The sequence below is a fragment of the Opisthocomus hoazin genome, chromosome 14, assembly GCF_030867145.1.
Source record: "Opisthocomus hoazin isolate bOpiHoa1 chromosome 14, bOpiHoa1.hap1, whole genome shotgun sequence".
In the NCBI taxonomy this organism is placed as follows: Eukaryota; Metazoa; Chordata; class Aves; order Opisthocomiformes; family Opisthocomidae; genus Opisthocomus; species Opisthocomus hoazin.
This window is the reverse complement of record NC_134427.1, coordinates 15,603,611-16,716,964: the sequence shown is the minus strand read 5'-3', so window position 1 is coordinate 16,716,964 and position 1,113,354 is coordinate 15,603,611. Positions and strand designations below refer to the sequence as shown.

General features: G+C 44.3%; 11 protein-coding genes and 3 long non-coding RNA genes across 28 annotated transcripts; 8 read left to right on the top strand and 6 right to left on the bottom strand.

The window, feature by feature from the left end:
* Positions 1–8,017: 8,017 nt before the first annotated feature.
* Positions 8,018–27,727, bottom strand: LONRF3 (LON peptidase N-terminal domain and ring finger 3). Its single transcript, XM_075435914.1, has 12 exons — positions 27,085–27,727; positions 26,339–26,457; positions 25,613–25,735; positions 23,261–23,416; positions 21,619–21,862; positions 20,842–20,932; positions 17,489–17,603; positions 16,937–17,058; positions 16,125–16,283; positions 14,921–15,083; positions 13,921–14,070; positions 8,018–13,324 (listed from the first exon to the last, which is right to left on the bottom strand). The coding sequence occupies exons 1-12, from the start codon at positions 27,725–27,727 to the stop codon at positions 13,166–13,168; spliced, it is 2,244 nt and encodes a 747-aa protein (XP_075292029.1). The 3' UTR covers positions 8,018–13,165.
* Positions 27,728–34,406: 6,679 nt separating this feature from the next.
* Positions 34,407–53,241, bottom strand: COMMD5 (COMM domain containing 5). Its single transcript, XM_075435181.1, has 7 exons — positions 53,064–53,241; positions 50,103–50,263; positions 48,938–48,966; positions 44,940–44,990; positions 40,863–40,958; positions 38,963–39,038; positions 34,407–34,918 (listed from the first exon to the last, which is right to left on the bottom strand). The coding sequence occupies exons 1-7, from the start codon at positions 53,206–53,208 to the stop codon at positions 34,817–34,819; spliced, it is 660 nt and encodes a 219-aa protein (XP_075291296.1). The 5' UTR covers positions 53,209–53,241; the 3' UTR covers positions 34,407–34,816.
* Positions 53,242–53,310: 69 nt separating this feature from the next.
* FAM199X (family with sequence similarity 199, X-linked) lies at positions 53,311–66,051 on the top strand. Its single transcript, XM_075435182.1, has 6 exons — positions 53,311–53,581; positions 56,334–56,553; positions 58,270–58,419; positions 58,758–58,919; positions 60,029–60,289; positions 61,173–66,051. Exons 1-6 carry the CDS (start codon positions 53,394–53,396, stop codon positions 61,341–61,343), a joined length of 1,152 nt encoding a protein of 383 aa, XP_075291297.1. The 5' UTR covers positions 53,311–53,393; the 3' UTR covers positions 61,344–66,051.
* Positions 66,052–87,495: 21,444 nt separating this feature from the next.
* Positions 87,496–97,933, bottom strand: ESX1 (ESX homeobox 1). Its single transcript, XM_075435271.1, has 6 exons — positions 97,920–97,933; positions 97,174–97,367; positions 96,254–96,467; positions 96,138–96,183; positions 90,187–90,473; positions 87,496–88,871 (listed from the first exon to the last, which is right to left on the bottom strand). Exons 1-6 carry the CDS (start codon positions 97,931–97,933, stop codon positions 88,646–88,648), a joined length of 981 nt encoding a protein of 326 aa, XP_075291386.1. The 3' UTR covers positions 87,496–88,645.
* Positions 97,934–104,922: 6,989 nt separating this feature from the next.
* On the top strand, positions 104,923–108,513 carry LOC142363151 (uncharacterized). Its single transcript, XR_012765536.1, has 3 exons — positions 104,923–105,050; positions 105,429–105,538; positions 108,302–108,513. It is a non-coding gene; the product is annotated as an uncharacterized LOC142363151 (long non-coding RNA).
* A 3,421-nt stretch (positions 108,514–111,934) lies between these two features.
* LOC142363150 (uncharacterized) lies at positions 111,935–150,612 on the top strand. The gene is made up of 4 exons (XR_012765535.1): positions 111,935–111,997; positions 119,984–120,072; positions 120,953–121,164; positions 150,411–150,612. It is a non-coding gene; the product is annotated as an uncharacterized LOC142363150 (long non-coding RNA).
* A 25,382-nt stretch (positions 150,613–175,994) lies between these two features.
* Positions 175,995–591,895, top strand: IL1RAPL2 (interleukin 1 receptor accessory protein like 2). 7 transcript variants are annotated; one of them, XM_075435782.1, is made up of 12 exons: positions 175,995–176,067; positions 176,161–176,292; positions 194,644–194,744; positions 393,096–393,369; positions 408,097–408,283; positions 414,525–414,678; positions 479,305–479,379; positions 563,411–563,540; positions 569,808–569,953; positions 574,973–575,116; positions 579,040–579,210; positions 588,266–591,895. In XM_075435782.1, the coding sequence occupies exons 3-12, from the start codon at positions 194,663–194,665 to the stop codon at positions 588,961–588,963; spliced, it is 2,061 nt and encodes a 686-aa protein (XP_075291897.1). In that variant the 5' UTR covers positions 175,995–176,067; positions 176,161–176,292; positions 194,644–194,662; the 3' UTR covers positions 588,964–591,895. The 7 variants fall into 7 exon arrangements, with proteins under 7 accessions (XP_075291897.1, XP_075291895.1, XP_075291901.1 ...); XM_075435781.1 differs by lacking the exons at positions 175,995–176,067; positions 176,161–176,292 and adding exons at positions 185,362–185,430; positions 186,448–186,557; XM_075435780.1 differs by lacking the exons at positions 175,995–176,067; positions 176,161–176,292 and adding an exon at positions 182,599–182,694.
* A 19,615-nt stretch (positions 591,896–611,510) lies between these two features.
* On the top strand, positions 611,511–720,883 carry NRK (Nik related kinase). 4 transcript variants are annotated; one of them, XM_075435251.1, is made up of 31 exons: positions 611,511–611,594; positions 616,086–616,151; positions 647,849–647,905; positions 655,367–655,492; positions 656,257–656,367; positions 658,208–658,298; positions 660,386–660,516; positions 663,407–663,461; positions 665,654–665,732; positions 666,434–666,609; positions 668,421–668,493; positions 668,907–669,102; positions 670,088–670,252; positions 671,025–671,183; positions 674,956–675,108; positions 683,908–684,039; positions 684,875–684,942; positions 686,567–686,679; positions 690,645–690,742; positions 691,813–691,931; positions 695,637–695,730; positions 698,234–698,407; positions 699,233–699,362; positions 699,747–699,905; positions 701,560–701,703; positions 702,957–703,091; positions 705,122–705,222; positions 705,765–705,914; positions 709,161–709,320; positions 717,872–718,011; positions 718,821–720,883. In XM_075435251.1, exons 1-31 carry the CDS (start codon positions 611,538–611,540, stop codon positions 718,902–718,904), a joined length of 3,696 nt encoding a protein of 1,231 aa, XP_075291366.1. In that variant the 5' UTR covers positions 611,511–611,537; the 3' UTR covers positions 718,905–720,883. The 4 variants fall into 4 exon arrangements, with proteins under 4 accessions (XP_075291366.1, XP_075291364.1, XP_075291368.1 ...); XM_075435249.1 differs by having other exon boundaries at positions 671,022–671,183; XM_075435253.1 differs by lacking the exon at positions 674,956–675,108 and having other exon boundaries at positions 671,022–671,183.
* On the bottom strand, positions 709,985–728,194 carry LOC142363088 (uncharacterized). Of its 2 annotated transcripts, XR_012765480.1 has the most exons (7): positions 728,106–728,194; positions 724,371–724,422; positions 720,877–721,003; positions 717,877–717,928; positions 717,474–717,636; positions 716,399–716,534; positions 709,985–715,745 (listed from the first exon to the last, which is right to left on the bottom strand). It is a non-coding gene; the product is annotated as an uncharacterized LOC142363088 (long non-coding RNA). The 2 variants fall into 2 exon arrangements; XR_012765481.1 differs by lacking the exon at positions 717,474–717,636.
* On the top strand, positions 727,985–758,038 carry RADX (RPA1 related single stranded DNA binding protein, X-linked). 2 transcript variants are annotated; one of them, XM_075435255.1, is made up of 15 exons: positions 727,985–728,641; positions 730,599–730,741; positions 733,206–733,398; positions 736,639–736,747; positions 736,901–736,992; positions 737,087–737,209; positions 738,379–738,486; positions 740,104–740,271; positions 740,838–740,998; positions 741,499–741,710; positions 742,879–742,947; positions 748,212–748,291; positions 752,241–752,534; positions 753,843–754,025; positions 754,930–758,038. In XM_075435255.1, exons 1-15 carry the CDS (start codon positions 728,092–728,094, stop codon positions 755,073–755,075), a joined length of 2,631 nt encoding a protein of 876 aa, XP_075291370.1. In that variant the 5' UTR covers positions 727,985–728,091; the 3' UTR covers positions 755,076–758,038. The 2 variants fall into 2 exon arrangements, with proteins under 2 accessions (XP_075291370.1, XP_075291369.1); XM_075435254.1 differs by having other exon boundaries at positions 752,238–752,534.
* Positions 758,039–772,242: 14,204 nt separating this feature from the next.
* RNF128 (ring finger protein 128) lies at positions 772,243–800,712 on the top strand. The gene is made up of 7 exons (XM_075435533.1): positions 772,243–772,678; positions 786,805–787,052; positions 793,559–793,630; positions 794,214–794,296; positions 796,868–796,964; positions 797,813–797,978; positions 799,289–800,712. The coding sequence occupies exons 1-7, from the start codon at positions 772,243–772,245 to the stop codon at positions 799,384–799,386; spliced, it is 1,200 nt and encodes a 399-aa protein (XP_075291648.1). The 3' UTR covers positions 799,387–800,712.
* Positions 800,713–806,552: 5,840 nt separating this feature from the next.
* Positions 806,553–847,893, top strand: TBC1D8B (TBC1 domain family member 8B). 3 transcript variants are annotated; one of them, XM_075435337.1, is made up of 21 exons: positions 806,553–806,720; positions 816,790–816,900; positions 822,077–822,195; positions 822,812–823,037; positions 823,969–824,209; positions 825,650–825,857; positions 827,482–827,649; positions 828,956–829,105; positions 832,037–832,187; positions 833,594–833,808; positions 834,260–834,377; positions 835,075–835,360; positions 837,042–837,171; positions 840,952–841,050; positions 842,247–842,315; positions 842,530–842,770; positions 843,643–843,708; positions 844,026–844,109; positions 844,991–845,047; positions 845,360–845,457; positions 845,801–847,893. In XM_075435337.1, the coding sequence occupies exons 1-21, from the start codon at positions 806,591–806,593 to the stop codon at positions 846,209–846,211; spliced, it is 3,378 nt and encodes a 1,125-aa protein (XP_075291452.1). In that variant the 5' UTR covers positions 806,553–806,590; the 3' UTR covers positions 846,212–847,893. The 3 variants fall into 3 exon arrangements, with proteins under 3 accessions (XP_075291452.1, XP_075291454.1, XP_075291453.1); XM_075435338.1 differs by lacking the exon at positions 806,553–806,720 and adding an exon at positions 815,315–815,460; XM_075435339.1 differs by lacking the exons at positions 842,247–842,315; positions 842,530–842,770; positions 843,643–843,708; ... (2 more) ...; positions 845,360–845,457; positions 845,801–847,893 and having other exon boundaries at positions 837,042–837,187; positions 840,952–841,044.
* A 4,671-nt stretch (positions 847,894–852,564) lies between these two features.
* Positions 852,565–909,913, bottom strand: PASD1 (PAS domain containing repressor 1). Of its 2 annotated transcripts, XM_075435507.1 has the most exons (22): positions 909,777–909,913; positions 886,557–886,648; positions 885,020–885,076; positions 883,450–883,604; positions 882,595–882,686; positions 880,634–880,723; positions 879,404–879,524; positions 878,124–878,237; positions 877,335–877,453; positions 876,432–876,514; positions 872,684–872,790; positions 869,818–869,965; positions 867,668–867,749; positions 864,116–864,239; positions 863,284–863,384; positions 862,723–862,809; positions 861,626–861,784; positions 860,884–861,087; positions 859,857–860,056; positions 858,296–858,388; positions 857,635–857,842; positions 852,565–855,638 (listed from the first exon to the last, which is right to left on the bottom strand). In XM_075435507.1, exons 3-22 carry the CDS (start codon positions 885,049–885,051, stop codon positions 855,468–855,470), a joined length of 2,490 nt encoding a protein of 829 aa, XP_075291622.1. In that variant the 5' UTR covers positions 885,052–885,076; positions 886,557–886,648; positions 909,777–909,913; the 3' UTR covers positions 852,565–855,467. The 2 variants fall into 2 exon arrangements, with proteins under 2 accessions (XP_075291622.1, XP_075291623.1); XM_075435508.1 differs by lacking the exons at positions 882,595–882,686; positions 883,450–883,604; positions 885,020–885,076; positions 886,557–886,648; positions 909,777–909,913 and having other exon boundaries at positions 879,404–879,520; positions 880,634–880,709.
* Positions 909,914–977,864: 67,951 nt separating this feature from the next.
* On the bottom strand, positions 977,865–984,552 carry VMA21 (vacuolar ATPase assembly factor VMA21). The gene is made up of 3 exons (XM_075435630.1): positions 984,422–984,552; positions 982,513–982,622; positions 977,865–981,003 (listed from the first exon to the last, which is right to left on the bottom strand). The coding sequence occupies exons 1-3, from the start codon at positions 984,550–984,552 to the stop codon at positions 980,861–980,863; spliced, it is 384 nt and encodes a 127-aa protein (XP_075291745.1). The 3' UTR covers positions 977,865–980,860.
* Positions 984,553–1,113,354: the final 128,802 nt, after the last annotated feature.

Here is a 1,113,354-nt window from a genome sequence, read left to right as displayed (position 1 = left end):
TGCTTTGTGCTGTGGAGAGGAACTGGCCTGCCAGATTCAGACTGGCTATTATAGGGGGTTTAAAACAACCATCTCTCTGTCTCTCCCTTTCCGAGTTACCAGTAAAACTCTATTCTTGACTCGTGTGACCCGACTCATGCAGCTTGGCTGAACCTGACAAACCCAACCGACTTGTGTCAGATTCTTAGAAGAGATTAATGAAGTTTTTCTTCAGGGGTTGGGAACAGCTGATTCTGCCTTTGCAAGGCTGCAGGGACCCAGAATGAACAGACACACACATTACATTTTTATACCAGCAGCTGTAATTAAAGTTTATTAAGTGTCTTGTTTGTGTAGTTTTCCAGTTCCTCAGACATTGCAAAAGGGTCAAGAGCTCTTCTAGATGTTAATGTGAATTTTGTTCTAAGAAATCTTAGGCTGTTAGCTCTTCGTATCTGCATTCTCCAGTGTGCAACTCTGCTTCTAAAATGGCTGCAAAATGGTATTGTGAGGCTCTCTGTTGTGTCTGAATTAAACTTCTTTAGCTTAAAAATAAAAGCGTAGCAGTTCTACGTATTCACACTGTGATATAAAATACAAATTGAGATATTTACATGGCCTCATTCATCACCAAAAATTACTTGTTTTGGGAGTGACTGCCTTTATTGACTCTGGGCAAACCTGTCATCTTCCTATTCTGCTTTTGGCTGTTATTTTTTTTATTATTAAGATAGTGCTTTGTGGCCTTAGTTTTAAAAAAATTGCTAAATACCTAACAAGCCTTTCAGTTTGTATTTCTCATTCTGTGAACTGTGCTCATACTGCCAAAGTATTCAGGTGTCTCCTGATATCCGAGAAGTTCATTTCGTGAATGCTGAAACTGAAGAAGTTTGCTCTCATACAGTTGTGTACCTTCTCTTCTGTATTTCCCACTGCATCTGTGCCCTGTCCCTTGTGCCGTCCACTCCACATTGCAGCTAGTCCAGTTTCAAATTTGAAAGGAGGTAGTCGAAAGCTCACAAAAATTGGTTAAAAATCAGCCACCTGGTTCAAAACTTATCAGAGATGGTGGACAGGCAGTAGCATACTGTAAGTGAAGCTTCCACAGAAAACCAGGCTAAAAGTATTAATAGTTCTAAGAAGAACATTCTCTCGTTTTTGCATGCTGTCTCCATTTACAGTCAGCAAACAGAACAACTTGTTTGGTTTGTTGCTTTATTTTTGTGTGAGAGAATTAATATGTATGATTTACTAGAGGGAAGCTAAGTTGAAGAAAAGGATTTTTGTGTAAGTACAGAAAGTACTTAGTCCCCTGATCATTTTTATCTGCTAAGGGATTAAATTCCATAGTCTAGATTTAGCTGCTATAAAAATTTTGTCTCTCGCATGTATGACTGTGCTGTATTAGGTGAGAGTTTCCCTGCTGCAGGGTGTCATGGAGCCAGTCCCAGAGAGGACTTTGAGTCTCAGGGTAGACACTTTAAATGAGATCAGTAGGTAAGGTAAATAACATTTATATATAGTGACCTTATTTTAAAATAGTCTTGCCTTTACCAGATCTGCGACGAAATTAAGGCTGATATATTCTCAAAGTTATTTAGGTGTCTTATTAATGCAATGGAGAACTGGATGTTTGAGTATTTGGGGGTCTGAATTTAAGTTAGAAAACAATGAACGTCTTGAGGAAAATATTATCAATTATTAAAATAGATGAGAAACATCTTTCTTTACGTATCAGCATTTTAAGGACCCTTATAGGTTCATTTGTGTTTAGATTAAGGGTAAATAAGAGCATAAAATTAAATGTCCATTTTAATATGTGAGAAGCAACTGGTTGCATAACTGTCAAGTTATGAAACCTATATTTTTGTCCTCTGCATCCTGAACAGCTGTGACCTATATTTAATTGCAGTTTTCATCTTCAATTTGAAGAAACAATGTTTAGCCTGAAGACAAAAGTGATCTGTGTAGTGAAATCAGCTAAACAGTGTGGTCGAGTCTCACTTGCTAACAGACAAGGCATTTTTATAGATGTTCTAATTTAGAAATTGTATTCATTTGATAGTTTAAATACAGTTAAGAATACTCTAGTGTTCTGAGCAACATGAAGCATGGAAGTATTAAGACCTAGAGGGACTGTAACTAAAGAGGAACAGGTGCATAAGGATAGAAATGTAGGGCCATATTGCGGTATCAATTTTTAAGCAGAAATCCATACTGATTCCAGTAGGGAGTCATTCTGATGAAATATTGATGAAATGATGTGATATGGCCCATGGGCAGGAAATAACGAAATGTGGAAAGTAAAGCAAGCCAGTACAAGTAGGGAAAAGAATATGAAATGCAGAACCAAAGGGAATGAGCAACCGCAGAAGTAATATTCCTGAAAAATCTGGAGAATGATGAAGAAAGTTCTATGCCACACATTGAGTGGCAGTGTGCTGTATCTCATCACCTTTCACGTAGCTGTGCCATGCTGCCAGAGAGCTTCAGCCCAGATTTGCAGCTGCAATCTGTATTTTGCTGTTGGTCCATATAATGGACGTGATGAGATTTCTGTTTCAGTCAACCTCCATTTTTTGACTTGTAATTCAAATCCAAATGCTAATCTGCATTTGTGACTCAGAAATCTCTAAGCAGCATCCTTATCATAGAGGAAAAAAGATGGAGCCTTCATGTAGAAATAGAAAGGTGAGGTTTGAAGGATATTCATTAGTCTTTCAAAATGCCAGTAGTCAAAAACTTCTGAAATGTTTGCATTCAGTTTGCTTCCACTTCATTGTAGCTGTTAAATTCCAGGTCTCATTAGGCTTCTTATCCCACATCTGGGTTAGAAATCAAGATGTCTGCAAGGGTACACTGATGAAAACAAGACAAGTCATGCAGCTTTAGTTTTAAAACGAATTCTGTTGTTTGAAGTAAATCTTAGATGGGGTTCACAGGTACAATCCTGATGCAATATTTTGTGTTAAAACTACAGTTTGCTCCAAATATGGTATGATTTATTTCCACAGAGGTAAGGAATTCTAAACCTCCAGTTTCTGCCTGCACATCTCGTAAAATAGATCAGTGGTCTGTCTGTCTTTGGACAGGCTGTTCAGTAATGAAGGCTTGTTTGTAGCCATGGCATTGAAGAGCCTCATCAGCTAGGTATCCCAGTTAAGTGAATTGAAGGTGGAAATATTTCCATCTATTATTAAAACATAGCTGTTACTAGTTTTCTGCCAGAGACATATTACGTATTTTATTTTGAGAGTTTTCTAACAGACGGCCATTCATTTTCCCACGTTGGATGTGTGGATTAAAAAGAACACAAAAAAGAAACCCTCAAAACATACGTCAATGATACATACACGTTTATGCAGCCAGCAGTTCCCTTATTTAAAAAGAATGCTCTAAGAATTAAATTTCATAGTTTTCTGAAATAGCGAGGACATTTAAAGAGCATCTGTGGCTTAGTCTGAGTAAGTTTGTTCTGTAAATTGCTTGAAAAGAAAACAGGCTCTTCGTAGGTATTGCAACAAATTGTTCCCAGCACTTCAGCTTAATACACTAAATGAAAATGCAGAGGAAGCAACACAATATTGGATGAACCTGTTTCAGAACATTGGCTCAGGCCACAAAGCAAGTAATTAACAAGCTGAATGAAGCATTTAAGCCCACGCCTTATCATTTATGTAACTAACCTTTGAGTTTTGGACGCACTGGTATGCTGCAGTGAAGCCTACACAGTGTTTCTTTTATGTGTGTGTATTGAGCAAATGGGAAATGCATACCCTGCCATTTGTTTTTCACATTTTCAGCACTTATCAGAGTTCTCTGGCTGAGTGATCTTATATTGCAAAAATGTACGCCTCTTGGTCCTTTTTTCTGTAGTGCAGTATAAATCTAGATAAGTCTCAGCCTTGTTATGTGTGTGAGGGGGACATATTCTACTTTTAAGGGTGCTTTTGGGCTTGTTTAAAGCATCATTAGTAGCACTAGAAAAGAATTAATTGAATGCCACTTTTCACCAAAGAAGTAAGCAACAAAAAGAATGGCAGGAGATGCTGCAAACACCTTGTTTATGGAGGCAGCCTTCACAAACAGCTCTGAAAAATGAAACAAGAATGCTGTGAACCGAGGAGGTCTGAAAAGATGTAGTTTCCATCCTTGTAACACATCTGTTTTTCCCATCCTGAGAAATGTTGGGCGTGTTAGGAATAGTGAGACTGCTGGTGACAACATTAGCTTCCTATAGAGGAACTGAGATTTCAGTGGAGTGTAACATCACCTCTGCACTTGGGGAATGAGTCATTTGCCTATTAATGCTCTCACTTTCGTCTCTCCCTCCTGTTCTTTTCCCCATCACTTTATAACCAGACTTATTTGGAACTCTTGTAAGACAAACACCATTTCTCCTTGGCGGGAGGGAAATAAAATAGCATACTTAACATGCTTACATAACAGACTGCTACGCATGCCTAAAATGAGGTCATTTTGACTAATATATTTATCTGGTGTGCACCTGTAACAGGAGATGTAATTGTGATTGAAAGAGCACCATTTTATTTAGTCTCTTTGCAATAGTGTTTAGTTTTTGTAAGTAGTATCTCCAGAATTTAGGGGGGGCTATTTGTTAGTTAATGTGATAATTTGTGCCCTTGGGCTATGGTCCCAGCCCTCCAAACCTTGGAAAATCTCTAAAGTGTGGAAACACAACTTCCTTTCTCTCTTCTTTCCTCTGCTGGAAGTTAGGTAAGAATTCTGCAATAAAGATATTTATTAGATGTAATCCCATAACATATACATAGAAGCAGGAAAGAAAACAGAGGCAAACTGTGGAACTCCTGAAAGTTGAAGATGTTGCTGGATGATGGAGAAAGTAGAAAGACAAGAGATGAGTGATAAAGCCAGTTACAGTGGGCTGGGAGAAAAAGCTGAGCAGCATGCTGCAAATGGCTCTGGTATCATCTATTGGAATGAGAGAACCGGTCGGAGCTGCTTTTGGAATACAAGCAGATGTATTTTTCTTTTGGGATGTTGAATTGCCATTCTTCAAAGTTCTGACGCATCCGGTTCTATTTCGGTTTGATGACTCCTAACTAGACATGTTAGGCGGCTGCTGCTCAGAAGCCAGCATTTAAAAACACTGTGTTTTTCTGTTCTACTCTTTCTGGCAAAAAGCTCGTTATCCAAGTGCTTGCTCTAACCTTTAGTTACCCTGGTTGCATAAGTGGAAAGCAGCATCCCACCATGCACTTCTGTGACCCAGTTGTGCCTTTCCACTAGTGACTTTATGAGTTATGAAAGGTGTGTCTGACAAACTGCTGCAGAAACATTTACTCTACTGACCCCGATTTCCTAAATATTATATAGTCATCATTCACTAAGGACAGAAAAACAATGTAAAAGCTTGTGAAAATACCCTAATTCAGCTATGTTGAAAATTGTGTATGCTCTTTCGCCTTATTAGAGCTTGGGCTTCTCATTGATAGAACATACTTGCAGAAACCACTTTTCAATCATAAATGCTTCGGTAATCTTGCCAAACAAATTTTAGATGGTACACTCAGTACTAATAGTCACAGTACAAATCATTGACTCATCCAAGGAAGAGCCGGAATAAGAATTGCTTTGTTGAACTACCTTACAGTCTAAATTGTGATGTTCAGCATTCACATATTCTAGACTGTCTGCAGACTTGCTAAAATCCTTCCACATTATTGTGTCATCTATTACCGTGTATGCTACTCGTGATAAAACCTCCATGTGGATGAGACTGAATTTCTAATATGTCACGCAGAGAAAACTATGTATTACTAGCATGCATTACTTTCACAAAATCTTTCTGTAGCTCATAGAAAACACAAAAAAAAGGCATGTGCTTGGTTTTCTTTTCCATCACATAACATACCATAAGTCAGTTATGTAAATAAAGTCACTTACATAAATAGCTTAATTCTCCTTTCATTTATGGCATTATAAATCAATAGCAGAGCTACTGAAACAGAAGATGTTACACTGGCATAAAACCAGTATTGACAGCATACTCAGGCTTTCATTATATAGATTCTATCAGCCAGCAATTTTTCTGCTTTAACACTGTGAAAGCCATCCTATGATAACATGTGAACTGTTCAGTACGTGGCAGCTGAAGGCTAGTCTTCATAGCAAATCTTGCTCTGTATGGCAGTGCTCTGCTTTTCAGGTAGCCTCTGCATATTGATTTTTGGTATCGATATATAATTTATCTGGTTAGTTAAAAACATAACATTTGTGCTAGAGAAGGCCTGATGACATTACTGTTTATTAGTGAGCGTGACTTAATCTGTGCTTCTGTTGTGTAGCTTTTGGAGAACTTGGGATTAGTGACTGCTTATAAAAATCTGTTTGAAAATTCAAAATACATTGAAAAAACCCCAAGCTCGGCCCAGCAATAGCTTAGTAATGCAGTTTCTATTATTCCTTCATCTGTACATGTGGCCAAGAGGATGACAGATAGCATACTTTACATTATTATTGATTGCAAGTAATATAAAGACCAGTCAATCCAGGACTGCTATAGCAGAGGCTCCATAACTGTTAGACTAAGCTACATGTTTTGAACATAAAAATGTTGCTGTACCTTTCACTCAGTCAAACAGAGAACCACAGCGCATTAAGAGATGGTCCAGGATTTTGTAGCATCTCATTCACAGAATAAAAAGCGTATTACAGCTGAATGCCAAAATTTTCAAGGCTGTGGCAGGTAACAGCCAGGAGCTGTCGAGTGGCATGCCCTTCCCCTCGCTCAGCACAGCCCACAGTCCTGATCCAAGCCCCAGTGAAGTCAGCGCAGGGAACTGTGTTGGGCAGCAAAGGCTGACTGGAACAAGTAGTTTCCCTTGAATTGCATTATGTGATAGAGATCATGAGCAGTTTTGGATGATTATTTTAATATGAAGCATTATGTAAGTGTAGATGACTTTAGAATATCTCAAATATCATTTGAATAAATCTGTGTAGGTACACTGTTATAAAATGAGAACACAGTGAGCAAGCAGTTGGGAAATAATTTGCTATCCTATATTTGGTTTAAATTTCCTCTGCTTTATATTGCATCTAAACCCCACTTTTTTTATAACCATTCTTAAAGCTTCCAAAACTAAAGTCATTACTTTAAAGGAATAGTTTAAATCAACATATTCCCAAGCAAAGCTTCAGTTTTGAGTATCTACTGCTTCCTGATGGAAAAGCACTTCAGCCAAAACACTTCCTCTACTCGGACACAAGCGCATTGTGTTATAGAAAACAGCAGTCTTGACATAATTAGTTGTTGGCTTACCATATACAGTCTTAGCCTGTGCCCTGGATTCTAAAATAAATACAGGGCCTGAACAAGCTTACATAAGAGACCAGCAAGCCAACCTCCGCTACCAGAGGTGGCTGGGACTTGGGCAGCAGATCACATGCATGCCCCATCTTCCTTAAACAGGGCAAAAGGAGCAGTCCATACATCTGTAATTTCTAAAAATTTTGGCAACTCTTAGACATAAGATATGGGGTCACTCTCAACATTAGGCTTATGAATAAAACTATTCTCTAGCTTTTCCTATGAAATTAAGGAATTTGAAAATCTTATGGAACTTCTTGTAAAGGAGTCTTCACTGAAAATAGTCCTTTGATTGCCTCACAGATGCAGGTCCATCCTCACCTGAGACTAAGCGGAGAGGTGGCCTGGTTATAGTTTTAAATCACAGAAACCTGTAAAGGAAACAGTAATGCACGAGAGGTACTGAAATCCAGAGAAGTGCCTGGTAGTGCTGTAAGCCAGGCCCTCTTCAGCTCCCATTATTCTTACTTTACTACAGCAAAGAAGAAAAAAAGCACTTGCTATCCTTCACAAATGAGGAGGTTTGGACAACTTCATTTCTATGGTTTGGTTCCTTCATATCAAGCGTTGTTGTGTGACTGCAGGATCTAGGATTCGTTCTTCCTTTATCTAAAGCACCTAAAAAAGCAGATCCTGTGTAATGTTTGTTCAGCTCTGTAGTTCTTTGTTATGCAAGCCAAAGAGTAAAGAACACAAAAATTTTAATTAGCAAACAACTCTCCACATAGACTTTGTTGGTACAACATAGTTATAAGTACATCTACAAACACATACAGGTTCTTTGGACTATGATTTTTTAAAATATGACAATGTGAACAAATCTGAAAAAAACAAATTACTTCAACCTTATGTAGAGGTAGCTGAACAGCACTCTGTTCAGTGATATGAGAATATAACTTAAGTTGCATTTCAAGTTCATTACAGTGCACAAAAGGATGTTTTACAAACAAATGGAATATACAAGTCCACAAAACTTTTTTATTTAAAATGGCTTGATAGATTTATTTCTGGCACTCTTGTAACCACATAGCTTGATGGTATTAAATTGGACAAGTATATGGTGCCAAATTAAGACATCTCACACAGTCTTTTGCTCCTCAATTTTTTACTTCTCCTGTTCCTCACCAGGGAATTATAGAAGCTATTACATTGTTTTTTGCTACACTTCTGCTCTGTAAACCTTTGTCCTGGCAAATTCAATGTAAAGATTTAAAGGTGCTTATGTTTATATTTATAAAATATATGGCTATGACTATTAAAAGCTCAAGAATGGCAATAACAGAATACAGGCACTTCTATGTGAGGGTAACTTTAGACCTTATGAAACTCCAACATTAGTAAGCACTTCACAGGATACCTGGGTGAGTAAGTCAACATAATAGTTCAGTTTTTATTATCCACCATTTTAATCCTGTCTAATCAGATTAGTTTCTTGTACCCAGACAATATTTATTTAGCAAAGTGCTTCACAATAGTGACTTTGCTGAAACTACCATTTTTCTGTAGCTGTAAGACTTTCAGTGATTTACTGGGCTTTGGAGGAAAACCCAGATCCTAAACTATGTGCTGCACCAGTTACAAGTTAGGTTGTGAAGCTGATAAATTAAATGAGAAGAAGCAGGGGTTGAGTTTGTTTGATGTAGGACTAGGGGAAATGGGGAGCACTACCCTAAGCGCATATAGTTCTGTTGGGTTTTATACACAAAAAGCCTAGTTAACCTACACTTTTTAAAAATAAGAGTTTGTGAACATGTTCTCCATTCCTAAACACTGTATTTAAATATAACTCCTGGCTATCGCTAATTTAAACACCAGTAAAACTTCAGCACCAAGTAGAAATCATTAAAAGACCATCTAAAACAAAACTTAATTTTATAAAGCTCTTTCACTACAGCATAGATTAAGCCAGACCTGCTACATCCAAATCCACATGATTTTTTTAAGATTAAAATAATCTTTGGATTGAGAAATCCATTGTTCAGGTGTTCTGTTAGGAAGTAGTCACACGGGACAGAAGGACAGGTCAAGCAATAGGTCAGCCGTTCAGTATGACAGCTGGTATCTCTTACTGCTACAAGGTAATGGAAGCTAAGATAGCAGCACTTAAAATAACGCAAGAACTTTTACAGCTAACACTAGAATGTCGCCTAAGACTTAGCACGATAATAGCCTATCACACCATTTTATCATTTCATTATTAAACCTACTGAACTACTTTCCACAACTGTGTCCAAGCTGACTGTCAGGGTTCATGACTTTTCCCCTGATTAATCCAGTCCTGTCTCAGGTTTATTTTCAACCAAGTCATGCTAGCCAAGGTAACAGCTATTTTCATGGAAATATATCCCCTTAAGTTACTGCTACACAAAGGAGCATGTAAGACAAAGAAAAGTTATTATGAGTGTCACAAGTCTGTCTACATATGGGAATAAAAAATTAGTATTACTTCCTGCAGAAAACTTCTGTCTTTAATTAGAAGACATATAATGTAGATGCACAGAGTTTTTGAAAGGTGATACAGCCAAGTTTTTGTTATTTATTTGAATGCATTTTGTTAAATACTTCATTTACAGAAAAGTGAAGAAATATGTCCTGGTTTTGGTTAAAACAGAATCTGTTCTCTTTCTCTCAAAATGAACAAAACCGTACCTTACAAACACCAAGTCTAAAACTTTCACAAAGCCTCTGGGAGACGGCTAGGCGATACTGTCCAGGAGACTGGCACTTGCTCAGTTACGGTTTGATCTATTCTTGGTTCCCTCTCCAGCCCCATTACAGATGACTTGCTTTTTGTATTTTCCCCCCTTTTATTTTTTCAAAGGGGGACTGATCACATTTCCTTGGAAATAAAAGAAATTGCTGTGGATTTTAGTAATCCTAACTCAGTGATCTAGGATCCATGGAAACTGACTGCTCTGAAGGGCGAGCAAGAAGCCTGTGCATTACTTGTGCCCTCACAAAGATTAATCCATACTTCAGGCCACACAGAGAATGCAAGTTTGAGTCATGATTTTTATAAAACAATCTGAGCAAGACTTGTTATGGGACTGGATTTGGTGTCTAGAAAAATGTGAAAAGCTTAAATAAAACACTCCCCCAATTAGTATTTTATCTGATCAATACTGTTTCTATAATTAAAGTGAATGAATTTTAAAATCTGTTGAGCTGTTTATTCATGACTGTAATAAATGTTGCATTTACATCCTTGTACTGATTAATGCAACTAAAAAAATCAGGAATACTGTGGCATAACTGGAAGATCTTTTGGTTTTTAAACCTCATTACTGAAACTTCACCTTCTCAACTCACTGAAGGCTAAGGCTACTCCTTGTCCAGCTTTTCCTGGACACATTTGTGTTCTCTAGCAAAGTTCTTTCTCAATATTTATTTTTTTTTCTTCTGGTGGAAATTTGCAGACTTTAGCCATTAATCTAAGCTGTGTGGCCATACAGCAGTCCCAGACAGAATGCTACTGTACATGTACAGATCAACTTTTTTCCTGATGTGTTCAACTGTTGTGCATATGCAGATCAGCTGTATCCATTGACACACCGTAGGTCCAGTGTTTCCCAGTTGCAACAAACACACTGGCTGTTCATGATACAGGGCATGTACATGGGTTTCTGCTTAGGAAATTCTGGCAGCTTTACTCAAGGCTAATAGAAAAGGCAATATTCACTTTTAAAATCAAGGATTCTTTCCATGCCAATTTCTAAATCAACAAAATAGGCAGAATATGAGTATGTAGAAGACACAGCATGCAGGAAAAAAGAACAATGAGGTCAGTGAGAAAACAGTTGAAAATAGATATTTAAGGTCCTTTTCTCACAGATAAGGGTAAAACAAACTTACAGCTTTGTTTTCTATAGGAGCTTTTGGTATGCAATAATACATAATGGTTTAAGGAAGAATTGCATTTAATGCAGCTTCGCTTCCGAACAAGTAGAAATCACTTGGTATTGACTGATGAAGACAAATGCCAGAGCAGGTATCAGTCACCATACACTTGTTATTGTTCAGAACACGTATGTATTTCCATACATTGTTTACAGAGAAGCATGTCAAGTACCACCTATGGAAGAAGTGCAGTGACCTAGCAATATGGAAATAAGCTGTAGCATTTCTAGAGTAGCTCAGTGCAAACACAGGATACGTATTCCATTTGCATCACAAGATTGAAACATGTTTGTCTTCCATTTGTTTCTTTAGTACCCTTATGGAAAATTTCTATAGAATTTAACAAGGGAAACAAAGGTAGTTTTATGGAAACTTAAAAGTATGGAAATTTCTTTCAACTAATAAATACTTCTGATGAGATGATGATGGAAAAAACACATGGAAAACTGACATTAAATTCTACTGCATTTTTCCATAAGGGCATGGAATGCCAAAGAGTGCTAACAAAGAAATTTGTAACATTCCACAACATTCTCAATTTGTTTTTGGTTGTTTTTTTTTTTGCCATTGAAAAGGACAACAGCAGCTTAGAATAAAAGGCCCAGTTCTGCTTACACTGAAATCAGTGAAAGTCAAAGTCAGATGGAGGCCAGATCAGTCCCAGAAAGTGGTACGCTGAAAGCAAAAAAAAGCAGCAAAACAAGAATATGAACTGGTTTTGATTTTTTTTAAATCAACAAGATACTTTCTATTCTCATTTCTGCCCTATTTTTACCTGCTTTATAAGCTAGAAGTAATCATGCTAAGAGTTGATGTAAAAAACCACAACAAAATCCCAAAAAACTATGGAGAAACCTACAAAGAAATGACACCAGTACTTCCAGTTTTCTTTAGGAGAAGCAACTTTTCATATATTGTGGCTCTTTCTTTGCATTAGCCATTATCCATTCTTGCAAGAAAGAGTTCAGATATAAATTCAACTCCAAGTTATTCTTCGTTCTGTGAAAAAATAGGGGATTGATCCTTCCATCACCACTATGGCCAATTCCCACTGACATCAGCTGATCAAGACTTGAATTTACCCAAGCACTTCAACACTCGTGCATAAGGCTAAGCATGTGCTTGACTGCTTTGTGATATCAGGAACCTAGCTGCAAGCAGAGGATCAAGCTCCAACAACCATGCTTGAATTATCTCAGACATAATCTGTGTATTTGAAGACTTCATGGCAGGCTGTTTCGGGGGGGGGAAAAAAACACCTTCTTAGGCTACAGTAGAACAGGGGATAAGTAGAAAAACATTCAAAGTATTTGAACACAAATGTCTGAAAAATTATCAAAGCAGTTGCTTATGCACTGCCAGAATCATCATTTTGCCCCAGTCATAAATATAGGGTAAAAACACTATAAATAAATAGAACAGCTCACTTTCCTTTAAAGAATGAACACATAAATAATATACATTTTAAAACAAAAAATCATAGTGCAAAAATAAATTAAATGGAAGTTGTGAACATTATTTTACACAATGCTATATAAAACCTGAACCATTTGCAATAAAAGACTTTGCAGTTCACTGAAATAATGCATTAACATTATTATTTCTGCTTCACATTAAACTGCACAGTTTATCCTTTATCCACTAAAAAATAAAAATAAATAAAAAAACCTCTTAAGTTTTTTAAAAGGTTTATGGCAAACAAGATCACTTTTTGTTCTATCACATTTGTTATTAATTTAGCAGTGCAGTGATTAAATAATCATCTCAGAGTTCCAAATGGAAACTACTGAAGTATCCATAAACATCCCTTGCTCTTTATAACTCATTTTCTTTGAAATTCAGGCTTGAAACAAATCTGTAAGACATTATTGCAGTTAGATGAAGCTACAGGAGACAGTCAAGTAACTGTGGGAGACTTCACAGCTCTCCTCACCATCACCGTGATCTTGTACGAGACATGAATGTAAGGACACGTCTGATGCCATTCAAGCGGTCTTTGAGGGATTTCATGGCAAGGAAAGGGAGCTGAGCTCTGTTCTCAAGTGGAAGGACAGCTAAGACCCACCAGCACCATGCTGGCCCATTAGGGCTAGCCTGCAGTAAGGAGAAAAAAACCCAGAAGGTAGGATAAATATAGATGGTATGATCTTGGTATTGAAGATTTAACTTTGAAAACATAGTATTTTGATAGCAGTCTAGCAAGGAGGTCAGTTCATTGCCAACTTGTAATTACAGGCTGGCTTGAAACAAGTTACAACCAGTTGCACCTTTCCTAAAAATAAGATGTTGAAGCCAGAAGCAAGATGCATTTCTACTTCTAGTAACAGTTTGTAGGCTGGGCCTCCTAGATTTTTTTAAATGTATTTTGTTCCCATGTTGTTATTGACTCAATTCTATTTTCTCTCAGTCATTTAATTGGGGAAGTAGAGTAGGCAAAAAGGCATTTAAGTCTCCTGGGATTAATACAATCGGTCAAGTAGTCTCAGGAAGTTACCAACATTAAATACGAGCTTTTTGTTTGCACCTGTGCTACCAGTGGTGTATGCAACATAACTTGGATACTTAGCTTATTCAGGATAAATAAACAATATTCATATTTTCATCTTAAAACACAAACACCTCTCCCAGCTTATCGGATATCCCGGCTATTTCAGTCGCTAGAAGTTACATAAGCCACTGATTCTGGATACCTGCGGGTCAGGATCCTTAGCTGGCATCGGACCAAAATGACTGAGAATTCGACTTTTGAGTGCTTGCTTGAGGGAGTTAAACCACATATATGCCTGATCATAGACTGAATCATGGAGAACGAGTAATGCAGCATACTCTTGTCCTTGCACCTGAAATGAGGAAAGAGGGGGGGAAGGTTAATGTTAGTCCAGCCTGCACACTGGGGAAGGCACACTAATTTTTAGGATTTTCTGGGGTAGGGGAAATGAAAAGAAAGAAAAGCACGCCAAGAGAGTTCTGGGATAAATCCTGAAAGCCAGGCTGGTGTCCCCACTCCTGGCCATCCCCACCCCCCATCCATCAATTTCTTCACTTTCTTACCCTATATTCTAAACCAAACGTACCTGTTTTCAGAAGCAGCACTTTCTGGATTGCTGTAAGAAAAAAACCTTTACACAAACATCATAGAACATAGAAGAGATTATGCAAAGCTTTTTTAAAAAAAAAAAATTTAGCAGCTCTTCAGCATAGACATTTTATCTTCCCATTGTATACCAAAAGCTCATACATCACCCAGAATATTTTGACTATCTACCTATATATATTTTAATAAGAATTCATGTAAATAATTTTGAAGGTGTAGTGGACCCAGTCCTGCTCCTTCTTACCAGAATGGAAGTTTTCTAATTGGCTTCCATGCAAATGGAAGCAGATTCCCCCCCAAGTTTATAAGATTCCCTTATAAACTGCAGTTATTCTGTCTAGAAGAGTGGTCAGATCTCATCTTGGATTCACTTAATTTTGTCTTCTGCTGAAAACCTCTAGGAAAAACACTCTTCAGTATATGGACGGTGTGTGTGCATTGGTAACTTATGTTTCCCATCTTTAACCATGAGCAGTTAGTACATAGCACAAATTTGTTTTACCAGAAACTGTTCTACAAAAAAAGAAGTCAGCGAAAACACAGGTGCTTAGAATTTCACATGTAATACGGTTTAAACGAAACATTTCTAAGTTTACCTTTTGATCCTCAATGTATTCGATATCCGCTGTGTTATAGCCATCGCGCTGGCTGTGCTGTATCACCTTAAACCTCCTCTTGCCGATACTGTCTACAACAGAACGACCATCAGCAAAGAATTCAACATTTCTTATCTCCAGAATGCAACCATAATCTGCAAACCTATTGAAATCAGAACAAAAGCAAATAAACAAGTCTTATTCTCCCCACCCTTAGTTCCACAGAACTGCCATGCAGCCAGTCCCTACCACAAAGGTATTTACCAGTGTCAGCTCATTTCTATTGTTCATAGTACTGACCTGCTGTCCTTCAAATTATTCCACAGTTGTTTTCAAAACTATCAGGAAGATTCAGGCTGTCTAATCTGATTAACCCTAACGGCATGTTTTAGAATACAGAGAGCATCTTGCGAAACTGAAAGTTATACAGCTCAGAAGCACACTTTCTCCATAATTCTAATACGTTCAGTCAATTTGTACACAAGAACAAGTGCAATTCAGATTATTAGAATTATGGAAAGACTATGAGATCCATAAAGAATAAATTTTTCCCACAATTTCAGCAGATTTTACTTTGTAGGTGTGTATTTTGTGTACATCATACTTTTTATGGTGTATACCTACAAGGTAAAAAAAGAAGGGAGGAAAGCTAAATACAGAGACAGACATTAAGGTCAGATTACCTAAGACTGACTGCAAGTGGCTCAACATAAATACTCAGCCAGTCCTCATGAAGGTCCTGTTGTATTTCTGTGGCCTCCACTGTATTCTGAACAGTGAGGATACAGACGTATCCCAATAGCTTAGCTATTCTTTTCATGATTTTAAAAAAAACTAAACCCGCCAACACTCCTTGCTGCCATTTCAACTTGATTTCTTATGCCAAAGCATTTAACAGCAAAACAACAGAAAATACACTTCCTTTTCATATATTACAAGAGGTCTGCAGCTGAACTTCATATAATACATAATAGCTATGTGTGTTTCAAGAAAAATGGGCAGTCATATTAGTGCAGAATCTAAGAGCTCAAGAGAGAAACTTCAGTCTTTTCAGCATCTTTAACCAGCATGATTAGGAAGAAACTTTCTCTGCGGGGAAACTACCACAGATATTACAGCCATGGACCTTTCTGCACCTCTCCAAAGAGATTTGCTCCAGACTGAGTGGGGTGCAGCACATGGTCCGAGCACGCTGCTCACTCACCCCTTCACAGGGTCACTGATGCACATCCCAAACTGTTTGGTGCCAGTCTCCATGCACCTTCGAATCATCAGGCGGTAACATGGCTCAAAGATGTGCAAAGGGCATGGGACCGTAGGATAAGCCATTGTGCAGACAAATATAGGAACATTCTTATTTAGGCTGTAAGAAAGAAAGGACAAATCAGATATGACATTTTACCACACTATTGACACGGTATAAAATATATACCTAAAAAATATATCTAATTTTTTAATTAGAAATTATAACATCTTTAGAACAAAATTCTTAATGGAGTCAGTGAAAACTAAAATTATTTTTCCCCTTATTTGACTAGATATTATGGAAAGTGATATACCACTTACTAGCAGAAGAATTTTTAGTTATGTTTTCTGGTTTTGCTAGTGAGAGCATCAATGCATCTCTATTACTGCTTGCATTTACCTTATTTTCCCTAATCCCATTTCTTCCCTACCCAGTACATTCCAACCCCCAGACTGTGGGACTGCTTCCACCTATTGTCTCACTCTGTGGCTTTCACTGAAGGCTGCGGAAAGCAGCCACATTGCTTTACGACTTGTTTATAAAGCAGCCTTCTGTATTTCTTCTACTTCTGTTTACCGTTTAGCACAGTGTCCAGTTTTTATGCTAACTCAAAGCACAATTCCACCTGGGCCCTGTTGTCTTTGAAATCACATGATACCAAGAAAGAAGCTCTGTCAGCATCTTAGCTTGTGTTCCGCAGCAGCAGGAGCCATTCAGCAGCTAACAGCAGTAGTATTAAAGACTGGGTTTTACATAAATGGATTACATACTTGGAAAGCTCTGCTATTTCCTCTTCATAAATCTTCCTTCTCTCAGTGAGCTCCTCCGGAAGATACTTAGCTATTAACTCCTCCATTAGTACTGTTTTACAGTATTTCCTCACAGCCAAGCACTGCGGTAGAAAAACACACACAAGCAGTTATAGATAACGTCTAGCATTTCACAGTGTACGGTGCCTATGCACAAGGCAGTTATCCGTTAACTCCATTTTCTTATGTCTATAGCAAAAAATGATCTTTTAACCTTGTATGGCCCACTGAAGAGTTGTTTACTGAACTATTCCCTATGTTATGGGCATTATTTTTGACAATCTGTAGGTGACTTCCCAGATTTTCCAAGTAAAGGTCTGGCCCTAAGGTTTGAACAGAGGAGACTATGCTTTCTAAGTCATAAGGGCATTGAAAAAAACCAGATAAAATCACATTTTTCTTAAGTTCTGCAATACTTCTTTTGAGTTGGGAAACCTCAAAGGTTTCTGAAGATGCTGCTTGATCCTGTCCTGTGCCCTTAAATTTATGCTGTGAAAATCCAAGCATCATTACCTCTGATAGCCCTTCCTTGCACAGGGGACATTTTGGGTTGTGATCCAGGCATCTCTCAAGACATTTGAGACAGAAGGTGTGTCCGCAAGGTGTGGTAACAGGTTCATAGAAGAGCCTGGATTGGAGAATCCAAAAACAAAAAGACAACAATATCGTGTACCAAAGTAAAAGAAAAAGCTGTTTCCAAAAAAGCTGTATTCATTCACTAATTTAACTATTGACATCTCCAGAGATAAAGTTGTGCCTCATTTTTCATTTCTTCAACCAACTTTTGTATTTATTCAGCTTACAGACTTTCTTATTGCCACATAACGTGAAAGGCAGCCCATGAACTCCAATTTCAGGGAATGCGAGAGGGAATACTGTCATTACCTTCCAACATGCCAGGTTTTAATTTTCCTCTATGTGAGCAATAAATAGAAGCAGAAGTTGGACCATCTGAGTTTTTCTAATTAAATTGAGCAATACTTGCACAACTGTTACTGTGGAAATCATGTGATTACTTGTATGTGTAGAGCTAAGCACAAAATAGGTATTTACAGTAACAGCCCACATAAGTGATTGCAATAAACTATTATTGCCAACTGTAACGTGGACTTGGAAAGCGGTTTTGTTGAAATAGACAGTTTTTAACCTTAAAATGACTGCTTTTCTGGAAAACGAGTGATACTAGGTTCATGTTTCATCTGGAAAATTATTTAAATGTATAAGACCAGGTCTTTAAAGTATCACGATATCTAATCTTTACCCATTCCAAGTACTTCTGTGACACCTATTTTCATGTAAAGATTTTTTATTTATTATGGTTATATGATATTTCAAAGTGATGCTTCCTTGCCAATAAGTACCTTAAGGAGATGTAAATAATATGGAAGTATTTTTTTTTAAATAGAAAACATTGAAAACTAGAAGTTGTTTGGTCTATACTATATTTTACAACATACTGCTTATGCATTTTAGGGTCTCAAATATTAGTCTAATTATAATTTAAGTTAATTAATAAGTTTACTTTAAAATTTTACAGTCTACCAAAGCAGTACACTAAGTTCTATTATACATGTGGAAATTATAAATATGTAAACCCACATCTATTAGCATCTTTAACAAGATGCGTGTATTTAAGAACATAATTGGCTCTTAACAAGATTGCCGTAGCCAGTTTAATAAATGTCATTAGTTACTGTAAATATTGACATTTAAGCAAGGGAATATATGAAGAAGTATCTAAAATACCACACCTATCTTCTTGCAACTTGACTGTATAATTGAAAACCCTTGTTAATTGTTTCTTGAACAGAAACCTCATTGCACCAAGACTACCTTACTGCTTTGAACTATGTAAAATAGTGAGTTCTACAATATGTTTCAGTAAGCACTGGTTTGCATATGTAATTATTTACTAGTGACTTACTTGATCTAAAATGTTAGCATAAAGACAAGAAATTCCTGTTAAAACGCATGATTTTGCTCTAGCTCTGATGAAAGCCAGCAGCAGCTTTTTCCTATCCACTCTAAGACGAACTGGACCAAGCCTCATGACTTGCAGAAAAATCACTATACACCAAAATTTCTCATGACATCATTTTAAGCTATTGTGACAGGAGAAACTAAATATTCACTCCTGCTGAGTAATGCTCCTTCATTTCTCACCAGTATGCTGCTTTGACTATTGCTTTTTATTTTCTGCTTGCTGCTGGAGCAAATGTAGATCAGTAACATTTTGGCTACTCCGTCAGACAAACAGGTTAATAACAGCTCCCGCAGTTAATTGTGAACAGGTCAGTAGGTTAGTAGGTAATTAGTCCAAAGTACGCCAGGATCCAAATCCCTAATATACTTCTGAACATGGCAAGAAATAATTACGATCAATCTGCATTAATAGCAAGAAAAAGATCTTGTGACAGCTTCCCTTAGCGCAAGCCTTCATTGTTGCAGTGATGTTGCAAAGCGAACATCCTTCTAGATGCCAAGCCTGTATTTGTGATTGCAGTTCCAAGATCAGCATCACATCCCCTATACTGTAAGGGAACCAGCAATCTTTGAGCTAATTCCTTTGTAAATGTATTGCAGTCTGGCTGTTTCTGATTTAACATAGAGGATGAGCAAACAGGGCTAATTAATTTTATTAAAAACATCTGAAAAAATGCTTTGTGGACATAATGATCATAAACATGCAGACTCATTAAAACCAGCTAAGACTAATTGTGTGGCTTGCTGTTAGAGGAAAGTTTTGCTCTTAGCAGTATCAAGTGTTTTGACAGCTGTAGAAACTTTAGGAGCACTTTTCAGCTGTAGGCAGCCAGATGGAGAGGGGGAAAATCTGATTTATTCCAAGCAGAAGTAAATCAAACAACACAGCAGTTATTCCCCCAAAGGTTTCAGATTGTTTGAAATAAACTGAAGCCCCCCCCTCCCTGGCACAGAAACAACAAAACAAAGCAAATCCATATTTCTCAAGGCACAGGCCTTCAGAAATAAATCCATGAAGAAGCTATCTGCTATTTAAGTATTTGAAATATAGTACAAAACTAAGCCCAACATGCATTATTGATAAATCTGTGTAATTAAGAAGACAAACCTAAGCAACACTCACTGCAGAGGTCAAGACCCCTGCGAAACACCTTCCCGATTATTTCCTTCTAAGCCAGTAACAAAACCCCACATGAATATTTGGCGAAGTTAAAATGTTTTTTACAAAACAAGTAGTAAAATAGATATAGTTGACAACTCCTACTGGTTTTATCAAATCATTGCTGTCCCCAAGAATAACTGTTGTTTAACTGGAAGACGACATCATCAAGCAATGGGAGTGATGGCCTTAGTAAACTAAGGAACACACCTCTTCAGCAGTACAGGAAACACATGCTCATGTTTACTTGCAAGATCCTCCTATTGCAATAGCGGCAACACACTATTTTACATACAGGCTTGGAATATTCATAGGATGCGGTCTCCTCAGCTATTTTGTGGATGATACAACATCATACACGGCTCTACAAATTCCAAAGGACAAACTGTGGTTTTGTTCACTATGTGTGTCAGTGGGTGGGCACGTCTAAGTGGTGAGAGGAAATCTTTCTGACACCTTCACTAACACGTTTAACCCTCACGCGACCTTATGAGTCCTTTCCCAAACAATCACTAGCCAAGAGCAGGTCAGAAAGTTCCTGTTCATCAACGGTGTTCAGAACCAAAGGTCTAGAAATGCATCACTGGAGTAACAGTTACAATAAAAGCCAATTTCAAGTCAGAGGGGAAAAATAAGTACCAAGCAAGCTAGAAATATCTCTAGGTCATACAAGGGAAAGATGTGTCTTAAAAGGTAGAGACGTCCACAAGAAAACAATGGATACCTCATACACAGAGAGCAGTCCAAATCTGATGGATCCACAAATTCAAATGGAATATGTTGTCCGGTACTATTTCCCTTAGTATCAACTGTCTCTATCAATAAAAGAAAAAATTATTATGTGATTGAACAGAACCATGTAAACACAACAGTATTCTATGTATCTACAAGGAGCATCCAATATTGAAATGTGTCTTGGATTTACGTGCAAGTTACTGAACCATTAACCATCATTACAATCATTTCCACGCAAAGCATCAAATTCAGCTTTGGCACAAATCAGCAGACCTCCCCTTAATTTCGGTGACACTGTACCCACTTACAGAGGGTTGAATTTAGCCTTACATTAACAATTAATGTCAAAACATTTTTTATTAGTGTTGGAAGTCTGAAGTGGGACAAATTCTTCCGTCATACCATTGTAAATACATCCCACAGCAGGCAAATAAGGCCAGATATCACGAACAAACAGAATTTGTGTTTCTAAAAAAAACTTTTTTTGTAATTGATTGAGAAAGTGCTGAAAGCATGCACGACATTGATGTTCCTTAAAAGATAAACAAGCTGATAAACAAGTACTTGACTTATCCTTCTTAGTCCTCTTTTTAGACTTTTTTTTTTTTTAACATACCAGAAAGATTCCACATCATGCCCTGATTAGGCTAAAGAGAAAATATAAAACCCAAAGTGTAATTTGGACCCTCTTCCTTTAAGTTTTACAAAAGCAAAACTGCCACTGATTGCATGCCATGGAACTTACCCCGTGTGTAATTAAACGTACCTTTCTTCACCAGTTTACAAGGTACGTCAGCATTTCGCAGCTCCTCTGAGCAGCCCTTCCTTTTCAGGAGGCTGCACTTCTCCGAAATGAGAAATGCAGACTCTGGCATGGAGGTGAGTTTGTTCTCCTCCTCCAAGCAGTCCTTTTTGCTCTCTATAATTTGTATCGATTTCCTCAAACTACCAGAAGTAGTTACATTTGGTTCCTCTTGAAGGGGAAAACCCTTTTTCTGTTCCACATTCATCTGTGTGAAGAGAGGACTGACATTAGATCAATCTTCCAACAACTTGGTACAGAAAAAAACCCCACGTTTGTCATAAGTCTTTAAGATAATGGATCATCAGGAAGGACTTTGTAGGTCAAGAAGCAACTGTTTGAGAATTACTGTGTCACGGCCTGATTTAATGAAAAAAAAAAAAAAATGTATGTGAACTATTCCCCACCCTGCCATGGCACTGAGTATTTTCAGCCCTTATGCGTGGCTTTACAGCTTGGTCATGAAACTCGATTCAGGCAGAAATGTGGCTAGATGTCAGATTAAATATATTGTTATCACTTAACCTATGGAAAAAGGCATATTGTTTATATCATAATGATGGTATTAACCATCAAAACAACCAAAACAATGCGAGTTTATTTTAAGGAAGCAGTATAAACACACAAATTTTGTAACAGAAAATACACAAAGCTTCCTTCAGCAAGACAGGTTTCTTTCACAAAGGATAAAACGATCAGTCTTTATCCCGCTATGGCTACAGGACAACCTGTGAGCAGCCCTGACCCAGAACATCACCTATCAGCTTGTCACGTCAACTCCCCAGGTGAGCCTCGAAGCAGATACTGCGGACTGTGATCAGGAACTGCGGTGATGTGTAACAGGCAGAAAGATGAGCGAACCATCCCTTAAATGATTTCATGAAAAGGTCATACTAAAGGATTTCTTTTCAGAATATCCCAACAGCCTTTCCAGAAGGCAGTGGCACTCATGGTTCTTAGCAGTCTCAACAAGGCTGCTCAAAACCTACCCTTTTTGTTCATAAGCACTAGTGATGTTTTCTCCTACATAAACAGTATATGCAAAACCTAGCCTGAAAGTTCACGTTTCAGTGAAGCCAAAGCAGTCCTTGCAAACCCATGAACGTAAACCTCTACAGCCGTTTACAAAACTACGGCTGTGAAACCAAACTTACAGAGTAGCTAATGTGTCTTATGTGGCTCTACAATCACCTCTAAGCAGCATACAGTATCTGAACGCAGGATGATTGTCACTGATATAATCAATTACAGTTCAGGCTAGAACCCTAGATTTCAGAATTTCACAGCTTTTGAGGGTATCACAATCCAGTTTTCAGAGGCCCTTTCCAACTACTTGGAAGAGCTAAAGACAGTTACAGGAATAACACACACTCAATTCTGGCATAAAATTTACCAGAACAACAACAGAGGACTTCTATTAAAGCAAAAGAAGTCAGATAAAGAGACTTCAGTAAGTCAACATTGTTTTGTATTCTTCTGAAACTCAGTAAAAATCTGAGAAAATCTAGCCTCCTGTCTCCCAGAGGTGAAAAGGAGATAAGGCTTCCCAATGTGAACATAAAAACATACAACAAATTAAGAACCACACATCAGACTTGATCTTTACCTTGAGCAACCTCTGTAGGTTATGGCTGGTGCCTCCAGATCCCACTGAATTTAGGAGATTCCCCTTTAATCTAGAGTGATGTGACAACAGCTGCAGGATATCGGGTAAGTGTTCCTGAGCATTTCCCGGGATGAGTGAAAACAAACTAAGTAGAAGCTGTGATATAAAACAGAATACTTCACTGCTTAGTTCCTTCCTCGCAACCTCTAAATGAAAAAGCAAGTAAGGGAATAACTAAAAGAAGCATCCTTCATTTTGTTAAAACCATTTAAAAAGCCCTTTAGACTAGGTAAGAACAAAAAGAAGTGTGAGAGCTAATGCGATACAGGCCAAACAGAGAGCAAGAGTCATTTTCAGAGTTAAGTAAGCCCATAAAATTATTAACCATTCTCTGTGACGTGACACACACATGCCTTTGTCCTCTTTGTCCTGCAGTTCAGAGCTCACCAGAAATTACTAACATTTTAAATATGTTTTTTGCTGCACATCAGATGCTTTCGCTGGAGTTTACTGGTACAGAAAACACTCATCTCACAGGCTTAATCCAAGTTCAGTGAAGTAAATGTCCCTGATACTGTAAACTGTAGCTATTTTTAATTCACTTATGTGAGAATACAAAAAAACATGCAGTAGAAAAATGCTATTTCTTCATTTGCTATTAGAAAATAAGTGAATCTGTTTCAAGTAGCAGCTTGTAGTCAACTTGTACAGCATAGCTGATCAGATGATTATTTAAGGAAAGAAACAGAGCTGAATGGAAGATTCACACTTCAACAACTAATTTCAGCATACTACTGAGGTGATCCTGCTGGCGCCTGGGGAAGCCACATGACACAGCGAAGATTTCTTTTTAAAGCCAGAAAGGATTCCACAGGATCACACCATGTTAAAACTAACATGGACAGACAGTTAATACAAGCAGAACATCACAGCTGCACCTGAAGAATTTGGTAAAATGTAGTATGTCATCGTTATGCAAACAGGTTTGGAAGTCACCCAGTAGAAATATTGCATCATGGATGAACTCTGTGTCTGATGAGTGCACGAATAATTCTTTCAGTCATAAGAAGCCTAGTTTTTCTTGGAACCCCACTGCTCAGAAATTAGGTGTCTTGGATAAGGCTATTTGGAGTCTGAATTTAGAAACATATCCGTTTGTTCCTGCTCTTCTTGCTCTAGTGCACAGGAAGTCTCCCAGCATGACTACGAGAATAAATCATGACACAATGACAGTGAAAGACTGCATGGAACCCACTGGGGAAAAAAAAACAATCAACCAAAACTCCAAAATACTCGTGACAAAAACCTCACAGGAGATGGAAATCTCAACTGTATACAAAATGAGATAAAAACTTGATTGCACTACAGCCATCCAGGTTATACGTTCATGAAGAGTGCTTTACTGTAAGCATTCTACTGTGTTTTTTGACAGCCTTGCGTATTCCAGCACGCAGAAACCCCAAAGTTCCCACCCCACCAGAGATGGAAAAAAGCATGAATGCACTGCCATAAAAGAAAACTGACTACAAGGAAAATGGAACTATTGCATTTTTATTGCCATAAGCTATCACTGCGACACCGAGCCTTTTAGCTACGACAACAAAGAAATGGTCGAATGCCAAAACACTGATTCACAGGAAATCAGAGATTTGAGGGGTGTGCAAAACAGAGCAGCCGTCACAAAAGCCATTTAAGAATCCCCACACCACATCTTAGGCTGCTACTGAAAAACGCCTCACTGCAGATCCATTTTGCCTCTTACTTAGCATTAATTATTAGCAACCTTTAAAAGCTATTTTAAAAACAGCTCTTGTTTTGTTGACTGCTTCCCTTCACGCCTCCATCGCGCACCGATACTCGGCACGGCACGACTGGCAGTAGGAAGAGAGCTGCTGCTCCCAAGCGGAGTCTGACGGGTGCTGCGCGTTGCGTTCCGCCACTCAATGCCCTGATACAGCAGCATTCAACAGCAGCTCCCCCTCTTCTGCGCTCCGTCACTGGTTATCACTCTGCCAGGCTAGGAAACAGGTTAGACATTCGACTATAGGGAATCACAATAGCCTGTGGGTGGCAATTATTAACGGTTCAGTTTTACTTTCAAATTTGCTGATGCTAACACCATGAGTAACTGTTTCCACATAGTGCCTGCTGAGTAGGTTTTCTTGCTACCTCCCTATCCTCAAGTAAGCAATACACGTAACTCAAGTTTGAGCAGCACTGGATATAGCTCTCTGTCCAGTTCTTTGCAGTAATGAGAGAGAAAGAGGGGAAGAGAGAAGAAAAATTCTTATCCTCCTTTATGAAGGGCCACTGAAAACAACCATGCAGTTCCAGATGATTTAGGGAACTCACCTTTTGTGCCTCAGACTTGGCCATCTTGTTCCCTGTATCTAGAGCAAGGCAGAATAGAAACTCTCTTAAAGCCTCTTCTGTTTTCCCCAGATTAGCTAACGCTTGTCCTTTCCTTAGGTGACCCTGCAATTAAACACATCCACAGTTGCAGCTTTTGTTCTTTTGTCCTGAGAATATGCAAGAAAGCCAAGCTGAAATACAAAAGATGTTCCTGGAGAAGAAAGTTAGGCAGGGAGAATCACTGTTAACTGCCTCTTAAACCTAAACACCACCAGTGTCTGGGTTTTTAACCACAGTGGTCCTGAAAACTCTTGTAGGCAGAACTGGGATATTCTCTGGCTCAAGCGAGTGTGATTCGCACAGCACCTGAGCCCAACTGATCTTGGAAAAATCTACTTCCCCTACGTTAATCTCCTGCAATAGTCATTACATCCTTACAGAATGATGTAAGCACAGCACTCAATTTTTTTAAAGAAAGTTCAGGAGCTTGATATTCATCCAGGTCAAAGACAATAGCCTTAGCTCATCCTCCAGGATTATCAGTCTCCTCCATCACCCCAGGAAGCTCAAGAATATCACAGTTAAATGTCTGCAAGTCACAGGAGTCCAAGAAGCTGAAGGACTTCAAGCCTCCCCCAGATTCAGCTCTCGGACCAGTCTAATGGTTTTTCTATCCAGGGCAGTACCATGGTTTTAAAACAAAGTGCAGCTGGAGTCAGAACTTACTTTCAACCAGTATGGCTGGAGTCTGCACGCTGCTTCTGCATCATGCAACGCATCTTCACAAGCTTTCAAAGTAGAGTTAATCTGGGACCGGTTGCTGTATAGTAAGTGGTCATTTGGAGCTGCAAGAAATAGAAGAATTCGTTGAGCAAGTTAAAAGTTGGTTACATAAGCTTTGTGCCTTAATTTAAAAAAAAACAAAAAACCACACATGTTTGCGCTTCCAAGTTGTACAAACCCACAAAATACCCAGTCTTTAAATCACTGTGTACCGACTGAAACCTGGAAACCTCTTTGGGCAACTCCAGACAGAACGCCAGCTACGTATTGCATTACGGCAGGGACCATCGCGTAAATCCACGCCGAGACGCTCACACCATAAATTCCCAGCCCTGACTGGGAACCGGGCGGTTGATGGGACCCGACGGGAGACGCGCGAGGCGGTGGGACGCAACCTGTCATCCCGCGGGGAGGAGTTTCACAACCCTCAGTGCCGAAGTTTCTAAATGGCACAGAAAGACCTTTCCGTGCCACCAACAAGGGACAACTGCGCGGCGGGCCCGCCGGTTACACAACGGCGGGGGGGGGGACGGGCGGCCGGACCGCCGGGCCCGGCTTACACAACCGCTGCTCTCCTGACCCAGTTCGACCGCCGGCCGAGCAGCCCCAGCCCGGGACCCGCCGGCGAGCCCCGGCCGCTGGAGACTTCTCGGTGCCCGGGGAGGATGGGGTGGGGGAGGAGCCCTTACCTAGGCTGACCGCTTCGTTGTACTTCTGCAGGGCGGCGTGGAGCTTCTTCTCCTTGTAGAGCAGGTTCCCTTCGTGGCGGAGCTGCGAAGCCTTCACCTGGCCAGGGAACCACTTGGCCAGCAGGTTGCTGAGGATGACATTGACCCGCAAGGGCTGCCCGCCCGCCGCGCCGCCCTCCTCCTCCTCCTCCTCCTCCCCGGCGCACAGCACGCAGCGGGACCCGGCCGCCCGGTCCCGCTCCAGGCACTTTTTGCAGAAGGTGTGTCCGCAAGGCAAGGAGACGGGCTCGAAGAGGAAGCCCTGGCACCTGCGGCACCTGAAGACGTCCCACTCGCGGGGCTGCGGCGGGCCGCTCCCGCCGGCGGGCAGCCCCTCCTTGATCCGGACACTCTGTGCCAGGCACTCCACCAGCTTCTCCAGCTGCTCCGCCCGCAGCTGCTGCCGGCGGGACGCCAGCCGGTAGAGCGGCAGCGCTTCGTGCAGCCGCCCGCCGCGGGCCAGCGCGTCGGCCCGCCGCAGCAGCACCTGCCCCTCGGGCCCCGGGCTGCCGCCCGACGGCTCCGAGTTCCGCGCCTGCAGAGCCCCGGCCGCCAGCCGCGGCACCCGCGGGGGCTCCGTGCGCGGCGGCGGGGGCGAGCCCATGGTGGCGGGTGGTCAGCGGGGCGGGCGGCGCGGGGCGCCGGGGCGCGGAGGCACACGGGGCGCGGCGCGGCCCCGCCGGCCCATGCCTGCTGCCGCCCCGCCCCGGGAGCGCCCCGGCGCCGCCGCCGCTTATATAAAGGCGGGCACGTGACGCCGGGCGGCGGCGCTCATTGGGCAGCGCCCGCAGGTTGTTACAAAACCAGGCGGTTTTGTAACGCGCCGGCAGCGGCCCCCGGCCCGCTGAGGGGGCCCGCGCGCCGCCTCAGCCCGGACCCGCAGCCCAGTGCCTGCTGAGGGCGGGGGGAAGCCGGCCCTGCCCCCGCCCCGCCGAGGGGCTGCCTGGTCAGCGGCGGGGCGGGCCGGTGCTAGAGCCCCGTCGGGCGCGGGAGCGGCACCGCCCGCCGCCGCCGTCCGCCCCGAGGGGGGGGGTGGGCGGTGCTCGCCCTCCGTCCCGGCCGCCCGCGCCTGGCCGCTGGCTTGGGCAGAGCCGTGCCGCGGCTGGAGGCCGCCGGCCGGGCCCGCTGCCCACCGGGCACCGCGCTGAGGGTTGCGTCGAGCCGCCGGTCTGCGGGCACGGGCTGCGCTGGCCCCGGGCTCGGAGCACGGCGGGAACAGCAGCTCAGGGCGGTTTTGAAGCAGGGGAGTGCCGTTCCCCGCTAGAACCGGAGCCTGACAGGCTGTAGCTACGCGGTTAATCGCTCGCCAGACGAGTCTACGCAGCAGCCATTCTAGTGGCAGGTAACCACGCTTATGGGCGAGTGAGCGGAGCGTGAGGAGGACGACGCCGTGTTTCTCTGGTCAGGCATATTGCATTGCTAGGCCTGTCCGTACCAGGTTCTGAATAAAACAGCACACGCCGTGCGATGTGCGTTTGGGTCATTTAAGGCCGGCTGTGTTGACCGCTTCAGTCCGCGCGTTCCCACCAATTTTCATTAGATGGAAGGATCGCACTAGTTGCGTAACTGTTTGTGCCAAACGTAACCTCGGGAGAAAATGACCTGTGCTACCACAGAATTGAATCGGTCGTTTTAAAAGAAGTTGTCTGATTTATTGTTTGCGGTTTTATGCAGATCTACCGTTACAGTTTCTAAAAATGTCCATCATGTATATAAACAAATATTTTCAAACGCTCCAAAAATGTAAAGCATTTTTCACACTCTTAAAATCTGCCACAGAATTGGAAATTTCTGAGGATAACCTATTCCTGATACTATTGGCCTCCTCACAAAGCTCAAGAGAGGGGATGAAGGAATTAGCTTCTCGTTTCTTACTTACAGAAGTGTCTGGACTCCCCAGCTTAGGCTGTGTGAGCTAAGCAGGTTTTAAGGGACAAGCCCTGCCTATGGGCTTTGAATGGACAGGACAAAGGATGGAAGAAAGGAGAGGCAACAGCTTTTGTATAAATCTTCTTTAGAGAGGATGCTTGAGAAAGTTCAGATGAACTGAGACTCAAAGTGAAAAACTAGCTTAAAGCCACTTAAATTCTGGACCTTAACTCTTAATAACATACACTTCAAATTAATGAGGGCTAATTCACAATGCTTATGTGCCCATGTGTAGGCAATCCTTAAGCTTACACAGAAAGTCAGATACATACCTGGAAAGAGAAGCCAGCCATCAGACCCTTCAACTGTCTTTGATTCCTATGATGCGAAGACATTTTGCTCCTGCCAAAAATTTGGCCCCTGTCTCTAGGGTTCTTGAATCTTTAAAAAATAAAAAAATAACAAGTTTGATGTGTAATCGTTGTTTCCAGGCAAGTCCTTTAATTAGAAAAAGAAAAAGGTTAATTGAATAACTGCTGGCTTCAGTAATTCTTTCTGCCATCGCTGAAGTCAGACAATAATCCAAAGTATAGCACACCCTGCCATCAAATAATTCAAAGAAAGGTAGGATGACTGAAACACTCAGAATTTCAGCTGAGCAATGCTTCAGAACAGTTACAGAAAGAATTAACATTTGTGCCCACAAGTGTGGGATTTTCCCACCAGCCTCAAGCTTGCTAGCATAGATGACTTGTTTTCCAAACTTCCATGCAAGAAAAACTCATAGTATAAAAGAACAAAACTCTTAACAAAAAAAGAAAAAAGCTTTCTTGTAGCCTTGAGGTCGACAGTTGTCTCTATAGCAAAACTATAGTCTCGGCAGCCCCTCAGTGTGTTATTTTATAACCATTGTCCTGAAAACCACTATGAGTCAAAGCCTATTCAAGCGAGGGAAAGTGACATAACCACTGGTTACCAGTAGCAATGCAATGACAATTGCTCTATCAGGGCTACGCCACCAGTATTTACATAGTTACATAGCAGACACTTAAAGAGCTAAGTCGTCGTGTACAGGGAGGGCTTTTAGCAGCACATGAATTCAAGATAAGGAGTGAAATGGATTATCATAGAAAACGTAATCAGCATTTGTGCTCTAAAGGAACTTCCAGGGTTTCTATTTACAATGTATGAAAGCAGCTGCAGGGTTAGCTGACAGTCTGGTCACGGGGGACTGAAAGGGGTCTCAAAAAAGCACTGTGAAGTGTACTTCTGGGAATTCTCTGACACCGACAGGGACGTGGCTGAAACATTTCAAGAGAAAAGGGCAGCTGTGCTTAGGAACCACTCCTGTGGTGGAAGCTGTATGCTGACGAGGGTTCAGAACGCAGACCTTCATCCAAAGCCAGCAAACAGTTAAGAACTTATCATGGGTGGCTTGTGGACAACAACTCCGTGACTTCTTAGGGGAGAAACCAGCTGGCTCTGCCTCTGCTAGTTCCTGGTACGTGCGGTGTTTGCTAAATGTTAGTACTTTGTGGGGTGTGACAGGTACGGAGCGAACCGTACAGTCGCTAACGGCAAAACATTTAAAGGCAATATACTAATTTACTGTTCACTAGAAGTCAAACAACTACAAAATATTTGATTCTGACATCAAGCCCAGCTCTGCGATGACTGTTTTAGCAAAAACAGCTGTGTAAATAGAATGTACATGCTCAGTCTAGATATGCTGGGGTGTTTTTATATAACACATCCTGAAAGCATGGAGTTTTCATACAGTCATACATATATTCATGGATTTGGAGCAACAGTGGGTCACGAGGTGTACTCAATTAGAAAGCAAAAAAAGAAAAAGAAAAAAAACAAAAAAAAAAAAAAAAAAAGAGAAAAGCACCCCCCTACCTACCTGCATTGTTCATGAGATCAAGCACGGATTTATCCTTCACTTGAACAGAAGAAATTAAAGCTCGGAGGTGACTCACTCTGCAAAAGCACATCTCCCTTGTATGATTTTTCTACAAAGGGAGGTTTAATTTCTTCCTTTTAATGACACTGAGCACAATACCGATCTTCCAGTAGTTAATGGCTGGCACATCAGGCAGTACGAGAGCGTGACTACATTTTTCAGCCTTCTTCTGGAGCTATAATCTGCATCACAGTTTGAAATCACAAAAACAACCAAAAACTTCTTTCTTTCCCCTCTCAAACACAAGTAACCCATGTGTGAAGTTCCAACCTACTAGTCCTCCTGACAAAGCTCCTGCTCTACTGGAAGTCAGGATGTGAAAAGTCACATCACAAATGCAGCCACAGATGGCTTTTTATTTTCAAGTCCTCTGCACGTGCTGTCGTAGTCCATAGGCAGGAACAGATTTGGACTGATGGCCCATGGAGCTGAGCCAATTAAAACAAAACCAAGAGGAAGGTCTGGCTGTTACATCAGGAAGCCGCACAAACTTATGGTTAGAGAACAGGCAGGAAAGACACGAAAGTTCTTCTGCGTGGTTTTGCCACCGAATCCCTGAATGACTTCTGGCAACTGTCTGTAACTTGCCTTTTGCATTCTGCCTGCTGTGACTACTGCATGCATTGGGCATCTCTGCTATTATACAAACATGATTTACATTGGAGAACAATCAAGTTCTCTTTTAAATATGTTTTGACACATTACTCTTGAAAGAAAAGGCATAATGTTCCTTACACTATGAAGGAAATGAAAGAAAAGTTGTAATGGAGAAAGTTATGTCCATATGCCATGGTTAGAAAGCCACTAGAATTAAGACATTCACAAATACATTAGTCAGTTTACATAAATGCATGGCACCATCAAACAGAGAAAGCGACTGCATCACTGGGGTTTGTTTTTTGGGGAAAACTACCAACAGAACCTGTGAAAGGTCCTTGTTACCTGTTGGTCTGTGAACAGTGGGTAGTAAGGAGAAAACCAGTACCCTTCCCACACAAAACCTCCTACCTTCCTAACTGACAATGGACTAGTGATCAGCTTGACAAGACCTCGGGACCGACAAAGTGAGCACCCCAGTGAAGTTGTATCTTTCACTGTGTGGTACAGCAAGGGGGATTCACAGTGGGTCCCCGAAACATAACCTAACCTGGAGTGAGCTGGGTAAAATAGTTTCTGTTCAGACATACAGAGATTCTTAGAAGGTTACTTTTGTTCTGTATTGGAATGAAAGGGCTACAGTCAGAAACCCAGTGGAATTCAGAGTATTTTGATTGTGAAGTAAGAATATATTTCAGTGTTGAACAAACATTTAATACATAATTCGCTATGAAGTTCTGAGAAACCTAACAATAATTTGAAGGCTTGTATCAAAACTGAGGAACTATCCACTAGCCACTCCCACTATCCATTTTGGTGATAACTGCTGTTTTACTGGAAAGCTAATCTGTAGGAAGGAAAGGCCAAATTAACTCTTTTAAACACAGAGGAATGTAAATCCTGTGTTTAAGTACCCCTCAGTGTGTATGGTAAACCTCCAATTATAGTAAACTCCTGATTAACATGTGGCAAGATAAACTTCAGACTAAGAGGTCCATCACCCCTTGCGGAGAGCATTTAGAAAACAGTCAGGAAGCCCTTCCATTTCTGGAGAACACGGGCAATTGCTGTTACAGAACAACGGAATGGATATATTCTGCCTAGAAGGTAAAGGTGTTTATGGATTCTTCTGCTCTGAACAGTACAAAATTACTTCGCGGATGTGTTGAGCAATAGGTCATTTCACTCCCAGGCAGTGTTCTGTTTGTCTGAAAATACTTCACTTATGGTCTCGGTTGAGATACCTTTCCCATTCGAAACCACGTAAACCTAAACGTTCAGAAGGGAAAAGTTATAACAAGGAACGTAAGAATGTATGTTTTGTTTCACAGCTTGTAATAATGTAGTTCCGGAAAGAAGATGAACAAGCTTCACAAAGTGAAACAAAAAAGAAAACATCACATTAATGCAATCCACAGTTGAAGTTATAAGAGCTAATTCCTTTTTCTATGCTTCAGTGTGACCCGAACACAGTCATTAACATGCAGTATGGATCAAACCTGGAAGTTATTGACAAGTAGCCTACAAAGACAGCAAACGGAACGTGCAGCTTTGGAGCAGGTTGAAATCATGGCTGACAGGTTTATTTGAAACTACAGGACACATTCTTGCACAGGTTTTAAAAGCTTTCTGGACCACAGCTGTTTAGCTGTCTTTAGATTGGTATGGACTGCTATCAAAGAGGTCTCCTCTTAGAATGTGTGACAACCAAGTCTTTTTATGCCTGTTGTGATTCTTAAAATCCAGCAGCCAAGTCATCCTTTCCTACACAAACATCCGCGGGAGTGTAAAAGACCTCCTGAATCCATGATTTTAATTTCAGTAGTTTTCTGCCAGGAGTGAGGGAGATAAAGCTGAGTTCTACAACCACAGAACATGAAAGAGAAGTACAGGTGGTACTACTGAGGTGGAAACCCCAAAAGCAGCTAGAATAAGCAATTTTTAACAAAGGTAGTGGCATGTGTTTTCTAAGCTACCTTTGGTAGCCAGATAAATCCTATAGTTTTAGGGTCCATGGCCTGTACTGTCTCTGGACTGTTGCTCACAGCTTCCGTATCTTTGCTGCTGGGGCAAAACTCATTCAGGCAGTGACTGAGGAATGCATCCCTCCCTGGAAAAATTCTTAGGGACATACTTGTGGTCCCACGGCATTTAAATGAGACTTAAAACATATGCTTCAACTAAAGGGAGTTCTTCCAAAGTTTACTCATGGGGCAAAGAAGTAACTTAGAATATTTCAGTTGGAAGGGACCTACAATGATCCAAGTCCCACTGCCTGACCAGTTCAGGGGCTGCCTGACCACTTCAGCGAACTTCAGCCTATGCTTAACTCTTTTTTTCTTTACCTGGGGGCTTGGATATCCTCATCCCTGTGACCTTCATCCCAGAGGCTGTATGCAGCCTCCTCAACCTGGGGTCTGACTTACACCATTAATGAGTTTATAGCAGTCGTGGTCTACAAGATTACTGCCCCTTGCTGTTCGCTGTCATCACAGTGCCAGAGGTTTCTGTCCAGTAATAAGTCAGATGATTCCATTTACATCGAACACCTAGGAAATACATGAAAAAAGAGGCAGGCATTTCCAGTTAGAAATCTACGAGATTCCTGCTATTTAGTCCATCCTGATCAAACAGATAAAGATTCAGATTGCACCTTTCCACTTCTGCAAGTCCATGGAATTAGTTCTGGAAGCTCAGTCGATACTTCTTTCTTGATCCACAGACTTCCAATTTTCTTCAAAATTAGCCTGTAAGTATCTGTAGCTACACCTCAGTCACTTGGTGAGAAGCCAGACAGCAATGTTACTTATGCAAAACTCACATTCACATTTGTCATACTAGAGCGCAGGAATGGTTTTGTTAATTTTATTTATTTGAAATATTACAGAGCTTTCTTATGATACACATTGATGGGGCTTCCGGTAGCACGCTTTCAAAAATTATTAGAGTGATGAATCATAATCAGAAATAAATGACTCTTACATCTATTAAGACAGTTATTTAAAAAATGTTTTGATGAATCATACAGAAATGCTCACAAACACCATTATGCTTTTTCATAGCTATATTTTTTGTTTTTCACAAGTCTTATGAAAAGAGCTTGTGCTTTTAACACTTGAATCAAAAAAGTATTTACAGCAGACGTCATAAATGCTGCACTGCAGTTCAGACAGGCAAAGTGGTGACGGTCCCCTGCTCTGCCATTTGTCAAACACGCTGAGGGTTTCAGATCTGTTTTATAAACTCCCAGTTTAGAAGGGTTCAGTCCTGGATCTTCAGTATGCTCCTTTTCTCCAAATCATTCATTTCCTTCAGTATAAGGGCAACATTGTATCTCAGCTCTTGAAACTTAGCAACTGGTACCTGAAACAGAATATTCAGGTTAGAAAATGTGAAACATGTTAGGAACTTTGACTAGGGCATGCCTGTGGATAGGGAACATTCCACAGTGTCAGCCCAATCTCTCTTAAAATACAGGTTTTTTTAGATTTAGGACAAAGGATTTGAGGTTAATAACATTCAGTTAATTCAGCTAAATCACCTGGATGAAAAAGAAGATGACAGTGGGGAAAAAAACGAAGTAACAGCTACGTAGTACATTTTCTGTACTGCTGGATGCGAGAAAGGAAGTACTCCAGGAGGTGAACTGATGGCTGCTCTGGTGATGGAAGAGTCATGGATAGGCAGGAAAGATAAAGACACCTGGAAGGTCATGGAGCCTACAGAATTCTCAAGCAACAAAGTTCACATATGCTGATTGTCCAAACCTGCAGAAGAAAGGAATTGAGCCTCAAAGCAAGAGACTTGGCAGCAACCTCAAGAGCAAAGAGGACTGGGCACTGTCTACACATGGGAGGCAGAAGACTTTGATTACATATACAAAATATTTTCAACTGTGCAGGAGACTAATGGGCTTTCCTTTACCATTTCAAGCCTGAGAAGCCAAAAGGATGGAAGTCTATTATTTGTAAAGACAGAGGGCCACATCTGAGCGCAGGCACAGACTGGGTGACACAGATTAAGATCAGCGCAGTGCACAAACGCATGTGCTGGCGTCAGTACCAACAGCCTGGTGAGTCCCAGGCTGCTCGGCAGAGCACTGCCGAATTTACTCTCCTGCTTTCACTACACTGACAACACACAGTTCTTTTGACAGAGTCCCTTGTCATCCTTCTGCCTACTGTAGCACAGATATCAATTATGTGAGAGGAATCCAACATCTGATTTGCATTTTCCATATGCATCCAAAATGCATAAAAAGGCATCATGTCCTTTTCACTTTTGACATATACACAAGACTCAAAATGCTGCAATTCCCATTGCTTTTTCAAAAATCTTCATTGTCAGAAATCACACCATGATTAAAAATACCCAAGAGGGTGTAACTTCTCCCTGTGGCACACACATTTAAAAACTGTTCATAACAGAATTATCTTCTGGACTTACCATCTTATGTAAGCCCTGTTAGTTAGCAGGACACTCTGAACATGTCCAAATGAAACGAAACTGAAGAGGTGAGGACTGTATTTGCTTGCATATGGTACCTTGAGCCAAAACACAGGTTTATCCCAAAGAGCTACTAACGGTGGGAAGACCACTCATCAGATACAGAAATTGTGTTTACGGCCAGATCTTCGGCATTCAGATCTAAGCAGCAGCAAAGAGCTGACTCTAAGAGCAGCCCATTGTTTGCCATCAGATAGCTGCACGTCCGCACGTACTGCGCAGGCACGCCAACACATCTCCACTGCAGCACAGCAAAGGGTCTTCCACACACTTACAACAAAAAACATTAAAACCAAACCAAACCAAACCAACCAGGCGCAATGCCACCAAGGCTTGACATTGCATACCAGGAAATAAAGCCCCAAATCTAAACAGTAAAGAGTATATACTAGTTCTTACTCTCACAAGTGAAATTTACCCTGTTGAAAAGGGTTAACCTGAATTCCATGGCATCATTTAAGTTCCATGGAAGACCTCAAACAGTGCACAGGGGATTCTCTGAGCTGGACGAGTGCTGAGGGAGCTGGCGGATGTCATTGCTGAGCCACTCTCCATCATCTTTGAGAGGTCCTGGAGGACAGGAGAGGTGCCCGAGGACTGGAGAAAGGCCAATGTCACTCCAATCTTCAAAAAGGGCAAGAAGGAGGACCCAGGGAACTACAGGCCGGTCAGCCTCACCTCCATCCCGGGAAAGGTGATGGAGCAGCTTATCCTGGAGGCCATCATGAAGCAAGTGGAAGACAAGAAGGTTATCAGGAGTAGTCAGCATGGATTCACCAAGGGGAAATCATGCCTGACCAATCTGATAGCTTTCTACGATGACATGACTGGCTGGGTAGACGAAGGGAGAGCCGTGGATGTTATCTACCTTGACTTCAGCAAGGCATTCGACACAGTCTCCCATGATATTCTCCTAGGGAAGCTGAGGAAGTGTGGGCTGGATGAGTGGTCGGTGAAGTGGATAGAGAACTGGCTGAATGGCAGAACTCAGAGGGTTGTCATCAGCGGCGCTGAGTCTAGTTGGAGGCTGGTGACAAGTGGTGTCCCCCAGGGGTCAGTACTGGGCCCAGTCTTGTTTAACTTCTTCATCAACGACCTGGATGAAGAGTTAGAATGTACCCTCAGCAAGTTTGCTGACGACACCAAACTGGGAGGTGTGGTAGATACACCAGAAGGCTGTGCTGCCATTCAGCGTGACCTGGATAGGCTGGAAAGCTGGGCAGAGAGGAACCTGATGAGGTTCAACAAGGGCAAGTGCAGGGTCCTGCACCTGGGGAGGAACAACCCCATGCACCAGTACAGGCTTGGGGTGGACCTGCTGGAGAGCAGCTCTGCGGAGAGGGACCTGGGTGTCCTGGTGGACAACAGGTTAACCATGAGCCAGCAGTGTGCCCTGGCTGCCAAGAAAGCCAATGGGATCCTGGGGTGCATCAAGAAGAGTGTGGCCAGCAGGACGAGGGAGGTTCTCCTTCCCCTCTACACTGCCCTGGTGAGGCCTCATCTGGAGTACTGTGTCCAGTTCTGGGCTCCCCAGTTCAAGAAAGATGAAGAGCTACTGGAGAGAGTCCAGCGGAGGGCTACAAGGATGGTGAGGGGACTGGAGCATCTCCCCTACGAGGAGAGGTTGAGGGAACTGGGCTTGTTCAGCCTGAAGAAGAGAAGGCTGCGAGGGGACCTTATAAATGCCTACAAATATCTGAAGGGTGGGTGTCAGGAGGATGGGGCCAAGCTCTTTTCAGTGGTGCCCAGTGACAGGACAAGGGGCAATGGGCACAAACTGAGGCACAGGAAGTTCCGTTTGAACATGAGGAAGAACTTCTTCCCTCTGAGGGTGACGGAGCCCTGGAACAGGCTGCCCAGGGAGGTTGTGGAGTCTCCTTCTCTGGAGATATTCAAGACCCGCCTGGACAAGGTCTTGTGCAGCCTGCTGTAGGTGACCCTGCTTGGGCAGGGGGGTTGGACTAGATGACCCACAGAGGTCCCTTCCAACCCCTACAATTCTGTGATTCTGTGATTCTGTGACTGTCCACAGAGGGATGAATTTGATCTTCTGTGAAGCGACACCCTCAAGGCTTTGCAATGTGGCACAGAATTTGTGCATTTCTAAAAAGCTGCCTTCTTGGGAAGCATTGTAACAGTAAAATCAGCCCATCTCTTTCAAGCCACCATGCTTAGGTCCTTGCTCTAGACTACTACTAACACACAAACTGAAGCCAAAACCTTTACAGAGTTCAAATGTAACAATGCCTGCTGTGCACTGCATTCCTTTATGTAACACCATGTTATTTATAGAACAAATAGCATTCCTTCTCAAAGGTTAAAAATATGGAAGTTTATGACATCTTCTGGCTAGCCTTTACGTACAGTGTCATAAATACTGCACCTGACTAATTCTGAGGTTAAAGGCAAAGGTTTTTTAACTTTCTTTCCAGCAGCAAGAACTGTCCAGAAGAAAAAGAGAACAAAACTGCCTCTGCCACAGTAGAGACTGTTACTATTCTCTAACAAATGTAGGAGGTTTAGAAGCGTATCATACAATATATAAACTACCCCACTAATTTTCCTGCCCTCAAGAGCCACCATCAGGTCTGAAAGTTACAGCTGATAAAATCATAATTTTCAATCAAACCAGATATTATGCAACAGTTAAGAAGAAGAATTAATATTCTTCTAACACATCAGGTTTCAGCAAAATGCGTGTAGGAACAAAGTATGAAATTATTTTGGTTGGCGTTTCATTATATATTGTATGCGGCTACACTGAACATGAAGGACTCCAAAGCAAACCAACCAACGATAATGCACTGTTTACAAAAGCTTTACTATTTTAAATAGCAATTCAACTTTCTAAAAAGAACTTCAAGTGGTTTCTTTTTTATTTATTACAGCAATCAGACTTACTTCAAAGCGATGAGCTGTCCCATCTGAAAGCTTCATCAGCATTAGAATGGATGGTTGAAGTGCACGGGCCAGTGAACTGAAATTATTTACATTATTAGTATTACAACAATAGACATCAGCAGTGTGATGAGTACAGCATCGTACATTAATAATTTAAGATGTTCACGCAGGCTTTCCATAGAACATGAGTAATTTCAATCATGGAGTCCTGTACCTGGCTGGCTGGAAACTCATGAACATAGGAGTCCTGTCCAATTTACTTCAGTATTGAGACTAAACATTTTTTTAATAATATAGTAACTGCAAGTTTAGGAGCATTTTCATTTTACATAATGATCAGTTTAGTGGAACTATGATAGGGATAAGAGTTGACCTCAATTACTGCTACTAATAAGGCACAGTTTTCTTATGCAATTTACCACATTGCATTAATCCCTTCCATTCCTTCATAGTTTCAACTGCCATCTCATTTGGGGAATCAAGCTCTTTCAGTCTTCATCCTAAATTCGTAGGTTGTTATTTTATGACCCAAAGAGGGGAAATGAGTCATTCTTGCGCAGCTTCCACCAACTGATGTTGCCAAAGACTGCTCAGGTACTGACAGACGTTACAGCCAGAAGCCATACCTCTTCGTAGAGGCTCTTGCTGGACGATAAACAAGGATTCCCAGGGGGAAGGTTGACAGGAAAGGAAAGGAAAATAGGAAAGGATAATGTATTGCTCCTGTGTTGTTTGGAAGACAAATCACAGGATTTGCCTGCAGCTTGCAAGCATTGTACCTGAAGGTGTTTGTGTGTATGTTTTGCTCTCTTAAAGGTACAGAATTTTTCTGCATAGTGATACCTGTGTGGTGTTTATAGCACTGCTCATCTGAGAGTCACCTGAGCTAGTAGCTTGTGGTCATTACAGTTTTTACTTAGAAGCCTTTTTTCTTGATTTCAGGAAGACTGTCCCTGATTACCCATGGGCCTCTCAGCTATGGCAGCAATGAGACTGCACTCTCCCTCAGATGCATGTATTCATAAAAGCAATATGAAGTCACTCATGCTAACAATTTATGCTACGGACAAATACTGCATCTTCCAACTTCTTTCACCTTGGTCTGTCTTGGTTAGAACTAGACAAAGACAAGAACAGCACAGACCACAAGTTTCTGTTTCCTTCTGGCTCTAGCCAAAGATCCATCCCCCAGCTGCCTCTGCTGCGGCAGACAGCAAGAAGCTGTTCACTGCAGGCACAGACAGGATGATCACAAAGGCCTTTACTCCTGTTCTGTGAAAGAAACTAGGAGGTAGATCAACGACCAACTGCATAACTACGGCAGTGTAAAGGTGCTGTTCTGAGCCTCTCTGTGTAGAATCTAGAGCAGACCGTACAGGTGATGGAAAGTCATCTTATTTAACATGTGCAACATACAAATTGTAGTCTACTTCAGACATTGAACAGATGATTTCCCTCCCTTGCTCCAGTGAAACTGAGAGCTTGGCTGGCTGTGTTAGGCTCCATCCATCTAATTCATTCCATCGTCTCTGAGGACCTGTGGAGTTGTATCAGCTCCATTTAGTTTTAAAATATTGGAAGAGAGACTCAAACTTTGAGTGAAATGTTTCCAATACAGAGGTTTTAGAGATTAAAACAAATAAGAAGCCTAAAAAGTATCATTAGTAGAAGATGAAGGCAGCAGCCTTTCGGTAAGTCTATGTTAACAGCAGTAACCTGTCTATAAGCTGACTTCTACATTATTCAGAAAATCCCCTCCGTATTTTACCGTTTAATGCTACATGCCAATCCCTAACAGCAAGATACATTTTAACACTGTTAACATTTTTAAGCAGCACAAGAAGTCGGTTCAACCTTGGGCAAATTAATTTCTAAGGTCATGTAGGATTCTCTCTTATACCTTGTGGATATAGCTACGTCCACTCTCCACTTGAAGTCCTGGACGCTTGGCAGCCTACTTCCTCCTATCAGAGCTGTGGCTTCGGAAGCAGGACGCCTACAGAGTAAATCAGAAATGGGAGACTGAAATGCAAATTCATAAAAGAAACAACAGCCTAAAGAGAAAATAAGATTCCTCAGAATAAACCTGTCTGGAATTTGTTTCTCTTCTACATCTACCCTCGTTTAGAGAGGTCTGAATGAGTGGAGGTTTTGTGTATTTAAGACAGCTGTGCTCAGATTACCCACTTTTCCTGTGCTTAACTATGGTCTGTATTAAAAAAAAGAGACCAAGTGACTCTGTGTCATTCCAGTAAACTGATGTCACTATAAAGTTTAGTAAGAGTCATTGTGGTGGCTGGCATATCTATTATTTCAATTATATGTAACTGTGAGGCACAGAAAGGCATCTGCAAATACATCTTTACCTTCATGCAGATCCAACAGGAACGAGACAGATGACTTGAGCAAGAAAGTTTGAATAAAGTCACTGTGTTCCTTCAGCAGAAAGCATCTAGTATTAGCGAGCAGCGATGTTTTAAAATATAATAATATTAGCGTGTACTTTGAAGCACATTTAAAAAAAAAATAATCACACAGTGGTTCTTGCTAATCCAACATAATTTACAAACTCTAAATTCCTTACATAATATTCACTGCCAACCCCAGCACAGCCTTCAAGATTTTTGTCTAGTCTAATGTGTAAGTCAAGGACTTCATTTATTACTCATATTGCAGGAAGAAGCAGGCTGATCAAGCCTCAGTTTATTTCTGCGAGGAAATACAGTTGACAGTGATTAAACTTCAGATGGTTGACAGTCTTCAAAATTTTAACAGCATCTTAACCTCTGGGTAAGTAAACAAGCCAAATCTGTTACAAAGACCTAACAACCACCCATTTTTAGATATATATGCGGAAATATCTTCAGAATGAGGTCACTGAGCTGGTCCATTCAGGAGCTAGTCTGGACTTTGTGTTATTTACCATATCTTTTTTTTCTTTGTTTTTCTAAGCATCCCATGTCTCGGGAAGTTATTTATGGTACATTTCAAAGCTACTCCAGTACTCCCGCTAAGGGCAGGATAAGAAACGTTATATCCTTTATCCATGGTGCTAGACATAACCTAATTACAGACGTTATGTCAGAAAGGAATCCTCTCTGAACAAATCCAGGACTGTAAGAATGATAGTCTAACATCCCTACTCAGATTCTTGTGTGCAAGTTAGCTGGTGCCTTTAGAAACTGTCCAGAAAGATTAATGATTTGATAAGGTACACAGGACTGACAGCCTGAGATCCTCCAATACTCCTGCATTTAGCAAAGGCAATATAAGAATGAATTTATCCTTTTTGGGTTTTTTTGGGGGGTGGGGGGAGGGTGGGTGGTGTCACAAGTGACACACATTCCTAATAGTATGTAAAGGAATGAGCAGAAAAAATAATCAGCTGGTTCTTACTCACTGTCAGCTACTGGATAGGAAGTAGGTCACCACAGCTGGGTGCAATCATGAGGAGCTGGAGTCTAGAACGGTCATTAGCAGGATTAAACAATAAGAACAGGCCTTTCCCTCTGTGGCGAGCTGCTGCCAGAGTATTGCTTAATTTGGGGAGTGCCTAAAAATAGCCACACTGCTACTGCTTCCTTAAGACACCCTAACTCCCATCAATAGAAGATAGTCCATTCAGCGCAGCACCAGCACTTTGAGGGAAGAAAGAGTAGAGAAAACAGGAAGACATTCTAGTTAGCAGTGGTCAGAAAGGTCAGCAACACCCAAACATTGAAGCTTCTGAATATTGTTAAGCTATGGCATTTCTGTGGTCAAACTACAAAGCTTTAGTTCTGGTCAAGGACTGCACTTCAGTGCCACTCCCTCGGAAAGAGTCATGGCTTTTATAGCTTAGCTTAAGCTTCTGTCACCACCTTTCCAGCTTGGACAAGATTGCAACTGGAACTGCAAGAATCCTGTAAGGATGACAGAATGTGCATAGTGGCCAACACGCAGAGAGAGATCATACAGGCCATTCATCAAGCCATTGATTTCTAAGAGGAATAGCAAAGTGGAGCAGAAAAGACTCAATGGATCTTATATCCAAAACCTACAGACTATAATTACATTTTGTAAACACTCTGTGCCAACAGCTGCAAGACACTGTCAGCACATAGTGCACAAGGCAGAAGTTAGAACAAGTAAAGCACCATGGATCAGTGAGAGACCATCCAAATTATACGTTGAAAGGACAACACACCTCGTGACAAGAACATCATCTGTCAAAGGATGCAAAAGAAGAGCACTAGAAAGTGAAAGATTAGATAATCTGGTGCAGCAGCTGACCTAACAATATCAAAACTAACGACAAATTCTGGATGGTTCCCTATGTACAGAACAACACATGCCTAGCAGGCCACTGAACAGAGAGAATGAGTAAATTGCGATGTGTGAAATGCTGACAAATGGCACACAGAACGCACCCTCCTGGTAGAAACTAAAACTACACTATTTAAAAAAAAGGCAGTACATTTATTAGAAACATTCGGAGAGGGGGAAATTAGGGTTATCCCTTCCCTTAAAAAGTTTTCATTTCATGCAGTTATCTGATGGTGTCAATGTGGCAAGTTTTTCTTTCAGTCTGCATAGCTTGATGGAACTGCGGGGACACACAAATACAAAAGTCAAATTTCCAGTACTTCAGAGCTGTTGTTTAGAGAACAAAACTGCAAAAATAGGGTAAGATGCCAGGAAAAGTATTTTTTTTGGGGGGGGGTTATCTAGCTCATACCGAATTTTTGATCAGATGCTAATACTTCTCTTACCATCACAATCATATATATTTACAACTCAATAAGCATATGTATGATTCAGTGTTACATTTAAGATTATAAAAGCAGATCTGTCTAGAAATCAAATCCGAGGTGCTCTTCTCCGGTCTCAAAACACAGAGCAAGATTACACTGGATAATCACAGCTTTCGAAATGAGAAAAAGCTAAATTTTCCAGCATCGTGATTTCACAGTAGAAAACAGACAATCATGCATGCTTCAAATGACATCTAAATTTATCTTCTTTCTCCACTGCAAACAATATTTCCACTTTGCAACCATGCATTTTGCATTCTTAACACCTATAATTCAAACAGAAGAGCAAAGAAAAGATGAGAAGGCTGAACTTATTTTTATTCCAAGAACCTTTAGCTTTAAGCCAAGATCTTAACCAAGGAAATGAAAAATATTTTTAACTTTGGTAGCAGCATTCAGTGAGGGTAACTGAAATACCACAACTATGATTATCAGGATTCCACGCAGAATATCTGGAGCAGCGTTGGGTTAGTGATGCCACGTGCTGAGTGACCTCAAGTTTCAAGAAGGAAAGTTTTGCATATGCAAAAAGTTCAAGCAATTTGTAGACATAGAATAAGGCAAACATGGTTGAGCACACAGAAAAAACGAATCCCTAGAACAGACAAAAGATAGACTGTTCAAAACTTTCCTGGTTTAGTACTTCTTCTGCAGCTACTGAGGTATACTGCTTAGAAAATGAAGTACAGCTAGCAGAGCACTTGGTATCCCATACGTGTCATCAAGTCACCCAGTGTGAATTCCCAATTCAACTGTACATTATGACTTGATTAAATGCTGTCTGAGAAAGCTTCCACGAACGACAGCACGTAGAAGGCATATGTAGCTTGCCTCTCAACAAAGCAAGTCTCTCACTTTTGCTCTAACTTGCAATGATAATGATGATAAAAATGCTTAATTCTGCAATGTATTTTTCATCTGTAGGTACTGACGCACCTAACAGTTTACAGAATGTTATAAAAACTGATGGGTGATGATCACAGCAAAACAGAAAATCGTCATGAAAGCTACTTACTCCATATATAGCCATGCATGATGGACATCACGTTATGTTGAATCAAAATCATGGGACAAATCTTGTTCTCATTAATTTAGAGAATTTTGCTGTTCCTTCAATAGGCCCGGGATTTTTGTCAGCAGAGCTCTGTGCAGCCCTGCACCTTCATGTGCATGAAGACACTAACCTGTTACCAAAGACTATGCTGGAAAAGTCCACGATGAAATCTTCTGGTATCCTTAAAGAGAAGAGCAATACAAAACAGTTAAGTGTTTTGTAACCACAAATATATGGCCTTAGCTACAACAACAAAAAAAATCTGTTACAGAACACAAGAAATGTGTCAACATTTTCCATCTTCCGTTGCTTAAAATTGCCACCAGCTCTTACGTAAGCACTTCAGTACTGATTCAGTCTTCTGAGAGCCCAAAAGGACAGCCTATGGTTTCTATATCAAGAACCCTGAAAATGGCATTAAATCTTCCTGTCCTACCTAGTATGGCAACAGTGAGTTTCAAAACAACCCAATATTTGCTTAACTTCTCTCAGTGAAGTCAGGAAAAGTTCTACTGATGGCTCTGACAAGTGCAGAAGGCAGGCCAGCAATGCACGCTTTCAAAAATCCCAAACCTACACATTTCATTCTGGTTTCACCTGAACTGTAATGAAAAGAAGACAGAATGAACTGTGCCCTCAAAAGTAAAAACAGAGGCCCTTGTAGCTAAGATTACTTACAAGAGGAGCATATCTCTAACATGAGGAGGTCAAGCATAAATTTGGTGGGGACCATGAGAACTGGTCGAATATATTAACTCATGTTCCACCCACCCTATGCCTTTCCACTACTTTACCATTTCTCTGACACTGTTGTCGCCTTGTAAACAAGCTGCTGTTGATTTTCAGTTCAATATATCAGGCTGTGAATTGCAAAGACTGTCAAGCAAACAATATCCATTCAGCTGCCTTTGCCACAGGGACACTAACCTCCCACAGAGAGACACGTTGGACAAGTGGGAGAAGTAACTACTGCTGATGCCACAGTTAAACCCAGCACTCGACATGAATCAGTGCCCACAGACATTACTCACCAGTGGCTTGAGATACACAGCGGTGTATCAAAGGAAAATCGAAGCAAACAAGGAAGTTACCTGTCCTAAAGGGTTTACAGTGTCTAATGATGGGAGAAAAAACAACTCATCAACTCACACAGTGGGAAGATGAAACAGCAGTTATTAGAGCTTGAATTCTCACTGGAAGAAGTGAGGTTAAAACACATTTTTAAATGGTGCTTGAACAAAACTGAATTCATATTAGCAAGGTAGTTATCTGAGACAAACTGGGAAGTGAGGAGGAGAGACTAGACAGTGCTTTTTTGGCTGCTCATGTCTGTCTTTCAGAAGAGACAAGACACTATTTCTGCAAACATTACTTCTACTTTCCGTGCAAGTGTATCACTTAACCCATCCTGATGATGACCAAATATCCTCTGTATGTAGCGGAAGAGCTGGAGACAGGGGGTTGTAATACGATTATTATGATACCTATCACAATACTTGCTCGACCTTAAGAGCATGTTACTAGAACAGGCGCATTAATGCTACCTTTGAGCTTCTGTTATTTTTGCTGTGCAGTTAATGGTTTTGCTGAAAATTCTGTTCCTGGCTCAAACAGCTTACATGAGGCCAGTCACACACTGAGCAGATCAGACACAGAACATGGCACAGCTCAGGCCTGAGCTACAGGTGGCAATCGGTTTTCGAAGGAACATTCTGAGGAAGGGACTCAAAGGGCAAGGAAGAAGGTGTGAGGATGTCTCAATCCCATGTTACTGGCCTGAGACATGAAGTTATCAAACAGCCTAAGAGGGGAGGGAAAAAATAGTACCCACAGTTTAGAGTGAATTCATTCTCACTGGCTCAGCCAGCCAGGCCAAGAAATAGAGGATATATAGAATGGCATCCCTGTGAAACCAGTAGTATTGATCTAATTAATCAGCCTCTCTCTCCATCAAAACTAGAAGCCAAGACAAGCCACATCACCAGGAAATCGAGAATTACAAGGCTTTATATAGGTGGAATTAGTCCAATCTTCAGCTTCACTGAAGAAAACAAAATAGAATGCAGAAGAGGTAAAAAAAAGGTGACCTGTCTCAGAGCTCAAACCTTTTAAAAGGAGACACAATGTAAAAGGGAAATAAGCCATTTTTTCTGCCTTAAAATGCAAAATACCTGCTCAAACACTGGGTGCCAATAATGCCAGGACACTGCTGTTCAACCAGTTACATGTATTCTTCATGCACATGACCACAGGATGACCCACTGCAGGAGGATAAGTGTCTGAATGTAATTAGTAGGTGCCTTAAAAATGAGCAGGTACTTCACCTCCAAACCCAAGTGCACTGGGAAACGTAGGAAATGACATCTCCCACAGGGATCGATGGCGCTAAAGGTGCTACCAAATTTACTAAGTATCATAGCTTGGTAAAATAAGCTATTTAATCTTCTAAGTTTAGTCACAAGGTGAAGAGAGCTACTCACAGGAAATAAGACTGTCAGAGATGGAAGTTAGGAAGAGTCCCAATAATGTGAGAATCATGGGAGCATAGCAACTAGAACAGGCGCATTAATGCTACCTTTGAGCTTCTGTTATTTTTGCTTCTGTTATTTTGCGGCACATAAAACATACAAGTCTGCAAGCAACACAAATGCAGTTACCTGAACTATTGCTGCTATACCAGTCATGTTAGCCAGAACAAGACAAAAAAAGATTTTTCAATATTTCAAAGATATAAAAAAGATCATCCAGACTGAAAAGTGCCTTCATAGTTCCATGAATAATCCATAAAGTATGAAAAATCCCACAACTACAAAAGTGTGAGGCATTAAAGTGTTGTCAGATGGCAAGGACAGTGGCCTGGGAGTCTGTATTTCTAGATACAACCAGTGTACGCAGCCAGCCCAGCCAGTGACTTCTGGCACTCCTGTGTACCCACTCTCTCCGCAGCTCCGCAGAGGAATATTCACCCACCCCAGAGAACCTGGCATGGAGCTTTTACTGTTCTTCATTATTCCTTAATCACCCTGAACACATTCTGCATGCACCTCAAAAAACACCAACTCCCACTGGGTCAGAAACAATCCATCGGTTTCTTACTGACCTACTTTAACCTGGGTGTGAACTCCATGACGTGGCAGAGGAAGCAGCTTGCATTTTAGCTCACACGACAAAAGGCAGGCCAAACTCCAGCACTGAACTGCAGACAAAATTGTATCAACTAGCAAGGCACCTTTCATCACGGCCCCAGCTACACCTCTTACCGAATAATCTGCAGCTTTCATTTCCCTGAAGCTGCTCATAAAGTAAGTTATGCTTATGACTCTGCAGAACACAGTCTGAGGAGAAAGCCAATTTGCAGGTTAACGGACAAATCAGGATGAAAAAAGGCAGAATTAGAAACATATCTATCTATTTCTCCTAGGTAGCAAACAGAACACTAAGAATTATGAGAAACTAGCATTTTTTAAATAATTGGGCCTTGGTGCAAAGGTTTCTCTATAGATGAAAACACCAACTGCTGTTATTCTCTCATTGCTACTGAATATGGACATAAGGGAAAACCTATAAAGACTATTAGCATACGATGTCTAGCTCTTAGGAGATGAAGTTCTACTCAGAGATACTCTGAACAGACTGATGCAGGTTTGGACTAAGCCTGTAACAAATGTTATGCTTTCTTGGGTAACGGGCAGGTGAGATTGGAGCTGAACAATGTGGTAGGATTTCACGAGCGTTATATCATTGGCCTTTCAAAGACAAAAAAAAGTAGGGCAGTGTCTTAGCTCCTGAAACGTTACCACTGTCTTACCAAACATGGTAAAAAATATTGCAGGGCAAGGTGGAGATGGCAGAGACAAGGTCACTCACATTTGCATAACCTACATTACGAACTAAATTAGACCAGTCTCCCCAGCGTGTGAAATTTACTGCTCATGCTCAGCACTAGATCAAGTCTTACACAACACCTGGCTTTTTCCTCTGGCTTACGCATGACATTTGGCAACAGATGTATTATGTATTATTTACAGGTAATTTGTATACTGACTTTTTTGTGTAAAAAAAATTGATTTTGGGAAGCAGTTTCATAAAAGTTACGGAAAAACAAATAGATTAAAAAATGAGGCATACCTGAGCTCCTTTAGGTCTTCCTTAAAAACCTAGAAAGACAAAGAGGGTGACATTTTACAGGACGTAGTCTTGAAAGATCATTTCTTACCTAGTGAATTAATAGTGGTTACTTGCTTGGTATCTCTTCCCCACAAGTTTCAGTCTTGAGTGCCAGTAGTTTTGAAATGACAGGTTATATATTGAGAAGAATTTCTGGAAGTGTTCAATCGAGTTGCGAGAAACGAATTTTAAAGGCCTAGATCTCTTGGAAGCCTTTATTTTTGAAAATAACATTCCTGCCATTTCTTTTATGTAGGTATCCATAACATATTCTTTTTTTAGAGTAATTATGTGCCCTCATTCTCAAATATGTTTTGCAGTAACTTGTTTAAACTGTAACAACAGAAAGGAAATGGCAAAAGATAAGCTCTGAATGCTAAAAGCATACTTTTGCTATGTTTCCTGCAATACATCCGCTTTCCCAGTATGCCTGGGTAAATATGAAAGAAGTATCTTAAACAACAGAGGCCGGAAGCCCAGAAGTGGTTCATTCACGTAAGAAAAAAAAAAGAAAAGATAAAAGAAAAAATGTAACATGAAAAAGGAAAGAAAATAGCCACTGAGAAGGAACAGGCGTTGGGAATGTGGCAGATGTACACATATTCACGCAGAACATCCACAGTATAAACAGAAGTAGCACTTTCACCCAATTTCCACTATATTGTTCTAGCCATAAGACTTTCCTTCCTCTGTGGCAGAAGTATGAAAAAAGGCAGACAAACAAATATGAGAAATTGCAAGCATGGACAAAATGAGCTGTATGTGTGAACACACAATTAGGGTAAGAGAGAGAGTTGTTGCCAATGAAATAACTCTTTGCAAAGGTTTATTCTTGGGTTTTAATTTAAGAGAAAAAACAAATACGCACAGTAAACAGGATGCTAAAGCAGAAAAAAGATACAGGAATCTCTTTCCCAAAGCTTAAATTATCTTCCAAAAAGCTCACCGTAAATCTACCCAACAAGTGCAATAATAAGCTCTTAGAATTTTAAGTTTCTTCCAACCACTTAAACTTGGAGCACATTTTTATGTGCAGCTCCCCACCCTGGCAAATAGGGTTTAGATGGTAACTCGCGTCTGATGCGGCTTTTAACTTATCAGGACTCCGAGTGCTCCCAGAACTTACTTCTTGTTTGAAAGTCGATACGGGGAGTCTCAGTGCTTCTCGGAGAAGGGTATACATGCCAGAAATGAGGAAAGCAAGTTGCTCTTCTGAGAGATTAGTGCTTTCTGCAATCAGTTTGACAGAGTCCTTGCAGTCTTTTCCTTCCAATGCATTAACAGTGACTGTAAATAAGAAAGCAAAGCAAGATCCCTTTAAAAAGAGGAAGACCTGGAGACTGTGAACATTAACATAATCATGTGTATGATTTTATTTGACTTCATGTACTGACATTTTTCCTGATGTGAAACTGTCACTTCAAGTCTCTGTAAACACATCTGATCATCCACCACCACAGGTCGGTCTCCCAACACTTTACCAAGAGAACTTCAATGGATTAAGCTTTTGCATTGTAAAATTGGAGATGTTTTCACTGCTGAATTCTGTTCCAGTGGGATAATGCAAAAAAGATAAAAAAATTCACCGCTCATGAGTACAAATCCAACTTGGGCTTCTATCGACAAACTTGTTCACATCAGAAGTCTGCTTACAGCTTAATTACGCTTCTGATATGCAGGATAACAGAAGACTGAGAGTAAACAATTCAACACTGTTCTCCAACGTTTCACATAAGTAATTTATCTTGCAGTGTCAGCAGAGACTAAGGATTAAATAAGCAAGGAGACAAAACTAAACCTTGAAGTCTTGTAGTTTGCACAACTGCTCATAATACAAACTTTAAAGCAAATCTCTGTTAACCCATGTGGCAATATTATACACTAATAACTGGTGTGGGTTTATTTGAATCTTCATCATTCAGTTATTCTTCCTTTTTCCATATATGCACTGACTTACATAAATTTCTGTTGTCATGTCAGCCTCTCTGCTGCACTCTGATCAGTCTGGACAGAGCCACAGGAAGTCCCACCGTGGATAAAAAAAAGATTACTGACACAATCCCATTGCAGGATCGGGGCATTAGATTAGTCAGTTATAATGAGCCATATTTAGTGCTGTAAATAGTGCATGAAAAGTTTAAAATGTCCACCAAATGTTACTGAAAGCCAACACTAAGAACACTAGGAGATTAGCTTAATAGTAAGGTTGAAAAAAAAGAGTTTTACAGTTTTAATCAAACCGCCAGCATTCCTTTTGATATTAGGAGGGTTCCACTCGCTACTATTCTTCTAATTCTGGATAAATTCTCTTTGCTTTTCACATTTTTATACACACATCAAATTCAGGGGTGAGTCTTGGATCATTCACGTGCCTGACTGATTTTCTCTGGCACTTCGCAGAGAGCAGCTAGGATGTGCAAGGTGCTAGTACCAAGCTTTCCACGTTGTCTGAAAAAGGCTCTGCTCTACGACAACCAAACTGACTTTGAGAAGATTCTGTTTACTGGGAAGGCCAAACACAGCTCAGCACTGAGGCCTGTCTACCAGGTAACGCACAGAGCAGGAAACAGGCTGTGGTCTAATCGCCTACGTAAATACAACTTTGATCTGTTTCTTCAAAGGACAACATGTTGCTTGTAGTTTTTAACTAGATAGCTTTAATGACAATATCAGTCTTCTTTCTCTTAACCAATTCTAATAACTGGTTAAAAAGCCATGTCTTCTTTTATAACCTACTTGCATTCCCCTAGAATACAAGATTTTTTACTCAGTATAGCTCAGAGAAGTTGGAAATATCAGCTGTACCAACGCTTCCAACAATCAATCTGAAGGAGAAAAAAAAAGAATAACCCAAAACCATCCAAAGAAAACTCACTGCTGGGTCATTTGCTCCTAGTAGAAGATGCCTGCAGCCTCGAACTTTCACTGGCAGTTTAGCAGAGCCTGGATAACCCTGAGATAACGGTATATGCAGTTTTGACATCGTGAACTGAGCAGGCATATGAAGCAGCATCTCCTGTTTTATATTAGTTATTATTTAGCAATAAAGTAACAGCAACAGCCTCAAAAAACTAACTTGGTGCAAGTGCCAGAGCAATTTAGATATACTGTGTCGGAATCCATCATGCCTTCAAAGCCTCGAAGAAAAAAAAACCTCTGCCCTGCCCGCTGTTAATCACAGAGCAGCGAGAGCAGAAGACGCCTGGAGATTTCTGCGTAATCTGGAGGCTGCCGCCACCCGCTCCGGGCACCCCGTGCGGCAGCGTTACCTGCTCTGGCTCCGGACGGCTTTGAAGGACTGTTTGTTCCCCCTACAGTAGGAAGCATTTATTGCACACCTAAATGCAGGCGATAGTTTACACCGAAATTAAACCCAGACGGGGCTTAGGAGACGGTCAGGCTTCCTGGCACTGAAACAGGTTTTTGGTCTCCGCTGCCCCTGCGCTTGACAGCAAATACAGTTCAACCTCTGTATCTACTGCCCCAAACACCTCTGCCCATACATCGCTTTATGGCTTCCAGTCCCTGCAAGCAAACCCTGGATACATCGCTCCATTTCTGACGCTGTGCAGCAACGCTCATGAAGACAAACCAGCCACCAGATGCTCCGAGTCCGTCTCGACTCAAATCAGGACGAAAAGGCCCCAGAGGCAGTGCGCTGAGAGCATGTGCCGGCGAGGCTCGCAGCACTACGCCGCGCTGTCCTCGCGCGCCGCTAACCAGCTCTTCGGTTACTCTGTGATTATTTCGCATACGATAATTTACTCCAGTGCGTAACCCTGATTTTGGTGGTCCCTGGCAAAGCTCACCCGCGTCTCGCCTCACCGCGGGGAGCAGCCCCGCAGCCCCGCGGGCAGAGCGTGCTCAGCCTCGCAGCCCCAGCCAGGCACCCGCGCTCTGAGGTTCTGCGCCTTCTCCCGCGCGTTGTCACAACGCCCACGGGGTCTCGGGCCTCACCCGGCAGCGACTCAGTCCCCGGCCCCGGCGTCAGGGAGCAGCCACGTCCACGGCGCCGCGGCCCAGCACAGCCGCGGCCGTCCGCGCCTCCCTCAGCGGCCCCACCGGGCCGGGTCCGCCCGGACCCTACCTCTGAGGAGCCGCCGGAAGGTCTCCTTGCCCACGTCCTGCACGACGCGGGCCATGGCCTCCACCTCGGCCGGCACCCGTGGCCCCAGGAAGCCGCCGCGGCCACCGCCGCTCTCGCCGTGCCCATAGGCCGCCCCCGCCGCCATGGCAGCGCGGCCCCGCCTGGCGATGCCGCCTGGGCCGCCCTCCGCCGCGACAGGGGGCGCTGTGCCGCCCCAGCGCTGGGGGCCGGCGCCGGAAGGAGCGCGCCGCGAGGCTGAGGCGCACCCCGGGACCGGCGGGTGATGGCGGCTCGGCCGCTGGGTGCGTGAGGGAGGCGCTCGCCGCCGCCATGACCGAGGAGCCGTACGAGAAGTTCCTGGCCCCCGAGGAGCCGTGCCCGCTGCTCTCGCACCAGCACCCGCCGCGGGGCGGCAGCTTGAGCCTGAGCGAGGAGGGCTGCCTGGACGTCAGCGACTTCGGCTGCCAGCTCTCGTCCTGCCACCGCACCGACCCGCTGCACCGCTTCCACTCCAACAGGTCCGCCCGCGGCTGCGCGGGGACCCCCGGCCGCTGCCCCTCGCCGCGGGGGACCGGTCCTGGCTGAGGGGACAGCGGCGGGGTGGGGGCCGGCCGGGCCGCCTTCCCCCGCCCGGTCCGAGCCCCGGGGCGGCCGTGCCGACGCTTCCCCTGGGCCAGGCCGCGTGTGCGCTCGGCCGGGCTTTGGCTCCTGCCGCCGCGGTGGCCGATCGGTTTGTGAGGGGTGCTTGCTGCTCTCCGAATTTCTCCAGCCGCCGCTCTGGGCGCTGCAGGAGGCTCACGCTCACACGTGGTGTGTTTGTGTTCATTAAAAGCAGGCCTGGCGTGGACGCCGAGCAAACCTGCGGAGGTTCGGGATGAGTCAGGCGGCTGGTGACTGCACCGATTCCTGCAGAAACATTTCCATCGCATGCTACTAACTAAGCGCGAATTATTCTGTCTGTAATTCGTGGAAAATGCCTGGTCTAAAATTGCAAATGCAGCTCTACAAAGAAATTCCAGTTGTGCTTAGAAAGTCAAACCCCAGCAGTCCTGCTTACTTAAGAACCTAATTCTGCTGCTGTTTATGTATAGTATTAAGCTTGAATATAGCTATAGCTTTTTTTTGAGAACAATTTGTGAGATTTCGGTCTTGAACATAAGTGTGAGATAGTTGTAGTTACTGTTCCAGAGTTGCGAGATGCTTTTACTGTTTTTTTGTGTTTCTGCTACACCATGAAGAGTGAATGAGAAGGTAATCTTTCAATGGAATTTGTATGAAATAATGGAAATTGCACTTTAAAAGTGAAATTCACAAGGGCAAGCTCTTAATTATAGATTCTTAAATGATACAGTGTGAAGAGCCGTGATCAAATATGATACGCTTCCATGATCTAGTTCTTACATCGTAAGACCCAGTTGTGACCTGAGCAGTAAGGTGTATTCATAGCATGTCTGTGAGATAAGTATGTGATATTCACCAAATTTGCATTTAATTAATTTTTTATGTTTGTCTTTGTGTTGCCGTTCACTTCCTGCATGTGTTCCTCAGGCTTGCTCGCTTTACAAACCCAGGTTTGTAACCGAGGCATCCTGAGTGGGTATTTCACTGCTTTGGGGAAGGACGTGCCATGTCTTGCACTGATTAGGCCGTTGCAGATGCACGGCTCAATCTGTGGTGTTCGCGTAAGGCTTTCTATTTTTTAAAGTTGCGAGTAATTGTGATGTAGTTCCCACTTCTTGTTAATCCAGTTCACCCCAGCAAGTACAGCAGCCTCCCTGGGTATGGGAAGGTGAGGGCTGCCTGCCTGTACCTGCAGTGATGCTTTGTACCTGGAGGATCTGTGCATAGCGGTTGGTGGTAAAGCCCTGTACCCCATCCTGTGCTTTGATGGGTCTGGAAACTTTGTCCACTCTGTCTTTCCTTTCATCGATGTTTCATGGACACTGAAACTGTAGTAATGTTCAAAGCATGCTGTGTCACCACACTCATATTCTATTGGCTACCAGTTAATTGCCCTGACAGCAAAAGTCTGTACCAGTAAAACATTGTCCATGTATAAGGGAGGGAAGGCAAGATCTCCAGAGTCTGTTGAAAGAAAAGTTTTTAAAATGTCTTTAACATTGGATAAATTTACTGCTGGCCAAATTGTGATGGACTTACTCCCACATCTAACACATTTAGCCAACCTGGTATGCAGCTTAAATAACGACAGCGAGGACCACCAGCCTTGCTGGGAGATGGCGTTGCTCAGCTTTTGCAGCTGGGTAGAGGAGTGTTTTTCCAGTTAGCCAGGCTGAGGTGGATAGGCTGATGGAACAGGAATTGATTGCGTGAGTTTGTGTGGTGAATTTTAGAAGTTCTTTTCAAATTGTTTTGGCCACATTGCAGTGCTGTGCTGACTCATAGTTGTCTCGACCTACTTTTCACCAATATGTAAAATAAATCCAGATACGGAGACTGATTTCATGAGCTTGTTAAATTCTGCCTTACTCTCATTAGAGTAAAAAACCTGTTCTGTGAAGTCTGAGTCCTCAATTACTTTCTCAATTGCAACAGCATTAACTAGCTTTTTAAATGAAATTATGAAGGGAAAATAACGTGTAGTTTTGGTGTGGTAGCATTTTCACACAGGTTGTTTTCCCACCTTGCACTGTCTCATTCCAACAGCATTTCTGATATTTTTGGCATTCAGAGTTGAAAGTAATGAATAGTGAAGGCTTACGTATATCCATAATGTGTTTCCTTATTAAGTCTTATTTTTGTGTGGGATTATCAACGTAGAATTTCTTTTTGACTCCTATTTGTCCTGAAGCCCAATTGATTTACTTCTTAGTTTTGTTTATTTCAGTTTACATGGAAGTTTAAATATCCCAGCATATGGGAAATAGTATTATTAGTTCCGTGTATTTTAAAAAACAACCAACCGACAACAACAAAAAAAGACAATTTATGCACTACAAGAATCATGGCTCTGGGGTGGAAACTGTTAATATATTAAAATAAAGGTGTAATTATACTAACTGTATATGGATTTTTGCCTTGCCATGTTTAATGTTGAATTCCTTCTGGTGTGTTTATGGACCTTTAAAAATACTTCAAAATAGAATACTTCAGTTTACATAATTATAACATTTCAATAAAATCAATGTATCGTGTTCCTGACAAGCAATGTGGAGATAGTTTTACGAGGCTTAAAAGAAATAAGCATTTTTCAGGATACATGATGCCAATATCTTTGCAGCTTTCTGTTTGTTTTGTCCCGGTTTGCAGGTGGAACTTGACGTCTTGTGGAACCAGCGTAGCCAGCTCAGAGTGCAGTGAGGAGCTGTTCTCATCGGTGTCAGTTGGTGATCAGGATGACTGTTACTCTCTGTTGGATGACCAGGAGTTCACCTCTTTCGATTTGTTCCCCGAGGGCAGTGTCTGCAGTGATGTCTCTTCTTCTATCAGCACGTACTGGGATTGGTCAGACAGTGAGTTTGAATGGCAGGTAAACTAGTTCCACTGTAAATGTATAATTGTGTATAGACTGTTAACTCCTGGGTTTAGCTTTAATTGAAAAATCCTCAGCGTTTGTGTCTTGTAACTGTTGAACGTAAGAGCAGATATCTGAATCTTCAGCGATAAAGGGAATGCTTTGTTCCATTTTATTTCAGAGTTCTTAATCTGTAGGAGAGACTGAAGGTCAGCTCTTCAAAGAGGGATGTTTACATATTATGGTAGTTTGGTTTCAGTGACCAACATGTGTCTTGTAGCCATGAGCTTAGATCCCTTGTACCGAGGATCTGCCCTGCTAATGAAATCTGGTTACAGATGTCTGCTTCCAGTAATTTGGCCATGTTAAATCTTCCTTTGGAGTGGAGCTGGCACCTAGGTGAAGTGTGGAAGCTCTTGCCATAGCCTATTTCTGTCTTTTTTTCTGTGCCAGTAAGAGTACAGAGCTCACTTTGTCTCACCAGGATGGGAGAAGTGTGAAGGTGAATCATGTCCTCCTTTTCCCAGTCTGTACTGGATGCAGTCCTGGTCAGGTATCTCTAGTTCATGGTAGTTGTCGGTCTTCAGCAATTTTTCAATAGTGATATGCAAATCTTTTTATATATTTTAGACTTAAATCAACTGCAAACACATACATAATTTTGAAATAGGATACATGGTGCTTCAGAATATACTGAGGAATACTTCTAAATTTTGTCATAAAGCTTAGTCAAAGCTTATACAGAGTCTCCTAAGTGCAGTGTAAGGACTGAAACCACCGATTTGAAGAAAGCACAAATCCTGTTCCAGAAGATGCAAATGAACTTAAGATACCGTGAACTGAGTAGTCTAACTACTAGTTTCTATGTATATTGTATCAGAGAAGTTGCAAGTGCGTGTGTATAATGCAACCTGTAGAACAACTCAGATTGGATCCCAAAGATTCGGAGCTTCACTGAGCTGTGAAGTGTTCAGTGCCTGATAAACTCAGTGATTTGTTTTGAAAAGAAGCAATTTCCCATGTCTCAGTTAGCTGATAGCATGTTTGATTAGTAACTAGCTTTTTAAAATTTTTTGTTTTTTAAAAAAACATTTCTTAAGAGACATACTTGATTGGACTTGCAGAATTTTGGAAAGACTTTTTTGTAGCTCTTAGTGGTGCTATCTGGCAGAATCTGGGCATGAGTAATCCAGCTGTCACACTGACTGGAAGTGCATTCAGAAATTACACGTCAGTTGTATAAATGAAGCCAGCTAAAGTTCTGAAGTTGCTTCCAGGAAAGTGACAGTGATTTTAATTGAATTGTCTTGTGTAATTATGGGGTATGGTATAAATTACAAACCTACTTTGAAATGATCCTCCTTAAACTAGACTTGGCTTTAAAATGGGAGGTTTAGATTTGGGTTTGGGTTGTAATGGACCATTTACACTGATGGAGAGGGGAAATGGTTGAAATGCCACATCGTTCTGCTGTTTTCTGAACTGCAATTTTTTAAAAAGAGGATTGATAAGTAGAGAAGAGTGAATTGAGTCTGCTGCACTTGCTGTTTGTTGGAAGATTCAAAGGAGTACTGCAGGGTTGTGAGTAATTACTAAGAAGTCATTATAGTACATAGATAAGTGATGCTTTGCTAATTTGACGGTTTGTTTTGAATTGTTAATAGTGTTAGAATGACTTTAAATCTGCCTGCTGTATTCTAAGGCTTTGTTCTTTCTCTTGTATATTACAAGTTGCCTGGCAGCGACATTACAAGTGGGAGTGATGTGCTTTCTGATGTTATACCTAGTATTCCAAGCTCTCCTTGTCTGCTTCCGAAAAAGAAAAACAAGCATAGGAATCTCGATGAACTTCCATGGAGTGCAATGACAAATGATGAACAGGTGAAGTTGACTTTTTTTCCTATGTAAGAACTATAATATGCAGAAGATCTTTTAATTAGTGCCACATCTTAGGAGACATACTGATTGCTGTACATGTAAATGTAGACCTATGCAGTACTGCTTGATTCTTGAAACTAAATCTTGTCCTGTGGATCTGCACTAGGCAGTCTAACGTGCACTCATGTTTTTACCCTGAGTTTCTGAGGATACTGAATGAGGCTAGAATTGTAGGAAATGTGATATTTGAGCACATTTTATTCCACTGGTCTTTCTTTTTTTCCGTCACTCATTTAGAATCAATAGTACTTTAAAATGACCTGCCTCTCTTTGGGTCCTAGGTTGAATATATTGAGTATTTGAGTCGCAAAGTCAGTACAGAGATGGGCCTTCGAGAGCAACTTGATATTATTAAAATTATTGATCCTACTGCTCAGATCTCACCTACCGATAGTGAATTCATTATTGAATTGAACTGTCTCACAGATGAAAAACTGAAACAGGTGAGTTAAGGTCTGTGTGTATGACTTTGGGGTTTCGGCATCTGATATGTCTTGCAAAATCGCTTTTGGAGTTGTGACCAATTTTTTATACGTAGTCATTAGATACAGGGAGATGCACTAGAGCACAATATTGTCAATGAGGGAAAATACAGTTTAAAAACATATTGGATGTATTAAAACTTTATATGAAAGACTGTGGTTATATATTCTCAGTATGTGTTAGGCCTAAGCTGACATGTGTGTAACGAGTTACGCTGTGGGCCCAGTACTGGTTATGACAAAAGCTTATTCCACTACATGACCATCAGCTCGTTGAGGATCTTCATTTGCTTGCTGAATATAAACTAGCTTTCGAAACTCCAAGGGAGTGGAATTTGTTGGGGAAGACCATAAATTTCATGTAAAAAGGAATACAGAACAATGCATTATAGAGATGTTACAAAATACAGTTTATAACAAAGGTACCTGGTTGGTCTGGTAGATTCATGCTACTGTTGTTTTAGTCTTTGTTCTGTTGTGGTGTGTTGTTGGGAAAAGATGTAGTATCCAAACAATCTGAACTCCTCAGTGTTACTCTGTATTTGTGATTAAGATGAAGGTAAAGATTGAAAATGGAAAACATGCTTTTACGGGCTTGGCCTATTTCATATTTCAAACATTTTATAGGTATCATCTGAAAGTAGAAAAGTACTGCTTTCCTTACAGCCACTTCTGTTTGAGTATATCTAGCAAAATGAAGAATTTTGATACATTAAGTAAACAACTTAGTTCAGTTGAACTTGACCGCTATCCCTGTTTGGTTTTATAATAATGACTTGTTGTTATGCAGTAGAAAACTTCGAGGGTAGGAGAGGGGAAAAAATCCAAACCTTGTAACTTAGTTCTCTTCCTTCCATAATGAAGTTAATATTAACTTAGTTAAGTTCGCTTGATGACTTCTAGATGGCTTGGGATTTAAGCAGACACAGCAAAATGGTTTAAAAGGCTAACTGAACTGATACAATAACTTGATCACTGTTAATAGGCAAATTGTGTTTTTTTCCATGAAAAGGAGTATCTCAGTATGGTATTTATCAGGCTTTAGTAATTCTGCTGCCTCTGTTCTAAAGGTGAGAAACTATATCAAGGAACACGGACCTCGTCAACGCTCTGCAAGGGAAAGCTGGAAGAGGAGTAGCTACAGCTGTGCGAGTACCAGTGGTGTGAGTGGTGCCAGTGCCAGCAGCAGCAGCGCCAGCATGGTCAGCTCAGCCAGCAGCAGTGGCTCTAGTGTTGCTAACTCCGCTTCAAACTCGAGTGCCAACATGAGTCGAGCGCACAGTGACAGTAATTTGTCCACAAGTGCTGCAGAAAGAATCCGGGATTCAAAGGTAAAGTTTGTAATTATGTACACGTGCATTAAGCTGTCTAACTTGTTAAGGTTGATTATGTGATCTTCACTGGGCTATTGGTAGTGAAGGAGCATGGTTAGTAACTGGGCATCTGCTGAAGTTCTCTAGCTAAACCAATGCTGACTGTTTCCTCTGACATGACCAGAAGGAATTTAAGCTTGTGCTCTTCACATCACTTCGGTTCTAAGTGAAAGCCTGATGTTTGTATGTAGTAGACCTTCTCATTACTTTTCTTTAGAATAAGGTGAGTGGCAGTTGAATAAGGGCTTATGCAGCTAACTTAATTCTTTGAAAGAACACACAGTTTTACAAAAAAAATCTACTGAAGATTGATCAACCTAATCTATGCATAATTTCTGGGTAGTAAGGACTGTCTTGGTTGTGTGGTTGCTCCCGACCAGAAGTTTCGTTAGGCTTTTTGAGTAGTCTTCAGTTTATTCCTCCAACATGTGGTGAGGAATGACCTACTGAAGCATGTTTCAGTTAAAGTAGTACTGTGGCACTTGTCCTGTCTCCGTAATTTCAAGTGTGGAGGAGAGGAGTAGTTCCTGCTCTTCGACATCTCAGGTTCTTATTGTAAGACTAACATTTCCCCTGCAATAAAGATTCTTCCAATCAAAGACACAGCTATGCAACGTCACAGGGTGATGTTATGCTTCATAACTCAGACGTGGTAAATGGTTTTCATATTTTAATAGTAGGTACAATTTTGGATGAATCTTTGCACCATCTCTGAGAATTCATGTAGTTATTTTTCAGAACAGACATTATTTTAGAGGTTAACTTATATTTGCCAGCTTTAAAGGTGGTTTCCAATCTACAGAACAAAATCTTATCTTTTGTTTCTTCTGTATTTTGGCAGAAACGTTCCAAGCAACGGAAACTACAGCAAAAGGCCTTACGCAAGAGACAGCTGAAAGAACAAAGACAAGCTCGTAAGGAAAGACTGAGTGGATTATTTCTTAATGAAGAAGTGCTCTCTTTAAAAGTGACTGAGGAGGACCATGAAGGAGATGTGGATGTTTTAATGTGACAGGGGTGAATTTATCAGTGTTCTTTCTAAGCCTTAAATGTATTATCCTTATTGTTTACATATATTTCTTGACCAAATTTTGATTAGTGTTAACAATATAAATCAGATTTTTTCTCAAGTGTAATTTTGGTAAGAAGGCCCAAGTATTGAGTAACTTCAGCTTTTTGAGAGTAATTTTGCAACAAAGACTTCAGAAACTTAACTGACTTCTGAAAAGCTGCAGAATAGGTACAATTTTAAGGAAATTGGAACTTGGCTAACATGCTAGCTTACTTGCAAGACGTTAAGTCTAGGGGTGCTCTTGGATGACACTAAGCATACATTACTATGCTTCAGCTTTTTTGTTTTTTCCAACTTAGAGTTAATATTACACTTGGCTTGTTTGTCTTCCTTTCCTATTATTAGGAGGATTGTTTAGCATAAGGAAAAAATCTTTAGTTCTGTAGGGCTTTCTTCAGCCTTTCTCTTGGATCATACAAAATCAAAGTACTGTGATAAATCCTTTTCTAGAAGTTGTGATTTAACTCACACTGTACAGAAGACAAGAAGCAGGACTTCTAGTGCAGGGAATCTGTAATGCAAATAATGCCTGATAATGTAGTTCTTTAGGAAGCAATGAGAATTCAAAAAAAAAAACTTCCAAGCTTAGTCCTCAGAAGGTTATTTTGCTGCTCAGTATCTTATAGTATGATTGTTACTAACGGTTGACCAGTACATCCCTAGTATTGCTATGAAAAGATTCAAATAAAAACATCTTTATGCATTGAAAGTACACTAATCTGCAGTTAAGCTGCCTAGGACACTACTTACAGTAGTTAAAAATGCTGCTGTAAACAGAAGTGCAAACAAGTGGCACACAGCTTTGGTGACTTTTTTCCCCGGAAGCATATCTAAATAGATTCATGTTGTTGGCAAGAGAACTTAATTAATGCAGCTGTGCTTTTTAATTGTGTGTTTAGCTGAGGATGTGTCTTCTGTGTGGGTTGTTACACCATTACATGTTTCAGAATTCTCCTTTTGTTTTCTATCTGCTTTTGAAATTTTTCTTGCTAAGAAAATGAACAAAAATAGTGGCTTTCTGGTAGGGAGGTAAAAGTAGTTTTAACCTGTTTTCTAATTCTGACAATCTGTAAGGTAGCTTTTGTCTTGATCTTGGAACTACTTGTTACGGAACTCCTTTACCCCACAGCTGAGATAAAAACGATACTTCTAAATTTTTTTTTTTGTTTTTTTTTCCCATGTGAAATTTAAAAGAAATTTAGAAATATTTTCTAGTTCTGAGTGTAGGAAGTAAGTCTGCATTATGTTGATGCTTCATTACCTTCATTTTGCTCGTTTTGCTCTTGCAGGTGCCTGCAATTGCCCAGTCCTGCAGAGTTGCATGATCAAGTTCATATAGCACTACTTACATTCGTTTTGCATGTCCTGCACAGACTTACTAGCCTGAACAGCTGAATTATTTTTCTTTCAGAAGTGGCATTCCTTGTAGAATAAACTGACCAGTAAAATAACTGAACAGTGGCCTCTGAAAGGGCTTCAGTGATAAATAAATGAGGTCCATAATCAATCTAGTATGTATGAACTTATTCACTCTTACTGCTGCTAGACAACAGGTACCCAGACTTGGTCACTGGCTGATTAAAAGCTATGTAATGTCATTGTAAACTCACGTGTTAGCTATCCTGTATGGCCAGTTATTTGGCTACTAACCAGAAGTTACTGTTACGTGTCAGTATTTGCTTGTGCTGCGCTATAGCTGGTTGGTGCCTCCTTTCCTCCTGTAGAAACAATACCAAAAACCTCTTAACTGTATAGAAGTTACTGAGAATTTAGATTGATTTAAATCTGGAGTTTCTTTTAAATATCTTGGATGGAAGAAAAAAATGGAATTGCTGTCAATTCAGCTAATTTCAGGGTGCAGTTGTTGAACCCTTGCAACTTACCATGGCTGTAATGGATGAATTCATCATGAAACATTCACTGTGTACTGTCACAGTTCAGTACAACCTTTATTTTCTGCAGTGACTTTGAAATGTGATACTTTTTCTGAAAAAAAAATGCACGCTTAGTACTGTAGAGAATTGAGACTCTGAAATGAGTTGTGAGAAAGGTGCAATATCTCAGTGTGGTGGAGCATGAAAGTGTGTCACTTTATTCTGTTTCAGCAGCTCTTCAGAGTTTAAAAATCCCTCTGGCTTTGTTGAGAGAAGACCCCCTCATTTTGATGACGCACAGTGCTTTTTGGTCACCTGTCTGCTAGCTTCCAGAGATGATGAAATAAGGGAGGATAGTATTTCCATCTTGATCTTAGTGTGAGCATGTAAGTATAAGTTAATTCAAGTGATTAGATGGGTCCACTTGCTCATCTGTTACACTGGGTGAAAAGGTCCTGGGTGCCACAGTAGCTGATTGTGGTGTGTCGTCTCCAGCTGGGTGCTTCAGTCACTTGTGTGACAATTAAAACGATAGAAGAGAGTGGATTTCCTGGGGTTCCATGGTAATAATTGATAGCTCTGTAATCTCATAGTACCAGGGTGCTTATAACCTAAGAATACTAAATTCTCAATGTTCTGATAAGAATGCAGAGTAACGTCTTACCTGAATGTGTCCCTTCCGGGTACTTGGCATCTCAGAGAATCAGGGCCGAAGCAGCTGTGGGATTCAAGAGATCTAACTTACTGCTACATGTTTGGGATTTTTTTTTTCTTTTTGCTTTCACATCCTGCTTAGTTCCAATGACACACTCGTTTCATGGAGGGGGGAGTTTTTTTTGTCAGATTCTTGTCTTTCCTTGCAATATGCTGTATGCTTACCCAGGGAAGTGGTTGAGTCTCCATTCCTGGAGGTAGATGTGGTGCTTGGGGACATGGTTTAGTGATGGACTTGGCAGTGTTAGGTTTACGGTTGGACTCAATGATCTTAAAGGTCTTTTCCAACCTAAATGATTCTATGAATTTATATTGGATACCCGCGACAATAGTCAGTTGGAATTTTAGTTAAACCTGGTCTTGCTGGTTTGAGTGTTGGCCATTGTGGCTACCACTTTGTTTTACAGGAAGTTATCTGCAGATTATTGGGTTCGGATAGATAAAGAAGAGTAATAGACTGCTAAAGTCATGCATTTTTATTAGCACTTTTTAAAAAAAGAAATGAATCTCTGCTTTTTATTCACAGATAAAAAATGTCAAGCTTAAAAGCAAAATAGAGACAAACAGGAAAAAGCTCGTAGTTGTATGGCTCCATGGTACTGAAGCTGTATATCTAGGTGCTTTGTGACCACTGTAATATGAATGTAATCAATTTATGCTCTGTAATGTTAATGGTTTGCTTCCGTGGTAACTTTTTCCCTAAAAAGGCTTAGAAGGAGCACTGAAAGTCTGATTGCAATAGGACTGTAAACAATATAGAACATTCTTTTCTAATACGATTTTAAATATGAGGAAGAGAGCTAGCTGCCTGACAAACCTGTCTAATTTTTGTGTATGTATCTCATGTCATCTTTTGTCTCTGTTGAGATATTATCTATTTTTCTTTATTTGGGAAACTGATTAAAAGACGGTTATATGTATATATACATATACAGCTCAGTATGGGGTGCTTACTGAGAAGAGCAGGAAAAGTTGAGTTTTCTAGGTTTAACTTCTAGTTCTCATATTGTGCTTTGAAACTTGTGAAGATCATTCTCTGGGGAAAAAACAGACCAGCCAACCTGCTTGAACTTACTCACATGCATTTACATCACAGTGCATATAAAATATAGAAACATACAAAAATGGCAATATATACTGTTCATCTATGCTGAATGGCCTGAAGCAGTTTCTTTTCTCCTAACACTCTTTCAGCTTTGAAATCATTTGATGCAATGGTCTATAAATATTAATAAATCTGACTGTTTTGGGGGGCTCTTGAAGTTTATTCTTATAAGCCAGATTTTTGTGGCAAATGTTGTTAGATTTATTGGTTTAATGTTCCTTAGCTTACTGATCTTGCGGTTCTTGGGCATAGAGAAGACAAGTCAATATGCAATTTTCTATTGAAGGATTGCATGCAAAGATAGTTTATTAATCTACCCAGGGCAAATCCTAATAATGTTCAAAGCTTATCTATTTTGACTATTAACTCTGATTAATCATACTTGCATTCTCTCTCATATGGCTAACTTTAAAACATTTCCAAATTACAAATAAATTCTTCAGTTTTAAAAAAAATATAATTGTAATGTTGAAGCCTTGATAGTTCATAACCAAAGCAAGGGGAAAGTGGGGTTTTGTGATTTTGCTTTTTTTTTTTCCATTTTTCGGGGAGAGATGGGGGTGTAGATTAGAGTATATGGTACTGCTTAAATTGAGGTTTTTTTTTCCCAGGTTCTCTGCTAATTGTATTACTAAAATGCACTTTTGTATAGAAAACTGTCCTCTGTACATTCTGTATCTACTTTCCACAATGTTTATAGAGATTTTCTGAAGTTGTGAAGGATTTACTGAAAGCTGCAATGCTGTTGACTTCAAGTTTTCATTGTATTTGAAAATAGTTATGTGCACATTGAAGTACAGGTTGGAATTAAAATTGATGACATAACAAAGATATTCTGATGAAACTATGTGGTATCTTCTTCAGAGTAAGGGGATTCCTGTATAGGACTTGCATACTCACTGTTCAGGCAGAAAGTACAAATAAAGTGGCACATGTTAATTGTCCTTTGTGGCAGAAAGCAAACCAGTCCCTCCTTAACTGGTGTGGTTTGTTATCCATCAGATCTGATCAGAATTGTTTCACAGGAAAACTGTTATAAATGATGTAACCGAAGATCTTGTGCTGAAAGCTGTCTGTCCTTAGTTTGGATTTCTGTGCCAGAGGATTTTTTTATATATATGCTATATATTATGTAGCTGTCGGCGTAGGAAGTCTGATCGCTTTTGTTGCCAGCAATAACTCTGAATCTTCTCCTGCTGTCACCCTGAGTACCCATAGCCATCAAACCACCACCTATCCTGTGATGTTTAAAATCCTTAATAGGACTTACAAGCTGACAGCCTACCACGCTCTTACAGTTCATCCTGCAGGCGCCTGTGTCACTGTTGTAAATCCACATCTCGCTTGCTACAGCAGAAGTGGGTGCGGTTGGGGATTCCAGAAGTTGCAGTGATGCACGCCAAGACATGCAGCACCAGCAAGGACACGGCAGTGGCGATGGCTTTGCACTCACCAGTGTTTGCGTAGGCTACAGTGGGGACACTTGCCAGCCTGTGTGTTCTGTGCTGTCCTTGAACTGAATTTGCCTTCTGCAATACTGAAGTTTCTAGTGTAATATTATGAAAGTTCCTTTTTCCCCTTGGAATGCAGCAGAAAAATCCTGAAAACCTGAGAAGAGAATAGCTGGCATAAGGATGTGTTCCTCTGTGTTGAGAAAGTCTCCTGCAGCATCTCGGGAACCTAAACTGCCTTGTTCATCCCAGCTAAGGCTCATCAAATGCTTATGGAAGTTGATTCTCATCAAGCACTTACAGAAGTTAAAACTGACCAAATGTTACCATCCCAGCCTGTTTCTGTAGATACTGAGGGATGGAGAGGGACAGATGAGAGCAGAAACACTGAGGGCCACAGCAAGTCTTGTCAAACTGTCAGAGAGCTTTAATTGTTGTGGAGTCTGTGACTGGGAGGCTGCAGAAGTGCAGAAGCTATTGCTCATGTGGTGCTTTGCCTTCACTTCAGCAACCTGCTTGTGTTTTTTGTCTGTTTTCAACCCAAAGGTGAGTGACAGCGCAGAGTGTTTTGCAGCAAAACAGACTGAAGTGTTGCCCAAATCCTTGACCTGAAGGGGTGGTCGCTTGTAGTGAGGACGTACTGCTCCCTGGGTAGCACCCAGAAGCTGCAGGGAAGTTGATGCTTATGCTTTGTGAATCGTGGGGTCTCAGTGAGCTGGTCTGCTGTGCTTTGGCCTGCTGAACTTTCCCAGTAAGTCCTGTTGCCACAGTTCATGACCGAGGTAAGAGCAGCATGGATGAGGAGTTGTACCTCCTGGCAAACAGCTGCCTGTCTGGTCAAGTGAGGTCATGTGGTCACAACTAAACACTGTGTGTTACGGATCTCTTACTATCTAGTCTTAAACATTTCTTCATTCTCTCTCAAGTGTGTCAAGTTTCACTGCAATAAGAAAGTCTCATTTGATGGCCAAACACTATTTGGGCACAAGCTGAACCAAAATTTCCACACTGGCAAAACAAATTGATAAACTTCCTTTACTAAATTAATAGGGAAGTATGACTTTGGTTATGATCTGGCTGTCCTCAGCCCTCTCTTACTACTGGCCTGAACTGTATGCTTGATGCAAACATTTCCCAGTACAGAAATAGTTACAATTTGGTTTCCTCAGATCCTCTGTATGTGTTCCTAACTACCCTGTGTCCTGTGGGATAGAAAACATTTTTTTCACCTCCTTCCAGAGCATGCGTCTCTTGTAAATGGCTTCTCTGCTGCTGAGATCGAATTTAAATTCAAATCCCCATTTCTGATCAGAGACCTCATTTCATGCTCTTTTTCCACGTGCTGCTGTGGCTTGCAGTTGGCAGCATCACTTGTGTGAAAACTTCTTTCTCAGAATGTTGACCACATTCCTGAGGCTTAAGTGTCATAATTCATCTTGGCTGGAGAGTTTTTCTAGCGCTACTTCAGTTGAAGTACCTGCTGTATCACTACAAAGTTTCTCAGAGAAAGAAGATTTATTGCTGTAGCTGAAATTCAGAGTTTGATCTCCAATTTGCGGTGATTTGAAGGGAAGGTGACCAACTCTCCCGTGTCTGTTGCCACTGGAGGGAGCGCTGCAGCCATCGGACTTGCCATGGAGACCGCAGCTGCCAACGCTGTTTGCTACAAACACTTTATTCTGTTATGTCCTATTAAAAAGTATTAGGGGGGTTTGCTTCTCCTCTTCCACTGGTTTTGAGGGAGGAATTGTCTGTCGAGAGTTAGTTTTACAATAATATCATTTCCAGTGACTAGGGAAAAAATTAGCTGTTTCTGTTTGTGGTGATTGCTAATTCCTGCCTGGTAGTGCTTATTGCAGTTGAAAGATGGAAGTATATTCCTGTTTAGTGTTGAATTTTGTACGCATACTGTATTGCTGCTTTAAATTTCCTGGTCGCTGTTTCAAATTCAGCCTGCCTTGATGTGGGCTGAGCAGTTTGCAGTTGAAAATCTTAGGTGATGACAGAAAACAAGCAGTCAACTTTTAATGCGCTAAGTCTCGTAGTGTAGATACCTGCCTGTCTCTGGGAGGCAGGGGAGAGAAGGTGTAGCTTGACTACCTTTTATTTTTTTGAATAATAACTTCTGAATAGGGTTTTGGGGCTTCCTTTGGAGCAAAGGAAAATACTGCTTCAACGGGAGGTGTTCTGTAGTTAAGTCTTTTTTTCCCCTCTCTACTTGTCTGACAATTATTGCTAGCTTTAAAAAAAGCTTACTGATGCGTATTATAACCACAGAGCACACGTGAGGAATTCTCCCTGGAATCTCAGATTCATTCTGGGAAGTCAAGCTTTTATTGGTCCTGTGCAGAATTAGGCTTTGAGCACTCATCTGTGATTGTGCGGATATGCTTGTGCCTGTCATCCTTGGCTGTCTCTGTGTCAGTAGCTGCCATAAAAACAAAATGCAGAAGGAAATACAGGTTCTAGTCATTAAGTGGAATGCTTCTTTAGATAAATCTTTGCTCAGTGTATGGCTTATAAGGTCTTTGGTTTAAAATTGTCACCTTGCTATAGTAGAGAGATACTTTCTCATGCTCAGCTGGGAAACTGCCTTCGGCAGGCCTGCAGCTTGCTGGCTGGCTGCAGGGTGATACGAGGCAGCTCGCTGGAAGCGCTGTGTCTGGTCCTTGCCTTAGCCATGCTCCCTTCAGACAAAGCAGCATCTTGTCTCAGTTCTGAGTTCTTTTCACAGAAGCATCATCGTGCAAATCCTATGGCCCAGCGACGTTCACCTTCACAGCCTACTTGGCTGCTGTTTCCTCAGCGCTGGGAGAACTGATGTCAGTGGCCCAGTGCTTGTGAAACCCTGGAATTCCTAAGCACATGTGCTGTATTTCTCCTGATTGCTACTGCATGGCCTGCCAAGAAGATGGGATGCTTCTAATCAGTTGGTTAAATATTGCCGTCTGAGCTTAACAAGCTGCATTATACCAGTATATCATCAAAATGTAAGTTGCCTTATGTTTAACAGCAGTGCGCTGCTTCTGCTGTGGAAGAGCTGAGGTGGCTTGGTGCTCCTTTGAAAAGGGGGAACTGATCCGAAGGGTTGTTAGTTCCACTGTGAGCACAGTGTAAAGTTTCTTGTGAATGCTTTGCTTATCCCTCCTTATTGTTGGCTTGTAAATGGGGAAAAATACAGAGCAAACGGTCTGAAAGCTGCAGTGCCAAGTTCAAAATAGCGCTTGAACATCTGTATAGATGCCTAACATGGCTCCTGTGAAGGTACGCTTCCTACTCAGGCGCTCAGTAGCAGATTCTTAAGTGATTAATTCTAAGGTATCTCCCCTAGGGAAAATGTGTGCCCAAATAATCTTGAAAGGAGGGAGTAAAGTTTTAAATTATGATTGCAGGGTAAAGAGCTTTAAAATGTGACATGTAGCTGTTGATGTCTACATAGCTCTCTTAGCTTGTTTTTCGTGTCGCCTGGTTCCTGTCTATACTTCCTGAAAACAGTGAATTAGCAAGTACAACATGGCAGTTCATCATAGGAGTTGCTGAAAAGAGATTTTTAATTCATTATAGACCCTGCTAGTTATTTAGGTAATTCTAATTTCTTCATATTTGCGTCCATTCTTAGTTAGTTCAAAGGCAGTTAATTTAGTCCTCGCTTTCTTCTGTTCCGTGTAGTAATAAATAGATTAGTCACAGGGTTTTGTTTCACCTGCCATTGGGCGTGGTAGGAGCAAAGGAAGAGCTGAGACAAGTTCATCTTAACAGCTGGTCGATTTTCACATACGGACAGTTTCTTTCAGACATAATTTAGGTCGTTTGTAGGTTTGATGTCTCCTGCATTCAAGAGATATCTAAAGGTGTAATGCATCAATTACTATCTTGAAGAGCACTGGAAGTCAGCAAGAGCTGTGAATGACAGGTGTATTCTTGGAGCAATAGGTGCTCCACATGCAGGACAGTTTTGTGCATGTTCAAAGATCTTGTGCTTGACCTTCTTCCTAAGCCAGAGCACAGTGGTGTGTTCACTACCTGGCTGGTGCTTGCTGGCCAGAGCAGTCTGAGCTGCTTAGCAGTTACTGTAGGTTATTTTGGCTTAGGACCTCACAACTCTTGGGTGGTTCTGCTTGGCAACTCCTCTCTGCTCTACTAGAACACAGAGCAGCTTGGGGACCTCGCCACCCCCCATCCCTTCATTAACGCCGCTGCAGTGTGGAGAATCTAACTGCAGTCTCAGTGTAAAGCTTGTGTTTTCCAGATGGTGATGTGACTCCTAGCATTACAAATACTGCTGAGCAGAGCAAAACGTTGTGTGTGTTAGGAGCATCTAAAAACTTGTGAGTTATGGTGCTGACTATATGACTTTCACCATACAGTCGTGAGTGTATTTATTATATTCAGCTAATGGCTCCCTTATGAAAGCATAATTGAACACTGAAGTTGATCAAATTGTCATGTATTTATTTAATGTTATTTAAATCCTGTTTGATATTCAGCCAGCTCTGCTTTGAAATAGTCCCTGCCTGGTAGTACAGGGATCCAGGGCCTATCACATCTAGAATTGGTACAATCTTTTGCCCTGGAAAATTACCCTTTGTAGGCTGGAAATGGTCACTCAGAAAAAATTCACACTGAGAGATTAGGTAGGCAGATAAAGATACGTGCATGAGTATGCGATTATTTAATTTCATTAAATTCAAGGTGAGACAAAAAGCATTACGCTGCTGGCAAGCCTTTATTAAGTTTGAAAGAACAGTGTTTTTCTGCCTAATATTTAAACAAGGTGAATTTATTTACCAAATAGAAAGTCTTCATAGTGTGTGGATGACTTATAAACATGTCGCTCAACAAATCCATGCACTTCCTGCTGAAACAATTTAGGTCATAAAACTGTTTGTAGAAGTTACAAATGTTAGTCAACCGAAAATGAAGCAGTCTAAAATCTTAGTACAAACCCATTTGTGGACTGATAAACCCATTTGTAGACTGATAAAATGGGTGTAATTTATGGTCTAGATACCTTATTGGCATATGTATTAAAATTCTGGTATATGTCTATTTTTCTTAGTATTGCATTACCTGTAATTTCAATGTAATGCTTCAATTCATTTATATATTTGCACAACACACTATCAGATAAAAAAGTGCCAAAATGTGTATAAGGAGGTCATCACTTTAGCTTAATTGCGCACAAATTTCCTGCAGACTCTGATGCTTAAGACCAATAACGAGACTGCTACAGCTAGAATAAACGCATTAGCCTATAAATTTAGAGCTTCTACCTGCTTTGCAAAGGGAGAATCATCTCTAAATGAGCCTAGTAACATTGATTTGTGATTAATCATTTTACTTAGTGACTCATCTATGATCACAGTACAACAAAAATGTCATGTTTGCTTAGTGGCATTAAGTCCATTTATCTTCTCTGCATTCGGAGAATTGCCTTGTTGTCAATGTGGGACTGGGAACACAGCTGAGCAGTACTGTTGTTAAAGGACTTATGATTTCAGTTTAACTAAAGCAGAGGATAGGCAAAAAAGAAAAAAGATTTTCCTTGAAACTTAATTATTCTACTTGCTCAAGCCAAACCATTTGCAGTAATGATCTTGCATCTGCAAAACAAAACTAATTTAACCTTGAAAATCAGTATTATCCGAGTTGCTTCTGAATTTTTCTTTTTTAAGGCCATCTCTTGGAAGTTAAAAAGTACTCTTAACTCTACTTCTGAGACAATTTTGATTTACATTTTGCAGAGTAAACCCAGCCCTTGCTCATTACTAGAATGCTTGGCTTTGCCATGTTAGCACTACATTTCTAGTTGGATGCCATTAGAACGGTTTTCTAAAAATGCAACGCTAAAGACTGTTTATGGAAAGTGATAGTCATTGTCTCGAAGAAAACTTTTCTTAATTGCTTTATGCTATGAAACAGTAAACCCTTGCAATACCCCCTCCCCCAAGAGTAAAAAAGAGTCTGAAAGGAGCTATACTGTTCTTTGCTAAGGCCTGCATTGCTCAAGAACAGGAATCACCATGTAAGGATGATTTTTTTTTTTTTTAATAGCGTACCTTATTCAGCAGTGTCATAATGGCAAGGATCTGTCTCCCTGGTCCAGCAAATAGAGCACTATGTCTGGAAAGGAGCTGCCTAACGTCCCATGGCTCATGTCATGTTCTTTTGCTCTATCTCTTGGCAGTGTGCTTTGTTGCTATTCTGCTTTACTATTCAGCTGTTGTGTTGAAAGTGAAGCTTCTTCTCTCTACTGCACTCAGCATTGCAGCATCACAGTCTTAACGAGGGCCTCTACTCATTACCAGAAGTAAAGACTGAAGGTGAAGGTGAGTCAGACTTGTATCATGGTTCAGAATAATGGAAATGCCTGCTATGAACACACCTGGAGAAGGGTGAGGGTGTTAAGAATACAAAACATTGTAAAGGTTTCCTAGTGAAACAAAACTTAGAGTTGGATCATTGCTGCTGTAATAACTGGATATTGAGTTTCATGACAGAAGTCCAAAAAGACTTGGTTGGGGTAAATATGCCCTGATTAGGTATTACTGATGATTATTCTAGTATTGGGGAAATACCTATGTAGGCTGTAATTAAGTTATTTTTACACCATGTAGTAGAGCAGGCAGAAGGCACAGTGTAATTCATGCTTTCTGACATGTAGAAAATACCAAAATGAAATAACAGACTGCATAATGTAGGGTGCTACTGAAAAGAAAAAAAAATGTAATTACTTGCTAGACAAAGATTGTGGATTTTGTTTGGGACTCTCGAGAGACGTTCTCAGCAAAATGAAACCTGACATGTGCAGAGCAAGCCACCTCTGTAACTGAAGGTTGAAAAAGGTGAAGTTACAAACACTGATACGGCTAGATGCTATCTCATCCAAAATGATATTTTTGCTGATCTTTGTATATTGCTAAGGTGACAAAAGGATTCATGTTGAGTATCGGATCTGAGAAAGAAAACAAACCAGCCCTCAGAGGAAACTTTGGTTTAAAGAGCAATGTGTACAACCAGAAGGTTTAGCGAGGATGAAGAATTCACACCTGCCCTGTGTTGCCTACTCAGTGTCTCAAACGTCTGAGTTACATCTCTGCACCAGGAAATAACTTTAAAATGTAAATGTGTGTGTTTAAAATGTAAGATGAGTGTGACTGTTCCATTAATATTTGCATGCGGGCATAAATATTGCTGGCCTCCGGTTATGGATTTCGAGGGTGTGCATTCAGGGTTTCTTGTGAGTATGGAAGCTGAAAGCTGTCTTTAAGGGAAGAGGCACAGTCCTGCAATTTCATAATAGCATCGGTGAAGCTTTAATAAAAACCTGGCCTGCAGTGAATGCCTGCAGCCTTGGATACCACATCTGGAGAAGGGCATATCAGTGTGATGAAACTAATTTAAAAAAGAACCAAGGACTTGTTGCTGCTTCTGTGGTAGCGTTGTTTTTTTTTTTCCTTTAACTTTACAACACAGGCTGCCTGCCTCAGTGCAGTTTAATGATGATCAATGTGAACATGCTGGAACTGTTTACGTGAAGTAAGCTGAATCATTCAACCTAATATTCATTTGTTTGACTAAAGCCTCTCTAGAGCTACTTGTGATCTGATGACTAACGTGGCACAAAGATGCTAATGCTCAGTGTATACATAAATCATTAACTATTTAATTTGGATTTGGAAACCTGAGGCAACAGAATGATCCATGGAGAAGCAGCTATATTTATCTCTCTCCATCCTGAACCACTTGTCTCCAGAGACCTGGAATGCATTAGAAAAATGAACATAATGACTGAACTAAATCTAGGTCCTCTGTTCCAGAAGAAAACAACAGCATGGAAGTCTAGGATCTCTTCTGCTGAGACAAGAAAAATTAACTTAAGCAGTAAGATCTAGGAATCTCAACAGTTTTTTTTTTCACTACTTCCAGAAAAATAAGTAAAAGCTAAGAAGAATCTGAGGCCAGCTATAATTTTTAAATTAAAAAAAAATTTTTTTTGGAGGTGGTCTAGGTAAGAGTGCTTGTGGAAGAGAAAAAGGAGTTTTGGTCCCTGTTTCCCTACTTCATATAGTAGGATTTGATGCTTTAAAGTCAGACCTGAAAGCCCCACTTCACCAATATTTCAGCCCATTCCCGAAGACATATTGAACTAGATTTCCTTAATGAAGTGTATTGGCACTGATGAGGGAAGTGCATCTTCCAAACTGGTAAGCTCATCTAGCTAGATGCACATGGTGTGAACAACTTCTTGCCATTCAGAGACAACTTTTCCTCTTCTTGTCACTGTGATCTTGTTCCTTACCTGTGTTATGTATGAAAGAGCTGTGTCCCACTGACTGAAATACCGTAAAGAATATTATTATTGATACTGGAGCCTAATGGAACACGTGCAAGGGATTCTGTCTTTGTTGCCCTGCACCAGCACAAACTTCAAAATTGATAAAGGGAAGTTTTGAGATGAGTTAAATTTTTAGATATAAATTAGCAATGAGAGAGAGAAGCCTTTCTTCATGAGGTCAGTGAAAGAACTCCATCCTCTGAATATTTTGGTTGTGTTACTTAAATAGGGTTAGGTGGCTGTATTTAAGTATGTTGCATACACAGAGCACCAGAGCTGCTTCTGTACCAAAGCTGGCTGATTCTGTGTTTGTTCCTCCAAGTTCAAGGGGTGTTGTTGCCCCAGTTCATAGAGGGGAGAACTGGAGATGCTGTGAGCTAACCAGGATCCTGCCACATGTTGAGCAGAATGGGAAGCAGGACACTCTAACCATCTTCCTGATTTACTTATGTAGTGCTTCTTTGACTACGGTAACTACCAGATTGGAGTTTTTCTTCTTCATTTGAGTTGTTAATTTGTTCCTCTTGTGTAAAGAGTACGATAAATGAGAAGCTACGGGCTTGTTGGTAGTCTTTTTTATTTGATCCCTGTTGTCACTCTGTGTTGTTAGTGATGAGTGTGACTGTTTCAGGAACAAGTATCTTGTTTGGAATTCAGTAGTATGTTGTTTGACTGAATGGAAAGCTCTGTCCACAAATCTGAACGTTAAGACAGGTTTTCTGTTTAGTAAAGCAGACGTTTTAAAAATGATTTTGTTTTAAGCATCAGGTGGACTCACTCATTCTTAGAGAAGCATTACTTAAATATGTAATGACAGTTTAAGTGTGTGATCTGTGCTAGATAAAATGTTTGCTTCATCTTCAAACATCTAAACCTTACTCTTCTACATCTTTATGGTAATATGAATTTGGAAAAGTGATATGCAAAAAAAAATACACTGTTGGAGAGCAGACAGGAATTATCACATGCTTCAGAGAAATCAAAATAATTTCAATATAAGGATTTTAGCAATGTGGTCTTAGCTTAAAAGCTGAAAAGTGAATTTTAAGGGGCAAGTCAGTATTCTCACAACAACTTGTTTTACTTCATGATATAAAAGTTGGAGATTACTTGTCAGCTACATTAAAGTCTGTTTTTACAGGGAATGATATATATATACTTTTGAAGAAATAGGGTGTTTTCTAGGGATAGCATTTTAATTTTATTTCAAATATTGAGTGAAGAAAGCTCCAAAGAATTTAGTACAATAAACCATTGCGATGTTCAAGACAGTAATATAGGGGTTTTTTTTGTGTTTTATGGTTGCTAATAGCAACTTATGTGGCGAACATAAGTACAGCAATTTAAAAGGACACTGTGGTAATGTGAATTTCTTCAAGTAGTTAAATACTAATGTCTTTCACAACGCCACCAATGTCAGCTCTGCTCCCAGTCAGAAAGCAAAGGACAAATGAACATACCACTTTTATTTGCTTTTTTTGAATGGAAGGGTTTTCAGAAAACTGACAGTAGTGAGTCTAGTCTGTAATTTTAACATGATTGATTTGAATTAGTGAAATCTTCAGTGAATACATCTCAGTACACTTCTTAAATATTTCCCTAGAGAGATTAAACATCCATTTACTGTAACTCCACCAGTGCTCACAGACTTTAATTGCAGTGCCTGCCAAACTTCTCAAGAAAGGAAAAGTGAAGAAAAAGGAAGAGAAGGTCGCTCCTGTAGAGAGCGGTTGCACTGAGCGGGAGTGCTGGCTAGCACACTTCAGCTGCTCATCTGAATGCCAGGCAAGCGTGTGCGTACGGCAAGAAGCCTAGCTGAATCATTTACACTACAGATTTCTTTTGTGTGTGTGTTGATCGGGAGGAGTATTTGTCTGCTGCTAAAGAACTTGCCTTTCTGTGTGGGGTTCCCAGCTACTTGCCGTGCCTGTGTGCGTGTAAGGGTGGCTGCCTTCGTGTCATTCACCTTAATCTACATTTGGGGTTACCAATTAATAGGAAGAATGTTTCAAGCAAAACACGAGATCGGATTCCCGTGCCTAGTGTCAATGGACCACAGACCTGCCAGAAGAGCCTGGCAATAAAATTGAGTAATTGTCAATGTACATCCTTGAGGTGGAGTTCTACCCATGTTAAAATTGATGCCAACAGCCTAGTTGATTTTAGCCTTGGGTTTATTTGCAGTTTGCTGCTGGTAACCATGGTATGGCATGTATGCTTTTAAAGAAGAGTACGTGCTGTTGTCTTAGCTTGAGGCTTTATTGCAAAGGCTATGGAAGTTGTCAACAGGACTTTTCCTACCCACAGCCAGGTCTGGACTTGGCAATGTCAAAATAGATCTAAAAGGCCTGTGCTCTGTCCTCCTCCTTCATCTCTGCTGAATCCCCCATTAGCTCTCTTTAAGCCATCCGGGTTGAAAAGGCAGAGACAAGTGCTAGTAACCTCACCCACCCCTGGCATCGCTGCCCTCACAGAGACAGTCCCACTGGGCAAATGTCTTCGACTGACCCAGAAGTATTTGCCAGAGTTCATCTTTAATTCTTTGTTTCCTGCCATCACTGCTTCTGTTGTCTCAAGATTTCATCCTTTAAAGAAGTAGTATCCTTGCTTCCTGGGACTTGCCTGGTCCCTGGTAAACTGCGCAACACAAGTAAAGACACACTAAAGATCCCTTTTGAAACAGAAACGAGTTGCTTAAGAAACAACACTTCGAGGCTGGAGACTTCTCGGTCGGCATCACATGCTGCAGTGCCCTCTGACTTGCTTTTGAGGGGTGTGTTTACTGACTGCCTTCTTCAAGGAGTGAGGAGCTGGCCTTGCCGATTCAGTGTGCTAACAGAATTGTCCTTGAGACGTTGCTTGGCTGCGATGTGCTCAGAAGTGTCTTCTCATGCCCTCCTAGTGTTTCTAAACAAATTCAGGCTTAACTGAACATCATTCTCTACCCTGGTAAAGTTTCTGGAAACTTTACAAAGGGAAAGGTATGGTCAGTATTTTGAAAGATATATGTATTTTCTGCTATAATTAGGTAGAATATGGATGTAGCATTATAGGTTCAATTAAAAGCATGTCAATAAAAGGCAGTTGTATGCTACATAAAAGATTCTTTTGTTGAAAACTGGCCTGAGTTACGACTGTTTTGTACACATTAATTTGCTTTGTACGTACAGAATGGAGCTGATTGAACAGCATGATTGTCTGACGAGAGCTGAAAAGCAGCACTTGCTGTAGGTAATTTAAATTGAGCCCTATTATCATTTACGGATTTATTCTGCTTAGAATCAATAAGATGAAAAAGGGTCTGAAAGCTTTACGCTAATGCTAATCACTGCTGGGTCAGTAACTCCTTGTGTTTAAGTTATGTATTTTTTTTTCCCTGTATTCACAGAGCTACTTGGAAAGTGAAATATTTAAAATGTCTTCTACTGAAGAGAATCTTCCCACCTCTTCTATTTCACAGAGAATTCAGCCTTGATAAATCTTTTGTCGTACTGAAAAGGTTCCCTGAGAGGGAAGTGACACCAACCAAGAGGACAAAAGAGATGCTCTGGAAAGAAGCTCAGCGTGGAGTGCCCTGAAAATTTTGTTATAAAGCAGCATTCTTGGTGGCTGGAGATTCAACTTGACCCTAGGATGCAGAGCAAAGCTGGGTTTAGGTAGCTGCAGTCTTTTTACTTCCTACTATAGCAACAATTTTTTTCATGGATTATTTATCTTTTCAGGTTAGAGAGGTGTCGCTGGGCCCAGGACAGAAGAGAGAAGACAAAAGGGAGGCCAGAACGAAGATGATTTTGCGGTCGTGATGCAATGGAGAGGGAATACAGTGAAAGGTATTTATATGTATCAATCAGGAAAAAAGGTAAATTCACCCCCCAAAAACAGGCTCAACAAATTTAATTGTCCACTAAGACCCTGGTCATTGTCTTTGGGGCTGCAGGCAAGGGGCAGATGTGTGCTGTGCTGAAGAGTTGTGTCTGGCAAACTGGAGGAGAGCTGACAAGTCCTTGTGAGGAAGAGACCTAAACACAACACCACTCTGCACAAGAAGCCATGGTGGAGTTCCCAGCCCTCCAGACTTTTTTGTTCCTTTTGAAGTTGAGGAACTGTTGCTGAAAGTATGGCTTAAAGAGATGGTGAGGGGTAAAGAAGAAAAAAAAAAAAAGACCGCTGTTACAGTAAGAATATCTACTGCATTAATGCCTAATTGTGTAATTTATTGGCTATGCAGTAGCAGATGGACTGCACTGCTTGCAAAGAAGCCAGGAAGAGTAGTAAAAGAAGTGAGCTGAACTGGATCTCTTTCGGAACTGGATTTGCAATGCCATGACAGAGCTTACCGCTATCTGAAATCTGTGACTTTTCACACAGCAGCAGAGATGATACAGAAGCAGTGCTGCTGTGAGATGGGCTCCTTGAGTCTTGGTTCTACTGTTTCTGCTGACTCGGCCCCTCCCAGCTTTGCCAGGAAAGATGAGCTCTGCAAGTTGAGAGGGGGTCCAGGCGATCCCTTCTGAAATGACTTAGGCTGGGGACTGTGCTACGGCAGTGCTGAGGGTCGGGGTCCTGGTGGCTCTGTGAAATGGCAGGGTGAGTGATGCTCTGCTCCCTAAGGAGACTGCACATTGCAGACAGGGCCAACTGTGCCAGAAGGATGAAATGGTTTGCCTAAGGTGTGTGGAGCTGCAGGGGCAGAGTCAGAAGTAGAATTAGTCTTTCAAGTCCCAGGTGAGTGTCCTGGCCTCTGCACCCTGCTGCATCTCCGTTCAGATATGGGAAGGTTAGTTCTGGATGATTAAACCATTAGTGCTATTACAACTGTAGTCCATCACGTACACCACTGTTGAGCTGATTGCCAGATCTTTGTTATTTCATCAACAGAGTGGCCATCCCTCCTCATACTCAGTTTCCCCAGATACCTAGGAGTACTACTTCAGAGGTTTAACTTTTTTTTTTTTTTTAAGTGATTTAAAAAAACATGTTAAACTTTTCTTGTATTAAAATGGGCTGGAGTAGCTAATATAATCTCTTGCAGTAAATAGCTATAAAAACATCAAAGGTTTTGATAACTGTTAGCTGTATATTTTGTAATGCCTATTGTATTTCCATTTTGTTAGGTCTATTTAAAGAGCAGTATTATCATGCCCCATTTCCTGTTAGATAGTTCTATTTGTCTGCTCTACAGGAGGCAGGAGATTTTAGGTCCAAAAGAAATTATCTTTCAGTAAATTACTCCTAACTCCATTATGGAATACTAAGCACTCTTCCCTTACTGTGTGAGCAGCTTGAAGAGATAACGTTGCAATTTATTTATTTGTTTTGTCCCATGTATACAGGTGACACACGAACTCATCTGAGCAGAGATGGTGATAACTGACAGGTACGTTAGATCAGTCACATATAGCAAAGTTTACTTTGATTATGTAGTCAGTGTCAAGATGTACAGTAGCTGATGTCAGTTTGATCTCTTATGGTATATAATGGCTTGTCTTTTTCATGGTTGAATGGACACTAATTTTTGTCTAATAAGTAAGCTATCAGTTGAGCGTTTTAGAGAGTAGCCAGAGTTTTTTATCCTTCTGAAAGGGAAACCATTCGTGAAATTATTTTAAAATTTGTTTGGATTGCTTGTTGCATTCATTTTTCTCCTTCTAAAGTCCCCTGTTTACTCAGAGGTACTAAAGGTACAATATTTTCTAAGGACCTGCTGTGAATCTATTGCATTGTGTATGAGACCTTTCCATATTGAAATAGTAGCAGAGAACAGAATGTTTTCCGTCTGTTTTGATGTATAGCTGCCAAACTGCCAAGTCTGTATGCAACACCTTTTAAACTTTAAAGGAAGAGAAGAAACAATGTTCCGTTATTACGGACCTCCCCTGTAGGTCATGTAGGAATTATCTAAGACTGTAACTTTGTAGGTTTATTATTATTATGCAGCCATGATTTCAGTTGAGTTGTGTTTATGAAAATGGCTTGTAAAAGTACATTTTCCAAGGCATAATTTAACTGATTAATAATTGACTTAAAAAACCCCAAAGAACCAGAACCCCGAAATAACGCTGGCAAGCTCTGGAAGTGAAGGGTAACGTTCGGGTTGCCTAGCATGGTTTAGCTTCCTGGCACAGGGGCAGTTCCAGGGGAAACAGGGATCTACAGTGAATAATAAGTTCAATATTTTGAGGAATATGTAAATTAGAAATCCCCAACTTTCTGGCTACTGCAAGTATAGCAGGGAGTATTAACATCTCTGAACCCTGTACCATTAACAATTTACATCAGTGGGACCAGAAAGGCTCAATTCAGTATGGTTAGATCTTCCCTTGTGCTTCTCACTGACAGATTGAGCTGGTTTAGCTCTAATTAAAGTGATCCATGGCTCTTATTCAGCAGGGTGCTGAGGCCTGTGATGCCTGGTATGCATGGAGCTAGGTGTTTTCTTGTTGTTCTTTTGTTTATTTTTTTGCCAGTGTAGAAATATGTCTTCCTTTTAGATCAGTACTAGTGTATAGGAGCTTCCCGTAAACAGCACTGTTTTGTTGGGGATGCCAGGAAGATTTCACAGTGAATGGAGACCACCTGGTCAAATGCAGGGTGCAAATAACTAGTGTTTAAGTAGTGACAGTGAGGATTTTGAGGGTGCTTGTAGATTTGCTACAATAATCAAAGCTTCCTTTCGTTGTCAGGTATGTTATGCTTAGATACACGTCTAAGTCTCACAGGACTGGGATTTGTACAGACATCTGAATGGCCTGCACTATATTTTATTTCTCCGATCCAAGTGTTCTTCCACAAGCAAAACTACTGAACACTTCAGTGTTGAGGCTTTGAGTAATTTCATATATTTGACCAGTGTAGACATGTGTTTGTCTTAAATGTTTTCAAGGATAACTGTTCTTGAAAAGGCACCTTCATAAAGTAAAATTCTGTAAGTCATTACTAATGGCCATGTCTGTGCTGGAAACAATAAATGCAGTTCTTTCCTGCCTTTTCTTGGACTTGGGATGAGAAATTGAGATGCAGACTGAGATCTTTTTAAAACTGAGAATTCTGTGTGTGCTCTGGTAATGCCTGGAGCTGCTCTTTTATTGTCTTCAAGGCTATGGCTTGGCGGTCCTTAGCACTTGCCATCCACCCTGCTTGGGGAGGGTTGTTTGGTTTACATCCGGGGCTGGGCTCAGAGCAGTGCGCCCATCCCAGTCCCAAAGCAGAAACCCTGCTGTGGAGCTATGAATGTCTTCTGTCTGTTCCTCCTTTCTCCGCATGTCGCCTTCTCACTCCCTCGCTCTCTTTTGCTTAGCTATGTGCAGAGAAGGTGAACGCTTACAGCACCACTGCTAAAACATCAGCTGAAAAGTTTGTTGCTGCAGTCAGCAACTTCTCAACTAGTTCAGTTTGAGAGAGCACCAACAGAGGTGAGACTTAGATGTTCTGATAACTTGCTGATGAGAGTGTCTCCAGGCTCTTCTCATACATTAACATTGCAGCCTGCTTCACTTCTCTTCCTATATTCACTTTGGGATATATAGAAAATAAGGCTATAATAATGCTGTCCTTTCTTGTCTTCTTTCACAAACATTAATCCCGTGATTTTTTATCGGTACAAAATAACCCTGGAGATAGGGCAGTCTGTGGATCAGCTTCTATGAAACTAGAAAACTGAAATTATTTTGTTTAATTGCGTGTGAAAGTCAACTTTTGTCAAAATCTCTAGCTGTGACTGGGTACTTACAAAATGCAATGTATTCTTTTCTTTAGCGGATCACCTAAATACATTTTACTAGCAACCCTTTTGAACCAGATGAAACTGTAATTCAAGCTGTCTTGTCTGCTTCTGCTTTAGTTCACAATAATGTCACTATGCTGCTCACACCAAAGACTAAAGTTTTTATCTCTAACAGCTCCATTGGGTATTTTGTCCTAGTTTTTCTGCAGATCATACTGACAAGGTAGGTTTTCTCAAGTAAAAAAACCAAAACACAACAGACAACAATCCCCTATTCATTATATATTTTAATGTAAAAGTTTTGTTACTCCATCAGGGTGACTTCGCAAGCTCATCCCAATCTTCCAGTGACTTCCCGCCAGCCGTTGCAGAGCAATTCTTCTCCAGTTGGAATACAGGAGATGCTGCTGCAGCCAACAAATGAAGTTAATTGAGAAGATGAGGTTCCTTCCAGGAACTGTGCCTTGGCATACTGCTTGACTGAACATCTTCAGTGCTTGAAGGTTAACCTCACTTTTTTTAGTAAACTGAACGTGTTTGGGGGTGGGGGACAGCAAGGACGAGGGCTGAGGAGAGGATGAGCAGCTGGGAGAGCTGGCTTCTGGTGGGTGCTGTGCTGGGCCCAAGTGGAGACTGCCCGGTGGCCGTGAGGGGTCTGGGGGAGCTGGTGTTCCTGACGGGACCGGCAGCTGTGGAGGGCCCGGCTGGGGCAGGGGAGTGGTTCGTGTAGATCAGGGCGGACTGTAACACAACCCACTAGCTGGATTTCTTTGTAATCTGTATGTGGAGCTGCCTGAATATGAGGTCTATAGAAATGCCCTGTTCTTACCTGCGTTTTAGGCAATTTGGGTGGCTGTATAGCTGAAGTAGGTGAAGTGCGGGTGACATGCCTGTCATCGCATGCTTCTTCCTCTGTGCATTTTGTTCGCAGAGCTTCTTGGGAAGCTGCAACTCGGACATTTGCAGTAAGTATAATTACACTGCCAAGGATACACTATGAGTAAACGCTCTCCCTTTGTTCTTTTTCTTTTCTCTCGGCAGTCTAGGCTTTATCTGTTTGTGATCCGTCGCATTTAATGACGGGGTTGAAAATGAACCAGTTGTTAAAAATCTCAGGAATAGCAAAAAGGAAAAAAAAAGTTCTGCCTTGAAGAAAAATATCTGAAGTTTGGGGATGTTTCTCCCTTATCTTCCTTTTCCTTTGATTTTGGGCACCTTTTTGCAGGATGAACAAGAGGAGCAAAATTATTACCTGGCTGGAGGGAAGAAGAATTTTTACAGAGAAATTCTTCTTTACCTGGTTTAGATTAAAGTCAGCAGAGCTCTGTTTCTATGTGGCTGTGCATTCAAATTTATTGTTCAGCATAAGGAAAAAAAGTAACATCCCACCCTATGGTTGCCAAATTTGCTGTGAGGACCCCATTGCAAGCTGGTGGTTTACATCTCATGTAACTCGAAATAAAGGAGTCACTCACACATTCATAATCAATACAATTACTTCTACTTTACATGAATTAAGTAATTTGTATGGCATTACTGTTTGGGGCGTTTGTATTCCTATTCAGAGCACTTCTTCAGTATTTCAACCCCACTGATGGTAAAGGCAGGTGCATGCCAGTTACCCACAAAACCAAGGCAAAGCTCTATGGGGAAACTCTTTTATGTCCATCTAGATTTGAATTTGTAGTCCCTTTCCAATTACTGTGCTAATTGTTTAAGAGATTGCTAGACTAAAAAAGTTTTTAATCACTAATCTGTTTTTGAAAGGAACTTATGGGCTCAAAACCTGAACTACATACTTCTTAAATTAATTTTCTTCATGAATACTTCTTTCTCAATACAGATTTGTGAGTCAGAACACCCTACTGTGCTTGTTTCTTTGTCTTTTCTTCAAACACCTGGCCTATTATTCTGCTCCTCCTCGCCCCCCCCCAAATTGCTCTTTCTTTGTAGGCAAGGTTCTGATGATATTATGTCACTGGAAATACAGAAATTTACTCAACATCCTGTGTTATCAGAACTGAATTTGGGGCAGAGAACAAACTGAACAAACCTGACAATTTAGCCAAATGTGAGCACTCCAATAGAAATATTTGTGAACATTGCTTGAAGAGATACCAATATGCTGCAGAATCTTCCAGTAAAACACCTCAGAAAACTGTGACATGGAGGGTAATGTCAAGAGGTTTACTTTGGAGATGGATTTTTTTTTTTTTGCAGTGGGCTAGTGGCTGTAGAATGTGAATGGGGGTGGTGGTATATTCAGATCGTCTGTGCTGCTTTGAAAATCCTCCCCTACGCTTTTGCTTTCAGGAAAACCAGACAAACTCAATAAAACAACCCGGGCTCCAGGCCTTCTTCAGTTGAAACCTGTGCCAGGAAACCATCTTGATGTCACCCAGAGAAGAATTAGGCTGCAACGCTTTTATATTCAGAAGAGAGGCATAGGGTCAAATCCTGCAGTCTTAATCCAGATCAGCGCAGGCTTTGCTTAAATTAGGACTAAAGAATTTAGTGCATAAGGCAAGATAAAGTGTTGGGAAATAATTGCAATGTTCAGTGTGAGAAACTTTCTGTAAAATGGCTGGCCTGTTCAGAATGTGGGATGCTGCTCTCCTCGTTGCCCTGAGAAAAGCTAGGAAAGCAAATGTCCCTGCTCGGTTCGTGTTAAGAGTGTTGACCCATGTGTAGTTATGAAACTAGGCTGAAGGTTTTCCAGTTAAATGCTCCCCAACTTTTTTAAAAATGTAATTTTTAATACGATGTCTGTAATAGTTGTAATTAAGCCTCCTTATTTGAATTTAAAAGAGACTGAATAAGTAAACCTTCTTCCCTTGGTGTGATATTTCATTGTAAGATAGTAATAATTAACAGAAAAACTTGTTGAGTTTTGTTACAGATGCATTCTGATTCCTAAGCTGATTTGAAGTGTTGTCCAGCATATTTATTTTCATAATATCATTAGCTCTCACAGCTGGCTTTTCAATTCACATGAAAGAATGGAAATTTCTTGGAAGGACTCGTTAAAGCAGAAAAAATGAAATCAGCTTAAAGAAAATCTCCCTGTCTTTCAAATGAAAACCTGATGAAACATCACTAAGCTGTATTCTCTACCTGTACCCATTGGGAAACGCTAATGATTGCAGACGCCATCTTCCACGCAAATGGCACAGGAATGGCGGCTCCTATTTAATCAGTGATGTAACAAAATAGGCAATGTACTTACCTTTGCAATTCCGTCATGTGTCAGATAGGGTACGGTAGCTTGAAGCCACAGAGCTATGCATAAATACACACCCAAGTGGAGACTGTCCCTGGCTCAGTGTGACAACGTCAGGCGGAACGGAGACCACAGCTTGCGGTGGCAGGGGAGTGGTGCCAAGCCGGTGCTTGGCTCTGGTTTCAGTAGGAGAGGAAGGATGCCCTCTCGTAAGGGGAATTAGGAAAGAGCAACAACAAATCAGTCTGGTGAGGGCTTAGGAGCCAGCCCTGCCGCCCAACCCTACAGTTCCCAGAGTGTGGCGTTTCAGTGGCTGTGCGTGCTGGGTAGAGGTAGCAGCTCCTACTTCTGGCACGAGCTGTAGTGCAAATGAGTGAAGTTACTTGCATCTATGTGTTAATTGCTGGCCCTGAAATTATTTCTGTCCATAGCTATTGGAAAAACTTTATTGATAAATGAAAGTTATCTAGTTATCTCTGATGTAACTGCTGAAATCAAGGGAATTTTAGCTTGTGAATTTGACACCCCCCCCACCGCCACCTGAGAGATCTCTGTGGCCCTGTAGTCAATGATGAAGATTTTGGTGATTACATAGGGCCTACTATTTCGTGCAATGTATTAAAACAGCCTTCAGCAGTTATTTTTCACATGCTGCTTCTGGTGAATTTGTCTAGGAATATAAGTTGGCAAGAATACCTAGGTTTTATTTTTATTGCAGAGTTCTTTACTGAATGGCTCATGGTAAATGCAGGATGGTTTCTGCTACTTCAGATGAAACAGTGACAGTCTCCTTTCCTGCAGAACCTCCTTGCATTGCAAGAGAGAGGCACTGACGGCAAGGAAAGATGCTACAGAAGCTTGTACAGAATAGAACATGAGTTGTGTAATGAGTTCTCAAGCCATTAACCTACTTAAAAAGTTAATTTGGAACAAACTCAGAGCTTGAGTGGATACTGTGTTGTGCTGCCAGTTGGCAGCCTGGGCCATGAGAGTGGATTGGTGGAAGCAAATAGCTGTTGTGGAAGAAACACACTCAACTTTGTGTGAGAGGTCCTGGTTATGTCACTTCCAAAGTCTCCTGCTGCTTGACCCACAGTGCAGGCCTAGTGTAACTTGGGTAGAAAGCTTGCTTTTCCTCACAGAAAAATACCACCAACTTCTACCTCTGCTAACAATGAGGTCTGTGAACTCAGAAATACTTCCAGTCTTGTGGTAGGTTATGACTCAAGAGCTGTCAAAGCTATGAGTATGTCAGAGGAAATGGAAAACTGATCTGTTTGATCCAGCAAACTGCCTTCTCTGCCATTCACCCAGGTGCAAGCTCAGAGTCGTCTACAGAAGCAGCAGTTAGGTGTCTGGAGCACTGCACTCAAATCTCTAGCCTTGAAAACATCTGTGTAGTCTTAAGAGTAATCCTACAGTTGCCTTGAGAAAGAAGTTCTAAAATAGTCAAAATCTTTTCAGTGTGAATGGAAGCGCTCGAGCAGAGTCTTGAGGAACCAGGCAGCACCAGTGGAAGAGTTCCATGTTGTCCTGTCAACCCACAGAAGCAGAGCCTGCTTGGATCATTGCTACAGGTGTGGCAAAGGTAATCTTCATATGTAGTCAGCTGTTGGCCTTTCTTTTGTAATTGCTAAGCAACAATTAGCACTTGTATAAATCTACCATTTGCACAGTGTCATGTTTGTTTAATCAGTCCTCACAACAGCCCTGTGAGGTAGGCCAGTAAGCTGCAAATGGAGGATAACTACTTACCCTCACTTTACACGAAAGCATCAGACCTATAGATGAGAGAGCTGCTCTCAGTCCCATTTCCTGGGTGGGGAGGTTCAGCAAAAACTTTAAAATCACCTGTCTGAGGGCAGAAAGGGAGTCCGGGATTTTGATGGGACTGTAGGCTCCTGCTCGGCAAGGCCTCTGTTGTCATCGATTCCAACATTTAACGCTTCACATTTAGTTTTCCCCTAAACTCTGAATCTACTCAAGGCATGAAATGTCTGGAAATGTAGAAGTAATCTGTTAACCTACTGGTCTGGTCAAATGTGCCAGTAATCATGCTAAAAGTATTCATCAACCTTGTATTTACAGCTACGGGCTACTTACTGATAGGTATACACATACATAGAGAACTACACACAAGTTACTGCACAGTGCTAACCTGCTTTCACAGGATACAGTTTTCATACACAAAGGTTAAACTTTTTTCATTATTAAAACATTGCCACCCTGAACATAAAGCAAACATTTATTTTTTTAGTTTGAAACAGAGTACTCTTTATACAAACCTAGTTCTGAATCAAGTCTATACTGAAAATAGTCCCCATCTCATTCCTGCTAAATTTGTCTAAAACGCATGATTTCACTGGCATCTACACTTCAACATGAAGCATTGTCTCAAAGTTCTTACGTCTCAAGTGCTGCATGTAAGAGTTCCTCCTGAGAAGTGAGTTCAGAATTGCTTAGAAAACTGAAGTTATTCCTACAAAGAATTGTGAACCTTTGGACTAGCATCTGGTGGTTTTGGGGATTTCAAAGCTTCAGGCTCATGTCAGCCTGAATTACAAACATGAGAGAGTTCCTGCTTCTGTTTCCGTAGTGTCAGAAATGATACAAGCCAATTACTACCTGATTTCATGTTGTAATGAAGGAAACCAATTCTTAGCGGAGTTGCTTCCTTTCAGTCCATTACTGAAGATGGAGGAACTACAGCTCTGTGTGTGTGTTATTTCTTTTTTAAAATGTGTCTCTCTAACGGGAGCTACTTATTGGAGAAGGCATTCGCTCTCCCCTTCGTGGCTGTAGTCTGTGGGAGAGCTCCTAATAAAGTTCTTTGTTAGTGTTTGTAAGACTGGAGATGAGGTTTAATTGAGGGATTTGTGCTGAATGTTCTTTCGCTTTGAGCCTTAGTGCTGCAATGCTTGACGTTTTCCTTTCAACTGCTGCTGGATCAGTGAAGGCAGTAAGAGCAGGGTCTGACGGGGGTCCAGGAGCTTTCATTAGCACTGAAGCTGTGGTCATGAGAGGATTTAAAGCATTGAGAAACCTGTATTTGAAAGAAGTCAATATTATCCAAATTAAGAAATGTTTTGGAGAACAAGTACTTACTGAGTTGCAGCTTTCCCCACCCAAAGTATTAGAATAAAATGTGCCAAAATTTCCAATTTCTTTCAACTGTACATTTTGTTTTCCAGAAGGTATTTTAGCTTTATCTTGCAGTATAGTGTCTTGCCCTTAAAAAGACAACAAAAAACCCCACTCCAGACAAAAAACCAAACACTTTTAACTAAAATAAATGAGAGATGATCAGACATGGCATGCAGATACCTAGAACAGCAACCATTTGCTTAACTCCTACTGCTAAATCCTTTCTAAACAAACCTTGGACGCTGCAGATCAGCCTGTTCTGTGAAAGCAATAAACCACCTCATAAAAGATCAATTTGTGTGGCTGTTTATGAAGCCAATTTGTTCAGACAAGTTATTCCATGTAAAAAGCAGCATTTGTCTGTCTGTTAATGTGGAACTACAATACAGGCTGTAATTTCAGCAAGAGGACAACATTGTCGTCTTTTTTTAATACATATATGTGTATCTCTCTACACACCTATTAAATGTATACACACACACTACACACATGCTTTTTTCCTGTCTTATGGGGTGCACTGGAGTAGCAGCAGCATGTTGCTGATAAATTTCAGGTTGCTGGGCAAGAAAGCCCAGACAGGAGGTTCAGCCGAAATGAACTGCTGGAGTTCACGGTGTCTGACTGCAGAGAAAGAAAAGGAGGCTAGCTGTGGGCTTGCTCTGTGTGTTGAGAGCTCATCGCCTGCCAAGGGAAAAGGACTGGCTTTCAGTAGGACATGGAAGAGTCAGGAAGATGTCTCTCTGTCTCTCAGTCCCTCTCTCTAGAGCTGTGTCACTGTTGCATATGTAGCCAGGCTCCTGGTCTCCTGAGAAGAAATGTCTAACGCCTTTATTCTGTCAAATCACCTACAAGCCATGTCTGTCTGCAGTCACATCTCTATGGCGTATAATCTGCGTCGGTCTGTGAGATAAGGATGGAGCTGGAGCCACCCAGATTACAGCAGTCTATGAATACGAGAGTTCAATGAGACCAAAATTTCAGTAAGCATGCACAGTGTTCTGCAGACAGCAATTACATGTTAAGTTTTTACTAGCATGACTTATCCTTTGATTAGGAATAGCAAGATTTAGTTTTCTTACACAGGAACTAACCTCATTTTAGTAAGTTCATTTATCTATGGAGGCATGATTATTGAGAACATGTGAGCATCAAACTAATAAAAACATAGCATTTTTTAACAGTTTTGAGATTTAGAAAAAAAATGAATTCTATACCTTCCAAAATGTGAATTCAAAATCGTATTTCTGAAGAGAGAAGTCCAGGTGAGGCTGTTGAGGCCAAATGGCACTAAGGTTGAAGGACTAAAGGCTGGAGATACGGATGGCACAGCCAATGTTGAAAGAGGCATTGACCTCCACGTGTGATCTAGGAGGGGAGAATGACTCAGTGGAACGTCCAAAAACAGACCAAGTGGGTGCGTTAAGGAGATTCCTGGAACAGTCCCCAGAATTTCATTTTTTTCACGTTTCCTCCATTTTGCCCTTCTGTTTTGGAACCAGACCTTCAATAAGAAATTATACAGGCATTAGCTGAACTTACTCTGCAATGATGCAGGTGGCAAAATTATTTACTGTTAAACCAAAACCCACTTCTTTAATATTAAAGATCCATTCACAAATGCCTTAGTGGGTTTATTAAGAAATAAATCCATTATAAATACTGTAAATTTGACTACTCTTTAGCTCTGATTGAATAGTCCCATATGTTTTAAAGCCATTGCAATATATAAACCCACCACCTGAGAACTCATGATCAGTTGTTAAAAACAATTGTTCTTCCTTTCATAAGCTATTTATTGAAACTTAAATTTCAACAAGGCCACTCAAGAGGTGGCAATTTCTGTACAGACAACTCAGGAAGCAACTTAATCATGACCGTAGGAGTAACTAGGCCAAGTATACAGTGTGTGCTGTTTATCTTGATAGCTGGACCATACGTTTTTATACAGAGGATTCAAAAGTAAAATGAGAAGCTTTTGTTATGTACCATGAATGCAAACAGCATATAGTTACACAAAAGCGATTAACTGAATTGCAGTGAAAGCCAATACTGAACTAGCAAATCTAGTAAGTGGTATCAGAACCAGGGTATCAAGCTGTTCCAAAAGGAACTTTAGCAAGTATTTGTTTTGTGTAGTAAGTTGTTGAGTACATTGCCTCTTCAAGCCTGATTAGTCATTATTTTAGCCCATCAAACATCTTTTAAAGACCTTAGTCAATTGAATCTACAGATCAGAAAACCGACTCTTCAAAATATTATTATTTAGCATTCACTGAGCAGAACCTTTCAGACCCAGGATGGTAGCAGAGAGTAGAGTGAAGAGCTCTAAAACAAGGGAGAGAGCACCTAAACCAAGGATATTTAGAAGCGGATGCTGCTGAGGCTGAAGACTCAACGCCCGAATGTACGCAGCTGCTCAGGTCTTCTACCCGCCTCTGCGGTGGAGGCCATTGAAGGTGGATTCTGAACTGGATCTGGATTTGGAAGTAAGGCATTAGCCACAGTCTGGTAAATAACTACTGCTGAAATTCAGTGACTTGCTTGAAAATACATTACATGTATAATATTTGAATGCATTAGTCAGGATTCAATATTTAGTAGAGAGTGGTAACACAAGGAACAAGAGTCATGGGAAAGACCAACTTCTGTCCTGTACAGAATTATGGCTTTCTGAAATTTACTTCTGATTTAGGACAAAAACTTCAATTATGAAGGTCTTTTACCATACAATGTACATAACTTTTCAGTAAGACTCTAGCAAAATCGGTAAACCAAACTAAAACAGTAAAATCAAACTGCAAAAATTCAAGTTTCAAAAAAATTAAACAGATGCTAAAAATAGTTATTCCTTTGGTAGTAGTATTTCTGGAATAATAAAATTCTATAGAAATTATGACAAAATCTTTGCATGCAGAAGTTTTACAGATGCATGATTTTTTTTAACAGTTGTTTTCATATCTGCAATTATATTTCAGTTGAAAGATTTTTTTTCAGAGAGTTTTAAATTTCTACTGCGTAACATCTAAAAATCAGTTTTGGGGGTTCCCAGCTTCACCGCTTGCTTTAATCTCAGACATGCCATATAACCATTTCCAGTGATGTGGCTTGTCTTCAGGAGCTGAAATATTCGGTGTGTTTGGAGGGAAAGCCCTCCACACACCAGGGTGCCGACAGCCAAACCAGGAGGCTGCAGCATGCCACAGCCTTGCTGCCCCGAGTTTGATGTTGTTCCTCTCTATGTCAGTAACAATTTACTCTTTCAAAGCACTCGCTATGGGGTTCTCAGGAGCCAGATGAAGAATTACTACTCTAGTCCTTTCATTGCATGTATTATCTTTACATTGGGAAGTTGCTGTCCTCCTGGAGGAGAGATTCATACCCCTCTGGTTACAAACATAACACAGAGTTGTCTCGCTGTACAGGCAGTTGATAGAGGGAGGTGCCCTTAGAAGAAAAGTGAGAACATCAGCATTTTGAAGTTGGTACTTCAAATTCTTGAGTGCTCTGACTCATTCTTTGGCCACTTCTCCAGCAACCACAGGCTCTAAAAGACCAAGTGTCTTACAAAGGAGTATCTGAACCAGATGGCTATGCCTGCGTGACAGCAAGGACTAGATACTTGGTCTGTACTCGTCCAAGACAGAGGTCTGGTAAGAAGAATGAGCTCAATTACTAGCATCAGATGACTTTAAATCGCTGTTAACCAGTAATCTCAAATATTTGTAAGCAGAGCTTAGCTGAGATCTTGCAGGAGAAGACCACCAACTCAAAGGTGTTAGTGTTTTCTACAACAATAAAATCTAATTAAAAAGGCAGTGAACTGTCTTACGCTGCAGATATGCAGATAAAACCTTTCCCAGAAAGGATAAAACAGATGCTGCAAAAGCATTAATTTCCTTACTAAACCTTAGCATTGCTCTCCAATCTGTTCTTCATAAAGGAGCCTAACACAAAATGTGATGTCTGCTTTTCTGCTTTCTCTGTCCTAAAGCGAATCCATCTGATTGCTCAGACATGCGCTTTGACTGCAGAATAACTTTTTAAATGTCACAGGTGATTTTGGGTTTACAACCAAACTTATTTAGTCATCTCTCAGATTTTGTATTTATCAAACTGGAAGGGAATACCAGCATAGATAGCTAATAATTATCTTCAGAAAAAAGCTAGCTTTCAGTTCCTTACTGCTACAAACTCATCAATGCAAGCGATAAAAGGGGCAAAGGCATGCCTCATGCCTTACACTGACGTGACAGCTTTCAAAATTTAGTGAGTACGTTATAGTCATTAACATGCACATTAGTCATCTTGAACCTTTTATTAAGCAGTTTTCCTTTGCTTCCAGTAAAAGGCTTAACTTGCCTTTCCCCTGTCTGCAGACACATTTGAAGTGCCACACTAACCATAAGAGAAACTGCTATATCAGTTCTAAGATTTTTATGGTATGACTGTAGAATCAGTGGTAAAATAGTTTGGAAAAAATGCATTACTTGATACTCAAAGATGAGTTTAAACTATCAGGTTTGAACTTTATGCTAAATATTACCTAGATTATTTTTGTAGTTACTAGCACTGCACATACCTTACAAAAGATTTAGGTGTTTTAAAAAGAAAAAGGTGAGCGTGTAAAATTTGATAGCTTTCTTGCTGTAATTGTCTTTAAAAATTTATCCTATTTAATTGATGTAATACCTAACAGGGATAAAAAGATACATAGATGTGGGTAACCTATGTTTCTGCTGTAGCTGATAGATCATAATCAGAAAATATGACAAGGATGCTTAGATCAATTCTATTTACAAATTCATGTTTTAACACTGATGCAATTTATAGTACTGAAATACCCAAGTGATGTTTCACTCCTTGCATTAAGAAAATAAAATATTCCTCTAACTTTCTCTTATTTTCCTCTCATCTTAACAGCATGAAGTATGAGAAGTGGAATGGCAACAACAGATGTCAATGCTATTGAAGAGCATCCCAGCATGGCTTCAGATTACGAAAAGGTTTTACAGACTCTTAGACTACCCCTTTTCCCAAGGTAAGGAAGAACACAAAGATTCTTGCTGCTATCTCCCCTCCTCTGTAGAAGCAAATAATAGGGGTTGGGTGAAGGGTCTTTGAAATGAGAATGTGTTCATGGGCAATTTTTTTTCTTACTTGTTCATTTTAATGTAAGACTCAAAATGCAAGAGTGAGGGACAGCGTCGTGGCTGGTACCTACCCATTTCAGCTGGTTGCCGGAGGGTTCTCCCCAGAGAAGCAGACCTCAGTTTGAAAACACAGTGAGGTAACGAAGTGGTCTGATTGCTTTTGGTAAGATTAATTAGTTTCCTGGGTTTACACTTGAGCAAATAAAAAGATAGCACTTTTCATGCCAGCTGATTTATCCAGATGCCATGGGAGAGGTACAGAAGTCTTGAATTCACATAGGGCACCAACTATGAGCGTGGCATGTGAAGCACATATTTGGGATTTAAGATAGCTTGTTAAGTACAGTACATCATCATCTATATAGTAGCTCTTCCCATGCATCCTCTTACCTCCAGGTTAAGTTGTCTCCCACCTACCACTGGACAAGAACACAGGCAGAGGCACTGTGCACAGGAAGCTCACCCTAAGCAAACTGTGCTGAGTGTGTGCTCGTGCCCAGGAGGCTTGTGCTAAGATCTGATGAGGAGTAAGGAGGTGCAAGGAACAACTCTCTGCTGTTCCTTCCATCCACTGGGGATACATCAGCTCTGCTATTTTGCTTGTTAATTCCCTTTTGACTCCATCAAACAAACATTTCCATTTCTTTTAGATGAGTCATTAGGAGAAGAGTACCTCCTTGCTGCCTGCCATTGCGCCATTCCTTCCTAGGTCAAATGGACTACCGAGCAAGCACCCCACAAAGCGAACGTGACAGTAACAGGCAAGTTAACAGCTTTTCACTCGTGTCCCTTCCACTGGTTGACGCCATTGGGGTATTTCACTGACTAGAAGTTCTAGTGATTTTTGGTGGCAGGGAGACAGAAGGGCACATAATTTCCTCCAAGTCCACAAAAGAGAGATGAGCAGTACATCCAGCTGTTCTCGGATGAGTCAATTACAAAGTACTGTTCATACTTTTCTGAAGATGGTGCATGTTAAAATAAAAAGCTAAAAAACTTACAGCTTTACGGATGTTAGCTAGTGCGAACCATCGCAGATCCAGTGACTGAAGTAGTGACAACGTATACAAACAAGGATCTGGCATCAACAGTGACAAAGCTTTGCAGGAGTAAGTAGGGCTGCGGCGCTGAGCCGCTGCGCCAGTCTTTCACGAGCGTCCACACCCCCAGAGCGGTGCTGGAATGGTAGCTCAGTCAGTACCTGATACACAGTGCAAGCCAGAGCTGGTACAATTGTCATTTTGAGCTTAAAAGTACTTTGAAAGCCTTTCACACCTTTTGAAACAACTTTTTTTAAAAAAGCTAATGTTTCTGTATAAAAAAGGATTTCTAGTTTAGACAAGAGATGAGTTTAAAGAAGCTGCTTCTGCGGAGGCATCATTAAGTGCGAGTGCTCAGAGTCAGGAAAAGCTGCCGGGGCCATTCGCGGGTTAAGCAAAGTGCAGGCTGCAGGTGGTCCGTGCCCGTTTGCGTATGCGGCAGTTCTGCGGGCGGTGCTGTTATTACAGCCCAGCTAGGCCATCAGATGCTCCTGGACAGTGCCTGGCTCTCACAGGAATGTCAAATCAATCTTTTATTTGTTCTAACCAGTTATTTAGAAGTGTGACTGTTTCACTGAGCTAAGTTAGGGCAGGCGAAGGGCGTAAGCCTCACTGAAGACTGGGTAAACGGCGCAGGATGCCCCGGAGAACCCCTCATTTGCTCTAAACCAACTGATTTTTTTTTTTTTTTAAATATATAATCTCAAACCTCAGGAGACGGTACCTGCCGTGAGAGCCGTGCAGACGCGAGTGTGAGGTGGGAACGGTCCTAGGACGCGGTCCGCTGTCCCGTCGCTGCGGTAACTTGCCCGCTTCCCCGTCCCTTAAGAACGAACCGAACGGAGCGCACCCGGCCTCCCCCGGCCCCCCCCCCTCTGCTCGCCCGGCTCAGGCGGGGGGGATCGAACCCTCGGCCCTCCCGGGGTGGTTCCGGAGCCGGCCCCGGGGCGGGGAGGGGGCTCTCCCGGCACTCACCTGCACTCGGGCCTCCGTCAGCTCCAGGCGCCCAGCCAGCTCCTCTCTGCGGGGGCAGCACACCGTTAGCCGCGGCCCGGCCCCCCGCCCGCCCCTCCCGCCGGCGGGGCCGCTACCTGGTGAACACGTCGGGGTAGTGGGACTTGCGGAAGGCGCGCTCCAGCTCCTCCAGCTGGAAGGCGCTGAAGGTGGTGCGGTACCGCCGCTGCTTCCTCTTCAGCGGGACCGCCGCCTCGCCGCCGCCCCCCGCCGCCGCCGCCGCCGCACCGGGCGGACTCCCCTCCCCCGCCCGCCCCGCCGCCGGCTCCGCCGCCTCCGCGCGCTCCTGGCCTGAGGGGAAGCGGGGAGGCAGCGCCCGGTCGCGCCGCCGCCCCTCACCGCGCCGCCCGCCGGCGGGGCCCCGGCCCAGGACGCCGTCGATGAAGTAGGAGGTGAGGAGGTGCAGCGGCGGCGGGGCGGCGGCGGGGGCCGCGCTCTGCATGGCGGCGGGCGGGCAGGGCCCCCCGCTCCGCGCCGCGCCGGGTTTTATTGGCGCGGGCAGGGCCCCCCGCTCCGCGCCGCGCCGGGTTTTATTGGCGCGGGCAGCGCCCGGCTCCGCGCCCCGGCATTAGCATTTCATTAGCGCGCTGGCGTCAAGGCCGGGGGTGGGACGCGACGGGCCCCGCTCCCCGCGCAGCGGCCGGGCCCGCGGCGGCCTCCCCCCGGGCGGGGTTGCCCCGGGAGCGGCGAGAACTTTTTCCAGCCGCCGCGGAGGGCGCGGGTGCGGAGCGGCCGTGGCGGTGCCCGCCCGGCGGGTCGGGTCGGGGCTGGCCGGCAGCCCCCGCGCTGCCGCCGGGGAGCGGGGCCGGGCGTGGCAGCACCCGCCGGGGGTCGGCGGCAACCCGCCCGCTGGCGCAGGGGAGCGAAGGGGCGCCGGGCTTCGGCTCTCCGTCCCTGCTGCAGAACTCGCACTTGGTGAGTTCGGTGTTCAAAGACCTGGTGAAGTGTCGTGAGCCGGCGGGCGCGGGGAGGACGCACGGAGCCGTGCGGGGCTGACCCTTTGTCCCGGAGACCCGTGACTCCGCTCCCGCTAGAGTTCTGCTCTCGGTGCCGTGACAGCAGTGATTCCTCGACGGGAGGTCTGGAAGCTGTTTCCTGCGCAGAGAGACTGCCAGCAGCTCTGCGATCTTGCCGTGGTGTGTTGCTGGAGACTGGCATGAATTAGATGGCAAAGTGACTTGATCCTGAGGTCTGGATTTTTGGGGGTGAGAATAAAATACCAGTTTCTAGAGAGTCTTACAGAGAGTGTGGCAGAAAAGCGCTTAAAAAAACCCCAAAACCCAAACCCCAGTAGCTGAATGCTGAACCCAGGCGAATTTAGGTAAGAAGTGAGGCATAGATGTAAAAAGTCTGGGTGTTTAAACTTTGAAACAACGTAGCTGGTGAAGTTCTGGGCTGTCTCTCTTTGCATCAAGGCTGGCAGGTTTACATTTTAGCTGGGGACATAAAGGCTGTCCGCGCAGAGATGCTTCCTGAATCTGTGACCCGTCTTACACCAGATGTCTGGCTGAATAATCTTTTAGTTCCATCTGGCATTGCAGTCCACAAATAAATGATTTTATTGTTTTCTCCTTCTCTGCTCTTATCTCACTGGGGCTGTGCGAGTGTTTCAGTGCTTCTGTCTTTGGTTACTGACAGACCTCCTGCTTGCTGTCTCACTACTCTGCCGCAAGGCTCTCCATTGAGTCCGCCCTCAACTTTATTCCTTTCGCTACAAAAATTGTGTTTGACCTGAAGCAATACCTTTGTGAACCCATTCCTGCAGCACCTTCCATGAGAAGCTTTGGGAAAGCACTTACCGATGCTAAAGCTTGAAAAAGTAGGCTGCCTTTATGAGAGATGGCTATATTTAAAAGTCACATTTACAGAAAGTGTTATTTTACGTAGAGTTTTCTTGACCTTTACCAGATTCTTGTCCTGTTCAGATCCTGACCCTCGGCTTCAAACCTCAGGCTGCTTTGGCTCTGTAAGTAAGACTCTCTGGCTTTGTAAGGTCCTGCTTACGTTTGCAGAAGCATGAGAGCAGGGAAGAACTAAGGTCACAGAGCTACGTAAAAGTGGTAACTGCTGAGGGGGGGGCACAGGAAGGGAGAGAGAGGTCTTGGAACTGAACTCCTGCACCCCCACAGATGGCTGTAGTTTTCAGCTGGGGCCATTTTAGAGAACTGGGGTTTGGAACTCATCTTTCCTTTTCAGGATATGTATGGAGAACACAAGGTCCATCTGTAGCCTTTAGTAGGGACTGGGTGCTGTTTGTGTGCACCCCTTAAACTCAGAATGGACAGGGAGAACTTTGACCTGGCATATTGAAGGAAAACAGCATGCGCTGTGTGATGGACAGAGGCTTCCTGCTGCGTGGATTCCCTGGGTGCTGTGGACTGAGGGAACCCAACACTGTTTGACACAGAAGAGCTTCTGTTAAATATATGGGTTTTTTCATACAGATCAAGCAAAATGAAATAATTTCTTCATGTTCGCTATAGTCAGGTGTGTGTTTCTTATGGTTTTAAGTGACTGTACCATTAATTTGCTTTTACTAACAGGTAGCCAGGATGTGTGCGCTGTAAGTCATGGGAGAATTGTACCTGTTTTGCCTTTGCCTTTTGGGAGTGGCCATAAGGTGCTCTGGTCCACAGAGTGGCTGAAAAATCTGAATCACATCCCTGGTGCTTTTGCTGGGTGCAAAACTCTTTGAATTTGCATCCCAGGATATTTCCTCAGTTGCTGCATTTGCTTCTTAGCTGCTTGCTGCTAAACCATTCTTCTGAGTCATTGGTAAAGGTGGGTGTGTTTTGTGCTTCGGAATTGTTAGCTTTTAGAGCGAGAAATGAACATTTGGGAATTATAAAAATTTAAATAGATAAACTTAGCATTCTTAAATTATATATTTCTCAGTGTGTGCACAATCACCTGCAATAATGGAGGGATGCAATTCAGTTATAGTGAATACTGGAAAAAGTTTGCTAGTATATCATGAGAATACTGAGATGTGGTCTGGGAGTAGTACAGTGCAGAGGTCATACATAGGTTAGTCCTGTGCAAGTCCAGGTTAAATCACTAAAATTTACCAGCTGTGCTCAGTGCTCTCTTTTAAAGAATGACATGGGGGTGCTGTGCATGTGTGTCGTTGTCTATGCTATGCTCCTTGCCAAATGGGCCTCTTTTCTCTCCCCTGCCTGCTCTTGCTTATGTGCCTTCAAGAATTCTCTGGACACTTTTTTTCCTAACAAACTCCCTGATAGTTCAACATCTTAGGGCACTGACATTGTTTTCTTGGCTTGCAATTGTATTTTTAGCAGCTGTTGGCTTCACATAGCAAAGACTTTACCTGCATTCAAAGGCTTAAGGACTCATTTGTGGTGGAAAGAGTGGTGGTTCTATGCATACTGTGGACCAAATGTCTATAATACCATTTCTTTCAATTCTAGCAAACAGGATTTGAGCAATCTAATTTCCTTTGGCCGCAAGAAGCTTTGTCAGAACCTCATCGAGGAACCTGTTGGTTGTGGAATACCCTGTGATGGTTTCCTTCCCAGGTTAAGTTGCACACATGTCTTTGCCCAAATAGGAGCCTCTGAATCTTGGAGAGCAGTCCCAGGAACTCCAATGAGACCTCTCAGAGCCAAAAGTGAGTAAGTTTTGTTGTGTTCCAAACAAACCAAATGCAAGAACAACCGGAACAGCAGATAAAGCATCGTTATCTCCTTGTTAGTTGTTCAGCAACAGCCATCTGACACAGGCTGAGTTTTGCAAAAAGTATTTTCCTGCATTCACCTCAGCAGAGTTGACTATTGGGAAGCTGTTTTTCTTTCTACAGTTGTGTTTTACTGGTGTTGCCTCTTTTGAAACTGAGATAAAAATAGGTGTTTTTAAATAAAAAAATGGCTGGATGAGAAGGTCAGTCCTGTTTTATGTTTTTGCGCATCACTCCAAGATGCATCTTTCTATTAGTTGGCAGTTTTCTAGCACGCTACCTATTTTATGATTAAGTGAATAATGTTACACCTGGAAATTCTCAAGGATGAATATATTATAGCCATTATTTCTGGGATACAGTATAGTCTTCCTTTCGTCTTATATTGGGTTTGCATGGCAAGGGTTTGCAAGTGGAGGGGCTACAAGGGTGGATTCTGTGAGAAGCTGCTAAAAGCTTCGCCCATGTCGATGGAGCCAATGCCAGCCAGCTGCAAGACAGACCCGCCGCTGGCCAAGGTCAAGCCCATCAGCGATCATGGTAGTGCCTTTGGGCTAGCAGGTTTAAGAAGGGGGAAGAAAAACTGTGGTGGAACAGCAGTGGAGAGAGGAGTGAGACTACATGAGAGAAACAACTCTGCAGACACCCCGGTCAGTGCAGAAGGAGGGGAGGAGGTGCTCCAGGCACTGGAGCAGAGGTTCCCTGCAGCCCATGAAGCAGACCATGGTGAGGCAGGCTGTCCCTGCAGCCATGGAGGCCCACGGGGGAGCAGATCCCCACCTGCAGCCCGGGGAGGACCCCAAGCCGGATCAGGGGGTGCCTGAAGGAGGCTGTGACCCTGTGGGGAGCCCCACGCTGGAGCAGGCTCCTGGCAAGACTTGTGACCCCGTGGGGGACCCATGGTGGAGCAGCCTGTTCCTGAAGGATGGCACCCCATGGAAGGGACCCACGCTGGGGCAGTTTGTGCAGAACTGCAGCCCATGGGAAGGACCCACGTTGAAGAAGTCGGTGGAGGATGGTCTCCCGTGGGAGGGACCCCACACTGGACCAGGGGAAGAGTGTGAAGAGGAAGGAGCGGCAGAGACGTGTGATGAACTGACCACAACCCCCATTCCCCGTCCCCCTGTGCCTCTCAGGGGTAAGATGTAGAGAAGACCGTGAGTGAAGTTGAGCCTGTGAAAAAGGGAGGGGTTAGGGGGAAGGTGTTTTTAGGATTGGGTTTTATTTCTCATTAGCCTCCTCTGATTTGATCAGTAATAAATTAAACTAATTTCCTCAAGTTGAGTGTGTTTTGCCTGTGACAGTAATTGGCGAGTGCTCTCTCCCTGTCCCTATCTCGACCCACGAGCCTGTGGTTGTATTTGATCTCCCCTGTCCAGCTGAGAAGGGCAGTGATAGAGCGGCTTGGTGGGCACCTGGCATCCAGCCGGGGTCAACCCACTACAGTTTTTTTTGGCGCCCAGACAATGGGCCTCATTTCCAAAATAACCTCATAAACCCCTGGGCAAAAATTCATAAACTCCTGGGCAAAGAAGCACGGCACTGAGTGGGTGCGTCACATCCTCTGTCACCCACAAGGTTCTGCAAAGTCTGAGAGATCCAACGGACTGTTAAAGACTTCTGTTGAGAGCATTGGGCAATGGGGCATGGAAGCGCTGGGATGTAAATTTAGCAGAAGCCACTTGGCCGGTTAACACCAGAGGGTCTGCTAACCATCCTGGTCCTGCCCAGACAAATCCCCTGCCTACTGTGGGAGGAGACAAGGCCCCCGTAGTGCACACAGGGAAGTGGTTGGGGAAGGTGGTGTGGATTGCTCCTCCTGTGGGGAAAGGCAAACCCATTTGTGGGGTTTTCTTCGCTCAAGGACCTGGATGTACTTGGTAGGCAATGCAGAAGGATGTGGAGCGCTGGTGTACCTGCCTCAGGGAGTTTTAACCTTGGAGGAAAAATAATCAGTGATGCGAGTTGCGTGTTGCAGGAAGCAATGTGGCAGGAATGACCTGAACTGACAAAGAGTGAGTTTTGCATGGAGCTGGAGAAGTGCAGCAATGACCCAAACCACACCAGTGTTGCTGCCCAGCAATCAAACATGCTGCTTCTCCTGTCCTGAGCACCCGTCTTGGCAGATGGGGCCCAAGTTGTGGCCTGTTCTTGTGAACATTTGGAGGAGTGGAGGAAGCCCGTGGAATGGGAGAATAACATCTGTCTGTTAAAGGACAGGTGACAGTAGTTAATGAGAGTGGATAAATCTGTATCATGGGTATTAAGTATGTAGTGTAAGTTGTAGGTGTTGGTAAGAAGTGGTTATAGTAGTGAGAATTAAACACAGTGGGGTTTTTAGAAGATACATGTATGTATTATGTGGGACCTGAGCATGATGCAAGTGGTATGGGATAAACAGTGGAGACTGCATTGAGTGTGGCTGCGGTGGAGTTGATTTTCCCCATAGCAGCCCTCATAGTGCTGTGCTTTGTATTGGTAGCTAGAAGGGTGTTCTGGCTGCTGCTGAGCAGTGCTCGCACAGCATCAAGGCGCTCTCTCCAACATTCCCTCCCCTCACCCAGCAGGCTGGGGCTGGGCAAGATCTCGGGGGTGGATCTCTGGGACAGCTGCTCCAAACTGACCAAAGGGCCGTTCCATACCATATGATGTCTACTCAGCAATAAAAGCTAAGAGAAAGGAGGAGGAGGGAGCAGGGGCATTCATTATCACGACGTTTGTCTTCCGGAGTAACTGCTACGTGTACTGAAGCCCTGCTTCCCGGGAACTGGCCAGACATCACCTGCTGATGCAAGGTAGAGAATAAATCTTTAGTTTTCCCTTGCTTCCGCATGCAGTCTTTGCTTTTGCTTTATTAAACTGTCTTTATCTTGACCCATGAGTTTTTCCCATCTTATTTTCTGCCCCCATGGTCCTGCTGAAGAGGGGAGTGATAGAACAGCTTGGTGGGCACCTGGTGTCAGCCAGGGTCAACCCACCACACATTGTATTTTTTGGATGTCCTCAGGCAAGTCACACTTACACTGCTGACTGGACTTTTGGCTTGGTATTTTGGGGTTGTATTGTGTCTTGTCACAAGCTGGACAACCTGTGTTGTAGTCGCTGCCTAATGCTGTTGAAAAATGCCCTAAAAGAGTGTGGTCTAAATGATATTTTTATCATTTCATGTTTAACCAACCTTGTTGCTGCTGCTTTCTTGGTTTTCCTTGGCTCCCATACAAAGTAAAATGTGACAGATGAATCATAAAGCTCACCTTGTCCACAGAGTGTTTGAAAGATGAAAGGAAGCATATGAGTATGTTTGTGGATGACAGCAGAGTTGCAACTGCATGAGGAGTACTTGCTGTGCTTGAAATGTTTCTTGGTTTGTTTTAAGGGTACGTTGGTTATGTGCATCAGCATTCTTTCTAGTGCTTTAAATACATAAATATAGTTTTATGAAGTTTCATATTTAGGCTTAGAAAACAAAACCTGTCTGTATTTATACTGAAAGAAAGTTCTGAGATAAAATAGGTGACAAGGTTAAAAGGAAAAATTTCTCAAAGAAAGTCCAAGGAGTTAGTTTGACAGCTCGACATGGATCTTTATTGGCTTGAAGAAGGAAGATGAGTGCTTACTAGAGACTTAAGTGCAGAACTTGGATAAAGCGGAAGTGATTCTATGAGAGCTCCGAGTCAACTTTGGTTGATGTTCTAGGAACCAGATCCTGAAGGGTGCTGAACATCTTTAATGCCGATATACCTCCCCAGATTTTTTCATATTCTTATTAAGACAACTAGTATCTCATGGTATTTCTGTTTTACACAGCTGCCTGAAGATCTGGGTGAACTTGAAGATCAGCACCTCTCTTTTTATGGGTTTAGATCTAGGTTATGTGTGGCAAGCCTGTAAATACTGGGGAACTGCAAGACAGAGTGTTGTGGGACTGAGCCTTAGTTGGCCCAGCTAGGTTCTCTCCAGCCAATTGATACTTACACCAGCCTGCACTTGAGTGCAGTAACTCTTTTGTAATGGAATCACAGTATGCTGGTTTCCCATTTCAGTTAATAACTTCTGAAAATAATGTAAGTGGTTTTTGCTGATTAGGCGTACCTGACTGCTTTGAAAAAAATGTGTGCGCAATACATGGCAAATCAGCTTCCCTTTCTGTGCTGCATATTCAAGAGCACAATAAAATATTAGTTGGAAAACAAATGAGTTATGAACTGGGTAGTTGCTGGCTAACACTGGAGAAGCCATCATGTTGAGATGGCAGACACTGCTGTCATTGTGCTCATTCTGACCAACCAGCCTGGAGCAGATGCCCTTCTGCCCTCTGTTGTGTCCCCATCCAAATCCATTTGCAGTCTTAATTTTGGATCTGTTCTTTTCTCCCTCTGCAGGCCTTTTATTTTATGCAGGCAAAATAAAGTGAGAGCCTCAGTCTTCCCTTTGTGCATTTGTTCCTTGAAGGAGATTGTTCATGAAGGGCAGGCGTGTAAGAGGTTGTAAGAGGTTTGTGTTGAATTTATGTGGTAAAGTATTGTGAGAGAGACCTTGAACAGCCTAAATATACTGCATGAAGTGTTCTTTCAGCAGCTGCTGTAGTGCACTCTTCTCAAACTCTCTAGGTGAAAAGTGAAGAGCTCTTTGCTGCATGGGCATCTCTGGCAGTGCTGTTATGGTATTGTTATATTTACTGGGTCTGCTAGAGCCACCCCTTTTGAGGTCACAATTATATGAGGCTCTCATCGCTTCTGGAAGGTAAAGAATGTATGTTTTAACTTCTGAAAGTTTCTAGACTTTGCATTTGTGGAGAAAAACTTAAAAACTTGTCAGACCCTAGGGGCCTGCAAGTCCAAGGATAAATAAAAACAACTCAATATTAATTTATTTTTTCTTGGCATTCATAAGACAAAGTGCCATATAATAGATTAACAAGCCAGTTCGTATCTCTGCTTAAGGGTTCCTTTTTGACTCTTGCTGAGGGGTGTTAGTCCTCTATCATGGTTGCACATTCCTGGAGTGATAATTACTCTCTTTTTTCCAAATTACTTTGTATAGAGGGTAACTGGACAGAATGTTGGACTAGACGTGAAAGACCACATTCCTGGTTCCTCTGCTGGCCCACCAGGACAAATCACCATATCTTTGTGCCTCATTTACTCATACATAAAATTGGAATAATCACAGTGTCTGTGGTAAGTATTGGATTTTGCTAATAAATTATCTCTGGGAAAGCTGAGTGTGGTTAATATACTTCATGGTTTGTGTTTACCCATTTATGATTGTACAATGGGTTGTACCCATGAAATATACACTTAGCATTTTACCTTTTTAACCCCCAAGTATAAACTTGGGTTTGCTTCAAAATGAGCAGTGAGAAAAATGTGTTTCTGATTTATTTTTTTTTCTGTATGTGAGTTAATTACCATGACTACTTTAGAAATGAGTCTTTACCAAGTGTGTTCTTCAGCCTGAGGTCCTCCAGGGTTCCTTGCTGCAGATAGAGAGGTACCCAGTTCTTCCCGAACACTGCGGGTACTATGACTAATTCCAACTCTCTTCTGTGTTTACAGACAGGGACCAAAGTCATTGAACTTCGTAGAATGTGAACTGTCTAGTAATGTGCAAGGGAGGCTCTGCTAGAATCTCTGTGTTATCTCTGTCATGCTCTTCCACAACTGGAGTAAGTGATTGCTGCTTCGTTCTATTTCTTTATAACACATTTCGCTGCTGCCATCATTTTACACGGGGAGCTGAGGCATGGAGAGATGGAATGATGTAGGAAAAGTGATGGGCTGTTTTATGTATATGAAATGATTCCCCATGTTCAGCATTAGTGATAGAACTATCAGACTGTCCCCTTAATGCACCCAGTTTAATACACTAGAAATTTTATAGTGGCATAACTGTAGAAGTGCATAGTGTCTGCATCTGTTCTGACAGAATTGTAAGCGAAGCAACCTATCAATAAGTAAAAGTCTATAGTAGAACATTGTTTTTTTTTTAGTGTGCCTGTTTGCTCACGGCCATTCCTTAATAGCCAAGAAGTTTACTACACAACAGATGTAGCTGTAGTGAGGTTCCTGCACTGTTTTGTGGGTTGCTTCTCTGACTTGTTCTTGACTTTTTAAGGATTGGAGAGCCCCGCGTTTGGTAACAGGGTGATTTAGGAACTCCTTCTGCTGGTTTTATTGAGGTATGGAGTCTGACTGGGCATGCGGGGTTGATGCAAACCTTTCTGACCACAGCAGTTCTGCTTCTGATTCATAACAGCGCAAGTGCGAGGGGACCCAGGCGTGGTCTGCCTTTGACTGAAGATGTGTCATTGAGAACTGTAGCACACCTGGTAACAGCAAACACCTGGACTCTGTCGCTGATGGTGTTGGTGACAGCTGCTGTCAGTATCAAAGGGAAGTGAGCAGGGACTCTACAGGGATGTTAGAAACAAAAGGGCAGTTGTTTGTTGTTTTAAATTCTGAAGAGTCTGTGACTTGGTTCCACAGATTGAAAGCATGGAAGAGATACAGGTATTCATTAGTCACTTGGCTTCTTTATTTTATGAAGCAGTTCTGAACAGTAAAGGCTGTATGAAATTACTCTGCGATTAGCTTTGTGGAGTTGGAATGGAGTGAATTATCAGAGGAAACAACTAAGTGGCTAAGACCTGAGCTGAGCAAACCCCTCGTCCACCTGTTGGGAACTAATTGTGAATGATGGCACAAATGCAGCCTGGATCTGAGTGAAGAGTTGGGTAACTTCAGCCAAGTGACCTTATCCAAGAGGAAGTGTGAGGCAGAGGACTCGCTTCTCTTTTCCTCTCCTCCTCCTCCTAGACAATCTGCATCTGGATTTAGTCCATCTTTATCCAGCAATGCGTAAGGATATTTAACTTGCTGTGTTTCATGCCAGTGGTAACAATGGTGTAGTTAGAACTTGTATAGATGGGAAGTCAGTGGGTTTAGGCACCTGTTTGGTTGCTCTGCTGGAATGGGATTTTAGCTGTTGCTTTTAACAGTGGTGTCATCATATTTCAGCAACAACCTGTAACTGCCTGGATTTAAGATTCATTTCTAATCATTATAACTGTTCAGTTTCATAACAGTAGAACCTAAAAAGGGTTTTGATGACTAGGGGGGAGGCTGGTAGGGGTGGGAGGAGAGAGAGAGAAGGAAGGAATGACCAGGGAGACCCTCCTATACATAGAGCTTGTTCCCTTTTCGTGGTCGTGTATGCTGCAGAAGAGGTTGAGGAATATTTTTTGGGGGGGAGCTATTTTCTGATAGTGTTTTAATGAGGAATCACAGTACACTGCAGTTAAAAGCAGTAGTGCAGTTAGAAGGGTATAGTTTTCCTCATCTGTCCCCTGCCCATCCCCCCTGTCTGATATGGCTGGAAATGCTTATCAGTTTCTTGCAAACATCCTATCCACACTGCTGTGATGAAGCTGCAGATTTCTTCCCATCAGGATTTTCTTGATTGTAGCAGCTTGTGGCGTCACTCTATGTGTGTCTGTTCCACAATATGGATGTGACGCAAGACCTTTCTCAAAGCAAAAAACCGTCCCTTTTAATTTTCTAAGGACCTGTGTGCTGTATAAAAGCATTGCAAACTCCTAGCCTGAACCTGGTGATAGGTAATGACAACACTGAGCTGCCGTCTCCGTCTCCTCTTCGGAATGGAGAATTTAAGGAAGGTGAACTCTTTGCTCCCTCTTGTGGCAGACGGGGGAATGTGAAAAAAGTTCGGAGGAAAACTGGCGGTAGCACTGAGGGAAGCTGAGTGTCTATGTTTTCCTTAGGATCGTGTGACAGAATTAAGTAAGAGTTTTGACATTACGTCAAATGGCACGAAAGTAAAAGGTTTTCTGCGAGCAGAACACAGCCCTGAAGCAAATCGCTTTTTAAAGCAAGGCTAAATGCTATACTGTGTTGTAGCTTTCAAACAGCCAGGGAACACAGAATGGTGAAATACAGTGACATATATGCTCTGCTGATTGATTTTTACATATGCATGTGAAAGAACAGCTTAGGGCTATTTACCTAATACTGGTTAAAGTTTGTGTGCCACCTCCTGCAGATCTTCATGCCACTTCGTGTATTTTTTCCTTTGTAGGTTCTTGAGTCTTCTGCAGGTTTGCAATCCAATAGTAGAAAATGCATTCATTTTGTGACCCGTTAGCTTTCTTGACCTTAGAGTGTACAAAACATTTAGATAGAAGTTCGAAGATCCTTATCCCATAGGTGGAAATTATGTGCATTGTTACGCTTGAAATGAGAAAGCAAATAGCAATAGAGAATGAGACCCGAGATTACTGCAGGTTACTATACTCTGTGTAAACATGCTGTGTTTTCTTCGACTTCATAATACCAATTTTAATTTTTTTTTTTTCTGGAAATGTTTATGCATTTACAGAAGAATTGACTTTTTTTTTTTTTTGTCTTTATAGTGGAGCAGTACGCACTGTTATCTGTGGGGCCAGGAGCCTGGTTTGAAGGGGACGTCACTGGCAGTGCATAGCAAGCTTCATGTCTTTACAGTGGGCTGCAGCATTATTGCATGCATACATATATACATACGTGTGGGAGTGTCCAGAGCCTTCAGGATCCCCAGATGCTCTGCAGTAATGGACTGGTACAAAGCTTAATCATGAAGATACTGAGAGGCAAGTGAGGAACGTCAGACAGGTGAGCAGTTGTGTAGTGGTTACAGCTGATGTCGTGTGTTACCCAGTTATAACAAAAAAGAGACATGTCTAGCTCATTTATACACAACCTAACACAATAGAATTACTGCCTTTTTGGCCCAATACTAGTTTAAGTGTTAAGCAATGATGGCATCACTGCCTAGTTTTTTCACATAATTAAAAAAAAATCTGGAGCCGTGTTTGGTAGGGGAAGATCCTCTTTGAGTTGGCTCCTTTGCAGTGTTCAAATGTGTGGTCCAGGGTGTGAAAACGTGTTTTGAGCAGGACAGCTGCCCGTTGGGGAAGTGTCTTGGCCAGATGGACCTGCTTGGCAGCAGTGGACTGTTTTCCCTGAGCCTTCTGAGTTCCAGCCTTCCTATGTAGTGTTGAGGGAGGCATCTTGTTTTGCCTGATGTTAGAACAGGGAAGCCACTTTTTATCACTGCCTAAACAAGGCTAAAAACATTCTGCAGGTTATATCATGACTTGCCCACTCTGTTGGCTGTAATTATATCTATGTACTCTCTGCAGCCTCCAGTATCACCAATAGTCTTGTGGACAATATGAAGCATTGGTGCTGGCTAGAGGTATCATGATTTTGAGAAGGCTATGGGAGATTTTAACATTAATGGAACACTCTGATTTTGATGTGGTTCTTTTGGCAGTTCAAATCAAAACTGCTTTGCATTTCCATTTGCTGTGATTTAAAGAATTTGAGTTTGCTGCAGGAGTGTGTAGATATCTGTAGCGTTACTGTTGGCATAGAGAAAAAAAAATCAAAGAAAATCAATAGTTGCTTTATCTGGATTAAAAACTGGGCTTTAGGCTTAAAGTGCTCTAAGCAGTGCAAGCATTGAGTGAGCCACGAGGACTTTGATTTTCAGGGAGTACAAGCAGTTGTAAATGTGCAACATCCTGAACTGAAATATCTTCATGTTGTGCATCAGTCAAACATGTTCTCCAGAGTGCACTCAAGTGGGTAGGTGTCTCCTCTCATATTTTTCTGAAGTGTTGCTGTCATGTTTCTGGCGATCTTCAGAGACACAGAGATAAATATTTCAATGGTGTAAAGTTTTGCTTAGTGATGAGACATGTCTCAAAACATACATAAGATTTACTGGAGTATTGATTACTCAGGTAGCCCCCTTAAGCCCTTTCACTGCATGTGCAACAGAGGATGGATTCTTACGCTGGCAAGTGGACTACGTGCAGAAGTGGTGGATGACAGATCTTGCAGGGAATTGGAGCAACAAAGCACAATGAAAAATATTCTACTAATTAAAAAAAAAAAAGCCAATGAACCAGATTAAAGTTAAGTAGATATCTGTGAAAAATCTGTCTCATGGGTGCTGGAGGTGTGAGCTGCTGTTTGCCATTGTGGTGCAGTTATTCCAGTGGTGGTCGGTGTTGGAATGAACTAACTGGAAGTTGAAGCTTATGGGACAAATCTGTTTCTTTCTCTTCATCCTTAAATGGCCTCAGTGCTGCTAGCTCCAAGCACTTGTACCTCAAGAGAAAGGTGCCAAAAGGTTACAAGAGTGGCTGGGAAAACCCTGAGATTACAGTGAGTAACTGATAGCGTGAGTTCCTTTTTGTGTGCTTTTTGGCTTGGAGCTCTTCAGGTTACACATATGTGCACTGCTGTCAGTAACTGCAAGGGTTATGCCTCTTTCCTCTTTAAAATGAAAACCTGAGACTGTGATGGGAGCACGTGAGTCTAGTAACTGGGTCTTTAAAACAGACCCATGAAGTAGTGCAGCACTTGTGGTGAGTTATGGGAGGGCTGACAATGCTTTAAAAAACAGCTTTGTCTTGACTCTTGCTGCCCATTTCCTCGTGAACCTGTGTGTGTACTATTCTTCTTCCTAACAACATGATTTTTTGTGCCCAAAGTAGTACCCCCCCTGTAAAGGGGGAGAGTGTTGTAATTATAGAGAAATCAAGCAGAGATTTATTTTTAGATTAACCTGCAACATAAATATCTTTTATCCTGGTAGGCTGTTTTACAGTCCTCATTAATGGACTAAACTTGCTAGTTTGTCTCTTTATCATGCTGATAGACCTGTTAAATGAAAGCCTGAGAGATCAGACAATTTAGTCCTACGGCCAGTGGCAGCTTTTCACAGCAGTGATTTCTAGCTAGGTTGTACGTGCCAAATGTCCAGGCAGCTTGTGCTTATCAGCATCCATTATACTTTTTGTTGACTCAAACCATTAATAACCTGTCAGATTAGGTAATTAGGCTGCCTCTAGTAGCCAGGGGAAATTGTTTTTCCCTAACTGATGGTATGGGTTGTGCAGTTGGGTAGATAAGCACTTGGTTCAGGAGATTTTTAAGTGGCCTTGCTGATGAATGCAGAAGTAGTGCTGAGACACGAGGGGCAGATAACAGCAGAGACAGGCACTAAGAAAAATAACCTCCCCCTTTCAGAACTCTCTTCAAATAAGGCGTTGATTGTGATTCTGATTCTGCAAATCTGCTTCATGTAGGAGCAACCCTGTTAATTTCAATGCTGTGATGGTTTTGTGAACATTGCTCCGTTCTTCTGAATTGAAACTCATCCCAGACCGGGGGGAATTAAAGGGATTCTCTCTATGAGGTGTCGTTTTACCTCTGCGAGCAAAGCTGGCTACTGCTAGTACCCACTGCTGCTCTGAGATTCTCTTTGTGCAGTGACCTTCTGTCTTTGGCGCTCATGGAGTCTGTTGTACCCAGGAAATGCTTCAGTGGTTAGTAGATGCAGGAAAGGTCTGTTTATTCCATTGAAGCTGGGATCCCAGTTCTTAGGTAAATGACATTTACCTGTTTCTAGGAGCCATCAATCCTCAGTGTGAAAAGGCTGAGTGTTGTGGCAGCATCCATCAAACAGATGTGTCACTTCAGTTATGTGAAGAGTTTCTGCTGAAATAGACAAGAAAATGAATTTTCCTGAAAAGCCATTTGGGTTCCACATGATTAAGGGCTTAAGTTCTCAAAGCTTACTTTCTTTATTTGAGCCAACTGATAAGATGGGTGCAAGAGTTGCGGAGACTACTTTATTCTGCAAGACTGGTAAGGTGAATGAATTCCTGCACAGAAAGGCATTTTAAGCGAGACTCCAGCTATATCCCCCCATCAAAAATGTAGCCACTCCTCTGAACTGGGATGATGTTTGGGAGGGAGGCAATCCAGCACACAAAGTGATTTCCCAAACCTGGTCGTACTGATGCTGACAGGTTCCCACAAAGGGCTGTGAGATGGTAGCAGCGACGTGTGCTCAGCTGCCCAGTCCTATCGACTCACAGTGATGCTGAGCAGATTGCTTGTGCTTGGCTGCAGGGGAGGTCGAGGAGGTGGAGGGACAGAATGGCAGAGGGCTGAAACAACCTCGGCACACGTAAATGTTACAGTGAATGTCGTGAGAGAGATGACTTGCTTCTGCCTGAAACCCGCCTGCGCGTGCCCATCTTGCACCCCAGGTGAGTGGAGTGGGGTCGGTCTGCTAGCCAGCCTGCCCCTGTTGAACACTGTGTCTGGAGTCCAGATGCTTCGTAGAGATTTGTAGCCAGGGGTCTGCCATCCCGTGCCAGCTGAGCGACCACAGAGATCTGTGTGGCATAAACCTAACCACCCCAATGTCAGAATGCTTCCTGACAGGCCAGCCCTGCCCAGGATATATAGTACAGGAGGAGGAGAGCTCCCTCCTCCAGTAAGAAGTCCCTGACAATGGGATGTGTCTCACCAGTGGGTTTTCCTAATTCCCTGATGCCTCCGTGGGAGATGTACACAGGGCATCAGCCAGGCCGAGGGTGGGGCTGGTCCTTGCCTTGCAGATGTAGTGTACAGACCCTAAGGGGAGCCAGGCGTTTGCTGCTCAGGTGGTGGCACGCGTCTCTGTGCCCAGGGAATTGCCTGCTTTTGCACTGTTGTGCAGCGGCTGATGGGATGACAAAGACCTCACTTTTAAATGTCACTGAAGAAATTTTACTGAACCTGTGGTTGATAAAAATAGGAGATGTCTTTAAACTTTATCCTTTTGATTTACTGTCTGAATGTCTTTGGTTGTGGGCTCCAGTGTAGCATTAAGCATTTACTGTGGGTTCAAGGACTGGAGGCAGTTGATCTCTGGAAAACGGTCCATTAGAAGCCAGCTTTATCCATCACTCTGAGATGGGTTAAGCCTCTGCTTGGTTTATGGAGGTGGCTGGATTGAGCCTATTGAACTTTCCACTTAAAACAAGATGGAAATCCCCTTGCTTTGAAGTTCAGCAATTGGAGTTAGACTCCAGCAGTTCTTATCTTTTGTTTTAGGTATGCAGCTGAATTTTCAGTGTGGCTTTTCCTTAACGCAGTTACAGGCTTTGAGCTAGCCCCATTCAAACGCAGTCTGTGTTCCAGCTTCTTTTGCCTTCCCTCCTGCCCCCTGGTCATGTTCAGGCATGTGTGTTGTGGTAGTTCCAGCGCGCCTCTATCTTTAGCTGAACAAGCACAACCACGCTGTTGTAAAGCTCCTTTATGCCCTCGGTCTGACAATGCATGAACACAGTTCCGTGGAGTGAACTGGACATCTTTCACCTTCAGATGAGAGCTCCATGTGCAGTTAAGCAGAGTTTCTCCCTTCCCCTGGCTCCACAGCCGTTCTCCCTCTCACTTGGGCAGCTGCCCACAATTGTCTGCAGCCCTTCATTCCTCTCAGCCCTTGTCCTGCTCTGCCCAGTCTTGTTACACTGTGATTCTCCTGGGCTTGCTAGTAGTTGTCCTGGTCTAGGGACCTTGATCAGGTTTGTCTGGGGAAGGATCCCTGTTTGAGGGAAGCACTAAGAAGTTTACTAGAGACACAACAGATCACTTATTTAATATCACAGGGCAATTGAAGTTCTTAATTGTTTTAACTTCCAGGCAGGGCAACTTTTCTTTCCATAGCAGGAGTAGTGGTCAGAGATACTGTGAGAGGGAGGGAGATAAGGAGGCGCTGTGAAGTGAGAGGGCAAGAGTCACGCTGGCTGGAGGGTGGGAGTGGAGGGATGGAACGGGATGTTCTTTAAAACTTGCTCGGTGCTCTCAAGTGATTACTTTCTGTAGCTCACTAATGCCATGCCAGTATTAGTGAGCTCTCAGATCTTAAGTTAGTACCAGGGCTTTGATGGATAATGAAAGCTTACTGTGGATTTCCCCGTGAATTAACGGGCAGCGCTGCTCTCAGCCTCCTGGTGACAGCAGACAGGCAATGGACATCTCAGACAGCCCAAGCTCCCACCATTCCTTTTGAAGAGACATGTTGCTGGCTGTGGGAAGTACAGCCAGTGTGGAACCAGGCTCTGTTCTCCTGACCTGCGGCCACCGGCGCAGCCCGTGGGCAGCCCCACATTGTGCCAGCTCCCTGTCTGAGCCACAGGGTTTCACTGGCTGCACCACCGCTGCTGCATGCGACGAACGGGACCTTTGTGTGCCAGCCCCCTTTTAATTATAGAGCCCATGTGTCTGAAGAGCTTGTGGTGCTCCTCGTGTAGGTTTGTATTTTGGCAGCATTAAAATAATTATTGCTGCTGCTGCCCACCTGCTTTTTGCGACTGGAGGAGCTTTAGTCGTCTCCAGAAACTTTGTTACTGTTTTCTGCAGCATCCCAGGAAAGCATATGAAAGTAACTTGTTTCAGACTTCAAATATTGGTAGTATCTAAGAAGAAACAAGAGTAAATGGACAGAGGGCAAGAAGGGAACTTCTGTTTCCTTCCCTATCTAAACAACTTGTTACTCAGTCTGTATGAATGTTTCTACAGAAAGTCCAAGGAAGAAAAAGGCAAAAATAACTGGTCTAGTAGTACCCGGGTGTGAATCTTACATAAAATTTAACAGGACCGTATGAATAGCTCTTATAGAGGTGACACCTCAGACTGAGTGTGAGTGACACTTCAGACTGCTGGGCATCCAGCCAAACAGACACAAAGGGTAGGAAATAACTTCTGAATCCCAGCAGCATCTGGCTGTAGATAGCACAAGAGGCTTTGCACGTGTATCAAAAATCTCTGTGCATTCCAGGACACTACTTACTTTCAAAGGTGACTGAGCCGTCAAGGTCTCGGCATCCTTTTGACTTGCTGCAGGAATCCAGGATGCTGAGGGCGCATGACCCCAGCTGACTGGCGTGAGGCAGTACTTCCAGCCAGCCCTTGCTCCTCTGCAGAGATTGCATCACTGGTACCAGAGCAGGCTCCCAAGCCCTCACAGTTCACAGCTTTGTTTTGTAACTTAAACCACCGCTGATTCCAGCCTGTGAACATGCTACACTGTGAGCTTTCAGTGGCCAAAGCCTCCAATTCGCAGTCTGTGTGAAACTGGCTGCAACAGCTGAAGAGATAACCTTTCTTGCTGGTTTATACCTGACCTCTTCAGCTGCTGCAACTCAGCCTGAAAGTGCTTGTGAACAAGAGCCCTAAATTCGTATCAGAAAGAAACATGAGATTTTAACTCGGTGACTCCTTGTTGATGGTTAGAACAAAACAGGATTCTGTTTTGTTCCTTGTTTGCTCCACTGAGCAACTGCTCCTGTCCCATGGAGAGCAGCTTCTCGGAAAGACTTCTGGACCTGAACTTGCCAATAGCAGGTATTTCTCTCTTCCTGTAGGCAAACCAGCAGGGTAACCCTGGAGAACAAGATGGCAGAAGAGTTACTGTCCCCTGGCAGTGTTAAATTAACACAAACTCGTGAACGGTTTCCTTTGTTTTGAACACTTAGGGTGGATTTGGGGAGCCCAGCAAAAGTTGGTTGCCCTCAGTTCTAGCTAGCAGGCTTGTTTTCCTTCTGTGGTCTTGAGTCCTTGGCTATGACCAAAGTACAGTAGGATGCAATCCAATGCTCCATTGCAGTTCTCTTAACTTGCACTTTGCCCCTGTTGGCACTGAGTTGGCTGTCTGCAAGGTAGCTGCCAAAGGTAATGTGATGACACGAGCACCACATGCTTTTGAAACAGCACTTTGTTCTGGGGACAGCCTTTCATCTTACAGAATCACAGAATGGTAGGGGTTGGAAGGGACCTCTGTGGGTCATCTAGTCCAACCCTCCTGCCGAAGCAGGGTCACCTACAGTAGGCTGTAGAGGACCTTGTCCAGGCGGGTCTTGAATATCTCCAGAGAAGGAGACTCCACAACCTCCCTGGGCAGCCTGTTCCAGGGCTCCGTCACCCTCAGAGGGAAGAAGTTCTTCCTCCTGTTCAGCTGGAACTTCCTCTGCCTCAGTTTGTGCCCATTGCCCCTTGTCCTGTCACTGGGCACCACTGAAAAGAGCTTGGCCTCCTGACACCCACCCTTCAGAAATTTGTAAGTATGTATTAGGTCTGCTCACAGCCTTCTCCAGGCTGAACAAGCCCAGAATTGTCAGACATCAAATCTCGCAGTCTCCCTCAGGTGTGTGGCAGGTGCGTTCTCTTCCCTTTCAGGTGGGGATTCTAGGCAGAGAGCTGGACTGATGTAGAGCCCATAATTAGGAACTATACCTTCCTTCCTGCCAGGGTTCAGGCCCTTTGCCATTGCAGGCCCTGGGTTATCTTCACCTACAAGACTTTAAGTAGTGTCATGGTGTGCAAACACTTCTGTTTAGTGAAAATGAAGGAGATTTGACAAGCAAGGAGGAGTGGAAAGGACAGGAATAATGAAGTTGGAGGAGTCTGGCACTCCACAGTTGTGTATCGGCACACAGCTCAGGGGAACTGACCTTGTACTAAGCAGGAAGTGGCTCTGTGGGACAGGATGCTGAACAAAGGGGTTTTTCTTTGTGCAAGGCCTCACTTTGCCTATTTCATTGCCCTCCATAGTTTGACAGCGCTTTACAAATGAGTGCTTGTGTTCTGGTTCCCTTGATGGACCCTCTAGGCCCCTGGCTAACTGTCCATCATTTTGCTCTCCTAACAATGTGACTGGGAGCTGCCGCTTCAAGTGGATATTATGGATAACGAAATTGCTAATAAGCTGTGGGATAATAATGGAAGATTGGCGAGGAAGATGATAAACACTTTCCATCAGTGCCAATGCCATAAGTGAATGAAGGAAATGTCCTCCAAATGCAACAATGACCAGAGAAGTGACTACGAGAAAACGGCTGTGCCCTACCTGCAGGAAACTGGCACCAGTTTATGGAGGAGTGCACCCCGTATGTTTCTCTGGCTTGCTGAAAAGAGCCCACACTGCATAGCTAACCAGCTGTGGAAGAGACAGCTGGTTTGCGTGCTGTCCCCTGCCCCATAAGCCACTGGTCCAGTTCTCCTCATGTATGTGTTATCTTCATGATCTGTGGATGTGAGACTGAATGAAAGTCAGGCAAAACAGAGTTAGATTGTCTAATCCAGTAGCAATCCTGCAGCACTGGTTTCAGATCAGAACCAGACACTTTACTAGAGGGGCACAGAGAAGTGTTTAACACATGGCCCAAGGTGTTTCTGTGAGGGGAAATCCCAGAGAGAGGGTCAAGATACCAGAGAATTATCACTACATCATCTCGTCTGGGAACTGGGGTTCCCTCTGCTCTTGGGTGAAGTAAGATTATCCTGGGATGGTCATAGTCCCAGACTTGTACGTAAACCCCACTAAAGCTACTTGGGCTGTTTTTTCCTGTGCCCGTTGCCAGTGTGCGTTGTCAGAAACTCCCCTCAGCCTGCTGCTCAGCCAGGTCTCTTGGAGAACTTTGGAGGAAAAGCTAGAAAAATTTTAGGGGACCTGAGATTAAGACTGAACCTAGAGCCTAATTCCTGTGTGTTTAAGGCAAAGAAGATACAAAAGTTGGTCACTTTTTATTGCCTCAGTTTACTTTTCCTCTAGCTTGTGTCTTGATCCCATCGGAAGCAAGACAACAGGATAAGTCATGGCATTTCCGTGCCATGAGGTTCAACAGGTCCAAGTGCAAGGTCCTGCGCCTGGGTCAGGACAACCTCTGGTATCAATACAGGCTTGGGGGTAAAGGGATTGAGAGCAGCGCTAATGAGAAGGACTTGGGGGTACTGATGGGTTAAAAGCTGGACAGGAGCCGACAATGTGTGCTCGCAGCCCAGCAGGCCAACTGTACCCTGGGCTGCATCCCCAGCAATGTGGCCAGCAGATCGAGGGAGGGGATTCTGTCCCTCTGCTCCTCTCTGGCAAGACCTCCCCGGGAGTCCTGCATCCAGCTCTGGAGCCCTCGGCACAGGAGAGACATGGACTTGTTGGAGTGGCTTGTTCAGCCCGGAAAAGAGAAGGCTGTGGGGACACCTTATTGCAGCCTTCCAGTACTTAAAGGGGGCTTATAATAAAGATTGGGGCAAGCTTTTTAGCAGGGCCTGTTGTGATAGGACAAGGGGTAATGCCTTTAAACTAAAAGAGGGGAGATTTAGACTAGATATAAGGAAGAATTTCTGTACTATAAGTTTGGTGGGGCACTGGCACAGGTTGCCCAGAGAGGTGGTCGATGCCCCATCCCTGGAAACATCCAGGCCAGGTTGGACGGGGCTCTGAGCAACCTGATGCGGTTGAAGATGTCCCTGCTCACTGCAGAGGTGTTGGACTAGATGACCTCTAGAGGTCCCTTCCAAGCCAAGTCATTCTGTGTTTCCTTCCGTTGCCTTATCCACGAGACGGAGCTGGAGGGGATGACTAGGACCAGAATTTGTCACTGTGTGTTTTTTGGGAGTTGGTTTGCCAACAGCAACAGGGCTCAGGGAACATGCCAGATACAAGAAGTGTTGACAGATGAGTAGGTTAACCATGGGCCCTGTTTCTTCTGGGCTTTTTGCTGAGAGTTCTGTGTTGTGGCAAAAAGCACCACACTCTAATACGTGCAACTAGGAACATCCTGCAGCATCTGATATTGAGTGCCAGAGTATAATGAAGCATTGATTAACTCTTCTTTCCAGCACAACATGCCCTTACATACTGCCATCCTGAAATTATTGATTAGCTCGGGGTCCGGCTGATCTTGTATTGAGAGCTATTTTTGTGTGCAAACATCAATTCACAGTCGTCTTGCTCTTTGGGAACAAGAGCCACCTCACTTCCCTGGACACCGAATTTTTTGTGCCATCGGCAGCAGCCAGGAGCGTGCAGAGCTTTGCTGATCTTGTAGGGTATCTGGGTGTGTTGGACCCCAGGATGGCCCAGTATTTCTTTGGAGTAGAATTTTAATTTCTTATTTCAGAAAACCTTCTAAACCGACAATAACTTCAATGTTCCTGTGTTATGCCGCAGCTGTCTCTTGTACTTTCTTCATCCCTGAGTGATCCTTTTGTATTGGAATAATTTACATTGTACATAGTGCAACATATGCAAACATAGTCGAAGTGTGGCTTCTTTGCTTGCTTAGCCTGCCCTAGAGTAATCTCTTTTTAGAGATACTACACCTTCCTCTACCTGTGAACCTCTGATACTTATTGGAGTGAGTTTCACTTGCCTCTGATGTAAGCACAGATCTGAAATATCATATGTATATAAAACATTTTTTGTTACTTATAACTTTGGGAATTTGGAACCTGTGGCTACTGAAGATACACTTGGTTTCCTTTTTCCTATCTGCTAAGCAATAGGTGCAGATTTTTCTTGTTTGCTCTAAAATGGTTTCCCATTTGTTCATTCCTGACCAGAACTTCAGCATAATTAATAGAGACCATGCCCAGGAAACATTACTTGAGTTTGATATGTTGGGACAGGAACTTAGAAATTGTGTTGATACTCACAAAACGTGTAGGATTCAACAAGAGTCCTCCAGTGGAGACAACAGGCTTTGGACTAAGCCAGAGTATGTAACTATTGACATGCTGACATGAGTGCTTTGATCTAGGTTGTTTCCAGTCACTTGGAATTGCAACAATGTCCTCATCTCTTACCAGTTTGCTACAGATGCCCCAAAATGCATTGTTCTAAGGTATCACCGATTCAGGTGTGTCGGTTGCTGTGGAGCTTGTAGTGCAGTTCAGTTACTTGCAAAGCTAGAAGAACATCTATGAAATGTCAAGAGGAAAAATTTATCCTTGTCTTGCATGACCTCTTGCTTAGTTATAGCATTCCACATACAATTCTATGCATACCTCTGTGGCTTAGTTTTGCACTTTTCATATCTCATCAGAGACTCATACACATGCTGTTTTAGGAGCACAGAATGAAACATAATGGGAAAAGACTTATCTCATAGATTAGAGAGAGATTTATTATCCTACTCTATTTATATTAAATTAAATTGCGTTATTACTCTCTCTTCTCTATTGATTACCTTCTCGAGTGTGTCTGAAGTGAGCAATTGCCATGATCTTCCAACTCACTGACAACTGAAAAGAGGGAATGCAAACTGCATCATTTCAGGCTCTTTTACTTAAATATATTTGCAGAATTTTGTAGCTTATCCATTATTCCACCTGCCCTTAAGTTCATCTGTCTATATGCAACTCTACCTGCTTGCATTGTGTGTGATGATAATACTATGCAATGTTGTTTTCTTCACTGTCGGCAGCAGATGTGCAGCGGACAGATAAATTGGTCAGACTTGTGCAAGAAGAGCAGACAATTTCTGGATTATTATAGCTTCCAAGATCTTAACTGCAAGTATGTTTTCACTTCTTCAATATTCCTCTACCTATGTGGTTAAACAGATCTTGATAAGGTTTGTCTGTAATTCTGCTTCTTAATGACTCTAAATAACATTGCACCTTGCAATCTCATGATCTATGTACCATGGTATCCGAAGGTCTTTCTATGCTTATGGAAAGTAAAACAACAGTAATGCCAACTGTATATGCAGGTCTCATTTTACTGCTTTTTACTTCAAGCTTTGAACATGAATGTAGTTCTGAAAATCTGGAAAAGCATGAAAAAGAATTTTACGTTCTGCTTTTTGGTTAGTTGTTGTGTCCCTGTTTATTAATCAAAATGAGTTTGTTTACCCTAGTTTTAGCTCTGGTAAGTTGGTTATATTTAAATAAATCCTCTAACATCATGTCCTTGCAGGTGTGGTTTCCTGCAGCGGGAGTATTGCTGTTGATTCGGTTGGGGGATGGAGTGAGGCCCCTGGAGACAGTCGCTGGTCTCTGGGCATTCGTGTAACAGAGAGTGGTTATAACGTGCTGCACAGGCTGCATGCACGGGTACCCTCAGTCACTAAGGGGAGCTATTTTGTAATGAAAGTGAGTTATGAAAAGGAAAAAGTGGAGCTAACATTGATGCTGAGAGAAAAACTGACTATGATCTAAATTTTATTTTTTCTGGAAATCTATATTACATTGAGGTCCCTTCAGTATCAGGAAGGCAGCAACCCCTTCAACCTGCAGCAAGGCAATAAGAGCTCACAGGGGCTGCACCTAGCTTGATGAAGGTCAGGTCTCCCCACTGTTAATTTTGCATGACTTTGGAAAAGGCTTCTGACCTGTTTCCCTTGTGAATAGCGACATAAGTTCATGCGTGAATTTTTTCTTTGCACCTTGTCTAGACATTTATACCTGTGAACACGGAGTGTTGAGCTGCCACCAAGAAAAAAAGGAGAATTCTTATTTGAAAGAATTTCATAGTCACTTTGTGCTGGCAGAAATGAAGGCATGAAGGCTGTGGCAAAGGAGAATCAGACCTAGAGACTGTCTTGAGCTTCATGGAAATGACCAGACAGAACCTTCCCCATCGCAGAGCACTGCTGGCATGTCACTGGTATGTTGTCTGTATTCACCAACTAAAGGATTTACCCTGGGCAGCCAAGTAGCACAGGAGGGATATATAGGCCTCAACCCTTGCATCTCTGCTAGTTCGCCTCCTTGTCACCCAGAGAGTTATATGACATGTCATTTTCTGTCAGCTTCTTTTCTCCTTCAGGAGCACTGAGGCAAATAATTAATTTAGCTTGTTTTAGAAGATGTCATCTTGCTATCTCGATAAATTAGCCTGGCTGCTGTATCCCTGTGAGCCATTCAGGCTGCTTCACTCCTAGCACCCTATGTGCCTTCTGGACTGTAACTTTTTTATTATTATTTGTCTGGATGTCTTGCATTCTCTTATATTTATTTTACCCCTTTGCTTTTCTTCTCATTTGTTCACAGCTGATAACTTCAGTCTTGCCAGTCAGATCAGTGCCTGATGTTTTAGTGTCCAGATGTCTTTAGAGCTCTTTATAGCTTCCTGTCGGTCTGTATTGCCCTTCTTTTGTGCCCAAGGAGAGCCCACTTAGTGAAGCATGTCCTTACCATTGAGCCCAAAACAGTCCTTGTACGTAGATGCACACAGAAACTGCAAGCCTCTTGTCTGTGTCTGCCCTGAGTCTTGTGCAGTTCTTGTTTCCATCTGATTTGATTAGTTCTCAGTGGCTTGGGAAACTGTTTTTAGCTTAGCGCTATGAAGAACTTTCATCTCATGAGGTCATGATCTCAGGCTCAGAATGGCCCACCGACCCCTTAACATTGCAAAAATACAATGTCCAAGTCTTGACATTACTCAAAAGAAAAAAGAGCTATGCTTCTGCATGAAGTTCTATGAAAACTTTGTACATTTGCTGCTCTGCTACAGCTTTGCTCAATGATTTGGAAAGCAGTTTAGCAGGCGCTGCCACTAAAACAGTAGCCTCCACTGATAGGAGATGACACACAGGGGGTAAGGAAGAGGAGAGAAAGGAGTAGACTCAGGAAGAGGTAGGTACCAGATGTGGAAGCCAGAGGAGAGTTTATAGTCAGCTTTTAATATCAGCACTGGTTTTGGTAACTTGATTGAAAGGGTGGGAAGATGGATGGAATTAGGAGCTAGTCTCAGGGTGAGAGAGTCACTGGGTGAAACAGAAGGCTTAGGTCCTGTGAATTTGAAACATGAGGACTTTGGTAAATGCATGACTGTTATTTGCACTGGATCTGTTCCCTGTGCCTATGGAATCAGACCCAATGGCTTTAGTGATGCACTCAATTTGGACTGGATTTTAGCCTTGCTAGTCCTAGGGACAAGGGTAGAGAACAGTGGTACTTTTCCTGCAGGGAGCTGTTCAAAATGTACGCTTCATCCTGCAGAACCTTTTGAGGAAGGCAGGATAGCAGCTGCACTCTTGAGCTGGCAGAAACATTGCCGAGTTTGGTTCTCTTCCCCTGACTGCCTTTATGAACTGAACACATCTGATCTGGAGTCACTCAGAGACAATAAGCATGGAATCTTATGGAAAATTTCAGGAGCCACATTTCCAAGTAGATCTGCATCTTACTCAGCCTGTAAAAGACCAAAGTGTGAGTAAAGGATGGAGAAGACAGAGTGAAGGTAACTATATTCAGGGAGGTGATGGCAGGTGAGGGTTATGTGGGAGGAGGAGAATGAATTCGTATTTAAGGCACTCTCTGACACTTCATGGCCTGATCTGTGGTGGGTCTAAGTTTAGAGAATAAAGTTAAGATCTGAGGAGAGGGGAAGCAGATAGAGGAAGTGTAGCGTATAGAGAATGTGCTACCCTGGAGGATTTATCTCGGTAGTAGGGAGTTATGGTGCAGTCAGCAGCCAATAGCTTGAAGCAAGCCAGCCAGAGGGATCGGGGTGAACTATCCCCAGAGCAGTTACTCATTAGTGTCACCAGGAAGACAGAACTATGTAAGTCTGTCTGTCAGGTGAAAGAGATGTTCTCTTCCAACAATGAAGGATTGGCTAACGAAGAATTTCTTTTATAAAAGCTCTGCTACTGACTAAAATTAGTTGCTCTCCAGACTCAGCAATAATGGGCATCTTCTGAGGGCTTGACTGTTTATACATGGAAGGCAGCCTGTGAGAGTAGGGCCAGCATCATTCTGATTCTCCTGTTAGCCCGCAGTAAACACGCGAGCTCTCCCTTGTCCCATTTATGCACAGAGAATTGCAGGCTCTGTTCTCTGGGGGGAGCAAGGACTGTTCTGTCCCTAGGCAGTGGAGATGCAGAAAGGTGTAAAGAGCGCAGGGGGCTGGATCTGTGGCCAACCAGCCTGGCATAACAATAAGATGCTTGCCTGGGAGGTACACACAGAAGAAGGTAGGATCACTCCCCTCTAGTATTGCTTCCCCAGCCATGGCTGCAGTAGTTTTAATTCCATGTCTTAAAGGACCAGCTGTTTGCTAGTTCTCCCTTTCTAAGCATTTCTTTCCCTGACGAATCACTGCGAACAGCTTAGATGAGAGTACCTTTCCTCACAGCCTTACTTTGTTGAGGAAAATTGGTGAGTTTTATACTGTTATCCCAAGGTAAAATTCTAGCAAGAATCAAGGTGTTGCATTTTTAATGTGAACTAGTGGTCTGGATAGATCCTTACCTCTGCCCAGTCTTTAACCTGACTGCCCTAGCCCATGGATTACAGACTGCGTTAGCAGTCCCAAACAAAGAATTTGTCTGTGGTGCTATCAACACAGTAGTGAAAGATTTTGGTACGACTTATGAAGAAGGCAGCCACCCGTCAGAGCTCTCTTTTGCATTCCTCTGTTTTCCTCCTGAGGCCCTCCAGCTGCTGTGCTGGCAGCAGTTACAGCGCTTGCACACTCAAGGGCAAGGCAAGATTCCATCTGTCTGCTGCATAAAGACGTGCTCTGACACAACACAATTCTGAGCTTCTCTCAGCAGTGAGCATGTAACATTTTCCAACTATTTTCTGACACTATGTTTGGGTATGTTTTGGGTGGGATAAAGAATGGGCTGAAAATTAGACACAAAATTTAGTGGAAACTTCCTTTCTCATGTTGTATCTTTCATTAAAACTTGCAATTTTGAAGGGAAAAATAGTGAGAACAGTGAAAATTCTGTGTAGTCCACGTCACAAATCAAGTACAGACTAGTAAGAAAGAGCCAATACAGAAGACTCCTACTCATCTGAAATCTGTGAATCCACTTTAGTCAAATAGACTGAAATATCCAGCATAGTAAACTTTCCGTTCAAGTTTCTGGGTGAACAAATAAGGACTTGTTTGTGCAGAGTGGAATATAGTGCCTGACTAAGACTGTGACCAGGCAAAAGACCTAAAGTCATGAGCTTATTCCTGAGCTGTTCCCTGCTAGCTAAATCCAGTGTCGTATGCTCAGAATGTACGTAAGTATCTCGGCTTTCAGCATGCCAGGAGATTGGCCAATATCTGCTTGTTCTTCTGTGTATAAGCAGTTGGCACTGAATATGTTGTAGTGCTCCGAGCTATTCAATGTGATGGGATTTCCATAAATTTTTTTAATGTAGACTTCAGCAGTACAATGTTTAGCTAGTACGTCAACTGGATCTGACTGTTTCCCAAAGTTAAGGGCCCGAGGCTGAAAAAATGGATCGTTTTTAGATGCTGTAGCACCACACAGGGACAATGTAGCTCCAAGAACAGTAATAGGAGTACACAGGGAGTACTGAAATGAGGTGTGAAGGAACTGGAAAATAATGTGAAAACCCAATGTGCAAATTCAGAACATTTGTCTCTGATCCTGTGTGAGAACTGTTTATACTAGGACTGTGTTTGATGCTTAGTGACGATGAGGCACAGTATGACAGGAGAATTAGGAGCCAGGAGAAGACTGGATGCACAGGCACCTATGCCTTTGTCATGCCGGCCCCTCTGAGTTACTGCTAGTGCTGTAGGTATTCTCTCCAGCTTGCTTCGTTCCATGTCTGCGTGGAGATGGGAGCGTTTTGCCCAGTGCAGATTGGTAGCATGCACAGGCACAGTTTGTCAGTAGGGGGAAAGTGATACATTTGCTAATCAAACAAAACTGATTAAAATGCTTGAAGAGCTACCCAAACTTTCTGAATAGGTTCAGCCATTTGTTGTCATGGCAGCTTTTACTGACTGGCCTTACTGCAACGTCTTCCCTAACTGGACAGCTTGAAAAATATTCCGCTGCGGTGGTGAGTTATGACTCTTTTTGGGTGAGCTGAGGTTTCAAGGATGATTTTTGTTCGATTTGCAAACATTCTAGTGCAGGAACACACACACAGAAATTTCTCTTCTGATTGCTCATTTTGGAATTACATGGCTTGCTTCGCATTAATGAGGGCTTTCTAATCTCATATAAGCATTCTTATTTATGGTCAAGCTGTGCTCCATGGATCTTCATCTTTCCTCAATGAATATAAGCAATGAGTGGAATTGGACTAAATGACTTGCTACAGCATCTTTTTCTGCTTGCTAGTAATGGTCTATCAATCATTGCTAAACAAAAGCTTACAAGATAGCTGGCTACCTTAATGAGAATGTGAAGTTTGCCAGCTCGTTATTACCTGTGTTATGTACATCACAGCAATTTGTTGAGTTATTCAACTGGAGAGAAGAACTTCATGGTAAGCATCAGGATAGAAATATTAGAGCCAGTGTGTGTAGAAGCAGGATACAGTGAAGTGTTATGCTGGTAGACAAGTAATTAATTTGAGGTTACTTAACACAAAAACACTGAAAATTAACTTTATTTTTATGAGAGGTGGGTTTTTTTGTAGGAGAAGGGTGTTTTATTGAAAAGTCAGGATTTGTAAACAAACATTCAAGGTGCCTTTGGGGAGGTGAATAAAATCTGTTCTCTGATTAAGCTATAAGGTGAGAGACCTTTTTGAATATAGAATTTTAATCATAAAGAACTGCTAAGTATGACATGAATAATGTCTGCTGTGACTTTTCCTGGATCTCTCCACTTGGCTATCATAGAAATCCAAGCAATTGTAGTCAAAACATAGTAAATGAGAAAACCAAAGGTTGGAGATGTCTGTTTTTTGTACTGGAATATGACCGATGTTGTCTCAAGTTGGAGTGAGCTAAAGCCCATAGCAGAAGCAGAGGGACTAGATGGGAAGTTGACTCATTTCTACTTTATTGAAATAACAATGTAGTTACAGGAAATATGGATTATTCTCCAAGAAGGGCCAAAGGAGGAGACAGGAAGCTATTAGGATATTATCACTGGAGATGGAAGTCTGAGGGATGAGCTGAGAGTAGGATTAGGAATAGCCTTTCTGGAGGTAACCACTGAGGTAACATGTATTTGGATTCCTTTTTTATTGACTGGTCATCCTTCCCATGGAAAAGTCTCTAGGAGATGTGAGATGATGCTGAACGTAGCGTCCCTAAAGAAGGTAACAAAGAGGAAGATGAGCAGGGAGTGGGTCCACCCGATTCACTGTCACTGCCATCCTCTGTGGTTTTAGGCCATGTTATGGTAGGGCTCAGGACTGGAGGGATGCCTGACACCTGCAGTGCTTTGCTTCTGCTTGGGTGGGTCAGAATATCACGAATAGTCAGAAGTCTTTGTGTCTCACTTCCCACTGTGTTGATTAAATAGTCCTCCTTGAATGGAGACCTGAACTACCAAGGACCTGAAGACAAAGCCCATAGCTCTAGGTCTCACTTGGATTTACTGGCAGTTCTTGATGCTCAGCATTTACCTGAGGATGGAACAAGAAGATCTATAGTTGAAATCAAAGAGTGATGCAAGCCCTGTCCCAGTGACGGAGTGTCTCCTTTCTTGTCCGTGCCTGTCCTTGCTTAGCTGAGGGCAGACTAACCCTTACATTACACTACCGTGTCCATCTTGACTATGGTCTTAATAATCTGAATGTTAGTCCAAACTGAATAGTGGAGGATGTCTGAGGAAGCTTTTATTTGACTGAGACTTTCGACCTCTTTTTTGATTTATCTCTTGACTTTTCTGATTTTCCTCCTAGGGGATCACTTCCAAGAATATTTAGAGTTTCTTCATCCTGGAAGTTTAAGAAATTCACACAAATATGGCTAGTCTTAATATAAAGAGGGAAGAAGTGGAAGCCATAATCTAGTTTCCCATGAACTGGAGACAATTCTTCAAATTACAGAACCTCTGTATTTTGGGAGTATTTTTTCCCTAAGTCCCAAATTTTTGACCACCTTTGCTAGGCTGTGTGTCTCTTGAAGATGAAACCAAATCTAAAGTAATTATTTATGTTTGATTGTTATTTATTTTTGATGCTCAAACAGCTAAAATTGTGATCTAAACATTAAATTAAAACTTCGGCATCAATTGGATCGTGCATGTCTCTGCATGATTGATTTTATATTAAATGGTTTACATGAATGCTGTTATTTATCTTGAAAGCAGGTTTTCATGCATATTAATGAGACCAGGTGTTAAGTTCATACTGTTTCTTTCCAACTAAGAGAATCTTTATGTTAGTGTTTTTTACAAGTATTTCTCTTAATAATTATATGATGACACTTTGTGCATCGTTATTTTCCAGCATCACAACTCTCTCATTCTTTCCCTTCTGAGTCTCTTGCTCAGTTGTAGATGAATCAAACAGCGAGCGATAGCAGATAGAGTTCAACATAAGAAGAATACAATGATATAGAGGAACCTACCAAAATATCAGTAAAACCAAATAAAGCACTGAGAGCTGAATCCCAGTGGAGCCAGTGCTCTCTAGCCAATATACAGTCCTGGTGTATTCGTGGCTCTCCTTCACCCAGCTTCATAGCTGCTCAGTCACTAACATGACTTTCCATATTTTCCCTCTTGCCAGAATATAGTACTGGCTCACGTGGAGTGGAAAAATGTTGTGTTCAGGGTTGAGAGCTTGCAGCATGTGTAGCTTTTATTTGTGACCTTGTATTTTAAAGACAGATAACAGTGTCAGTGCTTTAGGTATGTTCTTGGACTTGCTGGAGCAGGCTAGGTAGGGCATACAGCTAATTCCAGGAATGCAAAGACACTATCAAGTTGCAGAACTGCAATTCAGCTGTAACTCTTGCCATGCTCACTTCATCCTTTGCTTGCACATGAGGTCTTTGGAGGCTTCTAAAGCTTCATTTGCCTCAGCTGGAAAGCAGAATTCATGTGTGTAAATGAATTCTACAGAATTATGCTCTGTACAGCTCTGGCTTGGCATGGTGAGCTTTTAATTAGCAAAGGGAACAAGGAGTGAGTGTGTCTCACATCAGTTCTCTCTTGCCTGAGAAGAGTGACTTGGAGGCGGAGGGACAGAAACGGGAGGAATTCTTCAAAATCTGAGCCACGCAGAGCAAAGCTAACTTCTGAGGAGCTTAGGAAGAAGGCCTGTATTTCATAAACAGACCTAGCCCCTGTAAGAGTTCAATCTCAATTGCTTAGGATTTTGGGTTCTAGTAGAAGTGTGTGGTTTTACTCTGCCTGTGATAACTGGTTATTCATGCATATCACAGTACTTGCCACAAGAACATAGTTTATCTGTGAGAGTTTGATCCTTCAAGGTGCTGGATTTCATGCCCCTTAATCTGGTCAACAACTTTGATTCTAGTTCTGCAGAGGACTTGGGAATATGCTGAACATGAGTATATTAAGTTCAAGTTGAATATGAGCAAGATGCTTCCCATCTTGCAGGTTTGTTCCCAGGCCAGCTAATGGTTCATAATGGGCATATAAATTCCTGCTCATGTAAAGTATTTGGATTGCCCCTCTAGAATAAATAGCTTGGAACATTTATGTTCAACAGAGGCTTAATTATAGGTTTTAAAGGTTCAGTATAAGAAGTGAGGAAATAAATGTATCTTTGAAAAGAAAAATAAATTTTAATGACATTACACTTATTAAGTTCAATTTATTGCATATTGCCAAAGGACGCTGTATATATAGCAAGTGTATGTAGTCAGGTTACAGAAATAAATTGATTTATTAGTGTTGCTAAACTGAAATGGATGTAAAACATGAAAGTATTTTAACAGCAAGCCAAGATACAAGCAATGAGTTATGAATTATCTTTTTAGAAACATATTTGTTTTTCCTTTTAATTTGAAACTGTGAGCTCAGTGAGCCCTGGACTTTATTTCCAATGTTAGTTACAGGTACTAATGGCTTCATTTACATTGTGTTAAATGATTACATGAAACTCTCACTCAAGCAAATCTTTTCATGGGGAGTCACTAGGAGTTCTTCTTGTGTAAGGGCACAGGACCAGAATTTACAGCGTATGGGAGTTGCTATTAAAATGTTAGCATCTCTTAATGGGTTGGGATGTCAGCTGCTCCCTTTAAGACCTTTTTTTTTACTATGGAATGAGGTGAGTCTACGTCAATGTTTTGATAGAGAAGAGGTGGCTGTGAAGGTGGTCAGAGAAAGGGTGGAGAGCAGAAGGGCTTTGTGGAAATAGTTGATGAGTTTTTTCAATGGCAGGGGGGAAGTGCTTGTCTATTTTTGTCAATGTTTTGAAAAATGTCATCAGCTCTCAAGGACTGTCAGCAGGTTTGTGAAGCTGTCACATTGGAGGGTGATAGAAAGAGAGCATTTGGCCTGTTCTTCTCACCTAGAAACCCTGCTCCTCTCGCCAACACCCCGACAGCTGAGATTTCGCTTCTTCACAAGTCTGTGAGAAGGGAGGAACAGAACCAGACCTGGAAGGGGCCTGCGAAGGTCTGGCCACAGGCACGGCACAACGTGCTGTTGCCCGGAGCAGGAAGCAAGTGGGGCAGAAGGTGACTGTTCTTCCTGCCCTGTTGCACAGAGCTTCTGGTGGAGCACTGGCCCTTTCAGCCCCACAGTAGCAAGGGGACCCTGTCTCTTCAGAGCCTGTGGTTTGCATTAGAGCACGTGTGGCATTTCCGTGTAGCGACAGGACACAGGCATTTCTCTTGAACAGAGATCCTCTGCAGGCACAGCAAGCAAAATCTGAGGCCTGACAGACTTGCTGACGTGCAAGAGCAGAGTCATTGGGCAACTCATGTACCGCAGGCCTAGGGATGTTTGAGATGTGCATGTTCAGACAGGTGCTCACCCTGGAGCGCAAGGTGAGCCTTCCCAAAAGACTGGGCTTCGTGCATTCTGCAGAGCTTAGCTCAGTGGCTCTGGTAGGAAAGTGTGGACGTGTCGCAGCTGAGCTGGAGATCTTTCTGTGGTTGAAAGCCAGGCGTGAACTACAGCTACTCCTGCTGGAAAGCTGGAATGTGTGATGCCCTGGACAGAAGTATGTTTAGTATGGAAAGAACATGCTACTAGTTCAGCTGGCTGTTCTCCTTGATATAAGCTGAAGCTCTGTCATGACTGGGATTTCCTCTGTGAGTCCTGGTTTTCAGGGAGGTCTGTTTGTAACCAGGGAGACTCCAGCAAATCCTGCAAGAACAGAACCCTTTTGCTCTAAAATTATTCAGCTAATGAGACTCTGTAGGATGGCTCAAGGACCCAAGGGAAGGAGCAGGAAGGAAGCAAGAAAGCTGATGTAAGCTGTGGCCAAGGCAAAAGGAGTGTGATAAATTAGGTGAAAGTATAGTTGTGTTGCCTTGGCTGCTGCAAGCCTGAAAGATTAGCAGATCATTGTATCCCAGCTGGGGAAGATGAGGAATAAATAGACTCGTGAGTGGACTTGTGAGGTTTGGAAGCCAACTGTATTAGGTATAAAAGCAAAAGTTTGTCTCTTGGATTTGTAAAGCTCTTAAAGCTCTACCTGAAGACTAGACGAGAATTTTGAACTTTTAGAAAGACTGGGGGGGGGAGAAGAAAAAGTGTTCTGTGAATGCAGTACTGATACTAGGAGACAGATTTTTCACTGCTGGGGCAGGGAGTTCTCAAGGTTGCGGCCACAGAGCTGGTTGGTTCCATTGCCCATGAAATGCTTTTCCCCAGCCCGGCTCTGGCAGAGGCTGGGGTGTTGATGGGCACTTTGTAGGCAATCAAACAGGATCCTAAGCTCTGTCAGGCAGGGTATGTTCTCAGGCTCCATGGAGGTGACCTCTCACTGTCCTGGGCTTGTAACATCTGAGAGAATAAAACCTTCACTACAGACATCAGTTATCATTTTTCTGGGGAAATTCTTTGATGGGATTACTCATCAGTTGAGTACAGAAAGACCCTGCCACCAACTTCCAGAGCGAAAGCAGTTTTCACCAGTATTTTTTTAGAGAGGTGTCCCAAATTTATGCCTGACTCCTGATAAAGTGAGTGAAGGGCTCCTCATACCAATAGTAACCCAGGCAGCTGGCCTCAGATTCGTGCTGAGGCTGCTGTGAGTTGTCTATGGTTCTCAAAAAAATCTGTTGAACTAAAGCATGGCATCTCTGCCTTGTTCCTTAGAAGCCTGTTTTGTTCTTTGTGAGGTGTTTCTTTGCCATGAATCCTAGCCTTTGACATGTCTGTAGCTGACACTGCGTTTTGAAAGACAGCAGAGACTGATTAGGCCTTTCTCTGGAAATTATTCGTGGTTGAGGATGCAGAGAAGAAACAAATAGTACATGCTGAATGTAAGCGAAACAGTACGCAGACCAAGGGATTCACCAACTGGTGCAAGAACACACACCCAACCTAAAATGCTTTTAGATCTACTGGCAAGTTAGTGTTATCGCTGATTTTTACTGTTGCTCAACTTTTCTCACTGTGTGACTCTGCTTCCAATTGTCGGTAACTTTTCCCTTCTTTCAAGATTTGGTTAAAATTCCTTCACCTTCATTCCACCTTGTCAGTGCTTGATTCTTCTGGGGTGTTATGGCTGTGTGTGTAGTTCTCTGGGTATTGAGTTAATCACGTACTCACTGTCACTCCACAGAAGTCATCAGAAAGGAAGTTACCCTTTAATTACGGAGAGAGGTGTGCCTTTTCAATCCATCAATGGCCCTTGCATTGCTGACATTGAACCTTAAGGCTGTTGGGAATGTCTTGTTCAGAATGCCGTGGGGAAGGATTCCGGTTAGTTTTATAAACACCCTTCATTTCTGCTCCTTTTGAAAGACTTCCTTTTACAAAATATCCCTTCTCTGTAAAAATCCACTAAGTGGCCAGCCAACACAATTCGCTGCCAGCTGCCTTTTTTCAGAAGTGACTGCAAGCGTGGTTAGTGCGTGAGCTCGCAGGGGAGAGCGTCACAGGCATGAGGCTGCTGTGGTAATTGCTGACCATGGGTGAGACTAAGACTGGTTGCTTGGAGGAGTATTAACAAGAGATTGCTGCTTCCAGCCATCCAAATTTGCTCTCCTTTGCATCTCGGTAATGAGCAATTAGGACTTGCAGAGCAGCTTTATTTGTTTGCCCTGGTTCGCGCAATGTAGCGGGGTTAGCCTTATCTCCTGCCTTGTTATGGGATCTTGAAGTTTTCAGGTAGCTGCTGCTAGATTTTTGCTGCCTTGGAGGGTTTGGAGGAGCCAGTTAAATCACAGTATGACTGCAGAAGAGCTGGAAGCAGCATAGTGAGGCAGTCATGAGATCTAGGACAAGGAGAGAGACTTTATGGTATTAGCCCTTACTGGAGGGTATAGCTAAACTTCTAGCTGTGGCTGAGGTTGCTTTTGGGATGGTCAGGCCCTGCCGAACAGGCTTGTGGTCCTGATTCCGGATCAAGATGGAGATTCCTCTGTTTGTCCTGCAGCAGCTCCATGTACAGTGACAGCAGTGGAGCCATTTCAAAAGGTTGGGATTTATACATAGACATTTTGCTTTGAATCAAATTAAATTTAACTAGGGAGAATTGTCAAGCTGGAAAGTTCTGGTCAGAATTAGGCCCAGTTTTTCAAGCCTGGTGTTTACTGTAGCTATGGTAAAATACTTTGGATGGTTCTTGTATGCCATGTGAATGCTTGAACCTCCGAGCTGTAAAGTCACCACGCCCCCTACTTCTAAAAGGTGTATAAATATTTCATAAACAGAAGAACAACTGCAATAGGAGATTATGTATAATCAGGCATATAATGCCTGATTTTTGTTTAAAAACAATGTTGCAGACTCAAGGAATAATTTCCAGTGTTGATTATAAAGTAGACCAATTTCAACAGAACTGAGTTGGTCCAGAGAGGTCTGGGTGCTTAATAAACTATCCTGATAAACAGACTTGAAATCGTATTCTGAGCTGGGTAGAAAAAGGATATGTCTCCAGATCTTTCTTTTCTCTCTAGATTTTTCTTTCCCTAGCTGAATTAGCAGATATGATGTCTTGCTGGTTTTGTGATAGTGTGCAGCTGGCAACTTCTACGCTTTGCTGTTATTTGAAATACTGCAAAGTGAAACAAAATCATTTGGGGTTGAAATGAGTAGTTCAAGCCAAAACAAATTGTCACCATTTATTAAATATATATACATATAAACATTTATATATATGTAAAAATCTTTTTAAAATATATATTGTAAAATAAATTGCTTCAGGTCTACCTAAAGTATTTTTTCTCTCCCCAGCTGAGCCACTGATCTAAACAGATCAGTTATTCACACTTCTCTATTGGTGAGGGATGTTTGCCTTTGTCAGATCGTCAGGTTTGTAATGACATTGTAGTATACTGTCATAGCTTCTCTTTGACAATTCCCCTTTAGGGCTCTTCTTTACCAGGTCTCTTAGAAACCTGACTTTTTAAATTTAAGGATCCTGCGTTATCAACGTCAGCCCGGACTATGACTTCACCAAATAGTTTTACAGCAAAAACTTGAATTTCAGAAAGTATCTTAAGGCAGCTGCCTGCCTTCCCCTTTAGGCATGTTTGGTTTCTCCTCTGACTCAAGTCAGAAAGAGTGGGGGGAAATGTAATTTCTTCTTCTCTTCTTTTTTTAGTAACCTTTTCATCAAACATGAGGAGCTGCATGCCTTTGTGCTTCAAACAGTGTTATCCTTAGGCAATGGTTAAGTAGAAAAATGTGTTTCTGCCTTGAAAATCTTATCACCTTACTTTCATATTCTTCACTTTTCTTATATCTGTCTGTCTGTGTATCCTTTGTGACTGAGCATGTACTGTAACAACATTATTTATGTAAAGTACAGGAAAGAGCTGTACATTAAGAGTTCAAAGGCAGATTGTAATTCAATAGAGATCAGGCATTTCTTTGATTGCAGCTGGTTTGAAAAATGAAAATGAAGTGCAAATAACCATCATTTCCTCATCTCAATTAGTTTGAAAAATAGAATAACCTTTATGTTTGAGAGACTGAATTTTTTGTTTTTAAATCTTAAAAATGTACTTAGACATGGCTATTAGGAATCTTTTTTCAAATGTGTGGCTTCCAGTTAATTTGATATAAAGAGGACACAGTCCTGGGTGTATTGCTTCCTCTGCAGGGGAAAACAGGTTAAGAGCTCTTGGGATGCCAGAGGCCTCCCTGGGCCCTAAGTAATGGAGCAGTCTTTACTCAGATGCGGCTGGATGGAGGGCCAGTCAGACTTAAATGACCTGAGTGGAAAAGCTTTTTATTTTGCTTCTCCAGTCTTCCCTCTGAGGAGAAGGAGATTTTCTTACACTGCTTGGGTCTGAGTAAGGGTTCTGTAGGTTCAGACATCTCAGAATCACAGAATCACAGAATGGTCGGGGTTGGAAGGGACCTCCGTGGGTCATCTAGTCCAACCCCCCTGCCGAAGCAGGGTCACCTACAGCAGGCTGCACAGGACCTTGTCCAGGTGGGTCTTGAATATCTCCAGAGAAGGAGACTCCACAACCTCCCTGGGCAGCCTGTTCCAGGGCTCGGTCACCCTCAGAGGGAGGAAGTTCTTCCTCCTGTTCAGCTGGAACTTCCTCTGCTTCAGTTTGTGCCCGTTGCGCCTTGTCCTGTCTCTGGGCACCACTGAAAAGAGCTTGGCCCCATCCTCCTGACACCCACCCTTCAGATATTTATCGGCATTTCTAAGGTCCCCTCTCAGCCTTCTCTTCTTCAGGCTGAACAAGCCCAGCTCCCTCAGCCTCTCCTCGTAGAAGAGATGCTCCAGTCCCCTCACCATCCTTGTAGCCCTCTGCTGGACTCTCTCCAGTAGCTCCTCATCTTTCTTGAACTGGGGAGCCCAGAACTGGACAGTGTACTCCAGATGGGGCTCACTAGGGCAGTGTAGAGGGGGAGGAGAACCTCAGTGTAGAGGGGAAGGAGAATATCAGGGCACCCAGGGGTGGTGGGGCTGTGAGGATGAGGGATGCTGTGGTGAGAACAAAGAGGATGGAGTAAGAGGGCTGTTGGGCAGTGAGCTGGGCTGCCGGAGGAGAGCAGGACCATGCATCAGCAGTGCTGAGCAGGGTAGAAGAGGGGAGGAGATGTAGGTGTCATAGCCATTGTTTTTTGATCCAAGCCAATGGGACATCCATGGGACTGATTTAGCGAGGGCCATTTAGGGTGATGTGGGATGTTTTACATTCTACTTGATGTTAATGGAGCCTGTGTACCTGACTGAGAGATGATGGGACACCCCAGCTTCTTTAGGTTTACCTACCTCCACTAGCGAATCATGCCCAAGCAGGGCAAGCCCTGAGAAGAAAGCAGGCATTTCTTCCCTGGGGCAGAGCTGGTCACCAGGAGATTTCCCTGGCTGTTGCCAGCATAGTGGTAGATCCATCAAGTTTCCTGCAGAATCTCTGTGCGCGGTGGGAAGCCTCGACTGAGGGTGGTCAGAGGTTGCACATCTCTTACCATGTTCCTCTGAGTTTTGCTCCATGGCTGATGTTGACGGGCAGTTTATTCCTCCAAAACAAGAGGTAAGACTTCTGCTTGGTAAGCAGGCACTGGGCAGGAATCCAAAGTAGCTGGCAATGCCTCAGTACCGTGTTCCTTAGAGTTTCAGAATCTTCTGATATAGCTTTAACACAATAGGGGGGAGGGTGACAACTGGGTACATTCTGCACCTGGATTGTCAACATTCCTTGCCCCAAAACTAAGGACTTTTGCCTATGAATATCAGAGCAGTACTGAAATAAGGAATCATTTAACATTGAGAACCTCCTGCTGCCTCTGTTTCTCCATTCCTGTACCAAATGAAGATTTGTCTAACTGCTGTATGACGGTACCGCAAAATATTGAATCAGGGAGGCAATCTTAATGCTCCACCAGGTACTGTAGGCAGCACAGCAAAATGATTAATGAGACCTGGCCCTAACTCTGTTAAAGCCAGATCTGTTGGGCTGCACAGTTTCTTGTTTTTTGGAATATTCTGCTCAGCAGCATGTTGCCATACAGACTTATCAGCAAATGAGTAGCAGATGGAGCAGTGACACATTTTATCTTGCAGCAGCAGGGACATTGTATGTGCTAGGAGAATTCAGAGAAGTTAGTTTCATGTGAAGTATGTGATGAAAGAAAAGCTGCTGATCGTTTTTCTTTCTCTGGAAAATTGCAGATGGACAAACAGAGAGGAAAGTGGTTGTCTCAAGCAAGGTAATAACAACGGATGAAATGTTCAGGAAGTTAAAACCCCTGCTATGGCGAAGACATACATCTCTGCTTCCTGTGCCCAACTGCTACACCATGGCTTAATTTTTGTTTCAGACAGTATCCTTCCCTCAGGGCTTTATGGACTGATAGGTAGTGCTACTGTTCTTTAAATGTCAGATGCTGCCTGTCATCAGAGAGCATTTAATCCGTATCTTGGACCTTGTGTAAACTGATTCCTCCACCCCTCATAACAGATAGCAGATGAGACATCATGAAGGCAAATCTGAAAATGAATCTGAGCTGAAACTGAGTTTCAGGACTATTTGGTTCCTGGGCTCTGCCCACGTATGCTTTTTGCTCTTCTAAGCTCCATGCACCATAGTGCTCACGAGGATACTTAGATTGGAAATTGCTGATTGTGAAGCTCAAGCCTGAGGCTGGATCCTGAAGCTAACTAGACTGTGAGAAAAACTAAAGCAGACATTACAAAGCAAGGTCTGTGTTTGTCCAGACAACATTTAGCTCTTGACGATGCAGTCATTTTCCTAGGTGCATGTAGAGTTTAGCCTGCCATAGTTCTTGCAGTGAGATTTTTTTTTTCTCTGCTAACAGACTTGTAGGGGGATGCTTTCTGCTTGCTTTATGTGGGTAGTACTTCCCTCTCATTTTCACCCTGATATTCATGCTGCACCCAGAGATTTGGCAAGTAGTTTTTTCCCAATGACTATATTGATCTCTATGGAGAGAGCATATGCAGTTGGCAGCATGCTGCGTGCCTTGCTGTTTACCAGGTACAAGGCACATCCATAGATGTCAATTTGCCATGGCAGTGCTATGCAGTATTGGTGGATTTGGGCCAATGCACCCAAAAAATGTCTCAGCCCTCCCAGAGCATGATTACTCTTGATATCGAGCTTGTTCAGATGAAGAAAGAGAAGAGACAAGGTACTGGTAGCAGCAGGGAATGGGTCACAACAACCACACTGTCCCTTTCAGTCCTTACGTCCATGCTGTGTCTTCTACACTAATTAATATCCTGTTCCAGCTGGCGACCGGTCACGAGTGGTGTTCCTCAGGGCTGTTTTGGGTCCAGTCTTGTTTAACATCTTTATCAACGATCTGGATGAGGGGATCAAATGCTCCCTCAGTAAGTTTGCAGATGACACCAAGTTGGGTGGGAGTGTCGATCTGCTGGAGGGTAGGAAGGCTCTGCAGAGGGATCTGGACAGACTGGATCGATGGGCTGAGGCCAACTGTATGAGGTTCAACAAGGCCAAATGCCAGGTCCTGCACTTGGGTCACAACAAACCCATGCAACGCTACAGGCTTGGGGAGGAGTGGCTGGAGAGCTGCCTGGTGGAAAAGGACCTTGGGGTGCTGGTCGACAGCCGGCTGAACATGAGCCAGCAGTGTGCCCAGGTGGCCAAGAAGGCCAATGGCATCCTGGCTTGGATCAGGAATGGTGTGGCCAGCAGGAGTAGGGAGGTGATTGTGCCCCTGTGCCGGGCACTGGTGAGGCCGCACCTGGAGTACTGTGTTCAGTTTTGGGCCCCTCACTACAAGAAAGAAACTGAGGTGCTGGGGCACGTCCAGAGAAGGGCAACGAGGCTGGTGAGGGGTCTGGAGAACAAGTCTTGTGAGGAGTGACTGAGGGAGCTGGGGCTGTTTAGTGTGGAGAAGAGGAGGCTGAGGGGGGACCTTATTGCTCATTACAGCTACCTGAAGGGAGGTTGTAGCGAGGCGGGTATTGGTCTCTTCTCCCAGGTAACTAGTGATAGGACGAGAGGCAATGGCCTCAGGTTGTGTCAGGGGAGGTTTAGATTAGATATTAGGAACAATTTCTTTCCTGAAAGAGTGGTCAGGCACTGGAACAGGCTGCCCAGGGAAGTGGTGGAGTCCCCATCCCTGGAGGTGTTTAAAATACGTGTAGATATGGCACTTCGGGATATGGTTTAGTAGGCATGGTGTTGTTGGGCAGATGGTTGGACTTGATGATCTTAGAGGTCTTTTCCAACCTATGATTCTAGGATTCTATGACATAAGACATAATGCAATAGTCTGTTCTCCTCACTTGCCCTATCCTGTGACATCCTTGATGCACAAAGGCTGTGACTTATAACAGTAGACATATTGGGAACCATGTGTTGGTCTGCGAGGTACGTCATGCTGTGCAGACATCTAGGCACAGTTTAAATACATGTTTTGCAGAGAACCTCAGACCAGCTCTTAGCAGCAAGTAACAAAACTTTCCTGAAGAGGGTCTGATCTGTGTGCTAGTCATGGAGGTTTTAGTGCTTTTGGAATCAGGTTGGTTGTCTTATAAAAAGTTGGTGAGGAGAAAGAGACAGCCCTTATCCATGTGAACAAAGTTTAGATGCACTCCGAGATGCACTTGATGCTCCCAAACCCAGCTCCTCTGCTAACTTGTGTTCTGGGTGGAGCTGCGGAGATTTCACAGTTGTACCGGTGCAGCAGTTCACCCGGTTACTGCTTCCTTCTTCCAACTCTGCCGCTGCCAGTGGCCCCTCCACAGTGACTCTATCTGTATTGGTAAATTTAACCCTGCAAGGGAATGCTCATGGGACAGGGTTGTCTGCACTGGTATGAGGCATCACTCAGGCATCTTCTTCCCAACACTGATGCAAATGCAGAATACGTGAGGGTGTGCATGTTATAAAGATTTCCTGAGAATCCACTCAGGTCCGGTGCCTGTAAATAAAGTGACTCATCGGAGCGCGTACCAATGAAATCTTTGTGCTGCCTCATCATGTGTGCTTTCTTCTCCCTTCTTTTTGGAGGTATGTGTAGATATGGATACAGATCGGCACTTGTATACCAGCAAGTGATAAATATGATGTTCAGACACGGGAAAATTGGAAGTGATCACCTGTCAGGGTCATTACCTTGAGGTGTATGAAGGATACATTTGAGAGATCTAGGTTAAGAGCATGTGGTTTTGTGTATGTGTTCAGTCCCTTGAAGAACAAAAGAAGGAACATTTATTCACACTTAGTGTGGGTTTTGTTTTCTGAATTAACCAAAGAGAATAATAGAGCCAATCTGACCTCTTTTTTGGTAACATGCAACGATGATGCTCTAATGACAAGCACGTAAGTCCAGATATTTTCTGCTCTCCTCTCTCTTTGCTGAAGATCAAAGACTGTCTAATGACAGCCAGAATGAGTCTCCCGTAGAGACTGAGCTGCAGGTTTTAGTATTTTGGCAATTGAAAACAATCATACTTTTTACTGCAGGAGAGAAAGGGAGGCAGAGTGGAGAAAAAGGCATTCTGACAACAGTCAGCTATTCTGCAATGCTCAGATGATCTGCTGAAATACCAGCCTTGTCACACCTGGCTGGATTGGGCAGAGTGGTAACAAGAGGGCTTGCCTTCCCTTTGAAATCTTCAGGGTTTTTTTCTTTGCAAAGAGAGAATAATGAGGCAGTTGGTAGCACATAGAGCTTTTAGACCAGTGTGAGGAAGATGTGGGGGCAAAAGCTTCAAATTGCCTGTCAATTACCTGGTACATTCTGAGAAGTCATTTCTGAAGCTTCATTCTGAGACATGCATTCAGTGTGGTCAGGGAGGGTCTCACTGTGCTCTTCAGTCACCAGCTGGTCTTTTCCAGGACATTGACTTTCTGGTTGGATGATAGATGCAGACAACTTCACAGAGCATGAGAGTGGGAGGCAGAGAGGGTGCTACTGGCACATGTTATAGAATCATAGAATGGTTTGGGTTGGAAGGGACCTTAAAGATCATCTGGTTCCAGCCCCCCTGCCATGAGCAGGGACGTCTTCCACCAGACCAGGTTGCTCAGAGCTCCATCCAACCTGGCCTTGAACACTACCAGGGAGGGGGCAGCCACAGCTTCTCTGGGCAGCCTGTTCCAGTGTTTCACCACCCTCATGGGGAAGAATTCCTTCCTAATATCTATTCTAAATCTGCCCTTTTTTAGTTTACAGCCGTTCCCCCTTGTCCTATCACTACACACAATGTTGTTGCTCTTATTTATTTGACACCTAGTGACTGGAGACCTGACTGATATGAAGAGCTCCATCATGCCTTGTTGCTCACAACGTGGTACCCATGCACCCGGCCCCCAGGCTCTTCCTCACCGAATGATGTTTGAGACTTCAGAGTTGGGGGACCCAATCTGAGCAGTGGCAGGTCAGCACCCTAAGAGACAGGGCAGGATGAGGGATTTGTATGCAGAGTGGGGTCTCAAAGAGGAGAGAGCAAGTGCCCTGCTCTTCAGGGAGAGTGGCGGTTTCTGGGTGGCAGCAACAGAGATGTGTGTGCCTTCTGGGGAGGATGGGGAGGTTGAGGCTGGTATCTGTCACAAATGGCCAGTGGAATGGGAGTGGGTGGTGTTGGTAAAAGATAAGGATAATTGGACTTCACGCAGTGATGCCCCGAAATGCACACTTTACTAGAAAAGCAGTGGATCTAAAGCAGCATGTGTGATGACCAGGGTGTGGGAGAGAGGACCACGGGCTGCATGAGGCTGAGGCAGCCTGAAATCAGTCTGTGAGCTGTCAGCGTGGCACTTAACTGCAACTGCGGACTCCAGGGTGGTGCCTAGTGTTTTCATCGGTGCTGTACAATGGACTTCGTGCCTATTTTACAGGTAGAGAATTAAAATAGCAAACAGCAAGGTGCTTTGCCCAGTCACCAGCGTAGCCCAGATTACAGCCTCGACCTCCACAGTCCCAGCCCTATGCACTTCTCTGTTGGCAACACTGGTAGGGGGCCAGTTCAGCTTTAAGTGCGTGGGATCCTCTTGTGTTATCCAGCGTGCGGAATGTGAGGCTGCAGGCTGCAGGTCGCAGTGTCTGAGCAGATGGAGGGGCAGTCTCCTTGCTGCCACCAGGAAGTCTCCAGAGTCAACGCAGACAGAGGAGTTGCGCTCTCTCATTTCTTGTGCATTACAGCGTGGAAAGCAAACCACTAGAAACCCTCCTCTGATCATTATATTGTGTCTGCAACTCCTTAATTAGGCAAAACTCTCACCAAAAGACCTTCCTTCCCTTTCTTAGTGTAGCTTGTCCCACTGTCTGCTGGGGAAAGACGATTCGGTGAGTGATTTACAAAAATATGAAGAGGTCCCTTTCTGCTGTTGCGGAGTAACTCTCCTCCAGTGCTGTGGTGTCTGAAATCCTCTGCGAAGCCGACTCCTAACGTTGCCATTAATGTCTCTGACATGGTTGGGAGGAATGAAGGATGAGCTTTAGCTGAACATTAATCTCAGATTAGTCTGGTTTAGTAAAAAGAAAAAAAGGCAATTGCATAATATTTGAAAACCAAAGGGAGACAGAAACCTATTCATTTAGATGTAAATCACTTTAAAGTGCTGTTCTGGGCTGGAATTTAGTTGATGTTAAATTTGTCAGCTTAAAAATGGCAGGGGGGGGAGGGTGGAAGGAGAGAGCGATTGCAGGACTGCTTTCAGAACTCTTTTATAATCCCATACATTTAGAACGAGTTGAAATCCCACCTTGTGGTAGTACTACAGATTTGTCTGAAGGAAGAGGAGGGAATATTTGCCTTCCAGTGCTTGCTTTGAACTCCTGAGTTATTAGAGCCCTGAATCAATATTCAGTGCAATTTCATTGCCAGTTGAGTGAATTCAGATTTTTCATTCAAAGTGATTATTTCCCTCCCTCTAGCAGTCAGAGAGATTCTTAAATACCCTTTTGCTCCAGACTGATCAAAACATTAGTGGAGCTTCGTGAAGCGTGGCCCTGCTACCCAGCACCAGATTCATTAATCTTTTGGGTTTCTGACAGATGCTAACTAACAGCAGCTGTATGTGAAAACTTTCCTTTAGTGATCAACCCATAAAAGTATTAGGAATTGGGAGGAATAACATAGACTATATTATGTGCAGTGAGTGTATAACTGAAACAGATAAAATAGCTAGAAAGCAAAATATAAAACTGCAGCTTGACATGATTCATTATAATGTTTGAGGAGTATTTAACAGTTTAATTTTCTTAATGGTTATAAGTGTTTGTTCTGAATATTTCTAATAAATATTAACAGAGAATATGGAATTTAGAATTTTATATCCAAGGCTGGAATTAATTTGTACAAAATTCCTCCAGTAAAAAATAGATTTCTTTAATACTCCAGGCACAGATGCTGCCAATTCTTTAGAAATTTCCACAGTTGCCAAGAAAAATTGTATGTATTATGAGACAAGTCTAATAGATCATGGAGTTAGTCACTTAAACCTGCAGGAAACACATTTATTAGAACTTAATCTGTATTATTAAGCTCTCATGGGGAATTTGCTATTAAAGCATAAATCATTGTCACTTTAGATGATCTCTAAAAAGCAACGCATGCTGACTGTGATATCTCAATCTTCACTGCACAGGCAACAGGCAAAACATAATTTCTAGATCTTCGTGGGTTCAAAGTGAAGTCTCTTGGGAGTAGTCTGCATGGTCAGTCCTTGCCCCAGGCATCAGAAGTGCTCACTTCTAGGTGAGTTTCTCAGTTTGCAGGAAGGCTTGGCTGTCAGGCAGCGTGTGGGGCCGGGCTCACAGCCTGTCCAGTGAAAACTTTTTCCAGTGGGGAAAAAGTGGGGAAACTTTTTCCCCACTTTTTCCAGTGGGGAAAAAGTGCTGTGGAGCCTGTCTGGCGGCTGCAGTTAATCACATAGTGGGGTACTCTTACATGGCAGCCAGCGTATCTCCTCCTGAACACTAACATCCTCTGCCCTGTGCTGCACGTGTGGTGTGATGCCTAGCCACGGAGGGGATGGGCGCACCATCACCCAGCTAGAGTGTGCCTCCACCAGCAACCAAGTGCTGTTGCTCGTTATCACTTCATCAATGTGACAGGGGGCACTGGCAGTTGGACGTGGGAAAGGCAGGCTTTTGGTCAGACATTCTGGGTTGGGGGAGAATGTGCAGCTGTGAACTGTACTAAGTACCAAAACACCACCCCCCCCCCCCCCCCCCCGGAGCCAGGGACTTGCGGCTGGCCTCACAACACGTGCAACGTGTTGGATCTGTTCATCAGCCCCACAGCTAGAGCAAGGCAGAGCCTCTTGCTCGTTCTGCATTATAAAGTCGTCATTTCAGTCGTTGGAAGGCAGCATTCCTGGAAGGCTGGGGCCCTGTTGCCGTGAGATTTTTGGCTACAGATAACCAGTAATTTTTAGCCTAGGTGTTAATGAAGTAATGTGTATGACTTAATAAATGTATTTGTTTGGAAGCATCCTCAGCTCTGGTCCCCCTGGACTTCTGTGTGTTAAGGAAGAAGTGATTTCACTTCAGAGTATGAAGAGGGGTTTACAGGAGCAAGTAACTGGACAGCACTGGGCAGTGAGTGGCAGTGTGAGCTAAGGACAACATGCTTTGACCAGGGTGTCCTTTTGGACAGCCTTATGTCAGGACGTGGCTCCTATCTGACAGCTGTCAAGGACAGCATAACAGGGAAAAACCTTAAAATTCTGCTTGGCAACAAGCAGAAATCTTCAAGAGGGGCAACATGGTAAATATTTTGCTGCTGGTCCGTCCTGAAGGATGGAGATTGGCATGTTTGTCATGGCATTCAAACAGCACCTTTAGTAACGTTTGAGTTCTTTCTGTTAGGCGTTTTATGTAAGTCGTTCTTCTGATGGTGGTTTGATTTCATTCTTGTTTGTTTTAATACACTGTGAATTCAATTCTCAGTTGCACTAAAGTATTTTCCCCTCCTTTGACAGCATGTCAGAGGCTACAAAGTGTGTTCATATTAAGTGCTTTTAGTATTGTCAGAATGACATGAAGTGTCTTAGTTGGAGTGAGGAGAAGATCTTTATTTGGTGCAGCTTGGTGCTCAGAAGTCTACAGAAGTGAAGTCTGCTGAAGGAAACATTTCTTTCCAACAGTGTCTGGAAAATAAATATCTAGTGTGATCACCAGACTGTGGCTGTAATTCACTTTTGATTCTCCCACAAGATCCGGGGAATTGGAGACAGAGACTAAAAAGACTATTAGGTTATCTGCAGTCTTTCCTCTAGAATCTTTTCATTGACTAATAGTAGGATTAAAATCAGGCTGTTATTCCTCCTCTATATGCATTTCCTACGTTTTACTAAACCTTCTTTTAGATGTCTTTGGACAGAAAGGATAGAAATTACTATTAAAAAAAAAAAGGTTGATTTGGAGTTAGGAAGTATAAAGCTAGGTAATGTTAAAAATAGATGCAGACCCCTGTGTCAGTGTACTTTCAGATCTAAAGCTGTACTTCTACTCTTGCATCTTTCAGAAGAAACACTTGGTTTAGCCTGGTAGGGATGTAATATATTGATATCAGTGGCATGAGTATAACTGAGATGAATTTGATTCCGCTCCTCACGCCACTTCTTTCTTCAATCTATATTTCACTTGAGAGACTTGATTTGGTGTCAGACAGAGTTGCATGTGGGAAAGGGTCCTGGCGTTTTATTGCTCCTGCCTAGGTGATATTACTAATGTTTCAAGGAGTGCTGTAAAGCATGAAGGCAAGACATAAATCTCTAAAGGTAGCCTGGCTGCTGTAAAGCTATAAAATAAATGCGAACCTTTTGTATTTTCTGCAATGATGTTAGAAAAGAACTTGACTGACGGACTGCTAATTCTGCTGATTGAAAATAAGGGACAGATTCGTATTAGCCAGGTGAAATCTAACAGGCACGCTACCCCCTTGTTCTTACAGTTGTGCACTGTAATAAGGGAAAAATAGAAGGAAGTAACACATGCCTAGTTTTTTTGAGCTGACACTGGACTATCAGTTAGAGCTGGCCAAAAGGCAGATTTTCCATGTTGTAAAACAACTTTTTTTTTTTAATTATATTTTGTGTCAGTTTGAATCAGACTGCTACCAAATATTTTGACACTTCCTGTGAACTGGATATCCCGGCAAAATATAATTTTGGAAATGCTGAAACATGTCATTGTAGATTTACTCCCCTTGGCCCACACTGCTTTTGGGCAAAATGCATTTCTCTTTTCCAGTACCACCACTGCTGATGGAAGCATGAAACAGGCAAGAGTAACTGGGGGTCTGGTGATGTGGGGCTTGTTCTGTGCAATGTGCTCTGAGCCTTGGGCCTGGCAGGCTCCTGGTGTTTGCCAGGCATGTGTCAAGCTGTGCTCCCCCCCTGCTACCCGTCTTCCCCTTGGTTCACTCAGGTTGCTACTCTTGCTGGCTCTGGTCTTGTCTCTTTGTCGTTCAGGACCCTTTTTTTGTGGCGAGGAGTCCTGGTTTCCTTAATGCAGGCCCATCCTCTGTGTACACACTCAGTGTCACCTTGTCTTGCCATTGTCCTTGGTTTCTGCAGCCCTGATTCATTCAAGGACACTGAGCAAGTTCCTCATACCTCTGTGCTTAATTGCAGCCTAGCTTTAGCCACTGGATCTGCTCTTTGGGTTGTCCAAACTCAGTCAATCCTGTTTTGAAAAATATGTTATGACTTCATTGATAGTGTTTTGAATGAAATTGGTTTCTATGGGAGGTTTCTGTCTGCCTCATTGTGTGCCATTTCTAGAATTGGTGTTTGTATTGCTCTGCTTCTGGGAAACTTTCTTTCCTGTGGACCTTGTTCCTTGAAATCCTTTCTCGTCTCAGCCTCAGGTTCATCTTCTGTGCTTTGTATTATTCGCTTGGATGTTTCCACAGACATTTTAGACTCCTTTAAGAATTAAGGGCAGTGGTACACACAGTTCTGCCTTTATTAATGTAGATGTTTCCCTGACCTTGCTAGGTGACCTGCAAAGTCTGATTTCCATGACATTATCATCTCCACTTGTGCCCATCTGCAGCGTGCAATCTGGCACATACTGCAGCTGGAGCTGAAGGGAAGGTGAGGAGCTGCAGCCCTGCAGTGGAGACTGAAATGTCTGAACAGACAGGCGCCGTGCTTCACCTCACTGGTTCCAGGCAGAAATATTAAAGCCTCACTTTCCTGGACATGCTTGCACAGCTTATTTAAAAACAAAAAAACCCCGCAAAAACAAAAACAAAACCCCAAACCACAGAAAAACCCTGAAAACATCCTAACTGATGCTTGATTACTTTTGGCTCATGCAATGTTAGTTACATTGTCTGGGTGGTTTGGAATCTAAAAATTATGAACTTCAGTTTTTAATGAGAGACATCCCTGCCAATGACAAAAAGCAGGGAAACTATTCACAGGTTAGCAGATAATGGCAGGTTGACTTAAATTCTCATAAGTTACTGAGGAATTCCAGTGCCAACCTCAAGTCACGCTCCTTGTCCCCAACTGCCACCACGCACCATCAACTGCCTGGCCTGCAATGCATGGCCTCATCACTGAAAAAAAAAATAATTGTAATTGAAATGGAATTATAAACTATTATTCTGCATGTTATTCTGTTTTCCTTTTTTGTTTTGTTATTTGTTGGATGGTGTTGCCTGACACATTAGTAACAGCCACTGTTAGTGCTTCACTAATTACATCAGTCTCCTTCCAAGAGGAGACGCTGTCATCTTGGTAAGGTGTTTCAGAATTGCTGATGATGATTTAAGGCACAAAATCAAAATATTTCATTTACTATAATATGACACCTCATATTCTGGAAGTGATGACTTTGTAAGTAGTGTAAATATGAAATGGGGAATTAATTTTTCAAAACAAAAGGGGGGATTTGTCAATTTTTTTCCAATTTGCTAAAGTTGGTAGTTATGCCACAATTGAAATTCCATAAACGATCTTGATCAAAGTAGTGTTTTTCAACAAAACAATCCTTTCCAATAGTTCCAGCACAGAGTATTTCTAGGAAGTTTCATAGCTGCACAGAACAGCTCTGAGTCACTGGAAGACTGATTACTTCACCTCTGCTTCCTCTTTGTTTGAACCAATGCCAGAGATTGGCAGCGTGCAAGGTGTCAGAGCTGGCTGGCTGGAGCTTCCTGTAGATAATCCTGCAGTGTAGTTGGGAGGCTGGGGAAAAGAGTAGAAATGGCAAGATTTCGCTCTGCCCTGCCATGAAAGATGGACACTTGCCACAGGACATGACGATTTGCTGTGTGGAGTTGTTGTAGCTCTTGTGAAGCAGGTGTTGCTCGATCTGTGCAGGAGTTTGCAGCCATGTCCTTGGATGTGCTCCCTGCTGTCATTTGTATTTTCATTCATTGGAGATGCTGCTGCTGCACTCACTTTTTGGTCTGCGGCCTGAGTTAGTCCAGAAACTGAAGCCAAAAACGGTGTGGCACTGCGTTAGTAAGCTCCCTGTCATTCTAAACATTATAGCAGGAATACTTCTGCTGCAGTCAGCCTTAAAATCCAACCCCTAAAACAACCAAGAAAACCAACACAAACGACCCCCTGATCTTGTTTTCATTTGAAGATGTATGCGCTTTGTTTCTGTTGTGAAGGGGGGCTCTTGTGACACTCTGTGTCTTTGGGCTGGCACTAGGCAGAGCACTGCCACTTTGCATCCAGGTCCTGAGCCAACACAGGCATCTAACCTGGGTTAGTACCTGCGTAGGTACCAGTGCTGCTGGTTTGGTGCAACACTGATGGCCCGTGAGCTCTCCTACTTGTCCAGAGTTCTCTGGGTGGGATTTAAGGCATTGGCCTTGTTCTTCTGGCTCATCCATCTGAGAAGTTGCTCCTCTCCCTGTGCTATGCTGTTTTAAAAGAGGATGGCCTACTAGGAAGGAGTTTTTGATGAACGTCACAATTCTTTGCTCTTTAAAGTAAGTTTCAAAGCACATGTTTTCCATCAGGTCTTGCAGTTGCTTTCTTTAGCTACAGTGGGAATGTTCTGAAGAAGAGTTCTTCCCTGACGTCTGCCTACCTTCTGGAAGAATCTCCTTGGCTCTTTCCATCAGCTTCCCAGGCCTGGGCCCCAGTCCCAACGGGAGCGCTGTGTAGGGGGGACGCTTTGCATTCTGCACAGTTAGATCTACCTGCCATTTCCTCAGCTTTACCAATACAAACACATACGGTCCAGACAGGAGTATTTAAGAGGGAGCCTAGTAGCCAAGTTTAGCAACAAATATAATCACAGATGAAATTGTTAGAACTTCCATTATTTTATACACCTGCCTGCGGGTATCACGTGATTTGTGATAAGCTTTGGATTGTAAGCACTAGTCTGTGATTAATAAACCACAAAGAGAGCGCATACATGTTTTTTTGTTGTTGTTGACATTAAGGCATGAAATATGCAACTTTTAAAGCAGACGCTTGTGTGTGAAATAAAACTACAGAATCAGAGGGACTCAGATTATAGCTATGTTTTTTCTAAGGAGTGAGCAGCTGCTATGGAACAGTGTGTAGAGGATATTGTAATGAAGAAGGTATCCAAAATGGTAAAGAAAATGAACGTAAAAGAAAATTATAGCAGTGTGAAGTGACATGAAATAGAACAAGAGTATTAGGGTATAAAACTCAATGGAGGTTAACGTTTGGGCAAAGAAGAAATATTGTTCCTGAAATGAGGTTGTCTTTCTCTCTCCTTTTTGGCTGAGCTTATCAACCCTGTTGGCTAACACTGACGAAAGTGTATTCAATGTGTCTGTGGTCTCTTTTGTCTGCAGAGTTTGATGTTTGGTAAATTCCTGTAATCCATTAAAACTGGGACTTTGGTGTTCTGTAAGCCCAGAGCCCTGGATCTGCCCTGCTCTGTGAGCTCTTCCATTCCCTTCCCCCTGCATTGTGCCTAGCTATGAAGGAAGCTGAACTACGTCAAGGTTTAATCATGTTGCTCACAGATTATAGCAAGTGGTTAATCAACACAGGGTCTGTCTGATTTACATCAAAACTTGTGAGATGTTTTCCACCTCTCAGTTTTTGGGATGACAGTTGCCAGTTAGCACGTCTGCTGGTTGGGGTGGCAGTTCACAGTGACTTGTCCCCATTTGGTTTCCTTTCCTTGGGACTGCTGTTTGCTTTGCAGACCTGGCTCACGCTGGTGAAGGAGTAGTCTGCTACCCCAGCAAGCGGCATGGCCTGCTGTTCTGCTGGCTGTTGTGGCTCGCCTTGGGAAGCGGAGGGGAGGCGGTGCAGGGTACTTGCCTTGTTGTGCCTGACACAGGCACTCTGCTCAATGGGAGCTTTTGTTTCCTGGAGTTGTCAATCTGGGATATTTTGTGAGCACAAAATCCTCTTTAAAAATCCCCCGCAAACAAAAAAATACCCTTAGGACTCAGGCAGAGCCAAATTGCAGAAATAAACTACCCAGAGTTAGACAAGCATAAATATTTTTTAAAATGACACAAATGTTAGAGGAGGGAAAAAAGTGCCTAGTTTTGAGGGAATGAGAACTTGCCTTAAGGGTCTCTGATAATAGACTTAGGCTTAGCCAGGCGCGGTCCTAGACGCCTTCACAGATACCATCTTCTCTCCCTGCCTCCAGGCTGCCTCTTGTGCTGTTCTGCATGTGCTTGGGGACTTCTCCTCTCTTCTTCCTCCCCTACAATATTCAGTTTCTTGCTTTGTTTGGTAACTAGGGTAGGGCTTCTTTTATATCTCACCAAACTTGCTGCAAGCAGTCATTTGTTGAAGGCTAGCTACAAACACCCTTCCTCACCTGTGGGTCTGCTGAACCCTAACCGGCTCGGAGTAGTCCCTTCATGGAGAAGGTCATCCCAGGTTGGAGCAGGCTGGCGATCACTGGCTTGAATCTGCTCTGTTCTGCTGACCTGCCCATCAGTCAGATGGTGTCCTTTGTGGAACACGTTGTGCCTTGTGCAGTGAAGGGGTCATATAATGCAAATGGTATAGACAACATGTGTTGGACATGCAAGGAGGATGTAAGCTCTGCTTTTTCATGCCACTGCATTCCCAAAGGGCTCCACTATGATTTTTAACTTTTCATCAGAAGTTCCTTTTTTGTTTAGCTTACCCCACCTGCTGCTGATTTCTGTAGTTCTGTCTTTAACCATGTGCTCTCTGACTTTGCCCTGCAGGTTAATTTGCCCGGCTGAAGATATTAAAAAGTAGTGCAAATTGGTATCGTCACAGTCTGCTGGGACATATCTGAACCTTGGCTCAGGTCTGACCTGAAGGTAGCAGAGCTAAGGATGCTTAGGAGCAGACGGGTGTAACTTCAGAGTGACGTTTCCAACCAAGATAAGTACGATTGCTAAGAAAGGACAACCCTTAAGACTGCTGGACAAGGCTGCCATTAGGTGATCAGATGCAAAGGCCAGCAACAGCTATTGTGCTTGTGCTATCTAATGATCTGTACACAAAATGGCACAGAGGAAAGGGGGAGCTGAATTTATTCACCCAGGATAAGACAATCCAGCTGACTGACAATGGCCACCACCCTGACCGCTGCGCCTTGGATGTGGCAGAAGGTGAGATAGGCGGAAGAACTTTGATTACTGTACAGTGGGAAGGTATGGGTGGAAACAAGAAAGGGGACAAGACCTGAAGACAAGGCGTGTCTTTCCAGCTAGAACAGTCAAGAGAGGAAAACAGGTGATTCCCAAGTGGGAGAGGTATGGATCAATGACACATGTGGCATTTTATATTTGGAGGTGCAATTTCACACCATTCTATGCTAGATTTGACCTAAACTTTTTTTCTTTAGTCTTAATACAATATTGGTAATTGGCCTGCTTGGCTTTAATTAAACTATAGCACTTCTGTGGTCATGTATAGAGCACTAATGTGGACAGAAATGTTCCACTGAAAACCATACCTGTGCATGAGGTGTTTTGCTGTGTGTAGGGCTGGCCATGCCCTCAGGGCATGCTTGGAATCCAGATCATATAGAGTCAAATATGGGCAGGTGTTGAAAAGTGGGAGAAGCAGAGCAGTGATTTGGCCTGGCAGGTGGTGCACTGGCCTGGGAGCAAGGAAATTCCACTCTGCCTTTCAGCAGTGCTGTGCTGGGACTTATGAATTCATTACCCTTTTTATCCTTTTCCCTTTCTCTGTTGGTTTTGTCTGTTCACATAGCAAGTGAGTGTCTGTCCACTGGTGCACAGAAGAGCCTTGACCTTCACTCCTATCACTGTATGATTCCATTGGTATAAATAATGCATACAGTTTTTAACATCCCTACCTACAGCAGTCAGCAGACAGGCACATTTTTAAAGCCTGAAGCATGCTAAGATACCTTCCCTTAGATGAGAAGCTTTCCAGAGCAAGAAGCTGATGTGCTACTGGAGTGTGTTGCCCTGAGGTAATAACAGTGGATCCATCTGAATAATTTCAGAACCATAATAGGACAGTATAGTTCTGGATCCAAACCCAAGATGTGCAGCTCAGCGTCAATTTCTATTTAGTGCTGCTTTGAACTGACCCCCAAGGTCATCACATGTGGTTCTGCCGTCAAATCACCATAAAAATGCCGTGTATAGTATTAATTTTAGTAGCAAGCCTTTATCATCATTGTTTAACCTCAGTGACTTTCCACAGAGAACTGTTGAAAGTGGGCTGCCAATCTGCTTCGTGATTAAAATCATGGCTAGTAAGAGTGTGAGTCTGTATACGCATAGACACACATATGTATATACACATTTGTTTATTAAACTGAGGCAGAAATCTCACGGGTCAAGAAATTCAGTGAATAAAACCCATTGCACGTGTGCATCTCAACTGGCACAGTAGTCAGTCTGGGAGACCAGCCCCTCTTGCCTAATACTTTCCAGGGGCATCTTTTGTTATTTTTGCTGTAATCACAGAGAAGGGAAAGGAAAGCAATGGCAGTTCCATTTTACCCTTTAGTTTTAACAAAGGATCGAGGGCCATTTTCAGGTTGCCTGCAGCTTCAGTGGCTTCAGGAGTTTGCGCACAAACGCTAGGCCTGTTCTTTAGCAGCTGGAAATGTAAACGTACAGCAATCGAGCATTTAATTTAACTTTGTGGGGCTGCATAACTTTCAGATTCTGAGACAAATTGGCTGCTATTAAAGGAAAACACTGATGTTTAAATATACATTCATTCCAGTGAAAGGCTGGAGGAACTTTTTAATATTTATGGTGCAATAATTGATCTTTTACCACTGTCAAAAGCTGTTAAAGGCTTATCAGCTTGCTATTTCAGCACCATATGCTCTGTACAAGTTCCTCACCATGTGTCTTTCCTGCACTTCAGGGGAAGAACATTTGTTAGAATATCAAAACAGAATCACTTCTTCAAATGATGGTGCTTGTGTAAATGTGTGGGACTTTACCATAAGCCCTCATTTGTATCCAGACCTTTTGACTATGGAGAGATCTAGAGGACCTACAGTTGGGCCTTTGTGTAATGAAGTATGGTAATAGTATTGTGTCAGAAAAAATTGTATTTGAATTCGCTTTAATATTAGCCACAATAACTTAATGCAGTGCTGTCGTGAAGGTACTGAACTGCAGCCTTGGAGTAAAGCAAATGTTCTTTGCACTGGCACATTCACCTCCCTGAGCTTGTATTGTCACTGCTTAAGTCCTGATCTTGCATCTTGTTCCCACCCTTTCTGGAGTCTTATGTCCCTCTTGCCCATGTACGAAGTGTAGTGTGATGGTGGGAGGTCCCTGGGGGCCCACGAGGCAGTAAGAAACAAGGCCTTCAGGGACTATGGAGTACAGATGAAATAAACCCTTTACTTCTTGCCTGAGCTGCTGCCTGCAGATTGACACCCGGGAGTGAGGGAAAAATTAATGTCATGAAATATTATGTGCCAGGTTAAGCCTTCAGCTGTTTGCTCTTCTGTAGGGCTCAGGTGTTAGGGCTTGGCTTGGCCAGTTAGAGGTCTCCTCTGGTTAGGAGAATTCAAGAGGGGCAAAGTCAGTGTAAGCAGTCCCTGTGGCATCTCGCCTCCACAGGGCCAGCGGGGAGGGAGTTTCTACTCCACAAGTCTCAGCCTGGGAATATGTGGCGCCTGTAGGTGTCTGCATTGCATGTTTGCCTTCTAGTGGAGTGCAGAAGAGTCTCAGAGAGCTTGCCTGTCACCTGAGCACATTTCCGTCACAATCCCTCTCGGCCTTTCTGCATCAGAAATGCTTAGTTAAAATAAAAAGGACTGAGAAACGAGTCAGAAAGAAGCAATAGTAGGGTTGGAAAAAGAGTTAATTGAATTGCATTTCTACTTGTTTTATTGTATAGTGAATTTCTAGAGGAAGAGGGATGGAATGAGTTTCTGTAGTTCATTAAGATCCTGCTTAAAGGGTCAGCCATACAGTAGCCAGTGAAGAGAGAAAGAAGCTGAGCCTTTGGTGAGTCTTGTGTCAGGTCATAAGATAATCAATGGTCTTTCTAGAGACCCTAAAGTATTGAAGAATTACAGGCCTCCTTCAGTGGTGGCCCTGTGCCATACCCCCACTTGAGATTTTTGGCTGTGTCCATTTTTTGAAGGTCTATAATTTTGCAGTCCATGCTTGTAAAGTCTGGAGCAGAAGAAAAAAGCATGCAGATTTCAGACGACCCTCAGCTGCTGCCTCCACTGGGAGAGTCCTTGCAGGATTCAGGCCAAGACATAGCTGGCTGGGGCTCTTCATAGACTAAGGCCAGGTGGACCTATTATGGATGGCTAGTTGGATTCCTCCCTCAAGGAGAGCTGGGAGGTGTGAGGCACTCGGTCACTGTTGCTTTTTATCTGTGTGATTTGGGCCCCTTCCTCTTTCAAGCTCCTGTGAAAAATCCCTACCGTAACATCTCAGGAGGAGGTTACTGTGGCAACCTCAACTCTTGCTTTCTTGGCTGTGCAGCAGATATTGTTGTGCCTTATTGTGAGACAGTTTTTGAAGACTGTGGAGATTTTACAAATCTGCTCATTCTCCACAGGGAAGAAGAAATGTTCTGATGGCTGGTAGTGTCTGTCTGGGCAGCTCCATCAAAGTCAGAGCTCCTTTCTTCCATGAAATTCCAGCCCCCTTTCATTTTGCTGATCTTTCATCAGGTTTTCTTCCTCTCCCTAACCTCCCAGTGACCTATTCTCTCAGAAAGCATCTAAGAGCATTTATAGATCTCCTCAGCAGTGCCTTTGAAGACTAGGATGTTAAACTGTGATCTTTTTCTCCTGCTGTTTTTCCTCTTAACCTCCCTCTCTGATTTCAGCCGTGTTCTCTGTATGCTGGTTTCCTCTTATGCGCAGCTGGCTGTCAGAGTCGAGAGAGACTTTTGGAAGCAGCCTGGAAGTAGAAGTTACTTAGGGTAAACTTCCTGACAACAGTGTGCTGACTGGTTGTCCTAAGCCATACTTTGCTGTGAGGCCTGTTTTGAACCAAATTAAATTATCTGAGTGTGAAACAGTCTAGTGTGATCCTTGATGGATAGCCCAAGGCTGAGAGTGGTGGGGGAGGTGTAACACCCTCCAAAACTGCTATGTGTGTGTGGTTTTATGTTCACCTGTAATTGGATGAGGTTTGTTTATATACAGTAAAACAAGAGGAGGCAAAAGCTCTGAGAGAAGGAGCAAACAGAAAGGTCCCAATGCACCAGTGTTTGTGGACTGGTTTCTAACAAGACTGGCAAAGCCAAAAAAAGTAGAGAAATCTGGGAGAAGTTACCGTGACAGCTTTACTTCACAGTAGTTGAGGTAACACCTGACATGAAGACTGATAGGCTTAAAACTGCAGCATTTGTGTGCCTGGCATAGTGATGTGGTGCTGTAAGCACAGGGCTGGCAGCCAGGACACCTGGGTTCTGTATCCAGCTTCGCTATTGCAACCCTAAGGATGTTACTCACCCTTACGCTGTGATTTCTCCTCGTGGCTCTTGTCTGCTTCATCTGCTGAGATTGTTGACTTTCCTCTGCAGATGCTGTCCCCTGTGTTTGAACAGCACCTGACACAATGGGGCTTTGCTTCTTACTGGAAGTTTTCTTAGGTTCAGTAATGATATCTGATGCTGAAGAAATGCCACCCTGGAGTCATTATGATTTGGGGATGAGTCAAGCTCTGTTATATTCTGAGGGGTCACAGCAAAGCAGTCAGTCCCATCCCTGCTTCCAGTGGAAGGAGTTTGGGAATGCAGGATGTAGTCAGACACCACATTCTGGATCTGGTCATCTGCTTTGGATGAATGTGTAGGTCTTACGATCTCTTAAGGCACTTGGTAGGGAAGATTATTCAGGACCACAGCATGATTCTGGAAGAGAGCTAAGTCCATCTCTAGGCAGGCAGTGAACCTGTGGCGCTTGACCAGGAGGTGGCAGGTTCAGGTCTGAGTCCCTGCCATGAGGGACTTCAGGTTGGGCGTCCAACGCTTCAAACAAGCATCTTGGATGCGGATCTGTTTTCTGTTTTTCTTAGCAAAAGGCAGAAACATGGAACAACTGCTGCATGGGTACATGGTGTGCACAGTGGAAATGTTTCTCACTTGTGGTTCACAGCTGTGATTCTTTCCCACCAGTCTTTAGAGGCATGTTTCTCTTCTCTCTCAGATAACAGAGATTGAAGACAAAAGGGACTTGGTAAAATAGATAAGTGATCAGCACAAACAGTCCAGTGATGCTTTTATCACATTACGGTAAGTCTAAGCCCATGGCATGGACTCAGTCTCAGACTTGGTTGTGTATAATGTGACTTGAGATCCTGAAGACAAATCCAGTGCTCCCTTGCATTCCTTATGCAGCTCCAATACCTTTTAATGTCACAGGGAGATCTGGAAATCTGTCAAAAATGCAGCCTTATGTCACCGCAAGTCCTTTCTGCTAATAATTTAAAATGTCAGGCAGCTGCATGTGTAATGCATCAATGTGTGTTTCAAGAACATAGTAAAATATTTCTCAGCAGTGTGTAGAGAGGGAGGACCTTAGCTCTTTGTGCCCTTTAAGTAGCCTTGTTTCCTCATGAAGCTACAATTTTTTTTACTTTATTTGAGGATTTTTTTTCCCCAGAAATGGAGAAACTGTTGACAAATCTGTGAAAATGCACTGAAATTAAGAGGTGCTACACAACAGTCAGAGATCACAAACTTAATTCATTACTATTAGGCTGCATTTCAGCACAACTTCATTGATGCAATACCTCATTCGTTAGGCAGAGCAGGAACAGTTTTCTCCACTGAAGGCCCCGCTGCAGGTGCTACAGACGAGCCCCTGGGAGGCACTAGGTAAACTCAGCTCCTATGGAAATCACCAAGATGCTTCTTTACATCCTGCATGGTGATTGATAGTTGGATTTGCTGACTGAAAGCAGTGATTCAAGAACACAACACCACAAAGCAAGGCAGAAGCCATGTGCATTCGGGCCATGCATTACTAGGGAAAGAAAAAGGTTCATGACACTGTCTTAAGTAAATCATTGTCCTAGATTATAAGCTTGAGACCATGAACCATCTTTAACCTGTGTTTTCTGTATTCTTTACTGGGTGCCAAGACTGATATAGCAAACAAATTTTTGTGTAGGGTTGACTGACTTCTCATCTGAATTACATTAGGCAATAGAGATCTGCGGGGGACAGGAATAGGAACAGGAAGATTTTTGCCCCCCAACTATATTATCTTCTCTTATGAAATAAAACTTGTGGTGCTTTCCCTTTGTGCACCTTAGTATAACTCTATCTCCTATATATGTTTGCTCTTGCCAGACTTGTAGGAACTTAATATCTTTTTGAATGTCTCGCTTTTTGCTGAATTTAAATTGAGCTGGTCAACAAGTTCAGTAATTCCTGGACGTGGGTGGACAAAGGGCACAAACAGTGCCTGGGTCTTCTTAGGAGATGAGACTAATAAAAAAAATCATATTTTGTTTCCTGCTCTCAATTAATCATGTTGCTCGTAAAAGAATATCTCCTTTCTTAGAATTATTGTTGTAGAATTTAGAGCACAGTAGCAAGTGTGACTCCCCAAGGCAATTGTTTCCTTCTTACAATTTCTTAAATATATATTCCTAGGATGGTACTAAAATGAAGTAGAGAATTCACTTTAGACAAGGTATTAGATGATGCGCATAACATAATTACTATGGAAATTGCTGTAACCAGTACAGCTAAGTATAAAGTTTGTTTCTTGCCTTTGGTAGTTTAGGATTCTTTTTTTTCACTAGATTTAATGATCCTAAATTAGAAGAATTAGATTCAGTTGGAAGAAAAATCAAGAAAGAAAATAACTGTGGGCAGGTTCTTTTTAAAAAAGGCAGTAGAAAAATGATCCCACAGTGTTCCACCTTTTTTTTTCTTCCATGAGCTCTGTTACATTTGCTCAGTCTTGTCATATTTTTCAAAACTGCTGGTCCTGCAAACTCACCCTGAGGTTTTAAAAAATGAAGGTTCTGTGCTCCTGCGCCCAGAGCATCATACATAATCAGGAAAAACTAGTGGAAGTGGAAAGAAGTGGAACTTTGGCTCTATCTCATGCTTCTAGCACTGAAAGCATGCCTTTTGTTTTACGTTTTTCCTCAGAGCCACACTTTTTCTTCTGGACCAAATTCTAGCAATTTGTTTATCTGGAAAATATAACCAAGGTTTGGTACTAGAAACACATGGAGCCTGGCAACAGTTGTGGGATGAATCGCAAGGCGGACAGGAAGCAAGGTTTTTCCTCACTTTCCTCACAGGAGTACTATAGTACACCTGGTTTCATCCAAAGTCTCTGAAGCCCATGGGAATGTCACCGATGTGGTGGGATGTGAACCCGGCACGTGCCTTGTATCAGTAACTCTGTACAATGAACAGGTTTGGGCTTTACATCTAGTATTAAATTTCTACCAATTGACAAATCCAATGTATTAATTTTCATCCGTTCGATACATAGCCAAAGGCTTTCTTGGAACTGATGGTGAGTTTATTAAGACTGGTAGTTGGCCTTTGTTTTTGCATCTGTGTTCTCATTCCTAGAAATATTGGCTTTGTGTGTCAATTTGTGGGAGGGGTGGATTTTGAGGTTTGGGATCTGATAAAATCTGTTGTACAGGAGAAAACAATATTCCTATCACTGCCTTCAGGGATAGTTGGAGCTAAAAGCTGTCTTTTTTCTTTTAGAGGGCAGCAATCAGATCCATGGTGTTTATTTTTGCTCACTGCATCTTTCAGATATCCTAGTAAAAACCTTCTCTGTTTAGACATCTGGCTTTGTCTCATTAACTTGATGAGTTTCGATGCTCCATTCATCCATTTCTCCCGTAAACAGCTCCGTGTCTCATTTTCTCCTTTTCATAGGATGCACGCTTATCTACAAATTTCTGCTCCTTCCTATATAGTCTCACCTGAAAATTCATTTAAGACTGCCCACAATAAACGAGGTAATAACAATCTTTGTGTTAGCTCCTGAGCTGACAGATTTAATAATGGGCTTAAATGTTTTGGAGCCTGGAGTCAGGTTTGACTCTGGAAAGGTAAAACTGCTGTGCTGAGATGCTCTCTTTTGCAGGTAGGCAACATCAAGGGCTGGCATAAGAGAGCTGTTTATTTCCTAGGGATTTTAAACCACTTGTTTCTTTGGTCTGGTGGATTTGAAAGCTATGGCAATTAGAATAAATTCCTTCATCTCCTAAAATCAAAGCTGAATTTTCCCATCTACCATTTCACAAGGTCAAGATTTTATTGTGAAGATTGCAGGAATATCTCTCTCACACACATATTGAGGCAGGTCTCTTGCTCTTGTAAAACTTGATACAAAGGACCATTAATGTCCTTGCAGTCTTCAGTGCATTCTGCACCTTCTTAGTTGGCTCAACTTCCACTTCTCTAATCCTTTAAAATTCTTCAAGGACAGACTGGGGAAGAATGAATAAGCATCTTTTATCATTGAGGTACTTTATTGTTCTGCATGAAATGAAGCCTTGCTACCTGCAAAGACCTATTCCCTTTTCTTTCCAGGACAGGGGCTCAAAACACTTGAAGAGGGACATTCCTCTGTTTACCTGTATCTGTGCTATGCTGGTAGCATGCAGTGCAGCGAGATCCCTCTTAAAGGCTTGTTGCATACCACATTTGGGACATGTCAGCTCTACACCGGTCCTCAGTAGCATCTGTAGATATGCGTGACACTAAAGTGACACTAAAGGATGACAGGACAGAGCTGGGAGGTAGCAGCAGGGGCTCAGTGGTCTTCTCTGCCTTCAGTTTCCTTCTTTTTTTTGTTTTGGGCTAGATCTTGAACAGATGAGGTCCAAACAGGATGGAAATGTTGCTGTGTGGGAGAGTTGGGAATGGGAGAGAGAGAGTGGGGGAGACATTAAAAGACACTGTGGGGGTGCACACACCTGGGCTGCCCCAAGCTGAGAAGCTGCAGGTGATGGTGGCTGAGTTAAGGCTACAAAGGTGGAGTATCATGACGGGCAGAGCCACACTGTCTGCCCATCCTCCTGTGGCTTGTCACAGCTCTCAGGCTTCAGTGGCTTTTGCCCCCAGTGACAGTGAGCGGGGTGCTCTGTTCTGGAGAGTTTGGTGAGCTCCTGGCTGTCTTTTGGGCTGGGCCTGAGAAACCTGTTCAGCACCCAACTCAAGCAAGTGCTGTCTGCTAGTCCCTCCCCTCCCTCAGGGCCAGCATTAGGCTTCTCAGCACCAGCTCTGCAGTGCTCCTGCTAACACCCTGAGCATGGGGCATGGGATTCTGGAGCACTAGCGGGTCTTGCTCCCTGACTAGGGCTGATGGTCCACGAAGGCTCAAGAGCTGAGCTAGCAGCTCTGCCCAAGGACCTGAAATCTCAGTCTATACAAGTCCTTGGGAAGTGTTGATCCAAGACCAGCTCTACCATTATGAATGGACTGGTAGTTGAGAAATGTAGGACCAAGTCACTCATCGTGTCCTGGGCTCCCATTGCCCACTGCTTTCACCCTTTTATACTGTCACATCTTCGGAGAAGTTACTTGGAGAATGAAGTCCTGTAACTTTGCATAGGGATATCTGTGACTCTAGAGATGAGTATTTGTTTGTTTATTCACCTCAGGATAGATGCTACACATAAAGGCTGATACTCCAAGATCTATCTGTGGTCTCCACAAGACATGCTGTTTTAATGGAGCCCTTTGTGCCAAGTCAAACCTGGAAGTCTCCTCCTTTCCGATTTGTACCGATGTTAAGTAATGCCCAAGGGGGATTCAAATTGCATCAAGCAAAACTCTGGGCTGAATTCTTCCGATGGTCAATCACTGCTAACTGATAAATCTATTACATAAGCAGGAAAGCCGTGTGGGACAGAGGATGTTCAACACGAGTTGTATAGATAATCCATAAACACTGTCCTGCTGGGAAACAGAACAGAAAACACTGCTGCTTTGGCAATGAAAGATCTGAGGAGAACACACCAAATCCTGTAATTAAATGACTTTTAGTGTTCCTAAATGTTATGTTTCATCTAGACTTCCTAAATAGAATTAATTAGAAGCTAATTAAAAGAGCCTCCTGCTTTCTTTCAAAGTATCTTTCTGGTATTGACTGTGGTGAGTTTATCTATTCAAAGAACATCATGAATCACTCCCCTGTTTAAGAAAAAATTGATTGCTGTTCTAATACTTATTGAACACCTATAACAGATGTTTAAATCTCTACAAGCTTGAGATAATTAAAATAATAAATCTACACTCATTTGACAAGACTGTTAGCAGGAATCAAAGATATAAATAATCGAGTGGAGCCGTGAGACATTATTCTGCCAAGTGTTATGATCGTGTTCTTATGGAAATTTTGAGCCCAGTTCTACAGTCCTTATTTAGGTGATACTCCCATCAGGTGGTGTTGTCTTGGGTAAGGCAGTGCTCAGTAAAGATGCCAGGATGGGGGCTCAGGACTGCGTAACAGCAAGGACATCAGGAGCCTGACCTTCCACCACAGACAAGGCTAGTGCCTCAGCACTTAGCTGTCCTTGCCTGTGTCTTCGAGGAGAACTGGACAAATCTCTTTTGTCCTTTTCTTAGCCTATGTTTTGCTTCAGTGAATTAATTATTTGCATTAGTATGTGGGCACCTGCGTTTGCACTTTGTAGTGCCTGGCTGCCACAGTGTGCCTCACAGGCTGGGAAATGTCACCTTCTACCTAGCCTAGGGGCAGAGATGAGATGAGAAGAAACTCAGCTTCCATCTCCCTTCCTTCCTTTGCAGCAACAAACCTACATCTCCTACTTCATCAGAAGGAGGCCCCGTGGCCTCCAGGCATCCAGGAAGGAGCTGGCACAGCCCCAAGCTGGAGTGCTGTGCAGAAGAATTCTGGAGTCACTTGACCCAGGAAAACGAGGTGGCACACCTAAAGCCTGGTAATCAGAGCACTCATAGGACAGGGTTGTGGTATGTCGCTGACCCAAGGCTTTTGTGTTATTGGCTATTTTGTGTCCAATATCTGACTGGTTCTTCAAACGTAAACTGAAAATCATCTCTTGCCTGTTCCAGCTGCGAACTTGAAGGAGAACCTAAACCAAGGGACACTACCAAGATGTTGAAACTTGACCTCGGTGAGGATCTACCTGTGTCTCCATGATATCCAGCACTCTGCGAATCTCTTTCTTTCAGCTTCTGAAAGGAGCTGGGTGCCAAGATCAGCACAGAAGTACCTGTAGATTTGCTGTGGCCTTGGATAAATCATGAGCTGTAACCCTGACGTGGGCTTGCTTGCTTGGCTGGTTACTGGGGCGGTAGCCCTGGAGTTGCACATGTCATGCTTTGCTCCCCAGTCCCAAAACCAGAGGGATAGTGATCACTTTCATCACACCAACACAGTTAGTGAATAATCTCTCTGGGCGCTGAGAATGAAAGCACAGACAAGGCAGAACTTTGCACAGGCAGGAATACAATGTCTGTCAACTCTGCGTACATGGAGAGAAGTTACCGTGGTGGCTTCTCTACTAGGTGGCTTGAAAGTAGTTGGTTTTAATAATTTTGTGTGAAGCCCATGAAGACACCAGAATGATGTAAATTATTCTTCCACCCACCCAGCCCCAGACCAATGAGCAGATCTGACAGAGCTGACAAAGGCCAGGAGAAACAGACATCCATGGGGAAGCTGAACAAATGAAGAGTGATGTTCATCCAAGAGGAACCTTCAACAGTGGAACACTGTCTTTTTATAAAAGAGCTATGGGATTAGAGGTCTTGATTCACATGGTGAGACTTGTATGACAGTAACTAGACAACGAAACAGAAAAAAAAAAATTTTAAGAAAAAAACAGTGTTTGCTTTCATCTCGCCACAGTGGCAGCCTTGCGATTAGTTGTGACGTTCTCCTGTTTTCAGACTAATGAGTATGTTAAACTGTGTTTCATATATAATTTCTGGCACCATGTCAGCTGCTTAAGATCACTTGAAAGGGAGATCAGTGGGAAGAATGCCACAGTAGAGCTTGGAAAAGAACTTTGCAATTCTCTCTCTTGTTTTTCCTCTCCTCCAGCCTTCGCGCACTCCTCCAAGAATCCTGACTGGCGAAGGAGACACAGCGCTGTCAGACTCGAGGCAATGCAGCCACATGCATTAGGAGTGGGTCGCACTTTGTGGTGTGAGGGGTTCACCTCGGTGCTGCAGTTGCACACATCCTTGTTTGGGACTGCTGAGTCCCTGGCAGCGTCTCTGTTGTCCTACGGCTGCTTGCTTTGCTGTGAGATTTGTGCTTTTAGGTGCTCTATTTGCCCTGTGACTTGGGGTTTGTTTTTTTTTTCCTTCCCCTGTAGCTCTGTTAGCAAAAGGAACCTGCCAGTGTGCTTCGTTCATCATGTTTTTTTTCTCCCACAGCAAATACATATAAATAAATAAATCTTAGTCCAGGGAACTCTAATGGTATGCTGCTATGTGGATAATTATTACTTCCCTGTCAGCAAAAGGTTATAAAAATTTTTCTTTGGGGAAAATGCAGTAGAGACTTTTTTCCTGCCAGGCAAATATTGTACAGATGTTCTTCTCTGGATAATAGAGCTGAAATGCTCCTTGTAGAATAACCTGACATAAAAGCTTCTGTTCGGCTGATTTCTGTGTCACTGAAAGACCGTGGACTGTTTTCCTAGGAGAATAAAAGCCTTCTACGTTTCCTTCTACTGGGAAAACATTATTCAGGCACCTGGTTCTGTCAGGAAAATACAAATAAAAAAATGCTGTTTTTTCCCTTTAAATGCATTAGAGTCTTGGTTCAGAAATGCTGTTAAACACGTACTTAAATCTGTCTGTATTTACAGGGACAGATTCTTACCTGCTCAGCTGCTGACTAGCTGCACAGCAGGGATTGCTCAGCTAACCGGCTTCTTTAGTGCTGGGAGTACAAGTTCACAAGTGAAGTGGAAGATTTCCTCGCCCGGTGGAACGGTTTGCTGCTAGAGCCGCGGTTTAGCTGATGCTGGCAGCACTTTCAGCTGGCTTGGCTGGCTGGCTGGACTTTTTCCTGGAAACAGCTGTCTTGCATGGAATCATCCCAGGCAAATTATCTGAGGGAAACATCACCTTCTGGAGTGTCTGTGGTGGGGGAAGACAGAAAGGCAAACCTTGTCATGTTGAAAACCTTCCAATTTTCTGTCCCCCGCTGCAGCTGGGCGGTGCGGCAATGCCCGGCCCGAGGCCCCCATGCTCAGGGGTGTCTGGAGGAGATGGCGGGTGGCACAGTGTCCGTTTGTTCTCTGGTGCCCTGATGTAAACACTGTGGGTTTGGGTGGGGAGCATTACCTGGCTCGCTCTAGAAACATGAACTGCCTTGTGTCAGGCATCACGGGAGCCAGGACGAGCGTGTTGGTCGGGGGCAGCGTGCCTGCGTGTGGTGGCTGCCATCTCTGACGCTTGTTTCTGGGGCTGGTTTTCTATAAACTTGTGGAAATATATTTCAGAAGGTGTTGGTATTTTTTTTTTTTATTCTTCTCTTCCAACCCTGTTTTGCCACTGGAGGTGGGGAATGGCCAGACTGCTTTGGGCATTTCAGGTACTTTTGACTATCAGCTATGTAAGGAGTACTTAATTGTTGATATGAATCAATGTGCTGTGCATGATGTGTGTACAGGAGAAAGAGAGAACTACTCAAGAAAACTATTGCTTTTCACCCTCTTAATTACTGCTGCTCTGAGGTCTAGGCTGAGGTCTAAGTGCTATTTCTTAGCTGCTTTTTGTCCAAGATGGAGTAAAATGATTCTGAGAATTAAGAGGAAATGGAAAATGATTTGTACTTCAGACGGGTCTAATATGGTCTCATTCCTTTCTATCTGTCTGTCCCCTCCTTTTGAACTACCAGTGGAGTCACACATGCTGATGGGTGGTGGCATCTCTGCTCTCACAACGGACCATAACAGCAGCAGCTGCTCCGAGGAGGATTGCTGCAGAGCTGGGGTGAGCAAATTTGACATTGTTGGGTTTTTTTTTCTGCAGGACAAAGATTTGGGTGTGACTTTGTGAAAACCGCTGTCAAAGGTGCTCTGCCTTGGCCATGTGTCCTGGTGCTCAGCGAAGGTTGTGGTTGCCCCAGAGGGAAATTGAAACATGCTGCTTGCTTTCTTCACCATGGAGAAAGAACAGTGTGAGGAAAGTGGGCAAATGTTAAAGCCAGTGGAGCTCATGTAAGGCAAGAGTAACAGACCCGCTGGATGAGTGATTTCCCAGAAAAGCAAGCAAAACAATGACCTGTTTAAAGGAACTGGACCCACTGCATGGATCTCATCTTGTAACAGAGGTATTTCTCTGTCCTCTCATATGATTTTTTGTTAGTTGGTTCAGAGAGGGGGAGGAGGTGTTGCGATGGTGATCTTTGAGCAAGAACAGAAGCGGGGTGAAGCCCGCAGAATCAGGCAGAGGATGTTTGACTGAGCAGAGCAGGCAGATTCCTGAGGCTGCTGGGCACATGCAGTGACGACAATAATATGCTTGAAAATGAAGTGGAAAAATTAGCCTTTAAAGCAGCAGCATGCTAGGGAGAGTGAGGGAGGTGGATGGAGTCATATGGCTCCCATATGAGTACAAGGAAATAAAATCCCCAGAGGCACTGGTGCTGTAGGGACTAAGCGGCTGTTGAAGCAAATGCTTCAGAGAGAAAATACGCTGTTGGTGCAAAACATCAGCATGGGTTTGAGAGTGACCGTGGCTAAGACGAAGCACAAGGACACCTGATGGGCACAGGGAATAGGAACAGGACATGGGAATTCCAGTTTGCAGACTCTTGCTTCATCCCCAAAGCTCTGAATGAATACAAAATTATTGCAGACTCTTGTGTCCTTCCCTTGTAAGATCTGTCTTCTCTCTCTGCCTTTCTCACAAGGAGTACCTGCCTGCAAACCAGCGTAGAGTTTGTGTGAATCCCTGACAAGGCAGCATCTTTACTGGAGTAACCCCCCTCCAAAGCAGCAGTGACATATGGGAGACTGCCTTGTCCCCTGCAACTCATTGGAGTTGCTGTAAATAAGTAAAGCTGAACTTGGAGGGGAGAGAAAAATACCTCATAAAATTTAAGCAAACATGGAATCCAAAGTAAAAGATTTCCCCAGGGTTTAAGCCATTATTCCTTTGATGGGAAGTCACAACTAGGAGTTGTTCGGGCACCAGGGGATGTATTTAAATTGCAGCTCTGCACAGGGCAGTGTGAAAGAGGCCTGCTAGCCTTCCTATTTCTCTGTCTCTCTTAATGAGAAATGTTTGCTTACAGAGCAAGAGGAGCATGCTGACTGTCTGCCCAGCCTGATACCCTGCTCACCAAACTGCAGAGTCACATCCCTCTTGCTTGTGTGTGACCATCCCCCTTTTCAGAGCTATGTTTGCCCTTGAAATAAACTTCCTCCAGGTAATTGTAGCTCATAACTTGTTTTTGGAAGAGGCTTTCAGTATTCACATATTTCTTTCCAGCAGTAGATGGCAGCAATTTTCTTAGTCCTAATCTAATAAGATCTGTATGTTAATCACTGTAAATTAATGTATTTTAAAAGGTAAACGCTTCAGTTGCCCTCTTCAGCAGTCATTATTAACTAAGATTTCATCCCTGCTGTCCTCCAGTCAGTCCAGTGCTGGGCAACAGCAGAGACCAGTGCCTGAGCCTGCCTGTCCTGTGCTTGTCTCCTGAGAAGCCCAGGCAGCACCAGGGATGCTCGCTGCCTCAACCTCTGTGCTGGCGAGCCGGCGTGGGACCAGCAGCCAGGCGAGCCGGCCCCCTGGGCCACCAGGCACCAGCAAGAGGTAGACCAGCCTCCAGCTCCTTTGGGGGTAACACAGATGTGGGAAAACATGTGGGCCCACATCTTCGCCTTCAGCTAGGAGGGAAGTAAATATCTTGGCAAATAATGAAGTACAAAAAAACTATAATGAATGACTAGTTAGACAAAGTCTGAAGAAAAAGAGAAGAGCAGAAATGATCCAGCTCAGAAATAATCAAACTGTGTGCATTACTCTAAGCTGGCTTTTCCCCATCGCATATGCTGTACGTGTATTTCCAGAAGATGGTCATTAAGAGGCTCATTTTTAAATGGAGTGTTCGTGATTGGTGTAAAGGTTTGCAACAGGAGATAGAAAGTGTGAGAAATAAATTGAGCAACATTACTATATGAATCCAAAATATAATGGCTCCTATCATGTGCGCATAGAAATAATGATGTTGAAATTAGGGAAGCTTCATCAACTTTAAATGAATAACTGATCTCCAGTGGACAGAGAGAAAACGGATTTTAATGGTTGTTTTAAACTAACATTTGGTGTAATAAATGTTTAATGCATTTGTTCTAAAACAGAATTAACTACAGTGCTATGTCTTATTCATGGCACAAGCATTGCTTCTATTCAGCAGTTTCTCTATCCTTTCTCTCTCCCAAAGTCTACACTAAGTTAGGATTTTTAAAGTTGATGATCCATTTCAGAATATCTGATAAATATACCTCCCTGCTACTGCTTGGATGATGTGGCTGGTTGATTTGGCTGTGTCATGTGAAATGCAAGTGCAAGGCCAAAAATCAGCCAAAATTAAAATTGATTAATTGTATTACAATCATCTTAAGCTCTGTTCACCCTGAAACATTGCAGGAATTATGGCCTGCAGCTTTGCGGTCACCTGTGTTCCGTTTCTGGTTGTGTATTAGGAACCCACATGCTATTTCACATTTAAAAATATGCCCGTGGTGTAATACAGGCAGGTGGAGGAGACTGACCTGCCCAAAATCAAAAAGCGAATTAGAAAGGGATGGGCAAGGGACAAGAAAGTTTCTTGAATAACCTGGGCATTGTCGCTGCCATTGCAGTCATTGTGGACAGCTGACCTATCTGGCAAGGGAGAGGAAACCTTTTCCTTAATCATTAAAGGAACTCAGGTGTAAGATCTGAGCTTGTGGGAACTGGTAAAAATGCTCTTGCCTGCATCTTGGATAAGTGACTCATTCTAATATTATGCCCTTAATCCAAGAAAAACAATCAAGGGTTGGCCACTGTCCTCTAATGCCTCAAGGAGCTCCTCCATCACTGTTTTTGCTCTTTTACTCTGGCTGCTTTGATGTTCTCCCAAGTGAACTCAAAGGGCAAGAGCACTTGTGGGCACTGGACATTCACTGGTGAAGCTGTTTGTCTACTTCCAAGTGCTCCTTTTTTACCTTGCCCCGTTTCCCCTGCTAAAAAGGTCACGTACACAGCGAGCAGAGCTGTTGTAGAGCCAACTTTATGCCTACATAGCAAACATCCTGCCTTTTGCTGTGGTAACGGGGCCACTTCACAGCAAACTGTTCCCAGCAGAGAAATGCAGGTGAACAAGTTTGCCTGTCTGCTTCCAGGGGCTCTTGCAGACGCTCCAGCTTAGAGCAGGGCGGTGAGCAGGAGGCATTCCCCGTGGTGCAGGGCGAAGGGGCTGCTTTAGCAGGAGGTGGCTGGGAGGATGCCGAGCGGGAACTGCCTGCCAGGTGGGAGGAGAGGGGTGAGCTGGGCACTGAAATGGCTTGTCCTGGCTCTCATGCACGGCTGGTGTGAGCAGAAAGCAGCAGGTGTTGTGAGGACCAGGTGGTTGTGTCCAAGTCTTTTAGGTGCTTTGACTTTCACCTTGTAAGTGAGATTTAGAGTTTTTATTGATCTGCTTGGTGCTTCTGAAATGGTCTCTCCCTGACGACATTACCAGTATGGACGCTTGCATTTTCTGGAAACAGGCCGTTTAACAGCTGATACATTCTCCCCAGGGCCTGGATTGGAGTGATTTTGGTCACTGAAATGCTTCGTGCTTTGGAGTGACTGTTACATGTGAGCATGGGATCTGTGCTTGTCTTCTCCGCAACCACTCGGCAGGCGGGTTCCTCCCTGGAGTCCTGAGCTTTTCCGCCCCTCGCTGCTGCCAGGACTACAGTTCTTTGGTATGTGACGGCCTAGGACTGCTTTTTGACCATGTGCAGATGTAGATGCTGTGGAGGGTTTGTTTGTAGCTTCGTGGTGAAGGTTGCATGGGGCTCTGTGACAGCAGGGACCAGCTCCCTGTGTGGGGGATGAAATATAAGTGCTCTCATTATCAAACATGCACCACGCTCTCACTGAGCACAGGCTGCATCTGCTGGGAAGTTGAAAGGCAATGAGTTTGCATTAGGTAAGTAAACTTGCAATATGAATTCTCCCTCGCCGAGATTCCTGTATCCCTCATGAAGCAGTCCTTTAAGCAAGGACAGTGGTGTACTACATGGCAGTGCAGCTTATCACAATAGGACTCTGCCTTGGCTGATGCCTCTAGATACCAGCGTGAAATAAATATTAATAACACTGGAGCTTCCCTGCTTACTGTATTCCTGATTCAGGCCTTCTTATTACTGCTCCTTTGCAGCTGGAGAAATGGATGCAAACCCATGCTCTCCTTTCAAATAAGGCTAGAGCTGAAAGTGAATGGGGACCAAAAAGGGCACCTGAAATAATTACAGGCATAAGGGGACTTTCATTTGAGACAGTATTAGGCAAGATAAAACCCACTTAATTCTAAGAGCAAACTAATAAACACGAGTGTGACAGAAGGATATGTAATAACGAATGACACAGAGAGGGTCAGCAGGGTTATTTCTCACAGTGTGTTTGCAGCGTACAAAAGGGAAGCTCAGGGAAACTCAGAGGTGACAAGCTTGAAATGGATTAATGAATCATTTTTATACTCTGCGAAACTTAACCTGTAGATCTCAGTTCTGTAAGATCCTATGTTGTTATGGGATATACTTAGATACAAAACTGGTGAGGATTTTACATGCCACACTTATTAGATCTATTCATTTTAAAACCATTTAACTTCAGGTTTTAGCTAGAAATCAGAGGGGGCTGTGTTTCAGAGACAGAAGCAGGCAACTTCCTTCAAAAATCTTATAAAACACAAAGTGAAACACTATACCAAGAACAACATTTAGCTTTCAAAACTATCCTTTATGCCTGCTAAGAGGTGCTAAGCAGGGTAAAGGTTGATGCGGCTTGTTAAACCACGTGCTTCGAAATGACTGTGCAGGCTCAGAAATACTGAATTCACAGTTGTTTTTTATACTTTCCTTGGAATCAGCTAGCTTGAGAAAGCAAGCTCCCTGTTTTGTCCTGATTTAGCAATTTTTATCTGAGGAGATTGTGCCTATCTAATGGAGAGCGTATTTGACTTTGTATTTGGGATACAGATGATGAAATTCTGATTCCCGAGGCAAAAAAGAACCTGCCTTCCCTCTAGCTCTGCTCACTTGATGGAGTTGTCAAAACTCACCCTTTCCCCTGTTGGAAAGGGAGCTGACTGGAAAATCTGTGCTGAATGCAAACATACTGTACTAGGTGGGGTTTTCTTTTCGCTTTGATGATTGTTGTTGGCCTTGATGTTTATTTTTGCTCTCTAGTACTTGCTAGAAGACTCTCACCACTGGAACAAAAGTGATGGAAATATTTAATGCATGACATTATTTATCTTTAGATATGAGTGGAAGTAGGATAAATGACTGCAGATTTTACTTTGTTCTAAAATTGATTATATCTCTTTTGCATGCTTCGTATTATCTGGGGTATTTCGGTCATGCATATGATTTAGTTATCTTATGGCATCGAGTCGTACCTGCGACTCTGGAGACTGAGAGAATGGGATAGGTTTAGTGCTAACTTGGAAGAGTAAGGATGAATTCCATATAGATGGAGAAAAGTAGGTCGAGCTACTTGACTCTTACAAACCCGGGGCTAGATTCTGATCTGAGTTACCTTGGCAGACAAAACCTGTTGTTTCCTTTTGGCCTGTTGATTTGGATGAGGATTATCCCATGTTCAGCAACATGGACTACCAGACATGAGACAACCTGGACAGATGGCCACTGTGCATTTTAATTAGCAACTCAGATAACTGTGCTGCATGCATTCACTGTGTCCCATGCGGGGTATTGTGAACGTACCGCTTTGGATTGCCACTGTTGGCAGATCTGGACTACAGTCTGATTCAAAGCCCTCCTGTAGAACTCCAGCAATGCAACGGAGCTCTGAATCTGGCCATTTCTAAGGGTACCTTCGATGTTTGAAAATGTTGATAGACAATTCCTCATTGCATTGAAAAGCAGAATTGATGGTTGTCATCTTATACATGGAGGGTCTGATTTGCCAGGATCATTGCCAGTGGTTCGAGGGAAGGGATTATCCTTTTCTGCTCAGCACTTGTTGGATGACATTTTGAATACTGTGCCCAGTTTTGGGCCCTCCAATTCAAGAAAGACCTCAATAAACTGTAGTGAGTTTAGCAGAGGGCCCTCAAGATGACTGGGAGCTGGAGCACTTGCCCTGTAGTGAAAGGCTGAGGGAGCCAGGCTTGTTCAACCTGCAAAGAGACGGCTTTGGGGAGACCGAACAGCAACCTCTCAGTACCCAAGGGAAGCACCAAGGAGACAGAGCCAGGTTCTTCACAGTGGTGCATGGTGGAAGGATGAGAGACAGGGGCCATAACTTCAAATAAGAATGGATACAAGGGAAGCTTTTTTCCCCATGAAGACAGCGAAGCTGTGAAACAGGCCCAGGGAGGTTGTGCACTCTCCATCCTTGGAGCTTTTCAAGACCCAATGGGATCTTTAAATGGAAAAGTCCCAAGTAAACTGGTCTGACCTCATGTCTGACCATGCTTTGAGGAGGGGCTTGGACTACAGACCTCCTGAAGTCACTTCTAGCCTGAATTATCCTCTAGTCCTAAGCAATTTACATTCCTGTAGGGTCTGCAGCCCCTGGGGAGTCTGTGCCACAGTGGGCCAGGCTGTGCTCTGTGGAGGGCAGGAATCTGGTCCTGTCTGGAGGATCTTTGGCATTTGTAGCTTGATGTGAGCTGCTTACGTCTCAGAAGTCTCTGGTCTCGTATCTGTGGTGTCACTAAAACAGCAACTAGCGTGGAAGAAGAAAGGGTGTACATCCTGACCATGTGTTGCATAAATCTTATTCATAAATCTTCTTTCTGGGGTGCATCTTACGCTCGGGGTCAGAACCATTAACACATCTGGTGAATTTTTCCCTGGAGTGTTTCGTACTAATTTATTTCCAGTCACGTAACACCTTTGTGGCTGGAAGATGCAAATAATGACTCAGAGGTACTCACTGTAAGCTAGCAGTTTATTTAGCTTCATCCCATTAAAACAATTAAATCTGAGATGATGATCACTGATCACTGCACAGCTTCACAGGAATGCCTGGGTGCTTGATACGGTAAAAAGTTTATTTTCTCAGACAGTAAAACTGAATCCTGTCTGTCTCTGGAGGTTTCCGATGTAATCACTGAAACCTGTGTGTAAACCAGTAAAGAACCTGGTCCTCCAGTTTGTTTGAAGTGAGGAACTCTAGCTGCAATACTAGTGGAGTGCTTACTTCTAAAGCAATCGTAGAGCTAAATTTTGGTCAATGAGACTCCTTCAGTTCCATAGGGACCTTTGAAAAGAAAGGTATTGTATTTTTGTAGCTTTTTTTTTTCTTTTGTCAAGGGGAAATATTCCCACAGGTGCTTCAGAAAATAAAACAAGAACCAGGTGAAAATGAGGAAGGTGAAATGCCAAATGTCTCAACCAATCCTGCTTAGTACTGAACACGGGCATCTACTGAATACAGAAGGCAACAGAAATAACTCTGGTGTTTGTTTTACAGTCAGCTAGTTTGCACAGAGGACCAGCAGTGGAATTCAGTGTGCTGGCAGTGTTGGTCATTTTCATTTTCAAATGCAGATGAACACTGGATTTTGATCATCAGTCTCACTAACATTCTTACTAAATGCAAATCAAGTCATTCAAAGGATTTGGGTTTGTATTTAATTATTAAAATCACTGAATTGGAAACCACTTTTCACTTCCAATTTTGAACCTTTTGCTACACGTGAGTCCTGTCACCCAAAATAGCCATCCCACAGAGTATTTACCTAATCCATCTGGTAGTGCGAGTAGTTGAGGGACTCAAAATAACAAGAAAATTGTTTACCTTTCTAAATAGGATATGGAATTACTTTCTTCCCTCTTTACAGCAGCTCAAACATTTACACAAACTTGTTAAGCTGCTTAGAGAGAGGCTTGTTTGTCCAGGTAATGCTTCTTTCAGTAAGTTAAGCTGCAAGGAAAGCAGATGCTTGACTTCATGGAATTCAGGGGATTCTGGAGAAATTACCTCTGGGAGAAATTGAAATAAATTAATGGAGACCTTCTGATTTCTTTCCTTCTCTGTCTTTATTTTGAGCATGTTATTCCCTCTCTACGCAGATGAGTCTGTGCAACACTCATAACGAAGTAATTTAATTATGTAAAGATGCTCCAGGTAAATATTATTTACAGATGGCTGAAAAATTTTGGATTATATTCATTTGCCAAGAAAAACCTCCTTCTTTTCACTCTTGGTGGAGAGGTGTTTTTAGTCATCATCAAGGTAAGCTGCATCTGGCATACTCCTGTCTGCCTCTTTTTACCCATTTTGACTGTTTTCTTTGTGATTTTTAAATTGTAACTCCGCAGGCGCTGTGCACATAATTGAAGTAAGCAATCTGCTTGTTTATCCCTGTTTTCCATTAATTAAATACGTGCAATCTAAATTTCCTACTGAAAAACATGTGATGATGACATGCTAAGGGGCCAAGTCTGCTTTCCCTCTCAAGGCTGAACTGCCAGCGTTGGAGGGGACGTCTCTCGAGCAGAGGCACAGTGGCCTTTGCAGCCGTCTCAGCCTGGACTGGACAGTGAGTGGAGGGTGAACTGGTTGCATTGGAAGAGACTGAGCCAGGCTCACAGCTGCGTTGATGTGGCTCCCGGATGCTTTTCTGTAGCCAGATTCCTTTATTTTTTTCCTACTTTGTTCGCTGCTGACCTCGTGGCTCAAATCTTCACTTTTATAAATAACCAAGGTGCAACCCCTAACCTGAACAGTTACTTCTGACCTACGGCAGTACCGATAAGCTACTGCTGTTTGCTAAGGGGTCTCTGTGGTCCCCAGAGGCAATTTTATTCAGAAATGGCACAGTTCGGCAGTGGCCACATATTCAAAACAGGCTAGCAGTCAGCTGTCAGGTTCAGGCAAGAACTGAAGAATCTGCTGAGAGTGAACTTCCGGAGAAGAAAACAAAGAGATCTTCATGTAACAGGCAAAAGCAAACTGTTTTCAGCCTGCCCGCAAACGAGAAGATGGGAGAGGGAACAGCCTCAGCTCCGGGTGTGCAGAATGGCAGGTAAGTGGAGAATTTCATAAAGGAATGCGTCAGTGAAAATTGAGCTCTGACGCAAGTCCTGAGGCAATCATAAGGAAAGTGTTTAGAACTAGAAGAAACTAGTGTTGGTTTTTGAGCTTCTTCTGTTGCAGCAAGGACCCTAAGCTGGCCAAATAACCCCAAGGTAGTGACGGGAGATACTCAGTGTCACCTTCCCAGTTTGTGAAGGATCAAGTGCTGGTTTAAGCATCCTGGCTGTTGTGACTGGGTAGCCTGCTCGAGCCTGCAGGGAGGGGTCTCACCGTGGAGGAGACCTTGCTGCCTCCTGGCAGAGCTGGTGGGCTCGGACACTTTGGTCTGGATCCACGGAGACAGAGCTGAGCATGTGCCTATGCACTTTGTGAGCTCAGGGCCCGCTGCTTTTTACTGAAAGGGATAAGTAAGTGGTTCCTTGAAGCTAATGGCCTCTTTTGTCTGTATATATATGGCATAATCCCATTACAATCCTGTAACAACCTCCCTGATGTCAGACTGGCCTTGTACACGCTCACATTAATGAGCTGTCGCATACTAACTCCCTACCCAGCCCACACCCTCTTCCCACTCCGCTTCCCTCTGTTGCTCTGAATCATTTTTCTTTCGCTGGCTTGTTGCTTGCCTGCAGTGATGGGTGTGTGCCCTTTTGCTCACTGGGAGTCTGGCAGTAAATCGTACGTTTGTGGGTTTTTTTTCTTTTTACATTCTGGAGCAGCTGCTCTGATTAGTTTGAAGCAGAATAAAAGACCTATAAATGGGGAGAATTTTGAAGGTAAGTACTTTACTGTGGACTTAATGTCAAGGTAGAGTACACATAGTAGCTTTCACAGGGACCGTTTAAAAACTATTATCGACTGTATATTTTAAAGGCAAGACATAATTCAGACATCTGATTGACTGCTCTTGAACATTGATTCTTGCTCTACAATTTTTATTTTTAAGATACCTTGATCTGAGAACTTTTCAGAACATCATATATTGCGTTCATCACCCTGAGTGGATTACTTCTGCTGTCTGAGTTGAGCCAGATTTGTGGTGACAATAAGACAGAGGGAGGAATGGCAAGCTCTATCAGAGGAGCAGTGGAAAAGTCACTCCTGTAAATTTGAGAACTGCTGAAGAATTGTCTTCCCTTTTCGCTGTAGAAAGTGTTATTTCTGGTATTTCTCCTGGTTCTGATTACTCCAGGGAGGACATGATTCAGTGATCTCAGATGCCTGCAGAGACCATGACACCGTGTTGGTCCCTCTCTCAGGAATGGGGAAATGACAGCAACCTCCAGGGTGCCCTCAATGGGCAGAGCATTGCCGTTCTGAAGCACCGAGTCCAGGGATTAACACCAGGATTTAGGAAGGGAACTGGACTTGCAATGTGCTTCAGAAAGCTGTCAATCAATTGTAGCTTTCAAGTCAAACTGTTGTTCTTCAGTGTATCGTTGCATTAGTCTTTAAACCGAGTCTTCCTCCCAGCATCTCTGCAAGAGGTGCCGCTGGCCCTGAGCGGTTCGACGGCAGCGGCACGCTGGAGGCGGCGGCTGGAGAGCACAGGCAGTGTGTGCCTGCATGGAGCAGACGTACCCATGCACTTGTCTGCTGCCTGTGTTCTGCCAGGGAGTATTAATACTCAAAATAGAAATTAAGCAAGTAGTTTCAGCATGCATGTTCTGTTTCCCTTAAGACAGGATATAACTCTGATGTGCTTGATATTTCCAAGTACTGGCATTTTTACATAGGTAAGAAACCTTCGAGTCTGAAATACACTAAACAGCTCCTTATAGAAATTCAAGCCAATTTTAGTGTACTACTGTGTTATCACAAGCCAAAAGCATTGGCAATCAAAGGTGTTTTTGAAGCTGTTAGCTCCAGTTCCACTGACTTGTTTTGGTTTTTTGTCTTTGATAACACTCATTGCTGTTGAGGGAATGAACTCACTGACAGCTTGGAGGGCAGAACTGGCTTAGGCATAGTGAAAAAAACCCAAAATGCTGTATCTAAAGCCACTGTTTAGTCTTTGAATCTGAGATTAAATCATGTCCCTTTATTTCCATAAATGTTTCTCTTCACAGATGTACTGGGAGAGGGCAATTCAGTGCCTTAGAATGCATGGACAACAGAGGATGACAAAGCCTGAAAACAAATGTCCTGAAAAGTGTTTACTACCAGGCATAAACGCAGGTAAAGCTGGAAAAAGAATTATAGCGTATCTTTGCTTTGTTGACTGCTGCTAATACATTTGACTACTTTTTTTTCCCCTCATCTCATTCACAGGATATAGTCACTGATGCTTAAAGAAACCTTGAAATATTGACATCAGAAATGAATTACTGACATGATAAATTAGAGGACTGCTCGAATGGGTCACACTGGAGCAGCCTGCCAGGTGAACGGGTGGATGTGCAGGTGTGTAATCAGGGAGTACCTTTTTCTTGCCAAAAGTATTCCATGTACGTACACCTCTTTCTATGCTCTCTGGCATGTGAGCATGCAAAGCCAGGGAGGACCCTCGTGCAGACATAAGTGGGAACAGCGAAATTCTCCTTTTCTACATGTCAAGCTAGCCCGGTGCTTCTGCTTGACTTGAAGCCCACTTATCTCTATGGGAAGCAAAAGAATCGGACTCTAGAATTTAATCTTGAACATCACATTTTAGTAATGGTGCTGGTCAACTTGAAAAAGAAACTTGTTCACAATATGATCCAGGTATATAGGTTTAATATGTGATTTATCTATCTGTGAACAAGGATGTGAAACAACACTTAAGGTTGATTGTTACTATTTTTACCACATTTCTCCCCTGCCCTGAAACTCCATTTCATTTGCATCTGAAACAACATTTTTATTTCTCTTTTGCCAGCTGACATGGAAAATCCATTATTCAACTAAATATAAGCTACCATAAATATGTGTAGCTTCTGTCTAAAAAAGTAATTTGCGTTTTTTTGCCATCAGTCCAGAGTTTCAGACCTTTTGCTGTAGCCTTCCCTTCATTGTTACGATTTGCTCTGTTCTATGGCCTGAAATATGATAATTTGAGCAGAACAGAAATGCAAAATAAGACAATTTCTACAACCAGTTTTAAAACTTCTATTGTTTGCTACAAACACAAAGAAATAAAGAAAGTGCTGTATTAATTTCTTCATTTGTAGAAGCACCAGCAAAAATGGAAAGGGGAAAAGAAACCTGTAACAGAAAAACATAGGAGACCAACATGAGTATTTGTTGATTTCTATGTTTTATTTTCTTTTACTTTTTGAACTAGGTTTTTCAAACCATCCACTTTCAGAAATTTGCATTTTATGAGGACAAAGCTACAAAATATGATGAGACCATTTTAGGTAACAACATTTTTCCCTCAGCTTGTGGCATCTAAAACTAATCGTGCTTGTCATCTTCTCAGTAATTTCTTATTATTGAAGTTAAAATATAATCTAAGTTTACACCAAATGAGCTGTTCCAAAAAGAGTTTGCCAAACTCTGTATTGCAGTGGGATTTCTGCGATTATGATTAGCTACTGCCAAACAAAAATGATTTGTGGAATACAAAAGAATCCAACTTTGATTAGCTTCTGTAAATCCCACGGGAGGTTAAAAGAAGCACCACTTGCATTTAATCTTTTGTGTCTCTGTCTCTGCCAGCCATAGTTTTGCTGGTAGGTGCAGCACAACTGAAAGGGGATGAAGGGAGGAGAAAGAAGTGGCTGATGGAGGAGTTTCCCATTCTGAGAGGCTGATCTGCTTTAGGGTGTTGTTAGTGCTCAGAACTGCTGATCAATAGTTTGCATAGCTATGTCCCATCCAGAGGACAGAAAGCACCAGTGCAAGAGTTGGTGTGTTTGTGTGTGCTAATTATTTTTACTCCTTCCCCCCACCCCTCGTCCCTTGCCCTGTCGCCTTTTTCCAGCTGATATTTGGTTCTCCCACCAAAAAGTGAAATAAACAGCCAAAGGCAGCATTTGTCTTAGTCTTGTCTGAGAAATTCTCAATGGGAAATGGAAGCATATTTCCACTATCTGTTAGCGGATTTTACATTCCTGCTCTACAAACTATTCTGCACATGAAAAAAAGCTCTCCATTTGAGCAGTTTCCCTAACAAGCCTCATAGCTGTTTGCAGGATTAAGGCAAAGTTACGATTTGTGTCTGATTTTAATTAATCCCAAACAGTGCTTCCATTTCTGCTGTTGATCAGTCAAGAGAGACAGGTAAATAGTCAATATGCTGTATCTTTTTACTCTGTTACAAAAATGTAATGCCTACTGCATGAAGATGTTACCTCTGCTGTAAGCCTGTTGTGTTATTCTTTGGGGAAGGGAATTCTTATTTTCCAATCCATATACTTATGCAGAGCAGTCACTCCTCTTACACTCTGTACATGCAAAATACTTAATAATTTTATCTTCAGCTTTCAAGCATAAAAGCGAGAAAACTACCCTATTCCAAACTTAACTACATGTGTATGTTGTTGGTATCAAATAAGATTACTGCTTGGAAGATAGTGCATCTATCTTTCACTTGAAATAACCCAGAAGAATGTCAGATGCAAAATGATTTTTGAAATCTTGGCATTTATTGCTGCTTTATACTGTGTGCAACTTCACTCAACAGCAGTGACAGTATTGTGCAAGTCCCTCCAACTGAAGGGAATTGGCACCCTATTAAACCTCCCTCTTTGAAGAGCTGAACTGGAAATACATTACTATGCAATTCTGTGTTTATCTCCTGACAAGCGGTGATCAGAATCATGGCTGCTACCAGCCAGGCAGGATTCTCTCCTTGTCAGTTTATTCCTTCCTGTAGCTAATCCTTCATCCAGTCTTATCCGGCTGCTGAAGTCCTCCTCATCCCTTTTGCAACAGGCTCTCTTTGCTTTGGCTTTTGTCCCGTGTAAACGCAGCCCTGCCAAGTCTCTCTGTGATGAGCTCCCTTCCGTGCTCTGCTGTTGCAGCATCAGCATCTCACACCCATGTGGATCAGGGCTTCCGCCTCTCTCTGCTCCAGCAGTGTGGGTGCTGCTGGCAGAGCAGCCCACGGAGAGCGCGGGGTCCTGTGCAGCAGGACGTGGTGGGGCTGGAGATGGTGGACGCAGCATGAGTGTGGGTGATGCTCTGCAGCATCTGCAGGTTTGCAGCCCCACACGTCTGTTGGTGTCACCTGGTCTTGGGGAGGCTGGATGCGTGCACCTGGCTGCAATGGGGTTATCTACCAGCTTTCCATCGCATTCAGCTGAAATTAATTGCTGGGAAGGGCTGGTGATGTTTTTGGAGAGATGGACTTAGCTTTCAGCCTTCTTTCCTTTTGCTTATGGTGGTCATCACAGGGTTTCTTCTGAGCAGGAGCATACACACACACAGTTTCCACATGTGGCCATATTTCCCAAAGATCAGACCTGAATGTGCTGCTATATACAAAAGACTAGACATAAAGTCAATAAATGGGACTTTACACAGCTGTAAATTCTCTCATCCTGTCATCTTCCCATTCAGGTAAGAAAGATGTGAGAATCGTGTGGGTTCAGAAGCAGAGGTTCATGGCAAGACTGGGGGTCTCCTGATCACAGCCACGGACAATGGCCTCTTCTGGAACTAGCTGTTAGTGCTAAGGTTTGTTAGGGCAATTTACGCCCCCCCAGATTACCCTATTCCTGCTGGAAGCTGCTCACTGTGTACCCCAGCTCTGCCAAGCAAGCTGCACAGGTGGGAGCTCTTTAATTGCTGCTATTTAAAGTCAAAACAAACCTCTCTTATTTGACTGAAGCAGAACAGAGTGCAAGGCACTCAACCGGCAGATCCATCGATTCTTGGCAGGAGAGAAAAGAGCAGCTGGGAGGACAACCTCTGCTGGTGGCAGTCAGAAGAGGTTGTTTGGCCACAATCTAATTGTAAGGGATCTGGGTGAGTCCACGCATAGATTGATTAAAATTGATCAAGAAAGTGTATCTGGGGACTCTTCCAAAGCTAACTGAAGTCAGTGGAAATGAGTCTTTTTCACTGAGTTATCTGGCATTGGATTAAAACCCTAGAATACCCCATCATGGAATAGTTTGGTTACCAGAAGGAATGGAGAGGTTTAACAACTCAAGGACTGGAGAACTAAATGGGATTCGAGGTGATGCATTCAGTTCCTGGCTCTCCACAGACTTACTGCTTGACATTGCCAAAATTCATCAGTCTCTGGACAACCCTTCCTCATGGGGACTGGTACAACAGAATGGATAGTTCCTCGCCCATTTTTTTCGGTGTCAGTTGCATTATTCTGTGTTCTTTCTGTGAGCATCTACAGCACGCAGCGCACCTGGGGTGCCTTAGCTGGGGCCCCTAGCCTACTTTATCACACATACGTTAAAAAAAGAAAGTCAGAAAAAAAGGCAAAACCAGGTCTCGTGACTTCTTTAGTGGTACAGCAGAAATTGGTGTAAGGCTTGGTGTGTGGCAGGCTGTTCCTACAGTTCCTCTGAAGGCAGAGCTCTGTATTCAACTCCAGTAATGCCACGTTCCTCTCTTCATTCCTGCTGAGCCTGACTAAAGACTGACAGCTGTATATCATATTACTCTTGTCTGTGAAATGGATTATTTTCCACAATGGGCTGAGATGAGATCAGAATAAGGGAAATTAGTTTGAAAAAAAATCAGACAGTGGTATATTCCCCTCTTTTTTTATGAATAATGTATACATTCCTAGACTGTAGCATAATAATTAAGTTTTTTTGACTTATTATAGAATGCTGAAGAATGTCTCATGATACTGCTTTATCTATTCATTTAAAATTCAAATATAAAGCCAAGGTATTACTACATACAGCTTCACCTAACAGTATATTTCAAAGTCCATAGGATGTTTTATTTCTAGGCTTTTAATCTTTTAATTCAGCTAAAAAGTGACTTTAGGCGACTTGATAAATAATTTAAAAAATAGCACTTTTACACTGTAATCATGCCAGGAGAAATGAAGGAGTAGCTGAAGTGTCAGAGGCTGTAAATTGCAGCAGAGGTATTAGCATCTTGGTGAAGAAGTCTATGTCACACAGCGAAGCGAGGTCTCCTGGCGACATATTGACTCTTTCTAATTAGTTAAAAGATTTACACAGACAGTAACAATGGGCTAGTTTATTGATTTTTGTCACATTCCTGCACTCTGATAATTTTGCTCATTTACTGTACGTGAGAACGCCTTGTGAGTGCCTAAGCCCCCCCCATGGCTGGGACTGCGCAAAGTCGTCGTGCGGAGCCGTTCTTGGCCTCCCCTCGCAGAACAGAGCGGCCCGATGCTGCTCATCCCCAGCACCTCCTCAAGTCAAAAGAGGGTTGAAAGGATGGTTATACCCAGAGAAACGACTAAAAATGCTGCTGCTTTTGTTGCCGCTCTGTGCCATTGAGTTCGGATTTGCTTTGTTTATAGGTAGCAAGACAATGTTTCTGAGTGTCAGTCCCGCATACGCGATAAAGACCTGAAAGCAGAGCCGAGTGTTTTCTTGGCTTTGACATCAATAATTGCAAAGATGCTGGCGCGTAGCGGAGGTGGGCCACGTGTGACTGAACAGGACCCAGCTCCTCTCAGCCACCCTGGCTCGGGGGGAGGATGCTGAGGGGACGTGAACTTCTGTGGCAAGGGTCTCCCGAGGGGGCCGTTCGCCTGTCGCTGGCTGGACGCTGCTTGCGTGTTTCGGTTGTGAGCTTCTTGCTGCCGCGTCGCTCGGTGTGTGCAGCCTCACAGGGGTCATGTGCGAGTGACGACCGCACGCCCTGTGACACTGCACAGGTCAGTCCAAGCAAGGGCACTGTAAAGTCACGTTGCTTACGCTCGCAGAAGTTGGGCTCATGATTTCTCTGCCTGTATCGCAGTCGCCTGACAAGACGGGGTCCTCCTGTGAATCCGAGCAAAACGCAGGAACAGATTATATTCTGCATGGAGCTATTCTAAGACATTTAAAAGCGACTAAAAAGCAGCACAGGGAAACTAAAAATAACCCTGCTGAGCCGTAGAAAGCATGGACGTGCCATGTCAGAAGCAGAAACGCAGCCAGAGAGGGCACGAGGCGAGTTACGGAGTTAGGGAAGAGAAACTTCACCCGGTCCAGTTCAAAGCGGTCTGGTTAAACTGGTGCTTACGATGGCACGAAACTATGCGGTGGGTTTGAAAGTGGCTTTCTGTAACCCCCGGGACGAGCCGTACCTCCCTCCGCTGAAATGAAACCGGTGCCAAGGCCGAGGCCAGCGCAGTGCCCAGGAGCGGGCGCGGGAGAAGGGGCACCGGGCTGGGTTCTCCCGCCGAGAGCCGGCCGCCGTGCGCGGCCCGCGGGCCCCTCGCCCTGCCGACAGCCCCTTCCCCCGTCTGGGCTTCACGGGGCCGTTTTGCTCCCCCGGGGCCCGGTGCAGAGCGGGGGTGCGGGGCGGGCCCGGGGCCCGCGGCGGTGCCGGTCTGGGGGCAGTGGGGGGGCAGCCGGGCCGGAGCGGTGGGAGGGCAGAGGCGCGGCGCGGCCGCCAGGGGGCGCTGCGGCGTCTCGCTGCGCGGGGCGGGCGGGCGCACCTGCCGCGTGCGGGGCCGTCGGCGGCGGAGGGGGGGGCAGCGCCGTCCCGCTCCGCTCCGCTCCCCTCGCAGCGGGCCCCCGCCCGGCCGCAGCTCGACGGGCGGCAGCGCCCGCTCCTCCTCCGCGGCGGCGGGAGGCCGCGCTCCGCGCAGAAGGGGCGGCCCGCGCCGCCCCCGCACAGCGGTACCGCCGGCCGCGGCTCCCACTGCCTCCGCGGCGGGGGCACGGCCGCAGCCTGCCCGCCGCGCCGGTATGGAGACCTGAGGGGAGCCGCCAGGAGGTAAGCCCTGCTGCGCGGCGCTTCTCGCGGCAGTTCTTTTTTTGTTTTTTTTTTAAAATTCCCTCAGAAAAAGAAAAGTTCGGGTGTCGCGAGTGTCCCCTCGGAGCCGCCCCCGCCGTGCGCGGGACGGGGCCGAGGGGTGGCTGCTGCCGTCCCCGTCCCTCAGCCCGGGAGCTGGGGGAGCCCGGGGGCCGCGCTGCTGCCGCGGGGCTCCCCCCTCCTGCGGGGCTGCAGGCAGGGACCCCCGCGGCTCCGGCTCCCGTCCGGGCGGGCGCTGCCGCCGCTCCTCCCGCCGCGCCCGGCGGTCCCGCAGAGAGCGGCTGCTCGGGGCCGGGGCCGCCCGCCTCGGCTCCGCGGCTCCCCGCATCGGGCCCTGCGGCTGTGGAGCCGCCGAAAGTGTTTTCTCCCCACAGTTGATATCGAGGGGCTCTCGTTCAGCGCCGCGAACGCGCCTGGGGCTTTTCCCGGGAAAAGCGTTACGGTCGGGGACCGCGGAGAAGAAACAGGCGAGGATGGGGGCTTTGGGATGTTCCAGCTCGGTGGAGACTGTTGAAAAGGTGCTGGCTCTTTGGAGTGTTGGCTGCTCTGAGGTACCGCGGGAGTGCCCTGAACGTTGAGCGACTCGGAAATCGTGAGCTGCCTCCCAGAGTTTTGTGGAAATAAGGCTTCTCTGGGTTCGTTTGGGGTCTGGTGGAAACCCGATGGAAACCTCTCTCAAGAGCTTGACTGAACGGCTGTTTTTAAAGAGCTTGTCCCTGGACTGCTGTCTCCGCAAAGATTCAAAGAATTTACAGTTTCTGGAGGAAAATGCTGTAAGCTGCAGTTTCTCAAAGTTACGGTAAGGTCTGTGTGATTTGAGCAACCTCTGCTCCTGTACCTGGAGGAAAGGCTTGTACCTTGAGGAGAAACCCGTCCTGGCAGGAAGGAACTGGTACTTTCTTGTCCCCCTCTGGAGTATTTGTATGCTCTTGTTTTTATCCTGATTATTTAAAAACCTCATATTTTTAGAGCGTGTGTGGGGTTTGTGACTGTTAGGATACTACTGTCAGCGTGCGCATAGTTTGGAGGTTTTTCAGAGAACTGTTAGAGGTGGATGCAAGGCAAGGTGAGCTGCTGCCTGCGCAGGAGTGGGGAAGGAAGGGCGGTTTCAGGGTGCCCAGGTGTTGTGCGAGTGTGGTTGCCTTCACGCCCGAGAGAGGCACTCACCCCAAACGCTTGCTGTTGGTGCTTAAAAGGGGACGTTATTTCTCAGCAGGGATAAAACCGTGCAGCTGCCTGTCGGTCTGTGATACCTGTCAGATACCTCTGCTGTACAAGCAGCTTGGTGCCTGCCCTCCCCCGTGTGGTGCATGGAAAGGGGCTTCCCTCCAGAGGTAGGAGCAGGGCAGCTTTGAGGAGGGCACGGTGGCTGAAAAGCTTCGCTCTTGCTAGAGCCGAGGTAGGAGGTAAGTCTGGGGAGGAAGCTGTTCTGACAGTGAGTCAAGTTCTTGCTTTGCAATAGACAAGTGGCTGAGGAGGAGACAGAGGGGCAGGCTGGGATGTGGGGTTTTGGGCTCCGTAAGTCAGTGAGGTGTAGCGCATGCACAGCAAATGTGAGAAGCGAAGACTTCTGGCAGTTCACCAAGGCACAGGCAGTGCTCTTCAGGGTTTGGTGAGTGTGGTTAAGCAGGGGTTGTAATTGGTGATGTGCAGGATGGCTTTCCAAGAAATGCTTAAGAATCGCATCCTTCTGGTGGTGTTTCTCTGTGCATAGGAGACCTCTTGCAGTGGTAGGGTGGGGGGCATGCTCCGACCTCCCTGCAGAGCACTTGTGTTGCTAGGCAGCAGCTTGCACCTCCAGCATGCTCCAGATCTGAGTTTGTGAGGGAAGACCTTCCTCTACTGAACTGAAGCTTGCTAGCTGGCGACCAAGGATGTCGGAAAGCATGTATCCTGTGTGCCTGGGTGTGCGTGCGCTTCTGGCCTGCCCCTGGGCAGCGGTGGGCAGTTGGGAATGTGCAGGGATGTTAGCTGATAGCAAGACTCCCTTATATTTGCGCCCCTGCTTGGGCTGCAAGTGGGCACAGGAGAGAGAGAGAGATGAAGCTTTGGTTGTTCCGTTTGTGAGGCTCAAGAGTTCTCTGCAGACCACCCTTTTACTTTCACAGTACCTGGAAGCTCGTAGGAGGTGTGTCTTCAGATTGTTTGGTGATTGATGTTTTAGCAGTGAAATGGAGGGGAGAGAGAACAGGGAGGAAGATTTGCTTGAACAAGAGGTAAGAAAAAAGACCAGGTGTGCTACATTAATGCACTTAGCCAACTTTAGTCAGTTTTAATGGATGCCACACAATTGGTGGAGCCCCTGTGCATATGTGGCATCAGCCAGCTTTGTCTGAACTGCTTCGTATCTCACAGAGCAGAGCAATGGAAAGCCTTTTAATCTCCAGGGCTGCCAGTCTAGTGGCTTCACTTTGAAGCAGCGCAGTAGCTGAAGCTGTTGGAAACCAGTGTGGGAGGGACTGGCCACTCTCCAAACAGAAGTCAGATCAAAAAAGAGCCTGAGAGGGTCAGGAGGGATTCATAGGCTGACGGGGAGCAGGTGAGCTCAGCAGAAGGGCTGTTCATGTGGTACAGATCACTTCTGATCAGGCAGGGGCCAGTGTGTGGAAGAGGGAGGAGGAGGTTTTGCTGGAGGCCTCAGAAGAAGCTGGACTTCGCAGCCTTAAGCCCAGAGGAGGCTGCAGAGGAGTGAGGCAGGTAGGAATGAGCTTGCTGGAGTCAGGATCTCATGGGTGTTGTACCTTACCACCATATGATAAGCTCAAACCATGGAGGGTTTAAGACTGTGTGTCTGGAGGTGTAGGGCATCTATGGGCTTTGGTTCCCTGTGGAAGTGACGGGCAGCTTGTGTATGGAGGCAGTGTGTGTGGGGAGCCCAGCAGAGGTGTGGGTAGGCTGCTGGAGAGCAAGGGGGAGGAAATGGGGACAACATGTGAGGCCTCTACCCTTTGGGATGCGCTGCTTGACAGCAGCATCCAGGTGAGGCTCTCTGGCTGGGGTCTGTCTGGAAGGGGATTTGGTTGGTTTGCATAGGCAGAGCAATTTGTTCCCTGACGGTCCGCAGCTGTTTCCTGGGGAGAGGAGGGTATGTGCTAAAATCATCCAGTTAAAGCTACAGAGAACAGTGTCTTCTATGTGGCATTTGGAAGAGAGAGGCTGTTTGGTCCACATTTTATGTGTTCTGGGTTGAGGTGCCCTTGCGGGACCAGAAGTAGAGGAGGAGTTCCAAGGAATGTGTCTGTGCCCTGTGCAGCCAGTCGCCCCTGCTGCCTGGGGGCTGGCTGAGGTGGGAAGCTGCCGGGGGGGCTGGGGCTGGTGGCGTGGACCTGTGCGTCTGAGGGAGAGGGCTGAGAATTTGTATTCGCAATAAGAAGTACAAATAAAGCTTTTATAATGTATGGATTTTTCCTGCTCTCCAAAACATGTGGGCTCGGAGTAATCTCCCACTTCACGCTGAGGCTTAAGCTGAAAGTATCAAGGGATGCTAAATCGTGAACAACTATTAAGCAGCCTTAAAGGGCTGTATGGGAAACCGTGTCTGCTGTCCGTTTCTAAGCCTTCCTCAAACAATGTGAGTCTGAGCTATCAATCAGGAGGTCCTCAGTGCTGGAAAGGGAAGTGGACATTTAAACTGTATCACAAAATAAAGAGGCACTTTAAGAAGCCACTTGCTTTTCAGAGTGTCCAGCTAAAAATAAATCCTCTTTTGAACAGCCTTGAAAAGAAGACAAAGGGAAGAGCTCTTGCCCTTGCTGAAAATAATGAGAATCTTTTTGCTAGCTTTGATGGTCAGGGTTTCCTCCGGCTTCTGCTACTTGAACTAGGTAAGTCCCCTTTGGAATGGGTGGAGGATCAAGGGCTGTGTTATGTTCAGTGACAAAGGTGGTGGGAGGGAGACTGTGTGTTAGAAACTTCTGCAGGGGTTGTTTGGCTAATCTTTTCCTTTCCAGCCCCTTTCCACCCCAAAAGCACTACAGGAAAAGAATTTCTTCCACCCCTCTTTGCACAGCTTTAACAGTTAAATTCACAAGGATGTTTATTTTGCAGAGCAATTCCAGGGCACATAAAATATGTACTTTAATTTGATTTGGGTTTGCATCAGAACCAAACCTCATTGTTTACAAGGTTGTCACGCAGTACCTGGAAGTAATGTTCTATAAGCATTTTCTCATGATTCCCAAATTCTGGGGGGTTTGTTTCTTTGCTTGCTTGCTTAAATTCTTATTTTCACCCAAACAAATCTGGCAAAATACATACAGGTAGAGGCTAGCCTCTGATTATGTGAGGGAAAAAAATTCCTCATCAAGAATGTGTTTATCAGTTTAAGGTACTGTGAGATGGTGCCGAGTACAGTGAAAGCAACTTGCCTTTGCTGACAGCAAAGTGCTCCGTTTCACTTCTGTGGAACTGTGTTTTCTAAGTGGAAAACTGTGGAAGAGTATTTTATAAGACACGTAACAGCTGGTATGTCATCTTTTTCTGTTAATTCTTTCTTCTTTGAACATCATATATTAGTTGGGGAGGCATGTGGCCATGAACGAGATCAAGGAATGAAATTCTAAGCACACTGCGTGCAGAGTAGTGTTCTCTCGGCACTGGTTTCATTAATGTGCAGGGGTGAATGTGGACCAGGTTTGCCATGAATAGTGCAAATATTGTTATTGTGTAAATATTGCAGAGGTATGAATGTGTGTAGGAGCAGATGTGAAGTCAATACAGCTGACACTTGTAACAACTGCAGTCCATCTTGTATGTGGTCCCAGAAAGAGGACTGTTTTAAGACGCTGTAAAAGCAGTTTCTCTATAAAAGCAGGGAACGTTTCAGCATGCAGATGGCAGCCCAGTCTAAAATCTAGTTCTTTTCTCTGCTGAGCACCTCTGTAATGAGCCTTGAGGAGCAGAAGTGGAACAAGAGAAGCAGTGTGAGGGGAAGAGGAGGGAAATGCTATCTTTCAGGATTGAGACCCCTCTTTGAACTGTCTCTCTCTCCATTTTTAATAGCTTTCCTACAAAAGCTGCTTGGGGAGCAAGGTTGGTATGAGTATGAAAGAAATAAAACGTCTAATCTTTTGGCTTAATAATGTTTTGGCGTAGGCTGCTGTGAATTGGACAGACTTCCTTATTGACGTAAGAGCGGTGAGTGAGTTTTGAAATTGGTGTGAGTGTGAGAATGGACTTATCTCTCTAAATCTGAAATGTCATCTGCTTTAGTGGTAGAGGCTCTGTAGAGGAGACCTGTGATCACTGGCAAGAGGAAAAGGCCATGACCTGAGCAGTGGTGTTTGCTCTGAGTGTCAGTGGAGAGCTGGAGTCAGGTGAAGCCGTGGGTTTTCCAGAATTTACAGGGTTTATCAGTGACTCTGAGGCCAAAGAGTTCTCATCAACAACTTGCTTTTCTCCCCCTGGAGAGCTGAAAAGCAGGGTTCAGAGTCGTTTTTTCCTGAGTGGAGCTGCTCTGCAGCCCAAGGCAGGCTGGCTGGGCTGGGTCTGAGAGAGCAGCCTCTGAGTTCATCTCGGCCCAGAAGAGTTCTGCCCTCCTGGGACAGCACCCGGCAGCCGCCTTGGCATTGGGAGGCGTACGTGGTGATCCGTGGCTGGGGGTCCTCTTTCCCCTTGGGTGGCTGTGATTACTGCTGCGGCTTGCTCTGCTTCGGGACCTGTCTTGCTGTAACTGCGTCAGCTCTAGGACTTAGGCTGATTGAAGCCAATTCTTAAAATCACTCCCCTTTCCCCAGTACTAGTGTACATGTTTAGCTTTCCAAGTGCAGACCATCTTCACGTTTTCTTCTCTCCCCAGCTGGCTTTTCTGTAATCTTTTAAGTACTTCTGCAAAGTGGTAAGAGGCGAAGCCCCACTCTATAAACCTAAACTCCCTGGGTCTGACAGTCTCTACATTGCCTACGGTACTTCATGTTGCCTGAAGTACTGTATTGATTAAACCACAATCTGCAGAAGTAAATATATGTAGAATATTAATAGCTCCTACTCCAGGGGAAAAAAAGGCTGTAAATTAATAGATCCATTATGTTGACCTCATAAACCATGAGGGCTTGAAGTACAGCTGTAATCCTCCTCCCACAACACATATTTCACTTTGAATGTCTATAAAAGGCCTGGACTACTCAAATTTAGAAGCTGTGATACTGGACAAAGCATATCCATATATCCTGGTATGCGTAGTTAGAATATTGCAAAGTTAAGGCTGGAACAGCCGTTCTCTATAGAATCCAAGGTAGTGCTGAATCAGTGTATAATTGATGGTGCAGCTGGGCAGGAGGCTTAAAAAATAATAGCTAACTTTCCTGTTCCTTTGTTGTTCTCGTTCCTCCTTACAGTTGCTTTCTGTGTTTGCAAGTGCAGGACTGCTGCAATAAGGGAGGAGTATGAACTGGGGATTTAAAATCCAATTTGAAGATATAATGAAGTCAAATTCTGAGTGAGTTGCTTAGGGAATCGAGGTCAGCGTGTGGTGTGGGCTGATAGTACTTGGTCTGCTAATCAGTGCTGAGTTGTTCTAGTTCTTTTGGTTCATGAATCTGTTAAGATGGGCTGCTCGGGATTTAGATGGGTGCCTGTAATGCATGCTCATCACTAACCTCTCTGGTTAGCATTTTGATTCTATAGATATGGGAATATCTCTCTGTATTTGGAATATTTGAGTTTTTTTCCATTTCTCACTCTTCATTTTTTTGCCATAAGTGGGCACTATTTTAGGGAGCTGTTGGATCAGAAAGTTCTTGCAGGAAAAGGTTCTCGTCATAATGCTCACAGGGTTTTCTCTCAACTGCGGTTTGCTCGCAGTGTTGAGTCTGATTGCCACTTTAACTTGACTAAAATCACCTCTACTCTTTGCAGCCAGAAATGTTAATGGGAGAAGTTATTGTGTGGAAACCATCCATGGTGTTTTTCTTTTGTGACTGCCACTGAAGCCTGTTTTTTGTGATGATGTTATACTGTAAGGTGTCTTTTGAAGCTTTAAGATGCTGCTCTTGGTATCTACTCTGGTTGCCATTTGGAAGATATTTAACTTTTTCATGGAAGCATTACGATCTTTCAAGCAAAACCTCAGTGTTAACACCTAAGGGGTGTTGCTGTTTGTTTCTTCTGAAATAATTGGTAAGATTCTGAGTTTACCCCCATCACATCACAAAAGATCTTCGAGTTTTACAGTTTGTTCCTTTTCTTTTGCATCCATACACGCAGCCCTTGGAGGAATCATTATAGATTGGTGTTGTGACCTTGTTAGGTGCTCTGTGTATTTAGTCGTAGTACCCTTTGCTTCCTTAGGACAACACTTTCCTTGTTGTATTCGTGTCATGCTGCTGGTACGCTGTTGAACCAGAAATAATCCCAGACATTATAGATGTGGTCTCATCATTGCTGGTTGCTTTCAGTTCGCACAACACAAGCACTGCCAGGTTCCCTCTGTGCTTACCTCAGTTTTAAATTTCGCATAGAATTTCATCTGAACAAGGAGAATTAGCCAGATGTGAATTTAGTTAAGGACCTGAGCCCAATGGAGGCTCAAATCCAGCAAGACAAATGCTGAATGCACACTGCTTTGTAGAATTAATATTCATTGTGTCTTTAGACAACTTAAGTCGCTGGTTATGATAGCGAAGATGCACAGTGAATTAGGCGAAATGTTCTTTGATGCTCATTGAGCTGAAGATACGTTATTTGGACTAGCATGTGTCTGTGATCTTAAATATTTTTTGTGTGTGTTTGAGGTATCAACAAAAAGGGACTTGTGGATTGCCTCCATCCAGCATCCTATATAGACTGAAAATCTTTCAGTAATAAACAGCTTAAAGTGTGGCGCATTAGCAAAAGAAGAGAAGACCTGGGAGAGAGTTCATGTTAAAATTCAAAGCCTTAAAAAGTGGAGTGCGGAAATGGTCTGAAAAGAAATGAACAGAAGTCACCATCTAGTGTACTGTAAAGACAACAAAAGAATTACTGTTGCCACTTCATCCTTTGTGTGTGGGGTGAAAACCATAATTTATTTCTGTTAGATTTCTGAGCAACAAAACCTGACAACTGGAAACCACTAAAGAGGAGGGCTGCTGTTTTTAATGAGCACCTTCTGCATCACAGCTTCTGTGGAGAAACCAGAACCTACAGAGCCTCATGGTGTGTCAGCAAATTCAGTCTGTGCGCAGACGTGTGCCTGAGTGCATGCATGCACCACATTTCTTTTCTTGCTTTCCCTTGAAAAGGAGCACTGTATAAACAAAGCTCATGGTAGAAATTAGAGAAAAACTAAATTATATTTAAAGCAGAACCTTGGGAATCTCAGTGCTGGATTTTGTGCAGAATATTGATGCTCCAGTTTCCTTCTTGTTTCTAAGTGTGTTCTTCTAACCTTGTCGCTTGAAATTCTTTTAAGTCTGGGAAGCTATGCGAGCTGAAGCAGGTGCTGGAAGGACAGCAAGCAATACATGAAGAAAATGGGACACAATTTGCCAAGCTCTGTTTTCTGAGGACGCAGAAGAAAGAACTAAGTTTGTCAACACAGGTGAAGGGCATGACGCAGCATGTGGGAGTCAGGGTTTCTGTTAGAAGAACAGAATCTGTGCTGCATCGCAGACTGGTCCGCTTGTAGTTGCTGGGTGCTTACAGGAGACTGGGAAAGCTGTCTGAAGTCTGTGGTCTGTACCATCAAACATTGGGAGGAGAGAAGGGGTGGCCTCGTTAGCACTGGAAGGATTGAGAATCAAGTTGTTGCACCTTGCTTCTCCAACATTTCTCCCTCTGATGGTAGCAACCTCCCTTTACTTACCTCGATACAAATGCAACCTGGCAGGTCACAACAGGGGCTGGATTAACTTGTTTAGCGATTCTTTCAGCCTTCTCAACAAGCATTTTATTCTGTGTCTCTTCTCTCCTCTCAGTGATCTTGGGCAAATTAACTATAATTGGTATTTCTATATCCTTACGAACTAAGATGTCTTTTTAACTCTTCTGGGAATGGTCCTAAACTTGGTTCCCCTCTTGTGTGGTGTATCCAGTAGAGTACTGTGTGCTTGTTACAGCTGTGAGCCTCTACTTTCAGCTGCTTGGAGCTGGCAGCATCAGAGTAAGCAGCTCCTTAGGGAAATGGTGCTCAGCGCCTGTGAGGGGAGAGTTTGTCAAATAACAAAATCAACGCTGCTAGGAGGAAAATGCTTCCATTATAGAAAAATGGTATTGAATGTTGACTGGTCTATCCCATCTCATATCTCTGCAAGCTAGCATAGTTTGTGTTCTTCATCAGATCATAGACCCTCTCCCACTCATTTATTTCCAGAAGTGCTATCAGGTCTAGCACAGGATTTCTTGAGTCTCTAGTCCATCCATCCTGCTGCCTGACAGGTGAGCGGATGGCCTAGATAAGGGAGTTGTGAGACTGGTCCCATTGGGAGACACGATGGAGATCTTAGCAGGCTCAGCCCCAGAAATCTTGTCCTGAGCAGATTTAGCGACTTTGTCCTAGACGCATACAACCTTCTCTCTTTTGGCTGCTTGACATTCTTCTGGGAGAAGTATATCTTCTGCTGTACCTTGCGTTCTTTGTCAAATTGTATGTTTAAAAAAAATCATCTATGATATAGCAGTTTGAACAGCCTTGTCTATACCTGTCTGCTGTCTCAGGACAGTAACCAGCTGACCCACTGGTCACACTGGTGTGACCGATGCTACCCTCCTCAGGTTGGATGTCTAGGACGGTGAAGATAGCACCTCAAACTCTGACGTGTGTTTTCATGCCAGCTTCAGTGAGGTTGTGTCAGATGTGACAAGCTGAGGCTCTGGGCTAGGCTGGGAATGACTGAGTGGTGGAGTAGTTTCTTGCCCTTTTTCTGCTGTATTTTCCTGATTTTTGTAGGTACAGAGGCTGACTGCATTGGTGAGGCCAGGGCTTCAAAAAGCAAAACTCCTATCAACACTGACAGAACCAAGAATTTTTCCCTATCTCTAGCATGAATGTCGGCTGGCAGAACTTGCTTTGAATTTTTCAATGTATTTAATGCAGCATAGCTTGTTTGGGGTGGGGATGGAGGGACCCACATTAAAAAAGACCTAGGAGTTGCATACTTCAGCTGTAATAGCTGAAGGGAGCAAAGTGGAGAAAGTAATTTGCAAAGCTACACTTCAAAATCATTCTAGCATAACATCATCATTGCAATTATCTGTCAAAAGATTTAGTTCAATTACTTTTTTTTAAGCTCTTTTGTCAAGATGGCCTTGCTTGTTTTAGGATTTTGGTACTCCAAGGAGAGGTTAAAGAAGAATGAATACTAGTTCTGCCATTAACCACTGCCAGACAGCCTTTAGCGCACGTTACTTGTTGAAAACTCCTTTAGCATTGTTACTATGGGGAATCAGTAGGCATAAATTGCCCACGGGAACATAGAATTGGGTGGGGGAAAAAATCCGCTGCCTATTTATAGCTTGCAGTATGGTAAGGTGAGAGGGGGGGAAATCTTCAGTTGTAAGGGGTAATTTTGGAATAATTGAATAGCAGCATAATTGCCATCGTGTAAAAGATTATACATGGTTCCTTACATTTTCTTCACACAACAATAGGCTGGTAGTGAAATTACAAGGGAAGAATATTTGATGTAATAAACTCAAATTAAACTGAATAATTTTCAGCAAACTGCAGGACAATGTACCCTCTTGCTGGTTGTTGTGTTGAGCAGATGTTCAGAGCTGCAGGGGCTGGTCCCGAAGTTGAGGGTGCCTCTGAGCAGGGCAGGCAGGTGTGGTACAGCGTTTAAGGAATGATTCTGTTCTGTTGGCCTTCGTTTTGACTACTAATGCAGGTAGTTTTGTTGGTTTCTGTTTAAAAGAACTGCTATAAAATATTTGCTGGATTTTTTATAATAATTATAATAATTTAATACTGATTTAGATGACTGCCCTCTATATCTGAGAATAAGGGTCCTGATCTAAAGTCTGTATCTGATAAGGAGATGAATTCCTGGAGCCTAAATATATCAAGCCACTTAAAGGGCTGTGACTTCAAGCTAAGCATATATTTGAGGACTCTAGCTTATAGTTAAGCATCCCTCCCTCTTTAATTTAGAGAAAGAGAGATAGAGGGAGATGGGCTTTGCTGAGCTCTGATTTGTTCTACCTGTTTTTGAGTACGGATAAGAGGCCTCAGTTTGCTCTTGCTGTGTTTTCTTGAATGACCTTGTACTGGTAATTTGAGACAGAATTAGTTCCGGTAATTATATAAAATTAAAAATACAAGTTTAAACTAGGTTTTTTTTTTTCTTTTGTTTTAACGTATGTAGTATAAAGTAGGTAGTAAAGTTCACAGGAGAGACAAATTTTATCTTTTTAATAAGAATCCTGAGACCTGCATTCATTGATTTCTGAATTTTGTTCACCTGTCTTTACCTCATTTTGTAGGAGAAATCTCTGGAATAGAGTGTAGAAGCTTTTACAAGGTCACCAGTGGGAAAATAAGGTTGCTAAGAGAAATTGCATGAATAACCTACTCTATCTTTTCGTGAATGATGCAAAGTTTTTTTTTTTTTAAGCATGGGGCCTGTTTGTATGAGACAAAAGTAATCATGACCATCAGAGTCGCCCCTTTAAATAACATACAAAAATTGGCCAGATTAGACCCATATTATTTCAAATAAACGGTTAAGTCTTATGGTGTTTTTAAGCAAAATAATATTTTCAAAGTGTCATTTAAAAAAACCCAAACCCTTTTGTGTGATAGTTGGAGATAAATTATTCATAGACAGTTACTTTGAACCATTATGTTTTCCTACCTCTGCATAAAAATAAACCCAGAAGTCACTAGATTAAGCCATTGCCCTGTAATGGTTCTTTGAGAAATGTTAACTGTAGCTGCTGCTTTGTTGTAGTGAAGAGCTGTGATTCAGACTTCATACTATGTTTGCATTTCAGCTGTCACAGAAACTGAAAGATGAAGCCTCTTGTTCTCTTGGTTCTTGTGATCTGTACTGTAGTCAGCATGAATTTGAAGCTGGTGTCAAAGAGAAATTCTGGTAAGTCACAGAAAAATATTTTTACTTTTGAATCTGGACATAGTGCTCTTGCAATCAAGCATTTCAGATGCCTACTTTTTGTTTTGCATATATACTTCTTGTTCTCTTCTGGAAAAAAAACCCTCATAACCAATATGGTTTGCTTGCCAGATGTTACAGGATGAATTTTCTCACTATAATGTTCTGTTGATGTGACTTTAAGCTATTTAAAAGTGTTCCTATGTTTTCTTTTATATAAAAAAAAGAAAAAAAGAAAAGGTTGATCTGATTGAAAATCCACAAAGGTAGTAATGGCTTTGACATTGTTTTAACATCCAATTTTTTACTCATGCTAAGGGATTTGCTTAACTGTGGATGTGGTTTGTAGTGATTTAAGCCTGGATGATCTTTTGTGCATTGGGAGGGCATCTTCCAAAAAGTCATGCCAGCCATATGTGTGATCATATATAGGGTTAACTGGGAAGAGCTTTCCTGGGTAGATAATCTCTGATTGTTCTGGCAGTGGGAGGGAGTGGGAGTTGCTTATGTTTACATTTGCTTTTGAAACCCACTAGTAGTAACAGTACATTTCAAAGAAACATTAGAGTATCTCCTTCCAGGATAGACCGTTGATCTGGATAATGTTTCATGTACATTAGAGCCTAAAGTGACTTCTACTCCATGCAGTTCTTCCCCCTCAAAGGCAATGACTTCATGAGACTGTTTGCCATTTGCAAGTAAGCTGTGAGTTTGGAAGGACTTTGGGCAGACAAGTAGTTTAGCTGCAGTGTTGCATGGTCTTGTTAGTCTGCTAGAGCCATGTGTGTGTGGGCAGGTAACTGGTGCAGGATAAATGTTGCACTTTTAAACTTGCATGTTAACTTACTCATTTTTTCCAATGAGTTGTGTGCTAGACATAGAAGTGTGAGGGCTTCCATTGATCTTACTGTCCTCAGTGTCTTCAGTCAACACTTTTAGCAACACAGGTATAAACAGAAATTACTAACTTTAGTTGGTGTGGCCAGTTTTAATTTCTGTGTTTCTTGAGAACGGAGGAGAAAAGTTATTGGTCCATCTATTATAAAGAATTAAATGTCACATCCTAGACTAGGAAGTGCTACTCTGGGAACCACCAGATGCTAGGCTGAATTCTTTCTGCTGGGCTGGAAAATGTAAATATGTGTTGCTAAAATCAAAATAATCTACAGCCTTTTGTTGTTGTGCCCTGAGCCCTGTTTGCCCTGTGAGAGCAGTCATGGATATCAGGATGTGGCTACAGTGGAGCTTGAAGTAAACTCTGCTAAGGGTGATGGTGTTCCTGGTTTTCGAAACTGCTATTACTGGCCTTGATGGGAACCCCTGTGAGATCCATAATCTGTATAATTGAGCAGCCTTGATCCACTGGTGCCGGGCAACACCACCTGGCTGCAAGGAAGGGCCTTTGCTTTTCCTTTATAAGTACACATCAGTAGAAGTAACATGCCTGTGATTATAGCATCATTTAGTTGGTAGTTTACCTCTAATTATATTTTAGTGTTTTTTTTTTTTTTTAATTTGCTTTCTTTGACTCTTCAGAATGTCTTGTTTTATTGACAGCTGTTGACAGTATCAATTCAGGTTGAGCACTGGTGGGAAAAATGCTTTACCATGTTAGACTGCCTATTTCTAAATGTAACCCACTAGTGAATAGCTGGTTCTCTTTTTTTTTCGTTTGATTGAGGCGGTATATGTTGAGTATAAGATGAAGGGGAAAAATGCATGTGAGGTAAAATTATAGTTTCTTTGGAAGCACATGATCATGTAGTTGGTTTGCACCTTCAGTATTCATTCTGTCATACATGCTGATTTTTAGGTTGCTATGTGGAGCAAACTATAGATTTCTTTTTCCACTGCATTGTGTGTGAAATACACTTTCTGGTTTTGTGATTTCAGCACTTGGAGCAAAATTGATAATCTAACTCCCTTTCTGAAAGGGGTCTTTAGATCTGAAGGACTGTTGGGGCTCCACTAAAGGTTATATGTTGTCCTTGTCCCCAAGGACTGCTTGGGGCTCCACTAGAGGTTATATGTTGTGAAGGGAAGGATGCTCCAGAGGCTTCTGAACTTTAACTATTTGTATTGTTGTTTAAGTTGAAGATGAGAGATGGATGGATGCAGCTAGGCAAATGCATGGAGAAATAATGAGAACGTGTTGCTCGATGGCGTGACAGTAGCTGTAGCATGCTGGTGCTGTAGTTCAGGGTCTTTTTTTTTTTTTCACTGTGTCTTGATAAAGGAGAGTGGGAAGGGGAAGGTAATTTAATGGTTGTGGGCAGCTGCAGTGCAAACAGCAGGATGTCTGAAAGCAGGAAGACTGTTATAGCTGCAGATGAGAGCTGGAGGTGAGTGGGGGGGGTGGGGAGTGGATGGGGTGCCCAAATGACACCCTGTGGGCAGGATCTCTGCAGCAGTGTCCTGGATAGTCTTGGGTCTTGCTGGCTGTTGGTATGGGAATGTCTAAGCTGGTGAGCATCCTTAAAAGGGGAAGGGAAATTGTGCGGACAGTTATGTAGAGCTGTGTGAAGCAGTGCACGAAAAGTGCTGACACTGATGATAAAGACAGATTTGGGCTACTAGGGCAATAAACCAGCAAAATCAGAGCATCGGTCGCTTGCTGACTTATGTAGACTAGCATTTTCCCAAGCAATACATAGAATTATTGCATGAATGGCCAGAATTGTGATTAGTGTTAAGTGCAAGTGCAATTATGAAATTGACTAGCATGTGTGTAATATCACGTAATAGAATATATCTTGTTCATGGAGGAGGATCTAGAGAGAGCTGAGCTGAAGAGGACTGGAGGTGGAGCAACAAGAAGGTGCGGTGTTGTCTTCAGGTAATGCAAAGGCATCACTAAAACCAAGGCAGTCAAAAGGGGGGCAGAATGTCCAGAAGGGCGTTATTAGTGAAACTGAAGTTGCCTTAAAAAGAACAGGAGTTTAACTGGGAAGGCATCTTCAGAGGCTGGTGGGAAAATACTGTGTAGAAGCCACGGAATGGAAACCCAAGGGGACAAGGTTGAGGATGAGAACTCCAGACAGCACATGCAGACAGTACACAGGGGCTGGACAACAGGTGAGTGTCACTGAAGAGAGGTCAGGAGTGGAAGATCTAAGATATCAAACAGAAGGTGATGAAGTGGTGCTCTAGTTGCTAGCATAGAATTAGAGTGGTGAAGAAAGAGCCCTCATGGAAGGAGAAAGGAAAAATGGAACTGAAAGATTTGTCTCATGTCCTTTACTTGCCCTTTGTTATAGACTCAGGTGTCCTTATTTCCATTTGGAGAAGACAAGCGAGAGTTCATGTGAGGGCTGCAGATAGGTTTTAGAGTACCTTGCAATGCTGCAAAAATGGCACAGAAACTTGTAGCAAGACAAATTTGTTTGGCTGTGTCTCACTTAAGGTGTGGTGCCAAAATAATTAAAATGGGTGAGCTAATTTAATTATGCTAGTCAGATTCTTCGTTACAGGCAGCAGCTTCCAGATGCTCCAGAAGAAATCTGTCATGTCTACAGAGTAATGATTGCTGTTTGTGGTGGGAACAGAACAGTTTGCCTCAAGCATCTGTGTGAATGTAATGTTGACTGAAGTTTCACAAGCATTTCTTAAGAAGCTTTTTTGAAAGCTGCAGGTCATCCTTTTTGCCTGCCTTAAGAGGTAAAACTGTGCAAACAGCTAGTGCTGGGACTGCAGCCTTAGCAATACCCTAGAAAGGGTATTTTACAGGTGGAGGTTATACAAATAAATTGAGTATGTGGGAGCTGCTAGGTTCCCAGCTGGTAGGTGATTTCCTTTTAAGCTGATTAAGTGACTTCTTTTCCCAAGTCCTTCGTATATAGTGCTTTGAATAATCATAGTAGGGAATATGAAACCAATTAAAAAATCATTGCATTTTTTAAGCAAAAGATTTTTCAGATTATAGATTCTGTTTGACTTTCTAGACATAATTCCATTAGTGAATAATTGATGCCATTTGTTGTTGCTGTATTTATTTGCTTAGCTGAAATACCCTGTCTCAGCATGCTAGAGCTCCAGAGGGCATGCCAACCTTGTGTGGAGGAGCATGGGCCGACATTCCCAAGGCTGCTGGCTGCAGAGCTGGTAGTAGTCTTTCTGCAGATTAACGGGACTTAATTGGCTCAGGTCTGGCACCGCTGTGTCCTCCAAGCTACAGAGCCAGAGTTTTGTGTCTTCTCCTCTGTGGTGTGTCAGATGGTTGTGTTCTGGGATTGTGGCCTTCCTTATCCTCCTCTTTGGCATGGGACCACCCAAAAGGCAGTCATATGCCAGAGGAGCAAGTGTGTCTCTGATCCCCCACCCACCCCGTCACCCTCCACCTGCATCCAACTTTGTCACCAGTGGCCCGGGAGAGAGGGGGCTTCACTTAGCCTCGTGCCTTGCTGTGTATGGGCGTAGCTAAATTGTCTTCCATTTTCTCACTGATGTTGCAGCGGTTGAGATGTAGTGCTTTAGCACGTTAGTTTAAAACCTATTGGCTTGGTATGTCATGCCTTTTAAATATCATGCAACAACTTACTGTGGCCTGCTATAGATGTTTCAGGAGACCTTCAGTTTCCTACTAGCTGTCACTACTCTAGCCTAGGATTTCCCTCTGCTCCCTTCTGTGAAGCTCAATCTTCCTGTACTGTTGCCGGATCACTTTGACTATGAAAACCGTGACATACATGGAAGTGGAGGTGTTTGTACGTCAGAGGTGCCTCATGGATTTGTGCCTGTAGTGGAATATCCTAGAGGAGCTTAACTCTTAAATGTCTGTTGCTCCTGCTGGAGTGAGCCCCTAGGGGAGCTGCAGGATGAGCACTCACAGTTGCCATTTGCTTTATGTTTGCAATTGCATTTGCCTGAAGATCAGACTTCTGGCCATGATGTAGAATGAATGGATACGAGCCCTCGCAGTTTCTGAGATATGAATGATGCAAAAGAGGCTTTCAGCTTTTACTTCTTGCAAATGATGTGCAGGCATAGAGGAAATGGGAGCTTGGCAACACTAATCAGCGTGCACTGATCTCTTGCTTTCCCCAGAAGATGGTGAGTTATTCACAGCTCCAACAAACAAAAAAAGTTGGAATCACCATTGTTCCAAGCTGTCATCAGTGAAGGAATGTACAGTCTCTTTTGCATATGGTTGTGTCTGCTCATGGGTTCACGGCTGCTCTCCATCTGTTTGGTTTGGATCAGCGGGAAGTGAGGAGTTGGGCTCCTGCACTCAGTCAGGTCTCGGGAGGCTACCAGCAAGTAAGCTGTGAAGCACGGGTAGTCCATGCACCTTGTTACGGGAGTCTCAGCCTTGGTTTACTCTCCTCTAGACAGAAGGCGGCACTGCAGCTAGACAGGCCTATCTGGGAGACAGCTGGCAGCATTTAGACATTCTGTTTGCTGTGGGGAGGAAGCGAGATGCATAGAAAAGAACAAGAAAGGAAATAATCTGCTGGAGGTTTGGGGTTTTTTTAGTGACCTCACCTGACAGGGTTTAAATATTGAACTTTCTTAAATACTCAAATTTTTAGCTATTATACTCGTTTAAAATGAGCTCATGTATAATTAAAAAAAATAAAATATTGAGCTGATACTTAAATATTTAAGCTAGACTCCTTTACCAAAAGGGAAGCCACAGCTGTATCTGAATAAAATAAATGAACACAATTAAATTGTTCCAAACTGCAGTAAATCACAAAGGTAGGATCTTTAGGGATAGAGGAAAATAAGAAAAGCATGAAAGAAATGTCATTTTCTTAGTTAAAAATCTATAATCTTCCACTTTTGCAATGGGCATCATCAGCTGTTTGGATATCTGTTCTACATACAGCTACAGCAAGTAAGAGTTTATTACTAATATCTGAATCTCTAGTAGACAGACTGTCGTGACTGAGAAATCTTACAGCTCTGTGCCTTTAACTGGATAATACTTTGTTTTCCCCTTCCCAAAATGGGGCCTTTTAAAATGAAAAAACAAATATATCAAGGTGTCTTTGCTTTGTTTTCTTTAAGATCCTAACTAGAAATGTTAAGAGAGGTGCCTGAGAACTGGAGAAAAGCCAGTGTCACTCCAGTCTTCAAAAGGGGCAAGAAGGAGGACCCAGGGAACTACAGGCCGGTCAGCCTTACCTCCATCCCTGGAAAGATGATGGACAGCTCATTCTGGAGGTCATCATTAAGCAAGTGGAGGAAAAGAAGGTTATCAGGAGTAGTCAACATGGATTCACCAAGGAGAAATCATGATTGACCAATCTGATAGCTTTCTACAATGGCACGACCGGAGCAGTGGGTGTTGTCTCCTCAACTTCAGCAAGGCTTTCGACACTGTCTCCCATAACATCCTCCTAGGGAAGCTCAGGAAGTGTGGGCTGGATGAGTGGTCAGTGAGGTGGATTGAGAACTGGCTGAATGGCAGAACTCAGAGGGTTATCATCAGCGGTGCAGAGTCTAGTTGGAGACAGGTAACTAGTGGTGTCCCTCAGGGGTCAGTACTGGGCCCAGTCTTGTTCAGCTTCTTCATCAATGACCTGGATGAAGAGTTAGAGTGTACCCTCAGCAAGTTTGCTGACGACACCAAAATGGGAGGAGTGGTGGATACACCAGAAGGCTGTGCTGTCATCCAGTGAGGCCTGGACAGGCTAGAGAGTTGGGCAGAGAGGAACCTGATGAGGTTCAACAAGGGCAAGTGCAGGGTCCTGCACCTGGGGAGGAACAACCCCATGCACCAGTACAGGCTTGGGGCAGACCTGCTGGAGAGCAGCTCTGTGGAGAGGGATCCAGGGAGTGCTGGTGGACGACAGGTTGACCATGAGCCAGAAGTGTGCCCTGGTTGCCAAGCAGGCCGATGGTCTCTGGGGTGCATGAAGAAGAGTGTGACCAGCAGGTCGAGGGAGGTTCTCCTTCCCCTCTACACTGCCCTGGTGAGGCCCCATCTGGAGTACTCTGTCCAGTTCTGGGCTCCCCACTTCAAGAAAGATGAGGAGCTACTGGAGAGAGTCCAGCGGAGGGCTACGAGGATGGTGAGGGGACTGGAGCATCTCTTCTATGAGGAAAGGCTAAGGGAGCTGGGCTTGTTCAGCCTGTAGAAGAGAAGGCTGAGAGGAGACCTTAGAAATGCCTATAAATATCTTAACAGTGGATGTCAAGAGGATGGGGCCAGACTCTTTCCAGTGGTGCCCAGTGACAGGACAAGGGGCACAAACTGAAGCAGAGGAAGTTCCAGCTGAACATGAGGAAGAACTTCTTCACCCTGAGGGTGACGGAGCCCTGGCCCAGGCTGCCCAGGGAGGCTGTGGAGTCTCCTTCTCTGGAGATATTCAAGACCCACCTGGACAAGGTCCTGTGCAGCCTGCTGTAGGTGACCCTGCTTTGGCAGGGGTCTTGGACTACATGACCCACAGATGTCCCTTCCAACCCCAACCGTTCTGGGATTCGTTTCAGTATTTCTGGGATGCTCGTGTAGATGGTGTGTGTCCTAGGTTCGTGTCCTTGCTCTGAAACTGACTGTTCTGAGGGACCGGCAAAGCTGTTCTACATGTTCTGGTTTTCATCTTGTTTATGAAAATATTTTTGGAAGGTCCGTCTTACCTGATGTTCAAATAGATGTAATTAATACAGCTATAAACTTACCCAGAACACAGCCTCCAAGCTCGGCATGTTCACTAGTCCTAGAGATGAATGGCTGCTCAGTTTGGGACATCTGTTGGTGACACAGAGGCTCAGAGGTAACTTAGGGGGGTATGAACCTATAGGAGCTATGGGGAATCTGTGATGTAATGGCTTAGCTTTTGGTCAGCTCCTGGCCAAGGGTTTTTGTAACCTGAATACATGTTCAAGGCATGTTTTGCAGACTGTTGTAAATAGTTGAAGGGACATAAATCAGGCTCCTTAGATTGAACTATCTATGAATATTAATACACATTCCAATATCTCTGTCCACTGAATTTAAAGAACTTTTTCTACTTTACTTTCAGAACCCTGCTTGTTGTTTGAAGTGCATTTCAGTTTTTAGTTGCTAGTCCTTGTGATACATTGTATCAGAAACTTCTTTTTTTACTGATTTACTTGTTTTTGCCAGGAATGTTACTGAAAGTGGCAAGCAGTAAAATTGTGAGGTAGGAGATGTTGGGATCACTGTGGGAAATAGGGACAGAAAGGAGAATGAACATGCATTTTTAGTTTTTTTTGTGGCATTTAAGTTGGGTGAAGTTGTTTTTACAAATAATAAAGGAAACATCAGAGGCTGCCCTTTTCAGGAGGTGCAGAGTTAAGTATTTCCAGTTGTTGACCTGTGAAGAAGGAAGGAATTCTTTTTAGTGCACTGCACGTATGTGCAAACATCAGTACATAGACCTGCATGAGATTGTTGTGGCAGTGTTGCAACTTGCTAGAGCAGGAATGATTGCCTATCTATGTGCTGAAAGCAAAATTGATCTGAGCTGCAGTGGCCCCTCTAGAGTGTACGTTTTATCACTTTATTAATCTCTAATCCTTTCAAATCCAATTGATTCTTTGCTACAAGAAGAATGATTAGTGCCTATAATACATACTGATATGAAAACATACAGTGCTCCGCCACTGAAGACAGAGGCTTAGATAAAAGTTAAGCTTCCAACCTGACCACTTTGCTTTTCCGAGACATGGTGACCAGGCTGCCTGTGCCCACCAGCCTCTGCCATCAGTTCCTCCTCCCTTGCCCTCCCCGAGTGATTCCTTGTTGGAGTAAGGAAGGGAGGCAGTGTGAGGGTATTTCTGTTAGCTTGACTTGTTTTAAATCTCCTCCATCTGTGAGATTCACAAAACTAACTCTGTTGTTCTGCGTATGACCTATGGAAGCTTGCTCCCAGTTGCCTTTTTTTTTTTTTTGACGAAGGTGTTTTGACACTTCAGTTTAAGACAGGTGCAGTTGGTTTGCATCTTGGAAGGATCAGTAGTCTGTTAAAAAGGTATTGACTGAGATTTGTGCATCCGTCATTCCAGATGGGAAATCAAATAGTAATTGAATAAGTAGGACACCGTTTGATCCAGGCAGCTGTAAGCATTGTTCACTGTTTTTTTGATAAAGAAACTGGAGGCAATAGCAGTACCTGGCATGAGCCTTTAGTACCTATCTTATTCCTGTTGCTGTAATGAGGTGGGAGGAATGGGAACCTGTATGAGACCCTGACTGCTAACCTGACCTACCAGCCCCTCTGGGGCAGGAGCATCAGGGAAAAGGGTATGTGTCAGGGCAAGCCCTGGAGGGATACAGCCCCCCTTTCAGTGAACAGGCCTGAAACAGGACAAAAAGGAGAGCCCAAAGATCCCAAATTCCTTTCTTGTGTTTAAAGTACAGTATTTTGTATGTCGCTCTTTCGGCATCCAGTAACCGTGTGTGCAGTTTAAATGCTTGTTAGGGCTGCGTCATAGATGCCTTGAAACATGATGGTAGTATTATTTTTTTGACTTTCTGTATTCTAGTTGTGCTTTGCTACTTTGGCAGGGTTTTTTTTAAGGTCTCATGGGACTATTGGGTGTTTTTAGTAAACATCTACTACTATGATTATTTGATACAAGTGCTTTTTCTCTCTGTTTGCATCATAGTTATTCCCATTTTACAGATGGTAGAAAAACATCCAGAGATGAAGCAGTGTTCAAGTTGCCCAGCATACTGAAGCTGGTGTGGAGGAGTAACATGTATAAAATGTTTCCTTCTGTTCTGTTGCTAATGCCTTAGGCAAAAATGAGGAAACCAGTACTGTCTGCTAGAGAAGTTTTGAGGCTAAATAAGCAGTGTGTAGAATGTGCTTTTATGCCCTTGGATATATGTGCTAGGAAAAAGTGATTTCTGCTATTTTTTGGTAGAAGGTAGCAAGATGTATCTGCTAGAAATGGAGGAGGAAGAGGAGAGAGATTTTGCTATACCAGGTTTTGTGCATTAGTTTTAGGCTAAGAGCTTTTGCCTCTGAAAGTTACCAGTCTGTTGCATGTATTGGCTGTAAGCTGTCCTCCCAGTGTATAGTGAGGGTCACAGGAGGGAAAAACACTTAAGACTGTAAAATGACATATGGAGTACCCGAGGGACCATTAGCCTTGGAGAGGCCAGTCAAGTCTCTTGGGTAACCAAGTTTATAGAAGCCTATACTTACTCCTCTGACCTAGAGAACATTTGTTGATCGTAAACTGCAGCGGCTCTGCAGGCGGTCGGCTGCGTCTGAGCCACTCTGGGCTCCATCTGTGCTTACCTAGTAGCTGCCTTTAGATTTTTAGCAATACTGGGAAGTGGAGTTCTGTTGTCAGATGTGTGAAGAGCTTAAAACAGCTTTATCCAAGGACACCTCAGTATATAGTATAACCAGAAGTTCGTGTTTGTTTAAAGAAATACTGGTCCTTTCATCCTACTGTAGAAATACATATGAAAATTTGAATGCAGAGGTATTTCACAGCATTTTTTAAAATTTATTTTTTATTTTTTGAGAGTTAATGGATATTGTCTGGTATGTTGAAGATAGAAGTAACTTAATATTTGTGAAGACTGTTCATATAGCAGATCAGATTTTTCACAAGACAACAGGAATTGTTTGTTCTTGGTTTTGAGCATTATGTTTTTGTTTTGCTGATGCACTCTGTGATCCTAAGGTTATTTGGATCAATGTGCAGAGCCACTTCATGCAGGCTTTTGCTGTCTTATACGTTCAGTAAAACATACATATGGGTGGGCCTGGAAGGGGAAATGTAATGTGAGATATAATCATTCTAGTGTCTTTGGGCTAATGCCAAAATGCAGAAATATAATCACATTCTGCAGAATAGGGCTCATCAGAATTTCTTTTTCAGTGACACAATTTCATTTTGAACAGTAAATTCCTTGAGATGGATACATTTAATAAGCAATGGAAAACTGCTGGAACATGAATCAAAGGCAGGGTTATTCCCAGGCTCTGTATCTCTGGGGCGTTCAATAGCTGCAGCGGAACGCTAGGACTTCTGAGGTCCTTGATACGGATGTTGGATGAAGAAGCTGGAAGGCTTGAACACATAGTGGTCAGGACCCTACTGTTTCTGAGATTCCCTGCTGGGAAGCAGTTGGCCATGTCAAATCTCTCAGGTTGCCAGCAGAGGAGATCTGAAAATGGAGAAAGTGAGAGTGGTTTAGTGGAGCCGGGTCACCTCGCAGGCTTCCTCAGCTCCCAGGTTGGAGGTGGATCTGCGGCCATCAGCACTGCTGTCTGGCAGACCTCTCTGGTGAAGGAGGACCACCTTCTGGACCTGCTTCTTCCTCTCTTGTGGCAGGCTCCTCATTGCAGAGTATGTTTTGTTGAGAAAATAAACCAATTTTTAAGTCTTTCTAAAACCTGTGTGGTTTAGAAAAGCAAATTTTAAACTCAAGCCAAGAAAAAAATTGTTGTAGATTTGAGCCCTTGAATCTATTACTTGTTTTTGATGTGACCTTGAAAATCTTGTCCCATTATATAAAGCCAGAGAGGTGTGAATAGTAATGTGGTTTTAGACAATCAAAAATAAGGAAGGAAATTAGGATGTGTATCACTAATGACATTTTGAATGTAATATTTCCATTCAAAATGACATCTGTAATTTTAGGCAAGTTGGGAGACTACAATGGAGACTGCACTTTGGAGTGGAGTGTCTCAGCTTTATTGGAGCAGATTGAAAGCTGAAGCTTTTTGACTAAGTTCTGATGTAGGTCATCATAATTCTTACTGTGACTTTACATCGTATTATTTACAGCATTATTTTTTCATCTGGATAGGATGATTAAATTTGCTCTATACCATTCAGTGTTTTTTGGAAATGGTTTTGTTCCAGCTGCAGAACATGCCCCTGACTTAGTGCATGAGGGTTGAAACCTAAATCCAGCCATGGGATACCTGGCTGCAACTGTTGTGGACCTTACACAGGGAAAATGTAAAGCTCAACCGATGACGAAAGGATCTTTATTAAATTCTGTTTCAGAAATGTCTAAAAATGAACTGTTCCATTAACCATCCTTCATAAAGAGCTGTAATTGACGGCTTTCTCTGAAGGACACAAATCCCGTGTGAACAGTTGGTTGTCCACCACGCCCTTGTGTGAAGTCTTTTGCAGAATGTGTCACCAACTTGCTTCATCTTGTAGTGAGGAAGACCCTCTGTGCTAGTTGTAGTCTCTTGAAACGATTTCCTCCCCCACCCTTCCCCCAAAGTGACATGCTGGGTACCATGGTCATGAGAACCTAAAAAATACAAATTCCACAATATAGTTGTAGAACGGCTTGGTAATGCCAAACCAAGTTGAAATGTGACATTCAGTCTCTTATTGGTGTGTAAATGTGAGCATCCTCGAGGAAGGCAAGTGCTTTGCTTGCTGGGGGCTGCTGGGTAAAAGCTCTCCTCTGTGGTGTTTTCATGGCTGTGATTGGAAGTGGCATGTTTTTCAACTTTGTGCAAGACAAGCGCATCCTTTCCTGCACATAGGGTTGCCCTTTCAGAATCATGATGAGTAATATACTTGTAAAAATCAGATCTCCTTTAATGGTTTTATTGTGCACATGAAAGTTGTGCATTATCAATGTAATTACTGAGATAATTTAATACTCATTCTATGCTTTACTACAGCACTTCACAGCAGGGAGCTGTAAAAGGTAATTTTGATCTCCTTAAACTTTGTTTAGGTTATTAAGAAATATTTTTTAGTGGCAGAAGAGGGAATTCTGGTTTTGCATAATCTAATAGCCCCTTAAGGCTCACCTTTTAAAATCACATCAGTCAGACAGGGGACGAGATGGGAGCAGTCAGTCATCTTGCTAAGTGTTCAGTGATTCTAGAGCACGCAGCATCCACGGCCGGTGATCCCCAGGTGCGGAGCTGTGCAGGGTTTGGTGGTAGTCAGTATCAGATTTTTCCAAACAACTAGGAGGTAAGAGAGAATAAACCCATCAAAGGTCTTGTCTAAGTGTGGTACGGACTCTTCCAGTCCGTCCTTTGAGGTGTTTTTAAAGGTATCTTAGTGCCCCAAACAGTCTAGAGCGAGGGAGCGGGCTGGGCTACCCCCTTGGCAGGATGCTGTTCCCGCCTCGGCTGCCTTGGGAAGCAGCGGTGCAGCCCCTGCTCAGGGTGGGTCCAGCAGGGACTCCTCAAGCTTGTCCCCCACACATGGGGTCTGGGCTCTGCTCTAAGGAATTGGACTGGGCTGTGTCGTGTTCCTCTTTTTTATTTTCTTTGAGAAACTTTCTTTAGAATAGGATATGCTGTAATATGCCAAGAGAATTAACCAGAGGAAGCTTCTGTGTAGAGTGAGAGAGGAGCTCATTAATTGCTTAAAAATTAGGCAGTCTCCATCTGAGTAATTGGTGTTGGCTGACTGGCCTTCCTCAGTCTAAGAAGTAGCTCATTAGTAGAATACACACAGATGGTACTGTGCTCTAAGGTATTTAAAATACACAGGCAGAGAACTGTATTAATAAGGCAAACCTGTTCTTAGTCTCCATGACTGAGTTTGCGACAAGCAGCAGAGGGAACAGTGTCATTTGGTAAATATTGTTAGGTAAATGCATTTCCATAAATTTATTTAGTTTCCATTTTTCTGCAGATAACAGATGATGATAAATACTCAAAGTAATTTACTGTTTCTGGAAAAATTGCATTGCAAGAACTGGCTTACAATAACTATTTCATTTGTTCAGTACCTAATTTACCCATACAATTGCCTAGAGGGAGAGATGTATTCAGAGACTAATTTTTATTTGGGATATATATAGTTTTTTGCTTTTTGTTCGTGCTTATGATGCTTTTCTGTATGCAGTTTGTTAATAGCTTATTCAAAATAAGACTTTTCCTGAATGGGTTAGGTTCCTTCTGCAAATGGTGGTGGATGGCAAAATCAGAAATTACCCCAGGGAAGAGGAAAAGCGGCAAGCCTGGACCCCCCAGCAGTGGTGGGGGGAAGGAGCCAGCCTGCAGCAGGTGAGCAGGGGCTGAGCGGGGTCACCTCCGGCTTCCTTCCTGACAAACCTGCCAGCGCAGCTGTGGAGGGGTGCTGCCCGGCATCTCCCAACTTCAAAGCTGCAGGGTAGGTTCAGAGGGGATGATAAGCATGGCTTCGTTTTCAAATGGCAGACTCGCCCTCTGCCCCTCATCCCATGTGTCTCATTGAACAGAGACCTGCTCCATCACTCCTTTGGGCAGTCTCTTTTTTGTCCGAGCTCGTCTTATAGTTACTGTTGTCCATTAGTGCACTTTACTGTGAGCAGTGAGACTGCTTCCACACCCCATCTGTGAATTCATAAGCATATTTGCTTTCCTGTTGAAGAGACTTTTACCATTAAGACTGGGCTGGGGAAGCAGTTGGGCTCCTGCAGATAATCATTCTTCCCCAAACAGAGTTTTGTCTCCTATGTAGTTACGCCTTGTTTAGAGCTACTTTTCCCATCAGTGCTTGCATGTCTTTGTCATGAACTGTGATTAATTCTTTCTGAGAAAGAATGGAATATTTCCCGTGTTGATTCTCTGCAGACTCAGTGCATTTCACGACTTCCTTGAGGGGGGGGCTTAAACAGAGCTGCTCATTACACCCTTCTGGCACGTGTTTTTTCACCAAGCCCTCACCAGAGCTGTTTGTAGTATTTTCAGTGGACATAATTTACATTGTTGCTTCACTCTGTTTTTCATTTCTGATAGACTGGATGTGTGTTACTTGGGCGCATGCTGTTGTTGAAGAGAATGGTTCTACTTCAGCTTGATTAGTCTTTGCGTTGTTGTGTGTGTGCAAGTTATAGTGCCATTTTGGTTGATCTTTTTGAGTTGATGTCAGTTTTTGTGGAGGGTATTTTAAAAATACTAGCCTGGACTAGGTAACTTTGGAACAAATGTAGTCTGTGGAGAATATTTTAATAGCTACCATGTTGCTTTAGTGATATGCAAGTGTTGTAAATGATGCTGATCCTCTCTGAGGTGGAGTGCTACTCAGTTTAAGTCCTGCTTTGGGCTTAGGTTCCATCCTTGTTAGTGTGCGTGGTTTCCACAGCCCGCGCTGGAGGGAGCAGAACTATCATGAAACAAGGTTTGTTTTGTAGAACTCAAATATTTGAACCTGAAAAATTTGAAGAAACAGTGGAATGTACTTACTGCTCTGGGGTAATGGGATTCAATGTTTCCAAGGTCATTTAAGGATGGCTGCAAGTAGAAATGCAATTTAGTGGTGTATCGGGAGATGGGAGGATGGGATAGATGTTGTGCGTAGGGAACTGGGAAGGCTTTTTGCAAGGGTGTGTGTAGAAGACAAAGACTTTAGAAGAAAACTCTTTACAGTTTTCACTTGATTATAGATTTGGCTTGATGGAGAAGTGGGGAGGGTCTGGGATTTACAAGGACAGAACATCACCAAGTTACATGATTGTCAAGGAAATTTCAGGAATTTGGTGGCAGTGGGATTCCATAAACTGTTCAAAGGTGGCGGTGTATGCAGTCCTAGAGGCGAGGAGGGCTTTTGAGTGAAGGTGTTGAAGAAGGAAGAGCTGTACGTCATTTTAGCTTTCAAATTGCAGGGTAATTTGATAGGGTTTACTAGTAACCCTGGGCTGTGGGGTGTGTTGGTTTTTTTTCTGCTTCTTCAAAGCCATTGAAGTTGGTGGAATTAAACTAGGAATTAGCAAACATGACTGTGTAGCACTGGGACTGTTTCTCCCTTCTGTGTGCCAAGCTTCTGCTTATTAGGTGTGGTTCTGCAAAAACATCCATTGATTTTAGTTGTTCAGAAACTAATTACTTCGTAACCCACAGGATCAAGCAGGAGAGCTGCTTATTTAGCCTATAACAACACAGATCTTATTGTGGTGCCCAGTTGTGGTGGCACTTGCTGCAGGGAACCTCCCATTGACCCTGCTTGTGAGATGGCTGCAGAGCACGGCCCCACGCATGTATCCTGCCTCTAGACTTCGACTGTTGTGCATGCAAATGGACAGCAATTATCATTGAAGTAATGAGTACTTAATGGATGTTTATACTCTGCAAATTTGAAGCATTTTGAAGCTGAAATGTCCCTGCTGGTGTAGGTTGATGTGTGCCACAGATTGCTCAGGTGAGAACATAAGTGGGAGGAGAGCAAGTTATCAGGGAAAGTAGACTCTGACAGCTCCCTCTCCTGCTGCTACCTCAGGTGTTGCAGTGGGTAAGTGGAGAGAGAAGTATAAATGCATTGCAGTAAATCCCCAGGAAGAATATTTGCCTTTTCTAGGCAGTATCATGATGAAAATTCCACTGTGGCGGATTTTGTTGGGACCTGGCTATTCATTAAAATGAAAGCCAAGCCTGTCAATATGGTAGATGTAGCAGCAGAAATTCCCTGAAAATGACACCTTGGCTGTAGTTTGACTAAATAATCAGCAAATAGTTTAGTGCAGGCTGAATTCAGGCATGCTACGCAGATTCTTTCAGTGCATCGACTTGAAAAGGCCCTTTAATGCCAATCCATTTGGATACCGCGGTATTGTTTCCAAGTACAAAATCTGATTTTTAATTGAAGTTTTGTAACCCACAAGAGAAAAGTAATAAATCACTACTATTATTTCAAAGACAAATCCTTTGGGGGCAACTCCCAATTGCAATTCCTCAAGCATCTTTAAGATTCTCAGAAGAAATCAATACATTTCTCAATGACGATTATCCTTGGAAACCTTCTCAATTAGATATGATACAAAGAAACAAAGCTGTGGTGGTCCCCAGCTGCGCTTTGCCCATGAAAGTGCCTTTGCAACTGGAAAAGCTAAATGAAATTGTAAAGCAGAACTTGTCTATATCAGTAAGCAGCTATCTTTTGTCAAGTACATGTGGTGATAAAATTACCTCCGAGGTTGGAATTGTTGACTCATTTAAACTGTAAGTTCTCATGGACTGGCATGGTCTGTCTTCTCTATTTGGCTGGAGCTCTTGAGTGCTTCTGTTCTACAGAGGACCAGGAATACTTTAGTAGTGCTAATTAGAGGGCCAGAGCCTGTCCTAAAGTGCTCGTTTGAACTTACAGTGTTAATGATAAAATAAGAATCAGAATGTTAATTAAGATTATTTGTAGACATTGGGATCACTGTGTACAGCAGAACAGAAATGCTGCAATTCCTGGAAGGGCTATTTTTTTTTTTTTAAATTCAGAAACAACTGTTTTACTGATATTGTTAGTGAATAATTTTTTAATGGACTTACGGTGATTTGGGTGGCTGCGAACTACACCGTGGATCAAGATTGCTTGGTAACTCTTCCACTGTGAGTTGGGTACCATTCTGTGGCATTTGTCTGACTGAACGCACAAATTAACTTCTTTCTGCAAGAAAAGACATGGGATTGCCTGACCACCTGTTTAGTGGCCATCTCAGTCCTGTCCGGTTCGCAGCAGCATATAGATAAAGTTTATTGGGATGGAAGGACCCAGTGCTGTGTAATGAGTGTTTCTGCGTTAGTTCTTGGAGCATTATGGTTGGATGCTGCTGTAATGGTAGCGGCGTCTCCGTCTTCCTGTATATGGCAAGAGCAGGAATACTCTCAAGCAGCTAGAACAAATTGGTTTTGTCTTGAACAAATTTGTTGTGCTCAAACATGGGTGTGTGAACGATGCCTCTGCCAAAAAAGCTGTTAGTCGGAGTTGTTGGGGAATAACAGGCTGAAGATCTCCACCGCCTCGATCATCATTCTGGCCAGTGAAGGCCACCAACAGCTCTTTGCCAGGTGTCTTCCGTGGAGCACACACGGAGACTGAGGCTGCCTGACAGTCTTTGTGAATCCAAGTTTTCTCCATCCCAGGTTCATTACCTTGTTCAAGCTGTTTTGTTTGACCTGAATGGAATAGCCATGGGAACAGAGGGTTTTTAATAGGATGTGGGAAATTCAGGTTCTTGCTTTCTGGCATTACAGAAGCATAATTTATAACAGAAAAGAACAGAAAAATTATCTTCCTGCATTTAGTCATCTAGTGTGCATTTGGTTACAACTTTCACAGTTTGACTCCAAGTCCACGTAGTTTGTGTTGCTAGCTGGCAAAATAGAATATGACAGCCTCCTACAGACAGTAAAGGACCCCAAAATCGGGAAGGATTAATGAAGTCCTTGGGTGAGTCTGTAAATTATGGCTGCTTTCTGCCATAGTCTTTGATGGCACAGTCACAGATTACTACTCTCAAGTGCTATTCCAGAAGCACCACTAACGTGGTCCTTTGGTCTGTTAACTTTTATGTCTCTCCATACTCACAACAGTCCATCAAGCCACATTTCTAACCAGAAAAAAAGGGTCAAAAAAAGTGCATATGTTTAATGCAGCCGATTAAAAACTGTCAAAGTGAATTCTCTTGCTGCTGTACTGTATTGGAAAGCTGCATAAGAAAATCTCTTGTGCAGGGGATCGCAGAATAATCATAAAGTGCTTGAGGTCTCCTTGGACTGAGGGGTCTCTGACTGGTTAGAGCTCAGCAAGCATCTACTCTGCTGTGTTTGCTCAGAAAGGGTTGAAGACTTTCTGGCAGCTTCTGAATACTAGAGCAGTTATTTTTCCTGTGCAACAGTGGAAGGATGACTATGCATAATGTAATTTTAACTTAATTTAGTGTACCTTGTAGATTTTTACATACAGAATAATGCCAGAAGAATTTGGAAAAGGTTTTATCTTAGTGAAGCCTGTGTTATAACTCTGACATCAGCAGAGAAAATACGTTGATTCAAAGAACTTTTAAAAAGCTCCTCTTGACTTCTGCATTTGACGATTTAAAAACACATTATCATGATTAATTTGTTGTTCTTAGTAAAATCTTCAGCTCTCCTTTTAATGAGATTGTGCTGATAGCAGAGCTTCATATGCTGGTGTGATTTCCCTATATGTTAGTTAATAGCTAACTAATTAGAAATGTAAAAGTAATTCTTGTTGTGTAAACAAATAGACTCCAAAACCTCCTAATGGATAATGCAGTTTTAGTATTTAATTTCTGCAGTACTGACAAAGAGAGGACTTTATTGTGAGGCCTCTTGTGCAAAAAAAAAGAGGTCTGCTTTCAACTAAACTGATTCTCGAGAGAGGGGATAAATAGTGGTTTCGAAATGGCAATGTGAGTTCCCCTCTCCTGTGGGAAATGGAAGCAAATCAATGGACGTTCCAGAGTGATTGTGAGTTTTTCCTGTGTTTTGTAAATTTTCTGGAGGCTTCCTGCACTGTTTGTGTTCCTCTCCAAGGACATATTTTGTTATGTCTTTTTTTTTTAATTTCTGTAATGAAATGGGAGTCTCCAGTGTTCCTGTCATCTTTTCTGAACCAGGAAGTAAAACATTAGGGAGAAAAGGTGAAAAAATTCAGAATGTGACTTCTGAGAAGTGCTGAAGGCCTTCGCACCTTTCAAAGAACTGTAGTTCCTCAATTCTTGTTGACTGCAATACATTTTAAAATACCTACCTTTTAAAAAAAATTTGGCCTTGAGTACCTAAACTTTGCACTGCAATTGATGAGAGCTGCAGAACCTAAGCACCACTGAAAATCAAACTATCGGTCACGCTCACTGGCTTCCTTTGATGGGAGCAACAGTATGCCTTGGGGAGTTTTGGGAGCTTTGCTTAAAATTTCAGCACCTAAATGAAGAGAACTTTCTGTTCATCTCTTTGCTTCTGGTGGTGTCACCTCCTGAGAGCAGAGCTGGGGCTCTCCTACGAGAGAGGTACTGCAGGGTCACCAGGAAGCCCATTTACTGTCCCTGAACCCACATGTGCCTCCTCTCCCCCATCCTACGATGGGACAGGCAGCCTGGAAAGTGAGCACTGTTCGTAACGCACTGATAGCTGCTGCTGGCGGCCAGTTCCATTTTGTTTGCTGATTGCTGTAGCTTATTGTTAACAAGAGAAATTATTTTTTTTTTTTCTTGGGAAGCAAATGTGCTGGTTTTTGGGGCAAGAAGAATTGCCCAGGATGGAAGGTTTTGTCCTCATTAAATTAGCAGATTGTACCTCCTCATTTGTGTTCATAAGCCTTCAAATAATAAAAATGCACCATAATGTATAGGGCTTTATTAAACCACGGTACTTTCCATGCTGGAGGATTCTAATACTTGAAGTGTTGCATACTGGAGTAAGTAAGTAAAAAAAGATCAGTAGGATGACTTCTGTAAAAGAGACAGTGGCATGTGTGTGTTCGGAGTTAGAGGTTTAAACTTTTGATAAGATGGGTTTCATCTTTAATTGCAGTACTAACTCAAAAAAAAAGACTATGCAGTGTTACGTCCTGGTACATGTGGCATACGCTGAAAGGCTGACCCCATTTACAAGTGGTATGTAAGAGCTTTGCAGGACCTGTGGGCATGCTTAGAGCTGCACCAGGCTCATTCACAGCCTGCCTCTCTCGCTGCTGTAAGCTGTTGCTCGGGAAATTGGGTCTCCCGGGCTTCTGCACACACTTGCTGAGTTTGGGAGTGTAGTTTAACTTCACTGCAACTGTTGAAAAGAATAACCAATGCACAGCAAAAAAAGTCACGTTATAAGCTATATAAAAGAGTGCAGCTGAGGCTCTTTGCAAGAGTTTGTTTGCGTGATGGATGAGGGAAGGAAGGAAGAGGAGGGGAAAGTGAAAAGTTTTGCAAAGCCACTACCTTTGCCAGGACTCGGAAGCTGGATTGAAGAGTGCTGCTGCATTTGTGGAGAGTGGGTTGCTTGTTCAGTGCGCTGTTCCTCACAGCCTGGGTTTGAATCTTGGGCTGTGTCCTCATGATGCCTTGTGAGAGGAGAGGAGCTTGCCTCTGGGAATGCTTTGGGAGCTTTGGTTGAGCAGAGTGTTAATCAAGGTAAACAAACAGATCCCAGCTAGCCTGGAGCCTGGCCTGAGTACTTTTTTTTTTTTTTTTTTTTTAACTTTATGGAGAACTGCTGAACAAGGAAAAGAAGTTGAAGTTGGAAGAAAAATGTATATGGCAAAATAGTCGAGCAATGACAGAATTCCTTCGAAACTTCTGGAGGCCTCCATGGCTTGCAGAGCCAGCCTCTCTTCATCCAGGTGCAGCAAACTGGGGCTGCGAGTTATCCTCCCACTGTGTATGGGGCCCTGGTTTTTACTGGGGGACTCTGGCAGCTTCTGGAGTTTACAACAGCCCACATAACACCTGGGAACTCCTGTGAATTGGACCCCAATGGGACTTGTAAACTTTTGTCCTTCCAAACTCTGCACTGATGAGAGGTGGAGGGAAAAGCTGGGCTTGGTGAACCAAGGGAGGGAACTTGTGCCAGCGAAATGGGCTTACTCAGTCAAGAGCAAAGAGATAGTGAGGAGATTAGAAGTGAAAATGTCACAGAATCACAGAATGGTAGGGGTTGGAAGGGACCTGTATGGGCCAACTAGTCCAACCCTCCTGCTGAAGCAAGGTCACCTACAGCAGGCTGCAGAGGACCTTGTCCAGGAGGGTCTTGAATATCTCCAGAGAAGGAGACTCCACAACCTCCCTGGGCAGCCTGTTCCAGTGCTCCGTCACCCTCAGAGGGAAGAATTTCTTCCTCCTGTTCAGCTGGAACTTCCTCTGCTTCAGTTTGTGCCTGTTGCCCCTTGTCCTGTCGCTGGGCACCACTGGAAAGAGTCTGGCCCCGTCCTCCTGACACCCACCCTTCAGATATTTGTAAGCATATATTAGGTCCCCTCTCAGCCTTCTCTTCTTCAGGCTAAACAAGCCCAGCACCCTCAGCCTCTCCTCATAGGAGAGATGCTCCAGTCCCCTCACCATCCTCGTAGCCCTCTGCTGGACTCTCTCCAGTAGCTCCTCATCTTTCTTGAAGTGGGGAGCCCAGAACTGGACACAGTACTCCAGATGGGGCCTTACTAGGGCAGTGTAGAGGGGAAGGAGAACCTCCCTCGTCCTGCTGGCCACACTCCTCCTAATGCACCCCAGGATCCCATTGGCTTTCTTGGCAGCCAGGGCACACTGCTGGCTCATGGTTAACCTGTCATCCACCAGGACACCCAGGTCCCTCTCCGCAGAGCTGCTCTGCAGCAGGTCCACCCCAAGCCTGTACTGATGTCAAGCAGTTGGGCAGAGAAGGCTCTTTTCTAAGTACAAAAAGGGGCTGGGAATGCATTTTTTTTAATTTTTTTTTTACCCGAATCTGCAGAAGCAGGGACTTGGCTCAGCGTGCTCAAGGGGAAACCTCAGGTTGCGGGCTTTGCAGTGTGCATGTAGGCTGCAGGGCACATCGGGGCAGAACTTCTCCTCCAATTGAAAGACACTGTAGTGCCCGCAGAGATTAAGATGCTCCAGAATCCCCACCTGCCTTCCTGAGCAATGTCGTATGCCTCCCTCGAGCTGTCAGCAAACACAAATAAGGGCCAGATTACAATTAAAAATGCACAGGGTCCTTGTAATATAGCTAAAGAGGCTCTCTGGGTCATACTCCTGTCAGCCTAGTGCCAGTTTCTTCTCAGTGAAATGTACTGAATACGGAAAGCAAAGCCATTCCTGGTGTGCAGCTTTGCTGGGCTTTGCTCTCTGTCGTCTCTGACTTCCTTCAAAGTAGGGCTGAACTCCCGAAGTTTGAGTTGGCAGCTCTGGCCTCAAGTCTTCACCGCCTGCCCTTGAGAGGGGTCATTTTGCTGCTAGGCAGAGATGGGTTGTAATGTGCTGCCAGGGGTGTCTGATCATCATCCTGGGATGGGTGCCAGGCAGAGCCGGTGGCGGAGGTGGCTTGGCAGCACCTGAGAGCAAAGGTCTTGCTGCATCGCTCCCATGGGCATCACCGCCAAAGCCGAGTGACTGCTGTCAAGGTAAAGAGGATTTGCATCAGCAAAGCAAGGATGAATGCTGGTTCTTTGCCTTGAGCAAGCTTCCCTCGTGTTTGAAGACTTTGAGCCTGATGCTGGGAGGTCATTTGACTGACTTGCACATTTCTGCAATACCTGAGATGAGTGCTTGCTGAATTTCATTATATAGCTGCTATTCAAGGCAGAAACTAAATCCAGAGTATAATTAATGTATAAAAGCCTCTTTTCTTTGCCTTAGGCTTGTTTCTAGTTTGTTTGTTTCAGTACATCTCAATGTGTATTTCTCTTGGTTCACTGACTCCAAGCCAATGGTTGGCATCAATACAGAAAGCCTTACAATCACTTTTGCCTCTTTCATGTGTGACTGCCTCAGAAATGGTGGCTCGAAGCACTAGAAATGTCAGCTATGAGTAGTTCTGGGGCCTACAGATCTCGTTTTTGGGGTAGAGCTGTAAAAAAGCTTTGGCAGTAGCATGAGTTTGTTCTCCCCAGTGGAGGAGACTGTAGTAGTGGCTGCAACTATTTTGAAATAAGGTTATCTCCTAGCCTTGATGCTTTTGCTGTCTGTCGGTCTGCTTTCTGAAAAAGGGGTGATTTATTACTTGGATTTTTTGGGTATTTGTGTAGAATAAATAGAGGGTTATTCACACAAGTTTGATTAAATACAAAGATGAGGTTGGCATTGCTATGAGAACTACTGAGCAACAGGCTTAACTAAAACTGCTTAAACTGAGGGAGGTCTCAAAATGTTGAGGAGTGAGGGGGGCTGCTGATGAACGGAGAGTCTCTGGGGTTATCTCCCTCCCCCCAAATAATCCCATTGATAATCTTCTTGAATCATGTGGAGTATTCAGGAATGGCAGCTACATAATGCATTTTGGACCATGATTTGCTTTATATGTCAGTGCCTTTAAATTAGTGCTTGGTCAGAACTCTTCTGTTCCAGAATTCTGTAGCTGTCATGATATAAATGTATTTTTTCTTCCTGTTTCTGAAGACCTTATATCTAGGGTGCTGAGGGTTACCTGTAAGGTTAGCAGCCTTTCCCCACCTGGTATCATCGTGGTTGAGACCATATGTTTTCAGAGGTTTTCAAACCCCTGTTGTCTCTTGCCTGAGATAATGCTTTTGCCTAGTGGTTATTTATTTATGATTTGTCAAAAGCATAAAATTACCTTCCATTTCCTTCCGCTTTCTTGTGCTTTATGTGAATCCTTTTACCAGGTCAGACAAGTAACCTGTCCTACACCTCCATAAAGTCCTGAAATTTTGAGTTTTACAGATACTGGTAAATGCATGTTGTGATGTATTAAGTGGACAATGGCACAACTGCAGTTCCCACATTTTTCCTTTAAAAGTGCTTCTTTGTCGTGGAACACTCGTCTAAATGTGGAGTAATGTCTTGAGAGCTTGTGGTTTTATTTTGAGATATTTCATGAGTTCAAACTTGATTGACTTAAATATGTCTGCCCAGTGCTCTGAGATATAAAAGGTCAGTGAAGTTCACTGTGATTTTCTTCTTGACTTGGTTAAATACATAACTGTAGCTTAAGGCCATCAATCCTAAATAGAAACTCAGTGAAATGAGATGGCCACAAGAGTGGGTGGGGATAGTGGTGGTTCTGCTTTATGGGAGCTCATAGGATCCCAGCAGGGCCAGTCCAAACTCAGGATTTCTTTTCAACAGGAAACTTTGCATGCTTTAAATTTAGTTTCCGTTCCAGTTCAAAACAAAACCTCAAGTTTCCTCTACTTAGAACAAAAAAATCTTTCAAAGCTTTTACATGTGAGAAGTAAGAATTTACTTTAAAGTCTGATGTGTTCCTGAAGGATTTCCAAATCGGGGATTTCCAAGTGTAGAATTTTCTTTCATGGCTTTTCTTTCGTGTGTGTTGTTCTTATGTTATATTGAAAGAGGCCCAACATGCCACAAAATAATCTTTTAAACAAGGAGGAAGACCATAAAACAAAATTCTAAATTTAATGTGGAAATGAATAATTCTTTTTATGACCCAAAGATTTCCATAAATGAGAGTCACTTGCAAGTATTTTTCTCAGTAGAATTAAGAAAACCGTGATGGGTTGACTCCATTAGCAACTTCAACGAAAATCCATGTAAAAAAGCCGTCTGCCTAGCCCTTGAATCGCAGTCTGTGTGATGCCGCTGTGTTTCAGCGGGTATCAGTGTCGACGTGAGGAAGGGCTCCCGAGTGAAAGAGGAATGTGATATTAAGCATGTCAATATTTCACTTTCTAAATTGAAATTCATGGTAGTGTTGAGATAATCCATATGTCTTAATCAGCTCCTGGTGTTTGAGTGGGAGGAAGCTAACACAGTAACTAGTTGAGGAGGAGGAGCAGTTAGTCAAAATAACTGCTTTTCTCCCTGAGGACTTTTGGATTCTGGAAATATTTAACAGATGAAATAGCAAGAGCAGCTGTCCTAAGGGAACTATCAGAGAGGCGTTTGACATTGCGAATCATATAGGTTGCTAAATAAATGTTTTGTCTGCAGAAGGCCTGAGGTGTGATAGCGCAGGAGCGGAGCTGGGGGATTTGTCTGGCTGCTGCGATCACAAACAGCAGCATAGCAATGGCAGCTCCGATGGTGCGGGCTGGTCCTGCCTGCCCTGCGCCCTGGAGAGGGCTTTTGGGGACAGGTATCTGATGGGGTCCCCGCTGCTTGCCCTGCCTTTTGAAATTACCCTGAGGTGGAAGTCTCCAGAGCCAGGGGTGAGGGATGCTGTCTGCAGTCCAAGGCGGTTGTGCCCCTGGGGGTGTTTGCTGCCCATTGCTGGGGTAGCAGGAGGGGTGGCCGAGGCCCCCCATGCCTGTCTGCTGCCTGGCCTCTGCCATCCCGTAAGGGCCACATCTGGGTGGAAAGTCAAATGGCTCCCAAACAGATGGGGGGGGAAGGAGGTGCCCCTCACTGCAGCCCATTGTCTTCTCCTAGGGAGAGAGCACCCATGTGTCCCCAGCTGCTTGTGGCACAGGGTCGCTGGCTGCTGCTCTTCTGGGGCAGCTCCCCTGCCGGAGTGCTTCCCTGCCTGCCTGGGGATGGCCTGCTGCCTCAGAATTAATAATTTAACTGATTATGAAGGCACGTTGGCAGATACTGTAGTACCTGTCAAATCTAACTGCCTGTAAATTTAATTAGTGTGCAAAAACTGGCTTTGGAGTATACCAAAACTTAATTAGTCAGCAACTTAGGGTTGTTAGTGTACTCTCCAGGGTAATAATATCCAAAAATGGGTACGTGAAGGCTGTGTTAAAATAATTAAAAGTATAAGATCCTCACGGCATGTTTTCTTTAGTACTCATCTCTGTTATCTGTAAATCAGGATGGTGGAATAAGAAAGCAACATCTTGAAGCTGGGCTCTGATAGTGGGTTTCTTCCATCAGTAGTTGGGGAACAATTAATTAGCAAGTGCGGTGCCTCAGGTCTGCTCAGTCCTATGCAGAGGACTGAGCCTGTCTTTGGGAGCACCCTGTGTGCTTTGCCATGATGCATGTACCTGCTGGTCGGGAAAATCACAATCTTTACAAAAGTATGGACTAGTAATTAAGAAATTGAGATAGAATGGAGTAGACTATTTCAATTGGAAGGGACCTGCAACAATCATCTAGTCCAACTGCTTGACCACTTCAGGACTGAGCAGGTTAAAGTGTGTTACTAAGGAGGGCATTGTCCAAAGGCCTCTTAAACGCTGACAGACTTGGGGCATCGACCACCTCTCGGTGTTTGACCACCCTCTCGGTAAAGAAAGGCTTCCTAATGTCCAGTCTAAACTTCCCCTCGCGCAGCTTCGAACCATTCCCACGTGTCCTGTCACTGGATGCCAGGGAGAAGATTTGGGGACCGCAGAGTGACTGGGGCATTTGTGACTGGGCTGATGGAGAAGTCTGTGGTTAATGTATTAAGTCTTTCAAGTGAGGTCATTTGGGAGAGAAATTAGAAATTCTTCAGGATTATTATGAGCAGACTGAGCCGTGGTGACTTGCCTTAGGCTTGTCCCCATCAGAAAGAAGTGCTTCAGGTGTCGGAGTTGCTTCTGGGTTACCTCAGGGACTTTCGAGCAAAGGACGATGGTCTCCTCCCCAGAAAGGAAAGGTTTAATGTTTGTCTGCATACTCTGGCCATGCAGTGCTTACATGGAGAGAAGGATGCGTGACTCATAGCCAGTGTTACTACAGAGAGGTTTTTTACACTGGCTTATAGTGTAGCAGTGACTCACTGCAGGTTGTCTGAAAGGAAGGGAATGGGATTTAGCAACACTGAGTGTGCCCTATCTGTCGCGCCCCAGAGATGTACACGCTTTTCTTCCTAATGTTCTGCTTCAGCCCGAAGCTGCTGCAAAATGTTTATCCCAGTGACCTGTATTTTTGTGGGAATAACCCTATGAATGGACTATGGACTACAATGAGAACAACAAAAATTTCTCAGAGCAGCCCTGCGCCTGACTGCCGTTTGTTGCTGGATGCTTGCCCTCTGAGTGCTCCTTGTCTCTGATTATCCCCATGCATCGCGGGCAAAGAAGGAAACAATGAACCTTCTGATCCCTGAAAGAATATGTAAAAGTCAACAGTGACTATGAAATGTCTGGAGACTGAAATCACTTATCCACTTGCATTCATAAATGAAGGAATCAATAAAACATACTTTGACTTTTTGCTGTCTTCCCCAGAGAATAGTTTATAATCCTATTCCCCCTCCCACCTACAGCAAGACAGCGGGTTCAGTTCCTGCGCCCTGCAAACCTGACAGAGGAGGTATTTTGGAGGCACCCGAAACTCTAGCCACCAGAGCCAAAGGGGGGTGTCGCAGCCCCCCTGATACTTGTGCCATGGGTCTCACCTGCCCAGCCAGGTGGTCCCACCGCCCTCCCAGGCGGTGCAGAACAGGGGCAGCCAATGGGCGATCTGCTCTAGTGCTCAGCCCGGGAGAGGGAAAACACCATTGCCTGTCAGTGCCGGACTGCCTGCCTGCGCTGGTGTCTCCAGCATTGCCTGGAGACCCTGTTTCCCAGCGTGGGACTAGTGGAATTATTGCCTTGGGAAGGGGCCTGGCTCCATGGCAAAGACCCTCTCCAGGGCTGGTGCCTCATGGAGTGGGCGGGACTGTGTTTCACAGTATAACGAACAGCCCAGTGGAACCTTGTAGAGTTTTCCTCTAATTCATGCATTGTCACTGGGCAGTGTGCCCATGTGAGCTGGGATTTGGCGTTTGGGGAGCTGGTGCAGGGACAAAATGAGGGAGGGAAGGAAGGCCAAGTGCTGCTTGTGTGCATGCATGCAAACATCTTTTCCCCTGGATTTAATACGCATCTCTTGAGTTTCGCTTTGGTTTCTAGTGAACCTGAAAGATCAAAGCAGAATTTATCTGCAAAGGCTCCATATCACATGCACAAGGTTTACTCACAACTCACACTGGACCTGCTGAAAAGATACAAAGATTTGTTGACAATTCTCTGCAGAATTGGGAGCTTGTAATGGTAGTGGACCAGAATTGTGCTTAGCTCTGCCTTTTTGCCTGACTATCTCATGTAACATCCAGCAGAAGTCCTGCTACCTGAAAGTCTAGTGAAATTTGAGATTGACTTTGGTAAAACCAGAATTTTCTGTGGTTTTTCATCACAGGCCTGTGACAAAGTAAAGAATGACTGACACGATTCAGTAAACTACCAGATTTCTGAGACAGCCTGCATACCACTGAGTGGGCTTAATTTAATGAATTGAGGGATGCCATGTAATCTGACTGTTTATTACGTTAAAAGGCAGCAGATAATCTAATGATCCACAGGTGACTATTTTGATTTTGCTGTGTGAAGTTAAATATGTACTTTACTAAACAAAGCAGTGTTTCTTTTAGTGCTAGAAGTGTTTCAGAGCAGTAATGTCACCTCACTGGTCAGAGGCTTTTGGTCTTTTGGCCTGACCACACCTGATGTAGGGTGACTTGTCTTGAGCCATCACGTTAGCTGTGAGGGAGCAGGACATGGGGTTACCCACATGCAGAAGTGGGGGTGGCAGTGCTGAGGGGCTGGCAGGAGCCCTCCCAGCTCTTGGCTGGCTGGTGGGGTGCTGCAGGTGCCTGTCAGGACGGGGTGGCCTCAGGCTTCCAGGGATCTTCATTTTTGTGACCAAGAGCTCCCTGCTTTAGTAAAAGTGATGGTGAGGAGGTGCCCAGGTTTCTTACTGAAAAGCAAAAAATATGATTTTTAATTTTTATTAGGAATACTTGGTAATTTCCTGCCTTCATTTGCATGTATAGGTACTCTGATCAACTGGAGAAGTGCACATGTCATTTGTTATTTACTCTTGTGGAATGCGTATGTATATAAAAAAGTACCTATTCGCAGCCTGTAATCAGGCTGTAATCATGGCCTGTAATCACAATCAATAAATTAATATATTAATTTATTAACGTCAATGAAATATGATTTTTCTGTTGATTGTATGTCTGTTTATTGATTTTGGTGCCTGGAAATGCCAGCCTCATCTTTTGGTGCAACTTCAAGGAGCAAGCTGAATTTTAATGGGATTTGTGTCTAGCATTTGAGCACTACTCTTCTGGTGTGTGCCTCGCTCCCCTTTCTGGCAGCATTCACGTTATTGATATAAACAGTTTCCAACCTTTATCGTAAAGCTCAGCTTTACTTTTAATTGGTTTTGGTTCTATTCAATCTAACTGTAATAATTTATTTTTTTTGTTTAAAATTTCAATCATGCTTACCATATGGTGAGTATCATTTATACATAAAAGCTACTTGCTGTTTTACCTTTAGAAATCGTTAGGGCCTTCACAGTAAGAGCTTCCTAACCATCTGCGACCCTCTCAGACCTCATGTTAATGTAGACATCTGCAGTTGTGACTCCGGGGTTATTAAACAGCGATGTCCAGTTGAATGCCCTTGTGCCTGGCTTTCCAAAAATCAGCACTACAGAAAGCGATCGCTTTAGCCGCAACAGAAGCCGTTCGATTTGCAGGCGCGTGCCCCTCTGTGCACCCTCCTGCAGGTCCTGTGGCACAGGCAGAACAAGTGGATTTGGCTGAGGGGCCGCAGCCATTCCAATTAGCTGTGAGTTCAGACCGATGTCCTGTAATCCTTTAATGCTAGAGAGGCTCCAGCATTAGACCCCATGCTAATCCATTTTTAGAACGTGCATCGTGCACAAAGAAGATTATGCCATTTTACAATGAGCTAATTGTTTGTAGTTAATCAGAGTATCCCTCAAATTACAGAAGAAGATGCTGTAGGTTGAAATCCTGGCTTAGATCAAATCAGCAGCCAAACTCCCCGGCTTCGGTAGTGCAGGGTTGGAGTGCTGGAGCACACTTAGCCCCGTCGCTTTGCCGGCTCTGGCTGCCGCACACCATACTTTGTATTCTGGGATCTGGGGTGTTTGCGTTTCATTTTGCCTCTTTTCCTGTCAGATTTTTGTATGAGGAGGAAGAGGTGGCTCCTAGTAACCTCCGATCTTGCAGCAGCTGGAAACAATGAAGCTAATTACAAAATTTAAATGTCTAATGTTTCCAGTGTTTAGCAACTTGACACTTCATCTGGGTGCTGTGTAAATTGCAGGTGAAGACAAACTGATAATTTTAAAGCCACACCCTTATCAAAAAAAGGAAAGGAAAAGCTAATATCATTGTGTGGTTAAGAAATGTCCTTTTAATGATTTTTTTTTTTAAATAAATATTTCTTACTAGAGCTGTTAAAGTTGTTTATATACATTTTTGGCATTGTATTCAACCACAATAATAAAAATTAGACTTAATGCATTTGTTTTAATACTGGTCTGTTTTCCCTAAAGCAGAATGCTTTTAAACGTGCAATAATTTTGCTGTTGAATAGCAGTGTGATGATCAGTAAAAATGTTTTATCTTGGTAAATGATTCAGGTAATATGTCGGTCTCAAACCGATTCTTATCCACTTTAGTGCTTTTAAATAACATAGCAAGAAAACTGTTCTAAAATGTATTAGAGATGGGTGGATTAAGTATAGACTGTTATCAGAAATCTCACCATTTATCTGTTATCAGAAATCTCACCATTTATCTGTTTTTAATGGCCCAGCAGCATGTAAAATAAATCTTGATGAGGTGGTTAAGAGTTTGGGGGAAGAAACTGTATCCTGGGGTGGCTGGTACAGCTGCTGCAGCATTGCGTATCCTCAGCCTGTCCATGGCCCAGGGCAGGGTGTGGCATCTGACCCACTGAAAACACATAATATTTCATAAAAAGTTCATAATATTTCGTGGTGGTGCTGTAGAGGTTCTTTTTTCTTTTCTTTCTTTTTTTTTTTTTTTTTAAATTAACTATCCAGTCACATAGATTTGATTTCTGAAATAGGTTATTTTCTGTGGTGAAAGTGAAAAAAGTTGTCCACTCTGGTGGGTAGATAAGACAGTCGCTGTGGGCAGAGGGACAAATCACAGAATCACAGAATCACAGAATAGTAGGGGTTGGAAGGGACCTCTGTGGGTCATCTAGTCCAACCCTCCTGCCGAAGCAGGGTCACCTACAGCAGGCTGCAGAGGACCTTGTCCAGGCGGGTCTTGAATATCTCCAGAGAAGGAGACTCCACAACCTCCCTGGGCAGCCTGTTCCAGGGCTCCGTCACCCTCAGAGGGAAGAAGTTCTTCCTCCTGTTCAGCTGGAACTTCCTCTGCTTCAGTTTGTGCCCATTGCCCCTTGTCCTGTCGCTGGGCACCACTGAAAAGAGCTTGGCGCCATCCTCCTGACACCCACCCTTCAGATATTTGTAGGCATTTATGAGGTCCCCTCGCAGCCTTCTCTTCTTCAGGCTGAACAAGCCCAGTTCCCTCAACCTCTCCTCGTAGGGAAGATGCTCCAGTCCCCTCACCATCCTCGTAGCCCTCCGCTGGACTCTCTCCAGTAGCTCTTCATCTTTCTTGAACTGGGGAGCCCAGAACTGGACACAGTACTCCAGATGAGGCCTCACCAGGGCAGTGTAGAGGGGAAGGAGAACCTCCCTCGTCCTGCTGGTCACACTCTTCTTCATGCACCCCAGGATCCCGTTGGCCTTCTTGGCAGCCAGGTCACACTGCTGGCTCATGGTTAACCTGTCGTCCACCAGGACACCCAGGTCCCTCTCCACAGAGCTGCTTTCCAGCAGGTCCACCCCAAGCCTGTACTGGTGCATGAGGTTGTTCCTCCCCAGGTGCAGGACCCTGCACTTGCCCTTGTTGAACCTCATCAGGTTCCTCTCTGCCCAGCTTTCCAGCCTATCCAGGTCACGCTGAATGGCAGCACAGCCTTCTGGTGTATCTACCACACCTCCCAGTTTGGTGTCGTCAGCAAACTTGCTGAGGGTACATTCTAACTCTTCATCCAGGTCGTTGATGAAGAAGTTAAACAAGACTGGGCCCAGTACTGACCCCTGGGGGACACCACTTGTCACCAGCCTCCAACTAGACTCAGCGCCGCTGATGACAACCCTCTGAGTTCTGCCATTCAGCCAGTTCTCTATCCACTTCACCGACCACTCATCCAGCCCACACTTCCTCAGCTTCCCTAGGAGGATATCATGGGAGACTGTGTCGGACGCCTTGCTGAAGTCAAGGTAGACAACATCCACAGCTCTCCCTTCGTCTACCCAGCCAGTCATGTCATCGTAGAAAGCTATCAGATTGGTCAGGCATGATTTCCCCTTGGTGAATCCATGCTGACTACTCCTGATAACCTTCTTTTCTTCCACTTGCTTCATGATGGCCTCCAGGATAAGCTGCTCCATCACCTTTCCCGGGATGGAGGTGAGGCTGACCGGCCTGTAGTTCCCTGGGTCCTCCTTCTTGCCCTTTTTGAAGATTGGAGTGACATTGGCCTTTCTCCAGTCCTCGGGCACCTCTCCTGTCCTCCAGGACCTCTCAAAGATGATGGAGAGTGGCTCAGCAATGACATCCGCCAGCTCCCTCAGCACTCGTGGGTGCATTCCATCGGGGCCCATGGATTTGTGGACATCCAGATCGCTTAAGCGATCCCTCACACAGTCCTCCTCGACCAAGGGAAAGTCGTCCTCTCTGTAGGCTTCTCTTTACCTCCGGGGCCTGGGATTCCTGAGGGCCTGCCTTGGCACTGAAGACTGAAGCAAAGAAGGCATTCAGTAGCTCTGCCTTCTCCGCATCCTCCGTCACCAGGACACCTGCCTCATTCAGCAGCGGCCCCACGTTGTCCCTAGCCTTCCTTTTGCTGCTGATGTAGTTGAAGAAGCCTTTCTTGTTGTTTTTGACATCCCTTGCCAGCTCCAATTCCAGGTGGGCCTTGGCCTTCCTCGTCGCATCCCTGCATGCTCTCACTACGTTTCTGTACTCTTCCCAAGTGGCCTGTCCCTCTTTCCACATTCCGTGCACCTTTCTCTTCTGCCTGATCTCCGCTAGAAGCTTCTTGTTCAACCATGCAGGTCTCCTGCCTGCTTTGCTAAATTTCTTTCTCAGGGGGATGCATTGCTCCTGTGCATGGAAGAAGTGTTGTTTAAAGAGCGACCAGCACTCATGGACCCCCCTGCCTTTGAGAACCCTGGCCCACGGGATTCCTCCCAGTAGCTCCTTGAAGAGGGCAAAGTCAGCCCTCCTGAGGTCCAGGGTTTTGATCCTGCTTATCGCCCTGCTTCCTCCACGCAGGATCCTGAACTCAACCGATTTACGTTCCCAATGTCTCTATTCAAGTCTACAGAGCATAAAAATTAGGCTGTATAAATGTCTGTATTCTCTGAAAAGAGATCAGTGGAGGGAAGTATCTAAAATGCTTTTTCATTTTTTATTTTTGACCAAATTTCATAAATATTTTAATACAAAGTATTTGGTTTTCGGTTACCTCAATGTGTGGATTTTTTAGGAAAGTTGGTGGTGATGTGTTTCTCTGAAGGATGTGGGGGGTGGCAGATGGGAATGTCAGGAGAGGGTTATGATATGCTTTTTAAAGGAAATGCAAATAGAAACATAATTAAAAAATAAAAAGGAAGGGAAAAAAGTGTTTCTGGAAGGATCCATTGGGTGAAGCAGGATGGCTATGCTGTTGTGACAAGGGTTGCGGTGCAGAGTTTCAGCTTCCGTTGTAGGTTGAGAGCCTTGCTTGCTGGAGAGGAATGAGTTTTGATTTCAGGCTGGTAGAAGCTCGGCTGTGAGCTATTTGTGCTTTTCTTCAGCCTGGTGTAACTCCTGCAGCCTGGCTGTGGCTAAGCGGTTCGTTAGGGAGTGTAATTGACCTTGAAATGTGCTGTGAGTGCGGAGGACAAACTCTCTCCCACTTTGGGGAACTTGTTCATTGCCAGTTGCTGCTTGTTCCTAAGCCTTTATTTAATTCCTTTCAAATTCCTCTTTTCAAAAGCCCTTAAACTCATGTGGAACAAGGAGAAATGGCAATTAAGGAGTTACCTGTGGAGGGGGGTACAGGGGAGGAGGGAGCCCTGTGGGCAGGGATGTCTGCAGGGCTGTGCTCCTGTAGGAAGCCCTATGGAAACCGTGCTGCTGGAGACTGGGTCTGCAGGGACCCTCCCTTTCCCTGAGATACCAGTAGCAGAGCTGAATGGAAAGTGTAGCTGTGTGTTAATTTTGCTGTAGTTATTTTAATTAAGCATCTCTCTTGCTGATTTGAACTTGAAATAGGGTGCAGCCACTCTGCCTCACTGCTTGTGCTGCATAATAGGAAATGAGCAGAGCGTGCTTCTGAGATAGCAGCATGCTCATAAAATTGTTGTGAGTTTGAAGATGAGATTGGTGCACAATGTTCTCTGACGTGATGAGGCAGATGTTAAAATAATCTGCATGTGATATGGTATCTATATTCGTTCAAGCCTTTGTTGCTGTGCTGCAGCTGTTCAGGTGACTACCTTTACTCCAGTCCCATGGTAATTTACACAGGTTTTGCAGATCCCAATACCCATGTTCCTTTAGCTGCTGGGATGAGGGAAGACTGGCTTGCCTAACGCTGTGGGTTGGCTGGGTATGGCATGGTAACTGGGGGTGGGATGGGCGAGTAGAGTGCCTTGTCCCCTCCAGGGACTCCTCACATGCTCTGTATCCATCTACTTCCTCAGCCACTGGCCTTTGCTGGGTGGAGGGGTGTACTCTGGAGGTGATCAAGCTTGCTCTTCAAGTTGAGGTCTGAAATCACTTTGCACAGATTTTAAACTGCTTGTCTCCACTGTCACTTTTTCACTGTTGTCCATGGTGCCTTTTGAAGTGGGGCTGTACCCATCAGCTGCTCTGAAGTCTGTGCTGGCTGAAGGGTGAGGGCATGGACAGGAGCACACATGAGGGAGTAGATGGATTATAAGTCATCTGGACACTGTTGCCTACTTCAGGATGACATTTTCCAGTGGCTGTGTCTGTTACATTTTGCTTTAAAAAACCCCTTGGTCTTCACCAGCAGACTTGTTTCTGGACTAGATCCTGCCCATTGTACTAAGAAGTCATGCCAATTTGTGCATATTTATTTAATTGCAATTTCATTTAAAATGGTTTAGTACAGTTTCAGCAGTGGAAGGTGTGTGCTTTGTCTTGTTACTTCCAGAATAAACTGCTTAATATTACCTACCACTGTGTAATGTGACTGCTGGCAGTTTAATTGAATGAACTGTTTCTCTGCCTGAGGTTCAGCTCCTCTTGTTGTAGCTACTTACCTTAGAAGAAAAGATGTGCTCATTGCACAGCCAGAAAAGTAAGGTATAGGGAAGCAAAGAGACTTTGTCCATTTTGATATTGGAGGAGTGATTTCAATCATAGTCTACCAAGTCTCGATTGACTATGCTAAGGTTTAGGTGAGGAGTTCTGTAGAAGCCTCTTCTGGGTCAATCCTGTGGTGGAAACCTTGATCTAGTCTTTCTGCAGAAGGTAACACTGGCATTTTGGATGTGGCTGATCCTGATCAGGCTTTGACCATGAGGCGGAAGGACCCGCACCTGGTGGCTCTACTGAGTGGTGAATGTTCCCATTCCCAGGGATCCCTGGAGTCTGCCCGAGTGCACCTTTGTGCCCAGTTGCTCATTTTTCATTAGACAGTGATTTGATTAGATAAAAATAAAAGTTGCTGGAGCATTCACTTTTGCAGTGATGCATAACAAATTTATGCAGATTCGAATAGGAGTAATCTGCATGCAAAATATAAAAATGTGATTACTAACCCGTATGCACCTGTACTGAAGTTTAATCGGGTACAAATATGAACAGGAAGAAAGAAGCTTAACAAAATGCACAGCCTTGAATTTGAGTATAAATTAATGCAAAGAGATCCTTATAGTGTTAATGATGATTCAGGTGTTTCCGGAGTAAATTAAATCTTTCAGTAATTTAAGAACACTGTTATTCTTTAATTAACTTTGTCTTTATTAAAAGAAATAATCCTACTTTCTGCAAGCTTTTCACTGTTGACTTCCTTTAGCTATCCTGTTCTAATGGCATTCAGTTCGTGTCCAGGATCACCCTGAAAACACAGATGATTGATTCTGATCATGCGTGAATCAATTTACAATGAATGTCATTTCCTTGACATAAAGGAAACTTTATCAACACTAACAGTGCACTGGGAGGTCAGGACTTAGTCAGGAGAGCTTGAAAGAACATGTTATTACTCATTTTCATAATGATTTTGGTGGTGTTCAGTGATTCTTTCATCTAGCCCTGCAGCTTGTGTTTGAGTTCAGTACTAGAGCCTATCACTTGGCTGTGAAGGTTTTCATGGTCCATGAAAGTTGGATGTCAGTGGGAGTGCATTTTACCCGATGTTTCTTCCTTCCAGGATGCTCTGAGAAGGCTGTTAATGTTCCGTGGTTGAGCAGAGGAGAGTGAATTCAGGTTGTAGAAGTGAATGAGTAATGAGAAGAAAAGCTGAAAGTCAATTATTATGACTTGCTTCTCATTCTTAGGGCATGCACCTGAGGGGAGACTTCAGCCCTTCTAGTACCCATCTTACAAAAACCCCATGTCATTTTTATAATGGAGCAAGTGTATGGAAAGTATTGCTGCCTGGTGCCATTATTGTACTGAAAAGCTGACAACGATTGAGCGAGGTTTTGGCACACACTGATGTGTTTCCTTTGCAAAGGGTACAGGGCTGCGAAAGTAAACCCTCCGCCTGTCTGAGGAGGCCTGGGAAGCCAGCAACATGGCCACTGTGCCTGCCTGATGAACAGTACGGGCAGCCCTGGTCATTGGAAACGCGTCCGTGTTAAAGCTACCCAGAATGGGTTTCTTGAGGACCAGACTCACTCCAGGGGGAATGATGCTGTGATGAGGACAGCCGTTCTTGGAGAACCTACCAAGTAAACATTGCATGTTGTGATCACCAGCAGTTGCAGCTGGGTCCTGCTAATCCCTTTGGGTTAAGAATGACTCTTACTAAGAGAGTTCTGACACATTTTGATGGAAAGCAAATGCAAGTAGTGGGAATGCTTTAAGGAAACCAAGCTGACATCAAATAATCAAAACCACTTAACACTGTGACACAAAGTGACAGCATCACAGAATTTCAAAATTGAAGTTGACACACTGTCCTGTGCATTAGTAGATACAAGAACGACCAGCACCGTGGCGTGGGTTAATCATGGAGTGTCAGGATTTCCTTTGAGTGGCTGCGGCACTGTGAGGCTGGCCCATAACCCCGGGGTTGTTTTAAACAGAGGGGTGGTTTTGTATACAAATGAACAAGCCCTTGAAAAAGTAAACTGCTAAAAAAATGTCATGTACAGAAGGCTCTAAGTGGAGAATTGTATGGGAGGAGCAGCTAGGGTTATTTGCCAGAATGACCACTGTGCTTGTTGAAAGCTGTGTGCGCTGAGAAAGGGTTTGTGATTGGAGCCTTGCTAGGCAGAGCCTACCCTGGTTTAATGAGAGTGTACGCAAAAGGCTGTGAGGGGAGCTTTCGATTCAGATTCCTGTTGAAGTTACACATCTGAGATGTCTCCATTTATACCTGTTTTCCAGAGGAAACAGTCCATATTATTTCCTTAAGGCAGTTATGCAGGATACATGCTACTCACAACAGCTGCTGCTTGCAAAAACCTTTGTTTTGTTAACTTACCCGTGCCAGAAAATATCCAAAATTGAAAATAAAGTATCTGTAGTGGTATGCTCAACTCAGCAGGAAGCTGCATTGGTGCCAGGATGGAAGGAGATGGAGTAACAGAGTTATGTAGCAAATAAGTTATTAATCTTCAATGTGCAAAAAGTGGGGCCGCCATAGGAAGGAAATGATGGCCTGATTTGGCAGTGCTCACAAGCACCTGTGAAGGCTTTGTGAGTTTCTAAGAAACATCTTCATGTTCTAGGCTCTTAAGAAAATACTAGACAGTGAGGGAACCACCTAACCTGCTTACACAGGGTTTACCAATGTCATGGTAAATCTTGGTTATCAACTGTTTGATCAGGCAGATAGCAAAGGGTTTTATGCTGCATGACCATTCGCAAGGTCTCAGAGCTAATGATGAGCGGAAGACAAGGATAAGTTGTTCCACTGGCCCTGGAAAATCTGATAATTGCTTATCAGCAAATGACTTGAAAGCAGACAAATGAGGATGTGCAAGTGTGGTAGGTGAATAGGCTTCTGAGAGGTCAGTGTTCTGGAGATGTTCGTGGGGTCTCGGGTTGTTCTGACAGCCCTGGCCCTTTCAGAAGGCATTTGCTAGCATTGGAATGATATTTTAGAGAGGCTAATGAGCCCTTGAGGAGGATGGAGGGGTTTCTTAATAGAAAAGGGGGAGAAAGTATACTGAGAAAAAAAAAGGAGGGGTAAGGCAGTGAGGAAGACTTGTATCTCTTGTAGTTATTCCAGATTTAGGTGGACTCTGTGCTCTGGTATCTGTGAACAGCCTGTGAGTATAAATGCTCCAGGAGAAGGTGGTATTTCAAGACAAAATACTCTGATATTCCAGGCTCAAATGAACTAATGATGTATATATATAGCAAAAGATAGCTTTGACTGTGTCACTGCCACTGGCTGGGAGACGTGGCATCATCCGGCATTGCCCTAGAATATGTTCAGGCCATGGAGGTGTGATGCGTGGGTATACAGCAAATGCGTATTTAGAGCTTGACTTTACATCTGAGTATAGAAAACCTGAGTTTTCCATTTTGGTTTACCTAGGGTTTGGGATTGCAGACTGGTGTGGGAGTACCCTGAGTGTTTAGGAAAGGAAATCCAATGAAGTGCTAGAAAGTAACCATAAAAACATTCATGTGTTGAGAGTATGACAGAATTGTTTCTGTGGATACTTCCTGAGGCTTTAAAGGCTGATACTTTTCAGAAATAGTGGAGTGCAAGTAATTAATTGATATGGGGAGATTCAGAGTATTAGACACTTGGATGCCAGGGTGTGTGGAGGGATGGGGATGCTTTTGGATCAAGTCCTCTGCTGTCGTGGGCAAACATGTCACATACCCCCCTTAATTTTATCAAGATGTATGTGAAAGCTGTTGGATCCAGGCTCCCAGTACTGCTGCTCCCTCCGAACCACTGGGCTCTGATGGCTAGAGACCACATCATTCCCACCTCAAAGGAACCCATGGTTACTTGGGGCTGCATAAATAGCTTTTCTGCCTCCCTGGTGCTTTCCTCCAGTGTACTTAGGAGTCAGTTATTTTGCTACCTTCATCTTGTGAAATTGCGTCTCAGTTTGCCTGGTCTCCTAGATTATCCTTCTCGGCACTCCTTTCAATGCGGATTTCTCAGTCTTGAGTGACTGGAACTGTGCAGTTCTGTGGAGCCTTCCTGTCATCAGCTTTTCATGTCCCACAGATGTGTGAAGTCTTGCAGTGGACATGTCCAGGGGCCAAGGATACATTTTCCTTTAGCAAAAGCTTCAAGATGGTGTGTATTTGAGTTTCTTGTTAAATTATTGTGGTGTTGGACACTGAATTGTCCTCTACAAAAGGTCAGAATTGTTATTAGTTCACATCTCCAATGCTGCAAGGGAATATTAAGCATTAATTAACCATTGCATCTGTTTCAAATTCACATGCCAGTTCTTGCTTGCACAACAAATAACCTCTTGCTCACTGGCAGTTTCTCTAGTTAAATGATATTTGACTAGACTGAAGGTTCATGGTATTTAGTTTATGGGCACGTCTGCTAAGATGTTTCCCAGCTCACAGAGCTTTACAGAAAAATTAAGGAAGAATAAGAGCTGATGGGAGAAAGGGCACATTATTTTCTTAACTCCTGCAATGAGTAGAAGAGTGACCAAACAGAAATGGTGGCCAGTGTCAAATTAGGAAACTGAATCAATTTGTCATGAATTTCCATCCACATCCTGTAGAGAACGATCTTGATGGTGCTGTGACTCAGAACTAGTCCTCAGCAGGGCACCTGGTTGAGGAAACTGGAAACATCTGACTGGACAGTTTGTGAGAACTCGGCTAGAGTGAAACCAGTCGGGATTTTGTTCTCTGGCTTTGGAGGCATTGGGATTTCATCCCTTTCTTTTTTTTTCTTTCAACCTGGTCAGAGTAGGATTCTGCAGGGCCTTTCATTTAGGTGTGTTAATTGCTGATCTCGGTGGCCCCATCTTTGACAGAGCTGGTCATCTTCCAGGAATTTGTTTTATTATTTCACAATAAAATATTTAAGACACCGTTTTCATAAAACCTTTCTCCAATAGCCTGCTTCTTGTCGTGGACAATCACTCTTAATTATCCACCAGGCTTCCAGTTCTTTTCAGAATTAATGACTTGACCCAGTTACACAATTCATTCCTCGTTCATTTTTCTCAGCATCTTGGATAGTCATTTATTTCCCATCTCATTGTATATCGAAATGACCTGTCCTATATTTTTCTAGTTATTTAGCTCGTGTTGGGTAATGGGAGTTTGTAGAGGTTTGACTTTCCGTACCAAACAGGCACGTTCTAGTTTGGTAATGGCTTTTGTGTTGTGCAGAGACTGGCGCTGCATGATGCTGCACAGTTAGAAATGTGAAGCCAGTTAGAAATGTGAAGCAATCTTGATCAAACACCTTGGTTTTGAGCAATCTCTGAACAACATTCTGAAATTTGCATACACTCTTTTTTTTTTTCCCTTTCCCCTTCCCCATCCCCGAGTATTGCTAAATTAATGAGGTTAACAACTAAATCCTTTTTTTTTGTCTTAAAAACTGACACATTAAGAATCTGCAGCTGTAATGTTGTGTTCTCTTATTGCTAATACTCACTGTAGATTGTGTTTTTCCTCACCAATGCTTTTCCACACTGGAAGTAGGTGAGTTTCTTTGTGCGCTGTTTAATTGAATCAATTGAAGTGAGTGGCAGTGGGCTCCCACTCTGCGTGCCATCCTTGTTGTGAATTTTGAAACAGCACACATGGTTATAATACAAATTTTGTCTATGCTGTTATTTTAGTACTGTTTTTTAATATAACATTTACAAAAACATTGGCAATCAAAGAACTTGTTACCATTTGTGCTAATTTCAGGAGATGATCACAGGACTATGTAGTTAGCATTGATTAAACAAGGAGCTGAATGGAGAGAGGCTACTTACGAGATGGGAGAGCAGGACATTTTCACTGCTAGACAAGGAACACTTAATGGTATGTTAATGAATCAAGACAGCTGGAGAATTCATAAAGGGCAAATCAGATAGGATTCCTTCTGTTACAAGGCAATAGGTAGGTCAGTGGGCATTATAAGATACTTAGGATGGTATCCTGTTGTATTATGGGGAAAGAAAGAGATTTATGTAATGGAAATCCTGTTTCACAGCTCTAATAAGCTTGTTAATAACAATTCAGTGTGCCATGGCATTTAGTAAGGATTTCAGATATTGTCATGTAGAATGAGGAGAAAGATTTAAGTGGAAAAGGAAGATAGACTTTGCAATGAACATTATTTTTTTTTTGTACAGCAGTGTAGGCTAGCATCACCCTTGGAGAGGCTTGCAGTGGTCATAGTCTACGGTCAAGTTGTGCCATGTGAAGAAAGGGTGGTTCCAGTTGTCGCCTGCCTGTCTGCCTGCCTTTAAAATGGGGCTATGTTAGCTGAAACTTTGGTGGAGGGAATTAGGCCGGGCTGCATGAAATGGCGTGTGCTGAAGGCTTTCTGAGCTTTCATGTGAAACTCCTCGTGCAAACAACTCACAAAAGCTTGTATTCTGCCTTCCCCATTTTGCAAACAGGGTGCTGTGGGTGAGGATTGATAGGTGCAGGCTGTTTTTCTCACCTTGGCATTCACCCACCTGCATGAGCTAAGCAGATTGATGCTACCACCTGGAAAAGGAGCAGAAATTTGGGGTAGTGAAATCTAGGAGTGAATTGAGTAAGTTCTATATCCCCTTGCAGTGGAGTTTGTGCTACACAGTGGTGCACCTAACTCATTCATGCAGTAGATTTGGATGCCTGGGTGTGTTACCCTTTGGGTGAATCTACCCTGCATGTAGTGGTCTGGAACCCTTTGAAGAGCTCCAGTTTATCATCCAAATGAGCAGACTACTTAGATCAGGCCATTCCCATCTAATCCTTTTCAGGCTTGACTGCCCCTGTAGTTCCTTTGAAGGGCCATTCAACTTCCCTACTCTAGCTGTCTTCTCAGACCCAAAATCCCAATGTCAAGGCAGTCCCAAAAGTCTGTTTTCTCTTCTGTAATTGCCATCAGAAGAATTTGTCCATGAGGTTTGGTCTTTCGAACGGATGTTGCTTCTGGAGCTGACCATCTGTATATTCTACACCAGTTTGAAAGTCTTATGTCACTACTGTCTGGTGTCGTCACAAGACACAACAGCATCTGTATGAATTTGCACTAAACCTGACTGCAGAAGTTGCTTTTATATTGCCTCTTCACTCAAAAAAGCCCATTTTGATTCATGTGCATAACCACAATTCTGTCTATTTAACTGCTGGTTCAACAGTTTGGTGGGGGTTACAGTTTTTCACTTGTTGGTCAGTCTGGGATATGATGTGACATCTGTGAAAGCTGCATCCTCTAATAACTGGAGAGCGGCCTGAAGCAAAACCTTCCACGTCTGAGCAGCTCCACAGCTTGAGAAGAAGCGAGGGGAATGCAAGTGTTTTGATCTAGACTTTCTGTAACTGATTCTTTTCTCATGATTAACCCAGCTCTTTGAATCTCAGCACTAATTTTGTGCGTCTGAAACCCCTTTCTAGAGCTGCCTACAGAGGGCAAAGGCTGCATTTTTTTGTTGGAACCTGTCTTCAGTCATATAATACAGAATATCTTTGCTCTTGCTGCCAGATTATCTGCTCATTTGTAGACTGTACCATGTATTGATATGGGTGAGCATGTATAAGATTATTCCAAATTGCTTGTGCATAGTTGTGCTGTTTTCTGCCCTGGGTTCAGTTAAAGGAGGAAGTCTCAGATCTATGGAGGTAGTGCAGTTTTGGTCCAGTGCCAAGTAAGGTGTTTTCACTAGGAAAAGTCATGCTAGTAATAGATATTGACTGCCAGCTTCACTTTTTTCCTTTCTTTATTTGTTTTTATTTTTTATTGTCTCCTTCTTGAAGGAGGATGGTCAGACTAAAATGGGCTGTTCCCTAATTTTAGTGGAAGCTTGGGTGGAGATATACATTAAAGCACGAACAAACAGGAATCTGCTAGATAAACATTTAATTTCTGCCTGCCTACTTCAATTTTAAGTCCCAGAGGACCAACTTCCTATTATCACTGAACCTCATTATAGTTTTATCTCTGTTCTTATAATAAAATCAAAAGCATTAAGTAACTAGAGCTGTCCTTGGCTATTTATGATCAATTCAGGTAACCACTAATTGCAGTTTGCCTCCCAAATGCTGTGGAAGTTGAAGGTCTTTTGCTATATGTGGTGTTCAAATATCTTCTGAGATACTGGATGAAGAAAAGCTAATAGCAGCCAGAGTTATTTAATATCCTAAATAAGGATACAGAGGAGGAAGTGGAAAGCAATCTGGCGATGTCTGCTGTAGCTGCTGGCATGGTTTTGTTACAAATAAACTATATCAGAGTGAATTAGGAAGGGAAAAAAAGTTGCAAATGTTCTTAGGATTTGGAAAGTGAATTTAGATTTGCTTGTATATATGACTATTTTCATATTTTCTGTGGAAGTAGTTCATGTGGTTCCAATTATTCACTTAAGTCCCATATTATTATTTTCAGTTTCCTGAGTGCATGATTTATGTAACTAAGAATATTAAAGCCAAATGTGCAAATTGAAATTTACTGCACATTGATTAAATTGGCTGTATGCATTACTTAAGTTAAATAAATTACATATGTTAAAAAATAAATGGCAAACTATGACTATAATGGTTACAATTTGCAATTCGAATGATCTATAAACCAAGAATTATTTGCTGACAAAATGTTTGAATAATATTGAATAATGAATACATTAGAGAATTTCATGATGTGTTCACCATTAGTAAGGAAAAAATACTCATCAAGTATTATGTAAGTATTTGTTCAGTGGAAAATCAAATTCACAACAGGTTATTTGGAAAGTCCAGCTGAATGTAAAGGTTGTAGGAATGGGTAAGGTGGGATGAAACTGGTAAGGGGCAGTTTCAGAAGCAGGCTCATTGTCCCACATACCTTAATGGCTGTTGGATAATCTTGAGAAAGGCACATGTGAGGAACTCATGGTTGTCTTTGTAGCAGTCCACCAGTGTGCATAATACCATTTTAAGAAGGTTGGCTTTCTGCATGTATGCATCTTCTTTCTGTGAACAAAGAGAAAGATGCAAGATTGTGGTGGTGCTACAACTGTGGAAGGTCAGAATGGTATGGTTCAAGTGCTCGCTTCTCTTCTGCTCCTGAATTTGAACACAATCCAGACTGAATCTGCCTTGATAGTGCTCCCATCTTCTCTATAAACATGTTTGTGTTCTTCCTATGTTTGTCTGTCCAGGTGCTGGTGGGACCTGGGACTGCTGCTCTCACCAGTGGGAATGCAGCATTTCCAGGAGGGAGAAACTTATAGGTTGAAGCTTTTTGAAAGTAGCTGGTAGCTAAGGGACTTGGGCTCATTTTTCTGAAAGTCAGTCTCTGTTGAGATGTTTCAAGTTCAGGATCTGCAGTCAAAGTGAAGTTTTGGAATGCCTGAGCAAAGGGATAGGTCAAGCTTCATAAAGGTCTTCCTTCATTGTTTGCTCTAGTCCTGTTGAAAACAAGATAGTACCCTAAAACCTGTGGGCTGTTGAGCTTTCTGATGGAAAAATTATACAACAGACAAAACCAACCAACCAAGCACAGACCACCCCCTCCCAGTCCAACCCGAGCTATTTTTTTTCCATATAACAGCTTCCAAATGCCAGCAATCCATCAATTTACAAACCCCTTTCTCGCCTTCTCGCTGAGGAACCCATTGTGTTTTATAAACCTTGCTAGCAGTTCAGGTATATAGTAATAATGCTAATGCAAAGTGTAGGGTTTTATTTTAATCTATAGACAAAGCAGCTATATAGCAAGAGATTTAACTGTAGCACATTTAAAAACAGATACATTAAGAGACGAAGTGCTCGGAAGAATTAACAACAGACTGTATGGGGAACTGGAAAGGTCACACCAGTAATGACTGTATTAAGGGCAAAAGGGCATGGTAGTGAGGAATGGGCAAGTACGGATGTTAAATCTTGGGTGGTAAATTATTTCATCTTAGCCTGGTGGAGAAATTTCTGGGCATTATGGAAGATATGGTGTCCCTCATCACCTTCCATCAGTCCTCATTAATTTCTGGGAAACTGCAAAAGACAAGGTTCGTTCCAGTTGGTTGAGGGGTGGTGGCATCAACGTTTCTTTCCTTCTTAAGGCACATTCATTTTGAGATTTATTCATTCACAGTGGGGAGACAGACAAGTATGTCAGTATGTTAGCTGGGTTGTGGTTGTTTTTGTTACTTCTTGCTTTCTAATAACGCACAGACTTCTTTCTTAACATTTAAAAAAACCTTCCCTCTGTGTGTTTTATCTTCTCCCGCCTGGGGGCAAAAGAAAAGATTCTGAGTTGCTGCAGTCCTGGATTTCAGTAGTGCTGCAGGATCGCCTACAGCAACGGGGGCTTGCGCAGCTGTCCAGGAGCAAAAGATAACACAGCTGCGTTTCCCCCCACTCTTTTTTGCACTCCTAGTGTCCTGTATTCCACCTCTGCCACAGCCTCTACAAAAAGCATTGTGGCAGGTCTAAAACCCAAATGGTTGCTGGAACAGTGCTTGGAAGTATTACTGAGTTGTGAGCTTAAAAAAGAGTAGAAATGTGCATATGGAGAGCACTAACTGAAATATGTAGTGCAGTACATTATGGGTAGCTTTTTTATTTTCCATTCATTTCCATTATTTCCCTCAAGTAACACTCTTGTGGGGGGAGTGGGTTAAGTGCTCGTTTTTAAAGTTTTCTTTAGAACTACAGTTTTGCTGACTCTGCAAATTGGGCATTTTTAAATGCTATTGCAGCCCTCTTATAGTGAGGTGAATTGTATTTCTAGCCTGTGAAGTACCAGATGCCTGGCTCTATTTGTTATCTTTCACCTTCATGAAAGTGCATTTGAATAACAGAATCTGCAAATACAGCTGAGGAAGAAGAGAACAATATATGAATACAAACAATTCTGAAAAAGCCCTTGTAAAATAAATAGGCAATACTGTTCTTACCATAAAGAAACCAGGGGCCTGATATTATCTGATGTTAAGCACCCTGTACATCGGTGGCAGTCAGCTCCTCTGAATTTCAAGTCATAAAGCAACTTGCCAGTCAGCAGCTGATCTGTGATGGGGCTGCCAAAGGACCTCATTCCCCCTACTATATTCAAACTGTGCTACTCCAACAGTAATGGCATGTTGTGAAGATTAAGCAGGCTCAACATTTGAATTTGAAATTAATTTTATTCGTTACATTTAATTAACTATTATAATCTATAAAATGTACTGTGTGAAACACACAAAATGAAAACAAATGACCATCTGTTGCAATTTAGCATCTCTTCTGTGATCAAAGAAATGGAAGAGGCAGCTTTATCTTGAAAAATTACCCTTGAGGTAAAAGGTAATCCTCTAAATCTGGCTGCCTGGTAGGAAAGTGTAAACCTTCACGTTTGTGTCCTACCCAGGGCTCTTTCTCTAATGTGGAATTGCTTTTACTGTTCTTAAGAGAAACCTATTCATTTTGATGAAACTTCTTGTGTTATGATGTAAAGAAAGATGCTTGTGCTGAGAAGTACTACCTGGTTGCAAAGGTGGTCTTTGTCAGAGCCTGTTGGACTCAATGGAGGAGCCTTTCTGGTGTTTGTTTGGTGGTTTTTTTTTTTTGGCTTAGACCATATCATGGTAAGTGTTCAAAATGTGGATGTGGCTGAGTTAACAGAGGGCAGCAGATGCATGCTGAGGGTGCTTCTCGTTCCAGGTAGTTGTAGCACTGATAGGAGTCCAGAAGGCGCTCGTGAGAGAAAAAGCTATCGCTGTCTTATTTCTGGTCGTAAAACAGGTGATGGGATCCATCCTGGCAGAAAAAGATCTAACTTATGCTTGTTGTGCTAATTTTAGCAAATGTTTTGCTGTATGTAACAGAGCTTCAGGTACTGCAGGTTTTAAAATTATCTCCAGCCAGATACTGAATTGCTCACCTCCAGGAAAGTGAGAGAGAGAAGTCTGGACTCTACAAAAGCTGGGTGACTTAAGGGGAAAATATCAAGGCCAGATCTCACTGCTGGCAAGGGTGCAGGGAACTGTGCTGAGGGTGAGCCAGTAAGTCCTGCCTCAGGCCTTAAGCAGCTATCTGATATGAAACCCATTGAAATGAGCCTTTTCACTGTAGGCAGTGGGCTGCCTCTCATGTTTTTCTATGTTTTGGAGATGATATAATCTTTTAAGCCCTGTATCAGATTTAAGGGTAAGGATAAAGGATGTTTGGGTTTGTTGGTTCCTATAAAATACAGTTTTATTTCAACCAGTCAGCTAATCTAAGTTGCTTGAGACTGCCAAGTCCTCATGTCATTGGAAAGAGCAGGTAGGTTAAATCTCTGAAAGAACAAAACTCAGCTTGACATGGAAGTTACAGAATTCATTGCACTGTCCAGAAGTGGCACAGTAGTAGTGAAAAATTGCTTTGCGTGCTGATGTTTTCTAAGCATATCTGCTCTGCAAGTGTCCCTCTGTGATGACAGATTTGAGGAAAAAAAAAAAGTTTGCCTTTGGAGGGTTTTGTAAGCAGGTGGAATATGTTGAGATCTGCCCTGCTGTGAACAAAGAGTAGTGGTGCTGGCACCTTGACGGGGTTGTCGCATCCATTAGGTAGTGTGTAAGCAGAGCAGTACGGGAGTCTCTGGAAACTTTAGCTTGAGAAAAACATTAACATTAACAGTAATATCAGCAGGACCAAATCTGCCCACCTATTAACTTGTCTGAACTCAGAGACACTGGCGCTGCAGCTGAATTTCACTTCGAGTCCCTGTGCATGTAGCGGTCTGCGGGAGCAGAAGGCCCCTTGCTTGGTTCTCCCCAGCCTTCCCTCTGGCAGGGCTTGTGATGTGTGCCCAAGGGGTGTGGGTCCTGTCAGGCCAGGCTAACTTTGCATCCCTTTCCTTCCTCCTTTCATATGTTTTCTGAAACTGTGGTTGCTGATTTGCACAGAGACTAACTTGTATTATTCTTGGTTCTTCATGTGATTATTTCTACGTCTTCCCTTTGCTAGTTCTCATAGATTTTTTTTTTTTAATTCATCACCAGCAAGATCTTTTGTGTCTTTACTATAAAAACAAATATGTATTTTCAAGTCATTGGAATAAATTAAAAGCAAATGGACTACAATGCTACTCATAAAAGACGTGATTTGTCCAAAAGCAAGCTGGACACCTCATTTTCCTCATCAGAATTAACTGTTTCTTGACCTAAAGAGCTGTCTGTAATGTTTTAATCCCCTACTCATGATAAATCCAGTTTCTGCCTGCTTTGCTCACGCTGTATTCATAGCAATTATTTCTCATTTTTTAGGAAGGCTAATAAAGTACTGCTTTGAGAACATTCCTAATCGTAGAAGAGAGATCCTCTTGTTTTCCACTGTGAGGAGGCATCTGCTGTGCCTCTCTTGAGTTGCGCTGGTTTTTACAGATTTGCTATATCGAGGTGTGAAAAAAAGAGCAGTGCTGGGCAAAGCAGAAGGGTGCTCGGGCAGGGGCAGCCCAGGCAGCTGGTGCTCTGCTGCCTCCTCGTTGGTGCCAGAGCCCTGGGGAGCCAGGCTGGGGTCTGGGGACGGGGCAAGGCGTACGTGTGATGGAGGAGATGGCTTGGGCCTAGCACCAGCTGCTGTTGGCTGTCTCTCTGCTATCCCATCCCTGGTAGCAGGAACAGCAAGGCTGACTCCTCACGTGTCTCCCACCAGCTGGAGCAACCCAGGCTTGATCCATGGGCAGCAAAACTCAATTTTGCGTGCACGACTGGAGACCTCGAGCAGGGGTGATGTGGCAGCTGCTGCCCTCCCTGGTGTCGCTGCGGGCTGGAGAAGGAGGTGCTCTGCAAGTGCTGCTTAATTGCTACGTCTTGTGAAGCACGACCACATTCAAAAGGGACTTCACTAGAATCTGCAAGACTGCAATCCCTTGTCCTTGCTTTCTCACAAAAGTATGCTGTTCCTCCCTTTTAATTTTTCTAGACATTTTCAGGAGAGGAGTTGGGCTGAATACCAGGTGGCCAAATGGAAATGAAAGTGCTGTCAGCCATTGAAGCATGTGAAAAAGCTAGTTCTCTCTTCTGGCTCCACTTTAATGTGATTGCTCTGGGTGCCTTTGCTTTGGGAAAGCGCACGTTCAGGCCATGACTCAGAAATCCTTGAATGGGTTTGTGGTCTGCAGGGAGGGGGTGTAGCTCAGGAAGAGAAAACTTTCTTTTTCCTCTTGTGTATTTCTTAAAAGAAAAAGAAAAAAAAAGATTTCCTGTCCTCAGCTGCAGTGTATGATGAACTCTGGTTGAAATGCCAGCTGTATTCACTTGTGTTTTCCCTCCTGTGCTATCTCTTCAAGCAAACTTTTTTCAACTGCTGATTGCACAAAGCCAACAGACATAAGCTGATGTGCTGCCGAGGCTGCTGCCTTCTGCTGATGGGTATTTTGGTGCTGTAGCCTGTTGAGTGTATGTGATAATTGGTTTCCCTTTTGGTCTTTGAGGACAGAATATGCAATTAGCGTGTCCAGTGTATTTTCTTTTATACATTCTCAAAATTGCAATTCTTTTAGGAACACCGAGGAGTCATTAAATTGGGACTTGGTTCTTACATTGTAAAATACCTTTGCTTTCTGAGCATCAGAAGAAATTGCTTGCCCTAGCTGCTGCTCTGTTGGTATATTTGAATTCAGTCGCGGTGTCAGAAGTGCAAGTACAAAATCCTATTGAAGTACACCAAAAACATTAAAGGTACTGCTGCAAAGCTCTTGAGACTTGGAGCTTATACCAAAGGACAGGTGTCAGCCCTCGACTTGTCTTTCAGGCAAGGCTTGAGAAGCTTGTAGGTGGATGGTGGGGGATATTTACATGTTAAACTTTAGGCAGGTTTTCCTAGTGTACTGAAAACAACTTGCATTGCACTTTCGAGTTTACCAACATCTGATTTCTAGCCCCTTGCCACTTCTGAACAACAACACAGCCAGCCTACACTGCAATCTGGCTACCTGGATGAAGCCTGCATCTGAGGAGAAAAGAACAAAATGTGAGGGATGTACAGTGTCAGGTTTGCATATGTCTGTGTGTACAGGTCTACGTGAATATACTGAGACAGTTCTCCCTACTAGAGATGACTGGAGACTTTCCTGGGGTGCTGGAGAGAGCTGGGCAGTGGTAAGATCAAAGGCTGGATGTCCTTTTCCTGCACATCCTGTATCAGTTGTCTTGTCTGCTGGCTCTTGCTTATATGGGATGTACTTTCATTCCTTGCTGGGGCAGGAAAAAAGTGTAATTTTTTGTTGGTCCAATGAGAAATAGTAGCACACTGAAATTTCAAGATTTTGCAGGCTAAGAAATATGGTGATGAGAATTTATTGAGATTACTCCAATCTTGGAATAAATAACCAGAAAAGGAGAAAGGATGGAGCAGGGAAGAAAGCGTGGTTCCTCTGACTTTGCTCTTCCATGAATGCTGCTGAGGAAATACGTGACCAACTGCTAACTTCTACAAGAAAAGAGAAATATCTTCATTTGGCTTTGGCATTCCTTTGCAAAAAAAGTAACTGAAGTTGGTAAATAATCTTCTGGCAAAATTTGCCTTGTATAAACAATACTTATAAAAATCTGGTTTTAAATGTGAATCAGTTAACTGACTGACATTTCTATTTCACCGATTTCATGCTTATGTTAAAAAAAAAAAAAAAAAGAAAAAAAAGAAGAGGCTTGACCACAGTGTTCTGGTTTTGAACAGAGCTGGTAGGACAGCCCAAACCTTGCTCTTCCAGACCTTGGTCTCCAGTAAGCTGCCAGTAAAATGCCACTGTTTACCAACAGCCACTTCAGATTTGCAACAGTTATTGTCCTATTTACAGATAGAAACTTTTGTCTGAGAGAACACTGTATGGAAACTGTCAAATGCTGACATTTAATGGCAGCCATGGAGCTGGAGATGTGTTGTTTTGGAGAGGGTTCTAAAAATACTCCATAAAAAGTAAGTTTAAGATCTGTTACTGCTGTATGTTTAAAAAATCTTCCCCGTCACTGAATTTCATATTTCATGAGAAACTAAATATCCTACAATAAAATAAAAAAGAAAAGTAAAAATCGACAGTAGGAATGAAATATGGCATTTGTGTTCATTTGGCTGTTTCTTTAGGGTTATTACTAGCAAAGCAAATTTGGAACAAACCCTGTTAGGATTTTTACTTCTGTCTGTTGAGCCCTAAGCCTGGCATATAGCCATTAATTTACCAATTTTGAAAGGATTTTTATCTAATAAAAAGAGAGATGAGTAAGAGCCTACACTTCATTGCAGATACAAAGATACAGTTTTGACAACGTTATCTCAAGCCCCTGTGGTCCAGCTTTGACGCTGAGTGGAGAGGAACAGGCACGCAGAGCTCTGCTCACCGAGCATCGCAGGGAGCCTGCTCTGCCACGCCAGCCATCATGCTGGGGAGAGGGGCGGGCTGCTGAGAGCTGGACTTTGGCAGCGTCGGTTGGAAGGTTTATCTGCACAGCTCCTGGCTAGGCTAATGAGAGCATCAGATGTGTTACTGAGAAGGGTGGGAAGGAATGAGGGATGAAGGGGGGGGGAGACTTTGTCTGCTGCTTAGCAATGCTTGACAGACAGAAGTCAGTCACCGCCAGAGGTGGTTCAACCCTAGGTACACCTGAGGTGTAAGATCTGCCAGCAGTTAGCTAAACTGGGACTAAGTGGGCTCTGGGGACTGTGGATTGCCTCCGAGGGATGCCGGGTTACCAGGAGGGCTTTGCATTGCAGAGGTCTCAGCGAGCAGATCCAGTGCAAATCTAAGGGAAGCGACGTGGTCAGACCCAGGAGGAGGATGACGGTGAGGCTTTGTACAGGCTGCCTATCTGAACACCGTCTCTGCTTGTTGCTGTTATTTTCAGTTAGTTTGGCTTGGAAACAGGGCTTTAAGCAAGGCAGGCACTGAGCATTGAACTGTGCTGTGGAGGTGTGTGGTGGTAGGAGCGTGGGAGTCTGGGATTGCTTTGAGCCACGAGGGGAGAGGACGGATCCCATTAGGTGTCAGCCAAGGTGCATGTCGGGCAGCAGCAAGTATTGGGTCTGAGGTGGTGGGTGGGAGAATCTTCCCCTGTCCTGGAAGCTGTTGAGATCATCAGGAAGGAGAAAACTGGGGAGTGGGGGAGGATTTAGTCCTATTTCCTCTACTTAGCGAGAGGAATGTTATGAAATGGAAGAGATTGGGTAAGGCAGGGCAAATTGTGTCAGAAGAAGGGCTGGGGCTGCTCTTGTGCCCTGGGTTTCATGGCTAATCTCAGTTTAGCATAGGTCAGGTGGAGGCAAAGAGTCTCACCCCCTGCGGGTTGTGTTTGTCAGCCTGGCCATGGCCAGGCTACGCTGGTGTTGAAGATGCAGCACACGTGTTCTTCACCTGCGACAAAGAGCATGCATGTCCATGTTGGGCCATTTTTAAGAGGAGAGAACTTTTGCCGTGTGTATTTTGTAACCTTCTGGGGGCAGTGGTGTTGTCTGTTAACAGCATCTGCAGCGTGCGTGCAGGTGCTTGGTGTTTGATGGCCACATTCAAATGTCAGCGCTTTTGAATAATCTCTCTTGTCGTGAAGGACTGATGGACCATAGGCTGTGCATGGGAGAGGACTAGGTTCTGCTGTTTGTCACATCAGTGTTACTGTTCTGAACTGTGCTTCCCTTCCTTGCAAAGTGGTTGTCGTGATGTCTTCTTCCTGTATCTTAACTGTAAGAAATGGATCGACCTTCAGTTTAGTTGGGAGAGGGTCAGGGTTGTAGCTGGAGAGCTGGAGAGGGTAAGATGATTTGGGGGTACCAGCTTTGTGATAAAAAGAAGGGTACTGACTGTCTGCTGGTGCCAGTCTGGCAAACGCTCGAGTTGCATACAATAGGTTAAGGGTGAGAGGTAGGTAAGGGCATCTTGAAATCTCTCTTCAAAATTTGCCATCTCTGAGAATGGTGGGATTAGCATACCGGTTCTTTTGTAACAGAAAAGGATTGGGTTTATTTAGCTTTCATCAAGATTACGGCATTGTTTAGACCCTTTTTTTTCCCCCGCACGTTTTTGTGCCTTAAAAAAAAAAAAATCTAGCTGAGTGGGCTGGTATAGCTCTGAAATGCAGCCAACTGGCAGGCCGTAAACTTAAAGCAATAATTTTATATATCTAAAATAATAGATATCCTGGGAAAAGCAGTGTTTTGCATGCATATCTTGAGATCTGTGGAGTGTGTGTGTGCGTGCACTCATGCTTGTGGTGGGGGAGGTATTTGTCAGAGTACACCTGCCTGCCTTCTAAATTAGCTGACAGAGGGTTTGGTTTCCAGCGAGATCTGTCTGTCCATCCGGCAGGCCCCGCCGTTGCCAGTTGCTACCTCCACGCATGCTGTCATGGCACCGCCGCGCTGGCAGTGCTGTGCTGTTGCTGACGCCTCGGCAGTCGCTGGGTTTTGTGGCTTTTCCAGCCGGTATGGAGGCACGCCAGCGATGGTGTCCTGTTGGCAGAGGTTGGCCCGGTCGGTTGAGTGCGTGTGTCGGCTTCTGCCTCTGCGCCGGCGTTGTGCCGATGGTCGGTCTGCCGGTGAGGCCCTGGTGCTCCGTTCCTCCCTGGCTGATCCCTTCCTCTTGGTGAGACCCTCAGCATTGTTCCCGTTCACTTCAGGCATTGTTTGAAAACATCTTATCCTGTTTATGCTTGAGATGCATCTGAAGATCCTGCCACTTACATATATTCCATAAATTTTCTTGTTCTGACAAGAGCATGACCTTTTAAGATGCAAATCATTCTTGCCTTTATTGCAAAGCATCTTTTTCTTTCTTCTCGCCAGTGTTTCTGACGTTTTCTATTTGTACTAATGACCTGACATCCAAACAGGTCAATACCTTGCTGATTTGTTCTGATATGTGTATTCAGCACGAAACATCTTTCCCTAGAAAAGAGGTGGGGGGAGGAGGAAATCCTACTCCTCTTCAGAGGAGTCTTGGCAGGCGTAATCACAGGATTTGTGATTCATGTCCAATATATGTGAGAAGAGCTGATATCTTAGGGCAGGTTGCAGATATTAAGGGGCTAAGTAAAACCTGCTTTTGATGTTTGTGGATTTCTCTCTGCTAGATCAAAAGTGAAGCTGTTAATTCACTTGATCAAACCTGCAGTCCCTTTTTGCACTACAGTTACTGGGTTAAATGCTGTCTTAATCAGCTCAAATCTCTACCTTTTCTTTCTGCAAGGCACCACCAAAGTTAAACCTGTAACTTAATCTGTTTTAATGAACCTGCAGCTAATGCTGAGTAGGACAGGACTGCTGAAGGAGTTATAAAATTTGAGGTAGTAATTACACGCAATCACATCGTGTTTAATGATGAAACCTGGCTGTAGGTGTATGTGGAGGATTTTCAGGTCTGAACTAGTGGTGCACTGAAATTTTAGTCTCTTCTGTTTTGGCACATTGTGTTTTCTGGCTGGTGTCTGCTCTGCTGTTGATTTTCACAGCATGTCCATGCTGGGTATTCTTTGCCCGAATTTGGAAGAGGCTGCAGCACTGGGTCTGGTTCTCCGTTACCATGCTTTGTGCTTGAGTTAGTCTTTTCGTTTCTGTTTCACTGACTCGTCCAAGCTTAGAAATCATCACTGCCATAAGGAGGTAACCCAGGGAAGGGTCCTGGAGTCCATCTGCATTGCTGAAATTCAAATCCCCATGGGGCTTATTTCTTAGCAATGTAAAACTTGCCTGAACAGTAACAGGAACCTTGCCTGCATTGAAGATTGCAAGATCTGGCCCCAAAACATCTTGGGTGTTCAACTGTGCAGTAGCACAGGGTCACAGAGGAGGGGAAACCTTTTGATACTGATGATACACAGCAGTTGCTCAACTGTAGTGGTGTGTTACTCTTTGGGGGAAGGCCAGTCCTTTTGGCAGAGGAAGCAGGATGAGGGCCCCTGCCAAGGTACAGGAGTGGCAACTCCGGAGTGTGAGGGACTGCATTTCAGTGGAAAGTATCAGGATTAAGAGGGCTGGAGGAGAGGGGATGTACAGAACAGTCTTGGAGGCATTTCTAGAGAGAAATGGTGTAAAGCCCCAAATCTTGCTCCTGGAATGTTTTTGCAGACACACTGAAGCAAAAACAAACCCTTGAAAAATTAAGGATTCAAGCAGTTATTGCATCTCGTCCAGCAGGAGCAGCAGCGTGTGGCAGTTCACAGCTGCAAGGCTGCGCACTGCAGAAACCCCTCCGTACAGCGAGTGCGTGGTCTTTGCCGGCGTGCCAGCAGCAGGAGCCGTTCCCTGCATACACCAGTGCGAACGCTGAAGCCATGGGCTTGTGTGTCAGAGGAGGGCTGGGCACTGGCTGAAGGTGTTAACTGCACATCAGAATTTTAAAACAAATTATTTATAGCATGCTTTTGAAGAAGGAGCAGATAATAGACACCAATGACTATTTAATGTAAAGCTGAAGGTAGTATGTGGTATGACCAGTATCTATTTTATTTTGGTTTGATTTTTATTTATTTATTTTTTTAACTTTAATGCTGGCAGATGATGCATTATCCATACCTAGATGCCTACTTTTCACTGTGCAGGTTATCTCCTCACTGTGACAGCTCTGTATCTTCAATGTCAGATACACTGCTCTTGAGTCGGAGTAGATTTACAGATTCTATTATACTTCTATTGAACAGCTCTTAATCTGGGCAGAGGAAAACATGCTGCAACCAGCATGTTTTATCCCTTTCCTTCAGTGTTAGAACCCTTTTTGGCAGGGTTGGATGTTGTGTTACAAATAGTCCAAAACCAGCTCTTTCTCTTAACACTGAAAAACCCCATAACCCTGTAAATGCTGGATGTAGTGTTTTCTGTCACTCCCAAGCATACCTGAGTCAGAATGAAAACCAGCACTGGCATTAATTGAAGGTCTTTGTCTGTGTAACCTGGATATAGCACACAGGTCACTTAATGTTGCTTTCTGCTCCAGTGCTGCATTCCTGTATTACAGCCTTCATGTAAAACAAGAGAGTTGTGAGTCTGAATATAGAAGCTGTCTTCAGCCCCTTATTGTTTTGGCAGCTTTGACATCACAGTTTCTTTAATAATTGAAGATTAGACGCGTGAAGAAACATAACTGCTCTGTGCATGAAAAATGACATTTGTTTTGCTTGTATGATTTTGCAAACAGAGTTGCTGCATTATTTAGCCTCTTTTGAGCAGCATAACACGGGATGCTGCCCTTGACCTGAAAGGAATAGCAACGGCATTGCTCTGTGCATGTAGCACCGTGTTATAATTAGCAGTGTTTCTTTCCTTTTTTAGTTGTAAGCAGCATAATATAAAATATCAGTAAGTAGGTAGGAGCATACCAAATACTCTAGGAATGTTATGAATGTGAATAGTCCCTGGTGGGTTTTTTCTTTCCCTCCCCTCCAACTCTGTCGTTCAGCTTTTTCCCACCAGCTGCTTTGACCTTGTATCTACCTTGAGATTCATGCTCCTTACTACTTTTTTTTTTTCAATTAATCCCTGCTGTTAGTGCTTTGAATGCCATTGACTCAACATTGGTTATTCCTATGGCTCAGCAGTTCCACCTTGTTTCAGCTGCTGAAGTCTCTCTCTCATCTTTCTCTCCTTTTTGTTCATTAAAGAGCAAGGAAGGAAGAAGGTGGGTTGGAATCTGTCACTGGGAAGTATACAATTTGATCTGTTTGAGGAGGAGGACGACCATGGCTCTTCCGTATGTGCCGATCTAGGTCATGAAAATGTATAATCAGCTTACACTTGTATCCACACGCTGCCAGGAAGTAATCCTGCTTAGCATCACTTTATGGGGTTTGGAGTCTTTCTGAACCTTCTAATCCCTGGTGATATTTAAATAACACGTTGTGATCACCATTTGGCTTAATTCATGTAGAAAGGATGGATTATACAGATGTATCAGCATGGAAAATACACATGTGCCTACACACACGCAGAATGTATATATTCAACATGCAGGATAACTTTGATAGGCAGACTGTGGGCTGAACCCTGGAACACGCTGGGGCAGCTCTCTGGACAGGTGCTCTGGGATGGCTGTGTGTCTGGGAAAGCAGAGCTACTACAATGGTGATTTGCCATGCCATTTTTAGATGTGAATTTTGTTCTCCAACTAGAAGAACTACCATGATTGTCCCATTTCTGCAAATAGAGCTCAGAGAGCATTTGCTGCTTCAACACTCAGGATGAGACAGGAGGGGGGGGTCGTCGTGTCCCCACTCCCCCCCTTCCCCTCCCCCCCTCACCCTGGTTAGCTGGGGAGTTAGCCAAAGGGGGGCTGCCCTGCAGATTTGAGTATAGCTGTGAAGAGCTGCTTGGTGAGTGATGTGCAGAAGGCATCAGAAAATTTCTCCATCTACGACATCCAGGACCTGCACAACCTACTCCTGCCTCCCACATGCAGACACCTTCTCTGCGAAGCATTGAACCCTGGGGAGGTCTAGAAGTCCTGCAGGCACCACTGGCCAGGGCTGTGCTTGGCCTTTTCCTAGGAGCGGAGCTATTCATGAAGCTTCCCCAGAGTCCTGGGGAGTGGTGTTGGCCAGAGTTCCTCGCTTGCTTGCCATCTCCAGTGGTGGAACTGTGAATACAAATGCTCCTCCTCCAGCTCCCCTGTGTTTTGAGCAACCATCTGTGTTTCCCTCATCAGCTGTGGTGTGGGTATAGGACATACCACTCTGTACCTGTGGCTAAATGCTTCCTGCAGGATTCACCCAGCATGTGTTCCAAGCGTGGCTCCAAAGTGTAGCAGTTACTATTCGGAATTAAGCTGTAGTCCTGTCCTGGCTTATTCCAGTTGTCAGTCACATACCAGTAAGTGGAAAAAAAAAACAGGGTCTGGCTTTGCAGGACTCTCTGGCAGCGTATTATACACATACACTGCCTGTAGCTCTACATTCGTCTTTAATGTAACACAGAGAAAATGTGCAATGTCCATTGCCAGAGAGATGGACTTTGATCTAGCAAAGTACACAAATGAGTAAATAGATCCACCTCTTAATGGAACTAAAGAAAGGGCTTAAACTTCAGCCCTTGTGTACCGCTAGCTCTGACGGCAGCGTGCAGTTAGCACTACTGGTTGCTTTTGGAAGAAATGTCAGGGACAGGAACAGTATCCACAGTAGGAAGCCAGGTTGTGATTTATGAACACCAATTTCAGATGCACTGCATGCTTTCCAGATTAGAATCAGGTCCGTACAATGGTGCCATTACGAATTTATATTAAAGTCCTTTGCACTGGCATGAGAAATTCCTATTGCAATAACACCCATTCTATTGTTAATAATAATTGAAATGCTTGAAATAAGAAAATACTGGCTGATATTTAAACTACTTATTATCAAATCAAAGTTCCTTAGATAAAATCACTTAATTAAGCTGCATTCTATTTGCTAAGCATCTAGATCAGTATTCAATAGAGGTAAATAATGCTCCTATGATTTCTAATACCAGCTAGCATATTCATTTCTTGAAGCATTACTACAATAACCAGCATTTTTGGAAAGCTGTGTTGTGTAGCCAGAAACTGATCTGCTGTGCAGTTGAAAAAGGGTTATTAATTTAAAGCAAATGTTCAGTTACGCACAAAAAGTCTTTGAAAGAGTCCAAATACTGTTTTGTGAATCAAGGTTTCCCTTGTCTTCTGAAGTCATTATTTTTTATTGCTATGAATATTGATACTTGGAAGCTCAGATGATTTCTTTGACACAGCCAAGCAAGCCATTACTGTGCATTACGTGTAAACTGACATTTCTCCTTTTTTTTTTTTTTCTTCTGTAAGACTCTTATGACTGTTGTCCTGCTTTGCACTGAGAACTAAGCAGAGAGGTAACTCGTGTCACCACGATAAGCACACTGCAGCCTCCTTCAGTTTTCATTGCTGCCTGGAGGACATTTTGGGAGGGAGATGCTGTTCACCTGCAGAATTTTTATCCTGAGGAATTGTGATGATTCAGTGGGTCGCCTTATTGAACTGTGTTTCGGCCATGAATACAAAGAAATTATGTTTATAAGATCTTAAATCTCTGACACACATTGACGAAAGAGAAGTTGGTGCTGATGACTAGGAGTTGATCCTAAAAATCCTTGATCCCCCAGGTAGACCAGCAGATTGTGATCTGCGAGAAAATAATTGGTCTCTCTCAGCCCTGCAGTGTGATGTGCACGGTTTGATTTCTGTACCTGCCCAGAAATTCACTGTAGTATTTGGAGTTGTATCTTAACTTGTATATGGAGAGAGGACAAAAAGCTTTGGCACGAGTGCAAGAGGGATTTGTTGGGAAGATTGCAGTGTTCTTTGTGGTATCCCAGTAATTAAAAAATAATAATTATATGAATCTCATTTTGAAAAGAGAGTTCTGTTTTGAGCACTTAAATCCCATTGATTTCCCATGGAACATGACCTCATAAATCACCAAAGGAATTTTTGATATTTTACCCTGTCACGTTTTCTATGCTAAACTTGCTAATGGATTCCAGTACATATGTTGTCACTAGCTTTTAAAACTGATAATTAGGTCTAGTTCAAAACCAAACACATTTTTATTAGATTATTATCATGTAGCAAATAATTATTTAAGAAAGCATAACAAATGGAACCATTTATTAGAAGAGCACTGTTTACAATATAAGCACTTAGTATGAGCACAGAACTGTTTATTTTAGTAACTGTTGAGCACCCATCATGAGGTGCCTACTCCTGGTAATGCTTTGTTGGCTTGTAATATTAATTACTCTAAATTACTGTTGGGATTGGTGAATATAGGGGGAAAAAAGTAACTTACATCTTCCTTGTTCAACAGTATTTTGAGGCTGTTTTACTCTACAATTGTGTACACATGTTTTTTGATAGAACTGACATAACTGGTATATTAAAGAGTTTCTACAGAGGGTGCTCCTAATTTTCGACTTTTAAAGAAGGTGCTTAAATGATCAGACTGATAAATTTCATGCTAATGAAATTTTCAGCTAGCTAATTAGCAAAAAAAGTATAATTCATTGTTAGAGTAATTGTTCAGCATGCTTCGATATCAAGTTGTGCAATTTGCAGAACAGCAAAGAAGTTGAAAGGATTAAATTACAGTTTCAGTGCAAGAATTGGCAGAGCGTAAAACTTCCTGAAGGAGAAGCTGTGCCTTCTGATGAAAATGATTTCTGATTTGTCTGCCCTCCTGTGATTTTCTGTCATTACTCCCAGACCTGGATCAGAACAGAATCCTGTGATCCAAATACTGAAAATTCGAGAGAATTTGGACAGTGATAAATATTTTGCAGCTGGCTCACTCTGCTTATGAATGAGCTCTGCTAGAAAATCTGGCTCCCACAATTAAGTGATTTAGAGACCTAATTGCAAGGCAAAGGGGAATTGTAAGCTCCTATTTTTGTGACAGCCAAGGTAATTTTAGATCCTGAATCCAAATGGTGAAACATATGGAAATTGGATCCAGACTTGGCCTTACACTGAGCTTTGCACAACAAAAAACCCCAAATCAGTAATGGAGAGAAGCTCGTCCATGAGAACAGAGAATGGCTGAAATGATGGTCACTGGTGTTAGTGCAGTGGGAGACACTGTGCAGCCACAGAAAATAAGCTCTAGAAATGAGAGGGAGCTAGGAGCAACAGTATCACTTAGTTTGATGCTGTGCTTCACTGCTCTCCTAAGTGATTAGTAATTATTTATTAGATTAGTAGCCACAGGCTATGGCTGAGATGAACTCTTGATTCCTAGAGTTTGCAGTCTTCATACAAAAGATGAAAGGGTGAAGAAGCAAGGAAGATATAACAAGTGAAGTCGTCTGCCCGAGGTCATGCAGCACATGGGTGATTGACTGCGGCTGGGCAGCCGGCTGGGCTCGGCTGCTGCGGCCAGCGGGATGGAGGAGAGCCGCAGCAGAGCCGGCGACAGGACAGGAGGGCAGCGCTGCTGCTGGAGTCTCTGGAATCGCAGCTCAGTTATTCTGGTCATGAGAGAGAGTTATTTATGGCTCTGGAGGGTGAATCGTAATTTGGATGGGGAAGAGAGGTAGGAGAAAGGAGAGGAAGAGGGGAGACGTGTGTTAGGGTTCTCCTGTATCATGTGCTGAGGAGCAAACACCCTGCACTGGGCAGCGGTGGTGGAAGACCAACGGGCATACTCAGCCCCACTGGTAATTCTGTACTTGGCCACTTGCTAATTCTGTTGATTTTCTTTCGCTGTACAGTTGTGTAACACTTCAGGGAGCAGAAGGCGCTGAAGGGTGTGTAGGAGCAGAGTGGCTCCTGCCAGGAGCACAGATGGTTGGAGAACAAGCCACCCTCAGCAGCCACGCTGGGGTTTTTGTGTTGGGGTTTTTTTTCGTTGTTTCCCTCCCCTCCACCCCCTGCTTTCAAACCATAGTTTTAAACCAGGAATAGTTTGAACAGAAATAATCTGATCCCTCCCGCTCCTTCCTGGGGTCTGCATGTGCATCATGTGCTCTCTGGGCGTGCAGTCTGACGGCAGCAAAGCCAAGCAGTGTTTTGTCAAAGGAGGGAAGCTCTGTTTTTTGCCTTTATCCAGAGAACAGGGAGCAGCTGTGCCCAGAGCAATGGCTCGTCAGGTCCTTTGGGGTTGTCCATGTAGTTGTGGACGTTGGTTTTGCTGCTTTTTATCATTGTCGTAATTTATAGAATCCCTGGCAAGTAGAAAAATGTGGAGGTTACTCTAATCTTTTCAGAAACTGCGTAGACCCTCTCTCCTTCCCCAGATATTACTGTCGTGGCACAAGGCTTTGGACTGTTGTAGGATAGCATTAAAAAAGACAGTGCAGACTCTTCCTACCCGACGGGAACCCCGAGAGCAGATTTGAAAGGGCAAGACCTGTGCTGCTGCGTGGAAACAAATAGATGGGAACAGCGAGAACCGGTGAGCGTGTGTTGCTTTCCCAGTGAAGCAAGGAACAGGCATGGGTGCACGTATGTTTGGACCTGTTGCTGTCTCAAGTGCGGACCTACATGGAGAAAGTCTTTCTAGTGGAAAAGGGTTGTACGTGTTCGCGGAAAGCCAAACGCAATGTGGTTATTGCCTCAAGGGATCACGTTGTTCCCTGTCTGTTGACAGATGTATTTGTGCGGGTTATTTTTTCATTAGCACTTAGGTAGATAAAGGCAGCAGTACCCTGTAGGTTTCCTCATGGAGGTATTGGTGCATAGCTGCTGTATATATAAAATAACTTGGAATAAGTATGATATATCCCTCAGTTAAAATGAAATGTGCTTATGTAAAATACACACTTAAACATGGGGGTTTTTTAGAGTAAACTCTATGTGCACGTATGTGCATATGTATATAAAGTTGTGAAGATTTTTTATTTTCTTGGTGGTGAATGTTTCCATATTGCATTTGTGTTACTAGGCTGAGCAATTAAGAGGTCTGATAAGGAGCTGAAATTCCTCATTTTCCATTTTTTGTAGCTGTATTCCTGATTTCCAGCACTCCTTTTGCCTCTCACCTGAGGACATTACTCTGCCCTGGAACAGTGTGCTGAGTGGGGCTCTTGGCTCCTCCTCTGCAGAGCAACCTTCTTGGAGAACTTGGGAAAGGCTTTGCCTTTGGATGTTGTGGTTTTTATTTGTCCGTTTGGATGCCTGCAAATGGCAGTGTCATGTCCCGACGGGTGCGAGTGGGCTGTGACCGCTGTCCTGTGTGGTGGTGGGGAAGGCAGAGGCTGCAGGAGCCATGGCCCACCCTCTGATTTATCCTTCCTGCACCACAGCCTCCTGCCTGATCATGAGGTGCCACAGGAGTTGCTGTGTGTGTCCCACTTTGGGTCTGTGCCACCTGTAAGGTGCGCACGAGCTCTGCCCTTCGCCTCGTCCCTTGGGTAGGGTAACACAGAATGGTAGGGGTTGGAAGGGACCTCTGTGGTTCATCTAGTCCAACCCTCCTGCCAAAGCAGGGTCACCTACAGTAGGCTGTAGAGGACCTTGTCCAGGCGGATCTTGAATATCTCCAGAGAAGGAGACTCCACAACCTCCCTGGGCAGCCTGTTCCAGGGCTCCGTCACCCTCAGAGGGAAGAAATTCTTCCTCATGTTCAGATGGAACTTCCTCTGCTTCAGTTTGTGCCCATTGCCCCTTGTCCTGTCGCTGGGCACCACTGAAAAGAGCTTGGCCCCATCCTCCTGACACCCACCCTTCAAATATTTGTAAGCATTTCTAAGGTGCCCTCTCAGCCTTCTCTTCTTCAGGCTGAATAAGCCCAGCTCCCTCAGCCTCTCCTCGTAGCAGAGATGTTCCAGTCCCCTCACCATCCTTGTAGCCCTCTGCTGGACTCTCTCCAGTAGCTCCTCATCTTTCTTGAACTGGGGAGCCCAGAACTGGACACAGTACTCCAGATGAGGCCTCACCAGGGCAGTGTAGAGGGGAAGGAGAACCTCCCTCGTCCTGTTGGCCACACTCTTCTTGATGCACCCCAGGATCCCATTGGCTTTCTTGGCAGCCAGGGCACACTGCTGGCTCATGGTTAACCTGTCGTCCACCAGGACATCCAGGTCCCTCTCCACAGAGCTGCTCTGCAGCAGGTCCACCCCAAGCCTGTGCTGATGCATGGGGTTGTTCCTCCCCAGGTGGAGGACCCTGCATTTGCCTTTGTTGAATCTCATCAGGTTCCTCTCTGCCTAACTCTCCAGCCTATCCAGGTCATGCTGAATGGCAGCACAGCCTTCTGGTGTGTCCACCACACCTCCCAGTTTGGTGTCATCAGCAAACTTGCTGATGGTACATCCCAACTCTTCATCCAGGTTGTTGATGAAGTTAAACAAGGCTGGGCCCAGTACTGACCCCTGAGGGACACCACTAGTTACCTGCCTCCAACTAGACTCAGCGCCTCTGACGACAGCCCTCTGAGTTCTGCCATTCAGCCAGTTCTCTATCCACTTCACCGACCACTCATCCAGCCCACACTTCCTGAGCTTCCCTAGGAGGATATTATGGGAGACTGTGTCGAAAGCCTTGCTGAAGTTGAGGTAGACAACATCTATGGCTCTCCCTTCGTCTACCCAGCCAGTCATGTCATCGTAGAAAGCTATCAGATTGGTCAGGCATGATTTCCCCTTGGTGAATCCATGCTGACTACTCCTGATAACCTTCTTTTCCTCCACTTGCTTGATGATGGCCTCCAGGATAAGCTGCTCCATCACCTTTCCCGGGAGTAACCAGTGGGTGCTGGTTTGAGCAGCAGCTGCAGGTACTGGGGACGAGGGCTGGAGGTGCCCCAGTGTGACGGCAACTCAGTTCCTCTCTCGGCATGACTGTGCGATTACGCAGCAACTTGTGAGAATAGTTATGTGTTTCTGGAGGGAGAGTTGAAAGTGGAAAGTTCTTTCAGAGCAGACAGAGTAGGGGCAGACAGTCCATGTATTGACTCCAGCCATGATGTACCCATACGGGATGGGAGGACATGGACCAGGGAGGAGGGGAGGGATTTTGCCAGCAAATATGCAGACAGAAAGACAGTGTGGCTGGGCTTACAAATTAGTTCTGCATAGCATTCATTCCAGTGCTCTGTGACTTCATTTTAAAAAAAGAAAGCCCCATTGACCTTGGTTGTGGGGTGCAGAGTTCACATCCAGCCCCAGGGCTGGAGCCAGGCACAATGGCGACATTGCTGAACCGGGCTCGGAAAATCTTACCATTCTCACAGTCTAGAGGAACCATTCCAAATAATTTGGGGTTGGCTTTGCAGTTGCACCCCGGGCATGTTCAAGGTCAGGTTGGATGGGGTTTTGAGCGAGCTGATCTAGTGGAAGATGTCCCTGCCCATGGTAGGGGGGTTAGAACTAGGTGATCTCTAAAGGTCCCTTCCGTTCTGTGATTCTCTTCTGGTGTTGTGGAATTTAACCAAAACATTTTGAGGTTAGAAGAAGATATAAGAGTCTCAGGAAATGCCCTTCTAGGGAACTAGATGTGAGGAAAGGATATATCCGTGCTTTTTCCTTCGTGTGGCGTGGAGTCCCTTACTTCAGCTCCCAGACACTTTGTCACTCTGCCAGAAGTCCTTCCTGAGCTCTAGGAAGAGACAGAGGGGCATACTGCAGTGGGAATAGCTGAACTTGCACTGGCAGAGAGAAAACATCCAAGTATCAAACATTCCTCCCGTCCTACCCAACATCAGGAGGTTTCCATTTCAGGAAGTGTGGGTCTGTGCTGTCATACCTGGGGGTGGGAGAGCCTGGTGGCTTAATTAATGCTACCCGCCTCTGCTCCACAGTTGTAGATGGTAAACAGAGCTGATCAAATGATGGTGTGGGAGAAGAATTGTTTAAAATAAATTTTAATAAATTATAAATAATATATGACTTGCTTCAGTTTAACCAAACTCTAGCTAGCCAGCCAGTATTTCCAAGCTTATGAAACACAGCATCATGTTAGTAATACTCATGTGAGTAACTACATTGGTTGCTGAATGTATCTCATCCGTGCTGAATTTAACTTTAGAGTACAATAATAAGACCTAAAGTTGCACTCGAAGGTGAGGGGTTTATTGGTCTTGGCACAAATAGAGGATGGTTCTTATCTAGCTGTATCAGGCATTCTGCAAAATGAAAATTCAATGGTCTTTCTGTTCTTTGGATTGGAGGGAAGAGGAAGATTTCAAGTCCTGCTTTTAACTGCTTTGTTGGTCAGAGGTTTGGGGAATAAAGGAAACTAGTTTAGACATGGGCCCTATTGCTCTGTCCGAATTAGCAGTGCATGTGGTATGGTTTGCTCCATTTTGCAGATTCACAAATGAATCATAAAATAAGAAGAGATTAGGAGGAGTGAGGGGAGTCGAAAGGCCATTCTGATGAAGGCAGCTCTGCTGGGACTCATTGCCCTCCCTCCCTTGGCTGTCCCAGAATGGCGCTGATTAAGGGGCTTTGGAATTTGGGGCCGTGCAGAAAGGAGCGTAGCTGGGATTGCATTAGATTCTGTGCTGAAGTTGTGACACTGCTTCATTACTGAATGTAGGAATTCTGTTCGCAGGTGCATCGGTGTTGCTTTCCATTTGTTGCCAAAAAGCATGAACAGTCTTAACATTGTGCTGTTGGCTAAGGTCTTGGGATAACTGGATTCAGAAAAAATTGGGGTGTTATTTAGCTAATATGGAAAGGAGTTAACAGCATGAATCAGAAACTTGACTGGAGTGGAAGTTAGACAGCTAGAAATCTTTGTGTGTCAGCCTTATGCCTCCATGTTTCCTTCCAGCAGGAATAACAGCATTTCCCTATCCCCAGGGTTGTTGTGAGGATATGTCTGTAGTGCAGTGGAAGCTGTTTAGATAAACAGACTGATTCAGTGGGGATTTTGTTGTTGTTCTTTTATCCTGACAAAATCTGTATCAGATGGAATACAGTACAACTCACTGAAGGTGGGAAAGCCAACAAATACCTTTTTTATTCCCGCAGACGACTGAACCCCTGCTTATTTTTTCTTTATTTAAGAGGTATTCGGGAGGCAGAACAAAGCTCTGCTATCGCCTCCCAGCAAGTGACCTAAACCATTTAAGCTGAAACATATGACTTGGAGGAAGTATTTTGCAAAAACAGATGCACAGAAAGTCTATTTCCTATTCATATTTTGTTGTGGCAATTGGTACTTTAAAGAGATGGCAGACTTAAATTAGCTGGAAAAGTGACATCTTTAATTAGAAAAGCCTCTCTGCCAGCACACTGAACAGTTGCCAGTTTCTCAGCATTTAGGGACCATTGATTGCCAACAATGGCAGCTAAACTGCTTCTGGGTAGAAACTAATTGAATTTTCTCAAGTTAAAACAAGGATCTGAAGTTAAAGCAAGACGAACTCCTTTTCTTGCTCTCATTTTACTTACAGCTGTGATATTCTCAGCAGTCGAAGGGCTGTGCTGCACGTTGGCGAATGGTGCTGCCTGGGGCATCCCTCCAGCCTCAGTTGTCCTGGGACTCTGCTGTTGCCGTTCACGATATCAATCCACGTCTGCCGTGTTTGCCCTCGCATACTATTTCGGCAGTCATGCTCTCGAGAGACTCTTTTCCTGGTTGAGGTTGCTTTTATATAGTCTGGTGCTGCCATGGTGGGAGCTGCTGGAGCCAACCTGAGGAGCATACCACCTTGCCTGACCATCCTGGCCAAGCCAGTGTCACTCCTCCTTTGGGATGGGTCAATAGCCGGTGGTTGACATGAACAAGCTGTGAAGCTGGGTTATAGATCTGAGGGGGACTTGCCAGTTAGACTTGGTGGTGTGTGGTTGGTGTTGGTCACAGGCCTACTCGCTTTGCTGTGAAAGCTGAGGGCTGAGCATACCTCGAGGTGAAGCCTTGTGTCAGACTGGCAAAGACCAGGGGCTGGAAGGATGACTGCTTTGCTTGGCTGCAGTGTGTGTGCTTCAGCTGTACTTCTGTCCCTTCTTCAGTTATGTCGTCAGTCTCAGGTGCAATTTCTCTGGAACAAGTCTTCAATTTTAGCAGTTCCCGCTCCTGTGAGCCCAGGGAGATTTGTCTTCTCTCTGAGCAGGTTCTCCTCCTGCTGCTCTTGGTAACTATCCAGGCTGAAGTCTGCCCTAATGTGAGTTCTGCTCCCATCCCATCCTTCCTCTGTTGCTATTGCGTGGTCTGATGGAACAGTGCGGTTATCATTCCCTGAGCTCTGCTTTTCTCTTAGTCGTCTTCTCCCTGCCCCGTACTTTTTTTGCTGATGCTAAATCTGAAAACTTTAGGGTTAGGTACCTAACTTGTGTGGCAGCTACAAATGCTTCTCCTGAACTGCCTGCCTCAGGTCTATACTGAGAAGAGGAACTCGGAGACATAATTATGTATTTCCCAGAGGGCAACTCAGTTTCTTATTTTCCTCTTTACCTTCATCCTGATTTATCTCTGTTTGCCCCCCTTTCCATTTGCAGGGATTTTGGAGGATGGTCTCTGCTTGCTTCCTGCATGATTTGAAATATAACTCCAGCTCAAGTTAAAATACGAGGCTGGTCTCAGGGGAAGGAGCCTGATGGAGGATGATCTCGTTCTAACCGTATGCAATGTACGTTTATTAAAGCTGTTCAGCTCTGGTAGACTCTCTCAGTGCTGTAAGAAAATGATTGGGTTTTTGATCCATCTCCCATGTAGAAGCTAGGCAAAATTTAACCTTTTTTTTTTTCTATGCAAATGGGAGTATGTGTTTTCAATCAACCTATATTACCCCAGGTATTTCAAGGACTTTGTTTTCCTGTTAAAGCATTCAGGAGAATTTTGGGGAAGGGCAGCTGTTGCCTTGCCGTGTAGCCTTTCCTCGCTGGCAGAAGACAAGTAGCAGGAGAAAGGAATGGCTCCTCAGTGGCAGCTGCAAGGGGAGGCTTTATTCAGCGTACTTAAGAAAGGCAATTCTATGTGGGGCATCGGTTGAGGCTCCAGTGGGCGATGGGTTTCAGCTGTTGTCTGCTTTAGAAATGTGTGCTTAACATCTGATCTAGAGGTGTGGGATTCTCAGTCAACCCAGCCCCCTTTATGTCTCCTTATTAAAAAAAGAAAAAGCTTGTCCAGTGTGTCTCATCATGAATTATCTACCTTTGCTGTCCATAAGAGTCTTCTTATTAAAAGTAAGGGGGAGGGGGGGGAAAGTATTGTGATGGGTGCAAACTTGAAACAGATTTGAAGATTGAGCAGGAGAAAGAATTCAGTTAAATCTTTTGCTAGAAAAATTCCGTTTTTGAGCAGCTGAGGGTAGATTATTCAGCTTCCCCCTTTACCCTCCCACGTTAATCCAGAGCAGAAATATTTTGCTTATGAAATGTACTTTATGCTTTCAGGTACTCTACAAGTGTTTTATTCCTAGTATGAATATAGTGAAAGGAAAATGATCACTGCAGCTTTTATAGGTCCACTGTCAGGGAGCCGCTCTTCTTGCCTCTCTTTCTAGCAATAGGTGGGAAATGTAGTGAGGCTTCCAAAAGGGTGCTATCTCTGGAGATCTTAAAGGACGTTTTCTTATCACTTTGTAAAGTGACAGCAAACATATTGCCTAGATTTGGAACAAAAGGTTAAAAGAAGAAGAGGCAAAGATGTGGTGAAGGTAGGTTGTTCACCTAAGTGTTCTGGGAACAATCTGCATGGAAAGCGAAAGGGGGAAATTGCTGGGGAGAGAGAGTATGAGGGTTTTAAATTAAGGCTGTGAAAAGTCTACTCAGCTGTTACCAGAGGATGGCAGGAACAGATGAGTGCCTTCAGGAAATTGCGATTTCCTGTGTTTCTGTCAGCCCAGGCACCAGGACGTGGAAGGCTGTGAGAGGCTGATGCCATGTGTCCTGCAGTTGCGCTGAGGACGGACGAGAGGATGGACAAACAGGTGGCTGCTGGCTTGGGGGTCGGACTTTGCTGGCGTTGAAGGGAGAGAAATGAATATTAGGAAAAAGACTGTGAGGAAGAAATCCTGGGGAATGTGTGAAGCATTTCCTCAGGGGAGTAGAGAGGTCCTGGAGCAGAGGATGGTGAGACTTGAAAAACCTCTACGATAAAGAAAGCTGTGCAAGTGTTGTGAGAGATGGGAGCCTTGACCTGAGATGTGGGTTTGAGGAGCTTCTCAGTAAGCAGCAGGGCTCTAGACTTTTGATTTAGTTTGAGATTTTTACTGTTAAAAGAGCTGCTACCTTAACTGCTAGAAAGCAGATTTCCAGTAGTCAAAGCAAGCGAAATGGCCAAAATTTCTCAATAAAACTGCATAGATGGGGGAGATTAGTTTAGCTGAGAAAGGAGGGGTGCTTTCTCTCCCCTCAAAAACACCAAAGATTTGTTCAAAGAAGCTGTAAAAACCAGCAATAGCCTTACTGCAGTTGGTGTGTGTGGCGTGACCCAGATTTCTGCAAAGGAGCAAAGTGATTTGGTGTAGTCAAAGGCAGAAGCCTTGCAAATAACACAGAATATGGAAGAGATGGTAGGGAAGGGGTGGTTTTGGTAAATGTTTTGTGCTGTGAAACTTTTGAAGTTGTGTGGTGCCAGCAGGGAGGAAGAAAACCCCAATAAACCTAAACATTGAATGAAATAAAGACAGGGGCTTTAATGTCAAGAAACTGAGAAGGCACTAGGGGCTTTGTGGCCAAACAACTGTTCAAGTTGGCTGGTGATGAGATAAAAAAAGAGTTCTTACTAGTGTTTGCAGTCAAAGCTGTTTTTTCCATAACGCTGTTGAAGATTTACCCGTTTCTTTTGCCCATTGAGTTTTGCTATGTGAAAATGGAGGATTGGCGCAGGCTTGTAAGAGGCTTGCTCAGATTTGAGGTAGGTAGTGCGAAGACATCACCTGTGTGGATGGCCCTGGGCCCGTGTAGCCTCTGTATCTGTCTCAGGAAGGAAAGTCCTGTGCAGTGTATCTCTACTCACGTCCATCTCTGCTCTTTGTAGAAGAAGCTGAGCTTTGGCGTCGCATTAAGCTGCCCCATAGCTCACATCCAGCCTGAGAGCAGTCCTTTTGCTGTGAGGACAAGGCTGTTTGGATTAGTGAGGTTTTCCTCATTTCCAGCACATCTTGTCCATCATCTGAGAGGTGGGTGGTGCTGCAGAATTACCAGCAAGGGTGCAGGTGTCCCTTATCCTGGCTGACTTGATGCTTCTATTGGGAGCGCAGCCTCGTGAACATACTCTTTGCCTCCCGAGATTTGCTGCTGAGTGTGACACTGAGAGGAGGTTTGCCTCCAACACAGGCAAGAACCAGGTCTTGTTTCAGCGTTAGGTGTAAAGGCTTTCAGTCTGACTAATCACTTTCCTTGGAAAACTGCTAATTAGTATTGCAAATGTGTGTTGTGTACTTCTTTAAATTTTGGTTATTTTTCTCCACCAAATGGTATTCTTAAGGTAAAAATGCAATTACCTCGTCAAGAGAAGTTTAGCAGTACAAAGCCAAAGAACTTTCAGTCAAGAATAGATTTTAATAAGGTCCCAAGATCCCCAATTAATTCTCCTTCTTTATTATTTTTATATATACTCCTCAATTCTGGGCCACCAATTGCATGGAGCGTCCTTTAAAAGTAATTAATACTGCAACCCTTTAAGTACTTTCAAGGTAAATAAGTTTTAAAGTTGAACCACAGTAATGATAAAGAGATAAACTGCTATTTTCTGTACTTGTCATATATAACTGTAGGCCCACATAGCTAATCAAACATTTCTAAGCAGATCTGGATCGATTTAGAGATTACAGCTGAAGCAGGGGTTGAATTGCAGCTGGATGTTGTTGAAATTGTAAAAGCTCTCTTCTTGACTTTTTTTTATATTCCAGCTTCCTCCTGCTCTTTTCCTCTTCCCTATGAAATCTTGTATTATCTGCAGGTTTTGAAGACTTTCTTTCTACTCTGAGTTGCTTTTTTTGTTTTGATCCTTAAATAGAAATTGACAAAATGTGAGAGTAGTAATTGACAACCAAATTATGTTGGAGTGAAACGTGTTGACTGTGTTGTGTGTAGCTGGATCAGCTGGTCTGCTGGCAAAGTATGGTTCAAGAGGAGAGAGTAATAAATCCTTTGTATTGAAGCTTTTGGGGAAATACTGAATGTGGGCTGGTTGTTATGGTGAAGTAATCTTTAGAAACTAGTGTTTAATAAAAACACATTCTTTCTGTCAGCATTTTTAGTTTGGATCAAGGGTGTGTTTTTAAGTGACTCTCGTATATCCCTGCTTGCCGGGCTTGGTCTGCCCTGCAGCGTGGTCTCACAGTGCACGGGCTGCGTTCCTTTCCCGTGAAGGCTGACGTGGAGATGGGCTCCCGCTGCCTGCCTCACACTAACTGCTAGCGGGCCTGCAGTCCGCATGACCTGATCAGTGCTGGTCTGAATGGTGACGGTCCAAATGCATGAAACGTGGGGCTGTGGTCCTCAGCACCCGCTGTTTCTCTCCGCAGACCTGCCCTGTCACACTATACTGCTTGGTAATGAAAACCAAGCTGCAGGTGGGTGATTTTTTCCATTAAAGTCGTGGACTTTGCTTTACCACCGGGACAAACAGAGAACCAATGTTTCAGTGTCTTCTGGAAACTCTGTCCCAGATGTAGAGCACAGTCTGCTGAGAGAAGTTTTCTAACCACTTGCAGAATCCTACATGTTTTGATAAGTAGGAGTCTGGCTGTTAAAAGCGGTGCTTATGAATGTCTAGGAAGGTACCTTGTGCAAAAAAAACCTGTGCTGTAAATGTTTAACATCTGCATTTCTTGTGGAGTTAATTTGTTGTTTTTCCTGTGAAGTCCAGCTTTTTCCTGCTCTGAAACGTTGGTCTGCCTTGCTCTAAGACGGTCTCGTGACTCGTATGTACGCTGCGACCTAAGAAATGCGCACATTAGAAATGCATCTGTAGATGAGCGAGACTGGATTTGTGTTTTCTGCAGAACTAATCAAAGCTCATTTTAATAATGTGATTTGTCTTAAGTTTTCAACTGGGTCTAAACCTTTAGACTTTTCAATCTGCCTTCCAGTTATTATAGACAGATTTCTGTATGAATAATGCATAGTTTTGCTTTAAAAATCAGCCTACACAAAACCACTTCATTGTCACTTTTTATTGATTCCAGCCTTGGTGGCTTGCATACATCAGAAATTTCACAACTTAAAATATGTGCCTGTCCCTACAAACGAGTCATTGATCAAAAAAGGTTAATTTGACTCCCTGAATTTTTCACCGTCTCCCTTTTTTCTTTGTATCTAGCTAGTATGAACAATTTCCATTTAGAAACTTCAATTTTCAAAAGGTTATTCACTTTCTCTGCTGAGTACGTGTGCGTATGGTGTACTCATTTAAGGAACCAGTTCCAGAAAATTTGAACCCGTCACAGTAATTTATTATTGTAAGAATGCTTAGTTTGTGCTTCCCTCCCAAACAGATTCATATGTTGCTAACTGCTAATATTTTACTCATCATAAATTTCAAGTACAACACATTTTGATGTTTTTTGAAATGGCGAAGAAAACATTTTTGCCCTCTACATTTACAATGAAATTGCCAGCAATAACCTTTTTTTTCTCTTTTTCTCCCCTTCCCTTGATCTAATTTCTTTTCCCTCTTGAATTTCCTCAGCACTTTTCTTCCCTGTATCCTGGCACTCTGTCGTCTCACTTCTTAGTTCCTATTTCCTTTCTGAGTTGGATGTGGGAGGGACCAAAATCCTGCCTTGGAGGTGGCAGTGGGAAGCCGTGTGGGCTCCGGGCAGCCATGGCTGAGCCCCATGGGCTGGGGTCTGGCAGGCTGTGAATTCCCACCTGCAGAACTGGACGCTGCATCTGCCCTGGTAGGCTGCGGTGGTGCAGACAGGGCTGCCCCTGGGTCTTCGCTGACCTGCCGCTGTCGTTCGTGGTGGCTAAGATGTAGTCTTCAATCAATGTTCTGTCACTGTATGAATTAAGAATTTTAAAACAGAAAACACACCTCAGCTTACATGAGGAAGATATCTCTCTGTTTCATGTTGACAACAGCCGCTTCAGACCAGGTTTTCCCACTCCCCTGGGAAGGTGACTGAAAAAAGGAGGAGCTTTGCTAGAGAGGTTGCACATTTGGGTGCAAGTCGCCCTTCCGAGTCCTCAGTAGGAGGTGAGGGACAATTTCTGTCGTTCTTTTAGGAAAGGTAGTTTCTGTAAAATATCTGCCCTTCAGCAGGGAGTTTGAAGGTCTCACGTGGAGCACGCACAGAGCACGCGGCAAAACTTGCTTGTGCAGTGGGAGCCCCTCCGTGGGGAGGCAGGGACCTGGTGCAGCCGGGCCCCCTCGGAGCGGTACAGATTGAGTAGATGCTGATGTTCCTTTGCTGCTGCTGCTAGCTTTCACCCATGCTGGCATAGACACTTGGAGTTCTTTTTCAGTCACTCCTGAATTATTTAATGTCTCGGAAGTTTTGTTGTACAACACCTGTTTTTCTGTAAACCCAGCCACTGTGTGATCTGCATATTCTTCCCTTTCTTTGTTGTTTTTAGTGCTCCCTTTCATACTGTTGTAATGTGAAGGGGAAAAGCCGGTAGGGAACTGCACACTGCCACGCTGCTTTCTGCGCTGCCAAACCTCTTGAGGTGAAGTGCCTTAAAAGCAAGACTGTCAATATTAAGCTGTTAGCTGAGTGACAGAAGTGCTGCGCTGACCACTTGTTAGATGCTTGGTTAGTTGTGAAATGCCAAGTGGTTTTTATTCTCACCTGTAGCTCCCCTGACTCGAATGTGGGCATCAGGACCCTGGTTCTCATAAGGTAGCTTTAATTAATATGCAGATTCTTTCATTAACATCAGGAGACTGAGCCACGCCAAGGAAAGCTCAGGCAGTCTGAGAGGCACACTGGAATGGGGCAGTGATGATGTGGTACACAAGTACTGAAGGGAAGGGGAGCTTTCCCATCTCAGTCTTTGTCCGTCTGGGGCTGGGCTGTTATGATGAGTTACCATCATGCTTGCTAGTGACAGTTGCATGATAAAAACCTGTTTTCTGTGTGCCAGGTTTTGTTTTACTTATAGAAATGCTTGCTGGTTGGACACTGCTTGCATGTGGCTGACTCGTGCACATCCCTGTGTAGTGCTGAGACATGTTACGTGCGCGAGGGGCCAGGAACCCGCTTCCCTGTGGTCGCCCAGCACATGCACCCCAGGCATTTCCTTTTCGATTACTTTCATTCTGCTTGACACCGGTGTGAGCCAGCACTTAAATATGTTCCATCCAGCCGGGGGCACTTGTGCTGCTGATGAACCTGGCCAGTCAAACAAAACTAGAAATCGTTCCTATCCTTCCTGTGGTGGTTTCAGGCTTTCTTCTGTTGTGTCCTTAGCAGGTCAGCGGGTTCTTTGGAAGCCGGTGCCTGAGATGGCTCAGTAGCTGGCTCTGTGCTGAAGTGAAGGGGCAAGCGACCCTGTGTCCCAGCAGATGATGTCTGCTTTGAAATGTTCTCAGCTGCCACTGCTGCGGGGCTGTGGTGTCCTGCCCGCACCTGCGACGAGCTGCCTGCCGGGCACACAGCCTGCTACCGTGTCCTGCCGGTGGAGATTTTCCCTGCTTCAGAATTTTTTATCCTTCCTATGAAAAAGAAATAGCAACGAGGATGTGTTTATTCAAAGCATCGAGGGAAGGGCCCTAGAGCAGTCTGGCTGGCTGTCCAACATTTACCTTCTTGTGTCTGTCAGGAATTTCATTGCTAAAATGAGGCTTGCAAACCGCTTCTCTCAAGGCGGCTTCTTCGGCAGGTGCTGAAGCCGTTAGGGATGCCAGATAATAACTGATGCCTTAATTTTATGTAGTGAGGCAATGTCCCAGGTATTTGGGACACTTCTGTGGCTTGTCTGTCATTATTCTTCGTCACATGTTGTTTGGTCTTGTGAGATGGATGAAAGAATCACTTAAGCATCTGATTACATGTAACCTTTTTTAGGATAACATTTGACTGATAAGTTGATGTTTATATTCAGTCCCAATTAAAGACTTTTTTTTTCCCTGAACTGGGCTCTAGGAGCTGGATGTAACTGCACAGACTTCAAAAGACAGAGGTGTCCCATCTTTGTAACTGGGTGATTTATTTATTTGTTCTGGCAAGGTCAAAAAGATGAAAATACAGGGCTGGATTTAGAAAGTTGTCATAAGCGGGAAGACGTCCCTTGCTTCAGTGGACTCAGTCCATTGAGAATGCTGGACTTGAGGCTTCCTTGCACACCTTCCTGCTTGTCCCCCACGTCGGCTGAGCAGGGGAGGCAGACGAGACCCTTGGGCTGGCTGGGCACTGGAGAAGAGATGGAGCTGGAGCACTTAGGGGCTTTGTCCCAGCTGAAGATGCTGCTGTTGTGAAGCACGAGAGGTTTGGCGAGGCACAGGAAAGGCTGTGGTTTGGAAATGCTCTGTGGTGAAATCCCATGAAAAAGGCTGCCTAGCTTTTTGTCTAATTTGAGTGCCTTGGTGGTGAGCAAGAGGACAGTAAAAATAACTGCCAGGACAGAATGACAAAGGGGATTTTTTTTTTTCTAATTAACATACTGAAGATTGCTGTGCTGTTTTTGTTTTACTTTTTTGTTCCAGTTCCAGTGTTAATCTGCGTCGTCTCAGTACATGAAACTTCAGTGCCGTAGAGGCATGACAAACAGCTGCCAGATGTTTCACTCTTTCTGCTCTTCTGGAGACTACCTGAAATTGCAACATGCTACTTGTTTGCTCAAGGTGTGGTGATAGTAGGATTTGTTATGGTTTCTCCCCACATATTGTCCCAAGCTTTGCAGCGGACTCCTGAATTGAAAAAGATCTTTTAAAAATGTATGTGGCAAAAGAAGTCATTAAAAACAAGGAATAAAGCTCAACGAGTAGGTTTGGTACAATTCTTTTAAAAACTTAGTTCTTTTCCTTAAGCACTAGTGAGTTTGTTTTACACAGAGAAGGGAAACGTTTTCTTAGCATCTTTGTTAGCCTGGCCTTTTCAATCTAACAGCAAAGAATAGCTTGGGGGAGGGTGTTACAGCTGGTTTTCTACTCTTTGACATCTTGTCCAAATTACTGACAAAGTGAAAATGAGGTTTCGCTGGTGCTTGAAAACCCTATGCTAAAACTCAAAAATGAAAGTTCTCTTTTCTTGAGCCCAGTGACCTAACCTCCTCCTGTGAGTGACCGGGTGGAGGGTGGGAGAAGAACAAAAGGGAAGTGAGGAAAGAAAAAAGCATGTTAAGCTTTTCCGAGATTGTGACTGATTATCCTTTAGCTCTCTGGAATGCCACGAGACTTTTTTAAGCATCCGCTATTCGTTACTTGGCAGAAAGAGGCTGATAGCTTGAGACTTGAATTGTCATTTTATGCGCAACACACTGACAGATCAGTTGAAAAACAAACCTACCAGAAACTGCATTTTAAAAATATATAAAGACACCAAATTAACTAACAGAGAGCTTGCAGACAGTATTCTTAATTCTGTGATAAGACGGGAAAGAGGGAGCTGCTGGAATTGTGCCTCTTGTATTTGCACTGGTTTTATGTACCTGGTGCTATTGCTTTCTGGTTGTTCTCTCTTCAAAGGGAGTGGGCTTTTCCTAACCTCGGGGAGGGGACGACATGCCCGTTTTTTTGGTTCTTTGGAGACAGAACAGAGAATCCAGCTAAGCGGGGAACAGCTTGAAAGCAGAGAGTGATCTCCTTTATTGAGCAAGGTGTTGTGTCAATAATTTGCCATCAATATATGTCTAAATTTGAATATGAATTTGCTTTTGGGCGTGCCAGCACGTTTTCTAGTCTGTGTCCACACACAGTTGAACGATTGGTTTTTGATTGCATAGATGTCAGCTTGGATGTTCGGACTCGTAAGAAACTCTTTTCAGAGTAATCTTTTTCTAACAGGGATCAGCCAAGGTAATTTAGCGCAGAAAGAGGAAAGGTTTCATCAAAACCCAACTGTCAAAGGAGACATTGCAATGTGTGGCAAGATAAGGAAGGGTTTCACTCGCCCATTTCTTTGCCCAACACTTGGGTGAAAGTGTCAAAATGTTAATTTCAGTTTCTGTAGCCCACCAGTGCGTTTTATTTTTGCCCACTATTATGAGGAGCAATGCTTCATCCTATATCTCTCTGTGAAGTATTAGAAGCTTTTTTTTTCATGCTCATATTTACTAGTGCAGTTGTTTGCTCTGTAATTCTCAAAAGTTTTGTTACTTGTTCTGAATAACTTTTGCAATGGTCTGATTGATTGCTTGGGAGTTGAGCAGTCCTGTACAAGTACTCAATCCACCAAATCTCAAACTGGAGCTGTGCTTCAGTGGCAGTTAATTTGGAGTTATTTCTGGTTTTCCACAGTCAGTAGGTACTGTTACTGTTTTTCCTGGAGGAGCACTAAAGGCTTCGGTTAGAGATCAGATCGGTCCTACACTAAACGAGATCTAGATGTATTGAAAAAGTGAGTTCCTCTTCCATAGGCTTTAGAGCTAAGTTACAATTTTATAGTGAAGATGGAATCTCACAAAAACTAGTACTGAATGCTCATTTCAGAGGAGCCAGGGAGAAAATTATTGGTCATTCCAACCACTTCTGCGTAATGCATTGCCTTGAGTTTGAGAGGGAAGAGCTTACCTGGCCCTGATGTCAAGGCTGCACCAAACTGAGTATTAAGGAAGCGATACTTTGAAGTCAAGCTGAGGGTACAGAGTAGTCAGCTGTATACACTGACTTGACATGTTGACCCTGACTGTTGCAGATCCCATGGTAACCCTTGAAATATATATGCATGTATATGAGAGGACTGAGCAGAGCTCTTAAATTTCAAGAGAAATCACTGTATCACTGCTTTCTCTCTGACCTTGAAAGGTCTTGAATTATTAAAGAGTCTCTTAAAAGTGCAACCTAGTTTCCAAGCTCTGTAACTTTTAAATGGCATAACCATTGTGAAATTTAGTTCTGGAATCATTTAGGCAATTTTTTCTGCATCACTTTAATTACAAAAATTGGATGTTTCTCTTGCTTCAGAATGTTTTATCATCTTAATTAAAAATAATTTTATGTACATTGCAGTGCTGTGAATTCAGGCTAACAAAAGTTTGAAAACTCATAATACTCCTGCAAAAGTATGTTGAGTAGCTGAAATACTGGGGGAGTTTCTGATAGCTGAGCAGCACCTGACTGACTTAGTATACACTGAAGTTATTTAGGGATCTAGGTAGCTTTTAAATACCACTGGGGTACAACGGTATTTCTTATGCTGCCTGTGAGCAGAAAGCAGACCCTACTGTGAGAACTGGAGACGGACCAAGCTTTGACCCGCTTAACAAAAATACTTACATTTGGGCAGCTTGGCCTATGAAGGAGAAGATTTTGAAATAATGATGTAAGGTTGGCACCTCTGTCCTTTTGCTTGGGTTAGAAGTTTTCACACAAGAAAAGTCTCCCATGATCGTGTATGATGCAGGTGGTGATGGTATGTAGTCTTTGCCCCAGACTCGTCCTTGACACAGTGAGGCAGAATGAGGACTACAGCTGTTTACAGCTTGTTATTTATATATCTCATTTATTAACATCAAAGAAGTGACATGTCTTCCTGCTTCCTAGGTCTGGGTTATTTTATGTTCTCTTGTGTATAAGTGAGTTTTGTATACTGCAGGAGAAACTTGGAGCGGAAGATTCGTCCAACCCTCCCTCCTCCCAGACACAAACATGAGCTCATGTTTCAGCTGGTACCAGAAATGGGTTCTGCTGCAGCAGCACTTGCAGGCTGTGGTCGGAGCTGAAGCCTTGGCCTTGGCCATGGGACAGCGTCAGGTCTTGCACATCCCTTTGAGCTCCATCTGACAGTGAGGCCTTTGAATTCTGGGTTATTGTCAGTGTTTGCAGCAGTGTGAGTAGAGCCAGTTAGTGGCTCATGCTTTGTATGTGCTGTAATAACAGAGATGCTGTTTTCTCACTTTGCTAAATTGCCACAAGGCAAGCAGACTTCCTCCTGGCTCTGAAGGAGCCTCTAGTGAAAGACAAAGCCTCCTCTGCGTCAAATACCAACCTCTTGCTGCTGGGCAGGAGTATCTAAGGAAGGCAGGCATGGGAACGTACAAGTGTGTGCTGAGAGGAGGAGCAGGGCAGGATTTTTCAGCACAGATGTGAGCCAGGGTCTGTCACTGCCTATGTGTTGTGGTTCCACTGGAGTAACAGTGCAATGCAGCATTTTGATGGGTGTTGTCAGCTGTGTGCTAATATAGTTGCAGTTGCTGCCATATAATTGGTGTCCACACAGAGCTGCTTCAGCAAAGGTGGGGGAAAATGGGAAGGGGTGGAAAGGAGCAATTAATTTTGTCTCTTCAGAAGAGCAACATCCCTTGGATTCTGGTATGATCCCATTCAATATTTCTGCTTGTGCATTTGCCACAGATCAAGCCCTGCTACCTCTACCTTTAAATGTAATTACTTTAAAAGAGGCAGTCTTCAATTCCAGGCTCCTGCACCGTGCCGGAGCTGTGCAAACATTGTGCAGGAATCCATCCTCTGTTGCTCAGGTACAGAAATGCTGCAGAGAAGCAGGACCCGTCCCTTTTGCTTCCTCCATCATAATAAAGTAGAAACACCTTTCAAAGTTAGTTTCAGAATATTCTTTGTTGTCAGAAGTAATTTGATGGCCCCGGAGGGCTGAAACCCCCACCTGTGGACAATAAAACGCACTTTTGGATGTTTGTTATGTGGTTTGCAGTGTGTTAAAATCTCGTTGCAAAGCAACAGACAGCTTCCAGACCCCTCTCTCTTTATCTGAATCTCTAGACTAAAAACAGTGTGGGTTTTAATTAGGAGATAAAGTTAAAGCTGTTCAGGGACGGAAAAAAATGAAGAGAGAACTGCTTGCAATATGCACATGCCTTCCTTTTTCTTAAATGTGCTCGCGAGCACAGCCGCTCATCGTGAGCGGGAGCTCCGGCTCTGTCCATGGGACCAGGGCTTGGTGGAGCTGCGGAGCCTCAGCACCGAGGACTTGGGTTAGGGCTGGCCGAAGGTGCAGGATCCTCCCACCAAAGGATCCCCTGTGTCTGCGTCGATGCTGGGGACTGGGACCGGCTGTCTTTTGTTGGCGGAGATGTAGCTGGGGCAGGCAACTCCACCACTGCGGTCTGTAATGAAAATTGCGGAGCTGAGGGCCGTGGCACCGGTGAGCCCTTCTGGTGGGGATGCGCTGTGCCCTTGGGACTGCGAAGCTCTCCCGGCGTGGTGCGGGCGGGCGTGCAGCAGCCAAAGGCTTGGAGGTGTCCGAGCCGTGGGAGATGGAAGGAAATGGCACGTGGCTCTGGACCCGTCCCTCGTAAAACTTGCACAGTGAGGGTAAATAGTAACAGTTGGTTCCCAGTCTGCGAGAGGAATTAAGCATAATAATGTGTTAGCCTAGACTGCTACCTGCCAGAGTTAGACAGACTCAATGCTGGGATAAAAAAGGGTTGTCATCTGATTTTTCCATCTGGATGAGACTGCTCAGTTTGCCTGCAGACTCTGTCTCCGGGGGCTGAAGAGGAGCGACTGCTGCCACACTCCCTGCCTCGCAGGAGGAGCGATGACCACCGATATGGGGTCCTGCGGGAATACAGATGTCCTTCTGGAGAGAAGAGAGATGTAGATCCAAACATGCTGATGGAAAATGTCCTGAAAATAGGTGCATTGACCAATTAGTGTCTCTGCCCCTACCTGCTGCTCGTAGAACTGAAGTGATTTCAGATGCTGGACAGATTTATATAAAATGTTTTTATCCTGCTCGTCACCAATTTAAAAATATATTAGCAAGGAAATGAAGCAACAGTTCTAAAGTATCCAGCATATTAATGCTAAAATGATATGAGCAGCATCCCCTGAAAAGAGGATTTCTATTTCATAGCTAGAAATTAAACAGTATGCAATTATGATAAGACCATTTATCCTTTGTCCAGGCTAGCTGTCCTTACCTGTTCAGTCAAGCTTCCCTGAACAAATTAGTTTTATAGCAAAACCACAAATAGTAATTAGCATAGCGACAGTATTAATTCTAATTATCCTCCAGTGGCTAGACTGCTGCAAGAGTTAAGCCTCATTTGCGTCTTTCTGCAAACAGATGTGGATGTAGAGAGAGCCGTCACATCACAGATAGGGAGGCTACCGTGTCGGGGGTGTGGTATGGCCGCTTGTTGGTCGGGCTCGCTGGGCTTATAATTTCCTGCCAGTTTATGACGGCTTCTGGTTGTTTGATTGCAGAGGGGAAGGCAAGCCCTTCGGGGCTTGGGCAGCAGGGGAATGGACTTAACCGAGTGTCCGTCATCTGGACACGATTTGTTCATTTTAGATTTAAAGGCTACGCTGGTCTTTTATTTATTTGCTTAAGCTTATAGTTTGCTTCCTTGTATGTTTTATTTCTAACTGCGAGGCTTTACATCTGTGTTAATAATTCATCCAAGAAGCATTGTAGCGCTAAATAACCTGCACTTTCCCAGTGTAATAATTGTCATAGTTTGCACAAATAGAACTGTCTCAAGTGGCGCAAATGTAATGGAGCATAGTCCAATGGTAAAGACAGTCTTCAGAGTAGATTTTCAAGGATTTATCGCTTTGCAATGCTTTTTTTTTTTTTTTTTTTTTTTTGGAATAGGCAACTGGGCTATAGTTAAACTTCTAGCCTAACCTGCTGGTCATTGTTTAAAATCATCAAGTCATTTTTAATCTCCAGCTCTTCTTCTTCATGAGTGGCTTTTTGGATGGACAGCATGTCAGCTGCTAACTAAATTTCAGTTTTTAAGTCATATAACTCAGAATGATAAAAATCCTGTTTAATGGGGAACGCTTCTTTGCCATGGGCTTGATCAATAAATTAAATAGATTAATTAAGTTGAGCTGTCAGAACCAAGGAGTGTCATGAAGTCAGGCCAGTGGAGTTGGCCATTTATCAGAGGCAAAAATTTGTCGAGAAAAGGCAGCCTTTAATGGGTAATTCTGGAGTGCATGCAAATGAGCAAGTACATAAAAAATCTAGCAAGGAGTGAGTGCCTGTCATCTGATCACAAGTGGTATGAAAGGAGGTGGAATACGTCTGTGCAAAGTCATTAAATTTGCTTAGCAAACTCCTTCCTGTGAATTTTTGAACTTCCAGTTCTAAAGAGATGAACTGGCTTGTGTCGTGGGTATATAGTCTTAGGTATTTCCGGTTTTTAATCTTCACTGAGAAATTCAGTTGGCTTTATGTTTTGAGATACACACACACACACACACATATATATGTATGAAGTGATTTAAAATGCGAGCTTATTAAAAAATAGGAAAGCTTTTATTGCTTTCGGAGCACCTAGAGAAACTGAGCTCTGCAGGTGGGATCCAGCACGGAGATGGGCGCCAGACCAATGCATTCCTGCCGTTTCAGCGCAGGACACTTCTAGCGTCGTTTATGCCTGGTCTCATTATCTGCTCACAGGAGAGTCCTGTCCATCCTAGTCTGGGAGAGTCTCACAGCTGGGTGTTGTGGGCATCTGCACAGGTGACCCCGATGACTGAACCAGGGTCTTTTGCTTCTCCATCAGGACCCATCATTGGAGAGGGACCGTCAGCAGAGTTTCAGTGCCCGCTGCCTGAGGTTCAAGAGACAGAAAGTCATCTGGGCTCCACATCTTTAATTTTGCCCTGTGTACTTTAGGTTGCTGAAAGAAGGTGATAGTATTTCTCTGGCAGTTCTTGGCGTGATGGCTGAGGGAGCTCCGTTAAGATCGTGTCACCTGAGGAGCCCCACGAGGCCGGCGCGGTGTGAGCGGCAGAGCAGCAGCAGCTCCTGGCTCACGGGCAGACGGACCTCTTTGCTACCACGTGTTTCTCTGCGGATGGAGTGGGAGTGAGATGGTGTGTGCTTCCCAATGTAGAAAGTGAAGCAGTGCATATAATTGCATGGAAGTTGCATCTCTGTTTTGGTACTTCCAGTTTAGCTGTAAAGCCCTGACCATATGGATGTACTCCTACAGCCGCTCTGGAGGCAAGCTGAGAATAAAATGAGCTGTGTGCAAGTGCTGCAAGCCTGTGTGAATGAAACCTGCCTGACAAACCAGAAACGTGTCTTTTTGGTGTATAATAAAAATAAAATTCTCTCTGGGCGTAGAACCTTATGTATATTGAGTTGCTGTTGATTAAATAGTTCTGAGGTCAAAACAGCAAGGGAGTGAGCCAGGGGTGCTGGTGCCAGGTTAGCGGTCTGTCAGGAGAAACGTGGAAGAAGGCAGTGCTAGAAGAATGTGCCCAGCCACGCGGGAGAGGCCAGGCTCTTTGCTGTAGTTCTGAGACAAGACCCTATTTGCCGGGGTGAGGAGGTGCAAGGAGGAGTAAGGACTTGCTTGCTCCTTCCTCCAGGCTGTTCAGGAGAGGCAGAGCTAGAGAGCAGGGGTGTGCCTGACTTCGGCCCACTGAAGTGCAGCTGGGATGGAAGAGGATGGAGATGAGAGACTGTGACTGGTGGTAACTTCTGGATTGCTTCCCCGCCATGCTCAGTGAGGCGATGAGAATCGCTGCCCCGTGCTGTAATCCGGGCTTTTGTCTTGGGGACTTTGGAGAAAATTTAAAAATGCTCCCAGGTGGCTGAAGCACCTCAGTCATAGTGTGAGCTGGGCTCCTTAGAGAGTGATTTGTTCATAGTACTGGTCTGTAGGCTCTTGAATATTTTAAAAATGGGCCTGGTACTTCAGCTGTAGGAAAGCCAGGCTTTCTTTACTTTTTTTTCTTATACTATTATCAGCAGCTGTGAAGAGTGATGCAATCCATATGCCGTATGGAGCACCTATATATAAAAATCTGACATATGGATGTTGTGAAGTTCTCGGAAGATTCCACACGCTTGAGATCACCCACATTTTAAAAACATTCTGTTTGGGAATTAATTGTTGAGATGTTATGTTGAATTACCCTAAGTGAAACCAGCAAAATTGTGCTGGTTTGTAGCACGGGGTCAGGTCTGAATTACTTGTTGTGGTCCCTGATGGAGCACTGCAGGCTTTGGGACGGATGCATTTGGGCTGAATGTTTTCAAGCTGGCCGGATGACTGTTACTGGGTCTGTTAATGCAGCAGATCTGAGCCATTTCTAGCTCTTCATTCCTCACTGTTGTCTGCTGCCCCTCACCTAGTTGGGAGTCTCTGTCTCTGTCAGCCGTATGGGAGGGGAGGATAAGGCACAATTTCACTGAACACCTAGTTTCTCATTTAAGTCTTCAGGACTCTTGCTGCTCAAAAGTGTTGTTTTGCTGCATAGAGATGAAGACAGCCTGCTGGCTGCTGTTTATGTGGGACTTGAAGAAGGTAGGGTATTCAAATGGAACCAGCAGTTAGTAAAGCACGCAGTTTGCAAGAAGTTGCTGCCTTTGGTAACACTGATTGCCATGCTGCTGTGGCTCATTATGGCAAAATGTTTACCTGGAAGCTCTCCATGGCTAACTAGCATGAGTTGGCCAGGCTTTTTTTTTTTTTATCCTTTTTTAATTGACTGAGATGGAAGTCCATCCTTCTGCTGCTGATTTGGCTGATGCAGTGGTGCTGGCTGCAGTAGCCTCCCCGGGCAATTCGCTGTTGGAGCATGTGAGTGAGCGGCAAGGTGGGTATAAGGCGTGGTGGGCATGTTGGCTCTACACAGATGGAGACTGAGCAAAATCAATGACTAAGTGAGCAAATTGTAAGGAGGAAGGTACATATAAACGGAAAGACTTTTCAGTTTTACTCACTGTCTAAGAAGCACATAGCAAGTGCTATAAAAATACAGATGAATAATAAGTAGTTGGTTGATCGTCCCCTGTCTTCAACAAAGGCAGATGGAAATGGGCCCATCTTATCTGCTGGCTTTGGGGCTTGTTCGGAGTGAGTGCGAGTACAAACTCTGCCTGTACAGGAGGATCATGATCTGGGGAGGGCTTTGCTCCTCAGACACCATCCTTCTCCCAGCACCTGGGATGTGCTGTGCCCCCAGATGTTTGTACCAGTGCCTTCAGTTTTCATGAAAGGCATCTCAAATTGCTGCTGTCCTCTCTGTCAGTTTTGTTCTTGCGGGATGGCAGAGGATTGACAATGATTTGGATTCTGCTTTCTGAAATGCTTAGTCCAGGACTTCAGTGATGTGGAGTAGCAGCAAGCAGCACACTGTGGAGCTTGGTTATTTGGGAGCTCAGGTTATAGCTGTACGTAAACCCCTTCCTCCCCAAAGAGCTGTCAAGGTGAAGTTAATTCCACTACCACTAAATGTTTGTTGTAATCTGTGAAGCAATAGCAGGAGAGCGAGCCTACAGCAGGTGTCTGTACATCACTTTTATCTGTAATCAACCTGTTATGATTTCTAGTTCATAGATATGTCTTAGTTATTTGCATGTGCTGTGCTACAGTGGATCATACTTGCTTAAAATCCTTTGCAGGGAAGAAACGTTTTTCTGGCTTTTATTTGAAATGAAAGCTGTTCCCTAGAGTCATGTCAGCTGCAGAAATCCAGACCCCAGCACCAGTGTCTGCATTAAAAACTGGGCTTTGGGCTCCATTAAAATACTGTGACTGCACGTCACAAACAGAGGAAGGCAGCACAGCAGCACAGGCTCTTAAAAGATTGCATCCCTGCTTTGAAACCCAGGGGCTTTTGAAACTGCGGGGCTGCAACCAGGGGAAAAGAAACAATTATCTCCTCTCTTTGCCTCTTCCAGCCCCCTACCTCCAGCCCTTGTCAGCTCTTGGCTTTAAACGTTGTTTGAAATTATACGCTTGTCTCTTGGTAGTCTTCCCCTGTATTTTAATTGGGGGTGGCAGGTAAGGCATAAAGTCAAAGAACTGGAAATAACCTGTAAAACTAAAACAATGGAGCCGTAAAGACAGCCCTTGAGTTAAAGGTGGTGATGGTAACTGCCAAATTTTCGAGAGTTTTTGCAAACTTGTGATTAGATTGTGCAAGATTGTATAAAACTTTTAAGGCCTTTGAATATGAACAGAGCTGGAGGACTCTGAGAAGAGAATGGCAGGGCTCCGGTAAGAGAGGTGTATCGTGACAGTTTACTACACACTGTGTAGGCAACAAGCTGTGCTGATGGGTTAATACATCATTTTTGCATTTAAGAGAAAAGTAGTCTGTCTTACTCTTTGTACAAGCTGTTGCTTGTGGTTATATGTGTATGTATGCATGTCCTGAAAATAAATATGCAGTGTGTGTGCCATTCATTGTCCCTAAGACAAGTATTGATCTCCTCTGTTCTGTCTAGGTTTTATAGACAGCTCATTGCCATGATGTAGGATTGCCTTTTATTTCTGTAGCAAGCACTGTGGCCACTACCTGTTTTATATTGGTCTGTTTTCCCTTGCTTCCGTTTGGAGGAGGAGGGTTGGAGCAGAGTGTTTCAGTTGGCTTTGCTGCTCTGTTTCAGTGCGGCACCATCAGTGTGGGTGTATCTGTTATTAGAGAATGCTGGATCCAGGGGGACTTTGAAGTGGAAGGGGTTAGGATTTATGATAAGGTCACAGTTCCTGGAGGAAATCATTCCTCAGATCAGCTGATGAGAAGTACTGTCACCTGCCCTAGCAGGTAGACGTGTGCTTTGTTTTTAAGCATGTGAGTAGTCCATATTAAATCTGGATTAGAAGTAGAGATTGCTTTTTGACAGTGTCAAAATGAACTAAAGAGTGATAATAAACCCCAAAGAAGAGATTTGGACTGAAAAAACTGAACACACTTGTCTCACACATCCTCTGCTCTTGTCCTACTCTTTTTGATTATGGAGCTGAAGCAAAAAGAGGAAAGTGCTCAAGGCTATTCAGATTTTCAGTGCAAAGGACTAATGTTTTGGTGAGATGAGCAGGAAATAATGGCCAGAGACTTGCAGAAGAGCATTGGGATTTGCACTGATTTTGAATCCCTGCTTAGCACTGTAGAAGGTCTTCCAAGATCTGAACTATAACAAAGGGCATGTCAGCGGTGAGGAGGAGTAGAGGAACAGAGATCTCATAGATCCAAAGTGCACGAATCTGGATGTAACAAGCAGCTTATGGGTGTTATGGATTCTTATTGCTTCGTGTAGGACTGCGCACACTGTTCAGTGAGTGCTGTTAGGCAGAATGAACAGTTTTCTTAAAGATTTTCCAAAGTGTTAATCCCAGTAACTGGGGTAATGCTGTGTAAGGGGTGATTAACTTCTCCTTAGCTCTTTGGCAGCCTGAGAAAACTCTACTGCAATTCACTCTGTTACTCCTAATGGGGAAAGCAGAGCCCGGGGAGGTTAAGTCTCAGAGTATCGGTGGTTACGTTGCTGCAGCTGGTGCTGACGGGGTTGTTGGAGATGGCAGACGGGGCCCTGCAGTCGGGAACGGGGCTTGTGCAGTAGGAAGACCCAGAAGGTGAGTGGGTGTCTCTGAAAGTCTTGGTTTAAGGATCTGAAATAGCATCATGAAGAAACCCCAGGGCAAAGAAACAGATAGAAGCCAGTTCTCCCAAGTCATACTCAGCTGCCTGTGTTGGTGAGAGGTGAGCCGCTCACTTGCTCCGGTTCCCTGCTTTGGCACCAGATTTTGTTCATGTTTTCTTCCAGCCCCTGCAGGGAGTGGAGCAGGGCTTGTGCAAACAGCGCTTTGCTATCTAGACCAGCTGTGGGAGCAGAGGAGGCGTGTTCTGTAAGGAAATGTCCTTCTGGCAGGAAGTAGTACATGATGAGGGCCAGCACAAGCAATCCAGACAGCAGTCTGGGTTTGGACTTTCTGAAAGGCTGCATCCCTATCTCAGTTCAGGACATCTCATTTCCAACAGCTTTAAGAATTTCCACACAGCTTTAGTCTGTCTCCAGATTCCCACCCACTCAATCTCTAATTAAATGAAAGAATTTCCACTTTATGATTAATCCTTGTTTTCAGGGCAAGCTGCAAAAGAGTTGAAAAAGTAAGACTTATCTGTTTGCTGCTTTTCTTCTGCCTTTTTAGTTTGCAAATGAATGTAGGGTCATCTTAAATCATTTGTCGTCTTAGAACTTTTGCCAGTTTTAATTCAGTAAAACGCAGTAGTCATTCCTCATACTTATCTGCAAATTGCATTGAATCTTGTTGCAGTCATATTAGGTGGTAATGATTTATATGCCTTCTAATAATTTATTTGATTATGCCAGCTATGTTCCATTTTTAAAGAATTATTGAATTTATGTTCTTGTGTAAGAAACAAAGAGAAATGTTTTCCATAGTTCTTACTTTGCCTTTCTGCAGTTTTGTACAGTGCTGCATGTTTTGTTCATTAATATAGTGGTATGTAAGGATCAGGCTGACAATTTATTACAGGTATTTAATATTGTTAGACTTTAGGTTGCACAGAAGCTGTGTATCCAAAGGCGGTTTAAATGGGGGTGGTGTGTCCGTGTTTAGGTGGTTCTGCCACGTGCACGTCCCCAGATTCTGCAAGTCTGCGGTGGGAGTATCTGTACTGGGCGCTGAAAGGCCCGGCAGCTCTGTGCTGGGCTGCAGAGGGTGGTGTGAAAGGGAAGGACGAGCGACACTGGGTCAGAAATCTCAGGGGCAAAATATGTTGGTTCCTCCTCTGCTTTTCCTCATGCCCCAGCAATTCTTACGTGTGGAGTGTAAGGAGCCCTCTCACCCCTCTCAACAGCAAACGGCTGACTTCAGGGAATTAGTTAAGGACAGGTTTAACTTTAGAAGTACTCCCACTGATTTCTGAGACCATTGTTCTCTCAAAAATAAACAAATATGAAATGGGGCTGCTGAGGAGGGGCAGGGAGAGAAACAGGCTGCAGGACTAAAGGAAAGTGATTCTTCTGTCTGGTGTGTCTCGTACATTTGAAACTTTAAGTATCTCCTTTCTTGATGGACTGTCTGCCCTGTCTGTTTTCTGTCCCTTTTGGAAATGTGTGCCTAACTTCTGGGTAATACGCCTCCCATGCCAGCTGACAAAACACAAAGAAATAGGAAGAAGCTTCAACTCTAGGGGAAAAACTCTTCTCTTCATGAAAAAATTATGTCGTTTTTCTTTCGTTTTCCTTGACTTGCATATTTAGAGAGGCACAGGATGGAACAAAGTCATTGCACAAGTGTAAATAACCTCCAACTTTTTTTCCTCTAAAATTTCTCTTTGAAAAATGATAAGTTTCTTTGTGAATATGTTGGCATGAAATACCAATTTTTGGCGGTGTCTGAATGCTGCTTTTTTGCCGTTCAAAAGTGGTATTACAGTGCTGAGACACTGGACTTTTGAACAGAATGAAATGTGGTTACTTCTTAGGGAAATTGTGATTACTCCAGAAGCAAAATTGTTGCCTTTTCCAGAGTCCATGTACAAGCTGGTACTGTGCGACTCTGAGAGGAGAGATAATACAACCCAAAGGGACAGAAACGATAGGTGGAAAAACAGAAAGGTATTTTACTCCGTGTACAAGCACCTGGAAACATGCAGAAAATCAAACAAGAAATTACTTCCGAGCAAGAAATTAAAGCATCCAAGCAATGAAATGAATAATCAAACAGAAGTATGATATCCTCTGCCTTTAAACCAGATTTTTCTTCTCCTGAAGCAGCTGAATTTTTAGAGGAGAATTTGAGCCTTGACCCTGTAAACTGCCCAGCTCCCAGCTCTGCTCTCGAGTGGCTTAGCCTGTCCGATCGGTTGAAACTGGGGAGCCAGATCCCCAGCCTGGGTCACTGCATCCACCCCCTGCTTACAAAAATACACCCCATGGCTCCTCACGTCACAGCTTGGGTTTTTCTTTTCTTTACCCTTTCTTATTCACTTTGCTGTTATTGAGTTCATTCCGCCATGGAAGGTCACTGTGTTTGGGAATAGTTTGGGAATGGGCCTCCTTAAAGTCTCTGTTTGTGTGCTTTTCAATATTGTTGGCTTTTTGACCTTACTGAAGACAGCAGTGTGCACACGGGAACATCTGGGGGCCTGCTGAACTGTAAAACCTCCTGACATCAACGTTTAATTTACATTGACGTATTTTCACTTCTACATGATACCTGTTTGCAGTCTCGCATGTCTGTTGGCTCATTACTGTTTCAAACGACGTAGCAGAGAGCTGAAACCGAGGAATTCCCTTGGTTTTCTGCAGAGCTGTGTTGTGTGAGCATGGAGTTGCTCCCAAAAGTGTTCCTGGGGCTGCTGAGCATGTTGGTGTTTAAACAGTCGCTTGGTATTTGGTGATACTCTCTTTTTAAATGTTATTGTTTTGTAGTGGTCATTTGCACTTGTACAACCTCCTTGTCATGAGAGTGGTTGATAGTTTGCCAAGAGGCTGATTTCAACCCGGTCTTTTCACAGACGTGGTTATTAGGGAATGCAGCAGTCTTCTGCCAGATTTTCTACTCTATTAAGCAGCCGTATCGTCTCCATGAATAAAAGTGCCTGCTTAGATAGGAGTTGGCTTTGGCACGTTGAGGCCATGTGGGTTTTTACAGTTGTGCGTGGAAACGCAGGTGATCCTGTGTGTGCCGGTTCTCTCGTGATCGTTAGCTGTTTTTTTGGTGCAGACCTGAAAGTACCGTGCCTGGAAGGTCTCGTTCCTTCTTTGCTCCTGAGGCAGCTCCATTGTAAAGACACAGCCACACGTGGGAGGCAACATGCATCCCGCAGCCTTCTTTGGGCCTGTCAGATATGTGCAAGTGAGGAGGTGGCCCCGGGGCACGGCTGGGTCCCCAGGGCACGGCTGGGTCCCCAGGGCACGGCTGGCTGACAAAGGGTGCTGCTTTGGGCCCTTCCAACGGGCACTTCTGTCTTGCCCACAGCTTCCTCCTGAACCGCTGCGTTCACTCATTGACCAAATCCTTCTTATTTCCTTGTGTCTGTAGTGACCCTTTAATGAGGTTAGGGCTATTTTTTTCCAGAGATGTGAAATATTTGTTCCCTGCACACATTGGCCTTTTGCTTATTCTTGAAAATGCAATATAGAGAATTGCATCGCTGTCTGTTTCTGTGCTGTTGTTGATTAATCTGTTTTTCCACTAGGGCTCTGTTATGAGAGAAGATTAATATTGCAGAGAAGATACTTGTTTGTTTCAAATATTTTGTTTCCTTTCTCTGTTGGGAATACTAGTATAAACACCAGGCAATCTGAATTTAAATAGCTAAAGTATTAGTCTTGCTATTCCAATTGCTCGTCATTACACTTGAGGATGTGGTTACAGCTGATTATACAAAAATACCTGAGCCATACATTTTACATTCTCAATCAGCATATTATAGATGAACTGTGAAAATTGGAGATAGCTTTTTATGATAATTGGGAGATATTTTCCTTGAAGTATGCAACACTCTTGAGAGAAGTTGAATTGCTTGTCTGTAATTCTGTTATAAGCTTACTGGTATTTATTTAACATGCAGTTTATTGCTACTGAATATTTTTCTTATGGCTCTCTGTCAAAGGCTGCATATTCAGAGGGTTGCTCTTGGTTTTGATATCCTCTGCACAGCAGCTCGTTCATTAGACCAATTCTGAAGCATCCTCCACGAGCCTGACTCACGCGCAAGGCACCGGTGCACTTATGTGGAGAAAATGGAAATTGTTATTGCCTGAGCGGCCCCCTTCAGCTCCCCCTTGACATGCGAGGGGAATCAGCCAGCCTGGGGCCTGGGATACAAACTGGCTGAGATTCCTCCAGCCCTTGCACTGGGTCCTCTGGGGCCACCCCAGACCCAAACTGCTAATTGCAACAGACCTCTGGTTCTTGGCTTCGGAGGCTTGAGGTCAGGAGCTGGTCCTTGAGTGGCTCCTACAGGTCTGGGCTGTCCTGTCCGCCATGCCAGCAGCATGAGTGACTTGGCTTAACCTGCTCTTGTCTTGGGGTTGTCAGTACCTCTCAGGTATCCCTCTGTAAAGCTGTGTGGGGCAGCCCTAAGGTTGCTCCCTGGTAGTAGAAAACAAGCAGCTCTGCAGCTACATGCTTTTTAAGGGGATGAGGGAATTTCACGCGCTGAGACTGTGCAGGCAAAGGCCAAAAGGAATATTAGATTTGTCTGAGAGGCTGCTCACCTGGCATAGCACTGCTTCAGGCCCTTCAGCTGGGGAACTAGGCAAACCCGCAGCTTTTTCTAGCACCAGGAGGCTGAGCTGTGCCAGGTGTGGGGGCTGATGCAAATGCACGGGACAGTGAGGGGGCTGCTTTGAGACCTAGCTCCCAAGGAGGACCTGGCCCCAACCTGGCCTTCATCTGCGGAAGCTGAACTTGACTGGAGATGCTGCTGGACTTGTACAGTCAATCACATGTCTTCCTGTTCAGCTCTTCCTTGCAATTATTGCAAATAAAATGAAGAGAAGCCATGCTGATTGCCTTGTTGAGATTCAGGTTAAATTTAATTTAAAAGAAAAATAGTAAAAATTAAGCTCTTCATTTAAATGAAGCAAATTAAGCACTAATACAGCAAGCTGGAATTAGTGAGATTTTACTACGGAGGGTTCAGCTTGTTCCTGGGTAGACAAGGTGCAGACTGGAATCCTAGGGGAGAAACAAATGGCTTTCTCCATGGATTTATGGTAATACATGTAGAGTTACAACTCTCCCTTTCCTTTGTTGGCGTATGTGAACAAAGTTACTGTATGCTTGGCTATGTTTGCTGGTCTTGGCTCATAAGAGTTAGTTTCTCTGTGCCTTTAGGGTACACTCTGGTTTTCATTAGCATGGGAGATCACTGCTGCTCCTGTCCCTCCCGTTGGCATTTTAGTAGAGGTTTTATGTGGCTGGAGATGGGCAGGCAGCATGGGAGAGATGCCTTCGTGAAGGGGGTGTTGTAGGTGACATTGGAGCGGTGGGGCAGAGCTCCTGCCTCACCTTACGCACAAGGATTCGGAGGTTGGAGTGTGGCCGGCTGAGAGCTGGTATAAAGCACCGAACTCTGCTTTGACTGGAGTGGTGCTCAGCACAGCGTGTCTGGATTTGGCCCGTTCGTGCTATCCATTTGTTTTAGTGTTTATGGGGTCGACCTCTGGAGTATTAACTCCAGAGGAGATTTTTGTCTGTTTACCAAAATGGAAATTGCCTAGTTCAGGAGTGGACTGCAGTCCCTTCAGAAAACTCATCTTTAATATGTTTCCTGTAATCACAGCTTAAAAACAAACCCACGTTTCCAAAATGTTCTTCAATTTTTCACCCTGCTATTTCTTGCACAGGCATTAATCATCCACTTCTCCATTTAAGTACAGAGCACACAATATTGCAGTGGAGAACTGACTTCTCATGCCTGATGGAAAAAAAACCGAGTGGTTTTACAGTGGGATTCCTATGGCTTTGGGGAGCGGTGACAGTGTTGAAAAAATGTGCCTTGACCTGTGTGACACAGGGCCATGTGTGTCAGGATTTCAGCAGAGTTAACCCCTGATGGGTCACTTGTAAAACATGCAATCTTACACTGGTAAAGTAAAGGTAAAGGTACTGTAAAGGTACAGCGCCGGCTTTTGGGTTGTTTAAACCTAGCCTGGCTTGGTAATCATTAGATTATGAAGTGTGCTCTGGCTCAGGTTGTGCAGAGCATGACATGCTGAAAATTCGGGGTGCCCATTTTTTGCCTGCTGTAGTGTGGTGAGGACAGTGGGCTTTATCCCAGGGAGGCCGTAGCACTGGGTAAGTTCAGTGTAACTTCTGAAAATACAGGTGTTCCCACAGCACCGGCTTAGGGTGAATGACAAAGAGATGGCTAAATCATTATTTCCCCCCGTCTGGAAGGGGTTGGGTGGATGTCTGGATGGGGAGTTCATTGGGGCGGAAGCATCGTGCCCAGACAGCACATTAGTGCCTTGCTCCATCTTCTGTGCTGCTCTCTTTTAACCCACTTCCCCAGGCCCCTTCTTCCAGCACGATCTGCCTTGCTGGCCTGAGCCCTGCCCATCACTGGGTCTCTCAAACCTATGTGGTGAGCCCATAAGCCGCAGCAAGCTGAACCTGAGCTTTGACTTTCTGTCAAAAGCTGAGCTCGGGCACAAGGGCTTGGAAAGGAAAAGTGGTTCCTGGTGGGGATGAGCTGTCTGGTGCGTCAAGGCTGTGGTGCCAAGGTCAGAAATCCTGAGGAGGCTGGAGCAGGATTTGGTTTTTGTACCTCCTCATGTTGTTGCAATAACCTCTGTGTGCCATCAAACAAGAGCTGGTTTTTTTTGTCTTTGGATTTTAAATTGCACTGGTCAGCTCTCGCAGCAGAGGGGTCAAACACAGCATACGGTCGCCTTTGGCTGCCAGAGCACCTTCGCACTCCTGGGCAGCCTCTCTGTTTCAGCTTCGTACCGCTGAGCCCTGTGCCCTTCGGTGTCTGAGCCCACTGGGCTCGTGCACGGGGAGAACAGCGTTTGCAGGCAGGTCATACCCAGACCAGGACTGGGATCTGAGCTAAGAGTGGGGTCTGGGGCCCCAGCTCGAGAAGCGCTTCCCCCAGCCCAGCCACCCAGCAGTGCGGGCATGCGCTGTGGGTGCAGGCAGCGGGCTGGTGCAGCCTGCCTCCGCCTTCGTGTGCAGCGAGCCTGAGCTCCTGCACCTCGGCCGGGGAGGGGGTCTGGGCAAGCCCCATGCCCCTGTCCGCTGCACAGCCTGAAAGCAGACTTATGGCAGCGAAACAGCCAAGGAAACTACCCCAGTGATCTGAAAATGTGTTGCTCTAATGTACTGCGTAGTCTTACAGCGTTCTGCAGGAACCCAACAAACCAGCGCCTGCCGGAGACCCTGCTTGTAGGTGGTGCCTGTTGTTCAACACAAGCGTTGCTAAATAGGAATTTCAAGGTAGCAGGTTTGTAGTGGTGGGGAGGAAGGTAGAAGTGGATGCTGTGGGCTTAAATCTGTGAAAATCTTTGACTGCAGTAAAGTAAAGCAGTAAAGCTGAGGACAAGATGTTTAAAAATTTAATGTGAAAACAACAGGCTGGCAGCCTGCATACTGAAGACTTTTAAAAATGAAAATGCCACCATGTTTAGTGGAGTCACCAAAAGTAATGAAAAAAATGTAATTGCTTCTGATGAGACAAATATTCTATTAAATAAAGAATACAGTAAATCTCAATTGCCTTGGGTAACCTAGGTAATTTAAAATGAGTTATATTTCTTAGAGCTCAATATGCAAGTGAACTGGAGATTACGTACAATTAATATTTGCAGGATAAACAGCCAGTAATTTAATTTGATTATGATCAAACCCAAATCCTCTGGGTGATCACAGCCGTGCTCCCATTTGAGTTCAGTTTAACTCAGGTTTGACATTGAGACCTCAGTTCCAAAAAGTACTGAACTGTTAGGTGACTGGCGCAGAAGTGTGTATGCAGTTTGTTTTCGGTATCTCTTCTGTGGCCTGAGTGCAGTCGTGGTTTGATTCCACAGGTGCGGGAGTGCAGTAGCTGCAGTTTATTTTTTGTGTTTAACACAATTTAAATGACACAATAGTAATGACCTTGTTTTTCTACTGAATTTCAGACTGTTAAAATTGAGAAAACAAACAGCTTTCAAAGCTACCACTGAATTTGATGCATAACTTCAGTCAAGAACCGGCTTGTTTGTAAAATAGCAGTGACATTACCAGATGATCAGTTAGCTGCCACGATGGGAAAAGAATAGCGAACAATCCTCCGTAACTGGTTTGCGTTTAGAGCTCACAATTTCTTCAGACCTTTTTCCTCTATATGCATGGTTTTAAAAAAACTTACACCCAAGCTCCCAAAACCATAGAAAATAAAAGTAAGCGTGCAATACTTACTTTGGCAGATGGAGAGAAGTCTGATGTGAGGTAAAGCAGGATCAGGCATGCTGTGCCAATCTCAGTCAACAGGTATAACCGGTATTGAATTCACTGAAGCTGTTGTCTGTTCATACCGGGAATGAACTTGGCCATGCAATTACACTCCATTTTGACAGGAGATAATGAGTGTTGATTAATACTGTCACAGGTGTTACTGCAGCCTGAAGCAGGAGCCAGAGGAGCTGGAGGCACCGTAGGGTATGTAGCAGGTGGTCCTGCCTTCCTGCTGTATTGGCCAAGAATCACCAGTGGCTCGTGGGGCTGCTCTGCCCCGGGGTTCAAACCAGGAGAGTAGGGCTTGGTGCAAGTCAGGGGGCTGCTCTGTCCCGGGGCTCCCCGTGCAGGGCTGCTGGGGTGCCAGGGCTGCAAGATGGGCACATGGGGGCCACCTGTGTGACTGAGGAGAGGGGTCGGTGTTAAAGGCTGGGTTCTGCCCTGGGTGGTAGAAATGGGTGGGTTAAGGTTTGAGCTGTCTGTGTAAGTTGGAAGAAATACCATGTGGAAAGACTAGAGTGCTCATAGTTTGGTAACTGCTGGGGATCCTAACAGAGATTAGCTTTCTAATGGACTTGGGCATGAGTAAAGAGGAACCTGTACGTGTCTGCCGTGGAAGTGCTGAGTACTATTTATGTACTATTGTTCGCCGAGCTATAATCAGAGCTATAGAGAGTTTAAAAATAGTATGGCCTGCTGGGAGGAAATGTAAGGTAATAGTATGAATTAATATATTGTATTTATACCCACAGTATGTTTTTCTTTAGGCAAGTGAGTTTTAATTATAGTGTACTACACACATGGTGTAGATCTAAGAGATACCTGCACGGCTCTGGGGATGAAGGGACAGAGTGCCACGGCTGTGCAGATGCTCGGGAAGGTGTGGGCAGGCCAGAGGTGGCTGTAAGCTGGGACAGGGCAGTGGGTCTGTGCAAGGCAGATGTCGCTTGCGCTCTAATGCAGCGGGGTTTAAATTTAGAACTCTGCTGCGACCCAATGTCAAGTCAGAAATGTGTGGTTGAAAGTGTATTATCAGCTCCAAGTGGCTGCCTTGTGTATCTCAGGAGTGGAAACTGGCCTGAGGCTAGCAGCCGGCTCTGCCGCATCTTTGCTCGAGTGAGCTTTAATTTGACTCCTTATCAAGAAAAGCAGTGAGAGAAAGCGAGAAAACAGATGAACACAGAGCGAGTTGCACAAAATAGGCTTTGTATGGATAAAGATGATTTTGTCAGAGACTTTGCAAAGACTTCCATGTGCCCTCCAAGAAAAGCAAAATCACATTCCAAAGTGTATGGGAGAGACATGGTTTAGCAGGCATGGTGTTGGGTTGGTGGCTGGGCTTGATGGTCTTAGAGGTCTTTTCCAACCTGACTGATACTATGATTCTGTGAAAAATGAAGTGATTTCAAACTGGGCTGTTAAAATCTGGGGCCAGTCTGAAAAGCAGGCCATACTTTGTGCGTGGCTTTGTTTGCTTAAGCTGCTGACGATAAAGTAATGAGCATCTCTGCGAGCATTCGCCATGGCACTAATCAGTGTGCTGTTTGTAAGCAGAGGTGTTCAGTGAGGGAACTGGGGCTTTAAATGCTGTCTGAGATTTTGAGCAGCTCCTGGCTAGGGAGATTTTTGGTGACATTATGATGTGAAGTCTACATTATGAAAAGAGATTATCGATGTTGTGAAACTTGGCAAACCTCATCATGTCTTCCTTGATTATACATGGGTATATTGTAATCTGCCGTGCTGGAGACCAGGGAATATTTTGAGTCGCTAGTTTTTCACAGGTTTCAGACTATGTAAAGTAAAGAAAGTATCAGTGACAAATGGAAGTTTACTCTCAGGCCAGTTTATAGTCCTGGGAACAATATATTTTGGAGCAACCTGGTACTAATTTTTGGGGGAAGATGCTTCATTTCGCAGGTATAAAGCATAGACTGATTCAAAGGAGCCAGTTCGCAGAGTCTGTGGACCAGCCAGGATCTGAAAATCAATTTGTTCCTAAATGAGTCAAGTCACTTTTCAAAGCTGTGATCTAGAAATTTCGTGTTTTACTATTTTCATTGATATTTAGCAAACTACGAATTTTACACATGTCCATATGTTGACAGCAAACATAAACATTTATATGAAGTAACACTGAAAATCTGTATTCTTCACACATTGGAAGGGTCTCTTGAGTCCATTCTATTTTCCCTGAAGGAATATCAAAATAATTTTAGAAAAGGCAATCGGATATAAAAATAATGCTTAGTACTGAGTATGCTAAATATATATATCTACTAGAAAAACTGCTATTTTCCTTTTTTCCAGGAAAACAAGTGTGACATAATCTGACTATGCGCGTCCATACGACTTACGTGGCCTAGAAATCAATCACAGAAATAAACGGTCAGAAATTCATGTAGCTCAGTCTTGTTCGTCTTATTAGAGAACGTAACTTGTAGTACCCACCCAAAGAAGTACAGTCTGATCAATGCTATAATGTTCGCTTGGATTTTTTTTCTTACATAGTGCATCATCTTTTTTTCCTCAAAGTCATCCAAGTGCTTGAGAAGGCAGAATGTATTGAGACTTCCTAAAAAGCAGAAATACTTTGTCTGTTTACCTTGCCCGGCAGTCTGGTGGTTTCAGCTGAGTCATGGCATGACCAATCCTGGAGGGCCTGCAGTGGAGAAGCCTCCGTACTTCCATCTGCCAAGGTCGTAAGCTTACACAAAGCTGCGTCACGTCTGTGCTGCCCTCCTTATTGATTCAATCGGTGTCTGTAAGTTCAAGCCTGAGCACATTCACATTTTCACACCATAGAACAGTAAAACAGACTGGCACAAAACCAACCATAAACTGTGAAACCCCAAAATACCGGGAAGGAAGAAGCAGGAGTTATTTTTGAAGCATCTGCTACCACCTCTTTTGTTAAGGGAAAAATAGTTCTGAGCTTCTTAGAGGTGCTCTGGTAGATGCTGAAGCCTGTCATAAAGCTCTTTGTTCAAAAAGATATCTTAACAAATGTAAACTATTTGAGGAAGTGTTTACCAATAAACTTAAAAATTGCTCTAAGCTATCTCCTTATCTTTGAGGCCTCCATTTTCCTCCAACCCTGGCTATTTACAGAATTTTCTTGTCTTGAAACTAGGTGAATGGTTACAAAAAGCTTTTTTCCCCCTTTGACATCCATATTAGAGGAGAAAATGATGTTAAATCCCCTTTAGCTTAAAGCTAATTAGAGCTAGTAATGAAGTCTTTGTTCTCATATGCTGTTTCTCTTATAACTATGATAATTACATAAGGTTAGTGGCATCTGTCTGGGGGATTGGCAGGCTGAGGCTTGAGCATAAAGCTGAGGTCTGTTTGAGCCGTGGATGAAGTCGGTCTGTGCGGCTCCAGTGCCAGAGCCAAACTCCCAGATGGCTCTTGTCTTATGACCAGGCAGGGTCCGGTCCCTGTGGGAGGACACTGGCCCAGTCAGAGCATCCAAAATCAGCATTTGCCTCTGTGTGTTGTGGGGTGAGCCATCCTAATTTTCAGCTCAAGTGTAAAGCCTGGGAAAAAGAGGTTGCTGATATGGTGAAAAGAGTTAAAAACATCTCACAGTATATGTTGCTTCTGGGCTCTTCACTCATTTAGCTGTGTGGGCCTGCCTGAAAGTAAATGAACTCCAGGTGGGACTGGATGGAGGAGAAAAAAAAGGATGTAGTGGGGTGAATGTGTGTAGACCATGTACGTGTGACTGTAACAGACCACCAGGCTCTGATCTTTGGAGTCGGAGTTCAGTGTTTACGAAGGAAGGTAATGGATCTGAGAACCTGCTCCCAGATACTTCTTTTACTCAGTCAATGGGAAATGAAATGGGAAATGAAACTGCCACTTCGAGCAAGTTATTTTAAAGCTGAAAGCTTTGAAGGTCAGTCCCACCGGAGTGACATTTTAGCCAAGGGGAGCAGAGAAGAGATCATTCCGTGAGTGAAGCAGAGATAACTGTGACCTTGATGGAGTCGTAAAAGCAGAAAAAGACACTGTGTAAGTGAGTTCCCATATCCAAGGAAGGGTTTTATATTAAATCAGGAACAAAACAAGCAGTAAAGAAAGAAGTTTGAATGCTCCCCTCTTTTCGCCAAAACAAAAAGCACGGTTTTGCAAGTGACTTATTTTTTTTCAAAAATAGTTCCTCTTTGGTAACCATCATTAAAATAAGCTCTGACTTCAAGTACTCTCGTATGTGAACAAAATTATCTCTTATCCCTGAGGATATTCTGTTCTCATCTAATTATTTTCTTTGTAGAGGTAATTCAGTTGTTTATAAAGGACCTATCACAAATCTGTGAAGTTCTGGAGGGACTGACCACGCATTAGTGTTTGTTCAAGGCAAGATTTTCAGAATGTTTAACAATTTTAATTTTGTACTTGAATGTCATGCTCTTCTTTAGGGCTCCAATGCAATATGTTGATGACCAGTGAAGCCCAGTAGTGGATGCCACCATCTTGTCTGATGTTGGCTGCTTCTGGTATGCTGAAACTTCTCCGGGGAAAGGCAGCAGGGTAATTCTCCAGTAAAACAGTGCAACAGGAAGAGCAGTGCTCTGACAGTCAGAATCTACAGACTGAGATGTCTTCTTTTAAAGGTGTTTTAGATCAAGCATGAATGAATAGATGTGATGTGGGAGCTGTAGAGCACTGCTCATGTTGAATACTCTGGAAATGTGAACAGCACACAGAAGGGATACCATCCCTGGGTGAAACTAGACTGCATGTGCTTAGATTCATCTTGGTCTTTTGGGCACAGGTAGAATCCCCCTTAATCCCTTAGGCTTTACCGTAGTAACATTTGTTTAGAGTGTCTTGATTTCAATTTCTTTTCTCTTCAGAACATTGAAGAGATTTTTCAACTCCTACAATGTTTAATTTTTGCTTCCAGCTGAAATATAAGCCCTCCAGACACATGGCTTAGCGCTTCCAAAATGTAGGTGATTTTTTTTAAAAGCTTGAAAAAAATCATCTGAATTAGGAATGTTATTTGTATTTCAATTCTTTTGTACCTACCTTATCATATTAATAGCCAGGGCCATGAGCATGTGAGAAACATGGATTATGATGAAAGAATTAACTTATTTTCCTCATACAGACCAATACACCAGCTATCATAACACTCCTACTGGTCTACAGGAAGAAGCAGAATGACTTTAGCAGACCGACCAACCCTCTCAATTCAGCTTAACCTCTATTGCTTCTTCCCTGTGCCACATTTCTCTTACAAGCAGTAGTGGCTTTCACGGCTTTGCTCCTGAGCCTGTTACCTCTTTGTGTAGTGTAGTTATTGAATTGTGTTTTCTCTCTCTGTGGAAATGGGGCCTTCTAACAAGGCAAGCAAAACCAGTGTTATTTAATATCTATGCTTGAAAATGTGACAAACTGCCTTCAAGGTAACAGCCACTACTAGACGGCTTTCCATGTTACCAATAGCCATCTTTCTTCATTTGTAATTGCTGCTTGGAGAGGACTGTATTGATTTGTAGATCTAATTATCTTAAAACAAAGCAAAAACCATTATTGTAACAAGAATATAAAATCTTGTGCTGCAGAGAAGAGAGGTTAATGCTTTGTCTTTATTCAGAAGTCCAGGCATGGAGAACTGCTTCAGAGCAGAGCTGATGAGCCTCAGACAGTTAATGAAACATCTGAGAAATGGGAAAAGCTCGGGATCTGAGCAGGGGCTGGTTGCAGGGGTCTGGAGAGGAGCTCAGATGTGAGAGCTGGGGGAGTTCTTCACCCCAGTGTTGTGGGAGCTCCTTGGAGGTGACCGAAGCAGCTTGCTGTTGCAGGTTGGACTCTGAGGACAGCAGCACCTTTCCCGTCTGTGTCCACCAAAATCTGCATGAACACCATCTCCTCTGCATACGTGAAACGCTTGCATTTGCTATTGCGATCTCTTGGTGTAGCTGATCACAAAACATGCCATGTGAAGTCGTGTAGACCTTGGAAAGTACTTGCTTGTGATTTCTGCATCATCTAAGGGAAAGGACCCATGTCCCTGCGGATAATCAGGGTGTTTGGGTGTGAAAATTGTACCTTCAATAGTCTAGTAATAGCTTGTTCTGTTCTCAACAGTTCTTTAGTCTTTGCTTCTTGTAGGATTAATTATGAAAACTCACTTCATGCTCCTGACTCCACTTAACAGAAGTTACTGCCTTTGTGTCTCACACAGCCGCTGGGCAGGTGCTTACGCTTCGTCTGCTGGGGTGCATTGAAGGCAGCCTGTCTCGGGGCGTCGCGGGCAGAGGCAGATAGTGGCACGCTGTCTTCGTATTGCTCCTTACTGGCTGCTGAGACTAATTGCTTTCAGGGCTATATAAAAGCCTGATTTCACATGTTCTGCTCCGGGTGCAACTTACATTGTCTAAGAGTAAAGCAAGGACATTATGTGAGATTGTTATATGGTGAGAAGGAGAAAAATCAATTTTAATCGCAGGAGTACAGGGCTGGGGGGGTAGAAGGTCACTGAAGATTAGCAATTGTGCTACAGCACTGAACCTGGCACAGAGCTCCTCGGAAAATAGAAAACCATGAGCTGTGTAACAAAACCTGTGGGTGTATCGATGCTCTGGCATATTGTTGAGGGAAAGATCACTCACAAAACCAGCTGGACTATGCAGAGCTTGAGTTTCAGAGGGAAGGGGAACTTGTTTTGGACAGCATTTACTAATCACCTGTAAAATAAGGAGAGAATGGGGATTTGAGATAAAAGCAGTCACACTGTGCCATAGTGCTGATTGAAGCACAGCATTTTCAATCTTTACACACACACACATCGTCGTTCCCATAAGCAGCTCTGTGAGAATCTCACTGGGAATGATGTGTTTGTACATGTCCTGCTGGAATTGAGAATGGTTGTGTTAGCCTATGGGGGGGACTTTGAAAACATATAGGAGGTGGTGCCCCCTCCATCAGAGCTGTGGGCCTTCCCAGGTCAGTCCGTTTGGTTCAAGGCTTCCCCCTGCGTTGTTCTGTGCTTTGACTATTTTCCTCTTTTGGAGGAGACGCTGATGATTAGCAAGCTTTCTCATCTGGCGTCTACTTTAGGACACTCACAGAAGTTTAGAGATCCTAGTACGTGCTTTGAAAAGAGCCTGAAACCCAGTTGCTCGCTGTTTACACATGTAACCTTGCACAAGAAAGGCTCGGGGAGGGGAAAGTCAAAGAACTTAAAGGGAAATTATATACCGGCTTAGCTTTAGAACCATTAGACAGCTTTCTTCTTCCTTATCAAAGAGTGATAATCAACTTTCTTCTTTGTGACAGAAGTAGCTGTAAAATAGTTCTTTTCTCTCCCACCCTGCCTTTTTTCTTCTGTACTTCTTTAAAGTTTGTTTTCCTTGTGCATGCACACCTGCTCCACTATGTGAGCTGATGGAGAGACTCTTTCATGAAATAACCATTTAAAAAGTCTGTAAAAGCTTTTGTTGTCACACACAAAACTGCACTTGCTTACTCTTTCAGTATTTAGCTAAAATTCTCATTTTGTTTTGAAAGAGTTCGTACAAATAAGATACAGGATAAGAAAACTAAATGGCAAAAAATACAATCCTGAGAGATTATTAATTTTTACAAAGAAAGAAACTCTTGAGAGTAAAGTTTTTAATGAGAGTGTTGGGAAATAATACCAAGGAGAAAAGTATGAGGTGCAGCAGCTCCTTGTCTAGATCAAACATAGATCACTTCCTTGGGATTGAGAAGCAGCCTGTAAGTGTCTCTAAATAGAACATGCTTTCCTGAAAGATACTGTCTGTGTCACATTAAGAAAGCCAAATCCATTGCTTACCTGATTTCCTTACTTGATTTCTAGGAGCAGAATATGTTAAGCAATCTCTCAGATCTCTTCTGAGAGCAATTTAGGTGTCTTAACTCCCACTGAATTTGCAGTTCAGTGAAATCAATGGGAACCAGGCACCCGAAGAGCTTCGCAAATCTGGCTTTAAATTCACTCCTTACGCAGGGAAGCAAGGGGTTGGCGCTGTGGGTCACGTCCCTCCCTCTCAGTTTTGTTCCCAGCAGGTTCAGGTGGGAGCATCGCTACGAACCCTGCAGCTGCTTTTGGAGCTTGGGGGATTGGTGTGTATGTGTTTTAAACAGTTGTTTTCATTTTTCTGTTTTGTTTTCAAACAAACCCCTTTATTTTTTTGGAAATAAACCCTTGCAGTGGAGCATGCTGGAGGAGTCCCTGTGCTTGACCTCCCATGTGAGAGTAAGTGGTTAGTCTATTTTATGCTTAACATGGGAACAGCACCCAAAATAAGACACATCTTGGTAGCTGATTTTAATTAAAGTCCAAATTGCTGTAAGGAATTTATTCTTTTCCGATGAAAATGAGTTCTGCTGTTAAGAAGTGACTGCATCAAGCTAATTACACTATGAGGATGAAAATGTTGTATCTCAAGCCTGTGCTTCAGCACTCACTACCTCATTGATTTTTAGTGTAACAAATGCTTGCACCCGAAGTGTAGGGTCACAGGCACAAAATGATTTGTATGAATCTCGAATCTTTACTGTTTCCTTTTTATTAATAGGAGGGAGACTGACTCAATTACTAGTGTAACCAAGTAAAGAGCAAGTATGTTACTCATTGATATACGGTGGGAGCGAGCTGCTTCTTGGTATGGGTCAAAATGTCTTATTGTCATCCTGAATATTAACTCCTGTAACAGTCTGTAACACTGCCGTAGCTCGTGTATCGCCACTAGTGCTATCTCTGATGACCAGAATGTCAAAATGGATTCATTAAAAGACAAGTCCTGTGTGTAAATAGATTTAAAATAAATGAGGCAGACATATCAGGTGGCCTTTTTTCTGCCCCATAAGGTCAGGTGAAGGAGATAATCAAAGATAAGCATACAACATAGCCTTGAGCAAGGAAGAATACAGCAAAACTCAGCTCTTCATTTTCCGCAATCCTGTCGGCTCTCAGCGAGAAGCCCAAGGTAATCTCTTCTGTACTGCTCTGTAGGGACACATGTTTATTTTGCTTATGTGACCTTTTTAGTTTTCCTTTCTGTTGCATCATTCCCTGCAAGGAGAGGGTGTTTTGCAGAAGTTGTACCGTCAAAAAAATCCTGTATTTGTTTTTCTTGTTTCTCTTAGACTGAAATGTTTGGGTTGACATCCTGGCTTTCAAAGCACTCAGTAAGGTCTCACCTGGTGACCAGAAACAGAAATGTGTCAGCCTCTGTATTTGTTTTTGTTTGAATAATAACCGCGGGGGCTCCTGGTAGTTGGAGGAAACGGGAATTTACAAGAATGCTAGAAGAGGTGGTTGCTTTAAAATATTCCTGTATGTAGTCACAAGTATTTTTCCAGAAAAGTAACTTGTCTACAAATTTTCAGAGTACTATGGTAAGTGACAGTCTACCATCCGAACTTGTTTCTGTTGTTCAGCAGTACTGTCTTGTACCACTCCCTAGCCCTGTCCCTTTGGTATCTCCCCCGAATTTTGACCACGCAGAAGGTCAATTTTGCTGTTCTTTACACCCATATGTCCTCCTTTATCTTAGTGTAATAGCAGACAGAGGGGTCATCTGGGTCTCGCGCTGTAAACTAGAAATAAAAATTACTTACATCTGTTGGTCTGACGTATGGAAGAATAAAACTGTGGCCTTAAAATTGGTGTTACTGGCTTCATCTGCTGTTGATAGAAGAGGTGGGCAGGGTAGCACTGTTTTGCACTTGTCCTCTGTTGCGGGCTGCAGTTGACGGCTGTCGGTTCCATCTTAGTGGCAGACGATTCCCCAAGGTTTCATCAGTCAATCCGCCTTGTCATTACCACCTTCGCCAGGGGAAAAGATGTCTCTGGGATAGCTTCAGTCACATCGATCAGGTTACTGCGCTTTTACGGTTTGTCATCCCTCTTCCAGTAATGTCAAGTGGTCAAAGCGTGAGTGGAGAAATTCTGCTATGGAGATGGCTTTCCTGCAGCCCTGCTTTGAGAGGTGACGGGCGACAAGTTGGGTGTCCTGAGCAGAGCCAGTGTGGTGTGTACATCAATATACCAGTCAGCTTTGACTGCTGATGTTTTCCCAATCCAAGTATGTTTTCTGTTCACCAGCCAAACATTTTCTGTTACTGTTTTCATTGTTGACAGTGTTTTATCTATGTCTTTATCTGATATTGCTCCAGGTAGTTTTGTTTGCTCTGGCACATTAACTGGTGTGGATTTTTGTGCAGCGATTCTTCATCTGTTTTGACATGTGTATCTGTCATTTTTATCAATTTTTGCCAAGACCAGGCTGGGAAAATCTTAATCACAATTCTCGAGGTGTCTGTGTGAGCCCCTTCACGTGAATTCTCTTTCTTGGTGACTGAAGGTCCCTGTGTTTTCTGAAAAGGAAGGTTTCGTTTCCTTATACATTGGTTGACCAATTTATTAAAATGCTGTCATTAGTCAGTCACTTGTTAATTGTTTTTATTACATTCCAGTACAAATACCCCGATTACGATAGCGAGCTGGGCCGTGTGCTTGGCAAGCAGAGAGCACCCCTGCTGTGGTCCTTGCAGGGCAAATAGAGAAAGAGCATCCAAGACCCAGAGATCCAGGCCTGTCGAGCTGTTTTGCTCCTGATCACATAGGAAGATTTCGGCGAAGCTACTGAAGGTGAAGGGTTCTGGAGCAGAGGCTCGCGCCGAGGGACCCTTTCTCCGGTGGCAAAACCGCAGCGGCGAGGCGGCAAAAAGCGCCGAGAGAGAGAGGAGACCCCAGCCCCCCCCCTCAGCGGGAAAGCGGGAAGTGCCAACGAGCAGCAGCTCTGACTCAGCGGGGGCGGAGTCGAGTGTGACAGCGGCCAAACCCCCTCAGGGATAAGAGCAGCCCCCAGGGAGCGCGGGCGAACAGAGCCGGCAAACAGGCGGCGCAGCAGCCCGGGAGCGGCGCAGCAGTTCGCGCGGGGAAGGCGACTGGCAGGGTACAGCCGCCCCTTCTGGCAACTCAAGTAGTGGGCATCGCTCTTCCAGGAGATATTCTAGCCATGGTTACCACCCGTGGTAAAGGTGTTGCTCGAAGGAGTGTGGGGACCCAGACGGAGGCCCCACGCAAGAACGCGGGTGTCCAGGTCTCTGGCTGCAGGGAGTGCCTGAGCCTGGCGCTCGTACCGGAGGACGGCAGAGACAACGGCTGTGTTCGGTGCGAGCAGGCGAATGACCTGCTCAGCCTGGTGGCAGAGCTGAAGGAGGAAGTGGAGAGGCTGAGGAGCATCCGGGAGTGTGAGAGGGAGATCGACTGGTGGAGCCGCACCCTGCCCTCCCTGAGGCAGCGGCAGCAGGAGGCGGCTCCACAGAAAGCAGAGAACCCCCAACCCTCTTGCCACCGAGCAGAAAGAGGGGGCCTAAGAGATGGGGGGGACTGGAAACGGGTCCCTGCTCGGGGTGGCAAGCGAATTTCCCCCCGGCCTCCCTCACCTGCCCAGTTGCCCTTAAGCAACAGGTATGGGGCTCTGGAATGTGAGGGACTGGCCACAGAGGATGTGGGTGAAGGTGAGGCTCCATCCAGGGGGTTGCCTAGAACGAGTCAGACAGCCCCACGTATTACAACTGCCTCAACTAAGAAAAAAAGGAGGGTCGTTGTCATAGGTGATTCCCTTCTGAGGGGAACAGAGGGCCCGATCTGCCGACCGGACCCATCCCACAGGGAAGTCTGCTGCCTCCCTGGGGCCCGGGTTAGGGATGTTGTGAAGAAACTCCCTGGTCTGGTGCGGCCTTCTGATTACTACTCCCTCTTGGTAATGCAGGTTGGCGGGGACGAGGTAGCAGAAAGAAGTCCCAAGGCCATCAAAAGGGACTTCAGGGCACTGGGGCGACTGGTTGAGGGATCAGGGGCGCAGGTGGTGTTTTCCTCCATCCCATCAGTGGCAGGGGACAGCACTGAAAGGGGCAGGAAAACTCACCTGGTTAACAGGTGGCTCAGGGACTGGTGCCATCGGTCAAATTTTGGCTTCTTTGATCATGGGGAGGTGTACACAGCACCGGGCCTGCTGGCAACAAGTGGAGCTCAGCTATCACAAAGGGGGAAAAGAATTCTTGGCCACGAGCTGGCGGGGCTCATTGAGAGGGCTTTAAACTAGGTTCGAAGGGGGAAGGGGATATTGCCCAGCTCACTAGGGATGAGCCTAGGCTTGGAGTGCCAAGGCCAGGGGTGAGATTGACAGCCCAGCTCAAGTGTGTTTACACCAATGCACGTAGTATGGGCAATAAACAGGAGGAGCTGGAAGCCATTATACAGCAGGACGGCTACGACTTGGTCGCCATCACAGAAACGTGGTGGGACAACTCGCATGATTGGCATGCTGTCATAGATGGCTACAGACTCTTTAGGAAAGACAGACCAACAAGGAGAGGTGGGGGTGTTGCTCTATATGTGAGGGAGCAACTGGAATGCATTGAGCTTGGCCCGGGGGCAAGTGAAGAAGGAGTTGAAAGCTTGTGGGTTAGAATTAAGGGACAGGCTCACACGGGTGACATTACGGTGGGTGTATACTACAGGCCACCTGACCAGGAGGAGGAGGTTGATGAGGCCTTCTACAGGCAGCTGCAAGCAGCCTCACAGTCACAGGCCCTGGTTCTCATGGGGGACTTCAACCACCCTGACATCAGCTGGGAAGACCATACAGCTACGCAGGCGCAATCCAGGAGGTTCCTACAGAGCATCGATGATAACTTTCTGATGCAAGTGGTGGAGGAACCAACAAGGAAAGGTGCGCTGCTGGACCTCGTGTTAACAAACAAGGAGGGACTGGTGGAGGACGTGAAGGTTGGAGGTAGACTCGGCTGCAGTGACCATGAAATGGTCGAGTTCAGGATCCTGCGTGGAGGAAGCAGGGCGATAAGCAGGATCAAAACCCTGGACCTCAGGAGGGCTGACTTTGCCCTCTTCAAGGAGCTACTTGGAGGAATCCCGTGGGCCAGGGCTCTCGAAGGCAGGGGGGTCCATGAGTGCTGGTCGCTTTTTAAACAACACTTCTTCCATGCACAGGAGCAATGCATCCCCCTGAGAAAGAAATTGAGCAAAGGAGGCAGGAGACCTGCATGGTTAAACAAGGAGCTTCTAGCGGAGATCAGGCAGAAGAGAAAGGTGCATGGAATGTGGAAAGAGGGACAGGCCACTTGGGAAGAGTACAGAAACGTGGTGAGAGCATGCAGGGATGCGACGAGGAAGGCCAAGGCTCACCTGGAATTGAAGCTGGCAAGGGATGTCAAAAACAACAAGAAAGGCTTCTTCAACTACATCAGCAGCAAAAGGAAGGCTAGGGACAACGTGGGGCCGCTGCTGAATGAGGCGGGTGTCCTGGTGACGGAGGATGCGGAGAAGGCAGAGCTACTGAATGCCTTCTTTGCTTCAGTCTTCAGTGCTAAGACTGGCCCTCAGGAATCCCAGGCCCCGGAGGTAAGAGAAGAAGCCTACAAAGAGCACGACTTTCCCTTGGTCGAGGAGGACTGTGTGAGGGATCGCTTAAGTGATCTGGACATCCACAAATCCATGGGCCCCGATGGAATGCACCCACGAGTGCTGAGGGAGCTGGCGGATGTCATTGCTGAGCCACTCTCCATCATCTTTGAGAGGTCCTGGAGGACAGGAGAGGTGCCCGAGGACTGGAGAAAGGCCAATGTCACCCCAATCTTCAAAAAGGGCAAGAAGGAGGACCCAGGGAACTACAGGCCGGTCAGCCTCACCTCCATCCCGGGAAAGGTGATGGAGCAGCTTATCCTGGAGGCCATCATGAAGCAAGTGGAAGAAAAGAAGGTTATCAGGAGTAGTCAGCATGGATTCACCAAGGGGAAATCATGCCTGACCAATCTGATAGCTTTCTACGATGACATGACTGGCTGGGTAGACGAAGGGAGAGCCGTGGATGTTATCTACCTTGACTTCAGCAAGGCTTTCGACACAGTCTCCCATGATATCCTCCTAGGGAAGCTCAGGAAGTGTGGGCTGGATGAGTGGTCGGTGAAGTGGATAGAGAACTGGCTGAATGGCAGAACTCAGAGGGTTGTCATCAGCGGCGCTGAGTCTAGTTGGAGGCTGGTGACAAGTGGTGTCTCTCAGGGGTCAGTACTGGGCCCAGTCTTGTTTAACTTCTTCATCAACGACCTGGATGAAGAGTTAGAATGTACCCTCAGCAAGTTTGCTGATGACACCAAACTGGGAGGTGTGGTAGATACACCAGAAGGCTGTGCTGCCATTCAGCGTGACCTGGATAGGCTGGAAAGCTGGGCAGAGAGGAACCTGATGAGGTTCAACAAGGGCAAGTGCAGGGTCCTGCACCTGGGGAGGAACAACCTCATGCACCAGTACAGGCTTGGGGTGGACCTGCTGCAGAGCAGCTCTGCGGAGAGGGACCTGGGTGTCCTGGTGGACGACAGGTTAACCATGAGCCAGCAGTGTGACCTGGCTGCCAAGAAAGCCAATGGGATCCTGGGGTGCATCAAGAAGAGTGTGGCCAGCAGGACAAGGGAGGTTCTCCTTCCCCTCTACACTGCCCTGGTGAGGCCTCATCTGGAGTACTGTGTCCAGTTCTGGGCTCCCCAGTTCAAGAAGGATGAAGAGCTACTGGAGAGAGTCCAGCGGAGGGCTACGAGGATGGTGAGGGGACTGGAGCATCTCCACTACGAGGAGAGGTTGAGGGAACTGGGCTTGTTCAGCCTGAAGAAGAGAAGGCTGCGAGGGGACCTCATAAATGCCTACAAATATCTGAAGGGTGGGTGTCAGGAGGATGGGGCCAAGCTCTTTTCAGTGGTGCCCAGTGACAGGACAAGGGGCAATGGGCACAAACTGAGGCACAGGAAGTTCCGTCTGAACATGAGGAAGAACTTCTTCCCTCTGAGGGTGACGGAGCCCTGGAACAGGCTGCCCAGGGAGGTAGTGGAGTCTCCTTCTCTGGAGATATTCAAGACCCGCCTGGACAAGATCCTGTGCAGCCTACTGTAGGTGACCCTGCTTCGGCAGGGGGGTTGGACTAGATGACCCACAGAGGTCCCTTCCAACCCCTACTATTCTGTGATTCTGTGAAGACTGTGTCAGAGCTGGGAGTGAAATCCAAGTCTCTGACTGTCGGCCCACAGTATTGCTTTTGTTCTTTGCTCAACCCTCCTGCTTTCACAGACAACCCCCCACCCCCAGCATCACTCTGATTTTGGTTACAAAAGGGTCTATCAAAGTTTTTAAACTCTTCTAGTGTCCTCCACCATAAGCTTTTCTGCCTCGGTGAGCCAAAACTTTCCTGCCTTTTTTTCTGTTAGAGCTGGCTGAAAACACTTGTGTGGCTGTGTTGTCAGACGGCACAGCCCAGCCAGATTTGGCATTAACGGTACCTTTTCTTGACTTACTCTTTTTATTCCATTCAGAGCTTCTTTTATATTCAGTCCCTCCAGGACAACCAGTGTCCCTAATTTTTCACATCCTCAATGGAAGGAATTAATCAATCTGAGGCTCTGTCTCTGCACCCAATAGAGACGAACAGAGACAGAGGACGGCAGCTTCCCCAGGTGGGATGCAGGCAAATCGTTCCGTGTATGGGTTGATCACCCTTAGACAATATTCTGCGGGGTTTACTGCTGATCCTTTGGGAAGAGTACTCTCTGTTTCTTTTCTCTGTAGCTCTGTGGAGCTACCCATCGGTATAATCTCTGTTCGGTCCTGGGAGTTAATAACTGTAGCCTGATTTGATGGAGCTGGACATTCACTTTACCTTTTTAATTTGCTTCCAACAACGTTGTATCCTGCAGTACTCAATTTTTAGCACTGGGAATAATCAGACTAATGATCCTGCTGTTTGCTTTGGGCTTGTGCAGCAAATGGAAAGGTTTTGTCCCACTAGCAACAACTAACATTGCTGCTCGGCCTGCAAGAACGTATCTGCCTACTTCCTTAGGTATGCGGCTGCTTGGGAAGGACGAGGAGTAACGATGTGAAACTTTCTCCCCCTCATACAGCCCTACTGTGCTCCTTGTTCGTGCCTCCCTCACCTACTTCCTTCATCCTTTTGTCTAGAGCCGCATGAGATTTGTTTCATGTTCATCTTCCTCTGTTGCCTTCCTGCTGAGAGAATGATGGGAGTGTTGGAGAAATAAAAAGCGAAACTGAGAGCAGAGGCTGGGGGAGAAGGGGAGCTGTAGAAGGGAGAGAGGAGATGTAGAAGGACACAGCATGAACAGAATCTGTAAGTTTCTTTTTGGCTTAAATCATTTAAACCTATGAGGTTTGCCACAACTCTGATCTCATTCAAGTGCTAGTGATTTGGACAAGCTATGTGAGTTTGTGTATGAGGAGTCTTCCTGTCTTTTATTCCAGGTTATTATTTGGAGACTCCTAATGAGCCATGATTGTGCTTTGGGCTAATAGCTATCGAAAAATTGTGAGGAACAGTTTTTTGAATGTGTTATCGCTTTATCTTCATTACTGCCAAAATCTGAAGGGTACTATTACTGTAAGCTGACTATAATAACTTGCGTCTGATTTTCTTTTAATTAGTGAAATGTTACCTCCTGAAATACTGGCTAATGCCAATTAAGAAGGTATTGTGAGGTATGTCTGATGTAGTACTGTTGAAATTCCCATCTCTCTGAATAAAGGGAGGGAAAAGAAAAAGAAAAGTAAGTTTGTTCTTGATGGTTTTGTCTTCCTTACACACATCTCCATTTAATAAGTGTCCAGAATGATTCAAATGCCATGGTCGCTGAGGAAGGTTACCCTGGGATAGCTCTGTTCCTTAACCCTCGGTAATTCTTCCTGTTCAGAAGAGCACAAGGCTTATGAGGCTGAGTGCCCTGCTAAGCAAAGCTGTAGGTGATGGGGAACACTGGAGCTTCTACGTCGGTCCTGATGACAACCTTCAAAGCTCCAGAAAGTGATGAAGCAAGAAACCATCATAGGGGTTGGCTTCTGATGCTGAAAGAGAAAATACAAATGTTAGTTGTCTTTGAGTGTACTTGGCACAGCTGGTGGGATTTTTTCGAAGTTGGGCGTGATTTTTGTGGTTGATGACCTCTCAGTCAGTAAGGTAGGAGGTGGGAAGCAGAACTTCTGGATCTAAATACAGTAACTTCAACAGCTAAGTTGTTTGACCCTAGCAGGGTGGCCTTTATACTTTAGAAACAGCAGGCCTTGTAACACATAGCAGTGGCTTATGTAATAATTGGTGAATATAGGTAAAACATACATAAATAAACAAACTGGCATGCCATTGTCATTATTTTTTGCATGCAATATGAAAGGCAAATGATGTTTCTGTAGTAATTTCCTCTATTCTGTGCAGCTTTCATCCTTGCTGTCGGCAACTGGTTCATTAAGAGCTAATATTAAATTCGCCAGTGTATACAAGGAATGGGCCCTGAGCCACTGATTAAAAAGCAAGGTAGAGAAGGCCAAAACATTTAATTGGAAGCATGAGAGCTGTTAATCCTTTTGTTTTGCTCCAGTCAACAAATTGTTGTTAAAATGAAAGAGGGAGAAGGGCTGTGATTTTTCAGAACACAAAACATTTGCGAAGAAATCCTTCAGCTCCTACAGCTTCGGCTCCAGTGAATGTGGGATAATTCACGGGAGAGGACAGTTGTGACAAACCAGAAGTGCTTTGAGTATTGCTGAGCACAAACATGATGGTTTGAAAATGAGCAAATGACAGATAATGCACGTCTGTGACCATATGCTGGACCCTAAGCAATTTTTGGTAGTGGCGTTAATGTTTTGAGAAGCATTTAGCAACACCTCTTGAAATGCTTTTGCAGACAACTGGCTGCCAGAAAAAATGGTGAGATGTTTTTCACTTCTTGATTCAGCCCTCCCTAATGATGTTGTATTTTTGTTGCACCTTTTAATTCAGAAAGGATTGAAGCACCTTCCCGAGTTAATGACTGTGGAGGAGGAGCGCGCAGTCACTCCCGTTACTCCAGCGCAAGCCACCCGGCAGCTTTCGAGCAGTGCCTTTGATAAATGCTCCGTGTGGCAAAATGCTCCTGCGAGGTGAAGGCTTGCCCCATCCTGTTTCAGTTGTGTCACGCTCCGTCCTTGACTCTGTTGTGCGTTGTTTGCTGTGTCTCTTCTACATGTGATCACGGCTGGGCTGGGGGTGAGCTTCCTAATCTGCACGGTTTCTGGCAGAGCGGTGTCAGCCATAGCTGGGCCTTTAAACATTAACTCCGTACAAATGTTAAATACTAATGTGTGGTAGCATAAGGTATTGAACAAAAACAGATGTCTGGGGAAATGAAGAGAACCTGCTCTCAAGATTTTTAACAAGGGACCCCCCAGGAAACAAAGGGAGCACTGAAAGGCCATCCTTAAAACAACGACTGTCCTGAACAAGCTGCTTATACATGGGGTGTTGGGCAAAACATGAGCCTTGGGCATGGCAGGGAGATCCATTGAATAGTTTATCTCTGCAGACTCTTTTGATTAAAAAAAAACAGAGAGAGAACATATGAATATATAATAGCTATAAATCACTGGGTTATTCAATTATTCATATCCGTACAAAACCCCTGCATTTATTTTAAGAGAGGGAAAACCAAAAGGGATTATTTCTCCTAGTTGTTTTTTAATAGAAGTGATAGAGGAACAGTGGTAAATGATCTTTGTTTTGTGTTCTTTCACAATATTTGTAGTGTTCGGGTTTTTTGAGTGCTTTACGAAGTCAGTTCACTGGCAGAATTTTTTAAACAATAGCATTGACCTTCCAGCAAACGGCACAGAATAATGGTAGCAAACAACTTCTGCTTTCCAAATCGTGTATTCCTGGTGGACAGAAACACGCTATGTAACCTTGAGGACAGGTCAGAAATAATCCCATCCTTCTGTGGACACCTCCCAGCAGCGTCACAGGCAAGGGTTATTCAGTGAATAAGTGCAAATAAAAACGAGAGAGGAATCTGGAGCCTGTTAGCATTTGTGCTGAAAAATTGAGATTAATTAGATAAATGATTTGGTATGAATTATTTGCTTAGATTCTTGTGATGGGACAAAATTTCCTGCTGATGTAGTATCATTGACCTCAGGGAAGGTGAGTCACTGTGATAGAGAACCTGGCCTATTATTTCTTTATAATATAGTATTGGCTCAGATTTAGCACCCCTTTTTTTTCGCCCATTAATCCCAAATTAAATGCCTGGCAATAATGATTATACAGCAGTGGGTGACTTGCCAAGTTCAAAAGTGTGTACACCACCAGCTGTCTTAGTGCGGAGCTGACCCCTGTGCTCTCGGACATACGCAGCCTTCAGAAGCGGTGCCGTCTGCAGAGAGGAATCTGCTGCTAAACCTGAAGAATTAATTTCCCCCCACCCGTTGCAACTCCAGGCTCCCCACGGTGTTTAATTTTTAATCGCATGGTATCCTCCAGCTGATGTTTCCTTGTTCTTGTTGCTGTGAGAGAACTCCCCTCCTCCTCATGCTGCCGAAGCAGTCGAGTAATGTTTGCAGTGATGTACGGTGTGTGATGGGTGCTGGAAACACGTACCTGCGCCTGTGAGGGAAGCCAGGACTTAGTACGTACGCTTGAGCATGCTAGCACCCATTCGGTATGTCTTTGCTTTTGCATAAGCAGGATCTTTAATGCTATTTAATGTAGCTTTCTATTTATGAATTATGTAGCTCTACATTTCACACACTCTGGTTACAGCATCTGAATTTTAATCAGCCCTTTCTGACTGCTGCTACAAGTTTTGGAGAGGCATCAAATACCTGCAGCTCCTTCTTCTACAAGGAGCATCAGTCTTCATCTAAATCTGGGACATGTGTCTTTGCCTCTCCGTTTCACTCATCTCAAACAATATTTAATGATCTTTGCAAAGATAGTATGGTGCTAAGCTAAAATATTTTTGGTTTTGAAGTGGCCTTTTGTTAAGAGATCTTCTTTCTCTGGCTTCCTGGGGAAACAGCCTTTCCCTTTAGCATCCTTTCAATATATTTATATGCCTACTTACACCTTTATATATTTATTTTTAAGTAATCAATTCTCAACATAAACTGCATCTTAGGAGCCTTGTTAGCAGGTACTATAGGGACTGATTCAGAAATTTTTGAGGTCAGGCGGACTCTTTTAGTTGATCACTGTTTGCCTTGAGTAAGATTAATAGAAGTGGGAGAACACTAAGTAACTCCCTGTCCACACTGCTGTCGGTCTGAACACTAATTCTCTTTGAAAACGGTTGAACCCTGTCAAGATTTCTATGAGGAATTACTGTAATGGCCCTTGCAGCTTTGGAGAAATAATTCAGAATTTGTAACTAAGTAGCTGCTCTGGGAAACATACTAATTCGAACCTTTCTGTGTGGCTCTTCCCTGATGGCATGAAGCTGTCTCCGGTTGATACTTAGCTTGAGTTTCAAACTTATTCACAGCTCAGTGAAGATAGCCTAGAGACTGAAAATTGGCATTTTCTTTATTTTGTATGTTACGTTGTCTATAATGTCTTTGTTGTACATAAACGGTGTAGAGAACACCCTCTGAGCAGGGAGTGACTGCATGATTGAACCTCACAGGGTTTAGCTCTGAGAATAGTGAGCAGGAATTCAGATTTTGAAGTTAAGTGAGCACCAATGCAATCACTAGCTAGGTAGGTGCACTTATTCCTGCACAGTTTAAGTCTTCAGGCAGAACATCAAACAATTTATTGAAATACAAAAATAAAGTGCTGGTAGCACTTTCATGGTCCTGAGCCCATTCTTCAAGACCTGCTTTTTCCTGCCAGTGATTGTTTGAGTAAACGTCAGGGATTGTATTTTCTTTCAGGTTGAAATGAGGAATCATCTCATGACTATACAACCACAGCCTAGAGTATCCTGTGTGTTTCCTTCTCCTTTTCTGTGTTGATACAACTATTTACCTTTGTTGACTTCCATCGCTGATCCTCAGAGAATGCAGGCAATGTTGTTTAAATAGGATAAGGCAGGACTTCTAGACTGCCCCTGTAATCCTTACTAAAATTTTCAAAGCTATTTCCTGTCCAGTGCTGTGAAGCCTGGTTCTTGCCACTCAGTTTTGTAGATGGCTTCCTCATAAAAAGCGAGATAACATCAGCTGTATGAAGAGTATTCCAGTTAGTATGCTAATTTTAATAATTTGGAAAAAAGATCTGGTTTACCCTGATAGGTTAGTGCTTGTCATTGCTTTAGCTTTTCTTGGATGTTCTCCAGAGCAGGTAGAAGGTTAGCTAATTTTATCATGTGAATAGAGAAGAGAATATTATTAGTACCCTCCCCCCAAACAAAACTAACATTGCTTGGAGGAGAAAATTATAGGCTGCAAACAAATGATACTGTTCACACCTAGACTTTACATGGGTCTTTGAATTCAAAAGGGTAACCAGTTTCCCTTGTCTTCCCATAGCAACAAGAAAATAGTAGTGCAAATGTAAAGTGATCTGTTGGTGACATTGCTGCTGTCTCCTCTTCCTCTCTGCTGCTGTCGAGTATCTGCTGTCCTGCTCAAAGGCTCTCTAACTCAGAGCTACTGCAGGATAGTCACACGTCTTGCTGTGCCTCTGGTTTCTAAAGCTGCTTCACCACGATGTGGTGTCCGCAGCCTCACTATCCAAACCAGACGATGCTTGCAGAGCTGAGAGGAGCTCAGTGAGTGCGGTGTGTAAGGAGCTGCAGGCTGAGGCTTCCCCTGCCCCATGGGCCTGAGGCGCTTTCTGACGACAGCTGTGCTGAACTCCTCAGTAAACTGAGAAGAGTGGAAGAGAGGAAAAGTTTACTTCCATGCGTTGTTTAAAATTGGCGTGCACATTGAAGTGCAGTATATTCACTTAAGGAATGAACGAACGCACAGTATCTTGATGGGTCCCTTCCTACTGGAGATATTCTACGATCGCATAGAGGCCTTGTTGACTTGGTAATAGAGATGCGTTGCCAAAACAGGTGCTGTTAGTACACACCTTTTTGTTTTCTTGTTTGTGTTCGCATTTAATTCATGTTTGATACTATTGCAGTCTATGTTCTTGGCAACATGTGTTATTTTTTACTGAAGGCACATTGAATGTATGGATATTTACAGTGTGTATGGAAAGGTGCTAGCTGGAATGGGAAGCTTCACTTCTGAAATTCCAGTATTTATAAATTTATTTTCCTCCAGTGCAGACCACAAAGACAGTTAAAAGTTCAGTATGAGTTACAGACATTTTGTCATAGAATTACTGACACCAGTAAAATCAGAATGTTTTGTTTCAATTTCTGTTGTAGTGATTTATGACTGTATAAAAAGTGTTTTGGCCACCTGATAAACTGAAAATTAAGTATTTTTTACACTATCAAAATTAGAGTCTAGGGAATTTCTCTTCTGAAAGACGAAGAAAAGAGTTTCATTTGGACAGATTGGAATATTAATTAAAAATATTTAAAAATGCTATTGGAACCTGCGCATGCATAACCTGTCTGGCTTTTTTATTCAGCCTGAACTCTTGACATTGATGGTATCACATACTCTTTAAGTTGCACAAATAGATTATGCATTCTGTCAATTTTGCAGCCTTCTGATGGTGTTGAATGTATCCTTGAACTTATGTTATGAAAGAGACTGAATGGTAGACCTCGATTTATCTGTGCTGTACCTTTTATCGTATTGTCTTCTTTATTTTCATGTCATCTCTACATCTCCTTTGCTTTTTGCTTCTCTGATCTAAGAAGTCCCAACATCTTCAGTCTCTACTGATATGGAAGAATAAGCATGACTTCAATCGTTTTTGTTGCCCATCTTTGAAACCTTTATAATTCTGCTACGCCCTTTTGGAAGTGGTGTGACACAAATTGAATAGGGCACCTCATCCTTTTTTATGTGCTCTCCTCCCCTTTAAAGTACATTTTTAACTTAGTATTTCTTCTTTCTTTGGTTGCGAGAAAAAGATGCGTTCAGCTGGACAGAGACAGTATCTGTTTTGAATGGGCAGATTTATTTTTCCTTGCAAAGACTTTGGGTATGTCACTTGAAATCAAGTGGAAGACAGTGCTAGTAGCTTGCAACTATTGTACCAAATGTGAAAGTACAAGTTCCTTTTGAATAATGTATTATTTATCATGCATTAAGCTATTAATAGAGTGAAGAGTCTAAGATTGCCTAAGACAAAAGTCAGAAATTTGGTTGGAAGGCAAAATGCTGTTGTTAGGTGAAACTTTTTTAACGCGTTTTCTTTGACCCACATTTTTGAGGATTCTGTTGTTGTTTTGAAATGGATTTCAGTTATTTTGAGGAGTGAAGGGGGAATGTTTTAATTTCTCTTCTCTTTCGTATTTCTCTTTAGAGCCTAAATGTCCTTACTGGCCACAGCAAGTGCATACAAGAGGACTGGCAAAAATACTGTTCTAGCTTCTTAATGAACAAAAGAATAAGTCAGAGTTAGAATTCTCTTGTTTCCTCTGTGTTTTGTGTTTGGAACTAGGCATGATTGGCCACTGACATGGCTTTTTTCTTTTTCCAAAACAAGAACCTCCACCACTGGAGTGAAAAGATTGAGTCCCCTGCAGAACGCAAACCTTGTAGGACTGGACAGTCAATGCCTTGCAAGATCAATCTTGCAAAATGTACCTGATTTTGCTGTGTTTCTAGTTACTTGCTTGCACTTCATGTTGAAGCATATTGTGTGGAGGACCTCAGCTGACCTTTTTAAATACTGGTTGGCTGTACTGTTTGTAGGGGTTTGTCATATCATTGAAGTTAATAGAGAAGAGTGAAGCAGAGCAGATATTTAGGAAGATTTAAGAAGGTTGAAGTGAAGTCTTACTAACACCAGCAACAGTGAGTCTGCAAGCCTGGAACGACTCCTTGTTCAGCAGGGAGGCTCTGTCAAAATGAAACTGAGGAGGAGATGAGAATCCAGCCAAACTTCTGGGACTGATCTCTGAGGAGTATCATAAACCCCTGTGCTTACCCTGTGATTTATCTAGTCAAATTTGAGAATACTACAAAGCATCTTTAATTTTCCTTTGTCATGATAGTGAGAAGGACAAATGATACAGTACAGAAAATACCTATCCTCCCTATCTGATCCGTTTTATTCGGGTGCACTTTTTTTTAAATGGAAAAAAGATAAAGATAGAATTTATCTCTTTTTTCTTTTGCCATTAAGAGCTTTTAAGTATGAAGAATTCCTTGTGCACATTTTGGTTTGCTTGTTTTTTAAATTTACACTAGCTGGATCCAGAAGTATGACTGATGCAGTCAGTGCGTAGTGTCCGACAGCACCATCGGACGAGTTAATCGAGGAACTAGTCTGCACCATTGACTAACCTAATTCCGGGAGCTTTAACTGGTCTGAAAGGGCAGGAATGGAACTATGAAAACTGTCTTGACACTTCATCGTTTCTTTTTGATACTAATGGGGTTAACATCCTCCTCTGCCATCATGAATTAGAAATTTTCATCAGTTGGCTTTTAGCCCACAGGGCTATTAAATGCAATCATCAAATGCAAATGAAGCCCCAGTAAAGTCTCTTGAAGTTTTTCTCCTAGTAAAATAATGGCACAAATGTATAAATGAAAATGTAGATCACTGCAAGGTAGCAAAACCAGGAACAGGAAATAGTATGAGTGGTAAAAACAGTAGTCATGGTAGGTAGATGATCTGCTTTCTCTAATGGTATCAACCTAGTAAGAAACCGAACACTCCTAGGATGCTTGCGTATTTAGGTATCCAGTGTCATTACTATGTAAAGTTATCTGCTGTAGGAGCCATCCAGGTAGTCTCTAGTAGACAAAAAGACAGAATGAAGATTTTAAAAAAACAACCAAACCAAAGCTATAGAACCCCACACTGTTCTGGCAATTTGTAGCTTGCAGGTGGTTTTCTCAGAAGCCTTAACTGGTCTGTGTCTTGGAAAGCAGCTGAAGGAATTTACAGTGGCTTTGGGAGTTGAACTTTGCAGCACCTGCACTTCCTTCAATCTAATGATTTCTCACTCATACTTGCTTAAAACACTAACACATGCACATACAGAATCACATAATCATTTAGGTTGAAAAAGACCCTGAAGATCATTGAGTCCGACCGTAAATCTCACACTGCCAAGTCCACCACTAAACTATGTCCCTAAGCACCACGTCCACCTGTCTTTTAAATACCTCCAGGGATGGTGACTACCATTTCCCTGGGCAGCCTGTTCCAATGCTTGATAACCCTTTCAGTGAAGAATTTTTTCCTTATATAGAATCTAAGCATCCCCTGTGCATATACACACATCCACACACAGATTGTTCAGCTGTACAATGTTAAATGAAGATCAAGAATTTGATGACACAGTGCTGGTTTGACAGACTTTGACTAGTACCCTGGTTATCTTCTAGTTCCAGTCCTGTTTTATATTTCTCAGTTGGTATTTTACATGCAATGGAAAGACAAGGTAAAATAAAATACCAGCTTGTACTTGACCAAGAAGTTCAAATGTTTAACTCGGTTCGAGTGTTGCTTTCCAGATACCTCTTCCATTGATTAAATAATTCAGTCTGTCTTGCACAGGAATGACTTGTTTGGTTTTTTTCCTAGTGGAGGGGAGGGGTGTGTTTGTGAGAGACAGTTTATTAACATGTCATGTTGCAGAAACTAATCCTATTACCACTATTCCCCGCAGAAAACAAGCTCAGGCATGTGGTGCTCACATCACTGCAGGGCTTCTTCCAGCACAAAGGCAGCTCCCATTCTCGGTGGCCTGTAGGTAATCTCTCTCCTGTACTTCTGCCTCTAGGCCACTTTCCAACATTTTGAGCTTAACATTGCAATTCGGCAGATGCTAATTACCACAATAAAGATTGCTCTTCTGTGCTGATTAGAATGTCTTTTTATCCCTAACCAAAGTAAGATTACGTATCATTGTCAGAGTGGTTAAGCCTGGTGAACTTGACTGATCATTTCAACTTGTCACTTCGTACCATACAACATTTTAGTACGCTAAAGTTGATGTAGATGACTGTAGAAACATGATGAGTAGGGCTGTATGAATCTTTCATAATGAAGCATGAAATAGGATGGAATTCTCCTGGACTCCAGTCTTGCAGACACTGATTTAATGGAACTATATCCCCCAGTAAAAGAAAATTGAAGCCGGTAAGAAGAACTGAAGCTGACTGAAAATTTGTTGTCAAAACTGTTTTTGAACTACGAAGAAAAAAAAGGGGTGGGGGTGGGGTGGACAATATATATATGTGTGTATATATATTCAAAAATAGGCATCTTTCCAGGAGAGGAACCTTTCCCCTGTGTTTTGGCACTTTCTCCCTGTGTTTTTGGATTCTTTTGTGCTTCGCAGGAGTTATCACAGGAGGGGAAAAAAATAGGGATTGGTAAGCACCAAAACAAGTAGGTCCTCTACTCATCAGTTGGTGGAAGATATGGGTAGATACTGTGTGCCTGAAATGGTGGGGTTGAAGGTGAAATCCTCTGTTTGTTCATCTCTGGAGTTTAAAGGAGATGCAGAGGAAATCTGAAGATGATTCGGAGGCTTTGGAAGGGCTGAGGAAACTTCAGAGCATTAAGCAGAGAGACCAGACAAATTTAGGTGTGATCTGAGGAAGCCCTACAAAATAACGGATAGTATAGCGGAGGTAAGGAGTGCTGTTGCTTGAGTTCTGCAGATCTGGGAATAAGAGAAGACTCTGTGGGCTGCATGTCACAAAGGTAATTCTGGCTGAAGAGAAGCCAGGGTTAACGGAGAAGTCTGAAAAATGTGAAGTTGTCTATGGACAACTAGAACCTCATGCACGCTGCAAGTTATTAAGTTCAAGAAAGATGCCTTGAAACTCAGAAGGCTGAGGGGGGTTACTTGGATAATCAGGACACTGGGGCAGCTTACTGTGGAGATGAGACCAAAGAGTCATCTTTGCAGCAAAATGAAGCCTGTAAGATTTAATTGCTGTTGCTGAAACTTAGGAGAGTTAACATCTGACAGTGTAAGAAATACCTATTTTTGGAAAAAGGGCAGAGTTGCTGTAAGAATAGCAGGCTATAACTTGGCTATGCACAAACTAAAGGAAAATTTGTAGTTACTTAGGTGGGAGGTTCTGGAGGAGTTTTCTACCAGCAAAGTGAAAGTAGAATGCAACTAGTTGTAAGGCTGAGGTTAATCAGCTAATGAAAAAGATTAGCTGATGTGTTTGTGGGTAGCAGTGATGAAGTTGTGTTTGTGAGCAGTATCTGTCAATGCATTTGTTTTTCCCCTTCCCCAGATTGAAAATGCAATTGACAGATGACTGGCGCGTTTCAGCCTTCCCTGTTCTCTGTCTGGCACTTAAAAAAACCCTACTTTTGGGTGCCTGCCCTTTCCCCAGGTTTGTGGGGCTGTTGGGAAAGGCAGGGAGGCAGAGGAGAGACTGAAATAGAGCAAAAAATGGTGACTAGCAATAAAATTTGATAACCAAAAATGAACAGTTGTTTCCTCAATGGTTAGTTTTTAACAAAAAAAAACCCCAAAAGATTCCAGTAACTAGTGCGTATTTCCCAACTTCTTGTTTTCAACCAAATTGGAGTGAAAAGTTCATAATGAAAATTCCCACAAAAAAAAACTTGAAAAATATATTTTGTTTTAGCCTTTCAAATGAATGATATGAAAGTTATGTGAGTGAAAAAACTTGGTGAAAAGGAGACTGAAGTGTCCTTAATGGTATGAGTTTTTCTGAAATTTGTATAGATAGTTCAAAAATTCCAAACATAAAAAGAAACATTTCTGTTTAGCTGTTTGGAAGTAATTCGTGGGAAGTATGTTCCTCTGAAACCTTGATTTTTATCAAATCACCATTTTTTCAGTAGAAAAGTCTGAATGTCAAGTGAGTCAGCTTCTGAACTGTATGCCAGACTGTATTATTAAGTCAAAAAATGGAAATAATAATTGCAAATGATCTGCAGTGTCTGTGGGTGTTGTATGTGCTTACACTTGCCAGAGTCATCTTGCTCAGTTAGGAAAACATGAAAATAATTGGTGAGGTTAAGAGAAACACGACAGCTGAAGGTACGGCAGATTTATGGCAGGTCTGAAAGGCTACCGCTTGCCTATCTTCTCAACCACAAACGAGGGGAGCCAGTGGCATCACGGTTTGTATCGCAGTCCTTATGCCGACACCCTCCTCCCCAGGCAGCCCTGCCCGGCTCCCGAGCACCCTGCCTCGCCGAGTGGCACTGGTTTTCGATGCGGGCTTCTCCAAGTCCCTGTGGAGAGTTGGGGAGGTAGCAGCATGGCACACAACCAGGGTGTATTTTCGTTTCACCTTCCTTTCCGTGTCCTTCCTATCCTGGCTGAAATATGACCTCTGATATTTATACAACAGAAAAAGAAATTTAAGGCAGGAAACTGTTGTATTTATTTTTTTCTGCTTGTATATCAGTCATGTTAATAAATAGTGCATCTCTTGTCAGGGATTTTATTAATACCTATAAACTCATCAGACTATTTTTTAAAAATGACAAAAATCTTGTTATCCTGTTTTTGCTGACCTTCCTCCCAAAACTGGTGTGACTGATGACATAATAGGTAATAGGGAGAGATGGTGTATTAATATTTAATAGGGATAGATAGGTTTATTACTGAAACATGTAAAATGCTCTCACAGCTGTCAGCTGTAATTACTGCCTCTGTCTAAAAGGTTCATACACATTTGTGTATTTATGGAGTTAAGTTTAGAAAGTGAAGAGGATCAAAGTTAAGTGCTTAAATAGCCTGTGTTTGTCAGAATTAACTATTATGATTGTAGGGCTTTAAAAAACAGTGCATGTTTCTGTGCATCAGGAATTTTGGTTTTAACCCATATTAATCCATTGCGTTTCTTCAGATGGGTGGATCTTCCTGCAGCTTTAAGGGTTGGTGCTGAGCTTTGAGGTGAAACAAGTTTTATAGCAGAAACCACAGAGCTGTCCCCAGGTCAGCTTTGCTAGAGCAAAGCCCGTGGTGTGGAGAGCCCACACTGACCGTGGTCTGTGTCTCCGCGGATTGGTCTTCAGCTGGGGTTTTCATGCCTCCAGCATCGAATCCTGCTTCAAACTCCAGCTGTGCGGGTGGTTTGACACAACTTTGAGGTAATGCTCCTATAGCACTTGGTAGGTTCGGAGTATTTGGATCCCCGAAGCAGAAGGGAACTTGGGAAATGTCTGAAACAGAAAAAGCCTAAACAAGAAATTTTTGCAATTTGCAATGGAAAAAGATGGGCTTTTTCTAGTGACTTTATGTATTTTTATTTGATGTTCAAGTTGACAGATTTTATCAGCCTAGAGGTTCTTTTCAAGTATTTCCATTCCAACAGACAAATACTAAAAGCAAAGCTTCCCGAGCTTTCTGTCACTTCTGCTTTCTGTCAACATACACACAATCCAAAATTGTATCCCGTTATTAAATACGTGAGAGCAGTGTGCTGGAAGCATGGTTATCCTCACCCAGACAGCAGAGATCTTATGAAAAAGTATGTACCTTCACATAACAATGTTGTTTCTTTGTTTTTCTTTCCATTGAAATCCCACTGCAGTGTTACAAAGTTAATTTAGTTGCTCTTGCTTATAATATGCACTTCACAGGAATGTATGGTAAGGCTGAAGAAACAGCTTTTGTGCTTTTTAAAGACCAATTCAGTCTTAAAATAGAAATTGTATTTCAGGGGCTGAGAAGTTTCCGTATTTCTGATCAGTGATCAAAAGGACTTCTCAGACCGAATTCAGAGCTGGTACTGAGTTAGCTTTTCAGTGCCGTCAGCTCGTGATGTCCACTGCTTGGCTGCTGTGTATGCTAGGGTGATGAGGACTATTGCTGCTTCATCCTTTCTTCTGTTTTCTGCTTAAAGACAGGAAAGCTTTAATATACATTGACTGGCAGCATTTATTATAACAAGTCTATCCCCTGGACTGTGTGAGAAAGGCAAGCTGTGCTGAAGTCAGCCTTGCGCGGCGCTCAGGCACGCAGCTGTTGAGATGCTCTCACTCAAACAAGTCTTGCTGTGGATTCCCAAGGGATTTTTTTTTTTTTTTTCAAAAAGGCCTTTAGAAGTGGGAGTTACTTGGGCATCTGTTCGCTGGTTCGCGCAGGTTTGCAGTCCCCGAGTTTCACATTTAAATAGGTCCCAAAAGAAAGCTCAGTGAAGTTTTGCCTTTCTAAAATTCCCCCATCCCCTATCTTAGCCCTTTCATTTGGAATGCAGCACAGACACGCTACAATGCTCATACAACCTGAATTTCTCCTAGTTCTAGGTTTTCTTAGGAAATCTTCATTTTCCTCACCCAGTGCTGGAATACAATTTAGTAAAGTGTAAAATCAGACTTGGTAAATGCTATCTGGATAAAGAACTGGTGTGGAAGGATATGAACTTTGGGGGTGGTCAGTTTAAGAGTCAATTTTGGGTGACATTTTATATATAAAAATATAATATTTGTATATGTTGCCAATATCTCTCTTGAGACATGGAAAATTCCCAAATATAGAGGAAAGTCTGCATCTTCATATAGGTCCCATCTCATCTCAGGTGAATTGGTCTGTTCCAGAATAGCTGAAAGTACAATGTCTCTCCAGCTCCTGATAAAGCGTTACAGGAGGAGACTCCCACCCTTCACGCACACGTCGCCTTCCCGGGCTCCGTGGTGGATCCGCAGCCGGCATGTCGGCTCGGGGCTGCGCCCTCAGCAGCTTCCCCTCCTGGAGCTCAGAGCTGTAGCGTTTGCTAATTGCTGCCTGCGTGTACTAACATAGTAATTATGCAGTTATGACACTTATGTGGCTGTATTGTCTGCGTGGTACATGGAAATGATACAATGATTATAAAATCATTATACAGTATAGCAGTGTGCCTGTAAAAGGATATTGATAGGTACCTGCGCTGTACAAAGGGGCTGGCACTGCCTGGAAGGTTGGTGAAGTTTGTTCTGTTTTATCTGCTACTCTTTGCTGTGAAATATTTAACCAGTTTCCACAATTCAAGCTTTAATGGTTTCCTCTAACTACTGGCCATCTGTTGTCGTGCGGAAAGATTTCCTACAGGGATGCCTGCTTTAACAAATTTTTGCTGTTGCTGTCATATCAGCTCAGTGTTTTCCTGTCATCTTTCTGTTGTGATAAACGATTTCTGAATTGATAGCTGTCACGTACGTGCCTAGGTAGCAATTGGGAAGATCACTGATGGATTAAAGCTGAATTTTTTCACTTGGTCATTGCATCTGAGGGAGGTAGGAGCAGAGAAAAGGTTTTCTTTGGTCTTTTAAAATGAACTGTAGAATTTAATCTAACTTCTGTAATTTATCAGCATTAATATATAGTGAGATTCCTTGCCATCAGAAGTCAAAGAGAATCATTGTAATGCACGATCCTACCAGACATCGTCGTGCCTAATTTTGCAGACATGGAATTTCATTTATTTCAATAGGACATCACTTGTGTGTAAAACTCAGTCTTTCTACAGAAAAAAATTTCAAGATGTATTTTATATCAAAAAATGGTAATTACTTAATATTTGCTCATTTCCTGAATGAAGATTTTCTGATGGTTTTACTCAAAACAAGCTGCTGATGTTTGGAGCCCAGTGATTGTTTGGAGACTTCCAGAAGTGAGTCCAGAAAGGGAAAAACACAGTCTGGGCTGAAAAGTCATAAAGGTGGCAGCAGTCCTATATGTAGAGTAGGCTCTCTGGGCTGGGGACTGACGTGTGTATTACACGTAAAGGGGGAAGGAAGATGGACGGGCTTGGATCTACTGAGGGAAGATTTTATTTCAGCCTCGGTGAAGTTCTGGAGCTTAGGACCTTTGGGGTTTGGTGCTGACAGGTGGGGCATTGCTGGAAAAGGTGTTCTGGGGAAAAAGCGCCTGTGGAGCCTCTGCCCAGTTGTTGTGTCCCATGCAGGACGTGTCCCATGTTCTGATAGCGTTGCTTCCAGGACCTCGCTGGTGTGGCTGTGTGGATGTAGCATCTGCGAGTCTATGCTACCTGTCACGACATGTCTAAGCAACCAGTTACTGTGCGGGAGCGAGACTTGGGTCTCTAGCAGACGGCTCTCTGAAAACGTGGGTGCTAGACTCAGTAGCAGGCAAAAAAGCAAACGGAACATTGTGGGTTATTAGGAGAGGAACAAGGGCCAAACTGGAGAAACGTTGTGACACCATATAGATCTAGGCTGTTCCAGCACCTGGAATATCTCGTGTGGTTTTGGTGCTTTTTTTATCAGAAATAATAGAAGTAAAACTTATGAAAGGGCCATGAAGTGAGGCTGGGGCAGGGATGGGCTGTCTGCGAGGAGCACAGAGACATCGCCCAGGGGGACAGGGAGGGAATTAGAAAAGCCAAAGCCTGACTGTACTTCAGCTGGGGAGAGAGATTTCTTCTTGCTGTTTTGTCTGTACAGCTGTCAGGTCCCTCATTCTCAGCTGCTGCACTGCAAGGACACTGCGGACAGCATCCTGGCTCTTCGTAGGAAACCAAACTGCCCTCTCGTCTCCTGTTCTTTTCCTCCCTACACTGGTTTCTTCTCCGCAGCTCCTTTCCTGCCCAAACCTCTCCTTCACTCAGCGCAATGCCCTTCCAAGATCTCCGTCTGCACCACACCTCATGATTGCATCGGGCCTCTCTGGGGCATCCACCTGCAGAGCAGTGCTCCTCGCCAGCTCCGTGCCGTCCCACCGCTGCCAGGACTCGGTGCAGACCCATATAGGGACCACAAAAAAGCAGTGCAGGGCCACACCCCGCACGTCTGCCATCAGCCTGCCGATGACCAGAGCAGCTCTTTGTTCTCAGATGGAACGGATGGGCTCCTATGTCTTCCCCAGACACCCCCAGGCAGAGTCCTGCCAGGCTCTGGGGGACAAATCGGATCCCAAGGGGGCAATTTGGCATTTTGCAATGGTGCATTTTTGCGATTGGTCAAATATACTTTGAAGAAGAAAATGCTTGTGGAGAGCCACATTTTACCCAAGTTTTATAGATGAGTTATTACGGAAGTGTGTAAAAAATGGGGTTTAGGATAGAAGTGCTGACACTAGAACAGCATGAACACAGCTGTTATAATATAGTAAATTTGTAAGAAATTGTATAGCTAACAAAGTAGGTCAACAGCTTCAGAGGAAAAGCTGTTTCAGATGACACGCAACTCTATCTTAGGAGATCTTGATGTTTTTTCAACATGAGAACAGAGATGCTTTCCCTTCTATGCTAATTCCTGTCATCTTTGTTTTTAAAAATATTCATGCTGGAAGGTGGGGCTGACCTCCAAATGTGAGTAAATACAAATCCAGCATGTGTAGGTACAGCGCAGTGGAGCACAGAGCAGAGAACGTGAGGACAACTATACCATGCCGGATCACAGGTCGCACTTGCCCATCATCCCACCCATGACAGTGGCCAGCAGCGGATGGATGTGAAACGAGGGTGAGAAGGCAGATGGCATGTGTGGCAGTTTTTCCAGAGCCTTCTCCTAGACACAAGCAACTCATGCATTAGAGTTGCTATATACTTCCCAAATCAGAAGGGTTGCCTATGTCTGTAACAGTCCTTCCGGCATCTCTTCTTCCATGAATTTGTCCTGTCTCTTTTTGAACATGTTTTAGACTTTCAGAACACTCCCGTGGAAAACAATCCCAGAGTTTAGGAAGGAACATGAGATCTTGTTTTTTCTAATTCCCTTCCTGCCTGTTTGGTTGATGCCTCTGTGCTCCTGGACAGCCTGTCCCCACCCCAACATTGCCAGCTCTGTTTGGAGACCTTTGTTCAGCCATGCTGGCTTCTGCACTTTGGGATGGGCTCTGCTGGTCCTCCACAGAGCTAATCCCTGAAGATTAGCCAGCTCTTGTGCTCCTCTTTGCCCTGCAGAGCAGTGTCTGATAAGATCCTGCCTACCAGTTCTCTGAGAGGCTCTTAATGTGTTTAGTGTTACATGTCATTTAAGCCTCTTAAGTGCTAGTAGCTTGGGCTTCACTCAGGTAGTTTCCTGTATTGTTGTGCTCTAAATATGCCTTTGCCTTTCTTTTCTCTCCATACAGTACAGAAGCTCTTGAAAAGACTAGTCCATCTACCTGTAGTTGGGAAGTCCTCAGGTCCTTAATGCCCTCCAAGGGAGCTGTCACCCAGCTGCAGCAATCAGAAGAGCAGGAGATTTCCCAAGATACCGGTAGATGAACAAGAAAACTCCCCACTTATTCAAAACTCGGAGCAAATTATCCTTTCTCTGTTTCTCCCTCATTCTTGGAAGAATTTATGTTGCTGTCGGTGAGCTACTCGACATTAGATTTTCATTAGCTCATAATGAAGTTGAAGACTTGGACATCTTGCTCAAATCCATTTACTACATCTCTGGTCCCTTCAGGGTCCACCTCAAGTCTCTACTTTCCATTTCGCTCTCCCCTCCTGCTTGTTAACCTCTGACTACCCATTTGGCTTAGAGCTCGACACTGCTACTTAGTCTAACTCGATGGGTCTGGATATGAATGTTATGAGTCTGTAAATGATGATGTCAAACTGTTCTAGGGGACAAGGTTAATCCAGGTACTAAATACAGCCATTAGACATTGTGTAACACTTTGCATTTCCCTGAACAAATATTGCTGCACAAAGGTGGCACTCTTCAGTCTCTCCGTCCATCCACACCTCTGTTTAAATTCCCGTACCTTAATCTCATCTTCCTTGTCCCATTTTTTTTTCTTACGCTGCTCCTGGCAAAGAGGTTTTGAGGCTTGCTTCTCTCCCGCTTTTAGCCTTCCTGTATATCTCCTTTGCTAGAGAATGTGTTGCTTTGGGATATTCTGCTGCTCTTGGGAAGGCTCAGCAGTGATGCCCACCTGGTTCAGAACAATATATTTATAAATACAGTTGTCCTCTAGAACCTCTGGTTCTGAAAACACGTAAATACTAGTGGTACTTTGACTGACAAGCATGTTGCTTAGTAGCATAGCTTCTCTGAGAAAGAAATCTCGAGTGCCGAAGTGATAACAGGATTGGGACCAAGGGTAACATTTTCAAGGAACTCTACCTTCCCTTCTGAAAAGTGATCTATTTACTGAGGAGGCAAAATTGAAATGTTTTTTTATGAGTCAAAGGCTCAGTGTTGAAATCACTCGTGACACTGGCACTTAATTGCTCTGTGATGCCCTGAATCTTGTTTTCAGTGCCAGTAATTACCCTGCCCTAAGTTTTGTTCTGGAGCTTTCAACAATATTGATAACCACCTTCACAGGTTAATCCTAATGGTTTGGGGCTTTTTAAGCAGCTTCTCTCTCATTCTAGAATTATTTGTATGCATTTGAAAACATCTAGTAGTTTACGACTGATGAAACAACCATGTTTGTTGTCTTTTCTGTACTGTGTCTGGAGTCTCATGTCATCTGTGAGCAATTTCCTTTACAAACAAATTTATCTCCATTCTTTAAAACTTCATACTGCAGGATTTCCAACTTTTATTTTTTGTGTTGGCTGTCCCTTGACTGCTTTCCTTTCTACACGGTTAGTTTTTGGACAAACTGTAAGCACTGTAATTTTGTTATGAGCTACCAAAACGCTATTTTCTGTTGATAATATTCCTACCATTTCTTGGATGACACCACAGTCTGGGAGCTGAATATTTCAGTGAAATGTATCTGTTCTTTGCGGAAGCTAATGCCAGTATTTTTTTCATCTGGTAATAAATGTGTATTTTTTGCACAGAAATGGACCCGGACGTGACCTGTGGTGCCAGTCTCAAAACCTGAATTCTTCCATGCTTGAGTAATTTATTTTCGTGCTGACTTGCAGTTAGATGTTCACGCTATTTTTTCCCTGGGTTATATAATCCTTATCGGGGCAGCTGACACTGCAATCTGAGTTGCAGTGGTACTTAGCAAGGAGTGGAAAAATGATCGAAATGATATGTTTTAACATTTCAGAGTCACAGGATGTGCAGCTTATGCTTCTTGACTGCTGAGTAACCTTATTGATAACAAGAATGTTACTGAAATACTGACCCTCTTCTTAATAATACAGCAAAATTGTGCTATTACATGCTGCTGCGTTTTACCAGTAGAGAATTGGAAAAATGATTTACTTCTAGGTCTAGTAAATAGGTGCTATCTATTATACAGAGAAAATCAAATACCAAGAATTGAACCTCTTCCTGGCAATGAAATTAATGTTACATTATCAGCTGTGTTTCAAGTTAATGTTGTTTGCTTTGATTTCGCATTTACAAAGAAGTTTGTTCACAGAGGATTTAATTTTGTCTACATGATGTACAACAGGTAATGAAAGACCAATATGCAACAAACACAGTAGGTGGATTCATTTTTCAACATGAGCAAGTATTTGGGCCACATATACATTTTAAAGCAGGCAAACAGTGACTGATAAAGGGTTTACTACAAGTCTTACCGAAGTTGCAGGTGATTCAGTAAACTGGGACCATTCCTACCAGACCATCTGGGTCATGGGCTGTGAGCAAAGCAAAATATTTACTTTTGAGCGAAATGCTCATTTGCAGTGTGCAGAATACGTACCCTTCCACATGTGAAAGCCTTGAGCTCAGCCATAATCATCCATCACTTTATGCTGCCCAGCTGGAAAGCAGCTGTGCAGAAAGGGACCTGGAGGTCCTGGTGGACACCAAGTTGACCATAAGCCAGCAAATGTGCCTTTGCCACAAAAACAGGCCAGTGGTATCCTGGACTGCATTAGGAGAAGAATTGCAGGTCAAGAGAGGTGATCCTTTCCCTCTACTCAGCACTGGTCAGGCCACACCTGGAGTACTGTGCCCAGTTCTGGGCTCTCCAGTGTGAGAGAGACATGGACATACTGGAGAGAGTCTGACAAAGGACCATAAAGATGTTGAAGGGACTGGGGCATCTCACATGAGAATGGGCCGAGGGAGCGGGGACTGTTTAGCTCAGAGAAGAGGCGGCTCAGGGAGATCTTATCAATGTACATAAATACCTGAAGGGAGGGTGCAAAGAGGACGGAGCCAGGCTCTTTCCAGTGGTGCCCAGTGACAGGACCAGAGGCAGCAGGCACAGACTGAAACACAGGAGGTTCCCTCAGAACAGCCGGAAGCACTTTTTTACTTTGAGGGTGACTGAGCACTGGCACAGGCTGCCCAGAGAAGTTTTGGAGTCTGTATCCTGGGAGATATTCAAAAGCCTTCTGGACATGGTCCTGGGAAACCTGTTCTAGGAGGCCCTGCTTGAGCAGGGGGGTTGGACCAGATGACCTCCAGAGACCCCTTCTAACTTCAACCATTCTGTGATTCTGTGTCCCTTATGGGTCTTCACCCTCATGACCTGAACACAGTCCTTGGCCAGTGTGGAGCATGGGCATGTGTGCAGGGCTGGGGACCGTGCCCTCCGTTTACTTTTATGTGCTGTGAATTTTGCCATTGTTTTGTTTTTACATTTTATATGTGCTCTTTCACAGTGATGTCAGCTCTTTTTGGCTGCAGTGAAGTTCCACGGTTACATGGAGTTGTCAGTCCTTGACCCTCCAGATGTTTTGGGGATTGCAAGTCATAGGTTTCCCTGCTGGTAGCTCCAGGACTTTAAAACTCAGATTAGTTCTAGGAGTTGGAACATACCAGTCACAGCAGAAGGACAAAGAAAGGATCAAAGTGTTTCCAGCCGTGAGCCTGGGAACAGCACCTAGCAGTGTGTGTGGAGAACATCAAGACGGGGTAGGGAACTGGCCCACTGCTGTAGAATGGACAGAACTAAAGAGTGGCTGAGAAAGGCTCAAAAATAATTTTGAAATTGTGAATATCACTGAGCAATTTTATGAAAATAATGAAGGCCAGTTGCTTGAAAAACTGTATGTGTCAAGTTAAGAACCTATTTTTGTTGCCGTGGCTGAAGTGTGTATTAAAGCTGCCATGGGCAATGGGCACTCTACTCATCTTCCGAATCACAGATATTGTACTGAATTGAAGTGTAGAGTGTGAGTAGTACTTAATCAGTAATAATCACGATCAAGATTGAATTTTAATGCAGCTTAATATAATTAGTCATTTATCAAATGGATTTGGTTGGGAGGCATGTGAAATGCCTGACAGGGCGGAGCTGTATTCTTCAAAGTTTCATTCGAGAGCGTTTGCCAAATGATTTTAATGAGTAGCTTTTGGCCTGTAACTCATTTGTAAATGGGTTTTGTGCAAGTCTGAGATGGGGCGTGTGTAGGTTGTGAGGGGTCTGTGTTGGCAGTGGCCGGTATGTTTCAGTCAGAGGTGGGGTAGGAGATGTTCAGGGCTCTGACCTGGGGACGTTCTGCAAAACTGCTCACACTTTGTTTCAGAGAAGCTGTGTCCAGGTGATTTGCAGCCCTGGGGTGCTGAGAGGAGACACAGCAAAACAGAGGAGACCCTTTGAGCATTTTTGAATAATTGCTTGGATCTGCTAGTTGTTGCTAAAATGAAGTTTTACAAATAAATTTTTGAGGGACAGATGAAGTGGTGAAAATAATTACATGAAATCAAATGAGAGAGAGCCACAGAGGACACAGGAGCTGGAAAAGTGTTCAAAGGTGTCGGAACAGATGCCCAAATGTCACCCGTGTTACCTAGCAATAGAAATACTGGGAGTTAAAGAGAAAAGGTAGTGTGTCTGCACACGGATATGCAAAAAGTAACCAAGGAAAAACAGATGCTTGTTTTTAAGGAATAACATCGAAATTATTGCAAAGTGAAAGCACAGTGTGAGATAACTGTATGCAAAGAGGTTGGATGGTAAAGTGCTGGTGGGTTACTGGTGTGGAGTTTCCAGTGCCTGCTGGGGAATGGATCTTTCTGCTAGGTGGGATGTTACATGCAGTGCTCTCCGCTCTCTTTCCGAGAGAACGTTATGCCATATTTGAAAAGACAAGGAGTGCCTTCTAACAGGCAAAAAGTGAAATTGTGGTTTCAGCACCTCAAAAATGTTGGTGATTTCCCTTCTGGTCAGCGGCAACTGCATTTGGGAGGATTTTCTACACTGGTTAGAAATGTAGCTGAAAACCTGAAGTGCACATTCGCTGTAAAGATGAGCCTATGCAATCCCGCTGGGTTGGGGAGAGGGCCGACAGACAGTGCTGTGGGGAAATAGGGGCAGGATGTCTCTGCGTGGCCCGCAAAACCCATGTTATTCTTGGGTCAAATGCATGGAAACAAGAATTCCATAAGGCGGGTAGAAGCAATACCAAGATCAAGGGAAAATGGGAATCAAGGGGTTGAAACTTGCTAACCTGGTTTGAAAGGACATTTTTTCTCTTATGGGAAAAAAGTTTTGAAGATTTTTAATTTTTTTTCTACCCTGAATAAGGTTAAAAACCAGTAAGAACTTTCTTTGCTTAATAAAATCTGGGGTTTTTTTCCTGTTGGAATTTTTGATTTGAGGAAACTTCCAGTGTGTTCTTCAGATTTTTATTTCTCTCATTTTTCTTTAAAATATTTCATTTAGAAGTTTAGTGCATTGAATAATGTTTACATGAAATGAAAAATTGAAAGCTGCTGTTAGGTGAATGCAGGGAAGTGGTGCTTTATTTGCATTTTCTGGATATTTTCCATTTTTTCTAAGTAAAAATGTGAAAGTGGATATGATGCTGCAAAAATCAGATGTTGTGCATTTGTTCATCTGAAGGAAAATGTGGTGGTGGAGTGATTTTTGGCCTGTTTGGAAGGAGGGGTGTGGAGACAGACGCAGAGACCGTTTGGAGCATGCAGGTTTCCGAGGCACCTTTCAGAAATGGTTCCAGAGAAGGCTGGAGCCTTTCCCTGGGAGCCAGCCCTGCAGCTGTTCAGCTAGAAACAGCACTGGGCTCTGTGACTGTGTATTTACATGGGGTTTCAAGGACTGTAGAATAAATTGCTGAGAGTTTCTAAGGTGTTTTTTTGTTTTTTTTGTGTTTTGTTTGGTTTTTTTTTAAACCATGCTCAGTGTAATTCAGTTTGTCTTGCTCTGTCTTTGGAGCCACATAGGCCAAAGGTGGTGATGGGGTAAGGCAGGGGAGTATTAACTTGCCTCTCACTTAAAAGCAGAGATATCAAATGCACAGATGTTTTTAAATCACATTTCAGCATGTTATCTAATTTTTATGGTTAGTCATTACTGTAACTAACTTGACGGAAAGGAAAGAGAAAATTGGTATGGTTTCTAAAATCAATGAGCCATTAAATAGGTGACAATAATCTTGATATAAACTTAGGCTATTTAATTGACACACAAAATACCTCTAGAAACAATTACCATGTCAGACTGTTCTCTAAATACCAAGTGTTTATACCTTGCCCCTGAAGTTCAAGGCAAGGCACCTCTGCAATGGGGTCACCGCAGCCCTCCTCCAGCAGTACGCGGACTGCGTTTCTTCTCTCCTGCGTTTTGCCTGGGTCTGTGTTTGCGTTCATCGTTTTCTGTCTTCAATTCTGTGTGAACAGATGGGGCTGCAGAGGTGTCAGTGATGCTCTGCCAGTTTATAGCCACTGAGGTCTGAGCACTTTGTTATGCCGAGCGGGATTGATTACTTCATTCGCTGTGTTGTCGAGTGTGACTTTCATTCTCGTTGTACATAACGCCGATAATGGGGTCTCCACTGTTGTCTGGAAGAGCCGTCTTTATAGCTTGGCTGTGAGCAGCAGCTTGGGTTTGTTTTTCTGGTTGGTTTGCTTTCGTTTTTCCCAGTCAATGTTCTTTTGTCCCGAGTGCCACCTGTAATAATATCTTTTCTGTTTTAGAGTCAGTGTGTTCAGCCAGGGGCTGGGAGCTGCTCGAAGGAGCTGCTGCTCTGCCCATCTTGGGAAGGGCACTGGCCGCTGGCAGCCATGCCCGCAGAGGGAGCTCAGCATCCCTGCTGGCATGGGGCGGGGAGCAGGCAGCTCCTGCACCCTTGCTGGGCAGAGCGTGGGTCCCTTCCAGAGAGGAGAGCCCAGGCAGTGGCTCCACTGCCGTCACCTCTCCCCGCGGCTGAGGGCTCCAGAAACGCAGCATCTTGCTGGCTGTAACAGCTCCGAGCTTCGGCCAACCGTATGGGTGCAGCTCTCCTCTCTCTCTGCCTTCCCTGTACCCAAAGCCGAAGTGACACCCAGTCCTAGCTGGTGCCTTGGGCTGAGCGGGTTTGTAGCTGCATGTGTCAGGAGATCGCCCAGCCCTCGGGAACTTTGCGGGCCCTTCACCAGATGTCTTACCCTCGTTTTTTGTTTTATGTTACAGAATGTGTTTTTGAGTTGTGTTTGCTGTTTCAGGAAAAACATCTAGAGAAAGAAAAAGAGAACAAAGTATTGGGATGGCAAATAGAGGCAGAGAAGTGTGGCATGGCTTGTCCAGACAGACAGAGTCGGTGGAATCGAGGGTGGGTCTCACGGTGCGTGAATCACTGTTACCCGGTGGCCTGCCGAGTCGGATTTTGCATTGTGTTTGAGCACGAGTACTGTGTGAGAGTTTTCTGTTCTTGATTTTCACATTGTTGTTCCCGTGTTGCTCCCAGTTTAAAAATTAGTTTTACATTAATAGTAATTGTGGTTTTCGTATCGTTCTTATTTGTAGTATTGTGAATGTATATTATGGTGTCTAATCTGCTAGGAATGAGACAAGACAACATAAACAGGACTCACAACTGAAATCACATGCAATTGAGATTGATCCTTTCCCCCAGAAAATAAGAATTTAAACTTATCAAAAATGTTTACATGAAGATAGACAAAAATACTTTATGGAAAAACCAAATCACGTAAATGAAACATTATATTTCATTCTCCTATAATGCTAAATTTTCAAAGCCTTTCCCCCTTGCCCTGAAAGCATTTTCTCATGTGTTTGTTGTGCTCTGTTGTTGAAAATGTATCCTGGGAACACACAGCACCCCTTTATTAAGTTGCCAAATGATTTTAGCAATCTTATTTTCCACATCTGGTTTTTAAACATCTTTGAAAAGCAGCCAGGCCTGTGAAAAGAAGGCATCAATTGCAAATGCGTGTGTCTCTGAAAGTTACCTCCTGTTTTCCAACGTAGCACTGCTGCTCTGGCGCAGTGCAAACGGTGGCTCCACGGAGTTGTCCTGGCAGCGGCCCGACGCTGGTGGATGCCGTGCACAGCTGTGGAGTGCTGTGCTCTGCGACCAGGCGGGGCTCACGTAGGAAAGCTCACTGCGAAGGGCATCTCTGGTGAAGTCCCCGTGTGCTGGAGTAGCCTTCCAGACTTGCTGCTGTTGCCTTCTGTTTCGCCTGCTGCTTCTGTTCTCTCCCTGGTCTTCTCAGGAAAGCTTTTTAACTGCTTTTTCTTCTGATGCTTGGTTTACAAATGTTAAATGTTTGAAGTACCAGCTCAACAATATTTTCAAGTATGAGTCCTGCATGTCCAACAAACTCATTCTCTGTCCGTGTCATGAGAAGAGAAGATGATGGCCAGTCAGCCCCTGTAACACAGCAGGAGCAGACATATATGGCCACCAGCCCTGTCTGCCACCATGGAGCAGCAAAGGAACAAGATGTAGGACCTGAAAACCCCAAACTTCAGCTGAAGAGGCATGCTGACCACCTCTGGTTGCCTGCCCAGGGCTCTGTTCAGCGCTCAGACAAGCGCAAGCCCCGCTCCTGGCAGAGCTGCGTGGCGTGCCTTTGGTGTGGTAGGACAAACACGTGGCTTCTCTGCCCGCTGTGGTCTGTGGTGTAATACAGAGCTGTGCTGTGGTTGGTAGAGGATTCATTAAGCTGCAGCCATAAGAACCAAAACTCTTAAGGTCTGAGAGAAGCTTTGACCTATTTATTACTGTATAGAGGTTACTAGTACTGTACAATTAGTAGTAGCATGTACACTAGCAATTAAGAAGTCAGGGAAGTGGAGACATGAACAATAGACCATCTGTTTGACAGAAATAACTATGAAGATCAGTACAAATTTAGATGATGCTTTACTACTTAAACCACTCTAATGACTAACGTTCTCGGGGTAGAATTGCCTCGTTAGCTAATGAAAATTCTTTGGGAAACCCCCAGGAAGAACACTTGTGAAGTACTAGGCAAAAATTAAATATTGATTATTTTTAATGCATCAAATTAAAGTTAATCATACTCTAGGAAATACATAATGTTTCCCAGAAATAAATGAAATCCCGCTGCTGATTTCTGTACAAGGTGATTTCATACTGAAATGAGCTGCAGCACAATAGAAGCTAATGCTAACTTATAATTTGTGAAATTCAAAAAGTGTTAGTGTATCATTTAGATAATGAAACCTTTATACCCATCTAGATTTGTAAGTACCAGCTCGAGTGAAGGAAATGCTATTTCTGTGCTATTATATTAAATTATATACATTTGCTGGGGGGGTTAGATGGCTGTATGTTTAATTTACAAGCTTTTCGTTCCAAGCTTTTCATTTATTCTTAGCAATTTAGGAAACCATAGTTTTAAAAACTACTGATAGTGGTGTTAAAATCAAGTGTGTATTCACAAGGCTGACTAAATGATCAAAGCAGTCAATAAATAGGAATCATTTTCTAGACACTTTTAATAACTATTTTTTCTGAATATTTTAATTGCACGTTCCTCTTGCGAACCACCATCGCTCTCCCCTCTCCCCCATTTAAAATGGAACCGTTTGATTTAGGAGCAGCAGCTGAGTGTCTCCCTGCGAGCAAAGGGAAGAGGGAGGAGCGAAGCGGTGTCTGGCTGTGGCAGTGCTGGCGAGAGATGTGCCCCGCCAGCCCCCGACGCGTAGGCTCTCATGGAAGGCTAAACTCTTGGTGCCGTTCAGCTCCACCGTCTGCTGAGGACCTTTTGATTGCGGGTCGCCACAGAGCACCTCCGCGGTCTGTGACTTACCTATTCTGCGCCAGGATGGGTCTGGGAGGTGCTGCCCAGATGTTGCGGAGGGGGCACATCTGGTTGCTGGCAGCCACGGCTGTGGGGCTCATGGCCACCGAGGAGCCTTTGCAGGGGACACGCATCTCTGGTGCTGCCATCTGCCCTGTCCCAGCAGCCAGCCGTCTCCCTGCCCTGCCACGTGGCCTGAGGCGTGGGGTCTCACACCCTCAGTAAATGCAGGGCTGCTAGGGATGGTTGACACCGTTTTGATCAGTTGTTTTCAGCGTGTTGGGGTAGTCTTATGGGCAGCTTTGTACGGGATCTGTGAAAGATTCCACATATTGTGTGTGGAAGACTATGCTTGGAAAATATTAGGAGCTCAGAATCTAAAAAATAAAATAAAAAATTAAAGTTCAAAACCACTGTTCTGTATTTAAAAGCCTTCATGGTATTTACATGGAGCCGGGAGTGGAGCTGGGTGTGTCTTGTTACTACTTCCATTTAAGAGTATCGCTTAGCATAAGTAAGGCAGGCTGCAAAAGCTGCATTCCTGGTGTTGGTACATGCAAGGGGAAGAGCTGGAGCTGGGTGTGCAGGAGAGGTGGTTCGAAGAACCCTCTTTCTGCTGGTCAGCTGGCAGTCAAGCACACACTATGCAAGTCACTGGCACTAAATGTCAAGCACCTCTTTTATAGTGCCTTTTTGGAGAACATGGCCTCGTAGATCTGCTTTTTTGGCTCCTGAGGATTTCCTCCCCTCGTCAAAGATACCTCTCCCTGGGGACAGATCTGAAAGACTCTGCTGAGCTGTTCCCATCTGCTTGGTAGGATTTATTGAGGTGCACTTTGGGGCTGTTTGGTTTTTCCAAGCATTAGCTCTGAAGTTTTCTAGGTTCTGGCTTTTTTTTCTCTCTCCAGTAGGTTTGCGTGTCTCGCTACTTGCAGAACGAGGCACTTCGATGCACTTGTACAGTTGTTTATTGCTACTGGAGGGTCTGCGCTTGTTACCAGCGGAGAACGGGCTGGTCAAGCCCAACTTTAAGGAAGGGCTGTCTGGATCTGTACACTGGAGTGAGAGCTCGTAGGTGGGGTGTCCCAGGAGCTCACAGCTACATCTGTGTTAGCACTGTTTGAAACCGCTTTACCTGAGCTCTTGAGCTTTCAGTTTAGCCCTGTTAAGCTGGAGAGAAAGGCCAAACGGAGCCAGTGGGACATGGGAGAGGCAGGGCTATGGCACCAGGTGCTGCTCCGGTCCCACTCGATGCCAGGGGCACCTGGGGCTGGGTAGCTCTCCCTGGGCCAAGCCAGCAGCATGGGCCGGGCAGGCTTGTCTGACCTAGTACTGGTTCTGTAGGCTGCAAACTCTGTTTTATGCCTTCAAAATGGAAAAAGATGGTGAGTTTTAAAAGCAAGTCAAGAGGACCTGCTTTAAAGCCACGCAGATCTGCCTGGGAGCGTTGCCACCGTGTTTTGCAGAGGAGACGCTGCAGGGGCCCAAGGCGGGCACCAGCCGTTTCCCTGCTTAACAGCTCGAGAATTTCACTCTTGGTCCTTGTTATGAAATCTCAGGCAAATTGTTAGTTTTTCTGATCTCAGTTTTCCCTTTTATGACCTGTTGCGTGTTTTGTGTAACTGTTGGATGCTTAAATATCCTGGTGATAGATGCCTCAGGAAAACAAAGCAAAACGAAGGGTACAGAAGCTACAGTCTGCGGTGCTGTTTGTAAAGCACTGGGAGATTCCCTCACATGAATTCAAAGCATTTGCAGCAGATTTTGTTTAATTGTAAGCAAGCTGTTTGTGGCTGAGTATATTTTTATGGAGTTACTGCGTTGTGTGGTTGCTGAAAATGGTTTCTGAAAGCGGGGCTGGGGCTTGGAGGGTGGTAGAAATTTTTCGAGTGAGAGAAGAAAGGCGGCAAGTTTAAGCAGTGCTGCATGGCCCGACTCCTTTGGCTGTGGAGGTGAAGGCCAGTATCACAGAATCACAGAATCACAGAATAGTAGGGGTTGGAAGGGACCTCTGTGGGTCATCTAGTCCAACCCCCCTGCCAAAGCAGGGTCACCTACAGCAGGCTGCACAGGACCTTGTCCAGGCGGGTCTTGAATGTCTCCAGAGAAGGAGACTCCACAACCTCCCTGGGCAGCCTGTTCCAGTGCTCCGTCACCCTCAGAGGGAAGAAGTTCTTCCTCCTGTTCAGCTGGAACTTCCTCTGCTTCAGTTTGTGCCCATTGCCCCTTGTCCTGTCACTGGGCACCACTGAAAAGAGCTTGGCCCCATCCTCCTGACACCCACCCTTCAGATATTTGTAGGCATTTATAAGGTCCCCTCGCAGCCTTCTCTTCTTCAGGCTGAACAAGCCCAGTTCCCTCAACCTCTCCTCGGAGTGGAGATGCTCCAGTCCCCTCACCATCCTTGTAGCCCTCCGCTGGACTCTCTCCAGTAGCTCTTCATCTTTCTTGAACTGGGGAGCCCAGAACTGGACACAGTACTCCAGATGGGGCCTCACCACGGCAGTGTATTCAGGGTCCTGGTGTCAGTGCAGACTGGTTCTAGGCAACGTTAAATGTTTTTTGAATTCTTGCCCTGACTGAATGGGTTTTGTGCACACTGAATGTCATGGAATGCGAGTAGTGTTGGTGTGTCTTCCAGCAGAGCTAAGAGTTCAAGATTGCCCCCAAATCAAGAAACTCTGAAGAATTAATACAATAAATTTCCTTGCTGTTTTAGTACCAGAACTGGGTGCCATGCCTGTACCTGCCCATATTTTGATAACGGATATCACGGCACTTCGGAAGCTTAATGAGCAGGAAATGGACTAAAAAATGAAAAAGAGTTCTGGATACCATACCCTTCCATAATCCTCATGAATTTTCAATTAGAGCACAATTATTTGTGTCATTATCATCAGTGTGCTGCCATCATTTTTTTAAATCATCCCCCTTCTAAGGAGGGATTTCATCCTTTATAACTGCTAAAATAATTTTGAAACTTAGCACACAAAACCCACAGCACTTAGTTTGAGGCCATTTATTTTTATTTTATTTGGGGGACCATAAGGTGGTCAAAAGATTGAATCATTAAAGCAAACAGAGTGCAGAGATGTTTCAGGAAAGGATTTCCCGTTCCTGTAATTTCACGCTTCCAAGGGAAAAGGAGTGATTTGCAGGGATTTTACACTTGCCTTTTCATACTCAATACATTGCGCTATTACTCTCAAAGTTAATGTATTGCACTATTCCACAATGGGTCATCAGTGCGCAGTGTCTCGTGGAGAGGAGAAGAGTTGGAAGACAAATGTGGAGAGACAAAGTCATTTGTCCACAGACGCACAATGGGTTTGAGAGCACTCCTGGTCTGTAACCCAGGCCATGAAGCCATGTGCTGGGTTTTATCTGTCAGAGCTGCACAGACTCAGCTCTGAGCCCTGGGCTTGGTCTATCCCCTCCTCCTCCTCTGCTTCCTGGCCAGCAGGTCAAGGGAGGTTCTTCTCCCCCTCTACTCTGCCCTAGTGAGGCCCCATCTGCAGTGCTGTGTCCAGTTCTGGGCTCCCCAGTTCAAGAAAGATGAGGAGCTACTGGAGAGAGTCCAGCGGAGGACTACGAGGATGAGGAGGGGCCTGGAGCATCTGTCCTATGAGGAAAGGCTGAGGGAGCTGGGCTTGTTCAGCCTGAAGAAGAGAAGGCTGAGAGGGGACCTTATAAATGCCTATAAATACCTCAAGGGTGGATGTCAAGAGGATGGGGCCAGACTCTTTCCAGTGGTGCCCAGCGACAGGACAAGGGGCAATGGGCACAAACAGAAGCAGAGGAAGTTCCGTCTGAACATGAGGAAGAACTTCCTCCCTCTGAGGGTGACGGAGCCCTGGAACAGGCTGCCCAGGGAGGTAGTGGAGTCTCCTTCTCTGGAGATATTCAAGACCCGCCTGGACAAGGTCCTGTGCAGCCTGCTGTAGGTGACCCTGCTTTGGCAGGGGGGTTGGACTAGATGACCCACGGAGGTCCCTTCCAACCCCGAACATTCTGTGATTCTGTGATTCTCCCTCCACAGCTGCCAATGACCCAGTGCTTGAAGCTGGAATCTGGCTGCTGGTACTGCTAGGGCAGTAGAAGAGGGAGCTGGGGATGGGTAGCCATGGGTGGGAAGAGTGAGCGGGGAGGTGCCACATGGGCAGACCCACACGTGGCTCATGCCCTCATGCTGTGGGGCTGGGCTGTCTCCTGCTGTGCTGAGGTGTTTGGGAGGAGTTATCATCCCAATTTCTGTATTTGGTGTTTGGGTTTGGTTTTTTTGGGGCGGCAGGGATTGGTTGTGTGTGAGATTGAATTGAGGAATAAAACTGGCTCCAAACCAAGACTCCTGCAGAGCACACTGAGTACGTCGAGCATGTCTGGGCAGGACACTGTTGAAAAGTACTTTCAAAGAAGAATATTTCACTTGCTTTTGAACCATCTCTGTAGTTGGTCATAGAAGGTTTTTGGTCTCATGTCACAAATCCCCCTACCAGCTTCCAGTGCTCTCAGAGCAACAGACACCAACAATGGAAGAGGAGGAACTCTAACAAGGTCCTGAAAGGTTTTTATGAAATGCATTGTGGTGGATTGTTTGAAGCTGTTAGAACTGAGCTTTAATAGTTACACCCTTTAAAAGCTCCTGAAATCCATTTATGTTTACAGGATGAGACAAGATTTTCAAAAGTCTTTTTTCTGCTGCTTCTTCGTTTTAGTTACTGCATTAATGGCCATGGCTCCTGCAGGGAGCTGAGCATTGCTGAGGTCAATAATATGTCTTAAATGTGAACTGTCGGGATAATCTCCTGTGCTGAAATTCACCTTGACGCAGAGGGAGTGTGCAAAGCCCTCGCTTGCCGCTTATGCCTTTGTTAGGGTAGTACAGTGCGAATACTCGTAACCTTCGTTAGGGTAATACAATGCAAATACCCGAATCTTCTTTGGGAGATTTAAGAGAGGGCAAAGGGCCTGGAGTGGGCTGGGAGGGATCGCCCTGCTAGGCTGGAGTCGGGTGGGGACCGATGCTTTTGGGTAAATTGCAAGATAGTGTTACTAGAGAAATGATGATGATCTTAGAGCCTTATTGCAGCTTTTAGGAGAATAAAGGAATAAATTTGGGTAGATTTAGGTTTATTTACTGAAACTTTGTGGAAAAAGAAGTCCTCCTTTCCTATATAAAGTTTTAAGTATTTTTTTATTATTAACTGATGATTGCCAGTACGAATAGGCTAGTGTGAAGTGAGTTCCCTAAATTGTAGGAAAATTACTGAAAGTAAAATATATACTGTTTTAAAAATTCATTGCAACTTTCTTACGAGATTTTAAAACCCCTTCAATAATCTTAAACTTGTGACTTCAGCTATTCAACAGACTCAGTTGAGTTCATTTTTAAGCAGGTATTTTGCATGTTTGTCTTGCTATCATCATTTGCAAGTGTGTAGTTGGAATCTGTTTTCTGGTGTCAGTGATTCATGAGGTCTGCAGTACCCTTAGATAGCACAGACAGCTCCTAAGAATGTAGGGTGTGGAACCCATGTTGCGAGAGGAAAGCTGATAGGTGCAATTAAAGGTAGGCACAAATCATGGACTTCAGGTCACAATATAACAACCTCCCCAGGGCTTATGTGGCTTTTTCATTAAAATTAATTTTCAGTTAGGCAAAACTGGTTCTGCCAAGAAATCTAGTAGTCGTATCTGTTGTTCCTCAAGCAACATTCTCATTAGCTTCACTGTAATGAGCATGCAGTCTGTAGTTCATACACAAAACCTCTGTAAATAATTTGCTTTAAATTATTCTCCTAGATGTAGTAACTTTGACGCTAGCAGTAACTGACTTGAGAAGGTGACTAGAGAGCAAGTGTTTATCGTTCCCCAGGGTACAAAAACTAGAAGGCACTTGATGAGGACTGAGACAACAGATTAAAAATAAACAAAAGCAATATATTTTAGACAAGACATAAAATTAAATTGTGCAACTCACTGCCACGGTGTGTTATGAAGACCAAATGTATAGAGGAGCTAAAAATTCATTGGCTAAGTAAATGGAGGATAGGTCTGTCAAAATCTGTTAAACATGGTACTCTGAATCCAGCTCCCACTTCAGGGAGTCCCAGGCGACTTAGTTCTGAAATCGAGAAGACCGTGTCAGTCTTTGTCCACCTGCTCCTGGTCCCTGCCAGACCAAGGGGGACCTGCGAGTCGGCAGCATGTTCCTCTGCAGGGTGTCTGAGTACTGCAAAGCTCAATTCACGAGTGCAGAAGGTTACCGTCTAACTTCAGATCGTGTCTTCACCAGTCCTCGTAGCAGAGCTGGCCGTGAGCAGCCGGCTGGGCACCGGCGGGGGTTTTGCTCGCGGGGCCAGCGGTGTGAACACCGCTCCGCGCTTTGAGGGGACGCGTGGGAGGAAGTGTTGTGTTTTGAATTTGATGTTGTGAAATGGTGTGCTCGGCCTCAGGTGAGACAGTAGGCATCTTTTAATTCCCACGTGTCCTTACTAATGTTTTTCAAAGGTTTTCACTTGTGGAAAAAAGTTGGCGTTCTGCGAAAAATGATAGTTGGACAGTGTATCACTTAAAATATGTATTCTGGAATAATGAATTTATATGGGTCTGGGAACTTAACTCTCTGTACAAACCCAAATAATCTGATCGTTTATTGGTGAAGAATAATTAGACAAGATGTCACAAGGATTTCAGCTTTTTGAGATGTCTTCTATTTTGAGTGCTTCTGTCAAGAGGATTTTTTTTTAAACATGAGAAAAATTCAGTTCAATGGGACAGATTTCCTTCCAGAAGATAATTTCAAATGTTTGGTTAGATTTAGTGGTTTTCCTCCAGCTGTCACTGCTTTCTTGTTCCTATGCTCTTGAGAAAAGATTTTAAAAATAATTAAGCGTGAGTGTGCCTGTATCAGCCTTCCCCAGCAAGAGCTTTTGTTTATTTAAATTTGGCAGCTCCTCATGTTTGTGCTGCAGACTCGGCACTACGTTGTGCCCCACGGGTCACGGACTGAAGGATTATTATTCAATTTTCACCCTTGGAGCATGACTTGGAGAGGCAAAGAAGAGGGCTGATAATTAGAGATAGACCACCAACTCTTCAGTGCCGCATGTAGGGTTGTCACATGAGTAGTGCAGACTATCTCCTTGGCTGCTTTGGAGATGTAAGGATAAATCCTGACCTGGTGTCCAACAGCAAGACCGTAGGGAAGTCGCCCATGGCCCTGACGAAGGTAATGGATTTAGGCTGATAATTTACGTGTGGGGAATCTGGTCATTGGGGTGGCTACCAGCTATTGAGGTGGTGTATCTCATAACAAAAATGGTTCTGAGGGAGGTATCCATGAGCATGGAGCTGTAAGGCAACAGGGAAGAGGATCCACAGTGGTGAAGCCAGATGCTTAGCATTGAGGTGATCTCCTCAATGTTTCCTAATTTGGAAAACAGAAATCAAAGGGCAAACAATGTAGAAATTTCAGTAGCAGTATCGTTAGTTGAGAAGTAGTAGTTCCTTTAAATTCTCAGAAACATTTTATCCACCCTTTTTCCCCTTCTGTGGCTGGACTTTGCTACTGTTCCTTCCCTGAGCTCCAAAGCCTCCCGGGGAGCATGTGGCGGTGGCACATCTGCTCTGTCCCCATCCACATGCAACCCCCAGTGAGAGGTGGCCAGCGCCGGCGTGCGATGCGGCTGCTGATGCTGGCTCCTGAGCTGCACCGCAACTCCCTGCCACGCTTTGGCTTTCTTGGGGCCATCTGCGTGGGTGGGTGGGGGTGTGGGACCCCGCTGCTGGGGCTGGCGATGCCCGGGAGGGTCTGCCCGGCTGCCAGCTGGGCCCTGGCCCCCCCCTCCCAGGGGCTGCTGGCAGGAGCTCTGCCAAACCCCTTCCAGTCGAGCTGGATGCGTGAGCCTCGGGTATTTAAAAAATTGACCTCTGCATGTTTACTTGGAGGGAGGCAGCGGGAGCACCCCTCGCCTCGCTAAATCGCCCAGCAATCAAAGCTGGTAAATACTCCAGGGGCTCGGCAAGCTGCTTGGAGTGACGGGCTTTCCCTGCAGCCCTCTGCAGGCACTTCACTGCAGGGGTTTGGCTGCTCCTTTCCTTGGAAGGAACCGACCTTTGGAGTGAGGACTGGAAGGAGCAGGGAGGCCACCATGCTCGTTGGCACTGCCGTAATGCCTGGGGCGTGTGCGGGTTTTGTACCATGAAAGAACAGAGTGTTTCCCCCATTCAGCAGCAGCAGAATATTTGCCTCCTGGTGCTTTTGGCACTGTTTGGCTTGGCGTTTGTGAGCCAGTGGCCCGCTGTGCAGAGCGCTTTGGGAATGACGCAGGCGTGGACAATTAGTCTTTGAAAAGGTCTGCTGCTTGGCGACATGCCAGTGAAGCTGGCGTAGCCCCACTCCATAATATCTATTTTTAATGATGATAACTTTGCTAAATCCAGCCCTTGATAAATCTTAGAGTTGGGTTTTCAAAGTTTAAAATCAAACATAACCCAATTACTTCAGTATTTGATTAAACTGAACTGCCACTTTGGTAAAGTGTTCAAATAAATCAGTATTAATATACTTTCCTACAGTAAATAAAGTTATGTCTGTGTACTTCAAATATCAATATTCACGTGGAGCTCTTGGAAATGAAGTGCTGGCAGTCTGCACAGAAAATGTATTAACTTAAGGAAGTAAATATTTTATTGATCTTTAAAGGCTGAGATTATGATCTTAGTGGTGGTGATTGAAAACACAATTTTTAGAATGACGAAACAAATATTTGTAAATACATTGTAGGAAGGCCGTTATATTTTATTCTGTTAACTCTGAAGACCACCTGCTGTAAACACTCGAGGCCTGGCAGACTTTGGAAGGTGATGTCGAACGGACTTTTTGGTGTCTGCAGCGCTTATAGACACGCGCTCCGCTGGCGTTAGCTGCCGCTGGCGATGCCGGGAGACACCCGCCTTTGAAGTCAGTTTGTGAACGCAGAAGAGGTCTTCACCTACTGAGGCCGCCGGGCTTTAGTGCCTGCAGTGCTCTTCCCTGCTGGCGTGTGAAGATGCCCGCTGACCCCAGCGGGAGCCTGCTCGCTGGCTGGGATGGCTTTGAAATGCATCTTTGTAAGAGAGCGCTGAGCACCAGAGCCTTAATATGCAGTTGACCGTGCTCTTGCACGTAGAAATAGTTTCAAGGTGTGAGTATTAGGGGCTGCTGAGTGCCTCTTAGCCCCCTGCGAGTACCTGAAACCTGCTCTGCCAGGAGCCCTTGCCAGCAAGGGATGGCCCAAGGCCCGTGCAGTTTGACCTTTGCTGCCTGGGGAGTATGAAAGGGTGCAACCGCCTGAACTCTGCGGAATGATTTCCGAGCTGTCAGTAATTCACACGATGACTTGCTTTCAGTTGCTCATCTCGCAGCTTGTTTCAGTAAGTCTTACTAAAGACGTGATCTTCTTGTCACGCAAGTTATAGGCCTTCTAGAAACTGTGCAAAAGACCAGTCCACCACATTCTTATGAATGATTTCGTGTTTCTAGGCTCGTAAGATTTGGGTAATTAGGTCCCTCATTCCAGATCGTAATTCTTCAGTCTTGGTGAGCCTGAAGAAGTGGGCTTTGCTTACTGCCTTCGTCTTGGCTCAACCATCTGCTGAAGTAGACGATGTAAAGACATTACCCCAAAATGTGAAAGCTGTCACTGGTTTTGGACCTGTCTGTCTTGGAGCCCTTATCTCTGTTGTCACAGCACAGCTGTGTAAATGAGGTTCATTTTGCGCTTTGCTGAGGAGCAGCTTCTATCACCCAGAGGTTCTGTGTGTGTTGTGCTTGTTTGGGGCTGCAAAAGTATGTTCTGAAATCCTGCAGGTTTCAACCTGTGCTTGTTGTGAGCTGCTTGACCTGGTGTAATCCATATCCTAGTGCTCAGTCCTCTTTTAATTGTGGCTGAAGCTTCCCACTGAAGTGGGGAAAAGCAACCATCTTCTGAAGCTGGACATCCTTCTGTGTACATGCCCATTGAAAAACCATCTTTATCCCAGGTTGCCATCAGAACATTCTTTGAAAAGAGACCAAATGTTTAGGAACATCAAGAAAGATACTTGGTGAGGCCACTAATTAGAGTCAACAAATAAAAATTACAATTAAGTGAAACTGCACAAATCAAAAATATGGATCTTTCTCTCATTACCTTTTTTCAGAGGGTGAAAAAAGCATTTCTGAGAGTGGGAGTTCGAGTGACTAATGTGTTGTTACATTCAGTTAAATCAACTCAAGAGTGAAGACTTCTTGTTGCTTTTCAGAACGCTCAATATTTTAACATTAATTTATGGTGAAAGAACATGCCCAGACAGTTTCAGCTCTTTTCTTATGTAGGCTTTTATGCTTAATGCCTGTTTTTAAGGCATTTTTTTCCCTTCTGATTTATACTATTTCCTTTTCTTCCTTGGGCCATCAAGGATAGTCACGGTGGGTGAGTTTTCTTACCTGGCCTCTGATGTCGTGGGCAAGCAGCCACGTGGACAAGAGGCTTTTTACCTTAAAAACCTATTCACTGCTGCTGTGAACTTTGCAGAAGGGAGCAAAAAGACCCAGAAGAGTAGAGCATGGGACAGCTTGGTTCCTGGATGTGTCATTGAAAGGCTCTCCTGAAGAAATATCTAACTTGGCTTTTTGCAGTCCGTTTAGGAAAATCCAGCACAAAGTTTGTATGAGACTTCCATTATCTGGTACCAGGGGACCTGGAGATGTGTCTGATTTGGAGACTCGTGAGATCACCTGTATGTGCTGCTTTCCTATCTTATTTCATTCTCCGCACCTCTTCATTTTCTTTCCCCCATCCTCACATATCCTATTCTGAAGGTCTCTGCGATACGTTTAAATCTCATCCTGCTAGAGGAACATGGTTATGGATCCGGTTTCCCAGCTGTGTAGCATCTAGCACAGCTGGGCTGTACATGCATGGCACGTCTGTGTGCTCTCGTAATAAAAATAGTAGTTCCATTTCGCTGGTTGCCATCCCCTGCCTGGTCAGTCAGTCATCTGAAGCTCCTGTTCTTCTTCTACCGTGGCTCACAGTCAGTTAAATTCATGGGAGATTTTTTAAATGGCAGACATAGCCCTGCAAGGCCAAGGCATGGAGATAAATGTGAAGTCTCTGTCTGTCGGGGTGGGAGTACAAGGTGAAATTAAATCAATTCAGATGAAGGCATTGATGTGTAAAAGTAAGTTTCAGTATAAAACAGTGATGGTGTCACAGATGGTGAGTGATGGCCTGTCAGATTTTAGAATGGAAACTACAGGTATATATAAAGACGGAGGACCATGCGGACAGCATATTTGGCAAATTACTGCAAATATTTAACAATGCTGTGTGCGCTGGGGGGGTCTGGTAAGCAAGAGGAAAGACCTTTCTCTGCTGTCAGGCAGAGATTTATATAGTTCAAAAGTAAACACAATAGATATCTGATTGTGTTCCCTGAAGAGCAATGCAAACGTGGCTGAGTCACAGCTTTACTAATAAATGCATTATCATGGCTTTGTTCATTTTCATCTATAGCTCTAAAGGAGCTCGTCAGTGTTTATGCCAATGAGTAGATCTCTCTACAGCACAGAGGCATAGATCAGCCTTAGCAGTCGAACTTGACGCTTTGAATCTGACTTCAGTGTTACATGTATAAATATAAGAGTTCTTTGTGTTTCTCGATTTTATTGTGGACTAAAGCATATCAACACAGGATTTGAGCCAAAGCTCATTAAGGTCAATGCAAGTTTTGTCCAGTTGATTTCTAAACAGTGATTCTGTTCATGCAGCAAGGGCTGTATTCAGAAAAAAAAAATCAAATGAACATTCTGTAATCTGCAGAAGTGGAGGGTCCTGTTACTTTAATAACATTGCTCCCATTGCTCATTAGTATTGCTGTCTTCCCAGGCTGTGAACAAGTTATGAGACTAACCAGTATTAGGTGGGGTTTTTTTTTCTGTTTCTCTGCTATGGCGTAAAACAAAAAACGAAGGATATTGCTATTATGATCATACTTTTTATCTACCTAAGATATTGATGCCAGATAATAGTTTTGATAGTGTTAGAAATGTGAAGCGTTGCATACTTGTGCTTATTAATCTGGTGCTCTGTATGCTCCCAGAATTAATAATGTTACATCAATACCTTCACAAGTGATCCTGCTCTGATGAAACCATGTTGAAATACTGAAGTCTTGCTTCAGTGTATTCGCTAAATTAAATGTAATGTGACATCTTTGCTGATGTGATGTCCTGCGTGAAGGATTCTTTGCTGTGGTTAATTTGCAAAGTTCAAATAAAAAGTTCTTTCAAATATATTCTTTAGATTAATGGAAGATATGTTTCAGATCACAAGCTATGTGAAATGATGTAGAGGTGAAAAAAGTGCAAATGCTTTGCTTTCCTCCAAATGGACCAAAAGTTAATGGGGAGTAACAATCAGCTGGGATATTCTCCAGGGATCTGTGCTTGTCCATGACTTCAGTCATGCAGTGAAAGTAAAATGAAAAATTCTTCTGATTAAGTTGCCGAAGGATTAGATGTTGGCAACATGGTGAATAATGATGGATGCGAGGTCAGTCAGAATGGCAGTCTGGATTCATTTCTTTTAAACCGGTTTGGAGCTCAGGCAATGTGTCTAGGAATACGAGTGGAGCTCGTGCTTGACTGGATGAGGAGCTGTGCCTGGTGAGCAGCGGCTCTGAACAGGGAGTAGAGCTCACGCTGGAGGATCTGTTAAACATTATCCCAAGATGCCAAGCTGTGGGTAAGAGGAATAGCATGAATATACTAGAATACCAAGTGGGGAGAGGCAGCTTGTTCACTGTATACAATACCAGCAATTACTGCAATAATTACTGCCATGCTGGTGGTTGAAAAGAACTGGGAATAATTATGAAAATACTTTCAAAGTAATAAAGCTGCCTTGTAAAGGGTTATTAAAGAGTCTTGATGTATTTATCTGGCACAAGAAACCCTCCCCCGCCCCCCCAAACTAGAGGTGTCTTGACCAGAGCATGTAGTCATTTATGTGAGGAGATATTATCTGATTATTTGAAAATTACTGGTAGACCTGAATCTGGTCCTTGAAAAGTCTACTAGAAGGCACTTATCGTTGCTCTTTTACCACATCAACAATTTTCCACCCATCCTGTCACATGAGAATCGTATTGAATTAGCGTTTGTTGTCACCAGTAGGGTATGAAAGACTGATCATATTAGAGACTGTCACACCGCATCAGCCAAAATTAATACTGAAAGAATATGATAAAAAAGTATCAGTGTTTGAAGTGCTGTATCTTATTAGCACGGGAAGGTTTCTCCTCGTAAAGCCAGTGTTTTCTCCTTCAGTCCTGCTTGTTGATGCGAGATGAAATGCCATGCTCCATTTATGCAGGACACTAATGCTCTGCGGAAAGGACTTAACCAGAGGAGCTCCAGTGACAGTAGGCTTCGCAGCTCGGTCAGGGTTTGGACCGCTGTTCACCTTAACTTTATAAGGTGCAAGCTGGGAATGTAGCTATCATTTACAGCTCCTGACATGCCAGTTTACAGCCTGACTTGTCAGTGTAGGGCAGCATCAATTGTTTTCATACTGTGGCAGACTGTAGTTTGCAGAGGTTCAGCAAGTGTCACAGCGGGGCTGAGACAGAGCAGGGGGGACAGCTGGGAATAACGAAATCAGTCCTGGGGTAATACAAGCCAGAGCTGAATTGCACTCAGAGAACTGCTTGTGGTTACGTAGCATGCCTGGCCTTTCAGCCCACTTTGTAAAAGCCCGCGTGACCTGCTTGTAGGAGGGAAAACACAACTTGAAGTGAAGTTGCCCCGACCTGGCTGGCTGGGGAGGCCACTCCTGGCATTGGCAATGTGTGTCAGTGCTCCCGTGTGTTTTAGACACAGAAATCTCTTGCCTGTCTGGATGAAATGAATTAGTTTTTTCCCATAAACTTGCATTAGATTTTGTGGTAATGACATAGTATTATGCTGTATTAGCTGCATAGCAAAATATCCTGTTCTGTACCTAAAGCGCAGTTATTGTTCTAAAGCCATCAGTGTTAATGCAGTGACCTGAGATCTTGTTCATTTGTAGCTCAGAAGCTCTTTCTCTGAGATGCTTTGCATTAATGAAACAGATTTCAAAGATGGACAAAAGGCTAAAAAGAAAAGTTTGAAATTGTTTGGGGGAGGGAAAGCCCTTAAAACCCAAGTGAGAAAGATTTCTAGGCAAAAATTGGTTTCAGGCAAAGTGGAAGAGAATTTGCAAGCTGCTTAATCTGCCGCATGGAAGCTCTTGTGAGCTGATTGCTGAGACTGGGGACTGGAATCTTTGTTTGCCCCCGCTGGGAACCGGTGGCTCCCCACTTTCCTTCAGGTGCCCACACAGCTCTGTGAGCCGAGCCCCTGGCTGGCCCTGCTCTGGCTCCGGCTCCAGCTCTGGCTCTGCTGTTACAGGAAAGCTGTTATCATGGGGTTATTTGTTTTGTTTTGCTTTTTCCTGGAAGAAACGGTCATTGTGCAAAGCAGTGGTTTCTTTTGGAATGCCACGGTGAGGAAGGCTCATTCTGGACATCTGCGGTCAGGCCGTACATCAGAGACCAAGCTCTCTTTCTGGTCTGTGGTGCGTGTGTCTGCCCGTCAGTTCAGTGGGTTTCCAGGGGCTGCAGAGAGGATTCGCTGTGCTCCTCGCCGTGGCTCGGAGAGGGACGGGCGGCTGCATTGCTCGCTGCCCTCGGAAGTGAGCGGCTCTGAACTCTGCTGGAAAGGGAGCAGAAACAAAAAGAGGCATCGGTGCATCTTGTAAGGGGAGAACAACTTGCGTACAAAAAAGCATAGTTCCTGTAGACATCACAAGAGCTCTGTTGCCTGCTTCTTACCTTTGACTAACAGCGAAGGGAGTTGGATTTCTGTGCCCTATTTTTGAGTGGAGTGGGTGGTGTTGTGGAAGTCTGGTTCTACTTCAGCAGCAACACCCAATTAAGGTGAATACAGGCATTCCACAACCTAATTCAGCTTTCCTTGTGTCTGGGCCCCTGCAGGCTCTTGAATATGCTTGGGCTGCAATTTGTATTGAACGTCTGATGAAAGTTTGCTGCTTGTAACGCTTTGGTCACTGATAAAATAAATACCTAGGTTAGTTTAGTATGTTGACGTATCAGCCTTCCGTGCAAGCATTCTACCTACTGGGCTGGCTGCCGCCTCTGCTTAAACCATTATGGACTGGGGCCAGACTCCATGTTTGTGCAGCCCTACCTGTGAAAGGGGCGTGAAGCTGGTGTGGTTTGAAAGACTCATACCTGCCATGTGCAGGCTTCACTGGATCTTTCAAAACCTCAAGTGACATGAAAATTGTCGGCTGTTTTATGATTGTGTAGCTGTTGAGGCTTGTGCATGGATTATCACAGGGGCTGCGTGTTACCATATAATGCATGATGCATCTGTGACCAGCACACCGAGACAGATTCCCATCAGCTCACAAACATGCATCGTTTCATTTTCAGCTTGTGCGTGGCTGTGCTAAGGATCAGAAAAGAGAATAAAATGCTGGAGCTTCAGCAGTTGCAGCATACGTAAGCAGATTATGCAAAAATGTTAATTTTTTATTATTAAATACCACTTTAGGGAGAAGAAGCCCTTAATACTCTGGCTAAAGACTCTAGTCACACCAGATTAGCATTGTTGTACATTAATAATAAAAATAGCTGGGTCTGATTAGTGTCAGTTAAAGTTTTCTGAATGAGAAATATAACTCTTTGAATTGAACTGCTTGAATAGCAGCTAAGGATTCCTGAGGAATAATTTGCATTAAAAAGTTAAGACCTTCACTACTTTTCTAAAGGAAAATCTTTTGCCAGTGCAGGAATTACATGCCATTCACCTAACAGCAAGAAAAGAAAGGAACTTCACAGACCATGAAGTGTAATAACGGAACATCTAAAATTGATTTTCATTTAAGTAGATTACTTACGTTTTCCTCTAGAACAGGGAAAGCACACTCTAATCTTCATCACTTTTCACAGGTAGACCTACTGGTTTGATCCAGATATCCATCGTTAAATGCACCGAGTTCATGCTTCCCTGAAACCTGCAGCCTTGCGTCCGAGGGCATCGTGTCCAAAATAATTTAAAAGAAAAAGGAGACAGGGCTGCTTAGCTATTCCCATCTTGATGGTTGATGGGTAGGTTAATTTGGGGTACCTAATTTAATTCTGCTGTCCTAGATGATCCGTCTGTGGGAGGGATTTGGGGTAACGTGCTGTTTCCAGGCTCGTAGCAGGAGTTAAGCTGTTGGAGGTTTGCCGTGGAGCTTAGCACGGCGCTGGAAGCTCCTCAGGCATTTGCTCCATGATTTGCATTGGTTCCTCACAGGGGTTTTGAGTGGTGTCCAGGGCATGGGTGACTTCCCTGTGGTCCGAGCGGTTTGGGCCCAGAGCGTATCTGTATTTTTCATTTGGTGGGAGGTTCTTGCTGAGGGCTTTGGGGTTGGAGAACTTGTGCTCTCCACCAGAATTTCATGTGAGAGATCCTGACTTTGTGGGCAGGGACTTGGTTTTCTGCCCCTGCCACGGTGCGGAACGCCTCAGCTACGGTGTATGATCTCATATATTTTCAGTTTGGTTTGTCTGATCATTTTTAGCCTTCCTGTGTGAGGAAGTGAGGATAACATGAGCACCTTGTGCGTGTGCGCGCACGAGCTTGCTGCTCTGTTTTCCACTGTTCCCAATAACTTACGAACCATTGCCCCAGTTTGACAAGGGAGGTGTTACAGGCAAGGAAATGAAAATGAGTACCAGGTACAGGTATGAATGGCCGGTATGGAGGAGGCTGAAGGAGAAGCTTGTTTATTTGACTTCTGGTAATCGGAAGGAGGGAGGTTATGGACGCACCAGCCACATGGAAAGCTTTGATTTAAGCTTTCTACTTCTGGAACAAAAGAGAGTCCAAGCAGAAGGAATAAATCCAGGAGAAAGCAGAATTTGTTAGATGGACTGACCCCAGAACAATTTGTTTCTTTGACTAATGTGGGTTGTTTTGACAAAAGAAACCTATTTTTTAATTGCGCTCATTACAAAAGCTGTTGTGCCAGTGTCAGAGATAGAGCTGTAAATAACTGTCAGTCTCCTCAGTTCTGTAAGCCTTAAATAGTAATGTTGCCTCAACAAGCCAGTCTGTTGAAGTGAGCAGTTTGAAGATGAGACATCCTTCCTGTGGCAGGCAGCTATGCAAGAGCAGAGACAATAAGGTTGTCAAGGTAACTTTTGAGGCAAGTTGTTGCAAAAACGACTACAAGAATTTGCATATGTTTGTACTGATTCATTTGTACAGAGTGAGACTGTTGCCTTTCATGTGTATCCACAGATTTATTACAGCTCAAAGGCCTCCACATGTTTGTAAATTGGTCAAATTCTCTGATTTGTCCCAAACTTTGCAACCCGTTCTGAAAAGAGATGCTTGTGGGTCAAACTGGAGCAGAAATAAATGGGTTTGGACTGTATTCCCTATTTTTGGTCATTATTATAATTTATTTCAGGGGTTGCCTTGGCACCTTGTGGCATTGTCCATTTCAGGAGTGTGTGACATTGAGGTGTTGACCGTGGCTCCTTGCGCTGGGTGCGCAGGGGTGCGGGGGATCTGCTTCCTGCAGGGATACTGAAATGCAGCAGCTCCTCACAAGAAAGCCTGGTGTTAGAAGATTTACAGAGCTGCTGCTGCTGGACAAGAAAGAGACTTTGGTGGATTCTGACGTACACACAAGGCAAGAAGCCCCTTTAGCTGAGGATTGTACGGCAGCACTTGCATCGTGCGCACTCGCCGTTAGGCGACTGGAGACCTCCCTGGTCTTGCCGGTTCCAAGCACGGGGTTCGTGCTCAGCGCAGAGGCTGTGGGTGATCCTTATGGTGACATACAGCTGGGAGGGGAGACACAAGCCGAGAGGACATAGAGCTGCCCGAAAGGAGACTGCAAATTCAGGGCAGTGCTGGAGCCCGGCCAACCTATTAAGTGAACTGGGTGCTTCTTGTCTAATTTTTAAAACTTCTCCCTGTTAAATTGGGAATAGTCTTATTTTAACACAGTTTGAGCCCTTCCTAGGAGCTATGCAGAATATGGCCCATCACAGGTTCCCCCAACCTGTGACTCTGGACAGAGCTGGTAGGCTCTGCCAAACCCTGCACTTCTGTCCTTAAGTGGAATCCGGAGCATCTGGAGGGAAATACGGCATGGCACGGGGCGCTGGCAGTTTTGAAGGGGTGATGACAGACCAGGGGCTAATCCTGATTTTAGGTCCTGTTATTGTTTTGCTGAATTGTAGCTGAACCCAGCAGAGAGTTACATGCTCAAAGCTATGCAACTTTGTAAGTGCTTTTTGCTGGCTCATTCGTGTTTGGTTTTAGACCACAAAATCAGGCCCTTTCATATGCTAGCCCCTTTCTGAGGTTGTTCGTGCTTCCTCTGTGACAGGTCTTTCACTAGATACAAGCATCTTCAGAGGCTGCTTTTATCACTGTGATGGTGACGATTGTACTGGCCGTGCAAAGAGCTGGAAACGAGACCGTAGCTGTTTCCCTGTGCATGAGCAAACAAGATGCTCTCCACCGGACTTTTCCTTGATCACTGCAACACGTCTGCTGTAGGCACATCTTAAGAACAGGCAGTTTCTCTGTGATCGTGTGTTGGAAACCAGTTCGTTACCCAATCAAAACACAACAAAGGAGACTAAAACCTTTGCAGTGAGGATGCTTCCTTAGTACCCAGAACATGCCAAAGAAGACCAACAACTTAAATGGCGTGTGTTCATACTATTTTAGAGATAAGATGTAAACAGCTTGAACTCAGTTGTTGTAGTGGCACGATATTCCAGGGATGATGACAGTTGGACCTCCTAATATTATGAATTCTCGGTTCAAGAACAGCTGTAAATGTTTATTTGATGTGAAAGAGCTAATTGTACAAATCATTACCTCCAGCCTGACATGCCTCTGCTGTTTATTCTGTGGCAGTAATTAATTCTATAATTAGAAAATGTTCTGTTAAATAACTTCTCTGGGAACTCAGCCCATTGTCCAATGCAGGAGCCTTCAAGAAGCTGAAGTGACTCCGGGATGACCTTGGCAATTTGACTACTTTTATCAGCAAGGGCTGGTTTGCTTCGATGGGAGATCGTTACTGAAAAATTTAGCCTTTATGAGCGGGACTAGAGATGAGTCTCTGGATGCTGAGATTCAGTGCTGTGGGTGGAAGGATTTGGCCCTGGCCCTTCCCCTCTGCAGAAGTGGAGACCTGACCTACCTGTACATTTGCATCTGCTTTTGATCTGCCAGCGTCTGCCGTTCTATGAGAAGTTTGCATGAAATGAGTGTACTTCATAAGGTATCAGAGTGAGCACAAGAAAATCAATAAGCAATCTGTGTGATAATTAATTAGCATGCCAGGATGAATTACTGTTTCTTCCCCTCCTGATTTGGGTCACAGTCACATCTGATTTGGGAAGTTGTCAGTTTTTCAGTTGTGGCTTGGTCTTTGTTGTTGGTATGTTTTTTTGCTTTTTTTTTTTATTTGATGTGACCAGAATGGAGGACTGGCAGATAGAGAATAACACTGTGCAGACTTGCTTGTCATGGGAAGGAGACAACATTGAGCTCAGCACCCAGCAGAACCTGTTGACTGTGTACTGTGTGCTGGTCTGGTGCGGAAGAAGGGTTATTGCTTATGAAAGTGCCACAGCACAAGAGGTTGACCAAGCTCTGCAGCTTTGGTGTCCTTTGTGCTCGCCTCTATTTTCCTCTCTGAATTCAGCAGTTAATTACTTACTGTAGCCCTTGAGAAGACTGGCTTGGTGCTGTGCATCTGCGGGGGTGGTACCAGAGGCTTGCTGGCCCCTCAGCTCGGCAGCAGGCTGGTTCCTTTCTCGTGTAGGGACAGAGGCTCTCTGCCCCCTCTTCACGAGCGTTGCCACGTGCATGCTCTGCGTTGGCTGGTGTGACTTGCCTCTGGTCTGCGGAGTCCCCTAGTACTCGCACATCTCCACGTCAGGGGCTGAAGCAGCAGCCTGGGGGCCAGCAATGCCAGGTCCTCACTGCTGGAAACCTGTCCTAGTCTGCAGGCTCCCGTCTCGTCAGTCTTCCCTGGGACTCAGATGTCATTCCTGGGAAATGGAGTCTCTTCAGCCCATATGTTCGTGAGTATTCACCCACCACCATCCCAAAATACACATATAGTTTGGCCTGCTTCCAGCTAGACTTATCATGGGAGTTATTCCTCAGGGTCACCTCTGGGCTTTTTACTCCCTTCTCTGGGAGAAAAGCTGGTATCAACAGCTTTCCAGAGACTCCTGTGCAGGCAAAGCAACTACTAGCTCATTATCAAGCTTCTGGTGTAAATTCCTACCCTTGCCATCCTGTTTCCTGTCTGTAGTCACACAAAAGGCTAATTATACATGATAGATTAATGAACTCATTTTGTAAATACACCAAGTAGTGAGATAGATGCCTACTTAACTTTCTCAATGAACTTCAAGAGCCCAGATTTCCCTTCTTTCCAACAAATTGGCTTCCATCAACAGAAAAGAGCCTCTCAAAGCATCTCTGCCAGGCCTCTAATGATAACAAATAACTATGCTTTTTACTTGATAGTAGACAAGACAAAAGCACTCTACATCTGACACGCAGAGTGTTTAGTATGGATCAGGAGTGAACTGGTGATGATCACACAGAGCTTTATAAATGAGCATGTGCAATTGAATCGTGGTTGTTGTGTGGGTTTTTCTTTCTTTTTTTTTTAAAGAAAAACTCAGTTGTTATGGTGTCCAAAAGGATTCATAGAAAAGTGACTCTGGAATTTATTTTATAAAGAATTACTTTATTTAAGAAAGGCAGTTTTCTTTTTCTCCATCCTAACGCCTAAATTTTCAAGGATTTTTCTGTTTGCTTTCTCTTAAAACTGGCTTTCTTCCCTTTTCTCTTCTTGAAACCTTGGAGAATATGGAATTGATTTCCTATTTGTGTCACCATTAATATGTTTTCCAGTGCAGCTTTCAGGGCGCACCAAGAGCTCATATTTATTAAGGGGCAAATATTGAGAGGCACTGAATACCTGCAAATTTATGCTAGGGATGGTCACCAGCAAGGTGCAATTACTTGAGAACAGTTTTGATCTGAAGCAGTTTGCTTAATGTCTAACTTCAAACACTATCATGAAAATGTAACCCTAATAAGTAGCTGATGCTATTATTGCCCCTACTTTAAGTCCATCTGTACTAATTCATGTGGTTGCCATCCTTGTGGTATTTTAACCACCTATGCTTTAGGTGGACCGAACGTGGTTTCAGAGTTATGACTAGCATGTGTGAGGAAGGGAGATCCCATGTTTCTTTATAATTCATGGCATCAAAAAGAACACCTTGTGCATACAATACGTACTCTGAAAAACTTCTAAGGACATTCAGAGCTTTCTGACCATGTTAAGATAGATTAGTAGCACTGAGTTTAAAATCTGTGGTTTTTCTTTAGGTCAGTCCAAATGCAACTCCTGAAAGAGCCCAGTGGAGGGTTTCCTCCATCAGAAGACTGCAGTTGCTGGCTGTCAGAATAATTCTAACATGGCTCTGAGTATGTTTAGGGAGAAAAACCTTCAACCCAGTCGTAATCTATTTCAGAATCACAGTGCCATTGCAAGGAAATTGAAGTTTGGCCCTCAGCACCTTGTGGAGGCAGTGGCTTCTTATTCAACGTCTGTCTGTTATGTCTGTCACATTTTCAGGAAATGAAAGCAGAGAGTCGCATGCTGCCTACTCAAACCCAGCTAAACTGCTGCTCCATTTGTAAGGAGTCATTTGGTTTTAATTAGCAGAACCTTATGGATGAGTGTATTGATACAGCTGAATGTCTCCTCTGGTTATGTGGAGTCAGGTTTCCTCTGGTTCCTGTGTGAAGCTTTTTTTTTTTTCAAGTGCAAGAGTGCAAGGTTTATTTATAAAGCAGCTTTTGCCACAAGTTTCATATCCAACCCCAGCTAGATCAGTTTAGGTTTTTAAGCAAATTCCATTTGGCAGAGGTTGGCTGGAAGGCATCAGCTCAAATGTGATGTAACTTCTATTTTAGCAAGAAGCCAAGGAATTGCTCCATATCTTGATGTTAAGAAACAGGAGGTGAAAGACCTTAATAAGAGAAAAGTGCAAAACTGTGGTATAAGGTACTGCTGTATGCCAGCTTGAGTGATCAGAAAGAAATATAGAAAATCTTCTAGTTTTTCCAAGCAATGATGGACTAATTATCCTCCAGTTGTCAATGATTCAGGCTGAATGAAGCGTTCTAAACAGGAGCAGAAAATTGGAAATAGAGCAGAGTGACAGAAGTGCACATCAGTAATGAGCGTCCCTGCCCCGAACTCCGACTGCTGTGGAGAAAAATTGTTTTAGCTTCAGACACTGCATTCCCAACACAGTAGTAAAAGTAATGAATGTTGGGTAGCTCCTTGACTTCAGAACATCTCCAACGATCAAATCATGGTAGTTACTTGTGAGAATGAATCTGGGGTGCTTTGAACTCAGTAATTCAGGCATAGCTGCTTTTGGACTGAAATGGGAATGCTCTGAGATGGGCTCTGGCTGCAGTCCTGGGACTCCCCTGGAGTGGTCCTCTTCCACCTGGGCTTTCAAACTCTTCGGGAGGGTTTACTCCTGACACTTCACATCCCACCCATTGCTCATCACTACTATATCAGCTCACCCTGCCAAAGTGAAGTCCTGATTTTGTTTTGGATGAGGGTTTCCAAAACTTGAGCAAAAACTGTGTTTACCAAAAGCCACTGAATAGGATTTTGATGGTGAAAAAGTGTGTAAAGGCTCTTGGAGAGCAGAATTCCCAGTCAGACTGGTAGCAGGTGAGTAGTAGCTGGGAGGTGCAGACCATCCTTCATCCTCACCAGGTGCATCTCTGGATGAACTTCTACTGTGCATCTAAACACTGCAATAGTTTTAGAAAGATTGGATAAGCATTTGGGTACAAAAACTCAAATTGGAGACGCAAGCAGCAGCATTAGCTCTATTGGAGGATCAAGCAAAAACCCTCACCGGAAGCAGCGCTGATTATCCCCACTCCCTCCCCGGTCTGTAAACATTACAGACTGCATCAAACCCTGAAACAGGAGTGTTATCTCCAATAGTCTTCCTATTAACATGAGCTATTACAGCTTTTGTTACAGAATTGTTTTCCTTGTGATCCTTTCATGACGAATAGGCAATTACTGTTAATCTAACATTAACGCTGAAAATCCACCCAAGTGAGTGAATTCCTCCAGTTAAAGATACTGGTGATTTTATTTGGCTGCACTGCGCAATATGAAAACTCTGTGCTCTTGATTAAAAACAACAATAAGTGACAATATGCCTGTAAAGAAGAGAGAGATAGAAAACGCTAGATTTTTGCAGAGCAGTACTCTTACTGTCATAGAATCATTTAGGTTGAAACAGACCCGGAAGATCATTGAGTCCAACCATGAACCTAACACTGCCAAGTCCGCCACTAAACCATGTCCCTAACCAGCACATTTACATGTATTTTGAATACCTCCAGGGATGGTGACTCAACCACTTCCCTGGGCAGCCTGTTCCAATGCTTGGTAACCCTTTTGGTGAAGAAATTTTTTTTCATATCCAATCTAAACCTCCCCTGACGCAACTTGAGGCCATTTCCTGTTGTCCTATCACTTGTTACTTGGGAGAAGACACCAACACCCGCCTCGCTACAACCTCCCTTCAGGTAGTTGTAGAGAGCAATAAGGTCTCCCCTCAGCCTCCTCTAGACTAAACAACCCAGTTCCCTCAGTCATAAGACTTGTTCTCCAGACCCCCCACCAGCCTCATTGCTCTTCTCTGGACACGTTCCAGCACCTCAATGTCCTTCTTGCAGTGAGGGGCCCAACACTGAACACAGTACTCCAGGTGCAGCCTCACCAGTGCCGAGCACAGGGGCACGATCACCTCCCTACTCCTGCTGGCCACACCATTCCTGATCCAAGCCAGGATGCCGCTGGCCTTCTTGGCCACCTGGGCACACTGCTGGCTCATGTTCAGCGGCTGTCGACCAGCACCCCCAGGTCCTTTCCCGCTGGGCAGCTTTCCATCCACTCCTCCCCAAGCCTGTAGTGTTGCATGGGGTTGGTGTGACCCAAGTGCAGGACCTGGCACTTGGCCTCGGCCCATCAATCCAGCCTGTCGAGATCTCTCTGCAGAACCTTCCTACCATTGAGCAGATTGACACTCCCGCCCAGCTTGGTGTCATCTGCAAACTTGCTGAGGATGCACCCGATTCCCTTGTCCAGATCATTGATAAGGACGTTAAACAGAACTGGCCCCAGTACTGAGCCCTGGGGAACACTGCTTGTGACCGGCCGCCAGCTGGATTTAACTCCATTCACCACAACTCTCTGCGCTCGATCATCCAGCCAGCTTTTTACCAAGTGAAAAGTACGCCTGTCCAAGCCATGAGCAGCCAGTTTCTCCAGGAGCATGCTGTGGGAAATGGTGCCAAAGGCTTTGCAAAAGTCGAGGTAAACAACATCCACAGCCTTTCCCTCATCCACTAAGTGGGTCATCTGGTCATAGAAGGAGATCAGGTTAGTGAAGCAGGACCTGCCTTTCATAAACGCACGCTGGCTGGGCCTGATCGCCTGATTGTCCTGTACGTGCCATGTGGTGGCACTCAAGATGATCTGCTCCATAATCTTCCCTGGCACCGAGGTCAGGCTGATAGGCCTGTAGCTCCCCAGATCCTCCTTCCAGCCCATCTTGTAGATGGACATCACATTTGCTAACCTGCTAATCTGCTAACCGTTTACCTCTGTGTGGTTTTTTCAGAGTTTGTTGACTTTGTGCATACAATCATTCACTCTTTCAAACTGAATTCTGCATCAGTATTTTGTTAGATTTTTGTTTTCCATGGTAGGAAGGAACCATGTCCTAAGGGAGAGCAGAAGAAAACCACTTACTCCTTGCTTGATCGGGAAAGTTTGAAATTCTGTGACCTTAGATCTTAGTTAAGTGACAAGAGTGGGAGAGTTTTTGACCAGTGTTTCAGCCATCCTCAGCTGTCCCTTTATCTCCAAAGTAATCTGACCAACTTAATCTCTGGACCAAACTAAGATGCAAAATTTCATCCCTCAGTTCATGAGCAATAGAGAGAAGGGAAGATTCGCTAGATGATTTAGTATGAACAGAAATTGGATGACATGTAATTTTAATTAGGAGAGGTGTCTAAATTATTATTCATCTTAGGTTATCATGGCTTAAGATTTACACAGACTATAATTTGCATACTGTAAAAATGGGGAAATATCAAACTTTATCCGAAAGATTCATGTAATGCCAACGTATTTGTAATGACTTCCGCCTAATAAACTTTTTCCTGCTGTGAAGGTTTTTTGCTGAGATTGAGCCAGCCTTAATAACATGCTTGTCTTCTGCGTAACATACAGAGAGAGCTGAGAGCAAGAGTGTGGCCTGACAACTCCAAAGCATCTCCAACCTGGGCAAGGCCTCACTGTGGTGGCAACAGCGAACTCCCCTTGGTTTCCATGGGAGTAGAGTGGAAAATTAAGTGAGAGAGTTGATGATTGACATTTAAGTAAGTTATCTAGATACTTATCTTTTTCACTAGGAAGCTTTGACTATGACCTTTTTTCTAAAGAACAGCTGGGAGATTTATGAACTGTTTGTTCAATGGATGCTGAATGAGTTGAGCTGGTGGCATATCTGTGTTTGTGTACATGTTCCTTAATCAGGTCAAGTCACTCCGAGCGAGGAGCTGAGCCTGTATTTGGGAGAAGTTTAACATTTGAACTGTTGCTTTAACTGGCAGTAATTCTGTTGTATTATTTAGATTCTTCCTGTTCCCAATGGAGATGGACTAAGATCCAGAAATTAATTTTTATCCTAACAACACTTCAAAAGAAACTGCATTTTTTTCCTCATAAACTTAATATGGAAAGGTTTTCAGCTCCGTTGAAGAGATGTAGGAAGTTGAAAGGAGTTATTTTATTTATTCATCCTGCTTCTCTGCTCACTGCTTTCCCGGTTACATAGATTAGTGGGCAGTCTCTGAAAGTATCATGTCATATCTAAAGAGAAGGAGATAGTTTTAGAAAACGTTTCTCTGAATTCCCCAGGAGCATGCAACTCGGTTGCTGCTTCTGATGCTGCTTTGTAGAGTTCCAGTGCCCATGAGCCAGATGAGAAATATCTGAAATGCAGTTACTCTATACAGGAACTTCTCTTTATGGACAATAATGCTACAGTTCCAGAATTCTTTTTGCGTTTTCCCCAGGAATTCTGTTATCCTCGGAGTCTGGAGCAGGTTAAATTAGTCTGTGGACAGAATAACTGCGGGAATCTCTGCCCACAGGGAAAGCATTAATTACGTTTAAACTGATTCTGTGACGAATGCTGGAGGTGACCAGTTTCTTTTCTGTTTCTTGCTCCCGCCCAGAAGAGACTCTTTTGAGATGAGGCTATTGACTACCCATTTTTTCTCATTAAAAATACACCTCTGTGTTTTGTTGAACCATGTGCAGTTTTCGAAGTCGGATGTTACTTAGGGAATTTGTTACCTGAACAAAGTGTCGCTTCCATTATATGTCAGTTAAATCCACCTTGCTGCTTTTTTCTTTGTTTGTTTATTTGTGTATTTACTTTTTAAGTAGGCATTGAAAATGTGATAGTTAGAGACTCTGAGAATTTAACGCTTCAGTGGAGAATCTTGTTGTGACTCCACTGGTTCCATGTTCGGTCATACCATCACCTTGGCATCTTTCCTCTGTCTTTTCTGCATTATCTTCACCCATATAGTATCTTGAGTTGCAGCATCTTTATTTGTGCATCCCTAAGGAGGACCCTGGGCATCACCGGTTGCTTTTGCCTGGCTCTGTCCCTGCTGCCGAGGTCTCCCCGTGAGGGAACCCCGCCGCAGAGCGGACACAGCCGAGCTCGCCCACAGACCGCTGACGGGGACCCCACTTTCTGCTGTTCCACGTAAACCGAAGCGGCCTGGTTTGGAGAGCTGACCGCAGTTCTTGTGTAAATATTTCTGTTGAGAGATAAAGGTTAATTTTTCCTTTTGTACCATTAACCAAGTTCTTGTAGGACACTTTAATTTAGGCTCTACATAAGGAGGTAGCAGGACCCAGGTCCTGCCTCTAGTAGCAGAGCAGATAACCTCATCTTTTATATCCTGTGCAGCCTGTCCTCCTTGTTGTGAAGGATGCAGCACAAGCTAAATTCTGTATTTTGAAGTGACAAACTGAGTTATCTAAAACATCATTTAAAACCTAGGTGGGCATTTTTTGTTCTCTATGTTTTTTTATCTTTATCAAGTTGAAACATTCCAATTTTGCCTTGAAAGTTCGTCTTAGTGAAAATGCTGTTTGGCTTCTAATCGTAACAGCTAGATGTTAGGTAGAAGCAATATATTTTTCTTGCTTACATAGCACCAAATAATTTCTATTTTAGGTTATCTAAAAGTCTGGTCTGTGTTCCCAGGATGAAGGAGGAATTATTTTTTCTTGAGAGATGCACCAGTGGGAAAAATTGTCTTTCACCTGTGCTTTTGTGCTGTGATTATAAAAGCACCTCTCGGGAGACCTCTTTCAAGCTTCCATTTGCCCTTGGGGAGTAATGGTGTGGGGAATCGCTTCTGGAAGGTGTGTTTTGGACTTGCCGTGCTTGCAGCTAACTGGAGGTTTGCTGCTGTTGTGTTTCGTTAATGCATGGCTGTCGGTTGTCTTTCAGATATGCACTTCGTTGTGCAAAGCCATTTGGGTAGAAACAGGCCAATGTAAAATTATTCCAAGACAAATGTGAATGAAAAACCTCCTAAGTTTTGTATATGAAAGTTTGATAACCCTCACATAAACATTACAATTTTTCTGTCAACAAGCATTGCAGAGTAAAGTAATTTTATAATATTAAGGACTAGACATTAAAAATACAGCTAAAATATGCATGTACTAGGATGCTGAAATGTATGATCTTCTGAGGGTGGAGTGCAGCTCTCTGTATATAGCACTGGATTTTGCAGGCGCAGAATTCCCAGTGGCATTTGGTTGCTTAAATAATTTAAAAACCCCAGCCATAACATAAAAATGGGTCAAAGTTACAACTCTGAGTACGTAGAACCTTCAGAAGTTGGGGCATTTTTGGATTTGAGTTTCAATACCAGGTCAGAGGTGGCTGGATTTGCAGAGAATTTGTTACTGTCATGCCATCTGGAGGTTGAGATGGTGGCTAAGACAGGACTGGTTGCCTTGAATCCAAGGGCTACTCCTGCTGCGACCCAGAAGCTTGGAGCTCCACATCCCGCCTCTAACAAAACCACAAGTCTTGGAACTACAATTCTGGGTTGTATCAGGATGGAAGCCAGAGGTCCTGGTGTTTGTGATTGCCACGAGCAACTGTTAGCTTTGGTCATTGTTCACTTTTAAGGCAGAATTGCAGCTTTCTTTGTGTGGGATAGTAACTCCAGCATTATGCACGGATTCCGTGGATACCAGAGTAGAATACAGAGGGAACAGCCAAAATCGACCTCTGCTTTTAAAAAAAAATCAAGTGGGGACGTTGCTGTGTTTCTGAATGATAATGATACAGGAGGAATTTCTTTTCTTCTCTTCTTTGGAGAAAATACTAAATTGCAAGCTTACATGCGTTCGAGGCTGACTGCAGCAAGAATCAAGTGAGACAGAGCGAGTACCTTGTCAGGAGCATCCATAAGTACTCATTTGATTCCTTTTTATTCCTCCACACTCATTCCTCATTTGCTTTCTCCGTCTGATATTCCTCTGTCAGCGGTACTCGATCCTGGATGCTCTTTGCAGCAGGGTTGTGCTGGCTGCAGATTCAGATCCCCCCGCTCGCCCCACACTGTCTGGTCTGCAGTGGGTCCTAGAGGTGAGGTGCACTGAAAACAAGGAGTTGAGAGCACCTGCAGACAGACTCTGTGGCACCTCGAAGAGCTTGTACCTCCTCGCCAGTTGGTGAAACAGGGTCTTTTCCTGCTCAGGAAGCAAATGAAAAATCATTAACCACCATCCATCTATTTTCAGTAAGATTATAAATGTAAGTAGTTAAACTGCAGGTTGATGGCGATCATTTGTTAATGTGGCGGTGTGAGAAACCAGCCTCTTCAATCAGCCATGCTCATGTTTTAGACAGTGAGAATTTTTCAAAACCGTTATGTTTTTGGTGCTGTGTTCTTTTGTCTTTTTCTACCCTTATTTTTTAATTTGAGTTGGATTTGTCTTGAGGAAAGGTGAAGAAGAAAAGGTCTCAAAGATGTTGTGGGGGTCATGAGTCAGCTTTGGAAAGAGGTTCTCAATGGGAGGTTTGACAGTTGGCTTTGTCAGGGTGATTTGCTGCTTGAGGAGTCTTTTGTATTACAACAGAAGAGCTGAGAGGTGATTAAAAGTGACATCATCTTGTTTGAAAATTGGTTTTCAGAGGTGACATTTTTACAAGAAAATCTTCGTTTTCTTTTTAATTTCATGATAAAATTTCAAAACGAAGCTTTTTCCTGGAAGTTCTGTTTAGAAATTGTAGAAACCCAACAGTTTTCTTTGTTGTTGGTGTTGGTTGTGGTTGTCATCGTGTCGTGTGTCATCCCATCCCCGCCTAATTTCAGACAGCTGCCTTCTTCCATTCCTGCCCTGCAGCAAAAAGCTGAACTGTTCAGAAGGACAGCAGTGGAAATGAACCACTTTCGCTCACAACTTGACAGCCTTGTCCTTTTGCCATTTCCTCCATTTAGGAAAACAGGCGAAAGGTATTAAAATAATGCAGCGGGAGCTGGATTTTCCTGCTTCCTGGCTTTGATACATTTGGCAGTGATACGGGGTTCTGTACAGCCCAGTGCTGCAAAGCGATCGTAGACCTTGGAGGAGTATTAGTGGTAGTCGCAGTCCAGTTAGAGCATGCCTTTCCACGATGGCAGGTGGTTCACGTACTTTGTCGTGTCAGCACCTACAGCATACCCTGATATCCCGTCTGAACCTTGAACGGTGTATCAGTGTTGCAAATGGAACTGCTGACAGAGGTAACTCTTATAAAAATCTACTACAGTTTTTAGAGGACCAGAACAACAGTTTTCAGTTTTATTTGATTTTTCACCTTTCCTAAAAAATTATTTCCAACAGAAGATCAGTGTCAAGAATTTAAATCTCTCCTTGATAGGTGGTTACTCTGCAGATTTGAACGCTGCGGTGATTTCTGTAAACCAAGGATATCGAAGGGGAGCGGTGCTATGCTAAGATGTTAAACCAGCCTGTGCTTCCAGGTGGTGTGTTAGGGATGTTATCTATTCTGCTCTTCCTGCTGGACCTATTTTTGCTATCTTTGCACAGCGTTGTGTTGGGGGTGCGTGGTGCATATGGGTAGGCATATGCCATGAGATGATTCTTTGGGGGGTGTTACTCTGTGTAATACAAAGCCTTTTTGTCGCTAGACCAGTCTGGCATCGCTCATCTCTGAGCAATCACAGGACAACTCGAGGGATCTGACACGATTATAACTGAAAACAGTGAATCAGTTTAAATACTGATGTTTTGGAAAGGCTTTTGTACTAGATATGGAATTCCAATTCTGTGATTCTTTGGACATTAATGTGGATTTACAGCTCTTGTACTTGCTAAGAAAGCTTGACCTAGTAATGCACAGGTAAAAATAATTCAATCGCAGTGAATGTAGGTACTGAAGATCAAGCAAAAGCAAATGAAGCGGATCACTGAATTTATGAGAAATAAAGTTATTAGATAAAATTCTACAGTACATACCAACTCCATATGCTGTCTTAGTAATGCTATAATTAAGCCAAAGAGTCATGTCAGACTGGCCTTTTCCATCTGCTCTGTGATCTGCTGGGGGAGCAATTTGGAAAGAATGACGGCTGACCTCAGAACTGATGTGTTCAGTTAATGTACGTTTCCACCAGAGCCGATACTTAAACAGAGCTCATCCGCTGTCATATACGGATATGAATTGTTCTTCGTTTAATTGGAAAAGTCAAAGTTGGGCTTGCCGTGAAGCAGGCTTGTTCAAAAATTTTTGTTTCAGTAAATGCCTCTTGGTATTAGCTGAGCCATTTGATGGCTCATAAAAATATTAAATATTCTTCCATTTTATTTGCAGCTATGTAAACTGCAGTGTGATGGCACAAGTTTAAAATAGCACTGTTGGGTTTTTCTGCTCGTTTTTTATAGCTTTTGCCAAAACAAACCTGTTAATAATAAAGTCTCAAAAGTTCAGTATGAGTAATTGACATGTGAGACACGTGAAACTCAGCCTGTATTTATAATACTAATTGATTTCATTTATTTTGCATCCCCTGTGAATTTCTCACTGCCAGTCTTGCCATTATCTTAATGTTGTTGTTTCCAGTAACACTCAGAAAAGTCATTTTAAAGGCAGGGGGTCTTTCAGTACAGATGCATCAGGTGTAAAGCTTCCTTTCTTCAGAGGTGATCAAACTGGCTAAAGGAAACCCCGTGGAATGGTACAGCTTAAAATCAGCGTCTGTCCATCTGTTTGAATCTCTGTTACCTTGTGAAAGTCTGCTTAATGCTCGCTCCCACGAGTGTCTGTATTCGGATAATGCGGGCATGGGATTTTGCTGTGACAGGGAAGTGTGAAAAATGTTGTTGCTGGAATCATTGCAGTATCTGGAAGGTCATAATTGTTCCTATGGAAGGACAGCAAGACCTGCTTGCCAGTGGCAAGCTGCAGTTAGACTTGCTGATTAGGAAAAAGTAGTTCCATCTGCACAGTCGGACTGCTGGGTACCCCGAAACCCACCCCATGTGGTAAAGCTGGAGGCAAACATCTGATCTTTGGAGACATTTGGATTCGTGTCTGGGCATCATATCTGGCAACGCTGGTGTGCCTCGAGCTGCTGGGAATCTGCAGGGCTTCCCACGAGCTGCTCCCCTTCCTGTTCTTTAAAGCTAGAGCCATCCACCTTAAATATGTGGCCCTTGCTCTGTAGATAGAAAATACTTACCAAACACTTCCTTCCTGGCACTCAGTGAAAACTGATGAAGATAGACAAACCTGATGTGCCTCCCTGTGCAAACTTGCTGCTGGCCTGGAATAAGAAAAGTAGTAGTTCAATACTTTGATGAAAAAATCTAATTTCTGACTCTATTTGATGAGAGGAGTAAAAATATAAATGTAGTTGAGAATACTCTCAGTGAATAGTGTATTGCCTGGCTGGCTGATCAATTGCCTGGCTGCCTCTGCCTCTGGTGGGCAGAGAATCCTGGTAAGTGGCTGTTCTCTGAGAAACAAGCTCGAGTCATCCGCAGGTTTTTAGGACCTGCCTTACTTCAAAGTCGTCTTTAAAACAGAAGCTGAGTCTTTAATCTGAGCTTTTCTGAAGTGTCCTTACCTCCCTTCCCCTTCCCTGCTGCTTTGCAGCGTCTCTTGGGCTTTGCCGTTTATGCTGTAGCTTTGCTGGAGAGAAGCAGCGCAGCTGGCCGTGGGGCTGGTGTCCCGGGACAGCCGCAGTGAGCCATGCCTTTCCCTGCCCATGCCGCTGCTGGCGTCTCGGAGAGGATTTTTTCCAAAGTCTTCGGCAGCTTGACGTTGGATGTTTCAATTCAGTGCACGCCGTGGACTTTACCAAGGGCTTTGTTCAAGCTGAAAGCAGTTCCAAGATGAAATTCAGGCAATGAAAGTGAACAAAGTGTGGTCACTTTTTAAAAAAAAAAAAAATTAACTTCTGCTGTGATTTATTAGACAAAACTGTGTTTTGGAAACATTTTTCACTTGTTCTCTCTGCTTTTCCTGCCCCCTCTTCTGAAAGATGAACAAATAGACATCACCTGCGCTGTCCCAAGGCGTCTCTCCCCGCTGCGTAGCAGGGACCTTCTCTTTAGCCCAAATGGTCTTATTCTTGCAGAGGCGGCAGAGATTCTCTGTGTGTGAGCAAGTACTACCTCAGAAATGAGGAAAATCAGAAGACAGTAGAAATGAGGACCAGCAAGAAAGTCAGAATTAGGAGTAAGGAACCTGCTAACATGTTCCTGTTTTACATAACAGAATGGGATAGTCCTTTGCACTTGCCTGCATGCCGGGCATCGCAGGTTCAAGGGATATGGGAGGTGTGGTGCTCCTGTGGTGACCCAGTGATGGGCAGAGCGTGGTAGGTGTTTGATGCTGCCTTTTAGTGTGTGTTGGGAGGGGAAAGGCACTTTACCCTAAATGTAATTACTCGGTGAGCCTTGGAGCCGCGGCATCTCGGAGCAGCTAGCGTAACATTTCATCACGACACAATTTCCCACCTCCGCTCTTGGAAAAGCCGTACTGTGCCTCACAGTGGAAACTGCATTAGCAGTGCCACAGGCAGCGTGCTGTGCCTTGTGAGTAACTCCGGAGCAAGCGGTGTGAGCGGGAGCGAGCGGAGGTGCGCGCTGGGGGTGACCTGCCAGGGCAGGTTTGAGCGGGCACCGGCTGGTCGCGGCAGGCAGCACCTCGGGGCAGTGTTGGCTGCTTTGCTTCAGCATCGGCACGGGAAGGGAAGCGATGAGCGTCTCGGCTTCGGGTGGAAGTTAGAGAGCTTTTAACCCGCAGTCCTTAGTTACGCTGCAGTGGAGCTGTACCTGTCTGGGGTGGCAGACTTGCGCTGAAGACTGTTGTCGGGGGTATTACACAACGGTCTGTTATTTCAGTGAAGTATTAAATAAAATTGTTTCCACATCAGGAAATAGGGAGATGACCTGCCACAAAGCCTTAGTTAAACTTTCAGACATGCCTGAACCTACTGACCTTGAAGATACAGTACAAGGCTCATCTTTTCTTCTTCCTGCAGACCTTGGCCAGATGGGATGGCTGGAGGCACCATATCAGTGTGTGGGGGAGGGCCTCTTAATGCTGTCGCTGTCATTTAAATATTGATCAGCGCATGCGGAGGGACGCTGTGCTGGCTGCTGTGGGGGGTTAGTGAGCAGAGTCCCTGGAGGCTTTTCTCCACTTCGGCGAGCAGAAGGAGCCCATGTAACCACTGGCTGCTTGTGGGTCAGCGCTGCTGTGCAAGCCCAGCCTTGCGCGGGGCTTGAGCTGTGAATCATCAAGCCCACGCAAGGAGATTGCTCTGCACCGGGGGGGAAGACTCAGCCTTCCTGCTTGCTTAGTGGGGCCCGCACTGGTGAGGTGTGTGGTTATATGGTGCGGACGGTGCTGGACCCACTGCAGCCCGGTGCCTTGGCAGCAGTCCCAGGCTCAGCTCTTTGTAAGCATGGCACGGGCATTTTGAGCCAGAGGCAGTCCCACAGGGGATATAGGGGGATCTATATGGGTTTGTAAGTGTCTGTAAGGAATCTATAGGAGCCTGCATGGGGTTTATAAGAGCCCATGGGAGGTTAGAAGGGTTTACAGAAGTGCACATGGGTTCTATAGGTGGCTACCCAGCCCTGAGTACGTTTAAGGTGAAACCTTGAAGCAAATGCTTAATGCTATGAAGATTGGGGTTCTGCAGCAGCCTCCTGATGGTAAAATAAAGGAAGTAGAAAGCAGCCAGCACAGCCCCTACTGATGAACATGGAGCTCAGTGAGATTGTGATGGGCCAGGGTACCTCTTCCAGCCTCTCTTTCCTCCAAAGCAACTGCCTCTTCAGGCACTGTCTTTCGAGACTTATGTTTACTTTTCACTTTCTGCTCGCTGTGCTGTCCTCTGGTTTGAAGCAGGTTGAACAGCGTGCAATGCGGACCTGAAGCACGCACGTGTGCAGTCTGGTGCTCTCTTACAAGGCTCAGTATCCATACTCCTCCCTTGAGACTGCTCCTTCCTTTGGGATGTGGCTTGGAGACATGCAGCCTCCTCACTGCTGTGCGTGCCGCGGGCTGCCGGGCCGTGCAGCGGACCCCGGGGTGACTCAGCTAAGAGGCATCATGCCTTGGCAGTGGGTATGCTGCCTTCAGGTCCTGCTGAGCACCCTCCCACTCATACCTGCACCCTGCTGCTGGAAAGAAGACAATTAAAGAGAGGGTTGTCTGTGTTAACTTTTCCCTTTACTGGCACCAGAAGTGCCTTTGGGGAGGTTGGATCCTCCAGAGAAGGATTTTTGCCCACACAGTGCCCTGCTGTGGAGGTGGGAACAGCATGGCCAGGGCACCCTGCAAATGGAGTTCCCTGGCTGCACAGCTCAGAGATTCACATTCCCTGCCCCAAACCTGTAGCAGAGGAACTTGCCCAGGGCCCCCTGCCCCTTGGCTGCCCATCCTGGGAAGGAATGATCTCCCAGTTGCTGCTCTTAGGTACTTCTTGTAGGAGGTAAAAGGAAAAAAGTGGGAAAAGTAGGAGTAAGAGTAAAGATGTTGCCACTTACTGTAATACTCTGGAATCTGGGTTTTATGTGTCCCCTTACGCTGGCTCCTGACACTGCATGACTGCTGTTGTACACTTCAACTGAGCCCAGGTGGAAAAAGAAGGCAATTAAGCTTTAATCAGGGTCACGAATCACTTCAGATATACATTTACTTTTAAAATGTGATGTTTTTTTAAAAGACTCATATTTTTCCGTGCCTGCTCTGAAGCACAGGCGAGGGCAGCGCAGCTCAGAGGAGAAGCAAGCCGTGGCAGGCAGCGGCAGATCTGCAGGGCATGGCCAGGAGCCCCTGGCAGCCGGGACGAGCCACCGCGTCATGCTCGCCGGTGCTGCAAGTCTGGTGGGATTGTGCAAGCAGTTGTTGATGCCTGTTAGGTTTCTTCCTGCTCTCAAACGAAATCAAAGTTTTGCAAATAGCTTGCTGTGAAATGCAAAGACTTGGCTTGCAGCCCTTGAACTCGGCCGTGATAAATGCAGAGATACAGCAGCCTGTTTGGAAGAAGCCACCCATTCAGTGTGGTCGCAAGCACAATTTTTGGCAGCCTTTGCCCTGAACCATGAAGCTGACCCTGTGGGATCTATGAGCAGTTGCCTGCAGTCCTGCAAAGCATCCCAGCTCTGTGGAAGGTTTGTACCACAGCTGGCTCACCCACTCGATGCATGGAATGTGCAGATCAGTGATTTTCCACCGTAGCACGACAGCTCTTTTATAGAACTTGTAGAAAAACTTTGCTTTTTTGAGTGATAACTTCATGGATACAATGCAGTGCAGATGCAGGTGGAATCCGGTTACTGTCTTTTTAAGGGACAGACAGTGATGCTTGCCCTTAATGTGATTTGGGGATGAAAACTTTAAAATACAAATAAAAACCATAGTGTGAAGAAATTGGCCAAATAAATAAGTTAATTCTTTCCTCATGAACTGACAGCCTGGAGATTTTAGGACTGTCTCTGTTCAGAGAATAAAAGCAAGTGCCACGGTATTGCCTTAATGAGCATCACTCGCAATGTGATGCGGCCGTATGGCACTGGACATTCCTCGCTGGCTCACATGTGGGTGACGGCACGGTTACCTCTGGATGGGCTGGCTCGCCGTCAAAGCTGCAGTCCAGCCCGCAGCGTGGTGGTGATGTTATGGACATCTGTCCATCGCAGCATGGCTTGGAGCCATGTACTTGAGTCACGTCACTTCCCCATGCGGTCCTCATCTCCTTAGAGACAGAAACACTGGAGGTCTCCTTGCTGAGTTCTCGGGGCAGGTATCGGGTAAGGGCTGGGGCTGCATGGAAAGGAAGTTACAAGTCAAGAAAGGCAGCACCAGGTCTTTCCAAGGAGAAAATAATGTTACTTTGAGTACAATCAGGAACAGGTTTTTATAAATGAAAAGGAAAACTTAATTACAAAAAATCACAATAGCTGTTAAGGAAATCAAATAGATTAATGATGCAGAGGTGGTTAGCTATAGCTCTTGTGTGGTTTTTTTTAAACAGTGCACTTTAAGTCCTCAGCCAGCCCCTCTAATCTAAACGCGCCTCTCTCTATCTGTATTTTAAAGATAATTATAAATAGGCAGACTTATGTAGCCAGCTGTCTCCAGAAGCAGACTGGGGGTGTTGAAAGTTCAGCTAGAATATTCTTGTTCATAGATTGAAAAGGAAAAGCTGGTGGGGAAAAAGTGGGGAACCGGGATGGAAAAAAAAAATCCCACACCCAACCCTTTTAGGGGTCATTGCACGCACATCACATAGCAAACCCACAGCTTCGGAGAGCGTGAAGGGCTGTGGGGGGGATGCTGGTGGGGAGAGGTGCCCGTGAGCGGAGCTTGGTGCGCACTGCTCCGAGGAGGAGGGCTCTGGCAATGGACTCTCCCAGCCTGGGCTCCGTCAGTGCTCAGGGCTTAGCAGAGATGTCTGTGGTGTACATCGAAATCAGGGCCTCTGCGCTTGGACTGTGACAGCTCTGAGGTGAAAATAATGTGGAAGGCTGATGATTTCAGTCTAGGTTTAATTTTGATTATTATTATTTTAACCTGGAGATTCAGGCAGCCATGAGCAGGATTCTTTTTCAGTGAAAGCTGTGGACTACAGATTTGGTTCAGATTTCTTCACTACCATAACCTTCAACAGGAACTGCCTGAACAGGGTCTTTTTAAAAGAGTTACTGTGTATGAAAATGTTTTCTTGCCTTGGAGCTTCAGTGTTTCTTTTTTCCTTGGGAAACGGGGTTAATTATTACTTCCTTTTATTTATTTTTCTTATCAAGCTTGTATATTCCTTGGGATAAGCCTATTTTTATCTGTTTGATAAACAGCTAGGCATGGCCTGTGGTTTTTATTCAGCACACGAAGTGGGGAACGTGCATAATAATCAGAGAGAGGAGATGACCAAGTGCTGTGTGGTTAAACCTTGGTGGCTGTACAGGGACCACTTTACTTGCCTGGCGGAACTGCAGATTTGAGGCTTTTTGAAAACAATTGTGCATTTTAGAAATGCTAGTTAGGATAGGATGGCCTTTTTGTCCCCTTTCTAAATGTGGTTCCTGTGTCACAGCAAGATACAATCTCTTTAATTGCCAGAGTTCCCCAAGACTTTCCCTTTTCAGCTTCATTCTGGGTTCTAAGCTGAGACTAGGGGTAAGAGGTGCCACCGCTCTGGGGGCTTGGATGACTGCCAGGGCATGTTTTGTGTGAAAGCATGGAGATGTTGCATGCATAGAAATTAACTTTCCCCAAATGTTTTTTTTTCTAGTGTACTAGTTTACTAGTATAATAACCATTTTTAATAAACCAGCATTGTGTCAACAAGGCTATTGGCTAGATGGCACACTTCGTCAGGTTTAAAGTACAGGTATACTCTATGTAAGTAATAAATGACAATAAATCAGCACAGTAAACATAATAAAAAAGTGGCCTCTGACATACTCACATGGCCAAATATTAGAGGTTGGGAGGGATTTGCTGTAGTTCGTTGCTAAGTGGCATAGAAGTACAGAAGAAGCAGATGGAAAATGTCAGATTACCATAGTTGTTTTGCAAGTGTTAGTGTTAACTTTTGACAAAGTCTGTACTAGAAAATTTTTTCCAACAGAAGAAAATTAGAGTTGAAACTACATTTTTAATGACCAAGGGATTTTGTAAGCATGTTAATCTTGTCCCTGAATGGTGGACAGACTTTGTCTCCTCAAGAAGGCCGGGCTAAGATAGCCTTCACCGTTTGGTGAAGGCAGAGGTAGCTTGGCCTGGGCAAAGCTGGAAAAAAGTGATCTTCAGATGTTTTTTGTATGAGTTCTTCTTTCAATTGCAGCTTTAAGAGCACCACACTTGGTCTCACCTGACCATGGGCTCAAAAGAGTCTTGTTAAAGTTACAGACATAACGAATGGTTGAACGCCTCAGCCGCCTCCTTGCGAACACCGTCTTTTCCTTCCCCAAAGAAATACCATCTCTCCTGTACATCATTCCACTAGGGAAGCTGGAGGGTGCGCGGCCAGAAGATTTTTAGTTGTTGTCTCCCTGCAATGAAAGCAGCAATCCTCCTGTGCAGAGAGAAAGGAAAGGGCAAGGTGCTTGTAGGAATTCCCGCTGGAATGTGTAAAACAGAGCACACACTCAGCTGCAGGCTCTTGGGGAGGAAAGAAAACTTTAAATGTCCAAGTTTTGAAGTTTTTACTGGTATACAGTGTGCAGATGAACCTAGTTAAACTCTGCGGGTTGAAACAATGCAAAAAAATCCAACCTGTAGGAGACACAAGAAGAAAAAAGAAGGAAAAATAAAGCTTATGGAAACCTACTATTTGTGAAAGGCCTGGAAGTCAGAGGTGATGTGCTAAGCTTTCTTCGTTGAACGCAGGGAGTGGTAATTAAAATCTAGAGGATGTTAAGAAGTACAAGGCTGCACAAAGTCAAAGGAGGCTGAGCTGCGTACAAACTGGTTTGCTGGGAAGCAGGCTTTAAATTGGGATTTCTTGAGCTGTGGTCCATAACACATCAGCAAGTGACCCCTGCATCAGCTATGAAAAGACTGAAAAGAAACAGTGTGATGTAAAGTGGAATCAAATAAAAGCAAGAGAAACACTTTAAAATTTAGGCTTGTTTTGATGTGAAAATCACTATGGCAGCAGGGTGAGTAACAGCTGGCTTCCCTCAGATCTAGCTTAGGTTATTCTTCAATTTAGGACCATTTCAACTGCCAGCTGTTGCCCTCTGTCCACTGGTAATTCTTAGTCCCTGCGGTTTGGATCTAACCCAGAGCTGGGGTTACAGAAGTGACCGTTCCATCCGCACTGCCCTCCTAAGCCATCATGATTCTTCTGTGGTGCATGTCCCTGATGTACAGCGAACTCCGGTCACATTCGCGTGGGGTAGAAAGAACTGGCTTATGTTTATCATCAAGGAATTTTGTTGAATATTACTAGAATATATAGTTTAGCAAAACAATCAATGATAGAGTGGATTTTATTATTTCCCTTAAGATCCATTCAGGGATGCAATTCCTGCAGTTTCAAATTTTTGTGTCCTGCCTTAGGGAATACCACAGTTGAAAACAAACACAACGCTCACGATTATTAATTTATTTTAGAATTAAAGAATGGAAGAGCAAAGTACAAAATCAACTTAGTGTACTTCAGTTACAAATTCCTTCTCTCCACTGAAAGCTCTTCCCAAAGATTACGTGTTTGAGAGTTGGCTTGCCTCCAGGAGCTCTTTTTAAATGCATGAAGTCTGAAGCATATCACTTTTTCAAAATGAATAGAAAGTCCCATCTTAGGACACCATAGGCTGGATCTCTGTTGGCACATAACTGGGTGCAGCAAGAGCAGATCCTTAGAACGTGAATGGCGTGTGGTTTGAGGGGGGTTTGCTTCAGACCAGATTGAATCCTGGGGCTCTGCTGATCCCTGGGATGGAATGTCTCCTAACCTCATGTCCACTTTAGAGCAGTCTGAAGACCAGCCATTGACTTGGACCTGTTTGTCTCCGTTTGGGTTAGGAGTGCATGTGTGTGCCTGCAGCGGGGCCTCTGAGGTAATACGCTCCTGATGAAGGGTGGTTTCTGTACGCCAAAACCCACTCTGTGGACTGAACCGAGAGAGGTAAGTGGGGACGACAGCAGGATGTGATTCAAAGCTGCACTACTGCTCTGCATTGCAACGATACTGTGGATAAGAGGATCAAAGTCACGTGAAGGTGGACAACAGCAGGGATGTTCAAGGTGGAGGCGGAGGTCTGCCAGGGATCTGTAAATCAGAGCACAAATAGGAGGGTGTAATTCTTAGTTCTGCAAAGAAGACAAACTATGTTTTATTCTGTTGCTTTGAAGAATCTCTTCAAGGCACAAGTCTTGCGACAGGTGAAATTAATGTGTATGAATTATTTTTATTAAAAATAAATGCATCTCTTTGCAAATCTCTCTTTTGCTTTAACAAAGCAAAAATGAAGTCCAACAATTTAGACATGCTTCGACAAATATTATCTCCCCTGTGAAATGATGTCTTGGTGAACTGCATTGCAAAACCAGTGCTGTGCTGGGATTGTGGCACTCATTGGTACTGTATGGGGGACCTTTACGTGTTCTTTATTATCTTGGCACACACAAGCTTAGTTTGAGACATCAGAATGTGTTGCTTGCTTTATTGAGAGACCTGTAGTTGCTTTTCTTCCTGGTTTTGCTATATATGGGAGAAATTTTGTCTTTAGAGTTTGTGAGGAGTTGCACACTGCTTTTTGTTATCATTACTACATGAAGGTCAGTCTGCCCGCGTGTAGCACCGTGACAGCCCTCTGAGGTGCTTCTGAGCAGCTCCATTGGCTTAAGCAGTGAACCTGAGCACATTCCTGCCCGGGTGGGAGCTGGAGAACCAGGCTGGGGGCTTGGCGTTGCCCCAGGGAAGAGTGGTTTCACGGAGATAGAGGGAATTTGACCCCTGACGGAGTTTAAAGTTTTAGCGCTTTCAGGTATCTCAGCAAATGGACTGCATGTTCTCTTGTTCTGATGGGTTTTGTCTGGAGCTTGAATTAATTATGAGGTGGAATTCTGTTTGGACTGGGTCCAGGCATGCTTACTTTTTGTGGAAGTAGTTTAGTTTTAGAAGTCATTTGAAACTTGCTTGGAGGACCTTGGATTTCATCTGTTTTCTTTTCAGTTCTCAGACAAGTAACTGGATTTGATAAACTGGCGAAATGCAACCAGATAATTACCTGTGCACGGGCACTGATGTTCCATATTTAAACGTCATAGGATCACAGTATTATATTCCTGAACTGTACTGATATGAGGAAGTATCTTGCGGTTGTATGAAATTGTGTTTGAATGAAAATATATGAAAACCAGAAGCTTGACAAATTTCCTACCTATTTAAGGAATTTACAAAGAGTGCATATATATCCCCTCTCCTGGCAATACTCATTTTTTGTACCTACTGTATAAAAACTGCAGAGCATTCATAGGAGAATTTTCCCAATAATTAGTTACTTGAACTTAAAATAGAAACATTGTTTAATAAAGTGAAACAGTATCCATTTCTATTTTACAAATGAAGACTAGATTATAAACCCCAGAGCTGTGTAGGTGTTTGACTCTTATAGGGAATGGATACTTAATTATCTGTGGTGGTCTGGGCCTTAGAAACTGTAATTTCTTTACTGCCATAAACAATTCACCCAAAACTGTGATTAAAGGCTGAAGGAATGTGTGGTTAACTCATAAAACTACGTGCATAAATTTTGCTGATTCATTGCACTGTAAAGCACATTCTTATTTATTATTATAAATTAATCTCTAATGTAGCTCATGCAAAGTCTAAATGAATGCCATTCTTTTTCATTAGGTAGCTCTTTAAAATCGATAATGTTTTCTTTAAGGGAAAGCTTTGGCTGTTACTAATTTAAATCTCATTAACTTTTGCCTTTTTTTCGTAAGGTTCAGTTAAAGCTACATTTTTCATTTAGATTTGAAGCTGCAGGCTACATGTAATTCCATTTAAAAACCCAAGGTAGGCCCGAATAATGTTGGGTTAACAGTAATTTAGAGAACCAAAAATTCAGAATATTTTGCGTGCAGCCTATACTTGTCATTTAGAGGTAAATGGTCTTCACAGCACAAAGTTTGGAGATGCATGGACATTTGAGAAATATTTTCCTAATTAATATAAAGTTTGCAAAACCAGGTTGAAAGTCACTCTTTCCTGCACCATATTCTTTTGATTTATGTACATGTATGTGCAGTGAAATGTTGTGAATATTCTTGAGACTTGGGGTTGTAACCCCAGTCCCCTCTGTCCATGCCTGTGTGTGCGTGTCGGTTGGTTTGGGTCTAGTGGGACACTGCTGTCGTTCCTCCCATCCTTCAAGTGCATGAGCTGTGCTCCATAGAGTGCCAAGACTGTTTCTGAATATATGCAAATAGAAGCAAAGAAGTGCAGGGTCCTTTATACCTGCTGAGTAGATCTGTCTTTTCTAAGAGAAGGCTACTACACAGAGAAGCAGTCCAACAGCCACTGGGCTATTAGTGATGCTTTTTCTTATCTCAGGTTTGTAGCTCCTTAATAAGGTTGTGTTTGTGTGTTTGTCTTACTGGAGACACACTGATCAGTTCTGAGGAAGAGGAAAAAAATCCATTTTTCATTATTTTGATAACATACCTTGGAATATTTAGTATTAAACAACAGCAAAAAAATTGCATTGTAAGGTTTATGCAGCCCTGGGCAGTCTGGAGATTGAAAACTTAGCATAGCTTTTCAAAATAGTGGTTGGCTGGAAGGGTGCTGACACCATGTTATTCATTGCACATCAAAATGAACACGTTACAAGCAGTGGTTATTTTCAATTATGTAAAATCAGATGAGTCTTTAGAGAGATTAAAATGAGATTTGTAATGGCTTAGGAGAATTCTGAAGCTTGACACAGCATGATTTCAGATTATGTGAAATCTGGCATGAGGATATTTATATTTCTGTTTGCAAAGATTCTATTCAAAGACATCATGATGGAAATATTTACAATGAAGATATAATAAAGTCTTTAATATGCAAATCGATTCTAATTGCATTTCTTACACTGTCAACCTCACAGTGGAATATCATTTATTTCACAAGTGACACATGAAAAAATATGGTTGCATTTATGATACTCTTTTTTTTAACAGAAATACAGCAGTAAGTGTCTTTGAAGAACTTCTCTTTGTCATCAGTTCCCTTAGCATAGTTTGTATGAGGTCTGAATCTCTTTATTTCGGATTCATACCCCTGGTTCTGACGCTCCCTCTCTCTGTTTTACCCTCCTTCCCCCTTCACAAAGAGGGTTTGCTGTGGAGAAGTGCTCCCAGGAGTCTCGGCATCCAGTGCTGTAGGGTGCAGAGGTTGTGTAGGGCGCACTGACCTCCGTGGGAGCTGAACACCATCAACACCTCGAAGGCTGGACCTTGTATCTTATGAGAACAAGACTGATTTGTTGCCATCAAATTCTGCTTTACCCTTCATGAGAGATGATTCAAAATGCCTTTTTTGTGCCTACGTGTTATACTGTCAGAAGCATCTCACTTCACTTCTCTGTCTGTAGCCCCGAATCCCTGCCCTGAGGTCACAAGCCTCCTGTGTGCTATTTCCCCTCCGGCTGGGAACAGTCGTTTTGCTCTCCCCTCAGATGCAGAGCTGGACAGACGACAGTTCTGTCACCTGAACTGAATAATCTGTCATCGTGAACTGAAAAAATAATAAAGTCAAAATAATAATGAAATGGACTAGGTTGAATTAAATAGAATGTTTTTAATTGGGAATGCGTCCACTCACAACACTGTCTGTCGAAGTTAATGCTCCCCCCATCCTCAGCTTCACCACTGAACACTATTTGCTGAATTCAACTTGCATTTAGCAGGGGCGGTGAGGGATGGACGGGGGACTGGCGGGTGGGAGAGCCCCAGCCCAGAGCTGGGAGCCAGGAGCCCTCCCCAAGGCTGCCGAGAGGAGCAGGGACAGCCTGCCTGCCCCACAGAGACCAGAGTCCCCAGGGCACTGGGGGCTGGAGCCCCTCAAACCTGCTGAGATGCCTACAGCCGGGCTTAGAAATGAGCACCCTCTTTGTGAAGAGGGTGGAGGGAAGAAGAAGGTATCCAGCTTTGTATTTCTGTCCTGTCTTCCCTAATCATTGCGAGTTTTTTCTGTTTAAGAAATTAAGTACTGATGTTCCATGTTTTAAAAAATAGTTTCCTATGTGGAAAACATACTGGTTTTCTTTGGGGCGATCCCTACAGAAGCCAATCCAGGTGTAGCCACCTTAATGCTTTGTTGCATTAATCATCTTACAGTACTGCTTAAACACTTGTCCTCAAACTGTTACGGCAGTCGGTTCTCAAGGCTGGGAAAGTAAATGGTGGCTAGGATTAGGTGAAGAAACTGGGAATGAGCAAGAGCATGACAGAAAATGTGCAGCCTCCACATTGGTGACTGAGTGCTGAGTAACCAGTCTGTACAAGTGGGGAGACATTAATTTAAAAAGTTACTTCAGTTATGTAATTTTTCTGGTTTATCAGTAGCTCAGGTGGAGGCTTTTATGGTGACTTTTCAGAGTTGTCTTCTTATGTTGAGCTGTGATGATCTAATAATGGTGAGCTGATGAATGGTGGGGCTGCAGGATGGTGTCCCAGCTGGAGGACATGGTGACATCTGAAGAAAGGCCTCAGGTGCCAAGGGCTTCCCTCTCAGATCCCAGATCCTGTCTTTGCCCGGCCTCAGCCTGGAGCTCAAACATCTCTCCATCTTCCCGTCCCCCTCCTGGGTGCTGCTTGGGGGAACACGTGGCAGCTGCGTGTTCTGCAGAGTGAGTTGGGGCCGTTGAGGATGACAGGAGGCCCATGAATAAAGCACAGACCTGTTTGTTTTGTGCTGTGCTGAGCAAACAATGTATTAGTAATGAAGTATTTGCAGTTAGTCGCTTTTGCTTACTAATAAATGAAATGTTCCTGCCACCAGTTTTGTTGCTGGCTCATGAATTTACAGGGAAGTGTGAGGAAAAGGCTGTAAACTGGGCTGGTTTGGGCTCTGTCTGCTTTAGGATGGTTCTTATTTAAAGACAAGTAGTTGCTGCTCCGCGTCAGCTTGAAGGGGTGCCAGGTTCTGTGGGGTTTCAGTCGGCCGTTGGCCCTGGTCTGAGCTTCCCGAGTCAGGACTTCAGAAAACGACTGGAAAGCAGGTGAAGTTCCTGGGGACGTGCCCATGTGGGGAGCTGCAGCCACAGTGATGACAAAATGGCCCCTCTGCCCCCCCCCCCCCCCCGAGGGGTCCTCAGGGGGCTGGGGAGGAGCGAGGCCCCGGGAATGGGGGACCAAGAGGAGTTGCGGTGCTGGGGACAGGGCCTGTGCAGGGCCACCACTTGCAGCCGGTCTGGAAGTGGGTTGGGATTTTGGGGGGGACCTGGCAGATGGGAAGTGGGGCTGCCATCACAGCCCCCTTTTCCCAGTCTGTGTTTGAGCAATGAAAGTGCGTGTGTGGCCCCATAAACATGGCCCTGTTTTCACTGGAGATGCATTACTGGTCTCTGTGGAGCTGCTGGTGGATGCGGTGCTGCAGGACGTTGCGATAGGCAGGTTTTACAAAATGGATGTGTACGTGGGGAGGGTGGACCTGCGCAACTGCATGATGCTGTCTACAGAGCATCACCCACATTACCGCTTGCTGCTTTGCCTAGAGAGGCGCGTCTGTAACACACGTAGCTCTTGTAATGGTTCGTTTTGCAATCGTCCTTCATTCTTCTTTCTTACATGTAATTATAATAGCTTACAATAAGGATAACTCTACATTTATTTTAAGTCAAAACAAAAGTCTTAAGAACAACGTTTACTGTTTAAAAATACCTCATTTTGAAAGCACTTCATAATTCATCGGTTACAGATACACTTTAGTCAAATAACCCTCGAACAATTCTATCCATGGTTGTCCTATAAAAGCGAATATTGTTTTGATTTGTGAGTTCATTTTCCTGAAGTGAAATTCGGTGTGCTCTGCAGTCAGGAGTTTCCTGTTTGAATTCTGCTGCATACGTGCAGCTAATGAATTAAAGTGAGAGGAGGAATTACAACCTAGGTTAGAGCGTGGGTCACAAGCTTTTCAAACAGAGGTCCACCTGTCACGCCAGTGGAAATGGTAATTGGCTCACTGCAGCTGAAATCATCTGTGCCAGACAACAGGAGGAATGGCAGAGCAATTGTAAAATTGTAAATATGCCCAGATATCCAAAGGTAAAGGTGTGGAGACAAAGCAAGTGACCACAGCCAGTTATTTGTTGCAAGTAAATTCAGATGAACTGGACTTGCTCCTTTCTGTTCATGAGCATGTCTTGATATCATGTCATGCATCCTCTTTTCTTTTTTTTTTTTTTTTAAACATTGCAGTGCGTTCATCAAGCAGTTTACAGATGTCTGAGGCCCGAAACGTTCATCCTACCTAGTGTCTTTATGATGGGGAACTCGTTTTGTAAAGCATTTGGTAATCTTCTGATGGACTGACTGCATGTTTGTAAGCTGGAAAATAAAAGAGTAACGAGTAGGGCAGAGAGCGTGCATACCCAGATGCGGGCATTCGTGCAAAAGGCTCCTTTTACGTGTCTGCGAATTGTGACCAGCGAGGGCTGTGTCGGTGGTGGGACCAGGCCACTGGGGTCAGGCAGGTCGGAAGAAGCCTCTGGACCCGGAGTCTGAGCTCCTGCTCGCAGGCCTTCCATGATGGCATGGCTGGCTGTGCGGGCAAGGCAGGCACACTGGTCAGGCATGAGTAGCCCATGGTTAATGGGGAATTTGAACTACCAGAAATGTCCCTGCTGAGGTGCCCCAGTGAATAATTGCTTAAACCTTGCACAGATACCGTGTAACTCATCCACAGGAGTAACTGAGTCCTGCTTTCCTCTTGTGGTGGGGCATGGTGCTATCCCTAGGCTCTTCTGGTAGTCTCCTTGCACTCGTCTTCTGCCGAGCAGTCTTCCTCTGCCACAGGTGAGATGTAGGAAGAGCCCTTACAGTGGCCCTGTGTCACTCAAGGATTTCCCTCTGCAGGCACTAGAGGAATTGAATTTAGCCCCTTGTCAACTGGGAGTCTGTCTTTCTAGCCTAATCCAAACTCAAGAGGACTGTGCCCTCAAAGCAGATAATCCAATTCAAACTGTCCACATACTTGAAAAACAGATGAAAAATAAAATAATCTTGTGCATGTACACCAGCCCCTCTGCCCCACAGGGAACAGAAAGTTAATAGAGTTTCATTCTCTTTAATTTTAAATTCTTATTATTCACAGCTCTTTCCTACAATTCCCTCCTGGGAATAACAAGCAGTGGATATAGAGTTTCCTAAATGTGTGGTTAGTTGAGACTGCAACTACCTGATCTGGGATCTAGTTTCCGTTTACTTTACCTTCAGTAGCTTTATTCAAAGGGACTAATGAAAAGAGACTCATCACTTATTGAAATGAATTCAGCTTTGTTCCCAAAGTTTGCATGGTGCTGAAGACTTGAAAACAGAAGTATGTGGAAGTCTCCGTGGGTTAATGTGGTTGGCTAGAGAACATTAAAACCATCTCAGAGAGTGTCCTTAAAGAGCTTGTGTATAATGAACACCACTTAAAATATTAATCGCATATACACACAGAATCACAGAATGGTAGGGGTTGGAAGAGACCTCTCAAATCCACCCCCCCTGCCAAAGCAGGGTCACCTAGAGCAGGGTGCACAGGACCTTGTCCAGGTGGATCTTGAATATCTCCAGAGAAGGAGACTCCACAGCCTCCCTGGGCAGCCTTTTCCAGGGCTCTGTCACCCTCAGACGGAAGAAGTTCTTCCTCCTGTTCAGACGGAACTTCGTTTGCTCCAGTTTGTGCCCGTTGCCCCTTGTGCTGTTGCTGGGCGCCACTGGAAACAGTCTGGCCCCATCCTCCTGACATGCACTGTTAAGATATTTATAGGCATTTCTAAGGTCCCCTCTCAGCCTTCTCTTCTTCAGGCTGAACAAGCCCAGCTCCCTCAGCCTTTCCTCATAGGAGAGATGCTCCAGTCCCCTAATCATCTTTGTAGCCCTCCACTGGACTCTCTCCAGTAGCTCCTCATCTTTCTTGAACTGGGGAGCCCAGAACTGGACAGAGTACTCCAGATGGGGCCTCACTAGGGCAGAGTAGAGGGGAAGCAGAACCTCCCTCGACCCGCTGGTCGCACTCTGCTTAATGCACCCCAGGATGCCATTGGCCTGCTTGGCAGCCAGGGCACACTGCTGGCTCATGGTCAACCTGTCGTCCACCAGGACACCCAGGTCCCTCTCCGCAGAGCTGCTCTCCAGCAGGTCTGCCCCAAGCCTGTACTGGTGCATGGGGTTGTTCCTCCCCAGGTGCAGGACCCTGCACTTGCCCTTGTTGAACCTCATCAGGTTCCTCTCTGCCCAACTCTCTAGCCTGTCCAGGTCTCACTGAATGACAGCACAGCCTGCTAGTGTATCCACCACTCCTCCCATTTTGGTGTCATCAGCAAACTTGCTGAGGGTACACTCTAACTCTTCATCCAGGTCATTGATGAAGAAGTTGAACAAGACTGGACCCAGTACTGACCCCTGAGGGACACCACTAGTTACCTGCCTCCAACTAGGCTCAGCGCCGCTGATGACAACCCTCTGAGTTCTGCCATTCAGCCAGTTCTCAATCCACCTCACCGACCACTCATCCAGCCCACACTTCCTGAGCTTCCCTAGGAGGATGTTATGGGAGACTGTGTCGAAAGCCTTGCTGAAGTCGAGGTAGACAACATCTATGGCTCTCCCCTCATCTACCCAGCCAGTCATGCCATTGTAGAAAGCTATCAGATTGGTCAGGCATGATTTCCCCTTGGTGAATCCATGCTGACTACTCCTGATAACCTTCTTTTCCTCCAGTTGCTTAATGATGACCTCCAGAATGAGCTGTCCATAATCTTTCCCGGGATGGAGGTGAGGCTGACCAGCCTGTAGTTCCCTGGGACCTCCATCTTGCCCGTTTTGAAGATTGGAGTGACGTACCTTCAGGTATAAAGTGTATTACCACTGTGTTGCTCCTTACCCAAAATATTCTTAGGATAAAAGTTGTATTTATAAATGAAGTGGAATATTTTCAGTCTGTTTTGCTCATTACTTAATCAGTTATTCTCCCTTTTCTTAGATACTGATTCTTCTTGTTTTCTTTTTCTGTCTGTCTAAAGGTAGTTCTGTGTGCCAAAGAAGTATCAGAGATGCTGGGAAATCTCTCTTTGTGCTTTTCTATCATTTATTGACTTCCTCAGGAGTACAAAGAACTAATAAAAATGACAATATTCATTACATTAGAAAAAAAATTTCTCCCGTTTTTGGAGCTTAGAAAGTGGAAGTATTTTTATTTACTAGATTTTGTGGGCTTTTTGTGAAAAAAAAATGGCGTTCAGATGTGTTTCAGAGCTGGGTGAACAGCTAATTTACAGTCTTTATTGAGTTCCTATCTGTTTGCACTGAGTCGTTGGGTCACTGAGTTGTTTGATTATGGAATTTAAATTTTAGTATTTAACAGGAAAATTTTGTTACTTGTTCAGTCCAAGAAGCAGGTGTAATGTCACATAACTGGTTAGATGTAAGAAAGACATTCTTCACCATGAGGGTGGTGAGGCAGTGGAACGGGTTGCCCAGAGAAGCTGTGGATCCCCCCTTCCTGGCAGTGTTCAAGGCCAGATTGGATGGAGCTCTGAGCAACCTGGTCTGGCGGAAGATGTCCCTGCTCATGGCAGGGGAGTTGGAACTAGCTGGTCTTTAAGGTCCCTTCCAACCCAAACCATTCAATGATTCTATGGTCTGGCGACTCAATCTACAGAACCATACTTTTTGTTTAAAATAACTTTCCCTTGCTAGTGGGATAAACAAAAAGAGAGATGTGCAAATTTAATGACATTATTTCATGGCTGACTTTGAAGAAATGAGAATTCATTTATAGATCCACAAACAAGAAAAGAGATTTAATTGTTTGGTTAACTTGTTCACTGCAGATCACCCACTTGGCTTTACTTGTGTGGGAGCAAAGATGGAGGCTGGGCAGAGGCAGGAGCTTTGTAAATGAACGTTCCCACAACTCTTGCATATCTGCCTGCCCCAGTGTGGGAGGGGAGCCGCAGCGGGAAGGGCTGGGGCCAGGAGGGGCTGACAAGGCAGGACAGGCTGGGACACAGTCCATGAACCCACGTCTGCGACTTCACGAAATATACGAAAGCATAGAGCCATGAAGTATGGTTTCTTTGTTGTTCATGTCCTGGCTCTACTGCTGTTGATTTTCAAGGTGCCTTTTACATTGTTTTCTAACGTGGTGACAGCCACAGAGAACCAAGGCATTACACTGAATATTTCAAGCCAAACCGCTTTAGAGGTTCCAATTTCTGTACTGTTTACTTCAACACAGACTCTTAAAAAACCTGCCAGATATTGAAGTGATTAGGAGATCAAGGTCACCAAACACTCATTTTTAGGGTAAATAAGCTGCATTTTAAACAGTTGGTTTTATGCCCTGCTCTTCTCTTTCTGTGTGCTCAGCAGAGCAATCTGCTCGAAGCAGAGAGCACAGCTTTGGAAGGGCACTTCAGGTCCATCTGTCTCCAGGAACATCTGACTTGGAAGAGGTAGCAAAGAGTATGATGAGATCAGAGATTTCCTTTCCATCACAGAATGTGTTTCAGAGCTCCCTGTCTCCAGCAAAATCTGACCTGCCAGCTGTGATTTGCTCTTCCCTCCATCAGCAAGCATTCCCGAAAGTCCGTGTGAGAAGGTGCCACCTGAAAAGCTGGCGCTGACAAGTGCTACAGGATGAAAACCCCCTGTCCAGTAACTTCTACTGACACTGCGTTAGGGTTTTTGTCCTTCAAATATAATTTCTAAGTCTTGACGTCATTAATATTTCATCGCTCCTGGAAGCTGAGAATTTGTTCAGGGTCCAAGCTGTTTTTTTACCTCGCTAGAGTATTTTACAGATTGGGGATCTACTAGTATGTTCTTTCTTTTGCATTTTCAATATACGACTAAAATGCCTCTGGCTCCATATGCATATGTAAGTCAGGACAGAGCAATCCGTTGTTATTTGGACCTCTGGCAGTATATATTTACAGTTTGTTTGACCTCAAAGGAAATTATGAGTGTTCGGGTGGAATATTTGACATTTGAATTGGGGTGTTTAACTGTGGATTACAAGAAAAGCTGGGCAAAAAGAATGAAGCATACACAAGTCTTAAAAACCTTTTAGCCCATCTTACAGAAATTTAAAGCTTTGATCAAAATTTGGAAAAAATTCAGCCAATCTGTAAGGATAAGTAAATGCATTTTTTCTTATTATTAGTCAGATTTGGAGAAATATTTGCATGTTGCTAAATCTAATGAAGGTTATTTTGTGCTCATCTTTATTTGATTTAGGAATTTTGGAATATTTGCACTTTTGCATGTCTTGAAAGTCCCGGAGTTTTTCGCCAGTAAGTTTGAATGGTCTAAATCATGCTAGAGAACACTCAGAAAATGGAGACTAGAGTAGAGAAACTACAAAGTCTGTGAGTGATCCTATTCTTAGATGTTGTGTTTCTACAGCAAAATAGTCTTAGCTGATGATTGCTGAATCTAGATTTACTGTGATAGAAATGAATTATTTAGTTAAAGTTGTTAACAGGGTAGTAGGAGAAACATTGCAAAATTCACCCAGTTTGAATCATGATAAACTTGGTTTTTTCTCCATATCAAAGGTGGTTTTGTAAGTGGTCTTCATCTCTAACAGATATATGTATTTTTCACTATTTTCTATATCCCTTAAGGGACAACTATTTCATTTTTCTCTAAAATGCAGTTTAATATATGAACATAGTCAAAAGCTAGCGTTTGCTTGACTTAAAGAAGGGTGAAACTGTAACTCATAGAAAAGAAGCATCGCAGACGCTTCACCTGAACTTCCTTCTCCTCCCCTCCCTGCTCACTGTTTGCGATCGGCTCCCATGCTGCTGGAGAAGGCCACTCTCTGCTCCCTTCTGAAGACTGCCAACGTAGGCTGCTCCTTCTCCCTGGTAAAACTGGGTAACGTGCTCTCCAGCACGATATCAGCTCCAGTGGCTTTTGGTAGAGTGGATTTTTATTAATTGTTATGAGAGTGTCCTTCGACCATCCAGTTTGGTGGGTCAGCTAAGCTGAGGGAGCTCTACGAGCAAAGTTCTTACCTTGCTTTGGAGGTGACATCTGTGACTTTGAAGAGTGCGCAGAGTGGTAAGTCGGCTGTTTTGTTTGAAATATGACCAGCAAATATTATCTGTGAATACTGGAGTCTTTAAAGAATCACAGGAGCGGGTAAGGGGTGATGGTTGCTCTGAGTTTTTAGGTGATTCGTGGTGTGAGGAGCAGGGAAGGGCTCTGGGAGGAGGCAGGGCAGCCGGGGACCGCTCGCTGGGATCAGCTGAGAGACAGATCTCATTTAAAGAATCACAGGTGGGGGTAAGGGGTGGTGGTTGCTCTGAGTTTTTAGGTGATTCATGTTGTGAGGAGCGGGGAAGGGTACTGGGAGGAGGCAAGGCAGCAGGGGACCCCGCACTAGGCTCAGCTGACAGACAGGTTTCATATGGCCATGCCGGGCTGTGGTGAGATGCTGGCAGGGCTCTGTAAGCACTGTAGCAGAATTAGCACAGCTCAGCCAGAAAGCCAGAGATGGGAAACCAATTACGTCCGGTGAGCGTGATAGACGCCCTGACCCTTTGTGAAGATCACGGCCAGCCAAAGCTGTTAAGGGCATTGCTGTGTTTGCTCAGCTGTAGGGTGCGTTCCCTTTTCACCAGAGTCAAGATCTGAAAATACCAAGTTGCCTAAAATTCATGGGCTGTAACTGATGTCTCCTCTTTAAGAGCCTATAAATAAGATTTGCATCCCTTTTTGGACTTCCGTAATGGAGTGTATCTATCGTTGCTGCATGTCTGCAGACCCCAGGCATGATGGATATCAGTTCCTGGACTCTGCTGTTTTATGGCGAATATATAAATAAAAATAAAACTCCTGTATCAGAGGAATGTGGGGTTTTTTTCTGACTGCGTGTTTACAGTCACAAGCATTGCTTGCTTTGTGGAGCAATAAATTTAATACATTAGCTAGTGTATTATTTTTTTAATTATTTATTTGTAGATGATTTCAATTTAAAATGAGATTTTCAGGTAACAAGGTAGGAAAACATGTTTAACAATGTCATGATATAAATTGCTGTAGGTGACAGATCCCTACAAAAATTATTACAGGCAGATTTGCAATGCAAAAAATTATTTATGTGACAGCAAGCAGAAAGACAAATTACTCAGAGACTATGTACATGGTCTTCTATAATTGCTCATAAATTATAATGGTTCATGTTAAAATGCATCTAGACTCCCTAGACAACTAGATTTATTTAAAATAAGAATAATGGGAAATTACCAGGAAATGTTAGGGAAGAAGATGCAGTACACACTTTGGGTGATTGCTGACATAAAAGTACAGTAACTTACTGTCAGCCAACTTAATCTCTAATTTGCTTAATCATTTTGAAACCTTCATTTTCAATTCACTATCTCCTCAGGTTGCATTAGCCTGGATAGATACTGGGGATGGGCCCAGCAGGGCCCCGGCGCCACGAGTGGCTGCTGCGTTTCCCTGCCCGCGGGGACGCGTCGGGTCTCTCTCCTGCACCCGTGTAGGGCTCTCGTGTCCCTGCACACTTTTATGTTCTGCAAAGTAGGGTGAAGTTGAGTCAGTTGTGTCAGAAGTTAAGCTAACGGGGTGGGGGGACTGACAGATAGATCGGCAAACATCTTCTCCTTAAGGAGCTGGGTAAAAAATGGAACAGTGCTTTCCATATCCTCTCAATGTTCCAAATTTTAGAAAAATTTTCAGATAATTGTCTGTATTGAAAGTGTCTAGAATACACCCACAATAGATAGGATTTAATTTGAATGAGCTTTCAGTCAGGCACTTGTTAAGGATCAGCTGATTATTGGGTAGCAGAGGAAAGAAGTATATATGTTTATTATATAATAAGTACCTCTCTCTAATGCCATTATTTTTCTCTTACCACCCTGATCATGTTAGGTATTGAGAGCCAGCCCAACAAAAATGACAGCAAACTTTGTTCTGGATAATGGAGTGCTAAACTCCACCTAAGCAGCTCCAGTCATTTATAATGACAGCTTGGAGAATACTCCAAATGAATCTCACAGTGCTCACGCTCCAGTGACTGACAGCGCGGCAAGAGGAAAGATTCCGGCTTCCACGTGAGCACAGGGAGCCTGACCTAGATTTTAGCCTCTACAGCTTCATAAGTGGAAACGTTCTTGACTGTGTATTTAACAAGAACAAAAGAGCAAGGGGAAAAAGTCGTCTCCTGTTTGATTAGTCTTTCTTCAATAATTAAGATTTAGTCAAGGCGCTCTGTGAGACTTCTCCCCTCCGCAGATGTCATCAACCCGATAATGAATAGTTACTCCGCTCCCTGTGTGCGCTGCTCTCCGTAATTACCTCCTCCTGGCGCGCTGCGGGAGTGAGCTGCTGCGGGGAGCAGCCGGGGCGGGCAGGGGCGAGGGCAGGCAGCCTGCCTGCACCTTCCCCCTTCCCCCTTGTTGGGGTCAGCCTCGCCGCTGGCTGCTGAAATTCTTCCATTCGGATACTTTTTCCATTTGGAAACAGGTCTCTGGTGTAAATCTCCTTTTCTTTCTCTTCTTCTTTGGAGATGCAGGGGCTGGGCTGGGGGCAGGTCACCGTGGCTGAGGGCAGCTGGGGGTGGGTTTCAGCCACTCCACGACCTGGCTGTAAATTACCATTCAGGGGTGTCTCACCTGTTCTGCTGCGCTTTGTATACTCCAGCGGTTGTAATTTTGAAAATAAACTAATAGAGAAGTGCACATGAGAAGAGAGAAGACATTTTTGAATGAAAGTGGAAGATGAGGCAGATTGAAGGGTGCTGAAGGATGCTTAGTGTTCATTTGAGTGGTGCTTGGACAAGTAGTTTGGTGTGGATGTGGGAGAAATTTTGTTGGAAGCAGAGGCCTTTTCAGCTTCCGAAGCTGGATTTTCGTGTTGAATCAGTACCTAACTCTGTAACTCTGCCTAGTTGTGACTGTGCTCTGTGAAATATCTGAAAAAACGGCACCTTTCTGCTTCGCCCACAAGCTTTCCATGTGTGCCTGAAGGTCAGTTATTCTTTACTGGGGTTTAACTTTGCTGAACCAGCAAAGGTGTGAAAGCACTAGATGAGCAGGATTAGATTGACAGAAGATTGACAGAATTAATTAGATCGGCTGAATTAGTTCGTATCTAAATTCCGCTTCCGGGCCCCTATTCATTTCAGCTTGCAGCCCTACTTAGACTTTTGTGACTGCAGGAGCCCGGGAGGAAGGGTGCCTTTGAGAATACCTGTGTGTCCTGGGGAACGGGGATGCTTCTCCGTCGGGAGAGCCCAGCGCTGCCGCTCACGTCCCTTGCTGAGAGGAGGCGGCTGTAAGCTCTGTCCCGTTCTTTATTTGTAAACTCACACCAGCCTGAAGAGCAGGGCTTAAAAAAGCACAGAGCTTTTGTGAGGAAGCTCTGTATGGAGTACAGTGATACCCACTCCATGTAAAAGCCTTCAAAGCCACCTACAGAAAATAATTTATGATGTCAGAACCAGGCTTTAATGTAAAAATTGATTGGATGGGTTTGTAGGTCTGGGTGACTTTTATTCCAGCTCTGTTGTTGGTTGCCTGTGTCTGTGTAACACCATCGCAGAGAGAGGTGGGTGCAGTGTTCCAAGAGAATGTTTGAGTTACAGTGTGCGGCTTTAGTCACGGTGAAGGATGTTGTAAACTTGGAGGCGATGCGCTGAGAACAAACACTTCAGTACATGATTTTCATAATGATTATCCAGACTTGTCCTGTTCTGAGTGGCACTAAGCCATGAGAGGGAGAACACAGAGGAAGAAGTGATGCTGCAGCAGTGAGGAGAAGGAAAGTCAGTAAATGGCTACCGGCCTTTCATTTTATGTCATTAACAGTAGCTGTTAAACCCAAGAAGCAATGAATTTTAATTTAAATCAGCAGGATGTTTTAAGCAAAATAAGTATGGAAATGAAAATGGAAGTTAACCGAAACTGTGTGTACCTAACTCCAGGTGAACGTTTTGGTTTTGGGGCTTTTCTTGTTGAAGTAAGAAGTTGACTGGCACAGCCAGCCGCTGTGTGTGGGGTGGGTGGCAGGAGCAGGCACCCTGGTCTGCACCACTTGGGGTGAAGGTGTTGTACCATCTCCCTTCGCCTGTCAGTACCTCATGACAGCAGATACATTAAAAGTATAGTTTTGAGTAACCAGTTTCCCTTCCCTCTTGAGCCCAGGTTAGTTTGTTTTACAGCAGGATGCTATGTGGAAGTTTATGTATTAGAGAGGTATGAAAGTGCTCAGTGTTGACAGATTTAAAATACGGATCAGTTGCATGGTTCATGCGGTCACAGTACAGTTAAAGCTGACTTACCGCAATGGGAAAATTAAAACCTTCCATTTACCACAGTTAGTTTTGAAGGATTCAAGAGAAGCCTGAAAAAAATGGTAGGCGTAATTCAAAAGGAGTAAAAGCCACTAAAATAAAAGGACTAGATCTGGTATTCTACTGCATGTAGAAATTCTGGCTCACTACATTTGTTTAGGGAGTAAATGAAAAAATCAGTTAGTGAATGCTATTGAAGACGTATATGAAATGAAGAGTGTGTGAGAATATCTAGAGTTTGAGAATTGATACTGTAAATGTGGAAGAGGCAACGTGAACCTTTCTTGGTTGAATGTGAGGTAGCTACATCAAGGGTAAAGATGTCCCGCTTACGTGTAGCTGGATATGAGCAACAAATTCTAAAAACTACACATTTCTTGAAGTCTATTAATTTTAGGTAGTGTATTTGCCTATTGATGATCTGCCTTTGCAGTCCTTTTCTTTGGTTATATTCTTGGTTAGCTTTCAGGCTTACCTTTTTTCCAGCAATAAAAAAGACTGAATTAAAAGGGCTCTGATATGTGAGGAGGAGTTACATGTTGATATGGCTGCATGTTCTAGGAAAATATTGTAACTAAGATAATTTAAAATAATGGGAGAAAAAAATTGTAGGGACAAGTAATCTTTCATTAAACTGGCTGACATGTTCATTTTTCAAGTGAAGTATCAATAAAACCGTTTCAAAAGTTTTTGCTGAACAGAACATCAAAATACCCCTTTTCATGTTTGTACAATTCCTGTATTAAGCTGGATTGCGTAGGTAGCATGTTGGAGTTGTATCCTGTTGTGTGTAATACATATCTCTACAGTCTGAGTAGGCTGTAGGAGAAAAAAAATCTATGTGGAACTGTCTTGAAAAGGAAAGATAAATGTCATGTCTGTTATTTTTTTTTTTTTATGTAACATAATTAGCAGAGGTGAATGGAAAAGTTTTACGGGATGAGATTGGGATCAGATGCCAGTGTATGTTTTCCTCCAGCAAGGAATTAAAAAATTCAAAACGGGCTCACTGGGACAAGTAGTTAAGGTGAAAACACTTGGTTTATTTATTAAAGAATTGATGTTTTGGGGATGAAAGTAATGATTTTCTAAAGAAATGGAACTGAGCTGGCCCAGTGGGCTCTATTTATTGCCTGCACATACGCATTTACATGCAACTAAAAAAGATGTATAAAACCCTTTAATTGCCAGTGGCTGCTTCAGGTTTTTCACATTGCTATGAAACAGGTTCTTTTATTTAATTGCATTGCATTTCACAAGCTGCCTTTCACTATGTTGAAAAAATGTATCTGTATCTAATATTTCTTTATTATTGTTTTGCTTTCAGTTGATGGTTGCATTGACTGGTCAGTGGATCTCAAGACATACATGGCTTTGGCAGGTGAACCAGTCCGAGTGAAATGTGCCCTTTTCTACAGCTATATCAGAACTAATTATAGCATGGCCCAAAGCACAGGTCTTAGGCTTATGTGGTACAAAAACAAAGGAGATTTAGAAGAACCCATTATATTTTCTGAAGTTAGGATGAGCAAGGATGAAGATTCAATATGGTTTCACTCGGTTGAGGTGCAAGACAGTGGTTTCTACACATGCGTTCTAAGGTGGGTATTGTGTTAAAGTCAAAGTGAGAATGTACAGATTGTCTTGGTTAAAAACAAATGCTGAAATTTAGCTCTCGGGATTGAGATATTCTGCCCATTAATATATAGTCATTATTTTTATACTCATAATTATGTATGTCTCATAATGCTTTGTCTCACAATTAGTTTCCCTGGTAATTATACTTACCTCTTCCAATAGTTATAATTAAACATGTGCTTTCATTTAATTACTTTTTTTTTTTTAATTCCAGTATTTGCAGATTGTCAATTTGCCATGAACCTTCAGAACTAGGTGCTTCTTAAATCATGAATTGTTTTGGTTAAGTAATGCTCTTTTTCAAATCCTCTGAGTTACTCAAGAGTTAGACACCGTTTGAATTATTCTGATGGGGTTAGGCCATGGGGAGTTACAGTTCTGTCTGGTTTGGAAGAAATGTTTATTTTGATATACAGTTGTGATTTGTCATAAATTGAAGCAGACCTCATTTGGTAAGGCACTGAAATGCATGTCTCAGAAGTATTTTGGAACTATTGGATGAGCCTTAAATTAAGCATGTGCTGGAGCTCGTGACTTACATCATGTGGATGTTGATGTCAGCTCTGTGCCTAAAATGAGAAGATAAAAAAGGAGGACTGTAAGAGTGAGTGAATAAATATCCCTTAAATGATCCAGTTTGGAATTAAAAGGAGTTTACAGATAGTTTATATGACTCGGTTTTAAACTATTTAGTTTCAGAGAATGAAGCTTGCTTCGTCCTTGTCTGCTGTTCCATACTGAAGTTATACACAAGTTTGATTAATTTAATATAAAATATTTGCAGCAAAATGACACCACTGTTCAGAGCCCTGAATTTGCTCTCTCGGCATCTCTGCTCAGACTGGCTGCCTTGTCTCAGCTGCCTCAGTCCGTTTTGATCCTGAAGGGTGCTACTAAAATCAAAGATTGTGCTGTGGTGCATGGTGGTTTGTACTGGGGACTGATGTCCAGTATAAATATCAGATGCATCTGCCCGACTTGCGATGAAGTCTATGTTGCAGCCTTTGGAGTTAATTATTCTTTTATTAGCTGCTCTGTCGCATGTTTGGTGTAATGTGAGCTCTCTGATTTTGAAATCTTATGGGAAAATGGTGATTTACATGTTTCCAGGGAGCTATACTTCTTTCATAAGAAGTTGCTGTTGTGATAATCAAGTTACTAATGCTCTGAAATTTTAATATGATTCTTACATGAATAATGAAGAATTGATGTTGGATCTAATTCTGGGACATACTTTTTTCTGGGAAATTTCAGAACTCTTTGCTCATTTACATGACAAAGTAGTTTTGGTAATAAATAGGCAAGTTCTTAAATAATTCATGCATTTTCCTCATTTTCAGATAAAAGGTATATGACACACTTCTTGGAAGGCATTACACAGCAATAAGATCTTCCTTGTTGGTTATGCAGTTTTCCTGCTTTGTCTAGAACTTTCTTACATAATTACAGATATTTTTGCCTTTTTCAGATGTGTGTCAGAGTGCAGAATATTATATATAATGCTTACACATAAAAAACTACATTTCTTCCTTTACTGAATTATTTTTTTCTTCCAAAAATTTGGTAAAGTATCCTTGCTGTTATTATTTATGAAATCGTAGGTGGCTTAAAATAGCTGAGGAAATAGCAATAGTTATTTATTTTAATTTCATTAAAATTTGGCTAGATGTAATATTCTGAAATATGATCACACTTTTGTGGTAGACTGTCCACACCATTAACTGTGTAATTCAGCTTTATTAATCTGTTGTTTTTGGAGGGGGATAAGCAGATGTTTGTCTTGTAGGCATTAACCAGGATCACCTGCTTTGTGAGAATGAAGAGGTCATAAGTAAGAGCAGTAATTCTAGAATATGATTTTATTTTCTACAAACATTAGCAATTTCTGTTACAAATGCCTTCTTTTGTAGGTGAAGGAACAGAGCCTGGTAGGGAGAACTCAGTGCAGTGGAAATGAAGAGGTGACTGTCCATCAGTGTGCAACACTGGATTTAGGGTTGCATGCATAATGGAGTCTTTTGGTTTGGTAGAGGAATGAAAAAAAAATTGGGGAACAACATGCTTTTGGTTCAAGATAAGTCTAAAACTTTTGAAGTGTTTCTCAAGAAAGAAGTTTTCATTTATGTCCTCTAAGAGAAAATCAGAAGAAATTCAAATTTAAACAACTTTCTTTCTAGCTGCTCACGAAAGATGTGGGAAGCCCTGGTGCAATTCCCTGTGCTGCTGGAAGGGTGAAGACCCACCTTTGCGTGTCCCAGTGGCCAGCATGTGCTGCGTTCAGCCCCTTCACGTCTCTTGCCTTAGAACCGTTGTCTGAAATTCGTACTTGTCTGTGCCAAAGGCTGCAAGGGGGTGAGGTGCTTGGATGCAGTGCGAAGGCGAAGTGGGGACAAGAGGTCCCCATCGCAGAAGTTGTGTATGGCTTGAAAAGAAGGACACTCTCCTGAGCTGGGAAGATCTTCTCTGATAGAAGGGAACTGAGCACCAAGGGTTTTTAGCAAGTTGTACATAAAGGATGTCACAGACAATGACGGGAGCTAATTCACTCTCCCCCAACTTGTTACTTTTTTCCCAGTCAAAACAACATGGCAAAAAAGAAGACTGTATGGGGGAAATGGCAATTGCGTATTTCACTGAATTTCTCCTTTGTTGAAAAGCCTTTTCCCAAATCTAAAAACAACCCTGTTTTTCAAGAAGCTGTATTTTCTGGTTGCTTATGGATGCTTGTAGGATCAAGGCATGAGTATCTTTGAAGCAATTGGAAGGAGTTTTTCAGAAGCTGCTTGAAAAGGGTGGGTCCGAGCAGGTGAAGGATAGGCTGTTATGACAGTGATTTGGAGATGGGTAAAAATTAAATGTGCCAGTGAATGCTTTCCTGTACAGAATTGTCACTTCAATAATCATAATGTTTGTTCTGTAAATTAACCTGTAATGCTGAATAAAATTAAGACTATTAGAGCAGCATTAATGAAAGACATTGCTTCTCCAGGCTGAAGAGGTCTCTACCATAATTTAAATATTGTCTCTCCTTTATTAACCAATTAGACATTGTTGCATAGGCAGGTGGGGGGATGTGTGTAAAATCTTACAATACATTTTGACATCGAGCTGACACTCAGGTGCAAACCAAAGTGTGGTGTTTTTCTCCAGTATTAAGCATGGCTGTAAAGTATTAAGGGGTCCTGATTCTGCAGGGACTTTTTAAAAGAGTGCAGAGTTGAGCTGTGTTAACTAATCCATGTGAATTCCATGGATCTGCTCTGCTCTCAGGTACCTTTTCTGTGCCAAACCAGGGATATTACTACAGCAAGGTCCAGTGACATCCAAAAGAGATCTCGACTAATGGATAGATGTGTGTTTCATTACAGTTCCCAGATAAATGCTGGGACATTTGTACCACAACTTTATTGCCCAATATGGAAACACTGCATTCTGGAGGTCTCTTTGCAGTAAAGGTCCTGGATGTGCCACTGATCTTCCAGCATGCACCAATGCTACTTTCAGATGAAGCCTCAGCCTTTCCATTACAGAGGTTTGGTGTTCTGGGATTTTTGCATCAGCACTCTGGATCGAAGCATCTTCACTGAAGGACTCAGAGATGAGAGCACCAAAACCAAATGTGGAAACTGAAATAAATCTAAATGTATAGGGTGGCCCTAAAGTTCTGAGTGTATAAGACAGTCATTTGCCGGAACACATCCTGCTTTTGCTCTCTGAACAAATACAGTTGTTTTTCTGTGTTAAAAGCCTCTGTTTTTTAAAGAGGGAACAGGAACTGTGCCTAGTTAGATCTTTTTAATCTGATGAAAGAAAAGGAGATAGGGAAGAAATCTCAGGAAAGTTTAGCAGCACCTTTGCCCTCAACAAGGGACTAGTCCTGGAGCCCCTTCTTCTAACTGGGCCCAGCTCTGAAATAAACTGAAATACTGAGTAGATGCTTTATGAGCAAGATCAGTAGGAGTAAAAGATTAGTGCATATTTGCTGTTAGTTAGCAGTTGGTGAAATAAAATAACTGAATTTCCATAATGTGAATCAGGAGGGTAGAAAGTCTAGGCCCTGAGGAGGTGCAGGGAAAGCAGGAGGTGGAGGTTTGTGCTCGCGCGACTGGCTGACAGAGCTGAGCCGCGATGTTTGTACAGGATGCAGACTGACAAGAGAGTGAGGGCCTTGAATGCCTATCAGGAAATAAGCTTGCAGATCTTTAATACCAGCATTTGATGCCAGAGAACTCCCAACAAATCAAGTTAGGGAATCTGCCTATCCTTTTTCCCTTACTTTGTCCCTATCTGCACAGTTCCTAATGGAGATCAGCATTGCTATGGACATGCCCGGAAGAGCCACTGGTGAAATACTGAGATACTACTTTCTGAGCAGTAATAAAATAGACTGATAGTAGATTTTAAGCCTTCAGGCTTCAGAATGTCTGTGGAGTGCATGACCAGCAAATCAAAATCAGATTTAGACAGCCTGGAGGGGCTGTCAGTAAAACTTCATTTGTGGCATAACCTTGGTGCACTCGCTTCAGTGGGTGTTGGGAGGAGCTGAGGAACTTGTTTCAAACGCCTACAGCCTGGACTGCAGTATGCACCCATCATCCCAGGAAAAGCTGGACCTCTTCCTGAGCACTGAAAGTCTGGCTTTCAACTGAAAGGAAGGACGAGGTTTTTTTCAGGTCCAAACAGGAAAGTTGGGCTAAATCATGTGAAAATGTGTATGGATAAGGTCACTTTTGCTGTAGCCGTCCCTCATGGTTCTTACAATACGTGTTTTAATACAGTCACTCATTTTGTTGGTAGCAATATCTTCATATTACAGAAAGATTCATGTTCAGGTGCTTTGGCTTTATTCAGTATCCAACTGTTCATGACAAAGGTGAGTTTGTATCTCAAATCCCTTTGAACTCAGTGTTATAATTCCAGTTTAGTCATAGAATACCTCCTTCCATCTGTTTCACGGGCAAGTGCTTTTTTTGCCCGTAGACATGCTCTGAAAAGATCATTTCTAGTGGGCCAGTGTCTTTGTTGATCAGATATCCAAGAGGAGCACATCGAAGTAGCTGATGGATGACATATCTCATAGTTACCTCTCAGACTTGCACACTGGTACGTGGTCAGCTTTCATGGCTGTACTGTCCCAGGCATCTCTGTAGAAGCCAGCTGAATTTCACACTTTGAGCAAGTGCCTGGATTCAGCATGGCAGAGTCTTCCCAGGCTCTGTATGACACTAACATTAAATGTCACGCATTAAAAGTGTGTGGCATTTCCAACATTAAAAGTGACTGATTCTGTATAAACAAAATCCCTGTGATATATGGTATTCAGTGTTTGAATACAGTGTTAAAGCGGATACAATCTAAAGTCAGTATGATTCATGATAAAATAAAATTTAACTTACTGAGATATAATGTTTTGGCATTATCAAAATGCAGGGGAAATGTAGAATCAGAATGCTTCTGCTTTTCTATCTGAAATGTGTAAAACCTGATGGTGCCCCTGCAAATCATTTTGATGACATTGTCTTTATTGAGAGAAATCAGTTCTATCTGTTCTTTTGACAGTTACACTTGCAGAAAAACAAAGATTTGTTTCTTTTGCCTGGTGATATGTATATTTCTGCTCACTCACCCTCCTTCTCTAAAGCTTTAAAAGAGAAAATATCCATCCTCTGTCTTTCTGCAAGCCAGTGTTCACTGCTGAGGAGAAGCCATAGGAACAGTCAGGGCTTCAAGCAGAAAGGCCCATGCTTCTCTGTGGTTGGAGAGCAGCCAGTGACTTCCCTGTTGCAGCAGCATGCACAAGAATGAGAATATTGTGTATCCTTCTGCTTTCTTAATAGTAAAATCCCAGCTTTAAATACCTTTAAAAAAACTGACGTTACTTTCCAGTCCCTGCAGACTGTCGTAGCGAAACTCCATGTGCTGCAGTGCCTCAGAAACATTTCAGCTCACTGTCACTGGTTGCTCGTGGAACAATTGCCTTTGCTGATGGGCTTCAAACCTTGCGTGGTGGAGAGAAAGGATGCAAAGCAGAGTGACTGCTTCCTCATGCAGTCAGCTTTGCATGCAGGAGAGCTATTGGCAAGATGTTGTTCATCCATCTCCTCTCCAACATGTCAGGGAGTTTTTATTTCCGTTCTGTTCTCCAAAAAACAATGGAGGAGAATGTGGTTACCCAGGTACCGCTCCTGTTGAAGCCCTCATCAAGCCAGTTGTAACTGTAGCAAGTCAGTAGACAGTGTTGTATGTGTCCTGTGAGTGGACAGATGAATGGAGGGTTTCCCGAGGAAATCCATCATGCCCAAAGTACAAGGTGACAGAGCCATAGGGAGTTAAACTGGTATTTGGTGAGTGATCCTGGAGAATCATTTCTTCTGTTTGGCAGAAGGACGCGGGCAGGAGGACTCAGCTGCAAGACCCAAACAGCTCTCATTGCAAATTGGCATAAGGACATCCACTTCATGATTCTTCGTGATAGCATTCCTTGTGTACCCTATGAAATAATAACTGATCCACTGGTTTCCATGCTCCGTTGCCTGTATACAGGCTGAGGGGGAGCTTGCCTTTCCTCATTGCATCTGCAAGTGGCACTTACATGCATGAAGAAGGACATGCTCCACAGGTTTGATTCCCGGAGGCAGCAAAATCAGTGAGCTTTAGCAATGCAGACAAGTTTGCTGGTTATCCTGAAGGCAACTTTTGTTTTGTGTGCTAGATGTCTAATAAAAAGAAGCATAGAGGAGTAGATGCACTAATTCACCCACTGTGTGGGTTGGAAGAAATAAAGGAGAAAGTGTTCAGTGCTCTCAGAAACACAGTATTACAAATACAGAATTACTGGAAGGGGATTTCTTAATACTTTCCTGGGAGCAGTTGTCCCCATGACTCAGATTTATGTCGTTTGTAATGGGGCTTTTCAGTAAGACAGTATAATTTAACAGTAATATCCAGAGTTCTAATAGAAAATTATTAGGAAATAAATGAAAAGGGATAAGTCATTTGCAGTAGCAAACTTCAGGGCAACTTGCTACCTTGTAATTCTTAAGGGCAAGGAAGACATTTTCCCCGAGAGCAAACCCAGCCAATTACAGGATTTCTTCTGCTGGAACAGGCTGTGCTGAAGCTGGTAGAGACCAGAGAGTTCATGAACTTAGGTGTGATCTGCTGAGATAACTCGGTGTTGTTCTGGCTTCTGCATTTCTTCTATGTTCTGTTTTAGGTTCTCATATACTCATTTCTAATAACTAACATTTTTTAAGATTTGAAAAAACCCACAAAATACCCAAGTAACACTGTTGACCTGTGTAATTCAACTTAAATGCTAGGAGATTTTCTCTCTGTGCCTGCGCAGTCCCTGTTGGAAGGACGGATTGCTGATTTGTTTGTTTTCCAGTTGCTTCTGTCACGATGCAGAGGTCAGCAGGACCAGTGCACGTGTGCGCGAAGGCAACCAGAAACAGCTCCTCCTGACCCTTAACTGTGTGCAAAGCAGGCTGGCTGTCACTTGCTATTCTCAGAGAGACTTCAGAAACATGATACTAAAGATTATCCCTGAATTTTCAAATCACGGCCTTGCTGTTACGGGCTGTGTCACTGACTGTAGTAGACACATCCTGACATTTTTGCATCACATTTCCCTCTTAATAAGGATGTTAGCTGAAGTCCGACTTCAATTTAAACATAGATCTAAGCTTTGGTGAGAGAGACCCAACTGTGAGAAACTCTACCCAGCTGCCAGATCCGAACATCTTTTCTTCTCTGTCCCAGTATCCAGGAAGCCTGAAAATTCCCTGAAGAGGGCTAAACTCACAGTGCGGAGTACGGGTCTTGCTTTTAAGTGCCTCTGGTGAGAACCATATTTCTGATGGTTAACTTGAGGAGACATCCCTGGCTGTCTGTTTTTCAAGCTGTCATTAATGTGAGCCTTTTAAAATTACCGTTCAGTGACTTTGCTCCGAAGTTGTTTCTTTTGCATAGTGATGGTATAGTCTGCCTGCCTTGTAAAACATGGGCCTCTGGGACTTCCAGTATGTTTTAGTCAAGCTCAAATTATCATCTTATTTCTAGGGAGTCTTGTGTAGCGATTGAATCTTAGGAGAAAAGAAGTACAGAAAGAATAAAAATTCTTAGAGTGATGGGTTAAGCTCAACACAAATACTTCTTCTTGAAGGGAATGAGGCCTTGAATGGTACCTTTATGGGGATTCACAGTGGAGGTCTCTGTTGGAGGATCAAAGGAAGTAGAGATAACACAAGAATGTTGGATTTGTAACATCATACTGTTTTAGCACTTCATTTTCTGAGCTCATACTTCCATGATGTTGTTTTCTTTTACTAGTAGGATCTTGAAAACCAGTCAGACATTAAAGGAGAGGTAACATGGGATTAGGGTTTCTTTTTCTCATGCATAGGAGTTGGTATTAGAATTACAGTTATAACAGCAACGAGCAAGCAAAATACAAGACGGGAATGTTTGGAGTTGTGCCCGGTACCACACACAAGCTGCAGGATCCCTGCACCTCTTGACCTGTGTTTCAGGAAGCAACTACAGCAGTGCCAGCCATCTGTTGAATTGTTCCTCTTCGGGCATTGCTCTCACTTGACAAATTGATGAGAAGAAAAAATCCAAAAACATTGGAGGATCTGTGATTTGTAACCTCTGAGAGTGATTTACACCAGATACGGGAATTTGATCTTTTCCAGACAATGGCCCCAAACATTTAGCAGTGATAGCAACCGAGAAATGAGTTAGCACTTGAATGAAACCTTGGAAGACTAAGTAATAATCCATTTGTTTTTAGGAAGGATGTTACATCTGTGTCATCTGAAAAAAACAATGATAATAACTCATTTTTCTTTAAGCAGATCACCAAACCATGACCTCATTGATCTCAGCGGAACAAACTCAGATACCAGTAAAACTGCTTGGTAACCGTTATGTGAAGTGTGAAATTTAGACAGGAATAAATTTATGAAATACTCATGAAGAGAGAGGAAAACAATCAAATGCTCTATTAAGTCTGAAATCTGATAACATGGCACATTCATATAGCAGCTGGTAGTGGATCTGGTAGTGCATTAATTGCTGTGGACCTTCAGATGGACAAAGACAGTTGGTGGTGTAGTTATTGCTGATACTGCTTTGACTCAGGACAAGCAAAGATGAATGTAAGGGTTGACCTATGCAGTCCTGCAGTCAGTATTCCAGTGAGCTAATGAAAATGTCATTAAACCAGTCAGAGTGTTTACGTACATGGGGAGAGATCTAAGTCTGAGCTCTGCTGTTCCAGGAGCATTGCTTTGGTAAATGCACTTCCCAGCTTTTGGATCTACCACCATAGTCTTAGTTCTAAGACCAAAGTCTTAGAATGTAATAAAAACTCCAACACTTAATGAAAAATGAACCTATAAGGAAAAAAAAAAAAAAAGCAGTTAAAATTCAGGGATTTTTTCAGTTGAGTAGATATAAAATACTCAACCATTTTGCTACCTCTTTCCTCTTTATAAGAAAATCGATAAACGAGGAGGGAAGGTTCCATGTATACTACAGACAAAATTGTTTTACTTCACTCTCTTGGCAAACCACCCTCACTTAGCAGAAACACAAATGCCAAAAAAGTTTTTTCCAAAGTTGTGAATATTTCCTCTAATTTGAATTCAGCCATAGGGCTGATGAATTGTCTTGAATCCAAAGCAAGATGAAAAATAATTTAGGGATTGACACTTCAATTTAAAAAGTCCTTCTTATCCATGTCTTTATATCCTCCCTATTTCCCTCTTGTCCTTGCTTCGAAGTCAAGCCAACCTCACAATTTTGCTTGCTTTTGTTCTGAGACTTGTTAAACTCCCTTGGTTTTCCCTGTGGTTTTCTATTGGATTCTAAGCTGGCTTCAGTTTGTGGTTCAGAGCCAGTTCCATGTGGCCTGGGGATTACAAATGCCTTGCCACCAGAACAAAGGGAACTGCTTTGTGAACTCTGGCAAAGCTAAACCCTGCTTCACATTTCCATTTAAGTCAAGTGAGTAGGCCTAGTTTATAACTAGCTCCATGAAATAGGGAATTACAAATCTCAGTTTCAGTGGTTAAACATAAGGCACTTCAGGTTTTTTCTTTGTTCTGTGGAGTGATTCTTTCTTTTCTTCTCTCTTCCTGTTCCCCAAATGACCACTGCTACCTCCTATAGAAATGGAATCCGCTGGAAATCCATTCCCCTGGAAAATGAATTGTTTGGCAACCTTTCAGAAAAGACAAATTATTGAAAGACCCACTTTTCAGACTTATGGGCTTATTTCCTTAATGTGGAAAGTGGGCTGTCTGCAGTCTGCCAGCTTCATTTGGGCTCCAGTATTCTCTACTTACATACGACTCTTACTTGGCCTCACAATACTGAGATCACCACTGCAAACCTGGAAGATGCTTCCTTTTTATTCCTTTCAGCCAGCGATTGCGACAGCAAAACTCAGGCTACCAGCTTTGCTATTGTTATCTATTTTTCTTGTGTTCCAGCTTTAAATATGGTCATATAACCTTTCCTGCCAGTCTGCAAACTGCTGGGAGCATTGAGCTCCCCCTCCAAGCTCCATGACCATGTACTGAAAGCAAAAGCAAATCCTCCTTTTCATAATTCATAGGCCATCTGTTTAGCTTTTAAAAGAAGAAAAGTGATAAATGTAGGATTCATGCTAGTCAGTCTCCACACTTAAAAAAAAAAAAAATTAATAAAGACCCTTATCATAAGCAACTTATATGCAGCTCATCAAGGAGAGCGCTTGTGGACACAGAGGTCCTATAAACAGTTGGGAAGGAGCGCTGGATCCCTCCCAGCACAGGAGCTCTACAAGCTTCGTGAGGGAGCTCTGAAGGTGAGTTCCCATCGCTGTGGTGGCCAGCACCATAATATTCCAGTCTCTTTACCCAGGTGGTAAAACAATGCGGTAGTGACCATCGACTGCTTTGTGATCCCCTTCCCGCGTTCTCCCTCAAGCTGTCGCCTTCTAGAGAGCCCCTTTATGCCCTAGGCCCCACAAGGGAGGGAAGAAAGCACGTTCCCATGTGCCGGTGAAACCAAATGCTGCGTGTTTTTCTGAAAATTGCAGAGATTTTTTCTGTGTGGGAAAATTAACAGGTTCATCTACTAACTAATTCCCACATAGAATGACCAAGGTCAATTCCACAGCAATCTTCTTACGGTACCTTTTGGGAAAGCTCTGTCTCATAGCATCTGAGTTGACAGAAAAATGGTAGCCATGGGAGTCTCCAAGCAAAAGTCAGCACAGAGCTGTCACCTGCTGAGAGGACTGAGTGATGGAAGTCCATCCCGCTCTGGGGAACAGCTTGCCTGGCACAGGGAGAAACGGCTTGCCTCTTCTGCAAACTTCGCTCCCAGAGTTCTGCCTCCAAACCGAGAAAAACTCAACCTTTGATCAGTGAGGCTGATCACACTGCTGTTTCCTTTTGCAAATGACTGAAATGTAACTGTTATCCCGAACTGACTCGGGGAAAGGAAGGTTTCTGCTCCATTCATTGGAATTCCTGCAGAAGTTGCCCTTTTCTGTATTACCAGCCTTAATGCTAACGTCAGTGGCTAGTGAAGAAGAATTCATAAAGCTTTCAAGTCTATTGCTGTTGGCTTAGTGGGGGCTTTCTCCATCATCAGCCTGAACAGATTTATTGTCTCGGTCATGAAGTGTGAACAAAAGTGATAGTGCTCACCAGGCACTTCGTTTTCTCAATTCTACTCAATTCTAATTGTAAGTAATGAAAAGAATACTGCATTTTTAGGTCGTGGTTCCAGGAAACATTCTAAATAGAAGTAGCCTCCAGCGCTGTTCAAAATACAATCTAAATAATGCAAGATTGTTAGCAGAAAATGCAGCACTATTAAATAACACCAAGTAATGGACAACTATTCAAAGTCGTTATTCTTTAGTTAGCCTGGATCATTATTACTGAGCAAATGTGACCTTGTTTGCACTCAGTAATACTCATAGTCGTTCGGGAAAGTTAAGCAATTATTGCTGATTAGTTACTATTGATTATACTGAGTGGTTGTATCCATATTTTGTGGATTTTCAGTGCTGTATTGGGGAGCATTGAAACTTTCTGAATATGTTTTGTTTTCTTTCTACCAAAAAGCTAACCCTTTTCAAAAGCAAGTAGTTTGGGAGAAAGTTGACTTACGTTCCCTAAATCATACAAGTATTTGCCTGCCCAAAATGATACAATTTTTTTACTCCAGAGAACTTTTGTTTGAGGTAAAATAATACATTTTGTGCAGTTTGTGAGGATGAGACATTTTTATAGCTTCTCAACTGGAACATGCTGTGGCAGAGTGCAAAGTGAGCCTTTCCACTCTGAGGTGAGGGACAGAGAAAATACCTGCTGATTTTATTATTTACATATACAGGCGGCATTTTGAAGACAAGGGAGTAGGAAGGGGCAATTCTGTGGTTCTACTGAATATGTAACACTAACAATGCTGAAAATAGGAGGTTTCTGAGGATTGCCCATTGATTTGCCTTGCAAATACCTCTTTCTGCAAATACCTGCTCATGGCACACCTTTGACAAGAAGCCATTTGCACGGTGTTTAGTCAGCGCTTGTTTGGCATGAAGCTTAGCGCCATGATGAAATGTCCCTATAGACCTGTTTATTTTCTTCCTAACTACAGGCTCGCTTGATGGGGTGCCGTGTGGTTGCAACATTGCCTAAGAAAAGATTTGTTGGGGAGCATGTTGGATTTTTTATTTACTTTTTTTTTTAATTAAAAGCATTGTCATGAGTCTAATTGGAGGGAGTGAGCGAGCAGCCAGTATCGTTAGTGTCAGGGTTTGACTGATGGATCACTTTCCAGGTACGCAGGGCAGTTTTTGTCTGCCGTCCCAGCCCCTTGTCTGGGTGAAACCCGTCTGCGGGAGAGCTGTGGCGGGAGAGGCCACCCCTCGCCTGGGTGAAACCCGTCTGTGGGAGAGCTGCGGCGGGAGAGGCCGTGCGGAGCGGCGAGGTCTCCTGCAAGGACTCTCCGCTGCTTCCTTGGGTGGGAGCAACCACCCAGCACGTCCCTCTTACTCCAGGCTTTTTTGGTTGTGGCGCAGTCAGTTAAAGGGACAAAATGATGCGCGATGGGACAAAGAGCCTTGTTATATTGTTGCGTGTGCTCTGTAGTTTGCTTTTAAAGGAGTCTGTCTGCCGTCACACCTAAGGAAGGGCAGATGTGGACAGTCCGGGTCACAACAACCCTGCGCAAAGTGCGAATGCTTCACAGTAACACCACGAGAAACACCAGTCTGCGGGTTTTTCATTGTTTGTCTGATAGCTCTGTTAAAGATCTAGAAGTCTGAAGGAATTTCATTTAATCCTGTTCTCATGGTTGTGAGGCATGGGAGCTGAGCTGGTTGTGTTTATTCTACCCTGGTAGTAAGAAGAACTAGGTGTAGCTCACAACCCACCCGCCTGGATTTTGCTCTGTCGGGTGGTGATAGGGCAGGCAGTGGTTTGAAGTGCTAAGGGATTACGTTTTTCGAGACTTTAATGCCAAAATGTATCTCTGTAACCACTGCTCCGACCTCCTGCCCACGGCGCCGGGTGCGGGGCTGGGAGCGGGGCCGCAGGGCGGTCTGAGGGGAGCCGAGGGGAAAATGGCGTGGGGAGGGGGCACAGCGCTGCCGGGCGGTGAGGGCTGAGGGGAGCAGCGGGAGAGGCGGCCCTGCGGCCCCCAGGGCCGGGCGGGAGGAGGCAGGAGGCGCCGGGCCCGAGCGGAGACTGCCCGGGGGCCGTGAGGGGCCCGGGGGAGCCGGTGTTCCTGACGGGACCGGCAGCCATGGAGGGCCCGACCGGGCGGGGGAGGGCGTGAGGGGGCAGGAGCGGCAGGGAGGGGCCATGGCCGCAGCGCAGAGCCCCGGCCCCACCCGCGGCACCGCTCGGGAGGGAGAGGTAGAGGAGTGAAAACAGGAGGTGAGGGCAACGTGCTTTAGCTTTTCTGTCTTTCTCACCATCCAAACCTGTTTCAATTTGCGATTAATTATAAATAATTTTTTCCAAGTCGTGTCTGGTTTTGCCATGACGGTAGTTGGTAAGTGATCTCCCGGTCTTCATCTCGACCCATGAGCTCTTTCATCATATTTTCTCCTTCCTGTCCAGCTGAGGGGCAGTGAAAGAGCAGCTGGGTGGGCGGCTGGCGGCCAGGCCGGGTCGACCCGCCACGATGTCGCGTGCTGTAGGATTTCATATAGCAGTTCCTTCAGGGGCAGGAATTCTTCCCGCGTTGATATGCTTTAACATCCAGCATCTTCACAAATATATAGCACTGTGTACTGGAGTAAAGTATCTCCTGAAGGGGGGAGAGAAAGAGAGAGAGGAGGAGTGCGAGGGACACACAGGGGAAATGGGGCAGTGTATCCTGACCAGCATCTGAGATGCCAACAGGTTCCTGTGTTCATAGATTTGCAAGCTGGAAAGAGCTGCTGTGCTGGGTTAGATCAGTTGTCAGCAAAATTTCTACAGGGTGGTTCATAGTAAATCAGAAATGAACCTTTACATTTTCTAGTAATTCCTCTGCGCTGGAAATGCACAGCAGGACAGTCACTATTTGAATATGTCACTGAAGTGTTTGTGAAGATGAAAGCTGAACAAAGAAACTTACTGTGCTGAAACAAAGGAGGTAGGGTAAATGAAAACATCTTTCTGTCCCTGCAGAAACTCAACGTATTGCATGAAGGTGTCCATGTCCTTGACGGTAGCTGAGAATGAATCTGGGCTTTGCTACAACAGTAAGATCAGATACCTGGAAAAATCAGAAGTCACTAAGAGAAAGACAATCTCCTGCCCTGACATTGAGGATTACAAAACAACCGGTCAAGAGCCAGATGTGGTGTGGTACAAGGTAACTATTGCTGTCTTATTGCTGTTGTGCTGCAGCTATAGAAAACTTCCACTGTTTTTAGTCTGAGGGTTAGAGGTGGCCTTTTCTGAGCCAGCAGTGGTTTGTGACTGGTCTGGAGGACATTCTCCGAGTATTAGAGAAGTAATACTAAAGTACAGGCAAGACTACCTAGCGTAGTTATTGTGCAACAGAAATCAGCATCGGTGAGGGTGTTCTGTGAAGGAGGTCACATGACTTCCCTAACAACAGCACCATGTTCCCAGATCACTGTGCCTCTGTAGCGGTTTCCGCCTTGGTGGGATGTCTCCCTGCCAGATACGGTGGAAACAAAGGGAGGCAACCTACAATGGAGCCACAGGTCTGTCGGCACCACCAGCTTCAGTAATGCTACCCATTTAATTTTTGTGAAGTCTGTTGGGTAATTTCACCAAGGCTTGTTAATTTTTCAGACATGCATTTACTTTTGCTGAGGTTCATTGAATAATTTTGAGCAAGGTCTGTTAGATACTTTTACTACTCAGCAGGCAACTTGTCTGGCTGTATCTTCTCCAAGGCCTATCAAGTATCACACACCACTTTCAGCAGCAGATGTATTGGTGGTGTGTTTCTGTAGCTCTCCGAGAAAACATGAGAATGACTAAAATCTGGGTTGTCAGGCAGACATCAAGTACCAAGACCATAGCAAGGTCTGGCAAATTTTACCTGGTGTCTGGACTTGGACCGAAGTCTGATATTTAAAAAACCCACTGGTACGAGTTGCTGCAATAAACAGTGGAGAAGAATAAAGAGCTGAGAGTCAGAGGGAACAAGAAATAGTTGGGCAAGAGGAAGAGCTCAGTGAGGTCCATGGAAAATAGAGTTTCGATTGTATGGATAAAAGCAGAATGAGTTTAGGACAAACTTGGTTCAGGTAATGAAGACAGAAACACACAAAGTAGTTAAATCCTAAATTTTGGGTGCTTGATTTGCCAACTTTAATAACATTCTGTAGAGATAGTTATTTTGTGTGAAACAAGTAATATGTACCAAGCTGCAGATTTTTTTCCTCCTTAACAGGTTGTAAGAGCAATGAGAAAAGTTGTCATCTATTTCTGCTTTTTACAGAAATCTCACGTTTACTATCTTATAGTAACAAAACGCGTGCCATAACCCACTGTTACTATAAAAAAAGTTTTTCTTTCAGCTATTGAAACTGTTTCTCTCAGCATATGGGTGGGTACCTTCAGTGCTGTTCACACATAAAATATATGAATTCAGTTAAGTCTGAAATCGTGGAGAAGAGAGGGTACCAGAGGGTACCTAGGTATTACTGAACACCAGATCACTGAAGATCTGATTTTCTTGCAAGAGCACACTGCAAAAATAGTCTGACAGGAATAATCTTCAGCTGTCATGGAGCAGAAATCAGCCAAAGGAAGATGCATGTACAATCCCACATCAGTGATGCTTTGTGCTGACCAAGAAAGGGAATGGAAGGGTGTTTGTTCTGTACACCCACACGTGTTATCTGGGTTGCACACAGAGGTGGTGTGACACCAGACTGGAGCGTGACAGCTGACTGACAAGTCATCACCATGGTGAAATTGAACAGAATTGATATGGCCGGATGATAACGGTGAGACAATCAAAGTCAACAACCTTTAGTCTGGCTTGATAACGAGAGGAAACATTAGTGGAATAACATATACCTCCTTATCCATAATTAACAACAAGGTGCTATCAGTTAAGTTCTTAGACAATACCTATGTTATCTGGACCTGAGTCAGGCAGCTCAGTAATGTGAAATGTCAATGTTATGCAGAAGATATGTATGTCCGGTTATCCCTTGAAACTTATTGCTGAAACAGGGTTTTGTAAAAATATTCTAGGGGGTATTATGTTACTAATTGTTAGTAGTATTGTGCCTATTCAAATGAGCGTAAGTCCAGTTTCTAGAAAATATGTAATTACTTGGATTTCAAAATAATATGATGAGTACTGGGGTAACCCCTACAAACTGCAGTCTGGGACTTAAGATCACTCTGTGTGAGGCAACACGTGTAACAAAAAGCAGATCCCTTCTTCCAAAGGATAGTGTGTGTAAAGTGATATTACACTTTAGGATCCAACCCTAGCTTTCTGAAGAAGACACCTGTTTCCAGTCATGGTACACTGGATCCGCAAGTTTTTCCCTTCTGTCTTTGTGTCTGAGTTTGACGTGTTTGTAAAGGTGTAAATCTTGTGTAAATCTGCTCCAGAGGCACTGGGGCCAATTCCTTCTTATTATACTGAAATATTTAGAAAAGATTTTCATCCAGGGGGAGAGCATAAGTTGTCCAAAATGGAACAGTAGATAAATAAATATGAGGAAGTCCTTGAGGTTCCTTCTTTATACCCTTGGCTGAAAAGAGAAATCCTTGTGTTCACAAGAACCTGCCAGTTCACTGGCAGTCAGGGAGTTTGGACTTGTGACTGACGAAATACCATCAGACAGGGCAGAAATGGTGCAAGCCCACCGTGTGCAGGACTCGCTCTGCTTTCCAGACAGCTTCTCTGTGTGGAGGGATTAATGAATCTGAGCCACTAATTGCATCAATTTACAGGGAGTTAACTGTAATTTAAACACACTCTTAAAAATAATTATGCCTGAATAGATTTCCACATGCACACCTGATAAGTAATAAAACATTTGTTATGAGGATTTGTTTTAATAGTAGTATGAACTTCACTTCTGGCTAGAATTACACCGCAGGAAATATTTATTTTTAAAGATTTCCATGATTAATGCTATTGATATACACAGAGCACTGTTACGCCTCTTAGAACTGTTTTGACAAGAAGTATAAAGATTTTTTTGAAATAAATGTGTGTGTCAAGGCATGAGTGAATGAATGGGATTTAATAGTAAGAGCAGTTTCATGAAAATTCAACTGGCAGAGGAAAAAGGTGTAGTACATCTAGAATGTGGAGCCTTAATGCTTTTCCACCATCTCTATTCTGCTGCTGGGTTGAAGGAAGGGCTGTGAAAACAATCAACAGGTAGTTGTTATCTGCCCTACAAAAAATAGAGTTTTTGAGGTGCTGTCACTTAAATTTCAAGGAGGAGAAAAAGAAGCATAATAGTGGACAACTTAATTATCAGGGGGAAAATAACCCCAAATATTTAAGATGCCTAAGGAGAATAAATAGGGTAGAAAAAGAAACTTTCAGATTCTTCTAGCAGGTAAAGATGGTGCAAAAGCAGAAAAGAGCAATTAATTGGTTAAACAAGCAACAGTTGTACAGCTGAGCACTTACCTTTTTAGAGAAATTAGCAGACCTCTGACAGTAACATCTAGATTGCTTCCACAGTATGAAGACTAGTTAGATGATGTTTTATTGATTTGGTTCTTGGCCGTTTTTGTTGCTTAAAGTATAAATTGTTGTGATTTTCCACCTTTTCCCCTTTTTTGCTTTTAGTTCTGTGGGTTGAACTAATTTGTGAATAACAGGCAGAATAAAAGAGGCATTTTCAACATATGTTTAGAAAGCCTGCATAGTCAGTAGAAGAAAAATTTGTTAGCTAAAATTTGGGAAAGAAAGGCTTATAAATAATTTTTTTATAATGAAGTCTTAAGTAGATACAAAAATAATTAATTAGGAAATTAGTGGTACATTTCCAACAAAACAGTTCCTCCCTGTAAAACCACAATAGCACATTGTTTGTGGTAAATCATTAATCTCTGTAGTAATAAAGGTGTTGCCCTTCTTACTACGCACATGTAGTATATAAAAATATAAAGCGTACGAAGATGTATCTTTCATCTCTTTGCTCCCATACTTTTTAAAATAACATAGAGAATATAAAACCGGTAAGATAGTGCTGCGCTGAAAGGGTGCATGTCTGAAATATGCTTACTTTCTGTATTTTGGTAGTTGTGTTCCTTCTAAATTAGGATTGACTAGAACTGAATCATATTCTTTGCCTAGTGTTCAGATTTAGTTATTCCGAGTAGGTGGTTAATGCACCTTTAAATAGGACTGAAAAATTGTCTGCAAATGAGAAAGGATTTGATGGCATTTTCTGGCTCAGATCTGTGTCCTGCATGAGTCTCAAGCGATGTCAGTGTAATTTAGTAACAAAAATAAGTTCTGATTCTTCTTAGCACAGCAGATAGGATCTGGATTCTGATCATTCTCTGTCATCAGCGATAACTAAAGTTCACTTGGAAGGCAAGATTACACTTTCCTTACAATGGTACTTTGGAAACAGAAAGATAACCTGAGCACTCAGTTGCCTGCAGTAGAATTGCAGTTTCAGTATTCGAAATCTGACTACATTGTAACTGAATTTGGCCTAATAGGGGTAGGAATAAATGCTTCAGGGCTCCATATTCAAGTGCAAGGCCAGAAGCTCACAGTCCCATCTTTTTATTTTTTTATTATTATCCTTTAATTTAGAAACTGACATTGTGGATTTGGAACGTGTATGGAGCCCCATGAAAAAATTATGTTTATGTCATCATGATCTCTTCTTGTCATGCAATATTTTTGCACGCCAATGTATTTTCGTGTTTGGTTGTTTTCTTAAGAGAAAGCTTTTTTCTATTTTGTTTGCTGCATTTCTGGCACTGCTGTTGCAGACGAGCAGAAAATGGGGCACAGATCTGGGCTATTTACATGAATCTCTGAAGTTGCCGAGCCTGATGCAACTGCTGCAGTCTGAGAGCTTATTCCATGTTGCCACCTCGAGAGAGGCAGTAGAGGGACACTAAAGGTACTCGGGCCCTGCGTTACTGTGTGTGCTCTGGGTACAGAATTATCCAGAGCCTCCCAAACTGTGGGGAGTACTGACTGTTTTATGGAACGGAGAAAAGCGTGATTTTGTCTGCGGGCAGAACAGGCTTGATGTTAAAGTTATTGAGAAACAATAGATATATAATCTTAAAGTACCATTTTAAAGAGACAATGATCAGATTGTACCTATGCTTTTAGTTCAGAGCATTCCAAAAGATACTCAACCAGGAGTACTGTTAGCATGGAAGGTGACTGATCTGGCTGCAAGGATGCAGGATGTTGGGAAGGGGAGAGCCTCTTCTTTTACTGTATCACACACTATCCAGAAGGATTCAAGTGCTGTTCCAGAAGGATCACAATCATAGTGATGAACCTAAATCTGCCAAATAACAGCGAAGGTCTGCCTGGGGAAGTCAGGGAGAGTTGCAAGCCATCAGTACCACTTTCTCCATCAGAGGATGTACATCGGGGTGTGTCCTGGGTTTGGCCAGGACAGGGTTAATTTTCACCGGACTCCAGGAAGGGGCACAGCCGGGGGGTGGGGGCTGACCCCACCTGGCCAAACAGAGCCCGGTATTCCATACCATGTGACGTCACGCTGGGCTCCCGGGGCGGGTGGGGGTGCGGGGGGGCGCGGTGCGGCAGGAACTCACTCGCGGCTTGGGGGGCCGCGGCGCCGGTCCTGTTCGGGAGAGCGGCTGTCTGGGTCGTGCGGTTCGTTGTTGTGTTTTCTCCTTATTTGTACTGTTGTTGTTACTGTTTTCCTTTGTTTGCTGTTCTGTTAAACTGCCCTTATCCCGACCCACCGGTTTCTGCCTGTTTCTTTTCATTCTCCTCCGCACGCCGGCGGGGGGAGGGGCGGCCGCGTGGCACTTTTGTTGCCGGCGGCAGCCGAAACCAAAACAGGGTGATGCTACAAAGACCCCAGCGATGGGAAAAGGCTGGATCAGGCCTCATCTGCTGCCAGAGAAGCCTGTGATGAGAAATGAGACCATAAGGAAACCAGGCTTCCCAAATTCTCTTGCTCACAGAACTGCTGTTGTTCTGCCTGTTTTCTTCTGTTGGTAAATGATTCCAGCCTGAGACTGTGCATAAAGTTTGCCTTCAGGCTAACTCTTAACAGATGTTGCCCTTACTCCCTTCAAACAGAGATGTATTTTAATGGTCCATCCCAAAGTAGAGGTCTTGGCAGTTCATCATGAAAAAGAGAAGATATTTAACCATTGCTTCAGGGTACTGCGTATTAAACATGGCCCATGTCATACAGTGGGAATTACTGAACCTTAAAAACATTTGTGTTTAATTTCTGTCTTCAAATTAATTCCAGTTTCAGATCTCTGTGCTTTCTGAAATTACATTTGAATTTAAATTGCAAAATATATTGAGATGGCTGTTTATTTATGTATAATACTGAAAATCTGATCAGGCAACACTGTCTTATGTCTTACAAGCTGGGTAATTTTGGCAATGGACTTTTTTCCTGCAGGAATGTAAGCCAAAAATGTGGAGAAGCGTTGTAATTCAGAAGGGAAATACTCTCTTGATACAAGAGGTCCAGGAAGAAGATGGAGGAAATTATACCTGTGAACTGAAGTTTGAAGGCAAGCTTATACGAAGAACAGTTGAATTGAAGGTTACTGGTAAGAATCTTTGTTCTATGCTTATAGAAAAAAATAAAGCTTTGAAATAATAATAAGAAGTGTTTTTCACGTGTCAGTGAATCTATTTGATAGAAGTAAGTCCAAACCAAATCCCAATAGCCAAGCAGTCCCAAACTAGGGGAAATTTATATCAAGATCTTATAAAATTCCACAGAAGATTGCTTCTACCTTTTGCTCTGTACAAAATCTGGAAATACTGGTTATAAAGCAAAAGGTAAAGTGGACCTAAGTCCTCCCCATACACTGGAAGTAATTCAGACTCCAGTTTTGTCTTCAGTGCTAAACAGAGGAAATGTTGACTGAAGCTGTAAAAGAGGCTTTTGGTGAGGTTTGTCCTAGAATAAAACACAGCCAAAAGACACATCTTGAGTCATTAATAATATTTTTTGAGCAATTGTTCCATGCTTTTAAGCTTTGGCTTAATTTATGGTGATCAACTTCTCTTGTCTAGGGCTTTTCTTTAGTGAAAAGTGTGGCACAACCTGTTGCAAGAATGAAATTAGGAACATCGGACTGTCAGGGGGAAAGTAACCTGCTTGTCAGGAGGTCATACATTGTATGTTTCTGAGTCCATGTAGTAATCTACTAGTCAACAGTTATGTTTCTGTCTGGTTTTGTCAGGTACCAGAAATGAATGGGTAAAATAGTATTTGCCTATCAATTTATTCCCGATCCCTTTCCATTCCACTGTACAGTATGTAATCTATAATTATTATTTTGCCTTCAGTGTCTGTAGAACTTTGCGAGTATCCGAGAACAGTTGAGTTTTTTTCAGCCTTTCTCACAAAACCATATAAACAAATGGTTAGGTATTTTCCTGTCTGTGTTTTGACATACTGATTAAAGTGGGATCCTACTTAAAGTGGTGCTAACTAGAATTCTGCTTTCTTATATCAAACTGAATTAGTCCATATGATATTTCATAGAATCAAAGAATCATAGAATGATAAGGGTTGGAAGGGACCTGAAAGATCATCTGGTTCCAACCCCCCTGCCATGAGCAGGGTCATCTTCCACCAGACCAGGTTGCTCAGAGCTCCCTCCAGCCTGGCCTCGAACACTGCCAGGGAGAGGGCATCCACAGCTTCTCTGGGCAACCTGTGCCAGTGTCTCACCACCCTCATGGTGAAGAATTTCTTCCTAATATCTAATCTAAATCTGCCCTCTTTCAGTTTAGAGCCATTCCCCCTTGTGCTGTCGCTACACACCCTTGTGAAAAGCCCCTCTCCACCCTTCCTGTAGGCCCCTTAAGGTACTGGAAGGCTGCTCTAAGGTCACTCCGGAGCCTTCTCTTCTCCAGGCTGAACAGCCCCAACTCCCTCAGCCTGTCCTTGTAGGAGAGGTACTCCAGCCCTCTGATCATGTTTGTGGTCCTCCTCTGGACCTGCTCTGACACATCCATGCCCTTCTTATGTTGGGGGCCCCAACGCAGTACTCCAGGTGGGGTCTCATGAGAGCAGAGTAAAGGGGCAGAATCCCCTCCCTCGCCCTGCTGGCCACGCTTCTCTTGATGCAGCCCGGGATACGATTGGTTTTCTGGGCTACAAGCGCACATTGCTGGCTCATGTTGAGCTTCTCATCCACCAGTACCCCCAAGTCCTTCTCCTCAGGGCTGCTCTCGAGCCACTCTCTGCCCAGCCTGTACTTGTGTTTGGGATTGCCCCGACCCATGTGCAGGACCTTGCACTTGGCTTTGTTGAACTTCATGCGGGTCACACAGGCCCACCTCTCCAGCCTGTCAAGGTTCCTCTGAATGGCATCCCTTCCCTCCATCGTGTCAACCACACCACACAGCTTGGTGTCATCGGCAAACTTGCTGAGGGTGCACTCAGTCCCACTGTCCATGTCGCCAACAAAGATATTAAACAGCACTGGCCACAGTACCAGCCCCTGAGGCACACCACTCATCACTGACCTCCACCTGGATATTGAGCCATTGACTGTAACTCTTTGAGTGCATCCATCGAGCCAGTTCCTTATCCAGTGAATGGTCCATCTGTCAAATCTATGTCCTTCCAATTTAGAGCCAAGGACATCATGCGGGACAGTGTAAAATGCCTTGCACAAGTCCAGGTAGATGATGTCAGTTGCCTGCCCTTTGTCCACCAACGCTGTAACCCCATCATAGAAGGCTATCAAGTTGATCAGGCATGATTTGCCCTTGGTGAAGCTGTGTTGGCTGTCCCCAATCACCTCCTTGTTATCTGTGTGCCTTAGCATGGTTTCGAGGAAGATCTGCTCCATCATCTTGCCAGGCACAGAGGTGAGACTGACTGGTCTATAGTTCCCTGGGTCTTCCTTTTTTCCCTTTTTAAAAATGGGGGTGATGTTGCCCCTTCTCCAGTCGGTGGGGAGCTCCCCAGACCACCACGACCTCTCAAATACGATGGAGAGGGGTTTAGCAACTTCGTCTGCCCGTTCCCTCAGGACTCGCAGATGCATCTCCTCAGGCCCCATGGACTTGTGCACATTCAGGTCCTTAGGCAGTCTCGAACCTGGTCTTCTTCTACAGTGGGCGGTTCTTCATTCTCCCAGTCGCTGCCTTTGCCTTCTGCAACTTGGGCGGTGTGGCTAGAGCACTTGCTGTTGAAGACTGAGGCAAAAAAGTCATTCAGCACCTCAGCTTTCTCCACATGCTGGGTAACCAGGTCTCCAGCTTCCTTCTGGAGAGTGTCCACATTTTCCCTAGTCTGCCTTCTATCACTGACATACCTATAGAAGGCTTTCTTGTTCCCTTTGACACCCCTGGCCAGATTTAATTCTGTCAGGGCTTTAGCTTTCCTATCTTGCTCCCTGGCTACGCGGATGATTTCTCTGTATTCCTCCCAAGCTACCTGTCCTTGTTTCCATCCTTTGTAGGCCTCCTTTTTCTGCTTGAGTTTGGCCAGGAGCTCCTTGTTTATCTATGCAGGCCTCCTTGTGTTTCTGCCTGACTTCCTCTTGGTTGGGATGCATCGCTCCTGAGCTTGGAGGAGGTGATCCTTGAATATTGACCAGCTTTTTTGACCCCTCTTCCCTCTAGGGCTTTATCCCAAGGTATTCTACCAAGCAGATCCCTGAGGAGGCCAAAGTCTGCTCTCCTGAAGTCCAGGGTAGCGAGCTTGCTGCACACCCTCCTTACTGCCCTCAGGATCTTAAACTCCACCATTTCTAATTTTTAATATATTTCTAATGTGTTCTTGAAATACAGTGCTTTATTTTTAGCAAAAGCCATTTTTCTTTTCTTATCATTATTCCTCATTTTAAATGAGTTCTTTTCCCTGTGTGCCAGATTCATATATCATGTGACTCTATATTGTCCATTCTTGACTGTGGACAGATCTCTAAAGTATTGCTTTGACCTGCCTGACCCCAGATCTGTCAAAAGAAGATATAATACCTGCTTTGTGAGTAGTTGCTATCCTAGGTAGCATGCTGGTCTTCAACCAGAATATGAACTGAGTCTGACAAAGTGAAAATGAGATGCATTTAATTCAGTTCCCCATGATGGGTATTCTTTAGATAACAGATATTCTGTGCTCTTCCTCTCCTCATGACCTTTCTAGAACTCATGTGTTCTCTTCATTATTTGGATGGTGTAGTATATTCATGCTTCATAATTTAATGAATTTGTCCGAAACTAACTATAGTATGTATTGAAGTTAGTTGTTTTATTAAAATGTTTATGCCCTGAATTATTAGACATGTAAATATGGAATATGCAAGTGTTCTCCTTTTTGCAAAGTACTTCACAGAATCACAGAGTGGTAGGGGTTGGAAGGGACCTCTGTGGCTCATCTAGTCCAGCCCTCCTGCCGAAGCAGGGTTGCCTACAGCAGGCTGCACAGGACCTTGTCCAGGCGGGTCTTGAATATCTCCAGAGAAGGAGACTCCACAGCCTCCCTGTGCAGCCAGTTCCAGGGCTCCGTCACCCTCAGAGGGAAGAAGTTCTTCCTCATGTTCAGCTGGAACTTCCTGTGCCTCAGTTTGTGCCCATTGCCCCTTGTCCTGTCACTGGGCACCAGGAGATTGTTCCCCTTGTAATTTGGTGTGAAATTTGTATTAAATGATATTTCTTGGTCGCCATCACAGAAACGTGGTGGGACAACTCGCATGATTGGCATGCTGTCATAGATGGCTACAGACTCTTTAGGAAAGACAGACCAACAAGGAGAGGTGGGGGAGTTGCTCTATATGTGAGGGAGCAACTGGAATGCATTGAGCTTGGCCTGGGGGCAAGTGAAGAAGGAGTTGAAAGCTTGTGGGTTAGAATTAAGGGACAGGCTCACACGGGTGACATTACGGTGGGTGTATACTACAGGCCACCTGACCAGGAGGAGGAGGTTGATGAGGCCTTCTGCAGGCAGCTGCAAGCAGCCTCACAGTCACAGGCCCTGGTTCTCATGGGGGACTTCAACCATCCTGACATCAGCTGGGAAGACCGTACAGCTAGGCAGGCGCAATCCAGGAGGTTCCTACAGAGCATCGATGATAACTTTCTGATGCAAGTGGTGGAGGAACCAACAAGGAAAGGCGCGCTGCTGGACCTCGTGTTAACAAACAAGGAGGGACTGGTGGAGGACGTGAAGGTTGGAGGTAGACTCGGCTGCAGTGACCATGAAATGGTCGAGTTCAGGATCCTGCATGGAGGAAGCAGGGCGATAAGCAGGATCAAAACCCTGGACCTCAAGAGGGCTGACTTTGCCCTCTTCAAGGAGCTACTGGGAGGAATCCCGTGGGCCAGGGCTCTCGAAGGCAGGGGGGTCCATGAGTGCTGGTCGCTTTTTAAACAACACTTCTTCCATGCACAGGAGCAATGCATCCCCCTGAGAAAGAAATTGAGCAAAGGAGGCAGGAGACCTGCATGGTTAAACAAGGAGCTTCTAGCGGAGATCAGGCAGAAGAGAAAGGTGCATGGAATGTGGAAAGAGGGACAGGCCACTTGGGAAGAGTACAGAAACGTGGTGAGAGCATGCAGGGATGCGACGAGGAAGGCCAAGGCTCACCTGGAATTGAAGCTGGCAAGGGATGTCAAAAACAACAAGAAGGGCTTCTTCAACTACATCAGCAGCAAAAGGAAGGCTAGGGACAACGTGGGGCCGCTGCTGAATGAGGCGGGTGTCCTGGTGACGGAGGATGCGGAGAAGGCAGAGCTACTGAATGCCTTCTTTGCTTCAGTCTTCAGTGCTAAGACTGGCCCTCAGGAATCCCAGGCCCCGGAGGTAAGAGAAGAAGCCTACAAAGAGCACGACTTTCCCTTGGTCGAGGAGGACTGTGTGAGGGATCGCTTAAGTGATCTGGACATCCACAAATCCATGGGCCCCGATGGAATGCACCCACGAGTGCTGAGGGAGCTGGCGGATGTCATTGCTGAGCCACTCTCCATCATCTTTGAGAGGTCCTGGAGGACAGGAGAGGTGCCCGAGGACTGGAGAAAGGCCAATGTCACTCCAATCTTCAAAAAGGGCAAGAAGGAGGACCCAGGGAACTACAGGCCGGTCAGCCTCACCTCCATCCCGGGAAAGGTGATGGAGCAGCTTATCCTGGAGGCCATCATGAAGCAAGTGGAAGAAAAGAAGGTTATCAGGAGTAGTCAGCATGGATTCACCAAGGGGAAATCATGCCTGACCAATCTGATAGCTTTCTACGATGGCATGACTGGCTGGGTAGACGAAGGGAGAGCCGTGGATGTTATCTACCTTGACTTCAGCAAGGCTTTCGACACAGTCTCCCATGATACCCTCCTAGGGAAGCTGAGGAAGTGTGGGCTGGATGAGTGGTCGGTGAAGTGGATAGAGAACTGGCTGAATGGCAGAACTCAGAGGGTTGTCATCAGCGGCGCTGAGTCTAGTTGGAGGCTGGTGACAAGTGGTGTCCCCCAGGGGTCAGTACTGGGCCCAGTCTTGTTTAACTTCTTCATCAACGACCTGGATGAAGAGTTAGAATGTACCCTCAGCAAGTTTGCTGACGACACCAAACTGGGAGGTGTGGTAGATACACCAGAAGGCTGTGCTGCCATTCAGCGTGACCTGGATAGGCTGGAAAGCTGGGCAGAGAGGAACCTGATGAGGTTCAACAAGGGCAAGTGCAGGGTCCTGCACCTGGGGAGGAACAACCTCATGCACCAGTACAGGCTTGGGGTGGACCTGCTGCAGAGCAGCTCTGCGGAGAGGGACCTGGGTGTCCTGGTGGACGACAGGTTAACCATGAGCCAGCAGTGTGCCCTGGCTGCCAAGAAAGCCAATGGGATCCTGGGGTGCATCAAGAAGAGTGTGGCCAGCAGGACAAGGGAGGTTCTCCTTCCCCTCTACACTGCCCTGGTGAGGCCTCATCTGGAGTACTGTGTCCAGTTCTGGGCTCCCCAGTTCAAGAAGGATGAAGAGCTACTGGAGAGAGTCCAGCGGAGGGCTACAAGGATGGTGAGGGGACTGGAGCATCTCCACTCCGAGGAGAGGTTGAGGGAACTGGGCTTGTTCAGCCTGAAGAAGAGAAGGCTGCGAGGGGACCTTATAAATGCCTACAAATATCTGAAGGGTGGGTGTCAGGAGGATGGGGCCAAGCTCTTTTCAGTGGTGCCCAGTGACAGGACAAGGGGCAATCGGCACAAACTGAAGCACAGGAAGTTCCAGCTGAACATGAGGAGGAACTTCTTCCCTCTGAGGGTGACGGAGCAGTGGAACAGGCTGCCCAGGGAGGTTGTGGAGTCTCCTTCTCTGGAGATATTCAAGACCCGCCTGGACAAGATCCTGTGCAGCCTGCTGTAGGTGACCCTGCTTCGGCAGGGGGGTTGGACTAGATGACCCACAGAGGTCCCTTCCAACCCCTACCATTCTGTGATTCTGTGATTCTGTGATTCTGTGATTCTTTAGCTTATAAAAGCACGTGTTAGTAAACACCTTTTCCGGATTTAAGTGGTCTGGAGACTTACCTGATGTTATGTGTTTGGTGGTTGAATCTTTCTAGATATTTGGAATAGGCTAGTACATTTTAGATGATAACATGAAAAAGCAGATTAGAACTGCAAATGTAATACATAGAACCATGTAAGCATCTTATTGTGTAGCTTTATGCTTCACCAAATTTCTTTCTTCTGTTTCTGTTTTGTTTCAGTCTGTGATTTTTATATGCATGTGGGTTTAGGTCTTTAGGGGGAAGAGGTCAATGAAAGCTCATATGACAACCAGCAGAGGATTACTTGTGTAGTGTGGCTGGCCACGTTGGGTGGAGGGTCGTGAGCCAGATCAGGTCACAGGACTGGGAGCAGGTACATGACATAGTCAGGGACTTTGTTGAAGAATACATCTCATGGGAGGCAGAAAGAAAATTACATGCTGATGTCGTTGTTGACACACATCCTGAGAGTTTGCTTTCCCCGCGGCTAGTGCAGATCTAGGTTGGAGGCACCTCTGGAGATCATCCCATCCAACCCCCAACTCAAGCAGAATCAGCTACAGCAGGCTGCCCCGGGCTGTGCCCAGCTGGGTTTTGATTATTTCTGAGAATATAGACTCCACAGCCTCTCTGGGCAAGACTGCCACAGTGTTCAACCACCCTCACAGTAAAAAAAGATTTTTCTGATGTTTAAACAGCATTTCTTTTATTTCAGTTTGTGTGCCCATTGGCTCTTAGTCTTTCATTGGGCACCTTTGAGAACAGTCTGGATTAATCTTCTCTACACCTTCCCACCAGGTGATGGGTATCCACATGGATAAGATCCCCATGAGCCTTCTTTTCTCCAGACCAGCCCACCCCAGCTCTCTCAGCCTTTCCTTGCAAGATGGATATTTCAGTTCCTTAACCAACTTTGTGGCCCTTCACCAGACTTGTTGCAGCATGTCCATGTCTGTCTTGTAGTGGGATTGGTGTTGCACAGGGCCACATTATTCACCTGTATGAAAACTGAGTTCTCATCAAAATACAGTACAAGGAAGAGCTAGGGTGGGACCAGGGCTCAGCCTGCTGAACCTGCTGGTCTTTGTAAATCAATGTTAGCAAATACTGCTGAAGGCTTACCAGTAAAGCTGTGGTAGAATTGTCTCTGCTAGCCTGCAATGCAGGATCTTACCGTTTTCTTCTGCAGGAGCTTTCTAATGCTGTTTCTAGTGTTGTTACTTATTAATGTGCCTGAATTAGCATTTATTGGCAAGTGCCTGAGTTCCTCTAACAATACAGATTTTGAACAGCAAGTTCAAAAAGCTAGCAGCCATGGTAACCTGAAATTAAGAGTAAAGAGTTATTCTGAAAGTGTAACAGGCAACTCCACATCTCCCTCGAGCAAGGAGAGCTGCACTGCCATGGAGAGAGAGGAGGTTGGGTTAGATTCCCTGTAGTCTTTCAGGTATTCTCTGAAGTACACAATACTTGAAATACCAGTTAAGTCAATTAAGTTATTTACTATATCTCTTGATTGTAAGACAAGGACCTTTCCTTTTTTAAAGTTGCATCAAATCTAGTACATGAAATTTTTAGTCCTTTCTGGAGATTCTGGTAGTTATGGAAGTGGCAATATTAAATAACTGATATACATAGGTGAAAGCAGCATGGGCATTGAAAGAGTGAAACGAGAACAGAATAAATGCAGTGCTGATGTAGCAGAAATTGGAAAAACAGAAAGCTTCAGGAAAATTTGAAAGTGCAGGAGCCAGAAGCACCATTTTAACTTGCTGTTGGAAAAGGTTATTTAGGAGAATTAATGATATCCAGGACTAATGCAGCAGCTTTACTGAAGATACAGTCCCACAAGGCAGCCTGATCAAAGTTAATTGCAGACAAGAGACCAGTGGTGGACTAAGTGAAGAATGACTGTGTATTTGGTATTCATATTAGTATTGCTTAAGCATTTCTTTCAAGTAGGCTCTGCTAGGTAAGGCTTTTAATTAGGGGCAAAGCCCTGCTCTTAGTAGTTATTTATCCAGTGGTTATTTAAATGAACTTCCAGTGAAGTCATTAGAACTATTAGAAGGTGCTGCCTTATCTTCCTGTGCCAGAGTGTCGGGACAGTTGCCTGAGTGGCTGTGGCTGTGCGAGGGAGCTGCAAGGACGGCCTGTGGTGGTCCTCAGTCACTGCTTGCCTCCAGCCCAGCCTTGCCTTCTCACTTTTGCAGACCCAAACGGAAGATCTCAGTGGCTCAGTTAGAGGTAGAAGGGGAGTTCCTGCTCGCTTTCTTCTTGCTGTGACTAAGTCATGAGGTTAGCTACTAATGTATTAGTAATAATAGAGGTGGTTAGAGATAATTTGTAAGAAAAAGATCTCTGGAGCAATAGATGGAACTTGAAAGCCATCAATGTAATGCCTGGCCACAGGAAGAAAGACAAAGAGATCTGAGTGGTGTTAGTAGATAAGCAGAGCACAAAACAAACAGGTTTATGGCATTTGTAGAAAGGGGTAGTTGGACTACACATGGAGTACTCTGCATGGCTGGCAATGTTACCGTGTGCCTTCGATGGTTAAGGTACAGGCAAGTGTGATGAAGATAATAGAAGGCTTCAGAGGCTGTAGCTCTATGGGGTTGTAAGGAAAAGGCTTGCAGCCTAGAATATATTAAAAAAAAAAACTTGACACAAAGTATTTACAGGGACAAAATACTGAGCTACAATACAGGACTAATGAGCAATGCCTAGATCTTGGTGTTTGGGTGCATTTAACAATAATAGATTGTCAACAAAACAGCTTTTTCATCACTAGTTCTTCATGGGTTTGTTATATTATGCAGACAGATGTGAAACAAGTCTTGTCAGCCTTTTTTGCTGAAGAAACATGGCAACAGCGTTGTCTCTTAGCAAGTCGCATGTAACCCTTCAGTCTATGTAGAAAAATATATATACATTTTCACTTTGCTTCTTGGTAGTTTTGTTGTGGACAAACAAGTGAGATTACCAACTGTGATCCAGCGTTCTAAAGCCTAAAAATGTAACAGAAACTTGGATTTTAATTAGCTAATAAATTAGAGTGTACCCACATAGAAAAAATGAACGTACTCATATAAAGTTACAGATAATCAACCATATCAGAATATATTAGTTTTAAATAAAATTACAGATATTCAGTAATATCAGAAATCATAAGCAATTTAATTAGTATTGTTAAATGGCAGTGTTTACCGAAGAACAATTATACTATTCATATAAAAACAAAAACCCAAATATAAAAAGACATCTTGTGTTTGAAAGGCAATTTAGGGCAAGGTCCTACTTTCCCCACCCTACCAACCAGTTCACTCTGTCTTGTTGCATAGCAATGTTTCAATAGCTTTTGAGATGAAATGGTGCAATTGAGAAAAATACCTGCTATGTTTACCTGGTGTTTTCAGCACTCTTTTTTTGTTTTGGAACACTGGTCTATAAGGAGACAGAATAAGATGTGAGCAGATGTAGGTTGGAGGCTGGGGAAAGGGTGACGCCCTGAGAAAGAAGCAAGCCCTGCTCTCATGGGGTGGCCCAGGTGTCCCCTGGCAAATGGAGGACACATCTTTCAAGGATATGCTTTTCCATGGACAGCTACGCTGGTGGGAAAGGTTGCCTTGTTCTTTCTGATCCCTGTGAAAAGCGGTGATTTGTGAACTTGTACTGGTGAATGATTTTCCAGTTAGACAGCAGAAGGTGGCCATCTGACCAACTTCATAAACTGCTGGTGATGGACTGGAGTGGCATGCAGGAATTACTGGACCACTCTATCCAGCAGCCCTGGCCTCTAAGTTTCCTTCAGTCTCTACTCTGTCATATTCTTTATAGGCTACTAAAATTCCTGGCTGTTCCCAAAAGTCATTTATGCAGCAATATTTGTTTTGACTATCGTAAATGACAAATTATTGCACATGGCTACATGAATTGAATGATTCTGCCTGAATTCACCCTTTGCTCATAGTTTTTCAATTAAATTCCTTCAAATCTCATTACATTGCCCACTTTTCAAATTACACCTGCTGCTGTTGCTAGGTTTTGTTTGTGTGTATCGGACCCCTTTATTAGCACAAGCAATTGATGGTGATTTGCTATTGTTAAGCCAAGGGGAGGAATTGTATTTAAAGATGCAAACGATTAGTCATATCCTTCAGCAGCTCTAGGGACGTACAGAGACAAGCTACCACAGAGTAAGTGAGAATATGAGCTAAAAGTACATGCACTTTTTGGTGGTGGTTGCTTTTCTACACATTTTTAAGTGTCTGTAAACTGGGTATGCTGTCTTACATTATTTCTAGTGGAGTCTAGTGAGACATTGGCAGGAATCAATGGGTGCTGATCAGTACAAATTTACACCTGCAGTAATCTGTAAGTGCACCCTTACCAGTTTATGGTGGATAAAATATTATCAGCAGAATCATACAAATGACATGTTGACTGACAACGTTGTTGGCTGTTGACAGTTTGCAGAACAACCACAGCAAAAAGTGTTAAGATAAATTAAAAGCTTATTTGAACCAAATTGAAATATGTCCTTTGGAATTCAGATGATTATAAGGGATTTCCTTTTATAATGTAAAATGTAAGAATTGTTATTTGCTTAAAAATCGGAAAACATTTAATTATGTTAATTATTAATTATTAATTCTGTCCCAACGGCATTATGTTTTGGCACAAGCAGTTTAGTAATCTGAACTGAATTTATGAAATACTTCAGTATTGCTTAAGTAGTTACTTACCCAAAAAAACAGTTTAGCTCTAGAAGGTCATGGAGCTCTGAATATTGTTGTGCAGATGAGAATTCGATATATATAAAAGCAGGGCTGACATAAGACACAGGTTCAAAAGCCGGTGGCTAAGGAGTAAAAGTGCATGAACTGAAAGTACTCAGCAGAGTTTTCTGCAGCAAGAGGTACTATGCTAAGGACATGCCTGTTGCACAAAGCTCTGGTCTGGGGGGATTCCTAAGTTAACTCTAAAGCAGCTTTTCCAGCAGAGCAAGTTAACGTGTTTGTATGGCTTTTGGTACCCAAAGTCACTCTGACATCTCTGCCTGGCCTTGCACTCTGTAGAGAGGGCAGAGACTGCAGGTCCTGGTGGAGGCTGGATGTGCTCTCACCTTCCCATTATTGCTTCATAGTCTAAGCTCCAGAGCCTTTTCTTTGGGGGTGGGGTGAAATAGCTGTTGTTGCCACCACTTTATCATCAAATAAAGCAGTAACATGTCAATTAAGAGCACTGTGTGGAAATAACATCCATTTCGGTTTATGTAATTTTAACATCAAAGAACATGTTTCAACATTTTGTATTTCTTAGTTTGTTTTGTCAAATTACTTCCTTTTTGTGAGCCGAGAGATTTTGACTTGATTTTTGGTGCACAATTTTTAGTAATACATGTAGCTACTAATTTGTATTACTGGAATCTTTCAGCATTCCTGAAATTAGATGTTTTGATAGCTCCTATTCAATAAATTTTTGGAATTGCTATTTCAAAAAAAAATTCAAATTGATATTTTATGGAAAATTTCTCATGAAATGCCAGAATTTTCACCAAATGCAGACCCTAGTTCCTGGCAGGACTAGACATCTCACCTAATCCCTGGGATTTGGGAGCTGCTTTGAGTGCAGGGCTATTTTCAGTGCTGATATTGACGGGTGGATCTGGTAAGAGCTGCTAGCTCTCCCTCTCTCTTATTTGTTTGTATTTTCAAACATGGGTCAGAATGCCTGTTGTCTCAAATAAAGCAGAAAACATTTCAAGGAAAACCTAAAGCAGTCTGTGATTTGCTCTGATGAAACAGAGTGAAAAGCACTCCGAGGTAAAACCTGGTGATGTGGATATGGTGGGAGTTAGCCTGGCCTTCAGGGTTTGCTCCTCCTCACATACTTGCATGGCCAGGGCTGACAGGGATGGGAAGTATTTGCTGCATTTAGAGCTGTTTTCCTTTTCCTGGAAACAGCGGCTCCTTCTAGAGAGGTCTTTTTTTAGCTCCACATCTCCAAATGAAAAATTTCCCCCATTTAGGTTCACCAGAATGGTATCACATCTGAAGTGGTGATGAAGCTGTCAGCAGCTGTTGGGCCTGGGAACATGCTTTTCCTTCTTTCTCTTCTCTCCTGGCTTGGCAGCTTTAGCCCTTCTTTCCCTGCCATGAACAATGTGCTTGGCAGTCCTCTCCACTCTCGACATATGGCCTAGGGTGCCTGTCCCCCATCGTATCCCATGCGATTGCTCTAGCTAGAGCTCACTCTTTGGCAGGAAATGTACTGCTTCCAGCCCAAGGCCCAACTTCTGCTCTCCGTAACTTCACGGGGAGCTGCTGCAGTGCAGTCAGAGAGCATTGGCACTTTCTATTTTAGAGCCCAATTTTGTACTTAACAAGCTATTTTAATCCATAAAGCATAACTCCCTCCCCTCTTAGTAATGCAGACAGCAAATTGCTGTGCAAAATGCTTCCAGAGTAAGGGCATGGTAGACGTTTGCACCCTGTTTCCTTGGCTGATGTGAGGCCATATCTCACCCCTCGGCCTCAGGAGGGTGCAGGGAGAGGAGGGCTCACGCTGCGGCTTGCTGCCGTCTGCCTGTGTGCCGCATTGGGCTTTAGGTGTCGTTCTCTAATAGTGTCACAAGGTGAGACAGAACGATCAACTGACCAGAGCCGCGGGGCTCAAAATAAAGTATGCATTTTGAGATTTTCGTCAAATTGTAAGCAGTTAGGGTGGATAATAAGCTGGCAAGATTTTCACAGTGACTTATATTTCCTTTTTAATTCATGTTGTTAGTACATGCCATTGGCCAGTGGACTGTATTTGTAGTGGTAGAGGCAGCAGGGCCTTCTTTCCTTCTGGAAAACACCTTTTAACATTTTTTTTGTAACAGAACTTTTACCAATTTTTTACCAAAAAAGAATAAATGAAAAAAATCTAGAGAAGCCTATTGTGTGTGTGGGGGATATTTACAAAAACAAAAGGCAAAGAGAGAAGCAGCATGCTTGTTAGTACACTTCTAATGACTGTGCAACAGAGATACTTCTTTAATTTAGAAGAGAAATCTTAAGTGAACAGGTTAAATCTGCAGAAATTCTGTACTTCTGGGAGGGATACTGCAGATTGTTTGGGAACAGAAAATCCTTCCTGTTCCCTTCTAATGTTAACATGTTAAAATATATAACATTTACGTCATATCTGAAGTGACATTTTCTTGCTGCTCTAACTTACACATTTCCGTAGCAAGACTTCATCTCTTCTACCTGTTTGCAATATCTTGGCACAGACGAGGAATCAGTTTTTCATTAAATGCCAAGGATAGAGAAAAACCTGCCCAAATTAAGTTTTTACTGAGAATCCCCAACTTTAAAAAACATTCAGTAGGAGTTACTGTTCTTAGCATTTTCTCTGCTGCGTTTTCATACAAATGATGCATTGCGTCTTCTAGTATTTTGTTTTTCTAAAGGAAACCTTCCTTTTTGTGACAGAAACCAAGCCAGAATTGGGTTAAGTGCTGACAAATAGAGTACTAAAAGATCAGGAAATGAATTTCACAGCTGGGTTCTCAAACCATTGCCAAAATAACTGTCTATTTAAAGCTACATATAGGACGTGTCAAAAATTAGTTTTCTTTTGATATATTTTATGTGATTTGTATTAATTTTTATCAAGGTTCTTGTTTTGTAAATATTAGGTTTCTGTTTCTTACAGTAAAGTATTTATATTAAACCTCTAATTCGAATTCTGACTTATTACATGTCTGGGCAGCAGCACTGCTTAGACAGCTAAGCACGTTTCTGTGGTCAAAGCACACCTAATAGCCACTAGTTTCTATAGTGACTTTAATTTTTCTAGGTACCTCAGGCAAACTTAGTATGATCCAGAAAGAGAAATGTGGCCATTCGCTTTTGACCGCAATTGGAAAATGGAGCAATTTCTCTGCCTCTTTCAGAATGCTCCTTGTTCAACCACGCAAAAACTCCAACGTAGATCTGCAGGAACTTTTCTGTCTGCGAGGAGTCAACAGGAAAATTCAATCCAGAGCAAGGTATCAGTACAAGGCGAGTGCCCATTCTCCTGGAAGAAGTAACACAGCCAGCAAGGTCCTGATGAATTGACCCAACTCTGCTGGTTTTAAGAGCAACCTCATCAAAGTCAGTCAGTTGAGCATCTGGACAGTATCTGATGGGTGCACGTGCCCATGTGTGCTTGCTGTGTGAACTGTGTCGCTGTTTAAGTGACAACGCAATATATCCACAAGGATAAAAGCTCCTTCGTTTTCGGTGCCTCAGATGATCCAGATTGATGACTTCCCCATTCACCAGAGTGACCTGTTAATATAGGGCTCATGAAAACCTAGTTTGGAAGATAAACATTAAGGATTACCTCCATATTTCCTGGAGAAAGTACAAGTTCTAAGGGCAAAGAGAAATATAGCAATATGCTGCAGTCTATGAATTATATATAGTGTCAGTACTCTTGGTGCTTCACTTACAGCTTCACAAACTGCCTTCCTAGCTCATGAACATGCAAAGTAATTAGAATGGCAAATAGTGTTACTTTTTATTGACCTGTGATGCCCTCTAGTTCTCTGTCATGTTCTTGAACATCATCTAGTTTTTTTCCTTCAGCCTTAATTCAGCAGTTTGCAGTTTGTAGCATTGATTATTTGGTATTGTCTAATTTATTGATGTGGACTGCCAAGGCTTCCACACTTGTTATCGGTTGCTCATTTATCCAATGATCTGTCATTGTGCACAGTAACTGTAGCTTGCTGAATCACTTACTATATACTGCAAATGTCAGATATGAGCTCCCACTTTAAGAATTGCCTTTTATTCTGGGAGCTGCTGAGCCACATTCTTTTAAGTGTATTGTGCTTTCAGTAGTGGAGGTGATTTAGTATAAATGATAGGATTGTGGGGTTTTTGCCCACAACAGTGAGGTAAAGCGCAGCCACTGAAATAAACCTGTACATTTTCATTTCCCTTATAAAAGAAGCTTCCTTCGTCATGAAAGTGTAGGCTGGATGCTCATTCTTCTTTATTAATAATAGATAGGCAGATAGATGCACAGACATGGAGTAACACTGCCCCTGAAACCATTTTGCTAATGGTAAAATAGATACACAAGTGCGCAAATTGCTTTACCCAATAAACATGCAGCCTTCCCACCCTCCCAGAGAAACACTGCAGACCTGGACTAATGTTTTGTCTTGTAAGAAGAGCATGAGAATAAGAAGCAATGACTCTCTAGTTCCTTTGAAATGACTGGAGAAATTTTAATAGGTGAACTGTAGTAACTTTAGCGGGGGATTAGGGTTATGTTTTCTCTGCACAACATTGACGCCTTTCAGAGCTGGTTTATACTGCATAGCCCTTGTGGCTGAGTATCTGAGATGGAAAGTTCTGCTGTGGAAGGAATAGTGCTCACTGCTGAGTTGTCAGCATTATTTCTTGCTGCACTTACGTGATCCTCAAAGGTGCCTCATTCAGGTGCCTGTTTGGCCTGACCCTGTTTAGCTTATGAGATCTGACAGTAGTAGTGTTGCTTCAGGCTCTGATGTTACTCTTCTGAAGTTCACCAGAAGACTGAAGCTAATAACTTACCCATGTTTGTTCTGTGCCTTGCAATTTTTAAGTTGAAAGGACATACAAAAATCTGGTTGGGGTGTTAAGTACACTGTCTGTCTTTAATACCATGGAGCAGCATTCAATATATGTTCTTAATTTTTATCAGGGCCAACCAAGCAATTTTTTTGCCTTTGGTAGTATTGATTGAGCTCTTGTAAGCAGGAAAAAAACAAATGTTTAACTGAGTTTGTATTTAGGTTTTTATGACTCCACTCTATTTCAAAGGGATAGGTAGCTACTAGGTTACATTAGACTTTCATGTAGTGACTTATTTATTGTATGTGTTGAGTGGTTTTTGCAATGCAAGCATGTTTCAGTAAATAAATTTGCAACCAATGGGAAGGGAACAGTAAGTGATTTAACTTTTCATCTTTTTCTTTGGCTTAAAATGAAAAGCTCTCAAAGGTATTGTTTATGACAAGCCCTGTAGGCTGAAGTATGCTGAGAAAGTACAGGAAATATAATGAACAGAATTGCAAACCAAAATGATTTAGCAGTAAAATTAATAAACAATATAGTTGTAAATTTGTGAGGCAGCTTTGGGTTCTTATCCTGTGTTTTTTTCTGGTACAGCCCAGCTATGGACCTAGAGGGCTGTTTCTGCTAGCAAGGGGTAGTGTGGTCTGTGTGGTCTCTGATTTTATTTTATCTTGGCTGATGCCAGTTCTCTTGTGTGGGTACCTGTCTGCCAGGAATTGGTCTGGGATAATTTCATAATGGCTTGAGATGATAAAAGGCCTCTGGTTATATCGAGGCAGACTAGATTCAAGCACCAGATGGCTTTTCATCTTTAAAGAGAACATAGCACATTAGTAGTTGTGGATAGCTGAGTTGCCCATCCTGAACCATGAGTGGTTATAGTTTCTGGCAGGGAAGGAACCAATCTGCCATAAGCTGCATATGCCCTTATGACTCTGGAAAACACTAACATGCTTCTTTTTCTTCCTAAATAGGAAAAAGAGGTGCATCTGGAATGAGGGGGGCGTGACCCTGCCAGGGCTGTGACAGCTCTATAACCTCTAAGTGGCCATAGCAACTGTATTTAGGCAGATGTTTTTAAGGAGAATATTGTTATCTGAATATATGTATGTACATGTGACTGTGCAGTAAAGTGATCTAATTTAGAGATGTCATTTCAGTTGTGCTTCTCTTGGGACACAGGATGTTGCAGAAATAAATGGAACTTAATTTGTAAATAAAATAGGAATGAGAGGTACTCATTAAGTTTTTCAGCATGATGTGGATGACAATATGGGAGGAAGGGGCCTCAGAAGTACCAATTGGATGGACAGAGAGGAAGGCCTTCAGTACTTGGTTGAATTTTCTGATATAATAGTCTCTTTGAAACTTGTGAAAAACCTAATGAAAGCATCAGGTTGATTAAAAAAATGTGAGTTTTCTAAAAAGGACGTGAGTTTTGTCAAGAAGGAATGTTAGCACTTGCCCCCTTATGAAACACTTTTTTCCTTCCATAGCAAAAAATCCATTCTGGGATAAACTGCAGCTTTGCTGTGGTGTTCTCCAGAGGCAGAGAATTCACTGTTTTCCTAACTGGAAGACTTTTTCCATTGCGTGACGAAGAAGCTGCACTAGAGCTTTGGGCCATGCTGCACTTAGAGGAGGTACTGTGAGCACAGTCTGCAGGTGGGAAGAAAAGATGGTAGAGAGGTCAGTCTGGAAAGGTGGTGGTGCTAAAGGGTTGGTATTGTGGTGCCTACACCTCCAGCAATGGCAAAGCCTGTTACATCCTCATCTTTAACACATTTCATACAGCCTATGCAAAGAAATGTTTTATAATTTACTCATATGCTGAAGTTAATTCATTTGGAATGGTTTGTTTTAAACAAATTAATCAAAGAGAAATTTCTCTCCCGTGTTAGTGGCTTCCCATACAAGGACAATTCAAGTTCCTATAGATGATGCCATCATGACTGAAGCCGTATAGTAAAGCATGGAAGTATATCCAACCGTTCCCTCAAGGATAGTTATCAATGCATTCATTCCAGAAAAGCAGTCATGGAAGCTGGGCAAATCTAAAATGTACGTGTTGTATCGTTCTACGTGTAGGGAAAAATACCCCTTTTTTGGGTTTTATTTTTGATTTCTGCTTTTTCTCTGCTTTCCAAACATGAATAATTCTGTTCTCCACTATCCACTGTTCTGGCATTGTGACTGGAATTGTGTATTTCATAAGCAAATACTGAGGTTCATTTCAGCTGCAGCTCATGATGTGGGGAAGAGGTTAATGTGACCCATCATACTCTGAAGACAAGGAGTGGGATTTATGTATGTTAGTTTAATGTAGAGGATATTGGCTGAAAAGAATTAAAAATGATTCCTTTTCTTTAAGTTGTGGGAGGGTCAGAGAAACAGCTTTCAGCACCTCCAAGATCTCTGGCTATCTGCCACTGTATCCATATTCCCCATCAGCCCAGACCTCATTTTAATATTTAAAAAGGTACCTGTTTTCTTTTTCTAGCCCTCAATAGGGCTTTAATTCTTTTCCTTGTTCTGCCAGTGCTCTAGCTGCTACAGCTGTTGCTGTCACATTTAATAAGGACTGCACCAGCTTTTTTTGGCATAAGAAAGACCTTTGCTCATTAAGATGAGGTGCTCCTCACAGGCTTTGCTGCTGACATGTGGGTTTCAGCTGAAGGCGACAGGAACTTGTAACTTGCCCCGATATGCAAGTGAAGCTCCCTGCGATACAAGTGCTGCCTGACGCTGTAGTGCAGCCATCGATGGAGCTAGGAGCCTGCTGTGCTGTGTGATAGACCCCATCCAGCACAGAGCCCTCACCGATTTGTCCCAGGACTGTGGTATTCACAAACTTATGTCTTTCAAATAAGAATTTTAAAATAGTTCCTCACCTATAGTTGTGCTGTTACTCCCAACTTTGTTGTTGCATGTTTCTCATTTTAAAATCTCCAGTGATACTGTGGTTCCTTTTATGCAGTAAACAGGTAACTTTCCCTTGCTCACTTGCAGACTAGGTTGGAAATAGGGCAGCAATGTGGACAGTAGCTTGGCATTTCAAAATGTCAGGGGGAGGAGGAAGCAAAACTAAAACTTGATGTCCTCATGCCTACAGTAACTCAACTGCTTATTGAAATATTCTTCTCCCTAGCCCTGAGCTCTGTATGTGTCAATCCAGCTGAATATAATTGGGGCTGTTTACTTTGACAGGCAGTTGAAATTCAAGAAAAACATGGAAGAAAACACTCAGCCCCTGATCTGCAGTGTAGTGCTGTATACCCTCCTGTGTACATTGTATCTCCTCCTGTTCTCCCCAGACTCCTCCGTCCCTCTGCACAACCAGGCTAGGTATTTACATTCTTTCTCAATGTTAAACTGCGTATTAAAAACGTCCATTTCCTTCCTGAAGCTCTTCATCATCTCCCAGGACCTTTGATGGCATCCCCTTCCTTTGATTCTGACTCATTCTTGTGTATGACAGAGGGATTTCCCCCCCCCCAACATTACAAAAAGACCAACCTCTCTTGTTGGGATTTCTTTTGAAGTATCGAGGTTGAAAAGAGCTGAGCTGTGGGATAGAAAAGTATTGCTAAAACATGACATTTTAAAAAATTGATAATGAAGTCTAGGTTAAAAAAGAAGTTACTGTGCAATGCATGTACTTTCATCTAAACATTACAGGCTGTTCTTTTGTTTGAATTTTCTGGGTGATGAAGGAAAACAGATGAGTGCTCATTTTGGTAAAAATACTGCATTTCAAGAATGTTATCAATTATATTTGGACACCTCATGGCATGTTTCTATCCTTTAAATAGAATTGGTTTTGGCTTAGTGTGCTTGTACATCTCTGATTCTGCTGTAATTCACAGACATTTGTGTTTTTCTGCTTTCACTGTTGGTAGCATGCTTGGTGAATAACAGCCTGCTGGGTTTCCATTATGAAAATAAGAAAAGGAAATGAAAATGCAGATCCTTATCTTCAAGCAAAGATGCCCAAATTAGAGCAAATCTTTTTGTTGTTCTTATGTTTGCTAAATATAAGACATAGTCAAATCCCAGAAGCTGACATGAGCAACATCTGCAGTATGTAAAGTGGCAATTTGAATTCTCAAATCCATGACCTAGCCATGCCTGTTAAACCTGAGCCAAATAAAAGTTAAAACCAAGCAGAAGTTGTGTCCATGTTTGCGTTTGAGGTTCTCCTTCATTGTAATGTAAAGCATTGCATGCTTTCGTGTCTAGCTGAGAACTTACAACCAGGCTGTGCTATATTGTTATGGAGGGAGAAGGAGGGAGTCTCCAAAGGGCAGCTGCAGTCCCTGACCCAGCGTCAGTGGTCCGAATCAGTCCAAAGGCTTGGTGGAGAGGTGGAACAGGTGCTAAAAGCAATCCAGAGCCTCGACTGGCACAAATCAGCAGCAAAAATCTAGGAGACAGTGCTGCTTTGTACTGACCAAGGACCTTTATATTAAATTCTCAGTTGCTTATTGTGGAAATGGGTTTAACAAATTGCTCTTCTGCATTTAGATTCAGCTTGTAGCTTGTTGTATATGCTAAAGAGCTTGCCACCAGAGAGGGCATTGCAAGATAACACAAGTAACAACAAGAGTGATTGTTCTCCTCTCATCTGAAGAACTAGTGTACCAATTACTATTTAAAATCATTATTTAAAGTGTTTGCCATAAACCCCTTCATAGCAGGAGCACTTTTGAAATATTAAATGCTATTTTCCTTTTAGCCAGAGCAAGGATTGGAGGAGAGAAGGAGTCACGTGAAAGCATGTGGCTGCAATTTCTTGTATGAAGCTCATTTGTCAACATAACAGGTGAACTGCTGTAGTGATGGGGTTTTGTCGTGTGTGCTGTAGATCACTCCAAGGGTTGTCCTGGAGGCAAGATGTGTGTGTAATATAAAGTGGTGGAGGAACGTTGCTCTGTCCCATCTCTGTCAGAGGGCGTGATGACTGTCCCAAGGGAAAGGGCAGATGTCACCAGGCTGACGGGGTGCCGCATCCTCGTGGCACTGTGCAGTGGGTGGCTGGCACAGCTCCCACACCCCGGCTACCTGGACGCTTCTGCGCTGCTAATGCAGGCACTGCTTGCGGAAAGTTTGCTGTGCTGCGGTCCATCGCATCGTGTAGACACACATACAGTGTGCTCGTTGTCTGAGCAGCTGCTAAAATTAAGCATGTAAGTGCAAGTTGCTTTTTACAGCCTGAGTTTGATTTTCTCAAGGCAGTCATTTGTATTAGAGGTGGGAGGGTGAGACCTGATCTGCAGGGGGGTGGCTATGGTATCCTTTATACTGGTTTGTGTGAAGAACAAAGTTCATGGAATTGATAGCTACATTGGTATAAAATTCATGGGAAGCTGGTGCTAGGCTTTGAATATTTTCAAAGTATTTTTTCTAAATTTGACCTTGGTTTTGAGTTTCTGACCTTTAAAAGAGAAAAAGAGCATCTGAAGAGCTATTTTTCTTGCAACAAAAATGGCAACAACAAAATCAACTCTGGCCACTGATCAAGCCTGAGAAAATCCAGCCTGAAAGGGGAAGATTTGTAAGTCACTGACTTGGCACAGAAGTGCAACCCTTGTGTGTGTACTTATATGCATAGCTGTAGCTATTGTAACAAGGGCTAATGTGCACCTACCAAGGAAAACTCAAAATGACAAACATAATGTGAGAAGTGTAGGAGATGGAAAAGTAACCAAGTGAGTAAATAGTAAATGGCTTGCAAGAAATCCATTGCAGCATGAAACTGAATGAAGAGTATTTGCCAGCTTCCTGAGATGAAGGTGACTGTGCTCTAAAACAGTTAACATCAGTGACAAAAATCTAGGATGCAAAAGCAAACATGTATATTAAACTGTTTTATCTCAGGTAGTTTTTTTGATCTAATACCATTTAGATGGGTGTGCCATTCCTAGACACTCTCTTGTGTCAGTGGAGGGGCAAACCATCTGAAATCAACTGCCTTCTATTAATGTTAATCAAAGTAACTTGTGGTGTACTCAGTGGTCTTCCGCCAGTGTACAGTTGAGCTTTTGGTCCGTTGCAGACCTATGTGGTGATGCTCGAGAAGGATGCATAGAGTCAAGAGTTAGAAAAGTAAGAGGTGAGGGGAGTGGGCAAAAAGAGAGTGAGTTTTTGGTGGGTGTTAAGTTTGCTTTGCCATGGAGAGCAAGCTTTTCAAGCCATGCTTTGTTCCCATCTAAAGAGAATGATATGCAGTTCCAGCTGTGAAAATGATCATACGGTAAACTAGTCTCAAATGACTTTGCTGCTTCATTTCATAGTTATAATTTTGTAAGCATATCACAGCAGAGGCCTTCATCCAGGACTAAGTTCAAATCAAGTTTTGAGTTTTGAAACTGAAGTCAGTTGTGAAATCCCCAAGCATTTAAAAATGCTCCTGAAGAATTTAACAGAGGAAAAATGCATTTTATGTTAAACAGTTCATTCAAAAGATAAACAAAGGGGCAGAGAGAGGAAACAGTTGTCTCCTAACAGCAAAATAATTTATTCACTTGGTTTTTGGATTGTCTTCTTACCTCTGCAGAAAAATGTGAGGACCTTAAAGTAAAGGTGGAGGTGGGAATGCATTGATACCAGGAGCAGGCATGCACATATGTCTTGCTGTGCATTGTGGAAATGCTGCTACATACATGAGTTTACTCAGAGCTCCTCATTCTTTGCCTCCTCATCTTCCTGATGGTTTAGCTGTGTGTGTGGAGAAACACTTTGTGAGCTGCTTGAGCTTTCCAGTCTCGATTCTGACACTGAAGTCCCTTACTCAGAAATGTCAGGAGGGTACTCAGGGGCCTTAATTGGTTTCTGTGGGACCAAGGTTAAACATGAGGCTATTGCCTATCCCATAACCAATTGTCTGTTGCTGCTCAGCAAAACATAAATGAGTGTTTTATTCTCCTTGAAGCTGGTGAGGTTTAAGCACAATGCTTAAGGGCAGTCACATGGTGTAAGACTTTGGCAGATACAGAATGGATTTTCAGAGAAGCGGTGCATGTGAAAACCTTTGCAGGGTCCTTCTGTCTCCCAAGGCTGCCTCTGTTCCCCTCCAGCTTGACTACGTGAGGCTGGCACATGTCAGAGCACAGCTTTTCCAGCTGTGCCAGCACTGCAACTACCACTGTTGTTGTAAAACATCCAGTCCCTTTCTCTAATGCCCTCTAATCCCAAACACTTCAAAGTATATGGGAAACTTACACTGAATCGATATCGTATGAATAAGGAATCTTTTCTTACAGAGCTGATGATAGAAGTGGATGATTGGGTCTTGTATTGAACAAAGTGTACTTGTGCAGCAGTTTCATCTCTGAATGGCATTTTTAGCTGCAGCTACTAGAAACATAAATGGCAGAAAAACATTCTTTGTTGTGAAGGCTGTGTTGAAAATAAAGCTTGTCTTGTACTCATGTACCAAGTAATAATGATGACAAAAAAAGCTGTTCAGAAAGTGTTTCTGCTTCAATTAGGCCTGTCTTCATCTTGTTAAAATAAATGTATTTATTAAGTATGCGTATCTTTATCGCTTATGTAATGAGAGAACAGACCCAAATCACAGATCTGCAGTGTCTTTTGTGCTCTACAAATTTGGTGCGACAGTCACCAGACAAAAAGTGATTTATACAGTGTCTTGTAATGGGTGGAGTAATTAATAGTGGTGGCATCCATCACTTCTGCAACATGCTTATCTCAGAATTTTTCCACTGATTTGAGAGAAAAGCAGAAACAAAACACAGGAACAGAACAATAAAAGTCAGTTACATGCTCGGCCCTTTAACTTGGTGTGCCTAATTTGGACACCTGATGAATAAATCTCTACAGCTGGAATGAGGTGTTACTTAGTAATGTGGACATGGTCTGGGTTCAGTTTGTCCAAAATTAATTCTGCAAGGGTAAGAACAAGGGAAAAATAAGCCCCCAACTGCCAGTGGAATTTGAAGGCTATTGAATGAGTTTTGATTTTGCTTTCTGCTGCAATACTTTCTTTGCTGGGAGCATGTAATAGCTAAAGATTTTGGAAAAGTTTCTTGGCATTGTAAGGCAAGCAGTCTTAGATTCAAAGGAAGGGATGATATCATAACAAAACAGTGCACATGAGTAGATCATTGTTCAGCTCTAGTGTAACTTATTTCTGATTTCCAACACCTGTTCACTTCTTCAAAATGTCAAGTTTTTAAAAGTGAGACCAATTGAGAATTTGACTCTAACTTCATGCACTTTCATTCTTCTGGCACAGGCATGCATTTGGGCTGCTGTATCTCTTTTATTATTTTTTTTTTAACATAACTTTTGCAAAGCTGCTTGTCAAGTGCAGTGCCATCAAGCTGCATGCAAGTGGCAATCCAGTGCAGTAGTACCCTCTGACAATAATTTGGGACCAAAGGAATGTTGCATTAGATATGGAGCATACCCTAGTGTAACCGACACTCCTCCTGTGCATCCTCCTGCAGTACTTTGCTTGTTTTCTGCCATCAGTATCCTTCTGTTAAAAAGTTAAGTTTATTTGCTAGCTTTGTTGGTTTTGAAAAAATAGGGGAGCAGTAAGATACTGCATAATTCTGTACAAGATGTGGAGATAATGGCTGTCGGAAGACAACTATAAAAATCAAGATCACTGGGATTAGTCTTTTTTCTGTATTGAAAATAAAACACAACACATTATAAGTACGGGAGATGTCTGGGAAGTATTAGGTACAAGATTTATGAGAAGCTTAAGTGCAGTATGAAATTGGCTAGCTAAAGATAATACCAAGGTTAATAAGAGGAAGAAATAATTTTCTGACTATAAAGCATGTTTGTAATTATGCAAATTAAGGTTAAAAGGGCATTTCAATCTTGGGCTCAATCACCTGAGATGGTTCCCTTAGCGCTGATGCGTTCCTCAGCACTGCATGATGCTATGTCATTCGGTGTGAGGCAAAGGAGGGAGGAAGAGCAGGTACCTAAAACCAAATCAGATTTACAGATTTTGCACAAGTAGATCTCATTTTAAGGATGAAGCAGTTGCATGCTTCCTCTCTAGGAAAGGACGAGCGAGAAGTTTGTTAGTTTACAGGAGTGCCTGTGAGAGCTCAGAGGAGTAAGTGCGGTTATCTATAAAGCACACCACCAGTTCTGTCCAAAGAATATGTTCAGAAGAGGAGGCAGCAATAATACAGGTCATTACAGAAACCACTGTGCGTTGATGTGGACCACTGGTGGAGAATTTAGTCTGGAAAAATCATAGTATCTGTTTGTATTATCTGTTCTGTATAGTGTTTGTTTGCAAAGGAAGGAACCCAGGGAAAATATTTTGTTCACTTTTCCTAAAATTGCACATTCACTTGTACGGTGTGGGGGTTATTTCCATGATGATCTGAGCAGAGCAAGAATTCCTTTCAAACAAGAATCTTTCTGGCTGCTATAACTCAGCTCACATTCAGATGGAAAAGGAAGATAATTTTTACTTCTGTTGCCCTTGAAAAACAATGGCCTGTAATTAAAGAGGGATATTTTTAGTGAAATACAAAATAGCTTAATGAAGTATAAAACTTTTCTGGTGGTCATTGAAATTCAAAGCACTCTGAGTTTTGGCATTAGTGCAGAAAGAAATGTAATATAAATATGTACATAATGTCTGTCACTGCTCCCGTGCCATGTTGGTTGTATTCTTAGAGCACATGCAACTGTCTGTGAATTTGCTGACTGCTAAATAATAATGTAATTTACTGAGTTCCTTTAACAGCAGACACATAATCATCTGTTCAAAACAATTCTGTAAGATTCTGGTCGATCTGAAGAAAATTGTGTAGCTTTTTAGCCTATAATTACCATACATACTCGCCAGCTTTGCTTTTTCCTGTAGAAGTAGGAGCAGTTGTATATTTTATTACATTTTTAATTTGCTGGAAGTCTGCATTCCAAACTCTGTGGAAAGCTGTGAAGGATTTACACACTTAGTGCTGTAAAACAGAGCTTGAAAAAACATACTGAGTTTCTATGCAAGGTCCTGTTTCAGTAGCGAGCATTCCCTGGGGGTGCAAGTGCTTCTGGTTTCAGTGGCCATCGCTCTTCATCTATTACTGAGGTGCTTGTGATTAGTACATAGAACAGATGTCATCCACCCTGGTAGAGAATGAGTCTTTGTCCCCCACTAGTGGTTGACCCAGGATGGTAAAAATACATCACAGCTGGTTGCGAGTAGCAGCACTTACTCCCTTACTGTGGTTGGTGTGTGTCTCTGCATGGAGATCAGAAGCTGGCGAAACATAAATCTTCAGAGTTTCAGCTCTGCTGCTTACCCTATTCAACTCATGGCTTTGAACCAGTTATTAAATTCGTAGTGTGTCCTTTTCCCCTCCCAACAGAAATTTGAGCATGCATACTGTTTGTGCAGCGTAGGATAGCTGGTGAATTCGTGCTTCCAGTTTTCTGTAGGTAGAAGGATAAATGCAAAAATAGTAGTTGTTGTTATCTACCAGGGGTGTAACTCCTGATTCTTCCTGCACTTGGCTTTGGCTGAAAAGTTTTCACAGGTTTGGGTAAATCATAATGTAATCTCAGAGGGTGTTTTAGCTGGGAATGTGGAGGTGATTGTAAGCCCATGCCCTGGCAAATAACAAATAATTGGTAAGTTGCCAGCAGGACAGTGTACAACTAGCTTAGATTCACACCAGTCCTAAAAGAGAGAAGTGGGGGAAGAACAGTGGCCATGTACTGCTGTAAAGTGTTACAGTATTGGTCCTTCATCCACACGCCTTTAAGACAGGTCCTACCAAATGCAGGTCTGTCCTGAAATCAGAAACATGGTGACGGATGCAGAGATACTAAATCAGCAACGTGGGAGCATGAGGAGGATTGGTGCAGATCTCCCAGTTTTGGCCTGTCACTTTGGGTTCAGAAATGAAGGGCACCGTGCTGCAAAGCACCTGACCTCGGGCTCACCCAGCTTCTCAGGTGGTAACACAAAACCCAGGGCTGTACACTGTGGTAAATAACAGCAAGGAGTCTGTTCCTCATGGCGTCTGTGACATTAGCACTCTTGTTAGAAAGGCATCAAAGGCATCTCTATTCAGGTAGTTCCATATTAGCTATTTTCTTCCTAGGGAATAAGAAGATCTGGATGAGAACCATATGATTCAAGCCTACTTGGAAGTTATCCACCACAATAGGAGAAAAAATTTTCTGGAGAGTCCTGCTGGTGTTAAATATCTGTGCAGACAGTGTCTGGCATCATTTTATTAGCAGACTAGATATGCTGTTAAAAATTATATCTATTGTATCCATCCCAGAGGCGTTCATTCAGAAGAGAGTAATGGAGCTCAGCTGACAAAAGGGATTTGTCCATTCGGACATGCTGAAGGGCCTTGAGATAAGAAATAATTCTCACATAAGCAGTTCCTGAGCTAAAATATTAATTTATAGGAAATACTTTAAAAATAGGTCTTTTGAGGAGCTTTTATATGGCTCAGGTTTCTCATTTTTAGAAGCTTTAGAGCTTACCTCACCTGGTAAGAGTTTGCAAATCCAATCCCAGTGATTTGTGTGTCCACATTCACACTTTTCAAGGCATAATAACTCCCTGAACAAGGAGTACGTTTCGCTCAGGACATAGCCATGCCGCGTTTCTTGGCATTAGCTCCGGGGGCTCATTCCTCTGGCAGTTTCACTGGACAAACCTTCACCCTGGTGGAGGTTCATTCGCCTTCCCTGGACGTTGCAGAGGGGATGGATGATGCCCATCCATCCACACAATCCTGCCCTTTCTGTTCACTCCCTGAAAGCTCTCCCTGAGCAAATGGGTTGCAGATGATTCTAGGAGACTGAGCTGTCAGTTTTAAAATTGCTTACAGACATAAGAAGTACAAAACCAATACAGAAACGACCCTACTTTTCTCTTTGGAGGAGCCCTGCTTCCCTAATGCTATATGCCCCACTCCACGCGCTGTCTCTGTAAGGGGCTGTTCTGCGTTCTAGCGGCTGGCAGAGTTTGTAACTCCACTCTTCCATCCAACTTAGCAGCCAGATTTCAGTTGATGTGCCAGCATGGATTTCTTGGGATGTTTCTATACATTTCTGTAATTAATTTATAAGGTGCAATGTCAGGTACTTTGTGAACATCTGAATTTATTATCTGTGTTGCTGCCTGCCTTTACAATTATAAATCTGCCAAAGGGCAATCAGTTTGTCTGGCATGGTTTATTCTGTATGTGCCACGCTGCCTACTGCTTGTGCATCCGTTAACCAGTAGATACATAGAGCATGGTACTTTGAAGGGCGGAGGGGGTGGTGTGGGGTTTATTTTGTTCTTACAGTTTGCTAGAAACACTGAAGCACTCCAAAGCCTATCGTGCTTCTGTTGAGCTCATTCTTTCACTGGCATAGAGCTTACTACTCCTAAATGAGCTCAGAGACTACGTATACTCTAGCTACTAAAAAACCCTGGTCAGCACTGTACAGGAGGGGAATGTATTGGTTTGCCCTTTGTCTGTTTTTGTGATTATTTCTTGTTAACTTCAAGAAGAAGTCTGGTTCAAATAACAGGAAAGATATCAGGAATGTAGATGCTAGGGGAAATTGCCCCTTTTCAAGAACTGCTTTTATATTAGTAGATTTTTAGATGTTTGGTTTATTGTCTTTTCAATGGAAGAGACAGTGTCAAACCCCGTTTGTGCCTACCTTCTTCAGATTGCAGATTAAGAGTACTATAAAAACTGTGTTTGAATATGCCATTTGTAAGAAAATACAAGAAAATCGGACTGTGTAAAAAATGGACTTAACCCAGTTGTCAGGAATGAACAGTGGAGAGCTTGGAGACATGCATAGTAGGGGGCCTCTCTCTTGATTTTGGTTTTGGGAACATCTGACATTAATCTTGGTTGCACAAAATGAAAGAGAGCCATCCCAAATCTCTGCAGAGTGCCCCTGTAGGTTACTTCTAGTAGGGTTACTTTTGTATTCATTTCGTTTACAGGAATAGAGAATAGTTTCCTTAAAGGTGACCTGTGAAATTAAAGGTTTCTCCTTGCTTTGATGCAGTTGAGAGGCCAAAGCTCATAGGGACTTGGGGAAGCACTCAATGAAGTCCGCTGTTTTTTCTCTGCTCCTGATGAAAGCGCTGTTGCATTTGGTGAGACATTCCCAAGTAATATCTACTGTTTACTCACTGTTATTTGCTATTGTCTGGACAGTGTCCTTACCTCCCCAACCTGCAAGAAATACAAAATTTGCTTCTGGCCCTTTAGATTTTATATTAACCTATTTTTCAGTCTTTAGTGAATAAAATTCCTTTTCTTGCTGCTCTCTCCTCAGTGCTGGGAGTGGCAGCAGTCTGGTCCTGCCATCTTGCAGCCTTCCCATCAGCACTTCTCTGATTACTGTGAGATTTTTTTTTGTTTTTCACCATGTAGCTCAACCAGAGACTCCCTGTCAGTCTAACAGCCTGTCCGTAATGTGCAAGAGGTTGTTGTTCTCTGCAGTGCCACGTGCCGTGCTAGTTGCGTGCACAGAGGTAATCTTTTCTGTCTGCTTGCAAGATACGGTATCACAGGTACATGCAGGACCAAATCTTAAGCCTGATTTTCTTGGGAATAAGACGTAGAAGCCTCTTCTTCCTTTATACACAGGCTGGTCTAATCAAACAGAGCAGGGAGGACAGGCCTGGAGATGTGGGTGTTGGTGGCTGGAGCAGCTCACCAGAGCCGCTGGTCATTTGTGGTGCCAGAAATCTTCTTACCCTTAGACGATCCTGCCTCACTGTGGCAGCAGCTTTGTCTGCCTAGAGCTGTCACAGAGCTTTCCTGTGGCTGGGGCGGGGGGCAAGGAACAGGAGAAATACGGAATTAGGAGCGGCAGCAGGTTTTGGCAGTACCTGGAGAAGGCTGGCTTGCCTGTGAATCCCAGCAAGTCTAGCTCTGAAGTGAGGATGCATGATAAAATCTCAGGCAGGGAGCACTTCACATGGCCTCAGACACAGCAGAGAGAAAGAGGATGGTGTGTTTTCTTCATTGTCTTTATGAATGATCTCCCCCAATATCATCACCCGTGGTTTCTTTCCAATTCTGGATTTTGTTTTACTTTTTCCATTTCCCCAGATGTTCTTTGCAGTTGTGTGAGTAAGGAGAATAGGTGCATAATTATAATTTCTTCACATCCCCAGTATTTGTTAAGAGGGGAAGCTTCATGTAGGTGTACAGACAGACACATAGATGTGTGCAAAACCATGATGACTAAATGCTGCAGGCTCAGAAATGGGCATCTACAGTGGAACCATTTCCACAGATACAACCTGTTAGCCTACACAAGTTCTGGCACCTGCCTAACTCTACACAGGCAGAATACTTCATTATTTGCCATAAGGAATAGAGGCTTTTCAACCCAGGTATGATGCTTTTTAAAATGGGCTTTTGCATGCAGTGGCATGCCAGGAAAGGCTGCTGTGCTCTCATTCTGATCTACAGGTGTTCTAGACTCTAAGTGGCTCAGTGTTCCCATTTGCAGCATGGTCCCTTCAGATGCTTTTTATCCTATGAGTTTATTTTAATAGCCTTGCATTGACCGTTGGCTATCTCTGTAGTGGCAGAACTACTGAAGTGATCTCTCATTATACAATTTGGTGTATGCATAATTATGAAATTCTAGTGTGTAATTTATTCATTTTGAGACAGGCCTATGATAAAATCCACAGCTGCTGCTTTCTCTAGAAAACCCTTTTTTTAACTTTGAAGGTTGAGTGAGAGGTTCCGCAAAGCAGGTGAGGGGCTGTGTTTGCCTGGCAAGAGTGCACGTCACGTCAGTGCCGGGGCACACGAGGCCGGAGCGGGTGGCTCCTGGGCAGCCAGCACGGGTGGCACACAGGGACTGGGGCAGTTGTTCCCAGGCAGCGGGGGTGAGGGCGGGCAGGGTGTGCACAGCCAGCCTGCAGCCTCGCCCTGCACGGGCACCCTGCACTCCCGCGTGTGGGTCAGCTGCTGGCCGGATCCTTCCCGCACTGTTGCACCTTTGGTGTGCGCAGCACCGGCACACGGCACTGCTGCCCACCCGCTCTGTCCCAGCCACGAACAGGATTGGGGACAGCTTCGCTATCCCATGCAATCACATAATTTATCTGCCTTAAAAATACCCCAGGTTAATATGACACCAGCAGCGGTTTTGCACTTTCCCAGCAAACAGCGGCAGGGTTGCCTTCCACGCTGCCTGTTTCTGCCCCACCAAGGTCAGGTAGGGCAGGGAGAAGGGAAGGACAATGGTCAGTGATCGCTGCATTTTTCTAGCAATCAGCATGGTTTATCTCATGGTTTATCAGATCTGACGTATCTTGCCACCTTAATGCAGGTTTAGCAAGCAGATTGCTGTAGAATTCATTACAGAAGCCAGACTATTACTGCATTCAGGTTTTGATAGGGGAGTGGAAATGTGAAACATCTTTTTGGTGAAACAAAGGAAGCTGATAAAGAATGTCCTGTGAATTGAATGTAAATGCTATCACAGGGTAAATACTTGAAGGATTAAGATGTTCCGTTGAGAACAGATCTGATCACAAGCCTTTAAGTGAATACAGTGCCTGTTAACTCCCATCTTATTTCCATTTAGAAGTAGTTAATGAATGTGAATTTTTTGTGGTGATTTAGATTTTCATACAGACAAGGTATGAAAGTATCCCGTTTTTTATTGTATCAACATTTTAACAGAAATTTATAATTAAATTGAAATGTTGCTTTTTATAGAAGCTTTAGTTATTAGTCAAGAACTCTTTACAATTGGGATTATTTTAGCTCCTGACATTAGCGACTGTGTTTTAACCCAGCCTCATGCAATTACACAGGATTAAAAGACAGAATTAATTTTAAAAAATACATATTTAATTGACAAGAAAAGCTTTCAAAATCTTTTAAATAAAACTTTTATTTTTGGTTTGTGAAATGCCGGCTCATCAATATGGACCTGCCCGTGGAAATACATGGCTATTAGTGCAAATGCCAGGATACTGGCAGAAGTGAGTGCATGACGGGAACAGCCAGGAGGCTGATTGTTCATGCAGTCACCTCGGGGAGGCTGAAGTTCTCATCTCCAATTAGCTATTTGCCCTTTCTACCAGACTACTGCTGCTTCTGTTCTGGTGTCTCCTGTTCTGATGTTTTGGGAAAGAAAGATCAGGATTTGCTTATAGATTAGAAACAGTTTTGGGAAAAAAACCTGTTTCCTCCTAATTTCCTGCCAGGTTGAATTGCTTTTTTTCTGATTATCCTTAAATCATTGCAGTTGTAAAGAATGGAAAATGGACATGAATTATGTTTGACCCAAACTCTTGGTCTTGACTTGCACACTGTACACGCATCAGCCCTTAGGGTATCCCTTGGTGTCATAGCCTAAATTGTTTCAAGGTCTGAGAATCATTCCATTTAATGCTGTTGTCACAGGTGATTAACATCACGAGCATCTCCCCATTGCAGCATTTCATTATCCGCTCTCAGTGGTGGAAGGGGAATTGCCTTGTGCCACTCCTGCTCTGGGTCGGGTGCATCTTTGAGCGCTCTGCACAGCTGAGCTGACTGCTCCCTGCACAGCTCGGAGATCTGTGGAAAGGGACAAATGCCTTCTGCTGTGAATTGCAGTGTAGCCCTGGGAACCGGCACAGGAGACCGTTGTGTATGTCCTCCAGCTTGTGTGCACGGGAGTGCAGGGCAGGTGTATTACGTCCCCTGGAAAATGAATTAGCAAGTCCTTTATTGGTGTTGGGTGACAACAGGACAAAGATTTTACCAGAGTCTGGAAATCTCGGTAACTCAACCCAGCTCTCAATTATCAGAGCAAACTTTGCCCTCTCTTCAACACGTTGAATGAACATTTAAAAATGTGAAGCTACCAATTAATTAGGAAGAAGACTCCTCTATGGCTGGATATTTCGTGTCTTGCAGCATATTTCTCGCTAGTCTTAGGCACTATTTTGTTGTCTTTAATACCTCTTGATTGCATCTTGTTATCATCTTGTCTTGACTGGCTTTGTGGCTCGTTACACAAAAAGGGTGCTAATCTTTGTTAATTAGTTCCTTATTAGAGTCAATTGAGATTTGTAGCACAAGAAGGGAGCTGTATTTCTGATGATAAATAATTGGCTGCCAAGGAATTCTTAGCGTGAAATTGTGTCAGTATAAGTGATGATACTTTAATATTTAATGTGGTTTTGTATGTGTTTACTACAGTACTTCTTCTTTGTTCTTCCAGCTGCTGTTCCCAAGACTTCTTTTTTGGTCCTGTAGCTGTGTTACTGGTTTGAACATAGCTTACCTTTCCAAGATGTTTCTTTCCCTGTTACATTCTGTGATTTCATTACTTTGTTGCTAGAGAGCTATTTTATTCAGAAAATTGTCTTCTGTAAATGGAAGGAAGTACTCTTACTGCTTTTCACACTTGTCTTTATTCTGTCCTGGTTTTTGCTGTGTCATAGGATTGGATATTATAAGGTCTTTGGAGACCGTTAACACCTGAAATGTTTTCTGGAGAAATGGTAATAGGAAATGGGACGTAAGGTTGTAGCAGTGCTTTAAATTAGCAGGGATGCTGCTGTATTTCACTAAAAATCTGAGTCATTGCTCTGTACCTGATCCCACTGGTGATGACCAAGGTCCCGTGATGTGGTATCACTCACAGCTTACTTCAGGTGCTGCTCCTGGCTCAGGAGGGAGAACCTGTGGGACCTGAGTGTAAGGCGTAAACCCCCTCTGCGCTTGCTTCACTCTGGGACATACCCCAGGAGATGGGGCTGAACCTAAACCAAGCCTTTTCTCTGACTTTCTGGTAAGACACAGTGCTTTTCCTGGGATGCAAAAGAAGATATGCTTTACAGCATTAATCCACATAAAAACAAACAAAACCTTAGGATAGCGAGCATTTTGAGATCTGTATTCCCACTCCACTCTTCTACAGCTCTGATACGTTGAGTTGGGTAGTGCTCCTTTCTCCACTGTAAAATGGGAGTATAGACACCCTTAGGAGTAGAGTGATGAACTGAACTGTGAACAAGTTGAGTCTGTTTTTTGGCCAGTGCTAGTGGTGAACTGTCTCAGGCCAGAGTGGGCACCTCTGCAGCAGGGCTTTGCTGTCCTGGTATGTTTGTATAGAGAAAGGCAACTATCATTTGCTCATTAAACCAAGCTTCTCCCTGAAGCAGCCAGGCACAGCCTCTCGCCGCGCTCTGCATTCATTTCAGTAGGACTCCTCATAATTATGTAGATTACTGATTTGCAGAAGGGTTGGGAATATACTTGGTATGGGTATCTTGGTCTGGGAGGTACTCATATCTTGGTCAGAGCTTTGATTTAACATGTTTCTTTTCCCAAGAAGGAGCAGAGAGACCATAGTATGGGTAATCTTACATATTAAGGGTGGTTTGCCACGTGAAAGCGAAGTGGGGCAAAAAGCCTGAAAAAAGTGAGAGAGAGAAGTGTCATTTTGAGCTACACTTGGTCAGGAAATCCTTTGGTTATGTGTTCCTCTCAAGTACTGTAATGTTTTGCATATCATTAACATATATTTTGCAGAGCAGAAAAGTAAGCCAATTATTTTAGTCTCAGTGATAAATTTTGAAGTAGTTCAGCTAGCTTACTGCCTGGTTTCTGTTTCCTTACGTTATGGATGGAGCCTAGAGATGCCCCTCAAATATATACTTTATGATTTGCTTTTTGTTGTCCAGCAGTATATTAATTTTATAAAACTACCAGAAAAATTCTTCTGTTCAAGTAACACCCATAGAAAAATTGTTATTGTGACTTTCCTCAGAATCACGTTATTCTGACGATTGCGTTGAAATGGTGGAGGGGCGTTCTGGAGCAGGTTAAGTCTGTTAAGTTATATGGCTGGACTTTTTAATTTTGCAGAAAAGTCAGATCTGTCTCTTGCTAAAATCCTGTGGGACCTTTTCCTTCAAGGGGCTGCAGCTTCAGTTCTGCATATTGGCCCCTAGCTGCTTGTTCTCTAAACGTAGGATTTATCTAAGTAAATACTGAAATTCAAAGATGAGCATGTGGGAGTCATGCTTGGTATCCACGGGGTGTGCTTTCCTCAGTACAGTTGCTCCAGTATTCCCATGCCGTGCTGAACTCCGCTCATTTTTCCGGTGGGTACCTGTAGGAGGGAGGACACATACCAGTCAGATGCTGGCACAGAGGCAAGCGTGTCGTCAGCGGTATGGTTTGTGGTACAGCTTGGCCTAGAGATCGTATGGCAAAGCGCTTTTAAAAGCATCCACTGTGCCTGCAACTGATACTGATCATATTGTGTACAAATCTGTAGAGCCTTGTGATACAAAATCCATCCTAACTTTAAGAATAAAATTATGTCCTTTTGCTGCACAATACATAACCTGGTTTGTACCAACTTATCAGTCTTTCAGCTTAGCTTTCCGTCTCTAATCTCTCTGATATATTGTGTGAACCATGTCATGGTCATGGAGCTTTACATCACAGTTAAGTTTTGCAATTTCTTTCGAGCAATAGAGTTTCACAAGAAACAGATTTTAAAAATAATAATACAAGAAATCAAATGCTTATGAACAGGCTAAGCTCTGGGCATTCCATTTTACTGTGTGATGGTCAGAACTCATCTGCAAAATAATGCTGTGTTATTTCTCAAGGATATGTACCAAAGCCTAAAATAGTTTTGGTATTTGAATTACTAAAGAAACACGGTGCCTATCAAAACTATTTTTTGCTTTTGAGATACTGCATGCAGAGTGATGCAGGTTTAAATAGTGCATAAGGTATTTTGACAATGAAATATTTTTTAAGACATAAACTGAATGTGAGTTACGAGCTTTATCCTCAGTGGTCAGAATAATGCATTTATTCCCATTAGCACAAAAGAACTCATAAATCAGAGTGGCAGGATACGACGCTCACAAATGCTCGTGTGTATGCAGATGCATGTACTCTTCCTACTCTCAACTGAATAGGTGTATTTAGTTCATTATCGTAAATCATGCTGGTGAAAATCAGTATAGCTCCCATTACAGTCTAGTGAGATAATCTGCTTAGCTCCAGCTGACTCTCTAGCCCATAGTGATAAATAAGTTGGAAATCTTACAGTCTTGAATTTTGTATTAATAGGACAATTTGTGGCAATTTCTCAAAGATTATTTTTGTGCTACAGGTTGGAAGTCCCTAGTTGAATGAAGATACAACCCGGTGTGGGCATCCTGACTCTTTCCAGTGCTGAGTATTCCAACTGCGTGTGCTCTAGTGAATGCTGTCACTGCTGGAGGGCAGGGTTTCAAATAAAATGAAAAAAAAAGTTGGGGGGGGGGGGGGGCGGAATCAGTGTGGGGTAGCCAGTATCTTGGAGAAATGTGTACGTTATCTGTGCTGTTTAAGCTCTCCTTTGAAGCTTTCTGTGAGACGCCTTCGGTAACCTGGTTTTCAAAGTGAGATAACCTCTGGCACTGAGCAGCTTCAGCTGAACATGGAAAATGCCATGGAGCCAAACCAAGCAGTGGTTGGAATAGGGTACTGCCTCCGTTCTCTGCAGGTTGTTCTTTTGCTGGTTCTTGCTGCATGAGTATAGCTTTCTGCAGTGTTTAACAGAAAATGTCATAAAAAGATCCTCTTAATGCAGGAGTGACTGCTAATTAGGAGATGAACTTGCAGAATGGGCAGACAGCTGGTCCTCTGTATCCCTTCTCAGTCTCTTTTCTGTTCTGGACATGGAAGTACGTGCATAAAATGCATAAAATGAACATTATAGTCTGACATTTGAAGCAAAGGTGTCATCAAGGGACAATTCCTGTCAAAGGAAGACTCCTCATCTTAATGATTGCCTATCTAACAAGTTAAGAACGTTTTTACAGTGAAACTAGAGAATTAAACACAGTGCAGGATAAAGTCACAGTCTGGTAAAATAATAATAATAAAAAGATTATAAAAGAATACATTAGCACCTGTAGTTTAAAAAATGATGAATCCTGAACTGAAGGCTGTCGTGAATAAGATAAGGATGCAGTCCTCCAAGTATCCCTCCTTCAGGGGATTTTTTTTAATAAGACCTGAAAAATATGCCTTGGGCTTAAGACTACAGAGCAGAGATTTGAAGGCCTTGAGCCAACTTTCTCTTTTGCCATTGTAATTTGACCCAACTATTGTACTTAATCAGTGAATATGAGGTAGCTACAAGTTCCCATCCCTCAGATAACTTTTTAGAAGTTCAAGAATTGGAAAAGTTTCAGATATTTCCCATCATGACTAAGTGACTGGAAGAATCCAGTTAAAGCCCTTTCTCGAGCATTTCTAATGAAGAAAAGCACTTAATTGGGAACCTCCCATTCCCAGCTGTTCATTAGGGACATGTGAAGTGGAAAACAGATTTCAGAGTATTAAGACATTTCAGCGAGGTGCCTAAGGGAAAGTAGGGAACACTTGACACGCAGTGAACCCAAACTTACAGGAATCCCATACCCTCATCTCACTAAAAACTTAGATAGTTTTCTGCCAGTGGGAGCTGAAAGTGTTTAGCCTTGTGTGAACAACCTCAGAGACTGCAATTTGCTCCTGCACAGAGGGCTGCTGGAAAGGGCCTGGTGGTTACAGTGGATGCCAAGTCGAAAATGAGACAACAGTGTGTTCCATTGCAAATAAGGCAAACCACACACGGAGATACACTGGGGGTGGTAAAGTCAAAAGAAAAGGGAAGAAGGCAGTGCATGTCCATTCTGACTTTGTTTTTGTTATGGGAGAATCAATGCTGACCTAAGGATTTTTTGGTTTTGATTAACAATATGTGTGCTATCTGATTCTGAGCATGTTTACTTGCACTAGTGCTCTTGGAGTACTTTGGTTTGGTCTTAATACCTGAGCTCGGTTTGAGAATACTTGAGCTTTGCTTGTATAAAATGTATGAAATATTAAAGAACAGGCTTCCAAAGCACATTTCAGACAGTCACTCCGTATCACCTTGAATAACTTATTGTAATATTGAAGAGAAGGTTGGATCAACACTTGTCAGGAAAGGAGTGGTGGTAGAGGATTGTTGAAGGTGGAGCTGATCCTCCTTTGAATTGGGGACTGGCGAAGATGGTCTGTACAGGTAGCTTGCCAGTTTCTGTTGGAAGAGATTTGTCGGCCGTCAGTAAAATGTAGCAATGATAATATATCTAGCTGCTTTTATTTCTCTGCCTGTCATTATTTCTACTCCTGAGACCCTTTCAAGCACTAAAGGTCCCTGAAGCATGAGGAGAATTCCACCATATGTGAAGATTTGGTGGGGCGTGTGCGTGCAATCTGTGATCACATCAGTCTCATTTAGTGTACTTAGTGTACTGACTTGCCCAGTTACTTGACAGTTAGAATAGTGACCAACAGTTGTACAACTGATTTTAATGTACTTTGTTCTTAGAAATTTGAGTGTCTTGTTAGTTTTTTACAGTGGGATCATTTGAAAAAGTTGCAGATCAATGTACCTTTTCATTGTAAAAATCTTACTAACAGGAATAACATCCAAAATGCAGTTTGTTTGAGAGTCGATAATGGCATTCTCCATGCTGTCCTCAGGCAAGCAAATGACATTTTGAAATACTGGATTTTAAAATGTATGAAAGACCCTGCACCCAAAGTATTGGAGAAAATCAAAACATTGTCTGTTACATTAATGTCTTGATTCCAGGCTCTGTGAAACTATTTTATGAAATTTACAGCTGCAGTTCTCCTGCAGAAGATCATGATACATTAAAAAGTTCATGGAAACAGACAGGCTCTGTGTGAGCCTTAAAACAAACCAGAAGCATTATGAGTCGAAGTTTGGCTGGGTAACACATTAATCACCTTTTGGAAGTTATTGTTTAACAGTATTATGCAGAATAGTCTCTTAGAATCTAAGAACATATTTAAAAGAGGAATTTATTTATTTATTTGCAGTTTCACTAGAAGAGGCAACACTTATGGAAGGCACTTTGGAGTTGTGAGGTTTTTTTGTTCTGAATTTTGTCCTGTGTCTATGAGAGGTGGTTGGAGACAGCAGAATGACACCTTCTGGATATTTTTAGTCTTATGCTGGTTTTTAATATCATACTTACAGCAACCATTGGAAAGGTCACTTTATAAATTGGCATAAAGTTGCACACTATCACAGGTAATAGGGCGGCTGTTACTGGATATTATGTTTTTTTCAACCTTCCACCTATTCCGTCATTCTAAAACAAAGCCAATGAGGGAATTCATGTTTGTCTTATGCTATGAGTTAAAATTTATATATTTGAACAGTGTGAGTTTCCTCAGTTCGGTAAGTCACATCTCTCATCTGTGGGGTTGAAGAGCATCTAAGCCCACTAGAAATTATGCTGCATATCATGCTATAACTCTTACTGTGGTGTCCGTAAGAGCCTGCTAGAAAAGGTGGGCTCCGCTCCTCAAACTCTGTTTTCATGGGATAGTTTTACTCCGCCTTACGTAGCTGCATTTTCCACTGGTCTGCAGGGTGGTTAGCTGTCGTGCTATGATGTGCACCTGAACTTTGCCATTTTGAATGGCTTGAGAGAATGCCTCCCTCCTGAGTGCTTGTGTTTGTAGAGTCTCAGGGCAACAGTGAGGACATGTGAGAAAGCAAGCTGAAGAGACAGCCTTTCACATAGCAGTTGCACAAAAATGGGAAGAAAATCAGGATGTGTGCTTTAGTTTTTCAGTTTTGTAGCCTTCGTATTGACAACATGCCAGTTTTCCTCCCTCCTGCATGTGGTATACTTTGAACTCAAGGAGATGCGTTGCATCTTTACAAGGCTACTCCTCGTGCTGTAGGAAATATTTGCTCAGCACTGGAACCAGTTGTTTTCTTTCTTAGATTTGAACGTGTCATGGTTATCTCAACAGCTTTTGTGGTAGATCCTTGAAGTAAAACTTTCTTGTAGTTCATGCTCATACAACTCTGGTGTAGATCAATACATCTTGTCTTCCAACTTGAAAAAACTTTTACCATTTGGATTCTTCAGACTAGAATTAACATCAGTGGATGCAGATACCTCTGTTCCTGGAAGGACGTAGAAAACAGTGAAAATACTGAGTATAGTCCTCAGAAGAAATCCATTCTCCCCTCATTTTGCTAGTCTGAGAATAAAAGCTAGATTCTAAAAGGGACCTCAATGTGAAATGGAAATGAACTTAGGCCACATTACAAGCAAGATTCAGATTTTGTGTAAATCTAAGAATATTGGAGGCTGCTGGCTGGGCTTTGCTTAAAGAACAAGTTTTCACATAGCTTTGATGCAATTGCTCATGAAATGAAAATGGAAACCACTGCCTACGGACCAGTATGGATGCACAGTTCAGGGCTGTGTGGTAGAAATTTGTTGAGGCTGTTTCCTCCTTTCACCTTTACCTTCTTCTATCCCTTGACTGCAGTCAGGTCTGAAATTCTCATTTCATCTGGAGTATTGCAGCAGCTCTTTTGCACTGTGTAATTAGTGATTCCGAACTCCATAGCCTGACACTCATTATACTGCATGCAATGTTCTCTGTCAAAAGGGCAAGAAGGGGCATGTGCTCAGTATGGACGAAGCTATCTGTGTGAAAGAACTTCTTAGTCTGTGTCTGCACCAGTGAAGGACGAGGCCGTTTGGTAGTCACAGCTGAATTTTGGCAAAGTCAAAATGTTCACTTGCCTGCATGTGCCCCATATGCTGCGTGAAAAACCATCAGCATAATCAAGCATGAAAGAAGAGCCCCAATTCTCAGATGAAGGAGTGAAGGCAGATTTGCATTCATTAGCCACACAGGCATATCGTTACAGAGTTTGATCCTTATCTCTGAGGTGCTGCAGAGTATGTACAAAAGCTTCGGCGAAGCGATTCCCACACAGACCGTGAGGACTCGTTCCCTGTGTGCCCAGGAGATCAGCACAGGGACTGTGCAGTGCTCTCTTTACAGCACAGGCATAGGGGAGTGATGTGTTCTAGCAAGTTTTACAGTATGCAGAAGGCAAGACTACCATGTGATACACTTCCACTCAGGAGGCATTAGTTTTGGCCACAGCATTTGTGTTTCTTAAAGGAAAGCGTTAATCCATGGCTGTGTCACATAAGCAAATGCAGGTATTAGAATTGCTCCCCACTTTGTTGTGTTTTTTTTTCCTGTTTGAGTTTTCTTTCTCAGTGGAAATCCCATTTAGCTTAAAATTGTTTTTTTTCCAAAGTATAACCTCAAGCTAAACTCTTTTGCTTATGCTGCTTTTTTTGCAATGGTTTAAGCTGAAGTTAACCTTCCTATTAGCATTTTAATGGAAAAAGAGGTTCTACTACTTAGCAAGAAGTTTTGTCTGCTTTCAAATGGCGACATGGTGAAGGTACGAAATGCTGCTTTCCAGTGTTTGCAAATTCCTTCTTCTTGTACAGCAAGACTCTTTTCTCTTTATTGATCTAAATAAGAACAGCATTTGGCAGGGACTTCGCAGGTCATCTGTTGCAGTTTCCTTTATAACCAGATCAAATATTTCACATTATAAGCTAGTCAGTCTTGTTTTAAATGAAATCGAGCTATTTTACCCCTACTTTCTTTAGTCAAAGCCTATTCTAAATGCTTGCTTTTCTGGTGGTTAAAATACCTCTTCATAGCTTAAATGAATTCATGGTCAATTATGGCCTCTTATTCCAGTGCCAATAATGTCTTTTAGCTGAAACATTGTTCTTTTAAGTGAAGATGACTTTCCAGATAGGATTTTGTTGCCATAGTCCCTCCTTACAAACGGCCCTGTTGTGTGACACTGTATGGGGAGCCGTTTCCTTAGTGGGGATCTGAAAGTGGGTCAGGGCATTGTGTGCCTAAGTAAATAACGTTAAATTTACTGTCAGCTTTCCAAAGGTACTGCGGGTCTTTCTGTCACCCTCCCAAAACAGTAGAGGTTAAGGCATGTGAAAATCGAAGAGCAAGCAGTAGATTTGTTACACAGGCAAGAATTATTTATTGAAAGTTCCCAAGACGATAAAGACTTTTAAGTAAGGGTTATAATAGCTTTGCTCCTGCTTTGCTAGGGTTTCCATTAGATGTTAATTCTATTATTACAAATAAAATTTGTTTTATTTATGATCCTGTTTTCTTAGCAGACACCTATTGATCAAAACTGGCCCTGCCCTATTAAAAATTCAGAGCATTATCCGGATCAGTTGTCAAGCTGGATATATTAAACCAGAATATGTTTTAACACTGGCAAAAAGTGATGTGCCCAGCGAGAAGGGGAGCCAGGCACACCCACAAAGTGTATCCCGAAAACCTAAAGCACCCTGAGGAGCCCAGGGGTGAGAGCACATTGTGGTGCTGTGCTGGTGGGAGCCACGATGGTTCCTTGGTGCGTGACCAGGGCACTTGTTGGCAGGAAGAGACTAGTGATAAGAGCGTGTTGAAAGGGCTTAATATTGAGAGAATTTAATCTCTCTGCTGATAGAAGTACTGGGAAGGTGCCTTTCTGATGGTGTGTGTGGTGCTTTCACATAGAAGGGCTCACTGATGGTCACTGAAGAAGACAAAACAGAAGCTGGAAGGTGCCAGGTGAAGCTAGACAGGTTTGTAGAGGACGCAGTAGGGAGTTGCTGACACTGGAGCGAAGTGTCCATGTGACGGTGACAGTGCTGGCTCCATCCCATGGCCTCTCCTGGCTGGAGGCGAGGACAGGTATCAGCACATGCCAGCCCCTGAGCTCTGGTGAGATGTGGCATCTGCAATGTACGCTTGCATGCAGATAGTGTGAGTGTGTTGGCTTTTCAATATGCTGGCTGGAAGACCAGTTGATAGAAAGCTACATTTTTCATGTAAATTGGTTGAGTAGTGGTGTATTTGGGGAAAGTGTTGGACCTCACACACAGGTATCTGATGAGGCTGTGCTTAAAGACAGAAACCTCCATCTGCTGTATGAGAACAGTTCAGCGTAACTGTCAGAACAGCAGGTCATCGGGGCTTGTGTGACTTAACTGTGCCCAGAGTTATATTCTTTTATTGAGAGCAAGGTCTACAACACTGCTGTCCTGAAGAATTAGAAATTTGAATACAGGAGGATTTCCAGACAAAAGATGAATATTGGATCAGTAAATGAATTTTAGTTATAAGAGGATAAACATACATTGTCAGGCACTATACCTCTTCCTATTCTTGCTGTTTCAGGATGAGATGGATTGATGAGGTTGTATTACATTAACATAAAAGTCTTTTGTGAGGCAGGGTGACTGTACCTGACGTTATCCACTCTTGCAGAGGAGAAGGTAGCTGTTAACATAGTATATTTTTTGGTTTGGAGGAACCATTTTGTTTTGCCAGACAGATTGCAGATTTTCCAAATTGACTTTCCTTCCTTTTAAACAAAAAATCATGAGGAGCACAAAAACACCGGTCTTGAGATCACCCTTACTAAAAAGTTAAATGGTTTGAGTTTAATAATAATAGTAATAATAACAATAATAATAACAACAATATTAATAAATCAAAGTTGCATCATGTTTAATATTCATAAAAAGAATTCCAGAAAATGGTAATATCTTTTCCCATTCTGATATTCAATGTTATCAATTTTGTCCGATTTTCAAAATGATTCATTTTAGAGAAGACATTTTGAGGTTGTTGGGTTTTATATATGTTCTGTTACAGGACTGTAACCACAGGCAGGTACCCCAAATTCCCACATAGAAAACTGTCATTTTAATTTGAAATAGCTCAAAAGTACCATCTCAACCACTCGATCCAGCCGAAGGTCATCTTACTTGGGGTTAGGATTTTGATCTAAGAAGCTGGCAATTATATTGATTTGTCTGCATTCAGGAAGCAAAATTAGAGGCATGTAACATGACTTCATTGTGGACCATTTCCACAGGAGGAGTGTTGTTAGTATAGGAGCGCAATGTAACTGGTGTTTGCCAGCTGTGGCTCTTTGACTCTGCTGTGCTAACAGACTGTTGACTTTGTGTATATGTCATGATTTTTTCACAGAGTCAGTGATCACTGAGGCAGTGATAATTGGCACCAGGGAAACCTTTCAGCAAGCCTTCCCTAGCAGTTAGCGATGTGATGATTTTTACTGGTTTTTGAATAGCTAGAAAACATGATAATTTTCAGTTGTGTAGTAACACTTAATTAGAAATGCTATAGAGACTTGGAGGGGTGGGCTTAATGTTGGGCAAGATCTTGACAAGTGGGCAGTATGTACTGATGAGATTAAGAATGGACTATTGTCTCAGACTAACTGGGAAGTGGAAGAATTGGAGGCCTTGTTTGTAAAGAAAAGGCAGCAGGAGGAGAAAAATTCACAGCAAAAGTCATTGTAATGAATTTAGAATGGAAGTACATGATACAAACTGGCCAGCTTGGATTATCTAGGAGCCAAGCATCCTACCATGCTGTTCATCAAGAAGCACTGGGCTGCAAAATGAAGATCTGCTAGATCCAAAGCCTGGGTTTGGGATGTTACCAGTTTAAGGGTACGTTGGGTTCTGTGCATGCATGACATACACAAGGAACGTCTGGAAATGTTTTGTCTGACAGTGGGATTATATTGGCATGTCACTTGCAAGCCTGTCCGTCATCATTATTTGCCACTTAGGGCATCACAGCCCCGAGGCACAGGAGCCAATGTCATTCGTTACTGCTGGTGCACACCAGGGTCAAGAACATTGCACTGAAAGTATTTGTCAACCAGCTTGCAGTATTTCAGCATCTGGGGTGCTGCGGAGAGCTGCTGACCCGATCCCTCAGTAGGGAGAACATTTATGTGGTTTTCTTCAGAGTAAATGCACTCAGCTGTGGGGGTCTTGTACCTGCCTGCCATCTTTCCTAGCTCCAAGACTGGGTACCACTGCACAGGAAACATTCAAACCAGTGCAGGCTGAAGATGACAGGCATGAATTTTGACAGGCCTGATAAATTTTGGATCCCTCTGTCAAGATCCGTGTGGAAGAGGGCTCCACAGATGTGTCCTTCTAGGAAATAGGCATAGACGTTTAAATAAAATGCTGAGCTCCCTTTCCTAGTGAACGTTAATGTGATTTGGACCATCCTTGTGACCATACAGTTCCATGTGAGAGAGGGACAGTTGGTTTATGACATGCCTGTAGCTCGTGAGTGACACAAGCTGACATTTCATTCTGCTTCTGCTCATTCTGTTTGGTCCATAGAGGAATCAACAAGCAGAAAGTAATAGCTTACATTGGGGAGAGATCGTGGATCTTTTCGGATGACCCTGGCTTGTGTGTTCCTACCTGTCACCCAGATTTACAGCAGTGCCGGGATGGGTTAATTTCCTACCTGTCCTCAGATCCTTTGACAAAGAGCATTGTATAGCATTATTTGGTGTATTTCTGTTCAAAGTAATGGCCTCCTTTACCCCATAGAAATGGGCCTTATGCGTTTTGTGTGGTCTCATAAGGGAAATAACACTAATGAAGAGGAGAATGACTAGTCTGCTTTTCTTTAGTCATGCCATGCTGCAGTGTCATGCTTGTGTAGCTAGTATGGCATGCTGGTGTCAGAATCAAACTCCTGCTGCATATGGGTTCAGTATAAACGCGCCACTTATAATAGCTCGACCTGGGATTTGGCACACACATATTTTGGCCAAGGAGTAGTCGTTTACTTGCCTGTATTTTGGAAGCCGGTGATTTACAAATTTCAAATGTACAGAAGAATCAAAAGAAACTAAGAGTGTTACTATTTGGGTGCCCACGCAATTCAGCAGTATGTGAAGTGTGTGTTCGGCCCAGCAAAGTCTTTGCAGAACTGAGAAGTGATTTATGCTCGTGCTAAGTGTCAAGTATATGCAATGGCTGCAGGTCTTTGAGCTGAAAGCCTAAGCTTAGGTTTTGGATAGAGTTAGGACAGAGACAAAGCCTGATGCTCTAGTTGGAGTGGGACTGAGGAGTGACTGCCAAAGGAAAAGAGACCGTTCTTCTAAAGCTTCCATCAGAAGGTTTCTTGCCAAAGCTGGAGCTGTGTCCTTCAGCGTGTGTCGATGACTCCTCTCTCACAGAGGCCACGTTCTGCACAATGCTACGTGGCAGGGAGTCGTGGCTGACATTGGCTCACAAGCTGGTTTTGTTGCTGATTTTCTGTATGGAGTCCCTGGAAGCTGCAGTTGCCGCTGCAGTTTCATTTGAGCAGGTTTGAGTGTGGAGCAACCTTGTGCATGGCGTTCAGGAGCAGAAATTACCCGTCAGGCGGTGTCACTAAGTAGAGCTAGGAAGTGCTCCCCTTTGTTCCAGTCTCAAAATACGACTGCAGTTGTCTTACTCCTGCTTCCTCTGGCCATAGTTTTAACACATAGTAGAGTGAAAATTCACCCATTTAGCTTAAATGTTGGTGTGAAACAGGTTGTACATTTGGATGAGTGAACAGGGAACTCTCAGACTGCATGTCTGCATTTTTTCCATCTTCTCTTTCAAATTTAGGCAATACCTCAAATCGGTTTGTCTGTTGTATAGGCTTGGATTTCAGCACAGGGTTTTCTTGAGCCTCATTCACATAAGTATCATATCTTGCAAGGCATCCCATCTTGAACAGCTCTTCTGTTGCCTTAGAGGCCTTAGTCTGCCGGTCCAAAGGAAGCCTGCTTGTGCAGGAGCAGACAGTTTGTGTACCTACAGCAGAGTTCTACAAGGGATGGAATATTCCTCCTTTGAAAGCTGTGACATGGGAGATACGTACAGTAGTTAGGTTTTCTCCAGATTCCTCCAGAATTTGGAGGCTGTTTAAGAAAACAAAAGCAAAAGTTGAGGATTTAGTTGCTGCAGCTGTGAAAGAAGTTTTCAGAACTAACACGAGTTTAAATTAGGAAGTTTTATCTGCCTGAATCTGAAGCTTGAAAATGTAAGAGTAATTTCAGTCAATTCAGTTGCTTAATGAAATAATGAAAGCATCATACGAAATTATGCAAAACCAGGGGAAATTCAATATCCTGAAACCCTACATCCAGATTAATCAAATTAATGGCAAGGTATAAAGGACACATTTGGGAGATTATGTAGAAATTCAGCTGTGTAGGGTTTTTAAGAGCCTTAGAAAGGGAAGATGAGTCTTTGCTAAGTGCTGTATGGCAATTTTCTCAGTACACTAGTTAAATATAAATAAAAGAAGTGATGCGATTTTTTTTTTCCTACAAAACTCCTCAACACATTTGTTTTAGATTGGAGGAACTTAAATGTGCTTCAAAGATAATTGTCTTAAATTTCTGAAGAAAAATATACAACAATGTTTCATATAGGAAAAATGTCACACTAGGGTGTTGCTGTTTGGGGAGAAGATGTATATTACTCTTCCTTTCTCTCTTTTTTTTTATCTAAAACTGATTTTGACATTAATTTACAAACAGTTTCAGGCAACCAATAACACATTTCTTCATAAAGCATTTATCTGAAAAAATTTACTGGGCTCCTACCTTGAGTATATGAGAATTGCTCAGTGTTCAAACAATGTGAAAATATAATTGGAATCTCTTAGTTCCCACTTCTTCTCACTATCATATTTTAAATAGAACAAACAACATGTAGAAGTAAAAAAAAGAAAGGAATTAAAACCTGAGAGAGGTGAGATCTGGGAAAGGATGTAACACACGCAAAACTTATAATGAAATTTTTGATTTAAAAAATGTGCTTGCCAAGAGTACCAGCAAAAATGAACACCGAGAATCAGATACCTTACTGCCAAGCTATTACCCCCCCACTCTGGGAACCTGGAATTCAGGTGCCAGATTTACTCTCCTCTGTGACAGGCTGCTGTGCCAGCACTCAGAGTCGTCCCACTCACACCACAGAAAAGCGAGAGAGTCTGAAACCATAAAGGATCAAGATAAATAGCGGCATGACGATAATCAGCCCAAAGCTTCTGCTTGCCCTGAATGTGCTCGCTGGTGAGACTGCAGCCTCATCTCTCGAAGGAAACGTCTCCGGATGAAATTTACTTCGCTAGAGGGATGCAGACTGGAAAGTTGCCTGCTCAGAGGGTTCTTCCCTGCTTGCTCCCCCTGCAGCAGTCCAAAATGCCCTGATTAATATGAGAGTAGGCCTTTACCTGGGGCATGAGGAAAGAACTGTTTCGTTGGTGGTGGAAAGCTTGCTCCCATAAGGGCATCTTGACAAAGCCCACAGCTCAGTTTCCTCTACAGAGAGTCCCTCAAGGAAATGCTCCATCCCCAAATCTATATGCTTACCTCAGTGCATCTCCGACAGTCCCTGTGTGCTTGTACTGTGTGTGCCTCTCCTGTTCCCACCTAGGATCCCTCATCTTTGTTTCCCAAAGGAGGTGTTTCAGTGTGGGGTATTGGTGAATTGCCTTTCTAAGGGGCAGAGGGAAATGGAAGGGAGGAGGATGGGGGCTTGCCTGCCGTTAGAGAGGTGGAAGGAGCACACTTCATTGTGCTGTTTGCTCCCACAGGAGTGAAGATTTTGAGTTTTAGAGCATTCCTCGGTGGGTGCCACTTGCCCTGATCCAGCTTTTCCAAATGTGCTGATACAGCAGATGAGAGCAGCAGAAGGAAACACGTGCTCCTCTGAAAACACTTCATCAAAGCCTGTTTGTTATGACTAGCAGCAATCAGTGTACAAAAGAGACAGTGACATCTTTTGAGTTAAGATAACATTAGGAAAGAGAGAATAAGCAAGTTTCCTCAGATGCAGCTGAAGCTCCTACCAAGCCAGGTTGCCTGCCCTGGCCCGCTCAGCTCGGTGATGGTAAAGGGCAACTGCCTCAGCCACCATGGTCAAGGCGAGCACAGAGACTCCTGACACCGAGCTGTCTGCTTCTCTCATGACTCACGTCAGACTCTGTTAAGCCAGGTTCTTTAACCTAAAAAATATGTCTGCAGAATAATCCTTGTTGGTTCGTTTCCATTTCAAGTAAGCATAAATCCTGTCACTCGGTCCTCTGTCCTAGTGTGGTGGGCATTGTGCAGCTGGGGGCTGGGTCTCGGGGAGAACTCTGGTTGCCTCAGAGGTAGTTCACGTGTTATTAAAGGAAATGTCAGGCTGCCAGCCAAAGATGGAGAGACGGTAGTTTATGACACTTGTTTGTAAAATCTGGGAGGAAAATACTGAGGGAGAAGATAGGGGGAGAAAATGTGTTCTGTTAGACATCTGTGTGTTGAAAGTGACAGCATTTAGTATTACTAGCAGGAACATGTATCAAGTATTAAATTAATGTACCATGTTATAGGGTGCTTTTATACAGCAATTTGGCACTCTTGGTGAAGTTTTGTATTGAGAAGTAATTAAGAAAATTCTAGTGTAAAATATGCTACCTTCAACATTCATAAAACATGCCATACTTTAAAGGACCCAATCCTGTTCATATCCACAGAAATGGAAGCTTTGCCATTGACTTCTGCAGAAGCAAGGTCAGCTACAAAATGATCAATTAAATAGGATTCCAAGAATGATTTATTGTCCCCACGATATTAATTTTCACCCCATTAGTGTTCCTTTTTGTTAGTGTGACCTTCAGTCTTGCATAGTGAAATGCTCATTGCTCCAAACCATGACGTAACATGATGAGAATACAACTGATAAGATGATGATCTAAATCAAACAAGATAGTACCAGTGGGCAGGAACTTTTTGTACAGTACAGTGGACTCCTGGCCCAGACCTTGCAATGGTTTTGGACACTCTGGCAGTGTAAAATCTGTGTAATTCCAATAGATCAGTTCATGTGTGGCTTTGAGGAATCAAAATGTCTTTTATAACATCCATTTGATTGCTCATCATTTTTAAAGTACTTCAATGACTAAACTATAGCATCCAGACATACATTTCCTTGGGGGGGGAATTAATATTTGTTTGCTTTTCCAAATAAAAATATCTAGCTTTGGATCTATCAGACAAGTGGAAAACAAACAAAGGGCTCATCCCAGTGGAACAGGAATTCAGTTACGAACCATCTATTTCACAAACCTTGGAAATCTTGACTTGCAGTTTCCGTTGAAAAGTAGAGATGTTTGATGTAGTGACACATGATATACTGTACTCTATTTTCTTTTTCTATTGGTGTTGGAATTGTATATTTAGTGAATTAGTTGTGATTGATGATAGTGTTTTAAGGACTTGCTGTTCTTCCTGGGAAAAGATGGCATATTTTAACTATATTAATGATTTGAGACTTAAGGATAGCACTGTGTATTTTTGTAATCTTTTAGCAGCAAAGCCACAATTTATACAAATGAATTCACTCTGTCTTTAGCTCAAGCAACTCTGACAAAAGATGTCATTTGAAGTAATGTTGCTCATCATTCATAGACGGAAAAGCTTAAGGCTCCATTCCATTGATACGAAATTGCATTGGAGTTTTCAACCTCTTTCAGGATCAGTATATGGTGTTGATAATTTAACTGTTTTATGCAGCTCCAGATTAGACTACTTTTGAATACAAAGGTGCATATTTACCAACAGAAAGAGATACACTAACCTGAGAGTAGGTAGGAGGAGAAAAGAAGCTTTCTGGCAACAACTCAGAATTCCCTAAATGTCAGCTCTGGAGCAGTTTAAAAATAGTCCTACCATGCGTTCAACCAAAATTGCCTATTTCCAGTACAGTGTGAGAGATCCCTTTACAGCACCTTGGTAAGGTGGTAAGGAAGCACATCATTGCAGATGAATACCAAGGGCTGGGAGAGGTCTCTGACTTTTGCTTTGGTGTGTTAGCTGAAATGGAGCCCAATCCTGCAGTTGCATTTGAATACTCTCTTTTGTTGTGATATCAGTAATGCACGTATAGAGACCCATCTCTGGATGGGTAATAGTCAACAGAAGCGTGGTACAAAAAGTAGTCTTAAGACACAATCTGAGAATAACAACAGATTAAGACAGACGTTCTGCCTTAAAAGCGGATCTAACATTACTGCTGCACTGTGGTTTTGCGTCTGTGATCCAACCCTTTTAAGATACTGCTATGCTTTTACTACTAACCCCCCCCCCCCAAACAACGACAAACGAACCCCAGCCCTTTCTTTCTCTATTTAATCCACTAGTTCTGTAAAAAGCAATGATATCATCTAGTTAGTAGATAAGTGATTGATCTTCATATAGTGCTTATTTTACAAGTGTGCTGACACACAAAGATTTTCTTTAATTATTAATTAAAATCTGGGAGAGGAAGTGAAATTTCCCACCTGTAATCCTGTATTTAGATTATCTCCATATTAGCCTGCTAAAATACTTTGTTCTGTAATTATTAATCCGAATGTTGTTCGTCTCCTGAGAAATTGTCATGCTCTTTAGCTATGCGTCTCATATCTTTCAGTTTAAAATGTTGCTCTGTATTTCTAGAAAACATGCCTTAGAATTAAAGTAAAAGACTCGATGAACAAGAAATAATCTTTTGTCCTGTAATAAATAAAACACGATTGATAACTGTTGTGCATCAGAAGGAGTTAGTGGACATGTACATGTTGATTAGAGAGAACTGGACGTGGTGCATAATACATTTTAAAGCAGACAACAAAACGGAGAAGAATTTTCAAATGGGGGTAGGTGGTAGGTAAAATAATGCCGTGTATCCGGAGCAGGTTATCACGCTGTCACCGTATGATGGATGTGACAAGTAATGCAGCCTTTACTGTTTCCTACACTGTCACTGCTGAGATTGTGCTCAGCTTCTCCAGCAGCCAGTCATCCCATCCTTTGGGACGGAAGTGTTATAGATGGTCAGAAATTTCTAGTTTTTATTTAGGAGGGAATTTGTGGGGGCTTTTTTCTCAGATATTGCTTTCATTTTACATTGGAACAAAAGCCAAAATTCTCAAAATTCGCCTCATAAAGGCACGTCTGAAGAATGCTGTTGCAGAAAGAATACTGAATACTGTTTCGGAAAGAAATTAAAATTTCAGGGTGGCATTACTGGAAAATTTGGGGGAGGTTCTTCTTTGAGTGACTTTGTGGGTTGAACACCGTTCCATGAGTTGGGGCAGTAGTACTACATAATCACAGGTAAGATATAAAATGGCAGTCAAAATAGTATGTTGAGTTTTGTTTGAATTATGTAGTTTAAATGTAATGGCAGTTACTACCTAGAACAGATTGAATCATCTTGTTCTCTTGTTGAAAATGTCAAAGCAAAATCTTAAATTGCTTCAACACATGACAAACGGAAGACACTTTCAGCAGGAAAACGAAGTGTCAAGCAGGTTCGTTGCAACAAGCTGACACAAATTCATGAAAAATTTCTCAGAAATTACATTCCCAGCACAAAGCTTATATCTGACTGCTGGAAAACAGCAGCAGAAAACCGAAAAGCTAGGTAACGAATGGTCCTCTGAGAACAGCAGAAATGTAGAAGCTGAGACACTGGTAGAAGCTGGGATGAAATGTAGAAGCTGGGACACCAACAGTGTCCCAGTGGCTGAGGAGTAGGAGCAGTGCTGACTGCTGTCCTGACAGTCAGATGGAGAAATTGCAGGAGACCAGAAAACCCCTCTCAGGAGCCTGCATACATGCAAGTAGTTCAGGCAGAGATTGATGGGGTACCTGGGTGTTTGGGCAGCCCATCGGTGTCGCGCCCATGCACCGGTCACAGAGAGCTCCTACTGCCACATGCACCGAAGCCAGGGGGAGCAAGCTCCCCTGCCCACGCACGTTGTGTGTACAGCCCTGGCTGAGAGGAAACTTGGCGTGGATTTGTTAACGAAAATAGGGTGGGTTCCATTGTTTTTTTCTATGTTTTTTCTTTTTACATTTAAAGATTATCTCCATCTTTTAGTAAAGGATGGCGGAAACATACTGAAGGATTAAATCCTTATCTGCAGCCAATTGAAGTGCCTGTGGGATTGTTTAATCTCACATTTCAGGGGATTTGGAAGCTAGGCCCTCCTACAGTTTCTGCTGCATACCGTATAACCTGTGCCCAAATTGACCTCTGGGACAGGTACAATCCATCGCTTACTCTGCTGTCCAGTTTATTTTATGGTCCTCTGATATAAATGTCTGGTGTGTTGACAGACAGCTTAGCAATGGCCACACAGATTCAAAATAAGTATAGTCGCAAAGACTTTTTTTTTTGGCCATGTCTTCACTCTGTTCCATTGCTTTTAGTGTTGCTGTAGGGTCTTTGAATTGTTTCACTGGGAATTTAATTTGTTCCTCTTAACTGTGCTGCATGTCACTGGGCTTGTTAACGGGACTGCACAGAGATGCACCGGTGGGCACTGGGATGACATTTGTCCTCGTGCTTTTTGTATGTGTAGCTCTCTATACAGCCATTAGTCATGATCCCCTTGGAGGTTTGCTTGCCAAGCTTTGCATCTCCACAGACCATGAAACATTTTCAAGTAATGTGTTAGTCTTAAAATATTACATGTCTGTTGTTGAGTAGTTGCCTCCTGTAAACCTGATGCATGGGGGTGAGAGTGTGCCCACTGACTTAGGACGCGAATCATTTGTCTGAAGCTTGTTTTGTCAAAGCCATGAAGTTTCCCGTAGCATCTTTCTTTCAAGCAGTGCTTTGCACATGTTTGGTATATTTTTATGAAAAAGAAATTCCATTTTCGTATCAGAAAACTTTCCTGTGTTTGATAGTAGCTGATACTGAAGGACTCGGTCCCACAGTGGTCACCTGGGGCTGTTGTGCTTCCCATCAGCTGCTATAAACTCTGATGAAAACGGCGAAAGCCAGCACTGCTGACACTGAACGTGGGTTGTCCCGCGAGAGATTTCTATGAATGCTACTTTTTTTGTTAATTCTTTTAAATCCTTAGCCTCAGAAAAAATGACACATTTCATGTGATAACTGTCTCCTTCGTTTCATAAAGCATTGTCTTTCATCAGATTTACATTTTCTTGATCATTAGTTATGAGGCAGGATGAAGAGTAGCGAGTGTATCTATGATTTCTTTACATACCTGTATTATGCTTGCTTTCATTAATTTTCCTGCTCATCCAACCAATAATGACATGATTTGGCCTAATTTTTTTTTTCACAATGCTACATGTGCCTAGTGAATAATACCATTGAAAACTTCTTCAGTGGTAAAATGAAAAAAATAATAGCAAAACCTGGTGGAACATATTTTGCAGCTTTTGAAGGCAAATTAGAGACAAGGAACCCGCATAAAAATTGCGTAAACATTTTATGAAAGGTTTTCCTTGTCAAGTATAGTAACATGTTTCATCACTGTAGCACGCTTTTGAAGCCAGGGTGCTAATCCAAAGAATGCATCAGAATTAATAGGCTGGATGGGGCAGAGTGAAACCTATTTGTTAAACCCCTACAGAGCAAAATCAATTGGCAAGAGATGACTTAACAGCAGTGTCCATGTTTCTTACTTGTGAATGTCATTAATCTAGAAAATTTACAACTGAAATTCCATCTAAAAATTGTTTGCAGTAGGGCTGCTTTGAAATTGTAATGGTCCTGCTGAACATCAAAGCAGGCTGAGCTGTTACGCTGTGCAACATCTAATCATGTCCAAAGTACAAGTTTTAAGTGGTCTCTACTGCCTTTGAGACTTCAAGTGAAATACATTTTTAATGTTGATCTTCAGTAGCTCTGTCCTCTTTTTTTAAAAACTACACAGAAATGTTTTGTCTGTAACAAAGGTTTTGACTCAGAGCTATCTCAGGGCACAGGTAAGCCATGCAGTTGCCTGAAACAGCAAAAGAAGAGAGATGACAAAATAGCACCAGCTCCTCCTTCACCAGACTGTGGCCTGCATTGGCTGGAGGCTGCAGTTGAGCTTGGAGACTGCTTTTCCCAGGCCCAAAAAGAGCACCCACTGTTTTGCCTAGATATAGTACTGTAGGTGCTTAGTACTTAGTTCAGCTGGCATTCCTTATCCACAGTAATTCTCTTTTGAGACACTATCCATATTTAATACAAGGCTTTTCGTTTCAGAGAATAATGGATTGCTTTGAGTTTTGCTAAAACAACACATAAAATCTACTCCACAATCAATTCATATTGCTGGGGCTGTGCTGTGGTCCAGTAGTTCACTGTGCACGAGTGGTCAGGGTAACCATGGAATATTAATTGGTTGTGGACTGCAGGCTTTTGGTACTCTGGTTTCAGGTTGACAAGAATGATAGCTTTCATTGGCATGCAGAGTCTCCAGCTGTCCCTTCAAGATGGATGATGGGATCTGGCTTCATCCGTCACCACTTCTTTGCTTTTTTATAAGACAGAAAGAAAAAAGAATTAAAAAAGCTAGAAGATAAAATGTCATAAAATGTTCTTTGTGAATCTCCTTGAAATAGAGGGTAATTTCAAGCATCTTATTTCTGCTTAGAGTCCAAGAGAAACATTTTGAGTGCAGATGAAATCATGTGTCCTTTGTGTTAAATACACTCCCTTCATTAAATAAAGCACACTCCATTTGAGATTTTCATGAATTATATTGCAGGAAAATGTAATATGCATTTAGTAACAATTTATTACACTTTATTCTCTACTTCAGAGGAAACTCATGCTTGCTTCATAAAAGAAAGCTGCATGATCCACATTTAGGAAAAGGATAAAATGATCATGCATAATCTAATCCAATCTGTGGAATTTAGAAATGCAGTGAAGAGAAAGGTGTATGGCAACGGTAGGAGTAAGGAAACGTGATAGCATCAGTACAGTGAGGGCCTTGCTAACACAGAATTGTACTTGCCAGCACCCACCTTGCAATGACACTGATGACAGCACTGATAGGAACCCATACCGTCAGTGTCATTGAATGTTTCACATCAGGAGATGCATAAGTCAGCTGCCACTGGCATTTACCGTGTATACTGCAGTAGTGTGAAGTGTTCCGCCCTGTTGTAATTTCTTTGTGATGATTTTGTGGGATTTTGCCATCTGTGCTTCAGTAATGTGCAATCTATGCTATTGTTTCTATTCTACTTCACCAGTCCTCCCAAGTCATATTCTGTTGCGTAAATTCCACCAGAATCTCACCATTTCGTTTTCTACAACCCTACATGACTTGATTGCCTTGTGAGAAGGGGAAAAAGGTCCTGCACAAATCTGAAAACTTAGGAGATCCCAAACCAAAATCTAGTTCATTTTCACTTTTCTTCACATTTCCATGAATTCAACAGAGTGCATCTAGTACCTGATGCTTCTGCTCTTCTCTCCACAGCAGTCTGGCTGTCTCCATGCACTCTGATTGCACCCTGTGTGCAGTAGCTGAAGACATCTCAGGTGGGATGACTGGCAGTGAGACTTCTTCTTCAGAGATTATTTCACACCTGGGATTACCAGCTGCTGTTAGTAATTTCACATAGTTACCATGGGCTGCAAGGTCATACCTGCAGCAGAAGCTACTGGAGCAGCTGGCGAGAACAGGACAGACACAGCTAGTTGTTTAGGATTTTGACTGCTCTCAAAGTCAAGGGGAGTACAGTTATGGCCAGCTTCTTCTTAGTGCCAGTAGTATGACCTGTCAAACATGGGTCTGTTCCAAGTTATTGAGGACTTAATGGGTTAGAATCAAAACCACCAGTAATGATCCAAGAGCATTTGAGTGCCTCAGAATTCATTTCCCTTGCGAGCTGCATTTCAGCACGGACACAGCGTCTTCCTTAAAACTGTGATTGTGTTGTCCTTCTTTCTATGTCATAAAAAGAATTCATGTGATGAATTCCAATTATTTACTGCTAATATAAAAATGCTAAACTCCTTCTTGCAGAAAATTGTCCCACAGAGACAGACCAAACAGTGCATTAAGGCACTTGTGATCCTGCGTAGAGTTTTCAAAAAGTGATATTCATGATGATGGTGACAGGGGGGGCATCCACTTGCTGTATCATTTCTGGCCATTGTCCCAGAAGATGCATTTCCTGCTCAAACAGGAATAAACAGAGAAAAACTCTTTGCCGCTGGTTAATGACTCCTGGCTTCCACACAAATTCTGAGTTTGTTGAGTTTGAGTTTGTTGAGTTTGAGTTTATTGAGAAAAAGTGTTCAGTGTTTATTTTCAGAGGTGGAGACATTTATCCTTTGACAACATTTAGTTGCAGTGGCTTAATTTCTGTTACACCAAATGACGGATGGAGGTGCAATCATTTCATCAGCTTGATACTGTTGTGAAGGAAAGGCAGCAAACAGCTGGACGCTGAAAAAGTGTGTTTTGACTGACTGTTAGCACACAGTACAATACAGCTAATCAGGGAACGGTGTCCCCATATAAACACAGCCTCACAAAGTTACATTTTTTATGCATGAGTTGCTTTATGTGGTTTTCCACTGCTTTTCACCTTGTGTGGTAATTTACTGCTGTGCCAAGAAAATGAAAAACGATCATTCTGATCTGGTAGCAGGACTTGCTGGTGAACGTGTGTGAGAGGCTCAGTCCACAAGGTATACTTACTACACGTCCAGGTGAGAGCCCTTGGCTCTTTAGACAGTCTTTTAACTCTGCAAGTGCGCAGTTCAGTCCCTGGCAGCCAAGACTATAGCTGTCACATTTACATTTACATCTGCACAGTTGGCTTACACATTTGCTTAGGTGTAAGCAGCAACCTAAAAGAAAAAGTGGTAGCAGGTCAGGCCTGAAGCATTTTATTGTCAGCCATTGAGAAATCTGTTGGCACAAACTGGGATTTCAGATGAGCCAAAGGGAGCTAGGTAGGTATCTTTTAAAAGGTATAATGCTGAGCTGCTCTTAGCAACATGTGCCCTCTGGTTAACATATTGATTTAGTGTTTTGCACACAGTTAGTTCCATTTTCATCTATGGTGTGAAAGTTGCAATGTCACTGCCAAGATTTTTAGATGCCAAAGTAGACCTAAGCCATGCCTGGAAGCATGTTTATTTGAACTAGGAGTGAACAAAAGCTTGACTTCGGGTACGAGCTAGTTTCAGATTAAGGATTTGGCATGCTGTCATTTGCTGCAGAGGATGCTATGCAAAGAGATCAGTTCTGCTGTCAAAAGGTTAGCCAGAATCTTGATTGAATGATACTAGAGGCTCTGTGTTAATTAATGGTGGGAAAATGCCAGATTCTTTGATTGAAGGAAGTAGGTTGGCATGTAATTGTCTCATAGAAGATTTGAAACAATTTTGTTAGATTATCTGTATTCTGCTTCGTATTTGGATAATTGTTCCTTTCATCATTGCAAATTGCATGAACTGATGTCCAGGAGGTATATCAACTGCAAAATTATAGAACAGCAAATGTACTTTGGGTGCCTATCACAAGAAGAGAAAAAGTCATTATCCACCCTGAGGAAGAAGAAGAAAACCCTTCCCCAGCCTTCGACCAGTTCTTATGACACATGTGAATTAACTTTTTTAGCCTTCTGCCTTCATATGCCTTGGAGCAGTTATCTGGTCTGGAAAACACTCCAGTGGTGCTGAGTCACAAGAAAGAGGCCCTTTACATCATAAGCAGCTGGATTTCAGTGCATGACCCTGCTGCTGACTGCCTTCGCGCTGGCAGCAGCTCAGGTCTGTGGAGCACAGGCAATGCCTGTTGGTTTAGAGCATGCCTTTGCCCATGGCACAGGGGGAAGGTGATTTGCATTAAATTCAGAAGTTGTGTTTAGCTGAGCCATGCAAAAATTGCAGTAAGAGATTTGTGTTCTTGTAGCAACAGCTTGGGCTGTCTGTCTCTCAACATGGTTGCCGTAAAAGAAGTCGTGACTGGAGTGGGGAGAGTACTGTGAGGCTGCTGCAGAGGGAATGTAGGAAATAGTGTAAGGAAATAAAGCTGTGTCAAACAGCAAACTGTGAAGGAACTGGTGCTTACTGGGATGCCTGGTAGTTTTTCTAGCTGGTTATCATTGTTTATCCCTAAGTAATGATATCCTGAGGCTGTTTGTTTTCAGCTGCTTTGTGCTTTTTCAGGAGAACTCATTAGTGTGTCATATATGTGTCTGAATACAGAGCGAGAGATTTTTGAAACAGAAAAGCTGTGGTGGGAAGAAATGGGCCTCTAGGCTCTGATGCTGCACTGGCACTTTGAAGCAGGAGCTGCTCCTTCAAGGCTGTTTTCTTCTTCAGTTGGTCCATTGCCCTGTGCAGCAAGTCGTGCTCTCCCTTGTCTACTAAGGACCACTGTGTAACTAGTTGGACAGACCTAATCTTTTGCCGGTCTCTTCTCTGCTTTTCTGAGGCACTTCTCCTGGGACAGCATATTCCTTGTGCCTATGAGAAACAATAAAAGTATCATATGTTCTGGGAAAGAAAATGCAGCTAGACGAACAGTTGCAGAGGATCAGATCGGTGAGTTGATTTGTACGACACTGTGCCTTTAAATCTCTTGTGGAAAAATCCCATGGCAACTGTTGTTGAAATCACAACAACTTTATTATTGTTTTAAAGTTTGTGTATTAGGTTCTTCAGGGGATGAGTACAAGCATGGGAGGAAACAGCACTTTAAGCAGTCTCCAGCAGTCTGGCTGCTAAACAGCCTCTGGCCATGTCCACCAGGCTCTGATGGGAGGCACGTGCGCGTTGCCAGGTGCCTCTGGGTAAAGAAATGTCTTTCCAGCTTGTCATGCAGCGCCTGTGACTTCAAGCGGTGCCCCAGGTAGCATGCCTGGCATTACCTGGGGGCAAAGCACAGAAGCCCCGTGTGAGCCCTCTGCTCAGTCTTAATTCAGTAGTGTACTGTATCAGCTGACACTGGGTGAGCAAATGCCACCAAAGCTGTCCCAGCCTGTGCATGGGATGAAATCCTAGAACAACAAGTAGGGGTGAAGAAACCCTGTAGTGTGCTGCATCGTCAGACCGAGTGTCTTGCAGAAGTAGGTCTGTCTGTGTGGCTGCAGGAATCGTTGCTTTGGGGAACTAATATCACCCTTGTTCTAGTGGCTTCACTGCGTGAAGTATTGCTGCCCAGAGCAGCCCAGGGCATGGCATGTTCCATGGGGTCTGGGAAAAAAAAAGTAGACAGCTCTTCCAGTGACAGTTATTGAGATATATTCATATTTCTTTGCAGAAGTACTGCTGTACCTTTAATAAGAGAAAGAGTGTTTGCAGTGCATTTAGTTGTTTTAATTTAAAGTGGTTTTGTGGGAGGTGAAGTAAGAGTTAGATGAGAATGTGTAATACTGTTAGCTTTATTAAAGACATATTGATACAGTAACAGCATTAACTTTTTGTTCTGCTTCCCCTTCTAGCAAGACTGGAAATCATAGTGCTGCACATCTATAAAACTGTCCTGAGAATTAAGGAAACTTCTCTTAGAGGAATGGGCATTTGAATGAAGGCTGTTTGTGGGCTTCTAACAAGTACAGAGATCATGAAAGATTAGAATCCCTCATAGCTGAGAATACCTTGTATTGCCTTACTGTTTAAGAAGGACCAAAAGTGAATTTCATAAGGTGAATAAGTGATCTGATGTCTGACCTCTAAAATAAGAATGGCTTTTGTTTTCTGTAAGCACGCATGACATTGAAGAGCTAGCAGTTCACTGCTTTCGCGATTCAAAATCCCTTTGGGCCATTTCAGTTCCTACCTAAAGAGCTCTGACAGGCTGCCAGTTCACTGTGATGATTGCTCTTCAAGAACAATATGGCAAAATGAAACCATTTAAAATGTGACACGCAGGAGCACATTTAGAAAACATCCAGAGACTGCAAGTAAAGCTAAGGAAGACAGGGGGAAGCCTTGGTCAGATTGAGTTGCAAGGGGTGCAGGTGGGAATGAAATATGAAAAGAACATTAAGCAAGGAAAGCCTGAGCACACTGGCACAGCATGGATGCAGCTACCCTAACAAGTTATCTTCATGTCCTACGATGCACACAGAGTACAATTTAGTACCAGAGATGAAAAATAATATGAGAAAATCCTAAAGGTAGCAACAAAAGCCTGACAACTGAAGGAAAAAAGCTAAGAAAAAAAGTGTTGGTAATATACCAGAAAGTGGAATGCTGTTGAGGCTCTTCACAAAGTACAAAGGATCACACTCAACTGGGATGCAAGGTTTTGGGGGGATTGGGCTTTTTTCTCTCCCCCCCCCCCCCCCCCCCCCAAAGTTTCCACCCAAAACAAAATTTAGCTGGTATATCACGTTGTTTAGAATTGCGTTATCAAGCTGGTCTCTGTTTCAGCCTTTCTGATTCATAAGGTCTTGTGTGTGTGCTGAACTTCAAACACATAATAATGTCTCCTGAAGGAGTCCTGTAAAGGGTTGATGAGAGTGTTGCTTGTTCTGACATAGTGTGGCCAAAGGGCTTGATTCTGTTAGTCCTGGCGTTAAACCCCCAACCCCTTTTGCAGCTGCTGTGACCTTTCCACTCCTGCAGCGGATTTTGCAGCAGGCCCCTGTGGAAGCTGCAGCCCATAGCTGCGGGGCTCTGGCAGCAGCTCTTCTCGCTGTGCTGAGCATCTGGGGTACTCCTGCAGTCAGATACAGGCCAGCGTGTTACCTTCCCAAGAAGTCTGAATTGTGCTTCCTAGGCCAAAATGCGTTTTCTAGAGATTTTAGGCTCGTTCTTGTAAGAAGTTACTGACCTCAGTTGCACAGAGGCAATGAGGAACATATTGTTAAATTTTTAATACCTTTGTAGCACTTCCTTTTCCTCTCTCCTTCCAGCAGGCGCTCGGAGGAAGCCTGCCTGGACACTATGAAAACCAATAAAGAAGCCAGAATTGCAGAAAAGCAATATTGTCAGGTTGTGACTCTAGTGATGAGGTTCCCCCTGAGCAGATGCCAGCGCCAGACAGCACTACCTTTAATTTTCCATCGTGAGTTGAGAGAAAATGGCAAGCAATACCTATGAAGAGGTCCTCCTTATAGCTGGCAGTGGGTTACAGTTCAGCTAATGTAATTCTAGTCTAGTGGCTCTTGCTTCTTCCTAACTTGTTATTTATTGACAGGGGGTTTTCATGTGACGAAGAAGAGTATAAGAAAAGCAGAGCACTTCGACATGTTGAACACAAAAATGTCAGTACTGAAAATGTAGTCTCAGTCTCATGTTCCCCCTTCCCACATGTTCTGGCTATCAGCGTCTTGGGACTTCCTGAAGAAGGTACTTTTGTCCTGGAGTGTTGGGAATGAGCTTTGCTCGAAGCAGGTGTGACCCTCAAGTGACAAACCTACTGTTTGCATTAGGGTGGGGTTTGTGGAGAAGCTGAAGAAATAGTTACCCATCTCCCCTTGGATGCAATGGGATTTTATGAGGAAGAGCGTCTCAAAAGCTTTTAGCAATTTTAAAGCAAGCGTTGCTTAAAAAATCATTAGTGGAATGTGTTCCAAAGTCCCTTGGGTTTGATGCCCAAAAGTTTTCAGCTTTGGTTAGGATCGAAATTCCTTAAAAAGCCAGCAGTTAGGCCATCCGTACAGATGTAGGTTTGGCAGTACTTTCGTCTTATTCTGTAATGACATTCAGATGACTTAGGTGCATTAGCACAGCAAATTACTTGTTTCTGCCAGAAGTTCCTACTCACAGACTAATCCCCAAATAACGTGATTGTACAGGTAGCCTTGATGTTGCTTCTGTGTCAATCTTGTGACTTTGCATCGCATGAGCATTTTTGAACTGCTAAATTCTCATGAACAGAATTTCCTATTTATTTTTCATTCTGAGGCCTGCTTGTGGTTTTAGCCTTAATTACATGCTGTTTAAATCACTTTGGAGATTCCTGTGTTGTCCTTGTGGGCAAGCTGTACAAGGAGTTCTTCTTACACACACACATGATTTTGATCTGAAATCTTGGCTGCTTGCTTGTTACTGATATGCCTGTTTTGTGATAAGCAAAGCATGGCAGTGGCATCAGTGGAAGGAACCCCATTTTCATTTAAATGGAACTGGGGAAGTGAACTGTGCTGACAATCACTTCTTAAGGAGTTTAAAAAACAGTGTCAACTGTAAAGCAAAATCAAACAGGTATTTCTTTAATGCAGTTTGTCATTTTCTGTAGATGTGGATGTAAAAGTGTTTTGTAGGTTGGTGATTTTTTTTTTCTTGGGTTTTTTTTTGGTAGCAGAATAATTCAGCTGCCTCCAGTTTTACACAGCTGTTGTTTGATAGCTGGTTATCCACATTAGTGAAACATGTGACTGCTGCCCCTCTGCTTCAGCCACTCAGCCAGCTTGTTTTAAAGCCTTGTGGAAGGTGCGTTGAACATTGACACATGCTGAAGCAGACTAAGGGGGAGATGCCTTCCCAGCATATGAAGGGCTTAGGCTGAGCTGGGAGCACAGGCCAGGAGCTTGCAGAGCTCATGCTCCCTCTGCTTGGTTCGAGGAGACCTGCTGCCCCAGGCACGGACACTTTTCAGCTTCAGCTGCCAAACCGCTGGGTAGACTGGTTTCCTGTCAAATCAGTAAGTGCTGAGGCTTGTGAGGAGATCAGGGTAATTTCCTTGGTCTTTTACTGAAAAATGCAAATTCTTTTTACAAACTCAAATAATTTCAGGTGATGAATTTTAACTGGAAAAGTTTTGGAGTAATTTTGAAATGTTTAATTTCCTGTGGAACAAGATACTATATTTGATTAAAAAAAGTTCTCCCCATCTCCAGGAATACTCAGACATTTATTTCAAGCTAGCCCAAACTTACAAAACCTATCTGCATAGCCCGGCACTAAGCTCTCAAAGCGGGTCATGAAGCCTAAGTCTGTAGCTGTGCGTTTCAGCAGTGGTGGTGTCCGCCACCATCTGTCCTGGTGGCTGGAGCAGTCACCTGGTAGGACCAGGCTGGCGTTTTGTTCCCTGCCCTCGGATGGAGATACTCCTGTGTAGCAGAACCCAGGATCCCCACTCAGGCTTTGAGCAGGCCTGGGTGCCCCACCTGCTTGGGTGGGAGTATAAGCTAGGTGTAAAGCTGCTGGGGTCCATCAGACAAAATTATGTGCAAGTTTTCTTTCAGCAACTAAATACTGTTTTGGGCAAGCTTAAAGATGTGTTGGGACTGGTCACACTGAAATGGATTTGGTTGGCATTTCAATTTAATTAAGTGTGTTAACTTTGTGAGGTGAGGATCTAAATGCTTGATCTAGTTATTATATGTAGATTAAAAGTGAGAATTGGAGTTTGTTTTGCTGCTTTGTATTAAAAATGTAATTCTTGAAATAGCTCATTACTGTTCAATCAGTGAGCCACCACAGCCACTAGGAAAGTGGTAGCACATTGGCAGTGTAACAGCCGTATTCCGTAACAAATATTTACATGCCATCAAGTGTACAAACATTTGATTGCTTACATGACAGAGCTTTTCTTTTGCGGTCATTGGTCTCAATTTTTCCATTACATTTTCTCATTTTCTTTTCTAGCTTTACTCACAGACAAACCTCCAAAGCCATTGTTCCCCATGGAGAACCAGCCAACTGTTATAGATGTCCAGCTGGGTAAGTCCCCTTCTGGGAATAATAGATCCTAAACTTCCACTCTGGTAGCAGATGGGAAAAATTGAAAGTGGTAAGAAAGGTTGAGTGGTACTGTTATTACATACAAATAAATTTGCAGCTTCTCATTTATAACTGTAGAATTTACTGCCATGGCAACTTAAGGGACTGAACTTGTGTAACATCAGGGGATGGCAGTATTAATTGGTTACATTGGGTATTAAATATAAAGTGCTGCTGCTCTTTTTGATGTATGATTGATAGAGTAATATATGTCTACATTGGTGCTGTATTGATCAGTTGATGTTCACCCTAAGACAGATACTCCCATAAAAGAAGTGCTGATTCCTTTAAAAGTTAATGTAAACCAGTGCATTTTCAGGTTGTTCTCAATGCTTACCAGAAAGGGCTGTTGACTAAAATACTTGTGTGCTTTTCTCACTCCTGTTATATATTCTTCTGTGAATGCACAGCTCCGAATCTCAGCTGGCAGCCTGTATTTTCTCTCATGTTGAGAAACTCCAATGTTAGAGAGTTCTGCTAACTTTGGGGAACTGTGGGGCATCTTGGTGCAGAAAGAACTGCTCGGCTTTGAAGTTCCAGAGGTTTTTTTCAGTGACTTGAAAATAGATTTCTGATTTTGAGAGGCAGAATTGGAGTTGCTGTTGAGGACTGTGGTGCATGAGCTTAAAGTACAAGAGATGTATTGCAGATGTGGATTATTCACTCTGTGATGAAGCTGTGGCATTTTCCTCCTTGAGCTTGACTCTCTTCTTTCTTCCATACCCACACTGGCTAGGATTCAGTGGTGGAATGGTGTTTAAAGGCAAACAGGGTCAAAATGAAACATTTTGAGTGGGCTGATAACAATGTGGTAAAGCTGTTTGTTTGTTTGTTTTTGTGAAACCGTACAGGGTCCTACTTGAGCAGAATACAAAAGCACTTCTTTATCCTTAAACCAGGTGCCTAACAATTTCAAAGAAACATTTAAGGTGCGATGAAGTATTTAAAAATGGGGCTTGAGTTCTTGAAGATGGTTGCTGAATCTTGGTGAGAATATGAATCATTTGTGACCTTAGCTAAGCTTAAATACTAGCTTTCTCGCATATTCCTGAATTGACTGAGGAGTCTGTAAGGGCTTTCACAGAGAAGAGAGCAGTGGATCTGGGAAGCAGCCAGTGCCAGATGAATTCTGCAGACAGGTGCGTATGTGCATATTCAGGTTCCCCTCCGCAGGACTCGCATATCTGTAGCTGAGCAGAAATCGGCCTTAAAAGGGGAAAACAAAGTGGGTCTGAAGCCATAGTCAAAAGCTCACCAGGATTAACAGCAAAACACAGTCATTGAAGTTTGGCTCAGCCCAAAAGGATGAATTCAGTCTCCTGGACCAGCTTCTTAAAAGTCAACTTTCTAATGATTTCCTTTGGGAGCAAACTGTCTCTGCATACGTCTGTGTAATAAAGGCACTCAAAGAGTACACATCTTTGTTGCCTGCATTTTTATTCCACCTTCATTTTCTTTTCCAAGTTCCCCTGTTCCGTCAGGACTCTGTTGGTTTTGCACTGGATTTCTTCTTTTTTTCTGCGTGAAAACATTTTGTTCTGACTGATTAAAAAGAGGTTTGATTAAAAAAAAAAAAAAAAAAGAAAACAAACAAACCCCCTCCTCTCCTTGGAGATATGTCTCAGTAATAGGATTTTGGAATATCTCTAGAGGGAAATATAAATCTTGAGTCTTTATAGCTGGAATGTAATCCATTAGTTGTCCCCTAAGATGAGGCAATTTACATATGTAGCTTTTTTTCTGATATGTTAATAGGTTTGGTTATTGCCACTAAACCATATTCATATTATGTGTAAAAGATTAATGCTTACGAAAGAACCTGAACTTATTTCTTTCTTGATTTCCCTCTTGATTTAAATGGCAAATAGGTAGAGCTAGAAAATTCTCAAGGAGCACCTTTGGCTGGCAGAGGCCACCTGGAGCTGTGGGCTGGGAGGCTGTGCTGGCCTCTGCGGTCTCCAGACGCGCTAGGGCTTTGCGGGAAAGCGACTCATTTGATTGCAGCAAAGGAACAGAGGAGAAAGTTGTATGTAAGGTCATCTGCTGGAATACTTTTCTGAAATCTTGTTAAGCTCATCGGAGTTTTGAACAAGTGACATTCTTCAGTATGTTATTGGAAACCAAAGCAAAGATTCGGTGTTTTACAGGGCCTTTAGCCCATGGAACAAATCACTCGATATGCCTGCTTTTTCAGTGGTTGTGCAAGTATGAACATGCCACAAAACTGCAAAAGAAATGGAGTTTAGTCCATCTACTTGTTCTGCAGAGATTGTTTCAGATTTCCATTGGAAAATTAGTCTTTAAAGAAGTAGCTGTCTTTGTAATCAGAGGAGATTAATAATTATTTACTGTCTTTATCCTTAATGATTAGCACAAAGCAATGCAAAATCTTCCTAGAACTCTAGGCAGTGGCCTAACTATTTAGCAGCTTATTTGACCTGATTGCAGACTTCAGTATTCACCTTTTGGCTTTCAGCTTTTAAAAAAAGATTCAAATGAAAATAGGTATGCACAATTCTTATTGACAATGGATAAAAGAGTTCCTTCAGGCTTCAGACATGGCACAGAGCCTGCCTTGTTCTTCTTAAGGAGTATGAATGTACTTTTTGCTTTTTCCGTTTTCTTTTGGAATGTGACAGATCAAAACCAACCCTGTCAAGGTTAGAGAGAAGCAGAAACTGGAATTTGCTTCCTTCTTGTTTTCTGTATTTGCTTGTGCTGGAGAAATAGAGCTAGAGAGAGGAGGATGAACAGGAGGACAAAAGTGCATCCCAGAGGATTAGAGAAAGAGTCCAAACCAATTCCACTATCTCAGATGTTTTACCAGGTCAGATAATCACTTCATGTCTGGGCCAACCTAGAAAATAATGACAGAACTTTTTTTATTGTTCGTTTGCTGCTTCCTTTTCACAAAAACAAAACTAAAAAATCCCTTTTTATTTGTTTTCAAGCTTTTTGTATTGGGGTCAGTGTGTAGTAACAGTTCTTGATTGCATAGTATGCAGCACATTTAATCTTATTATATCTTGGTTTTAACAAATAATGTTTATTGGCACTATATACTATATGTTTTTGCAAATCCATTACATTAATGTGATAATGTGATGTTCTTCCTGGGAAAAGATATCCCTGAGTTGTCTTCATGACATTAAAATCAAATTAGATAGTATGATCCAAAATACATGTAGGTCTTCTGCCTGGGAGATTGTTGTGGCTTTAGCAGCAGGCCCTCAGGACTGCATCTGAAGAGTTTTGTGCTGTAACTCTGTACTCCTACAAACTCTGTAAAGTGTGACTGTCTCCCATGTAAAGCTCCAGATGTGAATTTATTAAAGCTTATGCCAGTGTGATTCAAAGTAGTTGTTCAAAGACCCCATTTTTTTTTTAGAGCGGGAGCTTGCTGTTGCTTTGACTGACCATATAAACCTAAGCGTGTGTGTGGATTGTTCATACCATATCCCTGAGGTTGGAGAACTCCTTATATGATTTAGAAATGTAAAGATCAAAACCCCAATCAGAATTCTTGAGGCTGTGGTGCAGTAAGTTTTAAAGATCTGTTATTTATTTTCACATACAGCTGTTCTGACAGTAAGTGGAGCATGCTGTGCTATAGGTCTTAAGATGACATGTTGGTACATCACTCTGATGATTTCTTTATTTTTTTAATTCTTTTCCAGCTACCTTAGTTCATTCTTAATGCTTTGAGCATGTGGAAGGAAAGATAACCAATCCTTTTTGTTTTGATTACATGATTACAGGGTATGTTCTCTGAACTAGCTCCTTTGCACAGCTCTGGTAGCACCAAGGAGCCTAAATCTGACTCATTCACAGGTAGCTGTGAGTTACTGCGCGGCCAGCTCTCAGCTGGTGTAAAAGCAGCGTGGCAGGGGCATGAGCATATCCAGAAGAAAGGAAGCACAATTAAGCTCTGCTGATTCTTGGCTGGACAAGGATCTGCAAGGATCTTGTAGGAGCTGTATCTAGCTAGTATATCTATAAGCAGCTCCGAAAGTGATCTAGCTTGCACTGTGGCTGCTATTTTACACTCCTGTGTTCCACAGAGTATCAAAAAAGCTAAAAATGCAATATCAAAATAGAAACTAAGTCTGCCTGTTAATTCTGTACCAAGTGTTACAGTGACTGCAATGTTAAGTTAGTCTTTTCTTTATGAATGAGTTAGTTGAGACCGGAGTGAATGTTTGCATATTTGTGTTTATATTAATTGAATTTATGTATCATTTGCTTTTCAACTATGTACAGGTTTTGTTTTCAGGCTTTTACTTAAGAGATGTAACAGGAGTCTTAGAAAACAAAATAAGAAACATCTGTGTTAATTCATTTACTGAACATGGAAAATGTCAAGGGGTTTAACTCATGTTTGTCAAGGTAGTTTATCTGCTTCCAAAGATGCTGAGGAAAGAAAAAAACATAGTTTATGAGGATTCTTATTTTTCCTAATAGCTGACCTGTTCAGAAAGATTTTGTTTCTAAAAGATTTAACAGTGCAATTCCTTGGGACTAGTTATTAAGCAGATCAATAGAGCTACTGTAAAACAAGTGCAAGGGAATCTACAAAGCTGCATCTGCTGACAGGTGAGGTAACAGAATAAAAATAGTTTGAAAAAAAAAAGGGGGACCTTTTTGTTTGAAGCACTGACTGGAGGAATCATGTGGGAAGTGAAAATCCATGCATTTACTGATGTTTTTAAGATGCTACATTCATTGTCCACTGTCTTCATTTTCACTGAAACCCTACTTCTCTTCTTAAAAATAAATAATAAAAAAAATCTGCAAGATCTTTCAAAGACACAATTTCATACCAAGCCTGTCTATTCAAGACAATCCAGCAGTGTCTGTCATTATTGGTTTGCTGATTAAATCATGCTTTCTTCCTATTTGAAGATAAAGTTATTTGATAAACATCCTAGTTGAATAGGATGGTGATTTTGAACAAAAAACAATACAGAAATTTTGAACTGTAAAGTAATTCAAACGGAGCAAGTGATTTGAAAGCAAGCTTGGGAAGGAATTCTCATTAGTGTGTCTGTGGTGTGAAAAGAGCACCGATACTCTTCTGTGGTCAGGCCTCCCAGTGTTGTACAGGTGCCTTTTGATTTGCTTTTTTGATTGATTGGTCACATATGATGAGTACTCAGGAATGTAGCAGGCACACAGGAAAATCAGGTATCTTAGCTGTTGGTAGCCACATGCCTTTCTTGCGCCTTTCTTTCCCTCAGCTCCCACCAGGCGTTCTCCAGCCTAGGGCTTAGCAGGGGCTCTCACGTGGAGATCTGGTTTTCTGTGAGCTGGGCCAAATCCAGAGCTTTGCACCTCTCTGAGGGCAGCAGCCCTCTCTCCCTGTGCTGCTCCTGCTCCCTCTGCTCTGACCTGACCCAAATGGGCCCTGAGTGAGCAGAGAGGCTGAACTGGGAGAAAGATGAAGCTGAGACCAAGAAGGGATATCTGAGGAGGATAAAATTAAAACTTAGAGGGTAAGGAGGAGACAGGGCTGCAGATTTTTTTTTTTTTTCCCCCTCCCTGCTATTTCTATTGAGATTTGGAGCTCTTGTCACTCTGTATGGAATGTGGTGGCAGCCCAAATACACATTTGCAAGGAGTTCTCAGAGCCCAGTGGGAGCCATATATGGGCACGGAGGCGTGCTGGGCTTCCACAGCTGATGCCCAAGTCTCCACAGAACAAGTTCAGACTGATTCTTCTGAAAGCTTATAGCCTGATGAGACTCTGGAGGGTTTTCCTGGGAATCTGTTGTGTGAAGACTATTGGCCATCACAGTGGATATCTCTTCTCTTAGGGTGAAAAGAAGGGGGATGGAAGGAAGTAAGTATCTTTTTTCTCCGATTCTCTTCACCCATTCTGTGAGAATGTCTGACTTTTTGATGTAGATCCCACCCCCTTCCTGTCTTCCGAAATTAAAAAACTCTGATTAAGATAATTAACTAATATCCCAGCTTTGATTTCACCTAACAGATCAATCAGTGCAAAATCATAAGCATATGAAGCCAGAAGCTTATAAAGAACAGCCTTGATAGGAGGTGATATTACCTATATCTGCGCTGTATTTCTTCTGATTGGGAAATACAATAACAGTCAGCAATACCATTTTTTTTTCTGTTGAATCCAACTTTTCAAGATACAGCTCCTTTTCCTGTCAGAATAGTCTATAAATATTACTCCTGTAATGTAGTCCATAAATATTATTAAAAGTAATTGTACTTCAAGTGGAGTAGTGGCTAATGGCCCCCCATCCAAGTGGCTGAATTGTGCACTGAGTGCCCTACACAGAGGAGACTGAAAGTTATCCATCGAGACTCAGTTGCTCTTGCCTGCTGTGAGGCTGGAGGGTGAGATGGGTGACAGTCTTGCCCCAAATCATATCCTACTGCCTTATTCTGTCCGGGTGGAATAGCCCCTACCCCTGTCGTGCCAGAGATCTAGGTCTGTGTGCACTGAGTGGCAGAGCGGAGGGGAGGTGGGACTAAGGGCAGAGAAGACATGGGATTAATGTCCCCTCCACCCCAACACCAACAAAAATTTGATCCCTTCCATCCGCAGTTCTCCCCACGCTGCACCTTCCTCTCACAGCCGTGTCCCCCATGCATTGTTGCCTGTTGCTATCTGGAGGAGTGAGCTGGAACCCTCACTGTTGTCTCCTCCACGCCTTCTTCCAGTCTTCCAGGGCTCTCCACTGCACCCACCTCCTCCCACCGCTTAGCTGGGAGGTCTGCTTTCTTCCCACCGGAGGCCAAACCCCATACGCTGCTCCACTCCCTTGAAGAGGTTACAGACTCACTGTGTAAATGACCCCGGACTTGGTCTTGGAAAATCATTTCCTCTCAGCAGTGCAGACTGTAATACCAAAAGCTCCGTGTTCCTGCACAGAAATATTCGAAGGAGCAATTTGCACTAGGAAATGAAGAGAAACCAGGGATATATTCTTTAGGACCTGCCTTCCTCTGCAGCACAGGGGATACAGCTCCACAGCTATTTCAGCCATACGTGCCTGTATGAAAGGAGGCAGGATTTGCATCTATTATAATCATTTTGTACTAATCTGCAGGGAATATTAGAGACAAATTGTCTGACATTTAGGTTTAGAAGTAGTTCCCCAAATACCCTAAGTGTATTACTGCTAATGCTTTGATGCTAATTTGGTACGTTGTTAATATCCCTGCTTCTTTCAGGGATAATGGTGAAATGCTGTACTTCAGGGACTTGAGACTGGGAGCTGTTGTTTGGCCGGTGTAAATCCACAGGTTTTTTCTCATTTGAGTGGCTAATCCAGATTTACATCTGTGGAGTAGAGAACAGTTTATTCACACACTTCTTTCTTTTGTCTTAATGGACTTTGAAAGATAAGGCCAAATTCTGGCTACTGATCCATGGTTTTTACATCCATTGGGATGCAGGGGATTGGCACAGGTATGTCAGAACGGATGACTGGGCACTTTCCAAATTTTTCTTTTGTACTGCTTTAAGCTATTTGTTGCTTATGTTGATTTTAGTGATCGTTACATCAATCTTATACATACTCTGAGGACAAAATGACACAGTCTTTATAGAAAAAAAATTTATGAATTGATGTCAGTTGTAGTTAGGTTTGAAATAGCAATACTTTAGATAAATCTGTTGTGTTCTTTGTATTACAAGAAAGTAGTAAAGAAGAAACACTCCAGTATATCCTGGCTTATAGTTGTTCAACGACGTTTGTCCAGGGGCATTAGCGAATGTGTGATGACTGAGGAACGATTCAAATCATCTTGCACCAGTGAAGCTTTCTCTGAAAGCGATGACCGTTGTGTGGAGGTGTCCAGGGCGTGCATCTTCAGCACTTCCCGAGGACTAAGCTGTCATTAACAAACACAACCATCACTTCAACCGCCACAGACGTGCAGCTGTGCTGAGCTTGGCTACAGGATCTTGTTTGGTTTCTGGATTTACTGTATTGTTTGGTTTCCAGTTCTACTGCATTTGACTTGTGGCTGAGAAATGGGCACAAGTTTGTTTCTGCAAAAATGAAGTTCAGCCCACGGGACAGAAAGCAGAAAAGGTGGTCTTAGTGGAGAGCAGCGGAGTAGGGCTGTTGATAAGAGCTGTGGGGTTTTTTATTCTACTGTAGTTCTGCTGACCTTGGCCAGGAGTCGATGTCCTCTTTTAAAGTGAGGATGATACTTCTCTAGTTTCCAGGAATGTTGTGACAATAAAATCAGCTGGTATTGGGCAATTGGTCTGAGCAGGGCGAGAAGGAGACAGCAAAGGCTTTGATCAGGACCTTTTCCTCAGGAACCTTGCCTTTTGGGTTCTGAGCCTGATTGCAAACATGGAGACATTTGACCACACAGTCCGCAGACATACGCTATTGTGCGTTGAAAGTCAGGCAGTATTAATGTTCCAGAAAAGCGAACCATGGGGCAAAGTTTGCACCATTTTCCGTGCTTTTTAGAAACACTGTCACTGGAAGGAATTCATGTTCTGCCATTTTACATTCTCTCTTCAGTGTTTGTCATATGAATGAGTTATTAGGCTGTGAATGCCTAATATATTTCTGAATTACAGAGTAGAAACGTTCGGCGCTACTATTTTGACCTTTTCAGCATTCTGTGATTTTCTGGGCATGCCATTCCACATCTCTTGTTTACGGCCTCACTGAAATGTAGGGATGGAGCTGAGTGGGCAAACAGTCAAAATATACCGGGCTGCGAAAGGTCAGGGTCATGCATCACAGTGCCGCTGTTCAGTGGGCAGTGGAGATTAAAATCTGGACTAAGCATTCATATGATTTTTCCTTCTTCGCTGAAAAAGAAGAGAAAATTGTACTTTGTAATCTGTTCCAAAGGCAACAGGGCAGAAAATGAAGAGCGATGGTGTAATTTTTATTTCTTAAAATTTCAATATTGTAATGTCATGATCTTAGAGGCCATGAAAATCAAAGCTATCGTAGTCCTTCAAAAGAAATGAGATGGAATTCTACTCACTAAATCTTTGCTTCATTTAATCCTTGTTTGATAAATGTTGCTCTTAACTTCATCCTCGATACCCTTGTGTTTGTCCGTGTCCTACAGAAACAAATAGCTTGTATTAGCTAATTGAACTTTGACCAGTAAAACTAGGTTGAATTCCTGTACTCGTGTTAGACGTTTCAGTCCAATGAAGACCAAATGAAAGAGAGCCAAAGCAAGATTTCTCTTGAAATGAAGAGATAACTTTATTACCTACTGAAGACACATTACATGACTTCTCAGTACCCCGAATCAGCTGGAAAGTAAAAATACAGAAGGCAGTAATCTGCGGAAGGGCAGTGGAGGCACGCTGTTTTCTACCACACATTTTTAGTTGAACAAACCAGCCTCAAGGTAGATGGTGACTGTAACTTTCTAGTACCACGTATGTTTTTGTTTTCTGCTTATACTATGTGGGAAGCTTATTAATTTTAACATGCTTGGCCCTGGTCCCATGAACAAATGAATATGATTAGTCCTAAACACATCCACTAAGATTTCTTTGGTGCATGGTCAGGTGTGTAGTTACTTCAGCTCAGAGAAGCGTAGGATTAAACACTTCATTCTTTGAGCAGTGCTTTATATTGCTCCAATGCAAATTCCAGTGATGGTCCTGCACACTGAATTAATTAAAAGACATAAATAAATTTCATTTTATATCTCGCACAGTCTAAAATGTAAGTGAACTGTATATGCCACGACTGTGACCCCAGTGCTGAAGTTTGCAAATGGTTCTACATGCTTTACTGGTCAAACATTATGTAGTTCTTTACAAACTCAAAGCATTTTCCATATTTCTCTGATCAAGCTTGGCTGTTTGAGTTGAGAATTTAAATACTTAAAATGCAGTAATTTTTATTAAAAAAAAAAAAAAGTGGGGTGGTAAGTGTGCTTTTTCACCGCTAGTGAGCTGAGTAAATAATAGCAAATAATGTATTCTGTGAATTTTGCCTCTTTTTATAAAGGAAAAGATTGTCCATGTGGATATTTCCTCATATACATTCACTAAATGCTTCTGTACTTGACACACTATTTTGAACAGTTTGTTGCTAAGCCCTGAATATGCAGGATTTGAGAAGGAAAGCTGCTTTGATTGGGCAGGCTGATCAAATCAAGCTGTCTCTTTCCTGATTACATTACTGTTAACTCTTTTTAATGATTTCCTGATCTGCATTGATGAATTTGAAATCAAATTTATAGATAATATTCTGTAGCCTGTCATTCAAATTGCTGATATTAATAAATATTGCAGGTAGAAAGCTGCTTTGCTGGAACATTTGAGCATTTGCCCCAGTGAAGTGAATGCACGTAGACTAAGCAGAGGGTTTAATTTCTAAGCGGAGTGGATATTTGTGGTTTAATTTTATCTGAATTCATCTGCCTTTCATGCATTACTCACTTTGGAAACTAAGTTGTAGAGATGGCACTGTATGCAGTGTATCAGCTTTACTAAGGATCATTGACCAAGCACTTGTATTTAGGATTGTGGTTTAGTTTTCCTGAATATCATCTGGCAAAGCGAGTGGTGTGTAGATATCAAATTGTTGTTCACACTGTGGGCACATTGCCTCTGAGAAGGGGTCTGTTGCATTTGAGCAGTTATTCAGATGCAGGCAAGCGTCCTGCTTCTCTCAGTTCCGGGATTTCAGACCCCAGCATCTCACAACCCAGCACGTCCCCTCACAGCCTGGCCTCTCTGTTATGAAAAGCCTCTTAGAAGACTCTGAAACAAACTTGTGATTTCAAACACCTAGATTTTCAGCAAGCATTTGGGGGTTACGAGCCGTAGTTTTGCTTGTACAAAAAAAGCCAGGAAATCCACAGGCAGATTACAACGTGTGGTGTATAATAACAGACAAGGTTGTCTTAGATTGTTTAGAATAGCTATTTAAGAAGAGACATCAGTAAGTCCTCTCTGGGAATTTGCAAGCATCTTGTTTTCTGTGCTAATTTTGTATCCAGTCCTTGGTTCGCACCTGTCTTGTACAATATTCTGTGCCAACTGTGTAGAGAGGTGTTTTACCAACGTGTCTGCAAAACTGACCTTGCAGATTCTTTTCTCCCTGTGTGATGCTGTACAGCTCCTCTGTAACTAACATGTAGATATGGGCGTATATCATTGTCTTGTTTCCTCTTCCACAGGCGTTTACCTTACAGTCTCAAGCACTGAAATCCCCTTCAGAGTTTCCATTCATCTTCTTTCTAAGACCACTGTGGTGGGTTGACCCTGGCTGGATGCCAGGTGCCTACCAAGCTGCTCTGTCACTGCCCTCCTCAGCGGGACAGGGGAGATCAAATACAACCACAGGCTCGTGGGTCGAGATAGGGACAGGGAGAGAGCACTCACCAGTTACCATCATGGGCAAAACAGACTCGACTAGGGGAAATTGGTTTAATTTATTACCGATCAAATCAGAGGAGACTGATGATAAATAAAGCCAAATCTTAAAACACCATCCCCCACCCCTCCCTTCTTCCCAGGCTCAACTTCATTCCTGATTTTCTCTACCTCTTGCCCCTGAGCGGCACAGGGGAACGGGGAATGGGGGTTGTGGTCAGTTCATCACACGTTGTCTCTGCCGCTCCTTCCTCCTCATACTCTTCCCCTGCTCCAGCATGGGGTCCCTCCCTTGGGAGACAGTCCTCCACCAACTTCTCCACTGTGGGCCCTTCTCATGGGCTGCAGTTCTTCACAAACTGCCCCAGCGTGGGTCCCTTCCATGGGGTGCCATCCTTCAGGAACAGGCTGCTCCAGTGTGGGTCCCCCATGGGGTCACAAGCCCTGCCAGCAAACCTGCTCCAGTGTGGGCTCCTCTCTCCATGGGTCCATAGGTCCTGTCAGGAGCCTGGTCCAGCACAGGGCTCCCCACAGGGTCACAGCCTCCTTCAGGCACCCCCTGCTCCAGCGTGGGGTCCTTCCCGGGCTGCGGGTGAGGTTCTGCTCCCCCATGGGCCTCCATGGCTGCAGGGACAGCCTGCCTCACCATGGTCTGCTCCATGGGCTGCAGGGAACCTCTGCTCTGCCGCCTGGAGCACCTCTTCCCCTCCATCTGCACTGACCTGGGTGTCTGCAGAGTTGTTCCTCTCACATAGTCCCACTCCTTTCTCTGACCGCAGCTGCTGTTGCACAGGTTTTACTCCCCCTTCTTAGCTGTGTTATACCAGAGGCACTACCACTGTCACTGGTGGGCTTGGCCTTGGCCAGCGGCGGATCCATCCTGGAGCTGGCTGGCATTGGCTCTATCGACACGGGGGAAGCTTCTGGCATCTTCTCACAGAAGCCACCTCTGTAGCCCTGTGCTACCAAAACCTTGCCATGCAAACCCAATACAACCACATTAATTAAAATTACAAAAATCTCTTGATTGAGAGAGCTTTGGGGAATTTCTGCAGCAATTAGTGTTTTTGAATTGAGATACTCTGATCCTACATAACCATCTCAAAAGTGCATCATATTCAGAAACATTGCTTTAAATGTTTAGGAAGCTCTAAAATCAGATGTTTGGTATATGAAGACTTTTGGCACAGCAAAAATTAAGTGACAAAGGGGAGTAGCTGAGGGTCTAAATTCTGAACAGAGATGCTAAAACAGCATTGAGATACTTAGGCCAAGTCTAGTTCATGGTGTTCAAAGACAAGCCAAAGATATTTCTTTCTAGAAAAGAAGTGTTTGTGTGAAGAAGTACCAAACATTAATATTTACAAAAAAACACAGAACAAATGTTGTCTTTTGTTGTGTCAAAAAAGTGACATGACCTGCTATATTTGGCATGGTATTATACAGTTCTGCCTGTCTTTTAAATAAATAAATAATGCAATGATGTAAACTTCTCAAATGAAGGGGTTTTTTTTTTTCAGATTGATTTGGGGTAGAAACAGGTCAGGAAAAGGGCATGGCATCTTCTTGTCACTGGAAGATCAAGAATTTTTTCATTTTGACTCAGCATGGAAAACAATTGTCAGAACATAATTTTAACTTGGAATATCTGATCAATGTAGCCTGCTGCCAGTGTCGTCAAAATGATGAGAACTTTGAACAGACTTAGCACTCAAGTATCGGTAAGCATAATGTCTCCTGGAGGAAAGGATGCAAGGTCTTGTAGTGACAGTGAGTGTCCCTGCTCTGACACCAGCTAAATTTCAGCCTGTGAAGCCATTGCTCTCCTCGTGCTCCTGTTTCTGGTGGTATGAACAGGGCATATTTAGTCTAGATTTTGGGGAATTCTGAAAGTGTTGGGGAGGGGGAGGGGGGAGGTGGTTGTTGTTTTAATGGAAGCCAGAGAAACTTTTTTAAACAGTTGTTTGTTTTGGGTTTTTTTTAAACAGACAATAATGAATGATTATGAGATCAAAAGTGGGCAACAGAACAGCTGGTGCGAGTAAAGACTTGTGTTTTCTTGCTGTATCGCTGATTGAAATCACCAGTTTTCAAAGCCGATGCTGACTCTGTTGAATCTAATTTAGTTCCCGCATCAACTCAGTTGAAGCCGAAGTGGAACTGGGAAGGAAACTGATGTTCCCTAGCAGAATGCCCCATCTGCAGTGTCAGACACGCAAGTCCCCACAAACACCTGTTTCAATAAACAGCCAATTTGCTAATGCTCAGTTATGCCCACAAATAGCATCTATTTCTGGCCTGTTGTCTACCTGAATACAGCATCCTTCTTAATCAGTGAAAGCCTCTATTGCATAGCTAGTCTGACTCATTTTCCACCCAGAGATGGGAATCACCCGCTCTGTTCTCTACCCTTAATATCCTTCTGGAGGGAATTGGTGGAAAATAGAAAGTCTGCTGGAATGGTTCCAAGCAAATAAAGGAGTCAGGGCTTTGATATGTACATAAAAATACATTTTTAGAGCTGGGTGTTATTAGAACACCACACTGGCTGAGTGATAAGTAGCAATGGATCAGTGTAGCACCCAGGGCATTCCCACAGTGGATATCGCTTTACTGTTTGCTCCAGAAAAGTTTCCAGACCTTTTAGTGGGGTTGGATGCTGGTCAGAGAGAAACAGAAACACCTTCCTGACGCCTGGCAGTCAGCATCACCTCGGCAGCTAAAAGGAGCCGGGAGATCTAATCCATACACGCCTGGCATCACGCATTTCCAGGGTCCTCGGCATGCGCCTTGCACTGTTTGCCTGTGGGCTTTGAGGAGAGCCTGGCATATGGGCAGCAGTAAAGACTTTTACTGTGCTCGCTGTTCTTCCTCAGGCTAACTTTGTATCTTTACATTGAAATTCCAGATCTAGTAATAAATTCTGTGTATAAAGGCCTGTTGCTGTGTGTACAGCCTGATGGTGCCAATAAAGGAGTAAATAAAACTATTATGCTATATAATCTCTAAATAACATCCTGCCTTCGCCTTTGAAGGAAACAGCCTAGTGGGAGAAATAGTAGTGATAGAACTAATCCTTTTTTCTTCCTTCCATGCCCCACTACTAACTACAGAAATGCAGTAGAAGTAGATTCAGTTATTAAACTATTTCATTGCTTTTCTTATTAAACATTCCTAGTGGGGTTACAACTAGAGGCCATTGTACTTCGACAAGTATAAAGCAACTTCCTCCGACTTCTGTACACATGTGTAAGAAGTGATATGTTGTCTGCTATGCGGTTATTACAAGTAATAATAAATTGATGATACAAACAAGCAGGCAGGAGTGAGGGACTAGAGAGACAAAGCAAAAAAATTGCAAGATTTCTGCAATTTTAACCTTTCAGGAGCAGTAAAACAATAGACCATCTACTCAATCCAGTAACCTGAAACAGCATAATATAGCCGGGGAGAAGCAAATCTCTAACGCAGCAAAAGTGAAGCCGTGACTTAAACCTTGCTGTGGACTTTTGTAAGCCAACCTGTGCTGCTTGTTAACAAGGTACAGTGCCCAGATCTTTCATCCTCCGTAGCAATTCTGCCCAGCAGATTGCATTTGGTGGTAAGTCTGATCAGGGGAAGCCAATCCAAGCTGCTTGTTGTTTGATTTATGTTTTATAGACATCGACCTACTGAAAGTGGTAGGAAAACAATGTGGCTTTGCAGCCCCCGATTAAAAAATGTGATGGAGCTGATTATTCACCACTTATCCGCTCTTACGTTGTTACATTTTCAAAAAGAAGTGTTCGTACAGTGCAAACTCTGTATGCTGAGCGAGAGATGCAGCAACCAGACCCTTAAGCCTCTCCTGTAACTGAGCAACCAGCAGTGGTAGATGTTTGTGTTTTCAGTCCATAATGCACCATGACAAGGGAGGTCACTGGATAGAGGTAGGCAAAAATAAAATTAAAATTGAGTAAAAACAGCTGAAGCCTTGGGACAAAATTGCAATATTCAGTTTTTATTTTTGAGACATCTGGACTCACTGGGATTTTCAGAATGTCTCTCACTAAAGTTGCATATTAAGTACCTTGAAAGCAAGCGATGCAGCACAGAAGGGAGTTGGCTACTCGCTGTGCACTGAGTGGAGATTTTTCATTTCATTCATCATTCACAACATGCTGCAGTACTTCCAGAACTTACTGAACTTATCTAATGTAGGGTGGAACAAGACCAAGAACTCCGATTGCAATGTGTGCTCTGCTATCTCTCTACCTCTGAACTGAATGCGATAAGGTGGTTTGTAATTGCTGGTTTGAGTAGCATGGTTAATCCCATAGAATATTGTGTGGCTGTGCACACTGCTTTTTAGAATATACAGAATTATCAGCCTTCAGAAGTCGTGAACTGTGTATCTATAAATCAGAAGATGGACTTGCATGTCAGACTCAGGAGTTTTTTTGCCTTTGTTTCTTGTAACTGTAGAATGCGCTCTACCTGCAAGTACATCATTAGAACTGCACTTTGAAAAATAGTATCCAGCTTCTCCATTTCCCACAGTATATCCCCAGTGCCCGTGTTAATGGATTTCTGGCTTTCCACGTCATCCCACCTCTCACTATCCACACAACAGAGAACAGACTGTATAATCATATACTGAGAGTGGCAGTAGAAAAGTGGAGCTGGGTGTTGCTAGCTTACTAGGGAGCTAGGGACGGATGAGCTGAGCTCTCAAGACCCTTCCTGGTTCAGTATTAGTTTTGTTATGATTTAAGAAACTGGAGATTTTAAGAAAACAGAGACTTATGGTAAAATCCCAAGTTGTTGATGAATTTGGCAGTGTACGTCATCTTCTCTCTCCCTGTTTTCAGTAGACAATTTAATTGCAGTTAATTTAAATTCCATAATCAAATTCTTAAAATGTCTTTCATTTGTCTGCTTCTTAAGTACGCTTCTGATCTTTGCTGTTAGCATATATCTGTGTGTGGTTGGAGAGATGAGAGCATCTGTAGTGCCCAAAATCATTGAAGCTTTTTTGATTTCCATCCGTAGGTCCCTTAAATGTTTATGATCCCTAGTGAATGCAAGGAAATCATGAAACATATAGGTGTGGCTGGAATTTTTTCAACCTTTGCATCAGTGGAATTTTGGGTGACTTAAGTCATTTTGAATTTGTCTTTTTACTAGTGAGTAAGCCAGAGCACAGGATGTGGCAAGTGTGCTTTCTGGTACTGTAGGGCTTGGCTTTAGGGACTTGGTGTTTGAGCTTAAAACCTTTCAGATGCTTGAGATTCCCAGCATCGCAGTTCCAGTCACCTGCAGGAGATAGACAAAGCAAACAGAAGAAAACCACTGTTCGGTCACCTGAAAGAGAAAGCTGTGCCTATGCACGAGCGAGGCTTACTGGCGCGTGTGGCTGGTTAGGTTCATTGGTTTAAATGTTCCGATTTGTTTCTTGAGTCCAGTGAACACTGTTGACATTGCTCTTAACTGCAGCAAACCAAAAACCTGAAACCGATTTAGCTTTCTATCACTGTGATATTCAGACTGTTCATCTCGGACTGTTTCTGGCCTGCTTTTGAGAGCCCCTGCGTTACAGAGCGTTTCTTTTTGTCGTACTGCAAGAGGGCAGGGGAAGGGCAGCTCCTAGCAGCAGAAAAAGCTCCCTTAAACAAGCTCCTGTTTGTTTCAGTCTTCTTTGAACATTGCTTTTTGCTTCTTTGCTTGCTACTTTCAGAGAGGAGCAGTCACTGAGTTGTAGATCTTGCTTGCAGAGGAAAAGGTGAGGGTTTGCAGAGCCACTTGGCACCCTGAGTGCCTGCTCTGCCCTGACCGAGCACCTGAATCACTGCAGTCATCAGGTGCACAAGGGTTTCCTTTTACCTTCCATAAAGTAAATGGAGTTGTTGCTATAGAGAATGAGGAAATAGTCATTTTGTCCTATGACTTCCAAAGAGTCCCTTCCATGCTTGGGTACAATCTTGCGGCCATCGCAGGTATTAAAACTGAAGTAACTCTGCCAGTCTCTGTAGTCTGCACTGGGTCAGCACCTGCCCAGTGGATTATCCAAATTACTGATAGACAGAACTAACTTTGACATATTCAGTGGTTAAGTTTAGGAAAGAATCTACAAAATGAGATTTTTTTTTTTTTTTTTTTTTTTTTTTGTGGAGGACTATGAGATCTACAGTCTACAAAACCCTTCTCTGTCACCTCCTCACCGGGGAGAGAAGGCTGTGGGGCCCCTTGGCCGGTGTTGCGGACTGGCTTCCACCATTCATGGGAAGCACCTCTAAAAAGACAGCTTTGTGTGGCACCTGCATTGTATCGCTGGAGCCATCCTTTCATGTTTTAACGTCTGACTAACTCCATATGTCACATCAACTTGAGTTTTGAAAAGCATTGTTCCTTGCAGATTTTGTGCTCAGATATGAGGACAGTGCCTGTAGAAACCCAAAGCTACCAGTGCCCTTGCAGCATGTGCAGCAAGGAGGTTACTTTGAGATCAATTTTATTGCCACTTCGTTTCTCTCTTGCTGTTCCTGTGTCTCGTGAGATTAAAGTCAAACTTCAAAGAATCATTTTCCAAAATAGAAAGCAAACAATGATTTAGCAAGTCCATACCCCATCATTCACCATTCAGACTTTGGACAATGGCAGCATTATGTCAGTGTCTTAACAGTGAATGTTGCCTCTAAATTTGTACGTTCTAAGGATGGAAAGTGAAGCAGCTCTTTTCTGATAAAAGAAAGGCTGGTTGTCTTTGATATCGTAGATAAATGCTTGGATAGTTACTTTTTAATTGCTTTATTGCCAGAAGTTTTCAATGAAGCCATAAAAGAGGAAAAAAATGATCAGCCTAATTGCCTCAAGATGGATATGTAATGCATAAATCTCTTGTTTAATGGATCTCGTAATAGACCACCTGTTTCAGTTGCCTTTTCCCAGTCAGAATATGAATAAGTGCTTCTCTCGGATGTTCACAAAGAGAAAACACAATTGCACCACCAAAAACTCAGAGATTTTCCTTTCTGCTTATTTCCTTGACATTCACTCATTGTTCTGTGTCAGCCAATCTTAGTACATTTAACCTTGAGAAAATAAAAGCATTTGGTGTGATGCGTAAAGCGTCATGGATTTTTGTTGTCCGGTTGTGTTTTCAATGAGAATTTAAAAAAATAAGAGAGACTCGCACATTAATAGAACATTGACTGGTGCCCAGAGAGTCAGGCCTGAGTTCCAAGTATTCCTTCACGATATTGTCCCTGTATATTTCTCAGTTGGGATTTTTTTTTTTTCTTTTTTTCTCCCCGCCCCGTGTCTTCTAGTATTAATTGACTCTGGCAAGTTTCAGTGCGGTGAAGGTGTTTGAACTCCACAGCCTGTCTTGTGATTCCATGTGTTTTATTAAAAAAAAAAAAAAGGAAGGCCCGCACAACTTTGTGGGTTTGTCCTTTTGCTTTTTGTGGGCATGGAGACATTCTGTGCCCTGAGCCATTTCTAGAGATAGTGAATTTTAGCAAGCAGAAATTTTACTTTTTCCTCCTGCAGTGCTGTTTGTGATGTTTTTTGTGGTTTGTTTGTTTGTTTGTTTTATTGGGATTTTTTACTTAAGGATAGTTTATTTAAACTTTCACATTGGTAAACAACTGAAAATGCATGTATTGCCACTTACCATGTCCCACTAATTGGAGTAACTTTCTAAGGCATGCTAACTTGCAGCCTCTGAAATTACGAGCAGCCTAATGCTGAGGTTGTGTCCTCATGCGGTATGTCCTGGCGCAATCACTTTGAGCACATCCGGAAGCTCTGTCTGAGCAGCTCCTCTGGGTTCCCTGTGGTAAATGTGTTCCAGAGATGTGCGTTTTCCTCATGCAAATGGATTCCAGGCAGCTGATTTCAAAGCACAGCCCCACAACAGTAGAAATTTGAGGCTCAGAGGCCTTCTCATATCCAGCGACTTCATAAGCCCCAGTCCAAGATGAATGAATGAAGTAGTCTAGCAGGTATTAAAATAGCAATAAATGAGGAAGGTGGAAAGGGAACAAAAGAGCACTCATTTAGAGAAAAATCAAGATGCCAAGAACAAAATTAATCAAGCCATCAGGGGATGTAAAGGCTTTGTTTTTTGTTTTTTTTTAAATGCTTACACACCCATAAAAGGAACCTGGCTAATAAACAACAAGTATGACAATGGCACATTTATGGGCTTAAATTCAGCCTAGTTGACAGAATAGAAATTTGGTGGGAATAATTTGCATGATGGGAGCATCAAAATCCATGTTTGTAATCTATTTAAGAGCAGATGAGGGGAGGAGGAGCTGTCAGTCAAAAGTAGCATTTGCTGCTGCTGAGAACCTAGAAGCCATTTCTGATGGATGCGTATGGATTGGTGCTGTAGCCGTGAAAGCACAGGATGGGGAACACGGTGGTGTCTCTGCAGACCACGGTTTTACAGTGGGGAAGAGGATGACTTGTTGGGAAGGCTTTCTCTATTAAGTTAAGGACTGAGGGAGCTGTTCCATTGTGTTGCATTTCATTCCCATGGCGGCAAGCTGGAAATCACACTTTGCCAGCAATAAAACATCCTGCTGAAGTACTACATCCTTAGCAGGGGATTTATACGTTAGCTTCATCCTAAGCGGCAAAGAGGAATAGACCAGAGCACTAAAAGCTAGTTGAGTTTAAGTAGATGTAGAGGCCTATGATTTGGCAATCTTGTTTCCACATGATATGTATAAAGCCCAAATGGATGAAAAAGCCTTCTAAACATGAGAAATACTCGTGATATCAGCTCTATTTGTCACTGATGCTATCATAACATTGTGGTGGCTATATTTCATCTTATGCCACAGTCCTGCCGTACCCAGGCCTCTGCTCCCATTGCCCAGAGAACTTGATTTATGGTAAGTCTCCAGAGTATTGTTTAGTCTGACCGTCGTGCAACATCTGGATGGTGTCAGCGATCGCCAGCTCTGTTTCAGTAGCTGCTGCTCCCCTTCCATGTGGATCTCAGCTCCACAGAAGCATCGACTGGTATTTTGTGCTTACTCTGCTCAGCCAAGAGAAGTTTGGGTGGAGAATGCGAGAAAGACAGAAGATAGAGCCCCTGGTTTCTGCTCTTCCAAAACCATAGTCATCCAAATGGTAAATAGCACTGTGATACTTTGTTGCTCTGAGAAATTCTTTTTAATATCAATTTTGTTGCAAAGTTTCCGTTGTATTGCCTGTGACAAAATTAAGATGACTAATAGCGGCTTTAAAGGAGCCACATTTAGTGTTGACAGAAGTGAGGTGGTAAATCAGTTTGTAGGACGTGAAAATTGTGGCTAAGAATTGGGAAAAGTTAGAGAACACGTTAATAAAAGCCTCAGAAGCCATTAGTGAAGAAGACTTTGCTCCTGAGTTACCACTGAAGTGGAGACAGTACGTTACTTAGTAACATGGATGTACCAGACAACAGGCATTTCACTAGAGCTCAATTAGTCGTGCACATAAGAGTACAGGCAATGAAAAAGATGGAGGCTGCTTGTGAAGCGCTTTGAGAGTGCTACTGTGACCAGAAGGGTCAATACAATCCCTAGGGACTGCCCTCATGTGGACTGGAGAAATGATATTTCTGTATCTGGCATCTTGAAGGGATCCTTACAGCAGTGCAGTTTGCAGGTCTGGCTGTTGGCACTTCAGGGAAGCTGAGTACATGGAGAGCAGTCAAAGGAGACCCATAAGAAGGCTAAAGAACTGGGAAGAGTAAAAGGTCTAGGAACTCTGTCTGCCACGTTCGACAGAGTGCCAGATAGCTTAGTCTGTGAATTACGTATAGAGGGAATTGAAATTCGGTGGTGGAGAGTTCTTGTATTTGTTAAGCTGAAGTGTATAACAAGATCTGATTACTGTGTGTTGATGCTAGATGAGCTTACACTAGACTTATGCTTTTACCAGGGAAGGTAATAAAGCAGCACAGCAATTTCATCAGCCTGTGGCTCTCCATCAGTGTTGATTCTTATGTCAAGAATTGAGCTTTGTCCGATTCAAGACACTCTGCAGTCTGAACTTGTCCTGTGGCTTGTTTAATGAGGGAGTTCACAGTGGGAGATCAGTGGGCCCTTCTGCCTCTGTCGTAGCCAAGGAAGCTGGAAGCCCGGTGTTAAGCTTTTGAGCCTGTAGCTATGCAAGTGACTTGATTTTCAAGATGTTTTGAGCATCCGTAGCCCTTTCAAAGTCAATGGGATCTGGGCTTCGGTACATAGCCTGAGTGAAATTTCTAGTCTAAAATTGTTAATTCTGTGGGGATGCTCCATTATTAACAAGTACCCTCTGTAGAGGAACAGTACAGGAGAGAAAATAGCCTAATTCAGGCTAAAATGACCTGTTTCTGCTAACAGGTCAAACCAGAGTATGTTTGAGATGTAGACCCCAGAAGCTGAGCGATTGTCTTAGTCCACAACAAAACAAGGCTCATATACCGTAGGACTCCTGCCTCAAAACATCTCTTAGACCTCCAGTTTTGTTTGCTTCACGCTAACTTGTAATAGCTGGAAATCTTGAAGATGCACCTGCATGGCAAAGATGTGATTTAATAAGGTTTTGGATTGTTTGTTTGTTTGTTTGTTTTAAATAGTTATGCCAGTGCACTCCCTGCTATATAGTTACACTAATATAAAGGTATCTTATATTCCAAGGTAGTTTCTTGTTCTTAGCGGTGGTTGTCTGTGCTTGCACATGAAGATTCTGAGGTAACATATAGTTTTAATAACACCTTTTGATGGTCTGAGTTTACACAAAACAAATATCAGATTATGCTTGCTTTTTATGTGCTGACTCTATTTCTGGTTTTATTTCTCTATAAATAAAGACTAAGCTCTAGTTACATATGCCTAAATGCCTGCAAAGAGGGATTTGATTCCAGAAATTGTTGTTGTAATGCAGTTAGGTCTGATTTTCTGCTAGCAAATTCCATTTTGAATCATCTTAATGTAGGAGAAGAAAATAGACTGTGAAAGTTAGCTGTTTCTAGTGTTCAGAATAACCTGCTTTTTTTCCACCGTTCTGTATTTTATGAAGGAAGGAGTCTAAAAAGAGAAATTGCTTGAGCTATTCTCAAGGAAATGAGCTATTCCCAAGGAAATGGAGGTGCGTGGTCTGATTCTGCCTCTTACAAGATAAAAGGTAATATATAGATCTTGTGGTATGCCTAGGAGCCTATAAAGCCGTATCCTGTTTAGTAAATCTGAAGTTTGGTTCTATATTACCTGAAAGATGAGTTCATAAATAGCTGCGCCTGGAACGGATGTGTTCATTGTGCCTGGTGGTGTTACTATCATCTGCAACTTCAGCTGCTGAGATACCCTGATGAAATGAAAACAAATGCTCGTAGATTTTTACCTGCTTTTCCCTCATTTAGTTCCTTGACTTCTCATTGTTGCGTTTGGGGCTGTGGCTTTTTTAACATGTAGTAGTGATACCAGTCTTTCATGTCTCTGGAGGCGATATGCTTTTTCTCCATTTCTAAGAGGTAGAGAGCCAAATTTTCAAAGGTATGGCAAACTGCCAGGGAAATCGTTAAATCTGGACCTGGTGTTCTATCCAGGGCTGTTACTTGAAGCCAATAAAATTGGTTCATTGAACTTTGCCCAAGGTGAGTTGCTGGTTTTCCAACCAGTCCTCTACTCTTCCCAGCATTCCCATCCATTGGAGAAAATGATGGAAACTTCAGCAGAGCTATTGCCCTATTCAGACAACTTGTCCCTTTGCCTGCAGTGTGCTGTCATTGGGTATTCAGACAAAAGTTCATTAGGACCGAGATGTCGTTATTAAGAATAAATTAGAGCAATTATGCTGTTATGTAGACCTAGAACATCCTACATCCTTGCTGTATTGCCCATGAGTTGTGGAATTCTCCCAGCCCAAAAAAGGAAGAACCAGTGATGGGGATTAAAGCTTAATAATCATGTAAAAATCAAATGTTTAACAGTCTTGAAAGGAATTTCATTTAAATATAACCTGCAGCTCCAACCACAAAGACAATGCTTAGTCAACCGTATGTTCTTCAGGGACCTTCATAACTGTAGTTCTGTTCGCTTCTTCTAGCACCACTCTGTTTACCTATATGAGTTGTCAGCTTTCCACATGCTACTCAGAGAATAAGTAGGCTTTGATTCGCATGAAGAATTCATAATACTAGCATTAAAACGTCTAAATGTCTCAAAAAATCATGATGATGTTTTAAAAGTTGTGAAAATGATGGGGTTGGGGGATTTGTCCTTTTCCAGGGACTCCAGGAAGGGTTCTGCAGAGGGTCTCTTTGGTATAATTTAACTATTCTGAGATGAATGGCCTATAAAAGGTAGTGAAATCAGAGTGATGTAACAGCAGGAGAGAAAGAAAGAGAGAGATATGAGGAAATACAATAAGATGTGGGGTAGGGGTTGAAGAGAAGGAAGGAAAAAGCTGTCTGGGGGAAAAAGAGAAAAGGAAATGGCAGAAAGATAGGAGAAGAAAAACGGAAAGTTTACAGAAAGAGTCATCGCCCATCAGTGAGAAGAAAAGAAAAACGAAAAGGTCCTCGGGGAGAAGAAAGGATCTTTTTTTTTAAAAAAAAAAAAAAAGGAAAGACAGACAAGAAAAAGGGAGAGAATTAAGAAATGTCTCTACCTAGCATCCAGCCCCAGGAGAGCTGTCCTAAAAGTGAGGTACGTAAACAGGATATGTCACTTCTCCTGGCCATTTACTCAGATGTATATGTTTTATTAAAGTCAGAATAATTTCCTACAGTTACATTCAAACACTGGCACCCACGCTTGCCACTCCCTGAAACCTGGCAGGATTACTTTGAAACTCACAGCAGACCCTGACTCTGCTTCCATTACGTATTTACTGGCAAGCACGTATGACTGTTTCAATTAATCGGTATTGGGTGCATGGAGAGGGATGAGTTTATACATACGTGTGTATCTTCAGGAATCCACAAGCTCTGCTGCAAGAGTTTGTAGGGTTGGGTTATGCAGCTCGCTTCCTAATGAGCACGGATTAGCTCTCCAGTTCTTTGCCTTGAATCGTGTGGTATTACAGTTATCGTTGATTATTGCCTGTGAAGTTGAGCATATGGTCCTTAAAGGGTTCTAAATGATTTTGTTTTCTATTTTATTGTTATCCATCTGATGCATACAACCAGGCAGCATAAGGCACTTGATTCTCTTCACCAATCCCTTGTGCCCAACACTGAGAGAATTCAAAGCAGTGCATATTTTAGCTGTCCTTTAGAGATGAATTGTTGCTGTTTCTGCTTCATGCAGAAGCTTAGGAACAGATTTCTGCATATATATGGCATTTTGCTTGCAAGTAAGTGTTTAAAACTACGGTTACACAAGATTTAAATCTAAATTATTCTCCATTTGTTTAAATCTGAGATGAGTTTTTAATTAGCTATCAACAGTAAATCTGAAGTGAATGAGAGAGATACTATGAACTCAGCTTTTTAACCATTTCAAAAATCATCTCCTAACTGGAGAAAAAAAGTCAAGATTCAGAATGAGAAATACCTTTCTAAGTGGAGGTGCCCACAAGCCTGAAAACATTTTGTGTAAGAGTTCAGGAAACTCTCTCAGGTGCTATCCTCACCTTGATTTAGGCTATGAATTTGGTGTTCAAGGCAAAATACTGGCCCTGGAGAAGTCAAGGAAAAAGCTGGTACTAATGGAAGCGTTTCACTTCACTGTCTGTGTCTCCATGTGGACAGCTGAGCAACAGAATTCTGCGTTTGGACAGATGGGCAGTCAGCATACACGGCCTGAGTGTACCTGGTCGCTGTCTCACATGCAGATATTCATATATGTATGTCGTGCCCCTGGAAGGTTCTGCATCCATCTGTTGCATTTCCACACTGAAGTTCCCTACCTGGCCTTCTATTTTTATTTTTTTTTTCCTCCTTTAGTCAAATGCAGATAGTGCTTAAGGAAACTGTGTGGATAAATCGCAAAAAATAACTTCTGTCCCTCTGCCTTCACAGGGAAAGTCACTGCAAAGCCATTGTTTTCTTATGTACAGTATTGTGTTATCTGCATCTTTTTCTCACTGTAATCTCTTTTTCTGTGTCACTTATTAAAAATTCTGACTTTCAAACAGCTACATAAATTTCTTTAAACATCTACTGACTCAGTAAAAAAGGGAGGAAGGGATTACATTGAACGTTCAAGCTTCATTCCATCGTCTTACAAAGTTATCAGATAAACTATGAAATAAATCTTACTGTCCTGTCAGGTCATTTCAATAGCTCTGGTATTATTTACGGTCTCATCTGTATCATCCTCACTCAGAAGTAATTGGAAGGTTCCCCTTTGTGCTTCCCCGCAGCCAGCTTGCATGATCTTTAGAAGTGGCAAGTGGAAAGTGCAAATGCTTTTATTGAACTTCAACTCAAATAAGGGACAGGGATAGCGCAATAGGAGTGCGTGGTTATTCTCAACTGATATTAATGTTCAATTAAATGAGAAATTCTGGACACGGTTCGCCCCATTTCAGTTCTGTAGTTACAAAGCTGGAAGTGGGCTGCTGCTGCATGAGCTTTTCTGGAAAAGGATTTTTAAATTTCCTTTGGAAATGTGATGGTGTGGGGAAAAGAGGTCCATTGGGGATGTCGGATTCCCGTATTGCTTTGAGCTCGGAGATTTCAAAAGACTTGGGGGAGGGGTATTGGATTGGATGGGTTTTGCTGTATGGGTAGTTTTGTTTGAGGGAGAGAGATAATTCCAGAGCAGCTGATAGTCCAGAGGAGAGCTAAAGGGAAAGGAGGAGGATTTTAAACCAAACGATGGAGTCCATCCATGCTCCCCAGGGAAAGCTTGTGCCAAAATCAGCTCCCACACCCTGCTGCCCACTTTCCCATCCCCTTCAGGCAGCGTATCAGGGGCAGAGCTGGGCAGAGGCAGAGTTCTCACCTGTAAAGACAGGGGTATTTAAGAGTAAATGTCTGGCTATAAAGAAACCGTTGGAAAACTATTGGCATATGATCTGTGCCACAGCACATCAATATATGAACAAAGGAGAGGAATTTGCAAACTTCATTGCACCCTGCTCTGGATGCCCTCTGCTTCCAAGCATGCTTTGAACCAGCTCCTGGTGGAAGAAAGTGATGCTGGCTTTATTTTCTGGCAAGTCTTTAAATGCTGATGAGACATGGATTTAGAGAATTGAACTATTACTCCTTGAATTATCTGTATTGAATAGATTATCTGTATTTCTAAATACAGACTTCTGCTTTTGCAGTCCCCTATTACATAACTCGGCATCACTGAGCTTCATACTATAGCAGCATGAGAAAAATAGTTGTCTTTTAAAATAAGGCTTTGCTACAAGTAATGGTTGGAAAATAGATATGTACTTCTTCTGAACTAGTGAATACTTGTGCTTACAGCAGATATGCCCCTCCGTGCCTAAGGGAAATTATTATAGGCTGCTGCATGAAAGACTTCCATTGGATTTAAATGTAGAAGTCTTTCCTGCAAATACTTTAAAAATCAAATCTCATCACATCTGTTTCATGCGGTTTAGAATACTGTTAGGCAGCTTTTATGCAGGTGTTTGCTGATTTTTTTGCTTTTGTTTCAGTTGTCCCAGTTTGATTCTATCTGAAAAATCTCCTGGTTTGATTTCATCCCATACATTGTGTCGCTGTCATAGTTCTGAGTGGCTGAGATGCCACGGTGCCTAACCCTGTTATGCTCCATAAAGGCAGAAGTTAGAATCCCTCGGTATAATCTTAGCCACTAACTCTTTTCTAAGCTCTTTACAAACGGACACAGTGTTATTTGTCATGTATATTACACTCCGACAGATCATGAAAGAGATATCTCTCGTACCATCAGAACTCAGTAAAACTGCATTTCTAAGTTATTTTTCTGGACAATAATGGGAAGGAGGTGTTGAACACATGCAGTTTTGCTTCTGCTTAGTGGGTTGAGTAATACACAGATTTCTTAGAGCAAAGCTTGGGTGTTAGTTATTTAGCGATACCCTAGTTTGCATCATTCTTTTTTTAACAGTGTAATTTCCTGCTTTGCCATGTAGTAAGTCAGATTCAGTCACTATTATTCTGGCAGAATCCCCCAAAATTCAGATAGGTTCAGGGGGTGGATGGGTGCAGCATACGGGGCTATATGGAAGAGTCTGCCGAGTGTTAGCAGTTTTTGATGCATGCTCGGTGCCTTGCCTGCTCAGAGACGATGTATTTCTCACTGGGCACCTCTCTGCTTCTGCAAGGCAAGGCACTTACTGAAGAAAAGACAGCCCCTTTGACACCAGTGGGGCTGAGGTCAACCCTCAGGTTATTGCAACACAAGTCAGAATTTTGTCCTATAAATAAAAAGCTCATTGCTTATTTCAAAACTAAGTGGAAACTTTGAGTATGCCCAGCTGCCACCCCTCATTTGACTACTTCTCCCATTCACTTCACAGTGACTGTTAATTACATAGTTCCTGTTCTCTTCTCTGGCATTTATTTTCCAGTGTTTTGCATGAAAGTGGTAGATAATATGGTATGTGTGTCTCCCTGGAGATTTGGCACTTCAGAGAGCAGAGTTGTAAAGGGATTTGGTGGTAATCCATATTATTTTGAATAGTTTATGACATTGGTAAAAATAGTTGTTATGCTTTCGTAGAAAATTGCTGCAGGTTTCATGCAAGTGTTGAATTTCTAATAATCCTTCCCAAACTCTAAGGAGTTGTTTTAGAGGAGGGAACAATTGCTTCATGGCTCTGACTATTTTCTTTTTTATGCTAAACACATTTTAAGATGACAGAGTAGTACTGATGGTATCAGTGTTAGTGAGATGAAGCCACTCTGAAAAAATGAGCTCCAGTCTCAGCCAGTTGCAAAACAGCTGCAGCTCAGCAGCTGTTCCAGGAGGCCAAAGATCACAACCCGACGCGGTGGTTTCCTTTGCTCAGGCACACTTTTGATGCCCATAAGAAGATGAGGAAGCCTTTGGACCCGTATTCATAGCATTTCATTGGAACTAGGACATAGCTGCTCCACTGCTCCAGTGCCCTTGCTGCCAGGAGAGGTGTGCTAGAGCTGAGATTCCTGCTGAGGACCTGGGCCCAGATCTCTGACTTGGTACAGCCTGATCCACAGACAATGAAATTCCTTGGGGAAGGGGACGATAGCTTTCTCAAACTCTCTTTGAGTCATCTGCAATGTCTGACAAAGACTTCTTGAAGGAAAAGGCACAGAAAGACTGTGAAATTAGAAGTGCAGCCAGCTCACGGGATAATTGTGCTTGTCTTAGCTGCCATATTTTATTAGCCTGAAGGAACAATAGAAACTAACAAATGCTGAATGACTTTCAAGGAATCAACTGTATTAACCATTAGCTACTGACGACATCGATGTTTCAGTGAGCTGATGTGACAAGTAACAAAACATTGTGGCTATAATGAGAAAAGACAAAGGCAAACTACTGATGTGTCACTTTGATCTCATTTTAACAAGGTGCAAAATGCTTGCAGATTTGATATATCATAGTGTCTTTAAGTATTTATCTTAATGTGAAATTGACGGAAGTCATTAGTAGCATTAGTTGAGAAAGAGAGATATCAGTTTGATTTAATCCAGAAAGAGATTTTGATGTTTTAGGTATTTGAGACCTATATTCAAATTGAGGAAGGCTAAATCCTGACCTTCCTTGTAATGAGGGGCTGAGAGAAAGACAGACTTTTCCTATGCACTCTGCCATGCCATCACCCCTGCACAAAGCCTACAAGTTAAAGTAGCATCCTACACCCAAGAAGTAAGGTCTGGCTACTTGAAACCATGAAAACTCCGCTATATATATGTGTGTGTAACTAGGAGGAGTGCTGCTCTTCAAATAGTCAGCATGGTGCACTGTGGAGCATAAAACTACCCCCAGCCTTCACGAGCCATCCTCCTCATGCCAAACCTCTGCCTGCTCCATAGGAGGGATTCTCCTGCTTCCGTGCTTCTCATTGCCTATGGAGTGAACAGGTTTGACCTTGGTTTTCTGGTAATGGTTATAGCTAGTGCACCAAAGACTAGGGTCCGACATCCCAACTTCTGAACACGTTTGTGGCAATGTATGGGATCTTTTCAGTGTGTTTGGGGTGAGCTCTGGGGCATTGGATCTGTGGCAGATTGTGAGAACTAATGACCGGAGTTCAGAGACTACCTTAGCCGCAGCAGGTGCTTGAGGAAGTATATTGCAACCCAAACAGATAATACTGATTTTTTAAAAATCCTGGCCATATCCACCACATTAAAATATGTGTTCAAGATAATTAGAAATATGAATACACTACAGAAAACTGCCATCACATTTCTCTGCATTGCTTGTACCAAAATAGATTCCCTTCAACATTTAAGTGGTAATCTCGGAGGTATTTGTTATATCCAAAGAAGTAATGATCATTTAGTCAGCTAACAGCCCAAGGCAAAGTAGAAGGGTTTAGCGTTGTGCCAAGTGGTAGCTTCTTGTAGGAATGACTGCTTTCAAAGAATTAGCATTATGCAAACTGCTTTCAGGATGTGCCAGTCAGCTCAGTGGTTTACAGCACTAATAGTCTGCTTGTTTTTCAAATCATTTACCCTAGTGATTTAGAGCTGCAAGTTAGGTTTACATATCTAATCACTGCTTGTAGATGAACCAATAATTATCCGACCAGTAAATATGTGAGCTTACTCTCGATCAAAAAAAAAAAAAAACCCCAGAGATATGCATGGTTCATGTTGGAAAGCATGCCGGAGGACTGAATCCTGTGGATCAGTCGAGCCTCTGGGCAGATTTTTCAGAAAGCTGATCTAACTCAGTGTCCACTGAAATCGGTGTTTCTGCTTTCACACAGAGCATTAGAAGTTCCTCTTCTGCATCTCTTGTACTTTGTGGGCAGTGCCAGGACTGTTAGAGAAAATGTTGGTGTGCTGTATTCAGACAGTACTTTTAAAGCTTAAGAGTATTTAGAAATCCTATTTTGAAATACCGCCATGCCACAGAGGCACATTATTTCCATATATTGCAACATCACTGGGAATGCTAAAGCTGAAGAAAATCTTCAGACCTTGAAAGTTTAAGACAAAGACACTATTCAGAAATACTGAGGCTGCCTGATCTAGAGCCCTAATTTCTACTCACAGGACACCTCAGTTCCTGTTCACATGAATGCAGCATTATATTACTTATTATCTGCCTTTATCTGAAAGCTACAAATGGAATATAACTTGTGCTGTCAGTCCAAAACATGACTTACCTACCTCAGTCCCATTTCTTTGTGTGTGCTAAAACCCAGTTCTATGTGACCCCTATGGTCCAGGTTCAAATTTTCTTAATGGAAATGACAATCACGTCATAGTTTTCTTGTGTGTTCTATGGTTTGGGTTTGTTTTGTTGTTTTTTTTCTGGTATCTGTAAATGCGGTATGGACAGTTGGTGTAACATTGATCTTATCAACACATTTTCACTGATAGCAAAGACGGCTATCACACATTCATAGCTATCTGATTTAAAGTCCATGTTTGGCATTTGTAAACCAGGACAATTTCATTACTTTAAATTTTTTAAACTTGTTTACAGTCTATGAGGGCAGCACAACCAGTTTTATGGAACATGGCTCATTTACTCAGCTTTCAGCCTTGGGAACCAGAGTGTGTCCTGGCTCATTTCACAGAACAAGGACTGTCCAGCATAACCTGACAAAGTGATGAATATCCTCCCACCCCCCTGCCCCGGAGCTGGATTAAGTCCTGGGTTGTTTTCTTTCAGATGTGAATGAACAAGAAATCTTATACTTCTGTTACTAGTTCTTTCCAGCCAGGCATATTTGGCACACACTCTGTAGGTGTTCACCTTCACTAAATGGTGCTAAAAAGTGGTAGTAGGCTTTCTGCTTTATAAGCAGTGCTGTGGTTGTCTTACTAAGATTGTTGGACACTTTCCACTGTAAAACACTGTTTTCATTTAGTTTGGGTAAAATGTAACCTTTGAACTGAAATTTTGTGCCCAAAGTGTGCCCTGGACAAAAAATTTAAATCCAAGCAACTCAGACGTATCTGGGAGCAAAGCAAAATAAAATATTCTTTTTAATTAGAGCTTTGTAAACAAAAACTTGCTCGTTTGGAGAGGAAAGTTAACATGGATTTGAGGAACGTATCATTTGGCATTCCCCAGAAAATCTGTTCGATTTGACAAAGCTAGAAGCCTTCCCAGTGCAGATGAACAGTCGCCTCTCACAGGTGTTATGTTTGCTCTCATTGTTTTTTGGGCTGGCCAACATGGACAGACGCGGTTGGATCCAGCCACTCTGATCCAGCTGGCCAGGCAGAGACCGGCCGGGCTCTGGGGCACAGCTCTGTCGGTCCAGCCCAGAGGTGATCTGTAGGAGAGAACAGGTTTAAACTTTTGCTTTCGTTCTGTATACAGAAAAGTACTTGGTCCTAGCATCTGACCTATGAGGAGGGTAGAAAGCAGCTAGTGCTAGTTGTGATGTATCTCACCAGTGGATCTGTTGTCTGGAGCCAAATCAGGATATGTCTTACACAGACTGATGATCACAGATAAGGACAAACTTGGGGATGTTTCCTTCTTTGCCAATGTGAATTTCCGAATCCCATTAGTCTCTGGGATGTTTCTGTAGCACTAGGAAGTTACGTCATGGGTTCCTGCTAGCCATGTAAAGAAAATTTTCGTGATGAGGAAAAGGGTTTGTGTTCATTAAGGGAGAGAGAAATCATCTTAAAAATAGCCTTGAAGTAGAAATGGGCTAAAAGCCAAAAACAGTTTAAAAGCTGGATTGAGGGCAGACAGCCTTGTACTTAGTTGAATAAACTCCACAGCTACACAGCAGTTGTTAATCCTGACCTGGATTATCTGTTTTTTCGAAAGTACTCCTTTTGTGGCTGCTGCTCGCAGTAGCATCATGAACAGGGCTCGGCTTGGCTGCGGGTATTGCGGCACACGGGCTCGCCTGGGTTAGAAACACCGCCCGGGGCGGGAAGGGGACTGTCCGGCAGCGTGGAGCGGAGTGGTCCATTTCCCCTTCCTGGTAAACACCGAGCATTAGCCTGGGTCAGAGTTGCCTGTGGACTTCCAGATGGTATTTGCCATCCAGTTATACTTCCTCGAGCTTTTTAAACTGAAATCAGTTCCAAAGCAGTTAAACATCACTCAGTGGTTTGTATTTGAAACTTTCTTTTATCGCTGTGGCAAGAGCTGATGTCTTCATCGTGTTATTAATCTTAGATATTTCCTGCATATAAATACATCATTTAATTTAAAAGTCTAAGACTTCATTTAGAACTGGTAAAATTTTAAATGGCAGCAATCTTTCCTGCATTTTTACCTTTTAAATATCAGCTGAATCCCATGTGAGCAATTTGTTTCTCATCTTTTTGTTGTTTTCAAGTCAGGTAATAATCACCTTTGGGTTTTGTCTTTCCAAAGTGAGCACTTTTCATTTGAATGAAGCTGGAATGTCTTGAAAAGACTGTTTATTATCGCAACAAACCTATTATGCATTGATACAGAGAGTCCTGCCTCCATTGTTGAAGGGAATAACAATAACAGCACGAAGCAGCTCAGCGAAAAGAGAAATGGAATTTTAAAAGAAAATAGCTGTAGACATCCAGGAGCTGACGCAGCTCGTGTATCAGAAGTCAGTGATAGTACACTACTCAGCAGGAGCTGGGTTTAGCTAATGATAGTAAAAGGAAAGTCAGGACTTGTGGAGTAGAAGGAAAATCAGACTGGTATCAGACAAACTCACAGGTTGAGAGGGATGGGATTTTCAATGCGTATCCAATTGCTGTAGAAGTAAGAGTATCCTTGATTTTTCAATGGAACAGTCTTTAGGCTGCATAAGTGCTTTTTGAAAATCCTCTTAAAAGATTTACATGGGACACAACAACATCTTCTTTGCAAACTGTATCAGGTTAGTCTCGGTTTTATCCTGTTACGACTCTGGGATTCCGCCTCCTCTCCCTCCTCCCCAGATAAGGAGATTTGGTTTTCAGTTTTCTTCTACCAGCTCTACAGCAATTTGATGATGTAAGGAAAGGTCTTAAAAATTGTTCTTGGATCTTGGTTAGGCATGCATATTGGTAGTACAAACTGCATTTCACTGGTGCTAAATAAATTTACATTTATTAAACAGAGGGGAGTCACTCTGACTTTTCTACTAATTTCTTTTTACAAGTTCCTTTATTGGAAAATAGATATGCTGCTAAAGTAAATACAGCTGAAATACATATTATAGCATTTTATTATTACTGCTGTGCATACCCCAATGTAGAAGTGCTGAGACAGTAGCTAACAGCCTAATACTTTTGGTGACTCACTCAATGCCTGTTAAAATCATAAGAGCTTTCTTTTGACCTCAGTGGGTTTTGGACCTGGGCTCTCTGAAGGGTTAATGGTAAAGCCCTATTTATTTAGGCATCCATGCTTCACTTGAAACACTGAGTTGCCCTGTGTGATTTCAGCAGCACCGCTTGCTGAGCATAGATTAAGCCCACCTTGTACAAGAAGTGAGCTGTCTGGCAGTCTGCTTTTAGGAGGACCTTATTAGATCAGCTAGGCATGCACTGGGGCATTGTGAGCTGCAAGGAAACCTAGGTACAGAGAGGAAAGAATGGGTCGAGATTAGTTTTCCTCAGCAAGCTTTTGCAAGTTAACGGAAAGCCCAAACTGTGGTGTTTTCAAGGTTCTACCTCCTCCTAGATAGTGTAAAAATTGGTCTTCTCTAGGAGTGCCCTAGAAGTGCCCATGCAGAGCAACTCACCAGAGCGAGAGGTCTGGTCCCACCTCTCCTCTGCCCAGCCGAAGTGGGGCTCTGGGGCTGCGGGACCATGAGGCAGCCCCTTATGTTGTAGTCCACCATACAGAATCATGCTGAACGCTGTAACTGCGGTCACCACGCAGAGCAGAGCTGTCTCGGCTCCGTGATAGCACTCAGCAGCCTGGCAGAGTCGTACCGCCACCGCCTAGAGAAATGAGGTTGAATTTGGGAAGCAGCATTAGCTAAAGTATTAAACAGTGTGGTGACAGCTGTGCCACACTCGTTCTGCTCCATCTACGTGGTGCTTCACAGACCTCTGCGCTACTGCATTGCAAGGAGTACGCGTGCCCCCCGTGCACCCAGAATGTTTGCAAGTCAAGGTCTTTTTGAGTTTGTTGCTACAGATAATCCCTGTTGTGGAGAGCTACAGTTTAATTCTGGTAGTAAGTTGTTTTGATTTAAATGTTAAAAAATATTTGGAGCAAACCTTCTTTTTCACTCCTCAGTAGACAACTTTTAGTGAGACCTAAGAAATCTTCTGATTATAATATTTGTGCATGTGTATCTAGATTTATACAGTGGCGACATCTGCTATTGCCTAATCAGCTTCTAAAGAATAATAACAATAATAATGGAAAATGGATTTAGGAAATCTACACTTTAATTCAATCTGCTAGACATCAAGTGGCTGTAGGTTTTGTCTTTGTTCTTATATTTCAGTACCAGGCCTAACTGGGCTCTGCATCTGTTCGTCCCCAGCTCCTGCCCTTTGGAACGAGGCCGCCCCGGTTCTTGACATTCCTGTGCAGGGCTGCCTCCGCTATACAGGAGGAAGTTGGGTTTAAAAGCCTGGTTTTTAAAAATAGTTTCTGGGCGGGCCTGACACTGGTGTCACCTAGCTTGTTTGTCCCCAGGCACTAAATCTGTGCAGCGGACAAAAATAAATAAATAATTGGAGTCTTTCTGAACTATAAATGTAACCAGCAAATAGATAAGAGTTCAGTGTCCTATAACAGGATGTCTTTTCGCTGACTAGCAGAAAGGGAGTGACTCAGCCTGACTGTGTACACACACTGAAATAGACTTTTCAAGTTTGGAGACAAAGGCCTTTACATGCATTTATAAAATTGCCTTTAAAAGGCTTGTGAATGAGTTAATCACACAGCCATCTGATTAGACATGAACAACCTCCCTATTTTTGATGAGATTAGGTCATCCCAAGAGAATCGTAAAACAAAATAGACTTGGATGTGTCATCCGAGGGTGACTAATATAAAGTAGTTGAAAACAGTGCAATTAGGAAAATAGTGCACGTAGGAAATTTTCAAGCAGGTTTCAGAAGCCCGAGTCCTTCACCTGTCCGCCAGAGCCTGCTCTTGAGAAAGTTGATGGAAAAAGCTCCTCTTTACTTGCACAGGTCTGGACTAGGTCTCTGCTTTTTTTTTCCTCGCTCCTCTTCATTCCCCCCATGGGGCTGTCTCCGCCTTTGCAGTCACATTTTGAGTGTCTGAGCCTCACGCAGTCTCCCCACTTTCACATGAAGGTTGCACTTTGCCTTGAGCACGCTGAAGTGGGAACTGCTGCAGGGGGGGTTGGGAGAGATCAGGTGCCACTCGAAATCAGAGCTGTAGGACTCTGGAAAACACTAGAAATGGTGCAACTGCCGCTGTCAGAAATGCGTGTCTCCGTGGCAAGAGCGAGCGCACAGCTGTACCCTTTCCGTACCTTTGCAAGTTCTCTAGGGCAGTGTTGTGCCCACTCTTCAGCAGCGATTCCAGTCGTGACTTCGTCTTCCTTCCTGACAGCTCAGCCTCCACACACCAGCTCCCCGAAGTGCCCCGTTCTCCTGCCACGCTGTCATTCCCCAGCCTGTCTGCAGACTCCCAGCTCCTTCCTCTCTTGTGGTGTCTAGGTGCAGTGAAAGGGAGCCAGTGGGCAGTTTGCTGGGAGGGGGCTTCATCAGACTGCCCAGGCATTGCCTCTGTCATCTTAGTCGCAGGCTGGTGCCTGGCACTGTGGGTTCTCTTTGCCCTGTCCTCCTGACACCCTGTCACCACTTAAAGGGCAAGGACATGGAAAGCATACAGCAAACGGGCCAGGTAGGTTCTCAGAGTCAAGGCACGTGCACGTAAAGGGCACTTAAGCATGTTGTAAAGTACAACAGAGAAGGATCTGAACCTGCTTACTTGCAGGCTTTCATCTTACGCTACATCCCAACAATATGAAGCTTTTGGCAAGCTATCATCATTGTCTAGGTGTTTGTAACCTACTAAATGGGCTTTTGATTACAAGCTCAGAGAGCGAGATAGACATCAAAAGAAACATGATCTTTATAGTTTTCCTGCAGCTTTAATTGTGAGTGGCACCGAATCTCTATCAATCAGCTGTCAGATGCAGTGCTAGGAAAGCAAAAAGCCTGCAAACAGCTGAGAATTAAAGAGAAACATGCAACTCACTTGATTACTAGGGTGCACCAATCTTTGAGGTGTCTTTGCAGTCCAAAGAACCTTCTTTTACAGCTGTCACCTTTAACGAATGGATGTAATCTTTCCTGATCCTCTTTTTCTAGTGGTGGCTGTTGTCTGGGGAGATAAAAACTACAAAGACTGACACAGATGCTGATATGATGAGGCTTTAGATAGCTCTCTTACCGCTGTTTTAGTCAAATGAAGAGGTACTGAATCCAGGATCTCTTCTAGCAGGTTTCTAATACGTAAAAAAGCTGCCCAGAGTCAGAAGTGTGCTAAAAATTTTGATGGTTAAAAAGATGTTGGTGGAAGAAGAGGTGAAGAAGTGACCGATTGGTTGCTACGCTGCAATATGTTTTTGTACTAGTGAAAGTCCTAAACTAGGTCTGATTATTCTGAAATGTATCCTTCACTGTTACGGGTAGCTTATCAGTTCTGCGTGGCTCTGACATGAAAATACTGGGTACTTTAACTGCTGGGCACTTGCAAATAGAAGTTGCATCTTTGTTAGAATAATTTGCCATTATATCCTGTCAGCAGGAAAGGAACTTGCCATCTGTAATCACAAAAGACTGACAGCAGTCACAAACTGCTCCCAGGGCAGAGCCCATCACTCGGTTCAGCTCGGACTCCCAGAAGACAGGACAGCTTAGAGAAGGTAGTGGAGCTTCCTTCGTCTCTTCTATCTAGCACAGAGTCAGAGGGGAAGGCATCTGGCACCTTGCTGCCTCTTTTGGAAGACCTTCAAATGTCAAGCCAGATCTTTGTCCCTGTAGTAGTTGTCTTTCTGACACAGTTCGTATTTTGGGGATAAGAACATAGGCAATCCCAAGCGAGTATGCATCGATATATGAAAACATCATAAAATTGTTATTTTGCAAAAATGCCATAAAACCCCCTCAAATGAACTGTTTCGCCTCCTCTGGGATCACGTGTGTGACCTGACTTCCCTCCCGTTTTATGTGTGCATTCTGATGTATCCATAGGGGTTCCCTGACACTCCGTCAGGAGTACATCCCTGTTCAGCACAGGTTGTTAGCACGTGTTGAACTTTTCTCCTCAAGCAGATTTAAAATCAGGCACTCTCAGCTGCTTGCATTGAAAGGACTAACGGGGTGCCTGGTGTTTTACTCGGTGTTGGGATGTATTAGCCACATGGTGTTTGGCAATATACGTTAGGGATTTAGACATCTGTGGGAAAAATCAATGGAACACCAAGTACTAACTCACTCAGATACTTTAACGAATGCACCCTGGAGTTGTTCAATATGCTCTGTTTTGTTATGATGAATCTTAAAATTAGGCTGGCCCAAGCCTTTATAAGTGTTATTAATAGCACTGCATTAATATTGGGTACTGGGATGTGCCTAATCAGGTGGTGCTTAATTTAAATTCATGTTGGAGTAATGTAAATAAATTCCTACCGTGCTGGCTGGTGGCACTCCATAATTCCAGTTTGTCAATGTAGTGCGTCACTGTTTTGCAAATTAGGGATTCTGGAAGCTTGAGTTTTGATGCTGCCAAAATTTATCTCAAAAGCATTGAGACGCACTGTGTTTGAATAAATAAGGAGACTAAAGAGGAAGAAGCATCCTTCCTGGCTTTTTCTTATTTTCTAACATCTTTTCTACCTGTTGGAAGCCAGATTTAAGTTCTTGCTTTACAAAAGGTGACTATGAATTCTTATTCTTGCCAGGAATGTAAAACTAATGGGTTTAGGTCTTAAACATTTGTCCTCCTGTCAAGAACAGCTCCTCTTAAAACATTCCCCCTAGAGAAAAATATGAATAATCTTAAAGAAGAAATCTGTAGGTGGAAGAGAGCTGCTAAATAAGTAGTCCTAAGAAAGAGAAACGGTGAACTGCAGCCTTCAACAGCTAGAAAAAAATATTTCTTCTATATACACTAACTATGGTTTGCTATTCAAAGGGCTGGAAGGAGAAGGGAGCTAAGGCTATACAAAAATAATTCCCTCAGAGACAGAGACTGAGGGGTGCAGCCTGTTGCTAGAGTTTAAGGCAGAACTGAAAATCTCATTTTTGATTCAGAAGTTGCTGAAAAGAAGAAAAAGAATAGCTTTTGATGTAGGGTGTTTTCAGGTACTCCTTTGTTAACATCCTGCTGTTCTTGGGAAGTAAGGCTCTGCCCCTTCTTGGCATGAGTAGAAGCAGGAGGTGACCTGAAGACAGGCTATGGTGGTCTTGATCTGATCCTAAAGGCACTTAAAATAAACCCTTTCCCTGCTTCTACATGGTGGAGGACCACATGCTGTCGCCAGAGCGGTTAGTCATTTTGCGTTTGCTAGAGAGGAGCTCAAATCCGATTTAAACTGATTATTCTGTGGGCCAGGTCATGCTGTTCTGATGCCTTCGTGTGTGCTCCAGACAACAGTGTGTTGGAGAATCGTGTGCCGTGCTTATGTGAACAGGGCTGGAGAGGTAAAGTCAGTGGCTGGGTGTCAGTCGTGCTTCCCCTGCAAGACGATTCAGCAGCAGGAATTCAGGTGCTATTTGTGATCTTCTGCGTGAATGTGTTGGCCTTAGCAGAGGGCAGAGCCCTGGGTAACTCTGGTATGTAATTAAAGAAGTGGTTCAAAAGTGCTTCAGCCCATTAATGACAAATCCTGTAATTGCTGAATTCGTCTTCCTGAGTGACCAGTAAGGCAGTTTGAGATGGCACATTACGACTAACCCAAAAAGACCAGGCTGTAAGAAAAAAACAGCTTGCAAAATGCGACAGACAATAAAACCATTATTTCAGAAGCAAAAAGGGGTTGGGAGTTGATGCGTTCAGTTGGAAACTAAGCCAGCGGGAATTTGCATGTTCTGATAAAAATAAATAAAAAATAGCAGAACATTTAAAAGAAGCTTATTTCTATAATAATGTAAAATGTTAAGCACAGATTTACAAGCATAAATAAGAACTCAAGTCACAAAATGGGTGGAGACATTATACCAGCAACAATAAATAGCTGAAATAGCAGCAGTCAATCTAATAAATAGTTTTCCTTTGCTACCTCTGAAGCCAAAGAAATTATACTGCTTTAGGGGCACGTTGAAAGGAAGTCAGAGAAATATCCTCCCTGCCTTCCTGCTGCTGCCATAATGGACCATCTGAGGTCACAGCACTGAACCTCTTTTCACTATTGCCCTGGCCATTGCACACATCGCAAGATTCAGCTTTTAGAGGGCAGTGAAAATGAGGACTAAAATATGATGGCAGCGACTAGGGAATTTAACTCTCATCCTGCTGAAATCAATGGCTGTTTGAATGGTAGTTGCTAAATTTATCGGCCTACTCCGGGAATTTCTGAAACTCACTTTCTTTAGTCCAACTACTTTTTAACCATCTGGGTTAAAAATTCCTACCCTAATTCCTCCAGAGGAAAACTAATATCCCGTCACTGCTTAGGGGTGATGGAAGTACGGGTCATTTTGTAGCTCTGCGCGGACATCTGTTGTTTTATCTGCTCTCTGTGAGTTAGTGCCAGTGAAACAGCTCAGGTCAAATCCTCTTGTTCTGTCCTAGTGAAACAAGCTTGCAAGGATAGTTCTGACTATCACCTATCTTCAAAACCAATGCTTTGTGACACTCAGTAAAGCTTGAAGTTTTAGGGCTCAGTTCAACAGAAGTTGAGCTGAAGTCCATTGCTAAATACTTGAACATATGCTTATATCCCCTGGTAGGCATCAAATCCAGGGCTTCTTTCTGTTGCTGCCTGTGTGTTTGTCCTTTGCCAAATGGAGCTGGAGAGCTAATTTGCGGCCTCAGATACAAAACATGGTCATCTCCAGTCAGGGCTTTGAGACGCCATAAGGGTTTCAGCTACTGCTGCTGCATGGGCTGTAGTTGTTGAGGTCTGGGTGGGGACTGAGCCCACAAGAGAGGGACTCCCTGCAGAGGAGGAGTCTGGCCTTGCAGTCCTGTGCTAACTTCGTGGAAACAGAAGCTCTTGCTGACACAATCCACCAGCCAAACCCACAGCTTCTCAGGGCTACGACCTTCCCCTGATACAAGACGAGCTTCCATTGCTTGTGGTTTAGTCCCTGAAAGATGGAGTAGCTCTTTTCTTGTTGCAGTTTCCCTAATGATGCTGTGTTTTCTGTTTCCAGGTCCTACCATTGTGCTACAGCGGAAGCTAGACTGAATGATGATAGTGATAGTGATGAGGGTTGGACTAGATGACCCACAGAGGTCCCTTTCAACCCCTACTATTCTGTGATTCTGTGATGGCCAGCTTCAGCCCTTAAAAATCTTTTCATTCATTTCACGGACTGCAGACTAACCTCTTGTTTGAAAACCTATTTATACAAAAATAAATAAGCTCAGCTTTTTTGTATTACAATTTCACTAGAAGCCTCTCTGTTTAAATAGATAGTCTCCTGCTTTCCAAAAACTCATATGCTAAGGTTTTCTTTGACAGAGAGAGTCTGCAGGTGCCTACAGTACCGTGTATTGAAGGAGTACCTCTTGCTTTAGAGGGCTAGGTCACATTTGCTGTAGAGTGCTCTTCATCTTACTTTAGTTAAATAAAGTATAGCTTTGGCTTCTGTAACAAAAGGCTAATTCTGCTCTGCTTGAGGGAGAGAGGAAGAAATGTCAAATTAGTACAGAGCACCATCTTTCTGGTTCTTGTCATCTGATTCAGTTGTCCCAGCAGTTAGTGATGACCAGGATCACAAGAGTTTACGGTTCAGGAGCTGCATGGAGTAGAGGAATTCTTCAGCATCACTCTCGGGTGCTACAGTCACAAGTGTGTTGTGGGAGATCAAACTGTCGGGTCTGATGGTGGTGTCCTCAGTGACACCCTTCCTAGACACCTGAGGTGTGAGGGGTTGCCAGCTGGCACGTGTGTTGACCTGCCAGAGCCCGTGCATCGCTGAAATGCAGTTTGGGCAGTTGGTATGGAACACGTGAAGCTTCGTTTGGGCACTTCACCCAGGGGAATGCAAGCCCTCCTCAGGAATTTCGTGGCAAAACACATGCTGCAGTAGCTCTGGGACGGGGAAGCACGCCATACCGCGGGTACTGCAGTCGCTCTGCTTATCAGCAGCTGGTGCGGGCTCAGCATACAGGGGAATGTCTAAGGCATGTCTGAGCAGCTCCCTTCTTCAGGTTTTGTCCGTAATAATAAGGCAAAATGAGTAAGCAAACTCTCAGGTTGTAGCTTGTTTAACAGATCTCTCATGCCAGATTGTTACAATTCTTTTCTTCTTTTTCCTGTTTTTTTTTTTTTTCCCTCAGATGGGGCTAATTAAAGTGAAATCAGCTAACAGGCCTTTGGAGACATGACCAGAGCTGGAGCATTAGAACATGTTTTATGTTGCAGAGACAATGCTGTTTCATTTAATTTCTTTTCTCTTTTTGCAATGCCTCATTTAAAAACAGGTTTCTTGTTTCAAGACCTGTTCCAAAATCTGCCTGGATTTTTCACTCATGTAAAATCACCTTGAAGTCCAGAAGGGTTTCATTGGAGAAATTAAAATTGTTGAAGAGAGGTGATTTAGGAACATCCCTAACCATTGACAAAAGCAACATGGGTACGAGTGAAAAGGGTTCACAACACAGTGAGGTGCTACCCATTATATATGCAGACAAAAGTCTTGCTTTTTGGATCTTTCGTAGTGTTTGTCACAGACAGCCTGAAGTGCTGAAGCAGGTTTTCCGTGTGTAATTTATTGAGCTTTTAGGCTTGGAATTTCTTTCTTTCTACTGTGGCATGCTGTAGATTTTGTCTGCACTTGGCAGTACTATGTCTGTTGCTGATGGGCAATGGAGCCAATCTAGAGCAGGACTGCGAGTCTTCTGGTGTGCTAGGAGTGAACTGAGCAGCTTTGGGAAGCCCCTTAAGGGCTGCTGAGCAGAACTAGATCCAGTTCAGAGGAGACCGTGACATTGCTGGTGAGCCGTTGTGGGAAAGATCACCAGGGAGGAACTAACAATGCTAAATGAGCTGTCCTTCACAGCATAATATTAAAAGTTTACTAATATAACCTGTCCCCTCAGCAGCAGTGACGGCAGACTGTTTTCATGTCTGGTTATTGTGAATGGTGTCACTACCTGTTGGTAGCAAATTTGTCACTAGTGCTAATGAATCCCTGTTGCTGCACTGCAGTGTTTGATGGTTAGAGGAAACTATTACATGTCTTTGACAGCTGCAAAAGGTCTGTCTACGTGGATAAATTTATTTACCTTAAAGTCAGAATAAAATGGAAGATCACTGTATTTGATCCCCTGTACTTGTGCTTACCGTGGTACTCTCAGACCCAAGAACTTGTGTCTGTGCAATGCTTATTCTCCCAAGGCGTCCTCCAACTGAAAAGCAAAGAAATGGAGAACTCGCTGTATTGCTTGGCTCAGCATTCAAAAGCAATGCCTTGTTTCCCAAACGAATTTGTCTGGCTTCAGTTCCCAGACATTAGTTGTTCTTGTGTAATTTCTCTGCTAGACAAGAGAAGCTCTAAGTACCCAGTGTTTGTTTTCTCCCTTGGGAAGTGCTTACGCTGTATGAACTAGTCACTTGTCAATCTTTTTGTAAACTAAATGTATTGAGATTTTTGTAGTCTCACTATATAGATGTTTCCATATAGTCCATGTAGTCGAGGTTTTGGAACTGTTTTCTGTGTTCTCTCCATTTTTTTATAAGACAAGACACAAACACGCTGTGTGCTAACACAAGGTCTCACAGGTACTGTATACACTTCCCTACTTCTTCTTCTTGCCCTTCAGTATTCAAATTTAAGGAAGAAATTAGCATTTTCATACAGCTAAGATAATACTGGGAGCTGGCGCGTGTGTCTAGATAGCTGTGTATAGTTCTTCACAATAATGCAGATCCTTTCTGGAATCGCAGAGGCATTCCCCTTCCTGCAAGTAGATTTGCCTTTCTTCTCTCTAAAGGCCTGGCATTTGGCTAAATTACAGTGTGCTTAATTTGGCTGGACACGGCTTGCCAGTGATCCCCATCATTTTCACTGGCTTGTCCTCTTCACCATCTATCCAGAGCCACAATTTGTCACCTGTGAATATGTCAGCAAGGGATCTTGTGTTTGCTTCCAGGTCACTGAAGAAAGCAGAGTAACACAAGTATCTTTGCTCCTCCTCCTCTGGAGCACCCACTCTTAGGGCTCAGACCTAGCTGATCATAGAATCATAGAGTCATAGAGTGGTAAGGGTTGGAAAGGACCTTAGAGATCATCTGGTTCCAACCCCCCTGCCATGAGCAGGGACATCTTCCACCAGACCAGGTTGCTCAGAGCTCCCTCCAACCTGGCCTTGAACACTGCCAGGGAGAGGGCATTCACAGCTTCTCTGGGCAGCCTGTTCCAGTGTTTCACCACCCTCAGGGTGAAGAATTTCTTCCTAATATCTAATCTAAATCTGCCCTCTTTGAGTTTACAGCCTTCCCCCTTATGCTGTCACTACACACCCTTGTGAAAAGCCCCTCTCCATCCTTCCTGTAGGCCCCATGAGGTACTGGAAGGCTGCTCTAAAGTCACTCCGGAGCCTTCTCTTCTCCAGGCTGAACAGCCCCAACTCCCTCAGCCTGTCCTTGTAGGAGAGGTACTCCAGCCCTCTGATCATCTTCCTGGTCCTCCTCTGGACCCGCTCCAACACATCCACATCCTTCTTATGTTGGGGGCCCCAGGGCTGGACACAGTACTCCAGGTGGGGTCTCATGAGAGCAGAGTAAAGGGGCAGAATCCCCTCTCTCGACCTGCTGGCCACACTTCTTTTGATGCAGCCCAGGACACGGTTGGCTTTCATGCCAATAGCTGATGTCCCCTCGCCCTGTGATTTATACGGCTCTGTCTACATGTTTTAAATAAGTAAAAATTTCTATAATATTCAAAGTTTTGCTCTTAGCTTTTGCATTTTACTGAAGGAGGGGAAACAATAGTCAAAAGTCCAGATCTTCAGAGCCCCGTGACTTTGTGGCACAGGCTCCTCGCAGTCACGCGAATAGACAGACTTTTCTTGTAGTTTTTGAAGACTCCTCGTATTCCTGTTGCAGGAGGAGGAGTGGATAATGGACAAGCCAAAGCAGCTCACCAAACCTGCCAAAACATAACTGCTCATCTGGCAGAAGTGACAGAATTTGAGAGTTTTGTTTCACAGCTGAACTGTTAATCTTTTTATTATAGTTGCTTGTCAGAGCATGTTAATATAACCAAGTGAAAAAAGTTCCTAGATACATGCTGTTGAATATTTAAAATGAAGAATCAAGTGTGACATTCAAAGCATCTAAAAGATGTGATGTTATATCACGGTGATCTTTAAGGAAGGGTTGGCTACTCTTTATGTGTTTTGAGAGTCCACCTAGATATAAGCCAAATAAAAGTCAGTTAGAAATCAGTTGATTAATGAGAACATATTGTAATTTTCTTTAAAATCTCAATTTTTATTGGTATAGTAATTCTTTTTCTTAGTGATACTCATTAAGGATTGAAGCAGAGTGGGAACTCCACACGTGCAAAATATAAGCTGAAAATTTGATCAAGGAAACTGTGCAGGGAGCAAGAAGAAATTAAGGGATTAAAACCTTGGTAAGGCCATGCTGAGTTTCTGTGTCATATCCCTGCAGATTTAAGCCCTTAAGTTAGTAGGAGGTTTGCAGCTACGTTCTGTAAGTGCTCAAACTTTTACTTTCTTAGCACACAAAGGCCCCACTCATCCATATGACCATTTATTTTTCTCCATAAATATTCTGTTTTAAATCTTTTCAGGTAACCAGAGCCAGGTGTTTAACAACTTCTAAGGCCATCAATAAAACAAAATACTCAAATGAACGCAGGTTCACTGGAGACTAATTTGTAGTAGTCAGTGAATATAGTCCTTGAAAATTACATTCTCTTTGCTTCTAGCTTAGGAACAGCAGGCCCTATCTTGTCTGCCTTATTGATTTCAGTGGGATCGCTGGTATGAATAAGCAAGAAGGCTTTGACAGAGTACATTTGGATGTAGTGTACGATACTCGGGTTCTGAGGCACTAAAAAGAGATTCCTTCCTCCAATATAATAATTCAAACCTATATGTCCTCTCTCTGATGGCATTTGTAGGGCTCAGCAGGAGGAGGTAAATAATAACACGTTCACTGCCATTTATCTGTGTGGCAGGGAGGCAGAGAAATGAGCTGGGTCTCTGGCTTGCCTGGGCAGGGTGCAGGCTCACTGCTTTTGTGCAGCACAGAGCTGAGGCGTGTGGTGGGCCAGCCTGGGCTTTCAGCGCTGCAGTCTCTCGGTGAAGAGCCTGGGGAAGCTGAGGGTGGACACACTGGATGCTTGTGCTGGGGGCAGTGCAGATTTTGGGATGGTCCATGCAGAGTTAGAGCCAATAAACCCATCTGGGTGCAAATGTATTTGCTCCCCACCCATTCAGGCTTCAGGAGAACTTTCTAGCTTGGGAGCAGCGCCAGATTCAAGCTGATTCTGCATTTCTGTGTTGCTCAGCCCACAAAATACTGCGCCTTCTGCTGGGAGCCTTGCAGAGCAGGGCACAGAGACTGTCAGACAATTCTGCAAGGGCACAAAAAATCCAGATGGACATCACAGTTCCAGCTTGGCACCAGCTGTGCTAGCGATAGGTTGGCTCAGGGCAGATCTCCTCCAGTGTCTCCAGCTCAAAGCTTGATACCAAGGAGCCCAGTGTTCTACAGATGGGGAAACTGGCACCCACAGCCTTGTCCAAGGACACGCAGCGGGCTGGTGGCAGAGCTAGGAGTAAAACCCAAAGTACCATTGCTCTGTCTTGCTTTGGCGATTAGGCCATGAGACACATTGATCATCCTTCTGTGTTTTGCTTGTGCCGTTTCTTAAGGGGGAAAAATAATTGGCAATGTTAGTGGATTGTGAATTTCACAGATAAAACATACACACACACATATATTTAGGTGTTTGTATTATTTATTACTACCTTTCACAGGCAAAGCCATTTCAGATAAATCCGTAATACTGTTTTAGTCTACATGTATACATTGGTGGTCCTTTTGGCAATTGGTTGTAACTCTTATGATTTGAGTTTCCCTTCCTTTCCCCTGCCCCTTGAGAAGCAGTGCGTACCCACACAGTCTATTCTGCCTCTATTTATGTGGGTATATCAGCACACTGTAGTATCCGTACAAAATAAGGTTCTAAATTAAAGGAAACATCAAATCTTTACTGGAGTTGGATTTTCCAGGAAAAAAAAAAAATGCTGTGAAATGAAATGCTTAATGAGGGATTTCTTAAAATTGGCAAGATGGCCATTATAACTTCATGGTTCATTATGACTTCATTGAAAGTCATATGTCCCTCTTCCCTTTTGGGGTACACAGGTCCTCCTTTCATCACATGTAATGTCTTAAGTAATCAGCCATTAAATAAAATGTCACAGCTTCCCAGCAGGAGTGCAGCAGCGGTTCGATCCAGCCACACTCTTGAAGGACACGTGCGAGATGGATCAGCCAGCTCTTTGGTTCAGGTCAGCACTGGCCTGTGCTCGCGCTGTCCCACCATGTCCGGGCAGCTGCAAGCAGCACGTATGGTTCGGAGCGCTGTAGGGCTGTGGCAGGGGAGCTTTTCCGGCTCTTGCTTGGACAGATGGTGAGCAGCGTACGGAACACGGAGCACGCGATAGATTGGTGCCAAGCCTGGGACTCGGCTGCCAAATCTCATGCGAAGTAGGGCTGTGCAGATGAAATAGAGACATGAATTATAGTTTGTTAGTGTTCATTAAAACTTTTGGCATTTGTAGTCCTGCTGGGATGAAAAATTCTGGAGCAAATAGAAATCCTTAGGAACTCACTGTGTTTTCTACAATTGTCTCCTTCAATCTCTGATTTACATTTGCCTTGTTTCCTAAAAGTGTTTAATTGCCACATGTTTGATGGCCTCTGACCATGATGACCTCATGACTTCTGACCGTTATGAAATTGAGACTGAGCCTTTAAGTGTAAACAAAACCCTAGCTTCAGTAATAAACCTAGAATTATTTCTACTTATTCCATTTCATAGTGCTACAGCAGTTTTTAGTAGATACAGGGTAGTTTGACAGATTGTGATAAAACCAGTGATAAATACGTTACTATTTATAAGATAAAACTGACTAGATAAAAAAACAAGAACGTTGTCCTAATCTGACTTCCAGTATAGCGAGCCTCTCTCCTTGAAGCCTCTTTTGGGGGAATTCTGGCTGGGAACGGAGCTCTGCTTTTACAGGCAGATTGCAAGATCCTCCCCAGGCAGGGGTGGGCACCGAGGGGTGCAGGAGAGTGTTTGTGAGCTGTTGGGTGGCAGAAGTGGTGTGCTCTCAAGAGGCTGGTACTCCAGGAAATGGAAAAGCCTCAAATATTTGTGTTGAGAGAAATTATTTCCTATTTCTTTTTACTGTCTGGCTGTTGGCTGCACAACCCAAAACATGCAGAGTTTTGCCTAAAGTGGGACTCCAGTGCACAGCAGTTTGGGGTGAAATCCAGACAGTGAATTTCTTTAAGCTGAGCTCCTCAACTTTGAGATACTCACAAAAAAGGCATTTTGGCCATGGAGAACATTTAGACCACAGCGGTGGTGGTCTGCCAGTCATCATGCAGGTAGATCCATAAGCAGAATAAATGATAAGGCTTTGTGGAGTTTGTGCAGCTTCGACAAGATATGCCCCATGGTAGGTCTGCAGGGCAGAGGGGAAGCAGGTATTTTCATTTTATTGGCATTGCTTCAGGTTAAAGAACTTCTTTTGGTAGGTCGTATTAGAAGATGTTACCCAGCATGTAATTCCTCAAATGTAACAGAAAGTTTTGCAAGTAAAGCACTGAATTTCTCTTAAGAAGTGTGATGCATAACCAGGAAGAATAATAATTTCCCAATTTGATATGGAAGCTCAGTTGCACTAAAGATCATCATCACTGGCAGAGAGCTTTGGGGCTTATTGTCCGTTTTAGTAACCTACAAAACCAGGTAGTCTTTCAAACAACTGAATTGCGATGGGATAAAAGAAGAATGTTTTGTTGTATGCACAACAGCACTTTGGAAATCTGCACCATGTGTGGTGTCCAGGGATTAATGCAATCCCTTGCTTTTTCTGTATTTGTTGTGTATGTTATACTGCAACAAGTGTAATTTGAAATTGGCTCTGCCTGTTCATCTTTAAAAGTAATGAGCCTTTCTTGGCTGCTAATGCTGGCATAGTTGTATTTTTTTGCAAGTTGTACTAAACACATTTCTACAAAGCTTTTCCTAAGAGGTAGAGTTGTGGTTTTGTTTTTGAAATCCATGCACTGCTTGCTTTTCTATGGTGCTTATGCGCTTGCTTTGTTTTAGCATTTAAGACTCAATTCGATGGGAATACTTCCCACCAAAGCAACAGAAATGAACAATTATCTCAGCTACTGTGAGAAACATTTTACAGTGGCTGTATGTTCCAAAAAGACATTTTAATCCTCATGGAAAACTGTCCAGTAGGTTTCCATGTTCTAAAAACGTTACCATTTTTTTACAAAGCAAGCTATTCTTTCACTTTGTTGCTCTGCAGAGTGCCTTGGCAGGGAAACCGCTCTGTGCTCAGTAGGGATAGTTAAAAATATTACAGATTGGAACTTCAGGCAGATTTTGAACTGCTTTATGTTTACATTTCATAGAGGAAATGTGTTGTCTTTGGGTTTTGGCAATATAGTGGAAGACCTTCAGGTAAAGGAGATTGCAGTAAATTTCCTTAACCATGAGGCAAAGTGAAAGTCCCAATATGCTGCTTCACATTGTAAGAAGTTCAGTAGTGAAGATACGTGGAACAGCTGCCTTTTGTTGTGCTATTTCTGCTGGAATTTGTCACTGAGACATTCTTACAAACTGCTCCTGAAAATGCTTTCTGAACTCCCTCTTTGCCCATACTGGCCACCAGGAAGAAACCGTTGCCCACAGCTAGGTCTGGTAGAAGAAAAAAAAAAAAAAGGTGACTGTTTTGGGGACCAAAATTTACTATGCTGTGTATCAGCCTTGCTAATTCACTGCCCTACTTCTCCTCTGCCAACAGGCGTGGTTCAGGGCATGGCTTGCTTCTTGGTTTGTGAGTGAGAATTAGAGCTCTGTTCGTCAGATTGTGAGTTTTGGCTGTTGGTGCTTGGCGATCGAGGCTCTCCAGTGCTGGAGACAGAGCCCACAGCAAGACGGGACAGAGCAGCCCGTGCAGTTTACAACCTGTGTTATGAAAGTAAAGGGAAGCTGGTGGCAAGTGAAAGTTATATGCCAGGCTGTAAAATATGATGGAGAGTCACAGACTTGCCACCTATTCTGTCAGCTCTGTTGCCAGGGTAGTAACATCTGCCTGACAGGCAGGCAGGCGTTTGGGGACTGTAACCTCTGAAATTGCCCAGGAGCTGTGGATTTTAGAAGGATATCTGTGATTCTGGCCGCAGCAAGATATTGAATGTGTTTATGCTATTATAATTTTTTGCCCTCCTGAAATGAGTAGCAAATTTGCTATGGGATTTAATGGAACCCAGAATTTTGTCCTGCAGAAGTGGACTGCAACAATACTCAAAAGGAGTATGTCGTGCAGGAGGAAAAGGGGAGCGGAACGACTTTTGTTTCCATCCCCAAAAAGCAGTGTCCCCCTATTAGTGCTTCATCCTTTGTGTGCTAGGTCAGTATTGCTAGTTTCAGAATGTCAAACAGAAACTTCCAGGAGCATTTAAATACAGAAACATTTGCCTATGTGCAAATTGTAAATTGTTTGTTCAAAAGAAGTTACATTTGTCATTACCTGAGGCTAAATCAAATTGCAGAGTAGAGTAATTATTACAAACATGATATTTCGTGGCAGTTAAACCCATTTACCAGCTTATCTGGAAAGCAAAATTCTGTAATTGCACACATGGTTGTTTACAAAGGTCTTGGCATAGAAAATAAGATTAAGAGGACAACTAGTAAGGGCTGAGTTGTACTTGTGGTGAATCAATATGCATGGTTGAATAATGGGTGAAGTTAAATTAGTGGGGCCTCTCCAATTTAATCTCATTTTCCAGTAAAAGAGATACCTAGCTATAACTTCAACTACCAGAACCAACTACTTTATACTGAGAAAAGACATTTACTACTCATTTAATCTGCATGCAGATGAAGAGACACTTGCCTTATTATTTTTAATTCCTTCATAAATTTGGAATGATACTGCTTTCATGACCTTGTTATAATTAGCAGTAGCTATTTCTTGTTAATGAGCTATTACCTGCAAATCCATATAATTCATCTGACAAGCTGACAGCCTGACTAATTAACAAGGTTTGACCAGTATCTCAAGCCCTCTGCAAAAGATTTTCTCCTCTGACGCTAAAAAATGTTCTCGGAGGTACCATATATAAATATATCAAACACTGTAAATGGTTTCTGCGAAGAGGTTACAAAATCACCCTGCTGAGAAGTCTGTCTGTAACATTCACCCAGAACAGAAGCTGTTACCTAAATATCCTCTTCTGCACCACATTTATCCTGTGATTAAAACTGGGCTAGCACCACTGATGCTTATAAATCCCTGGCAATCTATACCACCATTTCTACATTGCTTGCAAAAAAGGTTTTAGAACAGAGAACACCAGGCCACCCTGCATAAAGAAGCCTCTAGACCCCTCCACTAGCAGAAAACACACTTTTGAAAAGAGGTTTGCCTGTTTTCAACAGAAACTGCACCTTATTTTGGGGCCTGGTCAGTGAGTCCTTCAGAGAGCAGGGATTCCTTGCACTTCGGTGGGATTCGGATCTGGTCCCGGCCCTTCTGGGCTGCACATTCCTACCTAGCCTGTCTTCTGCGACCTGTCTGTCCCACGTCAGGAGCAGGACATCGTTGCCAGGAGGTGTCTTTTCAGTGGCATTGAGGCAGATTGTTGTGGCGTGATGTTCAGAAAAACGAAGAGAGCTTATAAAGTTACAGCTGCTCTGAATGGATTTATTGATACACATGGCACTTTACCATGAAAAGGAAAAGTCACTGCCCAAGGTGGTTTTTAGTCCAATATGCCGTGATATTCTGCATAACGCGTGGTATTTTTGTGCGGACCAAATTCAGCGCACACACACCCCCTGCTTCTCAGAGTTGCTGCGGACATTAGATTTGTTGTTGTCTGTGAAGCCATTAGAAACTAGAGAGATTAACTGCATAGAAAAGATGAGGAGGAAATTAATAATTCTGTCTTCAGAGTAGTGTCTGAATGGTGTGAAGTAAATAAAGCATGGGATCACACAATGAACAAAGGGGAGCAAACAGAATATTGAATAGCCACTCTTTACGTGGACAATGCACGAGGGAATGGCTGTGTGGAAAAACTGGATGTGTGCATGGGGTTAGGCTGCCTGGTGCTGCAGTTGCACAAGGAGGCTGGATGAAGATTGCAGATCATTCCCAGCTTTCAACACCTGACTTCGCACCCTTTCTTTCTTGGTGATGCTTTCTGTGACTGCGCTTACTGTGTGTTGTGGGAGTAGCTGGAAGCTCTTCTGTAACGAATCGATATCCAGTTGCAAAAGGTACTGTCCAAATACGTAAGAAGATGCTCTCCACCTCAGAGAATCGACCAAATCATTTTTATCTTTTTTTAAGGTCAGTAGTCAAAGCAAAAGATAAAAGGAATTAATTTCAGCTCAAATTCAGTAACTGTATTTTTTTAGGTTCACGAGGGAAGGGAAAAGGAAACCCTTGGAAAGCTTTGTTTCACAGGCCCTATATTAAAGCCAGACAGTTGACACTGTCCCATTTTGGACAGTAGGATGTTTCTACACAGAGAAGGAGGAGGCACGGTAGACAAGACTCACAGACGTGGCAGCGAGGAGGGTGTGGGTGCGCAGGCATGGCCTCGTTAGGGAAGCAGCTGGCGTGGGTGGGTGCTGCTTCAGGATCGTGTGTCCGGAAAAGGCAGCAGAAACCTCCGCGAGCATTCCTGGCTCTCTTCCGTACTGATTTGCAGGGTGAATGGTGTGCTTCCTCCCCACGTGCATTCCTTGCTGTTGGGTAAAAGACTTTCTTTTCTCCTACAGAATTCCAATGAAAATAAAGTTTGTTTTATTGAGATTTCAAGTGATGACTAACGGCTAAATTCAGGTGGATTCCATGAATGGTTTCAGCTTTATCTTTCCCTTGGGGAAAATTCACCCATCTCAACCTGCAGCTTAAGGGAAGATTTACGTTCTGATTGGAAGGGAGGAGCTCCTGTCTTCCTTACTCTGTGTTCTCTCTTCCTCACTGCTGTTTCGCTTGATATCTGTCTTTTATCGTATTGCAATATGGAAGAGATATGTAAAATTGCGTATTGATGTAATTTCTTATCTTTTGTTTCTGGAGGAGAAACTTTTTGACAGACTTTTGCTTGTGGCACATTCCTTCCCTTGTTAAATCAGTGACAGACATTTTTAGCTGCTCGGTCTGCTTTCTCTGGTGCATGGCATTCTCACCACAAAAAGAAGAAACCCTGCTACAACTGCGAACTGTCCTGTTGTAGTAGTACCCACGCAAAATCCCGCCAGAGCTGATGCTTTCTTTTACCTCAGTCCAGATAGCTGTGGTGTTGTAGCCCATGTCCAGAAATAAGGTGACCTCAGTTCATTACAGCAGCGTGAGAATTCCTGTACCGTGTCACCAGCAGCATTTGTGTTGAAGGAACTGCCCTGACACAGGAGTCTTGATGTAGAGAGCGAGCTGGTTTTGCAGTGAGACATAGCCCAAGGCCTCTGTTTAGCAGGACTTTGAAACATGCAAGTACTCCATTGATGCTGACACTTAAATTTACATAGTTTTAAGCACGCTGGTGAACGGGGACTTCAGGGGAAGCTGTTCTCACGTGGAATAGAAATCGCGTGAAACCCTCAACAGAAGGTATCAGCAAAAGCATTTACAGCTTTCAAGGCATTTCTGTTTTGTGATCGTATCTGGCCCTGGGAAGGTCTTCAGCAGAGTGTTTGGGCTTTTAGACTGCATAGCATTGTGACCTTGTGCAAACTGGGTGCTGCCCTCGCTAGCTGATGGTGGGAAGGCTGCGTTTTGGGACACTACATCATTTAAGAATTTTAGGTCTTAGTGTAGACATAATAAATTGCCTGCGTTCCAAGGAAGAAAATGAGGAACAGCACCTGGGACTGCGTGAGCTCTCCACAGATGCCACTTTAGCACAGCAGTGCGTCCTGTGTCAGGAACGCGGAGCTAAACACATAGCAGCTGTCGGCATGCAGAGAGAGCAGCGGGAGCGTGTTTCTCTGTGGGAACTGCTCTGTCCTCAGTTGCTTAGGCTCTGAGTATTGCAGATGACGTGCAGATTAACGTGAATGCAAGCAATGGCAGCTCTCTGCTGATGGAGATAAGAGGCAACAAACCCGTCTTTCGCTGATGATTTCCAATAGGTAGAGTGCACACTTCAAGTACTACTAGGTCATCGGAATGTGTTGTGGGGTAGATGAACTTCCCCTTACAACAGGGGACAGCGTGATGAATGAGAGACTCGCCGCTGACGGCTACTAGGACACTTCTTGGATAAATATGCCATTAATCTTCTCACAAAGCACATCTCTATTGTAGAGGCCCGGTCATGTCAGCATAGGAATACCATCAAAGTCCGGGCAGTAAAAGCACCGACAGACAGGCAAGCTTTGGTACTAGCGTGGTTTCTACCTTCAACTGCACCCGCCTACTTGGTGAGTTATTGTTATTGTATTTGTAAGTAACTCTCCGCAAACAATTTACATCTTAACCAATGCAGCACATTTGCTTTGTGACAGCTTTAGCACCCTGATTACATATAACCTGTTCAGGCCGTAGGGAAGAACTGCTTCTCTTCCTGTTCCCCCATCACTCACACGTGCCTCTCCTGTCTCTCGCCCTCCCCCGAGCAGACACGTAGGAAGCAGGAGGGGAGGCGAGGGGAAGCAGCACTCACTCCCCTCGTCCTTGGCTTGTTAGGGAAGGCAGCCTAGATTCATGGCATGACTTAGAGGAACCACAGGACCCACACAGGATAGGTAACCTAACCCCACTTCATTCCAAGGTTTTGCGCTCAACCAGTTCCTTTGCTTTTGAGGCTGTCTGGGATGCTCCATTCTTCCGCAGTGCAAGGTCAGTTTCCGAGGGGGTACTTTGCCAAGCTCCTAGCAAGGGACACTGTGTCCATCCCAGCTATTCTTTGAGAGATGTGTTTTTCTAGAGCACTGCTGCCTGTTCAAGAAGGACACAACCCTTAGCTTTAAAGCTACGTTTACAAAGGATGAGGCCTAAGCAGTTTTTACCTAGCCCCTGCGTTCACGCTGAGCCAGAGCTCTGGCAGCTCCGGCTCAGCACCGCAGGAATTCAGCAGCCCCATCAGTGTAACAGTGCCGCTGGTGTATCTCCATTTGCTGAATCCGGGAGGGATTAGCTGTGTAATAGCCCACAACTCCAGAAGTGCCTGTCCTGCAGAAGGCTTAAGATATCCACTTTACAAAATGCAGGAAAAATATGAAACAAAACTCACTGTTCTTTCAGGCAGCTAAATACATATCAAAGATACCTGGATTTAGGCTCTGGAGAAAGCATGACTCTCAGTCTGTGTACAAATAATTACAGTCTAATAAATATTAGCTCAATTAGAGAGACGATAACAAGGGAGATTAGCATGTAAATAAAATCTAAACCACCAGGAAATGTTTATTTCTGTCTTGTCACAAGCTGACTTTTGTGTGTGACAAGATCAGAAAATTTTTGTTAATTATTATGCGTCTATTGTATAAACAGGGAGAATGATCATTGTCAAAGCTAGTTTTAGTTGTGTGATAATATATGCTTTTATTGGCATTTATGTGCAATTGATTGGTCACAACCTCAGATGATAAAATTATTCTGCTCCTAGACACTATTATGGAGAAGCTCAGCATGTCAAAACAGATTGGGACAGAGGCTGGTGGGGTAGGACCGTCAGCAGCTGTGAAATGCGAAGCAACCTGCAGCTCAGGAAGTCCTTGTAATGCTGATTGCTGAAAGGATGAAGTGCATTTCAGGGGAAGGATCGTTGTTTTGCTTTGGCGTTCATCCCAGTCGCTGTCAGAGAAAAGATAGGAGGATAGATGAACTTCTGGCCTGATCCAGTATGGCTGTTTTTATGTTGCAAGGATATTGTTAATTATTCAAGAGCGAAGAAGAAAGTCTTTCGAATAGTATGGCATCAGTGAAAAATGGTAATAGACTCGGACAACTGCACAGGTTTTGACTGAGGTGCTGCTGATTTAATAAGCAGTTGAGACCTGATGGAGTTCACTGTCACTCCAAATGCGCTTTTAAAGTGTGGCTTTAATTTTGGAGTAAGATCTCTCCAGGCTGAGCGCTGTGTGTCATATCATTTGTTAGCAAAGTGCCATGTGTAATAGTAAGTGCGCCAGTGAAGAAGTTGATGTGGAAGTGAAAGATGGCAAAGACTTTAAAAGCATTAATGAGTTGGAAACAGGTCAGCAATAGAGTCCTGGCTCGTTAAAAACGTGCTCTTGGTTCAGAATAATTGCCAGTGTAAGTTGGGCTGACATTCTCAGAGCAGCACAGCAGACTCAGATGAACTGCAGAATTACAAATTAATCACAAAATGTCCACTACCTTCTGCTGCTAGGAGGAGGATGGGGAAATGTCCATTTTTAGCATCATCAGCCAAAATGATGCTTTAATATTTGCACAGCCTTTTAAAATGTAACCCTTTAAGAACTGGTTCATCTGTGTGAAATCCAGATTTATGAAATTGTCTTGGGCTAGACCCTCAGATAGTGTAAGTCCGAGAGAATTGTCTATATACAGCAAATGAGAATCTGTCCCATTAATCGTAGCGCTCTACTAAGAAAGCAGCCTTATCATTCTAGACCTTCCCTCAGGCCAAAACTGCCAAGAGAACCCTGAAAAAGGGCCAATTTACAGATAAGCAGGTTTTCATTCAAGCCTGGGGACCGCTTTTGTATTTGTTTCTCTTCTTAACCTAAAACTGATTTAAGGAATTACATGTTTTCTATTTTTAATAACTTTTGTCTGCAGATAAATTGCTAAAATGACCTTTCCCTAAATCCTGTTAGTGACCTCTGCGTTTAAGGGTTATAGGGTTTCTTCCTATCCATAAAACAGGAAGTAAATCAAACAATGTGTGCAGAGTCATGAGAAAGAAGATTTTGTTAGACGTGTGAAATTCTAAAGATGAAAAATGTGCTGAGATTAGACCTGGACAACAGCACTTCCATAGTCAAGTCTGCAGAGAACAAAAAAACCCTGAAAACCCTGAACAAGAAATTGTGGGGGGCAGGGGAACCCACAAACTTTTTGTTAGAAGTCTTCGTAGGTCCCCTGAGTTTTACAGTTTCCCTCTAAATTGAGATGTAGGTCACCTTGCATCCTTGAGATGGAGTATATCACATAGATGATATCTGTTGGGAGCAGTTTTCGATAGAAATGGACCCAGTCGTGCAAATTCCCATTTATCTGGGTATTTTTCATGTGAGTAATCCCGTTAACATTAGTGCATAGACTTACAGAGCTTCAAGGGATGAGATTGTTAGTTCAGCTGATTTCATCTCACATGCATTGTGGGCGATTTTATTTTCAGTCACCTCCTGTGTTACTGTATATTAAAAAAGTCGTGCAGTTCAGGATGGCAGGTTGCCTTGATCTCAGGGTGCTGAGAGCTGGAGAATTCACTGTTTCCCGGAGACGTCTCTTCTGGATGCTGTTCAGATTCACTGTTTCAAACTGGTGTTTTATTTGCCGCTAAAACTTTCCTGGCTTCCCTTTTCAGTTCTTGAAATGCGTTTTCTGCTGTACTAAGATATCTTCCACTGTCTTGCATTTCTTCCCAGTGAAGTCCTCGTACACTGTAGTGTAGGCACTGCTCAATCCAGTTACTGGCGAACTGAACACACTGGTCCTGGAATTCTTCCTCAGAGGCCTCTCCCTGGCCCTCCCAGGGTTTCTGCCTGCATCCCTTTCTCAGCTGGTGGCAAGACCAACATCTCAAGACTCAGTGACTGCAACAGGGCTAGCTGCTTAATTAAGGAAATTTTCACAGAATCGTGACCAAAGATGGTAAATTGAGAATTTGGCTAAGTAGGTAAAATAGCACTGACTGTGAATTCCTGTCGGATACGAAGGGAGCTGGACTGTGTCTTTGCACAGACATAAAGAGAAATGTTGTTCAGCATTGGATGCTGCCAAGTAGTTTCGTTAAATTTGCTGCAGTCAGCCAGTCCACATTTAGCATACAAAGAAACTGCACACAACTTGCTGAAATGTAATCACTGAGTCACATCATTGAGTGCTTAATTTCTAAGAAAGTTAACTTTTTCGGCTCAGGGTAGATCACATCAGCAGGATTCTTTCTTATTTGTTCCCAGGTGCTGATAATGCCTTCTGCTTCTCTTGCAAGAGAGATTGTGAGCAATGCTATGGGAGCTGCTTTGATGTCATATGGTGTTGCTTTTACACACACATCAAAAATGCAAAAGCACAGCTTGTAGACTGTAGCTCCACAAAGGGGCAAGTACACTTAAATCAAAGAACTTGCCAATACCAACATCTGAGTGTGTAGGCTTCATTATTAGACAGATCTTCGGGGGCTTTAAAACATGGGGCCATCTGACGAAATCCTCAGACACAACAAATGGGGCCGTTCCCCTTACTGTACTTGACAGGAATCTGTTAAATTAGCAGCTCTTCCTTTGGCAGCTGTACCGGTAGGAATAAAATGAAGAGGCTGTGGCAGTATTTACTGACCGCACAGCTGCATTCACAGGCAGAGTTACAAAGTCATTTCTTGACATGCCTCCTGTGACGGTCAGGCTCCTGCTCAGTGTTCTAATTTCCTTGATGCCCTCTTCCCAATGTGTGATGTTCCTTTGAAACATCGCTATTTGTTCATTTGACAGTTGCAATGTCAATGACAAGGGAAAAGAATAAGTGGCTGTAGCTTTGCAAAAAGAAGTTGAAAGTGAGAAAGTCAAAGTCCATGTTGAGTTTTGAATCTTCAGCTCTCTGTTCTGCACCAAGAAGTATATGGTTTACCCCCATTTGAAGATCCCCAAAATGACTTTATGTATTTGGGTCATGTACATCAGAGGATCATATTCTATCCTTCAACATCTTCTGACAAACCAGCTTTTCTGACAGATCAGCAGGGAAATGGGAAGACTCTACAGCCTGTAAGGCAACAGTGGTATTTTTGCTTCAGTCACTTGATTTGACATTTGTTTTTCAGAGACTTTGTCCAAAAAAGCACCCCTGCTCCTCCCCTCAACCTGTTTTGACTCCAAGTAGAGCATCTGACCTGTATTTCTGTTTGCTTTCTTTGATACCTCCAAAGCATCACCCTGAAAGTGAGAACAGGCCTAATGGAGGAGTTTCTTGTCTGTGACTCTGCTTTGGATCTGAAAGGCAATAAAGAAGATTTTCTAAATCTCTTCTTATCTCTGTCACTTCAGGCCACTCTCAAGCTAGCAAAGCAGAGCACTTGCAATTAAACCCCAGGCAGAATTTCTGATGATGTTGAATATCCATGGGCGTTCACTGCTCTGCAAACCTCCTCCAGGCTCCTCAGACTAAAACTGAAGCATTAACGTAGAGGAAGATGGGGAGGGAAAGGGGTGACTGACCAGGTGTGACTTATGCAACTGTAAATAAGCACAGGAGACCTTTCATCTTGTTCCTTGCTCTTGGGACTTGCAGAGTTTTAACAATAAAAATGAAAGCAAGGGGTTCTAAACACAGTGGAGAGGTTTGTATATCAGGTTTCTGTTCACCTGGATGGTCATTATCTGCGTTCAAAACACTGGCAGCTAAGCTAGCTAATGAGTTTTTTTAAGAGAAGAAAAGGAAATCAAGCTACATTTTCTACATTCTTAAATGCTTTTGAGGATTCTATTCTTAGAATAAGACCCTGATGAAATGCAGAATTTTCAAGGTACTGGCAGTTTAGAAATAAGAAAGCAGTTGCAATCTAACAAGTAGCCAGATTGGAAGACAATAGTCTCGTGGATAGCTATGTGCCTACTCAAACCCTTCCTGCCAGGGAGGCAACAGGTGTTTAAAATGACACTTGTACGTTGTGTGACAAAACCCCCTCATTGTCCTTCATGTGTGTGGTGGGGGGTTTCTGATCACAAAGGTCAGTTCTGAAGATGCAGCACAGTTGAATGAGAAATGCTGTGCTTTCCTAGATTGCTTTATACTTCAGAAGGATTAGTTCAGGATGCTAACACAAACAGATTTGATATGATTTTGTGTTTTGGAAAAACAGCAATTCAGAATTCTCTTTTTCTTTTGTCCCCTAGTGATTGACTTTATTAATTTTCTTAACAAATTGGCTCCTGAAGCACTTGTTAAGAAAGGCAGTGGCTGAGTGCTGCTGGTGCATCCCTGTGTGTCCCAAGGAAAGCATGTACAAACTTCTGATAGTACTGAGATAATAACAGCAGTGATGAGTCCAAATCACAGAAGGGGTGGGCCTCTGGAGCAGCTGTGCAAGTCAGTGTGAGCTTTGAGCGCCTGTTGAGGGTACAGATAGCCCACAATGATGGGTTTGTAAACACAGTGTGTGTGTCTGTGAGTGCATGAATTCCAGGGGAGCTGTCAATAAGAGTGTCAATGCACCCTTACTAGCAGCCTGCTAATTGTGTGCTGGTTTCTATTGATCTTTAAATTGCATAAAGTCAAAATCAATTTCCTGAGTAATGCCCCTGACATTTGTAAGCAGGACCCAATATAATAATTGATCTTACATCATCTTGTCTGGGACTGACAATATTGTAAATGTCCACTGATCAATATGTTCCCAAATAGTGCTTTAGTGATACCTCTTGGAAGAAGCTGTATGTCTCAAAGAAGCTCTATGCACTGCAGGAGCTTTTCTGAAAGCACGGAAAGGGCCCTCTTTTCCTCCTGTGACCCTTGCGTGGATTCATCTGGACCCTGTAGAGTTGTTGCTTTTCTCTGGGCCTGTAAGAAATGCAGCACCTGTATTTAAAAACTAGAGTCTTTTAGGAAAACAGCTTCATGGGAATTCTGATGATGTTCAGAAAACCACACATACTGGTTTGGATTAGATAGTGAATTGCATAACACTTCCGTGTGGGGTGTTTGTGGTAATTTTTCCAACCAACACTTTCTTTGCATGAATCCCCGTAGGACTGCCTCATCCTCAGCTATCCAGTATGGCAATGAAGAGAGAGGGGTCAGTCACAGTTCCTGCCTGAGACCCGTTCCACAACCCCAAGCTGAGAGCACCCAGTCTCATTCTCTGCCAATTGTACTTCCTTGAAGGGAACTGAAATGTATTATTCTTTTCTACTACTGCCAACCCAAAGAGTTAAAAGAAAACACAAGTCAGGCTCCAAAAATACGAGAGAGTTTTGAAATACACATAAATGCCAGAATGGTCTTCAGGCATTGTTGGGCATTTCATCATACTTGAATTAGATCATTGAACTTCAGTTTTCTCTATAATAATTGGTGCAAGACCTAGCATGCTCCTCTAGATTCATGCCGCGAGGAGGCAAAGCATTAGAGCACCAGCCTATGCAAGACTTGTACAGCAGGGTCCCACAACACAATTTTGAGAGTTGGCATTGGCACTTTTCCATCTTCTGAAGCTTCAGCGTCATTGGCTGCTCAGCAGAGAACATGATTTAAAGCAAAGCTATTTCTGCCCGTCAGCTCGAGCTTGTCCCCAGCTCTGGCTGGGTTGGTAAGGTGGGTGAAGGAGAAGGTGCATGTCTGAGGCACCCAAGAGCACTAAGGGAGGATCTAGGCAAGGTGCTGTCCCAGCCTGCCTCTTCCCCTTGTTCGCTGCTTTGGACACAATAATTTGCTTTTCAACTAATGGGAGAAGTTCAATAAGGTTAGCAAATGGAAAAGTAGCTTTAATCTGCCTGCCCTGTGTGCTCTTATAAATCATAAAGTATAGTATGAACTCAGTCAGACACTGTCCTTGTAGCAGAAACCTCTTCTGGTTTGAGAAGGAAACGTTGGGGTGCACTGATGACAGGATCTTGGCTCTTGGTCTCCACTTGGTTTTTTTCAGTCCCCTTGGAAGCTCTTCTGCCTTGGGTCTTTCTTGCAGTAAATATCAAAAGCCAGTGTGGGTTTTGGCTGATGCCATTAAGATAAGCGATAGGCAGTTGTATGCTGAGCAGCCTCCTGCTCCCTGCGGTCACAAAGTAACCTAAGCAGCAGCCTGCACTTCACTACCACTGCCTGATTGACTGACTGCTGCTATCCCTTTTAATCCCTTCTGTCATTTGAATAACCTTGCTGAAGCCAACAAATTTAATCATGTCTAGCTTACTTCGGTATACCGCTTGCACTTGTCCTCTTGGGGTCAGCACTGTGGACAACTGGGTCCATAAAGAATCCCATAATATGGAGGTTGAAATGCCCCATATGGAAAATTCCCCCACCTACCCCCAGGTGGAAGGACCCTGCTGAGAAAAGTCTATGTGAAAATTTTGCACCAGCTATAAAGAACATGGTAGAAATGCACTGACTCTCTGCTAGCTTCCTGAAATGGTTAAAGAACAGCCATGTGATGGGGAGGCAGGACTAAAGTGGCTCAAAACATATTGAAATAGCTTGTGTTGCTCCATCTCATTTAAAGAGGAGGAACTCTCAGAGAAGTAGAGATTTGCACATCGGCCATGTTCTCTCTAAATGAGAGTATTTTTCCTGCTTGCCTCTAATTTATTTTTTTGAAGTCCTAGATGAGGCTGTATTAGGCTTCTGCACATCCCACACCAGTGCCCCGTTACAGAATCAGAGCCTGGCGTTCTGACTCCTCATTATGATAGAAGGGTTGCTGCTGTACGTAACAGGAGGCATGAATCCATCAAGAAAGACAAAGCTAACTTGCCTGGACTTAAAGACCTACCTCTGGGAAATGCTAGAATGACAGAAATTAGACATACTGCAAAAGCAGTAAGATCTGTTTCTTTTCCTCATTTCTTCCTTCCTTAAAAGCAAATTAGATTTCAAAAAACCAGGATCATTATAAGTGGTCACTGGCCTTTGATTTCGACTGAACAACCATAACTGCTTGAGTTGTTAACAAGGGCTCTGACAAACAGGAATAGTTAAATATATGGTAAATTACCCCAACAAGAAGTTAATGGATACTAACAATAACTACAAAAAATAGTATGTCATCTGGTGACACACGATGTGCAGGTTTGGTTTCTCATTACTACAAGCCAAGTCATGTAGAACTTGCAGTTTGCCCTTTACCAGGATTTATATCCACTAGTGCTTTAAGCAGATTCATAAAAAATGGCAACCAATCCATATCTATCATGTTTTATGTTTGGGTGAAGAATATGTGTATTACTTTTATTAAGTTTCATGAAATATCTGCTCTTATATTCAAAGTGATGGATGACTCTGCCATGTTTTTTTTAAGGTGGGTTAGGGATAGTGTACAGAAGGAGGGCGTGCTAAAGGAGAGAAGGATATTGGGTGTGATTTTTATCTTACTGAGGACAAAGCATCCATAAACCCTTCTTGCCTTGGGGGAAGTACATCCAAGAGACTTTCTGGCATAGCCAGAGCTATCTATAACAGGACAATATTTTCTGCAAGGCTTCTTAAACACTTTTTGCCAAAGTAAATTGATCTCACAGAAGCCTTCCTGTCACTGCTCCGTTCTCTCCTGAGCAGAGCCTGCCAGCTATACTGATTTTTATGCTGGATTTACAAATCTCTGCTGGGGACTGGACAGGGTCTTTATTATACTAGATGTCTGAGTATGTGGCTGTACTTCTCTTCCAAAGTATATTTCCTATTGAATACAGGGACTGCAGACAGCTTATACCTTCCTAATTACTACTTTGAAAATACAACTTTCTCATGGAATTATTTTCTGCAGGAACAGATAACACAAGCTAGGAGGTTTGCATTTGATTACTTCATTAATCTGGCATTGTCTTTCCTCTTATAAAAAATTGGATGTATACATAGCCAGCACTTCAAAAATCTACAAGCCCCGGAGAGGATGGTACAGATGTGTTACTTGCAAGCTTCCTAAAATGAGGGGTCGCAGGGCTGAAAACAGGTGCTGATCTCTGTAGTGGTGCCGAGGGATGCACAAGGCTATCAAACCAGTCCACAGAGGAGGAGGAGGATGGATAGCTACTGAGGGCACACTCTGTTCCCTTTATGTCTTCAGTTTTACACCACGACTTTTCTGAGCAGTGGCCCAGAGATGACAGAGCATTTCCCATTCCCAGACACAAAGATGCTCAGCCTCTTTCCAAACGCACTCTCACCAGCGCACAAGTTAATGGGCGCAGTGTAAGGATCAGTAAGAGCACCATTATGAGCGGGGATAGGCAGAGATGGTTTTGATGACCCATTCTGGCCTTAAAAATCTGACGCCTGCAGAAAGCCCAGGGCAGCTAACAGGAGCAAACCAGCATTAGGCAAGTGAACTCCTGGCTGTTAGTAAAACAACACAGATTAAATAGCAGGAGAGAGGTTCAGTTTTCAGCTTGAATCATATTGGCTTAGAGAGGCAGCTTAATATGTGGTAGACTCCTGCAGGTTTCTAAGACCTCTTTTTTTTGTATCAACCTGAGCCTCAATATGCTCAATTCTTGTTCTCTAGCCATTGTGTAATTTCACACACTGTCGCTGCTATTCCCATTTTACACCACAATGTGTGGAAAATTCAGGTCAGTGTCTTACAAAGTTGAGTAGTAATAGGGTTGCTCTGTCTGCAGTTGTTTAAGGAAATCAGCAAGGCAACATGCAACATCAGTGAGTGTCCCAGTGCTGCTGACATCGGGAATGTGCAGAACAGCCCAGTATTCACACAAATAAAGCTCATATTTCTGCTTTCTTTCAAAGTACAAGGTGAATAGATAAATCACTAACTGCTTTTTCAGTGTCATAAAGCACTACGTTATCTGGCACCCTAATGTGGCAAATGCGTGTATGCGTACTTGACTTGGTCAGTCTTTCAGACTGCTTGTGTGTGTTACCAGTTTGGAGTGTTCGCCTTAAACTGCAAAGGGGAAAGTGTTTGATAATTATTGAGGTTGTAGTGGGGGGACACATTCTTGGGAAAGCGCTTTCTGAATCATTTACACATTGGGTCATCTTTATTAATTGCTTGGAATGTAAATAGTTAATGACATGCTCACTGTGTATTTGGGCCATCCTGCAATATCAAAAAGGTTCTCATTATTGCAGGAGATTTAGCAGTGCCTAGTCCACATTCTACAGCTTTTTTGAGGGAAGGCTAGAGTCAAAAGCAAGTTGTCAAGTATGTTCTTCAAGCTCCCATATGCATGTTTTTGTGTGTCACAGGTGTATGTGTGTGTTTAAAAGGTGTGTACAAAATTTACTATAGTAGACTTGGGGCAAAGATTGAGTGGAAAGCCTTGCAAACCTTTGAGGGTTATCTTCAGATCTTCTGAAGTACGTAGCATCTACTTTACGAGTATTAGCTGGAGTGAGACTTTTCTCATGTAACTTTGTCTTTCTTGTAATAGATAATTTTCTGCAAGGCATCACTGAAAGAATTGAGGGATTTACTAGCTAAATCTATTAGCTGTGTACTGCTCTGGGATAAAAGCATGAGTTTACTTAGGATCAGAAGTAAGGAATGGTACATTGTTCTGTAAGATTGACAGAAGTACAAGTCCAGGTCCTCTGAGGCTGGACCTCTTGCTCTAAGGAGAGAGTACATTTCAAAGGGTAGGTGGGTGCTCCTTCGGAAAGATGATAGTTGCAAAACCTACCGCAGTGCTGCTGGAACTTACTTTTCCTCATTGCCTTCTAAAGCAGGTCTTAGAAGCTCTCCATGGACCAACAGAGCTAGGCAATTTCTTCTGTGAAGCAGAGCCCTGAGCTTTCCCCTTCTTTGCTCTCCTGCATGGATGAGGGGTAAGGAGTAGCCTTGTGGGACTGCTGATACAGTTGGCCATGCAAGTCCATGCCAGATCACTTCTTGGGCATCAAGGCATATGCCAAGATGAACCAGCAGTGGTGATAATTCACTGGTGCTTCAGTAGTTTGCTTGATATTCTCTGGTTTTGCAATGACTCAGAGCTGCTTCTACAGTCACTGTTCTCTGCGGTACCTTGGCCTTCTTTCTTCGTGCTTGACAGAATTATTAAACAAGAATCATTGATCCTAAGTCTCTTTGTCACCTCTCAGTTTATGGTTAAGAGGGTTTACCACATGCTTCCAAGCCTGGCTAGGGCCTGTCCTTGGAGGCTGGTTCTTTCACAGGTTTGGGATGACTCTTTGAACTCCTCTCTGATAATCATTTCTTCAGGCTGTGGCTTGTAAGCTAATCCATGTCTGCCTGCTGAGACTCTGTGGGGAATCCTTCCAAAACTCTGTCAGCAGTTTGAAGGAGAAGGTCTGTGGTGAAAAATGAAGAGAACCATTGGGTAAAGTAGAGACAGCATCCCACAAGAAAGCCTCTTTGGTTTTGTCTTCTTTCTCTGTCCCACAGCCAAATGGCTGTGGGGATGAATCTGACTTTGTGTGCTTTGGTGCTCTCATAAGTGCCCTTGAACACTGGCTGTGTCTTTCGACCCACATCCTGAGACGCCATTTTTAGCACTTTAAAATTTTAAATACTAGCAATCTGCACAAAATGGAGGTTTGGCTAGCAGCTTCCAGTTCAAGAAGGCAGCGGCCTGATTTGGTCTGCCTGGGTCAGGACTGAGATTCCAAATCCCAGCACTAGTCACTACCTTTTAAAATTTAAGCGTCACTTGTGCTGACAAATTGCTTTTTAACGTGGAAATCTGGTATGAGAGCAGCTTGCTGGAGTTCCAGCAGGAACAGGAGAAAGCGGTGCATCTCATGTACACGTAACAGAAAAAAATTGAGGGGATGAATCATGTCTCCTAATCGTTGCTTGTTGTAAAACAGATCTTGGGCTGCTGAGGAGGTATGGAGGTGTGCCTGTGTGTATCCCCGAGGAAGATCTTGGGGGAAGCATGGTGCTTTTGTGCTGTTCAGGAGGGTGCTGGGGGGCTCTCAGGTTGGCACCCACCCCAGCTCTCTTCCTCACTCTTTGGGAGCAGATTGTTTGGTGGAGCAAACTCCAGAGGAAATGAAGAACAGCAGCAGCGGGGCAGTCTGTGTGCTTCTGTAAAGCAGATTCAGGTGCTGAACCTGAAGAACCTGGCCAGCCCCGAGAGAGTGGTTTCCATGGTTAATTTTATCTTTCGTGTTACTGATTTTTCTTTTCATTATGTTTGAAATTGGGAGCACTTTGTTCAACAGTAGTAGCCAATGGTAACAAGCTGTAGACATGAGACTTTGCAGAGATATAGGGCAGGGGAAGAGAAAAAGTGTGAGGAATTGAAATGAGAAGGTCGCGTTGGTGACTAGTGATGTGGAGGAAGGGAATTTTTACCCAGCGTGCTTTGATGAGTAGTTAGAGGAAGAGACCGTAGTAGGCAGGGAAGTCTTTAGAGACCAAGTTGGCATGTCTGGAGCACATCTGGTGTAAAATAAAAGAAAACTGAATAATTTCTGTTTCAAATGAATGTGTTTGGGAGATGATTATTATTCTCTTTTTCAAGATGGAGACATCTGAGCATATTTTCATTTGGGGGGACCCAATATCAACTGTTGACTGCATCTATGTGTCTGCGCATGGGAAGTGAACTACTAGCATGACTCACGACAGTTCCATCTGTCACCTGTGATCACAGCAGGTCTCGCTACTTGGGTTTTTACATGGAGTCAAATCCACTGAAAGTGTGATTATGCTTTGACATCTTGCCATTTAAAGTCTGTTTGCAACCAAAAGCTTTATTGCCTCAACTGTCCTCAGAAGACTTCTCTTCCTTTCTGTTCAGCTGTGGTCCCAAAGTGCAGACAATGTGTCTTGCTGTTTGGGAGTAAACATGTATTTTTGTTGTAGTAAGAAAATACTTGGCGATCACTGAAGAACTAGACATTTCCAGAAAATTACTGTATTGAAAATGAAAAAATTATGGGTCTGTGGGAGAGTTAAGATATTTTTGGTTGAGCTAAGATGGGTCACATCATGCTCTGGAGTGACTTGTACTATCCGTCTGCTTCTGGTGTTTCTCTCAGTTACCCCAGCCCATCTTTCATAGGTTGAGGGACTTATTAAAAAAACTGCGCAGAAAGCCACCTTCGTTTTACATGAGGGTAGATGAAGAAAGGAGGGAGAGAGGCTGGGCATGCCTGTGTGGATGGATACAAACCATCAGGTGTCTGTGGTACCCGCTGCAGGCAGGTGCAGCTTCGTTGCAGCCCACCAGCCATTGGCAAAGCTGTCAGCCCAGCAGACAAGTCCTGCTTACACCCTGCCAGATGCTCGGGTTTCACTGAACATGATCAGAGCCTCTGGACCAGGGCTGGCTCGCACAGAAGGCGGGTGACCGTCAGGGTTGGTGAACTCTGTGTAGTAAACACTCCTCCTGAAGTGCTTCAGGGTGGCCGGGAACTGAAAGAGATAAAACACAGACAAAAGCAGGCCAGCAACCTCCTGTGGGACCATTCACACTCCTTTAAATGCTTTTGGGTTTGAGGTTACATAAACCTTGTCTTCATTTAGTACAAAGTGATATTCCTGTCTGTGAAGTAGCCTTTCCCCAGGCACTGGTGAAGCTCATGGCCTCAATTTAGGAGGGAGTGCTACTCTGTGGCTCTGCATTTGTTTATCTGCATGTCACCGTGGCTTTTACTTCATTTCCATTTGAGCAAGCAAAAAGCACCATCACATACGCTCTGAGCAGCTTGCAGATGACTCGACATGACAAAAGCAAAGTGCAGGGTGCCAGCAACCAGTATCTTCCACAAACTGCCTGTCACGTTGTCCTCTCCTTTGCATCTAGAGCCAACCAAAAAAGTAGGCCAGGCAGTAGCAGGGAGTGAGGCTGGCTGGGACCCCCACAAGTCCTGCCAACCCCTTCTCCCGGTGGGGCAGGCCTGCTTTAACACTGGTTGTGCACAGTGGGGCTGAGGTTTCTCTAACCCCCTAAGAAAAGCCACGTTAGCTCGAGCACCCGCCAAGCATGGCAGCAACACAGTAGCCGAGGGTCCGTGGGTTGGGCAGTGCAAGCTGTGAAGATGGGAGGCAGGAGATGGTGGCCAGACCGAGGACTACCCACCACCCCAGGCAATGAAGATGGGAGGCAGGAGGTGGTAGCTGGACTGAGGACCACCCACCACCCCCGACTGCTCCGAGCTTGTGGACAACAGAGATGGGGGTGCCAGCTCTGTTGGGGCAAGCATGCTGCTGCCATTGCGTGGCTGATGCTGCCAGGCAACGACAGCTGGGCTCCCTGGCTATACCTGCTCTTGCAGGCCCAGCACGGAGCGAGTGCTCTGCCAGCCGTGTGTTTGCATTTCCATTGGCAAGTGGGGCAGATTTGACTTCTCTTTTTCTCCTGTGAAACTACACCTTGCTGTCACCTTTCTCCTGCAGCTGGAGAGAAACCCTCCCCTGCCAGCCTCTCTGGGGAAGCCTGGCCGCTGTTGATACTACCCCTTGCACTGCTGAAACTGAACTGGAGTCTATTTTGGTGAAGCACAGGGAAGGGCCTCCACTGTGGCAGCCCCGCACCTTGGGAACGGCAACGCTCCTGTTCAGGCACAGCAGCTGCAATGCCGGGGCAGCCATGCTAGGACCCCCCCCATCACATCTTTAGGGAGGCCACAACCTGTCACTTCTGTTCTCCCAGCTGGGTCTTGCTCTGCCCAAATAGCTCATTCCCAGTCCCGTCATGTATCTCTGCCAGACATGAGGCAAACGTTTGTCTGCGCTGAGGTTTAATTTCTCCTTTCATTCCAATGCCCTCTTACTACGCTCCCATTTGAAGCCGTCTCTCTGAAGCAGTCTTCTGAAAGGGAGATTGCTGTTTGCCTTCCACAGCTATCCGCAGTAAGCTGCTCCGTGCGCCCTGTAGTGTCAGTGAACACAGCACTATGTGTACTGCCATCAGGTAGCTTCGCAGGCGGTGGCTGGTGACTCTGGAGTGTGGCAGGCTGCTCCTCGGGGCTCTGGAAGGGAGCTAAGCTGTGCCTTTATGCTGGTGGGGGAAAGGGCTCTCTGGGAAGGTCAGCATCTCCAACAGAAAATGTGTAAGGGTCAGTAAATCTAAAAAGGCCAAAAAACTAGTGCTATGGGAGCCACTACAGAAGTATTTAATGTCTTTTCTGTCTTGAGAAACATTCAGCAACTCGGTGGAAAAGAAAGAAAAAACCCCAAGTTGTTAACAGATACAGCTACGTTTCCATGTGAAGCTGACTTTTACGGTGAGTTTAGTTAGGGGGACTGAAGGGGAATGGGAGTGTCTGTGTAGCTAATTTGTTTGGCATTTGGGGATAGTGAGTATTAGTTGGTCTGTTTGGCTGATAACTACCCAGGGGAGCCTGTTTTTCAGCACACTGTGAGGCACAAAGTACAATGTTCTGCAGGGGTCCGCGCTTGTCCTCTGAGTGGGGCTGTGAGCTTATTCTTGGTGGGAAATGAGAAGCGACATAGGTATAGGCAGCACAGAGCACAGATCTGTGCTGGCCTTCCCAAGGGAGAGCTTTGAGGCTCTCCTCAGCAAGCCTCAGGTCAGCCCTGTTCCCCATGACCAGAGCCCACAGCATCCTTCCTTACCTGGGAAGATTCAGACACTTTCCGCACTGCCCCAACTCCACCAGTCTTTAGGCAGCCCTGCCCCCCGTTTGAGTTCTGCAGTGTGGGAAGGATTTTTCAGATGCTACATCCAGCCCTGTCTCCCTCTAGGCAGGCTTTCTGTCCGAGAGGAGTCCATGCCGCAGAGCCAAGAGTGATTGCCCATTATCTGCACAACTCCGCAGAGGGAAATGTTTCTGAGAAATACTAGGCTGAAATGGCGCAGCGGTAGCACATAAGGCAAAATATCAGAGGCCTCTAGTGAAATCCTGGAGTACATAAACCATACCCGAGAAAAGTTTTCTATCCATCACCGAGTCAGCACGGGTGTACTGGTGGAGATTCAGGCTGACTCTGGAGTGAGGGTTGAGGGGAGGAGAGTTCAGTTAAGATGACTCCTCACACACTGACCCGAGTTAGTGTGTTTTATGAGCCCTAGCCCAAGGAAGAACAAATCAGCTGAGGAAATAATTATGGTTTTGAGAGAGAAATGAAGGAGATTGGTTCAGACATGTTGATTCTCAACAAGATAGCACAGAAGATTATTATCCAAACAGAGCGAGAATTTTACCCAGCCTTTTCTGTCTGTAGTACTCAGCAGTCAGCAGAAAAAGACCTAGAGAAAAAGTTCTTCGACTTCAAAGGGCAAAAGCCTCCTCAGGGCAGCTACCAACCCTCCGCAGGTATCTCCCGGTGCTGGGAACCCTCTGCCGGCATTCCTCTGGATGTTGGAATGAGAGACAACAGTTGAAGCGCTGCCACGTTCACGTCGCCTTGTGCATGGAGCGATAGCAGTTTTCCTGAATTTGAAAATGCATTCTGGGCTACAGCAGGTTTTTCCTATTGTATTTGTCTCTATTTTGTATTGCTGCGTGAGCTTTTGAGAACATAGGCGGCATCCCTTCAAGAATTCTTAAAAGAATCATTCAGAACACTTTCGGGGCAGGCGTTTGCCACCGCCTGTTACCAGGCACAGCTTTATTTAATGCTCGGCGAGGTAGCAGATGCACATCTCTAAAGGCCAGTGCTTTGGTCTCGCATCTGCACATCTGTGTGTGATTAGACCGTCACACTTCCAGATGATCACGATTACCTGGGTCCTTGCTTCATTTTGGATGGTGGCAGGAGCTTTCCCAAGGGAGGGAAGAGCAAGTCTGTAACCTTCTCTGGTGAATTCAGGGGTGAAGGGCACATAAAGGTTTCTAGCACTAGAAAAAAGCTCAAATAACAGTCTTGACACTGAAATGACCATGGTTTCACATTAGCTCTTGCAGGGAGCAGCTTAATTTCCTTTTTAGCACTAGCACAGCTAAGAAAAGAGATAAGCAATAAAGAAGAGCAAAGCTTTTCTCTCAGGAGGGTTTTTTTAAGATCCTGCTCTAAGCTCCTAAGATACTGCCTTATATCCAAACACCACCGTGGGCAAAACACGACAGGGGTTATTCTGAGGCCCCGGGACTGTATGAAATCAAAGTTGCTTTCTGTGGGAGCCAGCTTTGTGTGCTGAGCGCTCTTGCACGGCTGCTGACGGCGTGCTGGAGTAAGGGGCAGGCTTGAGCTTTTACCTGGGCCAGGCAGCAGCTCACTCGTGGCTTTGCCTGCTGTGCGTAACAGGGCTGACATCCCTGCTCACGCGGTAGAGGGAAGGGCTTCTATTTCCTGATTCCTCTTTAATTTAGAATAGCAAATTTTTTTTAAGATCAACCACATAAGTCCACACTACGTTCTCAGGAAGTTGCTCTGAATTAACTCATAACATGGCTCTCCCAAATGTAAGTTCTCAACAGCAGGGCAATATAGCTTCCATCTTCTCAATATATTTCAGATTCAAATTAAGAACATCTTCATATAAATACAAGAAGATAAGACATCCCTCTCCCCAAGAGGGGGGGATGAGTGTGGAGGTGAATGTCCTTTATTTACTTACTATTATGGTTTGGGTTTTTATTCTTTCAGCAAGGTTCCTCTCCAGCTATATGGAGTCTGTGCCAAGGTTTTTGGGGCACAGTGTTTTGACCCGCAGTTGAACTTCAAGGCTCAGTTCCTTGCCAAGAAAGTGGCTGACTGATTACCAACCTGTGTCTGTCAGAAACATTCGCTCTTTCCTTTCATTTTAAGGTGGAAGATCTGGTTCCTTATCCTTGCATTTGCTTTCCATATCACACTGAGATCTGAGGATCTCTTGCTCTGAGCCCAATTTCCTCTCACAGTATGAGCTGTTTGTGCTGTTCACCTTAGCCGTGGGGAGCCCGCAGCCAGGCGATGTGGCCGCCTGGGACATCCCCAAAGCGATGGGACCACCTCAGGGTGAACCCATGCTCCCCTCTCCCTCGGTGTAGTCCTGCAGCCACACAAGGTGTAGGCTTTGCTGCATACTATGCTAGTGGCAAGTAGGGTGAAGGTGGTCCCATTCAGAGAGGTCTATATCTACAGCTTACTCTGGTGACTGTTGCTCCCTTTCAAACCTGGAATAGGAGTCCACAAAAGCTGACCCCGGCTCCTCTGATGCTGTGAGCCAAAGGCAATGTTACCTCCTGCAAGGGTGCTCTGCTGTGATCTGGAGAAGGCCAGTGTTAGTCCTTGCATAGACATCTTTCCTTCCCTGTTTACCCAGCGGAGTTTTGTGGTGATTTCCCTGCTAAGTCTGGAAATTCCCACTCTTTTCTGCAAGCACTTGGTGTCTTGTCACCATGAGTTTAAACAGGAAACGTCCCCTTCGCAGGAGTTTCTCCTTGGGCCAGCGCAGTGTTTTTTGATTTTTGGAGTGGCTTTAATCGTCGTCAGTCAGCACTGTTGAGGATGAGAAGGTGAAACCATGGGCTGTGCCTTCACTGTGTGTAAAGATCCAGGGAAAAAAAAGTGATGGTGCAGAATTTAGGAGTTCGGAGTTACAGACTTTATGGTTTGTCACCTGTCTAGGGAATATTGACATTGTTAGAGTCCTGTGCAACTAAAATTACATTTAATGTGTGTTTAATGTGAATGCTATCAACTGAATGCAAGGCAAGAAGCTTAGGGTAAATCCGAGTCCTCACTGCTAATAGGTTTAGGGCAATTAGTCTGTTGACTTGTGTAAATCACATCTGTCAGAGAAAAAAAACAAGGTCATTTTCAATGTGGCGTATACCTGAACTGATATATTATGGCTCAAGTTACTGAGAACAAGGGGATGCCACTGTATCTCTTTAGGAAGGCATAGTTTTAACTCTGGGAAGTTGTCTGATTTTATGAAATATCTTATGACCCTTACATTCTTAAGTGTTTGCTAAATTCTTGCACCAAAGATACAAATCCCTGTTTTAGGTCTTGTATCTTGGTTAAAAGATTCTTAACTGAAGGTTTTGAAGGAAGAAAAAAAAGAAAAAGAAACAGAAAAAAAAGAAAGATGTAAAACAGAGGTTTTAGTGTGATCGACTTTTTTAAAAAATATTATCCACCTTAATGTTACTTAATTTTTTTTTAATCATGACTTTTTTTTAGTAATAAGAAGGGCAAATAAAAATGTTTCCTTTAATTTTGACCAATTAGAAGAGATTAAACTTCCCTGTAAATTCTTTATTGGACAGCTGATGAACAATATTGATTCACTCAGTAAGCAAAATACGGGTTGTATTTATTGAACTTTTACTTTTCTACTCTCCCTGAATGCTATCTCTAAGTTTAAGTAAATAATAAAGGGGAGTTATTTACTAGGGTTAGCTTAGAGAAAATGCGGCTCTGTGGCTGTTGTTTTTCTTTTTGAGTCTTTTTCATAGATACAGTCTTTATTTAAAACTCACTGTTGCGCTTACTCAGCACAGCACTTAAATAGGTGGTTGAATTTAGTCGACAGGGCACCCTCTCCATATTCAGCCAAATGTTTGAGCAGTTGCTGAGTTTGAAGCACATCAGTCAGTTGTAGATCCTCATTTGAGTACAACCTGATCTCGGTAGCTGTGTCCCTGTTGGTCCCTTTGTGCAGGGGAAGCGGGAACCTGCATCATCTCATCACGAGCTATGGCAAGTCCTATCCCCTGCAATGAGAAGCCACCTGCATAACTGCAGCCGAGCGTGGTGACAGTTGTGGTTATACTCTTTATCAGAGGTGATTGACATCTGTCTGTCCAACCCCCTGACCAGGAACCAGCACTACATTTGATTTATTTTAGGAAGACTGGGAAAGCTGGAGAAATAAGAAGGTTGCAGCAGTTGCTGCCTCTTGTGTCTGACCCCTTTTCTTAGCCCTCCCATCCCATTCTCCTGCACAGGGTCAGGAGCATGGCAGCAGATAGAGGAAATGACTTGGCTAACATCAAAATACACGCATCAAGGTGATATTCTGGAGCTTGTTAACCGCACAAACATTTCTGGCCCAACATGCCTGCTGCAGGGCACGATGGAGGTATTAGCAAGCTGTTCAGGGAGAATTAGGTTTTTCATTAACAGCTTTGTACAAAACTGATGTCACGGTCCATATGGATCTTTCAAATTTAGAGGACAGCATACTCTGTGATTTAAACTTTATTTCATGAGCTAATTAGGAAATATAATAAACAACCTGACAAACAGGGGCTCAATCTCCTTTAGCCCAGGCTAGTCTGTTACATGAATTCACTTACTCACCATTCGAGTCATATGGTTTCAGAACTCATAACCCGTAACTCCTAATATTGTGCACCCATGAGCAAAAGAAAAGAGTTGGTTGCCTAGCCGACGGTGAGAGTCCTCATCCTTCCTCCTCCGTCAAGTTGCAGATGTCCCCTGAATCACACCGGGAAGCATGGAAGCCTCAGCAGTCCAGCTGCTGTTGGACCCACTTCAAAAGCTTTTTGGGTGAACAGATGTTTTACACCCTCCAGCTTGGAGGTCTGGTCTATAGCATTTTCGTAAGTTAGTGGATTCTGAGGAAACTGCCAGACAGAAGATGCTGGCTGCTGGAGACAGCAATTTGCAGGCAATAATGGTGTATAATGGCCCTTTAGCTCTGTCTGGCCACCTGTCCTGCCTACGTGGTGCTCTTGCTTTGACGTAATGGCGCTGCTCCCAGCCTACATCAGGCCTTAGCATGAGCTGGGTTAGCCAAAACCTAGGTGGGAATTGAGTGAACAGTCACAAACCGAGTATGAAAGTACCCCAGCTGACTCCTTAGATTCAAGCATACATTTATTTCAAAGAGTCTCACCTTCTTTATAGGACAGGACATCCATAGCATAAAGCATGAGTTCACATTTGCTTTGTCCTTTTTAAGTGAAGAAGAATTATCCTTTCCATAGTCATTGCCTTAAGAAGTTCTATCATTTGTTTAAAAATCAACATGGAAGTTGGAAGAAGTTTAGTGTAATTTCTTCAGTGTGTTGCAGCCCGCAGCTGGTTTCCTTAGCAACCTTGAATGTACCCTTTGCATACTAACTGGGAACTCGCTAAGACATATGACTGGATACCCATAATGTACTCATGTGAGTAAGGTTCAGAGTTTGGCCACGTTGATGGTAGCAGATCTTGGTTAGCTTGGTCATTCCGTGCACTTTCTTCACGTGAAGCCAGATCACTCAGCAGAGAGAGATGCTGAATTTCATCCTCTTTCTCCCCTGAGAGAAAAGATCAAGATGTACTTGCTCAGGAAAATGAAATGTAAGACATGAATGTCCACAGAAGATTTTATGCAGGTGCAAGTTGGAGAGTTGGAAAGTCCTGAAGCTGGCAAGAAGCAGAAATGTGTGGGATAGGACCCTGACTTCTCCCTGAGCCAGCAGATTGTTGGGAGAAGGCAGGAACATCTCTTTGTGGCTCAAACAGTTGGTTGTTTCCCCTTCTCACCATGGGACAGTGATCTAAGGAAGCAAGTGTCTCTCTGAATAATTTTTCCCTTCCTGCTCTTCTTTTGGAGCAACACACTTGTGTGTTGCCACCTATTTTGGCCATGCTAAAAAGCAATATCAGAACAGAGGGAGATGATTGCTGTGGCAGCATGGGGGCCATACCCATGCCCTGGCCGTAGCGAGACGATTTGTTCCACCTCACTCCCTGCTTAGTTCACCTTCATCCTGGATGTTGCTCCTTTGTTGACATTTGGCTGCCCCAGCTCTTGGAACCCTACCACCAAGGGGCCATTTTTTAAGTACTTACAGGGCATTTCTCTTAAATAATATTTCTGTGCCTTGAAATGCACAGAAATGAGCTTTTCAGAAGGACACCAGCGTTGAACACTAGCTAAAGTCAGCACAAGGCAGCTGTCAAGCTGCTTCTGGAAATCCCACTAAGCATCTGTCTTCATTGAAGGTGAATAACTGAAAAGCTAAAATCCTTGACTTTCAGTTACACCTGAGGTCTCAGTGACTAAGACTTCAAATTATGACCCCAAGGCAGTTCTGAAAATGGAATAAAGGATTTTACAGGATTTAGGTGAGGTTTACTTTGCGGGGGAGGGGGGGCGGGTGTGTGCAGGGCTTGGGATGTTTATCTGGGGGTGTTTTTGGAAAGCATTTGCACTAGGAGCTTTTGCCTTGATTAGTTCATTTTTGGAACATCTGCTAAATTTTTATCAGCAGCATTTCAGCCTTCTGTGTATTTCAGTTTTGGTTTTGTCTTTTTGTGAGAGCCGTGGTCGATAGCCAGCCCTACAAAGCAGCACTTGCAGTGTGTCATGATTGTATTGTTTAAATGGGAAATGGTTGGGGCTCTACGGAATGACAGCAAATGCACTGACTTGAGTTCTTGGCAACAAACTGTCTGGAGGCTTAGTTGCTTTGTTGCTTTGTTTCATGTCTGGGGTTCTGCTGCTTGCTGTTAGTCAGTGTTATGCTACTTTTTATATGTGCCAGTTGCTCACTTGAGTGAGACAGAAAAACACAAATATCTCATGGCCGTGTGTTCTGTGACATCTCCGGGCGCAAGAAATAAGAGCAGAGCAAGAAAGAAAGTTAGAATTAAGATTATAAACTACAGAGGACAAAATTAGAGCTAAAGATCTTCTGCATTTTTCTTGTCAGTTTTTACTGGACTCTTTCTTATTGCCAAAGAGTTGCCTTAAGTCAAAAAGTTCTTATATGAGTGAAGAACCAATTTAATGTATGTCACGTACTGTTGCCATTTATTTTTTCTACGTATCAATACAGCTACCAGAATATTATTTTAGTGGCTAGCGTATGCTGTGCATAACACGGGACCTTGCTTAGGGGAAGAGCACCTCCTTTTGTTTGTTTCTTTGTAGAAACTTGAAGAATAAAACAATCTAGTAAAATAAATATATATATATGTGTGTGTGTGTGAGTTTTTAAATGCTCTCAAACCGGTTTCAAATGTCTGGAGGCTAGGTAGGTTTGATTTCACTGTAAATTTATCTTATTGAAGCAATTATTATCACTACCCAAAGCAGGTTTCTTAGTTTTATTTAAAAAGCTTTCAGTTCATTAATTCCTGGCTGATCTTCAATTCTGCAAGTGTTTGGAAGGATCATATCCAGTCATTAATGTACTGACTGCTGGAATAGAGTTTTGAAACATTATATGATTTTCTGTAATTTTTTTTTGTTTTTGGTCAGAGAAAATAATTTGTTTTGAGTATGATTTATTTTCACTGGATCCTATAATGCTCAAACTAGTCACTGAACTCCATGAGACTTTTATCTAAATCCGGGTAACATGTTTCAGCACACAGCTAGGCATGTATTCTGTAGAATAGGCAAGTAAAAGAGGAGGAAGAAGAGTCCCAGGTAGCGTAATTAGCATGGGCTTTATAAATCTTGTTGTACTAAATAAAACATGGAATCTTTGGTCCATGTAGTAATGAAGTAATGCTTGGAATTGGCAAGGGAAATGTAAAGGAGGGAGGTGGTAATGTAGCTGGAGGGTTTGTAGCTTTGTCTGCTTCAGTACTGGATAAATCTGTGAAAAACTGCAGTGCCGCCTCAGCAGATGACAGGGACAGATGCTGAAGCCCCTGATGATGTGAAGTGGTGCTGCAGTCCCTTGGTCTGTGGCAAGAGGGGACTGGGAAGCACAGGTGATTAGCTGGGCTGGGTGACAGGAGCAAAACCCAAGCACATCCTCGGCTGCCTCTGCCAAATGCCTCCTGACTTCTCTGGGAGGTCATCCCATGGCGGATGAGCTCCAGGCAGGGGTCTAGGGCTCCGCAGCTCAGCTGCAGGGTTCGACTCTCAGACTGCAGGAGTGGCCTTGAGTGGGCACCGTTGGCTACCACTGGCAGCCTCATCGCTGGCAGCAGCTCAGCCCAGCGGGTTGGCACCAGCCAGCTGAGCCCAGCCCATGGTTCAGCTTAGGCTGCACCACCTCAGTGTGCTTCTGGGTTCTGCCGTTGTTGTGGAGCGTAGGAGAACAGCTAAGAGGATGTCCTTGCAAGGGACTTAGAGAAAACTGACATTCTTTGCAAACTACATAGAAGCTACCACACACAGAGATTGTTTTTCATGAGTCAAGGTCTGCGTTGCCCCCGGCATTTGTTTTGTGGATAAATTGCAGGCATAAGCTCAGTCTCCCATATCTTCTTATCCAGGATGTCCTTCTGAAGGAAAAGGAAATGTGTTCTTTACTTCACAGTTGTATACAATCCAGCCTGCTTTGCCAGGGGAATTTAAAGCACTCTGCTGCTCTTTGGTCAGTTTGTAGCACTTGTAAAGCACGATGGAACAATAATGTTCTTGTCAGTGACATGGTGATTTTCCTTGCAGACCGCACAGCCTGGAAAGTTGGATTCAATTTTGCACACAGCGTGTAGAATACACTTATTGAGATGTGATAAGTAACCTGCCTTTCCTGTCCTCTGTCTCGGCAAACTGAAGAAACAAAGCCTGTGAGGTGCCTGCACAACATCTGCATGTGTCAAGAGTGGGAAGCTGCTCCTTTGCAAACACTTCTCTCTGTCGGTCTTATAGGGAAAGAGTCACAGGTGTCGTTATCAGAGAGGAGCTACATGATGCATGTGCATCGAGAAGAGGGACTTGGAGTGACGGAATGATTTTTTGGTGGCAGCAATGCACTTGTCTTCCATTCTATGTGTATGCAGCATCCAGCCCTGAAAGAGATAAAAGCAATATTGTAGTCAGTGGTATTAACACTTAGATGGAGCTGAAGGTGTAAATCCAACTACCAGTGTGTGCAGGGTTGACTTTTGATGTTGCCTGGTACAAAAGGAGGTCTTCTTTTGGCACTTCCAGTTAGTTCTAGTACTAGCTTGGAAGGATCATCTGGTTCGGTTCAGGCTTGTTGAGAGTGGTGTTGTATCTGGCACAAAAACGTGAAAGAATTGGAAAAAACACTAATGTTTCAAGCCATAGGGGAAAAAAAAAAAGGCACCCAAGGATTCACAGATGACTTTGGCTGTTTGATGGGGTTACTCTGGGATGATTTACTCTGGGAGTGAAAGCCTGATTTGCTGGAAGAGCAGAGCACCAGCAGAATGGGGACATTAGAGAATGCAAACTCTGTGTTGTACCCTTGAATGGATGCTCGCAAATAAGACATGAAATCCACCTACTTATGCAAAACGAGTGAAAAAAATAAACAATCTGCATTTTCAAAAAAAATCCCTGAAAAAGTGCCTTGGCATAAGCCAGATCTTGTGATCAGTGAACAGCTTTTGTCTTCCGTGCTGGTCAGTCATCTAGCCTTGGCATTGAAGTTTTTAAAAGGCTGAACAACTTTTAGGTATTTGAATTTTCATTTACGTGATGCTTGGCGCATGCCTCATTCAAGAGAGACTGTGCTGCAGGACTTGTCATTCTCTTTCAAAGCGTGTCAGACCTGCAGTAAGCACATTCAGAATGACGCCTGGCTAAATTCTTTTGCAGTCTCTTTCTCCCTCCTTAGCCAGTACTCCTACTGCCATCAGGCAGCTATTTGACTTGAATAATTGCGTTTCTGTGGAATTCTCATTTTCAGAAAAATAATTGCTAAAATGTATGGTAGAGTTCACACAGATTTATTGTGAAAACGGTCAGGTGAGAAATATACAATAAGATTTAGCAATGAAAGTCATTCCTATTGCCAGTGGTTGTGTCTTATCAGCTGGGAGTTTTCAACAAGCCTGCCTGAGTGACAGAGCAGGGAAAGAAGCGGAAGCAGAGACTGCTGCTGGAACCCGAGGCTTTACTGCAACAAGGTGACCCCAGCAAAGCAGTGGACTCAGTGATGTCTACAAGCAGACTTTTCTACTTTCTTCCCTTGTTTCTTAAAACATTCTCTTAAGTGTTGATTCATTAGAAATCTCAGTAATCATTTTCTCTATTTCTCAGCAAATTATTAATTAAAATTGCAACTGAAATACCTGATTTAAACAGAAACCATTTACAGATGGCAAACTTTTAGGATACCATTCATTCTAGGAACTTTGATCTTGTTAATTAAATGATGCAAGGGGAATTTTTCTTAATAAGAACAGTTAGTGGTGGAACTACTTAGTGTCACGCAGAATAACAATAATGATATGCAAAAGTTTGAGCCGTACACAAAATGAGTTGTTGGAGTTGCAGACTGCCTGTTAGTTCCTTCTGCCTGGAACTGTGACTGGGTGTGATACCGCCTGGTTCAAAGCCAGCCCCAAAATCAGTACCTGCAAAGGGCACTCTCCATGCTTACTGCCTGTTTCTCCCCATATTCAAGGGTACATTTAGGAACCGGGGAACTGAGCTGCAGTTTTAGAATCTCAGCACTTTGGGGGAAATGAAGTGAGCCAAGATGTGTTCTTTTCTGGGTAGGAATTGTTTGGAGTTCCCTGAAAACCAGTAGTAACAGGTTGCTGCTGTGACCAGCTGTGTCTTAACGTAGCAGGAGAGGGGAAACCTCCCCTCCTTTTCTTGTGGAGGCTTATTTGAGGAGGTAAAGTATTTCTGCAAGGAAGAGCCAATGTTACCTTTTCTGGCTTTGTCCTGCTTCCAGAGTCGCAAAGGGGTGACGGAGTTAGAAACCAGAAGCTGCTTCAGAGGGCTACAGAAGTGTGAGATGTCCTTATGTCCTTATCAGCCTGAGGAGCAGAAGAACAGTGTGTGAGAGTTTGGCTTTGGATGGGACCTTGAGGTGTCATCAAGCCCCAAACTCTTTCCACCCTAGCACAGCTCAGCTCAGCCCAGACGTGCATCATTCTACTGAGATGAAAATTAGTTGTTCCATGAGGAGCAGTTGCTTATACCTCCCTCTGATCAGTGATGGGTTTGCAGATGAGATGGACCATGGGTTTTTTCAGGTGTGGCTGGTCGCAGAGTTTGAACTGAAAATACTAATTCACTCTAAAGTTTGCGGTTGACGGTATTAGTTTATTCTCTGGTTTTCCCCAGTGGCAAAGCTGGGAAATAGATCTGCCCGGGCATGTTCAGAGCGTGCAGGCTGTCACAGTAGAGGCTACTGATGTTTTGTATTGGGTTTGTTTATTACAGAAGCTGTGTACCAACAGCTAGGTTTTTTAGGTTTTCCTATTTGTATAGAAAACTTCTTATTTCTTCAGACCAGACGTATTACCTCAGGATATTTACTCTGCATGTATAGAAATCTTAGACTCACCTTGGAGTATTTTCATTTCTTCAGGGTTTGTTTTTAAAGTAAAAATCTGCTGGTTTGAGGAAAAGCACACCCGATAATATATTTTGCCTGTAACCCTTAATGCCCAGCATGGTGTGCGAAGGAGAGGGCATCGACTATCAGTGCTGCTAGGCCACGCCTAGCCCGTTCTGTTTCACATGGCTACAGTTGTCTCGTTCCATTAAAATCAAACACGGACCGAGCAGCCGCATGCCAGCAATCACTAAGTGGTATTTAAATAGATGCATATAGTAACTCTGAGGCAGGCGGCACAAAAGACCTCACACCACCCAGGCATCCAGTGTGTTCGGAAAACGTGAGATGGATATAGCCGGAGGCTCCGATTCTCCCCTCCGCCCGTGGAGGGCTCGCAGGGCTGGGTGAGCAGGAGCAGAAGGAAACAGACTATTCCAATATTGTCTTTTAGTGCAGTTAAATGTCTGCCTAGAAGTGTTTCTTGACTCTTCATTAGCTAATGAAGTTTGGAACTCTCTTATGATGGTGGTCAGTGTTGTGGGATATACGTGTAGCGGTGAATATCCACCCCTGCTTCTGTTGTGGACATTTGAGCTGGTTGTGTATAATCTGTCAGCATCAGCACATGTTCAGTGGCCAGCTGTGGTACCAGAGTCGTAGTGAATATGGAGATAATGAAAGATTCTGTAAAACATTTTCAGGATAAACATTTTCCATTTTTGTCTTTTGCTATTTGAGAAACAGAGACTGAAGTGCAGTCTTTAAACCTTTTCTTGCTGTATCCTGATGTTTCAAAAGGGCTTGTAATTTTGGTTCTTGGCTTGGAAACAATTTGAGCATGGCTGATTTTCAGTGGCTGGGAGTGTTGCACTTCCTGACTGATCAGACTCTTTTGACATGTCTTAAACTGGGCACTTAAATAATGGATAGACGAGTGCAAGTAGTTGGCTTGGGACAGCTCTGGGGGGGGTTTAGGCAAAGGTGCTTTAACACACAACTCTGATGTGCTCTCAGTATGCACACAGTGAGTTATCACTGCTGAGCAGACAGGAGGTGACTGATGAAGGCAGAGTAAGTCAGCCCTGTGAAACCGTTAGCCCATGCGCAGCCAAGTGATGTGCTCCAAGTGACTGGCCCTTTTTGAAAAGTGTAGGCCTGTTCTATTTCAGCGTCAAAAGAGTCTCCTGCTGGCACTGAGGATGGCTGGCGTAACAAAATATTTCTTTCGAACATAGTAAAATGCTTTATTTGGACTTTTCATGCTTGATCAGGGTCCTGGAAGATTTGGCACAAGTCACCATTGCACATGACATGAGGTCTGTCCTCCCATGTGAGGAGGTGACTCCACAGCTGCTTTGTAACCTGGACCGCCTATGCTGGGTAAAACAGGCCAAGAGAAGCGAGTGCAGCAGCTGTATTGGCATGTGAAGGGAATGGGCATGCTTCTCCTGAATTTCCTGGCTTGTTTGGGGGTTTTTTGTTCTCTTTTGTTTAAGTCTTCTGCAGGCAGACGACCATCTGTCCTGGCAGTGCAAGCACAGTCCTGGACTAGCTAGTACAGCTAAAGCTGCAACCAAACAAAAATCCATCTAAATGCTGAATTCTTGGGGAGAAAAGAAACCTGATTAGTTTCCAAGTTTCATTTTCTTTCTTTTGGAAGTATTTTTGCAGAGCTGAAAGGGAGAGTTCTTTACTCTATTGCTTGAGTAATGCTTTGAAGTTCGGTCCTTTGCCAAAGCCTGTTGACAGTAACATGGGTGTTGTTGGTGCTCACTGGCATCGTGTAGTACTTCGGGATCTTTAAAAGCTCTGAGAACAGCTTACTAAGACTTCATTAACATTTGATTTCTATCTAAGTGAGGAGGAAATTATTACTGTGTCTTTTTTATGGGTGGATAGGATGCAGTAAGCAAGTTCAGTGATTTACCTGCCTCTTAGGGCACAGTCCCCAGTCCTGGTGGAGATCCCAGGAGTCTGACAAAGAGGTCATCTCTCTTTTTAGCAACCAATCTGACATCACCTTATGTTGCCACCATTTCCGTACCTTCTCGTTGTTCATGTAGTGTCTTTCTGGGAAAAAAGAAATGATGGATAACTTCAGAGTTTCATTTTACAGCTATTTCCTGTAGATGCAAATCAACGTCACCATTTTTCCTATGGTTTATAGTTATTCCTTTTTTTTCCCCTCAAATTTTAAACGGGGAGGTTTAGTTCAGGTGTTGAGGCTTCTCATAATCATTGTCTCTCTAGTAGCTGTGACGAAGTGTCTAACTCTCTCTTTTCTTCTTGTCTTAAGGAAACCCACTGATGGTGGCCTGCAAAGCTTTCTTTGGGTTCAGTGGAGAATCGGGCCCCATGATCTACTGGATGAAAGGGGAAAAATTCATAGAAGAATTAGAAGGTCACATCAGAGAAGGCGAAGTCAGGTACTTTTTGGAGTCTTTACTGTTAAAACCATGGTATATCCCGAAAGCCTGTAGCGGTTTTTTGAACGTTTTTTTTAATTGGAAGTGGAAAATAGTTTTCTGTCCAAAGAGTGATGAATGACTTGGAACCAGGGAAGTGTGAGTTGCTCCCTCTCCTTTCTAGCGAATAAACTCTAAAGGCATAGTAGCTGTCTATGTTCCTGAAAATTTGTTATCAAATTCCCCTGATGGTAGCTGAAGCATCTCTTGAGTGTTCTGGGGGTTGATTTTAGCCCTGCATGGAAATGGTGCTGTCCACTGCAGCCACACCTCGTGGCAGTCCTTGGCAAGACGACATTCATTTCAGCATCGCTGTTAATCTTAAAGATGAATGGGCTCCTGTCAAAGTCACCATACTTTTTCTTTTCTACTGAATGTGTTGTCTGCCTGTGATACAGCTCTTAATATGCCTTAACCAGGGCTTTCGAAGCATTTGTTTCTCCATGCTTAACACTTAAGCGAGAGAGGGAAGTTGCTGTGTGAGATGTCTGATATCCAGCTTGTGCTTGGCTTGTTCCAGGTGCTGGTTATCGTTTGCTGTACCAGTTGTAAAGAAAGCAAACACTTGTATCCCCAGAAACCTTCATGGAATTTGCACCTAACAGCATCTTCTTTTCTTCCTTGTTTAATAATTACCTCCTTAATAGCTCTTTGATCAAAGACTAAGCTGTGGTTATACTATGGACAAGGTGGTCCCAGCTCCTATGGACACAATGAATGTAGATTATAAAGAAAGACAAGGTCTTTGCACCTTCCATTGCACATTTCTTTGGTCTCATTTCTGAGTTGTTTGCTTCTTGTAAAAGTGATTTTGGAGAGCACGCAGAGAGAGAGATTTCTTTGCTTTATTACTTGATCAATAATTTGAAGTTAAGCCATTTAGCCACTAGTTATTAAGATATACTAACTGACCTAACATTGCACCTTAATTGCATACAGATAGAATTTATCATATATTGCCAGAATGGCTTTAAGTGTACAATCCTCTTTTGGGCTTCTGACCACAAAATACAATTATTGGAAACTTCTGCCATTGCAAGTAATCAGCATTTAATGGCATTGTGTCCTCTCTGGTGTATATATATGAACTGAGTGATTTTGCTCATGTTCTTCCTCTGCATCAGAAGGACAATTTGAAGTTTGTATTTAAAGAGCTCTCCAGCTCTAGCACAGTTCAAAACTTTTCCTTTATGTGCATTTGTTAGTGAAATTGAGTTTGAAAAAGCTGTATTTGTCCTTCATTGTGCCATCTCATTACCCATTCATGTTTCCGATTAATTTTGTGACAACTCCCTTTTCTCACTCGTTAAAATGCTCTGACTCGCTCTACAGGCCCGTCACAATTCAGTGAGTCTTCTTTTCAACAAAGCTACTTATCACGTACCTAATCTCCTGTGCATCACAGCCAGCATTAAAAACATAGCATTTACCAAAACCTACTGCATTGTTACCAGCAGTGCCAGAGTCCGTCCTTTTTTTTTCATTTAGAAGTAGCTATGGCAACGGTAGTAGTAACTTTTTGTGAATTACTTTTTCACAGTAACAGCTCTTGTTTATGCATCCTATTACAGGTTTGCTGCTTCAGGGAAACTGTTCTGTCAGTGCCCTGAGCCAGCCTGTTCTTTCACCCACCCGTACTTATTGATGTATTTGAAAAAATGTCATGTATGTTTCAAATTTGATGAGCCACGTTGAACTTGCTGGTTAAATGTTTTTCCCATCTGTTTGCTTCTATATGGTATTATCAGCACGTTTCTGTTAATGTTGAGAAACTACAGGTAATTGGGAATTGTTACAACCAGACCACTGCACGGGTTGTTTCTTTGGCAAATATCTAACATTTTAACTGTGCATTCCCTATCTTAAATTAATTCACAAATTTAGGAGAACTCTGAATTTTTGGTGCTGTCCTTACCCTGTACTGTACCCACCTATCGTGTCACTGGATTTGCTGTATATGAGGAAAGTTCAGGTTTGCAGATCAATGCGGTGTGGGAGTACAAAACATCCATCCCTGGTTTGCATCCTCTGGCGTGCATCGCTACCAGTCAATTACTCTGCTATTATGAAAGCACTGAAATAAGGATGCCTGTGACTTGAGCATTTCTGTTAAAATCAAACCCATGGAACTGTTTTTTTTTAGTAAGCAGACTTCACCATGACTAACATATGCGTAGCTCTAGGCTTCTCATTATTTATTAGACCTCGTTACAGAGCCTCAGAATCAAAAGTAACTAATCAGCATTGCAGGATGTGGAGGCAATGAGCCCCTCTCTAACCTGCCTCCTTGCCTTCCCTTGAACTAAGATCCCCAAATGTTAGACATGCACAGGGGCAAAAGGAGAAAGAGGCTGTGCTTGCCAGCTGGGTTTTTCACAACGGTAATAAAAGTGTCATGTAAATTGAACCAGGGCTATTAAAGAAGGAATTGGAGTCTTTAAGCCTGCCTGCAGAGTTGCTGGTTGTACCTAATTATCAAAGGAGCCCACAGCAAATTTCAGCATGGTCTCTTTGCCGTGGCAAAGAAGTATTTTCAGGCAGAAATCTTACTCTCCCAGCCACCTATGAGTTGCTTCTTTTTCTTCTTCAGGCAACACTGCAAAACAGTTTGCAGGTGCCTCGTAATGCTCAACTTGTATGGCATGTCTGTCCTTTTTTTTCCCTCTTTTCTCTGTTTTTAAAGTGGAAATAATTCAACTCGTTCTAGAGGCATGGGAGTGAAAGAAGTGAATGGAGACATTTTGAACTGCAGCCTTACTTCTTCCTGCTGATTAATTTAGCATTCTGCCTTTTCACCCACAGAAGTCAACTGATGCAAATGCTCAGGCAAAATGAGGAGCTTATATGCTGCTAGGAGAGGATGCTGCAGGAGGGAGGCAGAATTATCGCTACTGCCTGGCTAATGTGCTGGGTACTTCGCAGAGAAGTATGAAAATGACAGCCCTCTCCTGAAAAGCTTGTACTATTCAAGTAGACAATTTCTGGGCAGAGAAGGAGAAACATGATACAGCAAAGTGAAAGGGAAGATCGCTGTGCTGTGGTGTTAGTTGAGGTTCTTTTCCTTGGAGAGGTACTTATGTACATGCAGATCTGTCCTTTCATCTGCAGGCTATTGGTAAAGACTAGAAAGAAGGGACTAGAGTCTGTATCCCTGTTCACAGTCCTGCTCCTCAACTATATAAAGAATAAAAGTTTCCTTTTTGAGAAGTCCCAACTCGCATGCAGATCAGTAAAGGTTTGGAATTAATGCCTTGGTCTTGTAAAGAGACCCAGCTGAAGCTTTCTTGTGGCCTTTACATCTGTGATCACACAAAGCCTGGAAATTATAGGAAAATGTGGTTTCAAAGGAAAAGTATTTTAACTTCAGATTCAACTTTGTGCATAAATACATTGGAACAATACGACAAAAGATTTGAAAAATCAAAAACATTGATATTTTTCAAAGAAAACATTTGTATTCTGAAATGATAATTTTGTTTTTAATTCTTATTTTCTTAACTGAAAAATAATGACTAGACAAAATGTTTTGTTTCAGATAAAATGCTTCACCTTGAACAAAAAGAAAGCTAGCTTGAACAATAAGAAAGCACTGGGTATTTTTACCTCACACACCTCTTCTTTCTCTCCCTCCATCCTGTTTGTTGTGAGTTGTCAAGCACCGTAGATTTACCTATGTATTAAATGATGCAATTACTCTTACAGTTTGTTCATCAAACCAGAAAGAAGAGCCAGTATTTTCTCAACTTGTGGGAGCTGGCTTGTGTTGGCAGTGTTGCTGGCAACGCAAGCAAATACTGTTGCAGCTGTGAGGTCTTACTTGTTCATACTGTATTCCTAACTCAAAAATATTGTTCTCAGTGTTCTCTGAACCAACTACAAAATGCAATCAATTAAAAGCTGCACGCATATTAAAAAAATGTAAGCGACCAACTGTGTATTTCTGTGGCAATAATGTATTGTTCACGGTCGAGTGCTGGTTAAAAAAAAAAAAAAGGATGGGGGAAAAAAAAGCAGGAGTGAAAGATTTAACACCACTAAGAGCTTTCTACACTTTGCTACCAGCATAATATTTAAGGGTCCATCAGCATTTTCATGTTAGATCCCATTCTAGAGTGTTCTCTTCCGAAAAATTGCAATTAACATGAAAATAAGTGAAAAAAAAAAATTCAGTCCAAATGTGTATTCTTTTTTATGAAAGCTCCTTTTTAGCTGATCATGTACTATGTAAATTTAGGTTAAGGGTTGATTATTTTATTTGAAATAGATTCAGAACAATAGTTTATTTTCTCTTAATTGTAATCTGTCTTCATGTTTTTCTGCATCAAATATGCTGATTGTAGTAAACACAAGACAATCTGAACATTCACAGTGTGCTCCAGATTAGTGTCCCAGATATCTTCTCTGCTAATGATTTTATTTGTTCCTTGCAGCATGATTTCTAGGCCAAAATTTGTGAAGCATATTGTTTACCAACAGAGAAGAAAGACTTTCCTGAGTTTAAAAGGTTTTGCTATATGTACATATGGAATATAGGTTAATAGGTAAATTAGAATTTATTTATCTGATCCCCAATAAATTAGGGTCATTTGAGTCTGCAAACAGGTCAGGCTCTCCTGGGAGGTTTCTTTTCTGGCCAGGAATGATACAAATTCAGCCTTTCTTGCATTATATTCAGCACTTGGACTCAGGGACAGAATAAAAAAAAATGCAAAAATACACAATAAATAAGGGTGAATTTGCGAAAAAGATGCGATCAGAATTTCCAAATGCAACACACATGCCTTCTTAAACTAAAGTTTTTCCACTTGCTTTTTTGGAAGTTACACCGCTGTAGTGAACGAGGCTGAATTGTTGTGGATGCTCTGGTACATCTGCTGAGTTCTGTCAGACCACCCAAGCCTTTAAAGGCTAGGTGCGGGGAAATTTTACCGTAAATATGTGGTTTATAGCAGTCAGGCTTCCGTTTTTGATTGTCTAGTGCAGTGCCCTCGTATTTCATTTCTGATTTGTTTTCAAATTTGGAGATCCATGTTTGTTATATGAAACTATATACATATGAAAAATGCGTGTGCGCATTGGAAACCCTAAAACAGCTTTGGTTTATAACAGAGAGATTGGGGGTTTGATGTTGTTACTGAAAAATTTTAAGCTCTCCAGAAGCAGTTTCCATCCAGTGCAAACAGCACTCTGGTGAATTACTTTGTGCCAAATCACCTCCCGCCAGTCTCCGGACTTTTTGGTGAACCTGGATCCTGTTTATACCTTTACCTCTTAGTGCCGTACACTATCTTTTTGGAGAAGAGACTCACTGAAGTACTGCATGTGATGGTGAGTTCGCAGGCAGCTGCGAGGGCGTCACACATTTTACGTTCACCCTCTCACACGTGATGCAGCTGCGCGCTAACAGGGTCAAATGAATCGGGTAGATTTTAATTGACATTACATTTCCTTGTTCAAAGGACCAGGAGCGTTTTCCTGAGCAACTGATCAGAAGCCATTTGAGAGGGACTGTATTTTGGTAGGGCATTGTATTTTTAAACTTAGTGTCAGCATCAGAAAACACTTGCATGTACTTTGCATTCTTTTTAAGGTTCACATTAGAAGAAGGACATGAAAGGACTGTACCTCTGGCCTGAAAGTCTGCTAGAACTTTGTTCCCTTTGTGGGGATTTTGCATGTCTCCTCTGTCCTCTCAAAGGAGCAGAGAGCTCTTGGTCTTGACACTGTTCCCTTGTAAAGTCAGGATCTAGCCCCTGAAAATAGAGAAAAATTCCACAGAGTAGCACGGCTCCTTTCATTGGTTTTCCAGACTGCCTTAAAAAGCATCACAATACCCAGCCCTTAAAATATTGCCTTATAATTTGCTCAGCAGTGGCTTAGTAGCACATATTTACTTCTCTGGAAAGTGAGTATTTATTGCTTCTTTTAAAGGAGACATTGTTTTTAGCATTTGTGAACAAGCTGCATACAACCGTTGCACTCGTCGCCGCTCTTCCTGCACTTGATTAGCTCCTCGCTACAGACATGGCAGGAGAAGAAGGCTTTTGGTTGTCGTGGAAGATGCCTCCGTGAAGTCTCTTTCAGGCAACTGGAGTCTACTTCTAAGTCCTTCTCAGGAGTGAAGGATGCCGGGAACACTGTGTATCTTGTGCTGAGAAATCGTGGTTCTTCTGGGAACCTTCCACCTGTAGTAATTCAGTTAAGTGAAGACTGTCTCCTTCCTTTCAGACTCCTCAGAGAACATCTTGGAGAAAAAGAAGTTGAATTGACATTGATCTTTGATGCTGTTGAGGAGGCAGACCTGGCTAACTATACGTGTCATGTGGAAAACAGAAACGGACGGAAACATGCCAGTGTTCTTCTGCGCAAGAAAGGTAATTTTAGTAATTTAGTAGGCATGGCAGTGATGGGTTGACGGTTGAACTTGATGATCTTAGAGCTCTCTTCTAATCTTAATGATTCTATAATTGTCTTTACTGAATTACCTGTACTCTCGCCTGCCTCAGCAGCAACAGGTCAGCCAGTGGCAAAGGTTCTGTTGACCTCTCTGAGCCAGGCTGGACTCCTGTGTGCCTACCTGGAGCTGAAGTATGTTTGTGTTACAGCTTCAGTTTACCATTTGTGAAAAAAAATTATGAATTGTTCTTTAGTCTGTAGTGAATCAGCTGTGCGGGTGATGCACTTGCTTGGAATACAGTCACCCATAAAGCACCCATATCAGCAGTGGAAGTATTTTGGTCTAAACAACCCACGAATTTGACCCCAAGTTGACTGACTAGACCAGAGGTAATTGTGTGATGGAGTTAAAATGTGCATTTCTTAGGACAGGTACCTCAGCACTGAGGTCAGATGTCGTGGTGTTTCTCCGCTTCCTGGCTTTGCTGTTTAAATCGAAAGCTTTAAACAGTTGCCATGCATTTTGATTTCTAACTGCACTGGGAATGAAAACATTGCAATGGGAGCTACAAATCAGTGGAGAACTACCACATCATGATTGCTTTTCTTGGTACTGTACTCGGAATTGGGAATACCCCTATTGACAAGTTATCTGTAGCAGAAAGGAAACCGTGTGGGTTTGTATGTTCCAACTTAAAAGGTGCTACTATGCTTTGCTGTTTGTAGAAGTCATTATTGTGAGGAGTGTAACAGTGTCTCATTACAGTTCTTAAGCTGTTTATTCAGTCACCTCTCCTATTCATAAGTAGGGTGACATTAAATTTGATGGTGATCTCTCTAAGATACAGTGTGTTAGGTAGTACAAAAGCTGTGAGACAGTAACTGTTGGGAAAGCAAAGGTTATACACTCAAGATGAAGAGGTAATGTGAAACCACAGAGCCATCAGCACAGGAGATTGACTAAAGAGTTACTGCATAGTCCAGATATCTGCCGTTATTCTTGGCTGTAAATTAATTTACCAAAAGAGAAGAACAACTGCTTTCACAAGGCACACCTGCAAGTACTGTTCCAGTCCTTCATGTGCTTTCAGACCACTGAGGCAAGGGACGTGCTTCTCAGCGGGTTGTGGACTGCAGTGTTAGTGTCAGTTAAAAAATCCAGCACCCTCCATCATCACAGTTGCAGCAAAATCCCACAAGAGTGTCAGCATTTGGAGAAGATTCAGATATACTGTTAGTACCTGAGCGTGCTGCAGATTGCCCTCTGACCGTAGGGTAGATGTCACGATGGGACCAGTGAACTAAGAGCCAAGTGGAAGAACAGGGAGACCAGCCAAGGCCTCTCTAGATGGGGCACCGCAGTTCTGGAAAACATCCAGAGTCATCAGTTCACCTAAAGGCATGCTGGATGCTAAGTGCTGTGTTTCATGGCTACAATCTGTATAAAATGAAAGGTGAGGGAGGGGTGCTATTGGGACAAAAAAGGGCTACTAGGGAGAGGAAACTTTTGGGTCAGTGTCCTCTTGTTTTGCTATTCTTTCATGGACCCCCAGCTTACATGTGTGAAAGTACAGTATGCAGTCCTGTCAAAATCAGTTGAATTAAGTCCTACTTAGTTTCCTCTATGTGTGAGAGTTTTATGTCCTCCCAGAAAGAAGGGATAACACAGGTTGTATTTTACGTTAAATGATGAGAAAACGCAATCTGGAAGGTGAAAACCACTCTGAGAAACAAGGGCCCACAGTTGTATATTCGACATCTAAACTGACAGGATGTCATGACTTTAATGAAGGCAGCTGGTCGTCATGATGAAGGATTAGCCTCTTTAGTGCAAAAAGCGTTCTGCCTTTCCATCCGCTGAACCCAATAAATATACAACTGATAGTAAGTATATCTATGTTGACTGTTAAATGTTCAGCTGTGTTGCATATATTAGAGTAACAAGCTAGGTTTATTTATAACAAGAAAATGCAGACATTTCAGAGCTCTGCTGAAATTATGGAAGGAGCACTGCTGAATACAGAATTTGAGGGTGGAAAGGATCACTTCACAGCTACTATTTCATTTCTCTCTGCACTGTGACTGTAGAAGGCTTATATTCCCCTCAGGCATGCTCAGTAGTTGATTTTCAAGCTATTAAAGTGTCATTTAAAATAACCACAGTATTTTCACTGTGTCCTTTGACTGCCTGTCCCATTTTGCTGTTTATTATTTATTTGTTAAGTTCTTACAAATACTTGACCAAACCTTTTCATTTCAGCAACTTGGTATAATTACTTCTTCTTCTGGCTTTCTCCAGCTTGGATTTGACCGTAGAGTATTCATGATGCAGGGTATACTCCTGTGACAAGATTTAGGGCAGTGCTGGTAAGAAGCTGTTCACCAGCATCTTTTGTGCACGTCAGAGAAGGGAGCCTGGATTCCTGCTGTGATGTGCTGCAGCTTTCCAGATGCTGAGACGCTTGGGAAAGGTGAAGAGGAAGCACAGATCTCTCATCCAGAGAATTTGCTTTCAAGTAGTTCAAAAATAAGTTCTGGACAATCCTGGGTTTGCTTTTCTTTTTTTCTCCATGCTGTCCTAGCATGTTTGGGAAACTTTCCAGATTACATGGAAACACAATGTACACCCACTTGTCCCTTGGCTGTGGAAGTAGTTCAGGATTCCCTTCAAGCGAATATGAAAACAGTCCAGTATTTTAGTGATTGAAGTCTACAGAGTCTATAATACAACTGTCCTGGAACATGAGTAACTTGTCAGTAACTGCAGGATAAAATCAAGCCTTGCTTCTAGTGGAAAGAAGCAGTGAATTTAGATAAAAGTAATAATTATAATGATGTTTGCTCACCATTTATTTCAGGGAGGCTGCCTTTATTCAAGACATGCAAGAAACTAATTTCTGAGGTTTTTTGATACTGATATAGTACTAAATGATCACTAACCTAAAATATATTTGTTTCTCATTTGTTGGGTATTTATTAGACTTTTAGTATTCTGAAGACCATAATCCTCTATGATACGCTGTGGCTCAGTTCTTCTATATTATTTTATATTAGAAAATATCAGAATTTTATTATTTACTAATTTTCAGTCACTATTATAGCACAAAGCCCAGATTCAACTCCTTTCCTAATGCTGGGTGTGCTGCCTTCCCTGTTGACTGCAGTGAGGACCGCTTTGAGGAGTAAGGCATTAATCGGAGGCAGGGACTAAGAGCTGGAGTTCTCCATTGCCTCCACCTTGGAATGGAAATAAGGAGCCCAAAAGCCTTGGCTTTCTGCGTCCTTATGTCTGGACTCTAGGAGAGTTTATGGGGCAGTGGGACAAATACAGAACATGTGAAAGCAAATCGGTTCTGCCCTTTGAGCTGAATTTTTTGGTTTTGCTCGATACCCTGCCATTCCCCCAGCAAGTGGACACGTCTGTGCTCCTGTGTGGGCTGCAGGTGATCAAGATTCAGCATTTTCTCTCCTTCCAAGCTGGAAGCTTTGCCATCATCTCACTTTCCTAGCAAAAAAGATTCAGTACAACAACAACAAAAACTTTTTTTCCCTGAAAAGTGATGTCAACCAACTCTGTTCTCCATTTGACCAGGTTTATCCTCAAAGCACTTGCTAACTTTATCATGCAGTGTAATAGAAGTCCCATGAATTCCCTGTGTTCTCAGAGAGATTAAATAGCTATTACAATAGACTTTATCCATCTATTAGTCCATGACTTCTTACCAGACATCAGAGATACTGTAAACTGGGAATAGCTTGACATCTGATGTTAATTATTGAAATGCAAGGCATGGTGAGGCATGAATAACCCCAAAAGGCACACAACTAAGTGGACTTTTATCTTGAAAATGACACAAATGACGTACCAGTAATATCTTTCGACCTAAGTTTTAGAAGCATAAAGACCACAAAAACTTTGTCTTGCCTGTATTACAGTTTTTACGTTTTCACATCGTATTTATCACAGCAGCAAATATCTTCATGATGTCTTGTCTGAACTGATACAGGCTGTTAGAGGTAGCTATTGTCATCGTTTGTCTTTTATGGCTAAGTAGTATGCCGAGTAATGTTATGAGCAATGTTGTATTCAGAGGACATTTCAGGCTAAAGAGCAATACTGTTGAAGTTAGTGCCTCGCATCAGGTAGAGCACTGGACTGGTATTCGAGGGTTTTTTATCCTATTCTGGCATTGGTTTGCTGAATGACCTTGAACACATTGCTTCGCTTTTTTATGCCTCTCTTTCCCCAGCTGTAAAAGATGGATAATTTTATTTGGATGAATTTGTGAAGTTGTTTGAGGCAGACTGCTTGTGATGTTTCCTAACAAAAGCATCCCAGTAGGAAATTTTAACTAGCACTAGTTCCCATTGAAGTATAATGTGTAGTAAACAAATGTGAAAACTCTGTTAGTAGGCGTCACAACTCACACAAAGTGGCTATTAAGAGCCTGATGTGTGCTCCTGGCTTCTCGTGTTATCTTGGGCCTTCTGGATGCTCAATTCATTCTCCAGTGATTCAGCTGAAGTCTTGGCTTGGCAGCTCATAGCAGCTCATCCACTGGCTTCACAAATATAAAATCAAAGTTTAATAATTGGGGGGGACACTAAAGCCTCCCAAATGGGGTACAATATGTCTAGTATATCTATTCTCACATGCTGCATACAGCATTTGATGCACTCTGCCAATACAGAAGTTTCAAACTCCACAAGCTCATTAAAAGTTGATTAATCCTCTGTGTAAAATCACTACGTAATTCCCTTGTATAAGAATTATGATAATAGCCTCAAATGCATTCTGGATGGTGGTTTCATATGGGCAGTAGATGTAGTAAATGGGTAAAGTTAAGTAATAGGCAATGAACAAAAAATTAGACATCCTTAATGTTACAGTGGTTATAATTGGAAGCTGCACAGTTTTATGTGGAATTGTACAGTGGATTAGAGCAAATAAAGCTCGGAAAGATCACAACCTTTTTGTCTTTCCTTGCTAATTTTAGATTTGATCTACAAGATAGAGCTTGCTGGAGGACTGGGAGCCATCCTTCTTCTGCTTATTTTGCTCGTGACCATCTATAAGTGCTACAACATAGAGTTAATGCTGTTCTACAGACAGAACTTTGGAGGAGACGAAGCAGCTGATGGTAAGCAGTTGCTCAGGAAACTCAATATATGCAATGGAAGTATTTCAGAGACCCAAAGCAATGAGACTTCTAGATTGAAATGAATCCCAGAAGACACCTGCTGCCAGTTTAAGTTCAAAATTCTAAGCACCCAACAGTGTAAAGCCCTAAGAGTTCCTCCCAAAGCCCCCTGAAATCAGTCTTTTCACTGAAATGTCACTGGGCCATGCCATAAGCAAATGGGAGTCGGAAGAACTGTTCAGGAGTCTGTTATAGAGGCTTGAATGTCATTTGTGAACCGATTCCTCAGGAGAACTCTGCACGTTCCTGTGTCCCAGTGCCACATATGCCCAGGATCACTTCTCCTGAGATCCATACTGAATGTGGGCAGCCCTTTTCACCAGGTATTTTTCATTAAACATTTCCATTGAATTGTCTTCAGGCTGCCAGCTAACTCCAGTAACTAGTGAGAGGCAACTGTTACTGAGGCTAACTAGTTACCCCACTTAACTGGGAGACTGTAAACAACTTAGTGGAAATGTACAGTTTGTCTGGAGAGTATGTTTAGAATAAACGAGGCTGGTTTTCTGTGTTCTTGCCCCCGCTTGCCTCTCACTAGCATATATTCTGTTTGGTGCCTAAAGCTAAACACGCATTTTTAAATTGAAGCTTTAATTCTCCTGAACGTAGAGCGTTGCTGCTCCTATGAAGCTGGAGTAAGTAAGCCCTGGTAAACTAAATCCAAGTGCTTTAAAGCCTATTATTATATTCTAGCACTTTTATTATAGCATAATTAGTATGTTATTAATATGCATAGAACTAGTATCTGCAGAAGTTCTGAAGTACAGTATTCAAGTACAGGTACTTTTCATAGCCCGCTGCGACACTTGGGAGTCACGTAGGCAGTCTGGAATGGTGTATTGAGAAAGAAGAGTGTATTTGAAAACAGAGCAGGGAACTATTTCCCCTATTGTGTCACAACAATGTGCAGTTGCACAGACATGTTACTTTCTGCAGTTAGCATTACAAAATAATAAATGTTTCTGTTTAACACTGGGTAGATACGGTGTGAAAATGTTTCACTACAATGAAATCCGTGGGAGTTCTGGAGAATGGGTGGAGTGACACCCAGGGGATTTTAGAGCGTGGAATGATAAATAGAAGGAGTGGAGGTCGGAAACTTCCTCTTTCTTGATCTCTGTGTGTGAGTGGGAAAGCCTAAAATGATGCTTTTTTCATACTGTACAATACTGCACAGTATTTCTACTGATACCTAGGAGAAGGTGAAGGGTGAGATTATGTGGGTTTGGAAGTGATTTACCTCTAACGCCTTGGGATTAGACCAACATAGCATCCCTGGTTTGCACCAACAAAAAGTGACCGAAGTGGTAACTTCCTCCAGATTGCTTTGATTCATTTGTCTCGAGTTTTCAGTGTGGAGTTGCTGCATGTTTATTCATGTAACTTCCTTGGTTCAATGACTTTTTAATTTATGAAACAATATTATTTTCTAGTTGTTTAGAGGAAGCCGCACAAGTACATAAGGGATTTTGTGTGCATGTTAATTCTGAAAACAACCTTTCATTTTTCCACTGCATGATTTTAGAACTATTGCAGCTTTGTGTCTCATTCTGATCCTGCAGAATGAAAGATAGAGGCAGAATGTTACCAAAGTCAAAGCATATACAGGGATGTTTCTTTCTACTTAGGCAGGCTATAGTGAAAATATACAGAGCTCCCACGAGCAATCAGCTGTATAGATGCAATTGCAGGGTCATTTTCCATTTATACATGTATTTCTTTAATATAGAAATAATAAATATTGGAACTCAACAGATTTGCTTTATTCCTATTTCTAAAAACATTCTAAAAAAGCAACGTTGGATGCATTCACTTTCTGTGTTGTGCCAGACATTGTTTTTAGAGAAAATGATGCAGAGGATTAGAGAAGCCGTTTAGAAAACAACTCCAAAGAGTGCCACATCCAGAGCACACAGAGCAAGCAGTGGGTGAGCATGGATGGGTCCTTCTGCTGTGTCCTGTATATGTGAAGCTTGTGAAGGGGGAGTCAAGACTGTACAGATGTACCACAAGCGTATGGACTCAGAGGAGGCCTGGGGAACTGGTTCTGTCTACCTCTTGCTTCCTAGTATTGTGAGCAGAGGTGATGGAGAGGGCGGTTGTCACCTGCACGCAGCTGGAAGGGGCAGGGAGCTCAGGGACTGCTTGCACCCAGTCCGTGCATGGTTTTCACGCTACTTTATAACGAGGCGTGTCAGCGCTCTGGGTTTGCTTTGCTGCCTTTGCAGAGCTCTCAGATGTTTGCAGGGACGTTTGCCTCCTGGATCGCTTGGTGGCTGGCTTCTCTTAAAAGGTTTTGGCAGACTTCATTACGGATAGGGTAGCAGGTTTTGGACAGGCCTCCGAAGCCGACTGGCTGTTGTTTGTTTGCTGTTTGTTCTTCTGTCATCTTTCCATCAGTAACTACTATTTTGTAGGCTGTTGATTTCAGAGAAATATCAGCAAGCCAGGTGGAGATCCTCCCATACAGCTTTGGTGACACTAGGCAAATTGCCTTTTACAAACGTATAATTACTCACGTGCTTTGTCTGTAGCTCTGACCCTCGTGGGTCTGGCTTTGTGTCAAGAATTATAAGAAAGTAACCATCTTTTCAAGGTCATCAAGGAATGTATTGTATTATGATTAGAAATTTTTTTTTCTTTTTATCAAAATATATTGATGATTTTTAACTGCTTTAATTAGCTTTCATGGGTGCTATTCTTTACAGATAATTGGTACTCAGAAATCCTCCATTCATGCAGCTTTGTCCTCACAACATTAACTATTTGATTTTTCATTTTCTGTAAATAATGGCAGCTGTGCTCTTCCCTGGAGGTGGTATGGCTGAAGGTTGACTTTTTCAATATACTGTTTTCCATTACTGCAGAGGAATAGCAAAGAGAAGTGTCAGTAAGGCAGTCTGATCCCAGCAGAGGTCCCAAGCCCGATGGTGGTGCCACTTCTGTTCTTGGCTCAGTCGCCAGCTCTTGGCTCCGTGTTTGGGATGCAGAGAGCTGGAGACAAGCCCCAGTGCTGTGTGGGAGGAGGAGGAGGAGGAGGTGTGTTGCCCTTTCCAGCCAAACCACTGTGTTGCAGCCCCGCAATCCTCATGTGGCGTTGCCTGGGTCCCCTCTGTCACCTGCTGCGTGCCTCCACCTTTGGATGAGGCTTGGCCTCCACCCCTGGGCTGCAGGCAGAATGGAGGGGCAAGTCTCACCCTGTGCCCCGTTTGCTCTTGGAGTTATTACTCTCCCTCATACTGTGAGACCCATGTGCATTTAAAATGTCTTGGATCAAGTGAGCTCTAAAATTATGATACTGGTTTTAAAATCTACAAGATTTTCTCAAAAAATGCTTTGGACTGTTTGTCATCATTTTCTCCATAATCAGTATTCATCTGAGTTGTCATATATTTTCTCACAATTACTTGTGTAAGGAAGTTTTCCTTGCTCAAAACTTTCTAAACTGTCCAGGCTCAAAAACTTTTCCAAGCTCAAAACTTGCACATAATCATAGCACTCTTGAGGCGTAGGAGTTGAAAGAAAGATTCCATTAGCAGTGTGTAAAGGATTAAAATAAGAAGTTCCAGCTTTAGTATTTGTATTAAAATTTTGCTCATGATCTGTTCTGATGTGAGATGTATACACTGACCACATGAAGCAGAATTACTAACTGGCTTAACATGCAGAAGAAAACTGATACCCTTTGCCTGGATCTGAAAAATTCCTCTGTGGAAGCCAGATTGTATGTTCCTGTGAGAAGTCCCAGCTTCGTAGGGAAGTGCTTGATCATTTCAAGGAATAATACGATTTCCTAGTACCTTCTGTATTCTTTCCAGCGCTCTTCAAAACAACAGGCTAAATATGAATTTGTTTTCTTACAGACAACAAGGAATACGATGCGTATCTTTCATACACCAAAGTGGATCCTGATGCGTTAGATTGTGATAATAATGAAGAGGAGCAGTTTGCACTTGAAATTCTGCCGGATGTTCTAGAAAAGCACTACGGATATAAGCTCTTCATTCCGGATAGGGACTTGATCCCTAGTGGAAGTAAGTATTTCTGACCTTTCAGTTTGAATTCTCTCTGATGTCTCATGGAGGCCTGAACTGTGTGAGGAGTACTAGATATGGGAAACCTCTCTTGGTGAAGTGGTGGTGAGGGCTGGAAAAGTTTTGTCTGTACTATGAATTTGAGCTCTAGATTAAAACTTGTTCCTGTGCCACTGAAATCAGAGGAAACTGCCACTGAGTTCAGTGGAGGCAGAAGCTGGACCGTCCTACAGGGAAGGCTGCAGCACTGCAAGCAACACTATAGTCCAAAGTTTCTACATCACACACAGGTAGCTAAGAAGGAAACTTCCAAAATGGATTTTGTAGTCTCTGTTTTAGCGTTGAAAATGGGATTATTATTTTTTCCAGTGTTTGTTTGTTTGTCTACAGCAGCTTTACAAGTAAAAGTCATCTTTCCCATTGTCTTTTGTTTTTTTTCTTTCCTAGCTGTGAAGTCTCATAAGTAGCTACAATAGTTTCCCGTTAATGGTATAGGTGCAATTTTCTTATTAGAGTTTTGACCAAATGTTGCATTTCTGAGCAGTGTTGGTGTTGCATAAGTAATTGGTATTGTGTGAGTAACAGTAATCCTTCAGAGGACTATGTACAGCCCAGTGATCCAATGCTGTGCTCCATGCTGACGGTGAAACGCAGTTGTCCATTTCAAATCAGTTTTGCTGCCATGTCTGAAGATTCAGCAGCACCTTTGGATGTCTGTGCCAACAGTTAGTGCCTTCCTAGCCGTAGCTACGGCATCTCTTCTTCCAGATTCATTTTTGGACAAGTCTAAAAAGGCCATGAATTGTATGCATCATGTTGTCGGATTTTGAGTGCACAGTATGTTTGCTTTAATATCACATTTATCTGAAATGCTGCCCTCGTGAAAAATAAACTTCTTTTATGAATTCTGTCTGCAAATCACTTCCGTGAAAAATGTTAGCAGAGAATATGACCTTCTCTCTGTATATGCTACTGTATAGGAAATATGAACAAGAAAACAAAGTAATGGCTGTGCTGGAGCAGATGTCCCCAAACATGAAACAGCTAGAACATGGCTGCATTAGCAACCTGCCTGCCAAAAGACTTGAAACTGCTGCTTTGCTGCTGCCAAACCCCAGTGCCTGCCCCAGAAGCTGGAGCCTGCTCCTTCTCTGACATTTTAGAGAGCTGGAAACAGAGCTCTGAATCCTGTACCACTGGGAAAGAGGAGTCAGAGCCTAGTCAGAGATCACGCAAAGTCCCATGTAGTGGCTTGAATTTATCATGTGCATTTGCAGCTGCTAGGTTAGAGCTGCTTCCCCTGTTCCTTTTGCCCTGCCCCTGCGAGGTGGGAGTTTTATTCCGTTAGTGACACATTCCAGAAAGGGGACTTGGCTCGTAGCCGCCTTATTTCTGACAGCACAAGCAAGCAGTACTGAATTTTTACATATTATTAAGAGAAAATATATCTTTTTGTGTTAAAAATTACAGAACTGTTGTAAATAGTTGTTTCATATCCAGCAATATAACAGAGTTATACATCATAATTATACAAGTGAATTAAAGAGTTTAAAGCTAGCCCTTGAATGATAAGTATACTGAAGCACAGATTAATCTGAAATGAGATTCTTGTTCCAATTGCTGTACCAGCCGGCATGGTATTTTATTTTTGTCTATTTTTGTCAATCAGACACTCAGCAAATACTTGTCATCACTTTGGGTATTCATTAAGCCTCTCCTGAAAATGTAGGGTACCTGAAAATGTCAGTTCTCATTTATGAACATTCACACATTTAATACCTCTTTTTTCGTCTCAAACTCACTTCTTCAGTGTTATGAAAGGGCCTGATTCTAACACATGGAGCTTCAAGAACGCTTAATCAGACATAATGACAATGCAGAATAAAATGTGGAACCGAAATGAGGGTGATTTGCATGCTTTAGCTTTGAAAAAGACATGGGAGAAGGCTCTTTATCTTGCAGGGGAGAGAGGGCAGGAGAGGTGATGGGGAAGGAGGGAAGACTCGGACTCCTGTGTTTGTAACCTCTCTGTGTGCGCTGGAGAAGTGGAACGTGGCTGCGTTCTGCCCGATGCTCCCCAGTCTTAGTGAAGAGAGCAGGCGGTGTGGTGTTGTATGGACCTGCTAGAAACTCCAGAGGTAAACATCACATCTTTTGGAGTGATGGTTTCAAAAAGTGGCAGGTATGACAAAATACATAGCTCTGCAGGGTAGATTTCTGTAGGAAAAACGGGGTTTGATCACAGTTATCTTTTTTACTTTAGGAAATATCTCTTCTCAGATGTGCTGCGTTTCCTTGTCTTTTGGTGTAAATGACTCTCAGTGCAATGTAATGCTTTCCCACTCTCCCTTCCGATGTGTTTCCTTCTGTATCTTGTGTAGTTCAATGTGTGCCGTTCCACTAGTACAACTAATGAGGTGTGTTTTGTAAGGCTGGTTGTGTCATGTAAGCTTTGCAATTTTAAGGTGCTGCCACAGGAGGGTGTGCATTATTGCGCTTGCTTCCTGGCATGAAGCAACCATACAGCTGCTGCTTGGATTTGAGAGCAAGCGGAAAATAGGTTCGTTAAATAGTGTTTCATGAACTTTCTCGCACGCTTCTCTGAACAAACTAAAAAGCTGACTTCAGAAAAATTCAGCGATGAGTTTGATTGTGGTTTTGTCCAGCTGGTTCATCTTTAACCTCTGGGGAAAAGCTGTGATAGGCTCTGCATGTCCCTGTGCAGCCGAGGGAGAGATTATAGCCAGATGTGCCTTAGCTGGGACGCGTGCACCCAGCAGCGAGCTCCTTCGCACTGCATATCCGAGCTCTGCGCTGAGGAACGTCTGTTTCAGGGATGCCCGTGGAGTGATTGTTGCTGTCGCTGGGAGGACAGAGGTGATGGCTGTGGGGACTGAGGCCACCTCGTCACTGTTGGGAAGCAGATCCCTGGCATCCAGAGTCCAGATCAGACAGGGCTGAGTCATGTTGTGAAGTAGATGTTGGTTTCTGTGCCTTGCTGGGATACAAATGTTATCCCAGTGCAGTGTTTTGTCCTAGTGGGAGAATCACCATGAAGGATGCCAAGGGCCTCAGTGATGCCCACCACAGGGTGGCCAGCAAGGACCTTTGTGGTGACTCTCAGAGCTGCCCGAGAGCAGCACAGATGGACCCGGCTCCCCAGACTGGCGAGGTGGAAACGGGGCTCGAGCAGCCACCGCTTCGCAGCTCTCGCTCGTGCAGAAGCCCACGTGGCCATGCGGGCTGGAAGATGAGAGGGGTGACACGGCAGGGAGACATGACATGCAGCGTGCTGTGTAAGCAGCAGGACCAAATTTGTAGTGCAGGATTTGAGCTGTGTGTTACAGAAAGTACTATAGCAGCTATTCTTTCTTAAAGAGTATTCTTTAGTCTTAACAGAGTGAGTGTTCTTCATTCTGTCAAAGCTGACAGCACATGTACCTTCTGCCGAGGTAGCTGAGGCATAATTGAACACGTTAGCCTCTATAAGGGGACTGTCAGCCCGAAGATACAGTTGCAGTTGTTACTAAAGTTTCCTAGCAGTTATCATTTTTTCCACCCTATTAGTTTTCAGGGCTTTTTTAACAAACCCTTTCCCACAGCAAGCAGACTCTCAAGCCCTGTGAGCTTTTAAATTCAGTGTTAGGAGACCTGAGGAGACTGAATAGTTGGGGGGGAAATAGGAATAGTTATGTTTTTACCTGAGCCATTTTCTGTCTTGCTAAGGACGATGTGTCTACAGAGTGAAAAATCTATTTGCACTTGACTCTTCTAAAATTGGGACTACATCAGAGGAAGATATTTTTCTCACATGGTTGCGGCAAATTATTTTAAATCCTGAAAGTGAAGAGGTCAATACTGTCGAGTTGGATTTTTAATACCAGCAATACAAATCTATTAGAGCATCATCTAGTTGCTCTCTAAGCATACGTGCGTTTGATCTTCATAGGAATGAAAAAACGCCAGCAGTTCACTCCAGCTCAGCCTGGGGTACAGAGATCAGGCACTAAAAAGAGCAACGGTGATGGAATAAAAATCTTTGCTTTTACCTGAAAAATGAGAGTTTATCAACACAACAGGACAGCACCCAAGGCATGTGATAAAAAACACCCAACAGTCAATATTGCAGTTCTGGCACTTTGTAGTTTTGTCTGCCCATCCGTGTGGTTTTTGCCTGGTGAATTCCAGCTTCCTGGGTTCCTGGATGAAGAAAACCCAGTTGGACTGTGTGCCTGGGGTTCCCAAGGAGCCTGAATTAAGTGTGGGACACCATTTATGTGGAGTGGGAATAGAGTACCCAGTCCCACAGACTCCTTTCAGAAGTCCCTGGTTGTCTCCTCTGCAAGCATCTTACACTTCATGCCAGGCATGGGCAGCAGTAGCAGATATACAGAGCAACGACAGTTTAAAGTGGAAGAAATATGAACAAAAGCCAGAAAGGCTGGCTACCCTGTAGCAGCCCAGTGAAGGCCACCAAGGTGGTCAGGGAGCTGAAGGACACAGTGCAAGAGAAGAGCTCAGAACAACTGTGTTTCTTGAAGGAAAGGCCAACAAAGACAAAGCTAAGGAGGAATCTTATTATTGTCTTTCCAGTGGAAAGCACAAAGGTGGAGACAGACTCTTCTCAGATGTGCACCGTTGTTGAATAAGAGGCCACAGGTACAAGTTGCAACACTTGAAATCCCATTTAAACATTTGGAAAATTTTCCTCACTGTGAGGGTGGTCAGGCACTGGAACAGAATGCAGACACACTAAGAAGAAACCTCCTACCTTGGAGTTTTTCAAAACTGTACTGGACAAGGCCCTGAGCAATCTTAGCTGGTCCTGCTTTGGGCAGGGTGTGGACCTGCAGACCTCCAGAGCCCCCTTCTAACCTGTAGAAGTCTATGAATTTTTGATTCTAAATATCCAGAATTTTGATTCCAACATCTATTACCAAAACAATTTCACCAAAATCACCCACTGCAGACACTTCAATCTGCAAGGTGATATCCCCAGAGCCGTCATCTTTTCCTTCCCCTTAATCCCTCCTTCCTTTGCCGTGTCAAATACAGAAAGTCCGACAACGGCTAGTAGAGTGGTGTTGCTGAGAGGGCGGTGTGTCACGCTGATCTGCATTATTTGTTTCTGTATGTTGAACTCATCAGCCGTCCCTCAGTTTATACTGGGATGGGGCTTCCCCAGAATATCTGCAGGGCTTTATGTGATTGCTGGTGTTCATTCTCTCCCCCTCAACGGCTTCTGCAAATCATCTGAATCTGGTTAGTCAGTCATTTCTTTGTGTAAGCAATTCTGTGTCCGTGGTGTTCATTAATTGCCTTGCTCTTAGTCTGCATGCATATTAGGTTGTCTGAGTTTCCTTCCAGCCTGTGGTTAGCGTTGCTCATTCAAGATTCAATAGGCAGTTATGCATGGTTTAATTGCAAACGGGATGCATGTCTTGGGCTTCTCTTCTTCAGTGCTTCAAACTACAGTTCAGCATCGTTACGTGTTGACAGTATTTGGTGAGTTGTCTTAATTACTACAGGGCAACCATGCAAAAACTATGTTTGTTTATCAGTCTAAAAGTTCTGGTGGTCCATACCTCCTTGGGCATTGCATTGGACATGATGCAAGTAAGTTACTTATAGAGCTACTCATAATTCTCATTTTTTTTGACCTATGGGAAATGCTAACATTTTGAAAACAGTTTTTGTCTCATATTGCAAAATGGTGTTTCAAGAGGGAAAGAGGGTCAAAACTTAAAATGTTTCTTTTTCAAGAAAAATCAAGTGGGTTAATTCTAACACTGACATGTTATTTTTATATTCTAGCTTATGATAAAAATCTTTCAGAATTAAAACTGAATAATTCCATATTGATTTTGTTAACACAACTGTTATCTCCCCTCACAATGAGATGTCATTGAAGTTGATGCCTCTTGCAGCAAAAGTGACTTTTCAGCAAAATGAGATTTATCTGATGGGAGTGTATTGGTCTGGAATCTTACAGCTGATCCGAGCTGGTGATGCCATTCCTGAAATGCCTGCTCAGGTGTGTTTTTTTTGACAGTGAAACAGAGCCATTGCCTGACAATTACTTCTTAGTGCACTGGAAAGGTGAAAACAACCCTTTCTTCATCCTACATTGCAAAGACTGAGCACTTAAGATGGACAACTCAACCTGCGGTGTTTTAAGCAGCTCACATTCTGAAGTGGAAGGAGGGTGGGTGATTTAGCAACTCAGAGGTTTATGCAGTCCGTCTGGTACCACTGGGAAAAATAAAGGTTGGATTTCTATAGACAGGAATCTGTCTTCCCATGCTTGTCCTCACAGAAATATTTAAGTTGTGCATGTTGGACGTATTGTAGGGTGCACCCAATGGAGCCGTGTGCTCCAGGGAGGTTGTCACCTACCTTTAGTAGTAGTCCCAAGCTGAAGTTATTGGGAATACTAAGTACTTCTGGACCAGATGGCTGGAAAATGTGTTTGCTTTTTCATTTGGGTTTCCAGTTTCCTATAATACAGTGTATTGTATTCTCCGTGCACCAACAAACCCACTGTACACTGGCCGTGTCTGTCAGAGAACCAGCTGCAAACTTGGAACCTGAAGGAGCAGCTAGTGGTCATTTGTGAAGGTGTCTGTGTAGTCGTGTGTAGAAAGAGCTCGAACTTGTTGCAATATCCAGTAAGGTGGGCATGCTCGAGTATGGGAGAGGCACAGAGGGGAGAACTATCGGCCCGAGAAAATAGGGATTTTTTTCCTGTCTTCTTCCCACCTCGTTCCCTGTTTGACTAAGGCAAAGTCTGGTGAGTTTTTCATTGAGATGGTATAATGGATTATTGCTGGGTTGTTGCTATTGAAATTATTGCCGCTGGATATTTGAAGAGATGAAAGTGAAGTGACTTTTTGTTTGCTTTTTTACTTGGATGCATATAGTATATACATGGCCGTGCTTAGCACTAACCTGGGTATGTGGTACTGATCAGTACTGTGTCCTGCAGCGACCTGACTTGTACATAGCAGTGTTCTGAGTTGTTTGAAGGAGGGATGAATATGTCTCAGGAAAGATGCATGATAGTTTGTTGTTTTACTGTATCTTGCAGATTCAACCCCTAATGATGAAGCTTCCCACCTAAATTCTTTCTTTTTGGGAGCAGAAAGAAAGGAAGAAAATGAAGAGTCTGAGCTGTTGATACATTGGGATAATCTCTTTCCATTGTATTGAACATTTCTACCTTTCCTTAAGTTTTGTTTCACCAGTTCTGCTTATCATTTTCTCATTGTTGCTGATTCTCTCCCCTCTCCGCTGCCTCTCCCATGGATTTTAATGTTGAATTTTTTTCATTAATGAGTAACTGTTTTACACAGAGCAATGTGGGAGTTTTCCTCATTAAAAAAAAAAAATTGTAAATGCTGCATGATTAAAGAGTCATCGAACATTAACTGAAAATCAGGATTGTTGCATAGACATTTGTAATGTATGTGTATGTCTTAAATTTTTGTGTGTCTGTGGGATGTTTGCAATTGCCTCTTTTTTCCATTTGTGAAAGAAATTCTTCTTGCTGCTAAGTGGTGAAATAAAACATCGGTAAAGGCAGATTTGATGCTAACATGCCTTCAGTCTCATGAAAATAAGCTATTTTAGAATGTTCCTGTTGGCCTATTTTGTAGCTATTTACTTGACTGGAAGTGGTGTGAATAAGCATGCTGTGGTATGGTGCCTGGGACTATAAAACTGAGTCTTGCAGTAACAGCTGTTGATTGATGATGTGCTTTGTAATCGTCGTTCCTGCTGGACGGCAGTGTGTGTAAGAGAGGCCCTGCCCTGTGCTGAGTAAAGATCTGTTCTCTGCAGCTCCTGTGTCCAAGTCTTCATTTCTAGCACATGCTTCTCCTCTGTTGTCAGGTGGCACGTTCCGAGTAGCATGGTCAAGAGGTTCATGTGGTTTAAAAAAACCTATACCCTGTCTGTAAGCTCACAGTCACAACGCTGTGCAACCAGTGAACACTTTTCTGACCTTAGTGGGTTTTGTTCAAGTGATTTCATTTTTCTGGTCTTGACCCAAAACCCACTGAAATTTGTTGAAGTCTGTTCATTTGAATGGGTTTTGGATCAGGTCTGTAAGTAGATCTCTTTCCCATCCTGTTCCATGTCAGACTGGTGTAATTGGCTTCTCTTCCCTACCATCCCTGGGACAAGTCAAACCCAGGGATCCAAGTCCAGCTTCAAGAATATTTTGTAGTTCAATAAGCTGACATCATGGAGCTGACGATGGGGCTGGCATTTCTACTTACACTGATTGTTTGCAACTACTGGGCATGCATGAATTAAAGAAGAATACTGTTTTCTTTGTCACTGATGTCTCAACAAATAAACACCTCCAATATGTTTAAATTTTCCATTTTGTTGCTGTCACTTGTGAAGTTTCTGTTAATACCTTGGGGTACATAGAAGCACAGGTTTGTGAGATTTAAACAGACCTTTGGGCCACAAAGAATGTTACCGTGCTTTTGTGGTCAATACCTAAAGAAGAAAACTTTCATGATGCTTCTATGCAATAGCACAAGTTCTGCATGTGGTGGGGGTTGATTTCTTTTTGAGCTCTTGCAAGTTACCGTTCATACACCCTGCAGCACCCTCGTGTCCTTGCATCTGAAACACAAGAGCTGCTTCCCAGAGTGTGCTTCCCTCAATGCAATGTTAATCAGAACCAGCGTTAATGTTAAAATTTACACAAACATTACATTGCTCTTGACCTATATTTTTTCAGTGAGTTGTGTATTTTTAGTCACTAATGCATCTACACAGCGAGGATAATATGTAAATGTCGTTCTGTTGAGATGAATAGGGAAAAACAGTAAAGGATGGAGGGTGTTATTAAGGAGTTTTCTGTGTGTACTCCATAAATAGAAAGAAGTTGTGATACACAATCGTATTTTTGTTGGAGTCTTGTCTTAAATGGTGTGGATCAGTAAGCTGTAGTATTTTGTTATACTTGATTGCAAGCCTGATGTTTTGATACAATAGACTTCTTTATTCTTTACTCTTTCTCTCTTTCTATAATTTGTAGCCTACATTGAAGATCTCACAAGATGTGTTGAACAAAGCAGAAGACTCATTATCGTGTTAACTCCAGACTATGTTCTCAGGAGAGGATGGAGTATATTTGAGATGGAAAACAGACTCCATAACATGCTAGTCAGTGGAGAAATCAAAGTTATTTTGATTGAGTGTACTGAATTGAAAGGGAAACTGAATTACCATGAAGTGGAATCTTTAAAGCACACCATCAAACTTCTCTCAGTGGTCAAGTGGAAAGGACCAAAAAGCAGCAAACTGAATTCTAAGTTTTGGAAGCGCCTAGTCTTTGAAATGCCAGGGAAGAAAAAGGAGGTGGTGTCTCGGCATCAGGTCCTGGATTCTGCAGAGCAGGGCCTTTTTGGAGACCTCCAGACTGTACCCTCTCTTGCCGTCACAGGCACTTCTGCCACGTTGGTAGAGTCGCGGGCTGATTTAACTGATTACCATCAAGCAGATTCTGTGCAAATGAGACATTATTGCAGAGGATACGAATATGGTGTGTCAGCAGCAACATTGCCAATAGCTTCCATAAGCAACCATCACACATACTGTAACATACCTTTGACAGTACTAAACGGACAGCTACCTCTTAACAATACCATGAAGGATCCCCAGGACTTTCACAGGAACAACCCGCTGCTACCTTTATCAGCAAAGGAGCTTAGCTTCACCAGTGATATTTGGTAGCGAGGATCCGGACTCTCTTGAGATGCTTCATGACTGCCATGAAGACGCATTTTTAAAGAACTTTGTCCGAACCCCACGGGGTGAGAAAGCATATTCGAAGCAGCGGCACACTTAATGGCTTTTCTACTTGAACCTTTTTGTTTACGTTTACAAATTGTTGGCAAAGGGGGCATTCTTTTGTAGCTCAGCAATGTCCTGCCTGTCTTTTAATGTACAGTTTTATTGCTTCTTTAAAAAGGAGGGGGGGTAGAAAAATCACATCCCATTGTTTTAAATAGGTTTACAATCTGGGATGGATAAAAGGTCACTGTATATGATCTCCAACATCCGTACATATTTAAGTAATAGCATTTGAAATACATGGAAGTTGTTGGGTTTTTCATATAGACTTCAGAACAGTTCGAAATTCCAATCATCCTACGAAAATTGTTATCTCCTGCTCACACTACAAGAGGTGAATCATGCTTAAAAGGAAGGAGGAGGAAACCTTCCCAGTAACATTGTCTCGCAAGTACATTTTAGAAGATGACCAGCTGAAACAATGCAGATGAAGCTTTATCAATAAAGTGCATAGTAACAGTTGCTGCAGAATAAATCACCTGCTCACATCAGCATCTCTTCCTTTTATTATTGAGGCATGTTGTATTTGTAGTCAATGGTTAGCAATGTGGTTTTATTAAAGAACTTACTAGGCTATTGGAAGATGTTTAGGAGGATTTCAAACAATTTTTCTGTCAATTATAGATTATTTCACAGTTTTTTTGCAGATTTTTAATGGCTTTTTTTTAAACAGTTTAAGTATAAATTTATCTGTCTGTCGGTCAATTCATTAATTTGAAATTTCTTAAGAACTCTTGAGCTCTTTTAAGATTTGTAGTAGAGGCAATGTAATTTTAGATAGGATTTTTTTTCCAAAATCAGTAGTTACAATTTGAAATTAACCTTTTTGTGAGAACTTCAGCAATAGAAAATAATTACTACAGCAATATTCAGAGGTGAAGTGCTAAATTATTCAGGTTTACTAGCAGTCTGACTTCAATTGCAGTGATAATCACCTGAGACAGTTCTCTCTCTGTTTATCTACCTGTCAGTTTATGTACCTTTTAAATATGGCTGAAGCAGGAATATTTCTGCTCTCTGTGCAACTTGTGAAAAGTGATGTTTTTAAGCAGCTGGTAAGGTCTTGCATTTCTTACTTAGGTGGGTGATCCCATCAGTCAAATAGCATACTGTCATTTATCTGCCATGAAAAGCAGTCTTGCTGCTTGCGAATGAGGGGTGTTCTGCAGGTACTCAGCATCAGGCATTACTACTCAGCGAGCGGAGTTCCCTTTGGAGCAGTAGGTTTCATGGAGATTTCCATACTCAGTTGATGCAGGGTTGCAGAGTCAGACGGTGGAGACAACCGTGTTCAAGGAAAAAGCTCGAAATAATGAAGGCAGAAGCCAGTTTTGCGGGTTTTGGCATGGCTTTACCGAAAGCACAGTAGACTGGAGAGTTTTGTCTCAATAAGATCTGCTGGAGCAAGTTCCCAAAAATATTTTTATGGCAGGCACCCTTGCCTGCATTTCAGTATGTTTTTAGCAGCGTTCTCTTTGATTGCACAAATAGAAGTCAGCACTCTGCACTCAGCTGCCTGTGGTTTCATCAGCAAACAAGTTCAGTAAATCCTTGACATTTTGCAGTGGTTCCTAAATTGTACCCTACAGTCAAATGGAAACAAACACTGACCTAAGACTTAAAAGTATCCAGAACTGGCCCAAAGGCCATGAGAATGATCTCAAATGTGCAATAATTCATACAGGCTGGTATTTTTCCATTGCTTCTTTCCCCGGTTCTTTATTCTGTGCCCTCTTACAGCAGTTATTATATGTAAGATTTTCATTAGGTTCTAAATAATACAAGTTTCTTTTGTTTTTTCTACATTATTATGCATTTGACACTAACACCGAAAGTGGAAATCTAGGTAAGATATTAATTTATTACACAGTATAGGACTATAACTTGCTCTTTTGTGAAGTTAAATTCCAAACATATAGGTGTTTAATATATGTATTTTTCTACTAAGAAAGTGATTTTACCTCCATTACGAATATATGTATTTCAACCTCCTCCCAGAAATTTACAAAATTTGCACTGTTTTATAAGTGTTACAGACTGTGTTTACACTGGCTATGTTCTTTTAATGCAAAGTGTTATTTAAAAAAAGGAAAAAAAAAACTAAAAGAAAACCCTGCATGAAGAGAGCTGCATATGTTTAGATGAAAAGCTGTACTTTTCATTGTTTTCCTTTCCACATTACTCTAGAATCTGGTTAATTCACATAGAATGTTCAGTGAGATTTTCAACCTACTAGTTCTGTATTAAGCATGCAAACTCCAAAAAAAAGAAAAAAAAAAAGCCCTATGCAGGTTGGTCTGCTTCTTTTATTTACGATGACTAGATATGGGTAGTAAATTCATTTAACTGACGATAATATGTCTCGTAGAGCAGTAGCTATTCCAAAGCAAAACGCAGTCGTGTTTGCACTGAGGTAACATGAAAAGAACAGTTTTTCTGTCATTTTGCGAAAGCACATTGTGTGTCTCTGTACCGATGCCTTTTAGTTATAGATGACAAGTCACAATCTGCTTGAAGATTTCAAAGTGTGTATTGAGTACGACAATATATACGTGAATCGGAACGGCCTGTACCCCTCTGCTTCTAGGATGGGGATGGGGACCTGAGCTCAGGAGGCCTCTCGTGGGCTCCGTTTTATGTAATACTGGCACGACGTGCTAGAGGCCAAGCGTTTCCGTAGGTACTGCTCAAGGCTCTGGAAAAATACTGTGAAGCAGTGGAATGCACTGGTCGGGGGGTCTTGGGTGGCACAGAGACCGGGAGCTTGTCCCACTGTGAAAATCACCTCCGGAGCAACCCTCTGGGGGATCCCTCATGGCGGCGGTGACAGCTGCATCAGGGCCTCGGTGGCAAAAATGTTCCGGCTCATTCATGTGAACTTCATTAGCTGAAATAGAAGGGCATAAGGGCATTTTGCATTCCTCTGTCTCACCAAAGCCATGCTCTCACTCAGCTGGATTTAGGGGGGAAGAGGCCAGGGCAGTGCTCGGTGCTGCGTCTCGCCTGTGCGGCCGTGCAGCCCTCGCCACCCCCAGCTTGTCAGGCTGTGCCTTCTCCAGCCACAAAATCGCCAGCGGCAAACGTCCTCGTTGCAGCCACGTGGGGCTTCTGATCTGGGGCACGTTCGTTTTAAAGATGGTTTATTATAACAGTTGGAAACTGCTGTTTGTATAGTTACCTGTGTGTATGGTGCACTTCAAAAGCAATTATGGTTTGAAGGCTGTATATAAAATGAGCTAGAAATTGGAAACCTATTCAGTCTGTAAAGATTTTATGTTGCTAAAGAAAGTTCGGAGAGAAAGCAGGGTAATTTTAAATTAAGTGACAAAGTAGAGTGAACATTGACAGTTCTTGGGGGCTGTATGCTGGACTAGTGTTTTAATAATTAATATTCCTTTCTCTAGACAGTGGATGAGAAACCTGTATAAAGATATTGTCATCCTCTGCCTAAAGGTCTGTTCCAAAATCCATTCAAGCCAACAGAAAGAGTTCCATCAAATTCAGCAGACTTTGAATAAGGCCATAAAACCTTAGGTTTACTGCGTATAGAAGAATAAAAAGTTCAAAAGGGAGAGAAAGAAGTCAAGAGACTAAGAGGCATTTGCTTATTTAATCTGCCTAAAATCAAGCTTATTTTTATCCCTGTGTGGTGCGGATATGCTCCAGGACTATCCAGCCTTGGGAAAGGAATTTTGTTCATTCTTTGTTATAAACAAGATAAGGACTTGGAAATAAATAACAGACACTTTTAGGGAAAAAAAACCCCACCATAATTTTTAAGGGCTTCTGCTCTCAGTAGTTCCTTTGATTCAACAGGCTTTCTCTGTTCATCCAGATGCGTAAGCACATACTTAAATTCTCCTTAATTCAGTGAGAAATACTTTACCGAGCTGGGGCCTGGAAGAGAAGTTGAGCGCCAGAAATCACGGCATTTAGCAGCCTCGAGAATTGTGCCTTCTGGAGAGCCTCAGAGCAGCTTTCCCGATTTCGGCCTCTGAATAGCTGCGGGTGTTACGGCAGAACAGCCGTCAGGTCTCACAGTCCTGGATGCAAGAAAGTCTTCAGTGCTTGTTAGCCTGGCCATGACGTCTCCTTGTGAACTCACTGGTAGGTGGGAGAACACCGTCTTTTTTCATTGTGTCCCAGTTGGGTGCCTGGGAGCTTACCCCATGGGCAGCGGCCATGGGACAGCCCGGTTAGAAATAATATCTGCAAGAAACCTCTACCTCCATGCGGCATTTTGTGCATCTTCTCTCGTGCACCCTTCTGCTTTTGTGCACCCTGTGAGGTTCATGCTGGGGCTGCAAAGTTACTGGAAGACTAAGAAACAAGTGGGGAGAGTGAAGAAGGGAGAGCAAGAAGCAATCAATCACAATCCAAGGGTTTTCCAGGCAGAAACACTGATTCAGTACAGCACAATGACAGCTCTCACATGAATACATTGTGTTTGTCCGCTGTTCAATAGATGCTGGGCAAAGTTCCCCAGAAAAATATCGTTTCTTGCCAGCTCACTTGCTTCAGAACTCTTGTCTTGATAATTTTAAAATTAAATTTCAATTTCCTGTTGGATGGGAAACTTTCTCGGTTTCTTCCACAGGAGGGAAAAAAAAAAAAAGCTGCTTCTTTATTTGTGTGGAAATTCCCCTCGAAGTAAAAACTCAGGCTTTCTGCTGGTTCTGTGAGTTTGTAACTCGTGTGTGATGCCAGCAGTGTTACTAGATCGCCTCTGGTGAGGTGGATGAGGTGCTCGGTTCTGCAGCGCGGTGGGTCCCATCGCTGGAGAGTACAACTTCGGGCTCTGGCGTTTCAGGAAACCACACTGCTCACTTCTGCGTCACCCCGTTCTACCAGAGGTACCTTTCCAGTAAGCATGGCCCAGAGTCGGGAGGAAAGCGAGTCCCAGACGCTGCTCTTCAGGACTGTCCCAGCAGCGGTTCTGCGGCTCTTGCAACATCTGGTTGCTCGGTGCTGTATCAGTTTGCGTCGGCACCGTCCCTGCGGGTCTCAGTCTTGCAGTCTGCTGAGCCGTGCAATCGCGTCCAGAGCCTGTTTTCGCAAAGCCATGAAGCCACACAGGAGTCAGATCTTATCAAAAGTCCATGATAATTAGTGCTGGTCCTCAGTTCTTGTATTACCGACAGTAGTTAGTTAGGACGGTGAGAAATAACGACTGCTCGGAGCAGCAGAGCTGGAAGAGCCGCACCAGGGCGGCAGGGAGCCGACAGGCCTTTCATCGCACGGGTCGGGAGGAAAACGGGTACCTGACCGTTACAATGATGTTCATTTAATGTAATCAATATCGGTCTATTTGCTTATAAAACAATGAAAAATATGTACAAGTACCTTCCTCTGTGGTGTTGAAAGTATTTAAGGTTTTGAAATTTCATAAATAATAGCGATTAAAACACTTCCATTTTGTTACTAGTTGGCAGAGCAAATGTTAAAAATACAGGATTTTGGAGTACTTTGCTACAGGAGGAAAGCAAAATTTGAAAATGGAAAGTAACGGCACATCAGGTTCTTGCAAACACAAAGAACAATGTTCTGAAAGGTACTTCGCTTCCCTGAAGAAGTGACGTGAAGGGCTTGTGATGGTGAAGGAAGGACAGCTTTGCAATGCTTCCCACAAGAAGCCGTTTGATCATTTCAATGCCACTGGAGAAATTCAGAGGTTACTAAGGCTGCTCCAAAGACGTATAAAACAATGTCTAAAAAAAGGAAACATAAAATTACCAAGCATTGCCAGGATATTTGTTATTTAAATATAAAACAATAGCACTGCCAATAGAAGCAGAACATGACCTGTCAGCATTTTCTCTTCATTGCAATATCATCATACAGCCACAGACCAAGCAGTAAAGCAAATAAATAATAATAATAAAAATACAGTTTGTCAAGCCGAGCCAGATTCTCACGGTGGGTATTCTATAAACACCTCCTCTAATTCATTTTGATAGAATGTAATTGGCTTTACAAGGTTTTAAGAGCTTTCTTCTCTTCAGGACAAACACAAAGGCAAAACAATGTGTTTTATACTAGATGAGTTTTGCAATTTCTTTTAAGGCTGTAAAATGATTCCTTTGTACACAGCAGCGGGTGGTAAATGTTCTCCTGGCTGCAAGTTTCCACTGTGGGCGTGCAGAGTGGTTTGCTGGAGCGAGAGCACCGACAGCTACTGCTGAAGCCATTGGAGCTGACAGACCAACGGAGTCACACGGGAGTGCAGAGGCGAACCCACCGTGCTCACGTGGGGCAGGGCAGGCTCGGGTATTTGGGGTGCCCACCGTGCTCACGAGTGGCGGGGCGGGCTCAGGTATTTGGCTGGGCAATGCCTGGAGAATACTGTCGCAGTTCAGACTCTGCTGGTACTGTGAAGAGGGATTTGCGAAGTCTCTGGTGCCCTCTTTTAGTGGAGAAATGTAGGCAAGCCAAGGTGGAAATGAAAATTGTCAAAGGTAGAATTGTGCACCTCATTTCTTTCTAAATCCAGATTATTTGGGATTCAGAGCATGCCCTGGGATTTATGGTGCGGAGCAGAGAATTGGTGATTCTCATGCAGAGAGCACAAGGGGCTTTGCTTTTACTACCAAGGCATATTTGCATGAGAAATCCAGACCCTGACGTGGCCTAGACTTAATGTAAATTAGCCTCTTATGAGATGACTCGAGAAGAGAAGGTCTAATGAGATGTGAAAAAGCTTTTAAAGTACAATATACTCTAATCAGTGTGTGTATGTGGCTTAAAGGTAACTTCTGCAAGCGCCTAAAAGGGAGCATTTAATACTCAGTACCCAAATAACATTAGAGAGTCCATATTCTGTGTAGGCTGAACACAGAAAATTAACATCTATTCCGCAAATTCTAACAACCTTTAAAACCCTTAACAGCTCTTTGATTAAAGGATATCAAAGGCTTTATAATCATGAAACAATTAATCTAACGCCTAACTCTGCTGGGGAGAGGTTTTTATCCTCCCTTTAGCAAATGAAAAACAGGGTTAGGATCCATTTTGCCCAAGATCCCACCAAAAACAACAGGCAGAGCGGGGGCCGTGCCCACAGTCTCCCAGTCCGGAGCTCTGCCCAGTCGATAATGTTCCCTGGACCGGCCCGACAGCTTCGCAGCGGATTGCCTCGGCCAGGCCCTGGGGCCGCGTCCTCTCCTGACCGACAGAAGAAGATGGTTCCATCTGTGTGACCAGCCTCTGAACGTCCCCTGAGCGGGGCGCTGGTTTGGGGGCACGGGAGAGCTCTCCCAGAGCGAGTCGTGACGCTTCCCTGGGGGATCAGCATCTCTCTGCCGAGAGGTGGAAAGACAGAAGCTAATCATTGGCAGCGAAGTGGCTTTGGAAAGACGCAGACTGACAAGATGACAGGAAATCTCTGCACTGTAGCAAATTATTGGCAAAAGGAGACAGCGGGGGGAAAAATTGCACTGACACATAATTTGTACCTAACAACCAGCCTGAACCCAGATCAGAGCTCCAGCTCTTATGCTGCCAAACGTGGGGAAAATCTGAACAAAGTTCAAACTTCATTGCTAACACACATCAACATAATGAACAGAGGCATCTGTGATGTGACAGTGCCAGTCTGCGGGGAAGGCTGCAATCCAGGGCCGGGAGTTTCCAGCTACCCTTCTGAGCAGTTTCTCCTTGTGAAACGCCTAGACCAACGCCGGTAGGTCTTAGTCCACAGACAATTCGAAGCAGCCCTTTGACTGTGCAATGGAAGAGAGGAGACTGAGACAGCAAAATAAAGGAGGACATTTGTTATTTATGCTTCCCAATTCCTGAGCTCCCCAGGGTCCAAAGAGAGGTAAATCCTGTCCAAGCAGCTCTGCCCCCGGGAAGCAGGCTAATAAGGGGCTAATAAAGGAAACAATAACACTAGTCATTAATTTAGCAATCTTTTTTAAATCCCTTTCTTAAACCATGAACTATATCTAATAAACTCACCATCTTACACGTCTTTAAGATACTGAAGGCCCTACAGAGCACATAGAAATGGCATTGCCTGTAGCAGGGGGTGGTTTATGCACGGTATAAAGCTGCTCAGAGTCATACGGATTCGGTGGGAGAGGAGGCCTTAGGTGGCCACTTCCAAGCTCTGGGCACAACTTGCGAGGTCTGGGTGCTGCCGTCCACAGGAGGAGGAAAGGACACACATCTGCAGGGGCTGCAGTGGAAATCTCCGACACTGCACCGGGACGGAGAGCTGGAGCAGTGCAGCGCGACGGGCAGAGTACCCCGGCACCCCGCGGGCAGGTGAGCATCGTGGCATCGTGTGCACAGTCAGCAAAATAGAGGCAGCCCGTGACAAGGGCTTCTCTTGCAAAATGCAGCGATGTAACCTTTGAGCTGCTAATCATTTTTCCTTTTTGGCAGCCAAACAAATGTTACGAAAGAGTAATTCTCAGCATCCATTGTACCCTGAGGGTTAACAAACATGTGTAAGGAGAGCTCCAGATAGAGACCTGGCGGCCTCTGCTTCTCCTTTAGTGAGTGGGGAGCTCTACTGAGATTTGAGGGATGATGGGAATTATCTTTTCTTCTTCTTCTTGGGTTTTTTTTGTTTTTGAGAAATAAGGTCACGGAAATTGTCAGAGGAGCATGTGGAGCGATTATAGAAAAAGCACAGAAGCCTGTCAGAGAAACTTCCCAATTTTCGTAGTCTGATTCTTGTTATTTTACAGTAAGACTGTGAAGCACAAACTCTCCCCAAGAGCTGGGGAAAAGCGTGGAGGTTTGTGCAGGGCAGTGATGGAATCTGAGGCAGGAGTGAACAGCAGGGCAGAAACCAGCGTGTCCACGGGAGATGGCTGACGCTAACCTCAGCCGGTGCCCTGCGGCTGCAGAGCCGGCAGCCTCCGTACGATGGGGAAATGCAGCGCCCATCACACTCACTTCCTCAGCAGAAGATGCAAGACCATTTCAATACACACGTTCACCAGGCCTTGCTAGCCCCAAAACCTCACCAAAGTGTCTGATTTCTAATGCTTATTCCCCCTGAGCCGGCAAACACCACAGGAATAGAGCTGGTGGCGAAGCTGTAGTGTCGCAGTGGGACTAAAGTATCGCCAGGAAACCTAGTCAGGACCAGTCTAACTTGTAGCAAGTTATTAGCTTCTTAAACAGTACTTAAAAATTGTGATGTGGAAGCTGTGTTTTCACAAAGTAGCTGGAGCAGAACAAGCTCAGATGATCACCAGCCTCAGCGTGTCTGCGTGTCTTTGCCTGGCACCAGCGGGAATGAAGCCGCTCCCTGGGCTGACCTCCCTCGCCCCAGCCTGCTCTGCTTTTCCCTGGGTCTCCTGTGCGCTGGGGACATCACTGCTGACCCGTCAGCCTCCCTGCCCAGCACTAACACCATTTTCCTTGTGACTTCATGTTTAACTCATACTTTGCACTGAGCTGCGCAAGACAATTCCCTGGCTGTGGGAAGGGAAAGGCTCCTTAGGGGCAGCTCAAAATGCAGCACAGGGGCACGAGGCTCACTGTAATTTAGAAATTACATTTTATGGTGCTTGGTTAATTCAGGAGCTTACCAGGTAACAGCAAGACACCAGGCAAAGGCTCTAACGACACCACGCTCAGACCCTAGCCTGCAGCCTGGGCAGTTTTCACGCAGAGTGAGATGAATTCGGCGTACCTGCGGCGGTAAGCCACCGACAAAAAGCTTTGTTAGAACAGAGCAACATTTCTTTAACTTTGCTGTCTTCCCTACAGGCTGCGGAGGAAGTGACTAACTCTGAGCAGGCACTCACGGACCTGGTGAGAGATTTCAGGTATGTGTTGGAAGGTAAAAGCGTTCCGGTGCCCTGTCTGGTCTTGGTGATGTTAGTCAAGCAGGAGTCACGGCACTGCACCTAAGACAGGCTTCCCCAGGGAAATCACAGGCTGCTAATTTGGAGGGAGGGAGCAGAGGGGTTTTTTTACACTAAGGTGATAAAATAAATGTCTCCAGCTGAGATACCCATTTGGGGAGATGAATGATAATTTGCCAGACGAGGGGACAACTGAAATTACTAATGATATTCTGGTGTAATTTGTACTACTGAAAAGCCACAGTCAAACCAGTGTAGTTGCTGGGGATCTGTACCTGATTTCTCCGAATGTGAATTTGTTCCATTAATCTGAGTGGCTTTAAAGGAAGACTGTAATCATGCTGTGCATTTGGCTTCAGTTGATCCAACAGCTTCTACCCAGGACAAGAAAAGACCTGTGAGTTACGGGGTCTGTGCTTTTGGAACTCGACTGGTTAATGTGAGGTGGCTTAGCAGAACTTGCGATCACTTCTAACACAGAGGGCAGTCACCAGCCATATTTTCAGTTTGCCATCTGAAGTACAAAACCCTGCTCCTTCTCCCCCCTCCTCCCAGTTTTATGTGGGTAAGACATCAAGTACTGCACCAAGTTCTAAGAAGTGAGCTGGGACCACGCTCCCCGCTCAAACCAGCCAAGCCCTCCTGGAGTCAACTGGACTGTGAAAGACCACAGAAGTCGCAGCGTGAAGTTAACATTGCCTAGAGGCCAGAATTGTCCCTTCTGACCCCAGTGGCAATCAGATTTCAGCTCAACTAAAATTCAGTCACCTTTCTGCCAGCCCGTGCCCCTGCGAAGGGCCTCGGCACATCTCCGGTGCGGAGTCACCCTGGGCACTGGTCCCAGTGAGCCTCCCTGCCACCTCTGGTTTCCTGTCCGATCTGCTGGGAAGGCGAAACTGCAGAAAATGCTCTCAAAAGGTTGAAAAGAAAAATGCAGTAGAAATGCTGGCCAAGTAAGGATCAGCACTGGAAGCTTTCTAATTCTCAGTTTGAGCTTGGACGTGTGGAAAAAAATAATAGTTATGAAAGGACTTGCAGGCCCTCCCAGTCTAGATGAGGAATAAACAATGCAAAGGAGGACAGCGAAGAGAAAAAAGATGGATAAATTCTGATTATCCTCCCAGCAGTTGTAACATGGAAATTAGGACAGGATAACAGGCAATTTAATGCCAGCACCTGCATTGGGAAAGTGGAGGTGGCCACAAAGCGGATTAGATACAACTAGAAAAACAGCTAGCATCTGTATGGGAGAATCATCAAAATAAGCCAAAAAGAGAAAGGTAACGGGGGTGCACAACCCCGACCTCTGCTCCATTGTTCACAGAAGTGTCGAGGGAGAGCACAAACCCATACAGCCGCACAAAAGTGAGGCGAATTGGTATCTGGCTGAGCAGGAAGACGTGACTGGACAAGAAGGAAAAAAAATTGATCTCTGTGAGGTTGCCTAGGTCCAGCAAGAAGAACAAAAGGGTTCAAGTGTTGCAGAGTTAAACTGAAAGTTTTTCTGGTTGTTTTTTTTAATTGAAGAAAAAATCACCTAGGAAAAAAATGGAAGTGCAGTTGCTGCTTCAAAGCGACACGAAGCACGCAGCTCAGGGAGGGGATGTGAGAACCCACAGGCACGCGTGCGTGCGTATTCACAGTCCCCACGAGGATCATCTCTGCTTTTAGGGAGCAGATTAAAGACGGGAAAAGGTACAGAGCAGGGTGTTAACCTGCGCCAGGGGAGGTCTCCAGCGCAGCCAGGCTGGTGAGGCCAACGGGGAACAGCGTCGGGCTGGCTAAAACCAGGAGGCAACTCCTCACCGCCCTCCCACCACTGCACCGCAACTGCCTGTCCCCGCAGTGATTCATCCCCATGGGGCTCGGCAGCATGAGCAGGTGGAGGAGGTGGCTCCGGGGCCAGGGCTGTGCAGGGGACGGCTTGTGGCGTGCAGGGCTGTGGGAGCTGTGGTGGTGGCCTGGTGGCCTGGGGCTGGAGGAGGGTGGTGGGCAGCCCACGGCGTAGGACAGGGTCTGCCAAGGCACAGGGGCATGTGGCTCCCCGTGGGCACGAGAACACGAGCAGAGCACAGCACGGCTGCGGGCTGGGAGCGCTGAGGGCTGCGCTTCTGCTCTGGTTGCTCAGGGCGAGCATGGCGCAAGAGCTGCATGCTCACACAGAGGAACAGGAACCATCTGGCAAGGGCTGTCCTCCAAGCTACAGCTGGGGTGCCCTAAAATTGATGGAGGGGAAAGCTTTGGAGGAAGCGTGATGGGCCATGGTGGAAGGCATTACTGTCCTGCAGCAGACCAGGCACATTGCAAGCAATAGCTGCAATGCTGCAGGTCCACAAGTCATACAAAGACACCCCCCTCCATTTTGTCTCTGCAAGGAAGGAGCACATGTAAAGGTTTTATCCAAGAGGCAGAATACAAAATCAGTGCAAACAGGCCACACTTGTGTTCACCTTCTCTACCAGCCGTGATTGCCAGCAGCTGGGTCACTGCCTGGTGAAGGAGCTCGGCTTCGGGCAGGCGGCTGTGTTGTGTGTTCCCACTCCTGGGGCTTGATGGCTGCATGGTGGGGGGGCACGCAGCCTGAGCTGCCCTGGGCAGGTACGCTGGAAACGCTCTAGCAGGAGCTGCGTGGCCTTGGGGGATTTGGAATCAAAGGTGAGGTAAGTTTTTGAAACGCCTTCTGTGTTTGCAGGGAGGGAGGAACTGCGGAGGTGCCTCCTGTTTGGGGATTTAGGCTGGGAAGTTTTGTGGTTGGAGCGACACTTGGGCCTGCTGATGAGCTGGGTTCGGGTGACGAATGGCACAAAGCGCCTTACTGGGACAGGGCTCGTCTTGGAAAGCCCATGCAAAGATCCAGCACCCCCAGGTCTGCTTCAGCGTCTAGGGGCTGCGCCTCAGGGCCGTGTCCTCCTCAGTGAAACTAATGCAGAGGGCCCTACCTGGGTGCTGAGCAGGCAGAGCTGATGGATGGGGCTTTTTCTGAGATGATTTGTCGCTGTTGTAGAAGAAAGAGATGGTGACCTTGTAAGGCAGCAGCAGCAGCTCCAGAGCAATGGAGCAGGTCTGCCCTTTGTGTAACGCTCGTGTAAGTGCTCCTTTTCAGGCAGAAGCACGTGACTGACCTCAAGTGAGTGGGTGAACTGTACTTTTATTGCTGTAAAATGATGGAGAGTTTACTGACAAAAGCAGATTGGGCAGCTGGTGGGGATTTTTAATCACAGAGAAGATTCAGTGGTCACTGAACGTTAATCCACAACTGCTTACAGAATCACATTGTCACCGCAGCATGCTGCTTTTCCCGTGCAGGAGTCAAAAACTGTATTTAAACACAACATAACGATGTGTGGCTATTAACTGACATAAAAAGAGCATCTTTGAAAATTACAGCATTTAGGATATATGTAGTGATTTTATTTATGTATATATAATACAAATCTGTGTACTTGATACACATGAGCTATGCATGATGTGCCCTACAGGAAACAAAGGGGGCTGGTGATAGATTCGTATAAAATTTTATGATGTGGTTCTCTGGCTTTCAAGATATTGCGGATTTTTCTGTTTAAAAGGAGGAAAAAAAAAAAAGCCCAAAACAGTACTTCAGAGACTTGGTTCTAAGCTTTCATATTCAAATGTCAAACGACTGTATTAGCATTCTCCTCCTTTTAGTGTTAATTAATCCAAAGGAAAGAGACAGGAGGGATGGGTAAGGCGTGGGGATGGTACTCGAGGGGGTGACACACCAGTTATGTCTGCCTGCACTACCACAGTGGCTGTGAAAATGTGGACAATAGCTGGTTTGCTCCCACTCTTAGCGTGTAAAGCTTCTGAGCGCGTGGGCCATCTATTACTTGATAACCTAGAACTGGGGCTTCTGGAAAGCAAAGAATTAAAGGTGAAGCTGGCCTTTTCCAAACCTGTAAGAATTTGCCTGCAGAAATGAGGCCACGGGAGCGCAGCACCCCAGATTTGGTCTGCAGAGGATTCCAGACTCGCAGACTCTGCTTGGGATTGCTCCCCCTGTGACCTCCTAAGATGCTCAGGTCTCGGCCAGATGAAACCAGCTTTACCCTTTAAAGCAGTGTAAGCACGCAAACTGCTCGGAGAAGGTATGAGAGCTCAGGGACTTAAAGATGCTTAATTGGTTTATGGAGCTAAACTCCTTTAAGAACTTAAGCTGCTGTGAAAAGGGAAGCTGGTTTAAATCCGCAGTTCTCCCTGCTGGAAGGCTAAGCCCAAGTGCGGTGCAGGGTGCCAGGCCTGGGCTTGGCTGTGACTCGGCTGCTGGAAAGCAGCCAGGCAGCCCTGCGGAGGGGACAGCTCGCCCGGGTGGCACAGGAGCTGCTGTGGGCAGCACATCTTGTTGGCCAGTCACTTTGGATTAGTGAAACGGTCTGAGAGGCAGCCGAGAGCAGCTGTGATCTGGGGAGGTCTGCGTGCTCTTTTATTTACCCTAGGAACCAGAAAGTGAGAGACCCATGACACATGGAAACCAACAGGTCTGATGACGTGTGGTGCCTTTGTTTCTAATGTGGTGTTTTTGGATTTTTATTTTAACTGTCTGATTTCTGCTTCAGCTGCTGGCTCTCGTTATGCCTTTTGTTTTGAAAATGCCCGCTATTTTCTCCTTAGGAGAGAATATAAAGTCACTTCTCTTTTTAATAATGTAAGAGCTTTAGCTGTGCAAGGTGGGCGCAGTAAGCCATTTAGTCCTTGGCTGTTAGTTTTCCTGCCACTTCCTTGCACTGAATCCAAGTCTTCATTTCTGCTCTGCGCGTTGTTAGAAAGATGCTGGAGCTGCTGTTCCAGCATCCATCTCAGCAAAGCCGTACGGGGGGTGAAGTCCCTTCCCTGGTCTGTCTTCTCTGCTTGTGCAGCCGCGATCCCATCAGCCCTTCTGCCACAGCGTTGCACCAAGCTGTTCCCACAGATTCGCTCCCTTTTGTACCGTTCGCAAGTGCCTCGGGGATTCAGCGCTCTGGGCGGTGTCCGGGCTGTGCTGGGTGCAGCCGGGCCGGCGTGGGAAGGCGGGGGTCTGTGCCACAGCCCTTCCACCCCACCGCACGCAAGCTGGGCTTGCGCATCACCTGCTGCAAGCTGCTGTGAAGATGAATGTTGTTTGCAGGGGTTCAGGTTGCTGAGCCGTGCACGCTACATAGTGCAGCCCTGTGTCGCTTGCCGCGCTGCTGCTTTGTGCCCACTGTGAACCAAGCAGCGATTATTTGGTGTTTGTTTCCAGGTTATCAATAAAAACAGTGAATACACCCTGTCTCGGACCTGCGCAAACACATTCCTGCCCACAAAACTTCCATGACTAAATACCGGTGAGTGTCTGGCAGACATACAGAGGCTTCCCATTCTTCCCAAGCCACCGAACAACTTGTCAAATTTAATTTTTAAAATGCTTACAGTCTCAGCTGCCAGCTGCGCTGTGCGGCAGCGGCACCGAGGCGAGGGCACCTGCCCACCGCTTTCCCGGCTGGGCTGCAGAGTGCAGCGAGAGCGCTGGCAGACCCTCGTGAGAGCCGGGCTGCCTCTCGCCAGCCTGAGCACGGTGTTCCAGACATAATTGAAACTTGGCTGGAAGTTATATGCTGGTTATTAATATACAAAGATAGAGAATGTTTAGATAGGACTGGCAAGGCTATACAGGAAAAGGCAGAGACTTATTCATGAGTTAGTGTTGGAAGAGGACTCTGTTGCTCAAGGCTCCAATGAGCTTCCCCTTGCCTTTCCCATCCAGCAGTCACACACACGCACACACAATTAGGCACCATCCCAAAGACGGGATACACTTCCCTGGAGGAAAAGAGGAGGATTTAAAAGGCTCAGGCGCTGCGCAGGGGCACCCAAGTGTGTTTGAAATGTTGAAAGTTGACAAACTACCGAGATGAAAAGCAACTTGGAACTAAATAGAAATTGGAATGAGACTAGAGGAGACTTCCCTGAAGATGTTTAATAGGTCACAGAGGGCAGGTTTTGTTCCAGAGGGCTGGATGGGGGCTCATAAATTACAGTTCCCCTTTTTCCTCCTCTAAGAAAAGGAGAAGCAGGGGGCCTGAGAGCTGGAGATATGTAACTGGGACTTGAGCAATGAGGTAGGCTTTTTTTGTAGCTAAAGAGAATGTTAAAATTGTGTAATTTTGTGAGGCACAGGTTAGACTTGCAACATGGCTGAAAAAAATCTGTTTAATTTACTGAGAATGTACCCAGACTGACACATGACATTGAAAAAGTTAAAAAGATAGGATAAAGTTGATGTCTAATTTTTTTTAAGTACATTGAAAGGTGTCTCCACTTTAAAAGTTGTTGAATTTTTTTTTTCTTTCCTTTGAGGAAGAGGGCAACAAAAAACCCAGCCAACACCCTGCCCCCAAAACCTCGTGCCCAAGACTTTTATCTGACAATTCCTCTAAACCAAGGGTGATTCAGATACCAGTTCCTTCTGAGCTAACCACCAAACTTCAGTGGTTTGGATAAAAGGGAACCGTGGTCTGAGTCATCCAAGGTTAGCATTTGGTTGGCAAAACCAGAACCGTGCCTGCAAGATTTTCTAAATGTCAAACAAACCTCTGCCTGTCTGCCAGAGCAGTTACAGCAGCTTGTCTTGCTGTCACAGAAGAAGCGTGTGCCACGTGGTATTTTGACTGATAAATTTAGTGTGGTAGCGATGAAACTATGCTATGTCAGTTTTCTTTATATTTTGGGTATTTTACGGAGAAATCTGCCTGTGAAGAGGCAGCAGCTATTTTTTTCCCATAATTGCATCTGTTTCAGAGAGCAGACAGATGTTGGGCTGAAATTCATTACGGTGTTCGTGAACCCCATTGGGATCTGGTGACCTACTAACATAGCTACTGTTCCTTGCAAAGCACTTAAGATGGCTGCCACTTTGAACGAAGAAATTACTGCAGATGATGGGAGAGACAGGAAAAACTTACAGCTAGGCAGATGGCTGCGCAGCAGTAATATACAATAGTGCTATAAAATGTATGAGTTTAATTTGTTTTAATGAATCATCTTGCTCTTAATTTTGCGGAATTGCCAGCCAGCCCTCGTGCACTGTAGTACCATGGCGTGCAGATACTGCGTTGGTATTCAGATACCCGGTGTACAAAGTGAGATACCCGGTGACTTAGGAGAGAAAAGAAAATTAGAGCAGGAAAACTCCCGTAGGGAGACGATGTAATAGAAATAACTGCTTCCCTGCGTGGAAGTGAGCTGTGCGATCCGTGTGTTCCTGCGCAAAATCGCAGCTGAGGATTCAACTGGCACTGGAACTGAAAGGCCAAAAGCCAGAAGTGCAAAATATCATTGTTCCAGAAAATACAACTTTTCTCCCTGGCCGTGTTTGTGCGGTTGCTGTCGGGAACGGCAGGGACGGGCACTGGGCTGACGGGAAACGGGAAACTTCCCGCAGCAGCGTCCTGACTTGAGAAACTCCGAAGCGCTGTGCTGAAACAATGCTGTGAAGTCACGGGTCACGCAGTGAGCGAGGGTTATCAGTCCTGCGAGGAGGGGGCTCCTCGTGCTCTGTGTGCAGCGTACTGGGACACGCTTTGCCTGGGCGCGCTCGTTTGTGTGCAGCTGAAAAGCAAATAAATTTCTGCGAGAGACCCAGTGAGCAGCATTTGGACTAATTCAAGTTTTGTGGGAGACTTTAAGTTCTGCCCTGGGAAATGAGGTGGACATCCTGGCTGTGATGACAGCAGCGAGAGGCGCTTTTTCCAGCTTGCCTGTCCGCTCAGGAATCCTTTGGGAAGGAAGCTGTTTGGTCTCATTTTGGATATCCTGTGAAACTGAACCAGCACGGCTGCCAGGAACCGAAAGAAGTTATTTAATTTTTAAAGAGCTGAAAACTACTGTATGTGCTGCTGAGTATTGTACGGGAAATGGCTGGTTTGGTTGGTTTGTCTGGATTTCTGGTCTTCCCAGTTTACTCAAGGTAGTAACCCTGTCTCTCAATCCTAACGCAGCAGCCTCCGCAAAGTGCAAATCTGAGGACAGATTCAGGTTGAAGTATGCCTTTCTGGCCCAGGCTTCATGTGTTTGGAATAAAGTGGAATTTTCTTTAGTTCAAAGAGGAGAAAGCATGAGAAATATTCAGAGCCTGATCCAACAATCCGTGGCAAACAAAGACATCTCACTGCGATTTCCAAGCACTGCAGGGATGGGTCACAGAAATGCTGAAGTCCTAAAGTGGGTTGGGTTGGGGGAGGGGTTGGTGGTTCGTCTCTTCTGGCGTCTTTTAACTGAATTGGAATGTAAGTAACTGGGTGTCCACGGCCTGAAACTCAAATCCTTCCCCTGTGATCCAAAGAATTTTTGCAGCAGCTGCGCTCAGTTGTCCAGGTCTTTTCCAAGGCGGGGCCTGGTGAAAGTATTCTCTCCTTTTCTGTGTTCACCAGATAGTCCTCATGGCATTGTGTGGCTGCCACCAAGCTACCATGAAGACATGCCCACGCTGTATACAATCCTAGACAGTTGTTTAATATATAATCTTTTTCCTGACAGTCTAAGAAAGCCACCCACGGTACTAAACTGTGCTATAATTGGAAATGGAAGGGGACAACTTTAAAGTAAGTGACTGGCCTAATAAATCAAGAGTTTTTTTCTTTTTTTTGTACTCCAGGATTTCATGAAAACCATTACTAACAATAAACCACTTCCAGAATGATGCTGTAAACGGTAATGAATTCAAGCAGCAGCCAAGAGACCCTACTCATGGATGAATGCTGGGCTTAATCCCATGCTGGCCGTTGCCACCCATTGACTCTCCTGAAATCAGCATTTAGCAGCTGGTATCTTGTGGTGCTGGTGCAACCACATGAGCACAAAACGTTGGGAGGGTGAAGTCTGTAGTTGCAAGCAGATTTCATGGGCTTTTGTGTCATGTTGCTGCCTCTCAGTTAAGGGTTGTGCCGGAAAGAAACGCTAAAGAGATGTCAAAAATCTGTAGTTGATACAAAAATCAAAAGGCATGGGGAATTTGGTAAAGTATTCTTGCTCTGGGAGAAAGGTGCTGATGTCGGAGCGTTAAGGTCTGCATCAGTCTGACCAGGCACCGCTGGCACTGGCAGAATGCAGTTTGCTTCCAGAAGGAAAGAAAACGTCCGGCAAAATAAATCTCTCGGGGAACATTTTGGTGCCAAGGAAAGCTGGTGTTTGCAAGGATCCTGTCTGACTCTGCAGCACGTGCTGGGGAGCCGCTGCAGAGAGGAGTCCTGGGGCAGGCTGGCACGCTGGGGTCGGGCTCTGGCTCTGCCGCGAAGCTGGGAGCAGGGGAACCAAGCAGCTCCAGGAGGGATTTGCCTCCTGCCTCTGCAGCAGAGCGCCCAACCTGGGCTTTGGGGTTTCAGAGCTGCGTGTTGCAGAGCTGGGATGTGCATCCTGAAATGCTGGGAAGTATGTGCAGAGGGTTGGCTCTGGAGTGGCAGGCGTGACACGAGTGGCCAAGCCTGGCTGTTCCCGCAGCCATGATCATAGAATCACAGGTTGGAAAAGACCTCTAAGATCATCAGGTCCAAAGTGGCAGGGATGTCCATTCCCTGAGCAGCATCAGGGAATGATTAGCTCAAGGAGAAGATCCTGTGTGAGTTTTTCTGGATGACAATTTGTCTGAATTTAAAGTTCAGAGAACTAAGAAATGCTGAAAAGAGTTTGTCCAATTCAGACTGAAACCACGTTTTAAGAAGCTGTTTATTTCCTGCAGACAGGAAATCCTGTTCTTTTATGAGTTATCTTCTTGGTGTTTTTTCTCTGCCAGCTTCACACCTGTAGCTGAGACCCCAGCGTAAACAAAGCTAAAGGAAACTACCCAGCATGTCAATTTGAGCCTCAGCTTTAAACGCTCTCTTCCTTTGCTGAGCGTCAGGTTTGGCAGGGGCAATTACTATTAGGATTACTATTGCGAACCCAGATCTGAGCTGGGAGGGGGGCGGACACGCAGACAGAAGAGCTCAGGGTTAGCCCTGCACTTCTGGGGTACAATGGCATTTCCTTTGCTGAAACAAAGGAAGTTCTTCCACCTTCATGCTTGCACTTCCCTTTTAGTACAAAACATCCTTTGCATGCACGGAGGCGTTCGAAAGGTTTTTATGTTCAGGTCTGTGGTTGCTGAATTTGGCTGGAGGGGTTTGGCTTCGGCTGTTAGAGAGGAAAGCTGTGCTGATAGCATTTAATTGTCTCTCATGTTTGTTGTGTTTTGGTGGTGGTTTTTTTTTTAATTGAATTTATTCTTAAGGGATCCTGTTCACTTTTTGTTATTGATGAGATGCAGGTGAGTTTCTAGTTTCTAAACAGTCAGGCTGTGCTAAGGCATTGGATTTCCCAATTCGTGGGAGTTACTCTGCCTCGTGGCTTCACGCAGAAGAGCAAGGTGCGACAGCCCGCTTGCCAGGCAGCAACGGGAGAAGCATCCCGTCTGTGCGGCGCTTTGGGGAGGGCTGGAGCAGAGGCAGGGCACGAGGCCGCAGGGGATGCTCGGAGCACGGTTGCTGTCTCTGCAGAACCAGTCATCGGGCTGGCGATGAAGGACTCGGGGCCTGTAAATCTGGTTCTGCTCTGAAAAGTAGCCTTGTGCTGGTGGCATTTTCACCTTCAGATCTGCTGTGAATATCAGTGACAAAACCAGTGGTCACTTCTCTTGGACCTGCCAGGCTTTTATGGGGAAAAGATGGGAGAATTGCTTAGGAAGCTCTGCCCACAATGGTGCAAGGGGGACTGGAGTGTCCACAGAAACTCGACCAGCAGCAGGGTTCAGCGGAGGGAAGACAGTGAGAGGTGGTGACAGAGCACGCAGCGGAGAGATACTGAGACGTGCCTGCAGAAATACTGCAGGCCATATTATACTTCTAAAACCAGATCTTTGTATCATTTTTGGGTAGAGCTTTCTGTCCAGTGGAAATAAATCCACAGGTTGGTGTGCTCACCAGAAGCGAGCAATGCAGGTAGGATTAATTTTGGATTAATTTTGACAAAGAATCTAAGATATGGAGCAAGAGAGAGGGTGTTTGGTAGACAACAACTGGGAGTTTCACTCCAGTTCTCACCAGGGCAGCGGGAAGGAAGCGGAAAGTGGCAGGAGACAAAGGACAGCCCGAAGGTTAGAGAAGAGATAAAGAGGGATTGTGAGAAACAACACAAGCAGAAAGGCGAACGACAGATTTCTGTAAGGCAGGAAGGCTATCGTGGGGAGTAAAAGTGTGGCTTAACTTTGTCAAAGGCGGTGTGAGGGACGGAGTTTTCCAAATGCTGCCTGGGGGAGAGCGAGGGGCTGGGCTGCCACTGCGGGCGGGTTCCTGCCCCTGCCCTGCGTAGCTGTGTTACGCATGTTTAGTTCTCCAACCAAGTTATGCTTTAATGCAGCAATCAGCCTCAAATCTGTTTGCAGTGCATCAATCTGCCGGCCCACAGGCAAAAAGCCCGGGTGGCTTGAGCAGAGAACGTACCCAGCGTGGGCTGTTTTACAGGAATACTTTGAAGCTGAACAACGCATCGGTATTTCTTTCAAGGAAATTGCCGAATGCCTTGGTTACCACACCGCCGCTCTGCTGCTGGCGTTGCGTCTGCCGCGGCGTGCTCGTGGGCGCTGAAGATGCTTTGACCGCTGGGTCTTGGTTTCAAGTCTGTGGTTGTGAAAGTGCTGATTCCGGCCCCGTCGCCCGCGTTCTCTGTGCGGGGACAACGTCCCAGCCCTGAGCATCATCCAGGACTATTTAAGGACTTTATCTCAGTAACGTGCCTTTCTGCCGATCTTCGCCTCTAAATACGAGGCCCAAAAATACCTGCGAGTCTTCCCACCTGCTCCAACACAGTTGCACACCGTGTACTTTCTGCGGTCGTAATTACAGGGTGAAAGAGACCGTAAGGAGCAGCGGAGCTTGCGGCAGCGTGCTGCACGGAGTCACACAGAATCACAGAATGGTCGGGGTTGGAAGGGACCTCTGTGGGTCACTGGTCCAACCCCCCTGCCGAAGCAGGGTCACCCACAGCAGGCTGCACAGGACCTTGTCGAGGCGGGTCTTGAATATCTCCAGAGAAGGAGACTCCACAGCCTCCCTGGGCAGCCTGTGCCAGGGCTCCGTCACCCTCAGGGTGAAGAAGTTCTTCCTCATGTTCAGCTGGAACTTCCTCTGCTTCAGTTTGTGCCCGTTGCCCCTTGTCCTGTCGCTGGGCACCACTGGAAAGTGAGCACCCGGCGCTGGCCCCGGAGCTGTGGGACAGGGTTGCTGGGGGGGAGGGAGGTCGGGGTGCTCCCCTGCTCCCCGGGTGCGGGCTCCTCCCGGGTGGTGGTGGTGGGGCAGCAGGGACTCCGCCCCCGTGGGCTCCGGTTCGCACCTGAGGGGAAGGGGCTGGAGCGTGTCCCCCCCCGGGCAGGTGTCCCCGACCCCCGCCGGCGCGGCGCGGCGCCGCACGTCACTTCCTCGCAAAGTTTTCCCGAGGAACCGTCTCGGCGAAAAGTTACCGGCGGCGCGGTCCGGCCGGGGCTGCCTCCGCCGGGCGGGGAGGGCTTTCCTCCCGGCCGGGCATGCCCGCCCGCCCCGCCGCGCTCGCCGGGGCTCGGCCAGGCCGCCGCGGGACCGTTAGCGCGGGGCGGCGGGGCCGCCGCTGCCGCCTCGCCTCGGCGCCATGGCCCGGGACTGCGCCGCCCGCAGCCTGGACGGCATCGACCTGGCCGCGCTGCGGGTAAGGGGCGGCGGGGGGGGGGGGGGGGGGGGCATGCTTCACCCGGGGTTTGCTCCCCGAGCCCGTTATCTGAGGGGGTTTAGGACACGCGTGGCCGTGCCGCGGCGGTGCCGTCCCCGCGTCACCCGCGGAGAGCGGTCGCTCGCTGAAGCGGGCGGCGGGGCCGGGAGGCTGCGGGGCCGGGGTTGGCCCTGCCCTGTTGCGTGCGGGGCCGAGCGGTCCCGACCGCGGGCGCGGCAGGCGCGTCCCGGAGCGCAGCGCTGCCCTGCCCGCTGCCGAGGTGAGCGGCCCGAAGGGCGGCGTGACCGCGGCAGGGACGGATGGGACGCGGGGAGGGTGTGCTAGCGGAGAATGTGTGCGTGGGGTTTGGGCTTCTGCGGGTTTTCTGAGGTCTGGGCTTTTATTTTTTTTCTTTGAAGGTGAAAAAAAATCATCATTCACCTATTTTGCTATGAATTTTTATCGTTATGCTCTTGTGTTTTTAGGCTTTTAACGTAATTCAGATTTTGGCCACATTAAGAGCCCCGCTGCTAGCGTTCCGTATCCACAGACAGTGGACAGGGACGTGTGTGGTGCCCCTTAGTTCCCCTTTGGTTTTTGCGTTGAAGCTGACCACCCATCAGCCCCATCCAGCTGAGGCAGTGCTTTTCTGGAGCACACTCCACAGAAGAGAAGAGTTCAATTGTGGCAAAAAGCAGCCAGCCCCAGACAGTGAAACCAAAGCAAGCTCCTTTCTAAAAATACCAGGGGGAAAAAAAAAAAAGAAAGAAAGAGGGCTGGAGAAGCCTTTGCAATAATCACATGGCGAGGAGGGTGTTCCAGACCAGACACTGAAAGGAGAAAGGCAGCGGAGACAGTAAAGTTTGTGAAGACGGCACAAGGCCCCTGGCTAGGCAAGCAGAAGTTCAGCCTGGCTCTGCTCAAGGGGGTGAGACAAAATAGTGGAAGTTCTTCTTTAGAGCTTTAGCAGATGAATCTTATCTCCTCAAATAAGTGGTAAGAAACCCATGGAAATTTGAAAAAAAGCAGTGCTGCAAACCAGACAGCAGGGTCTGTGTCAAAGCCGTCCCATGCAGAAACCTCCCAGGGGCTGGAACCATGGCAGGTCTCAGCCTCGGCAGGGCAAGGCACAGATGTGTCCTTTCGGGGGAAACCTTTTCGGCACGTCAGCAGCCGTAGTCTGGGGTCTGTTCTTAGCGGGAAGTGGGAGGCGGGCGAGGCTGGGCCCTGTAGGAGTGCTCTGAAGACGGGTGCTTTACCTTCGCCTTGTCATGGGTGTTCCTGGGGCCGGTGGGAGCTGCCTGGAGCTGTGCCCCTGCCAGCCTCACTGCCCTCGGGAAGCCCGGCGGGGAGGCACAACTGTGACGGGGGTCGTTTTCAGGCTGCGTGAGCCAGCCTGGTGCCCGCCAAGTGGGTGCTCGCCAGGGCTTTCCGCTTTTCCTGGAAAGAGGTAGTTTGGGCTGCAGTTTCCAAATGCTGCGGGAGCATCTTGTTGGGGTGCTCCTGCCCTAGGTTCATCAGGGCAGTCAGGTGGTTGAAAAGCCTCTGATCTCTGCGTTATGTGCTAGGTGCAGAGGCACTGCAGAAGAACTTGAGCTCCAGACACCTGTATCTTGTTTAGCTGCAGAGGTGGTGAAAAGTGCATTTCGGCTGGGCTCTTGCTGCCTGCGTTGTTTTTCATTCTGCCTTGCAGAGGAGATGGATGTGGCCTGGATGCCTCTGGGTCAGCAGCCTTGTTCTTGCCTTGCGAGTGCTCTGCAGATGACTTGCAGGGAAGCAAGAAGGCTGCCATATGGTCCAGCGCATTACAGTAATTAACCTTACTGTGATGAATGTTCAGGCCAGGATTTTGGCGTCTGTCAAAGTGGACCTAGCAATCTGGCAGGGGCTGGCTGGTGAAGGGTTAGATGGACCACAGGGCTTAAGTGGTAGCTGAGAGGAAGCACAGCATAATTAAGAAGTTGGCCAGTTGTGAAGAATGCCAGCGAACGATGCAGTGCTGATGTCCAAGCAAACAAGGGCAATCCAAGGACCAAAGTCAGAGCCCAGATTAATATCCTTGACAACTCTTAACAAGGCTGGGTTCACTACGGTGTCCTGATTAAAAGAAGAGAGATGGCCAAGTGTTTTGGCTGCACTCAGAGCTGCGGAGGCTGGAGACATTAATGCTCAATTGGCTAGCAAGGACAGGGTAGGATTTTCGCAATATTAAAGTTAATGCTAACATTTATTTAGATAATTGTTGGGGTTTTTCCTAGAGTGTCTGAAACTTTTAGAAGCAAGCTATTAGGATGCTAAATCAGAATGAAATTGATTGGAGGGAGAGACAGAAGCTGGTTTGGAGGCACATCAAATTATTATATTTGCATAATAAGTAAGCCTGGAGAAGAAGAGTGAGGACAGAGCACCTGTTTAAGTGAGAGGGATAGTTGCAAGCTGCAAGTTGACAAATGCAGTTTAGGTTCCTCTAGGTTTCTGTGCGCTTTGAACACCTCTCAATTCAGCAGTGCTGCTTTCTGCAGCAGAGGCAGGTGGCAATGGGGTGCTGCTCGTGCTTCCCGCGGAGGAGTGCAGTAGAAACTGTGCATGGAGGCCCTTGTGTGGAAGAGTTCCTCAGAGAGCCGCCGTGCGTTTCACTCCACGGACCGCGTGCAACCCAAGGCACAGCTCTGTGGGACGGTCGCACGGGAGGCAGAGGTTTGCAGCACCCATCTGTTGCTTTAGCAGCGACAATGGATGATTGCTGACTTCAGCTCTGCTGAAGCAAAGTATATGGCTCATCTGTATCCAAGAGAAGTGGAAACGAAAAATGAAGAAATGAGAAGGAAGCAAAGCGCTTTACAAAGATCCCAGTGTTGCAAACGTTCTTACACCTGTGGTTAGCTCCATACAAGAGTGGTCCCATTGACTTCCTTTTCTCTGAGGGATTTTAGAATTGGGGTTTAAGTCTGGAAGGCCTAGGCTTGCTACCTTGTCTTAAAAATAAGAGATAGAACTGGCCTGTTCATGCGTCAAAAGTAAGTGATGTGATCTGGTTTATGTAGTGTTAATTAGGTTTTTTAAAACAAAAAAAAAAATCTTGTGAGATTGACAATCCAGGAAGTATAAGATTAAAACTCATTTAACTTAAAGGCAAAACCACATTAACTAATTAATACTTTCAGTTGTGGAAATCTGCTGCATTGTTTTGTCAGTGAAAGCTATTGCCATTTATTCATGACACTTTTGCCAGTAAAGGCAGAATCTGCTCAGAAAAAAACCTGTATGTTTTCACTGGGATTTTGCCTAAGTAAACATTTCCATATCAGATATGAAGAAAGCATTAGTTATATTAAAAGAATGACATATATGAGTGGAGTGGAGAAGTAGCTCGATACCTTAAAAAAAAAAAAGTTTTGCAACCAGGGTCATAGAAATTGTACTTCTGAGATAGTGTTTTTCTGTATCACATCCCTCGGCAGTACCACTAGGCATCAACTGACATGACAGATTGCCGAAACAGATGTGGTAAAACTGACACATGGAGTTAATAATATTTTTTATAAATCTCTCAATGATATCATCCCGAGAAATGAGCAGACTGATAAATGGCTCTGCCAGAAACCAAGAACCGGGTCTCTTGAGTTCTTAATGTTTTTATATAAATCTCTCAAGTGAGTTTTAACTGAAGCAACAGATTTCTCAATGTGCTCAGTCACGCAGGAGCAAAGATTTACTTGCTCATGCTTTGCAAGAAGATGGTCTTCCTGTATCTGGAAGGCTGCAGCTGCTCGCCATAGGAGAAGGGCATCTGCTGCGGTGGTTGGATTTAGAGCAACTGGTGCTAAACCAGTAGGACGAAGGTTGGCTGATGTGGTCACTGATCGCTTGACACACGAATCTGCCGTGTAAATTAACAGCAATCTAGTTCGGGTTCAAAGCCAAGACATCAGCCAAATTCACCCTGTTACCATTGCAAAGCAGGGCAACTGAGCATTCTCAGCCCACCTGTAGTGTTCGGATTGCCTGGGATGATACGTTTCCCTTTTCCGAAGGTAATCAGACTCGGGTGCTTTATATTGCATTTTTTTCAGTTCTCTTGTTTAGGTTCTTTCCTTTGTTACACTGCTAGTGCTGAGCATTTCAATGCAGAAGACAGCAGCTCAGCCTCCGGGCTGGCTCAGTGTTTTAAGCCCGGAGTTTATTCCTTATTCTGTTGCTAAGCTGAATCTGTTGAATTCTTGTATTCTTCAGACATTTCCATTTATTTGTTGTACCTGCTGTATTGCCATGCCACAAATCTTCACAGAGTTGTTTTGTGTATAGAGTTTTGAGCAACTTCCCTGAAAACTTTCGCATTAATCCTGTTGTTTGGCTGTCTCCCCTGTAGTGTGTAATACGGATCATTAGGAGATGTGCCACAGATGTTTTCGTTTTCATCGTGTACAGTTACGTTCCGTTATGAAGCGGTTGCTTTGCTGCAAATAATGTTGTTTCTTCTGGTTTTTGCAGGACCCTGCGGGAATATTTGAACTGGTGCAGGTTGTTGGAAACGGGACATATGGACAAGTCTATAAGGTTTGGATGCCTCTTCAATTTATGATGCTGTTCTTGATAAAGCTGTTTTTTCCTGAAGCAGAAATGGCGCCATTCAAGAAGACAATGTTGTTCCAGTGATAGCCTGCTTTATCTTGCTGTCTTTTCTGCATAGTGCAAAATGGTGTCACCTGTGAAGCTCTGTGCCCCTTCCTCCTGCCCTGTTTCCGTGTCTCTCTGCTGCCACAGGTCAGAGAAGTGTGTTGGCTTTCCTACTGACTTCCCTCTGCCCTGTTTGTTCTGTCTTATGGTTATTTCCTCTTTTTCAAAATTATTTAGTGAGTGGCTGGCCCAAATTAACATCAGTGATGGCTAAATTTGGCCTGGGTTGAGTGGAGAGCTCAGCTGAGACTAAACCAGCAGTACCCTTCAAGGCAGAGGTGGCAATTAACCCCACTCTGCAGGCAGGCTGTGAAGTTTTTGATTTCTGTTATTACCTTTGTAGCTATGATATCAAAGCAGAACTACCAGTCAAGAAACGACAGCGATTAAACGCTGTCTGCCATAACATGCTGTGTACGCTGTGCAGTACACATCATTATTCAGTTATAAAAGCTGGTCTAAAAAGTATTCTTTCAGTGTGAAGCCTTTCCTAAGAATGATCTAAGAAGAGAAAACAGACGTGATAAAATAGGGAACCGAGTCTGTGTTGTTCCCATTTGGAGAAAGAAGGCAGAGGAAGGAAAAGACCTTGCTGCTGAACCCGGGGAGGTACATCAGAAGAGCAACGGCACTGGAGGAAGCTGTCTGGTCTTTCTTCTCCCTCAGACCCTGCTGCTGACAAGCTCCTGCGTGACGAGTCTGTGTATCGGTGCCAGCTCTTTCCGCATTGATCCCTTCTTGCAGGAGAAATGCAGGAGGGGGCCCTGATGCAGAAATGCAGGAGGACTGCCTTTCTCCGATTCCAGTGCATTGAGTGCGTGCTATGTTTTGGTGTCCATGCGCTCGGGGAAGATCTGCTGTGATCGCATTTTGGTTTCCCTTTAAAGCCATGGATACTCTTTCAAAGATTCTGGAAAATCCTCTACAGAAGCAGTTCCGAGGAGTTTCTGCTTTCCCATACATTTTTTTTTTAATTTATTTTTATGTCAGAAGCAGGATCTTTCTTGTGTAACTTGTTGTAGCTGCAATTAAGTCTGCGTTGTTTCTGAGATTGTCATTCAGACACTGAGGTCAGCACTACTAAATTAAAAATAGAGGGTCAGGTGTTCACGTGGACGGATTAGAAGCCAGGAGACATTCAGGGGTGCTGTTGTCACTTGCATCACAGAGTTTTCTACCTGTAAAAAGATCGTAAAGCTGCCAAACGGCCTCTGAAATAGTTACCTTTATTTTCATGCCTGAGTTTATTTTATATTGGGAGAGAAAAAATTTCAGTCATCTTAAGGATGTTGAGAGTGAATCAGATGCTTAATCATGGCAGAAGTAGGAAGGAGCAACATAGTTTGCTTCTCTGTTGCAAAAGAAAATGATCTGAGGTATCCTGTGGTTAGAATGTTAGTTGCCAAAATGTGTAAGAAATACCAACGATTTAAAATTGTACCCAAAGGCTGCTCTCCACTGAGCACACAAGAGACTGGGGCCTGACAGCTCTGGATGATGGTGATGAGGATCTCAGCTTGTTCTACACTTGGGATAGCTGTGACCTCTAAGCAGGGCATGGAGAGACGGGGTCTTGCAAGGCTGAGGGCACCGAGGGGCAGCTTTGCTCACTTGCGTCATGCGATGGGGAGATGATGAACTGTGTGTAACTCTGGCTCTGTGCAAGCACACCCATAACAAAGGCTTTGTTCGCATTAATACACGCGATCGCTGAACGTAGGGTGTTCTGCTGAGGCTTGCCTAGGGGATGGAGCTGATCCTTGCGCGAGGACGACAGTGAGCTGTGCGGCTGGAGAGGACAGATGATGACAGCTGCCATGGACAGATACAAAGTGCGTGGTCCGAACTGCAGGCGGTCAGCTTGGCCTCTGCTGTGAACAGTTCTCATGCAGTCCGAAGCTCCTGTGTCTGTGGAAACACCTCTGCAGAAGATGCTGAGCACCAACTCGGCGTGCTCAGGTGGCACCTTCCTGGTGCTGGCCTTGCAAACGGAGCGAGCGTCTGTTTTCTCTGAAGGAGGGCAGCTGCCATTGGAACAACGGCTCCTGAAATGCCAATAAAAAGTTAGGCTATGGCATTCACTTTTCTTTTTGACTGCTGTGTAATATGTTCTTTGATCTATGTAATGCTAGGACCAATGGAGTGAATTAGGGAATGCTGGAATCATTTTGTAGTTTGTCTAGTATAGGCTTATGATCATAAATATTTAAGTTATAAAGTAATCTCAGTTATCCACATAACATACTCGTGTCATTAGAGCGCATTTTTATTCTCCAGAGGCGTCAGAATCTTCCATACATTCAGAAAGAGATACACATAGTAGTTTGCACATAATCAAAGCCAAGCTTATTTCAGGCTAAATAAACTGTGTCCAAGATTACTAAATTGCTTGGTTGGCTGTGAAGATGATTCATAAGGCTATACGCTTTAATATATGCAGCTCCATAAAAATGAAAATAAAATTTAGAGGATTTATCATTAGATTTGGAAAACAATGTTTAACAGATTTATTGAAGGAGAGTATTGTTCCTACTGAATTATTCCAGACCAATTCCAGTTCAGTGTCTTTTTAAATGAAATGGAAGAGTTATAAATTGTACCCATGATAATGCTAGAGCTGTTTAGAAATGTTATAAAGTTGGGATTTGCATATAGGAACTGACTAAAAGCTAGCAGATTTTTTGACGACTTATGAAGTAGTAGAACATAAATATACTAGTCCTGGCAACTTCAGCCTTTTGGAAAACATGAATGAGATATTAAAAAATCAGATGGTATCCAGAAGTCATGAGTCTTAGGCTTCGTTATCTCTTGAAATGACAGATGAGTTTTTCAGTTAATTGATGGCTGCTGGGAGCTGAAATCTGAAGAACAATGCTATGTAAGAGGTGATTCTAAATTATCTCGTGGAAGGTGGTAGCAAAGAGCCTTCTCTGAAGGCAGTTGGAAGCAGCGCACTTGCTGGTGGTTGGAGGAGTATGAGTATTTACTCTGTCATGCCTTTTGTTTCTTGAACTTTGAAGGGATGAAGGTCAGATTTTGTCCAGTCTCTGCATCATCTCCACTGAGCGCATATGGGAAAGGGAAGTTTCTGAACTTCCCATGCACTGCTTTGTGCCAGGGCTGTCCATCTTCATGGGAACCCTTGAGGCCAGGGACCACGAAGACTCTGTGAGGGATGTGGAGTTGCCTCCGGCGTATGAGGGTGAGCAGTTTGGGGGTTTTTTAGAGCTACTGATCAGTAAGGACCTTCAGACAAGGCAGAGCAGTGTTTTGCATTGCGTAACTGTCAGTGTCATCTGGGAGGAAGCGAGATTGCTGAAGGTGTCACCCACAAGTTCTTGGATTTTGCTTCCTCCCTGGACTGCAGCCACGGTGCCTTGGAACTCCTCGCAGGCTGCCTGGGGAAGCTTGAATTGAGTGTTGTTTGGGATGGCAGTAAAACTGCAGAAAATGATCTAGGAGATTTGTAAATACCATCTTTTTTTATTTGCTGGTAGTTGCTATGTTATTGTGACATGGTGTGCAGTTAAAGGTGGTGCCTTTGAAAGCATTGTGAAGCCAACGTCTGTGGACTGCTCTTAGTGTGCTCCAGGCTGTATCTTGCAATCTAGGTATGGCTGTCAAGACCTGACAGTGTGGTGATATGAATAATGCTTTGCCTAATCCCATGAACTCCAGAAGTTTAATTGTATGGATGCCTTGTTTTCCTTCTGTGGTTGGACTCTATTGCTGTGAAGATCTGGATAGCGATCGTGTGTCACCCTTGATGTAAAACAGTTGTGTCTCGGTCTGTGCTTGTGCACTTAGTAATAACTAAACTGTAAGTTTGGGGGGGGGAATATTTTTTTTGCGAAGACTTCAGCTGTTAGTTTCATATTCTTTGGTGGGTGGTGTGTCTTCAGTAGGAGCCTGTTAATGTATTTTTCTATCTTTTAATTTCCAGTGCAGCGTCATTTTTCTAATGGGTGCATGGGGAAAGGGCGAAATGGGACAGCTCTGGAAGAGACTGTGGCACTCTGAGTTTATGGCTGCTTTGGGTTTTTAGTTATCAAGATGCAGAGGAATTGCTCCTAATCCTACTCATTCAGCTGTACTTGGAGAGTCTTCATCCTTCTAAAAAAGTTTTCATGGGCCACATGAAGTCATCAGCAGCATCTGTGCAATCTGCTGGTTTTCTGGTGTTGAGAGGCACCTGGCTGGGGCGGTTGACTTCCCTTGTCTTCGCGCTGTGGATTAGCCCTCTGCTGGGTTCAGCGTCTTTGAGCGGCCTAGGGAATGAGAGGTCAATGTCTTTGGCAAGTTCCAGGGCCTTATGTTTTCTGGAATATGATCTTGCATGCTGATGATAAAGCGTGACAGATTTGCAGCTGCTGTGTATGCAGAATGGTTGTATCTTCAATGGAGTCTGAGGGCACAGAGACCTGGAGAGAGGTGCACTCATTTGGGACTGTGAGAGTCAAAAGGGAAGAAGTGGCTTCCCAATAAAGCAACTGATGAACATGAAGCAGTGCTGTTGCTGAGGCTTAACAGAGGGTGGAATCATAGAATCATTACGGTTGGAAAAGATCTCTAAGATCATCAGATCCAACCATCAACCCAACACCACCATGCCTGCTAAACCGTGTCCTGAAGTGCCATGTCTACATGTTTCTTGAACACCTCCAGGGATGGGGACTCCACCACTTCCATGGGCAGCCTGTTCCAGTGACTGACCGCTCTTTCAGTAAAGAAATTTTAGCAACGCTGCCTGCCTGTAGTGGCTCTGCACAGCCAGTGTTTTTATTTCTATGGAGTCACATAAGACTCTGGATACAAAAAGGAAGCAGGTCTGAGTAAGGAAGTGTTTTGGTTTGGGGTTTTTTTTTTTTTTTTAAATACAGCTGCTTCTTGGCATTGAATCGTGCTTCAGTTGTTGACACGAGTTATGAGTTACTCTGCTTCTGATGTACAGTGGTCGGAGTGTAGTGAGGCATAAATATGACTTTTCAGTTTATCTTAATTCGAAAGTCTGCTAAGTTCTTCATCATTCATTTCTTTGAGTAACTGGCTGAAGTAATTGAGACCAAGTTGGGAGGGGTGGGGGGAAGCAGCATGTTTTTTTTTGAGACTTGGTAGTGTGTGGAAAGAATCACAAGACCATGCTAAGTTATGAAGTGTTAAAGTCTGTGGACTGTATTGAAAACCTTAATCGATGGTAGCACCTCAGGCAGTTACTGGAAGACTGGATGTAAGAAACGTTACAGTTATGTTCAGTGCAATCCAGAAGGTGAACATATATAAGCTGAAAACTTCAAAAGCATCCCTTCTGGGGGTGGGTCAGAAGTAGCCACCTTCTGGAGAATGTGTCTCGGGACTGAAATGCAGTTTCAGAGTCTCCAAACTGCCACAAACGGAGACGTTAAAAATGTCACATTGTCTTGGGGTGTTTTGTTATAATTTGTGGTCAGTGACAGTTTTCAAGTCAATCGTAGCCTTCAAGGCACAGAGATTTTGATGAGTCAAGTAGGGAAATCAGTTGTTCTTTACAGAAATGACAAAATGCTGCTTTCTGTTTCACAGGCAGTTGGTAGAAGCACTTGTTTGTCTATTCATTTTCTTTATTTGGGTTTTTAGAGGCATAGCTGATTATATTGTCCACATGAAAAACTAGTTAATTATTACAGGCAGCAGCATATAAAGAAGTATTGCTGCAGCGTTCGGGATGAAGTCAGCAGCTCATTGTGTAGATGCTTGGTTCAGTAGTGCAAACGAATAATGGAGATCGTCCTGGCAACAAGGTCTCTTTCAGGAAGAAGTCTGAGCTTAGAATGTGCTACTGCCATTGTAATAAGTTCTGAAATGCAGTGGTGCTTATGAACAGGTTGTCTTGAAAGCTTAGTGTATGTGGCTGTAATATCATTAATGCACTAGAGGCGTGGTTTGATGTCTCAGTATTTAACTTCTTCATGCCTCTGATTTTTGATAACACCTGTGAAGTCCACATACTACTAGATGTGTTTCTTCCTCTTCTCTCAGTTGCCTGCCACTCCTGAATGCACTCTCGTACATGTCTGCATGCTTTTCTAAAAGCTTCCACACCACCCCATTGGTCCTTTTTCTCCTTCATCAGAAAGGATGTGGAGCTGGCAGTGACCCTTGCAGCAATAAGGGCAAACCGTGCCTTGGGCTGCGTCAGCAAGAGCATAGCAAGCAAATTGAGGGATAGGATTACTTCCCCCTGCTCTTGTTAGGCTGCAGCTGGAATACTGCACCCCGTCTTTGCTCCCCCGGTTCCAGAGAGACATTGGGAAACCAGAGAGGGTCCAGCAGAGGACCACCAAAACATTTAGAGGGCTGAAGAACTTTATGCATGAAGAAGGAAAGGCTGAAGGAATTGGATTTTTTTCAACCTAGAGAAGAGAAGGCTGAAGGCAATCTAGTCACGGTCTTCAGGTGCTTCAACAACGGTTTGTATAGAAGATGAAAGTACAGGGATGCACAGGACAAGAGGAACCAGGCACAGGTTGCTGAGGGGAAAATCTATCTGGATGCAAGAACAAGGTGCTTTGCTGAGAGAACGAGTCAACATTGGGATAGGTTTCCCAAGGTGGTAGTGGAGTCACCCTCGCTGGAAATATCCAAGACTCTTTGATGTTGTCTTGGGTAACCTAACTTAAGGCCTGACTTTCAACAGAAGGTGGGACCATATGTTCCCAGACGTCTTTTCCAATCTTCATTTGAGGACAGGACTTTGAGTATAGGACATGTGAATCTCAGTGGATAGAACATACCCACTATCAATCCAGCCTACTAGATTGTGAATGACTGACTTGGAGAATAAAAAAAAAAAATAGGGGAATGACTTTTATTTGAAATATATATATAAAATAGATAGTGTATCATGTCTATTTAGTTGTCAGAGCCAGGAGCATTTTTTTAAAAGTTGGTTGTTTTTTTTTTTCCTTAATCTTGGCTTCCCTGCTTATTTGCGTGGTAATGCCAAACTATATTCAGCACTGGAGTTTAAAATAATGGATCATACATGCAAAATTAATTAGCAAATGGTGAAGTCCTGGTTCTCGTTAGTGAATATTTCAGAGGAATTCATTTAAGATTCTTAAGTGTAGGACTAGTTTATCAAAAATAGAAGAGTAAGGATGTGAAAAAACCTCTCAGCTGGGGAGTGCTTCTATACAATAAAGGCTCTTTGAGTGTGCAGCGCAATGTACAATGATTAGATGTGCCATATCAGCCATTAGAGAATAGTGAAACCCTTGCAAATAATTTGTTGGCAGGCCTGCCACTTCCAGCTGTTCGTGTTTTGGACCTGAATGTCCATATGGGAGAGTGCAATGCATTTTTGTCTTAAACTGGTGTCATTTTGAGCTCATGTTGCACAACACTTCAGAAGTTGGCACTGGGACATGCTATTCTGAAGGTAAGCGAACATGCTAAAAATGCACTGGTGATAATACGAGCACAGTAGGAAATAGTTCAAACTCTTAATTCCCCACTCAAGCACTTTGCTACACTTCAAGCACCGCGCTAGTGGCATTGATTTCAATAGTCCTGACTGCTCTGCAGCTCCCAGAATCGTGCCTTCACAAAGATAGAAAACAGACTGACCAGCACTTTGCATGCCTGAGTTTTACAATATCTGGCCTACTCAGAAATGTTTCATTGTATAAGTTATCTCTTCTTCAAAATAGATCAGTGGGACTGGGGGAAAAGTTGTGAGGAATGGTCGATTTGCAGTCCAAAAAACCTCCCAGACAAGTAATGAGCTATTGGAGTTAACAGATGAACGATAGGATACTACTTAATTTCAAACAGCAGAAAATTTTGTGTGGTGTTTCTAGATGTTTGAGATGACTCCCATTGCAGGTTAGCTTTAGTAACTCTACCTTTTTCTGAATGCATCGCAGAACTTTAGTGCCTTGCAAGCACACATCACTTTATCTCCATGTCTCTGGTCCTTTCTTACAGCTCCATGTGGATGGTATTTTTCAGGTCTGCTTTGATGACCTGAAGAATGCATGCGCGTTTTCTGAAAGTCCCTCTTTGGTACCTCTGGCCTGTAGCTGGTAGAGCATAATAAAAGGAACGTATCAGTTGGTTTCCTAAAAAATTTGATAGCCTGCTTGTCTTTTTTTTTGATGAATATTGTTACGTCTGTTTCATGGACTTACCCAGCATTTGGTGCTTTAAACTTGACAGTGTGATGAATTTGTCTAAAGAACTGTGTGGAGTATGCACTACTCTTCTGTCCTTTCCCATTGTCTGCATAGACAAGATGTCATGATTGTCTTCTCCAGCAGTAAATATTCTTCTAAGTTTCATGCCCAGTCTTCAGGTGTTTTTTCATAAGAATGTGTTTGAATTTGTTTATGCCTGAGAAACCCATATTTTTGTACAAGAATCATCCTTAATAGTGCTTTATAGTTTGCTCTTTGAGTATTTAACAAGTTCATTATGTTGAACCAAATAGTTAAGTCCTGCAGGAGGAGATCTTGGGGACCGGAAGATAGTTTCTGGGATATTTTTCAAAAATCTAAGTTGTGATCCTGTTCTGGTGGAGGCTTTTTATCTATGTGTTGAGTGGAGTCTCCAGTAATCCTGTAGCAGTAGTGCTTTGTTGCAGGTGTCACTGGAAAATCCGTTGGCAGAAATGTCAGTCCACAAAGAGGCAAATTCTCCTGCTGGGGCCTGTAATGGATTGATATTTTCCATGAGTTGGACGTGGGGCAGCATTTCCAGCATGCACAGACCAGTGACTGTGCACCAAGGGACTGTGGCCAAGCCTTAGCTCCTGTCTCACTTCAGCAACCTGAGCTCAGAAGTCTCCTGCTTGGGTGTCTGCTGCGTTGGTACTGTGACCGTGAGCTCGGGCCTGATGGAGCTCTGTCCTATCTCCGACTTCCCCAGCCTCAGCTCTTTCTGTCTTCCCCAGGACCTGATCAGTCTCTCTGGTGGGTTTTTCTCCTCTAAGTGGAATGGATGTTGGTTTGCTTGAGCTGCAAAATGCATCTATAGTTTGTTTTGCCCTCAGTTAAGTATCTTCACTACAGAGGTGAGTTTGGATTAACTCCTAACCCTCAGTCTGACTTGTGTGAGAGCAAGCACGTCATGAAATAACACTCTAAGAAGCAATTGGATTAGCAGCTGCTCAGCTGTAGCTGTAGAGATGTAACTTCTGCGCTGTAAAGGCCATCCAGGAGCTGTTAAAAGCATGACCGTGCTTGTGCAAGAAAGGTTTCATACGTGCTTGGTGCTTGAGCTTAGGGCAGTGCTTGGGGCAGGACTGGAGCTAACGTGTGGCAGTAGAAACCAGTTTGTTGTGTTCCTTTTCTGAAGCAAAGAAAAGTAAATAGCTAACGTTAAAGAGTTGTTTTTGTTTGTTACTCAGACGAAGCCGGGAGCCTGGTAATTTGCTGTCCTGCAGACCACGTGCTGATTTATGTCTGTGTGAAGGTTGAAGCCTGCCGAGTCAGGCAGCGCAACCGTTAGCCCTGGGGATGGGAAGTGCTGAAACGTGAGGGATGGTCCCACAGCTGTACCCTGCCATGGTCAGCTGCCGTGGACGGTTGCCACAGCTTCTCTTCCACGCTCCCTGAATTACCCTGCAAGCAACAGAGGCCAGCGCTGTGCGGACCACCAGCTACATGAGGTGCAGGGCATATGGGGGGAGAGGGGTGGAAGGACAACCAGCCAACAGAGCTGGCCGCAGGACTGGTGCCCCTAACAACGTGGTTCTTGTGCTTGCTGCTGGGAAGAGCTCCTCCGGAGAGCACGTCTCTTGATGTCTCCCAGAGCCACACGGATTCACGCACGGCTCCGTGATGCTGCTGCTGCTGCTCTGGTGCTCCAGAGGAAAGCAGCGTTTGGCCCAGCTGTGGTCCTCCTGCTGCCTTGAAAGCCAGGTCCAGTTGGGTCTGGTGGTAGCACAACTATTCGGACTGCAGCTGCTTGGATGGACGGCAGCAAAATCTGGTGGGACAATGGTTGATCCTGCCCTTCCAAGGCGTTTGTGGGGAAATGGAGTTTAAAAGCCAGTTTTCATTGTCAGCTGGGGTCGAACAGCTTGCTCGGTCAGTAGGCACAGGCACGGGTCAGCCTCTTGTCCTGTCGTAATGGAATTTCCAGTAAGTAATTTTAAATTGTAATGTCCAGTTTCAATTGTAAAATCCACAGATGTGGTAAAATTGTGGTTCTCGTGTCTGGTATTCAGCTGTTCTCCGGCTGCTGGCCAGCAGTGATTTTCCTGGCCTGCACAGATCTGTGAATACGGATCTTGGGAATAAAATTAAAGAAGAAACTATTTTTCAGCTGTTTGTAGTATACTTTTTTTGTTTTTTGAAGCTCTTGTGTGTTATAAGCCTATCCTTGTAACCTACTGATTTTGTGGGATTCCTGAAAGGTTTTTAGGATTTGCTTTAGAAGCACCTTTTCAAAGGTGATTGCTTCCCTGTCCCCTTCTTTTCCCCCACAAAACCATGAAACTTCAGTAACTTCTGAGATCTGAGGGAGTGAACAATTCCAGAAGATGTGCTTTGTAGCAAACTGTGGCCTTTTCGGTGCCCTGCGCAAGTCAGGTTATTAGCTGATACGTGATAGCTGGCGTGTGGTCTGTGGCAGTGCTCGCAGGGGCTCCCACCATGCAAGAAATGCGCTTTTTTCCTAAAGGTGAGAGAGGGTTTGACGGGGGCAGCTGCAGTTGAGGAGATGTAGCTTTGCTTCCTGCCTCTGCCTCACGTCGTTGCTCGAAAACACCTGAATTCGCTGGAAATGGAGCTCTGCTTATGACTGTAGCTATTAAAGAGGAGGCAGTCCTTGTTTTTGTGAAGCGCCTTGGGGTTCTGGTGAAGAGGAATCGGTGTACGCACGGAGGTGGTCGGTGGGAACTGGTTGGCAGCCACTTACTGAACAACACGCTGTTTGGAAATGGCTTCGCCCGAATCAAAACATGTCGTGTTCAACGTAAACATTAGTGGGGAAAATGTTCAGAAATGAGTTGGCTTTCGTAGTCAAACTTTGTTTCAGAAACATCAAAACATTGCGTTTCATTTGCTTCGTTGGAATGTACATTGTAATTTAGCAGGATGTTTAATATTTCATAGATTGTCTTTAGTACTACATACTTGAAAAAAGGTACTGTAGTGAAATAATTCAGCATTAACAAAATCAACATGTGAATATTAATATGAATTCTTCTGACTTTCTGTTCTGTAAGGAATGTTTACAACTGACAGTGAGACCAGTTGGCAAAATACTGACATTTTGCTGAGGTTTACTGAATACTGGAGTTGGCTCAGTTCTGTTTCCTGACTCTGCAGCTATGCAGTTGCTACATTTGAGATCAGCATTTGGGATGCAATTTTTTCTTGTATTTCTGTTGTTAAAAGTGGCAACATTTTGAAGAGAAGGATGTAAGAAAAATGTGTGGTGGCCTTCTGAAAATATTTATTTATTGAACTTGAGGAATTTTCTAACTTTCTTGTTTATTGTGCTAAATTTTAGCATGGATTTTCCCTAGTATTTAAAACTAACAAAAGAGTAACCAATTTACTGATTATTTCTGCTGTAGTAGGTCTGTCCACTCTTGTTTTACTCTTGGCTTTAAACCTATGAACAATTATACTAAAATATGCAACAAAACCAACATAAAATAAATATGCATAGCTTTGATAATGGACTCTCAAATGTATTATTTATGCAGATTGTCCATGATGTTGTCTTGTTACATGGAAAAAGGGAAGAGCCAGGAAAAAATGTTTTTGCTTCAATATTTGGTTTTTCCAGTCTAGCATGAAATATTTATTGTAACAGGCTTATTGCAGACATTCTGCCCCCAGAAGCCAAATTATATCAGCAGATATCCGATTGCCTTTTATTAATATCAGAGGGTAGAGTTGGGTATTGTGGACCAGCGTATCCCTTCTGCTCTGAAAATCAAATTGTTGCAGTGAAGTCTTCTGGTTTTCCATCAGTTGCTGACAGCGGGAATGGATCCTGCATGTGCATTTTGCCCTGCAGTAGAAGACAGGCAGTACCAATACATGATTTGGGTGCACCAGACTGTTCCTCCTGTGGGATTCCTTTGTGATGAAGGGTGATTTGCTTCCAGAGACATAAGACTCCGTTTTGTCATCTCTTCCAGTGGAAGACTGCCAGATTTCGCTGGGATTTTGCAGGCAGGACCATTAGCACTTGAAGCGTAGGGTGTGCCCAGTGAACCCCGCGGTTGCGAAGCCCAGGACAGCTTGGACATGGCGGAGGCGGTACGTGCCAGTAGATGCGGTGCATTCAGGATGCATCGGGCTTTTTGTGCATGTGCAGATCAGACTAAGTAGGTCTGATGTTTCCCAAATGTGTTGAGCTCCCGGCTCACGTGCTGTGGAGTAGGTGTGCACGTGCGTAGGGCACAGCAAATTGCTGGATGCCAAATTGGAACAATTTCCTTGGCAGAAGAAGAGGTTGCATCTGGAGAAGCTACACGTGTTGTAGCCTATTCTCCATAAATAAGCCTGAAAATAGAGAAAGGGTGAAGGAATAAAGAGGTGCACCAACTTTCCTTTCTTTTGGACCCTTGAAAGGTTTCAGTCAGAACTGTTTTGAATAGAGGAAGTTGCAAAACAAAGGCTGGAAACTCAGGTCTCTGATCCCACGAGCTGGAGAAGAAAGGTTAGAGGGGATTTAGGATTCACCTTTTCCTACGTTCCTTTCTTCCTTTGTTGGCATCATGTTCGTTTCTAGGTACCCACCTGGTGGAAGACTTTGCGTGGCCTGTATCCCTGGCTTGCATGTTAGGCTGTTTTCATGTTGGCACAGAAGTCTGCACCTACAGACCTGCACGAGTGATCAGGTTTCCGTGTACGTTTGCACAGCACCTAGTGCATTCGTGAGGCTGTTCAGATAGTCACCACAAATTCCTGGTGAGGTTGTGTAAGGTCATTTGGCTTCTTGCTTCTGCCAGATTCGCAGTTCTCTGACCAGGAACGAAAGAAAATGGCCTTATCAGCCCTGGGTAGTGCTCGGAGCCTGCGTGGCACTTGTCCTATCTGTCGTGCAGATGAGTTTCGAATGCCACAGTGAGTAGATTAAAGCCAACTTGGCTTTCTGAGCTTTTGTGGTTGCTGTGTCCTGCATTGTTCACGTTACAGAGTTCTGGCAGACCTCTCCCTTTTGATGCTATTAATATTAAAATAGAGTAGTTCTTTATATTACAGAGATGGGCTTGTAGTTGAACTCTGACAGGCTTGATGAGGCTCCAGGCACCTCTGCTGCCTTGCGACAGAGGCAGTGCTGAGCCTTCCCATGGGAGCTGGACCAGGGCCGGATGGGGATTGTAGGTGCCAGTGGAGTTCGGGATGGAGATGACGCTGTGCTGTGTGAACTGTGATTATTAATGGGGAGCCTGGCCGGTTGAATCCTGTTGTGTGTAAACACTGCCTGAATTTCCAGAGGGTTTGTTCCCTCAGATGGCGGGAGCATATGCCAAGAGTGGGGTTTCCTTCCTTTCTGGCTTCCTTTATTGCCAAGCAACTAGCCAGAATGTCATTATACAGTGCCCTGTTATCCAAACTGTCCACTGCCAATAGTCACTGCGTGATATGTGAAGTCCCCAGAGACTGCATGATGGAGTTTCATTCGCAGGGACCTCTTTATAAAACTGGGACCATGATCAGAAAGAGAAACGAGGAAGCTGCTACTTCTGCAGTTTTTCTCACCCCAGGGCAGACTGGCGACTGTGCGGTTCTCTAGGTGTGTTTCCAGGAGCTGGTTGTGATCTGATAAGCCACGTCTGGCTTGTGTCCTGGCTGCCGAGGACGACATCCACGTTTGTGCATCGGCACTGGCTGAAGGAACATTTATTAGCAAGCAGTGTGTGAAATACATGAGACGACACAGAGGGCTTTACATCTTAATTTTTTTTATTTTTTTCCCCCCACTGTACTGTGTTTGCCGTCAGCATAGCCATTCCTTTCTGCAGATGTGCTTCTGAGGTTTAGCATTTCTAACCCCAGCTCTGGGCTGGGTTGTGTGGATGCTGGTGCTGCTACGTAACAGGGTGTGTGCCTGGAGCTGGTGATGAAGCAGAACAGCAGCTCTCTTGAGGTTTGGCAGAAAATAGCTTCTTACATTATTATGCTTAACTTTTTTTTTTTTCCTTGGCAAAAACAAAAGGAAGCTTTAGCAGGTAGAAGGTTGTTGCCTTGCCACAGAAACATGTTCTCACATATGGCTGCTGCGAGGGCAAAACCACGAGCTGGACCCACCCCTGACTGTGGCCAACATTTGGTGTCCCGGTTAGTGATAAAACCCTGGTTCTCATTGGATCGTGAGGCATATGAATATTCAGCATACACCAATCAGCCTTTTAATCACTGTTAATTGCTGACTTTCCGAAACTAATTTTTTTTTAAAAAGAAGCAAAAGCTGGTAACAGAAATAAATGGGAATTTCCAGAGAACTGGGTGTTAATCTCCCTCTTCGTTTAAAGCCACTGTGAAACTGCCTGGGCAGAGATGGAGATATGCAAAAGATGAGCACTTTGGAAAATGGTATCCAGTGTGGCTGGATCAGTGAAAAGGAAGTGATGAACAAACCAGTGCAGGCCAGTGAGCATGCCCACACTTCACAAAACTGAGCTGGAAATACATTTCTGGTTAAACTGGGTCAAGCCATGTGTGCGAGCAAGGTCTTTAAAAATAATTATTTGGAACCTCGTTTTTTTCTAGTCTTTCGCACATGATGTCATTTGTTTTACCTTTTCAAAGTGGATGCAAAATGCTAGCAGTGGCATGCTAGTGCTTTATGCTCACCTTGCACTCAGAGTAAATGGCAAGTAGGAGTCAGTGCTGGGAGCCAATCCATAAAGGTGGCTCAGGGACTGATTTCAGAACCCCTTCTTGTAGGTATTTGGTTTTTTGTAACCCTTCTGTTATTGAATATAGTTACTTTCTTGTGCAAACAGATGGTAAAAGTACTTATTTTCTGTAAGCCTTGGTGGTGCAGACATGAAAACACTTTTGTGGTGTTAATGCTAAGACTACAGGACAGTAGCCTACAAGCACTGGCGAGAGATGGGTTTATATCTCAAGAGAAATTCTGGAGTTGTTTAAACTTCCCGGGTTTTGAGGAAAAACTAAATAGTAAAACTAGCAAAATGTAGTTGCTTGCACGTTTGTTCTTTCTTGCCCTATCCACCATCTCTGACCCAGCAGTCCCGATTCCTCTGTGGAGTCCGTTAGGATCTCTGCTAGCACATCCACCCATGGCCCCCACTGACTCCGTAGCCACCCCCTCGGACCTGACCATGCAGCAGCTGCTGCCCTGTGGGGATCGTCTGCTGCCCTTTGGATTGCTGCGGATTGCCCCGCGCTCCCCGGCCGGCCAGCTGGCAGGCAGCGTCGGGTGGGAAACCCCAGAGCCCGCTCTGGAGGAAGGGAGTTTGTCTCCATCTCCGATTTCTGCCGGAGCATACAGGAATTGAATCGGCTTTGAGACTTCTATCTGTCTGTCAGTGTTCGGTGAAATGGGCTGACAGGTTAAAACATGGTTGGATGCAAGGGCAGCGCAATCATGCACACCTTGTTTTCTTAAGAAACCTGGCTAAGGTTCTGTCTTTGATAGTGGAGGAAAGCTTGCAGTTCCCTGTAATCCCATGTCCCTCCCTGAACCTAAAGGTTCAGAAACTAGAAGGCAAGACAGAGCGCTTGGGACGTAGGTTTTCTGGTATGGTGTTTTCATATGCTCTTTGATTTTTATTTTTTTTTAAGATGCTTTTGTGGTAAATACAGACCTAAATATTTAAATTTCTGTTATTTAAATATGTGCATTGGCAGTGCTGTAGACTTTTAGCTGACCCCGCGAAATTTTTCCCTGGTGCATATTACCAGATTTATCCTAAGGATCAACGAGCTGTTGGTGGTGTATTTTGCCGTCTGGATGTGGATGACACAATATGCAAAGAAGCTGCAAAAAGAATTTATTTTGAAACTTGTGGATGGATAAACTTCTAGAGTAAATTTTAAAGCAACTACAGTTAGAAGATGTTAAAGCAGAGATGCTAATTTTTCAAGCTTATGTTGTACGTGTAAACCAGAGTTCGGATACTTGCTGCTCCACGTTTCTCCAGCAAGCTGCTGGCATAGGTGGATGCCTTGTGGAATGTTTAGGTTGTTTTGCTGTTTTCTTTTGCTTGTTCTTTCTTGACAGCTGCTTTGTGATGTGATGCAGCTGGTTGGACAGGCTGTTGCCATTACAAGGTAAAGGAAACAGATAGGGTTCAGAGCTTGGAAAATGAGACCTGGGTTTGAGACTGAATCATGCTAAGGGTTCTGGTGCAGCTTCGTTGACACCTGTGGTTTCGTGGCCTGGGCCAGTGGATTTCACTCTTACAGTTTAGAATATTTATATATGTGTTTGTGTGCGTGCACTTTTTTCCATAGTACCTTGGGCCCCATTGCATTTGCTGTTGTACAGGTTTTCACAGAATCACACAGAGTCACAGAATGTTAGGGGTTGGAAGGGACCTCTGTGGGTCATCTAGTCCAACCCCCCTGCCGAAGCAGGGTCTCCTACAGCAGGCTGCACAGGACCTTGTCCAGACGGGTCTTGAATATCTCCAGAGAAGGAGACTCCACAACCTCCCTGGGCAGCCTGGGCCAGGGCTCCATCACCCTCAGAGGGAAGAAGTTCTTCCTCATGTTCAGCTGGAACTTCCTGTGCCTCAGTTTGTGCCCATTGCCCCTTGTGCTGTCGCTGGGCACCACTGAGAAGAGCTTGGCCCCATCCTCCTGACACCCACTCTTGAGCAGTGACATCTCTGTAAGCTTCGTGGGATGTACCAACGGACAAGTCGTGATTGAGAGGAATCCAGTCAGATCTATGTGCCTGTGAATGTAAATGTATGTGTAATCGGTGAGAATAGCACGTGTTCTCTGTTTCCATCTGGCCTTCGTCTGCAGCTTTATGAAGAGACTGATTTCCAACAGGCAGTGAACTGTGGGTGGTAGTAGTGCAGTTGCTTGTCACATACTTTGACACAAATGGACACACTGCAGTGGTGGCATAGGTTGATTTCTGCCAGCTCAAACCAGTGGCGGGACTGGTGTGAACACACCTTCTCCAGCAGAGAAAGCATTGAATATACACACTTTTTCAGTGGAAAACTTGGTGCAAAGTGGGATTTGTTTTGTTTGATAGATTTGAACTTTTATGGGACAAATTCGGGTCCAATAAATTGATCAGCAGAACTCCCTGTGGACATCAGTGCAGCCAGAATTGCATGCAAGAACCCAAGCCTTAGGAGGAACCGTCAGTGACTGTTGGTGGGATGTCCTGCAGGGACCAGCTGGGAAGCATAGCCAGTGGTGCGTCCGAGGAGGGCAGGGGGTCGCCAGCCTGCGCTGGGGCTCTGCATCTGTTCTATCCCAATGTGTAGTTCGCTATATAGCGCGCTACTTCATCTTACGCTGTACAAAATGAACCTGGGCTGTTTAAAGAGGGCAAGGCAGAGAGATGGGAGTTTCAAAATCTGGTAAAGCTGTTCAGTAGTTAATTGCAGGAAACTCTTGGTCTCTTTTGTGACCAGTTCTTCCAATGGTTAGCTGCTGCCTTTGCTTCATACGTACTGGTCAGTATGCTGGTCTACATTGCTTAAGGCTCTGCGGTTCTTCAGCTGTAATGTGTTTAGCCATTTTCTTGAAATTATTCTGCAGGGGTTGGTTGGGTTTTTTTCCTCTCCACAGTTCACTGTTCACTTCTCTCTCTGCTGTGATTGACTTCAATTCCTGCAAGTAATACAGAAAATTGGAAGGTACCGCATCGAACAGTAACTGCTTGTAGCTGTTCAGGAATTATTACTGCACATCTGACCTATAGTTTGCTCAGGAGGAGAGCCTTTGCCAGCCAGGCTTCTGCTGTACGAAGCTGATTAGATCAGTTTAGAAAAAAATAACACCAAGGCTCTTCTCGAATTCAGTGTTTTTCTTTAGGAAAGTGAACTTGGAAGCACTGCTCCTTCTTAAAGTAATTAGAAAAGCAAGGTATGCTTTACTTTTAAGAATAATTAGAAGGGTAGTCTGGTTTCATTTTGGAGACCAGCTTAACACTGAAAGCCTTTCCAAACGTTTAAGTAATTTTCCCTTGAGTTTTGTGGACCATCTGGCCAACAGGATTTTGGAAGGAAATAGGGATTGACTGCTGCTGCGAGATCGGTGCCATGTAGTTCATCTCTTGCAGAGCTCATTCAGAAGTCTGGAGACTGATATATTTTCTCACAGACTAATTGTGTCCATTGACTCCCTTTTTATTTTTGGAGAGGGTGCATCAAATAGAGCCAAATGAAAAGGCACTGAGAGTAGATACTCTTGTTTTCCTCGGTTAAATGCTCTGTGAAGTCTTTTGTGTGTGTGTGCGTGAGTGTGTGTGTGTGTGTGTGTGTGTGTGTGTGAAAAATATGACCTTTCCCTAGGCAAACCTCAGATCTTCTGAACTCGACAGCAGTGCTCAGTAGAGTTTTTGACTTCAGGATTTGTCTCAGGTGAAGAGAGTTGTAGGGAGGGTATTTGCCATGAAGCACTGAAGGAAGGGCTCAGAGACTCCAAGAGAATGCCATTGAATGCCAGTTGTTAGTATTGGGCCGTCCTGTGCAGGGCTGTGTGTGCTGTCTCACACAGCCATCTGCAGAGGGATGCGTACCTGGGTGGTATTGCTGTGTGTGCGAGAAAAACACCAGCAGAACTGGAATGAAAAAGTAAATCACCTTTAAGGTTGTTGTAGCTCTCGTCACCTAGGCTGGAACTTGCAGTCCGAGCTGTGTACCCTGCCTGCCCTAAAGCCTTTTTTAAAAAACCCAGCAACACAACTTTAACCCATGCAGAACCTTGTCCATGTTCTGTGTTATATGCAAGAGAAAATTCAGCTACATTACACTTGTTCACAAGAATGCTGAAGGATTTTTAAAAATTCAACGATATAATTGCTGAGAGCTTAATATGCATGCAAAGTTATGTTTATGTGGCATAGAAGGCTAATAAAGCCTTTCTTTATTAGCGTGTGTCTGGGAAGGCTGCATTACTTAAAAAGTTAAAACATGACTCTCATAACATGAGGTTTGTAATTGCTGTGTGCAGCTTGACCTTCAGAGCTCCGTAGTGGTGGTGAGCCAAAAAACCTTCCTTTGAGGGATTCTTGCCCCGAAAGTCCGGCCACCCATCAGCTGACCTCCTACGGTCCGGCCCGACTTCCTTTCAGCAGGATGGGGCCGGCGGGACACGTTTAACTGCTTGTGACTTCATCCAGCAGAGATGTGCTGTGCACAGATTTTCGCTAGCGCCCTGTGTTTCTGTGAACGGATGCACATGAGTCAGGCAGTGAAAATTCACTGGGGTGGAGGGATCTGTACCTCTCTGTAGACTTGTCTTCTCGATGGCCCCTGGTTTGCAGAGTGAGAACCTTCCAAAGGCTGAGGCTTTTCTCCTCAGCTGTTCATTTTTCTGGATGAATAGCCTTTCAGGGCTGCGGATCTTTGTTGTTATAAATCACTGCTGGGTTCTCCAGGTGCTGAGCGGCACTGGCTCTGTGCTGAGGCTGTTGCAACCCTCCTGCCCGCAGCAAGAGGAGCCACGGACTATGAATGCCCAGCGTCCCCACATCCCTACGCTGGGCAGCCGGGGTCCCTGCTGCCATGGGCTGCCTGTGGACACAGGCATGGCACGCCCAAGGCAGAACACCCACTGGAAGGAGAAAGCTGCCTGTGTTTGTGAAGCCTCCGTGCCCCTGGCAGGGGTAGCAAGCTGTGACGGGGTGCCTGAGGCTGGAAACCCCGCAGTGTGTTTCTATAGGTGTTAAGAGGCATGACAAATGCCCAAGCCCAGGATGACTGGCAAGGCTGCTGAAGCTGTCATTTGTGCGAACACTGAAATTTAGCCTCAAAGAAATCAGGTTGTATGTCCCAGTGAATGGAGTGTGAGGAAGAGGGGAGAACTGCACTGCCTGCTTTTCAGACCTCTCCTCCCATTCACTGTGCTGCTCTCTTGACCCACGTATGGCCACAAAGTGTTGCTTTTCTTTCCCTGCTGCTAGCGGCTCCCATTCAGGCCACTTGGCAAAGTGCATGCTTTGCTTTGGGTGTGTGATGAGAAGTTATGGGAGCTCAGGGGCCTTGCGATTATCTCTAAATAAAGTCAAGCACCTGGATGACTTTCCAAACAGAGGACAGCTGGAGCCTTCAGAGTGTTTGTCTTGTGCTTAACCCTTCTGAAGTATCTCCAGACAGAAAAGAGATTGGCCAGATGCAGCTCTGTCAAGGTCTGTGGGAGTCTGGTCCTTCACCAGGAGCAGCTACACGGTAACCCCGTGTATCCCCAGCCAGTGCCGACCCCGAGCCCAGCAGTGGTGGCGTTCTGTGCAGTCAGCATTCTGAGCTCTCGATTTCTCACTGTCACCCACCAAGGGCCACCGTCGTTTTACCTGTCCCAGCAGGAATGCTCCTGCTCTTCCTTCTTGCCCATGGAAGTTTCTGAACAATACGACCAAATAGCAGTAGGATGTCTAAAGCATCTGCATGTTAGCTGAATAAGGAGAAGCCGCAGGAATTGGTACTTTCCAGGTTTCTTGAAATGAGCACGGAGCTGCAGAAGATTACCTGGGATGTTCTGCTGGAGACACCACCCATTTCAAATAAGTAGAGGACAAAACGCCTTTCTTCGTGTTATGACTAACACAGTATTTTCAAAAGCGCTTAGTGCTTTGCTTGAGCTTGCTAATCGCAACGTGAATGACCTCTTTGGGCGCAGGTTTCAAAGTCCCGAGAGATCAATCTCTCGTCCAGTATTATACAAGTATGCAGTAGCCTTGAGTAGTTTGTGTTTTGCGTAAGGATGGTAATCTGATCAGCTGAACGTACTGGTACAGCAAAAATGTAGATACTCTAATACGTGTTTGCGAATGGGCTTGAATTTGTGCCTTTGTTTCATTTTCTTTCCCCACCGGTCTGCAGTCAGACACAGACAAACCTTAGGCAAAGCAAACAATCTGCGTTTCCACTTGTACAATTGGAGGAAATGGGAACTGAAAGGATAAAAAAAAAAAACCTGGACAGAAAAACTGCTTCTCGTGCCTCTTGGGCTTCAGAGTTCATGTGGGCTGTGGTACAGACACTTGCAGTAGGGGTGAAAAACTGTCCTTTTCCTCCAGAGATCCGAGGTGGTTTGATCTGGTGCCATTGAAATGACCCCTATCCATCTATCACTTCTAACCAGCGTGGGCTTGGGTAGAATTTTAAGTGATCGATTTGATGTTATACATTCTAATCTCTTCTCTTCGCTGTGTGTTGCTATTTTAGTATATGGGATGTCCTTGTCTGCCACTGCCAACTGAGTTGTCTTCTGTAGTGTTATGAGTTACAGTGATATTTTTGCTTGTTTGTTTAAGCATGTGACACAAATAGGGGCCCTGAAAGAAATTCCGGATTATTTTTTTAATGTCTTACCTTTGAAATGTCTAAAATGTCATTTAAAAAAGCTTCATAAAACTAATATTTTCACTCTGAGTGAGTGCAAATGACTTACCTGCCTCTGAGATGAGGGAGAAGAGCAGCAATGGGAGGGATAGAATGACCTGTTCTGCACAGAAATAGGGCAGTGGTGTTTGCTAGGAAAGCAACTTGTTTTTCATGGAGTTTTTGCTATATAAATTTGATAACCTTTACAAAATTATCCATTGTCACTTACAAGGTAGCGTAGCATTTTTATTTTTTGAACAATTTTGCATTTCTTTATAATAGTATATATCTCTAATATTACTTCATTAATGTAAGATGCTTTATCTTAAAGTGCACTGAGTGTTATTAATTAACTTCCATTCTTTATATATCTATGTGCAGACACATTAGATTTTACTGTTAATGTTTTACAACTGGAGTTCTGGCACACATTAAATAGTGTTTGACTTCATAGTGTGGTCTATACTGAAAGTGATAAATCTTAGCTAACTTCTTGGAACAAATTAATGATAGAATGGGAATTAGCATATAGGAGTTAAAAACCCCCATAAACCTTGAAGAGCATGTCTTGATTATTTGCAGTGTATTAATATTGATGTTGTTCACCACTCTGACCAGCTGTGGGCAAGGGGGATCATATTTTACAGCGTTTAGGTGATACGCTTGGCCTTCCCCGGTAGGAAAACATCTATGGTCAGTTCTGAAGGCAAAAGTTGAGGCTGAGTCAATCAAGCAGCCCCATTAGAACCTAAAGGACTAAATGGCAGTGTCTGATGTTGGATAGTCTGAGAGTGACAGAGGGCCTTTATGTTGCTGAAGCAGTAATCTCAGGAGCTCGTTCTGATGCTGCAGTCTGCTGTGTGCCCTTCTCGATAGCACAGAGTTAACGGCAGAGAAAGCTATCTGGTTGCTACTGAAAGAGGGTGTTCATGGAGGGTAAGGGAAGGGGAAGGTTTGGCTGTGTTGGCCAAGTGATTTTGGGTGAGGCCTGGGACTGTCTGGAAATTGGGTGCCAAATGTAGGGGTGAAAGAGCAAAAGTGTTGCATCCACGTGGTCAGCGTTTAGGCGATGCAGCTGGGCTGTGGTTTTACAGAAGTCCCTGCATCCTGCGCTGCTGGCATGGAAGCAGTCACAAGGGCAGGAGGGTGTGCTCCACCTGGGAGACGGAGCTGAGGGCTACCCTGGAGGTCACCTGGAGCAAGGCTCAGCCCAGTATCGCAAAGAGAAGAAATGCTCTAGGGGAATACAATTCTTAGATTTACAGCCCCCCAATACACCAGACATCCAGAGATGTTGTGACAAAAGTGCCATCAGAACTTTATGATGTCAATCAAAGTAGGCTTTCAGCAGCCTGAGTTGCATGATTAAAAGGATGAAGCTGTAATCAAAATTATAGCTGCATTCCCACCTGGCTGGTGTCCTGAATTCTTCATGGGGGTTAAAAAAAAAAAGCAAAACAAAAACCACTTTCTGAAATGGGTAATTATTTGCCGAAGGCTGGTGTGTGTTGTGGTGCATTGAGGGTTTTGTGTTTTTTGTGTTTGTTGTTTTTAAAACTATCAGAATGGATGTGGATTACATGTTACAGTTTACAATGAAGTGGATTGTTTCTGAAATCCAGTGCTAGTATTCAGTGCACGACCGACCCTGAACTCTGCCTCAGACCATTAACTAACAAAAACAAGCTGTAAGCTTCCAAACTCTTAATAACTTCTTCCTTGGATTTTAGTCCTGTCCCATTTGAAGTTTTGCATTACTGCTGTATTTTTAGCTGAAGAGCTCCAACCAGGACCACAGTGGGTTGTCTCACGTGGTACCAGCTGCTGAGACGAGGATTACAGACTGGTCTTCTGGATAGAGCTCCCCTAGAAACTGTCCTCTCAGGTGACACTTCCCAGCACCAAAACGCTACAGCCCCAGATGTGCAAACCCTGTCCACTTGTTTACAATAGTCAAGACCCCGAGGGACAGCAGGATGCCGGTTGTGAGTAGCCATATGCTATAAGACAGCGGCTGCATCCAAACTGCAGTGCAAGAGCAGCGTATCTGCAGGTTTGATGTTCTTGGGTCCTCCTCCATGCCATGCTAACCCACCAGCATGTCCTGGGGAGCATGCTGCAGCTGTGTGGGAGGCTGCCCTTGCCTGCTCGCAGCGTGAGCAGGCAAAGCTGGTGTTTCCAGGCTGGCTCTGGGGCTGGTGATAGCAAATGTTGGTCATCTCTTCTGAAGAGCTGGGTCTAAGCAGAAGAGCCCTGTGTAGGTGGAAGGGGAAACAGAAGGATCATGACTTTGTTAAGGTCATGTGGAATAGGACATAGGGTTTCCTGTATCCCTGTGCAGAGCATTGTTCATTTGATGCATAGTCCCTTAAAGGCTTTTTTTGTGTTACCAGGATGGAAAGGGTGGAGAGGAGAGGGGCAAAAGGGTGGGGTGCCATCGTTCGGGGCGCAGAAGGCTGAGCTGGCAGTCTACCAGCAACCGCAGGGCCACACACTGATTTACCCGAGATGGGCTCGAGCTTCAAAGTTCAGAAGTGGCTTTTGAACAGGAAGCCTGCTTGGTGAAGTTCACTTTCAGTAGGAGCTTGCAGTGGAACAGCTGTGCCTTCACCCTGCTCCCAAAGGGCGGGTGGCCACAACCTGCATTGGTTATCGTGTAATAAATGCTTCTGGGTGAGAAAGTCCTCTGGCCTCAAAAACCCTCCTCCTCCAACAGCCAGGTCTTGCTTTCAAATACAAACCTTCAATATCCAGAGAAGGTCCCAAGAGTTATGTCTGTGGTATCTACCAGCTTTCTAGATGACACCAGCAGGCAGTGCTGTGAGGGGTCACCTGGGCGTCCCCCAGCCTTGTGCAGATGTTGTGAGCTGTTTGTGCACAGCCAAAGTGTGCTGATGGCAGCATGTGATTGATGTGAAATTGTCCTCTGCATGGGCACAAAGATGCAAACTGGCAAACGTCTGGGAGATGTCCCTGCACTTAGGCACCTTACAGCCTCGCCAAAAATGCTGCTTTTTAAGGGAGAGAACAGTGAGGTTGTGCTTCTGGTTGCAGATGGGACATGGACACAGGTGGGGACTTTTGCATAATCACAGTATCACAGAATGTTATGGGTTGGAAGGGACCTCTGTGGGTCATCTAGTCCAACCCCCCTGCAGGGGGTCACCTACAGCAGGCTGCATAGGACCTTGTCGAGGTGGGTCTTGAATATCTCCAGAGAAGGAGACTCCACAACCTCCCTGGGCAGCCTGTGCCAGGGCTCTGTCACCCTCAGAGGGAAGAAGTTCTTCCTCCTGTTCAGCTGGAGCTTCCTCTGCTTCAGTTTGTGCCCGTTGCCTCTTGTCCTGTCGCTGGGCACCACTGAGAAGAGTCTGGCCCCGTCCTCCTGACACCCACCCTGAAGGTATTTATCGGCATTTATAAGGTCCCCTCTCAACCTTCTGTTCTTCAGGCTGAACAAGCCCAGCTCCCTCAGCCTCTCCTCACAGGAGAGATGTTCCAGTCCTGTCATCATCCTTGTAGCCCTCCACTGGACTCTCTCCAGTAGCTCCTCAGAGTCAAAGCCACCGGCTTCGTGCTGCCTTGGTATCCTGCAGCAGACAGTGCGCTTCACGTGCGCTTTTTCCTGCTGCGGTGAAATGGGGACAGCTGCAGCAGACAGACCCAGAAACACGTGGACGTTAATGAGCGCCTGTTGCCAAAAAGGAAGCGTGGGATGGGTCTGCCGTGGGCTGCCTTGGCATGGTGCGCAGCGCTGTAGCCGGACAGCTGGGTTGTGGCGTCTGGACTTGCAGTTGTCCACTTCAAATCTGTCGAATGGCAAGTGGGGAGAGAAGCTGGTGGGAGCTGTTTGGCAGCTAGGAAGAGGGGGCTGTGCAGGGTCGGGGGGGGAAGCTGTCACACCAGGCTCTCCGTGTGACCCACAGCCCTGCCGTCTCAGGTGTACATCACTGGGACCTAGGGTCTCTGCTTGCAATCGCGGCCCAAGCCAGGGACTGCCCAAGCTTTTTGGTTGTACCTAACAGGAAAAGGTGTTGTTCGTGACTGAATGCATCTTTTGGTAAATATGCTTAATTCATGTAAAACCCCTTGATCAGCTAATAGCTTGGCCGCTAATACTGATACTCTTGTTTGATGTAAACAGAAAAATACATGTCTTGACCCTCAGCAGAGGGCACAGATAAGCAGTTCCTTTATCTCATTGAGCTTAAAAGATAAATACATATCCAACAGAAATAACACTGAGCGATCTGTCCTATTCCACGTGTATCTCCCTGCAGCGATAATGCACGGTTGGAGCTCATCAGAACCAGATCTTTGGCATAAATCGTCTACCACAAATGTGGCTGCAATGAGCGGTATGCAGATCTGAAAAATGTGTGTGCTGGCTCCAGGTTTGCTGAGTGTTACTGTACTGACTAACTGGCAACTGCAGCAGACTTTATGCGGAAATATTTTCTGGCGGAGACAAGGAATTTAGCTGGACTCAAAGCTAATGGGAGAATTTCTTCCAGCTTGGATACCTCACCACAGTGTAGGAAGGAACTTCAGTTTTAGAAAGTCACTGAGCTTCAGAATTGTTCATGTCGAAGCTCTGCGGGAGCTCCATAGCATTTAACGCGATGTTCTTGGGTGGGAGTATGGATGACTTGCAGATGGCTGCTGGATGTTTTGGCTGCATTCTCCGGAGCTGAAACCCGCTCTCAAACTGGGCACTGGGTGAAGGATGAAACCTTTTACGAGGGGAATGGGCCCACTGACCATTCCTGCCCTCTGCCCAGTGTCTGGGGAAATGTGCGATGGAGGATCTTGAATCACCACAGGCTGATTCTCTTTAATGGTCTGGAGAGGATGGGCAGCGGTGGATTGCACAGAGGGCTGGGAGGGCAGTGCCGCTTGTTCTTCCCCCAGTTATGGTTAAATCAAAAAGGATCGACTGCTGTGTGCCTCATCACTGGAAGTATGTGCATCTGTTGATCTCGTTTGGCTGGGAAACAGTTAAAACAGCCAGTTGCTCCTAGGAGCTTTAAACAAAAATCAAAACACCACCTTTCGCAAAACAATTCAAACATGCTGGACCTTGTGGTTTCGGCAAAAGTAGCAGTGTGTGAGTTCCCATGAACTCTGGCTAACCTCTGAGATTTATTGATAAATGGAAAAGTAAGGGGCCAGGCCCTGAAACCTTGCCTGACTTAGGCACTAGTTGCAGTGTGTTAACAAGAAGCCCAGGGCTGAGTTCAGGATGTTCACTGCTTTTAGAGATGTCAAGGAAAATGGACTCGAAACAGTTTGAAAAAGCAGCATAAAGGAGAGAAGCCTGTGACTTCTGCTCTGATGGCCAGCACCGCTGTAGCCTGTGCGTCACAGCAAGCGTAACATGGAGCAGGTTGCCCTGCTCAGATAAGCTGCGCAGGCACTGGTGGTTCTCCGCGTGAACACTCAGGGCCTCTGAAAGCTTCAGCCCTCCTAGCGTGGAGTCTTGCCGTAGCATACCCACTTCTTTGGGTGGTGATGCTGAGTTCAGCAGGGTGCCAGCGTGCACCCACTGCTTACAGGGGCTGCTGCTGCTTGGGGGAGCCCTTGGGTGGCTTCGCTTCTGCCCCTTTTATTCATAACCAGCGGAACAGACAGTGAAGTTCTGGGGAGGAGAAGGAATGAAGTTGAGGATGTCTCCAGGGTTATTTTGTCTCCACTGACTGAACCTTTTCCTTTGGCAGTATTTAAAGGAAAGGTTTTATTTGCGTATGTTGGGGATGATGTCAGAGGTAAGGAGAAGTGATGGTATGTGCTGTGTAATGCTGCCACGTTGTCTGTTGCATACACTAGCAGGTGCAGAGACTTTTGAGATGTATTGCTCCACGACAGCGATAAATCCTTTACTATGGGAAAATGTACAACTGCAATCAAAAATAAATCTGCCAAGATGGCAGTAAAATTAGTATCTCATGATGAAGATGTTTTTATATAGATATATAGCTGTAGATACATATTTAGCTACACTCCCCAAGACACTTTTTTCTATACACACTTTTAAACTAATTAATCCCTTTTAGATAATTGATGAAAGGCAGATGTAAATACATAGATATGTTTATACCTTTTCATGAGGTTAACCTGCATTACCCTGCACAAACTTGTGCTGGTGGGGAAAGATGAGGTTCTCCAGCTTAATGCAACAAAGAAATGTGGAAGACTCTTTTGAAAAAGGTGTGATAGCAGCTGGGTGAAAATAAATTGTTGTGAGTTGAGAATTAGAGCAAATCAACAGGAAGGAGTTTTTACTGCTCCATTCCTTTCGGCCTCTTGAGAAGGGTTTGGATTCTCTGGCGGGTTGAACTGCTTTCTATTTTGTTCCAGGAAAAAGGGGGCTCAAAGAACAGAAGGGTGTGAAGTGCATGTAGTTAGCAGAATTTACTTCCATGTAAAGAGTGCTTTGCCCAGTCAGAGAGTATTTATTGCAAGTGAGCCTGTGCAGAGGGATGGTTGGGTGTGAGCCCATGCGTTTCCCTGAGGCTCGTGGTGACTTTGCACGGTGTGAGGAAGACGGGGCACTGAGGCAAAGCACGGGGCATGATCCTGCCCCCTCCTCTCGTCCAGCAGTCAGCCCAGCTGCGGACGTGGGAGCTTATGGGAACGTGGGAGCAGGATGGAGTTGTGCGTCTCAGTTAACAGGAACACATGTGTTGTGCAAAGGTGAATCACAACCCACAAAACAAAAGGGCTTGCTGTTTTCTTTCCCATAAATGCTATTTTTACTAACTTGGGGGAAGGGGGTGTGTGGAATTCAGTATTCTCATTTGTAATAGTAAAAGTGAGTGAGAGCAGCAGGTTTGCATGCAGTGGAAATAACTGTGGCTGAGAAATAACAGGCGTCTGTTGTACAGGGGGACAATTTGACCAGGTATCATGCTTTGAAATCAAAACTGAATGCCAAGCCTTTCCCCCTTCCTTATTCTTATGAATATTCAATATCCAGTGCAATGCTAGCCTAGTATTGATTGATTTATTTTTTCAGTAAAGAAGCACATCTCCATGCTTCACTGTAATTATGAAAATCAGTGTTGATTCTTGACATCCCCCTTTGCAGAATGCACAGCAGCCCACGAGAGGCTCATCATTTCAGTGGGCTGGTCGCCTGCTGTGTGTGGTGGCCAGAGACATGGAATTATCAGCGTACTTGACTCCAGGCAAACTCTGGAGCGAAGTCAGGGTGCCGGTGTGTCTAGCATGACTGTATTTTGTGGAAGGCCCTCTCTCCCTATGTTGCCAAGACATTCAATGCCTGGAAACATTTGCAAACAGTGGCCTCCAACAGAGGAGCAGTGGCTGCGCGAGGGAAGCTCGCTACCTGGGGTTGACGTTGGCTGGGATGGGTGCTGAGCCGACGCAGCACTCCGCAGCACTGCCCACCTGCCCTCAGCCGCGGCGGGGTGGCGTGCCGTGGGCCCGCTGAGGGCGTCCCCCTTATGACTTCCTCCTGAGGTCTGGAATAATATATCAATCCTATCATTTATTTATTTATATCATTTAATTTATGAGAAAAAGCTTTGCAGTCCCAGGAGTGCTTTCCCGGAACGAGAACAGAATCACAGAATGTTTGGGGTTGGAAGGGACCTCTGTGGGTCATCTAGTCCAACCCTCCTGCCGAAGCAGGGTCACCTACAGTAGACTGTAGAGGACCTTGTCCAGGAGGGTCTTGAATATCTCCAGAGAAGGAGACTCCACAGCCTCCCTGGGCAGCCTGTTCCAGTGCTCCGTCACCCTCAGAGGGAAGAAGTTCTTCCTCCTGTTCAGCTGGAACTTCCTCTGCTTCAGTTTGTGCCCATTGCCCCTTGTCCTGTCGCTGGGCACTACTGAAAAGAGCTTGGTCCCATCCTCCTGACACCCACCCTTGAGATATTTGTAAGCATATATTAGGTGCCCTCTCAGCCTTCTGTTCTTCAGGCTGAACAAGCCCAGCTCCCTCAGCCTTTCCTCATAGGACAGATGTTCCAGTCCCCTCACCATCCTCGTAGCCCTCCGCTGGACTCTCTCCAGTAGCTCCTCATCTTTCTTGAAGTGGGGAGCCCAGAACTGGACAGAATACTCCCGATGAGGCCTCACCAGGGCAGTGTAGAGGGGAAGGAGAACCTCCCTCGACCTGCTGGCCACACTCTTCTTGATGCACCCCAGCATCCCATTGGCTTTCTTGGCAGCCAGGGAACACTGCTGGCTCATGGTCAGCCTGTCGTCCACCAGGACACCCAGGTCCCTCTCCACAGAGCTGCTCTGCAGCAGGTCCACCCCAAGCCTGTACTGATGCATGGGGTTGTTCCTCCCCAGGTGCAGGACCCTGCACTTGCCCTTGTTGAACCTCATCAGGTTCCTCTCTGACCAACTCTCCAGCCTGTCCAGGTCATGCTGAATGGCAGCACAGCCTTCTGGTGTATCTACCACACCTCCCAGTTTGGTGTCATCAGCAAACTTGCTGAGGGTACATTCTAACTCTTCATCCAGGTCATTGATGAAGAAGTTAAACAAGGCTGGGCCCAGTACTGACCCCTGAGGGACACCACTAGTTACCGGCCTCCAACTAGACTCAGCGCCGCTGATGCCAACCCTCTGAGTTCTGCCATTCAGCCAGTTCTCTATCCACTTCACCGACCACTCATCCAGCCCACACTTCCTGAGCTTCCCTAGGAGGATGTTATGGGAGACTGTGTCGAAAGCCTTGCTGACGCTTAGAAATATACAAAAACTCAGCAGGATTTAGTTTTCCGTAAAAGAAAACGTGACTGTGACATATCACTTGAGAATGAGGAATCATTTTTCTTTGATGCAAAATTGCTTAGTCTTAGAAATAACACTCATATGCAATTTTGTGCAGATAGGACCTGGTTTTTAAAACGACATCAACCCAGCTTTTAATTTTGCAGGTGTAAATTGCACCTGCAAATCATTTTGTCGGCGAACTGCAGCATTTCATATTTGATTTCCTATGGCTTACTTAACTGATGTCAGTTAGTTATGTCAATATGCAGCTTTGGAGGCCACTAGTATTTCAGGAACAAAATTGCAGTCTCAAAGCTTCAAACCCATTTCTGAACATTTGATGGAAGTGAGGAGTTGGGACGTGTAGCCAAGCCACTGTTCTTACAAATCTTTTGATACCGTCCTCCAGTATGAGATTAGTCTTGGTTGTCATGGCAAAACGCTGCATCTGTGGCATCTGTTGAGCAACTTGATCTAACCAAGCTCAGAAACTGTGCAATTTACCGCAAGATTCCTAGTTTTGTTTCTAATATACATTCTTGTGAACCACATTTTGTCAGCCTTAGTATCAAGTCTGCTCTTTTAATAGTTTATTCCCTTTTCCTAGCTTTGTTTTAAAAAGCTAGCCACTTACCTATTCTAAAATTACCAGTTCTCTGTTGCTTAATAAAGATGGTGGGGTGCGGGCATTTCACTAGTGAAGTGTGTGTACGTATGTAGGCACACACAGTCGAAGTCCTGGGAGAGTTTCTCCCCTCCACCATAGCAGATAACATTTTAAATGCAAAGCATCTGCATGCTTTATGGGAGGTTAACTGGGATGTAATTAACTCGGCTGCAGTAAGAACTTTAAAAACTAAACATTTCACAGTAAAAAGCCTTTATTTAAAAAAATACATGAATAAATAAATAAAGGTAAGAAAGTATATACAGCCCGGGGCTGCAGGACAAGACAGTTGTTCTGGTTAGGTTACCCTGGGCCTCTACTGAGATTTCTTGGAAGCGGAGGCTTGAGGGGTGGCAACACCCGTTGAACAGGGGTTGGATGGAGACCCATAGGCTCATGGCACGTTGTGCTCTGTCAGCAGAAGTCTCCCAGTATTGCTGCTTGCTTTGTGCTAACGGGGAAATTCAACCCGGCAAAGGTAACTCAGCAGAGCATGGTAAGGGTCTGATGACACCCGTACCCTTCACCTTGGTAGTTTGTGTCGCTGAAGGGTTGTTGCTACATGGTTGAAAGCAAGTACCCAACCCAGTTGTTACATGCCTAATTTGTTACTGCGTACATTGTTTGCAGACGTGTTTTACTTACAGTCTTTTGTTATTTTAACAGGGTCGCCATGTTAAGACTGGGCAGCTAGCAGCAATCAAAGTGATGAATGTTACTGAGGTGAGTGCAAACCCAAAAATAAAACAATTGTTATCAAGGTGCAGGGAAAAATAAAGAATCAGGTCATGAGAAGGCGGATAGCTTATAAAAGACGATCCAGTGGCATAAATCATGGTTGCTGAGACTGGCTTGTGTTTTATAAAGTACTGAGAGGTGTTAATACAACCAGATTTTTCAGTCGTACGTGGCCAACGGTGACAAAGCAATAAGGGAATGCGTTGCCTTGCCATATATTTTGACGGTCTATAATAACAAAGAGAACTCTCTTCCTGCTTATTTCTAGCTGATTATCTGTTTCCAGAGATAGCAAGTAAAAGATTTCCTGTGGGTCTGTGCCGCCTCTGCTGTGTTTCATCACATCCTCTCCCCTCGCGTGCCAGCCATTCCTCAGAGCAGCTACCCTGACAGCCAGCAAGCAGCAACATGTTAGAAATGCAAATGTTGCACTTTTTAATTGTTATTTGAGAGGAGGAGACAGCTTAACTGGCACTGTCCCTGCTCACATTTATAGAATGGTGTCAGTGCTGGAGCAGGGTGTCGAAGAAGTTGCTAAGTATTGATTTTTGTTTCTCCTTGGAAGAGTGCAGCCAGCAGCAAAGCAGCTTGTCTCCTTGAGACCAGGTTAGCCTGAGCCCTGGAAGGGTTGGGGAGACTCCCTACTTTCCTGCTGGAGTTTGCTGGAAGGCTGTGGTTCGGTAGGATGCACCTAGTCTCACCGAAGAGCAGCTCCCTGTTCTGTCACCTATGCCAGTGTAGGTACGGAGTACAAAACTCCGAGATCAAGTTAGAGGCCTCTTGCGATATTGTGGAAGGGTTATCGCCTGAAATAAAAACCAGGGCCAAGTCCTCTGGGCCAAGTCTGCCAGTGGTACGTCTACACGTGGTGCTTAGGGCAAGCACAAGCAAGTCTTGCCTGCATTTTCATATGTCTTGTGATTGTCTAGGAAGACAGCAGAACAAGTTGGTGTCTGCGTGGGCCTTGTCACGTAGAGCATGTCCAGGACAGTTCTCTTTGGTGGTGGTGCAGGAATCCAGCCCTGAGGAGCAAGTGGTCTGAATTGCACATTGGTTTTTGGAGCTTAGATGCTACTGTAATGCTTGTGGTTGCTACCTTGTAAAATACGCGTGCGTAGTTGAATTGCCAGTTTTGCCCTTCTCTGTGCACAGAGGAGGGTGCTTTTTTTTAAATGAGTGCTACATTAGATTGGTGGGATTTTTGCTTTTAGCTCTATAGGTACAGATATCATCAGCTGCTTTGGCTTTAAAAACTGGCAGTCGCCTAACATGAGGCTGCTGGATTTTGGAAGGGCAAGGAGGTAGGGTTTGGGTTGCAGACAGATTCCTGAGATCAGAGCACCTCTGTGCTTTGACAGAGGAGCTGACAGGACAGACCCTCAGGTGTGACCCGGAGCTTCTGTGTGGACTGCTTTCGTGCTTTGCTGGGTCAGTCAACAGCACGTGAGGGCTGGCCAGAGATGTCACTTAGGGGCCGTCCTGCTAACACCAGTGACAGTCACTTCCTTGATGAAACAGTTGAATCAAAAACTGCGGGAAGGGAACCTTGGAAAGATTTCCTTCCCTTTGCTATACATAACACTGTCTCCTTTGTGTGTAAGCAACAAACTGTAGCATCCAGTAATACCTGCTTGCTTGGAAACAAAACTTAAATGGAGGACAACCTTGTGGTCCAGCTTCAGGAATTTACGTTGATAGACTTGCATGATTCTGGGAACAAAACCTAGCTGTTTAGGTCTGATTTGCTGCTTTCTTGCAGGCTAGAGAGCCTAGGGTAGGGTACCTGTCCCGTTGCTTGAGGGGCAATGGTAGCAGATCGTGCTGTTTTCACATTGAGTCACTTAATGCGAAAGCAGTTGTGATGGTTTCAGCTGTGAGCGTGTTGGTGCAGCCACCTGGAGGGGTTTTCCCTGGTGCTTCCCCCACTAAACTCTGAACAAATCCTGTTCAGCTGGACTCGAGTGTTTCTGCTTCCTGACCTTGGTGCAGGGTGAGTGCCAGGCTTTCTGCAGCTATTTCCACTTTCTTAATGCAGAGTTGGCTGTGTTCCCACTGCGAGAGCGCAGGGTGCCAGACCTGGATGCAGTCCTCCGCTTTATCACTGGTTTCCTCCAGTCCCTCTGCGGTGCCTCTGCGAGGTGTCGGGAGACCAGTGCAGGAGTGATTGGGGCGGTTGCTGCCAGCAGCTGCTGGTTCCTCTGCAGCTGTCTGCTCTGCCCTGGGTTGTCCTCTCCTCAGCCACCACATCTCACAGCTCGGTGTGTTACGGTAAACCCCGATGCTTTCAGCGCAGCGGGCTGTGGACGGCTGCGTGCAGCGGCAGGGTGGGGTTGGCAGCTGTGGTCCCGAGCCTTTCAGACACCTCGGTGCAAATTCCCAGCACGCTCAGGGTGAGCCACGGGGCTGCAAGAAATGGGGTTGCGGCTGGCCTGCTGAGCTGGTCTGCCTGGCCAGGGACTGGGCTACTGGTCTCTTGTAGCGTGGAGCAGGTGGGGTTGTTAAAGTCAATGCACTCTTGCTCTGCAGTTGCACTGGGTAGGAACATGGGTGCAGCTGAGGCTGATGCTGTGCCCGTCCAGAACATCTCAGAAGCTCAGTTCTCCTGTAAAATAACAGTAGCTTTTCTCTGCTTCATAGCATTTGGTTACTGAAGCCTCTCACAGCAATAGTGGGTCCTAACTGTAATGCAAAAATCCTTTCAATCTCCAGAATTTTTGTGTCATAAATTCATAGCCAGTCAAGGATTCAGTATTTCTCTTGCATTGTTAGTCTGCTCAGGTTTAAGTTATTTTCTGATCTTTTGGTCTCGAAAAGCTAGCTTGAGGCATTAAATAAAGTCTTTAAAATATTGAAATCCTCGTCTCCAATGTCCTGCCTATAAATTGCACCTGAGAGCAACATCTCACATGGAGTTTGCCTTGTGAGAAATGGAAGCTGTCAGAGTAAGTCTGCCAGAGTGAGACAGGAGGCTCCTAGCCCCTGTGGCCATTTTCATTTTGGGTGGTTATTTGATGTGATTAGTGCTGCACAGGGAACAGTTTTCTTAGGGAGTGAAAATTTCAGGAAGATTAAAAAAATCAAATCAAGACAAATGCAGTCTTTTTCCCTTCACCCCTCTCAGAAAAAAAAAGTGGAGAAGAGCTGGGTGCCTGGATTGGCCTTGTGGTTTGTGTACCTGCTTAGAGGACGCCCCAGTTCAAGCCTCCAGTAGATCTGTCCCATTCAAAGTAAGGCAACGCCAGTGGCTGAGTTTGACAGAGCCTCATGCCTGCGTGAGTTGGTGGTGGTTTGTTCACTAACCTGCTTTGTAACAGGTCATAGCAATAGTGCTGTCTGACTTGGGAGAGGGTAGGATGTCTCGTATCGCAGGGGTTGGAGCTGCTTCCTTGTTACTTGGATATTCTGCAATGGGTTTCTTTCTGCCAGCATCATGTTTTCATCACTAGAAAATCCAGCCTAAGAAGTCTTTCAGCTAACATTTCATCATAACTAGTACATTTCTGCCAAAAGATTCTGTTCCACCAAATCTATGTTGCTTTTTTTTTTTTTCCTGGCAAGAAATCTTTTCATAAGAAATTCCCTGACCCAGCTCCAGCTGAGATTGTTCAGCTCTGAGATCTGGGGCACACCAAGACCTGCGCAAATCTGCCCTTTGTTATCGTGAGCTGCAGCCCCGGGCTGGTTTCTGAAGAGCGACAGCAGGATGCTGTGGCGATTGCGGGATCCTCTGGACATCTGTCAGGAAGTGCTGCCGTGGCTGGTTACGGGGGGAGCGCTTTGAAATGGTTGGAGGGGAGCTGATGGCAACGTGCGCTCGTGTGCCTCCCCACGCAGGCTCTGCTTCCTGTTATCGGCCGGTGCCAAGCAAGCCGAGCGCTTGCAAAGAGCTTGGATTCTTGCTGCTTTTCTCTTCAGCTGTCGGTGCAGGTGATCAAAGAGCTCTTCTGCAGCTGGCCGTTCTCTCTCTGTCCTTGCTTTCAGTCTTTCCAGACAGCAAAACAACATTTCAATGAGAAACTTGTCATTAGAACTGCCCCCGTAATAAGGGGTCTCTTGTTGGAGCATTTATCAGCTGATGATCTTCTTTCCAGTTGAGGTCAGAGGTGTGTGCTTTCTAGTTCTTTGCTTCCTAATGTCATTGCAGATAGGCCCACGTCTTCAAAAATAGCCTTTGATCATGAGCTTGTCATCTTTGTGCATGCAGCCATCTGTGCCCAGAAACGCACTGGTTTGTGAAAGCAAACAGCTTTTTACACCTGCAGATCTGTGAGCAGCATGATTTATGAGCAGGTTTCTAGACCCCTGGGAGATGTGGCTGATGGTAACACAGACAGAGGGGTGGTGGAAAGTGGAAATCCTGAGCATCTGCATGCACCGAAAAGTTGAAGGTGGTGTTGTTGCCAGTCACCGTGCTTGAAGGGTGATGTAGCACTGAGACTTGGCAAGGCCAGGTTCAGTTCCTGGCTGGGCCTCAGAGATGGCCCACGGAACAGAATAGCTCACATTTAGCCTTCTGCCTTGGTTTCTTCATGTGAAACGGGGTGATTTTCCACAGCTCACTCAAGCACTGGGAAGAGAGAGTACTTTTTGTCTGTGAAAAGCCTACCTGTTGTCCTGTGTAGCCTTTACCTTACGAACTGACTTATATTTGAAGTCACATCTCTGTCTGAAGGATGCAAGAGGGTCTCTACTCAGCAATGGTGGGGCTCAGCAGGGAAGCCCACTGTCCGATCTAAGCAGTGTCCTCCCAGGGCACTCATCCTATTCCTGAGCAGCGTACAGTGGTGTGCGAGCACAGGGAACTGCCTCTACGGGCAAGGATGGGTGAGGGAAGAAGAGGCAGGTGCAGGGAGGGAGCAGGTTCCAGCCTTCTGGGTAAACAGATGAGGGCACGAGATAAAGCAGGAATTGGCGCATCTTGCTGGTCATGGAGCATTACACGTGTGCAGCTACTCTTTGCTCTTGCCAGTGGGTGTGGAAGAGCCTACCTGGTGCCTTCCTGGTGTTCCAGCTGTGTTCACTAACAGACATATGTTTATCTTTGTTTCAAAAACATAGAGGTGAGATTGCAGAGGAGTAGAAAGTCCTCAGATAAGAGCTGTGCCAGCACGGTTCCAACATCCAGTAAATTAATTGGGTGAAGGAAGAAGAGCTGAAGAAGAGGCAGCAGCTCTGAGGAAGTGGTTGAGATCTGCCGGCTCCCCGAGGGGAACCTTGTGAAAGCCGCAGGCTGGTGCTGAGGGCATAGCAGGGAAACTTTTCAGTCGGGCTCCACCAGTGCAAAGTTCATGCAGATGGGCAGAGTTAGAAAAACCCCAAAACCTGAAGATCTGAAGAGATCTTAAGTAATTTGGGGAACACCTTTACCAAAGATTAACGTTGCCTCTCCACATGTTTGGTTGCCCTAGCAGGAGGAGTGGGCAGGATGCAGGGGGAAGAGAGGAGTCCTCGCTATTTGTCCTGCTTTCTGCCCTTCCCTAAAGATCCGTTACTCATGTCAGTGACAGATCTGGGAAGGGTCTTTATTCTCTGCCTCCTTTTCCTCACCTGCCTGTTTCCACCCTTTCACGGGCAGTGTGTGGAGTCCCAAAGGGTGCAGAGCCTTGTTTCCCCTCCCAGAATGCAGCAGCAGCAGCTCTCATCTCCCTGTGATTGTGCCCTGGCCACATGCAGAGAGAAATGGGACCTTGCTCCTGGAGGATCTCCTGCCTGCGGTCTGGGAGTCAGCTCTGATTTCTCTCGGAGACTCCAGATGCTGCACCGGGCTCCTCCTCACCCTCATTAATAAAGTCATGCAACATCCAGGGCTGTATCAAGCCAAGGGTTAAGGGTTCTTCTTTCTCCTTGATTGCAAACAAAAGACAAATGAAGTATCTAGTGTAAAGTGCACAGCTGGAGAGCCTGTGTTCAACAAAGGGGCTGCTCTGAAACCTGAAATAACTCATTTTGCTTGAAGTGGAGTTAGTCTGCATTTCCCATTTCCTAAAGCTTAAGACATTTAGGCTTTGGTCTGGTAACATGTCTCCTGTGGTTTGATGTTAGTGGGGAGAACCTCCTGGTCCCTTCTGTTGGGAATGATTTTTGTGTGGTCAGGTTTAAGACGCATCAGATGCGTATGCTTCAGGGAATTTGGCTTCAGCCTGTCAGGCTTTAATGCTTTGCTACAGGTAGAAAAGACAATGCAGCTGGTTTTGTAAGTGGCCTGTTGTGGTGGTTAACGGAATGCTTCGATGGCAAAGCTACTGGAAAATAGTGGAAAACTGCAGAAAAATGTCCTGTGGGGCTGAGCTGTTCTCGCTGCTGCTTTTTTTTCCCTTCAGCTAGCAAGCGCTGACTGGGATGTTTTGCAGCAAGGTAAATTAATTTTCAGCTGTGTCATCCTCCTTTTAACTGATACAGGGATACCTTCTAGCACCCCTCATTTCCTACTAAAGCAAATGAGACAGCAAAATCTACATGCGTTTCACTGGGCATTGTGCACCAGTTCTCGTGGTGGCAGCTTCGCAAACAGGCTAGCTCTGACAGGGCCTCTGCAGCTCAGGCAGACCTCTCTGAAAAAGGGCATCGCCTTCTAATATCATAAAACTTGAGTTTCCATTAGTTGTCTTACTGTGCACGGTGCTGTACTGGGCAGAAGAGGACGTCCGCCCTGAAGAGGCTGAAACAAAGCCAGTGGGAAAACAGAGCTGGTTAGCACCTGGAAGGAGATGTCTAGGGGTGTGCTAGCCCCCAGTGACTTAACTGGTGGCATGGTGTTGGGAGGAGGGGGAAAACTTCCCGGCCCCGGGGGGGTGGCCTCACAACTGGAAGGCAGGAGCAGATCCTAACCCTGCGCTGGCTCTGGAGTTTGGTTTGTGGCCAGTTGCCTCATTCTTGGCTTTGATTTTCTCTCAGCAAGACCCTCCACAGGACCGGGAAGACAAATGGGCTGATGTGTGCGCTAAGTGCTTTTCCAAGGATTTAAGTAATGGAGTGTTAGGAATAGTTTTATTTTTGTTTGAATCTGGTGAATTTCTCCAAGACTAAATTACTGCATACAGAAACTACAAATGGGGAAGTAGTAGGTCCTCTCTGAGCCCCCTGAGGAGGCAATGGGCGATGGTTAGACCCACATTGGGACATTTTTGATTCTTTAGGTCAGGCCGTAGAAACTCAGTGTTTTAGGCCGATGAAACAGGGTGGTTGAGTTGTCAGCTTAAGAGCCTGTCCTTCAGCTGCAGTCTCACAACCACAGGATAACTCAGGTTGGAGGGAGCCTCAGGAGGTCTCTGGTCCAACTCCTGCTCAAAGCAGGGTCAGCCGTGGGATCAAACCAGGTTGCTCAGGGCTGGTTCCAGCTGGGCGTTGAAAGCCTCCAAAGAAAGAGATTGCCCCACAGCTCTGGGCAGCCCTGGAGCTCGGTGATCTCTGGTCGCCAAAGGAGCCTTCTGCTCTCTTTTGCTACAGAATGAAGAGGAGGAAATCAAGCTGGAGATAAATATGTTAAAAAAGTACTCCCATCACCGGAATATTGCTACATATTATGGCGCGTTTGTAAAGAAAAGTCCTGCAGGCCAAGATGATCAGCTCTGGGTAAGTGTTTAGTGCCACTCCTGTTCGTCAGATTTACAGCTTCTTTCTTTAGTGTGCCAGTGTGCTCGGCTTGGACTCTGTCTCAGTGAAACTCTGAAGTCCTTGTTCTGAAGAACAACATAGAAAAGGGAAAAATTGCTCCTCCCTACACGTCTTCCATCCCCTATGATTTTCTTTGAGAATGGGCATAAAGATACTTGTGACTTGTGCTGTCATTCTGATTTGTTTTTCGAGCTTTTTTTTTCCAAATTAAACATTTCTGTAATTTTTTTTTTCCTAAGTAAAGTAAAAGACAGCTTGTTCTCCTCCTCTCCTTTTTCTTGTTGTTTTCCTCTCCTTTTTTCAGTTGGAAAATAAAAAAAGGGAACAGAGGAATTGGCAACAAAGCAAAGAAAAATGAATCCTCCCGGTTTTTTGGCTGCAAGATTTTTGAAGCTCTGCAGCAAAATGAGAAATCTTAAATTTTGAAAAAATCCTATATTTTTCAGTGCTTTTAGGTCTGGTTTTTCTGATGTTTTTGTAGTTTCTAAAAAAAAAAAAAAGCACCTATTGCAAGTTACAGGAGAGGAGCGCTACTGAGGTTTTTTATTTATTCAGCAATGTGTGTGATTCAGGAAATGAGATTTTATGTCTCTTGGCATCCGGGAAGGTCGCGTGTAGTTTGCCACACCTTGACTGTGGTGGAGTGGGTGTCTGCACGTGGTGTCTCTGCTGGCACCCTCTCCGTGCTGCGGTAAAGGTGTATTGCATTTGTTGTCTTGCAGTTGGTGATGGAGTACTGTGGTGCGGGCTCTGTCACTGACCTGGTAAAGAAGACAAAAGGGAACTGTTTCAAGGAAGACTGGATTGCATACATCTGCAGAGAGGTTCTCAGGGTGAGTCATGCTGATGGAGCTCTGTTGCTCATTTGCAACAAGAAGGCCTTTCCAAGCCTTTGGTCGCTAACACAGGTCACTAAGAACCATTGTTTCTTAAAGGCCTTGATTCATGGGGCTCATGGGTTCAGAATCCATGTGTTCAGATCCATGGGGTCCTTGAGTTCAGAAGAGCCCAAAGAGCCAGCATAATGGCTGCTTGACATCCCATATTATTGCAGTTAATCCCATTTTCTATATGAAGAACAGAAAATTCCCGTTTCCTATGGCAAATAGCCATCTTCTGAAAGTCCAGATTCTGGGCACCTAGAAAAGTAAAGATATTTTCTGTTTTCAGTAAGTCTGTCCTCCACATCAGGAGATCTTACTGCTCATTGCTTCAGCTGTTCATGCTGTGTAAGAGCTTTCTGTTCATAATTCCTTTACCTGCACACACTCAGGGGCCTCTTTTCCGCACTATTGGAAGCGATGTTAACTAAACAGCATTCCAAAATCTTGAAGGTGGCCCTGCTGGGGCAATATGCCCCAAGACAATTCTTAGGGCTGTATTTCATTCTATGCAGGCTTAGGGGATTTTTTCCCCTGGAAAGTACAGAGGATAAAACAAATCCCAAGTGTAATCTAATGAACTAGCCTGGGGAAAAAAATATATGTTGGAATCTGTCATTCTAAACTCAAAACCCATTACAGAATTACTGATCCGTCTTCCTTGTAATGGAGTTTTACTTCTATTCTAAATAATGGTAAGATAAATGTGTATTCTGGGAGCTGGAATTCGAATGGCATGCCAAAGTAATGCTTGAATAGGGGTAAATCTTTGCTTCTGGAGCAGAGGAGTTGAGAAGCATGCTCAATAGAGAACACTGGCCATCTTACAAGGATTTGGCATTAGACTGCAGATTATAACAACTATAGCTGGAGAGCATGAGGAGAGCTCTTCTCCAAAAAAAAAAAAGAAAATCCTAATGGTCTGGTCAGGTTGCTCTTCATTTGCGTGGCATTAATATCTGTATTAAAGCAATCGATGTTAAAACATTTAGTTTATGCTCATGCAACTGAAAAACATAACTGCATGCTGGTGTAAAATGAGATTGGATATAATCATGCTTGTTTCAGAACAGAAGGACCCAATTGCATTTGGATTGACAACATTTCTTCCCAGAAAATTTAGCAGCTGGGTGGAAGCTCTGTTTAAAGTCATTAATATTAGCGAGGCTAAGCATTTGGAGTGAAGCATCCCCTGGCTTACTATAATGTGTTATATTGGTGTGTTCCTTTATATATATGCTAGTTTAACCATGGACAATTTTGGAACTAAGGAGAATACAGAATATTGCAAATATTAGCTGAATGAAAACAATATTTGCTGCATTCAAAGAGAGGTCTGACATGGTATTTTGAACTTTCTGTGGTCCATTTACCATTGCACATGGTTTTGCTGAATGAAGAATTTAAGCCACTGTGGCCCGCTAGCTGTTGTCTGGTCCTTGTACAGAGCATTCTGCGTTGCGCTTTACCTCTTTTATTTGCTTTTAACACATAGTATGAGGAGGCATCCCTTGATTCTGAGACAGAAGTTTAAAATATCGCTACCTTGTTCTCTTGACACTTGACTTCAGAGATACTCCACTACTGTTTGGCCTGTGGGTAAAGAAGACAATCGAACTTGCGGTTGCTGTCCTCTCTCCTCCCTGGAACTGGGGTCTTCATGTTGCTAATAACATCTAAAGGATTCTCCCTATGAATAAAGTCTGAGAAGGGTAAAAGTGTAAAGGCAGGAATGCCACTGTCATGATGATGATAGGAAGAAAGAATAAGGAAAGTCTGGTTTTCTTTTTAGGGCTTGGCACATCTTCATGCTCACCATGTCATCCATCGAGATATTAAAGGACAGAATGTTCTTCTCACAGAAAATGCAGAAGTAAAACTGGGTAAGTTTCCTTAAATGCATACTAGCAACCTGTTCATAGAAATTGAAGATTTCCATCTTGTCTCAGAAAGAACCTTCAGTAACCTAAGAGCAACAAATATGTCAAGCAGCATTAATGCTTGTATTTATAAGGTGTCTGTCATGTAGAAATGACTGAAAATGTGATGTGTTCTGCAAGGATGTCACTTGCAGCCTGTGTGCAATACAGCTACTGCTGGGCAGTCAAACACAGAACCTGTCTCGTAAGTCACAGCACCATCAGGCCTTCACTGCAGATCCTGGTGTGCAAAGACTTCCAAAATAACAATGTTGGGGGAATAAAGTAAGCTAATCCATTTCTCTAAGGGAAGTGGTCTTAGAGATTTTCATAAATCTGACAGTAGGTGAAATTACTCGTGTAAGGGCTGCCACTGAAGAATAGCTCTTACTAATCGCCATCTCTCAAAAATGTCAGAGAGCTTACTTGTTTCCTTTTCTAGCTGTGACGACAGGTCAGTGCTGACAACTTCTGACTTCCTAAAACTGAACTCAAGTACAAATCTCTCTTGAGGAGGGGTTGTCTTTCATGTTTTGGGAAGACATCACGGAGAACTCATGGCAATGATTTCAAGGAGCAGTCTCAAGGAGAGCACTTCTTTTATTTGGGATTATCTTTATGCTCCCTCTCTCTTTAATTGAAAAAATTTGCTGTAGAGTTGGAGAACAAAAATAATAAACATGGCCTGTGGATGTGTGGCTGAGGCAAATACCGAGATTTAAAGTACTTATTTTTATGGTTTAACCTTGTGGCAAAATCTTAGCTTCACTGAAGTCAAAGGGATTTTAGCCATTGTATTAAATGAAGGCAGGATTTTGCTTATAGTCTCTAAAAGATACGTACTAGTTTTCAACTGTTCCCATAAAACTGGCAAGGTGGGGCTTTGTGTGTGTGTACGGTCTTGTATAGTTACTAGTCCCGCCGTTCTTCACATGGATGGCAAGAAAGTTAACCCTTTCTGACTCTGGGTAGAGATGAAACAGATTTACTAAGTACAACAATTTAAAAAAAAAAAGTTGTTTCCGGAGAGAGCTGGCTCGTGTGCCTTAAAGAAGCTAGAAACCCAAGAGGTCCTCGGTCCAGTTCCGTTGCACTTCAGTCTAAGTGTGCACACTTCCCATCAGAAGCACAGAGCACATGATGATCCCAAAGGTCAGGTCCGACTTACTGTTGGAGAAGGCTTGCTGAACAGGCACATTAAATTCTAGTAGTACAAATGATTGAGGTTTGCAGATGGTCTGCAGTGAGATAACGTAAGTGAGAAAATCTGCTCCTTGATGGTAACCATAGGGCTGACTCCTTTCAGTCCTTTCTTTTCCCTGTTATTTTGTCTTCTCTGTGAATAGCACACAAGTGCTATGCCCAGTGGATCCAATTAGTGTATCTTAGAGATCTGTTCAAAGAAAAATACAATGACATAATTATTGGTTATATGGGCCTTTCTTCATATCAGAGCAAAACCATTTTGCTATACAATCCTGAACACAGTAACACCCTTTTCAGCACAAAGAGCTCCACATGATTCTCTCATTATAAAGAGCCTAAGATCAGAATAAACTAGTATACTCTCCAGCTTGTTCTAAGATAGTGTGAGACTGTAGGGAAGCAGTTGTTCCAAACACCTCAAAATGAAGTGATATGATGGTTCTTTCCAGCTTTCACAAATGGCTCTATTAGACACATCAAAATTTGCCTTGTGCATAGAAACTATTTTTCCTTTCAGGTACTCATTAAAAGGTCTCAACTCCTACTCAATATAGTGTTTCGATTAAGCGTAAATTATTCTGTGATGTCTTCCTAGAGCAATTCCTGTCTGCTGTACCCTGTCTGGCAGATTTAGAGTGCTGGTTATTTGATCCTTCTGTCAAAAAGAAAAAAAAAAAAAGCAGGTAAAATTCAACTATTAGAGAAGATGTGCTGGAGGAGCTCAGATTTGATATGCATTGTAGCCCAAAGGTTTGATATTCTGAACAGTATGGCAGTAACCAAGCAAACAGTCTGCCACGTGGATACAACTCTATTAATTTCGTTACCTCTGCTTGGCTTTTCAGTGGATTTTGGTGTAAGTGCTCAACTGGATAGAACTATTGGGAGAAGAAACACATTTATTGGGACACCCTATTGGATGGCACCTGAGGTCATTGCTTGCGAGGAGAACCCAGATTCTACGTATGATTACAGAGTATGTGTTACAACTCTACATAATGTAGCAAAACATGCAGGTGATTGCTGAAATCCTGCTGAAGTACGGCATTTGAAAAGTTCAAACTTCCCTTCTTTTAAACCACAATAATATTATAACTGTAGAAATAGAAGTATTTGTAATATGTGGGTGGTGGCTCTTTTTAAGAGTGGAGTTTAATTATGAACACTTTTTTGTGAGTTTTAGTACATTCAATACACTTTCATGAACTTCTGTGCAAAAAAAATACTTATATGTGGAGGTTGCAGGACAGGATAGAAAAGAAAGGAAGAAGTAAATTTGGAAGGAGTACTTCAAGTAGTGTAATACTAATATGGCAAGTTACTGGTCTCCTCTGTGCTGGAGCTGTTTTACTCTGTACTCAGCTGCAAATCTTGAGTTAATTGGCAATAAGTAGTATCACTTCACTCATGCATGAGCATGTGACTGCAGCAGGTTTCCCATCCTGGAACGCTATCTGGTCATTCGCAGGGTGGCTGAGGTGAGAAGGCACACAATTTCTTGTATTTCAGTTGGTGTCCATTGTCTCTTGTCCTGTCACTGGACACCACTTGGAAGTCTGGTCTGGTTGTCTTTGCTCCCCTCCCATCAGGAATTTGTATGCGTGTATGAGATTCCCCTCAGCCTTCCCTTCTCCAGGCTGAACAGTTCCATCTCTCTCAGCCCAGAGGCTCCCCGCTCCAATCCCTTAAACATCTTTGTGGCCCTTTCCTGCACCCAGTCCAATATGTCCATGACCTTCTTGCACTGGGGAGCCCGAGAACAGCTATCAAGCACTTTTTTCCTGGTTCTCCTCCCACTCTTATAATAAGATGATGCTGTTCCAAAGAGACTTGCAAAGCTTATTCTTTGTCCTCTGGCCTGTTTCCAGCAGTGCTGTCATTTGACTGTCTACGCTTACCCTGCAGGATGTTCTCCAGGGATGGCTTTCTAAGCAACCATATTCTGAGTGACCCTCTGGTCGCTCTCTTGGTTCAGGTGCTTTCTTGGTTGCCAGTTTGCACCTCTCATTCTGATTGTGGCTTCAGAACACTTTAATAGAAGAACCTGTTATTACTTCCATTTTCTACTGATGAAGAGGCTGTGATTCTCCCCTGTTGAGACAAGACTCTGAGACTGCTTCACTGGCAGAGTGAGGTCACGTTGTGTGAGTGTCCGTCATGACCAAAGAATGTTCTTGGATTTTATTTTTCAGACCGTGTAAATCTTCTACTGAAACCTCAAGAAATTAATCTCTTGTCTTCATTCCCTCTCCCCAGTTGATTTCCTTTTCAGAATGTGTACTTTTCAGAAGATATAAGCATTAGGAACATGCCCCCCTAATTCTTGAGGTTTCTTTGCCTTCAGTAATAATCACAGTTCATCTGCATGTATTTATATCTGCTTCTGAATAGCTTCTGCAGATGGTAGTTTAAAACTCATCAGCGGAGGGTTTTGGAAGCACTTCTGCAGACAATGCTATGACTCGGAAGGTGGCATGGGGCCAGGCTTTTCTACACAAATTTGTAGCTAATATGATGAGCAAAGTAGCAGGAAGCCACTCTGTAACTTCTTGCTATTACAGCTCTGATTAAAAAGCAAACAAACAACAATTATTACAAATGAGTAAAAATAAATACACATAAATATGTATATATAGACAATGACCTTTATAAACACTGCTGTCATCCTCCCTTTCACCTGTCTGCCTCTCATGGTTTGAGACTCCAAACCAAAATTCTTTGTAGCCTGGTAGTTTCTCCCATTGTCCCCAAAACTTGTGGTACTACCCCTAGAAGACTTTTCTAATTTTCAGTCATTTACTTAATAATAAGTCAGGATCTGGAGTCTATTAAACTCCCACCAGTTTTGTTGTCAAATCCCTCCACAAACTATGGAGAGAACTGGTTTTCAGCTGGCATAAAGCAGTTCAGAGCAGCTGGACTGAGAAGGCTGTGTTGATAAAGTCAAGTTTAGTCAGAGTGCCAAGCTGGGCGAGAGCTGCTATTCATGCGATGATATATCGCTTCTAATCTTTGAAAGTTCGTTTTCTGTCACTCCCTTTTTGAAAAATCGTTTCAGAGAAGTCCTGCAAGTAGGTTCAGTCATGTGCCTCTCATTTGGCTACGTTTAGCCAGAAAAAATAGTAAAATAATGCGCGTGATTAATCAAGTGGAAACCCGTGAAGTTTTTACAGTCTCTGGTAGCGTTTCCGGATTACCTTCTGTGATCAAAACCCAGCCCTAAGCATCCAGATAAGCTGATAAAGGAAACTCCGCTCCAAGTTAACTGAGCTGAACATATACTGCGGCGTAAATCTGACTGCATGATTGTGCTCTCCTTTCGTGTGCCCAAAAACGTGTGACTGGAGACTTTGTAGACAGAAAAAGTCAGACCCCAAGGCCTGAGTATAATTTCTGTTCCATCAGTGTAGAAACTCAGCAATGACTGCTCTGAAATAAGCATTAAGACCAAGATTTTTTTTGGCCAGGTGCAGGGGGGCAAGGCACTGCTGTGTCTCACTGCCTCATGAAAACAGTTTAAAAGATTTAAGCCATATTTAAACAGTGCCTGCTATATTCTGGCTCGTGTTTTTTGAGTGCAGAAGGTCTGCGTTTTGGGACTGGCTGCTTAAATGATGAGTCAGCTGTTCAGAGTTGCCTGGGAAGTGGGAAGCTTCTGGCTATTAGCACACTTCCTAAAAGCTCAGCAGGGAATGGGAGGGAGCAGAATGCTTGTCACTCCGACTAAAATGACCAGATCCAGGAGAAACCTAGGGAAACTGTAAAAATAAACAAAAAAAATAAAACCATAAAACCAAAAGAAAACAAACAAGCAAAAAAAGCTTGAATGCTGCAACTTGCAATGTGCAATGTTTCTTTTCCTGCAGAGTGACCTATGGTCTCTGGGAATCACTGCTATTGAAATGGCCGAAGGAGCTCCTCGTAAGTGACTTGGTGTAAAGCTGGGGCTGTCTGTGCTTTGGGAACATGTTCTGTGTTTAAATGACTCATGCTTGGCTGATGCACATATGTACAAAATTCTGGTTCTGGCTGTATCTTTCAAAATAACCTATGACTTTTTCTCATTTGGGCTTTTCTGCTTTCCTCTTTCTTTTAGACCCGTGAAGTCTATATTTTGATTCCTTGCTTTCATTAACTAGGGAAACAAAGTTTTTCTTAGAGCTCTTGTTAGCACCACTTTGTTGATCACTGCCTGTGGGTACAGCTAAGCAGAAGTGAATGACACATTAGCAGAAAGAATTGACAAGAGTGGCTGTGGGTTTAGGTGACTTTAAAAAAAAAAAATGGGGGAAGTTAGGCGTAAAGGTTATATTTTCACTCTGGGACTGACTTGATTCTAACAGGTTTTGGGATGAATACTGTGTTTGCTCGCGCGATGGCTTTGGTCTGTGATCACATTCTCAACCTGGCAGCAGACTGCCATAGTTTTACAGCCTGCCCTCGCCTGCCTGCTCCCCCGGTTAGCCTCTCGCAGCCGTTGAGCAGAGATCAGCGGCGGCAGCGTGGATGCAAAGACCTTGTGTGTTTTTGTTTCTGCAGAGGACTGGTTGCTTTCCCCCAGCGCCCGTGAAGCAGATGTGATGTGATGGGGTATCCGGTCACTGCTGAGAGCACAGGAGATGAAATAAATTATACTCTGGCCTGAGCTTGAGAGCACGTAGGCTGTGTTTTTAAAAAACACACTTGGCTGTTCTCCCGTCAGACTTGGTTTTTAGCAGGGCTCAGGAGCCAGCTGGAGTTCAGGAGCACTTTCAGACACTGTGCTTCAGCCTAGCTGGAGCTTAGTCCTGAGACAGGAGTCCATGGGGAGTTTTCTTTGAGAAAGACTTTGTAGCTTCGCATGCTGATTTCTCATGCCACTTACATTTGATGTTTTCACTGGTTTTGGCAGGGAGAGGCTGTGGATTAGGTTCTATTGCATTGTGTTTTGTTTACTGTAGTACAACAGTGTCTGGGACCCATAGCTGTAAACCAGACTTCTTCTGCCCCCTTCCCCACTATATCACGTGCTGTTGAAAGTACAAAGGAAAAAGTCAAAAACAGAACCTAGAAGTGAGAAACGATGGCAGGTGGATACAGGCAGAGGAATTAGCAGAAGGCAGTGAAGGCTTTACCGGACCACAGTTTTCTCACTTTTACTAGTTCTGTAACGCTGTAAGTCCATTCCTGTTAAGAGAATCACTGCTGAACCTCTGTATATCCTAAGAAATCTGTTCCTATCAGTTGTCATTCAGTAGCTCTGTTTTGTGAAGGAAGACCTCTGACCCTCGATATTTCTCCATGACAGATGGAGCACACTCATAATTCCATAGAAAATGCCAGGGATAGATGAGATATGACAGCATTTACTTTCTGCAGAGTTCTTTGTAGCTTCAACTTTCCACGACAGCAACACTAAAGAGAAGTACGTTGTGCTGGAGAGAAACCAGCGTCTGAATGCATGAGCAGGGTCTGTTGCAGATTGTCTAATAATGGTGCTCGCACTCCCGAGACACGGAATAGATGGAATGTGTGCTTCAGCGTTACGCTCTGTGCCAGTGCGGTTTATGAGCTCTCCGCTTCGCGTCAGGTTTTCTTCATCCTGCATTTCGTCTTATACCATGAACAATGTAGCTAAGGGTTTGGCTAAAAAATAGCTTATTGTTTATCTGAACTGTAAGCCAGTAATAAATAATAAATAATAAACTAGATAAGTATTTCAATCCCCACTTCAACTTCTATTTGTGTGAAAACACCATTTGGTGTATCAGAAAGGTGAGCTTTTTTCATGTCCTTCTGAAGCCTTATATGTAAAAAATATGAAGAAATTTGTCCTTGTTCCTGCCATGCAGCCTTTCTTTCAAATCTCTCTTAGCGGGTAATAACAGCATACTGTTGGGGAAGATTTCTGTGTACTCAGAGACTTTATTTCTTGGCTGTAGGCTGAATTTGATTGACTAACGGTGCGGTTCTGCGACGGGTGCTGTGCTGCTGGAAGTGGGAGTGTTTGTGAAGGGCTGCTCCTCTCTGTTGGGAGAGCCGGGCTCCTGCTCCGGCTGGGTCAGCGTGGTCAGGCTGTGGGAGGGACACAGGGGGGACATGTGCCCTTCAATAGCTTGTGGTTTCCTTCGCAGCCCTGTGTGACATGCACCCCATGAGAGCGCTCTTCCTCATCCCACGGAACCCTCCCCCGAAGCTGAAATCCAGAAAATGGTAAAGAGATGTGTAAAAACTGTATGTTTGCTGCATTTGGCTTAGGAGGATTTTGAACCCTCTTGTCCAGAGACAATGATCCCGTTAAATCCTACAGTGATCTGCGATGTCTTTCCTGGGCTGTTTCTGGTACTGGATCTAAGCCACAGGTGCAGATGGAGTTTATCTTTGGGAAGCAACATCTTTTGTTTGAACTCTGCCTAAACCGCAGCAGTCGTTGCAGTTGCTAAAGTTTGGCGTGGGTGGCTGAAATCACAGTATCAGCAAGGCTTAGATGGGCTGCTTGGGGTCAGTGCTTTGTCAGAAGACTGCTTGGCCGTTGTGGGGCTGATGGCAGTCACTGTGGCCTATGGAGAATTGGTTTGTCTCTTCAGTGAAGTGCATCAAGAAAATCTTCACTGTATGAAAAGCGTAAGGCGTTTTTGAAAGAGTTGCGTTGGCCAGATTCTGGCTTTGTTGATCCAGATGTAAAGTCAGGGTAACTCCACTGAGAGGGCAGTCGGGGTGGAGTTGCCGATCCTTCGCCTTCAGCGCTGCGCTGGTCTCAGCAGGCACACTGGTGGCAAAACTCAAATTGACTCATGCGGTTCCAGTGCGAAAGGAAACCTTGCAGAGTTCGTGCTTTCCATAACTCAGAGGTAGTGTTTGGCACACAAGTTGAAAAGGCTTACTGTTTTCCTCCACTTTTCTATCTTTTTCAGGTCAAAGAAATTCTTAAACTTTGTTGAAAGCTGCCTTGTAAAAAATTACTTGCATCGTCCATCCACTGAAACCTTGCTTAAGCATTCTTTCATCCGAGACATGCAGAATGAACGGCAAGTGCGCATCATGCTGAAAGACCACCTGGACAGGACCAGGAAGAAAAAAGGAGAAAAGGGTAACGTGGCAAAAACAAAATAAAAGACATTGCAGAGTCTAGGTCCTCTTCCAGTTTTGGCAGCAGAGTACATGGCAGATGCAACTGAAATACTAGAACCAGGAAAACGGTGAGAAAGTGTTGTCCTTAATAGCAGTGGGGCCATTCTGAAGGTCTGTTTGCCAAAGCCCAGGTTCTTAACAATGTAAAAGTGTTAAAGTCTTTGGAGCCTGACTGACCCTGATTCACTGAGAGCAACCCTAATGCTAACATGAGCGAAGAATCTGAGTAAAGTCTAGGTCCCTACTTTCTCGAGTATCTAAGTAGTACTCAGCGAGTGTTTCCTAGTCTCTTAGTTCGTATGTCTGTCCCCGATCCGTTTAATTTACCTGTTGCATCTCCGTATGATTTCAATTTGTGAGTTCTTTGGGGGCAGAAGCACTCTTTAAGCGTCTTGCAGTGGAGTGCACAAAAGAGACCTTGAGAAGGCCTCCAAGCTCCAGCAGAACACAAATGCTTTTAACAAATCATCCACATCACAGGGTGGCTGAAGAAAAAGAGGGAATCGGAGTTTGTTCCAAATGCTAGCTTTACTCCTCAGAGCAAAACCTGGAGGAAGCAGTGCTGGAGTGGCGGTGATACTTGTGTGAATGCCTGTGCGCAGCAGGCTAAGGGGCTGTGCAAAGTGGAGAGCAAGCCGTAGCCTGCTGACCACCGCTTTTCCCTGCCCTCTCTCCATTCTTCCTCTTCTGTATGTTTTATGCTGGCAGGGGCGCTGTGAAAATCAGCGACTACAAGGGCAAACTCGAAAAGCACTACACAGCTGGAAAGTGACTTATAAACTCCAAGTGTTGATTTGACAACAGGAATATTTGTACTTTAAAATGAAATTGCTGTTGCAAGGTAGATTTACTGACTCCAATAGTAGTTGCAAATTCTGCCACCTCTTTCGTCTATGAATCTCAAAGCATATTTGAATGGAAAGAGAGCCAGGTAGAGTTTCTCACAAATGCCCTTGGGGAGGAGGGGAAGGGGTTTGTGGAGGTGTGATGATAACAGTCACTTCTTGATAGATATATTTTGACCTGAAAAGTGCTGGTTTTAATCAAACCTCCCCTGAAAGGGAGAACAGTGTGAAATTGCCAGACTATACACTTCAAAATAGTGACTTAATTTTTTTTTTTTTTAAGTCCCACTTTAGCATGCTATATAGCCAGCAATGAGAGTAGGACTGCTTTGAAATTATCCCTTAAAAGCTGCCTTCATTTTAGTCTTGAAGAGAACTTTATCAGTCTGTGTCAGCTTCTTCTGAACTGCTGTGCTAAAACTAGCATTAATTTATTATCTCCGTTTCTTTATTTTAATTATTCACTTTAATACAAAAGGAAACCTGGATTTACTGAAGGCCTCAGCTTAGCCTTACAGCCAGTATACAATGGCAGAGACGGGCAGTACAAGTCTTTCATGTCCCATCTAAATTTCTTTCTGAAGAGCCCCTCTGCTGGTGGTGGTACGGAGGTTGGATTTCTCTATGGGTTTAACCTAATTTGTTTCAGATGATGGAAATAGGTTAGTTTTGCAAAGCCAATACAGTCAGTCAGGGAGAAAGGTGGGAGTGTGTAAAGGGGCTGCCCTGAAACTGTATCTGAACTAGATTTTGAATTATGTACGTGGATATCTTGCCTCCCCTCAGCCTCCCAGTGCAACGTGTGGCTTTTAAATTCCTGCTGAGCTACATGTAGTTCAGGTTGAGTGCTCAGAAAGAAAGTTCAAGATCATATCTTAAATAACAGCATCCTCCACTGGGGTTTGTTTATTGTTCTCTTTTTTAGAAGAAACGGACTATGATTACAGTGGAAGTGAGGAGGAAGATGATGAGCTGAATGAAGATGAAGGAGAACCAAGGTTAATTTTATTACTGGAATAGAAAATTTGACTGCCCAAGCTGTTCTCATTGAAGGCAGCCCTCCTCAGCCGGAATGGCTTTCTTAACTTGCTGTGAATCCCTTATCTCCTGTATCCCCTCTGGTAGCCTTAGCCGCTTTGTAGCTATCAAACATAATTGCTGAGTAGAAGATGTCTATAATAAGCTGCTTCTTAGTTCCCCTGCAATAGGGAGGAAACTCTCAAATGAAGGACCCAATAATCAGCTTCAGGCTATTTTGTAGCACAGTAAGTGCGGATGCATAGTCAACATGCAGGAGATTTATCGGAACATCTTAATTTGCTAACACAGGACAACAAGCAATTCCCAATGCACCTTGTATTCTCTCTTTAATGTTATGTTTAGTCATGTAGAAATCTCCCCTTTCTTTCAGTTCCATAGTTAATCTCCCGGGGGAGTCAACTCTCCGTCGTGAATTTCTGAGGCTGCAGCAGGAGAACAAAAACCGCTCTGACCCTCACCGCCAGCATCAGCAGCTGAAGGACCAGGAGAAGTACAAGAAGCAGCTGCTGACAGAGCGGCAGAAACGGATCGACCAGCAGAAGGAGCAGAGGAGGAGGCTGGAGGATGTAGGGACTGGCTTGTATTGTTGTTCCACGTCTCATCACAAATGAAAAATGTGCCTGTATAGTGTAGGCTTTGAAAGGCAAGAAGGCTGTGTTAAACTGTGAGCACAACCTGGCTTGTAGTCTTTAGCCTTGGGAGAACTGTGTCACTTTTGAACACAAAGATTTTAAATGATTTTAAATGGCCTCTGTCCTTTTCCTGCTGACACCTGCCCTGCACTTGGGGAGCAGAGGAGGAATGTCTGGACGGGTTGGACGGGGCTCTGAGCAGGCTGGTCTAGTTGAAGATGTCCCTGCTCACTGCAGTGGGGTTGGGCTAGATCACCTCTAAAGGTCCTTTCCAACCCAAAGTGGTTCTGTGATTCTAAGGGCATTTTGCTGGGGTGGGTTTGGCAGTGGAAGCCCAGGCAGAGGGGATAGCAGATTCCGTTTTCTTTCTCGTGAGCGTTGCCCAGTTTGGAGTCTGTCTGATCCCGAGTCCTGGTCCTGCTTCTGTTTAAGGTGTTACAAGATGGCTGCTGTCTTTTCAGCTGTCGGACACACTATGGTGTTGGAGGCATTGCTAAATCACCAACGTGCCTCTTCTCATGAGTATCTGATGAAATTCAAGCATTGTGCAAACACTCTGGCGCTGGCATTTGTGAAGCACAGTGCTGCTCCAGCAAGACAGGGGGACTCTGGAAAAACCCTTCCTTCTCAAAAGGACGAGAAGACGTTTGTCATTAGATTAGCTTCCAGCCATCACAAAGATCTTGCACGCCTGCTTAAATGAATGGCAAATCTGCCCTCAGCTGCCAAAAGGGCAAAGGTTTGGCAGTCGTGGTGGTGGCAGCTTGTGGCTGTCCACTCCCGCTGCACAGGCTATGGGGCATCCCCTGTTAGTGGCTGATGCATAGCAGAAAATGAAATAATGAACACTGGCATAAGTAACTGATGGGTGCAAAAGTAAAATAAAATAAGCAATGTTATTCCCCTGGGTGTCTTCCAGCATCAGAGGCGAGAGCAGGAGCTACGAAGGCAGCAGGAGTGTGAGCAGAGGTGGGCAGAGGCTAAGGCCGTTCAGAGGAAAGAGGAAGGGTGTAAAGAAGACATAAGAACTGTGGAAGATGAACGGTGCATTGTAGATGGACAGAGGAAATCGGATAAGAAGCAGGTATGAAAACAGTGTTTACTGACAGTGATTCACAGCTCCCTGTTCCTGTAGCTGATGTCTTTCTCAGTTCCCTGAGGGTGTTCCCAGTCTCTGAGTCACAGACCAGAGAGGGACTTTTATAATGTATTGACTGCCTCTTGTTCTCAGATGCAGCCTTCTTTCGAGTTAACTTATGTGTTACTGAGTCATCCTCCTTTGCTACAGCAATGACACTGCCTCTTGCACTTCTGTTCTTGCTTCCTGTTTCTCTGTGCTGAAATGGTCTTCAGTCACTTCACTCTGATTTAAAATATCTTTACCCTGAAAGCTTCCAGCATCAGCTCAACCTAAGCTTAAATCTCCAGTCTCCAGTTTCTGTTTGGGTTGTAACCAGGACCATTTCCTTTTCACAAATAAAACCTCTGCTCCATTTAATTTTCGTGCTGAAGTCTCATTGTCAAGTCTGGCACCTTGGCCACAATGTTTTTTGAATGTTTCAGCAGCAAATTTGATTTGTAGTCTAACAGAAGCATGGAGGGTTTGATTAAACACTCTGGTTTTAGGAAAAGTAAAAAGGAAAAATATGGTTTTATGACATGCTGCCTCAAAAGCTAAACGCAGAGTGCTTTGGGTCACTTCATGCTTCCTGTTGCTTGGCGCTCTGGCTTTTCTGTCAGCCCTGCTGGAATTGTGCTCGCTTTGTTCTTTAAAAAGCCAGTATTTCCAGCGGTCACCTTGGTTGTCCCCCAAGGCATTGTTCTCTCTGAGGTTCATCGCTCTTTGCTTTCAGAAGGTGGAAGATGTGCAGCACAACAGGAAGGTGCATCGAACTCTTCCCAAAGATCAGACACAGCTGCTGTCTCTCCAGCATGACCACAAGCAGAAGAAGAAGGAGCCTTCCAAGAGTTCAATTTCAGCAGTGCATCCTCCATCAGGCAGCACAAGCAAAGAGGTACCATCTCGGCCAGTGTAGCATTTTGGTGCTTTGCAGTTTATGATACTGTGGTAATGCTGAAGCAGAGAACAGACTGATCTTTAAATCTAAACCTGGAGCTTGACCTGTGTCTTCCTACACACTTATGCTACAGTAAAGCCTTTGGTTTGCATTCATGTGGAGGATAAAGGACAGGAAAGGTTGCTCTATCACTTCTTCAAGTTTAGAGAAGGGTTTAACTGGTGAATGGCGAAGTAAGGTCCTTCTGGTCAACCAGGTGTCATTCCCTTGTCCGCCAAAGATGCATGAACTAAGGTGGTATCATCTGAGGTTTAACAGATGTCTTTGCCTGCTTTTAGGATTCACAAAACAGACCCAGACGCAGAACAGCGTCATGCCTCCCAAGCACAGATCTCTGTGCTCCAGTGTCAGACTGTGATGCCTTTTCTCGTTCTTCGTCTCCCAGGATTTTAGGTCGAGAAGATTTGGTGGATCAGGGGTAGCCACATATAGTCCTTGATTAACAGTTGTAATCCATTTCACTCTTTCGCTAACTCTGACAGTATTTCTGCCCGCTAGCTTGTTCTGTTTACTGTTGCCATGTTGTCAAAAGCTATAGGTCCATTTCACATATGTTATCTCGTCATTCCTAGCACAGTTATTTTTTGTTTTGATATAATCCCAACTTGTGAGCCCAGTTGTACAGCTGGCGCGATTTTCTTGTGTTAATGAAGTGTGGGTCGATGTCAAAAATCTAGGTGCCTCCTCGGGTGGCTGTGTCTAAGCAGAATAGTAGATGTGATGGTCTCCGCATTCATGGCAAGGCATCTTCCCAAAATACCCAGGCAAAGGCATGAGGAGAGCTCATGCACATGTATGCAGGAGGAATGCAGAGCGCTGCTTCTTCACTTCTTGCTGCAGTTTTTAAGCAAGTGCCCTTGTTGTGTGTGTGCGTGTGTGTGTGCATGCTGCAACTGGTTCCTGTAGCTGAAATTTTCTAGATTGATAAACAGTTAAATGAAACTGCTGGGATTGTTGAAATGATGAATCTTAATAACTCAATAGAGTCTGAAAACAGCTAAGCAGCAATATGAAATCAGGAAAACAAAAGATATTAAACTCCTTATTAGAGTAGCAGTTTGTGAAAACAAGAGAATAATTCTGCTTGAAGTACAACTTAACTGTCTAAAAACCAAATGCCCTAGATCCAAAGGCTTTATTGCGCTGACTGATTAAACAAATCATTACTGAAATTTGAATTAACTCCTCTTGAAATCAGTATTTGTTTGATGGTGGAGGCCTGGGTCTTATTCCACCTGGGTAATAAATTAGGTGTGGACAGAGAAATAAGCTGCTTTTGCTAAATACACAACATCAAAGTCAATAGATATGCTTTGCTTTTGCTAGGCTTTTGGTGGGTGGGGAGAAAATGCAACTCAGATGAGTTAATTTAACTTTCTTTTCTACTTCATTGTAGTTAGAAGTCAAAAGAACAGCAAAATGTCAGCTTAAATACTCATCTCTGGTTTTCGCATGTGTTTTGTAAATGACCCCTTTGTAGTAGAATGAAACGTATTATGGAATTTGGTGTGCAGTCACTGTTAACTTTTAATTTAGTGGTGAAATAAAATATCACTAATTGCAGGTAAAGTGCTGCCTGTCTTTTAGGTTCGCAGCATGAGGCTCTTGTCGTTATGGCTACCATAATATACTCTAGTTTTAAGGACAAATTATTTTACAGTATTGCTTACATAATCTTAGAACTTCTTGGAAATCAGAGATCCTTCCACTAAAATCATAATTAGTGGTACAGGGTTGCATTTTTTGGTTGAAGTTTGAGACTTCGTAATTATGTCAGCAGTCATAATTGTCCACAATTAAATAAAATGCTTTACAGTTTTGACTGTTTTTAACAGTGGCAACTCAGTGAATTTGTTCTTGTTGATATTGATCTTTCCCAGTTTGTTAGAATCATCAAATGGTTTGAGTTGGAAGGGACCTTAAAGACCAGCTAGTTCCAACCCCCTTCCACCAGACCAGGTTGCTCAGAGCCCCGTCCAACCTGGCCTTGAACCCTGCCAGGGAGGGGGCAGCCACAGCTTCTCTGGGCAACCTGTGCCAGTGCCTCATCACCCTCAGAGTAAAGAATTTCTTTCTTCTGTCTAATGTAAATCTCCCCTCTTTTTAGTTTAAAGCCATGACGCCTTAGCCAAAGTGATGCTAGTTTCTCTGCTGGGAGAGATTTACACGGGGACAGAGATAGCCTACTCAAGAGCGAGTTTGTTTGCCTACTTGTTAGGGCTCAGTGGCATTTGCAGGGCCAATTATTGGTAAACAAAAACTCTGCAGAATTATTGTTGCATTGAGGCATTAAAAACAAAGAAAAAAACATCTCTGAAGCCCTCCAAAGCCTCAAGTTTAATGTTTGGGACCACAGGACACTTTTTTGGGAGCTCCCTGTCTTTGCCATCACACTCATCGTGTCGCAGGCCGGTCAGGGCGCATTTCCCTGGTGTGTGCAGATGTGAGCTCACTCTGGGCCATATCTAGTCCCACCAGCACCAGACGTAATGAGCTGAGAGGCAAGGAATCCTAGCTCGGGCTTGACTATGTACTAGTTCAGTGCTTGGATAGGGGCTGGCGTCAGTTCTGGGAGTCCAAAGTGTCGGCTGCACGAGTTTGCATCTGGATCATAATATATTGCATGCAGGGAGCCTCTGGGCACAGAGGTGGAAGGTAAATGATCATCTCTAGCTTAGTGAAACCACTCTAATTTTTAAATTTTCTTTCTTGCTTCTGGTAAAATTTGCCTTTCATTATTAGGAGTTGCAAGTAATGAAAATCTGGCCTCAAGAGCGGTATAACTGTAGAGCTCACTGGGGATAGAATTTCATGGTATTTGGCTGTGGTTGCTTGTTTTAATAAGTTTTTTTTTGTGAGTGGTTTTTTTTTTGTGTGTGTGCTCTTTTCTTACCCGATTGAGATCTGTGAGACTAAGTGGAATGATTTTCCATCTCCTCAGCAGTTTCCTAGGCTGTGTTAAGAATATGCTTACCTTCCTGACATAGGCACAAACATCCAGATATAGTGAGAGATACTATTAAGAATGCCCACCCAGACACAGATAACTGGGTATTTTTATAGCATAAATCTCTAGTTTACTGTGTAGAGCTGTTTCTAGGCTGCTGAATCAGAGGATATGCTAAAGATTTACACTGGAGAATGGGAATTTGTCATGTTGAATGAAACTGGAAAGAGTAGTGGGGTCAAAACCATAGAATCAAGATTTTTATAATAAACAATACCCTCAGGAAATAAAAGGACCTTTATTTCTTCTAGAGGATGTTCCTCAATCTTTTCCATAGGGCAAGTAAAATACCAAAAGATAGAGCGTTAGAAGTGTTTTAAAGTAGAAAACAATATGCAGTAATATCAATGTTTTAGAAGGAGATAATAAATGCACAGGAAAACAGACTGCATGCTGTCAAAGATAAGTAAACATGGCCAGATGATTCCTCCCAGCTAAAATCTCAGCCTGCAGCAAATGGGATGGCCTAGAATACAGCGGATGGCAACTCAGGCCCTTTTCCTTGCTGCAGTTTAGAAACTTGATGGAAAAAGAAGGGTTGCAAATGGAGAGGCAATAACAGTTCATATTGTACCAGGGATGGCCTCTCCCCAGTGAGGAGGTCCGTCAGAGTTGATGCGTGCTGTGCTGCTGCTGGAGAACATCCAGGCTGCAAAGTCTGAAGCTCGGTGTGCAACACGCTGCTGTTTTTCTCCTTTTCAGACTGAGGACCGAAAACCTGTAAGTGACAGCATGCAGCCTTCCCTCCCGTGGCCAGCGGTGCTGGGGCACGACGCCACGCCGCACGCCAGGATGGGATCTGGCAGCAGTTCCAGCCCTTGCACCCCTGCGCCGCAGAGAGCCGTGTTAGTACAGGTACAGTACTGCTGCCCCAGCCGGAAAGGAGAAAGCTTGGGTGGTTCCTAAGCAGAACAGCACATTGGAAACCTGATTTCCTTTGCTTCTGGCACAAATGACTGAGGCCTGTGCAAACCAGCTCAGAGGTTTTTAGTGCCACCGCATGCTGCTAAGTTCTATATGGAATTATACTTAGGCACTGCAGATCGGGGTTAGATAACTGATATTTTTATATACTTGATGCCTGATTGCTGATTCCATTATACTACTCTTAGATGTTTCACTGAGAGTCTGAATTACTGTGCTGTTGCAGTCCCTGGGTGACGTATTATTTATACAGCACCATAAATATATGTGGCACTTTGCAAAACAAGTCCAAACTCAAATTTTTTATCCCTGAAGACCATATATACAAGCAAGACTGTTAGTGATCTTATGAAATAATGTAGAAATATATGGAGATGCAATAAGGACCAATGGAGAGTTAGATTTTGCCTGTGGATAGAGCCCAGAAGGTCTGTGACTTGAAAAACTTCAATATTAGAACACTGAATATTAGTAATACTCAGTACCTATACAGTGAAAGCATTCTGATAAAAGTTCTGCATTGGAGTTCTTCTCTCAAAACATTTTGGCTCCTGCTATTTCTACCAGTTCTAGGAGAGGTGATTTAGGGTTCTCACAGTGTGCCCAAAAACTCGGATTGCTTTCAGCATCCTACTCTTTCACAGTATGTGAAATATAAGTAGCTTAGACTGCAGTTACTTTTCCCTCCAGTCTCTTGTGAAGGGACTATAAGCATGTGTGAGCAGAAGAAAACCAAGACAGCAAGCAGAAATGGAATAAACTGTTTTAAGTGTGAGCACCGCTCATTTAAGCTGGAAATCTCCACTTGCTTTGAAAACATGCAGTGGCAGGAATAATCTTACTGCCTTTACGGTTCCCCACAGCACTTCATTCGTGCTTTCTTTCATCCCCTCAATGAGGATATACAGTTATAGCGCTTGTTTTATTCTTGGCAGCTCTCGGTTTGTGCTGGATTCTGGGTGGATGGGTGTACAGCTTCTGATCCATCTCTCCAGTTGCTTCTGTGGGATTTAGCTAGTGGTACCCACAGCAGAGTGGCAGTCGGATCAGGCTTAGGAGTTGTTTCTGTGCTTCTGTGGCATCCGGTGGCCTCTTTTCCTCCTGCGTTGGATCTCGGAGTCAAAGGGAGAAGATCAAACTGCAGAGGAGTGTGGGTTATTAGTTTCAGCTCAGCTGCTTTCAGAGCATGTCACGCTGTCTCACTGCTGAGCCCTAACAGCAGGGTGGGCCCGTGTACTTCTTTGAGGCTGCCTGCGATTATGGGTAATTACTATGACGTTAGATTGTATTAACCCCAGCTTTTCCTCGACGCATTGTTGGCCACTGAAATCTTGCTTAACCTGAGCTTCTGGTGAACATCCTGCATGGAAGATCATAGAATCATAGAATGGTTTGGGTTGGAAGGAACCCTTAAAGGTCACTGAGTCCAACCCCCTTGCAATGAGCGGGGACATTAACCTTTATCCCTTGTCCTATTGTTACAGGCCCCATCACCTCCCTCGACCTGCTGGCCACGCTTCTTTTGGTGCAGCCCAGGATGCAGCTGGCATTCTGGGCTGCGAGTGCACATTGCCAGGTCATGTCCAGCTTTTCATCCACCAGTACCCCCAGGTCCTTCTCAGCAGGGCTGCTCTCAATCTCTTCATACTCCAGTCTTATTGATACTGGGGGTTGCCCTGAGCCAGGTGCAGGACTTTGCACCTGGCCTTGTTGAACCTCTTGAGATTCATACAGGTTCACTTCTTGAGCTTGTCCGGGTCCCTCTGATGGCATCCTATCCCTCAGGCATGTCAATCGCACCACTCAGCTTGGTGTCATCGTCAGACTTGCTGAGGGTGCACTTGGTCCTGCTGTCTGTGTCATTGATGAAGATATTAAACAGTACTGGTCCAAATATGGACCTCTGAGGGATTCCACTAGTCACTGTTCTCTATCCGGACATTGAGGCATTGACCACTACTCTCTGGATGTGACCTTTCAGCCAATTCCTTACCCACCAAATAGTTCACCCATCAAATCCATATCTCTTCAATTTAGAGAGAAAGATGTTGTGGGGGACCATGTCAAAGGCCTTACAGAAGTCCAGAGAGACGACATCTCTAGCTCTTCCCCTGTCCACTGATGCAGTCACTCCATCACAGAAGGCCACTGGGTTGGTCAGGCAGGACTTGCACTTGGTGAAGCCATTCTGGCTGTCTTGAATCACCTCCCTGTCCTCAGCGTGCCTTAGCATAGCTTCCAGGAGGATCTGTTCCATGATCTTTTTGGGCACAGAGGTGAGGCTGACAAGTCGGTAGTTCCCAGGGTCCTCCTTTCCACCCTTTTTAAAAATGAGTGCAATGTTTCCCTTTTTTCAGTCACCAGGGACTTCACCTGACTGCCATGACTTTTCAGATATCATGGAGAGTGGCTAGGCAACTACATCAGCCAGTTCCCTCAGGACTCTGGGATGCATCTCGTCAGATCTCATAGACTTATGTATGTTCAGGTTCTTCAGGTGGTCTCATACCTGATCTTCTCTTATAGTGGGAGGGACTTTTCTCCCCCAGTCCTTGCCTTGAGGTCCATCCACTTGAGAGTTGTGAGAAGAGAGGTTGCCAGTGAAGATTGAGGCCTCAGCCAAGTCCGAGTACCTCAGCATTCTCCTCATCCATTGTTACCAGTGTGTCAGTCTTTCTCATCAGGGGGGATACGCTTTCTCTGACCTTCCTTTTCTGGCTGACACACATCTAGAAGCCTTTCTTCTCATTCTTTGCATCCCTTGCCAAGTTCGGCTCCAGCCGCGCCATGGCCCTCCTGACCCCATCCCTGCACAACCAGGCAGCATCCCTACACTCTTCCCAGGATAGCTGTCCCTGCTTCCCCTGCATGTGCCTTTCCTTCTTGCCCTTTAGTTTGACCAGCAGGTCTCGATTCAGTCACACTGGTCTCTTGCCTTCCTTTCCTGATTTCTTACATCTGGGGATCGAGACATCTTGCACTCTGTGGAAAGTGTCCTTAAAGACCTGCCAGCTCTGATCTGCTCCCCTGTCCCTGAGGGCAGTTTCCCAGGGGGTCCCATTGACTAGCTCCTTGAACAGATGGAATTGCTTTCCTAAAATTCACAGTCCTGGCTTTACTCTTCACCTGACTCTTATCCCTCAGGACTGCGGACTCCACTAGTGCGTGATCACTGCAGCCCAGGCTGCCTCCAATCAAGTCTCTCGTTAGCTCACTTGCGTTGGTGACCAGCAAGTCCAGTAATGCATGCCCTCTGGTAAGGGTGTCTATTACCTGGCTTAAGAAGTTATCCTCAATGCATTCCAGGAGTCTTCTGGATTGCCTACAGCTCGCTGCACTACTTTTTCAGCAGATGTTGGGATGGCTGAAGTCCCCTAGCAGGATATGGATAATGCTATAAAACGCAAGATATGGAAGTGCCTTAAAAATCACGCCCTTGTTAGCAGCTCCGTGTACTGGCCATGTCAAGCTCAGCGTGCCCTGAGTCAGCCCTCCTCATAGCACTGTTCTCATCTTCTCCCTTTTCTCAGGCTGTGCTTTGCAAAGCACGCCATAGTACCTCCTTCCCCAAGAGCCAGGGTGCTTGCGGATCAGGCTCCCTGGCTCAGCCTCACCCGTGTCCTTCTGCTTCTGCTTATGCCATGGAGCAAGTCTGTGGGAGGCAGGTAATAGCTGGCTGTTACCGTCGTTAAGTCAAAGCCTCCCTGTCCCTTTCCTGTTCAGGTTGCTGTTTGGTGATGGTGGAAGAATCACCACAGACGGCTTTTGGGAGAGGAAGGGCCCTGCTTCACCTGATAACTTTTACCTGGGAAAATACTTGTGTATCTTCTCACATCCTTTTCTCCAGGGCCTGTTGGTCATTTGAAGTCACGAGTATTGTAACTGGGCTGAGTGGATGCCCTGGCTTGTCGGATCGAATCACTGGAGAGCTGGTGCAAAGTCTACAGTTTGTATGTTAGCCTTGGGTAGAGGCTGGCAGCTTCCTTGAGGTGAATATTTCAGCCCTGCAGTGGGAGTGGGAGAGCCCATAGTTTGTTGCAGGGCATTTGGGATTCTGCGGCAGTAGAGTGGCTGTACAGAGGGTGGTCCTGCCCTGTTAAAATGCCACTCCCGGGGTGAAAGGAGCTACGTTCTAGGCTGGGTGCGTCACCTGGGAGAGGTCACTTCATTCCTTTGCACCCTGTTGGTGCTTCTTGGTTTGGTAGTAGCTCTCCCTGCTGCCGAGGGAAGTGGTGAGGAATGAAGCAGTATTTACCAATCTCTTTCACATTCCCTGATGGAATCTACACTATAAAAATTTTATGCTGTTGAAAGTGATGGTGTTAGTTAAGGATAATAGCAGCAAGTGTTACACAGTTGTCACCGTGTGATTTCACTCCCTGCTGGCAGCTGCCCTGTTACCCGCTCCCAAGTCAGTGGTCCAGCTGGTAGAGAGCTGGTGGACAGGGAGAAGCCAATCTGTACTGTCACCTGCTGTGGTAGTATGGAGACCAGATGAACTTCAAAGGGTGATTCCTAAGTCCTCTGGTTGTGTTTCCTTTCACTGGTTGGCAGCAGCTGTTGGTGCTAATAGTGGCATGTTTGGATATGCTGCCTGCATTAACTGTATGAAGTGTTAAGGCAGTGTGAGTGATGGGCCAGTTAGTCACCTGGAGATTAAAAGACTCACAGCAATATACTTCCAAAGTTCGATACGTGGGTGCCTTGTTGATTTAAAATAAAAGTGAACTGCGGAGTTAAAATGCAAGCTGAATTCATCACAGATGTCTGTGCTGAAGAACTTCCAGCCAGGTTTGGCAGAGAGGGATCATCTGTCATCACCACTCTGCTCAGACAAAAATGACTTCTTATTTTAAACAATCATATTCTGTGAGATTTTGTGGCACATCCTGGTTGCCCAAATTTATCTCAGAATTATTTCACTGGAAATCTTAACACAGCCCCGAGGTGCAGGGAGCGTGATTTCTCAGTGTCTGGTATCCTGTCTGGCTGGCGAGGGAAACATGAGATATTACCAGGTCAGAGTGTACCACTTCTACCTGGTTTGTATCTGGTTTGTGTTTGCTGCAGCACAGCAGCAGATCAGGCTCTCTGGTTGTGGTGGTGTGGAATGAGCCATTCTGGGCTACCTGCAGAATTTCACAGAGGCGTCTTGAACAAAGTCACTGAGTCTGTTTCTCTGCCGCACGTCTCCTGCGTTCAGTTCTGGGCTCCCCAGCTCAAGAAAGATGAGGAGCGACTGGAGAGAGTCCAGTGGAGGGCTGCGAAGGTGATCAGGGGACTGGAGCATCTCTCCTGTGAGGAAAGGCTGAGGGAGCTGGGCTTGTTTAGCCTGAAGAAGAGAAGGCTGAGAGGGGACCTTAGAAATGCCTAGAAATATCTGCAGGGTGGGTGTCAGGAGGACGGGGCCAGACTCTTCTCAGTGGTGCCCAGCGACAGGACAAGGGGCAATGGGCACAAACTGAGGCACAGGAAGTTCCGTCTGAACAGGAGGAAGAATTTCTTCACTCTGAGGGTGACGGAGCCCTGGCCCAGGCTGCCCAGAGGGGTTGTGGATTCTCCTTCTCTGGAGATATTCAAAACCCACCTGGACAAGGTCCTGTGCAGCCTGCTGTAGGTGACCCTGCTTTGGCAGGGAGGTTGGACTATATGATCCCCAGAGGTCCCTTCCAACCCTGAACATACTGTGATTCTGTGACTAGTGGAGGAATTTAGCTGACATCTGAAATGAACACCATTTTTTAGTTGACTGTGTGGTTTTCCTGTAGGATTTACTAGCTAGATCTCCTCTATTGTCTGGAGTAATGTGGCTGAAACAGGACAGGAAATCTAACAATATTAGAAGAACTAGCTGTGCATTAGGTCATGGGTTGACCCAGTATCCCAGAGCAGATCTACTCAGAAGTCTAAGAAAATCCCTTTCCTTTTGCTGTTTTGTAACAACAGTTGCACTTATCTACCCTCTGTGTGTAGATTCATTTCTAATTACTAATTTAGGCATCCTCCAAAAGGCAGTGCAGCCTGTCTTTTTATAAGTTCTTGCTCCGAAATCTTTTCAGACTAACTCTAGTAATCAGTCTTTTGTACTGTATCACCTTCTGTTACAGTTTCAGGGTCCTTTTCCGTAGCTCTGTTAGGTGTGCCTTTATGGTCTGAAGACACGTAGTAGGTAACACTTTGTCCACCAGCGCTTTCTGTGCATGAGAGGAGCTGCTGTTCTTTCAGTATTACTTAAAATAAAAGCAATTTCAGGCTCAAGGCTGAATAGTTTAGAATCATTGTCAGGGTTTTTTTTTTTATTTTTTTTTTTCCCCTTGCAAATTATTTTATCTGTAAAACTTAAGGGGAATATCAAAGACTACAATTTTGAGGATTATCTGAGACATTTTTGGCTTGCTGTGGAATTGCAAGGTCTTGTAGGTCCTACAGAAATCATCCCAAAAGCAGACGTTGCCTCTTGGCTTTGCATGGAACCGGTGTATGGGTCTCTTTTTGCCCAAAGAAGGTCTGTGGGTACCATCTGCGTGGTTTGGATTCACTCAGTCACTTATATCCTGATTCAGCAAAGCTCATCCCTGCTTTTAAGCACAAATAATTTTCTGGTAGTCTTCAGGACTCAAAAGCTGGAATTTAGGAAGAAATGCAAGTATCTTGTTGAAAAAGTGGCAAGGGGGGGGAAAAATCCTGCTGTATTCTGATAATAATACACTTGCTATAAAACCTATTGCTGCACCCACGATAAATCATTTCAGGGGAACACTTTGCTGTTGAAATAATTCTGGTTAACTTAAAACTATTATTAGTGACAATCATGTTGGACAAAAAAGTAATTTTGACAAAATGAAAGGACATGGATTATGAGATGTTATAACTGCTGAAAAAGCTATTTTCTGTAAAGGAAGTCAACAGAACATACTGTCCCAAAAAGGCAGAAAAAGCACCAGAATATTTAACTAGGTGAACTTCTCAGGATGGTTTTTCGACAGCTGACTTTGCCGTGCTTGTCTGGGAGGTTGTGATGGGACATTTGAATGGATGTTTGCCATCTTTAACTAGTTTTAGAATTGCTACCTGTAAATATTTAAGTGACTTTGAACATTATTGCCGTGAAATAATTAGTCTTGTAGAGTTATAGGGAGTTCATACTCATATTATATTATTGAAAAGCTGTGCGCAGTTCTCGGTTACTGTGTTTTACTTTTGAAGACTGGGGAACTGGAGAATTTTATAGACTTGGGCTGATGAATCAAAAAAATGTTTGTCTTGATTCATTCTTTGGGAAACTGAACTGCAGCTGCCTCTGATCTGAGTGCAGTAACTCAATCGGGACACAAGAGTTTGAACTGTGACTCAGACAAAAATTGCCAGCCTTTTTCTTAGGCCTGCAAGGGGCGGGGATGCTGGTCCGGCCGTGCGTTTGAGAAAGAGATGCCTCCCAGCAGAGGTGCGTTAGCGTTCCGGGGCACGGACTCCCTGCCGACACGGGAAGGACCGCAGCCCGTGGCGTTCCTGCCGGCTGCAGGTGTCTCTGGAGAGCCCCGGTCTTGATTTGCATGGGAGGTCTGACAAGATGAAGCACAAAGTGGTATAGCTTCAGGCATTTCTTTAATACTTTTTTCTATTTCTGTAACATCAAATTGGTTCTAGCATAGCAATCCCTCAAGATGGGCCCAGCTCACACAGCATTTCCGTGTGCTCTGTCTCGGTCCTGTGCCCAAGATGATTTCTCATTTCAGGGAGGATCAGTACATTCAGTTGACATTTTTAGCTCTGCGTCTTTCTTCGTCTTTGGAAGATGCCAGTGTAATAGACCGTTAATGTGTGGAATTTAAGGGACCTTACCTTCTTTTCTTTTATCTTCTTTTTTCTTTTAAATACAGAATCAGAGGACCAAATTTTGAGTATTTTAGCTTGAGCTTTACACTGTTGTTCCTTGGAATGAAGACTTTGCAAGGAAGTGATTTGATTGCTTCCACTGCCCCCCTGCCCCTGTAATTAGGGCGTTTGCTATCCTAATGCTCTAATTTGATCCCTTTTGAAGATACTTTTCAAACAGAGGCAGTCGCAATGGGAGCACCTGGACATGACTAACCATTAGATGTAGTCTTGAACGTGGTTTCTTATGTCTTTCTTACTGTATTCTCAAGTTTGATTTTCTTCAAGTAATTGAAATATCTGTTACAGAGGAGGCCCAGGGCACCCTCGTAAGCACTGGAGAGCTGAAAGCTCTTCGAGTTGGCAGTTTGTCTCCATTGCCTCTAGGTTGCTGGTGGGCTTGCAAAGACTACTTTGGAAGTTGACATGTAACTTAGGGGAGGTGGGTTCCCCCAGTGATTATACTGTCTAAATTCTGAAATGGAAGCATTCTTATTCAGCAATAATTTTTGCATCATCCAATTAAGCAGTTAGCTGTGCGTTGCCAGTGACTTATTAGCTTCTCCATAGATTTAAGATGGGGAAATATGTGTACAGCACAGATGTTTTTACTGTTTCTTTTTTTTTTTTTGTACCCTTCACCTTGAAACATTTGTGCCTAACATGCTAATATGCTGGAAATTAGTAACTTACTGTACAGTGAACAAGGTGAGCAGGGCTGTATCCAAACACAATATTCCTTGTACATTTACTAAAAATTTGATCTCACAAACAGGACCATTGATATCTGTTGAGATTGGGACCTGTTACCTAGGCAGGGAAGTACAATTCAACATGAATTTCATTTGTTTCAAGTGTGAAAATTTCCGGGCTAGTAAGGATGTGTACCACAGCAGTTCGCTGTCAGATATGGTGACGACACCACTCAGCCCTGTGCAAGATGATGTATTCTGGAGCGTGAGTCAAAATGAAGAACAGCCCCCCAAGGTATGTGAAGCTCAGGGTGTTTGGCACTGATTGGTGGTTAATGGCACTCTGTTCAGTTCCCCTGCGCTGTGTAGCGTCCATCCTCTGGACTTCATGAAACTCGGTGAAAATCTCATTGCTTGTACATTAACTGGGTCTCAGTAATGTAGAAAGAAGATACGAATTTATAAGCAGGTCAGTGTTCTGTGTTTACGTGTATGTATATAATATTGGCAGTATCTGCGAATGCAGATACACTTCTTTTGTTAGACCAACTATTTGTAGCTGCCCATTCTGTGAGAAATCTGGCTTGTTGCGGAAAAGCTCATTAGTTTGTATAATTCAGGTGATGGTGTATTTCTCATTTTAACAGAATTTCTCAGAATAAGTACAAGAATATTTGTGTGGGGATGTGTATATGCATGTGCGCATGTATTCATTTTATTAATTTGCATTTGGGGTGTGGATGTGTGTGTCTCTTCCCCCCAGCCCTTTGGTAGCACAGAAGGTGGTAATCCACCACCTAGGGAGAGCTGCATTAAGTGACTGCAGATGGGTTTCCCTCTCTGCTTTGGGTATCGACCAAGAATAATGCCAACTCTAGGGAAAGGTGCAAACCACTTGCAGCCTGCACCCTGATAGATTGCACAGGCTTAGAGCAAACTGGAAGCACCTGCTGCTGACTTGCATCTTCTAGTGTTGGTGTCATGGAAGACCTCTCCACAGGTCCCACTGAAGCACTGTTCATTTGTGTTGGTTAGTCTTATTTTTGCATTGATAGAGGGTAATCATTAGGTTTATTAATTGAGTCTAAAATATCAGTAGCAAACTTAAAACTTTTGATTAAATCCTTAAGGTTCCAGAAAGGACAACCTCTAAATTTTACATCAGGGATCAGCCTGGTCATCAGAGATGCCTTTCAAGGTAAGCTCTTAAACGTTTTATGCTTATACTAATGCTGATTTATTGCCAATATGAAAACTAAAGCAAATTTATTAAAAGCAAGGCCATAACCTCAGTAACACCAAACTGTCATGGCTTCGTAACTCATTTAACAGCAGTTACAGTTATTTTGTCTTTTGAGTGAGTTTGTCCACAAAAATAACTCACCGAACTTCCTGATCTTAAACCTGAAGGAAGTATCTAATAAGCCAGCTTCCTTTTAATGGTTGACATAACTGATTGAAAAAGAAACAAGCCTCCTGTAGATGATCGCCTCCTTTTCATGCAAGGTAGTTCTGTCTTCTTCTGGAAAGCAGCACTTTTAATATGTAAGGGCTGTTCCATCTGTAATAATTCCTGCAATGAGTCTTTTCATTTGATTCAGCCTGTTTGGCATGCCGTAGTGGGTTGCATGCAAGTTGTGTGTCCATTTCCCACTTCATGGCCAGCGTGTTGTGCAGTCCTTTAACTGCTTGCAGTTTGGTGATGCTTTACTTTCCCTTCACATTAGAGCAAGTGGCTGCTGATGGTGCTGGTTGCTTGAGATCCAAGCCTGTTGGCACTGATGGTGGCAGGTGGGACTGGTGATGGTCAGGGCTGCCTGGATGCTCTTGCAGATGCTCTACATCAGTGCCGATGCCATTGGTTTCAACGCGGAGTTAGGTGCCTGGATGCTTTGGCGAGTGGGGGTCTGGCCCCAACTCGCTGTGTAGGCATTTACAGTTATAGCTTGTGAAGTTTGTCCCTGTAGCTTTGTTTTCCTGGTCATAGCTTGAACAGGCTGTCTGTAGATGTATCTTGACTATTTTGGCAGTCTGCCCTTAGGGCTAGTGTACTTTTTTCATATCCCAGGAGAAAAGACCACGGATACAGAGAGCTCAGTGATAAAGGGTAGCCCCCACAGGATATCTAATCAGGGAACATAATGCTGTGAGAAACTAGGGTTGGAGAGATTTGAAAGGGAAGTCGATTTAGCTGACAGAACAAAATCATGTGCAGCACTTCTGATGAGCCAGAGTCAGAAATATCATCTGAAATAACTTTCAAGTGAAGTCAGGCTCTAAATGCTCTTTACTTAGGAATTACAGGAGGCAAAGCAGAAAAGAAACATGTAGGTAAACCACAGTGTTAGAAGTGAGTGGCTTCTGAGCCTGGGTTTCTGGGTGAGCCACTGTTCTGCTTCACAATCATGGCAAGGTGGCTTACTGTCCAATGCAGTCCTTTCTCCATTGATAAGGGGACAATACCCCCTTCTGGGAGGGTACTGGAGCAGACTTCAGTATTTGTAAGAGCCAAGAGATTTTGGAATGAGGAGTGATGCAGATCTGAAGAGGCCAAGGGAGAAGTACGTCTAGTAGGATATTTTGTAATAACTTGGGAATCTCTGTAATCTCCCAGAATGACTGCCTGGAGGAAACTGTCCCCTCCATCTTGTCTCACTACTGGGTGGCCCTGCTCGGAGCAGCAAGGAATATAAAATTTTTATTTATCAGCATTATATCATAGAGTAACAGCAGGGAACTTGATTCAGTGGCCTAGGAAGTCCGTTCCAGTCTGTGTTCCTGCATGCAAGACAGTCTGATCTGCTTTTTGTCTTTCTGTTTAGTAACACTCATCAGTCATCCGCCGGGGGACATGCTCTGAAGCTAAACAGCAGCAGCACTCCTGGCAACAAGCAGTGGGAGATGGGATCTCATCAGAGCAGCTGGTCAACCTCAGGTGATTCCTAAGTCAAAGATTCATCAGTCAAAATGTGCAAAATCCCTATCGCATGAAGTGGGCTTCTGCAGGGTGTCAAGTCCTGCATTGCAAATGGAATCTTTTTTTTAACAATGTCTTCTGGCTTTTGAAAGCCCTCTGGATTTTATAGTTCCATGTTACTAAAATATAAACACTTCCTTTTTTGAATCAAAAAGTGACTGTGAACGTATTTCCATAAACAAAATTTGAATTGCCTCAATTAAGAATTGAAAACAGTCAGTTCTTTTGCACTTACTGACACTATTGAAACTCAGCAGAGCCAACATTACAGACATACGGATGTCATTCAGTACTAATGTTCACCCACTGGCGCTTCCTGCATAACTGTGTGCTGCTTTTTTGCATTGCCCACTAATAAGATGATACAGATGAACAGTTGCTGTACTCTAATACTTCACTCTAATAACATGCTGGCTGAAGGAAGCATAAGAGTCTCTGTATGGCACTTTATGAAATGTTCCTCCAATATTCTTTTATTTGCAGCAAGATAGTGGAACTGAAGGAAAAAAAAACAGGCAGAAGTTAAAAGGTAGAGATAGCGTCATCCACTTTCAGGAAAGTACAACTTTGTAAGGTATCTTGTTATCACTGGCAGCGGTGTAGGAACACAGTGGGCTTGCTCATGGTTGTGCAGATTTTTTGCAGTACAGACTCCAGTTCCTGAGATGTGACCTGAGATTCTGGCAGATGGGGACACGGAGGAGAAGTGGAAAGCTTTGCTCCTCTGTTGTTATTCCGAAGGGTGTTTTCTGTGGGTCAACAGTAGGGCAGTTTCTTATGTAGCAACTTGCGAAGCAGTGGTGTGTTACAGTGCTTTGCATCCAGGTTGACTACTAAAGATGGGGAATCACACCCAATTCAAAGCAGAGTGAATGCTAAAAATGTCATTAAACCACACCAGTGAGCTGCTGAGGTCATTTGTTTTTAAACTGAGGCTCACGTTGTTAATTTGCAAGCCCTTGATAAATGAAGAACAAATTGCTTATTTATTACACTTACACAGTCAAGTCAGTTTTGCTTTCACTAACTACACAAATAAGAAGCTTTGCTTCAAGAGGAATGCAAAGAACACTTTAAATATCTTGGGGTTTGTTTCTTTTTGCTCTTATGTCATTTTATGTTTGCATAACAGCGTAGTGATGAACAAGGCACAACAGCCCAGCTCAGCTTTGCAGTGTCTGCATGATGTGTGACTCCTGTGCTATTTTGGCATGGGGAAATGAAAACCTCACCCGCAATGGAAAGAATAGAAAACCTCCCTTGTGGTTTAAACTGTCTCCTTGGGTTCTTAAGTGTCATTAAATTACAGCTAGTTCTGGCATATGGTGTTCCAGAAAGAGTTTGTTGCTTTCCCAAACCCACAGGGATAATGAATTGGGCAGGAAAGGGCTATAAATACTCTAAAGCTAATAATTCTGCTGAGTTGCTTACGTGCTCATTGACCGATAAGGAATTCTCAATTGTAAAAGCTTTGCAAAATGCATTAATACATTAAGCCATTGTGATAGAACTATCTAAATTACCAAATACAAATCCTAATTTGTGTGAGCTTGAATTCTTCCCCCTTAACTTGCAAGGAATCCTGTTGGTAGCAGTGGGATAGTCATGGGAGAAATTGCTGAACGAGGCAGTCATCGAGCTGGCTGGTGTGTCCCAGCGGCAGGGTGAGGGCACGTCTGCTTTCCCTCCCTTCACTGGTATCAGGAATGGTGTGCAGAAGACAGCATCTCTCCAAGGCTGCTCTTGCTATTCCAGGGCAGCTTTGTGGACAGTGGGGGTGTTGAAAGGGAAGATGGCTTGGATGGGTGTGCACTTTGCTGGGTAAAAACACCAACAGGATGGCTAGACCCAAAGAGTGGTGGTGAATGGAGTTAAATCCAGCTGGCGACCGATCACAAGTGGTGTTCCCCAGGGCTCAGTATTGGGGCCAGTTCTGTTTAACGTCTTTATCAATGATCTGGACAAGGGGATTGAGTGCTCCCTCAGCAGGTTTGCAGATGACACCAAGCTGGGCGGGAGTGTCAATCTGCTGGAGGGTAGGAAGGCTCTGCAGAGGGATCTGGCCAGGCTGGATTGATGGGCCGAGGCCAACTGTATGAGGTTCAACAACAGGGCCAAGTGCTGGGCCTGCACTTGGGTCACACCAACCCCATGCAACACTACAGGCTTGGGGAGGAGTGGCTGGAGAGCTGCCTGGTGGAAAAGGACCTGGGGGTGCTGGTCGATAGCCGCTGAACATGAGCCAGCAGTGTGCCCAGGTGGCGAAGAAGGCCAACGGCATCCTGGCTTGGATCAGGAATGGTGTGGCCAGCAGGAGCAGGGAGGTGATCGTGCCCCTGTGCTGGGCACTGGTGAGGCCGCACCTGGAGTACTGTGTTCAGTTTTGGGCCCCTCACTACAAGAAGGACATTGAGGGGCTGGAGTGTGTCCAGAGAAGGGCAGCAAGGCTGGTGAAGGGGTTAGAGCACAAGTCTTATGAGCAGCGGCTGAGGGAGCTGGGGCTGTTCAGTCTGGAGAAGAGCAGGCTGAGGGGGGACTTTATCACTCTCTACAACTACCTGAAAGGAGGTTATAGTGAGGTGAGTGTTGGTCTCTTCTCCCAAGTAACCAGCAATAGCATGAGAGGAAAAGGCCTCAAGTTGCGTCAGGGAAGGTTTAGATTGGATATGAGGAAAGATTTTTTCACTGTAAGGGCTATCAAGCATTGGAACAGGCTGCCCAGGGAAGTGGATAAGTCACCATCCCTGGAGGTATTGAAAAGACTTACAAATGTGGAGCTTAGGGACATGGTTTAGTAGTAGAATTGACAGTGTTAGGTTAGTGGTTGGATTCGATGATCTTGAAGGTCTCCTCCCACCTAAATGATTCTATGATTCTGTGATTCACTTAATTATTTGCGAGCATCCCTCCTAACATGGCATCAGCATGTGCAGATGGACTCCAGCTCCTCTAGTGTTGTTTGCTTGGGTATTCAATAGCTATGCAAGCATGGGGGCAAGTGAAGGTCCCCAAGCCACCTAGGAGGGAGGTGTAGTGACACAGCTTCCTTGATACCTGTACCTGATCTTGGGCAGAGTGTCATGAGGTGCCACCTGGCACTGAGATGGCCCACGTCGGGGTCCAGCTCTCTGCAGAAATGAGGACTGTTATCACCTACTTCCCCACGGCGCAGAGTGGAAGTGGGAGCCAAGACATGACACTGCATGTGCCCCAAGGGAAGCAGGGATGCAGAATGGTTCTCCCTGTGCTGCCCTAGGAAGCAGTGAATCCTCTTCTGCTTTTAGCTTGACCCAATGCTCATGAGTGAAGTTTAGTGCAGCTGTTTGCCCCCAGCCCTGTTGGGTTTAGAGATTCAGATCCTTTAGACTGGTTTTGTGCAACAGTTTTGTGAAGGCCAAATCTTGGCACCACGTCTGTCTGCTCATGAAAATCTGCATGGCGGGCCCAGGCTCTTGTACCGTCTCCCCGACCTCTATGTACAGTCACAGGACTATAGCTGGGTGGCACCTTCAGTGCTGGAATATACCCAGCAGCTGCTGATACGATGAGCTGTCTCCCCTCAGAAGAGGATCAGAGGAAGGGATTAGCATACCCTCACCCTTTTCCCTTGCAAGCTGCCTTCCAGTCCACGGAGCTGTTGCTGGTGCGCAGTGGGAGTATGTTGCCAAGGTTTTGGTCTGCTTGTCTTACTCTGACAGCATTAAACTGCACCAGTATCGATTTATATACATAATACTGTGGCATCCAGAACTATTGGGAAACAGGCAAAAAGATTTCCCTTTGCAACAAAGAGAAAAAAAAAAGTTTGTCAGCAGAGGCTGGTGTCTGCTTTGGGGTGGTAACCGTATGTCCTTGTCTTACTGGCCCCCTCTGTCACTGTGCTGCAAACGCATTTAAAAAAAGCAACTTAATTTTTTTTCCAGGGAATCCCGTACCAGCCAAGGCAGAGAATGCTTTGTCCCAGAACCACTTGCAGCTGCAGAAGAAGTCTGAAAAAGTTTCTCATCCAGGCCAGATTGCAGTAAGTTCTTTTAAATCCACTGATATTTTGATTTGTTCATGGTTTTCACTGAGGGCATGTCTATACACACAGCTCCTCTGTTCGTGCTTGAGTTTGTGAGCTAATGAGTCCATCTGAGAGCCTGCGTGAGGCTGGCTTGAGCTTGCTGCTGCGTGAACGTGTCTCATCAGCTTTCGGTCCAGGTCTGACTTGTGTCCAGCTCAGGTCGTCGGCAGAGAGTTCATTTTTTCTGAACCTGCCTGGTCATACGTCTTTTAGAAAGGAAGGGTATGTCTTTAATATTTCAGGAAGACATTGATCACTTGTCATGCAACCCAGAAGTCAAGATCATGCCTGTGGCTTGTGCAAATATGCAGTGTGTGACTGCCTGGAATACGCTCTACCAGGCTGTGACACACTCAAGACTGGCCTGACTCTCCGTTCGCTGACGTGACACTGATGGAAAGGATGACTGCTGCTCCTCTGTCTGTCTTACTGACGCATTTCTGTTCTTTGGTGGTGGTTTTTTTTTGGGGGGGGGATGCCTGTCAGCCAGCTGGAGCTCACGGAGCCTTGTGCAGCAGCTCATATGTGGGGTGCTCGGTGTTTTAAACCTTTGCAGGCAGGCCTAGGTGGCTCCAGGGGATGCTGAGCAGGGAGCATGGGGCAGCTGCAGCTTACTGGAGTCCTCAACCCCTCCTGGCTTGTCAGGGACCGGAGGTTTGAAGAAGACTTTGTGTTTAGGCCATTGCCAGTGATGTGGGAGGCCTTTAGGTCCCGTAGGACTGGGGTGCCGAACTGCCGCGCGGGTGTGAGCCCTGGCTGTGGTGGTATTGCCTGTCCAGCCCCAAGGTGCTTGTACCCGCTCTGCGCAGGTGCAGCCTGTGCTCCGGCACGGCCCCGCAAGCCTCTGTACGAGATACCCACTTGTGAAGGACCAACCAAAGCATCAGCTTCCTAATAAAGCTTTTCTGGTGTGGAAGTGACAAGAACTATATTTGCTGGGGCAGTAAAATACTGCGCGTGCTGTTTGGCGATGGGTTTTTCCATGAGAAAAAAAAAAAAAAATCAGCAGAGTTTTCTTTACTCAGAGTCCAGGTTCCTTTGCCAAGGGGAAGGACAGTGTCAGCTCATTCTTAAAAGCAGCAGAATATTCCTCATCCAGTGACGAAGGCAGCAGCAGCGATGAAGATGACATGAACCACACAAGGTTGGCTTGATTTTTTTTTTTTAATTATTATTATTTTCTTCCTTTTTGTTACACACTTCTAAATATCTGGAAAAAATTGGTGTACACAAATACTACCTCCCCTCTGAAGTCACCATCAGTCATTTATGTCAGCTGTAATTAGGCAGTTTAATCACGCTATAATGAACTCCCGGGGGTAAATGTTTGCTCCATCAGATGTGTGCAGTGTAATAAGCTTTGATGACTTGCTGCCCTGGGACAATGAGGAGATGTCTCATTTTAACTGACTATCAGTAGGTAGTGCTTTTACAGGGAATACTTCACGTTAATATACATTTAAATGGAATTTTTGAAAGAAAAAGGGGGAGGGAGAGAAAACTGTACCCCTTCATGCTGTATACAGGTTGCATTGAAAAAAAACAAGGCAAACGTGGCCCTTGTATTCAGTTAGTCGGTTCACGCCAGGAGAAATAATTACCACTGAAAAGCTGATTCCTTCACCAGGGCTGTTTATTATAAAGAGGGGATAGTGTAAGCAGGATCTGTTTTTGTAAAATTTGCTGTATTTTTAGTATTTTTATTTTGCACAGTTGCTGTGGTTGCCAGAGGATGCTGTGGTTTGTACCAAGCTGATCTCACCTGAACTGTTTCTCTCTAGCTTTCCAGTTTCTCGTGTTGATTTTGTGAGTGACATCTTGTGGTGTTTCACCTGTCATGCGAAATGGGTGTTCTGCTGAGAAACAATGGAGCGTGAACAGCTGCTACTCCGAGTGGAAGAGAGTCGGGGGATCAGTTGGCCAGCCCTGCTGTTTGGAACAGCAAACAGATTGATTTTTTAGTATGGATGAATGAAACTTCTAATTTTCTTGCAAAGAGACTTCAGCTGAATTCAAGTTCTGGGATTTACATTGAAGTGCATCACGGGGCCACAGAGCCCTTGCTCTGCTGACGTAGTTGCACATGCAGTTTTGTCAGTCTTCAGGAGGAGACGCACAGATTTGTAGCACTATTGGCAAGCTATTGCCTTGGCCTGGTACCAGTCCTTTCCCCTGTGCTGCTCTCAAGAAGGTAGCGGTTTTGCGCTGGCATATGCTCCTGATTTGCATTTCTGAAGTTCATTTTCAAAGCTGAGGGATGAAGAGGGAGGATGTTAAAAATCTTGTCGCTTATTCAGTGCACCTGAAAGAGCTGTCTTTTTACTGCAGTGCCTTTATTTTCTTACTGCTCCTCTTCCAAACCACCTTATTCTGATCTGTAAGAAGTTTTATTCACTCTAGGTCATAGAATTCATCCTAGAACTCAGAAAGACTCTACATAAAAATATGGATTTGCCCTGTAGCAATGACTTTGCTGTGTAAGTGTTAGATTGCTGTGATCCTTGCATGCTGTAATGATTTGAAGGAGTGGTACCACTGCCTTTGGAAATCTGCATGTGTTATTTGCATCCCCTCTGTGTGTGAGATCAACCAGTCCTCTAGAGAAGTGGAATTAGCAGAATGGTCCCTGTCAGGTTTGCCTTCCTCTGCACGCAGCCACCGCAAGAACTCCTGTAAAATCAAATGTATAATCTTGTCTGTTAACCAAGTCCCTTCACCCCAGCTGAACGCCATTTATATTAAAAGATAGATACTTTGGGAAATATATCCTGATTACTACCAAGTAAATAGCAAAAAGGATAGTAAGCAAAGTGAAGGCAGCAGCCAGCATCGAAACTTTGCATATTCTGGATAAAGTGAAGGTTTTTGTTTTTCTTGCTATCTAAAGCATGTGAATGCAGGATCTGAAGCCCCTTGCAGTCTGGAGGAGTGTTTCTGCGTGGGCTTTGGCTGAGACATCTTAGGCCAAGATTTAGTTGGCTGCTGAAAACAATCCGTGTTTTCTTGTTCTTGCCTGGGCTGTGGAACAGCTTTTGATGTCCGTGTTCCAGCTTTCATGGAGGTGCCCAGCAGGACTAGACTTGGGACATGCACATGTGCAAGAGAAAGAGCTTCATATTCTCTTGGACGGAGGTTGTTAACCATCCTGAGAAGGCTCATTTCCGAGGAAGCCAGGGCTAAGGGCCACTGTCTTTTACCAATAAAACAACTTGTGGTCTTGTTTTCCTTTTCAGCAAGATGAGTCAGAATTCTTTCACACAGACCAAGTTTTTGTTTTAAGGAAAGTTTGTCTGTGTATGTGATCCAGCATCTTACCTGCTTGTACAGCTATATCTGTTCCATTGCTGCTACTTTCTCCTACTCTACTGAGAGTGCTTCCTCCTTCAATGCCTGCAGCATTCACATTTCCCCTAAAACACAGAGTTTCCTGGGGCTCATTTCGTATAGTTCAGTTTCCTCTCACTGCTCTTTATATGCTGTTCCCTAGCAAAATTTGAACAAGGTGAGTGCAGGTGTGTGCTTGGCTAGGAATTGCTTTCCTCCCCCTAATAAGTGGAAGGTTGACATCATTTAAGATTAGCTGCTGCTTGCTTTCCTGATAAGAACAGGTCCTTGCACACACCATTGACCCTACTCCATATCTTGCCATTCCTTCTAAGTTTACTATGCAAATATTTACCCTTCCCATAGAAGGGGGGACCCAAAACCAAAAAATAAACAACAAAAAAAAGCCATAAAACCTTCTGCTTCTTCACAACCGTCTTAAGTCGGTAGCTCTCTCACCAAACCTTCATTGTTATCGCATTGGGCAACATGAAAAGAAAAAGAAACAAACCAGAAACATACACTCTCCTGCCAGTTGTGGCATCGCACTGTAGAGCCCTTCACATCAGCATCCTGAATCCAGTCAGTTTTATAATTAGTGGGAAGGAGGCAGAAATGTAACAGGTTTAAATGGGTTGCAGTAAGAAATAAGTGGAAGAAATAAATAATGTGGGGTGGAAATACACCAAAATGGGGCCAGAGCCTCGCTGACAAAAGTTTGAGACAGTTCCACTTAGGTGAAAAAGTTTAAAATGCAAAGGTGCCGCTGGTTTTGTGGGAAGTGATAGTATGCTGGGGTATATCCCAACAGATGCTCGTCTTGTTCTTACTTTTTCTTTAGGTGTCTGCGTTTGGTCACCGTTGGAGACAGGATACTGGGCTAGGTGGGCATTTGCCCCCAGCCAGTCCAGCAGCTCTTATGTTGTCTCTGTGTGCACTGGGCAACATTTTCTTTGTTTCTTTGTACTGAAGGTGAAGGATGTCCGTGTTTCAGGGACTGATTCACAGTATTAAATTCCAGCATAGCCTGTCCCAGTAGGCACTGGCAGAGAGGTCCCTGCTACCAGCATATAGCAGAGCTGCGGCTCTCCCTCTTGCAAGTGCAGGTGATGCTCTTTCTCTGGAGAGCAGGGTAGCTCGTCGCACCCCCCAGGATAGTGTACGAGGGGAGACAGGACATGTTTTGAAGTGTGCACTTCTCAAATGGCAGCTTGACAGACCAGTGCTCACTTGCCTGAACTATGCAGTGTCTGAAAAATGATGGGTGAAATTCAGGGAGATGAAAGGGTGCTCTCCGTCGAGGTGGGGAGAGCTTCCTCCTGTGTGTGAGCGGTCCTCAGGCTCGAGTCCGTTCAGGCACATCCACAGACTAATCAGCTTGCTTTTGTACAAGCACCTTTAAGTGTAACTAGTGACTGTTAATTATGCTCACTTTTGAACATGTACATGTGGGTTTTTTTGCTTTTTGGGCTTCCCTGCGCCCCCCCCGAAGTAGTTCTGTTCATTAATTGGAGTTTGTTACCAGGCAACTGCTAAGCAGCAGAGTGGCAGATTTCTCAAGGACGAGAGTACCAGATGGAATTGAACTGAAACCCCAAAGCACCATCGCAGAACAGAAGGTAATTTGGCCATTTGTAAGGGGGTGGGTACAGCAGGGGGGGACTCAGGTCGTTAATGTGCATGATAAACGCTGTATCAATTTCTTCTCAGCAGCTTTTTCACTCTGAAGTCCTGCTCTGTCATTGCAAATTATAGCTATAAGCCTTGAAAAAATGTGTAGTTTCAGGTTTTGTGCTTCCTGTAAAAATGCTTACATTTAGGTACAAAATTGCGCTGCTTTATTTGTCCTGGTTATTGACCTGGTAGTAGTTTCTGATGTCAACGTATTTCTTGAAGCACTGGGCAGGCTGCAAAAAGCAATACTGCTGATTATTGTTGCTGTGCATTGTTGCTATTTTTAAAAATCTTGAGCTTTTTTATTCCAACTTAAAGCGAACTACCTCTTACTACTTACAGAAGAGGGGAAAAACACTTCATCTCTCCCTGACGGGTTAGCAAAAATACATCTCATCTCACATGTCATGTTGTGGTTCCTGCTCAGCTGTAGTTTCTAGCAGAGACTTCAAGTCATGTGGATTTTCCCCTGTGATAAATATTAGTGCAGAAAAGATGAAGACAGACAAAGCAGAACAATGTTTTTTGTGGTCGAAAACAAAAAAATTACAGTAATAAGACTTGCATTCGGTGTCAGAGCACTTCTCGCCTACTACTGAGCGTACTCTCATTTCACAGACAGGGAAAATAAATTGCTGTAAAACTGGTGTTTCTCCCAGAGCTACTTGCATGAGCTGTGACAAGGCTAAGAAGAAAAAGGAGTTTACCTCTGGTGTAATTTCTAATCTTCAGACCAGAGTGGCATCCTTCCTGACTGGGGACAGAGTCCCACTTCGCCTTTGTCCCACCATCCTCGAGGAGAAGAGACCCTGTGTCAGAGAAGGAATTATAAACGGGGCAAAACCAGTATTTTCTTGTGGCAAAACCAGCCCAGTGCTTTCTGTTTTCCCTGATATCCGGGGACTGGAAATAGGCTGCTTGAGGGAAAGGAGAGGGATGAGGTCTTTGAGGCCCAGACTGAGGGTTAGGGAAGATGGGAAAGAGTGGAGGCCACATTTTCTGATAGGTTTGGGGAGGACAATGCAGGAGGGAGAACAGACAGATGACTGCCACCTCTCCTCGCAAATCTCTATGGTGCCTTCCAGTCTTCTCCCTCCTGCTCACGGAGAATCCTATCCATTCCTCCCAGCTCTGTTTCACCAACCACACTCTTCATGAATCTCTACGACTTCTTCCAACATTCCTTTCCCCAGCCCATCAGTGTGAACTGGGCTGAGTGGTTAAGGGTGTACCAAACTGCCCAAATGATTCAAATCAGGGTTTGGTTTTCAGCTCAGCTGAGTCCGACTCACAACTGAACAAAAAGGACCCATGCTGGCTTGATTCCCTAATCTCAAATACTGCTGTCTATGTTTTGGTTTGGTTTGGGTTTTTTATATCTACATTAAAATGTAAAATACTTACAGCGTTAATTTGATTTCTAGTTAATTACTTGGCTTTTAAAAGGCAAATTTCTTTTCTTTATAATTACCTACATGGGTTTTTTTTTTTCCATATTTTGGCCAGAATTCAAAAAAGCTGATCTGATTTCAGTAGGTTGTTTATCAAAGTCAGTAGAATGCACAGATTTGCCTTGAATTCAACTAGCCAGAAGCTGCTCGAGTTTGGTGGTGTTTTTTGCTTCGGTGTAATTCGGGAGGAATTTTCTAGTGTAGCAGTTGGCTTCTGTCACTCTCTACATACCAGTGCCGATGGTGTTCGGGTACCCTGACCCATCACAGACGGGGTAGATCCCTCTGTACTGTCCTCCCCATCTGGAACACCACCTCCTTTACCCATCCCATCTTTCTTCCTCTCAAAGCTTCTAGCCATGTATTCCCAGAAGCCAACCTATGACTCCGTTTTTTGGGCTGTCAGGGAGAGAGCTTGTGTGGTGCCTCACACCTTGCGTAGTTTACAAGTATTTGCTTGGAGCTGGTGGATCCTGTAAGCGAGGTCTGCAGTACCAAGCATCATTGTGTACTGGAAATGCTGATGCTGGATCCTACTGAATGTTATCATTCTAGAGTAAGGTCTCCTAATTCAGTAAATCGAAGTAGCAATGAAATGAATGGTCAGGGGCTTTGAACTAAATGCAGGTGCAGAACTGAGAAGTACCTACTTCTGGCTGTGGTAGGTAGAGGTCGAATCTGTAACTCTAGGACAAGTCACTTGATTCTGTCTCAAGAGGATGAAGTTGCTTCTTTACCTGTGGTTGAGGTAACGTAGGTGAGAATCATTTGTGGAGCGCTGCAGGGAGTGGAAGCCTGTGTTGATGTCTCAGGTGTTTGCCATGCACTTCTGTATTTAAATTTTATTTTCATCTTTCTATAGTTTGTCCTTACATGAAGCATCACGCAGAGCACCCCTCCCTGTATGCTCATTATTTATTGTCCTAATTAACATGAGTTGCATAGTGCATTGGAAGTATGCTAAATGCATAGTTTAACTGTATGTTCTCATGTGCAGGATCAGGTTTTAGGGAAACAAATTTCTAGCACCCAAGAAGGCCTCTGGAGTGTAAACAACCAGAACTATCTGCTGCCAGATCTCCTCCAGCAAAGCCAAATTTCAGACTCCTCTGTGAACCCACCAAAAGTGCCACTGACGAGCCAGGAATCTCAGAACAAACCTCTGAATAAAGTAAGAGAAATTACAGATTGAATGAACTGTACCACCATTTTTCTCCAGCCCTGAGGAGCCTGAGATTGACAGCCTTTTAACTTCATTTATCCTGTCTCTTTTTATGATTTTTCACCACATCCCTTCTTTCCTTTAAAAGTTTTATCTTGGGGACGGATAAGAAATCTTGAGCTCCCTAACATTTTATTGTCCCATTTGTTAGCCCCCATCTCTGCTCCCTTTTCTTTCCTTCCTTTTTTCCTCCCCTTTTACACAAGCCAGAAGGGCTTGTACCCTCTGCTCCTTTATCTGTCGGGTCAGCCACACAGCGCTCTGGTCTGCCTCTGCTTGTTGTCCCTGGCTTTCTTCCATCCGAGTGTCGGGTGGGAGTACACAGGGGCTGGGGCAGCATCTCTCGGCAGCCCCAGAGGGACTCCAGCACAGGGGTCCCTTGGAGAAGCGCGTCGCTGGAGGCAGGCAACAGCTCTGTCAGGGATCACGTCCTACACTGCCTTACCTGAGGCACCAGCGTCCTCCTTGCTGCAGAGAGATTTGAGCAGCGCCCTGTTGCAGACAAGATGGAAGTGATCCCCGGGAGCGAGCGATGGGCTCTTCTTCTGCGGACTGGTTATTGCAGTGCCTGGCTGAGCCTCCCGACCCAGCTCCCTGCTCAGGCCTCCTCATCCGTCACTGAATTTGTACCATGTGTCTGCTGCTCTAAGACTATTCATCATGTCTAAGCATGCCACGTGCCGTTTCTTTTGAACCTCAGGGGTACTGCGTTGCTGGGTGTTGTCTGCACCCCCAGCAGCATCTTCCTGAAGCAGCTCTTGTTTTTCATTGTAGACCCCGTGCACTGAAAGCACGCCTTCAAAGAGCAGTACATCGTCCACAACATCGTTTACTTCATTCATAGATCCTAGGCTTCTGCCAATCACCCCTCCCACCAGCCCAGCAGGACCATCCTGTACTTCTCGTAAGTATGCTTTACCCTTCTCATAAAATGTCACTCCTGATTCCTTTTTTGTTTTCAGGAGTGGGGAGGGCTTCTTGCTTGGAAATGGAAACTGGCAGTAACGTCTCCAGAAACTGAAACCCCACCTCGCTATGAATTTTCATTGTACTGCTTCAGCCCTTCTTCCAGATGTGGCTTGCTCTACGCTGCTGTGTTACCACAATGCTCACTCGGGAGTGCTCGAGGAATTTTCCAGATGTATGGGGTTTTTTGTCTGGCTATGTAGTGCTCATGAGGTGTTTTCTCAGCCCTCTGGGGTTTCTTTCATTCTGCTATAAACAGGTCAAATGTGAGATGTAGCCAAACACTCGCATGTTTCATGATTGCATATGTCTTTGATTCCAGCGTCTAATGCAAAACCTGAGCCTGTCAGGAGAGAAAATGCGAGGAAGGGCTCCATTGTCAACGTCAACCCAACGAATATCCGCCCACAGAGTGACAGTCCGGAAATTCGTAAATACAAGAAGAAATTCAACTCGGAGGTCCTTTGTGCTGCTTTGTGGGGTAAGCTCAGAAGTACTCGGGCGTGTGTATGGCGGGAAGGCAGCAGCAGGAGAGGCTGGCAGTGTACGCCAGGCAGATTTCACAGTTGTATTGCGCCTCGCCTGTCAGAAAGTCCTGGAGTGGATCACTGCGTTGATACCTGCGTCACTCGCATGACGCTGCCTGCCTGGTAGAAGATGGCAAACAGATGACTTATGGTTGCAAAGGATTTTGTGCATCAGAATGAGAAAACATTTTGATCAGGCACCAGATTGAAACTGTGCTCGCTGGAAGAGCCAAAAGTTGCAAATGTTTTAGTAACTTATGCGGCTTATGATATTTAGTCTTTTCTTAGCTGCATATGAGTACAGCTGATCACACTAAGCCGTGACCCGGTGGATAATCCAAATCTGAAGCCTTTTGCTGTCACGTGTGTTAGGTATTCCAAGAATCTGAAGCAGGTCAGGTTGTCAGTCTTTCCAAAAGCATGGCTTCCTCAGTTCCTGCTGTCAGTGCTTACTCAGAACCTCGCTGGATCACCGTTTTTACAGGGTCAGCTTCACATGGTGTGAAACCAAGATGAGGGTAGTCAGATCAGTCTTCAGCAACTGTAGACGTTGTCCCAGTCTCACAGCAGCTAAGCTCTCGAGTTGTTTTAACCGTCTTTCTACTTCAGCATAATAGACGTATTCCACTGGACTTGCCCAGCCTTTTAATCCTCACTTTTTGAGTCTGGAGTGGAAAACGAATGAAGTAGGTGAAAATGAATGAAGTAGGTGAAACATTATCCAAAGGAAATGTAGATTTCCAGTTTACAGCTTCACAGATTTTGTGTAATGTATATTTATATGAGTCCAAGATTTTAAATTAAGAACAGAGCTGTGTGGCAGCTCTGTAATTAAATGTGTGTTAAGGCTGAAGAGCACCAGGTACCCGTTAGAGCATTGCCAGTAGAGGAGGTTGTTATAGCAAGATACCTGGTGTCATTTCTTCAGAGCCTGCTGATTAGGAAATGTAGCTGTCGTGCTAGCTGAACACAATTTTTGACATCCTCTGATGTCAGCAACCCACTGGAGCCTTCACTTCCTTGGGAGCAGTTGGATTTCAGATGGACTCACTCCTTTAATTTGGCATTGAAAGCGTTCTTGCAAAACACGGACCGTTTTCACACGAACACTCTGCTTCCTCGTAACAGCAGCCCTTCCTCCCACAAGTTTGGTCCTCCTGTGATTTGAGTGTTGTGTCTGGGGAAAGAGTGATATTTATTATTATCGTTATTTGTATTTTTTTAATTAGTAGAGACTCCTAGATCATTTAGTTGGATCTCTTGTGGTGCTGGACTGGGACTTTTGCAGTGCTCACAGGCACTTTCCAAGGTCACCTGAGAAGTCTGAGTTTGCAAAGCGTTCTGCTTTTTGTTTAAATCAACATTGACTTCAGCTGAACTACTCATCCTTCAAGTTACATGGGCGTGTAAGTGTTCTGCTGGGTAAAAACTGTAGTGTGAGATCCTTTTTCTATTCATTTTTTTGGGAGGTTATCCACAGAGCAACAGAGAAATTGTCAGGTACCATTAAGTGAGACTAAGTAAGAATCAGTTCTCAAAACAACGAACACTCGGTGGTCTCTGAATCATTAGGTGATTTATGCAGTATGTTTTTCCATGTATCAACAGGAGTAAATTTACTGGTGGGAACAGAGAATGGATTGTGGCTGCTGGACAGAAGTGGGCAAGGAAGAGTTTATTCGCTGATTACAAGGAGACGATTCCAGCAAATGGATGTTCTGGAAGGACTCAATGTGCTAATTACTATATCAGGTTGGTTCAGTGTCTAAAAGTATCTGACCTGCATTGGGGTTGGAAGCAATTAAAAAGAAGAATTAGGCTATAAACTAGGTTGAGGAATTTCCTCTTACAGAAAATCACAGGACAGTTATTCTTGTTAATAGGAAAACTCTCTTGAATTTGTAACATTTACGTTCTCATTTCAGAGAGGCTTTGGGATATTTCATTACGTGGCTAATGTATAAAATGGTTTGTGGGAAGTATGCAGTGTTTCATAACCTTAAAATGAACCGGTTCTCAGCAAGTTATAGTTTGTCAGTCTGCTTGTTTCTGTGATGGGCGAGCATCTGTCTCAGCGCAATTCTATTAAAACATCATTAAATAACCTCATTCTGTGTTCAACAAGATGTATGAGCAGTAACATGAGACTGGTCTGTAGTGTGAAAGCATCAGTAACGTTAAATGGAGTAGTGTCTTCAGCCTCTGCTGCAAACAGCTTGGACTCTGCCCCGCAAGGTACCGAGGCCCTTGTTCCCCATGGACGAGAGCGGCCTCAGAGGATGCTTAACACATAACAAGGTCAGAGATGTAGGTCCAGCAAGGAGTGGCAGCTCCTTGTCTCCAATCTGGTCTCACCGTGGTAAGTGATGGTGAGAGCTGTTTGTCCCACATTGCCAGGTCCAGTTGCTTGTGTGGCATAGTCCTCCTCCTTCAAACTAACCCTGTGATCCCAGACTGCTGTTGACCGTGTGTGCTTATGAACTAAAGCAACAGAAAGACTGACTGAGATGAAAGATGACAAAGTAATTCCCATCTGGAAAGGCATCCAAAAGAAAATAGCTACTTGTAATTAAGATTGTCAGTTAATTAGAACTAATTGAGTCACTTATTCAGAATGGCCGTTGTAGGCCATACCTGTGTTCTTTACTTCACATCAAAGAGTAAATGCCAGATAGTCTGATTATTTCTGATAATACATGTGTCCATAGAGACCTATTCTTTGGCCTGAGGGGAGAATTTTAGACAGGTGTGAAGATCTTGCATGAAGCTTGAGTCACATGCACGTGTGCCAAATGCCACAGGATTGCTCATGTCCCTGTTCCCTCCTGCGTGTGACCATTGCACAGGGCTTTTCTTTTGTGCTGTTGGGCTTTTCTCTCACCTTGACGAGGCACAAAGACCCACTGTACTGAAGGTCACAAAACTCTGGCTTTTTGTAAGTGTGGGAGAGTTTGTGCTTCAGCGAGCTAAAGCGTTACATCTGTCTTTTTTTTTCCAAATCCTAGGGAAGAAGAATAAGTTGAGGGTATATTACCTATCATGGCTAAGAAATAAAATTTTGCGCAATGATCCAGAGGTGGAGAAGCGGCAAGGCTGGGTGTCTGTGGGTGACCTGGAAGGCTGCGTACACTACAAAGTCGGTAAGGACGTTTTGGTTTTTTCTTGGAGAGCTGCTTAATCATCCTTCTGCATCTCGTGACACCAGCATTTTTCTTCAGCTCTGTTTCAGGATTATATTGGGCTGAACATCTCGGAGTTCTTTCAAACCCTGTTGTTTTATGTGGCAGATGATTTGCTCCCTGTCATTCCAGGTAGCATCTCGTTGTGCAGCAGTTACCGGATGACGTTACGGGTATTCCCTGTGACAGCTGGAAGAAGGGAGTGCCAGCCCTGGTCTGTTGCTCAGTCAGTGGCTTAGAAGTTCTGTAGTTACTTGAAGTTTTAATTAGACTGATGTTTTCCAGCTCCTTGCTATTCAGCTTCCCTCCTAGCCCTGAGTAACTACTAAGAAAATGGACTAGTAAAGTGCTAGTAACTCATATTTGTAGGCTGTCCATAGGTAGATCAGATTGGATGCGCTACAGCTCATCCCGCTCTCTAGATCATAGGAGACCTAAATCTATCTTTGTTTAAACTTACACACTGGAAGTGATACTGTAGCAGTTGAAAAAACATCTTGCTTTTATTTGGCTTTCAGGCAGTTCATTCCTGAAGACGAACATCAGTATTGTGATAGTTTCTGTCATTGAACTGTGTGAGGGGGTGTGATGTATGGTGTGAGTTTTGCTTTGGTGAAAGAAGGTATATCGAAGTGGCACTTTTTTCAAAGTCAAATAGAGAGACGATACAGAGGAGTGCAGGAGACAGCAAGGTGGCTGGCTCTCATAAATACCTTGTCTGACATTTTTTTTTGTTTGTATCTCATGGCTTGAAAAGTGGCAAGGGTTAAATCCAAGAAAGAATGTGAAACAGACGTGGGTTGTTACTTTCTTTGTGATCATAGCTAAGCACCCACCTATTCCACTTCAGCTGCTCATCTTTGGGTTTGCTGTGGGGTTTTTTTCAAGAAAAATAGTTATCCTAAAATCAGGTAAACATTTGGTAGGAGCTTCTGTGTTTACATGTGACAAGTGACTCTTACTTCTTTGACAGAAGAAGCTGCTGTTGTTTTTCTCTTGGAGAATCTTCTTGTATCTTGACCTTTGCTTTTACAGCCATTTGTCCAGGTACAAGAGGAAAGGGATGTGCTGTTCTGCATTTTAATGGAGTTTGGGTTGGTTTTTTTTCTTTCTCTGTCTATGTGAGATTTTCCTGAGCAGTGTCCATCCTTACCCAATCTTCGTGCTTTTGCTGTGTGTTTGGCCGCTGTGAACTGCTCCTTTTGTAAGGAGCAAGGGCTGGTGAAGTCCTCCTCCCACAGCAAACAAACCTTCCTTCAGTAGCGTAACTCCTGCATCTTTTAAAAATCCCTACCAAGCAGACACTGAATATAAGATGAAGGGTGAGTGCGTTGGGGTGTGATACCCGAGTGTTCTGTTTCCAAAGCAAATGTTTGTCTCTGGCAGAGTGAAAACACAATGTACAAAGAAGCCTTAATTTTTGATGCATGCTTCTTCATTTATTCTGGACGGGCCCAGCATGACCTTAATCAACTTAGAGAAAATGCTCCTCTCTTAAATGCTGACTCATCTCAGAAACATGGGAGTCCTTCGCCCACACTAGCACATCAGGATTTAACCCCACACATGGACAGAGAAATGAAAATTCATCCTGCAGAGTGTAACAGAATTGTTCAGCCAGAAACGACCAAAAGTCGCGTATTCACAACCAGCAATGTTGGTGTGTTCACAGTTAAAGTAGGTTGGCTTAGCTGTAGGGTTAAGACCTTTTCTTCTGAATAGTAAGATTTATTTTTTTTTTAATAGATATATGAAAAAATGTAAATGTTGTTAACAGTCATCTGGCTTTACTGAGAATAAATGAACTATAGGTTTTCAGTCAAGGTATTATCACTGGTGATATTAAACACTGATGTGAGAATCCATTAGTCTCCCTTGCTGGATAATGTCTACCTCTACAAGCAGTCCATTGAAATTATTTCATGTGATGAGATGGTCTTTGATTTAAGTGTCTGTCTGGTACCTAAGGAATTGCTTTTCTTGTATTACAGTAAAATACGAGAGAATCAAATTCCTTGTAATTGCTTTGAAAAACTCAGTGGAGGTTTATGCTTGGGCTCCAAAGCCTTATCACAAATTCATGGCTTTTAAGGTAGGTGAAACTTGACTTTCGTTCAGACGTATCGCTGTCTCTCGCTGTCTCTCATCTGCTCTTAGCTTTTGCTTTTTGTTGTTTTGTGTAACATTTATTTCTAGTTACAGATAAAATGAGTATTCTTTTAAAGAAAACATAGCTCATTTGACATACATTGGAGATGGCAGGCCTAAAACTGTCACAGTCATGATTCTGTTAGATGTGAATAACTTGTTTCAGTGCTGTGCCAGAATGTACATTTGATTTCACAAAGTTGATGCTGATTCCCTTGAAAGAGGAGGAAATTGAACATGAATGGTACTCAGCCTAATTTTTGCCTAGTCCGTTTCTAGAATCTGGATTTCTTTCCATACACAGGTGAATTTTCCAGCTTTCCTTGCAGCTCAGTGGGTGATGGATACTTAGTTCCTTAAATGTAACATACCATTTAACAAGAATAGCTGTTCAGCTTTTGAGTTTTGAAAATTCTTAAGGTCACATGTGTAGATCTGTAAACCAGCAGCTTTATTGTGTCATATAGCGTATTTTTCTTTTTCCAGTCCTTCATCTCACTTCATCACAAACCACTCTCAGTTGACCTGACCGTTGAAAACGGGCAAAGATTGAAAGTCATATATGGCTCACTAGTAGGCTTTCACGCTATTGATGTGGACTCTGGATCTGTGTATGACCTGTACCTTCCAACACACGTAAGATACTCCAAAAGATTACGTGAACACCTCTGTTCTTTGGGCTGTATATTGATGATCAGGTTAAGAGTTGTGCTCTTTATCAAAAGACAGGGTAAGAGAATAATTATTGTATGCCAGCTAATAGAAAACCACTTTTCACATACTTTTATAACACTGAAGTTTTGTTAAAGGCATTTATCGCATTTAGAATATCAATTTTAACGGTTTAATGTCAGAAAGCCTGTTGTATGGACAGTACTATTTTTAATTAATTTATCCTAGGAATTTAGGACTTCTTAAGCAATGAAAGACACAGTAATATCTACATGAATTTAGGTGACTCACAATCTGCCACTATGCTTTTCAATCTTGCTAACAAGATGATTAAATTATCACTGAACTGAGCTGAATTTTGGCCTGGATTACAAAGACTGTTGCAACATATTTTAATCTTGATCCACTGTAAGCATGTTACCCTTGCACAAGTGAGTACCTGTAGCTAGAGGAGCCAGGTATACATGTGCGCACATGAATAATCCCTGTTTATTCACCATGGACCAAAGCTGCATTTGTTTCGCATGATTACACATCCAGGCTCTGTGTGCAAATGTGATTTGCCTTTCAGTCATGACGTTGCAGAAACCCGACTTCCAGACTCAATAAATTTGCTCATCTTCTTACTGTTCAGTTGCCCGTGAAATCAGTCCCTAAATTCAAAAGAATTTTCACATTTTCCTCAGGCTTTTCTCATTAGGTTGTCAAGAAGTTGGCATGCAGATGTTGATTTTAGGTTGACGTGTCCATATTGCATTGTGCATGTGTTCATTGAGATGATGTTGATCACTAAATTCCTGCTAAAACTCAGAGAAAAGTAATTCCCCTGCAGAACTGAATGACTGGCATGGGGCTGTCCATCTTTTTGTTTGTTTGTTTGTTTGCTTGCTTGTTTTTTAGCTGTTATAAATAGTTCCTTTCCAAGCTGTGATTCCCAAAAGTCAGACAAACTTGGGGACTTAGGTCCAGAAAACTAGCAGGTTGCTATGGCTCCAGTCTGATGGGATGCTCCTGGCAAGGAAACTCCTGTGCACGCTCAGAAACCTCCCTGAAGTCAACAGAGCTCGGTGGGGGCCGAGGGTTAGCTCGCCCGGGTACCACGGCCTCCTTGTATCCCAAGGCAGCACGTCCCCATGTTACGCTCTGAAGAAAGCTCATCCCAGATCTGCATGTTGCAGCCTGTGCCTCGAACCCTTTTGTTTTGAACTTCTTTTTCTCCACTCTCAGCCCGTTTCCAAACCTCCCGTGCAAGCCACTTGATCGCTCTGCTGCCCTGACAAGTGCCAGCCTCCAAACTCTGTCAGACCTGTGTTTCTGGTGGACACAATGTTGGAGGATGGCTGTGGAGTTTATAAACTTCTGTCAATTAAAAAGTAACTTTTCTAGCTGTTCAGAGCAAACTGTTGAATCCCCTGCTAAAAGGTTGTACTGTTTATTTCTTTGTTGGATTTTTTTAAGGGACTTAATATTTGTTTTGTTAGAGGGTTTATTTAATCTGACAATTAGTAGCTTTGTTAACTATGCAACTATGAAAAATTCACATCAGTTTATAAGTGTAAGCCCGGTGCCTGCATACCATCCCTGGAAGCTGGCTGCCAAGCAAGGTGACTAATGACTTGTCAAAAAGATTATTAGCATAATTGCCCAAGATAAGAAAAGCAAAGAAAAAAGTGAACCTGCTTAGAGGCTTTAGTTTTTCATCAGGCTGCGAATAATAATTATGTACCCGATGAGGGAGATTTCCCACGTGACTGTCCTGAGTATGTGGGGCACCTTTAGGACTGATTCCATTTGTGTGTGCTCTTCAACCAGAAGTTAGCATGCACTAAAAATATATTTTCCCTTTAGAGTCTCAGACCTGAAATAAATCTGCTGCTACAGTGGCTCTCTCTTTTTTGGTATTTTATTATTTTAAAGAGCATCTGCTAGAATTGGATAATTCTCTCCAGGAGCTTTGTGGTGGCAACAGACCAGACTTTAACAGGCTGACTTCAGATACTCTTGCTTTCTGGTAGCCTCTTTTCCTGGTTCCCCACCTCTTTCTTCATCTCTTACCTGCTTCGATCGCTCATGCAAGTACCAAGGCAACGCATTAAAATCGCTCTGCGACTCTGGATACCCGTTCTAGTTTTACGGATAGTTGTTGCGGAGGCATGGAGTCAAGTGGTTGGCCTGAGTGTATTCAGTTTGGCAAGTACAGCTTCAGTGCTTCTTTTACTGTTCATTGTGCCCTTATGGTGTGCATAAATCTATGTGCTTGAAGAAAAAATGATCTGTGTGTTGCTGGCTTGTGCAAATGATGTAGAAACTCCAGTCATATGCTTCCTATAGAAATCTTAATTGTAGGTTTAATTTACTGTTTAACATCCTGTTTTGAGTAGTGCTTTAAACAAGGAAATGCTCTGTTACTTTTTTTTTTAAGGCTGTCCTCTTTTTCTTTCAAGAATGCTTTCATAAAATCCCACCTTCATGGCTGTAATACTTAGACTTTTTTTTTCGCTTGGGACATGTTGGCTTCTGGGAGAGATTCTAGTGCATTGAACAGCTGTTAAAATAATTTGTGTGAGTGACATGCACTGCTCCTGTGGCACACAGAAAATGTATGCTGAATGGCATTTAAATGGGGAACTTTTTTTAGTGAAGGATGTGGGAAGGGAAGGACAGAGAGTGGCTTGTGTTTAAAAGGTCCAGGTAACTTTTCAATTTGCTGTAAATATCGTTAAATTTACAGGTTTTAGCTTGTGAGTAGGGATAGGGAAATATCATGGAAAGTGAAAGCACTGATTTCCTGGAACGTGGATGCTTTTGTCCTTCCTTCATCTTCTGAAGTCATTGTGAATTCAAATTTATTTCACCTTTCTTCTATTTATATAATGCAAGTGTTTTCTGAGTGAGTAAGTAAATATTATTGTGTCTCAGTGGCTCCATGGATTCTTGAAACCAATTAATACTGGTAAATATAAAGTGAAATATTGAACGTTGATTTGTTTGCAAACCTACTGTCGTATTCCAAGGGGGGAGGAGGGGAGAAAGCCTGTTTCAGAGGCTAGCTAGCAAACTGTACCGTCTTTCTGAAAGCAGGCATTTCTTTCACTTTCCATGAGCCATGAGCTACTTCTTTTTATTGCTCTGCCAAGCTAGTTAGATTGATGTAGTCACTAAAATTGCAGTCCATTTTCTGATATAAATCTTAGTAAAATATGATTCTAGATCCAGGGGACGATTCGCCCACATGCCATTATCATCCTCCCAAATACCAGCGGAATGGAGCTTTTACTCACCTATGAAGATGAAGGCATCTACATTGATATATATGGGCATTTCACAAAGGAGACTGTTTTACAGTGGGGAGAAATGCCAGCATCTGTAGGTACGTATGAAAAATAGCACTTTATTAAAGATAAGATTCTGCTGCATGAAGCCTTACTCCTGCATGAGGTTTGTATCCATATGACAGTGGTTGTATGGCACATAAAGCAACTTCTGAGCAAACCAGATCTGTAAAGAGTAAACAGGGTTATGTATGTTTGTGTTAAGACAGCCAGTGATTGCAATAGGGTCTTCACACTTGGATCACAGAGTTCGTACTCTTGTCACACTGTTTACTGCATTATACCTTGACTACACAGCCACAGTTCACTGAGGATGCAGCTTACCACCAGTTTTCACTGAAGGGATTACGTGAGTTGCAGAGGGGAAGAAAGGTGCTCTTTGATAGTTCATAGCCCATAGGATTTTATTTAAAAATTCACAACTATAGAGAGGTCAGTTACTGAAGAGGTGTGTAACTGCTGTCAAAAGGCCCCTTAATGTTATCGCTTTAAATTCAGTGCTGCCAGCCCAGGGTATTTCTGAGTATTTTGGATAGATTCTCAATCTTTCCATGCTTGCAGCTGCCTTTGTAGGAAGACGTTCTGATTGTATTGTAGCCAGGACAGCTGTTTGTTTCACCTTCCCCAGAGGGCTTCAAGTTAACAGTGTGGGGAAAACCAAGCACACCACAGACAGATTTTTGTTTTTATTATTTGTTGCTTTTAATTTCTTTTCTGGCTCGCTCCTGGTCTTCTGCATCTTAAAACAAGCATACCAACAAACAAAAAAAGCCCAAGACACTCAGATTGTACCAAAGCGTATTATTAGCTTGGCAGAAACTGGATGCCACAGTGAAAAATCAAGGATGTTCACCTTTCTCCTTTCACTTCTAGCTGGGTAGTTTCACGAAAAGTCCATTAAAATCACTAGAATAACACCCTTGAGTAAGCGCCAGGTTTGACATTTGTAGACAGTTTTCAACAGTACCGAGGGCAAGAAGCCCACCTCTGCAACGCAAATCACTACAAGACAACTTGTTTTTTGCACTGTTTCAGTAAAATTCAGTAACAAAACTACTTCAGTTTCCAGAAACAGGTACAAGGTTATCAGCTAACGATAGAGTGTTTCCATCCTTCCACTGAATAGCCCTATCTCAAATTTTCAGCCCATATGCAGAGCTGCAGGGCATAATTAAAATGTATGGAGTCAATTCTCTGTTTTTCACAGCAATATCTAATGGTCTTTGATACATTGAAATTTTACATCCCCTCTGACTTAATGTTAGAAACACCATAAGAAATAATCAATAGTCAAAAAGCAATTGCTCAGCCAGGATAAGAGTTCTAATGAGAAATATTGCAGGTGGTTGGAAGCTGCACTGCCAAATGCTGTCTGAAGGAGACGGCAGCTATCAAGATGCATGTCGTTGTGGGATGTGTGTCCTTAAGCCTTATTAAAAGCAGCGAGCTTACTTAACATGAATGTTTTCTTCAAACGGTAATGTCTTATCCACCTTATGGTGTGCATATATGAGATACAATTTTCATAAACATTTGAACTCTGTTTTCCCACCTGTACTTCATCAGTTACAACTCCTTTTTCCTGCCTTGTGAAGACACAATTTTAAAATCAGCTGCATTTATATGTGTCCTGCCAGAGATTAACCCTAATCTCATGTTTAATACTTTTTAAACCATGGATGTTATTTGTAACTGTTTAAAGCGTCACTGTTACTAGATAGATGGTGTGTTTCGAAGATGGGTGATCTATAAGGAACAAAGGGCTTTCTTAGGTCCTGCTTTAGAAAGGGGGATGTTGCAAGAAGGGTCGCACAGATCTGTGACTCCTACTTGGAAATTTGCAGTTTGTGTCACTGGGCACTGATTGCTCTCAAAGCTTTCTCACTTAATCTAGAGAGATTGCAGGAATGCCTCAGGAGTGGACCAGAGAGAGTTTAAATCCTTCTTCCTAATCTTGCTGAAATACTGAATCATCAAACCCACAGATAGGAGGGATGGGTTTGTGAAGCACTCCTGTAGCCTGGAAATCGCTGCCTTAACTTCAGTAAAAATTTTCTTGCCTGTACCCAGCTGTCATTGAAGTGAATAAAGCTTCACCACTTTGGACCAGCTGAATATGTGATCTTTTGTGCCAGTTAATTACTCTAATTTAAAACATCCTTTGGTATACATCTGGCTAGGCGTGATATTCTCAATTTCCCAAGGTTGATTACATCTTAACAGAAGGAATGCAATTTGGACATTTGCCTTTCTATGTGCTCATGCAGCTATTTCTCTTGTTCTTCAGCACACCAGTAGGATAATCATTTGCATGGAGAGCCATAAGTACGCAACTGCCTAAGGACTTTTGTTACAGTATTTTAGGGCAGCTAAAAAGGAGGAGGATGGAGATGATGCTTCTCAGGGTGGCACCCTGTCAGTGAATTTTACTGTATAGAAGTTAAGAGTCTTGTCTATGTGAATAGTTCAGGTTTTCTCTGTAGTCAGTCTAGAGGAACGGGCACCACCAGATGGGAAGCAGGTGCCCATCCAGGGACAGGTATAATGAAGCGTCCTGCTGAGGAAGCAGAGGGTGAGTTAGATGAAATGTTTGGGATGGTAAGGTCAGGAGAGCCGAGTAAAGAGTTAGCTCTTTGTAGAACTTTTCCCAGTGCTCCGAAAGCAAGACTGTAGGTTTTTTTCTGGAAGGAAAGGTGTCTGTCTCCATCTGGCTCTTTCGTTGTTCATAATTCTGCAGATGCCACAGCTGAAGGGAGGCAGTCTCCAAACAGCCCCTCTCCGTTGTTATCTGAAAACTCTCCAATATGTTAGCTTGAGAGCCTTTGCGTTTCTGCTGCAGCTGCAGCACTCTTGCATCTCAGAAATGGATTTCTTTGAATCAGAAACTGTCAATCTTTGTGATGTGGTACAAGATTAACTTGACTTTTGATTGGAATCACATTTCCACTAAAAAATTAACGCAGCCTATAGCTCAACACACAACTCAAACTTTAAACAAAGAGCTCTGTTAACTATTATTTTAATAATTGTTTCCCACTACCTCCTATTAATTTTCTTGATCCTTTGAAATTCGTGGCTCCAGACAAAAACATTATGACAGACGTGTGAATGTGTTATTTGCATGGCCAAACTTAAGGGGAACTTGAAAGTTTCATAAGAGATCCTGTTTTCCTGGAATTTCCAGACCCATTTCAGACCTCCTAAAGTCTACATGAGCTTATCTCAGAATTTTCACCCTGTGTTTCAGAGATAGGATGATCTTGTGTTAACCTCTGGGTGATCTCTAGTCATCCTTTGCTCATTTCTTGATTCTTTAAACAATTATTTTGAAAGAAAATTTTTGTAGTTGGTGAGAATAACTTGACTATGAAAAATAAAAGTAGTTTGTATTATGATTGATGGATTTAGGGCAGGGAATCTAAATATAGCTTACGCTCGTAGTCTTTAAGTTGGGACCTCTGTGACCAAACTGTTAATAAGAAATTGGAGAGAGAGAGGAAACTCAAATCCTGTGGGAAATTAAAATTGTAGAAGTACTCTATCTTACGTTTAATCTGAAAGGTATTTCACATATGTTGGGCTAAATACAAATATAGCTGTAGTATTTTCTTTCTATAAAACAGGATTTAAAAAAGGGCTTAAGAAACTTCAAGTTAATAAGATTTGGGAGCACTTTTGCCCTTTTGTGTGAGTAATGAATTACTTACAGTATGTAGTCTTAGAGGGCTGGCACAAAACTGGATATTCCCAGAGTGCGGAACCAGTAAAGGTCCTTATTTCCTTTGCCATGTACGTATTAGAAGCAAAAAGGATGTTATGTAGAGAAACAGGCAGCATCACCAAAAGGTGGTTGAATTACTGCCTCGGCGCTCTATCAACATACTCACCAGTTCTTGAAACATCTGGGGGGGGTGGGGGGGGGTGGGAAAAAAAAGATTTGGTCATAAATGTATTCCTAGTTTGCTTGGGGTGGTTAGGGAACTGTAAGTGTTAGGCCTTTGTCCACTGCAATTGAACCAGAATATAGAGCAGGAAAACACCTGCCTTCCGTGGCCAACTTCTATTTGTGACTTCAGACAGCCTTAGTTTTTTTCCTTCTTGATTTTGAGTCTCTAGCCACTCTCATTTACTAAAAGTTGTCCACAGCTGTGACTGGAGGAAGAAAAGTACCCCCTTCTATCCAATAAATAATAGTGGTAAAACTATTGAACAGAATTGCAGAAGAGAAGTTACTGACTCCTTCCTCCTACCAAAAATTGCGTAACTTTGGGGTAGTAAGTTTTAAAGCATGGGCAACAGACAGAAGTACATGCAAGTATCTCACCAGTCCCTTATCAGTGCTCAGCAGCATCACTGGAGAGCTTGAGGCTGGGTTTCAGTGGGGAGAAGCTTTGCTACATCACAGGATGCTGTTGGTATCTCTGTGGGTTATTTCCATTGCCAATACTCAACAGGTATCTCTCCCTCCCATTTGTCTGAAAATAAATAAGTAAACATGCTCTCCCCAAAGAGTGGGGAACCAATAAAAGTCGTTATTTCGTAGAGCGTACTGGTTTTGACTGAAGGGCCAAAGAAGGGTTCAGTAGAAGTGTACTCAGTTTTAAGATCTGTATGGACTCTAATAGCTGGTATCTTTTACTGTCAGCAAAGTCATCACTGGATATTCTCCTTTTAATGTTCGTGCCCAGCTGAATACTTTCCTGAAGCAATTTTCTCAAACGTGTACAAAAGCAAAACTCAATAGCTTTTTTGCATTGAATTTCACCTGTGGACATACTGACTGTCTCCAAAAAGGAACTCAGTAAAGCAGCGTACGCTCTCTGTTACCCTGTGAAATGGAGTTTGATATCACGACTTGGGCACACAAAAGTGGGTCAGGCTCTTAATTCACGTTCAGTTTGGTCATTTTGAACTTCTTGGTTTATCTGGAATCAGTTGCCTGGGGAGTTTTCGGAGTCTCCATCACTAGAGGTCTTTAAGGTCAGGTTAGACAAACAACTGTTAGAAGTGGTACTGATGTGGCCCAGAGATACAGATGGAAGAGAAGGTGCATTAAGGTCCTTTCCTGCCCTATTTTTGTAACACTAACCAGAAAAGCTCCATTTTATGCTGTTTTGCTAAAAGCTGGCCTGATTCTGCTCTCATACAGAGGTCAGTTGGGAGTAACTGTTTAGGGCAGTGGGCCAAATTCAGAACATGAGATCAGAAAAGGGATTTTTGAAGGGAAGGAATTTAAAGGTTAAGAAGGGAAGTGAGACTGTAGCAGTACCTGGGTTCTGTGGCACCAAATGTACTTCTCTTATTCAGACTGAGTATGCTACTGATGTGAGGCTTGAGATCATTAGCTCATGTCAGTGACACATCGTAGAAGTTAATGGATCCAATACGGCTCAGTAATTTCTTTCATCTTTCCTACCTCCCTCAACCATTTCCCCTTGAAGCAGTCACTTCCCTGAGTGGGGGCTCTACTCAATGTAACACGGTATAAACAGGAAATACCAAGTCTGCCCCAAATTTAGAACATTGCTAATGCATTCATGCTGTTAAGAAACTGATTTTGAGGTCCCTTCGCTATACTAGCTTTATGGCGCATATTTTTTGATGTCCAGGAAGTAATGCTGGTGTAAATGGTGTAACAAGAACCACAGCTCATGCACAACTGTAGGTCTTTTAAGATACGTGGTAATCTGGGTGAAGCAGGGGAGCTTCAGGTAACTCTGAATAACTTTGTTCCAGTATGCTAAGCAATACTGGCGCATCATCTGAGCCAGTACGCACCTTTTCTGCTGAGCTACTGTCCAAAGGACCAGAGTGGCTGTCTAAGTCTAGGGTTGCTAGAAACCAGTACGATCTTGCATTGTGTGTAATATAAACACCCTTATATGTTGCCAGCTGGAAGCATAGATATTCTTATCTAAAGCTTGTTGAGGTGGAAAGTGGACTCAAAATAACTATTCCTAAGTTGCTCATGTTATAGGAGCTTTTGTTCCAGAATAAGACAACTTTATTGTGAGTATCTAATCTGCTCTCAATTCATTTCGCATGAAACACTTGTAAGTGCTCCCACATGGGAAGATTATCAAGACTCAGTACTGACCTTTGAATTCACAGCCTGCTATCCTCCAAAGTAATTTCCTTGTATAGATAAATCCTTATAACTGGACAACCCCTCAAATGGTATAATGGGGCCTTTTTATTGGCATGTTATTACACAGATGCAATTTGAGAAAGAATTTTCTTCTTCTGCTATAAGAAGGAGTTTCTGTGCTACTTGTACGTCAACTGAAAATTTGCCATTGTCAGTTGACAAGTTCTCCGTATATTGGCAAGCCAGCGATGCATCAGTGGCTGAACTTGGTGTATCTGTTCTGTTATGCTCCTAGTGCAATACTGCTGGGACATCAGGTCTCTTCGGAACATCGCAGTAGTGGTCCAGTCAGCCAGGGCTTTCTATCCTGCATGCCTAGAGGTTGCAACAGAGCCTAATTAAGCCACTGCTGAGAGCTGCAAGGATGCTATCAAATCAACATGTGCCAAAGCTGTGGATACAGCTGATACAGACATAGCATTTTGACAACTTGAGTGCAGATTTCATGGAGTGGAAGAGATAAGGAGACTTATGCATGGATTAAGTCTTTGTTGCTGGACCTGTATGACCTATACAAAGCAGCATAGCCATAGAATGCTTTCATGCTGTTTATATATATACACATATATATATATGCATCTGTCTCACTGTCCCACCCCTCAGAACCGTAGTGTGCCTCTATTGTGTTCAAAAGCGAGGTTTGAAAAGGTTAATGTGGTGTCAGTTGTTACAAAAATAGCAAATGTCTGAGTATTGTATCATTTTTATCTTCTTCACTTTACGTGTGGGCTGGACCTAACATTTTAGGTGCTGACTGCACACTGCATGGGTGCTGCCCTGCTGCTCATCATGCTGCTGCTGCAGGGATTCAGAAACACTAATGGTAGCCTTCCTCGCAGCTTACAGCAGTAGTGCCCTGTGTACAGCCCAGGAACTGAGGCACAAAGAAAAGATTTACAATGTACTTAATTTGAGGTGTTTGATTTTTAGAAAATATCCCTCCCCCCCCCTTCTCTTCTCCCACTTACCCTCAGTTGCTCACTGCTGTTCTGCTTCTCAGACAGGATGATTTCATCCTCTTTCCACATGACTGGGATAGCGGGAAGGAATTTGTTAGCTCTCAGCTCTAGTGGCAGGGCAGCTTTCAGTGCGCATGAAGAATAACTGAAAGTACAGTAAACAGATGTAGGGGATTTTCATAGACTAAAATCACAACATTGTAGCCAAACCACACATGTCTCCAAGGAGGTGTAATTTTCATACACTTGTTCTGACAAGAATTATAAATCAAGGATTCCAAGTTAATATTAAATCAACAATTGCTAGAAGGATATACAGTCACTCAGGGCTACTGCCTTTATTTTCTGCTGTCCTTCTTAAGTAGGATCACAGGCTGTTGCTTCCTATATCAGTGTGTACTGAAAGGTTAATTTTTAGACAAAAATCTAAATCAACGTGGAAGGTTTTAAGGAGCACACATTGCTCGCACTAATAATGTAGGGCAGTCCAGCACTGTCCACTGAAGCTAAAAACCAGTCAAATGCACGCACTCCCTCTGCATCATTTCAGAGCACCAGAATTCTCAGACTAATGAAATAACAGTTCATAGCTGAGCAAGAAGAACAATTTCTGAGCATTGACTCCCAATAGAGCATAACTAATGTGCTTTTACCTTGAAAGCTCATACATGCGCTAATCATAGGGCTTTCATTGAAACTGTGCCTAACTTGAAATCTGTGGTATTAACTCCTTCATCACTATTCCAATTTCTCATCTATTTGCCAGATTTAAAGGGAGTAACATAGTAAGCTTCCACAGTGCTGGAGTATGTTCTTTTGTTTTTGGACATACTGCACGTAACCAGTGATGGAAAGACAATAGCTAAGGGCAATTAATCACGCCATAGTCTCCGATCCACAAGTGTTTAGGTTTCAGACTAAGCTGAACTCCGTAGCAGATACAAACCCAACTTCCTAATGGGAGGGTATAGAGAGGACGGAGTCAAGACTTTTCTTGGACACATACAGTGAAAGGATGAGAGGCAAAATGCACACAAGTTGCACCAAGAGAAATTCCAATTAGGTATTGGAAGAAATTTTTAACCTTGAAAGTGGTGACGCATTGCAGCAGGGGCTGAGAGGTTGCGAAATATCCATCAAAACATGTCTGGACAAGGTCCCAAGTAACCTTGTCTGATTTGGCCCTGCTTTGGTGGTGGGGGTTAAACAAGATGCCCCTCAGAGGTCTCCTCCAACCTTCTGTGATTCTGAAATATACAACAGCAGCATGTTTAAGATTTATGCCTAGAGTCCAAAATAAGTCTGAGAGGAGAAACTGAAATTTAGTTACTGTTCCCAAGGCTTTTTGTGTAAACTTAAAATACAAATAAATTCAGAATATATTGTTACCAAAAACAAATGCTTCAGATCCATATTGACATAAATGAGGGAAGAGTCAGTCTTTCAGCTGTTAAATAGTATCAATTTTTTTTTTTCTTCTAGCTTACCTTCAATCTAATCAGGTCATGGGCTGGGGAGAGAAGGCGATTGAACTACGCTCTGTGGAAACAGGAAATCTGGAAGGAGTATTTATGCACAAGAAAGCACAGAAGCTAAAATTTCTATGTGAAAGAAATGACAAGGTACAGAGATGACTACAGTGTGATGATTTAACAAAAATGAGTAATAGTTGACTCTGACACTATTTAATTTTTGTAACATTTTTTATACTGGTTATTTCTTACCTTAGTAGAACTTCCCCATTCAAAGGAAGTGTAGTCTCTGACCCCACAAAGCACTCACTATGGATATTCTGCACTTTCACACCACCCAAATTCAGCCAGCTCTGTTATAACTTCTGTTCCACCTAGCCTTAACTGATACCAGAGGTGATAACAAACACAGACACCGCTGACTGGCCAGACTCCAGCACAGCAGGTGTAGTGGGGAGGACCAGTGAGCCAGCCCTGATACTGCCCAGCTATAGGACTGCCCCTCCCGGGTACTGAAATCACAGGCAATTCAGAGCAGCTGTCACAGGGAAAAAAAAACCCCAACACTCTAATATTTGGGATAGTGCAGGCACTAGAGTATGGATAATCAAGTGTGATTTCCTGCATGTAGTAGTTCTTGATAAATGTTCTGTGAAACCTACTTAGTCCCACTGACATATTTAGAAAAATGGGGGCCCCCAACTGTTTAGATTAATTATTTTAAAATATGTTCTCCTGTGTCTTTCCAAATAGGAAGAGAAATATACTAAAAAAATATATGCAGTTGTACCACAAGCACAGTTTCACTTTAAAAAGTTTCTCATGGGATTAAAATTGAATTGTGATATATATATCCTTGTATTTGGGACTGTGGCATTCTCTCAGATTTGCTATATAGGTAAAAATATTCTCATACATGTAAACTGACAGTAGCTTTTTTTTTTTCCTCCCCTTTCAAGGTGTTCTTTGCATCTGTACAGTCAGGAGGCAGCAGTCAAATTTACTTTATGACTCTTGGGCAAAATGTACTATTCAACTGGTAAATCACATCAAAATGAAGGATGCTTTGAAATTCCGTGTAGGTAGCAGTGTAAAATGCTTGGAGGCAATATATACAAATTTGCATTTTTTACCTACAAAAATGTCATTATTAATTTTCCAAAATTCATATTCTTTCATTTTGAAAGGAATTGCATTTTCCTGTCAAAGTATTGCAAATGTGTTTATTTGTCTTCTAAATTATGTTGCAAACCAAGATCGTATTCACAGTGTTAGAAGAGAACAACTTTAATGAAGAATGTAGCCAACAGGAAAAGCTTCTGTACTCTGAAAAGTGTACAGTTTCATTTTCACAGATGATGTAATGTTGTTATCTGGAAGTCTCTTTATTTTTTGGACAGCAACATCTGTAGGTAGGTATGAAAACAAACTGGGTGACAAATTGGAATCTACTTTATTTTGAATTGACTTTTGGCTTGTTTTGCATTTTAAGCACTTGTCCGAGTCTTATAATCGGTGAAAGAGCAACTGTTCCTGATGGGGCCTGACGCAGACTGGGACGCGTGAGGGATCGCATCCTGTGCTAGGCAGAGCAGGTGCATTTCACTGCACAGCTGTAAAAGCAGCTACTTCTAGACATGTGCCTAGATTATACAAAATGCAGGGGACAGACAATGTTTCTCTCAGGGCTGGATGCCTGAGCCTGTAGACACAGTTATTGTAGAATGTATTTGTAAAACTAGTTTAAATAGTAGTTTGTCAAAATCATCTATGCATAAGGCATTATGGACCTGAACCTGCAACTTTTATTCAGACGTGGGACCCACACTCATATATATGAGTTGATTTAAAGGCACTACCCAGGTATATAAGGGCACAGGATCAGGCACCTTCTTTTCTTCCCTTCTTGCTTTTTCAGCGTCAAGTCTTCATGTATTTCTGTGTAAATATAATCTTTCCACAATGGATGTTAAGATTAACAAATGTATTCTTAATATAGTTATGGAAATATCCAAAGAGTTAATCTATTATAAATAGAAAATATAAAAAATTTCAGGTGCTTTCTATGCTAATTACATCTAAATAAAGCTGCATCCACTAGTGTCATTGGTGCCAGTGTTTCTGCATAAACTCTGTTCTCAGGGGCTTGTAACTTGGCCATAAAACTATACAGATATAATATATATATACTATATATAATCATATACTATGATTAAATTGTAGGGTTTAATGCAATCCTCATTTAGGTGACTTTTGGATGTGCTTTGAAAATGTAAAGCGTCCAGTGTAATACAAAAGAGCTCATTCCAGACATGATACAGTATGGATGACGCTGTAAGCAAAAGTGAAATCGCTAGCTACAGTGTTTGAAAACAGGTATTTTTTACTTGAAATGTGTGATACTGAAAGGTGCAGGGAAAGTGTGCTGGAGTATCTGGTCGTCTACCTCAGGGATGATGATTCAAAGTTGACCAAGAAGGGGAAAATGAAGTTGTTACAACTGGTAGCTGTTTTGCACAGTATGTCAGGTTAAGGTAGTGTTAGCAGGCATGCTGTGACTGACAGGTGCTCAGATTGCAACCGTCAGCTCCAGAACTGGTATCCTCGTGCATGTCAGCAGAGAATCACACTCGGGGCTAATCACCCTCCCCCGTGTTGGCACCTCAGCTGCTGCAGGCAGATCAGAGATGCCTATACTGTTGCCGTCTGCATCCTTTGGCTATGTGGAGGACTGCACTTTCCAAAGTTATTAATCTAGCACTTTTCATGAGCACTAGTTTATCTCAAGCTGTAGAGTGTTTTTTTATGAAGTATTTTCCTTTGAAATGTTTGAACTTACAGGAAAATAAGCCTAAGGCCATATTACAAAATACATGCAGTTGAGTACTCAAAGTAATTCTTAATGTATGCAAGTAATCAGCTTGTGTGCAGACTTAAAACCTGAATGATATACTGTGCTCAGGCAGAGCTGTGTGAAAACAGGAGGTCTCTGACTGTTTGTATTAATGTTCCTACCTGTTGCCCATGCTAGGACCAGGGCACATAGCAGAACATGGCTTGGCTCCCTGTGCTAGTGAACACTGGGCTGGTTTTGTTTGACTTTCACCAAAAAAACCCCATCCAAAACCAAACCAACCCAAACCTGTAACAGAAAGAGAGATGAAAGTTACAATTACAGGCAAAAAAATAATTTGCAGACAATCAGAAATACAACTTAACTTGCTTTTGACTTAAAATAAGAAGCCTAAAAGACTGTGAAGAAAGAACAGCTTTCATTTTGTACCCAGTAGGTGTGCAAAACTTGCTTGCAAAACTGCTTGGGCTATAAGCAATCAGTGATCCAGGCTGCCCTATAATATTTTTTTAAAGTGTGCTTATCTCAGCAGACTCTGCATTACATGGGATGCATGTGAATTTTTTCCCTCTCCCATTTTTGTGTCGACAGGGAGGAGGCAGAATTTTCCTGATGCTAGGCACTAGTTAAAAAGAAATTAGCAGAGAACAGTGAGAATTTAGAACAACCCACATCAACAGATTAAAGAAGCAAATGTGATCCAACTTGTTTAATATGATTGTGACAGTAAGCTGACAGACTGTAAAGATGTTTAGCTCCATACCAAGAGGGGAAAAAAAACCTAAGTACAAGAGAGGGAATGTGCACTATTACATTGAGATTTTAAGTACAAGAGTGAGAATGTGCACAATTACATTGAGATTTTAATTTTTCAATGTGTTTCCTTCTATTAGCTCTCTTTCTAGCTATGATTCAAGGTAGTGGGTTGGATTTTCATCTGTCACTTTGCATGTAAAACTGTTGGAATTATTGGGGTTACATGAATGTCTAAGTATGGAAAGAATGAGGCCCTTAGAGGTGAATGCTTTTGAAGGATTTAGAAATGGTATTGTAAATAGCAGTGGCAACTGGATGCAACAAGAAGACTGTGTCATTTTCCCTTTATCAAGAGAAAATCAGAATGGTTGAAGATGAGAAAGAGCCCAGAGATGTTGAGAAGAGTAACAGAAGAGAGTGGAAGTTACTGAAGGGGCGGGAAAAGCTGAAGAAAATAAATGGGAGTAGCCAAAGGGGAGGGAGTGGATGTCTGGAACAGTGTATTGCTGTAGGAGGAATCAAAGAAGGTTAGGAGATGTTAAGGAGAAGAAAGTAACCAAAGAAATAGAAAGGTATCTGGAGTGATCGGGTGGTCTGAACACTCAATGAGAGAGTGTTCTGAGTAACTGTTCAGCTGAAAGCAAAAGTTCAAAGGTTGGAAGAAAAAAAAATAAATCCAGAGACCCAAGTTTATCCTGAGATAAATTTAACTATGCAAAATACGTATCAGATTTGTAGCTTCATTTAGTGAGGTGTTTCTCTAACCTTTCACTAACTTCTAAAACCAAGAACTGAACTGCTTAACAGTATGTTTTTCTAGTGATGTCACTTTGATGTGAACAAATGCTATAGGGGCAGAAGGGCAGAACATGAGGATCTGTGTCAGCAATCTTTTGGTACATGCAGTATCCTACTGGCCAGCGGTGCTCCTCATCTTATATTTGCCAAACAAGATTGCGCTCATACTGCAGCAAGATAGTATTGTATGTGCCTGCTTTCATTCTAGGAATGGTGAACTCTATTCTGCAGCCTGAACCTTGACACGTGACTTTAAAGCCTGGGAACAGTGCAAGCTATGTACTGTACATTATGTATTGTTCCCTAATGTTGAAACTGTACAACTGAAAAAGTAATAAAAAATACTCTGAAAATCAAAACTAATACTGTGCTTGTAAAATTCTGTTATATTGGCATAAGCTATTGTTAAAATCATAGAAAGCTTTGTTACTGTTTTCCAAATCCAGTCACTATCCCTAGGGAAACGTCTACATCTGCCTGTGGAGACAAAACGAATGTATTTCCTTGCAGTGGAGGAGGATGTTGAGGTGACAGTGTGAGAGTTCAGCCTAGACAGAGAGCTAGTAAGGGTGACATCCAGCACGGTGCTGCGTGCGCTGCTAATGAGCTTCCCAAGGGAGTTTCTGTGCTTCTGCCCTTCTCTCTACAGCACTACCCAGTGGGATGGGGGCAGTGGGACTAGAGTGAAATGACAGCTTGCAGTCATGGATGCTGCAAGAACTGACTTTTGTGCACGTGTATCAGCCTGAAGGCCAAGTTAGCCCAGTTCGCTTTTTCTCAGGTATGCTCATGCAGTCCTTGGTGCCACATATAAAATGTATTGCTATTACATCATGGGAGGTGTGATAGCACATGGTAGCTGTGGCACTTTAAGAATTAGGAAAGTCTCCCAGACTCCTAGCACGCATGCTGCTCCAGCCGGAATGGCTGGATCATAAAAAGTTTTCTTGCAGTTGTAGTTCTGGGCTCAGACCACACAGCCCAGCCAAAAAACAGCACTAAAGGTGGTGTGACAAAGGCAACTGCAGTTGTTGAAACCTGAACAAGTGACGCAGACAGAAGTCTGCAGGCAAAGTAAACTGGACAAAATGCCCAGAGATGAGAGCAAATAAAGGCAATTCCAAATCTAACCTGTAATTCCTAGGTTTGGGGGTTGATCTACCCTGTCTGGACTAGTACTAAAGCATTATTTGTATTTTTATCCGATACATGCACTTAGCTTGATCCCTATAGCAGGTGCTGAAGGATTGTCAAAGGAAGTGTTGCATGGGCTAGCAACTGAAATCTCCTCCCACCCCTTGCTCACTGGCGTTGACTGACACACAGGTAGGCAGCACACCCATTTCATCAGTGCTGTGGCAGCGATGAAGAGTAGTCATCTCATCCTACCCTTAAATATAGGAACATTCTGTGCCAAATATTGACTAAACAAAAAAACTGGGCCCAACTATGGCACTCATTTGTGTGACTGCTAAGTAAAATTCAGCTTACTTACAATAAAATAAAATTAGTCTTTCTCTGATCATCCTTACTCATGATCCTTTCCTGCTCCCCATCCTGAGTTGTTCAATTAAAACACTATTAAGAAAACAGCAGGTTGCAAATCGCTAGAAACTGAACCCCCTTGGAGACACAGGAGCATCCATCCATACACTGAGTGACCTGGTACAGCTTCCAGCATACATGCAAATCATGGAAGAGGTGCGCACTGCACTCCGGAACAATGTTCTGACATCAACGGGTAAAAGCAGGTCTCAACTTGCCCTTTCTTAACGTAGCAGCCAGGATCAAGCTGATACATAATTTACTTAGTCCCCTCCTACTCCACACACACACACTTCATTCCAGCCCTATATACTTCTAAGTCTGCATCTTTTTTTGTTTATGCTGCATAAATCCAGCATATTGGTGCCAAAAGGCAATAGTGAGATGGCCACTAGATATTATCCTGCATAAGAAAGCAACCATTTCTTTACAATCTGCAAGGTAGCCAAAAAAGCCAGGAAGGGGAAGCATGAATTAGCGGGCACTAATAAGGAACCTATAGAATTCCTTTCTCCCTGGCAGAAACTGCCCCACCTTAAGAACCCGTCAGACTTACTGTGACTTGACAGTAGGATTGTCCTGATGAAGTTATATTATCCATGTTGCACCTAAAGGCATAGATAAAACAGTTTATATCTCACCACCACAAAACACACTTGTGCAAACAAAACAATGCCAGTCCAAAGGGCAAGCATTTGGGGTTTTGTCTCATAACAGGAAAAACTAAAATATCTTCTTTAATTTACACCTATTTATCAAACAGTAGAGCTAGGAAGTAAGACAGCTACACACAAGTTACATAATATATCAAATAAACTGCAAATAGCTTTCTATTTATTGCTATTGCAGCTCAAATGAAACGGCATTTTAATTTTAGCTTTGTTTTACATTTAAATGTCATTTGTTTCATGGTACCAAATTGCTCTGGAATGAAATTGTTTCTCCAAAGACCATCATAAAAGCTAGCTTACAAGCTCAGCTCCATGTTTAGACAGCTGTATTTAAGTTAAATGAAACATGAGCAAACCTGCAATCTATACTATCAAGACTAAAACCTGCACCATAAATCGAGGTTCCACATCACACAAGTGTAAGAGATTGTCCCGCTGATAGCCCACCACTTTCTTAAACTGCTCTTCAAAGTGCATAGAGCTAATTAAAGGGCAAGAGGATGTCTGCTGGGTAATCACCTCAACTGTTATTTTAGCATTATTTAATCGCTTCCTGTTATTTTCTAGGTTCATTTAACAAAAGCATCTAGGAAATAATGGTGAAATGTATTAGAAAGGCTTTTCCATTTTTGTCCTCAAAACACTTTGTGGCGAACAACTGTGTTTTACAGTAAGCTTTATGATCTTGCACAATAGCTAATTTTTTTTTTAATCTGCAACATCACCTTTTATTCGTTCATGCCTTTCATTTCTCCAACACACATTAAATGTAATGTTTAACAGAATGTAATAACGTCCTCCTATTCAGCATAGCCCATTCCTCACTGGCATTGCTCTAGAGGCTAACTGTTTTTCCCAAGGTGTGTTGTACATAAAGACTGAGATACTTGGCTGCTAATCATGTCTGAGAATTTGAGACTATGTATTGATTCACCAGAGGTCAACACTGGTATGGTTCAGCACGCTTAGTCGTAGGTATGTGAAAAATCGTATTGTCTTCAATGAGCTTCTTACATGCCCTGATGGAACAGGCTCAACGTAACACACTCAGCTCTTAAGTTTTCATGATTCTGATAGAGACATCTGCTGATGGCTCATCACCATTCATTAATGAGCCTCCAAGTGTTCCTGAACTTCCAGTTTCTAATACAATCGCATCTGTACCCCTGGTCAGGTATGGCAGGGAAGTCTCATCCAGAGGAACTCACAGACATAACCAGTCATTAAAACACACTGTTGACATGACGTCAGCAAAACAGATTCACCCCGTTCCAGTTTTGAAATTGGGATGTTAGCTAGATCTCTGCGGGTGAGAAAGAAGGTAAGAGGAGCAAGTTCCTAAGAGAGTGAGCTATCTGAAACTGCAATGCAGACAAATTTATCCAAAATTATATTAACTCTACTATCAGTCCACATCTGTCCATTATCACTCCACAAAAGCTACATCTTCACAGTTTTCAGAACTGAAACCACAGTGACTTACAGTAATAAAAAACCCTGACAACAGGTGTACATGTAACAATTACCTCTGCTATAAATAAAATACCTTTCTTCCGCAAGTTGTATCACAAACACAGACAAAAGTGGAGAGAGGCTGGGAACAGTCCACAGATTTCCTCATTGTACCTACTGGTTCATTTAATAGCTGATAAAGAGCCTACACCACAGCTCTCCGGGTAAGCCCGGTATGTAAATGTGAAATAACACCCTATGCAACCTCAGTAAAAAGGTGTTTGGGTCATGCTTGGTTTTGTAAAGTGTAAATGCCATTTTATCAGTCCACACAACAGATCATGTGTTTACTGGGAAAGAGACATCACGCTGAAATTTTACTCAATACCTTGGCTTCCACATAAATATCAAGAAAGACTGATTTAAACTTTCTCACTAAGGAGTGCACTGTTATATAAAACTCATACCATTCCTAGGGCAGCCTAAAGGCCAGAAAAGGCTTGGGTTTTATACCCCCTTGTCTAGTTTTTCAGTCCATTTTAAATGGTTCAAGCAACAGGTTTTCCAATTTCCCTAAGGCAAATGCTCCACAGTGGCAAAGGGAATAGACCAGGAACGGAGCCATTCTCCGGCTGTGAGCTTGGAGAACTGCTTCTGGCCCAGCGTGTGAGGCAGCCCTGCCTAAGCTGCAGCCCCGCCTCGGTCTTCTGGATTTCCGAAGGCTATCTGGACCAGTGACACTATAAATACTGGAAACTGCTTCTCTGCTTCCTCTTCCTGCCCCTTCATCTTTAGCCCTCTCTCCTCATTCTGAGGTTTCCTCTGACAGAAAAAAATACACGTATTAGCAAGTGCTAATAAAGTATTAAATACAAAGTTCTTAATCCTCAGAAGTTTCATTAACACTGTAAGTGATCATGGAGAATGGGATGATATTGGTAGTAGCACTGGGATGAAAGTCAATAATAATAATTTTTAAAAGTGTGGTCATGCACTTAAGGACCACGAGCAAGAATTTCTCCTATTACATGGAACCTCAACCATTGCTGTGGGGAACAACAAAGCAGAAAGACCCAGGAGACTTTTTCAACGGCAGAATGATTGTGATTACCAACACACTGCAACCATGAAAAAGGTAAACACAATTTTAGGAACTAGCATGAGACACCTCCACTACAGCTACAAAGGAGGGCCACAAAAACGATCAGAAGGCTGGAACACTGCTGCTATGAGGAGAGGCTGTTGGGGTCGTTCAGAAGAGGAGGCTGCGGGCAGACCCTATGGTGGCCTTTCAGTACTTACAGGGGGCTTATAAGCAAGATGGGGACAAACTTTTCAGCAGGGCCTGTTGCGACAGGACAAGGGATAGTGGCTTTAAAACGAAAGAAGGGAGATTTAGACCGGATATAAGGAAGAGATTTTTTACGATGAGTGTGGTGAGGCACTGGCACAGGTTGCCCAGAGAGGTGGTCGCTGCTCCATCCCTTGAAACACTCATGGTCAGGTTGGACGGGGCTCTGAGCAGCCCGATCCAGTTGAAGATGTCCCTGCTCGCTGCAGGGGGGCTGGGCTCGATGGCCTCTACAGGCCCCCTCCACCCCAAGCCGTGCTACGGGCTGGGAGGAGCAACAACGAGCATCGCGCACCCAGTCACATTAAAACGCCACCGGCAACAGGTGCAGCAAGCGCTGCCCAACGGGGCGCGGGGAATGACGAGCGGCGGGAGGCGAGCAGGGCAGCCCCGGCCGCCCCATCCCCTGCCCGCCAGGGGACCCCGGCAGCACCAGCCCGCTCGCCCCGCAGACCCCCCCACCCCCGCGGCTGCTCCTCCCACCTCTCACCTCCCCCGCTTCCTCCCCTCCGCCCCCTCCTCGCCCGCTCTCCCCGCCGCTGCCCCCGCCACCTTCCTGTCACCGTCTGCTCCCCCCCCTCCCCCGGCAACGCTCGGCCGGCTCCACCCCTCCCCCTCCGCGACCGTTGGGAGCTTTGAACGGGGCGCGCGGCGCGCGCGCGCAGCAGCCCCGCCCCCGCCCGCGCCATGGCGGCGCCCCGGCTCAGCCCGTGACGGCCGGAGGCCGAGGCCGCCGTCTCCCGCCGCCCTCCCCCGCCAGCGGCCCGGCGCGGCGCGAGGGGAGGGGCCTCGAGGAAGCCGTCATGCAGGACCCTACCCCGGAACGCGGGGAGAGGCGGGGGGCGGCGGCGGGCGGAGGGGCCTCCTGGCTCCGGAGCGTCTTTGAGGAAGTGCGGGGCTCCTCCCAGCTGAGCGTGGCCCCCGCCGAGCCGCCGCCCGTCACGGTGCTGGCGGTGGAGCGGTACCTGGCCGGGGCGCCGCCGCCGCCCGCCGCCGCCGCCCCGCAGTACTGGTACGACGTGACGCTGGCGGACGGCGCCGGGCAGGAGCGCTGCTACCTGGCGCCGCGCCTCAATGGCCTGGTGCAGCGCGCGCACCTGCGCGCCGGCGCGCGCCTGCGCCTCAGGCGCTGCTCCTACCTGTACGACGAGAAGCGCCTCAACTACGGCTTCCTCTGCCTGGAGGAGCTGGAGCGGGTCGGGGGCGCCGGGACCCCTCCCGCCGCCGCCGCCCCCCGCCGCCCGCCGCCCCTCCGCGGGGAGAGGAAGCACTACCTGCCGCTGTGGAACAACGAGGACCCCTACGGAGACATGTGGGTGGCGGAGAAGCCCCCGGCGCAGGTGAATGTAGACGGTAAGGGGAGAGGAGGCGGCTCTATAGGAAGGCGGGGGGTGGAGGTGGGAGCCGGCCCTGCGGCAGCCGAGGGCCCGAGGGAGGCCTGCGCCGCTGGAGCCGGCCGGGGCGCCCGCGGAGCCGTGGAGGCGCGGTCGCTTGTGCGGCTGGGCCGAGCTCCCGGGTCAGAAGGGACCCTCTGGTTGCATTGGGCACCCATACGAGCACGCCATGCGTATATGGGCTGCATTAAGAAGAGTGTGGCCAGCAGGTTGAGGGAGGTTCTCCTTCCCCTCTACACTGCCCTAGTGAGGCCCCATCTGCAGTACTGTGTCCAGTTCTGGGCTCCCCAGCTCAAGAAAGATGAGGAGCGACTGGAGAGAGTCCAGCGGAGGGCTACAAGGGTGAGGAGGGGACTGGAGCATCTCTCCTACGAAGAGAGGCTGAGGGAGCTGGGTTTGTTCAGCCTGAAGAAGAGACGACTGCGAGGGGACCTTAGAAATGCCGATAAATATCTGAAGGGTGGGTGTCAGGAGGATGGGGCCAGACTCTTTCCAGTGGTGCCCAGCGACAGGACAAGGGGCAATGGGCACAAACTGAAGCAGAGGAAGTTCCGTCTGAACAGGAGGAAGAACTTCTTCCCTCTGAGGGTGACGGAGCCCTGGAACAGGCTGCCCAGAGGGCTTGTGGAGTCTCCTTCTCTGGAGATACTCAAGACCCGCCTGGACAAGGTCCTGTGCAGCCTGCTGTAGGTGACCCTGCTTCGGCAGGGGGGTTGGACCAGATGACCCACAGAGGTCTCTTCCAACCCCCACCATTCTGTGATTCTGTGATCGTGCTTTGCATGTCTGTGTTACTTGGAGGGATTTTTTTTTTAAACTTTACAAAACGTTGACTGGGAAGACGGAGCTATGGTGCTTGCACCCAGTCTGCTGAGGTGTCAAAAACATCTGTCCCGTAGTAGTCTCTGGGCTCGTTCGTGGGACGGGGTACGCGCACCTGGAAGCTGCCACCTGGAACGCGTCAGTGCCGAGGGGCTCGGCCAGTGCGTGGGGCCTGGTGCGGAGGGAGGTGTGAGTGGGACTTCTGCACGAGTGTGGTGCCCTGGTAGGCTAACACCTGTGTCTTTTGTAGCAGCTGTTCTGCTCATCTGACACCACTTCTGGGACACTTTAAATATAGAATCATAGAGTGGTAAGGGTTGGAAGGGGCCTGAAAGATCATCTAGATCCAACCCCCCTGCCGTGAGCAGGAACATCTTCCACCAGACCAGGTTGCTCAGAGCTCCATCCAGCCTGGCCTTGAACACTGCCAGGGAGGGGGGATCCACAGCTTCTCTGGGCAACCTGTGCCAGTGTTTCACCACCCTCATGGTGAAGAATTTCTTCCTAATATCTAATCTAAATCTGCCCTCTTTTAGTTTACAGCCTTCCCCCTTGTCCTATCGCTACACACCCTTGTGAAATGCCCCTCTCCACCCTTCCTGTAGGCCCCTTCAGGTACTGGAAGGCTGCTATAAGGTGACCCCGGAGCCTTCTACAGGCTGAACAGCCCCAACTCTCTCAGCCTTTCCTCATAGGAGAGGTACTCCAGCCCTCTGATCATGTTTGTGGCCCTCCTCTGCACCCACTCCAAAACATCCATGTCCTTCCTATGTTGGGGGCTCCAGAGCTGGGCACAGTACTCAGGTGGGGTTTCACGAGAGTGGAGCATCACTCTCTTCTTCAATTAAAAAAAAAACCCCAAAACAAAACTATGCTATGTGCAGATAAATCAGAGCAGGATTTCGTGGTGAATATTATAAACAAAAGAGCTTCTTTAAATGTTAGAAACATTAAGAAAATACATGTGACATTCTGGTCTGTGTGCTTTACTCCTGAAAACTGAAATGTTCAATCATGAATGCTCTTTTTTTGGTGTCTCTTTCTTTTTTTTTTTTTTTTTTGGTTTTTTTTTGGTTTTTTTTGTTTATCCTTAGTCTCCAAGCTGACTTCTCTTGGTCAACTGGAAATGACCTGGAGAAGCAGAGTTCACTTCCATCCTCTTCTTGTGAGAGTCCTGCACAAATCTAGACTAAGGTACTACGGGAAACCAGAGAAAAAAATGGATATGCCTTATCAGGTAAAGAGGGATAAACACATAGGTTAGCACTCAAACAAATAGCTGTAGGATATTTTGATATCGTTACTCTCATATAGTGAGCACATAAAGTTAAGATTTGTGTTGTAGCTACTTTATATTAAAAATACTACCTTTACAAAAATGCTGAGCCCTTTGGGGTAGGAAGTGGTAGATTTAGTGATTGTATGTACAAACTTTGCTGGATGCGTTTCAGTTACTATAGTTCAGTTGAGCTTTTTGTGAAGGGAAAAAAAAATGTTTGGAGTTTTTAGTGTCTTAACAGCCTAAATGTTTCTGGTCTCTATGCAGTAGAAGTTGGTCTGTCTTACCTAAAAAAAAAGATAAAAAAATTCAAACAAATATTAGCAATTTGTATCCCTTAATTCTCTCACCTGGTGACTTCCAGATAGCTTGTATTACTTGGAATTCATAATGATTTTCCTAATGTTTTACTTGTGCTACTTTTATGTAGAGCTTCTTGGAAATAGAGACAGGAGGTGAGGTGGGGGTCCCAGCCAGCAACCAAGCACTCAGCAGCTGGTCATTTGCTTTCCCCTGCCCCCTCCAGGGACGTGGGGGAGAGAATTGGCAGAGCAAAAGTAAGGAAAAAAACATGTGTTGTGATAAAGACAGTTTAATAAGATGAAAGGAGGGGAAAAAAAGGCAAATGAGTGATGCAAAGGCAGTGATTCAGCACCCCTCACTGGCAGACCAGTGCTCAGCCAGTCTCTGGACAATGGGTACTTTGGGAAGACTAGCAGCCCATGTTGTATCTGAGCACGATGTTACATGGCATGGAATATCCCCTAGGTGAGTTCAGGACAGTGCTCTTGGCTGTCCCCTCCCAGCCTCTTGCCCATCCCTAGCTTACCCGCTGGGATGGCAGAGTGAGAAACAGAGAAGGACCTTGAGACTGTGCAAGCACTGTTCAGCAACAGCTAAAATGTTGGTGTGTTATCACCGCTGTTTTAGTCACAGATCTAAAACACGGCACTATGGCGGCTGGTACAAAGAAATAAACTCCATCACAGCCAGACCCCATGCAGGAGGGCGGCATGTTACAAAGAGCTCCAGTAGCTCTCATGAATTCTTCCATGAGGAGAGGGAGGTATGAAACATCATAATGAAATGCTGTAGTGTTCTCTTATTCCAAATTTCCATTCCCTTTGTACGTGGAGATACATCTGGGTCTTTTTATTGGAGGTGCTTCTCAGCAGACAGTCTAGATGATACTCTTAACTTTCATGGCAGTTCACTTTTCCTGGTGTGAGGTACAGAACCAATACCCAGAGCTGATTTACCTCAGTAAGTTAGGAGACAGATTTTTTACGTGCTTTTTGCTTTATGCATTACTTCTTTAGATAGCATTGTGTGTTGAGTTATTAGATAAAAACCAATGGGATAACGAAAGATTCTATGATATAATGGTTTACTTTCAAGGATGTATTATTCATGACTACATTATAGTATTAATTAATAATAACTACATTATTGTTATTAATACTGCTGAACATACATTCAGGAGTATTAGAATGAATTAACAAGTGTCAGTTTGTATAACCTCTATATTGAACTTGGAATAAGGAAGAGATGATTTTAGAAGCAGCAAGGGAGAAAAACATAAGGTGTTAGATATGTTCAAGAATGGTGATATATTAAAGAGATATAAATGGTGATATATGAAAGAGAGTGAATGCTAGTGTGAACAAAAGCAGGCAATTGTTTGAGGCTGATGTGTGGATAAATTAAGCATTTTGATAGAGCTGAGTTGTTTTGTGTTTTTTTTTTTTCCAGTGGATTTCTACCTTTTAAGACCATTATAAGACTGTTTAAAAATCTTTTTCACTGCTCGGTGATCTGCTCAGTTATGGATTCAAAGTTTGCCCGGTTTAAAAAAAAAAAAAAAATCAGAAATCTTTGCTGTGAAAAAAACTTCAATGAGGAGATAGTGGTTTACAATGCAGATTGTTTCCTGCAAGGTCTTTTTTTTGCTTGAAAGTCAGAATTATATAGTGTTTTGATCAAGAATGTTTAGCAAATGGTCCTGTAACGTCTCAACTTCCAAAATATCTTTTTCCTTCATGGATATTTTGAAATGTTATTCTAAATACAGCATTCTCTCTGAAAAAGAAGAATCTTTTCAGTATTGTTTCCTGTGCATGGTATTTCCCCAGCCTGCTCCAAAAACCGTGGAGTGAAACTGGTGTCACCTACTGTTATCAAGCACTGGAAAGACAAAGAGTTTGGGCTGGGGTAGTTGTGGAAGAATTCTTTTTGTGGAAATTAGGGATTTCTTCAACTCTACTATTCAGTACAAGTTTTGGAATATACTCTCTATCCATTTGTAATCATCAGAGAAATTGTTCATGAGTTAAGTAGCTGATGTGTTATCCAAAATAAATGCATACCAGAATCATGATAAAAGACGAATGTATTTTGTGTCTTTTTTTTTTTTTTTCTTTAGGCTTACTTTGAAGTTGCTGATGGTTCAGGCATGATGTCAATGGTTTTGTGGAATTCATTATGTCCTGAATGGTATAACAGCGTGAAGGTTGGCACGGTACTTCTTCTTGAACAGTATGCTATCAAAACCAGTTACCCATTTAAAACACAGCCAACCCCAGGGGATTCACAGATGAAGAGATTTGCTACAATTGGTTAAGTATTGCAGAAACCTGTTTTGATTCAATGAAATATAGCTGTAAAAAGGTAGCTCTTCACAGAAATGAAATAGAAAGGGATCCATTGCTGAGGCTAATTGATAAGGTATATATCCTTAAATACTAGCTCTGAAAAGTGTCGTAACATCCAAGTTCTTGTTGTTCCATGCTTATATTTTTGTAATGTCTACAGAGTTTACTGCCACAATTAATTAAAAACTTTAGTAAAAAAAAATAAAAAATTAAATCCCGATGTCAAGTATTGGGGTCATAAAGACAGGCCTCTAGTTCTGAATTTTCATCTAATTCTACTTCCTGATTAATAATACAGATAGTGTCTGTGCACAGCTCACACCTTCCAGGTCATTGAAGCACTGTGTCACCTGATCTGACATTAAATTTTAGTGTATATGGTCAAGGCCCAGAGTGTCTGCAAAGCTACGCTGAATAAAAAGTTGCATTGATGACTGCTGTCTGTGCTGAAACAGCAGCACCGTGGGAGAGCATATGTGAAGAATATTCCTTGGCAATGAGAAAGTATTTTCTTGCTTGCAGTTGTTTACTATGACAGATAATCAAAGGAGCTGTGCTACAGAAATACAAGTGCTGCGATGTAACAGTAATAGCCTTTTCAAACTGGATTTGGTCAACTTTCACCCCCCCCCCTACTTTGCTGAACATGAGTTCTTTCCCCTTCTGTGCTTTTATACTGAGAACAAAATAACAGCCAACATCCAGAAAATTCAAATAACTTCTGTGAAACAAACAAATATGCTTGTTAGTGAAGTACAATGTATGTATAACTGATTAACAATGACAGTTTCCTAATGCGGTTGCTACAGTGCACAGAAATAAACAATATTTTCACTGTTAGAAGCAGTGTATTCTCTGTCTAACATATCTTTGCCTGAAAACCAGATCTTAATGGCTGAAGTGTTTGTGATGAGTTGGCAGGAGAGAGAAATGTTTAGCCAGGAATGGAAGTTTGTGAGGGAAGCTGATTGGTGATGATTACAAGTCAGCCCTGAAAACGATTATAATTGCCACACAACCTTTCTACGGGAAAGGGACAGAATAAAATATGCCATCTGAGGTGACCTTCTCTAGGGGCAAATATCACTTCATTTTAATGGCTTAATTCACGCTACACTACTGATCTCTGCAACCATAATTGGGGTAGAAATGTTAATGAAGACATCCAAATGGAAGTCAGGCCAGTGGGCTGTAAATGGTAATAGATGTGTAATGGAAGAATTAAAAGACAGTCTATAGTAAAGTGCCATGGTGTATTTTCAGGCCCTGGATAGTGCAGAAATTACTAATCTTGGGTTCATATCAGTGTTTGTACAGTAGCTTACTACTTTTCTCAGCACAATGCTCAGAATTTTGTCTTCATATGAACTTACAAAGCACATAATACCATGCACTGATGGATGTTATGCCCATATATCCTGTAAGAAGAGAGTCTAAAGAGAACAGTATATCCAGAGAAATTTCTAGAGCAGTTATAAAATCAATTTTATGCAATTCCTGGTGCATGTGTTTGGTTTTTTTTTTTGTTCAGATGAAGTGAAATTTAATGCCTCACTAATTAGTCTGTTAGTATCAATATCTCTGTGTATGCCCAGTATGGGAGAATATTTCAGGGTTTTTTTTTAAGCATGCACAATGAGCACTCCAAAAGTTCTTCAGCTAGCTAGTTACAGCAATCAATTACACTGCATGGCTTAAGTAACAATTACTTTTTTCATCATCTGTTTCCAGTTTGTAATTCCATCAAATCCCAGCTTTCCAGTGTTCCCTTACAATCCTTCACCTGTAAATGCTGTAAAATGTGGCTGGAGACTTAAGAGGGCCACAGGGGAAAGGGCTTTCCAAATGAAGAGTTCTTGCAAGACAGTATGCCTCTGGCATCTTCCAAGACTTCTGTGAAGCGAGTTCTGCATTGCTTGCTTCTCTTTGCAGCTGCAGCTTTGTGCGACATGCTGAGAGGTGCTGTTTCAGGACCTAAAACCTCCGGAGCTTGAATAGTTAGTACCAACACCTTGAATCCCACTGCTAGGCAATGTGTGCTTTTCACAGATCACTGAATTTATGTGGTACTGATGGGAACTGCGGTTTCAAATAGCCTGGACTGACCTTAGCTTCTGAATCATCCCAGGGTATAGTCCTGAGTTGAGTATATGACTTTCAACTAATCTCAAAATGAGGAAACAATTGGTAAATAGTTTTGATGCATGGGAAAGTTTTGTTTTCAGGAGTTTTATCTGAGATACTGTCCTAAAACACCATATTCAAAACCACAGTTGTCCTCCAAATACTTTTCTAGAAGGCAGCAGCCAAAAGAAAATTGATAAGTAGAGGGTCTGATTTTAAGTATAACACCTTCCTAATGTTACAGTGCTAGGGTGAGGGGCCGGATATAATTATATAAACAGTTTTATGTATGATTTATAATGATTTAATTACCTTTCTGGGTGCATTATTTGAATAATCCCAAATCGAAGCATCTTGTAGAAGCATCATCAGGATCTGTCTTTTTCACACCAGCAAGATGTGTCTTCTTGTGAGAGAGACAATGGGGTACCACTCTGTGTATTCTAGATGCTGAAGCCATTCCTCCTGTGATTTTTATCTGGTTGCAGAAACCCCCACTTCCTTCAGTGCTCCACCATGTTTATTATTCAGCATCTAAACAGTCTGTTTAATAAATGACATTTTTCAGGTGCTATGGAGTAGACGTGAGAAGACCTTTTGTTTTCCTCCATGGCCGTGGCATCTTCCTATCATATTAATAACTACCTGAACTGGTATCAGATGTGGAAGTACTCATCTGCGAGTTCTGTCTTCTTTTTATTTAATTGTCTGCAAGTTGATTTTAGATCTTAGTGACATTTGAGAGTAAGGCTGGTGTAAAAAGTACTTCATATCTAATCAGTATTGTAGCATGAGTTTCTGGCTTTTGACCTATTGGCTCATGTAGGGGATTGGAAAGTTTAATGTTGCTCAGATTATAAAATTGCATTGTTGAATGCGGTGCCTGAATTCCTTTATTTTGATGAAAACATAAAGTCAGAGGAGTTTATTAATAATTTCGCAAGCGGTGAGATGAAGTTGGAATACTTCATTTAAGAAACTTTACTCTGGGTTTTTTTGTGAGGCTTTTTTTAAAGTGGGTTTTATTTTTTTTAAGTTTGTATTCATGCCTTAAATGTTACCTTTTTTTTTCTTTGTCAGAAATCAGCCTTAATGTTCGAGACCCTCCTACTAAAATAAGTATTATTCCAGAAGAAATGGTTAAGCCAGAGTGGGGATTACCTGAAGTTAAATATCGGTTTATCACAAGGTAAAATAGAATTTTGTTGGTTGTCAAGATGGAACTTAAATTTCACCACATGACGCTGAGTGTTAGTTGGAAATGTTTTTTAACAAGTTTCTGGGAAAGCTTTATGTTTTGTTATTAACAAATACCCACTTTTTTATTCTGTTTTGGTTTTAGGTCAGAACTGGATGACTTGCCAAACAATCATTCCTGTGATGTTATTGGTCTTGTGACATTTGTAGGAAGGGCTGAACGAGCAAGAAAGAGAGGTTTTTCTATAAATATGACTTTCAGAATTTATCAAACAATTTTTAACTTTCTGAATAAATGCTTATACATTTTTCTTAATATTTGTTTATACAGAACATGGTGAAGACTTCTGGCTCTATCGTTGGGCACATGCCATCGATGGGACCTCAGACCAGCCATTCATACTGGAATTATTTGCAACTTCTCAGCCAGATGTGTTTGAGCATATTCACCCAAGTATTTGTCTCTCTATATTACTTATTAATAATTATTCATAGTATTTTTCTAGTTGGTTACTGTTTTCAAATTCTGAGTATAATTGCCACTGAATAAAAAATTGCCATGGTTTGTCTCTTCAAACGGAAAATAGCTGATCAGAAAGTAAAATTTAAAAATAAAAAAAAGGTATAAGTATTTGAAACCTTTATCATATTGCAGTCTGCCAGTTAGTGTAAACAAATAGATGGGTAGCTGGGACTGAGGCTCATCTGATCTCATTAATTTCAAACAGAAACTTAAGTGAAGCACCTGGGGCAGCATCTCCTGCATCAGAGGCAAATATAGGCAGCAGCTGGTCAAATCTATTACTCCTTTTCTCCTGTGAATATTTTTTTTTTTATAGACAGGAATAATTTAAGAGGATTGGGGGAAGGGAGAGGTGAAAGTGGCAAAGCTTCATTTGAATAAATACTTTTGTTGCCCAAACAGCAGTCATCACCCAGCTGTGTTAGTTATTGCATGTGAGCTGAGAATGATAAGTTTCAAACGGGTATCCTTAGTTAAGGATTTAAAAATAGCTTTAAATATTTCTTCCAGCCTGCATTCTCTTCTCCAAGCACTCATCCTTCCATTAACGCTGGTTGGTGTCACGTGCATTTTTTATATCAGATGATGCAGGACTAGCTGCACAACCCTGTTAAGATTATGTCTGCATTCATCTGGAGTGTTCTGGGGAAATGACAAAGAATGACATTCCAATGTTTAACTGAGATATTAACAAAAGAGTGAGTTTCTACTCTGTTTAGAAGTTTTGCAGTGGCATGTCATGATTTCTTGTGCTTTCCATGATTTGATGCTTTTTATCCTTAAGAAACACAGCCATTTAATATCCGTATTTTTACTATTTATTTCATTGATATCCCACCTGATGAAGTATCTCATGTTTTAGTTCTAAAATGGATGCTGAAATTTCCTTGCACCGTTATTAAATTGAAAATATAATTACATCTCCATATTGTAATTTATAATGGGGCTCAGTACTTGCTGAAGCATTTGTGGAGTCAAGAACTGAAATGTCTTGTTTCGAGCACTTAATAAAATTAATCCAGTGTGTGTCAGTCTTGACATTCTAAAATCAGTGAAATATCAGGAAAAAAATGCAGTGTGGTTTTGTTTTTTTTCTCCAGTGACATATTTAGTGTGCACACAGATGAGAGTGGTACGGGACCTCAGTGAGAATCCTGCCAGCACAATTTACCTGACAACTTCAAATGAAAGTCAAATATTCATTACAGGTAACTTAAACTAGTTTTAGTTTTATGTAGTTCTCATTTTATTTCTTTGGAAAGCGTATTTTTGTTTACAACAAGATAATCAGTGCATAGTATTGGTTTCCCTGTCAGAAATGACTTTGTGTTAATAATGAAATACCACTGCAAAAAGAAAAAGGAAAATTGCATTCTTGTGATGCATCAATAGGTGTATCTTATGAAAAGTACCTAAGTATTATTAGGTTAAGTCATGTTTACTAATTCTTTCAGGCTGTTTTAATCCTTTGATAATGTAGCAATGCAGATTGCCACTTTGTTAAAAATGTTAAAAGTCACTTGCAGCTTTTCTGGCTTACAGATATCCTTCTTGGGGAAGGGGGGAAAGGGTGTAGTTATCCTGAATTTATCTTAGCTAATCTCTTACACCAAATATTTGGAGACCTATTATGTTTCACCTTTCCCAGTGCGCAGGGCCTTATGCAGACCACATGGTCTAGGAAGGGATGTGGTGCTGGGCCGCACTGAAAGAGCATTGCTTCTCAGTAGTCTTGTTTGGATACCCCCGCCTGCAGTTACAGTATTCTTTATGGTCCTGTGATACTGCGCACTAGATACCCCCAGTCAGCATGTCACAGGCAGGACCAGGCGGCAGATTATGGCAGTGTTGCAGGCGACTGATGCAGTGGCCTAGTTGCAAGGGAGTATAGGGTGCAATAGATGTATCTTTCCTGTGCTGGTTTATCCAGCTCATTTCTCCAGCGTTCCTAACATATCAGTCACCCAGTCTGAATCTTTCTGCTGATGAGAAGGAACAGAGAAAAATGTGTGCTGAAAATGTAGCAGAACATAGTCAGTTCTGTACACATGGTCTTTCCTGCCAAGCTGGGTAGGGTGTTTTGTGTTTAATTAGACTAGCAAAGCAAGCTAGTCTTTTTGTTAATAGGTTTCTAATGATCTAATTCACTCCTAAATGAAGGGTTTGAGAGGTGTTTTTTTTCCTTGCTGTCCTTCCGTATATTTTGTGCTGAATTTTCTGATTAAATACTTAAGCGTTCCTGCACTCTAGCTTTAGTTCATTTTATATCTGTTTTGGTCCTAAATGAGAATTACAGCTGGAGATTGCAAACCACTGGATAAGATCTGTTTCAGTTCACAGCTTAGATGTAGTCCTGGTCAGATTACAGTTTATTTGATAAAACTGGTATTTAGTCCATACCTTGGTTTTAAACCAGCCAACAATGCATACATACCTTGCCAGTTACCTGTCATTAACAATCTTTGCTGAACCTTCTGAAGATGATTGATCTGCTCTTTTCTGCTAATAAACCAATTTCTGATCATTTTATTGTTTTGTATGCTGCTGAGAGAAAGTGTTCTAGTAGCATTTTTTCTAGTTGTTTTATTTCTTTTTATAACTTAACATTTGTCTAACTTTCAGTATCAAATGCAAGTGTTAGTCAAGGAATTCAATATACTCATTTCGTAAAACGCTGTTGACTAGTGGAGAGATGTCTTTTGTATTCTCTAGTCCAGTTTTGCTTAATTTGTTTTTTCTACATAGTGTTCAGGATAGTTTCCAGATGAGAACGGATGACAGTAACCTGCTTTGGTTTTGATACCTGGTTATTTTTGTTTTAAAAGGGTGGCACAAGGGCCAGCCATACACCAAGGATACCAAAGTGAAAAACTTCATTCAGTGGACTAAAACACAAAATGAAGCTGATCAAATGAAGAAAACTGTCATTGGTGGCTATTACCCTTTTCCACGACCTCCAAATGACTTTTTGAAATACTGCAAAAACAGTAAAGGTATCGTACCATCAAATATCTTTTAAGATTTGTAGCCTTTTTAAGTTAAGTCTTACTCCAAGCATTTAAAGCATGTTAAAAACCAACACAGTTACTATTAGTGATTACACAAATTTGTAATGTCATTTAAAAAAACCCTCCCTTTTCGACTAAATGAATGATAGGCTAAATCCTCATCTTGCAGAAAGTATCATGGCACCGTTAGCTGCAGGAGAACTGTGGCAGCTTACATGAGCTACAGATTTGCCTTTGACTTTGAATATTCTGCTAGATCAGAACTAAAGATAGTTATACTGAAGAGTGCAGTGAATTAGAAATTTCACCTGAAACAGAAATTATGATATCTGATAATGCATACTAAAAGATGCTTGTGATCTAAAAAGATTTATTGTTTAAATGTTTTTCCATGTGATTAGAACAACAAAAAGATGTAAAATTCTTCCAAAACGCAATTTTAAATCAATTTAGTATTTAGTAACAAATCGTCTTTTCTTTGGAGTCTTGTGTTCAGACATTTTGATACTGTATTTCTTTAAAACTTGTTTATGGAAATTCCTTTTTTGCAGTTGAATCGGTTTTGAAAGCCATAGGTGAAACGGGGAAAGAGATTGAAGACTTGCACTACAGAGAGCACAAGCGCATTGCTGTTCAGGGCATAATTAGTGCCATAAGATACATCAGCTGTACCAATGCAGCTGAAGAAGCTTCAGGAGTGGAACTTGTTCAGGTACAGTGTTTAAGAACTAATGCTATAGCACTTAAGCAACTATGATCACAATTAGAATGGAGAATTTTGCATTTGAGTTCAGAACCTAGTTACATTGTCTCTTGATTAACTTCATTTGCTATTTTGAGAGCAAAATTTTTGAAAGTAATAATTTAAAACTTTTAAAAAGCAATGTTTCGGTACTTTTCTGAAAGTGTTATGATAGTCCTCCATAAAACTACGTAACTTGTTTAGAAGTTACTAGTCTGAGTGACCGGATAACCTAATGTAAATTAGAATGTGGGAGGGGCAACTACTGCAACATGCTCACTGTCACTTTCTAGACAGAATTTATCTTCTTAGTGTGATTAGAAGATAATTTCTGCTAGATATAATGAGACTTTCAGAAGGTAGGGTGAATTGTCCTGTTCCTTTAAAAGGTAATTTAAAACCTGCAGGTTTTTAAGTTGGAAGCAATAGCTTGAAGTGTGAAACTCTTAAACAATTAACTGTTGTTGCAGAAAGATGCTTCTCAGTCTCTTGAAAGTTCTGCTACATCCAAAGAAGACTGTGTTCACAAGGGAAAAAACACCAGCCTTCAAAATAAAGAAGTTAAGTCTTTTCTGGGGCCACATTGCAGTCCTGGGGAACAGCACCAGCACCAAGCTCTACCGTCAAAAAAGAGTTCAGTCAAGAGAAAGATACCACGCGTATTAAATACCGATGCAGAACAGTAAGCTCTCTTCATAAATATGTAGTGGATCTTCTGAAAAGTGTTTACGGAAATCAGTTTGGAGCCCAGGCAATAGAAAAAATATAAGAAAGCTTTAAAAGCATATATAGTTTAATCTTTAAAAGTTGGTTAAGTACTTTTTCTATCATCAGGTGATGACAATTATACTGTTCAGGCTAATGAGGAATTTATTAAAGCAGGTGTCTGGTTTGTAATGCTCTCTTCTGATAATATTTATGCTACTTTGTTCTTAGTCTCACAGATTTGAAATAAAAGTAGTTAATACTTGAACCATATGTGGTTTAGTGATGTAGCCATGGAACAAGCAACAGTTACAGTGGTGTGAGAAAATAAGATTTCTTCACTGACAATGCAGAATCAGGATCTGGTATATCTGTTCCTGAATTTCAGACATCTTCTATTTTTCTTGCTGGTTAGTGGAATGTACTGCATGTAGTTGTAACTTGCTGTCACAAAGGCAAGTAGATGGTGGTCAGGTGCTAACCTGAAGGCTCAGAATAACTTGTAGTGCCATGGTTCTGCTTGTGATGGGAATTTTGTGAAATTGTATTGCATCTAGTCAGACGTAGACAAAGGATATCAGTCTGATACAAGGAAATGGAGTAAGACAAAATAATTTTTCTGAGACAACTGTATTAGGTTCAAGAGTAAAATATCTGCTAGTATAAGATTGCCCTTTGTTGCAATGTTTGTGCAAAATCTAAGGTACCCATACTTGGTATTAAAGGCTTGGGTTATACATTGACTTTAATGTTGCAAAAGTCTAGCCAGTCACGTCTTTTTTTTTTTGTTTTTTTTGTGGTGGATTTCTTATGCTATGAAGGGTGTATTTTTGTTCTTGACTTTTCATATCCTAAAGTCATAATGTGCGAAGAGGATGGGTATTCAGAATACTTTGAGGGAAAGTGAGATAAAATATAATTAGGATTGAATGAAAAGTTAAGACGAAGAAAACCCTGGTGAATAGAATTTCTGTATTGGCAGTGTTACAGCAAACTTGTTAATGGATGTCTGTTCTGTAAGGATAATTCCCGTATTTGAGTGGCTTAGGTTCATTCTGCCTGAAAGAAAAACATGCACGTTCTTTGCTTTGTGTATTTCCATTTAACTAAATGCTGTAAAATAATGGTGAATTTCCTGCTTTAAGGGGAAGCATGTCTGTTACTCCTATATCGTCTTACCCCTATTTCACACGGTCTGCAAGAAGAAAATGTGGGTAAGTCATGTGAAGTTAATTTTGTTAAGTAATTGCAAAGATGAAACAAAGATATTTGAAGTGAAACTTTTACAGGTCAATAATCTGTATTCACATGAAATGAAGGAACAGGTTAGGGCAGAGTTTAATATTTTCTATTGACTTCCTCTGCACTGATTCTGGTTCAAATATATTGGATTATTTTATTCTGAAACATAGTTTTGAGTGTTTTGTTAAACATATTTTTATATTGTTACTAGTGCTACTTAGGGAATATATGGCAACAGGAGTCCATCATGGTAAGCAGAGTAATATATGTAGCCTTTGTTTCAGGGAGATGACAGTTAAAGCAGGAAAGTCAAAGGCAGGAGAGCGGGATGCTTGATTAGCAAGCAGAGTGAACAATGTAATGGCTTTAATGGGTTTGTTAGTGGTGGTTGAGCTATACATCATGCTTGGTGCTACAGATGTGTAAGTACAGTTGTCCCCGAGAAGCACTTGACTTCTTCCTCTGCCTGACGCTCAGTCTTTATTGAACTTGGTTTGGATCCAGAGAACGTTTTTTTTTTTAAAAAAAAATCCAGGTTGCAATTTCAAATCCAGACCCCTGACAAGTCTGGAACCTAATGGAATAACTACAAATGGGAAATTATTAAGAAAACCGAATGAGTGTTGCTATTTGCTAGTCTGGGGTGAAAAGCTGCTTTCCTTCCTGCATTTTGTTTAAGGGCCATAAATTCTTCTCATTTGTTCCAGAGACAGCTCAGGTGAGTTGAATGTTTGAACTCTTTGTTGTCAGTAACTTTGGATGTTTGGGTTTTTTTGGCAGCAGTGATTTGGGCTTGTGTCATGGATACCTATGCCCCTCAGTTGCTGCCTTAGTTTACTTTTAGCGCCTCTTACCTCCCCCTAAAACAAAGAATCATGGTGCTAGGGATATAGCAACAATAGTAATGATGGAGTTGATCGTAAGTTGTTGACCATTCTGCCAGTATTACTGCCCTACAAGCATGCCTCTTTTCTTGGAAAACGTTTCTTGGAAGCTAATTTGCAAAAGCTTTTTTGTGGGATAAACAAGGCTCTTTAGAGCCCATGTCTGTTGTTTCATCTGGTCCTCTTGGTGACATGGTTGCCTGACTCTGCAGCCCATTCATTAAAAGCATGACACCTGCTTTAAAGTCACACCTCTGCAGCTGGTGCAGGAGTTTGCAGGCACTTGTGGCACAAATCCATAGGAAAATCAGGAGGGTTTTTTCAAATGTGAGGAATCCTGTTTTCTTTCGCTTGCTGAGAAATGTTCCATTTTTTCTTGGGGGTGGAGGGTGGGAAGAATGTTTTCTCCCCATTTCTTCAAAGTTGAGCAAAAAGTTAAGGCATGTTTACTTTGTTCTCTGCTTTTCTCAATCTGCTACTTTCCTCGCTACCTGTGTGTCCACTCTATGCCATTAGTGCTAGAACCCCAACTAAAGGAGGAGAAAGTCTGTGTTGGATTATGGAAAGCTGTTTCACTCTAAATAATTAAAAGGTAACTTGTGTATTTCTGTAATTAACTATGAAGTTGTGCTGAATTCTCCAAATTGCAGAGGAAAGATAGAAAGTTAGCTTGGCATACCTTATAATTGCATTGTTTTCTGTTCTGTTGCTTCGAAGTAGCAGAATGTCAGCAGTCACAGGTATTTCAGTAGGTTGATGAAATAGCAACAGCAAAGATATATTTTGAAGTACCTAAGCTAGTTTAGATTATTTTGCATCAAGTATTTTGTGCAGTTTCTTAGCATGTGGTTGCATTTTCTAAGTTTTTTGGGTTTTAAACAGTAAAAGCTTCTTTTAAAGATCTTTATTGACAGCCTCAGTTCCCACATTTCTGAGGTAGCTTATTTATCTGATTATTAAGGGTTTCAGAAAGAACAAGGTACAAGGAAACTGGTTAATTTAATATTGTTGTTGATGTTTATATTCTTGCTAGTAGAGACATTCAACATAAATGTACCTTTAAGCGTTTAATATATCCCAAAGTAGTTTACTCGATAGTTTATTGTGAATGGGGAATGCTCAGGAATTTCAGAAAAGTTTCTTTTATGTGGAAATGAAAAAAACCACAGTAGTTTTCTTAGCATTTCAATCTTTGTAAGCTTAGCACTGCAGTTACCATGGAGTTGCTGGTGCACTACATGCTCACACTCTACACTGCTTGAAAGTAACTTGTTTGTATGCTTCTATCCTTGCAGTTTCACTTCTGAATGTTTATGTAACTTAGACCCTTTTCTCCTTTTTCCCCTCCCCTCTGATGAGAATAAAGGGATGGGGATTCTGTAATACAGAGATATTCAGCTTGAGTTTTGCACGACTGAAAGTCGCCCAGAATTTGGCATTTCCCTAAGACCCCTTTTTCACATAAATCAGAATTTTTGAGGGAGAAATTGGTAGATATCAACAATCAATTTGGGTAGACCTGTCAAATTATTGTAGAAAGCCAGTTGGTTTCTCTGTTACTTGCCGTGGTAGATGCATATACCATAATGGTGTCATGAAAGTTAAGTTGATTTCAAACCAATCTATAAAAGAAGGCTTTTACCAGTTATATCAGTGAGTGGAGTGTTTTGTTTTGTTGGTTTGAGGCAGTTTAATTCCTGGAAGCATATGGGCATAGCTACAAGTTATAACTATTTTCTTTCTTAATTTTTTATCACATTTAGTCCCAGTGCTTCGGAAATAGATGTGAAGCACCAAAACATGCTTATTTTCCCAATATTTTCTAAAAGTATTCATCTGCCATCTATTATGATTGTTATTTTTGTTGACAATACTTTAAAGTAAAAGGACTGAGAAGATTAATACCAGTGCATCTGGAAATACTGAATAAAAGGTTTTTTGCAAGTGGGCATCTGTGAAAAGGGGAGTCTGGAGAATGCAGGCTGGGAATAGCAAATTTGGCGTGACACAAGTTTGCAAAAAGCTGACATGGGCAAGATAGGAATGTGGGTCTTCTGGTGTACAACAGCCACAGCATATTGCAGTAAATGGAAAGATTTGGGTTCTGTCAGGTGGCTTGCGAACATACTGGCTGGCAAAGCAGCATATAAACTGTGTGTATGGACAAGTAGGTTTGCCTTACGAACCTAACTCAAGTTACACTGTACACACATCCAGCACAAAGCAATCCTGTAGGAACAACGTGTTGGGCAGGTACGAGAAATCATCCCAGCTACAGATCTGTAAAAGAAGTGGGGAAAAATTGTGAAAAGTTATTGTCATATTTTTCAGAGGATCTACTAGCTCTAAATCAGAGCCTATTCACCTCCAAAATGAGACAATTTAAAAAAAAAACATTTCTGTAATACCGACTTGTCAGCAGTACGACTTGGTTTAATCCTCTGCTTTAATGAAGAGGGAAGTTGACATGTATCTAACTTGACACCTTGATTTCTGGGCAAGCCTTTCCTAACGTGCTAGATTTTCATATCTCTTGTTGAGAAGTTCGAGTCTCGAAAGGGAGAGTTAGTTTTGTGGGCATTAATTTTTAATTGGACTACTTTTGTTAATACTTTTGAAAATGTCTTCTAATGACTTGAAAATGTGTTAGTATAGCTGGTACATAAATGTTTAATTCATTGTTGTGCATACACAGTTGTTACTTTCCATGATGGTTCTTGTAAAAGGAATTAATTCTTCAGAAGATACTATTTTCATGGAAACATTCTTTTGTCTATAAATAATACCATAGGAAACACAATGTAGTTGCTGAACTATCATTTTAGAAAGAGACAAACTTCCGTACTGCCTCTCATCAGAAAACATAAAAATACCACTGCATAAACTTAGATCTGACATCTTGCATGAATCTGTCTGAGGTTGCCCTGGGCCTCAAAATTTGAAAAATGCTGCGGACTACAAAGTCACATAGAAACGCATACAAATTCTCATTTACCAGCATTTTCAACACAGCTGTGCTCAGAAGCTTTGGGTGGATGGTGGGAAGCAAGAGGGTCATACTGGTTTAAAGTTCTCTATGTGGCAGCTTTTTTTGTTAACAAGTTCAGGTGGCTGAAACCTCCGTTCAGAGTTTGTGCTACCTAAGTGAGGAGTGCCTAGAGCTGGAGATCACAAGAAGGTCATTCCAGAACTTAGCTCACACCGTGATGATAGTGCATGTCATAAAATGTACTTGCATACTCAAAAAGCACAATGTATTTCCTTTTGTCTTATTACTAGATTTTAGATATTTTCCGTTTGTTACAAAACATTGATGTGAAATTTTCAAGATGCATACCAGTATGAAATGGGGAAAAAAAGAAAAAAAACCCTGTAAATCCTTATGACTGAAATACAGAATGTCCCACTAAACACGTTCATCTTCGATTCCTTTTTCACCGTCTGTATATTGTCCCTGTGTATTTGCAGTTACAGTATTTGATCAGTAACTGCTTTGGTAGTCTGGAATTTTAATGGCATGTTGACGAAGTCTTGCCTATGTCTCAGTTGTTTGTGATGCAAGATATTCAAGATAGTCTTTTTCCTAAGTTTATTCAGATATCGTAGTGAGTTTATAAGAAGCGGAACGGAACAAAGAAGAAAGGAATAAATGGGCCTAAGAGCTTATTTTACCATGTTTTGGGTGCAGAGTATCTGTTATATTTTTCTCCTGCATAATATCCTAGGTGATTCATTAGAGATTGTTAGAGAATAGTTGCTCACCATTAATTCAAAATTTCATGGTTAAAAGTGAAAGTATAACAGAAATCTAGTTTGCTTGACTGAACTGATTGTTACAACAGGGTAGTATGTTGAAAATAAAATATGTATTTGGACTTTATCATTTTGGATTCTGGAGTGATGGCGCGGCTCCATGCATGCTTTGTTTTTGACTGCTGAAGGGCGCAGCAGCATGCTGTGCAACCGTTTTTTAGAATCAAGTCATAAACCTGTTGGCCATTTGTGATGTTGAGCTTTTAATCTCACACACGGTGTTTCCAGCAGATGCCCAGGAGAGGGCAACAAACACTGGGTTTTGGGTGTAAAACACTTCCCCATCTACTTCATAAAGCACAAAAATACAGCAGTTCTTGTCGTGAGTTCTTCAAAACGGTTTTGCTGAGTGTAGCAGGTCTCATTATGTCAAGCCGCTATATTACAAGTCTCATGATACAAAACCAGGTACTAGTGCTCACTCGTTTGAGCTTGTGTCATTTATCATTAGAAATCTATCAAGGTTTGAACGTTTGCTGCATAGTGTTTGAGGTTAAATAGGTCTTAAATATAGATATACTATTACTTTTTTTTCATAGCTTGAATGAATTTCAACCTGAAGATTTTTTGCAAGATAAAAATGAACAGGCTGTATCAGACAGTTCACAGTACTGCACAGGTACGTTGCAAATAATTCTTACATTAACCTTAGGAGGTTTAAGCCTACTTCTTCTCTTCAGGTCCAAAACAGGCAACAAAGATATCCTTATAACCCTTGTTTGTCAGGACAGCTCTTCTGTGCATCTGGCTGCCTCAGCCTCTAGGGAGCCACTGCAGCAATGCATTGTTAAGGTCATTCTGCTCAGTCACGTCCCCGATACCTTCTAAAGGGTGGCTGGAAGGACAGTGTTGGGCAGTTTCCCAGTATGGGGAATAAATGCTTGGGAGCACTTAATAGCATAAGACCTTGCATTTTCTGTTGGCAGTTTTCTTGCTATAGTAATCTGGGTGTGGTAAAATAGTACCTAACTAAAAAGACAAATACAAGATGTGGGAGGAAATGAATGAAACATACAAACCAGTAATAAGAGTAATGTTTGGTTTAGGGATTTTTCTAAGTTTAATAATATTAACTTTTTCTTTCTTCCTCTGCAATTGACAAATAAACTCGTGTTCCATGCAGTTAGTTTCTTGATACCTATTTTTAGATGAAGGAAGAAGTCTGTCAGTTGTCATTATGTGCAGCTTGGTCTTTTTTTTATTTCATGCAAATATTGTGACATGTTTTCCTCTTTTCAGAGCTGATTGAATATACTCTGAGTTATGTAATTTTATCTAAAATTTAATCTACTACTAGCATCTGTTAATACATCTGCTAATTTACTTCTATGTATAGCTATATTGTGTATAATCTTGTCCATCCTTATATTTTTGTAAGGCAGCAGTTCATCTTAATTTGGTAATGGTCTCGATAGGTTTTCTTTGTAGCCTGTTGATGATGATCATCTCCGTTGTGCTGCTTTAAGGCAGTAGAAATTACAGTGAGTTTTCCCAAATGTTTAATATATTAAGAGACTGAAATGATGAGGAAACTTTCGAATTGGAGAAAAAATTGTACAGGTAACTGTTTAGAGTGAAGTTTTAATATAGAGAAAGAGAAGTCTCAGGTACTATGTAGCGATCTGTTCTTCAAAAGTAGGAAAACATATACATAAGCAAGTTTGATAATTAATTACTTTATTGGTTGTTAGGCTTTGGTCAAATTTCTTGTTGCTTTTAAAAATGAGAAATCAAATTGAGTGTTCTCCCCTGAAATTAATATTACAGGAATTTCTGGTTGCTGTAGTGTGTATTGTGCTATGCTGTTACTCTCTGTAGAATTGCTGGGATGTCATGTAGATCTGATAAAATGAGCACATGTATGCAGTTTTGATGAGTTGGTTTAAAAAATTGGTTTTCAAAAAAATAAAAAGATGTGAAGATGTGCAGTGAAATATATGCCTCATTTTTTAACTGTAGTGAAGAAGTCTTGCTTTGGCTACTTCTATTTAGATACTTATCTCTAATATGCAGATATATTTAGATACTTTTATTATTAAATTAAAATATTGTTTACACTGATCCTTCCTCACTGCATGTGAAACCCTATTTAACTTCAGTTGGCTGATATTTTGAGTGTAGTCCAAAATAAATGAATTAGTCTCTCATCTAATGTGAGTATGCAATAATTATGTGACTATGTTAGTAAATGTAGCTACTAAACATATGCACATATTTTTCTCATATAACATCAGTCCTACTATTAGTCTCACATAAAATAGTAGTTGTTTAGCTGATGCTAGTTTTATCTAAATAACAGCATGTTTATATTTTGCTTAACAAGCCTACTAATTATGATGTGTGTATCAAAGTGAACACTTTTCTATGCTGTGTTCCTTCAGATTTTGAAGATACCTTTTTTTGCAATATTCTGGGATTGTGTATCAACTACTTACATATCATATACTGATTTTTCCATTTACGGATGTATGGGTCATAGGTACCATATAAAATGGGAAGGTGTTACTCTGAGCTTCATAGTGTTGTTGCCATGGTCCCAGGTAGAGCTTTTTTTTTTTGTTTGCTTTAAATACCAGCAAGGGAAATTGCCCTTAGCTGCCTTTAGAAGCTACTTCAGGGAACATGAAATTTTTCCTTCCCCTCTGTTTATAACTATGTATTAACGGTGCTGACACTTCTGTCTCTTAGCTTCTCGGTATCATGACAGCCTGCATCACCGTAACACTTTCTGAATAGTCATTGGGTAGATGTACAAAAAAAGCCAATAGAGACATCCAAAACAAAATAAATTATTAAAGTATATTTTTTAAATGTTGAAATATGGGGGGGGGGGAGCAGTATTGGGATAAGGTTCGCTCACTGGAATTTTCTTTACTGCAGGTACTATTTTTTGCAAGAGGTACAAAGGAGGAGTAAAAGATTGCAGTCTGTGCTGTGAGATAATGTGAAACGTAGCTGTAAAGCAGAAACGCACTGACTCAGATTTGCTAACAAAAGTGTTTGCAAGAAAGAAACTTTATAGTAACAGTGTAGGCTGATAAACAAATTAACTTCTAAGTTTTTTACAAGAGAAAAAACCTATATACTGCTGTATACTGTAATTATACAGTAGATTAAAAAGAGAAATCCTTTTGCTAGCTGAACTTAAAATAGGGTTCATCTCAAATGCTTTCTGTGGGAAATCATGTGTTTAAATGTTCACAAAGCCATTGTTATATTTTTGATTGGTTTAAAGAAGAAAGTAGTCTTTGCTGCCAAGAGCCTCCCTGTAGCTAGAAGAGTTCAAACATTTGTTTTATTTTTCTTCTAAAGTGCAGTCAGATTGTTAAAGATTTCAGCATCTTATTGTTTAAATAACCAGTGGTGGCTGTTTCTACTGTGCTGTCCTAATTACACGTCTGTTTATGCTATGTTAATCATGAGCGTACAAGTAGGACACACAAATTACAGTACCAATGATATATTAAGGTAGAAAAGTAAAGTCAGGATTGAAGTTTTAGAAAGGGAAAGGTTGGGTTTTTTTCATCCCACCACCTATGTTCTGAAACTTTTTTGTAGTTTGCCTAATGTGTAGTGTTAAGTCTTCATGCTTGTAGAGATGAATTCTCCAAGTAAAATGGCGAGAAAAAAATGTTGCTTCGTGTAACAGCTTCCATGTGCCCCTTTGCCTTGTATAATGCATTCCGGTTGTGTGAGAAAAATACTGCAGACTGGTTTATGCAACCCCAAGCACGCTCCATTTCAGTATTAGTGTCAATTTTCTTTAAATTCGCTGTCCTTTGTTGCCTCATTCAATGCAGCAAGACTCTTACTCCCCTTGTTAAGTGTTCTTGCCTATGTTGTATCAAGTTTGTCTGTCTGCATTCTCAGTTTCTTCATTTTTGAGCATCCTGATACTCCATCGTAGCAATTACGACACTAAAAAAGTAGTAAAGTAAAAAAGCGTATGTTCATAGAGAAATGTTGGGGTGGATAATGTACCCACTTCAGAAGGCTACGTGATGAGCTGTTGTTCCACAGGAGATGGAGGAGATACAAGGCTATACTGGGGATATTTTGAAATAAGTTTTCTGATAAGCTGAACAGGTGGGGTTTAATGCTTGCCTTCAAAATTGGAAGTGATGGCTATATAAGCTTTTACCATTAACAATCCTCAGGTTACACGCATTAGGGAAGAAGAATGAAGCTATCATTGACTGTATAGCAAGAAATTTTAAATGTGGCATAGTCCTCAATGTAAGCATACAGTTATTGTGCAAGGGATGGAAAAGTTTACCTTCACTTGTACCCATTTTAAATTTGTTTTCATGGTAACATGCTCTCCAGAAACAAGCCACAATGGTGCTCTTCATGTGGTGAAAGAAGTCTTTTTACTACAAGTCTAGCCTCTAAGGTTACCAGCTGACTGGTGCTCCAACCCTAGTTGAATTCATTGTGTTGTATGTTTTGAACATTCTGCCATGTCATCATAATTGAAATGTTCTAATGAAAATATTTCTCATCTAGCAGAGAAGTGATATGATTCTATCAGTCTATAAGCAAGTGAATTTTTGCTGTATTTATAGTAGACCAAGAAGGAATGAGTGATATACCTGAAGCTGAAGAGAGTGGGAGAACTTGTGATTCATGGCAGAGTGACCTGTGGGCACAAGTGAAAGACAAGTTAATGAAGTATTTGCATCACAGCACAATTTTCCCAGAAAGCATCCCACGGAAATTTGATTATGTGCACAAAGACTTACTTATGCAACAGTACAACCTTCATGCAGCAGTGCACCAGCCAAAAGAAACCAGAACAGATAAAAATATCAATGAGTTTAAAAGTGCTAGTGGCCTTGGGTATTACGAAGTGACAGTTCTGGGTAAGTATTTGGTAGCTTGGCTTCTAAAACAGGTTAAGCAAGAGAAGTATAAGATCTTAGCTCTTTGCTGCATTGACTTGAGAGTGACTTGAAGGTTTGTCAGAAACTGAATGGATTTCTCTAAATTAATCAGTTGATTCTGAGTATTTCTTGAAGTTTAAAAAAATGATTGACGTTTTAGATTTTTGTTAGAGTCATGATTTAGGATAATTTTTTACCAGAAAGCTGTAATTCTCATTAAAAATACCTTTAAATGAAATGACTGAGTATCTTGCTTCTAGTATCACTTTTCATATAATTGCATTTTTGTATATAGGTTTATGTGTATCATTTGAAGAATTTGTGTAGTCCTTAAGCTATTGATTATTACAACTAGAGATAGATCTGGTTTACTCGTTCAACCAGTCTGGCACAATCAGGGAAATTATTCAATTGCACTTGATTGTCAGCTGTCTTTCCTGCTGGAGAGGTATTAATCAGAAACAAGTTAGTGTTCTTAAAGGGAAAAGGACAACTATAAAGGCTTCTTTTGAGCTTATTCTCATTTAGTTGTTTTTTGAGTACTGTTGCTCCTAAAGTGCCTTTCTTCCATGCTAGAAAATGAAGGGCTGTATTTTAGCCATACTCATCAGCTGCTCTCTGCTGCTTCTGGTTAGCACAAAGTGTCAGTTGATTGACCTTTATTTGTTAAAATATAAATATGCAAGTTGATGTGTGTCTGTCTGTTACCATTACTGTGGGATATTAATCTGTTTGATTTAGTTTTCCCATTAAAAACAGGAAAGAAATAGCCTCGTTTAAAGATGCTCATGTTAAGTTCCCATAATTTAAAAGTTTCCATTATTTGCTAATGGAGATTTGCAGAGAAGGTGTTTGAATATTTACAGTCATTGGAATCCTGGGACTTCTAATATTCAAGATGAAAGTAGCACAGGTACCACACTGTGTACTGTAGAGATACACTGGCTGCAAAATGAATTTCTCTGTCCTTGTAGCAGCAATAAAGTTAGAAAGGAATGTGAAATGGCTTCCAATGCTGGTTTAATGTTTTCTGAGCTAACAGCATTCTTAGCCTTAAATCACAGTGTGTTCTTATCAATTTGAATGTACTTATGTATAAATATAATATGCATATATATATAAGTATTTTTAGACATTGGTTATTAATTAATGGACCAAGAGCAAGTAAATAAAAATCAGTGTTCAGCCTGCAAGTTTGTTTTTTAAAAAAGAGCATAAGCAGTGGATGAATTTATTAATGGGCTGAACATGAAGTTTTCTGCTAACTCAGATATTTGTTTTCAACAGGTGTAAACCATGACGTAGCAATAGATGTTGCATTTCTTCCACTGTTTTGTCCTGAAGATCCCCACTTGTTTCAACTAGAAGACATTCAAAATGATACATTATTGTCTTGTATGAGTTGCATCTCTGCATGTCAGCAGAAGGCCACTAGCAATGGAAGGCTTCGTGACATGTTTCCACTTTCAAGTGAGACTGGCTTTTGCTGTCGTTACTCATTTATCGTTCTACCTTTCAATGCAAGAGTTAATCCTCTATAGAAATCTCTGTTGTAGGTCAACTGTTGTTCACCTCTTCAGTGAAAGATACGAATTCTGTGTGACCACCTTGAGTAAATAGATGTAATGCTGAACTTTCAAGGCAGTTTTTACTGGAGCTGTTCTCATACTCCAAAGATAGTATTTTAGCGTCCAAACCACAAACTCCTAAGTGACCTAGATAGTATTTGCAGATATTTGTGGATGCAACATTATACTGGTGTAGAAGTCAGTATGTGTGGCTAAGCATGTGGATATTTGGCTTGATCTGCTTTGAAATAGAGTGGAATAACTGCCGATCAGTCAGTCCATTTCACTGATGTCACTTTGAACAACTGCTTTAATGCAGCCTACAGTGTCTATCCACTGAAGTATTTGCCTGCTATTGAATAATTTTCCTTTAGATTATGCTTCTAGTTACTGGCACTTCACATCAAATATGGTGAACGCGATTAATATTAGTGTATCATACTGCAAAGTGCTATATAAGCATCATGCTATCCTGCATGTTTATATAGACAGACTTGATTTCGTTTAAATATGTGTTTACTTTTCCTTGATTAAGACTACGAAATCTGAGAATCACTAATGATTAAGTAATGCATATTTCAGCTTTTCCGTATCTAAGTTCTGATGCTGTCATTTCTAGTGATTGAATTTACTAATAAAATTCTACAAGAAAAAAAAAAAATCCCAGTAGGCCAGCATTTAGAAGAGGGGAGTTTTTCCATTAAAAGCAGGTTGAACATATACACAATAGTGCATGGAAAACAATGTCAATTCAGTAGATGTTTTTACTATATGTCTATTAAAACACTTTTTTTTTTAACTTCTAGATGAAATTGTAAAAGCAGCGATGGATCTAGATGGCAAACATGTTGTATGCATCTTGGACATCTGTCACTTGGGTGATAATAAGGTGGAAGTCTTTCTGAGCAAAATCTACAAGACAGTGGAACCTGGTGTGCTGGATCCAGTGTAATTTAATAACTTATTTTTCAAATTTATATTGTTCAAAAGGAGGGAAATAAAATTGCTGTAACTTGAATACACCCTCTACACATTGCACTTTTCTAGAACTAGCAGACAGAAACATAAAATTATGATTCTAAGAGTAATTGTAAGGTCATCCATGTAACTGAGAAGGACGATTGTTGCATTTATTTTTCGGCAGTCTTGAAACAGATTACACAATGTCTTGGTCACTTATGTTCAAGAAGGCTGAACAGGCAATACAGTGAGCTTATCTTTTGATAGGATACCAAGGAGTATAAATATGATTGTCATCTCTCTTTGTCTGCCTGTGCACATACATACACAGGAAATTTATATATCGGGGTGAGAACTGAGAAGAGAGGCAAGCTTTCCCAATATTAAAGGCAGTATTTGCAAAAGAATTAACTGGCTGTGATACAAATTTAGGCTGGAAATTAGAGTAATTTTTAGGATTAGAGCTGTTATGTTTTGTAGTGATCTATTAGTGGAGATACTAGGGGCAGCCTAACTGCTCTTTAGGCTCAAAGCTTACTGTGTTTGTGAAAGGGATTAAATACCATGGTGCTTTTAGTACTGGGGACTGGACTGAGTGATCCAAGAAGCCATGTTCAGTTCTTTTTACCTGAGCAAGGTCAGCTGCTGGTTTTATATGTCTGCTTTTGTATATACAGCGTTGGGTAGTGAGTGTGCACCTAAAGGTTTTTAACATATTTTATTTATTAATAAAAAAATGGAATATTTAAAAAAATAAACTTTGTTAGTGGAACTTGCTTTTAGATTTGGAAGAAACTAGGCTATCTTTAAGGAGTGCTTAGCATGGCAGGATACACAGTTTGTCACACCGTTAGGTTTTCTTCTGTTGGTCACTGCTATCCTCTTTCTTTTTAGTAATAGCTGTGTTCTGAGTGCATGAAGGAGCTCAGCAGCTGCCAGAAGCTGCTACTTCCACAAGAGCAAGAAACTCTGTAAAATTCTGTCAACTTTTTGCCTGTGTACGAAGTAGCAGCTGGCTGGTGCTGAGTTCAGAACCAAGCCCCACTTTTTCCTCCCATGTCAAACAGCCTCAAATCCTTTATTTATACAACTGTATCCTTATTCTCAAGCAGGAGCTAAAACACATTGCTGTTTGACAACTTGTCCATATGAAATGCTGGTCTCAGTTCAATTCTTTGAGAAGAAATGGTTGCATTATGGAAGCTTGCCATACTGTTACTGACCAAAGCCCACAGAGTTAATTTGTAGGAACAGATTTATTTATTTGTGGAAAACTTCTAGGCATGTTTTAGCAGCCTGTTTGTAACTGGGGGGAGTATCTCATGCAACTAGTAGCTCACTTGTCTGCCCTGGGGACAGTGGACTTTGTCTTCAAGTACTTAAATTCTGTACCCTAACTTCAGTTAATGGTAATTGAAGGAGAAACACAACTGTATTATAATACGAGTTCATAAGCAACTTAAGATAAAAGGTAAAAGCCTTAACAGTCTAAAGAAATTTATAAAATTACTCCGTCTCTCTAGTCTGGTTTACAGTTTTAAAATGTATTAATTAGAAAAGTTTCACTTAAATTGCACAGGGACTAAATTAAATGTGACTATATATTGTATGTTTATATTTTTTATGGATCATATAGTATTAGTTCTAGAGCAATGTTTGTCAACCCACGCCTTTCAGAGTACGTTGTAACCTTGCCACAGAAGGCATAATGGGAACATACCAACCCTCAAAGAGCATGGTGTTGCTTGCAATATGTTGTTTGTGTAATTCTGTTGCTTATGGGTATGTGAACATTAGTGGCCATTGCTCTAGAGTGAAAACGATTAGCACCAGCACTTCGTGTACGAAACTGAGCCATGCTGACTGTGTCAGCCAGTATATTTTATTTAGATATACTTCAGGTCGAAGTCTAATTTTAATGAAACCATTATTTCTAGAAGTAATTTTTAAAGTAATTATCTTTGTATGAAAGGACTGATGTGGCTAATGCTGTCACAGAGCCGCTCCATCCATCCCATGCGACAGAAATACAGCAAAGGCTGTTTGCCGCATTGCACTGCTTATTACACTTTAAACGTGTAGCATTAATCATTTAATCCTCCATGTTAGGACTTCCTAACTCTAAAAGAAATATCAGAATGGTCTGGAATATATATAATACGCGCTTGAGACTTTAAAGTATATTTTATTTTACAGAAGAATTGTTGGTTATTTTTCATGGCAAAAGCTGGGAAGGAGAGATGTTTCCTTGTGCAGAATGAAGTGCCAATGTTAGAAGCACAGGCTCTCTGTGTGTAGCTAAAGAATATTCGATGCCTGTAGTAGACTTGGAATTTCCATACTCTGGGTCATTCTGTAGAGGCACTGAGCGCCATCCCCGTAAGTGACACTGAACTTAATGTACCGACTTCAGTTTCTGAAGTGTTGCAGTATTAATATACGGTTCCACCACTCTGTCTGCCTCATCCCCGCCAAACCAGCACTGGGACAAAGGTCCTCTCTGCAAAGAAACTACTTGCTGTGTTGTTTCACTTCGTGTTTGTTGACACAAGTATAAAACCAAAGTATTTTTGATCCTGAGTTTGTTAAAACATGTTAATTTTGCCATGTTAAACCAAGATACAGAATCTTTACTCCTGTAAAATGTCATAGGAATCATCTTTCTTGCTGCTGTATATTGCCACTGCTAAGGGCAAAATACATTCCCTAGCTGTATAATTCATACCCAGCCAAAGAACTGTACTCTAAAATCTTACATTTGCATGTTTCTTGTGTTTTCAGCATTAATTTCAAAGAAAACCAGAGGAAGGTAAACTGTGTGTAGCTAATGGTACTTTTGAGTGTATAAAACTTGCTAAGTCATAGATCTTAAAGGTAAGATTGGTTTTGAATTAATGTGATGTAGAACTAGCACAATGCAACAAAATGGAGAGTGTAAATAAATGAGTTAATATATGTAAACGTCTTGGATTATTTCTTTCAATTTCGTTCCATTTTCTTATCACTTCTGAAAGCTGTTTCAGTTTGCCAAGAATCTTCTCCACAGTCATGTTTACTCTTTTAAAAAATCTTTGCAGGAGAACTAGGTCGAGCTTCCGTCAAAATATATGCCACCAATTGCAGCTTCTCTTGGCTTTCAGCACTGTGTGCATCATGACTTTTGCAGAAAAATGGGAAAAAGGTGTTGATGACTTTACAATTTGTCCTTTTATTTTCATTGTGGACTACAGAGTTCTGTCATTAGTAAGGTTTTCATTTTTCTAATATAAGAAAACAATAGTTGGTGCTAGTAATTGTTAGGGAATACAGCACTGACTGAATTCGGAGAAAGACTCCATAGAGCCTATATCCAGAAATGCAGAGTTCTGTCATAATCATGCAAACATCTGAATGCAAATCTTGCAAGTGAGCTAGAGCGTGAAAATGGGCTGAAAGAGGTAGTTTGCGTCTGTGGCCAGTTCAGGTGATTCTGCCTTTCTTGCATCGGTATAAATCAGTATTAAAATCAGTTCATTATAAACACCAGAACAAGCTGGACCGGACACAGTAGATGACTGAAAGAGTCTAAAGGGACAGATGCGTGTCAAGCCTTGGTTATCTTAGTCTGTAAGATGGGTAGATTTTTTTAATATTTCCCCTCCCTGCGCTTTTGACCTTTGTAACAAGGTCGTTTGCATCACAGATCGCATTGTGACGTAAGAGCCCGGAGCTTCCATCACGGAATGCCAGATGACCTGGTCCTCTGCAGTGACGGTCAGGTCGAAGCAGGAGCAGGAAGACTTGAGCGATCCCTTGGGAAGCAGCTTCAAAGCTAGAATTTGGGCAGTAGTGGGGGAGAAGGAGGGAAAGAAGGACGCTTTGTGACAAAGGGGCAGAAAGTTAGGGCCGAAGGTTACTTGCAGGTCCTTCAGTCTGCAACTCTTTCACAACAGGCAGGCGTGTCACTTGCGTCCCGACCCAGCCCCCACGCCCAATAAGGTGTGCTGGCACCTCAAGGACTTACCTGGGTGGTGTCGAGTTCCTGTCGGAACTGAAATTCCAGACTTGTCACTTGTCGGCAGCTGCGGGCGAACAACAGCCACCACCGGCCAAAAATACCTGCAGGCGTCTACGTTTTGTGCTTACAGGAATAAGGAATGAAGCCAGTGACTGTGTTCCGTCTTTTCTGCATCCTGGTGGCTTTGAATACTTTATTCAAGACTATACAAGCCCATTCCATGAGTGCCTTTGTAAGTTTATTCTATTTCAACAGCGCTAGCAACAGCACGGTGTCTGAGCACTGCGAATGTGGCCGGTATGGATTAAATTCTCCTCTGCTGAGTGCTCGGGGGCTTGTGGGCGTTCCGAAATCTGCAAATCGTCAAGCCTGCAATGCAAATACCCGGTTCACCACCACAAAACCACCGTGGATAGCACTGATTGAAAGAGGCAATTGCAGTTTTGCTGAAAAAATTCAGTTGGCAGCCAGACGGGGTGCAGCAGCGGCTGTGATCTACAATACGCAGGACAAAGGCAACAGAACCCTCGTGATGATGCATCTCGGTGAGTACCACAGCGTGAAGCGCTGAAACCTGACCATTTCCTGGAAGTTTTGTCCAGGGCAGCACACCCAGGGTATGAGGAAGCAGCTGAATTTGTGGATGGTTGTTGCTTTAATCAAGAAAAAAAATGTATTATGCAATTTGAGTCTTAACTTCAGTGCTTAGTAAGAAATACTCTGCTGTGACGTTCTGAGCTTGGTACAGTGTAGCCAAACTGGGGAGTCTCTGAATTTAGTACCATTTTTTACTTGTACAGCACGCAAATTATTTTAGACAGCGATGCAGAGAAACCCAAAGTGTCTGCCTTGAAGGCACTAGTTTATTTTTCGAGGTCAGAGGACAGAAATGAACCTACAGGTGTCTGCAGCATAGGTATGCGCTCTGCAGACTGCAAGCCAGATCTTGCCTTCCCCCCGCTCTCCCCAAATTGTTCTAATCCTTCCTGGGTAGTGGCTGATCTCAGCCTCTTCTGGGATTCCCTGATTCCTTAATGAAAGGTTAAACAAAATGAATGTAATCTGCCATTCTGGCCCTAAAAGCAATGGATCTGTCATTAGGGAAGAACTGAGAAGCTAATTGCGATACTGTATTGCTTGGCTGTTTTATTTCTGCGTGTTCCTCTCAGTCAACCTGTCCAACAAGCATTTTAGTACAAAGCATACGTATACGTCGCTAATTCTGTGACTTATACTGTGGTGGAGCTGCAGAAGGAATCCTTTGGCTTAAGCCTCGCTTGTCCGATTTTGTGAGCAAACTGAGCGGTTTTTAATCCAGTGGTGAGCCAGTATTTTACTGGTCCCGTCCCCGTGCTGGTTTGGGTTGCCACTTGAGGAAGTTTCCAGCTGCGGAGCCCGTACTGGGGCCGGTCAGAGGGGTCGGCCGACACCAGCTGCTCCAAGTCTCAGTTATGCACCTGCAGGAGTGTCACAGGTTCTTTACCAACCTAACCATCGCGTGAGGCTCCGCTCCAAAAACAGAGCATCCTAAGCAAGGTATCGCACAACACAATGAAAATGTGCTGTGTGGCTGTGAAGGCGCAGTGGCTTGTTGTACTACACAGCCAGCTTTGAGCTCTCCTGGTACCACGACAGAGCTCGCATTTGCAAACAGAGCTTAAATGTCTTAGGGGAAGTGTGTAGCAAATAAACCAAAGCTTTTGTTCTAACTCTGGAGAAAGTGATTTGGACTTCAGTGGCCGGCATGTCAAGATTCAGATTAACTTGCCTTTTTATTTGTTTTTGGAGTGTGCCAGCTCGTACTAACGCTGGATGAATAAAGAAAGGATTGTGCTGGCTTTACGTAGCTGCGGTCTCGGTGCCAGGTGCGTTCCTTGTGAGCAGTGGTGGCCCCAGCTGGCCCAGGGCCAGAGCAGGGCGGCCCCTGCCCCCGGAGGTCAGCGGAGGAGGATGGGACGGAAGCTTGGTCAGACACGCCGGGTGACTGGGATGCCACAAACCCGACGGTTAGACTAGACTCCAGAAACAAGAAAATTATTTAGGATGAGCTCTGAAAGTGGACCTTAACTTTTCAGATTTTTTTTCTAAAGCTAAACAGATTTTTTAACTGTTGAAAGCAACAGATATGTCACCCGAGAGTGTATTTCATGAGACATGAAGTCCCATTCTTCTTAATTTAATTAATTTCATTTTCTCAAAGACAAATTTTGGTTTTCATAGGACTGTTTCCTATAGTTGTCCTGTAGGACTGAAGTGGATCCTATGCTCTATTTGGTGGCAAAGAGGGTTTGTAAGTCAGCATGGTAGTCACATGTGTTAAACATGGAGAGGGCAGAATACTTCAGTGAGATGAGCTGGTTGTCTCATTGGTATAGGAGAAGCGTCTCCTCTCCATGTTTGTTTCCCTCAGTGTGAAGCATGGAGCCGTGCGTTCTTTAGTAACACAGAGAGCCTGGCAGAGGGGTGGTCACTGCAGCACAGCGCTGAGAGCTAAAGAGGGCTTGGAGATGATTCATTTTTTAATAGTGGAGTTGTTGGCAGCACCAGGGAAGGAGATCTCCTATTTGGCTGGAACCTGCCCACGGTGGCATCGCCCAGAGAGGCCTGAGGAGATGTGGGGATTAATCCTCTCCGCCATTTGGGTAGGGGACCCTCGGAGGTGAGGCGCTTGTTGTCAGAGCAGCAAGGGGAACATCAGCCCCGCTGCTGCCAGCAATCTGCGAGCTCCCGCTTGAGCAAGGAGCGGCAGCCACCGGGGTTATTGGCTGGCTATCAGCTGGGGCCAGCCCTGGCATCTTCAGTCCCCGGCCGTATTGCCCTGCGGCTGTGCGGGGCCATAGGAATCCCATCGCCTCGGTTGTTTATTAGACCTTGGCCGCAGTTTCCTGCCATGCTCCTCCCTTCCTGCTGACTTGAACATGTAATCAATAGCGCTATCCAGCCAACCTTCTTCTCTCTTACAACAGTACAATATTACGTATGTATCTCACATAAAACACCCGCTTGGTCTTACAGCAATAAAATAGTTCGTTCTGGGCAAAGTTCAGGTCTGCAGGAAATGTTGGTAATGTCAACTTGCTGGGAAGGAACAAAGAGAAAAAACTCCCCTCTTGGAGACTCCTTCCTCATCCTCTCCCGCAGTTCCTTCTACCTGTCATCGGTTTTACCTGTGACTGGCTTTTGTTTTGTTGTCAAACACATATGCACGTAAGATAAAGTTGATACAGTAACAACTTTTACTATGGAAAATTTTAGAGGTCAAGATATTAGTAACAACTTTCCCATCCCTCCCTGAATACACAAATGACTGGTGGGAAAATGCTCTACTTTAATCTGAAAGATTTCTGTAGGCGTTTGTGTCTTATTTGCAGGAAGTTGGACTGATCCGACGGTGCAGAGACTGAGCTTTTGCTTGTAGAAAAATGTCTCTTTTTAGTAGCTCCAGCAATTACTTGATTTGCTCTGGAAAGGGAATGGAATATGTATCCGTAACAACATTTTGCCAGCACCGCTCCTTGAAACTTACATGGAAATTCCAGAAATTATCAAGTTTTTGGAACATAGCCAAATTTAAACGAGGTATTTTGCGGCTCCTGTGTTAGTGACAAATACCAGACCACAGAAGGTAGCAGAATAACTGTGCTCTGCAAAGTCACGAAGCAGCTGGTTTGAGCCCATGCTTTGTAAGCAGCGCTGGCACGGGCCGGTAGAAAGCTGTATTTTCCTGTCACTATGATTTTTTTCATTTTTTTCTGTTCGTTTACAAGAGAAAATAGGAGACTGGAGATAGTATATATAAAAAAAAAAATTAAAACACCATTATTGCTGCCATTTGGATACCAGTCCAATATAGCAAGCCTCCAAGACCCACAAAGAGCAGGACCCTGGCAGAACTGCTGTACAACAGGAGCAAGCAGGTGTCTCAGGTCGTCCGTACCATAACTGGCAATCCTGATGATAATTGAAGAAAATTGTTGTGGTTCTGTGCTTCCTTCCAATTTGCTTCCAGGATACTCTGTAGCCTCAAAGTCTAACTTTTGTTAGGATCTCATTAGCTGTTGGTGCAATACTTGTTATAAACTTGTGGGCTAAATGCCTGACAAGAGAGTGTGGTTTTATATTTTGTTTTGAAAGCTGATATAAAATCTTGCTCAGGTTCCCCATCTTAACTCTCTGAAATACCATTGCTCATTTGATCTTCAGAGTCATTTCTGGTTTACAGCACATTTTGAGTCATCTCCTCTGTTTACTGTAGAAAAAGCCGGGCTCTCTGTCCTGGCTTTGAACAACCTGTGGGACCTGCACATGAAAACAAATGAACTTCCAAGAATGTCCATGCAAAGCAGATGCCGTGAACCTCCCTTTGCATTTATTTCTTGTGAAGCCAGCAGCTCTAACAGCAGGGCAGGTGCTTCCATGGAGTCAGTGTTCTCAGCATAGACTGAATTCCTCCATTTATTGTCCGAGAAAATTAAGTGGCTTCGCGTCCTCGAGGCAGTGAGAGGTGCGGGTGCAAGGAGGGCGAAGCTCGTAGCCCTTCACCAGCGGGAGCCGTCGCTGCAAGGAGAGGCCCGGAGAGCTGGGGCAGGTCCGTCTGGAGAAGGCTTGAGGGGCTCTCATCCATGTGTACAAATTCCTGATGGGGTCAGGGAGGGTAAATATGGTGGAGCCAGACTCCTCTCAGCAGTGCCCAGTGAGGGAAGTAGAGGCAATGGGCATAAGCAAGGAATTATGTAAGAAAAAACTTCTTCACTGAGAGTTTGGTTGAACAATGTGGCAGGTTACTCAGAGAGGTTGTGCAGTCTCCTTGGAGATACTCAGAACCCAACTGGACGTGGCCCTGTGTCCAACTGCCCTGCTCAGAGACGGGTTGGACTGTCCGATCTCCAGAGCAGAAAGCCTTTCCCTTCCAGAAAGGCTCCCGAGCAGCCTTAACAATCCCTGTGGGCAGTGCTCACCTCCACAGGGCGCAGGCTGCCAGAGAGCTTCATTCAGGTCTGGGATTTTGCAGAGCCCCCAGAACATGGAGCCAGCAAAGCCCAGGACCTCACCATTTAGTACTGCTGCTCTAGCTTCCAAGGTAATCAATGTGATGAGCACTGGGCTTATTTCAGGTGACTACGTACTGTGATCCCCTTGTTCATCCATAAATTTGGGGGTGAACATATACAGAGAGCCGATTCTGCTTCTGTGGACAACCAGCGGAAGGTTTGTGCTGGGACCACAGCGTGGCTCTCTCACAAGCTTCCTCAGTTAGCAAAGCGAAGGAGAGGCTTTGCAAAACTTCAACTGCCAGAACAGAAAAAAGAAGCCAACCTGCTCACTAAGCATTTCCCCTAAAAAGAGAAAGGTGGTCGGTCTTCTCTGTTTAACCTGCTGGAAGCAAAGAACAGAAGAAATATTTGCATCTAAATCGAGTCAATCAATCTGGCTTCTAATTACGAGCACGTAATATATTCCAGAACACGCACAGCTTTCCTCAGTCACTTATCAGTGTAACCTCTCTTATCAGTCATGCCATTGTGGTTGAAGTCGTGTTTGTGGTTACAACCCAAAAGAAGCAGAGAAAAATACGTAATGGTGGGAGCCTGAGGGTCACCTGCAGGCAGGAGTGACAGGAGCCCTTGGGGCCGCTGCGGAGTGCGCGGGTGAGGGCCAGCTCCCGGTGCCTCTGCTCCACGCTGGGATCGATGCAACCCAGCGAGGCAAACCGTGAGCTGCCCAAGTGTAGCTGCCCCAGCAAGGGGCCGGGCGTAAACAGCCGAGAGCAAAATGCTCGAGACAGATTGGGTTTAAATTCCGATCTCCTCGAAGGCTGCCGTGGTGCGGGGCGTTGCTCAGGCTCGGGCCGCGACTCAGAGCCTGGAACCCAGCAGGATTTCAGCATTTCATGCATTGTCTCTCGCCAGGTTTTGGGACAGTCCCTCCTGGCGAAGCACAGAGGGTGCGATGGAGAGCTTTTTCTCCAGGAGCTGGGTGCACTGACTCACACCAGGGGAGAGCTGGATGTGGTTCCTTTTATCAGCTGACAGGACTCAAACCTGTTTTCTTGCTTCCTTGAAGATCCCCGACCTCCAGGCTGTGCTGGCGTGCGATACGCCTTTTGCGCTGACGGCACTGCGGGGAGGGCATCGCTGGCCCTGCCCCGACCGGTGCACGTGTAGAAGCAGGACAGCGGCTGCTTGAAGTAAATGAGTTGTTTTGTGAGCAAAACAACTAACAAAGTAGGATTTTTGTCCTAAAACCTGTCCCTGGTGTCCCCATACCCCCTCTGACTCCACACGGGTAATGTTTTCCTCCTTCCCCCTTCCCGTCCCTGTGATTTCACTGCTGTTCCCACCCCAAGCTCGAGAGTCCTCTCGCTCCCTTGTTCCTCCAACGACTAATCCCCGCTCTCTCGCACGTGGGCCTCTCCCTGGGCAGAGGCGGTCAGGAGTGGCCAGGCCAAAGGCAGCCTGTGGTCGCTGGACCTCAGCCCGCAGGAACCAACGGGGGTTTCTGTCCTCGAACCAGCTGCTGACGTTAAAAAACCTGGGGGAAACTTCTCGAATTTTCCAAGCTTTTGGATGAGTTTGGCTGAAATCGGTCGTCAGTGTAGGCAAGCAGGAAAGTTATCTACAGAGAGGAGACGGGGAAGGAGGGCGGATGAGGACAGAAAGAAAAGCTGTATGATTGCATACCTTGTTTCTTTTGCAAACCCAGCCAAAAATGAGCCAACTTCAGATGTGGGAGGTGATCTGAGCAGCAACTGATCAGAGGTTTTCAGAATACGTTCTGGACCAAAATTTCACTAAGTCTCTTTCAGGATCAGCCTTTTGTTTCTTTTAAAATTCTTATTGTAATTTACTGTCCTGTCTACTTACCTCCTAGTCCAACTGGCTTTCTAACTAAGGATCTATACAGCGTATTTATAGGAAAAAAAAAATCTTAAAGCTTACAAAATCCATGGAAGTTTCCTTTGATTTCAGTGGACTCTACAGATGGTGCCATTTGTACGTGGAAATGTTGGGTCAGCAAGCGTGCAATAAGCTACGCCACCCTTTTTATAGGTGCATTTATATGAGTTAGAAATTCATCCTAAATATTGCAAAGTAGTTATTTTAGAAGTTATTTAGAAGTTATTTTAACATGGGCCATCAATTTGCTTGTAGCAGTCACTGTTCTCAGTTAAAATCCACTGCTGCTTCCTATGCAGTTGTCCAGATGGGTTGGTGGAGCCGTACAAGGATCACCGGCATCAAAGCGTGTTACCATACGCATTCCCCTAAAGAGCAAAAAATGTTAATGAAACAAAGCTGAAAAGCAAATCTTCTTTGTACATCAATTGAACAGATCTGTAAATATTATTGACTATGAACACGGTCCATTTCATTCTTGGAGAAGCTCTCGTAGGCAGTGTTCTCCCAAGCTGTGGCTGTGAGCATCTTTGCGTCAGCTGAGCAAAGATGTGAAAGGCACAGAGGAAAAACTGTCTGTAGTTTACAATTTCGTCCGCTTCAAGGAGATGTTGAAAGAAGCATAAGCTGGAAGGCATCGCTGAGCCTCAACCACCGTGTGAGGTCTTGTCCTCCAGCTCCCAACGTTGCAGTTCAAGCTCATCGTGCTTTGAAGTCACGTGCCAGAAATAAACCTCCAGAAAAAAGTATGTCCTAAACCAAATCATTTAGTCTAGAGCTGATCTTTGGTTTAGACAGTTCCACGTTCCTCTCGGAAAGGGAGCGAGCGCTGACCGACCGTTCCTGGCTGCGAGCCGTGACGGCTGCCTGGGGCTGGGTGGCCCTTGGGGCGCTCAAGAGATCCCGTAACCCCCCAGCTGCCAGCTGGGCCCAGGCACCGAAACCCTAAATCCCACGTGCCTTGTGAGAGAGGAGTCTCTCCTGCCTGGTTTTTCCAGCTGAACGCTTTGCTCCGACGCGTGTTTCCTTCCCCGGGCCCCTTTCTGGGGGCTGTCTCTGGCCGGTGCCTCTCGCAGCTCGTCAGCAGCTCTTGGGGGCGGAAGGACGGACAAGGAGAGCCTGGCAAGTCTTTGGTCTGTTGTGGCCATTGGCAAAGTTCCCACTGACATTAGTGGGGTCACTGAAGTTTGTCACAACTTACATCCTAATTACGCTGACGTCCTAATTATGCTGTAAAAGCTGAGCTTTTCCAGTTGTGGGATCTTAAAAGCCCCTGTTCAAAGTGTTCCTGTCTTCAGCTCACGGTCCTGCGTACAGGGCTTCCAGGACCAGCTGGAGTCACTGCTAAACCTTCCCCGTTGGACATCGTGAGGGATTTTTAGAGGCCCATGCAGATTTGATGGAGATAAAGTCAGAACCAAAACTGGGCACACTTGTGCCTTGGATGACGACGCTCCTCAGGGATGTGCTACTGATCTCTGTGAGTAGCTATGGTCTGCGGCCCCATAGTTTGTGCATACGCACAAACCAACCCAGAAAGGGTGAACGTTTTGGCTGGGACTCATTTCTTCCTCAAAGGGCCATGTGTCAATATGTTCTGCTCTTGTGGAAGTGTTCAGTCTTCCAGTCACCCGATGCTCCTCGGTTGGTCAACTGCTTGACATGCATTATACGGAAAATCTCGGGCCCCGGGGCTGGAAGGAGATTGCTCAACGCGCTGCAGGGGAAGGAAGCCACTGATTCAGTTCCCTGCTTGGAAACTCCACTGTCACTGAATAAAGACCACCACTGAATCAACGGGCCTGAGCAGCCTCAGGCTTCAGCTCCGTGTGAAACCCAACCAGACTAACTGTACGTGTTGTCTGGCAAGTTCTGGCCCTTCTTGTACAGCTTTTGTTGTTGTTTTAGGTTTTTCCAGAGGGATTGTAGATGCTTTTTTTGCTCAAGGCTCCTTCTAGTCACTTGTGGGGAATGCTTTCATCTTCACTTTCATTTGCTTGCATCTCCTAGATATTCCTTATTTCTATTTATCTACCAGAAATGAAAGACGGAAAACATAATTTCATGAAATTGCAAGTGTCTTTGACAGGAGGAAGAGTGGAGGTGAACTTTTGGTCAGTGTGTGAGCATCCATCCTTTCTGTGCCTTCTGCCTCTGCTGACAGCTTCACCCCTGTTCTCTGGGCCACGTTTAGCTCTGTCACCACAATCGGTCCCACCATGCCAGAAATATGGAGAAACAACGTTCGCTTCCCTGGCACCGGGGCCTCTCGCACACATCTGCCTAGCCGAGGGAAAGCGTTCGGTGCCAGCTCCCAGGGCGATCTGACGCACGTATTTTTTTTCTATGTCCAGTGAACAGGGAGTTATAGGCTGGAGTTTCCACATTGTGTTAGAGCCAAACAAGCTCCCAGACCCATAGTGAAACTTAGCTGGAACCAGCAACCTCAGCGTGCCTTCTGCCTCTTGTCACGAGGATCACCTCAGGTTCTCCTGGAAGCTCCTAAGCCCAGCGGGCAGGAGCAGGGACATTTCTAGCCTCTACATGTCCTCCAGCCTGAGCCTGTCCTCTTTGTGAAGTGGCAAAGGGCCACAAGCTCCATTCTCCTACCTTTTTTTCTTCTTTTTTAAGCTTGCTTAAAAACTTGGGATGCTTTAGCCCACACCGTTGCCTACTCTGGAGCAAGTCACCTGCCCAAGCCCCTTCCGTTGGTGGTCGTGGACATGAGCTGGTTTTGGATAAGGAAATGCAACATCTGTTGTCTTCAACTTGTGATTCAGAATAACGTTTGTTCATGGATTTTTTTGTCCCATGACTTTCAGTCCTGGGTTTCATTTTAGGGCGCTCCTTTTGATTGCTTTTTCCACTTTTATAAGTGCTTCTCCTTTCCACTTCATTGTTGAGTGGAGAGGGCCCAGAGACACGGTTCAGATCCAAACACCGCGCTTGGAGGGTTCAGTGCCAGCCCCTGCAGTGCTTTGCCCCACCAGAGCCTTCTCGCGTCCTTGTGAGCTTTCCTCCAAAGGCAGAGCTCCAGAGCTGGGTACTTGAATGGAGGCCATGAACATACAGGTCTCTCACCAGCAAGATGCCCCGAGTGATCTGGCTTGACATTAAAAAGCAATATTTAGCATACACTTTTTTTCTTTTTGGCTTGACATAAGATGTTTAAATATTTACTCCAATAAGATAAAGCTCCAGATACAGACAGGGCCCATCCCTGTAGCAGGCAGTGACAGCCTTCCCAGGATTTCACTTTGTTTGTCTGGAAGTCCTGCCCTACTTTCCGAGCTGCTCAGAGCCTCCACTAGTAGGAAAAAATAAAAAGCAAAATTATACAGAATAAGTTTTTAAATAATAAAAATCTTTGAAGTTAAAAAAGATTTTTTAAGAGATTTTTTAAAGATCTGTGCCAGAAATGCCTTCATGCCGTACCTATTTTAATGTAATTCTGCTGCTGATTTTGTGGGAGCCCGTTAATGCCGCTCACCCTGTTGTTCTCACATCACAGCCAGCATGGGCTGCAGCGCTTCTCATTCCAGAGGCTCTCAGCAAGCTCTCGCAAACAGGAGCAGTGGATGTAAGCTGTGCTACTTGTTAATACGTTGGACTACATGTCACAGCCCCTACAATGTCTGGCCTCTTTCTCCAAAACACAATGTGCTTTCTCCAAACTATAAAATCTCAGCTTTTTATGTAAAGAAAGAAAAAAAGAAACCCAACCAGCAAAACTCCCTACCAGCACTGCTCTTGCCTGGTCCCTCCAGGCTTCCTGGTGGCAGGGACTGTCTTTAGTTGCTGGTCAGTATGCACCTTTTCTGTTGTGAGTTACACGTAACTGAGCTGACGGCCATCACACAAACCATACTTGTCGGACACCAGTAGAGGATGCGCTTCAGTAAGGCTGCAGATCTGTTTATTAATTATCGTTCTGGAAGATTTAATGACTGAGAGCCCAGAAAGTTCTCAATGTGAGATGGGCAGCTTAAAGTAGGTGTAATGGGCATGCTGTTGTTAAAGCACATCGTTTTGACCCTGCTGGGGTGTCCCTCTGCGCTCCAACGCTGTCCCCACCCCAACCCCAGCTCCTCTCCGTCGCGCTGGCCCGGAGGAGCCGCTACCTGTGCTGGGACGCACTGGGACTGTCGGCCTCTTGCAAGCCAGGCACGGCTCGCATCTCCCAGCCTGTGCTCCGGAGGACTGGTTTCTTGCTGCCACTCTCTGTACTGCACCGTGAGAAGTTCAAGTTTCGGCTCCATGTTCATTCCAGTGAGGTTACCAAACGTATTGTGACATTTTGCCCCCAGGCAGCAGCCTGGCCAGCGTGCATGCTGCCCAGCCGTTGCCGAAGAGCAGTGCGGTTGGTAACTCCCACCCAAAGCCAGGCTGGAGCTGGCGAGCAGCGGTGCTCCAGCACGGAGCCACCACCATGCCCGGCAGGTCCGCTCCCCGGCAGGTCATCTGCTGCCCGGCAGGTCCGCTGCCTGCTGCAGAAACGCCTGAAACGCCTTTGCCCCCGTGCACAGCCTCACCATCTGCACCCGTGCTGTCGCTGCGCTGTAATTGTGTTACAAACTCTCACGCGTGGAAGCGTAAGGGACTGTGGCTAAGCCTGGTGCTCAGAATCCCCAGAGCTACCGGAAATTTTGTAACCCGAGGGGTTTCCAATCTTTGTCTTTGGTCCAGTTTTGTCTCGGTGAAGAATCCAGGGCTAAACATCCCCGAAGTTAGGAGGCATTCGAAGCTGAGCGGCTTGGCTGCTGTCCGTTGCACGAGGCTTGGTGATGCTTTCAGCGCGCTGCTCAGTCGTTCCCTGCACCTACAGGGAAGGGGTTTCAAAACAAAACTGCATCTCTGGGCTGACTTCTGCTCCTTCTGATTACAGCTAGAGATGTTACTGTTGAAATAAGTTGTCTGCTTAGATCTGGAATGAGAAAACGAGAGGTTTGTTTAGGTTAGGACAAAAGGGTTCGCTCAGTAAGCTTTGCGTATTTAGCAATATTGATCTTTAGCAAATTGCTTCATGTGCTCGTCATTATCTGCTCTGCGCGCTGCTACTTCAGCAGCAAAACCAAACGCCGATCTCCCCGTGCTGCTGCGCCACAAAAACCCTCTGCAGCCGGGTGGGCCGGGGCGGACGCGGGTGGAGCGGGATGGTTTGGAAGCCCCTGCCCCCAGGCAGCCCTTCCTACCCGAGCCGGGTCTGGCTGCCTGGCGCTGGCTGTCCTGCGCTCGGCACAGGGGCAAGCAGAGGAGGAAAACACGTGCCGCAGGTCGATGCCAAGTTCTTGGTTATCAGCCACAGGGATTCCGAATTGGCCAAAAGCCTGCAGTAAAAACCAAGCGGTCTTGTGTCAGAGAGGGTTTAACTCTGCGTTTACACTAATTTTGTTGGCGATTGCACAGGCAGCGGCTGATCCTCTGCCATGTAATCACCGCATGGGAATAATCCTCTCCAAGTGACGGGCGCCCGTCCAGAGACACTGCCTGCTTGCAGTGACACGCGGCCCTTCGGGGACGCGTCTGAGCGGCTCCCGGTGCTGGCGGCTGTTCCTGCAGAGAGGCTGACAGCACCGGGGCCTCTCAAGCAGAAGAGCAGCTCTGTGGAGGAGAGGGGCTCGAAACGCTCTGGTTTCTCCTCTTTTCTTCCTTTCTCGCCTCCAGTTCCCTGCCGGGGCTCCACAGCACGTCACAGTCGTGTTCGCAGCGCTTCCGCTAAGCGCTCTGCCCGCACGGCCTGCTGCAGGAGAACCTAGCGAAAAGGCGTCCGCGCCGGAGCCAGGGGCTGCTGAAGGCAACCTGGCTGCCCCAATGGCGGAGCCCTGGGGAAGCGCAAACTGTCCTCGTGCTACATCGGTCAGATAATCACTAACTATGCAAACCCAAGTGACGCTTTCTTCACCATGAGGGTGGTGAGGCCGTGGCACAGGTTGCCCAGAGCAGCTGTGGATCCCCCCTTCCTGGCAGTGTTCAAGGCCAGGCCGGATGGAGCTCGGAGCAACCTGGTCTGGTGGAAGATGTCCCTGCTCATGGCAGGGGGCTTGGAACCAGATGAGCTTTCAGGTCCCTTCCAACCCAAACCGTTCGATGACTCTACAGACACACAGATGGCAAAAGGCGGCTTTGGCCGATGGCAAAAGGCAGGCTCACAGCGCGAGCGGGGGCGTGGTGCGGCGGCGGGGGCGGCACCGCTCCTCCCTGGGGCGGTGGCGGCGGCGGGGCCGCGGCGATTTGAGGCGGCGGCGGCGGGGCCGGGCCACGGCGGGATGGGGCCGGCGGCCGCGCTGCTGGCGCTGGGCGCGCTGCTCTGTGCCGCCCCGCCGGGGCCCCGGGCCGCGGCCGCGGTCTGGACGGCCTGGCTGAACGTGTCGTGGGAGGGCGGCGGGGACCGCAACCGGAGCGGCTGGGAGGCGAGCGAGAGCGGCCTGTACGGGCAGGACTCGCCGCTGCAGCCGGCCGCGGGGCTGCTGGTGCTGCCCGACGGCCGCGACTCCTTCAACGCCTGCAGCGCCCGCACCAACTTCAGCGGGGCCCCGGCGGGCGGCGGGGGGGCCCCCCCGGGCTGGCTCGCCCTCATCCAGCGCGGCGGCGGCTGCTCCTTCGCCGACAAGATCCGGCTGGCGGCCGAGCGAGGAGCCGCCGCCGCCGTCATCTACAACTATCGCGGCACCGGCAACGAGGTGCTGCCCATGTCCCACCACGGTGAGCCCGGGCCGGGGGCTGCGGCGGGGCGCGGGGCCGGTCGCACCCGGGGTGCTCGGGGAGGGACGGGGGGTTTCCCTGCCGCGGACGGGTCTGTGCCCGGGGGAGCGGGCGCTGCTGGGAGCGCTGCCCGTGTTGGCTCTCCTCCGGTTAGCGAGCGGCGATGGCTGCGCTGAGGTCTGAGGGCGAGCCGGCGGCTCTGCCCGCGGGGGTGGAAGAGTGGCCCCGGCTCTGTGCGGGTTCCCTGCGTGACCGGGTAGTAGCTGATGGATGCTGGGCTGTTTAAAGCCTGTGAAGTAGATTCGGGCCTGAAACAGGCTGGGTCTCCACACTTATAGGTTCTTCCCCGTGTCCTGCGCGCTCGCGAGCACCGAAGCGGGCGGAGGACGAGGCTGGCTGGCTCTTCGGTGGGTAGCTCCTCACCAGCCAAACGCCGCTCCCAACGCAAGCGGCCAAAGCCCTTTGAAAGGCTGTGTCCATTTTGCAGAGGCTGATGACAGAGCCTCTCTCCCCTCGCTATAGAAAGCCTCCTACATGCCGACAGTAGGGGTTTGGTGGTTTTTCCCTCCGAACTGCCCAGCTTTCCAAGGAGGAGTGAGGTTTAGCTGTACTTCAGGCTGGTGTTCCCCGAGAGACAGCCCTGGGCTGAGCGGGGTGGGACTGCTTCGGTAATGGCAGGGGCAGGCGCTGTGCCCACGGTGGGCAGGGTGGGCTGGCTTCGGCGGCTTGTGGGGTGATGCTCACACAGCTCGCGGGTGCGCTGGTATTTGGCTGGGTGGCCCTGCTTTGGGAAGCCACGTCTTCTGGAGTGGCTTCCCAAAGCAACATGTGGCTTTCCATACAACAGTGGAAATGAATAGTGAGCCTTAAAGCTTCGACTGGTTCGAAAAATAATTGTATCCTTGCAGCAGCCCCCTTGGAAGGGGTGGAGAGGAGTTCTCTCTGTTGGCGGTGGAGGTGGGTGTTCTGGTGAGACAAGGAAACGGTAGCTGCCTCCAGAGATTCACTGTGTGCAATCTTAATGAGCTGTATGACTGGTGGTAGCGGAGGCTTGAAGAGTTTAAAGCGTACAATCTGGATGGACTCTGGCCTTTCTGAGGCAGAGCTTTTTTATGTAATCAAATCATCTGCTGGCAAATGCTGTTGAGATCAGGCTGTCGCTGGGCGAGTTCCTCCTGCTTGAACTGACAGTGGCATCCCTGCTTGGAGCCGCGTTTGCTGCGCGCTGGCCTCACCCTGCAGCTCTCAGAGGAACTCCTTGGTGCTGCGGACCTGGGTAGGTCACTGCTGAACCCATTCTTGAGGGGAAGGTGTGTATGTGCCCTTGTCCCCTCCATCCCGGCCTCTGGGAGACGTACAGCATCTTAATCTTGCTAGGAGCCGTCTCGTGGAATGAGCCATCTGCTCTCTGCAGGGTCTGCTCCAAGAGAACATCCCTCCTTTCCCGTGGTGTCCTTAAGCTTTCTGCTGAGGGATATATGTCAGAGTGGCTCTAGCTGCCCCGGTTTTCCTACATGATGGGTTATGGGCTTGAGGGCATGTTGAGAGTTCCCAGCTGAACTGTAGACAAACAGGACAGGGACTTCTTGGAGAAGACAGCTTCTGTCAAACGACTTACTTCATCTGCGTGACTCCTCCTTGTCGCCTCCTAGCACAATTACTGGGCTAAGCTGGTTGCCGCTGTTGCTTTCATTCCTTGCCCTTGCTTTAGTCCCTCACTTTCTCTCCAGTTCCACCCTCCCTTTTCTTCCTTGCTGGACTTGAGTTATCTTTTTCTATTGTCACAATTGTCTGCAAGTCCCTGTTCTTGCCTCTTCCCACAGCGATGCCCTTCCTCCTGCTCATGGGGCTGTGGTGGCATGCTGTGCTGGGGCCACCCCTGCCCTATGCCCCCACTGGGAGCCAGCGCTCTCCAGGCAAACTGGACAAACATTGCAGGCTTTCAACACAGCCTGGCTGAGAGGAAGCGAGCTACGAGCCATCAGCCTCATGCGTTTTGCAAAGTGCAGGATATTCCTGCTATGGTGCTGGTGAGGTGTAGCGCTGCAGGCTGAGCTGGAGCTGAAGAGGTAAGGGCTCGCTGCTGAACTGCGCTTTGGGATGGGTCTCCTCTTCTAGCCTCCAGTGGTGGCACTGGGTGCTCTTGCTCTTCTGGAGGCAGTGGTGAGGGTGACCCCGCTCATTAAAGAACGGTTTTTGTGTAACTACAACCCCTGCTGTTGCTGTAACGGCTGTAGCTGTGCTAAAGGTGACTTCACAATCTGGGTTTCCTAATGGGCTTTATTTCTGCTTTAACTGGGCCATCATATGCCAGCAAGTGAAACCAGCCAAGCCCGAGCACTTCCTCCAAGCTGAGGCAGTGGGTGGTAGCCGGGGGGTGGCTTTGGGGCGAGGGGGAGCAAAGCCTCGGGGCTTTCCCATCTCCCGAGGTGCCAGGGGCAGCATCTCCTCTGCTGGCACCCAGCGGTGCCGAGGGCTCTCTGCGCCGCGGCGGGGCTCGGGAGCTGTCGTCTGCCCGGCAGAGAAGGACGGTCCCCGTGGGTGGCCTTTGGTGAAACGTATGGCACAGCATGCTTCTCTCTGCAGGATTTTGGTAGCACAAAGTTTGTTAACAGAAGCTTATCTAAAAGTACTGTGTGCCGCCTTCTGGGGCTGGCAAGCTTCTGGGCTTTGAAACAACTTTCTTGTTTAGACACTTAAATGTGCCTGTAGTTGACAGCAGCGTTTGTCCTGGCCATCCTCCTTCCAGAGACTGCTTTTTCTTGTAATCATCATGTTTAGTCTGAGGAATTCTTTACTGCTTATATCACTCTCTGCATGGAAACTGTTTGGTGTGCCAACTTTAAAAAAAAAAAAAACAAACAAAAAAACCCCAAAAAACCCCCCAAAAAAACCCCACCAAAACTCAAACCACCCTGGCAATGAAAACAACAGCATGCAATAAATAACCAGATCAGATATGATCAAATCCTGCCTAATCCCTTCTAACACATAGAATGTCAAGGATTTAATAGAGTCCAAAGTAATATTTACTTTGTACTTTTCTAAGCACAAAACCTTATCAATTAGCAAACTTGAGTTTTAATTGTGCTTGTTTTAAGAAGATGGTACCGCTCTGTGGCAGGCTGAGCAGGGTTTCAAAGTACAGCTCTGTGTGCTTATAATTGCACCTCTCCGTAATCTGTATTGACCTTCTGAAAAAGACATTTGATTGGCGAAAACCAGCAGCATGTGGGGGGAAAAAGTGCACCGCAAGAGTTGGTTTGTTTTAAAGGTGGACCTTGGCTTAAGATAGAACCAGGCTGTTGGGTGGCTTTGGTGTCACGGTATGGTGGTAACCATGGAAAGTGTGCTTTGGCGTTGAGTCTTTCCCTGCGGCTGGTGAAGAAGGATTCTTTGCGGGTCAGAAGGCTATTGTGATCGTTTTCTTTGGTCTCTCTCTTGTGTAACTCTAGCCTTGAGCAGCACACCACCTGATCTGCAGAGGGCTCGTTCTGGGGGAACACAGCTAAATAATTCTGGCTCAGACAGCAACAGCACGTCTCAGGCTAACAAGCTGTGGTTCAAGTGTAAACTTGCATCAGTGGGTGAAAGGGGAAGGAAAGGCTAAATATGTAGCGCTGCCGCTTGACTTGTTCTGCAGGAATTTCACTGAGGAGAAGGCTGATCTCCCTGTGTTCAGAGGAAATCGTGTATGGCAAAAGTGCGTAGCTGTGCTCTGCTCCAACTTTATGTGGGGGACGATCTTTGGAAAGCAGCTAAAACTCTGCCGTGATATTAAAAGGCTGATGTGACCTGTAAAACTGGTCCTGTTAAGGACTGAGGCAGAATAGTAGTCCCAAGGCGGGCTGTGCTGATGCTTTGCAAGTGTTGTATAAACAAATAGTCCCCCTCTCCTTTGCAGTGGGCGAAGGCTTGCGCTGAGCACACCCGAGGTGAGGAATGAGGGTGCAGGGTGTGATTAGTGACACTTCCTTGCTCTCCCATGTTCCCTGGCCATGGCCGTGTGCAGATTATTTAGCCCTTCCGACGAGCAGCTCCTTGCTGAGAAGGAGCTTGGATGGATCCACTGGGCCTGGATGGTGTTTGTAGTCGATAGTGCCTGGAGTTTGTAGTTCTTGGAGAGTAGTTATGTGATGTGTATGTGCTGCAGTGTTCTGTGTTCACTTCAGTTTGCCTGGCTGGATGGTTTAGAGTAAATTAATGTCACAGCTGCAGCAGCATTCGGGTAAGTGGCTGTGGTACAGGGGGTCTGGCTGCTGCTCCTGATCCCCACCCACAGGGTACAGTGGAGGTGTGACTGTCAGCTGGGGTCTGTGAGCAAGCATTGGAGGCACTGAGAAGCAGGATAAACTAATGGGTGCTGCTGACAGCTTCTGATCCCTGCCCTTGCTCTCTTTGGTCTAATTTAGGTACCTCTGTGCCATGGAAAACTGCAGGGTAGGCACCAACCCTTAAAGAGCCTGGAACAGGTCTGAAGTGCCCTCTCTGGGTTTACTGGGCTGCTGAAATGTGAAAGGATGAGTTAAAATCCTAAGTGACAGCTGTGGTGGTGGAGGCTTCATTGTGGGGGACATATGGCCCTAAAACAAGGACGGTGCTTGTTTGCCTCCAGCCTTGAATGTGCCAGTGAGCAGAGAGCGGTTGGGCTCAGCACTGTTCCCGGCTGTATCAGATGTGACCTGTCGTCTTTCTGCAGACAGGTGCCTTCTGGCTTACACTGTGCTGACTGACATTATTTTATTGTTAGCTCTCTCAAAGTCACTTGTTTCCAGTGAGCACTTAGCTGCCACCAGCACGTGGAGAGGAAAGGGTGTCAGCTGCGAGCTCCATCTCATATGAAGAGGGTGAGCAATGTATTTACTAAATTGAAACTGCTGAAAGCTTTTGAGTAAATTCACCAAAGAATTTTCATTAGGGAATGTTGATTGCAATTTCTCAGCAGGGTTTTAGATGCTGTTTGCTAGGTTGAAAGATGATGCTCTACTCTTGCAAGTGCCACTGAGTAAATAGCATGTGAAGAGAGCTGCCCTGCAGATCTCCTTCATCTCGGTGCCCTACATAAGTGTACTGTCTTGGCTGCTGTTTTAAAGGATGATTTCGTATTCTAAATGTTCTAAGATTTAGGGCCTGGCAGCATTTACATAAGTCTCAAAGGCTCAGAAGGGGTGGAAAAAAGGAAAAAAGGCTGATAATTGTTGGATTCACTTGGCAAATAAGAACTTCTAACACTACTGAAACTAAATGGAGTGCAGGTTGGTTTCTACCTCCAGTATCCCCTGGGGACCCATGGAAACTCATGCCGTATAAAACTACATTTGATCGTGATGTGATCCCTTAAACACCCAGCCTGTTTGGTAAAAGCTTCCCCACGATGCTTAGTGTGGACATCTTCCTTATCCACAGTAACTGCTGGGTGACCGACCGGTCTGGAGGCCAACCTCGCCAAAGAGTCCCCCTCGGCAAACATGGGTGGTAGTTCCCAAGCAGTGCTGTCCCATTAGTAAATGCAGCCTTGATAAGGAGCACACGGTGGTGTGTTTCCAGGCAGAGACTGCTGTGGGCATGAATTCTCCAAAATAGGTGTTCCTTTGCGCAACAAACCCACCAGTTAGCAGGAGGTTTCTCTTCCCTCTCTTCTGTCCTCATCATGCTGAGGAGCTTCTAAGGCTCCCTCTCATCTTTAAATTTCTCTGTAATGATTCACCCCCCTACCTGTTCTGTTTTGTGTGTTTTTAATTTTATTTTTAAGCTATTACTTCCTACTCCTGAGTACTCCTGCCAATTTTTGCAACTTTTTCAAGTGTCTTGCTGTTGAATGTTTACCTCTAGTTTGAGAGACTTCTAAGCTGAGGAGGAAGCCATCAGGCATGGTGCCAGCTGCCAAGTAAAGCAAGCTGAAAGTAGATTTCATTGAGCTTGGGTGATACTGTGAGCAAGAAGAGAGAGAGTTCAATCAAAAAGCTGGAGTCATAAGGGGCTGTTGCTTTAAATAATTGCAAAGTAGCCTGGAAGGGAGTAATTCTTATATCTTGGTGCCAGGTAATGTTTGGGGTGGAGAGCATGCAGAGCAGGAGAAGAGGGAGGGACAAGCCTACCTACCTGTCAGCTTACCCAAGGCTTAAACTGCTCCTGGAGAGTTCATCCAGCTCCCCTCTTCCAAAGGGGAGAGCTTATGGCAGGGCAGCGAAGGCATGAGGATGACGATGCTTGCTCTGACAGCGTCTGTGTTGGAGGATGGGTGCTGGGATAGGTGCTGCTCACTCAGATCTGCATTCCGGGCAAGACTTGACCTTGTGTATGTGGATGAGAGCAATCATTAATTTTTTGGTCAACGTTGTACCGCTGATGAGAGCGGAGCTAGCGCGTGGGCGTCTGGTTCCCTAGCACTTCTGAGGCGGGGTGTAGCCCTCGTGTCCGTAGCATGGTGTGATGCCGAAACACAATGGCTTTTGTGCGCCGCGTCGGCCTTTCATCCGCGCTGAATTACATCACGGCTGTAATATCGGCTCGGGCTGTGTACACTGTTGGTTTATTTTCCCTTGTACTGTAACAGATAACTTAAACCTGTACCAGCCTGTTGGATCTTTTTTTTTTTTCTTTTAAAACCTGAAAGATGATATATTAAATTTTCCTCTTGCATGCCTGCAGAGCCACGTGTGCTACTTTGGTCGGAAGCTGTCGCAGAGTCAACTGGCAGTGTCTTCACATTAAAGTACAGGAGGTGGCTTGGTCTCCTAATGCTTTGTTGCTGATGTTGGGGGTTGGAGGGCTGCCAGGGGAATACTGCCGGCTCCTTTGACTGAGGCTGGAGGCACAGCTAGCGCTGGGCTTCCGTGCTGCCAGCACCGTATCGTGTAGATAAAGGCAAAGATCCAGCTACTGTCTGACCAAGGCCAGGGTTTGTATTTCGTCTCCCTAGAGAGTCTTCAGATAGTGATTCTGCTGTGCTTGGGGAGGGCCTATCCTTTCCTTGAGAATTCAAACTCCGCAGTCTGCTTTTTGCTCTTCTTTTTGTATGTGAAGCAATGAAAAGCAAGAGTAACTTCTTCCATTCTGCTTCTCCTGAGCCCGTGGCTTACGTGGTGGTCAGCTGGGGCTCTGTGTAGCTGCGGAAAGGGGGTGTGATGGGTTGTTGCCGTGGTACTGTGAACAGTTCTTGTGTGACTGCGTTGTCTGAGGACTTCTCTGCAAGATCATGCAAGCTCCTTAGAAATAAAATCCTTCATCCTGTAATAGTTCTCTGGCAGAACTTACTCAGCTGTAGCAGAATGCCTGCAGCCTTCAGTCTGTTAATAATTGCATCCTGCATTTCTCGGTCCTTTTAAAGCATTCAGAGAACACAGTTCATCGGTTATCTCCTGAATTGCTGTTTAATTCCTTGGTGAAACAAAAAAAGGTGATCCTTTTTTTAAAAAAGATAAAATTCTTGGTTTATCTGGACTCACTCTGCCACTGCAATGTTAAACAACTTCTGCTTGTCAAAAAAGACCCAAGCTTCCTGACAGAAAATCCCTTCTACACAGGGAAAGATAACGTTTAGCTTTCAGAGAGAGTTACTGTACTGGTTCCTTTCCTTCCCCCTCCAGTGACTTCTGTGAAACTTTCTCCTCGATCTTAAAAACCTGGTTGAATCCGAAGGAAAGCTCGGTGTTGGCAGGCTGTGAGGCTAGAGTCTGGCGGAGAAGGGTTGCCGATGCCCCTGGACCAAGGGCTGTTTACAGGGGTACCCGAGGGCTGGGGTCGGCAAGCCCCGGACTCCTGGCGAGGGGAAGCTGTGGCTCTGGCCTGGGAGACACGGTGGTTGCACAAGGCGCGATAATACCGGCAAAGCTCCGGGCACTTGAGTTCACTCTGCCTAAAGATGGTGCAGAACTTCAGACTTTCAGAAAAAGGGGGGGAGGGAAAGAAAATCTGGCAAATCTGAAATGTTGGCGCTCACATGTGGCATGCCAGCCTTTTCCTTGTTCTGAAATCACCTGCCTACATACCATGGTTTGTATCTTCTTCCTTAAAGACGCCTACAAAAAAACTTACTGCCTTCCTCAAATGTTCTCACCAAACTACATTGTAGCTAGGTACACACGTTCCCAAAGGGGAGAGGGTCCTATTGCGCTGTTTTACAGCCTGTTCATGGCAAATGGTGATAGAGACATTAGAAGGGTTTGGCTTTCGCTGTCTGAGGACAATAAAGATCTGTAGAACTTGCCCCAGGTTACACTGAGGCCTTTAAACTGAAATGGAGTCTTTCGTGACTTAACTGAAGCTGAATTTGGTTGGTTTAAAGCAAGTTTACACAATGTGAAAGAGTTCCAATGCCTGAAAGAGCTGAGAAACGCGTTTTGGGTGAGGCTAGAGGAGCTGACTTGGAGCTGGAGTTCTGGAGTTGGCTTCCATGACATGCGAAGCTGTCAAACAGCTGGAAGTTAATTATTTAGTACAAAAAGCTTTTCCAGGGCCTCACAAGAGTCAAAAACGTACATGGCGTTTGTCAGTGTCACCTCGGAGTACTGCACAGAGAAAATGTGAAATAAAGATTTCTCTTAGATCGCATTGATGTTCTCAGTGGTGTTAGGTGGGGTGTCGGAGTCAGTGGTAGAGGAGGGGAAGGTGTGCAGAGATGGTGCCACCATTTAGAGCAGGGTGGCAAGTTCCATAACTGATTTTTTTTTTTCTTAACTTTTGAAGGCACATGATGTTTTCTGTTAGGTACCAGTGTAGTAGACCTTAAAATGGGTTGTGCCAGAAAATAGCATACAGTTGTAAAGCTGGCGTTGTGGTTAGCAGTCTGAGCCAGTTTGGTTTTCTTGGTTATGAAACTCAAGTGGTGAATAAGAAATGTGGTATTATAATAAAGATTTCTTAAATTCAAATGCTGAAAAATATTTCTTTAGTTCTAAACTTGTTTTCTGGTGGTTAATTAGCTGGGTAACTTAAATATGGCCTTCATAACTTGAGGGGGTTTTGCTAACACAGCAGAGATTTAAATTTCCTCCCCTTTCCAGGTTGTGCTCCAGCTTTATTAAATGCACAGTGCAAAAGTGACATCAAGATTAACACAGGGGCAAAGTTGTCTTTTTTCTCTGGACATCTGGAAGAAAGAAGGCAAAAATTTCAAAGTGCAACAGCAACGTTTGACTTCAGACTGTTTGCAGCTTTGAGGAGGATCAGCACGCACAAAAAGAGCGTTTCTTCCCTTTGAGCTGGCTGCCGTGCTTGGAGTTGTTTCAACTTGTGGGAGCCTGCGCCGGAGCATCGGGGAGGCAGGATTTTCCCTGGGAAAGCATGCTGGTGTAGCAACCCCCTGCTCCCCTCAGGGGAAGGTTTGCTTTCCCAGGGTGTCTCGGAAGGGATGGCTGCTGTGCAAGCGGCAGCGGGTGATGCTTAGGCAGTGCCCTGCCATTGTTTGGATGTTCTCATGCAGCGAGTGGCTCGGCTGCAAGGCTGGAGACACAGGACACTAGGGATAAATTTTAATTATGGTTAAGGTAGCATTCAACTCATCCCAGGTGAGGAACTGTGCCTGTTACGTTCACACACAGAGCTAGCAGCTGTGCTCTTGGAGGGCTGGCGGGGCCTTCCCATGCTCCCCATTAGCACAGGCTTCAAGTCAAGACCACGAGCAAGTTCAGTGTCACCATCGCAGAGTCGCTTGTGGGCAGAGCTTTCCTGTAAGTCAGCATGCTGTGGTCTCCCGGCTTTGAAGTCTTACTCTGCTCTATTCCACCTGGTGCACCTAGTGTAGCTCCCTTCTAAAGTTTTATTTTCTCTTTCTGTGTCATAGAAAGGCTTCAACAGTAGTGAGTTTTGTGGGCTGGGCAGAAAGCCTTCAGTCATGTAGCCTCTAATCGCTGCAAAACCTGGTGCATGCCTTAATCTTTGAATCTCCTCAATGCTTTGTGAACTGTGGACCACCTGGAAGCTGTACTGTAACTGCCTGAAGGGGTGGACAACGTCAACAGATTCCCAACAGAGAAGTGAGAAAGGAATGCTCGTTACTGGAGTGTAATCAATATCTGTGGAAAACCAATTCCCTTTTCACTAAAAAAAAAACAGGGGGAAGGAATTTCACTGTAACACCCAGAGAAACCTGCTTGTAGTGTTTCTAGAAGTTGTAATTATACATGCAATATGTCCGGGAAGGAGGTCGTTCCAGTAAGCTGCTAGGGCTGCTCATTCCTTCACTTGCATGAGGGAGGAAGGAAAAAAAAATTAGGTGAGTCTGAAAACCCAGCCTCCTGTGGGAATTGGCTTGCAGCTTTGTTCACCCTGAACCCACCATGACAGCTCTTCTGAGCGGCGTCTGTGGGGAGAGGGTTTATGGTGATGGCCGTGCAATTATGGAGACCATGGAGGTGTCGATGCTGTGCTCTGGCATGCATCTGCAACGCAAGTGTTGCCTTCAGGTAAGCCATGGGGTCCCACCACGCTTAGCAGTGGCACACAGGGGCCTGCTCATCTGGGGCTTAGTCGTATGTAGTAGCTCAGAGCTACAGTTCTGGTTATCCTGTCTGTTGTGTGTACTTAATCTGAATCAGGTAGGCAGTGCTTTGCTGTACCTTGTTTTAAAGCTGGGGATTTTGTTGGCCCCAAGATCTAATCCTTGCCTCGGTGTGCTTTAATGCATGAACAGATTGCGATTTTTAGCTAAAAATAACCCCTATGAAGGCATTGATTAGGTTACATCGCAGTCTGCTAAGTATTGTGGGGTGGCTGTTTTCCAGGACCTACAAGTTGCTTGGTTCAAATTAGAATTACCTGTAGCACACACAGGAGTAGCACTGGATTACAATAATCCCCTTAACAAATGTGAAAAAGCAGGTGTTCACTATGCAAAAGTTAGTGCTGCCAGTTCTGTGCACCTCTTGCACATGGCATTTCTCTGCCGAATCGCCAAACCTGTCACTTCATGTTTGCAGGAAGCAGAAACGTAGTGGCAGAACAAGGGAGGCCTTTGCAGGGCAGAGTTCAATGTAGGTATTTATGTTGGTATAAATAGATGCTACTCCACTCTGCATCGAAGTAAACCTGATACAGGAAGGTAAAACTTCGATCCCAGTCATGCACTCCCCTTGTGTGCCAGATGGGCTTGTGTCCCAGCTCTGCCCTTGCCTCAACAAACCCTTAAGTGCTTGTGCTCCATCTGTGCAAACCTGTGTCTGCGGAACAGCGTCCTGCGGATTTTGACCGTCGTGCTGCCTTATCATTTGGGAGGTACCTTCTGCAAAACTCTGCAGCTATGGAGGCAGAGTGTATTTATCTAAAGACTTGAATAACTTTCCCTCTCCAATTTCTCAGGAGATGGGAAAGGAGAGGGAATGTTTAACTAAACAGGTCTGTCTTCTGTTTAGCAGTGAGCCCATTATTAGCTAAACAGGCAGCAGCTCAATCTCACCTTCTAATGCCCCTTGAAAACTGTTGCAGAAAGCTTTACCTGAATCGCAAAAGCCGACACCTGGATGAGGAACTTGGGGTTTCTATGAGGTTTTTGCCACGCACAACTAATTGACTTTCGTCTTGCTTTGCTGGAGTCTGTGGGGTGAAAAGCTGACGGTTCAGGGCAGCTGCTATGCTCAGACACCTCTGCAGGTGTCCCTCAGATAGCTCGTTTCCATTAACGTGCCCAGGCACTGTCAGGAGCCTCTGTCTAGGTCGGTGGTTTCCAAGGCACAGTAACGCGTTTCAGTACGTGTCGTGATGGGACCCATCTAGCAGCTCAGGCAGCATTGGGTGGGGGTGATCTGAGCTGGTTTTATTCTAGAAGCACAGCTGTAGTCCTGAACAGGGATTCTGGGCATCTATTGTAGCTTCAGGCTAGTAGGGCATCATTGAATCTCCTCTTGGCAGGCGAAGGAGGCCTTGCTTTCTGCCAGGTGAGGGTGATGCCCCCATGACAGGCCCTGTGTGGTGGTGCTGGAGTCTTGTTTAGTCCCTGTCCAAGAGGAACTTCTGAGGTGACTAAACTCCTGTGCCACCAATGGCCAGAAATCAGGTGCAGGTTCTGGCTTCCTCTCCGCTGTTGTTGGCACAAGGCATTTGTTTAACTTCATGTGGTGTCAGGTTAGCTCACCTCTAATTGCCTGGTCTCTAACTGTTGGTCCTAAGAGTTTGCATGGCAAAATATTGAAGGTGAGTGCTGATGTATGTTGGTGGGGGTTCGCTCCGAGGGTGGGGGGTAGTGCATGGAAATGACCACTCTCTTGCCTCTGCCCATGTTGCTCCAGGGTCAATGCTACCAGCTGGCTGCTCACACGTGTTTCCCTAAAGCAGAGCTGGAACTGTGAGAGAAACCTCTGGGGGGAAAAAGTGCCAGCAAAAGACTTAAAACTGTCATCTGATGACGTCTGGGTGGACTGATTAGCCTGAAAATTAAATTGAAGGGTTTTTTTTTCTTTAAGGGTAGAACTTGTTTGCAGCCAACAGCTTAGTAGCTGAAGTGGTTTTGCAGGCTGATGGTGACATTTCATTATCAGGAATCCCCACACTACATCTTGTATTGCGCATAACCACAAGCTATATTTGACTAGTGAGACATGCAGAAGCGGAGGGGAATAAGGCAGAACAAGTTTTTTTTGGCAGGCTTTTTATTTTCTTGTTGTCACAGCCTGTTCTTCCACACTTTCTTCTGTGCTTATGAAAGGAAGTCTCAGCGTCTGACTTGACCCATGCTTAATTCTTTACTTGCTCCTAACACCTGTCTCAAGCTCATTTTATAATGGACATATAAGCTTTAATTCATTGTAAAGGACAGCAGTAATTTTTTTTCCTCTTCTCTGTGATGTACTTCTCATTACAAGGAGCTTTCTGAATAAATGATGGGTTAGTCACACTGAGGAGAGTCGCTAGACATCATGCTTAGCCATCTTGGATCAAAGGCATTATGTGAACAAGCTAGAAAATGAGTAAGCGCTTTCTCAAATGCGTCTGATAGCTGAAAGTTGGATAAGGTTTCTCTTAATGGAGGTGGGGGAAATTGGTCTCCCCATTAAAAAGTGTTTGGCTGGGAGTTTAGCTAAAAATAGCTCTTCTGTAGCAGCATTTATTCTTCCACTGTGTAATATCTATTATAAATGTTGTGCAGCTGATGGTGTAATGCAGTGAGACTGCTGACTGGCCAGTCTTCAAATCCGCTTTTCTTGTATTTAGTTTAGAAGGAGGCTAGTGACAATTTGCTCATCTCCCTTTCTCCCTTTTTTTTTCCTCCTAAGAACTTCTCTGTTATATTGGGAGTGCCTGAAGTTCCTGCAAATAGCATGAAGTGTCCTCAAGCACTTGCTTGTCACCGAAATGCAAGCAGCTTTGTTCTGGTCTGTACTTGGTGACCAGAGTTACTTGAAATGTCTTCCTACCGTGAAACCCTTGGCTCTGCTCATGGCTTGTAATGATGTTCAACTGAATAAGTGAAATCTGTTGTTAAAATCTGGATGGAGTTTGCCATCTGTCACCAACTGTTTAAAAGCAGAGCACACCTCAGTATTTGCTTCCCACTGAATTTGCATTGGAAACACACAACAACATTTATGGTTCACAGCCAAATTTCACTCAAACATTTCTCAATTGTTTCTGAAGATACAGAAGCAAAGGCTGATCTGTGGCTTTGCTCAGTGTCTAAGGAAGTACTCCGCAGCACTGCCAAACTTAGAAAAGAGGTGTTAAAAAGTAGCAGCAGAGCAGGGAGGGAGCTGGATCCGTTATAGAAAGGGTCCCTAAGCCACCAGCTGTGTACCTGGCATCCCTGAGCTCCTGGAGGTACCGCAGTCCCTAGCGACCTCGCTCTGTATATGGTTTATTTCTGACTTCATGTAGTTCAAAGGCACAAAGTTAAAATGTAAGTCACCAAACTGTTGAGTCTAAAATAATGACAATGTGTGTCCTCTATGGTAGTAAGGAGTGCTGTGGAGAGGAATGAATTATAAATGTGGTTCACTTATGCAGCTCATAAGTAATCGGACGTCCCTTTCAGCTGAACAAGCAGATGGAGGTGGCACTTATTCCATCAGCTCATGTTGAGCCTGCAGATGCCAGTTAGAAACTTTCCAGTCTGTTCTTCAGTACTTGAACATCAAAGACAATGACTTTGATACAACATCTGGGAACTGAGCATGGATTCCTCTTCTCCTTTGCAGGTGCTGAAAGCATTGTTGCAATTATGATTGACAACCTGAAAGGCATGGAGATCTTACACCGGATTGAGAGTGGCTTGAGAGTGACCATGGTTATTGAAGTGGGGAAAAAGCATGGTCCTTGGATGAATCAATACTCCATCTTTTTCATCTCGATGTTGCTTGTCATTGTCACAGCAGCAACCGTGGGATACTTTGGTTTTTATTCTGCTTGGAGATTTAGGATTGCAAGGGCCCAGTCCGAGAATCAGGTGAGTCTCTGTGTGCCATTGCTTTTTTGAAACCCTGAGCCTTCATTCTGTGGGTCTTGAGGGCAAAATACTGGTTGAGCACCAAAATTACTGAATTTGTTCCTTCCACAGGAAGGAGAGAGTGTGATCTTTAAAATGCAAAGAGATATATTTTTGAACAGCTTAAAACTTTCCAAAGAAACAGCAAAAAGTAAACCATCTGGAGAAAGCAACTGATAGTGTTTAGCTAACTTCATCTCCTACAAATTTGACTCCCTGAACTTCAGTGCAGCCGTAATGCTGGTGTATTGGAGGCGGTGAGAGAGCTCAACTGCTTTTAGCTGACCCTCACACTTCCCACATAGCACTGCCTATGTGCTAGCTGTAATGTGAGACACGACTGAGAATATGTCTGCAAAATGGTGCATGACTTTGGCTTCCTTTCTGTAGACCGCAAGTTGGGAAAACTGCTGCTTGTTGAAAGCGGCTTTCTGACGGAAAGCTTCTGAGAATTGCAGTGACAGCCTCAATTAGGAGTTGAAAAAAAGAGGACTGTTAAACTGTGTTCTTTTTAAACCCCAGGCAGGGAGCTGCTAATGAGTTAAGTTTCCAAGTAAGTCTCTTCTGTGCAATAATCTGATCAGCTGATAGGACTACTGCTTACAGCTTTGTCTTCAGTCTGAGCAGACCCGCCTTATACCTGCTCCTTCAGGGCTTAAGCAAGAGCCTTAGACATAAAGTCCTGGCATGACATCTGTCAAAGGTGATGGGCAGCAGCAGGAACAAGATCTGAGTGGCTCAGACGTGAGTACTTCAGCCTTGCCCGTACAGCTGCTTTGCAAAGGAGACCGTTGGTATTTGCAGTGCTTCTTGCGGGAGCTGCCTGAACTCTGAAAGAAGAGTTTTTACAGAGTCCTTCCCTACAGACAGCGATAGCACGAGCATCTTGCTCTAGCTGGGCTCAGAGGGTGTGAATTATCTCTGGATTAGTGGTTAGAGAGTTAAAGAAGGGACAGATGTCTCTGCCATTGTAAAGACCTGCCCCACTGAGCTTCTCTGGTGTCCTGGAGATTGCAGGGCCCTTGAGCAAGATCCTTCTGAAATAAGCTGGTAAAGCTAGAAGTTGGACACAAGTGTTGAAATCCAGGCCAGTTTCAGGCTTCTGTAACATTTTAGGACTGGCACCTGTAAAGTGTTAATGTGCAGAACTATTGCTGTTCTTGGCAGGCGAAGAGACTAGCTGGAGCGAATGACAGCAGTACTCCTGGAGTTGAATGCTGGGTTCTATCTAGTAATCACAGAACTGAACTCAGTGGAGTTTGTGTTCTGAAATCCTGTTGTCTAAGTGTAACCTTGCTGATGATGGTCGGCTGGCTATCTGCATACTGCGCCTAGAGATCTAACAGTGAGCTCAGCTGGATTTATGCCTCATCTAAGCTGTGTCTGCCTCAACTTCTGGACCAGGCCTCCTACAAGTGCTTTGTTTTAGCCCGTTTATATCTTCTGGTGTTACGCCACACCTGGAAGTGGTGTGAGGATGCAAAAAGGGAATAAGGATGCAATAAGGGAATAGTTGGAAGAGCAGTATTGCAAGTTGTCATCTGCCTGTGGGATGTAGCATTGCCACTCCTGGATGTCCTATGTCTCTGGAGTACTTTTCATGAGGGATGGTACAGAGCTCTGTAGCTTGATGCTGTCCTCTTGCTGACATCTGTGGACGGAGATGCGCACTGTCTCCTGCTGATGAATTCCCTCTTTCATTCCCTACCATCTACCCTAGTATCAGAACTCTGTTCAATGCCAGACAGACCTGAGCAGGAAAAACGGGACACCCTAGAAGCTGCTCTGCAAAAGACATTTTTTATCAAATCGCCTGAAAATTTTTCCTCCTTTGAAGGTGTTTAACAGAGCGGTTGTGGAAGTCCAGCTCTGTTCTGAGCTATCAGGCTTTCAACAAACTACAGATGTTGTTAGTGCCGCAGTGGTAGATGGTACTGGGAAAATCCAGTCTGCTTGGCTAGCACCTTCACAAACTGTTTCTATCTTGGGCTCTGTGTGCACAAGTAGTTTACTTTAGATTGAAATAACATTGATAAATGACATGCCAGTTCCACATGATTTCAGCTGGACTGAAATTAAGGAGCCTTAAAAAGTGCTTTATAAAGTATAAGAATAGAAGAAAGCTTCTCTGCTGTCAGGGGGTAAAAATGTTCTGTTTGGTGAAAGTGAAACTCGAGACAATCCAGAATTGTTTTCAATTGTTTTTATACCATGGCGTCTAAAAACTGACCTCACAATGATTAGATAAGCGAAGAATAACAAGGAAGTCCTTGTTAGTGAAGGTGAACTACCAAAAGGTGATGCTACAGTGTTCCCTGTTAGCCAGCTGATTGGATTTTCAGTGTATATCCAAAGTCTGAGACTTCTAGTGCTTTGGCTCCCTGAAATACTGAAAGTTAGTCAAACAGCTTACCAGCTTGCATGCTACATGGTGAGCCTTCCTGTTATCGTTCAGCCCTTGGGAAACTCAGATCACCTGGACTTCAGTCTGTTATCTGGTGGAGTAAAATCTTGTGTTCTTTATTGCACAAATGTCTAAGGGTTATACGTTCATTTGGGGGATGTTTTTAGGAAACAGTCAAGTGCATTGATAGTTAAGTATTACAATTTTTCCCTTTTTCAGAAGTGAGCTGCTGTTCTGAATGCACCCCTTTACCCAGTGTTAACTACTCTTCAAAGTCTGCTTTTTTTTTGACCTTCTCTGTTGGATTGTATTGCTATTGTATGAGGAGTCTTTTAAAGTGTCAGTGTACCATCTGAATCAAAATTAACACTTCTGAATTGCTCTACAGAGTGATATGATGAGCTAATTGTGCTATGTGATAATGATGCTTTGCAGCTTGTCTTTTGTACGTTCAGGTTCCTGAATGTTTGGCTTGTTCTTGGGGACTGAGCCCCAGCAAAGCTCTTGCGTTGGACTGAAAAGGGCGATGGAGCTTGAGCCTCGCTTGCTTACTAAGGGGTAGAACAGAAAGAGGGGAGACCACTTTCTAGATGCTTTATTTCTTCTGCAAAAGCTTCTCGAAAATGGGAGTCTGGCTAGATATGTGTTTCGTTCATGCATGGGACTAGTAGTAACCCCTGCTTGAACTGGCTGGCTTCCAGGTGTTACCATACTGGCAATATGTTTTTCCTTTTATTTTGACTTGAGGGAAAATCCTCAGACTTCAGTGCCTTCTGAAGCAATCTCTTGTTTTGCAGACAGTCAGGCTGTTGAATACCTTTAAGCTTTGCTGTTTGCCAATGCAGTTTCTGTACTTCTTGGTATGACTACTTGCTGCTTCTGGTGAAAGCACTTTCTCTGGACGGCTTGATCACATATGGCCCAGTTTTTAAATATGTTCTCCTCTGCAGACTTTTCTTGAAGGCAGCAGCTGTCTCTCACTCAGCTTGAGCAGGAATTGTGTATAAGTCAGTAATGTAAAACTGTGCAGACCATTTGTTTTAAAAAGTTGAGTGACTGTTGGGAAGAGCTGGTCATGTTGTCTTGTGGTCCAAGCGAAAACAAAAGTTTAGTAGCACATCTGTCCTAACTGTGAGTTAAAATAGAGTAGCTTTTTCCTCATGAGCCAACTAGCTCAATCATTTACAATGTGCTATTCTTATCTGAATGCATATTTTCTTCTGGATTTGAAACTCAAACCCACACCTCTGTGATCTCTTATTGCATCTTGAGGTCTGAGAGCAAGAAGGTGGAAAGACAAGGCAAGTGTGGTAGGTGGCTTGTTACCTTTCTAGTCAGCGGAGCACTGGCAAATTCAGTTCCTCAATATATTAACCTTTCTTAATAATGCAAAACGGCCAGTGATGTTATCTGTGGTCTGGTTTCTAATTTAAGCTCAAGTCTTCACTGCCATTGGTTTCGTAAAGATTAGCTATTGCTGCTGAGAAATGACCTAATTAATGGCTTTGGAGGAGGCAAGTTGCTCAACTTTCCGCAATTCAAAACTGTTTTCATGGCAGTAGCTACCGCTAGGGGACAATTTCCTTAGCTTACAGGAGAAAAGCAAGAGTTCACGACTTCCTTAGACCTTGCCGGTCTGCATTGCCATGACTGTGGTCGCAGGGTGCTGGGAAGGCACCCTTATGCAGAAAGGGTTGGAAATAAAATTGGCAGCGTTGGACTGTGGAAGACTGAGGACTCAGCAACAGCAAACCTAATTTTCCCAGTTAGGTACCTCTGTACTTAAACATGCCAGAGCCTGGATAGGAGCCAGGACCTTACCTGTTTTATGATATGACTCTTTTTTTTCCTGCCTCAGCTTAGCTATTTTTTTCTAGAGTTGCTGGGTTGGGGCTTTTAGACTTTTAACATCATTAATATTTAATGTTTGCTTGAAAAATTTTGCTTCGCAAAATGCTTTGACATTCTAAGCTTGAGTATCCTGGGTCTCCTGGTAGGCTATTCAAGAAAAAGCTTCCTCTTGCAAGCTTTCTTTTGTTCCCCCGGAGAGGTGTTCTTCTGTATTTACCAAAATCAATGTTAAAGGTGACTTTGCCATTGGTGCATTTCATGAAGAGCAATTAAACTTGTGCCCAGGCAAAACTTAAAATATTGTTTTGGTAAATTATTAACGATACAGCCAGTTGGGTCCTGCCTAATATGCTTGGCCTGGCATTAGATGTGTAGATTAGATACTGTATGAGGGAGTACATTCCTAGAAAGTTTAGTTTTCAATTAATAACAAGTAGAGGTGACAGTTCTGGCTGTGTATGAGAAGTACTAATGAGAGGTACTGCGTTCCTGCTCTGTTGATGTTGCCACGTTTGCTGCTGACACTTTGGGGGGGGCCTCAGTGTTGACTGAGATGAGTGTGTGACTGTTGATCTGTGGCTTCAGTCAAAGCATTGACAAGTTAACCTTAAGTGACGTACAGAAACAGGTATTGATGTCTTCAGCAGAAGAACTTTACAAGCTTCAAAGAAAACTTGAATAGTTCTTGTTCCTAAAAAATATACCTGAAAACTTGTTTGCATCCTTCACCTTTGGGTTGTATGCATCTCTTCCTTGATAGTTGTTAACAGCTATCAACTATTAAACTGCTAAAAGCGTGCACATGATGATCGTAGGACCCCAAAACAACGCTGATATACAGGTCATTTTGCACCAAAACTGTTTGACAGGGTCCCAGCAGACCATATAACTCAGCTTGTTTGCGTTAACTGCTTCAGCACAGGGAAACTTATGCAGACTTGAATTACCAATTCTTGCTGAGTTTGTTAGGTGTCAGCAGCATCCCTCCATCCTCTTGTTGCATCTGTGCTTGTGCCACCAGCACTGCACCTTCATCCCAGAAAAGATTCCTGTAACTGAACTAAAAAGCTTAAGGGGATGTAATGCTGGAAAGTTTAACAGTGTGGGGTTCCCGCGCTGGGCAGCTGAATTCGGAAGAGGATTTTCTGTTAGCTGCAAAACTGGAGCCTCGTCTGTGCCTAAGAGAAGCGTTGTGTTGGGACGGCACTGCCGGAGCTGCCTGATATCCCTCTGTGTCCAGAGGCAATCAGTGCACTGGGGAGGGAGAGGACAGTCATATTCTTCGCGTTGGTGGAACAGCACCAACCTGTGACCTTTAAACAGGGATGCTGGCTCCTGTGCTAATTAAATGCTTTGCAGTGACAGCTGGACAGCAACAGTTGCCACGCAAGCTGGGCTTCTGCTGCCTGCTCATCTCTGCCCTGCTATCATGACAGCAGCGAGCAAATCATTGCGTGAAAGGGAATGCTTCCTCCTCTGCTTTCATTAAAGCTGCCCTGTCATCCACCCGGGGCTAGCCGTTTGATTTGTTTCACACCTTGTGTCACAAGGAGGGGGAGAAATAGCTCTGAGCCCTTCTTTATTTTCCTTTGCACATGCTACTTTGAACCAATATTGGGATAGAACTGCGTTCTTTCACTTGGCGGGAGCAATCGGTGCCAGGAGGCTCCCGAGCAGTTTGTGTGCTCTGTAAAGCCGTTGTGGCAGAGGACTGGTTCAGGGTGCGGCGGTGGTAGCTGGGCTGACTGGAAAAGAATCACTGCTTTCATCAGGGTATGAGTTTGTGGCAGGAAGTTGTCATAAAGTGAGTAGTTAAAATTATTGATGGTCAGACTCAGTGTTTGTTCTTCTGCACCAAGTCAGTTTGAAGGCTTCTGTTTGTTTTGTCTGGGTCTAATCTGATCAAGGTATTCTCACATCTTCTCAAGAAAGAAATCCTTGAAATTCCTGTGCTTTGTGAAAAGGTTAGGTAAAAAAAAGCATATGCAAATACCTTATTGGTGTGTCATCTGCAGTCAATAACCACACCAGTATGTCCTGAAACTCTGCTTCATGGTGTCTCTAGATAGCGAGGTCATGCTTACTTGGCTTGTTTTGATAATATCTGGGTTATAAAACTGGTGCGTGCTTGCGGTAGGCACCTGGGTAAGTATTAGTAACCACCGCTTAAAGAGAAAAATGACTGTTTAACCAGGACTACTTTCTGTTACAGCGACAGCTAAAGGGCCAGGTGAAGAAGGCCGTTGAACAGTTACAGCTGCGCACCCTGAAGCAGGGGGACAAGGTATGACTGATCCCATCATCTCCCCAGCATTAGGGCACGCTCTTTGCGTGGAGCCCAGAGGGTCGGCCTTGGTACTGGAGCAGGATGCAGACGTCTGAGTCAGTAACTGTCTCTTGAAGAGATGGTTCCTCTTTCAGACCAGGTCCTCTTCGGGGGTGCAAGACTTTCCAATTCACACGTTCTCATAATTAAGATTATTTTTTTAGCTGCTTGCTTGTAGTCTTTCTGAGATGAGAGGTCCTAATTTGCTCACATGGATGCTTAAAGGTAAGCTAGTAATTATAGTCAGCTTCCCTGGCTATTCTTTTTGTAACTAAAACTGGAGGTAGCAGTTTCTAACCCTCTACAGTAGTGCCTCAAACAATCCAATGATGGTTTGCAGCTGGACTTCTAAACCAAGGGATTAAACTTTCAATGCTTCTGTTAGTGTCAGCTTGACTATGAGTAATCCCCATAATGTGTTTACATGCGGGAGCTGTCTTGGATTACTTTAGCTAGACCCTTTGTCTGCAGTGAATCTGCCTGTAGTTCAGAGGAAGCTCTTAAAGTCTGCTAACGCTGTAAATTAATTTCACTGCTTTAGGAAACTGATCCTGACGGAGATTGCTGTGCTGTGTGCCTCGAGCTGTACAAGCCGAACGAAGTAGTGCGTATTCTGAGTTGCGAGTAAGTTGTCTTCCAAAGTGCCCCTTAAACCAAAATCTGGAAGCATGCCTCTTGCTGGCTGTTCCTTCTGCTGTGTTAACAAAGCTGATCAAACTTTAATCAAGCTGTTGCACAGGAAGAATTCTTGAATCTCTGTCAGTGTTTTGAACAGCAGGAGCTGTGTAAATGCATACTTGTAGCGTGCCCCGATGGCCTGCGTTCATAACTTCCCTTGTGAGTGGATGGACTTGGCAGACCACAGGGCCTCCCTAGGGGATGCCAGGGCTTTTTAAAGATTTCTTCCTTTGCTGGTGTGTAAGAATGCTACCTCTAAATTGCAGATAGCTGGGAAACTAGGCCCATTTCTTGTCACTTAGTTTGCTGGTTACTGAGAGGGTTGTGCTCTTGCTAAACTTATTAAACCGTGCTAACTTTTGTAGCTTAGAAGAAGGCATTTCTATTTTTGTATGCATCATCTGAAATAGAGACCAAAATAGAGCTATAGCAGTTTATTTTTCTAGAATTCTCTACTGTTGTATCTCATTGCTGTGCTTCTGTGGAAGCCTGGTATTGTAGCACTCAGGCTTTAATCTGATTCCTCCTAAGATGAGCAATGAAGAGTTTTCAGGGCTTAAGGAAACTTGTTCTGTGGGACTTCCCCCTGTGCCTGCTGAATGGGCCTGCTCTGGCAAAGCTGCTAAAATCAGAGGGCGGCACCGTGAACTGCACAAATTTTGTATGGTAAGAGGTTTTGTAACCCTTGGAGAGGGTTACAGAAAAACACTTGGAAAAATTATGATGTAGGAAGAATCAAGTTCTGAAGAATGGAAAAATCTGTAGCTGCTGTTGTGTGCTGAGCAGTGTTATTTGTCAAACGCTATCAAATCTAAGCTGGGGTTACTTTTGCACAAGGTTACTGTTTTTCAAAAGCCTTCTTTGCTCTCTCAGCAGGACTTCTCAGCTGTTTTGGTATTATGAAGGTGGCCTGTTAAGGCATTATCAACAAACTTTCTTGATCTAATGCTTAATAGTTTAGAAAAAAAACAAAACTGAATAAGCTTCCTGGCACATGTGTTAATGATTATTCAGCTGTCTTGTCAGGTTTATGCTCGTAGGTAGTCCTGTTTAGTAATGAAGTCAGTCTCATGAGTAAAGAAGCATTTAGACAGGCTCTAGATGCTTTTGGCTGATAGGGAAATAATGTACAGTCCGGTCTCCTATCAGCTCTGCTAATCTTGATATGAACTTGCAAACAAAGCATGACTTGTGAGGTTAGGTGAGGAGCAACATTCTTTTGAATGTATTCTTTATACACAAATGTGCTGCGTTATGCTTTGCTCCGAGACTGCTTTTACACGTTTGTGATGCTTCATTCTGCTTTGGCCCAAATATAGCTCTGAGAGGCACTTGCTTAAGATGACTGAATTTGCTTGATAATCTTCACCAGTGGTGTTCTCTGCCAGTATCAACCATAATTAAATTCTCTCACATGAGTTATAAACTGATGTTTACTGCAAGAACGTACTTGATGTTGGTGGTTGACCTCAGCACTGAGACCCTACTTGTTGATATTGTGTAACTATATCTGTGAAAGAAACAAACAATTGAATGCTCCTGTGAGTCACATCGGTGGTATCCGAGTATCTGGGGTGTGTGTATTTGCAGAAGGCATTCTTGTCCAGATAGTCAAACTGAAGGCATTTATAGCAGCAGAGGTACAGAAGACCAGTATTAAGTCCAAGTACTTAAAATAGTCACGCATCAAGGAAGTCTCAGGTTGTATTCTAGCCATTACGTTGGTGCAGCTGGAGGTGCTGGTTTTATGGGCTGAACTGGAGAATTCTGGTATCGTACTGGGGCATAGGATGCTGAGCACTGGATGTGGTGATCTCTGCACTTGTCTCATAACAGATTTCTGATTAATATAGAGCAGTGCCTGTCTGCCTTGCTATTTCTATTCAGGCTGAGAGAACAGGCAAATTATGGGATTTCAAGTCTTCCTCCTAACTCTGTGGCCCAATTCAGACCCATTGTGGAACTGAGTATCTTCATACAACTGCACATTTGCATCTGTAATAGCTGAACTGTATTTACTTTTTTGAGTACACAGCCTGCCAAGTATCTGCTTGGAATACGCAGTGACTCCATAGACAAAGTAAATGTGTGGGAGTATCGTTTATCGTGAGGACGTAACTCTGAGATTGCGTAGTTTCAACAGAAACAAGTGCTATTTAGTCATCTGCATCTGCATGACAGAAGGCAACCTTAAAGCTAAGGCTGAGATGTCAATATTTGTCTTAAATTATCAGCTGGGAATGTATTGTACACAGACTTAAAAAGAATAGCGTAAGACTGATGTAACTAAGATGATAATGCTGAATTCTAGCAAGTTATACAGAGATATTAATAAGCATAAACCAGCTACAGGCTGACAGATCAATTATCCATAACTCAACTGAAACTCGTGGCAAAATAAGGTAATCCATTCCAGAATGAATAAATTGTTGGTGTTTCTAAATGGGCCTTCATAGCTGCCACATGAACAGTTTTCATGGTGTGAAACCTAACTCGTTGGTTACCTTCTTCCACCAGCCATCTCTTCCACAAGAACTGTATTGACCCCTGGCTTCTGGAGCACAGGACGTGCCCGATGTGCAAATGTGGCATCGCCAAAGTTTTCGTTGTTGAGGTAAGGCAGTAGCCTGTCTTAGTGGCAGATGCCATTATCAGTGTTATGCTAGTGTGGTAACCATGTATGGAGCTATTTCATGTTGCCTCCAGAGCATAGGTGATAAGCACAGGCATTGCCATGTCAGTGGTGAGATGCTACGGGACTAATTTCTGTGTCCTCTGTAGCGAAGCCTGCAGCTGACCTGGTCTGAGCTGGTATTACCTAAAGTCTTGGGCAGAAGGTCAACTGAAATTGATTGTAATGCATGATTGAAGAATTGCTCTTAGCTCTTGTGCTTGCAGCTAAGGGTGTTTCTCAGAGCTTTAGGCAGACTTTCACAACTCTGCTGTCCCTGAAACCAGCCTCTGTTCATTTACTGAGTACCCCGAGTCCTTGAAAAGCCAATGTGTTAGCATGTAGGGCTTTCCTGGAGCTGCGTGACTTTCTAGGTTACATAAGCAATTTCTGGTGTGTTCTGCAACTGCTCGTTGTGGCAAGTGCCAGGCAAGATGCTGTTGCCAATGCCTGACGCTGCCTGGACCAGCTAAAATGTATGCTGGAGTTTGCCTCGGGGAGGGAGATCTGACCTGAGTGGTGGGAAGAATCTATTTTCCTGGTACTGGGCAGTAAAAGCGAAGAGCTGGCTGAAGAAGGCAGAAACTGCATCTGAACTTCCTACTCAATTAGTCAGTAACTGGTTTTCACTACGATGCTGGAGGTTAACAGCAGAGATTTTTTTTTTTTCCATTTTAAGTTTTTTTTCTGGGTAGAAGTTCACTAGACTCCAGTCCTTGCAGGCACTGGTCTCCTGGAAAGGTACAGCCTCCTACAAAGTTCTAACTTAACCGCTTTCTTTTTTCGTAAAGGTGCATGTAGAAGAAGGGGCTGAGTCTGTGCAAGCCACAGCATCTAGTGGGATAACAAATATCTCTGTAGTCGACGAAGAGGATAATAGTGAAACTGCATCATCTGGGTATGCTTCTGTAGAAGGAGCAGATGAATCTGTTTTGGAGGAACACGCACCAACAGAAAGTATGTCTGTTGCTTCATCTGTCTTGCTAGATTGCTCTGCACTCTGTTGCTTATGCTGTGATTTAGGGGGCAGGTTGCCTTAGTAACATCTCAGTGCTTGAATACCTTGTTTTCCAGGGTAATCTTAATCTTCCCTTATGTTTTAGCACTTGGCTCTGACACTTGGTCTTTGTTTCAAATGAAACACAACCTAAATGTGAATTTAAAAACTGAAATCTATGAAAAGAGTAGCTGAAAATCAGAGGCTTACTACTTAAAGGCCAAAGATTTTTCTGAACATGTCCCTCATCTCATTGTGTCTTTGGAGATTTAATTTTGGATGAGTGAGTGTTGCTTTGTCACCAGATCTGTCTGCTTCAAGTAGCTAATTACTTACAGAAAACTTTTGGGGAGACAGTCCTGCTCTAGCTTAGATGGTGCAAAATAGAGATGACAAATACTTAATTGAATTTTGGATTTTGCCAAGTCTGAGTCATCTTTGAAGACTTTCAGAGAATTGTAATTGGAAAAGACTATAATCTTTTCCAAATACCTTATCTCTTTGAACAAGAGCAAATTAATTGAAAATGTCTTTTTAGTGCTCAGCTTGGCAACACTGAGCATGTGTTGGCAGTTGATATTAAAAAGGGAAAGATTCCAGGTAAACAAATGGACATAACTGTCCCCTGGATGGTGGAATGGCCTTGGGAAGAGGAGTAAGTGGGGAAGCTTCAGAGGTGAAAGGGATGCTCTGGCACGGGAAGCCTAGCTGATAGGGAAGTGTAGGATTTGCTGCCTGCCGCCTGTGGGACATGTTGTTCCCGCAAGCGCCCCATTTGGGCAGCCCCATAGGGCAGAGGGCACTAACAAGGTTAGTCTGTAGGGAGAAGACCTTCCTCTCCAAATCAGCCCATGTCCCATAGCTTATCCTGAACCTAGTCTCGTTGCTCCTGATGTCTGTCTTCAGCTATTCTAAAGTTATATAAGAATTACCAGTCTCCTTATAGTTGGATTTCATAGGCTCACATAGCCTTCTGCCACTTGAGCACACAACCTGGGCTTGCTCAGCGCTAGTGAGAAGGGACCTCTAGAGGTATCTGCTCAGCTCTGGAAGTGACAGGTAGTGTCAAGAATGGGCTCACAAACTAATGAGGGCCAGCAGAAGTGGTAATTGGAGCGTGGCCTTGGCTTTCCCACTCTGCAGGAAAAGTGCTGGGAAAAGACCACTGCAGTGGGCTTGTGGAAATAAAGTGAGGGTGGCTTGCTTAAGGTAGTAAAGCTTGCCTATGACACTTATTTAACTTGTGTTTTCTTGGTTTTATTCTGGACAGATGACAACACACGTCTTGTAAACAATGAATCCCAGGCCTCCACTGTGAATGTCCTTCCACACGTTGACAACCCAAGTTTTGAGGCAGACGAAACATAAGTTCGTGAAGTCAGGTCCTAAGAACATGCCTGGCAACGTGGCGCAAGTCTTCTGCAGGGAGCTGCCTACTGCCATCGCATGTATACCAAACATTGCAAGACTGTAGCATAAAAATGTTGCCTTGGCAATGATGAGATCAAATAGACTGTTCAAATCATAATTGTATGGTTTGCAATTCTTAAAACTGCATCTCCCATGTGGAATTTATTTTTAGCACTCTTCAAATAAAGCTGTCTTAAATATAAAGAAAACCATCAGATCTTAACACTAAAACAGAAGTTCAATCAGCAAAGCTTCTCTTCAGTGTTTGAGTCATTTAAATAAGGAGGAGATTCTTTGCCATAGCTGTCTTTACTGGGAATTGTTTTGACTTCGGGTTTTTTGCTGTTTATTGTTTTAATTCAAGTGGATTTTCATTGAAAGCAAATTGATTTTGATCTGGTCTAATACTTGTTTACCAGGCACAATCTGGTTTAAAGCAACACTGTATTTAATATTTCAGGGCACTAATTTGATAGGAAAAAGTACAAACTAATGCCTGTCAAACTGGATTTTGCCCACAGTGTCTTTGGTTATCTGGTAAACTGATTCTCTTACCTCTCAACTCCAACCCGCCAACCCCACATTCCTAAAGGGAAAAAGAGAGCTTCAAGCTGACAGGCCAAATTTGACTTGCACAATATGATAAAGGGAACAATTGCAGGAACTTTTCAGACCTGTTACTATTAGACAGTTTGAAAGAACCTCCATGATTTTTGGAGTTATAACCATCTCTAGCACCAGCAATATGCCAGAGTCCTGGCTTTGAGAGTCTGGGATGACTTCAGGAAGACTGAACTAAAGATGAAAAGGTAGATTCTTTGCAAAAGTTCTGCTGTTTTGTTCAGAAAATGATCCAGCCTCTGTAAAATGCTGGACTGTTGCTGCACACTGTCTTGCCTCTGTGCTAAAGCTGCGGAGAGGAGAGCTGACGTCCTATAATGCAACAGATGATCAGAGAAGTTGTCTGCCATCCATGAGGAGTTCAGCTGGTGTCGAGAAGGAACACTGGGTGCCTCAATAGTAAGTGCAGGGCCTTGCCCAGCGAAGGTAACTAAGGACATCTTACAGATGCACTTTATTTTTTTTTTTTATCTCTGTATCTATGACTTGTTTCTAACATTAGCAGAACCTTGTCTTAAAGGCTGCAGTGAAGTACTATTGAATCTGGAGGGGAAAAGCAATGCATTTTCTTTGCTATAGTACAATTAAAATTGTAAATATTTCATGATTTGTATTGAATTTGAATATGAAAATGTAAATAAAACTATATTTTGATGACCCTGACTTTTAATGTTGATTACCAGCTCTTACATGGAAACAGATGCTGAGCTTGCCCTGTCCCACAGCCCCAAAACTCATTCAGTTTTGGGAGGCCAAAAAGCAGCAGTGCTTGCTCAAACAAATTGGAATAAGGAGTGCTAATTTTGTGCAGGGTGCTGCTGTTTCATGGACTGAAATTGTGTGGAGAGGCTTAAGCCCAGCAGCTGCACTCTTACATATGTAAGAAAACCCAAGCAACTTAGGTGTGTTCAGTGAGCTGCTTGATGTGTTTCTGAACTGTTCCAGGCATGTTTGGCACACGGCAGTCTTACGTGAGCTCTTCAGATCAGACAGGTTGCATCTCGCTTCCCTCTGTCAGGTTGCTCAGTGTCCCTCCTGTGCTCAAAAGTTCATGCTTGCTTTGTAAGACAAAGCATTTTAAAAACAATTAAATGCGCTTTGTTCTGTGCTGTACTGTTAGAGGTAGTAAAAGCAAAAACTTGTCGTTCCCCTGGCCAGTTTGGTAGTAGTTAGTTGTGTGCTTGTTTTTAGCTCAATTCCAAGTCTAGTCTAGAAGCACTAGCTGGTTATGGGCTCAAATAGCAAAGCCGAATATAATCGGACTTCACTCTGAAGCTGTATTTTGCTGTGACCACCTTTCTGTTCTACATCTGAAGTGCAGAGAAGGGAACCACCAAGCATGTAAATATACAACCCCTGAACATTGGTGGAATCGTCTGCCAGTCTTCTGTGTTTACTAGGAACAAGACTTGACCTTCAAAAAAAAAAAAGGGGGGGGGGGGGTGTAATTGACATTGATTAAATACATTGAAAGGTGCTTTGGCTTTTTTATTTTGGTTCCAATCTATACACTTGGGTTGCTTTGTTTATAGGAATCAAGCCTTTTATTTACTACCTTTTAAGAGCAATAAACCTGCCTTTTTTCCAGTACTGATATTTCTAAGGGGAGGGTGGATGCGCAGCATTTTCTCAAGGAATGCACTAGCAGAGTACTGGGGGATGCAGCAGCTCATGTCAGTGAACTACTACTGTAGGATCAGATGTTGTGTACGTGTTCTGTAAAGATGTGGACTTGTTTGGAGCTTATACTAATTTTCGCAAATATTTTTAAGATTCTTGTATCAAATGTGAAGGACTGCTAAAGGAATAAATGCAGCATTTGTACCTGAACAGTATTTCAGCTACTACTTGGGAGAAGGATTTAATGCTTCTCTGGTTTTGCAGCTTAATCTGTGAGTCTGCCGTGTTCTTGTGTGTGCAGATTTACTTGTAAATACTAACTATGCAAGGGTTTTTGTTTCAAAATGAAAATGTGCAAATTTCATGCACGCAGGCTATGATACTGAATGTGGGTCTGTTGCTGTCTGACTTTGTAAAAGTCATTTTTGTACTTCACTGAACTCTGCAGAGGTTTTCCCCTTTGAGAACATTGTTACAGTTCTACCTACTTTAAAGACATTTCAAAGCTCCGTTCTCACTTTGTATTCTCAAGTTTCCACGGATAGCAGCTGTCTTTAGATGACCCTGCTTAGAGCACTGTGCAGCCGATCTGTTTCATTTTTTTTTCTGGTGATGCTACAGATTTGAATGGCTCTGTGTTACGTATACACATATATGTGCACTATGGCATCATAGACTTTCCTCTAAGCAAGAGGCAAACAGGAATGTGCCTGGGGATAGGGTTGTTCCTGAAATGCAATGCAAGCTTGCTGCTGTTGTGTAATACTTTTGGGTTTTGCTATATATACACTAATGCTTGCATGTAAGATGCTGGCAATTATGTGCCCACGAGTGGCAACGGTTGCTAAAATGTGTGCCTTGCCACTCTGTTAACATTCCCATTGAGTCACACGGGCATGCCATTTATTGTGCCCTCAAAGAGAAAGCAGAATGGTTCCAGCATCGTCTCACTGCTGTTATTTATCTGTCCCCCAGGAAAGCTCTGATCTAGACACTTCATTCAAATGCTTGTATGCTCTTGAAGGAGGGGTTGGAAAGAATTTTGATCCCTGCAGGAGAGGAAGCCTTGTCACTTGGATTACTGTGCTTTCTTCTAAACCAGCCTTTACAGCAGTGGGATTTTATTTTAAATCCCAGACCAAAATAATACAATTTTCTCATATTGAGGAAATCTTTCAGGTGTCCCTATAGAAATGTAGTTATAGTTGATGAGGGGCTGCAAACATATAAAAGCAGTTCAAGTCAAAAGGGCAGTTGGACTCTTCCCATAAAACGGACTTAGCCCATCTCAGTCTTCAGATGGAAAGATCTGCACTTGTCAAATGACCCAACAGTTCGACAGAATAAATATATACAACTACCTTGGCTGTGGGATTTAATGTAATTTCATTCTGTGTTTAACACACACCAGCTCAGCAGGTAGCTTTGCCTCTCCACCTAGGTTTAGACCTATGTTTTTCCTGTGCGGACTTGAATAGAGTTCCACTCCCTCAGCGGTGTAATCGCTGGCATTTTGGAATAGATGAAAGAAAATCTACAGGCTTTGGCAGTTTAATTTTGGCTCCAAGGGAAACTTGAAACGAAATTGCACTGTTCACCCACTGTGAATTAACAACTGTGTAGTTCTCTGCACTTGTTGTTCAACTGTTGGTTGTACAGAGTGAAGCCAAAATTTATTTGTATAGCTATTTATCTATTTATATAATCTTGGCTATGGTTACTTGAGGGAAGTAATTTACCATTTCTAGGAGGTCTTTAATACAGTGAAAGAAAAACTCTGCAGCACTAAATGGGTCTCTGGCTGTAAAATGCATTGATTAGACTGTAGGATGATTGTGCACTGATTAAGAAAGAATTTAAATGCCTATAAATAAATTCCTCCAAGCCGACAGAGGACCACTCTTTGCATCTTAACAGTATCTGGTTAAGAATCCAGTGCCTGAGGGAACTGGAAAAAAGACAGACATTCAAGACCTTGAACCAAGGGAGAGGAAAACAAAACAGACATTTTCCAAGCAGTAGCATTTTACTGCTAAATTTTTATCCGATTAAGAAAGTTTGAATCTTACATAAGAAAGCAACGTATGTCCTAACATGTCCAGCGTGTGTGAGATGCCAAAAGCCAAGCTCTGTGTCGGAAATGCCAAGGGCATCTCTCCTTGCAATTGTCATCCAAATTAGGAGACCTGTGTTAGATCTCTAATAGGTATTTCCTGTCCAAGGGCTTGACTAATTGTGGGAAATAAAATGGTAAACACTCCCTCTGGGAATGCTCTTGGAACAGCAGCATCCATGCAGGAATGACTCTTACCAGTTCAGCTGGTAAATCTCTAGGAATCTGCTAAGGTCTGTTGCTCTCAGTCCCTTCAGGCAGGAGGACTGAAGTAACTGCCTCGCAAAGTGTGATGTGTTAGTATATCTAGGAGTTGTTTGACTTGGCTCACTAATATTTTATCTGAGTGAGTTATCACAGAATCATAGAATCATAGGTTGGAAAAGACCTCTAAGATCATCTAGTACAACCATAAAGTTGCCACATGCTGGCTAATGGCTTTTAATTCCTTTTTAATTTCTAGTGAAGGTAAAGCACCAGAAATTTGTTGCTTCTGAAAAAGGTAAAAAGAATAGTAGTATTAGTTATATCTATATTCAGTCCCAAAGGTCAAATCTTTTAATACCACAGCTTCTCTTGCTATGGTGCAATGAGCAATGGGAAGAAAAGAAAAGAAGTCTTATACCAGTGCAATTCATCCAGTGTTGAAGCCTTCTAGTGAGTTAAATGGGATTGCACGCTCGGTTCTGCTTTCACACTGGTGCCTTTGGGTACGTGGTACCTTATGCAGCTTGAACTGGAGGGCATTGCCAAACATCTTTTTGTGAGCACTTGGCAAAATCTCGCTGTATCTGTGCTCGCAAAGAGACCGCTGCTGGCAGAAGCATTTTTGGAAGTGAAGTACATTTGGAACTGTTGAAAGGGATGAAAGGAAGACAGGAGAAAGCGAAAGTGTCAAGCTTGCAACCTATAATTAGTGCATGATGTGCATAATTTTTTTTTAGAAAGAGCTCAAAGTAGAGGCTGAGTGTAAACAACTATGCTGAATTGTTCGTGTGATACACAATCAATAAAGCATTATTCTTGACAATCTTAGGAAAGTCACATATGCTGGAAGGAGACTGCTAAGGGAAGGATCTTACAGGACAGCAAACTGCAGAGAAGTTCCTGGGAAACGGGAATGTCCTACTTGCTTCGTTTGTACCGATTGACGGAGTGTATCAGGACAGGAGTAAATACCAGGAGTGAATCTTGCATGGAGGTGGGGAAAAAACGGTAACTCTAAGAAGTCCCCAGCACCAGCAGCCTGGAGCAGAGGAGGCAGTGGGTCTTCCACTCCTGAGGGTTTTTTGTTTGTGCTTTTGGTCAGCACTGAAAGATACCATTTAGGAAGCACAGCGCTATCAAGTGTAAGGGCTCAGGGAGAGATTTGTAGCTCTTTGAGACTAGTGAAGAGACTGCACAAGAAACAGCAAGAGAGGGGGCTCGGCAATGGGCAGACTGAGCAGCTGGGTGGCTGTGATCGTGACTTCAGGGGCAGCAGGGAGTTATGCTGTGCTGAGCAGTGCTTGTGGAAAGCAAATCCAGAGATCATCTCACAGCCTTGGGAAATCCTCAGCTGCCAGGTACGTATGGCACAATAGTTCTAGCACCTGATTTGTTTTGAAAGCTGGCTGTGAGAGAACAGGCAGAAACAGCAGCAGAAGACAGTAGTAAGAGCAGATGCTCAAGTGCAGTTCGTATGAGCATGAAAGCCGCTGTCCTGTTGCTTAACAGGACAGATTGATTTATTCTAGTGCAGAACAACTGGTAAAGTCAGTCTGCAAATAATCTGAAGAGCTAGTCATTGAGGACAAATGCCGAAGGTCTTGCAGATGAACCATGAAAATACTGAAGCCATGAGCCAAGCTGCTCTTACGGCAAACAAAACATCTACTCTACTCCAAATTAGTGCTGAATTGTGCTGGGTGATAGAAGCAATGAGGCAGACTGTCTTTTTTATAACGTGAATAATGTAAATAGGCATTGTTGACTGTATGTCTGCTTCTGCAGCTGGTGGGGCTGCTCCTCTGCTCCTGGCGTGGCCTGGGACCTGGGAAGGGACACGCGTGGGCAGCGACTGGGGTGCTGTCGTCAGTGGACGCGCTGGTCATGGCTCCTTTCCTTGCGTGGCAGGATTTTCCTGTGGGTTTTCTCTGCACCTCAGTCTCCTGCTGCAGTGTCAGGCTTGGTGCTAGCAGGAAAACAAACGTAAAAGCTTTATTCTCTGGTGACGTCTGTCTGAAAATGGAATACCATTTGGCCAAAATTGAAAATGGGACATCTTTGACGGGCAGAGAGGCCATGAAAATATCCAGCCTACCTTATGAGGCATTTTACGGACGCGCTGGAGGACCGTCGGGGAGCTCCGAGCCTGCTGTGGCCCTGCCTGACCGGAGCGACGCCGGGGCCGCAGAGCTCCCGGACAGGGCCACGGGAGGTTCCGTGTGCGGGGAGCGGAAGGACGAGTCGCTCTCTCCCTGTGAACAGAAGGGGCTATAACTCCCGGGCCGGGGCGAGCCTCGGGAACTGTCAGCAGGCACTCCCCGCCCTCCCTCCAGCCGCCCCTGAGGGCCGGCCCGCCTGCCGCCACACAGCCCAGGAGGCGGGCGGGCGGCCGCGCAAGGCCCGACGGGAGCTGTAGTCCTGAGACAGCGGCGCCACCGCGTCAGCCGCCCGCGAGGACTACAGTTCCCAGCATGCCTCGGGGCAGGCGCGCCCCTCCCTCCGCCGGCGGCGGCGCTTGGCCGTCGGGCTGTGTACGTGGGAGCGGGAGGCCGGGCGGCGCGGCGGGCATGGGCGGTGGCGGGGAGTGAGGGGGTCGCCGCGATGTGGCTGAAGCCCGAGGAGGTGCTGCTGAAAAATGCCCTCAAGCTGTGGGTGCAGGAGCGCTCCAACCAGTACTTCGTCCTGCAGAGGCGGCGGGGCTACGGCGAGGAGGGCGGAGGCGGGCTGGCAGGTACCGTCCTGTCCCCCCCCTCCCCGGGGTCTCCTCTCAGCTCGGCGGCGGGGCGGGCCCGCCTCAGCCCCGGTCCCTCAGGGGCCGGAGGAGGGGCTGGGGGGGGCGTGTGCCGGTCCTGGGACCCCCTGCTCCCCAGGGGCAGGGAGGAGGGGAGACCTGGCCGAGTTTTGGTGCCCTTGACCTTCGTGGGGTTTCTCATGTGGTTCTTTTTCCTCCTTCCCCCCCCCCCCCCCCCCCCCCGATTTTCCTTGCGTGCGAGAGGCATTCCAAAGGACATCCCACCGGGAGAAGCGAGGTCTGGTGAAGTTTCCTGCACACTCCGTGTGGAATGGGGACTGCTGGTGCCCCTGGAAGGGCCCGGTGGGGATGCGAGTCCTGGCAGGGCTGGGGCCGCTGGCTGCACTGGGCCGGCTGCTGTCCCTGGGGTTGTGGGCAGAGCTGAGGCCGGTGTACCCCAACACTTGGTTTCAGCTTCACAGCCCCTTGCTCCGACGGACGCCCTGGCAGAGTTAGATTTGCGGCTTGTTGGAAGCGGAGACATCTGAAGAAGTGAGGGATCTGTCTTGCTTTGGCAAGATGCTCATTCCCAAATCCCTTTTTCTGCATGCATCTGACGCTGCTTGAAGCGAGCTGCTGCTCAGGCATTTCTTATCGCTTACTTTAAAAATAAGGATATGATTTGACAGAGCTGTTCAGGAAGGGTGTGTCAGGAGAGTGACAGGGCGTTGACCACCATATAATAAACTTTATTTCATGAGAACTTCAAGGTATGGAACGGAGTTTCTATTTTTAGTTCTCACCTGTTTATATCATCATGCACTGCAGGGACCCCGGCCACCACTGAGACCTCTGGTCTGGTGGTATCTGTCGTTGACCCTGTCAAGGAGAAATGCTACAGGGAAGCAGAGGAAAGTTGTTCCTGGGTGGGATATGGTTCTTGGATGTTTTGCATGAGTTGCATCTCTCTTGAGTTTTCTAGGCTCTCTCTCATTGTGTCATCATAAAGCAAGCTGTATTAAACATGAGGCATAATTGTCTTGTTGAAACATTCATTCTACCAGATAAAAACACAAAGTCCAGACTTTTGTCTGATGAATTCCAGATGTAGAAATAGCCCTCCCAGCTGGAGGTGGGGCATTCTTCACTGGCATCTGAACCACTTGCAGGGTGCAAGGCAAGTCTGAAAAGAGATAATTACAAAATCCCAAGTTCTTTTCTAGGGATATAGTAATATTATAGATAGATAGATAATGTTAGGCTTTGGCTTAGAGCCAAGGGTGATACTTTGCAACCTTGGAAGTTTTGTGGTCATCAGCCTAAATTGGCCGTTCTCTGCCCTGTTATCTCTGGAAGCCAAGGAAGCTGAGTTGCTGTGAAGATTGTCTTTCTGTGTGATAAAATTCAGTTCAGAACTGTGACTAAAATGAAATTACAACAGCTAGAATTAGGTATTCGTTTAAAAACATCCTCATAGACTTACAGCTGGACAGACAGCTGGGGCCTCCTGGTGCCGTTTGGTTTTTGTTGAAAGTGACGATTCCGTCACTAGCCTTCTGTCCGTGATGGCATTTGACAGCATGGAAAAACACTTGAATGGGATAGTTCCTGTAGTATGCTTTTTATTTTATGTGGCTTTGCACATTTTATATTTGTAGCTTTTCTCATAATGATTCATACAGATTTCATCTGTGCAAGTTATGTTTTTCACTGAACAGAAACAGAACCAGTGAGGTGTTACTGAATTAAAATTGTTATTAAGAAAGATTAACAAGAAAATTGGAAGAAATGCGGTTACATTTGTGTTTGCAGATTTGAAAATATTCAAACCCTCTAGGTATAAACTAGCATAATCTGCTATGCCTGATTTTAATTTTGTATTGCTATGTGTCACTCAAGAAAATTAGTGCTTACTTTAGAAAAAAACCCCAATGAACAGCTATTATCTTATGAGGTCATCGCAAATGTGCCAAGTAAAATCTTGTTCTCCTGAACAGCATTTTTCAGCTGGTGAGAGAAGGCTAGAGGTGACTGGTGGCATTGAGGGGCTGGGCTGTTACGAGTGAAAGAGGCAGGCAGCAGTGCAAGACTCAGTCTTGAGGGAAGAGAGCAACGATGCCTCAAGACAGGAGCGGGAGGAGAGATGAACAGTGCTGCAGGGTTTGAGTAGCAGTAATGGGGACTAGCTGAGGAGGCAGTAGCAAAGGATTCCCAAGAATACAGGAGTACACTTTGTAAGACAGACTTTAAGAAGGTGAGATGTGAGTTTTGAGGAAGCAGCCAATAGCTGGAAAAGGTCAGACCAAGGAGAAAAAGATAGATGACAGCAGAAACACTTACCTGAAGGAAGGCTGGCAATTCTGGTGCTGTCCTAGGTTTATAAAGAATGCTGCAATTGGATTTGTTTGCATGACCCTTCTGGACTGACCATTGCAGCAGGACCAATTTGTAATATGCAGGTGATACAGTTAGCTCTTACAGCTTGTGTCCACACACAGCATAGTTCTGAGCTGACCAGTGTGGATTAAAATGGACAGAAATAGCTTGTAGTGGTTTTGTTTAGTCTTGCCTTTCCACCTGCAGGCATGTGCCTGCTTAACTTTACATTTCATTCTCTTTTTTTTCTTAGACCTCATCTAAGGACACAGATACTGTAACCTGTTTGACTGGTTGTGCTTCCTGGTAATTCAGCACCAATAGACTGTCCCAAAGTATGCTGCTGTGCAACCCTGTGACCATGTCCTCTGGTCCTTCTGTCTTCTGCAGAGCTTCTATGGCAGAGCTACTCAGGTTTTATAGAGAGTGTTATTAAGAATATAGCTAGGCAAAATAGCATGTGCAGAACTGCATTTATGGCCACACAAAACCTGTGCTGTGAATTCACATGCCGTAAGCAAGGTCTAGTGAGATTAAGCACATTGGTCACAAAGGTGTTGCTTTGGTTATAGTTTAGACAGGACCTTAATGAGGCGATGGGTATTCTGGGAGTAGTTACACGAATGAGTATTTGGTGTCATAAAATACCAGTCTTTCACTGAAATGTCAGAAAACAAATTGTGTGTTTGCTGTTTCCATTGTTTCAGTTTGCCTCTTGCTGCTTGAGATATTTAAGTAAAATGCAACTGTGAGAGGAGAAGAACTTATCAATGAAATACGTGGTCGGAACTAGTCTTCCGTGCTTGTATGTGCTGTGCTTGGAAAGGCAGGGAAAATCCTTGACTCTTCAAGCCTTGGATTTCCTGCAGCAATTATTGCCAGCCTCAGTCTGTAGAAGGTCCCGGCTGCTGGTCCTGCTTTTTAAAAGATGTAGCTTGTTGTCTGCACCGTTGTTAGCTAGCTCACAGGCTTAGGAGTTTGGGGGAAGCGGAGACAGCTTGTTTGTATGCTCTGGGGACATTTTTCTTATTTGGTGTTTGTAAAAGGAATAATGTTAAAGTGTTTGAAGTAATGGATGTCAATGGCAAGGACCTTGTCTCTAAGAGAGTTTCATGGTGGACCAATTAAAAAAGTACAAACTTGAAGAAATTTATTTTGGTAGGAACTGCAGGACAGGGAAGGAAACCTGCACTGTAGCTAGGCTCAGCATGCAGCAAAGAAGATGCTTGCTTTTCAAAATTTAAAGGTCTGTGCTGTGACGTCACTAAATATACAGTAGTAGAATAAATGGCAGAAATCATTTATACCTACTGGTGTTTTAGCACACTGAGCTTTTGGCGTAGCTTGCTTGCTGCTCAGCTGCAACAGGAATCAAAAGGAAAACTTGCTAGTTAATAAAGATCTGAAATTATCTGTGCTGCATATATTTTTCAGCAGCTGGAGCAAAAATTATCTTGCAGTGCATATATTTGTGAGACGAGTAACACCACTCTGTTAAGAAGCGTATTTACGTTTGGGGATGACAGGTAGGAAAATGACCGGCACACGCTTCCCGATTCATGTTACACAGCTTTTTAGCTGTATGGAAGCAAAGGTAAGGAGGAGCTGTGATACTTGCGATACTTTTCTCTGTACCTACCAAGGAGACTAATATTTACCTTTTTTCAGAGTTGTGCTTCTAATTTTCTGCTCTTTCAAAGGTGTCTTTATTGCCACAGATAGGCAAGATAGATTGACATACAAGGGCTTGGATACACACCTTAGTTTACTGAGTTACTGTTGTCTTACCCGAGTCATGACCACTGAGCGTAATGTACTTGAGCTATTTATTGTAAACGGGGATGAAATATTTTTTCACTAAAGGTTTAAACTAACCTGTTTACATCTCAGTTGACTAAGAACATTTCCATGTCAGCCCATGCTCACTATTTCATTAAGCTGAGGTTTGTTAGTCATGAGATCAAGTTCACTTGGGAAATAAAATTAAGCAAAAAAAGAGTTCTCTGCTTAATTTGAAGAGATAGAAAAAGGGGTCTTATTCACAAGTTGGCATTCATTGGTTTTAAATCAAATAGACTGAGATGGTGGCTTTTTGTGGTTTATATGGTATGTCTTGGTATCTTAGTTTATCTAGTGAAAACTGGAGCTTCAATCTTTTTTTTCTTAAAACAGAACTAAAATCCTCTGTAAAACTATTTGCTGTTAGGGAGTGAGGTTTTATCCTGTCTCTGTAAATAAATATTTACTGTAGTAGGGATTTACAGTTTAGGTCTCCTGCATTATAATTTGGCAGCAGTTCACTCTGGATATATATTTCTCACTTGATATTATGTCCTGCACTGTAGAAGCCTTTATGGATGCTGCATAGCATCTGCTGTGTTACTGTGCTAGCTTTGGTTTCAATCGACCTGCATCTTCTGTTTTTTAAAAAGGTTTTGTTGAAAAATACAGTCCATTTAAATTACAGTTGGGATACTTAAATTTTTCTCTGCTTGCTTATGCAACGGATTTCAGTTTTGTAGTAAATTTGTGTATTTCGCGTACTATTCCTATTGTTTTTATTCTTTGCAGTTGTATCTAGGTATTACATTGCCTTCAAGATTTATATTTCTTTTTCATTCACAATTTATTAGCAGGTTGTCCTTATGGTACAAAACCAACAAAAAAATTATTTTGAAATTCATTATTTTTATTCTGCACATTTATACTTCTTAAAACCTAGAAATTTTAGTTGCCAGCTATTTAAAACCTCTCTTAAGGTTGCTCTAGGCTTGCTTGCTGTGAGATTAGGATTCTGTGGAGTCTCTTCATGTACCTAAGAATTGCATGCTGAAAGCTTAGGAGAATACCTTTAAATGTTTTTAGCTCTTGAAGTATGACAGGTATCTGATCAAAATAAAGGATGTTTGCTACTGTACTAGGTTTGCATGGCAAGGTTTTGGTAGCGGGGGACTACAGGGGTGGCTTCTGTGAGAAGATGCTAGAAGCTTCTCCCACGTGCAATGAAGCCAATGCCAGCCAGCTCCAAGGTGGACCCATCACTGGCCAAGGCCGAGTCCATCAGCAACAGTGGTAGCACCTCTGGGATAACAGATTTAAGAAGGAGGGGCAAAAATCGGTGGCAGGGCAGCAGTAGAGAGAGGAGTGAGACTACATGAGAGGAACAACTCTGCAGACACGCAGGTCGGTGCAGAAGGAGGGGAGGAGGTGCTCCAGGTACCGGAGCAGAGGTTCCCTGCAGCCCATGGAGCAGACCATGGTGAGGCAGGCTGTCTCTGCAGCCCATGAAGGTCCACAGTGGAGCAGGTCCCCACCCACAGCCCGGGGAGGACCCCGCGCCGGAGCAGGGGGTGCCTGAAAAGAGGCTGTGACCCTGTGGGGAGCCCGCGCTGGAGCAGGTTTGCTGCAAGGGCTTGTTTTGCCCTTGACGGTAATTGCTCAGTGATCTCCCTGTCCTTATCTTGACCCATGAGCCTTTTGTAGTGTTTTTTATCCCCCTATCCAGATGAGCAGGGGAGTGATAGAGTGGCTTGGTGGGCACCTGGCATCTAGCCAGGGTCAACCCACCATGGCTATCTAGCACAAACTTACTTGTTTTTTTTGCATTTTTTCCCTTTGGTTCTGCTCCGATTAGCCTTTGAATGCTTCACATTACAGAAGTGAGCAGTTATTGCCGCTGAAGGTGACTGTAGCTGCATGATATCACTTTCTGTAGTTGTTGCCACTCAGGGGAAGCTTTCACAGTGTTTTCAAACAGCTCTCTTTTATGATGAGGTAAATAAACTGAAAGCGAGAACTCAATTGTACATCAAAATGCCTGCTTTTCAAATTTCTTAATGTCATGGGGCTGACCAGTCTTGTACAAGGTCCTCTACAGCCTGCTGTAGGTGACCCTGCTTCGGCAGGAGGATTGGACTAGATGACCCACAGAGGTCCCTTCCAATCCCGACCATTCTGGGATTCTGTGATTTCTGTTTATAAGGAACTCTTACAGTCTTATAAATATTTTATGTCCTTTAACACTTCTAATATAGCAAATCAGGAGGCTGTCTGATCCAGTTTTAATATTATTAACAATTGACCTCAGAGGTACTGTTGTGCATTAGAGAAGAGAACAGGCTTGTGCTAACTTTGCTTCAGAAAATTAGTGCTCTTTTAAGAAAAGGCAACAGCAAGTTTTCTTTGCTTCCAATTCTTCATGTGTAAAATGGAACTTACATTATTCTGTTTGCATTACACTGGTCTCACAAAGGATAGGAAGTAGTCAGATTGCTGGGTATTTAAAATAAATACGATTATCAGCAGTAAAAAAAGATGTAATTGACAGCTATTCCGGGGGGTGGAAAAGCTTAGAGATTGTGGTTGGAAGAGACCAAAAAAATAAAAGCGAATATTAGTAGTGTCTTGATGAACTTGGTGAAATAAGTATAGAAGAAGAAAGTGGTGTTGCCCCCAAACGCTAGCATTGCTGGGCAGTTATTTTCGTGTAGCGTATTTGCTGTGTTGCTGTAAATTGGTAGCAAATTGTAACTGAGAGCAAAGCTCATTGCTGATACGTTTTGGTGCATGTCTCTGCAGCTAATGTTGATATTTTGTTAACCAAGTGTTTTAGAGACTTAGGGGAGGAACACATCCTTATTTCAAAGCTATTCTGGATTGCTTGCCCTTTGTTTTATTTTCTAGGGTGTTTTACCCTATTTTTTAAGTATCTAGGGTATTTCCCAGTAGTTTTACTCAAGTGGCTAAGAAACTGAAGGTAATTTTTAAAAGCAGAGCCCTTTCCATGTGTAAATGTGCATCACCTTCCATATTTGCCCCTGAAGTGAGGCGAGTTCACTGAGTAAGGCGAGAGGATGATTTAGGTGGAATCCCCAGTGGAAGCTGTGGGGTCTAGATTTGAGCGGAGGTGAGAGTGGATGACCTTCTGTAGGTTGTCCCTAGAATTGGTGGTTTGTGATCAACACGTACTGCATTTCATTAGCAAGGGATTGGCAAGTATGGCCTGAGCTGCTTTTTCCCCTTACCTCCCTTATCGAGATAACACTAGTGTCTGGGCTGAGCCCTTACTGATTCTTTTGTTACCTACTCCTTTATTTTATAATTAATATCTTTGTCATTATACAGGTGAATTTTAAATCTTTGCTTGGAAATCTTTCTCTGGAAGCGAATCATTCATCAGTAGGCTTGTGTGAATGGAGGCAGCAGAGTGCCAGCAAATGGCTCAGTGGTGGACTGGCTTGCCTGGGTGAACGTGGTTCTTGATTTCCCATTGGGAAATAGCAAAAAGAGGGAGTCCTTGCTGACAAGCAGCCAACAACTTGTGGTTATGGAAACCTGAACTTTTAGTACAGGATTCGAAAAATTGACAGCTCACAGAGCACTTTGAGGACTAAGGTGAGAAGGTGAGACTCTGCTGATTCCTCGCAATTATGCCAGTGGCCATAAACGTGGAATTAGTTTGTAGTGTGCTGAGTATTTAGCAGCTTAAGCACAAACCCGTGGTCTGTATCACGTTAGCGGACAAAGTGGTATTAGCTAGTGGGACTGTTGAAGTGACTGATACTAACCTGATGCAGTTTATTGCGTCTTCAAATCTAGTGACCTTCCAAGTAGATGGAAACGGTGTACACCGTTTTGAGGAGTGCTGCTTTCTAGTGCACTGTTGTAATCATTCTCTGAAGCTGAGCAGTTGCATCAACCTTACAAATGGTGACTAATGTCCTTCTACTGTATATCATAACAGAAAATGATATTAGGAGAATTGTGAATGAAATAATAGAACATTTCCTGAAGCAAAGCCAACTATGAGATCAGCTCAGTGTTATGACTCATTTAGTAAGCCAAAGCTCTTTAAGCAGACATAAATGTTGTTATCTATTCTGTGTCTGACTTCCGTTAGAAACTACAGAAAAATCCTACTTTCCAACAGCAACTTACAATCGATGAATTGCAGATAAGACAAGATATTATTTTTGATTCATGTACTGTACTGGTCTTTGGGGGTTTTTTGGTGTGTTTTTTCATTATTACTCACTTCCATTTTTTTGAAGAGCAGCAAAAGCATTCTGCAACTTGAATAGCCACAGTAAGGCTGTCCCGCAGGCTCTACGCTGAAAGTGCTGAGAATGTTTGTCTAGACTTCGCAATTTTGTCTTGCTTTACTCTCTTTTATTGTCTCACAATTGTTACTTTTCAGAATTTGAGAGGGCATTAAAGGAAAGAAAGTGGAACAAAAGTACCAGAAGCCAACCTGGAAATTCTGAAGTAACTTCTGAGGGATGCAGTTGAAATTATCTAAATCTAATGCTTCTGTGGAATATTAAAAACCTGAATCAAAAGATCATTTTCCGTTAAACACAGAAGGGTACGTAGAGGTGCTATAAGGGATGTATTAACTTTGTATACAAGCTCTCTACCCGAATAACATTGTTCTGAGAATGCCCTGCATCCATGATTTCAGCAGGTTTGTGGAACAGACTTTACAGCATCTCTTTGGGTAGTTGCATCTCTCCTATTTTTTTGGGTAATCTCATCTCTTATTTTTCATTTCTTCTGGAGTAGCATACAAGCTCTGTGTGGTTGCTTTGGTGCCTTTGCTTTAGTTGAACTTTCCATTTCTATGGCCATGCTAGAGGGATGGCAAGCATAGGAGACACAGGAAGGAAGCATAAGGTGGTGTTGCTTCTATTTTTGTTTCTGTTGTAACAAGAAGAAAAAGTTTTACTTCTGCATCAGGATCCAACAGGGTATATATTTTTCTGTATGGACTTTTCTTCCTCTTTTAGAATTCCCTGATACTTAGATTTGGAGGGAACTTTAAAGATATCTGGGCTAATATTTTTATTACTGTGCAGAAAGAATTATTTTGGCAGCCAAGATAAAATGCATACTCATTTTCTCAGGAAATTTTTTGCTCCTGTTTATGGAGAGATGAAGTATGTCTCATTAATGAAATTAGTATATTTTGATCTGAACTCTAATGGGAGCTAATTTGATAGCTAGTGGCGGGGAGGTGACATGGCCGTTGTATATTGGGTGTATAATCTACATGGGAATAATGCTCTTTACATAATATACTTATGCATGTGATGGCAGGATGAAATATTAGTGTTCCATACTTTATATAGGAGTCATCTGATAGACTGTTTACGAAGAGGGGTAGGCATTTTCTAGCTGTAGTGTGGTGTGAGCTGCAGAACTTTTATATGTACAGAAACTATGGTATGGTGTTTTCATGTGAAAAAGGTGGGATTTTTGTAAAAATCAGGCATAATGGAATTACAGTCTCATAAGAGCTGTTTCCTGTGACTGCAAAACAGAACAACAGTAAATGAATAATTAAGAGGTAGTTCAGTTACTGCTTGTGCTCTTTGAAGGCTGAGAGCTACCATGTTACGTTTCAGGTTGTGCTGTGGTTTACGCTACTACATGGCTATTGCTTCCAAGGCAGTCATCTCAAAAAAACTTCTTCACCCTCATTTTGTGGCTTTTACTGGATCAAAATATCATCACCTCCCAAAGAGGTTCCTCTGGGAGCAGGTTTTGCTTTACTCATTTGTACTTCCTTTTTTTTCAGAGTTCATTAGTCCTTACTTGGGTAGCATTCCTATTCACCAAGAAAGGAATCGGAAGTGAGCGTACATTTCAAAACCTTAGTTTCACTGTGCTGTATACATTTTTTTGAATGCAACAGGTCTTCTCGTGGGAACATTAGATGCAGTGTTGGATTCTACATCGAAAGTCGCCCCATTTCGCATCCTACATCAGACACCAGACTCTCAAGTCTACTGGTCCATTGCATGCGGTATGTACTATGATTTAGAAGCTAACTGAGTTTGTAGTATGAAAAACAAGGTTACAAGGTATGGTATCCATTTTTGGGTTAATCACATAATTGTTCATTCTTGTGACGTCTAAATGGTTTAAAATCATTTGCAAACCTGAGAATGATGGTAGTGTGTGCTTCCAGTTTTTCAGAGTATATCTAAGGACTCTTCATGTTACAACTTCAGATACCTGCTCTCTAGAGCAGTCAAGTACTGAAGAACTGCCTTGGTGCTCTTTTAGGAGAATAGAGGCACCATCTTTTCTTCTGTAAGCTGCAAGTGTAATTTGGCACAGTTCAGGATGTGATAGGGATAAGTTGACCCTTGGGAGTACCAAGTGTGCTGTAGGTAGGAATAACAGAAGCTGCTTATGCTAATGTCTTTTTGTACTTTATCTTTGCTTGTTAAAATGAGCCAGGTTCCCAGTCATGGTAGGAGTTGAATTCCTACTCATATCTGTTGCTCTCGTAGTGCAAGAAGTTCTTTCTCTTTCTCGTGTTGTGTTATTATTCAGTAGGAAATGGAAAAGAAAATGGACCTTGAGAGTGGAGTGTGTGAGTTTCTCCTAGAGCATGCTTTTTGATAGTGTGCATGGGTTTATTTTGTTGTGGTTTTTTTTTTCTTTTTTTAAGTTTTGCAGCTTCTGCTAAAAATAAAATGTGAGTTCCTTTATACAGGCTGCTTAACTGCTGGGTGTCCAGAGACCTGCATTTCAACAGTTGAGAGGGCTTTTTTTGTTCTTTATATACATCATTGTTTTCTCTTCTGGAGCAAGGTCTTGTCTTTATATTGAAATTAATTAATATCGTCATGTCAATGTCAAGAGTCACTGTTGCGGAATTAATATATTTTTTAGGCTTATTTTTTAGTTAGCAGTGTTCTTTTACAGAAACAAGACTCCATCCGGACTTCTCCGGGCTATAGGCCTTCATTTTTAGTTGCCTGTGTCAAAAGATGAGCTTTGCAGAAAATCTACGGCTCTGCAAACATGTACATGCATGACACAACAGTTCCACTAACAAGTGCTATGCTGTTGTTACATTGGATTTTGCTGTTGTCACTTTATTATGAATCTTCATTGCTTCACCTTAAATGAAAAATCGTCCCCCTTGCTGTCTTTTCTATACAGTTAGCTACTTTCAAAGTACAGATTTGTTCTTTTAGATGTTTATTACTAGTTTACACATTTCATGCTGTAGTGTTAATCTGCTCCTCTTTACATTCTGCAAGGACCTCCCTGAAGGGCAGTAGTCAGTGGGAGAACTGTTTAATAGTGAGTTACTATAATTCATTACATGTCACTTTAAAAGGGCAACCTTATAAAGTTGATAGAAGTTGAACACTTTGTGAATCGACAGTAAATAAAATTTTAGGACTACTTCTGAAGAAGTCAGAACTGATGGTGACAGGCTATCAAAAACATACTTCGATAAGTATGTTGGAAATATACTCTGGGGAATTCTGATGCCATCAGGTCAGTGCTTGGGAAATCACAAAGTGTAATCTTCACCTTAGGACTGAATTTCTATCAATTCTATGCTGTGTAAGTATACTTTACAATGAAAGGCTATGTAATGTAGTTATGCTTTGTGTTAGAAAACAGGTTGTTCCTTCTGTTAAGTGAATAAATTGGAGAGAATACAGTTTGTTCCTGCTATTACATATTAAGAGTCTGAAACAGTGCTCCTAAATCATTTAAATATTTATAAAAAAGTTTCATCTTTGCTGTGTCACATCTGTGCCTCTGATGCACGTTGTGACTCAAATAATTGGTCTGCATGTGTAGTCTGAGAAAAATAATTAGTTTGTGATTTAATTGCTATGTTAATTACTCTTTATGTTAGAGTGTAGTGCAGTCTAACTATTTAGCCATATTTAGAACAATTTCTATTCATTCCCAAGGCAACGGTAACTGATTCTGTGGAGTCCACTGAAAATTGTTTAATTAGTCTTTGCAAAGTAAATTAGAAGAAAGAATTTGTAAAGGTGTGTTTTTGCTTAGGGATATTGGTAGTATGTGATTACACTGACTGATTTTATTTGTGAGCGTTCCTGTGGAGGATGAAACTGCAAATTAATTCACATTCTAGAATCCCTTTATTCGTCTCTAAGCAAGTGGAGGAAAAGAAGATTATCATGAGTAGTCAACATGGAATTGTTACTGTGGTGACGTACATTTAGATTTATTTTAATAAGGTGAACTAACAGTTAAGAATAAAGTTATAATTTAAGGATAGTTACTAACTCAGGAAAAAATATTTGAATAGCAGCCAGTGTTGCAGATAAGGAACATCTCAAGGTTACAGACTTGCTCAACCAAGGACATCCACGGTGAGACTGTGAAATAAGGAGTTGGCAAGAAAACAAGAACTCTGGTGTCCTCAGGTGGCACATAACCAGAAGAGGACAAAATGAGTAGGGGTATTCTGCCACAAATGACCACCAGATACCCTGTGAGACACCCGCACAGGTGTAGAAGACTTTGCTTGCTCAGCACCATCAATATGTATTAGATAGGTAGAAGAATTGTGTTAGTTAGGTGGGGCTTTGTAACTTTTGTATATAAATGTCTGGTAAAGAATCCCAGGGGTGTGCTTGATTTGTGGAAATCTACCACCTCGCACCCTGCGCAGAATAAAACAACATCTTCTATCTGAACGTACTTTGTGTGTTTTGGGAGTTATTTTTGATTTTAGGCAACAGTTTCACCAAGGGGAAATCATGCTTGACTGGTGTGATAGCCTGCTATGATGGCACGACCAGCTGGGTAGATGAGGGGAGAGCAGTCGATGTTGCTTACCTTGACTTCAGCAAGGCTTTCGACAGTCTCGCATGACATCCTCATTGGGAACCTCAGGAAGCGTGGGCTAGATGAGTGGACAGTGAGGTGGATTGAGAACTGGCTGACTGGCAGAGCCCAGAGGGTTGTGGTCAGCGGCGCACAGTCTCGTTGGAGGCCTGTAGGTTATGGTGTTCCCCAGGGGTCAGTGCTGGGCCCAGTCTTGTTCAGACAGAGTGTACCCTCAGCAAGTTTACTGATGACACAAAATTGAGAGGAGTGATTAATACACCAGAAGGCTGCCCTGCCACCCAGCTAGACGTGGACAGGCTGGAGAGTTGGGCGGAGAAGAACCTGATGAAGTTCAGCAAGGACAAGTGTAGGGTCCTGCACCTGGGGAGGAATGACCCCATGCACCAGTACAGGATGGAGCAGACCTGCTTGAAAGCAGCTCTGTGGAGAGGGATCTGGATGTCCTGATGGATGACAAGCTGACCATGAGCCCGCAGTGTGCCCTGGTTGCAAAGAAGGCCAGTGGTCTCTTGGGGTGTATTAAGAAGAGAGACTCTCCTCCCCCTCTACTCTGCCCTAGTGAGGCCCCATCTGCAGTACTGTGTCCAGTTCTGGGCTCCCCAGCTCAAGAAAGATGAGGAGCGACTGGAGAGAGTCCAGCAGAGGGCTACGAGGATGATGAGGGGACTGGAGCATCTGTCCTATGAGGAAAGGCTGAGGGAGCTGGGCTTGTTCAGCCTGAAGAAGAGAAGGCTGAGAGGGGAACTTACAAATGCCTATAAATATTTTAAGGATGGGTGTCAGGAGGATGGGGCCAGACTCTTTTCAGTGGTGCCCAGTGACAGGACAAGGGGCAACATGCGCAAACTGAAGGAGAGGAAGTTCCACCTGAACATGAGGAAGAACTTCTTTATGTTGAGGGTGACAGAACACTGGAACAAGCTGCCCAGAGGGGCTGTGGAGTGTCCTTGAATACGTGAAAAGAAGATGAATTATCATAAGCATTTTGAAATTGGCTTACCACATTTCTCTAATTATAAAAGTAGCTAGTGGGTAAGAGTGTTCCTTTGTATTTAAAGTAGGCCAGTAATCTAAGAGTAAGTCTGGACATTTCAGATGAGAGAGGCTTTTCTTTGCTAGAAAGTTGCACTGATATTCACCATAGTGAGCAGGTGATAGGTCTCTGAAACCTAGATCAAAAAGCAGTGTAAAGTAAATAAATAGCAAGGTTGGCTCCTAAGGTGTTTGAAAATGCAGTATTTATATTTTTGGAACACTGAATTTTATCTTGGCTCTAAGGTTTGTATATTACTTATGGAAGGTTTCTTAAGTTACTCCTTCTCTTGTACGTATGTAATGAAAGGAAAGAAAGCAGTCCTTATTCCTGTACGTTAGAGTCCCTGAGGGTCCAGAAGAAAAAAATACGAATTCTGGTGGTGCCAAACATTGTTTCAAGGATCATTCAGTTTGTATGAATCAGGAGTTCTGGTATGTGTTGTCCATAAGGGGTGTAGCTGTGCTTCTGTCCTCTGGTGGAACCCTGCAATTGCATGAAGGCAGTGCGTTGTTTGGAATTACAGCAGACGCAGAACTTTATTGTAGGTAGGATGACATTGCTTCCTGAACGGTGGTTGCCTAAGCTTTAGTGTGGTTAGAAATATAGTTGATAGAGAATGAGGTACAACCATAACCTGTAACGAGCACAAGCAAGTAGCAATTGATTGTTGTAAGCAGCATAAATGTTTGTTTTGTGGATCCTCAGAGAAATCTTTGCTACCTTCCTGGTTACGGTGATGTATGCTTTACATCCTTACGCTTGTTAGAAAGGATTTTGCACGGCAGGTCTTAGTCTTGGAGTTCTACTCTGGAAACTGATGTGGCCCAGTGATCACAGCTGAGGATATCAAAGGCCCAGATTTCATTTTCTTCTTAGTCTCATGAATTTTATCTCTCATTTCCTGTCTTCTAGAGTATTAGAGTGGGAGCGTTCTAGCGATGCTCTGCCATCTGTGTTGCGGAGGTACTGCTGAGCTGAAGGAACTGTCAGTCCAAGTCAGGATTCAGCACTGAGCCACACTGTGTTGACAAAGCTGAGATTCTTCTACATGTAAAGGCTAGAAATCTAGCTGCATAAAGGGCTTGAAAGATAAAAACACAGCTGTGCACATTTTTAATGTACACCAAATACATTTTTAGTGTACACAAAAGTGGGACAATAAATTTGAGACTTGTGATTTGGACGTGTGTATCTAAATTACTCTGTGAATCAGGAATTTGCAAAGTATTCCCTGGATTAATATTTTTAGTGAAATGATTAAAGCCTGTTCTAATTTTAAGCAACACTAACTTTCTCTTTCAATCAGGATCCAGCAGAGAAGAAATAACAGAACACTGGGACTGGTTAGAACACAATGTTATGAAGACTTTGTCAGTATTTGATTCAAATGAAGATATTACGAGCTTCGTCCAGGGAAAGATAAGAGTAAGTAACAGGTGCATGACTTAATTGGGAAAGGCTTTCCTCTAAACGTACATGAATAATATGTCCTCTTTAGAATATCAAAGGACAGCGTTGTAATGGTACATACTTCTGATTGAGTAGTAAGTGGCAGTTAACTTCAGCACACTCCATTGCTCCTGTTTATCTGCCCCACAGTTAAGTAAGGTTGTTTGACATAAACTCTTCCCGGTAAATGATATACTAGATGCCTTTAGAGAGTGGTCTATAAGCATTGATAGATTATTTCACAATAATTTTAATAATGCCTGGGAAGTACATGGTATATTTTTGTGAAGGTGCAACAGTTTGCTTCATATATGCAAAATATTTAGCCTGGGAATTCCTGTGATTAAGTGAGGAGAACGTATCTATTTTGGAAGAGGAGACCTGGGAATGTGTGTCTTGCCTTAGTTGTGTGGGAAGCTTGGTGGATGAGTCTGAAACAGGACATTTGATTTGTGACCTGTGTTGTAATCCTTAGACTATTCTTCCTGTTCTAAAACTTACTATCCTGTTAGGAGGAAGCTACGCCGTATGTATGCAGGTACATGTATGACACACCCACATGGGTGTAAAGTAACTGGCTCTCTTGTTTTAGGGCTTGATTGCCGAAGAGGGAAAAGGTTCTTTTGTAAAAGAAGAAGATCCTGAGAAGTTTCGTGAAGGTCTTATGAAGTTTGAAAAGTGTTTTGGACTACCAGAGCAAGAGAAATTGGTTACTTATTACTCGTGCAGTTATTGGAAGGGCAGAGTGCCCTGTCAAGGATGGCTTTATCTTAGTACCAACTTCCTTAGCTTTTACTCATTTTTGCTGGGAGCAGAAAGTAAGTAAGCCTTGGTACTAAGCCTAGTCCCTTCACATTTTACTGTTTAACTTCCAGCTTTGGAAGAATTCTTTCTATGTACTAAGGGAGCTGTTTTGCCATGTGAGCAGATGTCAACACAGAATAGGAAAAACTGCAAACATAAAATACTTTATGGAAGTGAATACATTTGTGTAACTTACTACGCAGTGTGCATTAGTTTTTTTCCTCTATGTGAGCTTCATAGAGAAGTCAGACCTGTTGCAGTTGACTGTAACTAAAAGTTGTCAACCATCTTTAGTTTGTGCTGCATATTAATTCAGTCTGTGAGGATTACAGTTATTGCTTCACACAGAGATGTAATCTTTCACATGGGCGCACTACACACTGTTGATAATTGCACATATCTTTTTTTCCCTGTGTAATATGTGTTTGAAATGCCCAAACAAATAGTGTGAGCTATAACTGTATTTATGTGAAAACTAGAAAAGAAAAAGAAAGTAGGATCTTTTCTAAGCTCTTTCTCATTTGTTGTGGGAAATGTCATAGCTAATGAGCCTGGTTCCTCTAAATGTCAATAAATGATCGATTTACTTTAAGAAGCCCTGTTGGTAAACTGTTCAAGTGGGGTAGCTTATAGGGTGGTGTGTGTTTGCGATTGGCGGTTTCACATGAGAGCAAAGAAAAGGTGATTTAAGCTTTTATTTTCATACATGGTGTGTCTTTAATGTTTTTTTTCTATAAAACTATTTGTAATGGAATTATTTTATAGGAATTGCAAAGAGATATTTTTTTGTTCTTGTGAGTTTGTAGCCCTTTCCAAGTGGGTTATCATTTAGCTGTATCGCCTAATTGTATGTCAGTAGTGCTGCTGACTACCATTTTCTTTTTTTAGTACGAGGGTAGCAGCTAATGAAAAGTTACTCACATCTGCTTATATTTGTATTTTTAGTAAAACTTACTATCTCCTGGGATGAAATATCAAAACTTGAGAAGACTTCCAACGTGATTCTGACAGAGAGCATTCATGTGTGCTCTCGTGGGGAAGATCACTATTTTTCCATGTTTTTGCACATTAGTGAAACGTTCCTTCTCATGGAGCAGCTGGCAAACTATGCTGTTAGGAGACTTTTTGACAAGGAGACATTTGAAAATGACCTAGTCCTTCATGACCCACTGCAGATCACCAAGAGGTAATATATTACTTCGAGTCTATTTGCTCTGGGTTTAGTACTCTTTTTAGGCAAAGGAGAAGAGAATCCTTGTCTCAAGGGGGTATATAAATGTCAGAAAAGCTGGTGTTCTCTTAAACAAGTGTCGCGTTAATATTTGGGATCAAAGTAATGTGAGGCATTGAAATTTATTGTTATTTTTCAATATCAGAAGTCTACATGAAGGCAGGAAATGATCAAACCTTCAGAGCTGGTCTTGAACTATAGGGTTTATAGTACTGAATTTTTAAAAGGCATTATAGTAGCATTTAGGATTAGAAAATTAAGAATGAAGCTGCAGTGTCTCCAAAGAGACCTGATGAGGAAGGATAAGGTGGAGAACAAATCATGTAATAAATGTGTAAATAGTAACTGCATGGCTTTTCTGCCACTGGATGATGGGTGATAAGATCAATGAACTGCAGATGGGGGCATGGCTTTCCCTATTTACGACAGTGTTTTAGGCAGTGGGAAAGATGTGTATGTAAGTAACTTGATGGTTAGGGTCCTTCTCAAGGAAGGGGTGTGATTATTCCTTGTAGTAATTTTGTGGTTTCTCTTCAGTTCTGGTTTATGTTGAAACAAATGTTGTCTTTTCCTCTGAGAGCTGTCCAAATTCTGTTTAGATTTTGATCTGTGGACCACAGCTATTTACTGTGAAAAGTAACCAAGAAAAGCAAGTCTATTGTTAGGTAATTTAAATTCACATGAAGGGACTAAATCTTTGTTGGAAAATGTTACCTATCTGCAAATCAGAAATTACATAAAGCATTTTTCTAAGAATTGTTCCTACTTAAGGCTCCATGCACTATGATTTAAGGAAAAAGAAAGCTATTTAGTTTTGTAGTACACAGATAATAAAACCTGGTTTAGGTTGTATTTTCTGGGTAATCGATTCCTCAGTTTGGTAGCAATGCCGCAAAGGGATGTTTCTCTACAACCAAAACATTGTTTCTGGTTGCAGTTACCTGTGAAGAATTAGCGTGTGGCAGATGCTTACAACATGTGCTATGTTTCTTCTGCCAAGCCAAAACTTGTTTTAGGTTTAAATGGACTGTTCAGATGGATGGGGAAGCTGAGCAGATTAGGCTATTCGCATGCTTTCCTCCACTACCTGTAGGCCCTGATTCAGCAAAGTGCTTTACTGTGTAAAAACATGCTTGAACATGATTCCTGTTTAGTGAAGTATTGAAGTATTTTGTTAAGTGGGTGTATATAGACAAGTGTGGTCCTGCCCTTTTTTGCCTCTTCAAGCAAAACATGGAACCCTCCAGACTGACCCCATGAATGATGGGAGAGCGTGACGTTTTACTGTCTTTTCCCCAAGGTATTTTTAGCTTTTGTATTTATAAAGGCATTTTAAACTTATTTAATTGTTCTTTTCTCTCTCCTACCCTGTTTTTTGTTTTGTTTTTAACCTAGAGGCCTAGAGAGCCGTGCCCACAGTGAGCAGTTTAGTGCGTTCTTCAGGCTACCCAAAGAAGAGAGCTTGAAAGAAGTTCATGAGTGCTTCTTATGGGTTCCTTTCAGTCATTACAACACCCATGGGAAAATGTGCGTTTCAGAAAACTACATCTGCTTTGCTAGCCAGGATGGCAGCCTGTGCAGTGTAATCATTCCATTAAGAGAGGTAATGCAAAGTACAAGTCAGGAACAGTTATACCAGAAGTTTTGCACTTGTACAGTTTAATGCCAGTTTAGCAGATTTTCATTAGAATCTGCTTACTTTACATGGTGTCATACCTTTCCCCCTACCTTGGATACCACATGTAGGATTTCTGAACAGCTTTTGTGTTTCAGCTTTGTTCTCTGTGTCCTCTTAATGTTTTCTATTTGCCTTGGTTTCTGTACCTGGGTACAGAATCCAATTTTTTTAATACTTCTTTTTTTTTTAAATGAAAAAGCTTATGCTTAATTCTTGAAGATGAGTTAATGAGAGATTCTCAAGATAGATAAAAAGCAAAGAATTGGAGAAGATAGAGGATCTTGAAGGTTAGTAATCACTCTGCCGTGTTTCTTTCTTAGCTCAGTAGTGCAGTTCTTTTTGCAGCAGTTGAGCAGTGCTGTCTGTTCAAAGGTCTGTAGGAAAATCCACTGACAGCCAGCAGTGTATTAAGTGTATCAAGTATTGATGCTATTGCAGCTGATAGTTTCAACAGACTGAATAAAGACCATATTGTAAAGGACACAGCATTCATATTTCTGTAGAGCACTATGGGTAGACTGTGGAATAACTTCTGGAAAAAATCAACCCTGCTACATCCCTCTCTTGACTTCGTGTGATCTGGAACATGGCCACATTGCAGTCTTCCAGTGTTAAAAGCTTTTCATCAGCAGCCAGACATATTTCACAATAGCCTAAAAATTAACCAGGTTCTGTAATTGCTCGATAATTGCTCTGCGTACTATGTGTACATACTGCCTGACATAAGACACCTGACATAGGGGTGTGAGCTGAGCTAATTTCAGCAATACACTTGGTGTTCCCCATCCAGATAAAGCAATTTATTTGATTGTGTATAAATAGTCCTGCCAACAATAGAGACTTCCAGAACCCGAGAAGAACGAGAAGAGGATATATTGAAGGAGCTGACTCTAAATTTATTCTTGTGGATTGTCAGGCCCTCAGTATTTGTTCTATGGTACTGCAGAGTAATTTTTTCAGCAGTCTTTCGTTCTTTACCTATAACAATGTAAAAACACCAGCAATGGCAGTCAGTCTAGCTATTCAGAATGTCTCACTTGTACTTTATTAAAGTGTATTAACTGCTCTAATCTGTAACTGTTCCATCATGGCAATTAAAATCAGCTCCAGCTGTCATGTGTTATGACAGCTGTCTTTGAAAGGGTGTTCTCAGTGGAAATTGATTCTTGTGGAACTGGTTTCATTTGATTAGTTGCAAGAGCCATGTTTTGTCTCCTTTCGGATGGTAAGAAAAAAAGCAACAGCTTCAGCAGGTAGAAGGAGGCAAGATTTACAAATAAACTTAGCACTCACAGCCAGGAAAACCTTTTTGAAGATTTTTGGTACTCTGTGGAAAATCTGTCGCATGGTACTTAGCACTTTGTGCTAAAATAGCTCCAGACCACTGAGTTTTAGTGTAATGAGTTTGTTACTTGCGTTACTAATTCCGCTTGAGTGGTGCTGCAAACTACTGTTTCATGTACACATGTATTTTTAACAGTTTTTCTTTTTTAGAAGTAAGCTGGTAGAATTTGTTGCCTAATTTATTTATGTATCCTTGCTTCTGTAGGTCACAGGGGTGGATAAGGCAGACCCAGCCAACAGAGGAGTCAGCATCAGTACCAAAGGAAAAACAGCTTTTCGTTTCACAGAGGTTAGAGATTTCGAACAGCTTGTGGCAAAGCTCAGAGTGAAATGCAATGCAGCTTCAAGTCCACAACACATCATAAATACAGAGGTAACTGCTCTGCTAATTCGAATTTCTTAGTACCTGTCCTCTGAATAAGGTGGTGTCATCTTATGAGTTTATGTATCGTTGTCAGGGTTTTGCTGTGTAATGCAATACAGTTATATTTAAGCCTGAGTCTAGACACAAGATGGGTAACAATGTCTGCTGTACTTCTAGATATCAAGTTGTCTAAATCTTTTTTTTCTTTTAAAATAATTTTCCTATATCTTGCCTTCAGACCCTTCAGATTAAAACAGAAGTCCAGCAGTCTGATGGAAAATTATGTGTAGCTATGTCAGTTTTTGCCAGCTGACTTTTTGACTCAGGAAGTTAATGGAATGGTTGTAAGGTTGTTTCTAGATGTGATGAAATCTGTATGTGTAGTTTCATGCATGAGAAATGAGAAAGCAATGACAAAACATCCCTAACAAGCATTACTTACTATAGTTGCTGTGTCTATTCCCTGAAGATTTTCCCCTGAAAAAAAATTAAATAGAATCAGCTGGAGTAGCCTCTAAAGTGACAGTTGTAAGAGTGGAGAAGTGTACAAATAAATGCCTTTTGGCAGAAAATGATCAGTGTATCGGCAAAATCTCTAACTTTAGAATTAGATTCTTAAGGGTTAAAAGGCAAAAATGAGTAATAAAAGTGAGATACTTTGATATCAGCAAAAATGCTTAGCCGATAAGGGTACAGCACAGCTCTGGGAGACCAGAGCGGTGAGATCTCCTGCTCAAGGGCATTCCCTTTTAAATTACCTTATTATGGGTTATATCTGCATTATTTTGACATATCATGCTAAGTAATGTACCTCTGGTTTTAAGGTATGGAAAAATAAGTAACTGTGCCTATGTGAAAGAGAAAGTGTTAAAGAATGGTGCTACTGTGAATGCATTGTGTTTTGGGTTCTTTCACTTTATTTTCCATCAGGTTTTGAAAAACAATCCATATTCTAATACTGTTTTTTAAATGCTCTCAGCATTTCTCTAGTTCAGTATATGGCTCCGTTTAAGGTTTTTCTTTTTACTTCAGTGGTGATGGATGGTCAGGCCTCCCTATCTATTGCCGTTCTCATTATGAATATTAAGTTTTTGGCTACAGAGATGAATTTTTTTTCAAGTGCAGCCTCCTGAAAGCCCATTTGTGCAGAGCAGTGATTGCTGTTTTTCATTTATTTTTGAAGTCTGTGCCTTGTACCTGTAATTTAATATACTAAACAATGGTGGTCTAGAAGCAAAACGGTCCCTGGTATCAGTGCTGCTTCTTCAAGGATTGTTTGGCTTTTACAACTGTCACTGTTAAATTTTTTTTCAAGGTGGCAGCTGGTTCTGCCTCTGACAGTCCAAAGGATTTTGATGAGGAACCATCAAAGATGGGTCAGAGAGAGAACAGCAAAACTGTCAGTACAGAAGCCTTAATGACTGTTTACCATCCTCAGGATGCTGAGAATCTTGACTCCAAAATGGTAAGGGATAAAATGGCCAATGGTTTTTGGAATCTAATTGGAAAGGACTGAAGTATATTCAAAATGTGTTCTGGCAAGGCTGCTAATTTCCTCTGGGGCTTTGCCAATCTTCTTTCATCTGCATTTTCTGTATTTGGGGTCCACAGGGTGCTTCTTCATGGCTCCGTCCAATTTCCTGCTCATCTTGTTTAATAATGATACGCCTTATCTTCATGGAGCTAATTCCTCCTGCTCTTCCACCCCTCAGGGAAGAGTTGGCTGTTTGTGACATGATGTGAACATGTTTCATAGCTATCTGAATTGTCAAGTTACAAAGTCACTACAAACTCTTCGGGGGCGAGGAGAATGTTATCAAGAAATTGACAATCTTTTCCTTGCTTCATGCTTTTGCACTTCTGTCTTAACAAAGTTATGCTCTGGAGAATGTTTCTTTAATTGTTTTTGCACTAGGACATCCTATTTTTGCTTCTCCATAGTGTGTGCAAGAAAATTGATAAGTTTCAATTTAAAATTTAAGTCTTTCAGCATAACTTGGTAAATTAAGATATGGAAATTTGAGATTAGAAATACCAGAAAATGAACACCCTTTGCACAGGAGAAAAGTGGATCCAGATTTTTAAGTTCTACTTTTTATAGTATGTTGAGCAAAAGTAGACAAAATCTGCTTTTCCTTTTGGCACCTTTAGTTACTTAACAATGTTAAACCTTACTGCTGCATGTACAGAAAATGTGGTGGCACTGTTCACCCTGTCTCTCAGGAGTTGGAGTGCCTGATCATCCGTTGCTTTGCTTCAGGGAAATGGAATTGCGTTTTAGGTGTATAATCAATTGTTTGTTAGTAATCTTGTGCTTTACAAAGGATCTATTTCACTGCTTCTGCTATCTCTGCCTCCTTCTACTCTGCAGGTGAAATGCCTGTAACTCCAGTTTTGTCTGAATAGGAGTTATTTCCAGTTTTCGTTCTGTGAAGCAGGTTTTACTTACATGGCCGGTCCTACTGAAGTTCAGATTAATACACTGTTATCTTCTGTGTTGATAGAAATTGGTTGTTTCTAAAATCTTTCTATCAGATTGATAGATGTTTGATTAAATGTAAAACCTATCTGGGTAGAAGTGTTTTCAGCTGTTAGTTCCCATCCTTAATCCAACTAGACTTCATACTCCTGCAAATTCTCCTTATTATTGATTCTCTCCTAGTGCTATTTGGAGTTCATGTAAATAAACTGCAGAAAGATGAAGAAACTGTGGGAGAATAATGACACTGATGTCATGCCATCCCTCTGTGTGCTTTCCACCATTCGTAGCCATGCTGTTCCAAATCTGTCAACTAGTATAAAGCAGCAAAGCGTGATGAATCAAAAAAAGGAAGGAACCTGTTTTGCCTGTTGAGTTTCTGTGGGATATCATTTCATCTGTAACAGTTGATACATTTTTATTGCTGTTAGAAAAGAAGAGTTCATAGATATGTTGAAGTCAAAGTATGTTAATTTATCAGAGTAATTAAGCAAGTGTCTGTGACATTGAGTTGACTTGGCAAATAATCACTTGCTTGATTTCAATGCGCCATCATGGCCAAATACTTTTTCTCATAGTTTGTTTGTTAGAGCTCTTGAATTAGCACAGAGAAACCTGCCACCACACGTAAGAAGTCTGATCCTTGCCTTCACCCTATTTTTCCTGGTTGTCTTTTCTACTGCTTTCATTCAATTTAATCTTTTTTCCTTGTTCTATTCGTTTACCCTTTACCAAGAAAATACTACGCTGTTTATCACAAAGCAGCAAGAAAAAATGGGATATTTTAAAATTGGCCCGTTACAATAAGCAGATTTGATTGTATGTATGTATGTATCACACAAACATATATATATTTTTTACATGGAAATAGCTGGAAAAGAATTTTAGAAGAGGAAGTTTTAATGTACCTCTAAATTTTTGCCATAGAAATTATATCAAATATCGAATTTTCTTACTCATTCTGCTGGCAGTGCATTTTTGGAACGCCTCAGGAGAACTATGATGGCAGAATTTTCCTGCACAGTTGCACCTTGCAGTGGTTAGCTCTTTTACTGCTCTACCACTGTTCATTCGCTCCCTTTAGATCCCTAGTACTTCATGGTCCTTTGATAATATTGTAGGTTTTGCCGATGTTGTGTCAAAGTTGCAAATGGTTCAATCTAAAGGTAACAAATAGGGCTGTTTACCTATTGATTTTTTTTAACAAGTTTAGCAGAATAGTGAGCAATAAAACATAACAAATAGATGGTGATGACTTCAGCTAAAGTGAAAATCCAGCTTGCGTACAGTTATTGCTGTTTACGAGTTGGAATCGTTCTCAAGTGGGAAGTAAGGAAAAAGTTGAACTTAGGAGTGGCTTGAAAAAGGTGGAAGAGAGTGATTGTTTGCTGTCTTAATATAGCACCAGGGGGGCTTCAGGTGAACTTAGAAGGTGGCAGGTTTGTCTGGGCTCAGAAAGCAATTTGCAAGGAAAGGTCTGCTGTATATTGTTAAATCGAGAGAGATTGCCTCTGCTGAGGAGGTGCCTCTGCTTTTATTTGCTGGAGGACAGAGGAGGATTTTGCAGGTGTTTGCGTAACCTTACTGTCCTGTGGCACTTGCTGTTGGTGTCTGTCAGATGGGGTGCTGGCTGAGATTTGCTTTTTGTCTGATCTGGTATAGACATTCTTGTAGTAATATACTTTAAAGAATAGTAGGTCATGTAGCAGATGGCATTGTATGCCAAACTTATACTATGCACAGGTTAGATTTTGCTCTGGTTTGCACCAGCATTTATTTCATGTATCAATATGGACGCCAATGCTGTCATTTCCAGTTTGTATGGATATAACTGAGAGCAAAATTTGGTTCTGGTCTCTGAAATGTGAAGAACATCTTCCAATATACTTAATGCTTGTCATCATCTACTTTTCATAGCTGAAAGAAAAAATGAAAGAACAGTCCTGGAACATCCTCTTTGTTGAACGGGGACATGGTGTCAGTATGTTTCGAACAAAGAAGACTCGAGACCTAGTTGTAAGAGGGATCCCGGAGGCGTTAAGAGGAGAGCTCTGGCTACTCTTCTCAGGTATTGCATAGCAAGTATGATAGATTCGTTTTGTGGACTCTGCTGTATGCCTGTTCTAGTTACTGACTGAATATAGTCTGACAGAAAATGCTCTTGCCTCTGGTAATTTTTCCAAATCTTTCTGCAGAAAAAGACCTCTAAATGATGAACAGAATAATTTTGTCTATTATTTTGTTTTGCATTGATTCAAACTAAACCTGCATCTGCTTCTTTTACAACAATCTCAACTGGAAAATAACCATAAGAATACAATACATAAGAATGCTGTTCCAGGAGACAATCCGTTTCAGCAAAGCCTCTTTACTTCCTAGAAAGAAAAGCACATTTGTGGGACTGTGTTACAATTGTGTTGATTTAAACTTTCTGAGAGGATGGTGTTACCAGACACAAAAGAAAATGTTTTCCTGGCAGAGAGTTTGGCCCCAGTTATCGGCAGCTCTTTGCTATATGCTGCTGCTTGATTTAAAGAGTGAGATGTACAGGAATTGTGGACTTTCTTACACGCATGGGAGTTCTTCCCAAAGCTCTGCGTGTGCCTTTGTGGCTTTCTTCTGTGGAAAACAGCAGTGTCAGAGCATTTCACTTGGGGGAATGGAGGCCCAGGGAATTCCGACACTGCTTTACAACACCTCTGTGTGCTTTCTGTTCCCGTTCACTGAAACACTGAGAAAAGCAGCAGCCACTGACTGCATCAGGGTCGCACAGTAAGCCTGTGTCAGCAGCAAACAAGCTGCAGATTTTGAGGAGCCACCCAGGACCTTAGCTGCTAGCTGTACTCGGTGTTCCCCTGGGCAGAGCTTTCTGCTGTTCCAGAGGATTGGTTTATCCTAGCAAGTGGCTTTTATACTCTTCATTCAGCCTACTGTATGATAGTTATGCTTTTGAGGACATGTGAACATGGATTTATCCTTGCTAGTTTGCTTTGGGCAGTTACATAGGCACTTATCCTTCTGTTACCAGACCAGTATCTCTGTCTTGGAAGGTGTTGATGTAAAAGTTACGGAATTAGGTTAATATCAGTCCTTTGCCTAGCTCTTCTAATCTGTCCCCAGCTCTGCGAACAGAAGGGTATTGTATTTTGTTTGCCAGAAAACTTGGGCAAAATTGTAGATGAAAGGAAGCTGTCCCCACATTCCCCCCCCCAAAACAAAAAAGTAAGTCAGAATCAACTTTTTAATGGAAAGTGACTTAGATTTTCTCCAAGCCTTATTTTATTTTGCGTTCCTGTTTCCATTTCAGAGTAATTCCATTTATTTAAGTAGAATTACTGTGATACGTTACTGCAGTAACATCTGGAGATTCATGAGGTACCTCAGTAGTCACTAAATCTTTTTATAGAAATTGCAGACAATCATGTAGATGCTTACCGTTGTCCTCTAATACTGTGCAATACAATGTATTGGCAGGTGCTGTAAATGATATGGCATCCAGCCCTGGTTATTACACTGACTTGGTGGAAAAGTCCTTAGGAACATGCACTTTAGCTACTGATGAAATTGAACGAGATTTGCGTCGCTCCTTACCTGAGCATCCTGCTTTTCAAAGTGACACAGGAATTTCTGCACTCAGGAGAGTTCTTACGGCTTATGCATACAGGAATCCCCAAATTGGATATTGTCAGGTACGGCAGTTTTGAGACTCTTAGTGCTGGTTGTCTAAATATTAGCTCATGATGGCAGTATAGTGGCACCTCATAAAATCAGTCACATAAATATGTAATGGTTTCTTGCTCAGTGGTTCACTTACTTTGCTTATTTCATCCCACTATGTAACAAGAGTTTTTGCATTGTGCTTGAATTTGTTGATAAATTGTCATGTCCACTTCATATATGCCTTTGCATTCTTACTAGACTTTTAGCACTTAAAAATATTTTTATGTAGTGGAAATACTATGCTCTGTGTTTAATAATATAGAGGTAAATGTCTTATCCTGGATATGGCTGTAGGTTATCCTAGCACTCTAAAAACGTGCTGTAAAGTATTTTCAGAAATAGAAATTTTAACAAATGACAACAGTTGCATTTTCACTATCTTTCCTCATGAATGCTTCCTTTTCTGTTTAAATGTTACAGGCAATGAATATTTTGACATCAGTACTTCTGCTGTATGCTAAAGAGGAGGAAGCATTCTGGCTTTTGGTTGCTGTGTGTGAAAGGATGCTACCTGATTATTTCAATCGTCGAATCATTGGTAACATCCATCTGTCTTTTTACCTGTCTAGAATTGAATATAAATGGTCATTCATTAAGAACAAATGTAAGGAATGAGCTGAAGGCTGAACAGTGGCGAGAAAAGGTTGCATTTGGTTCAGTGTTGTGAGGTAGAAAATGAAAGTTACAGAGAACGTCTCAAGACTCCTCCTTAAGCAGGAGTGGTTATGGTTTTCAACCACTGTCGTTACTGTAGGTGTAGCTACTCAGGAAGCAGTCAGGTAGACGATTATACTGTTCTTCTGGAGTTATAAGTGCAATTCATGCTGTTTATTTGAAATCTAGCTTAAATAAAGGAAAAATAAAGGCAAAACAGTTACTGCAGTTCAGACTTACTCTTTGATCTCGTACTCAGTACTTGTAGGTGTATACGCTAGAAGAAAATTGGACATAATTGCAGAGAGTGTGTGTTGGCTGTCAGGAGAGTCACTGGAAGTAGCTACGCACCCACAAAAGTGCTGACACGCTTTACAGCATGCAGTAAGGCTCTGGACCCATGCACCGAGTGCATTGCTTCCAGTGTAGAGAACGAAGCCAATGGTGCCAAGCAGCTAGGCCTGTGTTTGCTTTTACAACAAAGTTGCACTAGGGCAGGGGCTTTATTTCTCATACTCTGAGAAAAGTATGCTTCTCTGTATTAAGATTTGGGTGGTGGTTTTGTTATCCTTTCCCTGCAGGTGCCTTGGTAGATCAGGCAGTGTTTGAGGAGCTCATCAGGGTTCATCTGCCCCAGTTGACAGACCACATGACGGACATGACTTTTTTCTCCTCGGTCTCTCTCTCCTGGTTCCTTACCCTTTTTATCAGTGTGCTGCCTATTGAAAGTGCAGTCAATGTGGTGGACTGTTTCTTCTATGATGGAATAAAGGCAATCTTGCAGCTGGGTCTCGCAGTGCTGGAATACAACATGGAGAAGTTGCTGACTTGTAAGGATGATGCAGAAGCAGTCACTGTTCTCAACAGGTATCGGTGTAACTGTTATTCTTATGGGCTGCGTAGCAGCTACTATAATTGCAAATATACAAGTCATTCTGGGGCAGCTGAGAGAAGACATCTGGCCATGGCTTCTAAAGGCTTCAGAGGAATTAAGCGTTCATCTTGGGCTAAAATTCTGGAAGGGGTGGCTGTAAAGTGTGCCTGGATCCTCTGCGAATCGCATCCTCCATTAAAATTCTTCTAAAACCATTGCCATTTTGTGTATTTTAAAGTAAAAGCAATGTGGGTTTTGCCTGGAATTTCTGTCACTTGGAGAAGGTGATTTTCCTTAATGAGGAGGTAATCTAGAGCACACTAAGACTGTTCCAAACAGTTTGGGCACCAACTTACTGATGACATAGTCTACAGCTCACTTCTTGCAGTTTAGGCTACTGGCTCCTCTGCTGCTAATGGCTTAAAATACGAGGAAGACTAAAAAAATGCAGTGTGGACAATCATGACCAGATATTTGTTCTATAGTAGCATTTGAAGAATAAATTCAAATATGCAACATAAAGTGCATTTTAAACTGATGTATTGTGAGCAAAACTTGCAGTTTTTTCTTTGCTACCTACCTAAATTCTGTTATTACTGCTGTGATTGTGTATCATGGAGTATTAAAAGAGCAAAATGACTGTGCTATAGGAGTCACCAAGTTATGACTGTTAAGAACTTATAATAAGAATTTCCTCTTAGGGAGACTTCTAAATGTTGCATATTTGAATAGGGTATGAGCTACAGAATTAATGAGGAAAATGTAATTTTTATCATAAGAGACCATGCAGCATGGTATTTATTGTAAAACCTAGCTGTACTCATTTAAATATTTAAAACTTAAAAAAACTAACAGTAAGAACACGTTTACGTGGTTTAAATGTATTAAAATTTAAAATGTAGAAGTGTGGTGAAATTTTAATTTTCACTTGAACCAAACAAACTGCCGTTTCCACTTGACATCAAAGATTTTGATGATTATTACGAACTCCTATTGAACTCTTGCTTTCAACATTTTATCTGGCTGTAACACTTCTGTGGCAGTTATTCCAGCCTGCTGCATAATGGTATATTTAAAAAATTATCACAGTAGTTTGCCTCTGCTCAAGAAGAAGAAAGCTCTCGGTCTGTAGCTATGCGTTCCTCGATGTTGGCGAAGGAGTTGGCCAGCCTCCATCATGGATCTGTTTAGGCTGGTTATGTAGGTATGATGAATAGGCTTGGATCAGGCATGCCTTGCCTTATGCATCTGAGGGAATTAAGATTGCCTCGACCCCCGTTCAGCACAAGCCTCTTTTCCTCTCTCCCAGTTATGTAGTACAGCCTTGCTAGATGCTTAGAGAACCAGGGGAATGCTGAGTGGAAGGGACTTTGGCAAGTCTCTAGTCTAACTTCCCATTCGAAAGAAGATTACTGCTAGCACTGGATCACATCAGCCATGTTATTGTCTAGCTGGGTCTTAAAAACTCCAAGGCTAGAAGCTCTACAAACTTCTCTGGGGTAGCCAATTCCCATGTTTGTTATCGTTGTTACTATTACAGCACATTTGTGCTACTCATGCTGATACTCTTTGCTATTTCGCATTCTCTGTGCACTTTTTCTTCCGTAGATGCTGATGTTATTTTGTTGTGATAAGCTGGTTCCTGCTGATTTCTCGTGTGTTTGCTTTGTGCAGGTTTTTTGAGAGTGTCACTAACAAAGACAGTCCTTTGCCTCCAGCTGTGCAGCAGGGCTCCAACCTCAGCGATGCAAAGAGTGACCATCCAAAAGTGGACATTACTGATTTGATCCGAGAGTCAAATGAAGTATGTGTTCTTGTGGGTATGTTTTCGCATCCTGTGCAGTATTTATGTTGCATGGGCTACCTGAAAAATAGTGCAGCTGCACTGTACAAACTAGAGTAGAAAATCTGTCTAGATTGGTAGAAATCGGGCTCTGTATTTTGTTCACCCTCATTGAAAATCTCATCGGTTATGGAACAGGTTTGGTTTTATATTGTTTTGGGTTTTTTTAACTGCCTGGAATGTGCTTGCTAGGCTGTACTGCGAGGAGTTCCCTAGATTCATCACAGGTCATGTATTGCCATCCTTCGCTCACTTTATTAGTATGACAACTAAATGACAAAGTGCAGCAGAAACGGCCCTTGCATTTGACGTTACAACCTGTGCAGGAAACTGTGCTCCAGTTGTATGGGTTAAATGACTGTTTAGAGATGTGCTGGGTGAAGAAGACCCATTACAATCTTTTAGCACTTTCTTTCAATTTGCTTTCTTTCAATCAAGTTTGATTTCTGCAGCATCTAGCTTTACATGTCTGCACGGGGGAGGAAGTAGGTCTAGCTTCTCCTTCTCCTTTTGTCCTCAGATTTTCATCGGGCATTTCCTTCTTTGGCATGATCTGTTTGAGGCTACGAATCCATTTGTAGATAGGTTTCTGCTCAGCCCTCCTGAAGTGAAAAGCTAGCAGAGAGAAAAAATTTGTTTACATTTTTTTTTTCTATTATCTGGTTTCTTTTATCTGTATGATACTTTTTTTTTTTTCTTTTCTGATTCTCAGTCATATGTTTCTAGTGAAAGATCCACAATACATCTCTTCTGGAAAAATGTCCTGTCCTTGACTCAGAAAAAATTTACTAACTGTAATTTGTAGAATTTAGAAACTGTCTCTTTTGATTTTTGCTGAGAAGAGGGCTTTGCCTTTAGTGGGGTGAACAAAGACAAGAATCAGAAATTCAAGTTCTCTTGAAGTGTCTTTATAGCATTGGGCTGATCATACAAAAAGTCTGTTCTTCTGCTATCAGTATTGTTTCACAAGAATGTTATACTGAAGAATCATGTTTTTAGAACACTTCAAAATTCTTGTAAGAAGAGTTGCAAACTTACAGGTCTTTCTTATCATGGTGAAGATCTCATAGTGAGGATGAATACTTGCAGAATAAAGAGCAGAGATGGTAAATAATGAAGTGCTGTATATTGCATTTTGAAGTGTAAGCTGAAGCTTTCACAGAGATGGAATCATTGCTGAAAGACAAAGCAAAAGGAACTCTCTTTCTTCTTCCCCTGCCTTTGCAGGTGGGTGACTGGACCAAAGCCAGTAGCCTCTGATTTGGTATGGCTTTTAAACATTGATTTCAGCAGATCCTTGAACCCGAATCTCCCACCCTGTTCCTAGGCCTGTATACCCATTTCTATCTCTCTCTATTTTTGGATGCAAATTTTTATCTTCAGCTGAAAACGAATTTCTTCAATGCTAAGTGTCACAATCCATTGTTTGAGAACTGCTGATACAAAGTGAGAGTCAATTTCCTGCTTCCCGTTTTGCCCAGACAGTTAATTGCAACACAGTTATTTCATTTTCATATCACTGTGGAAATAAAATAAATTTCAAAATGGGAAGATTGCTGCAATGGAGAATTGTCATTCTGCAGATAGGTCTAGTTACAAATCATAAATAAGGGAACAGAGATGTTCTTTGTGTTACTGTTGCTTTGCGTGGGTGTTCATGAGATAAATGAGATGAAGTGAAAAGATATGAAGTTGAATTTTAAAATGAGGTTCAGTTTCTTGCCTTTATGACTCAGGCACAAGTGCAAGACTCATTCTTTGGCAGTCTGATCAGGTATGAAGAAGTCATGTTTAACTAGTGAATGGAAGAACGTGTAACATTCTGTCACATCACACTAATTTAGAGTTTATCTTGTTTATATTCTTACTGAGGCCATTGCACAATATCAGTGCCCAGAAGCCAGACCAGTGATTGAGTTATGATTCAGAGATGCAATTTCTCTCTGCTTCCTCTTTGTTCCAAGTCAGAAGTATGGTAGTGGTCTTCACAGGAACGTAGAAATACAGTTCTGGAAAAGAACTCCACAGGTCATCCAGTTCAGCTCCCTGTTCACCATACACCCAGATCACCGTTGAAACATGTCTAATGTTGTTAAAACTCTTCAACAAAAGAGCATCTGCAAAAACTAGCCCATTGTAGGGTTTCTCTGCCCTTGTCAGAATAAATCCTGATATCCATTATGGTTCCTCTGGAATGCTCATAAAGCGCTGTTGAGGATAGCCAATTGCAGTTTTCTCTGCAATTCCTTGTTGCTATTAGGTTGTTGTTGTTCATCACTTACCATTTCAAGTCTGATCTTTTCTTTATGTATATTCAACACAAACACTTCTTCTAACCTTTCCTCAAAGCTTATGCGCTCAGACTCTATGACTTTTTAGGACATGGAGTTGCTGGAGCGTGTCCAGAGAAGAGCAATGAAGCTGGCGAATGGTGTGGCGAACAAGTCTCATGAGGAGCAGCTGGGGGAACTGGGGTTGTTTGGTCTGGAGAAGAGGAGGCTGAGGGGAGACCTTATTGCTCTCTACAACTACCTGAAAGGAGGTTGTAGTGAGGCGGGGGTTGGTCTCTTCTCCCAGGTAACTAAGGAGAGGATGAGAGGAAATGCGTCAGGGGAGGTTTAGATTGGATATTAGGGACAATTTCTTTACTGAAAGTGTGGTCAGGCATTGGCACAGGCTGCCCAGGGAAGTGGTGGAGTCACCGACCCTGGAGGTGTGCAAAAAACGTGTGATGTGGCACTTCGGGACATGGTTTAGCAGTCATGGTGGTGTTGGGTTGACGGTTGGACTTGAAGATCTTAGAGGTCTTTGGCAACCTTAATGATTCAGTTGATTCTATGACTGTGTTGCAGTTTTTCATATATTGTTTAAAATGTGTTGCTGAAAATGGAAACAAAATACACTGCAGAAAAACTTCTGAAAGTCCTACCTAGTTTGGTCATTTTTTTGTTCTCAAAGTTTGGTACAAGAACCAGTTGTGCACATGGTATGTGGTGATCGAGGTTAGGCCGTGTCTTCCTGACCACGTGTGTTTGCTGAAGAGTGTCAAAAACCTTACAGAAGGAAAGATGCATCTTGTCTGCTGTTTCAGCTCTGCACACTAGACTGAATTTCCTCGTATGAGGAAATTCAATTGGTTTGACATCATCTTGATAAAGAATGTTGGCCCATTCTGATTTATTTCCTCTGTTTCTATTTGGACTTTAATTGTTTAATATTTTGTTCCATGATTTCTCTGGAAATGCGTTTCTAGTTTTTGTCTACTATACCACTTTTCTTTAAAGGTAAATGTATTTATTCTACTCCATGCTCAGACATATTCCCTGTCCTTCAGAAATTTCAGAGGTAGCTAGGAGCACTTCAGAAATTACTTCAGCTACTTTCTGAAGTTCACTAGAGTGAATTTCAAGCCCTGACAATGTACACGTCTTAGTCATTGCCACCCTGCTGTAGTAGTCACCGTGCAATAGCAAATTTGGATATAGAGCTGACACGCGATAAAGTCCTTTCCTTTGTCTTCCCACACAGTGAACTACTCCAGTTTCTTCTTTCTCATCACTCTTTGAAACACCTACCCTTTTAAAAGTTGTGCTGTTTAGGGAGCATGTTAGTGCTCTAATAAATTATTTTTTGCTCAGAGTTTCTGTGATCTTCCTTTGTGTCCATGCCTGTAATGTAGATGCAAGACAGACAAAAATGTCAGCAAGACTTGATTTCATGGAATGATGCTTTTCTTCTTAGAGATATGGTGATATTCGATATGAGGATGTTGAGAGCATGCGCTGTAGGAACAGGCTTTACGTGATCCAGACGTTAGAAGCTACGACCAAGAAGAATGTGGTGAGTGACTTGGAAGAGCTAAATCCTTCTCTCTGACAACTTTCGTTCCCTTTTGGAACAAGCACATTTTCCAGGGCCAAATATATGATTTCATACCCTGAAATCGCTCTCGTCTGCAGGGTGTCTGTTAACTGAGATATGGGCTGTGATGTTTTCAGTCAGTGAATCGCAGCATGACCTTCTGGTCTCTTTACAAGTAACACCATCACAGACAGCTTCTAAAGGCTGTCATATCTCTGACGCTTTGCGTTGATTGGAACAGGCTGACCTAGATTTCTGTGTAGTGTGGTTGACTTGTTGATGCATTTCTCTTAGGGCCGTGGTGCACTGTCAACTGTCCACAGTGCTACACTAAAACAATTAATCACCTGCATTTTTATTCTGGGAAGCAATCCCAAATGTCCCTGAAGAGATCATTGTACTGTGTTCAACAAGGATTGCTTTTTGTCTGTGGTGTCTGTGGATGTGCAGTAATGCATGCGTGCATGGTGTGGTAGCTCAGCAGCTGCTGATACCATCCTTTAAGTTCAGACTCCTGAATGAAGGTGGAGATTGCGAGGTGCTTCCTTTGTTTGTCTCTTTTCTTCAGTGGCCCATTTCCAACAACTGATGATAATACTAGTCTATTTAACAAGCAATGCTTCTTTCTCTAGTAAATGTGGCCTATAGGAACCGATACTAAATGCTTCTGGGTGTGCTAAGATGATGACTGTTGTATTTCATTTTACAAAACATACATATTGTGAAGATGAAACCTGGTCTTGTAGCTAACTTTGTTTTAAAAAGCTGTGCAAAATTTTTTTTTTCCTTTTAATTTAAAAAAAAATGAGGATTCAGCTTCACTGTTCAGAGTTGAACATGCATTTGCCCATTAGAAAGGAAGCTATAGGTTACATCATTATAAATAATTGACTTTTATCTCCTGGGTTTCATAGTGTAGGCTCCATGTGTGCGAGTAATGTGACTAACTTTAAGTTTCTTTTTTTTGGGAGAAATTATTTCTTTCAGTCTATAATCTTCTAATTGCTTTTAAGAAGAAATTCTATTCTTACTCCTAATTGTAACATGCCAAATACTGGAATATTCAGACAGTGTCTTTTAATCTGAAGTTATGTTTCCCATAACTTTATTCTATAGGCTTATTCCAAAGAGGGAAGACTTATTAATTAATTAATTTTATCATAATTTTGTTTCAGCTACGTGTTGTATCCCAGGATGTCGAATTCAGTCCTAGTGATCTTGAAGAGCTTTATGAATTATTCAAGGTAATGTGCTATTTTCTTCACTTACCAAACATCCGTCTTAATGGTGGACTGTGTTATGGGTGTGAAACAGTTTTAACCAATGGAGGTAGAAGATAGATTCAACATTTGTTTTACATGTCAGCTTTAAATCAAATTATATAGTTAACTTCCCACACCTTTCACCGAGAGACAGTTGTTGTTTCAGAAAATCTAACAGTTTATCTTTCCTTTGCAGAAGGAGCACTTTCTTTCCTGTTACTGGAATGTAAATAGTCCTGCCTTGCAACATCATGATGCCAGTCTGCCGTATCTTGACCAGTATCGGATTGATTGCCAGCAATTCAGGGTTCTCTGTCATCTCTTGAGCCCCTGGTCACACTGTGCGAACAGAGACTCGCTTGCGTTGTGGACATTCAGACTGATGGATGAGGACTCTGACTGCCTTATAAACTTCAAACAATTTGCCTGTGTTCTTGGTATGAGGACAACACATATATGTAGCACATTCACAAGGGAACTGCAGCTTGGGAGTAGTCCTGGAGTGTATCCCCTTCCACGTGCTATATAAAGAGCCTAAGAGGACTAGCCTCTTAGCTGAGGGTGAAATAGTCTGATTTTTGTCATGTGACATTAAATGCAAAGACTTTTTAAATGGCAATCCAAATGCTAAATGTATATTTATAAGCTTGAGAGTGGGAGCTACACTGTTTAGGCGAATGATAAGGGCTCTAAGTTGTGGAACTGTGCTCTAATTTTCTTGTCTGTATTTCACCATGAAATAGCTAACAAGGCTTTACAAGCTACTAACTTTTCTGAGACGTTAATCTCCTGTTAGAGATTAAATTTAAATATGGCTTTACCATCAAAATATGAGAAAATTAGGAAATGGTATGATCTCATTGCTCGGCCTGTTTGGTTGATGATAAGTAGTTCCTCATACTAAGCCATCTCATACAGAGATCGTGCAAGATGACCAATGCCTCATATCTCTGGGGAACTGAAAGTTCTCTTGACTTACTACTCTGTTCCTTTCATCTTGTTTTCAAGGTAGTATTGTTCAGGAAACAAAAATTTAAGGGAAAATGCTGAGACGACCTTAGTGCTGTATTTCTTTGGTGCTGTGGTTTCATTCTAGTTAAGTCATAGACATAATTAGTGTTCTTTCTTCAGTAAAGGCAAGCCCCAGGCTCAGCTGCAGGTGATACTGCCTTCCTTAAGCTCCATTTCTAATTATACTCCATGTAAGATAGGACACATGTCCAGTTTCAACCTGTATTTTGTTAGGTTTACAGGGCGTTTTAAAGTTTTGTGGAGTTGAACGGACTGTCTTGCCTCTTTCCTCTAACAGATACAATGTATAATGGAAGTTTCACTGACAAACTCAAGCTGCTTTTTAAGTTGCACATCCCTCCGGGTAAGTGCGAGGTGGTAGCATTTGGGGAGGGCTGTTCCTGGCTTTTGTAAACTTCGCATGCTTTTTTTTCCTTAGCTTTCTTCTTTTTCCTGTTGTCCCCAGTGCTGGCTACAGTACAGTCTGATAGCTGTGATACAGATGTGTATTTCTTCCAGAGTGATATATTCCATGATTCTGTTCTTTGGGGAGGACTTCGTCTGCTCCAGCACCATTTCCCTTCCAAGGGACCATTTGTGTGTACAAAGCTTTTGCTTTTTATCACTGCTTTGGTAATGCTTGGGAGCCCCCAAACCACTCTATTAATTTATTTATTGCAGCTTTTACTGAAGTAGAATCTCTGAGCCCTTCCAAAGGTGGTGATCTTTCAAAAGAAGAACTGATCCACTTCACCCAACTCAGTGGTAAGCTCCAGAGTGTGAGGCTTTGACTGCAGAATATTAGAAGGAATCTATTAATTATCTCGTGGTGAAAAATGGGGAGCTCTCTTCTGAAAATTGGTAAATCCAGTAAATCATATCACTGTTAAGAAGAATCCTCTGCAGAGGTCTTCTGTAGATAGCTATATTTTCATAAAGTAGTGTATAATTTGTGGATAGCTTGTCTGATGATTGAATTCAATGGCCACGGGTGTTTACATGGAAGCAGGGGAGAGTGTACTTGGTCAGCATTTTTCAGCATAGTAGGCAACCTGTTGCAGTTGCTGTTGAAGTGATGGCATTTCACTTTTGCATTCAAGGCATAAAGGGATGATATTTCCTATCTCAAGGAATAAAATATCCAAATCCATAATTATTTTGAGGCACATAAGAAGGTGTTTAAATATCCTTTGCTTCCATTTGAAACCAAGTAAGCTGAAAAAAGTTTTATGAGGACTAAGTTTATGGAGCTGATAAGATATTCTGTTGGAAAGTTGTGTGGTTTTACTGCTTTGGAAGGCAGATCCTTTTTTTGTTTTTTAAAAATTATCTTAAAGTACTTTATGTGTAATATATGGCTACTGTTCTCACCACTGCTCAAGACATGGGCCGTGAACACGGTAACGACTATTTGCTCGATATAACTGATTGCAGTTTCTTTTGTGATCTCCAGCCTTGTGGTGGCTTCTGGTTTTATAGAAAGTACACAAATCTTGGTTTTGTTGTGGCCTAATCTGTGTTGAGAACATAGGGGTTGGTGAGGGTCTTGTTCCTTAACGAAGGAATTTTTTGTAAAAAGAAATGAACCATTGGTCCGTTTTTCTCAGATAATACATCTTTCTTCTTTTTCTCCTTCTAAACTGTAGTTTCATCTGTTGGGGATAGTCTTGAAAGTGATTCTCTGAAGAGCAGCCCAGAAAAAGGTGAAGAATCCTGGAGACACATTTGGTAACTGTGTGTCTTTTGGGGAAGCAGAGCTGGGGAAGTGTGTGGTGACAAAGTACACTGAGTAACATCATCTCTAACGTAGTACTAGCATTATACTCACTTTGGTAAGTGTAGTACTGGGGGGCGAGAGGGCAGTGTAAAACTCTCATCCTGTTAAGTCCTTGGCCCCACCTCTCTGTTGAGAAGGAATGACACTGAGGATGTCAGTTCTTCTGCTCATCATCCCTCATGGGAACCTCTTAGTTCTTGCTTGTCGCTTCTATTATTTTTTTCTTTTTGTCAAGTAGGGAAGGGGAAGGTTGATATTCAGGCATATCTGAAGCAATGGCAAGATGAGCTTCTTAAAAAAGAAGAAAACATTAAGGATTTGCCAAGAATGAATCAGGTGAATTGTCTGAGTCTTATTTAAGTCTGTTTTTGACTGTGGTTTATCCTTTCAGTCTTATTAGTAGTTTTGTAAAGGATTTGTAGGATCCCTTAAATTTCAGACCTTCACATTAATCATTAGTCTGTGGGGATTTTGAAACTGCTGTAACTGTAAGCTTATGAAGACAGGGACTTCCAGGCACGCTTAGGTTTATCAGGGCTGGTCCACGCCCGTATTGTCGTTAGAGCAGTTGTACCAGGGGCCTAGCAGCAGCAGGCACTGGATTGAGATCACAGCGTGTAGTGAAGCAGAACAGTTGTGTTGCTGTTCTCTGAATAGTCTCCTTTACATCTCTCTGTAGTCCCAGTTCATCCAGTTCTCAAAAACTCTGTACAATCTGTTCCATGGGGATCCTGAGGAGGAACTGTTGTATCGGGCTATAGCAGTGGTTACCAGCCTCCTGCTGAAAATGGAAGAAGTTGGGAGAAGACTCCAGAGTCCCACATCACCAGTCCAAAGTCCAGTTGCCGTTACAGAGGTGCCTGCTGAAACCCCCAGAAAAGGGCAGGAGGAAAGCAGCTCCGAGCAGACTGAAGGCAGTAGAGCACAGAGTTTCAGAGGGAACCATGAATGGTCTTTTGCCTTTGAACAGATCCTGGCATCCTTATTAAATGAGCCAGCCTTTGTGAGGTTTTTTGAGAAACCTCATGACATAAAAATTAAAATAGAGAGTGCTAAAAATTTACAACTTAAAGCAAGAACCAGAATTTAATTTTCTTTACCTTTGACTCTGAATTAACCACATAAAGCGCTTACAAATGAAGGTTGTTACTATGGAAATTGAGTCTGGTGTTTACATAGGGAATGGAGTTTGAAGAGTTAGCTTTAAATATCAGATTACTGGTATGTAATGTAAATAAAAATAGTTTGAAGCACAATCACTTTCTTGCATTGTTCATAAGTTTCACTCCAAAAAAAGGACTGAATAATAGACTGTCTTTACCATGTTATTAAAATATGCAACGTTGCTTGGAAATGCTGGATGTGACCTACTGCAAACCTATCTGAATGACAGCTGTTACAGTGACAGCTCTCCAGGTTCATTGGTACTACTGTGAGAAAAGGAATAACTTCCAGCCATTTTCACTTAAAAGGAGTGTGGTCAGCTTAGAGGTTGTCTTCCAGGTTAGTTTAATTAGTTATTTCCAAACTTACATGTGGGCTGGGATCAAAGCAGGGCGAACACTAAGAATAGAAGGTGTGGTAGACACAAGATTAGCATGAGGTTAGAGAAGAGTCGCCCTGCTCTCAGTTCCCCCGCTTTGGTGTTACCGATGGTCTTGGACTCTTGCAGATTCCAGCTTCTCGTCGGCAGTTTGCAGACTGCATTCTCGCAGCCCACGTCTCAGCTTTTGCAACAAACAACTTGGCTTCCTGCTTTTCTAGCTCAGCCTACATAGGAATTCTCTTTCCTGTTTTCACACCAATCCTCCTACAATACAGGTGAGAAGGATGGAAGCTTTTTTGGTCATCCAGGCTGCTCACAGATGCAAAAGCTAGTGCAGATTGTTGAAATCAATGGAGAGCAGTGGCTAAATCTGTCTGACCCTGTGGTGGTTGTCATTCGTCTTGCAAGAGGAGCCATTGTTGGCTTCTTAGGAGCATGTTGATGAAATGTATAGTTTTGCTTGTGTTTGAAAACCTGAAGCACAACCTGTCCTTAGCTGCTTCATAGTTAGCTGAATGCTGACTGTTGAACTGCTAGGGACAGATTGCAGTTGCTCCTTTGCCTACTCTGAGTTCACACCTCCACCTCGTAATGATTCTTTCCTTTCTGTAGCGCTCTGAATTATTGATGCTGTAATATCTTCTGTCTGCTGGGACTCATCACAACAAGAAAATCCTCTGGAATCTGACTTGAAATTTGTAATATATAAAAAATTATATAGTAAAGATCATGTGGAGACAAGCTGTGCCAGCATTAATGCTGATAAAGTGTTGACCTTGAAGCTTTGGTAGCTGGTGCTAGAATGGGTTTAGAGAAGGAGGGGAAGAACTTGTATTTTAACAACAAAAAAAGGAAACTGGCACTCTCTGCTACACTAGTTAAAAATGGCTGTTTCTAAAGCGTGTATGACAACATTTCTGTGCAGAGCGGCATTATTTTTATACTGTGCATGTATTTTGTAAAGAAGCAGAATGGGAATGGTGTCAATCACTGCAGCTTTTCTTGCAATACGAATATGAATGAAGAATAAAATGAAATTCTGGCTTGTTACAAGCACTTGGCGAAATGCTGCCATTGCAATTGGTATTGAGGTTCCCATGCTGCTTCTAAAGAATACAGTTTTGATCAGGGCCAACAAATTTATGAAATATTTCTTCTACTCTCCCCCGTACTCTCAGGTATTAATGTAAAATAAAGTTTTATTGAATGAACAGTAACTCCAAAAACTATATCATATATGTGAGAAATGAGGAAGCTTTTTTCAGAAGCCTTCACAAAGTTGTTACACTTGACACAATATAATACTGATTTGTATTTTTATGTGTAAAATATAAAAACTAATTTATCCATTCATATGGATATGTTTCTGAGGCAAAGTAGGGTGACACTGTGTTACTTTTAAAATGTATTTACTCATTGTTTTCCTCATGTTGTTTTAGAAATACAAAGCAGATGATATTGTTCTAGTCGAGGACGTACTTAGATAAGGTTTGCTCAGTGAGTAATTCTTCTGCAAATAGCCATGCCGAAATTAATGGAGCCCCATGAAAACAGATACTGCTGCCCAGCCAAAAAGCTTTTGTAGGGTTATGATGGATGTTGTTAATTTCAAGAAGTAGTCAAAGCTGTGAACTATTTGCTAAGCAAGGTAGCACAGAGATATGAAAGTCTTAAACCTCAGTGACAGTTTTTGGTTGAGAGCCAAGATGTTAAGATCTAAGTTCAGAAGACTGTACTGAAGGAACCTGAAAAATACAGTAGCCTTGTGACTCTACTGGGTTTGGTTATGCAAAACTGAGCACCTTTGTAACGTAGAATTTTCTATCAGTGTCAATCCAACAGGCTGCAGAGCCATTACCAGTCACGTAGCAGCTCTTGTCAGCTCTCACATCTGTGTATAAAGACAGATTACCAGCATATGTATATGTATAAATAGATATAAGGTGAAAAGTAGGGGAATGCTAACTTTTATTAACTTTTATTAACTGCATGGGTTTTCTGTTCAATTTGTTTATGTTTTTCCCCCAAAAGGGTAATGTCTTGAAGTCATTCCTGTCATACTCCTGCAGGCTGATCCAGCAGGACCAGTCAGAGCGGCCAGGCGTCCAGCCTTGGCAGGACGGAGCAAGGTCGCTTCCAGCAGGCTGGCAGCGCTCAGGCAGCTGCGCAGCTGGCAGGTTCTTCCTTCTGGAGCCTGTGGGTCGCGGGCTGGTCCTCTGGGGACACCGAGGTGTAGCCAATGCCAGGTATCTCCAAGGAGCATAGCCAGGAGGTGCGTTTGCTGGGCTGCTTCCACAGCGTGCCGTAACACTGAGGGGCACTTGTGCTTTGCTTGTGACAGAGTGACTCTGGAGTTAGTGTCCAGCTCCTTTCCATCCCTTTCCTGTCGTGGAGGTGGGCTGGCTGACAGCTATACGCAGGCTTGGCTGGGCCTGGGGCAGCTGGAGCAGAAGCAGCTCCTTCCTCAGTCGCAAGGGGCGATGCCTTGACCAGAGCCCTGTGAAGTCAGGGGCAGAGATCCCCGTCCGATAACAGCTTTCTGGCCGTCTGAGATTCTCGGTGATGCAAAGATGAGCCCAGAGTCACAACACGTTGCATTAGGATGCTGCGGGTGTGCACGCTTCTGCCCCATGTAGCTGGGAATTAAGCAGAAGTGCGAGCAAGGAGTCTGGCGGTTGCAGTGTCTCACCCAGTATTACTCAGCCGCTTCCGAAGGGGGGACTTTCCGTTCAAATTGTAACTTGGAAGTTTGTAGAAGTGTTTTTGAACTTTGAACAGTTCATTCACGAACAGGAAGCAGCGGGGTTAAATGAATACTGATGTGTCATTTCACATATCTATATGTTATTATTTTTCTGTAACAGTTTTTCACAAACTTATCAGTCCTTTTATTTATAGGAAATAAATGAATGTGCACCATTCGGTACAAAATAGACCATTGTAGGTAGGGTATAGATTGCTAAACAGTGATGCTGTTTATACAGTTTTAACATTGCACTACCTGCTGCAGGGTCACCAGTGTGACTTGGCAGCTGTGCCATGGCTGTTTATCCTGAAACATTCTCCGTGGCCGTTAGCGCACACCTCGCAGTCCTGCCTCCTGCCCCAGTATCGTTGTTGCTATGCACATGCGATGCCTTTTGTCAGCCGTAACCCTTAGCCCAAGGGGACAGCGGGCAGCGTGGCGACGTTTCCTCGGCCGGGCGATGCATCGCGTGCTGCTCGGGGAGCCGGCGCTGCTGCCCGCGCTCCGGGCCAGAGCTGCAGCCCCGACCTCGGCGAGGAGCTGGCTGCGTGCCCTCCTCGCGCGCCTCGCTCAGCGCTGGAGCACACGAGGCGGGGGAATAGCTCAACTAACGGTCGTAAAAATACCAGCCCTTTCCACCGTGAGGGGGAACGGCTTGTAATTCGACCGGTAGCGTTTCCCGGGACATGGAAATGGTCGCTGCCGCGTGATGCAGAAAAAGCGCTCTGTGCTTCCGGCCGTTCCTTAAACCAGCCATTTGTTCATTACTCTAATAATGTATTTTTAGAAGAGTTTGCTACCATAGTGACTAAGAATTAGTTCTGTGTTGATTTTATTAGAAGTTTCTCACCCAGTTGTACCATACAAGGCTCTTGATTGCAATTGCAGTTGTTATCTGAGCTAAAACAAAAAGAAATACTCCAATTGGTTTCCAGAAAAATAGACTATTTCGTCTTACTTGCTACAGCTTTGTCACTTTACCAAGAAGGCAATACATGTTTGTGTTGGCGGGTTGGCTTTTTTATACAATGTATTGTATGCAGAAGTACTGTAAGACAAATGTGGTGTTAAATAAAAATTTGTTTCACTTCAGGAAAAAAAAAATCAGTGTTTGAGGCACTATTATTTCTCATGATGCACTGTTTCAGAAGTTCCTTTGAGATCATTAGTCATGTTAAAGCTACATTTAGTCAGTGCTTCCCGAAGCAAGGACCAAGCCAAAAACCGTGTGAGGACACCAGCCTGCCCAGTAGTGGAGTAAAAATAAAGAGGAGACCCAGACTTTGAAGCCTGGGACTCGTTTAGCCTTGCGCCCAGCCTGAGCTTTCTTCAGGGCCTAGACGGCGAGTGAGTTAGCCCAGGATGAGTACTGTTAACTTGTGGGGGCTTTTTTTTGCATCCGAACTAAAACATCTACAGTGTGCAGACATGTCTACACTGCCTCTGATGCCTTGTTCTTTCTAATTGATGTGTTGCCCCTATTGCTTCCGACACCAGTCACGGAAATCCCAGTCTCCCTCTCGAGCCCTCTCCCTGCAGTGGTTCCTACACATGAATACACGATGGCTGTCGCTCTCGTGCCTCCTGCAGAGCAAGGAGCAGCTTCTGAGCCGCCATCCCACCCAGGGAGTAACAACAGCACATACTGTGTAAGAGGTCTCACAAGTATTATTTTATTTCTCTTTTTTTTTTTTTTAAATACTATGTACAATCTGTTTAAAGCTTGTCAAAATGCGTGGGCTCCCATTCAATGGAGCTGTGCAGAGACATAGAGTCAAGACAAGAATAAAATCTTCACTGTTCATCTTCATAAGACACTTCCTTTTTCCCATTACAAAATACTTTTTAAGAATAGTAACATTTATAAATGTATCTATATTCAACAGCATATAAAATAAACCAAGATTTATACTCAATTCTAAGATTTTTTCTTATTTTCTTTTTTCTTTTACATAGAGTATATACAATATATACAGTAACTTTTCACTGTTTGTCAAACCAGCCTGATTATACCTACCAGGCTTTAGCTTATATGTACAAATACGCTAAAAGTGCAAGACTTTATTAATTAAAGCTGCCTGTGTTTTCAGAGGTCTGGAATTGTGTGGCCTATATATACAGTTTTAGATATAGATATACAAGTACATACATATATATGTATATTAAAAATACATATATCTGTATATCTAGAGAGAGAGAGAGACAGACAGGTACAGTATGTAGGTGCTTGTGTACTAGAAAGCCTCGGAACATTAATGACCAATAGGTCGACACTGACACTGGAGCCTGGCCCTGACGCAGGTGGCATCAGCCACGTTCCTAGCCTCTGCTTGTCACCACCAAGCCACGCTTGCATCTTCTTGTCAGCACCCAAGGGGAGGGTGAACCAAACTCGCCAGCAACCCTCAATCCCAAATGGAGCCCGAAAACACACATCATAGCTGACACCGAGGTAAATGAATACAAATCAACCTGAATAAAGAGATTTATTTAGTCTTTTTTTTTTTTTTTTTTTGAGAGCGAATGGTAATATAAGGCAAAAATCCCATGGCCCTGGCTCAGCCTTCACCCAGCCCGGGGGCAGACAGACCAAGCGTGCCCAAAAAGGGGCTGTGGGATTTTGTCCTTTGGAGCATGCCTGGGAAAGAGGGCTCTGCCCGTGAGGGCTGGGACCCCGCAGCCACCCGCGGCCCGGCAGCAGCGGCCGGGCTGGGCACTGTAGATACAGGATAAAGTGCGTTTTAGGTCTCTTGTCTTAGCAAGGCCAATCTAACATGTAAACATCCTTGCAAACCTCCGGTGCTCCTCGCTGTGAGCAGGCGCAGCGATGCCACACACCCCCACACACCCCCACACACACATTTCCCCCCCCCCCCCCAATTCTCATACACACCCCCAGCCCTCCCTGTCTGCGCAGCCCAGCGCTCCCATCAGAGGGGCTGTGCCATGGACACAGCCCTGTCCAGCCACCCACCACCCTCCAAGCCCCTTCCAACCCCCTTTTGTCGGACTTGCTTTCAAAGCCACAGCAATGACAGAAAACTGCTCTGCCTTGGCTACCTCCCACCAAGCCCTGTTAAAAAAAAAAAAAAAAACCCACCACATCCCCCCCCGGGTCCCTGACCCCAACCACCCCCACCTCCAAGAGACATTTGCGTGACTCCTGCCATGTCTGGGCTCACGTACGATGATGAGACACTGCAGGACAACCATGGTGGTGTGTTGGGATGATGCAGGTCTAATGGGCAAGACAGGGAAATACACAGCCTTTCCCTCCTGCCAGCCACACTGGGCCACAAATCGTGTACAATAGCAGAGCCCTGACATAAGTATGTGTGTGCCTCCCTGCTAACATTATGTGCCAAAGTTACGGGGAAAAAAGAATACCCCCAAACAACTCCCAAAATACAGCAACCCCTCCTGCCCCAACCTCATGAGCAGCCCTACTGTCTGGGGATGGGGAGGGGGAGCCCCTAAAAGTAATAGTGCTAAAAAACAAACAGATAAAAAAATTATTTCCTACCTCAAAGGCTCTGTGCTGGCCCTTGCTGCAGACCTCATTTGACACTGCAGCAGAAACTGCCTGGGGCAGGAAAGATCCCCGCACCCTCCCAGGGACTTCGGCTCCGAGAGCTGAGGGTTGAGGCTGTTGCTGTTTCAGCTCACAGTGCTCCACGTCCCACTGCCAGCAGCTGGGTGGCCCTGGCCCATGGCTCTGCTGTAGCTACGGTGCCTTGTAGGGGTTTGAAATGGGGGGGGCCAGTTCAGGCTGTGCCCAAGAATGGTTGCTCAGCCACCCCAGTGCCACGGGCTGTGTCCCAGCCAGGGACTCCACTGGCAAGGCACCAGCCCTGATGCTGTACCCTCAGGGCTGAGGGCTGCCGGGCACATCCTCAGCTCCGTCCTATGGCCCACTGCGCTCCGCAAAACTCTGCTCGTGGCCGGGGAGGCTGCACCTTCCCTCTGCCTGCTCTGCAGCCCTCGACCCGTCACCGCTGGCATCCCTGGGAGGTGCATGCCCAAGTGCCCCAGCCAAAGCCAACCCATGCCGATGCTTTTGCCAAGGGGTGGGCTGCGTGGAAAGTCGGGGGCTTGCACAGCTTTCGTTCACGTGGCCAAAACCCCAAAGCAGCTCCGTGCCTTGCACCAGCCCCACAAAAGCTCCCGGCTGCTGCAGGTGGACCCTGCTCCGGCAGCCTGTCCTCCCACCACCACCACGGGCAACAGCACACCAAAGCCCCGTCCCCCTCCCCAGGAAAAACCCGGCGGGTGGGGAAAAGCCCCTTGTGCATCGGGCGAGCGGTGAGTCACTCTGCGCCCGGCCACGCAGCCAAAACCACGTCTGGGGCAGAGCCGTCGCGCTCCTGTTTCGTTCCTGAGCTCTCGGGGAAATGCGGGCTGCCCCAGCCCGCTCCGCTCAGGCTCAACCCATCAGGATTCTCCATCCTCGCACTGCCCAGCCCACGCGCGCGCGCCTGGCCCCAAAGATAACGAAACCCTCCCCGTGCTGCCGCGCAGAACATGTGTGTGGCTGGTCAGGGAACACGAGCTAGCCAGCCAGCTACATGCACAGCTCCTGCATTAGCTACCTCTCACTATAGATCTATGTACTATTAGCTATACCTATTTTTTTTGCATGCTAACTTTCCACTTCCCCCCCCTTTTCTTGAAAGACGGGGGCTGCTCGCACCAAAGGCTGCTCTATCAGTAAGCACCAGTGTCCAGCCGCTGCGAAGAGCCACACACATGGCTTGCACAAGGAAAAAATCAAACATATGCCAAAAAAAAGAAAAAGGCAAATAAAAGAGTGCGCTTTGCTTGGGCTCAGCCAAGGTTATGGACTAACCCGTCCCTAAACCTTGCTCTGACTGTCAGACGGAGCTTTACTGCCAGGTGGACCCGGTCCTAACTCACTATTTTCTAGAAAAACTTACAGTGACGGCCTCACCCATCTCCTGTGTTAGGGCTCTGACAGTGCCCAAGGTTAGCAATCAGCTACTAACTCCTCAAAAATGTACATTTTCATTTTTCCTTTGGAAAGACACGAACAGTAGGGACATTTAACTATACACCCACTGAGGAATAAACTGTTTTTTCAATTCATAAATATAAACATATAGTTAAAAAGTGACAATTTACAAAAATACAATTTATTGCTGACCCTACGGGCTTGTAACACCGCTTGTGTCATTGTGAGCGTACGTTTCAGGTTCGCCACATTGGAACACCACCTAGCAAAACCACAAAGTTTGCTGTCGTACACTGTTCTATGCTTGTTTGCTTGTCTTCATCTATAGAAACATACACAACTACATCACTTGAAACAAAAACAGCCAAAAAAAAAGAACAAGTAAGGATTCTGTGTCTGTAACCTGAAAAATACTTGGCTACAGGGAGTAAAAACCGTATAAATGTATCTGCACTTAACCAAAATAAAACACGACAAATATCTTACTAGCCGTGACGTGAGCTGGTAGAACAACAGTAAGAAATTCAGGCAAAAGTGGTGTTCTGTAAACTAGCAGCATTATCCAATCTCCTGGAAAACAAAAAATTGAGGGACTGAGGTATAGAAAAAAGGAAAAAAAATCCAGAGTGGACCAACTACAGTGAAACGAGCGATGTACGTGGTAATCCAACGGCGTCCTGCGGACCGGCATAGTCTGCGCACGTGCTCCAAGCGCAGGGCTTCGATTCACAGTGACTTTCAGCATTGAAGGCCTGAACGGAAAAGGGTTTTCTCCGCTGCAAAGCAATCTGCCTGGCGACCCGGTAAACAACCTCCCTGCAGCCAGAAAGCCATCGCCTTCCAGTTGTACTGTGGTGCCGGGCAAGAGCAGGTACAGCTGCTGGAGCAGCATCGCGGACCGGCTGCGTGGAGATCCCAATCGACGAGGTGCCCCCGGAGCCGTCCGTCCCCATTGGGGACCGTCCCTCCAGCCACCACCTTGCCTGCGGGGCCCGACCTCACCCATCCCGTGCTCCGACGGCGTCGTCCTCCCCTCCGTGGGGAGCGGTGGAGCCATGGTGGCCTGTGCCTCCCGGCCCCGGCACTCAGGGCAGCTGCATCTCGGGCAGGTCCGGCAGATTGCAGGCCTGGCCCTGAGCGCGGCGGCTCTGCTGCTGCGGCTGGAGGAAGCAGCTCAGGGGGTTCTGCTGCGGGGCATGCTGGGGCTGGAAAACGCGCTGCGTTGGAGCCCCGGCCACCGGCTCGGCACCTTGCATCTGTCGGGAGACACAAATCCGACCAGTCAGACCTGCCCCATTGCCCATCCACTCCCTCTCTTGCTGCTGGGCTGATGCTGAGGCTCATACCCAGGAATGCAAGTACCAAGTTCTGAAGGTAACCTCTACCCATCGAGGGTACAAGTGCTGGACAAGCAGCTTAGGATGGTGGTGTTATCAGCACAACTAACAATGCCTAGAGAGTGTGGAGGGGAAGCAGGACACATCCATCCTCAGCCCCATGGGAAGCCCAGAAGGAATGGAGACCTTCAAAAGCTATTGGACGCCAAGGTAAAATTTGCAGGATGTGCAGCTTCCATCTTGCATGGGAAGGATCTTCAGGCAACCAATGAAGAGGTTGTAGAGTGACCTGATCACAGAATCATAGAATCATGGAATGGTCTGGGTTGGAAGGGACCTCAAAGATCATCTGGTTCCAACCCCCCTGCCAGGGGCAGGGACATCTTCCACCAGACCAGGTTGCTCAAAGCCCCGGCCAACCTGGCCTTGAACACTGCCAGGGAGGGGGCAGCCACAGCTTCTTGGGCAACCTCTGACACTGCCTCACCACCCTCAGAGTAAAGAACTGCTTTCTTCTATCCAGTCTAAATCTCCCCTCTTTAAAGCCATTACCTCTTGTCCAATCGCTAGAGGCTCTGCTAAAAAGTCTGTCCTCATCTTTCTTATAAGTCCCTTTAGGCACTGGAAGACCACAATAAGGTCTCCCCAGAGCCTTCTCTTCTCCAGGCTGAACAGCCCCAACTCTCTCAGCCTCTCCTCACAGCAGAGGGGTTCCAGCCCTCGGATCATTTTTGTGGCCTCCTCTGGATCCGCTCCAATAGGTCCATGTCTCTCCTGTGCTGAGGGCTCCAGAGCTGGAAGCAGGACTCCAGGTGGGGTCTCACCAGAGTGGAGAAGAGGGGCAGAATCCCCTCCCGCACCCTGCTGGCCACGCTGCTGGGGATGCAGCCCAGGGTACAGTTGGCCTGCTGGGCTGCCAGCACACATTGCCGGATCGTGTTGAGTTTCTCCTCAATCAACACTCCCAAGGCCTTCTCCTCAGGTCTGCTCTCAATCCATTCTCCACCCAGCCTGTTTGTCCATGGCTTTGGGGTACCACCCCGTGGCGGGTTCACCCCCTGTTATGCCTTTAATTAGGCACCAAAGCCTGGTTTTCTGTTGCCCTGCAGCTATTTATCTCCCCCAGCATCACTCTGCTGCTGATACTGCTAGTCCTCAGGACCTCAGTGCAGCCCGTGAGCATGTGTACCCAAATTGGGGACAGCTCATGCCCTCACATGCCCACATTTGTTGACAACCATGATTCATTTCTTACTCTAAATGCAGTCCTGCTGCGTGCCTGCTTTCAGCTGTACCTACTCCTCCTGCTTTTTTTTCTACCATCTTTGCCTGGAAGAATGTAACTTACTGCTGCCAATCAGGAAAGTCTTGGAGGCCATATTACTAATCAATTAATAGTTTCAAGAACCCCTCTCCTTGGCAGTGTCATTGGTTTGGCATGCACTGGTGAAGCTGTGCTTTGAAAAACCAAAATCACCTTCTCCACAGATCTGTGTCGTGAAACACCCATTTATTAAAAGACAGCAGTGATGACAGCTGATAAAAAACCTTTCTATGCTGAGACATAACAGCAGGAGGCATGTTTTCCAAAGAACTTATCCCTTCTCATGTTTCATGTCTACTACAAGATTCCCACCAGAGCTCCTCTGGATGACAAGCTGTGTTTGAAAAACTGGATGTTTCTTCTGGACACTAAGTGATAACCGAGTTTGTTGAAAAATATGGCCTTGAACGGGTGCAGAGCCAGCCTGGAAAGGCTGAGCACTTGGGTGCGCGCAGATACAATGGGAATGGAGGACACGCGAGTCCACCAACCAGCTTTGACTTGCCAGGTAAGCCCCATTTCTTCAAAAAAGCTAACCCAACCCCAAAGCCATCCCTGTGCATCCTCAGAAACCTGTTCCAGCTCCATTACCTGAAGGTAGAGACGATGCTGCTGAACCTGTTGCTGGGGCCACTGGTGCAGATGAACCGGTGTGTTTGCCTGGTGGGATGTGAAGCTGGCGTGTGGGATCATCAGAGACGGGGAGAAAACGGGCGACGAGGCTGGAGGTCGGATGGTGCTACAGGTAACCGGTTGCATGTGTCTTGGGGTAGGCAAGATCTGCTGCTCAGCAACGAATCTGCCACGGGGAGGAAAATGAGGCATGAGAACCCAGGCCCACCACCGGAGTGCTGAAGGAACCAGACTGGAGCGGGGTTTCTCAAACCATGCAGCGCCTGGCGAAAGCAGGTCTCAGATTTCGCCTCCCCATCAAGCACAGACTGGAACTACAGAAAATTAACGTTTTTAAGGATGTATATCTCCTCCATGACTTGATTAGGCATTTTAGACTTTGCAAAAGCCAGAAGACTTAGGGGTTTTTTTTCCCAAAGCATTTTAGTGATCATAAATTTCTTTCTAATTAAAAAAAATTCTCATTACTTTTTCTCGTAACCAGCTGAGCTTTTGTTTCTTTTAAGACTGAGACTGTTTGTGTTTGCGTGATCACATACATGTTTTTCAACATAACTTTCAGTGCTGTAAAGTGCCCTGCTAAAACACTGTGTGAAACCAGAGACCAGCAAAGACTCACTTTCCTTGCTGCCTGCCGGCACTGCTCTGCGTGGACTGGCCGCTGCTGTTGGTGGCAGGCATCATGGCTTGGATAGACTGATCCAACAGCATTCTGCGGTGGAAGAAAAATGGACAACGGTCAGGGAAGGGAGGTCCAAATTCCCGTCAGTCTCTAGAAACAAATCCCTGAAAATCCTCCCTGAAAGCCTGCAAACCAGGCAATGAAACACAGCTAATGAAATAGGATGCTTATGATCGCCTGGTCTAACGCACTCGCAGAGGTGAGCTGAAACTTGCTAAATCTTTCATGTAAGGAGTATGTTTAATGTTTTACAGATGGTGAGACCTGTGGGGTTTATCTTGCTTCCTTACACAGTATTTCAAGATGGCTGGATCCTGGATCCCAAGGTGGTTGAATAGCTTGGGGCAGTTGTATATGGCTTGGGGAGAAGTGGCTGGAGAGCTGCTCAGCGGAAAAGGACCTGGGGTGCTGGTCGACAGCCGCTGAACATGAGCCAGCAGTGTGCCCAGGTGGCCAAGAAGGCCAGCGGCATCCTGGCTTGGATCAGGAATGGTGTGGCCAGCAGGAGTAGGGAGGTGATCGTGCCCGTGTGCTGGGCACTGGTGAGGCCGCACCTGGAGTACTGTGTTCAGTGTTGGGCCCCTCACTACAAGAAGGACATTGAGGTGCTGGAGCATGTCCAGAGAAGGGCAACGAGGCTGGTGAGGGGTCTGGAGAACAAGTCTTATGAGGAGTGACTGAGGGAGCTGGGGCTGTTAAGTCTGGAGAAGAGGAGGCTGAGGGGAGACCTTATTGCTCTCTACAACTACCTGAAGGGAAGTTGTAGTGAGGTGGGAGTTGGTCTCTTCTCCCAAGTAACTAGCGATAGGACAAGAGGAAAAGGCCTCAAGTTGCATTGGGGGAGGTTTAGATTGGATATTAGGAACAATTTCTTTCCTGAAAGAGTGGTCAGGCACTGGAACAGGCTGCCCAGGGAGGTGGTGGGGTCACTGTCCCTGGAGGTGATGTGGCATGTGTAGATGCGGCACTTGGGGACATGGTTTAGCAGGCATGGTGGTGTTGGTTTGACAGTTGGACTCAATAATCTGAGAGGTCTTTTCTAACCTTAATGATTCTATGATGCTATGTTTCATACAATGTTTCCGGCACTCTATAAAAAAAAATGGCTTCACCATTCGACCTTGTTCTGGCTGGAGAAAAGACACTCTGGAGCTCCAGAGCAAGCAGACACAGGTTTGGGCAAAGCTGTCCCTACTAGTTTTTCCTGTTCACTCCCTCTGAGAGCAGCAGATGTCCAAAGGTTACAGAGCTACACGGACAATTTATGGAAACATGGAGAGAAAAGCATTTCGGGCCCCTGAGGGCACAGCATGGTGTGCAGAGCACCCTGCTTGCAGGCACCCTGGGCTCGCCACTAACCCAGATCTCTGCAGCAGGGAACATCCCTACATCCTTGCTGTGGCACCCAGAGACCACCACCCCCCGAGCCTAGCCGTGCCAGCCCTCCCCACCACCCAGCTATTGCTGTTTTCTGTCATCGCCATCCGGACGTTCGTACCTGAGGCTCCTGTCCTGGCTGTAGTCAGACTGCGGTTGCCTTTCGCTGCCATCAGTCGGCATCTGTGCAGCCACTGTGATGGGATGCGCTTGCGAAAACACCATGGGGTTGTTGTAGAGGGGCACTGAAATGCTCGTCTGCCCCGGCAGACACGTTTGCTGGGCTTGGTTACCTCTCATTAGGTGCTGCTGCTGCTGCACCTGAAATGAACACATAGATACCCACGTAAGCTTTTAAAGCTCCCTAACAGAAGGCTAAAATAACTGCTTCCAGTATGCAGGTAGGAAAAGGAGAAGCAATAGTAGGATATTCTCCCTGAACACAGCTCTGTTCAGGACAACCAACCCATCTGCATTTATTGCCCCCGCACAGCAGGCGCTGGGATCCCCTGCGGCAGGAGCAGACGGTCTCTTCAGAAATCAGAGTACAAGGGTAAGGGCACGCAGGGCTCGAGGGAGAAGGGATCAGCTTGAGAGGGGAGGAGGAGTGCAGATCCAAAGGATCCAAGGAAAGCGTCTCATCTGTCCTTTAAAGCAGTAGTTTTGGTCTTTTTTGCTTTTGGACACCTCAGTTCTTTCCCAAGGAGATGTGACCATCTATACAGTGGATTTAGGTCTAGCGATGACAAACTTTTCAAAGCTGCCCTCCAAGACTTCTCGGGCAGAAGAAAATTAATCTTTTAAAATTATGCCTGCTTCCCCAGATTACGAAGTCACAACCCTCACCGGCTATGAACGAGCATCAGGTTGCAATCGCAAACAGAAGTGAATGACAGCCCAAATCCCCCACTCCGTTCCTCCGGTCACCAAGACGGTTCCAAAGGTCCCCAGCATTTAATGCATTTAGGCTACCTGGCTTTTATTTTTACAGCTGAATGGCATCAACTGTAAAATCGCATCGCAGCTGACTCTCGAGGAGTAAAATCAGCACAGAGGAGATGCGCGGGCCCACGGGGAGGGTGGACACGGCAGACAAGTATTTAAAAGCCAGAAAAGGGGATGATGAAGGCAGCGAAGCAGCCAGCGACCTGGGCGGCCGTGCCGCAGGGGTCCCTGAGGAACTGGCGTGGGGCCGGCAGGTGGGTGCTGCAGTAGTGCTTCGTCCCCGTCACGCCTTGCTGTTGCGACTTCTTGGCCGTGGTCTGCCCGGGCGTCCCTGGCGCCGGCGGCCTCCGGGGGCTCGGGTGCTGCACGTTGTTAAAGACGACGGGGATCGGCTGCTGCATCAGCATCTTTAAATAAAAGAGACATGAGTTGTTGCAGCTCCTACAGTGGTTGTACTGCCTGGGAGATACTGTCTCCAGCTCCCAGGCTGTCTCTATCAACATATGTAACACTGCAGCAGCAACACCTCTAAATCCAGGGGCAAAGTGAACCATGAATAACAGAAAACCAAATGTTAGCTTGCACCCAAATATTTATTCAGAGCCACGACGGTTGCAGCTGCATTACGCCTGTTGCGTTTTTCAGGAATGGCACTGGGGATCCAGCAGCACTAACCAGCCACCGAACCGCCAAGCTTTTTGTGTAGGGGGGCACTTCGGATCAGCTTGGGAGTTTTTTTTCTAAATAATGAAAATTACTGATTCAGTACTTCAGCAGATACTGATGCCACTCATCTCTCAGAAGACACTACTCCCATGTCCGAGACCAAACCACCAATTTAGCCAGAGCTCATTTCTAAATGCTTTTGCCACCGACAATTTTTGTTACTGATCCCTGTGCTCAAAGGAAAAGTAAACGGTTTGTGGGTTTGGGAACCTCAGGTACCTGCAGGTTGGAGTCCTGCACCAGCTGGAGCTGCTCCTTGATGACGTGGAGCTCTTCTTGCTGCGTCTTGATGTCAGCTTGCAGGATGCGAGTCCTCTCCTCCAGCTGCTCTTTCAGCTGATGCATCATCCCCAGCTGGGTCGGGAAGTGGTACACTGGCTGCGGAGAACAGAGAACAAGATCATGGGATCAGTCCTGCAACTCCCATTCATAGTGATGCTGGCTTCAGCAAAATGACTGCTTTTCAGCTTTTGCCACAGAAAATATGATGCTGACAGTAAATGGCAATTGCATATTTAACCAAAGTAGCACCGTACGTCCAGAGCAGCAGCACAACCGGCTCATGCTCAGTGCCTAGCTCCAGATCTTGCTCTGTTAAGTCCCTGCGCAGACGTAGTGTCTGCACATGGGACTCCCCTCTCCCTTCAGCATGACTCCCTCCTAATATTGGACCACTCATGTTTTGTAGCAGATGCTGCATGCAAACCCTTGCTGCGCCTCCAGGCTGGGCTATCAGCTGTGCTGCTAATTATATTTCCCAATGCCAGGCCCAGGTTAGGTCGTAATCCCACCCTGGTATCCATCCTTCACGCCTACACTGGCCATCTTCCATCCCTGTATTACAGTGTGTATGTTTACTCCACTGGCCTGAAAGCTCTGTGAGGACAGGTCTCGTAGTTACGGTTTGTGACTCCCACATTTTTCTTGTGGGTTGTTTTTTTTTTTTTTCTGGCCTAACTTCAACCTTCCGTGACATCCCCTTCCTCTACCAGGGCAATAAAACTCTTCAGCATCGTATCAGCCCGTAGTTAGTTGCTAGCAATTCAGAGATGAGCCTTCAGCAGCCCCCAATGGTTTTGACACGGACAAACCTTCTTCTAAGCTGTTTCCTTGGGTGTCCTACCTGCTCCGTCTCCTCACTGAAATAAGTGGTTGCAATAATTTGGTTGCAGGTAAATCTCAGTAACAGCAACAGCAAGGGCACTGAAACCTTGCTGGGACCAGCCAGCAAGGAGGGAAGAGCAGTGAACCAGAGCCTCCTAGTCTGCCCCGCTGACTGGCCATACCAGTGCGTTTAACAGAAATAAACCACGTACCATCACAGCGTGCTGAGAGGGCACTGCCGGCTGAGCCACGGGATGCTGAGGGAGATGTTCACCAGCGGCTTGAGGAGTTGCTAGGGCCTAGAAATGAAAACTTTGGCTTACTGTGGGTCCATAGCACCTCCAGTGCAGAGCTGGTGTGATACCAGCTCACACTGGTGATGAACAAGTGGACAACTCCATGTGGAGATCTGAGAAAGAGTCTGAAGGGAGAATTTGAGCTCCTGCATGCCCCCTTCTAATTGCAAATCCTCACAGCCAGCATCCATTTTTGGATTTCATGTGTACAAACCCCAGGAAAAGCGGGCTGGCAGTGTGAGGCGGCGTTTGGCCGGGAGCAGCAGACTGAACCCCGAGAGGCGGCAGCAGAGGAGCCTCTCGCAGCTCCCCGACGGCCCTGCCAGCCAGCAGCGCTCCCCACAGCCCCGGGAAATCCCATGCTCATGCCCAGCACACCCGGAGGTGGGGATCCAGCCTCTCCGAGAGCGAGACCAAGCTTTGTCAAGCTCATTTCCTTAGGGCATCAGCAAGACTTTTGCTGGCAGGACCACCGACCTGAGCGCTTCCAGCCGATGCCAGCCGCAGGGCCGCCTTCTCCGCTGGTGCCGACGGCCGGCTGGGCGTGCTGGTGTCTGTGTGTCGCATGGATGACGTGGCTGGAGGAGAGATGGTTCACTGCGATACGGCAGACCCATGCCCGGTTACCCTGGCTAAGCCTGAACTCTGCTTACGCAGATAAGCAGCGACCCAAAGGCTGCCAAACTGGATCCCCACAACTGCCCCTCTTGCTCCCCGCCTGACTCATGGGGTTCCCTTCCGATGTGAACACCCCGCTTTGGCCTTCCCTCTATGGATGTCTCCAGACGAGCTTTCCCACTGTCCCCCCAGCAAGTATTTCAAGCACCCTTCTCTGAGTTGGGTCCTACCCACGGCCCCGCACCCACGGGCACTGCGGTCACCTCCCGGCTGCCCCCTGGGGCGGGGGGACACTCGTGGGAGCTGGCATGGAGCTGCCAGTGAGGCAGGCAGAGCCTTCTGCACTCCTTCTGCGGGGACTGAGCACCGGGGACCAAACCACCTCGTCATAAAAGTTTGGTCGGTGAGGTTCAGGGCTCAATCAAACTGCTCCAGCTTAGCGAGCCACCTCCCGTCCCCCGAGCCACAGCGAACAACCACAACTGGGAAAGCTGCTCACACCCGGGCAGCGGGCGAAGGGAGAGGAGGCAGCACGTGGCTGCGTAACCATAAGATGGTCCCAGAGCCAAGCACCCTTCTCCTGCCCTTGCTCAGTCACTCCCAGCCGAACCCTGGAATTTTGGAGGTTGCTCTGCCCTCCAGCCCCTCCTCGCCCCCGCGCTGGGCTGTCCCCGGACATGCTGGCACCTACACGCGGAGTCGGAGAGGGCGGTGTGCGAGGAGCGCCGGGAGCTGTGGGATGACAGTGACAGTCCCTCCCGGCTGGCGTCCTGGCTGCTGCCACAGTGCCCCACGTCCAGGTAGGTGCTGTGGCTCTGTGTGGGGTGAAGCACAAGAGGTGAGATCGTCAGCAGGAGAGGACAGCGCTGGAGGGGACCTCTACCACCCCGACCACTTGTTTGCAGAGAAGAATAACAGACTGGGTGCATAGAGGGCCAGCACGGTAGCACCACACCACCAAACCCCGTGCCGTATTTGTTCAGCCCCTCAACGTTGACCCTAAAGCCTTCAGGTATCCCCGTGCAGACACGATCCTCAGGATTACACCCCAGGCACCCCGGCTTTGGGGTGATGCCACGCATTTCTGTCTCAGGACACCCATCTGACAGCAGCAAGCGGCAGTGGGACACACACACCATAGAATCATAGAATCATTAAGGTTGGAAAATATCTCTAAGACCACCAAGTCCAACCATCAACCCAACACCACCATGCCTGCTAAACCATGTCCTGAAGTGCCACGTCTACATGTTTTTTGAACCCCTCCAGGGATGGGGACTCCACCACCTCCCTGGCAGCCTGGTCCAATGCCTGACCACTCTTTCAGTAAAGAAATTTTTCCTAATGTCCAATCTGAACCTCTCCTGATGCAACATGAGGCCAGGCATCGGGCAAACACCGTGGGGACTGCTGCCCGTGCTCCGAGCTTGGCGTGCCACCCTCCTGCTCTCCTGCCTGCGGAGCTGTGTGCAAATGGAAATACGCTTTTATAATTAGCTTCCTTCTGCCCGATTTCTTCAGGCATGTCACAGTTTGGTGGTTGTGGCACACTGGGGCGTGGTGGCAGAAGTAACGAATGAAGGCGGGCCCAAGGGTTTTTTTTATTAATTGCAGAGATGGAGAGAGATGGCTGGGAAGGGACATGGAGCAGTGGCACGGGGACATCAGCTGCAGCCCTAGAAGAACCTACAGCAAACAGCTGCTGTGGGGGACAGCGGGGGATGCTGAGAGCTGCAACCCCACTCGCTGCTCCCAAGGTAGCAGTCGCTCCCAGAAGGCTGTTCTGGACTGGAACCCGGCAGCACATCTGCAGCCTAAGCTAGTCAATATTAATGGCTTTGGAGCTGTCACACCAAAACCACAGATGCCACCTGGCAGATGGTTTATGGCAAACAGCCCATAACTGTTGGGCAGCAGGAGACCGTGTCACCTGCAGGACGTGGGTGACCACGCTGGTCATGCCACCATCGTCCCCACGCCTCCCAGGCAGCTCCCCAGCTTCCCACTCCCCTCCGGAAGATCAAGCAATGGGAGTGATCGCTCTGCCTCTCCTCCGGCTGCCTTACATCAACAGATGCAGCTTAAGATCTGCAGAAAAACATCTCACCTATCAGGTGGAAAGGGGAAAAAGACACAGAAGTGTGCTGTGGTGACAGAGAAGCAGCTGTTTGCAAGACGGTCCTTGCTCAAGTGCAAAAGCTCTCTGGGACAGCTTCCCCTGTAGATCGCACACATGGCTTCTATAAAATAATGTCTGCAGAGCAAAGAGGCTCATGGAATGATAATTACACAACAATCCACTTGAAATGACTTTGATTACTGGTCTTATTTGTAAACTACTGAGAGAAAGAACTTCTAAGTAATTAAAATGACCTTGTTAACTGGGCAGGTGTGTTGGGATCCCAGACTGATTCAAGCCATAGAAATTATTGCTCTGGTCACAATCCTACTCTTGATGCGACCCTGCCCAATGGTGTAAGCAGCGCTGATATCTGGAATAAGAATAAGCGTTTCCCCTTCCCTTCCAACCCCTGTCTGAGTAGCAGTGACGAGCTGGCACTCACAAAACGGGTACCCTGCAGTACTGCCCAGATCCTCCGCGCCTTACTGACGGTGACAGGTACAGCCATCTACCCTCCAGCTCTACTCTTCTGCTTCTCAGCTGAGGTGGTTTAACCTAGCGTTTGAGTAACAGCCTCAGAAAGATAATGAACAGCAGAACAGCAGCAATGCAACTACTGAGTTTGCAGTTATATGCCTGAACGAAGGCCAGCAGTTTAGAGCCATGCAGTGGAAAACTCACAGAATCACAGAATCACAGAATAGTAGGGGTTGGAAGGGACCTCTGTGGGTCATCTAGTCCAACCCCCCCGCCGAAGCAGGGTCACCTACAGCAGGCTGCACAGGACCTTGTCCAGGCGGGTCTTGAATATCTCCAGAGAAGGAGACTCCACAACCTCCCTGGGCAGCCTGTTCCAGTGCTCCGTCACCCTCAGAGAGAAGAAGTTCTTCCTCATGTTCAGACGGAACTTCCCGTGCCTCAGTTTGTGCCCATTACCCCTTGTCCTGTCACTGGGCACCACTGAAAAGAGCTTGGCCCCATCCTCCTGACACCCACCCTTCAGATATTTGTAGGCATTTATAAGGTCCCCTCGCAGCCTTCTCTTCTTCAGGCTGAACAAGCCCAGTTCCCTCAACCTCTCCTCGTAGTGGAGATGCTCCAGTCCCCTCACCATCCTTGTAGCCCTCCGCTGGACTCTCTCCAGTAGCTCTTCATCCTTCTTGAACTGGGGAGCCCAGAACTGGACACAGTACTCCAGATGAGGCCTCACCAGGGCAGTGTAGAGGGGAAGGAGAACCTCCCTTGTCCTGCTGGCCACACTCTTCTTGATGCACCCCAGGATCCCATTGGCCTTCTTGGCAGCCAGGGCACACTGCTGGCTCATAGTTAACCTGTCGTCCACCAGGACACCCAGGTCCCTCTCCGCAGAGCTGCTCTCCAGCAGGTCCACCCCAAGCCTGTACTGGTGCATGAGGTTGTTCCTCCCCAGGTGCAGGACCCTGCACTTGCCCTTGTTGAACCTCATCAGGTTCCTCTCTGCCCAGCTCTCCAGCCTATCCAGGTCACGCTGAATGGCAGCACAGCCTTCTGGTGTATCTACCACACCTCCCAGTTTGGTGTCGTCAGCAAACTTGCTGAGGGTACATTCTAACTCTTCATCCAGGTCGTTGATGAAGAAGTTAAACAAGACTGGGCCCAGTACTGACCCCTGAGGGACACCACTTGTCACCAGCCTCCAACTAGACTCAGCGCCCCTGATGACAACCCTCTGAGTTCTGCCATTCAGCCAGTTCTCTATCCACTTCACCGACCACTCATCCAGCCCACACTTCCTCAGCTTCCCCAGGAGGATATCATGGGAGACTGTGTCGAAAGCCTTGCTGAAGTCAAGGTAGATAACATCCACAGCTCTCCCTTCGTCTACCCAGCCAGTCATGTCATCATAGAAAGCTATCAGGTTGGTCAGGCATGATTTCCCCTTGGTGAATCCATGCTGACTACTCCTGATAATCCATGCTGACAACTCCTCTGGCTCTGCCTGAGTCACAACACAGCTGAAGGCTTGGAAGGCGATGGGAGTAAAGGAGAAGGAGAAGAAAGAACAGATATTTTCCTAAGATTGGTAAGCAATTACTCAGTTTGGTTTACACCCAGTCACTCAACTGTGAAGGGGCATGGTACCTTTAGAGAAGAGGATGCCAGTTCAATCGACGACTCTTCAAGGCCAAGATCTCGCCTTCTTTCAGCTCGAACTTCCGCGTAACTAAAAACCAAATAAAAATTTAAAATCCAGATTTTCAGCCTGGATATTGTCCCTGTGCGAGTTTTCGTGTTGAGTCACCAGCTTTGCACAGCACACACACACTCTCTCTCATGCTCAGGGTGCTTAGAGGAACATCATCAGGCAGCCTTGCAATCTGTGAATAACTGCACATGCTGAATATCTGCAGACAGAAACAACAGGGCAGTGTCCCAGCCCCACTGCGCCAGGACTGCAGAGCCTATATGATAATTGCACTAATCATTCTAAGCACAAACGTAGACACTCCTCTGCAAATTTTGGCCCTGGGTGCCTTCAAGCACAACTAACCTAAAAGCAAAGTGCACTTGGTTATCAACAACAAAATGGGTGTCTTTGTCCTCAGTACAATTTTCCTAATAAAGGAAATTCCCATTTTCCATAATCAGGCAGAAAAATGATACTACAGCTTCTGTGCAGGTAAACAGCCAAATAGCAAATGTATGTCCATTTTCTAAGCTGCTGATGATCAAGAACCCATTTCTTGCCTGTGGTATGTGAGACCTTAGCCGGCGCCTTGCGCACGGGGAGGTCAGGCCCCCTCTCTCTGAGGGTGCCCACAGCGCTGTGCAGCGTGCCACATCAGAGTTAACGTCCCTCACGCCGGTGGAAGCTCTGAGTACAAACCCACAGCTGCCCGGGCGCAAAGCGAGCTGCAGGAATCCCCTGGAATGTGCCTCTAAAAGTGTGTATTTGCTTTCCTTACTTTTTTTTTTCTCTTAATAAAATACTTACAGAAAACAATGTCACATGATTCACCATTGGGATAAACTGGAGAGGGCGTTTTAATGACTCTGTGAGTGCTTGTGAACTGTGGGCACGGAAAGGTGCCAGAATTCAGGGTGCTGAAATATTAATGGGCCATAACCTTTGTGGGAGGCAGGAGGAGCTGCTGAACTGAACTCACTCGTATCATTGTAGGCAACGAATTTTCCTGAAATCACATTTTAACTTGCGTGTCTCATTATTATATTCTAAACTCTAATTATATGAGTCAGAACTGAATTTCAAAATCTCTTTAGGACTATATCACTAGGTTTAAGAGGCACTGGATGCAGAAAGAAGAAACAAGTTCATGCACAGTAAATTCAGAGCTTAAAGTGAAGCCAAATTCCCTGAAGGATGGTAGAAACAACACAACTCACAAGCAATCTTGCTGGCTAACATTTGCTTATGATAACACTTGACATTTAGTTTACACCAGCACGCATTTACACCCGTTCAGTGGTGTAAGGTGTTCTCAGTCTGTGTTTCAGAATATCCCAGTTTGCCAGTGTTTGTTCTTCCAGATGTTTGACAAGTAAAAAGGAGACCAGAAAAAAACTCACAAATTGATTGCTGACAGTAAAGAAAGATGCAGTGAGCAATCTGCTTACTCAAGCTAACAGAGCAAACCAGTGTGTCGCTGTTTTTTCAAGCCCTTCAGTAAATATATTCTCAGTCTTAACACGGTCTTTTCTGAGATGACAGTGGGAACCAAGCCACTTCCCCTCCAGAAGGCGCGTAGCGCAGAGCAGAGCATCCCACACGCCTTCCAGCACGGCTCTGCAAACCAGCACAAGCAGCTTCCCACTAGAGGGGGATCCTGGGCTGAATTTCAGGGGAGGAATGAGGCTAGCAGGACAGCAGCTCACTTCAAATCATAAATATTTAAAGCTCTGATCAAAAGGTTTTGCAGGAGATGTATGATTCCATCCACGCCCATCAAGCCGTCTCATTCTTAACAGCTTTAATTCTTCCTATGGCCATGTTATTGCTAGGGAGAAAAGGGGAATGTAACACACGGACAGACTTGGCCAGCGGTGCCTGCCAGGCTTTTGGCCCGGTTGCCAAATAAAAAAAAAAAAGAGTAATGAAAACACATTATGCTTTTCCCCATGTTCCCTGTCATAATAGTTTTATAGAATTACATACCATCTTGGTGTGTCAATATGCACAGCAAATCTTTGGCTAACTCAAAACAGGACTAGAAAAAAGATAATGGTTGAGCACAGCAGACATACATTGTGAGGTGTTCGGTGCTCGCTCCTACCTAACTACCAGGTGAGTGCAAACGATAAACTCGGGTTTGGAATTCCACTGGTGGTAGGTGATGTAGTAGTGTGTCTGCAGCCATATCCACTGCTGGCCTTTGGTCAGGAACCGATAGTAACAGGACTTTCCTTTTCCAAACTGCATCACTGTTCAACAAAAAAAGAAAGTAATTTATAGCAAACAGAAATTTCACGGTGCAAAGGCGACTAGAAAAACCACTCGGTCCCATACCCCTCTTGCCGTCTGCTGCTGCACTAGAGTGGCTCTTGCGGCTTTGAAAACACGACAGATGATACACAGCCACATACTGAGCTTTTACCTGGGTTCTCTTCTGCCACTGATTTCCAAGAGTGCACTTTGCTATTTTGAGATTGTTCTTATAAATAATAATTGGCATAACTATATAACTAGCTATATTCTTATAACTTCTTCATGGGCTCCTCTGAAATAAGCCTAAATAGCATTAATTAAAGAAAGCATTGGCCTTTCACAAGTACATGAGAATGCGTTTCCCTGACTGGGGGCTTGAAGTCAGGATCCTAGTAATGGCACAAAACAGTAAGATAGTGGAGTTTTAGCAGTTTAACTGAGAGTTTTCTTCCGAGAGATGACCTAAATACACCAGACGTGGTACATGTTATCAGGGTATGACCAGAAAAATCTCAAGTGGTGTAATATAACTGGAACATAATGAGGGGAACTACATTAAATAACACATTAATTGTTCCCAGACTACTGGGAGTACAAAATGAAAGATGCTCACTTAAAATACCCATAATTAATGCCAAGTAAAATACAAATGTGGTTTAAGCAAACCCATTTCACTTCGCAGCAGGCAAGATGCCTGCCCAGAGCGGTCAACCTGAAGAACGGGAACTTAGCAAGCCACTCTAACCCAAGTATTTTTACTCACCTGCACACCTCTACTTTGTTAACTGGCAGGACTAACTTCTTTAGCGATCCCTTTAACAGTGACGGGCTTTAGATGAAGCACTAGGCAAAGGTCTTCTGGCTAACACGCCGTGCTGGGGATCACTCAGCTCCCAGTCCTGGCAGAGATTTCCTGAAGCAACTTCTACAAGTCACTTCGCCAGCGCCTTACTTTGTCCCTCTGCACAGTAAGACTAAGAGATCCTTTCCTTCAGGTGCACTGTGCAAATACTCTTTCAATATGTAAGGGGGAAATGTGGCTCGTAGAGATGTAGAACATAAATCATGAAATAGATTCTCTGCTGAATGGTCTGACCCCACTCTCAATACGTGCGTCAAAGTGCACACACACATTACCAAAAGGCCATCGTCTGGTTAAGTACCTCACTTCTGTCTGAATGGTCTTTTAAGCAAACAGCACTAAAAAGTACTGTACTTGAGAGCATTTAAAACACTCCTTTAATATTCCCATCTACACGCTTGCTGCACTTGACCCAGCTTGCGTCTAGCCCCTTTCACCGCTCCGTTTGGGTGCTCAGCCACGCAACCCGCTTCGCCGCCGCCTGTTTTGTACCAGCGCTTTGCCTTGGCAGGGCAGAAAAGCCGTCAGGAAAGCGGAGTGGGGGAACTTGACATTCAGAGAAGAAGTAATTTTCTCCACTCTCTACTAGGTGCTTTAGCATCTTGTACATGGAAGTGGTAGAGATGGGGGTGGTTTGCAACTCAGAGAAGCAGCAGCTTGTCTAGCTCCAGTGTACTGGGGTCCTGTGGAGTTTCTTGGTGTCCCTGCATCGCGCTGCTCTGCATCTCAATTACAGCAATTACAGCATCCCACTTTTTCCACTCTGGGGTGTCCTTGTTGCCTTTTGACAAAACACTCTCCTTTCAAATGAAGATATCAGAGAGACAAACAGATAGAGAGTTTGCCCAACAGGAAACCTCTAAGTAATATTTCTTGGCAAAATACTTGATTACCTAGATACATTTTACAAAGTGCATAGTTACTTTCCATTACAGTGCTTGGCAATGCAAACCAGCTGGAGGACAGACCTAATTCTGGCTCAGTATCTCAGTCTGAAGTGCATGTAATAAAATGGAAAAATACAGTCTTGGGGTAAAACATCTCCCATGCTCGTCTGGTAGGAAAAGCACACTGATTAATAGTAGACCACGTCTGCTGCCACCTTTTGCCCTTCTTCAGACCAGCTCCAGCCTTCAGCAGGATGTGGTGCTTCAGTTGCGGGCTGCACTGCCACAGTACTGGGGCTAAGGGCTCCTTCTTATTTCACCTTGCACGAAGATGAACTTCATGGACATTCTCTGGTGTTCACACATCAGCCTGAACAGGACTTCTTTGCTATACTTCCAGGTCGACTGAAAATGAGCCATCTTCATTTTCAGGGAATCCGTGTTTGACACTTCTGTGTTTAGAGAAGAGTCTGATCCTCCAGAAGCATTTTACTAACAGCAAGTGAGGTTCACGACATCTAATTGCACAGGCAGGTGATGCCAATGCTGCTTTCAGAGGGCATTTTGGTGAGCTGAGCTTCCCAGCTGACTCCAGAGCCCAAGGGAACAGCGAGACCCCATGAACTGCGACAACCAACAAAACTCCCAGGGTTTGGGGCTGCCCTCACAAACTGAGGGCAGAGGCTGTGAAGTTCTGACTCCCCATCTGTTCATCTCATTTCACTCTCAGACAATCTGTGCTCAATTCTGCCAATTCAGGAAACCTGCACAAAGAGTTCCCAATCTGAGTGAATTCTGCAGGGATTCAGCCTCCCAGGTAAGCGTCAGCTGTGACAGCCTGTCATGGGAAGAGGGAATTCCCTCGTGCCTCAGAGAAAGACGCCTTTTGCGACAACAGCAAAAGGTTTTGCACGAGTGACAAACGAGATCAAAGACAGGCATGCTGCAGAGGGAGAGGAACTTACAGTGTTCATGGCACCTAGCAAGAAGCTCCAGGTCATCCGCGTGGTAGTAATCATACCCTGACGTTCCCAGAACCTCAAAGGGTAAATATCCTATAATAGGTGGAGCCCTAGAAGGGAAGCAAAGGGCAGGGAGTGAGCACAAAACCTGACACTGACATCCTGGCAGATGTACTGCGATACTAGTGACCAAAACCATCTTCTATGTTCACTTGGCAGAGAAATTAGGAGCAGATTTTCATATACACAATGACGTATTTTCATATACAAGCAAAAAAAACAGTGAGGGAGAGGTAAAAATTGAGCAAATGAAAAGGTGTGTGTTTACTGTTTCATAGCCTATTCATTATGTGGGTGTAGAGAAAAGTATGTACGTATGCAAGTGACTCAATTCATTAAGCACGCTTGTGAGACACGCAGCTTGAGAAACGCTATGGCTCTTCATCTGCATAATAACTCGGAGCTTGAGTAAAATTATCCAGTAGGTTGGATATAAATGTCATCTGGGTAGTAACTGTAGAAGAGTAAGTGGGAAGCTGCAATGTGTGTCAGGACCAGCTTGGGTAAAAGAAAAAAGTAATTGTTCCCATGGAAAAGCTTGGGAAATTATAAACAGAAAAAAATGTTTCTGTGCTGGTAGTAAAGATAAGAATAGGCACGGGGCTGATTTTATGGACTGTTATTTCTGTGGCAGGCAGAGAAAGAATCGAGGAAGTATTTAGAGACCTGCATTGCAATGACTTACCTGACTATCCTGCTGTCAATTCTAGAATTTCCATTTTCTAGGCAAAACATGAGGTTTTTTTTTAAGCAGTGTCCTAACAACACTGAAATGTGAGGAGGAAACCACTGTTTTTGCCTCTACTCCCTATATCAGCATGCCACCTTCTGTCCCCTAGCACTCAGGCACGCTCCTGCCTGCACCAATTCAAGCACCGCACCTACCAAGTGAGGCAGGACTTGGAGTAATTTGGCTCCACGTATTTGTTGGGGCTGCTGGATGTGCTGACGGCGTGAGGCTCACCTGCCAAGCTGAGCACGTTCCTCAGGAATAAGGTGGCGGTGTGTTAGTGAAATGGTTAACGTTTCAAAACCAGGGCAGTCTGAAAGTGTCACTGCCTATCAAACGTGCCTCTCCTGCTGCCTTTCTCTTGGTGCGTTGAGTTACCCTCTTAAGGAGGATGAATGCCACAAAGTGGCCAAGATTACGAGCAAAAAAACTATTTAAGCATTTGGGGTTGGATGGATCAATACTGAGTCTTCTGGAGATTAATGTGGTGAGTTCTGCCCTGAGTGACTCAGCTCCACATTTGCAGTCTTCAGGGACATGGTTGGCATAGATTATTCAACTAACGAGAGCCCAGACAGGTCTATAACCTCTCTCTTCCCCACATCCACCAGCAGTTTGGCACCAAATGGGAACCAGGGCGAAAGGCAGCACAGCCGGGGATCTGACCAACAGCAGTCCCAGGAGGATCAAGGTCTCAGCAGGAGCTGCCGAGTCCCAGCACAAGGGGTGGGCTGGAAGAGCCGCTCCTCCACACTCTCTAATGGCAAATCTCTTGAAACACGGTGGTCTCCACCACAATACAGCTTTATTTATCCAAATAACTTCTCATAAAGCACCGCGTTCCTTTTCCTCCTGTGACCCAGATTTCTGTTAATGATGATAATATGTGTATTTATTAAAGTGTCCTTCCTTGCTGTCTCTTTGGCAGAACGCACCAGTGTCTCTCCTATCTTTAATGACACGCTTATATTCAAGACAGTAATGTCTTTCAGATGCATATCTGATAAACATTCAAGCTGATCAGGAAAGTATTATGCTCTCCCGACTTTTGCCAGAATTCTTTAAATGAGAAAGCAACCACAAAAAGCTCCTCATCTGTCATTTGACCAGGAGCTGCCTTGCTTGTGGAACAATTTAAAAGTCGCTTGTTAGCTTAAGTTCCAGCCTTGTAGCCTGCAACTTGCGGTGCAAATGGACATGCACAGTCTTCAGAGAGCCTTTTGAGTGCCGTACTTTAATAAATTAAGGTAAAATAAGGACAGGACCATAGTGCAGAAGAGAACTAGATCATTATCAAAGTTGACAGGTTTTCTTTCTCTACACATATTTACGTGTAGACGCAGAATACAGATTTTTTCCTAGTTTGCTAATGTTTATCCAGACCCATGGAGTGCTTTCTGCATTATCGATCTTTACTCCAATTTATGTTGTTGTCATGATAGCAAAGGTGCTGATTCCAAGTCGTGCGGGGTACCCTGTCCGCCTGCTGATGGCTCAACTCCGCATCAGGCAGTGCGAGCTGAGGCAAATCAGCAAGCAACAGCAAACTACCCAACAACACCTCACAGCGTCCTGCGGACTGTACCAGAGAGAGGCTGGAATTGGTGATTAAATGAGATGTCCCACACGATCCCCTGCTCATTCTTGGGTCCGGGCTCACCGCTCGCACTCGGGACTGTCACAAACTCTGCCTCAGCACCTGCACCAGCTTTATTTTCTCTCGGTAACAATGGTTTCCTCACTGGGGGTATCGTTGGGACCGGAGTGGCTCCAAGCACCCGGCGCACAGAGTTTCCTCTCTGAGTCATAACCCAGATTCATCAAAAGACTCTTTGCTAGGTTTCAAAGCAGCTCCTGCTCGCCTCATTTCCAGGAGCTGCTGGGACGCAGCCCTTTGGAAAACCAGCTCACTTTGTCAGACAGGGAAAGACGGGGCTTAGTGCTCTTTTAGGAATCTTAACATTAACCACCTGATTCTGAAAATGTGGATTATTGGACAGGCCAATTAAAGTCTAACAAAGCCACTCCAGCAAGATCTTGACAACATGAATAATAAGGTGACTGTCCCAAAGCACATGGCATTAACCGTGGGGCTGTCGCAGGGTCGGTTCATCCACGCTTCAAGGTATGATACACGAGGTACGGATCTTGTTTACTGTATAAATGCAAATTATTATTCATTTATATTTGCTTTCTCTCTTCCTTGCTCTAAATGTGCCGACAATATTAAGGCTTTTTTTCCTCCCAAATATTTTTTTCCCTATAGCCTTATTTACTAGTCTTCTAGTAATGATTACCTTTGCTCAGCTTGCAAAGGGAGGGATAATGGAGAGAGTAAGATTTTGCAATGTGCTTACGCACACACATCAAATACAGAGAAGTAAAAGAGTGAACAAAAACCTCCAGCTTCTTCTGAAGAAAATGAATCCCATACTAATCAGCTTAATAAAGTGGTTCCAGTCTGTTTCATTCATCAAGCTGAATCCTAGCCCACCATACGGCATTGCCAAAAACAAATCTGCAATTAAATCACCTAGTCCACTGCTTTTTCTTTTATTTATATAAATTGCATCATTTCTCAAAGTGAAAATCAAAAGTTTATGGACACAGCAGAAGATTTAGAAGGATACCTGAAAGTTGTAGGTGGAAAACAGAGGAGCTAAACCAATACAGGGAACAGCACCCACACCGCTCAGTTTTAAGGACTTAATGTCTTGGTGAAGTTAAGACATTTTTGTAGATATTTTCCCACTTTTTTACATTGTTTCTTACCTGCCTAAAATGTGAGAGATAGCAAAGCATTTAAGGATGCCTAATGAGTAAGTTCAGAGAACTATTATCTATTCTGTTGCATTTAATTAGAGCTATTCTACTTGCGATCTCAGGCAACAGCTACACAAAGTTTTCTACTTTCAAACTACAGTTTGTTTATTCTTCAGTGACTAAAACCAAATCTCTTACCTGTGGTCCAAGAATAAAAACTTCCATTCCAAACTATGCCTCGATGTAAATTCTTCACATGGCTCTTCAACATTGCAGAGCTCCTGCAAAACAGTTGGCACATTCAGACATATAATTCTACAAAATGCCAAAAGGAGCCCTCTGTCAACACCAAAAATGCATCTTGGAATAACAAACCCTAGCAACATACAGGGCTCTTAAAGCACTTGATTCATTTTCCTGTAAGGAATGTATAAGCCTTGCTTTATAGATGGATAAACTGATGAAAAGGGCCTGAATAATTTACCCTGGGCTGAATTTCAGAGCTAGGCTAAATCATCCAAGGTCCTCATCTTGCAGGATGTAGGCAAAATTCCCCAGCTTCTCTTAAGCAAGAAGCACCTACGGTTGTTATCCCTGCCAGGACACTTACAGCCCAGCAGAAAGAGCCCAGGAAACCCGGTGTTCACGGTGTTTCAAGAAGCGGGTGGCCTTCTTACACAGAGGAGCCGTGGGATGTATTTCTTTAAAGGCTGCAGCTTTCCAAGTGGTTTTGCTGGTGACCTTGTACTGGTGCTTCCTGGGCTGACTGCTCTGAGATACCCCTTCACATGACCACCTCTTCTCAAAAGACACCCCATCACACGACCACCTCTTTTCAAAAGCAGCTCCCATGTTGTATCTCATCATTCCAAAATACATACTTATGTTGTCTCCCACTCCCAAACACAGCAGTGTCCTCTCTCCTCTACCAACCCCCTGCACCAACAACCTGCGCTGCTGAACATACTCTTTGCGAGGCTGCTGCGACGTGGCTCCCCTCGCAACAGCCGAGCACCCAGCTCGTGGATCCAGCAGCAGCTCTGCCGCTGAGCCCCGGCCGATCCCTGCACGAAAGGGAAGATGCAGTCGCAGAGCTCTCACCTTTAAGAACTGCGGTGTGACAAGACGAACAGTTGCTACGAGGCAAATCTGCTCCTCCGTGGCTGACCTGAAAGCTCGTGCAATAGCTGACTCAAAGCCATTACAGGAGGGTGTAGGCACTAGACACAACCAGACAATTTATTTAAGAAGAAGAGGAAGGAGAGCTTTCTTTTCCTGTTAAGACAGGTACAATGACTGACAAAACCCAAACAAACTCCTCCTACCCACAAGGTGATGCCACACTGATACACGCTGATGTTATTTAAAGCATAACCCTCTAGGCTCGGAGTTAGGCAGTTGTAACCACCTACCCCTGGCTTACAGAGAAGCCTCCTAAGACAGCTCTGAGCACCTCTCATTGTGCAGCTACAGTCTCCTTGTCAGCCCTTCTCCAGCTAAACATTTGCAAGAGCCAAGATTTTACAGGTTTCTCAAACTATTTAATTCTTAAGAAGTGTCATTTGATTGACACAAGGGAAACAGAACAGCGTACTTTACTGGTTATTTGAATAAGTAGGTTGCTTTACAATTGGCAGTGGGTCAAATAGAGGTGGGATCAGTCTGGTATCACTTCTTTAAGCACAGCATGCAGAAGAGTGCACTCTTGTGACCAACAGCCTCCCCACCACTTTTAGGTGACAGATGTCTCCAACATACCCACAGCTCATTCCATCCCTGCCAATTATGGGGCACTTTCAGCTGAAAGAAGGCCTTTAGGAGGCTATAGATTAACACATAATCTAAAGAAGAGAGACAGAAAGGTAAAGGTAGACTGCAGCAGTAACTTACCATGAGTAAAGTATTTAAAATCCACTACAAATTTCACATATTCATACATCAGGGGTTCATTTGGATCTAAGCTGCCTCTTGCTAAATGGCAGCAAAACTCTATTTGTTTTTCCACTGAAATGAGAGAAAGAGAGGGAGACATACAAAACATTACTAGAAGTCTGCACTTGCGCACACTTCATATATCAAATCCATCTAGGTGTTTATATCAGTCTTGAGCACACTCTGCTGGGATGCTCTTGATACCCGTAAGTAAATATACCAATGATCAGCTGGTTCTGCTGAAGGAAATATATTCTCACCCTTTTCCCACAGCTTTACAGCCACCCTGCTACGTTGGGCGTGAAGCCCTGGGAATATTGGTCAACGGTATTTTCCCCTGACTCTGTGCATGCAAGATTTCATGCAAAGCTGTCAAGTGACATTGCAGTACTCTGCTGTGGCATCGCTCAGCAGGACCCAGATCCAAAGGGCGCTGAAGTCACCCTAAGCCTTTCCATTAACAGTGCAGGGCACCGTGCCAAGCTCTTACTGGGTTTTCTGCCCAAGGTCTGAACTCCATGGATCAGACCACGTGGTCTTCAGCTGGAGGGAAACCAACCCCAGAGCAGAGCACCAGCACGAGGGCTGCCCAGCTCCCAGTGATGCTTACAGGGCAGCAGAGAGGGAGGCAAGAACCGCCTGGCCACAGCAAACCCACCAGGAAAAGGGGCTCCCAACACTGGCTTAGTGCAACATGGATGTTGGGAAGACACTGCTGCCCGCTCTGGTGCTGGGGACGTTTTCTGGAGGAAAGGGATATTGTGGGGGTGAGACAGCAGCAGAGATCTGGATGGACTGTTCAGATAGGAAGGCTGTTTCTTAAATTACTTGTAGGGTTTCTCAGGTGTCCTGAGACATGCAAGCTTCCTAAGGAACAAAGACTCTGGCAAAATTCTTGGGGATTTCTCCTACCCTTTTCCTTCCCCCAAGCCCCTCACTCTCCTTTCACAGGCTCCGTCCAGCATCCTGCCCTGGGAAAAATATCTAATGAGGGCAAATTAATTACCCACGATGCAAAGCAGACAGTAAACCAAAGCCTGTCCAAATAAAAGACCGAGTACCGGGAGCATGTAGGAACATTAGGTGATGTGCTGCATTAAAACCCAGAAATATTAACCGTGGCAAAACAGAATTGGCAGGGAGGAGAATTAAATAGCCGGAGAGCCCTGCGCAGGCTCCCCTGGGAGCTGTTTGCCTCTGGCAAATCTCCCTGACCGACAGAGAAGAGCAGAGCTTACCGTTTAGAAAATCAGCTGCAACAGGATCTGTCATGAGCACACGTGGAGAAAGGAGCTTGTACACCTCGCTCTGCTCCCGCTCAGGCAGAAAGTTTAATATATTTTGGTCCACCAAATCTGACTGATACAAAAGAATGCTTTGTCATGTTCAGCAGTACAACCTGACACAACCACACGCCTGTTCACCCCACAGCAGAGCACAGAGGCTGCTGGTCTGGTGCGGATGCATAAAGACCAGGAAGCCTAGTCAATCTGCGGATGGATCTAAGGCAGAATATAACCCTTAGGTTATTTTACCCCGGGGTTGCTATCTTTTTGGAAAAGGTTGAATAGGTCCCATTGGTTGCCCTTCAGTTCAGCCAGATGCAGGCTGGAGAAGAAACCCTGGTACTACAGGAATACAACATGATGAGAAATATCATATAAAAATGAAAATTTGAGACATTTTCCTTTGGAAGCACGAGACAGGAGTGGGAGAGCTCCTCCTCACATCCTCCATTTGTCTTCTAGGCTGAACATCTGGCATAACCAACTTGACCTGCAAGTGTTCCAGAGCTGATAAACCCACACATCCTGACTAAAGGGGTTCTACCAAAATGTCAGCATGTGTTTGTGTCTTTGCACACCAGGACATTCAGCCAGGTTAGCTGTGTGCTCGTTTGCCCTCATTTAGCACCATTGGTGTCTCATGCTTGGCAGCAGATAAAAATAAAAAAATGCTTTTCAGGGGCCAGCAGAAATTTCTGCACCCAACAGCTAACTGATCTCTAGAAATTCTCCCAGAAAACTCCAAGGCCTCATACTTGTTACTAGAGACCATGGGCTCAAAGTAGAAAAACCCAAAGTCATTAGAAAAGCATAGATTCAGTCCTGAAATAATCTTTAAACTATCTGAGAAGAGCTCCAGTATGCACAGATCTCACAAGCACGAGATTTTCCATATACCTGGTGGGACAAACACCACCCAGACCCTCCTTCAGATGTGCAGCCAAGTGGTGAGCTACGAGTACAGTGATTTTGCATAGGTTTTTTCTTAGCTAACTCGCAGATCCTGAGAGAGAATCTGTCATTCACAGGTGCCTGAGAAACTCCCTAAGAGTTTGTTGATTTATCCCCCACCCACAGTCCGTTGCCTCTTTGGTTGGACAAAAGCAATCCCCAGCCCTGCAGTGATGGGGCTGCGTTAGGCAGGGAAATCATTCTTCAACACATTGCTCTGTCAGAACTTACCGGTAAGTGTCCAAGCAGAGATGAAACACTATCAGATACATAAATAATAATCCCATCAGTGGTAAGAGCAATGAGAAAGCCATCTAGTGCCTAATGATAACAGGCAGGCAAAAAAAGAAAAAATAAAAAGAATTATGCAAGGGAACAACTTAAAATATAATAGGCTAATTTGTTCTTTGGTGATGCTTCTAACAGCCTAAAACTAACATAAATCAATTATGGATATGATAGCTCAATGCAAAAAACCAAATATTACACATGCTGTCTATTCAACATTCTTCTCATATTCTTATTCGCTCATTAATATTAAATTGACTTGTATTTTTCACCCAGTGAGTATTTATTTAACATGAAGCAAGATGGTGGTGGTTAGAATTTCTACACCCACACAATCCTAGTGACTTCAGTCACTTCATTATGTGTTCTGAATTACACAATCGTTAACCAATTTGGTGCGTAAGGAGATGTTAGATATCATCACTGCAAACCCAGCAGTGTGGATGGATGGATGGATGGATGGATGGATGGATGGATGGATGGATGGATGGATGGACGGATGGATAATCAGGGACAGAAAAATTATACAATGCTGTATCTTTAGCAATTTATGGACAATATGGACAAGATCTAAAGCCTTACTGATTTTGCTTAGAGCACTCATTTGTTAGGCTAGTGACGCAGCAAGTTTAAAGTTTGTTTCCTTTCCCCATTCTTATTCACAGTGGTTTCTGTCCAGAGTCCAAGTTCTCTGTCCCTTTTAAATTGCTGCATGTGCTTTCCTCTGTGGGTGTTCTTCCTATTCTTCACATCTTCTCGTACCATTGACCCCGTGTCTGTCCCTAGTCTTCTCTAACAACTACCGAGATCTGGGAGGTTTAATCTCTGGTCAGCACCGTGCACAAAGCCAGCTCTTCTAAAGACACTGTTAGGCTGTTCTGCAGCTTAGCTACAGGGAGCCAAAGATGTAGCATTCACGACCTTCCCCACCTCACTGCCGTACTCCGCCTTTGCTGAAAATAAGCCCTTTCTGGCAAAAAGCACTAATTTTCAGTAAAAAACGCTCACCGGTCTGACATAGCCCAGCAAGCCAACAATTATTAGCATGCTCTCTCCCCACACCGCTTCTAAGGGGGAATTTGTTTTGATTCAGCTGGAACAAACCAGCCTGTTTGGTGAGAGAAATTCCCAGAAAGAATGAACAGACTTTTCCAGGGAGGTGAGTCACGACATCCTGACGAAAAGGAATAGCTAAGACACTGCAGCACCTCCCAGCTCAGCCCAGCATACACCCTTATTTTGGTGGGGCAAAGAGTAGCAGCTGCCCACGCAGGGCAGGAGACGTCCTCGCCAGAGGAGCACGCAGCACAAACCCAAAGCTGCATCCTCAAGAAAGGAAAAACGTAGGCTCACGGGATGTTTCTAGATCAGCTAAGTGTTTCAGAGGTGAGAGTATCAGAGCTGTTCTCCTGAATGCACTTAAAGGCAACCCAAGGAAAAGATACAGCATCCACATCACAAGTAACAACACGGCACGGCTAGCAGCAGCAAAGGCAGCAAAGCAAATGCTGCCTGGCTAATGGGATGTGGGAGCAAGAGAGCTGCTCCGCTTTTTTCCAGGTCCTTTCAAGTTTTTGCTAAAACTGCTAGCTCTAGCGGCTCTTCTGAGGAGGGCAATTCCCTTTTTCCTTCCTCATCAGGCCAAGTCTGGGCCACATTGGTCTTCATTCCTAAATGAAAAGCTGTTTGTCTTCAAGGGGAAGAAATCATATTTTCAATTCTGTGTCTGCAAAGCATTTGGCACAACATTGGTCTCTGTCAGGTCTGTATTATATGCGCCAGTAGAGTAGAAATCATTAACATTAACGTTGGGACCTACAGGTGAAAAGGAACTCTATATCTCTGAACTACTCCACTGAACTGATTACTCCTCACTAATCTATGCAGCTTTAATTTCTTCTTACCTCTAACATCAACTGGGTGAACTCCTCATTGCTAAGAAATGAAGGCTTCCAGTCTTGTCTAATCTCACAGGCTTCTGTCTGTGCTGTGATTTCTTAAAGAGAAAACATGAAAAAAGCAACATGACTCATGCTGGTTGGATTTTTTTTTTCTCCATTTTCAAGTAACTGTAGATTTCTTTTAAGGGGCTTTCACAGGAATCATCCTCAGATCGTTCTCCACACAAAGCCTTCCTGTATGCACCAGTCATTTTCCACGCCATCACAACACAAATGCACTAGAAATTAAGCAAAGGAAGTGGAGACATTTTGGGTGGTCTGAAGAAATCCTTCAAAAATTAAGGTCAATGGGCTGATTTCAGAGTAGCTGAGCATCACCATGAGCAGAGGGTGCCTGCGACTCTGGAGCCATTTCAGGAAGGCTCACAGGAGTGCCAGGGCAGCAGGACAGGCTGCACCCAGCCATCTCCCACCCCAGGAGACCTGGGAACAGGGCACAAAAACCCCTTTACCCTGGCTTTTGTAGGGCATACTGTTCCTCAGCTCTTCTTCCCTCATGCTCTGCGAGCGTACAAAGCATGCCAGGGGATGTGGTGGCCAGCGAGGGAAATGGAGCGATGTCACTACATTAAGAAGCATACAGCACTGCATCTTTCCAAGTACATTTATGTTTAACTGTATTCAAACCTAGACTGAGGCCAACTGCTGGGCCTTATTCTGCCCTTCACTTAGGTTCATGTCCTCTCTGGAGGTCTTAGAAGCTTGGAAAACCAGTTTTCATTTTCTGAGTGGAAACTGGCTGCTGGGCAGATGGGGACCCAACACCTTCAACAGGAGCAGGCCAGTGCCCTCCAGTACCTTTCTGTTTCTGTAAGAAGTCGATGGTCCTCTGCAGTATTGTGGACTTGTCCATCTTGAGAGGGTGGCCATGGCCCTGCAGCATCGTGCAAAGCTCTTTAATGAGGACATTGAACTGGTCTCTCCTCTTCTTTTCAGATTTGTTGCGTGACGCCCTGGGTGACAGAAATATAAATGCCACTAAATAAAATGAAAGACCTACAGCTTGACCCAGGGAGAGGCAAATGGCCCTGCCTCGGCAAAACACTTTAAATAAAAGAATCTGAACTCTGCCGGGACTGCTCATTTGTTTAAAATTAGGCTCGGGCATAAGTGCCTCGCTGGTGCTTACAGCCTTGCAGCAGGGCTGACCTCACCGTCAGCAAGGAAGACGTGGAGGTAACAACCAACGATGCCCATTCATGTGAGCGAGACCACATCCTTCTATATATTTCAGCAGCAGTTCCCATTGTTTCAAAAACTGTGACAATGAGCTGAAGGTGTTATGGGTGAAATTTCTCCAGTAAGAGAAGTCCTAGCATCTACATGCTCATGTTTTGCCCACCTCATTTTTACGAACTTCTGTTTTGCAGTTAGTAAGCACACATATAAAGGTCAAAATGTGACACATTCCTTATTCCTTGACTTGTACTTGCAAAAGTAGCTTAGAGAGAGACAATACTGTGCAGGGACAACTCAACTGCAGAATGAAGTCAAGCACATGCTCTTGTATCTGGTTTTGACAATCTGCTGCCATGATATACGAAACCAGGAATGTTAAGAGTCTGGCTGCGGAAGCCACAGACTAGCTTCCAGCTGTCACTAATACAATTTAAGAATGTTTTCTTAGGGTTTTCCCCTCCATTAAAAACAATAAAGGAGAAAGCAAATCCATTCAGTTTCTTCCACAATGTTCTTTCCAGTGGTTGTATCTGAGATAACCCTATTTCCATACAACCCCTTCCAGTAGTAATTAAATTTTTTTACAAGTGTATTCATGGTGATACACGCTTCCGGTGATCTAAACCAAGTGTGGTGTGCAGAAAGCATTTCCATTCATATTCAGGTTGGCATTTGGAGGTTCTCAGATCCAGCATTTACGTTCACAGCCTTCTCTGTTTTGGCACTCTTGTACGATGACTAATTAGAACTGAGCCAAATGCTTCTCTGAAGGGAAACTAACTCGTACCTGTGTTAATGCAGGACTGCTCTCTAAGTTTCACGGGGAACTCTACCCCACGTAGGCAGTACTGCGTGGTGTCAGTAAAATCACAGGTCAGGAGTCCTGCACCAAGATAATAAAGATAATGCCATGGGACAACACGAGATTCTGAGGGCACGACATCTTACTTTAAGGATCACTCAGCTCATCAATCCACCTTAGGGGCAGTTAAACAGGCTATGAGAAGCCTGAAAATGATGACTTAATTATGCTCTTTGTGATCTGCTATATACAGCCTGTAAACTGCATGGGGAGTTTGCCTCTGACATCAGTGGGCCCCAGTACTTTTTTAAGCATTGGACAACACGGTTTTTACAATTGTCCCCCGAGAGAGCTTTGACTCGCAGTGCTCTGTGCATCCCTTCATACCTCTTTGCCCTGTCCTTCTCATCTTCATCCATCAGTTCGTTTACACAACACAGGGCTCTGGAAGGAAAAGACAGAAGTACTTACTGAGAGATATTCCCTGATCTTGTTGAGGATTGTCAGAATATGGAGCTTACTGGTTTGTACTTTCTGACCCCCTGGACTCCAAACTCCACTCTTGTTATATAGTTTCTTGCTTGTTCCGTCAGCTGCTGAGGCTTGAGGAGTGAAACCATTGCTATACACTCAAACACACAGCTACAATAAGTGTGACTTTAGAGGTAAAGAGCTAAGAGCCAGCAGCCCCTCAGCCTGCCTTTGCACTCCCCTCTGCCACGGGACGGGGAATCCAGCCGAAGCGCCCAACTCTGCACAGGAATCGGCATCTCCTCTGCAAATCTGCACAGGAATCAGCATCTCTTCTGCACATGTGTGAGCCGATTTGACTCTCATGTCTGTACCAGGCAGCACTGCGCCCGGTACTGTTCTGAGAAATCAAACAGGCTGCTGGCTTGAAAAGCATCTGAGATTTCTTTCCTAGTGGAAGGGCATAGGAGGAAGAAGGTAACTGTGCTAATCCCCAAAAGGATTACTATTAGGCAACAGCAGGGTATTATCAGGACATCTGAGTGATGACATGATTGACAGGTTCACCCAAAGCACCCTGCAGCCAATGACTGCTGCTTGTGCTGGTGGACTTCCACCCCATCATCTGTGTCCTACCACTGGGATTCATACCCAAGACTTCAAGTTAAAACTTCCTCACCTGGCACTAACCAGTGAAAAGAAGGGAATGTGACCTGGGTTCTGTATGTCCCTGCACCAGAACAGTCACTGTGGGCTGCTGTCTGTATCTTAACTGTTCCTGCAGCACAGGTGAGGAGAACAGTTGGCAACAACTCCCAGCAGGGACGTGGTACTCTCAGGTCCCATGTAATGATGGAAAATTCAACACGAGGGTAACTCCTCCTCCACTAGTGACTTGCTTTCTATGACTCCGACGGGCTGAGTCCAAGGGATGGGGAGCCAGGCAGACGCAGGGAAGCCAGCTGCCATCACTCCATGCTGCTTTGCCCAGGTCACCTCTGCTGGGTTGCATCCCCCTCAGACATCTTCAAGGAGGAGACGGCACCTGCAACTGGCATCAGCACCAATCTGCCTCCACCTCTAGTGAGCATTTTCACTGGCAAAACCCTCCCACCCCACCCAGCACCCAAGGAGTATTTTTCAATGGGTACATCCAAATGTTCTTCCCTGCACTGAGACTACTCCAAGCTCAAACAAATTGGTGGCTATGAAAGTTAACACGAAATAAAATCACCCATAAGTGATAGGAAGTCAAAGATGCTGCTCACAGTAAAACATACAAAAATTTACCCTCCCTTTCCTGCTCCAGGGCAAGGATCTCTCTCCCTGAAGATGACCTGGGCAGAAGAAACTGTATGATTTCTTTTGTCCCAAAATATGAATGCACTCCATGGGCAGGGAGTGGTTCTCACTGCCTGAGTCACTGAAAGCTACAAGCCAAATTAGAAGTTACCTGTTCTATTCCTCAGATTCATCAGTCCAGACTGACGGTGTGGGATTAGCACTTCTTATCACCATGTAAACAGAGATGGAGAAAAATTAATCCTGGAAGGAAAAGCAAATCCAGTTAAAACACAGCTGCAGGCAAGACATAGCCTAGAGAGCAGCAATCACTTCAAGCTGAAAACATCTACCACCATAAATTAGAAACATGCTGAAGCAGAACTGGTGAAAGCTCAGCAAAGCCTCCTGGAACAGGAGCTGGACCATGTTCTGGGGCTCCCGGCTCTGTGTGCACCACCTCCTGCCACAGAAGCAGCCTGGGAAGGTCAACTTGACCTCTCGTGTCCAAAAAGCCATGTGGCCCAGCAGGGTGGAAGAATGACCCTACTAGCTTGGGGCCACTGAGGATCGATTGTAGATTGTGAGATTGAAGGAAACACAAGAAGGTGGCTGAAGAACCACTGCAAGAGACACACATCAGGCACGAAAAACCACTGCAAGAAACACACATCAGGCACGCATGCTGGAAAGGGCAGCTGGCACAGCGCAGGGGCTGACAACATGGGGCCACTGCTAAACACCCTGAGCAGCACAGATGCTGAGCAGTGACCAGGTGAGAGTGCTTTGAGGGGAGGTTCATGTGAGTAACATGAGACAGTGGGCCAAACCCCTGCTCACTGCAGCTACATGGAATTATATCCCTCCGTTTGCTCAAATGAATTGGCTCAGATAAAGTGCAATAGGGTGATTGTACATCTAATATGGAAGGTGCCTGCAAGACGTTACCTGAACCTCCTGACACAACAGAAGTAGCATATAAAATATCTAATGTGTTTCAGCAGTACATGGTTCAGTAAAAAAATGCAGTTGGGATGAAGCAATCATTTTCAGTTTGGAATATGAACTTCCAGAGAAAATTTCACACAACTCCCGACATCCCCAGTGAAGCTGCAACTGAAAACAACACCTACGCAACAAGTTTAAACATGGTGGATCTGCTATGCTTCTGTTCTCAAAGTCATACGCTGGCCAAGTGGCAAGGTTTCATCCCAGTTCAAAAGGAGCGTGTGATCTTATTTGTCACCCTACTGAGCTATCACAGAAATGAGGTGCTTATCTTGGTCACTGCTGCTCATCGGCCAGTGCTGTTTTATCCAAACGATGAGTTATTTCTCCTCTAGAAGAACGACCCATACGGAAGTTTTGCTAACTCGTAATAGGTTTGGAGACATGTAGGTATACAGAAAATTCTTTTTAAAGCAATGGATTAAATTCTAAAAAATGCTTGTGAATATGCAAACACATCTACCACAAATTTTCAGGAAATATTTTTTCTATACGGGCTTAAGTATACAAAAAATCAGCCAAACAAAAGGATTCTGCCCGAGCTTTGAGCAGAAACCTTCACACTGCCTCGCCTGTCGGTGGTCTAACAGCCGAAAACTCCCGGGAAGTCTGACAGGTTTTCTGCCTTGCATGTGCGGCTGCTCTCCCAGCCAGCTTGAACAGCAGTAAGTTGAGGGAAGCTGTTTGGTCACTGAGAGAGCCAACAGTCCAGCTAACGCTCGCTGAGTCTACATTGGGAAACAAAGCCCAGATTCTCATCTCTAGCTGCAGCTATCGCATCCCGCACCGTATGGTGATGTGAGCTGCGAGGGGCAGAGGAATGAGGCTTCCCAGGTCAGCCCCAGTGGGACACCCCCAGTGAACATGAGAGATGTCCTCAGTCAACACCAGACTTCGAGGCTCTAACAGAATACATGGCTATAAAAGCATTCACAGGCCCAAACGCACAGAGAAGTTTTTGCATGATGCAGCAGGATGGCGAGCTGCAAAACGTCTGAGTAGAAGACACCTAAGGACAAGAATATTCTTAACCGGATTAAGCACTTCAGGACTACATTTAGCTAAGTGTTTTTTGTCTTGTTATGAGCCAGAGCTAAATATAGTAACCAGAATACTTAAGAATAGTTTCATAAGGGTTGTATGCACTCCGCAGCGAGATAAGACACTTAGCACTACGGGCAGCAGTATGTCTGTGTGTTAAGAGTATTTTAAATAGCTCCAGACAGAATCTCTTTGACCTTAACTGTATTAACCAGAGGGATCAAAATTTATTTATTGCCTCCTGAAAATCCTCCCCTGCAGCACCTAAAGGATTCCTGAACTCCACGGGCACTTAAAGAGAGAGGGCACTTGTCAGTGCTGCTACCACAGGTTTTCACCTCACCTACAACAGGTGAGGATCAGCTTTCTCACAAAGAAATGCACATCCATCATTGCTTATGCCCTCTTTAGAGGGAAAAAATTTTTCTTCCCTTGTACAGGGAGTCTCAAAAAACACTCATAACATCTTAAGGGCAAGTTATATTTCACACTTTTCAAAGATCACAGTATTTGAAGTTGTTTCCAGGGTTACAGAAAGGGTAGTGTAGTATGGCAGCCTTAACAAGACAAATGGACTTCTCAGACACACAGCTAATAGTTAAAGCACCATTCCATGCTATCTGCAATATTCTGGCACATTTTTTACCGAAGAGAGAATAGGAGAGGGGAATTTTTAAAAAATTTTTGTTTTGCCGAACACTCTGACTGCAGGAGTCATCTAAAACTGCCAACTTTTGACGAAAGAAAATGTTTATTTATTGGCTTGCTGCAAATCATCAAAATATTAACATTACCTTAGGATGACTCTTAATGGAACATCACATTAGTAAGAATTATCCCCTGAAACCAACAGTTCCTATGAATGCTTCATTATAGCTTTAATTTTAATTATTTGGTTATGTCACTGATGGCAAGGCAAAGATCACTCTGTGAGTGTAACGCTGCACATTTCTCTGTGAGCAGCAGCAAATAAAGCTTTCATCGGTCACCTAAAAAGAGTCCCTGAACCCAGATAATTTGATTGCTTTTCCCAACTATATCAACCAGTCTAACTAAAAATAATCTCTATGCATAAAAATCTTGTTGTGCTTGTATTTAAATTTTCATAAAATTTTGCATTAGAGTAATGTACGACAGTTAGGGAGTCTTTATACTGTAGGAAATACTTTCATCATGGAAATGTGCTGTGCTAATAATTTGCACAGATTTTACATGCAATGAATTCAGCAGAGAGCCCTCAATTACAAGCTGCAGCACTTTGCGGCACAATGCAGTCATAAATAAGAGAGTTAATGCATTCTCCAGCAATACGATTTATATGTCAATATGCCAATGTTTCATTCTTCTTGAGGCAACAGGAGGGCATAGCTGTGGTTGACAGCTAAACGGCTGATTTAATTTTTAAAAGGCAGAATTTAACCTTTTCAGTAAAGTGCTACTGATTCAATTATAAGATGCTAATGCAAATGACATTTGAAAAACCAAACAGTGCTGTTTAGCAAGGAAGCGATCAGCACCTCCGCTCACGCGGAGCACTGAAGCCCTGCCGCCCATCCTGCGCGGCCCAACGCTGAGCTACCCAGACATCGCCCCGTCACGCAGAGCACAGAGGACAGCCCCAGCAGCGGCGCTCAGCCTGCTGCTGCAAAGGTCTTTCTCCTCTACTGAGCGGACTCAGATAGCAGACAGGACAAGGGGCAACAGCTTTAAACTATAAGAGCGGAGATATAGACTGGATAGTAGAAAGCAGTTCTTTACTCTGAGGGTGGTGAGGCAGTGGCAGAGGTTGCCCAAGAAGCTGTGGCTGCCCCCTCCCTGGAAGTGTCCAAGGCCAGGTTGGATGGAGCTCTGAGCAACCTGGTCTGGTGGAAGGTGTCCCTGTCCCTGGCAGGGGGGTTGGATCCAGATGATCTTTAAGGTCCCTTCCAATCCAAACCATTTGATGATTCGATGATTCTATGACCCCAGTGACAAACTTACCCATCTTTGAGACAAATGTTTCTGGGCAGACTTTGTCCCAGCGCTACAGCAAGCGGGCAATAGCAGCAGCAGCTGCTCTGTACCGCTGCGGCATGACCCGCTGCCGGCGTACCCCATCCGGCAGTGCCTCGCCGCTGCCGCGTCACAGCTCAGCGTGAAGGCATGATGCAGAAATGCAAAGACAAACAGTCGTGGCAAAGGAGTGGCATCTCTGCATTACTTGATGTGCTTCCTTACTTTTTTGCTGCCTATATTTTACCCTTTCCTTTCCTTGCCGTGCCTTGCCTTCTGTTGTTCGTCACTCTTTCCTGCTCTTCTTTCACTTATCTTCCATTAGTTTGCAATTCAGAGAATGGCTCTTTCTTGAACATGGGTTTTTCCATCTTCACATTTCTTACTTCATCTGCTTTCATCTTTCCATTGCTTTTCCTTCTCTGCATTCTTCACTTTCCTCTTCTCAAAAAAGAAAAAAAATGTTGTAATGATCTCAGTATTGACAATCGATCAGCCATCTAAGTGTGGGAACTCTTGGCTTGCCCAGGTCTGAGGCATGCAGGATTGCCAAATTCTGGTCATGGACACACTGCTTCATAGATCATGCTGGTGAGGATCGGGATGGGTGTCTTCAACACAGGTGGCTCCCACATCACCTTGGTCCAGGTGCAGGAGCACCGGGTCCTGTCCCATCTGCTAGCTCCTAATTCCAGTTTCAGACCCTTTGCCTCTTTGGAGGAGCTGGGATCTCCCTCAGTTCGGTGGGAGCTGGGCCGCTCCACCCTTTACAGAAACCTTGCCCTACATCTCCACCACGGGACGGCTGAGGGAAACGGTCTCGTACAGCACATTCACCTGCGGCAGCTAACACACACCTTCACTCTTCACGGGTGTCAAGGCCGTGACTGTACCTGTATTTTCACCCAGCATCTTTGTTTACTGGAACAGTGATTGTAGTGGTGAATCAGTGAGGGAACCGAATACTCTGTGTCCTCTTTTGTTCACCTCTCAGAAGAAGACTTTTTGTGCCACTATTGTAACTGTTGCGTCTCAATGTGCTCACTTCTCTACAGCATACTCTCCCCTGGTTTATTCAGCTCTAAATTTAGCTTGTTACCTGTGACAGATTTATGACTACATTCATTATAGCAGTAACAGCTTCAGACAGAAGCTAAGAGGGACCCAAAGAAAATGGATTATACAAAACAATTACGCCATAAAAAAGGCTGTATCAGAAGACTGTGATTCAGCACAGAAATGAAATTACAAAAATAGGGAGGAACAATGGTTGTATGTTGCTTTGTTGTTTTTTTAACCAGAATATGCTGTTATCTGACATTAGAAAGGGGGGAAAGGATTAAAAACTAACAGACAGAAAAGATGATTACTGGAACATTTTGTTCTCTAGGATTTTTGTCAGATCCTGGAGAAAATAGCTGGCGAAGTTTATTCTGTTCCAGCAAATTACAGAACCTTGCAGGGTAAAAATACAACATTTGTAGAATATTATTTAAAATGTCTCCAGGGTTTCTGTAACAAGACGGGCATGCATTTAATTAATTCTATCAATTTGTCTAATAGCCCCTTAAAATTCTCAAAACACGGCAAAAGGCAGAACTGCTGACTCACAGCCCTAAGTAGTACAGAAGTATACTTCTACTGGCACAAGCAGGGTAGGATAAAAAAGCATATGCAAATAATACTTCTTCTGCAGTCTTGGATAAATACCTGTGTGTGTTTGTTACTACAGGAAAGGTAAATGTGTGTTGTCATACGAAATGATGATATCTAACCTATAAACAACTTTTTACCACGCCTGACTCAGTCAGACATAGAGCCAGATAATCCAAATAATAACGCCATTTTCCCTCCTGTAAGACGGGAGCAAAGGCAGTTGTCCACAATTAATCCTTCAGCAGAAATTGAGATTGTGTTTTCACGGGACTGTTTCCAGGAAAGGCAGATAGAGCTAAAGAGAAGGCAGCAATACTGAAATCTAACAGTCAGAATTCTTTTTGAACAGAATGTTCTCCAAAATTTCCAGCAAATACAAATGCTCTTGGAGCTCTGCTTCTGCTTATGGCTGATCCTGCTGGCGCGAAAGCCTGTGTGGGTGGGTGGGCGCACAGACACATGTTTATAAACACACATTTCGCTTCAGAGCTATCTGAAAAAAAAAAAAAAAAAAAATACCGAGAGCAATTTCTAGCAAGGAAAGCGGTGGTGACATTGTGGCTGACTCCGGCACCGCTCACCTCCTGACGCTGGAAGTTGAGTAACCGCTCCCGCCGCGTGCACACGAGGGGAAGGCGAGCAGGGCTCCCTCGCTCATGCCTCCGGCCACCTCGTATCATACTCACTTTTCTGGCAAATCACAAAGGATGGCAGTGGGGTGCGGGGGTGGGAAGGTTAACCCAATAAATCTCAGCAATGAAAAAAGTGGCTCAGCAAGCTAAAAAAAGCCCCAACGCTATTGATTCTGCAGCTTAAACAATATGGACAACATCTGATCATAAACCCACTGCTGAATTTCTGGCTGATTGCAGGGTTTCATTCCAAATAGTTTTCAACACTATCAGAGCAAACCAGCTAGGAACATTTATAACAGAAACCAACACTCTCTGCTAACTCAGCAGTGTTGGCTTCTGCACCTACCGCAGAACTGCTGATGAAGCGGGTGCTGGGCACCCTGACGCCCTGTGCTCCCTTTCCAGGGATGAAAAGAGAAGCTGGAGCTTCTCCCTGGGAGGTGCTATGTGTTACTTCCACCAAGGAGACTTATCCTGCATCAGCTGTATTTATGGCATTAAGTGAGGTCATTGGGTCCTCTTTCAGTTTCAGATTTTGTTTTGGCAGCTATGTAGATACTAGGACAAACACGTCAAAACTGTCTTTTTGGATGTGTTACCCTGAAATCCTTCTTGTAAATCGTCTTCTCTTCTACTCACTACTGGTGAAACTCATCCCAAGCAGATAGCTGCATAAAGTCTATGTGTCATTAAACTACCTACTGTCATGCCTTCTGCTCTCCCCGTGCACAGAATAAATGTAATCACTAGACAACAAAGAAGATCAGCTAATTAAACTAAATACCTTTGCCTCTACTTTTCTCAGCAAGGGAACACCCTGAGCAACTATCAGTTCACTGGGAGAGGCAATAGTAGCATTCATGTCCCTAGCACTTCTCTTTTTCTCCTCAAACAACACATTTTTTGCTTTGCTTCTTCTTTGGCTTTCTTAATCTTGTACATAAAATGCATTTCACACGCTTGAGGATGGTACAGATGAGGACCTGAGCACTTGTACTTTGTGTTTGCTTGTGCTAGAGGTTGAACTCGTAATGTGAAGATAAATCTAAGGCCCGAGGGCTGCTTGCCTTGCACAGTAAAAGCAGGGGCCTTCAAATGGGTCAAGAGTGGGTCCTAGGTAGTTCTAGGACTACACTTCCAAAGTGCTGTGCTCTGGTGAGGAGAAAAACGCTGTGTATGAGTCAGCTTCAAAGTCCATCTGTTCACAGGCTGCAGGACCGTGGGAGCTACTTGTGGATTGGAGGATTTTCTTTTGAACTCAAAGATCTTCTGTCTACCTACGGTACTCCCCTGGCCATTGCCCCATAAACGTGCCTCGGCTCACTTCAAAACCCGATAGCAACCACAGTTGATCTTGGAGTCAGGATGCACCTGTGAAAGTGATGCACACTCCTATCGCCCATCAAAGCAAGAAGTGTCTACCAACTCCCTAGCCCATTTAATTACAGAAGCCTGATACTATCAGGACTCTTCCACTATGTGACCAGATGTTTAGCATAGTTGATCCACACCTGCACAGCGGGTCTGCCCCTTTCCGGCATGCACAGACTGACCGTATGCGACACAAATCAGAGCCTCCTGGAAGCACACGGCTTTGCTACACCTGCGCTGCCCTGTCCACACTCAATGCCACGTCCCTGGCTTCCCCCTCCAAGAAAGGGAAACACAGCTGCTCCTCTGCTGCTGTTGGGCAACACGTGGGAAGGCAGCTGGATGGGCTGGGTGCTGTACGGGCAGTCTGCAGATAGCTGGTTATCCTTGGCTCTGTCATTTCTGCGCTTCCTTAGGTCTGCTTGGTCCTCTACATGGCCTGGGGACCCCTCTGGCTGGTAAAGTGGGAGGTCTTGGAAGTCTGATTCTTGTTCAGTGTCCTTTGATTTGCGATGAACCACGTCTGCTTTTTTGACGCTTTGCAAGCAGCTTGCTGCCATCCTTTCTCTCCTCAAACGCTTTTACATCCGGAAGCCACGGCACACTCCATAAACACAGTTATCCTTGTTGTACAAGTGAGGAAACAGGGGCACACATTTTACTTCTGTCTCTTCTTACGAGTGTCCCAGTTTTGGGCAACTGAATTTCAAACAGTAAATGTAGTCGCAGCCTAATTTTCAGTAATGTTGAAAGCCAGCATAAGCACCTACAAATAATGCACATTTTGGAAAAGCTCGACCTAATTTATTGACCCAAGGTCATGCAGCAGACTTAAGAAGTGAATCCAGATGTCCTGATGATTAGCTCTGTCTATTGGCATCCAGTCAAGTCTTCCCTCCTAAAATAAGCTTCCTGAGGCATCTAAGACTATAGTCTTAGAACTCCCTTAAATACGCCGCACTGGTAAGAACTGATTTTCAAATGAAGGAGGGGGAAGAAAACCCAGTTCATTATTTTTTCCTCAAGTGATCACTGACTGACCAATGAACAGGCCGCTCAGAGTCACTTGATCTCCAACTTCTTCCTACAAATAAAAAAAAGGAAGATTCTTCTCCCTTTTCAAGCAACACGAAGAAAAAATGTTCTGCCTCAGTAATTCTAGACCTGAGTAATTTAATCTGCTCTCTGTTGCAATCTGCTTCCCATGTGTATCACCAGCCTGGAATTTCTGGAACTCAATACATAAGGAAGCTATTCAAAAAAAGGAAATACTAGGACAAAAGGATTAAAGATAGGTCTGAACCAGATTGAAAGCCTCCCTACACCAGAAGGGAATTCAGCTCCTGATCCAGAGTTCAACTTCTTGACTTCGGCTCAAATCTCAAAGACTGCCAAAATGATGAATTTCCCAGAGCCAGACCACCTCTCACCTCTGGTTCAGAGACAGAGGAAACGAGAAAACAGGTTGAGGAGACCTGCAGTCGTATTGCAAGAGAAGTGGAACAGCACTAGCTGTCTGAACAGTTAAACTGCCCTATAGAATAGACTAGAATATCTCCGTTGGAAGAGACCTACAACAATCATCTAGTCCAACTGCCTGACCACTTCAGGGCTGACCAAGTTAAAGCGTGTTACTAAGGGCATTGTCCAAAGGCCTCTTCAACACCGACAGGCTTGGGGCATCGACCACCTCTCTAGGAAGCCTGTTCCAGTGTTTGACCATCCTCTCGGTAAAGAAAGGCTTCCCAACGTCCATTCTATGTAAAAGACCTGTGAGAAAATTATAAAGAGCTTTAGCAGTTAAAATTCAAAGTCCCCCATGCAAGCTTACTTAGAGTTTTATCTACTTATCCATTAAATGAATATCAAAGGATTCACTGCAGCTGAGCTAACTGACCTCATTTTACATCTTTGGCTTCACACGTCCAAGTTCAAGCATAAGAAACTTCTTTACCCTCTTGGTGTGTTTAATTCTGGAGCATTCCTGGTATAATGTGCACATAAGTCAAAAGGAATTTAAATAAAGCCCTTACATTTCAAAATTTGTCTTATCCTCATTTGGCTCTGAGACTTTCAGCTGCTTTCCTTAAATGATCTGCTCACATCTGCTCTCCAGCTGAATCGTGCTCATGCCCCACTGACCTTACCACTGCCATCTCTGTAATCTTGCAGCTGAGAATAACTAGCAATGCACCCAGTCCCTGTCAGCGTCAAGAGCCTTTCAAGAAAGAGGAGGTAGAAAAGAATCAGCCTTTATACAACAGGGAAAAGAAGGTTTTCAGAGAAAAACCATTGTTTGACTAAGATGAGTAATGGGAGCCGCACGCCTGAAGTGCCCTGGCCCAGCTCCCTCCGGCAATGGGAACTGGAGGCGTCAGCATCTTGCAGGATTATGCTCTACAACGGCAGCTGGCAGATATTTTTCTAATAGAGAGCACAGCAGCATCGTTCACAGTCATTTGATTCTGTTTGCTGCTGTTCCTATTCAAACCCGGCTAATCCGATCAAGTTATTTCTTGGCCTGTGCCTTAAAGCTGAATAGGTAAACACCTTTCGTAAGGTCTGAGCCCACTTGTTTCAAGTGTATGATTAAGGGCTAGGCTTGAGCATTATTGTGAGAAAACTCATCTCATTACTCAGAATTTCCAAAATCACTCACAGCTGTCTTGAAGTGGCACTTTTTCTATCCAGTGTTTTACTTCCTGCAGTACAAATCTATAACAAGGTTGCAAAAGGTCCCAAATACACTTTTGTGTTTCAACTGCCCTAAAAAACAGCTCTTTGAGCTGAGAATAGCTCATAACGGCACCAGTCAGACACCATGAGGCCAAATATTTTCTGTGGCTACCAGACCTTCTCCACAGATGTCTCTTCTTGTTTACCATGAAGAAGACAGATGATAAATATAGTCAGCAAAAGCATTTTGGACAAAGTCATGCTCATTTGTAGTATTTGCATTAACTAACACTAGAAGACTTAAGCACCAGAAAAGATGTTGATCCAGGTGTAATTCCATCACTGTTACACCAAGGATGGATTTGAACTATCGAAGCTTACAAATTATTTTCCAGAAGAATTGCTGCCACTTCTGTCACTGTTATTGTTAATAATATAACCATTTTTCTTTGTTCTTTAAAACATGCCCCCAACACACTTCCCTTTCTCTTCTCTGACACACTTAACTTCACATCCAATATTCTCTTTTGCACTATCTTGCCCACATCACTTCTCAACTAGCTCCTCAAAAGATGGTTATTTGTTTTGAAAGCTTCAGGAATAAAAGAATATTTAAACAATTAACTGCAATCATATTCACCATTCTGCATGGTACTGCTGATACGCACTAGAAATCTAATGAGAAAGCAAAACTTTCCTTCAGAAAGAAAAGAGAAGATAAACATCCACAGATCTCACTCTCTCTCTTATTACTTTTATATCTTTTTCAGACTGCAAATATGTCAGTCACTGGAACACTTTCATACTAGGTCATTATAGTTACACATATTACGCACAAAGACCCAAGGCCTCATTCTGTCGTAGATAAGATATTCACATACATATCCTTTTTTTTCTCTTGCAGTTTATTTGCATGGTTGGCTGGATAATCAGCCATAATAACAAAATATGACTCAGCATGACTGAATGCCCACTTTGCCTTGGGGATTGTCTTGGAGGTTTTTTTTTTTAACTATTTACGACCAAAAAAGATGTGTCCCTCCCAGATAATGTTCATGTAAAAAAGATTTGAGTAAGCACAGAGACTCAGGGCAAAGGGAACGGATCAAACAGCAGCGTTTCTGCTTAGCCGCTCTGCCCAGTGCTGCTGAGCGCCCGGTCCCCCGTCACCCGCTGCAGCACGGACAGGCGGGGAAGGACATGGGGCAGAGAACCAGTCCTGTCCCACAAGGATGGGTATGCCTGAAACTAAGGACTTGTGGGTTTTTCTGGACTGTCTATGATTACAATTGTGCAAGCATACATACATAAGTCTATCTCTCTTGAAGGGTAACTCTCCTCTATGAAGTAGTTAGCAGCAGCAGCGATGGATGCTGCCATCCTGCTGAGCAATCCTGGCTCTATGGATGTGGCTGACAAGGTCTCAAGCAAGAGACCAGGCCAGCTGAAAAGGCTGCAGTGGGAGATTGCGCCTCACCTGCGATGGAGTGAAAAGCGCATCGAAGAGCTTGGCCCTTCATTTCGCCAGATCCATTGGCACATGCCTCTGTTTTTAACCATCTGTGTAATTCGTGGGTGGAGACAGTGAGATTTATTTGGATTTATTTGTGCTTTCCAGAATTAGGATAAACATGAATTTCTTACCTAGAGCTTTCCTGACCAAAGCTCCTTAAACCATACATCCATATACTAACAATGTCCATACTGTATTTAACGGCTGGCTGCGAAAATACACATTAAATTCAGCTGAGGGAAAGACTCATACTGTAATGTACATGCATAAAACACACATGGGTAAAAAGGGAGCTTGTTTCTGTGATGATCTGACTACATAATATCACCAAGGCCAGCAAGATCCCTGACAAGCATTGACGCAGTAGCACGAAGCCAGCAGCAGAAGTTAAAAATGCCCATGACCTTTAGCTGGCAGTCCCAGTTTCCTCAGAATTTCACACCGTGTTCAAGAGGCAACGACCATCTGTACTCCCAGTCTCTCTCTTTCATGCACTGCTGTTGTGCGTGTCTCCTAAAACTCACAAGCAAACTATACAATAGCTGAGCCAAAACTCTAGCAGGGAAAATGTTCAATTAGGCAGAGAGAAAAGCTAACCCCCTCCTTCCTTTTCTTCCTCTCATCAGCCCTTCTGCAAAAGATCAGCAGTAAAATTCCTATCTACTTCACTGAAATTGGTATTACACCCGTCCCGACTGGACATTAAAGCCTCTTCCAATTTAACTCAGTTTTGTTTTCAACGAGTGAGAAGCACAAAACGAATACGAAATTAAAACTGTGTCCTTAATTATTGCTTATGTCCGGCCAACGCTTCAAAGACCCAGCAGAGTTGTCAAGCGGCACAGAACACCTAGACCTGGCTCACCTCCCCGCCAAGGACCGTGCCCACCACCGCAGCCTGGCATCGGGTGGCCAGGGGCAAAACCGAGGCAGAGGATGGACGTTTGGGTGCTCCGGCTGTCGCCTTCCTGCTGAAGCCAACACCAATTCTTGCGCCGTGACCACGTCCCAGTGGCAAAATCGGCAGCTCTGTGCTCATCCTGTGGACAAATGCCGCATGTTGTAAACTGGGATGAAGCTGGCCGTGTTTATCAGGGTTAAGCATGTTTGGCTCTCTTCAAAGTGAGCCCCTGGTTATGATCAGTGCCGTCACAAAAAGTAATCCAAAGTACCTAAGCTGCTTTCTTTTATGCTAAAGTTTAAACGAATAAGAAATCAAGTACAGCACCACAAAACGCTTCTCTTCAGCCTGAGAAGCTTGTTTACCACTGCCATGGTAGCTGAATGGCTGAATGAAATATTTACAACTATTCATGCAATCAAACTCATTTTCCTTAGGAAATAACTGATTAGGTATCTCACATCTGCTCCTGACAATGATTTAAGCCTGCGCTGATCCGTATCTAGACCTGACATGAATGCTAATGTTTTAGAAACAGTCATCCCTAATTGGAGGGTGACGACAGGCTGTCCGGCTCTGGTGGTGACTGACTGCAGTTGGGAAGTTCTGTATCTACAGGTGAAGGATGACACAGTCAGCCCACAATTTTCTCTAACCTTATGACCCAGGGCTTAGGAAGCCTGGCAGGAGATCGAAGTTAGAGCAGAGCTTGACGCGGAATTATCTTGAGAATTATCTTCCTATCCCTGTCAAAAGTTTTTAATATCTCACAGCTGTTTGCTTCTCCTATGCAGAGCAGCAATCCTGCTCCATCAGACTGCGGCATCGCATGTCATCCTGCCAGCAATGTTTCCCCATCGGGGCTCTTTGATTGAAGCTGCTGCAAGTGTTGCAAGGCTGGGAGGAAAATCAGCTGCTAGTAAAGCTGATTGAGAATGATTCCCTAACAAAGCGTGACGTTCATGTCAGGAAAAACACAAAAATAAATTTCACATTTTTGCTCAAAAAAATAGCTGTTTTAGGGGTAAACAGTCAATGCCAATGCACCGTTAGAGACAGAGAGAGAAATCTAATGTTTAATAATCTGATTCAATTCATCCAGCAACCCTCTTTTCCACAGGAAACCCATCACAAGAACTTACAAAAAAGCAGGAAAAGCAAGTATTTATCGCAATGGCTCTAAACCTCGTACTCTTTGCCACTGCACAGAGCAAGGGAGAAATCTTCGCCCCTCTCAGGTCAGCTGCACAGCTCTGCAGCGCTGTGTCAGAGATGCCGGTGATAAAAGAGGTGATCGGTGTGGCTGCTCCTTCTGCTGAGGTGCATCCATGGAGAGAACAGGGCTCCCTACCTTCTGACAACAGCAACTAAGTCAGAACAAAACTTTTGGCAACACCTCTAACCACTATAAATTTTACTTCAAGGACAAGGAACCAAATAAAAACTACTGAAGAAAATGAACATTTGCCTGCAAAGGACCTTGTCGAGCTGTAAATCAAATATAAACAAAGTCTATATAAGTGTCTGACAGTAATCTCTGGAACAGTCAAGAATGCCTCATAAAAGTAGATTTCAAACACAATCCAAAGAAGATTAAACTGACAATTCATCTCTCTTAGGACTTCTATACAGCATAAATAGGCATTATGCCTTCCATGTAAAGAAGCTCATTATCTGATTTATTCACTGATATCTCTTTTTATTCGAACAATTCAAACCAGACTATATTAGAAAATCCCAGAATAGTTTCCTCAGTGCTGCAGCTTTTGAAATAAGATGATGATGTATATTTATAAAATTTTACTTACCGTGCAATCAAATTCATGTTAATATAATACACTATCTCTAAGGACAATTTTTAAGATAGATGCTATTCCAGCTGGATCACATATTAATACTCATATGCTTTCCTTCAAAAAAAAAATCAAAACACAGAAGTTGTTCTTCTTTGCATTAGTCTTTTTTCCATCCCTCAAACGAAAGCAGAGATTCTGCTCTAGTCACAACAGCCTACTACCAACTAACTAATTGGTCTAACATTCTAGATCTTGATAGCTCTACTAGTTGCCTTTTTTAACTCCGAATATACCCACGACAGGGAATTTGGCTCCGGATTCAAAACATGTGCCATGGATAAGACAAAGTTCTGATTCAGTCTCATTTCTTGTTTCCAAATGGTTTAGCGGCAGTTTTAGCCCATTGCATTTATTCTTCTCCCATTTTAGGCAATGGATCTTTGCCCTTTCCAGACAGTATACAGGCCTACTGCAGAATCATACACACTCTCCTACTCTAACAGCCTTCTCCTGGGACCCTCTCCTTCCAAACTCTTTACTATTACCAGAAAGTAGAAAAATGGAGTTGTAGACAATTTTCCCATGCAACAAAATTTTCAGCAAGGGTTCCCACGTGGTGCAAACTTTCCCAAATAACAGACTTCTGCTCTGGCCCCGGTGAGACACAGATACCAGGAGGTCTTGCAGTTGAAGAGCCAAGTCCCAAGAGACGTGAAGATGTCCCAGAGAAGAAAGTGATTTAGCTTCACAGAAGCCCATGCTCCGGCAGAACGAGCAATGAGAACTGTCTGTCCCAGGCACCCAAGGGCCAGCGTACACTCCCTCTGCAATTACACCGCTCCACATCACTGCTGCCCTGTGGGAGGCTAACCCCAGAGCTGATGACGGGAAGAAAATAAGTAACTCCCTTTTTCTATGTTGACACATTGTCTCCACTAATGACAAGGCTCAGCCCTCTGCAATAAGCAAGATTAAATGGCAAATGTAGGTGTTCAGATTAGCACAAAGAGTTTGTTTTATTAATGCTTCCTACTGTGCCCCTTCCATTACAGGCCTGCCCCCCAATGACGCCATTCCAATTATTCTATTTGAGAGAAAAAGCAAACTGTTGATATTGATCTTTAATATACACATCAGCAGCGGAGTCAGCCAAAGTCCCGTCTTTTTGCCGCACATGACTCACTTAACACACACACTTCATGCATCACTTCGTAAAATTTGGTTGGAAACAGTTTGATCAGAGTGAGTATTTTTAATTTACTGTAAATCGTGCCAGAGTACACTGCACTCAGAGACAGGACAAACAGGTTTACGGCCAAACTTCCTCAGCGAGGGGTGTAACCCTCCCCGGCTATTACAGCCTCTCTAATTGCAGCGTTTGCTGTGACAAGCCAACAGTGGACCAAACAACAGCATCCTCCTCTATACACAAAAACATCTTCGCAGTTTGTGCAGTAGAGCCTTGAACAGCCTAAACCCAAGGGCTGACACCCAGGAACATTTATTTTTTCTCTTGGGCTGATGCTCTTGGAGAGGTCCTCACTGCACAGAAGTTGATGGAAGTTCAACCTTTGCCTTCATCAGGGCCAGGATTCATCCCACTCCCTTCAGATAGAGCCTCTGCATTTGCTTGAGAATGTTCCTACAATGCTGCCATGTCTATGCAAAATAATTAATGGCAACGGGACCTCACCTCTTGTTCATTTATTTCTCAAAAAAAGTGGTTTACTTAGTGTGTTGTTTATGGTCAAAACTTTATTGTCCTGAAGCAACGTGCCACACTGCGCTGTGAGTTAAAACAAGGCTAAAGTAGGCTGAGCCCAGAAGAGAGCAAACCAACCTTCTTTTAAGCATGTGTGTATGCGTGTGTTTGTGGGCTGAACAGATGAAGCAAGAGAGGAGATCAGCATTTTTATGGATATGATTCCTGCTATTGCTACATACTCGAAAATCTTGCCAAAGCTTGGGTAGTTTGTAAACAAGAATAAACACACCTACAAACATCTCTGGGCTTATCTATTAGTCAATCAATCAAGCAATCAATCAACCTGCCTATAGCTGGCCTTCAACAAAGCACCTCACATTGACTTACAGATCACTGATAGACGAGGGGGAACACTAATTGCGGGGAGACAGAGGCGCAGCGTCTGCCGAGCCGTGGCACTGCCGTCGGGAAGAGAGAGGCTTGCCCAAACACCTGCGCAGAGCCAGCATGGGTGGCCGCCGCGGGGACAGCCCAGCCACCGGCCAAGCCCAGGGCGCCCGGGGTGAAACTCCACACGTTTCTGTCTCACACAACACGTCCCTGAGAAGTATCTCTGGAGGACCGTGGTCCCAGGAGCTGGCGGAGGGTGATGTCCAGGGTGGCGCAGGGAAGACCAAGCCCTTTGCTCTCCCTGCCTGCTAGAGACCCCCGGGTATAAGGGACCCGGCGGGAGGATGGCATAATTGTCCCCAGTCCATCTGCTCTGCAAAGGTCAGGTAGCACCAGTGTTCAGGGCAGTTGTCTGCCAGTGTCACCTCTTCAACCATATCCAGAATGCGTACATCACCGGCAAACCATCCCATGCTTGTCTTCCCCCACCATCAACAGGAGGCCATTTCCAGCTGCTCACGCATGTGCTTGGGTGTGTTTGCGTGTGCGTGTATCAGTCCTCCAAACCTAGAGCTCCCAGGTCTTGCTCTGCCTTCCCCCCCCCCTCCTAAGGAAAGATGTTTTACAGTGCTCTCCGTGGCCATATTTAGCCAGCCTCTTGGTTACCATAGTGTTACACACTAAAGAAGTGTTGACAAATTAATCAATTATACAATTGTGTTTGCCTAAGAATACAAGTCACAGTCAGATGATTCAACGCATTTCAGCAACTCCGTGGAGTTTGGTTAACACACTTCCTCTTCCACCATGTCAATACTGTCCTCATCTGCACTGTCATTTTTCCAGATTTCAATTTCTCTTTACCGGCAGCTTATCAGGTATGTGATCTCTGCTTCAGGCTAAGTCAAGCTTGCTTGCCTGCTTGCTTTCTGTCGTTTTTTTTCTTTCCTGCTCTCTTTCTTGTAATAAGATGCACATTATACATTCAACTTTCCTATAACAAAACTGTGTTTTTAAACTTACTAATCCATCACTAACAGTCAGCAATCACTTCTTTCTTCTAGAGGTTATCCAACACAATTGCAGAATTTTTCTCCGATCAGCACCAGAGCAGAGCTGATTTTAAGTCCAGCTTTGCAACTTATTTTAGGAATATCAGGTAGAAAGGGAACACCAACCCCAGCACTCCAGTCTCGGAAAACAACGCTATTAGTGGCTACTTCATAACATCTCTTCAACCTGCTGAGATGCACCAGGAGCTTCAGAACACGTCCTCATGTCCTACAACAAATTTACGATACACATCAGAAGCACAAAAGATTAAACTGTGTTGTGGCACAGGAAATGGCAGGTGAAGATCACTGCCAGCCCTGCACATCCTTGTATCCACACAAAGTCCACTAAACAGCGCTAGCAACTGACCCCAGAAAACACACCACGAAGTACAACACGGTCACTGGCCACACAACCTGAAGAAAAAACGCCTCTCTGGTCCAAAATCTGACGAACAGGTTAAACCAGGGAGCGTGCCAGAAAAAACTGCAGGCAATCGTGTCCGTCTAGTGCAGAAACTAGACATACTTTCAATGTCTAGTGCTTGAGAGGAAGGCAAATATGGGAAAAAAAAAAGACTCAAATCTGCAGCAATGGGGAAAATTCATTCTTGCTTTGGCCCCCAAGAAAACAGCAGAAGCCTTGGTGCATGGGGTTAATAGTCCAAAGAGAACAAGGTCCATCCTCCTTTCAACCTCACATTAAAAACACGACTATACTGGAGACTAGAGGACTAACTCTGCAAACTTCATTTCCTATCTCCAGGAACTCTCTAACTTAATTGTATAATCTCTTTCATAAGATTATCAAGATCTATCTCAAAACTACCCTAATTGAAAGGCTATTACACAACTTCGATCCTTAGGCAGCCAGAAGCTTTCTTCTAATTTCCCATCCAAATTTATTCATGACCAACTTTGACAATTTGATCTTGTGCCAATGCTATTATTTGACTTGGGTTTTCTGCCTTCTTGCTATTCAGTCCCAACTGTGTGTAAAAAGACCTACTGCAACTTGTCCATTTTTTCAAGTGGTCAGAGCTAAACAAACGATGCTCTTTAACCTCACCTCATACAATAGATGGTCCCTTTGTGTAACCACTCTAGCCCTCCTCCTGTTGTAATTTAACATTTTCTTGACGGGGTGTCCAAGGCTATGCAAAATCCCAATGGGCTACTCCATGAGCAACGGAAAGCTCTTGTACCAACGTTCTGTAGGATGATTTGTACAATGATAACATCATATTTCCCTGAATCTCTCATATTCTTTTTCTCTGATATCCAAGGATGTCAGTGGTCTCTTTCACAGCCGTATCGCACTGCTTGCTTGCAGCTACCTCCTGACCAGCCAGTGCATCCACATCTCTCCCTTCTGTCACACACAGCTGATGAGCTCCTGTTTCTACACTGGAAATTCTTGTTGCTGGTCTCCACGCTTAAAACTTTGCATGACTTCGCACTCAGCACTATTAAATGTCATTTTATTTCTATCACTCCAATCAACAAAGTCATCTAAATTCCTTTCATATGATAATCGGATCCTCCTCCTTATTGACAATGCCTCCCAACTTTGCGTCATCCTGCGCAGCACCTGGGCACACACCCAGACCCTACCCAGAGCTCCAGCCACTCCGTTCAACAGGCGCAAGCCTGGGCCCAAGGGAGCAACAGCACTAACCTCTCTCCATCCTGCTGACTCTCTTGGAACACCTTGCTCCATTCAGACAACTTTACTCGCATGCAACTGTTGTGTCTTTTCCTTGGCCAGCTCCTTTTCCACCTTTCAATTCTTGTATTGAAGCACTATCTTCATTTTAAGCAATAATGTCCTGTGGGGCATGGTATCAAATGTTTGGCTTTAGATAAATTACATTCCTGCCTTACCTCACCTAGATAATCTGTTATATAAAAAAGATGTTAGATTAGTGTAGCACAATCCACCTGTGATAAAATCTTGTTGTAATGTAGCCTGCTTCCTCATTATTTCAATGCTTAATTATTCTTTCCTACAAAATACGTCATGAGACACTCTGTACTATTGCATTCAAACCAGCAGGCCTATAGTTCCCTGCGCCGCTTTTAATTTTCTGACTGCACAGGGACTCCGTGTACAGGACACAACTGCTTCCCCTCTTCTGCAGCTGCGGAGCCCTGGGAGAGCCTTGCTGCAAGCCAGGCGAGCCTTGTGCCACTGCTTTCAGTATTCCAGGACTGGCAATATTTAAGTTTTGCTTGTTTTCTTTGGTGTTGGGGTTTGTTTTTTTTTTTCCAAAGTTTGCTACAAATAGCTTTAAGGCTCCTGCAGATTTAGTAATGACACTCTGTTCCAGATTCCACAGAAAGTTCTGCTTACATGAGAAAATTGTGTCATTTTTTAGAGACACCAGTCAGTTCTCCTTTCGGTTCAGGCACGGCTAATTTCAGTTCTGTGTAAATGGACTAAGCGCAGGTTTGGGCTGAGCCCAAATAAGTTCATTTGAACCGAAATAAGCAGGTCCTTACACGAGGTCACATCAGGTTAATCAAATCACTTTAAAAACAGACTTAAACTAAATTGGCATACTCTCCCCATGTAGACAAGGCCAAAGCCAATAACGTAATATGAAGCAGGTCAAAGTTGCTCATTAATTGCACACACCTCTGCAGTTTGACTGAATCTGGTGCTTCTGGGGCCGAGCAGATGTGCAGCCGGCAAGCCCAGCTGTGCACAGAGCGCTTGTCGAGGCCTCGTCACCACCTCACCCTCACGTAAAACGGGGCTCACGTGGGACTGGGGTAACAACAAAGAGGCTTTTGCAGGGCTTCTGCACAGGGCCACTGCTTGCTCGGCATACGGGCCACGGGGCAAGGAGCTGCGCTGCGCAACACAGTCCCGCATGCACCAAAAGTAGCATCGAAGCAAGGGAAAAAAGAGGAATGGCCTCAGCCTGGGCAGCAGAAGGGGCCTGACGCAGCGGAGCTGCAGCCAGGCGAGCAAACGGGCGCAGAGCCCCTGTGGCAGCGGGACGACGCGGGGCTCATCGTGCAGAGCGTGGCCTCGGGTGAACACAGCGTGGCGTGAACGAAGGGCGTCATCCAGGCCGTGACCAATAAATACAGGTGTTGTACCCGCCCGACTCCCTTAACAGAGATTTGGAACTGAAGTGATACAGAGGTGAATCATTTCAATAACACCAGCAAAGGCTGGTCCGCACTATTCTCGTTTTTACAGGTTTTACTGTTTCAGTTAAAGCCATATTATTCCAGTAGAATCCATAACTCTTCCAGTACGGCCAGGATTCTGTTGTTCTGGTATGGGCACATAGCTTATTCTGCCAGTCCCGAAAGAATGAGCTATGTTGGCATCAAAACCTTTGTATCATTACATGTGAATCTTGGGAGGTTGCGTAATTTAAGGCAAAACAACGCAAGTTCTGTGCATAGACAAGCCCTAGCCCCAAACTGTCAAGACATCCCACCAATTTTTTGATACTACTACCGAGCAGAAGTTGGATTCGACATCAGTATCTCTGAAATGTAATGCTGCTTCCAGCACCATAAGACTTTAATTATGAACTACTCATTTGCTAATTTTAATCTTTAACCCTGAGCTATTTTTGAGTACTTGATGTCTGTCTTAAACCAGCAAAATAACAGACATAGTCTGAGTGGCTGAAAAACAGGAACCATCAGATACCTTACTGCCAAATTTCACTCCAGTTTGTAGTTTACCAAAACATTTTCAAACCAATCTTACTTTTTTCACTAGATCAAATAATTCCAATCCACGGCTCTGAATGAGCAGAATAAGCGAGCTGTAAGCAACCACTCTGAAAGACATTTGCATTTTTCCTATTACATCTTCCAGAAAAAGCCTAAAGATTCAGCAGCAGACATGTTTAGCCCAAGAGATACAAATGCCTCGCTTCCACACAAACTTCCACTTCTGGCTTAACTCCCGAGCCTCCGCTCCTCGTTAGCGCTTGCTGCATTTGTGAGAACTTCGTCAGCCCCAGAGCCCCGCGTGCTGTTGCTATGTTGCTCTGCTCCTCCGCGATGCATCACTGACACACCGGTTCGCTCCGATTAACACATTACAGGGTAATTACCTCTTTTTAAATACAGCTTCTAGAAAACCAAAAATCCAAATGTGTTTTTCTGACGGGACAGCTACAGCGAGGCACCGCAGCCTAGGAAGTTTACGAAAATTACACCAACCCCGCACCGAAACAGCGCGTGTTGTAGTAGGTTCAGTACAAGGGGGTCACACTGCACACGCCTGAAGCTTACCTGCTGCTTCAAACAACAACCGTAGCACCTAGGAGGACTGTACAGCCGAGGTATCAAAAGCACGAAGAGCTGCCTCTTTAAGGCAAGTTCCCATTTCCCGAGCTAGGGATGAGCGAGCAGCGATCCAGTAAAATCCAGACAGGGGAGCACCGGCATTCTGCCTAAAAACGAAGCGACTCCTGACGTTTTGCCATCCATACAGCAGAACGTCTTGTCCCACCAGCTGCATCAGCACCGCCGCTTTCACCGCACGCGATGAAATGAACTCAGGCTAATAAATAACTCTGCCGTCCCAGGTTACACCGCACCCTCGCAAAGCACGGGACGTTTTAACAGCTTTGATGCCAGGTACGCTATCTCCAGGGCTACTCGCCTGCTGAAGCAGGCAACCTCGTTCAGGGATGCCTGCTAGCTGGCACTCGGGTGCCAGTTCTGTCCCCAAAGAGGGACTGCTGTGCTGAACTTCTCCAAATCCACTCGGGAGGGACCTGCGGTGCGGACGGCTCAGGAGCCTCCCGCTTTTGGGGACTGTGGCATTTTACTAAGGCCAAGTGCTCTCTAAAGCGCGGCTGACACCTCACTTAGGAGCCAGGCAGGGCTCAGCTCTGCACCGTGCTTCCAGCTCAAGCCACCCGGAGCCATCAGCTGGCAACTTCTGCCGTTGAGGACCAAGCCTTGGAGTTAGCGTCCACAAACCCTCAGCTGGAACGCACGAGGGGCTTTCGGAGCCTTCACAACTCCCCGCTTACAGCGCAAACAGTCTGTAAAATCAAACCACGCAAGAACCCTGGTGGGAGGCGTAACTTTTAAACCGGGATTTTAGATGCTATCTTGAAGCTCAAATTCGGAGATTCCGCCCCCCCCCCCCCCCCGCCGTGTTTGCAGACAAACGCATTCCCAGAACGACAGAAATTCAAGACGGAACGACAAAAACTGCGGTCGGGTCCATTTTAGCCTCCGGCAAATCGCCTTCCCCGCACCCCGACACCCCGCAGCTCTCCGCTGTGCCCAGTCCCGAGGCTCCTCCCGCGCCGGTCCCCAGCCCGGGCTCCGCGGGTGCCGAGCCGTCGGGACGCGGCCGCGCTCCCCCCAGCATCCCGAGACCCCTCCCCGCCGCGACGGGAAACCCTGCCGACCCACCGGGGTCTGGGGTTTTTTTTCGGGGGGGGGGGAGAAATTAGACGGGTGAAGTTGCGGGTGTAAATTTTTCTCTCCAAAACTTGATGGGGACGGTCCTGGCGGTGTTCAGGCGAGGGCAGGGCGAAGAGACGGGTGCGGCTCCGCAGCGGGGGCTCTTCCTGGGGCTCCCCTCAGGTCCCCACCCCCCCATTCCCGCACCACCCCCCCCCCCCGCTGGGGTCCGCGCTCCCCGTAGGGCCGTACGTACCGTCCGGGAGGATGCGCGTCCCGGAGCCGCTCTCCGTGCCGTGCCCGGCCCCGGGGTCCCGCCGCCCGGGGGGCACATGGCGTGCGGGGTGGGCGCGAGGCGGGTTGCGGGCTGCCGGCGGGACTTGTGAAACTGGCCGGCTGCGGCGGGTTGTGTAACGCGGCGGCGGGCTCAGCCCGGCCTCCCGGCACTGCACAGGCGCGCTCCTCCCCCCCCGCCCCCCCTCCGCCGCCACCGGCAGCCCCCCCCCCCCCCCCGGCGGGCTGAGAACGGGCGCGGAGCCCGGGCAGGGCAGGGAGGGGCCGGCGGGAAGTGGGTCACCGGCGGCGGGGCTGGACGCGGCCGCGGAGCCCGGCCGGCACCGGCCGCTGCTGCCCGGTCCCCGGGCGGGGAGGGGGCACGGCCCGGGCTGCGCGGAGGGCGGCAGCAGGGTCTCAGCGCCCGCCCGCTGCCCCCCGCCCGGGTCCCGCCGCCGCGCTGCGTTCACTTGAGAGGGGTTCGGCACCGATTCCGCGCCCGGCGCGGTGCGGGATTAGTCACCCCGTGCCGTGAGTCACCCGCTGAACATTTGCTGCTTCCTTCCTCGTACGACTCTTTTTTTTTCTTTTTTTTTTAATTCCCTTTCTCTACCATAATCCTTGTCCCCCCTCCCCGGGGAAAGCGGGCTGCTCCTTCCTCGCTCCCCGCTCGCGCAACCGTGCCCAGCTGCGGGCCGGGAGCCGGCGGCGGTGGCTGCCGAGAGCCGGAGGTGGGGCCGCTTTTCGCCGCTTCCATTAGGTAACGCTGATTGCCGGGGATTTTGATTTCTCCTCCTCTCGGTTCTGGAGGCAGCGGGTACCCAAAGCTGTGGCATGGCTGGGCTGTAGCCTCCCCCTTTCTCTTCTCGGGGTGCTGCCGGGAGCGGGTTGGCGCTTGCTGGGGTGCTGCGGTGGGAAACGCGTGGTTTACGCTGCGGTTGGGGTGAGCCGGGGGAACGCGGGGCTGGGGGCATCGCTTGGGTCCCCGGCCCAGGCCCAGGGGCTGCGGCAAGCAGCTGCGTCGTGTAATCCCTTTCCAAAACTGGGTGCACTCGCTCTTACTAACTAGCTAGATTTTTTGGTGGGATTTTGGGGGATTTTTTTTGTTTTTCCCCCTCCTTCAACTCCTCCTGGAAAGCTGCTCATCAGCCTGTGCAGTGCTGGGAGATCTGCTCCTGCTGGGAGCACAGTCCTGCCCAGGAGCGTGTTCCCACAGCTGGCATACCTGGCCGCCGGCTTTTTTGGCTCAGCCAAAATCCCCAGCCCTCTCCCAGCCCTCGCTCTGCCTAAGGAAGGGGGCAGGCGGGAAGCTTGCCTGCACAGCCCTGTCCTTGGCACATGCCAGCACCCCAAAGCGTGGCACGGGGGACAAAAGCAGAACCAAAGAGAGGACAGCGGACAAAAGTCTTTGCTAGGAGTTTTTGGATATAAACTTGATGCCACTGAGGAAAGGGAAGTGATGTTGTTACAGCAATAACCCTGAGGAACATTGGCTGTTATTGATGAAGACAAGAGAAAGGGCACCTTTGCACACACAGTTAATATTTCTTATTTTCTTTCTTATCAGAGGTAAAGCAAACAGCGTGGTTGTGCTGGTTGCCACAAGTTCCCACTGAGAGTGGGCTTTCGAGGCATACAGCCTCGTCATGCGAAATCCAGCAACCCTTCCCTCATTCCTGTGGGAAAAATCCTTCTTGCCCTCTTTCAGGCAAGGTACTAATAGGTATCGAATGCAGCGTTGCTCTCCCTTTTTACTGGCGTTAAGGGGTGTCTCTGCAGCCTGCAGTGCAGCCCTGTCACCCGAGTGATGGTCACTAAGAGGGTGCCATTGCCCATGGGACGTGGGCGTGCGGACACACATTTGGGGAATTAGATGAGGGATAAAGAGAATTCCTCACTCCGCAGCTGAGGCGCTGAAGATGAAGCACCCAGGGACGGGTGCTGTGGGCATCACAGGCAGGATGCGACCCCAGAGCGGCTGAGCTGGGGCTGGGGCAGGTTTCTCCCGGAGGTACCAAGTGCCCCAGCCGCTGCCCCGGGTTGTGCTGGCACTGCCCGCCCAGGCCCGCTCCTCGGACACTTCCACGGCCACCCCCATCCCGCAAGCCCGGCAGGCACAGCAAACAGCATCAACACTCTCTTCTAATAAAACAAAACTCTCAGAAATACCAGTTTACATGCTAATTGCAATAACATGACCGGAAATCATGTTTTATTTGAAGTATTTCACCCAACTTCCCTGCACCCCCTTACACGTAGAGACAGCAGTCTGGGTGAAGGCAGGGGCTACTTTTCCTGTAGCAATGCTGAAAGAGTTTTCATGTCGATGACTGTGATTATTTCGTTTAGAAGAACACACTCTCCACTAAGATCTTTCCGAAAGTTAAAAAAGAACGGGGAAACAGACACTTCTGACACGACAAAATTCACACATTGCTCAGCAAGCTGCGGCATTGGGCAGCTTTGGCTGTGCTCTGAGATGCTTGGTGTAGCCTCAGATTTGTTTATATCGCTAGTTTTTAACAATGCTGTGTTGCAAAGACATGCCAGCAGCAATAAAACCAAGACAGAACTGGTTTTGGCCAGAAAATAAGAACAGTAAAGAATAAAAAAATACATACACAGACACACACAGACACACACACACACACACACACACACACATATATATATATATATATATATATATATATATATATATATATAAGCCAGCCTCTCCCTGCTGCACTCACACACCAGACTGGAGAATCGTACAGCCTGGCAGACACCATTAAGGAGTAACATAATTAAATGAAGAAACAGAGGGATAGCTTGGGCTGTATTTTGCCAGGTCACACTCCCATGCACAATTTTTCATCCAGAGCAAAGGGTTGTCTAAACTAGCCTTTAAATTACATACTGCAAAAATTCGTAACCAGGAAATGTTTGCACTATGCAGTGCCAAGTCGAGAGCCAGGCTCTGGTACAGGATCAGGCACCTCAGCCTCGTCTCGCTCCAGAGTATGCCCAGAAATTCACCGTGATGTTTTCGCTTTTCACGCAGCAGTAGCTGTGAGGCTTAGCAGAATGCAAACCAAAAGGAAAGGGAAGAATAGAGGCAACAAAGTGGAAAAAGCACCCTTGCCTTGATCCGAAGACGCTGGTTCCGTGTAGGTTTCGCTGTGACTGTGGGATGCGGCAGAGGAGCGCGCGGGCGAGACCAGCCAGAGCCCCGTTCCTGGGTTTCCCAGTGCTGTCCAAGGCAGGGACACGGCGTTAATTGTGTCGGTGCTATTGCACAACACTGTTGCCTTGACACTGTGTCATGTAAAGAAAGATCTTTACAGTCATCCTCTATTCATTTTAATTGTGCCCGATAAACAGAGCCATTTCACCTTTGTGTTCTATTGTACGCACTTATCTTGCGTATTTATATCCCCCAAGAGACTTTTCATCTTTTACTGCAGGGCTGGTAGATGCAGAGGAACGAGCAGGCATTGCCATCACAGCCTGCTGGTGCTCTCGCACGTTTGCACGCTACGTTTTCAGACCTCTGCTCTCCCAGTGTGGAGATCTCCACAGGTCCCCGATCCCGGCGCTGAAAATGTTCCGGCAGAGGCGCGGGTTAATGCATGGGAACCAGTGAGAAGGGATAGGCTGATTGAAACACGCGCTTCATTTCTTTTCAGGATCAAGTGCTGTAGGTGTGTGCTTAACACCACAGGACTCACTTTGATCTTCTCCAAGGACGGAATTTTCTGTGGATTAAATTCTTGCCGCTGAATTACAGTATTGGCTATTTAACAAAATCAAAGCTGGGAGATGAATAATGAATTATTGGATTTAATGTAAAGAATATGGTTGATGTTTCTGGAGTACTTTAGTCAGATTTACTTGCAACATAAAAATGTACTGCCCAAGAGTTTGCCTATGTGACACGCTGTCCCTGCATTTTCTTATCTGTCCGCATGCTTGCGAATTCTAAAGTTTCAGTGAAAGCTCCTGCAAAGCAGAGGGCATTTTCCTTTCTGCGGTATTACGACCTACACTTATCCCAAACACCCCCTTGACCTGCGGTGGGGAGGAGGGAGCGCGTTTTGGCCAGGCACAGCCCTGCCACCTGTCAGGGCAGGGCAGCCAGGCTTCGCCGCGGCTTCTCCCGCACCCCGAGCGGTGCTGGCACTGCTGCCACACCGCTTGCTCAGCGCTCGCATCTCTGCTTCAAGCAACGCCCTGCAGTTGGGAGAGTCCTTCTCCCTCTGAAGATGCGTCTGTTCTCTGGCCTTATGTAGTTTCACCTTCATTTCCCTCCTTTAAAAAGACTCAAAAGTAAAATTCATTTTTTTACCACAATCATGTGAGAAGATGGGTAAAATCCCACTCTCATTTAAGTTCAGAAAAAGGAATGGAAACTCCATTAAAGGCAGAGCAAAAACCACACTTACTCCACTGTGAGCAGGATTTCCCCCTTAGCACAAAATCTTGCATCTCTGTGGGCTGGAAGGAGCTACTTGCTGTCCTGCCCAGCATCTTTGAGTGCCACTTTGAATCTTTATGCAACTGCTTCAAAGGATTAGCAATATAAATGAGTCAATCACCATTTAGGACAAAATTCCACCAAAGCTTTTGAGCACCAACCAGAATATTTTCATTTCCATCATCCAGCACCTTACTTTGTGGAAAATGGTTTAAGATGGTTCTTGTAGAGGTAAGACTGGTATCCAAATTTTGTGTGTTTTTAAAGCCCTGTATTTCTCTGTGCTGGAGTAACAGCATGGCCAGACAAATGTATTTATCTGAAAAGCTGAGAGGTGCCCAAGTCAGAGATCTGGCCGGGAAAAAGAGTAAATGAATACTTTTAATGTGGCTGATCATACTTTCAACAATAACTATTATTTTTATAAAGGAAAAAGTGTTCTCTCTCAACCACAGTAAAATATTCTCCGATTAGTATTCTTGTGATCTGTTATCCTGCCTAACTCAAAGAAGTGGGGAAAAAACCCTTGCACAAACAAGAGCATGGCTACCACCTTCTGCTCGTGTCCTTCCAGGAGAGCGTACACTGACTCTAAAGCTCTTTGCCCACATTTTAGCTTGATCCTATAGGGTAATGTACCTATGAATTAATTTTCTTTGATGCTGCATTCATCTCTTCTGGAGACGGCGCTGAAGACGAATTCAAGCTGCTGCATTTGAACGTGGGTTAAGTGGGCACTGGCAATAATCACCTCTGATTAGTATAATCAGCTACTGAGGGGCCTCATGAACAGAGACATAAAAGAGAAACTTAATTATGTTAAAGGCCCAGATCCCCCTGAATTCAGCAGTCAGAGGACACACGGGCAGAGGGAGCACCAGGCAATGGCGACGGCTGTAGTATCACCCATGGATGAAGCACAGCAGAAGAATGGGCAATTCATACGAGGTGGTGACGCTTAAAAGCTTCTCTCTGGTACTTGCCCATTCTTAGCTGCTTCATCTCATACACAGCAGATGGGAATTCTGCAGGTCAGCTATTCCTCGCGCTGAAAGGTTTCCGTTTCTCCTCTCTGGCCTTTACCCAGAGCAAATGCAATGTTAAGTGTCATCTGACGGAGGTTCCAATGTCGTGGTTCACAGCAGCGACGTCTGACTCCGAGACAAGTAGCAATGTGCTCCTGGCCAAACACGGCAGAGAGAAAGCTGTCTTTGTCACCTGATCTTCCTACTGTAACCCCAGGGTCTGACCAGACCCCCCAGCTGCACATGTGGGTGACAAAAGAGATGTGTGTTGGGAGGGCCAGGCTGTGCTGGGACAGGAGCCGCCTCCATCCGTACCTCCCGATCCATCTCCCAGCTACTGACAGTCACCTCCCTTGCTCTGCCCGGACTGGTCTGCAGCCAGAGGGCTCCCAGCGACATCCTAATCTCCTTTGGAAACTGGGTAACTGGGACTGAGAGTGGCATTAGGGTGGCTGCGACCTGCGGGCACAGAGAACTGCAGGTCCCACGGCCCCGCTTCCCCCTGCGCAGCCTGGCTGACCGAGAGACCTCCCTCCGCACAACCCCCCGCGCCGCAGAGCCGAGAGAGGCCGTTGCCTGGTCTCACTCTGTGAGGAAACTAAAATATTCCTCCCCAAGGCAGAGCGATCAGTGCTGTCCTCGCCCAGCTCTGCAGCTTCTACAAGGAGACATTGAGACTACTGAAGACCATGGAAGGACCCAGCAGAAAGCAGAGGGCATTTGTGTTCAGAAGACCATGGGGCTGACAGTCCTTCTACCACACCCTGATGGGCAAAGACTGATGAAGCAATACGTATATACCCATGTATGTGTCTGCTACCCTGCAAACTCACTCACCACAAACAGCTGCACGTACTTAGCCACAAAGGAAAGACCAGACATAGTTTGACAGACAGCCAGATTATCAATGTCAAGCGGTGGCTTCTTAAGCACAAGCTGTGCCAGTGGCTCTTGAGCAGCATTGAGCAGCCTGATTGTCTGGAGGGACCACAGACAACAGCCCAGATGCTAAAAAGGACAGGAGCCCGGAGCACAGGTCCCAGGGCGCAGCTCTCCAAACACCTCCCTTAATGGTCTTTCAGCATACACAGGAAAGAGAATGTGTGTCCTTGATCCCAAGTGCACCAAAATCAACAGGGTTCTTGAGTAATTTCCACTATTTTCCCTCTGCCTTTTTTCAAAAACACAGAAACCTTCTAAATAAATTCATGAGTGCGTAAAACAAGTGGCCTGATGTTCCACAGAGATTTTACCCTGGGAGCAGGACGGACCGAAAGCATCACGTGTTGCTGATGCTGTGCCGCTGTGCTCATACCTAAACAAAAGCAAGTTAAAACGCAAGTCTGCGAGGCTTTATCGCCGTGTTTTACCACTGAATGATACTGAAATGTGTCAAAAAATAATCAAAACCGCGTGGGATGTTACTGCACTCTTTACTCATGGAAATGCACGTGTTTTTTCTGGGCACAGGGGAGGTGCTGAACACCATCAATGAAATGACTCTGATGCTAGAAACTAGTATTATGTGACAGATTTTGTCTACAAGCAGCGTTGCAAAAAGTCAGGCCTAATAAGTGGAAACAAATCCCTGACTGACCCAGTGAAATCAGTTTCTATTATGCAGCTCTAAGTGTCTGATCGCATTTTTGTGTGTCTACAGAAAATGAATATGCAAGACAGTGGGAATTTCCTCATCTAAACAAGAATATCAAGATCAGTTTTGGTCAGGGCTCGTGAATGAGGGGCTGGGACGGGAGAGAGGAGCTGTCTAATGAATGTGGTTGTCATGAAACTCGGGACGCATTTTGCAGAAGCAAGACCAGTGGGAAATGGATTTGATTTCTTTTTCTTCAGACATCTCATCTCCTCTTGGCCCTGACATGGCGGTGACCATGTGGGCAGTTAAGCACCGCCGCACTTCTCATCCTGACCCCAAGACTCTCCATCACCCCTCTGACTGTCTCAGCAAGAGATCCTGCTGGTCCTCCACATCAAGAAACCCCCTCTGCCTTCTCACTCCAGGGCTGCACCTTCTGTGGCGAGCCGAGCAGCGCCTTCCCAGCACATCTGTGAGCAGCCAGACAAGCCCAAGGAGGGTTCCAGGTTTTTTTTCGTTTGTTTTGGGGTTGCTTTTTTTTTTCTTTTTGGAGAAAAATGGTTCCTAGATGTTTTGCAGTAGCTGACTTTCATCAAGTTGCAGTGTTTCTCATGGACACCATCCACCTCTGTACCCAATTTTGCATTCAGCAGAGTGTACAAACAAGACAGTTCTGCAGAGCAGAGCCCAGGGCTTCTCAGAGCACCGCAAACACTGTTTAGGAAAATGCTAGCTTATGACTAATTTCTTTTGACTAAAGCGAAGGACCGTCCTGCTTTGAAGCATCATTGCTGTTACAGTGACATCTCCTAGTTCCTCCCAGTTTTCATCCTCCCCTTGTCCATTTAAGACATCTGCGTGCCCTTAACATGGGTGGTGGTGCTTGTTTGCAGAATAACAAGTCGTTTCAAGTGAGGAAAACCAAGAGAGACTGACTCCAAAAAAAAAAAAAAAAAAAAAAGTGCATTTTTTCCTGTAGAGCTTCAGTCCTTTCACTTGCAGCACTTCGGCTGACCTGCATTAGACAGCACTTGCACAAAGTGCTACAAAGCCAGCACTCGCTGTGGGTTTGCTGCCCTGTCATCATCTCCTTCTGTTAATTCAGACACCATGCAGGAGTACATACACGGTGCAGATAGTGTCACTAGCGTAGCAACTGGTGGGTGAATCATAATGAAACTACGAAGAGGAAACGTGTCGCAAACCGAAGGAAAAGCTTGCTTTTCAGTGGACGGTTTCATCTACAGAAGAGTGCTGAAGTTAAGGATGCCGACGAGTGAATTAACTTGTGCCCTGGTCACTTTCTGCAGCTTTTTATGCAGTTATTTACTGGTTCTGTTGCTATGGGAAATATGAATACTCGCCATGACAACTGCAGGAGAGCGTGGCACACAATCCACTTCACACAGAGCATCTTCTGAAGGAACCGCTCCCATTCATACATCCCACAAAATTTTGTGTCCTTGAGAGCAATTCGGTGGGGGGGTTTCAGGCACAGGGATTAATTCTGCATTTTACAGTGGGATATTGCCTGGTGTCTAGTATTATTGATTACTTGATTCTTACATAGCCCTTTCAACATTGCATCTGAAAGTACTTTGCAAAGGTAATCCTTACAAAAAAATATTATTCTGCTTATTACACAGATGAGCAAGTCAGGCAAAAACTTTCACATAAGGCCCCGCAGCACAGCAGTATCAGGACGGGCATTTGCACCCCTGTCACTCGGGCCAGCACGTTAGGGCAACAGGAGCATGGCTCCTGCTCTCGTTGCGGTCGGGTGGGATGACCCTACGAACTCTGCAGCCAAAATCCGCACCATCGGGGCAGAGCGGCTGCTGGGGAAAACTTCAGCAAGCTCAGTGTATCCGTGCCTCTGCTTAAACAGGAGCAAGACACCGTGGTGCTCTCGCTTGAACCCCCGTTTGTGGTGTGCCCAGGTGGCTGCGGGCTCATGGCTGGGCAGGCCTGGGGACGGAGGGCTCTGCCTGTGCCCTCCAGGTCGCTGCAGGAGAAGGATTACCCACCCTGTATCATCTTGTTCCAGAATGATGCTTCTGGAAAGATCCTTCCCGGCTGGTGCAGAGGGGTATGCATGCTGCTGCTGATCCGAGTTGTGCACGCCGAAATAAAGCACGCCCTGTCCTGCTTTTGTTCACCCTGGCCAACCCGCAGCTCCAAACGCCCTGCAAGCCCATGCTTTGCTTTGGCAGATGGGCTCCCTCGCGCCGGATCATGTTCTTACTGGGGCTGAGACCCGCCGCTCCCCGACTGGCATGGGCTGCAAGCACAGCACGAACGAACGCCGCGAAGTCAGATGGCTTTGAACTCATCCAAGCTCTGTCCTGCCTTGGCCACTACTGGAGCATAGAGTTTTCTAAGTTATTATTTGCCTTAAAATGATTTCTGGAGGGGAAAATGAAACCCCCACCAAATTGTGATCAAGAGTTATGAGTGACCTGGAACACAAAGAATGTGCTCAGAGTAAATATGTGGCTGAGAAAACCATTACCAACCCAGACGATAATCATTCTGGCTATTTACCTCTTAACCTTGCCAGGCATGTTCAAAAGAGCATAAGAAGTGTCATCTCTCTTTTATCGCAAGGTTTAGCCTAGAGGGAAACTCTCTTTTTTAGTTACCGACATTAACCATGTTGCTTTTGGCATTGGATCTATTCCTCTGCTTTAAAAACCAGCATTGACAACATTTTTCCGCTGTTTAATTTGTGCAGTCACAGTAATTAAATATGAATCTTCAAATATTGCTTGACATATTGCAGATTTATCATCAGTGAAACAGTCTTCTGCACATTTCCATAATTGCTGCTGTTCGGAACAAAATGGTTATGTACTGAAAGACTGGCAATTTTCTCCTTTTGGTGAAGTTCTCATTTGTTTGCCCTCTTGGCAGTGCTGTACAGCCGTTTCATTTCATAATTAAATTATTTTCCATTCGCATATGGAGGCAGTAGTTTACTTTCCAATTTATGTGATTTTTTCATTTTACATTGTTTCTGAAGATGCAGATTCCACTACGTACTGCAAGGAGCCAGCATAAAGGGCATGCTGTCCTTTAACAGCATCTCACGAAACGCTGTTCCTGTGCTACCCCAGCTGAGGAACAGACAGATGTAAATCACATAGAAATTTCATTTCAGTATAGTGGCCTTGGTGGGTGAGGAAGCATTTTGCCTGACTGGTGGCTTTAACCCTTCATGCTTCCTTGGGTGGTAAAATTGAAGGGCTGGGGTTTTTCCATCTCCATGCTGAGCACTTTTACCTCACGACTGCCCATCATCTCTGCGTGTTTTCTTAGAAAGGGCAAAAGCTTCCCTGGGCAGATCAGTTTTGTGGTAAAGAGGAAAGATGAAAGGAGAAGTGATTTTTGGGACCCATAAACCCTGGCAGGAGCAGCCTGTGTGACTTCCATGTCCCAGCAGGTGCTGGGGCGAAGTGCTCTCCGTCCCGACTCCCCAGGCAGGCAGCTGACTAAATGCTACCTGTGCATCAACCGCGCTGTTACACAAGCTGTCGTAATAGTCTCTGCTTAACTGTTCACAGGTTTGTATCTGCTCAGAAACCCTTCTGGCTGTTTTCCTTTCAGGAAATAAATATGTAGCTTCTTGTGAACAAAGCCTTATCAGATCGAACAAGCCTCTTGGGAACGTCTGAGAACTAGTACAAAAACCTGCAGACAGGTTGAAATACTTAAAGTGATAAGAAGCCCCAATGAATTTTTTTCACTGAAAATCAGGATTTTATTCCAGGGGCCAGGTTACCTCCACTCTCTATTAGAAACGAACAGGCTGTTGCACGTGCCTTTTGTAAATCCTCAGCAAGCATAGCTGTCCATGCCTCATCACCCCGCTGTTTCTGGGTGCTCTCAGGTGAGCCCCGGCGTGGGTGCTGCAGTCACTCCTCAGCACATCTGGTGGACAGTGCTGAGAGCCCAGGTGCCTCCAGGGACTGCGGTGGGACCGCAGCAGAAGAGGGGCTAAAAACATGACCGCTGCCTTAGGAGGGAGCAAGGAGCTTTGCCCAGCTGTGATTACGCAGAAGCTTCCAGCTGCCTGCCTGTCTACACCCAGGATCTGCTGCTGGTGCCTGGGCTGGAGTGACAGACCTCCTGATTCACCCAGCTCTGCAACTCCTGCCCTCCTGGTGGTACGACACTGTCTCATGTGGCTCCTGCCCGTCTTATCACACATCTCAGAATTTCACCAGAGCCCTGGAGAGCAGCGAGAGCATCTCTTGATTTCACAGAAGTCAGCTCAGTCCTCTTCTTTGAAAAGCAGTTTTCCTCACAGATTAGTGACTGTGAGACTACAGCTTTTTTTTTTTTTTTTCCAATCTTCAGACTTCAGTACACAAGGTTAGAGTCACAGCCTGTGGTGGCAATGGGAAAGGCTCAACTTTTCAACTGTTTTCCACTAAAAGAAGGACCTACAGAATTAAGGGGCTGAACTGATTGATTTAGTAATTTCCTGCTTGCCACAGGCAAACCCCGCTGTCCATGCGGACATCTGACATTTTTGCTAGCACTGAGAAGAACACACTGGGGCCAGAGAGCAATGAAATGATCTCTGAGAAAGGTGTCCTCCTCCTTGCTCCAGGACGCTGGAGATCTCCAAGTGTGTGGCCAACACTCATCTGTGCGTTTCTATTTCTGGTCTTGGCTGCTGGGGCTGGCTGGAGCGGTTGATCGGCTTACCTACTGTCTTGCGAGGATCAGGGCTTGAATGAGGGCAAGCTGGCGGTGACCCAGCCCAGATAAGTCTAAGGTTGTGCTGACAGGCTGGGGAAGAGGGGGACCTGACAGAACTTCTGTTCTCTGCGAGGACATCTTGCTTTTTATTGTTCAGATTTTTGGACCCAGGGACCTCGGTGGACCAGCTTCTACCCTGTCAATTATAAGAAACAAGGATGCTCTGTTTGCTTTTTTTTGGGCTGCTTTTCTGGATCAGATGGTGGAGCCCACTCTTTTGAACACAGGTCTTTCTTACACCAAGTCACCCTGAAAGTGGACTTCAAATGTCCAGGCCAGCCTCATCATAACTACGTCTGCATCAGAAGTGATGCAAGATTTCCTTTGACTTAATGGCTCTGTATAATGACCTTTCCTTGTTCAGATGACTGTAAGTAAATGAATATTTTGATTGATCTAACAGACAAGAGCCCAGACGCAATGCTAGAAACAAACGCTGAATTTTTGACAGAGCAAAACTTCTTGGGTGGGGCTCACCGCCTCCTCATGATGGCTAGTCTGAGCATGGCCTCTAGGGCTGAAAAGAGTTGCCTTGGATGGCTTTTTGGAGTAATGTGCACTGTAAAGGTGAGGCATCAAATTTTGGGTCTGACACTTGTAAAAATAAAGGTGAACAACCAGGCGGTATTTTTTTATTACAAAACTGGTATTGCTTACACTTCCCAGAGGGAGTGGAAAGGCATCCCTTCCTTCACAAAGTCTGGCAGGGAGAGAGCTGACTCACCTTTTCTAAAAATCCTCTCAGAATGGTAATAGAAGGGACCTTGGCTCCTGTGTCCTCATAGAACACATAATGGGCAAAATTTTGAAGGGAACTAAGCCTTTGTGAATATGAATTCTCTTCTCCAATGAGAGCAGGGGCGATCACTGCGTGCTGTGAGGAAGCACACTCTTTTAGGCTACCCTGCATATTGGAGCACTGGATTTAAATTTTCGGGGCTGCAGGGCCTGAACTGTATTTTTAGAATAGCTTGGAAGGTATAACCGAGATTTCTGCATTTTGTGTGCAATTTACAAACGGGAGAAATTAGAGCCATATCCTTCGACTGAACAAAAAGACAACAGAAATCTTCAGGCAGAATTCTTCTCAGATCTGCCCACGCCGCGCACAGTGATGGCAAAGAAAGGCATCTTCTGTGCCGCTCGCAGAGAGAATGCAGCACGAAAACAGATGCCCAAAGCACGTATCTGAGAAGAATATATTTAGCCTAGAAGTGTTTTAGACTCAGAAGTGATTGTGCAAAATACAGTTTTCTTGCCAGCATTATTTTAGTAAATAAGGAGGAAAATTTTATCCTACTTGCTATTATACATAATCTGGTTAAAGTGGGGATGAAGGAGTAGCTCTGAGTGTGCGTTGATAAGAAGAAGTACCACGACATTCAGTATAGTCAGGCTTTTAGATCTTCATGTTGGATTTGACAGTCAGCAAATGGAGCACAGCTTTCCGTTTTCAGTCCTTTTGGGTAAAAGCAACAGGTAAAGCCCAGAAAGTTTGAAACTTGTTCAGTCAGTTTATCAGGTGGAAACCTGCCAATTTGCAGTGAAAGGTGATGGGTGTAACTTCAGAAGGCTGATTGCTTCATTTGAGGGAGCTACGCAAGCGTGTGAAACATTGCATGGAACGGAGAGAGCTCTGGAGATTTCAGCAGAGCCATCCTAAGGCCAGAGAGGGGAGAGACCCCTGAGGCTCACGCCAGCGGACACAGCGGGCGCAGCGCATTGCCCTCCGCGCTGCCAGGACGTTGGTGCGTGCCCATCAACATCTTGCATCGTTTCCCGTGTACCACACTAGTATTATGTCTTGTTACCACCATGCCAAATGGAGTTTTGTTCTCACTCTTTCTCCTTAAAGAACAGACTTCTAGATGTTGCTACAGCTCCACCAGTTTGGCAAGTATGTTTTTCATTGCTAACACAGGAACATATTTCAGGTACTGTCAAAATTAATCGATATCCTTCAATGTGGGACACAATCAGCCTAGACTAAGAAGTCTAACTTAGGCAGTCTTGAGCAGCCTGTCATTATCTTTCTATAAAAGGACGAGTCGAGACCTAAACAAATCAGATAAACACTGACAAAGTACAGAGGATACTACAGCAGAGCAAATACCATATATTCAGAAAAGAGTATGCACTTTCCAGTTATTTGATCCACTCCATTCCAGAATAAAGCTAATAGACCCAATCCTGAAATCAGTATATAGAAAATACCTCCGTAATGGAACTGTAACGCTGAACATGGTGCTTTCATTGCAAAAGTACTCAGAACTCAACATACCATTAAAATTTATATTATAATAACTATTTAGCTATTCTTGTGTGGGGAAGCCCTGATATAGCATTGTGAAGATGGGAGTTACTATTTCTCAGGAATCACTGTTCTCAATAAAATTCTTCTTTTGGAGTTCACGGGAAATAAGAAATTCTGTCTCTAGTTTAGAATTATTAGATATTACATGATCTCTTCTCCCATAGATGCAGGACAGAGAAAATCCTTTTAGTGTGAATTGTGGTAAAATCTAACAGGGCTATGACACTTATCAAGGATATCATTATTATTATTATTATTATTGTTGTTATTATTATTTTAAATTGTTATTATTGCGGTCATATGCTAGTTGCAGATGGATAAAAAACCAGGCTAAGTTTAGTTAAAAAGAAAAAAGCCCCACTGCATTTAGGCTTCCATTATTAATGCACTTACCAAATTGAGATAAGTGGCTGCTTTTTGTTCAAACAGCTCAGACTTTGCAGTCAATGCATCGTTATGTTCATTTATTTTATTAGTTGCTTTTCGGGTAGAAATTCAGAAACTTCAATGTTCTTCAATCTGAAGTTCAACCCAGTATCCTCAATTCATACCATCAGCCCTTTGATGTAAGTGCAATCTTAAATCGCTACTTCACACAAGCATAAAGCTAAAAAGATAATGGCAGTGCCACTGCCCTATGTGTTTCAGGCTCTTTCCATTTTATATAACCCAGCAGCACAAGCAGGCTTTTCTTCTGTTGATAATAACTCCAGATGTGGCACAGCCATACCTATGACTAACACATTCAATAATAAAATTCACAAAATATATCGGTCAGAAGGGCAATCAAGCACACAGCACTAGCCTCTGGATTTCAGCATCTATGGAACACAGTCATCCACTTGCTATAAAAGCTCAAAAATAAAGGAAAACGCAGGCTTCACTACCACAGCTATTACAGCGAACAACAGAAAGCTACCTTTGCATTCCGTGCTTGGAAGAGACTAGTCTCTGAATACGAAAAGTTGAGATGCGGGAATAGTTTGGATTTTGATCTGTACCTGTTTGGGTCAGCCTCGCAGCAACTACGAGCGTGCCTTACTTTGCTCTCCACTCTCCTCACAGGCTTTGCTGTGTTCCACACCCACTTGGTAATGCTTCTGGTCTTCTTATTCAATGCGTTTTCTGCACCAAAAAAGTGCCGTTGTAGATAAAGACACAGGAAGAAAAATGATACTGGCTTCCCATGGCAGTAACTTGTGTGCGTGACCCTACGGGGGGTCTCGGCTCCCTTCCTTGGGCCATAGCAGCCCAAATATGCAACGGAGGAGGCAGCGCTATGGCAAACCAGAACTGTAGGCACTAGCAGAGACGCATCATCACTGGACATTTAAAAAACTCAACTGGATCAGGGGAACATCCTTTCCTCTGGTAACAGAGGAACAGGGTGAGGTTTGGCCTGATAAAATGGGCTGGTTTGGTTTGGCTGGCTGTTTCTTAAATATGCAATTATGCCCAAATGAGCTGGCAATTATATTTTCATCACTCATTACATGCACTGCTCAAAAGCTGCTCGCTTCAGTCACTGGGCACCGTCCTAGTGGATACTCCACCAGAGCTAGCTCAGGAACTTCTGCTGCTTAACTTCCCTTCTCCGAAACCAGGAGCCCAACTCCTCCACAAAACCAGATCACTTTCCTGCCAAGAGGTCTTGAGCCGCATTTTCTTTCCCTGGGCCAGGTCTCTGGGGATCTCCATCTCCATGTGCCTACTCCCTGGCTCCGCTGGGGTAAATGATTACTCTGGGTGGGGGAATCCTGCCTCCCACAGCTGCCCTGCTCAGGCAGGTGTCCCCGGCCAGTGGTGGCACGTCCCTCGCTCCATCCCCTCAGCTGGTTCCCAAACCTGGCACACTAAGGCAGTCACGGACTGGGGCACAGCATCTGCTGTACCCAGAGCAGCAGCGAAGCCACCAGTTTGCTTCATGTCAGAAAGCCACCTGATTCTGCAGGCATTTAAAGCACGGTGCGCAGATATGGCACAGTGTGCTCTGCAGCCACTCTGCTCGCTCTGGCCTGCCCGCTGCGCAAGGCTGCAGCCAGAGGAGAGCCTTCATCCAGCGACCGGGTGTGGGCATAGTGGGGTTTGCACTGTTTCTTTGCCTGGGACAAAAGGCAGGTGAAGAATTTGTGTTGGGACAGATCCGTGTCTGCACAAAAGACATCACAGTGAAACACCAGGGTGGGGGACTCTGGACAAACCGCCACGTGAGCCATGAGGCGTAAGCGAGTGACTGCCAGCTTTACATATTAGAATATATAACTTGCTGACAGGCTGAGCTTCCCTTCCAGGACCAGTTCGTCTCTAGGATGAACTCCTCCTGCATGAGGATCCTGCAAACGCTTACCTCCTGGGTGGGAATGCGGACAGTGATGATGCGTATGGTTAAAGCAGCCTATGGATTGCTTACCATTCCGTGAAGGACACAAGTATCCATAGGAAGTTCATAAACACTGCTGTAAGAGTGAAGACAAGTCACAGAAGTTTTTTTCCCTGTAGTATTGCTGCAAAGAGCTTCCCGTCTATCAGACGGCTCTGTTAAAGTCAGTTTTGCACTGGGAATGGCCACTGGCAGGGTGACAGCCTACACTTGGCTCCTTAATCTTCTTGGCACATTTAGTTGGCCAGAGCTTAATTACAATTAATACTAGATTGATTCATGGCTGCCATCATGAAGGATGAGAAATTTGTAAGGACAAGCAAAATAAGGACAACTTTTAGACCCATGAGATTTCCTTTAATTTTTGCTGTCCAAATTTTCTTTTGAAGCCTCTAAACACCTCTGACTTCTCTGGGTTGGAATTTGGAGGTAGGCTGGCTCCATAAATGCACGGGGAAATAATATTTAGTAATGGACAAACCTGAATCCACAAGTCCTCCCAGCTCCTTTCAGATGTGGGCTAGCCAGCAGCGCCAGAAGTTGCGCAATCCCCTGGAAGAGCAGTGGAACGTGCCCTGCTGCAACCCTGCTCAAGCCCAGCGTAAAGGGAGGTGGCCATCTGTGCCTGCGGGATGTGGAAAAGTGTCCGTCCTGAATCAAATTTAAAAACTCCCTCTCAGCACTCCTGGAGCACGTGTGGGTAGTGACTGTGCGTGACAGCTTCTGCATGGCTCAGGGAGCGGCAGGACACTCCTGGGAACAGCACTGCAGGTGCCCTTGCACGGTAAGCGGTGCAAGTCAAACCCAAATGACAACACCACCCTCTCTGTTCCACATCGGTACGTGATAATACCGCAAACGGACGGCGCAGGTACAGGCCTAAACCATCACTGCTCTCTCCCCACCCGTTTCTCTAACTGTGCAGCCCGATGTCTGATGGCTGCTGTTTATCGGTATTAAAGCACATACAAATCGCCTGTTCCAGACGGATGAGACTGGTGGGGGCCCAAGTTCACCAGCCCTATGCACACAAAAAACTTAACTCTACCAACCAGCAGATTCTGGTCTGAATAATTCATTTAACTACACCACAGTGCAACTCTACCGTGACATGGATTTCAAGCCAAAGCTTTTGGAAGGGCCTGGGTGACATGGGAACCTGGGTTCCTCTCACTCTCTGTAAATCACAAGGGGCTGCATTCAGCAGCGGGCAGGGATGCACACGCTTCTGAGGAAAGAAAACAGGTGGGTTTTGGAAATGTCACATATTAATCTTGCTTTTCCCAGCACACTGAGATACAGCCACAGAAAGTACTAGCTACAAGGAAAATTACAACTGTGTTGAATAACTGTCCCAGCAACAGGACCTCCATAAACAGTTATTCAGATATGTCCTGTTCACACCTATCACCAGCTAATTGCAACATGACTATAAGATCACCAGGACTGCACTGACATGTGAGGACGTGATTACGAACACAGAGCTTCCTAAGAAGCAAGGGCTGTCCCACTTTTCACAACGATGTTGGAGAACAGAAATGTCTGTGGAGCTCTAATGGGCTACAGGGGTGAGCTGACAATAAGCACTCTTTAATTAAGCTCTTTGAGAAAGTCAGGCTCCCACTGGGCTTGTTGTGAGAGCAGCAAAGCTTTTGATTTATAGCAATTCAATGCCCAAGCTTCCTAATATTGATGTAGGACACCAAATCACCAAGACCTCTTCAGTATAATTAAAGGCAGGATGTGCTCCTGGCTGGCTGATCGCAGCTCTGAATGGGAATGCAGCCCAGTGTATCCTTCGGGTTTGTTCCTGTAGCTTATATTGTCTATGTTATAGAATAGGTTGCATTGGTGGTAGTAAAAGCTGAGTTAATTACAAAGGGGGAAGAAGTAGTATTGGGGAAATTATTCAGGATCTTCCGAGTTCTGCTCATGCCACAAACTTGATGCAAAGTTTTGGGAAGCCTAAAGTTTCTCTTTTCCTCTCTTAAATGAAGTGGAAAAACTAATTAAGCACATAGGCGTGCAGGGGTTAATTAGTTATGGCTTGATTTTCAGAAACGCTAAGCAAATTTCAGCTCATTCCTGGTGCTTTGAAAAGTCTTTGAAAAACCAGGCCAAACAGTGTTGTATTTCTCTGCAGCATGTATAAAGGCTAATATTGGTCCTATAACCTAAATCTATCTTGGCTGTCTCATCAGGGTTGTGGGCAGTAATGCAGCACATACGATGTCTGGATTAACTCCTGCCTGAACTAGTGCTCAAGCTCACACCACCAATTAGCGTGGTCAGCTCTATGCCGTCTTTACACGGAGGTAGGCAAGGTGCTGCTGCCAGTGTCCACGGCTGGGAGCACCTCTGAGCTAGCCAACGACATCTTAGAAAGTCAGTCTGTCTGGGCTTGGAACTCCCCTGCATGTGAGGATCTGTCCTGAACCTTGAGGAGCCACAATAATCTGTGCAAATTGAATTGATTTGGGAGTTCTCCTAACGTCACCTTCTAGCCATCGACTCTCATTATGCCTTTATCTGCTAAACAGGAGAACTCCCTACTAAAAAGTGTTCCTTCTTGCGTTTAGCTCCTTCTAGGCTGCAGTCAAGTCAGCCCCAAACTCTCTCTTTGTTAAGCCAGCCTGGTGGAAGCCTTGGAGTCCTTCACCAACACACACATTTTCCAGTCCCTCTGTCACTCTTGGTCCTCTGCAGCTTTTCATCATCCTTCTTGAATTAAAGGAAGGCTTGCATTGGCATTGCCATGAGCACCAAATAACAGAAGTACTATAACTTCTTATCCCTGATTGTATTCTAACTACAGCACTGTGGCTGTTTAACCGTGACTCTTAAAGCCTTGTTCAGAGCCACTGCTTTCAATCCTGTGAGCCTATTTTCCCATCTTTGTCCACTGAAGCATGACTCTGAATCAGTCCATACTGCAACGAAAGCTATGTGCTTGCCACAGGTAGCTATTCCCTTTGTATTACCTTACAGGGCTAAAAACAAATAGAAAGAAAATAACTGCACAATTTGAATCAGTGCTATTCTTGCTTTTTTTATCAGAAAAACCATGTCAATGTTTGAAAAAAATAGAATTTCAGTTTTCTGCTTTGGTGCAAAAATACCATAGGAAAGAAAATGCCAACAACAAGAATATCTAGATACAGTTACATCCCTAGAGGTCAAGACTGTGCTGTGGCCAGTGGGACTCTTTTGTGGGCAAAGTTAATTCCTCTGTGGAGGCCAGTCTAAGGCCTTTGTCCCCAAAATACTTCAAAAACAGGTTTCCCACGGCAGGTAGGTCGCTTTTTTACTCAGGGTTGAATTTCAGTCTGTGTGCATATCAGATTAATAGGATTTGGTTCAATGAAAGATTCTGAAGGGAAAGTTTTTTTCAAGCTGTGTGATGTGCAAAAACGCCCAACCCATCAAGAAGAAAGGCATGAAAAAAACAATCGAGAAGCCAGAAGTATAAAGGAGGAATAAAGACATCCTTCGGGATAAGGCAATGGAACACGTGTGGGTGGAAAAGCACACCGGAGAGATATGGAAAGCATTCAAAGAGAAATTACTGTATGCCCAATGGTTATGTGTGCCATTGAGCTATAAATACTTCAGAACTGGAGACAAGGGTAAAAACTTATACAAGGAAGTGGAAAAAGTCATCCGATGTAAGGAAAAGCTCTCTAAAAGCACAGGAAAATTGAAAAAACTGAGGAGGAGAAGGCAAAAAAAAAAAAAAAAAGACCAGTTAATGACGTGAAGAGAGCAGGTCCAAAGACACATTTGCTTCTTCCACGTCTGGGTCTCCAAGTGTGCACCATTTATTAAAATCTTACTGTCAGCAATCCTGCTGTCAACTGTGACAGGGCGCGTTTCAGCAGCAGGCTGGACCACAAAGGCTTCTCAGAGCTCAACCTCCTGGTCATCCTGCATTTCTCCCACCGTGTGCTGGATCCACCCACTGCCTCCTCCATCATTATACGCTCAACACTCCTGCGGGTCCTGATGGCTTTTTGATTCTGCATTTCTTCAGCATCAAAAGGCCTCAGAGCCTCCACGTGCCCTGGGACCAAGCAGAGCTGCAAATTACTCCACCAGTGCCGAGGCTGGCTGTTTATATCTCCGTAGCTGATGTGCATTCGTTTCTGTTTGCCCAGCAGCATGCCTGTCTATTGACACTTACAAGCAGGAATTTCACGTCCCCAGGTGATGGAAGTGAGTATACAAATAAAATGTTGCAAATCCTGTAACTACCACTACACACTGAGAACCACCTACAAGACCTATGCCCAGAGGTGTGAGCAACTTCCAGCAAGGGTGGTTATGCATTACCTTCAGGAATTCAGGTGCCCCAGGGCAGGATTCATCCCACCTGACTTCCGTTATTTAAGAGCGAAGCGCTTACTCCCAGCTAACAGTATAGGCTCTTTTCTAGAAACAGTGGAGGAACAGCGGCTCCCTCATAGAGTCCAGCTCCGATCCTCTGGAGAAGACTGCATGGAGGGGACGTTATAAATGCTTATAAATATCTTAAGGGTGGGTGTCAGAAGGATGGGGACAGACTCTTTCCAGTGGTGCCCAGCTACAGGACAAGGGGCAACGGGCACAAACTGAGGCACAGGAAGTTCCGTCTGAACAGAAGGAAGAACTTCTTCCCTCTGAGGGTGACGGAGCCCTGGAACAGGCTGCCCAGGGAGGCTGTGGAGTCTCCCTCTCTGGAGATATTCAAGACCCACCTGGACAAGGTCCTGTGCAGCCTGCTGTAGGTGACCCTGCTTTGGCAGGGGGGTTGGACTAGATGACCCACAGAGGTCCCTTCCAACCCTGAACATTCTGTGATTCTGTGATGGAAGGGCCCATCTCTCGCTGTGGACAAGCAGCTTGTTGGGCAAGGCATAGGTGGCTGCCAGATGACTTCAACCTCATTGCAGGCAATTCTGCTTTCCATAACAGCAATGGTTGTGCTGTAGTAAGATTTTGGGTGTGTGTGTCAGCAGCTGAGAGAGAATATTTCAAAGGGGTTGAAGTGTACCTTCAAAACCCCCTTAGACCTACCACAAGCAGCTGTACACCGAAGCCCTGTGAAAGCTCACCCCAATGGGAGACACTTTACCACCGCTGTTTTTTCATGGTGGGCAAGTACCTTTGGTCTCTTTTTAACCGTATAGGCTCTGCTGAGTGAAGTCAGCCCCCCAGACAGCAGGAACACGAATCACGCGGGCAGCCGTGCTTTCCCCTGAGAAGCGGGCACACAACAGCCAAGAACCACGGCCCGGTCTCTCCTCTGCCCTACTTGCTTTGCTGTAATTAACATAAGCAGCATTTGCCTGGCTCCTACTTTCTCATTTCCTTCGCTTGTTTTCTGATTTTTAGGACACTCTTTTACTCAAGTTACACTGACCTCTTTTGTGAGAGAGGGAAGCATGTTTTCTGACTAAAGCCTCTTACCTTTAATAACCCAGCACATTTACTGCCCAAGTCAATAGTTAGACCTGGGAACTCTTTTAATTAGAAAAGCGACCACTCTAGACAGTAGTGAAACCTGAAAGCCCCATGTAACAGAGAAGCAGCTATACAGAAATCTAGACCATCCGCAAGCAAGGCAGACACCTACAACAAGTATCACACTCATTTTCTCCTTTTCATTCAGCAGTGGAAAATATGTGAACATATTGCAAGGCATCCAAACGACCCTAAACACAGTCATCTGTGAGAAGTTCTACTTTAGTTATAATGGAATAAAAAATGGCGCAACGCTGGTACTCAGGCCTGCTAAATATCACTCTCTTCATAAAATAAGCGGATACCAGTTACTATATTCCACAATGCTCCCTCCACCCCTGCCACTGTGGTTCAACCAGGCAGCTGTGGGAGACCATCAGCAGCACGGTGGTTTATCTGGCACCGCTAGGAGTTCACCAACCGGGAGCTGAGGGTCTCCTTCTCAGGTCTGCAGATGTGTAGCATGAGTGGCAGCCAATGCAACGGCACAGATAACCAAAGCCCCACCACAGCCAGCTGGCATGGTGATGGATTTTCTCTTTAACCCATGACAGAGCTGGGGTAATACGAAAACTATTTTATCGAGGATATAAGAAAAACTTGTCAGGTAGAGGGCAGAGGTGAACAAGGGAGCAGAAGACACGTGGAGGGGGTGGGGAGAGGAGAGAAATGGGTTAAACCAGAAGGTAACAAAGCACAGAAGGTCCAGCTTGGTCCAGAGGTCCCATCCTCACCCCACTGCCCGCAGGGCAGCACTGCAGCAGCCGGCGCAGGGACAGAGTGCGTGCACGGGTTGTACTCTGTGTGCATCCTAGACACGTGTTAGCATGCTGGCGGGTCACTTTAAAATCTGCTTGTCATGGGGTCCTATGGAGAGAGATCTGGTCCCCCAACTATAAGTTAGGCGGTTGCCAACCTCCCGACTGGAAAAGCTGGAAAGCAACACAAGGCATTTTAGTTGAAAGCCTTTGCAGAGGGTGAGTGCTGGTTAGTGAGTACCAAGTGCCTTTTGTACCCAGCCCAGCACGGCGGTGCTTCTCTACTCAAACAGAACGGAAGATTAATCAGATGTTAAAAATTACTATTCAAAAGATATTCTGTGTCATAAATATCCAGACTCACAGCAGCGCATTCAGCAGCATGTCCGAACCCCCTTCCTCTTCAGGAGAGGAACAGAAACTGCTTCTCAAACAAAGGAGAACAAGACTTTTGTTTTGTTTTGTTACAAAGAAGAATCAACTGATGATAGCAGACATTAAAAAAAACAACCCCGCTAAATTATAATCTTTCTGGAGCAACCAGGATGGCTTCAGATTATTTTACATAACTGTGTTAAATCCCCCCTGAGAATTATTTGCCTCCTACGCTCCAGGGTGCCGGAGCTTAAAAGATGGCCAGTTATTTAACCAGCTTGTGAGTAGCTTAAAATGTACCAGCACTTGCTGCAAAAGAACAACTGTGAGTGGGTTTACTTCGTTACCTGCACAGCCCCTCTGCGACGGGCAGGAGATTGTTCTTTGATGGTGCATTTTATTTTGAAATGTGTCTTGCACCTGTCCTGTTGTTTATTCAAATTGTAATGAACTTAAAATATACCTATATGGCCAGGGCTTGGAGTCTCTTTTCAAGCAGTACTTGCAGCAGCAGCCTTGCAAAACTTTACTAGTCAGCTTGCACAAAGACAGCATTTTTTGCTTCTATAATTTGGAAAAGGAAGGAACATCTTGCTTTCCTGCATCGCCTTCCTAGAAAAGGAGAAACAATCTGCCTAATGAATAGCCCAATATTTTTGCAGGGACTTAGAAAGGCGACTGGGAGATGAGAGGATGGCAAGATTCAGCCCCAGCTGTGCTCTGGTCTTTCCTTCTTGGGTTACATTTATTTCTTTTGATTTTTGGTGTTTAAGGCATGTTTCTAACCACAGTTCTCTATGTTTACCTAACATAAATTATGAAGGTAAATAAAAAAGTGGGGAGAGAACTGAATTTTTATTCATGGACATTTAAGCCCGGTGACTTTAAGAAGAGTTTGCATACAGACTACTGGAAGCAGCACTTTGGTACCACCCAAGTATCCCGCACCGGAGGACAAGCCTCCTGCCTGGGCTTGAGCAGGCATAAGGAAAATTTGTGTCTTTGCTCCCTCCTCTGGGCTGTCTTTTCTGAGTAGAGCCAGGTCTTAAAGCAGGTAAAAGGAGCAAGTAGTGCGTGGGCTTTAGCATGGCCCAGGTATTATCTTCACTGCCATAAAGACAACAATGAGAACATTCGTCGTATCTTCATTTTCCTTTCCCTCTGATGGCCTGGCACCTGGCATACGTCATCTGTTAATCAAATCCTCAGTGAGCTATACAGGGACAGGAATGGCTATTAGCCACAAACATTAAGATGGAAGAAATGCAAAGCCAGATGCAGCAGCTCCTTCTCAGTTGCTGATGGTAAAAACCAACCCAAATATCCCACAAGGCCATAAAAGGGAGCTGAAGCCATTCCTGAGCATCACTGCGTCACCACCAGCTCCCTTGTGACTGCACCCAAGAAGGCTGCGGAAGCCTTTTCTGGGTTTTTTTTTTGTTGCTGGTTAACCCAGCTGAGGGCTGAATGAGCAGCACCAAGCTCACGGCAGGCAGCCAGCACCAAGAACACCCAAACTCTCTGCCAGCATTGCCTCCCAGCCCACCCATAGGAACCTTTCAGTTATAACCATGACCCTTTCTTCCAGCAGTGGGACAGCTGTAAGGGCTGGAGTTATCGCTGCTGGGCTCAGGGTTAAATCTCATGCTGGGAGGTTCAGAGGAAGGTCCCCCTGTGCCTGATGGCTCTGGTCCTTTCTGACAGACCCCGCCACCCTGTAAGCCCTATCCTGCTCTTGCACAGAGGGGCTGGTGCAGGTCAGGGCATGGGAGGACGAGGCACTTTGTCAAGTCTGTGTCACCCCTTCTTCGTGCCTTGGTGCTGGATTTCTTGTGTTCATGGCAGGGCAGGAGGGAAAATATGGCCCTGCGCATGACGACCATCATTCTTGTAACCAGGGACCGATGTGAAACCTTCAGCACTGAAATCAAAACCGAACAAAAAGGCCCGTAAGCTGGTTGCTACGTAAAAAACCCAATCATCTCCTGCAAACTGGCCAGAAAGGAGTATAGACCTCAGTCACCAGCTACAAAGCAGCTGAGAAGGACAGAAGTTCATCCCATCCCAGGCAAGACTAGATTACACATGGTCAGCATCCCTGAGCCGCAGACAGACCCTAATGCTTAATGGAAGGGTAAGCTGAACCTTGCTGCAAACCCAACTGTAGGGGAACCTGCAGGGTCACGCCTGCTGCCGGGAATCCCTCGGCACTGCAGCACTGCGGATCGGCGCCGTGCCTCCCTTCACACTTGGCTGAAGCTGTTCAAGAGGATGTGCCAAAACACGGATCTCGAAGCTCAGAAGGGAAAGGGTACAAGCAGAGTTCAAGCTGACAGAGAGACTGTACCACAACAGCTGAGAGGAGCTCCAGGGCAAATGGAAGCAGGGACTGAGCCTGAGCGTCTCTGGTTTGGCCAGGCGACCAGGCAGTGGCTAAAACACAGCCAGTTTCTCCTAAAAGCTTTTTGCAGAGCCGGAGATGGCAGCAGCGGTCAGCTTGTCATGCTGGCTTGGATGACTGGATGAGCCGCAGTGATCAACCCTGCACAGGGACGTGCATCGTGATCTGGGACTATGCCAGGGTCCGGTTCCCACACCTCTCTGCATCCCAACCAGTCCCATATACTGTGGGCTGTGTCAGCTTCTGGGCTCCCATCTCGCCCAGCTACTTGGGGCTGTGGGGTAGGAAAGAGGAAGTCTCCTTCCCCCTCTCTCTTTCTCTGTATATGTAAAATTTTTCTTCTGAAATACTGTAAGCAAGCTCATCTAGAAACAAGAAATTCGAGTCAGCTTTCCGAGAACACTTTGGAGAGAGATTGATTTCGTGTTTGTGAGGGTGTAAATTTGGGCTTCGTGACTTCAGTGGAAGTATTTTGAATTTGCCCCATATAACGAGGCTGGCCATTTTCGAATACAGAAATAGAAAATTTTTGAAATAGAAAACACAACAATTGATATTAAATATCTTTCATCCCATTTTAACGTGCTCTGTATTTCAGAGCTGGGATAAATGCCTTCATTCTCTGCTATTAGTATAAAAGCTACATGACTACCTGGTATTATCATATGGCAGAACTGACAGGGAGGTACAAACCTCACCTTAATTGCTGGAAAGAAAGTTAAGAGTACCTAGTTGACGAGCTTATTCACCCTCTGGGTTTGCCACTTATTCAGTTCAGGGGAATAAACATACATCATTTACACTTGTAAGTACATTATGTCCTTTCTTCCCCTTAAATAAGTCCCAGTAGAGAGCACTGCAATTGAGCTGCCAAAAAGGAAACCTTGGAAAAAGTCAAAACACACGATTTTAAAGCTTGAGCACATTAAAAATCTACATTGTCAGTGTGACAGATCTGTATTTTATAAATCAGGACTCTAACCAGCTTTTTAAAATGTAATGGAGCAGTCCTAATTACTACTGGCAGCTCAGCGAGCGGGGGCATAGGTGGGTGCTGCAGGAACATCATAAAGAGCAGCCCCAAGCCCCCACCCCATGCAAGAACAACGTCACTGTTGCAGTGCCCGAGTCCTCCAGGCGCAGGGAGAAACCTGCAGCCGGGGAAGCAATACAGCACCCAGGGAAATTTTTACCCTGCTCTGTAATTTCTCACAAGGCATTCCAGCAGCATTTGAAACACCGGGTCCATCTCTGAAACACGCTGTCCCGGCTGGCGAGGAGCGTGCGGCTGAGCTGAGATTTGGGTTTGAGATGGAGGAGATGGTCCATCCCTCAGTGGGCAGGTACAGGAGGCCGGGTTGCCTCCCCTCTTGTCTGTGGTCACCTTGCATGGGTGGCCCAGGGAAGCCTGCAAAGGGACCCTAACCAGGGCACTGGCCTGGATCCAGAGTGCGGTGCTGGCCTGCGCATCTGCTGCCCCAAGCCCGAGAGGATCATCATAACCCAGGACTGCACCTTCTTACCTCCCTGATCAGCCACAAAGGGAAGGGATGCACTCAAAGCACCATATGCTAATGTAGGTGTTCACCTATAGTACCTAGGTACCCAAAGCATCTCCATTGACCAGACATTAAAAGTCTGAAACAGACTCCGTAGCAGGAGCTGAAGTTGACCTCTGGTGGCATGCACGCTGTTTAAGTAAGTGCCAGGAGAAAAGACTCCAAAGCATGTCCTAAAATTATCCCTGGGGGGACTAAATAATCTTCCCTTTTCCAACCAGCCTGAGATTGTTTCAAAGGTGCGGAAGGAGTGCCACCCCTTCCTCTGCACAACCGAATGCTACACTGGAAAATAAAGCGGAAATGTTCTTGAGCACAAGGCGATTAGTGGGGGGTTAGGCTAAGCAAGTGTGTTTTCCATTGAAAATAGAAGATATTTAAGGTTTATGTAACTTAAACATTGCTGCTGTTCAATGAACTGTACAAATTAAAAAGTAAAAAAAAAAAACAAACCTACATCAAGCCATCTGTGCCTCCTGCCTGTTCAGTGTGGGGTAAAGAAAGATTAATGCGTGGAAATGGAAAGAACCACATACAGAAAAATGCAAATAAGCACCAGGACTGCTGAGCCAGAGCAAGGGCTTGAACTGCAACCTTGAGACAGAGGGACAGGGCAGCCTTCCCACAGTTTGTCAGGAATCATCCTGGGTGTCAACTAAACCTTTCCAGCTGCAAGCAGGGAATCAAGGAAGGCTGGAGAGGAAGGGAGGCTTGCTCTGTACTGAAGAGTTGCACCTCGCAGGCTGCAGACACCTCAGGGCTGGGTCACCGCAAATGTTACAAAGGATGCAGAGGAAAGCATCAGGGAAACAACAGGGAGAGGAAAAACTTCCCCTGCTCAGGGCCTGAGCCTCACGAGAGGTAAAAGGGACAAGGGACCCACAGGTAGTGGCTACGCCCCGCGGGCAGAGGGATGCTCAGGACAGCCCCTCGCCCGCGTGAAGCTGACGGGTCTGCGCCAATCGCACCGCTGCGGAGCCGCTCCTCTCTGCATCATCTGGGCATGGCTACCTGTATGAATCAGCCAAGGCGAACCTCGTCACCCCGCCTCAAAGAACCCGCCTTCAGTTTTCCATGGGGCACGTGTAGAAATAACAAAAGAACGTTTTCACTTGAAACCTAAAACCTAAAACAAAACTCCACGAAATCTTCTGGTTGCATTTCTCACTGAAAAGTAACAAACAGCACGGTTGCTCAGTCTTGTTTGTCCCCTTTCCCAGGGGAGCTCTGACCTCAAAAATCCCCGAGGGTTTCGTAATCGATCAGGATCCGTATTTTCCAGGAGAATGCCTTATCTAAAAAGCATCTGAAAGCTGACTCTCAGCTAATCCCTTCACAACAAAAAGGCATCTTCTTTCCAAGCTCTCTTCTCTCTGTTATTTTTTCTCTCTCCTTGCCCCTTCCTACACTTTGATGCATATCCAAATTTTTCAACTCTTCCCTGTCCCCCTCTCTGCAGTCAGCTCTTAGTAAAATTGTGAGTAAAAGATGTGGCCCACTCCACGCTTTCACGCTCCTTTGGGAAAGGCAGGCCATGGGACAGAAAGCAATGGGTGCACGAGCAACACACGCCCTCTCCATCACCAAGCGTGTGAGCAGGACGGCAGCTCTGATCTCAGAGCACAGAAATACCAACAGCCCCAGTCTGGAAAAAGGGAATTTTCCTAAACGCTTCGGCAAACCAAAGGCTCTGGAGCTGTTATTAATAGAGTGGGATAGCTTGGAGAAAGCTCACTGTGTACACTAATGAAAATGTGTCTAAGTACTTTGGAGCCGTGAATTTCTATTTTTAGCGAGATGTGGGGAGTCAAGCAACCCCTGGCTGCTTGTGTCAGAGGAGCAGCGGCAAGCGCCCTGCCTACGGAAAACCCCAAGCCACGAAGGACAGAAGAATGAAATAATTTCCTATGAGACTGAAACAAAGCCTTTCAGCTGAGGGAGTCGCCGAGCACAATGAAAAATCCGGACGGACACACAGCGACACATCGCTAGGCCAAGCCCAGCCCAGGGTAAAAGGCAGCGGTGAAATAGCAAAAGAAGGGCTCGACCCTCCAGCCTAGGACAGGAGGGCGAGCAGCTCTCCCGGTGAATTCGCAGTGGGCACTTCAGGTAGGTACCATGCAGTTATAGAATCACAGAAAGTTTTGGGTTGGAAGGGACCCCTAGAGGTCATCTAGTCCAACCCCCCCGCAGCAAGCAGGGACACCGCTAACTAGATCAGGTTGCTTAGAGCCCTGTCCAACCTGGTCTTGAATGTTTCCAGGGATGGGGCCTCCACTACCTCTCTGGGCAACTCATTCCAGTGTTTCACAACCCTCATTGTAAAGAATTTCTTCCTTATATCCAGCCTAAACCTACCCTGTTTTAGTTTAAAACCATTACCCTTCGTCCTGTCACTGCTGTCTCTACTAAAAAGATTGTCCCCATCTTTCCTATAGGCTCCCTTTAAGTACTGAAAGGCTGCAATCAGGTCTCCCCGCAGCCTTCTCTTCTCCAGGCTGAACAAGCCCAACTCTCTCAGCCTGTCCTCATAGGAGAGGTGCTCCAGCCCTCGGATCATTTTTGTAGCCCTCCTTTGGACCTGCTCCAACAGTTCCATGTCCTTCCTGTGCTGAGGGCTCCAGAGCTGAACGCAGTACTCCAGGTGAGGTCTAACCAGAGCAGAGTAGAGGGGCAGAATCACCTCTCTCGATCTTGATCAGTTATTCCTATTGGGATTCAGCCATGGAATTAACGGCCCTTCCTCGGCCAGCAAATCCCACCAGCAGTCAGAGCCCCTCAGCCCAGGAGGAGCTTGGCTCCAGCAGCCTGAGCTGCGTCACATCGGCTCGGCCGCTGCCCCGAGAGCAGAGCGCTCGCTGCAGCTGCCGGGGCTGCAGCCCCCAAGGCCACGCGGTCTCCCGTGGACATCTCCCCTGCGACACCGGCCACATTTCAAACCTGGCTATCAGGTAACGCAAAATCGAAAGGGGAGTGAGGCAGGAGCAGAAAGAGAAGGATTTCTACAGCTTCAGATGAAATAGAAATAAAAACGGTTCTCATCGCAGCCCAGTCTAGGGAAGAGGTTGTTCAGGGCTTGCTGTGCTCACTTGTCTGCAGAGAGAGAGGGGTTCACTGCTCGATTGCTACGGGCTTTGGCACATCTGGGGTCGAGGTGACTAAATACCCCAGACACATTCAAAAACTCCCTGAGAATGGCTGACTTGCCCAGTTTCTAGCCAACCTTCTTAACTAGGTGCTTCACGAGGGACAATGAAATAGCCGTAAGCAACAGGAGATAGCCTGCTGTGGGCAGACTTTTCTACGAGTCCAGCATTTAAAAGGTTAACCACTCCCTGTGGTGGCCAAAAAAGCCTACTCTAGAATTCATTTGCCTTGATCACTTCGTATTCATAAGAATGAAAAAAATGCATATTTTGGTGCAATTAAGAGAACATGGCTAGCATCAAGCTTGGCTTTGTCCACTTCATTCATCTGGAGTGGTACTGCCGAGCACCTGGGGAGCTGCAGAGAGGTGAGCAGGCCAAGAGCTGATGCGGAGCTGATGATTCAATATGTGTCACAGCCCTCTTCTGTCTTTAAAAAGAGCTGAACACTTCATTAAGGGCATCCAGGAGGATGCTTGTGATCCTTCTACATACAGCACAGGTGCTTATCTCAATGGCTTCTCTGCCCATCACCAGCTCAGACCACTAAACACAAAAATGGGAAGACATAAGTGGAGCCGTGTTAGAAGCGTCTGCATAGATGAGTGGATAGTGAACCCAGAAAGGAAGAAAATTCAATTCTCCATTTAAAATGGAGATTCTCAATCTCTTCTCCTTTGGCCTGTTCCAAAAAATCTGAAACAAAAATATTCAATGAGAAATCCTCCCTGCAAATACATTAATTCTACTCTGATGTAAACTCTGCATACCACCTCCCACACCACAGACAGCTACTCCAGGTGTCAGCTGACTCTCAATTCAAACACCAGAGAAGCACTGGATGTAGCGGGATCACAAAACCTCTGGGCTCTGAGCAGCAATCACCAGCACCATTGCTGTCTCCAGGAGCATCGCTCAGCAGCCTCATCGCAGGCACCTGCAGGCAGTCGGTCTGGGTTTGGGATTAGCCATGCTGTAGTGATGGAGGTAACAGAGCTGATGTCTGTCTGGGATCTTTGGATCAGGCTCAGCTTGGTTTCTTGAAAGAGTTTAACTACTTCAGGTGCAGGGTCTTGGGGAGCAGATGGCAGAGGTGGAACAGGACCAGCGAGAAGATGTAATACGGATACGATCAAGGTGCTTGGCACAGCAGCAGCCCAGATTCAGTGTGGCCACCATTGAGCTACTAAGCAAGGCTGGACCCAAGCTGGATTTCTGCAAAAGCTCCTGGGCGACTCCATGATTCCTCCTGGGAGTCTAAGGTAGGACATGGTTTGTTCACATGAGAACAGCTCACGTAGCTCCAGCAGCCACTGCACTGCATGTGAGTATTTCTCCCCAAATCTGGGAGCTCAAGTTAGGTGCACCAGGACAGTGCTTACACAAAGAGACAATCCAAAAGAATTTGTTAGAAACTGCCCTCTAAAAACTGAGGGAGGCTGTATTACCTATTGCTTTCCCTTGTTATCACAGGGGTCCTCCTTATAAACACAGAAGGAAAACACCTGCCAATTTTCAGAACATCACGAACTATTATGTATGTCCAGGAAAGGGAGAAATCCCAGCTCGCATCCAGCCTGGCTCTCATCGCATCCAGCCTGGCTCTCATGAAGCCAAAGGTTCTGGACCAAAATTTTGATCCTGAGGTGACAAAAAGGTAGCGTCTAAGTAATTATGGAGCTTATTGGAGCGGAGCAGGGACTGCTGTGCCATGCTTTTAATTGGTCTGAACCACCATGAGTAAACCAAGAGTGATACGCATCAGTCATCAACCTGGATCGCTGGTTCTGCTTTGCATTTCCTTCTTACCAGGCAAAGGCCGCGCCGATGGATGGGCTGTTAGTTGTCCAAGAGGGGATGTACACTCCAGTGAAAGAAATTAAAACTCCCAAAGACACTGAGAAAAGGGAAGCGAGACATTCCCAGCCCTCTTGTTCTGTCATGCCATTTGGCAAATTTTCCTTAGGTTCTATGACTGGGAGTAGGTGCGTCTGTGAAAACAGAGGAAAGAGGAGCAACGTCCTGCCTCTGCAGTATTTCCACTTGGAGGGAATCTCCCAGGTCTGAGATCTCCACTGGGGAAGACATTGCTCAAGAGCTGCTTGAAGGTGGCAGTTTTTGTGAACATATTCCAGGCAACTGGAGTTCACTTGTGTCCTCTCCTTCTTCTCTTTCTATTTTCCTCCAGAACCAGTGATGTTTCACAGGGTCTGGAAGCATGGGAGGTGAGACATTCCTCCGGAGCTGAGCGAGGATCACAGCAGGAGGCTGGCTCCCAGGTGGCCATGGCCTGGGGAGGTCAGTGCCGGGCTCCCAGTCCTAAAAGAAACGGCAGCCATGAATCCCAGTGGGGTGGAGATAGGTGGCAGAGGAACCAGCCAGGTTCCCTTGGTGGCACGTGACGGCCAAGACGGGGCTGCCCAGCCCCTGAGAAGCCCCAGTTCCTGTCGCTCAGAAGGGGATTGCTCAAACCACAGCTGCAACTCACAGACCTGGGTTCAGCTCGCAGGGAATTTGAATTCTGTGCTTGACCAGCCATTGATAACAATGGTCTTCGCTGCTATAAAACTCTCAGACACAACCATCTGTGTGTGAACATTACTGTGGCCTTGCTTTGATGATAGAAAAAGAAATACCTGCTTTCACACAGCCCCTCTCAGGGTAGATGGTAACTGCAGAGCCTGTCACATTCATTGGGTGTTTTCAGATGGGAAAAAAAAAAATATCTTAGCAGGTACAAATGAACAGCAAAGATATATATAATATAAAGCCTCACCAAAATCTATGGAATGCTAACACGTCTGTGTCTGAATGAAATTGCAGCAACAAATAAAGACTTTCTTCGTTCTCTCCCATTTTTCAAATAATTCTTGAAAATAAGTATTTGGGGTATTTTTCAAGTGAGTGACAGGAAGAGAGGAAACACAAGCATCATTATTTCCAAGCTATTATTTTTATATTCCTAAATAGTCACTGTATTAAGAAGCCAAGAGAATACAACTGTGTATTTAGTCCCTACACAAACTCAGTATGAGTAGAGCCAGCATTGGCTGCTCTCCCGAGGGCCTGCTTCTAACATACTTCAGCTTTGATTCGGAAAATCATCTTTAGGGAAAGAAAACGCCACGGCCTCACGTCTGTCTGGCTGCTTGCCTGCCCACGAACAGCTGGTCATGGTGCTAAGGAAGGCAGGAATGGGATTGCAGCAGACACTTCCCCTCCCAAAAGAAGAAATCAAAAACACCCCAGCAATGTGAAACCCCAAAAGTTTATGCATTGGCTGCTGAGCTGAGACTCATTTTGCACAGGCCACTGGACAGACATCAGATGGTAAGGTGTTTTAATTGCTAATGGCCAGGTCTGGATTTCAACGCATGACACAGAGATAAAGGACTCTCTATCCTATTATCAGTCCCCTGAGCAACTGCTACATCTTATTAAGTGTAACTAGATTCACAGGTCAGAATCCCATACACGGAGAGTAGATGTATTTTCTTTAACTAGAAGCACGTTATTATTAGGGCATTCCTTTGCCATAATAACGGTTTGTGAGTTCCAAAGCGGAACCCATATATCAGGCTTTGATATTTTCACTGTCATGCTACAGCTGTTGAAGTGACAAAGCTGGGCTGGAGAGCTATTTGTGCAGCAGGGATGAAAAGCAGGCACTGATTTCTGCTCTTTTAAGTCACTTTCCACCCAAAAAACCTCTAGGCAAAAGCACTCAGATAGTGCTGTCATCATCATTTTGCAGAGAGAGAAATCAAGGCCAAGCACAGCAACAGGCTTTGCATAAGATCACACAACAAAGCGGTGCCAGGGCAGAAGCGAGCACGTGTGATGTGGCAGCTCTCTCTAACCGACAGACCAGCACTTCCTTCACTAACCCTGCAGCAGGACAGGGAAGGCAGAACCGAGCTGCGCAATGACCGCAAACTCACCAACGACCTGGTGCCCAAGAGAAAGACATGGATTTTCACACAGGTCAGCTTCCAGGCCAAGTCAGAGTCAACACAACCCCCTAAGAAACACTGCCAGACAGAACTGATGGTGGACATGTTGCGTTTTAAATGCTTGCCTCTCATTAAAGGCAACGGGCACAAACCGAAGCAGAGGAAGTTCCAGCTGAACATGAGGAAGAAATTCTTCCCTCTGAGGGTGACGGAGCCCTGGAACAGGCTGCCCAGGGAAGTTGTGGAGTCTCCTTGTCTGGAGATATTCAAGACCTGCCTGGAGGAGGTCCTGTGCAGCCTGCTCTGGGTGACCCTACTTCGGCAGGGGGGTTGGACTAGATGACCCACAGAGGTCCCTTCCAACCCCAAACATTCTGTGATTCTGTGACTTGGCCAGATTCCACACCAGCGTAGCTCCTCTGAAGGCAACGGGGCTGCGTCTACTTTTATCAGCTAAATCTGATCCAGCCCTCTAGGAAAGACGGGGGGATGGAGGGGATGCCCCACTCGCTTCCTCTTGTAATGCTGCTTTCCACACCAAACACTCAGCACCTCACCGGACTGGGGTCTTCAGGGTGAAGCTTAACATCTATTCTCTGGTAGTTGCTAAACTGATTGCCAGCAGAGAAGGAACTGTAAGTCAGCGGTGATAACCGGGGCCCTGCTGAGCTGTCGCCGATGGGGAACCTTTGCAACTCTGAGAGGTTGATCGTCTCTCATAAATAACACATCTTCTAAGCGATGCTGCAGTTTGACTTGCATTTCATTAAGCGGTAAGAAAATGAGCTGATCCCTACTTTGAAATGTGGAGACTTGCGGGGTTTATTAGCTGCATTACACACTTCGCCCTTCTTTGAGCAACAGATTTCTCCTCCAGTTGCAGAAAGGCAGATATTTTCAAGTCCTGGGCAAGAAACATGACAAGGCATGTGAAAACCATAGTGCTGAGGGTGGCCTTTGCAGGCTGCGCGCACCGTTTTCTAGGTGCACTGCTGATGCGTTGTGATTAGACCCCGTTTTAGCTTGGGGAGGAGTGTTAAGCAACACTGTTCTTTCTCTGTCCTGCTACATCTGGTCCAGCAGCAGAAAGCTCTCCGTGGTTTAAGAGAGAGATTTTGCCAGGTGCAATCTTTCTTCAAATCCTGCTTTTTTTTTTTTTTTTCTTTTCTCCTTTAATTTCTTTTAGGTGAATTTTCAGCAGCACTGAACACTCGATGAATCACTTGGCTGAACGGCCCACATAGTTTCCTCTTAAGTCAGCTTTGGCAGCGAGCCACCGAACATATTCTGAGGCTTTGCTTTGAGTAATATTTTTATTGGTGAGATTATTCAAATATTTGCAGGAAGGCCACCCATCCCTTGTGCACCCCACTCTCTGCACTTAATCAGAGGGAGGAGGGCTGCAGGATCAGGCTGTAGAAATCTGGGCACAAAGGCGCTGATCAAGAGGAAGCTTGCCTCCAACACCGCAGGACTCTCCCTTTGGATAGAGCGTTATACGCCCAGCTGCAAGGCTGGGGCAGTCCAGCTGTGTGCCGCTACTGTTGACAGCGGCTGCATGTGACCTCCGGAGCCATCAGACCCAGAAAGGGCTTGCACCAGCCCTGCAGATGAAGCAGCCATCGCTGCTGCCTCCGCGCTCCCCTCGTGGGGCGATGGAGCCTACGGCAGCACCGGGACGAGCCCTCTGCTCCCAGGCTGCCAGCACCCGAGGGACTGGGGGCCCGATGCTCGGCGCAGGTGCAAACCCATGGGCAGCATGGGTCACCTCCGCAGCCCTCCTGCCCCTGTGCTCTCGCTGGGAAGGCAGCTGAGACTGCGTTCCTTGTATTCCCCATCAGGTTTCGCACCCTCAGCCTGGCACTTTGCTCTCCTTCGGGGATCCCGGCAGCACCGATGTGAGCTCTGGCTTTGCGGAGGCTTAAAAGGACAGAACGTCTGCGGGGGGAGGAATCCATTTTAGACAAAGCAGTGCGAGCAGCTGGGGGCGTTTCAAAGAGATTGGAGCCTGAAACAAAACTCCTTTATTCCAAAATTCGCTATCCTGAGCCAGGTTCAAATCTTGCAGATGTCCCGAGGGATCTTCTCTCACACATCCCTGAATGCAGGAGCAAATTCTCCCAGTACTGAATTTCGAGTGACCCTACATCTCTGCACTCCCCAGTGAATTCAGAAAGTTTTTTGGCTTTGAGCTAATGATTTAAGAAGGACAGTCTTTTTTTCTAGCAACTGGGTTCCAATTAGCTTTACTTTTCGCTTCAAGGAAAGGAAGCCACCACAAAGTAAGCATCCTGCAAACCGATAATCTGATGCAAGTACAGAAGGCCAAGTTCAATCAAACCCATCGCACTGTTCGACAGCACTGCTCGCCTTCATTTTAGACTCATTTCAGCACGGCAGGTCACAGCACTATAAACATTGGGGGGGGGGGGGGAAAGGCGGAGCTGGCAAACAGTCAGAACTTGCTGTTCCTGACCCAGTAACCTACTTTTTCAGCACCACATAACATGAAAGCCACCCCTAGCTCAGACTGCGATGTCAGCTCTTACTTAACTTCTTAGAAGCAAATATTGGGTCTGGCTGGGAAGAGTGCGACGAGATGTGGTCATCATTTACTTCATTCTGGCCACAAAAGTCATTTTGGGTTAGACAGGAGTACAGCGTGTGGTTTCTAACCTCAAGGCATTGAACACTGCTGTCTGAACATGCATGCTCCACGTGGCAGAGTTTGGACCTGCAAGTCCGTCGTGCTGACACACAGAGCACCCTCAAATTTTGTCTACAGCAGCAGTGCCACCATCAGCATCACGGCTATGGGTAAAGAACTTGTCCCAAGGGAACACTTTGCAAAGGAGACCTGTTTTTCCTCCGTAGTGCTGCTTTAGCTATTTTCATTTCAGCTCCCTCATCCTGACCCATTGTGGTATTCGGAGACCACATAGCTCGGTCTTTAAAGGGAGGGAAGACTTGAGGACCTCTGCGACTAGCAAAAGCTGCTCTCTTGCAATAGCTCTCCCTGCCTGTTCTCCCTTCAACAGAGCAACAGCCATCAACAGCCACCAGCTCGGGGATGGCATCTGCCTTCCTCTTCCCCTCTTTGCTCCCCCAGATTTCTCTCCTCAGTCTCAGGCTTCCCTTCAATCCCAGAAGCAGCCAAGCTGATCCCGTGCTCATATGCTTTGCCACCTCTGTTCAGGTTAATGAAGGACCTTGGGGAACTGCTAAATATGCTGGGAAAAGAGGGTTTCTCAAGGATATGCAGTATCTGTTTTCTCCAGGGCAACTCCTGGGGTACTGGGAATTCTCTCCAGCATCTTATTTATAATTTCTCTTCATTTTTTTTTAATGACAAATGCAGCATCACTGTTTGAAATGCACCTGGATACAGCGTCAGTAGCCTGCAGATAAGAAAAGCGGTAACCTGTGGCACTCGCCACCCACAGAGTCCACACCTGCCCTCCCCAGATGGATCAGGCAAGAAACACCAGCCACAAAGTTAAGGTCTGTCTCGCAGCACAGTCCATCATCTATCTTCACATCGTATTCCTGGGACTTCCAGGGGCAAAAAAGCGCACCAATTGTACTACTGCTACTCTCCTGACAGAGCAAAGGAGAGCTGGATCGTTGGATCAGTGCTGAAGCAGAAAGGAGCAAGACGACTTGCTGGGTGTTTTGGTAGCCTACATTTCACCTGAGCTAGCGGAGAGATATCAAGCAGCCCTTGCAGAGTGCAGCGGAAGGCACGAGTGGAAAACTACCCAGAAGTCTGGCAAAAGAATTCATAGCTGCAAGACTTCTATGAGTGCCAGGGTCCCAGCACAGCCCTGGCATTGCAGGATCTGAGAGCTTAATGGACCCCCAGTCCAGCAAAACACTGTCTACATCTTCACAGCATTTTGTTTGCCTAAAGCCATTGGGAGTTTTCCCATCAAAACACCAATGGAGATGGACTAGGAGTAAAGTTTTCAGGCAGTTTTCCACTAGAAATAAAAGAAGCACAGAAACAGAAAATGATACTCATCCAGTGTTGTCTGAAACTGTATCTGCCTCTGTGGACATCCTCAGAAGCCAGTCATTAAAACTAGTCATTAAGAAGCAAAAGATAAACTGAAATACTAAATTCAGGCTTAACATTTGAAAGGATTAATATTTTACTGACCATCAGGGAAAAGCAGTAAGAGTAGACAGAGTGAGAGAAACTACAGAGGCAGCTCTTTAGGGAAATGATGGGAAATTATTTTTTTACTGGAATTCGCCTGTTTTTGCCGGCGATTGTATCCATCGCATCTCTCAGCTGAAACACACCCCCAAAATAGGAAGAGGTGGAAGTGAAATGACTTGTGGTTGAACATTCCAGCTACACACAAAAAGAAGTGCTTGAAATAATCAGAACACAATTTCTTGAAGTTGTTCCACCTTCCAGCTTGCTCAGACTGACTGAGATTTTATTTCTGTCGACACTGACTTCCCTATTGCAGAGCAGGAGGGGACAAGGCACTGCAGGATCTTCAAAATCCTAGCTACATTTTCTTGCATCATCACAATCGATTTTTCCACCATCTCTTTTACCAGCAGTTTTAACTTAACGTAAGATTAAAAACATATGGAAGTTTTTCACTCTAGCTGGCATAAGCACAACACAAAAGTAAATGTTCTAATAGACATAAGTCATTTTTCTTTACTACAATGTCTAATTTAGATCTCTGAAATTGTAAAATTAAAATCTATTCTAATCCATACTTAGACAAAAATGCAATTCTAGCAGATTATAATATCTAACTGCTTATTACACAAAAATCTTGAAATGACTGTATTGTAAAAAAAAAAAAATTGCCTAATTATGAAATCCTGATGATAAAGACACCATTGTCATGAAAACATCTGGGCTACCAGCCCCCCAGAATGCATGAAATTTCAATAGGCAGAGAAAAATCAGGAGGCAGATGAAAGAAGAGTTATAAGGAGGTCCAGAGAAAAAACATCACCCACTGCAATTTCTGAATCGAAGTGCGGGTGATGACTACAAACAAGCCAGTAATAACCTATTCACAGTAGCAGAGCAGAAAACATGTATATGGAGATGCGGAACAATTACAAATATTATGCCTATTCTTGCATAAACTTGGAAAAAAATATACCTCTGCTCTACCTCTCTGCAATGACAACCTGGAAGAACAGTCATTGTATCAAGGTGCTAGCAGACAATTTAGCAATCTGATGCCTTAGAGTTACAAAGAGTTGTCCAGTTTCAATGGAGCAGCAATCAGTAGCATTTCTATAGCATTTAACTCACATTAAACATCATTTAAGTGATATTTGAAGAACGAAACATGAGCAGGAAAAGGAATGAAGGAGGGGGAAAGGTCAGTTACGTGCAAACAGGAGAAGTATTGAGGAAAGCAAGAGAAGCGTCTCTGTTGTGTTCAGTTCAGCCCAACAGGGCTGATCACCAACGAGAAAACTGGTCCTTGTTGTTAAGCCTGTTGTAAATGTTAACAGCAAAGTTAGTGGCTATGCATGTTTTAGCAGATTATTGAAATGATGAAAGCTTTTCAAAATTGGGAGTACGTCTGTTATCCCAGACATGAGATGCTACACCAAAAGAACCAGAGGAAGCACGAGAATGTCTGCAGTAGACTGGGGGATGCAGTCTAGGGAGAGCAGACCTTGCCTGTGAGCCAGGATACGCTCACATTGGAAGCACCTCTCCCAGAGTAGGGCTTTTCTCCTTCTCCTCTTGCGCCCAAGCCCTGAAGATGTGTACGCCTATACCTGGCCCTGAGCACGCAGGTGATTCCAGGGAAGCTAACAAGGACTCATTGCTCAGACAGTCAAAAGCTAAACCTGTGAAAGCACCCACAGGTCTGAGAGCTCCTGTAAGGCTTGCTTTCTTGTCTCTAACTAGAGCTCCCACCGGTGGCAGCAACTTTACTCCACTGATCAGCCTAAACCTTGGGCACTCTGCAATGGAAATCTCATGCGTAAATAATCTGCAAGCCCCAGAACCAGACTTTATAGATGAGACATCAGAGGATGTTGTATCATTGATAGGATAAGACACTTTTTTAGGGGGGGCGATTACAATGCAGATGGCATCAAAAGCACAGTAGCCTTCTCGCATGGTTGCCATCTGTGATTCTCTGCTAAAGGTTATATCAGGATTCCTATTACAAAATGCTGCTGGCTGAGATTTATAATTCAGTGGACAGCCAAGTTCTCAGCCAAGAAAAGTCCTTCCAAATGAAAACCGTTCAGTTGTGGGTATTCTGCTCATGTTGGATATTTTTGATGACTAACATGATAAAATTCACAAAGCAGCGTCAGCCTGTGCATCTGATATGTTTTCCATAAATGGCTCTGCACAACAGCCAAGCTGATGGAGCCGATCATCTCCCTCAGCCTCGGGTCTGCCTACTTGTTTGCACGGTGTTCAGGTGTTAGGATGAAACTCACCCCTGTGCAAATTCTCACCACAAGATTAGTACAGCATTTAAATCTCCCCTAAGTCTGATATTTGGGTTTACAGGGGATTTAAGAAGGGTGTGCGCTGTGGAATGGCCTGCAGGGTACTGGTGAATACAGTCGCATGCACTAGGAAAAGCTTTCATATCTTCTAAAAAAGTGTGACTTCTGCCAAGCAAATAGATATGCCTGCTATTTACTTTCCAGCACATATTGCAAAGCTCATGTTAATTAAAACTCTAAAACACACAACAGAATAAATCTGTATTGATGTAATGCCAACAAATTGTATATGAACTCTCCCCCAGGCAGTTCATAAATATTTGCTTGGAAGAAAATAGCTTGTGCTGTCCTGGACAAAGGACAAGCCAGTTCGGGCACTGGAGCCAGGAGCCTCCTTTCTGCTCTCCTGGGCTCCAGAGCTGAAAATCTAGGATCCCTTGAGTCAACTTATAGAGTTCAAACATCAGGCGAACACATCAGAAGAGACAGCCAGGATAAACCTTACGGGCCTGATGCCAGGCTCACCATTACGGTGGCCACTGGTAGCTCTGTGGCACCAGAGGATCTTGGCACAACATCCAAGGGCTCAGGTTTTTCCCTGGGTGGTTTACAGTTTATAGTATAGGGGTACGTCACTGGTTGAAAGGATGGCCCAAATCCAAAGCCACTCCTAAAGGTCAACATAATTACATTCAAAAGTCCCCCTTTCTTCAGAGAAGCCAGCCCTTTTAAAGACTACTGCAGCTCTCAAAATCCAAGCACGACAAACCTAGGAATATTTGGTCTGTTACTCATTTACCTTTAGGTGAATTTCCAAAGCACTCCACGTATGGATAGATCTCTTAAAATGTATTTTCTCTCATCCAAAACCTAGTCACTCCCAATAAAACGCACAAGGAACCCCAGTCAAACCTCGCTTGCCATTGACAGAACGCCCTTTGAGATAACTCTAGTCCATTAAGGCAATTGCACTCTGTTAGACTACACAGTGACTAAATACCCTTGCTACTGGGTAAGCTGCCTCTGCCTTCAGCAGACAGAGGTTCATCCCTAAACACCCATGAAATTTCTTTCTGTTAGTATCCCTCTCCTTATTAATATATTTTTTTTCCATCTTTAAAGCAGATGACTGCATAAGGCTGAAAGCTACCTGAAAGAGCAGTGTCTTCTACTTGGGAACAGGGTATGAAGCATAAGCACTCCCAAAATACACAAATCACACTGGCAGGCTGTCACAGCAGTCTTCTGACTTTGAACCTACACAATCTGAGATCCTTTTTGCTGGTATCACACCATATCTTGACTCTTGCCAGTTCTCACTGGCCAGCTACAACTCGGTTCTGACAAATTTCAAGAAAATGGCAACTGTGCTAACAAAGCCTCTTCACCTTCACGTCCACTCCCTGCTGCAACACACACAGAGATACACAGAAACGAAACAAAAAAAAAAGATTATTTTAAACTGACATGTTACTCAGACTCTCATAGCTGTCTTTCAAAAACAGATTAGATAGCATTACCATCCCAGATTAGTGGGTCTGGGATTTTAAGTTTCCAGGTAATGGTCATGGGGAATTGCTTTTAGTTGTTCTCTCGCCTTCCGTGCTCCACAGGGATAATGGACACACGTAACACTACTTATCAAAATACTATGTTCTGTACCTACACCACCGCTGCTCAGGAAAGACAGAAGCATTACTCTTTATTCCCCTGTATGAACAAGACAAATACAGCTTATAACAATGCATATTTACATAAGTTTTGATGACTCATGCAGCAGATAGAGAAGCCTTAATGCACTTATTTCTTCTCCTACACACTGCCCTGTGCTCAGTGCTTTGTCTGGAGCTATTTCACAAAAGAATGCCTTAACAGACTTTTTCTCCTCCCATATAAGAGCTGTTTCCAAACACCAATGCTATCTTCTGTTTCAATAGCACTGTCACCCAGTGTATCGTTACTGAGCCGTTTGCAATGCAAATCCATTGCAACCCACCAAATCTCAGCACTGGTGAATACAAAGCGAATTTTTCATTTTGGCGGTGCAATGCAATGGCCTTGTGTGTTTGAAAAATAAAACCCTGAATTTCATACATAGCTGAAGCCAGTTCTTGCACCAGCTATTACTTGAGTTATTAATTTACGCCCCTTATTCAGCAAACATTAGAGTGAAACTTGAGCTCGTGCTTAGGTTCACCCCTATTCAGCAAAGTGCTGCTGTGCAAGTCGAAAATTCAGTCTAGCTTTTCACAGCTTTTCTGTTTCAATAATTTTCATTCAGAAGAGGTGAGAGCTGGAAATGTTACTCACATTATTTCTAACATGGCTCAGCTCCCTTGGTTTAGCATCTTTATGAAGAAGCCTTAACCACAGCATCCAGCTCGAAAAGATCAAAACCACTCCAGACCTCCCCCCAAAAACAACCAAACCAAACCACCCCAAACAGAATTAACAGCTTTAGCATGCATTTATGGGTAGCTGGAGGATGTCAGACTGACAGAACTGCTGCAGAAATACCTTCTGGTAGAGCCCAATGAGAACACAGACTAAGTGAGCGCGACGAAGCCAGGCTGCAGAACTGTCCCCCCGCACGCCAGCGGGAGCGGAGCGCCTACCTTCCCACTTTGCAGGAACAAATCCCGGCTTGTGTAAACACAGCTGCGCTTGTGAGAGCCAGCAGTAGCTCACATGCAATCAGTGGCCCCTTCAGAGTAAGTTCTTTTCTAACGACGATAAAGATCTAGACAGTGGAAATGTTATTTAAAACTAAATTCCTCCCACAAACGCTTGGTCCAGGGCAGGGCAGGCCGAGCAATCGGTGACCAGCTGGATTTTCAGAACATACCATGCACGGCATCAGGATGCAAAACCCGCGGCCGGGTTCCCTGGAGAGAAATAGTGTTAAACACTGCAAAGTGACTCTGGACATCCAAACTGAAATGCCTGGAAAGGGCCCAATTTCATAGAAACGTTCAATGTCTGAACCAAACAGACCTACATAAACCTAGACTCACTCCTGCCCAAGACGGTCACCAGGGCCTCTTTTCTTTTATGTGCCACCGATTTTAAATTATGCCACCTTCCTGCGAGATGAGCTGTTTTTATGGATGTAATGCCAGCTTTCCAACCCTGGGTATTTAATTTACTAACGTTCTTTGATGTCTGCATATTTTCTTTTTCTTTTTTTTTTATTTATTCTGGATCACAGCAGAGTCCCAGATTACTGGGAATCTGAATCTCACCTGCAAAGTAAAACTTTTGGATGAGGTTCCTTTAAAGACTTTGGTAGAAGAGCAGTGTTTAGTAAAGATTTACTAATACATACATAGCAAGGATTTTAGAAGATGACAACTCAAAAACTTTTTTGTTTTGTTCAGCACTGCAGAATTCTGTGCTGATGGCTGATGCACTAGCACAGACATGAAACAGAACTCTTGATGAATTCTACTATATGCTTCAAAAAACCCAGAACTCTTATGAGAAAGAATTCAGTCTACCTTATTCTGCAGGTTTTTAAAGTACTTTATAGAGCTGGTCACCACTTGTATGCAACACTTGGAAAAAAAAAATCCACAGCATTAAGGAAGAGAAAAATTTTTCTGCCTAAAATAGCTCTGTCTTAACGTTGTTTTGGAGGATTTATTCTACTATCTTTCCCACCAAGTATTTTTAAAGCACAGCATTGCTTGCCTTTGACCTTCTGGGAACGTGGGTTTTAGGACCAGGGCAGCAAACAGGTGCCGAACGTCTCCAAGTAGACCATGAAGGGATTTTACTGACTACATCTCTGATACCTAGCTTTAAATGAAAGCTGTGGCTATCATGGTAGGCAAGTAGCAATCTGAATGCCCATGGCCTAAAACTCTTTGAAGAACCACTTTTTTGGGGTGCTCTCCAACACCGTCCATGGCCAGCAAGGCCTTCAAGCCCTCAGTAGGTGGATCTCCTGTCTGGTAGGTGGGCCAGTAGGTAGGGACCTGTCAGGTAGGGAGTGCTTTTTAGGCATAAATGCCTTATTGGATCTCTTCAGTGGCAATGAGGCACTCTCATCCTTGTAGGCCTTGTACTAAAGAATCATCTAAAGAATATTCAAAACCCTAGACAGTCCACCACCTCCTAACAATTGCTACAGCCATCCAAAAACCCCCAATCCAATTGCTGAACACTGCAGAGAACATACAAACCAGATGTGTAAGCCTACAAGTAAGCATTTTTCTACCTTACATAAAAGTTATGTTTACTCATAGGTACCATTCCAATAAGAAATACCTTCACCTTCTGGGAGCCAAAAGGTAATTTCAATAAATATTTCCTCCTGAAGATAAAAGTAAAAGTGCTGTTATGGTAACAGAGCTGTGTTTTTCAACAGCCTCTGTATTACAGCTGGTTAAATCTACCAGTGATGTGCTCTCCAGTAAGACACAACAAACTGTTTGAAATTCAGAAGAGTGATCAGGTACCTTCAGCTTTGCTATGTTTAGCAGTTGGTAACCAAAGCACATCCCGAGGTAAACACCAGAGGAACCAGGCATGCACTTCCCCAGGGCTCTGCTCTGTGACCCCGTTTCCCCGATGCTATCACTTTGTCCTCATTATACCACTTCAAGAAAGGACATAAACACCTCGTACATTAAAACGCTCTTGACTTTTACGAGCAGCCTGATTCAGCAGCCCTCAGGGTGCAGTTGCGTGACCAGCTCAAGCACATCTTGCCCTTGAAGAAGCACTTCCGCCACTCCCAGCCTCCCTTGCATGGAAAATCACGCTCACAGGGTTGAAAGCTAATGCTAGAAGAAAAGTTTTAAAAAGATCAGCTTTCAACTACTTTGCCACTACCGTGCTGCTACAGAAGAGATGGCAGGAAGCACATGACAGAACTTCTACCTTTGGTCCTAAACCAGTTACTTGTGAATTGGTATCCCCTGGTCGCACAATCCATCATCTATGATGGCCACCAAGGAGTCTCATGCACTCCCTGGTGTCCACACCTTGGATCTGCATCTCAGAAGCATGGGACTGTTGTTGGCGTCAGTGGGCTGACAGCCAGGAATTCCACACTGAAGCCACAGCCTTGACACCAAGTGATTTTAACAAGGTATTTAATCTATCTCCCATCTCCTTTTCCTGCTAGCATTGAAAACCACTTTCCTGTCTTGTTCTCTTAAGCTTTAACTCTAGAAGTCACACAAGCACACCTCCATCTTTGACTTTTGTGGATCTCCTTGTGGGGAGCAACAAAACAGCCCCCTTGAATATCCTTCCAGGCATATTTTGTACAGTTCTGTCCTTTCAAAATGCATATTGTGATTGACAGCCTTCAGACTCCACGTGCTATCTACTTTCCCAGCTTAACACAGCGCCCAACCTCATTTGGAGCTTCTCATATGACTGCAAGAAAGACAGTAGGATCAGCAAGCATTGCCTACACGTGGGGCACTGCACAGAGGACAGGACAATTTCAGGGGAACACAGTGAAGATATTCCTAAACACTACCACATGCCACTGAGAAACGATTGTTAAGAGTGGATATAAAAACCTGTGAAGAGGAAGCTATTCATGGCGTTTAACACTGAGTTTTATTGTCCCATTAAGCTCAGCACTGTGCTCCATACGCTGCAGTGTCATCTGAAGAAACTGTATCTACGACTTAATGTTTGCACCTATAAACACTTCTGTCACACAAAGGTTGCCAAAGGTCAAGGAGCTGATTCAGCAGCAGACTCAGTTTAATATTAAGCAGCACCTCCACCAACGGGATTATGTATCTGCTGAAACTCAAGGATCTGCTGTGCACTTCGGCCAAATGAGGGCCAAAATGGCAGACTGTTTCTGAAAGACATGTTGTGTCTTGTGATGCACGGGTGAAGCCTCACCTGTAAAAAGGGAGGGAGAAACCTGGGAGAAATGGAGAAATCCACCTTTTTCCTACCACAGAAGCATGAAGGGACAGTCATGCCTGATGCAGCAACAGGGAAGAACAACCTAGGGCTGAATGCCAGCGGGAAGTGTGGGAAGGCATCAGCAGAAGTGGGTGCCCACATCTTCCTCCCCGCCCCAAACCCATCGCCCTGCCATCGCCGAGCACATGGGCTGCACTTGCACGGGTGAGGTCCTGGTGGGGTTGCTGGGTTAGGGATTGGCATCTTGCCACACAGGGAACAGAAAGAGATAGCCAAGAGCCTCTATGTGTGCCACTTGCCGTAGCTCCCACCCACAAAGGCTTTGCTGAGAGTCCTATACTGCCGACCGGGGCTCACAGCGCCTCCCTTTTCTATATACATCTCTGTTCCAGCTCCTCAGGTTGCTTGCAAACCTGTGCTGCATTGCTAAGCAATGTACAAGGATGTTTTCTAATAATTCCATGTCGCTTTTGTTCCTCAGAAGTCCTATTTTATCATCGCTCAGGGATGAGGGTCTACAAGCCCTTCAGCAAACACACAGATGGAGTTTATTCAGCAAAGCTGGTGACTGTTCTGCTCCTTGGCTTTCTTTGTGCCTCTGAGACAACAGTTTCCAAGGGATAACTGTGTTCGAGAAAAGCAGACTCCAAATTTGACTTTGGGTAGAGCCCTAAGGTGGATTAGACTGTCATTCTGCCCACCTCAACTGCATGCTGTAAGCAGCTTACTTGCAATATGACAGATTTAGCAAAAGTGACAGTTGCTCGCTGTCCAATATCATTAGCTAGCCCTGCCACAAGAGCTCAGATATGGTGCTCCATCTCCTTACAAAATCAGCCTATTAATCAACACACAGTCTGGCACAATATTTTCCACACAGCTGAAGCAGTGCTTTGAGCAGGGGGCTGCCCAATCCACCCACCTGTGGAGGCTCAAATTCAAGTTTTAGCCAAGATGAGGCCAGAACAGGTCCAGTGGGCTGGCATGTCGGAGGGACCAGGATGGCTAAGCATCTGTGCTTACCTTTATTATTCATCCTTCCTTACCTTTATCACCCTGGTCCTCAAGTCTACGGAGGGAATGGCAATCTAATCAAAGGCTACTGAAGTCAACGAAAACATTGCAATTTATTGGTCTGCTTTAGGCTCAATCCCCCAAGGTATCAGATAGCATCAGCACTCCTTTCCCCAGCCAGCAGGGCTCAGCAACCTCCCCATGGCGCTCTGCGTCAGCAGGTAAGAGATGCACTGCTCTTCCAGGTAGACAGAGGAGGATGCACACGGAGGAAGACCTCCACTTCCAATGCACACAAGTTTGTGTTATAGCGTTAAAACAAGTTTGGTAGTAATTAGACATCTGTTAATTCCTGCACCAAAATACTTCAACTAGAAAAAAAACTGGCTGAGTCAATCAGATTGCGGCAAACAACGCCATTCTTGCCAAAGACTCCCTTAAATTTTAGAAAAATTTAAAGAACAGAACCAGTTTTGTTGCTGATGATGTAAAAGTTTAAATATAACCCCGGTTAAACTACGATTTCCCCTTTACAGCCAGGCAAGCAAGACGGCATGCTGACCATTCCCCTCCCCTGCTGTACAAAACTGCAGACCTGGTAGCCGCATCTCACGTAATGCAGCCCGGGAGAATGATGTCCCAAAGGTCTTCACAGTAATCTCAAGACCAGGTAATTCTAGAATAATTTCAAGTGGAGAAAATGAAATGTTTTCATTTTAACATATACCTGTGAGGAAAGAACATCGCACTATTTTACAAAGAGCTCCTTAAAGACACCCTAGGAAATATTCCAAGAGCTACACTGAAATGGAAGAATGCTTAGTTATTTACTTTAGGGTTTTCATTAGCATGTAGGAAATCATTCCTGTCCTCTCCTCCCCCCAAAATACAAGCCTTTATTTTCAGAAGCTGGGGCCCTTCTGACGAACCCGGCTCTGACCCTGCCGCTGAGGTTTGCGCGTTGAGAGCTCCACTGGCTGCAGCTTGGAGCTAAACTCCCAGGGCTCAGCCTGCCCCGAAGGCAGCAGGGTGGACGGGGGCTGGGGAAGGCAGGGGTCCATCATCCCATCCCAAAGGGCTTAAACTCCAAGTGGTGGCTGGGCTGCCAGTCAAACCCAGCTCTGAGCCTCCTCCAAGCTAAAGCGTGAACACCATAGGTTTTAAGCCCATTTTAATACCCTGAAAGGTTTCTAAGCACCAGAGAGTCATTTTACTGCAACGTGCATCAAATGGCTTTGCCCAGTGAGATGGGTGCTCTGCAGGCAAAAGGAGTTTGCCATGCGCTGGGTGCCGTCCAAACAGCAAAATGAGGAGCGTGGGTGGGAGCAGGGGGGAGGTGGGTGCTGCTCCCATCCCTGGACCACGCAGCTGGGGCACGGTTGTGTGGGGATCTCTTGGCCTCTGCCCTGGGGCAGGCTCCAGCCCTGCCACCCGTCTGTCCCTCACCAGGACAGGCCCTTGCTGGCCCCAGCAGCTGCGCTGGGCCACACCACAGAGCCCTGTTCCAAGGACATTAATGCAAGGAAGGAAAAAGAAGTAAAATGTATGTACCATTTAAAGGCCAAAGCCAGGCCAGGGCAGGCAGACAGCGACATGAACCCATTCACCAGCCCCCTCAGCTCAGATTCTCCACATCATTCTCTCTGTTTTGTGACTTGCTTCTACACTTCTTGGCCCAAAAGCTTCTCAAGGACTTTTCCTCACCTACCCCTGCAGCAATGGATGTGTGCAAACATTTACAGTTCTCAAATTCAACGAACAGGCAAGGAGATTTGAAAGGTGGCATGAAGATCACACTATTAAAGTAACAAGGTTTCAACAGGAAACATCCAGATAGCTCCTGTCACCCAAAAACCTCTTCTCTGCACAGTCAGTACCCACCTTTTATCACTGATGCCTTCACCTAAGTCTTTATAGTTATTTATGACCTTAGAATTGGGTTAACACTGCAAATTTTTAGGGTGGAGTGTTCCCTGTGTGTATTGTAACATTCTGCTCATCTGGATGCCAGGTAGGGCTTTGATTTATTCTAGAAACACATAACAAATGCAAGTTCAGAAACTCTCCTCCACAGCAGAGTTGCTGAAACAACTTCAGGCAGGTGGTGATACTCAAAAAAAAAAAAAGAAAAATCACACTCCTGTTGCTTTTTCATGACCATCGAGAGATGTGTCCAGCTTTATCATCTGAGTGCTGGTAAGAGAAATACAACTGTTCCCTCCAAGTTCTGGTCCAGCTCATTGCAGAAGTGCCCAAGTGCTGTTGCCATCTGATGGTTATGCACGTGCATCTCTTCGTTCCCACTTTGCTTTTTGTTCTTTTAACACATCCCTGCTCTGGCACAACCACCAAAAACAAGCTGAACGAGACTCTTCAGCAGCAGGTAGCAGGATGAGGCCCGATGCCCAAATACGCAGCAGACACTTGTCTCCAGCATTTATGAGAGCCATCAGGGCACTGAACACACGGTTTCTAATGCAGCAAGGTTGCTTCAAATATTCAATTATAAACTTATTTATAACTGTCTGGGGAAAAAACCATGCACTTCAGATTCGCTGGCAAAGCTCTCAAACCATTTTATCTGGTTTCCTAAGCAGAAATGCTTGAGGAATCTTGAGCCCTATCCCCTCTTCTTGGTCACCTTTTGATTTGCTTGCTAGCTTCAGATCAGCCTTGTCAGAGGTCTGAAGGAGAACCAGGGTCCTGCAGTTGTGCGAGAGCAGGCACCTGACCTCAGTACCGTGGCTGAGCAGAGGCAGTCATTGCACACAGGAGATCTTCCAAGTGCTCTGACTGCAGCTGAACTTCGCAGGCAGCTCCCGTTAGAGCCACCCCAACACAAATTAAGGGCCAAATCACTCAAAGGACTGACAATTGGTGGGGACCGCGTGTTGATGTCTGAAGCAGCTGCCAGCAAGCATCAGCACCATCACAGGGCTGTGCTGGTTTCCCACTGCAGACTTGCTGGGCTGGTTTCCTCCTTGGGGCACAGGAAGGCAAACGCCAAAGTCGCTCCATTGGACATCTCTCCACCTGGTGCTTTGAAGGAAGCAAAGGAAAGTACCTGCAGGTACCTGTGGTAGGATGGCTGCCAACCAGCAGACGCAGAGATGCTCGGCATTCAGCCCCGCAGCATGCTTCTGCTGTCTCGGAGGCAGCACTGCTCTTGCAGCTGCATCAGGGAGAGAGGAGTTCTGTGGCACTGGGTTATCTCCATGGAGACTTTCTCAGAATGCCGACCAAGGTCAGGAAGTCAAAGCAGTCCTAATGGCCCTTGTCTGCATCAAAATAACTCTCCTTCAAGAACCAAGTTACTCCTTGAGGAAAGCATGCCTAGCACTGCTCTTGCCAAGGCCTCTGGCTGGTAGGAGCTTTAACCAGGCTAAATTTCCACCACAGGAAAGACTCAGGAAAGGTGCTGACACAGTCATATCCAGGCAAGTCAGTGACAAACAATGCAAGCGATGTCAGGCTGCTGGTAGAGCAATTCATAGAGGGGAACAGCCATCCAACGACAAAGTTCAGATAAACTCGGAGCAGCTTTGCCAACAGAAGACTTCCACCTGGATTGCAAATCCCAGCTCCGCACCATGTAATGACATTTTAAATTTTTTATTACCATTTCATAATGGTAATTAAACACAGGCATGCGCACAGAGAAATCTGCTTGGTATACAGAGCAAGGCTCACCATCTGCAGCTGGCAACTGGGACCCTGTGGGCTCAGCTATGGGGCTGCAAAAGTTATAAAGCCACCAACGCCATGGTGAACACATGAAGAACTAGGCAGCTATGTGATGCTTCTGTACCTATGGTCACTTGTGGCCTTGTGCCTGTGCTCAACGATGCACCCAGTGCTTGGGGGTTTGCAGCATAGAATCACAGAATCATTAAGGTTGGAAAAGACCTCTCAGATCATCAAGGCCAACCGTCAACCCAACACCACCATGCCTGCTAAACCACGTCCTGAAGTGCCACATCTACACATTTCTTGAACACCTCCAGGGATGGTGACTCCACCACTTCCCTGGGCAGCCTGTTCCAATGCCTGACCACTCTTTCACTACAGAAATATTTCCTAACATCTAATCTAAACCTCCCCTGACACAACTTGAGGCCTTTTCCTCTCGTCCTATCGCTTGTTACCAGGGAGAAGAGACCAACCCCCACCTCACTACAACCTCCCTTCAGGTAGCTGTAGAGAGCAATAAGGTCTCCCCTCAGCCTCCTCTCCTCCAGACTGAACAGCCCCAGTTCCCTCAGCCGCTCATCGTAAGGCCTAACCCCATCGCAGTCTTTGCAGTTCTGGGGGAACTGTTGCATTGCTGATGCGCGCAGGACTAACTCGTCTCTCCCTCCTGGAAAGGTAAAGCAGAGGTTTCTGCCCATCCTCCTGCCCAGCAAGACAGAAATCACCTCAAGCAGACAGTGGAGCATAGTCTTTGTGGTATGATGAACTCTTGGCATCTATGTTTAAGTTCCCAGAAAGGCTGCCCATCACTTCCAATTATTATAATGCTTTTTATGACTAATTTTGTGCATTTAACAGCCTGTTTCCTGGCCAGTCCTGTGCTGCTTCTATTCAATTGCCCCCTATCCCAGACGTAGGGACCCTGGTAGACTGAAGCTGAGTTTTTCAGCTGTGGTGTGACTGAAGCTGTTCCAGTTCAGTTTTAAGCCCAGGACCACACTGGCTCATTAGCTTCCAACCATCTGAAACCAGTGACACAAAGAAAACTGCAGTGGATGAAACAGCAACAGCCTATCCCCAAGTATCTGCTTTCCCCTTACCAGAGCACAGCACCGCTTGGAGTTTCAATATTGTTCACTGCTTCCAGTTCCTACACCTGGCATGAACGACGGGTGACGCAGCACAGGAGAGGGAGGGAGGGAGAGGATGGACTGGAAAGCGCAGTACACACAACGCTTCGGGTCCTGGGAGTCCTGCTGGGGAGCCGGTCTAACAGATAGCAGTTTTCAGGGGACTGCTATCCCGGACCAGAACCAGACTACGTTTCGGCTTGGTTCTGGTTTGGATTAAAAAAATTTAAAAAGCAAAACAAAGCAAACAGAATCACAGAATGGTAGGGGTTGGAAGGGACCTCTGTGGGTCATCTAGTCCAACCCCCCTACCAAAGCAGGGTCACCTACAGCAGGCTGCACAGGACCTTGTCCAGGCGGGTCTTGAATATCTCCAGAGAAGGAGACTCCACAACCTCCCTGGGCAGCCTGGGCCAGGGCTCCGTCACCCTAAGAGGGAACAAGTTCTTCCTCCTGTTCAGGTGGAACTTCCTCTGCTTCAGTTTGTGCCCGTTGCCCCTTGTCCTGTCGCTGGGCACCACTGGAAAGAGTCTGGCCCCATCCTCCTGACACCCACCCTTAAGATATTTATAAGCATTTATAAGGTCCCCTCTCAGCCTTCTCTTCCTCGGGCTAAACAATCCCAGCTCCCTCAGCTTCTCCTCATAGGAGAGATGCTCCAGTCCCCTCACCATCCTTGTAGCCCTCCGCTGGACTCTCTCCAGTAGCTCCTCATCTTTCTTGAAGTGGGGAGCCCAGAACTGGACACAGTACTCCAGATGGGGCCTCACTAGGGCAGTGTAGAGGGGAAGGAGAACCTCCCTCGACCTGCTGGCCACACTCCTCCTAATGCATCCCAGGATCCCGTTAGCTTTCTTGGCAGCCAGGGCACACTGCTGGCTCATGGTCAACCTGTTGTCCACCAGGACACCCAGGTCCCTCTCCACAGAGCTGCTCTCCAGCAGGTCTGCCCCAAGCCTGTACTGATGTGAAACCCACTCAACTCAGGCTCAGTTCCTGCCTGAGGGGAAAAAAACCCCAACAATCCCAGCTAGCTTGCAGTTCAGTGCTGTGCTCTAAGCTCTCACCAGGCAGCAGTCTGTGCCTGCGCAGGGCTCTGGACATCCGAGCTCTCCTTCCATTTTGTCCAGTTATGTCCACAGGCAGCTGTCACTGGGATATAGACCTGCTCCATTAAACCTCTTGCACTTCAACACCAGTCAACCTGCGGGTCAAACCATCTTCTGTTTGCCTCTGGCTGGCATCAGCTAGGAACTGGCCAGCAAGAGAGAGCTCTGTATCTAAATACTAATTGTACTTCTGTGATCCATTTCCAGCCCAGGGAATGAGCCCAGCGGGATCCAGAACAGAGCCCCAAGCCAGGTTTTAACAGACCTATCGTGCCACGTGCGTGCTCCCTCCTTCCCCCTCTCCCCTGCTTCTTGGAGCACCCACAGAAACCCACAGCTGTCATCTCAGGAGCATGTTCAGAGTAATAAAAGCATGAATTACCCCTTGCCATCTGGTATTGTAATTACCATCCACCCACTGTCCTCTCCAGGGCATAACCTAGAGAGAGCGCAGACCCCAGAGAGGGTCATGCTTGGAGGTCAGTCATGAAGTGAACTTTACTGCACCACATAGCTTGTAGTAAGAGGCACCTCCTGCCTCAACCTGCCTGCAATCTTTACAGGTAATGTTTTTTATTAGTTGCATCCACTTATAGCGGGCAACTGATGATCCTTCCTGAAGCAACGAGGTGTTTCTGCAGCATGGTGAAGTCACCTCCCCCGGCACAAAGACGGTTATATAAATGCCACGGTTGCCGCCAAGGTGGGATTTCATCAGCTCATTTCCCTTCCCTTCCAAGAGCTGGACACTGCAGCCACCAGCCTCAACCAGCCCTGTCGCACCTCCCGGAGTGCCTGGGGTGAAGGCATGAAACGTTGGGGAGCTGCTCCCTGCAAAACTTCTGCAACAAGCCAGAAGCACGCTGGCGAGGGAGAGAGGCAAAAGTGGCCACCACACATCCTACTGCCTGCGACCACAGAGATGTGGCACAAAAACTGTTTGGCAACCAGTCCTCGTGCAGCTTGTGTGAGTCTGGAGTGAGAGACACTGCCCCCGGGCTAAGTCCCCTCTGCTTACACAGACCTCCTCGCACACAGGCACAAAACCAGCCGGATCTATGAGACCACCAGACCTGAGCGCAGTGAGAGAAAGAGAGCAAAGATGAAACACGATGCGGGCCCCGGCAGTCTGCTCTTCCAGCCGAATACCGCGAGGAACACATGCAACAGCCAAAGTGACAGCAATCGTGGCATCAAGCACCTTTTAGATAAAAAAAGGACGACCCTAAAAATTGAGCACATGAGATTCATAGTCCCAGAGGAAAACGAGCTTGTATCTAGCACCAAGCGATTTTTCTGTCACACAGTTCATTTTAGGACAACGCTCACCCTTGCAATCCCAGTCCCACAGCCTGAGGCCGCTCCGGATTTAGGGACCTGACCGCTCAGTGACAAACATTTCTGTTTGTGAATAATTCAGATTGCCTTGCTCATTTAGGTTCATTTGGGCTCTGTTTCTCGCCGTTTGAATTTTCTGAGCTCACAGCTAGCTGGCCTGCGGATGTGCAGCCCCCCTCTTTCTGTAAGGGAACCACCAGTTTCACCAGTAACTCCCGCACCCTTTAAGCGCATACAGCACTTAGAGAGCAAGCATAACCCCCATAACACAACCCCAAAAGCTCAGCCATCCTCTTTGTTGTTCATCTTGCTGCAAGCCGAGATTGCTTTCTCCTCCGAGAGGCACATCTGACAGCAGCTCTGTGAGCACTACGCATCTGAGTAGCTCTTCTGTGACAGCGGCAGGCACGTCCAGACCTACAGCTCCAGTCTTCAATCGGAACAGACACGGGCGTCCGGCACCCACAGCCACAGTCCTCCAGCATGCACTCACCAGTCAGCACGACCATTTTCACTCGGGCAAGCCAACATACCAGCCGTGCTACAAGCAGGCACGACTCCGCAAGTGCAGAAAACAACAGCAAAGCCCCAGCGAGTTACATTCTGAATAATGTCCACGTCTCGTGATCGTTAGGCTCAAGGCATTTCGCCGCCCCAGCACAGCCTGCTCTCAGAAAGGGTTATCGCCACTATTAAGGGAAAGGCATTGTGGCTTCAGCACAGCATATTCCCAACTGCGTTTCAGATCAGAGGAAACCAGAATCAGAGTACAAACAAGTCACAGAGCCGTTTCACAAAGCAGCAATATCCTAAAATGATCCGTTTCAGGCAACGTGCTAACTGTGCCATGGCTGTGCTTGCTTGAGATACCATGGCCTGCACCCACCCCTCAGCCTGCGATTTTGGAGCCCCTCTCCAGCACCATACACACTAACATACGCGTGTGCACCCTCCCACACATGCGCCCCACCCCGAGAAACGCATTCCTGACTCACCCTTCAGCCAGGCAGCAGCCCCGAGCCCTCCGAAAGCTCCCGCAGAAGAGTTGACAGAGTTTCCCCTCGTTAGCCAGCCGGGCCGTTACGTAACCGGCACGGTTTCTGCGGGCAGCGAGGATGCAGCGAGGATGCAGCAGCCGCCTCTCGCCTCCCATCCCGCCCGGACACGGCTCCCGACGGCACCCGCGCCACGGCAAGTGAGTGAGGGCAAGGTGGGCTTCGGGGTGCTCGTGAGAAGCAAAGCTAACAACATCAAAGTCCAAAAGGTGCCGGGTGTTTATTAAGAGGTATTGCTGCTATGAAAGGACGCGGTGCGATGGTGTAATGTTCCTTAGCCCGCTGAAAGCAGCTTGGCCTAGATTTTCGTGTACCATTTGATGTGACCATTCATGCAAACAAGAATAAAACTTTCTCTTTGCTTTTAAATTAAGCAAGGAACAAAAAAAAAAAAACGCATACAAAAGAGCTTTTTCTGCTGTCATCTGGGTCTTCTGGGCTACCGTCAGATATGCAGGAATCAGCCCCATTGATTAAACTATTATTAGCTGCAAACAAACAGATGTGCTCAGCAAAAGTCAGGACAAACCCCATGCCCTGTACTTCTGGACTACATACAGGAAAAAACATTATTTTACCAGAGACTCATTTGGTATTTTAGCAAAGAAAAGTGGAAACATTCTCTAGCACACTGGGCAGAAGTGAAACAAGCAGCATTTAAATCTGGAGAAATCAAGACAAATAACAGCATCATTGCCTTCACTCCGTTCCCACAGACAAAGCCGCACCAGCTTTCATAAGACAGTGACCAGGGCCTGTATTTGAAATCTCATCTTAAACAAAACCTGACTTGTAGTCACTCAGGAGGTCCTGGCGTCTATGAATCATCGGTGGACACAGTACACAGCCCCCAAACGCACAGGGGCTGTAGCTTTCGGACAGACATAAAACTCTTACGTAACTCATAATCCTCTCAGACTCCTTATTCAGCGATGTTAAGATCTGTGCGGCAGGGACCTGCTGGCATCCCAGTGGCTTTTAACCAGTTTGGAAATGGGAAGACTCCAGTTGCAGTGCAACGCCCTCGCCGACACCGGTGTGATGGTCGGTACACGGCACTGCCTCGCATGGCTTCGGAGCACACAGCATTGCGGTACGCCAATATTTCGGTCCTCTGCAGGCCGGGCGCTGCTGCTTTCTGTGCAGAGTGAATCACCAGGATTAATCTCCCGCAGAGTTCACTGAGGCTAACGATAATCAAGTTAAATTTACACTGTATGATCAGAGTTTAATTGGGTACTGTTATACAACCCCTATTAATTACATTGATAATACCCTTACGAAATGCAGATGGGAGGGTGAGGCTATGGTCGGAGGGTGCTTGGCTGCTCAGATGATTTCAGGAAAAGCCACATTAAATGCTCTGTGAGTACCTTTAGTTACCTGCTTGCCTCTGCCAGTGCTCAAGATGAAACAAAAAGCTTAAAAAAATTAATCCTACAAAATGTAAATCTAGAAGATTAAAGACCTCTCACATGCTACGCTATCACCTTCTGTTTATATCAAGAAGCAAGCACGCCATGCAAAATCACAATGAGCCAGAATCATCATTAGCTTGCTCTGCTCAAAATCCTACCCAGAAAAGCCCAAGGTGATAGAAGTCATTCACTCTGCACTGAGATATAACTCACTTCAAACCAAGGCAGGTCTTCCTAATATTATTAAAGTTTCTCTTTCCCTCCCTGAGTTTACCCCTCCGGATGACCTGTTGGGTCAGGGCAGACGCCAGCTCGTGCTCGACACTCCCTCTGTACAGGCACAGGGTCCCCTGGGACATGGACCCCACGGGTGACAACTCTTCTCCATGTCCCCACAGCGCTTGCAGTGCCTCAGGAGGATGCTGTGGGGAGAGAAGGCCGACCCGAACCCCTCGGTGAGATGCTCCTGCTAGAAGCCGGGGTGTCTCTGCCAACCCGGGGATGCCAGATCACAAGCGCAGGAGCAGAGTCCAGCTTTCCGCACTCGGTAGCGGGTGTGTTAGGAGTCAGCTTCCGACACTTCAAGCCGAGACTAGGTCTTCGCTTTCGGCAAATCTGGCCTGAGGTGTCCTATAGAAAAAGGAAAGCTTGTGCCACGTGGCTTCCATTTAGCATCTGCCAAATGTGGTGCTGGATGGCTGCAGTGAAACCACGTGCCGTTACTGCTATTCATGTGGTAACCAAAACTCTGGCCTTGCACCCATACGGTCAGACACAAGTAAAGGTCTCTTCTTCATCAAGTAACACAAAGAGCGAGGCTCACTGGCAAGAGCAGAACACAGACACCTGTATGAGCCTCCTGCACCCAGCTTCCCTCTCCTCTGCAAATCAGCTGCTCAGTTAAGTGCGTCCCAGGAGAAGCCCTAGCACTTCGCCATTGCTGCCACTGCTGATTATTTAATTAAAACCCCACAAGATAAGACATTCATTTCCTCTTTCCTGTACGTTTTTTCACCCTCTTCACCAGACAGCAGCAAACTAGAAAAACTAGCACACCTCAGCACTCCCACCTTGCACAAGACACATGTAACAGAATGTCACAGTATGTTGTACGAGATATTAATTACCTGGCCCTGCCAGCTATGTAATTATCTTGTTAAGTTTTGGCTATATACACTAAACTGGCCCTTTACAAAAATGGCTGGAGGACACTGTTGCGTGGGATCCAGGAGCAGAGTCCTGTTGATGAATGCCCTCTAGTTCCCACCCCACCATTACAGCCCACTGCGGTGTGCGGCAAGGAGTTACTTTGCCTGCGTGACAATTCCACACCAGCCTGCGTGGCCCCATGCACGCGTACTCAAATCCCCCTCTCTGTCCCTTGATGGACAGCCCTTCTGGGGACACACAGGAACTGTGGCAGCAGGGTGATGATGCTTTCTTGACAGCTCCTTGCTCCACAGGCAGACCGTGATGGGCTCCAGGCCCTTTCATTTTTCTCCTGGTTCACAGACATCAGGGATGTGCTGCTTTAGAAGCTCCTTAGTCTCTCCCCACTCTCGAGTTCCTAGCCACGACTGCTTTTCTGGAAGCATAGGGCCAGCAGAACATCTCAGTTGCCTTGATGGGACTTTTGGAACTGGCTGTTCCTCCTCATTCCTAACTTGTGCAGGGGCTGGCTACAAAGCATAGCTGGGAACAGAACGCTCCCCTTGAGCACCTCTGCATCCTCATCTCAGGACAGCAGCGCTCCGAGGACAGGCACCGGGCTTTGGCCAAGGCCTTCATGTCCTGTTGTGACACCTTTTGGTCCCTCACTGCTGAGAACAACACTTGTGACACACTAACGGGAGTGCATCAACGCTCCTGCAGCAAGGCTTTGATTTCGGAAGCAGAGCTGCTCAGCCCACTCCACTCTTGCTGATGTAGTGACCTGGTTTTGTCAAGACTGTTTTTCTCCTTTCATCTTTGATGTCATTTTGGAAGGCAAGTCATGAGATTTTCATGGAGGCATTGAGTCAAAGTTGGACTAAAACAAAGCCAATCAAAACACCATTATAAATGAATGAGGGTGCAATTTCCCCTTAGAGGATTATTACATTATTTAGGGTTCTAGTGCATTTATCTCTGCCGCCAGTAATCACTTTCATGCTTCTCATCGGACTATACTTTAATCCATTTATATTTTAATGTAACAAGTTACAAGGATTATCAGCTTGTAACAAATATGCTCATCCCCTAAGGAATTTAAACAGTCCCTATACTTTGTAGAGAAGATCTTGCTTAACGAACACACATCTACAAATGAGTAAGGAAACTAATAGCATGTTACATGAAACACCATCAACCTGCAAAATACACGCTGCATAAGTTACTCTTCTGTGAAATATTTTTGGGCACACAGATATTATCTCCATTACAGTATACTTTTAAATTAATTTTAGCATAAGGGAGGGTTTGGAAATCACAAAGATTGCCTTTTGGGTTGGGACTATACACGACCCAGTCAATCACTTACACTTCTGCAGCTTCGTCTACCAAGAACTCCATTCACAGCAACACACTTGCTGTGGAGAGTTCCAGAAAAATACAAGTACTGCAAAATCTCCAAAACCCTTTTAAGAGGAATCCATAGATAGCCTGGCCTTAGCGGCAGTGACACAAAGAGGCTTGTAGCTCTGGCTGATGGAGAGTACGGACAGGTCTATTCTGCAGCCTCTGCAGTTACAGCCAGTCCCTCCCGCCCTACAGAACGGTGAAAGGAGGAGACAGTTACATGCAGAGTTGTTATTGTTTCTGGAAAAATCAATCTCAACAGTCTCTTCTTAGTTAAGTACCAGTCATCCCAACATCTGCCAGGCAGTATTAAGTGTGCAGTGACCAAACAGGAAGAAATTGATGTTCAGAGTGGGGATTTCTTTCTGCAAAGCTTATTTTTGCTTTACTTCTCCAGATTTCACCAAAAAGAGGTATTTGGAAAAAGAGGGCTTGCTCTTGTGAAGCTGCTGAATAATTAACAGTAGCGAAGAGAGGGCAAAATACCTGTCCAAACTGAGAATTCACATCCATGTCACTGTTTTGGCTTCATGCACTGTCTACAGCCCGACACCGATCAGTATCTAGGCAAAACCAATTCAGGAGCTCAACTCTGTTCTAGGTTACACAGTATTTACCATCATAAAAGGATCAAATATTTATAAATAAACATAATCAGCATCAGGTTCAGCTATGTAACTGAAGTCAACTATCTCTTTGCCCAAGAGCTTGAGGTTAAACGGACTACTCTAACATCCACCTGCATGCCAGCCTTCAGGGCCGGCTCTCCCAAAGTAACCAACGGATACCGCAACTGGTTCTTCACATTCTCTTCCTAATCCCAGTTGGCAGAGGCCTCGATACTGCCCCTACTTGTGTCACCTGGTTTATAAGCACCTTTTGAGGGAAGAGCAGAGTCAGAGAAGCTAGATCCTATGTGTGAAACACTTTTGCCAGACATGGGCTGGGAGATACCAAGAAAGCTTCTTACTCCTGTGCACCCCTACCACGCAACCCCCATGGGAGGCTTTAAACCAGGATCTGCCAGCAAGGATGCTCAGAAGACCTTTGCTCAGTTAAAAAAGCCCCACGCAAAATCCACAACTTCACAGCGAAATCAGCTACCTTTTACGCAGTGAATTGTACTGATCAAGCTCTCCTTTCCTCTCAGCTAAAACTCGCAGTGCATCCACACTGCAGGGCTGCGAGGCCATACCTCATTTGAGCTTTGAACAAGCTTGGCTGTGTTAATGTGGGAGTCTGCTCCAGTTAAGGGTGCCTTCTCACAGCAGAGGGCTTCAGCAGCACCTCTGACTTCAAGTACCTCCACCCATCTCCATCCTCCATGCTCCCCTCGTAGTTACACCAGCACAGCCATTTGCAGGACTGTTTCAGTCAGAATGAAAATAGAGGGCTTTTTTTTATCCCAGAGCACTGTAGTATCTTGTACATCCTGATACCCACAGCATTAACAGGCCCCTAACCAAAATACTACAGGTGTCAGCCTTCTGCTGTCTATTCACGTATCAGAGCCACAAACCTTCTGGCATCACCATGAAGCGTTAAAAGCATGCCAGACTAGGATCACTGTAAATGTGAGCAATGAATTAAATCTAATGCCATTTTCTTCATGCAGGGAGCAAACTTTGCAAAGCTCCTTAATGCCCAGAGATGCAGTTTTACTGTGGCAAGGAATTTTCCTCTTGTGAACTCAATGTTCAGACAAGCTCCCTGGTGAGGTAAGCATAGACTGCCTTTTAATACAGACACAAAACTCACATTTAACTTATTAGCTGGGGGAGGAATAGAGATGAGGGTTGGATGAATCTCGTGAGTCATCGTTTCTGTAGGACAAAAAGCAAGCTTGTCTCAAAAAGATCAGTTCATTTGCCTCTATTGTGTATTGCAGATAGAAGTGCCTTAATAATAAAAAGATTAATAAAAACACTTCAACCAATTGTTCTCTAATAATGAAAAATAGCTTTTGGATTATGAAAGAATATTCTTTAAATACAGAAAAATAAAACATTTCAAGTGGCACAATGTTTTGGGAGAGGGAGATGAATGCAGATTAGTCATGCTTGAATGTACTTCCCCAAACAATACACTGCTTAGAGCTAAAACTAAGACATACACATATCCCAAGGCATACATGAAAAATTAGGGTCCTTACGTTAGTTTCATTCCTTTATCATTTACTGCCATATTCGTCCCATCTTGTGCCAACCCTTCCCCCAGATAACACCACGTACATCTTCTGTACCCTGACCACTGAAGTCATTCCCAGCTCAATCTTGTGGGCAAATGAAGAGATGTGCTCTTGAAGTGTGAAGCGGGATGAAAGCACAACGCTAATGTTATTGAAAGGATAAGGGACTCACACAGCTGAAGTGCAGCACCATCCTCCAGTGGTGTGCAAATTTCAACTAGCCTTTATTATTTTTAAGATTTTAGACAGAGGTGGAAGGAAAGGATCAGGCAGATAAAAGGTGTGCCTGAAAGAAGCACAAAGTCTAAAGCCAGCTGACCAGTGGCAAAGATCTGCCAAAACAGGGATATCATGGAATACTCAGAAGAACTGACAGAGAAGGAAAGCACACGTTATAACGTGAGCTGCACAGCCTTCAAAGAGAACGTCAAGCTATGCAAAATGAGGTAACATTCCAGGTACCTGGATTCAAGATTTCACCAGAAACAATCCCTAAAAAACAAAATCACTGTGGGTGGATGGTGGTGAATGGCAGATACTGCTGACAGAGCAGTCGGTCAGAAGATTCCAGTTCCAGTCCCTTCCGGCAGTCGCCCTCCATTTCCAAACCTGGCATGTGCCGTAACACACAAAGCAAATCCCTTTACCTCTCCGAGTGTAACTACGCACAGTATAGATGTGTTATTTTTTCTTCGACGGCGATATAGCTCAGAGGGCAGGCCCAACGACCCCAGCAGTTATCACTTACTAACTGCACTAAGCGCCCTTCTACTTCGACACGTTTGTTGTGTTTGCTTCCCAACACCCCGTTAGCCCAGCCTCTCTAGTTACACGGTGACTTCTTCAGGATAAGCGATCCAACTCTCACCGTGCATTCATAAAGATCTAGTGCAGCAGGATCCTATCTTGTTCTTTGGGTATTGCTGCAACAAAGAGCAGACAGTACATGAAACGGCAAGCACTGCAGAGGGTGGTATCTGGATACTTCGTGGTCCAGTATCTAGGATGGTTAAATAATCCATGGCAACAGAATGAACTTGTGTATGCTGCCACACATAGCATTCTGTGATGTTAACCTTTTTTTGAACAAAAGGAACATGCAGGGTATTCTGGGGAGGAAAATCCATCAACACCAACACCAGAGTTCAATCCAAAAGCTCTTTTTTTGGCTAAACAATGAGTAGCTTAAATTACTGAGTCTCAAAAGCCTAGTTTCAGTAGAATTTTTTTCCTGGGGAAATATCAAGAACAGATTGTGTTTTTTTCAAAGACTGTTAGAGTAAATGATGGCTTTATAACTATTTCCCAACACTAGGAAAGTGCATGAGAAAAAAAAAGAGTCACTCAGCATCCTGTTACTGATGGATAACTCTTCTTATCCATCCATATCATGGTACTCCTTGCACAGATACCTCCAACACCTCACTTTCTGCGTTTCGTATAGTTATCAGATTTGGGATGAGCCCTTATTAGTTCTGCAACAGCCAGGATCACAGGCAAAGGGACTTCCCTTACGATGCAAACCCTCACCCGTTCATCGCAGGAGCCCGGAACACGCTGGCTTTCACTAACACAGCAATTCATCTTACTGGTCCAACACAGTACAGTAATCTTTGAGGCTGAGTAAACTGCAGAGTTTCAACTGAAAGAAAACTGTCTTGGCAGAATTCAAGGAGACAAGATAAAATAAACTACTGTATCTGCTTTACTAGTAAATCAGTTCACATATTACATCCACATACAGATGTGATCAACTGAACTTGTGCTCACGTAATCAGCCATGTTATTGCATTGCTCTGTCTTTAACTGAGTAAAATTGTGGCAAATTAGTTCTGGTGCTGTGCAGAACTACCTGCTGTGAAGAATTACCTGTTCATTCTTTGAACAAAGCTCATAAAAAGCACACAAAAGTTGTTTATCCCATCAAACAGCTGACCTGAGGCAGAAAGTTCACAAGCCACTCAGCTCTGCTTCCCAATTAATTCCTTGCACAAGCTTGATATAACGCAAACACAACTTTTTGGCATGGGCAGGCTTCTTGAAGAGCTGCATCACACATTTTCAGGTGCTCTCTAAGATTTCCTTACCAAATGACTCAATGTAGTTTTCTTTCAGAGCTGGAAAAGTGAAAGCAGCCTGGATCACACTGACAACGCTACTCAGTGTACTTAAATGTTCTTCAGTTTTGTAAGACGCTAATATAAAACTACGTTTGAATGCAGAGTTGGACTCTTCTGACTATGATAAGCATACAACACAGAATCATGCTATTATTTTAGTGTTATTAATTAGTACTCCCAAGGCTCATGATAAATAGCTATCTGATTAAGAATTCTTTATGAAATTAGAAACTGATTTCCTCTGGCATTACTGTTTTCATACCTTAAATATCAGAGCTGATAGGACTAACAACTCTGAAAATTCATGGGCAGGAAAGCACAATCCCCACTAAGTGATATAAAAACCTCATCTCTCCCTGCGAAGCTCAATGCAATCTTAACCAGGGATCACAACAGATGTCACACTAGAAAATACATGCTCCCATCAGAAGCACTTGATAAATAGCTAGGAGAAGTAAAGAGGGAGAAGTGCTAAAATGAGCGAGGAACTCGCTGCTTTTTGCAAAAGTATAATAGGTTAGAAATAAATGCTAGCTAGAAATAAAGGAACAGGTTTAATGTAACAGATCAGTCAGTCTTTACCATGAAGAGAGGTGCATTATAATTTTGTTTCACACATAAAACCCAAGTAAAGATCCAGTTTTCACTCAGTAAAATTGGGAGCTGTGAAACAGCTGCTACTCAAGACTATAATAACCCTGTTAAGGCCATTAAGCATTAAGGCAAACAGAGGACCCTCCAATTACGTAATAATAGGCGCACAGAACTTGATATCCATCCAGCAAAACACTGGGATTTTGGGCTAAACCTGCAGATGAGGAGCTACAGCCACTCCACATAGCTGCACCTAACACAAACAGCCATCAAAACAGTTCAAACATCCAAATCATCATAATCACCTTCGGTTTGGATTTTTTGGTGAGGACATACTTTACACTGGGAGAAGAAACCACTGTATTGAAGAAATAATGCAAGCTTCTAGAGGAAGCTGCTCTATCATAATGCTTCAAATTAAGAATCATCCAACACCTGCTAATTCTACAGGAATTTTTCTAGGAAAGGGCTCAAACTGCAGTAAGGTTTGAGAGCAAAGTGGGTTCTTCTGCCTTCTCTATCAGACACAAACACAATCAAACACATCAAAGACTCATTCCCTCAAAATGAGCTGTATGAAGCATTCCAGCTGTGGAGCTAAACTTTGGTATGTCCAGTTGATCTCCAGCATCAGCAAAGCTGTATTAATGAGTCAAGCAAGTTACGATAAACTGCATCTCAAAGATGAACAACTGCAAAGGTATTAAATGGCTCCTCAGTGGTGCCTGCAGCACTGGCCCACACCCACAGCAGTTTTTGTACTTTGCTGTTACTCTCACTCATAAATCATCCTTCAGTCAAAAGGTTTTAATTAATAACACACCCCCGTGCCTATGCCCTGGGCCATTCACACTAAAACTGTTAAACCACACTCTGTCATGTGCCAACTATAAGCCTCAACAGCTTTTTTCCAGGCCTATGAGTAGTTCGCACTATTGTAAAAGCACAGCTGCACGTAAGCACCTGATCACTCCTAGAAACACTGGGCACCCATGGGGAATCCCCTTGACAAGAAGGTGCCATCCAAAACCCGTAGGGCAAAGGAGGTTGTGAAATGTGACAGCAAGCCAGCACCAAGAAAACTCAGTCCCAGGCATTCAGCTGCACAGTCACCATGTTAACTCCTTGACTTTCTAAGCTCTGCTCCCTAGTCATCCTCCACCACAAAGCTTCCCAGTCAGTATCCCTGCCTTCACAAACACGACCACCACTGGTGAGCGACTCTGTCTCTTGGTTTCTGAGTGCAAACTGATAGACCAGCAACTAAAAAAGTTGCTTTCTACAAAAGTCTCCATTCACTTCCTCCATACTTTTTCTTACCATTTTAAGTTCAAACAGTATTCAAGTCCCAAGAGCTTCCTTGCATCTCTTGTCTTCAACGATACCTTAGCATTGTTACACAACACTGATTCAGTTCTCCTAACAAAGAGACTCAAGCTGTATCCCACCATCTCACAGACTCAGACATTAGTATGTCCTCAAGTAAGAGAATCACTGTGCTGGCCCCAAACTACACAGTTTCCATGTTGCAAGCCCCATTCAGCACAAGAGAGCCTCCCCTTGCAAGGAATCAGCAAGCAGCTTCCCATGAACTTGAAGCAAGGAGCTTAAACTGACAGCTGATCAGAGCTAACGCAACATTAAGAGTGGCAGTTGCTCTTTGGTATTTTTAACAAAACATTTACTCTCCAAGGGCTTGACCCTGCTCTAAGAAATGCCTCAGAGCCAGTAACAATGCTAGTTTGTACAAGACAAAGATGAATAAACATGCCCCAGATAACACGCTGCAAAGCTCTCAACCTACAAACAACTTTAATTGGAAGTTAAAATGGAATTGGCTTGCTATTTGGTATGATTTACATTTAATATTTCAGATCAATGGCTCTGCATAATCCCCTGGAGAACAGTGGAATAAACACTTTTGAACAAAAACATACGGTGCCTCAGCCATAACACAGCAAGCTGTGCCAGTGCATTCCAGTCCTCACCCTACCCCATATCCACCTCAGCTCCCCAAGTCACTCCTTTGCTTAACACGACCCCTTCCTCCCCTGGTCCCACCGGTTGCAGCCTACCTAAATTTCCGTCACACCCATATTATGTTATTTTGTAATAACAGAAGTATGGCTTAGTTCACTATTTTAAGGACCCTCTCCTTTCCAATCTCTTACTCATCTGAACTGTTACCAACAAAACCCCTGCCTGGAGGCTTCAAGCACACCCTAACTGCGTGGGCTATCAGAAGCCTAAGCACAGCTTATTTAACTACAGTAACTGTGCAGCAGTCTAAAACCAGTAAAAAAAACCAGTCAAAATTGCAATAACATCAATAATTTTACTGTTCACCAACGCACTAGGTGAGAACACCATTTTCTGGTCAGCACAAGGTCCCCTCTCCCATCAGGGCAATCGGGTAGAAAAGCCTGCCCTCTAGTAGGTCATGCTGCATTAGCAGCGAGGCAAAACTACGTCTTTAACTTTGGATCAGTTTGCTAGTGTCCAACAACCATCACTGTGAAAATTACACAGCAGGTTGAGGGGTTTGGGGCGTCGGTCTATTTGGATTTTTTGTGTGGCTTTTTGTTTGGGCTTTTTTTTTTTAAAGTTAAGTGAGAGTTATTACTAGGTACTCTCTTACATCACAAAAAAAGGTAGATAGTATTCTGTTTTGTTTCAAGTATATGTAAAACTTGTTTAAAGTTCATGTACATTTATCAATGTTAGGGTATGACAAACAATTCCTGTTAACAACATGATCACTAACATCACCATTTTCTCTGGCTACTCCCTATGCAGTGTTAGCAGTTCACAGGCGAATTAAGTCAGGCATCCTCAACCACAAACCAAAGCTCATCACCTACACACTTTCATAGGCTGAGTACCCACCACAATGTTCTGTGGGCATTTAAAAACCCAGAGATAAGAAGTACAGAAGAAGAAAACTAAATGGATTTTGAGAAGTCACTGATTTTCCGCTTCCCAGTTCCCCCACTGCCTTTACTATCTATAGTCTTGGAAAACATTCCAGAAAGCTTCTGCTACAACCTCGGTCTCAAGGTATTTGCTCTGTGCAAGATACAATTGCTTGCTTGAGCTAAACTGCCTAATTGTCAACCTATAAAAACACATGATGGACCACTAAGTGAGGCAATTCTGAAGTACTGGATGGCTTATGCAGACCAAGTTTTCCCAATTTTGCCTTTTCACCAACAGTTGTTTCAAATCCTTTCCTAGTAATAAAATGAACAAACTTACAGTACCACTTTAACACATCACCATTTTATAGAAAATAAAAATACAAAGCAACAAGAATATTGATCACTCCACAACACTGATCAGTTTCCATATTTGTACAGTCTTATTTAAACCCTAGAAGAATCACAATGGCCTTTAAACAATTAAAAATTGCCATGAGAATTAGCTTTGATGTTAACAGGAACATCAGATACACGAAAGGAAACACTCAACCTGAAGAGAACACAGCAAAGCTCCTGAAAACTAATAAATCTTAGTATTGGTAAGGCACAACAGGAGTCCCAGTAGGTATCTACTCCATGTACACTCTACATTGTATGGCTGCAGTTACCATTCTTTGGCCTCCCTAGTCATGGTGTAATTCCACCACTTAACTGTTTTCATTGCACCACTTACCTGAGTGGTTGTTTCAGCTTCCAAGCATGGGCAACATGAAACCCAGCACATGGCTCTTTTCTCAAGGAGAACATTGTGGGTCACAGCATTATCTTCAAAGATCTTCCAATGGAAGGATTAATGCTCAGCTTGTCGCCCCCAACTGCTGGGACACTTCAGTGCCTGTACTTCTATTTCCCTATTATTCCTAGGAAATTAACTTGGTGTCAAGGGATCTTGGTACATGAAACACAAAATAGACATAACACAAGACCCAGCTAGTAAAGCATGACAGCTACGTTCACATTTATTCTCTAGTATAAACGGAATTAAAAAACAAAGCTACTGCTATAGCTGATCTATTTGTTGTAAGCTGTGCTATACATGAGCAGTATTAGATTATTCAAAAACTGTTCAGCAAAAGTGCTTGTTTACTGGAACTTGTATTGCGGGGTACTTTTTTATTAAAAGGCAGTTATTTATTCTACAATGCACCATTCATATGCTGAAGAACAGGAAGCCAATATGTCAACGTACAAACTAAGTTTGTCTTTCAAATTACTATGAGACCGTTCTCCAGTTTGCTGGCAGCAACCTGGCAATGAGCTTCTGGATGAGAAAAGTTAAAGTTTCAGAAACAAAATGTAAAAATTGATTTGCATTAGTGTGACACAATGTACATGACTGCACACATCTGGGACGGGGGTGAAGATGAGAGGAATGAGACATGGGAACACATTCTGCAAGTCACTGGGTGTGGATAAGTGATTTTTGTCTCACCTGTGGGCGAGTTTTACCATGGACAAACACAGCACCAAACCCATTCCAAGCCCCATATTGAGCAACACTTCCAAAAAACGCTCAACTAATACGACAAACTGGAAAACTCTAACAGAACCACTTCAAACACAACAGCTTAGCAGCAATCACCAGCGTCAGGAAAGTTCTATGCATTGCTGGAACCTTAGGAAAAATGTTTTATCTACAGACTAGAAAGCTCGCTAACAACAACACAACAGTGAAATTCAATTCAGGTTGTCCTGCAACACAAAAATCACACTACAGTTTGACTACAGAAAGTTTCTACACACAACCAAGGAAAAAAGAAAACAATCAACCTACTGTATCATTTCACAGTGTACAAGTTCATATTTATGAAGAGAAGCACATGTTCCATGTGATCTGTCTTGTGTTCTGCTTCACAAAGGACAACATTTGCAGATGGCTACAGCTTCTTTTCTTTTGTTTGTTCCTCTACCAGCCATTAGAGTGGCTTACAGCTGTTACTTGTACTACTTTACTACAGGAAATCCAACTACATCCTTTAGAAATTACAAAGGAGACACATAGATGTGAAGACATATAAAGAAATATGCTATGCCATTCCTTTTGCATCATCAAGATTAACTTGAAGAGTGGAAATATGAGCAATGCAGTAGTATGACAATCACCCCAAAAGGAAATTAAAGATTGAATTTTACACTGTAGTGAACAATTACATTTCAAAATAAAAACCCCTTTCTATTTCACATTAGAAAGACATCACCTGAGTTTCTAACCAATTCTATTTCTGCAATTACTTCTAAACTCAGAAATAAATTATTTAGCTGTCCCACTGTGCTGGTTTTGGCTGGGATAGTTAATTTTCTTCATAGTAGCTAGTGTGGGGCTGTGTTTGGGATTCGTGCTGGGAACACACAGGTGTTTCAGTTGTTGCTGAGTAGTGCTTACACAGGGTCAAGGCCTTTCCAGCTTCTCACTCCACCTCATTAGCGAGGAGGCTGGGGGTGCACAAGAAGTTGGGAGGGTACAACGCTGGGACAGCTGACCCCGGCTGACCGAAGGGGTATTCCATACCATACGACATCATGCTCAGCATGTAAAGCTGGGGGAAGAAGAAGGAAGCGGGTGCACACGCTCAGAGCAAGGGCATTTGTCTTCCCAAGTAATCATTAGGCATGAGGAAGCCCTGCTTTCCTGCCAATGGCTGAACACCTGCCTGCTGATGGGAAGCCCTGAATAAAATCCTTGTTTTGCTTTATCTGTTAAACTGTCTTTATCTCAACCCCCAAGTTTTTTCACTTTTACCCTTCCATTTCTCACCCTCAACCTGTTCAGGGAGTGACCGAGCAGCTGTGTGGTGCTTAGCTGCCAGCTGGGGTTAAACCACAACACCCATGAATTGTGAAACTATCCACAGCAAAGTGAAATGCCATCTTTTCCACTGTACTTGGACAGTGAGTAAGGTAACTTTTAAAACAAGAATTTAATTACTTGAAAATGTAATGCTTGCTTTATGCCAATGTTATGTTCAGAGCAAGCCAGAAAAAAAACAGGAATGGAAAAATAGCTACAGATGTTTTAAAAAATACATAACTATTGCAATCTAATTCTAGGTGAAGACCTCCTCAGCTTGACCTAGTAGAGCCTGGCTAAAGAACAACTTCCATCAGCTTTAGAGATAACACTGGCACACATTCGAGATGAGCACAAATCTTATTCTAACCCGAGTGGAGGTATTAGCCTCATCTTTGTACATGTGTATTATACATTTTGAAGAATGCTTTTCATTCAGCTCACAAAAGTTTAATTTACAGTCTGTAGGTATCAGATGATGATGATCTTCGTTCTAGTCCTGTTTGCCTTCCCGCCATTGTCGAGAACCTTCATTCCATGCTACGTATACAAAGAGAGCAAGTACCACATGAACAGTAACTACAGCAACTATGGCAGCATAAAAATAGCTGTCTCTGTCGGACATTCCTAAGGTACCTGAGAAAATAAAGAAAGTAAAGAATATCAGTTATTGGGAAACACTGAAATGGCAAACCACAATTCTTCCTAAAGACCAAAGTTACATTTACTCCTGTAACAAACAACTGAGCTCAGAAAGATTCATATGAAAGAATTCACCATGATAATTACAGACCTTGAAACTATTTCTGGAATAAAGCAACACTGCAATTATTCAATATTTAAGATCAAACACCCTGGTTTTGAAGTCAACAGCTCAGAGTTCATTCACTTTTTCTGTTACTATCTTCCAGCACCAAATAAACCTCAACATCCTTTTTTCGTAAGTGTAACTTTCTTTGTGGGGCATGAAAATGGGGGTGGGAAGGGGGATAATTATATAAATTTATTTGCCACTATAACCACACAAAACATTAGAACAATTACATTTAGAGGACTTCTACCTTATATATTCAGACCATAAACCTGTAATTCCTTATCAGTTAAGATACATGAATGCATCTCACATGAAATAAGCCTTCAAATATCAGAAGGCCAAATACCATTTATCTTCACTCCTTTAAAAAAAACACAAAGGAAAAAAGTAACCTAACAAAAACCCACACATCACATCAAACCACGCCAAAAATACCACCCTCCAAACACTAACCCTGTCCTATCAGTGCTGACAGGTCTTGCCATTGAATGACACAGCAAAGTTAAAATTCAGCTTGCTACACCTCAACTGAAAAAAATACATCATGCTAAAGAGGATCCCGAAAGTTACTTAACAAGCTCTCAGCTTCAGCCTTCAGAACTACGTCCCGAAGTACACACCAAAGGAGAATCATCTTGGAACAACTCAGTCACACATTCACAAGCTGCTCTTAAAAGTAGCTGCTTTCCCCCTCCCTCCTCCCTGCTTTTGAAGGAGATAACTTCCTAATGCTGCAGGAGAAGAGTTTCAAAGCCTTGCAGAATCAAGGCTAGAACACGGCTGGTTGTTAGCAGTTTGACAGAACTTCTCCAAACAAACAGCTAAATTATTTCCCTTTTTTTTTTGTAATTAAAAAGAAAGTTCTACAAGCAACCACATTCAATACCTGAAACTGGGTATGTGACTTCACTGATTTACACTTACAAATGCAGGTATGTTTTAAAAAGCAAAAAATAAGGCCAGTAAATAACATTATTCTGTCCTGAATACACAATTAGTTTGCAACACCTGCAGGAAACATATCCTTGATGACTCTGATAAAAGTCTGCTGCAGGGTGGTGTTCAATACCTTTTAGATTAGCGGAACGATGCACCTCTATACTCTACAAACCACAGTATAACAAATAGCAAATATCAGATTGCAGACCACTATGCAGGGAAGGATGCATCTAATATTTATATAATTTTCTTTTCTAATTAGATATTACAAGGGCTTTAGTCTGCATAAGGAAACAAATATTCAGAATAGGAAGGAGAACAAAGATGCTATTACAGGATTGTGCTTTTCCTCTTTTTTGTAATAGTACACTAATTGGCAGAAACAGAATTACCTTCAAATATGTAAGCCTTTGATGAAAAATACAGCCCAACAGGTAATGTGATCATTAGAGCTGTGAAGAACAGAAGTGTTCTTAAAGTTGATGTAAATGAACCCTCATTTCTGAAATAAATAAGAACAGTTACACACAGAAGCTACAATATATATGCCTGAAACAGGACAAGAACTCATCCCGAACAGAAGCCAATTACTTTTCAAGAACTGAGTATATCGTTTGGAAGCGACAAAGACTTGGAGTATGCATTTGTTGGCCGCAGTAGAAAAATCACAGTATTCAAAGCGATGTAATGATTTTGCAAGTCAAAGCTCCCAAACAAGATTAAAAACAGTCTTTCGATTTTTCCCTATTATTACTTCGCAAGCATTAACAACAAAGGGGATTTACATTAATACGTTTATTGGTGTATTATTACATAACTATTAAATATGCAATATTAGATACACATGCAGTTGTCATAAGACAGAATTCTGCATTAAAGCTTGCCAAGTTCCCTTTTTTTTTAAAAAAATTAAATAACTACAAGCCTAGGAAAATGACAAATCCTACAGAGGAAGTACGCAGAATGACTTTAACAGCTTACTGCTGGAATTGAAGTTCCTTTTCATTAGGTATCGTTCCTCTATTTGAAATAATTTATCAGTTTCCACTGAGAAAGTCGAATAACTGTAGCAATAATCAGAACAGGAGCCAATACACTAAAACATTAGTTAGCTTTTTTGCTTCCACAGACCTAAACCTAGAAGACCTCGAGCAAGAGAATCACAATGAAGGATCATGTACTTGGGTAAGGTCTCCTTGAACTTGATCTGCTAGAGCAGGTTTTGTACCTACAAAACACCACGTGCTGCTTGTTTTTGTGTGTGCTTCCACCAGTTTTCACTCGCTCTGCTTACTGACTACATTATTTTATGCTGAGGTAAACATGTAAGCCAAGCAATACCCTTCTGACTTTCAGAGACAACCAGATTCAATGACATATGTCCTCAAGGCTTTGAAACACAAATCTACATAAAAAACTGAAGTCAGGGATACGTAATTCCTAAAACTCCCAGGCACCTCCACAGCAATTTCTGTACAAGTAGCTTCAAAAAGTTTTATCAAGACATTTGTGCTATAGTATATTGCTTTAAATCATATTTTATCCTTGATATTTCTTTGGAAAAAGAAGTTGGGGAAAAAAAAATAGTCTCAGCCTCTGACTGTGATCACCAGACAGTGACATGCAGCCACACACAGCTATTACACTAACACCAACAGCACTTTTTTCTGATCATGTGCCGCCATACATTTAAGTAGCATATTAAGTAGCTAAAAAAAAAAAAAAGACATTTCAAATCTTTTCCGTTAGTAGAGTTTGTCTCAAGGTCTGTCGGGGTGGAAAGCATAACCCCATTCAAACTTTCCCTATGGACATTAGAAACCACTATCTATTTAGCACCTACCCACAGAAGAACAAAATGATCTCCAGCTTATTACTAAAGACTCCACCGCTGACCAGCGCTTTGCTTACACTGACACACCTTCACCCCTGCCCTACGCAGCAAACCCAAATACCCGCCGACAAGCTCAGCCCCAGCGCGGAGCTTTTAACTGCAGCGCAGCCTCCTCGCTCGGGCCTGGGGCTGTGTGGCGGCCAAGGCAAACCGGGGGCCTCCTCCGCCCGTCCTGGCTGCCCCTCTCTCGCCAAGGGCACGGCACGGGCAGACCCCCTTCCCCGGTACCCCCCGGGGGCTGCAGCCACCGTGCTGGCGGCAGCGGGAGCCGTCCGCGCCCGCCGCGGCCTAGCACACACCCTCACCCCCGGAACGGCCGCGGCCCGCCGCCAGGCCCTGCCACCCCGCAGGGGTGCCCGCCGGTCCGTCCCTCCCGCCGCCAGCCCCTTCCCCTCCCCGGGACTCACGGCTTGCAGTCGGGCCCGGGGGCCGCGCTGAAGGCCGACCCGCCGTAGCGCTCCATGGCTGGCGCTCCCTCAGCGCCCCGCGCTGCCGAAGCTTCTGGTCCGCCGGAAGCCCGCCGGAGGCGCGTGCGCATGCGCAGGCTGGCACCGGGCCGCGCGCCGCCGTCTCCATAGCAACCGCGGCGCTGCGGCGGCCGTCGGCGCGGCCTGGGCCCGGGGCCGGGCCCGGCTCCGGTTGTACGCGGGCACCGTGGGCTCGGGACGGGCCTCACCACCGGCTCGGACCGCCCGCCCGCCCGCCGTGTGTGCCGCTTGCGAGCGCTTGGCGCGGGGGAGACGGGGAGCGCCTGGGCGAGCGCCCGGCGGGCTGCGGGCATGGAGGTTGCACGGTGAAAGTCGAGGCTTCCCAGCGAACGGCAGCGGTCTCAGAGCCGAAAGAAAGATGTTACTGAGGTGTTTTGGTGAAGTCACCAGTACGGAAGACTGTAAATCAGAGAACACAGGCAAGGGCTAAGGCATTCTCTGAAGGGAAACGGCGAGGTTTCTCTACGTTGTCCTATTAGCAAGGAGGTTTGTTCTCTGACAGGTTTCCTTCCTTCAAGTTAATCAGAATTCCTTCTCCAGCCAGAGATGAGATTTCAAAAAAAAATCAAAAAGTCAAAACCTGAGAGAAACCGTCCCCGACGTAACTAACGGGTGCAGCAAACGAGAGACCAAGGGCTTGGGCGGGTGTCTCCCTCCTGCAGCCTGGCTGAGCACTGAGCGTTTCCAAGCTGACGCTCTGCTAAAGCTGTGCAGTCACATCCCTCTTCCTGCTGCTCTACTCCGCTTAAATACCTGCCAACGGGTTGACTCTTCAATGGGAGACCAGAGTGGGACAACCTCTGTGCTATGCCATCAGCCTCATTTGCAGGGGAATTAATTGTTTATGCTCAATGAACAGCTCTAACAGGAACACAAAGCATTGCAACTTCCAAACAATAGCTCTGGAACCTAAATGACCATTGCCGCTTAACTGAATCTCATATAGCACAGCAATAAACATATTTGCCCCTTTACGGTAAAACCGTGTTGCTGTCTTACCACTCAGCCATGCCAAATCTTAATCGTGTGAGTCACTAACGAACGCCACACATGACTCTCAACTCGTGTTTTCCGGCAGCGTGCAGACACCCAGCGTTTCCGCAGCCCGGCGCTGTGGCCTCTGCCCTGCTCCTTGCTGCTGCGCCTCACAGCACATGGCACGGCGCGGTGGCCTCTTCTTTCTCTCACGGGCCAGCATGGCATCCTGCCGGCTATGACCCTGGAAGAGAAGAGATGTAAGAAAGGGTTGTTCTCCTTGCAAGCAGTAAGATCGGGAAATAGACACTTTGTTCTTGGTAGTTCCTGCTGTGAGCTTGCCTCTCAAGAGCTTACTCAGAGTGAATTTCTGCTGTCTAGGCTAGAGGCAGTGGACACTACACTGCACCAGCAGCTACAGTGTGTAAAGGTAGGAGGGAAGGAGCAACGCTGTCTGCAGCACTGATTTTCTCCCCTCTGATTGTGAATAGTGAGGCTTTTTATTGTTTTTTCTGGTACATGTGAGAAAGAAGGTGAATTTTGTTAGAAGCATTTTTTTTTTATCAATGAACGTAGCTCAGCTGGCATCTCCCTCCTGTTTATGAAGATGCAGCAAAGTTCAGACTGTTCAGTGCTTACAGAGAAAAGTCTGGCTCTTGTGGTCACACTTTCATTAAAACCAACCAATTTTAAGCTCTTTTAAAACACCACATCCCTCCTCTCATTTGATTCCACTGCTGCCTGAGCCAGCAAGAGATATGGATATGATGGCAACGTGGACAGTGGGACTGAGTGCACCCTCAGCAGGTTTGCCGACGACACCAAGCTGTGTGGTGTGGTTGACACGATGGAGGGAAGGGATGCCATTCAGAGGGACCTTGACAGGCTGGAGAGATGGGCCTGTGTGACCCGCATGAAGTTCAACAAGGCCAAGTGCAAGGTCCTGCACGTGGGTCGGGGCAATCCCAAACACAAGTACAGGCTGGGCAGAGAGTGGCTCGAGAGCAGTCCTGAGGAGAAGGACTTGGGGGTAGGGGTGGATGAGAAGCTCAACATGAGCCACCAATGTGTGCTTGCAGCCCAGAAAGCCAACTGTATCCTGGGCTGCATCAAGAGAAGCGTGGCCAGCAGGGCGAGGGAGGGGATTCTGCCCCTTTACACTGCTCTCGTGAGACCCCACCTGGAGTACTGCGTCCAGCCCTGGGGCCCCCAACATAAGAAGGACATAGATGTGTTGGAGTGGATCCAGAGGAGGACCACGAAGATGATCAGAGCGCTGGAGCACCTCTCCTGTGAGGACACGCTGAGGGAGTTGGGGCTGTTCAGCCTGGAGAAGAGAAGGCTCGGGGGTCACCTTATAGCAGCCTTCCAGTACATGAAGGGGCCGACAGGAAGGATGGAGAGGGACTTTTCACAAGGGTGTGCAGTGACAGCACAAGCGGGAGCGGCTCTAAACTCAAAGAGGCCAGATTTAGATTAGATATTAGGAAGAAATTCTTCACCATGAGGGTGGTGAAACACTGGCACAGGGTGCCCAGAGAAGCTGTGGCTGCCCCCTCCCTGGCAGTGTTCAAGGCCAGGTTGGATGGAGCTCTGAGCAACCTGGTCTAGTGGAAGATGTTCCTGCTCATGGCAGGGGGGTTGGATCTAGATGATCTTTAAGGTCCTTCCAACCCTTACCATTCTATGATGCTATGATTTGCATGAGGGGGGCAGAAGGGGGCTGGTGCGGACCAGGGAGGTGCCTTGTAGCCCATACCCAGGTGGATGTGGATGTGGATGGAAGGAGGGTTTGCTGTGTAACATGATCTTAAAACTGCAAACTAGTTCTTAAAAACATGTAATTAAACTCCAGCTAGCCACTCACAAAATCCAACCCAAATGTGTGAGTAGGTTTTGTTTATTTATGGATTACTTAGTGAACAAAAATAATTTGGCAAAAAAATCAGCACATAGTTAAGATATAAAGCAGATGACTGAAAAATATGAATGTAGGTGCAGTGAACACTTAGTCACCAGATACATGATGTTCTTTCCACTTCTGGTTTGACTTCTCCTGTTTGTTTCCCCAGCATGAAAAGCAATGACATGAGATAGTTTAATAACAAAACAAGGAAACATGAAAGTGGAGTAAGTCTCACATCATACAAGCTTACCATAAAGATGCATATCAATCAACTGAAAGTAGTAAATCACTCAAGGCTTAACAGCCTGCGTTATTAATTTTTAATATAAAATTACTTGACATCTCACCACACAGATGCTTGCATCTATGAGACTAATAACAATTTTGCTGAATGATTTCCTGGGTGTTTACTGCTTTTCTTTCATGACCACATGAGGGAAATACAAAACTATTAGAAAAATTTTGCAACTGTGAGAAAACAAAAGCTTGTTATTTGTATTTTTGCATCAGTTACTTCAAAAGATCTGGAGCATACAAAGCCTTGTCAGTTTGCTTCAGGTTTTATAAGTCAAGTATTCTCAAATTTCAGGCAGACCGCGGACTTGTCTTACCTTTTGGATTATAGAGCAAGCTCAAGGAGCTGCGAATTTAGTTGGCACCAAAGATCTGCTATTTTAAGACAATCTCTTCAACAACCATTGCCAGAGGATGCTTGAATAATATAAAAAATAAAGCCCGTACAGAGCAATTCCTTTCCTGGGACACGGTCCCAGGTCCCAGGAGTGAGCTCTATGGAGGGGACTGCCTGCCGGTGGAGGGATTCCTGTTTGTCCAGCAAATGCAGTGAGAAAGCCTGTTAGTTTGGTAACTCTGGCCATACACCTCCAGGTGCTTGGAGCATTTTCTTTCCCTCCTCAGCTTCGCTTGTGCTGCAGCCCCTTTAGCTGGTGCCTGCGAATTGCCTTGCAGCTTGCCTGTAAAAGACTAAAAGCACCATGAAAACGTGACTGGTTGTGTAACTGCTGAACTTGGTTCATTTGGGCTCATCTGGCGCAGGGAGCACATTCCGAAATTCAGACCGAGAACGGAACCTGTGCAGACGGGGTGCTCTGCAACACCTGAGCGCTGAGGCCCCGGCTTTTCTGGGGGTCTGCATCTCAGCCGGGGTGCAGAACGGCCGGGAAGGTGCCTGCTGAAGCATTACCATCTAGTGGCAGATGGAGAAAAAGAGTCCCCCCCAACACATGCAGAGCTGGAAAGGTGAAAACTGAAAAGATAATACTTAAAAATAAAACCACCTGCTTATGTATATTTTTTTCGAGGTTTGTTTCAAAGGTCATGTATCAAAAAGGAAGATATAAAACAGATTATCAGAAAAGGAGCCGGAGCAGGGAAGGGACTGTGGTTACGGGGGCCAGTAACAGGCTCAGGTTCCAAGGCCTGATCTTACAGAAGTGCCAAGTGACCCCAAGGGTCTGGCTTTTGCAGTGAGATTTCCAGAAACAAACAAGCAGCACTGTGCAGCATCAGCTTTGAAGTTGTTAACCACTTGTGTAGAATTAATAAATGTTTTTTCGTGGTTAGAGCTTAGCCCCAGAGAGATGGTGTAGAAGAAAGAGCAGCTGTGAGACAAGGCTTTATTTCAAGTCGTGGTTTTTCATGTTGGGGGAAGGTTATATAGCGTTTGTGACTGGGTTCGCAGTGTGGAAGTACAATTCCTATATAAGAGAGGTGGCATTTGTAGGGAGCAATAACATCTTTTTTTACACCATCTGATAGAGCTGGAGCAAGCAAATAGACAATTCTAGGGGCTCTCAATCTCTTTTGCTGAATAATAACGACTTCTGTGCTGGAACACTGTCTATTTTTTCCAGTGATGTCAGTTGATCTAATTAAAGATGTTAGCTCTTCCTACCAAACCCTTCCTCTTTCAGTTTCTTGATGTTCTTGGCTCCAGCAATACTACAAATACTCTGTATATACCTGTTTTGTGGACCTCTATGCTCCAGAAAGAAAGACCTACATTTCACAAAAAGTGAAATGAACGGATTGGCTAACTCTTCATGGTGCTCCGGGCCAAAAGCCCAACTTGACAATACAAAGTGTAGAGCATGTGGCATGGCTGGCCACCAGCTTCTGTGGAAATAGAATCAGAGTAACGTTCATGCTTTGCGTTAGCAAAGAAACCATTTACATGGGCATTATAGGGGTATATTCCCTGTTACGATCCTGTTGCTGTTATTGCACATCCCAGAATAAGACAGAGTGAAGAGCTAAGACACCTCTATTAGCTCATGGAGCTCAGAAGTCTCACAGCCTAATTTTCACCTCCCACTATTATTGCAAAGAAAACATAGGGCAACTGATGGAAGTGGCTGCCTTCCACACGTGTTGTGAAATACCCAAGTTGCCTACATTGACGGAGTGGGAAAGGCTTCATTCCCACAGCTGATATAAGTCAACCCATACTTACCAATTACAGGTGAGACTCCAGATACTGCAGGAAAGAGAAATCCCCTTTTTCTGCGAAGGCAAATGTAAGCAAAGTCTTACATGCTGCATGCAGTTAAACCAGCATGGGACATTTTATACCTCTGCCAGACAAATAATGCTGACTGTAGAGTGGATGTTGTTGTTTTGCAGGTCTGGGGGAGTAATTTTCAGAAAAATAATGTGTGTTAACACAAATGCACAGAAAACACAGCCCTCTCCCACTGCTGTTTGGGTTGTAGCTATCTTTGGAAAATACAACAGGTTTCTGTGAAAATGGAGAGTTATAAGGGGGACATTTCTCTTCTACAGAATATGGAAAAGAGCCAGATAGTCCAATCCAGTGCATCAGGCAGCGTGGGAGAGACCTCACGCTGGAAGCACCAGCCTCACAGCACTGGCCATGTGTGTAAAAAGTGCTGGCAATTTGGAAACCCTCAGAGTTCATTGAAGTCCCAGTTTTGAGCTACTATAACAGTAAGCTGCAAAGGGGTGGGCTTATCCCTCAGACAGGCAAGCTACTGTGACGCCTGGCACCCACGTTCAACTGCGGGGACTTGCAGGGCTTGTTTTGTTTCACAGCATCAGTACATCCAGGGTTTACCTCTGAGCTCAAGAGCAGATGAAAATCTGTTGCTTGACTGTAACTTGATCACGCGTGCAAAAAATGTCACATCTAACTAATTTCATGCTAGATTATTAGATAAAATTTCACAGTATTGTTTAGCTGAGACAGACCACAAACCACCTTCCACTTTGGCCAAAAGGATTTTGCAACCAATGGGAGATTATTTTTCTAGGTAATACCAGAAATTTTCCAAGAAAAAAATCTTCAGCAAAGGCAGAACAACTGGGCCTCTCTAAGTGCCGAGGAAAACCATCAAAAACTAGAGACGTTTCTACCTTTATATCCAAACACATAGGCACTAAACCATTCATCTAGGGTTGCGTGGGGTCTTCTGCACTCATTCTGTGTTAGGTGTTTATCTTCCCTATCTGATTCTCTAAGGAATTTACCTGCACCTATACTGGAAAACCAATCAGGGCTGAGGCACAGGCATGAACTCCACCTGCCATCATCCCCGTTCCATCTCTGCCGGCCTGCCCAGGGAGTGGGTTTGTCCTGCGGCAGCCCGTGCTCTGCAGGCACCGAGCAGGGACAGCCAGGCAGGACCGGCTCCCAGCAGGAGACATAGAAGAAAAAACATGTTCTCTTGCTGTGTTCACAGGCACCACTGGAAGCGAGACAGTGGCTCAAACGAATACTGCCAGGAAATACCTTGTCTCAGCAGAGCAGGTTTCGAGTTTGGCATACCCACCTCTGGGCAGGGCGGGATGTGGCCAGGGCAGCAGTGGGGGAAGAGGGATCCATACCTCTGAACAGCAGTGGCTTGTGCAGCAGACTTGAAGTGTGGCCCTCGACTCCACACGTACAAATAAACTGAAAAAGCAGTTGTCTCCTGGACAGGTCTAGAGACACATTTTATAGAGTACAGCAACATGCATGAGCTTTATGGCTTGAATAATGTCTACTCATAAAAGGGATGTTGTTTTATGCAATGGGGACTGTAAGACTTTATGTCTACTAGCTCTAGGGTGACAGCCCTTTTCCTTCAAAAGATACCCTCAGCAGCAGGATTACAGCCATGCCTGGCTTACAGGTGAGCGCAGAAGAAGCAGGAAGAAACCCAGGTCTCCAGTAAGTTCTGCAGAAGGGCCTGGTGTGAAGGATTCCTTTTTGGCTTTGAGACGAATATAATTAGTGGAGGGAAAGGGTCCTTTGCTCTGGGGCGGGATTATAGCCATACCCACGTAGTTGTACTTCTGTCGCAGAAGGCATCTCTGCTGCCTGGCAGCCAGGCTGGCCAAGCTGTTATGTTACAACCTTCTCACCCAATGCAGGGGGTCAGGCGACAACAGAGTGATGCTGTTTGCATTCTGTCCCGTGTTGCTCAGCCGATGGGAGATTCACGGCTCCCCAGCTGCTTCAGCACTGGGCCTCGGGATCTAGTCGCATTATTTCAGTAGAGAATTGGACCACATTTTACCTTCATCTTGCAGAGTGGAAGCAAGAGAACTCAAAGCCTCACATACTTCAAAAGGATGCCTGAAAAGACAGATGATGGTAAAAGTGACATGGCAAACAAAAAATTACTTCTCGGTGCTACGACTGTGGTCCGTCATAAATGGCTGAGAATGAGAGTGAGAATATAATTGTTACTATTACTCTTATGCACGAGTGCACACTGACTGTAAACTCTTCCCCTCCCCAGATCTGCGAACATCTCTCTCAAAGGCTGCTGTTCTTGGTAGATCTGTAACAATACAATTACATCATGGACTGCTAACATTAAGTCCTTGAAAGGACAGTACGAGGGTAACAGTTCTTCCAAAGCCCATTCAGGGACATGAATGCAAATTCTCCATTCTGAAAATAATCTGATTTATGAAATACAGTCCTCATTCTGTTTAGGTTTCAAAGTCGCAAACTCCTTCAAAATGAGTTAGAAATCAAAGGTTTCTGGCTCCAACCATGTCCTGGCAGACCTCCAGTCATCTTTTTTATAAACTGAGCTGGGGAAATCTTTGTCCAGGTGCTGTAAGCAAATGGCAACAGAGACTAGAGACCTTTGTGGAGCAGTCAAACCTCAACACATTCAGCTAAATACTTCTAGGACCCCCATTCCCCTATCTGATACTAAAAAACCTGCCCAAGTCATAGAAACTTGTCCAGGTGGCAGCAAAGGAGGGACTTAAACTCACATTTCTCATGTCATGGTTATGTACGTGAAACAGACTTTTTTTTTCCTTTAATAAGAGGGAATCTCCTGAGGATGTTTTACCTAAAACTACTGTGTTGATAATAAAGAAGTCAAACTAAAGCAACTGGAAGAAATGCATGTATTTATTTGCTGTTTGCCCCTGATTTTTGTTGCTAGCATTGACAGTCATTATGAAATGTGAGATGAAGTTAGGGGCTCTGTATGTTTGTCTGCAGGTGCAAAACTTAGAAGATAAGGTGGAAAGAACAGCTGCTGTATTCAAAAGTGGTTGCTGAAGTGGTCATCGGTGCATTTGAGTAATGACCGGAGTTCAAAAAAATAGTATTGCCAGCTGAGATCTACGAGCCAGCTATATCCCTGCTGTGTAGACAACCAAAGTGGGAATAAAGACAACAGAGGCAAAGCACTGTTTGGCTGACCAGAAGACAAGCATGCTTTGGAGGATAAAGTTTCTGTGGATCACTGTAGAGAAGAAAGAAAACTGTCTCCACGCTCCAGAAAAAAATGTCAGAAATGCTTCAGCTGTCAAATGTCACCTTCTCCTAGACACCTCAGAACTGCATCTCTTCAATTCCTAAACCATTTGCCTTTGTGGTGGAAGTACCTGCTCCCAAAGGAAGAGAAAGAGCACCTTCAGCTGAGCTGTAGCTCTGCGGTTGTTGCTCCACGTTCCCCTCGGTGCTGTGGCACAGGCTGACGTCAGGGGAACTGTAGGACTCTCAAGCTAAGCAGAAAGGCTGGGTTTAGACAGATAGGTCGATAGATACAAACACATACATACACACATGTGTACTTTAAACTAGAAACAAGAAAGAGAGCACTTGGGAGCAAATACTACTATATCACAACAATTAGTGATACTACCGTATGACTGCATTGTGTGGGAGGATTTTAAAACCTGTCATTTCTTTGTTGAAACAGTCCTAAAAGTGAAGCATTTCTGATGAGCTTCACAACATCAATTACATGAAAACTGCTTTCCCTTCTTCCTGCTCCCGAGAATCTTGATTTTATTTTCATTGCAACGGACACAGAAAATGGTCCCTGTTCATCCTGCGTCCTGGAAAGTGTTGCAGAGACCCAGCACACCGGGCCAATCCCGCCACAAAATTTATAAAATTTTATAAAATTACTAGCTTTTCCCCATCCTGTTACATGCTAACTGACCCATCAATATGGCAGTGATGTTATTTGCATTCTCCAATAAAATGAACAGTAATGTTCTTCTGGCCAGCAGCTTAGGATGTGAGCCAGACTTCCTCAACTCAATTGATAGAGCAGCAAAATTTTAACCGAGACTGTGGTTTCAGTTCTGCCCTTTGTGTGTGACATCTTAACTGGCTAATAAACATCTCTGAGGTCAGCTACACTGGCAGGAGTTATTTGTTCGGATCCGGTACTCACCCAAAAGATATTTGAACCCAGCCAGAGCCTTGGTCTGGCTTTCAGGTGAATGAGCACTGCTCAGAGCAGACCACGAACGTCTGTATTTAACTTACTGAGTAGCGCAGTTTGCAGTTTCTCCACCGAGAGGGATGGAGAGGTGAAAGTTAGGCTTCTGTCTTCACCCAGCTTTCCTGCCAGGCACAAGGAGGAGCTCCAGAAGATGCTGCAGAGTGAACCAAGAGCGTGTCCTCGCCCCTGTCCCAGGGCTTTCCAGCGAAACGCTTTGCTTTATCCAAAGCACAGACACGCGCTTTGTGCCTGGAAAAAGGCGAATGCAGCACGTGTCACTCAGCAGCAACCACTGCACAACTGTGTAGTCAAACATGTACGAGGATGGTTCATTTCTACACTTTTAAAACAGGAATATGTGTCTGTTTGGTTTTCAACCACAGGAAGGATACGGAATATGGAAATCTGGAGCTTTGGAGATTTTCATATCTGGAGATATCAAAAAGATGGGAGAAAGTCGCCACTTTCCCTACACACCAGAACCAGCAGTGCTCTCCCTGGACATGTGGAAGCCCTGCCTGCAACTCCTCTGAGACCTCACCAGGGACATGAGTTACAGCCATTAAATCTCACATGGGAAAACAGCCGAAGTTCTCGGAGGAGTTCAGCATTTAGACGTCATTTTTTCAGATATTCTACATAAGCCAGCAAAGAGAAGACAAAAGACTCCAAGCCTGCTCCTGGAGACCCCTCAGTAGTCACAGGGACAGACAGGGATGCTCGGAGCAGCTCTCCAGCGGGCTCTGAAGGACCCCACTCCACAGACCCCAGCTGGGTGGGGTGCAGTCGCAGGGAGACACGAAGGGGACAAAGTACCCTGCGCATTGCAGGGGCCGGTGCTCCTCAACCTTTCCCTTCGATGTGATGACCCCTCCTTCCAAGCAAAGACTGCTCATCACCTCTAGTCTTCTCAGCAAACAGGCAAACATACCAGTGCTGCCTCTGTAATTGCTTTGCGTGTAGGGACTTGTGTGTTACGCGGAGCTGATGCGGATCAGGGAGCCTTGGAGGGCCTTGAGATGCAGAAGTCTGGGCAAGATTATCTTCGCTTTCCACTGCCATAAGTTTCCATTACCTCATGTCTCTGCCCTGTGACTGCCCTCCCCAGACAGGCGCACACTCCTGTCATCCGTGTGAAAATGAGAAAACACCCCTTTCCCTCTGTCAGGTCTTTCACCAGGACACCAAAAGATTGCTACCCCTTCTCCTCCCTCACCCACAACTGATCTGACTTCTGCAGTAGTAGCAGTAGCCCCACAGTAGTTATCCACTTGGTACTGCATGAAAGGTCTCTGCTCTGTCTCACCTCATGGTAAAAATTACAGACAATAATTAAAGTTAGCAATTAAACATGTCAGAAAGTACAAAATTCAAAAAGTTTTGCTATGTGTTAGTTATGCTTCAAGGCTGCAGCAAAGGGCACACATCTGAGTGCACCATGTACAGGACGTCGAAATGCGAGCATTGGCTCCATGGCAGCCCCAGCCTAGATGACGGATGCTGCTGTTTCACGGATGCCCGCCAATGAAGTGGCGATCATTTTCTAAAGAAAAAAAAAATTCATGTTTCATTGAATCTCACCTCTTTCTTGCAGGGAGATGTTTCTCTTGCTGGTTTTCCCTTTGCTTGTTCCTATTTCTGCTGAGGGTAGCAGGAATTTGGCCTTTAGCAAAATCTCATGTTAAGATATGGTGACTGTTGCACGCAGAGGAAAAAAGATCTTTTTTTCTGGCCAATTCTTCTTCAGCTGAGAAGGTCCCGTTCAAAATTGATCTGATATATTGAGAACTGGAGAAGTATGACATAACTGCAGCTATCAGTAAACTCAATTAAGGATTAGGGTGTTGCTATGGCAAAACTACAATCTTTCCCCTGGGAACATTAAATAGCAGACGCTTAACTCTGAATCTTAACGTTATGTGCATGGACTCCTGCTGCTGCTGAGCTGTTCCTAAAGGCACATAAACAGGGCCAGCAGATACCCTGTCAGCTGTACCTGCCCTGAAGGCCCTGCCAGCTGTACCTGCCCTGGAGCTGGTTTGCCACTTATTTGAAGGCAATTGGTGCTTAATCACATTACCACTCACCAGTCTCTCTGGCAAGCCTGGAGCAGAGGGACTCGGCTCGCAGTTTGACTTCCCCAGCCCTTCCCCTACGTTAGGCATCCAGGTGCTGCACAGTTTTAGGGTTCAGCTCTATAAAGGCAAACGCATGATACCACTGGGGATTTTTTTTTTTTTTCCTTCAGGCCCTCTGTGAAGCCTGCAATGTCCCACTGCTCCCCAGAGCCCAACATTGCTCACCCATTTTCCTCCCCCCAGAGCAGCTTCATGGGACACGAGCAACACCACGCCTCATGAGGATCTGAAGAACAAGGTCTTCCTCAGAGGAACTCCAGCCCTGGTCCTCTGCAAAGTCCTTTCTAAGTAGTCCAACAAAGAAAACCATACCAGAAACTTCCCCTGGTGTTTGTCAGCATCTTGGAGTCTCACTCTTTAACTGCAGGTCACTACTGACTGCAAAATTAGTGGCCCTGAAAGACAGCAAAGCTTCACCTCAGTGGGAGCTCAGAGACCCGGTGGTGCTTCCAGGGCTCAGCTATGACTGTTCTGTTCCTCACTTTCAGCAATACCTCCGCTGGGGGAGCTGGGCAGATGCTACTGAACCCGATTCCCAGCTCCTGGACTTCCCAGCGCCTCGAGGAGCAGGGGACCAGGGTGAATCGCACCAAAGGACGCTGAGACTGAGAAGAGACCTGGTGAAAGGAGGGGATGTTCCAAAGAGCCAGAGATCACGCGTGCAGCACCGGGGATCTCTTCCAGCCTCCACCCGTGCAGAGTGCGTTGGGAATGGAGGAGTCACCTGCCCCTGGCTGAAACGCCGCACCCAGTTTCTGTTCCCTGCGTGCAATTCGGGATCTTACAAATGCCTATAAATACCTTCAGGGTGGGTGTCAGGAGGATGGGGACAGACTCTTTCCAGTGGTGCCCAGCGACAGGACAAGGGGCAATGGGCACAAACTGAAGCAGAGGAAGTTCCACCTGAACAGGAGGAAGAACTTCTTCCCTCTGAGGGCGACGGAGCCCTGGAACAGGCTGCCCAGGGAGGTTGTGGAGTCTCCTTCTCTGGAGATATTCAAGACCCGCCTGGACAAGGTCCTGTGCAGCCTGCTGTAGGTGAGCCTGCTTTGGCAGGGGGGTTGGACTAGGTGACCCACAGAGGTCCCTTCCAACCCCAACCATTCTGGGATCGCTTCCCGCTGGCGCCGGGGCCGCGGTTCGTTAAATCCCGACCCCCTTCGCCCCCCGCGCCCCGGCAGCTCCCGGGCAGCAGCAGCCGCAGCGCAGGGCCCCGGCCCGGCCGCTCTCCGGGAGGTGCCCGGTGCCCCGCGGACGCGGTGGCCTCTAGATGGCGCTGCTGGGCCGGGAATGAGCCCCGGCCGCCGGGAGTGCGCCCGCCCGGTTCCCCCCCCGCGGCCGGGCCCTGCGCGGGGAGCAGGGCTGGGGCTGCGGGGAGGGGGTTTAACCGGGTGTTACCCAAAACGCCGGTTTAAGGCCCGTCCTAGAAGCAGGCTGCGCTTTTCTAAAACGATTTCGATAGAAAAGGATGCATAGATGGGCCCTAATCAAAGCAGTTAATTTCTGGCTGCTAAAGGGGAAAAACCCATTAGCTTAATCACATAATATTTTATAACCCAGCAGCCACTTTTTCGTTTACAGGCTGCGGTTTTATAGTCCTTGCCTGCTCTGCTCACCTGAGATCTGCCAGATGCCCGCACACAGGCTCAAACCACAGCAGTACCTGTGAGGACGCAGCTGGGAGGAGAGCCCCAAGCCTGCAGCGCGCGGCTGCCCTCGCACTGGGACCGTGGGTGCTCCGCGCAGCCGGTGCTGCGTGCCCAGGGATGCTAACCAAGGGCTGCAGACGAGTTCAGAAAGAGCAGGAGCTGCTGATGCTCACGTCCAATCTAGACTTTAATACAGGTAACTACCCTGTATCACAATTATCTCTGTGTTTTGCTGGGATACTAATACTTTTCTTCACTTGAAGTTAATGCTATATAATGGAAATCACAGACTGAGCTCTGAAGAATCTGTCCCATTAGAACCATTTGACAGGCCAGAGTCTGACCAAAAGGCCATGAAAGCAGAAAAAATGTTGCCTTGGGTGAATATTGGCAGGTTGCTATGACCACACTGCAGGGGAAATTTGTGCTCTACGATAGCTGTGAGAGCAGCCAGCCTGAAGGTGACAATTTCCCAAGACAGAACATCTCATCTTCCCAGAGACCAGGTCAGGCATAAACACACTTCTCCTTTGATACACAAAAGCGTAATTACAGTTCCTGGAATTGCTCTGGGAAGAGTGCTGACAGCTTTCCCCTGCAAAGAAAATAAAACTCGCAGGAATGCCTTTTTCTGCTCCCTTTCTTCCATCAAATCATGTCCAGGAACTCCCTCAGATATGTATTTTTTCACTCAGCACACACCACTTCATATCAGTTGGGCTGGATCCATCCACAAAAAATGCTGAACAGTTGGTGCTCAGCCCACACAAAATCCCATCCACATCCACAGATAAGGTGTTCCTCTACTTTTTGCACCTACAGGACTTGATTCAGCTGATATTTTCCAAGTACACAGAAGCCAGAGAAGCAACTCATCTCCCCGGCACATTTACCTGGTTTCAGTGGTTGGGGGGTCATCCCAGACTGAGGAGAAATGGGCTTTTCTTCTGGGCTACACAGTGAAAGTTCAAATTCACGTCTGCCTTCCAGGGGACTGGCCCCAAATATCCAGCAATGGGCAAGTCTGGGATGACGGCTGTCTTAGGCGCTTTGCTGCTCTGTTGACTTTATGTAAGGAAAGGTCCTTATCATTTTTAAGCTGCTAGCATATCACATAACCCCCAAACAAACTCCAACCCGCTGAAAGATTTTTCAGAGAGCCAAGATTTGTCTTACAAGTGTGAGGGTCTAAACACCACTCGGGATGCAGCGAGGTCTGCCCAGGCAGAACAAGGAGCAGCAGAGCTTGAGGGGAAGATTGTGTGGCCGGATGGCATGCGGTGGAAACCACTCCTGAAAACACAGAAAGCAGAATGTTTCTGCCCCACGTGTAATCCAACCAGAGCAGTGAGATAAAGCAACCTTTACTTTTTTTCTCCGCTATGTGGTGGTTGTGAAATTTTTCATAATCACAAGTAATCAAGGTGCTGCTATGCCTCATTCAACACACCATGCCCCAAAATACCTCGGCTTGCTCCTGTCGCAACAGCCAAAGAAACATCGTGTTCTGCAGCTCAGGTTTTAATTTTGCAGCCTTGTATTCCAGTACAAGTCTGGGTTGGCTTTATGAATTCTGATTAGGTTGCAGCTGAATGTGGCATTCCGATAGATGCAGACTGAAGGGAAGCAGGGGTTTGATAGCCCTGGCCCGAGCACTGAGCTGGTAATGAAGAAGAGTTGTTATTAGTAATTTGTATAATATAAAAAGAAGATCCAGACCTGGGCTTAATAAATTCTTCCTTATATGAAATAACAGAGTTATAGCCATTTCTGTAAAAATGTCAAAGCCTTTATGTGATGTAAGTGTTCCTTCAGAGCATAAAATACAGTCCTACAACTTAATAAAAATCACTTGCGTCACTACATGGCCTTCTTAGGAGTGCCACTCTTCAAGGGGAAGGGTGTGAACTTCAGCAGCACGCTCATTCTCACATGGCCCGTGAAACAGCACCATGAGAAGAGCTAAAGTTCCAGCGCAAGAGCTAACGCAGGGACACTGAGGAGCTGGCATGAAGAAGCAATGCCCTGGGTGTGAATCTGCTAAAAAAGACACGCTGCTTTTTGTGGTTTGGTGATGTTTCACCCCTATTTTCCCTTGAGAAGCTCTGGGCCATCACCAAAGATTCAGAGATAACCGTGAGCTGAGAGATGGGTCAAACCCCCAGCTGATGGGAGGGGGATGGATTAGGCGCTGGGCAGCAGACCTCAAACCCAGCACTGTGCAATTAGTTTGGGTACTGGGCGCGATTTATGGAGGGCAGGTTCAGGTTCTCAAGGACAAATGGTGATGCTGTGTGAGGGAAAATTCACCGCAGCGGTGGGGACGGCACAGCTGTGAGCAGCCTGACTGTGGGGAGACAGAAGTGGTGTTGCAGGAGCCTCAGCTGGCTGCTCTGTGCAGCTTCTTCTCTGGCATTGCCCCCTTGGGAGGGCTGCAAATGCCCCATATCTGGCCTGGTTTGTGGACCAGTGCTCTGATGCCTCCAAGCATAGCTCAGCCACAGCTCCTGTAGGGTCACAGGAGGCTGGTGGAGCCCAGGAGACCTGGCCATGCCCCTCAGGGAGCCTCAGGGTGGCCATGAGCACTGGCGTAAAGGTCACCAAACTTCATTCTTCTTCTCCTTGAGCAGCCCAAGGAGCTGAACCCTGTCTGGATCACAAATAGCAACTAGTTTCATTTGAAGGCAGATACACTTTTCGTACTTCGAGATGTTGAGACTCGGGCATCATGGTGACCCTGGAATAGTCATCACACCACGGCAGGAGTGTGACTGCTGTTTCTCAATGAAATAGCTGAGATGCCAGAAGCAGCGTAAGTGAAAATTCAGTGCTCATTCTGGGTTAAAATAGCCTCTGAAAGGGTATAAGCCACTGCAGAGCTCAGCGAGCAGTCTGAGGAAGCTCACGTTTCTTCCCGCAGCAGCCCGTTGTGCCACGTCAACATTTCTCTGAAAGGACAGAGGACAGCAAGTGCCCAGACCTCATTCTGCCCTGGTGTGGGCAGGTCCTAGCACAAATCCTTTCCAATGGCTACCATCTAGCATCAGAGCTTGGAAGAGATGAACCCGAAAAAAATGTTACCCCAAAAGTAGCCTTATAAAGAGGTACCTGTGGAAACGTACAAGTGATTTCACCATCCACCTCAGCAGGTCCTGGAGCAGCAGGGAGGAGGGGATCAGAGGACCTAAGCAGCAGGTGGAAGCCTGCTGGCATGGTGAACCTGCGTGTCCCTCACAGCCTGAGCCCTGCACGGTCAGCATCTCCAGTTCTGCAGGTTTGTGGTTCAGAAAATCAACATGACGTAACAGAAAGTGCACACATGGCTGCTTTTCTCATGGCCTTGTACACATGAGGTGAGAGGCTGGAGCCTATGTGATACTTCTCCATCAGGTGACCAAGAGCTCTTCAGCACAGTTCCACTGCAGAAGCACAGCTATGTTGGCAGCAACAGCCACCCGTGTGGCTCAACTTCTACAAGCCAGTATCTCCAGTAGAGCCCCTACACTGGATTTCTAAAATAACTCACGTCCACAGCAGCATGCAGGCGTTGCACAGGTGACGGGGAACTCACTGAATGAAGCATCCGTAGCCAGACCCCGGGAACTCGCACTTTGCAGGACTTTTGGGACTTGCTCGGGGGAGCCGGGTGGCCCAGGGGACATTTAGCAGCTGATGCCATGCTGCAGGGCTTGCCTGTGGAGGGGACAATGTCATCTGTCACCTCACTATTTTTACTCCAGCTGCGCCTTTCATCCCCAAGTTTTCCGTCGGGAACAGCTCTCCCACACTTGCTTAACCACATCCTCATCCAACTTCGATCTCTTCTGTGACCAATGGAGGGGAGTAAACCTTTCCAGCAGACTTTGCTTCACACTACAAAAATGAAATTGGATCTGAGCTTCTCCCAAATCCATCAGCCTTCGGAGCAGTCTGGGCAGAGGGCGCAGGAGATGAAACAGATCAGTGTCCATCCATTACTATCAGGATGTCTTTCTAATGAGCAGCCCATTGCAGAGTCGGCAGCAGGGTACTCCATCCTGAAGGAAGAATCTGAAAGGCAGAGAAAAGCAGCTTTGAAGTCAAGGTGCAAAAGATTCTTTTTTATTAAAAAACCCCCCACATTTCAGCCGTCAGATTCAAACTCAGGAAGATAAAATAATTCTCACGTTGCAGCCAGGGAGCATGTACAAGAGCTGAAAGGCAATGAGAGCTCACGACTGTGAGCAACAAATCACTAGAATCCAATGCTGATCTGTACTTAGGCTTTAAATACTTTTTAATTAAAGAAAATGTAGAAATAGTGAACATTTCTGCAATGCCAGTGTGGAGCATGATTTGTGGATGTGCAGGGACATGCATTAAAATATATTTGGAGATTAAATTTACTGCTGATATGTAGTCCCGGGTGTAGAACAAGCCTTGCATCCTTACTGTGCAGCACCACCTCGGGGCTGGCTGCTTAGAAGGTTTAAACTTGGACTGGTCTAAGAGAGGCAGGCTTATTGACAAGGAGTTGGCTAGTAAAATCCTTTCAGAAATCACATGTATTAAATTCATGTTCCAGGCAGCTTAGAAAGCATCTATGGTCTCTCATTTTAAAAGTGAAATTGCCATTGTAGGAACATGCACCCTTTCCATCACAGGTGGAAGGGCTGACTCCCAGCTCTGTTACATACCAGCACTGGCACAGGTAAATCAGCCGTGGTGGATGAACCCATTTTTTCCCAGGGAGCCGTGCCCTTGCAGCTGGACTCCGAAAGGATGATGAAGCCACTGGCCTGAAACTCATCATCTGGAGAGGCTGCGTTCTTACCCCTTGCTGCACAGAGGTCCCAGGTCAGGGAGCTGGCCATGCCTGGGGTCCCTGCCTCTCACAAGTATGCAAGGTGCGGTCTGCTCCATCTCTATCAAATACCTGCAGAGCAGTGAAAGAGGAGCCGAGCGAAGCAAAGCAAGCCTGCTCCTTACGGGAGGGACCACTGAGCTGTTGAAGTCTGGTTAAAAGAAAGCAAGGTCAAGGTCAAAGCAGAAGAGCAGATGCTGGAGCAGGAGAGGAGAGGAGGGGATGCTCCTGCCCGCAGAGCAGATTTGTAGCGTTGAAGTGTCCACTGGGACTTCCACCAAACCCAGGGCCCCAGCCTTTCCATGGATAAGCAGATTTTGCTTGCCCCTTTGCACAGACCTGTCTCTGCTCAACACCTCTGGGCAAACGGGAAGCAGCTCAGCCGCTGCGGAGCTGGTATCTGCGGTCACTAAAGGGATCTGCACAGAGGAAAACTCAGATCAAGCACGGGAGTTTTCCCGGCCTCACACCAACCACGCTGCGTTTCTACACCCTGGAAGCACTCTCTGCTTAGCGTGCCTGGAGAGAAACATTTCAGAGATGTTGGCTTTGCACCGTCTGCTTCTCCAGTTCGCATTTTTCCCTGAAGACACCATCTTCTACAGCCCACAGAGTTTCTGAGCAATATAACAAAAGCATCCATATTCATTAAAGTAATCTTTTATTAACTTTGTTAGAAAAAACCTTTACCAATGGGAAAAATAGACCACCTGTAATTTTAAAAAACATTTTCTCTAGTCTCTGAAGTTACTCTCAGATGTAATAATACTCCAATAGCAACAAGATCCTCCTGCACTAATACAAAGCCTTTCCTCCCAAAGTACTTTAAAAGCTGCTTCACCCTCTTCCCACCACAATTTCAGGCAGCACAAGGAGAACGTGTTTATCTCATCGGGCCCACAGCCGAGATCCATGGCCGGGAACTGGCCAACCGGAAAGGAAGTTATGACTTTGTCTGGAATCGGGCCAGCTGAATCCAGCACTCTGCTAGCACACAGGCTGTTACCACCGACACAAATCTTCAGAAGCTGGGGGGAACGCAGGCAGGCTGTGGTTCTGCAAGATGCGAGAAATCTGTTTCTGGGCTCAGAGCACTCGATCGATAACATCACAGCCACATGACACAAACCAGCGGCCTGGTGCCAGCCCAGCCAGCCGTCTCAGGTCTGCTCAAGACTTTCCAAGGGGTGACTTTGTGGCAGAAGATTTCCAAAACACCAGCTGTGCTCCTGGAGCCAGCATAAAGCACAAAATCTAATATGCTCTCTCATGGCCATGCTTGCATGCAGACACCTGACTATGGAAAAAGTTCATCCAGCCTGGAGACCTGTTAGCATGTCAATCAAATACTTCATCAGTTAACTGAAATTTTCCAATGTTATTTTAAGTTCTGCTCCCATGCACTGCACAGAGCATCATGCATTTCTGTGTGCTTATTTAACTGAGTTTGGGCAACCTGAGGAATAACATTCTGGAATTCGACACAATTTCCCCAAACAATCCCATGCTACAAAAAGCTGTGAGTCAAAGTGAAGATTTTCAGGCCATCCCAGGGCTTGGAAAAGCTTCTTGGGCAAACTGCATGGCCCCAGTGGGACATGTGCTCTGGATTTGGCTTCAGGATGCTGAGCCAGCAAGTCTCTACCCTGCATTTTTAAAGAATAGATATATAAAACCACACACACACAAGCGTATGGCTGGATCCCTGTGATCCCACCACAGTGATTAGCAGCATACCCTTTCAAAGAAAAGAGAATACAGCCACTATTACATATATACCAACTCCCACATGCATATAAGCCATCCTCCTTGCAGGGGGAGTTATGGTGGGTGGGGAGAACAAATCACCCCAGGCATATCTGGGGATGTCCCACACTCCCTCACCACTCCCTCAGGGAACAGAGCGTGGAAAAGCTAAAATAAATTGGAGAGATGAGCAGTAATTTATTTTCCCGTCTGGAAAAGATAATTTAACTACTCAATTAAACATTGCCTAAAGCCATACTATTAGAGTTGCACATCCCATCTGTAATACAGACGGATCTTGCTCTCTTATTACTGGTCTTCATGCTGCCTGGTACTTAAAAATTCTGGTTTAATTAGATGACACCTTCCACAAATACTGAGCTGTTGGCACATGATAATTCTAATAGTATCTAGGAATTTTTGCTGTCCAAGAAACCTTCTGTAGGAATCATATGTTCTCTTATCTCTGACGCATAATAGCAGGTTGCAAGCAATACTGAATAAACTGATGATACATTATTTCTTAACTTACGTTATTTTGAAGCACAGGGCTTCAGTCTGGGCTCTTTTCTCTCATTTTTTCAACAGTTTTCACCCAAGACCATCCAGAAATCAGATAGTTTTGCAACATATTTTTCATTGATTTCTCTGATGTGTTGGTTCAATATTGAAATGGACCATTTTAATACTGAATTAAGAAGCAAATATCCCCATTATGAGGAGCTTTAATTATGATTACAGTTCTTACACCTAATTATACCTGTCTTGAAACAATCCAGTTAGTTGGAGAGGTTTGAGAGCGATGCCTGGATGGGTAGTCAACTCTTTGATATGCTGAAATACATACTATCATTTCCCCATCAAGCGTGATATCGAGGAGCTCTGCTGGAGCATTAAGATGGCATATCAAACGTGTGCCTTGAAGACTTGTTGCAACACCGCTGTGGAGGAGGTGGGCTCAGCAGCCTGCAGAAACACACTTTTGCCCTTGGGTGCCACCAGCTCTGCACCAGCTTTTCACCTGCTTGTAGGTGGGAGCGAGTAACCCCGTCTTCATAGCGCAGTTTCCCTCTGGGCAGGGACTTGCACGTGTGGAGGGGGGATATGTCATAAGGGGGTATTTTCAGATAGCACCCCACTCCTGGTTTGCTCCAGGGTGACTCCCTCCCTCTCTGTCTAAACACCTGCACCATAGTCCTAAGATGCTCAGGCTTCTCCTGGCAAAAAGGCAGGGTGGAGTCATCTCCTCACGCCTCCTCCTTAAGCCCCCTGAGTTAATAAGTCTGTGCTTTGCTCTGCACATCCCCAGGTATTTAAAGCTCAGTATTGGAAATCATGAGGGAATTAGGACATAGGGGCTCTGTCACAGTTGAAGTAAAAGGTATCATTGCAATTCTCAGAGAACCTAGATGTGTTATAGACATTCAAGGGATGTTCAGATCAAGCCTTTTCTCTCTCCTCCTGGTAACAGCACATATTAGACTCTCCTGTGGTGCTGGGAATAGTAACGTGCAGGCTGTAGAACCCACCAACTCTGCTGCTGGGATGTGTCCTGGCTGTGGTCTCACAGTGCCTGAAATGCAAATAAAATGCACCAGTTTTAAATACAAAATATGAGAAGATCCTCCTCTATGTGCTAGCTTCCTATTTGCAATGGTAATACAAATAATATATTCCAGTAAGGCCTTTACACATGCTCTACAAATAGAAAGGGGGAAAAAAAAACCTCAGCCGTGGTCAGAGCACAAGAACAACACCTGTTCTGATCCGCTAGTCGTGATGCTGCCAGACAGCAGCTCCTCAGCACCTCCAGCCCGAAAGCACCCTGCCAACACCGACCTTTAGATGTTCCCATTAGACCCGTGTGCATTATTGTCCCCCTTTCTTGCACCTGGGAGACAGGAGGATGCAGGTGAAGAGTTCTTCCATCAGGGAATGAGCAACACAAGTCATGAATAAAACCCAAATGACTCGCTTTCCCGCACCTCCCATCTGCTTTAACCCATCAGTAGTCCACCCTCCGTAGGATGATGAAAAGAGGTGCACAGAATGCTGTCGGGAATACACTGATATTTATGGACTAGTTCAATTGGTTCCTCCACTTGTTTTGTCAGATGATCTCCCATCTCTTCACCCCCTACCCACCCCCACCATCTGCCTAGAAAAACCATCTGCTTCAAAGTTTGGGGGAATTTACATGCAATTAAGAATTTTTCACCACAAGTACAACGGAATGAGGTGGATCTTTTTGCATTCACATGCACCTAGGAGAAGCACTTCGTGCTTCAGATCCCCATGACAGGGCTCCTCAGCAGCTCCACGCCCTGGCTCAGTGGGAAACCAAACAAACGTCACTTTATTCACTGCTTTGTGGTATTTTCCCTAACTCTTTTTGTCTAACATCTTTTGTCAGGATGGGAGATTCCCATGCGTGGGGTGCTGTATGAACACAACACAGAATTCATGTTTTATAAAATCCCTCTTGATGAAGGCATTGTAACTTTGGGGAAAATGGAAGGATTTCCATATATGACAAACAGATCTCCTGTGGCCACTGCTTCTGGATATCCTGGATTAACCAGGCACCTGGGCTATCAGTGAAGATCTTTAAGCATGAGGAGCAGTATTCTTTATCCCATTTCATCTGGACTGCTATGACTACAGACTTTTTTTTATTGTTCAGCTCATTTTTGTAACTCTATTACATTCTTCACTTTAACAAAGTCATCACTGGATGCACATTACATTGTGATTTCTTTATATTGTACTACATTTACGAGTCATAGGAATCAGCCAGGGCCAAAAAGGATGATGGAAGGTGCAAAAAAATCCACTTAGATTGTTTGAATAATTTCAGTTTGAATCTGTTTTGCTCTTCTGCTGCTTCCTTGGTAGCAGCGGATTATGGAAGAGCTTTGCACAACTCATGCAGCCTTCAGACTTCTCCAGGGGAGGCTGGAGTGTTGGTAGATCCTAGATGAACAACTGTCAGCACCTTCTGCGTGCACTGATCCCTGCAGGTTTCATGAAATCCTATGAAGGCAAAGCCAGGACACCAACTTCCTCCAAAGAGGTTGGAGATTGAAAAAAAAGGAAAAAAATCCGAAAGATAATTCCTTCACTGTTAGATTTGTTACAGAAGCTCATCGTGTATATCAGATCCCTGGGTACATATGCAGATGTTTCAGCCATATGCAACAACATATGGCATGCTTCTCGCCATAACTAGTCTTTTTTTCCTGCATGAGGCTACAAAACCATGAAAACAAACATGGAGCATCCCAGCCTGCTTAAGAGAGAGGGCTTGTCTCTGCTGCCTTCACCTTCCCCGCCAGACTAACTGCCCACCAGCCAAACACTGATTCAGCTTCCCCTCTCTCTCCAGTCCGCTTCCCAGTTATCCTGGCACTAGTCAAGCTCTGCAGAAACCATCTTTCTCCCAGGCCAGAGCGCAAGTCAAGGCACGTCCGGCCACCTGGAAAAGTCCCTGAAACCCCAGAGCTTCTTCTTGCCTTCTTTGCAGGTGGTGGTGAGGTTTGCTCAACCACAACAAGCCTCATAACAGCCATGTTATTAGCAAATGAAATTCAAATTAGGCACCTTTTATCTTGGTTGAACAGCCAGGTGTTTGATCACGGTGTCCGGTGCCTGTGCTGGAAGATCAATAGCAATAAATTAAGTGCTGCTCAACCTCTACTGATCAGATCACCTCCCTCCCCCAGACGTCCCCGTGGTGGAGGAAACACCAGCTAACTTTCTTCCTGGGCATCCTTCAGCAGCAGTGCGCATGCTGAAAGCCACCGGCTTAGCGACTCTCGCCAAGCGCCAGGCATTTCTCCTGTCGCTTTGCATTTGTGAAAGTTATTTGTAGGGCAAAGAGTTTTTTCTGGATGCTGGAGGAAATGTCGCTAGCTCAGATGAAATTCAGTACAAGCCCTTGAGATTGAAAAGGTCACGGCTGTTAGGCTGGGCAAAATTTAAGTCTTTTTGGTTATAACAGCCACAAAGAGCAAAAGAGAAGCTTGGGTGTTCCACCCTGACTCGCAAGGAAATATAAGAACAGACATACAGGATATTTTAAGCTAATAAACCAAAAAGCAGATCAGTGCACTTGAAGATGTATGATCATGGAGAGATGTTTCAAGTTGTCACAAAAGTCTCAGAGAAAATCAGAATAGCTGCTGGGATTAGGGAGAGCTTCGTCCAAAATAATTCAAATGGCTGCATATATCGCATATACCGGAGAGGGCTGAAGACCTTCCAGCCAAAAGCCTGTGTCAGGAAGGCTCCTGCTCACTGCAACAAAAACCTTGCGGTGGCTTCATGAAGCTGTAATTGGAGCACGTATCTTCAGTCAGGTAAGAGTGGGTGGCTTTGACGGACATGCCAGTCAAAAAGTGGATCCCTTCTAATCTGAGACCATTTTGGATATTTTGGTTTGCAGAACAGTTAGGTTTTTTTAACACTTCCCACTCCACAGCATGTATTCCAACTTTGCCAACTTCCCGGGGGCTTAGAGCTTCATTTCCTACTTGCTCTACACAACTTGGACCATCACTGTTTCACTCGACAGAAATACAGTCTGACAACTCCTTAAACAGAGAATTGTCATTTAAAGTAGAAATATAAACTGGAGCATAGATGAAGCAATAACAAACATGAATTTTTGAGGTTTTCATTCTTCAAAGTACTGCTTTGTTCACCGCAAAAAGAGAGATACTCTACTCACAGACAACTTTCTTTCCTAAATGACTGTCAGTAGCAGGAATTCTTCAAATAACGTGACTCTCTGCAAAGACCCAGCAGAGTTCTGAAATAGCTGTAAGTTTACCGAAGGAAATATTGGTGTTTACATGTAAAAGAGAATGTTTGTTTTGGAGGGGAAAAAAAAAAAATATCAGAGCTACAAAGATATGAAAGGATAAAATCTGTTTATTTTTGGGTTCTGCTTCTCAGTTCCTTGTCCAAATAAAAGACTCTGCAGCTCTAAAGGAAAGTAGCTCTGAAGCCCTGAACCTCTGCCCACTTTTGCTCTGTGATCCCAGCATAAGGAGTAGCTGTGGAAGACATGGAGCTGTGAACCAGTGCTCTGTTCATTTGAGAGAAAGGAGGAGTAGGGTTAGTTATGGAAACAGGAGGACATCTCCAGCTGGTCCCCAGCCCGTCCTGCCCCATCTGCTCGCAGAGGTCCAGCCTGGAAGGAGCCATACCACAGAGTAAGTACATTTAACAACATCTAGAGCAAGACTTTGGTTCAAATGCTGCCTTGATATCATTGAAGAAGCCTGCCTTGGCCTTCTTTTCCCTGACTTTTCTAGGGCCAACATCTGCTTTGAGCCCTCGCCTGCAATAACAGAGCTCTGTAAGAGCCAGATCCAGGCCATGCACTGAGCTCTCAGGGGAAGCAGGGCTGCGATGCTGACTCCGTGCCTAGTTTAAAACAATCATTTTATTATTTATTATTTCTTCTGTTTACCACCTGGAGGCTTAGCAGTTCGTTGTACTAGATGAAGAATGCCTCCATCCATTGGGTTTTTTTTTCTGTTTTCTAAACTCACACATTTCACTTTTCTCCTGGGTTCCTCTTGGCAGCTCTGTAGCTGCTGTCTTACTGAACATAGGTACTAGGGGAAGTCGACTTGATTTGCTTTTGCTCCTCCGGAGAGAGTCAGTCCCTGGCCCAAGGTCCAGCCACCCTCCAGGTACCTAACTCAAGGAAGGCCACCTAACTGCTCCCTCCCTTCAGCCCAGGAGCCGGCACGCTGCAGGAAAGCGGAGGATGTGAAGGGCAAAGAAGGCTGACTGATCCAACCCTCCCCAGAGGGGCATGATGGCAAACAGAGCAACAGCTGGCAAGAGTAGTCCAATAAAAATGTGATGTTGGGGGAAGATGGATATAATTGTGTTGTTACAAGTTTGACAGCTGAATGACATATTCTGGAAAAAGATAAAAATATACCCATTCTTAAGGGTGTTTCTTTAAAGAAAATAAGCTTCAGTGTGTTCCTTGCTTATCTCCAGAGCAAAACCACATCTGAGGAGCCACAGAGATGGTTAAAGGACTGAAGGAGCTGACACATGAGGAGAGACCAAGAGCTGGGACTGTTCAGCCTGGAGCATAGATGGCTCCAGGGGATCTTGGACCTGATGGGGGGGAAAGCAAAGACAATGGAGCCAGATTCTGTGGACTCTTCTGGGCACGGTGACAGGACAAATTGAAAATACAGGAAGATTTGTTTAAAAGCTTTTTTTTGGTAACCCAGTGAGGTTGTGGACTCTCCCATCCTTGGAGATACTCAAAGCCCAAGTGTGGACAGCACTGGGCAGCCTACTCTAGCTGATTCTGCTCAGAGCAGGGCTGGACCAGCCCATCTCCAGAGGCACCTGCTCACCTCAACTGTCCTGTGATACTAAAGCAGACGAGGCCCATAGCCAGCCTAAGAATAGCCTCTCACCTGGTGTAGATGTGTTGTACCACCTTTCATCTTGTGAGAGCATAGAGGGCACCCTTAACTTATACTTAGACAAAGAATAAACTTAGTGAAGGACATTATTTGCATATGGGAAAAAAAAACCCTCCACATCTTCTGGGCATACTTTGTTCTTCTCAGTGAGAGAGAGAAAGGCTTCAGAATAACCAGTGCAGTCAGGGACCCAATTTCTTCAAACAAGACAGCTCAAATGAGTCATCCCATATTCCTGGCACAAACTGCTGCTAGCTCTTGGATGCTAAGTGAGGTGGGCAGGATATACTAGCAACAGCCTGACTGTACGTGAATTGAGAGCTGGATTTGATCGTACCAATGACTTTCAGAGATTAGCCTTTGCAAACACACTTCCTATGACCAAATCAACCGCTGGCCCTGTTCAGGCCCCCCTGTTCCCCCGCCTCCTCTGTCACCCTCTGTCCTGCAGCAACACAACCAGCTTCCCCACAGGCTGACCTAGCTCAGCAATTCTCCTACCTGGATTTTGGTTTCCACTCATGTCTTGTCACACAGCTAGGGCACATCTGGCAGAGCTCCTAACTGCTTTTTATTCTACCTGCTGTATTTTAACAAACAGAATCCAAAACACACAAGGGTAAAGTCTTCATTCCAGGCAGGACAGACATGACACATTTCCTTGCTGACTGACAACCTTGACACAATGTTGGTGTAATCATTTATATCTTGTCATTCTAGAACAAGAACAAAGCAAGTGGATGACCCCTGATTGACTCTAAATTGTTTTCTACATTGTCAAAACACACAGATTTAGAAAGATAATTACCCCATTACTTCTGGATGACAATCTCAAATTAAAGTACAAGATCTCCACAGTCTGTCTCTCTCTTCACAGCTGAACTCCCTCCAGATGCACACAAACCAGAAAGGAAGATAGCCAGGAACGCTTCGTGGGGCTTAAACCCCTGCCTCTTGCTATAGAGAGAAAGGGCCAAGCCATTGCCCATCCTCAGCAGGCAAGGCAGCTCTGACAGCCCATGCAGCCAGACAGGCACCAGAGCAGGTTCAACCTCCCTGGAGCCACGGCAGCCCCTCCACCGTGATCAGCCTGGCTGCCCTCGGAAGGAGCATGAGGAGCAAAGCTGAAAAGCAACTGCCTGCTGAGGCCATCTCCCCTGGGAGGCTGCTGGACAGACACAGGCCTGTACGCCCCAAGCACGGCAATGGGGCACTGGGCTGCCCACGTCACCCCCCACCTCCAGCTACCTGAAACTGCAGGGGCGAATCTTGCATCTCGGCTCCACACGCTGGATGCTGCTGGTGGAGCTGGCCCAGAGGAGTTGCTGCGCAAGCGTGATAGCTCATGGAGTCAAAGGCACCCCAGAGTGTCCAAGGAGCCAGAAACCCTCAAAGTGCTACTGGAAAATAGGAGGACAGCATAACCTGAACAGGCAACACACCCTAGAAAGAGCAACAGTATCCCAACAAACAAAACTCCTAAACCTCCAGCTACCCCTGCTTGAGTGAAGCTGATTTAACAACGAGCAACTGGGGAGCTGGCTGGGTCCCAATTAGGCTAGATTGGGTAATGGTGTGAGTCATGCTTCTGGTGAGGAAGAGCCAGCGGCTGGCAGCTTGGGTTCATTTGGGGGCCTGACAGAGGTTAACACCAATGTTGTGCTCGAGCATTTGCTTGAAAATCTGGGCGTCTCACAAGATCTCTGTCTTTCCCACAGTGATTTGGGCTGCCCAGTAAATCCAGCCCTTCCTCTGCAGATACAGCACAACACCTCTTACCACGCCTCTCGCGATACTTGCTTATTCGATCTTGCAGTACCAAGCAGTCCCTCTTCCTTGCGGTTTCTGCAGCGGGTCAGCAGGACCGTTTGTTCAATCATTCTTTTCTCAGCGAGAAAACATCGCGTGCCCTTGCACACATTTGTCAAGTGTGCACCCCAACCTGCGCACGCTTGCACGGTAAGAGTGCAGCCGGGAGCCTCTGCACAGGTCACCGCAAGCCCTGGACCCAGCTCAGTGTGCACACAGGACGTACAAAACCATGCCCAGACTCCCGCCTTCCTGCTTCACACACGGCCGTGCGTCTCATCTGCTGTCGGAGCCTCTGCCTGACATAATCTCTACCAAGAAGCGCTGAAAGGGGAGATGATAACCCACTCCTGGAATAACTATCATCAGTCCCAAGATCTGCACTCTTAGCCTTGAAACATGGTCAAGTACCAGCTGTAAACCTGCCTGACTTGGAGTTCACAGATGTTCAGTGTAATGGCTTTAGTACAGATACACATTTCTCCATCATAATTATAGAATAACTAGAAAATAGCCCAGTCATGTTTTACTCTAGGTAAAAGCCAGCAGCTCTTACTAATACATGCAGGTATAGTATATCTTTCAGGAAAAAGCTGGTCTCAATTCAGGCTTTTTCCCCAATCAGAAAACGTATTATTTCACTTCTAGATCCGCATGGAAGCCGATGTGAGGTAATCCTCTATATTTATGTTCCCTGATTTAGCTTATACTATTATATATTAAAGTAGGATGCCACTTAGCCAAGGCCAAGATTTAAGGTGTTACTGCGCTCTCCCTAGGATGCTAATTCTTTCCTGAGTGCTCCTGCTAGTACTGCAGAAATTGGGTGCTTAATCACACCTCAGGTTACAGGTCTCGGCGCTCCCAGCGATGTAGCCACACTTCTTTTTTGTCCCTGTGTTTTTTTGATGTTTTAAGATAATGTAGCAGGGTTGGGATGTGGGACACGGAGATAAACTAGGCAATTCGCTGTTGGACACACAGCTAGAAGGTAAACTATTGAAAACAAACACAATTAACCAGTGGAAATCTCTGCCGTAGATCTGAGACCAAGAGCTGATTTAGGATTTCAGACAAGGAAGAAATATTTCTCCGATTAATGGGGACAACAGTGGTCTGGGCTCTGAAAACACTTGAAGTGCTGTAAGCTTTATGTTCCAAGAGAAAGAGATGCTGCTAATTTCTGGGGCTGAAGAGGCCAAAAAGCATGTCCGTCCCTTTGGCGAGCTGCCCAGGCAGGCACAGGCTGCAGGGCAGGGAGAGATGGCTCCAGGTGCCGCTGGTGCCCACCAGCCCCCTGCTCCTTCATGCACTGCACCACGTGTTGCAGTCCGATAGTCAGGGACATCAGCATTTACCTGCTGCCCCGAGATAGATATGTAAAACTGTACCCAGCACTACTTGTTGGTGGTGGGGGTTTTTTTTGGCATCTCTTCAGCTCCGTTTTTTTTGTTTCTGTACCATAAAATTTTCCACCTTTTTCCAGTTGCCTTAAAAACTTAATTGTTTACAACAGGGAAATGTTTTTACTGCTCTATTAGATAATCAGCTTGCTTTGAACTATGAGGCAATGCAGAAATTTCCTGTGGGGAAAACCAAGAGAGGGTAGGTCAGATGAACGCTACAACTTTGGGATCTTTTCCTGGGACTTGTCCGTTGTCCTTTACTAATGAGGGATGCGGATGAGACCGTAACTCCCAGTGTCATGGTGGGGTTGAGGGACCCTAACATCAGTGAGAAACGGGCTCCGCTTGCTCCTTCAGCAGTACCTACTGTAAATGATTTTGGTTTATTATAAGCTCTAATTATCTGCTTTGGTTTCACCAGTTGCATTGCTGATGAGTGAAACAAAAGTGTGATCATCATGTTCCATTACGCTGTCAGCAATTTAGCCCTGATTAAAATATGTCTGTGTTGCAAAACCAGACTAGCACTGAACCAGTCGCTCTTTCAGCTCTCAGAAACGCAACCAAAAAGTGTCCAGACACAGCTGCCCAGAGAGAGCACCTTACCGATCTACGAAGGATGAGCATTGCTCTCTTGCCCTATAGCCATCCATTTAAGCAGTTACTGATCTGCAAATAAAATCCACAAAGGCTTTTAAAATATTGTTTAAATTCGTGCTTAATTATCTGCCCTCCTTTGGGAGGTCAGATCGTCTGTTTGTTTAAATCATTCCTTTTGCAAGCCTTTACATGGCCTGGCAGTCTGGGCCACTGAGGTTAGTGGAAATTTTATTTGGAAAAGCGTGAGAGCTGGAGGAATAATCAGGGGCCGGGAGCCGCTGGGAGGGGTTGTCCCTCCATGACCACCGATCCCCTTGAGGGACTCGATCTCGCTTGGTGAAGTCCCAGCCGGGTCTGCCGGGGAAGCGGTCCAGCCCTGGCTGCCGCATCCAGGCACTGGGGGAAGGGCTGAGGCAAGCGTTGGGCTGCCTTTTCTGAGAGCTCCCAGAGGAGCCTGTCCCTCAGCCAGGGTGCTGGCCATGTCCCCTCCCCGAGGGTGCAGGAAGCGGGTCCTCAGGCCTTGCACTCACCCATTTGCTTTTCTCACACCTCTGTAATCCCTGGCCAGGCTCTCCTCCTGAGTGAACTGGAGCTGCTGCATTCCACAGCAAAAGAGATCAACTACATCTATTAGGGCATCAGCAGAGTGACCGTGCCTGGGGGAGACTCATTTTGAAGAGGAACACACTTCAGTTCCCAACAGATGTGAAGGAGCTGAGATGCAGTATTAAGCTGCTTGTTTCTACCATCAATTCACATTAGATGTAGTCAAGCTATTGACTTAAACCCTCAGTTCTCCTCCTTAAGAAAATAATGAAGCTGGATTTGGAAGAGGAAAAAGAAATCTGCATTTTCATGAGCCAGCGCCTGTGATTTTTCTGTGCACTGATGAAAATTGGGAGGAAAGCAGTGCAATGAACCAGGAGAGGAAACAGCCCAGTTGTGAAGCTGTCATCAGGAAGAGCTCAGGCAAAGGTTGTACAGCCTCTGCACATCTTGTGTTACCTCTCCAGCGAGAGGCGATGAGGTTCAAACAACCCATGAAAAGGCTTCAAGGTGATTACACAGAATTAGAAATGAATCTGGAAGACTAAGCGAGCTGAAGAAAGGGACCATAGATGTTCCTGCTGCCAGAGTCTGGCCAGGACCCTGCTCTTGGCAAGGAAGCTGCCTGCCTCTTGCCTGACTTGGGTCTGTTGGGATCTACACAGGTCTGAGATGGTGAAGTTTCCATGGATGCCCATAACTGAATCCTTATTCTTTGCTTCTCCAGTGTGCGGAAGTTTTAATATTGTGACAGCATTTGGGGTATTAATCCTTGGGAAATGATCACCCCATAGCATTTCCAAAGTCTACTGAGAGCTACCCATTCCCTTGAGTAGATTCTTCCTTGGAAAAAAGTACAACTTGTATTCCTGTTTTATGTTACACCTACATTGATATATCTAAAATATCTGTGTAATAACTACTATGATTATTCCTCATGCTCTTTATAGAGCCTTTTCTCCATATTTGTTTAATATAAAACTAAAAAAGATTCCAAGAAGACCCAGTGGAGGTATGACTGCTAGCAAAATGAGGTTGTGACTAAGATTTCTTCAAATTAAATACAGAAATAAAGTCAAAAAAGTAATCAAAAGCATATTTAGTGGACTCTCAGATGATTAACCAACATGTTCACAGAGCCAAACCTCTACATTAGTCTTTCAACTGTTCCATTAGTTTCTCTTGGCATGAACTAATTTACAAACTTCTAGCTGGCCTGGACGTTCGAGAAAAGTGTATTCTGACAATACCTTGACTTCTACTGGGAAAAACTTATTTGCCAGAGAGTAGTTTGGAATAGGGATTCAAATATTGTTGCTTCCTCCCCCCACCCACCTAGAGCTGGAATTTTGGAATAAAAGCATTGCCGTCCTCATACAGCACATGCAGTACCACAAAAATAAAATTGCTGTGAATTAAAGGAAAATTTACTATGAAGGATTCAAAGGGCTTCTTTACTTACAATGATTACTTAATTCTGAATGGCTTCATTATGAACCGTCATGGCCAGACACGGCTAAGCAGCTCTGAAGGTGCAGAATTAACTTCTGTACCCTCTACAAGCAGGCTCAGAACTTCTCACTCGTATTAATAAAAGTATCAACTGTGCCCTGCGCTCATGAAGTGGTAGAATACTGGTTCTTTTCCTTGTCTGGCTGACACTGGCTGTTATTCAAGGTAGTCTGTGACTGTTGCAGCTGGACTACTTGAGCTTTATATTCTTTCACCCACAGTGCTAGAAAAAAACCTCAGAAACTATGAACTCAGATTAAACCAGTTTAACCCAGCCTTGCTCACCACACTTCACGTGCATCTTCTGCATATGCTCAGCAGGTAAAACTTCGTGAGAATGAATGCAAACAGAACTTGTGCTTGAATCTATCCCACATTCAATTTTGTATAGATCAAACCCTATTTTACAGAATGCAGAATATTACACAACCTTAAGCAATGCTCAATAACTTTCTTCAGACTTAGGGACTGTATGCAGGACAGCCTCCCTGCCCACAAAATTAAGTAAGTATGTAAGTGTGTTGCAAAATTAAGACCTAAGCCTCACAGCTGTTCCATTTCTACTCTCATCAGTGCATATCTGACCTATCCGGCCATCATTCATTTAATCATCTTGTATTACTTCTATTACTTTGATAATATAAAATGATCTTATATTAGTTTCTCATAAATATAAATTACATTAAAAAGCCAAACCTTTCATTTCAGTTAAGGTTCCTAAGTGACAACGTTACACTTCTCCATCTCATCATTTACAAAAATCCAGGCACTTAGGAGCAAGAAAATTAATAATTAAGAACATAATAAATCATATACTGCCAACTTAATAAACACATTAAAAAGTGGAAAGCACATTTCATCTCAGCGTAACAACCCAATTACAACTTCAAGGACAGCTTATAGATGGAGGTGGTTTTGTCTCTACCTCGATGTCAGGACTTCCACGCCTGTGCTACCCACTGCCGGGCAGCTGGATCGCCCCGTCACAGCCTGCGGACAGGGGAGCTTTTTCCCTCCTGCCTCCAGGGGCTGTGGAGAAAATGTAGGTAGAGCGTAGGAAGCGAGAGAGGAGAGCGGGGCTTGCTCTCTGCTCCAGCTACAGCATCTCCCCCGATGACCCACGGCAATGTCCTCACGCACCACTGCCCTGACCTGGCTGTAGAAGAGAGGTATTTGAACATTTCTGAATATTTAGGGCCAAGCAAGGACGTACAAGAGCAGGCTGGTTTGGGGCACAGAGCTGATCTCCCCTTTCATTGGGAGTGTACCAGCTTTCCCTAGCAGAGTGAGATACAGGGCAGCCTGTCAAACACGCAAAGGATCTGGGACATCATGAAAAGGAGGAATATTGCATTGGAAAGGCTACCAGAAATTGTTCTGAATGCACTGCAGCCCTTCATAAAGTGCATTTGTCTAAAAAAAAAGAAAAAAGGTTTCAGACCCTTAGAAGTAAAAATGGTGGCTAAAGACGCTCCGTTTTATATTTGAGGTATTCCTGTAATCGAAGATAGGTAAAATTACCCAGACAAAGTTTTAAGAAATATCATTGACTACGATGTTTGTTAGGTTTAGCTGAGTTACCCTTTAATTAAACCAGATGACTGGTAATTCACTGAGCAGTGAAGCAGGAATATGCGAAAGACCTTTCTGTTTTGAACACGCTGTAGAAGTTAAAGGCTTGCAAGCACACACTCATCCCTCTGGGCAAACAAAAACATTACTGTGAAATGTTCTGCAACAAACAGCCTGCAAGGGTCCCACCAGCCTATCTGGGAAGAGACTTCTGCTTTAACAAGCTGCTCAAGGCAGAAAGACGCTCTCTGGAGACCAGTTTTGAATCCCTGACTGGGATTCACCCTTACTGGTGAGCACTTCTGGACATGGCTCGAGCCAGCCGCCACAGATATGGGCAAAATTAAGCTGGGCTTTTTCTCTCCGAGCCAAAAGAATATATTTTGTCCATCACTGTGGGAGCTAGGGCTGGAGAGGCACTGCCAATATCTCTGGGCCATGCTAATTTCCTGCAAGAAGGAAGAGAACAGAAGCTGTAGGCACTCTCTCTGGCTCTAAGGGTTAGGTGTATGCAATAGATTTCTTTGACGCTGCCATAATAAATTATAAAGACTACGTGCTCATTGCACTGATGAAGAGGATTTCTTTAGGTAATTCATGACTGTTGGACAGTTTCAATTTGCTGTAACATATCACTCCAAGGCAGGCATGGTAAGGACTACCTGCTGGTAATTTCTGTCTTTCACAGGACTGTTTGGGATAGCTTTGAACAAGAGATTCCAATTCAGCATGATGAAGCATTCAGACTGAATTTAAAGATGAATCATTTTTACATCACACTTAAGCCTTTTGAAGAAAGCTTACTAAAAAGATTGACTGATGTGATCACACCTAGGCAGTAGGACTGTGTTCTCACTTAGCAATGCAGGTACAGTTCCAGTAGACACAAGAAAAGATAGAAAATTAAATATATGGGATAAACCTTGCTTTGTTTCCTCAGTTCTGCCCCAGACCATGGTCCCGGCCCTGACCCCAAGCCGCCTTTGGAAACGAGCCTGGGCCATACCCGTGTACCAGACTGTGCACCCAATGTTAGCAACATTATTTTGGAAAACTAGGCCAAAAAAGCCCAGAGAAAGCCAGATGAGAACTCTGATTGCTTGCACAGGGCAGCCATCCTTAACAGAATCTCCTCTTTATCATTCGTCTCTCATAAACTCTTTTCATAAGCAGATGGAAAATGAGAAAGATAGCCAAGCGTGGCTTTGACAGCACAAGAGCTTATTAAAAATTATGGGAAGGTTACGAAGTAAAACACCTTATTAAAGAGCAGGGGCAAGTCCTTTTGGGAGCTTGCCACCGCTCCCAATTCTTCAGCACATCTCCTCTTTTCAAGGCAAAGCTACCCCAGCACTCCTCCACAGGATGCAATAAGCAGCGATGGCAAAGGGTCGTTAGATTCATTGCCCGAAGGTGGGAAATGAGTTCCTCATATGCTTAGCCCTGCATGGGCCATTAACTGAATGAATCTCTGAGTAAATTGCAGCCTGACCTAGAAAATACCTGCTCAAGGGACCACAATGGTAGCAAGTTGGTGGCAGGAGGGAAGGGAAGGCCACCAAGTCCTGTCCTCACTGTGTGCGGTCGGAGCAGCACCAAGCCCAACCCCTCCACACTAAGCAATGGCCCCAGCAGCAGAAACGGGAACATAACATTGGGTCAGGCAGGAGGAAAACTGCATACACTGTTTAATGCTTCTCTATGGGCAGGCTATGAGCAGCTTGGCTTACTAAATCACCTTCAAATCACTTTTGAAATGAGTTAAAGCAGCCTTCTGTGGTTGCTGAGCAGGGTCAGAAAGGCAGTGCTCCGTAGCACCTAATACCAAGCCTGTCTAAGGCTGGCTGCTGATCCAACGCATCTACCTCACACGATCCCTCCACGCCTGGGACGCTGATGGCAATACTCAGACTTTCCAAGACGAGACCCAGCCAAGCGCGTTTCCGCTGCCCGGCCCAGCAGCAAAGGCTCGCTCTTCAACCTGCACTGCGCCAAAACCCAACAATCCTGCCAAGCAATTTCTTACTTCCCAGAAATGTCAAAGTGCATTACTAATTCTGCAAAAAATCTGCCTTGGAACTCCCTTCTGGTACCCTTCAACAGGATCAGTTTTGATAGTCTGCTATTTTATGCCCTCATTTGCTTGAATTTCTGCTAGCCCGAGTCAGGCAACACCATTCCATATCCACTCCCAGCCAAGGTCATGCAGCCTATTGGCTTAGCAGGGCTGTTGATTACTGTTACTACTTTAATGCCACAACTGTTTCACCAGCTGCTTTTCAATAACTTTTATTTCATCTTTTTCCTTAAAGTCTACCCTGGGTTTTATTATTTCTTTCTAGTCTCATAAGCTGCTGCAGGTTAACTACCTTGCCCTCACTGTCAGACTACAGATCATGCAGCAGAAGTTACCAGCAGTTATCAGATAATGCACTTGATCAGCCGAACGCTGCTCTAACATATGCTCTCCAACAGATTAGCTGCCGTAAATTTTAATCGCTCAGAATTACAGTTGTGCTAGGTTGGCCTTGAGCTGTGGCTGTGCCCTGGGAGGGGGATACTGAAAAGCAGTATTTGGATGGTGTATATGTTTCAGAAGGGCCTTTTGAAAAGGGTGAATTACAGCCCCTACCTAAACACAAAGATGCTGTTTCCCAGATAGACAGCAGAGGAGTGGGGAGGGGGTTTGTCATATAAAATGCAGATTAAAACCATATGATGCAAGCAAGCTCAGCGACAAGTCCCATGGTGCCCAATGGTACCCGCCAGCAAAGGGACTTAAACCAAGTTTCATCCCTTCTGCTAAAGAGCGTCCAGCCACAAGACTCTATCCTGTTCCAGATATAATTTGTCTTTTATTCCAATGAAGCAGCTCCATGGGATTCAGTCCTTTCCTTAACTACTGCAGTAATTTAATATGTGGATTTTTTAAAAAAAACAAATCACAAGTTTCCATTAAAGGGTATCTAGTGCTGCTCCAGAGGCTGCTGTCAGGTGTCACTCAGGTAAGCAATCTCTGCCAGCACCAGAACTGCATCGGTCCTTTAAGCTTCAGACCCCAGCGGTTGGGTGCCCACCCCAGGTGCCAGGACCTGACCTTTCCGTAGGAGCACTGCCAACAAGATCCTGAGAACACCCTTAGTGGTAGGCTGTGCAAATATTTCCAAGCTCATGTACAGCTGCCAGGAGCAATATTACTCACCCACTGGTTAAATTACAGTGTTGTGTCACCTTGCAGTATTGTCTGAGAGCTCACAGGAACCTCTGGCTGATGGCCATTTCACATTTCTTCAGTGTCCCAAACATGAAATCAGTCTGTTTGCTATGGTGTACTCTGGCTTCAGGCGTAATCCCAGCAATGTTTTAATCTCTGTTCTTCTCTCCGGAATTCACATACGCTCACTTTCAAAAGCATCAGAGTTTAATCTCAGGATATTATATTCAGAGCTTTCAACTCGGCAGAAACAACTGTAACTTCAAGACAGAGAGATCAGTAAACCTGTAAGGAGCATATACCATGTTAGTAACTGCTACACAAACCTCAAGTTAACTTTCAAGTTAACTGAAAGCACTCTAAAGCCCAGTGTCCTTTCTGAAGTTTGCTCTGTTATTTGCTAACTGTGCCACAGTTAACTGGATTATTGGGCTCTCCCCAGGCAGGTCCTCCTGGCAGGGGGAAAGCCAAGCAATGCGGATGTTCGGCAGCACGGCAGGAGAGATCCAGGAGCAGTCCTGGGACCAGCGGCTCCCATCACCTCCTGGGACACCCTGAATGCAGTCCTCAGCCTCGCATCACCTGGCAGCTGAGATTGACCTTTCCAAACATCCTTCAAGCTGCAGAGACGCAGGTTCTCAGACTGGAGAGTAATCTGTAGGCGAGTCACTAGTCAAGTCCATAAAACGTCGGATTCCCTCAAGTCATCTTCACAAAAAAAGCGCAAAAGTAAGCCCATTTCTACAAAACAGTTGTGATTTGTATCTTGCTTTTCTCTGCATGCACTTGGTCCAAGGGAAAAGGTTCACTATGGGGCAACCCTACACACGGTATTTCTTGCTCTAGGATCTGTAACAAATTTCTAGTGCAGATGGGGCTTAAGCTCTAATAAAGATTCAAGGAGCCAGGAATCATGAGAAAAACATGCTTACAGGGCAGGAAAGGGCAGAAAGAGGAGCAGACTGCCAGGGAAGGCTGCGTTCAGTGTCCTGGGACACCTGGATGAGAGGGGTCCCAGGGAAGGGCTCTGATGTGGTGCCGTGGATGCTGCCTGTGTGGCACCAGCAGGACTCCTGCCATGCCAGGGTGATCCTGGACCAGTGCCCCAGAAGGGTTGTACCAGTTTCTGGCACCTCTTGCTGGAGTGGAAGCTCATTTTCGGAGATTATTTGTGGGATTTTTGCAGCACTCACTGCAGTGTAGCAGAAATGTCCATCTCTTCTGCTAGCACACCGGAGCTACTGTACAACCAGCTGAGCGGTGACTGCTTATAAAAACGCCCTCTCAGTCACAACCTGTAGACCTGCATGCATTATGGGGTAAGAGGGTGCTGTCGCAGAGGAATGACAGGCTGCTTGGTTTTTAGAAGGACTTCTGTTCAGTTCTGGCAAGCGTCAGGCACCAAATCGGGGTGGCTCCAGCCCCACAGCCATGCTGGGACCAACTCCTCAGCTGCATAGGTGGATTTACAGTAAATACAAAAATGTGGCCCCATATGGATGACTTTCTGCTTTCCATATTTAACTTTTGTTATGAAAGCATGAGGAGACAAAACAAGGGCTTGTCCAAAGTAAACCTGCGGCTTTCCTCATCGTGGCTCATTCTTTTGTTTCTTGGTCTGTCCCTGCCTTGCTCAGTTCCTGATGTGGCTCGTTCTCAGCTTCTCCCTTTCCTCACAGCTCACCCACTCCCTACCCATCACTCACCTGGTGCCAGTCTCCATCCCACAAGGCTTAAATCATTAATAAACTCAATTTCTCCCGAGAGCCTGTCTGCAAACGATGAGCAGAGAGGGCCTGGGAACTGGCAGCACTCCCGAGGAAACGCAGCAGCTTTCAGGAGCTGATCGTACTTCGTGCGGAGCAGACCCAGACTGAAGGAAGACTTGCACTCAGACCTTCTGGGTCCCAGTGGCACCACAGGGCTACCTGCTAGCACGGGACAGTCTCACGGTGCCTCCTGTTCTTCCCCCTGCCCCCTTCACCAGTAGGTTTTGAGGAAAAGGTGTTATCTAGTAGAAAGGGTATGGTGATGCTGTTTTAGGTAGATCCTCTGCTTTCACAGAATCACAGAGTCATTAAGGTTGGCAAAGACCTCTAGGATCATGAAGTCCAACTGTCAACCCAACATCACCATGCCTGCTAAACCATGCCCCAAAGTGCCATATCTACATGCTTTTTGAACACCTCCAGGGACGGTGACTCCACCACTTCCCTGGGCAGCCTGTGCCAATGCCTGACCGCTCTTTCAGTAATGAAACTTTTCCTGATATCCAGTCTGAACCTCCCCTGGTGCAGCCTGAGGCCAAGGACCCCGCATCTGCACCCCCTTCTCGGGAAGCTTTACCCAGCGCATTCGCTGTTCATTGCGAGGGCACAACCTCGGCTATCCCGGGCCGCGCCGCTCTTCCTCCAGCTCAGGGGAGCAGATCTGCGATTGCCCGGATCCCTGCAGCTCCTGCTCACCGCTGTGTTTCTCAGAGAGGGAGGACAAAGCAGCCACACTGCCCGCATCCCTGCAGTCGCTGGGGCCGGGGCTGCCAGCTGAGCCAAACACCACTGCTCTCCCATGGCCCAGCAGACTCTCCTGGGAGCAGTTTTCAGCCTCAGACTCACCATCTGCCAGCAAACCTCGCTGCGCCTGTGCACAGATGTGCTAACACCGTTCTAAAATAAACAAAAATAAAATCCCATTTGTTTTCTCACCGCCAAACCGACTCATTTTCAGAATTGGCTCCTGGTTTTCCATAAAATTCAACCTGTGCAGGGGCCAACGATGGAAAAATTTCAGCTGAAACCATCTTCAGGGTTATCAGCAGGCGAAGTCACTGGCCTCAGCTAAAGCCCCACCTTGCTGCTGTAACCAGCCCCACAATTCTGCCAAAGTCGGTCAATTAAAGCACCATGGTTGAGTGAGAAAAGGTTTTCCAATCATATGCCATTTGATACTTCAAAGATTTTCTGTATTCTAGGACTGAAGACAGTCAAAAACTTCTGTGAATTGAAAATGTCGAAAAGCCTCTCGTGGCCTGGGAGTGATTAACTGGAACCCTGAAAAATTATTGAAAAATTTCATTTTGACCTTGAAAGTATTCTAGCTACAGAGAAATACTGTCAGAGAAACGTTTTTCTTACTTCAAAAGTCAAAACATGATTATTTCCATTATTTCAAAACAGTACTTTTTAATTTAGAAAGCTGTCATTTTCCCACGCATGCTGTCTTGGCATTTCTGAAACTTCTTTATTATTCAAATGTTAATAGTCCAAATAGCTCACAGGCTTTATTTTTAGTTTGCAGAGATTAAACATCCTTCACATTAATCGATCTTCTAATGTTTTACTTCGGTTCATTCATTTTCCACACTTAGTGAATAGCAGACTACTCAGAAACCAACACAGCTTGTTAGAAAAAAGACAAAATGCCTATTAAATTATCAAGCGCATTTCTCATCAGCGTGCAGGTACCATTCTCTGCAAAGAAAAACTATAGCTTAATTGACTTACTAGCAAAAGCAATGTTTAGACAGATGGTACTGAGAATCATTTGACTGTTCTTCTTTACATTGCCACATTGAAGTGACAGGGACGTCTGGGAGACACGAGTAGGCAAGACTGGGCACTGCCTTCGTTGGAGACTGGCTGCAGCCAGGGGCAACCATCCCGCTCCGGCTGCTGCCTGCCCCGGGAGGCGGTTGGCATCACACCCTGGCAAAGCCCTTCAAAAGCAGCTTGCTGGCACGTCACCGGTTTTGGCAGAGACTCCCCAAGTTCCATGGAGGCTCTGCGCCCAGCGTCGCGGCACCCAGTGCCCCGCAGTGCGGCACGAAGTTGGGCAAAGAGCGGGCACTGCTGGTTGGGATGCAGGTGCAGCCAGGTCTTTGCTTAAAAATCGTACGTGAGCTCTTTCAGAGAAAAAACAAAAAAAAAAATCTGAAAAATACAAGTCTTCTGCCCAGCCATATAAAAAAAAGCTCTCTAAGGATGTGAGGTGGCCTGGAGCTGGCAGGCTGTAACCGAGCCTGTTGAACATTGCCTGCACGTCCAGTTCAGAGCAGGGGGCTCAGTGGTCTGGATACCAGTGCAGGGACCCCAGAGAGTTCCCTTGAGGAGCCAGCGTCACCCTCTGCCGCCGTGCAGAAATAGCCTGAAGAATTTCCCAGCAAAGGATGACCACATTACTGCTTGCCCATATGAAAACTCCTCTTCTGAAAACTAAAGACGCTGCAGAAGTAAATTATGCTTTAAGGCAGGAAAGTTAAAAAAGAAATCCTATTACCAAGCCTTCCAAGTTAAAAAGGCCCATTCATAAATGAATATCAGTACTCTGCTCATTAAAAGGTTTTTGTAGAAATAACGCCCATTTTCTTCAATTCTTTTCAATTTCATTTTCATTATTTTGGTATTTGAGTTTTATCTATAAACAAGAACTTGGTTGTGCATTCCAATTATGTAAAAAAATAGAAACAAAAATAAATCCTGAACAATTCTAGACCTGTGACCTTTGGAAGAATTCTGATATTGGAGATCATCTCCAGAATGATTTTTCTATGACTAAAAAAAAATGGAAGATGTTCCTTCAAGTCACATACCTCTTAAGAAGCTTTTCAGGGCAGGAAAGATCCCTGCCTAGAAATTATTTAGGCTTAGTCTTGCTGGGAAATTGAGTGGCAGAGTCAATGCCAACCACAGAGGAACAGGAATATTTTCGGATCGCAGACTATCCTGCCCTTTTCTTGCAGTGTGTCGCTGCAGCAGCTGCCAGAAGAGCCTGCTGAAGAGCTAAGCCCATTGCTTAGGACCGTTTCCCTGCAAAGCAGAGAGGAAATCCTGTAAATGTGATTTTAAGAGCCGCTGGAGTCAGGCTGCAGCTGCTGCAACATTCTTCTGGCAACGTGACCACTACAGGGAGCATCAGGACATGCACCCAACCAGCAAAGGAGCTTAGGCTAGAAGTGGGTAATGGGAGGCAGAGGTATTAGGACAAGAAAACTGGTTCCTCATCTGCTTGCCAAACCACCCCAGGGCTCTCATGATGTGCCAAGACAAAACTTTTCAAGTGGCTTTAAGGAGCAAGGAGGAAAGCACCCTGGAAATTACTCCAAAAATCTTCCTGCCTCATGCACTTCACAACAGCTTTAGCTGCTCTAATAAAAGTCTGATAAAAACTACGCGTGGCTTTGCAGTACAAGAGCTTAGCTTACCCGGGTTTGCAAGCCAAGGGCCTGGGCACCGATTCTTCTTCAGGGTGAATGTGCCCCAAGCGTTGATGTCAGGGCAAACGAAAGGCATTGCCGCTGGCTCTCCTGGGAGGATGCTGAGCACTGCTGCACAGGGCGGAGGAGCAGTGGGGCGATGCGAGGCCACCCTTGCTGGAGCAGCAGTCAGTCGGGTCCCACTGGGCTCTGCTGCAATGGAGCCAGCGAGAGCGGTGCCATGTGCTATGCCCCACGACGTGGAGGCAATGCAGAAGCTGGTGCCCTTTAAGCAACCTCCCTCCCCTCTAGATCTGCCTGGGCTGTAGTGAAACATCAGAGGAGGCTAAAGACTTGCGCAGAAGGCTTGTGGCACCCTTTTCTTTTCCTAGGTTTGCCCTGTCTAACGGTGATGATTCCAGAAAGTCCATCCACGTCTGTAGGCACAGGCTCTTGGATAGAGATTGCAGGGACCTGACATCCAGGCTGCTTTCCTCATCCCAAGGACGACCAGATAACACTGTCAAACAGGGCTTTCCTTAAACAGGAGCTCTCACCATCTGTGACGGCAGTAACAAAACACAGGAGAAGCACCATCTGTTCATCTAGACAGGTACCAGAGGTACCAATCCTCACTACAGCAGTTTTAGCCTGTAATAAATACATAGTACTCATTTTTTCTAAATATTGGGAATGGGCCTAACCACAGAATTGCTATTCCATCAGGAGTTATTTATGTTGCACCAACAGCCCGCCTTTGGTAACAAGCATCACAGCCTATAAAACAGCTCGTACAACAGCGTTAAGCGAGTCCTGTAACGAATCCTTCGTGCTCAGCTTCCCACTCCTTGCTGCGCACTCAGGGCAAGTGGGAGTGCGAGATGTTGCAGAGGTGCTCCTGCTCCGAGCATCACCAGCAGCAGCCCAGAGAGGAGAAAGCCCCCTCCAGCAGCTTTTCCCTACGGCTTTATGGGCGCAGGCTGGGTGTCTCACAGGCACCTTGTGTATCCTCAGCCCTGCATGCACATCCTTCTCCAGCACCACCTTCTCTCTTTGACCCCAGCACTCCAATCGCAGTGAAGCTGGAGTGTTTTCTAGTTTTAAAAATGTCAGCAAATGCCATATGGACTGTAGCTCTTTTGGAGTAGAGAAAAATAAAGGCCTGTCCTAACCTGGCAGGGGTGCCCTCTGCATTCAGCCTCACCGGACAGCAGGCAAGCAGAGCTATCTCAGGGCCTCGCTGCACCCTGGGGTTTCTGCTCACTGATTTTGGATTCCCTTGGAGTTGGCTGTAGGACAAGAGCTTTTTTAGCGGGACATTTACTGGCAACAGCAGTTTGCCCTGAATAGGGATGTGGGATTAATAACCTTGCTAAAACCTTGCCTTTTTTTCCTAAACCTCCCCTAGAAATCACATGCCGGAGCTGGACTCTGCTGGCATGGAGACCATCAGGTAGGTTGAGGGTGTCACACCCAACCACTGTATAATTTAGGGCAAGCGTGAAGCATAGCAGAAAGGAAATTTGGGTCCCAGCCCCCAAAGCCAGGAGCCGTGGGGTTAGCCATGCCCTCAGGCACTGCTATTTTCCTTGCTTTGCTAATAGATGGCATCTCGGGCTCTTGAAATAAAGGACATTTTGTTGCCTAAGCTGAGAATGCTGGCATGAGCTCTTCAGATACAAAGAAAATACCCACGTATGGGGCTGTGTTACGCGTATGTTTTTAAAGATGCTGCAGATTAGCAGGGAAAGTGAGGGCTTGAAGGGGAAGCATTTCATTGATGGCAGCAGGGATTGCTGAATGGGGCTCTCTTCCATCTGACAGATGCTGAGCAGCGACAGTTACAGGAGCGCGTGGCGGCTGAGAGGGGGTGTCTCCACCCAGCCTGCTCGCTAATGACAGACCCAACTGCCTGATTGCTGTTTTAGTCAATAAACCCCACTGGGTGAAACTACCAGGATGTTTATTACAAATAATATTTGACAGGATGAAATTAGCACATAGATGCTCTTATTTCGGCGAAAGCTACTGAAGGTGAAGGGTTCTGGAGCAGAGGCTCGCGCCGAGGGACCCTTTCTCCGGTGGCAAAACCGCAGCGGCGAGGCGGCAAAAAGCGCCGAGAGAGAGAGAGAGGAGACCCCAGCCCCCCCCCTCAGCGGGAAAGCGGGAAGTGCCAACGAGCAGCAGCTCTGACTCAGCGGGGGCGGAGTCGAGTGTGACAGCGGCCAAACCCCCTCAGGGATAAGAGCAGCCCCCAGGGAGCGCGAGCGAACAGAGCCGGCAAACAGGCGGCGCAGCAGCCCGGGAGCGGCGCAGCAGTTCGCGCAGCAGTTTGCGCGGGGAAGGCGACTGGCAGGGTACAGCCGCCCCTTCTGGCAACTCAAGTAGTGGGCATCGCTCTTCCAGGAGATATTCTAGCCATGGTTACCACCCGTGGTAAAGGTGTTGCTCGAAGGAGTGTGGGGACCCAGACGGAGGCCCCACGCAAGAACGCGGGTGTCCAGGTCTCTGGCTGCAGGGAGTGCCTGAGCCTGGCGCTCGTACCGGAGGACGGCAGAGACAACGGCTGTGTTCGGTGCGAGCAGGCGAATGACCTGCTCAGCCTGGTGGCAGAGCTGAAGGAGGAAGTGGAGAGGCTGAGGAGCATCCGGGAGTGTGAGAGGGAGATCGACTGGTGGAGCCGCACCCTGCCCTCCCTGAGGCAGCGGCAGCAGGAGGCGGCTCCACAGAAAGCAGAGAACCCCCAACCCTCTTGCCACCGAGCAGAAAGAGGGGGCCTGAGAGATGGGGGGGACTGGAAACGGGTCCCTGCTCGGGGTGGCAAGCGAATTTCCCCCCGGCCTCCCTCACCTGCCCAGTTGCCCTTAAGCAACAGGTATGGGGCTCTGGAATGTGAGGGACTGGCCACAGAGGATGTGGGTGAAGGTGAGGCTCCATCCAGGGGGTTGCCTAGAACGAGTCAGACAGCCCCACGTATTACAACTGCCTCAACTAAGAAAAAAAGGAGGGTCGTTGTCATAGGTGATTCCCTTCTGAGGGGAACAGAGGGCCCGATCTGCCGACCGGACCCATCCCACAGGGAAGTCTGCTGCCTCCCTGGGGCCCGGGTTAGGGATGTTGCGAAGAAACTCCCTGGTCTGGTGCGGCCTTCTGATTACTACTCCCTCTTGGTAATGCAGGTTGGCGGGGACGAGGTAGCAGAAAGAAGTCCCAAGGCCATCAAAAGGGACTTCAGGGCACTGGGGTGACTGGTTGAGGGATCAGGGGCGCAGGTGGTGTTTTCCTCCATCCCATCAGTGGCAGGGAACAGCACTGAAAGGGGCAGGAAAACTCACCTGGTTAACAGGTGGCTCAGGGACTGGTGCCATCGGTCGAATTTTGGCTTCTTTGATCATGGGGAGGTGTACACAGCACCGGGCCTGCTGGCAACAAGTGGAGCTCAGCTATCACAAAGGGGGAAAAGAATTCTTGGCCACGAGCTGGCGGGGCTCATTGAGAGGGCTTTAAACTAGGTTCGAAGGGGGAAGGGGATATTGCCCAGCTCACTAGGGATGAGCCTAGGCTTGGAGTGCCAAGGCCAGGGGTGAGATTGACAGCCCAGCTCAAGTGTGTTTACACCAATGCACGTAGTATGGGCAATAAACAGGAGGAGCTGGAAGCCATTATACAGCAGGACGGCTACGACTTGGTCGCCATCACAGAAACGTGGTGGGACAACTCGCATGACTGGCATGCTGTCATAGATGGCTACAGACTCTTTAGGAAAGACAGACCAACAAGGAGAGGTGGGGGAGTTGCTCTATATGTGAGGGAGCAACTGGAATGCATTGAGCTTGGCCTGGGGGCAAGTGAAGAAGGAGTTGAAAGCTTGTGGGTTAGAATTAAGGGACAGGCTCACACGGGTGACATTACGGTGGGTGTGTACTACAGGCCACCTGACCAGGAGGAGGAGTTGATGAGGCCTTCTACAGGCAGCTGCAAGCAGCCTCACAGTCACAGGCCCTGGTTCTCATGGGGGACTTCAACCACCCTGACATCAGCTGGGAAGACCATACAGCTACGCAGGCGCAATCCAGGAGGTTCCTACAGAGCATCGATGATAACTTTCTGATGCAAGTGGTGGAGGAACCAACAAGGAAAGGCGCGCTACTGGACCTCGTGTTAACAAACAAGGAGGGACTGGTGGAGGACGTGAAGGTTGGAGGTAGACTCGGCTGCAGTGACCATGAAATGGTCGAGTTCAGGATCCTGCGTGGAGGAAGCAGGGCGATAAGCAGGATCAAAACCCTGGACCTCAGGAGGGCTGACTTTGCCCTCTTCAAGGAGCTACTGGGAGGAATCCCGTGGGCCAGGGCTCTCGAAGGCAGGGGGGTCCATGAGTGCTGGTCGCTTTTTAAACAACACTTCTTCCATGCACAGGAGCAATACATCCCCCTGAGAAAGAAATTTAGCAAAGGAGGCAGGAGACCTGCATGGTTAAACAAGGAGCTTCTAGCGGAGATCAGGCAGAAGAGAAAGGTGCATGGAATGTGGAAAGAGGGGCAGGCCACTTGGGAAGAGTACAGAAACGTGGTGAGAGCATGCAGGGATGCGACGAGGAAGGCCAAGGCTCACCTGGAATTGAAGCTGGCAAGGGATGTCAAAAACAACAAGAAGGGCTTCTTCAACTACATCAGCAGCAAAAGGAAGGCTAGGGACAACGTGGGGCCGCTGCTGAATGAGGCGGGTGTCCTGGTGACGGAGGATGCGGAGAAGGCAGAGCTAATGAATGCCTTCTTTGCTTCAGTCTTCAGTGCTAAGACTGGCCCTCAGGAATCCCAGGCCCCGGAGGTAAGAGAAGAAGCCTACAGAGAGGACGACTTTCCCTTGGTCGAGGAGGACTGTGTGAGGGATCGCTTAAGTGATCTGGATGTCCACAAATCCATGGGCCCCGATGGAATGCACCCACGAGTGCTGAGGGAGCTGGCGGATGTCATTGCTGAGCCACTCTCCATCATCTTTGAGAGGTCCTGGAGGACAGGAGAGGTGCCCGAGGACTGGAGAAAGGCCAATGTCACTCCAATCTTCAAAAAGGGCAAGAAGGAGGACCCAGGGAACTACAGGCCGGTCAGCCTCACCTCCATCCCGGGAAAGGTGATGGAGCAGCTTATCCTGGAGGCCATCATGAAGCAAGTGGAAGAAAAGAAGGTTATCAGGAGTAGTCAGCATGGATTCACCAAGGGGAAATCATGCCTGACCAATCTGATAGCTTTCTACGATGACATGACTGGCTGGGTAGACGAAGGGAGAGCCGTGGATGTTATCTACCTTGACTTCAGCAAGGCTTTCGACACAGTCTCCCATGATATCCTCCTAGGGAAGCTGAGGAAGTGTGGGCTGGATGAGTGGTCGGTGAAGTGGATAGAGAACTGGCTGAATGGCAGAACTCAGAGGGTTGTCATCAGCGGCGCTGAGTCTAGTTGGAGGCTGGTGACAAGTGGAGTCCCTCAGGGGTCAGTACTGGGCCCATTCTTGTTTAACTTCTTCATCAGCGACCTGGATGAAGAGTTAGAATGTACCCTCAGCAAGTTTGCTGACGACACCAAACTGGGAGGTGTGGTAGATACACCAGAAGGCTGTGCTGCCATTCAGCGTGACCTGGATAGGCTGGAAAGCTGAGCAGAGAGGAACCTGATGAGGTTCAACAAGGGCAAGTGCAGGGTCCTGCACCTGGGGAGGAACAACCTCATGGTTGTACAGGCTTGGGGTGGACCTGCTGGAGAGCAGCTCTGTGGAGAGGGACCTGGGTGTCCTGGTGGACGACAGGTTAACCATGAGCCAGCAGTATGCCCTGGCTGCCAAGAAAGCCAATGGGATCCTGGGGTGCATCAAGAAGAGTGTGGCCAGCAGGACAAGGGAGGTTCTCCTTCCCCTCTACACTGCCCTGGTGAGGCCTCATCTGGAGTACTGTGTCCAGTTCTGGGCTCCCCAGTTCAAGAAGGATGAAGAGCTACTGGAGAGAGTCCAGCGGAGGGCTACAAGGATGGTGAGGGGACTGGAGCATCTCCACTACGAGGAGAGGTTGAGGGAACTGGGCTTGTTCAGCCTGAAGAACAGAAGGCTGCGAGGGGACCTTATAAATGCCTACAAATATCTGAAGGGTGGGTGTCAGGAGGATGGGGCCAAGCTCTTTTCAGTGGTGCCCAGTGACAGGACAAGGGGCAATGGGCACAAACTGAGGCACAGGAAGTTTCGTCTGAACATGAGGAAGAACTTCTTCCCTCTGAGGGTGACGGAGCACTGGAACAGTCTGCCCAGGGAGGTAGTGGAGTCTCCTTCTCTGGAGATATTCAAGACCTGCCTGGACAAGATCCTGTGCAGCCTACTGTAGGTGACCCTGCTTCAGCAGGGGGGTTGGACTAGATGACCCACAGAGGTCCCTTCCAACCCCTACCATTCTGTGATTCTGTGATTCTGATTATGTTAGTTAATGAGGTTTGAAATATAATCCTATAAATCATCAACGACAGCCATCTGGTGACAGACACATGAAAAGAAGAGAAATTACAACACATCCACATCATTGGAGTGACAAAGGTTTAAAATAGCAGCATACCTTTACACAGGACACCACTGGGGTAGATTAGGAAAGGATCAGTTATATACCCTGGTTGCACAGTTCTCCTTGCAAGCAGACATCGTGCTAGGAAGCCGGAGTGCAGCTTGGGGCTGCTGAAGGGATCGAGCTTTCCACCACATCCAGGTGCAGCGTGATGGGCCCTTGAATCACCCTGTTGGATAAAAAAAGAACTCGTTATACTGTCCTTTCTTCCAACAAAGGTGAAGAAAGTTTCATCTGCTGTGTTAAAATGGTCTAGATTTGGGTTTACAGAGTCAAACAGAAAGGAAAGCCTCCAGGTGCTTTCCAACCCTGGCTGGGCAAGCGCCAAGGTAACAGTTCTATAGGAGTGCCCTACTTTGGTACCAGTGAAAATAAAGGAAAATGATGACCAGTCTGAAATTGTTGAGCAATTATAAGAAATGCTGCATTAATTTGCGATATTTATCATGCAATAGAATTCCTCATTCTCATGATTTAGGAGGCAGTCAGGCTTTCCAAATGTAGATCTATTTTTATCCAAGGTCTGTAGTAAAACAGCAGGAGTAAGTTCCTTTATTACAGCAATTTACATTTACTGTCCAGTATTTTTTATTTAGGAAGTAAATCTACTTGGAAGACTGCAGGTAGCAGGAGAGCAGGAGGTAAGGACAGGGGGGAGGCATCGCAAAATCTCTCCGTGTACAGCAGGATCATGGCTGCAAGCACACCTCTGCAAAAAGTCTTCGTAGTAGCTGGGCTTGTTTTATGGCACACAGATCTCCTGCTTTAACACCCAATTCACAGCCCATTTCACTGTTGGGAACAAGTGCCAGGACTCTACTTATTTATTGATTTCATTTATCTACAACCCCCAGTCATCACCTAGGGTCTTACTGCTCTAGACAGCCCCCTCCAAGCAAGTGTCACAATCTTTTGATAGAGGGTAAACAAGCGTCTCCTGGCCCATCTTCTCACTTACACAAGTACTTTCCAGAGGAGCAGAATATTCTTCCCTGCAGACTGGGTTCTGGGAGAGGAGTACATCGCAAACAGTTAATATATGACTAAATGCTGCGTAAAAATGATAGCCTGAAGTCTTTTCTCACTGCTGCTTGGCCTGTGCTTTGAGTTGTCCTATGATGGAGTTTTAAAATATACATACATATTTAAGCTGTCTCCTATTTTTCATCCCACTATAATCTGCTGTATGGCTGCAGGTTTTACTGCAATTTTAACTCATTTTCTATCATCTTGTGTTTAAGATCATCCTTTGACAGTGTAAGATTTTCTGTGGTGACATTTTTCTCAATAACAGTTATATTTACCTATTTCCTATATTTTCCTCAGCTCTTTGGTATTTTAAGTCATGATGGCCTCCCACTTGGGAGCAAACTCTCTAGGTTGGATGCTGCAAGTATTCCCCTGTGAATCAGGCAGGAAACTTAGCATAATGTGTGCAAGTTACTCATATTCACTGAGGAAACCACTGTGGCCTGGAAATTTGGGATGAAGGAATATCTCAACTAATAAACAATACTTCTTTCTTCAAAAAAGAATAGCCCGCTGGTGCATTGCTTGATTTTAGTGTATTTATATTTCTATTTTGCTGTTCCTACATTAGGAGAATGAAATAACATTTGAGGTCTCCAAGAACCAGAAGTTACAGTGATGCCTGTGAATATTTCTCCTGCTCAGTGACCTGGGAATTAGTTCAGAAGGAAATCAAATGTGACCAGGTGCGTAAGAGCCTTTGCCTGTACTCTGGGTATTTTATGAAGCAAATTTTCTTGCACATTGCTCACTGAAATGATTTGTAGATGACTATTATCTTGCTCAGGACAAAAAGAGGTTCACAAAAAGCCACTATGAGAACATGGAAATAGTCAAGGGGGATATGAGAGGCGAAGCAGGCAGCTCCTTGCTTAGCACTGACAGGCAGAGACAAACTTCTGTGGAACGCCAGCAGTTACAGTCTTCCTCAGAGTTATTGACTTTGCAGCTGATCTTAAGTGTACAACCGCTCATTGTACGCTAACAAGCAAGGGAAAGCTGATCAGACTTCTCAGACGAAATAGCACAGAAGAACAAGAAGCCCAAGAAGGAAACCAAAATTTGTGACACATGTAAAGCCACTGCTGAAGAGCACAGCTTCAGGTGGGGGCAGAGCTGCAGAAGACCGAGGTCGGTCTTGGCTGATGCGGCTCTGCTTTCGGTAACCCCCTGGCTGCAGCACGGGAAGGAACTAGCGTGGGCAAAGTTGACAGAGAAAGTCTGTGTTTCAATGAGTTCATTTTGAGAAAACATGGCATTCAGACTTGTGGGACATAGAAAGGATCTAACTTAAAATAGCAGGACACGTTTGGACTCCTTGTGGTAAATGCACCATCAGCAATGGCAGGTAACACCTTTGGAAAAGCTGGACACTAATTCTAAGTGCGAGGCACAGAGCTAAGAACACAATCTAAAGTTACATTTCTTTTACACCTAGATATCAAACTGCCTTCCGACCCTCAAACAATAATAGATTTTTCTCGGTTGCTTGCTCTGCTGATATAACTTCATCGCTTCCAACACATTAAGTGCAGTGATGGCTTTTCTACTGCAGGTACTATCTTTTACAGCAGTAGTAATATGCCACAAGATTAACCTGCAAGCATTCATTGCAAGTCTCTTCACACAAATAACCCCCACCTTGTAGTCATCCCACGGAAAAGATTAGATTTGCAAAAAGATGCAGGGCTTCAAAACATCGCCACATCTCGCAGTCTATGAACGCCATGTATTTCTAAGTCAGCCTTGTCAGAGAAAGCAGACATACTATTCAAGTAAGCAGCAGCCTGCCTCATTTATTTTTAGAGGTAACTAAAAAAGGAAAACTTTCCTTGATGTAAGACTGGGGAGCAGAAGAATTCTGCTCAAATCACCGTTGTTGTGTGTCCAGTAAAGCTACTGAATGACAACCCCTAACTTCTGTCAGGGTATACTTGGAGGTTTTTTTGTTAGGATTTATTTTTGTATACCCTGGCTTACTAAACCGAGAGCTGTGGCAATCACCCAGTCGGACATGGAGACAATCCTTGCTGGGCACGTGAGGAAGCACCCGCTTCCTGCTCCGCAGAGGCAGCCCTTGGGCACAGGAAGGCACAGCCTCGGCTCCCACGGCTGGGATGCTGCTCCTGCAGCAGGCGCTGGCTCTGCCAGCGATCCCATCATCGCCGACTGCTGGGGATGCGCTCCGACAGCCCTGGTCCTTGCAGAAGTCCACACCTCAAGTCTTTTTCTGGCCCATACAGGACTTTCTGCAGGCTCCATCCCCCAGAACCAACTACCGCTGTTTTGCAAAACCCACATCTTTAAGTATTTGATCACCTAACACCAAAGGGGCCTCAAGACCACAGCAATTCTTGAAGCAACATTGACTGCATCTACTAGAGGTAAAAAAGCAATTGCTCAAAGCACGCTGGTAGCAGAATATGTACACTAAATATTTAAGGAGTCTTAGAAGCTTATCGGGGATCTCAGTTTCGTAACTTGTTTTCAAATTTCCTCTATAAGTCATATGTCAAAAAAAAAAGAATGCAAATAAACAATGAAAAAGATATTGAAAATATTATTTCAGTCAGCAGTGAAATGAAACAATATAATGGAAGATTAATTTCACCTCAGAGCATGCTGAGTGATGACACAAATACTCATTTAAAAAGATGCAAAAGGCATTGTGCCCCAAAAGATGGAGTGTGATTATGAGCTTAATGGGTTGTTTAACTTGATAAAGTGCCAGTTTCTAAGTAGAAACGGTGCTTTAAATATTTAATCACATTTTGAACAATCTCCCATTTTTTCCTTGGCTAAAAACAGACACCAAAAAATTACATTTTTCTGCATCTAAAAATATTAACACAGAAATTCAGCAGGAGGCGGAAGATTTAGTTAAATTTGCACCTATCTGGGTACCTTCTAGTCAAAGCAGTCACATTTCAGTGCAGATCCCAGCGTCTTGTAAGCCACATGCCAACCAACGAGGAGATTAACCTGTGCCTTCTGACTTACCAACGGCTGACGCACCTGCTAGTGGACATGGAGGGGGTGTCTTTCCCACGCACCCCCATCACTCCAACGCCTCGCACCAAGCATCGGTGTGGTATCACTGCCCCAGCCTGGCGTTCTCTCAGCAGCTCACTGCGCTTGCCCAGAGGAACAGCTTGCCCTCCAGAAGGGAGGACTTTTGAAGGACCATCTCGGTGCTGGCCCTAGCGCGAGGCTGGCAAGAGGACACGCCAGACACACTGCATCCCACCGAGTGAGGCACACCTTCCGTGTCGCTCCCCTTTCCCATCTGCCTCACCCCATTCTCATCTCCAGCCCCTGGGCAGCTCAGAGCATCCCCTGGTTTTCCTGGGGCCCAGCCACCCCCAGCCCCGGAGCCATGAACAGCAGCCACTCAGAGAGGTGGTTTCCCTTCTGCCCTCACGCACATGGAAAATCCTACATATTTCCATCAAAAGATGTTGCAAACACTTAAAGAACTAGAAGTGAGGTGACAAACAGTCCTGTCTGAACCCAGGCCAAGGCCATCAGCTGCTATTTGCCACCTTGAAAAGGACAAGGTAAAACTCAGAGGGGTGGCAAGAAGGGCTGAGGACCCCACCATAGGGCCCTGGTACGACGGGGTCACCCCCACCCAGAGGGCTCCCCCGAGGCAGAGGGACCCCCAACCTGCCTCTGAAGGACCTGGCACCCAGACGCTTTGCCTGGTGGCTTTAGCTTGGATCCGGCAAGGGCTGGATCACCTGCACTCACGATGCCGTTCTGCCATCCCCTGGCAGGCTCTCTCCAAGGACCACGGTGCTTCGCAGTAGCCCAGCTCCAAAAACCCAAGAGGCTTCTTCCTTTCTCAATATACCCCCGTGCCCCCTCCAGCTGTCACCTCCCACAGGAGAGAGAAGCTGCTGTCCTTTTTTTTGCCAAGGCCGCAGCACTGCACTTTGGAAAAAGGAAATGCCTTTGTGGCTGGATGTTTTATATCCCAATGACAGATTGCTCCCCGACCGCAGACAGCCAGTGTCCCCAGCGCGTGCCTCCAGCCCCGGCACCTCGGAGCAGGGATGGGAGGCACGCGCTGCCCTCCGGCAGGCATGGGGGCTCAGCCGCGTTTGGCTTTTTGCAGAGGTGGGTCCTTGGTAGCTGGGAACAAATTAACATTCAAGTGAGTCTGTTTGGATAGCAGAAAATGCAAAAACCCTGCATGGCGAGTGATCCCTTTTAAAGCAGCACTACAAGCCTGGCAGATGTCCAGCTGGCACAGTCGCTCCGAGCAGCAAATACACACCACTTAGCTGGTGATGTGTAAAGGGCACCTCTTAACGATTTCCGCCTTGAAAACTGTCTTGTGGAATCTTCCAACTCGGCTTGTATTCATACATCATCTGAATCCGCTGCGTCTCATTCAGTGTAGCTATTAGTCCCAGGCTTTAAATAAATTTGGCATCTGTGTCGCCCACCAGCAGTAACAGTATCACATTTTTTTTTAGCTTGCCTGTTTTCCCTTCCGTTTGGCACAGACAGTTGGTTCATGAAAAGTCATGGATACTTCCCTGGCGTGACTCGGTTTGCATCCTTCTTTGTTTCAGTCCTCAGAAGCTCCCTGTGTTTAGAGCTAAAAATCCCACTGCATTGCCATCTATAGCTTAAACTTCCCTAAAAGGTTCCTTTCCCAATCCCATTTTCACTAATGCCCTCTCTGGATCTCACTCCGCAGTCGACTGTCAGAGGTGTGCTGCTCTCCTGCTTTGTCACACGGTGTTTGAGCCGAGTGATAGGTACCTCACAGCCCAGCCTGGCTTTTCGTCAAGGGACCCAGTGGGACCATGCCTTGCCTCCACTGAGCTCCACGGGCACACAGGGAAGAATCCATACAGCAATTCCTCCCCAAAGCGGCTTCCTCGGAGCCCACATCTCCTTCCTCCGGCACCAGAGCACTACCCATACGTCCTCATGGTGAGTAAACAACCACACTCTGGGTCCTGTGCAGATTTCACTTGCCCCTTGCTTCAAGGTTACCACTTTTAATTTGTAGGCTTAGACCTTCTGGCGGTTCTGCAGAGAGGCATGCACACACACAGAGCACTGCGAACACGGCTCTTCCTGCAGGAAGAAGCACTGGGAAAGCATCAAGCATAGCGTGGCTCCTTCTCTGCCTCCCTGTAGTGACCCCAGCCTCAGCTCTCCCTCTGATCCCCATCAAACACAGGCGTTGCAGCCTGCCCTGGTGGGTGACACTTTTCAGCTCTTCTATTGCTGCAGTTGCAGCAACAAATGCAGTGGGAGATGGATTGCATGGGACAACCAACATCAGAGTTTCGGGGCAAAACAGCCACGAGGCGCGGGGGGGACAGTCTGCAGCACCCTGCCCCGGGGTGAGCAGCACCAGCCGGAGTAGAGCGGGGCAGTTTCAGACTGACCTGTTACACAGCCGATCTCCTTTTCTACCAGCCGAGTCTTGCTCTTCCCCAGTAGGTTCTGTTTTGCTTTGCACTCCTACTGCTTTTTAGGCTTCTTGGGAATTTCACAGATCAAACACAATCAAAAACCAAACAACCAACCCAACCTCTGGCAATAGCTTATTTTCTCTGCAAAGTGGTGGTGAAAGGGATTTAGACAAATCCAAAATTCTTTGCTGTCGATGGGTGTGGAACCCCACAAGAACACACTGTCACTTACCTAGGAATGAGAAAAACCTAATGTACATGTGCAGAGATGTCCCTCACCTGTGCAGGTGTAAGTACAACACAGTCACAGAGAGCACCTCTGGAGCCCTCCAACCCCCTGGAGCATGCTGACAGAGGGTACCAGCATCGCTCAGAAAGGCTGGTAGGAGCCAAGGAACTCAAAACAACAAAAATCAAAGCATGTTCTTGTGTAGGTCAGGTTGTGCTTCCATACTCACTCTGTCGGTATCAGCAAGGTTTCTTGCAGGATAAATTGCTGATCACCACGAGCCAGAGAGACAAAATCTGCCCCTCGTGTTTTTTTGCCACGGGCTGTCTCGCTGGGACCTTTTTCACTTCTGATCTCATTACTTCTGTTCTGAAACCCATTATTTTCTCTTGGCTTGCAGCTACCCTGACAACAGCCAATTTACAAAATTAAAAGTAAATGAAAGACCTCAAAACTAACAACTAGCAATCTGAACAAAAGAAAAAGCGTAATGAAATAACTATATGCAAATAAGCATCTTGCACAGGTAGCAGAGATGGAGAGAGAATAATAAGAAAAGAAGCAATAAGAGGAAAAGTTACTTTGGTAACTCAGGTAGGAAAATAGATAACATTTTGCCTGACAAATATTTAGAGGCCAGTTGGACAGGACAGGTTTTGAAACATGAGAGTCACTCCTGGCATGAGTAAGGCCCATAAGAAAAACACACTTCAAGATCTGATATGGTGAACACAATTTCTGCAGTAAACCCTCAGTGTTTCATGCCTGCTCTTCGTCACCAGCAGCCAGGTGACGGGAGGGGTGAGGCTACCCCAGGCACCGCATGGAAGAGCGTCCACCCAGCCCGGGACACACACTCTCCCTGCGGCCTCGCAGCACATCAGGAGGTTTGTGATGCTTGCTCCTGCCCACAGCATTTTTGAAGTGTTTGATGTTTGCTCCTGCCCAGAGCCACCCACAGGGACAGGCTGAGCATAACTCAGCTCAAGACTGACTTATAGATGGTTTTCCGTTGTGACCTGGAGAAATCTATGATGCTTGAATTTCCTTAAAGGCATGCAGTTCTGCACGGCCCTTTGTGGGATCAATCCCCTTAAGCCATTCTGGCTAACTCCAACATTAGGGTTGTGGCTTTTCACACCGTATCATCACTGTGTGTCACGTTCACCCCCCAAGCAGTTGGGTTTGCATATCTCAGACCCCCACAGGACACAGACTCAGCTAATGTTGCAGATTCTTCCGTGTGCCGCACACAGACCACGTCCACCAGACAGACTGACAGCAGCTAATCAGCTCTGTGCAGAGCAGCAGGACCCTACTAACCTTTTACTCCTTCTTTCTACAAACCCATCTGCAGCAGTCTCCATCGGAGAGGCTTCCTTCCCAGATCAAAATAACAGGAGCACATGCCAATGCTATCAGTGTGTGGATGTTTCACTTGCAGGACTCCATTCACTTTGCCTAAAAGCCAAATGAGAAAATACTGAATTACCTTATTGTGCTGGCCTGATCTAGTCTAACAAGAACTTGCTGAGAACATGCCAGAATCCCTTGTTTTTGCAAACATTTAAGCTCAGGAAGAAAATTTATTGCAAGAGCTCTTTTAAGGGTGGATTTAGAACAGAGAGGAGAGGGGACACACAGGGTAGTGGCCCTGGGGACACCCAGATCTGCTGGCACACGCAACCAACGCAGAAGCCTCTCTGCTGGGCTGGGGGAGACTGGGCTCTGGGGAAGGGCTGCCCGCACAGCTGGGCCCCAAGCTGCACCGCCGCTTGGAGCTGGGTGTTCTCCTGGGAATGTGTTTGAGCTTGTTTAGCTAAGTGCATCAAAGAGAAAAAAATAGAAAAAAGTGTCAAGAAATGGAAGACAAAATTAGCTAGGATAAAACCTGTCTGATGGGTGGCATTATAAATGCCTAAGAATAATCATAGCCCACTCAAAGACTATTTTCAAAGGAAAGCAGATCAGCTTTGATGCCTTTGGTGTCCAAGGACTTTGGCTTTTTGCTTAAACTCCTTCCATTGTGTTTCATGTTTTCTCAGGGGAAAACACAGGCATCAGAAAAACACCCTTTTTCTTAAGTAGGCTGCAGCTAAAGAGATGGCTTCAACTCCCGTGCAGAGATAAGAAGTGCTTTGCTTTTCAAGAGTTTGAAGTAAACAAAAATCAGCAATCAAGGGAATCAAAATGCCCAAAGACTGTTTGCTCACTGCTTGTCAGTGCTGAACAACTTCTGTTAAACCCAAAAAACCCAAACCAAGCCACAATTGCAGAATCACAACAGATGTTCAGGCACTCACGTTGCCCTGTCTGGCTACAAGAGGAAGAAGAGACACAGCAAGAAGAGATGCTGAAGTATACTTTTTCCCAGGAAAACAAAAATAAAAGCTCTGTGAGAGACATGTGTGAAACCTGCAGCCCGTGGAGCGCGGTGGGAACATCTCTTGCGCTCGGCACTGTGTTTCTGCTACCCACGGCCCTGTGTGACGATGCATCAGGAGCCCCAGTGCTTTGCTGCCTCCTGCAAGGGCTGAAGTCTGCCCCCATCCCAGTGCAGCTCTGCTCCAGACGCATCTTGCAGCCCCCTTGTGAGCTGCGAACATTGCTCGTCCCTTCTGTCCTACTGTCCACGTGGTGGTGGAGCTCTGCTCCTGGCCCTCCAGCATCACCACTTTCTCTCACACCCGCCATGTCACCCCCATCCCTGCAGCCCAGCCAGAGAGGCTGCAGAGCCCACAGCAAGTGGTGCCACCCTGCCCATAAAAGCCTCCAGCCTGCTGCCCATAACAGCCTCCAGCCTCTGAGCCCATGGATCGCTTGGCTTTGGTACGGAGTACGCCCTGCAGCCCTCCCATGAAGCACCAGCATTAGGCTTAGGGGCCACGTGGGTGAGATCGCAGGGCGAAGGCACTCAAGGGCCGATGGGCAGCACTCAAACGTTCAAGCAAGGAGCAGAAGGTATCTCAGGAAGCACTGCACATACCTGGCCGGAGGCCAGATGCACGCTAGCCACAGCACTAACTTATCAGCAGCAGGCAACTTTGCAAACAGTCTGCAAACAAGCTCCTACGTAAATCAAAGAGCCCCAGGCAGGGTGAGAAACCCCATCCACAAAGCTCACAGCAGTGAGATGCCATTTCCTAAACAAGGCAGGGATGTGGAAAGCAGCAACTGGCAGCGGGGTGCAGCACAGCCAGGAGGAGGGCATCTCAGAGACCTGCAGCCCCCTTGGCTCCCGGCAGAGACAGGCTCCGGTTGCTGAAGCCATTCATATTTTAGCTTTCTGTTTTCCTTAGGCTGGCTGTATTCTTGTCCCGTCTCCACACAGTGCTTCTGTGTCCCTAATAACTTCAGATCCCACCGGCAAACCTCAGCCACTGCTGAAGTCTACAAGGCACTGTGTCTGACTGGTCCCAGGAAAGCGACGGATGGGTACAATCATCTCACTGCTGTAGTAGAAAGACTATAAAATAAGCCAAGTCCTTCTTTGCCATGAACCACAAGATCTACCTCTGCATCTTTGAAGGGGGAAGGGGACATAACCCGGCGCACTAGAGAGGAGCCCAGGCGTGGCATGCCATGTCGGGGTGAGATCGGCAGCCCTGCTCAATTGCATCTACACCAACGCACATAGCATGGGCAGTAAACAGGAGGAGCTGGAAGCCATTGTACAGCAGGACAGCTATGACTTGGTCGCCATCATAGGAACGTGGTGGGATGACTCTCATGACTGGAGTGCTGCAATGGATGGCTATAAACTCTTCAGAAGGGACAGGCGAGGAAAGAGAGGCGGTGGGGTGGCTCTGTATGTCAGGGACTTCTTCGATTGTATAGAGCTCGACAACTGTGATGACAAGGTTGAATGCTTATGGTAAAGATGAGAGATGAGGGGGAAAGCCAACAAGGCAGACATCCTGCTGGGGGTCTGTTATAGACCATCGAACCAGGGGGAAGAAGCAGATGAGGTTTTCTACAAGAGGCTGGCAGAAGTCTCACAATTGCTACCCCTTGTCCTCATGGGGGACTTTTACTTACCGGACATCTGCTGGAAATACAACACAGCAGAGAAGAAACAGTCTAGGAGGTTCCTGGAGTGTGTGGAAGACGACTTCCTGACACAGCTGGTAAGCGAGCCTACCAGGGGAGGTGCCTCACTAGACCTGCTGTTCACTAACAGAGAAGGACTGGTGGGGAATGTGGTGGTCGGAGGCTGTCTTGGGTTTAGCAACCATGAAATGATAGAGTTCTCAGTCTGAGGTGAAGGTAAGAGGGGGGCCAGCAAAACCACCACCATGGACTTTCAGAGGGCAGACTTTGGCATGTTTGGGATGCTGGCTGAGAGGGTCCCTTTGGAAAGAGTGCTGAAGGGCAAAGGGATCCAAGAAGGCTGAACATTCTTCAAGGAGGAAGTCTTAAAGGCACAGGAGCAGGCTGTCCCCTTGTGCCACAAGACAAACCGGCAGGGAAGACGACCTGCCTGGCTGAACAGGGAGCTCTTGCTGGGACTCAGGAAAAAAAGGAGGGTCTACCACCTATGGAAGAAAGGGCAGGTGACTGAAGAGGAGTCTAGGGGTCTTGTTAAGTCATGCAGAGAGGAAATTAGAAAGGCAAAAGCCCAGCTAGAACTCAGGCTGGCCACTGTTGTAAGGAAAAACAAAAAATGTTTTTAGAAATACATCAACCACAAAAAGAGGGCCACGGAGAGTATCCATCCCTTATTGGATGCGAGGGAGAATGATGCCAACATGGATGAGGTACTTAATGCCTTCTTTGCCTCAGTCTTTAATAGTCAGACTGGTTATCCCCAGGATAGTCAGCCCTCAGTGCTGGAAGATAGGGAAGGAGAGTGGAACAAACCTCCCATAATCCAGGAGGAAGCAGTTAATGACCTGCTATGCCACCTGGACACTTACAAGTCTATGGGGCCGGATGGGATCCACCCGAGAGTGCTGAGGGAAGTGGTGGAGGAGCTGGCCAAGCCACTCTCCATCATCTATCAGAAGTCCTGGCTAACAGGGGAGGTCCCAGATGACTGGAGGATCGCCAGTGTAACACTCATCTACAAGAAGGGCTGGAAGGAGGATCCTGGGAAGGGGTCAGTGAAGGGAGTCTCCTGTTCAGCTGTGGTACCTGTGACACGACCCTGCGCAGGAGCGAATCTCTGTACAACAAACACCTTTTCAGTGACGGGATCCTGGCCCTGATCCCTGGACAAGCTCAGTGCAAAGCTTTCCTTTGACTTCACCTGCCTCAACAGCAACCTCTCTCTGTAGGGCCCTGTCTGAGAATGTACCACCCAGAGAAAAATCGCCATCTCTTGTTTTAGTCTGTAGGGTATCACTCAGATTTATAGGCCGTCCCTAAACAGGCCCCTGTGTGTTTCAATTTGTGGCTTTTCAGAGAGCAAAATGCACCTAGATGCTTGTTTCTGTATTCTGCCCTTGGCCGCCTTTACCATTCCCAGAAGATTCAAACAAAACTCCAACCACCACCACCTTCTGCAAATCACCAGAAAGATGTACTCACGCCACGCAGCAAACTGGCCACAGCAGCCTGGAGTCAGGTCCTGCCTTGGTGACCCCCTGCCTCCGTTGCTCTTGCCGTTAAACGTGACCCCGCTGACCTCTCCCAGGAGTGCGACCATGATCATCAAGGTTGTGCTGCTGCAGCGGGGAGAGCGTGAAAACACTCCAGACTTCTGCTCTGCGGTGAAGTCTCTAAACCCGGTGACCCGGCGCTGTTTGACAGGCAGAAGAGTAGACATACAGCATATTGAGGCTATTAGCAAGAGTCAGGCAACAACAAACAGCCTCGTGCTATGAAATTAAATTGAAATGCAATAAAAATCCCAAATGGGAAAATATGCAGATCAACCTGAACTTTGTCACTTTGCTGAATTACAGCATGTTTAGTGACAGGGATTGCTTTTCAACTGGAAAGTAACAGACTTTTCTATCTGATGTTGCTGAGATCCGGACATAAAAAGCAGTTTTGCTGGGAACTGACAGTGGAAATGCAGCAGATCTGCTAGAGGACGTCGCTTCCTTTCATTCAAAGGGATATCTGTTCTAAGGACAATCGAAGTTTTAATCAAAGTTCTTTCTTATGTTTGTCAGAAGCAAGGAAAAGTGACAACTGCTTGGTGGTTGTTGGCTCATGCTGAGCCAACCATTTGAATATTATTCCAGTTGATTAAATTTGCATTGCTAATAGGGGAGAAGCCATATGCCTCGCACACCTGTAGAATACAGCTCTGGGATTTGAAAGGTTATTAGCACATTGTTATGTTCTGGCGAGGAAGGATTTTTTCTGGAGCGGGATGAAGAGCTGCTGGGCTTGCAGAGGAACGCAGCGCGTCCTCGAGTGCCGCTCCCCTTCCCACGCTGCGCAGGTCCTCTCTGCATGGCTCACCCCGCAGCCGGCCACGCCAACGGTAGCAGCCAGGACGGGGCAAACCTGCCTCTCCCCGGGGAAAAGCCCTTCAGCTCTAGCAGGGAAGTGTCTACCGGGGCAGCATGAAGTTCACTTGAAAGAAAGAAAACAAAAGAGCAAGCAAGAGATTTAAAGCTTACGGAATAGCTTATAAAGATAATGGAATTGCTGCTCTCTGTCTGGCTTCAGCTGAATTTTAAATTGTTTGGGTAAAAATGAGGTGTTTGTTTTTCCCATTGTCCAATTAAGGACTTTGTCATCACTAGAGACTGCTAAAATCTTTGCTTTCTCCTTCAGGTTATATTCCAAAAATTAAACAGACTTCTACTTCCCTTAAGACTTTGTAGGGGGATTTTATCCTGATTAAAGCGTTAAAAATTAATGCCACTCAGACAAGTCCCCTTGGATTCTACAGACTGCAGCTACTGCCTGTCTCCTCCAGGTATTTCAGTCAACGTTATCTGTAATTAACATTACATGTCTTAGCCACTGGCTTTTTCTCAGGGAATTTTCAGCAGTGTTAAATGGGAGCCAGCCCCACCTGATGTGAAAACCAGACTCGAACGCCAGGCAGATCTAGTCTTGTCCTCTTTATGGCATATAGCTTTATTAGTAGTGAAGTAAACACTATATTGAGAAAATTCAGTGTACATCTCTCCAGGCTAAGGATCCTGCTTAGGGATCACCTCTCAATATTCACTCCCACCCCTGTGATATCCAGGCTCAGAGACACCATTCGCTTTTTGCATTTAAAAGCTGTTGCCTGGTAAGAGGACAAAGCATTTCAGGAAACCCAGCTAAGCTAACACTATGCGACAGAATTGGGAATGTGCTTGGTCTCAGGATGGACAATCTCTGCAAGGAAATCCCACAAAAGCAGAGAAGCACCGTCAGTAGAGTCCTGGGCAAGCATTACTTTCACCAGCTATTGTCCCCACCAACCCAGCTTCAGTATTTGAGAATTACAGGTTTCACCCTCCCCTGAACTTCCAAAACTTTATTGGACTAATTGATAACCCTTGAAGGACAGCCAGGTAGAGAAGTTCTTCACAGCAATGCCGCAGAAATTGCAATAAAGAGACAAACATGAGCTGGTGAGGATTTGTTCACAGGCACATGTGTGCGTTCTCCTTACTCCATGGGTATTCGTGGACAGACAGATGGACAAATAAGCCTGAGTGTGTTATTCCCCAAAGCACGCTGATAACCCCGACCCAGCAAGGAGGATCCAGCAGGACAAACACTGATTTTTGTGCAAAAACGTAATGGAAAAACCTGATGTAATGAGCTCAGGGATGAGCCCAGGTGGCAGCAGCACCCAGAGCGGAGCCAAGCGGTGCCGGGGAGCAAGAGCCAGGCTGGCTCTGCCCCGTGGGGCCCAGGAAGGACCCTGGGAGGCAAAGGGACATGGGGAGGGAAGTGCAGTGGCAGTGGGTGACACTTCTGGCCTGGCCCTTGTGACCATTGATGCTTCGCTGCAAATACCTAATGAAAAACTCGGCACTTGGGACCTTTCAAGACTCAAAAGGACAGCTTCCCTATTTCCCAGTTATATTTATATATAAATATATGTATTAAACTTGCACTGGCTTGTTACCCCCTGGGAAGAGGCTGGCTGGCTGGAGGCAGCATTGGCTGCATCCTCTTCTGACGCACTGTGCCAGTCCCTTTCCACCTGCATCTCTGTCTTGGTTTAAAAAATGCATCCCCATCAAGACAGCGACTTCCTATCGTGATGTCTGGAATCACAGGTTGCCTTCAATAAAGGACATTTTTTGGAGCTGGCAAGAACACTTACTGCAGTCAGTTTGTCATAAAGTTTTGTGGGGTTCAATAGCAATTGCCTTTTTTAAGTGCAAAGTCACTTAGATTGTGATAAAACTTGCTGTCAATTTCCCAGAAATGTCTGAGGTGATAATTGCCATTTAAAAAATATTCTGCAGGGAAAGTTTTATTTCAATTAATATGTCAAATTATGAGGTGTTTTAAAAACTGACAAAACATTTTGTTTAAGCATTTCCAAAACAAAAATACCTGGGATGACAGACTGGATGGGGGAGGCAGTGTTGGGATGAAATCACTTGAAAAATTCCAAGTTTTTGACCTAATGCGAGAAGGAAATGTCCAACCCTCAAAAATATTGGTAGGACAAGAAACCAAACCACCCGAAGGAACCTTATATTAAAGCCTCAGTGCCCATGCAGGGTTCACTATAGCATCAGACACGGTCGTTACAACATTGTTAGCTACCTGCTTTTCCTAGATTTCAAATTACCTGGCTAGCCAAGCATAGGCAAGCTGCCTCCTCCGTGGCAGCCCACCCCAGCAGCCGGTGCGGCTCAGGAGTCTCATGTGGATGCATAGGCTATTCCTTTTGTCTTTCCCAGAGTTTTAAAGGTGGCTCTGTGGCTGGAAAAGGCTTGTTACAGAAAAGGGCAGCTCTGCACAGCGCGAGTAAGGCACGGAGCACGGGTTCCTATGGCAGGGTTTTTCTAAGCTTCCCCAGCCTTTATTCCTTCCCAGGCAAGAAAACAACAACCAAGGAAAGCAACAATGGCCACCTAACTTCAATATTCTGAAAATAATAAACTTTCTTTGGTAAAGGAGCATGTTGCTAACAGAAGTGTACAGGACTAAGATTGAAATAAGGCTCCAATGTAATGAAAAATGTGCAAGGACTCTAAAATAATTCCCTGCAGAGCAACAGAGCCTCTCCCGGGCTCAGCACTGACAACCCACATCTGGGATAGCTCATTAAAAGCCACCTATGGAACCGAGCAATGCCTGAGCTCGGGACAGGAGAAGAAAGCTCAGTGGAAGAGAAGAGATTGCAGCACTCCTCGGGGTGAACTGAGATAACTCAAGTGGTGTGAGATGGAGAAGCCATCGGCACGGCCGGCTGTGAGAGACAGCTACCAAGGCACAAACACATCCCTTCAGGAAAACAAGACAACCCCTCCTCAGCCATACTGTACAGTAAGCTCAAGGACACACAGCGTTTCAGCACACAGATCTCTGCTCTCTACTCTCGAAGCTGGGAAGGACCTTGAATGCTCTGTTTAAATTTAATTTATAGACGAGAAACCTAAAGTTTCTTAAAAGAGCACATCAATAAATTAGCATCAAATTTTGCTGCCTTGTCAAGGATTAGAAGTTTTAATCCATTTCAAGCATGAATTGGGAATTAGAAAATAGTGCTGAGATATTAATAACAAGTAGTTCAGTGTGTGCCCTTAATTTGCTTAAATTTAAAGGTCTGGTAGGAATTTTTATGCAGAGTGAAGAATGAGCTGAGCAGATAGAATTAAAATGTCTTAATGTCACAACATATCTAGAGCTTTCAGGCTAAAGCTCTGTTTTCCTATTGGTTTCTGCATCAGACATTTGCTGGCTGAATCCATTAGTAGCTGAGGTGTACAGGCAAGAATAATTAATTTTCAATTATTTGAGTGAGCAGGACTAACTCTGTGGACAGAAGTATACAACCGGGTTTCAGTAACAGACTGCATGTTCGAATGTTACCTTTAAACAAAAGCACCCTAGTTGTTAGGTTAGCTTGCTCCACTGAATTTAGCATCAGGCTTCCCAGCTTGACTACAAAGACCCTCCTTTAATGACTAGATCCTTTAGCCCCAAAGGTTACAAAGCCCAGATTTCCAGAACAGGCTGGATATGGTCTCTCTTTAGCATGAATACTAAAAAGAGATCTACGTTTTAGCTGGAGGGTGGATCTAAAACAAACCTCCTCATATGACACGAAAATAGTTTTTCAAATCCATGCAATGGACCCTGTTTTGTGGAAGTGTGCATTTAAACCTGGATTGTAAGCACCCGTATATTTTGCACGTGTTAATGCTGTTAATGCAGAAGGTGTCTGCATGACTTATGGTATACACTATGATGAAAAACTGAAATCCTACACATAAATCAACTTAAAGGCAGGGAGATTGGTCTGGGGTTAAGGGACTAGCCTTGGATTTTGAACACCAAGGCTCACATCTATTCTCTGTAGCTGAAAATGCTCACAGATGAATCCCACAGGCTCCCTGAAACCCACTTCTCTCGCAGTAAAACAGGATTATAGAAATGCTGTAGCCCAGTTGTCGCAAGGGCAAGCACTTGTCAGACTGGGAAAAATTCAGCTATGAGTATTGAAGAAAGTGATGAAAGAGTCTTCATTTCATATGTAAATTATTTTTTTATGGAAACACTGCCACAGGGCAATATACACCCGGGTTCGGGAGATTAATTTTCTCCTAACTTCAGCAGACTTTGGCCTCAGTAACTTGATTGCTGTGTCTACAACTCACAGATTACAGTGATACTCCCCATTTGGGATCTCCACAGCAGCTTTTGTGGAAATTTGTAAGCTGTGTTTTCCTCCCAGACATGTCAAAGGTGTTACTTTTTCCATCCCTTTAAAATCCACATAAAATTTCCAGTTAAATTTCAATCCAGTGCTAAAAAAACCTAATGTGAAAGAGGAACTGTGCCATATGTACAAGGAACAAGGCTGCTAAAAGACTCTGTAAACATACTTCTCTCCCATGAGCTGCAGCGAGCCAACACTGGGTGCCCGGCAGGTATTCTCCATCCTCCTCCTGCTCCTCCCTGCCCGGCTGGCTCCTGCCCGCCCACCCCCAGTTGCTACAGCAGTACATGCTGAGATCTGTGTAGCAAAGGCAGCATTGTGAGTCCTCAGAATAAATGAAAACCAAACCCAGATGTTTTCATTCTGCAGGCCTAGGATGAAGTATGTGCTCACACTTTGCTCCCAGATCTTTTACAAGCCTGCAATCATTTGCAAAATCACTCTCCTGGTGTAATATCATACCATACTCCTCATATACCACCTTAAATGTACCCATTTAAACACACACTGGCTGAGGACAAGCTTTTGAGTCTGTATTAATTCACATTTGATCTGTGGGTGAACAGCAAATGACATGGGGCCAAGGCCCAGAGGTCTGCCTGAGGTCTTCTGCTAAATCCCTCCGTCACTGATGGCTGCTATCTCCAACCATTCACCTTGTCATTCCACAAGCAACTGGGAAGGCAACTGAAGATGTTCTTGAATAATCAGAAGCTGTCTATCAGACCCCATGAGACAGAGTCTCAGCGCCATCCCACACAGAGGGTGTTCACATACCCCTTTACACACTCTCACCTTTTCTTTGGACATGGTACCTCTGCACGTAGGAGCCTCCAGCCAAGGTGCTGTGATTCCGAACGGAGAACGCGTGGTGATAATGGAGGTTAGATACACCGAAGGGCTTTTAAACTGGTTGTCAGCACTTCAGGGAGAAAATCAACACACCTCAAGAAGTTTGGAGAACGCTCACAAAGCCCGTTCCCTAGCACAGTCCCATACATCATTGATTTAATGGATCTTAATGGACTGATGCCTTCAAAGATTTTCAGTCAGCACAGAAGTCTGCCCTTTGACAAAACACTTTGATCATTACACTACTAATTATTTTTAATTCAGAAAACGTCATATGAATTGTTTGAAATGTACCATACAACAGGGCATGGTATTGTTGCTTACCTCCCCTAAACTTCTGCAAAACAACTGGCAGAAGTTTGGTCCAGGCACGTAAAACAGAAACACAATTAATATAAATTGAGCTGTAAGTTAAGGTCCCCTTTCTCCTCCCAGATAACAGTGGATGACAGTAGGATAAGCTGTGCAAAGACATTGAAACAAGACTGCAATATTATGGTCATAAATCACAGTGTCTTGACATCACCTCATTTACAACATGCACTTCATTCCCATGGCCCTTGCCATTACACAGGAAAATGCAGAGATGCTCCAAAACCAAGAACAAATTGCAGAACAGAAGTGAAGAGAGCAGAGACCATGCTCATCAATAGTTGGTCTCCGGTAGCAGAAAACGGTCCTCTTTTTTTTCTAGGCAGAATGACATCAGTAGAAATCTCATCATGTCACATAGTCACTATACATTACTTCTCTAACCCAGTCTGTCCAAAATTTTTCAACAGTTCAGGACATTTTCCCTCTTAAAAAGAGCTGCTCTAGTTTACCTGGGGCAAAACAAGTACAGTGGCAAAAACCAAAGCTAAACCCAACAGTTTTGGATCAACCAAAACTATTGTCATTGGTACTAAGAGCACTCAATTCTATGCAAATTTCATTTTTTAGGGTTTTTACTTCAGCACAAACAGAAAAAATATCAGTATTTGTAACTCCAGGCAGTTCAACCACCCACCAGCAAAAATAGTAACCAACTATTTACACAACTCTACTCATAACCTTTGTCACAGAATGAGGTAGGGCAGAGTGCCTCTGGAGTGCCCCTTGCTTATGACTTTTCCTGACCTGCATTTACTGCCCAGCAGAGCGTTTGCATTCACAGCTAGAAGTGTAGCATGAAGAACACACAGGACAAGATCTCAAGTGGTAACATTTTACCTGGGGCTCCTGAAGACGTGCCTCTCAGAGAACAGCAGGAGATGTGGGTCATGCTGGGTTTGCTAGAACCACTACAAACAGATGCAGCTGGCCAGAGAAGCATGTAAGGAGGGATGCTTAATGTTCCTTCCAAGAAGCAACAGCCTGTTCTGGACATGCTCTTCCATGGACAAGAAATCCTGGACAAAGTCTACGACTCCACAGAGCTGGAAGGCAAAGTGGGAACAGCGTCTTGCTTCATGTCTTAGGGTGGACAGAATCATCTAGCACAGCACGGTGAAATTGCCCCTTACCAGGCTTGTAGGAAGGCTCCTGTGACACATCTCCCTGCGAAGTGAGACAGAGGACTGCCTCAGGTGCTCCATCAGTAGCTCTGGATGTTGATCAGGAGATGTGCTCCCACCATGGGATGTGCAGGACTGCTGCCTGGTCCCAAAGACCACCAGATGATTGGGAAAGTGCTTTTAAAGGAAGAGAAAGTATTTTCTTCCCTAGTCAGATCAGGTTCCAAATCTTTTTCCAAATAACAAATTGTTCTTAAGTAAATTTTTTCTGATAATTTAAGAATCTTTTTCTGCTAAAATTCAAGCTATTTAGAAGTATTTCCTATCAACCACTCCATAGCTATTTTGCTAGGATATCTTAGGCTAAGGCAAAGGAAATCACAAAAACAGTAAAAAAATACGGAAACAAAATGGTTAAGATGATATTTCTTCCCAGTTTGACCTTATTTTGGAATAGGCCATGACAAAGTGAAAGTAAATCTTTCAAAATAGAGGTACAGTTTTTAATCATTCATAATTAAAAAAAAGCTGTGAACTACCTATTTAAATGGAACAGCTTGAATGAACGAGGGGAGGAGGTGCATCCCACCTCCTCCCTTCCTTTGTAACAGGCCAGATCATTTTTCTGCACTTCCAAGTTGTTGACATTATCCCAGAAGTAATCATGTTGCTGTCTAGCCAGGGAAGATTGATGCCTATCTGTGCTGACAGACATGCTGATGCCTCTTTTCCTTAGGTTTCCAAGGTTTAGGTTTGACAGTCAATTAAAAAGTTCTCTCTTTCTTGACAAACTCTTGGCCTCCACTGACTTTCCTCCCCTACCCCTCCTTCACTTTTCATAAAACACCTTTACGTTCTCTCCTCAATCATGGGGTTTTTATTAACACCTTGTTACAGCAGCCTTTTTTGGATTGCCTTCTTCATGCTCTTCTGTATCATGGAGGGGCACCACAGCACCCGCAGCTGAGTACTGCCCACATCTCCGGCATGTGGGGTGACAGAGGAACACAAACTTCTCAGACGCTCTCATTCACAGTCGCAGCCACATTCCACGGACTGACTGGATCCCCACACCACCCCCACCAGTGCCAGACCGATGCACATCTGCACCCGGAGCACTGCCCTCACCCCTTCCCATCGCCGTGGAAGCGGGATCCGAGAGAGCAAACCTGGACAGTGTGGGAGATGTTGAAGGTGCACATTTCCAGCTTCATTCTTCTACCTGTAGATGGCATGGATATACCTTGCTATCTCGAGCAGCTCTCCACCTCTGCTCGCTTGCTTAGTAAGCAGCATTCTAGAAATGAGCACTTTTAAATACGAAGTACTATCTAGTGGGCAAAATTAACTCCATCAGGTGATAGAAACCATCTACATAAAATATCTACTTGAAATGTCGATGCCTTTAAGGGTATTGAAAGTAATGTTCAAGTGAGAAACTACTGTAGGAACTATTGCACTTTGCTTTGTAATGAAGTCTTTAAGCAGTGAAGATTTCCTGTGGCAAATGGGGTTGCCGACAGACTGAAAAACAAAACCTAACAAACCTTGAAAGAAGCAAACAGGAGGAAACCATCTGAGTGACATTCAAACTATACGAGAGCTGCAGGACTACGCCTGTGAACTCCACTCGCTGAAACTTCTCCCAGCAAATACTGCCGCTGAGACAAGATGTAGGAGGCTGTTCTTAATAGAAGCAGCCTATCTGGCTAAATTTGCAACCATGCCTGCATATCTTTGGGCTGGTTATGCAAAAAACATTTAATTGCCTGAAGGTTCAGAGCAGTAGATACTGAGAATGACAGGAAAAGACAAAAACCCTAGCAAGAGTGACTGCAAGGAGAATGAGGCACCTTAGCATTTCCGTCACTCCCAAGTAAACTTCCCTCCATAACCTTCGTAAAACAGCATCTTGGTTTAGGCACTGCTGAAAAGTTTGGCCTCAGCTACAAAACACTCATATTTTTTCCTAAACTCTGCATTTGATTAAAATGAGAGATTTATTCCATGCAGAAAGAAAATCTCTCTACAGAACTTCTTTAATTCTTTCAGATGGGAACCCTCCAAAAGTGACTCTGTCTGCAGAAAGCTGGCAGATATCTGTAAAACCCTGCCTGCTGCAACGCCTCTTCTCTACAGAAAATTAATAGTGAAATTAATTTAGGGCACTCCATTAAGCCACAATGTTCAGAAGCCATTCCTGCAAAGACTTCTTACATGGTACCTCAGCACCTACTTGCAGTGCAACAAATTATGCATGTAGGCAGGACTGTGGAGAAGTAAAGTCAAAATAATTCAGATGTGCAGCTACCTAGGACACTGCTTAAAAGACACAGCAGAACTCCTGAACATGCCTTAATGATTCTCACAGCTGTTTTGCTAAGACACCAAAATTTTCCACTATACCTAGAACACCAAGCAGCTTCAGGTCCCCTCAACTCCTTACTTGGACAAGTAAGCTCACCTTAGAGCAATAGCTATTTGCCGAGAGCGTATCCTTATTTTAGCTCTCCCTTTAGCTAAGGGCAGCTCTGCTAGTCATTGCAGAACATATAAATCGCACGTTCTTTTGGAAACAAAAAATAACTTGAAATCCGGACAGACTTTGTACTGTGGACATGACAAAAGTTTGAAGAACTAAGTTGGAGAAGAAACAAAAGCATGAAGTGATGGATACATTAAAGACAAGAGTTCACTGTTCTCTGTTATTTCATTTTCTGCTGCTTTTTGTAGTTGAGGAAAGAGGCAAAATTTACAGACAAAAAATGACCCAGAGTATGATATTTTAATAGTGGCTTCTGTATTTTGAGTTTTGAAAACAAGCCCATACTCTTCAATGAGTTTGAGACACTAACCTCCACTCTTAAGGGACTGAGAAAAGATCTTGTTCATATGGGCATGAACCATAATGAACTCTGGGGCATGAACTCTGGGGCATGAACCATAATGAACTGTGTTTATCCTTTAAGAAAGATGAAACGAAGCAACTGGAAATGCAATTAACTTCCTCCTAATGCATAAGAAATTATATAGACAATTTCCCTAGTTGTGCAGAGACACTGTGTATTTAGTACCCTGCACCAAAATTCAGCCTTGTTTAAGACAGAAAGCCATGGGGGGAAATGGGACTACAAACCCAACACCCTCTTACAGACCTGTGAACCATCCAGGGCTGGGTTTCAGCCAGCTAAGATGTTTCAGCTCAAAGCAGGACATTACAGGACAGTGCCAGAAGCAATGAGTTGGTTCCCTTTGGTCTTGTGTACCTAGACTTCATCTGAATTTAATCAAGACAAATTGGCACTGCCTTATAATTTACTATATTCAAGGGTTTCATAAACACCTCTAGTTTGTGCTGTTAAACAAATTATTAAATGAATATAGCAGTGGAGACAAGCATCACCAAGATGTTCTTACTACTGAAAAGAACAATTAAATTTGATCTTCGCTCTAATTTGATGCTGGATTTCTCAACTTTTAATACCAAAATATTTCCCCCCCCACACACGCATCTATAAATCATACTCATTCTCCGATTCTGCCCTTCATTAAGATAAGTAATTGCACAAGTTGTTGTTGTCTATATTCATTGAGCTGAGAACTGGTTTCTGGCTTTGTTTTTAATCGCATTTGATCAGGTTTTCCACATCTCCTCCCTCTCCGCAGTAAAATACCTATCCTAATCTATCTATCCAAAAGGGTTGACTTCTTGCTCCATCGCCTTCAGCTTCTTATAACCATTTGATTTCTACCATACTGAATTTTATTAAGCGGATCTGCTTTTCTAGAGGACACACTGTGATTCAGCTGAAAACACCAAGTGAAAATAGCTGCAGGTTTACTTGGGAGACTGGATCCAAAGTCCTCCAGGTACTTTCACTGGGAATACTGCCAATGGCCTTTGGGCCTTACAGATTTTTCTGCATGGTCCTGTGCATTCCTCACCACCGCTGCCAGGTTTCCTGCACATCTTGCAGCACACTGGCAAGGTGCTGTTATAAGAAAGCCAACAATCAGTGTTAATTATTCTGAAGGTTGAACACCCACATGGGATGCAGAGGCATCTCGCATTACTTACACCAAGCGTTCATTTTGATACCAGATCTACTGTAGGTGAAAACAACATCTCTTCTGTCTTTCCAGTGGCATCCCAAAGATCACATTTTAAATACATTTGGGCAAGTTGTCCTATCACTCCCCTAGAAGAACTGCAAAAGCTATTTTTTTAAAAAAAGACAGTATTTTTAGTAAGGTACAGAGAGTCCATTGGGCTCAGACATTCTCCACCCTCAGTGCAGTTATATCAAAAAACCACAAGTGCTAAGGGCACAGAAGGTCTTGACTACTTAGGGTGAGCCAAGCTATAACTCATTCACCTCTCCGGCACATCCAGTTCTTGCACTTTGTAATGTTTATGGCTGTATATGTGGGGCTAGCCCAGGGTTTTCAAAGAGTTTTACCAGCACGGCCAAGGCAACTATTGACCAGGGGCCTACACAAAGGAGGTAGTTCATTTCTGGTGTCTGTTCCACTATGCCCTGGGCTCTTAACACCACAGAGGTACCCCTCATTAAGGTCAAATCTTTTGCCAGGATCTCAGCCTGAGTAAAGTTGCGGGCAAACTAATGGCAGTAATTGTCTCCTCAACCATCAGCTGACTTAAGGTCTTCACTGAAATTAATGCTCTACAAGTCTCCCAAATGCACCTACAGGCTATTGGAAAGAAATAACACTGATCTTCAGGGAGTCTTTCATAGAAAAAAAGTGTCACACTAGGAATGCAAGCACACGTATAAAGTTGTTAAGCTAGAGTTGCCATAAAAATAAAAGCTTAGAAAAACTGCCTAGACAATCATAGAATCATAGGTTGGAAAAGACCTTTAAGATCATCAAGTCCAACCATCCACCCAACACCACCATGCCTGCTAAACCATATCCCAAAGTGCCATATCTACACGTCTTTTAAACATCTCCAGGGATGGGGACTCAATCACTTCCCTGGGCAGCCTGTTCCAATGCCTGACCACGCTTTCAGTAAAGAAATTGTTCCTAATACCTAATCTAAACCTCCCCTGACACAACTTGAGGCTATTGCCTCTCATCCTATCACTAGCCACTGTGAGAAGAGACCAACACCTGCCTCACTACACCCTCCTTTCAGGCAGTTGTAGAGAGCAATAAGGTCCCTCCTTAGCCTCCTCTTCTCCAGACTGAACAGCCCCAGCTCCCTCAGCTGCTCCTTGTAAGACCTGTTCTCCAGACCCCTCACCAGCTTCACTGCCGTTCTCTGGACACGCTCCAGCAATGCAATGGCTTTCTTGTAGTGAGGGGCCCAAAACTGAACACAGTACTTGAGGTGCGGCCCCACCAGTGCCAAGTACAGGGGCACGATCACCTCCCTACTCCTGCTGGCCACACCATTCCTGATCCAAGCCAGGATGCCGTTGGCCTTCTTGGCCACCTGGGCACACTGCTGGCTCATGTTCAGCTGGCTGTCAACCAGTACCCCCAGGACCTTTTTCAGCCAGGAAGCTCTCCAGCCACTCCTCCCCAAACCTGTGGCGTTGCATGGGGTTGTTGTGACCCAAGTGCAGGACCCGGCACTTGGCCTTGTTAAAACTCATAGAATTGGCCTTGGGCCATCATTCCAGTCTGACCAGATCCCTCTGCAGGGCCTTCCTACCCTCAAGCAATTGACAGTCCTGCCCAGCTTGGTGTCATCTGCAAACTTACTGAGGGAGCACTCAATCCCTTCATCCAGATCGTTGATAAAGATGTTAAACAAGACGGGACCCAAAACTGAGCGGGAACACCACTTGTGACTGGCTGCCAGCTGGATTTAACTCCATTCACCATCACTCTTCATGCTCTGCTATTCAGCCAGTTCTTTATCCAGTGAAGAGTACACCCAGCCAAACCATGACCAGCTAGTTTCTCCAGGAGGATACTGTGGGGAACAGCGTCAAAGGCCTTACTAAAGTCCAGGTAGATGACATCCGCAGCCTTTCCCTCATCCACTAGGCGGGTCACCTGGACATAGAAGGAGATCAGGTTGGTCAAGCAGGACCTGCCTTTCATGAACCCGTGCTGGCTGAGCCTGATCCCCTGGTTGTCCTTCACATGCCCGGGAGAGAGAAAGCTCATATTGGCATTGATCACTAGTGCCCCAAATCAAGGGACAAGTATAAAGTCCATGAGGCTCATATGACCTCCCTTGCACAAAGGCTTGTAGAATGAGACTGCTAACAGTGCTTTTCACTGCGCCTGATCATGTCTGGGTCTCGTAGCAGAATAATTTGGCTTAAGAGAGATATCTGCAGGCATCAGTGATTATTCCAGTTCCCCTGACACCCATTAACACCCATTAGCATTGACTTCTGACAAAGTTTGGAATGCTATGGGTGTTCCAGAGGGCTGGAAAGAAATAGATAGCCAAAATCAGCAGATGGCCAAGAAGCCATAATCTTGCATGAACCCCAAGCAAAAGCATCAAAAGTTTAATATGATACCCAAATATGAAAGAGTTAAAAGAAGATAGCATAACTGAATACCTTATCAACATAACTCTGTTGTGAAATTATCAGTTCTGGCTGATCAAGATGACCATGTTGGTTCAATATTCTTCAGTAAAGCTTTTCACTTAAGTGAGTGACTGTATGACTCCTGGTGTTGCAGGACATTATGGTCTAAAGTCAGCACTGTAGATAAATCAGTGTAGATCAAAGTTAATTGAAAGACCATTAACTGATAAATCACAAGAACCATTTGTGACATCATCCATCATAAACACTCTCACACTGCAAGCTGAGTTCAGGTAAGTCACTCTTGATTTCCCATAGAGATAAGGAGACTACAAAGGAATGGAAACCACCAGTCAGCTGGCAGGTAGCAGTAGCCTGATTAGGTCTGTGAGCTCCAGGCCAAAGCTAAAATTTCTCATTAGATCTAAAATGAAAATAACATGTCTGCATATCTTGGTACTTAATCCAATCCTTCTGCAGAGCAATGGACACTCCTCTGTCTGTCCCAGTTGTGTTGTCAATGGAGGAACTTTCATAGAGCATTACCTGGCTGGTTTTGTTTCCTAGAGACATGTTGGACAAAGTGCTGTATAGTATCTATCCTTGACAAGCCTACTTGGATACCTCCTTTCCTTTTATCTGAAGATATCAAGGACCATTGGAACCGTCACCCCCCCTAACTGGCCATAATCTCTCATTTTCTGCTCTTCCTGCATTCTTATAGTCAAACTGTGCCTGAATCCTGCAAAGTCTTTCAGCACCATGTCACTTAGTGTGCAGACTCTCCTCTATCTCCATCTAACTAAAATTGTCATTCAGGTTGTTGTTTCATGTCTGGATCACTGACACACTGGCATTGACTTCCTACAGCTTGGAAAACATGATCTTGCCCTACATGCTTCTGCAGAATAGGACTTGATCACAATGACCTGCTCTAATGATTCCAATTGCCCCTTCTCCCCTGCTACTCTTCGTGTGTGGGAGAAGTTGCTTCTACATTTCCACAAAACCCCCACATTTCGTTCCTTCAGACCCTTTCTTGCAGAAAGCCTTTTCTGCAAGACTACCAAAGTTACAAATGCCAATGCTCACCATTACCACCTTCTGCTTCCATATTTCCTGTTCTATTACACCCAAGTTCATTTCTTTCACTTGGACTAGGAGTTTCTGGGGGATGAGGGCTGTCTCCCACCTGTGCATTACTGCACTCAGTGCAGTAAGGTCCCAGTCCCTGACAAAGAGTGCCAAGTCCTACACGTTTTCCTACTATAGTCTCATTTCCAGCTTTATAAACAAGAAAAAACTTGGTAAGCAACTCTCCAACCATACAGAGCTGTCTGAACTGCAACTTTCACAGTAATTTCTTGATCCATTATGGTTATATTTGTTACTCACATGAGTGTCAGCACGAATAATGAGCCTGTCCTAACCAACACCACTGCTTCTCCTTTGCACAAGGGCTGAAGGACAGAACTGAATGTGCCTCCAGACTGCTGGAGCTGCATGATACACCATCCTTCCAGCTTTCAGAAAAACCCTCATTAAGCATTTCTTCATCCAGCAGCAGCTGTGACAAATCAGAATTGCCTAATGCTGGAGCATCAGTGCCACATATTTTACTGTGTCCCACATTCCAGCTAACTGCATCCCTCCTGAAGCAACGAGCACTCTTCCTCCTTGTATCCCAGGTCATGCAGATGCAAACTACTGAACAAAAAAGCACGTCTGGATGGTGCTCAAAGCCAGTCACCCGCTGGGAGACTCCTCTGCTACTCAGTGAAATGCTGTATTGAATTCTCTCCACAGCTGCTTTTTGTGGAACCAACCAGGAGAAATTCCAGATTTTAGACTCTACACAACATAAGAGCTCATCTGTCCAGGAGGTTTCAGAGCACAGGTCAGACCAGCTCCTCACACACAAGCATGTCCACACACCAAATGCGACGGGTAGCACGAGGCAGGGTGGCTGCTCACAGAGTCGGCTCTGATATCTTCAGGAAGAGGCACTGCACAGATTGCAAGACCAGACTCAAGCTTTGGAGGCACAGTTTTACTGGGGGAAAACATCTGGGGCCAGTAAAGACTCTGATGATATCTCACTGCTGTCCTCCTTTCCTACTGTAAGTCTTGCCCACATTAAAAATCACTGGAAGCTAAGATGAAATTTAAGTAGCCCTCGAGGAAGAACCAGTATTACCAGAACAAGGTGACCTGTTAAGTCTAGTTAAACTTAAAAAAAAGGAGAAATTTTATTCCTGGCCCAGAGGCTGACAATCACAGCAGGGCACCACAATAGTAGTGGGTTTTTTTAAAAAACACAGAGAAGCATGTAATCCTGCCTCAGCAGGGAATGAAGATGAGCCATGTAAATACGATCCCTTGGACACTGACTGATGCTCAACACATTTCTGTCCAGACGCAGCCTGGCACCTCCCTTACGTCAACACCCCTCCGTCCCCGCTTTCATCAGGCTACAGGTCTTTTCCAAGAGGTCCCAAGTAAGCCTGGTGGCTCTGCATCTACAGACCTGCGCTGCCTTCAAATCTGGAAGATGATTGTGGTTTTTTTTCCTGCACGGTCCTGGTAGAAACTAAGCCCATTTTATTTAACAACAGCAACCAAAGAAGCAGGATTTGAAACTGCTGCTGTGGAAGATAGCAAAGTCAGCACACAATCTCAATTACTTGGGTTAGAGAACCAATTTCCATCGCTGCTAATGGGATTTATGGATCCATTCTGCTGAGCACGTTACTGAAAATCTGTACCTCATTCTGACCCCAGAAGTTTTTCTTTCCCTGTACAGCTTTAAAAAAAAGCCATAATAAAATGCAAATAAAGTGAACTCTGTGTTAATTGCCGTTGTAGCTTTGGGCCATTTGCAATGCCTCTGCCTCGATGGAGTGATGTGTTTTAGTCTCAGTAGATGTCTCTCCCCACCCCAGTAGCGAAGCAGTTGTCTGAGGTAGTCTGTCTGCTCTGGGTTTGTACGTCGCCTATACTAGCAAGCTCCCCTTTTCACACATCTTGCTAAACTAGTTTTAGCATCTCGGCTTTGCCGGGTATCTTCAGGACCTTGATCTTTCAGTCCTGTTTTTGAATTAATGCTGCACAGGGAATCTCTTCCCTCAGTCGTTTCCCACGTGGAAGGCATAGCTCTGGAGGAGCACTCACCCCGAGAGGTGCAGGGAAAGAAAGTCTGCTGAGAACACTGTGCTGTCACTGGCATTCTGAAAGCTCACAATTGTATTTTACGGTGCTAAGAAACAGTTAAAACTTTAAATGCAACAACAAAAACGAGAATGTCAACACCTCTGTCTCCTGGATGATTTCCAGACAAGCTGTGTTTATTGAATAAGCGACCATGACATGACCACCTGCTGAGCAAAGCCTCTGCAAGCCCCTTGCTAACCGTTGCATTTCATTTTTTCTTAAACTGTTTACATACATCGGAGGGCTCAATCCTAACCGAAGCCTAGAGCTTCCTGGTAATTTTAGTGAAAAGATCAGAGAAACGAGTGATTGTGTGTCGCAGCAGACTGCGAAGCTCTCGAGAACAGTGTTCCTGCGCAGGCTGCAGCACAGACGGATGCCGTCCAGGAACGTCAAGGAGTTTTGTTCTTGTTGCTCAGTTCGGTCACATTTCTAACACCAAGGAATCTGTGAAGCAGGTACTCCAGTAATGGAGTATGATTGGAAGTTCGGATTTATGAGTTGGATAAAATGGTTAAAGGTGAAATCACATGGAACAACAGATCTCTGTGAGAATCTGCCATGAGACTGGACTCGCACATCGCAGCTGCTGAAAGGAAAATGGTTTTTAAAAAACACCATCCTCCCTCTCTGCTTTGACTTGTGCTTCTCGGACATAGTTCTTTACCCCTTTCTAGTCAGTTTGGTCACTCTAAGGGTATTCTGACACCTTCAATCTCTCAAATGCATGCCACTGTTTTAAATGTCACTTAAATGTCATCTGGATTAAATGTATATTAGCAAGACACAGATATCACTCCACACTGTCCTAAGCCCACTGCTGATGGAAGCTGCCCCTAATAACACAGATGTTATGTAGGTGGTCCTCCTGACCCCACTGAGCTGGGACATTTCAGCAGTCTTGGGATCTTCTCCTGGGATCTGTCAGAGGGACATAGAGAGACTTTTCCAGTTTTGTCCAAATATTAAGCTAGCATAATCTGCCCTTTGCGTAACAATTACAGCAGATCAATGCTTAAATCGATGGTTTAAGGTAGCTGAAAGTCACACCCTAAATCTAGTGAAGAACCTGGCTATAGGCAAAGTTGCAACAGCTTAAATACCAGTTTAGCAAGTGTGGAGAAATAGCATAGTTTGTGCTCAGACATACTCCAGGTACAATTCCATTTCTAGAGCAGCCAAAAAAGCAGAAGTCACATCTTTGGCCATGGCATTAAGAAGTGAGGCTTCTCACCCATATGTAAATGTAGTCTTGGGCTCCTTGGAGCATCAATCCAGCAGCAAACACTGCAGGGCCTAAAGGAACCCCTTAGCATTCAGGTTGAGATGTTGAGCTCCCTCTGTGAAATACAGGGAATAATTAAGCCGAAAGCTAGAAAAGGAATCACTACAGGTGGCTGAAGCAAATGCTAAGAAGGTTCAGTCTCAAATCCTGCTCCCCTTTGGAAACTTCCAGCCTAGCCGTTTTGCTGTAACTGTGCAGACCCCTCCACACAACAAGGGTAGGAGAGCTGATGTGAGACTTGTTTTGGTCGGTCATCTTCCACTGACCCTTGAGAAACAGTCTGTGGCTCCTGGTGGATCTGTGACAGAGGGAAAAAAAAAAGGGGGGGGGGGGGGCGCAAAAGAAGTAAAGAGGTAAAGAGATAGAAGGCTGAATCAGGTGACTGAAACCAGCCTGGGGAAACAGCTAATGGAGTTTGGTTTGGGAACGGCAGAGGCAACTGTGAGAGCAAGGTATAACAGACAGAGGAGATCAAAAGAGGAGAAAAGCACATGCAGAGGGACCAGAAGATCCAATTCTCATTCCGGCTTTCCCTGTACCTGCTCTCTGACCTCAAGTGTGTCATTTTACCTTTGCTCTTCTGTTTCCTGTGCACTCAGACAGGAACTACCTTAAGGCAGGGATAATTCCTTCCTACAGCTCTATACAGACTTTAGCACAGTGACCATAACTGAGACCTATGGCCTCTGATGTAATACAGTTGCTACTGCGCTAACGAGGAATAGGATGTATTCAAAATGTGTCCTCAAGTGCAGAACTAATGCTGCAAAAAGGTCAGTATTCATCCTGGAGCTGTATTAATGGCTGGCATAAAACCAGCCATTTATTAGGTGAGGAAAGCATGGCTGGGGAGAGTAAGAGAAAATAAAATTGCCTTTCTCTGGGGTCTGCCTGAGGCTGGTACACAGCCTGTGCCAACCACAGATGCATCTGACACCCTGTACGGTGCATTGCCCATGCATCCCACCGCAGAGTGACTCCGCGTGGGGAACAGCTGGGCAAAAGGAAGGAGAGGGCAGGAGACTGGCCCTGAGATTATCCATGCTGTCACCAGGCGGGAGGAAGAATCAAGCTCCAACCCCCTGGATTCACAACCAAGCCCACAAAATTGGCAGTGAAAAGGATGGGAAGAGGGTCTTTGTACTTGTAGCATGAACATTTCTATGGTAAGTCTGAAAAATACCTAATCCTTTTTTTTTAAGAAGAAAGAAAAGGCTTACCAGTAGTCTGGTCATGTGTGAGAAGAGAATCGCACTTTCAGACACACCATTCTTCGCTGTTTTCCTGCTCCCAGGTATCAGTCTCCCTGAACAGGCAAAGCGCCAAGCTGAACACCACTGTCAGACACGGTGGTCTCCAGGATCCCTGCTTCCTTCACAAGCTTCACTGAAATAGAGACACTGCTGCATCGCAGCCTCGTGCGGAATTTTCTTCGAAGTTACAGTTTGTGCCTCATTCAGAAAATTTTAGCGCTGTTATAAAGCCAGAAGAGTAACCGAGGTCTCTTCATTTACTATCCCCGTGAGGAAGCATTGCAAATTCAGAGGTGGGATTTCACCAGGCAGCCTGTCATCCTACACCAGGAATGAACAACCGCTACCGATCCCGTAAGGACAGAGGACAAGCAGCATGCATCTGCCACCCTGCCTCCCAGACATGCCATGCCTGGCAAGAGCACTGCGGGATCGCTGACGGCCCACTCTCCAGGCCAGGGAAGGAAACCATGAAGCAAGGACTCTGGCTATCATGGAACCAGTTGTTAAGTCTCTTCTGGCAAGATGTACAAATTAAAGAAATTAACAGCATTTCCAGTGCCTGTGCATGGAAGTTTAGCACCTTCAAAGAGCTAGAGCCATATTCTGCAGGAGGGGCTCGGGACACTCGGCGTGACTCTGCAGACTGCCTAGCCCCTCCACAGAGAACATCACCTTCCGATTCAGGGCTTTCATTTGGAGACCTGGTCTCAGGCAGTTCATACGCCATGTCAGATCCCAGGTCCTCCCTGCATTCCTGCAGCCCCCACGAGAGCATAACAAGTGCAGGCATCTGTTGTAATTCAGGAGTAGTTTGGGGGGCATGCAGACCTGTTGTGCTTTTGTTGTTATTAGTTTCATGCAGGTGTTAGAGATTTCTTCTGCACTCTGGAATAGATGCTGTGCAGACCGGCTTCAAAAGCCCTTAGTTCTTCTCACGCTCATGTCCTTTAGGTCACAGAAATTGCTTTAAAGTCAGCAAGGAAAAAAAATCCTGCTGTCTTCTGACAACTAAATGGGGCATACCCTTATGCTGACAGCAGGATTGAACATAGCCCCTGCGCACTAGGAGACGATAAATCCCTTTATTGGCACAGATTACCAGCCGGATTGCTTGCATACAGATTAATGCAACAGCGTGAGTCCTCCGGGTGACTGCAGAGCAGGGAAAGCGGGAGGGGTGAACTTATTTGCTCAGATGCTTGTGATATTTATCTGTCAATCACCAAGGAAGAAAACAGTTCAGGAGCTTAATTCCAAAAACATCTTTGTATACAGAGAACAGAAAGTTGTGAAAATTACCCAAATTAAAAAAAGGAAAGGAATCAGCCCCAAGGTTGCACACATGAAAGCCCGAAGTCAGTGTCACCCGCCCAGGGTCTGCGCACCCCGACACCACACCCGAGGTCTTCCCTCCAGCCGCAGGATTTCCTAACCTGCCGCACTCGAGCAGCACGTAGCGATAACACCAAGAGCAGGGCTGAAAGAGGAGACGAAACATGTGAAGCAAACCATTCATCTTCGAGAACCTTTGCAAATTCTTTCCATTTTGAATTCACCACCAAGTACGGTGAATTAAAGAGAGGCTGTGAAACCTTTCTTACAGCAGGGAATATGAAGGAACAGCCTCTTTGCATTTTTAATTAACTCTGCATTGAATGATGACAATTGATAATTAATCACCCCTATATCATGCTCCTTATGCAGTCACTGCCTTGCTAGCTGCAGTCTGCCATAGGTGGCACGGTGCAAGCTGCAGTCCCTCGCCCCATGGAGGGGTCCGCACACCCTCTCTATCCCACCTCCCACCAAACCCCAGCGATGCTGCTGCCATCGAGGACGGAGCGCTCGTGCCCAGCCCTCGCACTGCCGAGGGGAGCCAGGTCCCGGCCCCGTGACACTCTGCACCTGTAACCAAGGGCCAGCACTGATAAGGCTCCAGCTGCTTCCAGGGACTGCGCGAGGAACCAGCCTGGGGGCCTGGGGGGTTTCTCCTCCTCCAAGAGGCTGCCAGGAGCCAGAGACCTACTGCTCAACCAACCAACCCAATTTAAAGACCTGTCTAATTAGTGAGATACTGCTCTGATGCTCTAAAGCAGGTAGGTGCCTGACTAGCACCCAAGTCATGCTGGGGTACTGGGCCTGGTCTGCCCAATGCCAACATTTTTTAGCAACTAGGTTCACTATCTTGGCACCCCTGGGAAACTCAGTCCCCATGTTTGAAAACTGGCCTCAGACATGAAAAAGTGACTTAGAAAACAGACAGAAACTGTGCTAAATGAAGACAGCAGCACACTTTTTCTTTCTTAATTTTCCTGAGCTCAGCTATCCCTGAAGTCTTTTACTAATGAAATTACTTGAGTAAATTTCTCAGGAGACAATAAACATCACAGCCTCATTTGGTATAAGGGAATTATTCTAAACTGAATTGACTCTCCTATATTAAAATGGAGGTCAGCTGCTAAATACTCTGTCTCCCCCAAAGAGCAGACTATAAATCCAATAATAAACACAATTATATACTTACCAAGGAACTAGAGGGCAAAAATAATTGAAATGGTCTCTTCCTAAATATATTCTAGTGTTGGGAAACCAGAGTCTGCTCCCATTTCTGGTGTAAATGCTTTTTCCTAGTCCTAGTATCCTTTAGGGACCACTTTAACACATGATGGGAAATAGGAGTACCACCCAGTGAGTGCCAAAACCATGGGTGCTCCTCACCAGCTCTGTGTGTTTGGGGAGAGGCCACTCCCGACCAGAGCACCCACAGCCACCAGGAAAGCTGTCACCATGCGCTGGGCATTCTCGTTGCAGGGGTGCTGGGATGCCCTACATGCAGGTGCTAGAGTGCAATGTACCACTTCCCAGCTGCCTCCTCACTTCTCCCCTGCTTGCATTTGCTATAAAGTGGCCTAGCTGCTCTCGTCTTTATTATCCATCCATGCTTCGAGACCAGAAAATGAAGTGCATTAAACTGGACATTGATCAGCTCTTGCAGGGTCAGTGGGCACCTCCAAGCCTCCATGAGGCTGGAGTTACACTGCTGCTTGCACAGCCTGTGTTTTGCCCAGTTTGATGCAGGTAACTCATTGTTTCAGTTTTTGGAATACAACAAGAGCAATAACATTTAAAAAAATCAGTGATCAGCACAAAAACATTCCAACCATTCACTTGATTAATTTTTGTTAATTATGCATAGGACTACAGACAGTATTTGTTTTCTGTCTTGACATGGATACTTGGTGTCAGCCCTAAAAGTGACTTTCCTTGCAGGATAAGAAAATACTAGCTACGGGAAGGGTTGCTGCCAAAAGCAAAATGAAAATCTGGCAAGGTAACTTCTAAAGATTCAGGTTCAGGCAGCAGGGAACCATTAAGTCATTTAATCTAAAAAGAACAAAGTAACAACACCATAACTGCAGTATCTGGACACAATCCAGTCAAGTGGATTTCATTCAGGACTGGAATATAAAATTGGTTGGAAAACTTGAAAGGGGAAGTTGGTATTGACTTGCAGTATTTGCAATTATTTTACCGATTAATTTTTTAAAAAGTACATGCCGAGGATTGGTTAGCATCACCTAATGTGGCTGCACCAGTGCCCCCGCACTGATCTGCAGCAAAAGCTGGGGGCCCACATCCTTCTGAGAGCGTCCAACCATCCCCACTGATCCCTACCAGGGAAATCGGTGAGGAGATTGGTACCAGATGCAGGTGGGAGCAGGGACAGGGCTGTACCTGAGCATTTAGGCAAAATGAATGGACCAGCCCCATCCTTATTTCCTCTCCTCTCCCAGCAGCACAGGGGACGTAACAGCGTGTCCAAGAGCAGCATCACAGCTCCTCCGGTCCTGCTCCACTGGAGAAGCTAGCGTGGAAGCTGCCAACGACAAGGCAGAGAGGGCAAAGCAGAGCCTCAGCTGGAAGCCAAGCGCAGAGCCCCATACAGTGGGTCAGGCTTTTCTCACTGCCTGCACAGCCCTCAGGGTGCCCTTTTCCCACTGTCATCCCCGGAGAGCTGACACTTGGTAGTGGTGTAACAGGGAGAGACAGACGTCTGCTCAGCAGAGCTCAGGGAGAAAGACGGCAAAAGCTGCAGGCACACAGCATGTCTCTGAACCAAAGGACAAAATGGCAGCCAGTTTGAGTCTAAGAGATAAGAATTCAAAGGCAATTTAAAAATAAAGTGTTATAAAGGAAGAAAAGTAGGGCATGATGCTGCTTCTGCCCCACAGTCCATGCTGGATGCAGTGATCCTGCGTGGGTGGGCTGGGGCAGGGCTGCTGGGATGCTGCAGGGACCTTCGCTGGAGCCAGAGCACACAAGTCCAGCATGATAAATGGGGAGAATCTGTTTGGAAGGACTCGTACACACCTGCCACGCTCATGACCACTGCCCCCTGCTACTGCACACAGCCAGGTCGTGCACTTTTCATGACAGCAGAAAAGCTCTTTGATTTCCCAGAAAGTAACAAATTATTCCATGCTAAGAGCAAACTGATGCCTAACACAGCATTTGTGTAACATGGCAAACCACGCTGATGGTGGGAAGGATAACCCCATGACCTACACATTTATGATCTGCGCTCTAATCATACTCCCCAAACGATCAATAGAGAACACTATACAGAAGTCAGGATGTGTTAAAAGCAAACCAGGTTCCCTGGTAGCTTTCTTGAATTCAGGGAATTTAACCTTTTCTTTCTCTTGCTCTATGTTCTCCTTAAAAAAAAAACATGACCCTTGAAAATACGTGTACCCAGTTTAACGTGCCGTTAAAAGCTGTGTTCTTTTCTGTAGACAATAAAGGGACATAATTAAGAGATGTGCATTTCCTCTTAATTTTTGTGTTTCCAGCCATAAACACCAAGTGTCACCGTAGCTCTCCCTGATCCCTCTGGGGTTACAGGCAGAGGTCAGCCCTGAGCTCTCCAGCAACCCCGTGTTGCTGTTTGCCAGTGTCCCGAGCAAGTGGGGCACCTGGAGATTTCAGAAGCAGCAAGTGAACCCACTAATACTGGATCAAAGGTTGAGTTTTCAGCCCTTACATGCACTGGAGCACTAGAAGCACGTAAACAAAGGCTGCCACAGGCCCCTCTAATCCACTCAAATATGATCTTTCTTGCAAACTCACTCGGTCCATATCCTGTGCTGCAGCAGACAGGGCAGCTCCCGCACACGGCTGCATTTATCTGCTTATACTGTAATTTCGTGAGCGGCTTAAGCTGACGAAGTACCACTTAAAGAAAAGAACTGGTTCCTCTCAGCTTCTGTCCTCCCCTCCTGCATTCCAAGAAAAGCAGTATCCAAAGACTGATTCTGATCAAAACTAATTTTTTTACTGCAGGCTGACTTTCGCATAGCCTGTGTGCCCAGTCCTGGCCCCTGCAGAGCCTCACCAACAGCCCTGTCAGCACCGAGGGGAGACCGGGGGTCACCAGGCATGAATAAGCAACATGGGCGGTGGAAGAAGGGCTCTGCAGAATTCCCTCGTTGAGTTTTGACATTGGTTGCAGCTGACCTTGGCTGCCCTCGCTGCTGGAAGAGGTATCCCAGTGGTTTACCCCCACACCCCAACCTGTGTTTCCATTGCTGCCTTTGTGCTAGCACTAGACAGACTGAAAACTAAACTTGTGAACAAAATGCTTTTCCCTCTTTTTATCTTTTGTCTAACTAAGAGACAGGTGTTTGTCCCCAGCTAAAGCTCAAAAATCAGACACATTATTTCAGCTGAGATGCTACAAGTCTCAAGGCTCAAATCACCCCAGGGTGCAGGTCCAACACCAAGTTTGTCTCCTGGCACTAATCTGAGCGAGCACAATACGCCATCAGGGTGGAGCATCCTTTGGGTCCCCCTGTACTCTCCCATTTCAGCTGCTTTACTTCATCTAAGCACATAATACATTAATGAATCCTTCGTCTCATTTGTTCTTCTTTCTCACACAAAGCCTTGGCCACCAGCACCCTGCAAGGAGGGAGCGGGTTCAGGCTTTGGGGCAGAAGCGAGCTGCCAGCCCAGGGTGTCAGTGAGAGCTGAGTGTTGTTCTCACCAGAGCTCACACAGTTCAGGGCCTTTCAGCATTGCAGGGGTCTTCTCTGCAGTCTCAGAGAAAACAAGAGATGTTCTAGCCTTGGCCAACAACTTTACCAAAGAGGATTAACAAAATCTTACAAAAAAATCCTAGTTCGTGCTAGTTTGACAGACACTCCAATGTTATCCGCAGAGAGTCACCCTCGAGGCACACTGCCAGAAGATGTACTTGCATAGCGTGGAATTGCCCTGGTAGCACACCCTGCACCCCGATCGGATGAGGACAACCATCACATGCTTGTCACGACACAAGAGCCCAGAGACCTTGTAACAGCAAACAAAGACCAGTCTGAAGATAATGTCTTTGGAAGAACAGAGACAGCCATGGTTAGTTAGCCAGAAGGAAAGCAAATTGATCAAAAAAACCAAAATAAGTAGTAAAAAAGCTGTGACAGCTCACTCATCACAGCTAACAGCAACAGGGGACAGGAAAGCAGTGTAAAAAGCAGGAGTTGTTTAGCTTTGCCCCCCAAGTCATGTACTTCACTAAGTAGTTCAAGATGCCCTCCTGCAGTTTCTGCACAGAAAAAACAATGTAGAGGGAGGTGATGTATGCAAATACCTGTGTAATTATCTGTCCTGTCTCACAGACTTCACGTGATCCCGGCAGCATCCCTAATGGGAAAGCGAGCTCAGCTATGAAGGCGGAGGGAGAAGAACTGCCTCTGCCCAGCCCTGGCCTGGGAGGAACAGACAGGGGAAGGGATGAGAATGCTGCAGAATTAATGAAGAATAAAATACTGTTTTAATGTACAGTTTCATTTTTTCCTATCGGCAAAAGAAGTTTTGCGCATTTCTTTTGGTTTGTTCCTAAGTAGATCATTTCTGCTTTGAAAAATGTTCCTATAAAATTGACTTTCAGGGTCTGTCTAGACTCAAACATTTCTAGCTTGTTTTACAGCCAGTTATGCCTAAATGATTTCTAAATTGAAGTCATCATATAGATATCAGACAGTCTAAAGCAAGCACGCAATTTTTTCCTGCACTAAATTCAAGGTAACTTTGAAGAGTCCATTGAAGCTCATGAAATAAAAATGTTCAGATCACCTACAGTCTCTGTACACACAGGTTAGTGCTATACCTTTAGCATGAATTTAGATTACAGTTTAAAGCCTTGTAGAGGATGCCCCCAGGCAGAGGAAATCCATGCAGGTCAGCTGTCAAATAAGAAAGTGATTTCCTTGCATATTTTACCTACAGCCTCACATACATCACAATGTAAACCAAGAAATGAATCTAAAGCAGTTTGTAACCTCACGTTATTTACTAAAAATTTAACAACTATAGCAGAAGTTACTAAAAGTCTCAGGTAATTCTCACTACTGGAAGGCCGAGGCATATGTCTGATTCTTGCTGATTATTATTCCTTTAAGTGACCAAAACGCAGGTTGTAGATCAGCCTTCAAAAATTTCCTCAAAGTTTATTCAAACACAGAAAGACTTAAGAGATCTTTACCCACCCAACATTGAAATCATTGCAAATAAAACACTTGGGAGAAGCTTTGGATTGCCAAAACTGAGATCCAAGCGGGTACTGAGTTAACTGGTGAGGAATCACCTGGTTCCTTCTTTTAAAGTAAACTACACGAGGTAACAGCTAGTGCCAGGAAGATGGGGCCAGCTGGGAACTGACTATTGCTTGAAAGAGGAACTGAGAGCAGGCTATCAAAAAAGGGGTTTTAGTTTTTAAATCAGCCTTGATCAAACAAAAAGCTCTCCAAATCATCAGTCTCTTGAGCAAACACATATCTATTCTCTTCAGATGGCGAGCATCTGACAGTGATGGAGGAACTCACCCACTTCAGGAAAGACCTGATACTCCAGAGGTCATTCCTGCTACTCAGCCTTGGTGCTGTCACTATCTAACAGCCAAACTGACCCCCCTGCCTTTCATTCCAGTTCCCCGACGATTTCTTCCCCAGCACAACCCCACACATTTCTGCCCCAATACTCCACGACAGATGCAAGATGAGTGGGCTGCAGGACTGCTCACCCAGCCCACGGGCCTTCTTGATTCATCGTGGGTCTGGTCTTAGTGTGCCTCTACTGCATATGCCTATGCCTCAGGGTAGGAGCAAAGTTGGGTTAAAACTAACTCTTCACTTCCCCTCCCAACCATGCTCTCATCTGACAATGGATCTCATCCCTGGGTTACTTTGTAGCTCCATTAATTGGTCCCAAGGTATGGTCTAAAAGCCAGAAATGACAAGCACCCATTCATATCACCTCCAAATTTCTTGGTCTTCGCCAGTTTAAGTGCAAAAGGAGTGGGCAAAAGTCTGGTCCACTAACAAATACAGTATCAATTTAATATTTACTCTTCTCCAGCTGAATTTAAGGGGTTGTTATTTTTAAGTGTTCTACACTGCCCCAGAGGTCCTGTTTTTGCAATCCTAAATCTCAGTCCTGGTTCACAAAGTTAGAAGAGCAGTTGTGTTTATTTTTCTTTCGCCTAAATGGATGTAGAAGTCATTGAAATAAGCAAGATAAGCAATAGCCAGTTAGTAAGCAATGAAGGGAGGTCTGCTTGCTGGTTCTAAGAGTCTCTGACAATAATCCTTCATAATTTCAGGAAAAATCGGAAAAAAATCTTCACACAAAGTTTGAGTGTTAGAGCTTAGAAGTCTGAATATCACTGAGAAAGGCACAGAAATCTCATAGGCCATAAAAGTACTGAAAACTGGGAAATTACTGTACAGCAAGTCATTACTCCCTATTTTTTAAACCATCCACAGAACAAGTCAGAGCTGAAGCACTGCTCATGATGAATATCTCCAGCTGCAGGAAGCACTTGTGGATCTGCTTTGCACACAGTCTCACAGAGCCCAGGACGACCTCAGCGATTGCCTAAACACTTCCCCGAGGTGAGGTTACCACCTTTTGCTCACAGTGAACAATGTGCTTGTGTTTTACTAAACCTGAGGCCTGAGAGCCATGCTCTAGGACATCTGGTTTGGTTACTGTCCACGCCGTCCCCATTACAGCACTGGTCCCTGGTGCTAGGCAGGAACACAGGTGCCCACCCCTCTGCAAGACGCTGCCTCTGCTTGGTGACTACCAGATACCCGAGCGCATCAGGACTAACTGCAGCCTCAAGCTAAACAGTCCTGTGGAAGATGGAGATGTAATAGGACATGAAAAGGTCCAGATTCTCCAGGTGTTGAGTCTGGGGTGTCAAACCACTGGTGCCCGGACTTCCCACAAATACTCAAGCATGCACAAGTTATTATTTGCAGAGTAAAGATCTAGGTAGAGATCTACTAAATGGCTTTAGAGATTAGCAGGGCTACTCAAGTCACAGCAAAACCCTGTTATACAGACCTGGCTGACCTGCCCCCTTCATTTCTGCACTTTGCTTAAGCACAAAGCCTAGAAGACTGTTTTCACTGATCTTATCGGAAAGACTAGCTCATCCTAATGTTCCAATACCCCCTGGCCGTGCCTTACTGAAGATATTTTCAATACAGTCCTGACTGTCTCTTGTTCAAAACAAAGAGATTAATCTGCTGGAAAGCAAAGACATAAAAAGTGAACTTCAAGTAAATGTCATCTTCTCAGTCACACAGTTCAGCCTTTTTGAAAACATGCATGTCCCCAAACACAGTGAGTAAAATTATACTTGTTACAGAACACCGACTTCATGGCATTTAGAGAGTTACGATCTCCAGCAAACAGATGAGACAGAAACCATATTGTTATCACACAACGTGGAAACACATTCAGCTTTTTACCTGGGTTTCACACAAGACCTGAACTGAGCTTGGTTGATCCCACTCAGTCTCATACGAAGTGCTTTCATGTCAAGCTGCTCTGGTCCTACAGTGTAACAGCCTGCACTGCTTGTGAACCGATGGAACTTTTCAAATTCCTTCTCACACAACCCTGCAAGACACTCACAGAGCTCAGCGATGTAAAGAAGCCAGTCACATTTTGTTAAGTTAGCTACACTAACCTAGGATAAAGCCCAGAAAACCACATCTGCTTATACTAGACTGTAAGGTCTCATTCCCAAAGACATCTGAAGCCACAGACAACTTTGGCACTTGCAATCCAGTGCGAGTACCTGGAACGACACCTCCCGTGGCTCAGTGCTCAGTGGGCTGAAGCTCTGGAGGGTCAGACTACACATTGGCTTTGGTTCCCACAGCCTGTCATCAAGCGTCCCACAGCTCCTACAAGCTAAGCACCTAGGGGACTTCAATCACTGTATGCGTGCCCTTTGATAAAGCCCTGGAAGCCCTGCTAGGCATACAGCTACAAGAAATCTGAGGATGTTGCAAGTTTCTTTCAAGCTTATTGGGATGTAGGACACCACAAGGAAGCATTACAGCCTGAGCTTGACCCCAAAATCCTCTAGCAAACATTGTGCAGATGTCAGTTAAATACCAGACTGCTCTGGTGACATCAAAGCTCTTACCGAAGACACCACCATACCCTACTCACAGTCTCAGCACTGGTGGAAAACAGAGACAGAGGAGAGCAATAGTCTGCATCCAAAAAAAAAACCAAAGAGCTAGTATGATCTTAGAAAAAATACTTTCTGTTTGGAATGCAATAACTGAGTCACCAGGAGGTGACAGAATGGTTAAAACTACCTGCTGTTGTCATCAAAGAGACCCAGAGAACAGCTGCCCATGCTGTGCATTGTCACCTCCACTTGATAATCCCCCTCAGAAGAGACCCAGCCCTCTCCAAACCTCATCCTTCCAATCATCTTGTGGAGCAGTACTCTCCATCAGGACAAAACTTGCTCTTGTAGCTGATGACACCAATTGATTCAACTTAGCTGATATCTTTTTTCTGAATTTCTTCCATTTTGCTCTTTTTTTCTGGGATTTATTGGTACAGCATGCACTTGTAAGTGATAACAAACAATTTTCCATTAACACACAGAGAGGAGGCTGCTGCTGGCTTTTTTTCTAGACATTTTAAGGGTTTCTTCTCCTTTTTAAGGAAAATTGGATAGCTGATGATACTCATTTCAGATTCAGTTCCTATTTCACACAAGCCTGCTTTTCTCCCTCTGATAAAGTCAAGTGTTATACACACCGCATATTAAGACCCAGGAGACTTCATTCCTCTGTCACCTCAAGCCTTGCATTGGTTCCCATGCCCTTCATCTGATATCTGGTCATGTTTCAGGCTGAGCTCAGAATTCTGAGGTGTGAAACACCTCAGCTCAGATAGGACTGAGGTACTTCAAGTCTCCTCACCCCGTAGCAGGGGAGGGAGCCCGTTGTGGGGAAGCAGTTGGCCTGGGAGGACATTTCACACTATTCAAATGCAAGAGTGAGATCTTCAAAGCACCCCTTGTGCATTGCAATCATGCAGAACTGTGCACTGCAAGGGGTCTTGCCCACCAAATCTTGACATTCATGAAATAGACTTTTTCTTAGGTAATTCAAGATCGTTCCTCAAGCCACTTGGTAAGTTCCACTTCTACCGTGTTTAAATGTCACAAGCATCTTCGGAAGCACATCAAATGAACAGCTTCACTATACTACACAGCCTGTTAAAGCTCTCCTCTCAAAATGCAGTGTGTTTTAGTAGCAGTATAATATGTTTCATTACCATATAAACCTCTGTGATAAGATTTTCTTTAACAAAGCAGCTTCAGCCTTCTGTTCCAGAACCGGCTCTGGTAGCCGCCTGCACTAATTTATCACATCATACAAACAGGGGTGCTGGCTGCAGGGCACATTAAACAGAGCCTTCCTCCACACTTCAGCTCTCTCCTGTGTTTTACAGGAGTGTGAAATAGGGTGAACGGCATTTGAGGTGAATCACAGTCATCCTTTTACTACTGTAGAAAAGTGGGAAAGCTGTCAGTCAAGATGAGGTCCACCAGCAGAGAGTCCATCCCCAGAAACTTGCCTCATGGCCAGTGGCAGAAATCTACTTTGAACAGGATAAATATAAGAGCCAAGGAAGATGGAGGAAAAGCCAGCTGAGGCTCTTTTGGATTACAAAACTCACCTAAAAACTAGTCTTCACTTTTCCATATTTCTGAATCAAGGCAAAAACCTTGCCAGGTTCACATCCACGGCATGAATGTAGTATCCCAGGGTACCAGGCACCAGATTAACTAGAGACAGAGCAGATATGCATAAAGTCTGCGCATACAGGAAGGCCTCTGTCTGAAATACTATTGATTTTCTAGATAGAAACATGGTCTTTATGCTGTTCTTACAGGTCCATTCCGTTCTTTATTGGCCACTCCATTTGTAGTCTGTGTTGGCTTTAGCTTCTCATGAGCTGCATCAAATGCTCCCCTGCTGACTTTGGCAGATGCAGAAGCAGCTGCTGTGCTGGCCAAAGACTCCAACTTTGAGTTAAGGAGTAGCCTCTAGTCCTAATGACATTGTAGGTGCTCCAAAATTTGCAGTCTCAAAACCTATCAGTCTTGTTAATGTTACAGCACTCGCTGTAGTTACAAACCAGCTGCTATCACTCCCTCCAACTTCTGGATTTTTAACTTAAAATTTAAGTATAATCAGTGGTGTAGATTCAAACATCTGAGTTTTCCAAACCCATAGCCTAAAAAGATTGGGTTCATTTCTAGCTAGCACGCTTGTAGTTTCATATATATTTTCAGCATCAAGTCTGCACACCAAAACTTAAGATTTCAACTTTAAGTAAATGTTATTCTGCATAATTGAAACTATTTCAGTAACCCACTTTGTTTATTCCTCCCAAAACATCCATTTTCTAGTATGCTCCAATAAAATGGATCTGCAAACCTGATGGGAGAAGATACAGATATACCCAGCTCTGCAAGGAAAATCTGTGATGTTTTATGCCTTGGCAAGATATATCTGTGTCTAGGGCACCCACTACACACCCACAGTATGTCTTTTAGTTGTTACAGGCCACTTCAAACTAGTATACAAATAGTCTTTAAAAATTTTGGATTAAAAGAGAACTAAGTGTTTTCTGAAGATCGAAGGTGCCATAGAATATTTTACTTCAAACAAATACAGATTGTGGTGGTTCACTCCAATGTGTCAAAACTACTTATGGTCTTACCTCCTTATTAGCCGGTGGAATTCATGAATATTCAATGTTACTAGCTATTAAGTTCTCAGGGCAGACATATCCAGTCCTTCATAAATTATACATGGAGGCTTTGCAGACAGCTGAGAAAGCCAATTAGCCAAGTGGAATTTGCATATCAGTTGAGGAGAGAGAGGGTCTCATGTTCAGCCACCAAACAAGAAGCATCTTAGATTTACATTCTACATCTGTAGGTTGGTTTTGATTTTTTTGTAAGCCTTCCCCCCCACAGTTATTAATATCTTTAGCTAGGAGCACGTATAGGAGGCAACAAAGATGCCCAGGGAGACAGCGCAGCTCCCGTCCAGGCAGCACAAAGCCCAGGCCACAGGCACAGGCTGCGCTTGCTTTCGGAGCCCTGCAACATGGCTGCAGCAGCGGCAAGGGTTTGGGGCTGCCCTGCCTGGAGCTCCCAGCTGCCTGTCCACACACCCCTGCCAGAAGCACTGTGGGCACACAGGGCTTCCCTGGACCTCTGCAAGGTGAGCCTGCGGAGGCGGCACAGAGACCCAGCGATTCCCAAGCCCCACCTAAGACGTGACCTCACATTCACAGCAGAGATAGAAGAACATCTGCAGAAAGAATAACAAACTGAAAGCCAGGTCAGGAGGTTTAAGAGTCATGAAAGGGAGCCATAAAAACACCTGGAACACCCCAAAGGGTCAGCAGAGCTGAACCAGCAGTCTATCCAAGACCAGCCCAGCACTGCCACAGCTGCTTTGCAAGAGCGGGTGTGAAGCAGCATCCTTCTCTGCCCATTTCTTCCTGGAGTCAGTACTCTTTTTCAGCCCACATTCATCTGCACTTGTGCTTTATCTCACCATGTTGTGGTCTCAGGTCATTGCTCCCAACCTACACGGGCCAGCTCTTTTCCTGCTCTGTAATTTCCCCTTTTCCCTCTCTGCGAATCCCATCAGTCAGGAGGAGCTGGGACCTGTTCCGAGTTGTATTTACTAGCTCAGTAACCAGCGCCTGTGGTTTCTCTACGCAGGCTGACACAAGGCTGTATTTAGGGCATGAAATCCCTGTCTTACCTCTATAAATTATTTCAATGACTCATCATGGGGAAATTAGCAGCCCCATGAAAACAGAGAGAAGGATACTTTTGGGAAAACTGCCAACACCTGTTCTCTCCAATGGGAGTCTTAATTGGCACCAGCATTTGTGTTCATATTGATCCACACTCTTCTACACTCAACACCAGTATTTAAGCATAAGAAGGCGTAGAAACAGGGCAGACGAGGAGTGTGATTGAAAGACATATGGGAAAGGGCTGATCTCTCTCTGGTATCAGCCTGTATTTATTGCAGTGACTCTGTTTGCAGCTCAAGGTTTATACAAACTCAAAGAGGGTATTTGCAGTCAGTTAGGAGCACACAGATGGTCATCTGCTACATCTCAGCTGATGGGCAGCAACACCCACTCACACTCCCATGCTGTCATTTGGAATACGGCTGGACAAGGTCCTGTTCAAAATGCCATACCCAGGACTGCAGGCAGATGTCTACGCAAGCACTGATGCCAGCAGGAGACAGCAGTCCTCTAAGAGAGACCAAAAAGTCTGGTCCTTGCCCTGTCACTAGGCACGGACAGATGTGGGGGACAGCATTGCCCACAGCATCAGGATCCATCAGCCAGGAAAAGCCACTTGCTGGAACACGCAAACCCTTTCTCTGCAGCTCTTAACTGAGCAGAAGCTGCAGGCACCATCAGCCTCTGCTACTTCAAACTTTTAGTGAGCTTGGTTTTTGTCGAAGAGAATGTGTAAAAGAATACAGAAATACAAACAAAACAAGGTTGTTAACAGTGGTGGGCAACTGTATTCATGATCAGAATCAGTTTTGATAGCAAAGAGACATTTTGCAAGCAAATAGCCCATTTTTCAGTCCAGTACATTTTGCTGTTTTCCAAGAGAACAGAAAGCCCTGAAACATAAAGCTGCAGGGTAAGAGCCGTCTGTCCCGCTCACCCAGTAAACAATAAAGATGAAATTTCACACGCAGTTTGATTAGATGCGTATTTAAGGATTACAGCTATTGCAATCTGCTGCATATATAAAAGCAAGATTTTGTTGTTGCTGTTAAGTGCACGTGTGCTCCACCTCTGCATTCCCCCGTCTCGTCAGGCTTAGTGCAAGGTGAACACCAGGAGCGGTTCTCTCACCTGCTCCAGAAGCTTGGTTTTACCTCCTTTGGGCTAGATTTCCCATCTTCCCTGCCCTCTCCCAGCCATGGTAGGTGTCCCCCAAGAAAGGCTGCCAGCCCAGTGCCCTGGCCAGGCCATCTCCTGCCTGTGGATCCCAGTGGGGTCACCGTGTAGCCTGGCCTGACAGTCCCAGGCGAACGGTGCTCCCTCTAAGTCACACATTGACTGGGTTCAGGCCCTACAAAGAGAAGACAAAAGGCTAATCGCACTGAGTGGTTTCTCCTCCACATCACAGTAAGACATGGCAGGACCTAGCTGAGCACACCAGAAAAGAGTTAAGATCAACCCACCCTTCAGAGGCCCTTGAGGTCCCCCAGAGAGCCAAAACCACAACCACTTCATCACAGAGCAGAGGCACAACAGTCCTACCACAACCGGCGGGACAGATGACTGACACCCTAGGGACTCTCTCGCCCCTGCAGCTCTGGAAAGGTCTCAGCTTTGCCCCAGGAGCACAGGCAGGAGGTTCACCTTCCTCCAAACACCTTTCACACATGCAGCTTCTCTCCTCCACAGCCTCGGAAGAGCCTGAGAGCTCTTGCAGTAGCTGATCCAGCTTGCGGTGTTTCAGCACTGCTAGCAACTGCTTAAAAAAATTTTGGGAAAAAAAAAAAAAAAAAAGGAGTTTTGTGGAAACTACAGATTGGCATCATTCAGTTTTTGTAAGGTGGGAATTTAATTGGCATCTCAGAGGGAAACTTGGGTTTGTCACGGTTAACACTTTTCCTTTTATAAGAAAAACAACTTCAGCCAATCTCATTGGTCACTGTCCATGGCTGATCAATTACAGCAGGAATCTGGACTTCAAAAGAGCAAAAGTAAACTCAGTAATATTCATCTTTATGTATAAACAAAACATCACAGAAAGAATTTGGTTGGAACAGATGTTTCTGTATTTTCCGTTCATTTTCCCCTAGGTGGCTTGCGGTGAGCATCAGGGCTCTGTGAACCTGCCCTGGTAGGTAACATCATCCAATTTAACAGTGAGCATTAGCACCTTAGTACAGAAGATCCCCAAAGTCACCTGTATTTCCACCTAGCAGGGCTGAATGAAGATAAAGTTGGCTGGCCATACTTCACTGGCATGCAGAGGGCAAGGACACCAAGCACAAAATAAAGACATTGGGATTACAGCTTCCAGTGGCCTGCTGTGCCCCACTGCTGAACCAAGGCAGCTCCATACCACCTAAATCCCACCAGTGCCCACATGAGCCAAGGCAAGAGCAGGAGCCGCAGCTGCTCCAGCATTGCTGAACTGTCCTGCAAGTAACAGCCCTGCCAGGCCAAGCAAAGTGTTTCCTCCAAAACAGGAGCCCCCAGAGAGGTTGACATCAGGGAGATAAGGCAGGAGCCCAAGCTGTTGGTCCTAACCACCACCACATGCTCCTGGCCAGCTCCTGAGGCAAAAGGGGCTGGATGCACTCAGTGCATGGCGTGAACTCCTGGCTCTGCAGCACAGCCACCCCGGAGCGTGCCAGGAGAGCTGTGCAGAGGCTACAGCACCTTCAGGTACCCCCACCTTGGGTGGCCTCCGGAGCAATCCTGAGCTGGCAGTTGGTAAAGGCCCTGGCAGGCAGAGGATGCTGCCCACTGAAAGGGGAGGCTGCTTGCACCTCTGCAAGCCTCGATTATGCCTGAATACAGGCTTGTACCAAACTTAATTGTGTCATCAACAATGCTAATTTTTTGCAGAAAATGTGCAAAGCAGATAATTAGGGGTTCAAGATGAAAGTCTAGCAAGTTCTATTCTACTTTCCACCACAGACTTAGCAAGGATTTGCTTTCCTCAAGGAGCACATCGTTTATGGGGGATGGCTAACGAAGCACTGCTACCTGGTGCAGCAGGGCACAGGCTGCCCCAGCGGGCCGGCAGATGAGCCGCTGCGGTTGGCACTGTGCAGGATCGCTGGCAGCAGTGTGGTCACACCAGCGTGGGAGCAGCACAGCTTGCACCTCACGCAGCTCCTCTTCTCGCCCTGCCGTGAAAGATTAGTCTCTGTGCACCCCTGTACAGTTAATTGTGTTAACCTATTTTGCAAGATTGGAATCTAATTCAGCAGCTTTACTTCAAGAGTAATGCCACACCGGGGCTTCTCTTGCTACAGAGTGCGTTAGGAGGAAGCTCTGTCGCCTCTGGCAAATCTGTGCATGGCCCCAAATGGGTCAATGCTGCACAAAATGGCGCAGCAGCCTGCACCATGAGAGCCGATGCTCTGCCAAGCCAGAGGTGCACAGCTGCTGTGGTCCATGGGCACCACCAGCACGGGACACACTGGCTGACACGGGGCAAGTACGCAGCATTGATAAGGAGGAAGGAAAGTTTCTTCCCAAAAGCTCATTTATCCCCTCAGGTGCTCAGATGTAACTGCAAGGGACTGGCTACATCCTGTACAATCACACTAAAACCTCAGCTATAAAAGTTTTGGTATCCTTGGGCATCTAAATGCTCCAGAGACACCAGAGTTTGGAGCATGCTTTGCTCTCCCATCACCTTTCCAGCTACTTCACCCTGTGCTAACAGCTGCAATAACACAGAACAGGCGAGCTACTCTCATGGGCTATGACCCATGCCAGAAGTCTGGGCTGAGACTCCAGAGAGCAGCAGCTCAGGAGACAGGGACTGATTCAGCCCCCAACAATTACCTCACTAATGTCGCTGATAACCATAAGCAGACGGACAATTAGCAGCTGGGGAAAAGCTCTGTGGTTTCATTTGGTCCTCATAAGGCAAGAACCCTACAGTGGGAAAGTGTCTCAAAAACAGCTGAGGCAATTTGTTTGGCTTTTGTTTCACTGTTGGCAGAACTTACCAATGAAATACCGCTGTAAATCAGGGTGTTACAAGAGCCCCCACAGCCCTTTGGTCATGTCAATCATCTGACTGCCTTCACTGAGAGTGTTTCTGCGAGTGAGGACTTTTGGCAGGAGTAAAGTTTGAAAGATGAAGCACTTGCACATAATGACAGATTCACGGAATATTATGAATATTTATGCACACTGGCATGGAAGCATTCAGGTTCCCATACAATTATTTATGCACTGTGTTTAGGCACGCCATTCATCTTGGCTGCTTCCAGCTGAGCAGCTTTGTGGCTCGCAGAGGCAGTCAACACACACTTGACCACCCTTTGCTCCGGTTTGTGTCAGCGCTGATTCAATGCTGCAGCTGCTGCAGAACGATGCCAAGGCAGATTTCACCCCACCGTTATCGCAAGGACCACAGCAGTACGCTGCCCGCGCCACGAGCTTTGCTGGCTGGGTCTCTCTTGCCCACAGCTTGGCTTCCCCTTTGCTTTTGCATGAAGCCAGAGGGTTTCACCCCCCACTGACATCCCTAAAGGAGGTGCTGAGGCCCCAGAGACAGAGCTTGAAAGCACTGTACTCTCTTCTACATGTTTGTCCATGTGGCAAACACCCTTTTTTAGTGCCAAAGCAGTATTTCCAAGAGAGTGGGGTCGGCTGCAGAGGGACCTGCAGCTAAGCACGGACACTGTAGAGCTGGTGTGCCCGCTTGCTACAGTGTGCTGCAGGACAAGAAAACCTTTTCCTACTGTTACTTACCTTAATCAACATTGGCAGCAGGAGTGAATCCACAAAATCCAGCATGAAACAGTGGAATACAAAAGTTGCAGGGAAAAACTGCGAGACATCTCACAGGGTAAGGGATGTGAGCAGGCACAGCATGGAAAAGGTGTGGGTCTCCTACCCAAGAAAACCAGCCGGGGAGAGGCATCCACCACAGTAAGGTAAGAAACACTGCAGCTGTACTTATGGTATTTACTAAGGGTTTTTTCTTACCTGGAGTATTTGTCTTTATAGAACAGAAATCAGCAAAGAAATACTTCTAAGCCCATGGCGTGGGTGGCAGCCCACAAATTCGCATCCTGCCAGAGCTGAACTGTGAACTCCTAAGCCCAGAGTGCTAGAAAAAGGTATTCCCAGGGAAGATGTGCTTTCTAGCAACGTTTGCCTTTTTTTGCATAAATAGTGCTGCATCCACAGACTGCCAGCAGCAATAGCGTAAGAGACTTGGGCAGGGAATCCACAGCCTGCCCCCCTCGTGTAACACCTTCCCAATTACTCCTGCCGTCTTGCACAATCAATACTAATTATAGCCGCGCTGTCTCTCCGCTGGCATGGAGTAAAATGGTGATGATAATGATGATGGGGTGATAGAAAAGTTCACCCTACGCACATCGGTAATCTGAACCATGTGCTCTGAAGGCATTAGGATGGATGTGCTCTGAGTCCAGAGAGATTCAGACCAGACTTTGGAATAGCTGTGGAAACCATTTTGACCATAACCCCTAAAAGTTAATTAAAACATCAAGTGCTTCCAAATCAGTGCCCCACAAAAAAAAAAACAAACACATTTTTCAGAGGTGCTCTCATTCATGAAAACTTGCAGGAAGGGCTGCATCAGTAACGAGGAGACATCTGTACAGGCTGACAGAGATATGTTAAACAAGGTGATATTATAACCTCCCTTGGACTGGGGGATTTCAAATGAGAATATCTGGATGTTTCCCAGTGCTGCTTTTGGCTGGGCTCAGTGTGACAGCTCAGGAACTGACCAATTTGCCATTCCTTGAGGGAAAACAAGCCCAGGTTCAGTCTTCTTCAGTGCCAAATGCTGAACAGTGGTTTGGGAGTGCTGGATCCAGCACAGGCATCTCTGCGGTGGGACTCACCATGAGAAGCTTCTTCTGTGTAACCCCGCTCTCAGCATCGTCCAAGAAGCCAACTGTAATGGGCAGAGCAGGTTTTCCTACCAGAGAGTGATCTGAATGCTGTCCCCATGAGCAGGCCATGCCCGGGGAGACACTGATGTCCCAAAAGCACAGTTTATCACTGACTCCCACAGTACCTTCATGGCCATGACACAACATGATACCCTGAGCCCTGCAGATCACATGCACACACACACACGGAGTTGTCTGTCTCCAAATCATGCATGCCCAAAAACAAAACACAAGCTTTCATATGCATTTAAGTGTCAGACTTCATTGTGCAAAGCTCATCAAAGTCACAGTTCAGACACATCCAAATGGCTGCGTTTTCCTCAGTGTGGCACATACCAAACTCTGATGCTAAACCAGAAGAAATGAGCAGCCTGCTCAGCAGTATCCTCTGCTGACAGATCAAATGCATCAGCACAAATGTGCCTATGGACACTGCATAATTTGGTGAAATAAACCGCAAAAAGTTGGTCTGCGTAGCCAGCTTGGTCTGTCTCTCAAAACATAGCATTTAACCATGAAAAGCAAAAAGACAAAGACTGAGAGCAAGCAAAAAAGCCGTCAACAAAACTTACACTGCATGGTACAGCCTGGGATAGAGCCCCAGTGTCGCCCAGATCCATCGCTTTCTGCTCGACACCCAAACTCAGTTTATTGCCTTTCCCCTCTCAGCAGGGGAGAAGATTTATGCAAGACCCAAGCAGGCCTGTGTCAAATCCAAAGGCACTAAACATACAGAAGTGTACTTTACCTGTCACAATGCAAATTATATCGGCCGTAAGCCATAAAAAAGCTCATTTCAAACAACAGTAATTTAACAGCGTTATTCCAAGGAGAACTAGTGGCTATATTTGTTTTCTTTCTGATATTGCAATAGCAACCCATGCATGAAGTTTATTAAGCCACGCTAATTGTCTTTCTGTTCTAGTACATTTTAGCCATATGGAGGATCTGGCTGAAGCTCAAAAGACAAAATTGTTATTTGGGGAAAAATATCCTAAAAAGCTTTGACTGCTTCAAACGCTAGTTTCTTCAACAATGTGAATAATACATAATCAAAATGTCAGCCTGGATGTGGCACAACACTTTGGGATCCATCTGAGAAAGGTAATTTGCAAACCCTGAGGAGCTACACATAGCAGAACAGCTGAGTTCACGTAAAACATTTGCCATTAACCTGAAGAGATCGTGCCCACAGGGGAGAGGAGAGGGTTGCACTGGGTACAGCACCCATCCAGAAGCACATGCTAGTACTGCATCACAAAAATTCCCTGCGAGAGCAGTCACCTGCATGCCTTGCTGAATTGCTTTTTATATAGACATCTATTTTTTATTTCATTGAGAAATGACACAATGTCAATAAACTAATTCCAAGAAACATTTTACATGTCATGATTTTTTCCATCCTCAGCACACTTTGTTCTTGTGCTGCTGTAATTCATGCCACCATTTGAAAGAGTAACTTTCAGCAAAGTCAGCCATAAAGCAAGTTACTGATGATAGTCTTATGATACAATCTAGTTATTTATGAAAAAGGATATTTTATTTTATTATTGCCTTCTATTCCAAACAATAAAATGTAATGGCTTGCTGCTGAGAAGGAAGATACAGGAGCACCAAGTCATGACATATGGGATACAGTTAATATGAATAATATGGTAGATTTTTATTTTTAAATATTTAAAATAATACTGTGTGTGGATTAACAGAATTTATGGTTGCATGGTTCTCACCTTTTTCATTATGTGGCTCTAAACCCCCCTAATGGCAGAATAATTGCTGTATTATGTATTTCTTCATAACTCATGGATTACATAAGGCAAGTATCAAGAACAAGCTAATCTGTACAAAACACTAAAGCAAATTGTCATCTGCAGGGGCTTGAGGACAATCTGCATGCAGACACAGTGCCATTAGCAGCTGTTTTGACTGTTACTTTGAGAAAGATAATAGAATATCTCTGAAAAGGGGGGCAGGCTGTATCAAGGCCTTCATCCAGATTACCCAAGGGGATGCTTTTGGATGAGCACCACAGCCTTGCCTGGAAGCGCGGCCATCCTCCAGCAGAGCTCATCAGAGCCTGGGGACAAGCGGATGCTTTCCTACAAACACAGAGCCTTGCAATCCAGAAAGGATGGGCAGGCAAGGCCAGCCTCCCACACCTCTGCACAGACAGCTGGTGCAAGCTCCTCCTCGAGCACATCCCGCTCCACAGCCTCTGTCCTCCTGCCCAGCTGCTGGAAACCCACTGTTCTGAAAGATGGAGCTGGAAGGCCTTGAAGAGCAGCTTGCTGCAACTTCATCCATGCGAGCTAAAGCAAACCAGGCCTGCTTTACACTAAATCTACCACCAGGTCTCCCATAAACTGCAATAAACTACTTTCAGGATGCAAATGGACTAGGGTAATTGGGGATTACACAATACTCTGGACATTGATAGTTGTTGGGTTTTAGTTTTGTGATGGTGTTTTGTTTTAGTTTTAGATTAACAGTCATCTCAAAAGGAGAAAGCAAGATCGAATCTTTTGTTGTTTCTCATTGTCTACATGCCTTGTTGTATGGCAGAATAAGGGTTTCAGCTGACTCCACACAAAAAATCAGGCGCTGCTACTGGACTGAGCACAGTTGGTTCTGAGTATAATTACACTCCAAAGAAGTTCAGAAACCCACGTTTCTACTGCCTGCTCAAGTTTCCTTCCAAATGGAAACTGCTCAAGGCAATTTTCCTTCTATGTAGCTCGAGTGATTCTCATGAAAAACCAGATGGCATAAACCATCTCCCGGAAAAAGATAGCATTTGCTATGCAGCGAGAAATGTTAGAGGGCAAACAAGCCCCCCTGCCTGTGCCTGACATCTTCCCCAAGTCAAAACAAACCCTTCATTTTGCCTGCTGAAAACCAGCAGGAGAAAAAAGTTTAAAAACAAAACAAAACAAAAAAATAATCAGACACCGTTATGTAGGCTCTCCCACTTCAGCTACAGGGGAAGCTCCCATGACTCACTTCTTCAGTCACGCAGTAGAGGAATAAGTAAAGCTCCAGTGAGGAAGAGAAACTTTCATGACAACTTTTTATTCCAATAAAGCTCCATTTTCAGCATTAAAAGGAGGTCATTCTTTCCACAGTACTCGTATGCAGGCAGGCACTGCAGCCCAGATGGAGACAAGCTCCACGCCATTTCAACACCTTTATAAATGCGCGGGAGCAATTTACTCATCCAGGACCTTGACAGGGGCTTGCTAAATGAGGGGAACAGCGTTCCATGGTTCTCATCCCCACATGGAACAGTTTTGGAAAGCCAGACACGAAGAGCAAGTTTTGCAAGGCCTTGGGAAGATCTGGCTCCAGCGCTGACCTTGGTGGAGGTCTCCAGGAGCCAGCCCTCCCTGCACCGAGCTAATTCATCGGCGAAACATCCCAGCATCTACATGGGGAAAGGACTTCCAGCCCAAACCACCAAACATGCACAGGAGGTGCCCGGGCAGCCTCCTGCTGTCAAGCCTAATTTCAGCTCGCTGCAGTCATTTTGCTGCTTTTCCCCATTATTGCCATGCCCTGAGCGCATCCTCACCCCCGGGTACCATTGCAGCACCCCGAGAACCACACTCGGCCTCGCACCTGCAAGTGCCTTGGTGGGGCAAGGGGCTGCCCCAAGCCTCTCCTCTCCCCTCCCTGCCCTGCTATTTATTCCACAAATAACACTTTCAAGTGAGAGTTTGCTTTACAGCCCTGGGTTTTTGCAAATGGGTAAGGTGAGCTCTAATGAGGGAGAAGTAGGAATATTTTTGCATCAAACAGCAATTACTGAACATGCTGCCTTCTGAAGATTAAAAGGGTTTTTAAAAAATAATGAATACACCTGGGCTTGTGCATTCAGATGAGTCTTAAAACTCAAAGAATCTGAATTAGGCTTACTTCCTCAGGGAAGATAATTTTTTATAAGTGTAGTTTATACATTCTAGAGACTTAATCTGTCACCTGCAGTGCTGTGAACCAATTCCAGGGGCTTGCACACAAAAGGCTGGAGGAAAAAGAAAAAAAAGAAAAAATATCGAAGGGAAACATCTTTCAATACCTTTCTGTTGATTGCCCTTGGAAATACAGGAAGTAAAGAGCAAAGAAAAGCAAGAAAATCTTCATAGGTCCACTCTTACTAGTGGTATACCATCAGCATTTCCTCACCTGTACAGCCTTCACTGCTATTTGCATTTTAATTAGTTTTGCATGGTTAATTGCAGTGAGACACAGAGCTCCATAGCATCCTGATGTCAGACACGTTAGCCCTAGGTGTATCTGAGAACATAGGTACCGAAAAATAAATTCGCCTACTACCACTGCAGTAAAACCTACAGATGGGGTTTATCTGATGCAGAACCAAGTGCAACAAAACAAACTCCTCTTCCACCTCGACAGACACCCTGTCCCGTGTACATGGGGTAGTCCCACACGTCTCATCCCTTGGCCTCGAATGGCCATTCCTTCCTAAAGGGATGTGCGTGCTGCAAGTCACTCTGTGCCACCAACTCCCCAGCCTCCCCACCTGCCCTCTGCTCCTGTGCCAGCTGCCCCAGTGTTCAGGGTGCCACAAATTCCAAAGCAAGGACTTTGCTACTTGCTGTTACGTGCTTTCTGCCCTTCAGTTCCCCTTTTGCAAACTGAAGACCCCCAACACGGTGGCCCTGGGCCACCCACACCCCCCCAAAAGGGCTCCATTCCTTACCACAGCACATGCCAGGCTTTCCCACTCTCCGCCTGCGGCACTCGGCTCTGCCGCTGCCCTGTTCCTGCAAGCAACACGCCTTTGGAAAGATGAAGTTTTCCTCCAGGACACTTCTGTCAGAAGTACGTAGCTGTCACTGCCACTGCACTTTGAGCAGGCTTAAGTATGGTGGGGTCAGGGCAAAAAGTATCTAGAATATAAATGCCACAGACCCTAGGAAGTTCCCTCAACCCACACGAAGAAGTCCAGTCCTACACCCAAGCCTGTTTGTCAGCCTCCCATCAGGACACTGTTTATTGGCTCAAACTTGAAAACTGGTAGAGAAAAATAAGTCACTGCTTTTGTGTCCAACCTCCCTCAAATCTTCTCTGCTCCAGACCCCGCCACAGCTGAGCTTTCCCAACTTCTCCCCAAGTTACTGGTTCTTTTCCCAGAGCAGGTCCCACAACCGAGGGGTAAGGCAGTGCCAGCTTGCCTGGGGACATCCCGACCCCCCAGCTCAAGCTTGCTGTCACAGGGCTGGCTGGTGGAGGGAGCAGAGCACCCTAAAACAGGCTGTGCTCCTGATGAAGTCCGTGGCATTGTACCAGGGTGTGCTGCTGTGACCTTGCAGGGAGCAGGGAACGGTACGAAAAGCAGAGCCAAGCCACTGCTTGCCGAGACGTGTCTGGGTCCGGCAGGAGGCAGCGCTGGGGAGCAGCCCTTGGCTTAGCGCTGCTGCAGGTCACACATACCGAAACTCCCCAAACGCCTAACTCAACAGGAAACCAGATGGGACAAAACAGACACCTAAACCATCCAACGGCCACAGGTTAAAGTGCATCTTCCTTTGATGGGTTTAGTAAAGCTCTATCATATGGTTGTTTCAGTGGCTGAAAAAGTATCAGAAACAGAAGCATCACCTGGCCTGTCACAACACGCAGCTCCCACGAAGATGATCAGAGGACTGGAGTACCTCTCCTACAAGGACAGACTAAGAGAGTTGGGGCTATTCAGCCTGGAGAAGAGAAGGCTCTGGGGTGACTGTATAGCAACCTTCCAGTACCTGAAGGGGCCTACAGGAAGGATGGAGAGAGACTTTTTACAAGGGTGTGTAGTGATAGGACAAGAGGGAATGGCTGTAAACTAAAAGAAGGCAGAATTAGATTGGATATTAGGAAGAAGTTCTTCACCATGAGGGTGGTGAAACACTGGAACAGGTTGCCCAGAGGAGCTGTGGCTGCTCCCTCCCTGGAAGTGTTCAAGGCCAGGTTGGATAGAGCTCTGAGCAATCTGGTCTGGTGGAAGATGTCCCTGCTCATGGCAGGGGGGTTGGATCTAGATGATCTTTAAGGTCCCTTCCATCGCAAACCATTCTATGATGCTATGTTCAAAAGTGGCCTTGGAAGTGCTGCAAAACACCACCACCAGATTTACAAAACCCACTTGCTGCCAGTGCTCCGATGCGGCCATTTCCCTAAGGTGCAGACACCTATAAAAGCTGAGAAACATTCACTTCTACGATGCAGAGAGATATGAGAGTTCATGCTCCCAGCACAGATTTCCCCAGTGAAACAGTGTTTTAATTTAAGGACCTTGTTTCTTCATCCCACAAGCCCATACATTGTGTTGCAGGCAACTAATGTTGGAAACCTCAGCTAACAAAGGGACTCTAGGTTACAGCACAGGAGCACTGTGCAGCCACCGCAGCTGTGTCCATGGGACTGGGTGTACACCCACACCTTCCTTGCTCTCCCTTCTTACTAAAGACAATTTAAACAATGAAGCCCTCTTTTGAGGGTGCACACCAGCTGCTTTGTGGTTGGGCTGCATTAGCGCTCTGCTTTGGTCTAAACAGAGCTGAGTTACTCCACCCAAGCTGAGCTGTGGTAACAGTGTATGCTCCTCTTACTCCAAAAGACATGTGAAAAGAATATGCTTACAAGTCACTGTGTTGGGGACATTTCCTTGCGGACCCATGCCAGGATGAGACAGGGAAGCTGTAGCAAAGCTACAAGCTAATGCCAGATCTCCTTCTACTCTGATACTTGTAGCTGTAAGGCCACCTGGTAAGAGGGATATAACATGAATTTTAACTTGCACTCACAACACAAGCATGGCTGAAAACTAGATTAACTATAGTCCATTTGAGTTCACTGGAAATGTACCAACCACTAAATTAGATTGATCACCACTGATCTCCATTATTGCTGGTCTCTGGTTGAACCCAGGGAAAGAACCAGTAGAACCAAATGGGGAAAATTGAATCAAGTTTTGATAGTATTTCTTTGATAATTTAAGAAACAGACTAGGAGACCAGGCCATTCTCTGAGCTTTCAACCCCCTGGGGTGGATAAACTGCAGGGAATTAATTTGCAGAAAGTTTGTCCAAAATTTTGGACCATAATTAAAATAAGATGGTGATAGCCTCATTAACCCAGCCCTTAACTGCATTTCAGTAGGACACAAGGATCGTTTATTTAATTAGTCTCAAAACAAGACAGCCTGTACATTTCAGAAAACAACCCTTCTACATATCCCTAAGTGTCAGGCCCAGAGGATTTCCTTTACATTCTTACACCCGCATGTTTTTCTTTGTTCCCACGGCCAAGTTTTCCTGTGAGCAAGATTCAGATTCCAGGTCTTGTAAACAGCACCAGGATCTTTATCTGAGACCTAGGTGGTATTTGCTGGAATATTTGATGCTGTTGGCCAACACAGCCATACCAGTGCCATTAGCTACCACGAGCAGTTAAAAGCCTTCAACATAGGTCCATCTCTGCTTCTACATTTGTTCCTGGCTATTCTGGGCTGAGATCAGGGCAAACTCCGTGGAGAAGTTGCTCAGGCCAAAACCAGCACAACGCCTGCCCGTCCTACCACATACACAGCCAGCAGCTGTCTTTCTCTGCTCTCTCAGCTGGGTCCTTCCACCACCACAAAGCCAGGTCCACACCTGGGAGCAATGGCATTCACCAGCCTCAGAGCACCCAGAGAAGCATTCCCTCAAGGCTTCCCTGAGGACTAAACCTTGCAAATCAAAAGCATAGCTATCATTGAAGGGAAGAAACAGAGAAAGCACTGCTCACTCATGGACCAAATCATGCTCCTGACTGCACCAAAAACTGCTCAGGGACGTCTCAAGCCAAGAAGCCTAGACCTTGTTCAGAAGTACCCGGGGGAAACACTTTAGGCACATTTCCTGAGCCAGACATAATTAGCTCAGACACCTGATACACAACCCCATGGTAGCGGTCAGGTCAGAGCCCTCAACAGCTTGTGGGTGACCTTGTGCAAGTTGTTCAGCCTCCTCCTTCACAGACCCAGGCGAAAGAGGAGAATTTTTACACTACTTTCTTCAGATAAGCTAACGCAAGCCTATGTCTGACGTGTGGTGTCTGGATGTAAACATGCAATGGATGTACCCTACAAGGCATCCACATTACAAATTCTGCTCCTGTTACTGTTATAAAAGAGTGGTTTAGACTATACACCCTCTCTCTACCACACAGATCACGTGTACTCTGCAGAAAGAGATCCTGCAAAGTTCCAGGCAATGAATAAAAGCATTGCATGTTTGTGACATGCAAATGCAGAGATGGCCGAAATAACGTTTATCTCCCCTGCAACAGAAATGTCTGTCTGTGCTGAAAATTTCCATATGAGAAACCATGCTACTTCCTGATGTTTAAATTCCTTGTAGAATCACCGAGGGAAAAATAAACCAGCAACAAAATGTGCCACTGTTGATTTACGCTAACCTCATTTTTGAATCACTAGGACACGATCCTTCCCTGCTGAGCCAACTTGCGCACAAAGCAGCCTTTAAACCACCACTTCTAAATCAGACATCCATGAACTAGCTGTGCATCATGCAAGTGACCACAAACTGTCCTCCTTTACTGAGTGATTCAGGAGTTAAGTATGATGGGTCAACGTAGCTTTTGTTTAGACACAGCTTTCTAGCATTAACAGCATTTCTCAAAAATATTATGTTGACTATTTCTACGTCTTGCTGACCCTCAGCCATATCTTTATTTTTTCAACTGCCTTCCCCCTTGCTACTGCTCCATTTCCTTCCTAAGTTTTCAACTAAATCTAAGCCATTGATGTAATTCAGGCATTCGGAGGGCAAAACAAAAACCCACCCTTGATCTTGATCCGGAAGCCTTTAAAAACCAAACTGAGGTCAAGCTGTTAGGAATGCTCGACTGGACAGAGGACCATGTGGAAGGAACACCCACATGCTGAATAGCCCAGGAGAGAAGTAGTGTTTCTTAGACCACAACAGCTTCTGCTGTAGCGCTAAGGACCTCAGCAGCTGCCAACGCAAGTTGCTAAAGAAGCTTTCTCAGTCTAACCTAGCAAAGTGGGATTTCACTTGCGTAGCACTTGTAAAGGTCAGCAAAAATAAGATCTTCAACGCCTCATGTCAAAAACCTATGTATAAACCAGCCTTCAAGGTTTAAGCTCTCCATTTCCAGACAATTCTCCCCTTCCTTCATCTAAAGCAAAAAAACTACTACCCTCAGGGACTCCTCATTTGACATTTGTGAGGGATCATCAGCACTAAAGCCATAATCTAAACTGATGCCAGATTTTAGGTTCAAATACTGCTGGTCTCTGCTTGTGTCTTCTAGTTCTGAACTTTCAATACCTGCCTTCAGAGAGACATATCCCTGGTGTTATTATTAATAGTACTCTACTTTGAACATGATTTGAGTTGTTACAGAATGAAAGCTTGAGATATCTGCCAGGAAAATCACCAGAGATCAATAAAAGTAGTGGCTAGTGTTAACAGAGAATCAGAAAATTTGTAATTGAACAGCAGGTGCAAAATAACAGCATCCAACCCACATTACAATTACACATCCCCAGCTCTAGAAGACATCGCTATGCAAAATCTTTAGTATCTTGGTTATTAGCAGGGTTACATGTGCAAAGACATTTGTAAAGCAATGATTTAAAACAGCATCATTTCTGTAGTCTTGGATCTCCACTATTACTTGCAAATTATCTAAACCTGCAACATTTTGTTTTAATAATCTGAGAATCTTTGCTTCACTACCTTTAGTAATCAAATGCAACACCAGCAGAAATATTAACCTTGAAAACTACATGAAGTGCAAAACTGGGCATGTATTTTGGCAATTCAGCTGCACTACTCCATGCAGTTAAATAAGCTATGTGATTTCCATCTGCTTTGTGCAACTGGCACCAAATGTTGGACAGATGTTAGAACAGATCTTTTCTGCATCTGGTGGGTGGATTCCATGCTTCACCCAGATGTGAACCAAGGTCTTAAACAAGGTGTCAGCACTTCTTTGGCAAAAAAAAAAAGAGGGCTGATAGTGGGTGGGCTGAGCTCCTCTCAGCAGAAAGTAGATCTTCAGGAATTGTATGCAGTTTTCAGGAACGACAATAATTCAGAATTTTATAGATTAAGAAATTGAGCCAGGGACTAATGCTCTTTCCTGCAATTCCATGAAAAAGGACAGCTTCTCCTATGTATGTCTTAGGAGCATCTTCCTGCTACTTTTACTGAGGCTGCTTAAACCAGCAAGCTAATACACACATTGAGCATGCTGTTAGCTGGCCATGTTGCAGCCCATGGGTTGCTTGCCAGTACTCATCCAGAATAAAGCAGTCAGAAAACACAGCTTCAGACATATCTGTGCACCCTAGCATGACTTGTCAACTGGATTGCATTACCACAACGGGGTGAGAGACTGAAAAAAAATTGCCTAGAAACAAAACAGTAGGTCCACCAAGCCCAGACACTGGCTCCAGCACTTGAGGGTCTAAAGGCATCCAAGCTCCTTGGCAGTCTGTGCTATGAAGCCCTCCTTGCATTAAAGCTGCCCTCTCACTGCCAAGCGGCGTTATTTGGTTGCTCTCCAGAAATGTACTGCAACCCTAGGAAGAGCTGCATGCTCACAGCAACCTGCAGCTGACCGCGATCAACATCGATTTTACATTACTGTTTTTGGTGCAGAAGCATTCAGCTCTCTGCAGGTCACAGTTGGGCTGGAGGCAGTCAGCAGAGACAAGCAGCTTGTGGAAGAACCAGTCAGACCCTACAGCAGCCTGTCCCCAGCCTGCTCTCCCTCCGGCACAGCAGGTCTCCCTCCGTCAACCCCACCAACTCTCCTTGCCAACAGCTCCATTCATCGTTTGCTTGCTCAGCCAGATAGATCCCAAACTTGTGTCCTGTGTGGGAAACCAGTCACTACTGTGTCCCTTAGCCCAGCTCCAACCCAGATGATACTGAAAGGAGGGAATTTTTGGTCACATTAACTTCCACTGGAGATTTCACTCTTATTCAAAAGATATTTCTTACCAGTTGGTTTTAATGTGATATTAATTGTTGTTACAGTGGCACAGGCTCACATTACACTCCTAACTGCTACCTAAGAGTGAAAAGCTTCTATTTTCTATTGCTGAAACTGGGAAATTCTGTGCTCATCTGTTTCAAATGTAAAGCAGTAAGGCTGCACTGCCACCAGAAAAAGGTTTTCCACTAAGTAAGGATAAGGTCTTTACCAATGATTACACATTAATATCACCAATCTCTTGATAAACAGTGGTGCAAAGCCTAGTACCTTTGTTGTACTACTGTCATTCCCTGGAAACGGTTCCAAGTCACAGGTAGCTTCACTTAGGACTAAATCAGCTCCCTAAGGGTTACAAAGACTACATTTTCAGCAGCATCTTTTTCTTCTCAGCTCTGTATTCAACAGTCTAATCTCTTACTGCTGCTTGAGCAGTTTGTCTGGTATGAATATAGGCCAGTGAGAAGGTCCTTACAGAGCCATGGATCTGCTAATGTATGTTCCAGAGCTCAGAGCTATTTTCTCTTCCTCCTGATCTCCAGTGCCTCATACCAAAATGTCTTGCCCCATGAGGCTCAGCGGTAGCTTCATGGTTATGCTCTAAGGGTTGGGTTATTAAGCACCTCGCCACCTCTTTCTGAATTTCATTGCTGCATCTCAAGAGGCAAGACATGGATTCATGCTGGCTGACTTCAGATACTTCAGTTCTGCTTTTTCACCCTCCACGCAAGTAGTTTAGGTGGTGGCAACAGCAGTGACTCACCAGCACAGCCTAGGTCTGCTCTGGGTGGCAGCTATCGTGCCTGCTGCACAGCTACACAGGCCTCAGGTCCAAGGCAGAAGGCTCCTCTTGCAACTCCAGAGTGGGGAGTTGACTTCCACAGAGAGAAGACTGGAGAGCACAGTGTCCCCAGTGCCTCACTTTAGGCAGATTCCCGATCACAGTTTTGGCTTGAGAGATCTGATGTTCCACATGCCTCATTACAGCACGTTTCTTGTTCCAGACCTAAATTTTAGGAACTACAACTGGCACTGGCCCAGCCCTGCATCTGGCCTTCATTCCTCATTTGTAAAAAGCGGATATTCTGTTCACACCACAGAAGACCAGACATCAAAGAAGTGGTAGCCGTTATTTGCCTTCTGCAGACTGCCGCAGTAATGCCCTCCAAGTCTCATCCATTGAAGTAGGTTACACCAGTCTGCTTCCCTGGAGTGCCATGGAGCTTCTCTCAAGTGTTTCACAGGCCTTTCAGAGCACAAAACAAGTGCTTTACTTTCAGCCAACAAGTTTGAATTCTATTTTAAAAGTTACTCAGATATTTGTCTGAAGTTCATTCTCACGCTGCAGCCAGCCAACCCATTTCAGCCACCACAGTAAGCTACAGGGGTTCAGGAAGAAAGGAGGATTATTTTTTTTTAAAGTCATTAAAAGACCCAAAAGCCAAAGATGAGCAATGAGTTTTTTCCTGAGCAACACTCCATGTCAAGACGACAACAAGATTTGATTTGGAGGAAGTAAAAGGCAATGGCTGTCTTTCCTAGCAGCCTTTACTTCCCAAGAAAAGAGGGCTTGGGGTAGAGCAAGAAAAAACCCCATTGACCTAGGGACCGTTCCAGCACTCAGCAACTCACTGGGCACTGAAGCTGACACAGTGATGGGTCCCAGGGGGGGCTGAAAGAGTAATGGCCATGAGAAAGAACCAGGCTTTTAGAGAGCAGTGGAAGAGTCTTCCCAAGACAAGGGAAAATAAGATATATGTAAATAGTAGCTATCGTTAGCAGCGCGTACAGACAGAAAAAGAATACAAAGCACTAATAATCACAAAAACACAGAATGGTAGAGGTTGGAAGGGACCTCTGTGGGTCATCTAGTCCAAAAAAAAAATCATACCACAAAAAAATCATACCACAAATGTTCTTTTAAGACATGATCAGAGTATATCTAATATGTCCTCATATTTATAAATTTAGATGCATGCTAGGGTTGCACTGAACACAAGATGTCTATCCACATAAGAATCCATCTTCTTAGCATCCACGTGTCTCACTGTCAAGTAAATGCACCTCACTAAATAAGTGTAGGAATTTACTACTTAGGCCGTTCAGGACTAAGCCACCAGCGCAACACCAGATTGCACTGGAAATGATGCAGTGCTCTGATGGAAGAAAATCAGATCCAAACTGAAAAACTCCTTAAATGTTTGTGATAATTAGGTGCCTGCACCACCTTCTGCCTCTCAGGGAAGGAGGGAAAGAAATAATTATCAGCCACTCAAGCTCCCTGCTGCACAAAGAGGGCTCCCACGCTCCTGTCAGCTATGACAACAGCCAGTACTCTGTGGGCAGCACCTGCTTTATTTCCTTGCCCAAGAGCAACTGAAAAAGGCTGGTTTCACCAGTCTGCCTGTACCAGCACAGGCAATGCTCACGTAGATTACAAACTGCGAGGCTCAAACCAGGGAGCTCCTTCTGAGCAATTCCTAGTGCCCTCTCGAGAGGCAGAGCTGAAGACTGCCAGTCTCAACACTTACACGTGCAATCTGTGGGATCACATCTGGCCAAAGACAGTTTGCCAGCAGACACCTCCAAGCCATCTCTTGCCAACCACAGCACAGCAGCTTTGAAAACAAGCTAGGAGGGTGGGATTGCTGTCCTTCCTTCACAGGCAACAGCTCTGCTCTCTGAAGTCATGGGATGGCTGCCTCCCACCTCAAGAAACAGCAAAAGCAGTCCATAAATTTCACTAATCAAGCTTCAGTCAACTTGAACAAGGGCAGAACGGAATTTTCTAGGTTTTTTTCCTCTTCTGATTGAAATAGGTGACATCAATTTGATTTGTCAGCTTTAATTAACAGTTGCATTGTGTTCTGCTCTGAAGAAGTTGTTATGTTTTGACAAACAAGGGTGAAAATGTCCAATACATAACTCAAGCCTAGAATGTAGGATGTCAACATGAAAGGCAAAACTAATTAAGCTGCTTCACAGGAGATCACAGCACTTCCCACAGGCACCAGTGACATGATGCTTCAGACAGGCATTCTGTACATTTGTATATATACAAACACATCCCAACAGTCAGGGATTCACAAAATGGAAACTGACATCAATTAGTACTAGCAATGGAACAGAGCTCAAGATTTGCAGCAAAGTTCAAGCCTAGTAATACTGGCTCTTGTAGCAAGAACACAGCAAGAGTCAATCCCTTGTTCAAATAACAGAATGTAATGACTCAAGATAAATATGCAAAGAAATGTTATCAGCAGCAGCTAACATATGGAAAACTGATACAAAACTACAGCTTCTCCAGAGGATATTTGGTACATGTCTCCTGCTGTAGTCAGTGTTACACACAGATATATCTCCAGGGACAACAATAGAAATTTAAGCATTTTTTTAAAAAGTTATTAGATTTATTAGACATTTCAATTGACTCTAAAGCAAGCCAACATCAGTTTTTTCTTTTGACGCCTCTAACCTGACCAGACTTACAGGTGAAGCGTGCAGCCAGGGGGGCAAATTCATATGCAAGTACCAATTATTTTGTTTAATGTTTAGTGCCATTTCTGACACTGCAGAGCATTGCTGGGAGCATGAACTATGCAGAGTGTTGAAGAGCATCACTGGAAGAGTCACTGTCAAAGCACACTTGGAGGTTCTCCACAGGAGCTCTCCAATCCTTTGAGAAGCCTCTTAGCTCTCACAGCAGAAAAAGACTCCAAAGGTAAGAGTCATCTTCTGTCCTAGATCAATATTCAAGGCTGCAGTTGGGTTTGGATAGTTTTTCCACTGACCACAGTCTGTTTAGAAGTCACTGATGCTTGTAAAACTGGATGGAATGCACATAGGGCAGCTCTGCACAACAGAAACAGGCCACGCTCCCAGCAGCATCTATTCCTCTCCGCTCCCTCACCTGCTCCCAAAGGCAGGAGGGATGCTGCTCCAAGCAAGGCTTCCCACAGCCGCAGGGAGGTAGAGCTGCATGCAGCACAAGAGTTTCATTTCTCCTATTTTGTACTTTGGGCATTACCTGGCCTGGAAACAGCACCTGACAGCATTAACCAAGGCTTGCAGAAAGATAGGCATAGCAACTTTATTGAAATACAACAGGCAGATCAACACACTGAAGATGCGAAAGAGCTACCTAAGATGAAAAACAGTGCAACAAAAACATTGACATAAGCATGCAAGTTTCCATTTTGACTGGAAACTAAGACAGGCTCTCGAACAGCCTTCTAGGAGCTGGAAAGAGAGCAACATCTTTTCTGATTTTAAAATAGGGCTTGTTCTGCCTATGATTATTTGTGTGACATAGCTGGCTGCAGTTATGGGTGGTGGGGACAGACAGGATCCTCCATGACCAAGGTGGCCTCTTGTACTTTCCTGCTGCCAACATCAACTGTTCGCTTGCTTGCAGTGTGCATAAATTTTGGAAGGAGCACTGGGGGGAGGGGGCTTGGGGGGAATTTAAGACAATTCATCAGTTTAACAGGACAACAGCTATTTACTTGTTTTCCAGGCAAGTTATGAGACTCTTGGGAATCAAGGTTTGTCTTGAAGTACCAACTGGCTTTTGATTACTGCTGCTCTAATAAATCACCCAAATCAAAGCTGAACCATGCCATGAAGAGAAGATTTGAGAAAGGGGATATGTTTTATTTGGGTTTTGTTTTTTGAATAGCTGTGACCTGATGAGAATCAGATTAGCCAGAAAGGTGGTTTTTTTTTTGGTTAATACAACAGGGAGAAGAGAAGAGTGCAGACAAGAAAGGTAACTCACCAAAAATGGAAGAATTCGGGTTAATAGAAAGGCTGGGGCGTTTCAGTGGGAGGAAGCATTTTGGTGCATCTTACTCTTCTGCCACAACCTCTCTCCTCAACACCCCACTGTGTTAGGATCAGGGCATGCCGGAGAGAAGCCATACTTAGTGACATTGCAGGGCTAAACCACCCTAACTCCTTCAGTGAGAGCTCTCTGCCTACATCAGTGGAACTTGCCCCTGCAGAAACAACCAGGTTTTATGCCTCCTGCCTTTTCTGAAATGCTCTTTCCCTTTACCAAGGTTTGATTATGGTGCTCACCAATAGAGGAATTCAGGCTACTCCAGGAATTTAAATCTCTCCTCCCCAGAGCTAGAATAAACTACTGAAATTCAAATATAGGCTTGTAAGTTTGAACACAGGAGAGCCAAGATGGGGACCATTAAGCATCTTTTGCACACGGCCAGAGCAACCACCTCCATATCATTTGTCAGACAGGATCACGCAACCCTCAGATTCGACCCCAAAGATTAACAAGGCAAGGCCTCTCAATAACACTGCTGGGCTATGTGACCTGTATTTCAGTGAAGCTTCCCTCTGGGCACCTACATTATCAGCAGTTGTGTGCAAATACCTCGAAACTAAGGTGCCAACTTGAACACCACCCAGGATGGGATCTGATCCAGCTTCCTGCTGAGTTAACAGCAAGGTTTCCCATCATGAAGGAGAGGAGCTCCATGTCTCATGTCATATTTACAAGAGGAATCCGCACCACGATGAGGATCAAGAACAGTATGGTCCCATCAGCTTGTTTTAAAGCCCTAACTACAAAACTACTTCACATGAAACAAGTCATGCTATCAGTCTATAGGTCCGTTTCCAGAGTTAGTTCTTTCCCTAAATCAACACAAAATAAAACAGGCTTCAAATCTCACCAGGCTCATATAAACACTTTTTCACCATGAAATATTGATGTTAATATAGAGCATGAATAATTGAGTTTTCTGATCTTTGAAGAGTCTAGCCTTACTGAATGTTACAGGACACAATTTATATTATTTGGATAGCAGAGGAAATAACAAATGGTTTCACCTCTTGACCCTGTCTAGTAGACAGCCCTAGGAACACCAAAGTACAGTAATTGCTATAATGGCAGTTTGCCCAAGTTAAGTCTTAATAATGTTACAATAAAAAGCGCCTTTCGCTCTAAGATTGATTCACCCTAAAAAGTAATAATAAATGAAATGTTTCACCTCCTCACTGCAAATACCTGCTTGGTATTTCTTACGTTTTCTTGTACTCAGCTTTCCTAGAGTCCCACAACAGCGAGCCACCTGGTCACTGGTACTCCAGGTACCCCGTTAATCTGGAACTGGCCAGATACAGCCAACAGGACAGACGTGGAGACAAGTAAAGACTGGAGCAGTAATCCTGGCACGTTTCAGTCTTTCCTCCAGACTCCTTAGCCCCCACTTCCTATCACTAGACTTCCAAATATATTTTTCCAACAGGCCAAGCCATCAGTCCCAGGCCAGAGTGATGGTGCTCCTGGTGTGACTGCAGAGCTCTGGACTGACCGAGCACGTAGATCCCATGACCAGGGAGCCCTCAGAGCAATCACTGTTCATCTACAGCTTTGCAGACTTCATTGGTGTTACTTTTCCCTTTTGACATATAACCTCCACTGTCAACAGAATAGAAGCTATGAAACAGAATATCTCCATTTTGCCCGATTTAATTGCTGTCGTGGTTTAACCCCAACTGGCAACCCAGCACCACACAGCTGCTTGATCAATTCCCCTTGCCCAGCAGGATGGGGGCGGGGTAGAGAATTGGAAGGGTAAAAGTGATAAAACTTGTGGGTTGGGATAAGAACAGTTTAATAATTGAAATCAAATTTTAAAATATGAATTGTAATGAAAAGGAAAATAACAGAAATAAAACCCAACACAGACAAGTGACAAATGGAAACAATTGCTCACCACCAACCGAACAATGCCCAGCCAGTCCCTGAGCAGCGGCCCCCCCGGCACCTTCCCCTTGTTTTATTGCTGAACACGACGTCATGTGGTATGGAATATCCCTTTGGCCAGCTGGGGTCAGCTGTGCCTCTTCCCAGGGTTCTGTGTCCCCCTGCCTTACTGGTGGGGTGAGGAGTGGAAAAAGACCTTGAGGCTGTGTAAGCACTGCTCAGCAATAACTAAAACATCCCTGTGTTATCAACACTGTTTCCAGCACAAATCCAAAACATAGCCCCACACCAGCTACTACGAAGAAGATTCTCCCAGCCCAAACCAGCACAATAGCTGATTTAACCAGCTTCTTGTTAGAAACAAGTCAAATGAGGAAATGATTGCTCTTCCCCTTTTACAGAAAGAAATATCATGTTAATTATCCTTTACTGACATAATAATATTCTGATATCTCAGCTAGAGCCAAAGGCAGTCCAGTGGGAGCCAGGCAGGTGCTCAAATACCCCCACGCCAGACCAGCTCAGTGATGACGTGGTCTCAACTCAGGCCCACGTTTCTCAGGATTCTTACCTAACTCCATTGGAATATATACCTTTAGGGACATATGTGAGCACTGAAATCACCTGTGTCCCAGTGACAGGGTAATGGAGAGAAGCAGGTATCTAAGGCACACGGCAAAGAGCCAGGGAAGTCACTGCATGAGCTGCTTGCCTGAACCTGGCACTAATAAAAACCAGACACAGGGATTTAGATGGAATTTCACACAGCTCACTATGGTCCTAAAAACAGTTAAATCTTTTAGGAAAAGATGGTTACAGATGATCTAGATATCTTCCTGAATAATGAAACCCAGCAGGTAATATAATTGAATATTTAATTTCACAGTAGCTGTGAACTTGCCTGCAAAACATTTACTCCCAGTGTGTCCTGTCCCATCTACACAAAATCCATCCCAAGGTGCTTGGTCTAGCTGACAAACTGAAGGAGTGGATGCAATTTTACAGCTAATTGTGACAAGCGATAACATTCTTCTAGAGCACGAGTTATTATGCCTCACCTTGACAGGCTTTCACTCTAGCTTAAAATACACATTTCTACATGAATGCATCGTTCACTAGTTCACACAACCTGCTTCAGTTCTTCAAATTGAAAGACTCCAGCAGTAACAATATTATCTCTGTATGTGTATATATAAATGCAATAACTCTGATTTCTCTCTCCAAATACAGTCATCCATTAGATTTAAGGATATTCGATTCAGATACTATGTAGTTTTGTAGAGTACAGAAATGAATTTTTAATACCAGAAAAACATCATCATAGCTGGACAGACTACATCTCCTGCATTGCTTTTTTAATAGACCTGCTGCTTCTGCATGCCAATTCCAGCTAAATCCCTGGCCCCAGGCTGGCTGAACAAGTTACTTCCCCCCCCAACCCCCAGCATCATGGATATTGTTAATTTTGCCTGCACATGAACTCCTGGGGCAATCTATGATTTTTTTATTAATCTATTTATACTTGCATCATTAAATCACTTCTCATTTCCATTTTTTGTTGCCATTGATATAACTTAGAAATTTCTAACTGAAAAAACACCACAGTGGATTTGGCCCTATATTGGTGCTACTTCAGTGTACCCACAGCTTGCAGCAAAATTAGTCTTATTCACTCCTCTAGGAAAGAGGAAAAAAGGTCAGTCCTACGGTTTTCTCCCTATTACACTTACTGTTACAGGTTTGCGTGGCAAGGTTTTGGTAGTGGGGGGCCTATAGGGGTGGCTTCTGTGAGCAGCTGTGAGAAGCTTCCCCCATGTCTGATAAAACCAGTTCCAGATGGCTCTAAAATGGACCCGCCACTACCCAAGGCCAAGCCAATCAGCAACAGTGGTAGCACTGATAACATATTTAAGAAGGGGTAAAAAAAGGAAACAGCAGTGGAGAGAAAGGAGTGAGACTATGTGAGGCAGACCCCAAGATCAGTGAAGCAGGGTGAGGAGGTGCTTGAGACACCGGAGCAGAGAGTTTTCCTTTGCAGCTCATGATGAAGACCATGGTGGGGGAGGTTGCCCCCCTGCAGTCCATGGAGGTCCACGGTGGAGCATAGATCCACCTGTAGCCCATGGAAGTGACCCCACACCAGAGCAGGTGGATGCCTGAAGGAGGCTGTGACCCCGGGGGGAGCCCGTGCTGGAGCAGCCTGTTCCTGAAGGACTGCAGCCTGTGGAAGGGACCCAGGCTGGGGCAGTTCGTGAAGAGCTGCAGTCCGTGGGAAGGGATCACACTGGGGAAGTTTGCGGAGAACTGTCTCCCTTGAGAAGGGCCTCATGCTGGAGCAGGGGAAGAGTGTGAGGAGTCTTCCCCCTGAGGGGGAAGGAGCGGCAGAGACAACATGTGATGAAGTGACTGTAACCCCCACTCCCCGTCCCCCTGTGCTGCTCGGGCGGAGGATGGAGAGAAACAGGAGTGAAGTTGAGCCCGGGAAGAAGGGAGGGGTGGGGGGAAGGTGTTTTAAGATCTAATTTTATTTTGCATTTTCCTGCTCTGATTAGATTGGTGATAAATTAAACTTTCCTTTTCTCTCCAAGTTCAATCTATTTTGTCCATGACAGTAATTGGTGAGTGATCTCTCCCCGTCCTTACCTCGAGCCTTTCACCGTATTTCCTCTCTCCTGTCCAGCTGAGGAGGTGCAGTGATAAGAGAGGTTCTGGTGGGCATCTGGCATTTATCCAGGCCAAATTGAAACATACACATATGCATCACCCGGGCGCTGGAGAGAGAACTACTCAGTATGGTCAAATAGTACCGCAGCAAATCTGATCATTCATTACTGCTAATCATTTTCACCAAGAAAACTGGCTTAAGATGCCACAACGCCTGCGTACACCAGAATTCGACTGTATGCATTAGTATGAACAAAAAATAAACTAATATAAAATCAGCCCTATGTCTCCATGAAAACAACAAATATTATGAGGGAAATTATGAATTAGCTTGACTGGACTTTAATGTGTTACTGATAACTATGCATTAATCAAATTGAACAAGGCATGCAGATCTGGTCTGTCTTTCCACCACTGCTTTTGACTGTTCTCACAACACTTGCTCTGTTACAGACAAAAGGATCCTACCCCTTTCAAGGCTGAGCCAATCACAACCCTCTCTGGGCACTTTGGGATGTTTCTGGCCACATTGTTTGACATCCCAGTGTCCTGCTAAGATAACTTCCCCCTGTTGTCAAGAAGTTATCATCCTCTTTGGCAAACCCATATCCAACCTACACATGAAACATCAATAGCAAAGGCACATCTTCCTGCCTTTCATACACCACGTTCAGGTGGAAATCATAAGCTAGAATCATTTAGGTTGAGAAGACCTTTAAGAGCACTGAGTCCAACCATGAACCTAACACTGCCAAGCCCACCACTAAACCACATCCTTAAAGTGTTACCTTTACACCTCTTTAAATACCTCCAGGGATGGTGACTCCACCATTTCCCTGCGCAGCTTGTTCAATGCTCGATAACCCTTTTGGTAGAGAATTTTTTCCTCATATCCAATCTAAAACTCCCCTGAAGCAACCTGAGTCCGTTTCCTCTCATCCTATCACTTGTTACTTGGGAAAAGAGACCAACGCCCACTCTCACTACAACCTCCTTTCAGGTAGCTATAGAGAGCAATAAGGTCTCCCCTCAGCCTCTTCTTCTCCATACTGAACAATCTCTGTTCCCTCAGGTGCTCTTCATAAGACTTGTACTCTAGACCCCTCACCAGCCTTGTTGCTCTTCTCTGGACATGCTCCAGCATCTCAATATCTGTTGTAGTGAAAGACCAGGTCAAAACCCAGCTGGCTTTGTTTCTCTGTTGCCAATGGTTTTCCGCCACATGTTTTTTGGGTAGTTTGTGTTTTTCTCTCCCCCTCCATCCCCCCGGCCACACAGAAGCACATCAGTAAAGAAAAATCAGGGGACTGCAGCAGTGTAACAACCTGTTACCTGTACTCAAATCCTAGGTTTTGTCCCAGGTCAATATAATACAAGTGGGTCTGCAAAGCCATGATGAGGCTGACTTCTTCAGGCCTCTACACTTCTAAGAATGATGTTCACCTCTGATTTTCATTTTGAAGATCCTGCTTCAGCAGGGTTAATGAGAAAGAAAGAAATCGTATAGCAAATTAAGGCTTAATCATTGTGCAATTCCCTTAGACAAATGTTAATTGTCCCATCTTCAGTGCTTTGCAGGGTAATTAACTATACCTCTGTACCACAGGGAAAAAACAGAGCATGCTTCATTTCAAGGTCACAAACCAAGCGAGAAAGAGGCAAGATCTCCTGACTTGTCACCTCTTCTCAGTCCCCTGCTTCAACCATTAGACAGCATCCACTCTTCAAGTTGACACAAAACAGAGAAAACCAAAGTCACTGTCAGCTAACTAAGAAGCTATGAGAACAGAGGCTGGCAAAAGGGAGCCTTTCCATATTCGTCATATAAAGGAACTGCAGTTTAAATCAGTGTTTGATATGCAGTAAGTTTGACAAATAGACTTGTATAGAAAGTTATCCAGCTCTTTTTACACATCCTTGTAATAGCTATGGCAACTATGGACTTAAAGATTCAAGCACCACCTCTGAGCTCAGCTGTAATTGACTCTTTTTTGCCGAGTTGTTTATCATCCTAATGTCCCTGCCAAAACAAAAATAAGTTCTATTAGACATATCATTAAAGTATTTAGTAATCAGTACAAGATAGTGATATAATTCACTAAACCCAAAACACCTCAAAATGCTAGCTGCCGCTATCCCTTTACAGTTACTGAAGGGCCTTAATGAAATTCTATCTGGCTGCAAAGTGGAAAATATGGATGGATTTACACATAACACAGAAATAGTCCATTTAATTAGCAGCTAAGAGGTTTAATGGCTAACATGAATTTCTGTTAAACAGTGAGCCCTACCTCTTTCAGCTGAAAGCTCTGAATTCTGGCAGTTGTTTGGGATTCATGTTACTTCAAAGGTGAATTTCAGATACAACTGTGCAGTGAAGAACTCTGAGTTATGACCAAATCAAGAGACAAGCATTCAGAACTGAAAAGACCTATAGAAATTGCTACAAGCAGTCCGTTCCACATCCATTCCAGTCTATAAAAGTACTATATGCTGCAGCCCCAGAAGACAGTGCAGTCTGAGAGGTGCAATTCATTCCTTAGGGAGAAGCCTGATTACCTTACTCTGCAAACCGTGAAGACTGAGATTGTGCAACGACCATCCCAGCTGTTATCACCAGCTATGCTGTTCCAACCCAGCTCATTGCCCCTTCAAAGAGGTCACTTGTATGTAAGAGTAATTCCTCAAACAACACCACCCATGAACATGCTCCAAGGCAAGCACCAAGCTACAAGTACTTGGAAGATGCTGCCTGCTAGGGTGGGAGCAGGAAAAACTACTCTTTGGTTTCCAAAATTTCAGCATCAGAGAACAGAGTGGGGGAAAGGTCTGGCATATGGAACACCACAGTCCATCAGCCCAAGGACCCACAGTTGCAAAGAAACTCTTATTTCCTTCTTGGAATAAAGCCTGCCCAAATCTCTCCAGTCTACAGGTGGGATCAGCAGGGGAGAAGCATCCCCTTTTCTGAGCTCTTATAGAGCCAGGCACAGAAAAGCAGTGCCTATTCCTGCTGCAGAGCTGGACTCATGCAGACCAGCCAGCAGGTCTTGCCTTGCTTTTTCATCCTCTACAAACTTCACATTTTAAATATGCTGAGCACAGGAACCCTTCCATGTCTGTACTACCAGCCCTCAAATAAACCTCAAACCCCCAAAATAAACCAAGGTTTCCATCGTCTGTTGAAAAAGCAAAGGAAAAGCACTTGCACAGCAGCTAAAGCAAAGCTGATTTTACACTCTCCAGTCACTAATACACAATGTGTAGACCCCTGATATTTCCTCAGTATAAACACCAGCCTTCCTCTGCATGCACAAAGAGACATTTTTCTTTGTTGCTTGTAGCTTATTGATTTTCAGTTGTTCAAGAATAAGTGAATCTGTAAGGCTTCACCTCTCACTGCCCTGCGTGTGCTTTTATGTTACAGAGCAGTTTCAGGCAGTAAAATGTCAAAATCAACAAGATAAACAGGTAACTGTGACAAGTTCTCCCAAGGGCACAAAAACATCATCAGCACCTGCTGCGTTTTCCATCTGCTCTGAAGTACCCAGGACAAAAATCACAGCCTTTACACAGTCAATACTTTGTAAGTTATAACTGGCATTGATTCCTGCAGGAAAACCCAAGCTGTGTGTATATACATATATATACATGTTTCTATACAATGAGGAGAGCAGTATGAATAAGATCTATTCTGGAATGTAAAGGGCTTCAGGCCAAGGTGCTGCTCTTTCTTCCTTCTCCTGTCTATTCCTCTGTTTCAGTGTTGGCCCGCAGGCAAAGGCCTGCTGACCAGGGGTCCTATGGATGAATCCTCAGCATTGCTTGGAAAACAGAGAAGTGGCAATGGAGAAGGAAGGAAGAGCTTAACTTCTGGCCTAGAACATAGCAGGAGAGTGTCTCATTGCCCTCAGGGTTTGCATATAAGGGCTGCTTCTAGCCCTGCTACCGCTTTGAAGCGGTGCCTGGTTATGACCGACCCAGGCTGGGTTTAACCTGGCTTGGTGCCGAAATATTCACTGTTTCTCACACGTCCCAGTCTGCGCTGGGTGTGCTGGGGCTCAGTGTCATCACCACAACACAAACGTGGCAGCCCTGCCTAGCCAGACACCCAGAGGGTGGAGGTGGGCTGTGCTGTGGGCACTGCCAACGTGGGACACCAGCAGCAACTGGCTTTGCCAGTGAGAAAAGCCCCTGGTTGCAGTCCTAATTCACAGAATCACAGAATGTTTGGGGTTGGAAGGGACCTCTGGGGATCATCCAGTCCAACCCTCCTGCCGAAGCAGGGTCACCTACAGCAGGCTGCGCAGGACCTTGTCCAGGCGGGTCTTGAATATCTCCAGAGAAGGAGACTCCACAGCCTCCCTGGGCAGCCTGTTCCAGGTCTCCTTCACCCTCAGGGTGAAGTTCTTCCTCATGTTCAGCTGGAAGTTCCTCTGCTTCAGTTTGTGCCCATTGCCCCTTGTCCAACTCCCTCAGCCTTTCCTCATAGCAGGGATGCTCCAGTCCCCTCCTCATCCTCGTAGCCCTCTGCTGGACTCTCTCCAGTAGCTCCTCATCTTTCTTGAGCTGGGGAGCCCAGAACTGGACACAGTACTCCAGATGGGGCCTCCCTAGGGCAATTCCTGCAGGGAAAGCCATAAGCTACCACAGCAGAGCAGCCCTGTTTTTCCACAGCAGACACCCGCTTTCCAAAACACGTTTTGGCTTTCCAACTAAAACAGTCTTGCACCAAGACAGCAAGCCTCATCTCCCCAGGCACCCCCCTCGCACCTCAGCAAGGTGTCTCTCGTGGTTCGGTCTCACCAGTCTCCATCGCAACCAGACATGGCCCCAGTTCCGCACTGCCGCCCCACAGCACACATGGACCCTTCACAGCAGCTGGGGCAGACATGGCAGCCACAGCACCCTCCTCCTCTGCCAGCCATGCTCTGCTAAGGAAGGAAGAGCCTCTCCCCAGGGCAATTTAAGCCCGTGGGGTTGGGTGTGACACCGCCCTGCCCAGGGGCAGCTCGTCAGCCCATCAGCCCCGTCCCGCCCCATCCCTGCAGCTCGGGGCCCTCCAAAGCCGCCATCAAAACAAACAAAAACAATCTTTCAGGAGTGTTTGATGGTGACCAGTTTGTTTTATTTACTGCTAAATCACAGCTGGGGGGAAAGAGGGAAAATCTTTTCATCAAGATCTGGCTGTGAATTAGTGGCAGAGCCTTCGCCTCCAGCGGCACGGGCTCTTCGGGTGATCCTGCCAAGGCGCTGAGGGGCTCCTGTGATGGCGGCCACCTCACCCGCCCGCACGCAGCACCAGGCCAGCGGCACCAGCATGGTGTGGGCCCAGCCGCCAGCAAAGCTGATGTGGGGCTGCGCATGCCCTGGCCTCCCAAAATGCTTTTTTCGACCCATTTCATCTTGCTGGGGAAGGCTGGAAGAAATTATTTGTCCCCAGCCATTGCAGGCCAACGCTGTGGGGAGCTGGGGTGCTGCAATGACAGCAGGACAAATACCTGTAAAAACCGAGTGTTGAAGTTGACTGACGGTGTTTTGTAATACTTCAAAAGTGTTATCAAGGAACATGTTCTGGCTTCACTTAAAAAAGAAACCAACAAAAAGCAAAATCCTTGCTAAACTTTTATGTTAACCATCAATACATTTGTACATTTAATATCTTCAGAAGTACGCTCTGGTTTTCTCTTGGCTTCTTTAGTTTTACCTCCTGTATTGCCTCTTTCTGTGCTCGTGACTTTGGGGCTCCTGCAGCCAGACACCCAGCTCCATGCCGGCTGCGTGCCCCAATGCCATAAAAATCCCTGGGTCATTTTTTATATTAACGGGTTCGTTAACTTCATTGTCCCAGCCAGGTCCCAGTTTGAGTAAGCACAATTCCTCCAAATATTCCTCTCTTATTTCAACCACAAACGTCTTTTTCAATTTTTTTCCTGCAAGTTTTTTTGCGCTATTTTCCATGCATTTTTTTTTTTTAATTGCAAGATGCCTATCACTTTTCACCCAGGAAGAGGTTGTATTTTATTGCTACATTAATACCTCTATCCTATGCACTTATTAAAAACACTGGAAACCTACCTTGATGCAAAGAAACCTGCTTACAGTTCAGGAAACAATTTTGCACCCTACTTCCAGGGAACTTCAGAAGCCTTGCTCATAGGAGGAGCACAACTCAGAAGGAAAGACATCACAACTTATTAAATGTGTTACTTATAAAATATTCTACACACAAAATAAATTATGTGCTTCAGACAGATTTACAAAATGGTTTTATGGCTCAGTCTATTTAAAAGGTAATCTAAGCAAGCTGTGGCTGCACAGCCGTTGGCACTAATCTAAAAGACATTTAAGTTTCCCTTGCCTCTTAGATGCTATTATTTGAGTTAAAAACCTTATCAGGAGACCATGCTTGGGAGAAAACATAGAAATGTATTTCAGTTAATGGTTCAGACCCACCTTGTTTGCTCTGGAAACTGACCCCATACTGTAAATTCTATCTCTGCTGTACAGTGCATTACTTATAGCATATGAATAATGGATATTATAAACAAGCATTACAAAGTGAATATTCAGTTAACAATATTATGGAGCTTCCATTCACAGCATAGTTCATGAGTGATACAAAATTTATGGTTCTTATCACCAATGAAAAAATTTGCATATCCCATCACAGAGTTCCTACAAGAACCCATTCTGCATTTCTTATCTCAAGGCTTTTATGGTAAGAAATATTGCATTAGGCCCAGTAATTTACATTTTTCCAATAAAATTCTAAATACATATGCAGCAGCTCTTTATTGACTGGCTTCATGTTACAAATTATAAGCTTGGATCTGAATACATTATGACAAATATTGATGTCTAAATAGTCACCGTGAGTGAGATTTTATCCTGGTGCTGAATTACCACACCTCTTGTCTTTTATAGCTGTATCTTATCTCCCAGCTACTGTACTTTGTGGAAAGTGAGTAAATAAATATCACTGCCTTACTTCTGACAGTTCATTTCATTCAGTTCCATGTGGCCAAAATAGCAGGTACGACTCCGTGCGAGGGTTTTCTAGCAGCTCTCCTCGGACAGACATTTTGGGATCTACAGCTATGATAACCCCTGCTTTCAGCATGTCACATCACCAAGCATTGCAGGCTTTGCTGTCGAAGCAGCAGATGAAGTCCAGTGTCTGTTGAAAATTAGCAAAATATATCAGTGCTGCTCTGGGATGTCATTGAATGGACAGTACTGTGCATTCAATACATCTGCTCCACGGTTGGGTTGTTCAGCAGTTTTTTGTTCTAATGGATAATCTCAGCCTTTGTTACC

Coding starts and splice junctions, on each gene's coding strand:
- LONRF3 (XM_075435914.1), bottom strand. CDS start 27,727: ATGGGCTCGCCCCCGCCGCCGCGCACGGAGCCCCCGCGGGTGCCGCGG. Junction 14,071..14,920: donor AATACATTGAGGATCAAAAG/GTAAACTTAGAA, acceptor TCCTCATTTCAG/GTGCAAGGACAAGAGTATGC. Junction 13,325..13,920: donor CTAAGGATCCTGACCCGCAG/GTATCCAGAATC, acceptor TCCTTACTGCAG/GCTAGCCCTAATGGGCCAGC.
- COMMD5 (XM_075435181.1), bottom strand. CDS start 53,208: ATGGCGGCGGGGGCGGCCTATGGGCACGGCGAGAGCGGCGGTGGCCGC. Junction 44,991..48,937: donor GAAGACCTAAAGGAGCTCAG/GTATGCCTCATT, acceptor CTTCTCTTTAAG/GATACCAGAAGATTTCATCG. Junction 39,039..40,862: donor GACGTAGCTATATCCACAAG/GTATAAGAGAGA, acceptor AAATAATTTCAG/TTCACTGGCCCGTGCACTTC.
- FAM199X (XM_075435182.1), top strand. CDS start 53,394: ATGACCGAGGAGCCGTACGAGAAGTTCCTGGCCCCCGAGGAGCCGTGC. Junction 53,582..56,333: donor CACCGCTTCCACTCCAACAG/GTCCGCCCGCGG, acceptor CCCGGTTTGCAG/GTGGAACTTGACGTCTTGTG. Junction 60,290..61,172: donor AAAGAATCCGGGATTCAAAG/GTAAAGTTTGTA, acceptor GTATTTTGGCAG/AAACGTTCCAAGCAACGGAA.
- ESX1 (XM_075435271.1), bottom strand. Junction 96,468..97,173: donor ACGGGTCTCCGGGACAAAGG/GTCAGCCCCGCA, acceptor GCTTCCCCTCAG/GCCAGGAGCGCGCGGAGGCG. Junction 90,474..96,137: donor TGACGGAGGCCCGAGTGCAG/GTGAGTGCCGGG, acceptor TTCTTATTGAAG/GTCTGGTTCCAAAACAGAAG.
- IL1RAPL2 (XM_075435782.1), top strand. CDS start 194,663: ATGAAGCCTCTTGTTCTCTTGGTTCTTGTGATCTGTACTGTAGTCAGC. Junction 393,370..408,096: donor TTCTACACATGCGTTCTAAG/GTGGGTATTGTG, acceptor CTGTCCCTGCAG/AAACTCAACGTATTGCATGA. Junction 414,679..479,304: donor AGTTGAATTGAAGGTTACTG/GTAAGAATCTTT, acceptor TTTCTTTTCTAG/CTTTACTCACAGACAAACCT.
- NRK (XM_075435249.1), top strand. CDS start 611,538: ATGGCCCGGGACTGCGCCGCCCGCAGCCTGGACGGCATCGACCTGGCC. Junction 669,103..670,087: donor AGAGGAGGAGGCTGGAGGAT/GTAGGGACTGGC, acceptor GGTGTCTTCCAG/CATCAGAGGCGAGAGCAGGA. Junction 703,092..705,121: donor CTGCGTACACTACAAAGTCG/GTAAGGACGTTT, acceptor CTTGTATTACAG/TAAAATACGAGAGAATCAAA.
- RADX (XM_075435254.1), top strand. CDS start 728,092: ATGCAGGACCCTACCCCGGAACGCGGGGAGAGGCGGGGGGCGGCGGCG. Junction 736,993..737,086: donor TGAACGAGCAAGAAAGAGAG/GTTTTTCTATAA, acceptor TTGTTTATACAG/AACATGGTGAAGACTTCTGG. Junction 740,272..740,837: donor ATACTGCAAAAACAGTAAAG/GTATCGTACCAT, acceptor CCTTTTTTGCAG/TTGAATCGGTTTTGAAAGCC.
- RNF128 (XM_075435533.1), top strand. CDS start 772,243: ATGGGGCCGGCGGCCGCGCTGCTGGCGCTGGGCGCGCTGCTCTGTGCC. Junction 793,631..794,213: donor CCCTGAAGCAGGGGGACAAG/GTATGACTGATC, acceptor TCACTGCTTTAG/GAAACTGATCCTGACGGAGA. Junction 794,297..796,867: donor GTGCGTATTCTGAGTTGCGA/GTAAGTTGTCTT, acceptor TTCTTCCACCAG/CCATCTCTTCCACAAGAACT.
- TBC1D8B (XM_075435337.1), top strand. CDS start 806,591: ATGTGGCTGAAGCCCGAGGAGGTGCTGCTGAAAAATGCCCTCAAGCTG. Junction 823,038..823,968: donor ATTTTTGCTGGGAGCAGAAA/GTAAGTAAGCCT, acceptor TTGTATTTTTAG/TAAAACTTACTATCTCCTGG. Junction 832,188..833,593: donor GCTCTGGCTACTCTTCTCAG/GTATTGCATAGC, acceptor ATGTATTGGCAG/GTGCTGTAAATGATATGGCA.
- PASD1 (XM_075435507.1), bottom strand. CDS start 885,051: ATGGATGAAGATGAGAAGGACAGGGCAAAGAG. Junction 869,966..872,683: donor TGCTAGGTGCCATGAACACT/GTAAGTTCCTCT, acceptor TTTGTTGAACAG/TGATGCAGTTTGGAAAAGGA. Junction 863,385..864,115: donor CGCCCTCTCCGACTCCGCGT/GTAGGTGCCAGC, acceptor TCTCTCCTCCAG/CCACGTCATCCATGCGACAC.
- VMA21 (XM_075435630.1), bottom strand. CDS start 984,552: ATGCGCACGCGCCTCCGGCGGGCTTCCGGCGGACCAGAAGCTTCGGCA. Junction 982,623..984,421: donor CCCGGGCCCGACTGCAAGCC/GTGAGTCCCGGG, acceptor TATTTATTTCAG/AAATGAGGGTTCATTTACAT. Junction 981,004..982,512: donor AAAGGCTTACATATTTGAAG/GTAATTCTGTTT, acceptor TTATTTTCTCAG/GTACCTTAGGAATGTCCGAC.